The sequence below is a fragment of the Leptidea sinapis genome, chromosome 1 (genome assembly GCF_905404315.1).
Source record: "Leptidea sinapis chromosome 1, ilLepSina1.1, whole genome shotgun sequence".
Taxonomy (NCBI): Eukaryota; Metazoa; Arthropoda; class Insecta; order Lepidoptera; family Pieridae; genus Leptidea; species Leptidea sinapis.
Window position 1 is genome coordinate 15,510,405 of NC_066265.1, and position 1,153,433 is coordinate 16,663,837.

General features: G+C 35.7%; 32 protein-coding genes and 1 long non-coding RNA gene across 73 annotated transcripts; 15 read left to right on the forward strand and 18 right to left on the reverse strand.

Annotated features, from left to right (window-relative positions):
• Nucleotides 1-6,173: 6,173 nt before the first annotated feature.
• On the forward strand, nucleotides 6,174-24,591 carry LOC126965386 (D(3) dopamine receptor). Its single transcript, XM_050808964.1, has 5 exons — nucleotides 6,174-6,358; nucleotides 20,571-21,110; nucleotides 21,854-22,013; nucleotides 22,699-22,869; nucleotides 23,373-24,591. The coding sequence occupies exons 2-5, from the start codon at nucleotides 20,743-20,745 to the stop codon at nucleotides 23,892-23,894; spliced, it is 1,221 nt and encodes a 406-aa protein (XP_050664921.1). The 5' UTR covers nucleotides 6,174-6,358; nucleotides 20,571-20,742; the 3' UTR covers nucleotides 23,895-24,591.
• A 14,025-nt stretch (nucleotides 24,592-38,616) lies between these two features.
• LOC126965449 (ribosomal RNA-processing protein 7 homolog A) lies at nucleotides 38,617-40,004 on the forward strand. The gene is made up of 2 exons (XM_050809077.1): nucleotides 38,617-38,830; nucleotides 39,228-40,004. Exons 1-2 carry the CDS (start codon nucleotides 38,800-38,802, stop codon nucleotides 39,980-39,982), a joined length of 786 nt encoding a protein of 261 aa, XP_050665034.1. The 5' UTR covers nucleotides 38,617-38,799; the 3' UTR covers nucleotides 39,983-40,004.
• Nucleotides 40,005-41,096: 1,092 nt separating this feature from the next.
• Nucleotides 41,097-48,927, reverse strand: LOC126965389 (integrator complex subunit 15). The gene is made up of 7 exons (XM_050808980.1): nucleotides 48,910-48,927; nucleotides 43,191-43,338; nucleotides 42,816-43,108; nucleotides 42,349-42,603; nucleotides 41,861-42,002; nucleotides 41,513-41,784; nucleotides 41,097-41,435 (listed from the first exon to the last, which is right to left on the reverse strand). The coding sequence occupies exons 2-7, from the start codon at nucleotides 43,267-43,269 to the stop codon at nucleotides 41,283-41,285; spliced, it is 1,194 nt and encodes a 397-aa protein (XP_050664937.1). The 5' UTR covers nucleotides 43,270-43,338; nucleotides 48,910-48,927; the 3' UTR covers nucleotides 41,097-41,282.
• Nucleotides 48,928-60,728: 11,801 nt separating this feature from the next.
• LOC126965437 (cleavage and polyadenylation specificity factor subunit 4) lies at nucleotides 60,729-62,917 on the reverse strand. The gene is made up of 4 exons (XM_050809053.1): nucleotides 62,634-62,917; nucleotides 62,230-62,506; nucleotides 61,582-61,822; nucleotides 60,729-61,340 (listed from the first exon to the last, which is right to left on the reverse strand). The coding sequence occupies exons 1-4, from the start codon at nucleotides 62,734-62,736 to the stop codon at nucleotides 61,092-61,094; spliced, it is 870 nt and encodes a 289-aa protein (XP_050665010.1). The 5' UTR covers nucleotides 62,737-62,917; the 3' UTR covers nucleotides 60,729-61,091.
• Nucleotides 62,918-70,982: 8,065 nt separating this feature from the next.
• Nucleotides 70,983-74,301, forward strand: LOC126965495 (ER membrane protein complex subunit 8/9 homolog). Its single transcript, XM_050809132.1, has 4 exons — nucleotides 70,983-71,585; nucleotides 71,900-72,049; nucleotides 72,390-72,495; nucleotides 72,875-74,301. The coding sequence occupies exons 1-4, from the start codon at nucleotides 71,373-71,375 to the stop codon at nucleotides 73,045-73,047; spliced, it is 642 nt and encodes a 213-aa protein (XP_050665089.1). The 5' UTR covers nucleotides 70,983-71,372; the 3' UTR covers nucleotides 73,048-74,301.
• Nucleotides 74,302-78,975: 4,674 nt separating this feature from the next.
• On the reverse strand, nucleotides 78,976-93,190 carry LOC126965373 (alanyl-tRNA editing protein Aarsd1). 2 transcript variants are annotated; one of them, XM_050808927.1, is made up of 8 exons: nucleotides 93,051-93,190; nucleotides 92,838-92,966; nucleotides 91,329-91,488; nucleotides 88,331-88,545; nucleotides 83,775-83,881; nucleotides 82,838-82,978; nucleotides 80,601-80,915; nucleotides 78,976-79,122 (listed from the first exon to the last, which is right to left on the reverse strand). In XM_050808927.1, the coding sequence occupies exons 1-8, from the start codon at nucleotides 93,087-93,089 to the stop codon at nucleotides 78,996-78,998; spliced, it is 1,233 nt and encodes a 410-aa protein (XP_050664884.1). In that variant the 5' UTR covers nucleotides 93,090-93,190; the 3' UTR covers nucleotides 78,976-78,995. The 2 variants fall into 2 exon arrangements, with proteins under 2 accessions (XP_050664884.1, XP_050664892.1); XM_050808935.1 differs by lacking the exon at nucleotides 93,051-93,190 and having other exon boundaries at nucleotides 92,843-92,966.
• A 2,727-nt stretch (nucleotides 93,191-95,917) lies between these two features.
• On the reverse strand, nucleotides 95,918-124,775 carry LOC126965340 (alanine--glyoxylate aminotransferase 2, mitochondrial). 3 transcript variants are annotated; one of them, XM_050808887.1, is made up of 10 exons: nucleotides 124,723-124,775; nucleotides 112,609-112,697; nucleotides 111,240-111,424; nucleotides 109,842-109,965; nucleotides 108,845-109,033; nucleotides 107,609-107,737; nucleotides 106,902-107,054; nucleotides 97,594-97,815; nucleotides 96,826-97,071; nucleotides 95,918-96,043 (listed from the first exon to the last, which is right to left on the reverse strand). In XM_050808887.1, the coding sequence occupies exons 1-10, from the start codon at nucleotides 124,733-124,735 to the stop codon at nucleotides 95,939-95,941; spliced, it is 1,455 nt and encodes a 484-aa protein (XP_050664844.1). In that variant the 5' UTR covers nucleotides 124,736-124,775; the 3' UTR covers nucleotides 95,918-95,938. The 3 variants fall into 3 exon arrangements, with proteins under 3 accessions (XP_050664844.1, XP_050664845.1, XP_050664854.1); XM_050808888.1 differs by lacking the exon at nucleotides 124,723-124,775 and adding an exon at nucleotides 120,660-120,689; XM_050808897.1 differs by lacking the exon at nucleotides 112,609-112,697 and having other exon boundaries at nucleotides 124,723-124,738.
• Nucleotides 124,776-138,545: 13,770 nt separating this feature from the next.
• Nucleotides 138,546-141,434, forward strand: LOC126965442 (translocon-associated protein subunit alpha). Its single transcript, XM_050809066.1, has 5 exons — nucleotides 138,546-138,781; nucleotides 139,027-139,215; nucleotides 139,457-139,734; nucleotides 140,197-140,437; nucleotides 140,983-141,434. Exons 1-5 carry the CDS (start codon nucleotides 138,721-138,723, stop codon nucleotides 141,051-141,053), a joined length of 840 nt encoding a protein of 279 aa, XP_050665023.1. The 5' UTR covers nucleotides 138,546-138,720; the 3' UTR covers nucleotides 141,054-141,434.
• Nucleotides 141,435-147,215: 5,781 nt separating this feature from the next.
• Nucleotides 147,216-147,776, forward strand: LOC126965541 (40S ribosomal protein S28). Its single transcript, XM_050809200.1, has 2 exons — nucleotides 147,216-147,496; nucleotides 147,668-147,776. The coding sequence occupies exon 1, from the start codon at nucleotides 147,295-147,297 to the stop codon at nucleotides 147,490-147,492; it is 198 nt and encodes a 65-aa protein (XP_050665157.1). The 5' UTR covers nucleotides 147,216-147,294; the 3' UTR covers nucleotides 147,493-147,496; nucleotides 147,668-147,776.
• A 3,230-nt stretch (nucleotides 147,777-151,006) lies between these two features.
• Nucleotides 151,007-151,890, reverse strand: LOC126965529 (bladder cancer-associated protein). The gene has a single exon (XM_050809196.1). The coding sequence runs from the start codon at nucleotides 151,672-151,674 to the stop codon at nucleotides 151,435-151,437; it is 240 nt and encodes a 79-aa protein (XP_050665153.1). The 5' UTR covers nucleotides 151,675-151,890; the 3' UTR covers nucleotides 151,007-151,434.
• A 6,933-nt stretch (nucleotides 151,891-158,823) lies between these two features.
• On the forward strand, nucleotides 158,824-183,071 carry LOC126965316 (sodium-dependent neutral amino acid transporter B(0)AT3). The gene is made up of 5 exons (XM_050808858.1): nucleotides 158,824-159,757; nucleotides 176,027-176,698; nucleotides 177,362-177,723; nucleotides 181,428-181,691; nucleotides 182,739-183,071. The coding sequence occupies exons 1-5, from the start codon at nucleotides 159,068-159,070 to the stop codon at nucleotides 182,923-182,925; spliced, it is 2,175 nt and encodes a 724-aa protein (XP_050664815.1). The 5' UTR covers nucleotides 158,824-159,067; the 3' UTR covers nucleotides 182,926-183,071.
• A 9,762-nt stretch (nucleotides 183,072-192,833) lies between these two features.
• LOC126965467 (sperm-associated antigen 7) lies at nucleotides 192,834-198,576 on the reverse strand. Of its 5 annotated transcripts, none has more exons than XM_050809102.1 (4): nucleotides 198,530-198,576; nucleotides 198,139-198,235; nucleotides 197,943-198,053; nucleotides 192,834-196,572 (listed from the first exon to the last, which is right to left on the reverse strand). In XM_050809102.1, exon 4 carries the CDS (start codon nucleotides 196,238-196,240, stop codon nucleotides 195,542-195,544), a length of 699 nt encoding a protein of 232 aa, XP_050665059.1. In that variant the 5' UTR covers nucleotides 196,241-196,572; nucleotides 197,943-198,053; nucleotides 198,139-198,235; nucleotides 198,530-198,576; the 3' UTR covers nucleotides 192,834-195,541. The 5 variants fall into 5 exon arrangements, with proteins under 5 accessions (XP_050665059.1, XP_050665074.1, XP_050665079.1 ...); XM_050809117.1 differs by lacking the exon at nucleotides 198,530-198,576 and adding an exon at nucleotides 198,470-198,487; XM_050809122.1 differs by lacking the exon at nucleotides 198,530-198,576 and adding an exon at nucleotides 196,817-196,952 and having other exon boundaries at nucleotides 198,139-198,422.
• A 5,701-nt stretch (nucleotides 198,577-204,277) lies between these two features.
• On the forward strand, nucleotides 204,278-264,335 carry LOC126965323 (lysophosphatidylcholine acyltransferase). Of its 2 annotated transcripts, XM_050808868.1 has the most exons (11): nucleotides 204,278-204,551; nucleotides 218,428-218,573; nucleotides 236,577-236,788; nucleotides 246,589-246,701; nucleotides 247,667-247,821; nucleotides 250,002-250,139; nucleotides 253,099-253,224; nucleotides 255,262-255,406; nucleotides 256,444-256,545; nucleotides 257,479-257,620; nucleotides 258,258-264,335. In XM_050808868.1, the coding sequence occupies exons 1-11, from the start codon at nucleotides 204,435-204,437 to the stop codon at nucleotides 258,341-258,343; spliced, it is 1,482 nt and encodes a 493-aa protein (XP_050664825.1). In that variant the 5' UTR covers nucleotides 204,278-204,434; the 3' UTR covers nucleotides 258,344-264,335. The 2 variants fall into 2 exon arrangements, with proteins under 2 accessions (XP_050664825.1, XP_050664833.1); XM_050808876.1 differs by lacking the exons at nucleotides 204,278-204,551; nucleotides 218,428-218,573 and adding an exon at nucleotides 229,315-229,407.
• Nucleotides 264,336-270,230: 5,895 nt separating this feature from the next.
• Nucleotides 270,231-275,623, reverse strand: LOC126965564 (uncharacterized). The gene is made up of 4 exons (XR_007729564.1): nucleotides 275,488-275,623; nucleotides 273,641-273,989; nucleotides 272,374-272,481; nucleotides 270,231-271,044 (listed from the first exon to the last, which is right to left on the reverse strand). It is a non-coding gene; the product is annotated as an uncharacterized LOC126965564 (long non-coding RNA).
• A 1,687-nt stretch (nucleotides 275,624-277,310) lies between these two features.
• LOC126965459 (uncharacterized) lies at nucleotides 277,311-279,063 on the reverse strand. The gene is made up of 2 exons (XM_050809090.1): nucleotides 278,943-279,063; nucleotides 277,311-278,168 (listed from the first exon to the last, which is right to left on the reverse strand). Exons 1-2 carry the CDS (start codon nucleotides 278,974-278,976, stop codon nucleotides 277,432-277,434), a joined length of 771 nt encoding a protein of 256 aa, XP_050665047.1. The 5' UTR covers nucleotides 278,977-279,063; the 3' UTR covers nucleotides 277,311-277,431.
• A 4,938-nt stretch (nucleotides 279,064-284,001) lies between these two features.
• On the forward strand, nucleotides 284,002-604,538 carry LOC126965168 (uncharacterized). The gene is made up of 24 exons (XM_050808616.1): nucleotides 284,002-284,161; nucleotides 364,129-364,560; nucleotides 455,747-456,095; nucleotides 475,740-475,807; nucleotides 502,706-503,573; nucleotides 507,815-507,915; nucleotides 517,038-517,217; nucleotides 541,796-541,991; nucleotides 558,454-558,553; nucleotides 564,606-564,816; nucleotides 580,974-581,068; nucleotides 587,006-587,239; nucleotides 588,122-588,263; nucleotides 588,829-588,980; nucleotides 589,990-590,099; nucleotides 591,107-591,267; nucleotides 592,133-592,393; nucleotides 592,910-593,121; nucleotides 593,519-593,702; nucleotides 595,428-595,568; nucleotides 596,812-597,049; nucleotides 599,149-599,339; nucleotides 601,853-601,934; nucleotides 604,523-604,538. The coding sequence occupies exons 2-23, from the start codon at nucleotides 364,152-364,154 to the stop codon at nucleotides 601,903-601,905; spliced, it is 4,656 nt and encodes a 1,551-aa protein (XP_050664573.1). The 5' UTR covers nucleotides 284,002-284,161; nucleotides 364,129-364,151; the 3' UTR covers nucleotides 601,906-601,934; nucleotides 604,523-604,538.
• Nucleotides 327,044-337,935, reverse strand: LOC126965393 (uncharacterized). The gene is made up of 3 exons (XM_050808993.1): nucleotides 337,772-337,935; nucleotides 334,308-335,168; nucleotides 327,044-327,644 (listed from the first exon to the last, which is right to left on the reverse strand). Exons 2-3 carry the CDS (start codon nucleotides 335,079-335,081, stop codon nucleotides 327,246-327,248), a joined length of 1,173 nt encoding a protein of 390 aa, XP_050664950.1. The 5' UTR covers nucleotides 335,082-335,168; nucleotides 337,772-337,935; the 3' UTR covers nucleotides 327,044-327,245.
• Nucleotides 340,077-343,028, reverse strand: LOC126965383 (uncharacterized). Its single transcript, XM_050808949.1, has 2 exons — nucleotides 342,178-343,028; nucleotides 340,077-341,542 (listed from the first exon to the last, which is right to left on the reverse strand). The coding sequence occupies exons 1-2, from the start codon at nucleotides 343,000-343,002 to the stop codon at nucleotides 341,141-341,143; spliced, it is 1,227 nt and encodes a 408-aa protein (XP_050664906.1). The 5' UTR covers nucleotides 343,003-343,028; the 3' UTR covers nucleotides 340,077-341,140.
• Nucleotides 604,529-613,433, forward strand: LOC126965191 (uncharacterized). The gene is made up of 7 exons (XM_050808635.1): nucleotides 604,529-605,078; nucleotides 605,387-605,624; nucleotides 605,796-606,092; nucleotides 606,744-607,871; nucleotides 608,271-608,432; nucleotides 610,672-610,769; nucleotides 612,502-613,433. The coding sequence occupies exons 1-7, from the start codon at nucleotides 604,651-604,653 to the stop codon at nucleotides 612,764-612,766; spliced, it is 2,616 nt and encodes an 871-aa protein (XP_050664592.1). The 5' UTR covers nucleotides 604,529-604,650; the 3' UTR covers nucleotides 612,767-613,433.
• Nucleotides 613,434-626,137: 12,704 nt separating this feature from the next.
• Nucleotides 626,138-646,285, reverse strand: LOC126965202 (N-acetylneuraminate 9-O-acetyltransferase). Of its 26 annotated transcripts, XM_050808646.1 has the most exons (12): nucleotides 645,999-646,285; nucleotides 645,719-645,815; nucleotides 643,412-643,515; nucleotides 642,727-642,880; nucleotides 641,789-642,041; nucleotides 641,058-641,293; nucleotides 637,654-637,929; nucleotides 636,151-636,354; nucleotides 634,590-634,704; nucleotides 632,186-632,341; nucleotides 631,674-631,759; nucleotides 626,138-630,072 (listed from the first exon to the last, which is right to left on the reverse strand). In XM_050808646.1, exons 1-12 carry the CDS (start codon nucleotides 646,129-646,131, stop codon nucleotides 629,505-629,507), a joined length of 2,382 nt encoding a protein of 793 aa, XP_050664603.1. In that variant the 5' UTR covers nucleotides 646,132-646,285; the 3' UTR covers nucleotides 626,138-629,504. The 26 variants fall into 26 exon arrangements, with proteins under 26 accessions (XP_050664603.1, XP_050664712.1, XP_050664689.1 ...); XM_050808755.1 differs by lacking the exons at nucleotides 641,789-642,041; nucleotides 642,727-642,880; nucleotides 643,412-643,515; nucleotides 645,719-645,815; nucleotides 645,999-646,285 and having other exon boundaries at nucleotides 637,654-637,924; nucleotides 641,058-641,206; XM_050808732.1 differs by lacking the exons at nucleotides 641,058-641,293; nucleotides 641,789-642,041; nucleotides 642,727-642,880; ... (1 more) ...; nucleotides 645,719-645,815; nucleotides 645,999-646,285 and adding an exon at nucleotides 640,919-641,012.
• A 1,404-nt stretch (nucleotides 646,286-647,689) lies between these two features.
• LOC126965517 (ubiquitin-conjugating enzyme E2 W) lies at nucleotides 647,690-664,486 on the forward strand. Of its 2 annotated transcripts, XR_007729548.1 has the most exons (7): nucleotides 647,690-647,763; nucleotides 648,017-648,108; nucleotides 649,510-649,612; nucleotides 659,681-659,836; nucleotides 660,356-660,431; nucleotides 661,182-661,509; nucleotides 661,679-664,486. XR_007729548.1 is itself a non-coding variant. In XM_050809181.1 (6 exons), the coding sequence occupies exons 1-6, from the start codon at nucleotides 647,740-647,742 to the stop codon at nucleotides 661,193-661,195; spliced, it is 465 nt and encodes a 154-aa protein (XP_050665138.1). In that variant the 5' UTR covers nucleotides 647,690-647,739; the 3' UTR covers nucleotides 661,196-664,486. The 2 variants fall into 2 exon arrangements, 1 of the variants encoding a protein (XP_050665138.1); XM_050809181.1 differs by having other exon boundaries at nucleotides 661,182-664,486.
• Nucleotides 664,487-669,908: 5,422 nt separating this feature from the next.
• On the forward strand, nucleotides 669,909-672,239 carry LOC126965411 (uncharacterized). Its single transcript, XM_050809016.1, has 2 exons — nucleotides 669,909-670,048; nucleotides 671,213-672,239. The coding sequence occupies exons 1-2, from the start codon at nucleotides 669,916-669,918 to the stop codon at nucleotides 672,178-672,180; spliced, it is 1,101 nt and encodes a 366-aa protein (XP_050664973.1). The 5' UTR covers nucleotides 669,909-669,915; the 3' UTR covers nucleotides 672,181-672,239.
• On the reverse strand, nucleotides 670,042-672,792 carry LOC126965366 (uncharacterized). Its single transcript, XM_050808919.1, has 2 exons — nucleotides 672,251-672,792; nucleotides 670,042-671,112 (listed from the first exon to the last, which is right to left on the reverse strand). The coding sequence occupies exons 1-2, from the start codon at nucleotides 672,601-672,603 to the stop codon at nucleotides 670,200-670,202; spliced, it is 1,266 nt and encodes a 421-aa protein (XP_050664876.1). The 5' UTR covers nucleotides 672,604-672,792; the 3' UTR covers nucleotides 670,042-670,199.
• A 2,154-nt stretch (nucleotides 672,793-674,946) lies between these two features.
• Nucleotides 674,947-680,298, reverse strand: LOC126965419 (putative inositol monophosphatase 3). The gene is made up of 3 exons (XM_050809029.1): nucleotides 679,582-680,298; nucleotides 678,514-678,662; nucleotides 674,947-678,137 (listed from the first exon to the last, which is right to left on the reverse strand). Exons 1-3 carry the CDS (start codon nucleotides 680,075-680,077, stop codon nucleotides 677,772-677,774), a joined length of 1,011 nt encoding a protein of 336 aa, XP_050664986.1. The 5' UTR covers nucleotides 680,078-680,298; the 3' UTR covers nucleotides 674,947-677,771.
• Nucleotides 680,299-681,346: 1,048 nt separating this feature from the next.
• LOC126965362 (serine palmitoyltransferase 1) lies at nucleotides 681,347-692,332 on the forward strand. The gene is made up of 6 exons (XM_050808905.1): nucleotides 681,347-681,605; nucleotides 681,685-682,136; nucleotides 683,375-683,642; nucleotides 686,097-686,256; nucleotides 690,233-690,356; nucleotides 691,933-692,332. Exons 1-6 carry the CDS (start codon nucleotides 681,579-681,581, stop codon nucleotides 692,249-692,251), a joined length of 1,350 nt encoding a protein of 449 aa, XP_050664862.1. The 5' UTR covers nucleotides 681,347-681,578; the 3' UTR covers nucleotides 692,252-692,332.
• A 2,340-nt stretch (nucleotides 692,333-694,672) lies between these two features.
• LOC126965861 (tektin-B1-like) lies at nucleotides 694,673-702,542 on the reverse strand. Its single transcript, XM_050809631.1, has 5 exons — nucleotides 702,379-702,542; nucleotides 701,519-701,741; nucleotides 700,258-700,395; nucleotides 699,315-699,400; nucleotides 694,673-694,894 (listed from the first exon to the last, which is right to left on the reverse strand). Exons 1-5 carry the CDS (start codon nucleotides 702,540-702,542, stop codon nucleotides 694,708-694,710), a joined length of 798 nt encoding a protein of 265 aa, XP_050665588.1. The 3' UTR covers nucleotides 694,673-694,707.
• Nucleotides 702,543-708,563: 6,021 nt separating this feature from the next.
• LOC126965905 (uncharacterized) lies at nucleotides 708,564-721,002 on the forward strand. Of its 4 annotated transcripts, XM_050809691.1 has the most exons (11): nucleotides 708,565-708,771; nucleotides 708,856-709,561; nucleotides 710,228-710,290; nucleotides 712,282-712,429; nucleotides 713,152-713,270; nucleotides 714,386-714,622; nucleotides 714,711-714,867; nucleotides 717,749-717,888; nucleotides 719,230-719,329; nucleotides 719,824-719,931; nucleotides 720,291-721,002. In XM_050809691.1, coding segments are annotated over exons 1-11 (2,058 nt in total). In that variant the 5' UTR covers nucleotides 708,565-708,769; the 3' UTR covers nucleotides 720,569-721,002. The 4 variants fall into 4 exon arrangements, with proteins under 4 accessions (XP_050665666.1, XP_050665671.1, XP_050665648.1 ...); XM_050809709.1 differs by lacking the exons at nucleotides 719,824-719,931; nucleotides 720,291-721,002 and adding an exon at nucleotides 716,730-716,758 and having other exon boundaries at nucleotides 708,564-708,771; XM_050809699.1 differs by lacking the exon at nucleotides 710,228-710,290 and having other exon boundaries at nucleotides 708,566-708,771.
• A 2,487-nt stretch (nucleotides 721,003-723,489) lies between these two features.
• On the reverse strand, nucleotides 723,490-724,984 carry LOC126966122 (ATP synthase subunit d, mitochondrial). Its single transcript, XM_050810006.1, has 3 exons — nucleotides 724,783-724,984; nucleotides 724,072-724,290; nucleotides 723,490-723,786 (listed from the first exon to the last, which is right to left on the reverse strand). Exons 1-3 carry the CDS (start codon nucleotides 724,899-724,901, stop codon nucleotides 723,594-723,596), a joined length of 531 nt encoding a protein of 176 aa, XP_050665963.1. The 5' UTR covers nucleotides 724,902-724,984; the 3' UTR covers nucleotides 723,490-723,593.
• A 1,940-nt stretch (nucleotides 724,985-726,924) lies between these two features.
• LOC126966097 (protein trapped in endoderm-1) lies at nucleotides 726,925-808,551 on the reverse strand. Of its 2 annotated transcripts, none has more exons than XM_050809982.1 (7): nucleotides 808,417-808,551; nucleotides 784,853-785,071; nucleotides 763,013-763,145; nucleotides 757,865-757,978; nucleotides 746,017-746,119; nucleotides 733,262-733,464; nucleotides 726,925-730,930 (listed from the first exon to the last, which is right to left on the reverse strand). In XM_050809982.1, exons 2-7 carry the CDS (start codon nucleotides 784,965-784,967, stop codon nucleotides 730,558-730,560), a joined length of 1,041 nt encoding a protein of 346 aa, XP_050665939.1. In that variant the 5' UTR covers nucleotides 784,968-785,071; nucleotides 808,417-808,551; the 3' UTR covers nucleotides 726,925-730,557. The 2 variants fall into 2 exon arrangements, with proteins under 2 accessions (XP_050665939.1, XP_050665931.1); XM_050809974.1 differs by having other exon boundaries at nucleotides 733,250-733,464.
• A 392-nt stretch (nucleotides 808,552-808,943) lies between these two features.
• On the forward strand, nucleotides 808,944-823,096 carry LOC126965970 (threonylcarbamoyladenosine tRNA methylthiotransferase). Its single transcript, XM_050809821.1, has 8 exons — nucleotides 808,944-809,140; nucleotides 810,685-810,859; nucleotides 811,796-811,953; nucleotides 813,485-813,751; nucleotides 815,301-815,466; nucleotides 817,417-817,524; nucleotides 820,473-820,638; nucleotides 822,685-823,096. Exons 1-8 carry the CDS (start codon nucleotides 808,966-808,968, stop codon nucleotides 823,081-823,083), a joined length of 1,614 nt encoding a protein of 537 aa, XP_050665778.1. The 5' UTR covers nucleotides 808,944-808,965; the 3' UTR covers nucleotides 823,084-823,096.
• Nucleotides 823,097-832,021: 8,925 nt separating this feature from the next.
• Nucleotides 832,022-839,587, forward strand: LOC126965985 (xylose isomerase-like). Its single transcript, XM_050809847.1, has 8 exons — nucleotides 832,022-832,121; nucleotides 832,890-833,036; nucleotides 834,516-834,792; nucleotides 835,948-836,361; nucleotides 836,842-836,935; nucleotides 837,614-837,778; nucleotides 837,975-838,060; nucleotides 839,171-839,587. The coding sequence occupies exons 1-8, from the start codon at nucleotides 832,046-832,048 to the stop codon at nucleotides 839,262-839,264; spliced, it is 1,353 nt and encodes a 450-aa protein (XP_050665804.1). The 5' UTR covers nucleotides 832,022-832,045; the 3' UTR covers nucleotides 839,265-839,587.
• An 819-nt stretch (nucleotides 839,588-840,406) lies between these two features.
• Nucleotides 840,407-869,694, reverse strand: LOC126965960 (uridine-cytidine kinase-like 1). 2 transcript variants are annotated; one of them, XM_050809798.1, is made up of 12 exons: nucleotides 869,536-869,694; nucleotides 863,627-863,748; nucleotides 862,301-862,480; nucleotides 861,005-861,111; nucleotides 860,061-860,231; nucleotides 859,477-859,613; nucleotides 858,531-858,717; nucleotides 857,017-857,106; nucleotides 854,923-855,082; nucleotides 852,688-852,833; nucleotides 850,717-850,914; nucleotides 840,407-849,952 (listed from the first exon to the last, which is right to left on the reverse strand). In XM_050809798.1, the coding sequence occupies exons 1-12, from the start codon at nucleotides 869,586-869,588 to the stop codon at nucleotides 849,836-849,838; spliced, it is 1,668 nt and encodes a 555-aa protein (XP_050665755.1). In that variant the 5' UTR covers nucleotides 869,589-869,694; the 3' UTR covers nucleotides 840,407-849,835. The 2 variants fall into 2 exon arrangements, with proteins under 2 accessions (XP_050665755.1, XP_050665765.1); XM_050809808.1 differs by lacking the exon at nucleotides 869,536-869,694 and adding an exon at nucleotides 869,162-869,431.
• LOC126965936 (netrin-1-like) lies at nucleotides 840,407-1,103,094 on the reverse strand. 2 transcript variants are annotated; one of them, XR_007729635.1, is made up of 8 exons: nucleotides 1,102,050-1,103,094; nucleotides 927,744-927,932; nucleotides 922,801-922,950; nucleotides 920,319-920,381; nucleotides 915,651-915,722; nucleotides 913,862-914,042; nucleotides 908,325-912,690; nucleotides 840,407-840,815 (listed from the first exon to the last, which is right to left on the reverse strand). XR_007729635.1 is itself a non-coding variant. In XM_050809750.1 (7 exons), the coding sequence occupies exons 1-6, from the start codon at nucleotides 1,103,053-1,103,055 to the stop codon at nucleotides 913,865-913,867; spliced, it is 1,665 nt and encodes a 554-aa protein (XP_050665707.1). In that variant the 5' UTR covers nucleotides 1,103,056-1,103,094; the 3' UTR covers nucleotides 912,543-912,690; nucleotides 913,862-913,864. The 2 variants fall into 2 exon arrangements, 1 of the variants encoding a protein (XP_050665707.1); XM_050809750.1 differs by lacking the exon at nucleotides 840,407-840,815 and having other exon boundaries at nucleotides 912,543-912,690; nucleotides 920,312-920,381.
• Between the last annotated feature and the right edge of the window lie 50,339 nt (nucleotides 1,103,095-1,153,433).

Here is a 1,153,433-nt window from a genome sequence, read left to right on the forward strand (position 1 = left end):
CGATTAGAGCACCCGTGCTCCGAATTCCTAAAGCTACACACCTGGCCACGGAAATCCTTAAAGCTCGCTGTATTTTTACGGCTTAACAAATAAACTTGGTATAAAGTTATAACTGATGATAAACAAAGAAAATGCAAAATGTTTACAATATCGTTGACAACACTGTCAATACAATGATAATTCTGAAGTCTTCCTAATGACAAGCTGCCTTGCAAATAAACGCGGGAAACGTTATACGTCCAAACAAACCATTCGTATGCAAAATGTCTATTTGTTAATATTTTACATATTCTTGGTTTATGCTTAGTTATAACTTTATGCCAATTTTATTTGTAAGGCCATTAGACATTTCTTGTTGCATTTTAAATAAGATCAGGGCTGGCATCGTAATACGTCTTGAGTTTGATACGTTCATCATACAATCAAATCAAATCAATTCAATTTATTGAAAGTAGGTATATACAATAGGTATATAAACTAAATGAAAACTGATCACACAAGAAACCAATTTGCTAGCATCTAAGATTTGGAAGATGATTTTTTAGGCTCACTTTCACTCATCATTAAAAATACATACAACTTCAAATTTTCACCCGTCTACGATCAACACCTATTTTTGTATCGCGATTTTAATATTATTCTATTCCATCCACAGATACGCAATAGAGTTGCAAGATGGCAATCGAATATAATGATTATTGTAGTACGATAAATTTTATGTACTATATATTTGGTAGTTCTGAGAGTCGTTTCATCGTTGTCATCTATTTTTTATGCCCCAATAATTTTAAGTATCGATTTTTTTTATTTCTTTATATGGCAATACAACGTCTGCTGGGTCAGCTAGTGTTATATAAAAATAAATAGATAATTATAGCTAGTATGTATGTAAGTTATTACCGACCTTTGAGGTAAGTATACACGCTATTATTGAAGGACACGTCGACCTGTAATCAGTAATCACCGTGGAAGGTTGTTCGTTTCAGTTTACGTGGAAGATAATTATTTGAGGAAGGCACTATGTACTCTTATTTTACGCCAAATATCAAGACATTAGCGATGGTACATATACATACAACACTGAGATAGAATTTTATATCACAGTTGCATGAGAAGGGCCAAAAAATTAAAAAAAAAAATGGAATATAGTATGTACTACGCATGCCCTTATATTTGTAGGCACTTATTATACCTGACCAAGGTTTAATTGTCTGCTGCAACCAAATAAACTGTGCATTTTTGGAGACATTATAGTACGGTAAATAATTCCTTTTTTGGCCATAGAGTATAGATAATAAGGAGTTCTTATCCGCACATAAGAACTCGTTGTTATAAGGTTGACCGTAAAGCTAAAGACTAAGAAGTTATTCAAAATTTAAATGACGCGAATGAGAAAAAACAATCGATATAAGAATAGATCATGAAGTTGAAGCAAGAACGGTCAGCCTTCGGCCTAATATTTAATATAAAGTAAAATGTTATTTTTAAAAAAAACTTAAAATAGTAAAGTAAAATATGTAAAGAGATTTTTTATTGTGCAACGATCCCACGGCGAGGGAAGGACTCACCGGATCGTGGTTCCATAAATTACAGATAAAAGTAGAGAAGTAGAAAACATATAATCATCATAATACTACTGCTACGAGTCAGGACTATGGGTTTCGGAAAACACCAGTATAAATCCGAAAATAGTTTATTATACGTTGTATAATACAGTTAGTGATTTACTCCTGAGACCTCCCTTGTACCACTGGACTGATCACCAAGAAAACACTTACAGCTTGTATAGGCATCGCCCAGATCATATCAGATATATCATCATATCGCTTAGTTGCTGAATCAATCAAAGAATAATACGTGCCCATTTATACATCGTTTTTGTAAACAACTCCAAGGTTAAAGTTCCTTTACATCTGTAAGTACCTATCGAATTCTTGCGAGCAAGGGTAAGTAGCTATCGAACTCGACGTAACTATACATAGCATGCTACATCCTTATCATCATGGGTAATCGATGGCCCATGACCATACATAAGCTGTATAATGCCAGTGCCCAACAACGATATACTAATATTTTTAAAATATAAATATATACACATACTTCAACATACATAAATCTATATATATATAAATGAATTGCTGTTCGTTAGTCTCGCTAAAACTCGAGAACGGCTGGACCGATTTGGCTAATTTTGGTCTTGAATTATTTGTGGAAGTCCAGAGAAGGTTTAAAAGGTGAATAAATAGGAAAATGCTGCTAAATTAAATAAAACAACAAATTTGTTTTTCCTTTGATGTGTCCATACATAATTTCTATGAGAGAATTTATTGACGCTAGGTTTGACAGTTCTGCTGTGAAACAATTTCATTACGACAGCAGGGTGCATATTTTACGAAGTAATTTTTAATGTTATGATATATTATTGACGAATTCATATAAAAACATTATTATATTTATTATATACAGAACAACGTCTGTCGGGTCAGCTAGTTATTTTATATTTTGATAAAGTCCCAGTCAGGGATGATTCCCTGACTGGGATTTTTTTTCAAACCTATTCGGGTTTCCTGCCGATTCTCCTCAAATAAGCACCATTGCTAAAATAAGAGTCATCATCAGCCGGAAGACGTCCATTGCTGGACAAATGCCTCCCCCAATGATCTCCACGACGATCGGTCTTGCGCTGCCCTCATCCAATGTTTTCCGGCGATCTTGACCAGATCGTCGGTCCATCTTGTCCGTCCTACCAATACTTCTTATACCGGTACGTGGTCCCTAGGTAAGGGTATTTTTCCCTAGGGATATTTGTAATAAATCATTTTATCTACTCACTCTATCTCACTATCGTCCATGGTCGGCTGATTTTCACTTTGCATAATATTAACCACTTGTCCCCTATCAAATCAAAAAATCTGAATACCACTGTACCACGAAATCCTTGAAGATACGATTTTTATTAATTTTATCGAATCACGTTATCATAAACTCCGAAATCATTCGTAATTCGATTAAATTAAGCACCTACTCACATAATATAAATCCTGTATAAGGATTCCCATTTTTGTATAATTAAAAGCACAGGGGTAGCCGCATTCTCAGCACTAAACAAATAACTATTTAAAACTGAAACTCATCTAAAGCACCATTATTAAATAGGACTGCATTTCAAAAGAGCTGCTTGAAAAAATCTCATTAACTCGCTCAAAACGTGGAGTAATTCGAAACCCTCATTACTGCATGCGGGAAATATTTTAACGGTTGATACCTACGATGCAGGAAAATATTCACCGCGCAGCTTTCACATATCGGTTGTACGTAGATTAATGTTATTTGGATTGAAATAGTACATTATAATAAGGATTTAATGACAAATTATATGACACGTCTGTTAGGTTTTTTGAGCAGAGTTATGTAGAGTTGAGGCACTGCTCGTGGCGGTGTCTTGAGGCGGGTTGTTACCTTCCCTAAGATATACTCGTATGCCAGAAGCAATGGCTGCTCCATGCGTCATGGTCGTGAACAGATGATTTTTTTATGACAATAAGGGACGAGACGAACAGGACGTTAACAGATGGTAATTGCCCTGCTCGTTACAACGCAGTGCCGCTCGGGATCCTTGAAAATCCCAAAAATTCTGAGCGGCACTACAATTGCACTCGTCTTCTGAGACATAAGATGTTGAGTCTCATTTGCCCAGTAATTTCACTAGCTACGGCGCCCTTCAGACCGAAACACAGTAATGCATCCACATTACTGCTTCACGGCAAAAATAGACGCTGTTGTAGTCTTCCAAGCTTCTCCAGTGGGAGGCTTCCCACTGGTGAAGCTTGTGACCTGGTCGGTCCTGTCTTCGGGAATTTTTGTCTTGTATTTTAAATTGATAAAATACCATTTTAAATTATCAGTTTAATAAATTACTCCCATAATACTTAATCAATTCTTTTTCTTTTTTTACTCTTCGAAGTGAGTCAAAACGTTTGAGTAATTTTGGTGCATCACTTTACACACATTGTGCAAAACACCTATCCAAAAGAATTTTGAAAATTCAATACTAAGACGATCTATCCGATTTCATTTTATGTATGAAAACTCCTTGATACAAAAAATGTTAAGTTGACTTATAAATTTAAAATTAAACTGCAAAAGTAATAATCGACCTCGTAAAAGAAAGTCACGAGCGTTTAAAAGAAAGATTCCCTACCGATGCGAAAGATTTAATTTTAGAATCATTGTTATAGCTTACGAAAGTACGCCATGTTTCACAACTGTATTGAAATTAATATTGTCATATAACGTAAAACAATAACGGCTTTACAAATAAACCTGGTATATATTTATACCGGAGCCTATACCAAGAACATGCAGAATGTTGTCTATCGGCCGTTTTCAATAACGTAGCTCTAGTTACGGATACATTGCTGTCAACGTTTAATGACAAGATCTTATCTATCCATAGTTATATCCAATATAGTTATAGTCCAATGCTTTATGTCGATAAGTTATTGAAATGTAAGTAAGCGTAAAAGAATAGATTTGTCTACCTATAGTAAGTTAAACTAAGGATAGATAGCTTATTGAAAACAGCCGTCTATCGCTTAACAACACCCTTAACAATGATAATTCTGGAGTTTACCGAATGTCAAGTAGTCTTGCAAAGAAATGCGAAAATGTAATACGTCGGAATAAACCAATCATAAACAAAATGTCTATTTGTAAACATTTTGAATATTCTGGGTTTTTTATTGGGTATTACTTTATACCAAGTTTATTTGTAAGGCCATAGTTGCTTAGATTAATCAACAGTCGAATTTCACGATCGGTCATCACGTCAAAATGCAAAATATCACCGCATCACAATGTCTCTCATTTCAACAAGCACACATTTCGTAAATAAAAAAATTTGCCCACACAGCAATTTTAAACAATCACCTGCCTGATCACACAGAGAGCACTACCATCTTAAAACCGGCTCAGCTTTTCTCGACTTCCTATATTGGAGATGTCCTTCGACGGCTGATTGCCACTTTCCATCAGGTAACCCACTTTCTCCCCCTTCAATATAATAATTAATGTCTGTAGGTCCGACATGGTTAACCCTCGAAAAGTAATTTTATGCTCTCGCAATAGACTGAAATCATGACTTTATGAGTCAACGCCAAATAAACTTTATTAATTTTGGCTTAAACAAAGCGGTTTTGAAGCAACGCTATAGATATTATTTTCTTTTAAATTACTGAATCTACCATGTCCGGTAAAATTAGAGCCCGTGAGAAGAACATACAAAAACTCAACGGCAACTCTTTTCAATCAAATAGAGTATTTTACAATGGCAGTATTAATACATAACAAAATTGGTTTGCAAGTTGCTGCATTCAATAGATGAATCGTGTTTAAAGTTAAAAATGTTTTCGATACCAAATATTTCATAAAAACCAATAAAGAATAAACTGTATAAATATAAATAATCGTATATTGGATGCATCAACCTTTAGAGCTTGAATTCACTGTTTGTGTGAGGATGCTTGGTGTACATGATGATTAAAAGACTATAGTAGATCCTATATGACTGGATCGTAAATATGACCTTAATAATGACACGCCCATCTACCGAAGCACGTAAGTCTCCTCACCCTATTAATAAGAATTTTCATTTATTATATTCTATCTATACCTTCACTACCTATACGAAAATTCATATCATTTTGGTCTAATAGGTCAATCGCACATCTAAATTTCACAACAAAATGATATCTTAATAAAATCTTTGAATCGAAAAACACCAAACCCACTGTTTTATAACTAAACGTAAACGTAATTAAACTATCAACGAAAACTATGTCTCGTTTCACTTGAACTATTTCCTATTTGCGATCAAAGCACTGAAGTGGAATTAAAAGCCATATTCGTGAACCGTTTAAACCTGCAACACTACACATTGTACACACAACGGCCCGTAATGAAAACTAAATAATAAATTAATTAGCAGGAATCCGGTATCCACAGCCCGACAAACCCTTAATGCCCCACGAGACAGGACGCTTGTCCGAAGCGTACATTAAAAACAAACTTTCCCCTTCAATGCCACCGCGAAAAACGTCGACCTTAGCGTTCGCGACCCACGAAGCCCGAAGGCCACCCAACTAGACGCACCAGCAAGCAGCCGATAGCCGCTACACTCATCAGTTTGTCCTCCACCACCAAACTGAACGGACGTGTCGGCAGCACATAATAAAATTACTCGCAAGTTCCGTGAAAACTTAAAAAACGTGCTCATAGTGTGTTTAATTCGTGTGATGCGTAGTGATCGTTACAAGGGAAAGTACGTATTCCGGAGAACACCAATGGAATCGCCGCTGAGGTAAATATTGACAATAGCCAGGCATTGACGATTGCCACGCGATTTGCGATTGATATCCGCTCCACGAGTATTTACAATGCTTTCGATTCGCGTTGATGGCTCAGCAACAATTAACCAATTCAATCCTTAATTTAAAATCGATTTCTAAAACTTAATTCGAAAACAATTTTATTTTAAAAATATTTACTTAACAATCCCACTTATCTTTAATTGATAATCAAGCATTTTAATAAACTCTTCAAACAGACATCTAAAAACTTACTTCAACAAAGAAACACAGCGAATATAGTTAATTCAAAATACTTGCGTGATAAAGTAAACATCCTAGTCTTTAGCATGTAACGTTAATAAATTATAACTTCAGTAATTATCTTATATGCTTAATAAAACATTCCCTTCAACTATTACGCCAATTCGCACAGCCGACTTAATAAGAATCATAAAACCCGCAAAAAGAACAACATTCATAAAAAGAGCAATATATTTCAGTAGTCCTTACGTAACCAACCAGCCGGCGAGATCCCACCCTCGCTTATATAACGAACCGATTCGAACACAATTTTCCTCCTGCATTCAGTTTTCGAAACGGTTTTAATGTAATTGTATATTGACCTAGGTGCCGGTGTACTAACACGCTTCGTTTACACACGATTTATGTAATAACTTTCAAATTAAATAAGTTGGCGCGTCGGGCGAAATTGCAAGAGATACGCTGTAATTAAAACTGATGGCACAGCGGCGAAGAACAATGCTGCAACAGTCAACACGAGTGGATTACTCAACGCGATGATTCGGAATAAACACTTACACGGCCGTCTATGACTGCGACTAATTAGTCAATTGAGCGTCCTTTATACATACATTTGTAAAATTAACATTAAAGAGTAGTTTCTTGTACTCCTACCATACTACTATACTCATAGCCTGAGAGCGGGTTTCTATTTACTAATAAACTAAAATACGCAAGAAGTTTTCCTTGAAGCAAACGCAGTAGCCTTGAAATACAAGCCAGTGGGAGGCTCCTTTGCAACGGATGCCGGCTAGATTATGGGTATCACAACGGCGCCTATTTGTGCCGTGAAGCAGTAATTTGTAAGCATTACTGTGTTTCGGTCTGAAGGGCGCCGTAGCTAGTGAAATTACAGGGCAAATGAGACTTGACATCTTATGTCTCAAGGTGACGAGGGCAGTTGTAGTGCCGCTCCGAATTTTTGCTGCATTGTAATTGGCAGGGCGTATCAATTGCCATCAGCTGAACATCCTGCTTGTCTCGCCCTTATTTTTATATAAAAAATACTACGCTCAAATTCTATAAACATAAAAATAACCATTATCCTGTGACAACAATGATAAGCTAACACAGCGTATAGTATCGTTTGCTTTCGCCGTACAACGACGATGTAATATTAAACAGAGCATTCAGAAGCAGGTAGTCGGAACATTCAGAGCGAGATAACAGCGGCCCGATCGGACCAGCAGCTAATATAATCCCAGTTTATATGAAACGGGGCTGAGTTAGCCCTTTCACTGGCCTGCATTAATAGATTTGGGACACAAGAGTATCGATTTGATTGCAAACTAGCCTTATTGTTATGAACCTATTGGAAACTCAATTAATAGACTCATGAATTCATTCAATAAAAACTCTCTCGTCTCTGTTGCTATTGATTTAGATTTTAATATAAGTTAAGTAAATTAGCACAATTTAAAAATATAATAAATAACAGAATTACATGTTCTATAATGAAGCTTATGAATTCGGTAACATTAGTCTTTTTTTTAATGTTCTTTTTCAGTAATAGTTAGTTTATTAATCGTCACATTAGAATCTTTAAATCTTAGTGAGAAATATCTAAGGAACAACTGTTTTAGGGTATATTATAAGCTACTTGTATGTACCTAGATTTTAGATAATTGTTCTGTTTCTTTCGCCAAATAAAGAAAATAAATTTCATCTTTTGCAATTCGTATACTTGATAACTGATCCGAATTTTATCTACTTTACAAAGGTAAGTGATAAATATTTGAGACAAATATGATTTTATAATGCCTAATAATAATACCTTTTTTAATTTAACTTACACAATAAAATCAAAATGTTATAGTAGTTTGGTGCATCACTTTACAAAAGTTGTGCTTTGGATACAAAATGCTGAAACTGTAAATATAGATTTATCTACAGTCTACACCCATGCTTTAAATCTTCTATTAAACATTCTAAAACAGTTAGCTTATTGCCAACATTAAAACACCCAATGTCCTAATAACCAATACATCAACCAAACGAGTGTTGTAATGAAATTCAGTACAACATTATATCAGCCGTTTTCATAATAACACTCCTTTTGATGATATTTTGGTTACTAGAACTGGCTTTTTTAATGTTAGCAGTAAGCTAACTGTTTCAGAATCTTTTATAGAGGATTCATATTATGGGTGTAGATAAAGTCTTGTATGCAACTGTTGATAATTAGGTATTGAAACATGATTGTGGGTGATAATAGTATCTCATGAGCTAGTATTATAACTTATTATACAACAGTTGCATAAATAACTATTAAGAGAGTGGCAATGAGTTTTTTGCCACTTCTTCAAATCTCAACTTTTTCGAAGTCGTGGAAACACTTTGACATTCATAAGTGTCATTTTGACCTAAGAGAATAAATGATTTTTCTTTCTTTAAATAAAGACCTTAAAGGGTTCAAACCACCTATCTTAAGCCTCGCATACAAACGTTATGCAGTATTCAAAGAAAGTAATGTAAGTTTCGTAAATCTCGTCATATTAGCTCCCCGACCGACGGAATCGGCTCGCGACCATGACCTTCTGTATTATTTAGGGTACCTTTTTTAAATGTACGGTTCTATTTATATCTTAAATAATACTACGATTTACGACTATCCATCTATCAATTCCTCATCAAAATGTAATTAGGCTCACAAATCGATGACCTACGTAAACTGTATTAGTATGGAAAAAATATATAGCTTAGTTATATAATATATGTAATAGTACAGCGTGGTGCTACAGATCCAACATTGAATAAACACACGATTAGTGTTACATACCAGTGGGAGGCTACTTTGCACAGGATGCCGGTTAGATTATGGGTACCACAACGGAGCCCATTTCTGCCGTGAAGCAGTAATGTGTAAGCATTACTGTGTTTCGGTCTGAAGGGTGCCGTAGCTAGTGAAATTACTGGACAAATATGACTTAACATCGTATGTCTCGAGGTGACGAGCGCAACTGTAATGCCGCTCAGAAATTTTGGGTTTTACATCCTTACTTCCTTACATAAATCCTTTGATTACCTTCTTGCAACTCTATTGCGGATGGAATAGAATAATATTAAAAACGCGATACAAGAATAGGTGTTGATCGTAGACGGGTGTAAATTTGAAGTTGTATGTATTTTTTAATGCTGAATCATAATAAAATAATAATAAAAATATATATTTAGGGGTGGGTGACCCTTATCAATTAGGAGTATAAGTTAGTTTTACTGTAAAAGATAATATTAAAAGAGTTTATTGGAGTAGGCGTTATTTTGCGGAAATCCATAATTATCCATTTGGATATGGCATTTGCCAGAGTTTGGCGATTCAACATTCATGAAGATGCCTCGCGTAGAGGCGAAACACGTGTCGAATTGTTTGAAGAGGTATACTAGCGGTATTTACATTCAAGAAAACTCAAAACATTTGGATATTAAAAACGTTGATTAGAATATACCTTTCACTTGACCGTTGGCTTTTATTTGAAGCGTGTTTTAACTAAAAAAGTTAGACAGTCAAACTTTGTTATCAAATGCCGAATGACTTAGAACCAGAAGTAATTCACTGTATTTGTAATAAATTATTGGTTACGCTGATTCTTAACACGGTCACAATAATTTATTAAAAACTTCTTGAAAATAAATAACTACTCAATAAAAATGTATAATTGGCTATGCAGATACCCAACTACATTATACAAATATGATACAGAAGAATCGCTTTCAAATGAATATATTTTATCAATAATTATTATAATTGGTAAAATATACTCATTCAGGCAAGAATTATAATTAGTCATACCTATATAATGAACGTTTAAAATATGTATCATATGTATGAAGTCTAATGTCTTATATCTTATATAAGTATTAACGAATTGCTCGATTAAAAGAAATACAGTTAATCTAGGAATAGAGTGGACGGAAATTGGCAATATCTGAAAGCAGTAGAGGTTGAAAAGCTATCAGGCCGGCATTCAGTATCATATAAAAACGATATATATGTTACCCTATACACTTTTCTCGTTGGCTTTTAAGGAACACTAACGTAAAATTTATATAATTTGTGAATGGTATAACGCATCACTAAATAACGAAACCATATTCATTTCAGCGATTCATATTCATTTGGTACAACTCGTGATCACTTGTTTATTTAGCATATTTTAGTCAGCTACTCGCGTTAATCGAAGAAAATACCATGTGCAACACACGGACGAGTAAAAAAAGAAGGACTCCGCGCCGTGATATAAGCAAGTGAAGAACCGTTATGCTAGTGTGTATGTGCGGTTACGGGCGATACTAGTTACACAATTTTTTCTCCCTTAAATAATCATATATGGCCACAAATACTTATATAGTATCGTTTTTACACTTTTTCTTTTCACAACGCACGACGGCATTTTTAAAATATTTTATTGAGACGCAAACTGATCTGTCACAGACGATGACAATTCTCATAAGGGCCGCCTATCGGCCTGTAGTAGTGTGTGTGCGTGGGGCTATGTATTTACACGTTACGCTTGTTTTGGTGCTACACTGCTATGTAAGGTGACAAGGAGTCCTTATTTTTTTACTAGTCCGTGGTGCAACAGTACGGACTTAATATTATTGGCATAACATTTTTTATTATATTTTCGTGGCGCACACTAAACTTGCTTGCTTCGTATATGCAATCTGTAGACTGCCTACCGTTGGTAGGAAGTTAACTTTAGCACTAGTACTATATTTATTTAGGTTCATAAGAAGTTAGGCACTGCCAAATTGCCTGTAAGATATGCACGCCCCAGGTAATGGGGGTGATATTTAAGGTTGGGTTGCGAATTACAAAAACTATTTTAGGCGCGTACGAGTTAGTACGGACGCTTGCGATTTTACTATCTATGTATAAACATATCTAGATGTACTTATTAGAACGAATTCGACCTAAATGACGCGACTCACATAAAACATCGCGAGTCTATATCATATTGTGGAACCTAATACTCAATGTGAGCCCGACGCGATGGACGTTGGCAATAACTGGAGCTGCTCGTTATAGGAAACTCATTTCACGGCGTCTGCTCACAAATATTAATTCACACTGAACGAAATTTATTCATTTTGATGCCAAAGTACACGTGGAAAATTCTTTATAGCGGTCCCTTATGTGTCCGTACGTACGTAACCGGCATCCTGCGTAAATTTTGATTGGAAATAACCTTCACGCTGTTGGTTTAAAACTTAATAAAGATTTAATTTAATACACCTCTTATGCAAACCTAATACCTTTAATATTAGTAAAAATACTATTATTTTTATATGCTACATATTGATAGGTTTGAAGTCTATGCCAAGCCCTAAACAAAATAAAACTTACCTGCTTACTGTTATGAAATTCCTACACTAAAGAATAACCGTCGTAAATCAATTAACTGCCGTTTTCAATAACCTATCTATCCTTAGTTTAACTTACTAGACGTAGTCAAATGTATCCTTTTACGCTTTCTTACATTTCAATAACCTATTGAAAGATAGCATTTTACTATAACTATATTGGACATAACTATGGATAGATAAGATAGATAGATCATTCAACGGTGACAGCAAAGTATCCGTAAGTTAAACTGAGGGTAGATAGGTTATTGAAAACGGCCACTAAAGAACAATGCAAAACAGTAGAGAACTTATGTTAAAAATATCTATAATTCAAGCTGACCCAGCAAACGTTGTATTTTAAATGGCGATACAAAAAAACTGTTGCTCGTAGATGGGTGAAAATTTGAAGTTTTATGTATTTTTTAATGTTGACTCATAATAAAACAAATTAAAAAAAAAATCAAAAAAATTGAAAAAAAATCGTGTGGAGCACCGTTAACATTTAGGGGGATGAAAAATAGATGTTGTCCGATTCTCAGACCTACCCAATATGCACTCAAAATTTCATGAGAATCCGAAAGCCGTTCCGGAGGATTTTAACTACAAACACCGCGACATGAGAATTTTATATATAAGATATATACGACTAATACAGGTTTTTTAGCATTAAAAAATACATACAACTTCAAATTTTCACCCATCTACGATCAACAGTGACATTTGTATCGCGATTTTAATATCGGCAATACGTTTGCTGGGTCAGCTAGTATGAATATACATTTTGTGGTCCTGAAAAGGACCTTTTGGTTTGCGTGTTGTGTGCTTCTCACATTGTACGACGACGAAGACATTGGATTTGAAAAGTCTGAGAAAACACCGGTCGAAGGAAAACATTTACGAACGCTGCCGTAACGATTAGAGGTATAAGATTGGCCTGTATATCATATTCATGTAATAATTTACACGTCCAGAATCTAGGTAGACTGTGACAACTGCTGTGAACACGTCGGAAAAAAATAGCGGCGAACAGCAAAGTGTCAAACATATCGCGAGTTTAACACGTAGCTGTCGTGCATACTAAAGTAATAAACCCGGCCTGTTGTCTTGTGTTGCCTAACAGCAAGAGGTTCTATCTATAGAACTTAACTTAACGATAAGAGGAATATGATTGTTTTGTATACAATATGCATAAATACCAGTGGGAGGCTCCTTTGCACAGGATGCTGGCCGGATTATGGGTACCACAACGGCGCCAATTTCTACCGTGAAGCAGTAATGTGTAAGCATTATTGTGTATCAGTCTGATAATAAATACAACATGTCAGAATGCCAGAAGCGGCCCCATTCGAACGACAAGTGACAATTGACGCGGCTGTAACGCTGTGTAATAAAACGTAATTAATCACTCGAATAAATACGACAAGTGTAGGTTGGTCGTATAACAAATTAATAGTTAGAGAGCCTTCGCACTACATGCGATCCGAATCCGAATCGTACCCGTGAAAACACAGTCCGAAGTAGTCGTAGAACTATTTCTATGGTAGTTTACGCACTAGATCCGGTTTCCGTCATCCGATTTATTTCCGTCAACCGTTAAAAATAGTTCTACGACTACACCTGACCGTTCTTTACGGTTACGGATCGGATTCGGATCGGACGTTGTGCGATAGCGCTCTTAGGCGTTACTTTACGGAGATCAATAACTATTTAAAATGTTATAAATGATGAAGTTACAAAAGATGTAGCCTCATCTGTTGCTGGACATAAACAAAGAACAAAAGACGAAAGATAGTCCAAAATAGTAATGAACTGGTACCACATATATAGGAAACGAAATTGAGACAGGGCTAATAAGCGATGGAGCGACGCAATAGTAGAAAGAGCAGGAAAGTTGTGGTAAAGAATTGCAAGAGATAGGAGCGAGAGGAAATAAATCGATTAATAATTAATATCGAAAATTATGACCAACAATACCAACAAAATACTTTTATTTAAAACAATGAAACATTCACACATACTAATAAATATAATTTATAAGGAAATACCCAAACAAAGCTCTAAATAAATAAATAAAATAGAACAATTATGAATTTTAGTTAGTCCCGCTAAGTTTCATACATTCACTCCAACACGGGTTTCGAGTTGAAATGCGTGTCGAAGTGATCTAAGCTTATCATCACTTGTAACATATTAAATAGTTGGTCGCGTTATGTTAAGAATATCTCGAAAGACAACAGATATGTGTGAGTCGTTGAAGGAAGCCAACGTTACTGACAAGATAAACGATCTCGAACTCTCAAAACAGATATTGGAAGCGATGTCTCAGAGCAAATACGAAACAATATAATGTAGGGCAGAAAGTGACTAAGTAGTTAATCTTAGATATTTTATACGCCTAAATAGAGTCTCTTGCTGTTAGGCAGTGCAAGACAATAGGCCAGGTTTATTACTTTAGTGTGAATAGCAGCTACGTTTTACACTCGCGATATTTATGACATTTTGTTGTTCACCGCTAATTTTTTTCGACCTGTTGACAGCAATTTGTTATGTTTTTAAAGTGATAACCCTCACTTCTGGGATTAATACACAAATAAAATTTTATGAATGATGGGGGACTCCAAGCCACGACCTCTCGCGTTCGGTGCGAGTGCTCTCCAATGACCTAACCGTTCATAGGTGGTGGTAATTTTAATTATGTGTTACAAAGGTCTTATTACTAAATTACGGTGAATACCGTATGCGAAAATATGTTTCGCGGTGTTTGTAGTTAAACTCTTTCGAAACGGCTTAACCGATTCTCGTGAAATTTGAGTGCATATTGGGTAGGTCCGAGAATCGGACTATATCTATTTTTCATCCCCCTAAATGTTAACACCAAATTTTTTTTTTAATATTTTTTCAAATTTGTTTGATTATGAGTCAGCATTAAAAAATACATACAACATCAAATTTTCACCCATCTATGACCAACAGTTACTTTTGTATCGCGATTTTAATATCGGCAATACAACGTTTGCTGGGTCAGCTAGTAGTTATATAAAATTTGTATAAATTATAAAACAACCATTCTATGATGTAACTAAATTAAATGGTAATATTATTCCATATTGCCGATTCCAAAAAATAACAATAATCGTAACTAGAATGAGATTAATTAATTAGATTGTCTAAGAATACGCAATTATTTTTTAAACTTTTTAGTGCATATTATATCTATTGTTTTGGAATAGTGTTTTTGAAGTCGGTTGTTTGTTTGATGTTTTTTTTGCCTGTCTGTATGTGTCTACAATACTTTCGTTATCTGGCCTTGTACCTATCCTAACAGGGATCCACGGGATATTTATGGAATAACGACAAACAATATAAGAAGAAATAGAGCCTATATAATAATTTACTTTGGATTTAGTAACTAAAGAAAATATTTTAAATGCTTCCTTTTATAGCGATATGAATTCCTTTAGTTTGAAAGTTTCATATTTATTTATTTTTTTACTTTACGAAACGTTTCTTTTAAACTATAATTTATATATTCTATAATACTACATCGTAGCAAATTCTACAATGTTATATTAAGAATGTAAATATTCGAGTTGTTATTACCAGAGTAATTCAAGGCTAATGTTACTTGATATCAAAATAGCCATTTCAGCCACTTGACCTTATTCCATTTGACATTCCGAGACATTCCGTTCGACTGCTGAATATCTCATAACTGCCCTTATAAGCTAGTTGGCCTCCTTCACCCCCCCACCCCCGCGCAACCTTCGAGCCGAGCCGCTCGCTGCATGAATCAGTAATGTCACCCCCGATCGGTCATACTCCGAAGGGAAAACGACCGGCCAATCACGAGCCTTTAAACATCGCCTCTAGAAATAAAATCACCAGTTACGGGAACAATTACGGTTCATAACTTTACATCTCATCACCATACCACACATTGGGAATGGAGCGACCTATTATTTAATAATACATTTTAATGTAAAATATTATATCGTATCAAAATTTTATTAAAAAAAGAAGCCTGCTGAGTTTCTTGCGCCCGTTCTTCTCAGGCATACTTTTTCGAATGGGTAATAGTTTAAGACTTTCAATAAGTGATTTAAGATCCTATTTTCACTAAAAATATTTGGATTTAAAATATCATGAATACCTCGTACGACAGATACTTCGTTCGAGTTCAATGTATCAAAGGGCCACCTCGGTTTAATGAAGCCTTTAGTAGCCGAAGGGTGAGTCGATCTGGTCTTTAAACAAGCCATACGATTGACGTTCTAATAGTTAGGTTAATCGTTAGGATATTTATTAAATATCATAATTTATTTTTACATTTAAATACGTTCCATGACCCACATTACTGATATTTTTTTTAAATCGCAAAAACAGGTTTATAGTCCCGTCAATCTAGACCAAAAAAAGTGAAGGTGCATAAATTCGCAACCAGCGGTAAATCAGTCAAATTGTCCAAAACATAATTATAAATAGAATTTTTAAGTTTCTCATCACTTTCGTGTATGGAAAATTTCTCCAGTTCAGCAAAACGGTAAGTTTTGTAATAAAAGTACCCCAGACAAGTTTTTTCCGTACATTTATAATTATGTTTTGAAAAATTTTACTGATTTTCAGCTTGTTGGGAATTTATGCACCTTCGAATTTCTAAATTGACCGGATTATTAAAAATATTCTATGACAATTGGTTTGCAACCAGAGTCTAATAAAATGATCTATCAGTTACTTACAAATTGTAATTTGTAAGTATGTTCAAGCGAAAAAGGTTGTATCTCTTCCATAGTTGTAATTAATTTGTATATTCCAAACAAAGTTACGATGAACAATAGAGCCAATATAATCTTAAGTACCTCAATTGATTTAATTCCATTAGCGTTATTTGCTGAGGTTAAATGATAAAGGCAAAATGCCGCCGACTGTAAGAATTCCTCGTAGTAATGAGTGAGGTCATGTTTAAGTAATGATAATTAATACACAATTAATATAGAAGCTTAAGAGGAAACATTAGCTCAGGTCTTTTTTAGATTTACGAATTCTTTTCGAGACAATCATCAAGGCGATAAAGACAACTGCAGCTCTGGTTGAAATCGTGAGTTGAAACTCTAAAATCAAGGGTTTATTCTCGGCAATTTCCTCCTCCAAAATTTAACCAATCGTTGTTGGAGAGTGAATGGGAACGATTCTACTGATTTTTTTTTTGCTTTTTGTTATCGGATTTGAATACTAGGCCTCTGTTTGTGACCTATTTGATGAAGTTTTAAACACTGTTTAAAGTACTCTAGCGCTTAAAGAATAGAGAGACACAGATAATAATGTTATTTGAAAATAAGTTTTATAAAGCGTTATAAACCAAAGAGAAAAGAGTACAGAACGTTGTTATGGAATAATGGTCACAAGTGTATCCTATTAAGCTAGCGAAAATCAAAATAAAATGAACAGGAATGTGAATAATAATCTGCGAAGGCCTGATCAAAGTACCTTCGCAAATGTCTAAATGCTACAAAAAAGAACTAGAACGAAAAATATCTTAGGTTTTATTATTATTTATGCCTGTCTCGTTTAGAACAATGTGAGATGTATCTGGTTCCAACTTCCGTCACGTGCTATCGTTGACCGTTCAATGCACGACACCCTGCGGTGGGTGTAGTCTCCAGAAGACTCTACGTTTAACATGCATAATAATTATAAAACAAAACGATAAACTGCCAGTGCATTCGTTGAAGTTGAAGCATTGCTTAAAATTGGGTCCTTCTCAAAACAATTAGCAGAGAATTGTGAGTTCATTAGTAAACATAAGCTTCAATTGCATCAAACACGCCGCCACAAAATTAGTAACTCGATTATGTGTATCCGCTTTAACAACAAACTTCCCAGTAACATCCAGGACCTATTAATATGTAAATTTAAAAATATCATTAAGCAAATTCCTTGCAATAAAAGCCTTGAGATCAAAGCTGCTCAACTTCAGTAAGCTTAAATTAAGTAGTGTATATATAATATAAATGACGATGTTTTCAAATTATTTATTTCTATTTCTTTTATTGCCAAGACATCTATGAGTGATATATACAGATATACTTACAGAAATTTGAATGTTAAAAGGCATTTATTTTCTCAAAATTGATTCCTTTAGAATTCTTTTTGATGTCATTTCTTATACTACTAGATACTACTACCGCTTCGGAAACAAATGGCGCTCTGAGAGAGAAGAAGCGGCGCAAGAAACTCTCCCAGCATTCTTTTTTTTGCGCTCTTTTCAATAAAAATATACAATAGGTTAGGTTATCATGCCATAATTATGTAGGCTGGATACTGTTTTTTTTAATAAAGACATTAGGATCATATTTGCACTAGGTATTCGTGCAACAACTGACATTAACCGCAACGACAATGGGGAAGGCCTTCACGCGCATCGATCCGTAAATACCGACAGCGGAAAGATCGACCCTGTTACACGATATTATGTGAATCGAACGCGGCTACCGCACTTACAAAGGCAATGTCGCGCTATTGATAGCTCTCGTTCAAATGTTTTATCAATCGTGTATGATGTTCGCGTACATAACTGGCAATTTAAACCGAAAGAAAGTGCAGTGAAGTAAAATGTATGATCAATTGTGTAATAGAATAGAAATAACCTTATTAGCAAGCACAAAAAACAGACAACGCCCTACATTTACAATATTGATAAAAAAACTTAAATATTAAATACGAAAAGGCACTTTGCGGTGATTCCTTGCTAAAAGAAACTGATCCAGTACATATTTGTGTTACTGCACACAAACACCAACACAACACTACTTTTCGCAGCCTCTCGTGACATTTGCTCGTCTAATAGTAAATGTAGCAGATTTTCCTAATTACTGCACCTAAGATTATTCGTAAATTTTTTCTGTTTATTTTCACGATTTTGATTCCAATCAAAATATATAAAACTCTAGGCGGGCAGAATCAATTAGGTACTATACTTATTATACTTTGGATATACAAACATAAAATATTGTTATAAATGACCTAAAGCTAACCACAGCCGGTGCAATTTTAGTTAAAATTCGCTGAGAACAATTTTCATTGTCTATTTTCTCTTCAAGGACTTTGGAATCTGTAGATTTCATATTTACGGAATCTTGTATTAATAATATCTTGCAAGCTTTTTGTGCGGTTGCAATCTTTGAATTAGGCACATCGACAATTATATAATTTATTATTCGGTGAACTGGTCAGTCTGTGGCTTCACAAAACAAACAAATATGCTGAGATTTACGAACCAAGCGATAACATCAAAACTTTTCCATTGTTGCTGGCTGATAATTTCCTGTCAAGCCGTCAATGCGGGCAACGGGAGCTCGGGGCGGCTCGACGCATAGATGCGATTGCTTACCGATGTTGCATATCAATGAGCAGGTGATGGGGCCCGCCCGCTTGCTTGCTACATCGCACAATTTCACTCGACAACCGTCCTACTTACGGACGTGTTTATCTAGCGCTTCAGATATTTGCTGCGACCACTAATTCAACTATTAGATTGATTATATTAAACGTCCTAGAAGTTTTGCTCATCTCAATTAAAAATCATTTATTTTGTTATATTTCGTCGGAGGCTTCTTTGCACAAAATACCGGGTGGGTATTAGAGCAGCGCCTTTTTTGCCATCAAGCTGTAATGTGCAAGCATTATTGTGTTTCGGTTTCGGCGCCGTAGCTTGTGAAATTACTGGGCTAATGAGAATTAACATCTCATGTCTTAAAGTGACGAGGGCAATCGCGATGCGGTCAGAATTTTGATTTAATCAAGAATCCTAAGCGGCAATGGATTTCAATGGACAGGGCATATCATCTACCAGGTGAACGTCTTGTTCGTTTTCGTCACTTTTTTTCCTCATAGAAGAACACATTTGTACTATTTGTTTTATATTATATCTAATCAAAATCCACGTATTTTGAAGTCTAAGTTCATAAGCTTCTTAAGAAATACAATTTCAAATGCTATGATCGTTGGTTGCTCTGAGATCTATAAAGTTTTTGTAATTAAAGTAAGTATTTGTTTTTAATACCACGAAAGGATGGAATTCTATACCAAATTTCCAAAACGTATGACACTGTTTTACCTACTACTACAATATTCCAAAATGAAAACCAGCTATCACAAGGAGCTCACGTTACAAAAGTAAATACTAAACGGCTGCACTAATAGTGTTGTTTAGTATAAATGTAATTCAATAAGACTAGGTATATTGTTATACACTGGAAACACTATAACATGATAGCAAAGACAAAGAGCATTAACGTAAGCTTACTATAAGAAGCTGTGCTCGGAATATAGAATTTCAATTTCAAATTTCAATGGATGCTCACGAATATTGATCAGTTTACTTATAAAACAAGTTTGAATAATTTAATTGCCAGTTCATTGGTTCATTCTGTTCAAAATCCCCTTCAGACGAGAAGTGACTAATTTCAGGAAAAGTATGGATGAAACATGGATATAATGTGTCCCAGTTGCATTCAGTAATCCTTAAAGTCAAAAATCAGAGTAGGTATAACTACTGTTATAAGACATTTTGTGTTTCAGGTACCGCAGATGTTTAAAATAAATCAGGAATGTGCGAACCAAGAATGTGCTTAAAAACCAATAAAAGTGCGATTTTTGCGATCGTGACGCTGAATGATGTAATGCGCGTATAGACGTCAGCACGGCGTTCAACGAGTCCGAGTGGGGTTCGCTGGCCGCGACCAGCGATGGTATGGACTTTGTACTGGGGAACGGCAGCGATTGGAATGCGACCGAAGCGGGGCCGCCTACGGACCTCTACAACTACTGGGCGTGGAGCATCATCGACGGCTCTCTCATGATCCTCATCGTCAGCGGGAACACCTTAACTATCCTCGCCGTCACCTTGAGTCGACGGCTCTCCTCGCTCGTCTCTAATCAGTTCGTGCTCAACTTGGCCATCTCAGACCTGATGGTGGGCCTCACGCTGCCCTACCATCTCGTGTTTTACGTCGACGATGACTTCGGGAAGATTAAGTGGTCGTGCTTGATGAGGTTCATACTCATAATACTAGCTTGCCTCGCGTCTATTTACAACATCATAGCTATCGCAGTGGACAGGTAAATACTATTTATTATTCCTAATACTGTTTTTATAGCTTGTATTTTATCATTGTTTTCGTTTACGGCGTTTTGATCAAAACCAACTAAATTCATAAAATTTAAGCATCTTATAAGAACGTATCTTCTCTTTCTAAGATTCGATCTACATCTAGATGTTTCCTCTAATGTAGCAAGAGAGCATGGGTGATGACTTGGACCCGAAAGATTATTCGCCATAAATAAATCTTGACAATAGCAAACAAAATCGATTATACATTATGTTGTTGGAATTTATAATTGTACTAGCTGTAAGCTTCAAGCAATATATTATTTAACAAAGTTACATGAACCTACAAGTTGAACGAAGTTGTAATATAACAAGTTAGGCAAGTAGGAACAGTAAACTTTCAAAAACAATAATTGGAACTTTCTGGGAACAAATTCTCCACCTCCCACTCATAAAGTAATCTCATTTACTTTCTCAAAACAGTTTATTACCTACACACGAGTTAAAAGTCTATTGCGATGTTGGTACGATAGATGATATTGAGGCAGACAAATCATAGGAAATTAAGTCATTGGATTTTAAAGAACCAATAAGCTTGATTTAATCTGCGTTCGTGCAAGGAATAATAAATAGAATGCTAAATAAATCAATTGGTATATTCAACATAATAAATAATTTTATAGCATAAATTTCACCGCATCACGTGACGGTTCGGAGGTACTTTTCCCTAATCAAATCACGTTAAACTTTTCAGGTACATAGCGATAGTTCATCCTCTACACTACAGCCGGTACATGACCAAGCTCGTAACCCGCCTGTTGATGAGCGCGACCTGGTCCACTGCCGTCTGTATCAGCTGCATTCCAATTTTTTGGAACGACTGGCACGAAGGGGCAGCATGCGAAATGAATGTGGTATGTATGATATATTTTATGGTATTTTCTAATACATGGATTATAAGTGCGAATCTTAATTTGTTATATTTTATTTGATAAACATCTTAATCAAATAAAATATAAAGTGCATTATATGCTGAAAATGTTAAGGTCCGCAGCGAGCGTGATATAACCGAATTCCACGTGAGCGAATTCGCGAGCAGAAGTTAGTATCTACATTTAACATTTCGCTTAAAGATTTGACCCTATTTAAAGTTTTCAATTTCTGTTAATACTTCAAGTTTATTTACTCTTCTGAAAATTTAAGAGACAATTTAGCAAAGGACTAGTTGGGAATGGTAAGGCGGGGATATAAAACCTCGTATCGGTAAATCGTTCAGCAAACATGATAATGAATATTCAACTCGTGATAAACACTGATAACGTGTCAATAACAATTTGATGCCTACAATGTTCCTTGGGTAAACAATCACCAAGTAATTAATATTAATGATCACACCCTGGATGAACGCAATGTATGCGCAAGGATGTTTATTGACTCGACTAAACGCTGTAAAATCTACTCTACAAGCCCCATCCCATACCAAACAAATAGCTTAGATAAACATGAATTTGTTGATAACGTATTGAGACGTCTTATGGAAAGCGGACCTAAATCTTCCTGTTTTAACTGAACAGAACATGTTGTGTATGTACTTTTCAGGTAGTTCCAAAGACTTACACGACGAGTATTTTGGCGCCAATGTTTTCCCTGATATGGATGGTGATGTTCATCTTGTACTGGCGGATATGGAGGGAGGCGACATGTCATGCGAGAAGGATGAGAGCAAACACGTGTTGCCCCACCAGCGCTAACGATTGGAAAAGTATTCAGGTAATTGTGACCAGATCGTCATGTTATTTTTGCTATTTCTGGATAGAACATAAGGACTTCTACAAGGAATCTAGATGCGTCAGGGGTGGCAATGACTCTGCCAGAGTAGGTAAATCCCTCCCCAAGCATTCTTACTTACACCGAGTAGGTGTCCCGTACTCCTGTTTGTCCAACTTCTCCATAAAGAAAAGCCGAGCTGAGTGTTTTAAGAGTGGGCGACGGGTGGCGATAAAAGCTTCAGTTGTACAATGTAGGGGCTCATAGGGGAAATAATAGGAATAGATGTGGCTGCGCCGTTACCACTTCTGAGGCAATATAGTAATAGACACTGTCAGGTGTGAGATACAGACGGTGACAGACAGCGGAGATTTAGTATGTAATAGAGTTGTCATTGGTTATCCTTTGGGCAAGAAATCAAAAATGAAGATAGATAGAGGGTTCGGTGACGTAAATTATATTATATATTGATAGATATAATAACTGTGTAACTTGTAATGTTTCAGGTTGTTCTTCTCGTCCTCGGCTCATTTTCACTATGCTGGATGCCGTTCGTGGTCGTGGCGTGCGCTCAAACGTTGCCCATCGTCCGACTTTACAACCCAATTGCGTACCGTTTGACGTCATCACTGGCAATGTCAAACTCTGGCATCAACCCTCTCATATACGCCTGGAAGAACGCCGGATTCAGAGCCGCTTTCGCAAAACTATTACGGTGCAAACGACCCGACACTTCTGAATACCGGGGCTCGCCTGCGCCGGACAGAAAACGGGGCTCGGTGGCACTCCGCGAAGGCTCAATCAGTCGGACTACGCCGATAACTGGTCTAACAAGTTTCGGCGGAACACCAGCGAGGCTTGTTTACGTGGACAGAGAGCCGGATACTTCACGGTGTCGGATCATCGAGAACGCCGGCTACACGGAGTGCGACCGAGGGGACTCCAACCCGTCGTACGCCCCGGAGGTACCGACGCCTGTCCACCGCCCGCCCCCCTCCCCCGCCCCTCGGACCCCAGATGTAGTGTAGTGTTTATGCGTAAACAATAGAAGTCTGTGGGAAACGTGAAACGCTTCTAGTTATTTAAATTGTTAGAGAACTAATGTGTCTACAAACTAAAAGGGTATGGGATTAGTGAACATACTGACGTTATTAACACTTGTGATCAACTACATGTTTTAAAAATAACAGTCACGCAAAATCGTCATGTTTATAATACGTTTTATCATTAATAAATCGATTTCTTTTTCGTGTAGTCTTAAAACAAAATTTTAACTATGAATACACGCAGTATTATTAGTAATATTTGTACAACATTTGCAAGTACTTTGACGATTTTTAATATGTACATAAAATTAAAAGTAATCGGGTAGTTTAAAAATTATTTATCAAAAAAACAGCCCTATCACCAGAACGAGATGTAATGAAATAAGTAAAGGCATTTTGAAGGCTCTTAAATTGAAACTGAAGGTGCGTGTTCACATCACTGCACTCATATTCTTTTAGTTTGCAGAAAGAAGACATTTGGTGGGTCATACTCATCGCATACGGGTACTTCTGACACATCTGTTCAAGTTTAAGCTCAAATTTTTAAGCTTCGATGTTATCACTTCAATGACAAATAAATTATCAGCTATAATAGAGATATATTGATATGTATATAAGGAATAATGCTCTAGATATAATTAAACGATATTTGATGTATAAATAAATACACATAGAGACAGATGTTTTTAAATTTCACAAATCGAATATAATATAATATAAACAATGTTTCAAATTATTTCTAAAATGATAATCTTATTTTTATGTATAGATGCGACTGTTTATGCTTGTAACATGATTCCATAATAATAATATACAATCTGACATATTCATCATTTTAAGAAAATAATAGATAATATAGAGTAAGAGTTATCATACATTTTTATTTGAATAAATGTGGACAACGTCGAATACTACTTTAGGTTGATTGCATATCAACCTAAAGTAGTATTCGACCCCACGATCCAATGGAGTTTCGAAGCACAACTTGCACGTAATGACACGCAACTCCTCACTCTGAGACTTAAGATGTTAAGTCTCATCTGCCCAGTAATTTCACTAGCTACGGCGCCCTTTAGACCGAAAAACACGCTGGCCAGCATAGGTCTGAGCATACACTTAGAATAGCGTATAGACGACTTGACAACCCGATAATGCGTGAACTATCATATTTGTCAATGTTGTTGCTGAGTTTAATGACTCGGCTTCAGTAACAATAGATTGGCTTTTCTATCTTGCTGTCTCCATCTCCGTTAGAGATGTTATATATAAAAGCTATGCAAATATAAATAAATTTGTATTATAATGTTGCTAGATATATATTTTATATAGATCTATTACAGGGGTCACCAATAAGTTTTTTTTTATTTAAGACGAGGACAAATGAGCGTACGGGCCACCTGGTTTTAAGTCATCATCACCGCCCACATTATCTTGCAACACCAGAGGAATCACAGGAGCGTTGCCGGCCTTTAAGGTAGGCTACGCCCTTTTTTTGAAGGTCCATGTCGTATCGACCCGGAAACACTGCACAAGGAAGCTCATTCCACAGTTTTGTAGTACGTGGAAGAAAGAAAGTAGTCTCGCTCGGGGTCCATTTTTAGATATAATATGACCACCGCGGTCCGCACATTATTTTATAGAAAAAACTATTTATTAAACAAATTAAGTTACTGAAATAAAAAAGGGGTATGTTTCTAGGTATATCAATGAAAAAAATTACATTTTTTGTTAGGGACTATCTGTCTGAAGTCTGGAGTAAAATTGGTGCAAGCATTGACATAAAACCCTGGAGAAGACTGAGCACTGATGAGTTAGTCGAGTTGGAAATTTATTCTTAATGAAGTTCATCTTCGATAATGGTGTTTGCTCGTTACCGTCTGCCTTTCGAACATGAAATTAAAGGTTCCGATAAAAAATCCGTTCTAAGAACATTGTTGTCGGTCGTAGAAATGTTCAGTTAACAAACTTTTACGGAGCCACGAACCACCCTTCACAAAATGCAGATGTACTTAAGTGCGGATTGCAAGGAACCCATCAGCGCAGTAAAAAATAACGATTCTAAAGAATCTGCAATATCCGAACATTTGCTTAATGCCGGTACCAACCATTGGATTGAGCTGCACAACCCACAAGTGATTTCTGCTGAACACAAATACATCCCACGGTTTGTTAGAGAAGCTATAAAAATTAAAAAGCATCCTAACAATTTTAATAGGGAGGATGGTTTTAGACTAACGCAATCATGGAATCCCGTGGTCTCTCTACAGTACAAATGCAACAAAAAGATCCGAAAGTATGGACGTCGTCAGTAGGGTGTCGTGAATTAGGGAATCAAAGACCAAAACGAACTAAGCGCCAAGTGAACAGACTGATGTACTATTAGTGTCAAGTGTTTCTGGCCGCCTCCGCAGTCCCGCCGTGACCACGATCCGTGCAATTGGATCGAAATATCGGCATCAAATCAATAAAATATATATCGTGAGTACCCGTCATAATAATTATAATGCGGATTGCAAGTTTCGACCTCCGACCTTCCAAGTAAGCCTTACTAACTTGATATATATACTATTGATAGGTGACGTCTAAAATAATGAACATACAATAATTTACGATGTTATAATTTTTTTTTGCGCGTTAGGAAAATTTTAACAGAGTGAAATTTTACAATGCGAGCGCACACCGATACCCAAATTCGACACCCTGTTGGTCAAATAGACGATTTGTATCACTACAGCTACCATAAGCCTCTTGTGACTCATTTGTCTACTGAACCACAACCAATAGACTAGAATTAAAATAAAATAAAAATATTCAATTTCTTTATTATTGCAGCAGTAAAATAATTTTATTTTTAGTTATGTATTATTCTATTAAACGGTGTTATAATAATGCATTGGTTGTATTTAATTTCTTCAATAAAGTAGGACGAAGTATAAAAAAATAAGGATTAATGGAAATTAAGGAAATAATTATCTGCAATCAATTTGATTCCTCATTCATTGTACACCCCTACCAATAGCGACATCTATGAGAAACAGAAGAAATCACGCGCGGAAAAGACACCCGGCACAACCAGTAGCAAATATGCTTCTGCTTCTATCGAGAAGATGGCGCTTTCTACAAAGTGACGTCGCGTTAATGCTACTTGACGACACCGTGCCAAATATTGGATAGATTCAAGTGTTTACGTTGAAATATTTATTTAGTTAACGAGAGCATAACACATTTGAATAATTTATCTCCTATATATGTATAATGTTCATATTATAAAATATTTCATATTCATATGACATATAATATACATATACTTTGAAATTACATACAAATTGAGGTTCTCGACAGTTATTTTTAACGTAAATGTTCTCTTTAGATCAGTATCTACTGGCGTCCGTGCATCATGCATCGCCCATTCCTTACGCAAGAAACATTCCCTAAGATTAAACACCTCACAGTGCAGATTTTGGCTCTTGTATGAGAGGTGGCAGGTGCCTCACCGTAAAAAAAACGCCCATCGCAAAAACAAACGCGACATCAGCAATACCAGAGTTCAAGAGATGCATTACTGGCCCTTGAGATGGGAGCATGCTGTAGACCATATAAATCAAGCTTAATACTATTAGCATATGTAGGTAATACTTTATTTTTTTTAGGAAAGATACCATTAAAAATGTCAATATATTGTAATTTAAATATTTAAAAAATATATATATAATTAGAAGTATCCAATATAATAATATCCACAACTGCTATTATTATCGACACATTTATTAGAGTCGGACAATTGTCAATTAAGTATCTGCAAATGAATCCATAATTCTCAGTAAAGTTTTTGGTTGAACAATAACAAAAAGAGAATAAAATGCAACTCACCTCAACACCAGTAATGCCAAGCGCTGTCACCAAGTTGGGCGTCATGCGGAACGGCACCTTCTCCGGAACTCTTAGAGTCTTGCCTTTCTCAAAGCACACGTTATAGTCTATATGCACCACCTCTCCCGTAGTGAGGTCCACTAGCACATTGTCCAAATGTCTATCACCCAAACCGATTATATAGCCGATGGTACTCATCACAGCCACCGAGTAACTGTATCTCCGAGTTGTTTGCCACCACTGTTCAGGCGTAACACTACTGCACCATAGCTCCCGCCACAATAAATCTCGAGGTGTCTCGCCCGTCAAACTTTCTAATACTTGCTTCAAAATATTCACTGGCCATTCCTTTCTATTTTCTGTCGGAATCCCAGCCTCTTTTAGAAGAGGGCTTAATTTTTTGTAAAATAATTCGGAGGGACGCAGCACGTTAACAGTTTTGTTCGTCTTTGCTGTAAGAATTGCTGCTTCGCGATTCTGCCATCTTTTATATAGAGCAAAGAGGGGTGTCACATTATCCACCCAGCTAATTAAACCTGATCGAGGACCTAACGGTATTACAGAATAGTGTCTCGCTCTGTACGTCTGATTATCATTGTTTTCTGAGTCACGAGCTAACATTGTGTTTGTTATAGACAGCAACTGCATTATTCTTTCATCAAGATGTAAATCTTCCAGGCCCTTAAATAAATATGTATAGGCTTTTCCATCTGAGCCGTAAAATATTAATTTTTTCGGTCTCGTCTTTGTAGGAAGTATAGCGACATTATTTTCGATAGATTTAATAGTGATTCTCATAGTCCTCTGATTCGAGTGTAGACCAGGCATCGTAATAACTGTATCTTTCATATCTGCTAGCACGGGACTGATGTCTGACATCTTTAAAATATAAGAGGTTCGTTTATTAACTTTTTGTTGTAATTTTACTTGCAATTGCTTTAGTGCCATCCAAGATTCGTATGCCTTTTCCGGGTTTGTTGGGTTTCTTACTTTTTCAATCACGTCTGAAATAGAGGACTGAAACTTGGCTTGAAACGATATTTCGTGTGGGGTTTCGGGCTTGGCTGATATAATTTGATGAAGTTGCTCCAAAACAAATACTATTGGCTCATATATAATGCGATGTTTCTCCCTAATAAGTTTACTTTTTTCTTCGTTTGATAAATTATGATTCGTTTTTACGCTAGTTATTTCTTGTTCTAGATGTGAGAGACGTTTATTGAATTCAGATTGATGCTGCGCCAAAGTCCCCAAACATAACTCATCCCAAAGTAAATTGATGCGTTGCAACTCTTTAACCAATAATTTCACTTGTTGTATTGTTGTTGGTGCCTGCTTCGCTAATGTTTCCACCATATCAAGGAAGCAAGAATTCAATTCGTTGTTAGTGGCATTATCACTCGCAGCATCTTCCATATCAAGATTATCATCGTCGCTACCAGCATCATCGTTTGATAAGTAAGATCTTGGTACGTGTAAGTCCGCCAAACTATTCTGTTCATTTTCAACGGAACCAACAACAGCGGGGAACGTAATGAGATGTGGAGTATCCTCGGCAAGACGACAAAGCAAATCTGATACGCACTTCCGTACATATGTTTCGGGATGATTCAGTCTGGAAAATAATTGAGGTATAATGACTTTCCATGGTTGCGTCGGTGTGTTAGCAAGTCCTGATTCGAGAACAGTCTGCAGCTCCATCGCATGTTTCACAATCAAACGTAGTAGTCGTAGAGTAGCATTTACTACTGCATTCTCCCCACTGTGGTTTATATAGTCAGAAGCGCAAATAAGCTGTAAAAACTTGAAATAAGCATCCGCTGATAACTCAAAATATGAAAAAACTCTCTTTTGAGCTTGCCGCCAAATGTCAACAAGAAGTGCCAAGTGTTCCGGGAAAGCATTATTAAGAGAAGGAACAGTTCGCAATTGGTTCTCTATCATTTCTGACGTATTAATCTCATTCCAGTCAATATCTTCTTCGTCGCAAGTAGCTTTTGTCTTTGATAATATCTCACACACTGCCTCAAAATCTTGTGGCGAACATCCTATCATCACACTCTCAATTTGTAATTTATCATTATCTGTTAATTGTTCCCTAGTCTTTGAACTAAACTCTACCATTTTTCTACCCCATCTGAAACACCAGGCTGCAAAATTAGCCCAAGCTTTGGCTAATCCTGGACACTGATTAACTCCAAATTGCAAGAGTTTCCCAACTGCCGAATCTGTCACAGGAATTACATTTTCCGATATATTATTGTCCACTAAGCCAATCTCTGGCAAAGCAGATACTAATTTCGTCAGGGCGGAATCATTTTCAAGTACATTTTTACCTTCGTTTTGTATCCACTTTGAAAGAGTTAACAGCATTCTTGTACCTTTCTCGCGCAATTGGTAACTGTGCTCCCCTACTGCTAATCTTTGAGAAAAGCTAAGTGATACACTAGCACATAGATTTATGGCAAGAATTTTGGAGTCATCTTTTGCATACAATATTTTACATAACTCAGTTAGAGCTGTAGCATTATTCAGGGTCCAAATGTCTAAATCATAAGTATTAGTGGACATTAGCAGAACCTCACTTACTTCATCCAATGTATTTACATTCAAACAAAGCTGGAAAGAAGGATTACTTTTAAAGTGGTTTAAGAGTTCTCTTTTCGCCATTTGCAAGTTAATATTTTTTCGAGCACTTTTTATAACATCCAGTCGAAGACATTCATTATAAAATACATTTTCTTCACTCATATTCATTTTCATAAAATATTGATGCCACCACAGTATTTTATTTAGATTTCTCATGTTGGTCCCATATTTAAATTCTTTATAAGCAGATGGTTTAAACGGATTTGTTACAGATTTACCATTCTTCAAGCTTCGCAAACCATGGCTAGCTAATTGTAAAATTGAGACTTCTTTTATAACATTGACAGCATTACTCCTTGCAAACTCTTCTGCAGTTGAATTGAGCAATGTTTCACATTCATTTAGTAAAACATCATTATCCTCATCATACTCGTTATGAAATATGTTAATAGCAGTTGCCATTAGGGTTGAGTTGATCTTGTTTATCAAGCCGTCATATGAACATGCATGTTTGGGAATTTCGTTTGTTTCTACACTTAAAGTATCCCAATCGCAAAAGTTATGAAAATCTTCATTATCTGCAAATGACAAAAGTGCATTGTATTTATCATGTTCCATATTTTGTTTGTCACCTGTAGACTGTAACCAATTTAGCATATCATCCCAGCTTTGTAGGCTTTTGTAACTCTCTTTAATGTTCTCCTTTGCAATCTTCTGCAGTCTCATATCCATTTGATTTGACTTGGCATCCTCTTCACTTTGCTTCAATTCAATTATCTTCATATAATATTCAATTGCCACCTCATAATGTGAATTTGCTTGTTCTGCTGCTGCTTTTAGCCATGGCAATTTTTTGTCAAATGTTTTTTTAATAAATACAAACAAACCTTGAAGAACTTCTGGCTCCTGCATTTTAATTAGTGCTTTGGCAACACTAATTATAATTGCTTCAACATCAATATTGGATTTTGAATGAATAGCACTCCACAGCATCTGTGTAGCGTGGAATATTGTTGCTCCACTATAACCTGCATACAAACTTACAGCAAGAGCAGCTGGTCGAACTCTACTTAGCCATTCTCTGCATGTAGACCAATTTGTGTGAAAGAATGTTTTCACTGGCTTTGCTACAGCTGGAAGCACTGTAGCTGTACCATCTGCTGCATTATATATATACTTTTCTAAATATATCATGAATTCTATGAACCACCGAGCTCTGGACTGTTCAGAAATAATGATTGTATGTATACTTTTGTTGTTTTCAATCACATACTTTGTATCCTGTGATGAAACTTCACGGGCAATTCCCTTCAGAGCACCTTCAATTTTAGTGAATGTCTCCTGTGGCTTCCCTAACGCAGTTCTTAATTTAAGTGATACACAAGTTTGTGCCACCTCTGATAGTGCCCAACTTACTAGTACAGATTTAAATGTTGATGCACACTCTCTGAAGAATAGCAAGTTCTTATCGTCACCATCACTAGATTGCAGGGGCCAAGATATATTAAATATATCAAAAAGAAATGATTTTTCATTATAGTTAGCATCCAACAAGCAATTTATAATGCATTTAAAGTGATGATTGGGTAATGGTGAAAATGAACCCTTTACAAAAAATTCCTTCAAAGAGTTGAACTTTGTGTCACAATTTACTGCAGTTAAATTTGTTTTACGGTTTGAGAACACCTTTATAATTTGTTTATCAAGTTCTTGTTGGACAATATCCCATGGCAGTTGGAACAAAACATCTTTGCACAATGAAGACAGTGTTGGACATTGATTATCAATATGGAGAATACAAATAATGGCAATATTCTTCAGACATATTCCATTCCATGTAATACTTTTGTTCTTAAACAATGAGTGACAATTTTTTATTATTCTCACAACAATACTGTTATCAAAGCTGTGTGCAAGTGTGAGCATATTTTTTGTTAAAACCATAAATCCATTTGACAGGCTCACAATTGGTAAATATTTGTCTAGCTGACTAAATATATCTGAAATCCAATCTAATACCAGTATCAATGTTTCTTTACTGACTCGGTCATCCAGAATATTACTAATGGTGTCCAAGATTATTGCTAGATGCCCTGATGTGGGACTTGTACTGGATACATCACCCAGACTTAAATTTGATAACCCAAATAATTCATTTCCTCTGTGTTGTGTGTTAGTTACAAGTTCACTGGAGGCTATAAAATGATTATTTTTCTTAGAATGAGAATAGAGAAGGTAAATTATAGCATATTGCAAAGCGGGTCTCTGTATGGCAAGAATCTCATTATGTGGTGACATCTTTAATGCTAGTAACTCTAAAATGCTTGGCTGCAACGCCCACATGCCTATAATTGAGTTACTTGCATTAGCCAACTCAGACAAACATTGAAGATAAAAAACAATATTCTTTTCAGAATTCACTTCACTCACAGCCTCTCGGTAATCCACATCAATTATATGTATATCATTTACAATTACTGAAAACGAATTTTGTATATCTGTCAAAACATATTTGTAGGTCTCCTGCAGTAACGGTATATTCTTCAAATTTAATAGGTTGCTGTATACGATCATTAAGCCTCTTAAAACATGTAAATTTTCAGAATATCTGAGAGGCCTCAGCAATGAGTCCGGACCAATTGTCTGTGTTATGAACTCAATAGGAAGATTTGAAGATATATCTTTGATTACTGCTGATATAAGATTTATAATACTCAGACAAACATTTTCGTCTACATCCAAGTATGTCGTCATTTCTGTATTTATTAATGCAAATATAGAACTTGTACAGCTTGATGATTTTGTTTGCAGATAGCTTAGGAGCAACATGATGCATTCATTTCCAGCAATAATCAACTCTGAATCGGCATCTTCATTTAATATTTCATTTAAAACATCCAAAATTTTGTTTAGAGACTCTGTTAGAAATGACCAAGTCACAGCTTGTGAGACAGTCGGACTAAGAAGTGTACCCAAACTTTTAACTACAGTATTGAAGACATTGAAAAATGAACAAAGTTTCTGCATACAATCCTCATTTTCATTTTCTTTATGAGTTTTATTGTCTAAGCCAGAATATGCCATCATATCCTCAATGAACTGATTTAGTAAATTAACAGAAAATCCTACATCAGCTTGCCAGTGGCGACTTAATTTAAATAATGCTTGAAGTGCAAATTCTTTTATCTTTTTGGTTTGAGCATTATCCACATGCCATCCAACGAGGATGTCAACTGTGTCGACAAAATGATTTGCAAAGTTTTCAGGATATGAATTTGATAGTATAATCATAGCATTTATTGAAGCAATAAAGACATCTGATGAGTCTGCGCTTTCAATTATAGTTTGCAAACGCTCGAGACTTAATTCAGCAAAGTCTGTCAAATTTGGTGTTTGATAATCCAATTGAAATGTTTCTGCAAAGGACAGAGTCACCAAATGTTGTATAGAATTATTATGTGCTGCAAAAATGGATGCAATCCAATCCAAATGCTTCCGGAAATCAGGACCCATCATATAACCTATCCTACCAAGAACTACAGCAGCACTTTCTTTTGTCTCTGGACCAGGAGCATCATATAGTACATCTAGTAATGACTCAACAAGTATATCATAAGATCTTCTGATGTATCTAGCATTTTCTGGCAGCATTACTGCATCCTGAAGCTTTCCACTTATCACGAGGGATTTCTCCACATCCATTTCAGCACACAGACGACGTAAAAGTTTGGATATCCGTGGATCCTCAGGAAGATTGACTACCAAATCAGACCTCTCATAATATTTATTGGAATTTCCTTGTGACCAGTTGTCATTATTGGAAGATGCTAACGATTCGTGGTATTTATACGGTGCGTCATCCCGATCACCCCGTGGCGGGAAGCTGCTACCTCTACCTCTAGGTCCACCTCTTCCATATCCTCTGGAGTGCCGAAATTCGGTAACACGACCACGGGATCGAAATCGAAGATCTCTGGGACCGCCAAACCCCGAGGCCGTATCATATGAACTAATATAACCTCTGACCTTATCATCAGCAATGTTTTCATGTCCGATTTCGTCCTGACTTGGTGCATCGGAATTCTCCGATAACTTCGTGTTTTTTACTTTATTGCTCGCAGTGGTTGATAGCATCACTAGATTTTATCGTCACTAGATATATATCACCACACATGGCCGTAGAATTTTAACAGAAATTCAGGTAAACTCTAATCAGTTTACAAAAGCGTTAACCAATCTTATCCGCCAACACAGACATAAACCAATTTTTGACAGTCGCCGCACAATATTTTTTTTATTTATGAATTTAGAGCATTGGTATCGAGACAATCAGCAAACTTAAATAAGTACTCTATTATTATATGAAGAATATATCATTTATTTTTAAATATACTCGATTTAAAGAAAAATAGTATAGTCCACCTGGGCAGCAAAAATATTGAATTTATATCGGCTGTTTGCACGGCTTCATAATATTAAGGGTTGTCAAGTAAGCGTCGTGCGTAATGTAATGTAATGTAAAAGTAGTAAATTATAAATGAGAAATTGCTGTAGTCATTGCTAATACTAATTGATATAAACAATGACGTTCTATACATGGACATATCATTCGCAGTCTGATAACGGCACGCAAAAGTGTGCTTAAAGAGAACGTAAGCACACTTTTCTCCTTAGTCGTGTGTCAACTGTGTGTCAATTAACAAGCCAGAGAGTGCTATAAAAAGTGCTTTAAGAATACACTAACGACTCAAAAAAGACGGTGTTGACTTATCATCGGTAAAGGTATTTTATTAATGTAAGATTGATATGCAAAAAGCGTAAGTAATTTAATAAAAACTAATATTTTTTCATTCAATATGGTACAATTACTGACAAGTCCCCAGAGAAGACCCGCTAGTCAGAATGGGACAGATGAAAGGACACAGTCAGAAATCAAAACAATAGAGTCGCTCTTTTTAACCTACTTCAAAAAAGGAGGAGGTTCTCAATTCGTCGGTATGTTTTTTTTATGTTTGTTAACTTTCGACTGGGTGAACCGATTTTGATAATTGATTTTTTTTTGTGACGTCTATAGCAATTAGGTATCACCTAAGCACATGGTTGGATTTGGTACGATGGTACGTCGCATTATCCAATGCATAAAAATTATTAAATTTAGTATTGATTAGAGTGTTTGTTTATTGCGCTAGTTGTAGACCTACTAAGTTTATTTTAGTACCAATTATTATTATAATGTGCGGTGACTACAATATAGACTTGCATACATGATCTAGAAATCGAGAAAAATAATAAAACAGAAATTATAAATAAGCTTTTTTCCGAAATTTCAGCTTCTTGAAGAGCTTCTAAAGGACACAAAAAGGGAAATTCAAATAAAATAACGTTCCTTTGTAATACACATTATAATATATAATGTTTAAAAAAATGTTTTTATCCAATGACCTTCTATACATATTATAGACAATGCACCTCATAAAAAATCAAAGCCGAAATATGGAACATGTATACACACACAACAAATGACACCATATTAAGCTTCGACTGCTATGTCTATACATTTCTGCGTTTACTCCAGTTTTTTTAAATTTTATTGGTCAATAGCCAGCAATGTAAACACTATTTCAGTTTCAGCTGCGTATTTTGAATTTAGAACCCGATTTAGACCATGACATCAGTGGAGTAGCACTTATGCATTTTTTTTAAACCCAGACGAAAAAGAGGGTTCCTATAAGTTTTTCGTTCGTCGGTCTGTCCTTATTTTCCGATCAAGATCTGTTCAGTCGGAGGTTTTTTACGTTTCTAATCAAAAATCTCTTTCATATTGTAAAGGGGAAGTTTGTATTATTGCGTAGCGACGCTTCGAAGTATATGACGAGAGTTGTCAAACTTCAAAACATTGTCAATTTCAACAGCTGCGTCAGCAATATTCGTAGCTCAGAAGGAAAAGTGTTTACTTTAGACGCTGTAGACCCGGGTTCGATACACCTACCAGTGTATGGAATTTTTTGGGTTTCGTAAAGTTAATGGAAATTTCTAGTAAGTTCAGGATCAAATCGAACAGAAAAAAAGGGATGGAAAATGTGTAAGTGTCAGTATGTTTATTTATTGGCTTGTGTTTATATTTGTTACTTCCTTACGTTCTAAAGGGATTTGGATTTAATAAGTTAAGTTAACCTTTAATGAGAGAAACTAATACTCAAATACAATTATTTTTATTCACATAAAATAATTAGTTAAACTGGTTATTTAAAAGTTAGGTTTCCTGACGCACGCGCGACGTGATGAGGCGAGAGGATTCCGATTCAAAAATAACATTAATCGATCCTCGATTTATTAATTATATTGTATAAAAATACACAATTATTTTTATACTTTTAGTGCATTTTATATCTATTGTTTTGGAAAAGTGATTTTTGAAGTCGGTTGTTCGTTGTTAAAAAATTTTTAAAGGCTTAGTGAACAATGATTATCAATATTGTATTTTCTGTAATAACGGCTTATAAGAACGTGAAAAATTACATACTAGTGCTATTTATACGTTATCACGGAAGTATCGTTACCTAATGATAATTGATACTTATTGACGAATGAATTAAAGATAATTGGCGTCAGTTGGTAGCAAGAGATTTTATTTAATTCAAGGAACCTAACTTTAAAAAAACCAGTTTAACTAATTATTTTATGTGAATAAAAATAATTATATTTGAGTATTAGTTTCTCTCATTAAAGGTTAACTTAACTTATTAAATCCAAATCCCTTTTGAACGTAAAGAAGTAACAAATATAAACACAAGCCAATATATAAACATACAAACTTTCCCCTTTACAATATGAAAGAGATTTTTGATTAGAAACGTAAAAACCTCCGACTGAACAGATCTTGATCGGAAAATCAGTACAGACCGACGAACGAAAAACTTATAGGAACCCTCTTTTTCGTTCCATATTTCGGCTTTGATTTTTTATGAGGTGCATTGTTTATAATATGTATAGAAGGTCATTGGATAAAACCTTTTTTTTACGTTATATATTATAATGTATTTGTATTACAAAGGAACGTTATATTATTTAAATTTCCCTTTTTGTGTCCTTTAAAAGCTCTTGAAGAACCTGAAATTTCGGAAAAATCTTATTTATATTTTTTCTTTTATTATATTTCTCGATTTCTAGATGTTGTATGCAAGTCTATATTGTAGTCACCGCATCCTATAATAATAATTGGCACTAAAATAAACTTAGTAGGTCTACAACTAGTGCAATAAACGAACACTCTAATCAATACTAAATTTAATAATTTTTGTGCGTTGGATAGTGCGACGTACCATCGTACCAAATCCAACCATGTGCTTAGGCGATACCTAATTACTATAGACGTCACTCTATTGGGAGTGGCAACATATTGGCGAAATTTAGAGTTTGTGGCATCAAATCTCACTGCACGTTTTTTTAATGGAAGAAGAGGACAAACGAGCGTACGGGTCTCCGATGTCAAGTAATCACCACACACATTGTCTTGCCGTGGTGAACCGCACGCTCGTTTGTCCTCCTCTTCCATAAAAAAAACAGTGACAACGATAATTTTGCCCTAAAATAGATGTAGTTTTACTGAAGTAGTATATTATAGGTAATTATTTTGTTTAAATCATGTTTTTATTCAATTTTATTAAATATAACGAACAGAGAGCCTCGAACTGCAAGCCTGCAAACAATAAGTATTGTGATTTTGTTAAACAAATAAAAAATATACATATGGAGTTTTTTGCGATTGCCAAGTAAATTTATTTATTTTAACATGGAAGAGTTTCAACTTAAGACGACTGACTCTAAAGTAGGGACTGAATAAACTGACCGACTTGGATCCCACAAATTTTATGGTAGAAGAAATGAGTGGCGTGACAGGGTTTGTACTACAAGTTAAGTTTTATGATGGCATTATTTACTTACTTTTTATAAGTTCCTGTTCCAGAACACTTTATTTTTTATTTAGATTCTTCCATCAACATCAAAAGGTAATTTATAGAACGAAACACTTCCCTGCAATTTGGAAGGTGTCTCAGATTGTTACGGTTGAATTCATTTACATCATATTTCATCACATGTATTATTTATTATGCTTTTGGACCGTACCTGAGTACAACGGTGGAGGCACCCACCGAACAGTCTGATGGTCCGGCCGTACACAGACAGGCTATAAGACTTGTCTCTAATCTCCACAATTCATAGGTCTTTGTCAATAATGAAAAAAAAAAATCTAAGCTATTTAAAATGAAAATTAACCTTACATTATTTTGATGTTTACGTTTAGTATTTCCTCTGTTTTGTTTTTTTATGACTGTATGTATCATTACAATACAGAATATAACTGATTGTTGGTTTGTTAGGCACAAAATAAAGATCATAATTCCCATACTCGTCTTCAAATATAATTATGAAAACTAAGTATGTACACGATTTTAAAGGTAAGTTTAAAACATATTTTATTTTCCGAACTCTGCAAAATCCTCTTGCAAGTAAATCTAGATGTAAAAAAAAGTATTGTAAAGTGCAAAGCCATTTTTTATATATTATATTTATGTCATATTTAACTTAGACCTTGGTTAGAGTAAACCATGTGTCCTTGTAAATATTGAATCAACACAGGACTGTTTACATACAATAAATTCTCTGACTTTAGGAATCAAAATAATTTAAGTCCTTATCACAATTTTTGATGCTATAAAAACGATGTACCGAGTAAGTAGCAAAGAACAAATATAATAATTTCTACAAGTAATCCAATTCCAGTGTCAATAATAATTGACACTAAAAATTCTATTCAGGATATAGTTTTAGACTTACAAGTGTTTTTTATTTTAGTTTTGGAACTGAGGATAAAGGAGGATTCTGTGAACCCTCACACAATATATTTTAAGGAACATTCTGTAAGAGATCACACTAAAGATCAACCTTCAGGACGTACCCTATTTATCTTGAATGTTCCACCATATGCAGATGAGAAAGGCATAGCCAATGCATTTAGTAATGCTGGTATTATTGAATCAGTACAATTTTCTACAAAGCCCAATGCTGCAGTAGCTGTTCTTAACCAATTTATTAAAGAAATTTTGAATCCATCATTTAAAATGTGTTATTTGGTTTTTAAGAAGGTATCTGACTTAGATAAAGCTTTGACGCTATCAGAGCTAAATCCCATGAATTCAAATGGACATCACATTTCTGTAGGCTTAAAGAAGTGGACTAAAGAATACAATGACTCAGTTTTGATGCCAAAAGATTTAAAAAGTTATATTGATACTTACATGAAGAATTATGATGAAAATGTTGCCAAAGCATTGGATAAAGACAAGAACCTAGAACAGGAGGATGATGAAGGTTGGATAACAGTTACAAAAAAAGGTAAAGTTAACAGTTTTGCAAGAACAGAAAAAGTTGAAAACAAAATATTGGCTAAGGAAGAAAAGAAAAGGGGTAGAAAAGAGCTTAAAAACTTTTACACTTTTCAAATAAGAGAATCCAAAATGAAGCACATTGTTGCATTGCGGCAAAAGTTTGAAGAGGATAAATGTAAGATAGCTCAAATTAAACAAAGTAGGAGGTTCAAACCATTTTGATAATAAAATTACTAACATAATATATTTTGTATCATTAGTTAAATATATAAGATTAGCTGATATGTAATATTATGTACAATATTATAATAATTATATACACACTACTCATATACAACTAGAATGAATAAATGAACTTTATAATAGCTTTGATCTCTGGCATCAATATATAATATATAATCAAATCAGATAATAATTTATAATCAAAATTCATTTAGTCACTCTTATTCAAAGAATGACAGTAAAATTTTACCATCTCCATCAAGAAATGAAGTTTAAAATACAAGAAAGAAGAAGCTATTTGCCATTCTTTCACCAAACATGCAAGTTCAGTAATATAAAAAAAAATATAATATCTATGCAAAGGTGATAATAATAATAATACTGACACACTTTTTACATTAATTATCTTGCCCCAAATTAAGCATATATAGCCTGTGTTATGGGTTGCAAGACAATGATATATTTAATACTATATAAGTATAAGTACGTAAACATACATAAATACATATAAACATACATAATAAACTTTCTACTTTCATCCTTCTTCTCAACATGTTTAAAGCCAATATTTTCTAATCATTAACTCTCTATATCACTTACTCCTCATTGCTGTTATATCACCACTGTTTTTAATTATTGATAAGCATTATAACTTTAAGTAAATAGTATTTTCAGTATTAATGTATAATTAAATTATAAATTTTAGTATTTAATGAAACTAATACTTGTGTAATTATTTGTTAATTTAATTATACATTTTATAATTGTTATTGAGCACTAGTCTGCTTGTTATACACTAGTTGGTGTACAAACTATAATACTGCATTAACGAACCCAAAATATTTATACATGAGCTGGTTTGTTTTTCTTTCACACTATAATTACACAGGTACTTAAAAAAATATACACATTACACACCGTGGGTAGCAAAAGATACAATTTGCCACAAATAATGAAGATAAAGATCCCAAATTTACAGCAGACAAGATTTCATTAAGATTGTGGTAAGTCGATTGTTGAGTTATAAGAGAATATACAGGCAGACAAACTTTAAAAGTCATAGTTGTCAGTGAGTCATGATTACATGTATCAGAAAGCCACCAAAATAAATGTATAGACAGCTAGAGATTTATTTAGTGTAAATCAAACAACATGTGTATTAGATAGTCAAAGACATGTATAGTGCATCTTACACTGCACAGGTATATTACAATAACTATATAATAACAACAACAATCTATTTTGTTATTTGTTGACTATAATTAAATATCTCTTTTCTCATAAAATTTAAAACTGGAGATCATATACTTTGTTGATGTTTCTTGATGATAATGCGGAGTAATTTGTTTTCTGGCAAGGTATCTAAAGCAGCAAGCAAGTTGCTAATGTTGCCGTACACACATCCATTTGCTAATGCCACCTGTACTGCTTGACCAATTCTGTCCAAACAGTCCTAAAATAAAATCAGATATTAAAGATTGTCCCATAGCTTTAGAAACACACCTTGAAAAATCCGTTATATTTTGTTACCTGTAATTTTGAGTCATTCTGTAACTTAATACCTCGTTTAACTAGCTGATGAGCATAAGACTGCACTAGTGGACTTAATGCAGCTAAATGTTGTCCATTTACTGCAGTTGGGGGTCCATGAGTCCTTCTTCCCGCTCTTAAACTTTGCAAAACACCCAAGTGTAGTTTGATATATAATTCAGAAGTACAAAGACTTTTATTACATTTAAATGTAGAATGGTTTTCATTTTCTATTTTAATTTTTTTTAATGGGAGAACTTCGTCAAGGCACTCTGTAAGAAAAATAATTACTGATGATACTGCTTATGGAGTGATAGAATTATTCTATAATAATTAAAATATTCATACCATCTTGAACATAAATGGGTGCTAGTGCACACCAATGAATTAAGCCAGCAAGTGGAGTAACTGCAGCCATTGGAATAGCACCAGCAGGTAATGAAGCTGGGTTCAGCTGAGCTGACATACACAATGTTGGGTTGGAATATACCTGCAATCAGATAGGCAACTAAAACATTTTTAAACTGAAACAATTTGTTATCTTTTAAAGTGATATCACTTCTGGGATAATTTACACAAATAAAATTTGAAAACAAAATTTATGAATGATGCGAGACTCTAACCTCTTGCATTCCGCGCAAGTACTCTGCTAACCATTCGAGTGACATATTGTTGATAAATTTTGTTATGCTTTATTCAACTCTCATGTAGTTGCTTCATTTACAGGAATTTTAAACTTGTTATTAATCAAATTATTATCACGTAACTGAAACTTAGTTTCTTCCAATAGGAATTTTATTCTAACAAAAGCCTTTTTGTGCTATAATTTAACTTACCCACAGTGTTATCACTTCCAATAAATTATTTGGTGGTAACTTCTTAACACCTTGAACATCAATCATATACAATTCTGTTACAGCTGTTATGAAATTGGCCACAAACTTAGGTGCTGTGGTTGCTAGTAACTTTAATGTGTTCTGGTTTGATGTATTTAGAAAGAAATGATCTTTAATAAGGTTTTCCACTAGTTGTAATGATTGAGGTGATGAGCAACCCATTTGTTGGAGCCATACACCAACTGCTAATAACACCTAAAATCAAATGTATATTATCTGTCTTAGCTTAGGTTTACAGTTTATATTTTATTAATGAAACAAGATGTTAGATTGTCTAGCTGGATTATTAGTTAATCGGCCAACATTTATCTGTATGTTAATAAAATAACATGTTACAATTAAATATATTTACTTAATGTTAAGAGTGGCTGTAACGCGTCGGGTTAGGATAATAATATAAAACTCACTGAGGTACAAGATGCTGACATAGCCATACTGGCTAATGTACTTAGTATTTTTAATCTTTTGTGGCTCTCTGTGCTTCCAAATAATGATAAAAATATTGTGTTTTTAGTAGTTTCATTGGTACAAGCCGAGAGATAATCACAGAGAATATCAATTAGCTGTAATTCTTGCAAAGAATTCAGTCCTCGTCGGCTCCCGCGACGGTCTGCCTCGCAAAAAATAAATTCTGAGGTTATGTCCATTGCTATATCTAGTTGTTTACTATTGGGAGCAGATCGCCCTATTAATAGTTGCTCTAGAAAAAAAGTTTAATAAATATTATCATGTAGAACATTCTATTAGTCGACAATAATTTTTCTCATATTTAGTCAACAAACCTATTTTTATAAGAGCTTCTCTTGCACAAATTGGGAATTCATGTTTTCTCAATGTATGCTTCAAATCCGATAGAGACATTATTATGTTTTTGATTTTAAACCTAAATGCTGCTTAATCTTTCAATGTTTTAATACATTAGTACATTAGGTACAAATTTTTTTTTTTTTTTTTTTTTTTGCGCCATTTATTGGCCTGCACGGTTTGTGCGTCAGCCATACAAAAAGATGAGGAAGTGTGTCATTGGATTGAGAATTGGAACGGAATTTGGAAAAGGATCAGGTAAATTTAGTATATAAGTACATAAATGGTTATAATTTTATATCGTTAAGAAAAATAAAACTAGCTAAAATTCTATATACATCAATATTTATATTAGATAAAAGGACAGAAATTGAAGTAGGAAAAGGAATTTTAATGTACAAAAGCGAGGAAATAAAAGCGGAACGGTCATGTCGAGGACAGGCAAAGAATATATGATTAAAATCCCCAACGTCATTACCACACTCACATATATCACTAGGCAAAAGGTTAAGCCTTGCCAGATGCAAGGGAATGCATGCATGGCCCAGCCTCATACGAATAAGAGTCGAAGTGGTAGCTTTACCAAACGTCAGATTTGAAAACCACGGTTTAGGAGGTATATCCACCTGGATCGTGCTGTAATATCGACCTTTAGTCTGACTTGAAGAAAGCCACATATGTGTCCAAGAGTTGAATAACTGGGATTTAGGAAGGAGGGCCAAATCACAACAAAAGTTTTGGTACGGAACCAGATCTCCGTCATTGACCGCAGCTTTGGCAAGGCTATCAGCCTTGGTATTGCCAAAGATTCCTGAGTGCCCCGGAATCCAAGCAAAGGAAACTGTGTAATTTTTGCTACAACATTGATACAATAAATCACGACATGCAATAATGACTGGATGATTGTTACTGCTAAAAGGAAATCTGTCCAAGGCTTGTAGGGCACTTTTAGCGTCGGTAAAAATTATTGTGTTTTTTAATTTCATGATTAAAATGTATTCCAGAGACTTCAGCAGACCAAAACATTCTCCAGTAAATACTGAAGTCTCTGGAGGCAATTTTATTTTCTGTACAATGCCAAACTGTTGATGAAAAATGCCAACTCCCACACACTTCTCAGGACCGGGTTTGGAAGAATCACTAAAAACTAAATGGCAATGTTTCCATCGGCTGTCACTGTCAATAATATCCATAAATTTGGCATTGGCAGAAGGATCTTGTTTACAAACACCAAAGTCAAACAAAATAGATGGATTTAAAATTAATGCATCATAGTTAACACAAAATATAGGAAGAAATTGTGATCTATGTGTTGGAGCTTGAAGAGCTAAGTATTTTTGGAGACTAACAATAAGGCATGGCGGCGATTTATGAGCCCAGTACGAATAATCCATACATTCCAACAGAGACCGTAACTTATAGTAAAGAGGATGAGTATAAACTTGAAATGCTCTAAACAGGAACCTGTCACAAAGAAATTGACGTCTGAGGTGCAGGGGGGCTTCAGAACATTCCACCTGCAAAGCGTTAATAGGGCTCGACCGCATAGCTCCCGCAATTATTCTCAGAGCCTTAGACTGGATAATGTCTAACTTATGGAGAGCTACTGCATTACAGGGTTCAAGTATAAATGTTCCATAGTCTAAAATGCTTCTTATTAGAGCATTATATAGAAGCTTTAGAGAGAAAGGATGGGCTCCCCACCAAACTCCAGAGAGACAACGCAGTATGTTTATAATCTTCTCACATTTGGCACTTATATAGTAGCAATGAGGGCTTCCTGTAAGTCTTGAGTCTAAAATTACCCCAAGAAATGTTGCTTCACTTTTAGTGGGAATTCTAATGTTATTATAAAATACAGATACTGCTGGAGGAAGTCTCATACGTGAGAATAAGACTATAATACTTTTAGGAACCGAAAGGCTTAAAGTGTTATTGTCAAGCCAGACTTTTAATAACTTAAGGGAATGTGTCATAGTATCAGACATGTTGTCTACAGAATCACCAGACACATAGAGGAGTAAATCATCTGCATATTGGAGTGTGTTAACTTTACCCTTAAGGGAGGCTTCCAGATCATGAGAATATATATTGTAAAGTAAAGGACTTAAAACTGAGCCCTGAGGTAAACCTTTCCAGGCAATACGGGATTGGTAGGAGTCTCCTGATATTACTTTAAGCATTCTACCAGAGAGAAGATTGATTGTGAAGCTTATAAAAATTTGTGGGATATTCAAATTAGTCATTTTTTGTTTCAGAATTGAAAGGTTGACATTATCATAGGCTGCCGACACATCTAAGAATGCCGCTAACACAGACTTATTGTAAGAAAATGCCAATCTTAAGTCTGTCATAAAAATACTGAGACTATCCATTGTACTCCTGCCTTTCCTAAATCCAAACTGGTTTGGTGATAGTAACCCCTTACTCTCAATAAACCATTCTAGTCTAGTTTTAATTAAATGTTCAGAAATTTTGGACATAACTGGAGCTAATGCAATTGGTCTGTATGATGATGGATCATTAATCGGTTTGTTGGGCTTGATTGAATATTACCTGATGTTAAGATTGAATTAATTAAACTGAGAAAATAAGAAAGGCAGGAATCATTCAGGTTTTGAAAAAAGGAATATGGAATTCCATCACAACCAGGGGCTGAGTCCCTTAGTTTTGAAAGAACCCCTTTGAGTTCTGAAAGGCTAAAGGAAATGAATGAATTGCTACTATCATGCTGGGGGAGGAGAGAAAGCTGTGAGTTAGAAGACATATTATCTATAGATGGGACAAATGGTGGAGCTAATCTGTCAAGAAACAAATCAACTGTACTGCTATCCATAAGAGGAGACCTTGGAGGTTTAAAAGAGGATCTGAATCTACGAATATTTTGCCAAACTTCAGATGGAGAAATGTCTGGTGAAATTGAGGCACAAAACGATTTCCAGCCATTGAATCTTTTTTGTTTTAATAATTTACGTGTTTTAGTTATAATATTACAAAGAACATTAAAATTTTGTGATGTAGAATTTTCTCTGTAATTTTTTTCAGCTATCTTTCTCTCAGCTATCGCAGCAGAACACTCACTGTCCCACCAAGGAGGTGATGGAATATACCCATTGCCATTATTATTTTTAATAGGAAAAACTTCCTCAGCAGCCTGTAGTAGGGCCTGTGTAAAAGCTTCATTACAAAGATGATTATTGCTATCATTTAGTGGAGGTATGGTTGATAAATTTTGTTGAACTTTATCTCTATATAATGACCAGTTAGCATCCTTAAGTTTATATTTTAACCGGGAAGGAGACTTTGACAACTTTTCGCTAATTTTTTGAGGAAATGATACAATTAGTGGAAAGTGATCACTTCCATATGAAGACGATAGAGGCCACCAGTTTAATGTAGGGGCAAGGGAGGGACTACACAGGGTTAGGTCTGGTGCACTAATACCCTCATGGGGCTGTGACCTTCTAGTAGAACAGCCAGAGTTTAGAAGGCATAAATTATTATCATCTAAGATGTCTAAGATTCTAGCCCCATAATGATCAGACTTAGAACTTCCCCACATAGAATGTTGTGCATTGAAATCTCCCATGACTAAAATAGGGCGCGGGAGTGAAGATAGAATGCTACAAATATCATCAAAGACTTCAGTGGAAGGGTGAGGTATATACATATTTACAAAACAAATATTATTTACACTAGCAGCAATAATGGAAAATTTATCACTGTGATTAGGGATGGGTATGTGGACAAAGGGCACACCTCCTCTAAGAATTAGTGCAACTCCACCATACCCATCTGTTCTGTCTTCTCTAAGACAGATATGTCCTGGAATTCTAAAATTGAATCCGGGACGAAGCCAAGTCTCTTGAAGAGAGACTGCAAATGGTTTGTAACTATTCAATAAATAAATTAGGTCACTTTTTTTACTATTAATACTCCGGCAATTCCACTGAATCACTAGAGACTGGTTTTGTGGATGGTCCTGACTGGCCATGATTTAAAAAACTTTTCAAAGTAGCAGCATCGTTGGACGGTATTTTAATTATATTAGATTGTGAAAGGTACTGAATGATAGAAATGATGAGATCCTTTGTTATTATTTCTGACAAATCATTGTAATTTTTGAGACAACCTGTAGAAAAGGAAGAAATGTTGCTGTAATCTTGGATAAGCTCTGCATGCGCTTTTTGATCATATCCCTTACTAGAATTTCTGGGACGAACTTTGGGTTTCAAGAATACTGTTTTCCTATATGACTGTGTGGGACTCTTAGAAAGGCTTGTTAAATTATTGGGGTTGGAATAAGTAATAGTTGGACCAGTAGGGGCCGATGAAGCAGAAGCAAGAACGTCAGCATAAGATTTCGAAACTGGTGGATGGACTTTACTGGCTTCTGAATAAGATATAGAGTTTCTAGCCATTGTTTCCTTAATAGCTTTTTGTCTAGCATACTCCGGGCACTTTTTGTCGGTTGCGAAATGGGAACCAGAACATAAGATACAGACAGCATCATTCCTTTCAGTCTCACAGCTTATACCTGAGTGGTTGTCACCACATTTGTAACACCTTGGAGTGCCTCTGCATTGCATTTTGGTGTGACCAAAACGGCAACAATTAAAACATTGCAGCGTGGGGAAAATATAAAGCTCTACAGATAAGGAATTGAAACATATAAAGACCCTGGGAGGTAACACCTTCCCGTCAAAGGTTAAAACTACGGTCTCAGTTGGAATGAACTTGGGTGTCTCTCCATCATATACCTTTCGGTTTAATCTCTGAACTTTCAAAATGCTTCCACAGTTCTGCGGAAGCTCAATATTTTCTATAATATCTTTCTCATCCCAGTCACATGGCACACCTCTCACAATTCCCATGCGGGTGATAGTGAAGGCCGGAATAAATGCTTTGTATTTATTAACATCAAGAGATTTGTGATCTAGAAATGTGTTAGCATCCTGAAATGTTTTAAATTGTAAAGACAACCTATTCCTTCCAATCTTTTTGATGCTTCCCTCTACAATGTTTTTTATCAAACTTTTTTTAAGGAAAAATCCAAATTGTACTGGGTGAATAGATCCGGTTTGATTTGGTAGTAAGATTTTTTGAACATGGACAACATAAGGCGCAGGGTCTGACGCTTGGTAAAGTGACCGAGCAGAACGAGGGTTACTTGTGATATTATTAGACTGAACAGCCTCATTATGGTGGATTTCGGTGTTTTTATCATTAGACTCAAGCATGTTAGGAATAACATTATCCTTCAAATCATTGGGAGAGTATTGGGAATCTGATGGACCCTTATATCTGTGATTTTTTCTCTTCCTTTGATTTCTATCTGAGATTCTCTTTCTTTTAATTGATTTCGTGTTTTCCGAACAGTCCGTATCTATAATTGAACTTTCCGTTTCCATTCCCGACGCATCTATTGTGACTACATGAGACACCTGGAGGGATGCCCCTCCAGGGTCTTCGGGCTCCAACATGGACGCCAAGAGAAAAATTCTATTTACATATAATACAATAAAATGACTTACCAGGTGAAGAGAAAAAAACTAAAACTATAAATAATAAACACTAACTACTTATATATACACCTTACAACTTAACTGATCCTATAATATCAAATTAATTTAACTTTCAAAAGTTTTGCCAAAAAAGGACGTCCGCCTACTTCTAAACTTCCCGCCTTTCATCTAGGTACAAATTATACTTAACATTTTAAAATATAAACATCAATCATAGAGATTTTTTTTTTTGGTTCTGTTCGTCCATCTGGACAGGCAAAGGGGTCAAAAGCCCATACAGCCAATCAATCATAGAGATTTTTTTTCTTGGTTTCTTCGTCTTCATAGAGAATAAAAAAAATTGTTTACCTCCACACTCCACAGATAAATTTAATAAATTAGATGTCTAGAAATCCATGCCATATTTGAAACTTATGCCGTTTACAGATTCTATTTGTCATAATTTTTATCTAGAAAATTGGACAATAATAATTACTCAATCGGTTTATTATACAGGTTGGCCGAGAAGTTAACGTCCAAAGCTAAAATTTGAAAGCCTCATAGTGATGAGTATCCGAATCACCCCTATGTATGTTCTACGATTTTGCGTAGTTTAGGGGATATTAATTTTTATCCCCTTTTATCCGCTTTTTTCACCTAATTGTGGTTTAGGACTTTTTTCTATTTTTTTTTGAACACTTTTAGTTAATTTTATTGTTGATAATTATTAGCTACAGTTGCAATAACCACATAAGAAACTATGAATAGTTTAGACAATGCAGAACTAGTTTAGAATTGAGTCGTAAGTTCAAGATAACTAAATTCATGAAAATGTTCAAGGAATCAAAAAAAAAAAATTGGCCTAAGCCTATGGCTTCTAACTATTTTTAAAAACTTCCCAGAACATTGGCCAATGCAATGAGCCCAAATAACACCGGTGTTAATAGGGTTTCATTTTCTCTTACAGATTTTCAAAGTAAAATAGGTCATTATCAACAAAAATAAATACTTATATTATTGCGGGTTTTCCTTTTAATTTTGAGTTTAGATGACTTTAAATAAAACACAGTACATTGTGATTTAGGTATTTCCACTTTACTAGATTTAAGGTGCATGTTAAATTACTTCACAATTAGTCTTTTTTGACTTAAAAACTAAAAACGCGAGTAAAAACTTTGCAATCTCTCTCAGTTACTGCTATTAGTACGGTATCCGAACGAAACAGATTGCTGTTTCGAGAAGCGAGGCGGTCAGCTACCTGCTGTGATGCAATCCCTTGCACCTCGCCCCCTACCTGCTTCAGTCGTGCTCACACCCTGTTTGCTGTTCACACCATTTTTTGCCTATACCGCCGCCGCTTGTTTGTTTGACCCCTGCTTGAATTTGGACTCCCTTTTGCGTATTGATTTGGACTTTAGTTGTGAAAGTATTAGTGATGCCTTACACTTTGAGTGAATATGCAGAAAAGCATTATTTCTTCAGCGTTGCATAGGGCAATGGTCACGAATTGGAAAGATTGTACAGAGACCAACTCCAACGCCGAGGCGGACCGCAACCCGAACATTACCCTGACCATCATGTGTTCGTTAACACTTTGATGGCAGACCGCATACCTGGACAACGAGGTGGAGAAGGAGTGCTCAGAATTTTTGCGAATATCAGAGAAGTAGTACTGGAGGCGTTATATCGGGATGTGACAACAAGCACAAGAGATCGTCGATTCAGTACATTTTACGTGAGGAATCATTGCATGCTTACCACATTCAAAAAATACTAGCAAAAAGTTGCAGCCTACTGATTATGCATTGAGGGTCGAGTTTTGTGAACGAGAAGACCCCGGTTACTTCAAAAAAATTTAGTGGACAGATGAATCAAGATTGGAGCGAAGTGGAGTTTTCAATATCCACAATTACCACATTTGGGCGATAGAAAACCCACACGCGGCAAGGCCTTCATCATTCCAACACCGTTTCAGTATCAATATGTGGTTTGGTGTCTTGAATGGTGAATTGATTGGGCCGTTCGAATTGCCGTTCAGACTTAATGGTGACACATACAAAAACTTTTTAGAAAATGATTTACCACTTTTACTCGAAGATGTGAACCTGGAATTACGAAGAAACATAGTATTCCAGAACAATGGCGCGCCATGTCATTACGCGAGGCAAGTGCGAACTTATTTAGGTGAAAAATACCCAGACAGGTGACTCGGACGACAAGGACCAATTAGGTGGCCGCCACGCTCGCCTGATCTTAACGCCATATATTTTTTTATTTGGGGTTACTTTAAAGAAATAACTTACGTAAGAGAAGCGTCGAGTGAAGAAGAACTGAGAACAAAAATTCGTGAAGCAGAAATGAATGAAGCTTTCTAATTTTAGCTTTGGGGGTCAACTTCTCGCCAACCCTGAATTTTATAAGGATCATCACCATAGTTCTAAAAGTGTGGTAGCCCATATAGATTACAACTTCTGGCTTATACGAGTTTACATTACTCTGTCACACTTCCTGTGGCATTCACACTTTCTCAAAGGTTACCATTTCAATTAGTGCGGCGCTCCAAATTAAAAGGGGATCTACGGCGAATGCTAATTACGTCCCTTTTTCATCACAAACAGTAAAAAAAAGAACACATTAAGAAAACATATATTTCACCACTTCAATAGGGTTGAGCTCACAATGATACGTGGGCAGTCTAAGCACAGTTAGTGTTAATGCCTTGTGCTACGGTCATCTCGTAAAAATACGCTGTTACTATTTGTTTATGTTTCCAGTAAATTTTTCTCATATATTTATAATTAATATGGTCTTTTTGTTGGGCGTAAAAGGACCAGGAGGACGTTTTTTTCTGGGAGAAAAGAAGTCTGATTCTTGTCCTCTGTCAGATGGGGCTGCTTGTTGCTCCATTATGTTTATAAACAACAAACGACTACAACACAAAAAATCTTAACAGAATAAGGACGTGACAGCTAACTTTATATTTTTTATAAGGCTTAATGACCCTGAATTAAGCAGTAGGGAATGATACGATCTAAAGAATAAAATAAAGTAATTAAAATTTATTTGATATTTTGTTCGTGGTATTGATATTTTTGTATTAGTTCATATGTGTTAGTAAATATTTAGATTAATCTTTTTCAATAATTAGTAACTGATTAATAAATAATATAGTATAGTAGTAATAATATATAATAGTATTTTAATTTTTATTGCACTGAAATAAATAAAGTTTTATCCATTTTTTTCCATTGGAGAGATTTTAAGTAGCAACACTTAAGGAATGTCAGAATTCTACGGAATAAAAAATCAGACTTTATTGTATCATAATACTATTATGTATTCATATGTCGTACTTCTTAGTTTTTGTATTTCTGTTACTCCATCGTGGAGTCATCTCCCTCTTCGTCAAGGAACTGAGCAGATGAATTAGTATTTAATATTGCGCTGATGCTGTGACCAGCCTAAGTACCATATAACGGTCATCACATGGGCACCCTACCGTGCGTCGTCCGACGTGACAAATACAATAATAATACTGTCTTATTGCCGCATGGCCAGTATGGGTGCGACTGTTAAATACACAGTGTCAGTATGGATTTTGCATATATGAATTAAATATAGCTACATATATGTTAGAGCATTTGCTGACGATACATAGGTACAATTTTAACGATTATCGGTGCACTAATTAGGTCATAATGTAGTCTTTTAATTTTGAGCGAATATGAACGTGCTGTAGAATTTGGTCACTAGGTAAATGATTCAATGAACTTGAATCTCAAAAAGTTGCCTTCGAGCGCGCATAAAGTTTAAAGTACGAGAAGACGAGTTTAAAGACGTGGCCTTGTGTTTCCTCCTCGCTTCTCGCGGTGAAATCAAAGGCGGACTGTCCTAAAGTGAAGGAACGGGAACGGGCATAATCTAGCGATAAATAGCTTCTTTTAAAGGAAATAATATCCGATACACAAAAGCTATTTAACTTTAAATACTTACCGCACAGTGTTTTAAGAAATATCGTAAAATCTTTAAAACAGTATGCATTAAGTATAGGTTTTTTGTTTGAGTAGTTACCAGTTAATAATTAAAAACAAAGGAGAAATAAACACGTTTTTTAATGTCTTACTTATTAATAAAAAGCGGTCTCATTTGTTCAAAATCTTACCAACTTACCCGTTTGCTACTCAGGACTTTTGTAATGGACAAATGGGCGTAACGGTCACCTGATATTAATTGATTACCGCAGCCCACATTCTCTTACAACACCAAAGGAGTCATAGGAGCGTTGCCGGGCTTTAAGAAAGGTGTTCGCGCTTTTCTTAAAGGTACATATATATTAAAGAGTGGCAATGAGTTTCTTGCTACTTATTCTCATTAGCTCAAGCCTTTACGAAGTAGCGGTAGATTTAATTAGAAAAATATTTTTTTTGACATTCATAAGTGTCATTTCCGTGACCTGCATGAATAAACTGATTTTGATTTAATTTGATATCCATCCATGTCAAGGAAGAAAGTTCTTTGAAAACCGCACTGTAAATGAACTCGCGACATACTGGTGGTAGAGATGATAAAAGTGTAATTCGGTGGCAGAAATGGGTTCAAGCAGCTCTTCGGAACATTTCCCGTGATAATTGCGTCTTCAGAATCATCCAGTGATCAAGCCGTTCACAGAGCACTGGATCTCCGACAATTCGAGCAGCTATGCGGTGCACGCGGTCATTAGGTTTGAGCTGATACTGAGGTTTATCAGACCAGTAATTACAGCAATACGGGGACTAAGAGAGCGGCTTGCGCTTTTGTAGTGCGCTAGAATGTGTCGGCTTGAAGTATTGCCACGATCTTTTAATGACCCCCAGCAAGAGCCAATTTGGCTTCCTTCACACCTTCCAGATGAGCTGTAGACACGACCTGACGCGGTCCTCAAAATCTACACGCAGCCAGAGAGTACACTCTACCCTCGAAATTGAAGAGACATTGACAGCAGATATTCTCCCCAAAGAATACACATACCCATATTATAATTCACGCCAGTTTTCTGTGCTAGTGTGGTTATTTAAATCCGAACGAGTATGGTCCAATCATACTGTCGTCATAAAGCTACAGCATGACTCTACCACATCAAAAATTCCTTATAGTCACTCACAAAACAGTAGTTGCTGGAAGGTAAGTAAGAAGTAAGGAAGGTAAGTACTATATGGATTCTGAGAAGGAGGCTGATCTTAATGGCTTTTTCGTAAAAATAATTCACTCCATAGCTGATTGTATTGCTCCATACTTGGTTGTGATATTTAACTTATGTGTTGACAATGGTGTGTTTCCTGATTTGATGAAACAGAGTAAAGTCATTCCATTATTCAAAGCCGGTAGTTCTTCTGACTCCACAAATTTTAAACCAATATCTATTCTAAAATTTAATGAGCACTAAACAATTTGGTTTTTCAAATGGTCGCTCAACAACAGATGCTGGTGTTGAGCTTATTCAGCAAATTATTGAAGCCTGGGATAATTGTCAGGATGCCGTTGGTATCTTCTGTGATTTATCCAAGGTATTTGACTGTGTTCATCATGAAATCTTAATCAGAAAACTACATCATTATGGTATCAAGGGAGAAGCACTTGGCCTTCTGAAGTCTTATTTGGGCAACAGGTTTCAGATGGTTGAAGTGAACAGTAAGAGGTCGGCTGGATCTCCCATTACCATGGGCATTCCACAGGGTTCGATTCTTGGGCCATTCTTATTCCTTGTATATATAAATGATTTACCATACTTTGTACAAAATAAGCATGAGATAGTATTGTTTGCAGATGATACTTCTTTACCTTTTAAACTACATAGACAGCATACTGCTTTTAATGACGTGAACAATGCTATCTCCAAAGTAGTGGAATGGTTCACTACGAATTATCTCCTTCTTAATGAAAAAAAAACCAAATGTATAAAATTTTCCCTGCCTAATGTTAGACAGGTTGACACAAATATTGTAGTTGAAACCTGAGATACATCCGTATTTTTAGGCATCACCTTAGATACTACTACACATAAACTTCAGTGGGGTCCTCCTATTATGAATTAGCGAATTAGGCGAAAAAGCTTAGTTCTGCAGCATACGCAGTAAAAAAAATCGTCAACTTACGGATGAAAATACCGCGAGGCTGGTCTACTTCAGCTATTTTCATAGTCTGATGATATACGGCATTTTACTTTGGGGACATGCTGCTGATGTTAACACCATTTTCACACTGCAGAAGCGAGATATTCGTGCCATCTATTAATTAGGACCAAGAGTGTCACTAAGGAAAAATTTTCAGGAAATAAAAGTTTTGACTTTGACATCGCAATAGATATATGAAAACCTTGTTTATGTAAAAAAAAAACGTTTAAAAAAATTAGTGACTCTCATAATGTCAATACTAGAAATAGGGATAGGCTTGCTGTTCATGTAGGTTGACTTCAAAAAGTCACAAATTCATTCAGAGGTCTATGTTATCGTTTTTATAATAAGGTCCCTATTGACATTCAGAACTTACCTATAAATGAATATAAATCAGTGCTAAAGAAAAAGTTGTATACAAAAGGGTACAATAAAATATCTAGATCTAAAGAACCCTTGGGACTGAACTGCTGGGCTGTTACATGTCTGTCTCAGTTTGATAAATGTCTTTATATAGTTATATAATTTAAATATTAATATTGTTTCTGTTTTTTAATCAATTTTAATAAGAATAATAATTATGAGTTATATAAATTGAAACAAAATTGTAAGTAGAGGCATTTAGTAAGTATTGCATAATATGTAGGTGAACATTATTTTGTTATTCGGTAGATTTCCTGTGACAGGCATCGTCATGCTCGCTTAAATGCCTCTGCTTGTGGCGGCGACGTGGGGCGGGTCGTTCCCTTCCCTAAAATATGGTCGAGGGAGGCGATGGCTGGTCCATGAATCATGCTCGTGAACGGGTGCTACTCGTGGTGGCTGGATGATCTTGTTACGGGGAGGTCTGCTTGATGTGTTTTTTATTATTATTTATCCTTTAAAGTTATTATATATTTTATAGTATGAAATGCTCACATAATGCCTCTATTTATTTACGGTATGTATGGATTGATGCATCTACTATACTCAATAACTCTTGTGTTTATAAGTATTAATTTACTTTTTTGACTTACTCGTGTAAGGCAAATGAATTGTAAAAAAATAAATTGTAAATCTTGACTTAAAAGAGTGGCGATAAGTTTCTTGCTACTTCTTCTCATAGCTCAACCCTTTACGAAGTAGCGGTAAATTCAATAAGAAAAATATTTTTATTTTTTGACATTCATAAGTGTCACTTCCGTGACCTACATGAATAAAGTGTTTTTCGAATTTGATTTATTTATTGTTAAGTAAAAATTTACAATTCAAGTAAAAGATCTCATATTTGTTGCGAGAGTAATACTCTTTCCCATTTAATTGTTTGAGTATATTTATAACTGTGTGAGTTTAGAATGCCTAAAGTTGTGTTACAATAAGCTCAAACAGTGGGAAAATAAATGTTATTCTCATACTTAGTCTGGCCCTGTTACAATTAAAAACAAACAAAATATTACATTTGAATTTGGAACCTGTGATTTTTATATGATTGTTCAATGTGCATTGAGTTTTCTCATTTTGGCGCCATTTTTTTTTTTTGCGCCCAGACAAAGGGAAAGGGCTACCCTCCGGGATTACGAAGGGAGGGAGGTGGTGAATGCTCATGCATACCAACGCAGCCTAAGGCTGCGTTGGTTATGTGGGACTCACGTAAGAACCTAAGTGTCTACCCACTAAACACCACCTGAGGTTGGCTTTGGACAGTGTGCCCTCTAAGCCTTCATCGTAGGCGACCATCTCTCGGGGAAGAGAGGCGCAAGCGGCACTCCCTAGGGAGTGTTTGCTGGGAATGCACAGAAGGTGCTGTCTAATAGAGACTTGGCGACATCAGAACGATGATCACAAACGGGAGGTGAGGCTACATGTATCTGGTACCTGTCAATCCAGGTCAGACGAAAGGTTGAAAGAGGAGAAATTTAAAAATAGTGATTTGGTTAGATCGAGTGATACGCCCCTAGGCTTCACTAGTACCGCACTATGTGGTAAGCGTTAAGCGCTTTAGGTATTACAAGGAGGCCACCAAATGGTGGTGCTCCGCCAGCGCAAAGAGGCGCTCCTTGGAGGACTTAGCCGTCCTGAGTTTCCGTGCCAGGACGGATATTTCTTGAATGTCGACTTCGCCTAGTGAGGCGTAGATTTTTTCCAGGTCTTTCAGGGTGCTTTGCACCTGTGACTGAGCCTGGGGAGGTACTGCCCGCCTGGGGCCACTGAAGGTGGCCGGGGCGGGGCGGGAGTAGACATTGGATGCCTGAGAGGGAAGGGCTGATTGTCTCCATGAGGTGGAGAGTTGGGGCCCGACAGTTTTATTCCTCATATGAGGAAAATGGGATTGGGTGTTAGAGGCCAGAGGTGGCCTTTGTTTTGGTGGCCTGGAAGTCTGCTTATTAGCAGCCTTCGGGGCGGAACGAGGGGCACAAGGGCATCCGCGATAATTCGCGGTATGGCCCTCCTGCCCGCAGAGCACGCATGCGGGAGGTGATACCTCGTCGCGAGTGCGTTTGCACTCTTTGGTGCTGTGGGGTTCGAGCACTTTACGCACCTGGGAGGGGCAGAGCAGTTTGCCGCTGCGTGACCATACATCTGGCAGCGGTGACATTGACCGGGGAACCCCCGCTTGTGTGGGGCTTCCACACGTATGTTGGAGAGCCCACATACGGTGAACTCTCCTTTGAAAAGTTCCCTGGCTTCAGGGACGTTAGTTAGAATGACTAACGCTAACGGGTACTTCTTCCCGGTACGGCTATACATTTTATGTACAGCCTCGACCGGAAAGCCTTTCTTGACAAGGTCCTCCTGTATGAGCTCATTAGAGAGCTCGTACGGGAGGCCTCGGAGGACAGCCTTGACCTTGCGCTCTTCCGGGAGCGCAAAAGTGTGGTAAGGCACTTTGTTACGCGAGAGGAGGAGAGTGAGGTTGCGAAAGTCGTCCGTGGCCGGTACGACTATGCGTATTGCCTCACCTGTGTTTGAGGCACGGGTGTATCGCACCTTGTGATCGGTGCAAAGTTGGGCTACGTATGTCCACTTTGCCTTATCACGGAGAAAGATTGGCGGTGGAGGCTTGTTATTAGGGTAGACGGGCGAGCGTGTCGCCGGTTGGCAAGAGGAGGGGACAGAGTCCGGGGGTAAACTAATGTCGAGGGACATTAATGGTACGGGGTAGGAAGAGGTTGAAATCTTATCAGACGCGATGCGCTTGGACTGACGCTTCTTTCTGGACTGAACCAGTTGGAATGAATCGTCTGAAGGACGGTAGGGACGGAGAGAGGTGTCGAGTACGGAACCAGTGAGTGTTCCGTTATCTGATTCCTCCGAGGAGGACTGGACTGGACTCGGAAGTAGATTTGTGAGCGGAGGGCTCATCGGGAGACGCGGGGGAGTCAGCAAGGGGCCGACTTGGAGTGTTGACCGCGACGGAGACGCTATCGACTAGTGACTGGTCGAATTGGGTATTTGCGGCTTTAATCAAAGCCGCAATCTGGACTGCGAGGGCGCTGCGAAGGTCCGCTGATGGAGCCATACTGATGAAGCCTCCCCGCCGAGGGCAGGGAGCAACGGGGGTTGGAAGAGGCGCGGCTATCCCTAATGGTTATAGCCGCGAACCGTCACCCTTGGGAAAGCCCAAGTGCAATGGGATCGGGTCGTCCAGTTTCTCTCAGGTCAGGAGGCCTGAGAAACGCACCGGGTCAACGTTAGCCGAGTTAGTTGTCACCGTTAGGTATCCTTCAGCTCAACCGCGATGACACGCAACTCACTTACTACAATAAAAATTGCTGTAAACAAGCTGCGGGCCGGAACGAATTCGACGTAACCAGTCGAACTTGGCGTAGTATACCTCGTACCACACGTAGCGGAGCTGCGTAGCGTAGCACTGGGCGTAGCGTGGCGTGAGCACAGGCGCGTGTAGTAGTCTGCTCGGCGCGGGGGCCGAGACAAGAATGTGTATATACAATGCACAATATTTAGCGATATTAAAGTGGAGTGGGATGATAAAGAGAACCGAATTGCTGTGATTGCATTACACAAAGTAGGTGCCAATGGAGCCATATGTTTGTGTACCGAACTATTAATAGATGCAATGAGACCTGTTTGTGACAGTTCAAAGCAATGACGGAAAGAATTCGAAGAAATCCTTTCCGAAAGCAAAAGATTTTATCTCGGGAGATGAAGATAGCACCCACAACCATGTCGCGTATTTTAAAAGATGACTCAGGACTTGCAGCCTAGGAGATGTACTGGTCATTTCTTAACTGAAAATTTAAATAAGAATATGGTCGTAAACCGAAACAACTACGTGGTATGCAAAGAGAGGTTACAGAGAAAATTTCTTTACGGATGTGAATATTTTTACAATTGAGCAAAATTTTAACAATCATAATGACCATATTTATGCTCAAAGCTCTAGAGAAGCTTCGCAATTAGTTGTCAGAGTGCAACATGGGAACTATCCAACTTCAGTGATGGTTTGGTGGGGTATTGCTGTGAAGTAGTGACTGAGCCATACTTTTATGAACAAGGTATCACAATATCATCAAAAACATCTGCACAAATGTATCAAGATACCATTCTTGAGAAGGTAGTGAAGCCCCTTAACAACTCCATGATAATTTGGACTTTGGAGTCCCAAAAACAATCCATGATTGGCAGTGAAGAATTTTCCCATGGAAAGAGTGTGTGCTTCTATTGATAACTGGCCTCAACATTTAAAGGACTATATTGCAGCCCAATGGAGACCACTTTGAGTCAGCTTCAGCTTTTTATATTGTTTTTTATTTACATATTAAACTAACACACTGTAAAAGTAATAAATGTTATTTGAAATAGAATTGTTTTGAAATAAAAAGACCAGATAAATATGTATATATAAAATTCTCATGTCATGGTGTTAAACTTTGAACTCCTCCGAAACGGCTTGACCGATTCTCATGAAATTTTGAGTGCATATTGGGAAGGTCTGAGAATCGGACATCTATTTTTCATCCCCCTAAATGTTAAGGGTGGTCCACACGATTTTTATTTAAATTTGTTTAATTATGAGTCAGCATTATAAAATACATAAAACTTAAAACCTTCACCCATCTACGATCAACAGTTACTTTTGTATGGCAATTTTAATATCGGCAATACAATGTTTGCTGGATCAGCTAGTATATGTATATATGTCTTTGTACTATACATTTCTACCTATAACAAAGTAGAAGTTAGGAAATATGTTTCATACTATATGTGAATAGTGTTCAAGAAAAGTTTAAGATTCAGTAAATAAAGTCTAATGCTACAAAGTGCAAAGTAGCAAGTTAATGAAGAGTTTTTGTAGTATCAAGTTTTTTTACTACAATTTAATCTTCATAAGTATATTATGTTTTTATGTGTAGTAGCTGTATTGATTTTTAAGAATGCCTTTTTTATACTCTTTATATTAGCTTCACTTGCATGTTTGTAACTGACTCCTTTAAACACAATTTTGACTGGCTAGATTTCATTCAAACTTTGTAAATTTATCAAGGACCGATGACAATACACTAATTTGATAAGATTATTCAATTTGCAAACTAAGATTTTTGTCAATTTATATAATTTTTATCTATGGTCGATAAGGCAGGAATTGATGTTAAAGTACTTAATAGTTTTAAAAATACCCTTTTATAGAAAATTTAACTAAAAAATGAGAAATAAATAATAGTTTAAAAAAACTAAAAAGCACACTATAAAAAATTCAAGTAAAAAATAGAATATAAATTTAATTTCAAAATAGTGTAAAAAAATATATTTTATTGTAAAAAAAAGTGTGGGGTGTAGAAGAATTATTTTTTTTACACTATTTTCAATTTAAATTTATTTTCAATTTTTTAAACTATTATTTATTTAAATTAAACACACTACATAAATATATTTTTTCATGAATTTAATCTTTGTTACCACTTAGTCCATGTGGTATTATAAATATCCACCATAAAAAAACACTGTTAAAAATATTTCTTGTGATTTTCTCAATACTGCTTTTCCCTATACTGCATTTTAGGGCCTGCACCAGTTTATTTTATCTTGTCACTCACTTTGTTTTAATTTAACAATATTTAATGCAATAATTTTATTTAATGTTTAATATTAATTATGAATATTTAACTTTTTTTATAATATAATACTTATTGCTAAACAGTCTGTAGAATCACTTAAATTTCACTCCACTTAAGCACTGTTGAAGTCTGATCTTTGAAGCCATTTAAGATGGCTTCACATACTTATACTAGTTAGGTTTTTTGAAAGTATTTGGAGAAGGTGGCGGCGGAGGCTGGCTTGAAAGGAATGCCAGGTGGCCTTTAGGACATTTGTTGGCATAATGACCTTTTGTACCACATTTAAAGCAGGTGACCTCATCAAGAGGTTTATGCATCAACCTATGCATTCGTACTTGATCATCACCTTCATTGACTGATTTGATGTAGCCATATGCTCTGTACCTGTTCTCATCTTGACGCTGAGCTGCTTCTCTTTGCTGAAATATAATTTATTAAAACATTAATACTTGAAGTTGAAGTATGTCAAATAGAACAAAACTTCTTCTAAGATGTTTTTCTTGAGTAAAATTCTATTTTTTAATCAACAACTCAACAGCTTTTATAAGTTCTCTTGATTTGTGCTATATGACTACAGGGTTTATGAAGCTTATTGATTGAAAATGATAAACTTCTATTTATTAAAAACATGTCTCAAACTATTTTATTAGGTTTACTGACCTCACTAGGAATTTTATGACATGATGAAGCTTTATGTCCAACTTCAGAGCAAAAATGACACACTGGGAGTCTTTTGGCATCTTTTGTTTGTTCTGGTGGTGCTGGTAATTCAAATCTTGGGTGCATGAACTTGCAGTTAGGTCCTTCTGGACAGATACCACCCAAATAGTTCAAACATAAAACTCTTCTCACATGTCTGTGACGGCAATGTGGCCCATGCCTACAGAAACCTCTATCATACCTAAAATTTGGATTATTATTAATGTAATAAAAATGCTACTTTAGTAATGGTTAAATTTTACAAGTGTCTCAAAGGAGTTAAACATTTTTAATCATAAACAATGGTTTTTCATATTCATTTTTAAATCAAAATATATTTTGTGTTCACCAAGCTTTGTGTTAAATTTTTTTTTATAAAACATAAATTCATAGTAGCAAATATTATAGCCTTATTATAACAATTAAGTAATGAATACACATTACACATTCAAATATCATGAGTATTTTTACATCCAATAGTTCTATTAAGTTCATGTTATAAGTACCCCCAGAATAATAAACACTTTAGACCCAGCAGAGAAATTTAAAAACACTTTGAAAAAAAAAAAAACAATTGCTGCCAACTTATACAAAGAAATATATGCTTACCAAGGGCAATCTTTTATTTTACTTTCCGGATCTATGTGCAAAAATGGGCATTCTTTATTATGACATGCATTGAACCTGGCATAGAAATAGCATTCAGGCATCTTAGTCATGTCATACTCATGAAGAAATTCACATTGATCTCCTTTTTTGCACAGGCCACGAAGCCAATGTTTGCATACAACTGTACGATCACCTCTCACATGCCTATAGGGGCATTGAGGTCCATTTCCACATCCAGAAGGTGACCCGAAAAACTCGCAAACTGCTGCTGTTGATTCTGGAATATAACATATTCTTGCACTACGAAAGCATAGGTTTAAAACAATACCTGCATAGATTTTCAGTGGACATGTATGCTACAGTAGTATCTCTGATATGATGAATACACATTTAAGTCTACTTACTGTCCATTCCCGCAAATGGCAGCGGCAACGCTCCAAATTGCTGTTCCAAGGCATAATCTATATCAAATTTTATGTGATCAACGTTGGCCACAATAACTTCCATCGTGACGATACCTTACGATGACTAGATAAATTAAAATATCTGCTAGTCAGGGTCTGGGGAAAATTTATATACGACGGCTAATTAATAATATAATTCTGATTATAATTTTCATTTCATTCGTAAGCCGTATTTCAATTTACCAAACATTTTTAACGTAACTCCGTGAGACGTGAACCTTGTCCTTGTGTCACTCAGTAAGAACTCAGAACTCAGAATTAGTCTTTGACAGTTGACACCTGACGGCTGACAGTATTATACTCTAAAAGTGTTGTCTGTGGTGCAACAGATTCACTGAACACCACGGAGTACCTACCTTTGTATAAACTCCACTGACCTCTGCTCTCTCTTGAAATATCTTACAAAATTCCCATGGTAGTAACCACTTTCCTATAACCAGTTTAATCCCTAGCAAAGTTATCTCACCCCAAAACTTTTTTCCGTCTCATAAATATAAATTAGTTAGTATTAAATTATTAAAACTTTCTTGAGTCATTATTAAATTATCTACGCTACGCTTTACGGACAAAGCACTTATGTGTCCACTTGTTCCCGGCCGGCGCAGCGAGCGGTCGTTATCAAGACTTTACACGAAGATCGTTCTTTGTGGAGATTTAAGCTTTATTTTATAATTAACATATACTATTCATTACAAAAACATAAAAGGAAATAAATAAAACAAGTAATTAACAATAATAACAATATTTATTTTAAAATATACCTATTTTTACACTTTTTTTCGAATGAAAAGTCTGAGTGAAATAAAAAAGAAAGACCATATGAATAATTTATACATGGTCTTATAGCTTGTTTCAATAGCTTTCAGTGACAGTCACTCAAATCACCCTAGTTATAAGCATTTTATAACTACACGTAAAATAATACACACGGGGAAAATGCCGCGAAAATGCCGGAAGCTTGCCGATCTACAGTGTACAGCGAGATCCGGAGCGCGCCGATTCGGAAAGGTTAATTTTAAAGTTAATGCATATAACCTCAGAAGATATGCATACTTTTTAGAGATACAATGTGCCACCACAAAATTCAAACTAGCTTGTCATTAACATTTCTTTTGGAATGTCATGTAATTAGGAGAATAAAATGTACTTATACTTGAGATGTTGTTTTCTGTATATAATAAAATCGAGACGAATCTACTCGTAAGTGGTTATGGGCCCTTCATATGCTGAAATAATATAAAATTTGTGGGAAACTAAACATAGAGCTAAGTAAAATACAAATAAGTAAGCTTGATGGTAATAACTGGATACAATTGAAGTTTCGCATGCCAGCTTTACTGCGGGGCATAGACGGACTTTTGGATTTTGTCCAAGGAAACACTGAAAAACCAAAGAGGCCTGTAGCTGAAGGAGGTATTGCTAGTGCTACGTCCACAGCGGTTTTGACGGAGTATAACAAACAGTTATCAGAGTACGTTAGGCTGGAAAGTACTGCTCTACTGCAAGTTACGAATAACGTGTCAACGAAGATAAGTTATATGAAGTATGTATGGATTTCTTTAAAGATCATAAGGACACTTTCGATGACATGTCAAAGCGTATTTCTTAACTGAAATATTTGTGGCATAAACAGAATCGGGAATTATTAAAAGCTGAAGAATGTAAGGAATTACCTACCAGAACTTCTTTTAATCTGAAAGATTTTAGATACTTTGCCAGAGAATTATTTTTCTTTTAAGTTGAGTTGGATGTTGATGTCGAAGAAAGATAGAACTATCGATAATATTACCAGCCAACGTTGTGCGCATGAAAGAGCAATGACAGGAAGCAAAGAAGGCATGTCTAGTGAAGCACTTCTCACAAAGACAAGTAAAAAGTTTGTTGAACAAATGAAGGAACAGACACCAGGGAATAAAAAAGTTACTAAGTTCAGATGCCATGTTTAACATAAAATGGTTGGTCACTTTAGGAAAGATTGTCCGAAGAATAAGCAAGATAGAGGGAACGGTAGTAGAAGTAGCAAAATGATGGTACTATTAACGAATAATGAACTGAGTGTGGAAGTAAACACGAGTAAAATATATTTATAATATAATTACAATATGAAACAACTACGGAATCGAAACCTATTTTATTCAGACAGATGTCAACACATAAAACATTTGACAATTATATCGTTCATTTACCAAGAAGGTGCGTAGGCTAAAAGCTTCTTAACCACTCGTCTCGTTTTTGGCTAGGCTAAGCCTATAAGAGTGCTCAGCTCTTTTACGAGGGCTGCACTGAAAATTTCTGGAATCAAGGAATAGACACAACATTACTATTTAAAAATGTATTTATTGCTTTTCGAAGTATTCTCCGCGAAATTTGACACATTTTTCTTTACGATGGAACCAATCATTGAAGCAAACATTCCATTCTGAAGTTGGGGTCTCCAAAATGACCGTTTAATAGGCGTCCACAGCTTCTTCAGGTGATGAAAATCTCTGACCACGCAATTTATTCTTTATTTTAGGGAAAGTATATAAATCATTAGGGCTTAGGTCGGGGCTGTACGGCAGATGGTCTAATAATTCGATGTTTTCGTGCTCTAAAAAGTCTTTTGTTCTGTGCGCGGTGTGAGAACTCGCATTGTCGTGATGGAGGATGATGCGGCGGTAGCAGTGCTCTATACGGAGTTCAGAAACGACATGTGGCAAACAAATGCTAGCATACCATTCTGCAGTAACCGTTCTTTGTCCCTCAAGAGGAATAGTCGCAACATGGCCGGTTTTGGAGACAAACATGGCCACCATTTTTTTGCAACACTCCGTGAGCGAACAATTTTTGTTGGCTTTAACTCATTTTCGAACACCCAAACTCGTGACTGGTTTTTGTTTCGGGTTCATACGCATATATCCAGGATTCGTCACCTAATACGATGTTGTATACAGCATTTGAGGATCCTGCGTCTTTCGAGAGTTCAAGAGATGCACCAAGTAACGCGAGCCGCTTTTTGCTCTTCACAGAGCAAATACGGTATCCATCGGGAAAACAACTTTCTTACACCTAATTGTTCATGCAAGATTATTTGTATCTGACTCATGCCAATGTCTAAAGTTGCCTGAATTTCGCGGTATTTCACATGTCGATCTTCCTCAATCAGCTTGCGCACAGCATCAACGTTTTCTTTTGGTGACTGCACTTTTTGGACGACCTTGACGGGGACCATCACTTAGCTTGACACGTCCACGTTGAAATTCAGCAAACCAGCGATAAATTGTGGTTATGGATGGGGCTTCATCACCAAATGCAGAAATCATCCGGTCAACACACCGTTCTTGTGTTAAACCACTTAGAAAGTCATAATAAATCATCGCTCTAGAATTTTCTCGAGTCAATTCCATTTTCTCAACGACTAAAGAAGTTTGGCAAGACCTTGTGACAATCCGAGACCGAGAATCTTTTTTTAAATAAATAAATGGTATTCAATTTTTTAAACCAAGGAGTTTTCAATTAAAAAGATTTTAATATGACAGGAACAGTGGAAATATTCCATTCCCGAAACTTTTAGTGCAGCCTATGTATCCGGGGCTTGAATAGCGACTTGGTTAGGAAGTCGGCGAGCTGTTTCGCTGCATCTATTTTAAGGACCTTAAGGCGTCCTGTAGTCACACACTTGCGTACAAAGAAATGTCGTATCTGAATGTGCTTCGTCCTCTGGTGCCTTTCATAAGGTGGGTCATGGGCTAAACATATCGCAGACTCACTGTCTAGATGAAGTTCTGCATAGACATCCCCAGTCACCATAAACTTCGGAATTCTCTTGAGCTATATGATCTCTCTGGCCGTTTCGCTGGCTGCCACTATCTCCGCCTCCATGGAGGAAATCGCAACTGTAGTTTGCCGCTTGCTTTGCCAGGCGATTGCTCCTTTTGAATATATACAGGCCATTCCAGAAGTAGATTTCCCTGTGGTAAGATCTCCTTCATGGTCTCCATCACTATAGCTTTTAATGCATCTATTTGTTGCAGTGGAATATTGGTATGTTATACCATAACCAATGGTCCCTTTTATGTAGCGAAAGATTCTCTTCACTCCCATCACATCTACGGGATTAGGATTGTATAATTTTCTTGAGACAACACTAACAGCGTAAGCTATGTCTGGTCTTGTCCCGACAGCTAAATAAGAAAGTACCCCAACTGCTTCTCTGTAAGGGTATGGAGCTGCTTCTTCCTCATACTTTTGTAAAGTAGCGTCTTTGAGATCGGAGTCCCAGCCGCTTTACAGTTTTGCATGTTAAATCTCTCTAGGAGACGCTTCGCATAACTCTTTTGATAAATTTTAATTGATCCATCACGTTTTCTTTCAATTTCTATCCCCAAAAAGTATGCGCCAGATTTTGTCGTTATCTTAAATCGCTGTTTCAATTGATATAAAAAACTCTCAGGCTCTTTCTGGTTCGCTGAGGCGATCAACCCATCGTCTATGTACAACGCCAGGTTCAGTTTCTTATCCTTGCTATCCTTGTTTCTTACAAAGAGGCATGGATCACTCTCACAATCACAATCGTCCAGCTAGGTTCAATGATTATGTCATGATCACAAATTGGTTTTTCGAACCGAAATGTTACAAAGATGCATATGGATAGTGAAATAGACTCCCTGAAGAAAAATGAAACATGGGTTTTAGAAAAATTGCCGAAAAAGAGAAAGGCTATTCCATGTAAATGGGTTTTTCGTGTAAAGCTGAATGCTGATGGATCAGTTGACAAATACAAAGCAAGACTGGTTGCTAAGGGTTTTCGCCAAAAGAAAGGAGAGGACTATGATCAAACTTTCAGTCCTGTTGCGAAAATGACCACTGTCCGTACTGTAATTAGCATAGCAGCAAGCGAAGGTATGAAGATGTATCAGTTTGATGTATCAACAGCTTTTTTGTATGGATCACTTTCGGAAGAAGAAATTTTCTTAAAGCAACCTGAAGGCTATAATGATGGTTCAGGTTTGCTTATTGAAGAAAAGTCTGTTTGGGCTAAAGAAGTCGCCCAGATGTTGGAACCAAACAATTCTAAATTTAAGAGAGAAAGACCACCGGAAACTGATTGTGGTTCTCTATGTAGATCTTGAAGAACTGAAGGGGAGATTTAAAATAACAATGAAACCATCATTCTATTTCCTTGGAATAGAGATTTCAACCAGAGAAGGTAATGAAGTAGTAATACATCAAACATCGTATGTTAAGAAAGTTTTGAACAGGTTTGAAATGCAGAACTGTAAACCTGTGACTACACCGATAGTCAAGGAAGAGGTAGTATCACAAAACGAGAATGATGAGTTCATTCTGAATAACTACAGACAAGTAGTTGGGTCGCTTGCCTATTTAATGGTTGGAACAAGACCTGACATTGTATTTGCCGTCAGCGTAGTATCAAGTAGTCTGGAGAAACCAACTCAAGCGGATTGTGTCAGAGTAAAACGTATAATGAGGTACCTACAATACATACCTGACCTCGGCATTATGTATAAAAATAACTATAAAAAGGGAATTATAGAGTCATACAGTGATGCTGACCATGCGGGCGATATTGGAACTGGTAGGTCAACCTCTGGAATACTTTGCATGTATGCCGGCGGGCCAGTCTCCTGGATAAGTCAGAGGCAGCAAAGCGTTGCAATTTCGACAACAGAAGCTGAAGTGGTTGATGCCTCAGAAGATATGCATACTTTTTAGAGATACAATGTGCCACCACAAAATTAAAACTAGTTTGTCATTAACTTTTCTTTTGGAATGTCTTGTAATAAGGACAATAAAATGTACTTGAGATGTTGTTTTCTGTATATAATAAAATCGAGACGAATCTACTCGTAAGTATTCACACGGCTTTACTCAGTTAGTATTAATTAAAAATAGTCAGAGAGGGCGCACAGTTAAGGAGTGGGGTGCTACAGTGGGCAGTGACTTCAGTGGACGAGCTGAAGCGCCATGCTTCAGTCAGTGAAATAACCCAAACCTCACAGCGTAATACATCGGCCTCCAGTACGAATTAGATTTGACGAATATATAGAGTAATAAATGAGAGAGTTTAATAAGAGTAAGATTCTGTTGTGAGTCTGTAATTTCAATTAGATACTGTGTTATTGTATATTTATAATTTGACGTGATTTAGATGCCATGTCTAGTTTGTAGTGATTTGTTATTTTGTTTTGGGAGTTAACATAGAATCTGCATATTATGATATCGTATCACTTATTTGCTCAGGAGTAAACTCAACCAGCTGAGTATCCCCGTGAAGTTATCTCGTTTCGTAACATGTTAAGGAGAGAACAATCACCATTAAATGCCCATCCTTTTAACTCCCTCAGTCAGTTTGAAAAGGTTTAGCTCAAGGCCCCCTTCTATATAATCTGAGATTATGCTTTGTCTTTAACGTATTATTAATACGTTAACGACGCAAAAAAAGGTGGAGTGACGTATCACCGGTAAGTTTATTTTATTTATATAAGATGGGCTGGCAAAAAGCGTAAATAATATAGTAAAACAAATATTTTTTCATTAAATGTAGGACTATTATTTACATCACTTTCTCTCGCGCTTGTCAGAATGAGACAGCTAAAATGACGCGACCAGCACACAGTCCGAAATGAAACTATAGAGACGTTGTTTTTTTGTCCAGTCAACAATGAATAGCAATATTGTATTTTGTGTACGGAAAGTCATTGCCGATAGAATTGCTCTTTTTCAAGGGTGTGTTATATGAGATAGAGCAGAGTATCAGCAGTAGACTATGAGTAAATAAGTGCATTCACCATTATTAAATATAAGAAAAGAATTTAATAAATTATTTACAACTTTTTATTCTCATGACAACCTATTAACTCTTATAACTACTTTTATAAATGTAATACGGTGAATGTGAACGGCTTAAAAGAACGTGAACAATTACAAACTAGTGCTATTTACACGGCCTCATAGATACATCTGCATCGTTACCTAGTGATAATAGATACATACTTATTTAAACCGCAAATCTGTGAAAGCAAATCTTTTTCAGATTTTCCGTACGATCCGAGATAATGAAGCCAGTTGGTGGCATGAGAGAGTATTGAAGAATTTTACAAACCAAATAAGTCGAGTGTCAATTGCTCGAACCATTTCCTCGAGCCTGACGTATATAACACAACCAAAAGATTTAAGCGTTTAAAAATTCATGCTCTTTTTATTCATTCATTTACCATTTTTGCCAAAAGCCGTCAACAAAGAGAATTTAAGCTCTACGTTCAAGAGACGGGAGTGCCATACAAAATAATGAGGAATGTCGCTTGTATTGTATTGCACTAAATCTTGATACCAACATAATCAACTAATGACGTAATATCAGAGCTGCCAATATAATAAATATATAGGGTTGGAATCAATACATAATTTTTTATCGATAATTCACTAATATATATATAAATATTTTATAAATATAAATTAATATATATAATGTCTAATTTTAAGGTTCTCTTTTGTTAATTTTTATACTGACCTAAGCAAAGTCTAACTAGTTTAAGCTAAGGGATACGTTTTAGTATCTCAAAGAAAAAAAACAATTAACATAATTAATATTTTATTAATAGTTTTGTTTTGCGTTGTGGTTCCGGTTTAGACAGTCTTATTAATTTTTCAGATGTTTTTCAGAGGGTCCTGATTCTGAATCTGAAATGATAACAGAATACATATTAACACAAGTTAGTTAACCCTAATTTTTAGGCTTTAAATATTTTTTTGCACATCATAACCACAATATAATATAATAAAAAGGATTTAAAAGGTAATAAACTTATTAATCAAAAATATAGATACCATAAAAATGAAATAAATAAAAATAAATTTAATAATAATAAATTTTTTTTATCCACAATCGATAAAAAAAGTGTCAAACACTACAGATAGATTATAATATTATATTTTTTATTCTAGATGAATTAAATCAATACTTTTATCACTTTTAATCACTTTAAGCATTCTTTATTAGCTTATTATTTCTATATCCAAAAAGAATTTAGCCATGAAAATTCTCTTACTCCCATCTGACCAGCCAGATTTTAAACCACATATTTTATTACATGGTATAGCTTCGAAAGTCTTACGCATTTATTACAAAAATAATTAAGAAACAAAAGAGTTGAATATATCTTAGAGCGAGACAGCGTTTGCCGCCATTATTTTTAGCGCAATGCCATACATATTCGAGTTTATTAGAGTTGCGCCAGGCTGGCCGTCATACAAAGATAATATGTTGATGTCCGCGTACAATACATATGCCATAATCTTTATGGAAACTTAGAATATTGACACTAAATATTCTAAGGGCCCCTCTTATAAAAAATAAAATAATTCTTCGGCCGCAGTTGTTAATGCTATATCTGCTTTTTGTGGAACTTTGTCTTCTTTCCGCGAAAAGAACCATATCCTGGAAAAAATAGATACCTCGACACTCGTCAGTGTATTCAGTAATAGTATTCTGTGAATCTGTGATCTATCCTATAAAAAAAACTAATTGCTAAATTTAATTTTAGTAAAATATATTTAAAGTTTGATTTGATGATACGTAGGATATTTCTTTTTATAAGTATTCAATTATTATTTTGCATCTAACTTCTTATATACAAAACTATTTTTGTGTAGATAATTAATACTTAAAAGTTTATAATGGGAGAAGTAACTCTTGAAACAATTGCCTATGCTAAACTTATGCTTCACGCTGCAAAGTATTCCCAATGTGCTGTGAATGGTATTTTATTAGCAGATGAAAATAAATTAAAGGAAGCATCCAAAAATCAAGACTTGGATATTGTTGATGCAATACCGCTATTTCATCATAGCCACTATTTATCGCCTATGGCTGAAGTTGCACTAACCCAAGTGTGTATATTTTAGTTTTACAATATTATACTTTATGGACGATGAACTTTAAGCAACAATACAGATTAAAACTCATAATATCAGTGTTTACTAACTGAGTTATTTCTGAAAAAGTTTAAACCATTAGTTTTTCTGAGGAAGTCTTCAGATCGAAAATTGTTAATCCTTTATCAATGAATAATTGTCTAATTGTTCCCAGATAATATTTCCAATTACTCAAATTTCACAATTAAGTTGTTTTTCTTTAATATAAACTAGAAAACTTTGGATGAAAGTATTTGTTATCTTTTTTTAACTGTAATGTTTACTTTAAGATAGAAGCAATAGCTCAATCTCGGAACCGTGTTATTGCTGGATATTATGCAGCATGTGAGAACTTCAAGGATACTACAATTGAGAAGTGCCCAGGGCAAAAAATTGCTGAAAAGATTGCAGAATACTTTCCTTCTGCTGTTTTTATTGTGGTATGTGTTGTAAACACACAAATTATCCTGTTTTATATATATTTATTTCATACATAGTTAGGTGACCAATGTTTTGCCTTATAAAACTTTATTTTGACTTTATACTCATGAACATGTTATGTTTCATGAATAAGCACAATTTGTCCAATCAAACTGTAAATTTTCCAGTACTAAGTAATTTAATAAATACAGTAATTTAATTGATTAAAACTCTTCTTAATTGTTCAATTATTTGTATATTTTGAAGAGTAATATATTGTACTAGTACTATGTAAAAATAAGACATTATTCATTCACAGACTATTTTATCAAACATATTAACTATTTTAATGTTTAATAGGTTGACAACAAAAGATTTACAATGCATTTAGATTCGGCAGCTATTAAGATGTACAGATATAATGAAGGCAAATGGAAAGCTGTGGATACAAATAAAATTATATTTGGTAAGATTTTGCTTATCTGGGAATGTTCACCTTTCAGGAGTGTATTTGAGTATATTTATGATTATAATTGGCACCACAAATTGATATATTGTTATATTATGACATCTAGATTTGTTTTGCAAATTAATAATTAATATAATCCAAAAGTGGTGCGGCTTAAGGAGACCACTGGGAATCTTTAAAGCAATGAAATCCAGGTTGCACATTTTGACTTCTGTTTATCTATTGTTACTTAACCATATACATAATAATATTGTGTTTTTATCTCTTTTCTAAGGTGTGAAGCCCACCATGCTTTAACTTTCTAAGATATGTAACTGGGAATATTTAAGTTTTAAAGTAGTCAGCCCAGTTTTCATAAATAATTAATGTCTTTCAGAGAATACCTTTGCATTGGAGACAGTCTCACATCTTATGCAGCGGAATGTATGCAGTGATCTCATTGATTTTGACAACTACTTGGATGATCTGTCACAAGATTGGAACAATGTGTGCATTGAGAAACTTGTTGCCAGTATTAACTCTGTTAATGATGAAGATTATCAGTCATAATATAGCTAAACAGTGAACTAAGATACCTGTTTTTATAACAGGTTTCAAGTAGGTATCATTCCATATATGATTGTCATGCAATACAAAATGGTCTTAAAACAGATTTTATTAAAATACAACCCATGTATTAGTACAAAAAAAAAACAAGTTGAATGCAAGACAGTGGCACCCACAAAGGGTTCTTTACCATAATACAAATAAATAACAGTATGTACTTTGAAATACATTTTAAAAATTACCGTCTTGGTTTTTTATGATTCATTTAACTAGCTCATTAGTAATCCTGACTGGTTTATACAATGACATTCTATACTCATATACAGACATATCATTCACACTTTACCTGTGGGAGGCTCCTTTGCACAGGAAGTATAAATTATATAAATATTATGGGTACCACAAATGCACCTATTTCTGCTGTGAAGCAGTAATGTGTAAACATTACTGTGTTTCGGTCTGAAGGGTGCTTGCTGTAGCTAATGAAATTACTGGGCAAATGAGGCTTAACATCTTATGTCTCAAGGTGACGAGCGCAATTGTAGTGACACTCAGAATTTTTGAGTTTTTCAAGAATCTTGAGCAGCACTGTATTGTAATGGGTAGGGCGTATCAATTACCATCAGCTGAATGTCCTGCTCGTCTTGTACCTTATTTTCATAAATTAATTACAGTCTGATAGCAGAACAGCTTGAAAGACAATGTTGCTTCCACTGTCTTTCAAGCTGTAACACTCTCTTTAGATTTATTGTATTTGAAACAACTGGAGTAAATAAGGCAATGTATAGATATAGCAGTCAAAGCTTATTATGATGTAATATGTGGTATCTTCCATATTTTGGCTTTGTTTTTAAACAACATGATTTATCTATATGTATATAATGTCATTGGCTAAATAACATATATTACAAATGGACAGCAGAGTCTTAGTCATTGGATTCCCATCCATTACCAGTCCAGGTACATATATAAAACCTGAATAAATGAAGAATCAAAAAGATTGTTTAACTTGGTTCCAAAAAAAGGAATAATTTGAAAGTCTTGTTTGTTTGCTGAGACATTGAGACTGGAAATCTCAGAGTTAACATACCACTTACATATTGTATTTAAATTAGTGCAAGAATCACACAATGTGAGTAGATAATGTATTCTATTTATTACTATAAAGCATTTATAGATAGGTGAAAGTATGTAATGGTATATATTATATTTATTGTGAATTATGTTAAATATGTGAATAAAGTGCAATAAAATTAAGCTGGTCCTTTAATTTTTAAATGAAACCTGTTACATATATATTATCTTGGGGAAAAGATTACATTTTTATATGACAACTCAACTTTTTTTTTTCAAAGTCTATTTACATTTAATTATAGTACTTATATATCTAGCCTTGCCATAAATACTGAAACAAAGATTCTATTGCAAATACCATTTATTACTTTTAGTGTGTTAGTTTAATACATAAATATAAAACAATTAAACATATAAAAAGCTTATTTGAAGTGGCCTCCATTGGATGCAATACAGTCCTTAAACAAAGAGGCCAGTTATCAAATAGAAGCATGCACTCTTTCCATGGGAAAATTCTTCACTGCCAATCGTATGGATTGCTTTAGAGACTACAAATTATTATGGCGTTTAAAGGAAGCCATACTCTCTAAAACAGACTATAAATCATAATCCAGGGGATTAAGATCTGGATTAGACGACGGCCAGTCTTCGGCAGATGAAGACCGAAACATACATTTCCAACCAAGACTGCACAGACCGAGCTTTATGACCCGGCGCCGAGTCCTGCTGGAAGGACCATTCTTGGTTATTGAACATGGTGCTGTTGTACACATACATACACTTGTGCCGATGTTTTGATACCTTTTTCACAAACATGGCTCAGTCACTTATTCACAGCTATATGGCCAGACTTTGTAATATGTGACATTTTGTTTGATGACTTTTTACCATTTTGTTTTACTCCATAGTTTTGGCAGTACTCTCTTAATGTTAATCCGATACTGCCTAAATAATTCTCAATAACAGGTGGAAATCTGAAGGTGCATGGTCAGGACTATATGGCGAATAACACCTCCCAGGCTCCCAGCCACTCATTTTTGTAGCTAAATATGTATGTGGGGTAGCATTATCATACTGAAAGACTGCACTCTTTCTATTGATAAATTCCGGTGTTTCTAACTTCTTGCTAATCAGTTGTTGGCGGTAAAGACTCATGTCCTTCCAGTCTCACCATACACAAAGCATGACCTTCTTATATGGAATCCACTTTTCATCACTAGTTATCGGTGTTATCAGCATCAGGTCCAAGAAATCGCAAACGATTCATTAGGTTTCTTTCAGTGCTACAAAGAAGACGCAAGAACAAAAGATACATACGAAGGAAATGAACATGCTTAGGTGGGCGGGATGTGTAACACGGCTGGACAAAATTCTTAATGAATACATTATGTGGTAGCTTCAAGGTCGACCAAAATGCACCAATTGTCGACAAAATCACCGAAAACTGCCTCCGTTGGTATGGACATGTCAAAAGACTAGGGGAAGAACAAATAGTGCAAATTGCTCTTATCCTACTGGTACAGAAAAGAGGTAGAGGGCGTCCGCCATCGACCTGGTGGTCTAACATAAAACGAGACCTCAAGAAAGCCCAATTGCCTGAACCTACAACCTAAGATCGTTCGACTTGGCGCAGGAATATGAGGAGACCCAACCCCAAATAATGCGATTCAGGGAAGGCAGAAGAAGAAGAAAGATTTCTTTCAGTGAGCTCATGTGTCACCCAAATACACAATATACCTTTTTTGTGTACCTAGCTTTTTTCAAATGGGTCAACTGTTCTACGGTCAATATCCAGTTATTCCTCTATGTGGTTGCTATTGATATGCCCATTTTACTCCACATTTTCAAAAATAGTGTCCATTTTATCATGAGAGAGGGGGCAAACGGGCAAGAGGCTCACGGGATGGAGAGAGGTGAGGCAACCGCCCATGGACATTCGCAACAACAGGTGTGTCAAGAAATGCGTTGCCGGCCTTTAAAGTGGGAGTATGCTTTTTTCTTGAAGGTCCCTAAGTCGTATCTGTTCGGGAAGACCGCTGCCGGCAGTTGATTCCACAAAGTGGCTGTGCGAGGCAAGAAATTTCGAACAAAACGCACGGTTGTGGAATGCCAGACGTCTACGTGATGCGGATGGTACTTTGCACGTAATGTCCGGTGGTGGAATTCGGCCGCTGGAATCAACCCGAACAGCTCCTCTGATCACTCCCGTGATAAATGCGGTAGAAGATGCAGAGAGAACCCACATCTCTACGCAATTCTAAAGAATCAAGCCGATCGGAGACGTCTTGATCGTCGATGATTCGAGCCGCTCTCCGTTGTATGCGGTTAAATTGAAGAAGCTGGTACTGGGGAGCACCCGCCCAGAGGTGAGAACAGCACTCCATGTGAGGCCGAATTTGCGCCTTATAAAGTTGCAGGCGGTGACTTTTAGTGAAGTACTGTCTCTCCTTACTGAGTACACCAAGCTTTTTAGAGACCAGTTTGGCCTTCTCTTCCAAGTGACCACGGAACTGAACGTCGCTCGATATATCGACGCCAAGTATGCCAATACAGGTTGTGGCAGTTAGAGGAGTGATCTCGAACCGAGGGGATACGACAAAGGGAGAGTTTTTAGTGGTGAACGCACAAGCTTGTGTCTGCTTGGGGTTGAATTGGAGTAAATTTTGTCGGCCCCATTCCGAGACTTTGCAAAGCAGTCTCGATTTCAGACACAAGTTTGTTCCGGTTCTCGTCGACGCTATCCCGGGACATGTTGGCACGGCCGGTGTAGGAAGCATACCCTGCGCTGTCGTCTGCATAGCAATGCAGACGACAGCGCAGGGTATGCTGACGGCGAGGATTGAAGAATGAATACTGCTGATTTGCAGCATATCATTGATATGCAGAAGAAACAGCGTAGGGGATAGCACGCAGCCTTGCGGGACACCAGCGTTTATGGGTTTTAAGTCGGATCATGCACCGTTGATAACAACCTTGATGCTCCGATCTGCCAAAAACTAGCGACCCAATTGCACAACTTCTCGGGAAGCCCATAGGATGGTAGTTTCGCTATAAGCGCTTTACGCCACACCCGATCGAAGGCCTTCGCTATGTCCAAACTCACCGCCAGCGCCTTTTTCCCTTCGACACAACCGCTTGCGCCCATTTATGGGTGAGGTATGCAAGAAGATCACCAGCTGAGCGACATTGACGGAAACCGTACTGGCAGTCGCTGATCAGCTGGTGCCCCTCTAGGTATCCCAAGAGCTGGCGGTTGATGATCGACTCCATTACTTTGGAGAAAATGGAGGCAATGGCAATGGGGCGGTAGTTGGACGGATCTGAGCGTACACCTTTCTTAGGGATCGGGTCCACTTAAGCCGCCTTCCATAATTTCGGGACTACGCCTGATGAGTAGGAGAGCCGGAAAAGACGGGTAAGGACCGACGCCAGTTCCGCAGCACATGACCGCAGTACTATCGGAGGAATGCCATCGAGCCCGTTCGATTTGTGAATGTCCAAGGTGAGAAGCGCCTTAAGCACGGCGCCATGCCGGATTTGTACCTCCGGCATGTATGACTCGCACCGCAGAATATGCGGTGGTGGTGCACCTTGGTCATCCAGAGTCGAGTTGGACGCGAAGAGGGAGCCCAGGAGATCAGCTTTCTCTTTCATGTCATCATCCCTGTGCAGCGGAGGAATGGCTGGCTGGCAGAAGTTTCCTTGGACAGCCTTGGCGAGGGACCAGAACGCACGAGTTCCCGAGGGAAGGCGTGCAAGTCTCTCGCCAATTCTCCCAATGTGCTTCGACTTCGTGTCAGCAATAACTCTTTTGAAGGACCTGTAGGCATAATTGAAGTGTTTTTTAAGTTCGCTGGAATTCACATCCTTAGATACCACCGCATTGACCCAAGCCTGATAGCACTCCTGCTTTCGGTGAGAGGCCATTTTGCAGGTGCGGTCAAACCATGGTTGGGACCTGCCACCGATAGGCGCAGAGGAGGATGGAATGGAAGAGTTCCATACCTTGCAGCACCACATCAGCAACAGTGTCAGCAGCAGCATCTGGATCACCCAGCGAAAAACAGATCTGCCTCCACGGGTAGGATGCAAAAAAACACCGAATCTCGTCCCACTCTTCTGACCTATAGTGCCACACGCGGCGACAGCCCAAAAAGCGGGGCCGTGATAGGCGCGTGATAGGCACGGTGCTCCGGATCAGGCAGTGGTCCAACGATCCCAGAGGAGGGACAACGGAAACTAGGTAGCCGTCCGGATGTGAGGTGATAAAAGGTCCAACAGTGAAGGTGATGATCTTACACATCTGGGATTCGCGTTGGCGCAATAACCAGTTGCGTCAGACCATATGCTTAGTCGAAGTCGTGAACAGATCTCCCTGCATGATCGGTGGTACGTGAGCCTAGCCATTCGACGTGGTGGGCGTTAAAATCGCCAAGAAACACGATCTCTGCAGTGGTGATCTGATCCAACACGGAATCGCGTAGGCCTCCGGATACCCCACTCACCGGACCAAACACAGCGGCATCGCCGCTATTTCACGCCGGTTTCGAGTGGGGGAGTGGTATTTCTCCGGGCGTGCCGGCCCAATTCGGTTGTGTCCGTGAGGACCCAACATGGCACTACCACTCCTATCCATGTCGATTTTTTATGTAATAATAATAATCATATAAGTATCGTGTTTGACTGGAACAACAAATGATGTTACTTTTAACTACTGAATTGTTATTATATGTTTCATGGTCACTTTGATTCGAATTCTTGTATTATAAGAGCCACTCCGTACGCCCCCGCACTGAGTGAATGTCGAAGAAACACAAACTAAGGTGTAAGGTGAAAAACAGCAAAAAAAGTATAAAAAAATATTCACACAGTTTATTTTACAAAATATTTTTAAAATATTCTTCAACTATAGTCTTACATTTATTAATACCACTTAAGTCACCAGCCTTCCCTTGATACTTGCCATTCTTAAATGCACCTTTAGCTTTCAATATATCTGTAAGCCTGTAATAATTTTGTAACATTAGTTTGTAACATTAATGAGATCTAAAAATTTAATGTTATTATTACAAGTTTCATGATTAAATAAAAATAATAAAATATCATTTCATTATTACTATTTTATATAGCGATATATAAAGTATGCATTGCGGTTGGAGAAACGGCCGCCTATCTGTTATCTGTTGCTAAAATACAGGTGTCGCTGTTTTAGCCCATTTAAAGTATTTGTTGCCCGGCAGTAAATCCTCCAGCATACCTATGCTGCAGAAAAGATGTTTCAAGTAGTGAGAAACGCAAAAAGGGCGTATCGGTTGTCAAGCTGCGGAAACAAGTATTTTTTGAATGAAAATAAGGGATGAGGCGAGCAGGACGTTTAGCTGGTGGCAATTGATTCGCCCTGCCCATTACAATGCAGTGCCGCTCAGGATACTTGAAAAACCCAAAAATTCTGTGCGGCACTGCAACTGCGCTTGTCACCTTGACACATAAGATGTTAAGTCTCATTTGTAATTTCACTAGCTACGGCGCTCTTCAGACCGAAACACAATAATGCTTACACATTACTGCTTCACGGCAGAAATAGGCGCCGTTGTGGTACCCATAATCTAGCCGGAATCCTGTGCAAAGGAGCCTCCCACTGGAGCCTGTGCTTGGTATTGATAGAGGGGCTCCTATTTCCGCAATTAAACCACTCAGTTGAATCCATTTTTGCGTGCAGCTTTCGCCAGTCATTACAGCCAGCCCAGCTCCTTCCAGAAGTTCAGAACACTCCTGCTGTATTCACAGCCTTCTCGGAGCGTCCTTGTATTCACTAAGGTTTTTGCCTGTTGGTTGGACACCCCAGCACATTTCAGGATTAAATGAGTGACTATTTCATTCTCCGCTAGGCAGCCTCTGCACTAAGGATACGCCGATTGTGAAAAGGTGCTTGTTTAGTTATGTGTGAACTGTTAGGGTGGCCACCATGATTTAGATGTCATGTCTGTTTAGGCTAGTTAGTCATGACCGTTTGGGGGATAGTGCAGGTATCGCTTCTTTCGACTGTCTACAGCTAGAGACATTTATCCATCGGGCGTTGTGTTGGTGGTTGAGAGAGCGTATTCATGAACGCAATTGGCTTAAGGGCAGCGGCAGGAGTGTGGCAATGGGCCAGCCACTTGGGTCTCTGATACCCACCTTGCAAGTTCATCCGCTGCATCGTTCCCCAACGAACCACTGTGTCCCTTGATCCATTGCAGAGTTACCGAGTTGTTACAGGCAACTTGTTCCAAGGATTGGTGACATTTGTATATCAGCACTGAGTTAAAGGTATTGTTCCCCTGTGCAGTAAGTACCGATATAGTATCGGATAGAATTCGGATATTGTGTCCGTATACATTCCTTCATAGTATCGTGTTCCTTGATGACTAAACATTCACATTGGAAGATGGACCTGTTTGTGCCTATGGTATTTTTTGGAATCTTATAACAAATATACTCACTGTGGTAGTAATGCGTTGCAATACGTTTCTGGACCTTGAACTATTATCTGTCCTTCCTTCGGGCGATCTGTTTCTTCAGAGCAACTAAATACAAAAGTACCCTCCTTCTCCAATCCTTTACAAATGATCCTATTAAACTCCGGAGTAGCTTCCTTCTTGTTAATAAACACATACATTGGTGTGGGATTTGTACTTTTTATTTTGTCTACTTCAAATTGAGCTAGCTCTGATAAGACATTCTGCAGATTTTTGTTTGTAATCTTTAGATTCTTTTGTAGTTTTTGTACCAGTTCTTCATGTTTTGATGGCTCGTTTCTGTACAGAAAGGAGTGCTGGTTTACTAAACTTTGCATTTAGAAATACTTAATTTCGATTTTGATTACATATTCACGGGTAAAAAAAGTTGCATTCGCTGTCGAAATTCTTAATTCGCAAATGGAAAACGATACAAGCGAACCTAAAAAATTTAGAACTAGGTAATAATTCAACTAGTCAATAATGAAGTTGTTGGTTGGAGAATAAGTAGTAAATAAACTTGTAATTAAATGTCTTATGCTCTCCTCTCTCCATTTGTATTTTCATGACATTAAAAAGGTAACTTAAGTATCAACAAGGAAACAAAGTAGGAACATATTATTTTAGCTATTTTGCACTTGTTTTTCTTTTTGACAAAATGAGTGAATCTAATGAACAAATTCGATACATTTTAAAATGTGAAAAATAAATTTATTACAAAAAAATAAAAAATAATAACGAAAGTCGCGAAAAAATTTGTGACGTTTATGGACCCAATGCAGTGTCGGTAAACGTTTTTGATAGCTGGGAATTTTAATATCAACGTTGTTTTATTCTAATATTTGTTTTTTTGTCTCTCTTGCAACACCAGAGGAATCACAAGAGCGTTGCCGGCCTTTAAGGAAGGTGTACGCGCTTTTTTTGAAGGTACCCATGTCGTAACGTCCCTGAAACACCGCACAAGGAAGCTCATCCCACAGCTTCGTAGTACGTGGAAGAAAGCTTCTTGAAAACCGCACTGTGGAGGACCGCCACACATCCAGATGGTGAGGATGATATCCTAACTTGTGGCATGTCGTGCGAAGGTGGAATTCGGCGGAAGGAATCAGGTTAAACAGCTCTTCGGAATACTCCCCGTGATAAATGCGGTAGAATACACACAATGAAGCGACTTCTCTACGCAACGCCACGCGGTCAAATGGATCGAGCTGATACTGGGGCGCGCCAGACCAGAGATGACAGCAATACTCCATGTGTGGCCGGACCTGCGCTTTGTAGAGCGCTAGTATGTGAGCCGGCTTGAAGTATTGCCGTGCTCTATTAATGACGCCCAGTTTTTTTGAAGCCAATTTGGCTTTGCCCTCCAGATGACCACGAAATTGGCAATCGCTTTATTATCATTTTATTATTATTATTTATTATTAATTGTGTTTTATTTTAATATCAATGTTACAGATAAAATTTCCGTTATTTTTGAAAAAGTGGAGCAAGATCGGCATATCAGTTACGACATAGCTGAAGAACTGAGAATTTCACATTTGAAAAAAGCTAGGTGCATAAAAACCTCATTATTATACTATATTGTGACGTAACAGAAACCGAACCGTATTTGAAGAGATGGATAACGGGTGATGAAAAGTGAATCACATACGACAAGAATGTCCTAAAAGAGATCTAACGTCGATACTGATGTCTGTGAAGACAGACGTCAGACTGTGGCAAAACCCGGGCTAGCTAACATGGTAGGATCGCAAGGGCATCGTTCATTATGAGCTTCTACCACTGGGCAGAACCATCGAGTCGAATCTCTACTGTCTGAGATTTAAGCAACAAGTTGAGAGGAAGTGGGTAAAGTCCATCAAAAGAAAGGGTGTGGTCTCTCATCGTGTTACGCGAGACCACTTTGGCCGCTCAGCAACAATTTAAAGTCTGTCTGGGAGGTGTTATAATAATAGCCCGTCACCTTTACATTTCCACCAGTTTGGAGACCGTTCAGGACACTTGAGGCAGCGTCAGATTACCATAAAGAGGACTGCCAAAACTATTTGTCCCGTTTTTTGATCCGAAATCCCAAAATTTGTATAGTAACGAGATTATGTCACTACCAGCAAAATGGCAAAAGGTCATCAAAAAAAATGGCACTAAATGTCAAAACTTTTTTTTTTCATTATCATCACACTAAAGAAAACAAATTAAAAATAAAACTTATTAAATTCACTTACTTTAATAAACTGGTTAGAGCCTTTTCCCTGTCCAACATGCTCTGAAACACACCCAGAACTCTGTTGCCAACAAGAAACCTTACGTTTGTTTTGCCCTTCTTGCCTGCTTCCATACCCAAAAGTTTGATTGATTGCAGCTGACTAAATAAAAAAATAAGAATAAAAACCAAATAATATGTTATTATATGTAAAGTATGGTATAACCTTCCCTCAAACAGATCTCTGCATGACGGAAGGTTATACCATAGTTTCAGAAGGGAGTCTGCATTTTGCAATCGGCACTTTTGAAATAGCAGCGTGTTCCTATGCGCGGGGATCAGACAACCTTATTAGTTTTTCCCAAAACAATTAGGAAAATTAATCCCACCCGTTTGTTGCTCCACCAGACTGTGTTTGTGAGCATATAAAAAAGAATTGTGATGCATTAGTGAAGAGCCATTGGATATGTATAAACAATTTGTTTTTGTCAAGAAAATATGTGTCAGAGTGCACATATTTTCTTTTTTCTTTCTACGAGTGTTTTTGGGTTGGGTTTTTTGTCTTTTTCCTGAATCACGACATCTTAGTATCGCTCATATATCGGTTCTATTTAGTTTTTGGAGTAACCGCGTTTAGGCAGTCAGATGTGCCCGGGACTTTGTTTTATAAATAAAAACCTCAGTATGAGTAGAGTTTTGTACTTGCCGCCGCCTCTTGTCGAAAGTGTTAGATTCACTCAATAGAGGAGACTCCACTAGTTATTAACTTACAATTTAACTGACAATATAGCTTACTTTTATGGCAATATTTAGTGAATTTTGAAAAAGGGTATTTTATATCTTTAATTTACTAGAATTAAAAAAATGTTTACACCATATTTTCTAAATTCAAATAAATCGATTAATTAAGGTCCTGTATCAGTAATGTGCCTATTTTATTTTGAGTGGTTTAATTTTACCTTAGATTAGACACATGGGTTCCACAGCACAAATTTTCATCAACGCCTTTGATACATATTGTGCGTATAATTTCTGTACAGTCTTTGGGTAGTCCGCGAGTGTGGGCCTGGAACCAATGGTAAATAGAGATACACAATAAAAAATCCAATAATCGTCTACATTTATGTAAATAAGGTTCGTTTACAATACATGTTCTGTATCTTTTTTTTTCTTTTCTAGGTGGACAATGGCTCGAAAGATTTAAAAGATTTTTTTTTTAACTTTATTAGACACATTGACAACTTGAAATTGGTCACGCATTGTCGTGCTGTCAGATCGTATATAGGCTAGTATATTCTAGGGCTCACGTTCACGATATATGATTGCTTTTAGCTTAAACATTAACACCAAAAACCGATTTTGTCGGCCGATGGCGGACAGAACAACCCGGACGTGAATGTCCTTACAGTGCAGCGGACTCAACGGACTCGGATGATAACGGTCGTGTTTGTATAATGGCGGACAGAACAACCCGGACGTGAATGTCCTTACAGTGCAGCGGACTCAACGGACTCGGATGATAACGGTCGTGTTTGTATAATGGCGGACAGAACAACCCGGACTTGAATGTCCTTACAGTGCAGCGGACTCAACGGACTCGGATGATAACGGTCGTGTTTGTATAATGGCGGACAGAACAACCCGGACGTGAATGTCCTTACAGTGCAGGGGACTCAACGGACTCGGATGATAACGGTCGTGTTTGTATAATGGCGGACAGAACAACCCGGACGTGAATGTCCTTACAGTGCAGCGGACTCAACGGACTCGGATGATAACGGTCGTGTTTGTATAATGGCGAACAGAACAACCCGGACGTGAATGTCCTTACAGTGCAGCGGACTCAACGGACTCGGATGATAACGGTCGTGTTTGTATAATGGCGGAAAGAACAACCCGGACGTGAATGTCCTTACAGTGCAGCGGACTCAACGGACTCGGATGATAACGGTCGTGTTTGTATACCCGCTCTCTTTCAAGCGTTTGATTCGATTATCCGAGTTCGGCCGTCGTCGCCCGATCAGACTACTAACTAAAATTAGATTAGGTGTGTAGTCTATGCTATGGTCTCACCGGTAGGTATAAAACATAGAAAATATTATATCTAAAATATAAAATTCTCATGTCGCGGTGTTTGTAGTTAAACTCTTTCGAAACGGCTAGACCGATTCTCATGAAATTTTGAGTGCATATTGGGTAGGTAGAGAATCGGACAACATCTATTTTTCATCCTCCTAAATGTTGACCACCCGTCCACGCCAAACGAGTGTGTGTAGGGAGTGAAAAATAAGGGAGATCTATTGCTGCCATTGGTTCACTATTCTTTTAATATGGAGGAGTTTTAGAGACCATTCTCTATGTGACTGTGGACTTGATGAGGGAAATGTAGACTATTTATTTTTTAATTGCCCTTTAATGAAGTCTTCCTTGTACAACTTTATACCTCCTGAAATCCCCCGCCCCACGTCCATGAAATGCCTCCTCACCTTTGTTTTCACTCCTTTTGTAAATACTTTATGTAAATATATTAAACAGAATAATATTAAGTTATAACTAACACAATAAATGTTTTATATAAGTAATATTATCAGTGTTTGTCCATTATATATCCAAATCCTTTCGTTTTCATTAAATATATAATTAGAACAATCTAATTATATATTTAATGAAAACGAAAGGATTTTGGACCTAGTCCTGACCACTCTTCAAAATTCTACCGAATCCTCTGTTGATCCCTTGCTGAACGTTGTTCCCCATCACCCGGCCTTGGAAATATTTTGCCATATACAGAAATTAAATCCAATGCCCCATATTCGTACTCGCAAAAGAAATTTCTTTAAGGCAGACTATCAAACTATAAATACTGTAGTCAAACAGGTTGAATGGAAGTCACTCTTAACACCACTGCCATGCGATGAGGCTGTAAGTGTGTTTTACACGGAAATAAACAATATCGTTGATACATACGTGCCCTTGATGAAGCCTAAATCACATAAATACCCCATTTGGTTCAGTAGAGGGTTAATACGCACTCTCAGACGAAAACAAAAGCTGTGGGGTCGTTGGAAAACCTATAAAAACCCTCGTGATTATCAAGAGTTTTCTCTGTTAAGAGCGCGAGTGAAAATGCTTCTTAAGATATGTCATAATCGGTATATTGAATGTGTTGAAGATTCCCTAAAAAGCAACATTAAACATTTTTGGAAATATACTTCCTCGCTAATGCAATCTAACTCAGGGTATCCACATATCATGAAGTACGGAAATACTTTGTCTAGTGACCCAAACGCCATTGTTGAAATGTTTTCGCAGTACTTTCAATCAGTTTTCGAGCCTTCAGCAAACGAGGTTCTCTCTAATTCCAGTGCTGTTGGTGAGAGTATCGTCAATGACTCGCATGTTCTAATTAGTCACGTATGCATCTCCCAGGCGGAAATAAGCAGAGAACTGCGTACACTCGACCGCAATAAAAGCCCTGGACCAGATAATATCAGTCCAATATTTCTTAAACACATATACGAGTCAATTTGTGTGCCACTTGAAATTATTTTTAACAAGTGCCTGTCAACAGGCTGTTTCCCCAGACTCTGGAAATCGGCCTACATTACACCCATTTTTAAATCTGGAGCAAGAAATGACATAGAATACTATCGTCCCATTTCTATCCTCTCTACAATTCCCAAGAAAGGCTATTGCACCGTCATGTCCTCTCCAGCTTAAAAAATGTTATTATTGATCAACAACACGGTTTTGTTGCCGGCAGATCAACTCTCACCAATCTTCTCGTATTTACCAACTTCATTTTCACCGGCTTAGATTGTAAAACACAAATAGACACTATATACACAGACTTCCAGAAGGCTTTCGACAAGGTTGACCATGTATTACTCTTACAGAAGCTTTCTTTCAATGGCATTAAAGGTAACCTCTTGAGGTGGTTTGCGGCCTATCTGCAGGACCGCATTCAGTCGGTAATTGTTAATGGATATCATTCTCTCCAGTTCGCGTGACATCCGGTGTACCGCAGGGCTCTATTCTTGGACCCTTGCTCTTCACTATTTTTATCAATGACATATCTCAATGCTTTTCACATTGTCATTATTTACTTTACGCCGATGATTTAAAGCTGTACAAAACAGTTACTTGTCCATCTGACGCTGTCCGTATTCAGGAGGATCTTAACAGACTTGATGCATACTGCACACGTAATAAACTATACTTGGCATACAAAAAGTGTAAACATATCGTGTTCACCAGAAATAAAAATATTATCACGACTCATTTTCAGCTCGGCAATCAACAGCTGACGTCAGTTTCTACCATCAAAGATCTGGGTATTCATTTAGACCGCACACTAACCCTCGGCACCCATATAGACCATATTCTAAATAGCTCTCTTCGCATGCTAGGCTTTATTACACGTGTGTCCAAACAATTTAAGGACAAGTGTACTTACACATATCTTTATAAGTCCCTCGTGCGACCCCAACTAGAATATGCAAGCCCAATATGGAATCCCTTTTACTCGATCCACGAAAAAAGAGTCGAGACTGTTCAAAAAAAGTTCTTACGCACGTTAAATTATCGTGTAAAAGGAAATCGAACCCACTATAATGATTTGTTGCTTGAATACAACTTTCTTCAGCTATGTCAGCGCCGCACTATAAAAGACTGTGTAACTTTAAAGAAAATATGTACTGGAGAGCTGACATCTTCTGAGCTCCTCAGTCTCGTAGGCTTTCACGTCCCAGCCAGGTCTCTCCGCACATGCATTTCTTTTGAGCTATCGTCCCCAAGAACAAACATGGTAAAAATGTGTAATTCTTACAACAATAGTTTTCTCGACATCGACATATTTTCGTGCTCCCCTGCTGTGTTCAGACACAGTTTAGAATTAAAATTAAAATCGTTCTTATCGTTGCCCCAAGTTTAGTTTTAATTAATTTCATTTGTCTACATCTTTTAAATTAGTTACTTCTGTGAATGTTTGCGTTTTGTGACTGTATACCTTTGATTTTTCTTTTTGTTATTATTGTATTTGTGAAACATGTGTTAGGACGCATCTACATTTATATTTTGTATCTCTTTCCTATATTGTTCAGTTCTTGTGATGTGTTTGTTATGTTTCCTTGTAATAATAAATAAATAAATATAATCTAACAGCATATTTGTTTCAGGTATAATAAGAAAATAAATCTGTTTTGATTCTCGGCACCGGTCATTACTATAATCACTTATAAATCCGTTTACACCGATCAAATGACACACTCTAAGCTTGTTGGTCTACTGAAACGTGACATTGGCGAGTTGTGGTGCCCCTTCCACAGAAGCCACTAGAAAGAATAGAATAGAATAGACTTCCATTGTGTGTTTGCATTTATTATGTTTGGGTATTGTAGCATTTAAATCCTCAAATCTGTTGTGACAGGACACCAAGTTCTACTTCCACTTATATTTTGTATTACTTCACACATCAGAATAGATTCATTGATTAGTTTACAAAAAAATGTCTTACCACATCAAGGCTAGGGTCATCGGCTTTGCAGAATTTCACACAAACAGGTATGGCTTCTCTAATCAGCTCATTGCATCGCTTTTCAGTGTTCTCGAGCACCATGGGGCTGACATTGGTGGAGTCTAATTCTATGTAACTCTCATAAGCCCCAAGCCACCAGCTTGTTGTTACAAGATTCTGTTCATTTTCCAATATTGCTGAAAGAAGATGCTGACCTTCGAAAGAAAAAAAAAATACATGTCAGTCATGTTGTCAGCAAAAGTACACAAAGCTCCATTATCTTGCCTAATTTATTTTTGACAAACTTTTAAAAAAATGTGACAAAATATCGCTCTAGTGTGTTTTGGTTAGTGGACGTTGCATATCCTATTACACAAATGATTTAAGTTTTCTTTAGTGTTAATTTCGCCAATATTTGTTTTTAAAAAACAATTCGACACGTGTTTCGCCTCTACACGAGGCGTCCTGCATACGACTTAAAAATTTCACTTGAACTTTAAGAAAGTTAAATTAATAAATACAGTCAATCACTTCAAACAATCGCGGGCTGCGTAAGGCACTCGCTTGGACACTCCAGACATCGGACAGACATTCCGAAAGCTAGCGTTATACTGAATCAACAAATTACAAATACTTAAATAAAATGGCGAAAATAAATAACGGCGTAAATAGGGCGTACCCCACAATTCTAGTTTATCGATACTTTATTTACAATTACTTACCAACAACCTAAACAAGGCAGTAAAAACTAGTAATTTTGTGTTATTCAAATGTTTTAATATTTAATAAATTAATGAATGGATGAGCTTTGTAATAAAATAGTTTATTTTTGTAAGTTCAGTAGGTACTTGCGAAACCACTGTTTTCTGAGTAATATCCTGAGCAGCGAACAAGTAAGTTGGTACGATTTTTGATAGGTGGCTTTCAAATTACAAACAAGTAATAAATTGTTATTGTTTAGTTCTTCCCTATTCACAATTATTTTAAAGTCTCGGAATGGGGCCGACAAAATTTAGTCCAATTCAACCTCAAGAAGACACGAGTTTGTGCGTTCACCACTAAAAAGTCTCCCTTTGTCGTATCCCCGCGATTCGAGAACACTCCTCTAACTGCCACAGCCTGTATTGGCATACTTGGCGTCAATATATCGAGCGACGTTCAGTTCCGTGGTCACTTGGAAGAGAAGGCCAAACTGGCCTCAAAAAAACCCAAAGCCCGTGAACGCTAGAGTGACCCAAGGCTGTTTGCTATCTCCCACGCTGTTTCTACTGCATAAAAATGATATGTTGGCAATGCAGGTCTCTCGGGAATTTGTCGATCAGTCCTGGGAGAAACTTGTGTCTTCTATCGAGTCCTCTCTTGAAAAGCTCGTGGAATGGGATAAATTGAACCTTGTCCAATTTAATCTCCAGAAGTCTCAAGTTTGCGCATTTACCACTAAAAAGCCCCATTTGTCGTATCACCGCTCTTCGACAACACTTCTCTTAACTTAATTATATTGTTAACATCTTAAGTACAATGTTTCAAATCAAATCATTTTTATTTGCAAGATAAGGTAATAATGTGTTGTTGGCTTATAATTAACAAGTGCTCTTATCCTAACCCACAAGGCATGCAAACTTATAGAGGAATACATAGTTAACGTTTTAATTTCTGTAACAATTATAATTTACTGTACTATACTAAAAAAAGATATACATCCCAAGCAAACTTAACTTAACATCAATCATACAATAGTTATTATTTCATAGGCTTATTCATTTTAATTTATAATATAATGTGCTAATAATATCATTAGCTACACAATGATATTGAGTTCAGTCGAAGTTAATTTTTATTATTTACTATTTTATCGTCAAGAAAATCTTTTAATGAGTAGTATGCTTTTTTTACTAAGTAATTTCCTGCAAATAAAATTTCATTTCATTTCATTTAAAGCCTCGCCTAGTATCGTAATACTGGGTCTCAAATTGCCATTGATTCCCAGAACGGTGGCCATCTGGAGGGCAAAGCAAAATTGGCGTCGAAGACGCTCGGCGTCATTAATAGAACAAGGCAATACTTCAAGCCGGCCCAAATTGCGCAGCTCCGGCCATCAAGTATTGCTGTCATCTCAGATCTGGCGCACCCCAGTATCACCTCGATTCATTTGACCGCGTGCAACGCAGAGCAGCTCGAATTGTCGGGGACCCAGTGCTCTGTGAACGGCTGGATCACTTGGCGTTGCGTAGAGATGGCGCTTCATTGTGTTTTCTACCGCATTTATTACGGGGAGTGTTCCGAAGAGCTGTTTCACCTGATTCCTGCCGCCGAATTCCACCTTCGCACGACACGCCACAAGTTAGGATATCATCCCCACCATCTGGATGCGTGGGCTTTTTTCCTCACACTACAATGTTGTGGAATTACCCTCCTTAAAGGCCGGCAACGCTCCTGTGATTCCAGTGGTGTTGCAAGAGAATGTGGGCGGCAGTGATCACTTAACACCAGGTGACCCGTACGCTCGTTTGTCCTCCTTTTCCATAAATAAAAGAAAATGTTTCCGTACCAGACCGTGTCCGATGTTTCAGCCGGGCCATATCCCAACATGTGTTTAGACTATAAAATACACGTGCCGGCGGTATCTCTTTAACGGCCGCGGGCGGCGCAATTCAAAGGCAGCTTTTCTAGCGCTGCTATTCAACTTTTGCACTGCATCATAGGGTGGCGTTGCCGCTTTATGATATTGAAATATATATTCAAGTTTATTGAATCATTGACCAAGTTACCCAAATCTTACAGGATGTTTAAATTGGTTTGAAATGAAAAGCCTACTTTTTGACAAAACCAATGCACGGATTTCATTAATTTTTGGTATATCGTCAGCAAATATGTTAACAAGTATGTACCTACATTAATTTCATATAAGCTATTTCCATACAGTCAGTAAGTAGTCTTCCTCACCATTCTAAGAGATAGGAATGCTGCATTTGTTTTATATTTATAAAAAAACAATCACCTGAATGTTGCTGCATGTGATCAAATCGTCTTTCCCAGTTGATTCTCTGGGTGACATTGGTGCCTACTTCCAGTGGTTCCCTAGTGAAGTGAACTGCATCTTCCCCCTTTCGTATTACTTGTACCACTTCAGTGTTATTTAACCAACCAATGTCATGTGGCTATGAAAATGAGAATATAATTTTATAACTATAAAAAAACACTTCTACTATTCACTTGAATAGAATATGTATTGAATAATTTAACTACTACTAAATGATATATATCACTAGGGCAGTAGGGTGATCAGCAGCCAGCACATCCACCACTTTTGCCTCTATTTATTTGCGGTATGTGTGGATTGATGCATCTACTATATTCAATAACTCTTGTGTTTATAAGTATTAATTTTTTTTTCTTTTTTTGACTTACTCGTGTAGTATTTTTGTTGCGTCACTTCGCATATATTGTAATTGAAATGATTTGTAAAACAATTAAAATCTTGACTTGAAAGAGTGGCAATGAGTTTCTTGCTACTTCTTCTAATTAGCTCAACTCTCTACGAAGTAGCGGTAAATTCAATAAGAAACAATATTTTTATTTTTTTTTTGACATTCATAAGTGTCATTTCTGTGACCTACATGAATAAAGTGTTTTTGAATTTGAATTTGATGGCCCCAACAATAGCTGTGAGCGATTCCTAACATTTACAATACTACTAACTTAATAATATGAACACACTAAGATTTTGCATGTGATTATATAATATTAAAAGGCTAAATATTTTTCTAATAATATTATTATAACTGAATGTTGGTACTAATTGGAATGTCAAATAACCATTATGTATATAAACATTTGTATGCTACTGTTGTTTATATTTGAAAAAAAAACATTATATTTTGAGTTTCAAAGTTTCTTACCATGTCAGCATAGAGAACAATATATTATTATTATTTACATTGCTTGCCATTTTCAGTTTCTAAATTTAGACTCCAATTAAATCAGTACTTAGGTTAACTTAAAGAGAATTTTTAGTATGTGTTTTAGATTCAACTGAATGTAAATCTTACATGTAAAAATCTATAGTATACAGAAAATTGGCTTATTTTATGCACTTGTGTGGACAGTTATTATACATACTTGAAATATGTTAAATGAAATAAAACAATAATTGAATTATATAATATAAAAATAACTTATTTATTCTTATGATACTGCTACAAAAAACAAAATGTTATCAAACCTTGGAACAAAAATTTTACAGTAAATGTTTCAATGTGAATTAATAAATACATTTAATGCATTACTCGTCTTAAGACCTACTGTTTTAAAAAGTCTAATAATACAGGGAGATAAATAGGTTGTGTGTTAAAGAAGATTCTCTAAACACCTTGATTCACTATAAAAAAAAACTATGTGTAATCATATTATATAAGTATATCATCGAAATCATTCTCCAAATAGTAAATTGGTTAGTGGTAAGTATTAAAAGTTCACATCACCATACTATGTATATAAAAAAACAAACCTGACCTCCACCCGCAGGAAACAATATAGTATTTTCTAAAATAATCTGATACCCTTCAAATTTCGAAGCTTTGCCATATTCGATTATTGATTCATTTGTTGGTTCGCAATTTATAACCATTGAACAGAACTGCGAGAAATTTATATATTAAGATTTAACTTTCAAACTTAATTAAATAACATGGGTACAGCACATCTTATAAAATGAGCTTACTTCTTTGATGTAACTATCTTCTTGGCATTTAAAAACCATATTAACCAAAAATAAATAATACAGAATTCAATTCAGATTGTTAGGTTATTTTTTCGTTACTTAGAAAATTCAAAATAAACAAAACATTGTCAAATGACACCGTATGACAGTGACGTTTTGCTAAAGTTTTATTATATTATTTTATAGCATTGGCCATGTGGCTATAGAACAGAAACAAATTATGCTTCATTCACACCTTTGTGTCTTTTATCGCCGAGTCGTCATAATTCAGTATTAACTATTAATGATGTCATAATCTGCCACGTGGAATCGACGTACCAGACGAGGGAGGAGACGTTAAACAACTTTAAAAAAATATAACATAATAGTTGGTCATGTGTTATTACGATGGATCGAGAACATGCAATTGAAAACAGAATACTTACAAAGTTACAACAGCGCGGTACAAAACTAGGTATTTTTTAAAAAAGCTATTATTTTTCTGTTTTGTGCGTACCGGCTACCGAGTAGGTATTAAACTATGATTATTTTTATCTATATCTATCTATAATATCTACGATATTAATATAATAATAATATCTTTTATTTGACACCCACATAAAACACCCGTACAAAAAAAAACCAGAACAGTAAAACTAAAACTAATCTAGAACATTCTTCTTTTTCTCAGACGTTCACTCTTGTCAGAGTGGTCGTGGTCGCTAAGATAATGCAATATTAGTCGCCATTGATCTCCTTGGTTTTTGTTTGTCACATCGCGGTAGCACTCCACCACATGTGTCTGGGTCACTGCTTTGATTAGATCCGTCCATCGCGTAGGTGAGCGTCCTCTCACTCTTTTCCCCTCCAACTGGCCCTGCACTATCAACCGCTCAATCGATCCTTCATTTCTGGAGATGTGACCAAAGAAAAAAGAACTTCAGAATTCGAAGTTGCCCAGTTGACCATAGCCTTTCTTATCTTCAATTATTTTAAGTTGGAATTGCTGATTCGGAAAGCATTTGATACTGTTAAATGGACAAAACTTTGGCACATACTATCACAAATGGAGGTACCTCTACATAAGAATTAAATACAAGTCGCCAAAAGATTTTACATAGATGGTACAGCAGCTGTTCGGGTGGACGAAATAGACTCTACAAATTTCAAAACTGAGGCTGGCGTTCGACAAGGGTTGTATCATTTGATCATTGCTATTTAACATTTACTGGACTGGTATAAAGGCATATCTGTCGGAGGGTGGAAAATTTGTAATCTCAGATAAGCCGACGACACGACACTACTTGCCCATACAAAGGAGGATATTGAAGAACTACTTACACGTTTGGAGATAACCAGCCTTGAATTCGGAGGTGGTGCCAACCTACATCTATCTTGGTTCTACTATCTGCAATACCGGTGGTTGTGAGCTGGAAATCCGAAGGCGATGTGCTATAACCAAGTCCACCAAGTCTGCGGTATAGAAGCTCAATAAGATCTGGAAGGACAGAAGGATCACCAAAACCACAAAGGTTCGACTTATGAGGTGCCTTGTATGAGGTGACTGGAAGACCGCCGCAAAATTGATGCCTTAGAGATGTGGTGTCGTAGGCGACTCCTGAAGATGACTTGGACGGCTTTCTGAACAATAGAACATGTCTTACAAAAACTAAATAAATAAGTTATCCAAAATATATTAAAATATAGCAGCTGTGTGGCAGTGTGTATCAAAAAAACACGTCACAGCACTGATTTTCAGTAGCTCCGTTTCACGATGAGCGTCGCGGTGCTCAGTAATAAACAAAGACAAGATGATCTATTCAATTCTTATAATGCCTTTATAATATGTTATTGAAATACTGGGTAGTCTTTGGGTGACAGGCGCAGTGTGATGTTATCGGGGTCATTTCATAATTTATTATACCTTATGGTTATTTTGTATTGTGTTACGGCACTGTTAACTAGTAACTATATGCATACTGAATTAAGTAGAATAAGAGTTGTCAAGATGTGTGTTGCAATAATGCCATGTCATCATTTCGTTTACATGGAGAACTGGTGTCACGATAACTGTATCACTTACAATACTAGGGTATAGACAAATAAAGTGTGCGAGAGAGAAGGTCTCTACCAGAGATAAAGCAAGATAGCAAAGTTAAGCGATATATAAGAATCTATTGTTACTGTAATCTATTTTGATTGGTAGGTAAGACTTATGCAGTCACACAGCCACGCTTGGCATTAGCTTAAGACTTAAGAATTTGAGATTTATCTATCCCATTTTAAAACACATATATAATATGTAGTACCTACCTAACTAACTAAGTAGATTTGGATGATTTTAGTTGTGTTTACCAAGAAGGATTTTTATTCATGAATTTGTCAGGAACATACCCAGAAGAAATCCACGTACTTAATTGTTTCGGAAATATTTCATCACATTAATGATATGATCACGTGATTATTAAATACTCCAATTATGGTAAAAATGCTAAAATTAAAGGATTTCTTTTTGCAGTCAGAGAAGCCGTTAGGCTCCTCACCTCAAGTCAAGCATCACCTAACCCGTTAGCTCATTGTCTTGAACTGATCGCCAAGCTCGCAAGATCGCAAGAACCACAAAATGCCTCTATGAACAGCCGAGCGTGCTTACTTGACGAAATAACGACTGCGTGTATAAGTACCTACGCTTGCTAGGTTCTGTACGCTCAGTTTCACACTTTCTTGTTTGGATGTTACATTTTATTTTTCCAAAATTCCTAACTCTTTCACTTGGTCCACTGTCAGATCGATAATAAGTATAACTACGTTCTGTCATAGATTATTTTTTGTGAAATACACCATACGCGGTATTTTGTTAGTTTATACAGTAAATGAAAACATTAATATATATTATTTATAGTATTTTATTAACGAATGTTTTGAGAAACAGTCTTAAGCGCTTCGTTCATTACCGAAATTGCAAAATCTATGTCCTTGCTGTTAACGCACATCGGTGGCTTTATCCTTATTACCTGAAACAATAGACGAAATCAATTTATACATGTATACATATTTTGTCATTGCCTCCATCCTTTATTGCACAAACGACGACAGTATTGTTATCGATCGTTGAAATTAAGACACAAACTAAATTTAATGAACTTCTATTGATTCGTAAAGGTGCTTATTATGAAAGTCCTAAGTTTTTTATATTTTCCATGTCCATGGGCGGCTGGTTTTTTACTTTCTATCGCGAGTCACTTGCCTAATTGCACTCTGAGCTGCTCGAGATGTCGGGAACGTAGCACTCAATCCCTATTCCTTGATTTTGTGTAAAGTATTCAACTCTGTGTATATTTATGTTTCACAATGTTTCATATATTTATTATGAGAAGTAAGGAGATAGACAAGACGCTCACCTGATGGTAAATTAAATATAATAATAATAATCCACTATAATGCAGCGCCGTTCATGAATCTTGAAAAATTCCAAAATTCTTAAAGACACCGCTCGACAAATGTTAAGTCTCATTAGCCCAGGAATTTAACTAGCTACGTCACCAAACGAACCGAAATACAAAAGTGTATCCAGTCCACTGCTCGGCGTTAAAAAAACGCGCCGTTAAAGTTTTCGAGTTTTAATTATGGCCCAAAGTAACGGTGGCGGTGATACAATACAACTATGTAGTACGGGCGATTATTGTCCTTCTATTTCATAAAAGCATTCAAGAGCTATACAAAGATAAAGTGTAAGATTACCTAAAGTGTAATTTAATTATATTAAATATAAATCAATAGACAACAAAAATCTTACGTTGGCCCATCTTCCACCCCTACCCAGGAGAACTCCTAAATCTTTAGCGTTCTCAAGAACATTAGCCACAAGTTCCGAAGCTAGTGGTTCCTTGGTTCCAGGCCTCACCAATTCTAAGCCCAGCATAAGTCCTTTACCTCTGATGTCACCAATCATCGGATACACTTTTTGCAATTCCATTAATTGTTCAATGAAGTATTTACCCACTACTTTGCAATTTTCTTGGAGTTTTTCCTCTTCGATAACCTAAAAAATATTTAATTTATTTAATGGAATTTACAAATTGGAAGAACCATCTATAATATAGATAGCTTTTTTCGAAAAAAAAATCAGATAGTTCTACTGCCATATTTTTAGTATTTACATTTTATGTTATAATATCTTCAGGCATGATTTATCGAGTAACACGCGCTTGGTCGTAACCATATTAGTAAAATTACATTGACAGCTGTGAATCAGTTCTAAAAGTAATTAATATGATGAATTTTGCAAAAAAAACTATGCCATAGTGACAACGAGTGAGGTACTTGAAAAGTAATACCAATGGTTTCGTATGGCACTTTTTTAAAATATTGTTCCATTAACCAAGCCGTAAGGAAGAATGTCAAGTTTTCATAAAATAAAGAAATTCAATAAAATCCTACGATCAACGAAAGATTGTTCACAAATTAAAATGAACGATAGAGTTCACCTATTGTAAGCTCGTTAATCTTAAATAATTCAGGTATGATGGACTTAACGCTGAATTTTAATAAGTTATAATCTTACTTTTAGAACCGCTTTTCCTACTGTAGCCGCTAATGGATTACCACCGAATGTATTAAAGTAGGCAGCTTTGTTATGAGCAGCGGCTATCTCCTTAGTCGTCACAACAGCGGCCATTGGGAAACCATTCCCTATTCCTTTCGCCATAGTTACTATATCCGGCGTGACTCCATGACCCTCGAAGCCCCAGTAAGTATCACCCGTTCGACCGAATCCACTTTGGACCTGAAAAATTAAATGTCATGGAATTTAATTTTTCAACGCACTTTCAAAACCTTGGAAAAAAGTTTCCGCGCGTATTTCCCAGAACGAAATAACACAGCTTAAAAGCTGGTAACCGAACTACATGCAACATGCTGATCACGATAGCGATAATATTTTCATCAGTTTGGAAATCAATGGATTATTGTAAGATTGTTTTATGTTTTGTATCCTGTCCTGTCCATAAAGTTCAATGACGCAGCGAAGTTCGGTTTAACGAACGTCCATCGGCAGTTGCCTTACCACTTCCTATAATGGAGTGTTTTGCCCTTTTGCCCCCGCTTATAAAAAAAACATCGATTTATTCCTATGAGATAATAATGATCCGCGTAGACCTAGATCTATGTTTGAACTTTGACACATGGCTACAGAGTCATAAAGCTGATAGAAAAATGAGATTGACTGACTGACAGATGTTGAAACGGCTAGACTTGTATGTTTCAGCTACTTTCATAGTGTCATGTCTTACGGAATTATATTTATATTGTGGGGTAGGGCTGCAGATATTGAAAACATATTTGTGCTGCAGAAAAGAACAATTCGAGCAGTCTATAAAATGCATTCAAGGGATTCATTGAGAGAAAAGTTTAGTGAAATAAAAATTATGACAGTACACTGCCAGTACATATACGAGAACCTCCTATACGCCCATAAAAATATAAGCCAATTTAAAAAGAATTGTGATGTACACAGTGTCAATACTCGAAACAAACATAAACTCGCAATTCCATCTACTAGGCTCCGTAAAATTGCTAAATCTTTTAAAGTGGATTGTGTTATATTTTATAGTAAACTCCCAAATGAAATTAAAATGTTAACTATTAAAAAATTTAAATGTATCGTAAAAAATAAATTAACATCTAAGGCCTATTATAATGTGAAAGATTATTTGAATGATAAAGATAGTTGGAATTAATGTTCTAAATTTTGTTAATGAATATTGTTATACTCATTTGAATGCTATTGTAACTTTTGTACTTCATCCTGACTTGCACTAAAAAACTTATAAAGTTTTATAGGGAATAAAGATTTTTTTGACTTTGACTTTGAATTTGATTCCTAAGATATTTGTTAAAAAGAATTTATTACAAACAAAATCATGTATTTAAATTGATATTATGTCAAATCGATTACAGTGTTAGACTAGGAAAGGTTCATTTACATCTTCCATAAAAGTAAAACGATCAGGTTAAAGAATGGAATATGAGGGAATAATTACGTTCAGGTACTTATAATATCAACCCTTTGATAACGCGATGTCCAGTTGTCGTTACAAGATCATCATCGACATCGAAAAGGATAACTGTAAATGCAACTAAAAATGGTGACTAAAATCTCAAAACCATCTCAAAACACAATGATTCGCTCTCGGCAATTCAACCAATCGTTACGAAACTGAATGGGAAGGAAATATTGTGTGTTGGACTGTTTTAATTTATTCGCTTAGTATTGTCAGGTTTTTACACTAGGCCTCTGGTAGTGGTCTAATTAATTTTTTAATCACTTTTTGAAACATTCTTGCACTTAAAAAAACCAAAAAAGCAATACATATTGACACAGATACTGATGATAATATTATTATCTATGATGATATTAAATAATTTATATATTGATTTAATGAGAAAAATAAAATAAAAATAATTTTGATCTACGACAAAAACAAATGGGAAAAGATGTTTCCTCGCGTTACCGGGGCCCCATCGGTGTGAAAGAACTGAGTGGCAGATTGAAGAAGTGAATAGATGCTGACGCTGAACTTCGATTGTCTATAATTTAATATTTTTATAACTCACTTTCGCTCCAGACTTGTTTTAAGTAACACATGTTTTAATATCATTGTAATTAGTTATTTGTATAACAAATAAAAAAATTTAAAAAGACCTTTTATGATCGTCCGAACATAACTGGCGCAGTCGGTAGGATCGCCGCACTTTCAAAATCAAGTGAACGGTTTTAATCGTAATAACCGCGATCGGGATATAAGAACCTAAAAGGACGATTTTACGGGAATTTCGGAAAATTTAAAATCCTGTTCTGGGGCAAAGTCCGGCGGGAGATGCAGAGATTTCGGTAAGTACTCTTTTACTTCCAAGTTCCTTTGCTCTATTTCCTGTCGTAATTTTTTTTTAGATATTATTTTAATCATTACTTCAAATTGGAAAAATAATTTGAATTTTATATGACCATATATTTCATTTTGTGTTGTCGTTAGGCTAAAATCGCCACGGATTTCACACGGATATAGGATACTTCTTAGAATTTTTGCATTGTTAAGTAAGGCTAGGGTACAGTGAAAGCTATAATGTCTCTTAAAGATTGCGATAGTGTTATTAAGACTATGGGTGATTTAATTCCAAGATATAACGGTAACCCCAAAACATTAAATTATTATATACGAGAAGTAAAGAGCATTATTAGTTTAATAGAGCCTGACTGGCAAGCGCACCCCGTGCTAATAAGTTTAATTAAGAGTAGGCTTGGTGGCGCAGCTATAGATGCGTACGAAAATTCATTGGACTCGTGGCCGGAGGTTAAACATGCTTTATTAAGACGTTTAGGAGAAACGAGAAACGAGATCCAAGTAATGCAGGAACTCACTCGAATGCGTCGCCTTAAATCGGAGGACGCCGAAACATTTGGAAAAAGACTTAGGGACATATTAGATACATTATTTACAGTCGGAAAACATACCGATAAAAGTTATTATGAAAGTATGGTAATAGAACATTATATAAGTCAGTTAGAATTTAACGTAGGAATAGGTGTTAGGATTATAAAACCCACATCTTTAGAGCTTACGATTGTTGCGGCTAGACAGGAGGAGGCTAAATGAATTTATTATAGGCAAGCAAATCCTGGTACAAATACTGCATCTACTTCGCAAATAAGACAGAAAACAGATCATTCTAGATTATTCCCACAAAATAATTATTTGCGATTATTCACTCCTAATTTTGTACCCCAACAAAATAATATGAATTCACAACAACGAGAGCAGTGGATACGGTCCAGCCTGCCTTGGAAGAATTCTCACCAAGGTCACAAGACTTCAGGTAATACAGGTACGTAATAATTTTGGACATCAACCCAATACGCCTCAACAAAATATAAATCCGACTCAAAAAGTATCATATGTAAGTATGAGGTCCGTTAATAAACCAGAGAAGCCACAATTTGCTTTCGAAGAGTTGTTCTACACCCCGAACGACTACTCTCAGGTAAGTAACCCAATTGGTTATGATCACTACCAGTATTTTGAGGAGCAGCCACCTTCTGAAGAAATTCATGAACAAATTATTCAGGAAAATCAGGCAATTACCTCAGGTGATGAACTGGATTTTCGGGATGGCAACAACACAGACAACCAGAGCTAGTAAAACTGAATCATCACTATAAAGATCATTTGCCCTATATCGAGATACCTGAATATAAAGGTAAGTTTTTAATAGATACAGGAGCCTCGCGATCGATGATATCACCCGACGCTATAATCGGTACATATTTTGAACATTGTATAGATCATGAACCTTTTGAAGTTAAAACTGCGCATGGTGTTACTAGACATGACTTAGTAGCTCACCTTCCATTACCACCGGTTTTTAATAATGAATTATTCCACAAATTTCTAATCTTTGACTTTGATCCTAAATATAAAGGTCTAATAGGGCTAGATTTGCTAAAGGTCTTATGCAGTAATATAGATATAAAAAATAAAGTATTATGTACGTCAAGCGCAACTATACCTATTAATTTCGATTACCCAAAATATTAGTATTGAACCAAGATGTCAAAAATTAATAAAGATTAAAACAAGTTATGTAGATGGCCAATATTTGCGCGAAGATTACTTTTGGGATAATGGTTTAATTACTCCTGCTGCAATTATTAAAGTAGAGAATGGTTATTTTCGGACGTCTACAGACGTCCGAAAGTACACTAAATTTCAATACTGAAAAAGGGTTTATAAAATCAACAGCTCCGTTCGTGTTAGAGGCTTATTATAATAATAGTACGGAAACTTCTTGTGAGCTTCACTCAATCACTACTAGATTAGAGATAGACAGAGAATTTTGCAAAATCTTAGAGAAAATTAGAACAGATCACATGAACGAAGAGGAAAAGCGAGAAATATCACGTTTATGTTATCAGTACAGGGAATTATTTCACTCTGAAAATATTCCATTAACATTTAACCATTCAGTGTAGCATAAACTTAGGCTTACGGATGAAACTCCTGTTTATGTTAGAAGTTATAGGCAGTCTCCGCAACAACGCCAAGAGATTCGTAATCAAATAGAAAATTTCCTTAAACAAGGAATAATTAGAGAAAGCATTTCTGCATGGTCATGTCCTGTGCATATTGTACCAAAAAAACCAGATGCATCAGGAAAAATAAAATGGAGGCTTGTAATAGATTATAGAAGACTCAACGACCGTATAATTGAAGATAAATATCCACTTCCAAATATATATGATATTTTAGATAGGGTAGGTAGAGCACAATATTTCACAACGCTTGATTTAGCTAGCGGATACCATCAGGTGGAAATGGACCCGAGTGACGTAGAAAAAACAGCATTTTCAACAGAAAGAGGTCATTATGAGTTCCTTAGGATGCCATTCGGTTTAAAGAATGCGCCTAGTACTTTTCAGCGTCTTATGGACCATATTTACGAGGTGTAGAAAATGTATTTACTTACCTCGATGACGTAATTATAATTTCTACATCATTACAAGAACACATACATAAGCTAACACAGGTTTTTGAACGTTTTAAAATGCATAATCTCAAGATACAGCTAGATAAGTCAGAGTTTCTCCAAAAACAAGTGACATTTTTAGGCCATGAACTTACAGACCAAGGCTTAAAGCCAAATAGGGATAAAATTAAAGCAGTGCTAGACTTTCCACTCCCAAAAACGCAGAAGGAAGTCAAATGTTTCCTAGGTTTGGTTGGATACTATCAAAAATTTATAAAAGACTTTGCAAAACTCACGAAACCTATGACCATATGTCTGAAGAAAAATCATTCAGTAATTTATTCACCAATGCAAACAAATATTAACAAATGCACCTCTATTACAATATCCAAATTTTGATGAACCGTTTATTCTTACGATATATGTTCATCAGAAGTCGCGATTGGTGCAGTACTATCCCAAGGACGTGTGGGTTCAGATAAACCAGTCGCGTACGCGTCTAGAATTCTGTCTGAAACGGAAAATAGATATTCGACCATAAAGAAAGAGCTGTTAGCGATCATATCGGCAGTAAAATATTTTAGGCCGTATTTGTATGGTAGGAAGTTTACCATATACACCGACCACCGTCCGTTAACTTGGTTAATGTCACTTAAAGATCCAAACTCAAAATTAACACGCTGGCGCTTAAAGTTGGCAGAATATGATTATCAAGTAGTTTAGAAAAGGGTCGGCAAAACACTAACGCAGACGCATTGTCAAGGGCCAAAATTTTTCATAATAGTATAGATTCGTTAGCAGCCAACTTCGATGATAATGATGATGATGTAATAATAAATAGAATATTTGAACATGCACGTAGGGAATAGGCAGGCGAACTGCAAACGGACAACCTTGAAGTAAACGAAAACGTCAAACCATCAATTATAGTCACAGAAGGAGATAATATAACGGTAGCAAATGACCATGAACAACTCGTATCCACTTATCACACACAGCCAGATAATGAGAACAGAGGTATACCTATCATATCTGACGCTTTAGATAGACAACAAAAACAATTTCATATTAGGTCGACCCCAGGATCAACTTACCGCATAGAAAATAGGTCAACAAGCTCTAGGCAAGTAATGAAAGATGTGTTTATCCCTGTAAATAATACAGAAGAGGAAATAATTAAATTCTTAAAGGAACATACTGTAGCAGATCGAGTATTTCACTGTTTTTTTTAATAATGAAGAGTTATACCTTGCTTTTTCACGTGTTATACAACAGTATTTAACGACAGAGGTCCAAAATTACTTAAGTGCACATCACGGGTAACCTTAGTGGAAAATAAAACTGAACAGGAGGATATTAAATAATAAAACAACATCATATAGGAAAAACAATTCATTTCAATTCATTTCATTTCAATACAAGAGACATATAAACAAATCCGTAGAAAATATAATTGACAAAATATGTTACTTAGCATTCAAAAATACATCAATCAATGCGATGTTTGTTTGCGAGCTAAATATGAAAGAAACTGAGACCACCTTTGGCTTTAACGGACACGTCTACAAAACCTATGAAGCATCTCTTCATGGACTTACACTCCACAGGTGGGGCAACTTTTTTAACAGTTACAGATAATTTCTCAAAATTTGCACAAGCCATCAACCTAACAGCATCAAGAAGCGTTCACGTAGCAGATGCACTATTACAAATATTTTCTGTTTTCGGTTTACCCATGAAAATCAGTTCAGATTCGGATATGAAATTTGAAAATGATTTAATAAAAGAGATCTTTGCATTACATGATATTAATATACATTTCACAACCCCTTACAACCCTAACTCAAATTCTCCCACTGAACGATTCCATTCCACTATTGCTGAAATAATAACAATTCAGGGAATGACAAATAAAGACGATCCTATGCCTTTATTAATGAAATATGCACTTATCGCCTATAATAATTCAATTCACTCCAGTACTGGGTATACACCACATGAATTAATGTTTGGACATACAGCATCTAGGAACCCACTTCAACTGTATTACCCGAAGGAATTCTATCAAAATTATGTTCTAAAACATAAAAATAACGCAGAAGCTGTACAAGAGTGCGTTACAGCATACATGTCTAAAAATAAGGAGCAGATAATTAGCAAGAGGAACCAGGCAGCACAAGAAGCGGCTTTCAAGGTAGGTGAAACTGTTTACAAACAGGTGGCAAAGACGGCGCGAGACGACAAAACGAAGCCTACTTATAAAGGTCCGTATAAAATAATTCACTTGCATCCTAATAATATAGCCGAAATTATTGGTAGTCATCCGAATGCCAAATCGATAAGAGTTCATTATAAGCTGCTCAGACGGCCTCATCTTGTTACAGGATCTTCATCTCAAGAGCCTTCGTGCTCTACGCAGGAGCCCTCGTGCTCTACGCATCAGCTGACGTAGTTATAGACTCAATAGATAATACAAATGGCATTGTACTTCTTAAAGAAGGGCAAGTATTTAAGCAGATCAGTTCCTTCAGCCTAGTATGTGTATACAATATTACAGCACTTCAATCTACGTCACTGAAATTACTTTCACTTTTTATGATAACGAAGTCTTTACAAGTAAATAAAAATTTCCGGAGATTCGCATAAAACATACAAAGATCAGTTAAATTATACTTTTACTTTGGTAGATAAGAAACGTAGCTTATTTAGATCTTATTCTAATAATTATAGAGTTAAGCGAGGATTAGTAAACGGGCTTGGCTCAATAGTCAAAGCAATAACTGGAAATTTGGATAATAATGACGCAGAAAAAATAGAACAAGAAATTAATTCCATACAGAATACCGTTACGAATATTAAAAACAAGCAACAAAAATCAATTTTTTTGGCGGAAAATACTATTAAAGAATTTACCTCAGAATTAGAAAAGATTAATAAGAATCAGAATAAACTAGCCTCGATAGTTAATAATGTTTCTAATAGTTCTAATTTAGTCTATAATCAATTACATTTTCTTGATATATACGACCAATTAAGTTTTAGTTTACAATTAATTTTAAATAAGCTAATGATATTAGAAAATGCAATTACGTTTGCCCGAATGGACGTCATGCATCCTAGTATAATTAATCCTCATAATTTAATGAATGAATTACTAAGTATTAAAGAAAACTATTTTCTCAACCCAATCTCGGAAATAGGTAGGTATACGTACAATAGATGATATAGAGAAATTTGTGGCGGTTAAAGCTTATAAAACAATGCACACACTAAATTTTATATTAGAAATCCCCTCGGTTGACCTTCAGATTTATGACCTTATTCACCTGTACTCCATCCCCGATAAACAAAACCTTACGATAATCCCAAAATCCAAATACCTTGCACTTGGAAGTGAAGGGTACGCTTACCTTGATGACGGATGCCGGCATATCTCCGAGACTACACTTCTATGCAGCCAACTAAATGAATTGTCTATAAAGAAAACTGACGACTGCATCATCGCACTGGTGCAACACAAACCTGCCAGTTGCACACTAGCTATAATGGTTTTGCGTAGTGGGAAAATTCAGAAGATCAATGACAACAACTGGATTGTTATTCCAACAACGGAAGAGCTAGTGAGGAAAATGTGTGATGGAAGGACTCATTACGAAAAAATAAAGGGACCCCAAATCATTACTATTTCAGAAGGATGCGTGATTCAAATAATGAATAGAACACTTCAAGCTCATAGATTTTTTTTAAATATGAATGAAATTATACCATTGCCACATCAACAAGACTATTCACATAAATCACCAGCTGATTTCACTTTGCACATCGAGGATATATCATTAGACAACATCCTTATTAACCAGGCATGAGAGGTGGAAGATCTAGATGAAGTTAATCTGCCCCTCATCATGGCGACTCCGAGTTGGACTACAGTAATATACAGCGTACCCTTCATAGGCTTCGTGATAATATCCAAAAAGATCTATCAATGGCCTAAGAACAAGCGGATGAAGCCTAACCCAAGAGCCAGTGAAGAAGCCAGCGAGGACGCTGGAGGAAGCTGCAAGTTGCGCTTCCATCTTGAAGGGGGAGGCGTTACCGGGGCCCCATCGGTGTGAAAGAGCTGAGTGGCAGATTGAACAAGTGAATAGATGCTGACGCTGAACTTCGATTGTCTATAATTTAATATTTTTATAATTCACTTTCGCTCCAGACTTGTTTTAAGTAACACATGTTTTAATATCATTGTAATTAGTTATTTGTATAATAAATAATAATTTTTAGAAAGGCCTTTTATGATCGTCCGAACATAACTCTCGTTATGCTTCTTTTTAAATTAAACAATTCGAATACCTCATCAGCAATATAAACTCCGCCATACTTCTTGATAAGATCCTTTGCCTTCTTCAAGTAGCCTTTTGGAAACTGGACGGCACCGTTTACACCTTGAATAGACTCTGCAAATAGGCCAGCTACGCGCCCTTTTGGTATCGAGTTTTCCAGGAGCTAAAATAGGTATGGTTTGTAATAATTATAATTTTTAAATCAAAACTGTCATCGTATTATGAACATAATTTATAAAAAGAAGCGATAAGGGTGAATGTTGTTCGCGTATTTCATAAGATAAAATTAACAAATATTGAGAGAGAAAATATCTAGCGAATAACTTTGAGCTAAAATTTAAGAATAAGTCGTCAATTTTATTATAATTTTTGACCAATAAATAGTCATAAGAGCTATATCTTTACCATTTAAAGCCTATGGTGTTTTAAATAATACTCCCGTAAATCATCGCTTTCAGAATAAAAACAAATAAGTATTCTAGAATAGAACCCAAGGCTGTTCGTGTATCGATACGAGAATATGCCGTCAAGTCAGTTCGATGTGAGCACCTCATCTGACACCCTTCACCTTGAGGCTTATAAACATTGAAGGACACCTATTACTTTCAGATTATCGGCACCTCAGAAACTATAGGCTATCGTCGCATACAATCTCGAATGTCGGCGTCTAATATGACGCCTTGTTATACCAAAGTGTGCACGTTTATTGTATGTTACCTCACTAAGCTGATGTATGTATTTATCAGATGTGACGCAGTCTCCAGGACATGAGCAGGCCCCTGGAACCTGCGAGATGGAGTCCCTGCATCCTCCCCATATACCACGATATGGGTCTGGCAACATCGTCTGTAACATGAAATTTTGACTAGGTTAAGAAAACATAATTTTTTGGCTATGTATGTCACCTATGTCACTAATAGATGATTAGGAAAGGTAGAAGTAGAATATTTTATCGAAATTATCAATAGAATAATTTGGGACTCTGTATTATGAGGTTAATTACACCAGCGATCGAGTTTTTATTTTACTATCGAGGTACGGGCGAGACTCATAAATATGGTTCAGCCTTCAAAAAAAAAATCTTTACCTTAGAGGAGGCAAGAAGTTCATCAGATGGAAAGTGACGGACAGCCGTCCATAGAAATCCACAATATCATCGGTCAAGAGTATCCGAGTATCACAGTCCTCTGATAGGGTATCGACAACCTTTGTTGATAAAATATGTACGATTTAACTTTACGGAAATTTGTAACATGATCGATAAAGTACCTACCTAAGTATTTGGAAGTTTACATTATTATGTCATGTATGTGTCGTAATGGCATAATATTTGTTTCAGAAATATATTTCCGCAAAGTAATTCCGGCCACGATTGAAGGCTTAACTGTATGTTGTCAATATGCCGGTATCTCCGAGCGGTAGATGTTGACATTTCAAATGTTCCTAACATAACTGCTTCGGCTTTTTACACTAAGCGGCAATCCTACAGGATCTTTAGTTCTCGACACTCTTGACCGATTATCTTCCCATTTCATTCCCGATCGGATTTTGGAATGAGATACGCCTAGAGCGATGTCTATTCTCAACAGTTTCACTCAAATTAGTTCATGGAATTTGTACCATCATACCATTCATACTCTCGACATGTCCCAATTACGCCAACATTTTCTTCTCAATAAATGTCACTACATCTTCTTTTACTCCACTTCTCTCTATTTTTGAAATAAATCTTAATGGACTACACATTGAAGCCGAAACGCTGAAAGACCTATTGAAATTGAAAAAGTCAGTCACACAAGGGTCACCATGCGAAAATAACTGGCAGGCAATTGAGCGTGAGGGCAGAGTACAAGACGGCGGACATGGCACTGTCATGTACTAGCCAGTATGTACTCTGGCCTAAGCCAGAGGACGGCCGGCAGCAACAAAAAATGTAAACAAAAAAATACTTACGTGATAGTAACCAGCTGGGACAGGCAACGGGTACCGATAGGATTGGGTGGCTGTGAGGCCCATCAGTGCAGAGGAGTAACCATGGTATGAGCATTGTAAAGATATGATGTCATGATTTCCCGAGAATCCTCGCGCTAGAAGAGCAGCGAGATCATTAGCTTCTGATCCACTGTTGACTAGATACACCACCTTCAATAACACGACTTAAGTCATTTCTAATTTCTTATAGTATTTCAATTATATTTGTGAAAAGCATGAACAATTAAATGGTACACTCCAGCTGGGAATTCAGTTAAACAACCCACATCATGCCCATGTGGTGTGTAAATAGATGCTCTAAAAGTCTAAAACATCACCTGCTATCCTGCCTAAAATCGACAGGAAGTCGCTACACCAGCAAAAGTGATGTCATCCACAGAGATTTTGTATACTTGTAATATACCAGCTATTTTATTACATGATATGACGCTGATGGTAGTGCGTTGGCGTGGGACGCGAATTGCGCCGACACTCTGGCTCGTTCTCATGTTTACAGGCTACTTCAGTTAGTGCTGGGGCGGCTGCATCGGTTGCAATATGTCTTTGATCCATTTTGAATCGAGACACATGGCGCGTGGAAACCGGGGCAGCAACGATTTTACAAATTACTAATTATGCGTATTAATAATAGAGGTATTGGAAACCCATGCGCTGGCAACTATTTCAGCCAAAGGATCAGCCAATAAGGATCCCAGTATTATCCTTTCACATCGGACGGTGCCAATGGGCATTTGTATTTACAAACACGCAGAGATCGGTAGTGCCGTATGGCACTGTTTTACCTCACCCAGTTTTAGCGCTTATTACGTGTACAAGATGGTCTATTTACCTATGCAATCCGATACAGATTTCTATTCGTTACGATACAAGGTAATAATTGGTTTAATTCCACTTAGTAACAGTGTTACTTCATATAACTTTATTAAGTATTATTAAAAACATAATAATATAAACATACATTCAAATGGTTTGGTAGTGTTGCCGTTAACTTTACTATATACTCATACAACTTGGGATGTCGATAGATGCTAGTGGTGTGCCACAGAGTGTCGATTTGTTGGTGAAGAGCGGCGTTCACCCTTCTGAAATTAAATAATTCCACATCACCTCGCATGTTTGCTTGTTTTTTCTTCAGCTAGCTTTTTGTAATCAATGAGAAAGAGAAGTGAATCACCTAATTATCATGTGAATAAAGCGCAACGTTGGGAAATTGAATAATTTCATGTTTAATTCATTCTTAGACTTAAACATAGAAGACTATAATAAAGACTCGCTTAAATGTCACTGCTTGTGGCTGCCCTTCCCTAAAATATGGTCGAAGGAGGCGATGGCTGGCCCATGCGTTATGCTCGTGAACGGGTGCTACTTAACTTCTGTTACCCGAATCTCTGCTTCATATTCTTAAAAGTTATTATATTATTTTCATAATCGCTTATAAAATGCTCCCAAATTACCTTTATTTATTTACAGTGTGTGTGGATGATGCAACTACAGTACTCGGTAACTTTTGTTTTGTATTAATTTACATTTACTTTTTTGACTTACTCGTGTAAGGTATTGACAATTTGACGTTTGAGTTTGTGTTGCATCACTTTACATATATTGTAATTGAAATTATTTGAAAAACGTTGAAAATGTTTTTGTTAATATTGTTTTAATTATGTTGATTTAAATAAGTGGCAATGAGTTTCTTGCCACTTCTTCACATAAGCTCAACCCTTTACCAAGTGGCAGTAAATTCAATATCAAAAGTATTTTTTTGAAATTCTTATGTGTCATGTCCATGAACTACATGAATAAAGTGATTTTGATTTGATTTGAAGCATTAAGAATATCTCTATATTTGTCCTGCCCTGTGCTTCCTTGTCTAAAGCGTATCTTGGTAACTTTAGCGAACCTTTGGCACTTGCGTGGCTGTGCCTGACGGCAAAGAAGAAGGCAAATCTTCTAGGTAATATCTTTGTCTAAAGCTCGACTCGTTACGACCATCTCGCAGTTTTGAGCTACAGTAGAGTACAGGTAAGACAGAAAATGTTCTGCGAGCACTGTTTTCCTTCAAAGTTGAAAAGTCGAGTGGGTCGGATGGCATTTCTCCCATCGTGCTGAGATCGTCTGCCCTGAGTTGACTCCGGAGTAAACGCGTTTATCCTAACGCTCATAAAAAAAGCATAGTCTCGGACTCATGGAAGCCAGTCCTTTTCCATCATTAAATGATAACTGGAAAAGTTAGGAACTTGCGCCGTTTTCTCTCTCCTTTTTTGATGCTTTGGCAGTGATTTAACTAACGCCAATAAAACTTCATAACCATTTTAATATCACAGCGCATAAAATAAAACTAAATGAGAATTTTACTCACGGATGACAATGTCCCACAGATACAGTAACTATCCCAGCGAACAGATCTAAATATCGTTTGCCTTCGTGATCGAACAGCCATTGCATGTGTCCTTGGCTTATGAGAAGAGGTTTCTTGTAGTAGTCTTTGGATACTGGCGGAATGTGTTCTGACCTAAGCTTGTCTATTTGTTGCTGCGATGGGCCCTTTAAGAGAAAAATAATATTTTTATTTATTTGGAACGGTTACAATTTATTATAAAAGTACTATGACTAAAAACTAAAGTATATTTTAATTCCTCAAATTTATTTTTAAATGCCTCAAAAATCGCTGACCAGTGCCGGACGAAACTTGTGTCTTCCACCGAGTCCTCTCTTGAGAAGGTCGCGGAGTGGGTAAAAATTAACCTTGACTTATTTAACCCCCTGAAGAATCACGTTTCCGCGTGTACCACTACAAAAACCCTGTTTGTCGTATCACCGGTCTTCGAGAATACTTCCCTTAATGCCTCGCCTAGTATCGGAATACTGGGTTTCGAAATCTCCAACTTGCTTATACCGCGGTTATCTGGAAGGCAAAACCAAATTGCCATATAACTGCGACAGTCGTCCCCTGCTGACAGACCAATAATTGCTTTGACTTTACAATTTCAGACAGGTAAGACATGGAAGAACAGGCCTTCTTCGGATGCAACGTTATTGGGACTTAAATCTGTTTGAAAAAAAATAACACAGCGGAGGGTGACAGAGTAATGTAAACTTGTATTAGCCAGAAGTTATTATCCATATGGGCTACCACACTCTTACGAATATGGTGATAAACCCGATATTAATTATTTATTTATTTATGATTCCTTACAGCTAATAAAATGTAAAGAGTATATTAAAAAAAACACAGAATAGATACGCCAATTAAAAAGATTACTAATAACAGTTCAATAGTATGTGACAAATTTTTAGTTTAAGACAAAAACGAAAAATACCACATATAAATTAAGGAAAAATTAAATAGAAAGAAAAGAAGAAATTGTATCCATATTGAGTAACTGAAACGGTGAGTAGGTTGTGTGGTGTGAGTGAATGTGAGTTGTGTGAATGGTGTGAGAGAAACTTGAGTGTTTGTTCGAATATAATGTTTAAATTACGGTGTGACGATTTATAAATTGACCTGAATATACAATTCCTGCAATTTAAACAACTATACTATACTGATTGAGTAATTATTATTGTGTCTCTATTTTCTAGATCATCTCTCAAGTTAAACTAAGAACAATGTCCTGCATCATAAAAAAATACGACAAAATATAAAGTCAAGCGGCTCAATTGTCAAATATTGCACATGTATTAACTACATAATTTATTTTAAATTAATAATTAGTATATGAACTAACAAAGTACTCTTTGGGATATAAATCACATTTTGGCTGTAAATCTGGCGCTGTACCAAGTCGTCGTATTATATTCCCGAGTCTCATCGCACCTGGAAGGAAACAATCATATTTATAGATAGGTATTATTATATACATGACTTGTTTTATATTGGATATAATACTAGACAATTACACAACTATTACTTATCTACATATCACTCTAAAAATCCTATAAACAACAAAATTGCTAGGGTACGTGTTGTTATTAATCATAGTGCAGCCTGTTAGGTATCAATGCAGAAATCCGACAGATGACGGCCCAGGTCGGGGCAGGGGGCGCGAGACGTGCTTATGAATAAAATGAATTGTACGAATGGACAGAATAATATTCTAGTGGGATAATTAATTAAAATCTTTCACTTTCATGAATATGTTCACTAATGGTGACCGACAAAACCCGTTATTTGGTATTTTTTTAAATAACGGTTGATATTATTTTTATATAGTGTTGCGTAGCAACCCTTTGAAGTATATGACGAGAGTGTTAAACTTCAAGACATTGTTAATTTCGTAGTAATATTCGTAGCTCAGCGGAAAAGTGTTTACTTTAGACGCTGTAGACCCGGGTTCGATACACCTACCAGTGTATGGATTTTTTTGGGTTTTGTAAAGTTAAAGGAAATTTCTAGTAAGTTCAGGATCAAATCGAACAGAAAAAAAGGGATGGAAAATGTGTAAGCAGGATAAAAATAGTTAAAAGAATTTTCTAGTACAATTTAAATTTAAAGATGGAATGGGAGAATCATTTTGAAAATAGAACGGATCCGGGGGTATATAAGCCGTACTAAGCGTGGCCTACGGCAGTTCTAGTTCTGACTCGAAAGTGTAAAGAAGAAGAAGAAGAAGATAAGAAGAAGTAGTGAAAAGTGGAAGTGTTCCAAGAAGAAGAAGATAGAAGAGGCTTAGTGTTCGGTGCGGTGCGACGCGTTGAAGGTGCCGCCGCCCACAAGAGGAACAGCGGCAGACCGGCGAAGTGCAAGTTCAGAAAAAGTGAACGCAAATAAAGACTCGTTCCTATAAGCGGAGTATTATTTCCAATCCCTGACCCACTCCCGTGTCAATTGGTGTCAGAAGTGGGATTGGAAAGATGCCATTAGTGCCCAGGAACGAGAAGGGAGTGACCACGGGAGCGGGAGCAGCTGCAGCGGCAGAGGACGAGTCAGAAACATCCGGCTCTGGACTCAGTGCGACCGTGTCAGAACCGCAGGCTCCTGCCGTAGACATCAGCGCGCTCATGCAGCAGATGGCCACAAGAATGCAAGAGCAAGCGCGCCGACAGGAGGAGCAGCTGCGGGCCTTGCAAGAAGAACAAGCGCGCCGACAGGAGGAGCAGCTGCGGGGCTTGCAAGAGGAACAAGCGCGCCGACAAGAGGAGCAGTTGCGGGGCTTGAAAGAGGAGCAAGCGCGCCAACAGGAGGAACAAGCACGCCGACAGGAGGAGCAGCTGCGAGGCCTGCATGAAGGCCTCTCCAAAGACATTTTATCCGTTGTGCAGAAAATCTCCACCCGTATTGACGCTGTGGAAAAAGAGATCGCCCGGATTGACAGTGTGGAAAAGAAGATGGACAAAGTTGAAGAGAACTTTCAACGGAAGATGGGAGAGATAGAAGTTACCATTAATCAGCTCAGTGGGATGGTCGTGTGTCCTTCAGCCAACACAGGAGTTTCCTGCGGAACCACATCGAGCAGAAATTTAAAAGTACCTCCCTACGACGGCAAGTCTTCCTGGGCTGCCTTTAAGCTACAATTGGAGACGGTCAGAAGAGCCTGCGGTTGGAGTGACCAAGAAGCGCACTCTGCCCTCACACTAGCGTTACGTGACGAAGCACTCTTCGTATTGGAAGCACTCGGCGCTGGGAAGGCGGAAGTGACCTACACAGACCTTATTGACGAGTTGGAGGCACGCTATGGTGATAAACACCTTGAACATGTGTACCGGGCGCAACTTAAGGACCGCAGTCAAAGGGCCAGCGAAACTCTACAGCAGTGGTCCGTGGAAGCCGAGAAACTAGTGCGTAAAGCATATCAGTCGTCGCCAGCTGCAATAGAAGAAATGTTGCTCCAAGTTTTCATCGATGGAATACGGGACGCCGATGTTAGAGCAGCCGTACGATTGAGTCATCATACCAGCTTGAAGAAAGCGGTGGCACATGCGTTGGAGGTGGAAGCAGTCTCAACGCAGTCTCACGCTATAACCCAGTATGCTATGGTTGTGGGGAGCGAGGACACATTAGGAGCACTTGCCCCAGGCGTGAGAGCATAACGCAAGGTAGGAAGGATGCGGCGGTCTCAACATCACCGCTAGAGCAGCTGGAAAACTAGAAAGGGCAGTGGGGTGGGCGCTGGCCGGTAGAAGCAAAGCCCCAAGGATCTTCGTTAAGCAGACATGTGACGGAAACACTTTAGTTATAGAAGGAATGATAAATGGAAAATATTGCCGTTTCACTTTGGATACGGGAGCCTCACGTACAGTCGTTAGCCAAAGAAGACTAGAGAGCATCGGAAGACGACATATGCGAGAAAATGTAGACTTAACACTCACAACAGCTACCGGCCAGCGCATACCACTCCAGGGAGAGAAGATCGTGGCCATGAAAATCGGGGATACGTTGTACTGGCAAAAAGTGGTAATCGCGGATATCACAGATGACTGCATCATTGGGTTGGAATTTCTTCGAAATCATCAGTGTACCATTGACATGAAACATGGTGTATTGAAGCATGGAGGTGAAGAAATTCCAATAAAAGGCGAACCTGTTGGGAAAGTGTTGTGCTTAAGAGACACTACTTTAAATCCGAGATCGCAGACCCTAGTCCCGGTAGTCCTGCCAAGGGATGACAGAGGAAGACCTTGTAAATGCGCTTTAATAGAAAAAGAGACATCGGACACGACATGGATCCCAGCCAGGACTGTTGTGGGTAACTCCCAGATTGCGATGGTTCCCGTGTTTAATCCTCATGAGGACAAGCAAATCATTAGGAAGGGAACAGTGATTGGAGCTTGTGAGGAGATAGCTTGGTTAAGAAAGTGTGAAGAAGGGAGGAAGACCATAGCTGCAAACCAGGATGTGAACATACAGAAACTTCTGGATGGCTGTAAGGACAATCTTACCAAGCTACAGTTAATAAAAGCGAGAAATTTCCTGCTACGCTACTCCGGGATTTTCTCAAAGAACGACGGGGACATCGGAAGAACTGGTTTGGTGAAACACAAGATCGACACAGGAGACACTGTTCCGATACGGCAAAGACCAAGACGTATTCCGTTTGCACGCGAACAAGAAGTGGAAGACATGATTCGGGATATGAAAGAAAATGGTGTGATAGAACCGTCGTCGAGTCCATGGTGTTCTCCAGTGGTTCTGGTGAAGAAGAAGGATGGATCAACAAGTTTTTTTGTGGACTATCGGCGTCTGAATGATGTTACTAAGAAGGACAGTTATCCATTGCCAAGAATCAATGACACCTTAGATTCACTTTGTGGCATGACGTGGTTCTCTACTCTGGATTTGAAAAGTGGCTACTGGCAAGTTGATCTGGACCCTAAAGACAAGGAGAAGACGGCTTTTTCAACCGGAAAAGGATTATGGCAGTTCAAAACAATGCCCTTCGGATTATGCAACGCCCCAGCTACTTTCGAAAGGTTGATGGTGTATGTGCTGGCAGGTATGTTGGGAGAAACCTGCCTTGTCTACTTGGATGACATATTCATTATGGGACGAAGTTTTGAAGATCATCTTAAGAAGCTCGAAAGGTCTTCGCAAAACTGCAGGGTGCCAACTTGAAGTTGAGTCCACAGAAATGTTCCTTCTTTCAACGTCAGGTGAATTAATTGGGGCACGTTATCTCGGAGCAAGGCGTTGCGACGGATCCTGCCAAGATAAGTGGTGTCAAGGACTGGCCGACGCCGATAGAAAAGACACATGTGAGAGCATTCCTTGGACTATGTTCTTATTATCGACGCTTTGTGAAAGGGTTTCCTGATGTTGCTAAGCCCTTACATCGACTGACGGAGGAGAAAAGAGCCTTTTCCTCGGATGAAGACTGCGAACAAGCGTTGAAGAAACGGCGATGTGAATCACCTGTCCTCGGATATCCTGACACGAAGGGAAGATTCATAGTAGATACTGATGCTAGCAATTCTGGAATTGGTGGAGTGTTATCTCAGAAGAGGGGAGATCAAGAAGTTGTAATTGCATACTTTAGCAAATCTTTATCGAAGCCGGAGAGAAACTACTGTGTAACTCGTAGGGAGTTACTTGCCGTGGTGAAGACATTACAACATTTTAAAAAGTACTCGTTGGGTCGCAAATTCCTCGTAAGGACTGATCATGCCACTTTGAAGTGGTTACTAGAATTCAAGAATCCGGAAGGACAAGTGGCTAGATGGATTGAGCAACTTCAAGAGTATGACTTTGAAATCGAACATCGAGGAGGAAAAACTCATGGAAACGCAGATGCTTTATCTAGAAGACCTTGTCCGTCGGAATGCAAACATTACATTCGTCAGGAGGAGAAAGAAAATCCAATAATCCGACTGATCAGAACAGATTCGATCGATGGGAACTGGAGCAACGATGCAATAAGGAGAGCTCAGGAAAATGATAAGGATCTTCAACCACTTTTACATTGGCTAGCAAGTGGATCACTTAAAGCAAAATGGTCTGAAGTGGCTAGACACAGTATGGCTACCAAGAGTCTCTGGGCACAATGGAATAGTTTGGTGATGCATGACGGGTTGCTATGCCGGAAATGGGAAACCCCGCAAGGAAAGGATTGCCATCTGCAACTGGTCCTTTCAAGGGAGAAGGTGAACGAGATCCTGAGAGCTTATCACGATGGTTCTTCAGGTGGACATTTGGGAATAAGAAGAACTCTCATAAAAATTAAAGAACCATTTTACTGGTTGTATTGCCGTGATGATGTGGAAGACTGGTGCCGTAAATGCAAGAGCTGTGCAGCTTTCAAAGGACCTCAAACCCGGAGCAGAGGAGCTATGAAGTTGTATAATGTTGGGGCTCCGTGGGAGAGAGTAGCTCTGGATATAGCTGGACCGTTTCCAGTCACCAAAGCTGGAAGCCGTTACATAATGGTGGTGATGGATTATTTCACGAAGTGGCCGGAAGCATTAGCTCTACCGAATCAAGAAGCAGTTACCGTTGCGACGAAGCTGGTGAATGAAGTTTTTTGCAGATTCGGTGTGCCTTTGGAGTTGCACAGTGACCAAGGGCGGAACTTCGAGTCACAAGTATTTCAAGAAGTTTGCAAGATCTTGGGAATCCATAAGACCAGAACTACGCCATATCATCCACAGTCGGACGGGATGGTGGAGAGGTTTAACCAAACATTGGAGCGACATCTGGCAAAAGTAGTGGACAGTCATCAGGATAACTGGGATGAGTACATTCCACTGTTTCTTATGTCGTATAGAAGCGCAATACACGAGACAACAACGGTGACTCCTGCGTACGCCAATTTTGGAAGGGAATTGAAATTGCCAGCTGATTTACTCTCAGGCTGTCCAACGGATACTCCGAAAAGTATAACAGAATATGTGGATGAGTTACGGAAAAAGATGGTTGACATCTACAAGGAAATTAGAACAACTGGGCTTAAGGCAAGTGAACAGATGAAGACCCGCTACGATCAAAGAGCTAATATTCCTAGTTTTGAAGAGGGAACCCTGATTTGGTTACACAATCCTGTAAGACGAAAGGGGAAGTCTCCGAAGCTCCAACCAAGATGTGAGGGACCATACAAAGTAACCACAAGGATAAATGATGTGACTCTCAGGATCCAGCGTACCCCTCGAAGTCCCCGAAAATCGTACATGTCGATCGGGTGGCTAAGTACTACGGAAGCAACGATGATCAGGACCGTCATATCTTGGGAGGGGGCAGTGTTGCGTAGCAACCCTTCGAAGTATATGACGAGAGTGTCAAACTTTAAGACATTGTTAATTTCAACAGCTTCGTCAGCAATACTCGTAGCTCAGCGGAAAAGTGTTTACTTCAGACGCTGTAGACCCGGGTTCGATACACCTACCAGTGTATGGTTTTTTTTTGGGTTTTGTAAAGTTAAAGGAAATTTCTAGTAAGTTTAGGTTCAAATCAAACAGAAAAAAGGGGATGGAAAATGTGTAAGCAGGATAAAAATAGTTAAAAGAATTTTCTAGTACAATTTAAATTTAAAGATGGAATGGGAGAATCATTTTGAAAATAGAACGGATCCGGGGGTATATAAGCCGTACTAAGCGTGGCCTACGGCAGTTCTAGTTCTGACTCGAAAGTGTAAAGAAGAAGAAGAAGAAGAAAAGAAGAAGTAGTGAAAAGTGGAAGTGTTCCAAGAAGAATAAGATAGAAGAGACTTAGTGTTCGGTGCGGTGCGACGCGTTGAAGGTACCGCCACCCACAAGAGGAACAGCGGCAGACCGGCGAAGTGCAAGTTCAGAAAAAGTGAACGCAAATAAAGACTCGTTCCTATAAGCGGAGTATTATTTCCAATCCCTGACCCACTCCCGTGTCAAAAGTATTGTTACGCACTCTTATTTCGATATTGTAAGGCACCGCAAAATACTACGGAACTAAGTGGTCAGCGTGAATAAATAATTGAATATCACCTCCACAGCGCGGTTTTCAAGGAATTTTGAGCTTCCTTGTGCGGTGTTTCAGGGACGATACGACATGGATACCTTTAAAAAAGGTACACCTTCCTTAAATGACGCCGGTGATCATTTAACACCAGGTGATCCGTACGCTCATTTGTCCTTCTTTTCCATAAAAAAACCTTGATAGTTGAAAAAATCAATATTTACGAAAATAAAAAAATAAAATGTTGGTATATTTATGCCACAACACAGGAGTGCATTTATTGTACTGTTATGTTCTGATATTGTGGAGGCGATTGCAGAGTCACAACCGAAAACCGTCTTACCAAAACGACAACATTGGATGACGGAAGAAACCTGGCATTTGGTTGAAGAGCGCCGAAAACTTAAAGCCAGTGGTGCTAGCATTACGAAGCTAAATGCCAAGTCAGCTATCATACAAGCTGCTTGCTAACGTGACCGCAATAACTATCTGAGTAAGATATGTCATGAACTGGAACAGCACTCCGACAAATATCAAACCAAAGATCTGCATGATAAGGTGCGATACATAACACGCCAATTTAAACCTAAGACGTGGGCTGCTGAGGACTCCGCTGGGAATACGGTTACGGAGATAAAGATATCGTGAATGTGTGGAAGAAATATTGTCAATCATTATTTTCCAACAATTTGGTACTAAGCTTCACATGTTCTCCCCACAACATACTTGACCGTGAACCCGACATCATGCGGGATGAAGTACAAGCAGCAATTATACACCTCAAATGCAATAAAGCCATAGGTTGTGATGAGATCCCAATAGAAGTCCTCAAAGCGATGGGAGAACCTGGAGTTGATATTTTATATACCATCTGCTGTAAAATATGGGAGACTGGAATATGGCTTGACGATTGGTCAAAATCCATTTTCATTCCACTGCACAAAAAAGGGTCCACCAAGAAATGCACCAACTACCGACTCATAAGGGGTGTAAGGGGGAAATCGATGATAGTATGTAATCGGCCCCAACTGGCAACCTCACCTGCTCGTGGTACCCCCTGCTAGACAACAGACGAGGCTATGGCGACCGACCAATGGCAGTATATCCATACACCTGGCCAGGAAACTGGCTGGTAGAGGTTACAGTGACCTTGGAGTATAAATTACCCCAAAAATATCTGGCGTAGAAGGCAACGGGAAACCACTGCGGCTACTGTCCCATGAGAGTTGCAAAGATGAATATACAAGTTGTCAAAAGAGAATGTTTGCCTAGCAACCCGCGTAGCGACCGGCGTCCTGAATTTTCCGGGGCTCAGGATGGGAAATTGGCTACCGGCCATGGTGGAGCAGGCAACCAGGCTGCCCATGGAAAATATGTTACTGGAAGAAACATTAACCTACGCAAACAACTAAGCTTTGGTACCTGGAACGTTAGAGGACTCCTAGACGACGGGAAACTCCACATTCTGGAAAATTAAATTGAGCGCTGTAATATGACAATAACTGGAATCAGTGAAACGCACTGGAAAAACAGTGGCCACCGTGACTCCGAAAAATACACCTTCTACTTCTCCGGAAATGAAACAAGCAGTTACTGTGGGGTAATTCCAAAAGGACTGAATCGGTCTGTTCTAGGATATAACCCCGTCAGTGATAGAATAATATCCATGAAACTATATGCATCACCAGCTCCACTGAACGTAATCCAGGTCTATGCTCCTACAAGCACTGCCAACGATAATGATGTTGAAAAGTTTTATAATGAACTCGAAATCTGTATAACTAAGAAACCTAGACGAGAACTGCTTATCATCATCGGAGACTTCAACTCAAAAGTTGGAACCACCATAAATGATTTTGATCTCCGAAATGTTGTTGGAAAATATGGACTTGGTGTTAGGAATTCAAGAGGAGAACGACTGATAGAGTTTGCTGCGAATAACAACCTGACTATTATGAACACCGCTTTCAAGCATCACGCAAGACGGCTATACACGTGGGTCTCGCCTGATGGTAAGTACCGAAACCAAATCGACTACATCCTAATAAGATCTAGATGGAGGAGCTCAGTTACGAATGTACATACCTTGCCAGGTGCTGACTGTCACTCGGATCACCAACTATTAATCGGCAAACTGAAATTGAAGTTGCAGAATGCGAGACTAGCTAAGCATACAAAGAGAATAGAAATACTAGATAAAAGATCATTCACAGAATCACTTGTACCAAAGCATAGCACGTGGCTGGCAGAAACTACAGACTCAATGGACCATAATTCTTTATGGCTATCCGCAAAGAAATTTATCAAAGAGGTAGTTACTGAGACACAACCACAAAACCCTAACGCCAAACGATATCATTGGATGTCAAAAGAGACATGGAAGCTAGTGGAATATCGTAAAAGTTTGAAAGCCAGTGGAGCAACAGTATCTGAACTTAATAAAATAAGTGCTTTGATACAGGCCGAATGTAGACGCGACCGAGACAGTGTAGAACAGTGAAACGTTAGTGAATAAATATATGTGAAGAACTTGAACAGCACTCCATTAAGTATGAAACAAGGGATCTCCATAATAAGATACGCTTTCTAACTCGCACGTTTAAGCCGAAAACCTGGGCCATAGAGAACTCCGTTGGTGTAACAATAACAGAAATAAAGGAAATTGTTACTATATGGAGGAATTACTCGTCAAAAGATTATACATAGATGGTACAGCAGCTGTTCGGGTTTCCGAAATAGACTCGACAAATTTCAAAACAGAGGGTGGCGTTCGACAGGGGTGTATCCTTTCACCTTTACTATTCAACATTTACACCGAGCACATAATGCGGATTGTTCTCGAGGACTGGGATAAAGGTATATCTGTCGGAGGGCGCATAATTTGTAATCTCAGATATGTGGACGACACTACACTACTTGCCCAATCAAAGGAGGATAGTGAAGAACTACTAACACGTTTGGAAATAACCAGCTTTGAATTCGGACTGGCCATCAACAGAGTTAAAACCAAGATGATGATAGTAGACCGCGTAAATAACAACAGGGTAGAATTTCAACACATTGCCAACTGTGAGGTGGTGCCAACTTACACCTATCTTGGTTCTACTATCTCCAATACTGGAGGTTGTGAGCTGGAAATCCGAAGGCGATGTGCTATAACCAGATCTGCGGTAAAGAACTCAATAAGATCTGGAAGGACAGAAGGATCACCAAAACCACCAAGGTTCGACTTATGAGGTGTCTTGTGTTTCCAATCTTCCTCTACGGGGCTGAAACCTGGTCCCCTAGACTTCAAGACCGCCGCAAAATTGAGCCTTAGGGATGTGGTGTTGGAGACGACTCCTGAAGATCCCTTGGAAGGCTTTCCGAACCAACAATTCCATCTTAAAAGAACTGAAGATAAAAGAAAGGCTATCGTCGACTGTGCAACTACGAATTCTGAAGTTCTTTGGTCACATCTCCAGAAATGAAGGATCGATTGAGCGGTTGATAGTGCAGGGGAAGGTGGAGGGGAAAAGAGCGAGAGAAAGCTCACCCACACGATGGACGGACCTTATCAAAACAGTGACCCAGACACCTATTGTGGAGTGCTCCCGTAATGCTGCAAACCGTCAAAAGTGGAGGAGCATCGCGAGGGAGGCAGTGCGACCCATAACTGTGGAGACCAACGGCGACTAATGTTGCGTCATCTTGGCAACCACGACCACTCTGACAAGAGTGAACGATTGAGAAGAAGACCGACTCATATCCTTGATATCTCATGCAAGTAAGGTGATGCTCCACATAATTAATACAAGGCTGTTGGCTTACCTCTCAAGGCAGATTGCACCCGAGCAAGTCGGATTTGTTAAGGGAAGAGGCACTCGCAAACAAATTCTTATACTGCGTCAGATTATTGAGAAAGCCAGAGAATTCAATACAACCCTTTACATATGCTTTGTGGACTTTCGCAAAGCATATGACACGGTCATATGGACACACCTCTGGAAGATACTTGCGGAAATGGGTGTACCACCCCATTTAATAGTTCTGTTGAGGAGGATGTATGAGCACGGTACTGCAGCGGTATTCAAGCGAATTCAAGACTGAAGCCGGTGTACGACAAGGATGCATCTTATCGCCAATACTCTTTAACATCTACACAGAGTATATTATGCGCATTGTCTTGGAATATGGAAAATTTTCTATACCGTCAGTACCAGTCTCCAATTCGGACTTACTATTAACCGAGACAAGACGAAGGTGATGATAGTAGACCGGGCCGAACAAATTGGAACCAATGTACCCTATATAGCCAACTGTGAAGTGGTACAGAACTATATTTATCTTGGTTCTACTATATCAAGTACTGGAGGATGTGGCGACGAGATCAGACGACGGTGCGCCATCACCAGGTCTGCAGTGGAACAACTGGGAAAAATTTGGAGGGAGAGGAGGATTACCAAGTAGACTAAAGTCAGATTGATGAAATGCCTTGTGTTTCCAATCTTTCTCTATGGAGCCGAACTTTGGTCTCTGAGACTGCAGGACCGCCGTAAAATCGATGCATCAGAGATGTGGTGCTGGAGACGCCTCCTAAAGATCCCGTGGACGGCATTTCGCACCAATGTATCCATCCTCAAAGAGCTTCGTATTAAAGACAGACTATCGTCAATTGTGCAACTAAGAATACTGAAGTTCTTTGGTCACGTCTCTAGAAATGAGAACTTGATGGAGAGACTGGTAGTTCAGGGCCAGGTGGAAGGCAAAAGAGCACGCGGTCAATCGCCAACCCGCTGGATAGACGCCATCACAAAGACTACTGAGTCCACCATAGTCCAGTGTACTCGCAACGCCTCTAACCGTCAGAAATGGAAGCACATCGCCAGGAGATCTACCCTCAGAAAGGATATTGACCCACCGAACACCCCACCATGTACCTCGTCAGCGCAACGACTCTAACAAGAGTGTCCGACTAAGAAGAAGTTCTGATATGAAGAGGGAGTCGTTGTAATTATAGGCACATGAGATATATATTCTATTTTCACAAATGTCTGTGTCAGAGGCTATAGAAAGAATTCATTAACTGAAACACGTTATTTACTTTCAAGTTTCTTCTCAGCCGTTTACTCTTGATACAGACAGTAGTTATGAAAGTCTCGTCAAAATAGAACTGTTATTAAAAAATCTTCTTCCCAATGTTGGTCAAAGATTAAAAAATTCTTGATCAAATACTTATAAATGACTTCTTATCAAATGTCTAAATAAAAAGTCTTATCGTGTCATCATCGATAATGACGAACTGCCATACAAACTTCCATCCCCTATCTCAACCCCTCAATTTATTTTTTCGCAATAGAAAAAACTGTGTCGTTTTCCAAGCTCAAGTCTATCTCTGTACTAAATTTCATAAAAATCGGTTCATTGGTTTTGGCGTGAAAGCGTAACAAACAAACTTACATTCAAATTTTTAATATTATTATATAGTAGGAATTAAAATACATACCACTCTTAGCCATTGTACGTGTAACAAAGGGGAGCACTGAAATGCAATTGAATATTTACCAGTGACCTGTCGACCCGAATATTTTAATACTAATTAATGTAAACACTATTTAGTTTACATTAACTTATCAATTATCATAAGTATCAGCAATTGTTTTAGTTACTGACTGTGAATATTGTGACTCCCAATCAGACAGAAGTCCCGAGGCATTGCGTAAGCTGTTATTACTAGCTATAGTTTGTTTAGTGCATTATGGCAAAGACTATGCATCTTTACCTATTTACACAGGGTTTGCAAACTGTATGCACGTACCCAAAATCCATAGACTTTCTACTATATTAGCGAAACAAGAGAAATGATCTTTTTTTTTTTCGAGAGCAGGAATAGTAGATTGTTAACCGAGGGTCGAAATAATCAATTGGGAAATAGGAATTGATACTTTTACCCGAGTTAAACACTCTAATTTTCGTTTCGAATATGAGGAAAATAAAACTAGTTGTTTATCTAAGCACAGATTAGTATCCCGCCAATTTATGTCGACTTTTTAAATTTCAAATATGAAACTTACCGCGTAATTGTTGCGGCTTATTCCGTCTAAAGTCACATGGCATTTCTTTTGATTAGTTTTTTTTACATAAAACTCTTCATAGCAGACAGCAGTTCTATTTTCAAAGTTTATTCCGGCCCTTGGGTGGGAAGTAATTTGTATGAGCTTTTCCCTCTCTATGAAGGGAAGCAGCATTTTCTACCCAATAATCAGATCAAAACAACATTACTTTCCAAATATGAGAAATGAAAAATACATTTACGTATTGAAGGCCCAGAGACGGGGCCCATATGTCGGGCTCGGGTGTAAACACCCCCTACCGACTAAAAACCTCCTCTGTGCTGATAGCCCTAAAGACTTTTACAGCGAAGCCGGGCGGGGGATGCGTACTTGGTGTTTTATGTGCTTCCAAAGAGTCTTAGGTTTATCTAAATTCGAATTAATGTATTTATTAAAATATGCAGCCTTTTCCCTCTCTATTGCCATTTTAGTAAATTTTTTAAGCTCAATATAGTATGGTCTGTGCTGAATATTTCTTTTGGATAAGGCTAGAGGTTCATCGCGTTTTTTCATCATCAGTTTGATGTTGTACATGATCCACGGATAGGATTTTTCCCTGATATAAATAGTTTTTACGGGTGCATAGGAGTCGAAAAGGGTAATTATCAATTGGTTTAGACTCTGTACCATGTCACCAACGTTGTTGAGTTTGCAGATGTTGTGTAATTTAAAGTTTAATAGTGCGACTTGAAATTGATCCATATCTATATGTTTGATATGTCTATAGGTTATCCATTTAGGCTTAAATTTTTCTTTCATAATTTTTAGTGTGCAGGATATAAAAGCGTGATGGCTAAGTACTTCAATATGATCAACAGTGATGTTGTGGACTGGAGCGTCGGTACATACTAGGTCTAGTAGCGTTTGACTATTGTCAGTAGAATGTGTAGGTTCAGTAATATATTGAGTGAGATTCGTGCGATGTGTGAATTGGTGTAATTTAATTGTGTTAGTGTGGTCGTGATTCAGAAGGTTTATATTGAAATTGCCCAGTAATATGATGTGATCACACCATGCAAAAGATCCTATAGATTCTGGTAAAGCGTCCAAAAACACGTTACTATCCATCCAAGGAGGTCGATAGGCCGCCCCTATAACGATAGATTTTCTACTAAGATTTAACTTTATCCATAGCTGTTCAACTTGTGGACTTGGTGGGTGTGGAAGTATACGTACATTGAGACCCCTTTTTAGGTAAACTCCTACACCACGTGTTCGGACACTTATAGGACGTGGGATATGTTTTAGTCTATAACCTGGGACTAAAGGTGCACGACCTTCTTCCCTATCTTTCAACCAAGTTTCATTTATGGCCATTCCATCTATAGCGTGTCTTTCCATTGCCACAATAAATTCCTCATGGTTAGTGCTTAGCGAGCCCGGATTTAGGAGACTAACTTTCAAATAGGTATTTTTGTTTTCACCCATATTTGAATACAAGAATCACAATTGTGGTGTTCGCATTCAAGGAGCAATTATCTAAACAGTAACCTAAGGAATATTTGAAAAGTTTTATATAGTTTTGGTCTCCCTCCAGTCTCGAGTCACAATAATAAGGATAAGCTGATATTGATTCTATTTTCCCATTTCCCATCAAACCAGTTATATAAAAATTATAGTACGATTCTTTATAGAAGAATAATATTGATATAAAATACTGCCACACGACTGCTTCGATGTAAAACGAGATTATAGTTATACATAGATTTTTCAATAAATCAAAAAATATTTTCACTAAAAAGTATTTGTTGGACAAGAAAATTACATTATTTGGCAAGATTAAAATCATATCAACATAGTATGAAAATTTCAGAAAAGGTATACGAACTTTCGTTTCATTTTTACAACGTGTGCAAACGTAATATAACCATCTCAAAATAATTACTATATTACAAATAAACTACAGTAAGAAGTACAGCAAGAAAATGTCACTAAGTTTTAACATATTACACTTAAATTCGACAACAACAAATTATAATAATGATATAAACAACAAAACATTAATGATTCTGAGTTCGGTAATATAAAAATATAGAAATAATAACCCGACAAGAAAACAAAATACACAAAACAGACCAAAAATATTATTAAAATAAAACACATATATAATAAACAATTACTGTAAGTTTTAAACTGGACTGCATCCAAAAACCTTGGACATATCTTCTTCTGAACGGATGTTAAAGGACTTTGTTTTTGAATCTCGCCTTACATAGACTCGACCCCCACGCGTCCAGAAAAAACGCCATTTTTTTTCGTTTCCCTGCTGCCTAGCTAAATAAAATAAAAATCGGTTGTACTGCGTCAGTCTCTCATTGACATAAACTCGACGTGTCGGGCCCTGCGCAACAATTCCCGATGTATCGACGCCTCGCCGTACTCGGGCAGCCTGCTGCATGGCATCGCGCATTCGTCGGCGCACAAAACGTACAACTATTGACCTTGCGCGGGGTCCGCGGTCCGTGCTCGAGAGCGGGGCAGTAATCGGGCCGCGGCCGTCCGCGCTCGCGTCGCCGCCGGTTGTAGACCGCGGTACGCGCCCGATGCGATGCGCACTTACTATATCGCTTTCATCCATATCAACGCCTACCTTTTGAGCAAGGGTTAATACTAGGTGTACGGTGTTTTACCCTGAGTTCTCTGGAATGCCAGTTATATCTAAATCGTTTAATAAACCCTCCTGTTCGCATTCGTTTAGACGCCTTTGTAGGTTTTCTACCGAGACGGACACCGCGGACTGCGTTTCATTAGAACTATGCTGCTCAAGCTTCGATATTCTCGCCTCTACGCCATCAAGTCTTTTACAGCAATCATCTACCACGTTTGTAAGGCGATAAGGGATAGTTCTGATCGAAATGCCGAAATCTCCTCGCGTAACAATCGCATTTCCCGGGCTAAGACAGACGAATCATCACTTTGCTGCTCAGCTTGCATGCATGCATTCTCAGAGTTCAACGCTTCAACAGTTTTGCTCTGAAATGTTTTGCATTGCCATTTCGCTTGTTTTGCATTTGGGCTTAAGTTGAGTGAGCATTGTTTATGACATAGTGAATTACAGCTGATGCACCTAGCATCTGCTGTTGACAAGAATTTTCCACAAGAGGAGCATTTGTAATTCACCATTTTGAAGGACGTATTTTATTGAGTGAGTTTGCAGAAAAATCACTAGATGTTTTTAGATTATTTTTAGTACTTAATCTGGTTTTATTTTTAAATAATATATAAGTATTAATGTTTAGGCAACAGTTTATAAGTTTGTTTTATTAATTACACAAAACCTGGTAAGTAAATGATCAAAACAGACCCTTAAACAGTTTAGATAGCGTTTAAGATTCAAATACACAGACGTTCGGTGACCGTTGAGAGAACAAAGGAATACCTGCCGTGTCAGCTGATCGTCAGCTGTTATTTCACTAAACACAACACTTCACTGTTTTTCTCCAAATGTTTTATATTTAAAACACTAGGCCACACTGCTATAGACAAACACAAGTACTTTTTATACTTTTATTCGTTTTAAAACTATTTCTTTATAAATTTTATTTATACGAACGATGTTTACACCTTAACGTCAAACGTCAATCCTCTATATACACATTTTTGAAGGTACCCATGTCGTATCATCCCGGAAACACCGCACAAGGAAGCTCATTCCACATCGTTGTAGTACGTGGAAGAAAGAAAGGCTGAGAGGCTAATTCCAGGCAAGATCCAGGCAACCTTTAAGGAAACCACAATGCCTTTAGAAACAGCCATATAAAGACGAAGCCCAAGAAGCAGTCCGTGGCAGCCTGGAAAAGATTCAAAAAGCTTCTCCAATCCGACAAGCCTGTAGAGGAAGCCAAGACGTTAGCCAAAAAGCCTTGGCATGACCTACAGAAAGCAGGTCACAACCCCCCACCACCAGAAGCGAAAGCTGAAAAACGTGGCAGGTCAGTGGAGATTTCTCCAAAGACCCAACCCAGCAAGGTCCCCAGGTTAGATGAACCACAGCCATCCTCGGGCAGGCCCAGCTTCAAGAAGGTGAACGGGTCCTCACGTGTGGGTATAAGGCATACTCATTACATGAGTGAGGAAGAAATGTGGAAAGTGCGCCGCGCTCTCCTCGAACTGATTACCGGGGCTGATCGAGGAACCGGGCCGACTTTCTTAGGTTTTGGCCACAAGCCTGGCTTTATTTTAGTCACTTGTGAAAATGAATTCAGCCGTGAATGGCTTGTGGACAAAATAAAAAGCCTGAAGCCGTAGCCGGAGGCGGTGCTCTCGTGCATGTTATAGCTTCCAAAACCATCAATAGCCACGACTCTTCTGCCAAACAGCGCGGCTGACTCCGTCGAGGCTGCCCTGAAACTGATCTGAGCGCAGAATGCGGGACTCAATACCGAACACTGGAAGGTGCTCCATGCGAGGGAGTACAAGTGATCACTTTTTCCTTGGTCGAATCCTCCGTGGAGACCCTGAAAGAGCCTGAGTGCAGGGTGGCCCTTGGCTTTAGAAAAATCAATTTCAAAATCAAGGGTTTCTCTGAGAGCTGCGTTTCCGCCAGTGGATAGTTACCCACCCAAACCAGCGGGCCTGAGGGAACAACACCATCCGACCGATCTCAGCCTTCCACCTCGGGTGGGATCCAATGATGCACCCAAAGGACAGGGCGTATGCAGGCATCAGGCAGGAGAAATGTCTTGCATATAGAGAGGTCCTCTTTGCCCTGCTACTAGAGTCGTGGGTCAACAACGGCAATATCATGAGACTTAAGGCCGCTGGTAAGTTGATTTACAATACTCTATATATATAGCGGATCTAGATATAGATATATATATAGCGGATCAAGACCCAGAACCTGCATTGTTTTTAACAAAACATTTATATCTTACCTGTTACAGAGGTTTGCAATGATGACCTTGTTGCGGCGTATGTTAACTTCAAGGGCGGGGAAGGTACCAGAGTGATCGTGTACTCGGCGTACCTACAGACCCGTCAACAGACTTGGCGAGAGTGGTCGACTACGCACGCCGCAACAACGCCGAACTGATTATCGGGGCCGACGTCAATGCGCACCACACTACAGGGGGAAGCAGCGACGTCAATGATAGAGGTGAGCTACTTCTTAATTTCGTAGACACTAACTGCCTTCAGGTACTAAACAGGGGCAACACGCTAACCTTCGTTACCACGAATAGGCAGGAAGTCTTAGATATTACTTTCACTACCGACAATATTGCCAGGCGTATATCGAACTGGCGAGTCAGTGATGAAATTTCGTTACCGGACCACCGACATATAGCATTTGACTTCTTGGCTTGCCTTGAAAACCACATACATACTTACTTAGGTATTCAAAGAAAACAAACTGGGATGCCTACAAAGACATACTCATGAGTAATTTGGAGAACGTCCCAAAGTGTATCAGAACCCTGGATGATCTAGAACTGGCAGTGAAAGCAACCACGGATGGCATCACTGACGTCTACGAGGCTAGCTGCCCAATTTGAGGCCCTGACAGAATACAATAAAGAAGTAAGGAAGGCCAAACGAGCATCATGGAAAAGGTTCTGGGAGGATTTGTCAAAAACTCCTCAAGGAGCCCGAATACTCAGACTGCTCGCTAAGGACAAACCTAACCAGGTCGGCCTGCTTAAGAGACCAGATATATCTTACACAGCCAACGAGAAAGAAAACGTAAGAGTACTGATGGCCCACCACTTTCCGGGGGCTGCTCATCTACCACCTACAGTGGCTACACATTGGCCTACACAACGGCTAAGTACTGTTTTTACCTAAGGCAAGCAGAATGGACTACTCCCTGCCAGGGCTCTTTCAGGCCCATAAGCCTTACCTCCTTTCTCCTGAAGGTTATCGAGAAAGTCTTGGATAGGTACATAAGACATGATGTTCTAAGCCAAAAGCTCACAATTCTCAACACACCTACTGTAGAGGCAGGTCTACAGAAACGGCTCTTCTACAACTTGTGGATAGAGTGGAGAAGCCGATACAAGATAAACAAATAGCACTTTGTGCGTTCCTAGACATTCCGGGTGCTTTAGACAATACCCCGACAGACACACTAGTCAAAGGACTAATCAGCAAAGACGTAGACTTCACCACTGGCAAATAGGTAAGGTCAATGCTATCAAATCGTAAAGCTCTAATTTCTCTTCATGGGATATCATCAGAGCCATACACTACTAGAGGTTGCCCACAAGGTGGCGTGCTATCGCCATTACTATGGACACTAGCAATAGATGAATTACTTATTAAGCTGGCAGAACTCAACATTGATGCACTAGGGTACGTAGATGACTTAGTCATCATAGTCAGAGGCTTCTGCCAAAGTCTACTAAGTTTAATATTGCAGAAGGCGCTACACAACATCTCAAAGTGGTGCACAGCCAACAAACTATCAGTTAATGCAGAAAAGACTGTAATTGTGCCGTTCACCAGGAAAAGAACACTCAATAAACTGAAGTGTGTCTCTGAACGGCTCGACTTTCGAATTCTCAGCTGAGGTGAAGTATCTGGGAGTCACGTTCGACCAGAAACTCGACGAGGAATTCACACATCGACAAAACAGTAAAAAAAGCTAAAACAGCCTTGGGTGTATGTCGACGTCTGGTAGGGAGACACTGGGGAGCACGCCCAAAGCTCCTACTATGGCTTTTAACAGCAGTTGTGAGGCCTACAATCACCTATGCCTCCATTGTGTGGTGGAACAAAGCCAACCAGAAAACTACTGCAGACAGGTTAAACAGCCTGCAGAGACTTGCCTGTATGTTGATAACCGGAGCCATGACTTCCACTCCAGGTGCGGCCATTGAGGCTATGCTTAACCTACCACCTCTTCCACTGTTTATACAGCAAGAGTCGAAGGCGAGCATGCTGAGGGCAATCGCCCAGAGGGGATCATTTAACTGGATGTCGCATACACTTAGGACTCGAGAAGACTCAGTTTTGCAAGACTACATACTAGGCATGACACTAGATCAAATGACTCCACAATTAACAACTGTCAAACACTATATTGTGGAACTACCTTCTAGGGATGACTGCATGAATAACAAAGTCTCGTGGAAGGCCGGGAGCCTCTTATGGTTTACCGATGGGTCCAAAATGGAAAATGAATTTGGCTGTGGAGTCTATGGAGAACGCCCCAGGTTTAAATCCAGCATAAACCTGGGGAGATTTGCCTCCATATTTAAAACTGAGGTTCACGCCATTTTCGAATGCGCGGATATCAATATCCAAAAAGGCAACTTCAACCAAAACATATACATTCACTGACAGTCAGGCTGCACTGTTGGCTTTAGACGCAGACTTGATTGCGTCAAAATTAGTCAAAAACTGCACTGACTGCCTAAGCTCATTAGGCCTAAAAAACAGAGTGATTCTCAGATGGGTCCCAGGGCATGCCGGAATCATAGGCAATGAAATGGCCGATGAGCTTGCAAGAGCTGGAGCTAAAGCAGTCCAATACGGTCCGGAACCTATTTGTAGACTGCCTAAGAGCGGCATTCATCACGCCCTGAGGAACCAATGTCAAATAGAGGCACTTAAATGCTGGAGCAACTCAACAGGCTTAAACCATTCCAAAGCACTGATAAAGGCTTTCAATAACAGAAATGCGGATGAGGCCCTATAAAAAACCTATGCATACTCACCACGAAGCTAACTGGGCACTGTCGCTTAAATAAGCACTTTTGTGTGATCGGAATAAAAAACGAAAGAACTTGCAGATTTTGCCTCGACGCCGATGAAACGCCTCTTCATCTCCTCTGCAATTGCAGCCCACTAATGCATAGCATGATCATTAGTTCTGGGACAAGCACATCACAACCTTTTGAGTACATCAATCTATGTATCGATTCGTTTTCAAACTTGCAAAGAAAAAATCAGATAAACCAACACATCCTCTGTCGGACATCATACAAGATTAGGGCAGCCACGAGCTGTTAGAACAAAAAACGTAAATGCTGTTGAAGCCAGATTTCGCCGAAATATTTTACATGGAAATAGATCTTGTGAAAATGTAGTATCAAAAACGATCTGAAGCTTGGTGCTTGTGGCTCGATCAATATGTATATGTAATAAGCGGGTGAAAAATATCCTTTCCTACAAAAGAAAAGAGACCAAGAGAGTCGCTTAGATCTTAATTTAAAGATTTTAGATTAAGGCTGTTTCTATCCAATATATATATGAAAATTAGGTACGTGTTCATAAAAATGGCTATTATTAATTTCAAAAGATAATATGAAAAACATTATATTAATACTAGAAACAAAAATAAACTGTTAATGCCAACTTCTAGGCTAAGTATTCTCGACAAGCCATGTATCGGCAATTGCGATAGATTTTATAATAAACTTTCTGAAAACGTAATGGAAATGTCCCTCAACAACTTTAAAGCCTATATTAAACATAAACTCATAGAAAAATCGTATCGCATCTTTTTTTACTATGGAAAAGGAGGACAAACGAGCGTACGGATCACCATGTTAAGTGATCACCGCCGCCATTCTCTTGCAACGTCAGAGGAATTACAGGAACGTTGCCAGCCTTTAAGGAAGGTGTACGCGCTTTTTTTGAAGGTACCCATGTCGTATCGTTCCGGAAACACCGCACAAGGAAGTTCATTCCACAGCTTTGTAGTACGTGCAAGAAAGCTCCTTGAAAACTGCACTGTGGAGGACCGCCATACATCCAGATGGTGGGGATGATATCCTAACTTGTGCCGTATTTTGGGAAGGTGGAATTCGGCGGCAGGAATCAAGTGAAACAGCTCTTCGATATAAATGCGGTAGAAAACACACGAAGAAGCGACGTCTTTTCGCAACACCAAGTGATCCAGCCGTAAACAGAGCACTGGGTCCCCGACAATTCGAGCTGCTCTGCGTTGCACACTGTCAAATGGATCGAGCTGATATTGGGGTGCGCCAGACCAGAGATGACAGCAATACTCCATTTGTGGCCGGACCTGCGCTTTATAGAGCGCTACAATGTGGGCCGGCTTAAAGTATTGCCTTGCTCTATTAATGACGCCCAGCTCTCGGGAAGCCCAAATGATGGAAGTTTTGAGAGAAGCGCCTTGTGCCATACTCGATCAAAGGCCTTCGCTATATCCAGGCTGCCAGGATCTTTTGATGAATTTCATGATACTTTAATCGTATTATATAAATTATGTTTTCCTCTTCTTAAGTATAAAATTAATATTTCAAATTCAAAAATTAAATGGTTGTCCAAAGGTTTAAAAAAATCATTTGTAACTAAAAGAAAATTAAGGTACCAATATTATAAGAATAAAATACCCGCAAACAAAAACAAATTGAATAATTATTCAAAGATTCTCAACAAGTGTATACCCAGCTCAGAGAAGTAGTAACAACAAATATAGATATACTTTACTCGAAAAATAAAAGCTAAGCGTCGTGGAATGTGATTAAAACAAAACTAACTCGAATTTAGGAAGTATCGATGAAATTAATTATGAAAGTAAAATTATAATAGTAAAATAATCATTTTATAAGTACAGTCATAGAAAGTCAAAATGTAAAAAATAAAAATCCTGCATATAAATTAAAGCAGAACAATTCAAATATTTTCTTAAAGCCAACTGATGTAATGGAGATAATAACCATTATAACGTTATTAAGTCACTTAATAATTCAAATTCCACGGCCTGTGATGAAATAGCAACAAAGTTAGATAAAGGAATGTGCAAAGGAACTAGCTCCAGTCCTAGCCTACATAATAAATCTATCTTTTGAAGAAGGTAAGTTCCCATCAAATTTAAAAAAAGTCAACAGTAACACTTCTATTCAAAGCAGGAGACAAAAAGTACGTTAACAACTATCCACCAATCACACCAATTCCTATTATTTCAATAAAATTCTAAAAGATAAGCTGTGGAATGAGCTTCCTTGTGCGGTGTTTCTGGGACGATACGACATGGGTACCTTCAAGAAAAGCGCGTACACCTTCCTTAGAGGCCGGCAACGCTCTTGTGATTCCTCTGGTGTTGCAGGAGAGTGTGGGCGGCGGTGATCACTTAACACCAGGTGACCCGTACGCTCGTTTGTCCTCCTATTCCATAAAAAAAAAAAAAAGATACTGCACAAACGATTAACATCTTTTTTGTTAAAACTAAATATTATTTTGAAGGAACAAAATCGTTTTCAATGAGGAAAATCAACAACTGAAGCGTGTTTTTCGCCAATAAAAGAAATATCAGAATGCATGGGCAAAAAATCCTGTAACGTCCGCATTTTTTGATATGAGCAAACCTTTTGACAATGTTTGTCATGAAAAGCTATTAGATAAATGCGCTCAATATGGTATTCGAGGTCTAGCAAATGGCTGGCTTACAAGTTATCTTTCAAACCGCACTCAATACATTGAAATTGCCAAATTAAATAATAAACTTAAAGTAATACCTCATCGATCGGAACTTAGACTTAAAACGAAAGGTGTACACAAGGAAGTATACTGGGTCCACTTCTATTCATAATCTGCATAAACGACTTACCTAGCATTACTACTTATAACTGTACAAGTGTACACTTTTTACTGATGACATCTATATTGTAATGAAATGTAACAATGAATTGAGGTATGATATAGAAATTAATAAAACAAGAAACGACACAATCGAATGGCTTAGTGAAAATAACCTGACTGTAAATATAAAAAAAAACAATGTAGTATTATTATAAGAATGGGCAAATGAAAAGTTATTAGTGTTAATTATCATACTGAGAATTTTAAAGAAGCACAACTTGTCAAATTTCTTGGTATTGCTTTGGACAGCAACTTGTCCTTCAAGTCACATGTTGACAAAATTAGCAAAAAAATTAAACAACATGTATTTGTCTTCAGACACGTATCAAAAACAATAGGTGAAAAAACAGCGCTAAACAGCTTTACGATATGGATTGGTCATATGGGGCAATTCGGTGAGCATAGAGCTTTTATTTATTGGACCGAAGAAGTGTATCAGGGCGGTTTGTGAAGCCGGCCTCGTATATTCTTGTCGACCTCTTTTTGAAAAATTGAAAATTCTATCGCTGTCATGCCTGTACATTTATGAGATATGCCTATTTGTTTAAAAACATATGACTGATTTCTATACAAAAAAGTCAGAAGGTTTTAAACACAAGGTAACCAACAGAAGGGAGTGTCCTTCTGTAGAACTGCATATTTTAGTAGAAATTGTTACAGTATGTCTATGAAAATATATAATAAATTGCTTATGAATTGAAAGATTTTTTCAGAGTTTTTAAAAGAAGACTGCATAAGCGGTCAATAAATAAATGCTTCTATAGTTTAAATGAATTTTTCAATACGAAATGAATTATTAGGTATTATGAATTAGTCTATAATTTATTAGTTATATAAGGGTATAATTAATTAGTTTGATAATAAAATATGTAAATTTTATGACATTGAATTTGTTAGCATTATACATAGGTATGGATGTGGAATGGGATTATTAAATTACTTACGTCTTATATTAAAATATCCCATAATTTTAATTTTATAAATATGTATAAATGATAGCATTGTGAAATCCGACATGTTTCAGTATAATAGTAGTGTGTTGGTATTAAGACAATTATAACATATTTTGCATGTCCATTGACGAAACATATTGGGTTATCAATAAAATTATGTTAACATCTTATGTACAATGATTCTTGCAAATAAAATTTCATTTCATTTCATTTTCAGGCCTTCCCCCTTGCTTTCGCTAACCGCTGTCCATCTATGTGTTAGGTATACCAGAAGGTCGCTTGCCGACTGACCATGGCGAAAGCGTCGGTCGTTATCACCTGGTTACCTTCTAGGTATAACAAGAGCTGGCGGTTAATTATGCTCTCCATTATTTTGGAGAGCAAGGAGGTAATAGCAATAGGCCTGTAGTCCGCCGGATCTGAACTGTCTCCTTCTGTTTTGGATCGGATGGACAAGGGCTGACTTCCAGGAGTCAGGAAATACGCCTTTTGAATAAGAGTGCTGGAATATACGCATTAGCACCGGCCTCAACTCAGAAGCAAACTTTTTAAACACGATTGGAGAAATGCCATCCCGTCCACTCAACTTCCTGACGTCTAACAAAAACAGAGCTGACCGAAAAATTTTCTGTCTTAACTGTACTTCCGGCATAGAGCTCTGACACCGCGGGTCGGAGGTGTTTTCCCGTTGTCGTCAAGAGTCGTGTTGGAGGCAAAAAGAGCACACAGAAGATCGGCTTTTTCTTTTGACGTATGGGTCAGGGTGTCATTCCTCATGTGTAACGGCGGCAGGGACGGCTGGTTGAAGTAGTAGAGTAGCAGTAGTAGTAGTATGGTATAGTAGTAGTCTGGTCCGATTGTGCTGACGTCATAAGATGGCAGAGTGACTCTCCCACTTCTAAAAAGCCCTTAGTTGCCTCTTACGACGCCCTTGGGCCTGGGACTCCCCTATTCTATTTACGTCCTGGGGAAGCACGCCCTGTGGCTCGTATCGCTCGATCATCGTAGGGTGATTTTTATGGGTACAATTTGAATTGTCAACAGGCAAGCCAAGCGAAGCCAGGTGCGAGTACTGCGGTGCTATTCTCGTAATTTTAAAATCGTTGAAGTTAAGTTTCGATCCTATCCAAGTTTTGTGTAGATTGGTATTCTCCTATCATTTTCCTAGAACGTTAACTGACTAGAACTGGATCAGAGCGTCAACGACATTTGAACGACAAGCTCGCTCGAAGTTACCAATATTCTTCTAAGAAAGAAGAAAGCTAAAATATTTCTACTACTATTAAAACGGTTTTGTATGCTCTATTAGATAATATGTTTAGGTGTTAACTCAAAGCCTAACGTCAAAATTTTGCAAAATAAGCATCTCCCAAGAATTGAAGTTCTATCTTGTTATGAGAACACGCAACGTGCAATTTCCCTAAAACGAAACGTGACTTCAACACAATCGGAACTGAACCGTCAATTTGTGTTACAAGAATACGAAATTTAACATTTTGACATAAGGTCGCTTCGATCCTATTCTCTATTTTTACCACTTACGAGAATAAGCCTACTGTAGAGCCGGATGTTTTTATCAAATTAGTATTTTGAGAACCACAAATAATTTAAAAAAAAATGTACCATTTACTAGAATTGATCAAGCTCTATTATCTTTGTTCATTGTGTCAGTCTTATTAGCTTTGATCGTGGCTTGAGTTTTGACACATTTGTCTTCCACGTCAATCGAGTTGGAATCTTGGAAATTGGAGTGGCATTCCGCATTTGTCCACTATGAAATAGCGAAGTTGTAGCCGTGATTGTACCAACTCTCAGTATTCAAAGTGAACGTCTGTAACACGACAGAAATAGAAAGCTTTTGCAGTAGGCTATTTATAGAATTAAATTAAAATGAAACTCGTATATTTATTATTATTGGTACTACCAGCCGCCTTACTGTGCTTCCAAAATGGTAAGTTGTTATTATTTTAGAAATTATTTACTTAGACGTGGCAAAGATTTAATAGAATAATAAATCTATTGAAAATTCACAATAGTTAATGACTTATTTACATACATTCAACATGCATGACCTAACACAATTTTTTTTATATACTTATTCTGTTCTAGTCGTAAATACTTAGCTTTTTTCGTACCATAAGCATTACAAATTTTCAATCACCATCAGGCCATTCATTCAGTCTATGCCTATTTCAGCTAACACAATAATTACCAGAGCAGAGGAAGATGAACTTGATGATGTAGTAGATATAGAGGGTGAAGACAACCAGGTTGTTGGTGATGATGTGATTGATGATGATGACTCTGTGGTTAAGTCATCACAAGATGTAGACACAACCATATTGTTCACTAAGCCCATAACCAATTATGGTGATGTTCCATTTGGTGAGTATGCTCTTAAAAATTGGTATTTGTGTGTCAATATACACTAAAGTATTCTTAAAAAAGTTTTTAGATTTTACATCACTATTTGTTGTCCTAAAGCTGTACTTATTATAAATGATAATAGTCTTTTAAAAGTTAATATTCCAAGCTAAACTTTCAAAATTATTATAAAACTAAAAACCTAATGGATTAATAAATGGAGTAACCAACATGTTATTTAATAGCAAATGATATTTTACAGATTTACAAGCTGGTTATCCTGTAGAGTTCCTAGTTGGTTTTACCAACAAAGGTTCTGAAGATTATCTGGTCGAGTCTATGGAGGCTTCTTTCAGGTATCCAATGGACTACACATACTACATACAAAACTTCACAGCTCTGCCATTCAACCGCGAAGTGAAACCAAAGCAAGAAGCTACATTTGCTTACTCTTTCATTCCTAGTGAATCCTTTGCTGGACGTCCGTTTGGATTAAATGTTCAAATCAATTACAAAGATGCTACTGGAAATTCCTATCAGGTTTGTTAGTCAATCTGAATTACAGTAATTGATTAAAATGCTTTGATTAACTTTGAATTAATAAATAGAACTTTTGTTGGTGTTGGTAAATAAATAATTCAAATGTAAGCTTATTGTGTGTGAAAATAGAGATTTGTCTAGGCACAGAAATGACTTTTGTTCTATTAAAAAAATATATTATTGGAGAACACTAAACACTATTTATTATGTGAGAAAGAAGTGTTACATATTATTAAATATATTTTTATATACTTTTAATTTAAGAATACAACCAATTCGGAAACCGGCTTACGTTGAGAAGACAAGACAAGAAAATCAACAATTATTGCTCTTTTAAAAATCACATCAAATAAATACATAAAATCTTGTGATTTATTTTCAATTGAAAGTAAAAATTAACTGTTCCCTTTATTTATGAGAGTTTAATATTATAATTTAAAGCTGAATAATTCTGTTTTCCAGGAGGCTGTATATAATCAAACAGTGAATATTGTAGAGGTATCAGAAGGCCTAGATGGTGAAACATTCTTCCTGTACGTATTCCTTGGTGCGGCTTGTGTCTTAGTGTTAGTGCTTGGTCAGCAAGCATTGTCATCATTAGGCCGTCGTCGTGCACCACGCTCTGCACCCAAACCACTTGAAACTGGAACAGCTAATGATGTTGACTATGATTGGTTGCCCAAAGAAGTTGTTAATCAAATCAGTAAGTCCTTTTGATAAATATTTCGCAAACTTCTTAATTCAGTTCACAACATTGTGATACTTTTATTTACCCTCTTATTTCTTTTGATATATATAAATTGTTTTGAACAATATTTGAATTTTTACATTAATATAATCTTTATGTATTGGTCAACTCAAAATATTCAATAGAATATTTTGAGTTGACCAATATCTGTAGGGTTCCACTATCCATACATTTTGATTGACTTCACACAAATAATCTAGCCCGAAACCAGATAAAGGCTGTACTATCCCATACAAAAAGGTGTTTAATACTGTATGCATACATAATATATAAACATCTATGACCAGGCAAGAAACCTATTCACCTTACAAAAGTTTGCAGATACCTGATTTATACCCAGGACTTATAGGTTAGAGGTCATGTTTACTATACCAAGTGTGTAGTTTTTCTTGTCATAAATTTATTCCTTTTATTTAAGATTTAAAAATATCATAGTAATAAAAAAACATTTATAATTAAATTAAAAAAATATATTTATGAATTATTTTCAATTGTTACAGAAAAATCTCCAAAAACACCAAAACAATCTCCACGCATGAGGAAAGCAAAGAGATCAGCAGGGGATGACTAAATTATAGTTTGTAATTGTGTAGTGAGAGAACATCAAATACTGCCCGTTATGGCGAAATCTATCAATTGAAATAAGAATAAGCAGATTTGATTACAGATAATTTACTTAATTTATACTCAGATTTTTTTTTGTACAGTTCTTTATTTATGGTTAGGCAACAGATATTATCTTTGGTTCAACAAAAATAGCTATTAAATGACCGATGTGATCTCCATTTTAGTTATCTAGTAGATGTTATTAATTATTCTTATATTAATTGATGTTCTAAGACTGTATGTGAGTGTGGCGAGCATAAACAAAGGAACAAAACTGTGTGGACATCCTTGCAATAATGTTTGTGTATGAGACATAATTTAAATAAAAATGTTAAATTTTGTACAATCATTTGTTTTGTAGTACTGAGTAATGATACTGTAGTAATGGAATACAGGTATAGTGATATAATATGATAATATTTAAACCTGTGATAAGCTAGAGCTCAATGGCAACACCTATTTGGGGTTGCAATAAATACCAGAGGCGAGGACCAGTATTATATTAGGAGTTGGGATTGTAGATTAATCTCCACATAGGAACAATTGACAATCGAATATACACTCTTTATAACGAAACTTGGGGTCTGAGCATTTTTATTGATACAGAAAGTATGGGTTATATGGAATGAAGAAAAGAAAACAACTAAATTCACAATGTTTTTAATAAGTATTTGATAAAATAGGCAATGAAATTATTCTTACTTTATATTGTCAGTTACCTTTGCCTGACATTGTTTGATCACCTCCACCCACATTATCTTGCAACACCAGAGGAATTACAGAAGGGTTGCCGGATTTTTAGCAAGGTATATGCGCAAGGTACCATGTGATACCGCACAAGGAAGCTCATTCCACAGCTTGGTTGTGCATATTATGTGAAAGAAAGTTCCTTGAAAACCGAATTGTGGAGGAATGGCACACATCCATATGGTGCTGATCATATCGTTATTTGTGACTTGTCGTGGAATATGCCAGAAGCAGCTCTTCGAAACACTGCCCGTGACAAATGTAGTAGAACGTACAATGAAGCGACGTCTCTGCGCAACACCAAGTGATCTAACAGAGTACTGGATCCCCGAGAATTCGAGCAGGTCTGCGTTGCACTCAGTCATACCTGCGCTTTGTAGAGCGCTAGAATGTGAGCTGGCTTGAAATATTGCCTTGCTCTATTTTAACGCCCAGCTTCTTCGAACCCAATTTGGCCATCCAAATGACCACTTAATTGGCAATCGCACGAGATTTCGAGATCCAGTATTCCGATAATAGGTGAGACTTTAACAGTCCCCACAAAAGCGTTCGAAACATGCCATATGGCCATATAAGATATCAAATTCTTTGGCCTTGATTCAATATCCACTTAACAACTGATGCCAGAAAATAATTAATTATCTGTCAATGACCCCGGTTATGCCCGTGTACACCGGGCGGTGCACGGACATAGGAATTAAAATTACTGTGTAGCCTTATAGCGTGTACCACGGACTCGGAGTGTGCTAGTAGTTAGACATATTTTATTTATGGACCTGTGATGTAAATGTTTGTCCTTTTCTTTTCTGTGCTAAAATGACAAGAATAAGAGACGAAGACATAAGGAGAATCTTAATAGATTCTGATGCTGAAAAAGAGATCATTGGATCAGGAAAGAGACCAAAACGAAGAAGATGGAGACGAATATTTAAAAGTCAGGCCAGTAATGAGGAATCAGTCGGAAATATTGCTAGAGAATCTATCTTTTAGTGCTTGAGCTCCAGATTCTATTCACATGCCCGTATATTCACAACCCGGATGTTCATAGCAATCAAGTTAAATACGCTTTTCAAGTACGGAAATAACACCATGGTCACATGTAGGATCATCAAGGTCAATAGGATTACCTGCCAGGACAATTGGGCTTACCAGGAACACAAGTAGGAAGACTATTTAAGTTCCAGTATGTCGCCTTTGACTCAAAGTGTCATTTGGTTTTAATAATAGCGATTGCTAATTATTTCCGCGGAAAATAGAAGTACAAAGTTCACACTAGGTGGAAAAAGTTTAATAATCCAGAATACTATGCCATGTTCTCCTTGCTGAGAGCCCGACTAAAGACGTTGCAAATCGAATCATATACAAAATATATGAACCGTTGTCAGAGTAATATCAAAACTTCGCCTAAATAATTCTGGAAATTTATTAAAAATAAACGCACTGATTCTGGTATTCCTCACAACATGTACTACGGAAGTAGTTTACTTACGAATGGACATGATATCTGCAATGCATTTAATGAATACTTTCAAAGTGTATTCCAGCCTAGTGACCTAAATGATGAGACCCTGAACGAGGAATCAAATATTTCCGAAAATCTTCACACAATTGAGATCGATGAAAGAGTACTTAGGAGGTTGTTTAGTAAATTGGATATCCGGAAGGGCGCCGGTACTGACGGTATACCAGCTATTTTTATAAAGAAATGTGAATCGGGCCTATTACCTCCGCTACTAAAACTCTTTAAGCGCTCCATTAATGAAGGGAACTTCCCTAGATGTTGGCAGGAAGCCCGAATAGTACCAATACATAAAAAGGAATCAAAAACAAATATTTGTAACTATTGAGGTATCTCCATTTTGAATATATTTGGTAAAATGTTAGAAAAAATTGTATATGATCATATTTACAGAAATTGCCTACAATGCATCCCTATCAACCAACACGGTTTTATTAAATCTCGTAGTGTCCTTACTAACTTGCTTGAGTTCACTCATACCATTAAGTGCGACATGAAAGATAGATCACAAATAGATGTAATATACACAGATTTTGAAAAGGCTTTTGATAGAGTCAACCACAGTATACTACTAAAGAAGCTTTACGCAGTTGGAATCAGAGGGAACTTTCTTAGATGGACAGAATCGTATATAAGAAATCGCTGTCGGGCCGTCGTCTTCGGTGGTTTTAGATCAGACTTTGTAGAGGTGACTTCTGGTGTACCTCAGGGATCGCACCTGGGTCCTTTGTTATACAATATATATTTATATGACATCAGTGATTGTTTTGCTAGTTCAAACTTCTTGCTGTATGCTGACGACAAAAAGATTTCACAAATAGACGATTGCTTTATGTTACAAGACGACTTAAATAGACTGTCACAATATTATAAAATAAATAAAATAACAGTTAATATTGTTAAATGTCAAATTATTACATTTTCACGAAAGCATAATAACATAAAATTTGATCATACTTTAAATAACGAAATTATTCCAAAAATTACTCAAATAAGGGATTTAGGTGTGATCCATGATAGCAAACTAACCCATAATAACCACATCGAAATAATAACACAGAAGGCTTATAAAAATCTAGGGTTTATTCTTCGCACTTGCGAACCTTTCAATGACATCTTATGCCTAAAAGTGCTATATTATGCTTACGTGCGAAGCATCCTTGAATTCGCAAGTCCTATCTAGAGGCCTACATATCAATGTTATATTGACCGCCTTGAAAAAATACAAAAGATATTTATGTAAAAATTGAATTTTAAATCTCAATTCATTCCTATAGACTACAAAGAGGCCTGTTATTATCATAAAATCGATACCTTGGAAGATAGAAGAGATGTAATTGATATGTTACTCCTTTATGATATATTACATAATAAATGTGACTGTCCAGATATCATAAATAAAATATCATTCCAGGTACCAACATTGCGTACTAGGCATACTAATTTATTTAACATTCCCTTTGCTTCTACTAAGTATCTTAAATATTCACCTCTATTTCGAATTCCTGACATATATAATAAGAAATTTTCTTCCGTCGACATTTTCAACTTATCACGTCTGAGGTTCAAAAAACTGATATTAAACTGTTTAAATTGTAGGAGTTAATCATCAGTATATTCAGGATAAATTATTAGTCTCACATCGTAATTTAAACATTATTTTCGAACACTCACATTCACTCACAATCACTCACACTACTCACATTCACTCACACTACTCACACCACACAACCTACTCACCGTTTCAGTTACTCAATATGGATACGATTTCTTCTTTTCTTTCTATTTAATTTTTCTTGTAAGTTTTTCTAGTATTTTTCGTTTTTGTCTTAAACTACTTTGTCACATACTTATTGTACTGTTAATAGTATTCCTTTTAATTGGCGTATCTATTCTGTATAATTTTTAATATACTCTTTTCATTTTGTTAGCTGTAAGGAATCATAAATAAATAAAAAATACAATGAGTTTTGTAAAAAACGCAATCGTTTGTCTGTAACGTGGCATAACTACAGCACACTCGGAACGCGTGTAGGAACTAAGTAAATATTATTTAACTTAGGTCCTACTGCTTACCACTGTCGCTCTTCCTATACGATTCATAGTGTGGGAGCTGTATCACTACACAAAGGTCTATCTAATCTAATCTATCCGTAGGGTTCCGGGAGAGTTTAGCAGATGGGAGACAATAGCCACTGCTCATAGAATCTTTGTGGAACTGGATTTTGCTACATTACCACACTTCTTGGACTCCTTAGACGCCTCCCATCTCGCTAACGCGACGACATTGCTATCGGCACTTTGATTTAGGAGTGAGCAGTGACGACGCAATTTCGTGCTCAGTTTGAAATATTTTTCAATTTTCGATATTTGATTTCTGCTGCTTACTGTGAATAGACTCCAGCATGTCATTTATATACACTGTAAGTGTAATTATCCTAGTAACATTTACGGCAGGCAGGTTTTACTTATGTGTCATAATCTCTGCTTACATAAAATATAATCATATGCTTTTTATAAAAATGTACTAAAAGACAGCTTGGCATGGGGTGGGAGACATTACCCTGGCATCGGGAGGAGACTTTACCCAGGGTAATCTCAGCCCTTCTCCCGCAATAATATATATTTTGCATATAATTCTTGGACTTTCAGCAACTGCGCACGGAATGATTGGTTCAGAGGATTTAAGACAAGAAACTCTGAATTAAGTTTAAGAACCCCAGAGCAACCAACTTATCTATATCAACCAGGTTTAATAGAAAAAAAAATACTTCTGATTTCTTTGAAAACTCAAAGAAGTTCAAGTTGTCAAATACACAAATTTAAATTTTAACTATGCTGCAGCCAACCTCCTGCAGAATTAATTTAAAGCCATTACATGTTGCCATTTATTCATGGACATTCGAGCACTAATTTCATGGACATGAGAATTAGTGCTTTTTGTGGCAAATATGTCTATGAAATTTGCGTTGGAGTCTCGTAGATTCAATTTTTGTTTTATTATTTTACCTATTTTTAAACCCGGGTAAAGGCTCCCTACTTGGTGGGTAAAGTCTCCCTCCCGGCGGGAGATATTAGCCGAATTTCACTTTGGTATAAATCGGTAATTACTCTTAAACTATTAATGATAAAACTTATGGAAAATAGCGATTTGTAACTATAGAAAGAATTATAAGTATTTCAGTCGTAGGCGAGTATACTCTCCCGGACTCCCCCTAAATGTCTATCCCTACTGTGTGGTATCACCATTCACCAGATGTCAGGTAAATAAATGTATTTAGAATCTATGAAAAAAAACACGCCTGACAATGGTTGCATGGCTCTGTCTTTGTCTTTCCCATTTAGTATGGAGGGTAAGGAGAATCATCTCTTATGGGAGAAAAGTGTCCGGCTTATGCTGTAAATAAAAGTTCAAAAACTTCAAAGTAGGCACTTGACTTAAGGGTCTTTGTTACCAGGTCATAAAATCCAAAAAAAAATCAAAGTAGGCACAGGGTATGGCATGAAGTATGGTGAATGTAGCAACTGTAATTGAAGTATGCTGAGTTAAAAAAATAATAATATTATTGTTTAGTAAAATAGTTAATTATTGAAAATTTCAACAACGCTGTACAAGATAATGTAGTAAATATAACCATAAATAATTATTATAGGGAAACGTGCACCTAGAGTGATTAGTATTATTTTATATTTGGCGCTTCTTTGAAGATTTACCCTCATGCTAGTGTGGCGTGAACTTTACATTTTGACGAACACTTTTTTCATATACAGCGATGATCCTCCGTACCTCTACCCTCCATACCATTTAAGAAAAAAAATATAGTCTATGACTACGAGAATTGACTTATGAATTTTGACATTTGATAATTTCTTTTCCTTACCTACACGCTTGTAGCGTTGCACGTGTAAATTTATAAAATTTGCTCGATATCTGTAAAACATGGATAAACCTAATGTCCTCGCCCGCGTTGTTAAAGTTCTTGGTCGTACTGGATCTCAAGGACAATGTACCCAGGTGAAAGTGGAGTTCCTCGGAGAAACCAGCCGTCAAATTATAAGGAACGTGAAGGGTCCGGTTAGAGATGGCGATATCCTAACCCTCTTAGAATCAGAACGCGAAGCTAGGAGATTAAGATAAGCAGGTATAATTCAAACTTGTTAATTTTGGATGTAATAAAAGCGGTTGTAAAAATCGACCTTTTAAAAAACTTCATGGTGGCCCATTCTGATTATTATAGTAGAATAAAATCAAATATTAAGCCTCTACTTTATTGATACTGTCTGATTTAATATATATTATATTTTTGTTTCAGATTATCCTGACTTTAATTAGGTTAAGACTTCAATTCAAATTCTTATTGAACAGCATACTGTCAAAGATCATCCATCCCTATGCTTGTGTAATAAATAATTTAAAACTCAGTTTGCGTATTATTTATTTGCTCAGTATTAGTATAAATACTTCTCATAATGAGGTTTTAACAATTCAATTAAATATGTCTTGCTTTAACCCAGAATACAGCTCACAGTTAAAACTAAAAATGCATGTTTGTTATTTTTTATGTCAGTTAATGACATTTGAATATTTAGCTTACTTGATGGTAATTTTTTGCCAAAATCAAATTCCGACATATGATGGACCACTGTGTCATAGTATCCTTATATCCCATATGTAAATACACTTCAATTGTCAGGGTATCTGTATTTTATTAACAATTTGATTTTGATTGAATTAGGTACAAACAACTTGATAACTTGGTGTTGCATAGAGAGTGGTTTAATGAAAGTTGTTAATTTTATCTTTTCATAATAGTATGGATTATAAATCAATATGGGTTATTGTTATTATAATACTGTGGTATGTTATAGTACAAATTACCTTGTGCACAGCTGTGTTCTGTATATACCATCCAGTAACAGGTATGTGGAGACTCAATACCTGTATGTACCTCAATACAAGATCTCAATACCAGTTTCTTGCAACATAATTGTAATCTATTACTTGTATTGCAATCTAGTTTATAAGTGATAGGCTTTCACCTCTAAACACCAAAATATGGATATGGAGGACAAACAAGTGTACATGCACATGGTGTTAAGTGATCAGTGTCACCCACTTTCTCTTGCAACACCAGAGGAATCACAAGAGCATTGCTGGACTTTAAAGAATGTGAACACACTTTGAAAACACCCATGGAAAATGGAAACACTACACAAGTTAGCTCAGTCCACAGCCTTGTAGTATGTGGAAGATATTCCTTGAAAATTGCACTCACATCCAGATGGTGAGGATGATTTCCTAGTTTGTGGTGTGACCTGTGAATGTGGAATTTGGCAGCAGGAATATCTTTGTAAAACTATCAAATGTAACTACAATATTTTATCTCCTTTATACTAAAATTACCTAAAAAAGACGATTATCAGTTACAGGGCACATTATTGAAGAGAAGAATAAATAATGTAGTGTAGTAGATGTGAGCCAACCACTGACCATCGAGATTCCAGAATTGTAAACACAGTTTCTTGAATATTATTAGTATTGTGTCCATAATTTTAGTCAGAATTTTTGAATAGATTAATATTTTGTAATACTTCTGTTATTTACACAAAATAAAATATATAATATGGCTGTTTCCATTCTGTAGTATATCATCTGTTTTGGTTGTTAAAATCTAGTGACTTATATTAATTATAATGTTGGTATATGAAGACCACTAATATAATTATCATTAATGCAAATTATTATCAATGACCTGCACTGACCATTTTTGTCTTGTATTCCAGTTTTATGTGGAATTGCAAAAATTATTATTTATGTAAATATTTCCAGATAATATTACAGATTAATTTTATTACTTTATTTCATCCTAAGGAATTCCATAAGGAATAGAATCTGCAAATAGACTGAAGTGGTCGCAACTATTTCATATTTCAGTTTGTCAGTCAAGCTTCCATTAGAAAATGAATAACTTGGTTGTTTAAAAATTCCAACATCTCAAAAAACAGATTAATATTGAAATCCACCACCTGAGATTATATCATACTGGGAAATTCCACCCCCATCATGTTCTATAACCACACATTTTACGAACTTCCTGCCTCAAACAGCCAGTTTATGAAATATATTACCACCTGGAGTTTTTCTTATTGAAAAGGAGGACAAACTAGCATATGGGTCACCTGGTGTTAAGTGATTATCTTGCAACTCTAGAGGATTCGCAGGAGTGTTGCGGCCTTCAAATGTGTACGCGATTTTTTGTAAGGTATCCATGTCATATCGTCCCATAAATACTGTACAAGGAAGCTCATTCCACAGCATTGTAGTATGTGGAAGGAAGCTCCTTGAAAACTGCTCTGTGGAGGATCGAGATGGTGGGGATGATATCCTTATTTATGGAAATGGGAAGGTGGAATTTGGTGGCAGAAATCAGGTGAAACAGGTCTCCAGAACACTCCCCATGATAAATGTGGAAGAAGACACACAATGAAGCGATGTCTCTACACAATGCCAACTAAAAAGGCTGGATCCTTTCACAGAGCACTGGGTCCCTGACAATTCGAGCTCCTCTGCATAGCACAAGCTCAAATGGATTGATCCGAGACTGGGGTGAGCCAGACCAGAGATGACAGCAACACTCCATATGTGGCCAGACCTGCACTTCCTGCAGTGTTCCCGAACTGATATGACTTAGGTAGCTTCAAGCATACTTCCAATGACCAGTAATGCATCTTTTCTCCCCTGGTGTAGTGGTGTAAGTGGGAGTCCATGTGATCCAATTTTAATTAATTATATTTTCTTAAATTACTTTTGTTATAAAATAAAACAGTTATTATGAAATAGGCATTCTCAGAAAAAGTACTCCTTCATTAATAAATGAAAATAAAAAAAATCAATAACCACATGATTATTTTTATTCAATTATTATTTCTGAGTGATTTTTTTTCCTTGGTTAAAAATTGGTATTTATAAGATAAAAACAGTTAACATATCAAAGTTTTCTCATTAATAATGCATAAAGATTACATACACACACTATTTATTACTGGTAAGATGTTCATCTGTCATTATATGATACACCCCACCCTATACAAGGCAGTGCCCTGGGCTTTACTGTACTGTGGTCTTGAAAAACTTATCAGCTTGAAACAGTTCTGCTATTAAACCCATCTAACACATGCAAATAGGCCTTCCAGTAATTTTGTAATTAATCCATTATGTATTACAGATCTCACACATTTCTAAAAATAATTAAATAGGTCATCAGTACTTCAGTAGTATTAATGTGATTGATCACTAGTACATTAGTAGTCTTATTGTCTAATTATTTATATAAATTATAGAAGTTTAAAAATTATTTTATAGTAAATAATTAATAGCTGTTGTAACTAATTGAGTTTATATCTGTATATTTGAATGTTTTAACAGCCAGAGATCTGATCTCACTCACTTTTGTTTGTTTTCGCTAGACTGATCAAACTCACAGTTGTGATTGTTATCATTTTACAGCTTTTCATTCTTCGAGTGATTTCAGTTTCTTACAGGCAACTGATGATCATATTATTCAATATAATAATAAATATAATGCTTTAAATCCATTTTAAATGATTTTTAGTCCTTCAATAATTGGGAATATAAAAAGTAAAACAATTAATGCTATTACATATTACCTTTATTGTTGTGCTGGTCTAATATATTTTTAATATTCTATTAAAGATGATAGTTATATCATATTAATATAGCATCCACCTACTTTTGGTTTTTGATTGTGCTAAAATTGTTCTATTACAAATTTTTGATTACATTTCACATAATGTATATAGTTACTATCTACTAATTGTATAATAAAAACATAACTTGGTAAATAAGTACAATATAACAAATCATATCCTCCTTTGGGATTTTAATGACAATACAAAACAAACTTAAACTGTTCTATTTACATAAATGTATATACATTTACAATATTGTATGGCATTCCATAAATTGTCTTTTGCGAGAATGTTTTGGCTGTGTGGACATGTCTTAAGTGACAATAATACTTAAATATGCACCTCAGATACCGCATCACTCCAGTCCTTGTTAGGTATCATATTTTTCTACTTCGCACTGGTTGCCCCAAAACAGACAGTTTCCTATACCACTATAACAAATGAGTACTACGGCGGCCATGAAAACTACACTGCAGACCGTACAAGGTTTCCGTTCGAGAAAAAATCCGATTAGATAAAGCACCATAAACATAACGTGTGTGTTCACTAGAGCCGGATTAACAGGCTTTGGTATCAAGAGTACAGGTATCAACCACTGCAGACAATACATTTTGCCGGTACAGTGGTATTACGAAAAACTGAAAAATATGTAACTATAAAACACTCATCACCTTTATTAACGGCTTATCAATATGCGACATAATAAGTAATAACATGGTTCTCTGTAAAACTGTTAGGACTAAGATTAGTGTCAAGGTGGAAATATGCGTAGATGAAACCAGAAATCCTCACAAAATAATGTAAATTGTAATTATAAAAACAATCTAACAACTGTCAGTATAAAACGTCAAATTGACAACGGACTCGGGACTATTATTTTTTCTTTTCTCGCAGTGCACATGCATATTATGCGCATTCAGCCATAAAATGGATTAGAAGAGGAAAGAAATTTGGAAGTATTGACATCAGATTAGTACGATATTTAATATGTTTTTAAAGTCTCTAACTTGTAAGTAATCACAAAAAAGTAAGCTAAAATAAGACGCCAATGCTTGGTAAACTTTCATATCATTTCCATGGAGAAAAAATGGTAACACTGTTAGATTTTTGACTACAAATACGATTTTAATGCAAAATGCCTAAGAAATGGTCTACCCAGATGCTAAGCACCAAAGTAAGGAGAAAATGAACTGGCAACAGACAAAAGGAAAGAAATTGCCTAATTCACAATTACACCGATAAAAGGTTAAAGTAACACCCCAGGCAAAGATGGTATCCCATATAATTCTAGCACACCATAGTCAAGTTTATTTTGTTCTTCAGTATTACTTCGATTTAATTAATAGAAGAACGCTATGTGGCAATTATATTAAAGTAAGCCCATGAGACGATCCATTTTTGCGTTACCACTATGGGACCTGTAGACACACGCATAGATGCGATGCTCAAAATTGCCGAGAACCCGGGCTACTACTACTACGATAAATATGACGTATCGCTCGGTTGGGATATCTGCGTCTCCGTAAGAAAACACAAGGCAGTCTGCGCCGTCTCCAGGTTGTGTTGGACGGACAACAGTAGTCTTGGGTGACTTCAAATTGCTCGTGCGAAATTGAAGCACGTCGTCAATATCAATGAGCAGCTATCTAGTTACCCGACTGGAACACGCAAGTAACTCTTGGTAATTTCAACCAGCCGTCTGCTGCCGCTGGACATGGGGAATGACACTCTGGCCCATATGGGGAAAGGGAAACCAGACCTTCTTATTGCCTCAACAAAAACAATTCCGAAGAATTGTAAACCTCGTTTTTCTTTAAAGTCGGTTAATAAAGTGTAACTGTCCCTTTGAAGGACTAAAGAAGTGTAGTAGATTTGCAACGCGATGTATAACCACCTAAGACAACAGCTTGAGAAAGATTCTTTATATAGGATTGTATTCAACGAAAAAGATCGGCGTGTATACCAAGTCGATAAAGATTATGTAATAAGGTGTTATGGCATATTTTGTCAAAAGCCTTAGGGAAATGTATGGCGTTATGGATGTTCAGAGGCGAATTAGCGAATTTTCTATGAATTGTGATAATCACAATATTAACACCAGAAAAAAAAAATATATTGTATAAGATATGGGAAACAGGAAAGGGGCTCACGTAATGGAAAGTCGAGCGCCCATGGCCATACGCAATACGCATACCACGGCTCATGTGATGCATTGCCGGCCTTTAAGGTGGGAGTATGCTCATTTCTTGAAGGTCCCAAAGTCGTATCGATTCGTGAAATCAGAAGCTGGTAAATAATTCCACAATGACTTTTTTTGTGGCAAACGGCAATGAGGTTCACGGGAAGGTACTGGTAAGGCAACGGCCCATGGACATCCGTAATAACAACTGTTAAGGGATGCGTTGCCGCCCTTTAAGGTGCGAGTACTTATGCTCGTTTTTTGAACGTCCCTAGGTCGTATTGGTTCGGAAAAACAGCAGCTGGCAATTGATTCCGCAAAACACGCGGTTGTGGAAAACCAGAACAGATGCGGGTGGTATTTTACACTTTGACGTAAAGTGCCTTTGTACGAGTGGGTGCTTTGCTCAGGATGCCGGCTAGATTATGGGTACCACAACGGCGCCTATTTCTGCCGTGAAGCAGTAATGTGTAAGCATTACTGTTTCGGTCTGAAGGGCGAGCGCAGTTGTAGTGCCATTCAGAATTTTTGGAGTTTTTCAAGAATCCTGAGCGGCACTGCATTGTAATGGGCAGGGCGTATCAATAACCTTCAGCTGAACGTCCTGCTCGTCTTGTCCCTTATTTTCATTAAAAAGAAAAAAATATGCGCTGACTCGGGGCAAACAGAGCAGGAGGCTCAAACCACCCTCCTCCACAGTCACTGTGGACCCTGCTCTTTTTAACCGAGACACAGATATTCTCCCTGGCTGATTCATCTTACCTTTCCTACCCGGAGTATAATTTAACACTCCTTTATACCACGGGCTGGCGTGTGCGTTTACGTCAGGGAGGATGTCTGTTCTCGACGCCTGAGTTTTCTTGAAGGACAGGACCTATCCATCATCTGGCTGCGTGTAGACTGCGATGTCCCATAGCGGTAACGCAGCAACTGACCGGCTCCTCGAACACATCCAAATGGCTACAGATTCCGTGTTGGAGCAGATCCCCACTGCAGAGATCGTGTTTCTTGGCGACTTTAACGCACACCACGCCGAATGGCTAGGCTCACGTACCACCGATCATGCAGGGAGATCTGTTCACGACTTCGCCTTAGCATGTGGTCTGACGCAACTGGTTATTGCGCCAACGCGAATCCCAGATGTGCACCTCGACTGTTGGACCTTCTGTTGACCTCACATCCGGACGGCTACCTAGTTTCCGTATACCCTCGTCTGGGATCGTCGGACCACTGCCTGATCCGGAGCACCATGCCGATCACGCGCCTAACACGGCCCCGCTTCTTAGGCTGTCGCCGCGTGTGGCACTATAGGTTAGCAGAGTGGGACGAGATGCGGTGCTTTTTTGCATCCTACCCGTGGAGGCAGATCTGTTTTTCGCTGGGAGATCCAGATGCCGCTGCTGACGCTGTTGCTGATGTGGTACTGCAAGATATGGAACTCTTCATTCCATCCTCCTCTGTGCCTATCGGTGGCAGGTCCCAACCATGGTTTGACCGCTCCTGCAAAATGGCCTCTCGCCGAAAGCAGGAGTGCTATCAGGCTTGGGTCAATGCGGTGGTATATAAGGATGTGAATTCCAGCGAACTTCAAAAACACTACAATCATGCCTCCAGGTCCTTCAAAAGAGTTAAAGAGTTATTGCTGACGCGAAGTCGAAGCACATTGGCAGAATTGGCGAGAGACTTGCACGCCTTCCCTCGGGAACTCGTGCGTTCTGGTCGCTCGCCAAGGCTGTCCAAGAAATCTTCTGGCAGCTAGCCATTCCGCCACTGCACAGGGATGATGACTCGCTGGCCCATGACGCAAAAGAGAAAGCTGATCTCCTGGGCTCCCTCTTCGCGTCCAACTCGACTCTGGATGACCAAGGTGCACCACCACCGCATATTCCGCGGTGCGATTCATATATGCCGGAGGTAAAAATCCGGCATGGTGCCGTGCTTAAGGCGCTTCTCACCTTGGACATTCACAAATAGAGCGGGCCCGATAGTGCTGCTGACATGTGCTCCGGAACTGGCGCCGGTCCTTACCCATCTTTTCCGGCTCTCCTGCTCATCAGGCGTAGTCCCGAAATTATGGAAGGCGGCTTTAGTGCACCCGATCCCTAAGAAAGGTGTATGCTCAGATCCGTCCAACTACCGTCCCATTGCCATTACCTCCATTTTCTCCAAAGTAATGGAGTCGATCATCAACCGCCAGCTCTTGGGATACCTAGAGGGCCACCAGCTGATCAGCGACTGCCAGTACGGTTTCCGTCAGGGTCGCTCACCTGGTGATCTTCTTGCATACCTCACCCATAAATGGGCGGTGAGTTTGGACATAGCGAAGGCCTTCGATCGGGTATGGCATAAAGCGCTTATAGCGAAACTGCCATTTCTATGGGCTTCCCAGGAAGTTGTGCAAATGGGTCACTAGCTTTTTGGCTGATCGGAGCATCAAGGTTGTTATGAACGGTGCATGCTCCGACTTAAAACCCATAAACGATGGTGTCCCGCAAGGCTGTGTGCTATCCCCTACGCTGTTTCTTCTGCATATCAATGATATGCTGCAAATCAGGAATATTCATTGCTATGCAGACGACAGCACAGGGTATGCTTCCTACACCGGCCGTGCCAACATGTCCCGGGATAGCGTCGACGAGAACCGGAACAAACTTGTGTCTAAAATCGAGACTATGCTTTGCAAAGTCTCGGAATGGGGCTGACAAAATTTAGTCCAATTCAACCCCAAGAAGACACAAGTTTGTGCGTTCACCACTAAAAAGTCTCCCTTTGTCGTATCCACTTGATCTGAGATCACTCCTCTAACTGCCACAGCCTGTATTGGCATACTTGGTGTCGATATATCAAGCGACGTTCAGTTCCGTGGTCACTTGGAAGAGAAGGCCAAACTGGCCTCTAAAAAGCTTGGTGTACTCAGTAAGGCGAGACAGTACTTCACTAAAAGCCACCGCCTGCAACTTTATAAGGCGCAAATTCGGTCTCATATGGAGTACTGTTCTCACCTCTGGGCGGGTGCTCCCCAGTACCAGCTTTTTCCATTTGACCGCATACAACGAAGAGCGGCTCGAATCATCGACGATGAAGTCATCTCCGATCGGCTTGATTCTCTAGCATTGCGTAGAGATGTGGGTTCTCTCTGCATCTTCTACCGCATTTATCACGGGGAGTGCTCAGAGGAGCTGTTCGGGTTGATTCCAGCGGCCGAATTTCACCACCGGACATTACGTGCAAAGTACCATCCACATCACGTAGACGGCATTCCACAACCGCGCGTTTTGTTCAAAATTTCTTGCCTCGCACAGCCACTTTGTGGAATCAACTACCGGCAGCGGTCTTCCCGATCAGATACGCCTTAGGGACCTTCAAGAAAAAAGCATACTCCCACCTTAAAGGCCGGCAACGCATTTCTTGACACACCTGTTGTTGCGGATGTCCATGGGCGGTTGCCTCACCTCTCCCCATCCCGTGAGCCTCTTGCCCGTTTGCCCCCTCTCATAAAAAAAAACTGGGAAGCGTCCGCCCAGAGGTGAGGCTGAATTTGCGCCTTATATGGTTGCAGTTTGTGGCTCGCTTGTGTATGTTATAAAATGTGACTATGCTATATATGGACAAATGACTACTGAAATATATTTTATGATAGTTTTTAAGTAAAGTAATCATATTTCGACATGTTAAAAAACAAATAAATGGGAAAGGAAATGTTCAAGTCGAATTTATATCATCAAAATATCATACTATTTCAATTATTATTCTAATGTCTTGGAAATATAGTCTAGATGTATTACAAAAATAGTAATTTATCAAAAATTGGTAAATTACAAAACTACGGAAAAACAAAATTTGCGCACTTCACTATCATGTCGGCGGCTGATGAATACTGACATCCCTACACCCTTTTTTCTTTAACTTTTGTATGTCAACATCCCATTGTTTTTGTTCTTATTTGTACAAAATTTAACGGCCTTTTATTCTATTATATATTCAAAGGTGAATAACACCTCCTAATAACAAAATAAGGCGACAAATCAAATGGAGTCGTGTGCATTTCGTCGTTGGGCCACATGGAACCTAATGGAGTTAATAGCACTGAGTAGAATAATTACACAATCCTCACGATGAACGAGCTTTAGCAGAATTGCAGAGACTGAGAAGTCTACACACAAGAGACTGACAGGTCTTAAGCTCATTCAACGTGAAGTTTTTGTTTCGTAGTACACAACATCGTAAGTATTAAATCTGTAAGTGAACAATAAAGCACCCATATTATTTCCTTATCGCAATGATAATATGCAGAATTTATACTGCGAATTGCGAATGAATCATCAAAATCCGACTATTACGTAAAGAATGCGTGGTCATACATTACAATCAGTGATTGAACAATCAATCATCCTCTGCTTTAACCCTTTGGGTTGGATTTTTTCCAAATTTTTTGGATAGTTGGTCCCATTCGAGGTATATCGTATTAAAAAAAATAATTATCAAAATCGGATTATTCTGTAAAAAGTTATTCGTGGCCATACATAACAAAAATATAAGTGTCGGTTTGAGAATCTCTTCCGCTTTTTTTGGCGGTTGAAAAAAAAGCCTGTTTGACAATTGTATTAAAACTTTAAATTATTTTATAAATATAGATATTATTATATTATATAATATATATAATGATTTTATTATATTTTGCGGTATGATAATATTTTCGTTGGTTGTATTTAATACTTGTCATATTATATATTACAACATTGTTCTTTCTACAATTAACGTACAATAGCACTAGTAATTTTGTTTAAAAATTTTTGTTTTGATACGCCAAAGAAATACAACTTCTATCGTGCGTTAATATTACTTATTTGTGCGTGCGCATTGCAATCGATAGTTGAACTTAAAACTGTAACCAAATGAAGTGTTACTTAAAAAATACACTCGGAAAAATGTAATACAATATTTTTGTGAATTCATTTGAATAAGTAACAGGTAGAAAGATAAATAGCATATTTTTTATTCGCTTTTTCAAAAGTTACATGTTTAACAGCTTAAGTTATTCTACAATACCCCTTAGACAAATACTGTTTGCTTATAAAGGCATTTTGAAGTTATCGAAGGAATTGGTAATTCAGCATGATATGGTTGGTTCCTTGTCCTCACGGAATTTATTTATTTTAATTCCTAAACATAACGTCACGGTAAAATGACCAGATTGTGACCGAAGAAACTACTCTTATTTCTCTTATTTATATTACTAGTACACAAACAATGATCAATAAATTTTAAGCGGTTATTTCAGTCGTAAACTAGTAGACGTGTCTACGCTGAACGGTACTTTGACCTTTCATTAAATTGAATGGATAGACACCCCCACACCCACACGAGTTATACCAACGACGTATACTAATGGTGGGCTGATTGAAAAAGCTTTACTTAAAGCATAAAAGCCATTACTTTTACGCATGCGCCGCGAAGGACTTCCACCCCTATTGTGCGATTTTCCCGCCAGTGCACGCCCGGCAATTCCATCGGTCGCCATTCATTCTTATTTCAAAAATTATAAAATGCTCCCAATTGAATTCTCAAAGTGATTTTACAATAAGTGAAGTGAAATATCGATAGCTGTGAAGTCCAAAATGTGTCCATCGATCGATAAAGAAACGTCATTAAATTTTTGAATGGGTGATCTTTGGTGATGATAAATTATTATCCGCGTGAGGTCTGTCTAATTACAACATCAACTGATATCCAAATAACAGCAAATAAAGGGATAATCTTCAAGCTACAGATAACAATATTAATATAAGATAATTGATTGATAGTTTCTATTTGTGCTCAGAAAATGGCGAACACTTCTCATCTGATGAGACGACAGAGTTCGCGGGATCTTTATGCTCAAAGATCCTTAGAGAGAATGGAAATGAAAGAATTGCGAGGCAGATTAGTAACCCTTGAAAACGGACATCCCACGCCTCGGACCCATGTCATGTATGGAGCAACAAACCAAGCCTTCGAAGATACGAGCCCAAACAGACGCTCATCGGAAACTCCCACGAGTAAGGAGAGCTCTGTTGAAGATAGGGGGGCATTGAAACCCGAAGGTGGAGACGGTGAAAGGGAATCCTGGGATAGTAAGCTTACATTCCTCCTTGCAACTGTTGGTTATGCAGTGGGCCTCGGCAATGTGTGGAGATTTCCATATCTAGCACAGAAAAATGGAGGAGGGGCATTCCTGATACCATATTTTGTGATGTTAGCTATCGAAGGAATACCGATCTTCTATTTAGAGTTGGCCATCGGCCAGCGTTTGAGGAAGGGAGCCATTGGCGTGTGGCACCAGGTGTCTCCGTATTTGGGCGGTATTGGTATCAGCTCGGCCGTCGTTTCTTTCAACGTCGCTCTGTACTATAACTCGATTATTGCGTGGTGCCTGTTCTACTTTGCTCAGAGCTTTCAAGCGGAACTGCCCTGGTCGGAGTGCCCAAAGAAGTACTTCGATAACGGTTCTTACACAATGGAACCGGAGTGTGCCGTAAGTAAACATCCAAATACCGAACTTATATTGCTTGCTATAGAAACTATGTTTACTAAAAAAATCTACTTTTAAAATCTTATTATTTTTGTTTTTATTAAGCTACAAATTAATTTATTTTTGATCCAACCTTAGATAATTTATAGATAATTCATAAACTGTGACTGCTGTGAACACGTTGAAAAAATAACGGTGAACTGTTAGCTTCTGCATACGCACACTAACACAAAGTGACTAACATATCGTGAGTTTATACTGTTACATACATGTTACATACTTTAGACGTAGCTGTAGTGCACACTAAAGTAATAAATCTGGCCTGTTGCGTTGCCTAACAATAAGATCTAGACGTATAAATTATCTAAGAATGCAGCATCAAATCTACATATAATAATTATTATAAGGCGCTGTTTTTTCTCGAATCGATATTTTTTAATTATTCTGGTGTAATAATTATCTTGGTTTGTATACAAGGTCAACGAAAATTATACTGTCGTTCGTCCTGGATACGTGTTCGAATTTTTCAGTTTATTGGACGTCTTGAAGTACGTGAAAATTTTATTGAATGATTTTGTTACAGGCGAAGCTAATATAAAGGATAAAAATAAAGTTTTATTAATTATTAAATACTCTAAAAAAATTGATATTAATATTTAACAATTTAAATATATAATGCTAGCTGTGATTGATTTTATTATTTATTATAAACTTTTTATTAATTGTTTATATTCTAAGCAACTTATTGTTTGATTATGGTCTCTCTATGCCCAGTTGTTTTCTTTTGCATCTTCTCTCAACTGTGGTATATACGTATTTTTCTAACATTGGAAACTTTCACTGTTTGAGTTTTATTAGTGAACTTTTGATATATATATTATGTTTTACTGTTAATACCATTTGTTCTCAAAATAAATAGATTATTGTTTGAATGCCAGAATGCGTCAAACGAGTGCTACTTGGTCTGGTCGACCTGTTATAGTGAATTGTTGGTTGCGATTACTAATTACGAAAGTTATCACGACCATCATGTTCACGAAGCATCCTAACACAAACAATGAAATCAAGCTCTAAAAGATGATGCGCCCAATATACGATCTAAATATTAGTATTGATATTTAAATACAGTTTGCTTTTTATTCTTTTTTATGAAATATTTGATACTTAAACCGCTTTTTATTGTTCCGTACCTCAAAAGGAAAAAACGGAACCCTTATAGGATCACTTCCGTCCATCTGTCCTTCTCTCTGTCTGTCAAGACTATTTTTCTCGGGAACACGTGGAGGTGTCGAGTTGAAATAACACATACAGTCTCTTGAAAGCTGTTAAAAAATCAAACTTCTAAGTGAATGTAAAAAAGGTACAGGTAAAAAAAGATGATAAGATGAGAAGATAGAGTATTTTCCGTTGACCTAGAAATATAAAATATGGCAAGTAAAACGGCATTATACTACAAGCATAGGGAAAAGTCTGAAAACTATACGATTTTTGTAATTAGATCATAAAAAACAGGGTCTTTATGCAAGAAACAGCTGCAAATTTTGAATTAAGTTAATCCTGTCATGTGGGGCATGAAAGGGCTGAATTGGCACAAACTTAAACAGATTTTTAATCATTTTATGATTTTTTTTAAGTATAGGCATCTACCTATTAATATGTACGGAACACTCAGTGGGCGACTCGCACTTGTCTAGTTGATAAAGGCATAAAAGTCATTTATTTTCTCAAAATTGATTCCTTTAGAATTCTTTTTGATGTCATTTCTAATACTTCTACCGCTTCGGAAACAAATGGCGCTCTGAAAGAGAAGAAACCTTAAGTTTAAACACGATTCATATAATATTAGATGCAGCACTCTAATTTGTGTTTATAAATTAACTATTCTAAAATACTAATTAATTTAAAAAAGTATCCGTAGAGTTTCTTGTATGATCTTCTCACTTCTATACTTTTTCCGAACATATTATGGTAACCTTTAAACGAAATACTTATAATGACGATTCAAAAAAGCCTAAAATAAGCCTATTTGCATTAATTTAATTTGACTTTGAGAAGATCGTTTCTGTGACATATTTTAATTTTTACCTGTTTAAGTGGTTCTCATTCAATAAATGTCTTTGTCAGAAACAGAATCAAAATTTTCGACTTAGAGAGGAGTTAGATTAAGAGTAATGGGGCTTGAAGAGCTTCTCTTTCCTTCCACAGCATTACATTTTTTCGAGTTGAAGTAGTTTGAAAACTTCCTCAAAACTTATTATTATATTCTATGTAAACGAGTATTTTCTTTGGAATATGACGACAAATAATAGGTACCATGTTTTTTTTCTTTATAAAAATAAGGGATGACATCAGCAGAACGTTCAGCTGATGATAATTGATACGCCCAGCCAATTACAATGCAGTGCCGCTCAGGATTCTTGAAAAACTGAAAAATTCTGAGCAACACCATAATTGCGCTCGTCACCTTGAGACATAAGATGTTAAGTCTCATTTAAGTCCCAGTAATTTCATTAGCTGCGGCGCAGACCGAAAGGTCTGGAGGGCGCCGGAACAGTAATGTTTACACATTACTGCTTCACGGCAGAAAGAGGCGCCGACCCATAATCTAGCCAGCATCCGGTGCAAAGGAGCCTCCCACTGATGAAATGCATACATAACTTATAAATGAAAAATATGACATAAAACTGTCTTATACTTATTTGTTCAATATACAGATTTCTAACGATTTAACACAACTTTAATATTTGACAGATATAATTTAATAAGCTTAGGGTAAAATTTGACAATAAATTTAATGAAGTGATTTATTTGCATTTTTCTAACCTCCTTGTAAAATGAACAAGAAAAAATTTTTTTAGCTGTATTTTACTGAAATAATTGTTTTCGATTTAATTTAGATTCACTTAATTATTTGTACTGAATATTACACTGGGAATAGTTTTAATGTTATTTAAATTTAGTCATGCTAGAGTTGATACCGACTAGTTTCGGATCATTCGGAGGTCCTTACTTCTTAATAAGTGTGAGTGTAGAGAGTTCGGTAACGTTCCGTCTTGCACTACGACTTTGCGCTCGTAGTGCGCAGCATGACATGTGGTGCCAGCGGCGGGGTGTGCCAGCGGCGATGACGTGCAAAGGAGGACTGCAATTTTTGTGTCACTATTTAAGTTCGCAAAATTTTCAGTCCTAATTTGAAAAGATGAAAATCATGGTTCAAAATGTGACAAAAGCATGAATTAAACAAAATATAAAGCGTTTGTGTAATCACAAGTTGTTTTATGTATAAATTAACAAACTTCGCTGCTTCATTAAGCCACGCTTCTTAGGTGTTTAAGCCTCTAATGACACAACAAATACAACGAACAGTTCAGGCTTTCATTATTAATGAGCCGCGGGGTTTTCCCTTTGTTTTATTTCCAAAGAAAAGCTGTTTAGCGAACGTGCTACAGGCTACAAGAAGCCATAATTTGTTTTATTCCTTTCACAATTTTCATTTTCGTATAAACTTATTTATTTTATTTTTACAGATAGTGATGCGAAAACTTCAATTTTTAATAGAAAATATGATTTGTATCACTTTTATTCATTTTACTAAGGGCCTGTTTTACAATGTACAAGTATTCCAGCGAATTGTCATAGGTTAGTTAAATGAATGGCAAAATAAAAATTCGGTATTAGATAGATTGCGTTCTACAATCACTTCACCGCTATATTTATTTAGCCGATGACTTATAGGCAGGTTGGTTTGGCAATCTGGCATTCTATAGTTTCGCTTGAGGAATTGAAAAAAAAATAAATAAAGGATTTCGTGGTTTTATGAAACCACGGTAAAAGTGAAACTTTTTTTCACATTAAAAATTTTTAGTTAAACGTCTAGTTTAACTAAAAATTTTTGGAATAATATTCCATAAAGGGTATAAAAATCGCTTTATCAATCTTAATTTTATACTTGGAAAATTGGAATGATAATAGGAATAATAAAAGTAGACTAAGTCTCCAACTAATATTTTTATTGAACTCTGTGTCTTAGCCCTGGTTAAAAAGATTGATTGTAAAGGATTACATTAAACTCTGACAAACAACATTTCTGTAGTATATAGTACATCTACCGTCACGCGACATGCAACACATAGATGAAAAATTTTGAGACGATGTAATAAAAGTTTCACTTTAAAACTGTACAAAAGAGTGAAACGTTAGCTTGGTTAGTTTTAATAGTTTTATTCACTAGTGAAATTACAAAATCACGGCTTTGACAATATACCTACGTCATGTCATACACGTCTTCACTCTACAGTGCTACGGCGTAGGCGAAGCAATCCACCCACAGTGCGCGTAGAATCGTAGCTGTAGCAATATTTCGCCCACCGTATCGCTGCTACGTTGGCGTGTAGCCAACAATATTACTGAGGATAATATATTTTATTGTATTGCTCTTTTATACCTTTGTACTGAACGTTATACAATACTGAATTATCTTATTATTCAAGAGTTGTGTAGCACAATAGTGAAATAGAAACTTGCAATTGTATCGTTTATCACAGTAATTGCCAATAACTAAATAATGATTATACCTTAAAGGCCTGTAACGCTGCTATGATTCCTCTGGTGTTGCAAGAGAATGTGGGCGGCAATGGTCACTTAACACCAGTTGTACGTACGCGCGTTTGTCCTTCTTTTCCATAAAAAAACTATTCAAACTATCAACTTGATTAGTAAAAATAAACTGAAACTAAAAAGTGATTTATTTTATAAGTTTAGTCATAAATAAATATTCGAGGGATAGAGTAGATGACCAACCCCAAGTGGTGTCAACTGCCTCATAAAAGTAACCATAATAATATGTTGAATTGAATTTTTGTATTTCAGTATCGTAAAATCGTTAAAATGTTAAAGTTATATAATATCTTTTTTTTTTATAAAAAATTGACATACTTGATTCTTTGGAGGTGTTTTATTTGCTTTATTTTATAATACTTTTTCTACAAGAATTTAACAAGAAGTGTTGCTAAATGATAAGATTATTAATTTTTGGCCCTAATGAATATATGACATTTCAATTCCTTTCATTTATTTTATTGAGGGGAAAGTGCTTTGTGATGATTTACGGTCCGTTCATTATTACCCCTGTTGCTAATAAATACCTCCACTAAACCTCAGGTGGAGCAGTATCCCATTTTGTCCCAGTTTTATCCCCAAACCCTCAAACATATTCCCAATTTTTTATGAGAGTAACTCCCATAAACAATTGGGAATATAATATTAGATTAATTTTAATTTAAGGCAGGCTAGATAAATGGTGGGATGACGAACACAAGCTGGTTCAAACTAGAGAAGAATTGTCATAGACAAGGTTCAATATAAACTATTAGACATAGCACTCAGAGATGTTCTGTAGTCCAGCTAAAATAGCGCCACCTATTAGAGTGAAGAATTCAGGATTATTTAATTAAATATATAAGGGAATAGAAAAGGACATAGGGTTTTAAACGAACAAGATTTTTCGTACGAGCGCTATTCGAATTTTAAAGTGAAAAAATGTAATAAAAATTACATCGTCTCAAACTTTTTCGTATAGACTATTACTCATTTGTGCTAGTCCTCCACGCTATTTTGTTTGTTTATTGATTAAAACATAATATATAATATATAATTTCGATACATATATTAGTAATTATGTTGAAAGAAGTTTTACTTCTTCGTTTCTTTAGCCAACAATTCATATTCAAACAAAGCCGAACATATTAAAATCATTTAACACTCATAACAAACAAAAGGCTTTAAAGTTATCATAATTCCTTCCACTCTGAGACACAATCCGTTCTATTTCAGTTCACTTCCATTGATAAACGCTGAGTGAAGTAATCCAATCAGGCTTAAACAGCTCATTATGACTACTTCATATTTGAGAGATTTTACGCAGCAATGATATTTAATCTAATATATAAAATTCTCGTGTATCCGATTGTATGAAATTTTGTGTGCATATCAGGTAGGTCTGAGAATCGGCCAACATCTATTTTTCATACCCCCAATATGATAAGGGTGACCCACCCCTAGATATTTTTTTTATGTATGATTTGAAAAATACACATAACTTCAAATTTTCGCCCTTCTATGATAGACAACTATTTTTGCGTTGCGATTTTTATATTATTCTGTTCCATCCCTACACCCTATAGGTGGCACGATGGCAATCGAATACAATAATTTTATTGTAGTACGATGTATTTGATATGTCTGAGAATCGGTTGCATCTATTTTTATTTTTTATACCCCAAAAATTTTAATTATTGTTTTTTTATTAAATTACTTTATATGGCAATACTACGTTTGCTGGGCAGCTAGTGGGTATACAAAACTCAGTTCAGTGCTAGGTAGTATGATGAATCCGATGACCGAACTGTATATCCTTATTTTGTAGACTAATAACCGGAGAGCCGATTTTTGTTCGGATATACTGCGAAAACTACTTAACAGATCGGAATAATACTTAAACTAGGCGTTTTCAACCTTTTGGTATTAACGGCACACTTTTTGCACATCTTTCACGTCACACCAGTAAAAAACAGCCAAGTGCGAGTCGGACTGGCGCGTAGAGGGTTCCGTACAGTATACCCATAATATGTAGAAGATAAGGGACAGCAGAGGCTTATTAATAAGGACTCGAAAATAAATATACCTAGGCACAACTGAAAATGTTTAGAAAATGAAAAACGGCTTAATGTATAAAGCTGCCAATACTTTTATTCTTTTCGAAGTAATCTCCGTTCCTCTGTACACATCGTCGCATTCGATGGAACGACAGAGAAAAGCAGTGGGCCCATTCTTCCTTAGGGGTGTCTTCGATGGCATTTTCTTAGCGCATTAACGCTTTCACCACATCTTCAGGGCTCGTTAAGCGAATACCTCGAATTTTTTCTTTAGATCTTGGGAATAAATAAACGTCGCAGGGCGCCAGGTCAGGACTGTATGGCGGATGACTAATTATTTAACACCTGCCATAAATGGCAGACTCATACCAATGCCTAGGCTTGCCCGTATCTGCTGGTCACTCTCTTATCTTCCTCTTTATGCGTCGCACAGCACTGATATTATCTTCAGTAGTCGCTGTTAAAGGACGTCCCTCACGCGGATCATCATTGAGATTCCGGAACTCTTCAAACCAATTGTAAATAATAATAATAATAAAATGGCACGAGATGGGGCTTCATTAAGAAATGCTCATCGCAGCCTGTCATAGCTTTGTTGTTGAGTAAGAGCACAACGAACGTCATAATAAATCTTTGACCGAAAATTTTCTCTGATATGAAACCCAGATCATGTAACTGTTGATCTTGTCTTTTACATAAATTACCGGCTACGAATTCGGTACTGTATAGAAAACCTATGCAAAATATGAAATATTATTTATTTTATAGTATTATTAGTATAAAATAAATAATATTTCATACATTACCTACAATACCGGATCATACAGATTGCCAGTAACATATGCATTATAAATGCGAAATGGTAAATACAATCCAACATAAGTTACCAAAACAACTATTAAACAAAACACTTCTCCGTCTCAACACAGCTGAATCAAATAAACGTTAATGATGCCATTTTTTTTCGTTTTCTAGTGGGTCTCGGCGAACGCTAAGTGGTCGCACAAAAACTAACATAGTGTTTCATTAGCGCTTATCACAACTGTAACTTGGCTACGATTTAATAGCTGTAGCGATTTTAGTCTGTGGTTGCAATCAACATTGTAGAAACCAAAGAGAATTTAAACACTACGTTCAGTAGAAACGATTACATTTCAATTCTATCATTTTGAACAATTTTAACTTGGCTAGCAATTTTCTATTCGTTGGTTTTGACCACGTGACTTAACGTTATGTGACGTCATTCCCATATACAATGTTTTTTTTGTATTTGATAAGGTTGCTATTGAACGTAGTGTTTAAATTCTCTTTGGTTTCTATTAGCGTTGACGATTGTAGATTGTCAACAGCTAAGCCTGTTGATTTCAATGCAACATCCGCGGCACACCCGAAAATATGCACACCGACCTCCGCGGCACACGCACCGGTTGAAAGTTTAAGTTTATGATGACCAACATGGTGATTACTTATCCGGAACTGATACTTTTTGTGTTAGAAATACCAATATATTCGCAATACAAATAATTCAGTCAATGCCGTTTCACACATATTGGGTATGTTCCGGCCTTCCGATATGAACTGCGAGTACTGCACAGTGCTATCAGTGTAGAAAAATTCGTTCCGTTATGGACTGCCAGTATACTACCGCAGTACCCTAGGAAAATATATGACCACATAAATCGCCGCCATATTCTACTGTGAGCACTGGCGTTTTCGAGGTAAGGTACTCGCAGTACTTTGATCACGTGATCAGTCAAAACCACTCGACTGCCTAACGTTTTATAAACAATACCTACAGTTTAATCCCAATTATATTTAATTTGACAGTATTCAAACAACAGTTTTTTTAATGAATCAAAAAACTTTGATACACTCATTTGAATGCTGCGTCAAAAAATGCTGCTAACAGTATACGGGATTACGTTCCATTTTTATTTATTTATTTATTGTTTATTTATTATTACAAGGAAACATAACAAACACATCACAAGACAGTTCTTGTATCTCTTTCCTATATTGTTCAGTAACAATATAGGAAAGAGATACAAAATATAAATGTAGATGCGTCCTAACACATGTTTCACAAATACAATAATAACTTAATTATTAATACAATAAGAAATTAATTAAAACTAAACTTGGGGCAACGATAAGAACGATTTTGATTTTAATTCTAAACTGTGTCTGAACACAGCAGGGGAGCACGAAAATAAGTCGATGTCGAGAAAACTATTGTTTTAAGATTTACACATTCTGTGTAATGGCGCGCGAAACCCAATGTTTGTTCTTGGGGACGATAGCTCAAAAGTAATTTTCTTTAAAGTTACACAGTCTGTTATAGTGCGGCGCTGATATAGCTGAAGAAAGTTGTATTCAAGCAACAAATCATTATAGTGGGCTCGATTTCCTTTTACACGATAATTTAATGTGCGTAAGAACTTTTTTTGAACAGTCTCGACTCTTTTTTCGTGGATCGAGTAAAAAGGATTCCATATTGGGCTTGCATATTCTAGTTCTAGTTTTTTTCTAGTTTTAAATAGTAACCAATATAACTGGCTATAAAGGAACGGTTTCACAGTATACTAAATTGACGTCACACTGTACAGTGGTCGCAGTGCATATCGGAACTTACCTATTATGACATTTGTTACGCTGTCTCATCTTAACAGTACAAAAAAGTACATCGGGTACATTTAAACCGGAAAAGAGTTCTCGTACGAGCGCTATTCGATTTTTTCTTGAATTATTAGTTATTATGAATGTCAATAGTTTTCTTTTCTTTTTATATTTAGCACCACTTCGGAAAACGTTGAGTTTTAATGGGAAGGTGTGGCAAGAAATTCATTACCACTCTTTTAAATCAACATTTAAAGCTTTATCGTTTTAGAAGTAATTTCATTTACAATAGATAGGTATATGTTATTTTTTCTCTATGAAAATAAGGAACGAGACGAGCAGGACGTTCAGCTGATGGTAATTGATACGCCCTACCCATTACAATGCAGTGCCGCTCAGGATTCTTGAAAAACCCAAAAATTCTGAGCAACACCACAATTGCGCTCGTCACCCTGAGACATAAGATGTTAAGTCTCATTTGCCCAGTAATTTAACTAGCTACGGCGCCCTCCAAACCGAAACACAGTAATGTTTACACATTACTGCTTCACGGCAGAAATAGGTGCCGTTGTGGTACCCATAATTTAGCCGGCTTCCTGTGCAAAGGAGCTTCCCACTGGTAAAGTGATGCAACAAAAAATCTCAAACATCAAATACTAAATACGTTACACGAGCAAGTCAGAAGAAGTACTTAAATGTTAATTGATAAACAGAAACACAAACGCACCGCAAATAAATAAAGGTGGTTCTTATGCCTGTGTTAGACGGGCTACGAGAGCAATGGGAGTAGAGTAGTACTTACAATACGATTATGAAAATCTAATTACCTTTATATTCATGTAAACCACCTTATTCTTTGAAATCTATGTTCATTACTTCATTACTAGAGTAATGTAGACATCGGTTCGTAAAGGAAGAAGAAGAAGGCATGGGAAAAAGAACCGATAAAAACTACCAGCTAATCTTTTAAATATTACAAGATATACAGTATAATCTATGTACAATATACATCGAACAAGTTAAAGTACTAAAATAGAACTTAATAGCCTCATTTAATATTCACAAGGGGTGACGCTATTAGATTATTAATATGTATTAGAAGGGTAATAATATCAGAACAGAAAATAATGAATAATCATTATAAGTACCTACTTAGCTCTGATGTGACCGTTCGGTGTAGCAGCTACGAGCCAAATGTGTCTAAGCACTACTGCGCAGCACCAACGAAACAGTAGACTTATGTTGGAAATCCTAGCTCGAACAGCCAATCAGGAACAAGCTCCTATTGGCTGTATTGACTTAAAAATACAAATGAGCTACTTTTTAGTTTTTAACCGACTTCAAAAAGGAGGAGGTTATCAATTCGATCGGTTTTTTTTATGTATGTACACCGATTACTCTGTGATTTATGATCCGATTTACGTAATTTTTCTTTAGTCCGATGCAGAATAGATGCCATTTGGTCCCAAAAATTTACAGAGTTTGGCCCAGTAGTTTCCATTTTATGAACATTTTTTATGAAAATTTTTGTTTACCTAGATGATATAATTGTTTTTTGTGTAGGTACGGCTTTTTTAGGAATTTTCATTCAGGTTGATTATAAAAGTGAAATAAAAGATCATGCTAAACTTACACTATAAAGTCTAAATACACTCGACAGATCTCAGCCTAAGACATATGGAGGGAACGGGGATGCTTTAATTCAAATCCAAATATTTTTATTCAAAATTGGATACAAAATCACTTATTGAACGTCAAAAATTTTTAGTTATTTCATACTTTTCATAGTTTTTGAAGTCGGTTAATTTTTTTTATAAGATGTCAAAAGATAACTTTTTTAATTTTTGAACTATTTACATTGGGTTTTACTTAGTGTTATTTACTTCTCTATTAGGATTAAATAATTACATAAAAGCTTATTAATCTAACATCTGCATTTTATTAGCGATTATAAAAAATATACTAACTTTAATTCGAAAAACATGAAGCATATTTTCGTGGAACAGTATATTCTCTATTATATTTATTATAATATTCCATATTAGGAGAATCTAATTAATACCTGGTAGAAAAGAAATCATTCCCAATGTTTTCGAAACGCAGACAAAGAATTTGGCACTATTTGTGGAATCCAAATTTCTGCGTGCACAATCCCTACTAATATTATATCGTTGTAACAATATGTAGCAACAATATTATATCACAGTACCGGGAAATGACAATGTTCATTACCGCTATTATTAATTATTGCGATTATTACCGCGTGGCCACACTTGAGAAGCGAATGCCCAAGCATGGCAATAAAATTGGCGCTAATTAACTTGAATACCAATCAAGTATCAGTATAATTTTCTGTTAATTCTACTAAAGCCCCCACGAGACAGGCAACGCCTAATGTGTGGGTCAGTATGAAATGTTAATTTGTACATGTAAAGTGCGAAATCAATGTTTTTTCTTTTTATATGGAATAGGAGGGTACGGGTCACCTGGTGTTAAGTGATCACCGCCGCCCACATTCTCTTGCAACACGAGAGGAATCACAAGAGCGTTGCCGGCCTTTAAGGAAGGTGTACGCTCTTTTTTTGAAGGTACCCATGTCGTATCGTCCCGGAAACACCGCACTATGGAGGACCACCACACATCCAGATAGTGGGGATGATATCCTAATTTGTGGCGTGTCGTGCGAAGGTAGAATTCGGCGGCAGGAATTAGGTTAAACAGTTCTTTGGAACACTCCCCGTGATAAATGCGGAAGAAGACACACAACGAAGCGACGTCTCTATGCAATGCCAATTGATCCAGCCGTTCACAGAGCACTGGGTCCCCGACAATTCGAGCTGCTCTGCGTTGCACGTGGTCAAATGGATCGAGGAGATACTGGGGTGCGCCAGACCAGAGATGACAGCAATACTCCATGTGTGGCCGGACCTGAGCTTTGTAGAGTGCTAGAATGTGGGCCGGCTTGAAGTATTGCCGTGCTCTATTAATGACCCCCCGCTTCTTCGAAGCCAATTTGGCTTTACCCTCCAGATGGCCACGGAATTGGCAATCGCTAGAGATTTCGAGACCCAGTATTCCGACACTAGGCGAGGCTTTAAGGGAAGTGTTGTCGAAGAGCGGTGATACGGCAAATGGGGTTTTTTAATGGTAAACGCGCAAACTTGAGTCCTCTGGGGGTTAAATTGGACAAGGTTCAATTTACCCCATTCCGCGACCTTCTCGAGAGAGGACTCGATAAAAGACACAAGTTTCTCCCGGCACTGGTCGACGATTTCCCGAGAGAGACCTGCATGGCCCGTGTATACGGCATCACCAGTGCTGTCATCTGCATAGCAATGTATGTTGGAGGTGTCCAACATATCATTGATATGCAGAAGAAACAGCGTGGGAGATAGCACACAGCCTTGGGGCACTCCAGCGTTCACGGGCTTTGGAATCAAGCAATAACCGTCGACAATGACCTGTATGCTGCGCCCAGTGAGGAAGCTAGAGGTCCACTTGCATAAGCTCTCGGGAAGCCCAAATGATGGAAGTTTTGAGACGAGCGCCTTGTGCCATACACGATCAAAGGCCTTCGCTATATCCAGGCTAACTGCCAGGCCTTCCCCCTTGCTTTCAATAGCCGCCGCCCATCTATGTGTTAGGCATACCAGAAGATCGCCAGTCGACTGACCATGGCAAAAGCCGTACTACCAGTCGTTGATCAACTGGTGACCCTGAAGCCGAGAGCTGGCGGTTAATTATGCTCTCCATGATTTTAGAAAGCAGGGAGGTAATCGCTATAGGCCTGTAGTTTGCCGGATCCGAACTGTCTCCTTTTTTTGATCGGATGGACAAGGGCTGACTTCCATGAGTCAGGGACTATGCCTTTTGAATAAGAGTGCCGGAATAAACGCGTTAGCACCGGCGTCAACTCAGGGTAGCACAGGCCCGCTCGACTTCCTGACGTCCAACGAAAACAGAGCTCGCCGAACAGTTTTTTGTCTGAACTGTACTTCAGGCATGGAGCTCTGACACCGCGGGATGGTCGGCGGTGTTTTTCCGTTGTCGTCAAGAGTCGAGTTGGAGGCAAAAAGAGTGCACAGGAGATCGGCTTTCTCTTTTGCCTTATGGGCCAGGGTGTCATTCCTCATGTGCAACGGCGGCATGGACGGCTGGTTGAAGTTACCAAGAGCAGCTTTCGACAACGACCAGAACTTACGTGTTCCGGTCGGGTAACTGGAAAGCTGCTCGCCAATTTTGACGACGTGCTTCGATTTCGCACGGGCGGTTTGCCGCTTAAAAAATCTGGAGGCACGGTTATATTTCCTCTTCATAACTTTGCAGTTCGAATCTTTTGAGCCCAGCGCCGCAACCCAAGTTCGATACGCCTGTTTTTTTGCAGTCAGATGCTGCTTTAACTGACGCATCGAACCAGGGCTGTGATCTGCCACCGATCGGTACTACAGAGCTTGGTATAAAAATATCCATGCCCTGCAGTTTCATATCGGCTACTGCAACGGCGCAGGCACTAGGATCATCCGAAGGGAAACAAACCTTGCCCCAAGGGTAGGATGAAAAAAAGGAACGCATTCTATCCCAATCTGCTGACTTGTAGTGCCAAACGCGGCCGGTCGCTGGTGGTCTGCGACGTTGACGTCAGATAGGCACTACACTCCTGACCAGGCAATGGTCGGACGTTCAGAGAGGGGCGTCGACGATGACCTGGTAACTATCGGGATGTGTAGTCAGCAGAAGATCTAATAAGGACGGCATTTGGCTATCCACATCCGGGAGCCGCGTTGGCGACTCAACCAATTGGGACAGACCATACGCCAATGCAAAATTATGCACAGATCGCCTTGCGTAGTCTGTGGTACGTGATCCAAGCCATTCGGCATTGTGCCCGTTGAAATCAACCAAGACTACGATTTCAGCGGAGGGGATCTGTGCAAGCACGTCATCAAATGCCGCTTGAACGCAGCTCATGAGGTGATCCGTTTCTGCGTTACCACTATGGGACCTGTAGACACACGCACAGATGCGGACGCGGTCCTCTAAATCTACGCGAAACCAGAGAGTAGACAGGTCCCTACCCTCAAAATTGCCGAGACGGCGACAGCAGATATCCTCCCTAACGTAACACATACCCCGGCATGAGGCAAACAATTATGCTAAATTTTGTACCCGGGGTACGTTAAATATGACGTATCGCTAGGTCGAGATATCTGCGTCTCCGTAAGGAAACACAAGGCCGGCTGCGCCGTCTCAAGTTGGTGGTAGACGGCGTTTAAATTGGAGTGAATTCACCTGATGTTACAGAAGTCCACATTAAGCGTGGAGCGGGGTGCCGTGGTGTTGCTGCCCTGTTTGTCCTGTGAAATGCGCGGTACTGTGCCCTCCCCAGAATATGAGGGGCAGCCTGAGCGCGAATGCTCGGGGAGGGATTCTCCGGCTCTGGTAGAGCCGGTACCCTCCTGGGGATTACCCCATTAGTTTATTCGATACTAAATTAATTTTATTTAGGACCGCTCTCATATTTTTGTTCGGGCGTGATGGGGAGGGGGAGGGGGAGGGGGGAGGGGGGAAGGGATGGCCTCCGGTCCTCAACACTAACCTATGCGAAACATAGCGGCACTAGGCCGCTACTTCACGCCGGTATTCTGTGCGAGTGTGGTAAGTAACCCGGACGAGTCTGGCCCGATTGTGCTGACGTCATAAGACGGCAGCGTGACTCTCCCACTTTCAATAAGCCCGTAGTCGCCTCTTACGACACCCTTGGGCCTGGGACTACCATATTCTTTTTACGCCCCGGGGAAGCACAGGGTGAATGATTTTGTATTTTTGTATTAGATGGTCAGTGACGCTGCCGCATTGTATGTGTATAATAATATATTTCGTCTACTGTTGTTGCAAATGGTAACAATTGGATTACTCGTCGCCAATCATCATTTTGAGACGCACAGTTTTTATAACATACCAACACCTCAGGTCACCCAAATGTTGCTCTGTTTGCAGAAATTCTATGACTTTTTCATTAGTCTACTCCATAAGTATTACGTATATAATCGATGACAAAGTAAAAACACGCACATGCGATCCCGACGCGATCTAAACTTGTGAGGCCTGTGTGTTTTAAGTGAGGTGTCCAGAGAACGAATTTGGGATCATTTTTAAAATCCAGATTGTAGTCGCGCATAAATATTTTTCAAAAATATGCCAATAGTTTCAGAGGTTCTCGGTTGGTAGGTAGTAGAGAAACAAATTGGGATCATTTTTGAAATCCCAGATGGATTGGTTGACATTTTTAGAGTTCCGTACGTCAAAAGAAAAAAGTAGAACCCCCATAGGATATCTTTGTTTCATCCATCCGCCTGTCAGTCAAGTCCCTTTATCGCGTTTGAAAAAATCAAACATCTAAGTTTACGTAAAAAAAAGAAACGGCCGTTTATAATGCAAAAAACAGGCATAGAGTCAAAATTTCGAATTAAGTTAACCGTGTCATGTGGAGTATCGAATGAAAGTACTTTATTGACACAAGCTTAAACAGTTTTTTTATTATTTTATTTTCTTCAATTAATAACGAAGTTAAAAAAATACCTTTTTATAAGTATAGGTAGTTACGTAATAATATTATATACGAAACCCACGGTGGGCAAGCCCGGCTCGTATTTGTCATATTTTTGAAATGTATCAAAGTTCTTGTCGTAAAGTTACATCATACTCATGTGACCGCCTGTTAAGGTACATCTAATTCGGGGCCAATGAACTTCATCATCATTGAGCATCTATTTTTTATTTTTTACTCCCCTTTTATTTTTTATTTGTTGTTCTTTTATTTTACTTAGAAACTTGAATATTCGTTGTGATATTTCACAAAATCATACAAGAGCACAACATGTTTAACATCGAAGATTTCTTCTCAAAATTACTTCTCGGCTGTGCAATTGTAGTAACACAACCTTAATATAATTTGCTTTAACTCTCTAGATATAATATAAAATATATGTATATTTTATTTCAGATAAGCAGTCCCACCCAATATTTCTGGTATAGAACAACGCTTCAAATATCTGAAGACATCAATTACCCAGAACCTTTCAACTACAAGATTGCCCTGGCTCTGATTATCGCCTGGATCCTCGTCTACATGTGCATGATAAAGGGAATCGCCTCATCAGGAAAAGTAGTCTACGTGACAGCAACCTTCCCTTACATAGTTCTCGTTATATTTTTCTTTCGAGGAATTACATTGAAAGGCATGGGCGATGGGCTAATACACCTATTTACGCCCAAATGGCACAAAATCTTGGACCCAGTCGTATGGTTAGAGGCCGGCACACAAATATTCTTCTCGCTTGGATTAGCTTTCGGAGGCCTTATAGCATTTAGCTCTTATAACCCAGTTGACAACAACTGCTACCGAGACGCGATTATGGTCTCAATGACTAACTGTTTAACGTCCATGTTCGCTGGTATAGTAGTCTTTTCCATTATCGGTTTTAAGGCGACGATGGTGTACGAAAAATGCTTGAGCATGAGGAACGAAACACTTCTGGAGATATTTGGCGCAGCGTACAGCACCATGGCATTGCCTGATGCAGGTGAGAACATCAGTATTGATGTAAATGGAACTACGACTCATATGATGATGCCGACATTACCTGAATGTGACTTGCAGAAGGAATTAGACAATGTAAGTTGTACTTATAATGTTGCTCAATATTTTTTTAATGTATAAGATATAACGCTATTGCAGGTCATGAAAAATTCACTTTAGGCATACTACGTTGGCAGAACCGTTTATTCTCACGGTGCGTTCGTTCTAATCCTCGCCCGCAACGCACCAAGGCGTTTTCGCTTTTCAAATTCATGTGGACGGTTTTGTTATGCCAATAAAGGACGAGACGAGCAGGACGTTCAACTGATGGTAATTGATACGCCCTGCCCATGACAATGCAGTGCTGCTCAGGATTCTTGAAAAACCCAAAAATTTTGAGTGGCATTACAATTATTGCGCTCGTCACCCAGTTTGCCCAGTGTTTTCATTTATTCAAAGCCAATACAATCAAAAACATATAGCAAAATTTGCCAAATCGGTCCAGCCGTTCTCGCGTTTTAGAGAGACTAACGTTGCCAGTACAAACTACAGTATAAAGTTGCCGTAATAGATATAAAAGCCAATACTTAATCTAAGGGTATATATTTTTACTTGTTCGAGTATGAATATTTGAATGAATACCGGAATTTCTCAAAACGCGGGTATATTTGTCTGAATATGTCAAAAGGAATTTTTCCAACAAAAGATATTAAAAGATTAACTTCAAATTACTCAAATAATAAAATATTTTCATTTCAGACGGCATCTGGCACTGGCCTCGCATTCATAATATTCACGGAAGCCATCAATCAATTTCCGGGCGCACAATTTTGGTCTGTCTTATTCTTTTTAATGCTCTTCACTTTGGGCATTGACTCTCAATTCGGAACGCTGGAAGGAGTCGTCACCTCAATTGTAGACATGAAACTGTTTCCGAATCTTCGCAAGGAGTATTTAACCGGAGGAATATGCCTTATATGCTGTCTATTATCTATGGGCTTTGCACACGGAGCAGGGAGTTATATTTTTCTGCTGTTTGACATGTACAGTGGAAATTTCCCATTGCTGATAATTGCGCTATTTGAGTGCATTGGGATTTCTTATGTCTACGGTGTCAAAAGGTGAGCATTGAAATAACCTAAAGTATTTGTTTTGCATAAGAGCTGTATTGGATTATTAGGTAAAGGGGTAGATAGATTTATTAATAAAATGTAACTTTCTGTCGCACTCATCAAAAACAGAAACATCGGTGCAAACGACTTAGTAATTATAACTTTTTATCAACAAAAGTTTCATGTTTGGTGTTCGTAAAATTTAAATATGCAGATGAATTAACAAGAACGTAGTTTTTTGTTTATTAGTAACTCAACAATACAGCGTGGAGCTACAAATGCGGTATTAATAACGCACGGGTAAAGATATTCAACAATAATCATACAGAAACGAGTGTGCTGTACACCAGGACTGATCACCGTTCGCGTAGCGCTACCGTTCGTTCGTAACGCAATTGACACGCATTCACCAGCTTCCTCTCCAAGAAAAGAAATCACCGTTCGCGTAGCGCTAGCTTTTTTTCGTAAAACTCTCGGCACGATTGCACCAGCTTACTCTCCAAGAAAAGAAATCACCATTCGCGTAGTGCTAGCGTTTGTTCGTATCGCTCTTAACACGCATTCACCAGCTTACTCCGCAAGTAAAGAAATCACCATTCGCGTAGTGCTAGCGTTTGTTCGTAACGCTCTTAACACGCATTGACCAGCTTACTCCGCAAGTAAAGAAATCACCATTCGCGTAGTGCTAGCGTTTGTTCGTAACGCTATTAACACGCATTCACCAGCTTACTCCTCAAGTAAAGAAATCACCGTTCGCGTAGCGCTAGCGAAATAACAATTATCTATGAAATTCATACCTGTTATTTCGTAGCAGCAAAAATTTATTTATAAATAAAAAAAAATTAATATAACACTGAATCATTATCCTTTTAACATTTATCGCTTCATTGTGTGTTTTCTACCGCATTTATCAGCGAGTGTTCCAAAGAGTCGTTTGACCTGATTACTGCCGCTGAAGTGTGCAAAATGCCACAAATCAGAATATTTTCCCCACCGTGTGGATGTATGGCGTTCCTTCACAGTGCGGACTCCAAAGAATTTTCTTCCACGTACAAGCAAACTATGGAATGAGCTGCCTTGTGCGGTTTTTCCAGGACGATTCGACATGAACAAGCCGGCAACACTCCTGTGATTCTTCTGTCCTTGCATGAGAATGTAGACGGTGATTATAATTATCAGGTGACTTGTACGCTCGTTTGTCCTCCTCTTCATTAAAAAATTTGCTACAAGCAATTTTTGATTCTGAGTGAATGTGTCACTTCTGAATTCTTTTGGTATTGTCAAGTTAACATCAGGAGTGGATTCCCAAAACTACTTGTCGCTTTTGTTTCTGATGAGAAGTCTCAACTTTTCTACAGTTACGGGATCAGGTGGTTCAATGGCTAATTTTAATTAAAAGTAAAGTAACTTTGAAAAAAGAAATGTCTTGAGTTTTCATATAAATATACCGCTGATATAAGTTAAATTCTATAATAATAATAATAATAATAATAATAATAATAATAATAATAATAATAATAATTCTTTATTTGCATAATGTGTGTATACAAGTTAACAAAATAATTCTATACGAATCCACACATTAGCCAAAAAGGGCATGCAAATTACATTTCCTCCATGTCATTATATAATAATAAAATTCTAAGATTACAGCACATAATATTTCATTGTTACATTACATTAGCATCTACACAAAATATACATGTCATATACATATTATGTAGTCAAAGTTAAACACAAGATTATAAAAAAAAAGAAAATCACAAATTTAAAAAGTCGGATACAGCATGAAAATTGTAACTAATTAGCCATTGATATAATTGAGTTTCAAAAGGACCGATATTCAACATTTTAATAGTATCGGGAAGTTTATTAAATATTTGAATACACATGGCATGACAATTTTTAGTAAACAAAGTAGTCCTGGGTGCTTTTTTGTAAACAAGTCTATTTGGATAACGTTGGTCGCGGTCATACATTTCCTTGGCAGTGGTGAAAAGATATTTATACCTCTTTACAAAAATGCTTATTTCGTAAATGTATAGGCACGGCAAGGTTAACAATTACAGTTTAATAAACAGCGGTCTACACGATTCGTACGGACCTACCCCACAAATCGCACGGACACATTTTTTTTGTGCAATAAATGCTTTTTGGATGTTTACGCCATTACCCCAAATTATAAGACCGTATCCCAAGATAGATGCAATATGATCATGGTAGGCTGACAGTGTGGTACCTAAATCTGTAATTTTTCGTAGGCGCCTCAGGGCATAAACAAATTTATTTACTCTACCACAGACCTCATTTATGTGTGATGTCCATTTAAGTTCATTGTCTAAAATAATACCTAAAAATGAAGTTTCCTTTTTTTCATCCATAATGACGTCATTATATTCTATTTTTAAATTATTACGTAGAACTTTTGAAAATGTCATGTAGTTCGATTTAGTTAGATTTATTTTAAGATTATTCATACCAAGCCATTTAATCATTTTGTCCATATTATTTATAATGTCATTGTTAAATTTCATAATATCAAAGTTTTTAATGTCAGATTCAAAAATTATCGAAATATCATCCGCGTATAGAAATATTTTATTATTTGTAACGTCTATAATGTCATTTATGTAAAACAAAAATAGAATTGGCCCCAGGACACATCCTTGAGGTACACCACACTGGTTAAATGTATATTCAGATTTGTATGTTTCTTTCTCACTAATTTTATTAGTCCGAGTAATAATTACACTTTGTTTCCTATTTTTTAAATATGATCGGAACCAATCTAACACAAGCCCCCCTATTCCATATGCCTCTAATTTTTTTAATAATAAGTCATGGGACACTCTATCAAAAGCTTTTGACATGTCAAAATACTGTAGTCAATGTTTTTGTGTCAATATTTTGAGCAATTGAGTGTGATAAAGAATAGATTGCATCATTAGTAGATCTATTTTTCTGAAAGGCAAATTGTTCATCTTTAATTAAATGAAATTTATTACTGAACTCCTTTAACCGTAATCACATACATTTCTCAAAGATTTTTGATATGATAGGTAGGTATGAGAGTAATGGGTCTGTAATTTTCAATGTTATTTTTATCTCCGTTCTAGAATAGGGGGCTAATTATGGATATTTTAAGTTCTTCAGGAAAAGAACCTCAAGAAAAGGATATGTTAATTAAATGTGTCAGCACGGGTACCAATTCTGCTTGACATTGTTTTATTACTTTTGTACATATCTCGTCATATCCATCGTTTCACCATATAACATAAAAATCATAAAAAAAAGTGTGTGTAAATGCAGGCAAGAAGCTAAACTTCTTTGGCGTAAAACAAGAATCCTTATATTTTTTATACCTCGTGCTATTTTACGTTTGTACAAAGAACAATATTGATATAAAGGAGGTATTAAATACAATAAATGAAAATATACCGCATAATTTAGTTATAGCGTTTATTTAAATATCATTAAATTATTTTATACATTTAGATAGATATTTTATTTAACAATTTATACTTAATGAAGTTTATTTAATTCTCATCCATTGGTTGTGATTCAGTAGACATAATATGAGTTACATGAGACTTAAGGTAGCTGAAATATGATACAAATGGTCTAGTTGACCAAGAAATTCACTCTCACATAATTTTTCCCTAATAAATCGCCAAAAGAAAAATACCTTTAAAAATTGAGATATAAAATTTCAGATTTGCAGATGATATAGAACTGATGACTGGACAAAGGCCAGGTATATATTGGCTTATATGCTGGAAATATCTGTCTCCACTGGCCATGATATCCATCCTCGTGTCCTCATTCGCCGAGCTGGCGGTTGAAGGCTCCGGGTACGACGCTTGGATCACCTCAGCGGGCGACACGGTGAGGAAGTCCTGGCCAGGGTGGGCTATATTCCTCGTGTTAGTGCTGGTTCTTGCTTCCGTGTTGTGGATACCAGGAGTTGCCATATGCAGGTGAGATATTTAAACGTTCAATAAAAAAAAACGGGTTGCACTCCGGGAGTGCCGGCAGAAGTGAAAACTTGAACATTATCGTTGTGTATTTTTGAATATTTTGGAATGGTTAGGGAATAATTTCGCATGAATTGTTTTATTAATCAGAATAAAAGTACTAAGATTTATATGGTTAAATACAATATTCATTTATTGCGCTATCTCACACAAAAATTTCAATTTATATTACATAAAAAATTTAACTCTTACAATTATTTTACATTATCAAGTTTATCTTTCAGAAATATCAACTTTCATCCATAATTTTAACGACTGTCTTACGAATTTTCGATCAGGTCACGTGTCACAAGCCAAGAGTAGTGCTCAACGCCGCTAAAGAAGTTTTCATTTCAAAAATAATCGGGAACTATATGACCTATGATCAATGGGGCTGAAATAATAACATAAATCTTAATATATATAAATTACGTGACACGTTGTTTGCCCGCGATGGATAAACTAATGAATGGATTTTAATGGGGATTACTTCATGGAGTGCAGTTTGGGCCAACTTGAGAGATAAGATAGTTTATATTTCGATTTGGGACCCATAATTATTTTTATTTTCAATATTTGTTTTGTATGGACGTATTTTCTATGAGAGAATTTAGTGACGCACGGTTTGACAGTTCTGCTGTGAAACAATTTCATTATAACAACAGGGAGCTTTTTTTACGTCAATAAATTATCTCATAGAAAATATGTCCATACAAAACAAATATCGGGCGACGGGGGACACATCAAAAGAAAACCAAATTGTTGTTTTTATTTAATTAAATACCGAACACTTTCATATTTATTCACCTTTTAAACCTTCCCTGGACTTCCACAAATAATTCAAGACCAAAATTAGCCAAATCGGTCCAGCCGTTCTCGAGTTTTAGCGAGACTAACGAACAGCAATTCATTTTTATATATATGGATTTTCTATTTATAACCAAATTTTTGTATCACACTGTCACTGAATCAATAAACCTCTCATTTCTAACATATTTTTAAAATCTCCAGATACTTCGGTTTTCCCATAATTGAGGACGAGGAACGCGCTTGGTTTCCGGCTGAAGACCTGCGCGACTTCCACGGCATAGAGCCAAGACCTGTGACTGCGTTGGACACCCTGCTGTTCTGCACCCGCCCGGACGGCAGCGAGGGCTGCTGCTGGCCTGGTTGCTGCGAAACTGATGATGAAGAGTAAAGCGATACGTTTTGTAGTATTTTTCTTCGCACTAAAGGAAGAAGTATTCTTTTCCATCGCCAACACAATTCTCTGCCCTATCTTTTCGCTCGTGAATCATAAGAACCAATATTGTTGACTTTCTTTTCACAATTTTCTCAGTAGCTATAAGAAGAACCAACAATAGCAAGGATCGTGCTATTGTAGTGTTAAGTTTCGAATGACATCCATAAAAATACAATTAACTGGAACATTATAAACTTTTATAATTCTTCATTGTTACGTTTTCTATGTTTGCATTAATTTATAATAATAAGTCTTACACGTGGACTAATCTGCAAATTGTGTGACAGAAAGGGAGTAACATCCTGATGATTTGTTGAGAACAGATAATTTGGTTCCGTCATACAGATACACACCTTCCTAACACCTTCAAAATATAATTTCATTGCCCATTCTTATAAATATAACAGATAATGTTAATTTGGTATTGTCATTTTAATCTTACCATACCACGTTGCCTGGCTCTATTTACTCAAGCATCAAACCAGAATCATTTTATATAAATAATATTATAGTAATTTTAATTAAAATGTACTACTGCTACAACAAAAACGGTATAATTTGAGATGAACGTCTGTTATGATCTTCGTGTGATTATTTTTAAGAATATGACGTCCTCTAGAATGTTTAATAGCCGAGCCGGTCTTAACTAGTTTTAAAATTAAAACTCAGTCCTTGTAGAATAGTGTAGGTAATCTAGAAAGACAATACAAGCAGAGGCGGATTAAATGTGGCACACGGTCTGGGCACCCACCTAATCGGTGTCCATAGCGGCCAAATATTTAAACATTTTAAATGGTATTTATACAGCAACTACTGCGGGATAAAGAGCGTACCATTTGGATCTCTATCTACTTACAAGGGACAATCAAAGAACTTTCAAAAAAATACTATACAACTCTATCTATAGATTTCACTTTTTTTATAAATATTGTGCGTCCTCGCACCTAGGCACGTGCCTAGTTTGCCCTAGGGATAATCCGCCTCTGAACTTATGATAGTTCATTGTTAATCTATCTGCGTACCGTGGCCGGATCATTGTGGCTTTGTAGTGAAAGTCACTCTGCTTTTACCAGTATCAGATTTAAAAAGGTCATAGAATATGGCCGATGTGTGTGACGAGTAGAAGGAAGCGTTTTTGCAAATACTGATTTTTTGCCATAAGATTTTTAGATCATTCTAGAGATTCTCTAGGAGCCTAGGAGGATTCTAGAGAAGAAAATCTTGTAATGCACCCAACAAAACTTCAGTGATTGAAATCACATCATAGTAAGGCCCTTTTCATACGTCCCGGTTGCCGGCGCCGACTGTCCTGTAACACATTCAGCTTTCACACGACCCGATATTGTATCCAGTAGCATTCTTACTGTCGACGTCAGTACAGTAACGTAGTGACTACGCATTCATAATTTAATTTTCAATCTTCTCTAAAAATTGAACCTGAACAATTAATTGCCATGTGGATGTTGTACCGAAGATACTATCGCCGGAAAAAGAAGTTAAGAAATTAACGGGTTCATCCCATTAACGTGAAAAAAGAACACTGTGAAGCATTCTACGCCTTCTTTCCAGACTTACTAAATGATGAAAACAGGTTTTTCACGTACTTTAGGATGTCAATATTCTCATTTAATCGATTACATCACAGTTTGAATAACCATTAACAGTGTTTCTACGTATACGTCTAGATACATCTCCATTTTGCAAATTTTCGCATAAATTAGGATGACACGAGGTTGTGAGACAAAACGACGTGATTATACCTGGGCGATTGACCACCGGTGCGTATGAAAGCTTGATACATGTTCGATACACCACTGTGGGTTCGCCCGTTGGCTAACCGATACTCGGCCACCGGGCGCGTAGTGGTAGATCCGGCGACCTTTTTATGCCGGTACGTGTGAAAGCTATAGTACTTGGCTATACACTTCGCCGCCGGATACCCGGCGCCGGCAACTGGGACGTATGAAAAGGCACGAGCGTTAACACGATTAACGCCGACGTATTCATGTGTAGTTTTTCTGTTAAAAGAGTTTCCTTTTTGAGTATAACAAAAATGTTGTTGATATTTTTACAAAAGTATTTATCCTTATAAAAATTTATACTATTTATAGATATAAATTGTGACTACGTTTTAGAATTATTTTATTGTTATATTACTTTTATATGAGTGTAGACAGTATTTTAAATACGTCATAATATTATTATTAAATTATTATGTAATTAAAAACTTTGTTGACAATAAATTACGCTACTCTATTTACAAGTTCTAAGACAATAATTACCACATGTTATTTCGCTATAAATTTAATGTTCCTCGGTATAAATATTTTATAAGATTGTTAAATGTAGTATATACATATATACCTACATGACGTCTAGATTGAAATTGTCGCCTGGCACCTAGTCGCGCCGAGGCCTGTGGCTCTAAAATCTAAACACGGTATGGTGGTAATAACAAAGACTTTTCAATTCGTGGACATTTCTGGTATTGTAAATTATTAAATAATAACATACCTACATGGATTTATAAAAATAATTAAGCATAATACTGTAACGAATGAAATGGCAAAAAAGCATTCGTATTTTTCGTCCCCCTCACGGAGAATCTAAATGCTTAGTTTTGTCTAGTAAATTTGTGAAAGACAGCTACCTACTTAGTGGGAAATATCCAGAGGATTGTATTCAATTACTAGGCACCAGAACATACAGAAAATTTTAAATACCCAATTCAACTGGCTATCTAAGACCCAGATGCCATCCTCCATCATAGGCCGTAGCAAACTATATGGCACCTAGCCGGAGTTTTGCGATGCTAAGGTAGCTCTTCTCTAATACAAATGTTGTGAGTCTTCTTGAGTGTAAATTCCGCTAAGGTTTGTCTTCAATCGATGTTGACTCGCCAAAAGTCACCGATGCCGCGTCGAGAGTCGAGATGCCTCCCCTATTAATTTGACCGCTGTCTACCGTGGTTGCCGGCGGCATACGATGGGTACGCAGGTGCTGTTAGCCACGGTCATGTACCAGATGAGTGATCCCACAGTCACACCATTCTGAATTTGAACCTAATTGACATATTGACGTTTTGTCTTATCATATCATAATATCTTCATACTTATTGTAGGTATGGTCTTCTCTAATTCAGACTGAATGACATTTCAATAATAACGACAATAATATTATATGTAATAATTATTATAAGTATTTACTAAATATCTTTCATGTTATTCTAAACATTGATTGAATTTGTTGGATTTTGTATGTATGTATTAATAATCAGAATTTATAAAATGTAAATCTTAGAAGTTGTAGTAAATGTTTTGAAGTAGGCACTAGAAAGGTCCTTACATATACTTAAGTTATAGGTGGATGACAGTTATAAACAGATCAGCATATTATTTATTTTAAATTACAAGGACGGTCCTACACAGATAATTAATAGAACTTGCTGACTATAAGATAGAATGAGAACCACGCCGTTCTCTGAGATAAATTTGGAAGATGAATGTAGAAATATAAGTATATAAATGTCATCAACACTATTTATCATATTTAATCGAAACTTCAGCATAAGGAATTGATTATCATGATGCATGTTGGTATAGGTACTTAACGTTTATAATATCTCATACCTGTGTTACAGATACCGGCACGAGTAGTGAGCATGTTTTTCATTGGTCGTTGGTCGAAGCTTACACAGAGTCGGCAAAGCGCTGATTGGCTCATAGTCCATGCTTGTTATCTATTGGATCAAAACGTTTCATTCAGCTATCGTATACTTTTACGCAATTTATAGTTTATAGTGTAAGAGCTTATGCGCGCTAGGCAACCGCAGCCACACGCCGTTGAAAGGCGAAGTGCCGCGGACCGGCGCGCCGTAAAGCAAAACGCAAATCGCGGTTGGTCAACCACCACTTTGCGCGGTTTAATTTTCGTCAGTTTCAAAATGGGCGTTGAAGAGGTTGCAGGAATTCCAAATGGATTCCCTCTGTCGTATTTCAAAAATAATTTTTCCCGCGACAAAAACTTCCATCACCAACACAACATGCGCGAACGAAGGCTAGCTGCCGACTGACAGACAACCGCAACCGCAACTGCGCAGTGCGCACGAGTGTATTAGCGGCACGCCGCGCGCGACTGCCGCGGCTCCCTTGCTACCGCCAAAACCGCCGGCCAGTGCCTTCGATCATCGCGGTTCGCGGTCGATGTATGAAAATATTAGCACCTTGCGGTAGGCCATGCGGCACGCTGCGCTGCGGTAACCGCGTAATGCTTTTGTGACCTAAGGTAGTTACGTATTCTTCCACTTATTCTATTTGTGCTCACAACTCGTACCGCAAACTGTAACAAGCGCAGTCAACGACTGTGTCTGTTTGGTAGACTTTTGACGTGATATATATATTGACTATGTTATTATATTGTTATTAGGTACATTTTCGACTTATGTCTATATTATCGATAAGATTTGATGTTAATTGTAGCTATATGATAACAATTTGAAAAATAAGATTGACGATTGTATTGTAAATGTGACAAAATATCACTTGCTGAAGATTGAATAGACTGACACAGCGAAAGAAGACAATAAAACAGATATTTTTAAATATACTCAGGCTATGTTCTTAAAAGCATCCTTAAAGGGCATGATGACAGTAGTGAAGACTGTAGAATAAAAGAAGGGTTCTAAACAATGATCTGGTTTTGATATAAGTAATGAGATTAAAATATATTCAGTAAAACACAAGAATAAAATACGTCAATCGGCCATTTTAATTGAAACAAATGACGTCACTGCTCAATAATCATCAACTCGTGGCGTGTAGTTTTGATATCGCGTTATCACCCATTTCTGTGGCATGACGTCGTAAACTGTCACAAATGAGCGTTTTTATTCATAAGCTTATTTCATTAATAATAAAAACAAATTTTTTTTTGGAACGATATAAAAGGGGAATCCAAAATCTTTCATCATGCCTATTTAGGAATAATGAAACATGGTCTTATTTAAATAAATACCATACGAAGTAGTTCAATAAAAAAAATATTAGAATGTTTAATGTTAAGTACAATCACATCATTTTTTTTTAATTTTCATAGGCTAACAATCATATCAATTATGATATTATATCAATATATACTTAAATAAAGCTTTGATATCGATGTTCATATTATCCTATTGCAAATAAACTTATATTAATCATAGCTTTCGATGTTGTGAATCTACATATCGCACAAAATATCATAGTAGGATTTTAAATAAGAATATTTAAAGAATTGTAATACTAGGTAAAGTTTTTTTTTTAAGACAAGGATGTCAATTAAAGATTGCTTTTATAATTCTATACCCTATTCTGAAAACATAAATTGCCATAACAAAAAAAATGATTTAGTATTCAACATAAACGTAATTGTAGTTAAGACGTTAAACGTTGTTGCGCATTTTTCATGAAGACCCAAAGTATAATCATATAATATAAATTATGAAAAAAATTTTGATTGAAAGGATTATAGGAAATCAGCATTGTCTAAAAGCACACATCGATATTGTAGTTATTAAAAATTGTAAGAATTTATTAAAATTTTGAAATATTGCTGTCTTCTATTGAGCCATATCTGTAGTTAATAAAAGATATCTTTTTGCAACATATCAATTTATTAAATATAGCCGAGTTGTTACGTTTTATAAATTTGTAACTTAATTTTTTATTTAATTAATGTTTTCTAATATTACTGAAAATGTCAACAGTTATTTATTTATTGTATTAAGGCTTCCTAATTAATATTATGTTGTCTTAAATTTTTTAATGACTTTTATGGGTACAAAGTGTCTAATGTGTTATATTTATTTTACAAACAGTATTTCGTAATTTGCATTGTTAAGAAGTAACATTAGATGAGGCCTTTTTCTGATTTAATAATTCTAAAACAATATACTGTCGCACTAAAACGGTCGAGTCAATAATCAGTGTGATAAGGACAATGAAGCTCCGACTAAAAATCCTGAGTAAAAACACGAAAATTCGTTCCCGACAATTTCCTCCGCCCAAAGGTTAACCTTCTTCTTTTTCACGTGCCTATTACTGGAGGTCAGCAGTCAGCTTTTTAGACCTTGTCCATGGCTTTGCGGAATAGTTCTTGGACTGTCTTGATGCCAATCCACTCCCTTATATTTTTGAAGGCAACCCTCTTTCTTCTTCCAACACCTCTTTTTCCCAGCAATTTTTCCCATCAAAATAGTTTGTAGCAGGCGGTACCTATCGTTGCGCAGTATATGACCGAGAAACGAGATCCTCTGCGTTAAACACTCCAACCGTCCAACTTATGCGAAGCATTTTATGATACGTCCACATCTCGAAGGCTTCAATCTTTTGACTTGTCTTCCACTAAGGTCCATGCCTCACAGCCGTATAAAACAACGGGCTAAATGTACCATTGCAGGAGTCCGGTACGAAGTTTCAGAGAAAGTTGACGGCTCCCATTTCTATGCGAGCTCCGATCTCCGTTTCGCTTTTCCACAAGTCTGTTAGCCATGACCCAAGATATTTGTACTTGTCCACTTTATCCAAGATGTTAAGTCCGATATGTATATGTGACGTCAACTGTGGCTTCCCCGAAATGACCATATATGTTGTTTTTGACACATTCATGCTCTATGTACAATATATTGTAGATCTTGCTGTTTCGACGCTATTACTAACTGAACGGGAAGGAAATATATTGTGTTAGACGTTTAAATTTATCCGCTTATTATTGTCGGATTTCGTAGTCGGTAGTAGACTGTTTGAAGTACTCTAGGACAGTGTTTCCCAACCTTCTTAAAGCCATGCCCGACCTTAATATTTCTAAAATTTTTATGCGTATAAGTACATCATTTTTAACCTTTAAAAATTGTGTTGTTCTCACTTCTCCGCGTTGTGTTATATCAAGTCGATTTTTTTTAAATCAGGAAATCATTAACACCACTAAATCCACATTCAGCTAAATATGAAGATGGAAACGGTAGTAAAAGTTTTATTGCACATTCTTGGAATTTGCCTTTTTTAAAATTTGTCACCGATATCTAGAATTGCATTCAAATAGCCCAAAGCGAAAGGATTAAAGTCATATCGAGTTCATTTTTTATTGCCCCCCTGTGAAGCGTGGGCCCCGCGTTGCAAACACTGGTCTAGCACTAAAAAATAAATATCAAATAAGAGCAAAACAAAGAGAAACAAATAATTATCATATTGATTTTATTTGAAAAATATTGATCTAGCGTTAAAACTAAGGAGAAGACAGTCTAGAACGTTTGTATTTGAAAAATTCATAGGTACTAATGTTTCCTCGTCCATACTAAATACCTACTTAGTAATCTGCTATATACAAACCCGATATGTTTGATAAACTTAACTTAGGTAATATGGGCGACCGCACGTGCCCAGTCTAGGCAGTACGAGATTGTCCTTTGGTCGACTCATTAACACCATAACTTATTATTGTGTCGATGTTATGAACGTACCGCCTAATTCTATTTTCTTAATTCAATTTTTTGTTTGGGCCAGCCCCAAGCCCCAAGAATTCAAAATACTTAATTTTTTTTTCAATATTGTTTTTCGCATGCCTAGATGTCGTTTACGGGGGGTCTCGTAGTTTTAAGTCGTGAGGTAAAATTTAAGATAGACAGTTATCTATTTCTCTACTGTTACTTCCAACTTGAATTGTTATTTAGGTACCGTAAAACGGGGTGTACAGAAACAAACTGGCTGATTCGATCCGTCAAGATCTGATTTACTAAATAACATTTTCAAATTGAATATGCCCTAAAAATACATCGTCCAGTTGAGTTTCGATACCTACATCCCGTTATATCTGTACTCGGTTGTACTCTCGTCTAGTATAATATTGTTGTTTAGTGTGTGTAAATTATGTCTACTCTATATCACGTTGATGGTAAATAAATGTTTAAAAGTAAATTAAGTATATTTTATTTAAAAACCTTTTTTATGGAATGGAGAAATAACGGACGTACGTGTCACCTGATGTAAAGTGATCACCACCGCCGCCCACTCCTATGCGACCTAGAGGACAACAAAATATTATAAAGGATGACATGACCAAAGAGGGCGTAAATTTTACGTAAAAAGAAGAGGGACTCCCTAAGTAAAAATTGAAATTTAGTTTAGTATGAAACAAACAGTCATTTGACATAAGTTTGAAATTTTAGTCATGACAGTATGGCGATTGGCTACGAAGTATAATGAAAGGTATAATCCGGCTAAGTTTGAAAGCGAACAGTTACTTAAACTGTAGTTGATTTCCGCTATCTCCTTTGTTTACAAGATTAAATCCGTCATCTGTCAAACTATCAATGGCTGCACGTTTCATACAATCGAGAGCCTTTTTCTTTTTTTTTTCTTGTAGGTTCGTAAGGCTGGACATGACCATGTCAAAGTCCCTCTACGAACTGATCATAATAATACTCTTAACTATGGAACTGATGCTTCATGACTTTTATCAAGACGTGTTGTTGCTATATGTTATGTTGTCACTCCATATGGTAGATAAATAAATATATTTCTATTCTATCTATTCCGACGAATATAGTTACGTACGCGACGGATAGGTGGCAGTCGTTTGTATCTTGTGAACCCTTAGATCATTTATACGTCTAGATAGACTATAACAGTTGTGAAAACGTCTGAGTTAACCTCTCTTTTGAGCAATTCACGAACACCAACACAAAGTGTCATACAAATTACAAATCACGAGTTTACACTCATTGCGTGCTCATATACTCATGGCGTTGCATTTCACGCACGCTAAAGTATTAAACCTGGCCTGTTTTTATCGGTTGTCTAAGAGCAAGACTATATAGATATATAAATTATAGAAGTGTGAACCAAATGTCGACTTGATATGAAATTTTGTACATAATATATAAATTATGTACTTACATAATATATAGCGTAGTGGAACCAATAAATGAACGATTAAGCTTTTTCAACAACTTTGAATAGATTTCACTCAGTTATTTCTTGATATTGATGCTTGCTGGCTTTTGTTTTTCATTCTATGTATCCTAAAGAATTGACTGATTAAAAAAATAAAGTTCTAGATCGACTATACTTTTTTTAAAGTTGCTATTTGTAAAAAAATAAGGAGTTGACCCCTATAGTTGAACAATGAGCCCTAATTATGAACATTTTGCACCCAATAGTTGAACTAACATTTTGACAGACAATATGCCTTGTATTATATAATATTATATTTTGTATGTTTAAGAGAAATAAAAATTGTTGTCAGTATTCAAGTTCTTTTTATTATTACGTATCAATAAAAATTACACCTATGACAAAAAATATTGTAAGCCACTTTGCCTTCCAATACCTTTAAAGGTATTCTATAAATTGTGCTTCTACAATTCTTAAGTACAGCTTCATCGGGAGAGCTCTGTTATTTGGGATAAAGTACCATAAAATGAACACACAAAATTTACTTCAGCGTTTAGTTTAAGATGCGATACACAAAAGTTGAACGAATAAAGGTGAATAAATTCTTTAGTTCAACTTTTGGGCATAAAATCTAATGTTGAACAAGCAAGAAAATAAAGCCCTTAAAATAATTAAAAATGCGAAATTGTATGTTCAACTTTTGGCAATTAGCCTCATACATTTGCTTTAATTAAATTGAGCTGTTTTGTTTCAATCTTAAGTTATTTTAAATGTTACGATGAATCTAAAAACATGCCATGTTTCCATAAGTTGAACGGTGTTCATCTGCTGGATCATTTTGGTCATCTGCTGGATTTTTAGGTCAAGTGAAGCGCACCGAGCACCATTTAGTAGGTATTACTATGAAACTGAGACACGAAAAATAAAAACCATTAATCAGTACATACTATTTATTTTACAAACATAAAACAAATTTATTTAATAATAACCATAACATAATTAAACAAAATGTCCTAAATCGCAAATAGTTAATAGGAAAGGACTATTTCATTGACATTTCCATTTGCAAACTAAAAACTGCTGTTCCGTTCCTAGATACAACCACGCGTGGGGGTTATAACTAATGAATACACTAAATGAAGATAAAAACTGTATAGATTTACGGTTGACAAAACAAATGCGAAGATATCCTTTTTTATGTATGTCTTTGTAGATGTCAATAGAAAAAAATATCTTCTCTTCCAAGCTAATTTTCACAACCGCAGTAATAAGTACTACGTGCAACGAAAGTACCTAGGTACTAAATTAATCTTTGTCTAGGTCTAGTCACAAAATTCTTTACGTCAACGAAAGGCGGGATCGCAGACGAAATATAGATTCCTTGTTTTGCTAACTGTACTTGTGATCAACAAGTACAAGCTGTATAGATTCTTCTCTATTGGCTATAAAATACGTAAATATGGTGGTATAGTAAAATATTCAATCATTTATGGAAGTAGGTACGCGTCTAGAAACGTCTATAGCGTGACTATACCACAGACTAACAATATATTAGGGTAGGTTTAGAATATAGTGTATTATCTATGGGCTTAGAAAAAAAAGTGCGAGAGAGAACAACATCTCTAACAGGAATGCAGCAAGATAGAAAAGGAAAGCGAATCAATTGTTAATGTAACCTATTTTATTGACAAGTCTTATTGGCATTAGCTCCTTTAGCTAACGCATACATTGACAAAACAAACTTGGGCAGACATTATTCGGGCTGTCAGAGTCACTTACCCTGCTACCCTACCTGTAATACCCGATATTATTCAAATCACATTATTAGTAGGTATAATGTCTTGCTCAATTAAAACACTGCATGAATGGATTTTAATATTTTACTAAGAAGAATGATTGTTGCGCAACATATCGCAGTTGTTACAACCAAACAAAAAAAAACACAGGGATATAAATACAGAAAGTAAACTAAAAGGCTATCACTCTGTTTTGCTTGCTGAGGTCACTTACACAATACATTCATTTGAAAACAAAATTTATGAACGATGCAGGACTCAAACCCGCGAAATCTCGCGTTCCATGCAAGCGCTCTTCCACTGAGCCAACAGTGCGAGTGACGTAAGGTTCATACATCTTGATGTCTTGAAGAATAACAAATTGTTTACGAGTACATTCACCATAAATTTCTATTGATAATGGTTAGTAAGCATAAAAATGTCAAACTTCACAACAAAACTGTTAGGTAATGAACAAGTACTTGGTTTAATATATAAAAAATACCTCATATACCTAACAAAAGCATTTAAATATTGGCCTTTCTAAGATTAACTAAAAAAAAAAATTAATTAATTCATCAGCAATCCCCACCATATTAAAGTATAATAAATTTCGGTGGGATTAGGATATAGTGAACCCAAAAATTAATTACATAATAGTACTCATATATTTTAAGAGTTACTTTTTTCATGTTCCCTATTTATCTTCTACCTAATATCACTCTGTCCATTAAGGTCCTATATAACTGGTGATCAAACTAACCACACTTAATGATAACAAAAATATTATATTCGTTGTTTCATTTTTTTTGAGTCTTATTTTATTCAATTTAATAACTTGAATTTATTTACAAAGTATAGGTACCTACTTAAATAGTTTATAAAGTTAATAATAATATTTAAAAAGTGCAAAGAGACCTTTGCCCAATGCAGAACTTATGATAAAAAGAGATGATCATTTACTAAATCACCACTGTGACTAAACTAGTAAAACTCACAATTATAGATATCTAGTTTTTCTGAAAACCAAATACATAATATAACAATCTTTGTAACCAAAGTAATTCTGATATCTAAGTGATAACCAAGTAATAAGTAACTCCTTCATTAACTTATCACCTCAGATTAAGGATTGGTCTCCGCTGCGCTCCAACTAGATACCATACTACCTGAGAACAATAGCTTTTTTATTATGGCAACTCGGAAACTATTAGATGCTTGTGTGCATGGCTTGACACTCAATCACATCTTTAAAATTTTGTTACATACACTTCATGTTATTTTACATTGAAACGAATAAAATACTTACTGATCCCAGTGTCTTTCTTATTTCTTGAAGTATTATTTTTACAAAGTTTTACTGCATTCCAGTTTCAATTATTAGCAAAGTTTAAGAGAACATGACAATGTCACAAATTGTTTGAGACTGGCTCGATTACGCCCGTTACTGACGTAATATTAGTTGCCATAGTTTGCGACTACACCTGCGGTACCTATTCACAGCAGAGACTAATACTTAATCTAAGCTTATCACACAACACTCACTAAAATACCTACATTATATTTTCCGGTGTACAGAGTATGTAGTAGATGTAGGTTATGCAAGCTAAGTTATTCCATATTTTGTAGACTACCAGATCTGATAATAAGGTCACAAATATTTTGAACAGGTAACCTGAAAACTCTAATGTTAACATATAATTTCCTCTACTTATGAGTTTGAGGCTTGACCCACTATGTGAATACTTTAAATACTTAACTTACTATAGTGCTTAATAAAGAAGTACATTGCAGTGGCCAATGCAAGTGTTTTACTGAAGTCATCTTGAGTGATGGCATGCTCTAGACCAAAACACATTTTAATTTGGACTAAATGTTTTCATCTGTGCATTGTTTATCTGACTCAGCCTTCCGCAGCTTTTTAGCACGAATATCTGCCATTGTTTGCTCAATTGACCTCTGATCTTTCTTATTCTCACTAGGAACTTCACCATAGGATTTATTTACATTTGTTTTATGTGCTGCATCTAGAGCAGCTTCTTGACCAATGAGATGTGCATACTTTTGTTTGTAGAAGGTACCACTTAACTCAACTTTGTGTTTACGCTTTCTATTTCTATCTTCAGAATCCTCTAAAGCTAACTGTTTGTCCATTTCCCTTTTCTTAGCCATTTCAATTGCTTTCTCTTCATCCCAAATACCTCCAGACTTACGGACAGCAATTTCATCTTCAGATGGGCCCTTTTCTTTAAGGTATATTACAGAGTATCTATCAATTCCTTCTTGTCCAAATGAAAACACATGCACACCGGCTGTTTCAGCAATATCTCGAATTATTGATCTATACATCTGATCCATGGGATCAAATTGCAAATAAGGTTTATCATTATCTTTAATAAATAAACTTATTTTCTCCTCAACCTTCGCTCTGAATTTATTAATCATGAGCTTGTCTTCTTTCTTTTTGTGCTCGAAAGCTTCTTTTTGTTTTCTCATGGCATCCTTCTGTGCCTCACTAGCCATTGGAGGCTTTTGCATTGAATTGAGAATTGAACCCAGCAAATCCATTTTATATAGTATTTTCTTGAATGAATGATGTATATGCTATAATCTCAGATATTCTTGTTTCCCAAATTGTAGGAAATTTGAAATGGTCCGGAAAACTAATTGTTTCTAATTCCTCAAGTGCTAATATATTCAATGCTGTTTCTATTTGAGCACAGATATGGCTACCAAATGTAACAGAATCACTAGCAAATTCTAACAACTGTTTCAAGGGAGGTTGATATGGAGAACCCTTAATTAAGTCACTTTCTTCAGTGAAGTCAATGTCTATGCAACTGTCTTGGATAAGCTTATTCTTGTAACAAAGCTTTTCAAATGTCTCTTCTATTATAGAACTGCAAGTAAAAAAATTGAGTACAATATTCATACAAAAATCAGTTTAAATTGTATGGCTGTGTGATATTTAAATATAGTGTTAAGGAAAGTCATTACCAATCTTATTTAATAAGGAGGTTTATAACATAAATATTAGAAATGCAACAAATAAATGGTTAGCATTCAGCATTCTGCACTTTTTATTTATTCTGTCAAATTAAACAAAACCAGTCAAATTCAACTCACATACAGAGGGCTACATACCAGAGGAACCAAATTATAAAATAAAGTTATTGTTTGTTTTCAATTTGCATGGCAATCATTTTGGTTTATATCAGTGTTTTTCAATGTGTGGGTCGCGACCCCAAGGGGTGTCCCCAAGCCTTACTTGAGGGGTCACCTGCAGAAGCAAACAGGCAACATAGACTACAATAAAAACACAATTTCAGTGAGAAGGATGGCAGGCATGTTTAATTTTAAAAATTTTCTTAAATTATGGAGCTACTTTGGAAATGTTAACAATCAAATCATTTTCTGATTGAAGTCTAACTATTTTTTAAGTTTTCATTTCCACCAATGAAGAGAATGTCAGTTCACACAGGTATGAAGTGGTGGAATGGTACTTAAAAAACTTTAGAGCTTCCGTTGCCAGCTCCTGATATTCTTGCTTTCTTAATTAGATTATAAATTCTAACTGATCTACAAAGGAGTCACCAGAAAATTTCAAAATGTAAAGGGGTTGTGAAATAAATAAGATTGAAAAACACTGGTTTTTATTATTTCATTTTATAGTAGAAATAGTAATATGTACTGTAAAAATTGCTTTACTATTGCAGTTAATGAAAAGTGGAGTCTAAGTACCCGGGTTACCATCAGATAACCTTCAAAAATTCACTTCAAAATCTTAGTTGGATTATATACTTATTGAGTCAGTGCCTTACAACCATTTTGAATCATGAACTTCAGCCCTCAGGAAAAGCTCACAAATTCCATTCTCATAGTGTACTACTTATGAAGTCATTATGAAATAGGATCCTTTTATATTATCTTATATATACATAATCAACAAGGCATTACAATTACATAAAAAAATATCAGCAATCTTTTAGCATATTAATAAGCAACTTGCTCTATTAAACTATATCATGCCACTTCTGAGAATAAGCTGTCAGTATAGCCATCATTGTAAAGTTTTAGTGTAGTTTTTACTTATTAATTATTCTGTTCCAGTCCTGCAAACTTGTGGAATAGTATATAATATTGTAAAACTTTATTTGCCCCATTGATGTATATAAATAATTGTTTATATTTACTAATAGTGATAACACATAAATAATGTGATATACTATATATTTGTGTGAACTTATAATAACTATGTTATGATACTCACAATTCACTTTGTATCTCTTGAATTAGATTATTTATTTTGCTATGTAGAGATGCTATAAGCCTGTTTTGAAGACCGTCAAAATTTTCTAAAGGTGTGTTTTGCAGTTGCGCTCTAAAAAAATAATGACGCAAATATAAAAGCGTGAACATGTCTTATTCAAATAGACTATTGAAAATCCAATAAAATTGTAACTAACTCTTTTATATTTCGGCAACTACGAGCAATTTTATAAATGGATACGGCGTAGTTTTGGCAACTTTTCAAACACGTTTTGGACGTGTTGTAAAATTCTTCTAAAAAAGAGAAATGATCAATAATCTGTTTCTGCAGTTTTACTTCCATTGCTCGATAAAAATTTATGACTATTGACTAATTACATGACAATTCATTTACGCTAAAACATAGACAGTCATCATGAAAACAATTCAAATGATATGGTCAAGACAGTAAGAAACCAATAATGGTGTACACTCTGTAAATTAAAATATGCACTTTAATCTTTATAAATATAAAATATGTATGCATACATTGTTACTAATAAAATAATAGGTAGTAAATTATTGGTGTAAATTGTAAATAAACCCTACCTGTCGTTTTTATATTCACAACAGCTATTGAGTATAGAGTATAGAACATAGACAACATGAGATAACATAGACTATAGAACAAAGAGTGGAATATTAATATTTTACGCAAACAAGCTAGTAAAATAAAACAAGTTATACTTCTTCTTCATCATTGTTTATTGGAAAGTTGAACCTTTGAAGTAAAAGAATATTTTTAAGTGATTTTGCTTAAATACAAGCAAACAACAAAATTGGATTCTCTCTCTCTCATCTAGTAATGCTCGGCCGTCTGTAACCTTCTCATTGCTTAGCTTTTTTTTTTATATATGAGAGGAGGCGAACGGGCAAGAGGCTCACGGGATGGGGAGAGGTGAGGCAACCGCCCATGGACATCCGCAACAACAGGTGTGTCAAGAAATGCGTTGCCGGCCTGTCGCATCTGTTCGGGAAGACCGCTGCCGCTAGTTGATTCCACAAAGTGGCTGTGCGAGGCAAGAAATTTCGAAGAAAACGCGCGGTTGTGGAATGCCAGACGTCTACGTGATGCGGATGGTACTTTTCACGTAATGTCCGATGGTGGAATTCGGCCGCTGGAATCAACCCGAACAGCTCCTCTGAGCACTCCCCGTGATAAATGCGGTAGAAGATGCAGAGAGAACCCACATCTCTACGCAATGCTAGAGAATCAAGCCGATCGGAGATGACTTGATCGTTGATGATTCGAGCCGCTCTTCGTTGTATGCGGTCAAATGGAAGAAGCTGGTACTGGGGAGCACCCGCCCAGAGGTGAGAACAGTACTCTATGTGAGGCCGAATTTGCGCCTTATAAAGTTGCAGGCGGTGGCTTTTAGTGAAGTACTGTCTCGCCTTACTGAGTACACCAAGCTTTTTAGAGGCCAGTTTGACCTTCTCTTCCAAGTGACCACGGAACTGAACGTCGCTCGATATATCGACGCCAAGTATGCCAATACAGGCTGTGGCAGTTAGAGGAGTGATCTCGAATCGAGGGGATACGACAAAGGGAGACTTTTTAGTGGTGAACGCACAAACTTGTGTCTTCTTGGGGTTGAATTGGACTAAATTTTGTCGGCCCCATTCCGAGACTTTGCAAAGCGTAGTCTCGATTTCAGACACAAGTTTGATCCGGTTCTCGTCGACGCTATCCCGGGACATGTTGGCACGGCCGGTGTAGGAAGCATACCCCGTGCTGTCGTCTGCATAGCAATGAATATTGCTGATTTGCAGCATAACATTGATATGCAGAAGAAACAGCGTAGGGGATAGCACACAGTTTGCGGGACACCAGAGTTTATGGGTTTTAAGTCGGAGCATGCACCGTTGATAACAACCTTGATGCTCCAATCAGCCAAAAAGCTAGTGACCCATTTGCACAATTTCTCGGGAAGCTCATAGGATGGCAGTTTCGCTATAAGTGCTTTATGCCACACCCCATCAAAGGCCTTCGCTATGTCCAAAGTCACCGCCAACGCCTCTCCCTCCGACTCAACCGCTTGCGCCCATTTATGGGTGAGGTACGCAAGAAGATCACCAGCTGAGCGACCGTGACGGAAACCGTACTGGCAGTCGCTGAACAGCTGGTGCCCCTCTAGGTATCCCAAGAGCTGGCGGTTGATGATCGACTCCATTACTTTGGAGAAAATGGAGGTAATGGCAATGGGGCGGTAGTTGGACGGATCTGAGCGTACACCTTTCTTAGGGATCGGGTGCACTAAAGCCGCCTTCCATAATTTCGGGACTACGCCTGATGAGTAGGAGAACCAGAAAAGACGGGTAAGGACCGGCGCCAGTTCCGGAGCACATGTCCGCAGCACTATCGGGGGAATGCCATCGGGCCCGCTCGATTTGTGAATGTCCAAGGTGAGAAGCGCCTTAAGCACGGCACCATGCCGGATTTTTACCTCCGGCATATATGAATCGCACCGCGGAATATGCGGTGGTGGTGCACCTTGGTCATCCAGAGTCGAGTTGGACGCGAAGAGGGAGCCCAGGAGATCAGCTTTCTCTTTCGCGTCATGGGCCAGCGAGTCATCATCCCTGTGCAGTGGCGGAATGGCTGGCTGGCAGAAGTTTCCTTGGACAGCCTTGGCAAGCGACCAGAACGCACGAGTTCCCGAGGGAAGACGTACAAGTCTCTCGCCAATTCTGCCAATGTGCTTCGACTTCGCGTCAGCAATAACTCTTTTGAAGGACCTGGAGGCATGATTGAAGTGTTTTTTAAGTTCCCTGGAATTCACATCCTTAGATACCACCGCATTGACCCAAGCCTGATAGCACTCCTGCTTTCGGCGAGAGACCATTTTGCAGGAGCGGTCAAACCATGGTTGGGACCTGCCACCGATAGGCACAGAGGAGGATGGAATGAAGAGTTCCATACCTTGCAGTACCACATCAGCAACAGTGTTAGCAGCGGCATCTGGATCTCCCAGCGAAAAACAGATCTGCCTCCACGGGTAGGATGCAAAAAAGCACCGCATCTCGTCCCACTCTGCTGACCTATACTGCCACACGCGGCGACAGCCTAAGAAGCGGGGCCGTGTTGGGCGCGTGATCGGCATGGTGCTCCGGATCAGGCAGTGGTCCGACGATCCCAGAGGAGGGTCAATGGAAACTAGGTGCCGTCCGGATGTGAGGTCAACAGAAGGTCCAACAGTGAAGGTGTATGATCTTGCACATCTGGGATTCGCGTTGGCGCAATAACCAGTTGCGTCAGACCATATGCTAAGGCGAAGTCGTGAACAGATCTCCCTGCATGATCGGTGGTACGTGAGCCTAGCCATTCGGCGTGGTGGGCGTTAAAATCGCCAAGAAACACGATCTCTGCAGTGGGGATCTGCTCCAACACGGAATCTGTAGTCATTTGGATGTGTTCGAGGAGCCGGTCAGTCTCTGCGTTACCGCTATGGGACCTATACAGGCATGCATTGATTCGCGGATGGTCATCGCAGTCTACACGCAGCCAGATGATGGATAGGTCCTGTCCTTCAAGAAAACTCAGGCGTCGAGAACAGACATCCTCCCTGACGTAAACGCACACGCCAGCCCGTGGTATAAAGGAGTGTTCCAAATTATACCCCGGGTAGGAAAGGTAAGATGAATCAGCCAGGGAGGATATCTGTGTCTCGGTTAAAAAGAGCAGGGCCGGCTTCGCCATCTCCAGGTGAAAGTGCACGGCATTTAAATTTGAGCGAAGCCCCCTGATGTTGCAAAAGTCCACAGCGAGTGTGTAGGATGGTGAAAGGTACGTGAGGGTGGTTTGAGCCTCCTGCTCTGTCTGCCCCGAGTCAGCGCAGATTTGCCCCCTCCAGAATACGCGGGGCAGCCTGGGCAACCACTGTTAGGTACAGGCCCTAATTGTGGACGCCCAGGGACGGATTCTCCAAGGCTGCATAGCCACCAGGCTATGCAGCCCTGGAGAATACGTCCGTGGACGGTACCAACCGTCCTGGAGTAGTCTCGTTTTAGTCTGTGCTGCCATTTGTATTTGGGAAGGGGGGTGTAGGCCTCCGGATACCCCACTCACCGGACGAAACACAGCGGCATAGCCGCTATTTCACGCCGGTTTCGAGTGGGGGAGTGGTATTTCTCCGGGCGTGCCGGCCCAATTCGGTTGTGTCCGTGAGGACCCAACATGGCACTACCACTCCTAGCTTTTAGTGGGACTTGTAAAAACCAAAAAAAATTTTAACAAACCTGATTTATAAATTCACATAATGTATTCTTTCCACGATAGAGAAGAACTTGCTGTTTTTTTTGTTTTCTCTATTCCCAGATCAATCTTCAAAGTTGAAGGTGCACAAGTGCTAAATGAAAATACTCCAAGCACGTCCAGTACGCCCAAACCGTCGGCTCAAATGGATGAGGCTCCGAAGAGGTTTAACCACATATGCTGAGGGAATATACTTACTCTAGCCATAAATACTGTTACAATTAAAAATACACAAAATATTACATTTGAATTTGGAATCTATCCATTTTATATGTGTGTTCACCGAGTTTTACTTCACTGTTAAATATTTTGCGATATTAAAATGGAGTACACAGTTACACAAAGGTGTAGAGCAAAATGCAATTTTTTAAAACTCTCCATTCACTTAGTATTAGTAAAATGTTTGTGTACCGGGCTATTAATAGGTACAATGAGACCTCCTCTGTTTGTGACAGAAAAAGATCCGGCAGCAAAGAAAATAATTCGAAGTAATCCTCTCCGAAAGCAAAAGATTTTATCTCCGGAGATGGAGATAGCACCTAGAACCATGTCGCGTATTTAAAAAGATAACTTAGGACTTGCAGCCTGAGACGCACTGTCATTTCTTAACTGATAATTTAAAAAAGAATAGGGTGGTAAAATTGAAATAACAAATTTTAACAAACAAATTGACCGTACTTATGCTCAACGCTCTAAGGAATCTTCCCGATTAGTCGACAGAGTGGAGTGAGTGCAACGTGGGCACTATCTGAGTTCAGTGATGGTTTGGTGGGGTATTAGCTATGACGGATTTACTGAGCCATACTTATGTGATAAAGGTATCAAAACATCGGCACAAGTGTATCAAGATACCTTCTTGAGAAGCTAGTGAAGCCCCTTAACAACATCATGTTTAATAATCATGTTTAATAACCATAAATAATAATAGTCATAAAACTCGGTCTACGCAGTCTTGGTTGGAAACGAACGTTTCGGACTTGATCAGAGCTGAAGACTGGCCGTCTGAAGACTTGATCTTCATCCACTGGATTATGATTTATGGTCAGTTTTAGAGAGTACGGCTTGCCGTACTATAAACCATTAATCATTTTTAATTTAGAGTAAGCTCTAAACGCCATGATAATTTGGAGTCCTAAAACAATCCGTACGATGTTCAGTGAAGAATTTTCCCATGAAAAGAGTGCGTGCTTCTATTAATATATATACGTTATAAAGGACCGTATTGCAGCCAATGGAGATCACTTCGAATAAGGTTTTTATATTTTAATTTTTTTAAAATGACTTTGCAGTCTGTAAAAACCACTGATTAATCCCCCAGTTCAAATACTAGCGGGAGAATCTTAAACAGATTGCAAGTTGAATCCTGGTCAGAGTCTTTGTTGTCGCTCTCCGCCGTAGGTGGGGTTGTTACTATGGATTGGCTAATAGACTGCAGCAGATTCTGCGATTAAAAAGATTAGACAATAAACTGACATACATAGATACGGCGTGACTAGTTTAATTTATTTAATTTTATTTGTGGGGCAGTGTAGCCGATATTCATACCATCTTAATGTTGCGTAAGAGGGCTATGCTATTTATAACCTTAGAATCATTTAGAGAAAAAATTGGAAGAAATAAACATTTTAACAGTTGCATCTGAATAAATTGGTGATAATGTTGTGCATGTTAGGCAAAATAGCGAATTTGCTAGAAACTGTGTTGAACATAATGTTAGCACCAGGAAAAAACGTAAACTTTTTATGCCTACTAGTCGGTTAAGGCGAAGGTTAGTTAGTCTATTTTTATGGAAGAGAAGGGCAAGCGAGCGTAGGCGAGGGTTTCCACAGCCGCCCAAATTCTCTTGCAACACGAATCATAGTAGCGTTGCTTGCAAAGAGATTATAGACACTACGTTCAACTGCCTGTATTTCATTTGTCAAGTTATTACTGTCAGTTGTCACAATGTCACAATTTACTTCTGTCATCGTTACAGTTTATGAGTTTAGCACAGAATCATTATGTTTATTTATTTCAGTTTTCAATTTGCGCTTTATGTTAGAGGACGTGAATTTTAGAAGTTTGATCGAGAACATTATCTAATATAGTTCGAACACAAATGCTTATTTGTTTTTTGATCGAGTAACAGTTCTGATTATTTCAGAAAAATGTGTTTTTAATAAATATTTTTAAACCGTTGAGTGTATTGAATTTGTGAAAATGAATGGCAAAACCATAAGTGAAACTCGTACTTTCTCGCGAGACGACATGAGAGCAGAAATTTTAAATCCGTTTGTTCACAAATTGGAATTAGATAATACATTTGAGAAAATACGGGTATGTATATTTTATTCTATTATATTACTAATTCAAAAATATTTAAATTGTAACTTATTAATAATTATATTAAATTGCGCAGATTCTTGCGAAATTCTTTGTGAAAGAACTAAAATTTTTAGCATATTTATCTATCTTTCTAGATTTTATGGTGTGTTACAAAATTGTTTGCCTCAAATTATGTTCATTTTATCTGACAATAAAGAGCTTGCTGAGAGTTACATTAATGTGAAACTATTTTTAAATAAATAAAAAAATTCACAGTAATTTCACTTTCTTGTACCATTGTATGTACATGAGGCTTACATCATTGTGTGTCTTTTCCAAGGGTTGTGTATTTGTTTTTCTATGAACCTTAAATTTAACGATCACAGCAGGATATCCAAGTACATAATATAACTTAGGTATCATAATGACTTCAAGAAGATAGATAGTCCTACTCAATGAACTGACAGAAAAACAAAATTTTTCGTTGAAAAAAATTGGAATACCAATTACCGCGAATTACTTATCTCTTGTTTTTTTTCTTTTTAAACTTAATTATTCATTAGATTATAATCATTTTAATAAATACTCAATATTTATTTTGTTATTAAACCCAAAAATACAGTAGACCTCATTTTTTGAGTGATACTGAGACCTTTTGAATCTGTTATCTCATAGACCTTTTGAATCTGTTATCTCATTAGTGATGGTTAATTATTATTATTAAGACCTCACATATCATGAAAGCTACAATGACTACAAACGAGCAAACATTAATTAATTAGCACAGGATGCCGGCCAGGTTATGGGTACCACAATGGGTATTTTTTTGAGAAATTGCCACTAATAAAAGCACTCTCGTTTCTTAATAGTTTACTTTTCCTTCTATTTTGTGAGAAGAAGAGATCATATGAGTAACACATTCACTTCATAGTAAGTGATACACTTTACTCATTACAATGCCACTCTTAGTTCTTGAAAAACCCAAAATTCTGTGTGGCAAAAAACAAAACATTTGAGACAATTGACAAACGAGACATTTCAGACAAAAGAATCCCTTTAGCTGAATAATTTCACTAACTATGTCTCCCTTCAAACAGAAACATAAAAAGTACTCTTACACCACCTCTTGGTGGTAGAAAAGGGTGCCACAGGGGTACTCACCTAGCCTGCTAATTGCTTTGTAGTCTTCCACTGGCAAAGTATATGTATAGTCTAAAATCAGCCTACACAGGTTCAGTGGCGTAGGGTGCCTTGGTGGGGCCCCATATAAAAATTGGCTTGGGGGCCCTTATGATGAAGAGAAAAAAAATGTTTGCCTAAAATTAATAGAAATAATTATTCATCATTACTATATCTGTCACTTTTTACAAAAATTTTACAAACAATTCAAATTATATATACACTCTCTTTGCCTGTTTTTTGGCAAGCAGCAAAAGTTTTTATTAATTTTTGTGTACACATGTCGGGGCCCCCATATAATAGATATGGAGGTAGCTACGCCCCTACACAGGTTCAGGAGTGCCATTACATGGAAAGTTAATGCATTGTCAAGTGCCCTACTGCTACAAAAAGGAACCCTAATAGCAAACTATTGAACCACAAGTGTGTGTTCCGTCTATGGTAGGTTGTTCCATTCATATGCTATTTTTCTTAAAATTGTGCATACCATATGTCTGTAGTTTTTTACTCAATGACACTCACCAAAGTTGGTCAACTTAATATAAATAAATATACTAGCTGACTCGACAGACATTGTTTTCTGTACATAATAAGTAAAATACTGTTTTTTATGAATTTGTCAATAATAAGAATTAATTCGTAAAATATGCTCCCTGTTCCTATAATGAAATTGTTTCACAGCAGAACTGTCACACCATGTGTTAATAAATTCTCTCAAAGAAAATATGCCCATACTTAGCAAATAATTATGGATCCCAAATCGGAATAAAAAAGTTATAATATATATCAAATGTATTTTATCTATTCTATGCCTAGTTATGAACACAGTCGCACAACACACCTGATAATGGATTACATATTGAGACACACCCTTGAATACAGACTTAAATATAATTGTCAAAGTCTCCAGCCACCACTCATACTATTACAAGTAATAGGATCCCTTTTAACCTATACAGCTTTGAAACCTTATAAGTTACCTCGAACTAAACACTGTATTTATCTTTTTAACTATATTTTAAGACTATTTATTGCACAATTCCACATCGTGAAATTGTTGCACCATAGATTAAGTAATTGAAAATTTTCAATGTTTTTTCTAAATCTATGATTTTGTCTTTTTGATATTTTTTTTTAGAATAAAATGACTTCTAAAATCCAAATATCTTTACACATATATCCCGAAAAATAACACAAGAATTACTTTACAATTAATACACTCATTCCAATTGGCAATTTTGTGTGTCATGGTTGAACACAAAAAGGAATGTATAGTGAATAGATAGTTAGTCAGCTATTTGACACTGGGAAGGGCGAAATGAGAGATCAGACATCCAAATATGAAGATATCATATTTTTCAATACCAATTTTAATAGTTAGTACTAACTTTCGTCTTATAACTCGTTTTTTTCTCATCTGTAGAAATATTCCGTTGAAACATATGCGACAATTACCCTCGGTCTCGAACAGATTGTGAAATTTTGTAGTTATTTGGCAATACATATCTGAAAAGGAAGCCTATTGTAACCCAAATACGCCATCTTGTGTAAGGAGTTTCGATGTTAAATAATTCAAAACAGCTAAAGAAACATTGTGTGCGTCATATTAACGAACACACATCAACTTTATGCAAGGATATATTATCGTAATATATAACTTCATACCTCAAAAACTATTTGGAGCACTAAAATGAGTTGTATGTCAAAATGTATTTCTTCGGTTGCCTCCAATGATATTTATTAATACTATAATATCATTGGTTGCCTCTATCTAAATTTAAAATAAAAAAATAATTTAAAAACAAATGAATAGAAATAATGCTCCGGATTGCGAAAAGTAAATGTTTGTTACAATTTAACAGCGCAAAGTTTATTGATTAGAATAATTTTTGATTTATTTTTTATTTTTAAGTTAAAGCCTTATTATTTATTATTATTTTTCTCGTCATTTAACGTCACAATCTAACAAGAAAAGAAAAGATTAATGAAGACTAACCCCCTTCTTCATAATAGTCTGCTTACTTAAAGCATTGCTAATTCTCACTCTGTCTTCTTCTATTGACCTAAGTCAGAATAAGAAAAAACACTCCTTAGCGGCTGTTTAAAGTTAGCGGACCATTATGAATAAGGGGGTAAGAGTTTGGCGAGCTCCAGGCAGGCAAAAACGTCTCTAACATCCACAAGAGGTGCATTCGTACTAAGGTGGTATAATAATGGTTTGGGCTGGTTTTGGATGGGCGCACGAACCGATCTCATTCGGATAAGAGGAAACTATACTGCATTTAAATACCACTATGAGGTAGTGGAACCTGTTTTGAATGTTTGAATTATTCCGAACAGACTTCAAATGGGCCCGGAGTTCCAACTCATGCACGACAATACCCGCGCCCAAACCGGCTGGCTCATTTAAAGTGCGCTTCGGGGACATGATGTAGGCATGACTACTAGACTTTCCTGCACAGTCACGCGATATGAATCGTATTGAACATGCATGGGACATGTTACATGCTTTGTAAACTTTAGCAACTGTTTCTCCAAACCTGGTAATGGAAGAGCAACTTTATACCCCAACAAGAAATATGTTGATAACACATAGGTACCTACTTAGGGTTTTTTAGCCAACTTTTAGTAGAAGAAATAGACTATATCTGATTTCAAAGGAGGTAAATAAAGAAGACTTCCAAAAAGGGAGTATCATTTATGTTATATTTTTAAAAAAGGTGTTTTTTGTACTTTTTGCAGCACATTACAAATTTTCATGGTTTTTAAAAGAATTGTGTGAAAAAGAATATTTTAGTATATACTCTATTAGTGTTATAGATTAAAGAGTACGACTACATTATACAATACTCTTAGAGTACAGTTGGCAACCCCTCACATGCCTAACTCTTTTAATTATCGTCAGGGGTTGAAGCATCCATTATTAAAAAACTTTAAAAAAAAACTTTATTTGATAACTTTGTCTCATTTTTTTAAGATTGAGTCAATGCGTCAAATTCAAATATTCAAACGACATGCTAGCTGCTTAAATAACGATTCATTCCATATTAGTTTACTTAAGAAATTTATTTATAGATTTCCTGAAAAGTAAATGTGAAATATCCTTAGATAAAGTTGACGCGTGTGTACATACGTACGTCAGTCTTGTTATTTCACTGGTGATTTTCATCGCGCAAAAATTATCTTAATTTCTTTCTTTCAATATACTTATGTTTAATGTGATGTTTACCCAAGAATATTATCATTGAAGGATACGTTCACTCAGGATCGCTAGTATAGATAGACTAACATATTGTTAGCGATATTAGATACGCAATAAACATTTTTAGCACAATATTTGGCATCGCACGTTTTGTATCTAGAGCAAAACAATGTAGATCACAGTTCGTTTGATGCATACATAAGATTGTTTACTGATTTTTATGATATGAGGATTTATTACTGATTGACAGAATGTTTATTAAATTGCAACTTGTAATAAACATTTACCCTACAAATTGAATAAGCAAGAGGCGCTTATAATGATTATAATAATAATAAAAGTACGTTTAAAAAAACCGACTTCAAAACTGAAAAGAATTAAATAATTTAATAAAGACTTTATTTAATACACTTCTTATGCACATCTTATCCCTTTATTATTGATAAAATACTATTATTTGTATGTGCTATCTATTCATAGGGTTTAAGTCGATGTATGCCCGCTTGGGTTGTTTGGTTCTAGACGAAATTATCCCACTCAAAGTTACGCGTGGCGAGTGTAGGTACCAACTAGTACATTTGGCTTGGTACCGAACCGGCAAACATTCCGCATCAAACTATCAAAGTAGAATCACGAAAATCGGATCATAAATTTCAGCGTAATCGGTGGAAAAAATACCAATCGAATTGAGAAACTCCTCCTTTTCGAAGTAGATTAAAATAAAAATAACATGTAACCTTAAAGCCCTGTGAATTCCCTCTTTTAAAAGTTTATATTAAATTTAGTTTTATTTAACGCATCTTTGGGCGTAAAAAACAATGTATGGAATTTGAAAATGGAAAAACTGTTAACATACAATAATAATAGATAAAGTAGTTACTAAAAAAATTAAATAATTTTATTTTGAAGAAGAACATTAAGTAGTTTATTCAAAATATTATCAGGCCCGATGGCCTGTTTATAAATTTTTGCGCGCTCGTTTTCGTTATAAATCATCAGCTAAGCACACTAGCTTCTTACTGTTCTTTACAGCGTGTATCACTTTCGCATATGATTTGGATGAGATAGTATTAATTTGAGCCGCACCTAACAACGAGTTCGAATCTTTGGTTACCCTGAGAAAAAATTAGCAGCATGGAACAATTTCCATACAAACGTTCTCGACTCCCCTTTCTCTTTGGTTATAACCCTATATAAATTGTTTTCAAGTCAGAGTCTCTGTTTTGCTTAATTTGATTCGTTCTTGGAGTGCTTGATCAAACAGAAAGAAGCCTAATCTACAAATCCAATAACAATCTGACGCAGAGTTTTTTTTATACTGTCCTAAAATATATATAATACTAGCTGACCCAGCAAAGGTTGTATTGCCGATATTAAAATCGCGATACAAAAGTAACTGTTGCTCGTAGATGGGTAAAAATTTGAAATTTAATGTTCACTCATAATCAAACAAATTAAGATAAAAATGTCAAAAAAATAAAAAAATAAAAATTTGGAGTACCACCCTTAACATTTAGGGGGATGAAAAATAGATGTTGTCTGATTCTACTACCTACCCAATATGCACTCAAAATTTCATGAGAATCGGTGAAGCCGTTTCGAAGGAGTTTAACTACAAACACCGCGACATGAGAATTTTATATAATTAGATAATTTCATTTCTAAAATTACTACTGTTGATAAAGTTTTGGAGGAAGAAATAGCCGAAAATGAAACTTCAATATTTGAGATTTTTACTCAAAATTTTTAGTAGGTGCTGCAGGTTGTCTTTATCGCACCGAGGTTTGTCTCGCCCGCTTTATCTGAGAAATGGCGACTTCTAAAGAGCTGTTTTTTCCCGTATCATCATAATTCACTGTTATCATCACAATTCTATACGTGATTATTGGCTGTGGCAATGGACTTATAAATGGCCATGTGTGTTCACACCATCACGAATTGCTTTTTTGTTGTTGATAAATGATTAAGTAATTCAACAGTTGCTACGCAAGGTTTTTTTTTAAAGGAGCTTGCATATCATACACTATACAGCTACTCGTCGGATCTTGGGTTTGAGAAAAAACATAACATTTCAGTTCTGCATAATTTCGTTTGAAAGCCAATTACTTATTAAGCTGGAAATAGGATTAAAACGAACAATTACGATATTGATAAGGGTCAAAACTATTGTGAATCCACTCAATAACCTTAATGTAGAAGGCCTACCAATTCGACATACATTACGTACAGTTTTCTAGGCTTGCCTCGAAGTAGGTGAAGTTTTTTGTATGTGTGTGTTTCGCGATGATATATGTACTCATATAACGGTACGTACACAATCTCTGTGTCACGGTAGGCATTCGTGGAAACTCGGAAATTGTTCTCGTAGTATTGATGGCCGGGCGAAAGTTTAGGCGATTGTCGCGCAAGAAATGACCTTTGTTTACGTATTAATATAGCAATCACGTATACTGGTGACCTACCTGTACGGACAGAATAATAATAGATTTTCGTCATTTACAAATACGATTACAATGTAGATATCAATAATTCATGAAAAGTTTTTAAAATAATAATGATGTTAAGACTTGTACATAGGGGCTCACGTCTACGCTATCGCTATTTAGCGTTCTTTTCCGGGATACCCAAAGTTTAGAAGATTTTATTTATTATTATGTAATTGACGTAAGGTAATAAATTAACATATAACGAGGATAAATAATATGATATGCGTTCAAATTTCAATCAAATACCCCTCAAGTTATTAAAAACGTAAGATTTAGGATAGCTAGCATCTGCATAGTGAAGATTAGAGATTAGAAGTGCTTGAGCTTGTAAAGCTTGCTTTTGGTGGGAAAAAAGCTATTGTATTTTAAAAAAATGATGGCAGTTTTCGAACATAAAGATTTTTATTATAATAGATATATAGGTTTTTGTATTATTATAGATATATAGGATGAACTACTAATGACAATTGTCTGGGTCATGTGTGGATTTAAGGGAAGTTGTAAGTAAACCAATTGTTGATGGGAGATTCTCAAGAGATGAGTGGGCGTTAATCTTGAGATCATCAGCATACAGAATGGTAGGGGGAAGGAAGTTTTGAAGCCACATTGAGGCACGCCAACTGTGGTGTTGCACCAAGTAGAGTACTTTGTTGTCAACTTTAACACATTGCCGACACAACACCGCCGACCATCCCGCGGTGTCAGAGCTCCATGCCTGAAGTAAAGACAAAAAACTGTTCGGCGAGCTTTATTTTCGTTGGACGTCAGGAAGTCGAGCGGGCCGGATGGCATTTCTCCAATCGTGCTTAGAACGTGTGCCCCTGAGTTGACGCCGGTGCTAACGCGTTTATTCCGGCACTCTTATTCCAAAGGCGTAGTCCCTGACTCATGGAAGTCAGCCCTTGTCCATCCGATCCAAAAAAAGGAGACAGTTCGGATCCGGCAAACTACAGGCCTATAGCGATTACCTCCCTGCTTTCCAAAATCATGGAGAGCATAATTAACCGCCAGCTCTCGGCTTGAGGGTCACCAGTTGATCAACGACCGGCAGTACGGCTTTCGCCATGGTAGGTCGACTGGCGATCTTCTGGTATACCTAACACATAGATGCGGCGGCGGCTATTGAAAGCAAGGGGAAGGCCTGGCAGTTAGCCTGGATATAGCGAAGGCCTTTGATCCTGTATGGCACAAGGCGCTCCTCTCAAAACTTCCATCATTTGGGCTTCCCGAGAGCTTATGCAAGTGGACCTGTAGCTTCCTCACTGGGCGCAGCATACAGGTCGTTGTCGATGGTTATTGCTCGATTCCAAAGCCCGTGAACGCTGGAGTGCCCCAAGGCTGTGTGCAATCTCCCACGCTGTTTCTTCTGCATATCAATGATATGTTGGACACCTCCAACATACATTGCTATGCAGACGACAGCACTGGTGATGCCGTATACACGGGCCATGCAGGTCTCTCTCGGGAAATCGTCGACCAGTGCCGGGAGAAACTTGTGTCTTCTATCGAGTCCTCTCTCGAGAAGGTCGCGGAATGCGGTAAATTGAACCTTGTCCAATTTAACCCCCAGAAGACAAGTTTGCGCGTTTACCACTAAAAAAACCCCATTTGCCGTATCACCGCTCTTCGACAACACTTCCTGTAAAGCCTCGCCTAGTATCGGAATACTGGGTCTCGAAATCTCGAGCGATTGCCAATTCCGTGGCCATCTGGAGGGCAAAGCCAAATTGGCTTCGAAGAAGCTGGGGGTCATTAATAGAGCACGGCAATACTTCCAGCCGGCCCACAACCAGCACTCTACAAAGCGCAGGTCCGGCCACACATGGAGTATTACTGTCATCTCTGGTCTGGCGCACCCCAGTATCTGCTCGATCCATTTGACCGCGTGCTATGCAGAGCAGCTCGAATTGTCGGGGACCCAGTGCTCTGTGAACGGCTGGATCACTTGGCGTTGCGTAGAGAAGTGGCTTCATGTGTGTCTTCTACCGCATTTATCACGGGGAGTGTTCCGAAGAGTTGTTTAACCTGATACCTGCCGCCGAATTCCACCTTCGCACGACACGCCACAAATTAGGATATCATCCCCACCATCTGGATGTGTGGCGGTTCTCCACAGTGCGGTTTTCAAGGAGCTTTCTTCCTCGTACTACGAAGCTGTGGAATGAGCTTCCTTGTGCGGTGTTTCCGGGAGTTGCAAGAGAATGTAGGCGGCGGTGATCACTTAACACCAGGTGACCCGTATGCTCGTTTGTCCTCCTATTCCATAAAAAAAAAGACGTGCAGTCCAGTACAGTACGAAACCAAACAATTACTGATGGAGATATTTGTTCAACGAAATCAAGTTTATTTACCTACTTAGGTTTTATGTTTTTATGTATATGAATATATATACGGTACACCAAAATAACACATTGGGTCAGCTAGTAATTCATAATATCTGGACGACCGAGCCTTGCTCAGATTTTTAAGAATGTACAAAACTTGAACAAAAAAAAAACTAATAGGACATCTGGATTCGCACTGAGGTCTTCTGCTTTCCGGATCACCCAATATCCCATCTGAGCTCTTGTTACAGAGGCGAAATTTACCTTTTGTATTCTAATGTAGCTGTTTCTCATTAAAACACGGATAAAACTACAATTTTTAAAATTGAAACGATTATCGCCCCCGAAATCCCCTGTATACAAAATTTTATGAAAATCGTTGTAGCCGATTCCGAGATTCAGATTATATATACAAGAATTGCTCTTTTAAATATATAAGATTCAATTGACATCAAATGAGACAAAAACTTAACCATTTTCGAGAACTTTGTGAGTTGCTATGTCATAAGCCTCCGTTTTCGCGAAAAATGTTCACTAGATTTAATTGTATTGAGAGTTACCTTTTATTTCATAATACAGATATTACGTAGATGTTAGAACTATTATGTAAGTCTCAAAAGTTTAACCGTAAAAGATTACCGTTGGGTGATGGGTCATAAATTTTCGTGCTCCAAGATTATATGCAATCGACAAAAAGACAAAATTCGTAATGAGTATATCCGAGGCACCCTTAAAATTACACCTATACATCATAAAATGCAGGAAGGCCGATAACGCTGGTATGGGCATGTAATGGGTAGGGACGAAAACCATATGACGAGACGAGTCATGGATATGGATGAGGCAAAGAGAGGCAGAGGCCGCCCACCAACTATCTGGACTAGAACTGTTAACAAAGACATGACGATGCTAGGCCTAACGCCAGTAATGACCCAAGATCGCAAACAGTGGCGATCTTGTATCAGGAGGGCCGACCCCAAATAGGGAATGTGCCAGGGGAATATATATAGATTATATGCATCCGAGGATAGTACTTTTTTTTTCTTTTATCTTTTATTTTTCTTTCGTCTTATTTGTTATTATAAAATAGTTTTGACGTATTGTGTATGTGTGAAGCTTCGTATCTCTCGCTGCTCTGTCTGTCCTGTTACATTGCTCAAGAATTCTGTGAAATAGTGTTCAACATGATACACCTTCCTAAAAAGGCGGCAGCTCTAATGTGATTGCTCTGAAGAAGTAAAAAATCTGTAAGTAGAACATCTTCACGATAGATAGGCGACAAAGTGGGAAGAGGTCGTGCGGTGGGGCCGGTGGCGGCCTCCCCCCTTTACCTAGTGTGATGTCACATATTTCGCAATTTTACATAAATAAATTTATGAAATTAAAACAGTGGTGCTCCGCAATTATTTTTAATTCTATTTAATTTTTTTTTCAACGGTATGTAAATCAACTAAACCTAATAAAATATATTATATTTGCAAGTTTAGTTGGTGTATGTAATGTTAAATTAGTGTTGTTATACTTAGATCCATCTTGTGCGGGGCCTGTCAACACTACGTCTTACGGTACGTAGTCGCCTTCCGAGGACTTTACTGTCCCAACGGCCATCTGTCCGTCGAACTATGTGCCCTGCCAGTGGGCAGTGTGATAGTGATCACATCAGTTTCGTAATTTAACGATATGGTCAAGATCGCCGTAATACGTTGGATGTGGGCATCGCAAACCGATCGTCGCGTCGTGGAAATCTTTGCGGGAAGCCTTTGTCCAGCAGTGTCTTCCGGCTGATGATGATGATGTCACGAAATTTGGGACCCCTCGCCGCCCCTTGACACACAATGTCGCAATCCGTGGACCCCCTCCATCCCCCTTTACGTATGAGGTAATTTATGGATTGCCCCGATGACATGGAGGCATCAATTTCAAATTATCAAATTCAATACTGACGCCTGATGTGTGGTAAATTTAAAATCATTGGTTTTATCAATCTCAAAACCAGTCTCTTAACACACCGGTAAACTAAAAGTTATAGTATTCTTGGAGCCTGGATCAGACTCTCATCTTTCCGCTTCTTATATTGTGTATTTAGTAACTTAATAAAACAAAAACAATACTAAGATTATTATTTTTTATTAATTTTACATTTATCAGTAGAAGGCTCCTTTGCACAGGATGCCGGCTAGATTATGGGTACCACAACAGCGCCTATTTCTGCCGTGAAGCAGAAATATGTGATTATTGGGTTACGGTCTGAAGGGCGCCGTAGCTAGTGAAATTACTGGGCAAATGAGACTTATCATCTTATGTCTCAAGGTGACGAGCGCAATTGTAGTGCTGCTCAGAAGTTTTAGGTTATTCAAGAATCCTGAATGGCACTGCATTGCAATGGGCATTACTATCAACTGAAGGTCCTGCTCGTCTCGTCCCTTATTTTCATAAAATATAAATAAATAAATATTAAATTGTTGTTAGCTCTGTCTATTCGCGTTTATAGTCAATGTAAAAAATTACACGGTGCGCGCGAGCAATCGTGTTCAGGCAACAATATTGCTATTGCGAGGGAAACCAACTAATAATAAAATAAATAGTGAAATACAATACAAAGTAATGGTACTTATGGTCGTATGAATAAGTGCGCTATTCGAACGCATGATATTCTTTATTTTTCTTTCACTTTCACATCTAACGTATTCGGTTACCGCTAGGCATAATATTGTATTAAAATATTGTAAAGGCGAAAGTTACTGCTTTCTTTGGATCCGGTTGTCGATTTGAGTGTTGCCCGGCATTTGATTTCCTTGTAGGTTCCAATTCAAATTACAGATGGTACGACTTTACAGTAAGGCAAAGGCTAGGCCAATCTTATTTTTTCGTCGCCAGATTTATTCGTCGTGGTATTCAACGTTTGTAGAAAGAACAATATTGTAAAAATCGTGAAAAAAAATAATTGAATATTAACGAATACGACTGTATTGGCTTGAACCCTTTGCCTGTCCTTATAATGGACGAAGAAACCAAAAAAAAAAAAAAATTAATGTCGCAAACGTCAGAAAATTTCTGAAAACTTTTATTTTTAGATGTCGTTGTGCACGCGCAACGTGAAACGCAAAATTTGTCTTCAATAACATCAAAAAGGTATACATAATGTACATATTTTGCTTTTATGTCAATGTAATTTTGTAGTTATAAACCTATTTAAATATGATTTAAATATTCGTTTATTGTATTTTTGTAGTCCCATAAGGAACTTCGTTCCAAAACAGTATTTTATTTAGTATGTACAGAACAACGTCTGCCGGGTCAGCTAGTTTTGGTGTATAAAACTTTACAATCCTCGAACTTAATATAAGTTTGATCGGATAGTTGGGGCAAGATAGCTTGTGTAAAAGCGCGTCAATATTATATTATTACAGTAGAACTTAATGCTAAAAGCTTAGTTATTAATAGGTTCACGCTTTCTCGCATAATAGGCCATTTTACGCCAGTCTCTGCAACTTAAGACATGTTTTCATATATTTTTGCTTAATACGATTCGTCATCCCGCTATTATCGTATTAGCCTAATACGCCAACTACTCCAAGATCTTATTGAGAATGTGAATAACACACAAAAAGGAGCTCTATATGACAATGATAAAGACAAAGAGGAGTCAACTCCGATTTTGTCAATCGCCCAGGCATTATCAGTTGTTAGTAATGTAAAGCCGCCTTGCAGCTTCTATAAATCAAAGCAAAGACGCACTGCAAAAGTTAAACTATGTTGAAAAATACACTATGTATTTTACTTAGTTTATAAATGGATAATTTAATACCTACATATATGATAGTAGAACATAATATTATGTAGTACGTTTTATTTCTCTATCCCCCACAATACGCTTACTCGCTTAAGAGATCAGTTAATCGAATAAATGACGCTTTCGGGTGTGCGAGACGGAGGCAGATTTTGCGGGATAAAAGGGCGCGCGGCAGCCCGACTACAGACATCTGTGGCATAGCGGAGATGTGAGATGCCACGCCGCTTGGTCGCTCGCGGCACAAAATCAAAGAAAAATGAGACATCTCCTCTCCTAAAAGCTAAGCGGAGAGGAGTTGTGGAAATAACGAAATCTGATTGGTTATCAAAACGCATCTCCTCTCCGCTTTGGTGGAAACCGGGCCACTGGGCGTGAGTCGCGTTGTTGGTTGGGTCCCTGGGAAATCGTTTTAAGCGGGTTTACTTTATATTATAATATTTATATATCTATTCAACAAGTGAGTTCCATAAACGAGACTTTGAGGGCCGATATCATTCAATTTATTAAGCGAATTTTACTATGTACATATAATTGTTATTGTAATGTAAATCCGAATGAGCCGACTTTTAAAAAGAGTCAATTTAGGTCTCAAGGTCGGTATGAACGCATTTCTTGCTAAAATATACTGAATGGTGCCAAACTGTGCTAAATATAATCTGTAGATGCATTTATTTTGTATTAGAGTTCCATATCGCCGGAACTTTGTTTAGTCTCATTTGTACAGTAATTTAACTAGCTACGGCGTCCTTCAGACCAAAACACAATAATTCTTACTACTTCACGACAGAAATAGGCTCCGTTGAGGTACCCATTATCTAGCCGGCGTCCTGTGCAAAGGAGACTCCCACTGGTAAACTGGCACTTGTACGTTTTTTTCTTTATCTCTTCTATTATTTTCTTGCAGACGGCGATATTCACAGTGATACTGCTGCCGTTCCGGGTGATCGTGATCCTCTACCTGATCGTGACCGCCTGGTTCCTGGCCTGCATCGGCCTCTATGGCCTCAGCGAGGAGGACCTTAGGCGGGCGCCGATGACTGGATGGAGAAGGTAATACAGACAAAACTTCCTCCACGAATAACACTGATTTAAGTTTTGTATATGTATTTATTTATTTCGAGCGTGTGGTGTCGCAACAGAATAGCACCACTCCATCTCCTCTTGTGGGTGTCGTAAGAGGCGACTAAGGGATACAAAAAACGGAGGATGGGCGAGAGCATCCTTCTGAGAGATCATCAACATCTACTGCGATACGCATACAAATTTGAAGATAATATGCCGGTTTCGTTACTTTTACGTTAAGTTTTCTTAATTAAGCTTGTATACTTTAATAGCCTTTACAAGGTTTTATTTAGCTTGTCCTGTGTACAATTTCGTTTGTTCGGGATCAAGCACAATTAAGAACACTCACCATTACTGTATCACTAACCACTTTATTTACTTTGATCGGGTGTGGCATAAAGCGCTTATAGCGAAACTGCCATCCTATGGGCTTCCCGAGAAGTTGTGCAAATGGGTCACTAGCTTTTTGGCTGATCGGAGCATCAAGGTTGTTATCAACGGTGCATGCTCCGACTTAAAACCCACAAACTCTGGTGTCCCGCAAGGCTGTGTGCTATCCCCTACGCTGTTTCTTCTGCATATCAATGATATTCTGCAAATCAGCAATATTCATTGCTATGCGGACGACAGCACGGGGTATGCTTCCTACACCGGCCGTGCCAACATGTCCCGGGATAGCGTTGACGAGAACCGGAACAAACTTGTGTCTGAAATCGAGACTATGCTTTGCAAAGTCTCGGAATGGGGCCGACAAAATTTAGTCCAATTCAACCCTCAAGAAGACACAAGTTTGTGCGTTCACGACTAAAAAGTCTCCCTTTGTCGTATCCCCTCGATTCGAGATCACTCTTCTAACTGCGATGTGGGTTCTCTCTGCACCTTCTACCGCATTTATCACGGAGAGTGCTCGGAGGAGCTGTTCGGGTTGATTCCAGCGGCCGAATTCCACCATCGGACATTACGTGAAAAGTACCATCCGCATCACGTAGACGTCTGGCATTCCACAACCGCGCGTTTTCTTCGAAATTTCTTGCCTCGCACAGCCACTTTGTGGAATCAACTACCGGCAGCGGTCTTTCCGATCAGATACGACTTAGGGACCTTCAAGAAAAAAGCATACTCCCACCTTAAAGGCCAGCAACGCATTTCTTGACACATCTGTTCTTGCGGATGTCCATGGGCGGTTGCCTCACCTCTCCCCATCTCTTGAGCCTCTTGCCCGTTTGCCCCCTCTCATATAAAAAAAAATCACTCAGGTACTCTGTATATATATCTCCAAACTCCGAGTATTGTAAATGCAGACATGCTCAATAAAAATAAATAAACTTGCTCTTATCCTATATTAAGTATTAACCAGTGTAAACGCGACCCAAGTATAGCCTAGCGCCATCTATTATTCTAGTGCGAAAACAATACTTATTGAACACTCTGTTTATTTATTTGGGTCAAATCCAGTAACTGATATTTAAACCCCCTCCTGTTGACAGATTCTGTATCTTTATAATTTAATCTGCCGCTACAAAATTATAAACAAGTGCTGACCCGGCAATCGCCCGGTCATTCTATAGATTACATATATTATGGACTGAATTATTTGTATTGCGAATATAAACAATGTAAAAAAACCCTGTACGATAATTGATACGGATATGAAGCTGAATGGGGAGACGCCACTAAAAATAAAATAAAACATCAAAACCTTAGATTAAACGTTTTCAAAAATCTTGAGAACTGAGACTTATTTATTCTATCAGTAAACTAAGGTCATCGCCCTGACCTCGGTCCAATGGCGTATAGATAGAATCAGCTACAATAATAATATATAATACAGTACTTTCGTTTCTGCCGCAGCCTGCCCGCTGCCCGCACGCCCTTCGCAGGGTACGTGAATGATATGGGTGTGTGGGCGGGGAAGAATTAAAATGGCTGCAGGCAGAGGTGTGCAAACTTTTACAATTGGTCACGTTAGTAATCTTTATTTTTAATGTGTATGTTTCCTGAAAATCAATATTTATTTATTCTTACTACTTGATACCAATATACACATCAAGATTACAGGATTTTTTTAACATCCTGTATAGGGATTTCTAAGTCAAAGAAATATACTTCCGGATAAGTAATCACGAACATATCTTATAAGTAGTTAAACGTTCTCCGAAACACGCTGCATGTTATGGTATAAGTTGATATTGGTAATCGAAGTTCCGATCGGTTCAGTAGTATTCGCAGAAGAAAAAAAGAAAGGAAAAATCGGCTCTCCATTTAGTATACATAAAAATTAAATTAAATAACAATTTTAAAATGTTTTAACATGTAACTTTATAATATCAGACATTATGCTTTTAATTTTAATTACTTAACATCACTTATAATTTACACAATAGGACAATTAAGTCGCATTAAACGCCACATCAGTGACTTTGATGATCTTTACTAGAGAAGAGGTTATGAAAACATAAGACACTGTTTATTAAATTATATTATTGTATTGTCACCTAAAATATAACTGTACCCTTAGAATAATAACGCTCTGAACGATAGTTTCATTCATAGAACGATAGTTTCATTCCTGTCAATATATAAGCATCATTAGAATTAATGTGTGCGTGAGCGTCACGTACTTGCATTCACCAACACACACACAGAGAGCTAAATAATGTTGCAAATGAATAGATATTTCCCTAAATCAGTAAATTTTGAGTAATGGTAGATTATATGTAATAAGAAAGAAGAAATAAAATATAAATATAGAATTTAATAAAAACAACACGTATAATTCTGCCACCGTTTGGCTATGGATTGCAGCCCGAGTCGTAGGCAAGGGCGTAAATCAGCCGAGTGTCTAGTGAGCAAGTTGCCCACGCATATTTTTTCAACACACTTGCGAGGGAAAAGCAAAGAGTTTACAATACAGCAATAAATGCGATACAAACAGAATATGAAAATTATAGGAAATAGCGCGCATTTTTTTTGCATAATTGATTACATATAAGCATACAGCCTACTTCAAAATTATAATCTATACTAATATTATAAAGCTGCAGTGTTTGTTTGTTTGAACGCGCTAATCTCTGGTATTACTGGTCCGATTTGAATGATTCTTTCAGTGTTGGGTAGTCCATTTATCGAGGAATGCTATAGGCTATGTTTTTTTTTTTCAAAATTAGGGATCCGTAATAAAATTGCTATTTTCTAACACAAGGTGTAAAATCGAAAACATAATTTTGCGTGCGCTGCAAAAACTATTGACAATAGAACAAAATGATGTACATATTGTATGTATTGTGAATTATAAATAAAACTATCGCGTGAATTATACGGCAAAACAACGTTTGCCGGGTCAGCTAGTTTTAGTAATAAAATGCATATAGCAAATGATTGTGAATTATAAATAATTTAATAATGATAAATGTTTTTTTCATCGTAATTGGGAAACGTTGAGCTGATGTTAATTCATAAGTCCTGCCTATTACAATGCAGCGATGCTCCGGATTCTTGGAAAAACCCAAAAATTCTGAGTGGCACTACAACAGCGCTCCTCAACTTGAGACATAAGATGTTAAGTCTCATTTGCCCAGTAATTTCACTAACAACGACGCCCTTCAGACCGAAACACAGTAATGCATTATACTGCTTCACGGCAGAAATAGGCGTCGTTGTGGTACCCATAAACTAGCCGGCATCCTGTGCAAAGGAGCCTACCACTGGTAAACAACTGGTAACTTTCTGGTTCCAGAGATATCGTGATGAGTCAATATATAGGTGGAAATCTATATCTATATATAATAGAAGATTTACATACGCATCTAGCGCACGACAAAATAAACTAGTTAATTTAATGATTTTAATATGTTAATATGGGGACGCAACCTTTCAATTAGGAATAATAATAGATATTATAATAATATTGTTTATTAAGACTTTGTAAGCTACACTTAATTCTATATTACAATATAATAAGATTATCATGTTTTTTGGCTAAACAAATTGTTTTTTGTAGAAAGCATATTTAAAGTTAACGAATTGACATGTATTCCTGTCTGAATTAATGCGTAATCTATTCTGAAAGTTTGGAAGAAACATGCATACAATGTCAAGTTTGCAGAGAATGGGCTCACACAAAATGTGTGCATGCTGCTGGTCTTGCTTTCGTTTGTGTCAATTGCAACAGTGACACGAGTTCATTATTCAAAGAATTTAGTTTTGTCGTTTTGCCCATTAAATTTACAAATAAAAGATGATTGTCAAAAATAATGTGATTTCGAATCTAAGTACCATTGAATCACCCTGAGTGCTCAATTTGCCCCATATCCTTGCTCAACTTACCTCACCCATGGGGTATGTTGAGCAAACTTGACTTTCTGTATTTAAACAGCTGTAGCTCTTAAAACTCAACTACTAGAAATAAATTACTATAGGCACTTTTGCTAAGGGACATATTAGTAATTCATCAGTATGCAGAACAAGCCATTTAGAGTTATCGTTGAGGAGCTATAGCCGCTCAAGTAAATCATTGCTCAACTAGCCCCGCCCTACCCTAATCACCAACATATCATATACTTAAACCTCTGAAAAATGCTGCAACTTGTGGTATAAGTATTATTCCGGTTCAGTAGTTATAACAGTAAAACTATGAAAAAAATGGCTCTGCATTTATGAGTATGGGATCAAGTAATTTTATTATTAAGTTGGTAATATAATATGTATTCTACTCAAACAATCATTGTTTCAACATCAATTGGCCAATATTATTAGCACTTCAGAATTACCTACAGAACTTGGCACATATCTAGATAAGATATCCAGTGTTGTCGACGAATTGGACAAACATATTGTATATGATTCGGTCACATTCTTAATTCGACGAGAGAACTCATGTACCGAAAGTAAAAGTTCTAGAAACATACAATGTCAATATCGTTTAAATTTTAATTAAGTATAACAAATGCGGAAATGTAACCTTTTTATAACTTTTTGCATGAATAAAAAGCCGTCGGGCCGTGGCCTTGATTTTTGAGTTTTATTGAATAATTCTGTTCAATATTATGTAACATAATATTATTATTGGCTTGATATTGTAGCTTTGAGCCTTGGGTGTTTCCTGCGATGGTAAAGAGCCAAATTAGTTAATCATTTATCGCTCGATGTGATAATCGAAAAACCTTTATTTTGAGAAATTCACGCACACTAACACAAAGTGTCATACAAATCGCGAGTGTAAGACGTAGGCGCACGCACACTAAACTAATATTACTGGCCTGTTTTTATTGGTTGTGTATTAGCAATAGGCTCTATCTAAATATATAAATTATCTAAGGTCTAACAGTAAACACATAAATTATGACGTATTTCTAACTCGTCGCCTTACTCTCTCCATACACTTGAAGTGTTATTCTACTTTGTGGGTATAAAAATACTATAAAATATATTTTATTTGATGTTTTTATATAAGCTTGAGATAGAGCCCATGTACTTATGCGTGTAGACGAGAAGAACATCTCTAGCGGAGAGGTCTACAGTAAGGTGGATAAAAAATGATGGTGGTCGATGAACGTCGTTGGAAAATTGGTCGCAGGTTTGATCAAGTTTCTCCAACCTACTAAATTTTATTTTCAACAATATTTTAAGATTTTTTTTAAATTTAAGCTACGGAAATAACAGTAAGGAAACATCTGAGAGCTAATATTAGTATAACTTAAAAGGGTCACAGTTTTATGTTATTGTTCATAAGGAGTACTGTTTCTTTTTTTTTGAAGTGAAAACTTCTTTAGTCGCATTGAGAAATTTTCTTGGGATGTGTATAAAATGTTAAATTCGCGTCAAGACACGTGGCCTGATCGAAAATTCGTAAGGCAGTCGTTGAAATTATGGATGAAAGTTGATTTTTCTGTGAGATAAACTTTTTAATGTAAAATAAATGTTATAGTTCTGAAGTGTTAAATATTTGTGTAATATAAATTGTCATATGTCTGTACGTGTAAGTGATCACCGCCGCCCACACTCTCCTGCAACACCAGAGGAATCACAAGAGCGTTGCCGGCCTTTAAGGAAGGTGTACGCGCTTTTCTTGAAGGTACCCATGTCGTATCGTCCCGGAAACACCGCACAAGGAAGCTCATTCCACAGCTTCGTGGTACGAGGAAGAAAGCTCCTTGAAAACCGCACTGTGGAGGACCGCCACACATCCAGATGGTGGGGATGATATCGTAACTTGTGGCGTGTCGTGCGAAGGTGAAATTCGGCGGCAGGAATCAGGTTGAACAGCTCTTCGGAACACTCCCCGTGATAAATGCGGTAGAAGACACACAATGAAGCGACGTCTCTACGCAACGCCAAGTGATCCAGCCGTTCACAGAGTACTGGGTCCCCGACAATTCGAGCTGCTCTGCGTTGCACACGGTCAAATGGATCGAGCTGATACTGGGGTGCGCCAGACCAGAGATGACAGCAATACTCCATGTGAGGCCGGACCTGCGCTTTGTAGAGCGCTAGAATGTGGGCCGGCTTGAAGTATTGCCGTGCTCTATTTATGACGCCCAGTTTCTTTGAAGCCAGTTTGGCTTTGCCCTCCAGATGGCCACGGAATTGGCAATTGCTCGAGATTTCGAGACCCAGTATTCCGATACTAGGCGAGGCTTTAAGGGAAGTGTTCTCGAAGAGCGGTGATACGGCAAATGGGGTTTTTTTAGTGGTAAACGCGCAAACTTGAGTCTTCAGGGGGTTAAATTGGACAAGGTTCAACTTACCCCATTCCGCGACCTTCTCGAGAGAGGACTCGATAGAAGACACAAGTTTCACCCGGCACTGGTCGACGTTTTCCCGAGAGAGACCTGCATGGCCCGTGTATACGGCATCACCAGTGCTGTCGTCTGCATAGCAATGCATGTTGGCGGTGTCCAACATATCATTGATATGCAGAAGAAACAGCGTGGGAGATAGCACACAGCCTTGGGGCACTCCAGCGTTCACGGGCTTGGGACTCGAGCAATAACCGTCGATAACGACCTGTATGCTGCGCCCAGTGAGGAAGCTGGAGGTCCACTTGCATAAGCTCTCGGGAAGCCCAAATGATGGAAGTTTTGCGAGGAGCGCCTTGTGCCATACACGATCAAAGGCCTTCGCTATATCCAGACCAACTGCCAGGCCTTCCCCCTTGCTTTCAATAGCCGCCGCCCATCTGTGTGTTAGGTATACCAGAAGATCGCCAGTCGACCGACCATGGCGAAAGCCGTACTGCCGGTCGTTGATCAACTGGTGACCCTCAAGGTATACCAAGAGCTGGCGGTTAATTATGCTCTCCATAATTTTGGAGAGTAGGGAGGTAATAGCAATAGGCCTGTAGTTTGCCGGATCCGAACTGTCTCCTTTTTTTGGGATCGGATGGACAAGGGCTGACTTCCATGAATCAGGGACTACGCCTTTTGAATAAGAGTGCCGGAATAAACGCGTTAGCACCGGCGTCAACTCAGGGGCACACGTTCTAAGCACGATTGGAGAAATGCCATCCGGCCCGCTCGACTTCCTGACGTCCAACGAAAACAGAGCTCGCCTAACAGTTTTCTGTCGGAACTGTACTTCAGGCATGGAGCTCTGACACCGCGGGATGATCGGCGGTGTTTTTCCGTTGTCGTCAAGAGTCGAGTTGGAGGAAAAAAGAGTGCACAGGAGATCGGCTTTCTCTTTTGCCGTATGGGCCAGGGTGTCATTCCTCATGTGCAACGGCGGCATGGACGGCTGGTTGAAGTTACCAAGAGCAGCTTTCGACAACGACCAGAACTTGCGTGTTCCGGTCCGGTTTCGGAATGATCGGAAGTAATTCCACGGTTAAACTTCATTGCCAAAACTGATATTAAATTTGTAAGCGATTAACAACCCAATAATTAAAACAAACGAATTATTTGACCTTCGTAATAAACGTTGCCAACCAATTAACCTTCTCTGCGGAAAAATTGCATGAAGACAAATTTTGTATGGCGTTTTGCAACATTTAAAAGTGATGCTAACGAGTTTATCGTCAAGAATATTTATATTTTTTAAGCTTTTCTTAATTCGGTGGTGTGAATAATAGATTATTAAAATTTTACTAGATAAGTTGCTGTTGTCGTCAAATAACTGAAGGAGTAATGCGAGGAACAGGCGAATCATATAGGCAATTAGACAGTGCCTACCTTGTTATGAACGGAAATAAATATAGCACTACTGTTAAAATTGATTTATTTTAATTTGGTTCCGTTATTTTATAACCAAACTTCTATTGAGCACCCACTCATAAAAATTTTCCTTACGCTAGATACCTACTGTAAGCAATCTTTTCATATTCCAAAGCTCAACTACGATTAGTCAGATCCACAGTACCTACCTCACTAGAAAACCAATGCTCGCCCCTGGTGAGGAATAACAAGTATTAATCTTGATGTTAGAATATTTTGGTAAAAGCATTAATAATTGGATTTGTTGAAAAACTAAAAAAATAATACTATCCATCTATTTGTATGACCGTTTTGGACCATCACTGCAGGGTGGGTTATATTCAGGTTATTATTATTTTTATCCAAAAGGAATTGGAAAGTTAGGATTTTTTTCCAAGATTATATCATCCTAAGCTTCAAGTTAAGCTAGATGTAACAGAGCCGAGAATAATTGAGAGTAATGCTATTGTGAGGCTGTAGAAATGAAATTCGCGACTTATTTTCTTGACAATCAAAATAACACAGTGAATTAGTTGCGGTTTGTTCCACAAAGCGAGCAACAATTGTCGAATGGAACCAAGGTCTATTTCTTTAGAATTGTTAGCCATGGACTGTGAATCGATATAAACTAGAAAAATAGAATTTGTCAAATCGTGAATGTCTCGTACCGGCGCGATAAAAGTAGTTTATAATTATTAAAGATTACGAAATTTCATTAATAATCAAATTTATGACGTCTTCATGTTAAATGAATACTATTAAAGTTATAGTTGGCGATATATTATGTCAGTTTATCCCCAAATTCAGGTCTTACGTAATATGTCATTCCCCACTTGACAGTTGAGTACTTTTTCTACTTCTGCAGTCACTCAAGTCAAAGATTTAAATTTACAAATTGTAGTTTAAATTTAGAATCTAGGCGTTATGGTTTACGTTTGAACCGGTGCGTTAGCCTCACTTATATTTCATGTCATGTCTGGATTTTCAACTATCGGGCGATCTATAATGTTTGTCACAACAAAATCTACTATTTGTATACAGATCTATGAATTAACATTTATTTGATATGTTCATATTTTAAAGTAACAATTATCGGCCAGTCACAGACTGATAAATAAAGGGGACGCCGTGCAGATCATTCGTCACTCGTCAGCAAAGAGGATGTAAATACTACGTAATATAAAAATTTAAATCTAGTTTAGTAAGAGACGTGCAGTGCGATTTGACATAAGTTTTTAATAGGAGTTACAATTACGATGAAGTATAATCCGCCTAAGTTTGAAAGCGAACCGTTGCTTAAAACTTAGTAGATTTCGGCTATCTCTGTTTTTTGTAAGATTACTAGCTGACCCAGCAAACGTTGTATTGCCATATAAAGTAATAAAAAAAATTATGGGGTGTAAAAAGTAGATGCAACCGATTCTCAGACCTACCAAATTTATCGTACTACAATTATTGTAAGTATTGATCCATTGCCATCTTGCAACCCTATAGCAGATCTGTGGATGGAACAGAATAATATGAAAATCGCGATACAATAATAGGGTTTGATCGCAGAGGCTTTAAATTTAGGGTTGTATGTATTTTTTAATGTTGTATAATAAATAAAAAAAATTAGGGGTTAGGGGGATGAAAAATAGACAGTAGCCGATTCTCAGACCTACTGAATATGCATATAAAATCAGTAAAGCCGTTTCGGAGGAGTAAGGTAACTAACGTTGTGACACGAGAATTTTATATATAAGATAGCCGTCATGTGTCAATCTGTCAATGACTGCACGTTTCGTACAATTGATTGAATCGCTTTTTTTCTTAGAGAGTTTCTAGTAAAAGTATTAATTTTATTAGTATAAATTTTCTTTTGTTCTATCTTATAGTTTTTTCTTCTTCTTTCGTAGTTTCGCTAGGCTGCTCGTCAGTGGGCATCTGTTCCGCGACAGATGCCCACTGCTCGAATTTTGTTTATTTTTTATTTTATTCATTTTCTCCCGAATTATCATATTTTGTGGGTCTACAACTACTTCCTTCTTAAATAATCCTTTTAGTGTTTTTCATAATGATGGAACATAGTTTATGAAATCTATAGATCTACATACATTACTTTATTCAGGTAGACTAAAACTAATCGCTTTGTGACTTCATTACTTTCATTTAATAATATGTTTATTTATACTACCATATTTTCGGGAAAATTTGCAAGTAATGTGAGAAGAACACAATTAATATTCTATGATGGAAAAAAATAATACATTGTGGTTTTAAGGTTATCGGCAAAGAATATGTTGTCGATCGTCTCTTTACTACATACTTTTACTCGATTTTGATGTTGGACACGTGCTATCAAACAAAAGCTGCAACTACCAGGTGTGGCTGAGTGTCTGGGTTCGAACAGTGTACTTGTTGTTGTAGTAAGCTCCGGCACGTGATGCTCTTTCTCATGCGGCTGGTGGTGGTTGCGGCTGGCTTCCACCGCGTGCGCGTGCGAGGTCGCCAGCACGCGGCTTCGCCCCGCGACGCGCCCGTGCTGGTCATCGGCCCGCATTCTAGCTTCTTCGACGCCATCGCCATCGTCCTCCTGGACGCGCCCAGCGTCGTCGCCAAGTCGGACACCAAGAGACTGCCCTTCATCGGACGTACGTTCGGCACACGCTTGACATGAATTCCCGTCAGTAGTATTGCTCGGCTTCAGTATGAAAAAAAATATATCAGTAACAAAAATGGTACAAACATAATAGTGGATGTGACCTTCTATTAAATGAGGAACACCTGTGCCAGAAGGCCACGCTCTTCCATATAAATTAAAATTAACAGTACCAAAAACTAGGGATCACAAATTAAGTCTATAAAAATATAATATAACAAAAGAAATATATAATACGAACAGGATGTCTGTGTGTGCGTGTGTGTGTGAGTATATGTAGGTGTGTGTGGTGTGTGTCATTGTTACTTTTCGTTAAATACAACTTATTGTACTACATATTAAGAGGGTATACCTAAAATTTACTCCGTGTAGTTAAATAGCTCTTCTAACGTCTTCGTTAAATTTCGTCTACATTCCACTTTGTTAGGCGTATAGATCTCGAGTTTTTCATTTCAATCACAGTATCACGTAGTAATCTTGATGCACTCTAGAAATTCAACTTGTAATTACGATTCTTATGGTAAAACTTCTACTGGCGAGACTCTGGAATAACTCTTGATTTTAGTTCTGCCGAAACGAACGCTCAGTAGTTACATTCCACTAAAACAATAACTGTATACCGTCGTGAGTATTATAGGAATATATAAGATTTACTTACATCTTTAAAGTATATATAAATAGAAACTTTAAAAAAAACTTAAAAACACGCTTTTTATAGAAAACCAAACTAAAAAATAGCCTTATAGACGATAGATGAAAATTATATAAATTAACAACAATCTTATTTTGCAAATTGAAAAATGGAATAATTTTATCAAATTAATTTATTGTCATTGGTCCTCGATAAATCTACGAAGTTTGAACGAAATCAGGCCGTTTAAAGTGGGTCAAAGCTGCGCCCAAATGAGTCGGTTACAAACAAACACACATACAAGTGAAGCTACTAAAAAGGCGTGTAAAAGATTTTTAATGTCGCTGATCTATAAACATTATAATTTAATACAAATTTAACTTCAATAGTAAACAACACACAAACATATTGTGTTGATTCAAGAATTCCGCGTACTGCTACATCGAAGGTTAGTGTTGTCTCTTTTTAATTTGAGAGAAAGTTGTTTGTAGTAAATGAAAACCAATATTGTGTTTACGGATAAATATGATACAGTAGAGGTTCATTATAATAAGTTGCGTATTCATTCTCAAACACTTTAACGGGCTGGACTGGTACCGTCAAGTGAGCGTCAAGTATTCAGGAAAATTCACATTGACGCAGAGGCGTATACTCGATAATACGACCACTTCGCTTTAGCTCAATTTCTAGTATAAAGAAAACATTTATAAAAAAGTAAATCGAAATAAAATGTAATGCAAAAAATTATACTTAGCCCTTTCGTAGATAGTTATTATAATACAAATGCCACATCAAATAGTAACTGCATGATTGCGATTTTCGTCTCAAAGAAAAGATGTTGCACCTTATCTATTGTATATTTCCATTAGGTAACGTTTAAATTTGACTTCCATTGCTCGAACACAGCCTTGTTGAGGTTCATATCTGTATTTAACAAGTTAATACGTTATTTAAAGAGTCTGTGGAGATCCCGAACGATACGACATGTATATCTTTAAAATAGAACTTAACATCAGATGACCCGGTAGGTAAGCTGTTTGTAATCTTCGATAAAGTACAAAATATCGATATCGATCCTTTTCTCCACGTCATTCGTAAACATCAGCTTGTATTAGAAGCATCAATAAAACAAATTATGTTAGTTAAGATATTGATTGCTTTCATTGATAATTATTTGAGTATTTTACAACTCAAGACTTACGAATCAGATGTTAACTTGCCTTTATTATCTTTGTTGAGACGAAACTGTCCTCTAGTGAAGGTTTATAATTCAGTTATTGTTGGGTTTCGTAATTGTATTTTCTTGGATAATCGTGTGAGTAAACGGTAATCAAGGTAATATTATGTACCGGTTTTGTACAAATGTTTGATAACATGTAACGATCTTCGTTATATGGATATATTGGGATTACTTAAATTTTTCATATAATAACAAAAATAGTTTAAAAAACGATTAAAAAACACGGTTGAAAAGATAATGATTGAAATTGAAAATGAATATCAATTCCTACCTTATCGACGATGAATGAAAAAATTATATAAATTAATAAAAAATTTATTTTGCGAATTGATAAATGGATTAATTGTATCCAATTAATGTATTGTCGTCGGCCATAAATCTACGAAGTTTGAACGAAATCTGGCCGTTTAAAGTGGGTCAAAATCGCGCCCCAATGAGTCGGTTACAAACAAACATACATACAGGTGAAGCTAATAAAAAGCGTGTAAAAATAAAACGCCTATTTGATGGCCTCAGTATCGAAAACTTTTATTGATCAACGAACCAGAAGTAAATAATTGTCATAAGTAGTTTGATCGGAACGTCAAACTTTTGGCGTGTCCATGAGGAATTTAGAACTACGAATTCGAAGTAACTGTATAATAATATAACAGTGTTTTAAAACATACTGTCTTGCTTAGCCTTTTTTTGTTCACCAACGCGAACGGAAGCTTGTTATAAGCAATTGCGTTAATTTATTTACAACCTGTCTATCGCTGGTTCCGATGTTTGTTGCTTGGATAGTGTCAAAGAAAAAAAATTATAAACCTACAATGTAATTTGTAATATAAATGCAACGTAAATTTAGTTTTAGGGCCGTCTTAGTTTAAGCTCAGCATAACTTCAGCTGTTGAATGACTATAAAAACGAAATCAAAGATTATACTTACTACTTGGACTTAAGTAAGTGTTACGTACCTCAGTAAAATCTGACCAAAGTCTAAGTACCTACGCTCTTTACATCCTAGACGGTAGATGTTCTTCTTATTTTTAATTTCTAATTTAAGATAGTTAAAATTTCTGAAAGATTGACATATTGAAACTAAGATATAAAATACGGATTCTAAATAATCTTAGACTAGACATTAAAATTTTGAAGATACAATTCATTTTACCGTTTTCCGATTTCAATTTTTTTTCATACATGAATTGATGGTTTAATTGATCATACGGTATTGCCTTTCATGAACACGAATATTGTTCATTACAATGATATGTAACGGCTTAATTTGAACACTGATTACGATCTTAAACGAATTCATGTCAAGCTGATTGCGTCTGCCTGTGTGCTGTGTTTGTCGTTTTGTTCTGCTTTATAGTGTCTCTCGTCTTAACATATTGAAATTAATAGTGTTAACTAACACAATACTGTATCCGGCAAGCTTTGGAAAGTGGCATCTATAAACAAGCGTGCGAGTGCATACGAATTTGTGAAGCGACTCGATGAATAACAGTTAATAAAAAGCAATATGTTCCATTAGGGATCTCACACACAGATGGGGCCTGCGGTAAATGCCGCGGTTACGGCCTACTTTGAAATATTGTAGAGTCTAAAGTTTAGACGTTCGATAGACTTGAAAAGGGCTCATGTTGAACTTGAATTGAACAGTGATCATACAAATTAATAGTCTCATATTGGCATTTTATTAAGGTTGATAGCTGAGTTTTTTGCGCCTGTTCTTCTCAGGTCTGAAGCATATATTAGCGGTTGTTTTGAACTTTCAATAAATAATTTATAATCTAATTTTGAATAAAGATATTAATTTGAATTTTGAATGTAAAGAAATATGCATTATATTATAAATTAAGAGTCCACATTGTTATTATATCCAATTTGTTGAATAATTTGCATTCTCTTCTTAGCTATCTAATTATGTTTTTCCTCTACTAACTTAAATAGACTCAAAATATTATGAATTAAACGTTCCATATTCTGTACTATCAAGTTCAAAGTATCAAAGATCAAAAATTACCATTAATTACTTCAAAGCGCATATTATCTTTTGTTTGTGGATTAAATTCTCGAATTCATCTGATACCATTGTATCAGTGTGGCCATGGTGGTTTTTGGAATAAAGAATCCTAAATAATGTCTTTTAACCATACATGCTTTAGAAGCTATTTTCTTAAAAAAAAACGAGTAAGGAGCTAGGTATTTAGGTACCACGACATTGTAATTATGGTATAGTAACTATCACAATAATTATTATAGATTGCAAAGGCCAGTTGTGTCCTTCTAAGTTTTATCCGAAATTGGATTTAACAATCATTTATTGAATCGTTAGAATCTTCTTGAGTGTTAAGATTTGTCTTTAACCCATTCAGTACAGCCTCTACACGAGGCAGACTTAAGTTAATAGTGCCAGAATTTGGCGTGTCAACATCTCCGGAGGATGCCTCATGTTGAGGCGAAACACGTATCGAATTGGTTAAAGACAAATCTTAGCAGAATTAACACGCAATAAAACTCATAACATCTGTCTAATTATCGATTTCCGCAAAATATCGCCTAATTCAATAAATTTTCTTAAATCGTTATTCTGTTACCCATTCGGAAGGATAATGCTTCTGCTTGAGAAAAAAGGGTGCAAGAAACCCAGCGGGGCTGTTTTTAAATCAGACGTCAAATATGAAAATAAAACCGCTTTTGAACCGACCCATTTCAGCCACGCTAGTAAACACTGACATAGATCGCTCATTGGTTTCACTCGTATATAGACCGTTAATTTCAATATGTTAAATTGTTTTCCCCGCACATAGTTTGGCGCTCTCGAATGTTTTTTGTTGCAGTTGTGTTGAAGCGTGTGTGATTTTGATTTGTTCTAGAACACTCTTCACAGTTGCATGCTAGTAGAATTTATAGTTTTTACCTAAAAAAAATATATCAAATATAAAATTATTGGAGGTAAGAAATTAACAATTGAGGAAAAGCCAGCAGTATACTTTGAGTTGTAATTTCAAACTTCGATATGATAATTTACCCACAGAAATTTATATATACCTTCTGAACTGATTTTAATTAAGAAACTAAAATTATAATTGGACTGCATTGAATAAAGGGTTTCTCAGGTAAGCAGAAAAGGAGTCATAGGAATGAAGGGGAAAGCTGACTCACCTCTTGTCTGAGAGCATGGTTTCTACTATATTCGCCTGAGTGTACTGGCCAACAACATTATGTATTCGAGGAACCATTACAAGGATTCATAATATGACAAAAAAAAATGCAATTTCGTTTCATATAGATGAGCCGCGGCAATCGCGAGTAATGCGCAGTTATTTGGTGAATTTTATAGTTTTTGTTTGTTTAAAAAAAAATAGATTTTTTTTGTTTTCTTATAATGATGCTCGAGTAATTAGCATAAGAAATTATCTCTACATTTAAATATTTCCTTGTATACCCCTACCCCTATACTTATTTTTTTTCACAATGAAAAAAGTGTGTTAATTTAAAAATCATATTTCAGTGTTAAGTTCATATTAGGTATCTTAAACTTTTAACTTTTTTTTTCAATATTGTGCTTGTACTTTATAGAACTAAATTTTGTTTGAAGTTTTAACGTTTAATGTCCTACAAAGCACGGATTACGGCGGCAAATCAACAGGAAAATGGTGTTTGAGTGTTCGGGAAAAGGTTTTGTCTAACTTTGTGGAACTGGCATTACCAATAAGTATTACTATTACAGTAGTTATGGCTATCTCCTGTGTTCGAACTTTACCAAAAATACAAAGGGGGTTGGTAAAAAAGGTTCAATTTTAATAAAATAATAAATCACGTCATTCGAGACAACTTAGTTATATGTTATACTTAATAGGCATAAGTTAGTTAGTTATTTGAATAATTTTAATGTAATAAGAAAAAAAAGCCTTTCGATAAATAGAAACTACTGTGTAACTCGTAAGGAGTTACTGGCCGTGGTAAAGACATTACAACATTTCAAAAAGTACTTGTTGGGTCGCAAATTCCTCGTAAGGACTGATCATGCCGCCTTGAAGTGGTTACTAGAATTCAAGTAAATGACTTGCTCATTATTGAGTTGATGGACATATTCATGCTGAACGAGGTTTTGATGTTTCTGGTAAATAAAGTTGCGATTTTAATAGGTTTATTACCATTGCAGCTCTTTTTAATATGCCTGCATTGAATTCATATTTAGAAATTCTCCGTTTAAAATATTATGAAGTAGCAATTAAAACGAGAGGTTCGCTTAGTGATGTAACTAATATAAGGTTCTTTAATTAATGTTATTTGGATTTTTATAAAATGAATATTCAGTTCTTACTTAATTTCAACTTGGTTTGGATTTAAAAAAGATTGGATAATATTTACTTTTTTCTGTCGTATTTATATTTAGGTATGAAAAATAACGATACGACACCTACCTACCTACGGGTACCTTCAAAAAAAGCGCGTACACCTTCCTTAAAGGCCGGCAACGCTCTTGTGATTCCTCTGGTGTTGCAAGAGAATGTGGGCGGCGGTGATCACTTAACACCAGGTGACCCGTACGCTCGTTTGTCCTCCTATTCCCTAAAGAAAAAACAGAATCGTGTGGACGATTTGTGGAAAAAAGATACAAAAATAGTTATTTTGTCTTCTTATTTAATGAATAAAAACTTCCTCACAATATCATGCTTTTAAGTATTTATCTGTACAGTATATTCTAGAATTTTAACATTACCGAGGATCTTTTAGTTATTATGTACACAATTTAATTTAATAAAAATATCCATTTGTTAATAGATTCTATATCGACAATAATGTACATTATTCATTATTGTTGGGATGTCTATTGTGTGACATATTGATAATAAAAAATTCTGGATTCCTAGCGATGAATTGTAAAAGCAAACGAAGTACGATTACGTCGCTATCATCTGTCTGTTAATCCCTTTATGGACGGGAACAGGAATTCAATAACTACAAATTTAAAACGCTATAGTGAGCTGTTCAATATTTAAGTCAACACAATTAAGTTGACCGAGAAATCTGAAATCTGCCAAGAAGCAAGTTTTCATAGGACGAATATAGGAATTAATTCCGAATTACTTATTTTATAATAATATTATATCGTTGATATTCAACAGCGAGTGATTATTGGAGACTTGCAATGGTATACGGACGAGTTCCACGATTCACGGTTTTAACGGAGTAGCTTTTAATCTTAGTAATATTATTGTTGGCACCATCAGGATGGCAAAAAGTGCATTCTTAATTTTAATCACCCCGCATAAAACAATCACTTTCATTCTAGGTCATTAAAACCGCTCATATGTTTCATCGGCAAGATGTCGTACCTAGCCGGCGGCATGGCCATCTCTATCCGGGGCCGCCAAGCCAGCCGCAAGGAGGCGCCCATCCTGGTGGTGGCCCCGCACTCCTCCTTCCTCGACAGCTGCATTGTGTACGCTACCAAAATGTCCTCCGTCATCGTCCGGAAAGAGAGCATGGACAATTATGTCGGAAGTAGGTGATGATTTGATTTGTGTCAGTGGTGGTGGAACGCTTGCATTTTCAATGGTGTTGGAAAATAACCGTCATTCCTTTATGGGATTGGGAAATTATGATTCAAACAAGGAGAGCAAACTAAGAAAATTTTAAAGTTGGAATAAATCGTGGTTGATTTAAAGTAGTTTTGACATTAAACTATTACTATTATTCAAAGAATATCATTTATTAATTCATTGATATTGATATCAAAAAAGATCAATATTACAATATTGGATGATATTATCTAAACCTAACGTGCAAAACTAACAAGGTGATTGCATTTAGAGTGTTTTATTTTGATTGGTTGTGATACACATAATCCTTTATAGGTATATAAGTGTTTGCGTGATGTTTGTAAACGTATTGTATATAATATTATAAAATATAAATTGCTATCGGGACATGTGTATAAAAGGAACGTATTCTCTTTACGTTAAAGGTCAAAATATTTACCTTGGGCGATCCCATGAGAGAAAAAAAATCTGAGTGATGAGTAGCAGAGGACCTCATTGTTTGAACAAGTTAACTGGTATAAAATTGTAAGATGTTAACGAACATCTTCATGCAAATCCACCGCAGACCTTGACAAGTAAACAGAAGCCATACCGGCAGCGACACGCGACAGAACCCGTAGTAAGGCCTTTATTGTTCTACCATATCAAACGATTACATAAACAAGATATAACTTCGGTTAGACATCGTACTATTAATATTATTATCTGTGCCTACTCCGGATTAGTTTTTTTTATTTTGTTCCAGCCAGATTTTTCGGGTCTTCTCGTCCAAGTCTAGTCTGGTTTATCTTGTAGGAATAATTCTAGCGTCTTGCTCACTCAAACTACCATCTTTTTAATCAGCTTTGGATTCGATATACAATCTAAAACAGTATCGATTTTATCAAATTGATTTATTCGTACTACAATTAAAAAAAAGTCTCTGAATTTCTTGCTCTTTATTGCTTTTTCTTGTTTCTTCTTCTCAGGTCAGGCAGATTGTTCTAGCTTTCAGCACACAAATTAAATTTTTAAAAAATCTAATCAACTTTCAGTAAGTCAATTAAAAAACTTTGAATAAAAATATTTTTTGAACTATTAACCTTAATATCAAGTCTTGGGAAGATGTGCTGTATTTTAAGAGTCGATTTCTTTATGCTTGATAGTTTCTACAATAACGATTTAAACTCCGCTCTAAGTAACTTTACTTTTATCTTAATCTTGATGTGTTCTCTTACGAACGAATCACTCGTGTTCTGATTCTAATGGATTCACGCAACTATAGTGTCTAATCACTTTCACTTAACACAAATTGACGGGAAAAGGGCCATCAATGTCAATGTTACTGTTGTTGTTGAAACGGAACACCGACTATATAGATAACTAGCGGACCCGACAGACGATGTCCTGTACACACATCTTAAACTTACATAGACAAAAAGGAGTTCACTTACATAGACATGGGCAGGAGAATTATGTATGGACTGAATTGAGAATCTAAACCATTCTCAAATTCATTGGAACACACAAAAAATCATCAAAATCTATGTTTACTACTTACTAGTTTAGGAGGTAGTTCAATTGTGAATCTAAACCAGTCTCGAGTCCAACTGAAGACACACAGGAGGAGTTCAGTGCAAACACACGCACAGAAGAAATAAATATATAAATAAATAAAGATAGGCGGTTAAAAAGATTAGACAATTGTTGTCCAGCCGATATTAATACCTGCATGTGCTGCAGAACAGGGCTATTCGCGCTATATGTAACCTACGTACTAAATTTTCCAGAAGCTGTGATGATGTTTACACCAGAAACAAACTTAAACTTGTTATGTCAACTACGCGGTTTCGGTTTAGTCAAGTTAGTAAGTGTTTTGTTGGGCGATGTATTTCCTTTTTACAATATGATACTACGAAAATCTACCTACAAATTTGTTACGAAATCATGGCTTACGACACTTTGGGATTGTAACGAATTTAAAAAAAATATTAATACGAAGAAACCAGCTTTTCTTGCGCCGTTATTCTCAGTTCTTTTAAATTTTTAACGTCCAATGAGTGCTTACCATCTAATTATTATACTATTTTGGATAAAACTATAGAAATTTGAATATGAACAATGTGCCAATTGGAGCAATGGTGATTTAGAACGCTACATCAAGGTGACAACGTAATCGCAACTTTCAAATGAACCTTATATTTCTTAACTGTGATAGGTGTTAGTAGTTAATTTATTTTCAACAAATCCACTACTATAACTGCAGCTAGTTGAGAAAGGGAAAGGAAACCATCTTAGTGAGGTCATAGTGATGTCAGTAGTGGTATAAAAATACAAAAAGGAGTAAGACAAACTGTCTGGTGCCATCACGCACATGCTTATTTGACAAATTTCCGTCACTGTAACAACGCAGTTTTATCTCGTGAAAGTTATAATTATTATAGTTATTATAATGTATAATTATTAATAATATGTAACGAACGTGCAGTCTATTGCTTGAAAGTTATAAACTTCTTAGCTTACGCAATCGGCGTACTCTTTTGGGTGCAATGACATTGTACAATATTTGTCACAATATTATATATTATTGCATAGAACTAAACAATAAACTTAATAACGCAGTCCCACGCGTAGCACATAGGCGGGTGGTGCGCACGCAGCGGCTATTTCACACGACGCGCTATCGTACGCATTCTGTCGGTCGCGCCCCACCCAGATTGGTCGACACTCGACACACATGACAGACTTTTCAATGAAGTTGACAATTTCTTTTCAACAAAATCAAAATTAAAAAAGCAAGTAAATGACATTTTAATTGAACAGGATTAATATGTATTTTTTTTGTATGTAAAATCTCATTAGGTAACTCTTTTGTTTAAATGTAATGTAATTTTGTAAATAACTTACTTTTAAGACATCTTATTTTGTATTTATTTCCTATTTTTGTATGTACATATTACTTTAATTAATGTTAAACTTTGTTATTCATCATGTAAGATACTAGTAAGTATAAAATTAACCTGTGGATAACGGTGTGGGTTCTCACTGAAATTAATTTAATATCTACTAAATAAACATTGAAATTGTGAAATGTATTGTGTGGACTGTTTGTTGTCTCTAAGAAATAAAATAAAAATAAAATAATATTGTTAATATATTATACATAGAGTACAGACACAGCATACATATAAACTGAAACAGTAAAGAAAGTACATACAAACTTTTGAACCGACGACCGCACAGAGACGCAGATCTGCGTTGGGTTGGTAGCTTTGACATGGAGAGTAGGATTGATAAGAAACTCCCAGAGTATCTCTCAAATCATATAAATATCAAAATTGCTCAGCCTAATTATTATAATAATACTATACAATTTTAGATGACCTGTGAAGAACCAGTCAAGAACATTATTATTTAATGGTATCTTTTAATTGGTTATGCTATCGCGTAGTCAGCGTCTGTTGTCAATGTAGCTTTCATATATTTTTTAAATTTGTGCTCAGTGGGTGAGTAGTACACTATTTTATTGTAAATTTTAATACCAAGACCTATGAAGGAGCACTTAACTTAGGAAACCCACAACACGGCATGTACAGTTTATTCTTTCTTCTTTTTGTATTTTTGCATTTCAGTTATTTAACCGGTTTTTATTTTCCACCAAACAAATAGTGTTACTTATGTACATACAATGTTGATCGGTGTGAAATATACCTATTTGACTCCACAATAATAATAATTAATCTTGGATTACCAAGATCTTCTAGGTACATAGCAATGTGATAATAAATTTCTTTCATAAAAGTTCTATTCAAATTTTAATCAACAGAAGACAAGATTTCCTTTGCTATTTTGATGAAATCACGAAATGTCAATAGATTTAATTCCACGTACTACAAAGCTGTGGAATGAACTTCCTTGTGCGGTGTTTCCGGGACAATACGACATGGGTACCTTCAAAAAAAGCGCGTACACCTTCCTTAAAGGCCGGCAACGCTCCTGTGATTGTGGGCGGCGGTGATCACTTAACAACTGGTGACCCGTACGCTCGTTTGTATTTCATTAAAAAAAATCCATTAACATCGTGATTAGACGGGCCGCTTAATCAAGTTCACATTGACAGCGTAATTCGCTGCAGTGATAAAACTGATTCCATGGAAACGCCATCAACCCAAACAATAATAATAAAATTGATTCCAATCCAAAATAATTGGTTTTCCAATTGACAGGTAATAAAATGGAGCTGAACATACTGAATATTATGGAAGTCAGGACCAATCCGTACCACTTGACATGAGAGTGTGTAATTGGTCATCAGAAATCTCGTTAATCCTCTTTAAAATAATCATAGGTATATAATAGCTATCGATGACCATGTTGATGACACTACCTACGTACATATGAGTGGGAGCACTCGTGACGCAGTCTACTTCAAACCGTGACGTTCAAAACGTGAAACGACCCTTACAGTATCCATTTTTTTATGTAAATAAGGGACGAGACGAGCAGGACGTTCAGCTGATGGTAATTGATACGCCCTGCCCATTACAATGCAGTGCCGCACAGAATTCTTGAAAAACCCAAACGTTCTCAGCGGTACTACAACTGCGCTCGTCACCTTGAGACATAAGATGTTACGTCTCATTTGCCCAGTAATTTCACTGGCTACGGCGCCCTTCAGAACGAAACACAGTAATACACATTACGGCTTCGCGGCAAAAATAGGCGCCGTTATGGTACCCATAATCTAGCCGACATCCTGTACGAAGGAGCATCGAGTTAGACTATCCCCCTTATTCATAATGGTTCGCTAACTTTAAACAGCCGCTAAGGAGTGTTTTTTCTCATTCTGACTTAGGTCAATAGAAGAAGACAGAGTGAGAATTAGCAATGCTTTAAGTTAGCAGACTATTATAAATAAGGGGGTTAATCTCTACCTATATTATTATCTTCATAACTTGTTATAATAATATGTTACGAATATGTAGTGTATCAACTTAAGTGCATGGTGTTGTGTGTGGTCTTATCGATGCATCGTTAGCCATTTGAAAGTTGCTGATTACTATCTAGGTGTAATTTGGATCGATATTTTATGTTGATAATTTCGATAATTTAGTGTTAGGCACTTGCTTATAAGTAAGCTCTGTAATTCTTCGACCGATATTCTCGGAGTCTGACAAAAAAAAAAATGATGAGAAAGCAATATTGTAGTTATAGCGTCGCATGATAAATTCGTTTAATAAGAAAAATAGTATACAAATGTACTATTTATGGACGATGCGGTATTCTAAACTCAAGCCAGTCGGGCTACGCCAGTTATATCCGGTTCTATCCGATATCGGACGGTGGGCATAGTTGGTAAGAGCAATGGGTCATATTTTTATATTCAAATTCAAATATTATATTATATTCAAAATAGGTTTTAAAATCACTTATTGAACGTCAAAAACTACCATTCAAAATAGACTGCCTCAGACCTGAGAAGAACGGGCGCAAGAAACTCAGCGGGCTTTTTTTTAATAAAAATATGGATTTGAATGTAATTTCGTACAATAAACATTTATAATTAAAGTTAGGGTGTTCGTTTCATTCCCAGTCTATGGTATCATTAAGAAAATCGTTAATGCTATAGTAACCTTTCCCACACAAACGTTTTTTAACAATTTTTTTAAATTTCGTAATATATTTGTTTTGTACATTTTCTGGGATAATATTGTAGAAGCTTATACATCGCCCAATAAAAGACTTACTAACTCGACTTAACCGAGTAGTAGGCATAACAAGTTTATGTTCCTCGTGTTAACATTATGATTGTCACAGTTTCTAGCAAATTCCTCAATGTGCATATGAACATATAGAACATAATCAAGAATATATTGAGAAGCAACAGTGTTATTAATGTTTATTTATTTAAATTTTTCTTTTAATGATTCTTTAGGACCTAGGTTATAAATAGCGCGAATAGCCCTCTTCTGCAATTTAACTATATTTAACTAGCTAATCCGTCAGACGCTGTTCTGTTAATAGAAAAGAAAATGATGTAAGTATTCTGGAATAATATTGTCTAAAGCCATCGGAAATGTGTAATTAAAGTTGATGTATGTAGTAATAAAATGATAAGGATTAATATCGTATTTGTGTAACAAGCTTTTACATTACCGCTTGAGATTAATTTTTAAAGTATTAAAATGGATATAGTATGTAATCCTTAAGAGATTGATATATCGGAGACCCAGTGCTCTGTGAACGGTTGGATCACTTAGCATTGCGTAGAGACGTCGCGTCATTGTGTGTCTTCTACCGCATTTATCACGAAGAGTGTTCCGAAGAGATGTTTCACCTGATTCCTGCCGCCGAATTCTACCTTCGCACGACATGCCACAAGTTAGGATATCATCCTAAGCAACTCCAGAAGCGTGAGGGAGGGAAAGTTAATGGTTCAAAAGATTGAATGAATATGTGGTGCCAGTCATATACAACGAGATAGCGTGGCTGAGGAGTGTTCCCAAACTAAATAAAAATGCAGTTAAATTTAAGATGAAAAATGCGCTGTTGAATAGCATTGAATAACTCTCACTGAATGTTGTTCAATGTTATTCAACAATGCTATATGCTAATTTAGTATATAGATTTGGTAAATATTTTCTTTTGTCTAATATTAATAATTCTAATAATGTTTAGTTGTAAGTCCCTAATAGTTTAGTTTAAAGTAAGTAGTAGATAAGTATGTACACATAATTAAATATTTTTTTTAAGCGCATTAACTTGGCAACAAACTATTTAAGTTTGGCAAGATATATCAATAAGTTAAGAGTGTACTTATTTAATTTAAAATTAAATAAAAAAAAATCCCCGGCAACTGGATGTGTGGCGGTCCTGATGCCGGGGTTTTCAAGGAGCTTTCTTCCAAGTACTACAAAGCTGTGGAATGAGCTTCCTTGTGCGGTGTTTCCAGGAATATACGACATGGGTACCTTCAAAAGAAGCGCGTACACATTCCTTAAAGGCCGACAACGGGAGCGTTCACAGGAGTGTGATTCTTCTGGTGTTGCAAGAGAATGTGGGCGGCTTAACTTAACACCAGGTGACCCGTACGCTCGTTTGTCCCCCTATTCTATAAAAAAAATATATGCCATCACAGACTTTTCTGTAGACCTATATAAGGTACACAATTCCATCATACATTATTTTGTTATATCTCAAAGGGCTAAGACAGTGTTTTTGTTGAAAGCTCCCAGACAGCTCCAACAAATATGGTTAGTACCTACATAATATATATTTGTACCTACATAATTTTTTTAGTATACAAAAACTGAACAGATTATATACGAAAACCTTCCTCGAGAACCACGCTATCCATAGGTGAAAACAGCATGAACATCGGTGCAGTAGTATTTGAGTCTATCGCGAACAGACAGACAGAGATGCGGCGGAGAACTTTGTTTATTAATAATATATAGCGAATGAAATTCCAGAAGCGAGAGATCTCTCTCAGGTAGTTATAGTGATCTTTAGAATTTTCTTTAAAGCAATGGCTTTCATGTTTTTCAAACAAGTACATCTATACTTAAGAAAATAATGACTGCTGAGAGAGAAGTTGTTTAAAATTTGAATGTGTTGGATATCTATATATAAAACTTTCATTTGCGATAGTGCCTTGGAAACTACAGATACAAGATTAGTTGTTTGGCCTTTAAGAGCACTTTCTCACTACGTCCGATCCCAATCCGATGCGTAACCGTGAAAAACGGTCGGGTGTAATCGAAGAACTATTTCTATCGGTTGGAGAGAAATCAGATGACGGAAACCGGATCTAGTGCGTAAACTACCATAGAAATAGCTCTACGACTACTTCGGACCGTGTTTTCACGGGTACGGATCGAATTCGGATCGGATGTAGTGCGAAAGCGCTCTAACACTGCACTGGAGTTTCGAACTGACAGGCTCTTCTTATCTTTTGACGTGATGCGAAAACTTTGTGCTACTTTCTAAGCACAATACGCTGATGGACGAGTTTGTCCATTGGCGTGGTGAACATTTACATAGGGAAGAAGTGCATATAGCTAATGCGATTAACATTGTAAAATGTATTACAAATTCTTAAATTAAGAATTGGTGTCCACTGCGTTCCAACTACATACCGCAGACGTAGTCGCAATGTGCGGAAACTTCTACTAATACTAGAAGTAATAAGATACCAAATACTTACTGGGATCACATATCATCAGTAAGTATTTGGTATTTTATTAATTTCAATGTAAAATAACACGATGCGTATCTTACAAAATTTTGAAAGATGCCATTGACTGTCAAGATGCCATGCACACAAGCATCTAATAGTTGCCGTAATAAAAGGTCCTTAATCTAAGTATAAATGACTACAATCATTGCTGAGTTCTTTTTAACCAAAATTGATTAACAATGGCGGAATAATGGCAGAAGACAGAAGTGAGTATTAAAAGATTAAAGAGGCCTTTCTCTGATGTCAATGGATAAATCCCATAAATGCTACATCTAAAAAAATTATTATGATCCAATTTTATTACAGTTTAACATATGTATTTTAAATTCCATCATTGCAATAAGGGCTAGTATAATTTAAAAAAAAACATTAGTCAACGTGACAATTGGTAGCTATTTTTTACAGGTACTTGTTTAAGAGGTATCATCTGTCCTTATTTAATTTATTTACTAACTATATTTATTATGATGCACTCTATTGTATATTTTCAATAGCATTTGTAAATTAGATGTCCATTTTAAAATACAAATGATTTAGGTTTTCTTTAGTGTTAATTCCGCCAATATTTGTTTCTAAAACAATTCGACACGTGTTTCGCCTCTACACGAGGCATCCTCAGGACGTGTTGTCTCGCCAAAATCTGAGTCTCGTGCCAGCCTAAAACCTAAATCATTTGTATAATTATGGATTTCCGCAAAGTAACGCCTAATTCAATAATTTTTTTTTGTCCATTTTAAAGCTTAAAATTTATGTTTAAACGCTCTTTTAGTATATTTGTGTGCATTCATAGGTTAGTCACTGTAGATTCTAACTATTATTGTTTGTTGTAATAGTCTAACGAATTATAAATACAAAGAGCGGTCTTTGCTAATTTTTTTATTCAATAATTTTAATATCAAGCGAGAATGGCGCTGACTAAATTCCAATAGCTAAAAACACGTGCTGAGATAATTGAAAGGTATTTCAGCTATCGAACAACAGCTAAAGCAGCGCTTAACTGTCTGCTGTGAACTGTCAAAATTATCATAAAAGAGCTCTCAGTTGAAAGACACACGAATGAGTAATACATTTTTTTTCCCACCTCGATGAAAAGCTGTCTTTTAGTCCCTGGTTCGAGGGTCATAAGTGGCCGATTCTCTCTCGGCAATACGACTTTTGTCCCTCGTACCAAGGACTAAAAGCGAGTTTTTCATCCAGGTGGGAAAAAAATCGTATACGCACCACGTGAGATAACTAAGACATTGCCACCCGCGATTGTCAATATTCCGCGGGTGAGAATGACCTACTTTTCTCACTAGGTGCGTAATATACTATTAACCAATTTCGTAATAAAATATTTTGATTTAAATTTTGTTCGTATTGTTCGCTCTATGTATTTACATATTTTTGTTCTTTGCGTATGATGTAGTAAGTAAATTGCTGCAACCAGAATGCTATTTCGCATTTATTTTTTTACCTTTTTAGTCTATAAGCTGCTTTTAAGCTGTTTAAAATTATGTTATACCGATGCATTTCCATAATATAGATATATTTAAACGTTGCAGAGCTGATCAACTACACACAGCCGTTGTACGTGTTGCGGGATGACCCCAACTCCCGGCAGAACACCATCAAGGAGATCATTGAGCGGGCGACGTCCAAGGAGAACTGGCCGCAGGTTAATTTTTTACTCTACTGTACTGTTACGTGTCAGGACTTCAGGCTTCAGTCAGTTATATACTTCTTTCCAGGTACCAATACCTCGTTATACCCTATAACCTTAGATCATTTATACGTCTAGATAGACTGTGACAGCTGTGAAAACGTCGAAAAAAAATGAGGTTCACTGTTAGCCTCTATTTTGAGCAATGCACGCACACTAACACAAAGTGACATACAAGTAGCTTGTACGCATACTAGAGTAATAAACCTGGCCTGCTTACATCGGTTGTCTAGCAGCGAGAGGCTCTATCTAGACATATATATTATCTAAGGTGTCAGATTAACATCAAATGAGGACTGTCAAAACTAGTGGTGATTTTTTTTTATCAGAGGTCTTAATATTATAAATTTACCAACGGGATCATGTCACTTCCTATAAGATGGCATTAAAGGAATTTTTGTTATAGTAGGTAATATACTAATTTAAGTTGTACCAAATTTATGGACTATGCGGGACTTGAACCCGCGCATCTCGGGCTCCGTCCGAGCGCTCTTACCATCTGAGCCATCCGTCTGAGTGACGCATTAAACTTAAATCTTGGTTTGTCTTGTTCAACTTTCAGGTTGTGGCACTATCTACACGATCCACTTTTACAGTAGTTACAGCTCAATCTAAAAAACTTGACTTGAGATGTTGCTCTTTGAATTCTAAACAGTTTGTTATTTTAAAGTGATATCCCTAACTTCTGGGATTAAATATAAAAATTTAATTGGTACCATAAATTTACGGACCATGCGAGACTCGAACCCGTGGCTCTCGGCATACCAAGATTTACGTTGGATGCGTCACTCGGACAGTTAGCTCAGTTGGTAAGGTCGTTCGGACGAAACCCGAAAGGCGCGAATTTGAGTCTTTGAGATTTGTACCAAATTTATTGACGATTCGAGAATATAGTAGATAATGTTTGTGTTATGATCCAGGTGCTGATATTCCCCGAGGGCACGTGCACCAACCGCTCCTGCCTCATCACGTTCAAGCCGGGCGGGTTCTACCCCGGCGTGCCCGTGCAGCCCGTCACCATTCGCTACCCCAACGCCAAGGACACCGTCACCTGGACCTGGGAGGGGCCTGGCGCGTGAGTCCCCACTCTTTATTTCTTAGGTTATAGGTTATCACGGGCTATTATCCGCAACCTCGACGACTACAGCGCGCCTATTTTGTGTGGTGAGGTGGGCGTCTAATCCTGCCACCCCAGCCCCTCAAGGTATTGTATCAAACCTCTGATGTCACCCATGACCTCTTGGAGAGTCCTCGGTGACCCCAGGTGTTTGGCCCGGTATGTGGCCACACTCCTACACTCCAGAATGACGTGTGCGGCTGTTTCATTTGCCTCCATGCAGGCTCTGCACAGTGGACTGTCGGTGACACCTATATTAAACAGATGCTTGTTAAAAGGGCCGTGACCCGTTAGTACATGAGTTATTTTCCGTAACCTAGGTCGTGGAAGTTTTACCAGCTTGCGAGAGAGCTTGGGGTCTATTTGAGGTAGAGCTTCTTTTGCTTGTCTACACCCACTCACTTCCATCCAGTACTTATTATGTAATGTATGTCTTTATTTCTTATAAACAATTACAGTATAATGTTAAAAAAGTATACGAAACTCGGGACTCTTTTTGTGTTCTAGAAGTATTACAGTATTTGATGCAGCAGTTGTATGAAGAGGGCCTGGAATCGTATACAAAATTTTGTTCTACGACTTGGTAATTTAATTTATTAAATAAACAAATAGCACAAGTCTTCAAGTTGCCGCTTAAAATGTATTGTATCGATGTTAGGACGTTCAGTTGACATTAAAATGAAAATATTATGTTTGTACTACCTAATATTTCTATGAACCTACCATACCTAACCTAGATTTAGTTGTCTGTTGTACCAACACATCTGTGTTTTTTGGCTGCATTATAGTACTGTAAACAATGCTTTTTTAGGGCAAAGAGTATAGACGTTTTCAAAATTCTATTAATATTATAAATGTGAAAGTTTGTATGTCTGGATGTATGTTTGTACTTCTTTAACGCAAACACTACTGAATGGATTTTGATGAAACTTTACAATAATATAGCTTACACACCAGAATAACACATAGGCTATTATTTATAAAACTATCGCGTGAATTATGCTTTATATGGCAAAACAACGTTTGCCGGTTCAGCTAGTACCTAATAAAATATGTACTTATATTAGTGATTGTGGCTATATGAATGACAGATTAAAGTAGGAGGAGTAGGTAATAGTTATTTGTTCAACAAGTGAGCAAAGTTATTTTTTGCTGCGAGTGCCGGCTTTAAATCATGAATTGGCGAAGTAGTCTAGAATTGAAGTATTCTAATATAGACTACTGAGGTAGTGAGTGATTTAAAGGCACGAGACAAAAAAATAATTCTCTCGTGTGGAACATACAACTTTTCACCTCGACTAGCGAGAAAAGTGATATAGGTTATAGAGAAACAATTAAGATAATAAATTTTTGTGACAATGAGATAATACGCTAGGCTAAAATGAGTTTCGGAACGCACCGGAGCACATTGTTTATTTTTTTAACGCGGAGTAATTCCCGGATGTATGGTCACGTGGGGTTCGAAATTTAAATCACTTTGCCTCACGCAAAGCCTCGCAGCAAAAAGCAAAAACGCTTTTTTGCTTTTGGCTGCGAGTTTTCACGTAGCAATAGCGCCCTTTTCGTGCTGGAGAGTTGAAAACAATATTTATAGGTCCAATATTTACCGTCCGCTCATGGCTGTGGTTCGAACAATACTGAATATTAATGTTGCTCATGTGACATGTCTCGAGTGAGCTGCTATTCACCGAGTCTTTTCTTGGTGTTTGGTCCTGTTTTCGTGTATTTTTAAATTGAGAATATACCATATTACGTTGTAAGTTCAAATTTATAATTGCCCGCATATTATACCTTTACTTATTTACAGTAAATACGAATTGATCCATTAACTCTTTTGAGTTTTTTTTTTATGATTAATCACTTCTTTGTCTATTTTAACTTACACAAGTAAATTAAAACGTTTGGGTGCTTTTGGTGCATCAATTTACGTACATTTTAAATGTGATTATAAAATGCTGAAACTGTAAATATAAATTAAAAAGAGTGGCAATGAGTTTCGTGCCATTTCTTCTCTTTAAAGCTCAGCTTTTCCGAAGTGGTGGTAATATCCTTGACATGCATTTTTGTGCCAACCCGATATCTAGTAAGTATTGTTGATCGAACACAATGTGTTAAACATTAAAATTATGGTTTGCCAGATTGAAGCTTCTATGGCTGACACTGACGCAAGTGCACAGCTCCTGTGAGATAGAGTTCCTGCCGGTCTACTACCCCAGTGAAGAAGAGAAGAGGGACCCCAAGCTGTACGCCAGAAACGTTCGCGACGTGATGGCCAAGTGAGTCCTGTTTTTACCAATAATAATAATAATATTGACAAACTTTTACACAAATTATCTTGCCCCAAATAAGGCATAGCCTGTGCCATAGCACAGTTAATATCGTTACACATATACACAATATATCGTGGTATATACCCATAGGTATATACAACGATATATTTAATACGATATACTTACTTAAACATACATAAATACACAAACATCCATGACTCGGAAACAAACATCCATATTCATCATATAAATGTTCTCACCTACCGGGCGTCGAACCTGGGAGCTTTAGCTTAGTAAGTAGGGTCGCTAATCACTCGGATATATAGGTCGTCAAATATAATGAATAACTAAACGTCTTTTGGTTTGGATAAAAAGTATAGTTGCGCGCAAACAAATTAAATGTCACGAAATTGTGAGCAGAATTCGTTTCCATGGTTGGATTATAATGTTACGTGTCCGGAATTCGGGTATAGAAAATACTCACGTCGCCGTATTCAGTAATATACTCCTTACTAATTAATTAATTAATTAATGAACACACTACTGTTTGTATCGTTTATTAATATCGCACTGAATGTTCACTTTATCGCTCCAGCTAAGTGCGTCTCTATTTATTCCAGTAAAGATTAATCTCGACTGATGTCAACGAGTGTCTTATACCAGAATGTTACATGGGCACTGTCGCCTAAACAGGCACCTCAGTGTGGTCGGAATCAAAAAAGATAAAACTTGCAGGTTTTGCCTTGAGGCTGATGAAACGTCTCTTCATCTTCTATGAGCTCTAGCTATGAGTTGCGAACATGAACAGCGATGTTACTAGGACCCAATCAGGACTAGCCATATAGCCACCCTCTGCAAATAATAACAATAATAAGTGCCGTAAACAATAGACAAGTTGCTTACGAAACAGCTAGTAGTCAACAAAAGTTCTATTAGCTGTACTCCACCTTAGCGTGTTAGACATAAGGTCAAGATTCCCTTATACTTACTAATTTTATGACGTAACAATATTATGGTATGTCAATGCTGTGTGGAGGCGGTCAGTGTAGTGTAGCCTAACTATAAGTTAACCCGTCCGTTGGGCGGCCTATACCCAGAGCGCATGGCACTATGGCCAGTCTTAAGCCGCCGCGCGTTACCGACGCCAAGTTCAACGGGCTCGGGTTACACAATAAAATTTATTGCTTTTGAAGTGTTTCAGCTTGTTTATAAAAACGAACGTCAATGCTTTTGTTATTAAACAAGCTAGCGCTTTGTTAGATAACATAAACAATAGATACTGCGTAATTTAAACAAATTTCGTTTAAAGTAGGGCTGTCATGCATTTTTTATGACTTTTTTAGATTTACCTACAGATTACATTTCGATTATTACTAATGAATGTAGTAATTTTGTATAACTAAAACATACTTTAAAGTTACTAATTAGTTACAGATTAGTTACTAAAACATCATAGATAATACAAAAAAGAATTTTTAAATCGACTGCTACAGATGATTTCTACGGCTGACCGAATTTTGACGGTTTGTCGTATTTTACACAGATAAAGTTTTAAAATTAAATATTTTTACTTTTATAGTCTGTTAAATTACCTTTCGTGTGGTTTAAGTGTCTTAGCGTGGACGTCCATTTGGAGAACTGTAATACTGGTGTATCACACACTATTAATTTTTCTTCTATCTTGTAATTACAGAAATATGAGGTATTTTTAGTGATATAGTTGAATTTTGGGTAACTGTATAGTTTAATTAAATTAAATTTATCAAATAAGGCGTTATTTTGCGGAAATCCATAATTATCCAAGTGATTGCCTTCTTGAGTCTAAATTCCCCATAAGATTCGTCTTCAATAAATTCGTCAATTTTCGCCGACACGAGGGATCCTCAGGAGATGTTGACTCGCCGAATTCTGGCGCGAGACACGTCACGTGTCGATTTGATTGAAGACTAATCTTAGCGGAATTTACACTCAAGAAGGGAAGCTGAAGGGTAGCGGAACTCACAACAATTGGATAATTAGTGTAGTGAGTATATAAATGGTAGTCTCCTATACAATGCAAACAAAAGTGACGTCATGGTATTTAAGGCTGGTAACAACTGTCCAAGAGTCGTACCACTAATAAAACTTAACGGTGAACCTCTATAAAGAGTAGAGCAGTTTATATCTTTGGCACTTTGTAACCGAAGACTTAAAAGATGATGTAGATATCAAGAGGGAACGCAGGGCGCTGTCGGTTGGAGCGAATATGATAGCACGTAGATTCACGCGTTGCTCGACTGAAGTAAAAATAACTCTTTTATAAAGCGTACTGCACATCGCTCTACTCGAGTAGCCTGTGGGCGTACTACACTAATAAATCGTAGAACTCCCTGCGAGTCCAGTATAACAACGCCTTCAGAGCACTGTTGGAGTTGTCACGTTTTTTTAGCGCGTCAGTTTGTTTATTAGGGCTAGCACACGCATAGGATAGCTTTACGCCGTTATACCTAAAAAAGCGGCTTCTTTACTCCGCCGAATACGAGGCAGTCAGTAACAGTTATCTGAAGGCGATAGCCGACAGGGGGGCTGTCGGTATTATCAGCCGGACGACGTCCACTGCTGGACAAAGGCCTCCACCAAAGATTTCTACGACGATCATATTTTGGGGGGTTTTTTGCCATAGTCGCCATGCTTGTTGGCAGGCGGGTTGGCGATCGCAGTAAGTGATTGCTCTTAACGAAGGACGCTGCTGCCCATCCTCCGTTGTTTGTATCCCTTAGTCGCCTCTTACGACACCCGCGGGAGGAGATGGCGTGGTGCTATTCTGGTGCGACACCACACGCACTGTCCGTATGTTGGCCATTTAATAAAAATATGTCCCTTCGTAGATAAAATTGCTAACACAAATAGATTATAAGTTTACTAACAATGGATCTTAATTATCTGAAAATAAACATATTATTATATTATAAAAATCATGTTTCAGGGCTCTGGGTATCCCGGTGCTGGATTACACATACGACGACTGTAAGCTTCAGCAGAGAGCCAAACAGCTGGGCATCCCGGGAGCCGCGCACTTGAGAGACATCACCGAGCTGCGGGCTTCGTTGGGGTACTTATTTAGCTACTGTTCTTTCGGGCTGCGTACGGAAATGTGGCAATAATATATGGAATTTGTTATAATTTTAAAGTGATAACCTTCACTTCTGGGATTAATACACAAATAAAATTTGAAAATTAGATTGGCAAGAGCGACATCTCAAGTCAATTTCCTAATATGCAAATATTGGGGTTGAGCAGGTTATCAACTGTAAAGTAGATCCTGTAGATGAAGCCACAAACTAAGAGTTGAACAAAGCATACAAGATTTTATGACGATACGTCACTCGAACGGTTAGCTCAGTTGGGTGAGCACTCGCACGGAACGCGAGAGGTCGTGGGTTCGAGTCCCGTATCGTTCATAAAATTTTGTTTTTAAATTTTATTTGTGAACAATATATGGTATGGTGTTGTGCAAGGGTCGGCAACTGGCGGACTGCGGTCCGTTTGCGGACGAATGTCGAACCTCGGACCTATACCTTTATATATTGGAATAATATTTTAAAATTTTTTTTTTATTAATATTATGATAAAGAAAAATATGAAAATTGCAAAAAACTACCTATCAATTTGGCCACTATGTTTGGCTCGAAGTACGTATGTGAAACATCTTTATTAATAACAAATATCGTTCGTGATTAACGGACGCCAACTTTGAAGACACACTTTGAATTTGTTGTTCTTCAAGAGAATTAAACAATAAAAAACTAGTACAAGACTGTCGGTTCAGTTTCTCACATAAATTTTAGACCTTACGTTACATAATTCTGAATTTAATACCGTACAATAAATTGGTAACACTTAATTACTATCAGTAATTTTATTCTGGACCTCGTTCAAATTTTCCCACAGTGTCTGGACCCCACCTAAAACTACTGCCGACCCCTGGTGTAGTGGCTCCCTTTTCCACTATAAAATCTTTTGATTGGGTCGATTTTGCGCGCAGGTTGGCTGCTTATTCCCAGCTCCTGATCTTAAGAACCTTCCTGGGATGATGACCACAGATTTCTCGAACGACCTCATATTTTTGGGGATATCTGGCCCTTATCCGGGAACGCCAGTATTCCAGAATTGCATGAGTGACCGTTTCGTCTTCGACTTGGGTCAGTCCCTTGTGCGGATTGTGAATAGGTGCTTTATGTAGTGGTATGTGTACCCCATTAAGCTGCCCACTATAATTGCTAAGAAACGGTTCAGTCTGAGTGATAGCGCAGGAATCGCTTCTTTCGACTGTCCGCAACTTGTAAGATTTATATAGGGGCCAGAGACAAAGATATATTTTCTCACTATAAGGTTACCTATCGATTAGTTACAATTGATTTTTTTTCGCAGAGTCTGGGTTTAAATAAACCCCGCTTCTCTTAATGCAATCATCTTTCTTGTGACAAGCAAACGTCCAGCATTTTTCTATATTTAAGTTGTACGAACGAAAATGGTGTATTTATTTTAGTCAATGCTCAATGAGATAATATAATTACAAATCAAATAAAATGTGAACTAATAAAGCCTACTCGAAAACTTTATCATTATCTATTAATTTAAAGTAACCAATATTCCGTATTAGTCCAGTCATTCAAGCTTAAATTAGGTAAGAATCTCGGAATTCGAGATACCCAGCTGTAAGCCTGTAAATACTTGTATATTGGCACCCTAAAAGTTTTCTCAAAACCTACATATGGTAGAGTGAGGTTAGGTGAGATATTCCGAGGTGAACTTACTATAATGACTGGACTATATGTACTTTATATAATAAATACTCAACTCTCGGCTAGATTATGGGTACCACAACGGCGCCTATTTCTGCAGTGAAGCAGTAATGTGTAAATATTACTGTGTTTCGGCCTGAAGGGTGCCGTAGCTAGTGAAATTACTGGGCAAATGAGACTTAACATCTTATGTCTCAAGGTGACAATTTTTTGGTTTTTCGAGAATCCTGAGCGGAACTGCATTGTAATATCTAGGGCGTATCAATTACCATCAGCTGAACGTCTTGCTCGTCTCGTCCCTTATTTTCATAAAAAAAAATACGTTATAATAATTGCAATTTCAGTCTGTCGACCAACAACCGGGAGTTGGAGCTGGTGAACCCATCGCTAGCCTCCAAGACGCGCTGGGTAGACTACAACACCTTCGCGAGTTGGTTAGGTCTGCCCTACAACAGAGACGCAAAGCGTCTCTACGATATATTTCTGCATGTGAGTAGCCTTCTCTGGTCAGATCCGATAGAACATGGTGTTCTGTTAGCTAATTATATATGCATTCCGCCTTTGGACAACACGCCCCAAGTTAGGATGTCATCCCCACCATCTGGACGTTTTGTGATACTCCACACTGCGGTTTTCAAGAAACTTTCTTGCATGTTCTACAAAGTTGTGGAATCAACTACCTAGTGCGGTGTTTCCGGGACGATACGACATGGGTACCTTCAAAAAAATGCGCGGACACCTCCCTCAAAGGTCGGCAACGCTCCTGTGACTAATCTGGTGTTGCAAGAGAATGTTGGCGGCGGTGATCACTTAACACCAAGTGACCCGTACGCTCGTTTGTCCTCCTTTTCAATAAAAAAAAATGCTCACCGCAACTACATTAGTACAGGAATTACATGAGAGACGCTGGCATAAAACGACATTAATTGACCCGTATAGCCCAGTGGTTGCTTGCTGTACTGGCGATTGGCGAATACGGTTTTGGGTTATATATATACATAAAAGTTTTAGGTCGTAGAAAAACAGGCTTCTTCACAATAAGCGCTTATTAGAATTTACAATTACTTCACTTTATCCAAATGTTTTGAGTTTTCTTTAAGTGTTAATTTCGCCAATATTTGTCTTCAAACAATTCGACACGTGTTTCGCATCTACACAAGGCATCCTCAGGAGATATTGACTCTTACCAGAGTTTGGCGAGTGTCGAGTTGTTTGAAGACAAATATTGGCGGAATTAACACTAAAGAAAACTCAAAACATTTGGATGACTATGGATTTCCGCAAAGTAACGCCTACTTCAATAAATTACTTCATTTTATTGTTGACATATTCGTACATTGCATATGTACGAATATGGTATTTGAATAGAAACGCACGACCTCTCGCGTTCCGTGCGAGTGCTGTTTGGTTTGATTGGCTATGGAATTAAAGTAAAGTAGACTTATGGTTTTAATATATGTAACATAAGTGTGTTTTGGCTTACTTATAAACAATACCGTATGTTCATGTTAACTCGTGTGTTTCAGCATGGAACTGAGCTGGTGTACTTCCCCGACTACTTGGTTTGCGCCTGCTTCCTCGCGTGCCAGCACGAGCCGCTGTCCGTCACGCTGCTCTACGCCTTCAAGGTAACTCCATCTCAAAAACCAGTGGGAGGCTCCTTTGCACAGGATGCCGGCTAGATTATGGGTACCACAACAGCGCCTATTTCTGCGGGCGCTGCAGCTAGTGTATTAGTATTAATCCAGCCGTTAAGGAGGAGTTCACTGTCAACACACGCAAAGAAGAAGGATATATACAAACATGACAAAGGGCAAGTTACTTATGTGATGGAGAATGATAAAGCGATCATTGACATTCGACGCATCGGATGTGTTGTCGTCTCTTGATATGGGAGTATGCACTTACCTTGCTAAGTCATATCGGTGCGGGAACAAATCAGCCAACGAGGTTATATGATGTCGGATTCTATAGATAAGTGAGACCTCTGAGACGGTGGATAGAAAGTTGGAAGATAACGGGATCAGACTGGGGAAGGGCTGCTAATGGCAGACACACAGTTAAATTCGCTGGAGGAGGCCTTTCTCAAATCAAATCAAAATCATTTTATTCATGTAGGTCACGGAAATGTCACTTGCGAATTTTGCGAAAACAATTTTCTTATTCAATCTACTGCTACTTCGTAAAGGGTTGAGCTAATGAGATGAAGTAGCAAGAAACTCATTGCCACTTTTTCAAGTTAAGATTAAAATTTTCATCGTTTCCAAATGTTTTAGGTTATTTCTCAAGTGTTAATTCCGCCAATATTTGTCTTTAAACAATTCGACACGTGTTTCGCCTCTACACGAGACATCCTCAGGACATGTTAACTCGCCAAACTCTTTGCATAATTATGGATTACGGCCTACGCCTACTTCAATAAATTTTCATCGTTTTACAAATCATTTCAATTACAATGTAATATATAAGAGACGTTTTGTACTTTAAATAATAGCTTGTAGTTTTAGTTTAAGTGTATTTAGTGTATCTAGTTTTGTTATTAAAAGTCTGATATTGTGTAGATATTCACGCCCAACGAGTATGGTCGGATGAATGAAAGGAACTACGAAGAGTTGGTGACGCGGTGTCTGGGGTTTGGACCAGAGGAGACCGTAATGACATTCCGAGAGGCTGACCCTGACGGGAAGGGCTACATCACTTTTGGTGAGTATCACTGTACTGTTCTAAGTTTGGTCACGAGTGAAACAATTAATCCCTACTATGTAGCACTACACCCGGGGACATCCGCTCGCAACCGATAGCCGATTGGAACTGCCCTTCCGCTGTACTGTGCATTCCTTCTATAACACTCAACGTGATACGGTTAATGTCACTGTCGATGTCATGATAGTGACAATGATTGTTAACACATACTCAGTTCAGACTAGATGTCAATACACTACAATACATACTCTTATCCTAAAGGTCGGCATACATCGCGCGTGTTTGCGGATGTCCATGGGCGGTTGTCTCACTACTGTCCATCTCGTGAGCCAAGAGCCCGTGTGCCCCCCCCCCCCCCCCCCCTACATAAAAAACTTTGATATTTGTACACCCTATTGTATGAGTCGCAATGCCATGTTGCTTCCTAAGGGATACAAATGAAACAAGCCCGCACGCCCGGAGAAATACCCTCTCCCACTTAAAACCGACGTGAAATAGTGTAGCTGTGTTTCGTTTAATTTAATTTAAGACTTCGATCAAATTTAAATGAAATAATTGGCCGGCCTTGCTCTTTTTGACCGAGATATGAAAAACCTGAAGTATGCTGTATTTATAATTGAAGTATTTTTAATTTCAGACGATTTCATTAAGTACGCGCGGACGAAGCCGGAGCTCGAGTTCCTCTTCGCGAAGGACACGACCCACAAGCCGAAGTCACAATGAGGGTCGCCGGTTCACATCCCCACAGTCAGCGGTCAGGTCTAACGACATCGTTGTGAGATAACTCATTTATTATTTTGTGTTTCATTCCTTGAATTTGATGCGGTTCTTTTGGTGTTCAAAATTGATGAAGGGGCTCATCGTGTGTGTCAAAACGGAATGAAATTGCAGATAAAACTAGACGCGGAAGGAGGACTAGGAGGCTTACACCTCACAGCATGCGTCCCTCGACTGACGCGTATGAAAATGCAAGTTACTCAACCTAGCTGCAATGGGAAGGAAAAATGTTTTTACCCCTTTTCTATTTAGCAACTTTTCCTAACAATAGGCATGATGACATATTTTGAATATCTTGGAAATCGCTTATGATATAACGCCTTAGAAATAAATAACGCGTGAGAAATAATCAACTTATTGAACTGTGACGCCATTCATGCTTTGGGTTAGGTTAACCTGGAAAATTGTCGTATTTTACTCTTTTATTTAATCTCAATATTAATATCAAACCTGATTATTATTTGAGAATTATTGCGTTATATATTTTCTCTTATTTTTTTTACTTCTTTCATCATGCCTATTGTATTTTATATTAATATAATATGAAAACTTTTGTGATTAGAAGACAACAGGGATTGTGAACTTTGATAAATATTTAATACACTGCACAGTGGGTGTGATATAATGTTAAAAGTGAAGTAAATGTCAAGTGATGTAACTTTTGACATAATATACAGTGATTGCTCAACATCCGGTTGATGTTTGCAAGTATTCTATTCTATAGTATTAATGTTAGTGCAAATTACACAATACTCTGTAGTATTAATGGTATTGTTTGTTACTGTAAGTAAGCTTCTTTATACGTGGTGTTAGAGAAAAAGTAGAGAATTAGTTTTAAGTATTTTACGATAATATGGCTTTAGTGACCTGTCGTCAATAAACTACTCACCAATTGATGTTTTAGTATGAAAAAACTACTTTAATATATTGTATGGATAGATTTAGAATAATTTATTACGTATCCAGAAATGTCGGGACTTTATAATCCAAATGATAATTATTTTGAGTGATTTTATGTATGATCCCATTATGTATTATTAGCAATATTAGCGGAATATAAACTTTTTTTGAGTTTACCGGATATTTCGACGGCTTTTTTATAACTTGGAATAATTCTGGGAAAATGTGTAGCTGAACAATTACATTACTGACCGGATACCGTTGCTGTCTTGTGTCGTGATCAAGTTTGAAGGTGAAATCGTAGTATTGACGACGACCAAGATCAACAAAGAAATCGGCTAAGAAAGAGAAGGCAAGACAAGATTTTGAAATTTTTGTCTGTGTAAACTTCTATAACTCAAGAACGGCACGGTCATCCTGAAATATGATGATGATGATGACTATACTCTACCCGCGACCTTTAAGAAAGCTCAAAAATTTGGGTATAAAATGTACCCCTATGTATTTGTAAAATTTCATGATTGGCTGGGAAGTTAAGACGTAAGAACAGAATAAACAATCCCACGTGATATTAAATATTTTGATTTCTGTTTGCACTGTTAATAATAACTAATAGGCTCAAAATTGATTGTTAACTTGTCTAGACATAGCGTCTTATCAAAAACAATTGGCCAGAACTGAATCGCTTGTTACGTTGTTCTCTGAGTGATACCAGCTCTTTAATATTTCCTATAAAGTAGGGAACAATGTGTTTTGAATTTGAGATAACTGACAATTTTAGTTTCATAAAATTGTTTTTTTTTCATAATTTTATCAAACCATGCATGGACAGGGTGGCGTTTTTATCGTCAGGGAAAATAGGTAAATCGTTTATAGGATACCCCGTCTAGTTTAAGCCTGGCATTTCCCGCACCGCGAATTCCCCAGGAAGTTTCTTGGCTCGCACATCTACTTTTGCAATAAATGACCGGTTGCTGTTTTCCCGAACCTATACGACATAGGGACCTTCGTGATAAGGAGCATAGTCCTTAAAGGCCGGAAACGCATGTCTTCCCATGACGTCAGTCACTTGCCCATTGATTATATAAAAACGTGTAAATTAACGTAAATTTCAGACCATGCTGGACGATGCAGCGGGAGCATGTACCATTTTCTTTCCGAGAAACTGATCGAGCGATATGGCTCAGATCGGCGTAATTTTTGACGCAGCGTTCTTTCAATGTGGATTATTTTACGTGTCTTAATAGATAATTAGGATGATTTGAGTGAATGTATCTGAAAGCTATTGAAACAAGCTATAAGACCATGTAAAATAAACCATCTTATAAACAAAGTAAGGCTCAGAATTTGGTAAGGGAATAATGTGCCGAACGGCACTCTCGCTTTTGGTGTATCTGAGAAATCTAGTGCCCTGGCGCACTGCCGATTTAGGAAGGCTATTAGGTTTGTAAGTTATGGAAATTATGTATATAAAAGTAGGGATACTCTTTTAAAGATATCGACATTAACCTGTGTTAACATAGTGTAATTAATATAATAAAAATATTACATAGCCGTCTGTGTGTTAGAAACGTGATGCTAATTAGAAATACTCCAAATATTGATATTAAAACAATTCATACTTTTGTAGGCCATGCGATGTGATAATTTTAAGATTTCTTATTTATATATTTTTAGTAATGTAGATATTAGTTGTACGAGTGTCTTGTTTTACAAATTATTTTATGTAAATAAGTACAATAACTCAAATACGCTTTTTGCATATAGAATCGGACGCTTGGGCAAAAGTAAATCAAAAATCACAAAAATATGATCTGTTTCGTTATGTTGTGTTATGTTGCGATGAAATAAATAGTGTTGAGGACTAGTCAAGCAGTAATCAGAAGTGCCCCGCATGTTGCAAGAACCTCTGTGAAGTACGCAGCGTATGCACAGTGGCGGCTTTTTTCAAATTCAAATACTTTTATTCAAAATAGTATAGGAAATTATTTATTGCAAGTCAAAAACTAAACCTTATTCGGAACTGAGGAGAACGGGCGTAAGAAATTAAGCGGGCTTCTTTTTTTAAAATAAAATTTCGATGCAAACAAGTTTATAATTTATACAGCCCAAGGGCGGTCGCTCCGTTGCCAATCTGTGGTATCATTAGGAAAGTCATTTATGTAATAGTAACCTTTACCACACAAACGTTTTTTAACAATTCTCTTGAATTTTGTATATTTTTTTTTTTATGGAATAGGAGGACAAACGAGCGTACGGGTCACCTGTTGTTAAGTGATCACCGCCGCCCACAATCTCTTGCAACACCAGAGGAATCACAGGAGCGTTGCCGGCCTTTAAGGAAGGTGTACGAGTTGCAAGAGTAATGCTAAGAATTATTGCAGATTCCACCGTGCTATTGAAGAACACATGTTATACCGTGGAGAAACAGATAGTGATCATTATCATTGAAAAATTGGGACTGAAAATTTTGTGAACGCAAATCGTGACACAAAAATTGCAGTCCTACTGTGCACGTCATCGCTGCTGGCGCACCCCTGTCATGATGCGCACTAGGAACGCAAAGTACGAGCAAAAAGAATGAAGGCTTGGCTTAATTTATATAGGTTAAAACTATTCCCAGTGCAAATTTCAGTACAATTTATTAAGCGAATGTAAATTAAAGCGAAAACAATTGAAAGGTTAGTAACACTTGAGATTATAATTCCATAAATTAGTACAGGGACGAACCGTATCATATTATTACTTATCGCCTGTATGACGTCACAAAACAGTTGTACCGTCAGTATCAAAATAAATTAATTTATTTTACATATTTTAACAAATGATCTTCAGTTTTAATAAAGTCGTGATAATCTTGACATAAAAAATACATTTATTTAAAATACCTAGTAATATTATTACATAATTCTTTACACAACGAAAAAAATGGAGTCATGACTAGAAAAATAAATTGTATTCACACGACACGCATCTAAGTATTCGTTCAATAGGTCTGACGTCATTAAAATGGCGGTCTGCCCCTCTATCACTTTGCTGGAATTGTAGGTTAGGAACTGGTTCGAATCACTACTTGGTGTCATGCATTTTTGAGACCTGCGCGGTGACTAAGTAAAGTGTGTAATTGTGTTTTATTTTTAATTATATTTTCTCTGTTAGGACATTTTTTTTATAATATATGTGATATTGGTGTTGACAGTCGATTAATTGTGATCAGTGATTAGTTTTTAATTATTAGTTCCTCACTTAAAAAAATCACGTTGACCAATAAATTAACTTTATTATTAATCAAAATACACGTAGTATTAACTATAAAATTATTCGAGATCGTTTGGTTCCGATTGCTAAAATTTTTTGATAGGTATACATATACATATATCATAAACTAGCGACGAAAAAATTTATTTGTGTGAAAGCCGTTAAGTTAAATGTATTAGGTATGTTTAATTATTAAGTTCATAAAACTATTAGTGTTTTCGACTATGTTACACTTAACTAAAAAACAGTTATATGGTATATGTTTAATAAATTCAAGAGATACTTATTATGATCTGATTATTTAAAACTAAACGCCTTTTACCTATAATTCTTAATTCAAAATTTAAAAAAAAAAGCAATGAATAATTCAAAATGGTGGGTTAATGTAACCACAATGAATGTATCTTTTTAAGTATTCTTGTTTAGTTTAAGACAATCTCTGTTATTTATGTTTGATAATGTGTTTTTATTTGAGCTGATTGCCACATGCTATTCATGACACTCATCTGTCCAAATTTTTACTATCTAGTATGATGAATGACACTGGCGGTGCCAGAGCCCAAATCACAACATGAATTATTTTCAGTTCTTCTGCAATCCTGTAGTGTCTCTTAAGAAAATAAGCGGTTTCGTTAAAGTACGCTTTAACCCTCTACGTGAATGTCTCTAATCGTATGAGGCGTTTGAAATAAAACCTACATTTTTATAAGAGTATGTAATTTATAGAATATTTTTATTAGCAGGCATCTTTTTTCGAATATTACAATTTGATTGCTTCAATGTGTGTATAAATCTATGTAATATGGTAAGTTAAGTTGACTTTCTAATTATAGGCTTACAGACGCTATTAATTATAAGTTTATATATTCATTAAATTAATAAAATTGTAAATTATTGTTCGTAAACAACAATATAAGTTGTTTACAACAACAATGTTTACGATGAACGGACCTAACCGTATTTTTTTGGTGTATTTAAACATATTGGTGGTAATGTAACATTTTTTCAGATCTTGAAATGGTATCTAATTATATTGTAATTCAATGTAATTTTATTTTTTATATCAGGTTAGTTGCTTTATCTTGCAGTCAGAGATTAAAGAACTAATTGAAGTTAGAATCTTAGGTTAATCGTCTCCGCTGCGCTCCAATAAGATACCGCACTACCTAACAACAATAGCTTTTTTATTACGGCAATTTTTTGTTACTTGTATGCGTGGCATCTTGACACTCAATGGCATCTTTCAAATTTAGTAACATACGCTTCGTGTTATTAACATTATTAACATTAAAATTAATAAAATACAAAATACTTACTGATAATATGTGATCCCAGTGTCTTTCTTATTTCTTCTAGTATTAATATTGCAAAGCTTTACTACGCAACCCGGCATTTTAGTTTCAATTATTAGTTGCCACACTTTGCGACTACGCCTGCGGTTTCTAGTTGGTGCGCAGCGGAGACCAATCCTTAATCTAAGGTTAGAAGTAAAATAAAAACAGTCAACAGGCTATTATTGTGACCGGTCTTTACAAAAATCATAATCCTATACATAAATTTAAGTTTTTGTATAGTACCTAATATAATGTTTAGAAATAAGTTGAACGGAGTAAGTAATGTATGCGATTATTATGTATCTAAGTTTATATATTATGAATAGTTTTAATCTTTATAATTTTATTTATTAAATTATTTGATCGTTTATCATTCCTTTGTTGTTCATGTTGTAACTCATTTTCACTGTTATTGTTTATTAAATGCTTTCAATTTTTTTTTCAAACTTGGTTTTCTTTGACTCTCGTGTGTTCATTAATAATCATTTGTCTAATTTTGCTGTTTGCAAGCGTAGATGCAAACAAGACACAATATCCCACTTTCGATGTAACTACTTTTTTTATTTTATGACAATAAGGGACGAGACGAGCAGAACGTTCAGCTGATGGTAATTGATACGCCCTGCCCTTTACAATCCAGAGCCGCTCAAGATTCTTGAAAATCCCAAAAATTCTATATTATAAGATGATTAGTCTCATTTGCCCATAATTTCATTAGCTACGGGTCCGAAATCGAAACACAGCTAACAACTTACTGCTTCACGGCAGGAATAGGCGCCGTTGTGGTACCCATAATCTAGCCGACATCCTGTGTAAATGAGCCTCCCACTGGTTATAGGATGAACTGCCATGCGCAGTTTTTCCTGACCTTACCTAAAGGCAGGCGTACACCTGACTAAGATTCTGTTGGCTTGTTCAACCTCTGGTTGGGCAATAAAGCAAGCTGATCAATGATTCTAAAAAAAGGAGTGCCGGTTTTTTCCTTCGGTTTTACTGCGAAACATTCTGAACGGATCGGAATAATACGCATAACATATAAGATCATCGTGTTTCGGAGAAGGTTTGTAGTATAAGATATGTTGGTGATTACTTATCCGGAACATTTTTTGACTAAGAAATACCTATATATATAATTATATGAGCGGGCGCGGGGTACCTTATTAAATGGCGAAACAATATTTGATGGGTCCACTTGTTTAACTAAAAGTATTTCATAGAAAATTGTTAACACCTCACACTTACGTACTTTTACTCCTAGCCCATCTCTTGTAAGTTTAAACATTTCCAATAATTATCGTACTAAACTATATTTTTCAACTCCAACTTTAGAACAAACTAGCTGACCCGGCAAACGTTGTTTTGCCATATAAAGTATAATTCACGCGATAGTTTTATAAGTAATATAATATTGCCTATATATAGCCTGTACATCATTTTGTTCTATTGTCAATAGTTTTTGCAGCGCACGCAAAAATAGGTTTTCGATTTTACACCTTGTGTTACAAAATAGCAATTTTATTACGGATCCCTAAAAAAACATAGCCTATAGCCTTCCTCGATAAATGGACTACCCAACACTGAAAGAATCATTCAAATCGGACCCGTAGTACCAGAGATTACCGCGTTCAAACAAACAAACAAACAAACACTGCAGCTTTATATATTAGTATAGATTACACTCTTTACATGCACATAAATATAGCAGGAATTATATAGCTGACCCGACAGACGTTGTTCTGTATATAAAATTAAGTTTATTTTTATCTCCTGAGAAAGTTAGAAATATATAAATTCTAATTAGTTATTCATTTTAAATTATTCTTTCAATTTGATTTCTGAACGACTGGGGGACACATCAAATGAAAAACAAAATTATTGTTTTTATTTGATGTGTCTTTTGTGTTTTTATTCCGAGCATTTTCACATTTATTTACCTTTTAAACCTTCTCTGGACTTCCACAAATAATTCAAGACCAAAATTAGCCAAACAGCCGTTCTCGAGTTTTAGCGAGACTAACGAACAGCAATTCATTTTTATATATAGAGATAATGAATAGGAATTAATTGACAAAAATTTCATTTGAAAAACTAAAATCTACAAATTATGATATAATAGGTATATAGAAAAATAATAAATAATAGTTAAAAAAATCTAAAAAACACTCTTATTATAGAAAACCGACTAAAAAAATTGAAAATAAATTTAAAATAAACATATTAGTTAGTACTTATTATTGACTTATTATAATTCCTGCCTCATAGACGATAAATGAAAATTATATAAATTAACAAAAAGATTATTTTACAATTAATGAAATATATCAAATTAATGTATTGTCATCGATCCTCTAAAAATCTTCGAAGTTTGAACAAAATCTGGCAGTTTAAAGTGGGTCAAAATCGCACCCAAATGAGTCGGTTACAACCAAACATACATACAGGTGAAGCTAATAAAAAGCGCGTAAAAATGTAATCTGAAAACACAGTTAATCACTCGTGTAAAGTATTTTATTTACTTATATATATTTCAGTGCTAAAATTAAGTATGTTATGAGCATGTTTGCTTCAGCCTTATGTAGTGGAATCGCCACATTAAGGTGGTTTCTGAACATCATCTTCATCAATCTCCTGAGCTTTAGCATTAATCTGGAACATTCTTTGCGTAATATATTCGACGTCCATATTGGCGCTGACGATTCTATCGTAGACAAGAACATAGAAAAAGAACTTGTGTGTGTGATGGAACTTCATCATAGTGTTCATCAAGCCGTCGATCTTATTCCTAATTTCATTCAGGGAACTGTATAACATTGCGATTTGATACGATGGTAAATGGCCGCGCGCTTTTCGATACGGCCTTGTTTTCTCTAATCTATATCTAGTGGCATACACAGACTGTTTCATGAGGTCCATTGTTTTATTAATCAAAAACGGATCGTTGCGGTTCGCCTCAAGCCACCACCGTCTCATAGAGTCTGTTTTATATACTTTCTGTATCGTAGCATCGACTACCGGTCTCATGTTTGGATCGGCGATTAGGTTCACGTCAACATAGTCTTTGTTGAGTTCGTCATCTGTGAGATTACCATAGAGATAGTCAAATACTTCCCCGTCCGTTAAATTTCGTTTAGTATCAGCGGTTATGTTAAAACGCAATACATCTAACATTGTATCCGTTGAAGCGATGGTAATAAGACGGTAAACTGAAAAATAAATTTAACATCGTCTGTTATTCTTAATCTAAGTGTAGATTTAATTGTTTAGGACTAGGTAAGTATCGCCTGTACTACTCGTATGGATACTAGACAACGTTATCATTAATACAATATAGTTACATAAATATCAATGCCTCGGAAACAAACATTCATCATATAAATGTTTGTACCTACCTACCGGGATTTCAAGGCAGGGTCACTAACCACTGGTCTAGGCCCCTAGGCCGTCAACATCCATATTATTTTTTTTTTTGATATCGTAGCTGAATGAGTCAGTCCGTCATTAGCTACCTACCCTTATCTAGCCAAAGAGCTGGTTATATGGTAATATACGTCTCCACAGTTACAGGGTTAGAGTAACCCTAGTCTTGAACTAGTCAAACTATAAGGATGAACGGGCTCTAGTCGATCACGCTGGCCAAGCTCGATTTAGTGTTTACATTTGATGTTTTTCGCCGGACTGTGGAGGTTTCCTTACACTATTTACCTTCAGAGACCGAAGGAGTGATGACATACATATAAATTAGAAAATAGAAAACACTTTAAGATTGGTATCGGTAGGTATAATATTCCCAAAAAACACCCCATACAATATAATGGATTTGTCAAGAGTTCTCTAAAAATAATATGATTTATTCCGGTTCAGCAACAAACCATTTGCAAAATAATTGCTCATTATATATGAATTGAACATTTCAGCATCAGTTTATTAATAATAACAAATTATCAATATATCGAATATTGAAAAAAATTTTTAATGAACCTTAATGAAACTATCGTTATTTAACTGTTTAAGTGTTTAAAAAAATTGTAAGCTAAATAAATAATACCCACTGAGTAATAAGAAACACAAGGCTATAACGATCGTAAGCGCGTCATTAAAAAATTTGTTTAAATTTGAAATTATTGAAATGCTTAAAACATAAAAAAAAATCCGATTTGAAATCGAGCCTATATCAACCACTCTGTTCAATGTTCAAAATATTAGATGATTTATATACGGTATTGATATTGGATTTCCAAAAAAAACACCATACGATAGTGTGCATTTGTTAACGAGTTCTCAAAAATAACTGATTTGTTCCGGTAGAGCAAGATAAATGATTATGTATGAATTGAATATTTCAGCATCAGTTTATTAAAATGAAATAAAAAATTAACAATACAAAAAATATATGTATGTAACGTACCTATCGATACTTAACGATAAGTGAGTCTAAACTATTATGAACTAAATAATTACTTAATACTCACAAAATAATAAGAAGCACAACGCCATAACGATCCTAAACACATTATAAATTTTAATTATATTTGGTTCTAATCGCTGAATGTATTAAAGTTGTCGTAAGACCATAAAACAATATAATTAGAGAATGAGGTACTGTGCAGCTTAAATTAAAAAAGTATACGTATTATCCGCGCAAAACATTCGGTAGACGTCGCCATTTTAATGATCCCAATTTCAGGCACTTCAGAAATCACCAATCAAAAATCGCCTCTTTACTGTCTACGTTAATATAACAAGGTTCCGACCCTGTTCCCTGTCCTTCAGAAAAACATCAGTTGGTCATTGATTCCACAAAGTGGCTGTGCGAGGGATGCAATTTCTTGCAAAATGCGCGGTTGTAGAATGCCAGATGTCAACGTGATGCGGGTGGTATTTAGCATTTTGACGTAGATAATATCCGGTGGTAGAAGTCGGTTGCTGCTCCTCTGAGCACTCCCCGCGATAAATGCGGTAGAAGATGCAGAGAAAACCCACATCTTCACGCAACGTCAAAGAATTAAGCCGATCCGAGATGTTCCGAGCCACTCTTCGTATTGTATTCGGTCAAATTAGCAGAGCTGGTACTGGGAAGCGGCCGCCCAGAGGTGAGAACAAAAAAGTAGTTCGTGTGAGAGTTTTAAAGAGACCGATTTGGCCTTCTCGCCTATAGGATGGCAGTTTTGCTATAAGCGCTCTGTGCTAAAGCTTATCGAAGGCCTTCGCTACGTCTAAACTCACCGCCAACGCCGGTCCTTTCGATTCAACCGCTTCATCCGAGCGACTCTGGCATCCCAAGAGCTGGTGGTTGAGGATCGATTCCTTAACTTTGGAGAATATGAAGGTAATGGCAGTAGGGCGGTAGTTGGACGGATGGAAGAGTATACGTTTCTTAGGGATCAAGCGCACTAAAGTCGCCTTCTACAATTTTGCAACCACGCCTGATGAGAAGGAGTACCGCGGAATATTCTAGTTGGACACGAAAATAGAGCCCAGTCTCTATGCAGCATTGGCGAGTGACCAGAACGCACGAGTTCTCAAGGGAAGGCGTGCAAGTCTCTCGCCAAGTTTTGCCTTTGTGCTTCGACTTCACCTCAACAATGACTCTTTTGATGCCCGTGCGCATATAGGGACGAATATACAGAGCAGCCGTCCGACCGGCCATGAAATACGGAGCCGAATGCTGGCCACACAAAAAGGAGCATGAAAATCAATAACACTTCGCAGAGATGAAGATGCTCAGGTGGGCAGGTGGTATAACTAGGTTGGATCACGACAGAAACACACAAGAGGCATCCTCAAACTGATACCTATGCCAGATAAACTACAGGAGAGACGTCTGCGGTTTTACGGACACGTTATTAGGCGACCATTCGACCGCATGATCACAAAAGTGCTAGATATAGAAACTAAAACCCGACAATGGGGAAGACCCCGAATCACTTGGATGTCTGTAGTAAATAAGAACCTCAAAGGAGCCCAATTAGACTCAGCCACCTGGATATGGAGGGTAAATAGAATGGGAGAGGGCCAGGAAAAGAAGGTTACATTTTTTTTGCCACTTCATCTCATTAAAGGGCTTTATCAAAGTGATTGTAATGTAATGGTTTGTCTATATCTGTAGCTTTAACATTAATTATTGTTAGTTTCGACTTAAATAAATAAATTATATTTGTTTAAATATCTACTTTCAAGGCTCCATTTTTGATGGATTTAAAATTGTACATAGTTTCAGTCCAAAATAATCTCCCTTGTATCCTAAATAAATCCATGCCTGTAAACTTATTTCCAAATAGTGAGTGGGGTCGTCTGTTACATACTAATATTAAACATTAAAACCACAAATATTATTTATTATTAGTTATTATTTAATAAGTTCACTAAGACAAATACAGACTTGGACATTCAACCAAAACTATATTAGCTCCACGGTAGACCGACCCGAATGAGCCAGAGAAGGCGATATTTATATAAAAGTGTGTTCTCAAGGATGACCTTCATTACCCAAAGGGTACAAATTTAACCCATAGTACCAGCCGAATACGTACTTGCATTTAACCCTGTTACTTTATTCTTTATTTAAATTTATTTATTTATTTAAATTACTGACAAAAGATAATGGTAAATATCCGACATTAAGTCCGTAACTATTTGTTTTTTAGTGACAAGAAGGGACAAGATGAGCAGGACTTTCAGCTGATGGTAATTGATACGCCCTGCCCATTACAATGCAGTGCTGCTCAGGATTTTCGAAAAATCCAACAATTCTGAGTGGCACTACAATTGGGCTCGTCTCCTTGAGACATAAGATGTTAAGTCTCGTTTGCTCAGTAATTTCACTAGCTACGGCGCTCTTCTGAAACACAATAATGTTTAGACATTACTGCTTCACGGCAGAAATAGGCGCCGTTGTGGTACCCATAATCTAGCCGGCATCCTGTGCAAAGGAGCCTCCCACTGGTAAGCTGTTATGATGATTAGTAGAATCGTTGGAACTCATCGGCCCAATATATATGATCACTGGGCCTCAAGTTAGGAATGTCATGTGCTTGATTATATTTTTCATGGAGTTTCACCAGCACCCACCAAAGGTACAGGAAGTCTACGTGTAGCTTCGCTGCGTAGTGGTGGAGGATCAGGTACGGATTGAGCATCTTGATATTATTCTTCGGCCTGTGGGTATATATATCGGAGAATTAGAATATAAAAGTATACATATATGGCCTGTATGATTATATTCTACTCTGTGTATTGGGCTGAACTGATGGCGAACGTCATCTTTCAAAGTGTGTTTGAAGTTGTCACTGTGTACGTCACTGTCGGTGACGTGATTGAAGTTAGTTATTATTGTCCATCAGTAGAGCGCTCATTTAGAAGTAGCATTCGTCTTCAAGCTAGCGCGCGCGCCGGTTGTGCGCACTGATTGACTTAAATAACATGGTGGATACCAACACCGTGACGCCCGATTTTAAATCCAAATAAATCTCCGAGATATATTTATTTAAAAACTGAGTTTTATTGAAGTGAAACTTCTTTGCGCGCTAATGCGTAAAAGGGTATTTTTTTACGGATGAAACGCAATAAAGTGACACGAAAATGGGGGACGATTTTGTCGTTTGACGGCTAGGACCTTTTAATATTTACAAATAACATGCGGCCAGCGGCACTCGTCATTTGAGAATTAAATATAACATTTTTCATAACACATAAAATATAAATATTTCATTCATTCTCTTTTCTTACTTAAAAAACATTATTATTAATAACTAATACTGACAAAAACATTTGATTTAGAGAACAGATAATTATAAATAAACAAGATTTGACTATTAGTTTGCCAAAGAAGTTCTAACCTGTATACTTTGTACGTACGCAATCTGTCTATCAATTTAAAAATATCACTACGATTTTGTCTATAAGTACATACTTAGATTAATGTTTGGTCTCTGCTGCGCTCCAATTAGATAGATAGATAGAGTCTCCAGATAGCGCAGACATAGTCGAAATTGCGGCAACTATATACACGAAAACAGCGATTACGAAAATTCGCCACCGCCCGCACCTGTCTCAGTCCCCTTTGTCGTCATACCCCCGCGCCCCTGTACCGCGCAGGCGAGAACTCAGATAAACGGTCAGCCTATAATACTACGCCCGTAGGCGTACTCGAGCAAGTCTCGTGTGGTCTGGTGGCGAACAATGTGTGACGTTCACGTGTCAAAATGTCATATTCTGTCAAACTTTTAATGAATTTCAATGTAATAACCTGAACCGTATGTTACAAGATGCAGGCACACAAGCATCTAATAGTTGCCGCAATAAAGAAACTATTGTGCTTAGTTAGTGCGGTATCTAAATGTAGCGCAGCGAAGACCAATCCATAATCTAAAGATTCAGAATTCTGAGCGGCACTTGTTGATGTGTTATTGAAGTCCTAGGACATGACTGAAGTTGTGGATGAGAACTCTTAATGATCAATTCAATAGGAACGCTCATAAGCCTCACCTCATTCTCTCCATAGTGTTATAAATATCGTGAATCTTTTTCCAAATTCTTCTGATCGTTCTGTAGAGGAATGCGATACGATACGACGTATCCTTCGAATTGAAATATCTAGAAATGTTTTTTTTTTTAATAAAAAGTCAAGTTCTCTCAAGTATAAAAATAACCTTTTGCTTCAAAGGGTTATTTATATACTTGAGAGAATGTAATAATATATTTGCCTGCAGATTCATTGAATGTAACAGTGACTGTCAAACACTTATTGCGAGTAGAGTTTGGGTGACATACTCGCAGCCATTTGTATTATACGTCAAGATTAGTTCTCTGGACGCTCGCGAGTGGCGCTTCAAATAGGCACAAAAATTTGCTGTTAAACATATGGAACAGCCTGTCCAGTGGTATTTATACAGGCTAGTGACTTGCTATATACATAGTCTTACAATATACTGACATATAGACAAACCAAGAAAGCGAGAAGAAGTTCTCTAACGGAGGTACAGCAAGATACTTACCATTTACTTTAAATGCCTAGTGTGACCGCGCTCCACCTGGGGTGAAGAATAGAAACCACTTCTTTTTTTTATGAAAATAAGAGACGAGACGAGCCGGACGTTCAGCTGATGTTACTTGATACGCCCTGGCCATTAAAATGCTGTGCCGCTCAGGATTCTTGAAAGACCCAAACGTTCTGAGTGGCACTACAACTGCGCTCGTCTGTCATTTCTTCGTCGTCAACTGGTAATGAAACTACAAACCGTACTGACGCAACGGGACGACGAGAGGGTGAAAGGGGAACGGGAGGAGGCTTCACGTTCCAACGAGGTGCAGAGATAATGTAACCGGGTAGTACCTATATTCTTTTGTTATTAAGTCTAAGGTTATTACACGAATTTTCATTCCTATAACAATATTTTATTAAAACGTCTTAGTATTGTCTATAATTTTTTTTTTGGTTTAAGGAGGACAAACTAGTGTGCGGGTCACCTGGTGTTAAGTAATCACCGCCGCCCACATTCTCTTGCACAGAGGAATCACAGAGGAGCGTTGCCGGCCTTTAAGGAAGGTGTACGTGCTTTTTTTGAAATCCGTATTGACCCGGAAACGCCGCACAAGGAAGCTCATTCCACAGCTTTGTAGTACGTGGAAGAAAGGACGGTGAAATCAGCACTGTGGAGGACCGCCACACATCCAGATGGTGGAGATGATATCCTAATTTGTGGCTTGTCGTGCGAAGGTGGAATCCGGCAATAATGAAACGTAAATATGCTACCTTTCATTCTCTAATTGCTGTAACTTATGTCTTGCCATGTAAATAGTCTGCAGCATAATGTCCAACACCTTCATCTTCGCCATATGTAATGACGCCTCTTGGTACTCATAATATGAACCCACCCAAATTTGACGTCTCGTATCATTCACGAACGTTTCATTGCTGGTTGGCCGGGGCATCTTTTTCCAAAGTTTTTTGATATCGACCTTTTCTACATCAATGGATACATTTCTAGCGATTAAATCATGATGTTTTAGTGCACTTATGTTTAGTGGTTCGACATCAAATTGGAATAGGTCACCAATGTCGGGAAATAGTTTTTCTTGGCATGATATGCAAGGCAGAAAACCTGTAATAGAGTTTAGTAGTAAGCTCAAGTAGTGTTCACCCGACATTAAGTGTGCTTCCTCGCGTGAATTTTATACAATAATTATAGCAATTTCTTAAAAATTTCGTGTATCATTCATTCATCATTTAAATTAAATACATTTATAAATTACGATAACTAATATAAATATAACGTTAATAACGTTATTGTTTACCTGTTTCATCAACAAGTTGATAAACATCCTAACCCTTCCCTCAAAATACATATATATCAATATAATTTATGTTAGAGCAAATACTAATTACTAAATTCAAGATAAATGTGATTTGAATTCATTCAATTCAAGAGAAATAATAAACTGTACGTGCCATTTAATATGCATGGTAGAGTGCAGGGCTCCATTATTTTATTTTTATGAAAATAAAGGACAAGACGAGCATGACATTTAGCTGATAGTAATTGATACGCCCTGCCCATAACAATGCAGTTCTCAGGATCCGAATCCTTTCAGGATTCTCGAAAAACCCCAAAGATACTGAGCGGCTCTATAACTGCGCTCATCACCTTGAGTCATAAGATGTTAAGTCTCATTTGCCCAGGAATTTCAATATCTACGGCGCCCTTCAGAGCGAAACACAGTAATGCTTACAGTTGTGGTACCCTTTATGGTTATTCAATTTTATATTAGATAATAATAATAATATTGACACACTTTTTACACAAATAATCTTGCCCCAAATTAAGCATATATAGCTTGTGTTATGGGTAGCAAGACAACGATATATTTAATACAATATACTTACTTAAACATACTTAAATATATATAAACATACATAAATACATTTAAACATCCATGACTCGGAAACAAACATCCATATTCATCATATAAATGCTTGCACCTATCGGGATTCGAACCCGGGATCTCTAGCTTAGTAGGTAGGATCGCTAACCACTGGGCTATACAGGTCGTCAATATACTACGACGCAGTACAAATTCTAGACATATATTAAAGCTTCTTTAACAAATAGGTTATAGTATAGTACATTATGTAGAGGATAATGATGCATGATCTTGTCTGGTTCTGCGCAGGCCACCAATTTGTATAATATTTTAATAAGTAGGCTAGGCTGTTATATCATTTAAAAGTTGAGCTGAGAGTTTCTTATCAGTTCTTCTCCCATGTCATGTCCTCTTTACGCACTGATGTAGCTTATGACGTGTGATGTGATATTGTCACTTCCTATGGTAATCCATATATTTTGTATTGTATTATTTTCTAACTCGACGTATTTCTTCTGATGTAATATAATAATTTTCATATGATAATTCAATTTTATATCGTGCGTTCGATCCGTATTCAAAGATTTTATTTGTCAAATGTCAAATGTTGCAACAATATTCGAACTTGATTGATCTACTGCAAACACGTAACAAACCTCAGCCCGTCCTTAGAGCCCGTCTTACCTGTCACCCCATAAACTTATTATTGACTACAATTATAATTTTTAAATCTTTTACCTAGCAATGATAATGTTATGCAGGTAATAAATTTCATTTTCTTCTATTTATGTCACACAATAATTTCATTTTATTTTCCAATTTACCAATCTTGAAGTTCCAATTAATGTTCCACTGAAACTTTTAGTAAAATCTATAAGTGAAACAGCAATTAAATTCATATTGTTAATTTGCCAATCAGCATTTTCCGCAACGAATTTGCTCTATAAAATATTTGAGAGTTCCGTACGTGAAAATGTGTAATTGTTAAAATGATCGCGGATAGAGGGAATCAAAATTATTCAAGCACTACTCGTATTTTTGTTTCGATCTAGTCTTGCATCTATTTGTTTTGTACAAAAGTAATCTAAAACTATACATTTTGTAGGAGTTTCCAAAAATATTCATAAATTATCAAAGTTGTTTTTTTTCACGTATAAAAACCTGTGGAATGAGCTTTCTAGTGCGGTGTTTCCGGGACGATACGACATGGGTACCTTCAAATAAAGCATATACCTTCCGCGGCGGCAACGCTCCTGTCATTCGTCTGATGTTGCAAGCAAATGTGGGTGGCGGTAATCACTTAACCCCATGTGACACGTGCGTTCATTTGTCCTCCTCTTGCGTAAAAAAAATTCGGTCGGAACCACCCTCCCACAGAAAACCGGTGTGAAGTAGCAGCCTAGTGCTGCTATATTTCGCATAGGTTAGTGTCAAGGACCGGAGTCCGTCCACCACTACCTTGAGATGGCGCAGCTGGCCTTGTTTTTCCTTACGGAGAAGCAGATATCTCGTCCGTGTGGAGCGACACGGCATACTTAACATACCCCGGTTACAAAATTGAGCATAATCTTTGCCTCGTGCTATTTGTGTTTGTTAGGAAGGATATCTGCTGTCGCTGTAACAATCGGTAATTTCCAGGGTCCTCTCTACTCTTTAGCTGCGTGTATCTACAGGAAACCTGTAATGATTGCACAGAAACGGATTATCTCATGGGCTGCGTGCAAATGGCAATTGACGAAGTGCTTGCACAGATCCCCTCCGCTGAAATTGTAGTCTTAGGTGACTTCGTCGGGCACAATGCCGAATGGCTTGGGTCACGTACGTACTACGCAGGGTGATCTGTGCATAATTTTGCATTGGCGTATGGTCTGTCCCAATTAGTTGAGTCGGCAATGCGGCTCCCAGGCATGGAAGCTACAAGTAATCCTTAGATATAGTTCTGCTGCTTACTCCTTATCCCGATAGTTACCAGGCCTCTGTGGACGCCCCTCTCAGAACAAGTGTGATCAAGTAATGGTCCGATCATTGCTTGATCACACCAGCCGCGTTTGGCACTACAAGTAAACAGATTGGGATAGGGTGCGTTCCTTTTTGCCATCCTACCCTTGAGGTGAGGTTTGTTTCCCTTCGGTTGATCCCAGTACCTGTGCCGTTGCAGTGACCGAAGTGTAGTATCACTACAGGGCATGGATATTTTCATACCAAGCTCTGTAGTACTGATCGGTGGCAGATCACAGCACTGGTTCGATGCGTTAGTTAAATCAGTATGTAAGAAACCGGCGCATTGAACCTGAGTTGCGGCGCGGTGCACGAAAGAGGGCTGCAAATCAACAAACTTCCAATTCTCCTTCTGATTGCTACTTAACAAATCTTCCAAATTATTGTGTTTTAGATAAATTAAATCTTTTAGTAACTACAAACTGAGGACCTTGACGGGTTCGAGGCCCGCATCGTTCATAAAATGTTGTTTTCAGTTTTATTTTTTGTAGTCAGCAGCAACTTTTAAATTTACCTGTGCTATTGATATATTGAATGACTTAACAGATCAAAAAGTTCTTTATTGAAATGGTTTATGGAAGTGGTTGAAATTATAATGGAAAAATAATAAATATAATTTAAAAAATACGAAAATATTATCAAAACTATAAAATTTCGGTTTATCAGTCGTTCTAATATTTGCTTCTAATCAACAAACTTCCAATTCTCCTTCTGATTGGTCAGATTGCTACTTAACAAATCTTCCAAATTATTGTGATTCAGATATATTAAATCTATGAGTAACTCCGTTTCATACCGCAAACTGAGGACTCTTTCTTGGGCATAAACAAATTCCGTTAGAGTGTACCGCGTCCATCGTTTTCGATTTAAGGTGCAGTCCCTATATGCTTTCGTTGTAACTCGAGCGAACGTTTTACAAGCCTGGTCAGTTTTGCTTATAAGAAAACCCATTTTATAGACTGGGTGCGTATTAAACTGTTTTCTTATTATCTGCATAATTACCATTTTATTTCTTGCTTGGTAAATAGATTGTTTCATGAGCTCATAGATTCTTCGTCGAACATTATAAGGATCAAAATAATTATTAACTAAATCTCCAGGTGGTTGCCATCGTCTTCCGTCCTTTTTAGTAATTATTTTGGGATCACCATTTGGAAATTTGATGTTCAAAAGATCATCTGTTGCATCTATACTTTGAAAAACTTCTTTTAATTCTTCGGATACGTTGTTCAGTCCTTGAGCTTTTCTTCGTTTCGAGATGTCTTCCCAAACTCGGCTTAATTTGTATTTTTCTAAATAATCTTTAAATGTCCAGTTGCTTTTAATAGCCTCTGTATTGGTCCATTTGGGAATAATTGTAGTTTGATTAACATTATTTGTAGCAGATTCAATTGATAAAACAATTGTATATAATAAGAAACCTGTAATAATTTGTAAAATTTTAAACGAGTTTCTAAATCAGAGATTTAATCTAAATCTAGTCATGGAATACAGTTAAATGCGCTACGTCATAACTAGTAAGCGAGAATGAAGAAGGAAAAGGTAGCTAACCAGTGGGAGGCTCCTTTGCACAGGATGGCGGCTAGATTATGCGTACCACAACGGCGCCTATATCTGCCATGAAGTAGTAATGTGTAAAAATTACTGTGTTTCGGTCTGAAGGGCGCCGTAGCTAGTGAAATAACTGGGCAAATGAGACTTAACATCTTATGTCTCAAGGTGACGAGCGCAATTGTAGTGGCGCCCAGAATTTTTGGGCTTTTCAAGAATCCTGAACGTCCTGCTCGTCTCGTCCCGTATTTTCATAAAAAAATACTTTTAAATAGCAATCTGCAAAGCCACGTTAGCCTGCCCTCACAAGGATTTTACGCAGAGAAGTTCATAATATGACTCACTCTGTACCTATAATACAATTTTTAACAGTCATAGAATCGCTCCCTCTATTCGTCTCATAAAGTCTATTTTTTCACATCTATATAAATTTAATAGTAGTATAAGGAAAAGCTGTATATGTACAGACGTTAATATTTTTTTTAAGAACCGACCGTAAACTTACGCTCGCTTCTAAAGTAACTTATACGATTTGACCTCGCTAGTACATCCAAACTTCGACTGTCCCTTGATTTCTATTTACATCAATTTTAGTAGATTTCTAACGCTCCATCAAATTTTATTTATCTTATATTAACACTTACAGTGAAAAATCATAATAATAAGTACAGCTGTCATAATTTTTTTATGAGCGTTTATATTATTGTTAATAATTTACTGTTCGATGCACTATTGTTGTTGTTGTTTAATCTTCAGTAATACTTCATTACAAACGAGTATTTGTAATTAGTAGTTTATGACGCGATTCAATATTATCGGATAACAGCTAATGATATATCGCTTGAACATGAATTATAAATCGCTTATGTGGTGCGTGTGGTGTCGCACCAGAATACCACCACCCCATCTCCTCCGTTGGGTGTCGTAAGAGAAAACTAAGGGATACAAAAAATGGAGGATGGGCAGCAGCATCTTCCGAAGAGAACACCACCATCAACTGCAATCGTCGCCAAGCGTGGCGATTATAATAAAACTCCCCAAAATAAAAACATGTCATGATGGGGCTGCATTAAACAAAATCATTAAAAAAATTAACAAAAAAACAACCGACTTCAAAAACACTATTCCAAAATATTCAATATAATATGCACTAAAAAGAATAAAAATAATTGCATATTTTTATAACATCTAATTAATATAATTCTAGTTACGATTATTCTTATTTTTGGAATCAGTGTCGTGTGTGTCCCGCCGCGGCCCCGCGCTCTCCTCTCGCCTCCTCAAATCACGCGTGCGGCTCAAGCACATCTCACCTATAACTATGCATGTAGTTAAAAGCCCTCCTTGGCTGACGCCGACTTAAAATACTAAGTTTTTTTATGGTTCTCTCATGGTATCCATTGTTATATTTGGACCAAAATCGGTTCACCTAGTCGAAAGTTCTGAGATAACAAAAATAAACAAAAAGAACATACCGACGAATTGAGAACCTCCTCCTTTTTTGAAGTTGGTTAAAAAATCATAATAGAAATAAGATATGTATTAAATTGCCGTTTTGGCGAGCTCTGAGTTATAATTTTGTCCAATTGTTGCGAGATTTTAAAGTTTAACACGACAGCTAGAACATTCTAGATTTAAAAATGTACAGCATTGGATTGTCTAATTTGAATTGTTTTTTTATTCGACTTTAAAATAAATGTCGAATATAATAAATTTGATCTAAATGGCGTAATATTGATCGGAGGATTAAGCGGAGCTTTTAGGAATAGGATAGAAATCCAATATTTAGAAATCCTCTGACCTCCTCTAGCATCAGAGTGGACCCTAGGAAAAAATGTATGTATAAAAAAACTTCTCTTGAAGAACAAATGCCAAGGAAATTGCACATCAAGATGTAATGATGGCAGAATTTGTGAAGTCTAGAACCAAGTTTTCTAACGCAAAGGCACCTCTCCAGCACGAAAAGGGAGCTATTTCTACGTGAAAACTCGCAGCAAAAACGCTTCTTGCTGCAAGCGTGAGGCAAATTGATTTAAATTTCGAACCCCACGTGACCATTCATCCGGGAATTACACCGCGTTAAAAAAATAAACAATGCGATCCGGTGCGTTTCGAAACTCATTTTAGCCTAGCGTATTATCTCATTGCCACAATGATATTTATAATAAACATTGTTAAATATTATCTTAATTGTTTCTCTTACTATAACCTAAAACACTTTTCTCTCTAGTGGAGGTGAAAAGTTTCATACGAGAGCAAATTTTTTTTTGTCTTGTGCCTTTAAATCACTCACTTCCTCAGTAGTCTATATTAGAATCTTACTTCGCCAATTCGTGATATAAAGTCAGCACTCGCAGCAAAAAATAACTTTGCTCACTTGTTGAACAAATAACTATTCCTTGAGATGGCAGAAATATTAACGAGCGTAAATACTTAATTAAATAAACAGATTTTACCGAACAAGAAAATGTTTGAATTTTTTCGTTTTTCACAATTTTATACCTAATTCAACCCCTAATATTACAATGAAAAGTATTATTTATTTGATAACAAAGACTGGGTAAGAAATTACGAATAAAACGTTACAAACTATTATTGATCACCCATAACACACTGAATGTCTACTTTATCATTCAGTTCCTGAATGCCCCAATGGATCAACTGCGCTATTGTTGAAATTATAAATTTGCGCGGCGGCCATCTAGGATTTAAAAAATTATCCCAAATTCGTTCTCTGCACCCTCAAGAACCTCGGATACGATATCCATATTGTTGAAATCATAATTTTGCGCGGCGGCCATCTAGGATTTAAAAAATGATCCCAAATTCGTTCTCTGCACCCTCAAGAACCACGGATATGATATCCATGTTGTTGAAATCATAATTTTACGCGGCGGCCATCTAGGATATAAAAATTATCCCAAATTCGTTCTCTGCACCCTCAAGAACCTCGGATACGATATCCATATTGTTGAAATCATAATTTTGCGCGGCGGCCATCTAGGATTTAAAAAATGATCCCAAATTCGTTCTCTGCACCCTCAAGAACCTCGGATATGATATCCATGTTGTTGAAATCATAATTTTACGCGGCGGCCATCTAGGATATAAAAATTATCCCAAATTCGTTCTCTGCACCCTCAAGAACATCGGATACGATATCCATATTGTTGAAATCATATTGTAGGTATATTGATCGCCTAATGATATATTGAGCCTTACCCCCTTATTCATAAAGTCTGCTAACTTAAAGCATTGCTAATCCGCACTCTGTCTTCTTCTATTGACATAAGTCAGAATGAGAAAAAACACTCCTTAGCGGCTGTTTAAAGTTAGCGGACCATTATGAATAAGGGGGTTAGTCTTTTACGTATTATGCATTTGTGCATTCAGTTCAGTACTTACCTAGTAGCACAGAACAATAATACTCTTTACCTTTACCCTAGTAGGTATAACAAAGATCAGACGAAGATGTTCTATTTTCCTTGGCAGTTATATTATGTATTCTGTGATAAGACCCAATCAATAAAAAATATATTTACTGACACGAATAAGTCTACAATCAGCTAATACTTAATATTGTTCAAGTTTATCAAAAATTAAAAAAAATGTAACCTAGATTCGTGAACATTTTTAACCTATTATTGGCAAGCGATCTACAGATTTAATTACTGTAAGGATGTATTGTTAAAATTATACCCTACAATTGTGATACAATGTAAAACCAAATCCTCCTTTTATAATTGTTATATTACTTAAATAATTATGTTTTATAACATATCTAGGTACATGTTCACAAGCACATTGAAGAATTTGCTAGAAACTGCGACAATCTTTATAAAGTTTTAAGCAAAAGATTTGGGAGCATTTCAAAATTTTGTAATATTATTGTTATTAATTATTTAAAATTATTTAGTATTATTAGTATCTCATAGTTATTTGGCAAAGTTATGTACACCGTAATTGTTATACATATCAGACACAATACCCTGTAATATATAAAACTAGTTGGTGAGGATAATATGTGTAATGTGGTTGTACTTATTAAATAAATAAATAAACAATCATAATGTTAACACGAGGAACAAACATAAACTTGTATGTTAATCACGGCTAACGGCCGTTTTCAATAACGTATCTCTAATTACTGATACATTGCTGTCTCCGTTTAATGACAAGATACAGTAGTACAATGCTTTATGTCAATAGGTTATTGAAATATAAGTAAGCGTAAAAGGATATATTTGTCTACCTCTAGTAAGTTAAACTAAAGATAGATAGGTTATTGAAAACAGCCGTAAGTCGAGTTAAACTTAAAATAATTGTTAAAAAACGTTTGTATAATAAAGTTTATTGTAACATTAGTGATTTTCTTAATGATAACACAGACTGGGAATTAAGCGAATAGCTCTGTTTTTACTTCGTACCTCATCCATATTTTTATTTAAAAAAAATCCCGCTGAGTTTCTTGCGCCCGTTCTTCTCAGGTCTGAGGAACATGAAGTACAGATGATAAAACATAACTAAAATCATAAATAATTAAAAAGGGGTGTAATATTGGCAGAAGTGAATCGCATTAGTCCCCTGCCATTATACTCTTTGTAAAGGTGACGGTCGATATGAGGTGATCCCTGAATAATTCCTCAACCGGCCAAGACTAAGGGATCTCATATTTTATTTGACTAAAAAGAAAAGCTGGTCAAACGCGACCCCGCTGTAACCATCTGTCCTGCTCTATATCACGCAATTTTATATATCCATCTTTATCGCACCTACCCCTGAAACGGGCAAAGAATATTACAAGAGACGTTCGTAGCTTATTATTTTATACCTAAAACATGACTTATAACTACGGAAATTGAGTTAGTTTTGTTTATTTACACTATATTTATTTTTATTAGATGTTTAATGTAGGTAACAATGTAAATGTTAGTTTTTATGTGAATATTTGTGAAATATATTTAACGACCATTCTTTTGCTTTGTAAATTTAAGTTTGTGTTTAATTTTATGGAACTTTAAGTTAGTTTGTCCTTTATTTAAATTTTACTATATTTTATTAAAGACTGTTTGATTTCCTAAATAAAAAAAATAAAAAAATCATTTACTAGCTGTACTCGATACAGCGTTTTAGGTGAATTAAAAAAAAAACAATCCTTAAATTGTTTTTGAATGGTTGGTTGGTTTTGTAAATAAAGTATATGATTTTATCAAGACTGACACTAATTGAATGAACTTTATACTAAAAAGCATGATTGCGGTTTTTACTAATAATTAGCAACTGTTGGAATATTTAATTCTAAAATGTTTGCTTTACAGGGTACATACAACGTAAATCAAGATAATTTGCGATCATTCGAGATAGCCATGAAAGAGGCTCGAGAAATTTGTAGCATATTATAATGAACTTATATAAAATCAAGAGAAAATAGTATGTACACTATTATTATAAAACGTTACAGATTTCTCCGTTTTTTATGGAAAAAATATGAATGATTATGACAATTACTTCAAAAAGGGAATTAAATTTATTCTTGACTTGGTTTTAACGCAACATTCAGAATTTTACGAGATCTAGAGATTTTTCAAATGCGGTAAAAAATACTGATTAACTCGCTTAATATTTTATATTACTCTTTGACACGTAGTACCGTAGCAACTTCCTACCCCTCAGACCCAGTGAAATACAGAACGTGCTCTGAACAGCACGTGGCTCCGGAGGCCCAGTTAAATAATTACGAAACAATGTGACAACATACCCGCGGAGCCCGTTATGCGATGAAATCCGCCATGTTCCCAGAAACTAATTAGCTAGTGGCTTCAAATTGTGACTTGTGGGCGGAGCTACGTTATTCTAATCACAGGTGAGTGAACGAGAGCTTTTTGACAATTAGCTTTGTAACACAAGCTTTTGTTAAAAATTAACGTTTCGCGCCTTTAATTTGCACCAGTGTGCTAACGAGAGTTGCGTTCTGGCTTTGTTTTTAACACAAACAAAATGGCTCGCCATAATTGTTTGGCCGAGTCTAAATGTTAGCGAAACTTGATAATCGATTCCCTTCAGTTAAGCGTTAGAGCTTAACAATGAAATGTCTTATATTATAAACTCACTAAAACTTTTTTTAGGAGCAAAAACATAACAAAACTATTCTGCAAAAATCAACTGAAACTTTGCAACAAAGTTTTCAAAACTCTATGCAATCGATTGACGGTAGATTGATATATAGAAGAAGATTAGCTTTATTTTATAGAGCATACTGAACATACAGCAATAAGTACCCTTGCCCACCTAATATTAAGAGTGCCTCATGCTTCTTCTTAAGCCCAGCGAGCTTCGTCCTGTGTGCCAACCGAAACAGTACTTCTCCTCTGTCATACAAGTTCATTAAAATATTTACTTTACACATTACTACTTGACGGTAGAGATAGGCGCCGAAATATAAAATATATTATGACCTACCTAATTGAATTTATCTCCAGAATATAGGTCAGGCTGATTAAAACATTCAAAGTATTGGTTTGGTTCTATGACTTTAATGCGGATTATATTTATAATTCTCTTGTGCGGATAATCCGTTAACTTGTTCAGGTAAAAATGCAATATTAAAGAGGTTTCTTACTTTAAGAAAAAACTTTGAAATTCTTCAAAATTGTAACGCGCTGTAAAATTGAAACTCAGAAAGGTCGTCGACGTCTAAAAAAAATTTAAAAGAAAACGATTTTTTGATTAACATTAATGGAAAAGTTAAATATAATATTATTCAAATTACTAAGGAAAATTTTGGCAGAGTTGTTAATTGTATTAGAGTTGAGATAGATATAGTATGAAGATTCAAACGAAAAATATTTCGTAAAACAAAATAATACCCGTCTATTAAATATGTGAACTAAACTAAAAGTCCAATAGCACGAAACTTTCACATGGGAGTAATAATTTAACGGGGAACAGTGAACCCGCGACCCAATTTCCGATAGGGTAATATTTAGCTTGAACAAGAACTGTAACATAAGACTGCATAATACAAAAACAATTACGAATTTTAGTATTAGATGGGATATTCCACCTTCGCACGACACGCCACAAGTTAGGATATCATCCTCACCATCTGGATATTTGGCGGTTCTCCACAGTGCGGTTTTGAAGGAGCTTTCTTCTACGTACTACAAAACTGTGGAATGTGCTCCCTTGTGCGGTGTTTCCGGGATGATACGACATGGGTACCTTCAAAAAAATCGCGTACACCTTCCTTAAAGGGCGGCAACGCTCCTGTGATTCCTATGGTGTTGCAAGAGATTGTGGGCGGCGGTGATCACTTAACAACAGGTACGCTCGTTTGTCCGCCTATTCCATAAAAAAAAAATTGTTTAAGTTTGGGAGTAGTTTAGTTTGACTGGGCTGTTTGAGCACTTGACGTCTTGATTGGGCAATTGTGTTCATCAGTTAATCTTCTTACTCCAACCAGCCCAGCCTGTGCCAGAAAGTTACCTTTTCAGGCTGCTGCAGGCATCTGGGACCGATCCACTATCGGTTAACCTTCAGAGGTTAGGAAATTTGCGGCCGTTGCTCGGCCACGCTCCTTCCAAATTTAGTAACATACGCTTCGTGTTATTTTACATAGAAATTAATAAAATACAAAATACTTACTGATGACATGTGATCCCAGTGTCTTTCTTATTTCTTGTAGTATTATTATTACAAAGTTTTACTACACAACCCGCCATTTAAATTCAATTATTAGCAAAGTTTAACGGAACATGTGGCAAGTCAAGGTGACACATTGTTCGACACTGGCTCAAGTACGCGACTACGCTTGCGGTATCTAGTTGGAGCTCAGCGGAGACCAGTCCTAAATCTAAGCTACATTTTTATGAAAAGTTGAGATAGGTTAGGATCTAAGTTACAACACAACCCAAACCCACAAGTGAGTACAGTCAATTTAAAAATGAAACTTTGATATCAAAATGTGTCTTTGTAGTACCAACAATGGTTTAATACCACCCGCTGGAGTAATATATATTAATGTCTGTGTTGTTGTATTATATTATGTGGTTGTTTTGTGATAGTAAATCAGTTTTATAGCCGCCTTGGGCAGTAGATATGCATTACGATTTGTTTTCTTTCTCAGGCTGCTATTTTCGTACGATTTTTCTTTACCAAGCGAGCATACGGGGCCACTTATGGTTCGCGATCACCGTCCATTTCTTTTTAATGAAAATAAGGGACGAGACGAGCAGGACGTTCAGCTGATGGTAATTGATACGGCCTGTCCATTACAATACAGTGCCGCTCAGGATTCTTTAAAAAAAACCCAAAAATTCTGAGCGGTACTACAACTGCGCTCGTCACCTTGAGACTTAACGTCTCATTTGCACAGTAATTTCACTTGCTACGGTGCCCTCCAGACCGAACCTTACACTACTGTTTCACGGCAGAAATACGCGCCGTTGTGGTACCTATAATCTAGGCGGCATCCGGTGCAGAGGAGCATCCCACTGCTCTATAACAAAGACTTCCAATATTATAAATGTGAATGTAAGTTTGTTTGTTACGCTTTTACACCGGAGCTACTGAACCGATTTTGATGAAATTTGATACAGCGATAGACTAGAGTTTGGGAAAGGATTTGTGAAAAACTGAAATTCACGTCGATGAGCTATAACCAATATGAGGTTTTATTTCCATAGCAATCTTCCTCAAAATTAGATTAATATAATATGTTGCGAACGGGAGCGAAAACGGAAATAGGAACTGGAATAGGATATGAGATAATCTTCAATTACAAACTTGCTTATTATTTTTAAAAACCCGGGCGGGCGGGCATCAGCTAGTAATATATATAGAGTGAATAACATCTCCAACGGAGATACAACAAATTAGAAAAGCTAAGCAAACTGTTACTATAACCGATTTTGATTAACAACTCATAAATATACAAATGTTTCAAGTTTTCTTTAGTGTTAATTCCACCAATATTTGTCTTTAAATAATTCGACACGTGTTTCGCCTCTACACGAGGCATCCTCAGGATAATCTGGCACGAGACTATCAAATAAGCCGGAAGCCGCTCTTTTATACCCTCATCCCATAAAACGACGCGCCGTGATTGGTCGGCTGTTGTGACGTATTACCCCCGGAAGAGATACGCAACAAAGGTGATGGGACCAAATTTGTTTGTTCATTCAACAATGTAAACATGTTATTTTTGTGTTTTATTATTTCTAATTGCTCTAACATAAACAGTCAGCCACGCTTGACATTTGCTCCTTAGTATTTTAATACTTAACACCACTAGGTAACGCCCACATTGATAAGTCAATATTGGTCACGGATTATGTGGCTGTCAGGTTTTCTAAACGACAGTATATAGTTTTAGGTATAATAAAGTATATTACTTGTATATTAATTAATATTATTAATACTTAGTTAAGGATTCTCTCCGCACATGCATTACTTTTGAGCTATCGTCCCCAAGAACAAACATTGGGTTTCGTGCGCCATTACACAGAATGTGTAAATCTTACAACAATTGTTTTCTTGACATCGACATATTTTCGTGCTCCCCTGCTGTGTTCAGACACAGTTTAGAATTAAAATTAAAATCGTTGTTATCGTTGCCCCAAGTTTAATTAATTTCATTTGTCTACATCTTTTGTATCAATGCGCATAATCAAATTAGTTACTTCTGTGAATGTTTGCGTTTGTGACTGTATACCTTTGATTTTTCTTTTTGTTATTATTGTATTTGTGAAAAATGTGTTAGGACGCATCTATATTTATATTTTGTATCTCTTTCCTATATTGTGCAGTTCTTGTGATGTGTTTGTTATGTTTCCTTGTAATAATAAATAAATAAATAGATTTTGTTGTTATATTGCGTATAGAGGCTCTTTAAATAATTTTAAAAACCCTACGCATTTACTATTATAGCTGGGAACCATCTCCATTATCTTTCAAATGGAAAAACACCACATCAAATCATTTTAGATGTACGCTGCCACACAGAGAGTACACGATACATTCAGAACATCCCCCCTTTGAGCAGAGCTTCAATAAAATATTAGATTTTACATTTCGACACATTAACTGAATTACATTTATGAAATCTATCTTTTTTACTTAAACACTTACGGCCGTTTTCAATAACAGACATTGTTGTCCCCGTTAAATGACAATATCTTATCGATCCATAGTTATGTCCAATATTGTTATAGTCCAATGCTTTATGTCAATAGGTTCTACTTCTAGTAAGTTAAACTAGGTATAGATAGGTTATTGAAAACGTCGGTTAGATCATTTATACTTCTTGATAGATTATGACAGCTGTGAAAACGTCGAAAAAACTAGACTTTAGAAGTAACCTTTATTTTGAGTAATTCACGCACACTAACACAATATGTCACACAAAATCGAGGGGGTATGACGTAGCTTGTCACGCACACTAAAATAATACTCCTGGCCCGTTTTATCTAAATATTTATTAATTAAACATTATTTTTTTCTAAAATTGTGTGTAAAGTTGCAGTCTAAACAAGTAATGAAATCGTAACATAAAAAAAAATGTACCTACATTGAATTTTTTTTAAAGAATATCTGATGACGTGTCCTACAAACAATACCATAAATGTCCGGGAAAACACAAATACTACTGAATTGATTTAAATTCAATGTTAGATTTAAATAATGTGTGATTATTAACAATTGAGATATAAATTAAGCTATTTTGTCACGCTAGATGCAAGCGGGCTATTTGCGAAATAGGTTTATTAAAACAAAAATATTTACTTACCGTTTTTGCTAATGTGGTTTAAACCGGTTGAGTCTGGTTAATATCGTACTGGTCTTAAAACTGCAGCGTGACTCTCCGACATCACAAAATCCTTGGTCGTTTTTTATTGCCTCTTTGGACACCCATGGATCTTTTTTTTATGAAAATAAGGGATGAGACGAGCAGGACGATCAGCTGATGGTAATTCATACACCCTACCGATTACAATGCAGTGCTGCTCAGAATTCTTGAAAAATCCAAATATTCTGAGCGGCACTACAATTGCGCTCGTAACCTTGAGACATTAGATGTTAACTCTCATTTGCCCAGTAATTTCACTAGTTACGGCGCCCTTCAGATCGAAACACAGTAATGTTTACACATTACTGCTTCACGGCAGAAATAGACGCCGTTGTGGTACCCATAATCTAGCCGGCTTCCTGTGCAAAGGAGCCTCCCACTGGGTCTTGGTAAACTTTCTTTTACTACCCGGGATTGCAATTGGATAATCGATTAAATATAATTTATAATATAAAAATGATTACTAAGTCCATAAAGATTAATTGAAATATATAATTGGAGAGGCCATTAGCAAATTGGTTCTCATCTACCCCTTTTATACCTTTAGAAAACACCAATAAATATAATTTAATTAAAATCTATCTATACCTTTGCTAGGAAAGTGATAAATTAAATAAAGTTTATGGCCTACGTAAGTTTCAAAACATTCGACCAATTCGTAGTCCTAATGTTGATTTATGATCAATTTGTGTAATGGCTTCCCTTATCGTTGTAAGTATTCAAATAAATATCAACTAAAGATGGAAAGCAACTGGGTCAGCAAAATTATGGGAGAATCTACTGTCCCAGTGGACAAAGCTTTTTTTGGTCCAAAGCGCGTGGGCTTAAGTTAATTCTTAATAAATGTTTTTCCCACGGCCAGCTTTACGTGGCTTGCTCACGCGTTTCTGAATCGTAAAACCTGCATGTTTATGCTGACCAAAATAAATCATTTAACATAGTCTATAGGAGTATATTGCAGTAGCTTCCTATATCTTTTGCATTCCTTACCTATCCATCCCTTCAAACTATAGCGTTTATAATTCATTGAAAATTCTGTTACCAATAGAAAACTACAATTTTTTGAGTATCATAGTGGTAGTCTTTGACATTCAATAAATGATATTAAATCCTACTTTGAATAACAATATTCGAATTTGCATTTATTTATATATATTAACCCGAAGAATGAATAGACTTTTTCGTAGAAGTCGGATTTGTTAAGTAAGTCTGAGAAAAAACAGTCGACCATTTAAAATAATTTATATGGCAAAACAACGTTTGCCGGGTCAGCTAGTTCTTAGTAAAATCATTAATTTGAAAAGGGATCTGGTTTGGGAAGGATAGAAATCAATGGGCACAAATAAAGGAGGACTTTCCCAAACGGCACACCTAGCTGAGGGGAATTTTCAAAAGGAGAAGATAATTTTGATCAGTTATTTATAAGTAAGTTTATTATTAATGACTTTCTTAATATTAATAAACACTAATCTCGGCAATTGAATGTTTCATTAAATACTAGCTGACCCAACAAACGCTGTATTGCCGATATTAAAATCGCGATACAAAAGTAACTGTTGATCCGTAGATGGGTGAAAATTTTAAGTTGTATGTATTTTATAATGCTGACTCATAATCAAACAAATGAAAAAAAAAGTCAAAAAAAAATCGTGTGGACCACCCTTAACATTTAGGGGGATGAAAAATAGATGTTGTCCGATTCTCAGACCTACCCAATAAGCACTCAAAATTTCATGAGAATCGGTCAAGCCGTTTCGGAGGAGTTCAAAGTTTAACACCATGACACGAGAATTTTATATATTAGATGTATTTTTGAAATTAAAATGGAAAAGTGCGCAACTGACAAGACTAAATAACCGAGAATCTGTATTATAATATGTTACATAGACAGAGCTTTTTATATAACATATTATAATAGAGAGTTATTTATACGTCTAGCTAGAGCCTCTTGCTATAAAGGCAACGCATGATAATATGCCAGGTTTTTTAATTTAGTAGGTATAAATGACAGCTACGTCTTACATTAGCGATACGTTAGTCACTTTGTTTTAATGTGCATACTTTTGATGAAAATAGAGGCTAACAGTTCACCGCTATTTTTTCGTACGTATTCACAGGTATCACATTCTATCTAGACGTATAAATTATCTAAGAGAAAGAGTAGGTAATCAGAAAAAAGTATAAATTTATATAATTGCTATTCCATTCAGTATTTTGAACAAGGAGGGTATTTCGAAATATCAGGATATTTGTGAATTTGTGTGGCTTCTTTATTAACATTCGACAACATTCAACAAAGTTCCATGATATATTTCAACTTTGCAATTATTTCACTCTGATATCAAATTGAGTTGAAATCATGACTTGGTTTGTTCTTTTGGTCTTGTGATTGCGTAGCTAATTAAGATTCTATCTTCTCTTGGTCTTCTTGTTTGGGCTACAATCACTTAGATTTTGAATGTTTTTTTTATGTACACTCTGCCTTAATAATTATATAATAAATAGATAGATCATATCATATAATCTAATATATAAAATTCTCATGTCACGGTGTTTCTTACCAAACTCCTCCTTCATATTGGGTAGTTCTGAGAATCGGCCGACATCTATTTTTTTTTTCATTTTCTTTTACGTTACGTTAGCGTTTGCTGGGTCAGCTAGAAGATATATACATATAATAGATAGATAGATCATATAATAAAACACTTTTACGAACCACTTGAATGCAATTTATATTCAATAATTTAAATATAATCACAACAATATATAAGTAATACTAAATGATTTATAACAATAGGGCAGTCTGGTGACCAGCAGCCAGCACGTCCGTCACTTTCACTTGCCCCAACAAGAAGTGTCCAATAGCTGAGAGCAGGGGTGGGACAGACGCCTTAAAGTGACGTTTTCAGAAGACTGTAGTGCCATCTGTTAGTTGGCCCGAAAATGAAAGCTTTGGCAGCTGTCACTCGCTTTGAAACCTTTAAACTTTTTTTTATTTGTGTTACTGCCCACTGGTCATAAAATGGCGGCTACGCCTAGCGTTTGCGCATGTATGTAGTTCTCGTGTTCCATTTTGCATATTTACACTATTAAATCTATCCTTTATGTTCTATGTTGTGACAAAATAAGATAACTAACTCTACGCGCAATTTCAATATGGTAAAAAATTGCAATACCTACATTAAAAAGTAGAGTTAGTTATTTAATTGCGTCAGAACATTAAAAATGAATTTTATAATTTCGAGCTTATATATAGTTATTTTCGGGGCCAATCTCCAGATGGCGCTAGCTTTCAAATAGACAGCTCATAATGCGTAGAGAGGGCTCTCATTTTCCTATATATTATTAAACTCTTTGGCTGAGAGCAATTTGTAACAGTTACCCTACTACCAACCTTAATAATACGAAACTACCAACTCCATAATAAAGGGTATGTTCCGATATGCACTGCGACCATTGTACAGTGTGACGTCAATTTAGTATACTGTGAAGCCGTTCCTTTATAGCCAGTTATACTGGTTACTATTTAAAACGGAACGCAATACCGTATACTGTCAGCCGCATTTTTTGACGCAACATTCAAATGAGTGTATTAAAGTTTTCTAGTTCATTAAAAAAAAACTGTTGTTGGAGTACTGTCAAATTAAAAATATTTGTACTAAATTGTGTAAACTGTAGGTATTGTTTATAAAACGTTAGGCACTCGAGTGGTTTTGACTGATCACGTGATCTAAGTACTGCGAGTACCTTACCTCGAAAACGCCAGTGCTCACAGTAGAATATGGCGGAGACTTATGACGTCATATTTTTCCCTAGGGTACTGCGGCAATATACTGGCAGTCCATAACGGAACGAATTTTTCTACAGTGATAGCACTGTGCATTGCTCGCAGAACATACATGTCGGAACATACCCAAAGTGATATCACTAAGATTTTGCATTTGATATATAAATATTAAAATTACTAAACATATACTAAATATGATAACTGAAAGAATATAATAGTAACCGGTTACAAATTATTAATATTATCATAACTGAATGTTGGTACTAATTGGAATATCAAATAGCCATAACAATCACGTTTAATAAGAATTGTCTTACGCCAAGCTAGACATAGCCTGTAATATGAGTGCAAGATATTTAATACAATAATTAATTTGATGTTGCTTAGAGACGTCGCTTCATTATGTGGCCTCTACCGCATTTATCACGGGAAGTGTTCCGAAGAGTGGTTTCACCTGATTCTTGCCGCCGTATACCACCTTCCACAAATATCATCCCTACCATTTGGAGGTGTGGCGTTCCTCTACAGTGCGGTTTTCGGTAAGGAAGTTTCTTCCACGTACAACCAAGCTGTGGAATGAGCTTTCTTGTGCGGTGTTTCCAGAACGATATAACATGGGTACAAAAAAGCGAGTATATATTTCTAAATGGCCGGCAACGCCCCTGTTATTTCTCTCGTGTTGCAAGAGAATGCAGGCGACGGTGATCACTTAGAAAATTAATCAAAAGAATCATTAAAAGGGCAAATAAATAAAAAATACAAAATTTTTAACAAAAAGTCAACCGACTTCAAAAACACTATTCCAAAATAGTAGGTATAATCTGAACTAAAAAGTATAAAAATAATTGCGTATTTTTTTTACAATCTAATTAATTAAGCAAATTATTGTTATTTTTGAAATTTTCCTTCCGCCGCGACCCGCTCTCGCCTCACGCCTCCTCACGACTTCAGCAAATCTCACCTATAACTATGTATGTAGTTACAAATCAAATCAAATCAAGTCATTATTTGCATAGATTGAGTGGGTACATTGGTGGGTACAAACCTACCGGCTACCTACTGGCTGACACCGACTCTAAAAATTACAATAATAGTAACTAGAATTAGATTAATTAATTAGATTGTAAAAATTAACTACGCAATTATTTTTATACTTTTTAGTGCAGATTATATCTATTTTGGAATAGTGTTTTTGCAGTCGGTTGTTTTTTTGCAGTCGGTTGTTTTTTTGCTAGTTTTTTTATTTAGTGATTTTTAGTGAATTTGAAGTACACTAACTAACAATTTGTGTACATATGTGTAGACATACAATTTCTCAATGCAGCAATGAACGTAAACGCTTTGCGATTTGATTGCAGACAGTTAGAAATTCTGCCACAGATCGCAGCTTTCCTGTAAGTTGTTAAGGAGTTCCATTGATCATCATATTCGACTACGACAATTACTTGACCATAACCACGTTATGGTAGATGACTTAAATATCCTAGTAGCACAAAAAAGATTCGGCCGAGTATCGTTAATTTGCTTAATTTTTGAGGTAACAAACAAAAAATAACATACCGACGAATTGAGAACATCCTCCTTTTTTGAAGTCGGTTAAAAATGCACCCACACCTTATACATGTAGTTTAATATCACCATCACAGGTAATGCAATTGTATTTGAAGGATACAAATGTATAACTGATTAAATAACAACCGCTATAAAGTAAAAAACACAAATTTCAATTCTTTGTATGTCATAAATAACAGACCTTAAAAGTCCTTTACACAAAACCTGCTCCACGTTCTCATCTCTGAAGATATTAAACATAAAAGTTCAAAGGAGAAAAAGATGTGCTAGTCCAATAGCTCAACTACATCATTAATCTTTGGAATTATCAATCTCGTAGCGAATGTACAGTTAGTTTGACTAAATTGTATAGCTCAACTACATCATGTTTTTCCATCAGTTCTCGTCATTATTTTAATTGTAAGTTAAAAGAAAAGAGCCTCTAATTAACAACTAGTTACCATTTTATTTTTCTAATAGACCAGCTACTGCCAAATACTTCTTTTTTTCTTAATCAAATTATTATTATTTCAGTGTGTTTTTTTCAACAAGGAACATTGTTGTAATATAAATAAAAATAATTTTAAATGTTTATTGAACTCGATTCGTCGACGACATCTAGGCAATTTTCATGACATTTCCCTGTACTTTCGGAAAACTGAAATATAACTTTATTTTTACCGTTTTTTTGTAAACCTTAGATATTAATTAGTGTTTTATTTGTTGTAAGAACTCATGGTAATTACTAATTAGATATTTCTATTGAGAAGATTCATTACTATCTCGTATACAGCCAGTCCTACAGCGGTCTAATTATTTAATAGCTAATTAATGGTTTTCAGGTTTTAGTTATCTCTCAGAGATATAAAAAGCGTGTTAAATCTACACTTTTGGGTTATACAATCATAGAGACTAGTTTCTTTATATTTATTACTTCAGAAATCCTTCATGTATTCCAACCGTTTAGAAAGAACATTTAAAAAAAGAATATCAAGTCGACATTTTTAATTAGATTATTAGTTATCTACTACAAATTTAAAAATATCGTTGGCATAACATGTGGCATACAAAGAGGATGTAATTATTGATACGATATTCATACGATTGGCGACGAAGTATAATCCGGCTAAGTTAGAAAGCGAACAGTTGCTTATAACGTACTGTATTTCGGCTATCTCCGTTTTTTACAAGATTATATCCGTCACTGGTCAATCTATCAATATATCGTCTCATACAATCGTGGGATTAGCTTTTTTCTAAGCTAGGCTGGTGGGATACTGTAAGAGATATCACACAGCCTTGATAATAATACTAATAATAAACTTTATTTCACTACAACAGAGGTCCACCACACTTAAATATATTTGTAAGTACTACGTCACAAAAATATACTTACCTTAAATAAACAGTGTTGCATTGATACTCTGATACCCATGATAAGATCTAAATAGCTTGTGTTGTGGGTACCAGCGTTGATGAAGACCAGCTTTCACAGGATAAGGGTTTAAGAAGCAATCGTCACACACACACACACACACACAGTGAGGAATTTTGCTCCACTTGTAAATTCAAATATTTTTATTCAAAATAGAATCTGACATCACTTATTGAAAGTTAAAAACTACAACCTATTAAAAAAAGAATGCCTCAGACCCGAGAAGAACGGGCGCAACAAACTCAGCGGGCTTTTTTTTTCATAAAAATATGTTTACAAAGTAATATCGTACAATTAAACTTATTATTTAAAAGCTTGAGGGCGGTCGCTCCAATCCCAATCTGTGGTATCATTAATAGAGTCATTTATGTTATAGTAACTTTTACCACACGTTACAAACGTTTTTAATAATTCTTTTGACTATCGTCGAATTTCGAATACTTTTCTTTTGAATATCTCCGATAACCCATAAGATTCGTATGCCATACTCGTCGTCCATATCAAAGGCTGTATCTTTGAAACTTCTCTTGATATTCAAGGATTTACACAAAATTTGCTAACACTACATATTCAGTAGTAAATACTCTCAATATTTAGTTTTATCCATTAAAAGCTTACGTAAACTCTAAGCTTTGTTCGTGTTAGAACACTGTGGTTTTAAACTTGCAACTAACATGCACGCACCCGTTACCACTACGGAACAAATTTTCATTCAATGACGTTTTCAGGTCAATACATCACAACACTTTTGAACAAAGCAGGCAGTCTCTTCTCAAAAGGTTGGTTTTCTTTTATAGATCGTTAAATTTGAGACTGTTAGACCTTTTTTTAATGGAAGTGGAGGAAAATCGGGCGTACAATTATGTTAAGTCATCACCGTCGCGTCGTCCACAATCTCTTAGAATAACAGAGGAAAAAAGTCATTTAGAAAGGTTTTTTTTATGACAATAAGGGCTGATACGCCCTGCGCATTACAATGCAGTGCCGCTCAGGATTCCAAAGGAAAGGATTGAAAAAACCAAAAATTCTGAGCGGCACTACAATTGCGCTCGTCTCCTTGAGACATAAGATGATAAGTCTAATTTTCGCAGTAATTTCATTGCTATTGCAATTGCTACGGCGCCTTTCAGACCTAAATACAATAATGCTTACACATTACTGATTCACGGCAGAAATAGGCACAGAGGAATCACAGGAGCATTGCCGGCCTTTTAGAAAGGTGTACGCGCATTTTCGAACGAACCATGTCGTATCGTCCGGGAAAAACTAAAAAAAACAAAAAAATCGCACAAGAAAGCTCATTTATTTTTTTATTGATTTAATCTATTTTACTTAAAAATAAAAAAAGTTAGTAATAGTTAATTAAAAAAAACGTGAAAACATGGCACGTCAAGAAAATATATGAGATAACACACAGTATGGTCCAGACATTTTATAAATGTTACGTTTCATTTCCTAGATCTTGCTCCTAGCAGTAGAGTTTTCTTTACACTTGTAATCATTGTGCAACAACTTATTACTGAAGGAGTGAAGTATATTGCGCTAGGAACTTTACTTAATAATTATAAGTGGCAATTTAAAGGCTTGTCGGCTCCACCTTGCTAACGTTAACTTTTAAGTATGCTTCTTTAGACAAAATAACATTCCTTTTTATTATAATCCCCGCGCGATAGCATGGAGACTGGGTGCCATGTTAATGACGTCAGATGCATATAAAATCACCAATGAAATGTTCGGTTTGCAAATCGACGACTACCCCCTAAAATCAGGCATATTATAATCATGAATAAATACGTGTAATGTTTGGTGCATATGTTAGATATATTTAAGATTGCCTACTTAGGTAACTTTACCGGGACAAAGATTATTATCAAAACCTAGTTGGCTTCAAATAAGAATAAATGTAGTGGCTACAAAACTGGAAGTTTTGAAAGGAATACTCACCAGACAGGAGCACACTTAATGTTTTGGAAATCCTATATAACTACTGATAGACTCGGCACTATAACTTGTACGTACAGTTTTTCGATCTTAGACCTTAGTTTTCTATATTTTTCACTAGCAACGATGCGGTTACGCACGCGGCCATTAAGAGAGTTTTTTCTATTTTGACAGTTGTGACACGGTTGTGCTTAAGGAGGGAAAGTTTGAAATGGAATGCTATGCTTTTCAGGACAAGTATAAGGGATTGTTCTGAAGCCGCAACATAAATGAAACCCTCTTTTCTGCATTTTGGATTGCTAAGAGCTGTGCATCGTGTAATAGATGTCCAGTGTTGTAATAGAACATTATGAAACTAGTGTACTATCTGAGACACCACACCGGAGGTGGTCCAATGCTCGCGAGCCATCAATGACCGTCATAGGAAAGCCGAGAGTGTCATGATTAATGAACATGTACTTTTTCCCGATTGTTTCCAACACCAACACTGAGGAAAAATATTATATTCAACCTTACAACAACACAGGGTATCATCACAATTAAGAAGGTTTATCTAATAATTTATACGTGAAATGTTATGTAAGATAGATTTATCTACACCCATGCTTTAAATCCTCTATTAAAGATTCTAAAACAGCTTACTGCTAACATTAAAACAGCCAGTCCTAATAACAATTACATCATCCAAACGAGTGTTGTATTGTTCTACTGAATTTCAAAAGTAAGTCTTATATAAAATATAAAAATTCAAAATTACAACAATGCTTCTGGTTATGGTGGTTGATTGGTCAATGGTTAAACACCTACCCCGCCCCCCTTAAACTCCCGACCTCAGATCGCCGTAAATTTTTAGTAATTTTTCTTCATTTTCCAGTGAGTTTTATCCTTCCATTTTTTTTAACTTTTTAACATTTTTAAAGGCTTGGGCCCTGTTCTATAAGAAATAAAGAATTGTGTTACTTCCTGGGAGGGAGGAAGGAGTTAAGTTCGTAACACACTTGCGCGAAGCGATCGAATTTTTTAGAGTTCTGAGTGAAGTAAAGGATTTAAGCAGCTCAAGACTAATTTTACAACTTCTTCAACATATCTATGGTCCAAAATTTAACTATACCAACTGATGTATGAGAGAGAGAGATAAAGAATCAAAGAAATTGAAACGATAATTTGAACTGAGGTTTGCGAATTATATTGCCTGGTACAATCGAAATATCGAATCGAATATATTTGGAAAGAACTTCTCAAAAGAAGTCTAATGATAAACACACTATATGACAGAGTGCAAAGGTGCCACGAAAATTAAAGAATTAATGTGCCCAAATGTATGAACGACACTGTTACACTGACGCTTAGGATATTATGTAGTTCTCGTCCTTTGAAAATACCAAGGAGAAATACTGCTTTATGATACTATCTCACACGTATGTTTCTCGGTCGACTAGCTTTTGATACAGCGGTCGTGATTGTTAAGAAGTTTCAATAGTGGCAAATGTAATGCGCTTCACAATATCTCGCCATAGTTAGAGGTCCTTCGAGTGCACTCATGCACGGGGCCGCCCATAGCAGATTTGATCTGATCGGTCCATCGGATAGGTGACCTTGCACGCGGTCTAATGCCTTCCATTTTCTCTGGACGATGCGTTCTATGTACTGGCTGCCTTGTCTCGATACATGTCTAAAGAAAGAGAGTATGCGGGCCTCCACTATCCTACATGTAGCAGTGGCTAGAGTTTTGGTGATTTCTTTGTGACCCAAAGAACGGTAAGAAAATATTGATATGCACCTAAACATATACACATAAAACACATGGCATCGTTGACGACACAACTTTCTACCACAATACAGTAATTTCTACCGATTTTCTTATGTGTTCCATTGTGGCCAGTTCGATAATAAATCTACACCAGTTTGTTTTCATATGAACTTAAAAGTTCTAAATGTAAATGCGTTTTAATAAGTTTTTAATTTCTAGGATAAGTTAATTTAAAATTTATTGAGCAGAAAATGTCAAAATCATAACTTTATATTTCTGTTTTGTAACTGTCAAACACACAAAGGGTAAAAATAGCACCATTAACATAACTGTTATTACACGAATAGATAACAATTCACACAACGTATTGATGAATCGTTATAAGCTCTATTAAGATAATTATACAGTTCATTATTACGATGACGTTATAACAAATATAACTCTCCCTAAGCAAATAAGGTTTGTGAATATATTAATAAGCCGTTGGAGCAAATTGTAAGTATAAATAATTTATCACTTAACGTAAGCCGTATGGCCTAGTTTCATACTTCTAGTGCATTCGGTACGATATTTTTATAGGCCTTAATTGGCTCGTGGAACACTGGAACTTATTTGGAGTTTAAATTTAAATTTTAGTGAAACATATTTTTATATTTGCTAGCCGGATTTAATGAAAACTACGTCACACCTTGATACTTCGAAGGGCTACCTTTTTTGTTGAAAAAAGTAGAGCATAAGGCTTAAGTATAAGGGAGCTTATGTGGTTATTATATAATATTAAATTACTAAGATTTTTAATGGCTGAAGATTTAGACACAGTACAGAGAGAGAGTGTTATAGTTAATAAATCAACAAAACCACAAATTCAACATCTTGACTGTTGCTTCTCAATATATTCTTGATAATGTAATGTATGTATATATATGTATGTATGTGTATGTATAGGCACATACGTGAATTTGCTAGAAACTGTCATTACCAAAATGTTAACACCAGGAACAGACATAAATACGGCAACAAGATCTCAGAAAATGTATTACGATATTCAAAAGAATTATTTAAAAAAAACGTTTGTGTATTAAAGGTTACTATAACATAAATGACTTTCATAATGATACCATGCCATTCAGATTGGGAATGGAACGACCACCCTCATGCTATTAAATAATATGTTTAATTCTACGATATTACTTTGTAACCATATTTTTTTTATGAAAAAAAAGCCCGCTGAGTTTGTTCCGCCCGGTCTTCTCAGGTCTGAGGCATGGGTAGTTTTTGACTTTCAATAAGTGATGTCACATTCTATTTTGACCAAAACTATTTGAATTTTAATGTATTTGTTGGATGCGATTACTAATAATGACAGTAATCACGACTATCATGTTCACGAAGCATCCTTACACAACCAATGAATTCAAGCTCTAAAGGTTGATGTATCCAATATATTATAATAATTTATATTTGTATAAGCAGTCTGTTTTTTATAACTTCTTTGGTGGCTGGATGTTCTTGTTACCGGGTCTGCTTGATGTGTTTTTTTTTTATTATTATTTCCTTTAAAGTTATTATATATTTTATTTTATGAAATGCTCACATAATGACTCTATTTATTGACGGTATGTGTGGATTGATGCATTTACTATACTCAATAACTCTTGTGTTTATAAGTATTAATTTTTTTTTTCTTTTTTTGACTTGCTCGTGTAAGCCTTTCAGTTTTTGACATTTGAGTATTTTTGTTGCGTCACTTTGCATATATTGTAATTGAAATGATTTGTAAAACAATTAAAATGTAAATCTTAACTTAAAAGAGTGGCAATGAGTTTGGCATTTTAATGACCTACACGAATAAAGTGTTTTTAAATTTGAATTTGAATTTGCAATATTATTTGAAATTTGAAACGCTTTTTAACTTTTAATATGATTCATATATTGGATGCAGCATTTTACCAACTAATCTGTTATGTAAGTAATTATGAGGAATTGTAAAATATTCATTGATTTAAAATGGAGGCCGTTTTGTATGTTCTCCTCCCGAGTCCTACTTTTCCGAACATAAGGTAGAATCAGCAATTTAAATTAAATATTTATAATAGCGATTCATAAGCTTATTTGACTTTGATACAATTCGGGTGCAGGAATCAGGTCAGATAGTTATTTTGTACGCTAGCCGAGATTGATTTGGTGAGAGACGCAGAATGAAGCGGCGTCTTCACGCAATCCTGAGGGAGTCACACCGTTTATTGATTGCTAGATCCCAGACAATTCAATTAGATCTGAGTTGCTGGCAATTAAACGGATCGAGTTGATACCCGGTGCACAGGATTGGAGATGGGAGCTAGTTGGTAGTCTTTGATTCGGCTTCTTTATAGATAACCGTTACTAAGATTAATAGGGTTGTCTCTCAGTGGTATATTGTCATATGTATTAGATAAAATGTTGCATCAAAACTAGATTAGAGGCGAATAGTTGGCATAAAGTTGTCTTACCTTGTGTCTTCTGTGTTTTATATATGGAAGAGGAGAGAACATTATTACTTAATGTAATTCAAATACTTATATTAGTAACTAGCGGACCCGACAGACGTTGTTCTGTTGTATAAAAAAACTCTTGCGGATGGAATTTCTTTAAATCCGTTCTTAGCTGTTCTCTACTCGACGAAAGGAATATTTCTACCAAATTTCAAGTCTCTATGCCTTATAGTTCCAGAGATATCGTGATGAGTGACTATATACGCGGAAATATCTTATATATATATAATATAATAATATTGACACACTTTTTAACACAAATTATCTTGCCCCAAGATAAGCATGTATAGCCTGTGTTATGGGTTACAAGACCATTTAAGACAATATACTTACTTAAACATACATATATTCATATAAACATACATAAATATATTTAAACATCCATGACTCGCAAACAAACATTCGTCATATAAATGCTTGCACCTACCGGGATTCGAACCCGGGACCTCTAGCTTAGTAGGTAGGATCGCTAAACACTCGGCTATACAGGTTGTCATATATAGATAACTAATGCATTAACAGCGAACTCATTAAAATAATTGATTATATAAAATATCATATGTTATATTACATTCACTTAACAACCGCAAAAGTGGTCCATATCCAACATTTACACATGATAATTATTTCTATTCTATTTTTCCTACTATGGCTTCTGTGGAAGGTATACCACAAGTGTGCCAATGTCACGTTAAAGTAGACCACCAAGCCTAGAGTATATTTTATTTTCTAATTAACCGACTTAAAAAAGGGAGGAGGTTCTCAATTTGTCGGTAAGTTTTTTTATGTTTGTTACCTCAGAACTTTCTACTGGGTGAATCTTTTATTTGAAAGCTGGTGCTTCCCGTGTGGTCCCATTGCTATTTGGTCCAGATCTAATTAATTAATCTAATTCTAGTTATTTTTGGAGTCAGCCAAGGTAGGTTTGTAACTACGATTTAAGAACTTTATTTCTCAGAAGAATATAACAATATTCACTTATAGAGAAAATATATTCTTATTACTATATGATATGTGAGCTGTGAGAATATAACAATATCTGTAATATATCGATTATTTTTTCTTCTTTAACTAAAAATATTAACAGAGTAAGTAAAGTGGAAAAAAAACAGTAAACACACACTAGATGAAACACTTAAAAAGAAATAACTATACAAATTATAATCTAAAGAACATTCATAAATAAGTTACCTACACTACACTAATGAATATCAACTAAAGACAATACTGAATACAATAATACAAGAAGTTTAGTGAATTACGCGATCGAGCGGCGCGATGTGCATGCGCAGACCGTCACTCGCAATTTGTAAATATTATAAAGCTGTGACTACACTGCAGCATTCATGAAACTATTTTTTAGACCGTAACTATTTTTTATTTATGTTTTTAAATATTATATTTTTAAATATGTTCTTTTCATATTTTTTTAAAAGTATTTAAGCTTTTGATTTCTTTAATATCTTTGGGGAGGCTGCTGAACTACATACATAGTTATGGATGAGATGTGCTTGTGTCGCACTTGATCGACGTGAGAAGGCGAGAGGAGAGAGCGGGGCCGCGGCGGAAGGACACCGATTCCGAAAATAATAATAATCGTTACAAGAATTACATTAATTAATTAGATTGTATAAAACTCGCAATTATTTTTATACTTTATAGTGCATATTATATCTATTGTTTAGCAATAGTGTTTTTGAAGTCGGTTGTTTCTTTGTTAAAATATTTTTAATGGTAGTGATCGGTGCTAAAGAATGAAATAAGTTCACTTCTCTAATTTTATACTTGAAACGTATGTAGACTTTAAAAAGGAAAACATAAAGGACATACACCTCTGTAATTACTAAATTAATAAATAGAAGGACTTTGTCTTAGATTAAGTATTGGTTTCCGCTGCGCTCCAACTAGATACCGCAGGCGTAGGCGCAAAGTGTGGAAACTAATACTAAACTCAAGTGGGCGTACTCGAGACGTCAACAATGTGTGACATCTGTTAAACTTTGCTAATACGTATGTTACAAAATTTTAGAGATGCCATTGAGTGTCAAGATGCCACGCACACAAACATCTAATAGTTGCCGTAATATAAAAGCTATTGTTCTTAGATAGTGAGATATCTAGTTGGAGCGCAGCGGAGACCAATCCATAATCTAAGAAGTTAATCTAATTATTATTTTTAATATATTTACAAAAAGAGTCGAAACTAGGCAGAGGAGACTTTTAAAGGAAGTTGGGCGGGGAACTTAAGGAGGTTTTATAAATGAAGACGTGATTAAAACTATGAGAAGAGAACACCCCGTGAGTGTCTTACTGTCTGTTGTCATTGTCAAACAAACAGTAATTATATTTTTTTCATTCCGATCCTCTGAAGTAGTTTTTCGTTCGCACATTCTGTGAATCAGCAATTTTTCTTGAATTTCAATAGGCAGGACTATATGTATGTTCGCCTATAGTCTATATATAGACGTGTGTTAATTTTAATCGAAGTAGTACGAATATAAAAATCATAGAAATATTTAATGAAACTAGCTACAGTTCGCTAACCACAGCCATTAAAATTTTTACAAATAGGAATCCTGTCACGTAGCAACGCTTCGATGTACATGTCGAGAGTTGTCAAACTTCAAAGCATTGATTATTTCGACAGCTCCGTCAACAATACTCGTAGCTCAGCGAAAAAGTGTTTACTAAAATTTCTAGTACAGTTTCAATTTAGAGATGGAAGAGAATCATTTGAAAATAGATGGCTGAGCTCGCTGAGTACGCTTATGAACCCCCGGGTCTACCCGGGGGTTCATAAGCGTACTCCTAAGGCCTACGGCAGTTCTACTTCAGACTCGAAAGTGAAAAGGAAAAGAAGAAGTATGAAAACTGGAAAGTGATTCAGTGAAGAAGAAGCAGCCTAGTGAAACTCTCTAAGAAAAAAGCAATTTACTCGATTATATAAAACGTGCAGTCATTTATAGATTGACATAATATGACGGCTATAATCTTGTAAAAAATGGAGATAGCCGAAATCTACTACGTTTTATGCAACTGTTCGCTTTCAAACATAGCCGGATTATACTTCGTCGCCAAACGCCAATTACTCCTATTTCAAAATTATGTCAAATGACTGCACGTTTCATATTAAACTAAAATTCAGTTTTTACTTAGGCAGTGCCGCCTCTTATTACGTAGTGTTTGTATCCTCTTTGAGAAGAAGATAGAATTCAGGGAGAGAACGAGTATTTGGTGCGGTGTGATCTGCTGAAGGCACCGCCTTCTGCAATAGGAATAGCGGTAGACTGGCAAAGTCGTTTACCAGTGGTAGGCTCCTTTGCACATGATGGCGGCTAGGTTATGGGTACCACAACGCCGCCTATTTCTGCCGTGAAGCAGTAATGTTTAAGCATTATTGTGTTTCGGTCTGAAGGGCGCCGTAGCTAGTGAAATTACTGGGCAAATGAGACTCAACAACTTATGTCTCAAGGTGACAGCGCAGTTGTAGTGCCGCTCAGAATTTTTGGGTTTTTCAAGAATCCTGAGCTGCATTGCATTAGTATAGGCAGGGCGTATGAATTACCATCAGCTGTACGTCCTTTAAAGGCTCGTTCCTTTAAGCTGTGTATTACTTTCCAAACCCTGACCCACTCTCTTGACAATATTATTATAAAGCCACAGAAAACATGGATGTTGTACACTATATGAAATGAAATTAACAACTAAAAAGTTCGTAGCCCACGAACACCTAAACACAGCTCGGTAAGTTTTAATGTTGCCAAACCATTATTTATGATACGGTTGCATTTAAACTACGCCCAGCTGAAGTTTCCTCGCCAACTTCTTGTTAACTGCGGCAATAAATACTGTTTTGATAGAACTGTTGCCGGATTCAAGTTTCGTTGTACAAAAATACGAAAATGTTACTTAATGATCAATCGACTTTATTAAAAAGAAGGAAGTTCTCTTGATGGATTTTTTTGTCTTATGTTTTCCTGGAAGACAATTTGTATTTTTTTTGAAGTGATTTCTCTTACTGCTGAGATTTTATATACAGTTTTGATTTGTATGTAAATTAATGGACTTGTGGGAATTAAACCCATTCAGACAGTTTACACAATTGATAAGCGCTGAAGCTTACAGTTTATCACTTTAGTAAGCATGACAGCCAGATGATGACAGCTATGTCTTTCAGTCATGATACGTTAGTCACTGTGTTTTAGATTGCGCGCGTGTGTTCAAAATAGAGGCTAACAGCTAGCCGCTATTAGATATTTTCGACGTATTTATAACTGTCACAGTCTATCTAGACGTATAAATTATCTGCAACAACTATTTACATGAACAGTTATTATTATTATGTTAAACTCATATGAAATGTATTATATTGTAATAATTGTAAAGACGTAAAGAGAATTTTTTAATGATTTGGTTTTTTTCGTTGCATTAAAATAGTAAAGTGTAAGTGATGAAAACGACGAATAAGCAAAAGAAATACTCAATTTTATCTTCTCTTGGGTGGCAACTTCTATAAACATGTATCAAAAATTCATCATTATCAAATATGATGAAAAACCTAACTTGTTTGCATTTGTTTAGTATTTTCTTTGATAACGCGAGTGTTACACATATAAATAAAACACTTTTTAAACCATTAAAACGCGCTACCTAAAATAATGATCAAAATGTAACTTTTACGCAACAATCCAATTTAAAAACAGTTTTAATTAAAGGCGTTTTAATCCTTTAAAAGTGGTTTATACATGTATGATTGTATGTATGTACTACGGAATGTTTTCTTCCGTTCTCAAGCACGTTGAAATCATACGGCATGTTACAGAAAGTCTTAAGATAATTTTAAATAAATAAAATAATATTTAAATCATTATAAATACTAAATTGTATTATAGTCGCAGTCGGTAAGGTGCCCGTGAAGCTGGCAAAGTTTTTTCCCTGTATAGATAAACTTATCCTGTGGTACATGCAAGACCTTGAATCACCTATTAAATCATTCTTAGATTATTTTCTACGTATAGATAGACTGTGACAGCTGTGAATACATCAAAAATCTTGAGTTTAGAACTAACCTCTATTTTGAACTAGACTAACACAAAGTGTCATACAAATCGCGAATGTTAGATGTAGCTTGTCACGCATACTAAACTAATATTCCTGGCCTGTTTTTATCGGTTGTCTAACAACAAGACTTTATCTATATGTATAAAATATCTAAGAAATAAAGAAGACTGTCCACGTCCATAATTCTATTAGTCTTTTTGCAGATGAACCCCAAATACCAAAAGCGCACCACTCCACCCCAAAGGGAAAAAATTTGTATTCATCACCGAGTGATGCATATTTTCTGTGCTAGTATTATCAGCAGTTTCCATCACTGTACTTGTTACTTTCTTTTAATATTAGAGGGCACAAAATTTTTGGTTATGAAGTTCCTACTTTTTTATGTAGTTTGCTTGTACATATATTACTAGCTGACCCGACATACGTTGTTCTGTTCATTATAAAAAAAAATACGGGTGGAATTTCGTAAGATCCTATCTTAGCTGACCTCTACTCGGGAAAAGGAATATTCCTACCAAATTTCAAGTTTGTACGCCTTACAGTTTCCGAATCGGCAATCTCTTATATACTTAGTCTGGCCATAAAAACTGTTACAATTAACAATAAACAAAATATTATATTTGAATTAGGAATCTGTCATTTTTATATGATTGTCCATTGAGTTTTCTCATTTTTGCGCCAATATGTTGTACAACATTCTGCGATATTTAAATTGGGTTGGGGTGATAAGGAGAACCGAATCGCTGTGATTGCATTACGAAAAGTAGATATGGAGCCAAATGCAATTTTTAAAACTCTCTATACTCTTGGTATTAGTAAAAAGTTTATGTGCCGGGCAATTAAAAGAGCCTTTTGAGAAAAATAAATGCCTTTGCCAAAGCAGTAAAGGAAAGAATTCAAAGAAATCCTGTCCGAAAGCAAAAGATTTTATCTCGGAAGATGAAGATAGCACCTAGAACTATGACGCGTATTTTAAAACATGACTTAGAGACTTGCAGCCTATAAGAGACGTACTGGTCATTTCTTAACTGATAATTTAAAAAAGGAATAATCTAAAGGAATCAATCTTGCCTTGCTTGTTATAATCTGTCTCACCGATATTAATGTCACAATAACATATCATCAATGGTTAATCTCAGCATTACTACTTATATAAACTCAGTACTATAAGACAAAGAAGCTTAGCGATGAGTGTCGGCGGCTTTGTTGCTGACAAAGCAGTCTTTAGCCTGCGGGGATTGAGACGTTCGCGTCGTAATAAGCATTTTAAGACGACATACGCTATTATTTGAAGAAAATGATAGCTTTATGACAATAATATTTTTGCGGTATTTTATGTGTACCACAAATGTAATAATACGCGTACTTGGGGGTGGAGCGGTTTTGTGCGGAATCAAAGGACAGGCAAATGTGAGGAACAACATGGTATTCCTCTGTTCTGCTCTTGCAAGCGGTGTTGATGTGGATTGTATTTTGGAGCATGTAACACACTGTATTGTCGAATTTCATGGCGTTATACATTCGCAGTTCAGTAGGTATATTCACTAATTAGCGGTATGTTTTCCGTGTGTCAACGCAGATTGACTGGCGGTGTGTTCACTCGCGTGGTGCCACGGACGAACTGTTCGTGTCCTTGCACCGGAGGCTATTTCCTGGGCTATCTTCCACTCAATGAACTAGGTCGTGTAGACAAATAAGGCTTAGGTGAGCGAAGAATGTATAAAAGGAGTAAGGTTTGGCGCGGACGATATTTTTTATTTAACCGAGCGTACGGGTAAGCTAAGATGCTAAGTAAGTTTGCTCACACTTTTGCAAAATGAGAGGAATTATATTAAATGCCATCACTCGTGGCGGTGGCGTGGAGCGAGTCTTTATTTTCCTTAAAATATGGTCGAGGGAGACGATTGTTGGTCCATGCGTCATGCTTGTGAATGGCCTCTACTTGTGATAACTGAACGATTCTGCATTCGGTAGCACTGCTTCATGTTTTTAAAATCACAGGATCAAATATATTCTATTCCATGTAAACAATTACGTGCTGTTATTCAGTAAAAGATATTGACACCAGTTAATATAGCTATCAAGCGACTAATTAATTACTTTTGTTAAAACTAATATGTTTTTGAAGTGAGAACTTCTGTAGCATAATCACAGTAGACATATGTCTACTGTGGCATCAGTGTGATTTGAAAGTAGATGAAGCGAAAAAGCGACAGTCAAAAGAGACAGACACATAAATTCGTAAGATTTAACGAGGAAAAATGGCAAAGGAAGCATTATACTATATTTTGGTACCAGGCAATCACAGTTGAAGAAGAGATTGTCTTATGTATGACGCGAGTATACCTTAATATATTCTGACGTCATGCGCATGACGTATTACTACATAGACACCAGGAGAACATAAATATGGTATCGATGATAGTAATATCTTTCAAAGCGGTTGAAATCTTGTGTCATCCTAGCAACATGTACCAGGACTTCATATGCAGTATAGAGGTTCATGCACAATGCAGGTTTCACTTCTGACATCTGTTCTTTGTACGCACGCATTTTTATAAACATACTAAAACTACTATTAGAAGGGTGAAGTTTGCAAAGTGCCTCAGCCATATGCTTTTGACAGTTCTCGTTTCAACACAAAACAAACCTGCAAAAAGCCTTTGAATTTCAAACTATAACACTCGTGAGTAATTAATTAAGCTTATAGAACTAACTTAAAGGGCCGTATTCAACTCTATGTTGTAAAGAACTTTGCAGTTTCATTAAAATATTGAACCTGTGTTTGTTGGACATAAAACGAAAAGAGAATAACGGAAATATAAAAAAAGTACGTTTAAAAAAAGGAAAAGTATAAAATAACTTAATAAAATTTAATTAGCTACACCTCTTATATATATATATATAATAGTATAACTAGAACAGTCATATTATGCTGTGCCGATATATTATTTATACATTTTTCTACTCCTCTACTTTTATCTGTCATTTATATAGCCACGATCAGTAATATATGTACAAATTTTATTAAGTCTTTGAAAAAGCCTCTATTCTATGGCATAAAAAAGCATTGTTAACAGTACTGTTAGAGTACTCTAATGTCGCCAAAAACGCACTGTAGTTGTTTTGGTTTTTTTTTTATGAAAATAAAAGTCGAGAAGAGTAGGACGTTCAGCTTATGGTAATTGATACGCCCATTAGATTGCAGTGCCGCTCAGGATTCTTGAAAAACCCAAAAATTCTAAGCGGCACTACACTTGCGCTCGTCACCTTTGAGACATAAGATGTTAAGTCTCATTTGCCCAGTAATTTCACTAGCTACCGCGCCCTTCAGGCCGAAACACAGTAATGTTAACACATTATTGCTTCACAGCAGGAAAGACGCCGTTGTGGTACCTATTATCTAGCAGGCTTCCTGTGCAAAGGAGCCTCCCACTGGTAAGGTGCCACAGGCAACTCTAGAATCTAGATTAGGTATGTTAGATTCATAGAAATATTAGATAGGGTTGAGAAGGCTATCAACTGCATTGCATCACTCGAACGGTTGGCTCAGTTGGTAAGAGCGGTCGAACGGAACCCATATACCAGTTGGAGGCTTTGCATAGGATGCCGGCTAGATTAGGGGTACCACAAATGCGCCTATTTCTGCCGTGAAGCAGCAATGCATTACTGTGTTCCGGTCTGAAGGGTGTCGTTGCTGGTGAAATTACTGGGCCAATGAGACTTAACATCTTAATTAGTCTCAAGGTGACGTGCGCACATGTAGTGCCGCTTTAGAATTTTTGGGTTTTTCAAGAATCCTGAGCGGCACTGCATTGTTATGGGCAGGCCGTATCAATTACCATAAGCTGAAGGGCCTGCTCGTCTCGTCCCTTATTGCCATTAACTTAATTTATATCATTAATCCCAGAAGTGAGGGGTATCATATTAAAATAACAAATCGATTGTAAATATAGTAAAAATTGCATTGTTTTGTTTTGTGGTTTTAAATAAAGTTGTATAGTGCATTAACAATACTGTCACAGTTGGATGGGCCCGCCACTAATTAGTAAACGAAGCAAGCGATTATCAATTAATACGTTTTACTATCCAATGAACATTTCACAATAATATTGCAATATATTTGCAATAATCGGATTCATGAATATTCGATAAGTGATTAATGACGCTTTTGAATTTAAACATGGATAAAAAAACATGTGTCACACTACTTCATAACAATATACATCTTAAGGTATAGTACAGGTATTTTTAACATCCTGTATAAAATTACCAAACATTAGCATTCCATAAGCCACTGGGTTTGTGTGGAGTGCCGTGCGTTCTAAATTGCGATTTTCAATCATCATACGAATTCCACCTTTGCACGATACGCCACAAGTTAGGTTGTACGACGTACTACAAATCTGTGGAATGAGCTTCCTTGTGCGGTGTTTCCGGGACGATACGACATGGGTACCTTCAAAAAAAGCGCGTACAGGTCCTTAAAGGCCGGAAACGCTCCTCTGGTGTCGCAAGAGATTGTGGGCAGCGGTGATCACTTAACACCAGGTGACCCGTACACTCGTTTGTCCTCCTATTCCAGAAAAAAAAAATAGATTTACAAATAACTAAAAAAACAATATTTTAAAGAACTTTTAACAAACTTCCACTTACAACTAAGCTGTGGAATGAGCTTCCTTATGCAGTGTTTCCAGGACGATACGATATGCCTATACCTAAGCGCAAAAAAAGAGCGTACACTTTTCTAAATGGCCAGCAACGCTCCTGTGATTCCTCTGTTGTTGCAAGGTAATATGGGCAGGGGTGAGCTCTTAACATTAGGTCGTACCCGTACGCTCATTTGCCTTGCTCTTCCATAAAAATAGTGGTTGAGAAATGTGTTATGACGGCGGCGGTTTGACCCAACGACTTAGCGACCCATTACTGGCACTCACCTTTGTTGTCAGGCGGTCAATTAGACCAAAAAGCCTCCGCAATGGCCGACTTGTACACAATGCCTGAATGATACAGCGTCATTGTATATTAATGGCATACCATTATGTTGGGAAATGTCAAACGAAGAGCTGAGTCACTCGGCTGGGTCGGATGCGCAGTGATGCCTGAGGCCCCATAAACGCGTGGGAATTGAGATTTAGATCTTTGAGGCTTGTTTGAATTTATCACAGCTTCGGGAGATCGTAGACTTTAGTATATATATTTTTAATTTCTACTGGATACTTACATGCCCTGAGATAAAGGGTTTTTACAGACAAACAGACGTTTATAAGAATCATGTTTTTCCTTTTGAGGTAGGACACTAAAAATAATTAATATACATCTTAAATAATATTAATTTAATAACCAGAAGCTCATTTATTGTCTTTTCTTTTCAATCGACTTCAAAAAGAGGTTGCATGAGGCAATATTTTTTTTGCCCTTTTTAATTATAATATTTTTATTGTGCCCTTCGGTCTGAAACACAGTAATGCTTACACGGCAGAAATAGGCGCCGTTCTGGTACCCATATTCTAGCCGGCATCCTGTGCAAAGGAGCCTCCCACTGGTTCCAATATATACACTACGACTGTATTTTTGTCTATGTTACCTCATATAAATCCACCGTTTATGAACAGATTTGAAAAACGTTTGTTTCGCTTGAAAGGATATAATGAATAATTGAGATAACTTTATAACGTTTTTGGTTCTTCTAACAATAAACCGATGAAGTGAAGCTGATGCTGAAGGGTACAAATGGCCAAAGTAACATTTTAATAGTAAAAATTTCACGTATGGTGACCACTGCAACTTTGATAGCATAGATTAAGGATTGGTCTCCGCTGTGCTCCGAGTAGATGCCGCAGGCGTAGTCGCAAAATGCGGCAACTAATACTACGCCCAAGTATACAAAAATACTACTCGAGCCAGTCCCGAACAATGTGTGACGTTGACGTGCCACTAACTTTGCTAATAATTGAAATTAAAATGCCGGGTTGCGTAGTAAAATTTTGTAAAAGAATACTACAAGAAATAAGAAAGACACTGGGATCACATATTATCATCAGTAAGTACTATATTCATTTCAATGCAAAATATCACGAAGCGTATGTTACAAAATTTTAAAGATGCCATTGAGTGTCAAGATGCCACGTACACAAACATCTAATAGTTGCTTTAATAAAAAGCTATTGTTCTTAGGTAGTGCGGTATCTAGTTGGAGCGCAGCGGAGACCAATCCTTAATCTAAGTGTGATACTTTTAATAAATATAAGTATTTTTATAATTACTAGTAAGGATTTACACCCGTGTGTTATTTTTTTATTTGAAATTGCCATCGTAGTACGCTGTATATCTTACATATCACTGCTTCGCATCGTTTATCGGAATTCAATACATTGAAACATTACTTAAGGCGACACTAAATGCCAGCGAACTTGAGCGATATCAGTTCACGGCTGCCGGCCCGCGATCTATGTAACAAAGCCAATATTTTCAAAATTCTTGCGTGGAAAACAGTTTATATGCTTACAATCCTCGTATTCAAGAAAAACTTTTCTAACAGAAGTACCAAAAAAATGCGTCACGCCATGCCAAATAACTTGTTTAACTTCAAAGAAAAGTGGTAGTTCAAAAAGGCTCGGCAGTGTTAACTATAACCAACAGCAAGCATTAGCAACCTACAAATAAGACTTAAAGATATGTGTAACAGGATTAAGTAGTGTTCATAGCTCGAAATGCTATACTTTCACCACAAAACTTGTCTAAAAACACCATGTTTGCGTGTTTTCCGCTTACTCTTCGCCTTAAGGCTGGGGACCAAGGCGATGGCCTTGAGGAATCGAGCGGAGCTAAGTTTCCTCTCTCGCACAAAATCGCCATAGTTTTAATTCAGAATTAGAAGCATTTTTAATTTATTACAATTTTCATGTCATGTTTAGTAGTATTCGTGTATAATTAATAAATTTTCGTACAATTTTTATCTAGATTGAATGATTAGCATGGCTCCAACTGTAAAAGTTAGGAGTATTTTGGTGATTTTTTTTTCGCACTGTCTATAAAAATAGAAATGTAAAAATAAAAGCTTTATATAAACCGCCAAGAAATGGTTACAATTATGCGCTATTTTGGCGATTTATTTCGATAACGTTTAAGTAAGTTTTATTTTATTAAGTTTAAGTATACAATTGTAGCTTTTGCTTTGATAAATCGGTGTGTTATCATAATCTTCTTTCTAGATCTCCATTGGTTTTATATTTTGTCATTGCTTTTATTAACTTTAATCCAACCGCCAAGCCAGTGTTATTTAAGTCCGTTCGTTATTCAAAACTTTCTTTGCAGTAACTGTAGGATCGTGCCAAAATAAACTAATTTAAATCTCAATGAAATACATAACACTCAGAGATAATGTCGTTTTCAGGTAATGAAAGAACATTTGAATTCAGTTCTGTAGTTTCGTAAAAAGTAATCTCAAAATTATAAAGAGAACCTTTATAATATTGAGATTACTTTTTCCTAATCACCATAATAAAATAAAAATATATATTTACAGGACTATAAAGAGATACATGTCTAGCCAAGAAAACATATAATATTAAAAATCAAAATTAGTTATGGCAAAAAAATAGATAGAAAGAAAGAAAGAAAAAAAAGTTTATTCATTATTTTCTATACGTCAGTATAGTGGTCCCAACTCAGCATATTTGCTGGTTTAAAACCAGCGCTGGTCTTCCGTTGGGCCATTTGGTGACGTCGCCTTAAAGATAATTTTTATAAAGTAACTAATGCGAAGACTGAGTAAACAAGATAATAGCTTGTCAATTTTTGAAGTTTCTAAAGTTCTGACTGACAAGTTGACAAATAGCCAGACATACCTGAGGTGCCGAGGAGAGATGGTCTGCTGGGGGTCTCCGCTAATCCTCTAGGAACTCCCTGGCGTAGGTACTAAAATATGTGTCCACTCGGCTTTTGGTGAATGAATGCGTTACACCTAGTACTTTGATGCGATGCGAATATGCCGGTGCCATCATTTGCCATAACAAAAAATTACAACAAATAGAAAGTTATATAGTTAGTTATCAGTTTCGGCGCAAACATACTCCCCGGCTTAAAATTTCAACCGTACGATACATTGAATAGGGAGATAATAAGTAAATTTGTAACCAAAATTATTGGAGGATGTGGGACTCAAACCCGCGCCTCTTGGGTTCCGTCTGAGTGCTTTTACTTGCTCTTTATCGAGTCCCGCATCGTCCATGAATTTTGCTTTCAAAAATAAATTGTATAATTAATCCCAAAAGTGAGGGCAATAACTTTAAAAAACATTTGTGTGGTAAAGGTTACTATAACATAAGTGACTCTTAATGATTCCACAGATTGGGAACGGAGCGACCGCCCTCAGTCTATTAAATAATAAATTTTATTGTACGATTTTTACATTGTTACTAAACATTTTTTTTAAGCAAAAAAGCCCGCTGATTTTATTGCACCCGTTCTTAACAGGTCTGAGGCATACCTTTTGGAAGGGGTTGTAGTTTTTGACTTTCAATAAGTAATATTATACCCTATTTTGAATAAAAATATTTGAAATTGAAATTTGAATTTAAAATCACTGATTGGATATCAAAAATACCAACCATTCGAAAATTTGAACCTCAGACATGAGAAGAACGGGCGAATGAGAACTCAAAGAACTTCTTCTTTTTTTATATAATTTCGTACAATATTTTTTTATTAAAAAAAAAAAAGCCCGAGGGCGGTCGCTCCATTACGTGTCGTGGTATCATTAAGAAAGTCATTTATATTATAGTAACTTTTACCACGTAAATTTCTCTTAATAATTCTTTTGTATTTTTTATGAACTCCATCAGAGAATCTATATGAAAATTTTACCGTTAAATACCAAGTAGATTCGCCGTTTTAATTTCGTCCCTGTGTATCTGAACTCTACAGGGTGACCAAAAACGGCGTCCATTAACTTTTTGTACGTCGTTACGGTTGGAATGGTTTTCCGGCCACCCTGGGTATTCGTTTTTATTACCGATGTGTTTCAAACTCGTTTGCACTTTCAAATGTTTTATTGATTTCGTGACTAGTGTGTTATAAGTTGACCGTTTTTATTTAGAGTTGAGAGAGATTGATTAAAGTTTTTCTCATCAACAAACAACTTTAATTACCAGTGCGATGCTCAGGATGCATACTGTGCCGGCTAGATTATGGGTACCACAACGGCGCTTATTTCTGAAGTAGCTAGTGAAATTTTTGGGTTTTTCAAGAATCCTGAGCTCCACTGCATTGTAATTATGCAGGGCGTATCAATTACCATCAGCTGAACGTCCTGCTCGTCGCGTCCCTTACTGTCATAAAAAAATACAAGTATATTAGGTAAGATTAAATTAAAAAAAAATACTTACTAAACCAAAGTATTTTTGTTAATTAGGAAATTTCAAGTAGTTTAATCATAAGCGTCAGCAAAGCGGTCAAGGAAATGAATGACACTAATGAATGTCTAAAAATTATTTTTCACTATTGAATTTACCGCCACTTCGTAAAGGGTTGAAATGCTAAGGAGTTGCTAATGAGAAAAAGTGGCAAGAAACTCATTGCCACTCTTGCCATCAACTTCGTATTTCAAATCATTTCAATTACAATATATGTAAGTGACGCGACAAAAATACTCAAACGACAAATAGTCCACACAAATAAGTCAAAATGTAAATGTAAATTTATACAAATCAAAAGGTATTGAGTACATTGTATACTCCCTATACGTTCATTTATAATTAGTTTCATCAAAAGAAAAAAAACAGGTACCTGCAGAATCGACCGGTGGGATTTATTGCTTAATATCCAATAAAAGACAATACGATGACGAATATTTGTGTGTATATAAAGAATTTGTATGTCGTGATCGCTGTCTGTGCTGCGAAACACTGTGCTCACTGAAAATCAGCGTCAAGCCTCAGACGGCTCGATGTATACAGGGGTCGGACAGACGCCTTAAAGTGACGTTTTCAGAAGACTGTGGTGCCATCTGTTAGTTGACTCGAAAATGTAAGCTTTGTCAGCTGTCACTCGCTTTGAAACATTTCTTTAATTGTGTCACTGCCCACTGGTCATAAAATGGCGGCTAGTTCTAGTGTTTGCGCGTTCCATTTTGCATATTTGCACTACTAAATCTATCCTTTATGTTCTATGTTGTGACAAAATTAAATAACTAACTCTACACGCATTTTCAACATGGTAAAAAATTTCAACACCTACATTAAAAAGTAGAGTTAGTAATTTAATTGCGTCACAACATTAAAAATGAATTTTATAATTTGGAGCTTATAATAGTTGTTTTCGGGGTAAATCTCCAGATGGCGCTAGTTTACAAATAGACAGCTCATAATGCGTCGAGAGGGCTCTCTTTTCCCTATATATTATTATACTCTTTGATTTTTTTGATTGATCCAATTGGCAACACTTAAGTGATTGCACTGCTCCTTAATGTTTTTGTTTTCATATTTCTCTTTGAATTCCACTAGATCTGTATTGATTATTCTTTATTATTGTTACACATTATGTTGAAATTACTTATTTTGTTAAAGGTTCCTTTGTTCAATGATATAAATTTCGACGTAAAATGTCCTGCAGTGTAATTATGTTGCTAATAAAGTTTATTATTATTTAAATATCGGTAGACAGAATCGTGACTAAAAACCAAAATTGTCTGAATGTTTATTTGAATTTATTGTTTGCCATTAGCGCTATCGCATTATTGCATAATGCCATCCCTCCGCCAGCTGTTTTCGCGCTCTGAATGCATTTTATAATAAGCGACATTAGCATCGCATCTGAATGGGATGTTGAATCGTAGAATAGTTTTTGACCGGGAATTTGCTTGAATATTTTGTCGTTATAACTATGATATCTCATTCTATACATCTTTTAAGCAGCCGGTAAACAGTTAACAGGAAAAGACATTATCAGATTACCGAGTTTTATATACATATATGTATATCTCTTAGATTAAGGAATGGTCTCCGCTGCGCAACTAGATACCGTAGGCGTAGTCGCAAAGTGCGGCAACTAATACTACACCCAAGTGGGCGTACTCGAGCATGTCTTGAACAAATTGTGACGTTGGCGTGCCACATGTTCTGTTAACTTGCTAATAATTGAAACTTAAATACCGGGTTACGTTAATAAGAAAGAGACTGGAGGACAAACGAGCGTACGTACACCTGATATTAAGTGATCACCGCCGCCCACATTCTCTTGGACTCTCTTTGTGTCATATTAGATGTGCTCATGTAAGATTGCTACATTAATAGATCCTAATGATCATCATTCCACGGTTTTTGAAAAAGAATGAGTACTTTGAAAACGCAAGTGCTTCTAATTAATAAAAAAAAAATGAGCAATTTGTTATTTTTAAAGTGATAACTCACTTCTGGGATTAATTACACAAATTAAATTTGAAAACAAAATTTATGAACGATGCGGGACTCAAACCCGCGACGTCTCGTGGGCTTAGAGATAATATGTTCTGGTAGAGTTCCGCATAGATCATAAATTTTGTTTTCAAATTTAATTTGTGTAAAAAATTTGAAGCATTAAAACAAATGTAATTCTAGCTGTATTTTTAAATCAGATTTTTGCTTTACAGTTACTTTTTCATTATTATTTTTAACCCAACGTTTCGTGACCTTTGCAGGCTCATATTTTCAGGAGGACTGATAATAATTAACTTAAATTGAGTCTCTAATAACAGATAAAGAATAAGTTGTCAGCAGTATGAATGTAATGATCAGGTTAAACTTACTTTGTTTACAACTTTTTGTCAAAATTTTTACACCTGTCAAATTTGGTCATCATATAACAGAAAATCATATAGCTCACTCAGAATACAGTACAATAACGCTTTTCGAATATTAATGAAAAAACCTCCTTACTGTAGCGCATCGGGCATGTTCGCCCAGGCAGGAGTTGCCGATTTTTTTGCGATAATGCGTCTCCGCATCGAGTCGTTCTGGAGTCGTCTACGCGGCGCTCAGAATCGTATCCTTCGAACCATCGGTGATTGCCCAGATAGTCATTTCTTCAGGCATTGGTTGTCCGTGTACCACAGCGAGAATCAAATATGACCGTGTGTAATTTTATTATTTTTAATTGTACACTTTTGTTTTATATTTTATATCTTATGTTTTAAACTTCACTTATATTTAAGTATATCTTATTTGTAATTTTATTTTGTGATATGGACTTGCTCTGAAATAAATGATTTATTATTATTATTATTATATTATAATTTTACTATAGATTACTTAATTTATATGCTACTTTGAAAAATATTGTCTCGTGAATCTTAAAAATATTTTCATAGCAATAACTAGGTTATTCAATTCAGTGGGAATAATTAATAGTCACTGTTGATTTTCTGTTCAGCTTTTCTCAGAAGAACTGTATTTAAACACCAAACACAATTATTATTCTAAGCATTTTTTTATTTTTTAAAGTGTTAACTTCTGGGATTAATTGCAGAAATTAAATTAATAAGCAAAAAATTTATAAAAGATGCGGGACTCGAACCCGCGACCATCTGCAATACGTGCGAGTGCTATTCCACTGAGCTAACCGTTTGAGTGACGTATCGTTGATGAATCTTGTATGTCCTGTTCAACTCTTAGGTTGTGGCTTCATCTACAGTTGATAACCTGCTAAAATTAACTTAAGTAGATCCTGTAGATGAAGCCACAACCTGAAAGTTGAACAAGACATATACATACAATATTTATCAACGATACTTCACTCTAACGGTTGGCTCAGTGGAAGAGCACTCGCACGGAACGCGAGAGGTCGAGGGTCCGAGAGCCGCATCGTTCATAAATTTTGCGTATAAATTTAATTTGTACTATTATTGTTGCATTATTTTTAACATCAAAGTTCTTGTCAGGAGTGAACGTATCAAAAATACTGTTAATTAATAAATAAATTTAATCTCTTTGCCTCAGTAACAAAATCTCGTTATATACTACGGGAACGAATCTAAAAAACCGAAGGAACGTTCGTAATTTGAAATGGCGAATGGAACGGCTGCCATATTGAAGTAGGCAGGTAGAGCAGCGAATAATAAAATATATCTGGATTGGGCTGGAACAAACGAGATTGCATTGGTTTTTTTCATTGATTTTGAGTACATTTTTATTTGGAACTATTCTGTTCTAATTTCTACATTTCACTTGAATGCTGAAGTTTTAAATGGCATAGTTAATAACCTATACGCCACATTATAAAATATTGTTTTGAAGTGAAACTACTTTAGAATCACTGTGACTTGAAACTCGATGAAACGAAAAAGCGAGACGATAGAGACCAGGTAAATGTTACAGGATTCAGCCGGTATGTTATTTTATGTTATGATTATTATGTTTTGGTACTAGGCGATCATAGTTGAAGAACAGATTGTCTTATGGTGACGCGAGTATACCTTAATATATTCTGACGTCATGCGCACGACGTATTACTACATAGATACCAGGAGAACATAAATATGGTAGCGATGATAGTAATATCTTTCATAGCGGTTGAAATCATATGCCATCCTAGCAACATGTACCAGGACTTCATATGCAGTTTAGAGGTTCATGCACAATGCAGGTTTCACTTCTGACATGTGTATTTTATACGAACGCATTATATTTTATTGAAGAGGAGGATAAATGAGCATACATACGTTTAGTTCAGATGCATTAAAAATATTGTCAATACATGAGTTCCTTTTAATAAAAAAAATCTTTAAATATCAATTTCTTTTTAGTGATCACCGCCGCCCACATTCTAGTGCAACACCAGGAAACCACAGGAGCGTTGCGGGCCTAAATAAAAAGAAATATTATAATATCAAATAACTCACCTAAACCAATACGTGGATAATGATATGGGTTTCACAATAATTAATATGTACTTATGTATCTTAGTAATTAAGTTTTATTGTGTAACTGTTAAATATTCCTAATCCCTACTAATATTATAAATGTGAATAAAAGTTTGTTTGTTACGCTTTTACGCCGGAGCTACTGAACTGATTTCAATGACATTTGCTACAGCGATAGACTAGAGCTTGGGAAATGACACAGGATGTATCCTGTGTCCTTTCGGGATAAAATGTATTTTATCCCGTTAAAATCCATGGTTCCCGCGGGATTTGTGAAAAAATTAAATTCACGTTGATGAGCTACAACTATACCAATAGTAGGCTTAGTTTGCCATAGCCAATCTTCCTCGACATAGGTTCTATATAATATGTTTTGAACGGGAGTGAAAACAGGAACTGGAATAGGATATGAGATAATCTTCAATTCCAATCTTGCTTATTATTTTAAAAAACACTTTATCTACACGGACGAAGTCGTGGGCATCAGCTAGTAATGAATAAATAAATAATTAGTATATAAATATGCTTCTTATACCTGTTGGCCATTTAACTTAACACCAATATCATGGATGTTTTGAAAATTTCTCGTATCTGCGGCGAGTTGCAAGGCAGAATATAATGAGTTTAAGACTATATTATTATGTCGTATGTAGACGTGTTTCCGATACTAATGGACTTCCGGGACACCTTCCTGCTGTCATTACTGGATACACTCATATTGTTATCTTATATCTCATATATAAAATTCTCGTGTCATGGTGTTTAACATTGAACTCCTCCGAAACGGCTTGACCGATTCTCATGAAATTTTGAGTGCATATTGGGTAGGTCTGAGAATCGGACAACATCTATTTTTCATCCCCCTAAATTTTAGGGGTGGTCTACACGATTTTTTTTTAATTTTTTTTACATTTTTTTTTAAATTTGTTTGAAATTTTCACCCATCTACGATCAACAGTTACTTTTGTATCTCGATTTTAATATCGGCAATACAACGTTTGCTGGGTCAGCTAGTATAATATATATATAAGAGATTTCCACGTATAAAGTCACTCATCAAGATATCTCTCAACCATTAGGCGTAGAGACTTGGTAATTTGGTAGGAATATTTTTTTCACCGAGTAGAGGTCAGCTAAGAACGGATTTTACGAAATTACATCCCTAATTATTTATATTTCCAAATATTGTTTTGTATGGACATATTTTCTATGAGAGAATTTATGGACGTACGGATTGACAGTTCTGCTGTGAAACAATTTCATTATAAGGTCTGGAAGCATATTTTACGGTATAATAATTCTTGATGTTTGAAATTCATAAAAAATCAGTATTTTATTTATTATGTACAGAACAACGTCTGTCGAGTCAGCTAGTATATTATATTTTAACGAGCGGTTCTTGTACATATCTTAATAAATAATCTAAAATTCATGTCACGATTAAATGTCTGGAATAAACTCCGAAACTAGAAAACTGATTTTAATGAATATTTATTCACTGAGTCCAATTTGGTTTAGATTGCTCATTTTATATATATATATATATATATTTAGCTCTGTTTAAATATGTATATACAAGTATCCAAAATTACGATGGATAGATGTTAAACATCATCAGAACAATCAGAAAAAAAAATCTATCCGATGTTGTTTAGAAATTATGGGCATAAACAAAAAAAGCAGTTATCCTTCATTTTGTTTTTGTGATTTTGGTTAATGTTGCTTATTTTTGTCCAGTTTGAAATATTGTATATTTTACCTTTGCACAGGATGCCGGCTAGATTATGCGTACCACAACGGTGCCTATTTCTGCCGTGAAGCAGTAATGTGTAAGCATTATTGTGTTTCAGTTTGAAAGGCGCCGTAGCTAGTGAAATTACTGGGCAAATGAGACTTAACATCTTATGTCTTAAGGTGACGAGCGCAGTTGTAGTGCCCCTCAGAATTTTTGGGTTATTCAAAAATCTTGAGTGGTGCTACTTTGTAATGAATGGGCAGGGCTTATTAATAACAATCAGATGAACGTTCTGCTCGCCTCGTCCCTTATTTTCATAAAAAATACATGAGAACATAACCCTAAATAATATAATACGTTAAGCTTTAAGCACAATAAAAAATAATAACGCAATTTCCCGAAATTTTCATCGAAATAACACTTTTTGCCGAATAATGGTTTCAACATTTTCAAAATATCTCAACTTTGACAGAGCCTGCTGAAAAAAAATGTACTAGAAAACCTTGACGAAAGCCATCAGAAGTTGGCGCCTTTGATGAATAGAGATGGATTGTGGTGGCAGTGGAAGGCGTATATCATCTATCCTATCGTTCCGTTTCGCCTTGACGTTAAATTTTGGGACATCCTGTATACTATAATTTTATACATACATATACATATCTTATATGTATATTGGTCTAGTTCGCTAGTTTCATACATAAATACAATAATCAGCTGAACGCCCTGCTCGTCTTTTATTTCATAAAAAAAAAACGAAATACAGGTTCTTCTTAGTTCGGCTTCAGCTGCTACTTAATTAAAAAATACTCTTATCACCTGTTAATCTATATCTCTAAATGGGGAGCCGTTTTTATGTACGGTTATACTGCAGAAACCACTAAACCGATCGAAATAATTCTTATACCATAATAATATAGATCGTGTTCCGGAGATGGTTAATATATGATTTGTTGGTGATTACTTATCCGGATCTTATATTTTTTAACCTTAAATCATTTATACGTCTAAACAAAGTATGAGAGCTGTGAAAACGTCTAAAATATAGACTTTACAACCTCTTTTTTGAGCAATTCACACACACTAACACAAAGTGTTATACAAATCGCGAATGTTAGACGTAGCTTGTCACGCACACTAAACTAATATAACTGGACTGTTTTTATCAGTTGTCTAACAGCAAGAGACTCTATCTAGACGTATAAATTATCTAAGTTCTTAACTTAAAAGTACCTATATATTCGTAATACAAATAATTCAATCAATTACATTTCATTACATACGACAATTCATGCAAAAACGGTCACAGGCGAGCAGCACCTCGAGTTGTCGATATTTCTAAAATACTGAGAGTCAAATAACAAGTAAAATAAATGTTAGCTCGTATATATGTTAAGAGCTCAACGGAAACTTATCTGACTTTGTTATAAATCTCATTTAAGTTTGACATTACATTTGGAAACACAAGGCTCGGCGAATTTCAAACTTTGCTGAATCATTGATGGAATTTAGTGGGAATAAGAAATACATTATATGGTTGGCCGATAGTTGTGCTGATATCAATGCTTATGAGGTTTACTTATCGTCGTTGCCCAGTATTTTATTTAAATATAAAGAACTATATGTGTACATGTATACTATATGTCGCAAAGAGAAAAAAAATCATATTTTTTTAAATAAAAATCAGTAGTGTGTGTCGTGAATTAGGAAATCAAAGACCAAAACGAACTAGGCGTCACGTGGACAGATTGATGTACTATTAGTGGTCAAGTGTCAATGTGTCAAGAGTTTCTCGCCGCCTCCGCATTCAGCCGCGACCACGTTTATGCAATTGGATCGAAATATCGGCACCAAATTAATAAAATATATATATCCTGAGTACCCGTCATAATAATTACAATGTTAAAGTTACGCGATCATAATAGTTATTTATGCAACTGTTGTGTAATAAGGGGTATTAAAACACGAATGTGGGTTTTTGATAATAGTATCACATGAGTGTTTAAATACCTAATTATCAACAGTTGCATACAAGACTTTATCTACACCCAGAATATGAATCCTCTAAAAGATTGTGAAACAGCTTACTGCTAACATAAAAACAACCAGTCCTAGTAGTAATATCATTCATTACTGATTATATACAAATAAACTAAGTATTAATGAAACAATTGTTTATTTTAGTAGTAATTTACATTTTATATAGCGCAATTATTAAAATTCACTCGAATATTATGTTCTTTTGCAGCGTTTAAAATATCCGACGGTGTGCTGTCAAAACCTGAATCGCTCATTTTTTTAAGAAAAATGACGGGGTTTCGAATAACCTACTTTTTTTTACGGCGTACCACGTTCTGGTAGTGTGTAAACGAAAATGTTCATTTTTTCAAATTCACACAGATACCACGCATCGAGAAATAAGAATATGACTGTTTGTTGAAACTTTTTGTGCATGAAGGGATCGAACAAAAAAACCAAGGAGTGTTGTTATGAAATTAAGTACAACATTACAACACTCGTTTGGATGATGTAATGGTTATTACGACATTGGGTGTTTTAATGTTGGTAATAAGCTAACTGTTTCAGGATCTTTAATAGAGGATTTAAAGCATGGGTGTAGATAAAAGTTTAAAAACATAAACTGACCGGTATAATTGATTTATAATGTACAATTTAAAATGTGAGTCTTTCTATTATTTTAAAGTCTATGGTAAAGCTCTGGTAACATGCAAAGCACTCGTTCGGTTGTAGATACAGTTAAAATTAGCATAGCGCTAATGATAATGGTTCTTGCTATCGATTTGAGTTCACTGAATACTGAGAAGCCTCAATTAATTTTAATCTACTGCTATTTACTTCCACGTACATTTTACTTTTTATTATTTATTATATTTTATTTTTTTACCAGTGGGAGGGTTTGCACAGGATGCCGGCTTGATTATGTGTGTCACAAAGGCGCCTATTTCTGCCGTGATTAAACATTACTAAATGTTACTTAATGTTTAACATTACTGTGTTTCGGTCTGAAGGGCGCCGTAGCTAGTGAAATTAGTGGGCAAATGAGACTTAACATCTTAATATCTCAAGATGACTAGCGCGATTGTAGTGCCACTTTGAATTTTTAGGTTTTTCAAGAATCCTGAGTGGCACTGCATTGTAATGAGCGAGGCGTATTAGTTACCAACAGCTGAAAGTCTTGATCGTGTCGTCCCATATTTTCATTAAAAAAAAATTGAGGAGGTCTTTGCCGACTGGCAAGCATCTATATTGTTTTTCTAAATTAGTGACAGACTTTCTTGCACAGGATATTCCAATTACGTGAGTACCACAGCGGCGCTTGTTTGGGTCGTGAAGTGTGTAATATACAAACATTGTTGTAATTAATCCCAGAAGTGAGGGTTATCACTTTATCGTCCTAATATGCAAATTTTGGGGTTGAGCAGGTTATCAACTGTAAAATAAATCCTGTAGATGAAGCCACAACCTGAGGAGTTGAACAAAGCATACAAGATTTTATCAACGATACGTGACTTGAACGATTGGCACAGTTGGAAGTGCGCTCGCACGGAAGGAGAGAGGCAACGGGTTCGAGTCCCGGTAGCTAGTGAAGTCACTGGATTAGTGAGACTTGACAGACTCAAATTGACGTACAAATTTTGGGTTCAATCAAAAATCCTGAATGGCATAGTATAGTAATGAGTGGAGTCTATTACTTACGCCCTTATTATTTTAAGGTGAACGTCTTGGTAATTCCGACACTTCTTCTCACAAAAAAAATATATTGTCACATTATGTTATAACTTACTAGCTTTTTACCCGCGACTTCGTCCGCGGAGAATAGTTACTTTGGGGAACATTTATTTTTATTCGCATCGTCCATGTATTTGGTTGTCAAATTTAATTTGTGTAATTAATCCCAGAAGGGTTGAGGGTTATCACACTAAAAAATTACAATTTGTTTAAACAAATTATATATTTCGATGAAAAATTTTATCATCCTTACATTCCCGCTACACTAGTTTTAAAACGGCTAGGGCGCGGCGTTGGACAAGTAGATGTCACTGCCTACACAACCTGTAAGTAAGGCTGTTCTGAAATTACACTATATATATATGGAAAAAACTTTGACTTTCCCCTATATCCATAATATAACGGCCTAAAACATTAAAGGAACCTTAAAATTTTATGATTAAAATGAATACAATACAAGAGTGTAATTATAACCATAAATATTTATTTAAAAGAAAACCCGCTGAAGTAATACTGTATAACAAGAAAAAAATAAGTTGCGTACAAAAGTAACTATTTTAAATGCTTGACACTCCCGAAAACTCTAGAAAGGCTAATCTTATAACATAATGGCTTACTTATATTTTTTCATATTGTTAGATAACTTCATCGAACAGTATCTTATCTTTAAATAATACCTAAGTCAATGAAATCTTCAAGTACTCCCTTTATCCTATCTTTAAGTCTAACATCAACTCTAAAATTACAGTTTATATCGTCAGTCTTCTCTGAGTCTTCAGCAGAAAATAAAAAAGGGTACATATACAAGCAAAACATGAGAGCGTAATCTAAACATTCATTAAAACATTTGTCAAATTCATCCTTAGGGTAAATACACTTAAAGTCCATTTTAAAATGCTTCAAGAACATGTCTATTGAGTCGTAGTAGTAATCTTTGAGATGGTTGCGATAGGTTTTTCTGAATTCGCGTTCGCTGCTCGCATAGATGAAGTAGATTAAATCAATTATTGGATTTCCGAAGTATATCTGCTGGAAGTCAATTGGTATCACATGCAGACTTTCATCCTGAAAAATAAAAATATGAGAACACGTTCAGATTACTTTATGACTCCTGTATCTTTATGAAGTTTTAAGTAAATATCTTAATACTAGCTGACCCAGCAAACATTGTACTGCCGATATTAAAATCGCGATACAAAAGATGATAATTTGAAGTTGTATGTATTTTTTAATTCTGACTCATAATCAAACATATTTAAAAAAAATGACAAAAAAATTAAAAAAAATTTGGCGTGGACCACCCTTGACATTTAGGGGGATGAAAAATAGATGTTGTCGCATTCTCAGACCTACCCAATATACACTCAAAATTTCATGAGAATCGGTCAAGCCGTTTCGAAGGAGTTTAACTACAAACACCGCAACATGAGAATTTTATATATTAGATGTATAAATCCATTGTCCTTATGTTTGTTTCCAACTCCTAAACTAATGAACGGACTTTAATGGGGATTACTTCATGGAGTGCAGCTTCGACCAACTTAAGAGATAGGATAGTTTTTATTTCGATTTGGAACCTATAATTATTTTTAATTCCAATATTTGTTTTTAGACATATTTTCTATGAGAGAACTTATTGACGCACGGTTTGACAGTTCCGCTGTGAATCAATTTCATTATAACAACAGGGAGAACATTTTACGTAATAATTCTTGATGTTATGAAATATTATTGACAAATTCATAAAAAACAGTATTTTATTTATTATATATACCTACAGAACAATAGAAAAAAAATCTATATATTTTTGGATATATAATAAAGCCGTAAAAAATTAAGAAATGAACATTGAATGTTTTACTTTAATACTTGCTGTATGCTAACCAAATAATACCAAAGCCAAAAAAGTAGCATATAGAATTTTTGTCTGTTTGTATGTTCAGCAAAACACAAAAACTATTCAATAGATTTCATTAAAAAATTTCACGAACTTTACCAAGAGACAGCAATCATACAATACTAGTAGTTGCCCGTTGCATTCGCAACAAAAGCTTTTATCTCAGTAAAATAATAGTAGATTGTTAACCCAGGGTCGAAAGAATCAATTCCCGAGATATTTAGACACCCGAGCGCAGCGAGGTCGGCTATAGTGCGAGTTGGAATTGTTTTTTTTACCCGTGTTAAACACTCTACTTTTCATTTCGAATATGAGGAAAATAAAACTATTTGTTTATCTAAACTATTCATAGATAATATGTAAAATATAAGAAGTACCTATTTAAAATTAATTGTCAAATTAGGTCAATTTATGTCCACTTTTTGAATTTTAAATATGGAACTCACCGCGTAATTGTTGCGACTTATTCCGCTCAAAGAAGTTTGTGCTAAGTTCACACTGGCTGTTTAGAAAGTCACATGGCCTCAGCATTTTTTTTATTAGTTTTTCTTTTATATAAAACTCTTCACAGCTGACAGCAGTTCTATTTTTAAAGTTCATTCCTTCCCTTGGGTGGGAAGAAATTTGTATGAATTTTTCCCTCTCTATGGAGGGAAGCAGCATTTTCTACCCAATAATCAGATCAAAACAATAATACTTTCCGAGTATGAGAAATGAAAAAGTATTTTAAAATGGTATAAAAGCTTTCCTTAATAACCTATTTAGGCATAGACTTAGAATATACTAGCGTTTAGACGACCTGACTTTGTATATTGTGTGACCAATTTTGATTTATATACCTATGCTTTAGCTAATTAAGGATTGGTCTCTGCTGCGCTCCAACTAGATACCGCAGGCGTCGTCGCAAAGTACGGCAACTAATACTAGGCCCAAGTGGGTGTACTCGAGCCAGTCTCGAACAATGTGTGACGTTGATGTGCCACATGTTCTGTTAAACTTTGCTAATAATTGAAACTAAAATGCTGGTTTGCTTAGTAAGACTTTGTAAAAGGAAGACTACAAGAAATAAGAAAGACACTGGGGTCATGTATCATCAGAAAGTATTATGTATTTTATAAATTAGGCGTATGTTACAAAATTTTAAAGATGATATTGAGTGTCAAGATGCCACGCTCATAAGCAACTTATAGTTGCCGTAATAAAAAGTCTGTTGTTGTTAGAAATTGCGGTATCTAGCTGGAGCGGAGCGGAGATCAATCCTTAATCTAAGACTAAGAAGATAATGTCGAGAGTGGCTGTCTGCTTACGAATTTCTTATCAAAATCGGTTACAGTAACAATTAAATCGATTTTCTTTTCTATCAGGCTGTTTCTCCGTTACAGAGGTTATCTAGTCTTTACGCTAGTATATTTTAAGCCTATTGTTGTAATTCGACGCTCACAGTAGTATACAGTATAATATGTTGTCCCGCCTAGATCATAGATGGCGCTGTAAATGTAGTTGCTTAAGAATGAAACGCGCTTTTAGTAATTTATAGCTTTTATAAGCATGAAGCCTTAAGCAAAATTAACACGCTTAAGATTACACAAGTGTGTGTGCGTATCATTTTCATCTCTCGTTAAAATCTATGTAGTTAAGACTGCCTTTACAGACTCAAAACCAGCCCAATTATAACAAATTTATTTAACGCTATAGATGACAGAATAAGCTGGGATCCAATTAAAATGCGTGAAAATGATAAAATATAAATGCTAGCGGGAGGCTTGTAAAACACCCAGTGTGTTATTTTAAATCCACTGTGACATAAATATTGCGCGTTGGTAGGATTTGCATCAACAAATCCCGCCAAAATTATCATGTAAAGAAGGAGCTCAATATCACAATTCATTCAATTATGAAAAGGGATTATTCAATCAACTGTTAATGGAGTAATATTGTTTTTGGACAATAGCTTGGTTAAGAGTTGTTTCGTATTTTATATCAAATCTATAAACATTGAATTGGTTTATATCGCGGAACAGAAAAAACTATCTGCGCCATTTTGTTTGATGACTCTTTGCCATGCTTTACCAGTGGGACGCTCCTTTGCACATGAAGCCGGCTATGAAGCAGAAATGTGTTAACATTACTGTGTTTCGGTCTAAAGGGCGCCGTAGCTAGTGAAATAACTGGGCAAATGAGACTTAACATCTTGCGTATCAAGGTGACGAGCGCAATTAATGTAGTGCCGCTCAGAATTTTTGCGTTTTTCAAGAATCCTGAGCAGCACTGCATTGTAATGGGTAGAGCGTATCAATTACCATCAGCTGGAGTCCTGCTCGTCTCGTCCTTTATTTTCATAAAATAAATCTCACAGGTAAAGACATAATCCCGTTTCTGTAGACATTTTGGGACTTTTGATCTAAAAAACGCGGTAAGTAGTTTTGGCACTTGTCTCTTTATTTTAAGCTGACACTTCTTAAATAATTGCGAACAGACCTAAACGGGCAGAATTCTATAGATGCAAGGTGTCAGTCTATATTGTAGAGGTATGAACACTTCCCAGCTAAACTCCTTTAATTTTTGCCGAGTACTTAGGTACTCGGCAAAAATTAGGCTTAGATACGTATGTAATCTAACCTTATCGTGATCAAAGACATACCCTTTATTTTGATCAATTCCAACCGCTTTCCCTCAACTACTTAAATAGTTTGACAAAGCCTTAGTAAACGACTGCTTAAGTTATTAACTAACGATTTAATATAATTGTGTATTTTATTCATGTGTCATTAATAGTTTAATGTTTTGGCGGCAAATTGAAAAATTTACAGCATTTTTTATCACAGTAAGGGACGAGACGAGCAGGACGTTCTGATGCAAATTGATACACCTTGCCCATAACAATGCAGTGCTACTCAGGGTTCTTGAAAAACCTGAAAATTCTGAAACAAACTACGATTGCACTCGTCTTCTTGATACATAAGACGTTAAGTCTCGTTTGCCCAGTAATTTCACTAGCTACGGCACCCTTGAGGGCGAAACATAGTAATCCTTACACATAACTGCTTCACGGCAGAAATAGGTGTCATTGTGGTACCCTCAATCTTGCCGGCATCCTGTGCAAAGGAGCCTCCCACTGGTAAAGGAGTGCTTATCTCAGTGGTTCGGGGTTCCTTTGATGCAGCAATGTATTAACGTGAATGGAAATATTGAAAAGATATGATAAAAGTAATAACTTGTTAATTTAATAAATTTTCTTCTTTCTATTTAATAAGAACTTTCAGTTTCAACCTTGTACTATAAATCTTCGAACATATTATGCTCCCATTGTTATGAACATTAAAAACAAACTTATGGATTTTTCGGCAATTCGTTTTCATGAAGATTTATTAAGAGATAATTAGAGTTAAAAAGGGGACAAAAGGGCAAAGTTACCCTTACTAGTAATATAGAATAAGGCTTACAATAAGGAACCTAAAAAATCCAGTAGCTTTCGGGTAGCAATACCTGTGCTCTAGACTTTATATTATTATTGTTTCGTGAATACAGGAACCGGCGAATCATTCCATAAAATGGTTGTGCGAGGCATAAAAATTCTCGTGAAACGCTCGGACGTGGAATGCCAAACATCAATTTGATGCGAGTGAAATTCGGCATTTTAACGAAATTAAAGCATTTTATTTCAGATACTGGATTTATTTTACATTAAGAAAATAGAAATTAATACAACATAATAATATAATTATTTAACATATATTATTATATCATACTAGCAGCGAAACCCGGCGTTGCTCGGGTTAAATTAAATCGCATGTTTAATTATTATTATCAGTTGCACGCATTTTGGAACTTCCCAGACCATTTCAGAAATTTTTGAAATTTTCTGAACTGTTTCGCACCAATCTCATCAATTGTACAGCTTTTAGAACTTTCTAGATTATTCCAAAAAGTCTTAGAACTTCCTAGATCATTTCAAAAATCCTTAGAACTTTCTAGATTGATTACATCAGATGCACACATTCTGGAACTTTCTGATCATTCCTGAGATTTTCAGAATTTTACAAAGTTTACATTAGTTAGAGAAGTACAGTAATTTCACATTTTTGCCACCCACAACCACCTACTTCCATCCATCCGACCAAACTCCCTTATGCACACATTATCGAAGTTGCGGATAGTAGAGAAAACCGTGGACATACGTACGAACATAAGCATTTAATATAATATATTTTCAATATGTGTTTACACTGTCATCGTATGTTACTGCTATAAATATTGAAGTAAAAACTTCTTTAGCATCGTTGTGATTTGAAAGTCGATGAAACGAAAAAGCGAGACAGTAAAAAGAGACAGACACATAAATTCATAAGCTTTAACGTGTGAGAAAATGAGATAGGAAGCATTATACATTTTTTTTGGTACCAGGCGATCATAGTTGAGGAAGAGATTGGTAATTATCAAACATTGCATCACTATGACCATTCTAAAGCCTACAATTATCCTCATTCCAAAATTTTACAATTGTCTCACTATCTTGAAGCCAAAATTTTTGAAGGTTTCACTTCTATCACGTGTGAATTGCACACATGTATTTCTTTTTGTTTAAGTAGTAAACCTAAAAGTCACACTTAATTTAAAGATGCATCTAACTTTCAAACGAACCCACATTTACTTGTGAAATATGATAATGCTGTTACTGGAAAGATCTGTAACATTTCATGATCAGTAATGCACACTTGATCTGCTTAAGCGTCCCCGTATCAGATAAAAAATAAGTCTTACATAATTTATAAGTATAGATATCTTGCTTTTCTTAGGCATGACAGCTACGTCATTTACACGGGCGATACGTCAGTTAATTTGTTTAAGTATGCGTGCGTTTGCAGAGGCAAACAATTCGCCGCAATTTTTTCGACGTGTTTTTTATGATAGTAAGGGACGAGACGAGCAGGACTTCGGCTGATGGTAATTGATACGCCCTGCCCATAACAGTGCAGTACCGCTCAGGATTCTTGAGAAACCAAATAATTCTTATCGACACCACAATTGCGCTCGTTACGTTGAGACAAGGTGTTAAGTCTCATTTGCCCAGTAATTTCACTAGTTACGGGGCCCTTCAGACCGAAACACAATAATGTTTACACATTACTGCTTCACGGCAGAAATAGGCGCCGTTGACACCCATAATCTAGGCAGCATCCTGTGCAAAGGAGCCTCCCACTGTTTCACAGCTGTTCACAGCTATCTAGACGTATAAATATTTACCCCCTCATTCATAATGGTCCGCTAACTTTACTAATTTTTGTAGAATACGTAAGCAAGACCCGATTGTCCAGAGTCCATTAACCCAGAGTTAAATATGCATATTTTTATCAAATTGAAGCATAAAATATCAGCTGTGTGATTTAAAAATTATTAAACTTTTTCTTATAATTGATAAGTTGTAGTTTTATTAAGAAATATCTGGACGACCGAGCCCTGCTCGGATTTTTAAGAGTGTAAAACAATTGTGAACAAAAAGAAAAACCTAATAGGACCGGATTTGAACCGGGTTCTTCTGCTTTCCGGATCACCCAATGGCCCATCTGGGCTATTATTGTCTAATATAGTGGCGAAATTTACCTTTGTATTCTAATGTAATTATAGCTATTTCTCATTAAAACACGGTTATCCGTAGTTTTATAACTACATTTTTTTAAATTGAAACCGATCGATATATCGCCCCCGAAATCCCCAGTGTATTAAATTTTATGAAAATCGTTGGAGCCGTTTCAGAGATTCAGATTATATATACACAAGAATTATTCGTTTAAAGACATAAGATAGATAATTAAACATTTTAAAGGCCTCACCTTTTTTTTGTACATAATATTGTTCATTTTATAATCTCCGTGGCATAGACATTTGATCATATTTGTTGCGCCTGTCATATACTTTGGGTATTTCACCAAGGAAATTGGTAAAAACTTATTTACTCTATCCTTCATATCATCGTCAAGTTCAGCGATAGATATATTTGTGAATTTCTCAGCCAATTCATCCCAGTACGTATCGTAAACGAATGACTGTTTGATTGTTTTGATCCTCTTTTGGAAGTATGTTGGCCTTTTGTGTTCCAAAACGAATGAAAGTCCATGAAACTTTGCAAGCTGCTCAATAGATTTTTCTGCAATTTCTAAAGTCATAGCATCAAATTTATGCGTCTGTAAATATCCATTTTTCTTTATATTCTCTAATACAATCGCCTCTGAACTTGTTTCATCAAAACTCATAACGGTATTCAATCTTTCTTCGTCTGGAATATTCGCTTCGTCTTCCAACTCATTGTATGCCTTCAATAACTCATTGTATACGAATTCTTCTTTAGCAAACACTTCAGGTATAGAATATACTTTGAAACCTTCTATATCTACAATTCTCTTTATAAAAATATTTTTAGTTTTAGGACCGTCAGATGTCGTGCCTTCTATATCAATTTCATACAACTCACCCATAAAATTATTATCACCAGTAACATTTCTGATAAATAACTTTGGCTCAATAAATCTTTCTTTTTCGCATATGTTTCGTATTGATTGTTGGATGTTCTGAGAGAAGTGTTGCAAACTTAAATTGTTGTCTTCCATAATGAACAGAGTTTTTGGGCTATTTTGTGATTATCGTGTGCACAGTGTAAATAATGAGAACAAATAATGTATAAATCTGAAATATGCCTGTAACGAGAAAAATATATTACAATTTAGGAGAATAATGATTTGAATGGTGAAAATTTTGTATTTCTTACTAACACAAAAGAATAACAGGGGCGTTGCGTAGGAGTAGGTTTTTTTTTAAATTTCACATTTCTTAGTTTGGTTATACGATTGTGGAAGTCGGGTAGTTGAGTATATGTAGAATCGCTATATATATACATTCAGATGGTGAGAATGAATTTTAGTTTGTCGCAGTATGTATTGCGATCCTGGAATTTTGCGTCAGGAATTAGGCCTTTTGGAATTAAATAACCGTCATAAATGAGGTTGAAAACACAACAAACAAAGATATGTCTCATAGCTCCAAATGATTGCACCGTTCTCAAAGTACTGGATGGATCTCTGATAATTCGATTAAATATCATTGAATAATTAAGCGGGGTGAAGAAATACTAACAACACAAACAAAATATAAAAAACAAAACGTCACTCGTACGGTTAGCTCAATTGGCAGAGCACTGGCACGGAACGCCAGAGGTTGTGGGTTAGAGTCCCACATCGTTGATAAAATTTTGTTTTCAAATTTTATTTGTGTATTAATCCTAGAAGTGAGGGTTATCACTTTAAAAACATAACAAATTGTTAAGGTTTACAAGAGCGACATCTCAAGTCAATTTACTAATATGCAAATATTTGGGTTGAGCAGGTTATCAACTGTAAAGTAGATCCTGTAGATGAAGCCACAACTTGAGAGTTGTACAAAGCATACAAGATTTTATGACGATACGTCACTCGAATGGTTAGCTTAGTTGGCAGAGCACTGGTATGGAACGCCAGAGGTCATGGCTACGAGTCCCGCATCGTAAATAAAATTTTGTTTTCAAATTTTATTTGTGTATTAATCCTAGAAGTGAGTGTAATAACTTTAAAAACATAACAAATTGTTTAGAATTACTAACAAGTGAAATCTAGGCTAGTAGTTGATGTTGAAGGCGAGCATAGCTCGCAAATTTTATTTTTTGGATCGAAACGAGACTTTATAAGAGCGAGTGATTCTACAATTTTTATAATGGTACTTGGCAAAAATGAAAAATGAATACGTGTCCCATTCCAGTAGCAACAGTTTTAACTTCAAACTCAATGTACCAAAACGAACATTCTAGAAGATAATCTATGATGACAACCAAGCAGTGATTACTAATAAAACTACAGAGTACAAAGTAGGTAAGTATAAGTTAATTAGTGACAGTACGATGCAACTTTGCATAGCCTGTACTATTGGCTAAAGACAACGATATATTTAATACAATATACTTACGTTACCATACATAAATACATAGAAAAACTCCATATTAATCATATATCGGTACCGAATTTCGAAACCGGGACCTTTAGCTAAGTGGGCCGGGTCACTAACCACTGGTCTATATGGGACGACAATTATTGATTATGTACCTTTTAAAGACTTTGACGTTAAAGAATCAGGAGTGTTTTTACTTATAAAAATGATCATTAAAGATTTACGATAAACATAACATAATTAAAATACTAAAAAAGGATTTTATTGTATTTGTTAACAATATAAGTTTTTTCTTTATAAAAGTTTACAATCAAGGACCCTCGGTACGGGTTAAAATTTAATCAATGAGTGTCGCAATATCGACTCTATCTTACAAAATGTGTAGTTAATACCGTGTTAAAACGTAAATTCTTTATTGGATATAAAAGGCATAAAGGCATAAAAGGCATTTATTTTCTCAAAATTGATTCCTTTAGAATTCTTTATTATGTTATTTCTAATATACTAGATACTACTACTAAATAAATAAATAAAAATAAATACTACCGCTTCGGAAAAAAATGGCGCTCTGAGAAAGAAGAAGCGGCGCAAGAAACTCTCCCAGCATTCTTTTTTTGCGCTCTTTTCAATAAAAATATACAATATTGTACAGTCATTTCCATCGCTATAAAATAGTCCCAGGCTGTCCGATCATTTAGATATTCAGCAGTGGAGTAATAGGATTTACGACAGAGCCTTTTTTTTATAAAACTTTTAAATTTATTTATAGATAATGCATGAACAGTGGCTGGGACTTTATTATAGAAGTGTATACATTTACCCTTAAAGCTATTATGTATCTTATGAAGCCTACTAGAATTAGTTACAAGCAATCCCTTATTTCTAGTGTTATAATAATGTATATATAATAATAATAATAAAAATATGAATGTTTATTGACACACGATATTAACAAATTAAAAGCAGGTATAGAAAACAAAACCGCAGTCAACAAAGCGACATAAGAGTTAAGAACCAAAAAATGTAATTGAAACAAAACTATTGAAATGAAATGATATTATTTATTTGCTTTGGAATTGGTATGTCCAGATCTTAAATATTACAATGTGTCCTCTATCCAGCTTATATTAAAAGCATGCAAAAACTTAACACTTATTAAGAAAAGGTGTTGTTTTAGGACAATGCTTCAAAACCAGTCTATGCGGCTGTCTTGTGCTCTAGCATTCAACTCAACAGCTGACGTGAAAAGATATCTGTGGTTACGCACAAATTTGCAAGCATTATTGAGGTTACAATATTATAAATACGTAAATTTAAAACTTACTCCGGCCTAGCAGGTACAAATAGTTAAATTTTAAGCACTTTTATTAAAAGAGAACAGGTTAGAAGATCTACACAATATTCACACGTAAATAATATCATTTGGACACTGTGTTAAATTGTCAAGGACATTTACACGTGTGACGTTTCTGTAAATGACAGCTCGACTGACGTGCGATAAGTCTGTTAAGTTGTGAAGTCACATACATTGCCGCCAATGAGAGGAATGAACTGCTATCTAATTTGTTCCGGATAAGATTAGATTGTCATCTGTTGAGTTTGCGGTTTTGGTTGAATATTCACTGATGTCCTAATTTATCAAGTCAAACATAGAGGAATAAAAGTACAGAAAATGCCCCCTATAACAACGTACGCTGGAAAAGACTGGCTAATATTGATCAAAGACCAAATAGTGTGGAAAAAAATGGAGGAGGCCTTCACCCAAAGAGGGGCCTATACTACAAATTAAACATTTATTATTAAGAAATAGAAAAAAAAAAATACTAACATTAAACTACTTATTCTCTTTTTAAGTTGTTATAATATTAGGCTTAAGTTAAGTTTACTAACAATAATTATAAGTTTGTTTTAATTTTTAAATTTAGCTTAACTTAATTATGTAATTTAGTATAGGAATAAAAGGCTTTTTTATTTTATTATTTTGTATATATAACGACGTACCATTATAAGAAAACAGTTATAGGATTATAAGTGTATAACACGTTTTTATGACCTCGTAATTCGTAATGAATAATAATTAATCATAATTCATAACAAGTATTTCCAATCATTTGCCTAGTTTTATTAAGTTTGTTGGTACACAAATTTAATATTATAATTTTATTTTGTAATAACACAAGTGACACACTTGAAAATGTATGCGAAGCAAATTATCAACTGTACAGATCATTAAATATTTCACAGTATAGAAATAGGTATGTCGGAAATCCCCGCGTTATATGATCAAAGGTTTCTGTAATACGGAGAGTGAAATCGCGTAATATGAAGACAAAATTCTTCAAATATTATAAACAGTGAATTCAAGATAAAGTAGTTTTTAAGAGAATGTAATAATACAGTTTTTTATCTATTTATATTTAACATATTGTGTTCAAGTTCTCTAAAAAGTCACACACACAAACACATTATTTTTAGACATGAAAATTAAAAAGGCGCGTGCTGTAAACATTATGTGGAATTAGCGAGTTTGCTTGTTTATTTTAGCACCAGGCACAAACATAAACTAGTTATGCCTACTAGTAGGTTAAGTTGACTTTTGTTCGGCGATGTAAGGGAACTTGTTGTACCCAGGCCAGTTTTTTTAAATATTTATTTTTTACTTTTATTTGACGAACTGTACCCAAACGATTTTTGCATATTTTGAATGGTCAATTATTTGAGTATTCACCACCAAAATATCGAAAATTTATATTTCATACTTACAAGTGTTTTAATAATTAAAACAGGGATTAATGGACAAGGTACAACATACTCTCTGTACCTAGGCTAGTACTATGGTGTACCTAGGAATTGGTGGCAATTTATGGAAAATATAACTATTCTTAACTAAAACCGTTTTATTCACTTAAATAACATACTTAGCAAAAAATAACTCATCAATTCTGAACAAAATCTAAATGATATTTATAGCTTCTTTTTTCTAATGAGACAAAGCTTTTATTCTCATTAGGAATATTATGGTGTATGTGAATGAGAAATAATTTAAAAATTATTCTCCTGGCCAAAGTACAACATTTTTACAGTTTGACAGTGACCGAGGTACAACACTACTCCAACTTCAACAAAACGGTGGATTTTAAATAATTTGGAGTTAGTTATCTCGTAGCTTTATCTTCTTCTTCTTCTTCGCGTGCCTTTTGCGTGACTTTTTGAAACCAGCCTAGTTATACATAGTGCCAAGATACAACAGGTTTCCCTATATGTTTTTACAACAAGATCCACCAGTGGGAGGCGCCTTTGTACAGGATGCCGGCTAGATTATGGGTACCACAACGGCGCCTATTTCTGCTGTGAAGCAGTAATGTATAAGCATTACTGTGTTTCGGTAAAAAGGGCGCCGTAGCTAGTGAAATTACTGGAAAAAATTTACATCTTATGTCTCAAGGTGACTAGCGCAATTCTAGTGCCGCTCAGAATTTTTGGGTTTTTCAAGAATCCTGAGCGGCACTGCATTGTAATAGGTCAGGCGTATCAATAACCATCACCTGAACGCCCTGCTCGTCTCGTCCCTTATTTTCATAAAAAAATGAAAATGTGCAAAACAAATGTGTTTGAATGAAATTCAAAAGAATGAGTCTAAAACGTTTATGTGGTAAAGGTACTATAACTATAATATAAATAACTTTTTTAATGATTCTACAGATTGGGAATGGAGCGACCGCCCTTAGGTTATTTAGAAATAAACTATAATGTACGATATAATATTGTAATGAAATAAAAAAAAAGGAGTCCGTTGAGTTTCTTGCGCTCGTTCTACTCAGATCTGTGGCATACTTTTTCTCGACCGAATCAAAGGCTTTCTCATAGTCCACGAACGCCAATCTTAGTGGCTGGTTATACTCCTTTGTATTTCACTTTACTTGTTGTCTTATAAACTTAATCTATTTCTATCAATCATTAGTTGCAATACATACACCACTCCGCACGATCTAACGCACAGTGATTCGCCGCGTATCGAACCATCAAACTGTAACTGTCTTACTAATAAAGCGGATACTCCGAGTTTAATTACTATTTCTCCCTGTCATGTGATTCTGTAGCGACAAAGGTAAGATAAGAACATAGCGTTTTAAACTTGGGATCATTTTTCTTTGTGCTTATAAGTAACACATTAAATATTTTTGAAGAATCATTGTACACATTTTATTCTATCATTTTATCTTTCACTAGCTGACCCGGCAAACGTTGTTTTGCCATATAAAGTATAATTCTATAAATAAAGATTGCCTATATATATATTGTACATCATTTTGTTCTATTGTCAATAGTTTTTGCAGCGCACGCAAAAATAGGTTTTCGATTTTACACCTTGTGTTACAAAATAGCAATTTTATTACGGATCCCTAATTTTGAAAAAACATAGCCTATAGCCTTCCTCGATAAATGGACTACCCAACACTGAAAGAATCATTCAAATCGGACCAGTAGTACCAGAGATTAGCGCGTTCAAACAAACAAACACTGCAGCTTTATAATATTAGTATAGATTATCATACAAAACCGTATACGTTTGCAAAATAAATGATCTCATTTATTAACAATATCTTAAATTATACAAAATCTATTTCTAATTTATATTCAAATTTCCTTATCAAGTAATCCTCATCAACAGTATTACGTCCACTCAGGTTAACTATAGTCTGCCCAGTTTCACGAACTCATTAACAATTCCAGAGATTCTGCCACGAAAACGTTCATCTATTTTTAGTTCTCCTTCTAGTTGGTCGGCGACAATATTATCTTCAGCAATAAAGCAAAAAGGTAGCATTATCAAGGCAATTATTAGTCCGTAATCACGCATAGTTTCATAGTCTGCCTCGAAAACTTTTCTTGGACAAACAGTCTCTGAATCTATATCAAAATAAGAAAGAAACTCCCTCATTGTATCGTGGTACAGATCTATTAATTCTTGCTCGTATCGCTCTCTGAATTCGCAATCCGTAGATATATAGAAAAGGTACAAAAGATCGGTAACCGGAGATGCGTATGTAATGCATTGGTAATCGATTGGTACTACGTGTTCTATTTCACCTTTCTGAAACAAATAAATGAAAAATCATAATCACTAGAGTTATAATATAGTTATGGCATTAGATAAAAAATCAAGTTGATATCTAACTCAACCATATTAGTAAGCTGTTTTGGTGAGTAATGGATATTTTGTTATAGTTTTTAAATAATTCAAACTTTAGTAGCCAGGAACTCAATGGTCACCGTCATTTGAAATAGCTTTTCAGATGTTTCTTTCAGAGGAATGTTTTTCAAATCTATAAGTTAAGACTCTTTTGATTCCTAATCATACATAGACCGAACAGCTCTTTACTGCTGCACAAATATATAATGGGTAGTAGAAACTTTACCCTATTATAATATACAATAACTTAATGCTGTGGAAGTAACTATAATAGATCAGTTCTTGTAGTTACAATGTCCGTTTAACGAACGAATGTTTTTTACGGTTAACGAAACAGAATTAAATCTGTTGATAATTTAAATGAATAATTTGGAGAACATAGAAATTTGGAGTCATGGCTGATTTATTGCTTTGAGATGTCATGGGGGGCAGTGTTCACTTACCCTTACTTGACACGTTTTTTTTTATTAAGAGATACTTACAGAAACCAAATGCAAGTTAATTTATCCTTATTTCCTTAAAAAACGAATACTCACATTTTCCTTCGCCATCATATTATTTGGTCTGTAATCCCCGTGGCATAGACAATTAACAGATGACATATAACTACTTGTATACTTGGAGAATTTCTCATAAAGTATAGGATACATTTCCTTTATTTTAGATCTTAAATCTTCATCAATATACTTCAGAGAGCAATCTATTGTTTGATTTGCCCACTGTTTCCATTTATCATTAAAAGTAATAATGTATTTTTGATTCACAATGTTTTTTTCAAAATAACCTGGCATTTTTTTCTGAATTGCAAATGATAAGGCGTGGAACTTAGCAATTTCTTGTATTGCTAGTCGTGCATATTCTAAAGACATAGTTTCCATTCTATTTAATACTGTGTAGCCTTTTTTTGTTAAATTCTCCATTATTATTGCATCAGTGTTTGATTCATCATAACATTTAACAGTTCTGAATCGCCTGTGACAGGGAACGTTTGCGTCTTCCTGTAGTTTTTCATAAAGTCTATTCAAATTTGTGTAAAAGTTTACTTCTTTCATATAAACGTCATCTATTTCAAACATTCCATGTGTGTTTTCTTTGGGTATTGTATGTTTTATGAATAAGTTTGTTTCCTTGGGACCTTCTTTGGTGTGGCCAGTGATGTTTATTTCGAACAAACATGCCAAATAGTTAGTACCGTTTGGAGATAAAGCGACGGTTTCTATCTGATATTTCATGTATCCTTCATTCTGAATTATATATCGTATAGCCTTTTGGACTTCAGGTGATAATTTTGAGTCACTCTTACAATCATAACAACATTTGTTAATTCCCTGTTCATAGTTACTTATTTCTTCAACTTGCATATTATCCGAATGTTTCGCAAAATGGTACGCAAATAAGCTTACACCAACTCACTCATTCCTTTATATCACGACTTTAAAATGACATAAGGTAATGTTCACATTGATAGTTCGAAATTAAAAGTATTTTATTAATAATCAATTGATCAATTAATGTTTTATTATATACTTATAACTCTGTTAACTGTATTTACTTAAAAATAAGATTAGTGAAATGCAAATACTTAAATCCAAAAAGTCATTATTTTCCACACATAAAGTACATTAAATCTTTCACAGTAATTTTCTTAACAAGCTAATGCACCCGTAGTGTTCGTGAAACATTAAAATGTGAATGCGACGAATGTTGTTGTAACTGACGAGTAGTTTGTCAATTCGTTTCAAAATAAGATTTTTGTTAATTTATAGAATTTCAAACATTATCTTTAACTAATTTAACTTATATTTGGAAATTTTCAAATACCAAAGAGAATTTTGTACTTTTAAGTGTGTTTCTTTTGTTTTTTTAAACCATTAAATTTTTCTTTAATACGTATACTGAAATTAATCTATGATTATTATTTCCAAATTAACGAGTTCTTTAATTTTTACATAATTACGTCAGTTTGACCAACCAAAATAGATTAATTATTAATTTTTATCCATGATGCTATATTTTTCATGTCGTTGTCTATCTATGATTACAAATTATTTTATTTGCAATGAAAAGTGGTTGTGATTATTCTAGACTAATTTTATTTTTAACTAGCTGACCCGACAGACGTTGCTCTGTTCATAATAAAATAAAACTCTTGCGGATGGAATTTAGGAAAATCCGTTCTTAGGTGGTGAAAAGAATATTCCTACCAAATTTGAAGTCTTTAGCTCTAATGGTTCCAGAGATATCGTGATGAGTGACTATATACTTCACTAATGCTCTCTAGTGGCGTTTACTGTAGAGTTGTAAGAACCCTGAGTTGTCGATGAAATTCGGCACAAAAATAATTAAGCAATTTCCATTTCAGGTCAGTGTGCTACAAGCCTTACTTAATAGTAAATTTGCTGTAAACTAAATAAATACATGCAATTTACTACATACAATCTTCTACGTTATCTTGTATAATTATCTACTGATAATTTATTTGTTATTATTATATTTAAATAAAATGACAAACGAGAAAAACATTTTCCAGAAGTAAGTATGAGATACGTTTGTTATGTGAACAGTAACAGAAAAAAGATTTTATTTGATATGGGGATAAATTATATTAATAAACAAACATAACATTGTTAAGAGTTATATTATCATAAGTACTCGGAACGTTAATCGCTACTAATATTATAAATGTGAATGTAAGTTTGTTTGTTACACGCCTAAGCCATTGAACTGATTTTGATAAAATTTTGTACAGAGATAGACTAGAATGTGAAAAAGGATATAGGCTACCTTTTATTAAAAAAAATGGAAGGGTTGCGGTGCAATAGGGCATGGAAATTTGTATGGAAATTCGTCATTATCGAAGATAAACCATGGACCTTTGTATTTAGACACTTAATAAGAAATAATTTATAAATATTTATTCGGGATTTTTGAAACTTAGACCTACATGGGGATGAAATAGGAGATTAAACTTCACAGGGAAATACTATTAATCAGACTGTCCACACTGACAAGGGATTTTGCGCTGTATCGTAGAAGAGCGTTGCCAGCAACGGAAAGAGCAGTTTGTGTTTTCAAATAACTACCCAAAGTAACTATTCAACGCGGACGAAGTCGTGGGTAAAACCTAGTTACTCTTATAATTTAAGATCTTAAAAATTAATTAATTTTACTTTATAGTACTGGGTTATCTGGGATATCGAGATCTCTCATCTTTGGTCTCAATCTAACGAGTGCAATATACTCAGAATTTCGGGTTCGATCAAGGATCCTGAACGGCACAGCATTTTAATGTGCAGGGCCTATCACTTACAACCAGATTAACGTCTTGCCTCAATACTAGATAATATTAAATATACTAGGTATGTATGTAGACACAATATTCCAAATTTATCAGGTCACATACACTTGCTTTTGTCAATGGAAAAAATATGCCTTAAAAATGGTACGTATTTTATTCTAGTCAAGACCAATATTGTGCTTTAATCATGTTATGAATAACTTATAATAAATAAAGTTATAAATACGATAGAAATAAGCAATTTTAAATACATAAATTATTTGTCAAAGTTTTCAATTTCAAATTGAATGTTATCAAAAATGCCATGTTTAATTTGGGAATAAAAGTAATACGCTGCCTAAAGTAATAGTCTACTAAGACTCCGACTATAGATTTATTTTCATTAACATAAAAGTTTTGTTTCACTCACTCTTTAGTTTTTAATTACTTCTTTTCAGATTATTAGATACACACTTAAATTCATAATCTAATCAGATCTATCTCCTATCACCCCCGCAGCGTCACTCACTAAGCTGCGCTGGGCATTATATTAATATTGCATTATTTTCTTTAATTGACATTTTTAAATTTGTTATATCATTTGAATGGAATGTCCGATTTTAATAATTTCAAAAGTATTTTGCAGGCACTGAAATGGTCTTTAATTAAATTTATTAATGGGATAAGGATTTATACAGAGGTATGAATAATATGGTTTGATTGTTGTCGGCACTTTTATCAACTTTTAAAATGTATAAAAACAGATAAAGTGGCATAGCTACAGTAGTTGGATATATGGTTTCATTTACTTTTTTTTTGTAGATATTGATACGTTTTATAATACTGTAGAACATTTTTTGTTCTTTTATCAAAAGTTTCTGCAGCGCACGCGGTAACAGATTTTTAATGACAATTTTTTTCACACCATGGGTTACATTATTGCGTTTTTACTAAAGATCATTTTCTTTTTTAAATGTGATATAGCCTATGTACCTACTTAGTAAGGATGCAGCCTTCTCATGGTGAAATGATAAAAATCGGTCCAATAGTTTTTGTTTGAAAACATTACAAACATACATACAAAAACACAAATGTTTCCTCTTTATAATATTAGGTTAGATAATGACAGTTCAAGCAGGATTTTTTCTCGCAAGTGTATTGACAAATCTATATTTAAGCCGTGTATTAGCACTTAATATAGGCCCCATTGCAATTTGGTATCAAGAGTAATATCAAGAAGTACAGCAGATTCCACCGGTCTTACCACCTCTCCGTTTAATAGAACAATCACATTTATATTTTTACTTTGTAAATTTAATATATTTAGTTTTATGACTATTTAACAAGGCACGCGATGTCAGATATACTGTTTACTAATACATTGTTGGCCTTTTTTTCACTTTTAAACTATGGAATGCGTCCGATTCTCCGCAGTCTACGGTCTTCAAAGTCACCGATCGCATGATCATTATTTAGCAAATCCGTGGTTAAAATGGGAGAAGTGTCATCCGCAAACAATATTACCTTATGTTTTTTTCTACAAGGTTAGATATATCATTTATGTAAATAAGGAAGAGGAGCGGTCCAAGAATAAACCCTTGTGGTACCTTCATACCCAGAGGAGATCTTTAAACATGAGATAAGAAAAAAATGTGTGTGTCAGCTCCGACGCACAACTGGAGTTTACTCCTCAAGAACGATTAACTTTGAACAGGTACTAAAGAAAATTAAGTCCAATGGGGTCGGTTACACACAGACATACAGCAGAAGCTAATAGAAGTGTATTAATTAAAAAAGATCGACATCAGATGTAAGGGTAAATAAACGCATTAATGAAAATTCTTAAAGAATATTTATATTTCTATTTTATTTACATTTTTTTCGGCGAAATATTATATATCAAATATATTACATTTAAGTACATCTTACATGATTACATCAATATACTTATATTATCGAATTATTAATTGTCATAACTGAAACTACAAAAATAGTTAATAGAAAATAAATCATAATAACTTAAAAAATAAAATAATAGGTTAGGTTAAAAATTATCTATTTGGCGTGAAATGCGCTATATATACTCTCCATATTAAATTAAACATTTAATTATGTGCATAACTCATATAAATTTGTATGAACTATATTGATAATTCAATATTTAATAAATACAAAGCACACATGTTTATGTATACAATACCTGTTATATTAATGTATGAATTGTAACTTACTTAGTACCCACGTGCTTATCAGATTTTCTGGCACTATTATTTACACCACTACCTTCCATAATTTATAGAATTTTCACTTAAATTTATGAAAGTATAATAAAAAATCAATTTCAATAATATAATAAAGCTTCAATATTCAAGAAAGTGGAAGGTGCGCGAGAAATGATGCGCACCAAAAACGTTACTATGCCATTTGATGAGTAGCTTTTACTCTCCATATTTTTCTGAAATCGGGCGCCTTATATGACAATCGATTCTTAAGGAGTAAGCTCTAATAAACTCCAATAACAAAACTAAGTATTATTAACACTAAATATCAATTCATAACATTTAAAGGATTACAGTTTCGAACCCTGGAGTATTAACCTGAAATGTAATAATATCAAACTGACAAAATATAAAAAAAATATATATGCTTAGTACTCTTAGTATCTTCGGAACTCTAGTAGTTGGGATTCGACGAAATTTATCGGATTCTTATCAATTACATATTCACCTGTTTATGGAGTTAAAACATTTATTGCTCCACTTGCAGTATACTCATAAGACAAATATTTTTTATTTACTTAATATTTATATGTTTAATCTAGCTGGCAAATGTGTGACTCAAATATCATTTACATTATATTATGATACTGACACGCTTTATCTTACGTTATTTAAATATTGCAGATATTTGAAGCTCATAAAACGTTTGAATTATATTTACTTACTGGAATAGCAAGGATAATAATATTTTGATGCTGGTTGTGGAAGTAAGAAGTGAGCTGTATCTCATAAAAAACATTACACAAACAAATGAAATTTTGATAAAATTATTCTTTTGGAGTGCTGACGGGAGCAACTTACCGACACAAACGGAAAAGAATCGCGATAAGAGTAGTTAACAAAGGGACAACACCATGGCCAACACCACTTTCCCAAGAATGAAACTAAGGAGTTCCATCCGAACAAATAATAAAAACAACGTGCAATGATTTGACTTCGACAGATCATTCGTTTTCGCATGGGTATATATATTTTATTAAAACAAAACAAATCTTATAACTATATTTTCAATACTATAACTACATAAAATTTAAAGTATCATTACGTGAAAGCGTAGGTACCTAAAATACTGGCAGCATTTCCGCGTTGCATAGCTGATCCGTTGACCGAGATAGCTGCCAGCGCTTGAGTTTCCAATAGCCTTATTGAGTCGCGAAGTTAGTATTTTGAACATTCTTCGCGCCTCTGGGCCCCACGGGCCAAGTGTCTCGACACCAGAGATGTATGACATTCTTATTGCCATATCTTCGGCATTCGAAGCAGCAGCCCCAGCACCAACTGACGTAACTTGGACATGAGAAGGAGCCAGAGTGTCGAGGCAAGTCGCGTCCCATACCAGCGCCCTTCCCCGTGCCCAAGCCACCAGCGTCATTCCATCAGGATGCTTGCCATCGCGGCGGATAGTACCATTTGGCTCTCAAACAACTGGTATATTAAGAGCGGCATATATTATATTGAATTGATTCGGTTGGTCTTGTTACGACGAATCGAACGGACTAAACAAATGAAAATGAAAAAATACTCAATAGTATACTAAGAATGAGACGATCAGCTTTGTCACAATGGTTATTTGTATTTCAGAACAGACTAATTTAGGTCTGTGTGACCGGGTTTACCTTGACCTTTCCAAGAAAATCGATTGAACCTCAAGTTCTAAGAAATGTCGACAATTTTCAATAAACATGCTTTGTTAAACTGAAGGGGTGTTTAATACTTGCTGACATGGCCATCCCCATTGAATTCAAAATATCAGTGCTAAAGAAAAGGTCTTGAATAGTTAACTCGTGCTACTGTTTACGTTTGGTACTCTAAACTATGGAATGCGTCGTATTGTCGTATTGTCCGCAGTCTACGGTCATCAAGGTCACCGATCTCATGATTATCATTTAGCAAATCCGTGGTTAATATAAGAGAAGTGTCATCCGCAAATAATACTACCTTGTGTTTTTTCTACAAGGTTAAATATATCATTTATGTAAATAAGGAATAGGATCGGTTCAAGAATAAACCCTTGTGGTAATACCGAGAGGAGATCTTTAAACAAGATATAAGAATAACAAAACTAAGCATTATTAACACAAAATATATCAATTCATAAAATTTAAAGGATTACAGTTCCGAACCCTGGAGTATTACCCTGACATTTAATAATATCAAACTGACAAAATATAAAAAAAAGATTTGCCTACTACTATTAGTATCTTCGGAACTCTAGTAGTGGGATTCAACGAAATTTGTCGGATTCTTATCAATTACATATTCACCTGTTTATGGTGTTAAAACATTTATTGCTCCACTTGCAGTATAAAACAAATATTTTTTATTTACTTAATATTTATGTGTTTAATCTAGCTGGGAAATGTGTGACTCAAATATCATTTAAATTATAATGTTTCAGATACGCGTTATCTTACGTTATTTACGTTATTATTATTATCAAAAACGGCAAATATTTGTAAATCATGAAACGTTTGAATTATATTTACATAATGGAATAGCAAGGAAAATAATATTTTGACGATAGTTGTGGAAGTAAGAACTGTAGCGTGAACTGTATCTCATAAACAACAATACACAAACAGATGAAATTTTGACAGAGTTATTCTTTTAGACTGTTCCGAGCGCAACTTACGATAGGAATGGCAAAAGATTGGGATAACAGTAGGTATGAAAAAGGACAACTCTACGGCCAGAACTACATCCCCAAGAGTGAACAACTAAAGAGGAGTAGGTCAAATGCCATAATAACATATAATAAAAACAATAGGAATTTACAATATCTTCACTGTTATAGCACCCTCTCTTGTTTCTACGACAGCTTCACTTCAACGACAGCAAGTACCATAGAGCGCAGGGGTCGGAAACCTTATCATGCCTGAGGGGTCATTTTATAATTTTATATTTTAAAAATTTAAGGAAATAAATATTATGACTGTTTATTGTCAGTACATTTATGAAAACTTAATATACGTTCACAAAAATCGTCACCTTTTTGCTCTTAATAGTGATTTTCATTATTATAACGCTAGAAATAAGGGATTTCTTGTAACGAATTCTAATAGGCTTCACAAGATACATCTTTAAGGGTAAATGTATACACTTTTATAATAAAGTCCCAGCCACTGTTCAGGCATTATCTATAAATAAATTTAAATGTTTTATAAAAAAATGTCTCTGTCGTAAGTCCTATTACTCCACAGCTGAATATCTAAGTGATCGGACAGCCTGGGACTAGATTATGATTATTTTATAGCAATAGCAATGTAAGTACAATATTGTATATTTTTATTCAAAAGAGTGCAAAAAAAAGAATGCTGGGAGAGTTTCTTGCGCCGCTTCTTCTCTCTCAGAGCGCCATTTTTTTCCGAAGCGGTAGAATTTATTTTTATTTATTTATTTAGTAGTAGTATCTAGTATATTAGAAATAACACAATAAAGAATTCTAAAGGAATCAATTTTGAGAAAATAAATGCCTTTTATGCCTGTATGCCTTTTATGCCATTTAATAATTTACTACAATCGGGCGCATTAATGGTTGACGCAAATAAAACGTTACACAAGAGCAAAACAATGGGTTTACTCCAGGTATATCTATACCACTTTATACTGTGTCTATACGCCACACAGCCCTATTATGTGTGATCAATTTTGACTTGTCAATTTGTGTGTTAGCAAGTGGCTCAATATTCCAAATACTAAGGAGGTAATGCCAAGCGTGGCTGAGCGGTTGAATCGGTCGATTGAGTTGGTTACTGTAATGATAGATTCGCTTTCCTTTTCTTGCTGTATCTTCGTTTGAGATGCTCATCTCTCTCTCATCTATGTTAGGAACTGCCCATCCGAGTCTTTGTCGAGTATTATATATAGTTATTCTTACAATCTTAACTGTGTTGAATCGATCTTGACTATGAGCAGGTCAAACGTGCAACTTTTTATCATCTGTTAACAAACGGCATGGATGATCAGTGTAACGATCGAAAATCTTGCCTTTTTGTAGGAGGATAAACCAATTCCCAGATTACCATTTGTATATACCCACTTCATTCGAAGGTTTCTACTTAATATTGGCCTGAAAACAGTGTGAAAAAAGGGCTCCCAGTTTTATACAGAACTGAAAATAATTCCCTGTACAAGATTTTCAACGTTACGCAAAAGAGTAATGGGCTATGACTGCATATTATTATTGTTTAAGTGCTACCCGCACAGAATAGTGTTATTCAGTAATGTCACCTCGATTCTCAATAAACTTTCAACCGCACTCAACAGTGATGGGTAGCAAGAGTGATAATGGAAACCCGCTTCGGCCATAGATCTCTTTTTGCCTCCAACTCGACTCTTGACGACAACGGAAAAATACCGCCGACCATCCCGCAGTGTCAAAGCTCTATGCCTGAAGTACAGTTGAGACAGAATACTGTTAGGCGAGCTCTGTTTTCGTTGGACGTCAGGAAGTCGAGCGGGCCGGATGACATTTCTCCAATCGTGCTTAGAACGTGTGCCCCTGAGTTGACGCCGGTGCTAACGCGTTTATTCCGGCACTCTTATTCTAAAGGCGTAGTCCCTGACTCGTGGAAGTCAGCCCTTGTCCATCCGATCCAAAAAAAAGGAGACAGTTCGGATCCGGCAAACTACAGGCCTATTGCTATTACCTCCCTGCTCTCCAAAATCATGGAGAGCATAATTAGCCGTCAGCTCTTGGAATACCTAGAGGGTCACCAGTTGATCAACGACCGACAATACGGGTTTCGCCATGGTCGGTCGGCAGGTGATCTTCTGGTATACCTAACACATAGATGGGCTGCGGCTATTGAAAGCAAGGGGGAAGGTTGGCAGTTAGCCTGGATATAGCGAAGGCCTTTGATCGTGTATGGCACAAGGTGCTCCTCTCAAAACTTCCATCATTTGGGCTTCCCGAGCGCTTGTGCAAGTGGACCTCCAGCTTCCTCACTGGGCGCAGCATACAGGTCGTTGTCGACGGATATTGCTCGAACCCGAAGCCCGTGAATGCTGGAGTGCCCCAAGGCTGTGTGCTATCTCCCACGCTGTTCCTTCTGCATATCAATGATATGCTGGAAACCTCCAACATTCATTGCTATGCACAAGACAGCACTGGTGATGCCGTATACATGGGCCATGCAGGTCTTTCTCGAGAAATCGTCGACCAGTGCCGGGAGAAACTTGTGTCTTCTATCGAGTCCTCTCTTGAGAAGGTCGCGGAATGGGGTAAATTGAACCTTGTCCAATTTAAACCCCAGAAGATTCAAGTTTGCGCGTTTACCACTAAAAAAACCCCATTTGTCGTATCACCGCTCTTCGACAACACTTTCCTTAAAGCCTCGCCTAGTATCGGAATACTGGGTCTCGAAATCTCGAGCGATTGCCAATTTCGTGGTCATCTGGAGGGCAAAGCCAAATTGGCTTCAAAGAAACTTGGTGTCATTAATAGAGCACGGCAATACTTCAAGCTGGCCCACATACTAGCGCTCTACAAAGCGCAGTTCCGGCCACACATGGACTATTGCTGTCATCTCTGGTCTGGCGCACCCCAGTATCTGCTCGATCCATTTGACCGCGTGCAACGTAGAGCAGCTCGAATTGTGGGGGACCCAGTGCTCTGTGAACGGCTGGATCACTTGGCGTTGCGTAGAGAAGTCGCTTCATTGTGTGTCTTCTACCGCATTTATCACGGGGAGTGTTCCAAAGAGCTGTTTAACCTGGTTCCTGCCACCGAATTCCACCTTCGCACGACACGTTACAGGTTAGGATATCATCCTCACCATCTGGATGTGTGGCGGTATTCCACAGTGCGGTTTTCAAGGAGCTTTCTTCCACGTACTACAAAGCTGTGGAATGAGCTTCCTTGTACGGTGTTTCCGGGACGATACGACATGGGTACCTTCAAAAAAAGCGCGTACACCTTCCTTAAAGGCCGGCAACGCTCCTGTGATTCCTCTGGTGTTGCGGGAGATTGTGGGCGGTGGTGATCACTTAACAACAGGTGACCCGTACGCTCGTTTGTCCTCCTATTCCATAAAAAAAAAATATTGCGCACTATGGATCTCAATCTCTTGTCTAAGTAGCATTCATGTAAGAGTAATCGGTGTTGGTCCCGAATAGTTTAGGAACAATCAGAGATCTTTCAGGATTTCTTCAGATATTCTTTCCGGATGAGTGTTACGTTGTGGTAGCGTCAATGCAAATTTGCGTTCGTAGTGCTTGACAGGGCAGGGGGCGCAGGGTGCGCCGCTATGGTGACAAGCGTGGTAGGACTGAAACGTTTCTATCACTGGTAAAATTGCCATGGCTGTTTATATATACTTATCGTCATTTAGTCTCTTCATATATTTTTTTCAAATTTCAAAAGCAGCAGTAACAGTGACAGTTCAAATGCGCTGACAATGACAGATGCTTGTCACTGACTGATACTTCGACAGATCATTCATTTTCCCGTGGGTATATAACTATATTGGATTGATTCGATGATGACACGGTTGGTCTTGTTACGACTAACTGAACGGACGTGTTTTTTTTTCTTTCTTTAAAATAAATTAACAAGAATCAAGAATATCTTTGCTTTATTTCTCTTTTTTCTTGCAGGCTACAAAGGTGTCCATCCTCAAGAGCAGTGCAAGTCTCGGCATCTTTGTGGCTTTCCTCTGGACACTTACAAGCACTCTTATATCCTTATGTAAATATGGTTTCCATATCTGAAAATCATATTCAAAGATTGGTCGAATTGGTCTTAGCGTTGAAGATGATTACAAAAATTATTGTATGCTTTTCAATTCAAAAAAATTTAATATAATAATACTTAATACTATACTAAGAATGAGACCAGCAGCTTTGTCACACTGGTTATTTGGATTCTCAGAACAGAGTAGTTAGCTCTATGTGATGTTACGCTTATCAAAAATATATAATGAGAATACTCAATAGAATATTTTTTTTATATGAGAGGGGGGCAAACGGGCAAGAGGCTCACGGGATGGGGAGAGGTGGAGGCCCATGGACATCCGCAACAACAGGTGTGTCAAGAAATTCGTTGCCGGCCTTTAAGGTGGGAGTATGCTTTTTTCTTGAAGGTCCCTAAGTCGTATCTGTTCGGGAAGACCGCTGCCGGTAGTTGATTCCATAAAGTGGCTGTGCGAGGCAAGAAATTTTGAACAAAACGCGCGGTTGTGGAATGCCAGACGTCTACGTGATGCGGATGGTACTTTGCACGTAATGTCCGGTGGTGGCATTCGGCCGCTGGAATCAACCCGAACAGCTCCTCTGAGCACTCCCCGTGATAAATGCGGTAGAAGATGCAGAGAGAACCCACATCCCTACGCAATGCTAGAGAATCAAGCCGAGCGGAGATGACTTGATCGTCAATGATTCGAGCCGCTCTTCGTTGTATGCGGTTAAATGGAAGAAGCTGGTACTGGGGAGCACCCACCCAGAGGTGAGAACAGTACTCCATGTGAGGCCGAATTTGCGCCTTATAAAGTTGCAGGCGGTGGCTTTTAGTTAAGTACTGTCTCGCCTTACCTCATGAGTACACCAAGCTTTTTTGAGGCTCGTTTGGCCTTCTCTTCCAAGTGACCACGGAACTGAACGTCGCTCGATATATCGACGCCAAGTATGCCAATACAGGCTGTGGCAGTTAGAGGAGTGATCTCAAATCGAGGGGATACGACAAAGGGAGACTTTTTAGTGGTGAACGCACAAACTTGTGTGTTCTTGGGGTTGAATGGACTAAATTTTCTCGGCCCCATTCCGGGACTTTGCAAAGCATAGTCTCGATTTCAGACACAAGTTTGTTCTGATTCTCGTCGACGCTATCCCGGGATATACTCAATAGTATACTAAGAATGAGACCATCAGCTTTGCCACAATGGTTATTTGGATTCTCAGAACAGACTAATTTAGGTCTATTAGACCTGGTTTACCTTGACCTTTCCAAGAAAATCGATTGAACCTTAAGTTCTAAGAAATGTCGACAATTTTCAATAAACATGCTTTGTTAAACTGAAGGGGTGTTTAATACTTTGCTTGCATGGCCATCCCCATTGAATCCAAACTATCAGTGCTAAAGAAAAGGTTCTGAATAATAAACATGTGCCATTGTTTACGTTTGATACTCTACACTACTAATATCTATATTATATTTGCAATGCAAAAATTCAGCCAATCAACTGAGGTTTGCGGTCGCGGCGTACTGAATGTTCATTGGTCAGTTGATGATCATAACCAATAGCTGTCTGCTATAATGGATTTAAATAAGAATTATTTTATTTTCTTTGATTAATGTTACATATTTAAATAAGACACTTTTAAAGGAATTAAACGCGTATAATTGTTACTGTTTTACATTAGATTTTTGCGTAAAAGTTAAATTTTTATTTTCGTTAATCCGACGTTTCAAGACCTTTCCAGATCTCGTTTTCAAGGCGACTGCAGTTGAAATGAGTCAAAGATAGTATATATGTAGTTAGGGGTTTTAATTTAGAAGTTATTGGATCCCAGGTGCTAGATAATTTTAGATGTTTTTTAATTTCGATGGCTTCACGTACCAGTCTTGGGAGAAATCTATTCTCTGTTACCAAAACTTTTGGTTGGTCGAACCGGATGCAGTGGTTAAGACGGTCTTTTATGTATTCACATACAGCTGACTTAGAGTGACGTCTGTGTTTGATATCCGCAATGTGTTCTTTAAGTCGGCTTGAGATATTACCTTTGGTTTGCCCAATGTAAGACAGGCCACAGTCGCAGTCTAGTTTATAGACACCTGCATCTTGCAGTGGAATATTACTGGTCTCAAGAATTGCTGGATCTTCTTGCGTGGCTTGAAAATAGTATAACTGGTAGTAGTAGCTCGTTTTAGGATCCTGCTAATTCTGTCTGTAATACCCTTAACATATGGCAGGTAGGGTGGTTGACGTGGAACTGTTGGCGCCTTAACTCTGTTACGATGCTGACGGGGAGGCCGCTGTTTATTCTCAAGGAGTACTTTCTTGATATGCTGTAACTCCTCATTGAGATGGTCAGCATCACATAGGTGGGCTCTCTAAAACAAACATTTACCGACAGAATGAAGTTGTAATGTGTGGTGGTGGGATTCACCGTCTAGGTACCTATCTGTGTGGGTTGCCTCTCTGTAAATAGTGTGGCTTCTTGAACCGTCTGCTTTTCGTATAACTAAAATATCCAAAAAAGGCAGTCGGTTGTTGCTTTATTTTTCAAATGTGAATTTAATATTTGAATGAATTGAATTAATATGTTCTAGAAATGCAAATATTTTATCCGTGGGTGACACGAAAAAAGCGTCATCTATATAGCGTTTATAAGCTGTAGGTTTGACAGGAGCCGTGGCTAATGCTCTTTCCTCGAAGTCTTCCATGAAAATATCGACTACAACGGCAATCTAATGTAAAACTGTTACAATTACACGCGTTTTAATCCTTTTCGGTCTGTCGCATGGTGGAGTGCGATGCCGATGGGTTGGTTAGTCTGCTCGGATATTTGGTCGGACCAGCGTCGTGGGCTCCGACCTCTTGGTCTCTTCCCCTCAATTTTCCCGATTTAATCCTTTAAAAGTGTTTTTTTTTTAAGAATTATTTTCCTAATGTTGAACCTGAAAGGCGGTATGAGTTAAAGTATTTACCTGACTTAGATGCAAGTCCAAAGTGCAAAAGACAAATTTTATTAATATGTGCTAGAATTACGACGATGCCCACCTACATAATGTTTAGCAATAGTGATTGATACATTTCAGACATTTATGTGCCCCAAATTATCCATACTAGGCATAGCTTGTAGTATGACTTCTAGACAACGATATGTATAATACAATAAACATATCGTATGTATAATTAAGGTTAATCTTACTAAAAAAATAAAATGCACTTAATTTATATGTGAACTTTTTGTTGGAGAGTAAGTCTCTAATTGGACGTTATAAGTGGTACGCTAAACGTATAATAAATAGGCTTTCGCGGAAGACTCGAGGGAACGATCATAAACATTTTATAAAATATAAGTAAGAAGAAGTAATTTCTTGGAAAAGGAATTTATCTTTAAAAACATAATTTTCATCTTTCAAAAAATATTGTAGGTTTTATGCTCTAATAACGACCTCGGGGCGAGCTCTTATTATTAAGCACTACTTAAATCACGTTATAGTGTGATTCAGAGTTTCTTATGTCAATGAACCCTTCAACCCCGCATTACAAGTAAACTTATCACAAACTTGGAGAGTAAATGTAAAATTATCTAACGAGGTCATCACAGCAGAACATTGATTAAAAACAAATAAATCAATCAGGGTAAACTACCCGGTCACTAGCAAACTCAATTTGAATCGAATGCTATCAATTTATCGCACTGAATTCATTTAATTGAAACTATAACAAAGAGGAGTGATCAAAAATATAACAATTTACTTCCTCTTATAATGTTTGTTTATGTTTTGAATGTTTTTGAGTAACTCCGAAATTTGGCCGAATTCCACCACCGGACATTGCGTCAAAATGCAAAATACCACCCGAATCACGTTAACGTCTGGCATTCCACAACCACGCGTTTTGCAAGAAATTTCTTGCCTCGCACAGCCCCTTTCTGGAATCAATTACTGTTTTCCCGAACCGACACGTCTTAGGGACCTTCAAGAAAAGAGCATATACCCACCTTAAAGGCCGGCAACGCATTTCTTGATTTCCTGGTGTTGCAGATGTCCTGGTGGCCGCTTCCCATCCCGCGAGTCTCTTGCCGGTTTGTGGCCTCTGATACAAAAAAAAACTCACTGTTTTAATGTAACAGGAGTAGTATTGTAACTAAATCTGTTTTTTTCCAAATTGAATAACTTTCGTGTAGTGTTAAATTTATGTCGTTATTTTACGAATTATTATACACTACGAATTTAATGCTAACGTAAGATTACGAACTTACCTTAGTTAAACTACTAGAGAAACTAACAATATAGGTATATAATAGCGATAGAAGAGAAATCTACTAAAGATAGATAATTCAAGTTATAACTTTAGTAAACTTACGTGATTAAGCACACGTCAAAGTTTTAACAAATTATATGAAGTATTTTATCCGCTCGTTGAGTTCCGACCCTTTACTGCCTCAACAGACAAACATCAATCATCTTGTTCGAAAACATGTTTTCGAAATCTCCGAAATAATATTTTGCGAGGTAAGAGATTGCTTTCCTTTGTTGCCTTCATGCCTGCTTTACTTAGTGTCCGGATATCTTTATGATGCAAATTACGATCGAAAAAGTTCCCGTGGTATCAGAATAAATTTTATATTACATTCTTCTCCGCTTCATTCATCATCGAGAGTGGGTTTCCTTTTATGTTCATTGCCTTCTGTTTCATCAATGATTGCGGGGAATAAATTTAATTATGTCATATTTACAACAAGAGAGTTCTGCACTTGGATCAAAATAGGATTCAAAATCACTTATTGAACGTCAAAAATTATCACCCATTCAAAATAGACTGCCTCAGACCTGAGAAGAACGGGCGCAAGGAACTGAACGGGCTTTTTTATATATAAAAATATGGATTGCAATGTGATATCGTACAATAAACATTTATAATTAAAGACCCTGAGGGTGTTTGCTTCATTCCCAGTCTGTGGTGTGTGTAACCTTTCCCACACAAACGTTTTTTAACAATTATTTTAAATTTCGTAACATATTTGTTTTCTTCATTTTCTGGGATCATATTGTAGAAACATGTACATCGCTCACTCACGCATATACTTATCATCACTCATATGATGAGGTGACCAGGCTATTCTCTTGGAACACCAGAGCAAAACGCTTTTTTGATGTTACTCATATAGTATAGATGGAAACGAGACAACGTCGAGAGACATCTTCAACAACAGATTTGGATCCCTTTAGATGCTAAACCTGCTGCCACACGGAAAGAGATTGAGATTATTGCTTTCATGTCTGGTCTGGCACCCCAGTATCAGCTCGAGCCATTTGACCGCGTGCAGCGCAGAGCTGCTCGCCATATTTTATTGTCAGGGATCCAGTGCTTGTGAACGGCTAGATCAGTTGACGTTACGTAGAGACGTCTCTTTATTGTGTGTCTGCCACCATCATGGGGAGTGTTCAGAAGTTCTGTTTAACCTGCCGCCGAACTCTACCTCCTCACGACACGCCACAAATTTGGCTATCATCCCCATCATGTGGATGTATGGCATTCCTCCAAAGTGAGGTTTTCAAGGAACTTTCTTCGACGTGCAACCAAACTGTGGAATGAGCTTCCTTGTGTGGTGTTTCCAGGATAATACATGGATACACTTTCCTAAAACACCGTCAACGCTCCTGTTATTCCTCTAGTGTTGCAAAGGAATTTGGGCGGTGGTGATCACTTAACATCAGGTGACCCGTACGCTCGTTTGTCCTCCTCATCCATTAAAAAAAATCAATTGCTTCATTGATTACTCAGCTTTAATTACGTTTGAGTTAATTACGTTTACTACGTAGTCAACTAATATATTTTATTTTTCTTGTTATTTTTTTTTCTTCACACCTCCTAGTATTATAGGGCATTTAACACAGTTAGATATCATCGAATGGAATAATTAGCCTCATAGAGTTAAAATATTATTTGATCTCAACATCCGTAGCATACTGTATTGTTTTGTTGTTTCGTTTCTTGACAAATGTGAAAGTATATTAATAACCCAGGACGCGTAAGGCGAGTAATAAGTTCCTGAACATGCCTCGTAAGTTTCACTTCTGCGAAATACGTGTCGAAGTGATTTTGTGGAATAATGAATGTCATCAACACTATCTCTATATATATAATGCAAATGGTCTTTGTTTGAGGCTCAATCACGCCTAAACCACTGATCGTATCGACATGAAACTACCACCATTCGATGCGAAATTAATCCTAGATAGTTTGTGGTAACTATTAAATATTTTTCGAATTCCAACGTTCCTTCCTTTTAAAATTCGCCCAGCGAAGTGGGCGGGAACGGCTATATTATAAAACAAAGTAATCCGTCGCGTCTGCCTGTTTGTTCGCGATAAATTCAAAAACTACTGCACCGATTTTCATGTTCTTTTCATCAATGGATAGCGTGGTTCTTGAGGAAAGATTTAGTATATAATTTTGTTAGTTTTTGTATCCATATTTGTATAATTAACGATATTTATTGGAGATATCGGTATAAATTAAGCCGTCTACGAGCGTTCAACGAAAACGTTAAAAAACTGTCTAAGCCTTTTGAGATAAATAACAAAATAATAAATGGTGGAATTGTATCTTATATCTCTTCTTTGCGTGCCTCTCCGACTAGCGAAGGTTGGCGGTCAGCTTTGTAGTTTCAATTGTTTGTCCTTCGCGAGGCGAAATAGTTCTGCCGCACTCGCGATGCCAGTCCACTCTCGGATGTTGCGCAGCCAAGACTTTTTTCTGCGACCTACGCCTCTTCTTTTGGCTACTTTTCCCATCATGATGAGTTGTAGGAGCTTGTACCTCTCGTGCCTAAGCACGTGCCTAAATATGCGTCTTTCCTCATCTTGATAGTTTGTATGAGTTCGCGTTTTTTATTGACACGGCACAGAACTTCCACATTTGTGACCTTGTGGGTCCAACTTACCAACATACGTCTATATGCCCACATTACAAAAGCTTCTATACGTTTTCTGAGGTCTTCTTTTATAGTCCACGCCTCACATCCGAGTCAAGCGACCCAGAACCTTCGAGTTCATTTTAAGAAGCAACATAAAGATAACAAGACCTTATAGACATAAAGGCCAGACAGAGGAAGCAGTTATATCAACACCCTGGACTTCGAAGAACGAATTTATTAAACAATGAACTCATAAAAAGAACATTATGAAGGAATGTCACAATGAACTCATTAATGGAACACAATGAAGTAATATTGGGTATTGGTATTCAACAACATCCTACACAACGGTAACCCTCTTCCCGCGCTGCAGTACCGCACCACAGTATATATACAGAAGCATTGGCAAGGAGCATCATTCACATTACCATAGCTTAATTAATACATTTGTTAAAGTAAGATAAGAATTTTGTAATTATTAAATAAAGTATTTTTTTTAAATATCTTAAAATCAGATATTTTGACTTCCGTATAGAAGTAAGGGCCAGATGTAACAGTGCAGTAAACGAGTGCGCAAGGAAATCTTAAGACCACGGTTGCACAGTCCTTTTTTCATTTTACTTGGTGCTTCGAGCCACTTCAATTCTGGTCTTAATTTCTTGGTCGCTATTCCAGTTGTCATTTTACCACGTACCTAGATATTTGTATTTGCGCACTCTATCTAGTTTTTGGCCTGCTAATGTAATGTCAAAGTCATCAATTTCTTTCTTAGATATGACCATGAGTTTCGTCTTTGAGGTGTTCATCCTAAGACCAGCTCCTTCGCTGCACTCATTTAGTCGGGTGACAAGTTTCTGAAGATCAATAGCAGATGATGCTATGAGGACTGTATCATCAGCATCTTATATAGGGTAGACCTAGAAAAGACCAGAAAAGTTCGCATTAGCATATCTTTATCTTATAGGTGTAACATACTACATCCATGATTGTTTCATTTTTAACTTATAAATAATGATAACACGTTTCCGTTGGCTTAAGACTGCATTATTCCCGAATCTTTCATCATATTCTTTTCTATTGATAGAACAGCGTCTGTCGGGTCAGCTAATTTATAATATTTTTAACCGACTTCAAAAAGGAGGAGGTTATCTATTCGATCGGTATTTTTTTTATGTATGTACACCGATTACTCTGGGATTTATGATCCGAATTACGTAATTTTTTATTCTTACACATATAAATAATAATAGCATATAATAGCATTTTATTAATATTAAAGGTAAATTTGTATTAAATTAAATTTTTAGTTTTTTGATACTTTTCAGTTTTTGAAGTCGTTTTTTTTAAACGTAGTGTTTTTATAAATTGGTAGGTTTACTAACGAGCATTAGATTTACGACCTATTTGTCGCCGCAAGGTACTTAAACCATTTAACTAAATGGCAAACAATTTATTATGTAGAGACAGCAGGATTATAAGAAGCTTAAGATATTTCATATTATACCAGTGGGAGGCTCCTTTGCACCGGATGCCGGCTAGATTATGGGAACGACAACGGCGCCTATTACTGCCGTGAAGCAGTAATGTGAAAGCAATACTGTGTTTTGGTCTGAAAGGCGCCGTACCTAGTGAAATTACTGGGCAATGAGACTTAACATCTCATGTCTCAAGGTGACGAACACAGTTTCAACACAAAATTTTTGGGGTTTTTCAAGAATTCTGAGCGGCACTGTATTCTAATGCCCAGGACGTATCAATTATCAACAGCTTAACGTCCTGCTCGTCTCGTCCCTCGTTTTCATAAAAAAATTCTTTAATCTTTATAATATAAGTATTAATAATAATTGTGCCGTTTGGTGTCGAGACACTTGGCCCGTGGGGCCCAGAGGCGCGGAGAATGTTCAAAATACTATCTTCGCGCCTCAATAAGGCTACTGGAAACCCAAGCGCTGGCAGCTATTTCGGTCAACGGATCAGCCTTGCTATCCAACGCGGTAATGCTGCCAGTATTCTTGGTACGCTTCCACGTAATGATAGTTTTAATTTTATGTAGTCGTAGTATTGTAAATATTGTTATAAGATTTGTTTTACATATATGTTTAATATCATATAAAATACTAGTATTAATAATAATATAGTATACTGTTTCAACTTAAGATTTAAATTGTATAATTAATCCCTTTAGAACTAAATATACTAATATCTTTATTCTCTCTGTGAATTTCATATTTAAGCACACTCCAAGGAGAAGTAAAACTTAATTAACAGAATATATAATATACTTCTTACTAAAACCTACTTTGATTCACTTTTATTATTTTTTTATAAGGAAAATTATAATTTAAATTGGCATATTTTCAGTTTAGTGTATTTTCTTATTATATTTTCTAAAGACAAAGGTTTTCACGGTACACAGACGTGGTCGCTAACTATGGGCCTTATGAGAAAGCTCATGGTCGGTCAGAGGGCAATGGAGAGGGATGCTCGGAGTTTCCCTGCGAGATCGAATCAGAAATGAGGAGATCCGTAGGAGAACCAAAGTAACCGACATAGTCCAAACGATTGCGAAACTGAAGTGGCAGTGGTCAGGGCACATAGTTCGACGGACAGATGGCCGTTGGGGCAGTAAAGTCCTCGAATGGCGAACACGTACCGGAAGACGCAGTGTTGGCAGGCGCCCCACAAGATGGACCGACAATCTGGTTAAGATCGCCGGAATACGTTGGATGAGGGCAGCGCAGGACCGATCGTCGTGGAAATTTTTGGGGGAGGCTTTTGTCCAGCAGTGGACGTTTTCCGGCTGATGATGATGTATTTTCTTATAACTATAATAATACCTATGGGGACTACCCCATAGGTATAATTATAGACATACCCCAAGTAACTATACTTGATAACAATTTTACAAAGTGTACAAATAAAAAATACCTTTTGTTTTTTAACCGACTTCAAAAAACGAGGGCGAACCGATTTTGATGATTCTTTTTTTATTTGAAAGCTGAAGCTTCCTGTGTGGTCCCATTGCAACTATGGCATCCATAAAACTATAAAAGTCTTTACTTTTTTGTGCACATTATATCTATTGTTTTGGTATAGTTTTTTTGAAGTTGGTTGTTTTTTCTTCGATCGAATTTCAAGATTGTTTGTTTACGAGTAATCCGATGATTGGTATATTTTCTATTTGAAACAACGGTTAAAGTATCTAATCTTAATAATTAATAAGCTGCTATTAACGCTGTTATTAAAATAAAAATCATTTAATTTTCCTAATTTTTATTTATTTAGAAACTTTCAGCAATGATTTTGCATAATATGTGTTAATGGATTTTTATTTGTTTCAGATATCAGCCACTAAATTCATAAGATGTCAACAAGAAAAAACTCCTCATCTGAAACAACCAAACACAAAACGTACAAAAAGCATATTCTGATTCCGATACTCGTAATCCTCCTACCATATAGTTTAGCGATAAACTTGCCCAGTGGTGATCCAGCTCCAGGGCGATCACCAGGACCACCTATTGATGATGAAATTAGTGATAAATCAACGAACATTGAAGTGGCTGAAGTGTTTTACGATGAGACGACGGCAAGTGATGTAACTACTGTAGAAGCCATTATTAGTGTGGATGATGATGCATGTGCTTATGCAAAGGTACCAAGTGATAGTGGTGAAGTTATAACCCTAAGTGAAAGTGACAGTGATGTTAATGTCACCATCAGTCATCCGATATTTGAGACACAGCAATTGGTTAGAGGAGTCACGTATGACGGTAAGCGATAGATCTAATTGTATTTGGAAATAGTAAAAATAAGTGAATTAGATAATCATAAAAAAATATTTGATGTTGTATTAATCAAACAAAACAAATCTTATTACTATATTTACAATACTAAGATTATATTGAAATAAAAGGATCGTTACGGGGAAGTGTATCAAGAATACTGGCAGCATTTCTGTGTTGGATGGCTAGGCTGATCCGTTGATAGAAATAAAAATGATTTTATTTAAAATATTAGTCGTACTTTAAGTGTCTCGAGAATTGGTATGTTTGTTTTTTTATTCGATTATTCCGTTTATGAATAGCTAAACTAACGCATTAATTTTATTATAATAATAGGCAGTTGTGAAAACCCACTAAAACTCCTAAATACCAAATAAGAAACAATTATAAATAGCAAACAAGTTAAACAATAATTAAGATATTCGAATTTACGACTGTAACATTTAAAACAAAGTTGAAGTTCTCTTCTCACTGTCGATTTGAATAATATATTCAAATCCATATGATGGAAGTTTCGTGATTAGCGCCTTGAGCCTCCCTTTCTTTGCTATATCCAAACTTACTAGCAATACCTGTACTACAGCTCAGGAGTAAATTTAGAATTGACTCCGTGCCATGCTATCCAAAAAAGCAACAAGTACTTGTAAGTAGTATTTTTTTTTAATGCGTTGTACGACAATAAGGGATGAGACGAGCTAGACGTTCAGCTGATGGTAATTGATGCGTCCCTAATTGATCCCTGTCCATTACAATGCAGTGCCGCTCAGAATTCTTGAAAAATCCAAAAATTATGAGCAGCACTACAACTGCACTCGTCTCCTTGAGACATAAGACGTTAAGTCTCGTTTGCTCAATGATTCCACACGCTACGACGCCCTTCTGACCGAAACACAATAATGCTTACACATTATTATTTCACGGCAAAAATAGGCGCCATCATTTTCGTGCCGGGATCCAAACAATATAAACTAATAATTGTTTTGTAAAATTATTAAAATGTATGTAATCAAAATTGTATTTACTGTACGTTTTGTGAAATAAAGTAAGGAAACACAAAAAGCTTAATGTACATGTAACTGAATCTATTTGTTATTCAAGGCATGCAAGCCGAAGGGTATAAAGGTCTCACTATAAATTCCATCATTATAGTCTTGTTAGGATGTTAAGATGTTTCTAGTTATTCTACTCGAACTCATTGAAGTTTTCCAATTGTTATTCTTGACTTAGCACTTATGTTAATAAATAATAACTGTGATAAGTCATCCATTGAGATTGATGTAGTAAAATAAGGAGATATCATTTGTTGCCTACAATTTGGAAATACTTTTTTTGCGTTCTAAGAGATATCATATCTTTATACCTACATTCATCATCATCACCATCATCCGTAAGAGGTCCACTGCCGGACAAAAGCCTCCCCCAAAGATTTCTACGACTATCAGTCCTGCGCTGCCCTCATCCAAAGTATTCCGGCGATCTTCCAACCAACACTGCGTCTTTGGGTACCTGGTCGCCATTTGAGGACTTTATTGCCCCGACGGACAGATGGCCGAACTATGTGCCCTGCCCATTGCCACTTCGGTTCGGTTTCCTTTCTTTTGGTTCTCCTACGGATCTCCCCATTTTCTGATTCGATCGAGCCCTCTCCATTGCCCTCTGAGCGACTACTACAACTACTCGCTTTCAAACTTAGCGAGATTATACTTCATCGCCAATTGCCATGCTGTAATATAAATTTCTTTTTTTACTTAAGCAGTCCCGCCGCTTATTACATAGTATTTACATCCTTTTTGGATCTATGTATGAGACTGGCGAAGATAGTGTATTATAAAAACCAAAAAGTTTGCTAATTTCAACTCCAACCCAGTTACAGGGGCTTTGCCAGAATTTACGTACGTTTTTGTATGATATCCATGTCCATCGTTGTTATTGATTGAACAAATATTATACATCATGGAAATGCTATTTCTATCACAAATATTTTCTTAGGATTACGTTACAGGATTCTGCTTTTTATATAGCAGAGATATCATTTTGACCAATAAGATATGAAAGTCCTTAGATCAGCTCTAGCTGGCTATTTGTTTTAAAAAGAATCGTAGATATTTAGAGTTATCACCGCTAAGTTAATCATAAATATAACAATATTCAAAAAATTATAATTCATGAAGAATAGATAGATAAAGAAGAAGATAAAGAAAGGGAAACTTGCGTGAATATCTCATGACTATTCCACTAACCCATACTTGGCTGGGCTATATGCTGTTCGGGCTCAGGAATAATATCTGGGACTGTATTAAGGTTTCCTATAGTCGCCGGTTTTGGCTCTTTAAATAAATGAATTTATGTAAGCACTTGCAATCAACCAAGAATCATGAGGAAAGAAGTAAATGCAATCCACTAACCTTTGAACACTCCCACGTCACTCAGGTGGCGGCGGCGCAGCAGCTCCAACGGTCCTGACTCTGGTGTTCCAGGTGAACGTCACTGGCGATCGCAAGCTTGCAAAGTTTTATATGTAGACACTAGTATTGAACGTCAACACTAGACTTGATGATCACTGGTTACTCAGGGTAAACACGGTTTACATATGTAGTGCTATCGACCACGCCCGAGCAAAGATCAATTGTCTCTGTCCGCTTGTCAACCCAAGCGCGACTTGTGTCATCGGATATTGGAGCACGTACAACTACCCTCATGATTCCTTATAAAAATCAGCAAGTACCGTACATATGCTATCATGAAGTAGTTACAATTATCTATTAGGGTACGGCTGTAGTCTGTACACTATTCCATAAAAAGTAGCCTATACTGTGTTACAACACCGAAGGAATCTAAGTGAACGCCACACATCTATACTATTATTTCACCAGTAGAAGGCTCCTTTGCACCTCTACAGCGCCCCTCAGACTGAAACACAGTAATGTTTACAAAATACTGCTTCACGGCAGAAATAGGCGCCGTTGTGGTACCCATAATCTAGTCAGCGTCCTGAGCAAAGGAGCCTCCCACTGGTACATATATAGATCACAGTGCTTTAAACAAAATCCGTTCAGCTGTCTTTTATAACCATCTTTGTTGCATAGAAACTTTTACACTTACACCATAAGAAAGTAAAGAAAATGAAATGATTTTCGGCAGCATTGATACATTTTAATTGAAATCGGTGTCAAATAAATTAATTTACGCATAATGTCTCAACAACAAAATTTATAACATCGACAGACTAACAATGGAGTTATTCAACAATTTACGACGGTCGTATGGGAAGTGGGAAATGGGAAATGGAACTATGAATATTTCAATAACTATAATTGAAATTACGAATTCACGTAAAGAGATTGCTGTGAAGCAATTTCCGATTCTCTTTGTTTATGCTCTGTTGGTGAGTGTTCTGTACTAAATGTATACTATTAATATGTAATGGAATCATCAAATAATTTATTAATTAGAGTCTTTTGTGAAAGAGGAGGACAAACAAACAATTCCTGCCGCCAAATTCCACCTTCACCGACACGCCACAAATTAAGATATCATCCCCACCATCTGGATGTGTCCTGCGGTCCTCCACAGTACGGTTTTCAAATCAAAATCACTTTATTCATGTAGATCACGAAAATATTATTGAGTAATTATTAATTACATAAAACACACTTATGAATGTAAAAAAAATATTTTTTCTTATTGAATCTACCGTTACTTCGTAAAGAATCTTAATCTACCTATCGTGCAATACTCACCAAATACCTCTATTTACAATTTGACAATTCTGCTTAAACTTGTATTTAATATCATATATTAACATGATCTATAATTATTGATATTATATTTTTACTAACAGTAATCAAAAGCTCAATCCTTTCCGTTTTCAAGGAGCTTTCTTCCACGTACTACAAAGCTGTGGAATGAGCTTCCTTATGCGGATTTTCCGGGACGATACGAGATGGTTACCTTCAAAGAAAGTGCTTACACCTTCCTTCAACTCTTGTGACTCCTCTGGTGTTGAAAAAAGATTGTGTGGTTTTATGAAACCACGATAAAAGTGAATATTTTTTTCGCATTATAGACATTTAATTAAATTTTTTGGAATAATATTCTATTAGGGAATTAAAATCGCTTTATCAATCTTAATTTTATAATAATAAATAACAACATTAACAATTAACACTGACAAACAACATTTACATTAAACACTGACAAAAACAAACAATATAGCGTGGAGCAAAAACTCTTTAATTGATAAAACTTAGTACAGTTGAGTCTGAACTGATCACGACTGAACGGCAGTGGAGTTGGAAGTAAACTGGTCTCTCCATTGTATTTACAGAATCTACGAGTGTTATATCCTGCTGACATAGGTCTAACAGCCCCCCCCCCTGTTAAGTGAAAACTTACTATCTAAAAGTATACCTATATACTTATCTAGTCCACCCTCAACCGAGGTGCAATTGGGAGAGAAGATATTTCATTATCGTGTCATCCGTTTCCAAAATTCGTTTGCTTTTCTGAACCATCTGACAAAGTTGAATTTATTAAAAGATACAAAGAAATGACACTTGATATTAAAACAAAAAAATAGTATCTATAATAAGAAACACCTTCGTTTGTAGATGCAATGTCAACATAATGTTTCGCCCTAAGCCTGAGTGAATCTTGTATTATGCTTTAGGGATATTTTATGAATAGATTTAGATCGTCATGGAGCAAAATTTAATACTAAGCGAATCATTGTTGATAAAATTATCACTGAAATATTTGCCAAACTTTCACAATAGATCTACTGATGGTATGTTCAATAACAGTCTACACAATTAGTTTCGAAAAAAATGTGGTTTTCCTTGTAAAGTAATATTTAATAAATGTGACAACCCTAACTCCTCGCTTCAAACTCCAATATCATCTCAAGTCCGTTCAAAGTTGTGTCTAATCTTACGGCAAGCAAGATGCTTTCACTCAAAGCGTCTGTGTCGTGCTCACAAATTCCAAGCGGTTTTGATGATTGACACTGTAATACCGTAGGGTTGTCATGGGTAATTTTATTAAGTTAAATTTAAATTTACTCAAAACGACCTGAATGATCAGTTGGTGGACAATCAGGTGAGGACACACCTAGGATTCGTGTTGAAAGTTGAAACCTATATTACAATTAGCACAGATACGTAACAACACGATTTTCATCCTAGAAACTATATATATATATTGAAAATGGTCTTTGAGGCTCAATCACGCCTAAGCCACTGATCGTTTCGACATGGAACTACCACCATTCGATGCGAAATTTATTCTAGATGGTTTATGGTTGCTTATTTTTCGATATCCAGCGTTCCTTCATTAATTTAGCCCTTTTTAAAATTCACCCAGCGAAGCGGGCGGAACGGCACGTGATGTCATAATCGTGGCATCGTGGCAATAGGCTATGACACGCCTACGTAGAGATCCTTACTATACTTATTCTGGCCATAAATACTGTTACAATTAAAAATAAACAAAATAATACTTTTGAATTTGGAATCTGTCATTTTTATATGATTGATCATTGAGTTTTCTCATTTTGGCGCCAATACATTGTACAATATTTTTCGATATTAAAATGGAGGTGATAAAGAGAACCGAACCGCTGTGATTGCGTTACACAAAAAAGGAGCCAAATGCAATTTTTAAAACTGTCCATACGCTTGGTATTAGTAAAATGTTTGTGTACTGGGCTATTAAGAGGTACAACGAGACCACCTCAGTTTGTGACAGAAACAGATCTGGCCGTCCACATAGTGTTCGTACGAAAAAGGTGGTCAAAGCCGCTAGCCGATTCCATTATATGTTATGGTATTACCAGCTATGGCAGAACATTTAAGACCTACCTAGATAAAATACAAAACATGCAAATTAGGATAATTAAAGAAATAGTCTCCCCAGTAGTAAAAGAACAACATAAAGCGAATGAATATAACGATCTCTTCAGGCACTGTAAAATATTACCAATACACACAAAATTTAATTATTGTCTATTATGTATTCAAAGTAAAATTTGCCATAAAATAACCACTAGGAAAATCACAAATAATCACTTAAAATCATTAAAGTCCAATAACATTTATGGTTCGCGCACAACACAATATTTGGTTCCTCGGCTATTAAATGATATTGATCCATCTGTAAAAATTAGCATCACCAGAAAAATTTTTAGAGATAAGTTAAAATTACAATTTTTGAACACCCTGTAGCTTACATTCTAAGTGGGTCAAACATCGGGTTCTTTGTCACCGCCCACCGGCCGAGCGAATAGACATATCGCTGTGCGTGTGCGACGGAATAGCGCGATTGAAAGATAGCGGTGTCCTGTTTTCGCATAGAGATATGAATCAGCGATGACCGGTTGAATGCGAACATGATCTAATGATGCTTTGTTTGTAAACCTTGTGTATGTACTTACTTAAGTTTTTTTCTGTTCTTATTTTAATTATCATTACGAACTCAACTCATGTTAGCAATCCGGACAAATCTTCGTGATTTTTGGTTTGCTGTTTTATTTATATAAATTTGTAATGTTTTAAATAAATAAATAAATAAAAAAAAAAGCAGTAAGGTAATGAATTCGAAGAAATCCTGTAAACCAGCAAAAGATTTTACCTCGGGAGATGAAGATAGAACCTAGAACTATGTCGCGTATTTTAAAAGATGACTTAGAATTTGCAGCCAATAGGAGACGTACTGGTCATTTCTTAACTGATATTTTAAAAAAGAACAGGGTGGTGAAATCGAAACAACTTCTGAAGCGGTACGCTAAGGGAGGTCACTGAAAAAATTTGCTTACGAATGTGAAAATTTTTACAATTAAGCGACATCTTAACACACAAAATGACCGTATTTATGCTTAAAGCTCTAAGGAAGCTTGCCAATTAGTCAACAGAGTGCAACATTTGCACTATCCGACTTCAGTGATGGTTTGGTTGGGTACTATGAATATGAAGTACTGAGCCATACTTTTGTGAAAAAGGTATCGTCACAAGTGCATCAAGATACCATTCTTGAGAAGGTAGTGAAGCCCCTTAACAAAACCATGTTCAATAACCAAGAATGGTCCTTCCGGCAAGACTCGGCGACGGATCATAAATCTCGGTCTACACAGTCTTGGTTTGAAACGAACGTTCCGGACTTCATCAGAGCTGAAGACTGGCCGTCGTCTAGTCCCGATCTTATTCCGTAGGCTTGCGCTAAACGCCTTGATAATTTGGAGTCCCTAAAACAATCCGTACGATTAGCAGTGAAGAATTTTCCCATGGTAATAGTGCGTGCTTCTATATCAATATACAGTTATCAAACTGGCCTCAACGTTTAAAAGACTGTATTGCAGCCAATGGAGACCACTTCGAATAAGCTGTTTATATTTTAAAGTGTATTATATTTATGTCTTTAACTAACACACTGTAAGAGTTATAAATGTTATTTGCAATAGATTTGTTTTTGTTTCAATATTTATGGCAAAACTTGGTAGGTAGATGCTAGGACGCTTTTTAACACAGGCACTAGCCTGTTTCTGCTATCAAGCATATAAAGTACAGGCATTATTATGTATCGTTTTGACGCCGAAACCATACCAGAAATTACTGACCTAATGAGAATTAACATCTTTTGTCTCAAAGTGACGACCGCAATTACGTTCCTCAGAATGTTGGGCCCAATGAAGAGCTTTGAGTGGTACCGCATTGTAATGAGCAGGTGAATCATCAGGATATTAAAAAATGAAAATTTCGTGTATTTCAAATATTGCATAAACACAATAGCCAAGGCTTTCCAGTTACTTGTCTGTTTTTTTTATTTGTAATGTCTACTACACGGCTAAGTCGAGTTTATAACTCTTTTGTGGCGCGTTGTATATGCTTTTACAATAAGATCCCAGATGATGTTCAAAACAAATATATTACGAAATTCAAAAAAATTGTTAAAAAATGTTTGTGTGGTAAAGGTTACTATAACATAAATGACTTTCTTAATGATACCACTGATTGGGAGTGGAGCGACCGCCCATAGGCTATTGAATAACTTCCTTAGCGGATATGCACTACTGAGCGCTGGTTTGGCTGTCAGTCGGAATACTTATATAGTAAAACTAGCTGACCCAGCAAACGTTGTATTGCCATATAAAGTAATATAAAAATCGCGATACAAATATAGGTGTTGTTCAAAAAAGGGTGAAAATTTTAAGTTGCATGTATTTTTTAATGCTGAATCAAAATAAAAATAAAATAAACAAAATAGTCCAAAAATTAAAAAAAAAGGTTAGCGGTGAACATTCCTTATCACTAAGGGGTATGAAAAATAGATAGTAGCCGATATAAAATTTGGTAAAAATCAGTAAAGCCGTTTCGGAGGAGTAAGGTAACTAACATTGTGCAATCTCTGTTACATCTCTGCAAAAAAGCTTTAAATGATTAGCTAATATTTCTTACTAGCTGACCCGACAGACAAGTTTTGTCAATGGAATAAAAAGCGGCCAAGTGCGAGTCGGGCTCGCCCATGAAGGATTCCGTAGCAGAAAGTAACAGAATATAAAAGTTTCAATTAAGTTGTTGATGATACGGATCATCATATATTTTTTTTAGTTTTATCATTCTCTTATTTATCAAAATCGTAATGCGGTTCACAGAATACATCTACTTACCTAGTTTCAACAATATAGTTCTTATAGTTTTGAAAAAACGCCATGTTTGTGAACCCTAAAAATGATGTAAGTATTCGTGAATAATGTAGTTTTAAGCCATCGGATATGTGTGATCAAAGTTAATGAGTAAAAAAAGAAACAAAAACGTTTTTCTGAATGATTTTATAATATGTAGTAATAATAATGTGTTAAATCTCGAAGGGTTTAGACAGAGTTTTTTAGACGGATATATACCAGATGGCTTATTTTTTTAATGTATACAGTAAGAAAATTTATTGAATTAGGCGTTACTTTGCGGAAATCCATAGTTATACAAATGATTTAAGTTTTCTCTAGTGTTAATTCCGCCAGTATTTGGCAAAATGGTAAAATCTCGTCTCATCAGTCTCGTGCCAGATTTTGGCGAGATGTTGTCTCGTCCTGAGGATGCCTTGTGTAGAGGCGAAACACGTGTCGAATTGTTTTAAAGACAAATATTGGCGGAATTAGCACTAGAGAAAACTTAAATCATTTGTATATACAGAAATTAATAAAAAAACATAACAAGTCATATACTAAAACCTTCCTTGAGAACCACGCTATGTATTGGTGAAAAACAAAAAGCAGTAGTTTTTTTTAGTTTATCGCGAACAGACAGACAGACAGAAGCAGCAGAGGAGTTTGTTTTATAATATGTAGTGATGATGGGAAAGTCCTCTGATCACACTGACATGACAAGCACACGCAGTTTAAATATGGAACCCACGTAGGTCCAAACACATACGCACACGCTCTAACATACACACGCACACACATGCGTACACCATATAATAATATGTGTACAGATTCGTTGATCTGAAAAATTTTGCGTTTTTGTAATTTTTTTATTTATATCCATTACAAATACATTATTTGCGTTTCTATGAAAAAAATATTTATGTCAATAACAAATACACAATATATTATTGTTTACATATAGGTAAATAATCATTGTACATCAACAATATTCCTGATTATTACAAAGTTGATTTGAACTATATCTTTTCGAGAATATACTCGAAGTGACACGCCAATGGTCTGATGAATGGTCCTTCAAATGAAAAAAGAACATGATGAATGTTTCAATAAATTGTTTTATCGGTAAGATATTTCAGCTGAAAAATTGCTTACTGTCATACAAAAAGAAATCCTTTTAGAAGAAATAGCTATAGTGTTGTGTTATACATGAATGATAAATCTTGTTTGGTAGTTCCTTTGCAGATATTTTTTTGCAAACTATTATATAATGAAGGCATCACTTCTTATGTGACAGACTCGCAACATGTTCATTTGGTCATGAATGATACGCCCTGCCCATTATTTAGTAGTGTACCGATCAGGATTTTTGATGGAACCTAAAATTCTGAGAGGCGTGACAGTTGTGCTCGTCACTTTAAGACAGAATATTACATCAAAAGTGTTAATCACAGGGATTGTTCTGAAGAGCTGTTGACACGTGAATCCTGCTTAGTAATTAGAATCTCGATAAGCAGCGTTCCACCATAGAGCATCCAAATTTTTTTTTCCTCGTTCAACCAGTCCATGGAAAAATTCCTTGTGAGAGGTTTCCATTACGATGCGACATGAGTAGTCAAAGTCAAAGTCAAAAAAAATATTTATTCTCTGTTAAACTTTATAAGTTCAGTTTATGTTAGTTAAGTTTAAGTTTAATTAAGTCAGGATGAAGTATAAAAGTTACAATAGCATTCAAATGAGTATAACAATATTCATTAACAAAATTTAGAAACCTTAATTCCAACTATCTTTATCATTCAAATAATCTTTCACATTGTAAGATTCCTTAGATGTTAATTTATTTTTTATGATACATTTAAATTTTTTAATAGGTAGTATTTTAATATCATTTGGGAGTTTAATATAAAATATAACACAATCCACTTTAAAAGATTTAGCAATTTTACGGGCCTAGTAGATGGTACTTTCAAAAAGCATCTACTTTTACCTAAATGGCCGTCAAATCTTTTATGAATCCTCTGTTGGAGCTAGAGAAAATTAGTTGCAGTGACTTTCTATAAGGTTACCCATGATTCTCTCTCTATTCTAGTTAGAACTAGTAAGACTTCATAATGTATTCAGGGACACCGGTATATAAAGTTTTTCGTGAAATTGTAAGATCATCTGAGAGCGAATTGCAAACATGGGGCACACTAAAAGTTTTGCACTTCTAACTAATCGGAACTATTTGAATTTAGAATGTTATATTTTTTCAAACGTTGCAACCTTCTTAGTAATAAAAAAAGAATTGGCGGAAAATAATTTGTCAATTGTTTTTATCACACACCAACGGTCTACGTACGCAACGAAAATTGAATTAAGTCGAGAAGATTTTAGAACGATGATTAAAAGAATAGTATTTTGAAAATCATTAAACATAATATTTGGTTTATACTTGATTATAACATGTTGTTTTTTAAGTTATGCAAAACTTTGAGTGTTACCTAGGTATCGTTCTGAGAAAGTTAAAAGCTGTTTTGGATGTGTATCTTTTGTAGGTAGATGGTTATAGTAAAGAACAGCTTCTTTCAAAATCAAAGTTTGCGTAATGCTGCTTATAGTATGGGTAGTTATTGAAGTGTATCTGAATTTTTTTATGGCAATAAGGGCCGAGACGAGCAGTAAGTTCAGCTGATGATAATTGTAACGACCTGCCCATTACAATGCAGTGCCGGTAAGAAATCTTGAAGTACCCATAATTTTTTAGCGGCATGCAAACTGCGCTCATTACCTTGAGACATAAGATGTTAAGTCTCATTTGCCCAGTAATTTCAATAGCTACTGCTCCCTTCAGACCGAAATATAGTAATGCTTACACTTTACTACGTCACGGCATAAATAATCGCCTGTGTGGTACATTAAAATTTACGAGCTTATAAATATAGATTAATTTACTGTTTCGTGTCGAGACACTCGGCCCGTGGGGCCCAGAGGCGCGGAGAATGTTCAAAATACTATCTTCGCGCCTCAATAAGACTACTGAAAACCCAAGCGCTGGCAGCTATTTCGGTAAACGGATCAGCCTTGCTATCCAACGCGGGAATGCTACAAGTATTCTTGGTACGCTTCCACGTAATGATAGTTGTAATTTTATGTGGGCATAGTTTTGTAAATATATTTATAAGATTTGTTTTGTTTGAATAATAAATATTAATAAAATAATAATTGTAAACTTAAAACATTTTCTGTTAGTAACAACAATCTTAACTTGTAGATAAACGACCTAGAAATATGTAGGTAATCACAAACTATAACTGGCAGACATAATACAAAAGTTCGATTCGCATGTAATATTCCGGAAAGATAAATTACTATGAATCGAGAACGCTTTGTAATGCCGACATTACCAACCGCCCTGTGATCCATTATCCAAGCCACGCAAACAATAGGCACAGGCTATATAGCATGTACTTCACTTTGTAAGTGTTAGGTTTGATTTATAAATTATATCGATAAACGTTTCAAGAACTGCCAGTTTTCTCCCATATTTTGGGGAGGAAAAATTTATACATGAATATATTTTAGTATATAACTAACTCATTAACTATTTGACCGATTTTAATACTTACAAAATAACACTGAGTGACATGGGCTGAATGTAAAATATTAACAAAATTAGGAAAAAAGTTGACCCTAAAGGCCATACCTACTTAATTTGTGTTATTTTGAGCTCTTCGAGCTCAAAGAGTTACCTAACTGTTTTATGTTTATTGCCTGATAAAAGTTAAATAAAGCCCTATTTTTAAATTGTAATTTTCAAACGGCAATAAGTTTTGAATGATTGAACCAAATTTCGGTTGATGGCATTCGATGACATTTTTTTGAGCCTCTAAGTTTCAATTGATCGAACTGGATTGGAATTTTCGAAGTAATTCCGAAAAACACTTTTTTCGGTTTTCTTTCGTCAACGATAACTCACGAATGAATCAACAGATCTTGACAGGCCCGTTGGTGATCGACGTTGTTTTTTTATGTTAAGATCTTATTAGTTTTAGGAATCGACCGGTAAAACCGATTTAAAAGTTATTCCAAAAAAACACACTTACATTTTTTGTAGTTTTTTTGAAATTTCTTAAAGTCTACCGGTCCGAATTGGTCCAAATTGTCAAAATCTAAGTATGGTCAAGCCCTTTCGAATGGCACCAAATCGGTCGCACCATTCAAAAGTTATATGAGGTTTACATACATACACACACACAAACACACACGCACACACACACATACATACAGACGTACGGACACCATCTCGGGAATAGTCAGGGAAGCTTCCTAGGACCTGAAAACGTCCAGATCTGACGAAACGACAGATGAAAAACTCGATTTTCGAAAAACGGGGTAAAATCAATCAATTATTTCGCGAATTTATGAAAATTTTCAATATTTTTAGCGGAAAGTTAAAAAATTTGAAATCCGAGCAATGTTCTTAATTAATATGTTTTTATGGAAGACCAGGGAGGAAGGACAAATGAGCCTACGGGTCATCTGAAGCCAAGATATCACCACTGAAGGATGAATCACGGTAGCTTTGCCTGCTATATCGAACGGTCGTAGGCGTCGGACAAGGAAGTTCTTTCCAAAGTTTGGATGTACGTGGAAGAAAGTTCCTTGGAAAGCAGTTTAGAGGTTCGCCAGACATGCAGATGGTGGGGATGATGTCCAAGTTTGTGTGAGTAGTGCGGAGGTGGAATCAGATCAAACATCTCTTCAGAACACTCCACGTGATAGATATGATAGAAGACACACTATGAAGTGATCTAGCCGTTCACAGATACCTATATCCCCAGCAGCTCATATATTTAGGGTGAGTTTATTTATATATTTACCTGTTATGTTTATAAACAACATATGTTTTTACGTCCTCGCTACTAATATATATCAGCACTACATTATTTGATATTCAAATTATCAAATAATAATGATCCTTCACTTCGAACTTTTATAGAATTTATAGTATCCTAGGTTATTATTGTTCTCGTACACCCAGTACCAGTGTACATGACTTGCACATAGTATATTATAGAACATTTTGTCTGAGCCACAATGCGGGTAATCACACAAATCGTTTCTCACTTCCGCCCACCATCACGCGACCCTGTCACGAACCGACTTAATTCTATGTTATTACTGGGCGAACTTTACTCGCTAAGCTATAAATAAGGCAGATTTCATTGCATAGGCGAGCGGATTTGAGTTAATGTCAGTTTGATTTAAAAAATAGCACGAGGCATAAAAGGCATTTCTTTTTTTAATACAAAAATTTAATACATTTTGAAGTCAATTAAGCACAACTAGAGTTATTTTAATAAACTAAAACGTAACCGAAAAAAGCCCGAATAAAACAGCTTTGATTGTTTTTGTATTCACAAAAGATTAAGTTAGTGTAAATTGTAGTTTGTATATATAGCTATCATTTACTTATATTTTATTTGTAGATAAAGATGAAGTTGAAAATTATTATATAAGTTAAATCAATATTATTGATAAATATCGAAATTAATTTCTGATTTCTTAAGGAATCCATAGACACAAAATTTGGCTTACCATGTTTTTTTTCACATATTCGTTGGGACAACCTATGAATATTTAAAATAGCTTAGCATTGTAAACAACTTCCATCCATGAAAGTCCAAAATGTGTGTGTGTGTGAGTGTGAAGAGTGCCTAAATCAAAGAACCTTGCATAACTAAACAAGTCTCAAGAATATATGTACAATTTATTTACATATTGATATTTTGCGAACAATGATTTATTTATTTATTAAAAAAGGCTTACCAACTAGATATACAATTAATATTATGACTTATAATGTAAAATTTCTTATATTTAATACTTATATATCTAACTTAAAGGTATGTACAGCGTTGCCTTCATTTATTATTGTAAGTTAAATAATATTACTACAGTAAGTATGTTTACTATTACTAAAACTATAAATTTATACATCCAAATTATAAGGATTCAAAAGCGTATTTTTTTAAATTGCCAAATGTATTAAAATTTATATCTATGCTACTATTACTATGGAATTTTTAATTTTAATTGTTTCTGAAGAATCGAACATGTACTGACAGATATGTACTAATACGACAAGGATAAGATGGTTCACATAATCCAATCTTAGATAGAAGTAATGGACAGTCTAATTGATTATGTATTAATTTATATAAGAAAAGAATTTGTGATGCATTTCTTCGCAATTCTAAGGTTTTCATATTGAAGAATTTTAATTTGTCTTTGTTACTTATAATAGTGTTATTATTAGAAACATAACTCAACTTGGATATAAATTTTTTTTGAACTGACTCAATCCTAGTGATGTACTTTTTGTAATAGGGGCACCAGACTACCGAATTGTATTCAACCTGAGATCTAGCAAGGGAATAGTATAGTATTTTAAGCGTAGGAATTGGTGTAAAAGCCTTGGTGTTAACGTAAGAAAAACCCAAGCATTTTAAAACTTTTGTGAGCTATTATGTCAACATGCTTATCAAATCTCAACTCTTCGTCTAAAATGCCACCCAAATCATTGATATGGTTTATTTGATTTATTTGTATTGCCATCAATATGATAATTACTCTCAAATTTCTTTCGTTTCCTAGAAAATTTTATAAAATGATATTTGGACGCATTCAGTTCCACCAAATTATTTTTACACCATAATACTACACGATGGATATCAATCTGTGGTTTCATTTGATCCTCTGAACATGTAACAATGATATAAAATATAATTTGTATTTTTATGTTGACCTAATAAATTCTGAGTATTGTCTATTTGGTGTACCAAGTGGTAGGAATGCGGGCACACTCTTGTTATTATTATTTTTCTGTGATAGAGAAACATGCGAGGAATACAAATGGGTCTTTTAAATCTCATCGTATGTGAGCACCGCTCACCGCCCATACTTACTTGTAAGTCCAGAGGAATCATAAGATAAAAGCGTCGAATATACGAATACGTGAATTCGTCAACCAAAATCATACTGGTACGTGGCGGGCGAGGACCAAAATTAAAAAAAAAACTTCGTACGCCATAGTTATACTTAGTGGTAAAACGTCACCGACGCTTCTAATTCCAAAAATTATACATTTGCCACCTTCACAAACCGCCTCCGCTGATTAACATATTCACACCTACTCCCGCTAATGTACAGTAATTTTTCTTATACTCTACGATATACAAGGTTGAAAAAACCTTTTCAATTCGTGTAGACTTAGCTGTGATTTATTACGCTCTTACGCGATATGTATCTTACACTTCGTGACGTCTCAAATAATATTAAAATTTCTTCAATATTAAATTGATGTTTTCATATATTATAAACTAGTACCTCTTATATACATAGCCAAGATGAGCGATGAGCAATGGACTTCTAGACAGACGTTATGGCGGGGCCCTGCTGGTGTTAGAAAGAAAGGTAGACGGTAACTCGTTGGGATAACGATATAATAAAATTGCTGGTAAAAACTGGAAAACGGTTGCCAAAGATAGAAAAAATGTCAAATGGAAAAGTCTGGAAAAGCCTTCAACTTCACATAAGAAGGTTTCTTGCATGTCAAATTATTGGTAACTTTTTATATCTTATCTATACTTCTGGTAAGGTAACTATAACGGGCACCTTTGCCGACGATACGGCAGTACTGTACATCGCATGAGCTTCAAAAGCCCAAATGCTCCAAAATAGTCTTGATAGGATCGCAAATTGGCTCAAGGATTGGCGTATAAAGGCAAACGAATCAAAATCTGTCCAAGTAACTTTCACTACTCGGCATAACACCTGCCCACCAGTCACATTAAATGGAGTTCAGATCCCACAAGCCGATGAGGCAAAATACTTAGGAATAGAAAATAGAAGAGACTCACATGGAGAAAGCATATTTTCACCAAACGACTGGCAGTGGGACAACAGGTCCGGAAAATGTACTGGATGTTAAACAAAAAGTCACAGTAATCACTGACAAATAAGCTGCTTCTCTATAAATGCATCATCAAACCCATATGGTCTGCAGGATTGCAGCTGTGGGGCACGGCGGCAAACTCAAACATTGAGATCCTGCAAAGGTTTCAGTTAAAGATGCTAAGAATGATAGTTAACGCACCATGGTATATCACAAACCACAGATTGCATTATGAGCTTAACATGAAAACAGTTAAGCAAGAAATAACGGACAAAATGAAAGCCTATAATACAAGAATTACGCACCATCCAAATGTACTTGCAAGGCACCTCCTGAGTATTACCATAACAAGAAGGTTAAAAAGGAAAAACCCACAGGATCTTCTACATCGCACAAGCCTATATAAATTCATGACCTATTGACGAATGTCGTCCTAGACAGATTGCAATATATTATTTATATAAAAAAAATCTATACTTCTATACTTACTAATATTATAAAGATTTTATTGTTTGTTTGTTTGTATTGAATAGGCTCCGCTTGAATAATTCTATCACTGTTGGGAAGCTACATTATCCCCGGCTGATATAGGGTACATTACATTTTCAAAAAAATTAGGGATCCCTAATAAAAGTCCAATAATGTAACCCAAGATGCAAAAATATGTACGCGAACGACGTCGCGGGGTATCCGCTAGTATAATATAATTTAGCATTTCGAGTAATTTATCTAATGTTACAAAATTCCTATAATATCTAAACTATAAAATAATGTAAATAAATCAAAAAAAAGTTATGATTTTACTTTTTATTAATAAAAGAAATAAAAGGTTTTTTTATATATTTCTAATACACATGGCTGAAAACCCTTAAGTTTATTAAAAAAAACTTAAAGTAAATCTATAAGTCTTGACTTCTATTACGTGTGAAATATTATAATGATCGTTAAGTAGTTATGGCGTGAAATAATAACAAACAAACTCACATTCATAATGCCATGATGAAGATAATGACATTTAATAAATAAATAAATATTTAAATAAAATAAAAAAACCTCTTATTTCTTGCTTCACATTATATTTTTTTACAATTAAAACAACAATATAATAGTGTGTATGTATTATCTAACAATAATTAATTAGTTATAGTTAGAATTTTAGTAAAGATTTTAGTAAGAAGAAATAATTTGATTGCAAGAACCCCTCTCAACGGAAGCTGAAGGCCTCCTCCAGAGTTGACCTGTGTTCTCTGTGATATTTAATACATATATACTAATACCGAAAGTAATGTCAATGGTCTATTGGTCTCAGTTTTTTTTTAAACATCATTTCTAATTTAAGCTTACTGAAATTTAATTTCTAGTTTTAGTTTAGTTTGTTTTTTTAGCGTGTTTGTTTAGTTTTTATGTTTTGATTGGTACCAACTTAGTGTAGCGATTATCAGTTGTTAATGTTTTTATATTTTTTTAAAATTCATATTATGTTTATGTCAGCATTTATTGTAATTTTTTTAATGACAATAAGGAACTGGACGAGCAGCACGCTCAGCTGATGGTAAAAGATACGCTCTGCTCATTATAATACAGTGCCGCTCAGGATTCTTGAAAAACCCAAAAATTCTGAGCGGCACAATAATTGTGCTCATCACCTTGAGACATAAGATGTTATGCCTCAATTGCCCATTAATTGCACTAGCTACGGCGCCCTTCAGACTGAAAGCCAATAATGCTAGCACATTACTGCTTCATGGTAGATTCATAGGCGTCGTTGTGGTACCCATAATCTAGCCGGCATCCTGTGCAAAGGAGCCTCCCACTGTTTTTATAAGTAATATCTTTTCACCCCAGAATTCTTACATCTTCAACAATTTTACAGCATACTTACATATTTGATAATTTTTAAATATATTTATTGTAATTTTCTGAATTAATTTTGAATTTTCTTATAGAAGCTTTCATTACACAATCAAGCAAATGAAGGTTCGACTGAAATTTTGTTAATATATTATTCTCATTTTCTAAGAAGATAAAAACCACGATATCGATTTTGAACTCACAATTATGCAGATCCAGTTCGTCCCTGAAAAAACCAGTTAGATAAAGCTTAAGCTATTTCATAATATGACGAAGTCACTTGACCAAGTTTATGATGAATAAATTGAAAACATTAACCTCAATGTCATATCTGTTTTGTGAGTGCTGCATGAAGTGAGCAGTTAAATGATGAGCGTCGTGAATGGAAAACTCTATTATGACGAGTACGAAGAGTTTTCAATTATCTAAAATGTTTTTCGTGAGATTTACTCAGAAATAAATTAATATAATTTATATTCTTCACGTAAACTTCACATGGGCAAATTTTCTAGAAACTGTAATAACCATTATGTTAACACCAGGAATAGAAATAAACTTATAATGCCTACTACTCGGATAAGTCGAGTTAGTAAGTCTTTTGTGGGGCGATGTATATGCTTTTACAACGAGATCCCAGAAAATGTTCAAAACAAAAGTATTGCGATATTTAACAGAATAGTTAAAAAAACATTTGTGTGGTAAAGGTTACTATAACATAAATGACTTTCTTAATGCGCGACCGCCCTCAGGGCTATTAAATAATAGGTTTATTGTATGATATTGTAAACATATTTTTTTATGAAAAAAGAAAGACCGCTGAGTTTGTTGCGCCCATTCTTCTCAGGTCTGAGGCATTCGTTTTGGAATGGGTGGTAGTTTTTGACTTTCAATAAGTGATGTCACATCCTATTTCGAATAAAAATATTTGAATTTGAATAAACGGTCAAGTGCGAGTCGGACTCCGATACGAGCCATCGTTAAAGATACAACACTTGTTAAATACTTTCATGAAAGAAGCAACAGAGGGCACTTATTACAAAATGTGTGTTGTATTTTCTATGATTAACACGAGTATTACACATTTAAATAAAACACTCTTTAAAAGGATTAAAATGAGTTGGAAACGTGCTCTGGGAAGGTCATGAAAAGGTCACTAAAGTAATAATAAAAATGTAACTTTTACGCAAAATCTAATGTAAAAAATAGTTATAATTACACGCGTTTTAATCCCTTAAAAAAGGGTTTTATTAAAAATTGTTGGCTTAAACATTTTATATTTGTAATGTAATTAAGTAAACCCAGACGACAACAATTCTCTTCTACCAGGCCATCAAGTTGTGCCTTAATTCCTGTTAAGATCTGAACGTTGCCGAGCTGTTAATGAACATCAAACGACATAATTACAAACCGAAACGCGACGGAGATTTACGATGTTTTAATAAACTCCACAGGCGGAAACTACTCCGATATTATAAGACTGGTGACGAGGTTTTATCGATAGTTTAAGCTGACTACATCTTATTGGGGATTAGCTGACTCCCGCAGCGATGTAGTTTTATGATTATTAGCTCTTTTATTATAGAATCGTCTGAACCTTTGCTCATGCTACGAGTATTAATGATGTACTGACAATTGGTATAAATGTACGGATGTCCGCTGATAAATGTACGGACAACTGACAATAACTCAAATAAAATACACATTTTTAATTTTATTTTAAATTAGAAGAAATGAAATTATGAAAATAACTTATTCAATCGATAAAATAACAAAAAGGTATAAGGATTTTAATATTTATTAATAGACAGAGATAGCTATAATATAATGTGACGTCACACCTCTGTTTTGCCACAAAAGCTCGTATACATTTTTTGAGAGATAGGGACAGAATACTTTGTAAATAGTATTTAGTATTCCTTTGTTTAATTTAAATTTAATTTTCAGTGTACATCATTATATTTATCTTAGCTTTTATAAGCCTATTTTTCATTATTTAAATAATTAAATAATGATGAGTCAATTGGGGCCAATTTGGAGTTATTTTAATTCAATCGTTTGTATAAAATCAGCCAGTAAGAATGTTCAAGGTATTTGTGCAGTACTGATGTATAATTTTATTCATAGCAACTATGTAAGAATCGTGTTATAACTTGCTATAAATAATATGAAAGAATAATATCTTTCGTATGTTTTAATTAAAATAATAAGATCCTGTATTATTTACAAACTTTTTACCAGGGAGGCTCCTATGCACAGGATGCCGGCTAGATTATGGGTACCACAACGGCGCCTATTTCTACCGTAAAGCAGTTCTGTATAAACATTATTGTGTTTCGGTCTGAAGAGCGCCGTAGCTAGTGAAATTACTGGATAAATGAGACTTAACATCTTATATCTCAAGGTGACGAGCGCAATTGTAGTGCTGCTCAGAAATTTTGGGTTTTTCAAGAATCTTGTGCGGGATGGCATTGTAATGGACATGAACAGACAATCAAGTCTTCTGCGATTGGATTGTCTCTTTGGAATTTAATTAGTTTTACATTTATTTTATCTACTTTTTACTATGTAATTTCACATAGTAACACACATTTGTGTGTTCTCTGCATATATTACCGCATAACTCACGGAGTTTAACTGTAAGCCGTACTGCTAAATTTCGCCACTGGAAATTACGTCTAAAGTACTTACGTAATTACGTATTAAGTCAGCTGCCAGTAACAATTCCCAATTCAATTTAAAAACCTTTACTACCTAAACTATCTAAACTTGTAATAGATTAAGATAAAAGATAAATATAGAACTATCCTAAACTTGTAATGCCTACTGCTCGGTTAAGTCGAGTTAATAAGTGTTTTGTTGGACAATGTACCTATACAGAAAAATTTCAAAAATATGTTACGAAATTCTATAGAATTGTTATTATAACATGAATAGCTTTCTTAAATGATGCCACAGATTGCGAATGGAGCGACCGCCCTCAGGCTATTTAATAATAAATTTAATTCTACGATATAAGCTATATATATATTGTAATGAAATTTTAATAAAAAAAATAGGTGCTAGTTTTTGCCATTCAATAAGTGATTTTAAATCCTAATTAGCATATTTGAATTAGAAACATCACAGAAAACTTTAGATTGTTGGAAAATATTAGCGTTTCTCTTTAATAAATGCGAAATCTTTACAATACTCTCTGTTAATAATTCGGAACGTTCGAATATATTTTAACAGAAAATGTTGGCGTCAGTTCATCTCGTTTTTACCAATTTCTTTATTATTCGATCAATGCTGATATTTTATTTCTACAGAAAATATAAATCATACGTCGAATAAAAACATTCCAACATAATGATTGAGGAAAATGAGAGACGAGATGAAGATTTCTTCGCTATCAGAGCTATACTTATTTGTACGACCGTTTGTGTGTTATAAATGACATTGTATACATTCGCTCCTATTTGTCTATATCACAATTTACGTATTTTTTCATTTTTTTTTCAGCTCGTTTTGAATAAAAAAAATGGATTCTTATCTTTCTTGGTCAGCATTCAATTTTTGATTAATGTCTAGCCTAAGCACTGACTAGTAAAGCGGTAAGTACCTTTAGATGCGTATTTTAAATTCTGAGCACCTCAGAGGCCGAAGTAGCATTTATTGGTTGCTAGGATTCTTCTTGTTATTACTGCAGACAAATTGTTTCGGATTTTTTGCAGTGAAACAAACTTTTCGTTATTAACAGTCTGATCCGAATGTGTTTAGATGCCTTGAGATATTTCATTCTATTTTTTCCAAAGTTTTCTGTAGGCTAGCTTCCAACAACGCTCTACATAAGTTGGTGTAAGCTGTTTTCATTTATGAGTAAAAGTTTTTCTAAAATTGTATGCGTGTCCGAGAATCTTTATTGATTTGTTGTAAATAGAGGTTTCGGTATTGGATATTAATGATAATCATCTAGGTAATCATTTACTCGATCCTCGCCCACTGCTAGTAATACATCTAACGAAGTATATTTAGAAAATTTATTGACTTCATGATGATTTTTGCCATTTAGGTAAGAAAAATTACTTGAGATCTCCAACACCTAATTACGGTCGTTTGTCACATAAATCACTGGTTGAATGAAATCACTGTTAAATGAAAAGCATATATATGATAAGTGCAATACTAAAACCATTTTAGATAAACTATTATAATTTTTGCTGTATGCATTAAAAGGACCTAACAGTAGCTACTAATACTATAGTACCTATTGCACTTTTACTTAAGAGGTCTGCATTGCATTTATGTATGTAAACACACTGTTATAAGCCTTTTATAAACTTCCACATAGCAAGTAAACCAATAAGATACTCTCTTACGTCGTACTTCTTCCTTCATTTCAAACAAGATTTATCACACACATCTTTGCACATTATTATTGTTGTAAGTAATTAATTATTGATATAATTTAGATTAACATTAAATTGACTTATGTATTTCAAATTATAATTATTTAAATAATCAAATCATGTAACTTCATTTCCTTATCATTTACCAGACTTAAACTCTTCCCCAAAACTTTCTTCCTTGTCAATCCTTGAGGAATAATTTCTGGATTTTCAATATCAGCACTGAAGGGCACATAGGCCTTAAAATGTATATAATTATTATCAACTTTAAATTTTTCATCACCATTACTTATCAGTGTTTTGATATCATTAAGCATGAATTTAATTTTTTGAAACATATTATTGAAGTATTCTTTACTATCGCCTGCTATATGTTTTTCTTTAGAGCGTATATGATCCTCTATCTCATTTATATCTGTTTCAATTCTATTTCTTTTTGGATAATTTAGATCTTGATCTGTCCATGTTTGTAATCTTATTATTTTGCTTTCTTTATCATTAACATGCAATTTTTTAGGTGCCCCGTTTGATTTATAATCCAATTTATTAAGCGATATAATCTCTGCACCTATTAATGAAATTATTGTTATAATAGCAATAATGAGAACGTGCATTTTTGCTGTGACCTATCTCGATTGTATTTGCAATGAAGGACGTGGCGGATTGAGTCGTGAAATCGGTATAATGAAATGCGTTGTTGAGTCGGCGAAGCGAATCGAACTATGTGAAATCTCTTTAATTAAACCTTAGATCCCACTTAGCATTAAATTTATAGGAAATGTTGTTTAATTAATTTTCAATCTTGACTTAGTAGTAAATATAAATTTAAATCACCGATTTTGTCACATTTTATCTGTACTATGAGTATTTTATATTTGATAAGTAATTTGTAGCATGTTTTATGCCATTAATTGAATAAGCAGGTATAATAATAAGTTTCTTTTGACAACATTTTCATAAGTGCGTGAAGGTCCAAAAACATTTAAAACAGGCAAATAAAAAAATAGAAAGCAAAGTTTTAACGTAAGTAAGGAGTGAAAAAATGTTTCGCAAAAACGATATGCAGCTTTATCACAGAGCTACGTGATCAATTATTGACAAGGTGACCAATCGATGGCAGTAAATATCTCGCAACCATTCGATGATTCATTTATGTGTCCAGTTTTAATTTGTTTTTTAATATTTTCCATCAAAAACTTTTGCACTGAAAACAATCTAAATAAATTGAAAATATTGTTTGTTGGCAGATAAAAACCCTAACATAAAACTACCTTAATATCTATTATAATATCTTCGGTTTAGGCTTAGCACTAAGTGTTAGTTATGTAGCAGTGTTTGCTCTGCAAAAGAGAACTGTTCGTGCTATAAATCAGCTTCGTTAAAGACAGTCTCTCAAAGAAAGATTTAAAGAAATAAATATTGCGACTGCTCATTGTCAGTTCATTTATGAAAATTTAATATACGTTCACAAAAATCGTCACGATAGATTTTCATTATTATAACACTAGAAATAAGGGATTGCTTGTAACTAATTCTAGTAAGCTTGATAAGATACATAATAGCTTTAAGGGTAAATTTATACAATTTTAAAATAAAGTCCCAGGCTTCAGGCATTATCTATAAATAAATTTAAATGTTTTATTAAAAAATGGCTTTGTCGTAAATCCCACTACTCCACAGCTGAATATCTAAGTGATCGGACAGCGTGGGACTAGATTATGATTGTTTTATAGCGATAGAAATAAAATAAAAATAATGCTGGGAGAGTTTCTTGCGCCGCGGCCGCTTCTTCTCTCTCAGAGCGCCATTTGTTTCCGAAGCGGTAGTAGTATTTAGTATATCAGAAATGACATCAAAAAGAATTCTAAAGGAATAAATGTGAGAAAATAAATGCCTTTTATGCCTTTATGACTTAGATCCGGGAAGATCCTATTATATTTACTCCCTAGGGCTTGTGGGGAAACTTACTGTGGTCCCAAACCTCTAGAGATGGCATGGAATATTCTCAGATGAGTTTTGATCTGCAAGATTACCTTGCTCCATTATTCACGCTAAGTTTCTCATGTAATTTAACTTTAGGTTATCATAATGCCATAAATTTTTCAAAGATCGGAATAATTACAAATAATTAATTAATTAATATACTATTTAAATATATACCAGTGGGAGACTCCTTTGCGCAGGATGCCGGCTAGGTAATAGGTAGTAGGCGTATTAATTAGCTGAACGTCCTGCTCGTCTCGTCCCTTACTGTCATATAAAGAAATATTTTAAACATCCACCCGTAAAAGTTACGATATTGAAACATAAGCTTACGCTTACCCGCATAAGTACATAAGCATTTGCATTTGCAAAATATCTATTAATATCTTAATAGCGACTACGACTTCTGAATTATTGCTTTCTATTAGAAAATTATGCTTTAATCTTAATATAAATAAATTACATGACACGTTGTTTGTCCGCGATGGACTACTAAACTAATGAACGGATTTTAATGGGAATTACTTCATGGAGTGCAGTTCAGTCCAACTTGAGAGATAGGATAGTTTTTATTTCGATTTGGGACCCGTAATTATTGTATTTTCATTATTTGTTTTGTATGGACATATTTTCTATGAGAGAATTTAGTGACGCACGGTTTGACAGTTCCGCTGTGATACAATTTCATTACAACCACAGGAAGCATTTTTTACGAAATAATTCTTGATGTTTTGAAATATTATTGGCAAATTCCTATAAAACAGTATTTTTTTTATTATCTACAGAACAATGTCTGCCAGGTCAGCTAGTTCTTATATATAATATACATTACGTGTTTTCTACTGGCGTATCGTCAACTAAACAGTAAACAAGCACCATCAATCATTAAAATCAGCTACCTTGAAGTTTTTAATAGGCGATTAAAAATCCTTGAACAATATTTAATTAGTTTAGGAACATTAATAACCATTAAGATACTACATTTTATATTTTTACAGTGATTGATTGATTGCTTGCTTATGATGAATTGAAGGTTTTACTTATGCCAGTTTTATTTTATTAACTAAATAAATTATTACTTGTAAACTGACTTAATAAATTAAATAGCTTATTTATTTATTTATTTATTTATTAAGAAATGTAGAATAAAAATGTATTAATATTTAACAGGCCAACAAACAACTACGGTCATTTGTTCGGCGTGTTTTGTATAATACCATTTTTAATTTTATTAATAAAAAATATCAATAGGAAATGATGAAGTGAAACCAGTGAGAGGCTCCTTTGCACAGGAAGCCGGCTAGATTATGGGTACCATAACGGCGCCTATTTCTGCCGTGAAGTAGTAATGCGTAAACATTACAGTGTTTCGGTCTGAAGGGCGCCGTAGCTAGTGAAATTACTGGGCAAATCAGACTTAACATCTTATGTCTCAAGGTGACGAGCGCAATTGTAGTGTAGTGTAGAATTTTTGGGTTTTTCATGATTCCTGAGCGGCACTGTATTGTAATGAGTAAGGCATCAATCACCATCACTTGAAGGTCCTGTTCATCTCGTCCCTTATTTTCATAAATAATAAAATAAATAATGAAGTGGTGAAAAGGTAGATAATTAACAATCTCAATTCAATTTCAAAATATTTTTATTAACAAATAAATGATGTTATATGTACAAAACCAGAGTCGGTAGATATCCTTGTAGTACAGTATTGTGATTTTAGGTATTGTTTTGTGGGTACTTAGGCCTAATTAAAACATATAAAACAAAATAAATTCATTACATGGTATACAAACGTTGTTAAGTACAATAATTATTAATTCAGCAAGGTTTTTTAGTCTATGTAAGCCTTAGACACAGCATTACATTTTATATCACTGACAGTGTATATAATAACAATAACAGTACTTATTGGGGCACGGGTTAATTGCATGCGTATTGAATTTACGAGATATCGTTTGGTTAGATATTATTATACCTAACAATTAAAAACAATGTTTAATTTTACATCGATCATTTAAGTACTCAATTGAGGGTGGCACGAGACGCTATGCATCAATCACACGGACACAGAAAAAACTAGATCAATCATAGCATCGACAAAGAAAGGCAAAAAAAATTATAAGTTAGACTACGAAAAAGATAATTTCATTAACAAATATAGCATCTTCACTAAAATCAGAGACAAAATACATAAACGAACAAATCATTATAGATTTAATATCAAAATCAAAAATTCATTTAATTCATTTTAGTAAATAGATGTTGGAGTTTCATGTTCCTTTTAAGTTCGCAGAATCAGTGTTCGGGAAGACCGCTCTTTCCAACGGATATGAATGCTAACATATTTAACAAAACATAAATATGTACTTAAATAAACTAATCTTATGCATACAATGAACGAACTTTATCTACACCCATGCTTTAAATCCTCTATTAAAGATTCTAAGACTGCTGTTAACTTATTGCCAACATTAAAACACCCAATATCCTAATAACCATTACATCATCCAAACGTGTGTTGTTGTAATGGAATTCAGTAAAACATTATATCATGCGTTTTCATAATAACACTCCTTTGGGTGATATTATGGTTACTAGGGCTGGCTTTTTTAATGTTAGCAGTAAGCTGTTTCAGTATCTTTTATAGAGAATTCATATTATGGGGTATACATAAAGTCTTGTATGCAACTGTTGATAATTAAATATTAAAACACTCATGTGATACTATTATCACACTCGGGTTCGCCTCTTGTAATAAACCCACATTCGTGTTTTAATACCCCTTATCATACAACAATTGCATAAATAACTAAAAATTGTTTCAATTATTTCTATACATTTGAAGGTAGTTTAATATTTGTCTCCCACTAAACTTGTGAACAATATACCTACATAAAAATACTTGTTATCGTCTCAAGAATGTGCGACCATTAAAAAGTCAATTTAATAAAAAGAGCCAATTTATAGCCTTATTGCATTCGAAAGCAACAAAAAGAAAGGAAAAACGAAACAGATTGTAATAAAAAATTAAGTATTATAAAATAAAATATTTACAAATAATGTAATACATAAAACATAATACTCTGATTCTGTATTCTGTTTTCTTTTCCTCGACCTCTCTCCGCCTAATGACGGCTATTTGTTGCGAAATTTGATAAATAAAAAATTTATATAAGTCGTAACATTTCTGTGAATACAAGAAGGGATATTTTAAGAATTCATTATTGAAATAAATAAAACCGAATCTCGTCCTTTATTTGCTAAGTAAAAGGTGTTTACAGTGACGTCGTAAATATTGTTTCAAATTTAGAACACAATTGCTAAGAGTTAGAAGGAAATCTGAAAAAAAAATTTATGAACGAAGCGTGACTCGAACCCGCGACCTCTCGCGTTCTGTGTGAGTGCTCTTTCTTCTTAGCCTAACGTTCGAGTGACGTACCGTTGATAAGTATTGTATGTCTTGTTCAACTCTCAGGTTGTGGCTTTCATCTACAGGATCTACTTCTCAGGATCCCTGAAGTGAGCGTTATCACTTGAAAAATAATCAAATGTTAAAACGTGAAAGTTATTTTAATTCGAATCACTAGAGATTGGTATCAAAATTGCCTTTGGTGTTTAGTGATTATTTCATTAAATTTTAGATTTGAGTTCAACGATATTTTATCTCAAAATGTTCTATTCTCATTTGATATTTACGTCAGGCGTTGCTCCAAATATGGTGTTTGTAAATTTGTAACAACGCCGGAAAATTTATCACTTTTCTGTTGTTTTCCACAACATCAACATGTGATGTGTTCATTGAGTGCCGGCGATGCGACGCAATATTATCTCGTCGCTCATTCTATGGAAAATATAATGGAAGTTTATTTTTGAGGCTTTGTTTTGTTTCAATCTACCCTCGCCCATATACGAGAGACTTTTTTTGTTTCTTTTACATTTCTTTAATTAATTACATCAGAGAAATATTATTTTTATTGTATATTGAGAGTAAAAATTGAATAGCTGTATTGTATTTGAATATAATCTACTAACAAACTTTGTGATTTTATTGTATCGAGTCAAAATTTTGTCAATCGTTCGCCTCTCATAAATTCTAGCTTTAATCCTAAACGTGTAATTAGCATCAAAAAATATTTAAAATTAGATGCTTTTTCCTTATAATTGATTTTCCATACAGTCAAAACGTGGTGTTTTGGGACTCATCTTAACATATTGTCTCAATGTGACAATTGTGGTTCCGCTCAGAATTATTGGGTTCTGCAAGAATTCTGAGGAGCACTGCATTGTAATTTATCAGTTGAACAACCTGCTCGTCTGGTCCCTTATTATAAAAAAAAATCCACAAATGATACAGGGTTCTGTAAATATGACACAGAAGTGGTTTCGTATCCCGCATTGTATATTTTAGTACATATTTAATCTAAGTAGTGCGAGAAATCACATATAATTAACAAATAGTTTTTTACAAGGAGACACATTTAGTTTGAAGGAAGAAATATATCTACATATATAAAAATGAATTGCTGCTCGTTAGTCTCGCTAAAACTCGAGAACGGCCGGACCGATTTGGCTAATTTTGGTCTTGAATTATTTGTGAAAGTCCAGAGAAGGTTTAAAAGGTGAATAAATATGAAAATGCTCAGAATTAAATTAAAACAACGATTTTTATTTTTCTTTGATGTATCTACAATCGTTCAGAAATCAAATTAAAATAATAGTTTAAAATGAATAACTAATAAGAATTTTTAAATCTTTCTAACTTTCTCAGGAGGTAAAAAATAACCTTAATTTTAGGTAACAGTAGTAGGTAGATTAACTACTGTTGTTAACTATATATCAGATTATTTTTATATAGATTGATAAATCTTAAGTTTTGTCTAATAATAAAATTTCTAACCGCACCAAGAAAACAAAACAAAACAAGAAGTTATTCAGAAAGCCTTGAATTGATTAACAGACTGTATCATAACTGTGTGTGTCTATCAATATCAAATTGAAACTTTATAAATAGCCAGTATTTCAGGAAAACTCTGTTTTGTAAGTAAGGAATATCGTGTGTAATTAATAGGAAATAATAATAAAATTTCATTCGTTCCGAGCATTTTTTTATTTGCTTTTATAAAAAAGGATTAAATTTGTTTCTTTTAAGTTTATTTTATACAAAAGATAAGGTATTTTGTTTATCGACTGAGGCAGTACGAAGTCTGCCGGGTCAGTTAGTTATGTATATTTAATTGAGTATTTTGAAGCATCACTTCACATAGATTGAAATTAAAATAATTAGTTATTTACCTACTCTTGCCATAAATACTGAAAGAAAGAAAAAATAAATTTTCTACTGCAAATAACATTGTTTACATTAACAGTGTGTTAGTTGAATTTATATATACACGCACTCTTTCTATGGGAAAATTCTTCACTGCCAATTGTAGGGATTGTTTTAGGGACTCCAAATTATCATGGCGTTTAGAGCAAGCCGTACTCTTTCATACTAAATCATAGTCTAGCGGATTAAGATCGGGACTAGCCGACGGCCAGACTTCAGCTGTGATGAACTCGTTGACCGAGCTTTTTGACCCGGTGCCGAGTCTTGCTGGAAGGACCATTCTTGGTTATGGAACATGGTATTGTCAATAGGGCTTCACTACCTTCTCAAGAATGGTATCTTGATACACATGTGCCGAAGTTTTGATACCTTTTTCTCAAAAGTATGGCCCGGTCACTCCTTCATAGCTAATACCCCACCAAACCATCAGTGAATTCGGATAGTGTCCACGTTGCACCCTGTCATCTAATGGGGAAGCTTCCTTAGAGCTTACAGCATAAATACGGTCATTTTGTTTGTTAACATGTTGCTAAATTGTAAAAAATTAATCTTATCCATAAACAAAAGTATCGCTTCAGTAGTTGTTTCGATTTTACCACCCTACGAGTTCTTTTTTAAATTATCAGTTAAAAAATGACTGCTTATTCCTTATAGGCTGCAAGTCCTAGGTCATCTTCTAAAATACGCGACATGCTTCATCACCCGAGATAAAATCTTCTGCTTTCGGACAGGATTTCTTCGATTTCTTACCCTTACTGTTTTGACCACCTTTTGCGTACGAACACTACGTGGACGGCCAGATCTTTTTCTGTCACAAAGAGAGAAGGTCTCGTTGTACCTATTAATAGCCCGGTACACAAACATTTTACTAATACCAAGCGTATGGAGAGTTTAAAAAATTGCATTTGGCTCCATACCTACTTTATGTAATGCTCATTCCATTTTAACATCGAAAAATATTACAACCATGTATTGGCGCCAAAATGAGAAAACTCAATGAACAATCATGATATAAAAATGACAGATTCCAAATTCAAATACAATATTCGTTTATTTTTATTTGTAACAGTATTTATGGCCAGACTAAGCTAAATAGTTAACTTGAAACTTACTATAAATAAAAGCTTTTGTTTTATACAATAATCCAATTAGTCTCATTTTATTTGCTGACACCGTAGAAATATTAGACCTGAATGTCTAATGTTTTGTTTGTCTCTCACAAATTGACAAAACTTCTATATCTACTTACTTTATACTTTCGAATCCTGTCAAATGCCACAAGATCTGTCAGTTGTATCTATATTGTGCTTTTCATTATTTGTGTGTCAAAAGCGCGGTAAATTTAAATCTCATTATAACAATGGCATGTTTTTTACGTGAAGCGTTTTCCTAATGGCGCTCGTTTATATATATATAAGTTTTGTAGGTGTATGTACAGCATGATTGTAGTAAATTGCTGTGGAAGACATCCACAGCAATTTGCCCCAGCTTAACATCAATTCATGCTTCACGCTTCTAGCGGGTCGATGCACCCGTATCGCCTGCATGACCCCACCCCCATTACCTCCCGGGGGGGCCGCACGAATATCCTTCATCTAGGCTCATTAGGTACGAGTTAGTGAACTAAATTCAAAGTACATGCAGTGCTGAAATGAGTCAGTATCACGTTATTTCCAGGGCTGTCACTCCTGGATGTATATTCATGGGTACTGAGTACTGACTTATCTGACTTACGTCAGCAGTCAAGTTGTGCTAAGAAAAACAACTGTTTTTGGAGTTTACTCTTTAAGAATCGATTTTCATATAAGGCGCCCGGTATGAAAAATATGGATAGTAAAATCTGCTCATCAAATCTCATAGTAACGTTTTTGGTGCGCATCAATTCTCGCGCACCTTTCACTGTCTTGGATTTTGAAGCTTTATTATAATAATATATTATTGAAATTGATTTATTATTATACTTTCATAAAGTTAAGTGAAAATTCTATAAATTATGGAAGAATGTGGTGTAAATAATAGTGCCGGAAAATCTGATAAGCACGTAAGTACTAAGTAAGTTACAATTCATACATTTCAACACTATGACATGTATTGAATATAAAATAAACATGTGTGCTTTGTATTATATTAAATATTGAATTATTAAATATAGTTCATACAAATTTATATGAGCTATGTACATAATTAAATGTTTAATTTAACATGGAGAGTATATATATATTATATTACAATATGTAGAAAAATATATTAGTTTTGAATGATAAGCAGACCGACTCTACTGTGTTATTTGTATTTTGAGTTTATAAGTTTGAAAAAAATATGGATTGAGATTAAAGTTGTTTTCGAACAAATGTTTCAAATACATATTATTACAATAATTAGAGTTCACTTTGGATCATGGATGAGAGACATCTACCGCCTTTACTGGTGACTTTAGACATATGAAAGTACACAATACAATATCACGTCATTATAATATTTTTAGTGATCGTGAAATCGATGTTAAATTTATGCAACATCATGCATGGAAAATCTACACAGTGATTGCAATTTGTGTCTTTACCGCTAGAGGGCAGTAAAAATGAAAATATCTATATATCATAGTTAATTTTAATAACAAAATCATTAAAAAAACTACGCGTACCTATTATGGTTATGGAGCTACAATAGGAAAACTAATTAACATATACTGAAGCTAATAAAAAAGCGGACTCTATGTCATTTTTGAAGAGTTTAATTTCAAATCATATCAATATAAAATTATTTTGTAGAAAATATACGATGAATTATTAGTTAAATTAAAATTGTGCTGTGCAATACCTCAATTTTTAACTATGTAATTTCATATTATTAGGAACTTGTACCTACCTAGAGTGATAAAAACTTACCAACCGACCTTACCAACTTACGACCAATTAATATTCCCGAAACTATACGCGTAACACAAACAACTTCAATATTTTGAACTCAAAACCTAGTGCTGTCGGACTAAGCCGAACTACAACTAGTTTGATCTTCATGCCTACCTTGCTGGAAAACCAAAGCACGCCCCTGGTCTGTTTGTAACCGACTCCATTGGACTTGATTTTGTTTAGTACGTGTTCAAAGACAATCGTTCTTGAGGAGTAAACTCCTGTCGTGCGTCGGAGCTGACACACACACTTTTTTTTTTATATTGATTGGATCCTCTAGCAAGGATCCCTTATTCACTAGAATTTATAATCATTACGATAAACACTCTATTTCAATAAAATACCTTATCAATAATATTATATATTTTTACGTTAATGATTTCGTTCAATATTGATTATTGATATTCACGTTTCGTTGCCTTTCAGTCCAAAATTATATGTATTTAATACAATTACAATAAATCAAAACATTTAATCCAACGGATTAATGAATGAATCCTTACGGTGCCATTTTTTTTGTTTTATTTTGTATAAGAGGAAGCAAATGACTTGCCCGTTTTCTTAGTTGGGAATTATTTTTTAAACTAGAAGAATGATGAAGGCTTTTACTGTTTATATTTAAAATGGCTATTACTTATATGTATATAATATCTTATCTTAGTAGTCCTGATATGAAGCAAGTAAAACTTCCTGCCACAAATCCTATAAACATACACGTAACTATTAAGAGCTTAGTAATCCCCAAGAGTATTCAAAACTTCTAGAAAACGCTTGGCGGGTTTGTACCAATAGCAATTCCCTTCGGGCCCGAGTTGCAAATTTCACGGTTTTCAAGATATCCTCTTATTTTTCTTATGTGAAAAAGACGAACGAGACGTGCAGTGAATGGTATGTGATACGCCCCGCACATTACAATGCATTGCCGCTTGGAATTTTAATCGGAGCCATAGCTCTGAGAGGCACTGCAATTGCGCTCATAGGTAGTGAAATTGACGCTCATAATTTTTGGGTTTTTCAAGAATCCTGAGCGGGACTGCGTTGTAGTGGGCAGGGCGTATCAATTACCATCAGCTGCACGTCCTGCTCGCCTCGTCCCTTTCATAAAAATAGCTCATCTTTGTAGTACGTGGAAGAAAGCTCCTTGAAAGCCGCACTGTGAGAGGAACGCCACCCTGGATGTAAGGATAATATTGTTATTTGTGGCTTTTCCTGTGAAGGTGGAGTACGGCGGCAGGAATCAAGTCAAACAGCTCTTTGGAATTCACCCCATGATAAATACCTAAAAATTATCTTGCTAAACAGCCCCCTACTGGTAAAAACATGCATCTCATCTCCCTGTCTACTATAAATGGTCAACTCTGGTGTTTCTATATTTCATACACGAAATGAATACAGGGCGAAATTTCCTGCATAAAAATGAAAATAATTTATAGAACACCATAGATTTTAGGAAGAAAAACGTAAATATTGAAATAAGTAAATAACATTAAATTCTAAATTTTAATTTCCGCTCCACGAACTGTACTGGCTATTTGCTGGAAAATTAAATACATAATAAATGAGATAAATCGTATAATTTCTGTGAAATATAAATCCAACGTTGATTGCTTGACCTACTAAACAAAACTCTTGAAGATTTGATGATGTGATATAATCCTGTATAAATTCTAGTTTTAATGAATTTCTTCATGCCGCGGTTGGGAATGGCTTCAATGAGTCTATCAGATGCTGGTTGTGTCATTGAAGTTATGAAATACATTGTCACATCGGAATCGAATGCACAATTGGTCACATTGTCACATCGGAATCGAATGCACAATTGGTCACATTGTCATATCGGAATCGAATGCACAATTGGTCACATTGTCATATCGGAATCGAATGCACAATTGGTCACATTGTCACATCGGAATCGAATGCACAATTGGTCACATTGTCATATCGTAATCGAATGCACAATTGGTCACATTGTCATATCGTAATTGAATGCACAATTGGTCCACCACTATGGAGCCAGTGTCTTGTATGACATAAGGTTATAGCTTATTGAAAAAAGAGTTAGTCATCCAAATTAATGTCCCTTTATTCGAATAGGTCTTGATCAGGGTTCTCCAGAAGCTCATGTACTATAATGATTGGCATGCTTGTCACTCATTGAGGCTCCACTTGTACACTTCTAGCCACAAGTCAGGCTGGGTCTATCCAGCAGACACCAGAGACCACATTCCATCGTGCTCCTGTTGTAATGCCATATACCTGTTTGATCTAATGGGGACGAATGCTGCTACCATTGCATTGACTATTCTTACGAGCAGAAGAAGACTATTGACTCTTTCGACTTTCGTCTCTTTAGTAACAGTTGGTCTAGGGGAGATACTGTAGCAGGGATGATGGATATAACAGTACCGAAAAAGATTATTCCAACATAATTAATACACCTTGCGATTCGAATTTGCATTCTTCATATTTCGATATTTTTTATACTTTAAGGCTTACTTAAATCAATATCACCTCTTCGGTATCGCAATGGTAGCGAGGGCGTCCTGCAATACAGATTCTGTTTTTGTTACTTTATGACCAAAACATATTTCACTTTAAAAGGGGGATTTCAACAACGCAAGGTTTTATGGCAGTAAATTCGAGCATAGGGATTTGAACTATTACAGGATTGTCTGGCTATAAATAACGTCTCGCTCAAATAAAATGTGTCTTCATCTGATTCTCAATTTAAATCCTATGCATTTTTTTAATCATTAAGATCGTCCATAAATTTTGGAACAACACAATTTATGGACGATCTTAACTTACAACTCTTAGTTTCTCAGGATTTACCGCTATCGGTACGTTGTCTTCTGAAGTTCTATGAATCCATAAATTTTGGCACAAATATAAATCAATTAAAAATCATGACAACATGAGTCTGTTAGCCAACCATACTCTGCAATACTGGTAATATTGACGACTCATGCCCGGCTATATACCCAGTGGTTAGTGACCCTCTGAGCTTGAGGTCCCAGGTCGAATTCCGGTAGTTGCAAACATTTATATGATGAGTAGGGATGTTTGTTTTCGAGTCGAGAGAAGTTACATTTTTATTACTATCCTAACCAGAGCACGTTTTCAGGGGGACAATTACACGCGTTGGAATCCTTTAAAAATGTTTTATTTAAATGTGTAAGACTCGCGTTAATAAAAGAAAATGTTAAATATAATATCGTTGTCTTGCAACCCATAACACAGGCTATTCCTAGTTTTGGGGCAAGCCAATTTGTGTAAGAGTGCGAAAAAAAACTTCAATGTAATTTCTGACGCAAACCGAGGCCGAAGTGTCCCATAGAAATATGAAATGAAGCGTACACAATACATCGCTGGCCAGCTCTACGTAAATATGCGGGAAACAAAAGAAATCGTTCACAACCATATTGATGCCAACAAAAGTTTGGACACAAAAGGAAATAGGGTTGTGTAAACATTGGCCGCCATTGTTTTCTTACATTTTCGTGATCAAATATTGGCATATATAAAACACCAGCCAGCTCGAACAATATAATATAATATATTGAATTTAATGCAAAGTGCAGAAATTTTATATTTTATAGTTTAAGCAGTGTGCTATGTATGGATTTAGTTTATTCATTTTTTAATTTTATTAATCACTTTTTGACAGTCAAGTCTATTTATGGGATTAAATCGACACGTTACACCAATCAATATAATATTAACAGTTGCTATCTAATCTAATATATAAAATTCTCGTGTCACGTTGTACATAATTGAACTCCTCCTATACGGCTCGACCGATTTTCGTGAATGTTAGCGTGCATATCGGCTAGGGTGGAGAATCGGAGAACATCTATTTTTCATCCCCCTAAATGTTAAGGCTCCAACCCATTTTTTTTTTTTTTATGATTCAACATTGAAAAATACATACAAATTCAAATTTTCACCCTTCTACGATCTACAAGTTTTTTGTATCGCGATTTTTAGATTATTCGGTTCCATCCACAAAACCGATATAGGGTTGCAAAATGGCGATCGAATATAGTAATTATTGTAGTACGATATATTTGGTAGGTCTGAGAATCGGTTGCATCAAAATTTTAATAATTGATTTTTTTAAATATGTTTTATGGCAATACGACGTTTGCTGGGTCAGCTCTCCTCCGATACGGCTGAACCAATGTGTATGAATTTTTTTTGCACATCTGGTAGGTCTGAGAATCAGCCAACATCTATTTTTCACACCCAAATTTTTTAAATGCATTTTTTTTATTCGTTTATATGGCAATACATCGTTTGCTGGGTCAGCTAGTAATACCTATATAAAATATAATTCACGATTGTGTTAAAATAGTATCTATAATTAAGTAGGTCTTAGAAGCAAAAGATTAGATTTTTCCTGTAAGTACTTAAATTAAGCAATTGTAAAAAGAAAAATTTGTTGACGAATTTTGTATGCGAATATGAATCATAGAATTTCTAAGTAATATATTTAGATTTGAATAAAATTTGTTCAAAGTAGTAAGATAATATACACCTCATAGAAAATATAGCATTTAATGACTTCCAGAGCAATCGCTTCAGATAAACATATAAGTATGTTCACACTACTTGCTGCTAGCGGGTCAATGCACTTGTATTGAGCACACTCCCTCCCAGGGAGGGGGGGGGGCACGATTATCCTTCACCTAGGCTCATTAGGTACGAGTTAGCGAACTAAATTCTTGGTACAAGAAGCGCTGAAATTTGTATCACGTTATATTCACTAGAAGAATACATTTAAGTTTTATTTGTTATTAAGCTGTACTTTCGCTGTTTCTTTTTCGTACTAACTCGACAAAATATCTCATTTTTATTTTTTGGCCATAAACAATTGATATATCTAATAAAATATATTTAACAGATAACAAAAAAAAAACTATGCATAAAAAAACAGACTTCAAAAACTAAAAAGTATAAAAAAGCTTAATAAAGATTTAATTTAATACACGTCCTATGCAAGCCTTTAATTTTAATAAAATACTACCAACTGATAGGGTTTAAGGTGGTGCCTGCCTGCTTGGGTTGTTTTGTTCTTGACGAAGCTATCCCGCTCAAAGTCACGCGTGGCGGGTGAAGGTACTTGTTCTTAAATTTGGCTTGACACTGACTTCAATCCTATCAAAGGCAAACATTCCGCATCAAACTAAATAAGAATCATGTAATCAGATCATAAATCTCAGCGCAATCGGTGTACATACATAAAAAAAATAAGAATTGAGAATCACCCCCTTTTTGAAGTCGGTTATACATGTGTAGCGTTCCTCAACCGTGTAGTTTTCAAGGGAATTTCCTCACGATCTACTTAACTATGGAACCATACAAAAGTGCATACCACCACTTAAAAGACTGGAAACACTGCAGTGAATCCCCTTTTGCTGACTTACTTTTCTCCTCTTACAACAATACACAGTATATACACAATGAACTTTTCACTAAAACCATTCAATTTCATAATTTATACACAGTACTAATGTTGCACAATACGTCAGCTGTATAGCTACAGATACACTGCTATAAGCATTTCGGTGACGCGAACTACGATAATTGCCAGAGACACACTAAAGTGTAAAGAGAGAAAAGACAATGTGCTATTGTCCATTGAAGGCCAATTAGAATTGTCATGTGTTAAACTGGAGACACAATTCATATATTGGATGCAACACCTTACAAACTAAATTATTAATATTACAGCCATTGTAAAATACTCTATTAATTGAAAACAGTGGCCGTTGAGTTTCTTGACTGTTCTTCTCACGAGCATATTACTAAGGTAGATTCGGCAATTTAAAAGAAATACTTATAGTGACTAAATTTCTAAATTCTATTTGACTTTGACTTTAGATGATGATGTACCACTCAAAATATCAAGCTTAATTTCTTTCAATACAGCCCGTTCCACCAAAACGAACAAACATCAATTTCAATCCAATAATTAATAATTCAATTCAATTTATTTATAAACAAAATTATTAATTATTACAAAATAAGAATAATAATAAATAAACAACATAAACCTGTGTATTAGGCGTAAAGAGCTTATATTAAAACTAAATAATCACAAAAAATAAAAACTTAATAAAGTAAAAAGGTATAAATTAATTTACTACTAGGTTAGGTATATAAGTAAACAATGTTTTCAAAGTAATGACTATTTACTTATACAAATAAAATATAGATAATGTTTATTTTAACACTATTACGGCCGTTCCCAATATTCAGTCTATCTCTTACTGGAGATAAAAATCGTTAGTATAGTTGACTTTTCTGTCCCAATAAACTTATCGACGGTAACTCACCTTATCCGTACACGCTGCCTGTCAATGGGACGACGTATACCTTACCAGCGATAAAAGTTTGTATGGAAATTGCAATTCACGCGTCCCAATATAAGGCGATAAGAATGACTTATCGGGTGTATTGGGACAGCTTCACATTATTGACAGCTAATTACTGACAGTAGAAGATAGTAATTTATCTCTATCTTTAGATAGTGTATTGGGAACGGCCGTTAGTATTTTTTCTGTATCTTCATGTGCTTCATGAAGAGCCTTCTTACAATTAATATAATTTAGAGGCGCGGAGAATGTTCAAAATACTATCTTCTCGCCTCAATAAGGCTACTGGAAACCCAAGCGCTGGCAACTATTTCGGTCAACGGATCAGCCTTGCTATCCAACGCGGTAATGCAGCCAGTATTCTCGGTACGCTTCCACCCAACTCCAATAGTTTTAATATTATGTAGTCGTAATATTGTAAATATAGTTATAAGGTTTGTTTTGTTTGAAATGTACCTATTATAATCTAATGTAATAAGATAAGCAATAGATTTAAATATAATTAATATGATAACATTACTGCTCGCAATTCGCCCGAGATGTAATGCGACTATGTATTGCTGTAATATATACTAAGATATTTAGGGGATAGATGGGTGCTATTGATTGGTTCACCGAAGTTTGGTAAGCACTACGTTTATCCTGATAATATAAATCGAATATCCGTGATATTGGAAATGCGTCATATACAAGTAATTAACTCTGCCTTATCTTGCTAACAACAATAATATGTGGCGTGTTCAATGGATATTTACTATCTGTTGTAATACTTTTCTCCGTTTTCCTTTTATTGTTTTGCGATAGAACTTCGATAATTGATATAATGAATGCCTACTCTTAACACTCTTTTTAGGGTTCCGTAGCCAAATGGCAAAAATTGGTACCCTTATAGATTCGTCATGTCTGACAGACGTCTGTCCGTGTATGGTGTATGTCACAGCCACTTTATTCTAAAACTATAAGAAGTATAATGTTTAAACTTGGTAAGTAGATGTATTCTGTGAACCACATTAACATTTTCACACAAAAGTAGAAAAAAAGCAATAAATTTTGGGGGTCCCCATACTTAGAACCGAAACTCAAAAATTTTTGTGCGTCAAACAATGTGTGGGTATATATAGATAGGTCTTCAAAAATTATGAGGTTTCTAATATCAATTTTTAGAATAGTTATGCATGCTGAATAGTTTGCGCGAGAGACACGGCTAGACACCTAGACAGCGCTTTCGGCTAAAGTGGTAGAAAGTGTGCCCTCCAACCCCCCCCCCCCCCCCCCCCTGTAACTTTTAAAATAAGAGAATGATAAAAACTAGATAGAATGTATAAATGATGAGAGCTCATTTGCACTGTCTGATTTTGAGCAAAGATTTTTTAACGTTTCCATTTAAATAATTTGATATCATTTTCTGTTCTATATAACTTTTATATTATGTTACTTGTTACTACGGAACCCTTCATGGGCGAGTCCGACTCGCACTTGAATGTAACAGAATCTTTCATCGTGAATTTTGCCCACCCCAAAATATCGAACTGAAAAATTTTGTGAAGTCAACACTTCTTTAACCGCGTTGGTCACTTTTTGGTAGGGGAAAATCTTATAGGTTCGCGTCACCGACATGCTCCTGTCTGCTGCATGCGATAAATAAATAATTAAAAAAATATATATATCTATATATATAGTTACACAATTTTTGAATGGGTGAAAATATCGTGAGTTCACGTCACCAAAATGCTTATAGCAGTATATCTGTAGCTATACAACTGACGTATTGTGCAACATTAGGGCTGTGTATATCTTGTGAAATTGAATGAATTTAATGAAAACTTCATTATGTCTATACTGTGTAGTGTTGAAAAAGTGTTTTTATTTGAATATATTATTGAAAATATGTTTAATAAATAAATTGAAATTAATATTGTAATTATTCTTAAACATTATGAATAGTAAATAGGCGCCGTTGTAGGACCCATTTTCTAGCCGGCATCCTGTGCAAAAGCAGCCTCCCACTGTAGTAAATTAAGTCACAAAAAGAAGATAAAATCAGACAATCCAATCAATCAAGCAAGGGTTTTAACTTTACATTCTCTGTATTTCCAATCTAGTCGTAAAATGAAATAAATCGATACCTCATCATGTGTATATTATGCTTATCACCAAAACATGAGTCCGCTAAAAATAGCTCGTTTATTTACGGCTTGGAATATCAAACAATGAATCTAAACCTTCATGAATTTACATGTGTTACTTTCGACATTTGCAAAGTGTAGTTGCAGGAATTAAGCTATAAAGCTTTATTCATTCAACCTTGTAAAACGAAAATTCGCTTGAATAATGGAGCTTGAAGCTTCTAGAATAATCGCGTAACCGAAATGTCTCGATCTACTTCCACACTAAAATAGATCCAGAACACAATACGTCAATGGCCATCTCTATGTAAATGCTCGGGAAACAATGGGAACTCCATTCGGAGCTGTTCCGATGCAAACAATACAGAGACTAACAAACTAAACAGAATAGGGTTGTCTGAAAATATTGGCTTGAATTGTTATTGTCGAATATATTTTTACAAACCATTATTTTAATAGGAATTTGAATGAATTTTCTAGAAACAATTATGATTTCCTGGAAGTACTCTACACGCTACCGCAGCATTTAGGGTTAGCTTCTAGCGCCTCTAATGCTGGAATGATTTGCCGCCACTTTTTAGGGATGACAAAAGTTTGTTCTCTTTTAAAAACAAACTTAAAACTTGTCTTATAGAAAAACAAAAGGGTTCAGATGCATAAATAAAAAACATAAGAGAGTAAACAAATAAATAAACTCAAAATAGGTTCAATTTAATATAATAAATCTTTTAGAACTCTAATTCAAAACAATCTTTTTCTACTATTTATATGACCGTTATCTACGGCTACTATCGACAAGTCAACTTGGTGCAACCCACAGAAAATGAGTGTTGAAATTGGGATTTTCTCAAATATCTTAATCTCAATTGCTAAAATGCCTAAAAATTTGACAGAGAGGATAGTTTTTAATTTTTAATTTATCTTGACCCATGCTTGAAATCCTCTATTAAAGATTCTAAAACACACGGTTATTACATCATCCAAACGAGTGTTGTAATGAAATTCAGTACAACATTATATCATCCGTTTCCATAATAACACTCCTTTGGATGATATTATGGTTACTAGGACTGGCTTTTTTAATATTAGCGATAAGCTAACTGTTTCAGAATCTTTAATAGAGGATTCATATTATGGGTGTAGATAGTCTTGTATGCAACTGTTGATAATTAGGCATAAAAACACTCATGTGATACTATTATAACACTCGGCTTCGCCTCGTGTGATTAACCCACGTTTGTGTTTTAATACCCCTTATTACACAACAATTGCATAAATAACTACTATTTCCAATATTTGTTTAGTACGGACATATTTTCTATGTGAATTTATTGACGCACGGTTTGACAGTTCTGCTGCGAAACAATTTCATTATAACAACAGGGGGCCACTTTTACGAAATAATTCTTGATGTTATGAAATATTATTCACAAATTTATAAAAAAAAGTATTTTATTTATTATATACAGAACAACGTCTGTCGGGTCAGTATATTATAAAATTTTGTTTATTATTGATACTTAAATTTAAGAATTACTTGCAGGACTTGTTACCCAGTCAGACCAGGTTCACCTATCAAACTTAGCTCCTATTTGCAGATTCGTGTTCTCGATAATATTGTCATAATTAATTATAATCTTATATTTTTTTACACACTTTATACACAAATTATCTTGTCCCAAACTTGGCATAGCCAGTATTAAGGGTGTAAGACAACGATATGTTTAGTACGATGTACTTGTAAACATCCATATTCATCAAATAAATGTTTGCATCTACCGGGATTCGAACTCGGCACCAAGCTTAGATCGTAGGGTCACTTAAATATCTAGGTTTTCCACTGATCCAATTAATTTGTATTCCTTTTTTTATAATAATAGTAAAGATATAAATATTTAACGAAATAATATGATATTAATGAACTTCCGTAATCAAATTAAATCAAATAATATTGTTGTGGTTACAGAGACACGCTGTACTAACATATAATTTAGGAAGGTACATAGATTCTGGCGCTCTACCAGAGCCACAGAATGCCCAGTTCCGATGCCCATCGTCCTTGCCAGATTGGCACAAATCCAACCTACATCGATCGAAGACGTTTTATATCGTAACATACATTATGAGTTCCCTGCCCTTATGTAACTCACGTTTCAACACGAGCTATCCTTTATAACTAAGCTCTTGAAAAATGAACGATTGTTCGAGTCTTATAAACATTGCCTTGCTTACAAACATATTATAGTATTCTCTTTGGTTAACGGGTGTTAAAACTTTTTAAAGAATTTTTTGTTATTTATTTATTAGGCAATTCAAAAGAATACATATTATATGTATAGTAATGCACAGCATTGACTAATAATAATTTAAAGTTGGTGTTTCTAACTAAGAAAAAACTAAAGTTAATGTGAAAATAATTTAATTTTAATTTTACGCAAGTACCTTATGTTAAAAATTCAGTTACAACTACATACATTTGAATACTTTAAAAAGTATTTTATTTAAATACAACAGTATTTTGTTGTAGATACGATTCTCATGTTGAACTTATTGAGCAAGTACAAATTAATTGAACTGACGGTCACATTATATCAAAGGATCTGTTCAAATTATCTGTTTGACCATTCCCAAGCCAATGAAATTTTGACATTGCACAACGTCTTCCACGTAATATAAAGCTGTGGAATATGCTTCCTTGTGCGGTGTTTCCGGGACGATACGAACGTGCGGAACGATACGTGTCTTGAAAAAAGCACGTATACAGTACACAATGCAAGTGTGATTCCTCTGGTGTTGCAAGAGAATGTGGGCGGCGGTGATCACTTAAAATCAGGTGACCTGTACGCTCGATTATCCTTATAAAATACCTTATGTAAAAAATACAGTTACTATCACACGTCTTTTAATACTCGCGTTAATCGAAGAAAATACCATGTGATTGTTTTACACCGAAATAGAGCAATAAGTTGAAATTTTGACTCCCACGAAGCTTCAGTTTGATCCTCGCCAGCTACGCATCTATATCTATTCGAATAATTAAATAACATGTTTATTCCATGCTTTATAAGGTCGGCCACGCATTTGAGATTCCTCTGTTGTTACAAGAGAGTATAGGCCGCGGTGATCAGGTGACCTGTATCCTAGTTTGTACATCGCCATCCACTTACATTTAAAAAAAAAATACAAATTACAAACCGCAAGAAAGCACAAATTCACGCAACATACTCTGAAACACTTAAATATAAGTGGCGGATGGAGTGACTCTCCGCTAATTAGTGCTTTAGAGTTTTTAGCAAAAACGACTAAATCCTTAATATAAGTTGTATTAATTATGAACACTAAGCATATAGTGAAATTTACCGTCAACCAGTTAATTGCTGATATATTTTTATTTTATTTATTGGGCAAACAAACAGTGAAACATTAGATCTGACTAACTAAAGTACATTATAAGGTAAAAGGTAAAATACTAAATGTGCCACCAGCACCGCTAACCACAGATTAATTATAAAAAGCAATTGTGTGGTTTTATGAAACCACGATTCAAGTGAAACTTTTTTTTACAAAATAACATAGCTATTAATATCAGCATAGAAAAAAAACAAATTTATATATTATGCCTTACATTTTCATAAAATAAAAAACCTGTACGGTCAACAGCATGTCGACTGTACATCACGTTTCGCGTATCAGCGTTTACGTCGCCTCGCGTTATTTCCTAAGTAATATTGTAACCAGTTCGCGACAAGCCGCCGATCGATTCGCGTGCTCATTACCATACCAACATTTTACCATTTTACCATATAGCATAAGTTAAGGTTTCAATATACCATTTGAGCCTAACTTGTGTTTTACTCTGTACGGAACCAAACCACCGTACATTGTGGTCCTTCGGCCTTTTGTTAACCAGTGACAAATTTTTTTTTTTTTAACCATTCCAAGGACATTGTGGTCCTTCGGCCTTTTGTTAACCAGTGACAAATTTTTTTTTTTTTAACCATTCCAAGGACATTGTGGTCCTTCGGCCTTTTGTTAACCAGTGACAAATTTTTTTTTTTTAACCATTCCAAGGACATTGTGGTCCTTCGGCCTTTTGTTAACCAGTGACAAATTTTTTTTTTTTTTAACCATTCCAAGGACATTGTGGTCCTTCGGCCTTTTGTTAACCAGTGACCAGAATTTTTTTTAACCATTCCAAGGACATTGTGGTCCTTCGGCCTTTTGTTAACCAGTGACCAGAATTTTTTTAACCATTTCGAGGACACAAAAACATTGTGATCCATCGTTCTATTAACCAGTACCATTAGTTAACCATTTTAACCAAAATTCGTCGCGTGTGTAGTGAACCAAATTAGTGTTGACCAAAGTGCTTGTGTGTGGAGTGTAACCAGTTCACCAGATCGGCGATACTACCAGCGACTACCAACGGGGAGACTGCTGAGGACACACCAGGTCACCACGTACCAGTCTTCAAGTAAGATCTTTCCTTTTTATCACTCACCACTCTTTACCACTCTCTTTTGACCCGTAACCATGGAGGCTCTATTAACCACCCAAAACCAGATTATGTCCGCGATTAACACGCAGTGTGTTAATTTCAAGAAGGACGGGCCAGAACGAAAGACACCCGCCTATATTGAAAAACGTCTCAACGCTTTAGACTCGTACTGGAGTGAATTCCAGACCAACCATACTAGGCTTTGTGCTGAGTTTGAAGACCCTAACCATCGCTACTTCGCGGAAAACCATTACCAGCGGACGAAAGATTTTTACCAGGAAGTTAGGAATATGATTTCTAATTACGTAACCAGCGATCCCAGCAAACCATTACTGAGACCTGCTACACCATTATCGCAGGGCTCAGATAGGCGCGATATTTTCTCTCCCGCTCAGGAGGGTCCCTCTTTTAGCTTCCCTGCACCAAAGCTATCGAACCAGGGCAACTCCAGTAGGGTCGAAGAAATGCTGCGAAAGCAGAAGAGCAACTTCAAGGCGCTATCCCGTACCATAGAGGCTGTCGACCTTGAAAGCTGCTCCGACCGCTGGGAGTTCGAAGATATTTTACGAACTATCCAATCAAGATGGTCGGTCATCGATTCTCTTCACTGGGACATCGACAGCGAAGGGCTGCTCGACAACGAAGAGTATGAGACAGCATTCGCTGAGATGGAGAAGAAATACAACACCATGAAGAAGGCAGTGAACAGACAGATGTGGTCGTCATCTTACAGGGAACGTTCAACCCCACAAATGGACATTCCCACCTTCAGCGGAAACTACCAAGATTGGATATGTTTTAAAGATTTATTCTCCGAAACAATTCACCATAATAAATCTTTACCAAATGCGCAGAAAATGCAATTCTTGAAAAGTAAGCTCCGTGGCGAGGCTGAAAAATTAGTTCACCATTTACGCATCAATTCTGAAAACTACGAAGTATGCTGGGACATATTAAACCAACGTTACCATAATACTAGGTTAATATTTAATTCTCACATACAATTGTTACTAACCATGCCTACGATTCAACATCAATCTGCAGCGGTCATCAAAAGGTTACATGACACCACCAACGAGTGTCTTAACTCTATAAAAGCAATGGGCATCGACATTTCCAACTGGGACCCATTGATCGTCTATATTTTGTGCCAAAAGTTAGATACTGAAACCCATAATGATTACATTGTGTCGCTTAAGAATCCAAAAGAATTGCCTACTTTGTTAGATTTTTTGAAATTTTTAGAAATTAAATTTACTTCGTTAGAAAGCTCTCGTCGTAAGCAGGACTTCAACAAATCAAATTCATCCCAGGTACACCAAAACCAATACCAAAAACCATGGGCTGAAAAGCATACCAATAACCATTTACATAATTTTATGAACAGAAATTTTAAACCAAGACCAGCTGTAATAAACCACGTCAATACGAAACCAGTACATATTGCGCCACAACGGAAATGCATACTCTGTAAAACGTGTTGCCATGAATTGTTTAAATGCAAACAATTTCTAGAATCCGCACCGCTGAATCGACTTAAGGTCATTGAATCCAACAAATTATGTAAAAACTGTTTAATTAACCATTATGACAAGGAATGTTCTTCGGAAAAAACTTGCCGTTTTTGTAACCAGCAGCATAATACTCTTCTGCATAATGCTCTTGTCACTTTTGCACCATCTACTTCTAGAAATACCGAGATCGAAAATTCTCCTAGAAGATCCAATATATGCGTTACCAATGCCCCACAAGAAACCATGCCCAAATTATTAGCAACAGCTAAAGTTAATATTATGTCTATGGATGGCTGTCACCATACCATGCGAGCCCTCATAGACCCGTGCGCGGAGTCATCTCTCATTACAGAGAATGCCGCTCAACTTTTAGGCCTACCCAGGATTAAGCGCCACTGTGTGGTGGTCGGAGTAGGCGCAAAAGCCAACAATAGTAAGGGAGTCGCACAGCTTTCAGTGTCATCTCTTCATAATAATTTCACATTTAAAACGGAAGCCTATGTGATGAAGCATGTCGTCGGGAATTTACCACACGAAACATTAGAAAAACCAGCTTGGCCGTATTTACAAAAGTTACCACTCGCAGATCCAGAGTTTTATAAAAGTAGACCAATAGATTTAATTTTAAGCGTTGAAGTTTACGAATTAATTATTTTACCAGGTTTAATTCGTAATGGCACATCACTACCAATCGCGCAAAATACCAAGCTCGGTTGGATTCTTAGTGGTACCATAAAACCAAACCAAACATATTGCAACGTCGTCATGGTCGACTTGCAGGATATACAGCGGTTCTGGGAGATTGAAGATATCTCAGACAACTCTGTAAATATTACGGATGAAGATAACCATTGCCTTCATCATTATCAACAGCATACTACGCGCAAACCAGACGGACGTTATGTTGTACGGTTACCATTAAAACCAGAGATTACCGAAAAATTGGGTGAGTCTAAAACCAAAGCCGTAGCCCAATTTCGGCAATTAGAACGCAGATTTTGTAAAAATAAAATTATCGAACAGAACTACAAACAATTTATCCATGAATATATTAATTTAAACCATATGAAGAAATGTAATAGTAATCCGATACTTCAGTGCTATTTACCTCACCATTGTGTAATCAGAACGGATTCCACGACGACTGCCACGCGAGTTGTTTTTAATGCCTCAGCGAAAACTTCGACTGGACTTTCGTTGAATGACCTTATGTACTCTGGACCAAATTTACAAGAGGATTTGTTTACTCTCATATTAAAGTGGAGGCAGTACCAAATAGCCTTCACAGCCGATATAGAGAAGATGTTCAGATTTATAGATGTCCATGATGATGACCAGCCGCTCCAGAAGATCGTGTGGAGGGACTCTGAAAAGCAACCATTAGAAGAATACCAACTTACCACTGTCACATACGGCACCAAGGCCGCACCATTCCTAGCCATGATGACATTGAAACGTCTGGCTAAGGATGAAGGTCACCGTTACCCAGAAGCAGCAGAAGTTCTGGCTACCAGGCTCTACATGGATGACCTCCTCCATGGACATCATGACCTCCAGTCTGCAAGGAGGCTGATTTCCGACCTCATAAATCTCCTTAAGTTAGGTGGATTCAATCTAAGGAAGTGGTCGTCAAATCAACCAGATGTACTACCAGATAACCAGTTACCATGCGAAGACCAAGCATATGTTTTTAAATACCAGGAATCAACCAAGGCATTAGGACTTAAGTGGCATCCCGACGAAGATTATTTCACTTTTCAATTGAATTCCGAACCAGTCAGTAAACTCACCAAAAGAAGTTTACTCTCGAATATATCGAAGATATTTGATCCGCTTGGATGGCTTTCACCAGTTACCACCAAGTTGAAACTACTCTTCCAGGAAGTATGGCTCTTAAATCTTCTGTGGGACGACGAATTACCAGCTGACATCAACACAAAATGGAAAACCATAGAGGCTGACATCACGAAAATTAGCCATATTACCATACCAAGGTGGTTGCAGTCTTCTAAGAACGACACCATTGAATTACATGGGTTTTGTGATTCATCACAAAATGCCTACGCTTGTGTTGTATACTGCAGAGTCAACAATATTACCAGCAACCAGTCTTCTGTAGTATTAGTAGCTTCGAAGTCTCGTCTCGTACCTGTAAAGAAAAATGTATCGTTACCTAGATTAGAGTTATGTGCAGCGGTTCTACTTACCAAGGTCATGAAGATCACCTGTAAATGCCTATCAGATTACAACATCAAAATCTACGGTTGGTCTGATTCGACAGCTGTGTTAGGCTGGCTCAACGGCGACCCATGTAAATGGAAACCATTCGTCGCGAATAGGGTGAAGCAGGTCATTGACATTATACCATCGAGTAGCTGGCATTATGTGTCAACAAAGGACAACCCAGCTGACTGCGCAAGTAGAGGCATTACCACAGAACAGCTGATTAACCATTCCATGTGGTGGATAGGTCCCCACTGGCTACGATCGTTTGAAGAGTCCAAATTAACCAATAAATTATATACAACCTGCGAAGAGCTTAAAAAACCATTATTAAATATAAATGTAAACACAATTAAATATCAAAACAAGGTTATAGATAGTATAGTTAGCAGATACAGCGATTTTACGCGAGCTTCAAGAGTGCTTGCGTGGGTGTTACGTTTTACACCTAAGTCATTTAATACTAATAAAACAAACTACTTAACTATATTAGAAATAAGAAAAGCTAAAAACTTAATTATAAGGCATATACAACAAGTAGAATTTTTAGAAGATATACAATATATTAAAAACCATAACCAACCTAACCCTAAGAGTAAATTATTAAAATTGAAACCATTTATTGATAACCAGGGGCTCTTGAGGGTTGGGGGGCGATTGACCAACGCCAAAATAGAAGATAGTATGAAACATCCGTGTATTTTACCACATAACCATTTGCTTACTGACATGATTATTGACCACGCGCATAAGATGACCTTTCATGGGGGTCCCCGGTTAACCCTTGCTTGGCTGCGTCAAGAATATTGGATCCTGGGAGGAAACAATGCTGTAAAGAAGAGGCTACGGAGATGTGTGCTATGTAGAAGGCACGACCCCCTGAAACACGACCAGTTGATGGGAGACTTACCACCTGCAAGAATCAACAGGACCCGCCCCTTTTACCATTTGGGGGTTGATTTTACTGGTTTTGTTGACGTCAAGTCTGCGAAGGGTAGATCAGTGAGATGTACCAAAGGATATGTCGCCGTCTTCGTGTGTATGGCGACCAAGGCTGTACATTTGGAGTTGGTCTCTGATCTCACCGCCTCAGCATTTTTGGCAGCCCTCAGAAGACTTGCGGCCAGGAGAGGATCGCCCGGTCACATTTACAGTGACAACGGGACGAACTTTATAAAAGCAAATAGAGTTTTGCAAGAGGAGATTGTTAACTTGAAAACCATATTGAATGCCCAGTTTTATGCAGAAATAGCTGAAATGTCGATAGAATGGCACTTCAACGCACCATCTTGGCCAAGCGCAGGCGGTCTCTGGGAGGCTGCAGTGAAGAGCTTGAAATACCACCTGAAGCGAGTAATAGGAGAACAAAAACTCACCTACGAGGAGTTCTCTACTCTTCTAGCTCAGCTAGAAGGATGCCTTAACTCCAGACCTCTGTGCCCGCTGAGTGAAGACGTCGAAGACTTAGATTGTTTGACCCCTTCTCATTTTCTGTCCAGTGGACCAACATTGACCATTGTTGAGTCAGAACACGACTTACGAACCAGATGGCAGTTAGTGCAGAAGATTTACCAAGATGTGTGGAAGAGATGGAGAGCGGAGTACCTCACACAGTTGAACGCTAGGTCCAAGTGGCGACGTTCACAACCAAATTTAAATGTTGGCGGCATTGTAATTATACACGATGCTAACCTGCCACCGGGTAAATGGGCTCTCGGTCGAATCGTGCAGCTACATCCGGGGCAAGATGGGCTAGTTCGAGTAGTCTCTGTTAAAACCAAAAATGGCATTATGAAGCGACCAGTAGTCAAACTATCTCTTTTACCTATTAACCACTCCAACGACGAAGACAGTAACCAAATTCATGAAACCACTGACCATAACCAGCCGAAACACCAGTCGAACGACGATTTACCAAAACCAAAGCGACGAGCTAGAAGAGGAATTGTTAATTTATTTACCATGGCACTTATGTTGTTTACCTTTTTATTTTCACCAGCCACGTGTGCATACAACGCTATAAACTTCAACGACAGTCAAAGTTTATATTTAGATAAAATATCAACCATGCGACTAGTTCAGGACGAATGGAAACTAGTTGTATACTACGATTTAAAACCATATTGGCAAGGCAGTAAATTGTTATCCAAATATATTGATCATATGGAATATATTTGCAAGGAATCGTCAGTCAGAAACCATTGTGAATCTATTTTAATACAATTACAGCACAGTTATACAGAGTTATCGCATTACAATAACATTCTGTCGACGCAGCAGTTCCCACGCGGGCACGCGCGGCGCAGGCGCGGCCTTATCAACGCTGTGGGTAATGTTGCACACGCGCTGTTCGGTGTACTCGATGACCAATTCGCTAAGCAGTATATTCAGGACATCGATTTAATTAGGGAAAACCAAAACCATCTTGCTGCTCTATGGAAAAACCAGACTTCCGTAATAGAAGCAGAATATAATGTATTGAAGAGGATGCAAGGCTCAATTGACAAACAATATAAAATATTTACTCATTACCTTAACCAGTTAAAGAACGCTACCAATGATGTCAAGAGTCAATTGAAAGACGTGGAAAACAATAATGAATTTTTATTATGCGCTATGGCAGCTAACAGCTTGGAGTCGAATTTGAAGAATGTGCAGGATGTTCTTTTAGATACTGTTTCGGAGGTGTACTTTGGGAAGTTCAACATACATCTTTTGAAACCCGACCAGCTTCTAGAAGAATTAAATATTATTTCCGGAAGATTGTCCAACGATTTAAGTTTACCAATAGAGAACACGCATACAGAATTAACCAAAATGTACCATTTACTCAAGGTCAGAGCGAAAATGCTAAATGACTATTTTATTTTTGAAATTAGAATACCATTAGTGAGTAGAGACCATTACCAAGTATATAAAATTTATCCTGTACCAAGACGGAACGGCAAAACCATGGTCACCCTAGTTCCAGTTTCGGATTACATTGCGATCAACTTACGAAGAGACTCATTTATGACCATATCACACTTAGAATTAAATAATTGTCTTCATTTAGATACTGAGACACAACTTTGTCCTTTGGAAAAACCAATTTCTCATATGAGTCATGATGACGTCATGTGCTCCAAAGACCAGGAGACGAAGCAGTGCAGAACCAAAACTGCCAAATGTCTAGATTGGTGGTCTCAGCTAAGCGAGGTCAATACATACTTTTTCTTTTGCTGCGACTCGTATCCAGTACGTATCATCTGTGGAGAGCAAATGTTTTCCAATCATCTTAATAATAGCGGCATTATTAGGTTGGGTCCAGATTGTGTTCTGAAAGGACAAGACATTACCATTTATGCTCGGAGGCTTCAGAACAATACATTAACCATACAGACGGATATACCAGCTATAGACATTCACCCCATCAACCACATCTTTAACCAGAATAAGACGTTCGTGTCGCTGATTTCGGAGCCAGCATCAGTGATGGGTGGTTACGATCAGGAGCTAGATGATATAGGCGCAAAAATAAAACAAATGAATTCAGAGAGTGGTCTAAAGGGTGGTATATCTTATCACGACGTTCACCACTACGTCGCGATATACGTGGTGGCGGGTGTGCTGGTGGCCGGGGCCGCCGCGTACGCCGTGCGGCGGTGGTGCCCGCGCCGCAGCCGACGCCAGGACTCCAGCGCGCCGCCCGCGCCGGCAGCCGCTGGCGCAGGGCCAGCCGCGTCGCACCCGCCGCGCCCTGAGCCGCGGGGTCTGACGAACGCAGCGTTTGTGTATAGTGTTAGTGACCAGTGTGTAAGTGTAGTTAACCACGGGCAATCTAGTGCTAGTAAAAATAGTGATAAGTGTAGTGATGAAGTGAAAGACCAATCCACTTCTCCTGTAGTGCATAGGCATAATTTTAGTGATTACTGTGGCTAGAGACATTAAGGTTACCATTAGATAATGCAAATTTGTTTATCACCTTGTCTCACGTCACTCGCTAACCATAACCATTTCTTTTTTGTACCATCCTCACCACCACTCTTTCTTCTCTCGCGGTGGCAGCATGTACGGTCAACAGCATGTCGACTGTACATCACGTTTCGCGTATCAGCGTTTACGTCGCCTCGCGTTATTTCCTAAGTAATATTGTAACCAGTTCGCGACAAGCCGCCGATCGATTCGCGTGCTCATTACCATACCAACATTTTACCATTTTACCATATAGCATAAGTTAAGGTTTCAATATACCATTTGAGCCTAACTTGTGTTTTACTCTGTACGGAACCAAACCACCGTACAAAACCTTTATCAAGTGTGTGGGGTTCGAACCTACTCTTCCACCCGAACGCAATTGCATCCAATGTGAGAACTATAGGCGCCGCCCGACCGTCACGCGACATGCAACACAGACGAAAAAGTTTGAGACGATATGATAAAAATTTTCATTTTAAAAATTTTGAAAGGTAAACATTACAGGTACTAAGTAATAAGACGAACACGAGTTTCATATTTGACAGCAAATCTAGCAAATAAACATGCGTCTGCAAAATATTGTACAGATATTTATTTTACCTTTACCTCTTACAATATACCCGCGACATCGTCCACATTGCCAGTTACCATATTAGTTGGTATTCCAAATGCTGCTACATGTATATATACAAAACAATCATATATCTCTCATCATTAAGGCAGCGTTCGTAAGAAATGTTAGTTGGCTTATGGCATAGTTAGACCGTTTTTTCTCTGACTTACGTTACAAATTTGACTATCACGAAAAATCTTTTCATTTTTCTAATTAATACATTATAGCCTACTAGCTGATGCCCGCGACTTCGTACGCGTCTGTAAAGGATTTTAAAAATAATAAGCAAGTTTGGTATTACAGATTATCTCATGTCCTATTCCAGTGCCGGTTACCGTTTTCTATTGGTATAGTACAACTAGCTCGTCGACGTGAATTTCAGTTTTTCAAAAATCCCCCGCGGGATTTTTCCAGGATAATATGTAGCCTATATCCCTTAACAAGCTCTGGTCTATTGCTGTACCAAATTTCATCAAAATCGGTTCAGTAGCTCCGGCGTAAAAGCGGTAAAAAACAAACTTACATTCACATTTATAATATTAGTAGAAATGACAATCACAGCTGATATGTCTTTCTTGGTTGGTTGGCATTGGTAAAAGAAATTCTAAAATCGTTTCAGTAGATGCAGAGATTATCCCCTACAACCTCACAGACCTTTTTTGACAAAAAAAAAATGTAGATCGAAATCGAGTAACAACAAAAGCTACCGGCATTAAGCGGCCAATAATTAAAAAAATATTACACATGTAAATATTTGCACATAAAGTACTTCCTACAACAAGTTCGAAAAAGTAGTAATGTTTTCAAATTCAAATATTTCATAAGTGAACCCATTCGGATAAGTATTACTCAGACCTGAGAAGAATGGGTGCAAGACACTCAGCATAATAAAAGAACAATTAAATTTAGCAATAATATATAAACACTAGCTGACCCAGCAAACGTTGTATTGCCGATATTAAAATCGCGATACAAAAGTAACTGTTGATCGTAGATGGGTGAAAATTTAATGCTGAATCATAATCAAATTAAAAAAAAAAAAAATTGGCGTGGACCACCCTTAACATTTAGGGGGATGACAAAAAGATGTTGTCCGATTCTCACACCTACCCAATATGCATTCAAAATTTTATGAGAATCGGTCAAGCCGTTTCGAAGGAGTTTAACTACAAACACCGCGACATGAGAATTATATATTGGATTATAAAGCAAACATGAAATAATAGATGATAAATGAAAATCTACAAATTGTGAATTTCATGAAATTAAGTAGGTTGCGATGTTAATATTCTGATAACGATAGACAGAGCTTGGTACCGCCTGGATTTTACTGAATAAATACGCTTGTATATTTACTTAAATAGCTTCACAGCCAACCGAGTTAATTGAGGCCGAAATATGGAAACCACAATACTTAATTTGACAAGTTTTACAATGATAAATATGAAATCTGATCAAAATTATGTAATTTCATGGTCTTTTCATAACAGAATGCTATTAAAATTTCTTATTTTTAAGCAGATTTCCCGATGAGAGTATCAGCTCGAATTGTCGGGGACCCAGTGCTCTGTGAACGGCTGGATCACTTGGCGTTGCGTAGAGACGTCGCTTCATTGTGTGTCTTCTACCGCATTTATCACGGGGAGTGTTCCGAAGAGCTGTTCAACCTGATTCCTGCCGCCGAATTCCACCTTCGCACGACACGCCACAAATTAGGATATCATCCCCACCGGATGTGTGGCGGTCCTCCACAGTGCGGTTTTCAAGGAGCTTTCTTCCGCGTACTACAAAGCTGTGGAATGAGCTTCCTTGTGCGGTGTTTCCGGGATTCCGATACGACATGGGTACCTTCAAAAAAAGCGCGTACACCTTCCTTAAAGGCCGGCAACGCTCTTGTGATTCCTCTGGTGTTGCAAGAGAATGTGGGCGGCGGTGATCACTTAACACCAAGTGACCCGTACGCTCGTTTGTCCTCCTATTCCATAAAAAAAAATCCCAAAGCTGTATGCACGCACACTACAAACATAAAATTTCATACATATCGCGAGTAAGACATAGCTTGTCACGCACACTAGAAATATTCCTAGCCTGTTTTTATCGATTGTCTCACAGCAAGTGACTATCTAGACGTATAAATTATTTAAGGTCTATATTTTAATAAGAAGTGATCTCATGAAAAAATAACATGACTTAAATGAAAACCTACACAACACATACGAGTACATTAGTCATAGAAATAGAAATGGAAATATATTTATTTGTCATAGAGAGTGACAGTTACAAATTGCAGCGCTTTGTAAACGTTATGAAGCTACCTTAGAATATTATATATTATTTTAACTGCTGCTTTCTTGATAAAATTTACGACGATCATTTTCCAGTATATATGAGATTATTAATTACATCATATTTCCGCCATTTTGCACACCATTGCTGTTTAAGTTCCTAAATACCCGTAGCGTTGCAAGCATACTTCGCAATGGTTTATTTGTAATTTACAATACACGATTTACGATCAAGATCATATTCCATGTGTATTATACTAGAAAGGTCAGTTTACTATACTAGAAATATCTAAAACACAACATTATATATTATTGAGAGCTTGTATAGTTTTCGTGAAAAAGCGGAGACGGTGAAGGATCAATCACCATAATTTTTTCTCAAAATTGATTCCTTTAGAAATCTTTTTGATGTCATTTCTAATATACTAGATACTACTACCGCTTAGGAAATAAATGGGCGCTCTGAGAGACAAGAAGCGGCGTAAGAAACTCTCCCAGCATTCTTTTATTGCGCTCTTAAAATGTGTGTGTATAATAAAACTGCATTAATGTGATTACTGCAAGCATGGTAGCTTTAGTAAACTGACCTAAAACTCTGTAGTACCAAAACCAAGAAAGCCTGATTAAATTTAACAATATAACGTCACAGTTGGTGATTGATGAAGCCTGCTATCTGCTTCACAGCCTCCATCTATCGTGGAAGCAAACAACTATGACAGACACTTCTAAGTTCACCACAAACAAAGATTTCACCCTCGACTACGATATCAAATCAAACAAAATCACTTAAATCATTTAGGTCAACGGAAATAACACTAAGTAAACTTTACCAAATATACGTTTTTTCAAAATACTTTCTAAATGTCGTTACACGTTTTTTTACCACTTTTGGGAATCATGTTGAAAAAGCATACACATCGCCCAAAAAAGACTGAGTAACATGACCTCAGTTATAACAAGTTTATTTTTCTTCTTGGCGTTAACATTATAATTATCAAAACTTTAAGCAAATTCGATAATTTCTCTATGACCAATAACAATAACAAGAATATATCGAGATACAACAGTTAAGATGTTTATTACTTAAATTTTTTCTCTTAATGATTATTTGGGACCTAGGTTACAAATAGCGCTAATAGCCCTCTTATGCAGCACAAAGATGGTATTAATATCGGATTTACTGCCCCATAACAATATACCATAGGACAATCCATAGGACGTAATATTATGAAAATAAAAAGTATAGTAGTCGCGGTAAATCATTTTTTCTATTCATTTTCGGGTAATCTATACTAATATTATAAAGCTGCAGTGTTTGTTTGTTTGTTTGTTTGTTTTTACGCGCTAATCTCTGGTACTACTGGTCCGATTTGAATGATTCTTTCAGTGTTGGGTAGTCCATTTATCGAGGAAGGCTATAGGCTATGTTTTTTTTTGTTCAAAATTAGGGATCCGTAATAAAATTGCTATTTTGTAACACAAGGTGTAAAATCAAAAACCTATTTTTGCGTGCGCTGCAAAAACTATTTACAATAGAACAAAATGATGCACAGGCTATAATATAGGCAATATTTTATTACTTATAAAACTATCGCGTGAATTATACTTTATATGGCAAAACAACGTTTTCCGGATATATATAGCATATATAGCATAAAATGACAGCCAAATCTCGCAAATTTTGACTTTCTATTGGAAAAATTAATTTCAAAATCTGTACAGTAGATACAGAGATTACGGCAAAACAAATGTACCTATAAAATCGTTTTATTTTGTTTTACTAAAATCCGTCACATACGGCATTATATTTTATTTTAATTTTAACTTAATTCCTTCACGCATTCTTTCATTCAGACAGTTAAAACAGTTCCAAAGAGTCAATATAATACAACTGATTTACAGAACCCTTGTGCGCGGCAAGCTTGAAGCGACCTCGTGTGTATGAAATGCCTATGAAGTAACCTATTCTCTTATGCCTGAGAAAGTACAAAAAACATTTTTGCGTTTCCTATATTAGCGGAGTTTCCGCTAACCGGGTTACTACCCGTACTTGTACCCGACGGCGTATCTCATCGGTTGCCTCGGATACAACACTCTAGAAACTAGGCTCTCGACCAAGCAACTACCTTTTTTAAAGTTAGCCGGGTTAATAGATGCCCCTGATAGTAATAATGAGCTGATTCGATTGTAGTACACATGACAGTTATAGTCGTAGCAGAAATCACCGTCTTCTGGCGGTACCCGCGTGTCGCACGGTAGCACGCACTGCGGCGCCCGTGCCGCGAGTCTTGAAATTGTTTAATCGCCTCGTAGAAACCCGCCCTGATTGTGATCTATTTGCTAACAGACTTGAGGTGTTGGTGCAGTTGCTACTCTTTTCGTACTACAACGCTGTGGAATGAGCTTCCTTGTGCGGTGTTACCGGGACGATACGACATGGGTACCCTCAAAAAAAGCGCGTACACCTTCCTTAAAGGCCGGCAACGATTGCGATTCCTCTGATGTTGCAAGAGAATGTGGGCTGCGGTGATCACTTAACACCAGATGATCCGTACGCTCGTTTGTCCTCCTATTCCATAAAAAAAAAACTTTGAGAGTCCTCGCATAATAGTGTCTAACAATTGCAATAAACTTGGTTAATAATAATATTGGTCTTGTAATTGTTTTAATCAAAATAAATAAAATAAAATTATACCAATAAGAAACTCATAAACCTTAAAAATAATAATTTTAAAATTGCCGATATTTAATTTACTCTCAATTATATTGAGTGTACATTTTGTAAAAATTCTGTTTGCTGCTACCTTTACTTTTACAACAAATGTATAATAAATTTTCGCTGTTCATTCAGTGATCTGACATTGCTTTATTAAAGTTTCATGCAACGCAGTTTGATAAATATGTTACAAACCGCTGAATTGTAGACTCCACTGAGCAACTTATTTTTGGCGTTGATTGATTGACTACTTGGTCCACTGATAAACTGTTATTAAATCTACTGGTAGTACTCGTATTCAAGTTAAATTTTGTGCAATAAATAAAATGGAGTATGAATTCTCTATAGAGATACCGAAGATTAAAGATTGGGTTCCACTGTGCTCCAATTAAATACCGCACTATCTAAGAACAATAGCTTTTTAATTACGGCAACTATATATTGTTGTGTGTATTGGCTATTTGTAAAGACACTAAATGGCTTATTTAAAATTTTGTAACATACGCCTAGTGTTATTTTACATTGATATTAAAAAAATACAAAATACTTACTGATGATATATGATCCCAGTGTCTTTCTTATTTCTTGTAGTATTATTTTAACAAAGTTTTACTATGTAAGCTGGCATTTTAGTTTCAAAGTTTAACAGAACATGTGGCACGTGAACGTCTCACATTGTTCGAGACCGGCTCGAGTACGTTGGGCGTAGTATTAATTGCCGCACTTTGCAACTACGTTTGTAGATAGTGCAGTTGGAGACCAATCGTTAATCTAAGTTTCACATATTAGACTGCTAGCGTCAAATAATAAAATTGTCTAACGATTTGATGACCTTAGTTTGACCGCAAACGTAGAGATTGGAGTAAAACACACTTAATTAAGGTTACGCCTTTCACTAATGGAACACCACTTAACACTCCCTCGAGTTACACCATTTTTCCATTATAAATACAGGCTTGTTTTTAAATGACTTACATTATTAAAATGCGCATGTTGTGTGAAAGAAAATTATATGGCCAGGAGTACATAACTTTTAATATACTGAAATTTATGAGCTCCTGGTCAGTCGTGATATTTTGACTTTGTAATATTAAATCTTTGACTGATTTTAATGCTATTAAGATGTACAATAGAATCAACATTTATTAATAATTTATTTCAAAAAGATTTATTATTCTAATCTATATGTATAGGTCTATATTATGTATATAAGAGATTTCCACCTATATATTGACTTATATCGATATTTCTGGAACCATAAGGCGTAGACACTTTTATTATTATGAACAGAACGTCCGTCGGGTGAGCTAGTAGTTTATATTTTGAATTAATTATTTGTGACACACAAGGAATGAAATAAGAAAAAAGAAATGTTTGAGTCTTATGTATTACTTATGTACACACGCAAGAAGTAAAACTTCTGTGGCGTAACAAAAAAAAAACTATAATTTTGTTTAAATTTATTTGCTTGAAGCAAAACTCCGAAAGTTTTATTCGATGTTTACTCAAAGTGCAGTTGCTAATAATATAAACAATGGTAATATTCTATCTCGTCTGAATTTTATTAATATGTAAAACGTCGTATATTTATGGTTATAGTTGCAATGATAGTAAAGCGAGTATTTCGAGTAGAAGTCATGCTTATATATTTTAAGATCGTTAGCCGTTTTGGAGTAGGGCCAGGCTAGAGTTGCCAAATGTCTTTCGTTAAATTAGCTGGAAGATTACACTTAGCTTAACGTAAGATAAAATTGTGAGTGTAATTAGTAGATTGAGATTTTTGCCTTTGCTGAAATGTGCTATGCATTTTAAGTAATCGCCTAATTAGTTCAAATAAATAGTTTTAGACTTCTGTGTACTTCATTATTCTAACAGTAAAGCGACTTCATCGTCGTTAAATTATTTTTTCTATGTAAGAGGAGGAAAAACGAGCACGCAAGTCATCTGATATTAAGTAGTACCATTTATAATACAGTGCAGCTCAGGCTCAGTGGAAGAGCGCTCGAATGGAACCCGAGAGGTCGCGGGTTCGTGTCCCACATCGTTCATAAATTATAGTTAGAAATTTTATTTTATCTATTTTTCTACCCATGCTTTAATAGTTATTTATGCAACTTTTGTGTGATAAGGGGTATGAAAACACGAATGTGGGTTTGTAACATGAGTTTTTTTTATACCTAATTAACAACAGTTGCATACAAGACTTTATCTACACCCATAATATGAATCTATCTCTCTGTCATAATTATATGAATATCTCTATAAAATACTCTGAATCAGTTAGCTTACTGCTAACATTAAAGAAGCCAGTACTAGTAACCATTACATCACCCAAACGAGTGTTGTAATGTTGTACTGAATTTCATTACAGCACTCGTTTGGATGATGTAATGGTTATTAATACATTGGATGTTTTAATGTAGGCAATAAGCTAACTGTTTCAGAATCTTTCATAGAGGATTTAAAGCAGGGATGAAGATAAATAACTATTACAACATGATCCCCGAAAATGTACAAAACAAATGTGTTATGGAATTCAAAAGAATTGTTATTAAACCTTTTTGTTAAGGCATAAAAGGTAGGCAAGCTGAAATAGTTTGAAACAATATCATGAAGTGATAAATGAGGCAGTCACTCTACGACCAAGTTATACATTACGTACAACTTAGACTAGAGTTAATGCTGCGTGTTAAGCGCCCACTTAAATAAGAATTACGGTTCCAATACCCGTTTGTTTGGGATGCGGAAATTATGTAAATCACGAAATGAGAATTTATGTTTGTTTTGGACTTAGAAGGGATGGTTATTGGACATGTTTGTTTTGTTTAGGGTTAACTGGATCGTATTATCGATGCTTGGTTTACTGGAGCGTGATATACCGACCATTGATCGTTTTATTTTGATCGTATCGTATCGAACAATCAATCCCTTTTCAAATACAAATTAAAGTTGACACTGAAATCTCGTCGCATTACTTTAGAGGCTATGATGTTACATGGACTATTGAAATGGTTTTATTTTGTTATTGTATCAGGTGCTTCAATTGTAATTGTAAAAAGATCTGACAATGGCATCTATGAGAAAACCATAAAAGTCTTAAATTTGCTATGCGTATGTGGACGACAAATTTACGAATAACTCAATATCGCACCAACCGATTTCGATGATTCTTTTTTTATTGAAAAGGATATACTTCAGAGATAGTTTGGTTGGATTCTGATTATGGGATCCATGACAAAATTACGGAACTCTTCAAATTTTAGGAGCAAATTAACGATTCTCGGCCGAATCTTTTTCATGCCAGTAGGATACTTAAGTCATCCACCATAACGTAGTTATCAATGGAATTCGTTAACGACTTACAGTAAGAGTGTGTCTGTCTTAGAATTTCTGTCTGTAATCAAATTGCAAAGTGCTTACGTTCATTGTTGCATTGAAAAATTTAGTGTATCTACACATATTTAGACAAATTGTTAGTTAGTGTACTTCAAGTTCAGTAAAAATCAAAAATGCACTAAATAGTATAAAATACTTGTGTATTTTTAAACAATCTAATTAATTAATCGAATTCTAGTTAAACGTGGATTTATTAGTTTGAACCCGAAAAAAAAACAGAAATCTTGTGAATAGTCGTTTAAAAATGGGAACAGGCCAAAAAAAGTGAGGCAGGCGAGAAACGTAGGTAGAAAAATATTGTATTATTTTTCTCAGCTACGGGTCCCAACTGCACAGTTCCACTTGAAGATCAAAAGAGTGTTAATGCCGATTGGTATTCTACCATTTGTTAACCCAGGGTGTTAAATAAAGTTCGCGAAAGACGACCGAAAACCCACGTTCTCCTACATCATGACAACGCTTCTTCACACACGACCAACAAAACTAAGTCATTTATAGCTTCCGAAAAAGTACCACTTGTCACCCATCCTGCACATAGCCCCCCCGACCTAGCACCCTGTCGTTTTTGTATTTTCCCCAAAATCAAAGATTTTATGAGAGGTTTCACTTTTACCAATTCCGAAGAGGCAGTGATAGCGTTCAATCAGCACGTAGAAAACATGCCTTCAGATCTGTGGTCCTCATGTTTTGAAAAAGGGTTTGATCGCATGAAAAAATATTTTAAATGTAAAGGAGAGTATTCTGAAAAGCAATAGATATAATATTTTGGTTATAACATGTTGTTTTTTTTTGTTAAGCAAAACTTTTAGTGTGATCTACGTATTATAGTACAATATACAGTTCATTCATCATTATTAAATCTAGTTCGTAAGTACTGGTACAAATAAAATATATTTATTTGTTATGAAGTTACAGTGAATTAAATTTATTTATTGAAGTCTCAGCAGTAAATAATAAAGAATTCTATTCGAAATGACTCGCTTTAATGCGCGCCTTAAATCTTCCGAAACTTCTGAAATTGACTTCCAGTCAAGCTTAGATAGTCCGTGCAGATTCTGATGCAGTCTTGCAGAAAACATATTCAAAAAGTGTATTGTTAAGAGGTTTCAGAAAGTTGCACTTTTCCGACCACTTGTTAAGCTGCTTTGAAGCAATGAGCGTTCACTTTGCCATTTTACTTAGTAATCTTGAATTGTGATTATTTTTAAAGGGTGTAAAGGATAATTTTATTAGATTCACTTCCAATTTGAACTTAAAATAAAAGTTTTAATTTGTAATCATATTTATGGTCTGACAACACATTCCTATATGCTAGAAATGTGTAAGTTGCAAAGAAAACACCCAAGTCTTACATCAAAATCGTAATAAAAATAACTTTTTGAGCAACAAAATCTAAATTAACATTACAGAGAATTACAATTACCTTACCCGATGTCAATTATAATTTAAAATAAGTTGCCAGAACACCTAAAGGCCGAAAGAAATTTAAATAGGTTCAAAAGCTATTTAACAAGACTTCCTTTAAAATAGTTACTATTCTATATTAGTACTAGTGGACCCAACAGACGTTGTCCTGTACACACGTCTTAAATTTGAAAAATCTGTCCAGCCGTTACGAGGAGTTCACTGACATACACATGAGCAGGAGAATTATATTATATGGACGTAATTGAGAATCTAAACCAATCTCAAATTCACTGAAACAAACAAAAAGTCATCAAAATTGGTCCAGCCGTTTAGGAGATAGTTTAATTGGAAATCTAAACCATTCTTGAATCCACCCGAAGACACACATCAATCTCAAATTCACTGGAACACACAAAAATCTCATCAAAATCGGTCCAGCCGTTCAGGAGGTAGTTCAGTGACATACACACGCACACAAGAATTATATGTATAAAGATTTGCATGTTTTGATAAGTGACTGAGCTGCATGTAAAGCAATTTGTGAAGAAATAAAGAAAGGTGTGATATAAGAAATTCATTTATTATATTTAGTACATTTTCCACAAAGATGTGTATATTCATTGATTCTCTTTTGTTTTTTAACACATGTAATTTAAATCTCCCAATCTTAGATTAAGGATTGGTCACACATTGTTCGAGAATGGCTCGAGTACTTGGGCGTAGTATTAATTGCCAAACTTTGCGACTACAAGATTATAGTCGTACGTTTCATACAATCGCTTTATTCTAAGAGAGTTTTGCTAGGCTCATAAATTTCATATCAAAATTTAACATCTTTTTTGTTAAGTTTAAATAATTATTTCGTTTTTCCCTGTTTTTATAATGAAATTATTTAATCCATACAGAAATATTTTTTTTTATTAAAAAATAATAAGGGTCACGGAGAATCGAAATAAAATCTCAAGATGGATCAAACTGAATGTGTGCAAAATTTGATTAAAATCGGTTATGTAGATTAGGAGATCATCGCGGACAAACAACGTGACAGGAATTTTTTATATATAAAGATATTGTAAATGTTAGTACTTTATACATATAGGAGAAAAACGAGATTTGTTTTTCTTATACTAACCTCGCCTCAGTGAAGGTTTCACTCCTGCCTTGTGGTCTTAAATTTTCACTGATTTTCACATATTATTTTAATTTTCTCCTGATAATCGTCATTTATGAATAGCACGAATAGCAGCCTCATAATACTCTGTCATAATTGAAAAATCTGTCAAATTACCAGTGGCAGGCTCCTTTGCACAGGATGCCTACTAGATTATTGGTAACACAACAGTTATTCTGTGAAGCAGTAATGTACAAGTATTATTGTGTTTCAGTCAGTGAAATTACTGGGCAAATGAGACTTAACATGTTATGTTTCAAGGTAACGAGCGGAATTGTAGTGCCGCTCGGAATTTATGGGTTTTCCAGAATCCTGAGCGGCACTGTATTTTAATAATAATAATATTGACACACTTTTTACACAAATTATGTTGCCCCAAGTTAAGCATATATAGCCTGTGTTATGGGTTACAAGACAATGATATATTTAATACAATATATTTACTTAAACATACATATATTCATATAAACATACATAAATACATTTAAACATCCATGACTTGGAAACAAACATCTATATTCATCATATAAATGCTTGCACCTACCGGGATTCGAACCCGGGACCTCTAGCTTAGTAGGTAGGATCGCTATGGACAGGGCGTATCATTTACCATCAGCTGAACGTCCTGCTGGTCCCGTTCCTTACTTTCATAAAAAAAATAATGTCACTTATATTCTCCCCAAACAAATTGATATAATTTCAAATTCATTTTCTAAAGTAGCGGCTCAAGAATGACTCATATAATAATACATAATTAAGGTGTGTCACTCCCATGAGATTACTGAACGCTCCTCAGCATAATTTTGTCATTAATTGTTTTAGGTTTTCATTATAATTTCCTAAAAATAGAACCTCCCACTGCATCTTTCTATGTACATAATATAAGTTTATTGTATTATATTGAGCTCTGAACGTCCTGCTTTATACAATTTAAATAAAATGTCAATCTGTGAGTAAAATAATATTATGTGAGTATTGCTATATGTATATGAACATTATCTTTTGTTATTTGGTAGAGTTCACGTGACAGGCATCATCATGCTCGCTTAATGCCACTGCTTGTGGCGGCGACATCAGGCGGGTCGTTCCCTTCCCTAAAATATGGTCGAGGATGGCTGGTCCATGCGTTTAGCTCGTGAACGGGCGTTACTTGTGTTGGCTGGATGATCCTTTCACCAGGAAATCTGCTTCATGATTAATTGTTTTATTTCTTTTATTTTTAAATTGAAGTTATGATATTGCATATTGCCATAATGCCTTTATTTTATTAAGGTAATGTGTGGATTGATGCATCAACTATATGTATGTACTCAATGACTATAACAATGTTTTTACTAATTAATTTACATTTTTTTGATTTACTCGTGTAAGTCATTTAGTCATTGACGTTTGAGTATTTTTGTTGCATCACTTTGAATATATTGTTATTTAAATGATTTGTAAATTTAACTGAAAATAAGAACTTGTAATACCATGTTTTAAAAGAGCAACCTTACAGTTTCGTGCTCGTTCTTCTCTGAGGAAATCTTCATTCCGAACGAGCTATATGAAAAAATGACATATTTCAAGTGTGACAAAAATTGAGAAAGGTATGCTGAGATGGTTTGGACATGTCGAGAGAATGAATGAAGAACGATTGACGAAGAAAGTGTATAAGGCCAAGAATGAAAGTGTTGGAAGGGGTAGACCTAGGCGGACGTTTCTAGATCAAATCAGGGACGTCTTGAAAAAAGGCCAGGTCAAGAGTACCCTAAACCGGAGAGCATGTATTAAAGGTATAATGAAAGTGGACGAAGCGAAACAAGTATGTAAGGTTCGTAGCAAGTGGAAAGAAGTGGTCTCTGCCTACCCCTACGGGAAAGAGGCGTGATTTTATGTATGTATATAATGAAATATACCTACGAAATAATATTATTTTTGATTACAAATACAACGTTGCAATGAGTTTATTCTACAATGGTCATTTAACATCACTATCTAAGTATCCATATATTATATATTCCATGTAATGGAAACTTTGGAAACAGTTGCATGGAAACTTTGCATTCATATCACAACGTCACCAAATGGCCCAACCGAAGACCATAATTTAATGTATGTACATGGTTACATAAGTGAATTTGCTAGAAACTGTCATAAACATAATGTTAACACAAGGAACAGACATGAAAATGCCTACTACTTGTCAAGTCGAGTTAGTAAGACTTTTGTGGATGTATATGCTTTTACAACAAGATCCCAGAAAATGTTCAAAACAAAAGTATTACGATATAAAAAGAATTGTTAAAAAACGTTTGTGTGGTAAAGGTTACTATAACATAAATGAATTTCTTAATGATACCACAGATTGGAAATGGAGCAACCGCCCTCAGGCTATTAATTATGAGCTTAATTGTACAATATTACTTTGAAACCATATTTTTGCGCCCATTCTTCTCAGGTCTGAGGGATTGTTTTTGGAATGGGTGGTAGTGTATTTGTCCTACAGACTATGGAAGCGCATACATACAACTGTTGCATCGACTAAACTGTTTCGTGTACTTATCGTGATTCCTACTCAACTTAACAGTTTAGTTGATGAGTTATCGTAGACTTAAATATCCGGATACCATAAAAAAGATTCGGCCGACTATCGTTAATTTGCTCGTAAGAATTGAAGAGTTCCGTTACTTTGTCATGGATTCCGTAATCAGAACCTAACTAAACTACCTTTGAAGTATATCCTTTCCAATAAAAAAAGAATCATCGAAATCGGTTGGCGCGATATTGAGTTGTTCGTAAATTTATCATCCACTTTGCTATACGTATGCATAGCAAATTTAAGACTTTTATGGTTTTCTCATGCTATTGTCAGATCTGGACCAAATTACAGTGGGACCACACAGGAAGCATCAGCTTTCAAATAAAAGAGTTACCAAATTCGGTTCGCCCAGTCGAAAGTTTTGAGGTAACAAACATAAAAAAACATACCGACGAATTGAGAACCTCCTCCTTTTTTGAAGTCGGTTAAAAAGCAAATCGATAAAGCTATTTGACTTTTTTGTCGAGCAACTATCGAGTTGACCGTATGTGCGCTTTAATAAATTCTTTTAAACATATGATACACAACAAAACAGTTGTTCAACTAAAAGTTGTATGTATGCGCTAGCCTTAAGGTCCATGCTATTACCCTTCGACAGTATCATCGTTTTAAGACTTAAAAAGCAAAAAAAAAAAAAACAAACTAAAAAAGTTGGAAATATTTTATTCTTTTGGAACTGAAGTCAGGTGGAATCACAGGAGCGCTGCTGGCAGATTAGACAATTGCGCGCGTTTGTTTTGAACGTAATTTTGTCTATTACTGTATTACGGTGATACGGAGGTATTGATCAATTATGAAGTGAGCCCTATTCTTATCAGATTATTAATGGCCTAGCCACAAATAAGCATGCCTACAAATACTCAAATTATGGGTTAATTAATAGTTTATTGCCCCACTAACAAGGGAACACTTAAGGCAGTGTTCACACTGCTTTCGTGTAACTTCCCTTATTACTCTCAATATCGCAAGAGTGCGTGCTCGGGCAGCTTAAGACGGTGCGTGATCGTTAAATTGCTTCCATGATAATATCTAATAAAACAAATACAAAACCGTTTCGTATCGAAACCCGCTCGCTGTTTTCAACTAGACCGAATAGTGGGTTCCATCCAAACTATTTAACAGATTGCGATAATATTAATTCTGTAAACTTCTAAGATTGACAACCCTGTAAAGTTGTATTAGGTACTTATATATATTTCACGTTTTTGTTTCGGGGATAAAAAGTAATATAAAAAATTGTGAGGTTTTATGCAACCACGATGCAAGTGAAATTAAAAAAAAACTAATTTACGTATAATGATTTACTTATTTATAAAATAAAAATATAATGTAAGAGGAAACCTTTAACAGACGTGGGGCTCGAACCCACGCTCTCGAGGATCCAAAGCATTAAATTGGTGCCTTAGGCCACTTGGCCAACCTGACTGCAAAGAATTGAAATTAATGGTTCAATTTCACAACATCATTTTACTCCGGGGCCGGCTGTAATGCGATAGATGCAGGATAAATTGAGGCGGTCTTACAATAAACTTCCCTTTTAAACAATTAATCCACAGTAAAACAATATATTTAATATATTAATGCACTGACCCCTATAATATACGCTTGGCTGGCTATTGCTTACAAAGTGATAGATACTATTGTGCAAAATTGAAGCATCAATGTAGCTACTATAGCATATAGTGTATTGAAAAATAACCATTGTTTGTGAATTTCAAATGCTTAGATTAGACATTGGTACTTACAACAAAGGTTAATTTATTATTTAACGTATTATGACCTAATTTTAGCTGATTTGAAAAACATCAATTCAAATTCAAACATTTTAATCAAAGTAGTTCAAATCACTTATTGATTGTTAAAATCTACTACATATTTGAAAATATATGCCTCAGAGTTGAGCAGAACGGGCGCAAGAATATCAGCGTCCTTCTTTTTTTAAATATAATTTAATAAAAAAAAAGTATTAAGGTGTTGTCTTTGTTACCTTCACAACATACTTTTTTTAACTATTCTTTTGAATTTCGTAACACATTTGTGGATTATGTTGCAATAGTATAACATCACTCAACAAAGGACTTACTAACTTGACTTAACTGAGTAGTGGTCATAACAAGTTTATGACTATTCCTGGTATTAACATCATGTCATTAAAGGATGTACCACAGGGTGCAATCTTGGGTCCTTTTATGTTCCTGTTTTACGTCAATGATTTACCATATCTAATTCAAAATATACATGGCATTATACTGAGGATTTCTTATTTAAAATGAAACGGCGGCAAAAAAAATTGTCAGGTTAATAATGACATTGCTGGAGTAGTAAATTGGTTTAATGTTACTTTTAAACAAAATGAATGTATTAGACTTACACTTGCAAATAAATAGCACGAACCAACACCTATACAAATTAATAATGACAAACTTGATGTAATAGAAACGACAACATACCTAGGCATTTAAACATTAGATTTTAAGCTACAATGGGGCACTCATATAAAAACTTATGTAATAGACTAAGCTTTGCAGTATTTGCGATAAAAAAACATGTGTGTAATTCACACGCGGTAAAAGTGAAACCTTCAAAAATGATGAAGAATTTTGTGATAAAAATGATAAAAAATCTCTAGAAACGTACACGTATTAACGCTGAGGTCCCAACACTTGTACAATAATTTTAAGATGTGCAATGTGCATGAAGCTCTGAACTGCATATGAGGTCCTGGTACATGTTACTAGGATGACACAATATAATTTCAACCGCCACCAAAGACATTATTATCACCGCTACCATATTTATGTTCTCCTGGTGTCTATGTAGTAATACGTTGTGCGCATGACGTCAGAATATATTAAGATATAGTTGCGTCATACATAAGACAATCTCTTCTTCAACTATGATCAGCTAGTACCAAAACACTGTATAACGCTTCCTATCTGAAAGTCTGATGCTGTCCACACGAAATTGGCGTACGTAAGAGTACACGTGGGTAGGAGACGGTACAAAAAATTAATGAGATAACAAACGACTTCAAAAAAAACTATTCCAAAACAATGATATAATGTATGTAACAAATTGTATTTTTTTGGAGTCAATTCATTTTCAATAACTTAAAAACAGCATATCTTGCATACGTCAGACTTTATAAAAATCCCGCCATATTTGAAATTCGTGTTGGTGTTGCTACTTATTAAGACAATCTGGAACATTGTCAGCGTATATGCTGAATAAATAAACAAGAAAAATATTTGTTACTGTCGGCCATGCATTGTCGGCCATGTTTTTTCCGGTAACTTTTATATCGAAGAACTTTTCAATGGCTCTCCATTAGTTGTTTGAAACGTCCATGAATGTATTTCTATTCATCTGTTTGTGGGTACATAAAAATTACGGCTTGGCGCATAGAAATTTTGTATTCAGCATTGATTGAAAATATTGCCAAAGTTTTAGCACAGGAATGAAATAAATTACTATCCAAGTTCCAACAAGACCTATGGTTTTCATAATGTATGTTAATATATGTAAAATAAATCTACTGTTTAATCAATCACATATACTTTCATTCAAAATAAAACAGTGCTTATATTTACAATACTAAATACGATTACATGAAGTAAGAACTTAGCAGCATTTCCGCGTTGGATAGCTAGACTGATGCTTGGCTGAAATAGCTGCCAGGGCTTGGGTTTCCAGAAGCCCTATTGAATTCCATCTCCGCGCCTCTGGGATCGACGGGACAAGAGTCTCGACAGCAAATGAGGTAAGCAGAAAGATGTAAAGTGACACTACAACTGAAATATTTAAGACGTTACTGTCTTCAGCAGTCGAAGTAGCAGCCCCAGCACCAAGAGAAGTAGCTTGGATTTGTCCAAGCTACTTCTCTTGGTGCTGGCAAATAGCCGGAGTTTCATAGCTAGCGTCCCACACCAACTCTATCAAAGTCCTACCATCAGGACTCTTGCCATTGCGACTGGCAATTACCTTTTGCCTCTAAAATAGCTGATACATTTGTATTCAAATTCAAATATTTTTATTCGAAATAGGATTCAAAATAACTTATTGAACGTCAAAAACTTACCGCCCATTCAAAATAGACTACCTCAGATCTGAGATTTTTTTTTAAATATAAAGATATGGATTACAATGTGAATAAATAGATATTTATAATTATAAATAGATATTTATAATTTAAGAGCCTGAAGGTGTTCGCTTCATCCCCACTCTGTGTTGTCATTAAGAAAATCGTTTATGCTGTAGCCTTTCCCACACAAACGTTTTTTAACAATTATTTTAAATTTCGTAGCACATTTGTTTTGTACATTTTCTGTGATCATATTTTAGAAGCATATACATCGCTCAATAAAAGACTTACTAACTCAACTTAACCGAGTAGTAGGCTTTACAAGTTTATGTTTGTTCCTCGTGATAACATTATCAATATCACAGTTTCTAGCAAATATTCCTCAATGTGCTTATGAACATATATTATACATTATCAAGAATTGTTTAGGACCTAGGTTATAAATAGTGCGAATAGCTCTCTTCTGCAGCATAAAGATAGTATTAACATCGGCCGCACAATAACAGCAAACACCCTTACATAAATCTGTTTTGAAGAAATAGGGGTTGACTTACATACGTGAGTGATAATTTCGGGAAAGTCGAGCTTTATTGAGAAGAAATATCTAGAAAGTCACTGCCATTCTTGTCAATTATCGTGGAGAACTACATCATTAGAAAATTTATCGAAGTAGGCGTTACTTTGCGGAAATCCATAATTATACAAATGATTTAAGTTTCCTTTAGTGTTAATTCCGCCAATATATGTTTTTAAACAAATATTGGCGTCGTTAGTGTCTCGTGCCAGATTTTGGCGAGACAACACGTCCTGAGGATGCCTCGTGTAGAGGCGAAACACGTGTCGAATTGTTTAAAAACAAATATTGGCGGAATTCACACTAAAGAAAACTTAAATCATTTGTGTAACTACAACATTTACAGAATATTTTACAATCTCTGCAAGGTGATACAATACAGATACTCGAACGTTTTGACGTACTCGGGTAAATTGAAATAAATAATGAAAAAGACAAAAGAGCTATGAAAGGCTTCATCAACCTGCATTAATAAATTAGTATATTATATGAATATTTATTTATTTGGATAATCAACATTACATATATTACACATTTATATAAACTTATGCTTGGTAAAATTCTGATATATGTAACAATTAAAGATGAACACATCATTCAATGGTAACAGTGAACAGTGTGATTTATACAGTCAAAAATGTCTAAGTACTAAAATTTATATAAAGTAAGGATATAATTTATATGGTTATACAATGAATTATTACAATGTGTCAAATAATAAGGTAAAAAAGAAATGTAAAATAAAACGTCCACTTAATATATAAACTCTACAGGTGGGTCGAGAGACCGCAGCTCGGCATGTGACCGCGACGACTCTTTCCTGTGGTTAAGTTGCACATGCTTATTTTCTCTTTATACATAGGCTGATACATTTGAGGTCGAGTATAAAACTAAACTTAATATAATAATAAAATTTTAATCCAAATTAATAGTTCTTTAAGGTACCTAACTATGTCTATAGTTCGTTTGGAATAATAGTGTTACCGCAACTAATTATACCAAAAAAATTGTGTTGGAACTCGTCGTATAATCGCGATCGTGTCTCAATTATTGACTTTTACTAAAAAAGGTCTATGTTTATAAAAAATAAGACGGTACATAATTAAAATACTCTGGATATTAGTGGTATTTGTCAGATTTAAAAATAGGAAGTGATCTTTCAATAAAAATAAATTTGCATGTACCTATTTAGATAGATTAATTGGCTGCCCGAGCCAATTTAGCATACTCGGAAAAAAAATCAAAATATTCCTTATCCTCCTTTTCAACCCTTTCAAAATGCAGGATCCTTATCAACCGAAGCACATCCCTTATATCCACATCTAACTTATTTATTTTCTCATAAATCTTCAAATGAGCAAATAGGTTATTTAACACCACAAAGTAATACTTTAAAGTTGAATACAATATCATCTGTTGCTGCTTAAGGCTCGTGAGTAAAGCAAAACAGTAACCAAGCTTATACCTAACATGGTGATGGTATTTTTTCCTCATCAGTTGAACATATGGCAACCTGTATCGAGTTTCGTATATGAACTGTTCCATTAGAGTTACCATTCGACGCTTCTCAATATAAATAGCTGTCCCATTCTCATGCGAGAAATAATGGACTCGTAGGCTATCTTTAGCATTTTCACGGACATTATCAAATCTTCTTGTTACCACTTTAAAATCTTCTTCGTCTTCTTTGAAATTTGGTATTGGCCTCGTATTGTCTTCTAAGATACGTTCTATATCTAGTTTTCGTTTTCTGAATTCAAACTCCTCCTTTGTAAGATTGAAGTTTTGAATTTTATGTCTACGGGTGGTGGTGCCGACTTGGGGACGTGTTGTAGTTGAAAAGTACTTTGTAGTTGATTTTGGAGTGTGCGTTTTTAATTTATATTTAGGGTTCGATGTGTATACGTTGACCAATATTTCATCAATCAATTTGTCTGCATGTACATCAAAAATTTGTTTGTTGGATTCCGAAGTAGAGAAGAGTACTGGAAAAAAAATAAACCATATATCTCTCTATTTTTGGTAAAGGTACAGACACCACCTTATTTTCCAGGGTAAAGTAAAGGATATTAACCGATTCGATTCCATCTTGAAAATTCTGCCATGATATAATATGAAAGACATTTTATATTTCCTTATTATTCAGTTACAATAAATAACAGTTCTATCAAGAGTGGATGTTTTCTTTGCCATAAAATTTTACACAATCAAATTTAAGAATCATTAGATATCTTTAAATTGCAAGCTCCGATGTGTAAAAGCTATGCTCATAATTCAAATGTATTTCAAATGTCGCTTAGGAATGCTTGAAATGAATTAGTCGTCAACACATATTAGATTGATTCTGAGTGCATTAGATATAAATGGGAGACTCAGTAAAAAACAAATCTCATCTGTATGTCTCAATTATTTAACAATATTACAAATAATATTACATGTCTAACTCCTTCTAAATTTAAATACATCATAATGAATAGCTGCATTCAAAACGCCTATCATACGATTAAAAAGTATATAGAAGACTAAGAACTATAGAAAATAGATGCTCCATATAGATGGTCCACTGAATAATAATTCTTAATATTAAGATTCTTTTTTATAAAATCCGCTGTAGTTGCATTATATAGAATCGTTTTGTTATGCTTGCTTTATGAGCATTATTTTTATATTATTGTAGTTATCATGCGTATGCTCTAATATGGTTTGACACCAAAATGACATTGCTTGCGGCGGCGTCGTGTCTTCCACTGAAATATGTGCAATGGCTGCTCCATGCGTCAACTCGTTTACGGGTGCTGATTATGATGCCAGGTCGACCTTATTATAGTTAGAAAATTGTATTTGTTTCATGCGATTACTAATTATAACAGTAATCACGACCATCACGTTCACGAAGCATCCCAACACAAACAATGAAATCAAGCTCTAAAGGCATCCAAAAAACGATAATTTATATTTATATAGATTATTCTTTAGTACTTGTTTTATTATATATTTGATATTTGCTTTCAGCTTTGAACACTTTGCATTTAATGGATGCAGCTTAGAAACTAATTTATCATCATCATTGCAATTTGTAGTATTATTTTATTTAAAAATAGTGGAGTGTCTTTTAGTTTATTTTACGATAAAAATATATCGATGAGTTATATATTCAAAAGTGGTCCTAGAGAGACAAATAAATTTTCAAGCACTCTTTTGGTCTAAAAGCTTTACGAGCACTTTGGAGCCTCTATATCATTATTGCCGTTAGTTTTCTCCAGGTGTTTTTATGGATACCATATGGATGGTATTTCTTTTAGAGTATCGAGGATCGTTTTGTGAATATTTTCAAAACTGAAATTATCAATGCAAAAATAAGCTTCCACGCTTTTCCTCAGTGAATATCATATAAATAATAGATTTAAATTAAGATTAGGATATTAACATTCGTGTTTTCTACTTAAAGTTTACAGTAATACCAATATTTGTAATATTTTAATATTAATAGCACCAAGTTATAACTATATAAACATTATTGTTGTTATTGATAAACCTTACTTGAGATAATGATGGAATAAATCCAATTCATGATTCATAAAATTATGGTAAACGGTTGTTTAAGTATTCAAATGCGTGTACAAGATCCATAATCTTCACGTTGTTTAGCATTTCTAATTAACGTTTTGATAACAATAATTGATATTTCGTGTATATTATTAAAGTAAATTTCCATTTATATTTTGCTAATTGTCGTATTTTTAGGCCTATATTTTAAATGTCTTTGTTGAATTCAGTGAAAATTTTCTCATTCGTCTTTCTTTCCAATATTATCTGCTATGTTTTTTGGATCTGTTGTACTCTTTGCGCATCCGTGATGAGGTAAGAACAGTAATCCGTTTGAGGCCGAATTTGCGCCTTATATCCGCAGGCGGTGCAAGTGGTTTGAATTGGAGTACTTACCGTACCTTACTAAGTACACCATGCTTTTTAGAAGCGAATATGGTATTCTCATCCAGGCGATAACGAAACTAAACGTTGCTCGATATACCGGTGCTAGATGAGGCAGATAGAGGAGTGCTCTCGATTCGAAGGGATACGACAAAGGTAGACGTTTTGGAGGTGTACGCGTACAAATACAGTTTCTATTTCACGTTGGTTTTAAGTGGGAGAGTGGTATTTCTCGGGGCGTGCCGGCTTCATTCGGCCGTGTCCCTTAGGGACGGAACATAACACTACCATTAACAAATTTCAAACAACCTATAGATTGTATTCTAGCTATTTTATTTAATTGTTGTAGTTCTTCATTAGAAATGAATTTACGGCCATAAATTATTATGGGCGTATACTCATCATAATAATATAAATTTATGGTTAAAAATAATTGAATAAAACTCCATTTATGGTATAATATTAACCAATCATAGGCTATCATTTCTCAGAAGATCAACATAATTTATTTTTAAATTTTTAAAAATCAATTTCTAGCTTTGAATAATTTAAACACGTTTTTCTTAAAGTATTTTTTTTATAAAAGTAAAAATGTAAATAAATAGCTTGCAGTAGGCATGCTTGCGAGGATACCCCTACTGGTTTCTTGCAGAATACGTTCCTACTCCGCGATAATGATATTCTTTAGCTGTCTGATATTTTCTAAACCTGCAAATAGCGTTTATTCAGGCGGTTTGAATATAGTAACCACGATATGGACGCAAATAAATCAGAATAAAATCAACTTAGGTTCTTGCTCCACCAGACTTAGGCCTAATGGGCTGTAGATCCACTATAGTTGTATAAATTTACTAATACCGACAAGATCAATTAATATTCCTTTATCGGTATACTTTGCAAATATTACTGAACTTAGAAATACTGATGATGATACTGAAAAAGCATCTACGATTTGCTCACATCATATTCAAATTCAAATTCAAAAACACTTAATTCGTGTAGGTCACGGAAATGACATTTATGAATGTCAAAAAAAAAAAAATGTTTTTTATTGAATTTACCGCTTCGTAAAGGGTTGAGCTAATGAGAAGAAGTAGCAAGAAACTCATTGCCACTCTTTTAAGTCAAGATTTACATTTTAATTGTTTTACAAATCATTTCAATTACAATACGAGTATATGCAAAGTGACGCAACAAAAAAACTCAAATGGCCAAAACTGAAAGGCTTACACGAGTAAGTCAAAAAAAGAAAAAAAAGTAAATTAATACTTATAAACACAAGAGTTATTGAGTATAGTAGATGCATCAATCCACACATACCGTAAATAAATAGAGGCATTATGTGAGCATTTCATAAAATAAGATAGGGATAGGGAAGGTATACGACAAAGATAGACTTTCTGGCGGCTAACACACAAACTTGTGTCTTCTTAGGGTTTAACTGCACTAAATTGTGTCGGGCTCATCTCAAGGCTTTACTTAATATAGTCTCGATAACAGATACAAGTTTGTTCCGTTTCTCGTTGACGCTATCGTGAGAGGTGTTGGCATGGCTGGTGTAGGTGGTGTAATAGTAGTACCTGTGCTGTCGCCTGTATAGCAATAAATACCACTTATTCACAAATAAAATTTTAAATGAAAATTTTATGAATGATGTTGGTCTCGAACCCACAACCTCTCGCGTTCCGTGCGAGTGCTCTTCCAAATGAGCTAACCGTTTGGGTGAAGTATCGTCATAAAATCTTGTGTGCTTTGGTCAACTCTCAAATTTTATTTGTGAATAATCCTAGAAGTGAGGGCTATCACTTCAAAAACATAACAAATTACTTACCACAAATTTGAAAAATATCACTGATATGCAGAAAAGGCAGTTAGAGGTATAAATGTGATAAGTTCTATTAATATTCCTTTATCCTCTTCAAATGATACTGAACTTACACATACTGATAAAGATACTGAAAAAGCATCTAAAATTAAAACTAAATCAGCTAGACATCATGAACTTTTAATAATTACAAAATAAACAAGATTATTTATTGTTGTTAACTTGCACTCAGTTAATGATAGATACAAATAGATATTCCTAAATAATTTTCCAGGAAACCAAGGAGTCGCTCAATCAATGACAAAAATGAGAAGTTGCTCAGCGGAGGCAACAATTCTGCGGCTTCCACGTTATTTATCAAATTGCTGGAGTTTCGCACTTTCAGACAATTTTGCCGGCTTTGATAAACTGTTTGCGCAGTATACGTCATTAAAACATTGAAGTAGTCTAATTAGGTCTAAACATTTTGAAACTCAATTCCTTCCTCAAATAAATTGATTGGCTTCCTCCAATTGGCCAGACGTTCAACGTAGATGTGTATAAAATAATTATAATATATAATAGTTTTACTTATAGTCCAAGACCCTAGAGCGATCTGACATAACTTATTTTCACATAAATGGGACCTTAGCTTTTTTTATGACAATAAGGGACGATACGAACAGGACGTTGATGGTAATTGATAATTGCGCATTACAATGCAGTGCCGCTCAGGATTCAAAGGATACAAAGATCTTTTTACTTTACATTTAATTTAATATCATTTTCCTTTTTATATTACTTTTATATTCTGTTACTTGCTTCTACGGAGCTCTTCATGGGCAAGTCCGACTCGCACTTAGCCGCTTTTTAAAAATGTTATTATGGTAACTATTAAAAAGTTATATTTCATGAGCCAGACATTTTATGTGGAGCTTTAAAGCGTCTGACAAAAATTTTGGTCCATGAAAGTGTCTGATATTTGTGATACTATTTTAGAAACCGATGTCTGATCAGTACAGTAGATCATTGAAAAGTAAAACTAGGTTCGTCGCTTTTGTAGGTACAGTAGGTCAACATACCAATATTGTAATATTTAAAAAAATTGTGATTTTGTTTAAATTATGTTGTCAATTAAGAAAATAATTACCTTGGTGTTTGTTTGAGGCTCTTTCACGCCTAAACCGCTGATCGTATCGACATGAAATACCACCATTCGATGCGAAATTGATCCAAGATGGTTTACAGCTTATTTTTTGAATTAAAACGTTCCTTCATTAGTTTATTTCCTTTTAAAATTCGCCCAGCGAAGCGGGCTGGTACGGCTAGTATATGTATGCTCATAAAAGTTTTTGTAAACTTCATTAACATTTTCGTAGACAATCACTAAATTATCATTTAGATAATGTTGAAATGAAATGGTAATATGTTATATTCTATTTTTACATAATTACTTTCGTTTCCCACCTGCCCTGAATGCTTGATTTAATGAAATAAAAGCTTCCAAGAGACTTAGACTAGTAATTAGATTGTTTTTATCAAATCAAACAATAGTCAACGTGATTATTTATTTCTTAAATAAGATTATTATACATCGTTTGTATAGAATTTATTTCTCTGTATTTATTTATTAACACGTTGTTATTTTTAATACTATTCTTCTTCTTCTTCATGACACTCTTGGCAGAGCGGTCATGGTCATCACGAAGTGACATCTTTTGGGGCAGATGTAATTTGCCTCACGAGCATTCGCCACTTTACCCTGCTGGCTGACAGCTTGGTACACTTGTTCAATGGACCGCCTACAATAGACATAATTTGGTCGTTCCATCGCATGGATGACCTTCCAGTTTTTTATGTATTTGTCAATAATTTTTCATAACATCAAGAATTATTTCGTAATATATGCTCCTTGTTGTTATTATGAAATTGTTTCACAGCAGAACTGTCAAACCGTGCGTCAATAAATTATTCTTTCTAACAGAAAATATATCCATACAAAACAGATATTGGAAATAAAAATAATTATGGGTCAAATCGAAATAAAAACTATCCCATCTCTCAAGTTGAACTAAACTGCACTCCATGAAGTAATCCTCATTTAAATCCGTTCATTAGTTTAGGAGTCCATCGCAGACAAACAACGTGACACGTAATCTATATATATTAAGATTTATAGATGGATATCTTACCATGCCGTGATTGACAATGGCGGAAAAACCGTACAGTAATAAAATGGGTTTAGTTTCATTATCCGTAGATATCGTAACGATATTAAAATATATGACAGCAATTACGAGAATTTCACGATAATTCATCAAAATACGAAACTCGTTAAGCCGGATCGTTTCCATTACTTTAATTGTATCTGTTCAACTTCTATCACGATGATAATGTAGTTACAAATTGAACTTCTGCTGTTTGGCATTATCGCGTACTATGTATCTTCTATGCAGTGAGACTATTTCTTCTCAATATATTCTTGATAACGTAATGTATGTACATAGGCACATAAGTGAATTTGCTAGAAACAGTCATAAGCATTAAGTTAACAACACGGAACAGACATAAACTTATAATGCCTACTATTCGGCTAAGTCGAGTTAGCAGAAAATGTTCAAAACAAAAGTTACGATATTCAAAATAATTTAAAAAAAATGTTTGTGTGGTAAAGGTTACTATAACATAAATTACTTTTTTAATCATACCACGGATTGGGAACGGAGCGACCGCCCTCAGGCTGTTATATAATAAATTTTATTGTTCGATATTACTTTGTAAGCAATTTTTTTTATGACAAAAAAGCCCGCTGTGTTTGTTGCGCCGGTTCTTGGCAGGTCTGAGGCATTGTTTTTGGAATGGGTGGCAGTTTTTGACTTTCAATAAGTGATGTCACATCCTATTTTGAATAATAATATTTGAATTTGTATTTGACATACACCTGTTAGTTGGTATGATTATTTTACTACCCTACAATTTATTCGCGATGGATTGGATGCTAGGTAATAGGATGTAAATATATTTTACAACAAAAATTTAATACCATTAATTCAGAAACAGGCTAACATCTAAATAATTATGTGTAAAATAAAATAGAAAAATGTTACAAATCGCCTTTTATAGATATCTCTACCCTCTCCTCCACTTCCTACAATACTTTGAAACAATGTGAGTAACAAGAAAAAATATTCTCTACCACATTTTGAATTCCTTAGTAATTACACAGTAGACATATATAACGTGACACTCGACTCGTATTGACCGCGAAAACTGCTTAGGGGCCTCGTCGAAGCGCGTGTTTGTGTGAGTGTGTCATTTCGAATGTTTGTAGGGAGTTTCCGTACAGGTCATATGTGTACTGTGGTAATTACTAACTGAGACCAGTATGTTTCATGACGCGTTACATCTGTCTATTATTAGTCCTAACCAGGAAGGACCTGACTATATGAATGATTCATTCAGAGCCTACTAGGCTTGGGCTACAAATTTAAAAAGACATTTTCTTGTTTGCTTAGACATCGCCGAGCATTAGACTTTTACATTAATAATAATTTATTATTCGGTCTCAGTGGGTCTTACATCTTTGTGCCGCATGTACATAGGCACATAAGTGAATTTGCTAGAAACAGTCATAAGCATAATGTTAACAACACGGAACAGACATAAACTTATAATGCCTACTATTCGGCTAAGTCGAGTTAGCAGAAAATGTTCAAAACAAAAGTTACGATATTCAAAATAATTGTTAAAAAAAATTTGTGTGGTAAAGTTTACTATAACATAAATTACTTTTTTAATCATACCACGGATTGGGAACGGAGCGACCGCCCTCAGGCTGTTAGATAATAAGTTTAATTGTACGATATTACTTTGTAAGCAATTTTTTTACGAGAAAAAAAGCCCGCTGTGTTCTTCTTCTTCTTCTTCTTCTCAGGTCTGCGGCATTGTTTTTGGAATTGGGTGGTAGTTTTTGACTTTCAATAAGTGTGATGTCACATCCTATTTTGATTAATAATATTTGAATTTGAAAATGTTACAAATCGCCTTTATCATATCATAATCACCCTCTCCTCCTTTCACTTTCTACAATACTTTGAAACAAGGTGAGTTACAAGAAAAAAATATTTTCTACCATATTTTGAATTTCATAGTAATTCCACAGTAGACATATATAATTATATTTATTTATTTAATTTAATATTTTTAAGAAAGCCAACAGCTGGTTTTACATACATTAAAATATATAACAAACATAATTCGTTCGAGCTAATAATAGGCATGTACATAGGAACAAGTATAATATTATTAAATCGTTATTAAATTTAATTATAACGTGACACTCGACTCGTATTGACCGCGAAAACTGCTTAGGGGCCTCGTCGAAGCGTATGTTTGTGTGAGTGTGTCATTTCGAATGTTTGTAGGGATGTCTACTGTGGTAATTACTAACTGAGACCAGTATGTTTCATGACGCATTACATCTGTCTATTATTAGTCCTAACCAGGAAGGACCTGACTAAATGAATGATTCATTCAGAGCCTACTAGGCTTGGCTACAAATTTGAAAAGACATTGACCAGTTTACTTGGACATCGCCGAGCATTAGACATTTACATTAATAATAATTTATTATTCGGTCTCAGTGGGTCTTACATCTTTGTGCCGTTTGGTGTCGAGACACTTGGCCCGTGGGGCCCAGAGGCGCGGAGAACGTACAACGGATCAGCCTAGCTATCCAACGTGGAAATGCTGCCAGTATTCTTGGTACGCTTCGTTTACCATTATAAAAGGCTTAAGTGGTTGTTGGACTCAAATGACAGTTATCAGACGCGTCACGGTAAGATTCTCCTCGAAGTGCCTCTACACGGTACCGCAGCATTTAGTGGTAGCTTTAAATACAGCGCCTGCAAATGCTGGAATGATTTGCCGCCACCTATTAAAGATCAAAAAAGTTTGTTCTCTCTTAAAAAAACAACAATAATCACATAAAATACACAGCTTCAATAAAAAATAAAAAAACATAATATATCCTATTTATTATAATAAAATAATAAAACTTTTAAAACTTCCATTAGAATTCAATCCACTTAGTTTCTTATCTTTTTGTAATATTTGTAGACGGTCACTTTTAAGACCGGAATAATAAAGGAACCGTGTTGTCTACGGCTGCTGTCATCAGGTCCACTTGGTAGGTACCTACTGAAAATCAGTGTTGGAATTGGGTGATCCTTATTTCAATTCCACAAATGCTGAGTGGGTGTCCTTTTCATGACGCCGTGTTTTTAAATTTGTTAACATTAATATATATATAATGTTTTGTGTTGTCATGAATAAATGAATACTTTACTTCACTTAAATGATAGTTTTAATTTAACGTAATCTTAGTATTTTAAATAAGGATATTATATTTTTTATACATAATTATTTCTATTTTCTTTTAAAATAACTGTAATCTTATGGCAATTAGATGCATGCCTTAATCAATAAGCAATGTTATGAAGCATGTTTCTAAATGGCTATTACACATCCGTGGCCGCCATCATAGACAAACGTCAGTAAACAAAAGTTCTTCAAAAAAAGAACAATACAAAAATCTAAAAACCATAAATAAAACGTTAAAATCAGGCAACGTTTATTTGCATACCGAAGTGCTGAGTAGCACAGAAATGTACTTCGAGGGCACCACGCGAACTCCTAGAACTTTGGCTAAAAAGCCGTCTACTTTTGAAAGTAGCCCGAGGTTTAACGACTATTCCAGAACAATAGGCAATATAATATTCACTTTATTAAACTACCGTCAACTTCTTGAGCAGTGTAGAGACTTGAAATTATAAGTATATGTTTGCCAATGCCCAATTGATTATCACTGTAGCTTTTATTAAATAATATTACATGTTTAATCTTTTATAATAGTATTTATTCAAAACAAAACAAAACTAATCTTAGAACTATATTTACAATACTACGACTACATAAAATTAAAACTATCATTACGTGGAAGCGTACCAAGAAAACTGGCAGCATTACCGCGTTGGATAGCAAGGCTGATCCGTTGACCGAAATAGCTGCCAGCGCTTGGGTTTCCAGTAGCCTTATTGAGGCGCGAAGATAGTACTTTGTACATTCTCAGCGCCCCACAGGCCAAGTATCTCGACACCAAACGGCACAAGATGAAGTATGACTCACTTGTTTAAAATAATACGTAGATTGTATTAAAATAAAATATTTTTTTTCAAAATTGATTCGTTCAGAATTCTTTTTTATGTTAGTTGAAACTACTACTACTTCGTAAACAAATGGCGCTCTGTGAGAGAAGAAACGGCGAAGAAAGAAGAAACTCTCCCAGCATTCTATTTTGCACTCAGTTTTATAAAATAACATTTACAATACACACTAAAGAGTTCATAATAGATAATCTACAACGCCACAAGATAGTCAGGGCTATAACTTTAATTTGCTATTTTATTTCTTATTCAATGTTATATTGAGTATGTACCATTAAATATAGTGAACAAATAAAAAACTATATTCTTACCTACTCACCAAATATATAAATTGTATATGTAGTTATACTGTTTGATCAATAAATATATCTTGATAGATATAATAGTATTTTCTCCCTCCAAAACGAACGACGACCTTTTCTTTCTTCAAACCCCATAAGATCGGTGATAGCGCTTCGTTGTGCCAACGGTATATGGTTGCTTTAGAAGGGCCTTCATCTATAAATGACATTTTAAGTCAATCAAATGAATCGTCTGCTGCAAAACTTATAATCATAAAAAATCATTGCACTGCAATGTTTCCACCACAGATTCATTTTACAATGAGACACACTAATTCAATTTAGCTCTCAAATATGAAGTGATATTTGAAATCCGAACGATTGTGTTTTTTTTCGCAAATTTTTCTGAGTTTCCCGGTGTTAAAGTAATAATAATTCATAGATTATCCAAATATACAATATACGTAAAATGATACTGTCTATAGTAAGCAGTGAAACAACAACATATTTTTTAAATAAAAGAGGGGGCAAACGGGCAAGAGGTTCACATGATTGAGAGTGGTGAGGCACCATCCATCAACATCCGCAACACCAGAGGTCCAGAGATGTAAAAGTAAAGTAAAGTAAAGTATGCATTTATTCATGACATCACAAAACATATATACATAGTTAAATTAACAAATAAAAAAAATACGGCGTCATGAAAAGGACACCCACTCAGTATTTTTGGAAATGATTTCCAGTACTGATTTTCAGTAGTCACTACCAAGTCTACTCGTTGACAGTAGCTGTAGACAACACGGTTCCTTTTGTTATAGGTCTTAAAAGTGACCATCCAAAAATAGTAGAAAAATAAAATAAAAGAAACTAAAAGATTGAATTGGAAAACGAGTTTAAAAATATTTTTATTTTAATTTTATTAAATAGGACATATTTTGATTTTTTATTTTATTTATTCATGCTGTTTATTTTTGATTTTATGCCTCTGAACATTTTTGTTTTTCTAATAGAAACGATTTCAGTTTGTTTTTAAAGGAGAACAAATTTTTTTGATCTTTAATAGGTGGCGGCAAATCATTCCAGCATTTGGAGGCGCTGTGTTTAAAGCTACCCCTAAATGCTGCGGTACCGTGTAGAGGCACTTCAAGGAGAATCTTGCCGTGACGCGTCTGATAACTCTCATTTGAGTCCGATAACCACCTAAGCCTTTTATATAGGTAAAATGGTATTCTGTATTTAACCATGCTAAAAATTAAGGAGGCAAACTGAAATTGCCTACGTAATTCCATCTTCATTATGTTGTTGGTGTTCAAAAAGGGTGTTACGTGTGCACGGTACGGAATATCATAACAAAATCTTGTGCAAGCATTTTGTACCCTTTGTATAAGTTTTTTTGAAGCCACCAACAACCTAGGCCCAATCACTGTTTGATGTGTGCCAACCTTTAAGGTGTCTGAGTCTGAGCAGCCGGTAATTGATTCCATAAAAGAGTGTGTGAGGCAAAATATTCCTCACAAAACGTGAAACATAAATAACTTAACTTACTTTATATATGTACATATTGTCTCTGACGCCCTTGTTCTCGTGACGTCGCTCTGTGTACTATGAAACCGTTCCCGACATTAACCGGAAAAAAGCTCGATAAATTCAAAGGCGCAGTTATAATGTTCAGGGTTTTGTGAAGGTTATGAGTGATCTTTATACTTCGCGCGGCTTCTATGTTTGCACACATGCCGTTTCCATATATTTAATTCCAAATATTGAAATAAAGCGTGGAATCCACGCTATGTTAATATATAACGAGACTTGGCTAAGTAGGACAAATGTTAAATCGCGGGTTCAGCTGTTATTAAACGTTCATTCATTTCAAAAACAACTGTTACAATTAAACACATTTGATTTTATTCGGTACTTTCAATATTTGGAATTAAATATATGGAAACGGCAGAGTAGGGTATACTTACGTATTAAGTATAGCTTAAGTATTAATAGTAGGGGTTAAAGTATGAAATTGTAGACTTCTACTGAAAAATTTAAATTGTGTTTTTGAAGTAAACCTTCTGTAGAATCGTTGTGATTTCAAACCGGATGCATCGGAAAAAACGACAGGTAAGAGACAAAAATGTGTAAGATGAAGCCGACTAAGAAAGAGACAGAAATATGCATACTATTGAAGTGAAAACTTCTTTATCATCATTGTGATTTGAAAGTCGATGAAACGAAAAAGCGCCAGTAAAAAGAGCAGTTTCATCAATTCATAATATTTAACATGGGAGATAATGAGATGGGATGCATAATACAATGTTTTGGTACCAGGTGATCATAGTTAAAGAAGAGATTGTCTTAAGTATGGCGCGAGTATACCTTAATATATTCTGACTCCAAGCGCACGACGTCCTACTACATAGACACCAGGAGAACATATTATTATATATTATATTAGTGGTGGTAGGAATGTCTTTCATAGCGGTTGAAATCATCGTACCAGGAATTCATATGCAGTTTAGAGGTTCATGCACTATGCAGGTTTCACTTCTGACATGTGTACTTTGTACGCACGCAATTACGATCATTATCTATACATTGCTGCCATCTAATAGGAAGGTCATTTATGCCTTTGCGATACAACTGTGGTGATCTAGATTCGACAAACTGTGTGAAAGCACTTTGTACTGTCTTCTGAGAACAAAACTTTTCATTACGTAGAAAATTGTTCAACTCACGAAAAAATAGTAGTCCATTGGAGCAAAGACTGGCGAATACGGAGGGTCACGAATGGTTTCTAATTGCAGTTCCTGTATAGCGAAAAAGGTTTCTCGTAATGTATGAGGTCTCGCGTTATCATGGAGCAATAAGAGGTGGAGATCGTTTCATGAGTCGGAGCTGTTTCACTGCTAGTTTTGCTGTCATTGTTCGGAGTTTGGCACAGTGGTCTCAGCATGGTGGTCTCAATGGTAACTACCATTACGTTTTTATTGGTTAGTATTGCTTTAGGAAACTGTTTGACCCTGGGTCAGCCATTGCATTTTCGCTTACGGTTATCATTTAGAATCTACTTTCATGTCTCAATTCGATCCAAGCTGAATAAAAGAACAACTGAAAGTTGATAATCGAATGTTGCACATTTTTTAAAAGAAGAACTATATAGGTGAAAAGTTTCCCTCAAAATCTCAAACCATGAAGGTTTTATGTTAATTCGAAGTACCTATTACAATAAAACAGTAATTTCATACTGTAGCCCAATTTAATTATAAATTATTCTTTACAAAAACAAAAACGTGGAAAATAATTTTCAAATATGTAGAGTTCGTTCAAGTCAGCTGCAATAATTTAAAAAAGCAAACAATACGCTGTGTAACATAAAAAATCATTTCAGAATTTTCTTCGAGGAAAAAGAAAAGCGGCGTTGTTGAAAAATTGGCTCAAAGTTTTATAAATGTTGCAGATAAAGAATGCTAACAAGTTGTAATCCTTCCATTACGGGCAACTTTATAAATTGTTTTTCTCGGAAAGGTTCAATAGCTAAAGGCTTTGTTGTTGTATAATGTTGCATCAACCTTTGCTAGGTCTGTCATAATCTGTAGGAAATCAATATTTCGTAGGAAAAGGCGTCACTGGAACTCGTAAAAGTATAATAAGAATTCATACAACATCAACATTTTAAACAATTTGTTATTTTTTAAAGTGATAACATTTATTTTTTCTTTGTTTAGATTTGAAAGAGTAACTAACATCTAAAGTCAATTTCCTAATATGCAAATTTTGGGATTTAACGGTTGTGAATTGTACAGTAGATCCTGTAGATACAGCCACAACCTGAGAGTTGAAGAAAATATACAAGATTTCTCAACGATATGTCAACCGAACGGTTGGCGCAGTGGAAGAGCACACGCACGCGGAATCGAGTTCCACATCGTTCATAGCGTTGCATATAGTATTTTCTTTGATTAACGCGAGTGTTACACATTTAAATAAAACACTTTTGAAGACTTTCAGGGGTCCCCCTGAAAACGAGATCTGGAAAGGTCTTGAAACGTCGGGTTAACTAAAATAAAAATGTAACTTCTACGCAAAAATCTTATGTAAAAACAGTAACAATTACACGGGCTTAAAACCTTTTAAGTGTTTTATTTAAATATTATATTACCATTTATAATTGCCAATGCTTTAAACTGTTGAATTATGTAAGATATACAATCCCACCATACATAGTTATATCACAAAGGGTTTAGGGAGTGTTCTGGTTAAAAGCTCCGAGGCGTTTTCTTTTTTCTGACACCTCCAACAAATGTCGTTAATGTATACAAAAATGTCTACTAAAACTTAACTAAAACCCTTTCGCGAGAATCTATCAACCTAACCATCCAACGCTATCCATTAGTGAAAACAGCATGAAAAATGGTGCAGTACTTTTTGAGTTTATCGCGAACTGACTGGCTTTGGTTTATATATGTAGTGATACAATGTATGTTTTGACTTACTTGTGTAAGTTAAAAATAAGAAAAAGACGTAAATTATTATGTAAGACATGATGTGTAGGACGATTAATAACAAAAACGTGCGCTGCTTATGGCATTCGTGCATGGCGTCATTTATTGGTCCCACTGGAAGATCAGCGCTGGTTGCTATAGCTATCAGCACTATACTGAAGTGTGCCCAATTTGGAACAAACACTCGAACATCAATTTTTTTTGTATATATTTACACAAATTAAAGCTTTTGCTTACAAAATTTATGAACGATGCGGGACTCGAACCCGCGACCTCTCGTGTTCCGTGCGAGAGCTCTTACCACTGAGCCAACCGTTCGAGTGGCATACCGTTGAGAAATCTTGTATGTCTTGTTCAACTGTCAGGTTGTGGCTTCATCTACAGGATCTACTTTACAGTTGATAACCTGCTCAAATCCAATATTTGCATATTAGGAAGTTGACTTAATGTGTCCCTCTTTCAAATCTAAACAATTTGGTATTTTTTAAAGTGATAACCCTCACTTCTGGGATTAATTATTACACAAATTAAAGCTGAAATCATATTTGTGTTATTAATCCCAGACGTGAGGGTTATCACATTAATATAATAACAAATAGTTTGTATATATTTGTTATATTTTATTATGTAAATATTGTGGTTGTTGCAAATAAATATATGTCTATTTCTATTTGTGGAAAATCGTGTTCCTGGGCACTAACTTACCGTTTAACTAAGTGTGTATAGCCTATGCGAAAAAAGAACCGACATACGATTTGAGGGTGCAGCTTATTTTATTACCATATTTGTAATGTTGACAACACAATATTACGACTATGACATCTTGATACTTGTAAATTATTTTAGAACATAATTTTTTCATATTCCGTCTCAAAAAATATTTTATGCGATGAGCCATATAAAAGTTATAATATTAGTTCCATTTTATGCCACGACGGTTCTCTTTCCGTACAGACTTTATTAAAGAAGTCGATGGCGTTAAAGATAAAACCGTTGAATCTTTGCCCGTGACGTACCAAAGTGTTTTCACTTTCTAATGTCATGTGTTTGTTTAATCGACGCTTGTGTTTCCGCTGGTGTTACAAGAGATTATATTGTATCGCGGTGATCACATAATTATCAGGTAACTCTACCATAAAAAAATATTTCGTAACTGGATGAAACTAAACAACTTAATTGTAAAACAAACCCCAAAATTAAAAACAAAATCATAGCAGACTCATGCGTCCTGGTGGTTTGGGCACGGGGAAAGGCGCTGGCGTGGTTTGGTGCAGCAACGTTGTATTGCCGATATTAAAATCGCGATACTAAAGTAACTGTTGATTATAGATGGGTGGAAATTTGAAGTTGTATGTATTTTTTAATGCCGACTCATAATCAAACAAATTTAAAAAAAAATGGACCACCCTTAACTTTTAGGGGGATGAAAAATAGATGTTGTCCGATTCTCAGACCTACCCAATATGCCCTCAAAATTTCATGAGAATCGGTCAAGCCGTTTCGGAGGAGTTCAATGATTAACACCATGACACGAGAATTTTATATATTAGATATATAGATAAGCGAATGGTATTTAATCACAGTTAACCCATCTGTATACACGTTTGTGGTTCTCTTCCATAAACAGAATCAAAGACAAAAATCGTTTATTCCAGTTTCATTTCCTATCACTTGCACTTGCATTTTCCTAATCTCCAAAACTGCAGGGCAGCTTATGTTATAGAACGTTTATTAGATTAGTTTTTATTTACAAATAAGGCTTTACTGTGAACAGTATGTACGTGGGGATAATCGCAGATTCTTCTAGTTTTCTGTTATTTATATTTTATTCTACTTGGTGAAATGAAACTTTAAATATTGTTTCTTCATTTCAGTTCATCTCCAATACGGAGACACCTCGCTGTGGGACTACGTCATCACCTCTATCATCGGTCCCCACAGCCGCGGGAACTTCACCACCACCACAGAGAGGCCTTGCAGGGACGACCCACTCCCATTTTTCGTCCCAAAGCAGAGAACAGTACGCTCCAAACACAAGTGGCCGGACAACAATGATAGGACGAGAAGTGACAGTGTGTACTTTAGACCCCGAAGTTCGCGATCTTTGCGCAAGCGGTTGAAGTCCGGAGTGGTTAGTGGGTTCTTGCAAGGTCGGAGTGTCGCTCTGCGTTGGTCGCTTGATGCTGTCCATGCTGATACCAAGGAAACCAGTGTTGTTTTTAGGTATGTCTACTATTTACTTCTAGAACTCACTATGCACAAATTCAAGAAATATATTAAAGCTTCTTTGCCAAAAAAAGGTTTACTATAGTATAGTAGATTATATAGAGCATAATGATGCATGGTTATTGTCTGGTTCTGCGCAGACTACCTAAAATTGTATAATATTATATTAAATAGGCTTGGTGGTTATATTATTAAAAAGATCTGGAGTTTTTTACCAGTTCTTCGTTCGTCCCCATGTCATAGCCCCTTTATGAGCTGATTTTCATGATGTTTTTCAAGTTTTGTTGAAATATTATGTTATGTTATTGTGATTCCCTATTGTAAATACATATATATACATTTCTTTTTATTAAGAGCTTACGAACTTGAACGATTCATAGAGCCAGTGGTTAGTGACCCTGACTTAATGGCCTAGGGGTCTCGTATTCATATCCCGTTAGGTACAAACATTTGCTTGATAAGTAAGAATACTTATTGAATGTGTTCCATGGACGTTTATATGTATGTTAAAGTATGTATTATTTATAAAAGATTAAATCCAAACTTGCCCGAGTAGATTGGAGTGAAATACTTGTTAAAAGAAAAACATAAATATCACAGATATATCGGACTGTTATTTTTTTCTGTACAGACAAAAAATATAAGGCTAATGTTGTGGTTACTGAGGGATAGGTGTGAGATTAAAAAATTAAAAACCTTAATAAGAATAAGTCAGCTGAACCCGACGGTATTCCCCGATGTTTCTAATTCACTGTGTGGATGAGATTAACAATGCATTGGCAATCTTGTTAAATATATCTTTAACTACGAGAGTCTTCCCAGATGAATGGAAGAAAGCACATATTATACCAATCTTTGAAAGCGGCTTTAGAGCTAGCTGTGAAAATTATCGACTGATCACTATCTTGTCTGCTATGGCCAAGCTTTTTGAATCTCTTATATACAAAAGTATATTAAGTTATATATTTATAAGTGTATGTTAACACTTTAGACCATTCCTCTCTGAACATACTTGCAATATACTTGTTTATAAAAACTACTTATGTAACTCCTTTTCTTACGGAGGACAAGTTGGTTCTATAAACACAGATTTTTATAAGGCTTTCGACAAGGTTGATAATGGAATCTTGTTACGCAAGCTAGACGCCTACAGAATTCATGATAGTTTACATACATGCATCCCTTCATATCTGGAAGATCGCAGTCAATTAGTAGCGGCCAAGGGCTTTCTATCGAGTACAATTAAAGTCACTCCTGATTTCTTCAAGGATCACACCTAGGACCTTCATTTTTGTGATTTTTATCACAAATCTAATCACTAAGATTAAATTCCCCTGCTTACTCTATGCCGATGATCTGAAAATTTATTATAACATTGTTAATACCAAAGATTGCAAAATTGTACAACAGGGTTTGACTGAGTTAGCAAATTGGTGCAACATTAATAAAATGTCATTGAATATTACCAAATGTAGTGTTGTGTCTTTTTCAAGAAAATTCATAGAAAAGTTATATACATATTGTATAATATGTAAAAAAAATTATCATATTGTGATGTAGAAGAATGACAGAAAAACTCACAAAAACATGTAGATGCAGTTACGGATGGGATGTAGGGCTCAGTATATAATTTATTTTCATGCATTTTCTCTATTGAATTTAAAGATGAATATATAATTTTAGCTTAAGCAATGAACATCTACTTTATTTTATGTTTTAATAGCTATATTTAATCTTACTATAGATATTTTCACAAATAAAAAATTTTTTTTTTGTATTGCACAAAAATTTTTTTACTGTAGTGTCCATTAGTTAATACATTTGCATAATAGCATTAGTAAATGTGAAGGTGTCAACGCCTTAATGGCTTAAACGCTCAAGCCAGTTATTAGTTTTATTTTACGACGCTATTCATTTTTAAATTATGGGTTAACTCCGTCTATATCGTCTCTTATAAGCTCTACTTTTAGTTCTTTGTGCTTCATTAATTTGCCGAGTTTCAGATTTATTCCTGAATTAATTTGGGATAAAAAAGATTCAACTTTATCAATTCAAAAGCCCTAGATTTATTTATGCCATTAACATATTCAAAACACGGCGTTGGGAATCAATCACCCTACATCATATGAATAAGGTTGAGAATTACATGAATAAGGACAAGTCAATTCATCAAGCCTCATTGACCCAAAAATGTCTGAGTGATAAATGGATTAGCTTGCCGCTGTGTGTGTCACTATTATCCTGTGACTTTATATAACTCAGATGTGACTTCTAGCTAAACTGGTTTGAACAGGGATTCTGACAAATAAATACATTTGTTAAAAATTTTTGAAGAATCCTTAATTTTTATTGTATTTCATGACCACTGCGTAAAATATAAAATTACCTCTTGTTGTTTTATTGAGTTATCATAGCAGGCTTGGTAATTGCATAACTCTGCTTTTGCTCTACAGTTTAACAATCACCCGCCATATAGCCCTAACCTCGCACATTGTGATTTTTTCATATGTTCTCGAAAACAAAAGAAAAACTTCAAGGAATGTTTTATGAACGCAGAGGCAGCTGTGAATGCATTTAAAAGGACAGTCGAAGGAACCCCTTATGCAGTACTCTTCTCAGTGGTTCCATCGGATGCAGCGATACTGACGTTTATACTCTATTTTTAAAAGATATAATTAAACTAATAACATGCTAGGTTAATCTTGTAGGTTCTTATTTCTAAGATAGTCAAATCAGGTGGTCCCTTGTCATTTAATGATTGCGCACTAGCTGGCATTCATTGGAGCAGACAACGACTACATGAACTATATAGTGAGAAATCATTATTTCAATCATGATGCATCTTTTATCGAGTATGTTAAAAATACTCTAAATTATATAAAAATGTTTGTTCTATTGCAAAGTCTATGCATATCAGACAAATAATTAAAAATGGACCAAATAAAATAAACATGACTTCAAATGTTATTAGCTGGGAATTTGGAAGAGTGAAAGACCGCAACATTGAATACAATCTATTGGAATTTGAATTTGAATCAATTTTTGATTTTCTAAGAACTTTCAGTTTAACCCTCGTAGCATAGCCTAAAGGCCCGCAAAGTCGGTAGAGTTTTGGTATTGTGAGCCCTTGCGAAACATCTTCGTTGTTCTTTTTGAGTAACCCATGGTATTCATTTTTGAAAACGATAATAACTATGTGAGGGTTGCTGTAATAACAGATGTTTTTTTGATTGATGATTGACTTGAAACATGTTGAATATTGATTTAATTGTAATTTCCAATAAAAAGTTTACAAGTTTAGAATTTTTCACATCTGACGTGCAATCCTTTGACTGGCAGTATTTTTCAGAAACTTTTTATTTGTCTAATTTTATGTTTTTAAACTTTTACCATCGCGGAACTTTAACATATTAATTATTATGACGCCATCGCCGCTTCCCCAGTTCCACCGTGACCACAATTCATGCTATTGGAGTGAAATATCGGCTTCAAATTAGTAAACTATATTATATTACCCTTCATAATAATTACTATGGTCTAATTGTAAGTTGAAATTGCGTTTCCAAGTCTTTCTTTTAAAAGCCTTCGAAGGATATATATCTGTATAAACAATAAGTTTAGGAAAAACTTGTCATACTTAATAATTATTGTATTTGTTGAATGCATTTAGTAATTGTGACAGTAATCACGACCATCATTTTCACGAAGCATCCTTGCACAAATAGTGGATTGAAGCTCTGAAGGTTGATGCATCCAATATACGATAATTTATATTTGTATAATAAATTCTTTATAACTTTTCATGAAATAACTTATATAACTTAAACACGAAACATATATATTCGATGCAGCACTTTACAGACTAGTTTGTTATGTATATTACAGCCATTGTAAAATACTCTATTTGTTTGAAAAGAGTAGCCGTTGAGTTACTTTTATGTTCTTCTCACGAGCTCAACTTTTTACTAACATATTATGGTAAATTCAGTAATTTAAAAGAAATATTTGTAGTGACGATTCAAAAGCACTTAGTTTAATCCTAATTGAATAAGGTTTATTTGATTTCACTTTGAATACCAAAAAAGATCTAGGACAACAGCTGTGTACTTAAAACTTAATATGACAGATAGTTTAGTCTAACCTCAGGGACCGCTATAAAGTATAATAGATATTAATAAAAAACCAATCTATCGATCTCTTTCTTGTACGAGAGCATAATTTTCGTACCAATAATATTGAGAATGGCAAATACGCCAAGTAGAAGCGAATAGTATTCCTATTGGCAACATAAATCAAATTTGTAACAGTTCAAACTGTAACAGGGACTAGTTTCCTCGTCTACCCTACTTTAAACTTTTTATATCCTCTACTCTGGCTCACGTTGGCAAGTTTTCATATCATATTTCATTTAGTTTTAATCTCTGTCTGACATTTTGTTAGTTTAAGTCTTACTTCAGATCGTTGCGAGGCGGTCCTCGTTTAAATCAGATGACTTAGACACTAGATTAAACGAGATGCCCTCAAAAATGGCAAGAGAAACATAGGCACAAAGAGACCTGTAGCCATATTTGTGTTGGTGGGCGCGTTATCGTTTCTATATAATCATTCTTTTAGAATACAAATAAGCTGGGACTACACTTGGTTTCTTATTTCAGGCCCATATTAAGTAGAACATCTTCTATACTAGCGTTGATTCACGCGGGTTTTTACAAACTAATCTTCGATTGATTCTTTCTATCCATAGCTACACTAACAACAAATTTAGACACTTCTGTGACTTTGTTATATATTTTTTTATTAATTAACCTGGTCTCTTGCCAGATTTTGGCAAGTTAACATGACCTGAATTGTTTAAAAGACAAATATTGGCGGAATTAACACTAAAGAAAACTCAAAACATTTGGATAATTATGGATTTCCGCAAAGTAAGGCCTACTTCAAAAATTTTCTTAATTAAACCTATTAAATTTTAACATGAACTTAATAAAGAGAGTTAACATTTAGATATTGTTAAAAATAAAATTGATTTGATAATTTTATTAATTTATTATTTTTTTGATTTAATTAATTATTCAATATTGCTAGCCCCGACTCCCCGCTGGCACTGTATTAATGATCCTGTCCCCCCGCTGTACCTCATCTTCATCATCCACGTCAGTCAATTAATTGCGATGATGTTCTACTTACTTTGTTTTCGGTTAATAGTACGAATTTTATGTTTAGTTAAGACATTACCGTATAATTGTTTTTTGTATTTATTTGTCATAAAGGGCGAATTCAATGAGACGTGTTATAATATTTGACACCTCTTATGAACACTGAGCTTAAGTTTTAATTGTTTTTTTTTATTAACTTTGGCAATTGAACGTTACGTCAAGGTGGGCATGTTTTTTTTATTAATATACACACTATAATATAATAGTTAAAATTATAAACGTGGTGAGAGGTGATAAAACAATGCTGACTCGGGTCAAACGGAGCTGGAAGCTCAATTACCCCCCTCGGTGTGGGATAACAGAGGGCGTTCGATTCATTCATATCTTAAGGCTGGACACCGAGCCAATGGCCTTGAGGAATCGAGCGGAGCTGTTACCTCTCTCGCACAAGATCGCCATAGTTTTAATACATAAAAGCATTTTAATAAATTATAAACATACTACAATTTTCTATACAAAACTATTTCATGTTAAATTGAATTGAATTGAATTGAATGATTTGAATCTGTAAATGTTAGGGTTTTTATTTTGGTGATTATTTTTGACTGTCTATAAAAATAGAAATGTAAAGAATTTTTTTTTTTTCATAATATATAGATATATTATTATGTTTTTGTAAAAATATAAGTTTTACATAAGCCGTCAAGAAATCTTGGGAAAGCATCCTAAGTCCGTCCAGCATCTTGAGATGGCAAAGCCCTTCTTGTTTTTTAGAATTAAGACACCTTCGTTCATTTAAGACACTCTATGGTATGTGGTATGGTTTTGGTTGGTGAACGGTAAAATTTATGATCTTTTCAAATCGTTCTACGCGCCCCACACATGGCACACCCCCTCTCCACCCCGCAAGCCGGACGCATCTTTGTTTGTGATATCTATAAAGTTCACGAGTGAAAGGCGGTTACGAAGCCTTCTATGATAACTTAAAAGAACAACAAGAGGTAATTTTATATTTTACGCAATGGTCATTAAATACAATAAAAATTAAAGATTCTTCAAAAAATTTTAACAAATGTATTTATTTGTCAGAATCCCTGTTCAAACCAGTTTAGCTAGAAGTCACATCTGAGTTATATAAAGTCACAGGATAATAGTGACACACACAGCGGCAAGCTAATCCATTTATCACTCAGACATTTTTGGGTCAATGAGGCTTGATGAATTGACTTGTCCTTATTCATGTAATTCTCAACCTTATTCATATGATTTTGGGTGATTTATTCCCAAAGCCATGTTTTGAATATGTCAATGGCATCAATAAGTCCTGGGCTTTGAATTCATAAAGTTGAATCTTTTTTATCGGATATTAATTCTGGGAAAAATCTGAAAGTCGGGAAATTAATAAAACACATAGAAGCAAAAGTAGAGCATCTACATCTAGTACCAGTGGGATGCTCCTTTGCACCGGCTACATTATGGGTAACACAAAAGCGCCCTTTTTCTGCCGTGAAGCAGTAATGTGTAAGCATTACTGTGTTTCGATCTGAAAGGCGCCGCATCTAGTGAAATTACTGGGCAAATGAGACTTAACGTAAACAATATTTTATGTTTTTAAAGTGATAACCCTCACTTCTAGGATTAATACACAAATAAAATTTGAAAAACAAAATTTTTTGAACAATGCGGGATTCAAACCCGACCACCGGCGTTCCGTGCCGGTGCTCTAACTAACTGAGCTAACCGTTCGAGTACCACCTCGCTATAAAATTCTGTTTGCTTTGTTCAACTCTCAGGTTGTGGCTTCATCTACAGGATCTACTTTACAGTTGATAACCTGCTCAACCCCAATACTGGCATATTAGGAAATTGACTTTCAATTTTGTAGAGCACCGGCACGGAACGCCGGAGGTCGTGGGTTTGAATCCCGCATGGGATTCGAACCCACGACCGATTCGTTCATAAAATTTTGTTTTTCAAATTTTATTTATGAGACTTAACATCTTATGACTCAAGGTGACACTCTGATTTGAACAGCGTTGAACATTGAACTTTGAACAGTGCAATTGTAGTGCCGCTAATTTTTTTTGGATTTTTCGAGAATCCTGAGCGGTACTGCATTGTAATAGGCAATGTAAGGTAACAATTACCATCAGCTCAACGTCCTGCTCGTCTCATCCCTTATTTTCATAAAAAAATATAAGAGACGCTATAGACGGAGTCAAGCAATAATTTTAAAATGAATAGTGTCATAAAATAAAAATAATAACTAATTACTGACACGAACGTTTGAGCGATTAAGGTGTTGAAGCCTTCATATTTTTAGTGCTATTATGTAAATGTATTAACTAATGGACACTAATGTAATGAATGATTAATGCAATAGAATAAAAATTTTATTTTACCTGTGAAAGTATCTATGGTAAGACTAGATATTATAGTAATTAAAAACAATAGATAAAATAGTTGTTTATCACTTAAATTAAAATTTTATATTTATCTTTAAATGCATAAAAATAAATCATACAATAAGTCCTAAACCTAAAGTATATATATATAACCGCATCTACATGTTCTTGTGAGTTTTTCTTTCATTCTTTTACATCACCACATGATAATTTTTCTAACATAATATGATCTTAGATTAAGGATTGGTCTCCGCTACGCTCCAACTAGATACCGCACTACCTAAAAACAATATCTTTTTTAATACGGCAGCTATTAGATTATGTGTATGACAGGCAATGGAACCTTTCAAATTTTGTAACTTACGCTTCGTGTTATTTTACATTGAAATTATTAAAATACAAAATACTTACTGATGATATATTGTGATCCCAGTGTCTTTCTTATTTCTTGTAGTATTATTTTTACTAAGTTGATTTTTACGCAACCTAGTATTTGAGTTTCAATTATTAACAAAGTTTAACAGAACATGTAGCACGTCAGCGTCACACATTGTTCGAGACTGGCTCGAGAACGCCCACTTGGGCGTACTATTAGTGGCCGCACCTTGAGACAACGCCTACGGTATCTATTTAGAGCAGCGCAGAGAAGACCAATCATTAATCTGAGCATATGACAAATTCAAATTTAAATATTTTTATTTAAAATAGCATGTGACATCACTTATTGAAAGACAAAAAACTACCACCCATTCCAAAATGAATGCCTCAGACCTGAGAAGAATAGGCGCAACAAACTCAGCGGGCTTTTTTTTATCGAATAAATATGTTTACAAAGTAATATTGTACAATTAAACTTATTAATAGCCTGAGGGCGGTCGCTCCATTCCCAATCTGTGGTATCACTAAGAAAGTCATTTATGTTATAGTAACCTTTACCACACAAACGTTTTTTAACAATTCTTTTGAATAACGTAATACTTTTGTTTTGAACATTTTCTGGGATCTTGTTGTAAAAGCATATACATCGCCCCACAAAAGACTTACTAACTCGACTCAGCCGAGTAGTAGTCGTCATAAGTTTGTCTGTTCCTGGTGTTAACATTATGGTTATGGTTATCACAATATGTTTATAACTTGCAATACATCACTATTTGCAGTTTATTTAATAATTTATTATGTTATGGTACAAATGTATACAAAATCAATCTAAATAATATAGCAATAGTTAATGGATTCTAAAAATTATTGGCATTTATAAAACTCCAAAATCATCTACATATATGAGAATAAATTGCAGTTAGATAGTCTTTCCGAAAATCAGAAATGACTAAAAATTGATAATAATAAAAAACCTCAAACGGCCAGTTTGTAATCTATATTAATATATATTTGATTGTTTGTTTGTTTGCATTGAATAGGCTCCGAAACTACTGAACCGATTTGAAAAATTCTTTCACCATTGGGAAGCTACACTATTCCCGGGTGTCATAGACTATTTCATATTATCAAAAAAAAATGGGATCCTAACTAAAACTACAATAATGTAACCCAAGGTGTACAAAAATTACCTAAAATATTCTTTACATCGCGTCCGCTGTGAAAAGTAGTAACGATACAGGTACAAGTATTTACATAAAGTATCGCGACGGAATATGTTATAAGAATTCTTTTATTTAAAAAAAAAGACGTGTGGCACTCGGGGACTGCCGCGGTATAGCTATTGCATAGCATTTTTTATCAACTTATGCAATTATAATTATTTATTTATTTTATTTATGCAGTATTTTCTTTTGATAAAATTAATTTAAAAAAAAGCAAACGGGAAGTGAGTAAAAATTAACTTGCAAGATTTGTTTACAGACAGACAACGGGACAGGTGAAACGAAATAAAAATGCTAGACATAATAATAAAAATTAAAAAAACGTGATAAAAAAATAAAGAAATAAAAAAAAATCAAGACGTACCCCAGGCTCGAACCTGGAACCTTCTGCACAAAAAGCATACGTGATAACCGCTGTTCCACGGCAACTGTAATGTCCGTGGCGAAATATCTGTATACATCAGTAAGTAAGTGTTAGGTTATTTTCGTTACAGAATTTCTGGATTCGGTATCTACGCTCAAGGCCCGCGATAGAAGCTATGCAATAGCTTAAAAATTAACTACGTCGCTACTATGTGCTCAGTTCTGTGTGTACGAAGACGAAGTCGCGGGGTCTCAGCTAGTTTTGTATAGAGATAAATTTAAAGCGTGTTCCTAGACATTTCTGCAGTCACTTCATGTTTCCATGCCAACAACAATTTAGTGATATTTTGGGAATATTACGTGTTTTTATCACGAAATTTCTGTCACTTATTCAAAGCCAAAATTCATCATTGTAGTCTATATGCGGTAGTTTGATTAGATGTCAACACATAATTAAACCTAATTCGATTGCGATTAATTATTTATGTTGATGAGGCATGTATTGTTAACCATTTTATCGATTGTCCAGCAAATGTTATGTTGGAAGGCCGATATACATCATTAACAATTTAAACAATTTATGTTTTTAAAATAACCCTCACTTCTAGGGTTAATACAAATGTAAAGTAGATCCTGTAGATGAAGCCACAACCTGAGAGTTGAACAAAGCATACAAGATTTTATGACGATACGTCACTCGAACGGTTAGCTCAGTTAGCAGAGCACTGGCACGGAACGAGGTCGTGGGTTCGAGTCCCGCATCGTTCATAAAATTTTGTTTTCAAATTTTATTTGTGTATACATCATTACTTTAACACTACTGCTTTATTACTTACGAACAAAAATGAGACGAATCGTGTAATTTTTTTCGATGCATGAAGGGTTTGATATGAATGAAAGTACATACAGATCCTGATGTTTGTGAATAATACCTTCCTTTAAAACAACAGCGACAACATTCGCTTAGTTTAGCATTTATTATGCTTTTTTTATGGAATAGGAGGACAAACGAGCGTACGGGTCACCTGTTGTTAAGTGATCACCGCCGCCCACAATCTCTTGCAACACCAGAGGAATCACAGGAGCGTTGCCGGCCTTTAAGGAAGGTATACGCGCTTTTTTTAAAGGTACCCATGTCGTATCGTCCCGGAAACAGCGCACAAGGAAGTTCATTCCACAGCTTTGTAGTACGTGGCAGATAGTTCCTTAAAAACCGCACTGTGGAGGACCGCCACACATCCAGATGGTGGACATGATATCCTAACTTGTGACGTGTCGTGCGAAGGTGGACTTCGGCGGCTTGCCTTTGAGAAATTCAGAAAATTAATATATATTTTGGTAAAGGATGCGTGTATGGAGTCCTCTAGCTTACAATGAAATTGCACGTCGAATGATCCACGAAGCGTTTGTGTTGAGGACCACGTCACTGTAGCGTCAGCGGTGAGTAACCCCGCACACTGAGCTAGAGGTCTGGGGTTCGAATCTTGGTAGGTGGAAACATTTAAAGCATGTGGATGTTTGTTTCTGAGTCATGGATGTTTATATAATTATTTGAGTATGTTTGTTTGAGTATGTATACCGTATTCAAATCAAATCAAATCAAAATCAGTTTATTCACGTAGGTCACGGAAATGACACTTATGAATGTCTAAAATTCAAAAAATTCAAAAAAAAAATCTTATGGAATCTACGGCTATATTATTTTGATTTTATATACGATTTATATACTACACTGGCCTGCAAAAGTAAGTATCACACTTTTCAAATTAAATTTTTTTCTTAACTATAGAAGGTAGAGATTTAAGATTAAAAACGTTTTGTTGCAAATTTTACAGCCTTTAATTCTTAGAAACTAAAATTATACATAAGTAACATTTTTAACTTAAAAAAGATAAAACAATGAAAATATACATTTTTAGTTTAGTGTAAAAAAATTCAACTAAAATGTATTACATGTTATTTAATTTTTAATAACTGGTATTGCCTCCTCGAACTCTGATTACAGCTTGGAGCCGGTTTGGCATACTGAACACTAGGTTTCGGAGCCGATGTTGGGGAATATTCTCCCATTCTTCTACCAGGGCCTGCTTAAGTGCCCTGAGGGTAGTAGGTGGTGGTCTGCGATTTCTGACTAGCCTCCCAAGCTCATCCCAGGCGTGTTCAATCGGGTTGAGATCAGGACTTCTTGATGGCCAAGCCATCACGCTGATACCGAACTCCTGAATATACTCTTGTACGATATGAACCGTGTGTGGACGGGCATTATCATGCATCAGCATCGATCCATCACCCATATTTGCTAAATACGGCCCTGCAAACTCATTGAGAATCTCTTGAGCATATCTTTGCCCAGTGAGGGTGCCATTTTCTATGGCTACTAGCTCTGTGCGACCTTCTGAAGATATGCCAGCCTATACATGTACACTGCCTCCACCGTATTGGACTCTTTCTGAGATGCAGGCTTGAAGGTATCGCTCCCCAGGTCGCCTGTAAACACTTCGCCTTCCATCAGAAGTGTAAAGGGAGAATCGAGACTCATATGCAAACAAAATTCTTGACCATTCTTCTTCATCCCACTGCATGTGTTCACGGGCGTATCGCAGTCTCGCTACTCGATGCTGTCTCTCGAGTTTTGGGCCACTCGCTGGTCTTCGGGGTTTCAAATTTGCATCAGCAAGTCTTCTTCTCACTGTACTGTCACTAATGTAGTGCCTCCGGGTCTGAAGTAGCTGTTGCTGGACTTCAACTGCATTTTGGTGGCGATTTCTTAACACAGTGGAAATAATATAACGATCTTCTCGGGCACTGGTACACCTGGGTCTGCCATTACAAGGTCTCCTCAGATGGTGTCCAGTCTCTTCGTACCTTCGCTTTACCTTCTGGACCGTTCGTACCGTCACACCCACCATTCTTGCAGTGGGACGCATACTGATGCCTAGTTCCAGAAAAGCCATGATCCTAGCACATTCTTCAACTGAAAGAGGCATGATAAATAAATGTTATGTGCTTTTTAGCATAAATTTTTAAAACAAGACCCATCGATCTTGAAAAAAATTTAAAACAGAAAGAAAAATGTGAATGGTAAATTGTAATTCGGAAACGTCCACTTTGAAAAAGGAATGGTTTTGTTTTTGAAGATTTTTTTCAGCCAATTCTTAAAAGAAGGTTACCGACTATAAAGTTTTTATGTACAAAATTAAATTCTCTTTGGAGTCCTTTTTATTTCGAAAGTATATCTTGTGAACTTAAAACGTTATCCAATTTTAAAAGTGTGATACTTCCTTTTGAAGGCCAGTGTATATTGAATAATATATCGCTGTCTTGCATCCATAGTACACAGGCTATGTCATATTTGAGGCAAGATGATGTAAAACTGTGTCAAATAATTATCATACAACTTTCATAACCCGATCTATAAATACATTCTTAAGTATTAAACTCCAACGATACAATAAATGCCATTAAACAAGTTATCCAAAGTGGAAACTAAAGTAACTATATAGAGTTGTTATTACAACCTATTGTGTCTAGTTTGGAAAGAACATTCGCTGAAGTGGGGTCGTAAATAACGTAGACGTTATCAATAGAGCATTTTGTTGCAATATTTCAGCGGTATTCGTTATTCGGTGTGCATTTGGCTGGCTTCTTTATTTGGCAGGTTGATACCAGGATACGCTGCCAAATGGAGCAATGCACTTTGTGCTAGATTCCGTTTTATAAGTAACTAGCTGATATGACTAAGCACGTAGTACTTATATATTTTTTTTATTTCTTATGACAAAACTTAAGATTTATCGTTCATAAAAATTTTGTTTTCAAATTTTATTTCATGTAAAATTTAGTTTATATTTTATCTGCTGAGAAAGTTGGAAAGATATAAAAATTTTAAACGAATAATTAACTATAATTATTCATTTAAAACTATTATTTCTGATTTCATAACGACGGGACACATCAAAGCAAAAACAAAAAATGTTGTTTTTATTTAATTCCAAGCATTTTCATATTTATTCACCTTATAAACCTTTTCTGGACTTCCACAAATAATTCAAGACCAAAATTAGCCAAATCGGTCCAGCCGTTCTCGAGTTTTAGCGAGACTAACGAACAGCAATTCATTTTTATATATATAGATGTGAGTTTGAGTTACTTTTCATAAATTTTTGCTTCAAATAGATGATTTGCGAAATACGTTCAGTTTGTTGGGTTTTTTAACTACTTGTACTATTTTTTAATTTATGATCAGCGGATGATTGGTTGATCCGCCCTGTCCTTTACAATGCAGCCACTCAGAAATCTTTAAATACCCAAAAATTCTGAGTGGCACTAAAACTGCGCTCGTCACCTTGAGACATCAGTTGTCTCATTTGTCCAGTAATTTACGGCACCCTTAAAACTCCTACTTGTAATTAAAATCTTGGTGATAGGTATGGTACTATGACACCAAAAATAAAAAAAATTAATAAATACTTACCTCTGAAATTAAAAAACTTATCAAAGATAGTTTTAAACGAGAGTCGATGGTTCGACACCACGATGGTTTAATTGCCATAAGAAACAGTGATTTGATAAGATCCTATCAATTACATGTTTAAGTTTTAAAACTAACAACGCTCCTGTGATTCCTCTGGTGATGTAGGAAAGTATGGGCAGCGGTGATACCACATCCCTTCCACCCAACTCTTATAAAAAAAAATGTTACCACCACAGATACCATTATATCTTCAGTGATCTAATAAATCGGCGACGCTCTTGTTCCCTTGGTATCCTGTACATACAGTATGTATTTTACATCTATGAATTAAATGTAGCCACATACTTGTTATAACATTTGCTGACGATATACAAAACATGAAAAAAATCGGTGCACTAGTTAGGTCAAAAAGTAGACTTTTAATTTTGAGCGAATATTAACATGCTGTACATTGTACAATCGGGTCACGAGGTCACTGGGTCAACACTCAATGATTCAATGAACTTGAATCTTTGCACATCAAAATGCGATGTTGCCACCCCGCGTGCTTCAAGGTCAAAGACGCTGGTCGTTTGTCGGATAGAACACAAGCGATGTTGCCTGTTCGCTTCTCGCGGTGACTTCAAACGTGTCGGACCGTCCTAAAGTGAAAGAACGCGGACGGGCTTAGGGTAGGGCGCAACCTATCGATAAATAGCTTCTCTTAAAGGAAATAATACCCGATTCAAAAAGCTATTTTACTTTAAATACTTAGCGCACAGTGTTTCTAGAAATATCGTAAAAAACCTTAAAACACTACGATTAATAAAGTTTTTAATTAAATAATTAATTTTGCGATAGTTATGTGGACTAGTATTACTTATATTTTTATTTATTTCATAGGTATGTAGACCATACTGTATATGCTCGTTTGTCCTTCACTGCCAGGAAAATACAATTATAATCAATAATCGATCAATCTTTCCTTGAATAAAATATGGCTAAGCATTAAAAAATACATACACCCGTCACCCGTCTACGATCAACACCTATTTTTGTATCGCGATTTTAATATTATTCTATTCTATCCACAGATACGCAATAGAGTTGCAAGATGGCAATCGAATATAATGATTATTGTAGTACAATAAATTTTATACGATATATTTGATAGGTCTAAGAATCGGTCTTCATCTATTTTTTATACCGCATTTTTTTTTTATTAGGTATTGAATTTTTTATTAAGTACTTTATTAGCAATACAACGTTTGCTGGGTCAGCTAGTCATTCATAAATATTTACACCTACCGGGATTCGAACCCGGGACCTTTAGTTCAGTAGGCAGGGTCAGTAACCACTGGACTGTATAGGTCATCGTATAGATTTAAATCTCATTTAGGCATTATCTTATAGATGTTTTATCCAATATATAAAAGACTAATGTCGCGGTGTTTGTAGTTAAACTCCTTCGAAACGGCTTGACCGATTCTCATGAAATTTTGAGTGCATATTGGGTACGTCTGAGAATCGGACAACATCTATTTTTCATCCCTCTAAATGTTAATGATGGTCCACGCCAAATTTTTTATTTAAATTTTTTTGACATTTTTTTTAAATTTGTTTGATTATGAGTCAGCATTAAAAAAACATATAACTTCAAATTTTCACCCATCTACGATCAACAGTTACTTTCGTATCGCGATTTTAATATCGGCAATACAACGTTTGCTGGGTCAGCTAGTTGTATTATAATTTTAATAAAGTGACATTCAGAAGATGCAATATTTAATAGAGCCTTATAAACCATTATATTCATAGTATGGATTATAAACTATTATTACTTTATGGATTTTGAAACATAATTTATATCTTAAAAGTTTAATATCGTATTAATAAACTCGCGTTGTAGAAATTATCACTTCTTTCGTGTGATCTTGCGCTCTGTTGATAAAACAGTTACTCAAGTAATTACTTAAAATGGATATTGATTCGATGCATACATTACACATAACATATTGGTTAATTATTCATTGTATTATAATGTGTAGGCTAATTGTAATAACGTTGTCAAAGGATCTTCGCATGAAATGGATGATATATAAATATACTAGCTGCCTCGACAGACGTAGTTCTGTAGATAATAAAAAAATACTGTTTTATAGGAATTTGCCAATAATATTTCATAACATCAAGAATTATTTCGTAAAAAATGCTTCCTGTTGTTATAATGAAATTGTTTCACAGCCAAACTGTCTAACCGTGTGTCACTAAATTCTCTCATAGAAAATTTGTCCATACAAAACAAATATTGAAAATAAAAATAATTATGGGTCCCAAATCGAAATAAAAACTATCCTATCTCTTAAGTTGGACCAAACTGCACTCCATGGAGTAATGCCCATTAAAATCCGTTCATTAGTTTAGGAGTCCATCGCGGACAAATAACGTGTTACGTAATTTATATATATTAAGGTTATTAACTTAGTATATTAGCGAAATAGACAAACCAGCTATATGTTAGTTATACAAATGTGTTATTGAGGTAGTGAAGTGTGTAGTATTTTGATTTTAGACAATCCCAATGAAAAATATTGATAAACGGCGTCATATTCACGTATACAATATTTTATATTCTAACACCATTTTTTGGTTAATTAATACAGGAATCATAATTATAAATGGACCAAAAGTCCATTTATAATTGGAATGATGATTAAAATAAAACTAATTACAGTAAATCAAAATTGTTTATTTATTTCAATAGTAAACAAAAGGGGAATTTATTTCTTAAAAATCACATCATCCATATGCAATCCTTCATTATTCTGGCATTGCTGCAATCTAGAGCGAAAATTTTCGATAACAGCTTTACACGTTGCTGTTGAGATGTTTTAGATTTCTGTGCGAATACGATCCTTACATTCGTCAAGAGTTACTGGGTTGGTGTCGTTAACTTTAGCCTTAAGATATCCCCAAAGAAAAAAATCCATTGGTGATGAATCCGGGCTATGAGGCGGCCAGTTAATGTCCCCTCTTTTCGATATCACTTTTGGGCCAAAAATGTCTCGAGCTGCCCTTAACGAGTATAGAGTGTTTACTACGTAAATAAAATGTAATATTTAGTATTTTAGTGCATATGTTTTACGAAAATAAACATGACGAAAGTAGTATTGAAGAATCAGTATTTACCTGTGTGTATCACCTTTATAAACCAATGCACACACTCATCGCTTCAACTAGTATTTGAGGAGTTGCGTAGAGTAATAAAGGGGCATACAATCGTAGTCAGACTTATAATTATTTAATAGCCGAACCTCCAACATCGCATGTGATTCTTTAGTTGGATTGTTGCTATATTACGTAACAACACAATCTAATACAGATCACGACACCACTATATTTTTAATTAATATTCGTTACAACGCAGAAGAATAACGATAACACTAAAATTATAATGTTTTTTAACTTTCATGCTTTACTTACTCAAAATGTAACTAGTTGGCGCCACAGGCCATTTAAAATCGTGCAAACGTTGTTTTTGTAATATTGATAAAGGTTAAGCTTCCTGATATAGTTCCAGCCGAATCCAACTGATGACGTATCGCACGTGACAGCACTTGAGAGAGAGGTCGCCGAATATCTAGAACGGCAGGTAGAGGCACTAGAAGATGCGGTGTTCTTCTCCCCAACTAAAGTGAGTCCTTCGGACGAGGCCCAAAAAAGCCCCGGGCGCGGATGGTATCACAAACGCCGCCCTGCGTCATCTGCCGCGTCAAACCATCGCGGCGATGACGCGACTCTTCAATGGCTTCCTGCGCTCGGGGTACTTTCCAAATATCTGGAAGGAAGGCCTCGTCATTATGATCCCGAAGCCGGGGAAAGACACCGCACTAGCACATAGCTACCGGCCCATCACTCTTCTAGCGACCCAGTCTAAGATATTCGAATCTCTCCTGCTGTCACTCCTAAGACCCTGCATAGACCTTAGGGAAGAACAGTTTGGATTCCGCGCTGAACACAGCACCACGCTCCAGCTGTCCAGGGTACTCCACACCCTCACCGCTTCTCTCAACAAAAGAGAGAAAGCTGTGGCAGTATTCCTGTACATGAAGAAGGCGTTCGACCGTGTTTGGCATACTGGACTCGTGCACAAGTTAGCTGCAACCTCAACACCTCCCTGCCTGGTGAGGATAGTCGCCAACTTCCTTGAAAACCGTTGGTTTCGTGTAAGGGTAGACGATGCCATTTCAGCTTCCAAGATTATTTCTGCTGGCGTACCGCAGGGGAGCTGTCTGTCTCCCCTGCTGTACGCAAAATACACAAATGACATCCCGCTCGAACCGTCGGTGACTCTGGCGCTGTATGCAGATGACGCGGCGTATATTACATCGTCACTCAACCCGACGCACGCCACCGTGAAGATGCAGCGCCAGCTGGACACCCTGCCAGAATGGCTCAAGAAGTGGCGGCTATGGGTGAACGTGGGCAAAACCCAGGCGTTCGCGACTGGGAGTGTGCACACTGGCCAGCATAGGTTGCAGCTAAACGGACAGGACATTTCGTGGTCCCCGACGGTAAAGTACCTCGCGGTCACCATCGACCGCCGGCTCAACATGAACGAACACGTCACGAAGACCATCGCGTCGACAAACGTCGCGATGGCCTTACTTCGTCCAGTGCTCTCCTCAAATCTCCCTCTGAGGATGAAGGTCTTGGTGTATAAGACCCACCTACGCAGCCGACTCACGTACGCCGCGCCTGCATGGTACGCGCTCGTGAATCTAATTTACCGGAAAAGGTTGCAAACAGTGCAGAACAAGATCCTCCGCCGCATCATGGGCGCACTATGGTACATGATTAACCAAACAATCCAGAGGGACCTAAGAGTCGAGGGCTTGGACGACTTCACTCGTCGTCTCGCCGTCAACATGTTCGCGCGTGCCGACTCGTCTGATCTCCATCATCTGCGAGATCTGGCCCCCTGGCACGCGCGGCCACCTGACAGCCGCCCTTACCCGCGTGATCTCGTGCAAGACGAGGATGAAGAGTGACGTGTTTGCGCGCGGCTCGGCTGATCGCCCTCCCTCTTCTTCGGGGCTGATCGTCAAGGCCCGCGCAAACCGGCACCAATCACCGGATCTGAGCTGAGGGAACAGGCGCTCCCTCAGCTCCAAAAAGATGACCACAAAGGGGGGCATCCGCTCCCCCAACATATATACCATAAATTAAAGAAGACGACTGCAGAGAGCAACGACTCTCACCACCAATGACCCGCCCGTTTCAACGGGCGGCGAGTGAACCTTGCTGCAGGGGACGAAAAGTCCTGATCAGCATTCACCCACCGCACCCATGTGGGCGCGGCGAGAGAAGACCACGACGTCGTACGTCGAGTGTTCTAACTAGTGTTAAATAAAAGTGTATATGATAGTGTGTGTGTTTAGTTAATAATTAATGTGGTCCAATTTGACAGGAGACCAATGGGCACTAAATATTCTCAAAACGATTTCACGGTCTATCTTTCCGTCTCTTTCTCACACCTAGGTTTATGTGTATGAATAGTTATCTCAATCTCACACAGGGTTTTTCTTTTATGCTAGTATAATAAGTTTATGATTTATAAAGAAAATTTTTTTTTAATTAATTGTTATTTTTTTTTGTTTCAGATTACGATATAGAAGAGTTACAAGTGCCACCATATACCAAGTGTTCTTTACTAAGCCTTTAAGATTAGGTAAGTCCATGATGCCCAATCAACATTACGTCCCTTATTTTTAACCGATTTCAAAAAGGAAGAATTGCCAAGCAAAATATAATAGCAGGTACCTCACTCGCCATGCGTGTCTTTGAGCGGGAAAGCTTCGTCTAGAACAAAACAACTCAAGTGGGCGGGCAATGATTAAACCCTATCAATAGGTAGTAATTTATTACGTTTACTATGTCGGTTTTATTAAACGTGGTTTTTTTGGTTATTCTATAACATGGATCGTCACGTTCACTAAAATGGCATTGCTTGTCATGTCGTCTCATTCCCTCCAATATGTGCGACAGGAACGATGTGTGAACTTGTTTACGGGTGCTGCTTACGGTGCCTGGTCGACCAGTTATAGTTTAAATCATTGTATCTGTTTGATGCGATTACTATTTATGACAGTGGTCACGACTATCATATTTACGAAGCATCCCAACACAAACAATTTTTTTAAACTCTAAAGGTCGGATGAATCAAATATTAATTTTATACAATTTATTTTTTATTACTTTTTATGAAATCATATTCAAAACGCTTTTTTTATTTTTACGTGATTCATATTATATGTACAATAATCTATTTGATTTAAAAGAGTGGCAGATGAGTATCTCGAATGTTCTCACGTGCTCTACTTTTTCCGAACATATAGTAGATTCAGTAATTTAAATTAAATATGAAAAAGCGCTCAGTTTAAGCCTATTATCAAAGTCAAATATATTAATAAAATATATTTGACTTTGACTTTTAAGGACTAGGACTTTTCTTATTGATTACTTGCCATTTGTAGCCTCGAAAGAATGTAAGATTGTTCTTTTCGCAGACGACACTTCTATAGTTTATAATATTGACAGACAGACAATCACAGAATTTAGATTAAATAAACCTGTCCTTAGGAAACATATCTAAATGGTTCAGAATAATTACCAGTGGGAGGCTCCTTTGCACAGAATGCCGGCTAGGTTTTGACTACCACAACAGCGCCTATTTCTGCCGTGAAACAGCAATGCTTACTATAATTGTGTTTCGGTCTGAAGGGCGCCGTAGCTAGTGAAATATCTGAGAAAATAAGACTTAACATCATCATGTCTCTAGGAGATTTTTGTATTAGGAGAGCGCAATTATTATATATATTATAATCTTGAGTGGCACTGCATTGTATTAGGCAAGGCGTATCAAATACCAGCTCAAACGTCCTAGTCGTCTCGATTCATATAGTCATTAAAAAAATTAACGTGAGTAAAACAAAATGTATTAAATTTTCCCTACAATGTTCATCGATGTGTGTTCTACTGCTACGTTATTTTCATATTTTTTTTATAATATTGTTACACACACAGAGGTATGTTGTATGTGTTTGATGCGTATCAGCTTTTATTCATCACTATAGTGGTGTCTGGTGGCTGGTGTTCCTTGAGATTCATTCTTCAAGTCGAAATTACCTCTAAAAACGTTATTAAAACAAAAATACAAAAAAATAATTTCAACATGGCTAAAACACGTGTTTTGTAAGACAATGATCTAATTATAACAACGTCAGTGACCAAACAATACCTTACAAAAATGGAGTTTATCTTTTTCTATTATAAAACAGTGTTTAGCTTGTGTTTAACTAAATCGTCATTAATGACACCATAAACTGAAGCGTACAGTTAAAGGAACGGAACGCAATTTTTGTCAGCTGTTATCTATTTGTCATCATATAATCTAGCGGTCGTTTTCAATAACCTATCTACCCTTAGTTTAACTTACGGATACATTGCTGTCACTGTTTGATTTTTAATGACAAGATCTTATCTATCCATAGTTATGTCCAATATAGTCTAACGCTATCTGTCAATAGGTTATTGAAATGTAAGTAAGCGTAAAAGGATAGATTTGTCTACGTCTTTTAAGTTAAACTAAGGATAGACAAGTTATTGAAAATGGCAGTTAATCTTCCCTACGAATATGATCTAAAGATTATTAGACACACCTTAGACAAGCTTTGACTCGTGTTTAATTATAAGCAATGTCTAAACATTGTTTAACGCTAAACAACAGACAGACACAGATTTGTTATAGAACTTTTTTAAAACAAGTGTTCAACACATGTTTAACTTTTTTGTAGTAACACAGCTACTGTATTATATATAAACGCAGTGTAGATCTACTCAAAGTTAAATACTTTTTGTCCTTATCTTACCTATGTCACTACAGAATTACATGACAGAGAGAAGTAACTTTAAACTTGGACCTACACTGGGCTTATTAATAAGACAGTTGCGGTGTTATTACAAAAAAGTTAAACATGTGTTGAACACTTGTTTTAAAAAAGTTCTACAACAAATCTGTGTCTCTCTGTTGTTTAACGTTAAACAATGTTCAGACATTGCTTATATTTAAACACGAGTCGAAGCTTGTCTAAAGTGTGTCGAATAATCTTTAGACCATATTCGTATGGAAGATTAACTGCCGTTTTCAATAACCTATCTATCCTTAGTTTAACTTACTAGACATAGACAAATCTATCCTTTTATGCTTACTTACATTTCAATAACCTATTGACAGATAGCATTGGACTATAACTATACCCCATTGACTTACACTGGGCTTATTAATACGACAGTTGGGGTGTTATTACAAAAAAGCTTAACATATTTAACACTTCTTTTACAAAAGTTCTTTATGTTGTATCTTTCTGTTGTTTAGCGTCAATCTTTAGACGTCGCGTAATAGTTAGACACTGTTTAACAAAACACGTGTCTAAGCCATATTTAAATTTTGTTTTTTAATAACACCGTTAGTGTTTTTAATAGCCTTTTCCTCTCTAAACACAGTATTGATCATAGATTGGTCTCCTCTGCGCTTCAACTAGATACCGCAGGCGTAGTCGGAAAGCGTGGCAACTAATACTACGCCCAAGTGGGCGTTCTTGAACCAGTATCAAACAATGTGTGACGTTGACGTGCCAAATGTTCAGGTAAACTTAGGTAATAATTGAAACTAAAATGCCGAGTTGCATAGTAAAACTTTGTAAAAATGATACTACAAGATGTAATAAAGACACTAGGATCACATATCATCAGTAAGTATTTTGTATTATATTTATTTCAATGTAAAATAACACGAAGCGTATGTTAGAAAATTTGAAAGATGCCATTGTGTGTCAAGATGCCACGCACACAAGCATCTAATAGTGGCCGTAATAAAAAAGCTATTGTTCTTAGGTAGTGGGGTATCTAGTTGTAGCGCAGCGGAGACCAATCCTTATCCTTAATATTTCGATCTGTTTGTCTGCGTGAGTCCTACGTTGGAACTAGTATACAAAAAATACTTTAACGTTCAATGTATCCATCTATACTTTTAAAAGCTAAATAAAAAATAGTTAAAAGCCGAACACTCCAGATTCGTATTTTTTTTTAATTTAGTATGTTCTGGCTGTAATGATAAAGTTTCCCTCTGGAAAGTTCACGCCATGAAGGTTTAATTTTAATATAATAATAATATTGACACACTTTTACACAAATTATCTTGCGCCTAACTAGGCATAGACTGGGTATAACACGACGATATATTCATTACAATATACTTACTTAAACATACATCGAATATATAAAATTCTCATGTCGCGGTGTTTGTAGTTAAACTCCTTCGAAACGGCTTGACCGATTCTCATGAAATTTTGTGTGCATATTGGGTAGGTCTGAGAATCAGACATCTTTTTTTTCATCCCCCTAAATGTTAAGGTTGGTCCACGCCAAATTTTTTTTTTAATTTTTTTGACATTTTTGACTTTTTAAATTTGCTTAACGTACACACATACCCCGGCATGACGCATTTGTACCCGGGGTACGTTAAATATGACGTATCGCTAGGTCGAGATATCTGCGTCTCCGTAAGGAAACACAAGGCCAGCTGCGCCGTCTCAAGGTGGTAGTGGACGGCGTTTAAATTGGAGTGAATTCCCCTGATACGCTAACTCATAAGAGTCAGCATTAAAAAAATACATACAACTTCAAATTTTCACCCATCTACGATCAACAGTTACTTTTGTATCGCGATTTTAATATCGGCAATACAACGTTTGCTGGGTCAGCTAGTAAATACATAAAACCATCCATGACTCGAAAGCAAACCATGAATTCATATTCATCATATAAATAATTGCACCTACCGGGATTCGAACCTCTTGCTTATTAGTCAGGGTCACTAACCATTCCGCTATAAAGGGACGTCTTTTTATCCAATTGAGCCAGTACGCGAAAGAGGGATTGTGTCTTCTACCGAATTTATCACGGGGAGTGTTCCGGAGAGCTGTTTGACCTGATTCCTGCAGCAGAATTTTACCTTCAACCGTTTCTTCTATTCTACCTTTTTCCGTTGTCGTCAAGAGTCGAGTTGGAGGCGAAAAGAGCGCACAGTAGCTCGGCTTTCTCTTTTGCCGTATGGGCCAGGGTGTCATTCCTCATGTGCAACGGCGACATGGACGGCTGGTTGAAGTTACCAAGAGCAGCTTTCGACAACGACCAGAACTTGCGAGTTCTGGTCGGGTAACTGGAAAGCTGCTCGCCGATTTTGACGACGTGCTTAGACTTCGCATGGGCGATTTGCCACTTAAAAAATCTGGAGGCACGGTTATATTTCCTCTTAAGAACTTTGCAGTTCGGATCCTTTGTGCCCAGCGCCGCAACCCAAGTTCGATACACTCGAAGGAAAACAAACCTGGCCCCAAGGGTAGGATGCAAAAAAGGAACGCATCCTATCCCAATCTGCTGACTTGTAGTGCCAAACGCGGCGGGTCGCTACTAGGTCGCACTACACTCCTGACCATGCAATGGTCGGACGTTCAGAGAGGGGCGTCGTCAAAGACATGGTAACTATCGGGATGTGTAGTCAGCAGTAGATCTAATAAGGACGGCATGTGGCTATCCACATCCGGGAGCCGCGTTGGCGACTCAACCAATTGGGACAGACCATACGCCAATATTATGCACAGATCGCCCTGCGTAGTCTGTGGTACGTGATCCAAGCCATTCGGCATTGTGCCCGTTGAAATCACCCAAGACTACGATTTCAGCGTAGGGGATCTGTGCAAGCACGTCGTTAATTGCCGCTTGAACGCAGCCCATGAGATGATCGGTTTCTGCGTTACCACTATGGGACCTGTAGATAGACGCATAGATACGAACGCGGTCCTCTAAATCTACGCGGAGCCAGAGAGTAGACAGGTCCCTACCCTCAAAATTGCCGAGACGGCGACAGCAGATATCCTCCCTAACGTACACACATACCCCGGCATGACGCATTTGTACCCGGGGTACGTTAAATATGACGTATCGCTAGGTCGAGATATCTGCGTCTCCGTAAGGAAACACAAGGCCAGCTGCGCCGTCTCAAGGTGGTAGTGGACGGCGTTTAAATTGGAGTGAATTCCCTGATATTGCAAAAGTCCACGTTGAGCGTGGAGCGGGGTGCCGTGGTGTTACTGCCTCGTTTGTCCTCGGTCATGCGCGGTTCTGTGCCCACCCCAGAATACGAAGGGCAGCCCGAGCGAGAGTTCTCGGGGAGGCATTCTCCGGCTCTGGTAGAGCCGGTACCCTCCTGGGGTAATATCTTTTTATGGACCGCTCTCATATTTTGTCGGGGGGAGGGGGGGAAGGAATGGCCTCCGGTCCTCGACACTAACCTTTGCGAAACATAGCGGCGCTAGGCCGCTACTTCACGCCGGTATTCTGTGCGAGTGTGATAATTAACCCGGACGAGTCTGGCCCGATTGTGCTGACGTCATAAGACGGCAGCGTGACTCTCCCACTTCTAAAAAGCCCTTAGTCGCCTCTTAGGGCACCCATGGGCCTGGGACTCCCCTATTCTTTTTACGCCCCAGGGAAAGTACAGGGCAATGTTTAATCATAAGTCTGATAATAAAAAGGATTCTAAATGAAAGAAACAGCAATCGTTAACAGCAATATTTAAACATGGCTTAACAGCTTATCTTTAGCTGTCTTACATTTCTAAGACCTTAAATATTAATGAGCTTGGATTACTCTATAATCTTATCTACATTATATCCTACAATATTCATTTTTTAATAGAAACGCTTAGGTATTTTTGGCAATATTTTTTAAAACGTCTTATGAATCACAACAAAACATAAGGGTGACGAGTTCAATATAAATCTATATAAATATAATGAAAATGGTCTTTTTTTGAGGCTCTTTCACGCCTTAACCACTGATCGTGACCGACATGAAACTACCAACATCCGATGCTAAATTTATCCTAGATGGTTTATGGCTACTTATTTTTTGAATTCCAGCGTTCTTTTTAAATTTGCTCAGCGAAGCGGGCGGGAACGGCTTATCTTTTATAAATAAATATTGATTTCCATGCATATAAGTACCTTATAATCATCAACATTTCAGCCGAAAGACATCCACTGGTGGACAAAGTACTTCCCCAAAGATCTCCACGGCAATCGGTCCTGTGCTGTCATCATCCAATTCTTGATCATAGTAATTTCTTTGATGAACGCGAGTGTTACACATTTAAATAAAACACTTTTAAAGGATTTAAACGCGTGTAATTGTAAATGTTTTTACATTATATTTTGGCGTAAAAGTTACATTTTTATTTTAGTCAACCTGACGTTTGAAGATCTTTCCAGATCTCGTTTTCAGGGGGACTGCAGATGAAATGCATTCATCATTACATATTCATCAGTTACAATTACACGCGTTTTGATCCTTTCAGTGTTTTATTTAGATCTTGATCATATCATCGGCTCACCTTGTGGGGCCTACAAGCACCTAGCCAAAAACAAAAAAATATCTCTACAACACATTCAATTCTTATATACACTCTTTTGCAAGAAACGGGCACCTAGGTACATAAACTCTTTCACAGGCATCTTCAGATTATTTATCAGCCTCTGGGAAGCTACTTAAAATATATTTACCTTCGAGTTTCTCCCGAAGCTGTTTGCTCAGGCTCTTGGCCCCGTTATGGTATCTAATTAACTTAGCATACGTTGCTTCATTCGGTTCTTCAAGTGGTCGGGAACCGAAGAACGCAGCGGGAACCCGGGGATCACTGAATTAATTACATTGCAGAGGTCAGCACAATGTTGTATCTTATTCATTTGAACGAACAGTTCTTCTCTTTTTTATTAAAATAAGGGACGAGACAAGCTGGACGTTCAGCTGGATGGTAATTGGTCTCAATTATAATATATTTATACAGGTGTCCCAAAGTTATGGGACATGAAGGGAAAGTACCTTAAATATCGAAGATAGGCTATTTTACTGAAAGAAGACTTTATGTTATTTTTAAAAGTTAATAATTCTGCATTCAAAGATTTTCTAAAAATTACTTGCCTCATCTGGGAATCGAACCGACTTAAATGTAAAAAAAAACAGCCCTACTCTTATGATGCCAATCGAAAGAATGGCCAAAACCTAATAACTCTTCTTAAGTAACATAGTATTTTAAAAGAAAGTAGTCAATTAAGTGGGTATTTTTTTGTAAATTAATTAATTAAATGCTCAAAATGTGTTCCCTCTTGTCTTACGCAAATCGCCAATCTTTTAATGAGTCCGCTGCCTGTTGATTTTCTTATCCACGCTCTCCTATCGTTTTTTGTATAGCATATCTTTCACGTATGCCCAAAAGAAGAAATCTAATGGTGTAAGGTCCGGGGATCTGGCCGGCCATCTAATCGGTCCATTCGTACCAATCCAAGTAGGAAAACATTCATTTTACGTTGTTCCTTTCTTTTAAAATACTATGTTACTTAAGAAGAGTTATTAGTTTTTGGCCATTCTTTCGATTGGCATCATAAGAGTAGGGTGTTTTTTTTTTACATTTCAGTCGGTTCGTTTCCCAGACGAGGCAAGTAATTTTTAGAAAATCTTTGAATGCAGAATTACTAACTTTTAAAAATAACATAAGGTCTTCTTTCAGTAAAATACCCTATCTTCGATATTTAAGGTACTTTCCCTTCATGTCCCATAACTTTGGGACAACCTGTATATGCCCTTCCCATTAGAATGCAGTGCCGCTCAGGATTCTTGAAAAACCCAGAAATTCTGAGCGGTACTACAATTGCTCTGGTCATGTTTAGACTCATGTTTAGTCTCATTTGCCCAGTAATTTCACTAGCTACGGCGCCCTTCAGACCGAAACACAGTAATGCTTATACATCTTATCTTTATTTTGGACAAACTTTGGTTTAGATAAACCATTTTTATATAATCGACAAATTATGGACTTTATTAAAACCTGTACAACCCTCATGTATTAAACGTCACTGTTATAATATAACCCCTTTATAAATAATAATTAATGGACTGTATAAAAGGTCTCAATGAAACAAAGCATAAAAAAGCTAAGCAAACTTATAATTGAGGTTACATAATACTATTTGTCCTTGACAGGTAAAAGGTTACAATTTAGATGTCGCGGACTGAACGGAGAACTGGGAAAATAATAACGTGTCTAGACAAAATAGACGCAGTTCGTGAAAAACCTTCCAAGCCACAAACGTCACTTTTTAAGGAATTCGTGTTTAAAGTTTAATAAATATTAGTGTATTCCATACATGTGGGTTGGGCTACTAAGCTATGATGTCATTTAAAGAGTGACAGTAGGGCTGCCATTTTGTGTTAGTCTGTTAATATGAATCACGTGACCAGTTGTGTGTTCTTAACTCAATTTCGACATGATTGTGGTTTGGAAAGTTTTTCTGGAATTACGTCCAATTATAGTTTGATATATGATAGATACAGATAGTATTTACCACTTTCAATAATTACACAAATTACTTTGAAAACTAAATTTATGAACGATGGCTTCAACCCAACAAACCACAACCTGAGAGTTGAACAAAGACATATCAAGATTTATGAATTTTACGCCATTCGAACGGTTGGATCAGTGTAAGAGCGTTCGCACGGAACGCAAGAGGTCGCGGTTTCGAGTCCCGCATCGTTCATAAATTTTATTTACAAATAAATTTGTGTAATTACTATCGAAGTGGGGGTTATTATTTTAAAGAAATAACAAATCAATTTGAATAATATTTTCTATTTAATAATGTCTTTCTCGTGATCGAGATCCAGAGTGGGCTTAAGCAGTTAACTAAGTGACTAAGGGTTAAAGCAACGCCTGTATTTTATAAGGGAACATCTTCAAGTCTTTCACCACAATTATCTATAAAAAAAAAACGCTGAATCGATACTCCGGAGGATATTCGACATCTTCAGACACAATTTTTATATTTTTACTTTTTGATTCTCTTAATTAATGTAACTAGACGGACAAGACATTAACTTGATCGTAAGAGTTACATCCTTCCCACTACAATGCAATATCTCAGGGTTCCAAAAAATAAATACCAAAAATTAAATTAAAAAGATGAGCAACCACAATATATCACTTATTTTACTAGTTACGGTGCGCTTCAAACCGAAACACAAATAGTGCTGGCACAACGGTACTAAAAAGTGGTGCAAAAAGGGGACCACAACGGCGTCTGCCACTGCCGTGAAGCAGTAATGTGTAAGCATTATTGTGTTTATTGTGAATTACTGGGCAAATCAGACGTAACATGTTAAGTCTCAAGGGGACGAGCGCAATTGCAGTGCCGCTCAGAATCTATGGTTTTATCAAGATTCCTAAGCGGTACTGAATTTTAATGGGCAGGGGGTATCAATAACCATCATCTGAACGTCCTGCCCGACCAGTACCATAAATGTCATAAATTATGTTATAAAAAAGCTCTGTTTACAAAAAACGCTATTGTGACCTTTAACTCTCGTGAACATTCGGCTTGACATAACCAAACTTTGCTAGGCGAGAAGCTAAGTAATATGCCATAATAATTAAAAAAAAATCATATTGACATTTCAAAATGTAAATTTTTTTAAGTCTGCAATTGTCGTATCCCTTCGATTCGAGATCACTCCTCTAACTGCCACAGCCTGTATTGGCATACTTGGCGTCGATATATCGAGCGACGTTCAGTTCTGTGGTCACATGGAAGAGAAGGCCAAACTGGCCTCAAAAAAGCTTAGTGTACTCAGTAAGACGAGACAATACTTCACTAAAAGCCACCGCCTGCAACTTTATAAGGCGCAAATTCGGCCTCACATGGAGTACTGTTCTCACCTCTGGGCGGGTGCTCCCCAGTACCAGCTTCTTCCATTTGACCGCATACAACGAAGAGCGGCTCGAATCATCGACGATCAAGTCATCTCCGATCGGCTTGATTCTCTAGCATTACGTAGAGATGTGGGTTACCGAATTTATCACGGGAAGTGCTCAGACGAGCTGTTCGGGTTGATTCCAGTGGCCGAATTCCACCACCGGACATTAAGTGCCACCCGCATCACGTCTGGCATTCCACAACCGCATGTTTTGCAAGAAATTTCTCGCCTCGCACAGCCACTTTGTGGAATCAATTACCGGCTGGGTTTTTCCCGAACAGATACGACTTAGGGGCCTTCAAGAAAAAAGCATACTCCCACCTTAAAGGCCGGCAACGCATTTCTTGACACACCTGTTGTTGCGGGTGTCCATGGGCAGTTTCCTCACCTCCCCCCATCCCGTAAGCCTATTCGCCGTTTGCCCACTCTTATATAAAAAAAAATTACAACAGATGTTTTTTTTTATCATTTAAAAAATATAGTTAAATATTTATAGATATATAATTAATTAGTAGTTATTAATTGTATTTTCGAAAAATTGTTATTATCATTTATTATTTAGTAATGCTTACATATTTTTCAAATATCATACATGTATATAATTGCAACACTATTTGTAGATATAAAAATATGTATATGTGGTAAGTGGATCTATATAAATAAATGTTATTGGCCTATTTTTTGTCTGATTACAGGCAGGCCTGTACCTCAATTTCGCAAAACACCAGCGACAAAAATTTCGATGATATTATTCCGTGTTCTTATTAGAATTATTCGTCTTGTTGCCGTGATTTATGTGTTTTTTCCTTCTGACATTTTGTTTAATTATAACTCACTAAGAATTAAACACACACGTACACACACACATTTAATTTTTATTTATTATAATTATGATTTATTTGTCATTGTCATTTGTCAAGGGCTCATTGATCCCGAAGATACAGTTTTAACTAGTTTCAGGGTCAGAGGTCCACCCCTTTCGAAATTACTGCAAAATCGTTTTTGAAAAATATAAAAACATGGTAATTGTAAATAATTAGTAGTATCAAACATTGTAAAATAGAGACGCATCCCATGACTGTTGGAGGATAGGGACGGGGTCCATATAATATCCCCTATTGTCCTTTAACGCTTTTGGCACATTTTTCTAGGCGTCATTCCGGATCCAATGAGCTATCGCACATAATTTTAAGAGCAGTATCTCTATTTTGTACCATTTTCAACTTGTCGACTAGACTATTACACAATTTTTTCTCCCTTAAATAATCATATATCCACAAATACTTTTATGTTATTGTTTTTACACTATTTCACAACGCACGACGGCATTTTTCAAATATTTTATTGAGACGCAAACTGATCTGTCACAGACAATGACAATTCTCATAATGGCCGCCTATCGGCCTGTAGTAGTTTAAGAGTGTGAGTGGGGCTATGTAGTTACACGTTAATCGGCTTGTTTTGGTGCTACACTGTTATGTGTTATGTAAGGTGATACGGACTTTACTAGTCCGTGCATTTGTACATACTTTTTAAACGCAGACTTCACTATAGCATTAAGGCTCGTATCCACTAGGTAACATTTGACGCGCAAGATGTTGCACAGCATGTTGCCCAACATGTTAAAAGTCAGCGCGAGACTTTTTAACAACGTTGTCTGTCTACGCTTTATCAGTCGTTGACAACATGTCGCCAGATGATCTAGTGTTGGTTTGAGCAGCAGTATGCTCAACTGCATGTTGCACGGAAACAAACAAGCCGGGCGTCAAAACGCGCGCCAACTGGCAACGTCGCGCGCTTATGGACAACGTTGCCAAACAGGTTCAACGGCACGTGTTGCGCGCCTAATGTTGCCTAGTTGATACGAAGCTTTATTCACTAGCTTACTTAACTACTTTGCTCTCAGTTTTGTGCTGATTTTTATTTCGAACTTATGAATTTTCATCTTGCAAGAATAGAAATTAAAATACCCGACCATATTAAGTTCTGCCCAACTGGAAATTTCATCAGTGACATGAATAAAGGGCTGGATATAAGGTTCTCATTATGTTAACTTTATATATTGTTCAGCTTTGACAGTGATATATCGATACAGTGTTCTCCATATAACGTACTTTTCTTTACTAGTATTTTTATCATTTATGTATAGTTTTTTATTTCGTGTTATATCCATACATATATTTTTTGAATAAGAAGCATAAGTAAATATGTCTGAGTGATATCAAGCTCAGTAATATATCTTGAATCAACCTTTAGCACTCCAGTTATATATGTATCAATTCGGAAAACGTAACATGACACCACCATATAATAATATTACTCAAGGACGAAATCCACACAACCTCATTCGATTCCTCGCCTTATTTTGTTATTGGGAATTACTATTTTACTTTGAACTTATAATAGGAAAAAGTCCGTTAAATTCTGTATAAATTAGAACAAAGACAATGGGATAGCATACAAAAGTTAACGGAAAAAGGGTTGCGGGGACTTCAGTCTTCATCGGCCGTCGACGTGACGTGACTATCAAGTCAAGTGCGCAGAATTTTTGTTTTTTTTTTTTTAAGTTTTACTCAATATTTCGTAAGTTGCTATTTTTATAATACATCTAGACTATATTTCCAGGACACTATAATACTTATAATAGTATGATATATAGTTTTTGTGGTGATATAAATTCGACTTGAAATAGCGTCCATTTAATAAGGACTATTTTTTTGTTTTTTAATTTGTCTGTTTTTTATATTTTATTTTGAAATATGTTGAAATATCTTTATTATCGTAAAATATGTTCAGTACTTATGTTGTCCAAATATAGCATAGTTACATTTTATATCATATACAAGCGATCTCGCACTTTAAGGTCGATCAAGGTCAAGGGATTGAAATGAATATCTCACAATATTACTATGAAAGCATGTATAATTTAGTTTTGTTTTAGAAAGAACATATAAAGTTCATTATAAAACCATAAACACTAATATATAAAAACAATTCTTTTCGTTGAAAATACTAAATTATTCTAGAATATAACGGTATTTCAAGTGTCTATTTCAATTTCAACTGTCGTGTGTGTAAAATAATATAAAACACTAGTTGACCCGACAGACGTTGTTCTGTGTATAATAAATAATATAATGTTTTTTATGAATTTGTCAATCATAACATCAAGAATTACTTCGTAAAATATGCACCCTGCTGTCGTAATGAAATTGTTTCACAGCAGAACTGTCAAGCCGTGCGTCAATAAATTCTCTCATAGAAATTATGTATGGACACATCAAAGGAAAAACAAATTTGTTGGTTTTATTTAATTTAGCAGCATTTTCCTATTTATTCATCTTTTAAACCTTCTCTGGACTTCCACAAATAATTCAAGACCTAAATTTGCCAAATAGGTCCAGGCGTTCTCGAGTTTTAGCGAGACTAACGAACAGCAATTCATTTATATATATATAGATTATCGGCCTTACAAATAACCTTGGCATTTAGTTATAACTAATCATAAACCAAGAAAATGCAAAATGTTTACAATTAGACATTTTGCTTACGATTGGTTAATTCGGACGTATTACGTTTCCCGCGTTTATTTGCAAGGCTGCTTGTTATTCGGCAAACTTCATAATAATTATCATTGTATTGACAGTGTTGTCAATGATATTGTAAAAATTTTGTATATTCTTTGTTTATGCTTATTTGTAAGGCCGTATATGATTAATTTATGCATGGTCTTGTAGCTTTTTTCAATAGCTTTCAGATACACTGAGATTATCCTACCTATAAGTATTCTTTTGCTACACGTAAAATAATACGCATAGATACACTCTCACGCACGTAAAATTCGCGGTTAATCGGTAATCAACGGAGTTGAATCTTAAAGGGTATTGGATCGCGAAGGGTTAAAGATGACCGCAAGAGAAGGTTGCGTTCTCACTCTAGACTGCTCGAACCACGGAATAAGTAAAACCAGCTGGAAGGGTAACGTGGGAATAACAGCCGTGCCGTCACTATGATTAAACAATCATACTTAAACCATTTCATGCGTTTACTATCCTTATCTTATCTATCCTTAGTTTAAAAAAGGCAATGACTACAAAATAAAAAAAACGATACTATTGCAATAACCTAAAACAAATAATATACATTGCTCGCTATACATGCGCATAATCAAAGCGATGCTCTATCGTTATTCGCAATGGATAGCGTTCTCTGCGAAATCGACACTTCTTTCATGCGAGCAGCACTGCGGTGATTCGATTGTACATCAAGCGCAGTGTTTTCGATAGTGTCACAATATAGAATAATTTTGTCTAAAGTCATTAAATTCTCAGGGCATTTCACGGGCCAAATGTTATTCAGTTAATGCTAGAACATTCTACAAGTAACTGAAACGGTCATAAACGTATATACAGTTCGTGACCAATCTCGTTCAAATAGATACACAGAAGCAATACTCATTCCGGCACCATTATGTTATCTGTATTGCCACTGCAAGTGCACGTGTAATAAAAACACAATGTTAACACTAAAATGGGGCTATTGGGTCTTATAGTCCCTCGCAGAGATATTTACACTTAAAGTTCAATGATGCTGAACAAACCACTACTGTAGCGTACCGTAGTACGCTACAGTATGGAATATGAAAATTTGGAAAAAAAAACGAAGAAATTATCTCTCCTATGGTAGGTACTTACTATTTTTTCGAAATTATCAGCTAAGTAATTTTTCTAAGGCTCATTGATCTTCTCTCGAAGTCATAGTCTTGTTGGATTCTGACGATAGTACTGGAGATGCCATTATACACAAGATTATACACAAGCTTGGCAGTGTTTTATAGGAAATTGTTTGACCAGAGCTGGAAGAAGGGAGTATAATGCATCTCGGCTTTGGCTTTTAGTTTTTTTATATACTCATACATATATATAAGAGGGGCAAACAGGCAAAGGCTCGTGTGATTTGTAAGCTTGAAGGTCCCTTAGTTGTATCGGTTCGGAAATACTGCAGCCGGTAATTGATTCCACAAAGTGGCTGTGCGAAGCAAGAAGTTTCTCGGAAAGCACGGGGTTGTAGAATGGTGGTGGGATTCAGCTTGTATCAACTTGAATAGCTTGTGATATATATGGTAAAAGATGCAGGAAGAACCCATGTCTTATGCAACGAAAAAGGTGAAGCCGATCGGAGATAAATTGAAAGTCTTCATGCCTAGGTTCGTTTCTGGGTCAATAAATTTTGGCTCATTGCCATTCCGCTGTCATATGATGGCCAAAGCAAAAATTGTTTTAAAATACTGTGGGCGTCAATAAACCGAAAGAATACTTTAAGCTGGAATCGCGTATGGAATCTCTCTTTTCTCTGTTCTGATGCTCCCGATATAATATATTATCATTGAATTATTTTATTTACTCTTCTTTATATAAATTTCTAGCAACAAAATTATCTGTATTTAATCTGTATACAAAATAGCCATATTCATCCCATGCAACAAAAGTTTATTTGTAAGCGCATTCAACGTGTTAAATGGTTTTATTCCAACCCGTAGCGTTGTTAACTTTAACGACTTTCAATACAGGATGGTTGAAAAACAACAGCAAAAATTTTGTAAGGCCACATGAGTGAAACTTCAAAGAATTAATGGATAAGTCTTTAGGTATCATAATGTTTTAGACAAATCGATGCTTAATGTGTCGCTCTTGACTAACTTCGTGTTTAACACGCTTTTTATTAGCTTCTTTATACCTGTATGTATGTGTGTTTGTAACCGACTCATTTGGGCTCGAATTTGGCCCACTTTAAACGCCCAGTTTTTGTTCAAGCTTCGTAGATTTATCGGGACCGATGACAATACATTAATTTGATAAAATTATTCCATTTTACAATTTGCTAAATAAGTTTAGTAGTGTTTATTAATATAATTTTCATCTATCGTCTATAAGGCAGGAATTGATGTTAATTATAAATTTCAACCCATAAGGGTTTAACCGATTTATCTAATATTAGGAAATTTTCGAATACCAAAGATAATTTTTTATTTAATAAATAAAAACCGGCTTTTGTAAATAACCAAACTGAAAAGTATGAGATATTTTCTATTTTTTCGATCGGTTTTCTATAAAATCCGAAGATTAATGGATAGTGGCTACTTTTAAAAAAACTATGAAGTCGGTTCTCCTTCCTACTGTTTTCGTCTGATGCTTGTAAGCCAAGTAGGCTAAATGACACTTCTTCCACCTTCCGCTATCGTCGATCGGCAATCTTTAGTATATTACATTATGCAACCAACGCAGGCACTTTTTTAAATACTTTTTTTTTTATTTAATTTCTCTGATCGTGTGTTCATTGTTCATTTTTTTCTTTATTATTGTAATCACTGCTGTTCCTTCCATTAGGTAAACTGTGGTAGACTATAATTGACTATGTTTTTGTATTTAACTATAAGTGATTATTTTTTATTAAGCTATTGTCAACCCTAATAAAATAAAATAAAAATAAAATTACAAATTGTTGTCTGGCAGCGAAAGATGAATGATTGAAAAGATAACAAAAGGCCATCAGTTAGCATGATATAGTGAAGGCCTATTATGCTGCTTAACACTTCCACATAACCTCTTTACGAACTCATGTAGCTTCACGAGGCTTACCAAGTGTTGTAGCAATATGCAATTATATTATTATAACGTTAATAAATATATTTTATTTATTTAATAGGTACACACAACAGAATTACAACAAATACTTAAATTACAAAAAAATCTAATAGCTAAATACAAGATAGGCTGCAACTCAACGAAGGTTACACACAGCATGTTTAGCAGAAATCATTAACTATTAAAATACATATATAATAGCGACTTTAAGACTACCTTTAGGTAATGTAATATGATAATACAAAAAGAGAGAGACACGATATTATATATTTGGACAAATATACGTTAATTCACGCAAGGTTATTTAAGATTTTTTTTAAATATTTTTTTAAATTAAACTAATCAAGAAATTTATACAAACTAGATTCTAGATTACACTATTTTCGAGTATATACATATATTCTATTCGATCGAGTACAGCACAAGACGCTTCACTTGAATCTTTCATTTTATGGGAGATTCCTAGAGGATTTTAACTGTTGATCTCATCCTCGATCCCCACTGGGCGTGGCATGCAAGTCATTATCTAAGATCCTGGTTAGCACCCTGACCGTCTGAAAGATCTGTTTGCTATCTCCAAAACTAGTTTTTCTGAATATCGTACATTAAAAGAAATCGCTTATCTTGATTATCTTGCAGAATTTTGCAGAGCACTGGCATGGAACGCCAGAGGTCGTGAATTCGAGTCCCGCATCGTTTATAAAATTTTGTTTTCAACATTTTATTTGTGTATTAATCCTAGAAGTGAGGGTCACATTAAAAACACAACAAATTGGTATAAAAACTGTTTGTCAGTATTACAAAACCAGTATTACTAGGTTAAATTAAGAATGCATACGTTTACATACATATTTCTTGGAATGAGGCCTAACTGGGATTCATAAATCAGCTAGTAAGTTTACCAGTGGGAGGCTCCTTTGCACAGGATGCCGGCTAGATTATGGGTACCACAACGGCACCTTTTTCTGCCGTGAAGCAGTAATGTGTAAGCATTACTGTGTTTCGGTCTGAAGGGCGCCGTAGCTAGTGAAATTACTGGGAAAATGAGACTTAAAATCTTGTCTCAAGGTGACGAGCGCAGTTTTAGTGCCGCTCAGAATTTTTGGGGGTTTCTTGAATCCTGAGCAGCACTGCATTGTGTGTCGTCTTGTCCCTTGTTTTCATAAAAAAAATGTAATTTAAAAATTAAACGTGCTTATTAAATTCGAATATAAGGGTGAGTGCGATATCTTAAAGGTGTTGTAAATAAATTTTATCATCGAGAAGTAAAACAGTGTGCTATTTTCTGTTGGTAATAAAGGCGATCGAGAAAGATCTAATCGTATCTCTGGATTTCTAGGTCAGCTACAAAATAAGTTAAGATCCTATACATATACTGGATGCTTCGATGCTAAAATGAACATAGGGGTCTAGACAGGAACAACGTATAAATTTTATACAAAAAACATCGCCAATTCATATCTTTATCTTCCTTATACATATATACATGACGTAAAACTGTTTTAGATTTATATTTTTTGTATAATGCTTACTCGGTTCTTTACATTTAATATTGCGTATAATAATATTTTTTAAATTTTAGGAGAATTTAGGATAATAAGTACCACATTATAATGTTCTTGATATTTTTTTTATATTTATAGTTTTCCATGATCAATTATTGAGAACATAAGTTTCATTCATATATAATAACCCACAGGTTATTAAATAAGGTTCTTCTCAGTCAACACGCTCTTGACAGTGAGGTCCGGAAAGTCTAGATGTTTTGCTTACGGCAGATGTAATGCGGCCCACATTTTTTTTTGCCATCTCTCTCCCTCCCCCTCTCTCTCCCTCCCTCTCTCTCTCTTAGAAGTCATTCGAGTACACACTTGTACGGGCATAGTAGACCACTCACAGCAGATTCGATTTAGTCGGGCGATCGCATTAATGACATTCCGTGAGGTCCAGTACCTTCCACGTTACCCAGGATGAAAAGATTATTTATGGACTGGCTGCCAAAGAATGCTAGTATGCGGGACTGCACTATGGCAGATATACGCTTCTTGATAACTAGTTCATGGAGTATCAAGACGTATGTACAAAAATCAACCAAATGAATCATCTTTCTCAAGCACCACATTCTGAAAGCGTCTATCTTCTTCTTTTCACCTTCTCGTAGTTTCCATGTTTCAACAGCACACGAAAATATTATATTTATAAGTTACTGAATGAAAAATCTATAATTAAAATTAAATCGCCTAGTTGAGCAAAAACAAGCGGCACGGCCATACCTTCCTTTTTTCGAAGCAGTTCAGGCCATTTTCAACCCCCTATAGCTTCGTTTTTGGTAAAACTACAAGCCTACAATACAAAAAACTACAATACTTTTGACAATCACACTAAAATATCTAATTTAATATTATATTACTTGTGAGATACAATGTGTTTTTAAAAATAACCAAAGAAGAAGTTAATCTATTTATTTAAAACATAAATCGGGGAGCGCTCTGAGGAGCTGTTCGGGTTGATTCCAGCGGCCGAATTCCACTATCGGAAATTACGTGCAAAGTACCACCCGCATCACGTACCACGTTGACGTCTGGCATTCCACAACCGCGCATTTTGCAAGAAATTTGCTTGCTTGCCTTCAAGAAAAAAGCACCTTAAAGGCCGGCAACGCATTTCTTGACACCTGTTGTAAAAAAAAAATCAAATTTCTATATTTGTTAATAATATATGTACCTACATAATTACTTATTAAAGCAATTTACAATTAAGCCTTATATATTTACGTATCAGAAAACTTATTTCTACAACCCTATCTACGTGTTGAGGGATAAAACTTTATTATGCTTAAGAAACTAATACATAAGGTTTGTGGGGGAAAATCCAGGAAACTGGGAAAACCAGGCTATTTGCGACACCTGTTGATATGCTTACTATAAGATGTTTGTTAGGTGAGATAATTACGTAATAACTTAATACAGAAGGACCGTTAAGCAGGGACTGAATAAATTGACCGACTTATTATTACATGGATCTCACAACTTTTTACGGTAGATGAAATGAGTTGCGAGACTTGTTTTTTTTACAAATTATTTTTTTGATGGCATTATTATATACCCAATTACGATGGAAATAATTTTTTTCTAAAGAAGTCTAAGCTTTGGACAGAATACCCGTGGAAAGTCATTGGAGATTATATTTCCGGTGAAATAAATCTGCCTGCACCTATATCTCCAGTTCTCGAATAAATCATTGAAATTGAAATTGACCACCCTGTCGAGTACAATAAAACAATCAAGGCTGAATATTACAAGCTCGGTAGGCTCACTCAACCGTGGAATGGCTTATAAAATGCGAAATTTTGTGCCTCGCTTGGCTTACAGTGTATTCCGAATATACGTGCCTTTACTGTAGTATCACCTGTATTGGTCTTGGTACTATCGTCTGGTCTGGCCTTGGTCATTACAAATCGATGCACTGTTTTCAATTTCAGGGTTTATAAAATAACTTTTTATTACTTAAATTTTTCTTTAATGTTCCTTCCTCTTCAAGTATATAATGCCACTTTCTGAAATACTTAGTATGGCTTTTTGGTAGACTAACCAGTAGGGGGCTCCTTTGCACAGGATGCTCTCTAGATTATGGGTACCACGACGGTTCCTTTTTCTGCCGTGAAACAGTAATGTCTAAGCATTATTGTGTTTCGGTCTGAAGGGCGCCGTTGTGGTGTGTGTGTGTAATCGGCAAATGAGACTTAACATCTTATGTCTCAACGTGACGAGCGAAATTGTAGTGCCGCTCTGGATTTTTAGGTTTTGCAAGAATCTTAAGTGGAACTGCATTGTAACATTTTTTTTTTTCAGGGTAGACCTATATAAGATACACAATACCACAATACATTATTTTCTTTGATCTCAAAGGGTTTAGACAGCTTTTTAGTTAAAAGCTCCCAGACGGCTAATTTTTCCGACACCTCCAGCAAATATTGTTAATAACATAAACTTAACAAATTATATACAATATCCTTTGGGAACCATGCTATTCATTGGTGTAAACGTGAACGGACTGACAGAAGCTGCGAAGGACTTTGTCTTATAATATGTAGTGATAGAATGCGTCAAATGACAATTCAAATGAACCTAAACACGGCTGGGAAACCACGGACTAGTAAAAAAAGAAGAACTCTGCGCCGTGATATCAGCAAGTGAATTTATACTAGTGTGTGTGCGGTTATGGGGTGTACCAGTTACACTATTTTTTCTCCCTTAAATAATCATATATCCACCAATACTTTTATAGTATTGTCTTTACACTTTTTCACAACGCACGACGGCATTTTTAAAATACTTTACTGCGACGCAAACTGATCTGTCACAGGCGATGGCAAATCTCATAATGGCTACCGATCGGCTTGTATTAGTGTAAGTGTGTGCGTGGGGCTATGTATTTACACATTTACCGGCTTGTTTTGTTGCCTCACTGTTTTGTAAGGTGACACGGAGTCCTTCTTGTTTTACTCGTCCGTGTGGGAAACACGGTCTTATTTAGGAGTTCTGATGACTTCACACTCCAGCTTAATTACGAGATCAGTTCGACTCCTTTAGTATGTGGTAGGTAATGGTCGCTTCACTATCTTGTCGACTTCAAATGAGCCCTTTTAGAGACGAAACACTAATCCTCATCTGCTTACAAAAATTACAAGAAATATTAAACATTGGATGTTTTGAATTGTTTGGTAAATTGGGCTCATTTGAATAAATGTTATATAAATTTGTATTCTGTTTCAAGCTGAATTTCCATTGGATTTCGTTTAAATCCCTCGTTTTGTAAATGTCGTGTAGAGACATTTCAGCTTACAGCACCTTAAATGACTTCGACATTGACAAGAATACGCAAAAGCCTTTGACCTATTATACTTTGAAAGCATTTTGAGAGCAGCGCTGTTTGCACCCGTTTGAGCAATGTGAAATACACGTACAATAGATATGAATGTGGGATACTATTTAACATTAGTCGCCTCTGTGTCGTAATACGATAATATATAACGATAATAGTTAACAGAATCTTTAAGAAATTACTTTATATGATGTGTTTCATTCCTCTATAGCAGTCGATTATGGCCATATGTCGTCTTTGATTGTTATTACCATTGACTTACGGCCGTTGCCAATATACTATCTACAGATAGAGGCAAAATTACTACCTTCTACTGCCAGTAATTAGCTGTCAATAATCTGAACCTGCCCCAATATACCCGATAAGTCGTTTTTATCGCCTTATATTGGGACGCGTGAATTGCAATTTCTATACATACTTCTATCGCTGGTAAACTATACGTTCTCCCATTGACAGACAGCGTGAACGGATAAGGTGAGTTACCGTCGATAAGTTTATTGGGATAGAAAAGTCAACGATAGTTACGATTTTTATCTCAAGTTGGCCACAACTGGAGATAGGGTGAAAATTGGGAACAGCCGTTTGTTAGTTAGTTAACGACCTGTCAATCGGTTATGGTAACAATAGATTCGCTTTCCTTTTGTATCTTGCTGTATGTCCGTAAGAGATATTCTTCTCTCTTGAATGTTTCTCTATACGCTAGTATATTTTAAGCTTAGATTTTTTATACATCTAGATAGAGCCTTTTGCTGTTAGACAACAGATGAGATCAGGCAAGGTTTATTACATCAGTGTGCATCACAGCTACGTCTTACACCCGTGATACGTTAGTCACTTTGTTTGAGTGTGTGTGTGTTGCTCAAAATAGAGGCTAACGTTATTGCTATATTTGTTCGTCATATTCAAAGGTGTAACAGTCTATCTAGACTTATAAGTAACATAAGATAATAGCGGACCCGACAGACGTTATCCTGTACAGACGTCTTAAATTTGAAAAATCGGTCCAGCCGTTAGGAGGACATCACCAACATACACATGGGCAGGAGAATTATAAATGGACTGAATTGAGAATATTTCTCAACAAAAAAATCAAAATCAGTCCAGCAGTTTAGAAGGTACTTCAATTGTGAATCTAAATCATTCTCGAATCCACCTGAAGGCACACAGAAAATTTTCAGCCGTCTGGGACCTTTCAACGAAAACGCTATCTAAGCCCTTTGAGATATTACAAAATAATGTATGGCGGAATTGTGTATCTACAGAAAAGTCCATGATGGCTTATGATTATCTTTTAATGATAACAAACTATATCCATTTTAATATTTGAAAAGATTGGCAATTATAAAGCGGTTATGGAAAAGCTCTTTACACAAATGCGATATTAATCATTAACTTTGATTACACATTTCCGACGGCTTTAGACTACATTTACAAATAAAATTTTATGAACGATGCGGGATTCAAACCCACGACCTCCGGCGTTCCGTGCCGGTGCTCTAACCAATTGAGCTAACCGTTCGAGTACCGCTTCGTTATAAAATTCTGTTTGCTTTGTTCAACTCTCAGATTGTGGCTTCATCTACGACGACCTGTATAGCTGAGTGGTTAGCGATCCTACCTACTAAACTAGAGGTCCCGGGTTCGAATCCCGGTAGGTGCAAGCATTTATATGATGAATATGGATGTTTGTTTCCGAGTCATGGATGTTTAAATGTTTTAATGTATGTTTATATGAATTTATATATGTTTAAGTAAATATTGTATTAAATATATCATTGTCTTGTAACCCATAACACAGGCTATAGATGCTTAACTTGGGGCAAGATAATTTGTGTAAAAAAAGTGTGTCAATATTATTATTATTATTTACAGGATCTACTTTACAGTTGATAACCTGCTCAACCCCAATATTTGCATATTAGGAAATTGACTTGATTTTGTTTTTCAAATTTTATTTGTGTATTAATCCTAGAAGTGAGGGTTATCACTTTAAAAACATAACATATTGTTTAGACTACATTATTCACGAATACATACAACATTTTTATCTATTGACAGAACAGCATCTGTCACTAGTCAGATAGTCTGTGTATAAAATACTTTTCTCAAGATTCTAATTATTTTGACCCGCGTTATAATTACTAGATGTTTCCGTTCGCGTATGCAAATGCTTATACTGGCCGTAATTATTCCCAGTCAATTAAACAAATGATTTTAGTTTTCTTTAGTGTTAATTCCGCCAATTTTGTTGTGGGCGGCGGTGATCACTTAACAACAGGTGACCCGTATGCTCGTTTGTCCTCCTATTCCATAAAAAAAAAAAACAATTCGACACGTGGTTCGCCTCTACACGGGGCATCCTCAGGACGTGTTGTCTCGTCATAATTTGGCACGATGCTGAATCAAATGTGCCGGTTAGCCGCTCTTTTATACCCTCATCCCATGAAATGACGCTGTTGTGACGTATTACCCCCGGAAGAGATGCGTAACATAGGTGATGGGACTAAATTTTCCCAGTCAATTATCTAATTACGAATTTAAAATAATAAAAAAATTATATGAAATTTTAAAAATAATAAATAATTTACCTACATTATATTAAAATATTATTAATTACTTAAAAAAATTGCATAGAATGAAGAAGCCATAATTGTTAATAGAAAATACTATAAAAAAAATATAATGTTAAAGAGAATTTATCTTATACTGTTATTTTAAGTAATCTTGGTTTAAAATACATATTTGTAGTGGATATTTATTTTTCACCGACAACAGAGCAGATCTTTTAGGGCATTTTCTGTCACACTATAATATGCGAACCCCTAAAATAATCTGAAAATGTTGCGGGACAAAAGCTAATTACGATAACTGAAAACAATTTAAATAAAGCACATAATTATAACTGCTACATGCAACTAACAGTTGAGACTTAACTCATTAATCCAACAGTAATTCTCGGAAAACATGCTATCAGTATACACGAGTTTGTTATAGGGTCTTTGTGTACTTTATAATAGGGTTTAAAAGTACACGGTTTAATTGGGTTTATAAGTATTGCACAGGATGCCGGCTAGATTATGGGCACCACAACGGCGCCTATTTCTGCCATGAAGCAGTAATGTGTAAACATTACTGTGTCGGTCTGAAGGGCGCCGTAGCTAGTGAAATTACTGGGCAAATGAGACTTAACATCTTATGTATGAAGGTGACGAGCGCAATTGTAGTGCCAATCAGAATGTTTGGGTTTTTCAAGAATCCTGAGCGGCACTGCTTGTAATGGGCAGGGCGTATCAGTTACCATCAGCTGAACGTCTCGTCTCGTCCCTTATTTTCATAAAAAAATACGTATTGTTTTGAAATATTCAAATATTATTAGGAAAAATATATATAACTAGCGGATGCCCGCGACTTTGTCGCGTAGAAAAGGATTTAAAAAAAATAATAAGCAAGTTTGTAATTGAAGGTTATCTTATGTCCTATTCCAGTGTTATATGATTCTTATTACGAGGAAGATTGCTATGGCAAACTAAACCTATTATTGGTATAGCTATATATTGGCTACCTATATTGGCTCATCGACGTGAATTTAGGTTAGGTTTGTATGGAAAGGTAGTAATAAAATTGTTACCTTGCACTTTAATAATCAATGTATATAAGTCAAAGTCAAAGTCAAATAAACTTTATTCAATTAGGCTTAACTTTCTTTTAAACCAAAGGTCGAATTGATATGAATTATTGTTTAAATGCACGCACGATGTTGCTAACTGTCTATAAATACATAAATGTTCTTTATGATAATGCTTACTAAGAGGTGACCTCGGGAGCTATTTTAAACTAGAGTGACCTAAAAACAAGCCTTAAAAACATTGATTTTCTCCCTTGGAAAACAATGTACTATTCAAACTTTTAATTGTCATGTTACTATAGAAAATAACTCTCATTTCATCCTCAAAAGCCTTTTGGCGAAAAATCAGAATATACAAATGATTTAAGTTTTAATTAGTGTTAATTCCGCCAATATTTGTTTTTAAAAAAATTCGACACGTGTTTCACCTCTACACGAGGCATCCTCAGGACGTGTTGTCTCGCCAAAATCTGGCACGAGACTGAATCATATGAGCCGGAAGCCGCTCTTTTATACCCTCGTCCCATGAAATGACGCGCTGTGATTGGTCGGCTGTTGTGACGTATTACCCCCGGAAGAGACACGTAACACAGGTGATGGGACTAAATTTGTTTGTTCATTCAACAATGTAAACATGTTATTTTTGTGTTTTATTATTTCTAATTGCACTAACACATTTAAGCGAAATCCTTTTTCACATGTATGTAAAATATTAAAATTATTATTGTTTCCGAGTGAGTGACCTGTATCAATTAAATGTTTCGCGAAATGTGATTTTTCGGGATGATTATTCTTAAATGCGGCAATATGTTCCTTTAATCTAATTTCAAAATTTCGACCTGTTTGACCTATATATACCCCGTTACAAGTGTCACAACTTAGTTTATAAACGCCGGATTTTTCGGAATTATTTAATTGATCTTTGCCATAACATATTCGACTGTCATTGTGATTCGTTCGGAAGGACACATTAATATTGTTTTTCCTAAATATTTTAGCTATTTTATCTGATATTGGACCAATATATGTCAAACTACCCACATATTTGGTATTTGATTGTAGTGGGACGGGATAAAGTTCTGAATTAATTGAATGTTTTTGTTTATTTTTAATTATCTTGTTCACTAACTGTTTTTTATAGCCGTTGGAAACCGCGATTTGGTATATTCTATTAAGTTTTCTCGCGAAGTTGTCACGGGACAGTGGGACTGACATTAATCTGTAAACATAGCAGCGGAAGGCGGCTAGTTTATGTTGTACGGGGTGGCAAGATGACGCGAGAATAGCAATATATGACGGCTTTCTATAGATTTGCAATTCTAATTTATTATTTACTCTTGTTTATGTTAAATCCAAAAAATTAAGAGATTGGTTTGATTCGAATTCCAATTTAAACTTTATTTTTGGGTGGATCTTATTAATTTTATTAATGAAAAGATCGATTTGACGTTCGGGCAAAATCAGAAATCGTGCCGTTCTTTGCAACACATAAAAATATTGATTATATACCACAATTCTATATATAAATATTGTATTATTGTTTCAGATTGTGCAATAAGAATAAGAAATGCCCGAACGGGGCGTATTCACTCCGGCTACTTGCCCCGAGCCCACGGCTGCAGACTGTCCTTCCCCAAGCCTTCAACTAGAAACGCCTTGCTCCTGGAGCTCCATAAGCTAAACGTCCCATGTTCATCAGGGTATATCAAATACGCACCAAACACTCCCACACTCTGCGGGAAACTGGAGCAACTGTCACCCCAACAAAGAAAGTATCTTTATCAGTCTTCGTCCAAAACCCTCGATTTGGAGATCCGTGGCCGACCTACGTTCGCCGTGACGTACCGCTTAGTAGACTACTGTCATGAAGTTCTACTGACGGCTAGAAACGGCTCGTTCGAAGTCGGACCAGCGGTTAAACTCTTCTGTTCCTATAAGTTACACTTGCCTTTCGGAAACCGTGTCGCCTTAAGACTTCAGATGGGCTCTAGGCCCGCTAGTGAAATCTCCAATATAATCCACGAAGATACTCATCCTTACTGCCGAGGTATGCAACTCAACTTGCAGGACGGCTTATCGAAGTGGAAGCATTGCTCTCAACCAGGTGATCCCCTGAGAAGTGTTCAAATCATCTCCGAGGCAAACGCCATAAGATTAAATATAAGTGTAGTTAGTAGGAGGAACTCTACAGCTATGTGGCTCAAAGTTTGGTGGATGGATAAGCCTATCGAGGATGTTGTTGGCTCATGTGAATACGGGTGGGTGGTGGCTGGCGACTTTTGTGTGACTTCTGTGAGAGGTGCCAAGAGATCGTGGAAGCAAGCTGAAGCGGAATGTGTGAAACTCGGAGGACATCTAGCGAGTATATCAAGCGATCGACAGCAACATATTATTGACCAACTCCTTATAAATACGTAAGTAGGTTATGATATACATACATACATACATAAAATCACGCCTCTTTCCCGTAGGGGTAGGCAGAGACCACTTCTTTCCACTTGCTACGATCCTTACATACTTCTTTCGCTTCGTCTACTTTCATTATTCCTTTCATACATGCTCTCCGGTTTAGGGTACTCTTGACCTGGCCTTTTTTCAAGACGTCCCTGATTTGATCTTGAAACGTCCGCCTAGGTCTACCCCTTCACACACTTTCATTGACACTGTCTTCATACACTTTCTTCGTCAATCGTTCTTCATTCATTCTCTCGACATGTCCAAACCATCTCAGCATACCTTTCTCAATTTTTGTCACAACATCTTCTTTCAGACCACAACGTTTCCTTATCTCACTATTTCTTATCCTGTCACTCAGTTTAACTCCTATCATACTTCTCAACGCTCTCATCTCAACTGCATTTATTCTGCTTTCATGTTTCTTCTGCCATACCCAACTTTTACTTCCGTACATGAGTGTTGGAACCAACACCCCCTCATGCACAGCCAAGCGAGCCTTATTAGACACCTTCTGACTGTTCATAAAGGAGTGCAAAGCTCCATTCACCATGTTTCCTGCATTCACTCTTCTTTCAATATCACTCTCATACTTTAATGATATACCATTAACAAATTAATTATAATCATCAATCACTCAAGTGTTTACTACTTACTTGGAGTTTTTTTTATATATGAGGGGGGAAATGGGCTACAGACTCACGTGATGAGAAGTGGTGGAGGAAACCGTCCATGGACATCAGTGAATCAGGGCTCAAGAGATGCGTTGCCGGCTTCAAGTTGCTTGAAGGCCCCTGAGTCGTACTGGTTCAGAAGAACTGTAGCGGTTAATTAATTTATTAAAAGTGACAGTGTGAGGCAAGAAGTTCCTCACAAAATGCATGATTGTAGATTGCCAGATGTTAGCATAATTCGGATGAAAGTAAATTCCAATCATTCAATAAAACATCAAACAATTTTTTTTAGATCTATAATTTTTGTAGCATCATAATATCGTAGAGTAACACTATGTTGCCTGTATGTTGACCCGACCTCTTGCTAAAATTTTAAATTTGAATTATATTGTTCGACCGCCGCCGGACCGCACCATAGTATCGCGCACTCGGTTGATCATCGTCGTAACTATTAAAAATATTTATCCAAAGTGATGCAGCATGAAAGGCAAAGTTTATCTACTTTATGTAACAGAAGCGATAAAGTATTTATTTTGATATACGAATCACCTAAACTACCAATTGTGATTTAAAATAAATTTTAAATTTTTATTATATTTTATGGTTTGGCGATAGTAGGACTATTTATTATAAAGATTTTCATGTATACATATATGTATACGTGTGACCAATGACGTTCTATAAAACGTCATTGCGTGTGACTCTAACGGCTCTTATGGCAAATATTTTTCCTAATTACTTCACACTTATCGTTTTATTTTAGACTAGCTATATGTGTTGCCTTTATTCGATTACCTAAAGTGACTTCACAAAGGATGTCAAGTACTTTAAGATAATGATTAGCTGTTTCCGCCAGCTTCATTGGGCGAATTTTAAAAGGAAATAAATGAAGGAACGTTGGGATTCGAAAAATAGGTAGCCATAAACCAACCATCTAGGATAAATTTAGCATCGAATGGTAGTAGTTTCATGTCAAACAAAGAACTATTTTCATTATATATATATGTGTGTATATATACATATACTATAATACTACTACTACTCGTATTTTTGAGGTGCAAGAATAACAAGCAAACTTCCTTTCCATGCATTTTTACAAAGTTTTGCGTTTGTAATATTAGTAGGATTAGTAGTATAGCAGATACATAAATAAATCAACGGTGAAAATATGATTGCGTGCCGCATCGAAACGATCACTAAAAAATGTGACAAATTGCTTTACCGCACTTCCATCAATCTTTCTCTAAAGATTACCAAAAAGTCTTCGAACTTTTTAACTTCCTGTTCCAAATCTGGAAGCATTAAATGGAAAATGGAAAGATTTAGCTTATCACTCATAAGGAATTGGAGACATCGCTGCGAACGGTCTGTTTTACACTTGAGAAATTACTAGAACGTTAATGTAATGGGAAAATGGAGTGGGAGGGTCCTTTGCACAGGATGCCGGCTAGATTATGGGTGTGGTACCCATGGCATGAATAAGTCCTGGGCTTTGAATTCATAAAGTTGAATCATTTTTATCGGATATTAATTCTGGGAAAAATCTGAAGGTCGGGAAATTAAAAAAGCGCATAGAACCAAAAGTAGATAGTGTTGTTAGCCCAGCAGAAATAATTAAAATTTTCAGATCCTTAGAAATGAAAAAAACTGCTGATATATGGGGCATATCTGTAAAAATAATAAATTCTGTTATTGACGTCATAGCACCAAATCTAGCACTAGTTTTTAATAGCTGTATTGAACATGGCGTGTTTCCTGACCTTCTGAAGTATAGTAAAATTACATCAATATTTAAATCGGGACTCACCTCTGACCCGGATAACTATCGCCCTGTTTCGGTGTTGCCGACCCTTAGTAAAAATTTTGAAAAAAATATTTTAAGCCAAATGCTTACTCACTTTAACACTTATAAGTTACTTCATATAAAACAATTTGTCTTTACTAGGGGACGCTCGACTACGGATGCAGGTGTTGAACTCATGAGGAATATTTTTGAGGCTTGGGAAGAATCACAGAATGCACTTGGTATCTTCTGTGATTTCTCTAATCCTTTTGATTGTGTTCAACATTCAACGCTGGTCAGGAAGCTATGTCACTATGGTATAAGAGGATCTGCACTCGATCTTCTGATCTCATATTTAAATAATAGGATTCAGAGGGTCGAGGTGAATAGCAGGAGAACTCCTGGGACTCCTCTCGGTATGGGGGTACCACAAGGGTCTATTCTTGATCCCCTCCTCTTCCTAATTTATATAAACGATCCACCTAAACTTGTAGAAAAAAAGACAAGGTGTTATTGTTTGCGGATGATACTTCACTTATATTCAAAGTGAAACGAAGCCAAGTTTGGTATGACGAAGTAAACAATGCAACAATCTGATATCGTGTACTGATTTAGCGCCAATAACTTATTGTTAAATAATCATAAAACCAAATATATTAAATTCACCGCGCCAAATGTCATAAATGTAGATGCGAATAATTTATTAAATGGAGAGGTGGTAAAACCAGTGGAATCTGCTATATTTCTTGGCATTACTCTTGATTCCAAATTGTAGTGCCGCTCAGAATTTTTGGGGTTTTTCAAGAATCCTGAGCGGCACTGCATTGTAATGGGCAGGGCGCATCAATTATCATCAGCTGAACGTCCTACTCGTCACGTTCCTTATTTTGATAAAAAAATGCACGTTTAAGAAAAGAACTTACTTAAAAAAACTAACTGACTTGAAGGATAATAATACCTTAAATTACGATTCCTATCATATAACGATTTCTTTGTTATAATATTATACCCAAAAACTCAATCCCTTAACAGGTTTATACTAAAAAACAACTTTTCATTAGTATAATTTTGAATGAATGAAAAACTTGTCATTGCACCAATAGCTTCTGACAGCTATCACAATCGCGTTCTAACAAGATTCTGTCTCAGACTTAAACAGAACATGATGGAGCATTAGCCGCAGTTGTCAATCAGTCGAACTGTGACAAGTGAAAGTCTATCCAACCCGAATATTTATTGGTTGAGTTGAAAATATTCTAGCGTAGAAAAGCTAGTACGATGGATAAAGATTAAATACACTTCATCCCACTTTTTCGAGTAAAGTATTCGTATGATTCTTTTTCATTAGTTTAATAACTCTGCTCAATTTTTGCAATAAGAATATACTTGGCCATAGTTCTGTTTAGTTAAAAATATTATCTTAGTTTAAGTATATTTGAGTAGCGTTTATTTGATTTAGACTTTCACTTTAAGTCTTGGCATAAACGCGCCGATTTCTGCCGCATACCTATGGTGCACTTGTACTGTTATGATCCACTTGCTTATGCCTTCAAAGGCAAACGTGATGGTAGATATTTATGGATTTGATACATTCCATCTTAGGGTATTTATGTATGTTATGTAGAGCGGTATCTGGCTACTTATCAGATAATATTTTGACATTCATGCATAATGCGCAGATGGTATAACTAGTTGGGCTGCTTAATCCATCATTTATTTGAATAAAGACCGAAATATTTTACAGACCTGGTGCTGGCACGGATGACGTGTACTGGATCGGAGCCACTGACGCTGTGCACGAGGGAGAGTTCAGGTGGTCAGATGGACTGCCCTTCTCTTACGCACGTAAGTCATTTTTGTTACTCCATTTTTCTCAGGATGGTGTACTTTAAAGTCAATATTTTGCAGTATAAACGCTTAAAATCAAGTAAGTTGTTAAGAAAATGCGTTCTGTTTCGTAAAATTTGGTTCCTGCAACTTCTCTGGTTTTCTGTTCATATTTTTTTTACTAAAAATAAGGGCTAGACGAGCAGGGCGTTCAGCTGGTGGTAATTGATACGCCCTGCCCATAACAATGAAGTGCCGCTCAGGATTCTTGAAAAACACCATAAAACCTGAGCGGCACTACAATTGCGCTCGTCACCTTGAGATATAAGATATTGAGTCTCATTGGCCTAGTAATTTCACTAGCTACAGTGCTTATTTAATGTTTGTCTATATGGAAATATATTGTTAGTCTATGGCTACTCCATGTCCCATCACTCCGCCAATTTCTTATAGATACAATCTTTACTTCAGTTATGTTCGCCTGGTACCAATAACAAAAACGCGCTGTGTTAGTAGACACTACGGATGAGTAAAAAAAGAAGGACTCCATGTCACCTAACAAAACATTGAAGCACCAAAACAAGTCGGTAATCGTGAAAATACATAGCCCCACGCACACACTTTCACTAATACAAGCCGATCGGCCGCTATTATGAGATTTGCCATCGTCTGTTACAGATCAGTTATTCGCAATAAAATATTTTAAAAATGCTATCGTGCGTTGTGAAAAAGTGTAAAAACAATACTATAAAAGTTTTTGTGGCCATATGTAATTATTTAAGGGAGAAAAAATTGTGTAAGTGGTATCCCCCGTAACCGCACATTCACTAGCATTAAGGTGCTTCACTTGTTAATATCACGGCGTGGACTACTTCTTTTTTTACTCGTCCGTGGTAGACACATTACATTATCTACCACGCATAAGGACAGATAGACAGCCTCTTATAATATAGTGTTACAAAGATTAACCTCAAGTTATATTCCAAGCTAATTTGTCCTTTGATTCCAAAGCATAACTCCACTTAACCCCTTAAATATTCCGTTGTTGATGCACCCACTTAGAGAAGTCTAGACAAAGGATTATTATCATTACGTTTGCAATTAGCAAATAGATTAAATTGAACAAGGTTCTTATTGGATTAAGTTCTATTAGTAAATGGCTTGGATGTATTTCAAATAGTTGCGAAGCAAATAAAACATTCAGCTGATCATATAGAGCGGAATAGATGTATCAAATTCATATTCAAATTAGATATTTTTGTTATGACAATAAGGGATGAGACGAGCAGGACGTTCAGCTGATGGTTATAGATACGCCGTGCCCGTTACAATGCAGTGCCGGTCGGGATTCTTAAAAATCCCAAAAATTCTGATCGGCACTACAATAATTGCGCTCGTCTCCTTGAGACATAAGATGTTAAGTCTCGTTTGCTCAGTAATTTCACTAGCTACAGAGCCCTTCTGACTGAAACAAAATAATGCTCATACATTACTGCTTCACCGCAGAAATAGGTGCCTATAGAGAATATTTTCAAAATAGGATTTAAAGTCACTTATTGAACATCAAAAACTACATTCGATATAGTATGCCTCAGACCTTGACCTGAGAAGAACGGGCGCAAAATCTCAACGGGAGTTTTTTAATTTCACTACAATATAATACATAGTAAGTTATATCGTACAATAAAACTTATTATGAAATAGCCTGAGGGTTTCGCTGTTCCCAATCTGTGGTACCATTAAGAAAGTCATTTATGTTATAGTAATCTTTAACACACAAACGTTTTTGACAATTCTATTGAATTTCCTAACTCATTTGTTTTGTAAAAGCATATACATCGCGCAATAAAAACTGACTAACACGACTTAACCGAGTAGATGCATATCAAGTTTATGTTTGTTCCTCGTTTTAACATTATGTTTGTCAGTCTATAACAAATTCGTTAATGTGCTTATGAACACACAGAACATTATCAAGTATATATTGAGATGCTACAGCTCAATTTTTATTTCTGTAATTTTTTCTCTGAATGATTTTTTTGGATCTAGGTTATAAATAGCGCAAATAGCCCCCTTCTGCAGCACAAAGCCATTTATTAGCCAATCCTTCAATATGGGAGCCCCATTGTAATTTGATAAAACCGTTGAATCTCTCCGCAGAGCCTCCGGTCCACTCGCACTAATATGTTTTCGATTTTCAAATTCATATATACGTTTATTCGACACTTTATTTGGTCTGTAAGGCTCTTGTTATTCATCTGGTGTTACAAGAGAGTGTATGCTGCATGATTCTATAAAGAAAACTCTATTATTTGTTATAACAAAATGATAAAAATCTTTAATATATTCTTAGTCACAATTGCTTTCCTTTTGATCTGGTTTTGAGGCGACCGTGATTACTTTAGGCAAATATTGTAACAAACTCGTGATTATTTTGGCTAAAACAATGAAAGTATGTCTAGACGGTTTGGCGGCACAGAGCAGCATAAAACACTTATCTTGATAAATATCTGACTTCTGACTGTCTCAATGGACGGGGTTAGCAAAGCATGGGGTGATTTATGACAACTATTGTACTACATGACCTGAAAACTAGATCGTCCAATTATCTATGTTATGAGTATTGATCGATAACAGTGGGGGTTAATTGGATTGTTTGTAACACATACATATTCATGTATTGTGCTAAGCGAAGCAGTCAGGGATTATATTACGGTGCAAAGTTCGTTGATCCATGAAAACGTGATTTCTTCGGCATTATATTTACGATGACGCAGTTCACTTATCTTGTTATTTGATCATAATTCTTTCGTCTCCCATTTGTTACAATTGTACCAGTTATTAATCGTATTCTATTTAGAATTTTAAGATGGGTTCTATGTTTATTTCTTATAATATCACAAATCGCGTGGCCTAATCTATGTATACAAAATTGAATCACTTTTTCCCTTGGTCACGCCCATCACGCGTGAACGGCTGGACCGATTTCGCTAATTCCTTTTTTGCTGTGTTTGTTATGGTCAGGAGAAGGTTCTTATGAAAGAATAAGAAATTTGTATTACAAAATTCGAAAACCTACATTATATGAATGGTCATTAAATGTTGTCTCATAGTGAGAAGAGAATTTATACGTTGTTGTCGATATGACTCATATGTTGTGGGCAGATAACGCCAGCTTTACAAAAAATATAAAATAAAACTATTAAATAAAATTCAAACATTAAAAAATATTATATATTTCGTTGGTTATGTTATTCCGTTTATTCTAATCAACACTACAATTCAAATTGTTTAGTTTTGCAAGAGCGACAACTAAAGTCAATTTCCTAATATGCAAATATTGGGATTTAGCAGGTTATCAACAGTGAAGTAGATGCATTCGCAACCTGAGAGTTGAACAAAGTATACAAGATTTTATGACGATACGTCACTCGAACGGAATGGGAGAGGTCGTGGGTTTGAGTCCCACATCCTTGATAAAGTTTTGTTTTCAAATTTTATTTGTGTATTAATCCCAGAAGTGAGGGTTACACTTTGAAAACATAACACTACAGTTACCATAGGGATATCCTCTCAACAGGCCCTTTACACAAAGTACTGTGAATCTGTCGCCGAATACAACTTGTTGAATACCGCGTGCCTTGCTATTAATCTGCTGTTAATGGCTGTTATGTGGTTTATTACTGTGGGAATCTAAAAGCCGGTATTCAAAATTCAAACGTAAATTTACAGAGCAACGTGGACTCAATTATACAATGCATATTCTATATTGTCAATTTACCAATAGAATTAGAAGAAAATTCATTAATTTGCAATGACGATCTATACATATAACGTCATTGTTAATGTATATGAATACCTAAGTGATCGGACAGCTTAGAACTAGATTATGATTATTTTATAGCAATAGCAATGACAGTACAATATTGTATATTTCATTAAAAAGAGCGCAAAAAAAGAATGCAGAGAAAGTTTTTCGCGCCGCTTCTTCTCTCTCGGAGCGCCATTTGTTTCCGAAGCGATAGTAGTGTCTAGTATATGTGACATCAAAAATAATTCTAAAGGAATCAATTTTGAGAAAATAAATGCATTTTATGCCTTATAAAGCGTCTGTAGCGCCACAATTATTACCGTCTTTGTGCTGCAGAATTATTTATATTTGCGCTATTTGTAATTGATGTCCTAAAGAATTACTAAGAAAAAAAAAGATATTAACCGTTGTTTCTGGCAAAGGCACATTAGCGGATTTTCTAGAGACATAATACAAGAAACAAGCATTTAATTGTTATGCCACCCCTCGGATAAATCAACTTAGAAAGACTTTTGTTGGGCGATTTATATGCTTTCGCAACATGGTCATCACAAATGTACAAAACACATGCATTGCGAAATTCAAAAGAATTTTTTATAAGAACGTTACTTTGATAAAAGTTACTATAACATTAAAGACTTTCTAAATTACAACATACTTAGAGGATTCAGCTACTGCCCTCAGGCTATTTAATTTATAAACTTTTATTTTAAAATTCGGACTTCTTGCCCGACAAATGATAGATTTTGACGTTTCATAAGATTTAATATGTAATCTGAATAAAAATACTTGCATTTGGATTGAATTAAATTAATATAAATTGAATAATTATTAATTAATTACAACACATGGAACATGGAGGATCACCCTTAGGCTTTTTAATGAACAAATTTTATTGTAACAATATTTTATTTTAATAAAGAGGCATATCTTTTCGCATAATTTTCGGGAGATTTTAACGTTCATTAAGTGATTTTATAATCCTAGTTTAAATACGAATATATGAATTTAGATAAACATAAAGCCTACCATCCTTACCAACCAAAAATTGGAGTGGAAAGAGACGTTGATCTACATGTTATAACATAATATAATAATACAAAATAAAACTGAAAACAAAATTTTATAAACGACGAGGGACTCGAACCAGCGATCTCTAGCGTTCCATGTGAGTGCTCTTACCAACTGAGCCATCCGTTCGAGTGACGTATCGTTGATAAAATCTTGTATGCTTTGTTCAACTCTCAGGCGGCTTCATCTAAATCATACAAATCTTAATCTAAATCAAAGCATACAAGATAAATGATACGTCACTCGAACGGTTGGCTCAGTTGGTAAGAGCGCTTACACAGAACAGAGGTAGCGGATTCGAGTCCCGCATCGTTCATAAAACTTTGTTTTGAAAGAAAAAATATTTATTTTAACACACACACAAATAACAAAAAGATTTAACTTAAAAATATACAAATATAAAAACGTGTGGTGTTTAAAAAGGAGCCACTCAGCATGTATTTCAACACAAGTTTTCAGTTTTATTTGTGTAATTAATTCCAGAAGTGAGGGTTATGACTTTAAAAACATAACATTTTATTTTATTAACATATTATAATATAATAATTTGAACTTGGTATGAAATGTATCATTAGGTATTATGATAATGACATCAACCGATGGTGTGAAAATAATAGGTACTTGATTTAATCTTATTAAAAAAAATACTTTCCAAGTGTGTTATTTAAATATTTGAATAATTCCGCATGAAATAGTTATAATAAACAAAGCTTTAAGTCATACAATAACTTATATTCATCGTTATTTATAAGAACGCGATTCAGCGTATTGAAACTCCTTAAGTAAATTCGCAATAACACTTTCAATGTAATTAAAGCCTTGAGAATTCCTCGCTTTCCGTAAATTAAGAACGTTTAAGATTCTAACGTGATTCGAATCACCGAAATTGTCCATCTCTTCCCCTTAGAATTCTGTATTTCCTTATCCTGCGATGAAACTCCGCTGGTAATTTATTTGAGATTGCGAAGTATTTTGCGTCGCGTAAATTATTCCATGAAAGCAAAATATTTATCGTAATATTTCGACATTGTTTAATATCTTATTCTTTCTTGTTTAACGTTCATGACAACTTGGATATTCGCTTATGAAATATTGTATGATAATTTAAAACATTGACAGGAATTGGTGTTTTTTTGTGTCACTTATGTGAATAAAATTTAATATAATAATTGTGTGACTTGATAGGAATAAGAAAAAAAGATTATTTGTAGGAAAGCTAGATGAAATAATAAGCGATAGTGCCGCGTTTTTTTTTAACGATAAATAAGGACAAGCGAGCGTTCAACTGGTATTAAGTGATCACCGCCGCCCACATTCACCTGCTTCACAAGAGGAATCACGGGTGCGTTGTCGGCCTTATAGGAAGGGCATTTTTGAAGGTACCCATGTCATCCCGGAAACAAAGCACAAGGAAGCTCATTCGACAGCTTTGTAGTACGTGGAAGAAAGCTCCTTGAAAGCCGCACTTTTGAGGACAGCCACACATCAAGATGGTGAAGATGATATCCTAACTTGTGGCGCGTCATGCGAAGGTGGAATTCGGTAGCAGGAATCAGATGAAACAGCTCTTCGGAACACTCTCCGTGATAAATGCGGTAGACACGCAATGAAGCGACGTCTCTACGCAACGCAAAGTGATCCAGCCGATCACAGAGCACTGTTGAGTCTAAGAGGCACAAACTAATTTGGCCGGCACGCCCAGGGAAGTGACAGATGGGAATTAATAGCTAAGTCAGTGTGGTATATATTTTCGGTATATTGCTTATTCAGAAGCATGTACAAAATCTTAATATATGTAAATCCAGTGTCCTGATGTTCTTTCCCAGTGGTCTCCTAAGCTAATGAATGGATTTAAATGGGGATTTCTTCATTGACTGCAGTTTAATCTAACTTGAGAGATATGATAGTTTTTATTTCGATTTGGGACCCATAATTAATTTTATTTCCAATATTTGTTTTGTATAGACAAATTTTCTATGAGAGATTATATTATTGATGCACGGGTTGACAGTTCTGCTGTGAAACAATTTGATTATAGATGGAGCATATTTTACGAAATAATTCTTGGTGTTATGAAATATTATTGACAAATTCATAAAAAACGGCATTTTATTTATTATGTGCAGAACAACGTCTGTCAGGTCAGCTAGTTAATTTATTTATTCTTACAGATTTTAACGCCCACCACCACCGATCAAATGGTTCTGTTCGGAACTTTCATGTAGCAAATTATAGTCCAACACAACTGGGTACTATGCCAATGCGAGTCACAGACCCTAATTGTTGGACTTTCTGTTAATCTAACATCCAGATATTCTTGTGGTTACTTTGAAGTCATTCAAAACAGGAGAAGACAATAAGACTTATAGGTACTTTTAAACAAAATGAAAACAGTTTATTATTTTTACACGCTTTTTATTAGCTTCACCTGTATGTATGTATGTTTGTAAGCGACTCTTTTGTGCGCGATTTTGACCCAATTGAAACGGCAATATTTCGTTCAAACTTCGTAGATTTATCGAGGACCGTTGACAATACATTAATTTGTTAAAATTATTACAATTTTCAATTTGTAAAATAAGATTGTTAACTTATATCAAATTCATCTATCGTCTATAAGGCAGAAATTGATGTTAATATTAAATTTCAAAACAAATTTTCAATTTTTTTAGTTCGGTTTTCTATAAAAAGCGTGTTTTTCAGTTTTTTTACGCTACTATTTATTTAAGTGATACCCCTCACGTTTGTCTCATTTGCCCATCTGGGTACCACAACGGCGCCTATTTCTGCCGTGAAGCAGTAATGTGTAAGCATACATATTTATTTGTATCAATATTTATTGACGATACGGGATTTAAACGCACGCCTCTTCGTAGACTGTTGACTACGTTAGTAAGAGTGCTGGGACGTAACCTGAAAGGCGCGGGTTCCAATTCTCGCATCGTCCATAGATTTTGGTACAAATAAAGTGATGTATTTGTACTATGATGAAAACAAATTATTCATTACCTTTGGAATTAGTACCTTTTGGAAAACTTTTCGTGATAATTGCTTCTTAAATTAAAATTCTTAAATTAAAAGTTCTAAAATTAAGCAACAGCAGGTTATTGTTCGCTCAGCAAGTATATTATACGCTCAGCAAGTGTATTATACGCTCAGCAGGTATATCATATGCTCACCATGTGTTCGGTAATGCTCGCGTGATTCCTCTGCTATTGTAAGAATATTGCTTTTAGTAAATAACAGAGATCATATTCGGCGGTAATCTACTAATAAACTTTACTATCTTAAGATGACTCGTACTTCGTATGTCTTGTATCTTAAATGAAGTTTAAAAATTATTTCATTGTATCTCGTACATTTTAAGTATTTATTTAGAGAACATTCTAAAGAAACTATCGACTGGAATAATAAAACAGTAAACGGCGATGATCGATTATTCGTTATTATTAAGTCGCTTGTTCACTACACACACGATACAATGCAGACGATTTGTCTTCTGTTTGCTTGTTTACTAGACACGATTCTGCAATAATACTACAGGTGCCGTCTCTATTTGTGAGTCATAAACCACTAGTGACTCGAGTTGTCAACAAACCCACAGGTACCTAATTGTTTAATACCGCCACTAAACGCTCACTGCAAAATAGTCGCGACGAAGTAGCGGTATCAACAGCGTAGCGATATCGAAACGTAGCGGTATTGACGACGATAACTATCGACTACGTTGCTGTATGGACGACGTAGCAGTATCTTCAACGTAGCTGTATTGACTACATAGCTGTACCGACTTCGTAGCAGCATCGTATCCGTAGTGGTATATCGACAACATAGCGGTATCGACAAGCGGTATTCATGACTTATTTCCGCCTCCTACAAATAAGAAACGGACAATTTATGATTCACCCAGTAATATTTACTAAGCGACGTATTTGAAAACTGTTTCTATAAACACGGATTTGAGTGCAATAAGTATACGATTAGAAGTTTTATAGCTTTAGGCTTTAGTCAAACTTGGACAAGCATAAACGACTTTCTAGCGGTATTGACTTAGTAGTGGTATCGACGATGTTGTGCAATGATCAAAATGATCAAATACATCCACTGAAATATATTATGGAACTCTCAATCGTAGCCACAATTTAATGCGTCGCGTTGGGTTATCAACATATGGCCTTAGCTGACCAGCGTGCTCGCTCGTTCTCCTGTATAGAAATAGATCTATTGTTATGTTATAAATGATTCCAACCCTCGACAGATTGGTTCCCCGGGTGGCGGAAGCACGCCAGCCAGCCAAACGACGATGGCACTTCCGGTCAGGATTGTGTGGAGGTGCGGCGCGAGATGCCGCCCCGTCCGGCGCACCCCACCTTCATGTGGAACGACAGGAGCTGCAGGGAACACAACCATTACGTCTGCGAGAGACCAGCCACTAACGGTAAGTGTGATTTAAGTTTGGACTCCTTCCCTCAATGGTTCAATTTTTTTAGGCGAAATTTTTTATTCACATAAAACTATACACGTGCTATTAATAAACGCGAAGTAAAGTTATACTATTCTTACGAGTATGTATGACTACATAAAATGAACACTATCATTACGTTGAAGCGTTCCAAGAATACTGGCATCATTTCCGCGTTGCATAGCTAGGCGGATCCGTTTAAGATAGTACTTTGAATATACTCCGCGCCTCTGGGCCCCATGGGCCAACTGCGCAACCTTGAGACAGATGTTTTGTCTCATTTGCCCATCTGGGTACCACAACGGCGCCTATTTCTGCCGTGAAGCAGTAATGTGTAAGCATTAATGTGCTTCGGTCTGAAGGGTAACACTACTGGGCAAATGAGAACTTGACATCTTGTCTCAAGGTGACGAGCGCAGTTGTAGTGCCGCTCAGAATTTTTGGGTATTTCAAGAATCCTGAGCAGCACAAGAATCAATCACCATTAGCTGAACGTCCTGCTCGTCTCGACCCTTATTTTCATAAAATAAATTGTCGTGTTTGAATTTAACTGTATATGAAGAAGAAAGCTCTGTGAGTTAACATTGTAACTTTTCTCTATCATTGATTATGAAAACTTTGCTCCTAGAATAGTGTGAGGGGAAAATTATACATAAATATATTTCTTAAATCTATCAAACCACATCATTAATCTTATCCTAACAAGCGAAATTATAAATCCTGTCTAAGCAAACCAAAAGTCATTTATTCAAAAATTCAAAGCTGACACTTATGAATGTCAACGATGTGTGTTTTATACAAATTTTTAAAGAGAAGCAATTACAAGGAATAAATTGGTAAAAATTCATCGCAAGTGAATAAGCAGTATTAAAAAAGCATCCGTGGTAGTGCAGGTAGAGCTATTGTCTTTCGTAACAATGTGTTTTCAGATTTCGATTTCATATACAGTACATTTATTTAACGCTTTATAAGTCAGGCGACGCTTTTTTTTATTGAATAGGAGGACAAACGAGCGTACGGGTCACCTGGTGTTAAGTGATCACCGTCGCCCACATTCTTTTGCAACACCAGAGGAATCACAGGAGCGTTTTCGGTCTTAAAGGAAGTTGTACGCTCTTTAACTGCACCGCACAAGGAAGCTCATTCCACGTACTACGTGGAATAAAGCTCTGAAAACCGCACTGTGGAGGACCGCCACACATCCAGATGGTTGGGATGATAACCTAACTTGTGGCGTGTCGTGCGAAGGTGGAATTCGGTGGCAGAAATCAGGATAATCAGCTCTTCACAACACTCCCCGTGATAAATGCGGTAGAAGACACACAATGAAGCGACGTCTCTACGCAATGCCAAATGATCCAGCCGTTCACAGAGCACTGGGTCCCCGACAATTTGAACTGCCCTTGTTATTCCCCTGGAGTTACAAAAGAGTATGGCCCGCGCAGATCACATACAATCAGGTGACCCGTATAATTATTTGTAGTGCTAATCCATAAAAAATGGCAGCAAAAAAAAACAAGCACACATAACTTTTAACCGACTTCAAAAAGGTGGATGTTCTCAATTCGATTGGAATTTTTATGTATGTACACCGATTACGATGATATTGATGATCCGATTTACATGGTTCTTCTTTAGTTTGATGGGGAATGTTTACCTTTGGGTCCCATAAAAATTGACATAGTTTGGCCCAGTAGGTAGTACTGTTCATTTTGTGAATATATTTTTATTTACGCGGATGATATAATTATAGTTTTTGTACCGCTTTTTTAGGAGTTTACATTTAGGTTGATTTTTATAAAGTATTAACCCGTGTCCCGATAAGTGAGTGTTAGGCTATCTGTCATTCATAGCTAATAAACGTTCTCCCCGATATTTTACCCGCCTCACGACCCACCTACCAGCCCTTCGAAGATTTTTGAATTATCGAATCGAATTGACATATTAAGTGGATTAGAACCATCTTCATATCTGTTACAGTCCGTTGACTCTTTTCCACTGACACAAAAAACATCCATGTTATATATTTATCAATATAAATAAAATGATAGAGGATTGTATTCGTGTGCGCACCATGGAAGCACTATTGGATATATTTTAATTTTTATTACTTAGACACTTGGTCCTTCTCTGGAAAAAATAAATTGCAATATCTTCATTTAATACAAAATTAAAAAATGTTTAAGAAACAATAATTTTTATAAGTACTACGTGTTTAGTCATGTGTGTACGCGGGTGAAGTCGCGGGTATCAGCTAGTCTATATATATATAAGAGATTTCCACGTATATTTTTTTTATGGAATAGGAGGACAAACGAGCGTACGGGTCACCTGTTGTTAAGTGATCACCGCCGCCCACAATCTCTTGCAACACCAGAGGAATCTCAGGAGCGTTGCCGGACTTTAAGGAATGTGTACGCGCTTTTTTTGAATCGGGTTAAACAGCTCTTCGGAACACTCCCCGTGATAAATGCGGTAGAAGACACACAATGAAGCGACATCTCTACGCAACGCCAAGTGATCCAGCCGTTCACAGAGCACTGGGTCTCCGACAATTCGAGCTGCTCTACGTTGCACGCGATCACGTGGATCGAGCTGATACTGGGGTGCGCCAGACCAGAGATGGCAGCAATACTCCATGTGTGGCCGGACCTGCGTTTTTTAGAGCGCTAGAATGTGGGCCAGCTTGAAGTATTGCCATGCTCTATTAATGACGTTTTGAGAGGAGCGCCTTGTGCCATACACGATCAAAGGCCTTCGCTATATCCAGGCTAACTGCCAAGCCTTCCCCCTTGCTTTCAACAGCCACTAGTATAAAGCCACTCATTACGATATCTCTGGAACCATTAGAGCTAAAGACTTGAAATTTGGTAGTAATATACTTTTCACCGAGTAGAGGTCAGCTAAGAACGAATTTTTATTTTTTATTTAAGACGGATTTTACGAATTTCTACCCGCAAGAGTTTTTTTTTATTATGAACAGAACAACGTCTGTCGGGTCAGCTAGTATTATTATAAAGTATTAACCCGTGTCCCGATAAGTGGGTGTTAGCCTATCTGTCATTCATAGCTAACAAACCTTCTCCCGGATACTTTATTGTCTCACAAGAACGTTAAATAGTTTAAGTTTATTTATTAAATAGTTAATTAGAAGTTTCGAACAGCAATTTTCAAGAGTCAATTCCTTTTTTCGGTTTCCGTTTCTTGAGATCTTTTTTTACCACCTTTCGTAGGTCTACCCCTAGTTGCTTAAAAAATCTATTTGATAGTTTACCTGATGTTATCTAGAAGAATCCTACTGTAAGCAGGCATCGACTTAAGCCTTATCAATAGGTAGTATTTTACTAATATTAAAGGTGTACGGTACGCATAAGAGATATATTAAATTATTTTATACTTTTCAGTTTTTGAAATCAGTATTTTTGAAGGTAGATTTATTTTATATTAATGGTATTATGTAAAAACCTAAAAACAATTAATCGCCAAAACAACTTTCATAATACTTAATTCACGTGTAAACGTGAAATGTTTGTAGAAGATAGATGAGTTTTAGTTTATATTATGAGAGCTTCACCACAATCCCCAAACGTGAAGCGAGAGGGTGCCAAGAAGATTAAGTGCGAGACGGTTGTCTGGTAAATATATCTATTACATTTTTCTGAATTGTAATTCAGGAATTTAAGTCATACATATAGTTTTCCACTATGTTTAATTTCCTGCTATTACTTTAAACGTTTTATTTCACATAATATCACAATCAACAACCGTGGACACATTTGATTACGGTAGCTATTATTAAAGTACTAAATCTGTATTCTATTCTTTTCTATATATAGATATACTGAAAATGTTCTTTGTTTGAGGCTCTTTCACGCCTAAATCAATGATCGTATTGATATGAAACTACCACCATTCGATACAAAATGTATCCTAGATGATTTGTGGCTACTTATTTTTTTAATTCCAACGTGTCTTCCTTTACAATTCACCCAGCGAAGTGGGTGGGAACGGCTAATTTGTATTTATAATGAAAATGGTCTTTGTATGAGGCTCAATCACGCCTAAACCACTGATCGTATTGACATGAAACTACCACCATTCGATCACGGACGAGTAAAAAAAGAAGGACTCCGCGCCGTGATATTAGCAAGTGAAGCACCGTTATGCTAGTGTATGTGCGGTTACGGGGGATACTAGTTACACAAATTTTTCTTCCATAAATAATCATATATGCCCACAAATACTTATATAGTATCGTTTTTACACTTTTTTAAATATTTTATTGAGATGCAAACTGATCTGTCACAGACGATGACAATTCTCATAATGGCCGCCTTTCGGCCTGTAGTAATGTAAGTGTGTGCGTGGGACAACGTATTTACACGTTAATCGGCTTGTTTTGGTGCTACACTGTTATGTAAAGTGACACGGAGTCCTTATTTTTTTACTGGTCCGTGCTTTCGATGCGAAATTTGGTGGTTTATGGCTACTTATTTTTTGAATTCCAACGTTCCTTCATTAATTAATTACTTTTTAAAATTCAGCCAGCAGGCGGGAACGGCTGGTAGACTAATAAAAATAGAACTATAGCTTAACATATGGCACATAACGAGGGCGGCACTGAAAATTTCGGGAATCAAGGAAGTGACACAACATTACTATTTAAATATGTATTTATTGCTTTTCGAAGTATTCTCCGCGAAATTTGACACATTTTTTCATACGATGGAACCAATCACTGAAGAAACCATTCCATTCGGAAGTTGCGGTCTCCAAAATGGCCGTTTTGTAGGCGTCCACAGCTTCTTCAGGTGATGAAAATCTCTGACCACGCAATTTATTCTTTAGGGCTTAGGTCGGGGCTGTACGGCGGATGGTCTAATAATTATTTGTTTTCTTGCTCTAAAAACTCTTTTGTTCTGTGCGCAACTCGCATTGTTGTGATGGAGGATGATGCGGCGGTTGCAGTTCTCTTTACGGAGTTCAGAAACGACCTGTGGCAAACAAATGCTAGCGTACCATTCTGCATTAACCGTTCTTTGTCCCTCAAGAGGAATAGTCGCAACATGGCCGGTTTTGGAGACGAACGTGGCCACCATTTTTTTTTGCAACACTCCGTGTACGAACAATTTTTGTTGGCATTAACTCATTTTCGAACACCCAAACTCGTGACTGGTTTTTGTTTTGGGTTCGTACTCGTACTCGTATATCCAGGATTCGTCATCTGATACGATATTGTATACAGCATTTGAGGATCCTGCGTGGAATCTTTCGAGAGTTCTGACGCACCAAGTAACGCGAGCCGCTTTTTGCTCTTCACAGAACAAATGCGGTATCCATCGGGAAAACAACTTTTTTACACCAAATTGTTCACGCAAGATTATTTGTATTTGACTCATGCCAATGTCTAAAGTTGCCTGAATTTCGCGGTATGTCACATGTCGATCTTCCTCAATCAGGTTGCGCACAGCATCATTGTTTTCTTTGGTGACTGCAGTTTTTGGCGGACCTTGACGGGGTCTCATCGCTGAGCTTGACACGTCCACGTTGAAATTCAGCAAACCCGTGATAAATTGTGGTTTTGGATGGGACTTCATCACCAAATGCAGAAATCATCCGGTCAACATAGTGTTTTTGTGTTAAACCACTTCGAAAGTCATAATAAATCATCGCTCTAGAATTTTCTCGAGTTAATTCCATTTTCTCAACGACTAAACAAGTTTGACAAGACCTTGTGACAAGACCGAGAATCTTTTTTTTAAATAAATAAATGGTATTCGATTTTTAAAACCAATGAGTTTTCAATTTAAAAGATTTTAATATAACAGGAACAGTGGAAATATTCCATTCCCGATACTTTTAGTGCAGCCTATGTATGTGTTCACATGGTACTAAAAGCAAAATAATATTTTTTTAAATATTTGAATCGGTTTTTTTACGAACAAAATTGAAAATAAGAAATACAAATTCAAAAATAAAATAAAAAAATCATGTCCACACATTTGTAAATATATATTTAGAAATACGTGTATTCTAGAAGTAGTGCGAAAAAGAAGTAATTGTTAGGGAGAAGCATAAGAATATAAATAAAGGTAATTTATGTATAGAAAGAGTATGTAATAAATAACTAATAGTAATAATGAGCCCTACACGGCTCGGAGACATGACTCTATTGGATGTATTAGTACCTACTAATAGATTACGGTCATACTATCAAGATGCTTGCCACTGTGAAGAGCAATATCATTTGATTTAAGTTAAGTTTGTTTTGCTCTCCACTTGCACCAAACTACTTGTAATTTTAAATTTAAATTGAACTGAAAATGAGCCACTTTAACACACTTCATGATAAAAATAATTTAAAGCTATAATTTCCCGCTTTCTAACAATAATTTGGAACTAATAACTGATTAGTGTACAAAAATTATTACTATATGATACTACCTGATGCTCACGACTTCGTTTGCGTAGATAATAGTTATTTGTTCAACAAGTGAGCAATGTTATTTTTCCTGCTGACATTAAATGACGAATTTAATTATAATATAGACTACTGAGGTAGTGAGTGATTTATAGACACGAGACAAAAAAATGCTCTCGTGTGAAACATACAACTTTTCACCTCGACTAGCGAGAAAACTGTTAAGTTATAATAAGAGAAACAATTAAAATAACTTTTAACAATGTTTATTATAAATATCATTACTAGAATTTATTATAAATATTAAGTCTTTGAAAAGGCAATAGTAAAATTTATAAATCTAAATTTCGATATAAAATTCGATTCTTTTAAAAGTAACATAAATTTTTGTGACAGTGAGATACGTTAGGCTAAAATGAGTTTCGGAACGCACCGGATCGCATTTATTTTTTTAACGCGGAGTTATTCCCGGATTTCCCGGTTTTCACGTAGCAATAGCGCCCTTCGTGCTGGAGATGTGAAAAGGGTTTTTAAAAATAATAAGCAAGTTTGAAATTGAAGACTTACGATAAGAATGACGAATCTCATGTCCTATTCCAGTTCCGGTTCCCATTTAAGCTCCCGTTCCCAACATTTTATATGAATATTATTTCGAGGAAGATTCCTATGGCAAACTAAACATACATTAGTGTAGTTTTATTTTCCCGGGATAAAATGAAGCATAATATGTCCTTTCCCAAGCTATTCTATCGCTGTACCAAATTTCATGAACATAGGTTCAGTAGCTCTCGCGTAAAAAATTACAAACAAACTTACATTCACATTTATAATATTAGCAGGGATTATACGTAGCCTACACCTGTTATAATTAATAGTTATATTAAAAGGTTCTCTCAAAGCTGAACGGTTAGATTAATAAATCTCGGTTAAGCGGCAGGAAACTTTAGCGACATTAATTGATCAGCTTAGAATCTGATACTAAAGCGGATACAGCGATAAATCATTCCAACATTTATTTACCCGTTAAGTTAATCCGTTCTTAAGCCGCTATTGGAAGTATAATGAAGCCGTTGTTAGTCGCTTCAATCTATACACATACTAAAAGTAATAAACAGCTAATATAAAGTTTAATAGTAGTGTATTTCAGAATAGGATTAAAAGGTGTTTCAATTTTATATATTCGGTTAAATGCATTTTTTAAACACAAACAGGTTTGCTATAACTTACCTACTGCTTGTTGTAACGCCCTACGATTTTAGCATTTGCTACGCCGCGTAGCACGCTACGAATTATATTATTGATACAATGTTGGAGGTTCGGATATTGAATAATAAATCTGACTGCGATTATAATCTCCTTTATATTGTGCAAGTACTTATAAAATTATTGAAGGAATGACTGTGTGCTTAGGTGTATAAAGGTATTACACACACTACATGGCGTAGTGAGATTGTTTACGGCATGCGTCTACCTATTAAAAGTATAATAAACCACCATAAACTTTTCTCAGTTGACTTTTCTAGGCGTTTCCATAAAAATTGTAATAGATTAGCATTTCGACTTTTTTTGCTATTTTAATAGAGCTTAGCGTAACAATAAATATCTTATTTCTACCAATAACATAGGCTTTATTAGCTGTTGCAGCTATTAATTTGATCACAGGCCCTTCTTTTAAATTGTGACGTAATCTGAACATCAAAATGTAGGTTCTTCACCTTTAAACTTTACTGGCACGGGATAAGAACAACAATAATAAAACTACTCGGTTTGAGTACATCTACGCAGTAAAATAGTCGTTAACTGCGGATCTCTGCGAAAGTTGACGCTGTTTACATACGAAATAGCTAACGACATAACTCATGTGTTTGTGTTGGCTTTTTTGGTGACTGTTTATGTAAGCTACGGTCAGTTTAATATTTAAAATGCAAATACAGTTAACAAATCCCTAAATGTTGATTTAAAAGGGTGGCAATTAGTTTCTTGCCACTTCTCACTAAAACTCTAAATTTTCCAAAGTGGTGTTATATGGTAATATAAATAAATTGTTACATCCATATGTAATTTGCTTATCCTATACGAATAAAGTAATATAGTTTAATTAATTTTAACTAATTTTTTACACTTTTAAAGGTCAAAGAATCAAAAAATCAAATTTACACTTTGAATTTATCGTCGTTAAGAAAAGCCCAAGAAATGCCTGTCACGAAGAAGACTGTTTTTAAAATTTTAATGAAACTTCTATATCAAAAGTATTGCTAAAGGTTCAAAGATTTTTTTTTTTTTCAATAATATCGATCTTTTTATTTCCAGTATTAATTCAATTAGAGCCCATTTGGTTAATTTTTTTTTACAGTGGTTAACAAATTAACATTAGGCGTGATATAACTCCTTTTTTACCTTGCTTTCAATTGGCGATGCGAGTGCGAGAAGTTTTATTTAAGAATTTTAATATATAGTTGTTTGTTTAATAAGGGGAGTGTTCCGAAGAGCTGTTTAACTTGATTCCTGCCGCCGAATTCCACCTTCGCACGACACGCCACAAGTTAGGATATCATCCCCACCATCTGGATGTGTGGCGGTCCTCCACAGTGCGGTTTTCAAGGAGCTTTCTTCCACGTACCACAAAGCTGTGTAATGATCTTCCTTGTGCGGTGTTTCCGGGATGATACGACGTGGGTACCTCCCAAAAATTGCGTATACCTTCCATAAAGGCCGGCAACGCTCCTGTGATTCCTCTGGTGTTGCAAGAGATTGTGGGCGGCGGTTATCACTTGAGAACAGGTGACCCGTACGCCCGTTTGTCCTCCTATTCCATAAAAAAAAATATGTTAGATTTAATATATTAATAACATTATACTTGTTTCATATCTACATGTCGAAGCCTTTTATTAGCTTGAATGAATTAGCTGTCGGCTTTCTCTAAAAATATTTAAAATATGTGTGGATTAATTAATTTATTAATTTATTTAGATAGTTACACCAACAACACATCATTATGTATATATAATTAAAATTTTAGCAAGTACACAAGGGATAGTATAATATGACATGTCTTTACAGGTGTAAACAACATTTACAATAGTCTAATCTTACAGTAGGACATGCCAGTAAATATTACAAGAAGCCATTTAATCAGGACCAGAAAGTTAAAAAAAAAGTAAAACCGTCAATCGAAATAACAACAAAAATGTATTAGAAAATTATATCACATAATATCAATGGATATTAACGAAAAGATTACCTCGATGATCTTTTGATTTATAAAGAGGTTCCTCGGGGCTTGAGTCAGACCCCTACTTGACCGGTATAGTAATGAATGTGTGTTGAAGGAATCGAGACAGGCTTTGAAGGAAGACAAGAAAAGCCCATTAATTTCGGTCACGTTTTGAACGAAGTCACTTAACTTTTGTACTTGACTTACTCGACTTCAAAGTGTCTGGGCCATATATTGTTCTGGCCATTCATATAATTTTGGTGAACGTCAGGAATATCATAATTAAATTATATTAACTGACTAAAGTGGGTTAAATTTAGATAGGTTGTCTTTTGCGTTGTTATTTGTAAAGATAATTGAAAACCCCATTACGAGAAAAACGCAATATTAAATTACATTTAGAAACACTCCTTTACAATGCAAAACAATCGTCCATACTCGCTAGACAGTGCCCCAACCTACCATTTTTCCCGCAATTTAGAGATTTGTATACCAAAAATTGTCTTGCCATATGTATTCAAACATATAGTAAACATCCCGATGCTATTAAAATGTTGAATATCTCCTCCCTTCCCTCCCTTTAAAATACAACTTTATACACGGCAATTTTTAACAATTTCTATGTTCTAGTTCTATGTATGTTTTTTTTTATAGTCTTGTGTTTAACTTTGACTACCTATTGTATATTTTGTGAAGATGTTAATACGATGTAACCATGAAAAAGGTACTTGTAATGTTTAAATTTTATTATTATATAATGACGTGGATCTTATGAAATTTGCATGCCGTTTTTAGCTAATGTGTTGATTCCTATTCTAGTTTTTGTTAACTTTTATACACAGATTTATATGCAAATAAAACATAATTATTATTATAATTTTTCCATGGCAAAGAAAATATCAAAGCAATACACAATTCCTTCACAGAGATTCTTGAGTCCAGGTCCCAAATAGTATACGGCAATGATATAAACGCGAGAATTATATTTATTAAAAAGGTTTTATTTTTCGAAACGGCGCGGCGTATCATATCAGAACCATGGCAACGGCATGTAACCTCTGCGTTAGTTCCCTGAGAGGCAGTCGTTATTGTAATTATGTGTACTTATTATTATATATTATATTTAATATAATATAACATCGATACATCGATTAATTTAAAATTTAATTGTGATTAAAAATATATAAATCGTTTAAATTAATTCAAAAAATTCCATTGAATTTGTAACGGTATAAAACGAACTCGTTACGTATACTTGAAAAATATTTTCACTTTTGAGTATTTTTCAGTTTACTTTTAATCTTAAGTTAGAATTTCACGGAATTTACAGCTTTATATTCATAGTATTATAATCACCCTTTGATTCAAGACATTTCATCACGTACGAAGGATTTTGAGCCTTTTCTCATAAAAAATCTGAGAGTCTATTAAAGGCATTTTCACGTTCCTCGGACAGATGCTTCACATTACAATGCGCGCCACGTACAAATGCACCGCGCGTGTCTCCGGACACGTGACAACCATCAGTGAACCCTGTGGGACACGTTCACCGTTAAGTTTCCAATTTCGCACTCAAGGCACATCCATTGACACAACCAATTTACTTTTAAAAACATTGTAGTTCCTTCAGCCAGAGTTACAGCACACCCCAGATACGATGCATATAAAATTTTACGTAGATTAAAAAGGGCTTTACTTATTTAATGTTTTATAGATCTACATAGGTATAAAATGCACATAAAGATCGTGCCGTGAAACGAGGGTGGCCACACAATGCAGAATGTGTAGGACTGCTGGTGAAGGCTCCTATTCAAAAGGCATGACAGGAAGTCGTTATACTATGGATTTCACTAGCCACGTGTCTCCACCGTGTACGGTTACCATACTTTCATGACGAATGTTTACTTTTGAACCGAGATATCTTATTGTGATAAAAATCTCACTAGTTTTTTTTAATTTTATCGTTCTTAATTTTAGTTAAATAATATATACCGTAAAAAAGTACAAACACCTTGGTCACTTAACAACAGGTACTTATTCTATGATTAATCATACAATAAGTACATAGAGTAAGTAGTTTTTAAAAAACACAGCATAAACAGTTTTTTTTAATAATTTTTATATACACTTCCATTTTTATGATAGAATTCCTAATATTTTATAAAAGATACATATTGATCGTATTGGTTTTTTAACAACAAATAAATGAGTGTATAGAAGAAATAATAAGTGTGTTACATTTCATTTTCATTTGCTTCAACGGATCAGCCTAGCTATCGAACGTGGAAATGCTGCTAGTATTCTTAGTTCATTTCCCCGTAATTATTGTTCCGATTTTATGTAAACATAGTATTTAAAAAATTATCATAGTTATAAGATTTGTTTTAGGAGTAATTATAATATCATTTTTTTTTCATAGTTCTCTTTAACGTTCGTATAAGTTATATTTTAAATTCGAATCCAACTAACATTTTTATCACAATCTATGACAAAATATACAGATACGTCTCGAAATACTTTCAGGTGCGTGTTTTCGGTCTGAGATCAGTGAAATTTTGTTTTGCTGACGAGACGAGAAAGATATTTACCCGATAGTAAATGATACGATATGCCTATTCACAATACTTGCACCATTACTGCTTCACGGCAGTGAGAGTCGGCGCTCTAGTATCCAGGATACGAGCTGCTATCCTGTGCAAAACAAACGATTATGCTTGAAGCCACAAGACTGAAGTTAAACAAAATATTAATTTAAAAAATGTATAAGAACGCAGTAATCAAGAAATAACCGTTTGCATTACGATAGCGTTCGTAACGCTCTCGTCACACATTCACCAGCTTACTCCCCAAGTCGAGGAATACCCGTTCGCGTAACTCTAGCATTTGTTCGTAATGTTCTCGTTACGCATTCACCAGCTGACTCCCCAAGTCAAGCGTGCGTAAAAAAGTTTTACTTCAAAAACGTCCCACAATATCCACAATTACTTGAAACCGTGGTCACCCTATTCGTCACGTAGTCGACCTAGTTCCAGCCACAGACAGAGCTTATCGTGCAGAACGTATTGTCGTCTATGTTACTTCTTATAGCGGAAGTGATTACATTCATACAAGGCGCACGGCAATAGTTGACACTACAATACAATGAATATTGTAACCTGTAAGCGTATCAATGCAGTAACATTAAATCAAATTTTGAAGTTATTAAATTTCATACATAGTTACGTTAGTTTGCACCGAGGACTACCTCAGTGCAAACTAACGTAACTTAGTTAAGCTCGGATGAGAATATTACGTGGTCATCTTTTAAACGAGGCTAGAAAACTAAAATATCATTTAACTGTATAAAACATTGAGCTAGTTTACATCTTGGATTGCATTTTACTAGCTACCAGTGTAGAGAATATAGTAAGAAAATTGCGATGCCGCTCAGAATCAGGACGATTTGCTCATCTCGTCATTTTTTCTCATAAAAATACCGAACTAATACCTTTTACTTATACCGATAAATATATGGAGAGGATGAGTCAAACATTAAGAAGTGAAGTATCAAATATCACTTCGGAACACTCCCTGTCACAGATTGTAAAGAAGCCGTACAGTAAATCGACATTTCAAACAACACCAGAATATCGAGCCTATTTGAGTTACTTCTATATTACTGTCGAAAAGAGGCTATAAGTTCTGTGTAAATTCGTACACAATCTATATATTCAATAGTTCAGGCATACCCGTATTTTGAACGCATTCACAATTTTTCATATATGTTAATCCCCAAAAAGTCCACCTGGACTTTACTCCACAGTGCAGTTTTCATGGAACTCCTTCTCCTTCTTCCAAGTACTACTAAGCTGAAGAATGGGCTTCCTTGTGTTGGTGAGCCGACATGGGTATATTTACATATAGCACGTACACCTTCCTTAAAGGCCGGCTACGCTCTTGGGATTCCTCTGGTTTTACAAGTGAGTATGGGCTGCGCTAGTCAGGTACTATCAGGTAATCTGTAGGTATGCTCGTTAGTCCACCTTTGCCATCAAAAAATATATGGGTGGCTAAAAAATCACGCAAAGGCTCGAGCACGTCCGCAAAAACCAGTCGAGTACCAGTTCAACGAAATATTCCATACTTTAGAAACTCTACTTGACTTCTTCTCTTTTTTAACTTGCATGGTGGCCATCTTGTAATCCACCTTCTTAGTTTTATATTGTTGTTCAACGAAGTATTCCATACTTTAGATACTCTAGTTGACTTCTTTTCTTTTTTAACTTGCATGGTGGCCATCTTGTAATCCGCCATCTTACTTTTATATTGTTGTTCAACAAAGTATTCCATACTTTAGATACTCTAGTTGACTTCTTTTCTTTTTTAACTTGCATGGTGGCCATCTTGTAATCCGCCATCTTGGTTTTATGTTATTTGTTTTTATAGCGGCTATATTAATATATACTTTATCAAAGTTTCAGTTTTGTAGCTTATTATTTGTGAGATCAAACATCAAAAACTACACATTCGAAAATTAGGACCTCGTAGCTCAGAAGGCACGTTTTTTTAAATAAAATTTTGCCATTATTTAATATCGTAAAATAAAATTTATTATTAAATTGTCTCTAAAAAGTGGCTCTATTCCCAATCTGTGGTCATTAGTTACCACAAAGACGTTTTTTAATAATAATTATTATGAATTTCGTAACACATTTGTTTTGTACATTTTTTGGGATCATGTTATAAAAGCATATACAACTTACTAACTCGACTAAAGCTAGAAGTAGGCAAGTTTACGTTTGTTCCTTTAGCAGGAAATCCTTAAGGTATTTCTGAATGGAATGTATGAAACAGAATAATCGTTCATTCGCATTATCAAGAAGGAAAAAAGTTTCATTTGAACATGTGAGACAAACACGTGTTATTTCAGTCGAGACAATACATTAGTATCAATTCCAGATGTGGCACTCAACACTCATCGAGACAATGGGAAACAGTCGTTACTTCAATTAGAGTCTTCATAGATGACTCATCGACAGGTTCAATAAAATGTTTTCATTACTCGTCTCGTTATGTTGAGTGGAGCATTCACTTTACGATCGGTTTTATGTGTTTATTACGGAGACAGGTGATCGTGCGAATCGAGGAGGTAACGGTTCATGGTTTTTAGTAATAAAGTCATAAGTGCAGTGCGTTAGTTTTAAAACATGCCTTCTCTATATTATTAGTTAAAACACTATCTTTTTAGACTCTTAAATGAAATGAAATGAAATAAAATAAATTGAAATGAATTTATTTTGGAAGAAAAACTGAGACATTCACAGAAAAAACTTAATGAAAATAAAATATAATTAATACAAAAGAAAAAAAAGCAATCGGTACTAAATATGGCAGTGGTCTTCCAGAACTGGAGTCCACTCAGTTATAGTTGTGTTAATACATAATGAGCACAACACTGATTTTCAGTGTCCCCATTGTCTGACGTTTGGAGCTGAACTGACATATTCCAAGGCAAAATACAATTTATTGTGCTATCACAAAATAATAAATAATAAATGATGGCATAATTTAAATATTCGTGATAACCCATATCTAATAACCCGAATAAAGCAATATGCAACCAATATCTAATAAAGCATGTATACTTTTCTAAAAGCGTTCTTATGATTCATCTGGTGATGTAGCAGAATTTAGGCAGCGGTGATCACTTAATGCGAACTTTTAACGTGTCGCTTATCCAAAAAAAAGCATTAAATAGTTTTATGATATCTTAACATATATAAATTACGTGACACGTTGTTTGTCCGCGATGGACTCCTAAACTAATGAACGGATTTAAATGGGGATTACTTCATGGAGTGCAGCTTAGTCACTTGAGAGATAGGATAGTTTTTATTACGATTTGGGACGCATAATTAGTTTTATTTCCAATAATTGTTTTGTATGGACATATTTTCTGTGAGAGAATTTATTGAGGCACGGTTTGACAGTTCCGCTGTGAAACAATTTCATTATAACAACAGGGAGCATTTAGGAAATATTATTGGCAAATTCCTATGAAAAAGTTTTTTTTGGCAACTTCTGTAGAGTTAGCTAGTAAATTAAATTTCACCCATATTTATGTTTTAATATAATATTATTTCATAGTCCACATGCTACATGTTCGGTTATACTACGAAAACTACTGAACCCATCGTAATAATACTTATACCATAAGATGCAGCGTGTTTCGGAAGAGGTTTAAATATATGATATGTTGGTGGTTACTTATCCGGAATCTATTTTTTGTTAACTTACAAATATACTTAATTTATATGATAAAACAAAGTTTGCTGGGTTGGCACTTGTACCTTTATAAATATGCAAGCAATTCAGCCAATCAACGGAGATAAGCGGGCGCGGGTAGTGAACGCTCATTGCTATGGTAATTGGTCGGCCAATAATTGCAACATGTAAACAATCGCACAGATTTGTGCACGTAGTGTACGTGGTTAGATATTTATTCATGACGTTAGTGGGGTCAAGGGCAACGAGGCTGCAAGTCATATGGCTAGAAGGAGTTCTCAGACACAGCTGGTTGGACCAGAACCTTTCCTGCCTCTGCCACTTAGTTGGGCCAGGAACCACATATATGAAAAGATTAACTCACTCCACCAATAAAACTGTAATACCTGGAGGAGTGCAGACAAGCCAAATTAGCTTTATTTATTTATTTGAAGAAGGTGGCTGTTTGACTAGTCCTGGTGAGTCCTAGTTATTACTAGGACATCCATCCACAATTTAACTATTGTGTTCGCCACTCATACTTATTATTACTTATCATTAGCCCTGCCGCCTTTACGAACCCCAGAATCTTCTTTTTTTATGAAAATGACGAGCAGGACGTTCAGCTGATGGTAATTGATGCACCCTGCCCATTGCAATGCAGTGCCGCTCAGGATTCTTGAAAAACCCTAAAAATTCTGTGCGGCACTACAACTGCGCTCGTCACCTGAGACATAAGATGTTAAGTCTCATTTGCCCAGTAATTTCACTAGCTACGGTGCCCTTCAGACCGAAACACAGTAATGCTTACACATTACTGCTACACGACAGAAATAGGCGCCATTGTGGTACCCATAATCAAGCCGGCATCCTGTACAAAGGAGCCTCCCACTGGTAAAACTTGTAATCTTCTTGAAGTAAGTAAGTAAGAAAGTAGCTTTACCCTGTGCCGGCTTGCGTTTTACAAGGGCAATGTTACATAGTCAATGTCGACTTAGATTAATACTATGCGCAGCTCAGGCCACGGTAAATATAAATGTCAGAGACAGCCCCCTATGCGGAGGCTGTCTAGGGACAGAAAAAATAGCCGCCCTTATTATCCTGGAGTGCAGGGAGATCACCAGGCACTCTTTGGGAAGTCTTCGGCAATGTTAAGAAGTAGTCTCTGCCTCGCACGCAAAATATCTGCATATGACATCGAGCTGCAGAGGCTGATCGTGAGAAGAAGATTCATAACATTTATATAATTATGGATTTCTGCTGAATAACGCCTCACACTCACTATATTTTGATGCATTTTTGATGATGATTTATAATGGTTTTTACTAACTCTACGTTCCTCAATAATACTTTATTCACTCTTATTATATATTATAGTTAAAAAATTCAAAATGTCGTATATGTTATAATATAAAGTTAACAACCTACTTTGAATAGAGAAACAAAGCAGAATCGCAATGTATATAAACGGCTTTGAACTTTAAGATATGATACGCGGCTCTGATGTTACGAGCGTTTTACAGCGCTTTTATGATTATAACCATCCTTTAACGAACGAGTAATGTTATTATCAACATTGTTGTATGAAACAGGAAACAGACCATGTTAAGTTACATTCGTTTTATAAGGAAAAATATTCAAAAATTTGAATGTTATTAATAATTTATTCGCTTATGAATTTCGGCGACCTGAAAATCGTTATTATTTTGCTTAAATAAATTTCTTTCTTGACTCTAATACGACAAACAAAGACGAGCTTACTGAATTTTCAAATACTGTAAAACTACACTATTGATTATTCCAATTCTAATATTTTTATTCAAAATAGGATATGATATCACTTATTGAAAGTCAAAAACTGCAACCCATTCCAAAAAGTATGCCTCAGACTTGATAAGAACGGGCACAAGAAACTCAGCGGGCTTCTTTTTCTACATAAATAATATTGTTACAAAGTTATATCGAACTTATTATTTAATAGCCTGATTCCCAATCTGTGGTATCATTAAGAAAGTCTTTTATGTTATAGTATCCTGTAAACCACACAAACGTTTTTTAACAAATCTTTTCAAATAATTTCGTAATACATTTGTTTTGAACATTTTCGGGGATCTTATTGTAAAACAAAAATCGCCTCACTGGATCACAACTAACTTAGATAATTTATACGTCTAGATAGTCTCTTGATGTTAAGCAACCGACAAAAACAGGCCAGAATTATTAGTTTAGTGTGCGTGACAAGCTACCTCTTACATTCGCGATTTGTATGACACTTTATGTTAGTGTGCGTGAATTGCTCAAAATAGAAGTCATCTAGACGTATAAATGAACTGAGACAATTATATTCAGTATAGTGTATATCGAGTCATGAACTCAACGTCAGTTGTACGTCATCTAACTGTCAAACACAACCGTCATTCTAATTCTACTTCTTGCACAAAAGAAAATACCATTTTAATTCTGTTAATACAGTCCAAATATAAATTTTGGGAAGATATCCAGATATATTTGTAAGATATAAATATATTTCTAATATCTTTTTATAACTCAAAACTCGTTATACGCCTTCCTAAAATATCTATATTGAGGTCATATGAACGATAAGAGAGAATGAAATCCAAAGAGCAAAATTGTCCTCAAACAAAGTCGTTCCACTGTATGCAATTGAACGTATCCCGTATTACAGTAACGAGTCAATTTAAGCAAACCGCGAACTGAATACAAAGTGAACTGATCTGGTTCAATGTATTTCATACCGCATCGAGCCGCCGCAAGATAACTCGCTCACAATTCTTGTCTTAATCAGCCCTGTTTCATAATGCAATTAACGTACGAAATCTTACCGACCACACTTAAATAGTTGGTGATTTAAAGTTATTCTTTTGGTGGGTTTGGAAAAGAAATCAGGGTGAATTTGTAACCAGGTTTTTCTATTTATTTTTAGTCAAAACCACATGAGCACTTTTTGACTGTGGAATCTAAATCACACACTAAATCACTTATGTTCGCCTGTTGTCTCGGAAAAAATTCGACAGCAGCGCCCTCGAGCAGGATCCTTCTTCACCACGACAATGCTTCAGCGCATTCCGCAAAACGGTCTGTTGAATATTTAACTATGGCAGGTGTCGAGATAATGAGTCATCCGTCATACAGTCCTGACCTGGCACCCTGCGACTTTTATTTATTCCCAAGAACAATTCGATAAAGTTCGAGGTATTCGCTTTATGAGCCCTGAAGATGGGGTGAAAGCGTACGATGTCATAGAAGAGACCCCTAAAGAATAATGGGCCCACTGCTTATCTCAGTGGTTCCATTGAATGCGACGATGTGTAGAGAGGAAGGGAGATTACTTCGAAAAACTATAAAAGTATTGGCAACTTTCTACATTATGCAGTTTTTCATTTTCTAAACATTTTCAGTGTTACCTAGTCGGAGAGGAGAGTCTTCACTAATAAACCAAATAATAAAACTATAAAAATATATCACGGCTGAGATATCCAATCTTGAATCGCTCAACCTCGCAGTGTTTCGGCTTCGCAATCACAATGATTCAACCACTGGTCCAATGACCATCATCAAGTTGAAAAAGCCTAATTATAATAAGTTAAAATATAAATCTTTCATCCATAATTTCAAAGACTGTCTTACGACTTTGCGATCAGGCCACTTGTCCTGACGCGACTTTAACATTTTATTAACATCGCCAAGAAAAGTACTCAACACCGCTAAAAAATTTTTACTATGCTTCATACATATAGGATCGTAAAATTTTTCTCATATATATTTATATATATACTTTAATGATCTTTGTTTATAAGATAAAATGAAAAACTTTTCATAGCACTAATTCTTTTTGCTGAAGTTTTTTCTCGAATCATCGAAATAAACAGCAGCCGTTGTGTTTCTCTTTATATATAAACCCCCTCATTCATAATGGTCCGCTAACTTTAAACAGCCGAGAAAATGTAGAAACACTACTAAGTAGTGTTTTTTCTCATTCTGACTTAGGTCAATAGAAGAAGACAGAGTGAGAATTAGCAATGCTTTAAGTTAGCAGACTATTATGAATAAGGGGAAAAGCGTTTATATATCAATTATTTCATAAAATTACTAAAGAATGAACTATATAACTTAATGTTCTCGTATACCGTATGCATCAACCTTAGAGCTTGAATTCGTCATTGTTGGCACAAATACAATGATTTATTCACATGCATTTTCTTGTCAAGTCTGAGGCACCTATATATTTTCGAGTTGTGCATGAAAAATTATATTTGGAATAAAAATAAAATGAATTTGATGAGTCGCTCAAATGGTATTGCGACTTTTATGGCCAGAAGATGTCATTTTACAAATCCTCACCAGAAATTTTAAGATTAAGTTAGAAAGAAGGAAAGAGAGAAAATTATTTCATTTGATCACACAGCTTAAAAACACGAAAATAAAATTGACAATATATATATACAATAAAACAATACTATATCTAAAATAAAAGCAACCATAATTGCTGTATGTGGTCAAATACAGATCTCTCACTCAGCATTGTGCTGCAGCAAGCCGCAGCGCTGGTTTTCAGTGGGAGCCTTACTTGATGATACCCCATCACGGATACAGCCTGGTCAAGTTATCAATCAATTTACTAACTAATTAAAATTAAATGATGAGAAACAAAAAAAACACTAAATAAAATAAACGAAATGCAAATAAAAATAACAGGAAAACAGTAAGAAAACAAATGAAAAGCAGTATTACAAAAACACAACCGCTGCCTGTAGGCAGCAAGGACGTACGGTCTAAGTGCTGGAATTATTATTATTCTTTTTTTGTGTTAAAAGATATGTTTTAAATTTATTTTTAAATGATATTTTTGATGATTTTAGTGATCTTGGGTGGCAAGTCATTCCAGGCAGAATAAACTTAAAACTATCCTTAAATGCGAATGTTCTATGCCTCGGCATAACCAATAAAGTCAGGTAAAAATCTCGCTTAATGCCTGCTGACCTATCAGTCACAAGTTTCTCACGCAAGTATTTTGGGATACCGTTCCTAAGCACCCCAAAGAGTAGAGTGGCGAGATATAGTCTTCTGCGTGATTCCATTTTTAAAATATTTGCTTCATTAATGTAAGGAGTGACATGTGATCGAGCAGGGATGTTGAAGCAAAACCTGGCGCAGGCATTTTGGACTCGCTGAATAATCTTTGCAGTCTTGCTAAAGAGTCGAGGTCCATAAACAGCGTCAGCATAATTCAGTCTTGATAATACAAGCGATTCGCATAGACGTATTCTTAACTTTACACTAATATAGGGCCTCAGTTTATAAAGCAGTTTTAAGCGATATAGGCTATTGCGGACAGAATTAAGGACGTGGGTTTCGAAGCATACAAAGTAAGTACCTACGTTTTAAAACTAACCCCCTTATTCATAATAGTCTGCTAACTTAAAGCATTGCTAATTCTCACTGTGTCTTCTTCTATTCACCTAAGTCAGAATGAGAAAAAACATTCCTAAGCGGCTGTTTAAAGTTCGCGGACCATTATGAATAAGGGGGTAAATGTCTTATAACTCTATAACCAGCTCGGAGTTCATTTAACAGCTGCCACAGAACTCTTTAGTACGCTTCTTGCTACAAATATCATTAATCAAAAGTATTAGAACACTAATGACCGTGTCTTTGTAGAGTTTTAACATCTTATATCTCTACATTGATTATAATAAATTTTCTGTGTTTTAGAATTATTTGCTTTTAAATAAACGTAATAATATTATATTTCCTACAAATAAAAGCAAAAATTTGAGTGCCAAACGTTTTATTTACCCAATAAGACCGCTTTATAATTGAGAATCGTAAAAATATGCCGTTACGGATTTTTTTATTTTTCCAAACTCATTTTCTTAACATTATTGGTATGTAACTATATCTTGTTTTTGATAAAATGTGCTAGGAAATTTATCTTATTTTAAATAGTTTATCATTTTAAATACATATGATTAGTAAAATGTTTTTTGTAGCCATTTATATTAAAAGTGTCAGAATATTTCATTACCCAGACACAATGGCGTTGTTCATTATAATTATTTGAGGAAACTCACATTATTAGCTGGCAATAATCAAGCTGGGTCGTCTGTCAACCTAATAAAAAAGACTCGATAACGATCCATTGAGTATTTTTCTCAAAACATGCAACAACGCAAACATATCAAGTGCGTGCGGTGTCGGGTTTCAATTGCCCCGCGGTGCAAAGGATCACGCGACCGCGGGTGACGTCAGATCAGAGGTTAAGAGGAAGCGTCTGTCACTTTTCCACCCAAACGTTGTAACCTGTTTGCTATTTAGATATTTTAGTTTTTGTAAGTTCAAAATTACTTTAAGTAGTGATTTAAAAGGCTTAATCAAATAGGCAGCAAGCAGAAGCCAAGAAGACAAATAATATATACTAATTACATTGGTTGCAGTCAGGAGATGCAAGAAATGCATAAACAATCAATTATCCTAATGTCTACTGATCGATGCTGGATCAAGTAATAAGTACAATTATGTTTTCCACGATCGGGTAAACGTTGCCAATGATGTCAGACAAGTTACATTTCTGCAGCGCTTGCGTCTCGAGTGAGGTGTGCACACACATAAACGAATTCGAGTTTTACCGTGTACTGCAGTCGTCAATCGTTATTAATAATTAAGAGTAAATTATTAATATACGTAATATAAATACTTAGTAGTATATATTACAAGCTGACCCGACAGACGTTGCTCTGTACATAATAAATAAAATACTATTTTTTATGAATTTGCCAAAAATATTTCAAAACATCAAGAATTATTTCGTAAAAAATTAACTGTCAAATCGTGCGTCAAAATCATGGGTCCCAAATCGAAATAAAAACTATCCTATCTCTCAAGTTGGACTAAACTGCACTCTATGAAGTAATCCCCATTAAAATCCGTTAATTAGTTTAGGAGTCCATCGCAGACAAACAACGTGTCACGTAATTTATATATATTAAGATTATACAAGTGAGCTAAGTTGCTCAATATACACGAGGCTGTGGCTTGCAGTGCGAGCCGTAGGCGAGGGTGTAAATCAGCCAAGTGTCTAGTGAGAAAGTTCCTCACGAGTTTCATGCGCACATTTTCTACACACTCGCTAGGAAAAATCAAACATGTATTGCATAAATCGTTCAAACAAAATGTGAAAAGTATGGGCAATGGCGTGCAAGTTTTTTTATTTTTTTGCACGCACCAAATGTATGGTGATTGTTTGCATATAGCCATACAACCTAAGTTTCAATATTATAATTTTAGTGATAAAATGCATATATTTTCATATATATAATCAATAAATTAATATAATGCACATGTACAGTTCGATTAATGGCCCTAAGAACGATGTAGTATGACTCACTTTACGAGCAAGTGTATTGAAAAACTTTTTACAATACAACTTCAATATGGATTTTTTATTATAATTTTACAAACTAATTAAACCTAGTTCTCATCACACTCTATCTTTAAATAAGTCTCTTTTTTTATGATAATAAGGGACGAGACGAGCAGGACGTTCAGCTGATGGTAATTGATACGCCCTGTCCATTGCAATGCAGTGCCGCTCAGGATACTTGAAAAACCCAAATATTCTAAATGGTATTACGATTGCGCTCGTCACAGTAATATTTACATATTACTGCTTCACGGCAGAAATAGGCGCCGTTGTAGAACCCGTGATCAAGCCGGCATCCTGTGCAAAGGAGCCTCTCACTGGTGTGACACGGAATATTTCCTTCCCATTCATTTCCTAAAATTTGAATTTCAAAAATTAAAATTTACGAGGAGAAAAATTTTAAACTGAGGAAAATGTCGAGGAGGATGTAAAACGAAACATCGGTTTTTTGAGTTTTTTAGTCAGGTTTTTAATTGGAGCTGCAAGTTGCCTTAATCGCACTGACTCACTTCTTTTCTTTTTAAATATAACAATGCTTAAATCTGAAAAAGACCTTATCTAATGCTACCTCTTAATAACATCACTGCAAGACTAACTATTGGCTTTAAGTTTCGTATTAAATGGTGGTTTCGGTTAAGTATCTGACAACTTGATTAAGCTTATTTGAATAAAATACTTTTTAATGGATCAAAACACACTATAACTGTACCTTTACGTTAGATTTTTGCGTAAAGGTTACATTCTTATTATTATTAAGCATTTAATCTTATTCGCGACTTTTTTTAATGAAAATAAGGGACGAGATGAGCAGGACGTACAGCTGACGGTAATGGATACGCCCTGCCCATTACAATTCAGTGCCGCTCAGTATTCTTGAAAAACTGAGCGGCACTACAACTGCGCTCGTCACATTGAGACATAAGATGCTAGGTCTCATTTGCCCAGTAATTTCACTAGCTACAGCGCCCTTCAGACCAAAACACAGTAATGCTAACACATTACTGTTTCACGGCAGAAATAGGCGCCGTTTGGTACCCATAATCCAGCCGTCATCCTGTACAAAGCAGGTAAACATTACCAACTTCATTGTAATATAAAAACAAACAATCGTTCATATTTTCTAGTTCCTTTTGGATATTTGTCAACAATAATTGTGGGTAGAGGAAACTCTCAATAACACCCTTCGGCTCGGCTCAAGCAATAACATAATTTATTCATATCGCAATAAATTTCAGATCCGTACAGAGCAGCCAAGATCCAGTGCAACGAGACGATCGTGCTGTCCCGCTCGCACCCGCATGCCACAGTATCCAGCCCCGGGTTCCCCCGACCGTACCCGGACGATGCCGAGTGTGTCAGCGAAGTTCGGGCACCACCAGCACACACCATACGACTGCAGTTCGAGGAGTTACTTACGGAACATGAACAACAGTAAGCTTACTTTATTTTAAGGGTTCGTCTGTCTGTTAGCGGACCGTACCTCATAAGCTACAATAGATAGACAGTTGAAATTTTGAAAAAATATATATATATTAGATAATTTATATATGAAAACAGTCCTATTACTTCAGTGTAACAAGCTAAGTCTTACACTCGTGATTTGTGTGTCGCACTTTGTGTTAGTGTGTGTGTAAATTGTTCAATATAGAGGTTAACTGTCAGCCTAAATTTGTTTCGACGTTCTAATAGCTGTCACAGTCTATCTAGGCGTACAAATGATCTAAGATATTAAATACTGCCACTCTAAGAACAAATTATATAATTCATAAGATTATTAATTAAATATTGACTACTATTTAATTTAAGTTGGCGACTAGATAAGCGAATGAGTATCAAGCCCATCATTCGCAACAGTGACGACCCAAGGACGACGGTACTTTCATTGGACCGCGATCACACGACACTACGTCCGTCAAACTGAGAATGAATACAGTGACATTGCAAATGTGCCTGTAATAGTCAGCCTAGCGAAACTCTCTAAGACAAAAGCGATTCACTCGATTGTATGAAACGTGCAGTCATTGATAAATTGACAGATGACGGCTATAACCTGGCAAGAAAACGGAGATAGCCGAAATCTACTACGTTTTAAGCAACTGTCCGCTTTCAGACTTAGTCGGATTATACTGGTTATCAATCAGGGTAAACACGGTTTACATATATAGTGCTATCGACCACGCCCGAGCAAAGATCAATTGCCTCTGTCCGCTTATCAACCCAAGCGCGACTTGTGTCATCGGATAGTGGAGCACGTACAACTACCCTCATGATTCCTAATAAAATAAGCAAGTACCGTACAACGTTATTTAGCTAAGCGGGGTCTTCACTCATTTTTAGCGCGCGAAGCATTGACTTCACATGACCATTTGGCGCCGGATGAAATATTTTAATAATGCCGAAACGATATTTGGAGTAACGTTAAAATTAGTCGATTGAGTTTATTGTTACTAAAACTACCTAGAGTATTTCTCATATGTTATACGTAATAAATAATTCAGCATAGCACTGCAGGAACATTAATAAAATTACCACTAACGACCAAATGAGCTCGTGGCTAGGTTTACTGTTGGTCGCCATTACATTATTTATACAATAAGATGTACTTATGATTGTCAATGATGTATGTTTTACCACCATTTCGTTGAGCTTGGAGTATAACTGTCATCTCTGGTCTGGCGCGCCCAGTGCTCTGTGAACGGCTGGATCACTTGGCGTTGTGTGTCTTCTACTGCATTTATCACGGGGAGTATTCCAAAGAGCTGTTTAACCTGATTCCTGCCGCCGAATTCAACTTTCGTACGACACGCCACAAGTGATGATATCATCCCCACCATCTGGATGTGTGGCGGTACTTCACAGTGCGGTTTTCAAGGAGCTTTCTTCCACGTACTAAAGGCTGTGGAATGAGCTTCCTTATACGGTGTTTCCGAGACGATACGACCTTAAAAAAATTGCATACACCTTAAAGGCCGACAGCGCTCCTGTGGTGTTGTAGGAGAATGTGCGCTGCGGTGATCACTTAACACCAGGGGACCGGTACGTTCGTTTGTTCTCCTATTCACTTCACTTTAGCTCAATTCATTATAGCTTCAGTATATCAGCTACATTATATTTCTACAATGTATGCAAAGTGACGCACCAAAAATACTCAAACAAAATCATAATAAAGCCATTTTTCTCCCCAATAAGCTGAAATTACTTTTATCCCACAGCTTATAAATAGGTATAAGCCCGCGGTTGCAATGGCGGAAGTCTGATATCAACCAACATAGAGAAATATTCAAGGTGATATTCTGTTTACAAAGTCGTCAAGTCTAAAGCCGTGTGAGAACAGCTGCGTCTTTGACATTGTAAACAAGGGTCCGGGTACCTGCTATCGATTATCAAAGTTAGCTTAGTCTTCGGTTTCTACTTACATTATATAAGTCATTGTGCTGGGCGAGCTATTATGGGGTTAATGTAGAATATAAATATGATATTTATTTACAACAGGGAGTGACAATAACATTACATCTGCAACAACACTAAATGGTAATAGTTATTAATGCAACTGTTGTGTAATAAGGAGTATTGGAACACGAATGTGAGTTTTGATAATTGTATGACATGAGTGTTTTTATACCTAATTATCAACAGTTACTCACAAGACTTTACTATGAATCCTCTATAAAAGATTCTGAAACAGTTCGCTTACTGCTAACATTAAAAAAACCATTCCTAATCATAATCATAATAAAAATCATAATCAATAACATCATCCAAACGAGTGTTGTAATGTTTATTTTATTTTGGCATCAAACAGTCACAAAATTACAATTTTTATGTTATATAATTACTAAAGAGAACACTTATAGTACCGAAAATTACAATGTTAAATTAAATACCTAGTGCCTAATGTTGTAATGAAATTCATTACATTCATTCATTACTCGTTTGGGTGATGTAATGGTTATTAGGACATTGAGCGTTTTGATGTTGGCAATAAGCAAATTTTTTTAGAATATTTAATAGAGGATTTGAAGCATGCGTGTAGATAAACGTCATGAAGCTATATCAGTTCGTAAAGGGGCTTTGACACTGGGAGAAGAACTGAAAAAATCTCCGAGTCCATCATTTAAATCATATAATAACAACTAGCTGACCCAGCAAACGTTGTATTGCCGATATTAAAATCGCGATACAAAAGTAACTGTTGATCGGAGATGGGTGAACGGTTGATCTTGTATGTAATTTTTAATGCTGACTCATAATCAAACAAATTTAAAAAAATGTCAAAAAAATTAAAAAATAATTCGTGTCCACGTTGACACGTTAACACCTTAAGATTTAGGGGGATGAAAAATAGATGTTGTCCGATTCTCAGACCTACCCAATATGCACTCAAAATTTCATGAGAATCGGTCAAGCCGTTTCGCAGGAGTTTGGTCCCGCATACCGTGACACGAGAATGTTATATATTAGATATTACTTAGTCTAACTAACGCCTGAATATTTGAATATTGTAGTTAAGTTTTTCTCTCAATTAATCACAACTTTTTTAATAGAACAAAGTTCACGCCTTAGGTAGGCAGAGACAATAAAATGCCACTTGCTTCTATCCTTAGAAACCTCACGCGCTTCCTCTACATTCAATTACTCTTTTCATACATGCTCGCCGGTGCTTCGGAACTTTCCTTTTCTCAAAACGTCCCCAATTTGGTCGACGAATGTTCTACGAGGTGTCCCGCAACCGATTTGCCCACACACACTCTTGCCTTATATATTCGATACGTCATTTTTTCTTCACTCATTCACTCCACTGATAATATTTCGTTTATACGAGGCATTTGGGTTGGGTTTTCCTGTAATGTTACTCGTGGACATTCCGTGCTTATGATGTATAATATGCTAATGAAATATGTATGAACCCCAACATTGCAACTCTCGTAAACTTCATACACGTTTGAATATTGCAACGTCACATAATGTCACTCGCGGCGTGTTTATGAATTATTCTAGGCATGAATTTGATGTTTATTTTATCGGAAAGAATTCTATGTGTTTAGGATATCAATATATTTGGTACAGCCACATTATACACACTTTTAAATTGGTATAATTAAAGTTTTCTTGTACATGTAAAAATTACGGCGTACTAAATTAATCCTTTAAAAGAGTTTTTAACCGACTTTAAAAAAAAGGAGGAGGTTCTCAATTCGTCGGTTTTTTTTATGTTTGTTACCTCAAAACTTTCGTCTGGGTGAACCGATTTTGATAATTCTTTTTTTTTAAAGCTAGTGCTTCTCGAGTGGTCCCATTGTAATTTGGTCTTCGAAATTCCGATTCCAAAAATAACAATAACCGTAACTAGAATAAGATTAATTAATTAGATTGTATAAAAATACGCAATTATTTTTATACTTCAAAGTGCACATTATATCTAGTGTTTTGGAATAGTGTTTTTGAAGGCGATTGTTTTTTTGTTAAAATTTTTTATTTACATAATTTCATCTGTCAAATGACTATAAAGACTAATTCAAAAGTTAAGCTAATCTTACAGTCAGCTAAGTTTTACGTAAGTAAAATCTGAGCTAAGTCTAAGTACGTATAGATCTCGGCCAAAGTGAAGTTAGTTAGTTGTCAATTATACATTTATAGCTTCGTATATGTGAAATAGAAACTAAGGAAAATAAGCAGCTTCCCGTAGTTAGATCATCTGTCTAATAGCTCGGCAATACGTCTCGATAACGGACAGGAAATTGTGTGGAGGATAAAGTTATCTCCACTCGGGAGGGAAGACGGGCATGCAGTAACTATGCTCCCGGCCGCGACGCGTTATTATGTGTGCGATTTTAAATCACTAAAGCGTTCAAAAGTTAGTGTTCTAGAAAATTCAATGAATAAATATGTATTCAATGAATAAAATTCAATGAATAAAATTTTATGAACAAATATGTATTCAATGAATAAAATTCAGTGAATAAATACGTATTAAAAGATTAAAATTTAATGAATGTATATATGCACTGAAATATTGTGTTTAATTTATATATGTAACACTCGCGTTAATCAAAGAAAATGTTTATCTATTATTAATTATATATTTTTATAAAACGTAAACCTTCTCAAAGCTTGTACACGAGTTGTAGTTTCAACGGCTTTTCTAATTAATCTTATTTAGTTTGAAATGAGTATGAGCTGAAAGAAAACTTTTAATGAAAATTAGGTTACAGTTAACGAGAACGAACACATACCAAGAAGCGGTAATTTGTGACATAAAGTGAAACAGCATCTCGGTTGTATCAGCGAATGCTAATATCAACATTCAATATTAGGATTAGCCAATTGTTTTCCAACTTTACGTGTATACCAAGTTATTTAAGTTACAAACTTGTTGTACATAAAATATACATAATATTTATACCATCATCAATATCAAGCTATTATTTAGATTTGGATTAAATTTACTACACTGATGTTTTTGGGGACGAAAAGCTAATACTACTAGTTATTAACTCAGGGAAACGCGTTTTTCCAAGCTTTCACATGGGGCAGAGCTTGATCAATTGGGTTCTTCACTAGGCGAATATAGAATGAAGCACCTAGAGTGAAAATGAATAACTGTTTATTTTTAAGAGGCTCTTACAAAACTCACCTCTCACATTGACACAGCACTCTCGCTTTTAAACGGGGAAAGAACCTTGTCATATTACCGTTTACAGCACTGTGACGTCACTAAGATGGCGCCGTGTCCCCATCATCTCGCGCAGGGTTTATAGAGAACAAGGCCATAAAAGAGAAATAGCTATATAATATAATCGTTAAGATCTAAATGATCTTCTTTTAACGTTCAATTTCTTTTTTTATTAAGAGTTAAATACAAAAATTAGATCTATACTGCCTTTATTTATTTATATTCATAGAATTATATCCATAACTATAATTTTAAAATTACTAGTCGCTGCTACTTCCAGACTCAATAATGTTGGGGCTACTGAAAACCAGTGCTACATTGGCGCCACGCCATTGCAGCTTTTTACTGAGTTAGCTCCATTTGGTGACATTCACTGCCGCACAGTACCTTTTTCGTTTTAAGCTATACATTGTATTATTTAATTTGTTTTATTTGTTACTTCTAAGAATTTATTACTCATTCTGGTTTGTTATTTAATAATTGTGTGGTGGGGGTTTGTTATCAATAAATTTTTATTATATTCTATTCTATATCTTATGGAGTGCCATTCCAGCATAAATTATTATCTCACTTATTGACTTTTTTTATTAATAATTTGCGTATTACGTGGTTTCAGGCTTGGGGCCTTTGAATTGAATAACTGTCTCGCCTCACTGAACAATCCAGCTTTTTAAAAGCGAATTTTGTAATGATTGTACAGTCTGTCGAAGCAGATTTTGCTATACTTCACAGGTGACCGAAGTGGGTGAGTACTAAGATATTAAGCGGGTATTTCAAACGGGTTGTTTTGTAGTTAAGGCTAACGAACTCTCTATTATCAGGGGTTTTCACGCCCTTTCAGTTTCCTGAACAAGATCATATATTATGGGGTAAATTTGATCTACAACCTTCTCAAGAAAGTCCTCGATACGAGATACAAGTTAGATACATCTGTGAAAAGGGAAATGAGAATTATTTCGACACACATTTTATAAAACTCTTGCGACATCTTAGTATAATATAAATAAAATACTGATATCCCGACGGAAAGATTCCCGGTCCCTTATCACAATGAGACGGATCGTAGCGAGCCCCCGAGATCGAATGCATGATCAATTTATTCCAAGCCCGACCGGAATTAAAGGATAGAAACGCGATCAGATGTTCTGACGTTTGTGAAATTGGAGTTTTATTAAAATATAAGGACAAGTCCGCGGTTACATCCGCCTGGAAAATATTGATAGCCGATATTTGCTAGGAATAAAGTAGTTATTAAGCCTAAAAATAAATCCGTTCTGGATTTTTCACAAGCAATGACGTTTATTTTATGTTTTATTTACAAATAGATTAATAAACTTTGACCCAAACTGGCGTCTAAAAGCTTGGTGTACTCAGTAAGGCGAGATAGTACTTCACTAGAAATTACCACTACTCAAAAAATCCATTCCCGGCTCGTAGTCACACCAGTTTGTCACACCAGTGTGACTACGAGTAATTTTTCTTCCTCGTCGTCACACCAAGGGTTTTACTACACTCTGTTGGTAATTGATATAAGTGATGTGTCAATTTATATTCTCATGATCTCGACATTCTCGATAGTTTAGATAACGAATTTTTTCCTTTTTTCGAATTCTTTTCCTCATCTTCACACCACGGGTTTTACTGCACCTTAATTAAAGTAGTATTTCCGTAAAATGTCCTAAAGATATATAAAGTTTCTTTTGCGTATTAATAATCAATTTATCTTTTTAAATTTTCTCTATTTCCGTGGGCTTTTTTCAATGTCAATATCCACGTCCTCTTTTAAGACATTTAATAATTTAATTTAATAATATGTTAATCAAACGTGGTATAGAAAACATAGCCCACTAAAGTTATGAGCTGTTTTCCGATTACCAACCTCCAACTGTTGCTTGCTGCTGCATTGCTACAGGTAGCGATATAATAAAAATCTTCAAATTAATGAACCTAAAAAATACAAAAGACCTATTCGACTAATATTGTAAAATACATACATGACATTATAGCACCTGAATTAGCAATAATATTTAATGAATGCATAGATGAGGGTGTTTTCCCTGACCTCATGAAATACAGCAAAGTTATACCTTTGTTTAAATCGGGCAGTTCTTTTGACCCTGCTAATTTCAGACCTATTTCAGTGCTGCCTGTTTTTAGTAAAATTTTTGAAAAAGTTTTGCTTCAACAGCTACAAACGCATTTTTATAAATTAATGAACAAAAATCAATTTGGTTTCACTAGGGGCTTATCAACAATTAATGCGGGTACTAGACTCATTCAGCACATCTTTGACGCCTGGGAAGAGTCACAGGACGCATTGGGCATATTTTGTGATTTGTCCAAAGCATTTGACTGCGTCCACCATGAAAGTTTACTCCTAAAACTAAAGCATTATGCAGTGAAAAATAGAGCCCTAAATCTGTTAAAAGCATATTTAAGCGAAAGAGTTCAGATAGTCGATGTAAATGGCAAACGGTCTTCGGGTAAACCTGTGGGAATATTAATAATTTCAATGTAAAATAACACGAAGCGTATGTTACAAAGTTTGCAAGATGCCATTGAGTGTCAAGATGCCACGCACACAAGCATTACGATAGTTGCCGTAATAAAAAACCAATTGTTTTCAGGTAGTGCGGTATGTAGGTGGATTTTGTTACCTAAATCAATGGTAATGATAGCCAGTTTATTACTCCTCAAGTTATTTTGACCAGACAAAAACTGATTGCAAATAAAGATGTTGTTTGTAGATAGTTTACGGTTGAGCATAATTTTCTTTCATAAACAATTTCAAAATTCAGATGAAGTTTTATTAAAAACTTTCGTGTTTATTAGTAAAACTTAAAAATTAAATGAACTCCTCCGCTCAAGTCTGTGCATGACTCGCAATAAAAAGTTCTTTTATAAGTTTTACTTTGTAGTTCTCTCTGAAGTTTGTATGATTGTTTAAAACTTTTACTAGCCAGCTTTTACTCTAAGCTTCTATGATTATATTTCTCTGTACTAACGGCAAGCAGTTGATAATTTAATAATGATGGACCTATAGGAAAGTAGGTATTTTTTGTTTATTTTTATATGAAAATAAGGGACGAGACGTGCAGGACGTTCAGCTGATGGTAATTGATACGCCCTACCCATTACAATGCAATGCCGCTCAGGATTCTTGAAAAACCCCAAAAATTATGAGCGGCACTACAACTGCGCTCGTCACCTTGAGACATAAGATGTTAAGTCTCATTTGCCCGTTAATTCCACTAGCTACGGCGCCGAAACACAGTAATGTTTACACATTACTGCTTCACGGCAGAAATAGGCAGCGTTGTGTAATCTAGCCGGCTTCCTGTATTTAATCCACAGTAGCCAGTAGCGATTGTTTACGATATCTTCTGGCCTGACCAATGAGCATTCCGCGCCCGCTCACCTCTGTTGGTTGCAAATGTATAGGTATTTAGAGTCTTGACGTTTGAAGGTCAATGTATAACTAATAATAGTCGTATAATATGGTACTCATTAGAAAGCTCATGGTTGTTCAGAGGGCAATGGAGAGTAAGCTCGGAGTTTCCCTTCGAGATCGAATCAGAAATGAGGAGATCCGTAGGAGAACCAAAGTCACCGACGAAACTGAAGTGGCAGTGGGCAGAGTACATCGTTCGATGGACGTTGAGCCGTTGGGGCAGTAAAGTCCTCGAATGGCGACCACGCACCGGAAGACGCAGTGTTGGTAGGCCCCCAAGGTGGACCGACGATCTGGTCAAGATCGCTGGAATACGTTGGACGAGGGCAGCGCAGGACCGATGGTCGTGGAAATCTTTGGGGGAGACCTTTGTCCAGCAGTGGACGTCTTCCGGCTGATGATGATGATTTGTAACTAATTTTAAATAGTTTTATAATTGCCGCTTAACAGAAACATACAAGAAATTAATACATTACTAGCTGACCCAGCAAACGTTGCCATTGCCGATATTAAAATCGCAACACAAAAGTAACTGTTGATCGTAGATGGGTGAAAATTTGAAGTTGTATGTATTTTTTAATGTTGACTTATAATCAAACAAATTTAAAAAAACAACTTAACATTTAGGGGGATGAAAAATAGATGTTGTCCGATTCTCAGACCTAGCCAATATGCACTCAAAATTTCATGAGAATCGGTCTAGCCGTTTCGAAGGAGTTTAACTACAAACACTGCGACATGAGCATTTTATATATTAGAAAAGATTTTCTGATGATTTTAATCGGTATGCGTAATAAGCCTTTATTTTTATATTACAAACGGGCACTATAACTTAATTTTTGTATACATATACATATGAAACTATGTGCCTGTTAAATAAAAACAGTTAAATGCGTTTTTTTTTTAATATTTCCTCGTTACTTGAGTGATAAATATATAGATTCTCTCTCTCGACATCTCGAGTCAGTTCCCTAATATAATATAACAAAATAAACGAAATAACTTAATCTCTCGCAATTTCAAATAACGATAATGGACGTATTTCATCTCCTTTCCTTTGTGTATGAAACAAACTCAATGAATATTGATATTATGTAGCCACTAGCTTAAACTTAATCTTTACACATTTTCTTATTTATTCTTGTGGAACCATTTATAATGCTTTGCAATAATCAATCTTACAATGAAGTGAAGCGGTAAATTTGAGTTGTTTGTTTTACACTACGATACACAATTATTACAATTACACTACAATACTTTACAATATCATATCTCATGTTATTTAAGTTAATCGTTCTAAAGACAAATTTGAAGATTTAAATAAAATAATTTTAAAGGATTAATACGCGTATTGTAACTGTGTTTTTTCATTAGATTTTTGCGTAAAAGTTACATTTTTATTATTATTTTGAATATCCCGACGTTTCAAGACCTTTCCAGATCTCGTTTTCAGGGGGACTGATTTATATAAACAACATTTTACTAATACCAAGCATATGGGTATTTTTAAAGATTGCGTTTGGCTCCATATCTACTTTGTGTAATTTAATCACAGCAATTTTTTTATTACCCCAATCCATTTTAATATCGCAAAATATGTTACAATATAATATATATATATAATATATTAGCGCCAGAATGAGAAAACTAAATGAACAATCATATTATAAAAATGACAGATTCCAAATTCAAATGTTGTATTTTGTTTATTTTTAAGTTTAACAGTATTTATGGCCAGACTAAATATATGCATATGGCAACATTGCAACAACTTATGTGGTAGCACTGGAAAATACGGATGAAGTCGCGGGTAACAGCTAGTTAGTATAGTTTAGTACTTATTCCGCTCAGAATTTGAAGTGCATTGTTATAGGCAGGGTGAATCACTGACCATCAGGCGAATGACTTCATCGTTTTCTTATAAAACAGAATTTTATAACATCATGTTTTACTTTACATAAACACGTTGAGATACAACGCTTAAATTTCATGTGTTTCTTTTCACGAAAATAGACGTGGCCTTGACCGCTCTTAGAAGACTTTCTCGAAAAGGGTTTCAGTAGGCAGCATAGATTGTCACGTTTTATTGTATTGTTAGTATCAAGAAATTTAAAAAGTGAGAAAGAAATACCTATTTGTTCTTGAATGCGTTGTTGCTTTACGCCCGTTCCCAATATACTATTTACAGGTAGAGATAAATTACTACCTACCGAGATAATTTACCTGTCAGTAATTAGTTGTCAATAACTTAAAGCTGTCTCAATTTACCCGATAAGTTATTCTTATCGCCCTATATTGGGACGCGTGAAATGCAATTTCCATACAAACTTCTATCGCTGGTAAGCTTATACGTCGTCCCATTGACAGACAGCGTGTACGGATAAGGTGAGTCGAAAAGTTTATTGGGACAGAAAAGTCAACGATAGTTACGATTTATATCTCAAGTAAGAGATAGACTAAATATTGGGAACGGCCGTTAATGACGCAATTATTTTATCTGCGATGATTACTTTTCATAATCTATCTTGTCTGTGACTAATAAATATAAAAATAGATAACTATTGAAACTTCAAATCCACAAAGAAGAGAAGCCACTGGAGACCATAAACACATCCTGATGAAGTATTGGCCATTTATAGCATAGATACTATGGAATCGTTAAGAGGTAAATTTATAGAAATCAACACCTTAACTGTTGCCTCTCAATATATTCTTCATAATTATTTACGTAAAAATGCACATAAGCGAATTTCTAGAACCTATGATAATCATACTGTTAATACCAGGAACGAATACAAACTACTACTCGGCTAAGTCGAGTTAGAAAGTCTTGTTTTGGGAGATGTATATATTTTACAACATGATCCCAATTAAAAAAAAAGGATTGTGTAGTTTTATGAAACCACGGTAAAAATGAAACTTTTTTTCACATTATAGACATTTAAGTAAAATTTTTTGCAATAATATTCCATTAAGGGTATAAAAACCGCTTTATCAATCTTAATTTTATACTTGGAAAATTGGAATAATAATGGGAAATAATTAAAGTAGACTAAATCCCCAACTAATGTTTTTATTGAACTCTGTGTCTTAGCCCTGGTTAAAAATATTGATTGAAAAGGATTAAAAATGATGAAATTTGAGTACTTTTAAATTCTTTTTCATGTATATACAGATATACAGTGTACATGGGATTACTGATTCCCAATACTTTTCAATCAATAATTTTAATCAGGGAGACTACGACATACATAATACTACACGGTCAGCTGCTGCGAACTATAGGCGCCGCCCGACCGTCACGCGACATGCAACACACAGACGAAAAAGTTTGAGACGATGTAATAAAAGTTTCACTTTAAAAACAAAATAACACGTTAACAAATAATTGTTAGAAACGTTTATGTGGTAAAGGTCATTATAACAATGTATATGACTTTCCTAATAATATCACAGATTAGGTACGGAGCGAACACCCTCAGGCTATATAAATAACAAATTTGATTGTAACGATATTTAATATAAAAAAATAGAAGCCCGCTGAGTTGCTTGTACTCGTATTACTCAGGTCTAGTGCATAATAATTATTCGAATGGTTGAGTGATCTAAAGTCTTACCGTAATAGTCCTATTAATTATATACGCGAAGTTTGTTAGAATGTATAGATGTATACTTACAAACTATAGCATTTATAATAACTATTAGTGAGATCATCATAAAAATACTTTGTTCCAATTTACATACATTACACAATATACACTGGCCTTCAAAAGTAAGTATCACACTTTTAAAATTGGGATAACGTTTCAAGTTCACAAGATATACTTTCGAAATAAAAAGGACTCCAAAGAGAATTTAATTTTGTACATAAAAACTTTATAGTCGGTAACCTTCTTTTAAGAATTGGCTGAAAAAATCTTCAAAAACAAAACCATTCCTTTTTCAAATTGGACGTTTCCGATTTACAATTTTACCATTCACATTTTTCTTTCTGTTTTAAATTTTTTTCAAGATTGATGGGTCTTGTTTTAAAATTTATGCTAAAAAGCACATAACATTTATTTATCATGCCTCTTTCAGTTGAAGAATGTGCTCGGATCATGGCTTTTCTGGAACTAGGCATCAGTATGCGTCGCACTGCAAGAATGGTGGGTGTGACGGTACGAACAGTCCAGAAGGTAAAGCAAAGGTACGAAGAGACTGGACACATCTGAGGAGACCTTGTAATAGCAGACCCAGGTGTACCAGTGCCCGAGAAGATCGTTATATTATTTCCACTGTGTTAAGAAATCGCCACAAAAATGCAGTTGAAGTCCAGCAACAGCTACTTCAGACCCGGAGGGACTACATTAGTGACAGTACAGTGAGAAGAAGACTTGCTAAAGCAAATTTGAAACCCCGAAGACCAGCGAGTGGCCCAAAACTCGAGAGACAGCATCGAGTAGCGAGACTGCGATACGCCCGTGAACACATGCAGTGGGATGAAGAAGAATGGTCAAGAATTTTGTTTGCAGATGAGTCTCGATTCTCCCTTTACACTTCTGATGGAAGGCGAAGTGTTTACAGGCGACCTGGTGAGCGATACCTTCAAGCCTGCATCTCAGAAAGAGTCCAATACGGTGGAGGCAGTGTACATGTATGGGCTGGCATATCTTCAGAAGATCGCACAGAGCTAGTAGCCATAGTAAATGGCACCCTAACTGGGCAAATATATGCTCAAGAGATTCTCAATGAGTAAGCAAGGCCGTATTTAGCAAATATGGGTGATGGATCGATGCTGATGCATGATAATTCCCGGCCACACACAGCTCATATCGTACAAGAGTATATTCAAGAGGTCGGTATCAGCGTGATGGCTTGGCCATCAAGAAGTCCTGATCTCAACCCGATTGAACACGCCTTGGATGAGCTTGGGAGGCTAGTCAGAAATCGCAGACCACCACCTACTACCCTCAGGGTACTAAAGCAGGCCCTGGTAGAAGAATGGGAGAATATTCCCCAACATCGGCTCCGAAACCTAGTGTTCCGTATGCCAAACCGGATCGAAGCTGTAATCAGAGCTCGAGGAGGCAATACCAGTTATTAAAAATTAAATAACATGTAATACATTTTAGTTGAATTTTTTTACTTTAAACTAAAAATGTTTCATTGTTTTATCTTTTTAAAGTTAAAAATGTTACTAATGTATAATTTTAGTTTCTAAGAATTAAAGCCTATAAAATTTGCAACAAAACGTTTTTAATCTTAAATCTCTACCTTCTATAGTTAAGAAAAAAAACTTACTTTTGTAGGCCAGTGTAATTGTTCCAACACTTATAACTAGAGAACGGCTGGACCGATTTTCATGATTTTTCTCCGTCCCTAATAGTAGAATAATATAAAAATATTGTAATATTAACAAAAAAAGTATATAACCTCTGAATCTACTGAAGGTATTTCGAAAAATTCGGTTACCGATACAAAGCTACATTTTTTATTAGTGTGATATTTTTGAGTGGCTATATTTTGTTAACCTGAAAAGTCAAAAGACCTTTTCGTGGTAGTTGGATTTAAAAAGTAAATCGGAGAAAAAATGGCTGAATACTAAAAATAATTTATATAGCAAAACAACTTTTGCCGGGTCAGCTAATAGTTGAATAAAACTGAATAAAAATAATTGAATTTAAGGTGCCTTAATGCCTTAATCCTTATCCTTGAAGGAGAGGACATAAGACGCCTGAGGATGCTACTCGTCTTAAAAATGATACACAATATGTGATTTACGAACGCAGAACGACGGAAGAAATGAGTGCCTAATTTATAACAAAAACCCCTATGGGTGTTCTCGGTGTACGTACGCTCGAGCACATGTAGGGGCCATAATAAAGTCAAAAATCTTTAAGCAATTATAAGAAATCAAGCCCACTTAGTTTCGCGTATTGTTTATCAAACTTGTGTACATATCATTAGGCTGTATTGGCATAGATACGCACACAGACAACACACTAAATAAAATCAATATTCTGAGTGGAGTCTCCAAATGCAGGTGTTTGCTTATCGTCGATACACGCTGTACGGGAAAAGCGATATTTTTTATATTACGAAATTTTATTTCTTTCATTGAACTAATCGAATACCTGTTTGTTTTTATATGTAGCTTTATTTTATATATAAAAGTAGCATATGGATAAGAGGCTGAAGGGATGGGAATTACTGAGGCAACCGCCCATGGACATCCACAACACCAGGGTTCGAGATGTGATGCCTTAAAAATAAAAATGTGCGGGTGTGCAAGTCACACACGATAGAAGTGAAACTTCTGAAAAGTTCCTGATCAGAAATAGTCATTGAAAAGTATTGAAAAAATAAACAGTCGCTTCATGTAAGCTGTATGTTTATAAATACATAAAAGACTTCGGATTATTGAAAACAATTAAAAAAAAAGAAAATAATTTAATACTGAGTAGACGGTAGTTGAGACGCTACCAAGCATCGCACAACGAGCAGACGACATATATATGTACATATACCTGTTTGTGTCTCAATCGTCTCGGTTTTTCGTTTCATCGATTTTCAAATCACAACGATTCTAAATAAGTTCCACTACAAAATATTTGCAAAAATTAAAAAAAATTTGCCATACAGAAGAACTCACATGAAACTCACGGCCACAATTTTTCTTGTTTATGGTCAGTTTACTAGTTTTCTGTGACTCGCATACTTATTAACAACAGCAGGCTCCTGCACAGCAGGTCCTTAAACACAAAATAGACAAAATTATATAGATAGATAAGGATATGATGCTGTCTCCTAAAACAGTTTCACTGTAGGCACCTAATAACAAACAACCAATAAACATAATTGAAGAACTTAAAAATATATCAATTAATAAATAAATCTGCTATAATTCGATTTACATTGCTGGCATAAATTTCCGATTAAGACTGATGATTTCCAATTTATTATGTTTGTGTTAAGATTTATTTTACTAGTAATTTGTAAGTTTTAGAGATTCACGAAAACATATCTACATCATTAATTCATAAGTTTTGAAGAATTCATTTTGTGCAGTGGCGCTCGTATTTGTCCTGGCGTTTGTGTTTATATGAAATAAACTTTTAAAGCATATGTAAATCTATTAAATTGAAGAATATTATTTTATTTACACATGTCAGGCACCCAGTGACGACCAAGTTTTGCTATTAATTTATTAAAACAAAAATTAGCAAATGTTGAAGACTGAATGTCGCCTCCGCTTATAAACATGAACACATCAGCACATATTGAATGCCAAACACCGCATAAACACAGGGCGGCGATATCCGAAAACTCTGCAACACTTAGCTTGTATTAGATACAATATTTGGTTATATAATACATTGCTTACGTTATACATTTACAATAAATTTACTTGGATTTTTATGTACTAATATTTATTGTTGAGTTTCCAGTCAATTATTCTTCTCAAGATTAGCATCTTTTGGAATCAGTGGGATTGTTAATGTATTGACGAAAAGTATTTAATATTAACTCACTTGAAGAAAAATACTTGACTGTATTTTAGATCAATTAATATTAATAGTCTTTAACATAAGGGGTCTTTAAAATATAACAAATTTGGAATTGTGATCAAAATTAGGGAAGAAAGGTCAGTTCAAGAGAACCAAGATTTGAGGGTAGATTAAAAAACTTTGTGAGTTTACCACCGTGGTAAATGTGGGTCTGTTATCTCTGCCTGCTCCTCTGGTTTGAAAATATTTATGAGTGTATATATTATGTTGTTTGTTCAGTTGCAGTTACGACTTCCTGGAGATAGTGGAACCGAGCTGGGACAACAGAACAGGACACGAGGCGGAGTACTGGCATCACGACCCCATCGGCGACAATGAGGTTAATATCACTAACTAATTTATAGAGAGATACTCCACAAGAATCTGTTTTAATATAGTGGTTTTGAAGGTAGGTAGTTATTGTTTTAGTTTTTAAACATATGTGCCTGAGTTTTATGCGCATTGATTTGTACGTTGAATTCTTAATTTAGCTTTGTAGGCTAAATTGAAATAAATTTAAAATGGACGAGGGAGGGCCTTCCCCATCCTCCATGTCATGAATGTGGAGCCTTTTTCACCGTGAAACAACAGTGTACAGGCACTATTTCTATTTCGGTTTGAAGGGTGCTGTTGCTAGTGTACTTACCAATTTACCTTATTTTAATTACCAATTGGACTGAACATGGATGCCGGCTAGATTATGGGTACCACAACGGCGCCTATTTCTGCCGTGAAGCAGTAATGTGCAAGCATTACTGTGTTTTGGTCTGAAGGGCGCCGTAGCTAGTGAAATAACTCGGCTAATGAGACTTGACAACTTATGTCTCAAGACGACGAGCGCAGTTGTAGTGCCGATCAGAACTTTTGGGTTTTTCAATAATCGTGAGCGGCACTGCTTTTTAATGGGCAGGGCGTATCAATTACCATCAGCTGAACGTCCTGCTCGTCTCGTCACTTATTTCATTAAAAAAATAGTAATAAAATCGGCAGATCGTATTACTTAGTATCAGGCCTCAACGCTTCTTCTCATAAAATATTAATGATTAATTCTTATTTATTGTATTCTTACTATAAATATTAAAGAGTACATACGTAATCCCAATAGTAAAACAAACCGCTATTACCCAATAATGATAAAAAAAACATAAACAAACTTATTAATTCGCTTATTTCAAAAAAAATTCACATTTCAAAGATTCGTGCAAAATTTACCACAACTTCGGAAGTGATGAGCTTTACTGAGAAGAAGTGGCAAGAAGCCCATAGCCACCCTTTTTAATTAATATTAATAGCTTCAGTATCTTTCATTATGAAGTACCGTGATGTAAAAAAGTGATGTACTTTACAAAATACTCCGTGTAAAGTGATGTACTTTACAAAATACTCCATTTTTTTGCAGCTAGCTTGTGTATGTTTTTTTAAACCTAAAAGAGTACCGCATCAATTGACCAAATACAATATTAGTGCCACTTCTCAAACATATTTTCTCTACTTGACGGCTCCAAGTTAACTTCTAAGAAACCTTGTAATAATGATGCATTAACCGAAATGGACAGAATGAGAAATTTTACAAACAACTATTTAGTAATTAAATAACTAATTGATAATATATAAAGTTATTAAGATATACCATTCTAATAACTATAACCTTAAGATAAATTATACAAATACCCAAATAGAAGAAGTTCTGCATGTTAAATTTTTAGGAATACTTCTAGATAAAAATCTAAAATGGAAAGAGCATGTAGACATGGTATGCCAAAAAATTCATAGATATGTTTATTGTGTTATAAAGATTGCGTAAAACGGCTTTACCAAATACAGTCCTGGCAGCTTATCATGGTTATGTCGCATTAGTACTTCGATATGGACTCATCATGTGGTGAAACTCTACCGAGGCTAATAGGGCTTTCATAGCCCAAAAGAGAAGCTTAAGAGCTATGACAGGAGGTTTTTACTTGGATTCGTGTGAACCACTGTTTGAAGAATTACGTATTCTTCCATTTCCCTGTATGTATATATACGAAATATGTATCTTTGTCAAACAACATGACCATTTATTTACAAAAGCAAGAGATATTAATCCGAGAAATACAAGAAACGGTGACAGACTGGTGACACACAAATATCATAATGCATCCTACGGAAAATGTAGCTATGTCATGTGTATAAAAATATTTAAGAAACTCCCTCCAAGCTTACGCGTATTACCCGTCCAACGATTTAAAAAGGATCTTTTTACATGGCTTTTAGATAAATGTTGTTATTCCATAAATGAAATGTTGACACATTAGATTAAATTAAAACGACTTTAAAAATATATTAATACTAGTCTTTAAATAAAGTAATTTAAAAATAATAATTATAATTTAAATTGACCTTATTGCTTAAAATACAGAGTTTATTAATATTAAATCGATTATAATAATAATATATATATAATAATAACTAGAATTTGTAATGAAACGAAAAATGAATTAATAGCAAGTTTGCATGCCAGAAATGGCCGATAACATTGATACATTAAAACTATTTACACCCATTTTACATGTTTTCTAGCAAAATAAAGGATTTATTTATTTATTTATAAGAAACAGAAAACAACACAATATTATGAGCGTACTACGGGGCTAATGTAGCCCCGTAATATTATAAGTACTGCTACGCCCTACCCACTACGCCGTAGTCAATTATCCATTATTTATTATTATTAAAATTGGGTCTGTGATAAAAATAGCAAAGATTTAATACAAATTGCTAAGTTTAAGGATTGGGTAAAAAATATTTTTTTAGATATATACGATATTGGATTATTGTGACCTAGACTAAGAAGGTTAACTATAGTTGAAGGTTGCAATGTAGGTACCTATATGATGGTATTTTTCTTGTCAGACTTAAATTAATTTTAATTTATTATTTATTTTTTGTATACAAATAATAGCTTGTTTTTTTAAAAAAAAAAGAGAGAGAATAAAGTACTTTGTCTATTTGTCCGTTTGTCGTTTTATTTATATGTATGTCCGGGCAAAGCGCAAAAATTACAGAAGAGAATTAATTTAAATTTTGCATCTACATCTGGAAAAGGCCGGGACAACATATGGGACACAATAGATGTAGACTAAGTATTTTTACTGCTTATAGCGTCTACGCGGAACAAAGTCACGGGAAACAGCTAGTTATATACATAAGCTAAATAATAAAATCCAAAATTTGACACTTGAAAAATTTGTTTGAAAAAATTTAAAGCATAATAATTGGAATAAGTGGAAATATCAATGTTCCAATCTTTTATATCATTTTTTTTTAATGGAAAAGGAGGGCAAACGAGCGTACGGGTCACCTGGTGTTAAGTGATCACCGCCGCCCACATTCTCTTGCAACACCAGAGGAATCATTGGAGCGTTGCCGGCCTTTAAGGAAGGTGTACGCACTATTTTTCAAGGTATCCATGTCGTATCGTCACGGAAACACCGCACAAGGAAGTTCATTCCACTGCTTTGTAGTACGTGGAAGAAAGCTTCTTGAAAATCTTTATTAAAGCAAATTCTAAAGCTGCCATATTATTTTATTGGTTGGAATATAAATTGAGCGAAATTTAGTAACATCTTTCATAAACAATTTGCAAGATTGATTGAGTCTCAAGACTACGATATAATAGACGGAGCTTAAAACTGTACAACTGATTTTAGATCATGCATTATATGCATCCCAAAATAGATATACACAGCATAATTTCTTCGTACAGAGTGTTAATACTCAACAAATTCAAAGCTAAAACGAAAGCTTATAGAAAAATCATATAACAATGTAAAAAGTTATTTAAATGATACGAAAGCTGTAATCGAAGAATAATGGCACTCTTCTATGTATGGCGATTGTTTGCGGTCATATTAAAAATTCCTTATAAATAGCATATCAAAGATTTAATTAGAGATTTTTATAATTTATTAAATATAATTAACATTTTTGTTTTTTTTTATATAATTGTATCTGATGTCGTTATAATTAGAGGCTGTTGCGTTTGAATGAATTAATCGTTGTCGTTATACCAATCATTATGAACCATTTCTACAGAAAGCACATTATTTCTTATCTCTGAAAAAACTCACATTTGACTAATAAAACTTATTGAATACACTGAAAATTAAAGACGCGGTTAATTTACTTGGAATATACCAGCGGATAGACGATCAGACAGCCCGATAATCCGTGACCAATTTTTATTTGTCAATGTGTGCCTTAGCTAGGGGCTTAATATTTAGAATACTAAGAAGTTAATTGCAAGCGTGGCTGACTGTTTACGACTTTTCAATCAAAATATGTTAGTAACAATAGATTTGCTTAACTTTTCTATCTTGGAGTATCTCAATTAAGATGTTCTTCTCTCTTGCACACTTTATTTGTCTATACATTGTAAGTCTATGGAAAAATTCAATAAAAATGGTTAAAGAAATCAATTGGTAATAATTTACCTTACATACTTCCATACTTAACCAGTGGGAGGCTGCTTTGCACAGAATGCCGGCGAGATTATGGGTACCACAACGGCGCCTATTTCTACCGTCAAACAGTAATGTGTAAGCATTACTGTGTTTCGGTCTGAAGGGCGTCGTAGCTAGTGAAATTACTGGGCAAATGAGACTTAACATCTTATGTCTCAAGGTGACGAGCGCAGTTGTAGTGTCACTCATAATTTTTTATCCTGAGCCGCACTGCAATAATGGGCAGGGCGTATCAATTACCATCAGCTGAACGTCCTGCACGTCTCGTCCCTTATTTTCATAAAAAAATGTCTGCTATTTAGGAATAAATAGCTATGCTAGTTATATCATTAAATTTTTATGCAATTTAAAGTAAAGTTTAATTAGAATATATGAGTGACCTGTAGTATAACTTACCACTTACTCCCATAAATACAGGGTCACCATACATAACAATATTTAGTATTTAACCTCGGATTAGCTGAAGGAGCTGATAGGAGAGTTGTCCTGTCTATAATTTCCTATTCTGAAATCAAAATTTGAATAAAAGGTAACGTTTATTATCTAAGGGTCTGTGTGTTCACGACAGCTCAATTATGTCGGCATCGCTTCATAATTTGGGATATAATAGAGGCCTGCCGCCTTGAAATAATTTTTGAGATCATATTTGATGAGTTGATTGGAATCCAAATTAATGTTTACACAATTTTGCTCACTACTGAAATAGGTTGTTAAAAGAACAATTTTAATGGGAATATTTTAAACATTGAACAATCAATGCTTTGAAGGTTACTGCTTAGAAATAATAGCGATATATTTATTACAATCATGGAAGGTTAAAATAGACGATCGGATAGTTTTGGTTACGAATATTTTATGGCAATAGTAATGTTCCATATGAACATTATTGTTACCTTTTTTTTAGAAAGTGTAATTAAATTAATTAAAAATAGTTAAAGTTAAAGATAAGATTTGTTTTGTTTGAATAATAAATTGTATTACATATTCTGTAAATAGGTACCTACTCGAACTTTCATTACTTGGTCATTACTCATAATGATAAATTAATGATATTTACTGATTAAATAATTAAAAATAAAATGTTAGGGCAGTTTCTTGCGACGTTTCTTTTCTTTCAAAGCAGTGTAAGTGCATCAAGTGACATTTAAAAGTATTCTAAAAGAACCAATTGACTATGTTTAATTTACTAGGACTTGCTTCGGTCTGTCGAGCCCGCTTCTTTTCACGTGTAAAATTACTTAATATTTTTTGGGGGGAAATGAAGGATGAGAAAACCTGGCTATTTGCAGATATCTTTTAATAAAAAATCTTCAAACTTATATCTTATGGTTGGACAATTGAACGCCACGCTATAAATACTCAACCTTGCAGATTACAACGCAGTCTGAATGAAATATTTCAGTGTCTCCTTAGTCATTGTCTAGTCCGAAGTGCGTCTTGATTTCCTACAAATATGGGCAGAACTTCAAATACCATTTCTAACGTGGTTTAGCGGATAGAAAAATATATAAAATATTGTTACCTAAAATGATGCAAACTATTTGCAATTGATATACGAACTCTGTGATAGATTTAAATAGGCTCATAAAACTTCTAATAGCTTTGTAGGTTCAATCATAGAATAATAAAAAAAAATGAGCAAACAATTTTTTTTTATTCCAAATAGATTTTTAAGTCACTTATTCACTTCAACCTCTTCTTCACTTCAGAACTTCAAAAATAAATACCTATTTGAAAATATATGCCTTTAACCGGAGAAGAGCAGCATCAGGCGTAAGAAACTGAGAGGGCTTCTTTTTTTAAATAAATTTTCATTATTTTTTTAATGTCATATTATAATAAGCTCTTGTATCCATAACCCAAGTAGTCAGCATGATGCCGTTTTTGTAGGTTTTTGAAGATGCAGAATCTCTGATAGCAGAGTCGGATGCCATCAGCGCAGGATGGACCAGGGGCAGCTCGCGGCGGCTTTGTGGAGACTGGGGCGGGAAGCTCAAGCTGCTGCGGTACCAGTCCAAGGCTCATGTGCTCAGAGTGCGCTTCCACTCCGACCACTCCAGCCATTACGCGGGCTACAGAGCTAAAGTCACACTAGCAGACTGTAAGTATGCCAAACAGCTTATCTTTACTCTCTATATTTTACAAGATGCTTTGAGGCTAATGTTACCTATGTGAATTACGGTTTTCTCTATCATCCGTAACTTCGATCAAATTCCCGTTGGGATGGCAAATGCCCCTCGGACTCCTGGTCCCTTTATGCACTAAGGGAGTGTGGTCGGCATGAGTGGAAGTGGGTGGTTGTGGGTGGCAAAAATGTTAAATTATATACATCTGTCCTTCTCTAACTAATGTAAACTTCTGAAAATCTCGGGAATAATCTAGAAAGTTCCAGAATGTGTGCAACTGTTGTAATCAATCTACAAAGTTCTAAGGATTTCTGGAATGATCTAGAATGTTCTAAGACTTTCTGGATTGATCTAGAAAGTTCCAGAATGTGAATGTAATTGATGGGAAACGGTCTAGAAAATTGTAAAAATTTCTGAAATGATCTGGGAAGTTGCAAAATGCGTGCAACTGATAATAATAATTAATAATGGGATGTAATTTATCTCGAGCAACGAGCAAGTAGCCGGGTTTCGCTGCTAGTTTGATCCATAAAAGTAAAAGTGTAAATTGAATCATCTAAACTTGGTGAATCGAGTGAACCTGCCTACTCAGCTAGAGGTCCCGGGTTCGAATAAGGGCGAAAGTTTATATGATGAATATAGATGTTTATATGTATTTTTGTATATCGTTGTCTTGTACCCATAGTACAGGCCATGTCTTGTTTGGGGCAAGATAATTTGTGTAAAACTGTGTCAAGATGAAACCACAGAGTAGAGATAGAAACTTACTTACTATACGGTCAATACGATATGTAACCTCAATGGTATGCAACGATAACACAATAATTCACAAACATTATTATAGTCTAGTTTCCACAATAGCAAATTCACAACCTGAAACGTAGTTACGAAATTCAGTTAACTAGGTGTCCGAGAACATTCAACAAACTATTCTCAACTCAAAACCGTTACGATAGAACTCAGAATTACTTAACAATGTTAACAGCATCAATGTGTTATTTATAGATGGAGCAATTACCAATTAACATGAACCCGACCAGGATATTCTTATTTAAACAATTACTTAGTTGAGGTAGCGTGCTATATTTAATTATTTTGTAATTTTATTGTACCAACTAAAACAAAAATTTTTTGGGGCAGGAAAGAATTCAAAGAATTTTCATGTCTGTGATCCTAATGTTAGAGTTAAATTACCACATATATATATGTGTGTATGTTGTGAATATATATTATACATATCCTCTATTGTCTTTTTTACTATATTAAACTATGCCATGATAAGATCTCGACGAGAGCTGACAATTATAACATTATCAAGTGCCATGGTTTAATTGTCAACCAAATGTACAATATTGTACCACCAGCGACTCGCCCCGTTAGCACTAGAAGTCGCCTAGTTTTTTTGGATGAACACAGTCTCTGTGCCGTTGCATTGGCCGATGTGTTCCTACAGGAAATTGATATTTTCATACGAATGGAGTGAGCTTCCTTATGCGGTGTTTCCAGGACGATACGATATGGACCTTCAAAAAAAGCGCATATACCTTTCTAAAAGACTGCCAACGGTCCTGTGATTCCACTGGGGTTGCAAGAGAAGCAGTAAAACATACTGGAAATGAACTAAATAGCAAAACACTCCCAACGTTCGGCGAGCTCTGTTTGCCTTGGACGGTAGTAAAAAAATTGTGCAGGCAGGATAGAATTCCTCCCATCGTAATCAAAAGTTAGTCTGTATATAGCGAAGATCTTCGATTATGCATACATAATGGCATACCACAAGGCGGTTCTCTCGAAGATTCCATCATTTACACTTGTGCTTTACATCAATACATCCTCTGTCGAAGAACATAAAAGATCGGAGTGGCCGCGCGTTGTTGGAATCTCCTACACTGTTTCTTCAGCTCGAATTGTCGGGAATCTAGTCTCTCTATGAACGGCTCGATCACTTTTTTACCAGTGGGAGGCTCCTTTGCACAGGAAGCCGGCTAGATTATGGATACCACAACGGCGCCTATTTCTGCCGTGAAGCAGTAATGTGTGAACATTACTGTGTTTCCGTCTGTAGGGTACCGTAGCTAGTGATGGATTACTGGGCAAATGAGACTTAACATCTTATGTCTCAAGGTGACGAGCGCAATTGTAATGCCACTCAGAATTTTTGGTTTTTTCAAAAATCCTGAGCGGCACTGTCTTGTAATGGGTAGGACGTATCAATTACCATCAGCAGAACGTCCTGCTCGTCTCATTCCTTATTTTCCTCTTCGCATCTTCTACTGCATTTATTCGAAATATATGTATGACTTGCCGCCGAATCCCATCATCGCACGACACGCCGCAAACCTGGATATCATCCAAAGTATCTTGGATATCAATCTATATTTGGCGTTCCTCTACAGTGTGGTTTTCAAGGATCTTTCAGCCACGCACAATCAAACTATGGGATTAGCTTCCTTGCATGGTGTTTCCAGGACAATACGACAAGGATACCTTCTCAATGAGGCACGTTAACATTTTTAAAGGATCGTGGTGGTCCTTCTGTTGCAGTAGAATGTGGGCAGCCAAGATCGGTTAACATTAGGTGACCCATATGCTCAATTGCCATTCTCTTCCAAAAAAAGTTCTATGAAACACTACTTTTGCGTTATAACAATCCTTCCAACGATTTCTTGAGATAATGAGACCGAAATGTATATGTTCATTTATTTTTACCATGCTTTTTTGTCTCATAATTGCGCATTGAATAGTACACTATTGCAAAGGCATATATAGTGCTTTTCTCAAAAGAATGCAGGGAAATAAAACACACATTTTATACTAAACATTAAATTAAATTTACCTTTGACTTTGCTGAAAGCAGGTTTTCCATTACCAATCTGGGTTGTGATCTTAAATCTGGTGGAGTTCAATCAATTTCCATTTCACTCTCTGAACCATTGGAAATCATTTGATTAATATTAAAATATTTATTAAGTAGATATGTAAATAACAAATCGAGACGAAATTTCAGCTTTGCTGCCAGGCAAACGCATTTATGGCTATACAGCCACGTAAACAATTTGTACTAAGCAAAGAGACCGATGGTATGCGAAAGAGATCCGATCAAAGAGTATTTAATAACCCCTGCACGCAGTTTCATACAACATTGCAGTGCGTTGTAATGTTCCAAATTCAAAAAACGCTCCTGCAATGGATTAGATTTTCTTTGTCCGAAAATTCAATACTTCGCGTGTTCTCTTTTCGAAAATAATTACAATATTTCCATGCATGTTTGATTATTCTTGATTCATTCATTCATGATTGAATGATCTTTTAAGATCATACCTTGGGCTCTTTCTATATCATTTGTTAGTCTTTCAACTATTCTCAATTCAACTCGTTAAAATTTAACACGTTTTCCATTGTAATAAAGTACATTGTCCAACTTTTTGTTAGCCAGTTTTAATTAAGCCTTTTGAATACTTATATTACTTTAGTTGTCTTGTTGTTATTTGCCGTGGGCCCATGCCAAGTGCCAACTTGCAATCGTTTGGAATCTGTGTTCTTTCTTGTAGGTACAAGGCTACGAATCAAAGATTACTTTATTTAAATAAATAGAATCAGTATTTAGAAAAATACAATCCATGCAAAGTGATGCAATACATATATTCAAACTTTACAATTATTTGAAAGTGTAAAATAAAAATGAAAATTCGTAGAAAAATGCTACTGTACCTACAACCTACCTACACACATTACTTTGAGCGCACACAATTATTTTTAATTAGAAATACCTATACATCCGCAATAAAGATACGTATTAGTAAAAATTATTTTAAGAATGATGCATTGAGTCACCAAAAACAACGTTCGAGCTTTTTTATTTAAAATATCACGGGTTGGCCCATCTTCAGGGCCGATAATTATTCTGTAATTCCTCTAGCGTTATCGGAGTGTTTGGGCAAAAATGTTTACTGTAGGACGTGTAAGGACCTGTATGGTCGCTTAGCTTCTATTTACATATTCTGTAAATATTATATCAATTTTAGACCAAAATAGTTTAGAAAGACTGTCTCAATAATTAAATAATGAAAGATACTATTTTGTAGATTACTTGTGTAGTTCCACTATACGCCGAGTTCTTCAAGGTTTTCTTTAAAGAAGCCTTGACATCCGCTCGCATCAATTGAGAACCAATCTTGAAGGTTGACCTTTTGGAAGCAATAAAGTCGCCTCGTGAAGTGTCTGTCGCCTTAAAATACGGGCTTCGTGAAAAAAGGCTAGATTGGAAGCCTGAATCTGAGAGCTTGTAATGAGAGCAGTGCTGCTGGCTTATACAAAAGTAAACCTAATAATTATATTATCTTAAAATATTTTGATCTTTGTCATTTAATCTAGAAAAAGCAGATAAAAAAGTGTGCATGTATGCACGCAAGAAGTTTTACTTCTTTGCCTAACGAAGGAAAAATCATTAAAATGATTTATTCGTCGTGCTATTCTACGTTTTTTAGAAAGATCAATAATTTTGTAAAAATTACAATTAGTTATTAAATAATGAATACGGCTGTATGGGCTTGAACCCTTTGCCTGTCCTTATAAGAGTCAAAGAAACCAAATTAAATACCGAATGACGCAAACGTCAGAATATTTTAAGAGCCAACTTCAACCTGTTACTTTTGTATTACAGTGATGCTCAAGCATCTTAAAATTTCACTCTCATAATTTTCACATAACGCGCCTAAAGAAGTATAACTTCATATTTATAGGTTATACGTACAATCTAATCTTCTCACAGAAGGTTGGTCAGAAAGCTCAGAGTTTTTCGGGTTGATACCATCAGCCGAATTCCACCACCAGGCATCACGTGAAAATACGAAATACCACTCGCATCATGTTGATATCTGGCATTCTACAACGTCTTGCCCCACGAAGCCACTTTGTGGATTCAATTATTTTCTTCTATACTATCTGACACGACAGGCGTTGTTCTGTACATACACTGTACAATAAAATACTGTTTTTTATGGATTTGTCAATATTAATACATAAAATCAAGATTTATTTCGTAAAATTTGCTCCCTGTTGTTATAATGAAATTGTTTCACAGCAGAACTGTCAAACTGTGCGTCAATAAATTCTATCATAGAAAATATGTACATACAAAACAAATATTGGAAATAGAAATAATTATGGGTCACAAATCGAAATAAAACTATCCTATCTCTCAAGTTGGACTAAACTGCACTCCATGAAGTAATCCCCATTAAAATCCGTTCAGTAGTCTAGGAGGTCACTGAAAACAAACATCAGGACATTAAAATTTACACATAATATATTTATTTATTAATGACATTGATTATTTTTAGTTACATTTTTTAAATCTATATCTTTGTATAATATGTATTTCCATATTTTCAGCCACTCTATTTCACTATCTATTTGAAACGACAATGGGGTAATGGTTACACGCCCTCCGTGGCTTGGGACGGGGAACGTTAAATAAATCTGCCTTAGGTATATAGTGTGTACAGGACAGGTTCTAAGTCTAGTTTATAAGTTTAAAAACATATTAATGTTGTCTATGTTGATGATGAACGTGTGATACCGTACCGAAAAGTAAACAGATGACGTCGCATAGATAAGCAATAATATAAAATTTCCCCATGAATTAGTAGAAGTCGATCAGATTTCTCATTCACAAGTGAACGAATGAATGCAGCGAGCTAACGAGGTCGCGGTTCTGCTGACGCTGGGAGTTATGCATGGATCTGTGTAACCTCGTTTACATTCATTGCACAGAGTTAATAGTGGTACAGATGGAGCGATACGAACAAAAATATTTTGTGAAACATAATCCAAAATATTTACGTATATAATTTACAATAATGAGGAGGATAGGATAAGGAGGAGTGGTAGTGCCATGTTGGGTCCTCACGGACACAACCGAATTGGGCCGGCACGCCCGGAGAAATACCACTCCCCCACTCGAAACCGGCGTGAAATAGCGGCTATGCCGCTGTGTTTCGTCCGGTGAGTGGGGTATCCGGAGGCCTACACCCCCCCTTCCAAATACAAATGGCAGCATAGACTAAAAATAGACTACTCCAGGACGGTACCCAGCTATGCAGCCCTGGAGAATCCGTCCCTGGGCGTCCACAATTAGGACCTGTACCTAATAGTGGTTGCCCAGGCTGCCCCGCGTAATCTGGAGGGGGCAAATCAGCGCTGACTCGGGGCAAACAGAGCAGGAGCCTCAAACCACCCTCCTCCACACTCGCTCTGGACTTTTGCAACATCAGGGGGCTTCGCTCAAATTTAAATGCCGTCCACTTTCACCTGGAGACGGCGAAGCCGGCCCTGCTCTATTTAACCGAGACACAGATATCCTCCCTGGCCGATTCACCTTTTGGCTTCATACCTTTCATACCCGGGGTATAATTTGGAACACTCCTTTATACCACGGGCTGACGTGTGCGTTTACGTCAGGGAGGATGCCTGTTCTCGACGCCTGAGTTTTCTTGATGGACAGGACTTATCCATCATCTGCCTGCGTGGAGACTGTGATGACCATCCGTGATTCTACGGGTGCCTGTATAGGTCCCATAGCGGTAACACAAAGACTGACCGCCTCCTCGAACACATCCAAATGGCTACAGATTCCGTGTTGGAGCAGATTCCTACTGCAGAGATCGTGTTTCTTGGCGATTTTTACGCCCACCACGCCGAATGGCTAGGCTCACGTACCACCAATCATGCAGGGAGATCTATTCACGACTTCGCCTTAGCATATGGTGTGACGCAACTGGTTATTACGCCAACGCGAATCCTAGATGTGTAAGATCATACACCTTCACTGTTGGACTTTCTGTTGACCACACATCCGGACGGCTACCTAGTCTCCGTTGACCCTCTTCTGGGATCGTCGGACCACAGCCTGATCGGGAACATCGTGCCGATCACGTGCCTAATACGGCCCCGCTTCTTAGGCTGTCGCCGCGTGTGGCACTACAGGTCAGCAGAGTGGGACGAGATGCGGTGCTTTTTTGCATCCTACCCGTGGAGGCAGATCTGTTTTTCGCTGGGAGATCCAGATGCCGCTGCTGACGCTGTTGCTGATGTGGTACTGCAAGGTATGGAACTCTTCATTTCATCCTCCTCTGTGCCTATCGGTAGCAGGTCCCAACCATGGTTTGACCGCTCCTGCAAAATGGCCTCTCGCCGAAAGCAGGAGTGCTATCAGACTTGGGTCAATGCGGTGGTATCCAAGGATTTGAATTCCAGCGAACTTAAAAAACACTTCAATCATGCCTCCAGGTCCTTCAAAAGAGTTATTGCTGAGGCAAAGTCCAAGCACACTGGCAGAATTGGCGAGAGACTTGCACACCTTCCCTCGGGAACTCGTGCGTTCTGGTCGCTCGCCAAGGCTGTCCAAGGAAACTTCTGCCAGCCAGCCATTCCGCCACTGCACAGGGATGATGATTCGCTGGCCCATGACGCGAAAGAGAAAGCTGATCTCCTGGGCTCCCTCTTCACGTCCAACTCGACTCTGGATGACCAAGGTGCACTTCCACCGCATATTCCGCGGTGCGAGTCATACATGCTGGAGGTAAAAATCCGGCATGGCGCCGTGCTTAAGGCGCTTCTCACCTTGGACATTCACAAATCGAGTGGGCCCGATGGCATTCCCCCGATAGTGCTGCGGACATGTGCTCCGGAACTGGCGCCGGTCCTTACCCGTCTTTTCCGGCTCTCCTACTCATCAGGCGTAGTCCCGAAATTATGGAAGGCGGCTTTAGTGCACCCGATCTCTAAGAAAAGTGTACGCTCAGATCCGTCCAACTACCGCCCCATTGCCATTACCTCCATTTTCTTCAAAGTAATGGAGTTGATCATCAACCGCCAGCTCTTGGGATACCTAGAACTGGTGCCCAGCTGATCAGCGACTACCAGTACGGTTACCATCAGGGTCGCTCAGCTGGTGTTCTTCTTGCATACCTCACCCATAAATGGGCTCAAGCGGTTGAGTCGAAGGAAGAGGCGTTGGCGGTGAGTTTGGACATAGCGAAGGCCTTCGATCGGGTATGGCAAAAAGCGCTTATAGTGAAACTGCCATCCTATGGGCTTCCCGAGAAGTTGTGCAAATGGGTCACTAGCTTTTTGGCTGATCGGAGCATCAAGGTTGTTATCAACGGTGCTCCGACTTAAAACCCATAAACACTGGTGTCCCACAAGGCTGCGTGCTATTCCCTACGCTTTTTCTTCTGCATATCAATGATATGCTGCAAATCAGCAATATTCAGTCCAAATTTTGTCCAATTCAACCCCAAGAAGACACAAGTTTGTGCGTTCACCACTAAAAAGTCTCCCTTTGTCGTATCTCCTCGATTCGAGATCACTCCTCTAACTGCCACAGCCTGTATTGGCATACTTGGCGTCGATATATCGAGCGACATTCAGTTCCGTGGTCACTTGGAAGAGAAGGCCAAACTGGCCTCAAAAAAGCTAGGTGTAATCAGTAAGGCGAGACAGTACTTCACTAAAAGCCACCGCCTGCAACTTTATAAAGCGCAAATTCGGCCTCACATGGAGTGCTGTTCTCACCTCTGGGCGGGTGCTCCCCATTACCAGATTCTTCTATTTGACCGCATACAACGAAGAGCAGCTCGAATCATCGACGATCAAGTCATCTCCGATCGGCTTGATTCTCTAGCATTGCGTAGAGATCTGGGTTCTCTCTGCATCTTCTACCGCATTTATCACGGGGAGTGCTCAGAGGAGCTGTTCAGGTTGATTCCAGCGGCCGAATTCCACCACCGGACATTACGTGCAAAGTACCATCCGCATCTCGTAGACGTCTGGCATTCCACAACCGCGCATTTTGTTCGAAATTTCTTGCCTCACACAGCCACTTTGTAGAATCAATTACCGGCAGCGGTCTTCCCGAACAGATACGACTTAGGGAACTTCATGAAAAAAGCATACTCCCACCTTAAAGGCCGGCAACGCATTTCTTGACACACCTGTTGTTGCGGATGTCCATGGGCGGTTGCCTCTCCTCTCCCCATCCCGTGAGCCTCTTGCCCGTTTGCCTCCTGTCATATAAAAAAAAGGAGGGCCAACGAGCATACATATATAGGGTGGTGTTAAGTGATCACCGCCGCCCAAATTTTCTTACAACACCAAAGAAATCATAGGAGCGTTGCCGGCCTTTAAGGAAGGTGTACGCGCTTTTTTTGAAGGTACCCATGTCGTATCGTCCCGGAAACACCGCCGAGGAAGTTCATTCCACAGCTTTGTTGTACGTGGAAGAAAGCTCCTTTGCAAACCCCATTGTAGAGGACCGCCAGACATCCAGATGGTGGAGATGATATCCTAACTTGTAGCGTGAATTCTACGGCAGGAATCAGGTGAAACAGCTCTTCGGAACACTCTCCATGATAAAGGCGGAAGAAGACACACAATGAAGCGATGTCTCTACTCAACGCCAAGTGATCCAACCGTTCACATGGCACTAGGTCCGCGACAACTCGAGCTGCTCTGCGTTGCAAGCGGTCAAATGGATCGAGCTGATGCTGGGGTTCGCCAGACTAGAATTGACAGCAAGGCTCTATCTATACGTATAAATTATCTAAGTATATATCATATATCTATATCCCAGCTGTAATGTCTCACGTTTGGTCATGGGTGAAACAACTTGCGTTCATATAGGATGTAAATACTTCGGAATTAACAGGCGATACTGCCTAAGTAAAAATTTAAATTTAGTTAGAAATATACATAAGTTTGAAATAGTAATAGTAGTAATAGTAATTACAGTATGTCGATTGGCGACGAAGTATAATCCGGCTAAGTTTGAAAGCGAGCAGTTGCTTAAAACGTAGTGGATTTTGGCTATCTCCGTTTTTTACAAGATTGTAGTCATCATTTGTCAATCTATCAATGACTGCACGTATCATACAAACGAGGGAATTGTTTTTTTCTTAGAGAGTTGCGCGAGGCTGCTGTCATTCCCGTTGTGCTGTGCATTCTTTATACAGCAGTTAATGTCACACGCATAATGTCAATGTCGATGTCATGACAGTGACAATGATTGTTAACACATTTAATTCAGACTAGATGTCAAGACACTACAGTAGCAATTCACGTTTAATGTTTGTCTTCTATATCAATCGGGTAAAATATACAATACATAATATCATAATTACCCTTTTCACGACTTTTTTTCAGTTTTTTTTATTTCACGAATTCACACCTTAGAAAATTTTATTATAAGACATGGAAATGTATAAGCATAAACAGGCACAATATGGTACTCTAGATAATACACATCATAATATACAGTCATGCTTAAACACAGCCGGTCTTACAAATAAAATTGGCATAAAGTTTTAACTAATCATAAACCAAGAATATGCAAAATGTTTACAAATAGACATCTTGCTTATGATTGGTTAATTCGGACGCATAACGTTTCCCGCATTTATTTGCAAGGCTGCTTGTCATTCGAAAAACTTCATAAATATCATTGTATTGACAGTGTTGTCAACGATATTGTAAACATTATGCATATTCTTTGTTTATGCTTAGTTATAACTTTATACCAAGTTTATTTGTAAGACCGAGCATCTTTACATTAAAATGAAGATATAAATAAACTAAAATATAAACAGGTTCTCACTCTGTCTATTAGCTTCATAGTCTGTGCTCATAGATTTTTGTTGGTTTAGTTACAACATTCAACATACGAAAAGTATGAATAGCACTTAAACTAGATTTCGTAAAACTGTTGCACTGTTTTTATGAAATGGTTGTGGTTCACGACACTGTAAAATGTGGCGCAGGTCGAGGAAATTGTTGAATTAGAAATGATGGATGAAAATATCTATTACTATTTAAAGTCAAAGTCAAAGTTTTTATTTGCATCAACATGTTAGATTGATGTTACATAAATATTATCAAGTAAATGTTTGCCATATTTATGTGCAAATTTTACAAAATACATTTCTAAATCATTAGTTACATTAATATCAATTTAACAAAAGGTATATAGTATATAGTCAAGTTTTTAATTGAAAATATTCGTCTAATGAATATAAGCAGTTTTTAATAAGGTATATTTTCAATATTTTAACCTGATTCCTGCCGCCGAATTCCATCTTCGCACGACACGCCACAAGTTAGGATATCATCCCCACCATCTGGATGTGTGGCGGTCTCCCACAGTGCGGTTTTCAAGGAACTTTCTTCCACGTACTACTAAGCTATGGAATGAACTTCCTTGTGCGGTGTTTCCGGGACGATACGACATTGGTACCTTCAAAAAAAGCGCGTACACCTTCCTTAAAGGCCGGCAACGCTCTTGTGATTTCTTTGGTGTTGCTAGAAATTGTGGGCAGTGGTGATCACTTAACAACAGGTGACCCGTACGCTCGTTTGTCCTCCTATTCCATAAAAAAAAATATTATTAATATTTTAAGAAGGAATAATGTTTATGATTTTTTTTAATCAGTTTTAATGACAACTTTAATACATAACCAAAATGTCAGGTACTATATTATACTAACTGTAACTCTAACAATATGTTGTTTTTAAAGTGATAACTCTCACTTCTAGGATTAATACACAAATAAAATATGAAATACAATTGTTTTTCATTTTTATCACTTTAAAAATCACTTTAAAAACATAACATATTGTTTAGATTAACAAGAGCGACATCTCAAGTCAATTTCCTAATATGCAAATATTGGGGTTGAGCTGGTTATCAACTGTAAAGTAGATCCTGTAGATGAAGCCACAATCTGAGAGTTGAACAAAGCAAACAGAATTTTATAACGAGGCGGTACTCGAACGGTTAGCTCAGTTGGTTAGAGCACCGGCACGGAACGCCGGAGGTCGTGGGTTCGAGACCCGCATCGTTCATAAAATTTTGTTTTCCAAATTTTATTTGTGTTCTAACTGTAACTGCTACTTATCGTAATGGAATGCCTAGTAGCTAATGATTTTCACCGATCCAGATTATGTAAATCTGTTAATTAATCTGTTTGTTGTCATTTGTCTATTATTGTATGTATCCGATACGATAAATATTAAAATATTTTTTTCACACGTGCCACGAAAAGATCTAGGAAGTTCATAATATCAGGGTTATGAATAAAAGTCCTAACGTTTACTGAGAACTTTCTGTTTTGCGAATCGCGCACCTCTTTCGTTATCATTCTAAGTTATTAAAATAATCCTTAAATGTTTGTATAGCATTCATATCTCTTTTTTTATACGCTTTATACTAGCTTCACTTGTATGTTTGTATGCGTGTTTGTAACTGACTCCTTTAGACGCGATTTTGACCCACTTTAAACGGCCAGATTTCATTCAAACTTGGAGATTTATCGAGGACCGATGACAATACACTAATTTGATAAGATAATTCCATTATTCAATTTGCAAAATAAGATTTTTGTCATTTATATAATATTTATCTATAGTCGTTAAGGCAGGAATTGATGTTAAAGTACTTAATAGTTTTAAAAATACGCTTTTATAGAAAATTTAACAAAAAAATTAATAATAAATTATAGTTTAAAAAAACAAAAAAGCACGCTTAATATAAAATTCAATTAAAAAATAGAAAATAAATTTTAATAAATTTAAATTGAAACTAGTGTACAAAAATATTTAAAAAAAGCTGATACTGGGGAGCGCTCGCCCAGAGGTGAGAAAAGTATTCGATGTGAGGCTTAGATAGTTGGAGGCGGTGGCTTATAGTGAAGAAGTGTATCGCCTTACTGAATACATCAATCTCTCTTCCAAGTGACCACGAACTGAACGCCGAGTTGCCGATACAAGTTGCTGAAGTCAGAGAAGTCATCTCGAATCGAGAGTACAACCACAGTGTAGGGAAGGTTACTTACGTGTACAACCATACTTCCAGTATTCATTTTTCTTAATGAAATGACATCGCTTATATTTTTAGGAACTTTATCAAGAAATAATTTTTTGAACTTGCTGATTAGCCTACCATCGCATTTATAAACGGTCAAATCAAATCAAATCAAAATCACTTTATTCATGTAGGTCACGGAAGTGACACTTATGAATGTCAATTTACCGCCACTTCGTAAAGGATTGAGCTATTGAGAATAAATGACAAGAAACTTACTACCATTCTTTTAAATCAACATTTACAAATTCCTTGTTTTACAAATCATTTCAATTACATTATATGAAAAGTGATGCAACAAAATAATGGGTTGGATGATTCATTTTTTTATTGAATAAAATAATTAAAATAATTGTTTAAAATAAATAAGTAAAATATCCATATTAGACGACCTGTATAGCCGAGTGGTTAGCGATCCTAGCTAGAGGTCCCGGGTTCGAATCCCGATAGGTACAAGCATTTATATGATATATATGGATGTTTATTTCTGAGTCATGGATGTTTAAATGTATTTATGTATGTTTAAGTAGGTATATTGTATTAAATATATCATTGTCTTGTAACACATAACACAGGCTATATATGCTTAACTTGGTGCAAATTAATTTGTGTGAAAAGTGTGTCAATATTATTATTATATTATAAAAAGTTAGGAAGCCCAATATTATTAAAATTTATTCAATACAAAACTATGTTTATTACTAGTTTATATGATAAGATGAAGTAAAAAACATGCCTCTAAAGAAGTGTACGAAGAATACTGGCAGCATTTCCGCGTTGGATAGCTAGGTCGCGGGTCGAAATAGAGAAATAGAAATATGATGTATGTAGTGGTATGATGTTAGGACTCAAATGGTCTCGTCTTCTGTGCTCAATCGGAGCCTAATGAGTGATAACATAACAGCGGTACACAAATGGAGACAATAAAGATAAATAAATAAAGTAAGAAATAATAATTATAAGTATTTTTTTTTTTCAATAACTTAATTTTCTTACAGATTCTATATTATCGATTTTATTTAGGATTTTAAATTACTTACAGCTTAGATAATTTATACGTCTAGATTGAACCTCTTGCTTATAGACAACCAATGAAGACAGGCCAGATTTATTACTTTAGTGTGCGTGACAAGCTACGTCTTACACTAGCGATTTGTATGTCACTTTGTGTTAGTGTGCGTGCATTGCTGAAAATACAGCCAACCTCAGTACTTTTCGACGTTTTCTAACATACGAACTCAGTTGTTTTTATTAAAAATACAAGTGGTATAAGTAAAGTATTTTTCTATACCTCATTGCCTTCTGTGTTCTGTGTTAAGGCAAAGAGTAAGCAGAAAACATGCAAACAAGGTGTTTTTAGACAAGTTTTTTGGTGAAAATATAGCATTTCGAGCTATGAACACTACTTAATCCTGTTACAAATATACTTAAGTTTTATTTGTAGGTTTCTAATGCTTGCTGTTGGTTATAGTTTTCACTCCAGAGCCTTTTTGAACTACCACATTTCCTTGCAGTTAAATAAGTTTTTTGGCATGGCATGACGCATTTTTTTAGTACAACTCTCAGAAAAGTTATTCTTATAGCTTTACTTTTTTATGTAGGTATATTTATTCAGATTAGTGACGATTCAGATGAATGACGAGGATTGTAAGCATATAAACTGTTTTCCACGCAAGAATTTTGAAAATATTGGCTAATAAAGTCATATCGCTCAAGGTCGCTGGCATTTAGTGTCGCCTTAAGAAAGAAAATTATAAATACGAAATGATAACCTCATGACGTCACTCGAAAATCTAAATACAAAAGTCATTCATCAACCGTTCTTTGATCTTATATTATTTGTATTTAAGACAGCGTTATATCATCATAAGACCTGAGCCAAGCACACTCGATACGAGGGTCACTCCATTGAAAGCTGAATGCCTCTTACATCGATGACACTTCACTTAATAAATGCCTTTTTGCTATAACATGACCATCGTCTCAAATATTTATTATTAAAAATAAACTCTTTGTTTAAGAGCTCGAATCATCGGTTGGATTTTGATCAAAATCTGATACGAGTGGGAGGCCTCAAGAAGATACGCCATAAGAAGTATCCTTCTGGACTTTAGGGTCTATAGGTTATATTTTTGTAGCAGATCGGGGTATGATAATTTAGATCGGTAACATCTATAATGAAAATCGGTAACATCTATATTGATTTACGTTCCATGCGTCACTCGGACGGTTGGCTCAGTTGGTAAGAGCCTTCGGATGGAATCCGAGAGGCGCTGGTTCGAGTCCCGCATCGTCCATTAATTTTGATTACAAATTTCATTTGAATAAATAATCCCAGAGGTGAAGATATCAATTTCAAAGGACATGTGTTTGTTATATTTGTACTAATCGTATGTTGAGCTCAATTTATGAATCTCCCACTTAGACAAAACAAATCATATAAGCGTGTAACATAACATATAACAGAAGAAAATTTATTGAATATTTTCTTATTGACAGTGGCTGGTCAGTATTTATTTTATAATTTTTGTAACAAAAACTGTAAATATCTTTTTTTATATATATAAGTACATTATAGGGGGTAAATGGGCAAGAGGACCACGTGATGGAAAGTGTTGTGTTCGGGTTGATTCCTGCGGCCGAATTCCATCACCGGACAATACGTGCAAAGTACCACCCACATCACGTTGACGTCTGGCATTCCACAACCGGGCGTTTTGCAAGAAATTTCTTGCCTCGCACAGCCACTTTGTGGAATCAATTACCGGCTACGGTTTTCTCGGCCTTATATACGACTTAAGGACCTTCAAGAAAAAAGCATACTCCCACCTTAAAGACCGGCAACGCATTCCTTGACACCTGTTGTTGCGGATGTCCATAGGCGATTGCCTCACCTCTCCCCACCCCGTGAGCCTCTTGCCCGTTTACCCTCTTATATAAAAAAAAGTGGTGATGCAACCACCCATGGACAACCACCCGCAACACCAGGGGTCAAAAGATGTGTTTCCGTTCTTTATGTTGGGAGAACATTCTAAGCTTGATGGTTCCTAAGTCATATCGGTTAATATAGCCTTCCTACCGGAAGTCCCAAATGACAACCCTGTAGTTTTCTTTCTCCTTCTTAACAGTAGCTGTTGTTCTGTATAGCATCGGCCTACCGAGAAGGGCCGTGAATATTTCCTAATTTATTTATTTTTATTAAATTATTTTCTCCAGCGCAATCCTGTATGGACTCCAAGCAGATCCTGTTCAACGGCTACTGCTATTTATTCTCCGGGTACCCGAGAGTATCCTGGACTACAGCTAAACAGGTAATGCTTACACATTAAGCCAAATATTACGACTATTGAGGGTAGCTAAATAAGAAAATATGCGAGTGGATTATAATTTGAATTAATAAACTGTTATGACTCAAAATTGTTAGTAAATACGTAAATATATATCGAAACATTATTATGAATATAAAAAACTTGTAACTAGATGGATAATGACCAAAAACTATGAGGAGACAGAGGCCCTTTTATGTTTTCTAAAGTAAACAAAACAACAGTCTATGTCTGCCTTTGACATAATAAGATCTTAAGAACTATTTTCGTTACTAGCTGACCCGCCAAACGTTGTTTTGCCATATAAATTATTTTTAGAGTTAGACCGTTTCTTGGACATTGCATTTATTTTTGCTAAAATAAAAGAATTATTCTAAAATAAAGCCTTATTACATCAGCTACCTGCCTATAAAAATCCCGTCATAATCGGTCCAGCCCTTTCAGAGATTAGCCGGAACAAACAGACAGACAAAAATTGTAAAAAATGTTATTTTGGTGTATGTACCGTATATTATATATTCATATACATGTAGTAAAAAACGGGTAATTAAATATTACAGACACTCCAATTTTATTTATATGGATAGATGTATTAATAAAGCTTATTATATAATATATTAGCGAACACCATACACATTTACATACACACTTACTTAGACAAACGCACACTTACTCAGGCATACACACACATCGTCACACACACACCCACACCTTATTAGTGTTAAGTAGGTACCTACTTTATATATTATAGATATCTAAAACGGGATCTGACACAGGTTTCGTCACCTAAAAGAAAGATCCAACCAATTATATTATGTAATGGTTTTTTGGTACCAATAAATAAATTTGAATTAGAATTTTAAACTGCGGTATAGGATCTGCCGAAAACTGCTAATAAGAGATAGAGTTGTGCTAATTAGCTAATTACTTCTTAAGCACGGTAACACTTCAAGCCACGAGCGTAAGCGTTAGAATATGGACATATTCTAACCCCCTTATTCATAATAGTCTGCTAACTTAAAGCATTGCTAATTCTCACTCTGTCTTCTTCTCTTGACCTAAGTCAGAATGAGAAAAAACACTCCTAAGCGGCTGTTTAAAGTTAGCGGATCATTATGAATAAGGGGTAACGCTCTACAAAGCGAAAATTCAGCCCATATAAAATGGAGTATTGTTAGATAAGTAAAATATACTTTATTCAAATAGGCTTACAATTAAGCGCTTTTAAATCGATACTAATTCAAATCAACTTAGAGCTAATAAACAACTAAATGAAGTGATCATCCAAAATGAGATGAAACAAAGTTTACAGATCTTCAACTCATTTCAAACTTGTTGACTTTTGGTGAAATGGTCCAAAAAAATTACCCCAAAGTTACGTAAGTACACACCTCAATTGATTTGCTGGAAAAAATATTGGTAACGCGAACTGGCTCGAGGCGTTTATTAGAAAAGTTTGCAACTCTTCGACACGAAGTTAGTAAGCTTTTTAATATTGCTGTTTTTCTTCTGTTCATAAAACAACTTTTGCATTTAGGAAAATAAAGATTTATGGTTTACGGTGGGAAGGGCCGCTCAGAGATATTTGGTAATTGTTTTTATGTTAGTCATGCTCTAATAATAAGGTTGACTTTTTTGTTGTTCGATATTTACGTGTAAGGTCTTCCGTGGGATTAATATTCTTACTGTATTTTATACGTTTGGGGCTCAATTGATGGTTGTTATCACTAGCGAGCACTGGTTTACTTCTCAAGCATATTTGCTCGCACTGATGATCTACTTTGACTCGTAGGTTCTTAAAAGAGAGCCTTACTTACTGTTAGTTCAACGAGGCTAATACTGCCAATCCGCTTTCTTTCAAAGACTATTACGCAATTTTATACTTCCATTTGATCATCCAGCATCAATCCATGGATTCATCCAGATGAATCATGTATGAAACATATGTTTAAATGCATTAATATTATCACGCCTTCCTGCCGTAAGTTCCAAATAACATTATTCTGTTACATTTTCTTTCGTCTTTTTCTTAACCGTAGTTGTTGCATATGTCTTCAGCGTCACACCTCACTACTATTTACACACATATATACCTTTTATAATAAACACATTTATTAGAAATATCGCCGTGAGTGAGATAATCTGCACCACTCAACATTCAATTCAAGCGCTTGACTCTTAATAATGTCCTTTCATAAGGTGATTTCATTATCAAATAAAAATATTTTAATTTGAATCTTTCAACATTAAAATATATTTTTCTTATTCATCATAAGCCGGAAGACGTCCACTGCTTCACAAAGGCCTCATACTTCAAGTAATACATATAGTAGTAAAGTACCATAAATAATAATACTAATATATTTATAACTAGCTAAATAGAAAAGTCATTATGTTAAAACGATGTAATAATATTGAAATGTACCAAATTCAACGAGAATAATAAAATATTTGAGCGGTAGAATCCAGGGCTGACACCGCTAATAAAACAATAATGTAATGTCATTCGTAAAATACGATTTCAAAGTTGGAGACACGTTGAATGGATAACAACGTGACAATTCAGGTCCCAACTTTGTCTCTTGAATGTATTACAAGATTTCTATAGGGTTGTCTTGTTGAATGTTATTGAAATTGAGAATTAGTTCATTTATTCAAACAAAACAAATCTTATAACTATATATACAATACTATGATTACATAATATTAAAACTATCATTACGGGGAAGCGTGCCAAGAATACTGGCAGCATTTCCTCGTTGGATAGCTAGTCTGATCCGTTGACCGAAATAGCTGCCAGCGCTTGGGTTTACAGTAGCCTTATTGAAGCGCGAAGATAGTACTTTGTACATTCTTCGCGGCCCACGGGCCAAGTGTCTCGACAGTAAAAGCAAAAAGGTGTATGACTGACTGACACCGACATATTTGCGACGCTTGATGTCTTCGACAGTCGAAGCAGCAACCCTAGAACCAACGTAAGTCGCGTCCCACACCAGCGCCCTTCCACGTGACCAAGCCACAAGCGTCATTCCATCAGGACGCTTGCCATCTCCGCGAATAATACTATTTGACTCTTAAGCAACTGGTTTATTAAGAGCGGCAAATGTCCTGCGGATGACTTCATTAATATTGAAATTTAACTATAAAATAGACTGGAGGAAAGTTCTTATAAATAGTATGCTTATGCATGCATATAGCATTTCATTAAATGTGTCAACCAATATTAAATTGTATTTGATAACTAAATAGTAATAAAAAAATTATTCGAAAACTTTAAGTCTTTTATATTGATTTTGGATTTAGATTTTGACGGTTCTAAAGTACTTATATTAAACTTATTAGAATAAACATAATATTTGACTTAGAGTTACCTACCTTGATCCAAAGTGTTGTGTGTGGTTGTGAATTGTGATCTAATATTTCGTTAATAGAATAAAATTCAACAAATACTGTAAACGATATGCTTTTTTAAATTAATTGAAGGTATAAGATAGTATTTGGATTAAAAAAAACAACGGACTTCAAAAAGAATTATCAAAATCGGTCGAAAGTTTTGAGGTAACAAACATAAAAAAATACCGATAAATTGAGAACCTCCTCCTTTTTATTAGTCGGTTAAAAATATAATAAACAAGCACTTAAACTTTAAAAAGTTTATATGTGAATATTAGCCGCATGCCCGCTTATTTTTAAATTAATAATAATAATAATAATTTTTTATTTGCGAAAAACTGCCACCAATTTTTTTACAATTACAAGAGATATGAACAATTAACATTAAATAAAGAAAAGAAAAAATAACAATACAAATGTTAAATTACTACAATACTTAAAAAGAAAGGAACACCTTTTAGTTTAGGGTTATTACATCATAGATCGTGTTGATAGTATAACAAAGAATTTGCTATTAATTTTTTATTTTTTTATGTTATAACTTTAAAAATATCAGTTTATTATTTTCCATTTTAACTTTAAAAAAGGATAATACTTTTATTTAGATTCACAAGTGGTAATTACAATATTCCACTTAATTTTGCCAAGTTACAAAGGTCTTATAACTAAATGTGTGAAATAGTTAAATAAAATTAGTGTAAATTATAAAACAACCAATCTATGTTCGAACGAAATTAAAAAATGAGCAAAATCTACCATTATATTAATTTATAATGTTAGATAAATAGTTTCATTCTAAAGCATATAATATGCATTGGTGGCAGCCCTAAGCTAAATTATGAATCATTACATATAAAAAAAGATGCCAACTGAATAAACAGTCTTCACAGAATATGTTATATCGAATAAATAGATATAATCAGTTGTAAGTGGCAACCCTATTGTTATTCAAACGACCGTCCGTGAAGGTCTCTTCCAATTTGCTTGAGCTCGTTGAGCAGACTATTAGTATTGATACTTAGGGTTGCGGAATATCATTTATGTTGATATTAAACTATTTACACTTTTTATATCGCTGTCCTTTAGTAAAAAGCTTATCACAAAGCGTGCTATTTATAACAATTTGTACATGAATATGTCTATAGATTTACTACAACAGCAGGGGATGCAATCCAGAGAAGATGATAACAAAATCGGGCGATACACTTTGGTAATGTAGGTCCATATCTGATATCCACATCCAAAGTTTAATTACTAAGCCACCCCCGATAGCTAAAGAATGAAATGAATTGTTAAGTAGATAAAGTACTACGCCCGCGGTGGAAGAAAATGCACAGTTGGAGAACCTAAGATGTTCGTTAATGCTTTGCTCGCTCTTTGGATCTATCGTTTAAATAAAACACTTTTAATGGATTGAAATGCGTATAATTGATTATTGCGTTACATTTTTATTTAAAAAAAAGTAACATTTACATAAAGCTACATTTTTTGCCTTGCTTTTGTTACTTACTGTAATGTTACTAATTGTCTCTTAGTCTTATTCCCTATATAACTTGTCTTAATTCCTCTCTGAAAAACGTTAATTTTTTCCAAGTTTCCTAAGGTCTAAAGTCCATATCTGGCAGGCGTAAGTGAGCCTGCCTTATTAAACTTTATTGGTTAATTTAATATAAATAAAACTTTGCAGGCTTATACGTCTTGTAAAAGATCTAAATCAAAACAAAGACTTATACCCGATTATAGGTTTTTGAGCTTAATGAAAAAGGTAGGAAGGTAAAGCATATTGAAGAGAAGAAAGTTTGAACACAGTACAAAGTACAGAACACAGGACATACCTACAGTCCACGGTATTTTTAATGTCGCGCAAGCTTTTGATGACTTCTCAGATGATGGATCAATTGTAGATGACGTGCCTCATAGGACAACGGCAGGGTGGAATAAGTGGCGTACCTTGACTGGAGCCTTGTGTGACACTAGAATGACAATAAGAGCTAAGGGGCGAGGTTTATAAAACATCTATTAGACCTGCGCTACTTTATGATAGCGATAGCTGGTCATCAAAAGAGACGCATGAGCAAAATCTCCATACAACAGAAATGCTACGATGGGCAGGAGGAATCACACTCAAATACACGGTTCGCAATGAGTTAAGTTGCAAAGTTGTGAAAATTTGAAATCCCAAAATCCTAAACCACCACGGTGTCGCTCGACACCTGGAGTTATTATCAGTAATTATGGCACCGTTCAAACCGATACCCAAATGGTGTTTGGTGGCAGAAAAAGATGCCGCAGTACAGTGGCAGACACTAAACTGGCTGACATAGGTGACACCCTGTGCTGAAGAGAAACACGAATAGAGATTGGTGCGACAGCTATAATGCTTAAACTTCTGACACTGCCCTTAAAAGACCTCCCGTTGTTATTTTTCATTTGCAGTTTCATAATCTTTTTGGTGAGCAAAAAAATTAATGCACGAAATGCCAAATTTTAAATAGCAATAAACGTTTTATAATAATATTCTGTCTGCAGGTTTGCGAAGGTCTGAACATGGTGTTAGCTTCAGTCCACACTCCTGACGAGGAAAGATTCATCGTGACCGGAATCAGGCAAAGCAGCGATTACAGCGCTGGAACCATCTACTGGCTCGGAGCTCGTATAGAGGATGATGAGTTTAGCTGGATTGATGGAAGCGCTTTAGGATATCATGCATGGCCACCTTATAACGACACTGAGGAGCTGGATAACGCGTGTTTGGGGATCCAAGTGAGTTATCAGTCACAATCAATATAATGTTTGACATGAGTGAATTGTATAGTAACAGCCTAGAGCATCTATTAATGTTCAAGTGCTAATAAATTTACCACATAAATGAACAACCCACATATCACTATTTTACTTAACTCACTTAAGTACCGGTTCAGAAAGATGTGTGTTGAGAATCTGCAATTAAATACTCCTTTATAATAGGTAAGGGGAAAAGTTTCTATGCATTTTTTATATTTGTTTTATCAAAGTTTATTTACATTTAATTACAGCATATTAGTATTATGTACCAGTTTGTTCGATGACTTCTTGCCATCTTATAGGTAGTGAAAATACTCCACCCAACGACCAATATGTAGATGGGCTCTCGCTTTTTTTCTTCTTCAATATTTTGCTGCGTAATTTAATAACATAATTATTTGCATGCAAAAAAAACTATAACGTAGACTGTTTTCACGCCAGCATCTCTCAGAAGAACTAACTATACAAATGATAATGAGAATCCCTCAAATTATAGGGATTGACTAAAGTTTTGACCGATCTTTTTGGGAAAAAAATATCTATCTATTTATTTATTTAAGGACAATCAACAGGTTACGATTATTCGATATTAAACTAAACAAAATGAGATACAAACATGTTATAGTTAAATTGAAGACCCACTTAGAGATTGCCACAGCTTACAATAGAGATACTAGTTCGAAGCAGAAAAGGCGAAAAAAATGGGGGACAAGATATTATAAGATCCAGCAAGCTGTAACAGTCAACTAGATGGTTCTAGAGCGATGAACAAATAACACTCATTTAGAGCTAACTTTAAAATAATATGCAATAAAACGTACACCAATGGTTCGCTAAAACCCAATGAAAATTTGCTTTCAGTGGAAGAGCTCACCAGTTCCATCACAGCCGAGCGGTCTGTATTGGACACTCCACAGGTGCTCAGTAACTGGAGGCTACGTGTGCAAACGACGCCTCAACCCCGAGAACCTTATCAGGAACAACACTATCGAAGGAACTGAGGGTGCGCTGAAACTTCAACAAAAAAATGAGATTTCGTTTGCATTATTTTTCTCCTTCTTCTTTAAGTGCCTCTATTTTCTTTTAAGTTTTAAGGTTTAAGTCGGTGCTAGCCCGCTTGGGTTGTTTGGTTCTAGACGAAAATATCTCCTCTCTCAGAGCGCCATTTGTTTCCGAAGCGGTGGTAGTATCTAGTATATTAGAAATGACATCAAAAAGAATTCTTAAGGAATCAATTTTGAGAAAATAAATGCCTTTTATGCTTTTTTATCTCGCTCAAAGTCACGCGTGGAGAGTGTAGGTACCTGCCATTACATTTGGCTTGGCACCGACTTCAAACCGTACACTATTGATAGGGTACCTATGTAGCACATACAAATAATAGTATTTTATTAATATTAAAGGTATAAGATTTGCAGCAGAGGTGTTTTTGTATGATTTTCTTTTGTTCTTCTCTTAATTTAAATAAGCTTCATATTTTCTTTAAATTTATATTTAGTTTAACGATTTTCTTACTTACTAACTTTTGTTGTAGTCAAGTCTCAAGAGATTTCTTTCGTATTTTCCAGGCATTATAACCAGCCTCAATCACCCTGCCGTGTACGATAACGATTTGGATTACTACACCATGATCAAGGGGCCTCTAGACACGAGACTGGTGTTCGTCTTCCAAACCCTCGAGCTGGAGTATCAGACCGATTGCCTATATGACTATATTGAGGTGATATTTTATTATTTAATACTCTTTATGTTGTACAAGAGTAGCCAAATGAAAATACGGGAAGAAAACGGAAAAAATGATTTAACTTAAAATTAACGCAATAAGATGAAGTATTTTTAAAAAGTCTTTCTTAAACTAACGCACGTTTGTATTGTTTTTTTGTCCATAAACCTAAAGAAGAGGAGAAGAGAAAAAAAATATTTAAGTATTTATTCTTCTTCTATTGTATTTTGGGTTGGGCTGATGGTCTTGTTTTACTTTTTCATCAGTGTTAATTTTGATGTTCAATTTCTAAATAAAAATAAATTAGAAAAGAATAAGCATACTTGTAGGTATTAAATTAGTTACTTTTATTTCCCACCTCTTATTAGATTCCCCTGAAAACGAGATCCAGAAAGGTCTTTAAACGTCGGGTTAACTATAATAATAATTAAGATGTAACTTTAACGCAAAATATAAGTAAAAACAATTACAATTACACGCGTTTTAATCCTCTAAAAAGTGTTTTATTAAAAGGTATATAATAATACCTTTATGTTACCCACATTTGTATTACATAATATATTTGAACATTGAACATTCTAGAGTTTATATATTTTAATCTTGGATACTGCGTTAAGAGACTATATAGTGATATTTACGGCCGTAAAACGCTCTATTACCCTGTTTCTTATTATTATTATTATTGTATTATTTATTTACAGAATCTAATTGTCAATTTTATGTGTAATGTTATGTGTAATGGAGTGACCGCCCTCAGGCTATTAAATAATAAGTTTAATTGTACAATATTACTTGTAAACATATTTATTCGATGAAAAAAAGCCCGCTGAGTTTGTTGCGCCCATTCTTCTCAGGTCTGAGGCATACATTTTGGAATGGGTGGTAGTTTTTTGACTTTCAATAAGTGATATCACATCCTATTTTGAATAAAAATATTTGAATTTGAATATAAATGCTTCTTGAAAATAAAAAATAATAAACTAAGGTACTTCTTCTCAACCCTCAGTTGCGAGATGGAGTCACTACCAAACATTCGAAATACTGCGGAACCGTTGGAGAGACAAAGTGGGTATCGTCGTCCAACGAGGCTGTACTACATTTCCATTCTGATTACAGGTGAGAATAATAACTTTACGACCAGACTAGGCAAAGGGTTAAAAGTTGACGGCACCTGACATTAGTGGATTGGTTTATGCAAATATAAAGAACTGCATTCAGTTTACTAGCTATAATATATAAATTAACGTCCTATAATCTATTACTAATTAGTAACTTTCAAGTATGTTTTAGTTATACAAAATTACTACATTCATTAGTAATAATCGAAATGTAATCTGTAGGTAAATCTAAAAAAATCATAAACAATGCATGACTGCCCTACTTTATACGAAATTTGTTTAAAATACGCAGTATCTATTATTTATGTTATCTAACAAAGCGCTAGCTTGTTTAAAAACAAAAGCATCGACGTTCGTTTTTATAAACAAGCCCAATCACTTCAAAAGCAATAAATTTTATTTTTTAACCCGAGCTCGTTGATCTTGGCGTCGGTAAGACACGAATGGCTCGTGCGCCATCGCGCGGTGTGGCAGCTTGGAACGCTACCGAATAAAGTAATTAGTATTTTTGAAGTGAAAACTTATTTAGCATCGTTGTAATTTGAAAGTCGATGAAACGAAAAAGCGAGACAGTAAAAAGAGACAGACACTAAATTCATAAGATTTAACGTGGGAGAAAATGAGATATACATATATGCATTATACAGTGTTTTGGTACCAGGCGATCATAATTGAAGAAGAGATTGTCTTATATATGACGCGAGTATACCTTTATATATTCTGACGGCATGCGCACGACGTATTTTCTACTTAGACACCAGGAGAACATAAATATGGTAGCGATGATAGTAATGTAATATCGGTTGAAATCATATGTCTTCCTAGCAACGTGCATGCACAATGCAGGTTTCACTTCTGACATGTGCACTTTCTACGCACGCAAATTTTTTTAATGTGTAAATGATTAATTAATTGTGTGAAAAAATTGCATGATAACAAAAACAAGCCCTAAACCTAAATCCTAATCTTAAATTTAAAATATTTTAAAACAGTCTTCTCTTCCAGTACCCAGGGTACAGGGTTCTTGCTGAAATGGCGCGCGGTGGAGCTGAAGGGCTGTCCAGAACAGACATACACTGCCAAGGAAGGGGTTATAAGCAGTCCTAACTACCCACACTTTCTTCTTCCAGATCTAGATTGTACTATTGACATTCTAGCGCCCGCAGGTGAGTTGAAGACCCGTTTATAAATTACAGGAGAAACAAAAAGCTGACAAGTTTTCCAATGGTACGAGGTATCCACCGCCCGTTCTCCTTGATTGTTATCACTGGGATAGAATGGTACTTACTCTAAACTAGTAAATCAATCCCACGTAATTCTGTTATAACATTCATTTGACCGCCTGCAACGCACAGCGGCTCGAATTGTCGGGATCCAGTGCTCTGTGAACGGCTGGATCACTTGGCGTTGCGTAGAGACGTCGCTTCATCGTGTGTCTTCTACCGCATTTATCACGGGGAGTGTTCCAAAGAACTTTTTCACCTGATGCCTGCCGCTGAATTCCATCTTCGCACGACACGCCACAAGTTAGGATATTATCCCCACCATCTGGATGTGTGGCAGCTCTCCACAGTGCGGTATTCAAGGAGCCTTCTTCCACGTACTCAAAGCTGTGGAATGAGGTTCCTTGTGCGGTGTTTCGGGGACGATACGACATACCTTAAAAAAAAGTGCGTAAATATTCGAGTTTACTTGCCGTGTGCAATGATATTAGAAGTATGCAACAAGAAGCAATCTGTAACAATTCTTGTGCCTTTGCTACTGCTGATATGCGCTTTAATTACGTAGACGCACAATGAACTGGGATTTCGAATTTTATTTCGGAAAATTTCATCTATCACTTGAAAAAATTGCAAGTATCTGCTGCTTTACTGATATGTTCAAACTAATAATTCCTTTTACAATTTCACACTAAATCTCCTTTATCCAGTACTAAAAGATTTTTCTTACAATTCCGGAAATCATTTCAAATATTTTACCAGTGTCGCAGTATACTTACATACTAATTAATATTTACGCATAATATTCCAGGTAAACGTGTCTTCCTAAACATCAGCTTCTACGACTTTGGATATGGCACATTTGTAAACGGAGTGCCGTTCAACACAACAAGTCTTGAAGATTCATTTCTTACAGTTCAGGTTGACTCTCAGAACCCACCAATTCAGCCGTTCGTGAACCCAAATGTTTTGACTAACTGCTTGTTTGTATCGATATCGGAAGTTATGAGACTACGGTTGAAGACTGCAGAAAATGTTACTGGCATCGGTTTTTTGGCGCATTACAAAACCGGTGAGGATAACTTAATGAATAAATATATTTGATAGCCAATTTTATAAGTTCATCATCATCAGCCGGAAGACGTCCACTGCTGGACAAAGGCCTCTACGACGATTGGTCCTGCGCTGCCCTCATCTAACGTATTCCGGCGATCTTGACCAGATCGTCGGTTCAACTTGTGGGGGCCTACCTGCCACTTCAGTTTCTCAATCATTTGGGCTATGTTGGTAACTTTGGTTCTCCTACGGATCTCCTCAATTGTGATTCGTTCTCACAGGGAAACTCCGAGCATAACCTCTGAGCGACTATGAGCTTTCTCATCAGCTTTTTTAAGTTAGTATTACTAACGAATAAAATTTTAAAATGAAATACTTTACGGTTTTCTTTTCTTTCTAACAATAGTTATTTCGAAACCTTCGTTTTACGATTTGTTGGAACCACTTTTATTAACATTAGCATGACCTTTTTAGTACAGGTAAAGTTTCAAAAGACTTGATAGTATATTGCATAAAAACATTTTTGATATAGTCAGCTTCGTCAATATATCGCACGTGGTGGAGCTGCGAGACGTCCGCTCCGGCCGAGTGTCGGCACCGAACTGGCCCGGCCCTGCCCCGCCCCGCTCGCTCCTTAGCACGAGACTGGTCGCGCCGCACGGGTACACCCTCTCTTTGACAGTTGCGGGTACTACACTTGCCAGACCAGGGGACACTTGTGGAGATGGCCAGGGTTGGATTGAGGTATAGTTTAAAGTTACACAAAATAAATAATGCAGTCCTTTTATTTGTAGCTATCTGTTGTTTTCTTCATAATACAGGGTTTTTAATTCCAATAATTAAATTATCTCAAATTGCGCAAATTCAATAAACTTTGAAATGACTTTATTTAATATTATATACTAACTGAGAAAATATTTCGTTATAATTTCGAGAAATCGAAAAAAGAAAACTAGTATTTTGTTTTGAATTTATTTTTTATAAATGAATAACTTTAGCGTTACATAATTCGGCTAAGTTTCACAAAATGAAATCGACACGTGTTTCGCCTCTACACGAGGCAACATCAGGAGATGTTGGCTTGTTAAAATACAAACATGAATAGATATGCTCTGAATAGTAGTGTATAATTTCTTATCAGGTACAAGACAGTTACACAGACAACAACGGAACTCAGTGGACGCTGTGTGAATCCTCAAGAGATAAACGCAAGGCTGACATGAATGCTCCCCTCATCATCAACTCCTACTTGCATACCCTAGTAGTGACACAACATGCTGTTGAACGAGGACTTAGAATGGACGTCTCTCTTGCTGTTAACCTTGGTATGTTTTCATTTTTAACCGACTTCAAAAAGGAGGAGGTTCTCAATTCGATCGGATTTTTTATGTATGTACACCGATTACACTGAGATTTATGGTCCAATTTACATGATTCATCCCTAGTTTGTTGCAGAATATTTGCCATTTCGTGATATAAAAAAAAATTTACATAGTTTGGCCCAATAGTTTTAATTTTATGAATAATTTTGTTTACGTGAATAATATTCCAAGATAAATTTAATAGCAGAAACCTTTGAGCCGGATATGTTCGTCTAGAACAAAACAACCCAAGCGGGCAGGCACCGAGTTAAAACCTATCAATAACTAGTAAAAATACTAGCACTTATACTTTAATATTAATAAAAATTAATATTAAAGGTATAAGGTTTGCATAAGAGGTGTATTAAATTAACTCTTTATTAAGTTATTTTATACTTTTCAGTTATTGAAGTCGGTTTTTAAACGTAGTTTTTTTTACACCTGAAAGTAATCAAAGCGACCGTTGCAACATCAGAGGTATTGGAAGGGCATTAGAGCAAGCAGTATTAAGAGTTCCCTTTAGAAAATTCCTTCGTAAATTAATATGTTCGAACTCGATTTGCATATTATATTAATCAGGCCCAAAGGTTTTCTTAATTAGCTGCTGTTTACTTATTTAGATTTCTATGCGTACACTACGCCCTATAAAAGACGAAAACAAAAAAATCGCTTACATTCTACAGTAATTACACTTGCAACATTACATATTGATTGATTAGCGTAGCGATGGTGAACTAAATGACGGCAATGCGAATAAAATAAGAAAATCGTTATTTTGAAATTAAGAATAAAGAGAGTGGAATATATTTATGAATTTCAATCGTGTAATCTATTTTGACTCAGGTTGGTCGTAAATAAATAATATTTATCATGATACGGAAACATCTTGCCTTGCACGGCAACTTTGTGGAATCAATCACCTCCTGCAGTTTTCCCGCGCCGATACAAGTTAGGAACCTAGACACATAGAGCATCATCATCATCATCTGTCGGAATACGTCCACCGCTGGACAAAAGCCTCCCTCAAAGATCGCCACGACGATCGGTCCGATGATCTTGTGGGAGGCCTACCAACACTGCGTCTTCCGGTACATGGTCGCCACTCGAGGACTTTTCTTCCCCAACGGCCAGCTGTCCGTCGAACTATGTGCCCTGCCTTCTGCCACTTCAGTTTCGCAATCATTATAAAATATAGAACAATGTAGTAATTTAGTTATAAAATATTGCCGTGGACGTTGTCTATTCGCATGCGCGATGTTAGCCATTGACCGTGCGCTGGTCCATGCTCTTTTTTAAATGTAAAGTTTTGAGTTGACATCTTGAACAAAATAGAATGAAATATAGTCATGAAAGACCATACCCCCTTAAATTAAAGGCCGGCAACGCATTTTTTGACCCTTGGTTTTGTGGATTTTCATACACGGTTGCATCTCCACTTCCTATAACGCGAATCTCTTGTCCGTTTGCCTTCTCTTATAAAAAAAGAGTTGTGCAAAAGTTAAAAGAAATTATAGCCAAAATGTCGACTTGTATTCAAAGCCGTACTTCTATCATTGCCTTGAAATAATGTGTTACTTTAATATTATATTAGTTCAGCTATTTCGCTGTTTGTTATAAAATCGTTTCATCTTCTAGTAATGTTTCAAATGAAAGTGTTCTATAAGTAACTGTAAATCTTATTATTTTCAGATCCCAACTACCATAGTAAAGTGCTTCTCTTACCAGATGAAACCAAATTGGTGTCATGTTACCCCAACCCTTGTTCACACAACGGCTGGTGCGCTACAGAAGACTCCAGAAAGTTTTGCAAGTGTAGAAGCTATTATACAGGTATGTTCTATATTCTCTATGCCATTATTATATAATAATAATAATATTGACACACTTTTTACACAAATTATCCTGCCCCAAGTTAAGCATATAATATAGCCTGTGTTATGGGTTACAAGACAATGATATATTTAATACAATACACTTACTTATACATCAACATTTTTGTTTAAGCTGGTTATGGAATGCCGGACATATGCGTCCGGTGTCCTATGGTTAAGTTCTGTCGGAAAACCTGTACGACCTTACAAATAAAGTTCGTATAGAGTTATGCCCGAAAATAAGCCAAGGTAATACAAATTGTTGACTAACGGCCGTTCCTAATATACTATCTACAGATAGAGATAAATTACTACCTTCTACTGTCAGTAATTAGCTGTCAATAATCTGAAGCTGTCCCAATATACCCGATAAGTCATTATTATCGCCAGTTCACTGTTGCAATTTCCATACAAACTTCTATCCCTAGTAAGCTATAGCACCGTCGTCCCATTGACAGGCAGCGTGTATGGATAAGATGAGTTACCGTCGATAAGTTAATTGTGACAGAAAAGTCAACGATAGTTACGATTTTTTATATCAAGTAGGCCACAACCGGACTTGGACAGAATATTGGGAATGGCCGTATATCGCTGACAACAATGATAATTCTAATGATTTCCAAATGTCAAGCAGCCTTGCAAATAAACGCTCCCCGCGTTTATTTTGCAGATTCTTGGTTTATTCTCAGTTATAACTTTATAACAAGTTTATTTGTACGACCGTTATTGTTTTCTTTTGAGTGAAAAAAATGTTTCTAAGAACAATAGATAACAACATTTTAGATGAAGAATCGTACTCTATAAACGCGACCGCTTTTGATAATTCTTTTTTTGTAAATTTATATTCTAGACTTTTTTTTATTCAATGCTCAATACTCAATATTCTAAACTCCATATTTATTGCATTCTAGAATGGTATTATAATAATTTTGATGGTATATCTTAAGTTGTGCTGACTTTGTAGACCTTGTAGGGCACAGCAAATTTTTAAGATTTAAATATATATTCGTTAGTTAACATTAATTATTATTTACTTACATATTATATTTACTTATTTAATACTTTATCACTTATCGTATGAGCCTGTTGAATATTTGATCACACATATGTTGATCTATAAGTAGTAACTACTGACATTATAGACTCTGTACTGTATATATTTAACATATTAATCGTTTTAATAATTCTTTATAATGTTGTAGGAGTATTCTGCTTAGCGACAGCCTGCGAACGATCACCATGCATATTCGGTAACTGTTCACTGTCTGATGAGTCTGAGAGTGAAGGTTTCCGATGCATGTGCGCCAGGGGTTGGAAAGGAAAACGATGCGCCGAGAGGATCAGGCCGTGTGCCTCTAAGCCCTGCAACCATCGAGGAGCCTGCTTGGAGAAGGATGGGCAGTTTTTATGTCAGTGCAACCCATCTTGGAAAGGGAAACGGTAAGTGTTAACCGTATATTTAAGCATAAAATAAAGTTATTGAAGCTCCCTTAAAGCAAGTAAGTAAGGCGTAAAAGATGCCAATATAAAGTCAAAGTCAAAAAAATCTTTATTCACTGTAAAACTCTATAAGTTGTATAGTGAAAGTCAGGATGAAGTACAAAAGATACAATAGCATTCAAATGAGTATAACAATATTCATTAACAAAATTTTCTTTATCATTCAAATAATAAAAGATTAATTACATGCAGCGGCACCCATTGCTTTTTCTATGACCATGAAATAAATAAAAATATAGGCACCTGAATGCAAAGAGGATGCAAATACTAAAAATTTAAATTTAATTCATCAAGAAAAGTGCAGTGATTTGACATAAGTTTGAATTAGTAACTAGTAGAAATTACATTATTGCGATTGGAGACGAAGTAGTGTAATCTGGCTAAGTTTGAAAGCGAACAGCTGCTTAGAACGTAGTGAAATTAGACTAACTCCGTTTTTTACAAGATTATAGCCGTCATCTGTCAATCTATCAATGACTGCACGTTTCATACAATCGGGTGAATCACTTTTTTTAAGTTTTGCTTGGCTGCCTGAATGTTGGAAGTTGTCTATTACGCGTGCGTGATGTCAGCCATTGGCAGTGCGCTGGTCCATGCCCTTTTTTAAATGTGTAGTTTAGGGTTGGCATCTTGCACAAAATACAATGAAATACAGTCATGGTCATAGAGTGAATGTTTGTATAAATGCCATGAAACTTTTAAAAAAGATTTCATCGTAGTATAGTTGAACGAAGTATAAAATAGTCATTTCTGATACATAGAGCCATAGTAAGATTTTGTTAAAGGAGCCATTATTACGAATTCAGAGCGAAGCAAGAGAGAAACCTATAAGACAAAAAGCTGGGAACACATTATTTAAAAAAAAAGAAAATATATATACAATTGGACAATGACGTAAATATACATTTATTAATGGTTCTTCGGACATTATGCATTCGCCTCTTTGGATAGCAATAAACATTTACTAGAGCACGAACGCGGACCATAACAGAGAAAGCTCAATTTAATTTTTCGAATAAATTTGATAAAAAATACATCATGGAGCTACAATTGCGGCATTAAAAGAACATACGATAAGAGCTACTCAACTGTCATAATTAGAAAAATAAATTCAAAAATAAAAAAAATCATAAATCAACTAATTAACTCAATTTTCCGTAATATGATTTCCAAACAACCTGGAAGTATGATATGCAGGGGCGTGCGAATTATATAGGCAACTAGACAGCGCCTACCTCTCGATTCTCTTATCGGATCTTAATGATTTTCTTCATAATATCCCATCAAGCGTAATAACTTACTAAGACACTTGTTTCATAACGAGAGTAGGATATGTCACTTTTCAATTTAGTCTTAAGGCATTTATTTTCTTAAAATTGATTCCTTTAGAATTTTTTTTAATGTCATTTCTAATATACTAGACACTACTACCGCTTCGGAAACGAATGGCGCTCCGAGAGAGTGGAAGCGGCGCAAGAAACTCTCCCAGCATTTTTGTTTTTGCGTTCTTTTTAAACAAATAAACAATATTGTATTATCATTGCTATTGCTATAAAATAATCATGTCCCAGGCTGTCGGATTACTTAGATATTCAGCTATGGAGTAGAAGGATTTACGACAGAGCCATTTTTAATAAATTATTTAAATTTATTTATAGATAATGCCTGAACAGTGGCTGGGACTTTATAATAAAAGTGTACACATTTACACTTAAAGCTATTATGTATGCTTATTTCTAGTACTATAATAATGAAAATCACTATTAAGAGCAATAAGGTAACGATTTTTGTGAACGTACATTAAATGTTCATAAATGTCAATGAACAGTCATAATATTTATTTCTTTAAATTTTGCTTTGAGAGTCTGTCTAAAACTAAGCTGTCTATAGCAGCTCTCTTTTTCAGTTTTGTTATTAAATTAGTTTGTTTTTGTTATTAAACTAAACTTTACCGAAGTAGTGGTAAAAAAGAAAATGAATAATATTATGCTATTTAATAAATTAATATCTTGAATATAATGGACACAATTAATTTGCAGATGTGAAATACCAAATCCAACGCCGCACATCATTGGTCTGGGAGCTCGCATGATGCAAGAACCGTTTTGGCTCGGTCTATTCGCCGTATTCTTAGTCCTCGGAATGGTTGGGTTGATCTGGTGTGCTAAGCGGCATTTCCCTGAAAAAATCGAGAAACTCCTCGCAGAAGAAGCCGACAGATGCGCCAGACGTAAGTACTATGAATTGTGCTTGTATTATGAAAGTATAAATCACTTGACACGGAAAGAAATAAGGCACGTATATAAGCTACATTCACGCAAATATTTTTTACTAAACCACTTTCCAAATCTTAGCTTTTTATAAATTAAAGTTTTGTACCTTTAGTGCACACACAGTATGAGGAATAATCTATCTTATTTCTTTCTCTGTTTCTTAAGATGCAATCAATCTGTTTATGAATAATAAGATTAAGAATCAAATAAGCAGGCTATGAACTTTATAATGATTATAATCTCGGGTATAACTTGAAAAGTAAATAAAAGGCATTTATTTTTTCAAAATTGATTCCTTTAGAATTCTTTTTGATGTCAATTCTTATACTACCGTCGCTTCCGAAACAAAATGGCGCTCTGATAGAAAAGTAGCAGCGCAAGAAACTCTCCAGTCAGAAATCAGTTATAATCAACTACAATGATTGTTTAGTGAAATTATGATGATGATAAACCACATTTCCATTCCACAACAATAAGTCCAAGTTTGGAGATAATATATAATATAGATATTCAATTTAATAGATATTCAAAATAGGCAGTATTTTATCATTGCAAAAATCTCCTATAGTAATGTAATATAGACATAACGCTTGGAAAATATTGTTTAGTTTATAGACCTTATTAATGGAAAATTTATTGAAGTAGGCGTTACTTTGCGGAAATCTATAATTATACAAATGATTTGAGTTTTCTTTCGTGTTAATTCCACCAATATTTGTCTTTAAACAATTCGACATGTGTTGGAGACGAAAATGGAGTCTCGTGCCAGATTTTGGCGAGACAACACGTGCTGAGGATGCCTCGTGTAGAGGCGAAACATGTGTCGAATTGTTTAAAGACAAATATTGGCGGAATTAACACTAAAGGAAACTCAAATCATTTGTATCTTATTAATGGAGTCAGTTAATTTTTATACAGTAAAATAACTGAAACATTATATTAAGTAACATATTCTGAAGTTTTTCAAAATCCAACCTAAAATTATGAGTACAGTAAAAACATAAACATACTGCTACGTTCTGTTTTCGAAAGTTCAGTTTTTGGAAATGATTTGAGTTTTCCTTAGTGTTAATTCTGCCAATATTTGTCTTTAAACAATTCGACACGTGTTTCGCCTCTACACGAGGCATCCTCAGGACGTGTTGTCTCGCCAAAATCTGGCACGAGACATCAGTCGTCTCGTCAAATCATTTGTATAATTATTATATTATTAATATTGTATTATTAACGCCTACTTCAATAAATTTTCAGTTTTTGGAGCAAAACCGAGGGGGAGACGAGGCGTGAATTATACGAACTAGACCTTAACAGTCATTAAAATTGTTGATTATTCGTGGACCTTTTTCGTGGGACAATAATTTATTGAATTTTTTTTTCTCATAAAATCTCTACAGTAATGTTAACTGACAAACCAGGCTTTTTTGACAATTTTAATGTAACGGCGCATAAACCAACCTAGAAGTAAAATTATATAAACAAAAACTATTCGAATATGGTAAAAATACAAATTAACCGTTTCGGATCCCTCACTTGTACTAAAGTATATTATGTGTTTGGGACTTGCTCGATATCATGTTTCTTGGTCAACAGATAATAATTAAAGATCCTGATTGATACGGGAGGCTAATCAACAAGTGGGAGGCTCCTTTGCACAGGATGCCGGCTAGATTATGGGTACTACAACGGCGCCTATTTCTGCTGTGAAGCAGTGTTTCGGTCTGAAGGGCGCCGTAGCTAGTAAAATTACTGGGAAAAAAGATTACTGGGTTTTTTTTAGAATTCTGAGCGGCACTGCATTGTAATGGGCAGGGCGTATCAATTACCATCTGCTGAACGTCTTGATCGTCGCGTCCTTTATTTTCATAAAAAAATAATAATTGGTGATGCTACAATAGCAATATTAAATGAACACACGGATAGAGCTACTTAACTGTTATCATAAAAAATAATTTAAAATTTAAAGTTTAAAAAATAAAAAATATTTATAAAGTTAAAAAATATTTGAAATTTTTAAACAAATAAATTATCTATTTAGAAAACAAAAATTTTATCACACTTAACATTACGTGGACGCTATTGGCCTCCGAGTTCTGACGGCTACGGTGCGGCGTAGTACGTAGTAGGTGTCAGTGCCTACGCTAGCTCGCGGCTACTAGATTACTTACAGGATGTTCCGAAATGATGTTAAGCAAAATTAGTTTATATAGCTGAATTATATATTTTTATTTTTGAATTATTTTTTTTATTAGTAGGGTTAGGTCTACTGTGTGTTCTTTTAATACCGCCATTGTAGCGCCACTCTGTATAAAAATCGAGAAACCTACTACAGATTGTGAGTTTCTAGATGTACTATGGCATATATATAAAATATGAATCTAGAACATTCCATGCCATGTTCGAAGTTGTTCACTTTAGCAATACTGACACAATTACTGGGTTGTTTTGGGGCTGCATTGATATTTCTGTTCAGCTTCGCGCGGTGAAAGACAGCGGTACGCCGCTGTGCCCCAGAAGGAGCCTTAGGGCTTTATATTGTAGGCGTTACATACAAGGTAAAGGGTTCAAACAACCGCAAAGCTAACAACTGTTGTTATACGTGTAGTTCTATAAGAACAGAATCCGTTTTACAGTAACTATTTGATTGACATCATCTCATTATATTCGTAACTCTAAATTCATCTCGATTAAGATTTTCATCACATTGGCAGATGTTATTAGGTATATATTGGTAGGTAGATACACTATTTTATAATTATTATAAAAAGGCATAAAAGGCAATTATTATCTCAAAATTGATTCCTTTAGAATACTTTTTGATGTCATTTGTAATACACTAGATACTCCTATCGTTTCGAAAACAAACTCTGAGAGAGAAGAAGCGGCGTAAGCAACTCTCCCAGCATTTTTTTTTTGCGCTCTTTTTAATCAAATATACAATATTGTATTGTCTTTACTATTGCTATAAAATGCAGCAATAAAATTATCAAATATAAAAAAATAAAGCGTTTTGGAAATTTCGATTATAGTCTATCTATGATTGGTGCATTACGAATATAGTGTGCATCATATTTTTTTTAGCCATTAAAGCAAAAAGAGTAAAATTCATGACAGACAGTTGCTCTATGTGTAGGTAGTATTGTATGTATTGATGTTTAATGTGTCTTAAATAAATGTAACTTTGATTAAAATAAATAATTAATATTCTTGGTTGTTTAAGTAAATGTAGGTTTTCGATGGGAATTTCTTGATGTTATATGTTAATCGTGCCTCGATAGTTTCTCTTTTCTGCCATATTCATAGAAAAAAGATATTGTTCGTTATGAGAAGCATAATTTGATAGCCAGTCAATGACGTTCTTATTTATAGAACATCATTGTAACCAGTGAATAATATGAACGGCGCATGCTCGCATGCAAGTTGTCATCCCTTGTGAGTTAGCGTGTGGACTGGTCGGTGAAGGAGGCGTTTGTCCACAGCGAGCGGCGGCGCGCGGTGCGGGGCGGGCAGTGCCGGCGTGGGCTCAGCCGCCAGTGGGGAAACGCGAACACTGCTCACGCGGCTCGGTATACGCAAGCCGTCGTTGTCGCTCGCCCAGCCGCGAGCCGCGCGCACCTTTAGTTTGGACGATCTGTTAAAGACGACGCCAGGACGTAAGGAGTGGAGCCCGCCGCGCACTCCGCACCATTCTTATCTACATCCCATTCTCATTTCATAATTTTCGTCCCCCTTTGGGCAAAACGTTTACCGTTAAGAAAATATGACATATTTGTGCATTTTATCAAGTCATCACATTCAAAATGTAGAACAAAAAAAAACAAAAATGTGTCGTCTTATGCCGTCTGGCTATACAAAGATATTTAGTATAAGATAAAGTATAGGAACCTATTTTATATTTATCGCACGTACTTCAGACGGGCTGTACAATTAAAAAAAATAAGAACTTTTGAATATAAATGTCTATTTCTTCTTTAAAGATCTAATTGTCTGTTTCTGCTTGAAGTAACAACTGATTCATATTTAGGTGTAGTATTGCAATTGGAAGACAATCTGAATGGCAATGACCCCTTACTTTTATCACCAACATCTGATGCATACGCTAGCCTTAATGCCTTATAAAAATATTTATAGATTCCTTGTGAATAGTTTTGATATCAATTAGATCACTACGCATGAAATGGCGCTCCGAGAGGGAAGAAACGGCGCCAGAAACTCTACGAAAATCTTTTTTCGCTTTTTTTAACAATTACTATTTACATTACATTACTACTTGATTACATAATTGCTAAAGTCAATCAATAATAATCCAGGTCCAGGATTTCTCTTCGTTTAGATCATCAGCAGTTGAATGGTATATAGATAAAGATTTGCTGCATAGCCATTTCTAATAAAACTTTTAAATTTATTTAGAGATGACATCTTGACTTGGGTTCTGACTTTATTATAAATATCTTCTTCAGTACTCACAATCACTTAGGGGACCACAATGATGTCGTCCTTTATTATTTTATTTGCATTCAGTCAAGCATTCTAGCACACTTCACTTCTAGCACTTTTATTTAAACTCATCTTTTACACACATTATAATACAATTACTTTGAATCTTTTTCGTCACAATGCGGAGCGCGCGGTGTATTGATAACCTAATTGAATGTACCCTCGCAACCTGACTGACACCTGGAATGCGATCTCACAAACCACTAACCGAGATCTTTGATGTTTGTTGCACACCTGGTTTCTACACTTCGCATCTCTATAGTCGCTCCTTCCTTCGTAAGCACCTTTCTAGATCGTCCAAAACTTTCTTCAGATTTTTCATTGTCATGTACATAAAGTACAGTTATTGTAGCTCACAATATTTTGACAATGTAAAGTCTGATTCTGTTCTTATTAGCTTTATCTGCATGCGGACAAAATAGCACTTGAACTTTAATTTTATTTCAACATTAGAAGTAGTAGCATATTATCTGAAATCTAGCTTTAGTAAATGTGTAAAATCAACCCAAAAACTTTTGCTTAGTAGCTGCACTTACTTTCGATGTGTTAATTGTTGCATGTTGTTCCTAGTTAATGTTCGATAATGCTTCTGTAGTGATTTTAATACTAAATTCAGAAAATAAATACTTACATTATACATGTACAGGTTCGCCTTCGCCTCGTAAGAAACGCAACAATTCTACACCAACAAAGAAGAACGCAGCTGAGAAGAAACAAATTCTTCAGCAACTCATTAGTCCTGCATCCGCGAACAATCATTCCAAGAAAATAACAATGGGTGAACTGATCCAGATGTCAGAGAAGAAAACTCTTAGTACAGTAGAAAGTGCGCCAGCTTTTGTAGAATACGGCTTTGATACAAAGGATACGTCGTTTGCGAGTGAAGGATCGTCTACGTCGACGTCTCCTTCCATGCGACAAATATCGGATCCTAAACTAGAGAAAAAAGTTACGTTTGCTAGATTACTTAATAAGGTTTCAGCAGAAATGAGTTCAAGCTCGGACGTAGATATGGTGAATACTATCACTATACCAATGGCAGTTATCAGTGATAGAACGATGAGAGCCAAGGCATCAAGCACTCCTCCGTCGCCAGGAGTTGAAGTCAGATCACCACACAGCACATCCAGTAATCAAGGAAGTGATTCCATGTCAAGCTTAGATTTAACTTTGGCACAGGCTACTTTAAAAAAATGTCCAAGGTATTATTTATTTTTCTAATAGTCAAGAAACATAGTTTTACGTAACTTTTAAAATGTTTTCCTTTGATTACTGTACATCAATTAAATTTCGTGAGATGTTAAATATTTAACCATAACATGTTTGGTTTGGGTTGTTATATCAAACTTAATGTAATAAACAACAACTCCATTGAGGTAATTTATTTTACTAATATTATTAAATCTGTTATTTAGATGCCTGTCATAAGATTATGTAACTATTAGAGAACTTCAGCTAAGAATAAGCAAGTAAAGATTTGCGAAAATATTAATAAAATCATATTTTTCAGGACAGCAAAAATTTCGAGCGCAGATTCCATCTTAGCTATGTTTCGAAATTTCTCGTCATCTGCTGCACTCACATCTAGGGCTTCATCGGGTGGGATATCCATTTCTAGCACACCGACTGCGTCATCACCACAGGATGATACGCTGGATGCTGACGATGTATCCATATCTTCATCACATATACCATCACTTGCTCCAGATTCACCGATAGCTCGACCACACAACACTATTGAGATTCAAGTAAGGCTTATTTAGTTAAATTATAAATTGAGCTTAAATTATTTGATTTCAATACTTATTTGGTAAAGAAACCCTTCATTACTATTTATCTGGTTTATGTTTTCTTCGATGCTATTTAAATATACCATTTAAGCAATAATACAAACGTTTCTAATGAATAAATTCTTCCAGGTTGTTGATCCCCTTACCGCTCACAAGCCAACATCATCCAGCAACCTTCTCCACCCTCCGTCCATCCTACTTGAAGTGCCAAGTTCGATTAACAAGTGTCTATCTCCAATCCGGGAGCTCCCCACACCACTTCCTACTCCTTTACCAACTCCGTTGCACTCCCCGAGGATGCCAAGGGCTAAAACAGAAACAAGTAAAAAGCGAGAATCACCAATAACCTGCGCTTCGCCCAGTGAAGACGAATTAGATGAAGATAAAATCGAACCGTATCGGCCGCATCCTGAGCTGAGACTAAAAGTAAGATGACATTATGTCTTTCCCCGGGAATTTACTGTAGAGTTGATTGTCGATCCATAGTTTTATAGAACCAGTTTCGTCGGTTTCACAGAAATTTTTCACTCAAAACTAAACTGTGCGACATCTCTGAGCGATGAGTCCAAGTTGATATAACAATAAGTTCGCAATGAATTCATTATGTAATATGTACATAAGATAAACAACGCTCTTATTGTTTCTCTAATGTTGCAATGGGAGATAACCACTCGCAAGCTAATAGCTCAAGCCTTTATAGGAACTGGTTTTTTATTGCTTCCTTTTTGCAAACACTTTTTAATAATACAAACACACAAAAATAATTAAATATTACATTTTTAAATATCTGGCGAGTGTGTTTTCTGTGAAAACTTGCAATAAATAAATTACCTACGGAGCTCAGAAAATATCGAACGTAAAATTAAATTACAATAGATTGACTGACTATAAAATGATTCTGTAATGGTTGTTTTTTCGTATTTCGGAGCATTTCATTTACAAGTATATAAATATTATAATAGAACCCTCGATATAAGTGATACTAATTACAATTATTACTGTGATTGTGATAGTATCATTTGTTATGAATAACTGTTTTGTACTCTTATAACCAATAACGATTACATATCTTTTCAGTTACGACAACAAACACTGAGCACAGATACTCCTACTCCGTCCACACACGTTACAGATTCCCCAACCCCCAGCGTCACTCACAGTCAGGACTCCGAAAGGGAAATGTCATCGCCTTCTCCAGCACCAACTTCTTTAAGAGTTCCAGTCTTGACTATAGAAAGACCATCACCAGGCTCGCCTCCGCCCAGGAGAACACCTCCACATCTCGAGTTCCATGCACCTCCGCTAATTACAGTTACTTATAACGCTAGTGAAGAGTCGGATGAGCCTCTGTCACCACGACCTCCGCAACAGTCTTCAAACATGTGCTATCTGAGTCCGTTTTCAATGTCAGTAAGAGGAGAAAGAGCACCATCAGAATCAAACTTATCATCATCGGGATATAGCTCAATGGCTAGTCCAGGCCCATCAAGATGTGGATCAAGTAACCCTCTATGCCCTTCTGAAATGGAAGATCCAGGATCTGGTGGAGGCCCATCATGTTTTCAAAGAAGACGGCCGCTAATGAAAACCAATTCAAGCCCGGCTGGATCCGGCGATGGAACCGATGAACGAAGAAGAGGCAGATCTGATTCGGAAACTCTTTCAGATGATCCACTGTTGGAATCCAATGACGAAGGTATAGGAACCGATGAAAGAGTAGATGACGTCCCATCTAGTGCTAAAGAGTTAGAGACATTGTCAATTCTAAAGGAGGCTTTGGATATACCTCAACCGAACTTATGCTCGTCGAGTGGAGTAACAAAATGCTCTATCGTAAAATGCATAAGTGTGGAACGTGGTCTGGATGAAAGACCTTCGTTGCGACCACCAATCCTGTTCTCTGATTGCAGCCGTCCATTGAGTCCAGTGAGTTCAAGAAGCGAAAGTCCCTTGAGCGATAAAACTGGTCTAGGAAGGTTCTCGCCACAATCTTACGGCAGATTGCCTTTCACTGATTCTGACGGACTTTACGACTTTCCAAGTACAGAAAGCGTGAAGGGTGGGAACTGTAAGAGCAGTAGCTCGCACAGAAAGGCTGGTCGACGGAGAGATAAGAAAACTGCGAGGGCCATATCACATGAATCTAGTGGTGGTGCTAAGTCTACACTGCCACACATGCCGCATTCAATGCATAATTTATTAGAGGTAAAATATCCATATTACTTATTGGTTAGATATTCAAAAAAATAACATTTTAAAATTTAAAAAAAATAGTATATATCGACAGTCTCCTGCTGGTTTTGGTGAAAAATAAGATTTCGCAACACACATATTTAGTTGGTTTTATAGCAATCAGCTTCGGTACACAGACCACTGAAGTACAGTTTCATTATTTAATTTTAAATATCGCCTTATACTCAATCAAAAATGACGTCAATCGGCAGTATGAGGCTGGTGTAAGTAAATTAGCATTGATTAGAGACGTGATACACTCTCGTATCAATTTTAAATATAGAACGTGTCCTGTTTCCTGAACTTGACTTTGAACAAGGGTAATAATATAATTCAATGTTGCGACAAAAAAAAATTCACTATATTTTTCAGGTACCTTGTTATAACCGCTGCCGAAAGGCCGGAAGGAAAAGATCCCGCTCCCAGGTCCACAATCTTGCCTCGTCATCATCATCCGAAGAGTCTGTATCCAACGCATCGGTAAACTCGGTAGCATCAGCAAGAGAACTGAGACTACCAGACCTTGATATGCAGGTACACTTTTCATCACTTCGAGAGTAAAATAAAAGTTACCAGTAATATTGTCTCTGTCACGTTGCTTCTCTCACATTATTTGTTATGTTTACAATGTCAGCACTTTCAATGCACTTTTACATTGTTGTTTTTTTATACTCAAGAACAAGGTCTAAGCCGAGATTAATGTTAAGAGAGATTATATTATTACTTTTTTCTAACTGGTTTAACGTTGAAGTTAAATTATGATTACGAAAATGTAGTTACTCTGCTTAGATCAAAATATTTGAAATGTCAATCTTACAATTTCTATGTACCCACATAACCTTTTTCAATCAATATTTCCATTGGTTAAATCAAATTTTTCTTAAATCTAAAAACCTATGGTTACCTATTTCTGCTTTACAATTGTCTTTTAATATACAATTTATTAAGACATACCTACTCGAAAAAAGTATCTGAATCAGTTATTTTAATTAGATTATTGAAGGTTTCAAATGAAATCATCTGTTATCATTAATAAATCATAATAAATCAAGAAATAATTAATTAAAAATTTTAATATATACAGCTGCATATAAGTATAAGTTTGAAGTGAAAGAAAAGGAATTCGATTCGAAATCGGTTGTCAGAAATCTTTATTTCTATTTTCTCTTACTTCCAACTTCAACTTTTTAAATGTTGTGTTTTAAATTAAAACTAAATGCACTTAATTTGATGAATGTGGACACAGAATTTTGGTTTCCAAAAATGCATTTTGCCAAAAATAATTATTTTCAGAATTTTTAAGTATTTTGATAATATCTGATTTGCCCCATAAATAAAGTTTGTTTTTTCCCATTATTGCAAAATTTATCAGTTGATTTTATATACCTGTAGTTTTTAGTACTCTTTTTGATTATTATTTAAAGTCATGTAAAAAGTGTTCTATATGTAACTAACGCAAAGAGAAAAAAAACTTTAAATGGAAAGTCTGCGTTCCTTTTACAGTTATAACATACCTTATACTTTATTTTTAAGCCTTAAATACAAAATACTGTGTCCATTTTCATATCGATGTGTACAGCTTTTTATATTTATTTTGTGGCCACGGGTAGACCGTACAATTGCAGTCTGAACCAACACGGTTGAAGAAGCCACTACGGAGACAAAAGTGCAGGAGTTCCGAGGTAAATGTATTGACATAGAAGTAATTTTAGTGGATGCAATCGCACAGTTAAAAGCACAAAAGTTCTGTTCAAACTGAGGCGAATAACGCGCGGGGCGCGGCACGGTATTCGCTTGCGCCGATTGTATCAGCTAACTTGTATGGACGTAGGACGCACTTGTATGGACGATGGAGTCGCTCAAGTTGAAGCGAAACAAGAGCGGAACGCCCGGCGGGATTGTTTGATCTCACAATGTATGATGTTTCTCCACTGAAGAACCAAAAATGACACGCGGGAAGTCGTGTCAGTTTGAGAGGCTAAGCGAGCGAGCGAATTACGCTAAAACGCATCCCGTTTCCCGTGCGTTATTCGCCACAATTTGAACAGAGCTTTAACAGCGGGTTCAAAATATAAACACAAAGAAATCTTTATGATTGAGTTGAGTTGCAAATAGCTGAGAACAAAAACCCCGATTGTTGGGCTGCTAATTTATGCCCACCCTTTGGATTTTAATCATGTTTATATATCATAAGAGTGTGCTTTACGGGTTTCTTGTTACAACACAGTTCAGTTCCTTTTTAGATATCACTCCCACAGATGCAGAAAAGCGAGAGGGAAGATGTTGTAGCATAAAACACATCAATAAGCGATTTCATATAGATATATATTATATTCACTGTAACTGCTGCGTAATTGATTATACTAGAAGTAAATAAATTCTGACAGGACAAAAAGTTTTGAGTCCAATAGAGTTTATTCAAATTACTGTAGACAGAGATGATTTTCTTCTACGTTTCGATGATTCGATCGGTGAATACATTGGCCTGACGCTCGCGGCCTTTTCGTATTAGTCTCATCAACCCAGATAAATGTCTTACTAGTTACTTCTGTTTCATCGCCTCGATACACGACATGCTACTTTGTAATACTATCTCTTTCGTTGTACGTATACCGCTCTCGCTCGAACATTTTGCTTATGACATAGTCCACAAATTGGTAGCTTGATACTGAATAGTTATGATATAATATTCTTTTATTAAAATTTAAAAAAAAATATCTATAGTATGTGATTCCCCACTATTTGTTATATAATGCTTATATTTGTGTTTCAGGATACGTCCTCTAAGATATCGTCAAATTTGGATCTCACAGAAGATTCTCGGAAGCCGCTCAAAGTTAACAAATTGAGGACCATCAGTAATCAAATTAGGTAAAAGTTTGATTATTTTTATTTATTTATTCGACCAACCTGGTTCATAATAGATTACATGATTGGAATCCTACTAATATTATAAATGTGAAAATTTGTATGTCTGGATGTATGTTTGAACTTCTTTAACGCAAAATCTACTGAATAGATTTTGTTGAAACTTTACAATAATATAGCTTACACACCAGAATAACACATAGGCTATAATTTATAAAAGTATAGTGTGAATTATACAAAATATCAAAGAAGTGTGATTGTTACTAATGAATACAACTAGCGCCATCTCTTATCAACTAGCAAGCAAAAGATCAATACAATTTAATTTATATGGCAAAACAACGTTTGCCGGGTCAGCTAGTTTATAAATAAAGCTCTTTTCAGACTACGCTGTACTATTGTGTATATATATATAGCAAATAAGGTTCTTAATGCTATACTATATAGCATGGCGTTCATATTACGCGATATAATTGCAATTATTTATAATATATTACGGCAACTGAGCTTGCCCTACCGCGATCTTTAAAGAGTGTGCACACGATCGACACAATGGAATTAATATTGGATAGTCTTGAAAGCTCATCAAGCGATAATTACAATGCGGAATTTGACACTATCTTGTCATTAATGCTACGAAAGAAGAAAAATACCAGAGTATGTCCAAATCATATAAAGTTCAGAGGAGAACGTGGTGATTTCAAACTTTTTGAAGATGGAAGAAGGAGGTAGAGGACGGCTGACGATATAGTATAGCATGAACTCAGCACACGCTCAATTTTAACGCGTATAGCAAGCCAATAATATATCGACCAGTGAAGTGTGAACCTGTTCATAATAATGCATGAATGAAAAGAGCTCCAGTCAAAAACAATTCCAAATAGTAATTAAAACAATTCATAGATTTTTGGTAAATCATATTACCTACCATGTTTCTAATACTGTGTTCGCCGTGCGTTTCCCCGGGGCATAAAAATAATAAGAAAGTCCAGGCCCAAAGATGTCCTAAAAGGCGACTAAGCGCATTTACCAGTGATCCTTTGCACAGGATGCCGGCTATATTATGGGTACCACAACTTCGTCTTTTCTGCCGTGAAGCTACTGGTTCACATAACTATGTGAAAGCATTATTGTGTTTCGGTCTGAAGGGCGCCGTAACTAGTGATTTTACTGGGCAAATGAGACTTAACATCTTATGTCTCAAGGTGGCGAGCGCTATTGTGGAGCCGCTCAGAATTCTTGAAACTTTAAACATTTCTGCTTCACGGTAGAACTAGGCGCAGTTGTGGTACCCTACTATTTGACGTTTGAGTATGTTTGTTGCATCATTTTACATATTATATTGTAATTGAAATGATTTGTAAATCGAGGGAAATGTAATCGTGATATAAAAGAGTGGCAATGAGTTTCTTGCTACTTCTTCTCATTAGCTCAACCTTTTACGAAGTAGCGGTAGATTCAATAAGAAAAATATTTTTTTTGACATTCATTATTGTCATTTCCGTGACCTAAATGAATAAAGTTATTTTTTATATTTATATATTATATTCATAATCTAGCCGTCGTCCTGTACAAAGGGGTCTCCCAATGGTACAAGATAGTATGGGATGTGGTGATCACTCGTATCTCGTATGTATATCTTATGTCCTCCATTTACATAAAAAATTGTAGGTAGAAATTTATTTACGTTGATATAATTACTGTAGAAATTTCTAATTATGCGCCTATTGAACAGATTCCTACGCCGACTCGAGAGAAGTTTGAAAATGAAACAGAGCTGTCGTGAGATATCTGATGATGAAGGTGATGAATCATCCAGTGTCACGTCACCGTTACTGCAAGGCCGAAAGGATCTAAACAGGATGTCGGGCCATGCGATATCCGCCCCTATATTGAGTGCAGCACGACCAAAAATGACGAGGCAACGACGATACGATAAGTCATTAGTTCACGACGAAACAAGGACGTTAAGTGCTCTTGGTCATGATAATTCCGATTGATTTATTTCGTATTTGAAGTGGTTTATTTTATTCGAACTTGTGAAGAACAATATTTGGAATCTAGACTAATGTCGTAATAATAACCTATTCTCTGATTCTCATTTACCCCTGCGGTAATAGTTTTTTATGTGCAAGTACTTCTGTTACGAAAAGGAATATATACACTGACCTATATTTTAAATCACTGGACTTGCGGCTGCCAAAGTGCTTTTGTGCCTGTTTGATATTCGCCATTTTGGCGCTGTTGTCCATGTAGCGAGAGTCTGCGGTACTAAAACTAGTGATGACAACCTAGTGGACAACATAGATAGTGGGAAACTATTTACAAAAAACATATGTACTTTATTACGTTGATTCTTGTATAAAGTATAAATAGCACGGAAAACGATCAAAATAAATTCAAAATGTAAAAATACTTCAGAGTATTGTACGTTCCTTTGCAGCCATTTGTATTATACGTCAAAATTAGTTCTCTGGACGCTCGCGAGTGGCGCTTCAAATAGGCACAAAAAATTTGCTGTCAAACGTATGGAACAGCCTGTCCAGTGGTATTCAAACAGGCCAGGGAATATATTTTTCCAATAAACCGCCCTCACCATTGAAAAATACACGAAAAATTTGATATTCGAGTTCAAATTTACAAAAATTCTAAGCTAATGTGATAATACGATATAACTAGTAAATATAATTGAATTATAGAAACTAACTTAGTCTTGTTGTTATCATAAAAAAACCGGTCTTATTTGATTATAATTTAGATAATTAGGAAAATAGACGTTACTTACTGTACAGATTAAATAATTTTATCCATTACATTAATTATTTAAACATGATATTTTGTAGTTCTTAGCAATTAAGCATTAGATTAATGATGTAAGCCTATCTTATGATTACTTATATTAAACTTTCTTGTTATTTCATATACCTACATTTCTGCTCTTAAATTTGATTTGTCGCACTCTGCTAAGAATTTGTTAGTTATTATACTATTTATTGTGAATGTTTGTAAATATTTTTAAACATATTGCTCAAATGCATATTTTGTGATGTTGTCTTTTGCGCACTATTCGCTACTATGTAAATACAATTTATTTTATATTACCAGCGTACGAGAGAATTTATTTATTACGGGACTGTCTGTAAATAACTTTACATATTTTATATTGTTCAAACTGTGGTTACGAGATACCTATCCTAAATACAAGGACTAGTAAAAAAATAAGGACTCCGTGTCACCTTACATAACAGTGTAGCACCAAAACAAGCCGATAAACGTGTAAATACATAGCCGCACGCACACACTTACACTACTACAGGCCGATAGGAGGCCATTATGAGAATTGTCATCGTCTGTGACAGATCAGTTTGCATCTCAATAAAATATTTTAAAAATGCCGTCGTGCGTTGTGAAAAAGTGTAAAAACGATACTATATAAGTATTTGTGGTCATATATGATTATTTATGGTAGAAAAAATTGTGTAACTAGTATCCCCCGTAACCGCACACACACTAGCATAATGGTGCATCACTTGCTAATATCACGGCGCGGAGTCCTTTTTTACTCGTCCGTGTCCTAAATATAGCTTTTATCTTTCCCAATTTTACAATTATTATTATTACAGCATGCTTTAATATAGCAACAGATAGGTCATTAGAGGGTAATGTAATTTACGGATAGTCCGTTGTATATTACAGTGAGACTCGTAAATGTTAGTAATAAGTTGAAAATTCGAAAGGCCCAAAAAAATATGTATACCAAATGCACAACTATTATTATCTAAGCACGGTATTGGTAAGCATAGTGACATGCATGTTACATGGTTTAGGCCCTGTATCCACCGAAGCGGAGAGGAGAAGAGAAGAAACGAGATAAGCCGCGAAGCTGCCAGGTTATTTTCATCAAAGCGGAAAGGAGACGTGAGCTGTGAGAGCTCGAAATCAGTCAAGTGATGTCTACGAAAGTAACACGGCAAATAACGCTTTCGGGTGTGCGAAACGCCGGGAGAAAGCAGAGGGGAAAGTGGCGCGCGGCTCAAAATTCTATAAAAAAAATGAGACATCCCCTCTCCCCTCTGCTCGATACATTTCCCCAAAAGCTAAGCGGAGAGATGTGGAAACAACGAAATCTGATTTGTTATCAAAATACATCTCCTCTCCTCTCCGCTTTGGTGGATACCGGGCCTTATAATCGAAATGAGAAACGTATTGTCATTATTTTTCTTTAATAACATGCATGTGTGGTTATAATGCACGAATAGCATAGCTTAATGCAATATTTAGATAAATTTTATTCTCATATTCACATTAGTCTAAAGTATTAAGCAATGTGTTATCCTATTTGTAATAATATAATAATGTATCGTATAATATGAAGGACGAACGGTCGCCCAAGTATAATACTATTGTGTTGCGTGTTTTATTCTTATGTAAGTCGTAAAACTTTCGAGCAATAAAACTTAATTATTGTGATGTAAGAATAAAGACTGAAGTTCTTGATGTGCATACTGCGTAAGACATATGTGTTGAAGCTTAAAATTGATGTTGATTGTTGTCGCACAACTGTCAAAGTCATTTTGACAGCAAATGTCAATATTATTTTTATCGCTTTTAAATTTGTTTAATGGCACGGGATCGCTGACCTCTACTATATAGTTATATACCACTGGACTGGTGGCTGTCAAAGTGCTTTTGTGCCTGTTTGATATTCGCCATTTTGGCGCTGTTGGCCATGTAGCGAGAGTCTGCGATACTAAAACTGGTGATGTCAACCTCAGCAAACTTCGATAGATGGTGGGATACTATTTACCAAAAAAAAATTGTGTTTTATTACGTTGATTCTTGAAGTATAAATAATATGGAAAGCGAAATTAATTCAAAATGCAAAAATACTTCAGATTATTGTACGTTCCTTCGCAGCTATTTGTATTATACGTCAAATTAGTTCCCTGGACGCTCGCGAGGGGCGCATCAAATAGGCACAATTTGCTGTCAAACACATGGAACAGCCTGTCCAGTGGTATTTATACAGGTCATGCACGGGATGCATGTCCACGAGCCAATATTTGTTTACCTGGTGTTTGTCTTATTGTTATATGTAGTTGTTGGCCCATTTTGCGTTTATGAAGTGAATACTTCTTTTGGCGCGCTGAGGACTTTTTTGTGGTTATTGAATGAGACTGGGCTGTGAGGCTTGGCTGTATAACGCTCGTTCGGGTAAAATCGACTCGAGTCGACTAAGGAAGCAAGATTAATTGAAAAAAATTCACCAGATTAATTTATACAGAGTTGAAAAAATATTATTTTGATGTACCTGTTTTAACTTTATGAATTTAAAACAAAAAATAGGACTTACCTATTTCTTAACTTTGCCTTAATGAAGTTTTCACATCCGTTGTGCGGTCTGAAGCGCAATTTTTTTTTAATTGTGACTTCCAATCATTTGCAAACTACTTTACTTGTTTTGACGCGATTCCTAGACATATTTGATAGATAGTTGACATTCGTCATCAATTACAACGGTATCATTTGTCCTTGGATTAAGGAATGGGTTACAAAGAGTTACAAAAACATTACAACGTTACATTCAAATAGTTTTAACTGTTAGCAAATCATTGACAAAATAAGTTCAATTCACACTCTTATTCATAAATCTTTGGTTTTTTTCCCCGCACTACTTACTCCACATTATACTTTATTACAACGTATTAATTCACTATTCTACATAGCCCGACATTTTGCTTGGTAATTAAAAACTAGTGGCGTATTGAATAATACCTCTTTTCACTCATCATGAACAATGGAAAATATTCCCCCAACGAACCTCAGAAAACTTACCGCTTCAAAGCTTTCGACTGTTTACGCTTAAAGCTATCCACTTCTGCTTTGATGTTAAATGTGTTAATATAAAAATGGCCTGTTGTTGAGACTGATTTTCTAAACTTATTCTTAATAATGTTACTGTATTTTGTTGTAGAACCCTTCGCTTTAATAACGGCTTTAGCATACTGACCGAAAGCGAACAGAGTATTTGTACAGTTGGGTTACCTTCTTACACGAATTCAAAAGTTATTGTTTAGTTACAGTTTAATACTCACCTTTTGAATTCGTCACAGACTCACGTCACCAGACTATCTATTAAGTTTCAGGCGTAAAGCTAAACGATGTGACCAATTTGGATTTGACAATGGGTGTCAGTGGTTTAAAAGGCATTAATTTTCTCAAAATTGATTGCTTTATAATTCATTTTGATGTCATTTCTAATATACTACTACCGCTTCGAAAACAAATGGCGTGCTGAGAGAGAAGAAGCGGCGCAAGAAACTCTACCAGAATTCTTTTTTTTGCGCTCTTTTTAATAAAAATATACAATATTATACTGTCATTGCTATTGCTATAAAAAGTAAAATATTCACATTACTTAGAAAGTTGTGACAAGCATGGCTGACTATACGTCTTGTCAGTCAGTCATTAACAGTTATAATAGATTCGCTTTCCTTTTCTAACTTGCTGTATCTCCGAGTTAGCGATGTTCTTCTTCTCTCTCGCACAATTTGTTTGGCTACACGCTAGCATATTGAAAGTCTATTCTTGAAATTTAAAATTTAAAGAATCGAATGCACACTAATTTGTCTATTTTTGGTGTAGATTTGTTGGGATCATATTACAAATACTAGGGGAAATTTTTAAGTTTGCGGAATGGGGGTAAGGAGTTGAATTAAATAACCGAATTTATTTTTTCCTCTACAATATATTTAGCTGCTACCCTAATACATTTTCGGATCTTTCAAATCAAATCAAAATCAGTTTATTCACGTAGGTCACGGAAATGACACTTATGAATGTCAAAAAATATATATTTTTCTTATTGAATCTACCGCTTCTTCGTAAAGGGTTGAGCTAATGAGAAGAATTAGCAAGAAACGCATTGCCACTCTTTTATATCAAGATTTACATTTAAGTACATCGATTTACAAATCATTTCAAATTACAATGTAATATGTAAAATGTAAAATGATGCAACAGACACTTTCAATTTACTTATGTGTACCCTCAAAGAAAGATTTGTGTTTGTTTAAAAATTAAAACTGTATCCTTCACTTCTTCATCACTTGAAAACTTTTTCCAACAAAATTCTTTTTTCAAGTTTGGGAATAGGTAATAATCACTGAGGGCCAGGTCGGGACTGGGTGTAGCAAATTTATGAAGCCCACCTTCTTCTGCAGGGCAGCCATCACAACACGGCTCTTGTGAACAGGCGCGTTGACATGCAAAAGAAGGACACCTTTGGTAAATTTTCCTCTTCTCTTCCCTTGATGGCGTCCTTTAATTGCTCCAGGATTGAAGCGTAGTAATCTCCGGTTATGGAGACGCCTTTATCTTTGTAATTGATCAACAGGATTCCTTCTGAGTCCCAAAAATCTGTCACCATGATTTTCCCAGCCAATTGTAAACAAAAAAGGCTCACCACCACCCAAGAAGGGTGGTGGTGAGCCTTTTTTGTGCCACTACATATTCCTGTTTAGTCACTTGTAACAATTTGAGCCAACACTTCATCTTTGTCTTCCCTACAGAGGTATTTAGAGGTCGGGTATTTTATAATTTTAATATTTTTACTTTTTTATTTATTTTCGGAGTGGTCACCTCGATAGTCCTTTCTAGTCGTCGACTTCAGGGCATGCCACTTGTTAATCATAGTTTTACTTGGACAAGAGTCCCCGTAATCGGATGACGTCATCTCTTTCAGTAGATATGGTCTGAACTGATTTTCCTTGCTTGGTAAGGAAATTTAACAGCGCGTATTTTCTCCATTTTTCACAATTTCTTTCCGACGACAACATCTCAACGACTATTCTCCTAATTATGACAAAACCGGGTATTTATACCAATGATAAGTTGCTCAATTAGTACCAAATTTAGCAACACCCCCACTAATAACTAACCTACTTACCCATGCCGCGAACTTAAAAACTTACCCTCGTGTAACTGTCTCAGACTAGAAGAATATAATGAAAAAGTGAGCCAATAGGATTACATTAAAAGTTATAACTAATATGTTTGACACTCACCTCCATTATATAAATACATCCTTTTTTTATGAAAATAAGGGACGAGACGAGTAGAACGTGCAGGATTCTTAAAATACCCAAAAATTCTGAGCGGCACTACAAATTGCGCTTGTCACCTTGAGACATAAGATGTTTAAGTCTCATTTGCCCATTAATTTCAGTAGCTACGGCGCCCTTCAGAACGAAACATGAAAATTTGAGGTGCAAATGAAATCTTCATACACGTCAGAAAATACATGTCACTTCTTCTATTCTGAGACATTATTGTAATGTAGTTAAAATGAAATCAGTTATAATCAATTTAGACATTCATTACTTGTTTCGAATAATAGATTATAAGCACTTTAAGCAATATTACCTACTAATTTTAAGCATAATTTAGCTGTATTAAATAATGTATTTGAACAAATTAGAATATAACACGGGATTTAAGTCATTATTAACTCGTAGTTATACATAACTACGAGTTAATAATACACACGTTTAAAATCACGTTTACTACAGCACGTTTAAAATCGGAACTAATTGTCATGACGTTACACTATTTTAGTAAGCAACACTCTAGTACAATGATGGTTTAAAAACGTCTTAAAACTCATAAAAGAAAGTACAACTTTGTCCAATTTTACTTTTCTTAGATACTTCTATAGTTACCAGAGACAGTATATTATTTTCGCCTTCGATCCAATATGTAGGTACTAGGTTAAGCTTTCAAAGTCAAAGTCAAACAAACTTTATTCAATTAGGCTTAAACTAAGCGAGTTTGAATCGACACTAAAAAAAATTTCTTTTAAATTACTGAATTTACCATATGTTTGTAAACAGTTGAGCTCGGGGGAATAACATATAAGAAACTCAACGGCCACTCTTTTCAATCAAAATATAGAATATTTTACAATGGCTGTAATATACATAGTTTGGGTAAAAAAAATAGTCATAATGTAGCATGAATAACCCTACACTTCCCGGAAATACAAAATTATCGCAATGTCATAAAAGTATTTTAATAAAAGACAACCTTAATGCTATGTGTTAAGGTTTAGTTTCCTGTTGCTCCGCGATACTTTTTTACAGTTTCATGTTGAGATCTGTTTCTCGATGTGCTGGCATTGCGATTTTATTCGTTCTTTGAATATAAATTCGGTCAAACGACAAAATATTTGTTCTGTATTGTTTAATTAAGATTTTTAAGTATCGTAAAACATAAACTTAAGTGACGATCGAAAGAAAGACACTCTTGACACGTAACTCAAAAGTGGTTGTTTTTTTTCGAAGTTTCGAAGTTTAACACACTGAGGCATTTTAATGCGTTTGCTGTTCGTCGACCTGTGGTTCGACCATATCAAACATAAATAAAGTCTCACGTTTAAGTATATCCTTTTTTCTCTTATCGTTATTAAGGCACATAGCCTAGTACAATATAGGTATTTGATCGAAGATTTCTTCACCTTCTCGGCGATTTAACGAAAACTTCCAATTAAATTAGGACGCATGTGGAATCCTCGTATATATCTTTAGCTGAAAGTTAACCTTAGATGTTGTACTTACAGTATCTCTTCCGCTTTATTATTAATAGCTATGTATGGTTTTAACCTTCAAAAGTGTACTAGGGTTCGTAAAGGGTTGTATTGAAATTAAATCAACCCTAAGCAGTCTCGATCTCGAATTTAACTAAAGTAAGGCTTGTCACATACTTTCGGTTTTCTGTTCAGTTTCACTGTAGTCAGTTTTTGTCGACTAATAATTATTAGCTTTAATTTTGTTGGTCGCTTTTTCTTTCACTGTTATTTTAAAAAATATGAATATACTATAAAGATTGATAAAAAAGAAAAAACTATTTACCATACCTAAGCCATGCATTTTGAAATAAAGACTTCATTTTGCGCTGAACATATTATAATAAAAACTTGCAGAATAATACAATATTTGCAGCATCAGCACACGGGTAGAACTCAACCATAATTATAATAAAAAATAAAATATTGAAAATAAAATGCATAATTCACCTGAATAATTCAATTTTCCAAAATATTATTTCTGAACAACCTGTATAAAATAGTAGCCGCGCGCTGGCGTAGGCACTGACACCTAACGGTCGCATAAGACGGCACGAACCGTCTTATGCGACCACGTAAGAGGGTGATTAAAATTTTGTTTCCCTAATATTTAATTTGTTTGTATGATAATTTCCAAAAAGATACGATTTAGGTTAGATAGCTCTACCCTTGTGTTCATTTAATGTGGCCATTATAGCGCCAGCCTGTATAATGTCTCTAGTCTCAGTTTGCCTCTTGACAAAGACCTCCTCTAACTCCTTCCTATGACTCCGGTCACCTGTTACAGTGTTGATATAGTTTGCTAATTCACGACCTGCAATAAACTGAGTACAGGGAAATGGACAGAAACCACAAATGTATCCCTGACCGATATATAGACATGTTATAGGACCACTATGTCGTAAGTCATTATTACTGCACTACACTACTACTAGGGTTAAGTAAGTTAAGAGATAGGCCAACTTTCTACCGTCACTGTTCTATATTTTTCCAAATCCATTAACTTCAACGTGGTGAAGTACAATCGTTAATGTAGCTAAAATGCGCCATTTTTTTAGCATGAGCAAAAACCTCAAATAGCTTTTGTTTGTTTAGCATTTCAGAGGGTTAATAACATAAGATATTTTTCTCCTCCTCACTTAGTATCAAAGGATAGGCAGAGACAAAAAACGCCAGAAATGTTATAACCTTAAAATGTTTTCAATATACTTCAATTTTCATTTGGATTGACGCAACATACCTACCTAGAACCAATTTTCGTAGTACAGTAATCCTTCCGTAACACGAGCAATCCTCTATATAACGCAGTGATTTCCCACATACATATTTCTGTACTGTACTTTAAATTTATAATGATTTGTACTGGTCATAATTAACTTCGCGTATCTTTGCACGGGTGTCAATTGTTTTATTACAAATTTAAATTATTTATTCGATTTTTGTATTAAACACCTTAGTAAAAAGTAGGCAAACAATTGGAAATACTTATTACATATTGTGATTAATTATAATTACGAATTACGAGGTTGTAACAACGAGTTATGCGGGAATAGCGCTATAACGCGCTTTCGTATAACGCGGAACCACTCTACGGCTTCATAGGGTTTACCCCCTACTGACTTACTCCTGTTCCCCTTAAACAAATTTGGGTTTAACAGAATTCGTATTCAAGTAAAAATTATGGATTCTTTTTATAAAAAATTGAGATATTTGTAAAACAAATTTGAAACATATTCGAGTTGTTGGAAAATCCTATGAAAACTGTTTGATTCAAACAATATTAAAAAAAATTCAGTATTTTTGTTGTTATTAAATTTTTCAACGTTAAATTGAAAGTATCTATCACTAATTTCGAACTGTGTAGCGATTAATCACATGGCTTTCTATGTATGTATGTTGCGTCAATGAAAACTACTGTATCGCAAACGTATAAGCAATATTATGTAAATAAGTAAGTTTTACAAATCGCATGGTATGCGCTGCGTAAACTAAAATATTCATTATTCACAAATGTAAACAATACAATTTTGCTTGTTAATTTGGATTTTTATTTACCCTTCCTCCTGCTCGCACGAGTCCGCGGCATTTAGGGTTGCCAACGGTAAAGTGATCGGACAGCCGGGGACTAGATTATGATTCTGATATCAATAGCAATGACACTACAATATTGTATATTTTATTAAAAAGAGCGCAATTAAAGAATGTTGGGAGCGTTTCTTGCGCCGCTTCTGCTCTCTCAGAGCGCTATTTGTTTCCGAAGCGGTAGTAGTTTCTAGTATATTAGAAATGACATCAAAAATAATTCTAAAGGAATCAATTTTGATTCCTTTTATGCCTTTTTTATTCCGTTTACTCTATATCATGTAGTCGTACTCTATATAACATTAATAGAGTATGCTAAAATACTCTTTTTTACACAATGTTTGCAAAACCATTTTTTTTTAATAAAATATATTTAAAAATATAAAAATAGTTAATAATCTTTTTTGGAAGTCCGTACTCTTTATTTACCTCATTGAGATCAGACATACTCTATTTTTTTTTAAATATAAGATGGCAACCCTAGCGGCAGCACCAACACTATCCTGTGTCTTTGCAGATCGGTGGGCGTCCCCCCTTTTACAAAGGTGGAAGTAGCTTCACTCCAATCGAAAATAATTTCCATTTACCTACTATAATTTATTACAAACAGAGATATGGATCTGGTCCGAAATAAATGTTTTATTAATATTATTATAAAGTTATAATTTTTTATGACAGCATGGGGTTAGACTAGCAGGACATTCAGCTTATGGTAATTGATACGCCCTGCCCATTACAATGCATTGCCGCTAATGATTCTTACGCTACTTCTGACGCTACTATTGGGCTCGTCACCTAGAGACATAAGATGTTAAGTGTCATTTGCCCAGTAATAATTATAATAATGATTACTATCGATAACAACCATTACGCTAGTCAACAAGTTCAAAAATGTGTTAATTATTGATAAAGCTTCTTAAAATATGGGCAATGAATAAATTTGGAAACAAAATTTCTGAACGATGCGGGACTCGAACCCGAGACCTCTCTTTTGAAAGAGCGACATCTCAAGTCAATTTCCTAATATGCAAATATTGGGGTTGATCAGGCTATCAACTATTAAGTAGATTCTGTAGATGAAGCCACATGAACTTTACGTCACTCGAACGGTTGGCTCAGTGGAAGAGCAGTCGGACGGAACGCGTGTGGTTGTGGGTTCAAATCCCGAACGAGTCCTATACTCTATGGGCACTCTGCCACTAAAACGATATACCGCATTAAATAATTTGTTTAAAAAAACTAATATTAATTTAGAAATTGAATTAATATAGGTTTGATCCACACTTGACAAAAAAATCCCCGTTAGAGTTATCGAAATTATTCAAAAAGTCGTAGGTATATTATATATTTATATTTTATTTAACAATTTTTTTCAATCTCTGTTATTCTAACTTACATAGCCATATTAGTATTTTCATCATACATGTTTATAAAAATACTTTTCATGGGAATAAAATACGTGTTACAAGAGAGTTTGGGCAGAGGTGATCACTTACCATCAGGTGACCCGTATATGTCCTCGCTTATCCTCATCTTCCATTAAAAAAATGTAAAATTGATATAAAAATTCCTTTTTTACGTACGTTTTGTATCATCATCATTATCATCAGTCGGAAAACGTCCACTGCTGGAGAAAGGCCTCGAAAGATCTCCGGTCTCTCGGTCCTGCGCTGCCCTCATCCAACGTACTCCGGCGATCTTGACCAGATCGTCGGTCCATCTTGTGGGGGCCTACCAACACTGCCGGTATGTGATCGCCATTCGAGGACTGTTCTGCCCCACCGGCCATCTGTCCGTCAAGGAATGTGCCATGCTCACTGCCACTTCAGTTTCACGATAGCCCTCTCCATTGCCCTCAGAGCGACCATGAGCTTTCTCATCAGGCCCATAGTTAACAACCACGTCTGCGTACGAACAGTCATCACTGGCAACACACACTGGTTGAAAACCTTCGTCTTTAGACACTAGTATTTGGGACGTAACGTACAATTACGATTAACTTCGATAAAAATATTTTACTTAATACATTATTATTTCCAGTTGTTATCCCGGCAATATTGTTCGTCTTCAAAGGTAGGTCAATGATGTCAAAGGTGTTGCATCAAATCAGTGAACACTTATGTTGTTATATATGTGATCACTATTATATACAATTAACTTAGCATACTGGCGTAATAGACAAACACTCTCCTCATTACGGCAAGACTAAATTTAAAATGTTTATGTGTGCTAGTGAGGTTACGATATCATCCCCACCATCTGGATGTGTGGCAGTTCCTCCACAGTGCGGTTTTCAAGGAGCTTTATTTCTCGTACTACGAAGCTGTGAAATGAGCTTCCTTGTGCGGTGTTTCCGGGACGATACGACATGGGTACCTTCAAAAAAAGCGCTTACACCTTCCTTAAAGGCCGGCAACGCTCTTGTGATTCCTCTGGTGTTGCAAGAGAATGTGGGCGACGGTGATCACTTAACACCAGGTGACCCGTACGCTCGTTTGTCCTCCTATTCCATTAAAAAAAAAGAGTTGTGTAGTACTTTGCTTTTGGTCAACCCCTATGAAAAATATTGATAAACCGCGTCATATTCACGTATACAATATTTTACTATCTAACAAATATTTTCTTAAATGATTATAATCTTAAGAAAATAGAGTGTTTACTGTGTTTATAAAAAGTAATATTTACTATTTTAGTGCATTTATTCTACGAAAATAAACATCACGAAAGTAGTATTGAAGAATCAGTACTTACCTGTGACATGATTCTTTGGGTTGATTGTTGCTATATCTCACAACACAATCTTATACACAAGACGGAACACGCATTAGAGAACAAGACACCATTACATTTTCAAATTAATATCCGTTAAAACACAGAACAATATCTAAAAAAACACTAAAATTAAAAAAGACGGGTGGCACTCGAGGACTGCCGCGGTGAAGCTATTGCATAGCATTTTTTATCAACTTATGCAATTATAATTATTTATTTTATTTATGCAGTATTTTGTTTTAATAAAATTAATTTTAAAAAATGCAAACGGGAACTGAGTATAATTTAACTTGCAAGATTTGATTACAGACAGGCAAAGGGACAGGTGAAACTGAATAAAAATGCATGTCATAATTATAAAAATTAAAAAAAACGTGATAAAAAAATTAAAGAAAATAAAAAAATATCGAGATGTACCCCAGGCTCGAACCTGGGACCTTCTGCACAACGAGCATATGTGATAACCGCTGTTCCACGGCAACTGTAAAAAGCGTGCCGAAATATCTATATACATATAGTAACTAAGTGTTAGGTTATTTTCGTTACGGAATTTCTGGATTCGGTCTCCACGCTCAAGTCCCGCGATAGAAGCTATGCAATAGCTTAAAACGCGGTTCAATTTGACAGGAGACTAAAGGAAACTAAATTGTTTCAAAACGGTTTCATGGTCTTCATCTATTCCGTCTCATTCTCACACCTAGTTTTTATGTAAGGATAGTTATCTCAATTTCACACAGGGTTGTCTATTACGATAGTATACCATGTTTATGAAATATACACACCAACAAATGAAACATAAAAGGCCTCAATTCAGTAGAGGAGTCTATAAACTATAATAAGTTTTAGTTATAAATAGATCTTACCACAACGAATACCAGGAAGAAAATAAAATCAATATTTTATAATAATTTATTTCTTTACAATCTACATTATTGTAATAATTAAAAAAATATTTACATTTATATCACAGGCGACTATGTACATACATTTACAATAAAGCTAATAAAAATTTAATGTAAATCAAAATATTTATGGCCAAAATATTATTGTTTTAGCATTAGGTAACTTCTAGTATTAAATTTAATTTAAATAGTAACACATAAAATCAATAAAAATATAAAAATCTTTATATATAAAAAATTTCTGCAACGTTGGTGTGCGATGAACTACTAAACTACTGAACCGATTTTAGTAACTTTTTTGTTATGAAAATAAGGGACGAGACGAGCAAGACATTCAATTGATGGTAATAGATACGCCCTGCCTATTACAAGGCAGTGACGCTTGGGATTCTTAAGAAACCTCAAAAATTCTCAGCGGCACTACAATTGCGCTCGTCACCTTGGGTTATAAGATGTTAAGTCTAAATTGCTCAGTAATATATCTAGCTACAGCGACCTTCAGACCAAAACACAATAATACTTCCACATTACTGTTTCACGGCAGAAAAAGGCGCCGAATATGAAATTTGAATTATATTTTTTAAATTCAAATTTAATTTCTGTATGAACCATTTTACCACAGAGGATGTAATTACTATGAATTTACAAGACAAATTTTTGACGTACGAATTTGACAGGTCTGTTATGATATTATTTCATTATAAGAACAGGGTAAAATTAAATAATCATTGTTATAAATGAACTTCTACAAATTTCTCAATTAACAAAAAAGATTTTAAATTATGATAATATGTAATTTTGTATTCATGCATTTGTTTAGGTAAAGCAACGGTCACCAGCTAACGTAGGCACTATTATTTATATATTATCCCTACTAATATTATTAATGTGAATGTAAGTTTGTTTGTTACGCTTTTACGCCGGAGCTACTGAACCGATCTTGATGAAATTTGGTACAGCGATGAGACTATAGCTTGGGTAAGGACATAGGCATACATTTTATACCGAAAAGATCCATGGGATTTGTGAAAAAATGAAATTGTAAGACGTAGCTTGTCACTCAAAGTATTAAGCCTGGCCTGTTTTTATCAGTTGTCTAACAGCAAGAGACTATCTAGATGTATGAATTAATCTTATGTTTTTCGTAATAAATCTATTATACTTTTATTTACTTGTAATTAGAATATCATATCGGCTTTGTAAATAAAACACTTTTAAAGGATTAAAACGAATGTCATAATTAATGTCAGTGACAACCTGGAAAGTTCTCTAAACCTTTCCAGATCTCCAAGCGTTTTAATCCTTTAAAAGTGTTTTATTTATATGATAAACTAGCGTCTATGAAAGAAATCACTATTCTAGCTTTTTTATGCTCGATACAATGGTATCATTATGTGCTTTCTAAGGATTTCAAGAAACAAGGAACAAATATTATAATTACTATTATTATGGTCAGTTTCTTCTTGTTTTAACCTAATCACAATCATTTATAGACAATAACCCCCTTATTATAATGGTCCGCTAACTTTAAACAGCCGCTTAGGAGTGCTTTTCTCATTCTGACTTAGGTCAATAGAAGAAGACAGAGTGAGAATTAGCAATGCTTTAAGTTAGCAGACTATTATGAATAAGGGGGTTAATATATTTCGTAGTCCGTATATTTTAATACTACGCTGCAAAAAACAACGGAATTTTACGTCTAGGGAGTGGGGACAGCAAAAGCTTATCCTAAGGAATTTGTTCGGAACTTTTATTTTTCAAAATTGAAATTTAAGTATTTTTATTCAAAAAAGGATATTAAAAAGTCAAAAACTACCACACATTTGGAAATTTATGCCTCAGCCCTGAGAATTACGGGCGCAAGAAACTCAGCGGGCTTCCTTTTTTTATAAATATTCGATGCAATAAAATTAAAATTTTAAATTTTATAATAAAAATAAAGGTCGCTCCATTCCTAATATATTGATATATTGGATTCAGCACCTTACAAACTAAAATGTTATATATTACAGCTATTGTAAAACAATCAAATTAATTTAAAAGAGAGGCCGTTGAGTTTCTGTATGTTCATCTCACGAGCTATACTTTTCCAAACATATAGAAGAGTATATTTGAATAACTTTTGACTTTGACAGCGTGTTAGGACTTAATATATTTTGTTACTACTACGACTAGTATCATTTATACAAAAATAAAGTATTACAAAAGAAACAAACTTGCATATTTGATAGTGCAGTAACTCTATAATTATTTTTTAATAGCTAATTATGAAAATTTATCACAATGCAACTATTATTTAAAAACAATGTTTACACAATCGTGTATATATAACTAAATATATATATAGCAACTAATATTTATATGTAATACAAACTTATATAATAATAATGACAATTACATACCGTATAAACGACAATCCTTCTAATTGGTATTTGGCGGAATAGGACAAGTATAACTAAAATGTTTGTATAATATTAATTTGATAATGTGGGTAGTTTTAACATGCTTTTCAGACCGCAAGTGAGATGATTTTCCCCAGGCCTGATAGCCATTTGCTTTCCAAAGATATATTCTTAATTTTAATTAATTACTTACATATAGTAATGTTTATGAAAATGTTAAAATACCCACACGTCGTAATAAGATGCGCTGCCAATAGGATTTTGCACACTTAAGTAAAAATCATAGAAACGAGACGTTCATCCGAATTGAATTAATCGTCTAAACTCTAAAATTATCGAAAATTTGTTATTAATTTTATAACGACGTATTTATTTCAATACGTTCCTGGCGGTTTGTTCATCTTTTTACGACACAACTTTGTGCACACACAGTTTCTCACATCACCCGGGTGTGATCTTCATCATCGATTATACTTAGTAATATTTTAATACGAGTATATGACAGAATGAGCGAAACAAGCGAATGATTCAATCAATTTACATTCACAACAGTGTCAATATGATTCAAGAATTCATAACAAAATACATAACTTGATAGTTTGTAACGGAACATTACTACAACTTATAGTAGTGGCCAATAATAGAAGGGAGTGAGACGGTTCATGAGTGAGCAGGCACGCATATGACGCCGTGTAGTTGATTTTTACGCGTTGTTCAATATAAATGATTTTTAAAATTAAGAGTTACGTAATAAATTATGTGTGTGTTGGATGAATCCCGTTCTAGGGTGAGTAGTGAATAGCACAGAAGTCTTATTTTAATGTAACTTAGCTGTAGAACGTTCGATACCCATTGTTAATTGTTTCAAAAAATAGACAAACACTTCATCCAGACACTTAAAATGCAACGAGTGCACATACAGTTCTAGTCTTACGCTCCGAAGTAACTCAATGAAAGTTCAAAACATACCATCATGTATACCGATGGGCACGAGGATGGCGAGGAAGATGGCAAAGTTCCTGAGCACGAGGCGCCAGTCGTCCGGGACGGCGTACGGCAAGATGGCGGCCGTGAGCTGGTGCACCTCGTGAGCCGCGAACACGAAGATGTAGGACGTGACGATGAGGTTGAGGACGGGCGCAGCCGGCACCAGCACCAGGACTCCGTGCGTGTCAGCAGCCAGCCACGTGTGCGACTGGCTCGCGAACAGCTCCAGTGTGATGTTGCCGAACCACGCAAACAAGCTGGAGTGTCGTGTTCGAAGCGCGCCGCTTATGTTCCGCAGCAGGATGTAGCCGTAGACCGGCAGGAAGCTGACGTAGCTGTGGATCTCGTTGCAGTCGAAGGCGTTGGTGCAGAGGAACGTGAAGGTGACGTAGGAGCCGATGCCGATGAAGGCCAGTAGCGTGGCGCACAGCGAGCCGCCGCGCGAGAACAGGTTGCTGTGGTTGTTGTCATCCAGCAGGCTGTAGCGCTGCGCCAGCAGGTACGCCACGCCGAATATGATGCCGTACGCTATCGTGTATCTGGAAGAGAAGTTACGTACTACACATCCGTAACTATAACTAAACAGACACGTTGGTAAGCTTCTAATGTGTACGCTACGCTAACCTAACAAAGAGATGCCGAATATTATGCCGTACGCTATCGTGTATCTGGAATTGAAGTGACCAGTATCATACTACACATCCGTAACTATAACTAAACAGACACGTTGGTAAGCTTCTAATATGTACGCTACGCTAACCTAACAAAGAGATGCCCAATATTATGCCGTACGCTATCGTGTATCTGGAATTGAAGTGACCAGTATCGTACTACACATCCGTAACTATAACTAAACAGAAACGTTGATAAGCTTCTAATGTGTACGCTACGATTTTGTAACAAAGAGATGCCGAATATCTGGAAGTGAAGGGTCCAGTGTCGTACTACACATCCGTAACTATAACAAAACAGACACGTTGGTAAGCTTCTAATGTGTACTCTACGCTAACCTAAGAAAAAGATGTCGAATATTATGCGTGTCGTAAAAATACGACTTTCGTCATCTGTAACTTTAACGAAACAGACACGTTGCTTAGAAGTAATGTGTACGAATTTTTTGTTGTTGTTAGCGAGATCGCTTCACTGTGTGTCGTCGATCACATGTATCACGGAGGCTCCTTCAACTGTTGAGCTGTTTCAACTGATTCTAGAAGTGTGGATAAAAGCCGAAATAATTCGACTTGTTTCGTGCAGAAAAACATTATTTGCCAGTTTTATATTTAAATATTATACTTGTATTGATCCTATGGCATTAAGGGCTAATAAATGTAATATTAAATTGTTATTTGTCATAAATGTTGGGTCCATTAAAAAACCTGGCGCTAACCGGTATCATAGTTACCTGGTAAAATAGGACCACTGAGTTTCATGCGCCCGTTGCTCCCAGGTCTGAGGCATATATTTTCGAATGGATGTATACTTAAATTGTGCTTTCAATACGCAATAGAAAATTTGTAAGTTAATGTATTTAATGAGTACTGCATAATATAAATATATACTATGATGATATGATGAACATTCATTTTTGTTATTATGTTGAGTTAAGCTAAAGTCTGGTCTCTGGGCTGGTGCACCCCAGTATTAGATCGATCTATTTGACGGCGTGCAACGCAGAGCAGCTCGAATCGTCGGGGACCCAATTCTCCGTGAATGGCTGGATCACTTGGCGTTGCGTAGAGACGTCGCTTCATTGTGTGTCTTATATCGCATTTATCACGGGGAGTGTTCCGAAGAGCTATTTTACCTGATTCCTGCCGCCGAATTCCACCTTCGCACGTCTCGCCACAAATTAGTATTATCATCCCCACCATCTAGATGTGTGGCGGTCCTCCACAGTGCGGTTTTCAAGGAGCTCACTTCCACGTACTACAAAGCTGTGGAATGAGCTTCGTTGTGCGGTGTTTGGGGGACAATACGAAATGGGTACCTTCAAAAAAGTTCGTACACCTTCCTTAAAGGCCGGCAACGCTCCTGTGATTCCTCTGATGTTACAAGAGAATGTGGGCGGTGGTGATCACTTAACATCGTACGCTCGTTTGTCTTATTTTTTCCATAAAAAAAAAGTTTCCGAACAGCTCACCTGTCCTGTTTCCACTCCAGCCACCACTGATGAATGTCGTCGTCGGCGTTCACGAACAGTGCCTTCCATGGTCTCGTGACGAACACCTGCAAATAATAAAATTTATTTCTAAATAAAATTCAATTGCAAGTCTTAGATCATTTATACATCTAGATAGACTATGACAGCTGTGAAAACGTCGAAAATAATTTAATTTAGAGTTAACCTCTACTTGGAGCAATGCACACTAAACCTGGCCTGTTTTCATCGGTTGTCTAACAGCAAGAGACTGTATCAAGACGTATAAATTGTCGAAGGTAGGAGTCATATTCGCATGCGAAAGTCACCATGCTATCGTAGAAGATATAACACTATAAACTTTTAAATAATTTTCATTCTCATGGCGGCCATTTTGGAATTTGCTATATTGCTTTTAATTTTTTGTTTTTAAAGCAATGACATTCTATACACATACAAGGAAGGAAGCACAGATACAGTAGGATACTTCAATCCTATTGTATCTGTGAACATACCTTCTGAAAGAAAACCTCACTCATGTAGAGCACGGTGACGATGATGAGTAGGCCCATCACCTTGAGCGCCATGATGAGGTACTGGTACGGCTTTGATTCCTGCGTGTGGCTGGAGAGGGGCGCGATGTAGGGGGGCAGAGCGAAGAGCGCGAACATCTAATAGATGACAAGTTACAAACATAAAATAACTTCATATAATCACAATCAAATTAAATAAAAAAAAAAAACAATCAGTGTATAGGCACTTAGCCAGACTACTCTAAAAAAGGTAAAGACCGCGTGCCGAACACTAAATTTACCGGAATTTTAGTAATACTAGATACATGATTCCGAGATACAGAGGTTGCGTACGCAATCAAGCAAGCCCAGGTGTACGTCTGTGTGTAATAAGTGTTTATATGTGTCTATATGATTATCTGATTAGGTATAATAAATATATTTATATATTAATATGGACGCAAGTATCCCTACAACATAAAAAGCACAACGTGTCTATGTGACGTCCAACACAATCATTTAATTAATCTTTAACGGCCGTTTTCAATAGCCTATCTATCCTTAGTTAATCTTAGTAGAGGCTGACAAATCTACCCGTTTACGCTTATTTACACTTCAATAACCTATCGACATAAAGAATTAGACTATAACTTTATTGGACATAACTATGCATAGATAAGATCATTAAACGGTGACAGCAATGTATCCGTAACCATTGATTAGTGACCGACGGTCAGCGCTGTCATTGGCCGACCGTAGCTATTACTATGAAAACATAATAATAATATGAACGCGTTCAGTCCATCGCTAATGAATTGCTACGCGAGTATAGCTACGTCGCGCTGACGAGAATCGGTCGAGCTCGTCGCTCGGTCCAGCGTACGTCCGCGTCGGTCCGCTGACGCGCTATGGCGATAAATTTGTGCGTTCAGTCCAACGCTGACCAAGCGACCGACAATTCGCGCGTTCGTAACATCGTTATCAAAAATCATAAACAATAATTCGTGTTCTGACAATTTCAAATATGTTGTATAAATTTCTCCTTCAATTTGACGCTTTATAATAATTGGGTAAACGTGACATCTTCTTGTCTTCATTTAGGGCATTTGAGAGGTATAAGTAAAATTCAAATATTTATGTAATAATATATCTAAAATTATGCCCACATAATATATGCCCATATAATAATACTTTTGATGATGTTTTTCAAGCAACAAATTAATTCTTAAAAAGTGTAAGGTACAATCTGGGAGACTCAAAGATTTGAAGAGCGGTTGACCAATTTTCAGAGCAAATTTGATCTTATAATATTATGGCGACAAACAATCTAATAATGATCTACACAGCGAAAACGACAAAAGACGCCGAAGAGAAAGTGCAAAAAACCTTCCTTAGGTACTTATATAAAAGAAGTTATAACTACTATCCTTTTCTATATCCAACCACTTGTCTTCTCGGTTGTCTGGGAATCAACTCCCTGGAAGAATGAAGGACTCTAGATCAGATAGTGACAGCCTGTAAAATTTTACACGGACGTATCGAGGCGCCTGATCTCCACAACGATCTGTTTCGGTTATATGTACCGGACAACTACCTCCGTGCCCGAAATTATAAACTTTTTGTTTTTCCTTTGTTCCTCGCAACAATTTGCGCGTATTAAGTCGCCAATACCGCGCATCCTCTCCATGTTAAATTCCAATTTTATTTAATATCAATCAAGATTATTACCAATCCTAACTGCGATTTGTTCGAAATTAAGTGGAGTTATAAGGTTTTATTATGTATTTTTTGGCTTTTTGTGAAAAAAATGTACATAGTAAGTTAGTTTAATTTATATGTATATCTGTAATGAGTGTAAGTGGTCTACGACCGTACTTTTTAAAGTTAAATAAATAAATTGGCAGTCTGCAAGCCATAGACGATTCGGTTGCTAGGTTAAAAATGTGTATGTTTATGAGTTGCAATATACGAGTATATATTGTATAAATTATAATATTCATTATGTTAAGCATAGATAAATAAATATAGTTAAGTTAATTTATTAATAGATATAATACATAAAAGAGTATCAGTTCATTAGTAATAATTGTGTTTCACAAGGTTTTTATTTTTATTTTATTTAAAACATCACAAAATCCACAGAACTTAAATTAGGTTATAATAATACTATTTTGTAGAACTTACATCTAATAACGGATTTATAATAAGACATGATATTTATGCGTGCGTGGTTTGGTAAGAGTGCGTGTGTGTGTGTGTGTGTGTGTGTGGTTTAGTTATATTTTGCCACACACTAACAATAGTCTGTAGTGAGAAGGATCTGTGTTGTGACACAGATTAAATTCATTACGTTATACAAGCCGATAAAGTCAGAATACAGTAAGTATCTAGCAAAAAAACCACTCACCAATGTATACCAGAAGGAGACGAGAGGTATGAAGCTGTAGAACTGGTAAGGACGGTTCATCGTCAGGCACAAAACTACCGTGAAGAAATTCAGGCGAAATATCACGCGGAAGTATCTGCAATTTAAAAAACATAACAGGGATGAATATATCTATCAGGGATCAATGCAAAATCTATTCAAAAATATGCTATACATGTATAGTATAATCGTAGGCGTAATCGTTTTTGTATGTGCATAAAAATCTATAATCATATCCCAAAAATAATAAGAGAGGTATCGTCAAATAGGAATTTCTCATCTAAATTGAAAATATACCTTAGTAAAAACTGCTTATATTCATTAGACGAATATTTTTAATTAAAAACTTGACTATATACTATATAATACTGCTACTAATCTTTTGTTAAATTGATATTATTGTTACTAATGATTTAGAAATGTATTTTATAAAATTTGCACGTCATAAATGTCGCAAACATGTACTTTATAATATTTATGTAACATCAATCTAGCATGTTTATGCAAATAAAAACTTTGACTTTAGGCGTTGCAATGTCATGTGCATAATTTAAAAAAAATACAGTTTATCAACGTTATTCTGGACTAACTAACCGGGGCCCAAATATTTGACTGTTTATTTATTTTGGCACGGTAATACAGTTTACACTAATGTTTTTTGGTAAGATCTATTGATATTGTAAAAAGGAGTTCTAATTCGCACATAAGAACTTATTGTTAGAAGGTTGTCCGTAAAGATTAAGAATGTAATTTAAAAATATTGAAATGACGCGAATGAGAAAGAATCGAATAGATGAGGCCTAATATTTAATATCAGCCTAGTGAAACTCAATAAGAAAAAAGCGATTCTCTCGATTGTATGAAACGTGCAGTCATTGATAGATTGACAGATGACGGCTATAATTTTGCACAAAACGGAGATAGCCGAAATCCACTACGTTTCAAGCAACTGTTCGCTTTCAAACTCAGCCGGATTATATATACTTCGTGGACAATCGCCGTACTGTAATTAATACTATTTCAAACATATGTCTAACTAAATTTTAATTCTACATACTAAATTTAAATTTTTACTTAGGCAGTCCCGCCTCTTATGATAAATATTATTATATATAATAAACGAATATATTATGAATAACAAAGATAGTTGTTTGATTGTGCAACGATACCACGTGTGAGGGAAGGGCTCACACCATACAATATTTATCCTCGATAGGTAATATTTAGTTCTGTCCAATCGGCTAACAAACATAAAGTTTAACTGAAATGAGACGCTAAAATCCACGCAGGAAACATAAACATTTATCTATTGATCTAAAAATATTTTTTATATAAATAATCATACTGGCAACGCTAGAGCATAACTCACTTATCCTAACAACAATGAAGATAATTTTAGATAGCTACCAAAAAATTCAACTCAAAATCCCAAAAAATAATTTATATCTAGTAGATTTTAGGTTTCACCTAATTAAAATGGAACCCTCAGCAAACTGCTGGACAAGCTAGATATAAATATAAGTAATGACATATAGGTCCAAACCTGACGAGTCCCACGTCGCCGGTCTTCCAGGTGTAGTAGAGATGGCCGTAGCCGGTGAGGAACAGGTAGGAGGACTGTAGAGCCCGCACCAGCATATATATCGGCAGCACTTTACTGGCGCCAGTCACTTGGTACACGAGTATCACGAGCTGCATCCAACCCTTCCATTCGTTGGTTTGTTCCCGGTGTAGAACACGGGAATGGCTGAAATATTATTTTCAATTACCTTTTTAACACCTTATTTCACAATCACTTTATATGCCTTGAGGATGATGAAACACCTATTCATCTACTCTGCGACTGCGGCCCACTAATGCATAAGCGTAACACAATCTTTGGTAACTACTTCGTACCACCAGATAGTGTTTGCAACACTCGTGTCAAGGAACTACTGCGGTTCGTAAAGGCGGCAGGGCTTGACGATGAGCTTTAGTATGAGTGGCGAACACAGTAGTCCAATTCTGGACGCGGTGTTACTAGGAACCTTTTAGGACCAGGAAATAGCCACCCTCTTCAAATAATAATAATAATAATCACTTTATATTATATATATATGTATAAGTCAAAGTCACTACTTTATATACAGGTGGCCGAGAAGTTGACGTCCAAAGCTAAAATTTGAAAGCCTCATGGTGATGAGTAACCGAATCACACCTATGTATGTTCTACGATTTTGCGTAGTTTAGGAGATAATAATTTTTTCCCCTTTTATCCGCTTGTTTCACCTAATTGTGGTTTACGACTTTTTTGAACACTTTTAGTTAATTTTATTGTTGATAATTATTAACTACAGTTTCAATAACCACATAAGAAACTATGAATAGTTTAGACAATGCGGAACTAGTTTAGAATTGAGACGTAAGTTCAAGATAACTGTATCAAAAAAAAATGGAGCTTATGGCTTCTAACTATTTTTAACAACTTCCCAGAACATTCGCCAATAAAATGAGCCTATTTAAAATTTTAGCTTTGGACGTCAACTTCTCGGCCACCCAGTATATATAATATAAAGCCGCAATTGTCTATTCTCTTTGTTGTATTTTTTGTCATGGCAAACTTAGTGCAGTTAGATTCCTGTATGTAATAGAGAGACCTATAGACAACAGACGCATTAGTATCTGATTGGTTGATATAATGCCAATTGTTTCTCTCACACCGGGTAACCTTAATCAATTGTCACCAGGCACCGGCATAGTCGGACGCATATTCATTAATTCATCAGGTGGCACCTGCATATTCGCATCGCATCAAAGTACTCATTGTAACGCATTCATTCACCAAACGCTGAGCGGACACACACTTTAGCACCTACGCCAGGGAGTTCCTAGAGGATAAGTGGGGGGTCCCCTGCAGACCAATTCTCCTCGGAACCTCAGGTATGTCTGTCTATTTCTGCACGTTTTGTTCCCATAAAAAAAACACCATAAACTAAAAGTGCATTATAAGTAAGAGCTGCTACAAAAACAGACTGTTTAAAAATATAATTAAAATTTATAAGGTTACCTGCTAGATCTAGATTCATCCGTGAAGAATAACCCCAAAGCCACCACGTAACCAACGGGCAGCCAGAAACTCCACTCAGAGTAATACTTGTTCTCTTTCATGAAGAAGTTAGTCCGGTCACACAGATAGAAGTAGAGCATTATCATGCCGAGCTTCGCCAGGGCTGTTATTGGTGATGTGGTGGTCGGTGGTTGCTTCACTAATGAGTAGCCGTTCAGTTGATGCTTGAACTTCTGTGACCAGCGCCATACTGCGCGCATTACCGCTAGCACTGCGCTAGAAAATAACAAAACCATATAGACAAGAGGTTCTAATCTTGGACTAGTTTTATGGTTTACAGAGAAAAACTTTATTGAAGTTATACTTCTATAGGCGCGTTATGAAAAAATGATGAGAGTGAAATTTTAAGATGCGCGCGCATCACTGTACGTCAGAAAATTTTAGGCACCAATGCCTAATGACGTTTGCGTCATTCGTTATTTTATTTTGGTTTCTTCGTCCATTATAAGGACAGGCAAAGGGTTCAAGCTCATAAGCCGTATTCATTATTTAATAATTACTTGTTAAAGCCATCTTTGCAAGATTTTTAAAAAATTGTTCTTTCTAAAATCGTAGAATAGCACGAGAAATAAATCATTTTAATGATTTTTGCTTCGTTAGGACAAAGAAGTATATTTTCTTGCGTGCATACATAAGTACACACACACTTTGTTCATTTAAATCGGGTTTACTCACGATGTATCATGTGAGTGGGTCTCACCCAGCTATAGCTAACAATGTCACCCAGCAATACTTAATAATCTCAACAAGCAATAGCTAACAATTTCATCCAGAAATAGGTAACAATCTCACCCAGCTATAGCTTACAATCTCAACCAGCACTAGCTAACAATGTCTTCCAGCAATACCTAATAATCTCAACCAGAAATAGCTAACAATGTCATCCAGCAATAGCTAACAATCTCACCCAGCTATAGCTAACAATCTCACCCAGCTATAGCTAACAATCACAACCAGCCCTAGCTAACAATGTCACCCCGCAATACCTAATTGATACCACGAGTTCCCGGTTACATCCCGTCTAACACTACGAATTTGCGCTCGTAGTGCACGGCTTACCAGGGCAGGGGGCGCGGGGTGCTCCAGCGGTGATTTTGCGCACGATAGCACTGAAAATTTTGTGTCACTACTATCGTTCACGGGTGCTAAAAATGTAGGTACTCACAATATACACTATTTACCTACCTTTTCATATGCTATGGGTCTTATTCCAAGATGGATTGCACACGGGATCCAAGTAAGTGACAGAGTGTCCCCTTGTCTGTATTAAAATTAGGTCGCCAGTCGATCTCGATGGTTTCAATTAGCTTGCCAGATACAATGTATTTGCGAGCCAATACTTCCACCTTATCGAACCTAATATAATGTGAGGTGTCGGAGTCATTTTGCGTACACTTCCGATGTGCTCGGTGAGTCGTGTTTTTATAATGCGTCCTGTTTCTCCATTTCGGCTTTTGCCTCAGTCGAGAAATGGGACGCAATGTCAATGGACATTTTGGAAAGTTAGAATGTGTAGTGCAGCTCATTTTCTTTTGTTTTAGCTAATGTTTTTAAACATCTGTCTTTGTTGAAAAAATATTGCCATTAAAAACTACACCTCTTTCTGGGTATTTGATATGCTTAAGGCTCATTCATGCACATGTTGAGCAGGATCTGTCAGCACGTGTAACACTCACCACAGCAGGAACAAAGCGAAGGTCAGCGCCTGTATCTGAGTGCAGGGCTCGGGCTGGGCGCAGCACGAGCCGTCGTTGAAGTTCATGTGGTCGTTGCAGTACATGTTGAGCAGGATCTGTCAGCACGTGTAACACTCACCACAGCAGGAACAAAGCGAAGGTCAGCGCCTGTATCTGAGTGCAGGGCTCGGGCTGGGCGCAGCACGAGCCGTCGTTGAAGTTCATGTGGTCGTTGCAGTACATGTTGAGCAGGATCTGTCAGCACGTGTAACACTCACCACAGCAGGAACAAAGCGAAGGTCAGCGCCTGTATCTGAGTGCAGGGCTCGGGCTGGGCGCAGCACGAGCCGTCGTTGAAGTTCATGTGGTCGTTGCAGTACATGTTGAGCAGGATCTGTCAGCACGTGTGACACTCACCACAGCAGGAACAAAGCGAAGGTCAGCGCCTGTATCTGAGTGCAGGGCTCGGGCTGGGCGCAGCACGAGCCGTCGTTGAAGTTCATGTGGTCGTTGCAGTACATGTTGAGCAGGATCTGTCAGCACGTGTGACACTCACCACAGCAGGAACAAAGCGAAGGTCAGCGCCTGTATCTGAGTGCAGGGCTCGGGCTGGGCGCAGCACGAGCCGTCGTTGAAGTTCATGTGGTCGTTGCAGTACATGTTGAGCAGGATCTGTCAGCACGTGTAACACTCACCACAGCAGGAACAAAGCGAAGGTCAGCGCCTGTATCTGAGTGCAGGGCTCGGGCTGGGCGCAGCACGAGCCGTCGTTGAAGTTCATGTGGTCGTTGCAGTACATGTTGAGCAGGATCTGTCAGCACGTGTGACACTCACCACAGCAGGAACAAAGCGAAGGTCAGCGCCTGTATCTGAGTGCAGGGCTCGGGCTGGGCGCAGCACGAGCCGTCGTTGAAGTTCATGTGGTCGTTGCAGTACATGTTGAGCAGGATCTGTCAGCACGTGTAACACTCACCACAGCAGGAACAAAGCGAAGGTCAGCGCCTGTATCTGAGTGCAGGGCTCTGGCTGGGCGCAGCACGAGCCGTCGTTGAAGTTCATGTGGTCGTTGCAGTACATGTTGAGCAGGATCTGTCAGCACGTGTAACACTCACCACAGCAGGAACAAAGCGAAGGTCAGCGCCTGTATCTGAGTGCAGGGCTCTGGCTGGGCGCAGCACGAGCCGTCGTTGAAGTTCATGTGGTCGTTGCAGTACATATTGAGCAGGATCTGTCAGCACGTGTAACACTCACCACAGCAGGAACAAAGCGAAGGTCAGCGCCTGTATCTGAGTGCAGGGCTCGGGCTGGGCGCAGCACGAGCCGTCGTTGAAGTTCATGTGGTCGTTGCAGTACATGTTGAGCAGGATCTGTCAGCACGTGTAACACTCACCACAGCAGGAACAAAGCGAAGGTCAGCGCCTGTATCTGAGTGCAGGGCTCGGGCTGGGCGCAGCACGAGCCGTCGTTGAAGTTCATGTGGTCGTTGCAGTACATGTTGAGCAGGATCTGTCAGCACGTGTGACACTCACCACAGCAGGAACAAAGCGAAGGTCAGCGCCTGTATCTGAGTGCAGGGCTCGGGCTGGGCGCAGCACGAGCCGTCGTTGAAGTTCATGTGGTCGTTGCAGTACATGTTGAGCAGGATCTGTCAGCACGTGTAACACTCACCACAGCAGGAACAAAGCGAAGGTCAGCGCCTGTATCTGAGTGCAGGGCTCGGGCTGGGCGCAGCACGAGCCGTCGTTGAAGTTCATGTGGTCGTTGCAGTACATGTTGAGCAAGATCTGCGAGGTGTGCCGCAGAGCCGTTAAGCTGAGCGAAACACCGTCCGCGTCAGCCGAGGGCGCGCCGGCTGCGATCAGACGAGGCGCACTCCATATCTTGGCAGCACTGTGTTGGAGTATCTGTGGAATAAGATACAGACTAAGAATATATAGAGATGATGTTCTTTCACGCCCTCTTTGTTTTTAAGCTAGTATGTTGTCTATGATAGATACATCAAATAAGATTTACTTTTGGGTGGTAGAAATGTGCAAAAACCGCAGTTCACAATGCCTTAAGTGCATTTATTTTGTCTATCCAATAAGTGTGCTTTAAATAAAAACTAAACCAACAACTATAAAATTTTGATACAAAAAACACTATTCTAAGATAAAAACATCATGAGTAACTTCACATATTTAACTTTTCAAATATCATTTCTCCTATAGATCTTTAGATTTACTACAGTAGAAAAGTCAAACCTAGGGTAACACCAGATGTTTTTGGAACTTTTAATAATTAAAAAAAGAATCAATAAAAGTGGTAATTACATTTCAACAAGTCTTATCTCTAAATTCATATGTTTAGAAGGTTAAGTGATCTCAAAAGAAAATTATAAATAAATAAATAATGCTAACCTCAACTGCTGCCCGATTATACACATCTATATCATTATTGCTTATCTTGGCATTTGGTTTGCTGACATCAACAGATTCCAGCACCTTCCATAGAACTTGGGTACCCTGCTGGGCCAATGAGTCAATCGGTTGTACCAGTCTGGTCAAGTTGCGTTTGTATTCATCAACATATTGCTCTGTCACATTCCGATTTCTTACTAACTTAAGGCCGCTGCTCGCTATGATTACTGAGGGTGGACGTTCTGAGTGTTGCCTGAAATTAAAATTTTGAAGTGAAAAGCTTTAGCGGCAAAACTATTTATTTAGCGGTGTAGATCACTTTTCTCGATGTGTTCAAAATGTTAAACTCGCGTCAGGACACGTGGCCTGATCGAAAATTCGTAAGACAGTGGTTGAAATTATAGATGAAAGATTTATACTTCTAACTAATTAAAGTTCGGCTATTTCTAGTTAATGATCATACGGTCATTGGACCATTTGTTGAGTCGAGGGATCGAATCTCAGCCGTGAAATATTTTTACAGTTTAATTATTTGGTTTTTAAGCATTGTCATTAGTGAAAGTTATACTAGTATTTCTTTGTTCAAGTTTTCACTTCTGCCGGCATTTACGGAGTGCAACCCGCATTTTTAAATAAATATCTTTAACACATAATAGCTATAGAAGGATCTCTATTCACAAAAAGTTTAAAATTGACACACTAAGGAGATAATCAAACAGAATTTTATAACGATACTCGAACGGTTGGCTCATTTGGTTAGAGCACCGGCACGGAACGCCGGAGGTCGTGGGTTCGAGTCCCGCATCGTTCATAAAATTTTGTTTTTCAAATTTTATTTGTGTATTAATCCTAGAAGTGAGGGTTATCACTTTAAAAACATAAATTGTTTAGGTTAATAGTGTTGACTACTTGGAAGTTATATTTAAATTTATGCTCACCACTCTCTAAACTTATCAACCATTGTTCTAGAGACATCATCACTCCATATAAATGTGACAGATAGTCTAAGTTTGCTGTCCACATATGTGTAGTTTGGCATATGGTGTTCTATGGTCGAGAATGATGTGCCATCTAGACGAGTTTTGAGGGCACCTATGAGATAAAAGAAATGAAAATACAATTATTATTAATTTCTGAAAATTTTAAGCATCGGTTTTCCTGTTCGGCTTATTATTTTTTTTTTTTATTTATATATTTATAAACATACAGTTTCTTCTTAAAATAATACAAAGTCCTGTAAAACTGTTTACACAGTTTGTCTACAGGATCGAGCGAGTCTCATAAAATAAATTTTTATTTAAATATTTTAAGTTAAGTAAATTAGTTTCAATTATTAGCAAATCAATGTCTCACATTGTTTAAGACTGGCTCGAGTTCGCCCACTTGGGCCTAGTATTAGTTGCCGCACTCCTACGCTTGCGGTATCTACTTGGAGCGCAGCGGAGACCAATCCATAATCTAAGACTTCAAATAAAAATATATGAACTTGAATTGACATGTATATATACAGTGTTTAATGTATAATATGTGTCACTTTTATTTATCACAACCAAAAGGATGATCTCAATGATGGATTAGAAACACAGCAGACATTAGTATACAGTAGTTATTTTAAATACTTACTGATAAAATGTTCATACAGTTGCTCCAATCGAGAGTCACCAATGAAAGCAAAACTGTTGTATTTGCCCCAAAATGCTAAGTATCGAAGACATCTCCTGGCATCACTAAAAATTTATTCATTAAAATGATATATTTAAGATGATTTAATGAGGGATCAATGGATGCATGTACAAGGTGCGCCATCTTTTATGGCTGCATGTAAAGATAGCTAAAAAAAAATTTGATTCTGCAACATGCCTTTTATTCAATTGGTCTTTTGCAATTTATTTGGATAGGTACACTATCAATTAAGTGGTTGCCTTTATTATCCAAAGGAAACTGTTTCTTTTTTGCTACATTTTACATTACCAAAGTAGCAAATCAAACCTGAAGTAGAGACAGACAAAATATGCTCGGCAAGCTCTGTTTTCCCCGAACCAGGGGATATTTTTCTTATTGTACTCTGAATGTGTGAGTTGACTATGATGCTAACGCCTTTTTTCCTGAACTCATGAGAGTTAGTTCTGACCCATTAAATCCTAATACAAAGGCGACAGGTGTAAATATTTTGTGCCCAAGTGCATAAGAGTCACTAATGACCTACTCTGTATGTAACTGGGGTTACTTGGGCATAATCTATTTACTATACATACCAAATTTGATGTTATTATGCTGCATTGCATTATTAGTTATTTACCCGTAAATGTCACCATGTCCGTTTCATTGAGTATTCTACGAAATTGGAGTACCGAGCCTTTATAAATACCTCACCAAGAAGAATATTTAAAGAGATATCTTTAGTTTACGGGAAGTCTGGATCTCCGTTTGCAACCATAAAACGTTGGAGCCGAGAAATCAAACATGTCTGAGTCGCTGGATGATGATCCCAGGACAGGACGTCCAAACACTGATGTTACCGGAGAAAATGTTGAAAAAGTAAAGAAAGTTGTTCTAGATGATCGGCAAATTAAGTTGTGGCTGATAGCTGAAGCTATAGGGATTAGGAAGGAACGAATCCACGAAATGTTGCATAGTCATTTACACATGAGGAACTAGTGCGCGCGCGCTGGGTGATAAAAATGCTCACGCCGCTGGACAAGCAGCGTCGAGTCATAACTTGGCAGAAGTTCTTGAAAATTTGTGGCAAAAATCATGATGAAAGTTTTACCTGCAATGTCGCAGTGGTTGTCGAAAAAATGAGAGGGAAACTAGCTAAAGGTGTGCTGTTTTTGCAGGACTATGCGTCTGTTCGTACAGCGCGAGTGAGCAAGGCGGTGGTAAGTTCATGGCGTGGCCTGGCTGAAACAGGGTTCGTAGAAATTAGCCAACCACGATACAGCCCAGACCTAGCCCCCAGTGATTAGTTTCTATTTTCTAATTTACCTTCGAGTCGAAGATTTTTATGTGACGAAGAGATGAAGGCAGGGGATGAGTATTTTCAAGTCAAAGACGGCGAATATTTTTTCAATGGGTTAAAAGCACTTTATGGAAAATGTAATGCCTGTCAGTTAGTGTAAATACAGCGAAGCACTTCAATCGTATATGGCACAAGGCACTAATCTCGAAACTTCCTTGCTGAGCCCAGCATAGATGTCCTTGTCAACAGATATTCGCCGAACTCCGAAGCCCATGAACGCTGGTGTTCCCCAAAGCTGTGTGTTATCTCCTACACTGATCCTTTTGCACATCACTAATATAACAATACTTAAGCTGCCATATGCATGGGCCATTCAAGATTCTCTAAGGATATCATGGACCAGTGTGGGAAAAAACTTGTGTTTTATATCGAGGGAGTTCGCGGAATATGCTAAAATAAACCTTGTTTATTTTTAAAACCTAGAATACTCAAGTTTGGATTGTTAATTCCCATGACATTTGACCGCGTGCAACACAGTTGTCATTATTGATGATCTAGTGCTCTGTGAACAGCTCTTTTGGCGGTGTGTAGCGACATCAGTTCATTGTGTGACCACGTTTTATTACAGTGAGTGTTACAAGCTGTTTGAACTGGTTGCAGCTACCAAATTCCGCCTTTTGCATTACACACCACAAACTTGGATATTATCAACACCCTTTGATTATGTGAAGTTCAAAATAATTTGTTATTTTTTTAATAGTCTCAATTCTCAGATTAACTACACAAATTTGAAAACAGAATTTATGGACGATGCGGGACTCGGACCGGTGACCTCTCGCGCTCCGTGCTAGTGAAGTGAAGTTCCTCAATAGTGCAGTGTTTCCAAGATAATTCCATACAAGTGAAAAAAAGGTAAGCTTAAGTTTCAAAAATTTCACTGAATGATTTAGAAATTAAACTCTCACACCTACGTTTTAGAGTATTTGTGCAGCATGCAACCATAAGGCTGCCACTCATGGTCACCTTTGTAACGACCAGATGATAAAAGCCATGTACAGGAATCCGGACCTGTCAATGTTTAATAATATATTAGATTTCAAATTGTTTTATAATTTAATATAAACATATATTATGAAGTTGAACTGATACAATTAAAAAAATATATAAGCTTTTTGAATTAAATTCTCATACATGAAGATAGGCCCTTTTTATCAAAATTTTATTTTATATAAGAAATTGAACAAAACCTACCAAATCGTAAATGTAGAATGCCGTGATAGCCGATAAATCCTAAAACAAGAAAAAATGCCAGAAGTTTCGCATTCTGCACATTAAGATGATCAATAAACCATTCGGCAGTATTCTTCTTTGGATGTGAACCCATTTTTAAGCCTGTTGATCTATTTTGCTTTTCTACATATAAAATTTTAACTACATTTTATCTTGGGAAATGCTTGAATAATATAGATTTCTTATGAGTAATAGTTAAAGTTATTAAAACCGCAAACTATAAGCAACAATAACAAATCTGTATTCACTATTATTTTTTTCTAGCTATCTGAAAAGCTACACCAACAACTGTCAATAATGTCAATTGTCAAGTGACAACTGTCAAGGCGAGTCAATTTGTAAATATAATATCTTTTTTTATTTTCTTCGTCCATTGCTTAGGACAGAAAAATACTTTAAGCACGTATGTGCTATAGGTATCTATAGCCATGTCTTCGGGATAACTAAAACTCTAAGTAGTTTTTTGTATAGTTTTCTTTAGTTTTTTTCAATATTGATTGATTGGCTTATTATATTGATGTTTGAGATTTTCAAGTTGTACTGTATCTAGTTTCAACTCGGTTATACAATGTTTGCCATCAATTCAACATTCTTTATATAATTAATTTAATTTACTGAAGTGAAAAGATTATTGAATTTGACATACAATGCCGAATTTATAGTGCCGCATTCTCAAAAATATGCACGATTCACTGACGACTCATCAGGCACGTTCGCATTCGACAGCCGCCAATACCCCCCGTTCATCGTAATTTCTACTGTGTCGTCAGCTAACGTTCTGCGTCATTCATTTTAAAACTCCCTTTATAAAACTTTTACGACTTCGTCAGTTTACTTACAGTTATTCAAACTGAAATTATTCGACATTCGACATGAAATTCAGAAATTTAAGATATTCTTTTCTTGAATTACTCTTGATTCCAAAGACATCCTTAGTAATATAAGAGATAGAGAAACAGAAAACGTTCTAAAAATCGAAAGCTGTGGAAGCCCCAACTTTTACACAAATTTATCTAGAAGATTGGTTTCCATTCTGTCTATGTAATCTTAGGTAGAAAATCTTCATGTTTAATGCTATAAGTACTTATATTTCCGTAATGGCGAAGTTTTGTGATTTCTTAAACTAGAGAGAGCCTCTAGCTGTTAAGCAACAAGTGACAACAGGCCAGGTTTGTTAAATTAGTGTGCATGACAGCTATTTCCAAAACTCGCGATTGTTAATTATTTTAGTGTGTGAGCGTAGCTGTAAGTAGTGGTTAACATTTTGCCACTATTTTTTTCTATGTGTTCGCAGCTGTCACTGTCTATATAGACGTAGCAATAAATTATCTAATGTGTTATGTTATGCACAATCAAATGCTTGTGATAAATCAAAGGACCCACCAAGCAAATCTCGAGATTCTACCCAGGCCATGAACGTCAATACCAACACTTATTAAACCAAATAGTTCAACGCCTTTCAATTAAGTTAAGCCTAATCATTTTATATATATCGAATTAAATAATTATGTGTTTGTATGTATATCAAGTTAAAAAATTATGTAATGATTATGAGTTGAATCTCTTTATCCTTAAAATGAGTAGTTATTGCAGTAACACCTATCAATAATCGGTATCTATAATTGCGATACTCTATCATCATTATGTTTTAACTTTTGTGATGACATATCATGTGGCAACATTAGTAAATTGAATTGGTGTAATGGCGGCTATGTCCCCGTCTGAGGTTTGTAAATTAATGAGAAATTTATCAACACGCCTTGAAAATATTTTCATTTGTTAGTGCATGGCTGCTGAGAGAGACCGACTTTGTAATACTGCGTGATTTTTTGTGTGCATACTTTGGAATGAAATTAAGAAACGTGACTTTAGTGACAGTTCTGACTAGATAACTTTCGTATTGTTGTTTTTAGTGCATTTATTTTTATATACATTACTTAGTGTGGCTTAAAGATAAATTATAATCAATAATGTTGCAGCGAAGACTACAGAAAGAACTTATGTCTCTAATGAAAGAGCCACCGCCAGGTGTTACTGTTGACGGAGATCAAGCCAGCCAAAATCTTACGCTGTAAGCGACCCATTTATTGTTATTTATTTGTATTGTAAAAGTTTAACAAATAATTATATTGGTAGTCTCTCATATTACAGATGGTATATCAGTTTTACTCGTTACTTGTAAATCATTATATCATTAGAATGTCTTACTTAAATAAAATAAGAAGTACCTACAGTTATTATGAATATCTCATGGTACATGTTCGTTAACACATTATTTATATATTATTATTAATAAAACCCTGACAAAACATTAAGAGCTTTAGATTACTTTTGGATGAAATAATAATCCACAAATTTTAAAACAATGTTGATACCTACATCAAAGTAGAAATAATTAAGTCAAGAGATAAGAGTCACAAAATAATCAATTTAGAGCAATCAATATGTTTTTCGCATGGAAACTACTTCTTATTGCATTCTAGCTGACCCAGCAAAAGTTGTATTGCTGATATTAAAATCACGATACAAAAGTAGCTGTTGATCGAAGATGGGTGAAAATTTGAAGCTGTATGTATTTTTTAATCATAATCAAACAAATCTAAAAATAAATGTCAAAAAAAAAAATTGCCGTGGACCACCCTTAACATTTAGGGGGATGAAAAATAGATGTCTGATTCTCAGACCTACCCAATATGCACTCAAAATTTCATGAGAATCTGTCAAGCTGTTTCGAAGGAGTTGCAACTGAAAACATGGCAACATGAGAATTTTATATATTAGATTTCAAAAGATTACTGAATGTATAGGTACTATTTTAATTTTAGATTTATTATTTGATATTTTCTTTATCATAATTGTGATTCCAGTGTGATCATTAATTCTCATAAAATAGTTAAATTATTTTCTAGTCACATTACTGAACTACAGCATCATTAGTACAGTTATAGTACTTTAGACATTCAATAATTGACACAATCATTGCCATCCATGGAAATTCTTCCTCTTTCATCTGTAATAGCATACAGGGCTTCCAGGTGATGGGTGAAGTGAGACTTTTTTTTTTAAATGTGAATAGGGAAGACACAAGCAGGACATTCAGCTGATGGTAATTGATACACCCTGCCCATTACAATGCAGTGCCACTCAGGATTCTTGGAAAACCCCAAAAATTCTGAGTAGCACTACAAATGCGCTTGTCACCTTGAGACATAAGGTGTTAAGTCTCATTAGCCCAGTAATTTCACTAGCTATGGCGCCCTTCAGACTGAAACACAGTAATGCTTACACATTCCTGCTTCATGGAAGAAATAGGCCCCGGCATCCTGTGCAAAGGAGCCTCCCACAGGAGACATGATTGGAGTTGTATTATGGTATTCTTAATAGAGTAGCTGTATAATATTTTCTCATGTTAAAACCATAAAATTGATGTACTCTTAAAAAACATGAGAGTTAATTTTAATTATCTTTGCAGGTGGACTGTGCATATGGAGGGTGTTCCTGGCACATTATATGAGGGTGAAAAATTTGTTTTGCAGTTTAAATTTACAAATAAATACCCATTCGACTCTCCTGAGGTAAGTTATTTTTAAATTAACAAAATTAATAATTAAACTGAGCATATTTATTTTGTTCATGTTGTATGTAATGAATAGTACATTTTAAAGGTTTTACTGTAATATAACCTATACATTATTTCTGTATGGTGTTTATTATGGTAATCCAAACACTTCTATATTTCCTCATCAAATTTTATGATTGCAATGACTTTTAAATCTTATGGGCTTTAATCTTATTAAGAAATCATTTAAATAGATTTTGCTAACTTTTGCTGCTCACGTTTTTATTATTTTTTTGTTGCAATACAATGATATGATCCTTATGAAACTGAGTCAATCCATATAAAAAAAATCATCCAAAATACCTACTTAAGTTATGTAAGTTGTTTGCGCCCACACTTTGCAGGAATGACTTACTTCATTGTTACATTTTAATTGATTGACAATCAAAGAATTTCTAATAATTTAAATCATATGCTGAAACAATCGATGGGGCCTATGTTTGTGTGTACACACAGCGGATTCTTCTGGTATTGCAATAGAATATGATTTACTTACCATGAGGTGGCCCTTACATTAATTTGTATTCTTATTCCATGAGAAGAATAGTATATAGCAGCTGGTATAATGTTCTTTTTTTAAACAATTTGTTGTTTTTTTTTAAAGTGATAACCCTCACTTCTTGTTGAGTTGAACAAAGCAAACAGAATTTTATAACGAGGCGGTAATCGAACGGTTAGCTCAGTGGTTAAGAGCACCGGCACGGAACGCCGGAGGTCGTGGGTTCGAATCCCGCATCGTTCATAAATTTTTGTTTTTCAAAATTTATTTGTGTATTAATCCTAAAAGTGAGGGTTATCACTTAAAAAAAAAAACAACAAATTGTTTAGATTTACAAGAGCGTCATCTCAAGTCAATTTCCTAATATGAAATTATTGGGGTTGAGCAGGTTATCAACTGTAAAGTAGATCCTGTAGATGAAGCCACAACCTGAGAGTTGAACAAAGCAAACAGAGTTTTATAACGAGGCGGTAATCGAACGGTTAGCTCAGTGGTTAAGAGCAACGGCACGGAACGCCGGCGGTCGTGGGTTCGGATCCCGCATCGTTCATAAAATTGTGTTTTTCAAATTTTATTTGTGTTCTTTTTTTAATGAGGAAATATGATGAGAAAAGTAAGATTTTCATCTGATGTAAAGTGATATAATGCAGTGCCACTCGGGATTCTTGATTGAACTTAAAATTCTGAGGCATCGCAAATGTCCTTGTCACTAAGACAAAATACTTAGTCTTGGTATGGTATGGTAAAAGGGTTTATTGTGTCCATTTTGCGTGCAGTGGTCATTAATTCCAATGAGCTTCTTCCAGAAGTTCAGAACGCTCTTGGGGTGTTCGCAGACTTCCCTGAGCGACCTAGTATTCTCTAAGTTTCTCCCATTAGTTGCACTTCCCTGCACAAATTTTCAAATTCAAATATTTTTATTCAAAATAAGATGTGACATCACTTATTCAAAGTCAAAAAAACTACCACTCATTCCAAAATGAATGCCTCAGGCCTGAGAAGAATGGGCGCAACAAACTCAGCGGGATTTTTTTTTCATAAAAATATGTTTTACAATTAAAGTAACATTGTACAATTCAACTTATTATTTGATAACCTGAGGGCGGTCGCTCCATTCCCAATCTGTGGTATCATTATGAAAGTCATTTATGTTATAGTAACCCTTACCACACAAACGTTTTTTAACAATTCTTTTGAATAACGTAATACTTTTGTTTTGAACTTTTCTGGGATCCTGTTGTAAAAGCACATCGCCCCACAAAAGACTTGCTAACTCGACTTAGCCGAGTAGTAGGCATTATAATAAGCTTATGTCTGTTCCTGGTGTATGGTTATGACAATTTCTCGCAAATTCACTTATGTGCTTATGAGAAGCAACAGTCAAGATGTTAAATTCTTTGAATTTTGCCCTCAATGATTCCTTAGTGCCTTGGTTATAAATAGCGCGAATAACCCTCTTCTGCAGCACAAATTTTGTATTAATATCGACAGCGCTACCAACATTCCAGGATTACATGAGAGGTTGTTCATCCTCAAACAGAGACCCACTCCCCTTAGGACAGTCTGGAAAAGGTCCTTGTGTAGTGATGTGTAACCCGTCAGGGTGCCAACCATAATTAGGATATTGTTTCTGTTTAGGCCCATAAGTGGATATGTCACTTTGGGTGAGTGCAGAAACTGCTTCTTTCGACTGTCTATAGCTAGAGACATTTAGGTGTCTTTCAGGTGTAGGTTGTTTGTAGGTGAGAGACTGTGGCTGAACTGCAGTGGAATGGCAATGGCACAGCTACTTGGGTCTATGGTCCTTTTTGGTTTGCTTAAATATCTTAAAATCTTTAAACGAGCAATTCTTGTATATATTTATAATATATATAATCTGGATCTCGGAAACGGCTCCAATTATTTTAATGAAATTTAGTATACAGGTAGTTTCGGGGCGAGAAATCGATCTAGCTAGGTTTCAATTTCAAAAAAAATGTAATAGAAGACTATAATAGCTCAGATCGGACATTGCGTAATCCGGAAAGCAGATGACCCCGGTTCAAATTCAGATGTCCTATTAGTTTTGCTTTTGTTTAAGTTTTGTACCTTCTTAAAAATCCGAGAAAGGCTTGGTCGTCTAGGTACTATCTTATAATAATAGGAGTGTCCGGGGAACCCGGCAAACATTATTTTGCCATACAAATTAAGTACTCCGCCCTGGCACATTGTATGAATTATTTTTATTGCGAATATGTAAAAGCCAATAATAGAGCCAAAATCTAAATTTGAATATTTGGTATGAATGAGTTTCTTATAGTTCTCTCCCTTTATATCTTTGTTATACAATTAATTAAACCGAACACAATGTTTTAAATATGGTGTTACAATAACAATTGTAAAATTGCCTCTATTACGTATTTTTTAATTATTGAGTATGCGCCGCGCAACGTTTCCTCAACATAATTACCAGCTTGCATGATCGCAACTACTTCCTACTCGCGCAGAATTACAAGAGGGTGAGATAACGTCAGCTGATTGTGTTATCACCGGCTTGAGATACGTATTGAACGTAGATTATTCAGATAATTTGCAATACAATACGAGGTCAAGTTTGTGAAGTGGGGTTTTAATCTTTGGAGCTATTGATCTGATTTTAAAAATTCTATTACCAATAGTAGAACAGTGTTGAAGCCTTTGAAAAAGATAGAAAGCGAAAAAAATAATAGTAGGATGAAACCCATTGGAAACAGTAGAGAATATAACAAAAATGAAAGGTAAATAAATTACAGGCGATCTGAGGTCGGGAAGTGGAAAAGGGGGGGAGTTTTAAGGTAAAAACGGTTTATCTCGATTTCCGGAAAAACTGCAAGCCCTATGGAAAAAAGTCAAATAGCAAAGTTGTAGGTAATAAAAAGATCTACAACTTTTGTGTTTACAATTTTTTTAGATAACCTCAAAATTTATGTAAAACATTCAAAAAACCAAGTTTTTGATTTTTTATCTTTTCCAAAACCTTTTTTTTTTTGTTCACGAAATTTGGTGAAAATTTACCTTTCCATGGCCCAAATGCACTGTTATTTATTAGAATTGAAATATTTATTTTTTCTCAAATATCGAAAAAGAAACCTCAATCGAAAATTCACCCATCAAAATATCAGCTTATTTCAAAAAAAATCTTTTTTGTCTAGAAAAATCTAAGCAACAATTATTAATAATCAACCGACAAATCTTCTGGATTTTTGGATTACTGATATATTAATGTAAATAACAATGGCGAAATAATTGTTGAGTTAATTATTTCGCGTATTAAAACGTCACTATTACGAATTTACATATTATAAATTCATAAGATTTTTCAGACTTCTATTTAATCCTGGTTAAGTCAGGGAAAAAACTCAATTAAAAAAAGGATCTCAAATGTCTTTTTCTTAAGAAGCAGCCATTTGACCACAGAATACTATTACTCTAATGAGCGTTTGACTGTAATTGAAATGTCAGTATTTATCTATTTTGGCTTGGACTTATGTCTTTAGACCAAGTAGAGTTACTTATTATATCTATCCTGTTACTTACTTAAAATTACTTTGTCTGTCTTGCATACTAATGCTTTGATTTCCTATATGATAAGCCTTCAAAAATACAATAAAAATGGCACGAACGCATATTAACTACCACTCACCAAGCTGCAGACCACCAAGAAAAATAATATTAGCTCTTAATGTCTTGTCACTGTCATGTCATTTGTGTTTGTTAGTTCATAGTTGGCGCGCGTTCTTTTGTGTATTTCCTGGTTATTTTCCGTGTTAATTTTTTGACATGACGACATTATGAATAATTTATTTTATCATGAGAATTCTGCTCTAACGTTGTATTTAATAAATGGTGACGCTTTTATATTAGATAGGGGATTCAGAGATAGTATCAGTTTATTAGAAAACTATGGCTATAGAGCATTTATGCCAGAATCACTGTTATAAGGTGAACACCAGTTGACAACAGCTCAAGCCAATCAAAGTCGTTGTGTTACCATTTGCAGATGGGTGGTGACACTTCCACCACCCAATGCAATGGATATTTCAAAAGAGATTACAAAATACTAAGACAAGAATATTTCAATATATCATTCCTCACATGATTTATTAAATAGGTTTTGGTGTTCCAAATCGCCTGGTGGCTTCTATATACTCTATAGATTATTATACATGTAAAAATACTGTGTATATTTTGTTTTATTTCATAAGATGCTATTTGGTCAGTGCTAACCTCAAAAACTTCAAACTGAAATATATTTATTTGTAGACTTTCTACAGTCTTATTCTTAGCGTCAATCAACTCAGCAATACAAGCTCTATATTATTACATATTTTTCATACTAATACGCTCAAGAAGAAGTTAACAAAAATTTGTATGGAGGTTCGCCATTGTTCTTTGTTACGTTATAAATAACAATAAATAATAAAAAAAATAAAAATTATCAAAAAGTTTATCAGTTACCATTACCGAATACAATTATGAGAAAAAAAATATTCAGTATCAAAAACTTATCGTACGACAATATTAAATCTGATTTCGATAATTGTTTGTTTGTGTATTCGTACAATTCACAATTTCATTCATAAATCGCTATAACCTTGAGATCACGATTCCCTCCTAGGTATATCCTCCCTATTAAAATACCTTATTAATACACTTTCATTAATAAACAGCACAGTACTATTAGGTACTATAATTTTAGATAGGTTAAAAAAAATATTTTAAAATATGTTACTATCCAGTACAAAAAACTGCATATTTACAATCCCGTAATAATATCATTTTGGGTTTTTAAAAAGTATTGGTATATTATGTGTTACTTTTACCGAAACCCTGTTCAACATCTGGTAAATCTCTAAAATATTTATTACAGTCCACTATCAAGTATTACTTAAAGCCTGTTAGTTTGAAATCCCTTCACAGTGATAATTAAGAAAGGCTCACCGATCCCCAATAATCCCCCAAATCCCTTAGAGGGTTTGTCGGGTCATGACGCCGTCATTTATCATCCCCGGCTTGTACCAAACATTCGTTTTGTCCGAAACTAATGCGACATTGGTTCACTCCACTTCAAATAGGTCACACGGAGTAACCAGCAACAATGTTGCAACAGTTATGTTACCCGTGTTTTAAGGAAGTTTATTTTTTACCTCCTCAGAAAGTTAGAAAGATATATAAATTCTAATTAGTTATTCATTTTAAACTATTATTTTTATTTAACGACCTCCGACGTGTCCCCTGTCATTCAGAAAACAAAATTGTTGTTTTTATATAAAAACGGGGATTTTCATGTTTATTCAAACCTTTCAAACCTTCCCTGGACTTCCACAAATAATTCAAGACCTAAATTTGCCAAATCGGTCCCGCCGTTCTCGAGTTTTAGCGAGACTAACGAGCAGCAATTCATTTTTATATATATAGATTATCTACTAACAGCTACTGTACGGGTATGTCCGCGATCCTTCAAAATATCTCAGCCTTAATCGTGGTACTGATAATTGCTTTAAAGATGCCACAGATTGAGAATGGAGCAACCGCCCTCAAGCTTTTAAATAATAAGTTTAATTGTACAATATTTCTTTATAAACATATTTTTGGATGAAAAAAAAGCCCGCTGAGTTTGTTGCGCCCATTATTCTCAGGACTTCTGAGGCATTCTTTTTGGAATGGGTGATAGTATTTTACTTTCAATAAGTGATGAAAAATATTTGAATTTAAATTTACATATTGCTTTTTCCATAGACAGGCAGAAACACTAATTCCCTCTGCGGACAAATACGAAATTGTTTAAATACACGCATAGTTCGGCGAAACAACACAAGATTATATTAAACGCATGCAAATTAAAACGTTATCAATCACCTCCCATAATTACGAAAAAAAAGATTGATTGCGCCCATATTTACCGTTATCGCTTTGTTTCCTTATCTGTGTTGGAATATTATGATATCATTTTCACAATAGCCACTAAATTGACACAATGCAAGTTATCTGTGTGGGTTAATATATCGAGAATTTTTTCACGTAGTGGAATTAAATAATCATGGACAAATAGTTTGAATTGGGAAGTATTGATTTTACAATTCGATTCTTTGTTTTTAATTTTCTAAGTCCAGGGGACTTAAAGGGGGCTAAATAAAATTCTGTTACATTCACTGAAATACGTATATATTACGATAGTAAACATACTTGGGATTTCTTTTTTTGATCTTATGTTCATTCATTTTAGTTCCTGTATCCCCCTAGCCGGGGCAGAGGGCATCCACAGTGCATCGCCGGATCTGTCCTGAATATCTCTCTTGATTTCACTCCAGGACTTTGCGATGTCTTTTACTTCGTCGATGACTGTCCGCCGTCAGGTTTGCTTTGGACGTTATGGACTTTGCGTTTCCAGTCGAGGGCTTGACTCTCTATATGGACTGGATCCCTCCGGAGTGTGTGGCTTATCCAGCTCCATTTGCGGCGTTTTATCTGTTCGTCGATTGGGACTTCATAACAGCTTTGATCTAATGTTAAATACCTAATAACTGCCGCCATGCTCTTGCAAACCATTTTGATGTTCATTTTTCGGAAGTTGTTGTCACCAAAAGATCCAATATGGAAATTATGTGGTTATCCACGTCTGGGAGCCGCGTGGAAGTTTTCCAATGAGGAAAGACAATACGTAACTGCGAAATTATGCACATATCGTCCTGCATAATATCCCTGTGATGCGCGACACAAGCCAATTAGATAGGCATTATGCGTGTTAAAGTCAGTCAAGACTAGGGTCTGAGCGAGGGGTCAGTGCAAAAACTTCTTAAAAAATCATTCATAACTTTATGCTTTATCATCATCATCAGCCGGAGGACGCCCACTGCTGGACAAAAGCCTCACCCAAAGATCTCCATTAACTTTACGCTTAATTTAAAAAACATAGCATTGGACTATATAAACGACCCGTTTAATGACAAGATCTTATCTATCCATAAATATAGTCCAATGCTATCTGTCAATAGGTTATTGAAATGTAAGTAAGCGTAAAAGGATAGATTTGTCTACGTCTATATTAGTTAAACTAAGGATAGATTGAAATGTAAACTGTAAGCGTAGAAGGATAGATTTGTCTACCTCTAGTAAGTCAAACTAAGGATAGATAGGTTATTGTGACATTCATAATGTTAACACGAGGAACAAACATAAACTCGTTATGTCTACTACTCGGTTGGGTCGTGTTAGTAAGTCTTTTGTTGGGCGATGTATATGCTTCTACAATATGATTCCAGAAAATGTTCAAAACAAATGTGTTACGAAATTTAAAAGAATTGTTAAAAAACGTTTGTGTGGGAAAGGTTACTATAGCATAAACGATTTTCTTAATGACACCACGGACTGGGAATAAAGTGAACACCCACAGGCTCTTTAACTATATATGTTTATTGTACGATATCACAAACATTGTAATTCATATTTTTATATTAAAAAAAAAAGCCCACTGAGTTTCTTGCGCCCATTCTTCTCAGATCTGAGGCGGTCTCTTTTGAATGGGTGGTAGTTTTTGACGTTCAATAAGTGATTTAGAATCCTATTGTGAATAAAAAAATTTGAATTGAAAACGGCCGTAATCACACAAAGTATAAAGGAACAACTATTTAACAGTAAACTCTATTCTGTAGAGTGCAGGGTTCATGTTGCAAGTACAAGGCCAGTGATTAACTTTATTCAGAGCAATGTAATCGGTCGCAAACACGAGAAACAAAATAAATTTAAATGTTTTTCGAGGAAATAAGATTTATCAATTATCCAAAATTATAGTAATAATTTGCAATAGGAAGAGATTTAATGTCGGTATGGGTAATTTGAACATAGTCAAATTGTTTTTCCGCAATGTAACGCATGACGTTTTTTTAAAGATACCAATTGTAATTTAGTTAATTTGAAAATTATATTCCGGGTTTATGTACTACTTACTTTTTTATATAGTGACTAGCTGATGCCCGCGACTTGGTCCGCGTAGATAAAGGATTTTTAAAAATAATAAGCATGTTTGGTATTGAAGATTATCTCTTGTCTTACTCCAGTTCCGGTTCCCGTTTTCGCTCCTGTTCCCAACATGTTATATGAAACTTATGTCCAGGAAGATCGCTATGGCAAACCAAACCTATTATTGGTATAATTACTGTAGCTCATCGACTTGAATTTCAGTTTTCACAAATCCCGCGGGAACCATGGACTTTTCCCAAGCTCTAGTCTGTCGCTGTACCAAATTTCATCAAAATCGGTTTAGTAGCTCGGCGAAGGGATGTACACATTATGGAATATCTTCGTCCAGCAACAATCAAGCGAACAGGTCACATGATACGCGGATGTATATATAAAGCGCTTTTTTTGAAGACTCCCTTGTCGTATCGTCGTGGAGACACCGCGCAACGAATTTGAGTCCACAGTAATGTTTTGACATACCAGCATGTTACCAGAAAGTTTCTAGAAAATTCTGTTTGTTTTAAGCGATAGTAATAATAATATTATAAACCTTTATTCAGATTCAATTTAGTTATATTGGTAGCTAAATATCTATGAATAGCTGTTAATTTATTGATAAAGATCTCTTCCAAATTTTTTCCACTCTTCTATGTCCAGCAGCTGTCCTAGTCAATGTTTAGCGTCCTTCCTTCCTTTTTTTCATCTGCCAATCATCTGTATTGTTCTCCAAGTTTTTTTTAGCTTTCTTGGATACATCTGATATTACCGGATTATACCTTTATACTTTTCAAAATTTTTTGAGTGCCTGGTAACTGGAGTGAAAAAACAAAAAGCTGGACCTGTATCTATCTATGTAATGTGTAACGGAATCTTTGATCACGATTATCTCCTACCCCATTAAAATTACGGAAACGAATTAAAACCTTGCACACTTATCAAGAACTGATAACATTACAATAATTTTCAATATACAGTCTGTCCCATTTTTATTAGCTTGGTATGTATGTCTGCTCACTCTGTTTTGAACCCTTAAAACCGTTGCATTAATTCGAAACTTTGCACACTGGTCAAGGACTGATGTCAATTTAATAATTTATTTAGTCAGTGCCATTTGTCTTACCAGGAACTTGATAATAAGCAATTTATTTATGGCCCCAGGCAAAAAAATATAGTTAAAAAAACCGTTATGGATAATTAATAAAATATTTTATAGAAAAGAAATTTTTATCAAAAACTAGGAATAGTGTAAGTAATTATGTAACAAAAAAAAATTATTTTATTGTATAAAAAAAGTGGTGCATTAATGAAACTACAGATTGGGAACAGAACGACCGCCCTCGGTATATTTAAATGAGAAGTTTTATTGTAACATGTTTCTTGCGCCCGTTCTTCTCAGGTAAGAGGCATTCGTGAGGAGACATTCAAGAAGTGTTTGTACTTCGAATTTTATTTGAATGGACTGTTTGAGTTACAAATTTATAAAGTGTTATTTATTTATATTTTAAGTGTATTTGAATGTATTTCACGAGGCGTGTCTGTTGTTCGCAGGTGACGTTTATCGGCAACAATATCCCGGTCCACCCGCACGTCTACTCCAACGGCCACATCTGCCTGTCCATCCTCACGGACGACTGGTCTCCCGCGCTCTCCGTGCAATCCGTCTGTCTCTCCATCGTCTCCATGCTAAGTAGCTGTAAAGAAAAGGTGACTATTTACTTCCTGGCATGGTTGCTTGAAGGGGACGCAGCGCAGCGTAGGAGTTTTTTTTTAATGAAAATAAGGAATGAGACGAGCAGGTACGTTCAGCTGATGGTAATTGATACGCCCTGCCTATTACAATGCAGTGCCGCTCAGGATTCTTGAAAAACCCAATAATTCTGAGTGGCACTACAGTTGCGCGCGTCACCTTGAGACATAAGATGTTAAGTGTCATGTGACCAGTAATTTCACTCGCTACGGCGCCCTACAGACCGAAACACAATAATGTTTACACATTATTGCTTCACGGCAGGAGTAGGCGCGCTGTGGTACCCATAATCTAGCCGGCAGCCTGTGCAAAGGAGCCTCCCACTCGTAAGGACAAGGACAAAGGATTATTGAAAACTAAATTCTGCGCGATTGCACTCATCGCCTAGAGACATATTATTGTTTTTTAGTTATATACCTAAGTCACATTCATTGTTGCAATGAAAATAATAACAAAATCTAATGTTTAATTTACAGAAACGACCGCCGGACAATTCGTTTTATGTTAAAACATGTAATAAGAATCCTAAGAAAACAAAATGGTGGTATCATGGTAAGAACCTTTTATTATTTAAATATTTATTTATTTATAAGGAAAACCCACAGTTATTAGCTATCTTATATGAACTGTGGACCAATTATAAGCAACCCGTAGTAACAGAATAATTTAATTCCACAATACGAATAAACACTATACAACTAAAATGCAATGCACAATAATGCTGCGTGGAATGAGCTTTCTTGTGCGGTGTTTCCGGGACTATACGACATGGGTACCTTCAAAAAAAGCGCGTACACCTTCCTTAAAGTGGAAGAAAGCTCCCTGAAAACCGCACTGTGGAGGACCGCCACAATATATCCCTACTAATATTGTAATTAATGTGACCTACCCATTACAATTTCAAGATTCTTGAAAAACCCAAAAAATTCTGAGCGGCACTACAATTGCGCTCGTCACCTTGAGACATCAGATTTTAAGTCTCATTTGCCCAGTAATTTCACTAGCTACGGCGCCCTTCCACCGAAACAGTAATGTTGATACATATAAGGCGCCGGTGTGGTGCCCATAATCTAGCCGGCTTCCTGTGCAAAGGAGCCTCCCACTAGTAAATGCGGTAAACTGGTAAACCTGTGATATATACCGTACTCAGGAAAATAAGAACTTTAATATTTGGACTCCCAAAAATTTAGAAACCTCGTAATTATTAAAGCCGGTTACTTATATCAACTTTCATTAAATTCAGCATGGAGTTCCTATATTGTGCAATAAATAATAATGGTGTTAATTTATAAATAATTACAGATGATTCAGTGTAGCGCCACGTCATTGTTTAAATCGACTATGGACGATAAAATCTCAACTTGTGATAAGTGTTATCAATACAATATGTTAACATGAAATGTATATACGGACGGTGCGGAACCGCAACCGGTGGGTGTGCTACCAACCAATTGTTATCTACGCTACTACGTCGCCATCTTGAACTGCCAATGTCAAATTGACGTTTCTTTTGACTGTCGCTCGGCGCATGGAGCCTTCACATAAACTGGACTGTGTTGTGTTGCTATGTTCCAAATTGAACGCATCGATCGAAGACGCCAAATCGAATGACACACAAAGTGCAGTCGGAGTGTGTATTCGTCGCCATCTTGAACTGTCAATGTCACATTGACTTTTTTTTTACAATGGCTCGGCGCATGGAACTTTCGCATATTCTGGACTGTGTTGTGTTGCTATGTTCGAAATTGAACGGTTTGATCTAAGACGCCAAATCGAATGTTACACAAAGTTCAGTCGAGGTGTGTATTCGTCGCCATCTTGAACTGTCAATGTCAGTTTGATGTTTCTTTTAACTATGGCTCGGCGCATGGAACTTTCGCATATTCTGGACTGTGTTGTGTTGCTATGTTCGAATTTGAACGCATCGATCGAATATACCCCACCCAATGATACACAAAGTGCAGTCGAGGTGTGAATTATAGGGTGAGAGTTCAATAAATTATTCAATCATTGTTTGTTTACTTATTTATAGTGATAAAGGCTTACTAGACATAGTCAGATGTGTAATTTAGATGAATATATTTTGTGATGGTCGTTGTATGGCTTTTTTCACGTGCATATAATATAGCAGTTAATGGTTTGTGATTTTAGTTAATTTGTAAAATATTTCAAAACTGGGTCTGGACGAAGTGTTAATGTTATCATCATTAGGCAGAACTGCGAAAATAACATCGGTTAGTTGACACAATTTACTTTTCGTTTCATCTCTGGCCTTGCGAGTTTCGTCCCATAGCTATCTAGCTACTGGCAGGGGCGTGCATATGACATAGGCAATTAGGCAGTGTCTACCTCGTTATGAACATAAATATATAAAGCACTATTGATAAAGTTAATTTAGTTTAATTTGGTTCCTTCATTTTATTACCAAACTTCTGTGAACACCCACTGATAAAATTTTTCCTTACACTAGGTACTAAATATCTACGGTACGCAATCTTTGCTTATTCCAAAGCTCAACTACGACTAGTTACATCCGCAGTGCCTACCTTACTAGAAAACCAATGCACGCCCCTGGCTACTGGTTAATTAAGAGTAACATCCAGTCGCTAACCATACTTTGTAGGAACACATTGTCTAGACCACATAAAAATTAAAAAGTACAATCATCATTGTTTGGAAACAACCTACTTTGAGATGTTTCTATTGGCTATAATTTCGTCCTCACAAACATCAAGCAACAAAGTAAAATGTGGGTGTGACGAAATTATTATGTGTCAAGGTGTTTCATTTGTTATGTACCTATATGACATTATTATTGTAAACTTATATGATGCAGTTCAGTTATATCATGCCATACGTATATGGTAGTATATTAATGAACTAGATAGATAAGTATCTCGATCAGGGTTGCCAACTGTACAAATAATCAATAAAATAACAAAAAGCCTTCTATTTACTCGCCATAGAAATCTGCCGTTTTGTAACGTAGTCAAGACAAGTTTGATGTAAGGCTATGGTCTCCTTTTTTACGCCGTACGCGACGTCTCGTTATGCCGTACGCTGCGTCACAATGCTTACTATATAAATGTACTGTTGTGATCTCTTTCACACGTCGACGCTGGCGTTTTGGCGTCCGAACACCGTGCGCCGCGTCTCTAGTCATTTCGAACTATTGCAGCGTGAAGGTCGTCGCCCGCGTCCCACAAAATGATGAGGTTTGATAAAGCAAAAGACGAGTTGTTGATTGAATCAGTAAAATCTTATAATGCAGCATATGATAAAAGTGACAAGAAGCATAAAAACAATATTTATAAGCATCAATGTTGGGAAAAAATTAATCGCGAAAACACTACCGCACGTGACCGCTCGCGAGCCACTGAGCCATCTGCGTCACGCCAGACGTATTGACCGCCGACGCTGTGCGTTGCGTCCAGACGTTGGAAGCCACGGAATTGAACGTTGACGCTAACGCCAGACGCAGCGTACGACATAAAATATGAGACCATAGCCTAAACAGTAAATTGAAGTTGTTGTAGGAAATTAACATTTTAATTAAACAAGTGATGGGTACCCTTTTTCATCAGTCTGTGCCTACTATTAATTGCTCTAGTTCCTGGAAAGTTGGCAACCCTAATCTCGATCCAGTCTTTGCTGTTAAAGCTAAGTTCAAAAGTACTATGTATGTATAAAATATGTTAATATAATAACTTCCATATCGTTAACTATACGCAACGTATTTTGCATATAAATATTATACTTTGATACGATAACTGAAAACACGCGATAAGTTTATGACTTTGATCATTTATACGTCTAGATAGACTATGACAGCTGTGAAAACGTCGAAAAAAATTGACTAGAGCTAACCTCTATTTTGAGCAATTCACGCACACGAACACAAAGTGTCATACAAATCGCGAGTGTAAGACAGCTTGTCACGCACACCAAAGTAATATTCCTGGCTTGTTTTTTATCGGTTGTCTAACAGCAAGTGACTCTATCTAGACGTTTAAATTATCTAAGCTCTATGAATTGAACGCGTGTTATTGGCTCGTAAAAATTGTTTTGATTTGCGTTAGAAAAAAATGACAAAGCGAGTTGGATCGTTTTTTTTTTTTTAATATTAGGATGAAAACAAATTAGAAGTTTATTTCAGTTACTACATAAAGATATTCACCATTATACATTAACGGCCGTTCCCAATATTCAGTCTATCTCTTACTTGAGATAAAAATCGTAACTATTGTTGACTTTTCTGTCCGAATAAACTTATCGACGGTTACTTACCCTATCCGTACACGCTGTCTGTCAATGGGACGACGTATGGCTTACCAGCGATAGAAGTTTGTATGGAAATTTCAATTCACGCGTCCCAATATAAGGCGATAAGAACGACTTATCGGGTATATCGGGACATCTTCCGATTATTGACAGCTAATTACTAACAATAGAATGTAGTACTTTATCTCTATCTGTAGATAGTATATTGGGAACGGCCGTTAGGATACATGGGGTCGAAAAAATTTTTACAATTGTCACAACGTTTACAATTTGGAATAAGTAACCTTTACTTTATTTATTGAAAAATAAAAACTGTAATAACTTTGTGTGTGTCTTTTATTAAGTTGTTTAGTTTTTGTGGTACCTACTTTTAACAAAATGAATACTCGCCTTTGTTGAAAAATAACCTATGACTGGATTTTTAATAATGTATCTCAAACAATGAAAAAGGATATTTTATCGCAGAAATGATTTTATAGGTTTTCTGCCTGCAAATACTTCATTTGTGTAAACTGTAAACGAAAGCTAAATGACCTTGCACGTCTCTTAATGTTTGGTATTATTATCTGCGGGTCTTTAAGGAAAGTCAGCTTGTTATAAGTACTTTAAATTGAAGCTGTTATTGCACCTTTATTATACATTATCATGAATTAGTCGAGCATTGCAACATTTCATAACAAGAAATCTCTTATAAAATTCAATCATTTACCATCACAAATTGATTAAATATATAAACTAAATACTTGCAAATAATGAATTTTATGGTTGCTAAGACTGATACTAACTTTTTGTTACATCAGCCAATCATTTTCTGTGCGAACCCTGGAAGTAAAGAGAATAGGCATGTCCCAGGCACATGGCAGGAAGCGGCGACTATGGGCCATAGATAATATGCTATGGGCTTAATTACAGAGTAGCTAAAACAAGTATCTGTCAAAGTCATATAAACTTTATTCAATTAGGCATATGCTTAGCGCCTTTGAATAGTCAATATAAATATTTCTTTGTAATTACTGAATTTACCATATGTTCGGAAAAAGTTGAGCTCGTGAGAAGAACATACTTACAAAGAATCTCAACGGCCACTCTTTTCAATCAAATAGAGTATTTTACAATGGCTGTAATAGGTATACATAACAAATTAGTTTGTACGGTGCTGCATTAAATACGGGTATGAATCGTGTTTAAATAATATAAATTATTTCATGAAAAGTAATTGTTAAAATAATACACCTTTTTAGTGTAACAATATCTATATTAATTTGGAAATACAGAACTTTATTTTATATTAACTAACCAAGGAAGCCATTCTTATCGATAATAATTAATAATACCGTACATTACGTATATATATGTGACAAGATAAATGACAGTGACAATGACGCATAAAGCCACAGAATAATAACAACATATCAAATGCATTTCTAACAGTAATAGAGAATTAAATGCATAAATATAAATTATCGTATATTGGATGCATCAACCTTTAGAGCTTGAATTGAATGAATTTCATTGTTTGTGTAAGGATACTTTGTGAACATGATGGTCATGATTACTGTCATAGTTACTAATTGCATCCCACAGCTACAATGATTTATTAACTATAACAGGTAGACCTGACACCACAAGCAGCATCCGTTCACGAGTTGACGCATGGACCAGCTATCGTTCCCTTCTCACATTTGCAATCGATGCCGCCACAAGCAATGCTATTCAGTGAACACGACGAACTATGTTATAGCATAGCTACGCATGATAACTACAAAATGAATGCTCACAAAGCATGCCCACACATGATTCTATATAATTCAATTACTGTGGATTCTACATATATAAGCCAAAAGAATATATTATATTCATAGGATTATCTTACCTTGTCCATATTTATACAACGTGAACCAGAAAGGGTATAACATCCCTTCAATGGTACGTTATTTGGGTCATATGCAATAGTATGGTGATGTTTAAGTTTTAACAAATAATTAAAAAAAAGAAAAAAACTTCCCTATGAATTTAAAAATATTATTTTTCAATTTCTTTTCTTAGACAACCCTAACTTTGTTTATAAACAGAATGAGGTCACCTACCTATGGAGTTAAACATAAACAATAATCTATGCACACTACATGAAATGTGGCTTGTGTCTATGTATTTATTCATTAATTTTTTACTTCCTGTTATTGCGAAACAAATAAACAATATAAGAAATTACATAACATTACACAGTTTCACATCTGTATTCCTGAAGGGTTAGAGGTGTATTTTTTCCACCCACGTTTCACTATGTTTAATTCCCACGTAATAGGGGGCGAGCATCTACATTTCTGAACTATGGGCTGCTAGTGAGAAATTTCCTACGAAAAACTCAATAACTGCCCCATTCCATACCCAGGCCGGGTAGAAAACCCGGTCCGGGAATGGAGTACCTATTATTAATACGAGGATGGTCAAAGATATCCATATTTGACAAAAAAATCCGTGGAGAACAATTTCTTAATAGGAGTCTATTAGAATTATCTTTATTGGATAAAACATTTTTGAATTAAAATGTCAAGTCTCATTTGCCCAGTAATAACAACAGCTACAGTGCCATTCAGACCAAACCATAATAATGCTTACACATTTTTACTTCAAGGCAGAAAAAGGTGGCGTTGTGGTACCCATAATCTATAATTACAAATTTGGAATTATTTTCAATGTAACTTGAAGAAAACTTCAAATAATTCTACATTGAAGTGCTTACGTAATATCAAAAATGTGAAGTGTTTTATTTAAATGTGTAACACTCGCGGAAATCAGAGTAAATACTAACATAACATAGTTTCACAATTAGATTAGAATTAACTATCTTTATTGGGTAATACATAACTACAGTAAATACAAATTTAGAAGTAGTTTCAATGTCAGCTAAAGCAAAATATGAATACAAATTGCTTCACAGCTGCAATAAATAGTAGGCATTTTACTATTATCTGATATTATGTCACATCTACGTTTTTCATCTGTTTTAGGTCAAAGAGAGTTCAAAAAAACAGCTGATTAGGGTTGAGGGAATCATAGTTTTTGCGAAAACTTAGAACTTTAAATATTGTATTAAAATATAATGCTAATTCATTTCTGACTTCACATCGTCATTACAGATGACCTAAGGAATGTGTGGTTCAAAGCATAGTATACCCATTTAGTTTCACGTTGTATATAGTTTGGCACGCCATCACTGACTGGCCGAAAGGTTCTATTTCTACCCAGAGAGAGGGGCACTATCCTCAGCTATCTAGTTATCTAGCACCGCATTTAGCACGGGGAGTGCTCAGATGAGCTGTTCGGGTTGATTCCAGCGGCCGAATACCACCACCGGAAATTACGTCCAAAGTACCACCCGCCGCACCACGTAGATGGCATTCCACAACCGCGCGATTCGTTAGAAATTTCTTGCCTCGCACATCCACTTTGTGGAATCAATTACCGGCTGCTTTTTTCCCGAACAGATACTACTCAGGGACCTTCAAGAAAAAACCATACTCCCACCTTAAAGCCCGGCAACGCATTTCTTGACACACTGATGTAGCGGATGTCCATGGGCGGTTGCCTAACCTCTCCCCATCCCGTGAGCCTCTTACCCGTTTGATTTTTTTTTTATATAAGAGGGGGCTCTTATATAAAAAAAATCAATTCCTTCAATTTCCTTTTCTTTTCAATCGTTTCCTTTATTTCCATCTATCAATCCTTAGCTATTTCGATATTTAACTACCTTTGTGCCCCAGCATCCATGACAGAGTAACTTGTTACGCTGGCATATTAGTTCAGGTTCCAGGTTCCTTATAAATTCCCACACTAACGTTGTTGTTATTAATATGTAGGACGTCATATGCCTTGTTACTGACATTATAACAATATAACTTCACTGGTAAGTCGAGTCTAGTATCATTTGTCAAGACTTCGTGCTATTTGGGTGCAGATCCAAAAGCACCGTTATTTATATGTATTTTTTTTATGGGGCCTTACAACAATGTGAATCATTATAGATACTTATTTATTTATATTTAGCTGATACCCGCGGCTTCGTCGGCGTACACACACGACTTTGCACGTAGTGCTTATAAAAATAGTTGTTTCTTAAAACTTTAATAATTAACGTTCTGTACTAAAAAATTAAACAAAACAATATTCATCTTTGATGCGCCATCTATTTCAAAAATAAATAAAAACATGAATGTGTACAGTAAAATATTTAGCTATAGCTACCTAATAAACGAAGGGCATTCAATGAATAGTGACAAAGCTGGAATATTAATGATCAGATTAAAAAAAGCGAAATAATTATATTAATATTCTATTGTTTAGAAATGGAAGTCTTATTTTCAGTTCGCCGGAGCGTGTTCTCGAAAATTTTATTGCGTGCAGTTAGTACCTATCTGTGCTTTAAATTTTAGTACGGAACATGTTTTATTTATTATAAGGGGTTGTAAATAACTGAACACTATTATTACTAATTATATAATTCTATTGAAATTAATAACATGAACAGTCCACATCCTCCACGGCATTAAAAATAAAGTACAGTGTTGTCATGTTCAAACAATAATACTGTCGGCCAATCAGCGATCGATATCGATAGCGTCTTTTAATGTGATTTATTTCAGTTATTCTCACGTTTCATATAATTTTTACTGTATTAATAATTAAAGTCATTATTCTGTTGGATACTATAATATTACAGCCTTGGTATGATAGCTGCCTGGCCTCAGGTTGTGAACACTGCCTAGCCCACAAGGTAGGAGGATTATTTGAAGGGACACAGAGAGATAATTCAAATTCAATTTGAATTTAGGAAAAAATACTTAGACGTTTTAAACAATTTTCAAGTGATCTTCTAGGATTAAATGAAGCCACAACCTGAGAGTTGAACAAAGCATACAAGATTTTATGACGATGTGTCATTCGAACGGTTAGCTCAGTTGGGAGAGCACTCGCACGGAACGCGAGAGGTCGTGCATTCGAGTCCTGCATCGTTCATAAAATTTTGTTTTCAAATTTTATTTGTGTAGACGTTTTAAGCTAAAAGGCAACTAACACTTAAACTTATATTGAAAAATAAAATTAGATTTAAAAAAAGTTACCAACAACACGAGCATATTCACTTTTTATTGAACACCCTACCTACGTATAATGTATTCACAACAAACATTATGAATCTACTTAACGATATCATTCATGCAGTCACACTCTTCGACCAAATATGTACTAGATTCAGCAGTCAATATCAGGAAAATGGTATATTATGGTTTCATATCTATTCTACCCTTCCCCTACCTGGAGATTACAAAATTATCGCAACAACATTTTTGATTTAGTGCCTATTTGATCGAAGTTCACACTAAAGGAAATAAATAGCACAGGGTACTTATTTATAAAAATAGCCATATAAAATAATAATTTAGACTAAGGCTGCCAGTCCACCAGAGCGGAGCGAGGCAGCGGAGCCGAGAAACGGAGAAATATTAACCAATAGGATTGCACAAAATCTCCGCTCCTCTTAAGTGGACAGGGACTTGCGAGCTAGTTTAAAATTTCATATAAAACCGGTATGCGGAGCGGGGAAACGGAGCGGGGAAACGTGCGGGGATGCGGAGCGGGGAAACGGAGCGGGGAAACGTGCGGGGATGCGGAGCGGGGAAGCGAGTGCGGGCGCGGGCGCACTTTGCGCCGGCAGTGTGCCGCCGTATTCCGACCAGTGCGTATGTGACCGAAGATAATGGATGAAAAACTTATTGAAAGTGTGAAAAAGTTTCCGTGCATTTGGAACACATCTTCAGAATTTTACAAATGCAACGAAACAAAAGATGCTGCGTGGGACCAAATTATCATTGAAACAAACATATCGGATGGTAAATAATATGTATCTTTATTCTATAATACCTTCTAGTAGGTACATATTGATATCTTTTTTTTTATTTAACAAAATAGCCTATATAATGTAATAGCCTAAATAGTTAAATAATGTCCGCAGCTGGCCAAATTATCTATATCTGTCTCACATCACTGACTATTATAGATTCTTTTCAAAATTCGAGTATCTTGCCATGGTACCTTCCCCTGATTATTAAAGTATGAACAATACATTTCACGAACTTGATAACCATCGTTACTAGAATGTTGTGTTTCTATAATATCACCAACTGATAATAATGATTGCTCCATGTTATTTTCAATATTGTTTATATAATTAGGTTGTCTTTGAATTAAATAATTGTGCAAAACACATGTTGCTTTTATTACCTTGTCAACTGTTTCTATTTTGCATTCAAAATCTTTATGATACACGTACCACTTTCTCGTCAATACACCGAAAGTTGCCTCAACAATACGACGTGCTCTTGATAATCGGTAATTAAAAATTTTTTTTTCTGCGTTAAGTCCATCACGTGGGTAAGGCCTCATAAAATTTTCCATTAATGGAAAAGCTTCGTCTCCTATAAATACGAACGGCATTTTTGCTCCACCTTGATAAAATGGTACCGGCTGAGGTAAATTCAATCTCTTTTCTTTTAGACTCTTTCCGAAAATGCTGTTATCAAAAATTCCTGCATCAGAAAATCTTCCCATAGATCCCACATCAGCCATTATGATTTTCCTTTTGGCATCAGCTAAACACATCAATACTACAGAAAATCTCTTTTTATAGTTGAAAAACGAGGACCCGGTTTTCGAGGGAGCCTTGATATATACGTGCTTGCCATCAAGAGCACCTATACAATTTTTAAATTGCCATAGTTCATCAAAATCTTTTGCGATTTCTTTCCAGTCGTTTTCTGTTGGTTGTGACATGACAAGAGGTTGCAATATATTCCATAAAGCATCACAAACCTCCTCAACAATTCTTGATACACTTTTCAATCCAATTCTAAAATTCTCTCCCATCGTTGTAAATGACTGGCCGGTTGCTAAATACCTAAAAAAAAACGTATTTAATTGTACTTCGCGTAAGTGATGTAATATTTTTGTCATAAATAGACCATGTAATACATTTTTGTGTTTGTTGATTGTTTCAGTTACAACTGCCAAGTCGCGATGGAAACAACTGAGAGATAACCATCGGGATGCCTTAAAAAGACAAAATGCAACAAGGAGTGGACAGGCTAGAAAACAACGAAAAGAATGGAAATATCAAAAAGCCATGTCATTTTTATTGCCTTACATGAGTAACAGAGACCGGTCAACAAATTTTACGCCCCTGGACCACTCAGTAAGCGAAACTTCAAATCCGCCAAATACCATTGAAGAGAGTTCACGGGAATCATGCAATTTTTTGCCATCAAATTCAAATAATCTTCCTTCTGCCGATGATCCTAAGAATCCAACAGCTTCGGAATCTCTTCCATCAACATCCAAAAAAAGAAAGAACGATGAAATTCTAGATTATTTAAAAAAAAATCAAGAACGCCGCGAAGTGTTGGAACGAGAACGGATAGAACTTAAAAACATGATGTCAGCCAGTGATAAATACGATGAAATAGACTTTTTTTTTTTAAATTTGGCTGCATCGACAAAAAAGCTGCCGTATTATTTTCAACTTCAAATTAAAAAAACCTGCTTTAATGCGGTAATGTCAGCTGAAGAAAGTAATCTTCAACATAGTTGGTATTCTCCGAATAATTATGGTTATTCTACAGGCTCAACACCTACATCAGATAACATCAACACTAGTATCGATACTCCTAGTGCTTCAGATAATATCAACACTAGTATCAATATTCCTAGTGCTTCAGATAATATCAACACTAGTATCAATATTCCTAGTGCTTCAGATAATATCAACACTAGTCTTAATATTCCTAGTGCTTCAGATAATACCAACACTAGTGTCAATATTCCTAGTGCTTCAGATAATATTAACACTAGTATCATTAATCCTAGCGCTTTACAAATTCCAACAACCCAGGATATTGAAACATCTGCAGCAGAGCCAACAGAACCCAATGAAAATGCGGTCAATTTTGAGACAGATTACGATTTTTAAATTAATATAACATGGCTTCTATAACTGTATGCAAAAATAAAAGTTACTTTGATTTAAAATGTGTACTTACTTTAAACACACCGCTAATCTTTCACGGCTACTAATTGAATTTCTGTAATTTGTGTCTTGTTTCCGAATATATGGTTCAATCAGGGAGTGAAGTTCATAAAAAGTACATCTTGAAACTCTATAAGAATTTTCGAAAGTTTCTTCATCAGCTGTTTGGAAAAAAGTAAAATATTCACTGTGTTCTGAACGATGTTTGATATGATTTCTTAACCAAAATCTATGTTTCCTCATAGAATTGTTCAAATGGTATATGGTAAGTATTTCGGCTTCTTCTGACTCCAACTCTTCTTCCTCAAGCAATGTAAGGTAATAATGTATCAACTTTTTCGATGGCATGTCTGCTATCACTGACATTTCGCGTAGAATTAAACCAATCGCCCCACGCCGGGAGCTCGAAATCACTCGTCGCGTACTTGCTGCCTAGCTCCGCATATTGAAAAACACAGCAACTCCGCTCCGCATTACTTCCTCACTCCGCTCCGCAGCCTCGCTCCGCTCCGGTGGACAGTCACAGTACGCAACTCCACTCCGCATTAGTCCGTTTCTCGGCTTCGCTGCCTCGCTCCGCTCTGGTGGACTGGCAGCCTAACGGCCTTACAAAAATATAAAGTTATATCTAAGAGTAAACCAAGAATATGCAAAATGTTAACTATATCGTTGACAACAATGTCAATACAATGATAATTCTGAAGTTTTCCTAATGTCAGGTAATCTAGCAAATACGCGGGAAAGCGCCCGATTGGTGCAGCCACACGCCATAACACAAAAAATTGAATTGAAACGCGGGAAACGTTATGCGTCCGAACCAAGCATATGCAAATTGTCTATTTGTATACAATTTGCATATTCTTGGATTCTTCTCAGGTATAACTTTTTTACAAAGTTTATTTGTAAGGCCATTAAAGTATACATTTTATTTTAACATGAATATCTACTTTAAAAGGTAGTAAGTAGTAAATAAATAAAAATATGTCATATTATGATAAAGATAGCAAAAATTTAACTCTAGGTTTTCTACTTTTAATCAGATTTAAAATGAGCAGGTAATTTTTTTTTATGTAAGAGGGGGCAATTGGACATGAGACTCACCGCCCATGGACATCCGCAACAACAGGTGCCAAGGGATTGGTTGCCGGCCTTTAAAGTAAGAGTATGCTCTTTTTTTGAAGGTCCCTAAGTCTATTTATTGGTTCAGGAATTGATTCCACAAAGCGGCTGTGCGAGACAAGAAATTTCTTGCGAAACGCGTGGTTGTGGAATGCCAGACGTCTATGTGATGTGGGTGGTATTTTGCATTTTGATGTAATGTCTGGTGGTGGAATTCGGCAACTGGAATCAACCCGAACAACTCCTCTAGGCACTCCGCGTGATAAACGCGATAGAAGATGCAGAGAGAACCCACATCTCCACGCAACACCAAAGAATCAAGTTTATTGGAGATGACTTGATCATCAATGATTCAAGTCACTCTTTGTTGTATGTGGTCACTTCACTTAAATTGCATACATTGTGAGGGCATTCAATCAACATAATATTATAACCACTGAATTTCTAAAAGAGCACATATTATTAATGCCACAGAATTCATGTAAAGTTACTTTGACTGGGCTATTACACACTTAGCGTCTTGATTGAGACATTGTGCATTTCAAGGAGTGATGTGGAGGTGTTTCTTCTGTCTCCCTGCATCACCTATCGTAAATGGCTGCTTCATTAAGGGACAGTAACTGGTTATATGTTAACTGTATAGTCTGATCAAGTTGCCGGGAAACCTCTACAATGCCAAAGGAAGTGCATTCTTTATTTACCTGAATTCTTCACCATTTCTTTAATATTGTATAAGTGGATCATGGTTATGTAAGTATAGGATAGCGGAACCACCACCGGAAATTACGTCCAAAGTACCACCCGCCGCACCACGTAGATGGCATTCCACAACCGCGCGATTCGTTAGAAATTTCTTGCCTCGCACATCCACTTTGTGGAATCAATTACCGGCTGCTTTTTTCCCGAACAGATACTACTCAGGGACCTTCAAGAAAAAACCATACTCCCACCTTAAAGCCCGGCAACGCATTTCTTGACACACTGATGTAGCGGATGTCCATGGGCGGTTGCCTAACCTCTCCCCATCCCGTGAGCCTCTTACCCGTTTGATTTTTTTTTTTATATAAGAGGGGGCTCTTATATAAAAAAAATCAATTCCTTCAATTTCCTTTTCTTTTCAATCGTTTCCTTTATTTCCATCTATCAATCCTTAGCTATTTCGATATTTAACTACCTTTGTGCCCCAGCATCCATGACAGAGTAACTTGTTACGCTGGCATATTAGTTCAGGTTCCAGGTTCCTTATAAATTCCCACACTAACGTTGTTGTTATTAATATGTAGGACGTCATATGCCTTGTTACTGACATTATAGCAATATAACTTCACTGGTAAGTCGAGTCTAGTATCATTTGTCAAGACTTCGTGCTATTTGGGTGCAGATCCAAAAGCACCGTTATTTATATGTATTTTTTTTATGGGGCCTTACAACAATGTGAATCATTATAGATACTTATTTATTTATATTTAGCTGATACCCGCGGCTTCGTCGGCGTACACACACGACTTTGCACGTAGTGCTTATAAAAATAGTTGTTTCTTAAAACTTTAATAATTAACGTTCTGTACTAAAAAATTAAACAAAACAATATTCATCTTTGATGCGCCATCTATTTCAAAAATAAATAAAAACATGAATGTGTACAGTAAAATATTTAGCTATAGCTACCTAATAAACGAAGGGCATTCAATGAATAGTGACAAAGCTGGAATATTAATGATCAGATTAAAAAAAGCGAAATAATTATATTAATATTCTATTGTTTAGAAATGGAAGTCTTATTTTCAGTTCGCCGGAGCGTGTTCTCGAAAATTTTATTGCGTGCAGTTAGTACCTATCTGTGCTTTAAATTTTAGTACGGAACATGTTTTATTTATTATAAGGGGTTGTAAATAACTGAACACTATTATTACTAATTATATAATTCTATTGAAATTAATAACATGAACAGTCCACATCCTCCACGGCATTAAAAATAAAGTACAGTGTTGTCATGTTCAAACAATAATACTGTCGGCCAATCAGCGATCGATATCGATAGCGTCTTTTAATGTGATTTATTTCAGTTATTCTCACGTTTCATATAATTTTTATTGTATTAATAATTAAAGTCATTATTCTGTTGGATACTATAATATTACAGCCTTGGTATGATAGCTGCCTGGCCTCAGGTTGTGAACACTGCCTAGCCCACAAGGTAGGAGGATTATTTGAAGGGACACAGAGAGATAATTCAAATTCAATTTGAATTTAGGAAAAAATACTTAGACGTTTTAAACAATTTTCAAGTGATCTTCTAGGATTAAATGAAGCCACAACCTGAGAGTTGAACAAAGCATACAAGATTTTATGACGATGTGTCATTCGAACGGTTAGCTCAGTTGGGAGAGCACTCGCACGGAACGCGAGAGGTCGTGCATTCGAGTCCTGCATCGTTCATAAAATTTTGTTTTCAAATTTTATTTGTGTAGACGTTTTAAGCTAAAAGGCAACTAACACTTAAACTTATATTGAAAAATAAAATTAGATTTAAAAAAAGTTACCAACAACACGAGCATATTCACTTTTTATTGAACACCCTACCTACGTATAATGTATTCACAACAAACATTATGAATCTACTTAACGATATCATTCATGCAGTCACACTCTTCGACCAAATATGTACTAGATTCAGCAGTCAATATCAGGAAAATGGTATATTATGGTTTCATATCTATTCTACCCTTCCCCTACCTGGAGATTACAAAATTATCGCAACAACATTTTTGATTTAGTGCCTATTTGATCGAAGTTCACACTAAAGGAAATAAATAGCACAGGGTACTTATTTATAAAAATAGCCATATAAAATAATAATTTAGACTAACGGCCTTACAAAAATATAAAGTTATATCTAAGAGTAAACCAAGAATATGCAAAATGTTAACTATATCGTTGACAACAATGTCAATACAATGATAATTCTGAAGTTTTCCTAATGTCAGGTAATCTAGCAAATACGCGGGAAAGCGCCCGATTGGTGCAGCCACACGCCATAACACAAAAAATTGAATTGAAACGCGGGAAACGTTATGCGTCCGAACCAAGCATATGCAAATTGTCTATTTGTATACAATTTGCATATTCTTGGATTCTTCTCAGGTATAACTTTTTTACAAAGTTTATTTGTAAGGCCATTAAAGTATACATTTTATTTTAACATGAATATCTACTTTAAAAGGTAGTAAGTAGTAAATAAATAAAAATGTCATATTATGATAAAGATAGCAAAAATTTAACTCTAGGTTTTCTACTTTTAATCAGATTTAAAATGAGCAGGTAATTTTTTTTTATGTAAGAGGGGGCAATTGGACATGAGACTCACCGCCCATGGACATCCGCAACAACAGGTGCCAAGGGATTGGTTGCCGGCCTTTAAAGTGAGAGTATGCTCTTTTTTTGAAGGTCCCTAAGTCTATTTATTGGTTCAGGAATTGATTCCACAAAGCGGCTGTGCGAGACAAGAAATTTCTTGCGAAACGCGTGGTTGTGGAATGCCAGACGTCTATGTGATGTGGGTGGTATTTTGCATTTTGATGTAATGTCTGGTGGTGGAATTCGGCAACTGGAATCAACCCGAACAACTCCTCTAGGCACTCCGCGTGATAAACGCGATAGAAGATGCAGAGAGAACCCACATCTCCACGCAACACCAAAGAATCAAGTTTATTGGAGATGACTTGATCATCAATGATTCAAGTCACTCTTTGTTGTATGTGGTCACTTCACTTAAATTGCATACATTGTGAGGGCATTCAATCAACATAATATTATAACCACTGAATTTCTAAAAGAGCACATATTATTAATGCCACAGAATTCATGTAAAGTTACTTTGACTGGGCTATTACACACTTAGCGTCTTGATTGAGACATTGTGCATTTCAAGGAGTGATGTGGAGGTGTTTCTTCTGTCTCCCTGCATCACCTATCGTAAATGGCTGCTTCATTAAGGGACAGTAACTGGTTATATGTTAACTGTATAGTCTGATCAAGTTGCCGGGAAACCTCTACAATGCCAAAGGAAGTGCATTCTTTATTTACCTGAATTCTTCACCATTTCTTTAATATTGTATAAGTGGATCATGGTTATGTAAGTATAGGATAGCGAAGCTTTAAAGAAATTCGTGAGTTATGACTGTATTTGTTACAAGTGTCCGAATCATTTCAATGCTGATCTTTACTTACAGTTACTTGTCACACCAGGATAGATAAAAAATTACTGCCTAGCAAGCATTTATTACTCTCATACCTGATGATATCACAATTTACACTAAAATAATATATTATATAGACTTTGTATTATACAATAAAATACATTTATTTATATATCTCTGATCTTTCATTTACCAATATTTAAATCTTACAACTAATTAAGAAAATGTTGCCAATAGTCTTTTTAAATAATAATCGTGATCATACAAACTAGCCAATATGCCCTCCTTCACCACAGCATTACCAGCACTTGAGTAGTCTATGATGTTGCCCTTTGTCGTTGTCACTGTACCATTGTTAGTTTTTAAAATGGCATGTCCAGCACATAGGTCCCATTTCTTGATTGCAGTTTCATGTAAGTAAACATTGTTGGTGCCGTTAACTATACTCATGAATTTGTTTCCCGCACCAGCCGAACTTGAAATGCTTGTCTCCTGTCCAAATGCTTTCTTGGCTAACTCTGTCACTTTACCAGGGTGGGAGCGGGACACAACAACTTGAGGGTGATTCTTGATTTCTTTGTTCTGCAATTATTTTTAACAAACATTTATCATACAAAGAATCAATATTCTTATTTTGAAAAGCAATAACATAATTGTGTATGAAACAAATATATAATGTGAATGTTGTTTTTGATTTTTTTTTGTCAAAACATAATCTTACAAAATATTAGTTATAGTAGCGTTATTTTCGTTTTGAATATCATATAGAGATTGTGATAAATAGTGTTTAACCTATTCTTATACCAGGCATTTCTTATTCAAAGCATTGATACACAAAATAGTTTAGGTTAAATAAAAAAAATATCACAATATTTCTTATTAAGTTTTAATCTTTGTGATAATAAATATTACTAGACTAGCCTTCATAATAAGCAACAGACAACAATCTAATACATACATATAATACATTGGGTATGTTGTTGGAAGTCTTCTTAGAGACCCATCCCCAATATGTGGTAGGTGGGAATGGATAATGAATGACTCCTATGATTGGCACTCCATTAATAGCTACACACACCATGGTTGTCACATAACCATACAGTCCCTCTGAAATTAAAAAAAATATTTAAAACTTAAGTTTATTGTGACAGCTGTTTTGGCCTTCTGGCACAGGTGTTTCTCACTTAATAGAAGGTCACATCCACTATTATGGTTGTACCATTTTTGTTACAGAAATAAATATTTTTCATTTTCATTTTCAGCTTAAATATTAAGAGATTAAGTGACAGTAAGATTGGATAAGATGGTGGTTGTTTGAATCAATTGTAACTACAGAATTGATGAGGAAACACTTGTTACAGCCTCATTAATATTTTTACTTCTAGAAGCAATTATGTTTTCAAAAACATATCAAACACATGTTTGCCCCATATAATGTAATATCATGTATATTTTTCAATAGAATAAGAATTGAATTCTGAAAGCAGTCTGTTATTGATTGGAAATTTTAATGTATGGTAGAAATCACCTACTGCTTGCTGTTGTATGTATTTATTATGACATATGTTTCGTTGATTACCGAATATTGACATTTAAATAAATGATGTATGTAATGTGGATTTCTAAAATAAAAAAACTTACTAAAAATATTCAAGTTGGATTCTGAATGTTGGCTAGGCATCTTCATTTGGTTTACTATTGATTATTTTAATAATAAATTTTTATTGTTCAAAATAAGTCTTTTCAAGTTTCAAGATTTAACATTATCAAAAATAAACATACATGGAATGTCTTCATTTCTTGATATGTGCCGAAAAGATAACATAAAACTAAACAGAAAAAAAGAATAATTTTGGCCAGTAACTGCTGAAGTTAGCAGGTCCTAAATAATGTTTGTAGTCTTTCATAAATTATACCATGCAAATATTATTTCTATGTGTTAAGAAAAAAGGACTTCATATAAACTGCATAAATTTTCAGTAAGTAATTACTTAGATTTTTAAAATATATTAAATAATTTATAAACCTGTGTATTCTTGTGTAGCATCTAAGGGATCAATCCATACAGTGACATCTTTAGCATAAACATGCTCATCTGCCATATAATTTATCTGCCTCTGCCCATGGAGTGCAGCCTCCACGTCGATAGGATCTTGATCCTGACAGCTGGAGTCACTCACTGCATGCTCCTCAGATACTACAGACAACCTCGGGAATGCATTTTTTAGAGTGAAGTACATGGCACAATGAGAAGCATAGTCAGCATCTGTAACGGGGTCATTGGCGCCTTCTTTCGTTTTACCTTTGCTCCTCACAATGCCCTGACCCTTTCTGACAATCACTTCTCCTCCACGCTCTGCTGCTATAATAGCTGCTTTTAAAATCGATTTGATATTAACTAGATCGCTGGTGTCTGATGGATACCCATTACCACCGGACCGCCAATATATTATGAGAAAAAGTAGGAAAATTAATACAAAACAAGCAAACTTGTTAATCCTCAAGGTGCCACCTAAATTCATTTCGAATTATTCGAATGGTCCAATAGTCAATACTATAAAATTATTTTCATTTTGAATATCCACTTCTTAATAAATTGTTAGCTGTATTCAGTTAAGAATTCGGATACTTTTACATTTCGGATTCATTATTTTATCATCACAATATTACAAATAGGTATGTCAATAATCAATATTTATATTTTTATTATGGTGATGCAACTGCCAACTACAAGTGATATTATTTTGCATCCTCTTTGGTGGTGATACTGTCATACTGATAAACTGTGATAACAAAAGGGCCAAGAGTATATTAATCTGGGTCTAAAATATTAATTCTCTCAAAGAATATATTATAGTTTAACTATTATTAAATGAAAGGGGTAGAAAGAGCATACAAAAAAGTTCTACACCAAGTTTAGTGAATAAATTTCGTATTTTTGAAATGTTAGAAAACGAGCTTAACAGTATTTTATAGAATAATATTCTAATGCTGACCGGGTTGTATGTAAAAATATATACCTATTATACAGGTGGCGCCTTACAGAGATTGCCAATAATAAGGCTTGAGTTATCACTCTTTTTCAAGTTTAACTAAAAGTAAGTACTCTGTGATAATAATAAACTTGTGATTCATATTCTATTACTTTGGCTTCTAACCGCACCACAAAAGAAAACAAAAAATATAGTAAATCAAAAATCAAAAAAATGAATGTATGTTTAAGTAAGTATATTGTATTAAATATATCATTGTCTCGTAGCTCATAACACAGGCTATATATGCTTAACTTGGGGCAAGATAATTTGTGTGAAAAGTGTGTCAATATTATTATTATATTATTATTAAATTGATTAACAGACTGTATCATAACTGTGTGTATCCGTCGTATCAAATTGAAACCTTAGAAATAGCCAGTATTTCAGGAAAAATCTGTTTTTTAAGTATGTAACATCATGTGTTTAATTCATTAATCGAAACTAATAATAATATTTCATTCATACCTAGCATTTTTTTATTTGTTTTAATACAAGAAGGATTCCCTTTGTTTGATTTAAGTTTATTTTATACAAAAGTTTAGGTCTTTTATCTATCGTTTGGGGCAGTACGAAGTCTGCCGGGTCAGCTAGTCCTGTATATATTATATTTATGTATATTAAATTCCTTTTTTCTCACTGTATTAGAGCCCTATTTGTCACTTATCACCTTCATTACCAGACCATAAAACCTTATTTAAAAATATCACTTGTCACCAAGTTGTCAGCCGTGACAGTGACTGTTTGATGTCAGAACATCAGACATGCACTGTGAAAACTGAAAACTGAAAAACACAACCAGTGAAAAAAGTAATGTTTTACTATGTAGTTTAAACTTGTAATCAAATACCTATTTACTTTAGTACCTGCTATGCGGTAAAACTACATAATATTATTGTAGGTACATCGATATTTCCATTTGCTATTTTGCAGCGTTCATTTACAGCTCAGCTGTTCGTGTGTTCGGCTTATAATCTTATATATTGCTACTATGATTTCACTGGATATTTCCGACATGGTAGGTGATATGATGTTTTAAATTATGTCTTTTTTTGGCTTACTACGGATTATTAACAGATTATCTATAATGTATACAGGCAGGCTGGTGGGCAATCATTATCGCCATTCAAATAGTTATCGGTTCTGTTTATTTATGGTTGAAGCGGTCCAAGAAACATGAGGATAAATTAACATTGGAAAAGCTTTTGGCATGGAAGCCCTTGCCATTAATTGAATTTGAAATACCAGTAGAAGAGCCACCAATGATGGAAAATATTGGCAACAATGCTCTTAATGTGGGTGCTACCAGCTTTCTATGTCTACACAAGGAAGAAAAGATAAGAGAGAGTGCAATCAAATCATTGCAAAAGTATGGTGTTGGATCCTGTGGCCCGAGGGGCTTCTATGGAACGATTGATGTTCACTTGGAGCTGGAAGAGAGATTGGCAAAATTTTTACAAGTTGAAGAAACTTGTGTCTACTCATATGGATTTTCTACAGTTTCCAGTGCAATACCTGCCTATGCAAAAAAGAATGATATAATTTTTGCGTAAGTTATTTCTTATACTATTATAAAACTATATATTGTTTTTTTATGTCTTTTTGTTTGCTTACAGGAGATAGTTTAATTTTTTTTTCATTTAGTATATTTGCAGCACATTTTTACCTATTTGCCAATTATTTGATAGTTAATAAGTCTTTATTTTTTTTATGGGTTTGGAGATTAAGAATGAGAAATCAGACAACCTTAGTGATTACTTATTATTTTGTACAAGTTATTTTAACATTCTTGATTATTACTTTTATTTATATCTGTTCATGTTACCATGCTACTCGGAATCTATTATCAATCTGCTATTTTAATTGACTGTTTTATTTAGTAACTTAAATAAAGTTTGTTATAATAATTCTCACTTAAAAGATATTTTTTATGAACTGTAAAGGTAGCTAATAAGCTTGTTAATAAGTTAACTATTTAACATACTAGCTGACCCGATAGACATTGTTCTGTAGATAGTAAAAAAATACTGTTTTATAGGATTTTGCCAATAATATTTCAAAACATCAAGAAATATTCCGTAAAAAATGCTCCTTGTTGTTATAATGAAATTGTTTCACAGCGGAACTGTCAGCGTCACTAAATTCTCTCATAGAAAAAATGTCCATACAAAACAAATTTTGGAAATAAAATTAATTATGGGTCCCAAATCGTAATAAAAAATATCCTATCTCTCAAGTTGGAACAAACTGCACTCCATGAAGTAATCTTAATTTAAATCCATTCAGTAGTTTAGGAGTCCATCGCGGACAAACAATGTGTCATGTAATTTATATATATTAAGATTAGATTATCTCACAATACTCAGTGTTTGTTTTTTAACAGTGGTAATTGCATCAACTGTCTATAGTAGTATTTCCATCCAAAAATTATTAATACTGAGTTAATCTCAAGTCTCAAAAAGACATTTTACTTTATTAAAGTGTACAACAATATTTAACTATAGTGCCAATTTGATAAGATTATCTATATTATTCAATTGTATGTTAAAATGGGTGAAATCAAAATGATTAACGAAATAAATAAAATCAATCAATAAAATAAATTCAAAATTTCAAGATTTTTTTTAATTTTTTGCCAAGATAGACTGACCAGTGATTGTAAATCTCAAAATACTGCCTTCCATTGGGTAGATACTGGTGTTAAAAAGGGTTATGTATCCAGATTACATTTACATCAGGAAAGACTTACAATTTACCTTTTTTTATATAATAATTTATTGATAACAGGGATGAGAAGGTATGGTTTGCAATACAAAAGGGTTTTGATGCATCTCGGTGTACAGTTAGATACTTCAAGCACAATGATATGAATGATCTGGAGAGGCAGCTACAAGAAGCCAAAGATAAAAAGGAGCTGAACTCTCGGAGAAGGGCTTTTCTTGTTGCTGAAGGGATTTATTTGAACACTGGAGAAATGTGTCCTTTAAGAAGACTTGTAGAATTGGCGAGGAGGTTCAAATTGAGAATAATTTTGGATGAAAGCTTGACTATTGGGGTGAGTTAGACAAGCCAATGTGTGACATTAAAATCTAAAAGAATTATTGAAGCTTTTGGTACATATTTATCAGTATTTAGTGGAATTTTGTTGTTGTCATGCAGTCATGCATGCAGCAACAACAAGTTGATGTCACCATTTAATTGTCATTTTCACTATTCCAGATTCCCTTAACTTAGGTTAACAGGCATATGATTTACCCATTGAGGCTTTCAATTAAGCCAATGTGTGTGTCATCTTGCTCAAAAGTCTGGACAAGTCCATTATCCAGATATATTCCTGCATTCCATTAACACATGCTGTGGTTATTGTGCTTTCTTGCTTGTTCCATGCATCCTATGCATAAAAGTCTGTCTGTTACTCCTACGGCAAATAGATTCTTGCTTATATACATAAAATGTAATCATTTTTTGCCTGTTTTGTATTATTTGCATTGTTCACCCAGATTGTTAAGTGGGTCTGCTTTTTAGATAGCTTTCAAAATATTTTTATTAATACTCACATATTTAGATGGTTTTCATGCTTACATAGTTTTGTCATATATATTTAGATGTATCTAAAATTGCCTTTTTATTGTGTTTGAACTAGAAATGTGTTTTTTGAACAACTTATGAGAATTTTAATCTATAAATTCCAACAGTGTACTGAAGCACCATTAAAGTGTGGATAAACTTATTCACCCTCAATTTATCTCCCCATTAAATTTTATAATGGTTGTTGCTTAGATCATTTATATGTTTTGATAGACTATGACAACTGTGAAAACATCGAAAATAATTGTGTTTAGATTTAACCTCTATTTTGAGCAATGCATGCTTACTAACACAAAATATCATACAATTCGAGAGTGACATAAATTGTCAGACACTTAAGTATTAAAATTTAATATCGGTTGTCTGGATGTATACATTATCTAAGGCATAGGTTCTTAACGTGGGCGATAACGCCCCCTTGTGGGCGTTTGAGATTTTCGGGGGGGCAGTAGAAGACCCAGAGAAAATTAGGGGGCATTGAGATGGCTCAGATGGGGCTTGGGTAGATTAAAAAATATAGTATAAGAAGGCAAAAAAATACACGCTAATCACGTACTAAAGTAAAATAAAAAACATATTATCAAAGTGGGCAGTGAGCAAAATAAGGTTGAGAAACTATGATCTAAGGGTTGGTGATGTTAGTGGCTATCATGAAAAAAAAATATGCTGATTTATCATTAATATAGAAATATTACACAATGCTATCATTAATTATCTAAAGTAATTATTCACTGCATTTGTGGTCTAATTTGACCTCATTCCAATTACCACACTCGATTATAGTATGAGTTCTAATCAAATCAAAGAAATCAGGTTATTCTGGGGAATGGATGAGAATATGACTATATTCATTCATAAATTGTTATTTTCTAAAAAAATCTTTTGTATTAGTATTGTTGAATTTTTTATTTCCACCTTCGCACAACACACCACAAGTTAGGTTATCATCCCCACCACCTGGATGTGTGGTGGTCCTCCACAGTGCGGTTTTCAAGGAGCTTTCTTCCACGCACTACAAAGCTTCCTTATGCGGTGTTTCCGCGACGATACGACATGGGTACCTTCAAAAAAAAGCGCATACTCCTTCCTTAAAGGCAGGCAAAGGTCCTGTGATTCCTCTGTTGTTGCAAGAGATTGTGGGCGGCGGTGATCAATTAACACCAGGTGACCCGTACGCTCGTTAGTCTTCCTATTCCATAAAAAAAAAAATTAATTATAATATTTTTTTAATTTGACCCGTTAAACTACTTTGCGTTATCCAAAAGTACAAAATGTGTTGTATTGATATATCAATGAAAATTAATTAATTATTGTTAACTTTGCTAAAAATTTAAATAATGTTTGAGGCGCTTACATAAATTGCTTTTGGACTGTTTTGCACAGTTGCTTCTCTCAATTACAGTTCAATCATAACAACATGACATAGGTACTTTGGGACATTTCTCAAGACAATTTGTCATGTTTAATTTGCTATCAATCTAAGAATTACTCACTAAATAAACGGCCGTTCCCAATATTCAGTGTATCTCTCAAGATAAAAAATCGTAACTATCGTTGACTTTTCTGTCCCAATAAACTTATCGACGGTAACTCACCTTATCCGTACACGCCGTCTGTCAATGGGACGACGTATAGCTTACCAGCGATAGAAGTTTGTATGGAAATTGCAAATCACGCGTCCCAATATATGGCGATAAGTATGACTTATTGGGTATATTGGGACAGCTTCAGATTATTGACAGTTAATTACTGACAGTAGAGGGTAGTAATTTATCTCTATCTGTAGATAGTATATTGGGAACGGCCGTAAATCGTCACTGTCTTTAGAGTCTCCCTAAAATCTATTTCTTAGATTTTGTGAATAAAATTTCGTTATGTTGGAGAGTACATACATAATTAATAATATTCGATGTATAAACAGGTTATCGGCAAACACGGTCGGGGACTCACCGAACATCTGAATGTACCAAGAGATGAAATAGATTTGATTATTGGGTCCTTAGAGCATTCCTTTGCGACTGTCGGCGGATTTTGTGCTGGAAGTCACTTCATAGTGGAGCATCAGAGACTGTCTGGATTGGGTATGTTAAATATCTTAATATATATAAATCCAGTTTCCTGATGTTTGTTTCCAGTGCACTCCGAAACTAATGAACGGATTTTAATGGGGATTACTTCATGAAGAGCAGTTTAGTCCAACTTCAGAGATAGGATCGTTTTTATTTCGATTTGGGACCCATAATTATTTTCATTTTGTATCGACATATTTTCTATGAGATAATTTATTGACATACCGTTAGACAGTTTTGCTGTGAAACAATTTCATTATAGCAACAGGGAGCATATTTTCATAAAAAACAGAATTTTATTAATTATGTACAGAACAATGTCTGTCGACTCAGCTAGTTGGCCTATAAATTATGTGAATGGTGTTTTTCTGCCATACACGAATGTATGTATGCTTTAAATGTTCTTCTTCATCATCATCAGCCGGAAGACGTCCACTGTTGGACAAAGGTCTCCCCCACAGAGCTCCACGACGATCGGACCTGCGCTACCCTCATCCAACGTGTTTCGGCGATCTTGACCAGATCGTCGGTCCATCTTGTGGGGGTGGCCTACCAACACTGCGTCTTCCGGTTCTTACAAGCCGATAAATAAATAAAAACCATAGAGATTGCAATCAAATAACAGTTGTGGCAGACGTGATGCTAAGCGTTGAGCGAAAATGGGGTAGGTAATTGAGGTTCAGTTTACTGAAATTTAAATTGTACATTATCATGTGTGTTCGTGTTTTCTTTTGATTGTTGAAAACACGAAGAAGCCACCTGGGGTCTTAAGTCATCTCGTAGTTTAGTGGTGCTACCCAAGGCAGGCGTGAGTGTAGAGTTGTGTACTACATTGATTTAAAGAAACAAAAATTTTGACTGTTGCTTCTCAATACATTTTTGGTAATGTTTTGTATGTTCATTAGCACATTGAGGAAATTTCTAGAAACTGTGACATTCATGATATTAACACGAGGAACAAACATAAACTTGTTATGCCTACTACTCGGTTGAGTCGAGTTAGGAAGTCTTTTGTCGGACGATGTATATGCTTCTATAATATGATCCCAGAAAATGTACAAAACAAATGTGTTACGAAATTTAAAAGAATTGTTAAAAAACTTTTGTGGGAAAGTTTACTATAGCATAAACGATTTTCTTAATGACACCACGGACTGCGAAAAAAGCGAACACCCTCAGGCTCTTTAATTATAACTGTTTATTGTACGATATCACATTGTAATCCATATTTTTATATTAAAAAAAAGCCCGCTGAGTTTCTTGCGCCCACTCTTCTCAGGTCTGACGCAGTCTCTTTTGAATGGGTGGTAGTTTTTGACGTTCAATAAGTGATTTTGAATCCTATTTTGAATAAAAATATTTGAATTTGAGAGTATTTCACTACGCGATGTTTGTACCTCCCACCCCTTACTGCCAGTAACGATACGACATGGGTACCTTAGAAAAAAAACCGGCTGGCAACGCTCCTGTGACCGCTCCTGTTTTCCACGAGAATGTGGGTGGTGATCATTTAACATAAGATGACCCTAACGCTCGTTTGTCCTCCTCTTCCATGAATTAAAAAATAGTATGAATTTGGTCATTTGTTGAGAAGAGAAGATAATTAATTTTTTCCTTTACATTTCTATTTTTATTGACAGCGTGAAGAAAAACTTCATCAGAATACCCCTAACTTTTACAGTTGGAGCCATGCTAATCATTCAATCTAGATAAAAATTGTACGAGAATTTATTAATTATACACCAATAGTATTTAACAATACTATGTCAGTTTTGTAAAGAATATTGTATTATGTTTGTAATAAATTAAAAATGCTTCTAATTCTGAATTCAAACTATGGCGATCTTTTGCGAGAAAGGTAACCTAGCTCCGCTCGATTCCTCAAGGCCATCGGCTGGGTCCTCAGCCTTAAGTATAATAACGGCCGGTTGTCGCCTACTTGAGATAAAAATTCGTAACTATCGTTGACTTTTCTGTCCCAATAATATCCGTACACGTTGTCTGTCAATGGGACGACGTATAGCTTACCAGGGTTAGAAGTTTGTATGGAAATTGCAACAGTGAACTGGCGATAAGAATGACTTATCGGGTATATTGGGGCAGCTTCAGATTATTGACAGCTAATTACTGACGATCTGTAGAGCACGGTGCAGTATGGAATGCGTTGAAGGCGGATGGAGTGCCAAATAAATACACAAGGATTATACAAAATATTTATCAGAACAGCACGGCACTGATTAAGCTGGAAACTAAAGGTGAATATATATCATATTCAAAATCAAAAGAGGTGTCAACCAGGGTGATCCAATGTCCCCTAAACTATTCAACTCAGTCCTACAGCAAATATTTTTTCGACTCAAAGATAAATGGGAAAACCTAGGAATTAATATAAGTGGACAAAACCTTACTAATCTAAGATTTGCTGATGACATAGTTATTTTCTCAAAAACACCTAAAGACTTACAGACAATGTTAGAAGATCTAAAAGTAGAAAGCAAGAGAGTTGGACTCATATTGAACATGGAAAAAACCAAAGTAATGAATAACGTGGAAGAACATATGAATTTTAAGATAGATGATTATACATTAGAAGAAGTAAATAAATACACATACCTCGGTCAAACAGTACCATTTAAGGGTTGGCAAGACATAGAGGTAGAAAAGAGGATAAAACTAGGATGGAATAAATTTTGGGCACTGAAACATACTAAAAAACAAAGACGTTCCTTTCAGCTTAAAATCAAAAACATTTAACAGCTGTATCGCTCCCTCGCTTAACATATGGCTGCCAAACCTGGGCGCTCAATAAACACCAAGCGAAGAGACTAAAAGTGACGCAAAGAAATATGGAAAGAAACTTATAATGTATTAGGCTAAAAGACAAAATAACAAAGAATGAAATACGGATCGCAAAAACTGCAAATGGAATTGGGCAGGCCATATATCAAGGGCCAGTAACGAAAGATGGAGCAGTATAGCAACAAATTGGTACCCATTAGACGCCAAAAGAAGAAGAGGTAGACCTGGTGCTAGATGGAGAGATGACCTACTAAATTACGAAGGAGTGATGTGGTCACGCACAACACACAATAAGGATCAATGGAAGAAGAATGGGGGAGGCGTTTGCCCAGCATTGGGATGATATATAAAATATTGTAAATAAATTAGTAATAGTTTTAATATTGTAATAGGCTTTAATAAATTACTGACAGTAGAAGGTTGTAATTTATCTCTATCTGTGGATAGTATATTGGGAACGAATTCATTAATTCGTTCAATTAATACTATTTAACTACCTCATCGTATGCTATTTTTTTTATTTAAATATAAAACTCGCGTAAAACATAGCAAACAAGGAATATGTTATTACTATTAAATCATGATATGACTCAGAAAATAACTCGACGCGGTAAATACAAGGTGCTGTTGATATTGTATCTGTCAACATTCCTTCTCATTTTCCTTCTATCATTCATTTTCCTGCAAATATTAAGGCTTATTGCACAGGATTAAGGTACATTTATTTATAACTAGCTGTTTCCCGCGACTTTGACTCCGCATTTACCAGTGCAATCATATCAGTTCATGTAGGTACGCATATACAAAATTCATAGCAGTTTGACCTATGGTTCAAAAGATAAAAATCACCGCCACCAGTGCCATCTATCTGCCGCTAAGATAATTAATTTCATATCTATCAGGCTAAAGGTTCTCGAGTTTTAGATACATACATACATACACTGTACACAGCATGTGTTGCAATGCCACGTTAAGAATTAAAAAGTAGTTTTGAAAAAAAAAACGTTTGTAGAATTTTCGGTCCACCTTGTTGGAGAACAAACCGCGTGATCTTACATTCACATCTATAATATTAGTAGGGATTTATATAAAAACTTTTCTAAATATTTATAATGTATGCATTTCAGTATGATAGTTTGGGTGTATGTCTATATATATGTAAGTTGTGCAATAACATGTTAAATTGCAGGATACTGCTTCAGCGCGTCGCTGCCACCGATGTTGACTCAGGGCGCCATCACCGCGCTTGACATCCTCGAGGAAAACCCCGGCCTCATCCGCCGCCTCGACGAGAACTCACGGAAACTGGGCCGGTCCGTATTGTCCTGTTTGTTATGTGCATGTGTCACCGGCGGCCTTAGCTTGTGTGCTGTTTAATAATTTATTCAAACAGTTTAATATGCTGGCGCAATTGAACCTCTACAGGAAAACTGGTTACGTAGATTGCATAGCTACTATGTGCGTCTTAGGAATAAATACAAATTGCTTGTACTCAAAAATAGACAGACGCATTTAGCTCGAAATAATGATGACCTGTGGGAGGCTACTTTGCACAGGATACCGCTTAGATTATGGGTACCACGACGGCGCCTATTTCTGCCGTGACACAATAATTTGTAAACATTACTGTGTTTCGATCTAGGCGCGCCGTAGCTAGTGAAATTACTGGGCAAATGAGACTTAACATCTTTTGTCTCAAGGTTGCGCTACTGTAGTGTCGCTCAGAATTTTTGGGTTTTTCAAAAATCCTGAGCGGCACTACATTAAATAGTACTATCAATTACTATCAGCTGAACGTCCTGCTCGTCTTGTCCCTTATTTTCATAAAAAAAAAATTATTTCGAAACAGGTATGAGTGATCATCGCCGCCCACGTTCTCTTAAAACACCAGAGGAATCACAAGAGCGTAGCCGGCCCTTTAGAAACCTTTTTTGAAGGTATCTGAAAACACCGCACAAAGAAACTCATTCCACGGATTGTTTGCACATGGAAGAAAGTTCCCTGAAAACCGCAGTGTGTGTGTAACCGCCACACATCCAGATGGTGGTGATATCCTAATCAGGTCATACAACTCTTCGGAACATTCCCCGTGTTAAATAGAAGACTCACAATGAAATGAGTCTACGCAACGCCAAGTGATCCAATCGTGCACAGAGCACTGGATCCCCGACAATTCGTGCTGATATTTGAGAGCGCCAGACCAGAGAGAACAGGAATACTACATATGCCGCCGGACCTGTGCTTTGTAGAGCTCTAAAATGTGGGCAGGAGTATTGCCGTGCTCTATTTATGACGCCCAGCTTCTTCAAAGCCAATTTTTGCTTTGCCTTTCAGGTGGCCGTCGAATTGGCAATCCCTAGAGATTTCGAGATCCAGTATTCTGATACTAGGCCAGACGTCTTTTTTTCGATGCGTATCTATTCTTTGCAACGAATGACACCCACTGAAATATGTCGAACACACTGTTAGAACTTCACTAACATTATGGCATTTATAAAAATCTATGCATACTCACCAGGATTCTAACTGGGCACTGTCGCCTAAACATGTACGTCAGTGTGGTCGCCATCAAAGATGACAAAACTTGCAGATTTTGCCTTGAGGCTGATGAAACGCCCATTCATCTACTCTGTGATTGCGGTCCACTAATGCATAAGCGTAACACAATATTTGGCGACTATACCTTGCCACCAAATGGTGTTTGTAACACTCGCGCCAAGAAGATACTGCGATTCGTAAAGGCAGCAGGGCTTGACGACGAGCTATAGTGATATATGAGTGGCGAACACAATAGTTCAACTTTGGACGCGGTGTTACTAGGAATCTTTAGGACTAGATAATACCCACCCTCTTCAAATAATAATAATAACTTTATGGCGTATATTTCAGAGCATTATCAACATTGAAGCACTACCACTTCAGAGGAGACGACGTATCGCCCATCAAGCACGTATACCTCAAAGGTGACCTCGTCGACCGTCTCAAACATTCCTACCTCAGGAACATCACCAAGTATTGCATGGAGAGGGGTGTGGTGATGACTACGGCGGCCTACCTCCGCGACGTCGAGGTCAACTGCCCTGAACCTTCTATCCGGCTGGTCTCCACCACAGAGCTGACTGATGACAGCATCGCGAAGATTTGCGAACTGTTGGACGAGGCCTACACCATGGTTGGTCCCAAACAAGATCTGAGACCAGTGAATTAATTGTAGCGATGAATTGTTATTGTTGGTTAAGTATTAAAGATTTACTTGTTTTAATTTATATTATACAATATTTTTAATATGCATCGTGTTTTTTTTTAAAAGAGCCCTCTTAATAATCACTTCGTCCGTTTGTCAAAACTCAATTTTTCTCAGGCAATTGTAGATGTATGCCCGCAGGTTGTTTGGTTGCCGCAGCCAGGCTCCGGTAGGCAGTTCAACATACAATGTGTATCGGAGCTCGAACACTAAGTGACATCGATATTTTTTATTTTCTATAGTAGGGAGCAAACTGGCAAGAGAGTTACGTTAGTTAAGTTAGTGATGTGGTGAGGTAACCTCCCATAGATATTCGCAAAACCAAGGATTAAGAAATGCGTTGTCGATCTTTACGGTAGGAGTAAGCATAAAGATGCTTAAAGGATCTCGAGTCGTATCGGTTTGGGAAAACCGCAGCCGGTAATTGATTCCACAAAGCAAGGCAAGAAGTTCCTCGTAAAAGGCGTGGTTGTGGAATGCCAGACGAAGCGGGTGGAATTTCGCATTTTGACGTAATGTCCGGTGGTGGAATTTCTCTGCTGGTATCAACCCGCACAACTCCTCTGGGTACTATCCGTGATATTTGCGGTAGAAGATGCAGAGAGGACTCATCCCAAGACTTAGCACAAAGCAGCCATTAGAACGCGTATTGTAGACCATTTGCTGCGTGCAAGCAGCGGAAAGCGAGTGAAGACGAATGTACGTGGATGCAGACGCCACTAAGTTGCAGCGCACTTGTGCTAGCAGCCAGACTTAATACTGACCGCATATTGGCCAATGATCACAATGGTCGCACAATAAGTACATAATTTAAATACCTTAAAAAAAACGAGAAAAAGAGCGCACTCTTAATTAATATTTGTAAATTCGGAATGATTGTAGAAGAACGGAGAGGTTCTCAGTAACAGTATTTTGGATACTAGAGTTTTTGAATCCTCTCAGAAGCAGAAAAGAAATCTCATTAAAATAAACCAAATATATGATTTGCATCGTAATAGATAGACGTAATTTTATTAGTGTGTGTTGTTGTAACACTGATTTCCGATTAGGTAGAAGAATGATGGTATTCCGCTGCAGTTTGTCTGTAGGTATTTAAGACAACAAAATACGAAAGAATGGTCATAAAATTGATAACGACGACGAAGAACGACTTTACGGCGTGACAACTAAAGCGGAGCAGACTAAAGATATACATAATTCGGAGATCCAAATCTTAGTTCCTACTGGGGTCAACATCATATTGTTGTAAACTGTTCATAACAAAAACCATCATATGTGTGTGCTCTTTAAATATAACATTATTTATTAATAACATATTAATATTACATTATTTTTATGCTTATTACTATAAAGAGCGTAGGTGGGTCAATGGCTCGGTCCGTTACTTCACCGGCACCGGTTCGATTCCGACCGCTACGAACCAATGTTATCTATTTTAGTATTTATACCATTATTATTTGTATATATTTAAGTGTCCTACTAGATTCGATTTCGGCAGTAAAATCTAGCTTGGGCACCAGTTTTGGTGTCAGAAGGATATCTGCCAAACCTTCGGCCGCACCGAAACTCTGCGTTAGTAAATTTATTGACAATACAAATCCGATGCAGTATGTGTGCATTAAATGCTAAACTCGTGTGTAAACATTCTAATATTAAGGGTTATGTATCTCAAGTACAACCTTGTGACTAGGGCTTTGCTAACTGTCCGTCGGTCTGTGTGTTCGAGGGCTATATCTCTTCTTCTCTAAGTGCCAGCGACCTTGAGCGAATGAGGAGGAGCTTGCGTTACTTCTCGCGACCGCAGAACGTATCCTCGAAATGCACATTTTTTTAAGTTCCAATAAGCTAATTAAACTACTTTTCGAGGTTCTTTTATTAGCAAAGACAATCATTCTACTCCCAGGTGCCACGTCATTTAGATAATCTGCAATTGAATAGATAGTGAGAAAAATTATTTGTAGATAACAGCTGAACATTTTTTTAATGAAAATACGGGACGAAACGAGCAGGACGATTAGCTGATACGGACGGTAATTGATACGTCCTGCCCATTACAATGCAATGCCGCTGAGGATGCTTGAATAGCCCAAAAATTCTGAGCGGACTACAATTGCGCTCGTCACCTTGAGATTTAAGATGTTTTGTCTCATTTGCCCTGTCATTTCACTTGCTAAGGGGCCCTTTAGACCGGAACACAGTAATTACTGCTTCACGGCAGAAATAGGCGCCGTTGTGGTACTCATAATTTAGCCGGCATCGTTTGCAAAGGAAGGTGCCTCCGATCCCCTCCCACACACGCTGGGATCGTATTATAAATGTGTATGCATTTGCCCTTATCACTATTTTTTACTTTTGGACTTCACTAGGGTTAGTAAGAATCAAGTAATTGGTTCTCGGGCTGTAAAGACTATTCAGTATTCTTAGTCGGTGACCAGTTCATTCCCCATGCGGCAGTATCCCACGTTCCTGTCGAGCTGTGTGTCGTGGTCGCGGTGCAGCGGCGCCCGGATCTCGATGAGGCGTCTGTCAGTCTCCAACGCCTGGTTCTTATACTCCAAGTCCTTCACCACGCGCTCCCAGTGGGTGTGCATGCCGTGGTATGTCGCTCTGGAAATGTAAGTTTGTTACTTCACTAGAAATAGGAGCCAGCTTTTGACATGGTTTCGCATCGGAATTTATTTAATCCTCCTCCCCATTGAAACATTATGACGACCCCTATAGCTCAGTGGTTAGTCACCCTGCCTACTGTGCTAGAGGTCCCGGGTTCGAATCCCGGTCGGTGTAATCATATTATATGATGAATATGAATGTTTGTTTGCGAGTCATGTATGTATGTTTATTTGAATTTATGTATGTTTAATTAAGTATATTGTATTAAATATATAATCGTTGTCTTGCTTCCATAGTGGAGGCTTTGCCTAGTTTGGGGCAAGATAATTTGTGTAAGAGTGAGTCAATGTATATTATAAACATTTAAAGTCAAAATCAATTAAACTTTATTTAAATACGCTTAAACTAAGCGCTTTTGAATCGTCATTATAAATATTTTATTTAAATTACGTAAAAACGAAAAAGTAGAGACCGTGAGAAGAACATACAAGAACTCAACAGCCACTCCTTTAAATGAAATGGAGTATTTTACAACTGTAATATGGGTACATAAAGAATAAGTTAGGTGCTGCATCCAATAAATAAATCATGTTCAAAGTTAAAAAGCATTTTAATATCAAATATTTCATAAAATCTAATAATAAGAAGGGAGCTGTGTTACTGGGCAAATGGGACTTATCTTATGCCCCTCAGGATGTTTTGTTTTTTCTAGAATCTTGAGCGGCACTGTATTGTATTGCGCAGGGCGTATCACTTACGTCCATAACTGCTGGTTTTGGTGATTGGTTGTTATTTGATAGATAGATCGTTGCTTATCGATATGGGTCCCAAATCGAAATACAAACTATCCTATCTCTCAAGTTGGACTAATGGCTAATAATAATATAAGTACTTAATGATAATCCCCATTAAAATCCGTTCATTAGTTTAAGAGTTCACTAAAAACAAACATCAGGTCAGTGGATTTATATTTATTAAGATATTATGAATAGGTATTACTCAGAATCCAATCACTACCTAGGGGCTTAAGGATTCTCAAAACAGAGAGGTATCGAATCGCACCACTACACTGACACCGCTCAAACACATACACGTACTTAAAGTTAATTGCGGGAATCAAATGATTTTGATACTTTAGTAAGTTTGAATTTTGTTTTTTTTTAATAGTACAGAAATATTTTTATTTACCACACAGATATTTCAAATTATTTACATATGACTTAATAATTAATAACGCTATTAATATAAATATTAATGAAATAAAACTTAAATAATCTAACAAAATTAATTAATTACAAATAGAAAATATCAATAAGATGGCTATCGGCAGGTAAGGTGCCCATGAAGCTGGCAACGTTACCTCTTTGTATAGCCCAACTTATGCTTTGACAGAGGTACGTACCAGAACTTGGGTCACCTTGTTTTTTAATACCTATGTATTTTTGATAATTGGTTGATGTATTCGTTTAGTAGTTAAATATTAGAACTTTAGGTGGCAATTCTGTCGCATAACGACGTGTACAGTAAACGCAGTTTTTTTTAAATCCAAGATGACCGCCGCTAAAAATTATGATTTCAGCAATATGGGTATCGTATCCGAGGTTAGCGAGGGTGCAGAGAACGATTTTGGGATCATTTTTGGAATCCAAGATGGCCGCTGCGCAAAATTATGATTTCAGCAATATGGGTATCGTATCCGAGGGTCTCGAAGGTGCAGAGAACGATTTTGGGATCATTTTTGGACTCCAAGATGGCCGCCGCGCAAAATTATGATTTCAACAATATGGACACCGAATCCGAGGTTCTGGAGGGTACAGAGAACGAATTTGGAGTCATTTTTGAAATCCAAGATGGCCGCCACGCAAAATTAAGATTTCAACATTATGGATATCGAATCCGAGGTTCTCGAGAGTGCAGAGAACGAATTTGGGATCATTTTAAAATCCAAATTGGCTGCCGCACAAAATTATGATTTCAACAATATGGATATCGTATTCGCGCTTCTCGAGGGTGCAGAGAACGAATTTGGGATCATTTTCGAAGTGAAACTTCTTTGCCTTTTGCTTTCTATGAGGGTAAAATTTTTACGGATGAAACGGAATAAAGTGTTACGAAAATGAAGGACGTTTTTATCCATGAAGAGGTGAAGGAGATTGAGTCTGATTGAGATAGAGTGAGAAAGGGCGAATGTAGCATGAAGCAGACGGTACCGCTATGAAGTAAAACAACTTCACTACTAGCGTTGTATCATGCAGTTTTAGCGCGCGGCCGTGAGTGAGTAGAACATCTTCCCTACTAGCTTTTATCGTGCAGGTTTAATAAGTGATAATAATTAGTAGAACATCTAATAATTTCTGATATTGACAAAAATCAAGTGGTTTAGAGAACAGATTAGGATAATTATTAATATAAATGAGATTTAAAAATTGGTTTTGTAACATGTGTACTTTGTACGCAAACGCATTACACATGCATTTGCTTTGTGTTATCTGGTGCTATAGACGTAGCTTCCCCCTTAAGGACACCTCCCCTTAAAGTGGAGTTGAAAAAAGTACTGGAGACTTACCTTGTGGGGTATCGTTGGATAGGTCTTTGAAAGTTAGATTCAGGTTTGATACATGACAGATATACGTTACATTTTTGTAGTAGCTTATACCTTATGATTACAATATCTATTGAAATAACTCGACTTGACATAATATGGTGGTAATAATTGATAAGAGGGGTAGATTTTCTTGTGGTTAAAAAGGGGATGATTTTTTTTTGCATGTAGGGTATCATTAGATAGGTCTTTCAAAATCAAATTTTGAGATTTTTTATTAGATTGGTAACCAAATGTGTTTTGTAAATATTGTGGGTGAAAAGTCGAAACGTAAATATTTATATATTTAGGGAATGGAGAATTAATTTAGCATGTGGGATATTGTTAGACAGGCCTTTTGTAATAAAATTTAAGTTTATGAATGGATTCTAATTTTGACGCTGTAAATGACACCCATGAAGAAACGTATGTAGATTTGTAGACCCTAAAAACCATGAAAATGACACCCATGAAGAGAAGTTGGTAAATTTCATAGGCGCCATCTTGGATTTGGATTTTGACCCGATATTCGTTATTGTTGACCCCGAAAACCATGAAAATGACACCCATGAAGAGGAGTTGGTCAAATTCATAGGCGCCATCTTGCATTTCGATTTTGACCCGATATTCGTTATTGTTGACCCCGAAAACCATGAAAATGACACCCATGAAGAGGAGTTGGTACATTTCATAGGCGCCACCTTGGATTTCAATTTTGACCCAATATTCGTTATTGTTGACCCCGAAAACCATGAAAATGACACCCATGAAGAGAAGTTGGTAAAATTCATAGGCGCCATCTTGGATTTCGATTTTGACCCGATATTCGTTATTGTTGACCCCGAAAACCATGAAAATGACACCCATGAAGAGGAGTTGGTCAAATTTATAGACGCCATCTTGGATTTCGATTTTGACCCGAAATTCGTTATTGTTGACCCCGAAAACCATGAAAATGACACCCATCAAGAGAAGTTGGTAAAATTCATAGGCGCCATCTTGGATTTCGATTTTGACCCGATATTCGTTAATGTTGAACACGAAATCCATGAAAATGACACCCATGAAGAAAAGTTGCCAATTTTATAAGCGCCATCTTAGATTTCGATTTAATATAGACCTTATGTTTAGAGATGAATCACTAATTCTTCAAAAAAAATACAGAAACATAATTTTTAGAAAATCTGACTGCGTGCAAAATATGTAAAGTATCAAAGACAGTATTGTAGAGCGTATAAAAAGTATTCATGTTCGTACAGCGATCTTTACGAGTACGAGCTGCTGCTTACAACCGACACAGTGTCTACCCACGACGGTGGCCGAGCGCGGACTGATGTTGTTTCGATAGATCTTTCTGTGCAATGCGTACGGAGTGACCAAATAAAATAACCCTTAATACCACACTTTAAAGCTCATGCTTATCAGAAAAATATTTGAATTTAAGACGATTCATTTTTATTTTTTTCTGAGATTATTTATAACATATTCATTCATTTATTTCCCGTGTTTTCAAAAATATTATATCTGCTTTCCTTATGTATTTTTTAAGAGACAAAATTATGTAAGTAGTAGCAGAAAAATGATCCTGAATGAAGCCCCATTTCGTCAATTTTGTGTGAAGAGGTAACGGATAATCGTTTTTACGACATAAAATATCAAAATTTCAAAGCAAAAATTTCCCGCTAATTGGAGATAAAGAAGTATTCTATTTGTGACAATTTTTAGTTTTGTAAGATTTAGTTTCGTTTCATCACAAACTCTACCGAAAAATATCTTATTTTTGTCGGATTCGTAAACGCGTCCTTAACAAGTATTCCAATAGAAGAATGTACTCACAGTGCTTCATCAAGTTTCTTCTCCAGCATGTTAGAGCTCAAGTGGACCCTCTCGTACTCTTCTATCAACCCACGCATGGGCTTGTCCTGTTGGATAAACAGAAACACATAAATGTTTTTATTATCATTTTTAGGAAAACGTCTACAAGCCTTTGAGATGTGGTGTTACCGCAGAATGCATCGTATCAGCTGGACACAGCTAGTTTCGAACGTGAGAGTACTTCAGAAGCCGGGAGTTACTGCAAACCGTCAAGAAGAGAAAAGTTGAAAATTTGGGCCCCGTCTTGAGACACGAGGGATACCAACTGCTCCAAATTATAATTATGGGCAAAGTAGAGGGCAAACGACGAGCTGGAAGAGTAAAAATGTCCTGGTTGCGTAACATCCGGGAACGGACGAAGATCGCCATCGTAGAAATACTATTTCGCTTTTTTTTTCGCGCAAGACTGCGAAAAATTAAGAAGAAGACTGCTAAGCTGACGGCCAACCTCCAATAGTGGAGAGTCGCAGGAAGAAGAAGCATAATTTTAAGGTTGAAATTAAAGTATGTCTACATAGCTAACGATGGACAATGAAAAGTTTACGCAAATAGGGATAAAATATATAAAAGAGGGCAAGAAACAGATAAAAATATTAATTAAGATGCAGATTAATGTTATAAATAGGCTTTTTGCACAAAATACAATGAAATATGGTCATTATCATACATTGAATGTTTTTAGCTAATGCCACTATTTGAAGAGTTATCATTGTAGTACAGTTGAGTTGATCAAATGATAATTACCAAACCCCCTACAAGAATAAATAGTTTTGTAATATGATTTAACGTTTTTGTATTCAGTATATTACGAAATGGGTGTAGGAAAATACTTTATTTATCCTCTTGGACAGCTGGGTATGATCGAATAGATGGTATTTATAAAGATGATATAATAATGTGCAACCTGAACTCTCTCCAGTACAGGGCGTTGCGTCCGGGCTTCAAGCCTAGTTTCCACCAGCTTTGTAGGGTTAATCTTATCAGCAACTGCAGAGCGCAGACATCCTATCTCTCGGTCCAACTTGCGAAGGTGCTCCTCAAGCTGTAATTAAACATTTCCTAGTGAAAATAATATTATAGGTTTAAATAAAACACTTTATAAAGGATTAAAATAGAAAAAAAGTGTGTATGTAGATAACTACATACATACATAAATGCACGCAAGAAGTTATACTTCCTTGGCGTAACAAAGTAAATATCCTTAAAATTATTTATTTATTATTCTACGTTTGTAAAAAGAACAATATTGTAAACAATCTTGCAAGGATGGCTTTGCAGATTAAGTATCAAATAACGAATAAGGCTGTATGGGCTCGAACCCTTTGCCTGTCCTGTAATAATCGACGAAGAAACCCAAAAAAATAACGAATGTCGCAAATGTCAGAAAATTTTATGAACCAACTTCACCTTACCACCACGTTACCAACGTTACTTTTGTGTTACAGTGATGCGCGCGCACCTTAAAATTTCACTCTCATATTTTTTTCATAACGCGCCTAAAGAAGTACATCTGCAAAAAGTTATAACTTCAATATCTAATCTTACAGTTACATGCGTTTTAATCCTTTATTAAGTGTTCTAACTTAATGTGTAACAAAATGTAAATTTAATAAAGAAAATACTAATATTATAGAATCAGATATACCAGCAGGTATCACATCACACCTGCGACTTGACTTGTTGTTAAAGAGGCTAAGTGCGTAAACAGCTATGTATAGAACGTCATTGCAACCACCAATAAAACGTAGCTTCTGATTGAGTTCCTGCTTAGCTTTAGCGCACCATGCGCAACCTTTGAATATCTTCGACTTATCTTAACCACGGAAACTGACATGACCTAAAGTTCCCAATATTCTGGTCCAACATGAAGGAATCTTTGAAAACGCTGCAATAATGTTGCGATAACAGGTATGAGTTCCGGAACGGCGCTGTATAGGCAACATTGAGAGTTCTTTTTTGTTTATGACCGATAGAGATCGTGATGCACTAATGGATGCCCTCTGCCCAACCTTGGTAGGAATATAGGTAAGTCGAGTTAGTAAAATGGGTTCTGTTTCACACTATAAAGGGAATAAGTAAAAATGCTCATAAGAATTATAGATAACTGTTTGGCATGATGTCAGACTCAACAAAATGTGACGGTTTTCTAAAATTTAACGTCTTACCTTGTATTTTTGCCACTCCATCTCATTCCTGGCTCTTTGAACATCAAATACACGCCTCCTCATGATCATTTCCACCTGTTGACTCTGTGCATACATCTGGTTAGCTGCTTGCTCGCAACTCTTGAACATCGTCTCCCGCAAAACTTTCGACTCCTTCATCAACTGCTCGGCTATCTTGATGGTAGTTTCGATGCAGTTTACATAGTTTTCCTCTGACATGGTACTTAAAGAGGAAAGCTTAAATTGATTAAGGACTTCTTATAGACTTCTGTTTATCAAATCGTTTTTAAGTCGTTACAAGATGAAAGACAAATATAAGCAAGGCGAGTTTAATAAAACTAAACAACTATTTTCACTAAGGGAGTCCCCTTAGTCGGATCAAGGTGACTTTACACGAAGAAGTGTTGTATAGCTGAGCGTTATGGCTTAGTAGTCATTATGTTATGTTATTTACGCTTTATCACCATTCCGGAAAAGTCGAGCTTAAATGAGAAGTACACTCAATAAGCTTGGTAATTGACACTAAGCAAAGTGATGCCACAAAATAGTCACACGTTTCAACTTACGCAAATAAAAAGTTTAATAAAAACTTCATCATTTTTATACCTTGAAGTATTTAAAGAAAATATATCTTGAAACTTCAAAGATCACAAGAGCCGGGATACTTATAGATAGAAAGTTGAAAGCGGCCGTGAAAGCTCGATAGATCCAATTAAAATATCGAACATATTAGATGTAATAATTTAACACTGCAATAAAAAAACGTAATTTAGCTAGGAGCCAGACTAGATCAACACCTTCGTGATTCCTTATGATGAACCTTATCAATAAATAGTCATGAAAAACAAAGGTAAACATACTTCGGAGGTATTCTTGTCGGATCCAACTTGTAGGTAATATCGGAACTCTCTCTGGACAAATCTTTGACATAGCTTTCTATAGCTAGAGTATCGTCCTTGTTTTGTATCTCTCTCTCCAACCTGCAGAATACGTTTGTTAGTTCCTTGAGTTTCTCCCAACCCATATTACAAACATCTGTTAGAACGCGTTTACTGTTTTCGATTATGTGGAGCTCCTGAAATTATTTCATAATGTATCTCAATTATCATAAAATATCAAAATTAGAACCAAAGGGTTCAATAGAATTCTCCCATAAACTCCTTTATTTATTTAGAGAGTGTTTGGATTGATGCATCTACTGTACTCAATTACTCTCGTGTTTTTTTCTTTAACTAAATAAATGACATTCTCACATTTTTTAACTCTTCACCAAGTTGATCTCTTGTCAATTCCCGCGGGACTCTTTGGTCTCTATTCGATAGACATTGAGAGACCACCATTAACGGCACCTGCAGGGATTCTAGATGTAATTCAGTTTTGTGTTTCTCTTCTCTGAGTGCTCTGCTCTCGTCTCTCACTTGCTCTCGCACGAACCTCTGTTTTTCTCTCCAAGCTTCTACTTCGAATATGCTAGAAATAATGTTTAACTGATTCATTTAGATTCTTATTTTTCGACTTAGCAAAAGGTTAAATAATAAGTTTTCATTTTTATTCGTACAATCTGATGCAATCAAGTTACAGGCAGGATTATGTCATGTGTGTTCATAGGCACATAAGTGAATTTGCTAGAAACAGTCATAACCATAATGTTAACACCAGGAACAGACATAAACTTATAATGCCTAATACTCGGCTAAGTCAACTTAGTAAGTTTTTTGTGGGGCGATGTATATATGCTTTTACAACAAGATTCCAGAAAATGTTCAAAACAAATGTATAACTATATAAAAAAAATTTGATAAAAACGGCATTAATCGATTAATTAGTAGTAATTAGTGCGATAGTGAGTAGTAGTAGTAGGTATTAGCCCTAAAAGGGTTCCTCAAACTATCGGTCCTGCGCTAAACTAAAACTAACGCAGGAGCCTTGTAACACAAAATTTCACTCCATTATTATTATACTTACAACAGATTCTAAACACCTTTTTCATCATCGTCGTCATCAGCTGGAAGACGTCCACTGCTGGATAAAGGCCTCCCCCAAAAATTTCCAAGACGATCGGTCCTGCGCTGCCCTCATCCAACGTAAGGATCTTGACCAGATCCATCTTGTGGGGTCCATCTTGTGAGGGGCCTACCAACACTGCGTCTTCCGGTACGTGGTCGCCATTATAAGACTTTACTGCCCCAACGGCCATCTGTCCGTCGAACTATGTGCCCTGCCCACTGCCACTGCAGTTTCGCAATCGTTTGGACTATGTCAGTTACTTTGGTTCTCCTACGGACCTCCTCATTCCCGATTCTATGTCACGGCCTACATTATAATACCTTTCCAATCACTTGATTCACCTTTGATCGGTTTTAACTAAAGTACGATGTAGTATAAATTTATGTTGTAGGATATAAATTTAAGTATTATATGTTGGCAATTGAATAAAATGAACTGATTTCTTTGTATGCTGCGTTTCATGCCCACAAGGTTAAGGACTCCACCTATACAAAGGTACTCTGTGATCTCCAATCTAGTGGATGCACTCGTAAAGGACGTGGTTCATCTTCGACCCGCGAATGAAATCCTGACGGAGCAGGTCCCTGACCTCAGCATTCAATTCACGTCAAGTAATTGACGCAGTTTGGAGGATGAGCGACGGCCTGCTAGTTTATAGGCTAGGCCGTCTCTAGCACCTATAGTCCGGAGGCTACTCGCTGCATCTCAGCCCGAAGCCGTTTTAGGCGGAGACGGCTTCCCGTCTCTGGAGGTCGCGACCTAGTGTTCAATTGGTTCTATGTGAGCATAGTGGCTGGGTGCCTATGATTTTAAGTGATGGACTTCCAAGATTAGGTATATACAAACTTACCGGTCTCTCAGCAATTCATTATTAACATACGTATCCCATCTCGTAGTCACGGCGGTCTCGTTTCGAAGCTGGTTTCCTCGTTGCCTTGTCTCATATGACTCGAACCGGCGTATTCTGGCCTCATTCTGTAATTTTTGTATATTTCTCGTCCAATCCAAAACACTTGGACGTGGGTGTGGTTTTTCAAATACTGGTATTGAAGCGTCCATGTGGAGTGGAATGTTAGATATCGGACTCGATTTAACACGCAGAGTGTTGAATCGATATACCGTTGCTAACGTTTGAATCGATTACGCTTGCAACGTTTACAGTTTTACGTACCGAGTCATGATGAGATCGTTGGGCATGAAAATTTGGGCATCAAAAGAACGAAGGGAGTGATACCTACGCAAATATTTAATAGTTTTGTAATTAACTGTTAGTCAAGTCGGGGGCCAAAGTCAGTACAAAGACACTGTTGCGGCGTTTGCCCTGAGGTCAGCCATTGCATTTTTCGCTTACGGTTATCGTAAAGAATGCATTTTTCAGCGTACCTATATCACAATTTGATCCAATATTCCTTCATTTTTGTATCGAATCAACAAGGCAATACAAGTGACAACACGTGTTTCTTTCTGCAGACAAACAATATATTATAGTACAAGTACAGAAGTCTTGCTATGCAAAATCATTTAGAAATAGGGACTCTTGCGTCTCGCGTAAGGTGTAATTCAGATCGCACAGCGCTATTAACCCACATTTTTATTTACCTAGATATTGCATCTCTTTATATCGCGTGACTCTACCTATTCTGACGACCATAGGGTTGTCTTCTTTACCCAAAACTGTACCTTTCTAGTATAAGGTCATCTTTCTATATATAAATAGGTATGTAATCGTTATTTTAAACCACAACATAGTAACACCTATTTAGCATAGGAAATAAATAGCTACCTAGCTATCATGAATGATCATTTCATTATAATATTATTATTATAGTGATTATTCACTATAAATTAGATTATTGCTGGGTCTTAAGGAAGCTTAAAAATTTAATAATGGATCGCAATGATCCTTATCATGCTTTGCTTATGTTTTTCCATTTTTAAAAGATCGGTCAGACCGGTGAAGTAGGTGAACAAAACACTCGCGTTCGTCACTGCTCGCTGTTGAGTCCACGGCGTTTGCACTTAGAACATTTCTTGATTCATGCAATACCATTAAAGTAATGGCGGAATTCCTGTGTAAAATTAATATTACATTTATGTTATACGTATGTATAGGTATAACCGAGGAAAGTTTTGTCAACTTCCCACGCGATATCGCTTTCGCCTTCAAATTGACTGACAACTCTATACCTATATTATATAATGTACTCTGTGGTTGAGTCCTTACTGGCTGGCCTACTGTGTAGGGACCGTAGCGCGTACTTACTATTTTGATACCTACACGGGGAGTGAGACAGGCCTGCTGAAGATCAGTCAAATCATGAGGCACCCATTTTCATATTTTTTTTATTTTATTGATTCTACACAAATGAGTCAATATTGTTGGTACGGTAAACGTAAAATCATGCCGCTAATTCCTGGGTAGTTTGGCTTGGATCGGCTTCCACATCTCTTTTAAGGCACTATAGTCCTAAAAACTAACATTTTTGAAAATCCTGACATGTTTATCTACATTTCTTTATCTAAATTATTGCAGTTTCAAACACGATTACGAAAAAGAATCTCGATAGATTTTTTTTTAAAACAGGCGTTTTTATTTGATTGTTTTATATAATCATTAAACTATGATAGCTATAAACAAAAACCTTATTTTATTCGATAGTTTATTAGTATTTTTAAATTATCCTCGTGGGTTTTATCAATGCGCATTGTGACTTATTTTAGATTAATCTTTTTCGTAATAAACCAAACACAACGCCTTGGTTGCATGCTCCCTCATGCCAGCAGTACGCCCGTAACCACTGTCATGGACGGTACTGTCAACTGTGTTCGTTTTTCTCGGGCTCACATTGCGTAAGATTTTAGCAAACAAGTACAAATCGGGAATCATAGTAAAAAAATGATGACATGCGACAGCGTATTTGTTAAAATATATAGGTAAATGGAAGTTGGAAATAGAAATAAAATGTACGTAATATTATTTTGAATATTATGCCATTTAGGATTTTTGTATGTATGTACTTTAGGGAACTTAGAAATCCAAGACGGCCACCGCGCAAAATTAAAATTTCAACAATATGGGTATCGCATCGTGTAGAAGAGAGAGAGAAGTCGATTTTGGGAACCTTTTTGAAATCCAAGATGGCCGCCAAGCAAAATTATGATTTAACAATATGGGTATCGTATCCGAGGTTCTCGAGGGTGCCGAGAACGAACTTGGGATCATTTTTTAAATCCAAGATGGCCGCCGCGCAAAATTATGATTACAACAATATGGGTATGGTATCCGAGGTTTTCGAGGGTGCATAGAACGAATTTGGGGTCATTTTTGAAATTAACGATGGCCGCCGCACTCAATTATGCTTTCAACACTATGTACATCGTGTCGGAGGTTCTCGAGGGTGCCAAGAACGAATTTGGGATCATTTTTGAAATCCAAGATGGCCGCCGCGCAAAATTATGCTTTCAAATCAAATCAAAAACAATTTATTGAAAGTAGGTATTTCAAAATACACTTTTTCACGTCAAATAATTACAATAATAATTTATACGTCATCATTAAAAAATACAAATAATATGTATATAAAATATAGGAATGTCATTCATTACAAATTAAATTAAAATTTATACAACATCGATACAGACTACACTCATTAATGTCAAACATATATATTAAAAACTAATCAAGGGCACTTGAGAGCAATATAGATATGATATTTTTAGGACCAAGCATTCTTGTCATTAATATAATCAACTACCTTATAATAAGCTTTCTCAATTAGTTTATTTTTAACATGAGATTTAAATCTATTTAGCGTTAAGCAAGTTACGTCACCAAGAATTTTATTAAAAAATCGTATGCAGTTCCCCATAAACGAGTTGTTCACTTTTGTTAATCTAAAACAGGGATTAACTAATTTTTGCTTACTTCTTATATTAACATGATGTACATCACTTTTCAAATTTTTTAATATTTTTATACCCGAACATAATATTTGAATAGATATATTGTGAGGGTACTGTGAGTACATTAATTTCTTTAAATTTCTGTCTAAGTGAGTCTTTGGAACCCAACTGAAAAATTGAGCGGATTGCCCTTTTTTGTAATACAAATATATTGTTATGATTACATGGATACATTACATGGATATCGTATCCGAGATTGTCGAGAGTGCAAAGAACGAATTTGAGATCGTTTTTGAAATCCAAGATGGCATTGGATTTAAAAAACAATCCAAACGTCTTAAAGAAACCATTCAGGTTTCTATATTCTTTCTTTAAGACTTTGGACGGACAAGAATGTATGCTAATTATATTGATACTCAGACCCTGTCAGACGAGCAATCTTACAAAAAATTATGTAAAAACATAATTGAATGTGCCGTACAGATAAATAGTATATTTACGATAGGTATATTTCTTAGTTCCATGTTACTTAGCATACATTACGGCAAGAACAAGCATACTGGCTAACAAATGCAATTTCGACCTGGTGAAAAAGATTTGCTCAAAGATTTGTTCCAGGTGTCTTTTTTGCAGTTTAGAAAGCAGAGCGCTGACGAAAATAAAGTACTCTCGCTGATGCTTTTCTAAAGAAAAATCCCCGGAGGATTTAAGGCGCAATATGAGGAACCAACGTACAGGACCGATCGTCTTGGAAATCTTTTGGCTTTGTCTAGCAGTGGACGTCTTCTGGCTGATGATGATGATGACAGGGAACCTGGTAGTTCGAGAACGCGATACAACTACCACCATTCTGATACCGATTTCAATGTCCATGTATGGGTTGGTCCTGCGTTGAGTGGGATTAGTTGCCTGTAAGGAGAGACAAAAACACAAACTTCATCCGCTGTACTTGGCCTAATGTACTGTAACGTAGGTAGGTAATTTATTTTATAATCGTTAATGTTTTTAAAATGGTCCTACTGTTTAAAATTTGTAGATATACAGTGAATTTTTATAATTTGGTAAATCAACGAAGGCTAAATAATATGCCGCCAATGTCGTGTTTAGACGTTTTGATTTTTCAATAAGCTATGGCTGTTAAAATTAACACAATATGGCGGCTGTCCGGCGAATGAATTGAATTTTATCCAGTACTAATAGAAGTGACTGTTTTCAGTTCTGAGCCATCATTTTTTAATTGTGATACTTAAAGTAGTGATAAGTAGTAAAGTTTAGTGATTTAATTAAGTATTGAATATTTGAATTGTTTTGTAATTGTCGTATACAAAGAAATTTGGAGAAATGTAAGTTATAGCACAGCACCTATCATCTTAAGTTGGCTTTGATGCATCATAATCGTACAGTAACATTTTATTTCTGTAATAAAGGTACGACGATAGACGTGGAGGTCGCGGTGGAAGCCGTGGTGGTCGTGGTGATAGCCGAGGTTCTAGAGGCGGCCGTGGCGGCCGGGGCGGCAGCCGTTCACAAGATAGATCTGAAGATAGAGGCAGTCGGTTCGGAGGCGGCGGACGTGGCAGAGATGGTGGAGGCGGTGGACGCGGCTTTGGAGGACGGGGTCGTGGAGGTCGGGATAACCGCGACGGTCGCGATGACTTCCGTAGTAACTATAATAAAAATGATCAACCGGGCGGTGCTCTACGAAAGATACGCTGGGACAACGTTCAACTAACGCCATTCCAGAAGAACTTCTATGTTCCTCATCCAAATACCGTAAGACGTACCATAGCTGAAGTTGAAGCATACAGAAGCCAGCATCAGATTACTGTCAAAGGCCGCGACGTTCCTCCGCCAAGTATATTTTTCGATGAAGGTGGTTTCCCTGATTATGCCATGAAAGAAATATTGAAGCAGGGATTTCCTAACCCAACTCCAATTCAAGCACAGGGTTGGCCCATTGCTTTATCCGGTAGAGATATGGTGGGCATTGCTCAGACAGGTTCTGGCAAGACTCTTGCATATATCTTGCCAGCTATTGTGCATATCATCAACCAGCCTCGCTTGCTCCGAGATGAAGGCCCCATTGTTCTTGTGTTAGCACCGACCAGGGAGCTTGCTCAGCAAATCCAACAGGTAAATAGAAATCTCTGATATTATTGGCTTTTGATTAAAATGCTAGTGGCCCATTATTTTGAGGCTTGGTTTGAGAGATTGTAGTGTAATAAGTTAAGCCTGCCAATATTTCTTTATGTGATATCAATATTGTCTGGTGGAGTATAAATGTATGAAATAAATTAAATGAGCTGTTTGAGAGCCTATGGTACTGTAACCATAGTGTAAAACCAGGGATTATATCACTAGATAAGCAATAGAAATGTCTTGTAAATATATGATTCATGGGATTATTCCCTCAACTTTGTCTGCATGAAAACGATTTAGTGGGTTTTTAGTGGAAACTGGTTAAAATAACCAAACACTTGGTGTTACTTCAATCTAAATCAAGTACATCAGCTTTGTTAAATGTATTTTTGAACACAGATATCAATTATATAGAGTTTTATTGTGTTACATACACTAAGAATTATTAATCCACAGATGAGAACTTGCATTGGACTGATCCTAGAGTAGAGAACATTATTAGTATTAGAGTGTTAAATCTTATCATTACTTTATATATAATACTTAAAAAATCCTTGAAAGAGATATGATTAAATATTGGGCTGCCTGTGTTTGGGGGACCTCAACTGAAATAATTTTATTTGCTTTAGTAAATAAATATTTTTCTATTATGCCACCAAGACTCTGCTCTCAATGAATGGAAGTGAAGAGGCAAGGAACAGAAACCTGGGCGACTTGGACGTTGTAAATAAATTTATATACTATGTAGTGCTTCTCTACAATCATTCTATGTTCAGAAACCGATGAGGTACACTTGTTTTGAAATTTGGAGTTAGATAACTAACACAAATAGATGGGAAAGCATTAGAAATTAAGAAATTGATTTTTTTATGGAGGACTTGAGCTTAGGGTCATGTAATAGTTAATTATCATGACCATCTTTGACAATACAAAGTACAATCTATGACAATAACACAGTTACTAAAGTTTTCCCAGCCTTTAAAATGAGTGCAACTTTTTATCTTCCTCTATTGTTATATCAACTTACATTCCATACATTCCACAGTTTGTTTGTCACACATCAACACGCAATTTTATTCTACTGTTACAGACCTAAAAAATATTTAAGGCCATCTACAGATAGAGATAAATTACTACCTTCTACTGTCAGTAATTAGCTGTCAATAATCTGAATTGTCCCAAAATTACCGATAAGTCATTCTTATTGCCTTATATTGGGACATGTGAATTGCAATTTCCATATAAAATTCTATCACTGGTAAGCTATACATCGTCCTATTGACAAACGGTGTGCATTGATAAAATGAGTTACCATCTATAAGTTTATTGGGACAGAAAAGTCAATGATAGTTATCATTTTTATCTCAAGTAAGAGATAGACTGATTATTGGCAACGGCCGTTAATATCTTAACACTTTATCTGCTCATAAATAATATTTATTATTTTCAATGCAATTGTAAATTCATTGTATTAAAATATATATCTAAACTAGTGCAGCAATGACAAATTTATGAAAAAATACATAATAAAAGCTTTTAATTTACAATTTCAGATCCTTAATAATAAATTAGGCATACACTCCAGCAGACAATTGTACACAATGGTTTCTGAACATAGCTTGTAGTTGACAAGATCAAATTTATGTATGATTTGCACTGTATTTAGTTTGTCATATTTTTACTCAACTAGAATAGCTCATGTTGTTATATGCACTTAAAGAGAGGCCACCAATATGAGATAGTTATATAAAAACATAATGTTTTTTGAAGTCTTACTTAACCTGATGTCATTAGAAATCAGCCTGTCCCTCTCTCAAATTGTGGGGTACTAATGGGACTAACTTTCAGCATATCTGATAAACCCATGATCCATGGTAAGTGCTATGATCCTTTTAGGATACAGTTTTTATACACTGCATAGGTACAAAACATATTAAATACAATTGCACATTAATTTTATCTCATATTGTTGACATCTCTTGCATTTTTTTAACATTTTTCAAAGACACATCACACTCATCATATTTATTCGTAGGTGTTAAATATAGTTTTTTTTTATGTTTAAAAAACAAATTGCTTTGTATTGTTGTTTTCTTAAAAATTTTAAGAAATTAATAAGAAAATAAGGAATGAATTCATGTCATCATGTTGCTGTTCTATAGACAGTTGGTTCTTTTATTTCATTCCATTTATATTTTTTATGATTTTGACTGAAGAAAGGCAATTTTGCTTATTCATTTAGTATATTTAGTATATATTACCCTAAATAACTGCTTTAAATATAATATTTATTCCATCTGGAACTTAATAATTTTCCTATAAAAATAAATTTAAAACCAAAACTAAAGTCTCTGGGCTGATATTTTAAAAGTATCTAGCGTGAAATATTAATTTTGCTGGTTTGTGTCTTGATACCCAATTGGGGGCAAAAATAAAATAGAGAAAAAGGAGCTGTAAGTAATAATTTCATCTGTTAGTAGTAAGTGTTCACTGCCACATCTTCTGTCATCCACAATTGCCATTATCCATAATATAGGTAGATAGATTTAGTTTCTGTATATGAATATCTTGAGATGTTTTCGAGAATGGTTTTAGTTGTGGGCTACAGTTTTAGTTTGTATTTTCCGTTTTTGGCAGGCTTTACTTCTCAATCATTACATAACTAGTTAATTTTATTCAATTGTAATATACTTAATAATCATCTTGTATGACAGGTGGCTACAGACTTTGGACAGAATGTACAAGTAAGAAACACTTGCATCTTTGGTGGTGCACCAAAAGGTCCCCAGGGAAGGATGTTGGAGAGGGGAGTAGAAATAGTGATTGCTACGCCGGGCAGGCTCATTGACTTTCTAGAGAGAGGTATAAAATTTTTCATGATTATCAATGCTGTTTTCTACTCTATACTGTCAGTATGTTTGAGATTGTCTTCCCACCGCTGGTATTGTTTACTCTGATTCTTGTCCAGCTATATATTATTTTTCTCATCAATTTATTTATATTTTTCAATGTATTTGAAGTAGAAATCAGTTAGTCTCACTAAAATTCGAGAACGGCTGGACCAATTTGGCTAATTTTGTTCTTGAATTATTTGTGGAAGTCCAGAGAAGGTTTAAAACGTTTGATAAATATGAAAATACTCGGAATTAAATAAAAACAACAATTTTGATTTTCCTTTGATGTGTCCCAAATCGTTCAGAAATCAAATAAAAATAATAGTTTAAAATGAATAACTAATTAGAATTTTTATATCTTTCTAACTTTCTCAGGAGGTAAAATTCAACTTCCTTAAAACACGGATAAATAACACTTAAAAAAGGGTTCCTTTTGAATCTTTTAAGTTTATTTTATACAAAAGTTTACGTCTTTTATATATCGATTGAGGCGGTATGAATGCTGCCGGGTCAGCTAGTAGTTTTATAAATATCTATATTAATTTAAATTTGATATCCATCTTTGTTTGAAAATACCTTGCTCTGTATATATTTGGAATGGTATTAAGTAGAAAAAATTATGTATTTGTAAGTGACTACCTCCAGAGTTGAGATGATTTGGTGCACTAATATTTGGTTTCTAATTTTCAGACACCACAAATCTCCGTCGCTGCACATACTTAGTGCTTGATGAAGCAGACAGAATGTTGGACATGGGATTTGAACCTCAGATTAGAAAAATAATTGAACAAATACGACCTGACAGACAGGTATGAAAGCAGCCCTCTGTATATATTATCAATGGTCAGCTTGTTACCTGTAATAAGTGATCACATGCACAATATTTCATCACTAGACAATTAACAAGAATATTGGTAATGTTGGACTCACTTTGTTGGTTTGAGTTTGGTATATTAAAAGGGCAGCTTCAATCCCCAGTCACACAATCCCTTCAGCATAATATGAATTTCCATATATTAGATTTAGTTAATGTATGTAAGTATCTATAAACCTCCTTTTCTGTGGCTCAATTATTGTAGTATTAGGAATAAATGTTTAAAAAAGTAAATCAGATTAAGTAGAAACATTATTTTGCCATATAAATTAAGTACCTTGTATACATGACTTGTATGAATTGTCATATGTAATGAATTGTCATTGACTGTAGTTAATGTCATTTGTCAACATCAACTAAAACTTTCTCCGAAACATGCTGCATCTTATGGTATAATAATTATTAAAGATGACTATTAAGACAATAATGTTAATAATTAAGAGTGCACTCGATTCTTTTTTTTTATATGCTAATTTGCAATCAGTAATCTAGAGCAGATATTTTGTGAGTGGGGTCAAATGCATCTACCAGCTAGGACAGCTTTGTGTGTTTTTTTACGTGATAGACATCAAAGGACGTCTTTTCCTTTGAGACGTTTTTTTATAGCTCCGCGTGTAAACTCGCCGCAAGTATATTCGGATAATTTTTCGGGCGTTTCTGCAATATTTGTAGTATTGCGATGTTTGAATTAGTTACACTGCACCAAAGCTAAATTCCATATTATGTCCAAGTTGATTTTTGGTTGATGTTGAATTGATCGCAAGTGCCGACAGGTCCGTTTTTCGACCTTTCCCTTCCTACTTCCGCAATGAGCGATTAGTTTCTAATCCGCATGGTGACCATGCTTGAGTAATTTATTACTTCGGTCAAGCTTACGAAGTAGCAACTGAATATTTATTTTAATGATATTTTTTCATACATGATCCTCAAATATCGCGCCCTCGAAACTCGAGTATCGTTAGTATCTCGCTAATCTTCAATCAAGTTGGTGTTCTGAGTTGAAGAACATGTTAGTAACCATCACTCCTAAGTCAATATAAACAATTTCAGGTTCTCATGTGGTCCGCCACATGGCCCAAAGAAGTTAAAAACTTGGCCGAGGAGTTCCTCCATGACTACATACAGATTAATATTGGGTCGTTGTCACTATCTGCCAATCACAACATTCTGCAAATTGTGGATATCTGCGAAGATTGGGAGAAGAATGAGAAACTGCTGACCCTTCTCAACGAAATATCATCAGAGGAAGAAACCAAGACAATCATATTTGCTGAAACTAAGAGAAAGGTAGGATTGCGATATAATTAAGAAATGTTTTACAAACAACAAAATAACTGTAATTATTTACCTAAATAACAAATATATATTTATAAAGGTTGATGAGATAACAAAGACAATAAACCAAGCGGGGTGGCGCGCGCTCGCCATACACGGCGACAAGAACCAACAAGATCGAGACTATGTTCTGGGGCAGTTCCGACAGTATTCAGGAGGAATTCTGGTCGCTACGGACGTCGCGGCTCGGGGTCTCGGTAAGTCTTGTGGAGAAGGAAACGTAGAGAAGTTTCAGAGGACATGCTAGTGAAGGAATTGATGAAAACTAGATCATTACCTTTGATGTCTGGGTAGAAGTTTGATTTTAAACCAAATGTTTTGTTTTTATGACTTGTGGAAGGTCATGATATTATAAACATTCTGTATTATAAATTAATCAGCACTTGTCAAATATAATACTGTACTTGCCCAGAAGTTAAAAATAATCTTATGTTTGTGCCACCAAATACGTGAAATAAGTTGAAAAGGTTGTAATATATTCCGCCTATGTAGTAACTTAAACTAACTCTGGAATGTCTGTAAACCTTAAATATATATGGGTCTTAGTGAAGAAGTTGTGTTGGAAGTAGCGAGGTTTGCAGTGTTTCGAGAACGAAATTGAAGGCATCAAACAAAAGATCGTTACTGAAACAGATGCGAGATTTTTTATTTGTATAATTTTTTCTGCTAAATCATCTCGCTCTGTAAAACCGGGGTGTTATCCAGGTCAAAGAGATGTCAGGAGCGTAGCGGGTTATGATTACCATTGCTAGGAAGGAACTATAATATGGGACCCAGACGAGGCCCTTGTAAGATACCAAGTGGTGTTTGATACCAATGAAGGAAATGAAGCTATTTTTCTGTGGATATAAGGTATCTTATATAACCGACTATCTATTATGATACATCATATAATCGAGGGGTTTCAATGGCTTACTAATGTCTCCATATATTATAATAATTCTTCGAAAAAGCTTTTATAAAAAAAATCCTTGATCATAGAGAAAACATCCTTCATTGTATCACATAGTCCGTAAATAGTAAGATGAGGCCCTTTTAAGATACCAAGTGATGTTTGATATCAATGAAGGAAATGAAGCTATATTTCTATGGATATAAGGTATCCTACCTATCCAACTATCTAATATGATATTAGGGAAGTGACAGGCTTAATAATGTCTCCATATATAGTAACACTTCGAAATAGGTTTTATATAACAAACATCCTCCATCTTCAAGAAAACATCCTGGATTGTATCACATCGTAAATAGTAAAACATAAATCAACTACATAATTGTAGAGTTCTCTTTAAAAAAGTATATTATTATGTTGCTTTGATACATCCTATAAGAAAATTTAATGTCGTAATACTTTAAATGGCCTTATCAGTCCACAGAAATAAGATGAAGATTTTTCATTGGTTTACGAAATATATTATTTTAACCTGAAATGCTCCAATATTCACAAATTTTATATGCCTAATTATTACTTTACTCTAAATACTTATTTTCGTCGCAAAGACGACTTGAATGTGAATATTTGAACAATTTAACAAGCAATGGATCAAACAGTAAAATGTGGCGTTAATGGATTTTATCATGGAAATAGTTTGATTGAATAATAAGGTCCATTGCGCCAAGAAAAAAATTTCCATGACTGGCTCAGCATTATTCTCAACTGTTCTCATTTCAGAGGCGCATGCGTGCAGAGATAAAGGCTAAACTAACGGTGTGTTGCTGGCTTATTGCGAGACATATCCAGTGAAATAGTGACAGTGTTATTCTGTCAGCGCACACTGTATTGAGCATGCTGCCTCTAAAAATGGAATTATTATAGATTTGCAAGGGGCGCATTTGAATGCAAGGGGTTTCTGGGGCGTATTCATTCATTTAAATAATGCTTTATTATGCAAGAGGAATATGCTAATGCTTTGTTTAACGTCATGAGAGATTTAAACCCTACGCAACCTGACAGTGTAGTATAACCTAATATATTTGATGAGAATAAAAGTCAGCACACCGTTACTCTTGGCCTCCAACACTCCGGACCACTGATGGGCAATAATACAGTTATTTCCAGTGTCTACAGATGCTGCGAGAATACCTAAGGTAATTATTTTAATTTTCAATGGTAAGGAAGTGTTTCGTATGAATTTTGATTTAAGCAAGGCTTTTGATATGGTTTGCATTTTGCTGCTTTTTAAAATATCTATCTATTGAACTTTTTTCTATTTATTTTCTGTAGCTTATTATAAAATGACACAGAATACGTTCTAAACTAGTGTTAAATTAACAAATACTTATTGTTGTACTAAAGGCACAAATATGAGCTGCTTTTCAAAAAGATGTTTTGATTTTTGTACATAACACTTCCTTGATATTGATTGTTGTTTTAATTTATTTACGTTTACTATAAATGACATCTCGGTGACGTCAAATAAGTGCAGTTGTATAGCGCTATACATCATAGCATAGCTACCGTCTGTGGTAGTTTGCTAGCTATAATTTACAGCGCTATATATCACAGCAGTGACGGACTAAACAAATGTACAAGGTGTAAGCGTTAAGTGTGACATTCGATTATTCCGTAACTATTACAGATATCAAAAAACTTTAAACAGATATCGAAAGAACGTTACCTAATAAGTGAAATGACATAAATAACTTATAATAAATAATGTGAAGTACCCAAAACGTCGAAATTAAACACTTAAAGTTGATATCTGTAATAGTTACGGACTAATCGCCTGGTCACACTTAACGAGTACATCCTGTAGGTATATTGAGCACATACAAACTTAGAACAGTTCCACAATGTGTGTGGTGATAAATTTTCATTTTGGTAAAATTTGCTTATAAAATGGCAATAAAAAAACTGTTTTATTAGTTCATTGTTATTAATAACAAATAATCATGATTGAGAAAATATTTATTTAAAACAGAACTAGTCACACCGACATGGAATAATTTTCTATTTGTTTGCTTTGGTATATTTATTTAATATAAGTTTCAAGGACCTTGTAAAAGTACGTATCTCTTACTACTTAATATTTGTGAGAGGCTGCTCTATAAACAAACTAATATGAAGTGACACAACAGACGTGGAGGATGTGAAGTTCGTGATCAACTACGACTACCCCAATAACTCAGAGGACTACGTGCATCGCATCGGGCGCACGGGCCGCTCACACAACACCGGCACCGCCTACACGCTCTTCACGCCCAACAACTCCGCCAAGGTAACATTATACAATACTATGAGGTGAGATGATTTGAAATTCAGTATGGTTAAGACTTGTTATGTCATAAAAATATTCAAAATAATTATTTTTTTTAAACCAAAAAGAGCCCACGGGGCAATTAATTTGTATTGTAAAGAATATAATTGACAAACTATTTTATGAAATTACTGAATAAAGATCATTTTTGATTGATTAGGAGCACATCAACAACCACCACAGGTGTTGGCTCAGCGAGGCAAATGTTTTGGAGGCTTACAAGACTTTGTCCAAAGCTTTTGACAGTATGCATCATGAAAATTTATTCCTATAATTTTAAACATTACGGAAGCAATAATACAGCCATAAGTCTAGTAAAATCATTTTTAAAATTGTTTCGGTTCTCGGTCCCTTTTTGTTTCTTGTATAGTGGCAAACCTTTGTGATATAAGATGATGAAGAGGTGAATAACTAATGCACTCACAAGAGTAGTGCGTTGGTGTTGGACTTAATCGTCTTTATCGTATTTGGTCCTCTTTTAAACTGTAGAAAAACAAAATGTTTATGGTTTAATTACACCAAACACAAGTGATGATGTTGATGAAGATGGACAAAAAGATAAAAATTTCTTACGTATGAACTAAGCTTTGCACACGACATGTAATGACTTAAATAAAAATCTCAAGTTGCACAATTAGCAGATAGACTCAGTTCTGCTGTATTTAAAAATCAGTCATTATTTTCACAGTATTATAACATGCGAACTTATGTTGTGAAGTCATCATTAGTATATGCGTTTAGCAGAAGAGAGCTGTTCTGCCATAATAAATCACTTGTATTGGTTATAAACGAATTTGTAGGGGTATTTATATAATACTAGCTGACCCGGCAAACGTTGTTTTGCCATATAAAGTATAATTTACGCGATAGTTTTATAAGTAATAAAATATTGCCTATATTATAGCCTGTACATAATTTTGTTCTATTGTCAATAGTTTTTGCAGCGCACGCAAAAATAGGTTTTCGATTATACACCTTGTGTTACAAAATAGCAATTTTATTACGGATCCCTAATTTTGAAAAAAAAAAAACATAGCCTATAGCCTTCCTCGATAAATGGACTACCCTACACTGAAAAAATCATTCAAATCAAACCAGTAGTACCAGAGATTAGCGCGTTCAAACAAACAAACACTGCAGCTTTATAATATTAGTATAGATTTATTCATTTAAGTTGTAAAATATAGGGAGTGTACCCCAGGGACCTGTTCTTGGTCCTCATCTTTTATTGTTAATATTGCGGTTTAAATTGTTAATATATTTGATTATCATTAATACTAAAGTAACTTCTTTATTACTCAGGCAAGAGATCTAATGTCGGTGCTACAAGAGGCCAACCAGGTGGTGAACCCGAAACTGTTGGAGTTGGCCCAGTGTGGGACTGGATTCAAGGGGAAATATAGTGAGTGTTTTTCTATATAATAATTATTACATTCTGCGGGAAATTTTAAGAGACAAGTCACATTATATATAATGGTTTTCAAAATATTGCTTTAATATTATTTACGTTCATATTAGTTTAGCAAAAACTTATTGATATGAAATGTTTTTTAAAGACATTTACCATCTTCTTGCAACCTCATGAAGAGGAATCGTGAACAAAATGGACAGGATTTTTATCACAGTTTTATTTATTTTTATTATTGTATTACAATGTGTTCCTTAAAACCTATGTTTGAGCTATCTCTATAAGAAATTGTTTATCTCTAAAGAGTATTCTGATTTTTTTATTACGAAGTGCAGCTCAGGATTTTTAAAATCCCAAAATTATTTTAATTCTTAGTACTCCAGTAATTTTACTAGATACAGGCACCCTTGAAACCTGAACTCAAATACTGCTAGTCAACTATTATAACCACTTGGCACACGAACAAAACTAACTGTGATGTTGGACAGATCGAGGTCGAGGCGGCGGGGGCTACCGCGACCGCGACGAGGACGGCGGCGGGCGTGGTCGAGGGCGTGGCGGACGAGGCATGGGGCGTGGCCGCGGGGACTCCAGAGGTATGTAGTGACCGAGTGGGAGAAGTACTTGACATGGCTTTGTTACATGTTGTTGAATACTGCAGTGAACATTCATAAAAATTTAATATTATATAATTACATACTTATTTTTTTCTGACTTTATCGATGTCTAGAATTATTACAATTCTATTCCTGATGTGGGCTAATACACTTTCGTGTCCGTATAAGGTTTTATTATTCTGCTGCTGATATTTATTTCGCTAATCCATTTTGTCCTTTTTGTTATAATGATTAATTTAATTTAAAAAACAATATGCGACAAAAATGCGTTCGGCCATGTTTCAAGTTGTGAATCTGTTTTATCTACCTAATAACTAATGTCATTAAAACTATGACAGGTTCAAGATGGGATAACAATGACTCGTCGAACGGTTTCCAAAGCTCGGGTTTTAGGTCTCGCGACCAGAGCCGAGATTCTTCTGGCTTCAGAGGCCGTGGAGGGAGGGGTGGGGGCGTGAGCCGCGGCCGAGGCGGCTTCCAGGGCGGCCAGAGCCAGCCCAGCTTTGGCCAGGCCCCGCCCAGCTACAGCCAGAGCCAGCCGGCATACGGACAAAGTGGCGCCGGTTTCACCCCTCAGAATAGCTACTACAACATGTACTCGCAACCTCAGAGCTAATTATATCACGGAATCAATGAGGGCAGATATATATGTTGGGGTTGCTAAGTACATTCAAAATACAATAGACGAAAAAGATAAATAACGTGTCGGTGTAATCTCAATTCAGTATTCGTTAAATGGCTTGGTGAATAACTAATTATGATCTACACTGCAAATGGTCTATATTATTCTATAATCAAATTAGTCTTAATTTTACATTTTAAACATAATTCACAGGGTAATTTGATTTTGCGATGCTATTCCACAGGTCTTGCTATTTATTTAACAAAAAAAATGCATTTTCTCACATTTAGTACTTGGTTGCATCCTATATAAAATATTGGCCATTTTGATAGTATAGTGTAGGGAGCGAATTATTTGAGGTACTTATATGACATTCCCTGGCAATAGTTGTTTTAAGATTCAATTCACCTAATAAACATTTTAAAATATTGTGTAGTTTCATTTAAGAGAAATACTTCCATCATTGACTTTGTGAGCTCAATAAAAACCAAAATAGACCAGAGGCAAGTGGCAATAGGAGTCTTTATTGATCTCAAAAAGGCTTTTGATACAGTAGTCATACCCTGCTCCTAGAAAAAGTCGAACACATAGGATACTAGAAACCACACACAAAATCCTAGACATTTAAAAAATCGGTATGAGATTGTTAAAATTGGAACTCATCAAAGCAATCCCAAGCTGCTGAGATGTGGGGTTCCCCAGGGTGTCCTTCTAGCGCCCTTATAATTTTTCTGGTGTACCTAAATAACATACATCAAGCCGGTTTGAAGGGTCATCTTACCCTTTATGCAGACGATACAATATGTCTGTTTTACTTTGAAAAAAATTTTGAAGAACTAGTGGGAAATGTATAAGATGACAAATATACTGCAAAAGTGGTTCCTATATAACCTTTTAACTATCAATACCTTCAAAACATAATATACGATATTTTTTGCTTAACACAAATCTACCTAACCTTCCTGGTCTTACCATAAATGGAGAAGTATTACAAAGGACTTTTGAAGAAAAATACCTAGGATTGATATGCACTCACAACTTAACATGGAAACCACACCTATAAGGCTCTATACAAAATAGCTCGATGTATTCCAAAATAAGGTCGACTATTGGTATAGAATGCCCTAGTTAGGCCACACTTACTCTAGCTTATTGAAATAATATGGTGTAATGCAGCTAAGACAAATTTAAAACCAATCCCAATCCAACAAAACCGAATTGTATTTTCTTTTATATATTTAACTCCTTCAGACACTATTTACAAAGAAACGTAACTATGTATAAATATTAAATATATGATAACTCATTCACTCAAATACAACAAAGCTCAATACCAACAAATATATATTACGACGCGCCAGTAACCTTGTATTAGAACCAACTGTGGTAAAAATAATCTAATATTTGCACAGTTATACAATAAGCTTCCGAAAACTTAGGGTGCGACTTTGCTCGACATCTTTCAAAGAAGGTTGCTATTTTTTTGTGCCAATACGGGACGAGACGAGCAGGATGTTCAACTGATGTTAATTGATACACCCTGCCCATCACAATGCAGTGCCGCTAAGGACTCTTGAAAACCCCAAAAACTGAGCGGGACTACATGTATTGCGCTCGTCACCTTGAGACATACGAAGTTAAGTCGCATTTGCCTAGTAATTTCAGAACAAGAGTAAGTTCTTGAGCATGAATGGGAAAATGCCACTAGGCCCGCTCGACTCACGAATGTTTAAGGTCCGATGATCTTTATCAAATAACGAAATACGCGGAGTTACCTGGTTCACCTGGGTTTGTTTGCTCAGATCTGCTTTCTCTTTAGCGTCGTGGTTTCTACGAAGTGACTGAATGACAGGTTGACAGAAGAATGTTTGCATCTACCAGGAGAACCCAATGAAAGGGTTAAGAGGTCGTCTATATGCTTAATCGGGAACAGATCTCATACGATACCACTGTAGGACCTCTATTGGTACATACACGAGAAGAATCGCAAATAGCCACCGCAGTCTAGAATGGAAGACAGGCTGGACTGGACTACTCACACGAGTAGTCCAGTCCAGCCTGAATAGGAGAGCTAAGAAGTATTAAAGTATATTTGTGTCGCAGTCAAAAAGGGCAAGACTGGAGTCACTACCTCAAAATGTAATCATTTATTTCATGTGACGAAGGACATCTTTCAAAAACGAGTTATTTCCCGAACTTACCGTCTACTGTGGTGGCGGTTTGTTTGTTTTATTTTCTGTTTTGCGTGGTTTGGTGACTAATATTTCCATCCCAACTCCTCAAAGTAAACAACTACAAACCTTATGTCACACATGACCTTGGAGAAAATCCTTGGTGACCAGCTGTTTGGCCTGATTTGTGGCCACACTCAAGAATTGTATGTGTGACCGTCTTCCAGCTGCACAGGGGCTGTTGGTGAAACCTATATTAAACAGACACATTTAGAATGGCGGTGACCAATTATTACATAGTCCTTACGTCACCTTGGGCGTGTGAGCTTCACCAACTTAATTTGGAGTCACTTTCTATATACTTAAATCTTTAAAAGTACCTATTGTTTTGATGGTCAAATATTTTTTTTCAAAGTCACTAACATCAAAAACTACAACACATTTGAAATAGTATGTGTCAGACCTGAGAAGAATGGGCGCAAGAAACTCATCATTCATAAGGTGTACCTACCCATCTGATGGCAAGGTATAGCACTTCACTCATATCACATCAGTGGATGTCATAAGATGACATCAAAGAGCATGTTTCAACCAGGCTGAATCAACATCAATCACAGGATGGGCTTTCACATGAAACTGCAATATATCACTTGGCACGGTGAGTTAAAATTGCTGCAGGTAAAATGTTTGGGGCTGTAACATATCACATAATAATGACAGAGAGAAACTAATAAAAAAACAGGCTGATTAAAGACGACTTTATTCAATAAAGCAAAATTGAACAAGTATATATTGATTCCTACATAAATAATCCTTAATTTTTGATTTAAACAAATCACATCTCAACTTTAATGTGCTGGTTTTGGCTGTCCAGCACTCTCAGGGTCAACATAATTAAGCTGGTCTTCAGGTTCATGAGGCCAGAATGTTGGTCTGTTGATTGGATCAAGGGCTTGTTCCGGATATGCATCACGGAAGTCTTCCATTGTCATCTGATCAAATGGTAACAAGGCCTTTGTCTCTGCAATTTCCTGTTCACATCTGCAATTGTTAATATTTATATCAGTGATTATTAATTTTTGTATAAGGTGATGTTACAATAATTTGTTTACTTATTATTAGTTGGTTTGGCAAAGTAAAGCAACTTTTACACCTAATTCCAACCATTAATTTTATTATCTAGACAGTAGTTGTGTTACATGAAATACATGTTTTCAATTGAGCAGAAAATATATGCAATATAAATTAAATTACATTAAGTCTTAGATAATTATTACATTAATAAGATAATAATTGAGTGAACTTAATTTATAATTAATGACATACTTTGCAATGTTTGCATTGGACTCCCTGATGAAAGCGTCAATTTCTTTCTTAATTTCAACCCACTGAGCTTCAATCTGTGATGTGACAGTGTCCTGAGGGTATGGGATCTTCAGGGCTTCATATTGTTTCTGGAAGTTGTCCACCATACCAGGCACAGCCACTGCTGACTTGTAATGTGCCCAGTTGATTTTGGGTGCTTCCTCAGGATTTGCCAAAACTCTGAACAAAATAAAAGGATTAGTACTCATTATAATTTTCATAAAATCCCAACTCACATGGTGACTTCAAATGTATTTACAAAATGGTTGTGCATTTTTCAAACTAATATTAATGAAAAATTTCTATAAAGCAGTAGATATTATTCTTTATTTTTTTTTAATTATTATGGTATTTTCACTGTTAAATTTTCACTGAAGACCTGCAGCTCACAACAGAGATAATTACAGAGGATAAAATCAAGTTCTTATAAATTTAGCTATTATTTTGATCCACTATTCACAGCCAATCAGTAAAAATATAATTTACTAGATTTCTAGTAATAAAAAATGAATCTCATGAAACTACAATATTTTACTTATTTATTCATTTAATTTAAAACTTATGTAATAAGCAAATTTATAGTAGCCTTTTTCAATTACATACTTTCGAAAAGAGAAAGAAATAGAGAGACGTAGGAGCCTAAAATTATGTAACAATCATGTCTTTACTAACCTTCGAAGGTAGGTGTCAGACTTCAATTTAAAGGCGGCTAAGTTGGTTTTTTGGTTAGCTGGAACCCTCTCCGCAATAGCGGTCCAGTTAATAGAGCTCTGAGCGATGCGCTTCGCCATTTTTGATATATTCTAAATTTATTTACAAGACACTCGCCGCACTGTCTTATACTGAAAAATTACAAATTATTTTAATTTGTAATTTTTCAGATACGGTGACATTGACAAGATGACAACTGTCACGTTTAACTTTTTTAGTTGTAACTTGTAATTGCTTAGAGCATTGGTAACAACTAACAAGAGCTTAGCTCAAACCAAAATACAAGAAGAATATTTAAATTAAATTTCAACACACCCGATTACAAGAAAAATCCCCGTTAGGTTTATGGGCAAAAAAATCTTGATGTTGATGTAGATGATCTTAAATTTTTGAGGGGAACCAGAATTTTAATATCCTAGTTCTAGAGAGTACTACCAAGAGTATATTAGGTATACTATAGAGCATTTATTAGTTGTGTGTTTATAGAGACAGTTTTATTAAAAATCAAAAACTAATTAATTGTGAAGACTTGAACTTAAATATTTTAAAAGATAGTACTTTCGTCTTTAAGTGTTAAATTATAAAATATCTTACAACTTATCCAATATTATGTTTATCGAACCTACAAGAATAACTTCTAGTAATGTAATGGTAGTAGTTTTTTACAAATGTTAGGGCTACTTTAAAAATTTAATTAGTAAATCAGATTCGGACCACTGTGGTCAGTTAATTCAGTTTGAATCTGTAAAACCAAAATAATGAAACGTAAAATAATTTGTCGGACATCAGGCCGCATAGATCGAGTTACTGTCCACCCTTGTTAAAGATCTTCCATTTTTACAAACTACATTAAAATTTAATTATTAATGAAATGATTAATTTATTCTTAACGGGGAAGCGAGATCATGGTTGAGTAGGTAGAGGAAAGGACGGACGATCACATAGTACATTTATGGAATGGATGTATGCTTAAACACAATAATAATATCATGTACGTAGGGTGACATCGCTTCATTGGGTATCTTCTACTGCATTTATAACGGGAGTGTTCCTGATGCTGCCCAATTACACCTTCACATGACACCCCACAAGGCTTGGCTATCATCCTTACCATCTGAATGTGTGGCGTTCCACCACAGTGCAGTTTTCAAGGAACTTTCTTCCACGTACAACCAAGTTGTGGAATGAGATTCCTTGTGTTTCGAGATCGATGCGTCATGGGTTTCTTTATAAAACATTCCTAAAATTCCGGCATCGTTCCTATGATTGCTCTGGTGTTGCGGGAGTGTGTGCGTCGGTGATCACACACCATCAGATGTACGCTCTTTTGTCCACCTATTCCATAAAAAAAGATAAGTAAGGTACCTACACTTCTTGTAAAGCGAACAAAATTTGAACATTTGTTTTCGTCTCCTCTAGAATATGCCTATTATGGGTACCACACAACGGCACATTTTTCTGCCGTGAAACAGTAATGTGTAAGCATTATTTTGTTTCGGTCTGAAGGGCGCTGCAGCTAGTTAAACTATTGGGCAATTGAAACTTTAACATCTTATGTCTCAAGGTGACAAGCGCAATAATTATAGTGCCGCTCAGCATGTTTGGGTTTTCCAATAATTGTAGTCCTGTCAACTGTCTCAACTATATCAACTGAGTGGCAATGCACAGTAATATGCATACGTATGAATTACCATCAGCTGTCTCGTCCCTTATTGTCATAAAAAATAGTACTCTCTTAACTCAATGAACAAAGGCAACTCAAATAGTTGCCTTTGTTCATATTTCATCAGACTCATCGTTAGAGTAAATATTATATTCTTTGAACACCCATAATTAACTACCTACCGCAGGTGCACATTTTAAGTAGCCACAGAAAATTTAATTCAAACAACTAACAATTTTTGAATGCGACATTTTGTTTGTATTTGTAAATAAGGATATCTTATATTTTGTTTGAACAGATTGACAAGGACAAAGAATTTTCTCTGCCCTAAGCTGAAACTCGAGCACAATGTAGAAACTAGCTGAACAGCTACTTTTAGTAGGTAGTCAACATAGTGGCAAAGCTTGTTTAGGTACATATATAAAAATGAAACACCGGAATACTTCTAAGCATTTTAATCGTCTTCCCAACTTTGGTATAATAGTTTTTAAATCATCACTAAAAATAAATAATATAAAACGTCTGCACCAAACACCGTACATACGTACCTAAATAAATTTAATTATTACACACAATATAGTATAATATTACTCATTTTTATGTACATTTTGTATTAAATTTCAGTCTTAGTGATATAAAAATATCACTCTATGGGTGAAAAAATTAACTTTACAGAGTTCACTAAGTGTAATTAAATTAAGTGTTTAAATTATTTTACAGCGTGGCGCCACAATGGCGACATTAAATGAACACACTACTTAACATTAATCATAAAAAAAAACAAAAATATAAATACATAATTCACCATAATAAAACAATTTTCCTTAACATCATTTCGGAACATCCTGTAAGCAATCAAGCGTAGGCACTGACAAATACCTCTTGCACGACGCGACGTAGCCGTCAGAACTTGTAGGTGAGTAGCGCCCATGTAACAGCGCTTTCGCACTACGTCTGAACCGAATCCGATCCGTACCCGTGAAAATACGGTCCGTTGTAGTCTTAGAACTATTTCTAACGGATAAATGAAAGAAATCGGATGACGAAAGCCAGATCTAGTGCGTCAACTACCATAGAAATAGTTCTACGATTACACAGGACCGTATTTTCACGGGTACGGATAGGATTCAGATCGGACGTAGTGTGAAAGCGCTCTAAGAGTGATGAAAATCTTGATCTTCTAAATGAATAATTTCTTTGTTTGAAAATTTCAATTATTTTTTTTTAATTTTAAAGATATTTTTTTTATGATTACGGTACTCTATCCGTGGGTTCATTGTAGACATTTTAGCGCCACGTTTTGTATATTAGAGAATGTCTCAATTAGAAATACACGACAGTATTAATGTCGATTGGTTATTATTATTTGAGCTTGAGTGTGTAAGTCAAAGTGATTTTTTGTAGGACATGCACTTTTAGTTAAAACGACATTTATACTTCAATGCCTCAAGAAAATCCAATTGATTCTCTTTTTATAAACTTTAAGGAAGCACTAGGAATTCATTACGTATGCATTTGGATACCTATTTTCGTATACAACATTTCAAGGTAACTGCAGCACATAATTTAGAAAACATAATGAATTAGTAGATTGTTAACCGAGGGTCAAAATAATCATTTCCCGAGGTATTTAGACGCCCGAGCGCAGCGACAATTTTCATTTCTCATACTCGGAAAATAATCTTGTTGAGAAACTCATACAAATTACTTCCCACCCAAGGGCCACAATAAACTTTGAAAATAGAACTGCTGTCAGCTATGAAGAGTTTTATGTGAAAAAAACTAATCTAAAGAAATGCCATGTGACTTTTAAACAGCCAGTGTGAACTTAGCGCAAACTTCTTTGAGCGGAATAAGCAACAATTACGCAGTAAGTTCCATATTTGAAATTTAAAAAGTCGACATAAATTGGCGGGATACTAATCTGTGCTTAGATAAACAACTAGTTTTATTTTTCTCATATTCGAAATGAAAAGTAGAGTGTTTAACTCGGGTAAAAGTATGAATTCCTACTCGAACTATAGCCGACCTCGCTGTGCTCGGGTGTCTAAATACCTCGGGAACTGATTCTTTCTACCCTCGGTTAACAATCTACTATTACCTACTCATTGTAACATATTCCTATCTAGGTACATAAAATAGTTAATATAAGTTAGTCTCATTGGCATAAATTATTCATATAAATTTCAATCGTATGATCAAAGAGAATTTATACACTGCATATGATATTATTATCTAAGATTATGTGGTAATTTTAATATTATCAAACTAATATACCTAGGAGCTGTATAGATTGTGTGTTTAATATTATTATTATAAATGTCTAGATCGAAAAGTGTCGTTCAAATAGAAATGGAATGCAATTTAATAACGGTTTCAAACTAAATCGTAAAGTGATTTAAATCATAGGAAATAATAAATTAAATGAGAGAGATTAAAAGCACTTTAAAGATCCAAAGGCACTAACAGAATACCAAATCAGTATTTTAAGGGCATATATAGGTACCTACAGAATAGACTTAAACTCGATTGACGTGGCTTAACCGTCATAGTAGGTACCTAAAAGAGGAGAGAAAACTGTTTAAAAGAAAATTGCGTAAGTGCCTGTTTTTAATTTGTAATAATATTAATCAAATATGTAAAAATATAATCCAATATTTTTTTAGTAAAATATAGATGCATTGTAAACGGTAAAAACACCGCGCAAAGGTCTTCGTAGGTACTTTTTCTATCAGGGTTTTTTTTCAATCGTGTCCTGTCTCTAATATTTTAAATAACATTATCTAAAGTGATGTAACATCAAAATACCAAAGCTGACAACAGAACACGTAAATTGACGGATTAAAATGACAGCGATTCAGATTATTTTGAAGTTCGTACGTTTGTCTATTGTCTTTATTTTAGTTCTGGATTTTTGGGAATGTGTATCTATGAGCTCTATAAGAAAGGGTTACCTTTTAAAAAAATATTTCAAAGATTTCTTAAAAATCTTTATAGGTATATTATTATATATGTGAGATTCAAATCGTTAAATAAATATCAACTTTTTTAAATGTTTTGAATTCACATGTTTAGTATTAATTACGCCAATTAACACTAAAACTATTATAAAAATAAACATAAGCTAACATAACCTGATTTAATAAATTTTCCAAAAAGCATTTTATGTCATGTTATTTAAATAATTGGCAATTACAAAGAATTGACTTGATTTATTACAATACGTCAACTTCGTTTTGAATTTGAATCATAATATTACTAAATTTAATTACAATATTTGAAAATGATCCTTAATTTATAATCACTACTTTAAATGATTATTGTGTACATAACTATATATACATACATACACACACATTTCACTAATATAAAACGGACGATTAACGTAGATCAGTCTAGATTGTGAAATTCACATGAAATAGATTTTGTTGCCCCGATGAGTCACATGAAACTTAGACTGTTGACGTTATGGTTTAGTTACTAGAGGACTGAAGTTAACAATGTTAGCAAAAATATTTTAGACAAAAGTTACAACTAAATAATTCCGTATTCACACGTGATGGTATTAATATGCAATCAGCAATATTATTCGTACCTATTGCAGTTTTTTCGAGTACCGTCATAAATGTAAAGCACTATTTATCGCGACACTTACGGGCTTGGATTCATTATTTTGCCAGTGTAGCAGCAACTCTCGTGGCGGTATGGCGTCTGTCGACTGCGTATTTAATTAATACGCATATTATAAATAAAACTACACCTTCATAACGTGAAAACTTATTAAGGCGATTTATTATTTTAATACACCCATTGTTATTATATCAAGTAGACGATCCATAAATAAATGCTGTAAATCTCTACATTTACTATATAGCACGTGCTTAAAGTATTAAATTAATAGTCAAATATAGTTACAAAAGCTTCGGTAACACAAGAAAAATTTTCTTTCATTATGATATTTAAATCAAATCAACACCTTACGCTGGAGATATTTATACTGAGTTAGAATGTTTAAGTAACTGAGGAATAAAATGAAAGCGTCTATTTTGAGTCACAAGTCACTTCACGTTAGTCTATAACTTGGTAGGATTGTCTTTGTTCCGCTTGTCGACGTAGTGAGGGGAGTTAGACGAGTGCCCCACGGTCCTGCTGCCCCACGTGGTCTTCCGCGCGACAGGACTGTTCCTGCACAGGCGGAGCAGATTGCCGTACGCCGCGCGGTACTGGCGGTTCGTTGCCGCGTAGATGAGGGGATTGATGACGCTGGAAGCCCACGCCAAGATGGAGGCGATGATGTGTAGCCAGGGGTAGCTGATGCTGTCGTCCGCCACGTTCATGATCATGAGCGGCAGGAAGCACGCCAGGAAACACAGGAAGATAGTCAGCATGAGGGTTGTCAGGCGGGAGTCCTCTTCTTTCTCTCGTGCTGTTTGTCCGCTCAGTTTACTGGAATGTAAATAATTTTAAATAATACAAGTAAATAGGCTTAGTTAGCGAAGAGACCCTGACTACTAAGCTAGAGGGTTCGGGTCTCGAGTTCGAATCCCGGTGGGTGCAATCTTTTATACGATGAATATGGCTGTTTGTTTCCGAGCTATGGATGTTAATATGTATTAATGTATGTCTTATTGTATTAAATATATCGTTGTCATGTACCCATCGTACAGGCTATGCCTAAATTATTAAATACGGATACCAATTTTTAAAAATAACATTTAATGTAATAGTAAGAATCACAAAAACATACAGTAAGACGAGTAAGTACTGCTACTCGATCCTCGTTCTTATTATAAGTAAAACATTAAGTTCTTAATTTTTTAACAAATTTACTTATAAATACACCACTGCTGAGTGCAGAAATCTTTCGCTAGAAGAGCGCAAGTGCCAACAGGTACGCATGACCTTCCCGCTCCCCACTTCCGCGACCCTCGACAAACATCTAATCCGTTCGTGCGCACGGTGACCATGCGTTGCGTTATTAATAATACTTTCATCTAAATTTGGATTGAATTGGGAGAGGAGTCCCAATATTATTTTGAAGGTGATAGCCGACAGACAGGACAGCGCATTCAAAGCGCACTGGATGTCTGGGTTAGTTTGTAAGTTTATTAATTATATCAACTAACATAGAATAAGCTTGTTACTAACATATATGTAATTTATTATTGTATTCCTAACATAGGTTAAGACTATTTCACTAACATTTATATATGGACCTTTTGTTGTCTTAAATAAATAAATAAATAGTAAATTTACTAATTAGTGAAATATGTGATTATTGTATCGTATTATGATCGCCCAACGCCACATCCTCTTTCTGTGTCTGTCTTACCAGTCCATGTCTTACCATTAATCGAAGCCTTACCGAAACATTTGGTAAATTCCACCACAAAAAAGTCGAACTAAATTTATGTTAAGGAAAAACTGTACATAATTTAAAATAATTTTCTCAAAAATAGTTCTAGCTAGCTAGTCTCTTAAATGTCTATTTCTTATGTCTCACATATAATATACTCCCGTATTGTCTATGAGGTGTACTCAGAGCTGTAAACTGTTCATTCATGGCAGTTGTCATTGGGGCCCACTTATGAAAGGTTGAGGCAAGGAGTATCATCTCTTAAGGAAGAAAAGTTGAAAAAGCTTATGTAGTAAAAAATAGTTCAAAAACCTTCCACAATGGCGCTGGTGTAGGCACAGAGTATAGTATGAAGTATGGTGAATGTAGCAATTGTAAACGAATTGAAGTAGGTACTGATTTATAAAAAAATAATATTACTGTCGACTTAAGTAATTAATTATTGAAAATTTCAATAACTTACGTTGTAACATAATGTACTCAATATAACCTTAACGAGTTATTATAAGAAAACGTGCCTACCTAGAGAAATATTTAGTATTATTTTAAATTTGGCGCTTCTTTTACGATTTACCCTGATGCTACTGTGGCGCCACCCTAATTTAATGCATTTTGACGTACACTTTTTCATATACATAGATAACACTCCTTGACTCTACCATCCATAGACCCACCGAATGGTAAGGGAGTAACGTCAATTTTACAAATTGAGGGCGTAATTTACCGGCTTTCACTAATGTTGTGAACGTATAGCCTGGTTTAAAAAAAACAACTGCCATACGAAAAGGGCATTGCACACTGGTTAACAACGAAGTAGACAAAAATGTACAATAGTTTCATTAAAATAGTCTGACATACCGAACTTCTCCCACACCAGTTAATGGATGTTACTTCAGGATGTAGAATGTGAATTCTACTTCCAGCTTCTAGTTCCTTTTGGTTTTGAGCGGTATTTAATAGTATTGAATAGGTAGGTGTTTGATACTTTTTACAATTGAATCTCAGGGAATTTCAGCTTAATCAATAGTGCTGGGAGGCTATTTGTGAGACACGAGGCCTCGAGATTAACAGTCCATCAATACGATTTTTTCTTTAAATTCTTTTCGTATAAAAAATACCCAATACCGTGATTGTATTATAATATATTGGCCGCGTAGCTACTGAAATTACTGGGCAAATAAGACTTAACATGTTATGTTATTGGGTTTTTCAAGAATCTTGAGCGACACTGCATTGTAATGGGCAGGGCGTTTTAATTACCATCAGCTGAGGGTCCTGCTCGACTCAACCGTTACTGAAATAAAATAATTGAATTTGAGAGCTCCAGAGTCAACAACCGCCCCTGGTCGTGAGCAAGGAGCACGCGACAGCAGCAGGAGGTAGGTACAATGAAGATCAGGCATACACACCCACATACGCACCTCCGTCCCTCCAGCTTGCGTTTGCTCTGGCGCACCTTCCAGTAGATGCAGGAGTAGGACACGATGATGACTGCGCAGGGCGTGGCGATGCCGAACACGAACAAGTACTTCTTGGGGCTGTGCCCGTGGTTGGGCAGGATAGTGCACGAGAACGTGTTCTCCTCCAGCCCCAGTCGACCCCACACGCCCAGTAGGGGCGGCACCTGGAGAATCGACATTTATTTTAGTTATTTATGATAAAGCCGCCTTTCTGCATATTATAGATATAATTATTTGACTGTTAATCAAAGATTATGTTTTTTATTTGTTTGTTTGTACTTTCACCGCTTAATTAATCAAACGATCATCAAATTGATAATGCATTATCGAGCTGTCAAGTAGCCTATTCGTTAGTCTTAGTCTATAAATACGATACAAAAGTTAACAAAAAACAGAGTATATCTTTTTTTTATGGAATAGGAGGACAAACGAGCGTACGGGTCACCTGTTGTTAAGTGATCACCGCCGCCCACAATCTCTTGCAAGACCAGAGGAATCACAGGAGCGTTGCCGGCCTTTAAGGAAGGTGTACGCGCTTATTTTGAAGGTACCCATGTCGTATCGTCCCGGAAACACCGCACGAGGAAGTTCATTCCACAGCTTTGTAGTAGTTATAAGAAAGCTGCTTGAAAACCGCACTGTGGAGGACCGCCACACATTCAGAAGGTGGGGATGATATCCTAACTTGTGGCGTGTCGTGCGAAGGTGAAGGACAAGGACTTCTAGTGTGAAACACATCAAAAGGTATACCTATCTATTATGATATTGCAACCCAGTTTCAAGAATTGAACGAGTGCCATAAGAGTAGGTAATGAACAAATGAACGAGGGCCACAGAACAATATTAGCTTCAATTACGGCGAAGTACAATGATCAACATTAACTTGCGCGGCGGAAGTGCGGCTAGGAAATGTTACATAATAATTAATTTGTTACACGTAAGCTATAGGCGATAGCGTTTTTACAATATTGGTAACGTTATATGGTGATCGCAAATGTGAGCCGTGATTATGTCATAAGAAATGTGTCGAAAAATCTATTTAGTAGGTAGCTTAATATGTTTTTATGTACAGATATTGTAGAAACTAGTTTTATGCGAGTAAGGGTCGTAAGAGGGCTCAGTAGTACTTGAAATGACCAGTTTATAGTAACGAACAAATATATATGACAGCGCTTTGAGTTAATGGTAAATTATTGTGTACAAGGTGGTTGGTGCCCGTGACTTCGACTAGTGAGTAATGTGAATTGTAGCCACATATCCAGATTAGGGTATATAAATAAATTTTTAGACAATTCATTAATTTATGAAATAAAATTATAGTAAAATATGTATACTACACAATGAAATCACAGTTTAAAATTGTAAATATTTTACAATGATAATTTGTTTTAATGATATTCGAATTTAATAAGACAAAGTATATATTATCTGCTTTCAGTAATAGGTACATTTGGTAAATTTGCATAAAAATACATTAAAAGTTTCCGATAAGTGAATAGTAATAGTAGATTTGTATAGTCCTTCATTCACTTTTTTTTTTTACTTTTCCTATATTGAAACAGAACCGGCGTGTCTGCTAAAAGATATGAGATGTGCTGTTTTATTTTATGTATAAATGAAAATATACATAATTTTATAAACTACTATGCTTAGTAAGTAGTAATATGTAGTTTAATAATTTTAATTTACTTGAATTTGAAAGTTGATAACATCAACAAACACGATTCAGATAGGTGAAGTGTCCATTACTTTTTTTTTTATGGAATAGGAGGACAAACGAGCGTACGGGTCACCTGGTGTTAAGTGATCACCGCCGCCCACATTCTCTTGCAACACCAGAGGAATCACAAGAGCGTTGCCGGCCTTTTTTGAAAGGTTCCTTTTAAACTAGTATTTCTTTTGGGTCAGCGAAAAAATAATCTTATATATAAAATTCTCGTGTCACAATGTTTTCAACCTTACTCCTCCGAAACGGCTTTACTGATTTTAAACAAATTTTATATGCATATTTAGTACGTCTGAGAATCGGCTACTATATGTTTCATCCCCCTAAATATCCTTATTTTTTTTGGACGTAATTTTATGTTTTTATTTTTTTTACGATACATTAAAAAATACATATAACCATAAATTTTCAACCCTCTACGATCAACCCCTATTTTTGTATCGCGATTTTTATATTATTCTGTTCAATCCACAAATCCGCTATAGGGTTGCAAGATGGCAATGGATCAATACTTACAATAATTGTTGTACGATAAATTTGGCAGGTCTGAGAATCGGTTGCATCTACTTTTTACACCCAATTTTTTTTTTATTACTTTATATTATAGCAATACAACGTTTGCTGGGTTAGTTAGTTAGTTTATATATTTTTACGTATACGATTATATAATCGCTAAAAGTGTATCACATGAGACCACAGCCCGTGACTAGTGCGTTTCCTAATTCAGTACAATTAAACTTGTATCATAAATATGAAAGTGCAATGAACTAATTGTGAACTTCCACGTAATCCTCTTGTAAACTATCTGTCTGTCTGTTTGCAGCGACGATGAATATTAATGTATCGCCCGCGCCGTGGCGTTCGCCCTGCCTCCTTACACTTCAAAGGTTTTCTCAACTATGACTAACGGCCGTTCCCAATATTCAGTCTATCTCTTACTTGAGATAAAAATCGTAACTATCGATAACTTTTCTGTCCCAATAAAGTTATTGGCGGTAACTCACCTTATCCTTACATGCTGTCTGTCCATAACAGTCAACGTAATAGCTTACCAGCGATATAAAGTTTGGAAATTGCGATTCGCGCGTCCCAATATAAGGCGAAAAGAATGACTTATCGGGTATATTGGGAAAGCTTCATATTATTCAAATTCAAATTCAAATATTTTTATTCAAAATAGGATTTATAATCACTTATTGAACGTCAAAATCTACCACCCATTCAAAAGAGACTGCCTCAGACCTGAGAAGAATGGGCGCAAGAAACTCAGCGGGCTTTTTTTTTATATAAAATATGGATTACAATGTAATATCGTACAATAAACATTAATAATTAAAGAGCCTGAGGGTGTTCGCTTTAATCCCAGTCCGTGGTGTCATTAAGAAAATCGTTTATGCTATAATAAATAACCTTTCCCACACAAACGTTTTTTAACGTCTTTTAAATTTCGTAACACATTTGTTTTGTACATTTTCTGGGATCATATTGTAGAAGCATATACATCGCCCAACAAAAGACTTACTAACTCGACCCAACCGAGTAGTAGGCATAACAAGTTTATGTTTGTTCCTCGTGTTAACATTATGAATGTCACAGTTTCTAGAAAATTCCTCAATGTGCTTATGAACATACAAAACATTATGAAAAATGTATTGAGAAGCAACAGTCAAAATGTTTATTTCTTTAAATTTTTCTCTTAATGATTCTTTAGAACCTAGGTTATAAATCGCGCGAATAGCCCTCTTGTGCAGCACAAAAATAGTATTAATATCAGCCGCACTGCCCCATAACAATATACCATAGGACATAATACTATGAAAATAACTAACGTATCTATGTCAGCTAACCGTCTGATTTTCTTAACCGCATATGCTGCAGAACTAAGCCTATTCGCCAATCCTTCAATATGGGGGCCCCACTGCAATTTGGAATCAAGAGTAATGCCAAGAAATATAGCAGATTCCACTGGTTTTACCACCTCTCCATTTAATAAAATATTCGCATCTACATTTTTGACACTTGGCGCGGTGAATTTAATGTATTTGGTTTTATGATTATTTAACAATAAGTTATTGACGCTAAACCAGTACACGATGTCAGATAGAGCATTGTTTACTTCGTCATATAAAACTTGGCTTCGTTTCACTTTGAATATAAGTGAAGTGTCATCCGCAAACAATACCACCTTGTGTTTTTTTTCTACAAGGTTAGGTAGATCATTTATATAAATTAGGAAGAGGAAGGGTCCAAGAATAGACCCTTGTGGTACCCCCATACCGAAAGGAGTCCCAGGAGATCTCCTGCCATTTTACCTCGACCCTCTGAATCCTATTATTTAAATATGAGATCAGAAGATCGAGTGCAGATCCTCTTATACCATAGTGGCATAGCTTCCTGACCAGCGTTGAATGTTGAACACAATCAAAAGCCTTAGATAAATCACAGAAGATACCAAGTGCATTCTGTGATTCCTCTCAGGCCTCAAAAATATTCCTGAGTTCAACACCTGCACCCGTAGTCGAGCGTCCCCTAGTAAAGCCAAATTGTTTTATATGATGTAACTTATAAGTGTTAAAGTGAGTAAGCATTTTTTTATTGACAGCTAATTGCTGACAGTAGAAGGTAGTAATTTATCTCTATCTGTAGATAGTATATTGGTTAAACGCAATACTGTACAGTATTTCACTGTCCAACAACATTATACCTAGATAGTAGCTACGCAATGTGTATAAAATTATTTAATCATCTACCCCTAGAAATTAAAAACTAACCACAGATACGATTTACTGGACTCTTGTTTAAATGATTAATCGATAATTTCTTTTGTAGTGTTATGGATTTGTTAAATTTTAAGCAAACTTTTTGCGTGCCTATTTAAATTAGCCGCATAGAAGACATTACAATAAATTTACGATGTATAATGTATACTGTATTGGAGGCAATTTCATTTCATTTCATATATTAATCCACAAAGTAACAATTAATGTTCTAATCTTTACTTTTGCTTTTTCAAATGATAGTATTGGATACTGAATACTTTCTGATAGTTAAAAAGGAAAATAGCGCTGAAGCTATTGAAAGTTCGATCCTTGCGTTTTAAAGTAATTTCCCTGCCACAGAATTACAACGACACAAACTCTCGCCAGGTCTCAAATCTTATTCGAAATTCATTTTCATCATTAATTTCCATCGGATTTTCTGCATCTCGTAAATATCGTCGCGATAAGTAGTTGTAAGGACTATCGTACATATATTCAATAAAACTTTCGAAAGACATTATAAAAAATTAATGAAATAATATCTTTTGTAGCTAACAATCACTTAAAAACTTCCTCAAGGTAGATGGCGATCAACCTTACATTTAACAGTTGGTTCCTCAACTCAAACTCACCTCCAGTGAGGAAGGTGTTTGAGGTAAGGACAAAAGTGACAACTGTGAATATGAAAACCCCTCAGTGAGGTTGAGTCGAGTCGAGGAAATCATGAGTTTGCGACTTAGAATATGGGTGTAAGAGTCGTCTCGGTATCTCAAGTATGTGCGAAGAGAACGATTGCTAGTCCATGCGTCAACTCGTGAACAGGTGTTGCTTGTCGTGCCGGGTCGACCTGTTATAGTTAATAAATCATTGTATTTGTTGGATGCAATTACTAATAATGACTTAAATGATTATCATGTTCACGAAGCATGCTTGTATATACAATGAATTCAAGCTCTAAAGGTTGATGCATCCAATATACGATAATTTATATTTACACAGTTTATTTTTTATTACTTTTTATGAAATAATTTATATTATTTAGACTCGATTCATATTATATTACATGCAGATTTTATGTCTCATGCCTTTGTCCTCGTTTTCTAAAAAAATACGTAAGTTTTTACTTCATCAAATATTTAAAGTACTCCTTAAGTAGGTACTTGACATTCTTGTGGCGGAGTTCGGTGAGTCAACAACTCCTGAGGATGCCTCGTGTAGAGATGAAAAACGTGTCGAACTTTTTTCAGCAAACTTTTACGTTACAGAATAACGCGATCGTTTACTGCGGTTGGAGTTTTGAGTGTATTCTACATTTGTAGTCTAACAAATGTTACCTGAATTAATACTTAAGATAATTCATAACATTAAGATAATTATGTATATCCCAAAAAAAAAATACTCGAGATTCTTTAAAATGTAATTACAAATCATTGGCTATTTTTTTGTCTATATCTTTCTGTTCAGTTTTATATTTATTTTATTTAGCCGAATATCTAAGAGATCGGACAGCCTGGGACTAGATAATGATTATTTTATAGCAATACCAATGATAGTACAACATTACATATTTTATTAAAAAGAACGTAAAAAAAGAATACTGGGAGAGTTTTTTGTGCAGCTTCTTCTCTCTCAGAGTGCCATTTGTTTCCGAAGCGGTAGTAGTATTAGAAATGACATCAAAAAGGATTCTAAAGGAATCAATAATGAGAAGATAAATACCTTTTATGCCTGTGTCGTATAAATTCTTGGCATCTAAGTCGTGGTCATATGTAGATATAAAGTTGTTTTATAAGGCAAAAATATTAAATTTTTAACTTAAAGCAGATATCTTTGTTAACATTTGTTACATCTTTCCGCTTTCCTAAAATTGACTTTCGACGCGAAGAAAGTATTCTTAGATGTTAATATTAAGCAAATATCTCATCACCATTTACATATTAAAATTTTATTTAATTATTGTGTTCACCAGAGCATTATATTTGAAAGTTAGATGAAGGAAAGTTGTAAGTACAGTTTTAATAATAGGAATAAGACACACAACCGTTATGGTTTTCTCCTAAACATCGATATAAGATTTCCGGGCGATAAGCGGTATTTTATTACCACAGAATATCGCTGATACGTTTCAGTTATGATATTAGACAATTTGGCAAAAGTGCAATGGAGAGGGCTTTGCTCGCAGTTTCTCTTAGAGATATCGAATCAGAAATGAGGAGATAAGTAGGAGATCCAAAGACACCGACATAGCCGTGTAGGCCGTTGCGGCAATACAGTCCTCGAATGGCGACGACATACCGGAATTCGTAGTTTTGGTAGGCCCTCCACAAGATGGTACGGTGATCTAGTCAAGATCACCTACTACATTCCCGGGAGTCTTTAGAAAGGAGAGGAAGTTGCTGAGGTTTCTGGAGGAGTTAGGGGTGGCAGGAGATACAAATATATTTTGTGTAGCGCTGGGTGCACAGATTAGAGAAAGCAATATTTGCCGCAAACTTTGCCTTAATCAATATTCTTCATATTATTAATAATTCATGTTTCCTTATGGCAGACATAATAAATTCGTAAATTTTTTTTAAGCGTTAAACCTTAACGCCTAAGTGAATGTAACTCAAAATTCAAGGCGACAAACTAATATATCTTTACTGCGATTATATTGTGTCACATTGTATTCAAATAAACATTAAATTGAGATTGGTTCTCCGTACGGATATACGACGAAAATGGTAAGGGTGCCAGTCCATTGACACAACATAAGCGAACGGTATTATTATAATACAAGCTGCGACGTACATTCTGTCAACATGCCAATGGGATCATTAAATCGGGATCCTTCAGAATATCACATTTATTATATCGCACTACCATAATTGTTAATTTCAAGAACAAAAACTTAATTTACTATATAATAACTATCCGACAGTAGAAGAATTTTAAAGTTTATATCCTAGATTACGTCTACATATTCATATGCATTAGTGAATGCATATGCTATTATTAACTGACTTCAAAAAGGAGGTGGTTCTCAATTCGATCAGTTTTTTTATGTTTGTACACCGATTACGCTCCGATTTATGACCCGATTTACATAATTCTTCTTTAGTTCGATGTGGAATAGAATCCATTTGGTCCAATAAAATCTTTACATAGTTTTTATTTTATGAAAATTTTTGTTTACGTGGATGATGTAATTGTTTTTGTGTACGATTTTTAGTAGTTTTTATTCAGGTTGATTATAAATTATTATTATTAACTCACACAAAAAATTACAAAAAAACTACGTTTTCGTTTAAAAAATCGACTTCAAAAACTGAAAAGTATAAAATAACTTAAATTAAAAGATAAAAATTTAATTTAATACACTTCTTAATAAATGCAAACTTTTACCCTTAATATTAATAAAATAATATTATTTATACGTGCTATATACAAATTATACTTTTCAGTTCGTGAAGTCGGTTTTTTTAAACAATAGCATCAAAAATAAAAAAATTGCAACAATTACAAATAAGACTTGCTGGGTGAAAATTAATCATCGAACGGGATCGAAATGAAATTGTAGAAAGAGAAAAAAATAAAATTTTTCTATTTACCCGTAGAAGTTAAATAGAATACTTCCGCATAAAGCGGCTTTCATCAACTGCATCAATGTTCACGTTATTTCCACGCTAATTCTGTTAATTGAGAATAGTAAAGATGTGTCATACTCACTTTACATAATACAGGGTGGCCGAGAAGTTGAAGTCCAAAGGTAAAATTTGAAAGCCTCATGGTGATGAGTATCCGAATCACCCCTATGTATGTCCTACGATTTTGCGTAGTTTAGGAGATAATAATTTTTTCCCCCTTTTATCCGCTTTTTTCACCTAATTCAAATTCAAATTCAAATATTTTTATTCAAAATAGGATTTATAATCACTTATTGAACGTCAAAATCTACCACCCATTCAAAAGAGACTGCCTCAGACCTGAGAAGAATGGGCGCAAGAAACTCAGCGGGCTTTTTTTTTATATAAAATATGAATTACAATGTAATATCGTACAATAAACATTAATAATTAAAGAGCCTGAGGGTATTCGATTTAATCCCAGTCCGTGGTGTCATTAAGAAAATCGTTTATGCTATAATAACCTTTCCCACACAAACGTTTTTTAACAATTCTTTTAAATTTCGTAACACATTTGTTTTGTACATTTTCTGGGATCATATTGTAGAAGCATATACATCGCCCAACAAAAGACTTATTAACTCGACCCAACCGAGTAGTAGGCATAACAAGTTTATGTTTGTTCTTCGTGTTAACATTATGAATGTCACAGTTTCTAGAAAATTCCTCAATGTGCTTATGAACATACAAAACATTATGAAAAATGTATTGAGAAGCAACAGTCAAAATGTTTATTTCTTTAAATTTTTCTCTTAATGATTCTTTAGGACCTAGGTTATAAATCGCGCGAATAGCCCTCTTCTGCAGCACAAAGATAGTATTAATATCGGCCGCACTGCCCCATAACAATATACCATAGGACATAATACTATGAAAATAACTAAAGTATACTAATCTCGTCGATCTATGTCAGTTAACCGTCTGATTTTCTTAACCGCATATGCTGCAGAACTAAGCATATTCGCCAATCCTTCAATATCCCCCATATTGAATCCCCCACTGCAATTTGGAATCAAGAGTAATGCCAAGAAATATAGCAGATTCCACTGCTTTTACCACCTCTCCATTTAATAAAATATTCGCATCTACATTTTTGACATTTGGCGCGGTGAATTTAATATATTTGGTTTTATGATTATTTAACAATAAGTTATTGGCGCTAAACCAGTACACGTAGTGAGATAGAGCATTGTTTACTTCGTCATATAAAACTTGGCTTCGTTTCACTTTGAATATAAGTGAAGTGTCATCCGCAAACAATACCACCTTGTGTTTTTTTTCTACAAGGTATTGTAGTTTAGGACAGGACAGTTTAATTGTGGTTTAGGACTTTTTTCTAATTTTTTTGTACACTTTTAGTTAATTTTATTGTTGATAATTATTAACTATAGTTGCAATAACCACATAAGAAACTATGAATAGTTTAGACACTGCGGAACTAGTTTAGAATTGAGTCGTAAGTTGAAGCTCCAGCTAAATTCATGAAAAAATTCAAGGTATAAAAAAAAATGGGGAGCCTATGGCTTCTAACTATTTTGAAAAACTTCCCAGAACATTGGCCAATAAAATGAGCCAAATTCAAATTTTAGCTTTGGACGTCAAATTCTCGGCCACCCAGTATATATTTTTTTAATATTTTAAGAATTTCAAACATTCACAATATCGCTAATCCAGAAATGGCTGTGCTGTGTTTTTTTGCGAACACATATTATTCAGGAGTTTGTATACAACCTATGAAAAAAGTTCTACAATAACTTTTATTCTTTCAATAGAAAAATGTCTTTGGTTGTTTTGTTGTAATGGCACCGAACAAATAGTTGAAAAATATATTTATCAGATTTAGTATGTCGCAATTTTGTAAGTTTGAATATTTTACACAAACACTTATGGATGAAAAAGCTACTGCGCGGTGGGTGTCCAAATGCTTATCGATTCATAAAACAAATGAGACACACGGTGAGGTGCTAGGGTGAGGCAAAATAGCAAAATATGTTTTATTCCATTAAGATAAATCGCCCCGTCGCTACCATGGCTGAAATACATTATGCCTGCATCATAATACTTGATATGATATCGTTTTCAAAAATGATTTTAATGAAGATGCAAGCTGTAAGTACCGCATTGGCCGTAAGTACGCGGTTCGCACCAGTGGAGCGCCGGCTTTATGTTAGGATGCGATAAATTAACAATAGCCTTTGTAGCGGATACCAGCGAACACCGTTTAACATTTTAATGTAAGCGTTCTCTATGTCAACATTGTAATTTGAAATTATATTATTATAGTCGAACCAAGAAGTTATCCTACCAAACACATAGAATATAGAATAGACGACCTGACAGCTCGATAAATCGTGACCAATTTTGATTTGTCGATGTGTACGTTAGCTAGTGTTTTAATATTAAAAATAGTAAGGAGCATATGCCAAGCGTGGCTGACTGTTTACGACGTGTCAATAAAAATCGGTTACAGTAACAATAGATTTGCTTTCCTTTTCTATCATGCTGTATCTCCGCTATAGATTGCTGTAATGTTGATTGGGTCTCATCCAAAAACTGAACTTAAGGCCATTGTATATGCTAACAAGAGGTTTTCTCCATGTAACTGATCTTTATTGATTGAATATAAATGAACAAAAAAAATATATGTTATTTATTGGACATTTTAGTTTGAACGTTTGAAATAATTCTTATAACGTCATAAACAGATGAAAAAAAATCTCAAAGTGAAGTCTTTTTTTTTGTTTGAATTTTTGTAACTAGTTCTAAACGGCATTGAATTTCAGTATTTTTCTTTCGCATAAATTTTTGACCAGATTTTTTTCACAAACTGTACGATTGGCGACACAATATAATGACTTATTTGGTTAAAAATAGCTATTCCTTGTTGTAAGTCGGACTATCGGACGGAGAGGTCATGCTACATGTTGTAATTATATGGCGCACTAATTCGCGCATCCCGCCTTAGTGACGCTTGTTTTATTTTAGTATAAGTCCAATAATTTATAAGTCCAAAATTTTATATACTGTCCAATAATGTAATTAAAGGCTATTATTTTACATACAGTGGGAGGCTCCTCACAGGATGCCAGCTAGATTCTTGCTATCACATCGGTGCCTATTTCTGCCGAGAAGCAGTAATGTGCAAATTATTGTGTTTCGGTCTGAAGGGCGCCGTAGCTAGTGAAATTACTGTGCAAATGAGACTAAGCATCGTGTGCCGGCACGTTGGGTGTTGTAAGGAGCTTGGTCGGTGGTGATGAATTACCATCAGGTGGCATATATTCAAACTACTTTATTATATCAGTATTCCATACTGAAGAGTAAACACCATTACTTATCCTCCTCGTTTTGAAAAGTCTTATCAAAGATCTTCCGAACGGCACGAGAATCTAAAAAGACGTATTGGTCAATGATGAGTTATGAATTGGATATATTAATACTTAAAGAAACGAAACATGGTTTTGTGATGCATGGTCGATGTACTTGAACGCAATTGAAGAAAATTACTTTTGAAAAGGCTTACAGTGATAGAGTGACACGGAAAAGTGTAAGTAACTGAAGCGTAAGGAGGCTAAAATCTACATTGGGTTGATGAAGAAAATAAACATTGGAAAGAATCTGCTAATTATCTGTTCAAGATTAACGCTAGAATCTGCCGAGCAAAATACGATAATCAGCGACGAAACTCTGGTAAACGTCAGGTTTCAAAGCTTGGAACACTGACGCAAGGTGGCAGTCTTATTAGTTTTTACACAATACGTTATGGGAATCGGGTGTACTATATCCCCATTTATTGAGAACGGTGTGCTTACATTGTTTTTAAGCACACTTTTGCCATTCCACAGTCAGGCGAAACACAAACAACTATGTAGATGTATGTAGATTGTAGTATGTAGATTTCAAAACCTAGTACTGTCAGACTAGACTAGGTTCTACGACTAGTTAGATCTACAGTGCTTACCTTGCTAGAAAAACCAATGCACGACACTGCCATTTAAGGGAGTTGGTTTGTAAGGAAACAGACACTGCTCTTTAGGACATGTATAAATAAAATAACTGTCTGTAAAATAAATGTTTCTGTCATGTTTGGGGGATTGGTAGGCCCCGACAAGAGAGCAGTGTCAGAGCAGCGCAGGACCGATCGTCGTGGAAATCTTTGGGGGAGGTCTTTGTCCCGCAGTGGACGCCTTCCGGCTGATTATGATGATGATATTTGTTCGAAAGTAAGCAATAGCGGCTGGTAATGAGAGCGACTCAAGGTTTCGTGAAACCTATATATATTATTTAAGAGATTGTTCAAAATATAAACTAAAGTGCAGTGTGTTGTTTCCTTACAAACCAACTTAGTTAAATGGGGATATAGTACACCCGATCCCCATAACGGTTTGGAGAGTGTGCTTCAAGAATTTAATACCTGTCTCCCTATTTCACCATTCAATGATGAAACTAGGAAAGGGCTATCACCCTTAGGTATGTCGTTTATATCCCTTTATAAGTATGAAACATTTTGCTTCTTCTCTGATAATGCAAACAGCTGAGCTGTGGAATAATAGTAATAAAGCTCACCATGAGACCGAAGGAGACCAGCCATATTGCCAGCAGCTGCACCCAGATCTTGGTGGTGGTGTAGATTTGGGAGTACATGTCGTAGTACGCGATCAGCGTGTACCTGGAAAGTAACCATTCAAAATTACTACTCCCACCAAACTCACCATGAACGTGTGGCGCTTGGCATTACCATCAGTTGACACCACAGACATTATAACACAGTAAGCTCTTAATACCTATTCGGAAAACAAGCAATTCAGTCAACCAATTGAGGTGAGCTTCTCATTTGTCACGTAATAATACTCACAACATATGGTAAACAATCGCTAGAGCCTATTGTGGATTTGTATAAGACATGTGTTCCTAGTGTGGTACCTGAAAGAAATCGAAATTAGAGGTTTTTTTGCAGCCAGAAGACGTCCACTGCTAGACAAAGACCTCCCCCAAAGATCGCCATGACGATCGGTCCTGCGCTCGCATCCTACGTGTTCCGGAGATCTTGACCAGATCGTTGATCCATCTCGTGGGGGGCCTACCAACACTACGTCTTCCGGTACGTGGTCGCCACTTGAGGAATTTACTGCCCCAACGGCCATCTGTCCGTCGAGCTATGTGCCCCGCCCACTGCCACTGTTTCGCAACCAACTGCGCTATGTCAGTGACGTTTAGACGTATACGGGGTTTAAAGTCGATGGTGAAACGTTTGCTCATTTCTTCTACAATAACTTCAGAAATGTTAGCACAAAATATCTCAAAGTATATGTAGTTTGATATTATTAGCTTATTTGAATCATTAAGATTTATGTAAGTGACGAAAGAGTTTTTACTAAAAATTTTTATTAAAAGTTTCCCATATTATAGATCTCCTCTACTCGAGAGCACTCCTCTAGTTGCTAAGGCCTGTATCCGCATACTCGGCGTCGAAATATCGAGCGACGCGACGTTCGGTTCCGTGGTCACATGGAAGAGAATACCTGGTTGGCCTGAACTGAACGGGCCTCTAAAAATCTTGGCGTAGTTATTAACGCGAAACCGAAATACAAGCCACCTCCTGCAACAGATTCAACAAGGCGCAGATGCGGCCTAACTTAGGGTACTGTTCTCGCCTCTAGTCGGGCGCTCACCAGTACCAGCTTCTTCCATTTGACCGCATACTAAGATCAAGTCGTCTCCGATGGGCTTGATTATTTTGCGTTGCGTCGAAACGTCGGATCTCTCTGCATCTTCTACTGCATTTATTACGGGGAGTGTTCAGAGGAGTCGTTAGGGTTAATACTAGCAGTCGAATTCCACCTTCGCATCATGATGACGTCTGCATTTTACAACCGCGCGTTTTATAAGAAATTTCTTGCCTCGCACAGCCACATTGTGGTATCAATTACCGGCTGCGGTTTTCCCGAACCGATATGCTTCTCACCGCTACCCATCAAGTGAGCATCTTGCCCATTTGCCCTCTCAAACATAAAGAAATATGGGTATTACATACGGAGATCAAATCAACCACCCTTTTCTCGAAAGGTATAATGAACTCCAGTCCACCAATGGGATGGTCACCATTTCCAGTGACAAAGAGAGTTAACAAAATTCATGTACAGATATATTATTTTGTCACTAGTAGCGCAGCGACACAGAGTGATTCTCAAATCACTCCGGTTCCCGATAGCACTTATCTATAGCATTTAAAAAGCACTCAAGTCCCGTGGGAATGTGTCGCAGTCATGTTTGATGGCGATAAGATAACCGTAATAAGGTATGAGCGACTACATCCATACTTCCATGAGTTGGCACGTGTCGGAGCGTTTGTATCACGTGAAATTAAGATCTGTATAATTTTTTGGGCGTATAGTACGTCTCCCTTTAGCTATAATACTTTCTATACACCATTTATACCAGTGGGAGGTTTCGTTGCACCGGATGCTGGCAAGGAGAGTTCCACCGTTTTTCGCCGTGGAGCAGTAACATGCTTTTTGTTTTTCGATTTGAAGGAAGGAGCTTAGTGAAATTACTGGGCTAATGAGACTTAACATCTTGTCTCAAAGTGATGAACGGAACTGTGATACCGCTCAGAATATTGGGTTCAATCAACCAATCAATCCTGCTCGGCACTGTATTGTAATCTACGGTGTACCATCAGGTACTTGCGTATCTTGTCACTTTTTCTCATAAAATAAACTTGAACTCTCACAGATATGATTCAGGAACAGAGTTCAAATATATTTGAGGGAATGGCTGGAATGGAATGACACGCAAAAACTAGCTGAAACGTACTCTCTAAATCAGGTCAGGTTTTAAGAAAGAAGAAAATGATAAATTGCCGTTAAATTAAATACATGCGTTACAAGTTTAATTTAAATAATCCTAGAAGTGAGGGATATATATAGACGTCCTGTATAGCCGAGTGGTTAGCGATCCTACCTACTAAGCTAGAGGTCCGGGTTCGAATCCCAGTAGGTGCAAGCATTTATATGATGAATATGGATGTTTGTTTCCGAGGCATAGATGTTTAAATGTATTTATGTATGTTTATATTTATGTTTAAGTAAATATATTGTATTAAATATATCGTTGTCTTACAACCCATAACACAGACTACATATGCTTAATTTGGGGCAAGATAATTTGTGTAAAAAGTGTGTCAATATTATTATTGTGTCAATATTATATAACTTCAAAAAAAAAATGTTTCAATTTTAAGTTAAGGCAATATATTAAACATGCTTATAAAGAAGTCTACATAGAGCAGTGGTCGGTCGTCGGTGACACATGGCTTTCTTTTTTTTTAATAAATAATTAAACAAATTTACTGTAATAATATTACCATGCCTATATACAATATTATTATTTTTTTGATTACCTATCATTAAAAATATTAAATAGGATAAGAATTTAGCATTTTTAACACATAATTGTATGGAAATCACTATCCATAATTGGTTTCGCATTCATGTAGTCTTCATTCATTATTCTGAATACAGAGGCATAAAAATTACTTACAACAAATTAATATACAACGTAAAATATATAAATACTAGCTGACCCGACAGACGTTGTTCTGTGCATAGTAAATAAAATGCTGTTTTTTTATGAATTTTCATAACACCAAGAATTATTTTGTAGAATAAGCTCCCTGTCAATGACATAATATAGAACGTCATTGCTCCCTCTTGTTAACTATAATGAAATTGTTTCACAGCAGAACTGTCAAACCGTGCGTCAATAAATTCTCTCATAGAAAATATGTCCATACAAAAGAAATATTGGAAATAAATATAATTATCGGTCCCAAATCGAAATAAAAACTATCCTATCTCTCAAGTTGGACTGAACTGCACTCCATGAAGTGATCCCCATTTAAATCCGTTCCATTAGTTTAGGAGTCCATCGCGAACAAACAACGTGTCATGTAATTTATATATATTAAGATATATATTAACATATTAAAATAGTCGACGGCAAATGCAACCTGCTGTCGGTCGGGGGCGCGCTGATACCGCGAAGGGCTGGAAGTACAACAGAGCGCTCCTTGTGCCACGGCTACTGACCCGACCTCATCAATACACATATTTTTACATGTATCTGCATGCAAGATACAGACGGAAAGCGGAAAATTACATACACATAATTTAATAACTAAAAGTGTCGGCGTGTTTACAGGCTTATGCCATCATGTGTTGAAATTGCTTCATGAAAATTGTTTATAAGTTTCTTTTAAATTAATTATATTTAGTTGATTTAATAATAATTGTAATTTAGATTTAGATTAAATTTCTCAGGTATTTATTATTCATTATATATGTGTTATCCGTTGGAAAGATCGGACTTCCCTGATACAGGAACTTCTGCGAATTTAAGTCTTTTTAAGACACACCATTTATTTTCTTGTATGGAGTACAAGGATAAATAATTTTAAGGGTCACTGAATTACAGATCGTTCCAAAACTAAAGCAGTTTTAAGATCCCCTATTTATCAAGGTACCTGAAAATGCTGCTAAATGAAGTTCGTATCATAACTTGGTTGTGCATGAATAAAAAGCGTTTTTGATACAAGTTGGTGAGCATTGCCTACATTTCCGGTTTTAAAAATGAAGCCAGAAATCTGGCCGTGACTTTGTACAGACTTGATTTTAAGATCTAGCCTATCTTCATTCCTTTATCACAGAATATCTTGATACTACTGCTTTGTCGAAATCTATTGGGGGCAGATAAGCTGCGGAAAAGTACAACACAGACACAGAGCTAGTTTCACATATTATTTTAATACTAGCTTTTACCCGCGACTTCGTGCGAGTGCAATAGTTACTTTGGACATCAATTTTATTATTTAATATACTCTCTTTTGGCGAGATTTTGGCGAGACAACACGTCCTTAGGATGCCTCGTGTAGAGGCGAAACGCGTCTCGAATTGTTTTAAAAACAAATATTGGCGGAATTAACACTAAAGAAAACTTAAATTATTTGTATAATTATGGATTTCCGCGAAGTAACGCCTAATTCAATAAATTTTCTATACTCTCTTTTTTATTTTTTTTTATAAGCTACCAACTATAGAAATGTCATCCCCCTTTTTCACACACACAGGTCTAAATTTTAAAAACGCTAAAACAAATATTTATAAGTTTCATGCTGTTTTCTTCGATAGTGACGAACTTTCATACAAGCTTCTACCCCCTATTTCAACCCAGCCAAGCCTATTCTTCGCAATAAGGCCTATGTACTTTCCCAAGCTCTTGTCTATCTATGATATAAATTTCATCAGAATCGGTTTAGTGGTGTAGGCGTGAAAGCGTAACAAACAAACTTATATTCACATTAATAATATTAGTAGGGACTAGGGATAGTCTTATGTTCACCCGCTCTCCGCTTATAGCGTGCGGAAAAAACAGAACAGTGTGTCTTTTAAAATATATTTCAGCTGAACAAATTGAAGAGCGTTGTAAATCGATCTCTCCGACACATTCGTGAGTCATACCATATAATATGCTTTCTATTTTTATTGTACGTGAGTTCTCTAATGACGAGTATCGCGTGAGTAAATATACATACAATCACGCCTATCAACCAGAGGAGTCGCCATAAATCTATAGTTTAGCACAATACTTGTTTGCTATCCTCACCCACTCATTTCAACATGACCAGATGTATCAACGTTCAACCAAGTAAAGCTACTGATTTTTATTATCTAAGGCATGAAGTTCTTTGTCGCTACATTAAATATGAATGCTATTTACAAAATAGAATAAGAAATCTTAAATATAACACCTAAGTGTTATTCCTAAGTCGCAAATTAAATTCCTGTAAGTCATTTAACTTGCCTGTAATTTATGGAAAAACTTTTAATTGTACCTAACATTTTCCACACGAAATTCCATTGGCCATGTAAAACTTAAGACAAACTTATAAATTTGCAATACAATTGACCTAAGTAAAAACAGCACTGTATTTAATGAAAATGAAACTAAACTCTGCGCCAAAATGAAAAACAGTTGTGCCAATCTAAAAAAAATTCAATTCAAAAATTCTAAGTGGCATTACAACTGCGCTCGTCACCTTCAGACAAGATGTTAAGTCTCGTTTGCCCTGTAATTTCACTAGCTACGGCGCCTTTCAGACCGAAACACAATAATGCTTAGACTTTACTGCTTCACGGCAGAAATAGGCGCCGTTTTGGTACCCATAATCTGGCCGGCATCCTGTGCAAAGGTGCCTCCCACTGGTAAAACTTGGTTACCTCTCTCGCACAAGATCGCCATAGTTTTAATTCAGAATAAGAAGTATTTTTAATTTATTACAAACATAATACAATTTTATTTTCAAAACTACACTAGCCTTCAAAAGTAAGTATCACACTTTTAAAATTGGGATAACGTTTTAAGTTCACAAGATATACTTTTGAAATAAAAAGGACTCCAAAGAGAATTTAATTTTGTACATAAAAACATTATAATCGGTAATCTTCTTTTAAGAATTGGCTGAAAAAAAACTTCAAAAACAAAACCATTCCTTTTTCAAAGTGGACGTTTCCGAATTACAATTTTACCATTCACATTTTTCTTTCTGTTTTAAATTTTTTTCAAGATCGATGGGTCTTGTTTTAAAAATTTATGCTAAAAAGCACATAACATTTATTTATCATGACTCTTTCAGTTGAAGAATGTGCTAGGATCATGGCTTTTCTGGAACTAGGCATCAGTATGAGTCGCACTGCAAGAATGGTGGGTGTGACGGTACGAACGGTCCAGAAGGTAAAGCGAAGGTACTAAGATACTGGACACCATCTGAGGAGACCTTGTAATGGCAGACCCAGGTGTACCAGTGCCCGAGAAGATCGTTATATTATTTCTACTGTGTTAAGAAATCGCCAACAAAATGCAGTTGAAGTCCAGCAACAGCTATTTCAGACCCGGAGGGACTACATTAGTACAGTGAGAAGAAGACTTGCTGAAGCAAATTTGAAACCCCGAAGACCAGCGAGTGGCCCAAAACTCGAGAGACAGCATCGAGTAGCGAGACTGCGATACGCCCGTGAACACATGCAGTGGGATGAAGAAGAATGGTCAAGAATTTTGTTTGCAGATGAGTCTCGATTCTCCCTTTACACTTCTGATGGAAGGCGAAGTGTTTACAGGCGACCTGGTGAGCGATACCTTCAAGCCTGCATCTCAGAAAGAGTCCAATACGGTGGAGGCAGTGTGCATGTATGGGCTGGCATATCTTCAGAAGGTCGCACAGAGCTAGTAGCCATAAAAATGGCACCCTCACTGGGCAAAGATATGCTCAAGAGATTCTCAATGAGTATGCAGGGCCATATTTAGCAAATATGGGTGATGGATCGATGCTGATGCATGACAATGCCCGGCCACACACGGCTCATATCGTACAAGAGTATATTCAGGAGGTCGGTATCAGCGTGATGGCTTGGCCATCAAGAAGTCCTGATCTCAACCCGATTGAACACGCCTGGGATGAGCTTGGGAGGCTAGTCAGAAATCGCAGACCACCACCTAACTACCCTGAGGGCACTAAAGCAGGCCCTGGTAGAAGAATGGGAGAATATTCCCCAACATCGGCTCCGAAACCTAGTGTTTAGTATGCCAAACCGGCTCGAAGCTGTAATCAGAGCCCAAGGAGGCAATACCAGTTATTAAAAATTAAATAACATGTAATACATTTTAGTTGAACTTTTTTACACTAAACTAAAAATGTCTATTTTCATTTTTTTATCTTTTTTAAGTTAAAAATGTTACTTATGTATAATTTTAGTTTCTAAGAATTAAAGCCTATAAAATTTGCAACAAAACGTTTTTAATCTTAAATTTCTACCTTCTATAGTTAAGAAAAAAAAATAATTTGAAAAGTGTGATACTTACTTTTACAGGCCAGTGTATATCATGTTAAATAATAGGTATTGGTGAACAATTAATAAATTTTCGTGGAGTTTTTATCTAGATTGAATGATTAGCATGGCTCCACCTGTAAAAGGGGTATTTTGGTGATATTTTTTTACACTGTTTATAAAAATAGATATGTAACGAAAAAATTAATCTTAGATATTGTAGATATAGAATATTCTTTTTGTAAAAATATAAGCTTTATATAAACCGTCAAGAAATGGTTTCAATTATGCGCTATTTTGGCGATAACTTGGGATAGTGGCCTTAAATAAAGGTTCACATTTTTTCTTGTATAACAGGTGTCAGGGTGTCCGGACTAATATAACATTACGCCACGCCATAGATTACTTTTGAATTTACTTACGACTCGGATCTGCTAAAAGTCATAAGACATTTCGTTTACTTTACTACTTACTTTATATTATAGCATTATTTATCTGTTGCTGATCTGATGGTTTCAATAAAATGAAACCAAAAATCCGTCGGACGAAAAGAAACCAGGAATTAAATACGACCAACTGGTTTGATTACAACTCTTTTTAATTAGTGTATATAATAAAAAGAGTACGAAAATATGAAACAAGAACAGTATTAGCATCAGTACAGATGTGGCGCAGGTGATGATGTGTGACAGACATCATGAATATGTAGGAGAGTAGCGGGAGATATAGAGCACATCGTGAACGGTACGGGCCGACGCCGCGCCTACATAGCACTATGCGCTTCAATGATCAACCTGATTTTGTATCATCTCAAATATTCCACTATGACCTTACCTACAACTGCCTTCGCCGTATTCTGGCAGGAGATATTCTTTTTTCTATTTTTTTACCAGTGGGTCCTTTGCGCAGGATGCCGGCTAGATTATGGGTACAACAACGGCGTCTATTTCTGCCGTGAAGCAGTAATGTGTAGGCATTATTGTGTTTCGGTCCGAAGGGCGCTGTAGCTAGTGAAATTACTGGGCAAGTGAGCATCTTGTGTCTCTAGGTGATTAGCGCAGTTGTAGAGCCGCTCAGAAATTTTGGGTATTTCAAGAATCCTGAGCGGCATTGCATTGTAATGGGCAGGGTGTATCAATTACCATCAGCTGAACGTCTTGCGCGTCTCGACTCTTATTTACATAAAAAAAGGAGAAAATCTAAAGTATAGGTCTGCGGGAACATTACAATGAGGCAACGGCAGAACAAAGGCCGATAATGAATCAGGATTGGCCACACACACCAAAGGGATTATAATCATATAAAATTTTACGTCTTGTATTGTAGGCAGTAGCTTGAAGTGAAGTACTGTGTAGTGTCTCGCCTTAATGAGCACGCCACCGCATCGGAATTTGTACACATTTTATAGCTTTCAATGTCCTAACGCGAAACCCAAGTATTTTTAACCGACTTCAAAAAAGGAGGAGGTTCTAAATTCATTGGTATTTTTTTTATCATTGTTACCTCAAAACTGTCGACTGGGTGAACCGATTTTGATAGTTATTTTTTTATTTGAAAGCTGGTGCTTCTCGAGTGGTCCCATTGTAATTTGTACCAGATCTGACAATGGAATCCATGAGAAAACCATAAAATTTAAGACTTAAATTTTGCTATACGTATGTAAGGGGATGATAAATTTACGAATAACTCAATATCGCGCCAACTGATTTCGATGATTCTATTTTATTGGAAAGGATATACTTCAAAGATAGTTTGGTGAGAGTTTGGGTAGGTTCTCATTACGGAATCCATGACAATGTAACGGAACACTGTCTGTAATCCAATTGCAAAGTACTTAGACAAAAATAACAATAATCGTAACTAGAATAACAAATTAATTTGATTGTATAAAAATACGCAATTATTTTTATACTTTTAAGTGCACATTAAATCTATTGTTTTGGAATAGTGTTTTTAAAGGCGGTTGTTTTTTTGTTAAATTTTTTTTAATTCTAGTTTTAAAATATTTACATATTTATCAATTCTTACATTCATTCTAAACGGTTTTAACGAATACTGTGCTTACATTTAAATCTGGGAACAATTAGTCCGCGCTTGTTGAGACGAAAACGTGTGAACTCTTGAACCCTTCAGTTAGTGAACGAATGAGGGTACAACGGACCCACTCAACACTCAAGTGGCCATAAACCATCAACCAGTATCAACACAACTACTAATTGTTTACATAAATAATATGCGGAGCTGGGAACACTCCATGATTCATAAAGAATTGATTTAAGTACTCACATGACAACTATATGAAAAGTATTGCCATCAAAACTATTTCTGCCGCAACACGACTGAGTTGTACTGTCGGATTTAGGTTTGAATGACGTGGGTTCCGTTGTTTATACAGGCACAATATGTAAATTCAAATTCAAATATTCAAAGTAGGGTTTTAATCTCTTATAGAACATCAAAATCTACGATTTATTGAAAAATATATGCCTTAGACCTGAGAAAAACGGGTTCAGATGGTTTTTTTTTAAATAGAATATGATTACAATATAATTTATTATTTAAATAGCCTGAGGGAGGTCGCTCCATTCTACGCAATCTATGTTATCATTTGTAGTACCTTTACCACTATTACTTTAATAATTCTAATACACTCGAAGCCTCGGAGTGACGAGCGCAATGAGTTGTGATCGAGTTTGTGAAATAGATCATGTCGTTGAAGCCACAACTGGATATTTGATAGAAAAAAACAAGATTTATCGATATCAAAACACGAGAATCTTCATGCGTGACAACCCTATTAAGATGCCGCTAACATGAACAGTACAGGTAGGGGTGTCAGCAATCCCTTAACTGTAGCTTCAATTAGTAGCACTGTAAAAATACCCGCATTATAAATTACATCGAAACCATAAACTTAACGAAACACATAAACAATAAAATGACGTTGGCTCTGAAACTTCTCACGTGTTTTTATTACAACATCGATTGGAAGCACTTACTACATTTATTGCGGCTTTTATCTTTTACTCTTCCGGGTATTCTGGGTGAAACAGAACGTAAGACGTCATGTTGCTTTTATTGACAACACGTACTTACAAATCCATATTTCAATTTCAAATTGGCAGTTATTTTTATGTATGCTATGTGCAGTACTTCCGTTTATAAATTTGAATTGATTTACTTTAGGATCTAGTTAAATGTTAATTATAATTATCTAGGTTAAAGAACCAAGGAGAAGAGAGCCGACAACGTTTGTATGAAAAAATGGCCCCGTGCCTTAATAACACAAAACAAATGTATTACGAAATAAAAAAAAATGTTTAAAGACGTTTATGTGGTAAAAGTTACTATAACTTAATACGTAACCGTAGGTATGCATCCCTACTCTTTGCTATAACATGAATGACTTTCTTAATGATAGATACCACAGATGGGAATGGTATGACTGCTGTCGGGCTTATTAAATTATGACACACACACACACATACATAGTCACACCTTGTTCCCGTCGGGATAGGCAGAGGTAATAGAATGCCGTTTGCTTCTATCCTTACAAACTTTACGTACTTCCTCTACATTCATTACTTTTTTCATACATGCTCGCTTGTTCCGGGTCCTTCGGACCTTTTCTTTTCTCAAAGCGTCCTCAATTTGGTCGACGAATGTTCTACGAGGTCTCCCGCAACCGACTTGCCCGCACACACTTGCCTTATATATTTTATAAGACATTCTTTCTTCACTCATTCGCTCCACGTCTCCAAACCATTTCACCGTTCCTTTCTCAGTCCTTGTCACATCTTTTTTCAGACCACAGCGCGCTCGTATCACCGCATTCGGAATTCTGTCAATCAGTCTCAACCCACACATACTACGCATTGATCGCATCTCAACTGCGTAAATTCTGCTTTTATGCTTCTTCTGCCAAACCAAACTCTCACATTTGTACATTAACTCCATTATGGACAGCCATTCGCCCCTCTTTTGGCACAGTCTGGCCATTCATAAAGGCATGCAGGTTTCCCGTAGTCACTCTTCTTTCAATATCTCCTTCACATCTTCCGCCTCTTGTAAGCATTCTACCCAAATATGCGAATTCTGTAATTTGTTCTACCCTTTCATTTTCAATAATAATATTACACTCAGTCAAACTTTCATCCTTCTCAAAAACCATCACTTTCGTTTTTCTTGCATTCACTTTCAAACCTCTCGCTTTAAAGCGCTCGTTCAAGCAGTCAATCATTTGTTGCAACTCATTCGCCTATGATGCAAAAATGATTTGATCATCAGCGTACAAGAGGCACTAACAAATAACCCTTCCATACTAATCCCACATTGCATTTCTCTCATATACAGCTATCCACAAATAAGTTGAACAACCAAGGCGAGGCTACACAACCTTGTCTGACATCTTTCGAGATAATAAACCAGCCCGAATAGGCACCAATAATCCAAATACAGGCTCGAGAATCCTTGTACAGAGATTACAGAGATGCCCCCATATAAAAGATCTAGGTAAGGCATCAGAAACTGACCTGTTGATGGTGATCGCCGCCATGGACAGCAGGGAGACGGCCTCGTTGCCGTAGAACACGAATGCAAACATCTGACACAGTTGCGAGCCCAGCACCCACCTCTCATTGATGTACCTGCAATATAGACATCCGTCACTCCTGTCTTTCGTTCCAGGCAGGCATTGTGTTAGGCCTTGTCTGTATTTTCACATTTTGAGCACATCGCACTTTTGCACTCATATTGGTGTACAGTATGCTTTTCGAGGAGGTACTGCCAAGTGGCACTGACTTGTGGTCTTGCGAAAAAATATGGACGGTGATGGTTACTTCAAATCAAGTCAAACCAATATCACTTTATTTATCTAAGCCAAAGAAAAGACACTTATGAACGTTAAAATGTAAAAGTTTTTCCTTGAAAGGAACAATTGCTTTACCAGAGGAATTCCTCTGAACTGAAGAAATGCTTTCCGTTTGCTTCGATGGTGGAGAATCGGGAACAGTGTCCGTTATATCGCAATCCTTTTACTACCCATTACGTAGACTTTAGGACCCCAGAAGCATATATATAGGAGTAGGCAAAAATCTATAAAGGACTATAACTAAATAAAAAAAAATAAAGTTTCCAACTTGAATTGGAATAGTAATACCTTATTGAGTCTTCCAATCAACAATTATTTAAGTTTAATGTCTGTTTTGTACAATTATAAATTTGAACATCAACAATTTTTAAACTTTAAAGCATTGAATCAACCAAACAAAACACTCGAACACAGCAAGGTCAAAAGCTCTCGAACACGAGCACGTGGTCAAACATTTATATTTTGTATGTACTTGTTAACCGAAGTTTAACAAATCGTTTGACAATTAATCGACGTGACCGTTATAATGCATGAATGGTTGTTTTCTAATAGAGAGTGTCACTATCAATTAATATTTAACATCCTGCCATATCCTTCAGAATACAAAAGTGCGCCGGCGCATGTGAACATGACATATGTTTGATAAAGGATTACAAACATTTGAGTGTGTTTGTTAGATGAGGCCGTACGTGGTGTCGAATTTCTGGGACCTGATATTAATGTTTTCTGTCTGGATGTTTCTAATGTAATGTTCATGGTGATTATAAATGTAACGTAACGTTTTGGCTTCCGAATCCGAAATATATTCAATTCGTTACGGTAGATAAATAGTTTGAATTGTTTATGGCTTATTTGGAAAACAAATTCTTAAAACGCATAATAAAACTAAGTTTAATTAAACAAAAGGTGGGACAGTAAAGTCCTCGAATCGCGACCGCGTACCGGAAAACGAAGTGTTACTTAAGGCCGCCCACAAGATGGACCGACGATCTGGTCAAGATTGCCGGAATACGTTGGATGAGGGCAGCGCAGGACCGATAGTCGTGGAGAATTCACGTCAGAGTGACACTTTGACATGGCATGACAGAGTGAACCAGCTTTATTAATAAATGATTTCAGCCGAGAGGCGTCTACTGCTGAACAAAGACTTCTCCCAAAGATTTCTACAGTGATCGGTCCTGCGCGGCTCTCATCCAACGTATTCGGCGATTTTGACTAAATCATCAGTCCATCTGTCTTTTGAGCTATGTGCCCTGCCCACTGCCACTTCAATATCGCAATCTGTGCTATGTCGGAGGCTTTGGTTCTCTTACGGGTCCCCTCATTTCTGATTCGATTTCACAGAGAAACTCCGAGCAAAGCCTTTTCCATTGCTCTCTGCGCGACAATGAACTTCCTCATAAGGCCCATAGTTAGAGACTACGTCTGCGTTCCGTATGTCATCACTGGCAACATAAAATGGTTAAAACCCTTCGTGTTCAGACACGGTGGTATATAATAATTAAATAAGCACACATTGTGTCAGCTGAAGTGTTTCTCCAGGAGGAAGTTATCCTGAACATCTATCCAGGTAAACTGAACATAAGTGATTCTAATTCAGACTGCCATATATGACTTAAATATATAAAAAAAATTAGAAAATTTAATATTAAATTGATTAATATAAGATTTGATTTGATTAAGCAGCTTGCAGCGTACCTACACTTCGTTACCAAAACATTATTAGATATGGGTATAAGTAGTTAAACCTATTATTGACGAATTGGGTGTTATAAAAATAAACAGATAATATTTGCAACGTAGTGCAGTATTACTTTCATCAGCATCTCAATGCGCAGGCACATGACAGATGTTTGATCAGGAGTCAAATTTCATCCTCGTCGTATGACATCACCGCACATGTCTGAAGTACTGTGGTAGTCATTCGATCACCAGTTATAATGTACTTACGGTTGCTACCACACAATACTACATAAAACTACATTGTTACACATAAGGCCATATTTGGATATATTGGACCACAGATATGCAATAATTGTCCCTTAAGGGTCCATCCATCAATTATGTGTAGCAATTTTAGCGAAGTTTCACCCCTCCCTCCCCCTCGGTAAGATTTTTCTCGAGCCACTTCTTCCAAATCTCAAGAGCTTATTTACAAAATGCGTATTTTTAATTAAAACTAATTTATCTGTATTTGACTTGATTGGATTTATAATAATTGTTTTTATTTAAGACATAATGTTCTAAGATCTTGGTTTTAGCTACTTAGTTTAAACCAGATTTCTCATGATTTTACACTATTTTTGCGGAAAAATTACTTAGTATTTGCAGAGATAAATTCCTCTTGTAATTTGAGGATAAGATCTCATATAAAAGCGTAACTTAGGGCTGAAGAAATTTGCGTCCTTTTTTTAGGTATTCGTACTTATAAGATGACTTTGATATGCGTTTAATGTCTTCTTCGATTCAAATTCAAAATTCAAATTCAAATATTTTTATTCAAACTAGGATGTGACATCACTTATTGAAAGTCAAAAACTACCACCCATTCCGAAATGAATACCTCAGACCTGAGAAGAAAATTGTACAATTGAACTTATTATTTAATAGCCTGAGGGCGGGCTCCATTCCCAATATGCGGTATCATTAAGAAAGTCATTTATGTTATAGTAACCTTTACCACACAAACATTTTTGGAATCTTTTGAATAACGTAATATGTACTTTTGTTTTGAACATTTTCTGGGATCTTGTTGTAAAAGCATATACATCGCCCCACAAAATACTTACTAACTCGACTTAGCCGAGTAGTATGCATCATAAGTTTATGTCTGTTCCTGGTGTTAACATTATGGTTATGACAGTTTCTGGCAAATTCACTTATGTGCCTATGAACACATTATCAAGAATATATTGAGAAGCAACAGTCAAGATGTTAATTTCTTTGAATTTGGCTCATTGATTTCTGTACATTTTCTGTTTCAACACTTTTTTATTTTATCAGGAGTTTTAAGTCGAAATGGGTCCAGAGTGGACCCTTGATGTCATCAAGTCAAACAACATTTTCAAAATGACAGCATTCAACAGGTGGAGATGGAGTATCTTACCTATACCTTCACATTGATGAAAAGTGGCGAGCAACAAGGTCGGTCTCACGGCACAAGTAAAAGTCAAAGAAACTTGTTGCTGTTTTTATACGCTTTATATTAGCTTCACTTGTTTGTATGTATGTTTGTAACTGACTCCTTTAGACGCGATTTTGACCCACTTTAAACGGCCAGATTTCATTTAAACTTTGTAGATTTATTGAGGACTGATGACAATACACTAATTTGATAAGATTATTCCATTATTCAATTTGCAAACTAAGATTTTTGTCAATTTATATAATTTTTATCTATAGTCGATAAGGCAGGAATTGATGTTAAAGTACTTAATAGTTTTAAAAATACGGTTTTATAGAAAGTTTAACTAAAAAATTAAAAAACGCTTTATATAAAATTAAACTAAAAAATGAAAAATAAATTTTAATAAATTTAAATTGAAAATAGTGTAACAAAATATATTTTGTTTTAAAAAAAGCGTAGGGTGCTTTACAAGATATTATTAAAATAATAAAATAATAATTCTTTTACACTCCACGCTTTTTTTACAATAAAATATATTTTTTACACAATTTTCAATTTAAATTTATTAAAATTTATTTTACATTTTTTAGTTGAATTTTATATAAACCGTGTTTTTTTAAACTATTATTTATTAATATTTGAATCGGGAATAGGCAGCCATCGTAGTGACGTCACGTCCAGATAGACCTATCAAACTCACCAATCAATAATATCGTTTACATGTTGACAACTACCTGCTGAAGACTACAAATCTCGGACGGAGAGACATAGACCTTAGCGCTTAAATAGGTAGTATTCCTGATAATATAGAGACATTACTGCCAGGAGGTAGAGTTTGTCCTTGCAGTGTCTGAGTCTTGTGTAAATGGTTGATTCAATGCTGTTACCCGTTAGTAGCGTTCTCTGGGTTTCCACGGAAGACCAGCGTTGTGGATTCTTTCGAGACCACAACTATGCTGAGTTGCACAGTAGACATATGTGTCTACTGTGACGATAGCGCGCGGATATTAGATTTCTTACAGGTTGTGAAATGATATTATGAAAAATTGATTTATTTAGGTGAATTATTGAATATTTTAATATGATTACGGTTAAGTAGTCCTTTTTGTTTATTTAATGTCACCATAGTAGTCCCACGCTGCATATATATTTTTTATATTGACACACTTTTACACAAATTATCTTGCCACAAACTAGGCATAGCCTATGTTATGGGTGCAAGACAACGATGTGTTTAATACAACATACTTAATTACACATACATAATATAAATACTAATAAACATCCATGACTTGGAATCAAACATCCATATTCCGGGACCTCTAGCTCAGTAGGTAGGGTCACTAAGCACTGGGTTATAGATATGTGTCGTCATATATATATATATATATATACAATATTTACTGGTTGTCGGCTGGAAAATTTGATGATTGATGAGTCTTTGATTTTAGGGTTCCGTAGCCAAATAGCAAAAAACGGAACCCTTATAGAATCGTCATGTCTGTCTGTCCGTTTGTCACAGATCTAGTAAGTAGTTTTTTTTTTAAACATACGTCATAAATCGTTACAACGTACTACAAGAACTTTTATATTATATTACTTACTGCTACAGAACCCTTCATAGCCGAGTCCGACTCGCACTTGGCCGGTTTTTTAAGTGTATGTAAGTGTAAGTAATCTCACCTGCTGGCCGTGAGCGGCAGGTTTATGCTGCAGAACAGCAGGTCTGAGACACAGAGCGAGAGCACGAACATGGTGGTGACGTGTCCACGAAGCTTGGGGTGCATCAGCAGCGCCATGGTCGTCACCAAGTTACCTGCCAACACACACATCTTTAATTACGTCATGATAAAAAATATTGAAAACAATTCAACATCACACCAGTTTAAATAGAAAAATATCATATCACCAGAAGAAGCTAACATAGTTTGGGCTGCAATGGGATAGTGCTCAAATGTAGGTCTTTGGATTTTCAGTAGCCGACAAAGAGGATGTAAGTACTACGTTGTAAGAGGTGGGACTGCATAAGTAAAAATTGAAATTTAGTTTAGTATGAAACGTGCAGTCATTTGACATAAGTTTGAAATAGGAGTAATTACAGGATTGGCGACGAAGTATAATCTGGCTAAGTTTGAAAGCAAACAGTTGCTTAGGACGTAGTGGATTTCGGCTATCTCCGTTTTTTACAAGATTATAGTCGTCATTTGTCAATGGTTGTACGTTTCATACAATCGATTGAATCAGTTTTTTTAGAGAGTTTCGCTACTTCGCGAGAGCCGTGCAGTAGCTACCAGGCTAGACTTTTTGAATAGCCGGTATAACCGTTAATCTATACAAATTATAGCAAGGAGATCGAGATATATGGGACCTTATTGATACACTGTTGGGCACAAATATGGTAAAGAACTTATGATGATGATGATGTCGGCATAAATTGTCGGACACCCTGGGACTAGTTTGTGATTATTTTATAGCGATAGAAATGACTGTACAATATTGTATATTTTTATGGAAAAGAGCTCAAAAAAAGAATGCTGGGAGAGTTTCTTGCGCCGCTTCTTCTCTCTCAGGGCGCCATTTGTTTCCGAAGCGGTAGTAGTATCTAGTAGTTATTAGAAATGACATCAAAAAGAATTCTAAAGGAATCAATTTTGAGAAAATAAATGCCTTTTATGCCTTTTTATAATCGAATTTATTAGATAGAAAACGTAAACAAATCTATTATAACTACAACCTATTTCTATTGACAATGCGTAAAAAGTCACCCACGCTTGGAAGTAGCTCCTGAGGATTTTGAATATTAAACCACTAGCTAACATACACATTGAAAAATAAAAATTGATCACAGATTATCTTTTATTTTGACGACCCATATAGCCGAATGGTTAGTGACCCTGACTAATAAGCTAGACGTCCCGGGTTCGAATCCCGGTAGGTGCAATCATTTATATAATGAATATGGATGTTGGTTTTCGAGTCATGGATGTTTATATGTATTTATGTATGTTTAAGTAAGTATATTGTGTTAAATATATCGTTTTAAAAGTATATTACTATAATATCACTAGCTGACCCGGCAAACGTTGTTTTGCCATATAAAGAAAAATTCACGCGATAGTTTTATAAGTAATAAAATATTGCCTATATATATATATTGTACATAATTTTGTTCTATTGTCAATAGTTTTTGCAGCGCACGCAAAAATAGGTTTTCGATTTTACACCTTGTGTTACAAAATAGCAATTTTATTACGGATCCCTAAAAAAAAACATAGCCTATAGCCTTCCTCGATAAATGGACTACCCAACACTGAAAGAATCATTCAAATCGGACCAGTAGTACCAGAGATTAGCGCGTTCAAACAAACAAACAAACACTGCAGCTTTATAATATTATAGTATAGATATAGTATAGATTGGCATAAAAGGCACTTATTTTCTCAAAATTGATTCCTTTAGAATTCTTTTTCATATCATTTCTAATATACTAGATACTACTACCGCTTCGGAAGCAAATGGCACTCTGAGAGAGAAGAAGCGGCGCAAGTAACTCTCCTTCTTGTACCCAAAGTACAGGCTATGCCTAGTTTGGGGCTCGATAAAAAACAATATTACAAATATAAATGTAAAAAATAGAGTCCCGCCGGCGTTGGTTCACGACAATTCAGCCGGTGGTTAGTGCGAGAGACTGAGAAACTTCCGCACGATGCGTGCCGTTCCCAAAACAGCTGCTTTCTGTAACTGACACTTTATCCTTTATTAAGTGAGCCTCTTGAGATGATGGTCGAGGCTCTTTGCTATAAGACCGTCAACGGAAACGACTATTGGGACAATTATTGTTGAATCAACATCCCACATGTCAGTAACCTCGTGTGCTAAGTCTAAGTACTTCGACAATTTGTCTATTTCAACTTTCACAAAGTTATCATCACACGGAACGGTGATATCCTACTAATATTATAAATGTGAAAGTTTGTATGTCTGGATGTATGTTTGTACCTCTTTAACGCAAAACTATTGAATGGATTTTGATGAAACTTTAAAATAATATAGCTTACACACCAGAACAACTCATAGGCTATAATTTATAAAACTAAAGTGTGAATTATCCAAAATATAAAATAAGTGTGAAGTAAGTAGAAAATAAATCTGCAATTTATATGGCAATACAACTTTTGCCGGGTCAGCTAGTCAACAATAAATGCCCGACGCTCTAACCGATATACCAACAATATCAGGCTTATTAGCAATGATAGTTCTGTCCGTGATCATAGATCGGTCCCAGTAGAGCTTGGCACGGCTTATTATTATTATTAATGAGCTGTCAGTTGTTCTATACGCTAGTATATTCTAATTCTATGACACAGACTGTTTCTCTATCGTCCGCAAGTTTCTTCCGTCGTCCTTCATTACACACGGCCCGGCAGGTGTGGCGCTAGTGGTAGGTACGTCTTATTCCAAGTAATATCAATTAGGATACGTAGAGCGATCTCGCACGGGATCTATTAGCTAAACTGCGTATCGATTTAATTTGTGTTAGTGGCCGTCTGTTAGTCTACCGCCACTCGAATACCAACGTACAGTATGACTGGCGCCAATCGACTAGATACCAGCTGCTGCTGTCTGTGAATATGTTTGTATATATAGCTTATACATAAACACGGATATACATAAAATTATTATTCTTCAATAATATCGTTAGTGATCTTCTCTCCATCCAGCCTAGTGAGTACAATTACACGCATTTTAATCCAAAGTGTTTTATTTAAATGTGTAACACACGCGTTAATCAAAGAAAATAGTATAATATATACTATTTTTATGTTTAACTTAACACCAACTTCAAAATTTTGTAACACAAAAGTAACAGTGAAGTTGGCTCCTAAATTTTTCTGACGTTTGCGTCATTCGTTATTTTTTTTCTTTTCTACGTCCATTATATAGGCAAAGGGTTCAAGCCCATACAGCCGTATTCGTTATTTAATAATTAATTGTCAAAGCCATCGTTGCAAGATTTTTAAAATATTGTTCTTTCTACAAAATTTTAATGATTTTTGCTTTGTTAGGCCAAAGAAGTATAACTTCATACATACATTCTACTAATGATGAAGTATACTTCATGCATACATAAGTACACACATACTTTTTTTTTCTAAAAAGTTCTTTGCAGATCTTTATTCAACTCAGACGTAAACAGAACGGGCTGATAATAAAATAAAAACAACAATTATTTATTCGCACAGCGCGCCCAGTTCGTGAACCCGTCCGGCTGTGGGGGCCTCGGGCGGTGGCCGGAACAATCAGTCAACGCGCGACACGAGATTCTTTTAATGAGACGCGAATTGCAATTAGTAATTCAGTATCGTAAGAAATAAATATCTCGCGCTATAAATACACTCTGTATCTTACATATTAATGTGTCCACGTCGAACGCATTTACGGTATTATTGTTGACCAATTATATACATTTCCGCGCGGTTAAAGTTACAAAGATATTAAAGTAATAATAATAATAATTAAAAGGTTTATTTGGTTCAAGAATTTTAAAATTAAACAATATGGATATTAAAGAACCAAAAAGGTTTCTCGTCAGCATTATGTTGGGAATTTTACTTCTAAACGCTGGTATTCTCTAGACACCGTAGAAGCGAAACTTCAAAAAATAAATATTTAATAATTAAAATAGATCGATATACAATCCCCCAAGTCTGCAACTGCTACCATAAAGATTTGCATTGAAAAAAAAATAAATACACTTATCTATTTTAAGGAACATAATATCATAAAATCGGTAAAAGTTTTCAAACAAATAAAATAACAATATTTTTGAATAAATAATAGATAAATCATTTGCCCTTTAAAACAAAAAAAAATATATTCTTATGACATCAATAAATCAACTATTACAAAGTAATACTGTATGTTATCCTTATTCCATAAGATCTATAAAAGTGAGGCTTTTTCAAACAAGTGTCAAATTAAATCAAATGAAAATCACGTTGTTTTGTTCATTAAGTCAAGGAAATGACACTTATGAATATCAAAAGCATTATTCCATTTAGTTTTTTTTTTATTCCTATATATTATGTTTTGGGTTTAGGTATTGAGTACTCAGCCACATAACTTCGTGATCTTAAACAAAGTTTACAATAATAATATAACCTATAATAATTATCGTTTTCTATCGTAGAGATAAACTAATTAAGGACGCGTTTACAAATCCGACAAAAATAAGATATTTTTCGGTAGAGTTTGTGATGAAATGAAACTAAATCTAACAAAACTAAAAATTGCCAGCCACATATAGATTACTTCTTTATCTCCAATTAGCGGGATATATTTGCTTTAAAATTTTGATATTTTATGTCGTAAAAAGGATTATCCGTTACCTCTTCACACAAAATTGACGCAATGGGGCTTCATTCAGGATCAGTTTTCTGCTACTACTTACATAATTTTGTCTCTTAAAAATTACGTAAGGAAAGCAGATATAATATTTTCAAAAACACATGAAATAAATCAATGAATATGCTATAAATAATCTAAGAAAAAATGAATCATCTAAAATTCATATATTTATCTGATAAGCATGAGCTTTAAGGTGTGGTATTAAGGGTTATTTTATTTTGTCCCTCCGTACGCATTGCACAGAGAGATCTATCGAAACAACGTAATAACAACAAAATAAGTCACAATATAATACTTAAACTTACTTTACATAATTTACTAGCTGACCCGACAGATGTTTTTCGGTACAATTAATTTTGTCAATAATATTTCATAACATCAAAATGATTTCGTAAATTTATAACAAAATTGTTTCACAACAGAACTATCAACCGTGCGTCAATAAATTCTCTCATAGAAAATATGTCCATACAAAACAAATATTGGAAATAAAAATAATTATGGGTCCCAAATCGAAATAAAAAGGAAACAAAGACTGGACTAGAGTACGATATTATTGTTTGTAAATATAAGTATTAAATTTGAGTAGTTATGTAGAAGGTAACCAAGTATTTATAGAACCAAATATCTAATTGTTGGGAATCAAGGTTATTAATACGAAAAAAACAAACACAGCGTGAGCTCTATTGGCTTAATGGTATCATTTTAATCCCACGTGATGGCAGCGTGTACAACTATTTAAAAATAGGGTAATTTCAAAGGGTATTTTTATTTGAAGGGGTTGTCGCGGGTTATCTTATAACCACGGCCAAGCTCTTACCTCGAGACTTACGCTTCTCCTTAGGGAAGTCTTACAACATCGAGTCACATCCGAACAAGTTCAAAAAGTTTTGCGAAGCATCTAGACTCAATCTAAAATGATATATTTATTTTAAGCATGCTTAGAATTTGGCTTTACACATTTACAGGTTAGTCAAAACAAAATAATGATAATATGTTTAGTTGCGTTAACAGATGTATCAAAAATATCTCAATTAATTACATTATTACACTGTTTCGTTTCACAGACGAGTAACTAAAGAAGAACTCCGCGCCGTGATATTAGCAAGTGAAGCACGGGGGATACGAAACACAAGTTACGGGGGATACTAGTTACACAATTTTTTCTCCCTTAAATAATCATATATGTCCACAAATACTTATAAAGTATCGTTTTTACACTTTTTCACAACGCACAACGGCATTTTTAATGATCTAAATCGAATTAAAATGATCTGTCACATAGATGGCCTATCGGCCTGTAGTAGTATAAGTGTGTGCGTAGGGCTATGTATTTACACGTTAATCGGCTTGTTTTGGTGCTACACTGTTATGTAAGGTGACACGGATTCCTTATTTTTTACTAGTCCGTATTTCGTTTATGATATTTGTTTGTTATATTATTTAAGTAGTGTCTTGGTTACTTTAAATAAAAATAACTCAAAAGCGTCAATAGTTTGAAGCGTCAAAACTTTAATTAAATTACGCGAACGGATAAACATGAAATTTAACATAGTTTTTTTTATGTATAAACTAGTACTTATGAGATAACAATATATTGGCCAAGTAACTGCCTTTTAAAGGGCGCACAAAAGTACTTCGAGTTTATTGCGTCGTTCCTCTAAACGCACCATTTATTCCCAAAGCTATTCTATTTAATTTACATAAATAAAGGATTATAAAGGAACCAATTTTTTAAATATAAATGTGTTTTATGACTTATTAGGACATGAAATCACTGACCGAGGTTCACTTAGAAGTTTAAAACGTACAATTTTATTTAAAGGCAATCACAGTTAGCGCAGTGGGCCCTGGCAACACCACACAAAACACCACAACCCCAGGTGACGGGATACGACAACAATGAGCAGCAATAGTAACTTAGGGTTTATCAGCAGCTGGCGAACCGTAAGTATCACTTATTATTATTTACTACGACTGCTCTACTAACAGGCCTCGTTTTGCATTTCGGTATCTTTATCTTAAGGTAGTAAGTACATGCCAGCAAATCGGGAAAGTAGTTGTCATCAAAGTACTGCGGATATGCTAAGTCTGGTCATAAATACTGTTACAATTAAAAATAAAACAAAATATTACATTTGAATTTGGAATCTGTCATTTTTATAATATGATTGGTACAATGAGACCTCCTGTGTTTGTTGGCCACGTAGTGTTCGTACGGAAAAGTTGGTCAAAGCAGTAAGGGCAAGAGTTCGAAGAAATTCTGTCCGAAACCAAAAGATTTTAACTCGGGAGATTAAGATAGCACTAAAACTTTTTCGCGTATTTTAAAAGATGACATAGGACTCGCAGCGTATAAGAGACGTACTGGCCATTTCTTAGCTGAATTATCGGTAAAAAAGAATAGGGTGGTAAAATCTAAACAACTACTGAAGCGGTAGACAAAGGGAGGTCACATAAGCCCAATTAGTCGACAGAGTGCAACGTGGGCACAATCCAACTTCAGTGATGGTTTGATGGGGTATTAGCTGTAAAGAAGTGACTGAGCCATACTTTTGTGAAAAATGTATTAAAACATCGGCACAAGTGTCTCAAGATACCATTCTTTAGAAGGTAGTGAGAAGCCTCTTAACAACACCATGTTCAATAACCAAGAATGGTCCTTCCAGTAACTCGGCGCCGGGTCATAAAGCTCGGTCTACGCAGTCTTGAAACGAACGTTTCGGACTTTATCAGAGATGAAGACTGGCCGTCGTCTAGTCCCGGTCTTAATCCGTTAGATTATGATAAATGGTCAGTTTAAGAGAGTACGGCTTGTTCTAAACGCCATGATAATTATGAGTCCGTAAAACAATCCGTACGTTGGCAGTGAAGAATTTTCCCATGGAAAGAGTGCGTGTTTCTATTGAGAACTGGCCCTAACGTTTAAAGCATATTATATAGTATTTCAGCCTTGTGTAAGAATTATTGTGTTTCGCTCTGAAGAGCCATAGCTAGTGAAATTACTGGGCAAACGGGACTTAACATCTTATGTCTCAAGGAGACGAGAGCAATTACAGTGCCGCTCATAATTTTTTGGATTATTCAAGAATCCTGAGCGACACTCTATTGTAATGGGCCGGGCGTATCAATTGCCATCAGTTGTCCCTTATTGTCATTAAAAAAAAACTAGTCGGTGTTTTTTCCCGTTAATATACTCAATAGGCAGACAAAAATATATCAAATAATGTAAACGTTACAAATGGATTTTCATCCAAGTTTTCCACGCGCATATTTGTCCGGAATTATGTATGACGCAGGTCCGGTGCAGCTGTCTCGTCAACACCAAGTAACTTTCCGTGAACGTGGAGCTATTTATTTGGTAATGGTAATAATACTATTCATGTCATTAGAGGTGACAATGACTCAATATATTTTTCATTTCTCATACTCGGAAAGTAATGTTGTTTTGATCTGATTATTGGGTAGAAAATGCTGATTCCCTCCACAAAGAGGGAAAAACGCATACAAATTACTTCCCACCCAAGGGCCGGAATGAACTTTAAAAATAGAACTGCTGTCAGCTGTGAAGAGTTTTATATTAAAGAAAAACTAATAAAAAAAAATCTGCGGCCATGTGACTTTCTAAACAACCAGTGTGAACTTAGCGCAAACTTCTTTGAGCGGAATAAGCCGCAACAATTACGCGGTGAGTTCCATATTTAAAATTTAAAAAATGGACATAAATTTTCCTAATTTGACAATTAATTTTAAATAGGTACTTCTTATATTATTAAATATTATCTATGAATAGTTTAGATAAACAAATAGTTTTATTTTCCTCATATTCGAAATGAAAACTAGAGTGTTTAACACGGGTAAAAAAATCAATTTCTACTCGGACTATAACCTATAGTTTAAATACCTCGGGAATTGATTCTTTCGACCCTCGGTTAACAATCTACTATTTTAAGAAAATTTATTGAATTAGACGTTACTTTGCGGAAATCCATAATTATACAAATGATTTAAGTTTTCTTTAGTGTTAATTCCGCCAATATTTGTTTTTTAAAACAATTCGACACGTGTTGTGCACGAGTCTCGTGCCAGATTTTGGCGAGACAGCACGTCCTGAGGATGCCTCGTGTAGAGGCGAAACACGTGTCGAATTGTTTTAAAAAACAAATATTGGCGGAATTAGCACTTAAGAAAACTTAAATCATTTGTATAATCTACTATTTTATTGGGTGTTACCTGCGACTTCGTCCGCATTTACCTCTATAACCATGTTAGCTGGTGTTGCAATGCTGTCACGTGCATATATGTATATTATCAACGATACGTCATTCGAATGGTTGACTCAGTGGTAAGAGTGCTCGCACGGAACGAGAAAGGTCGCGGGTTCGAGTCCCGCATCATTCATTTGTTTCCAAATTTAATTTGAATGTCTATCTGTCTTTCACACAGGGTTTATCTAATGCAAATGCAAATAAAATACAGTTAATATTTATTTTTATATTTAATTTTTCAGTATCTTCAAAGGACATAATATTATGACGTAACATATGACAAGTGAAATATCAGTGCCTTCAGTGATTTATCTTAATTATCCCCAACACACAGTCAATTAACGTAAAACAGTGGGGTTGAAGTAAACAATATGGCAACATTATAATATTGTGTCAGATGCAAGTCCCTCGTTGACAGACACAGTACATATTGATTGTTATGACTGCGAGCGGCGCGTGCGCATGCCAAGTAAACAAACAGGTTTGTATATAAACATCATACATCTGATCAAAATACAAATAATGTTTTGTTTTAATATCTTCACCGACTTTAGTGTACCGCACCTCGTCTTTAGGAGCGGTAATCACTCATGAAAATCGTATAACCCAATACTCGTTCCATATACCTATGAATATATATTTATATTAGTGGACCCGACAGACGTTGTCCTGTTGTCTTAAATTTAAAAAATCGGTCCAGCCGTTAGGAGGAGTTCACTAACATACACATGAGCAGGAGAATTATATTATATGGACGGAATTGAGAATCTAAACCAATCTCAAATTCACTGGAACACACAAAAAAATCATCAAAATCGGTTCAGTCGTTTTGGAGGTAGTTCAATTGTAAATCTAAACCATTCTCGAATCCACACACAGAAGGTTTCATTAAAATCGGTCCAGTCGTTTTGGAGGTAGTTCAATTGTAAATCTAAACCATTCTCGAATCCACACACAGAAGGTTTCATTAAAATCGGTCCAGCCGTTTAGGAGGAGTTCAGTTACAACAGACGCACAAAAGAAATATATATATTAAGTTATGGACGGAATTGAGAATCTAAACCAATCTCAAATTCACTGGAACACACAAAAAAATCATCAAAATCGGTCCAGCCGCTTAGGAGGTAGTTCAATTGTAAATCTAAACCATTCTCGAATACACCTGAAGACACACAGAAAGTTTCATTAAAATCGGTCCAGCCGTTCAGGAGGAGTTCAGTTACAACAGACGCACAAAAGAAATATATATATTAAGTTATGGACGGAATTGAGAATCTAAACCAATCTCAAATTCACTGGAACACACAAAAAAATCATCAAAATCGGTCCAGCCGCTTAGGAGGTAGTTCAATTGTAAATCTAAACCATTCTCGAATACACCTGAAGACACACAGAAAGTTTCATTAAAATCGGTCCAGCCGTTCAGGAGGAGTTCAGTTACAACAGACGCACAAAAGAAATATATATATTAAGATTATATATATATATTAAGATTATATATATTTTATCCATACACTAACTAGCATACTTTACTAGCATATATATCACCTGACATCTCCGATGTTGCCGTAATAGGAATGTCTCCCATAAAATTTAAGGCGCTATAGTCCTAAAAAGTAACATTTTTGAAAATCCACTTAAAATACTTCTACAAATACTACGATTCCAATTTTTTGACATGTGTATCTTCATTTCTTTATCTAAATTATTGCAGTTTCGAAAACATCTATTTTTTGAAAAATAGGCAGGCAGGAACACTACGGGTTTTTACGGGCAGCCCGAATAACTTTGACAATCACGTTTCTACACAATGAAACATCGCTTCATATTTAACGATCGTTAAATATCGTTCGTAATTGTCAATATTTGACGAACGTATGTGATGTCAACCAACTCTCTGAAACAACCGTGCCTAAGGAGCTAATTACAAGCGTAACTGACTGTTTACATGTTGTCAATCAAAATCAGTTACAATACCCAATAGATTCGCTTTGCTTTTCTATGCTGATGTATCTCCGTAAGAGATGTTCTTCTCTTTATTATGTATTGTTTGTCTAAACGATAGTATATTGTTACCCCCTTATTCATAATGGTCCGCTAACTTTAAACAGCCGCTTAAGAGTGTTTTTTCTCATTCTGACTTAGGTCAATAGAAGAAGACAGAGTGAGAATTAGCAATGCTTTAAGTTAGCAGACTATTATGAATAAGGGGGTTAGTCTATGGTTCTATGTATTACTAGAGTGCTATTATAAGTCTGTCCTATTCAGGGGCGTGCATTTTCTAGCAAGATAGGCACTGTAGATCTAACTAGTTATAGTTGAGCCTGCAGATTGCTTACCGTAGGTATTTGGGAAAATTGGGAGTGGGGTTCAATAGAAGTTTAATTATAAAATAACGGAACCAAAATTAACTAAATTAACTTTAACACTTTATTTATTTAGATTCATAACGGGGTAGGCACTGCCTAATTGCACGCCCCTGGTCCTATTATACACTGACCTCTAGTCTACTATATATCTACCACTGGACTGACGGCTGTCAAAGTGTTTTTGTGCCTGTTTGATATTCGCCATTTTGGCGCTGTTGGCCATATAGCGAGAGTCAGCGGTACTTAAACTAGTGATGACAGCTGTGGACAGCATAGATGGTGGGAAACTATTTAACAAAAAAATTGTGTACTTTATTACGTTGATTCTTGATGTATCAATAACAAGGAAAACGAAGGAAATTAATTCAAAATGTAAAAATACCTCAGAGTATTGTACGTTCCGTCGTAGCCATTTGTATTATAGGTCAAAATTAGTTCTCTGTACGCTCGCGAGTGGCGCTTCAAATAAAAAAACTTGCTGTCAAACATATGGAACAGCCTGTCCAGTGGTGTTTATACAGGTCAGTGGTGTGATATGATTCATTTTGCCTTCGATTAAATGTAGATTGAAGAGGCCTGCGAGCAAACCCAAAATAGAGAGATAATATATACAAATTATTAATTAAACAAACCATCAAATTTATGAGTTTATTTATTTTATTTGGAATCCTTAGCGTAGGAACAAATAAATTAAAATAATAATATAATAATATTGACACACTCTTACACACCTTATCTTGCCCCAAACTGGGCATAACCTGGTCTGACTATGGGTGCAAGACAACGATATATTTAATACAATATACTTACTTAAATATATATAAATACACATAAACATTCATGACTCTGAAATAAACATTCATATTCATCATATAAATGATTGCACCTACCGGGATTCGAACCCGGGACCTCAAGCTCAGTAGGCAGGGTCACTAACCACTGGGCTAATAGAGTTCGTCAAAAATTTAAAGTTAATGTCGTCAAACATTGAAAGTAAGTAGTTTTTAATTTAAAGATACAATCCTGATGACAGATTAAATATTCTCACACAGATTGTTAATATGTACTCTGCTGTCATCGCTTCGACTCTTACAAATATAAACCACTAGATAACTAATATTGAATAGGCTAAACTTAGATTAAGGATTGGTCTCCGCTGCCCTCTAATACCGCACTACCAAAGAACAATGGCTTTTTATTACAACAACTATTCCAGCTTCCTCACTGGGCGTAGCATACAAGTGGTTGTCGACGGTTTTTGCTCGAATCCCAAGCCCGTGAACGCTGGAGTGCCCCAAGGTGTGCTATCTCCCACGCTGTTTCTTCTGCATATCAATGATATGTTGGACACATGTGTCCAAACATAGCAATGTATGTTGCATGCAACATACATTGCTATGCAGACGACAGCACTGGTGATGCCGTATACACGGGCCATGCAGGTCTCTCTCGGGAAAACGTCGACCAGTGCCGGGAGAAACATGTGTCTTCTATCGAGTCCTCTCTCAAGAAGGTCGCGGAATGGGGTAAATTGAACCTTGTCCAATTCAACCCCCAAAAGACTCAAGTTTGCGCGTTTACCACAAAAAAGTCCCCATTTGCCGTATCACCGCTCTTCGACAACACTTCCCTAAAAGCCTCGCCTAGTATCCGTGGCCATCTGGAGGGTAAAGCCAAATTGGCTTCGAAGAAGCTGGGCGTCATCAGTAGAGCACGGCAATACTTCAAGCCGGCCCACATTCTAGCGCTCTACAAAGCGCAGGTCCGGCCACACATGGAGTATTGCTGTCATCTCTGGTCTGGCGCACCCCAGTATCAGCTAGATCCATTTGACCGCGTGCAACGCAGAGCAGCTCGAATTGTCGGGGACCCAGTGCTCTGTGAACGGCTAGATCACTTGGCGTTGCGTAGAGACGTCGCTTCATTGTGTGTCTTCTACCGCATTTATCACGGGGAGTGTTCCGAAGAGCTGTTCAACCTGATTCCTGCCGCCGAATTCCACCTTCGCACGATACGCCACAAGTTAGGATATCATCCCCACCATCTGGATGTGTGGCGGTCCTCCACAGTGCGGTTTTCTAGGAGCTTTCTTCCACGTACTACAAAGCTGTGGAATGAGCTTCCTTGTGCGGTGTTTCCGGGACGATACGACATGGGTACCTTCAAAAAAAGCGCGTACACCTTCCTTAAAGGCCCGCAACGCTCTTGTGATTCCTCTGGTGTTGCAAGAGAATGTGGGCGGCGGGGATCACTTAACACCAGGTGACCCGTACGCTCGATTGTCCTCCTATTCCATAAAAAAAAAAATAGATGCTTGAGTGCGTTGCATCTTGACACTCAATGGCATCTTTCAAATTTTGTAACATACGCTTTGTGTTTTTACATTAAGACTAGCTGACCCAGCAAACGTTGTATCGCCGATATTAAAATCGCGATACAAAAGTAACTGTTGATCGTAGATGAGTGAAAATTTGAAGTTGTATGTATTTTTTAATGCTGACTCATAATCAAACAAATTAAAAAAAAATGTCAAAAAATTAAAAAAAAATCGTTAACATTTAGGGGGATGAAAAATAGATGTTGTCCGATTCTCAGACCTACCCAATATGCACTCAAAATTTCATGAGAATCGGTCAAGCCGTTTTGGAGGAGTTCAATGTTTAACACCATGACACGAGAATTTTATATACTAGATTAATAAAATATAAAATACTTACTAATGATATGTGATCCCAGTGTCCTTCTTATTTCTTGTATTATTGTTTTTACAACGTTTAATACGCAACCCGGCATTTTAGTTTCAATTATTAGCAAAGTTTAACAGAACATGTGGTACGTCAACGTCACACATTATTCGAGACTGGCTCGAGTAGTACTTTGGTACTACGTCTGCGGTATCTAGTTGGAGCGCAGCGGAGAACAATCCTTAGTCTAAGAGTCACAATATTGTAATCATTGTATTTATTTTAAATTAAGCACGCTAATTAATTATATGTCAGATTTTAAAAGATTTAAGTGTGATGAAAGTCCATTTGGTAACTCTTTCTAGTAATTCCATTGTATCGATCCATTCGATTACAACGAATCGATTCTGTGAAGTGTTTTGTGTCAGTTGTATTGTGATCATAGCATGGAACTCATATTACTAAGTACAAGAAATCGGATATACTTGTAAGGACAGTCACTTTATATATTTAATACTAGCTGACCCGACAGACGTTGTTGTGTAGATAATAAAAAAAATACTGTTTTATAGAAAGTTGCCAATAATATTTCAAAACATCAAGAGATATTTCGTATAAATTGCTCTCTGTTGTAATAATGAAATTGTTTCACAGCGGAACTGTCAAACCGTGCGCCACTAAATTATCTCATAGAAAATATGTCCATACAAAACAAATATTGAAAAAAAAATTATGGGTTCCAAATCGAAATAAAAACTATCCATCTCTCAAGTTGGACTAAACTGCACTCCATGAAGTAATCCCCATTAAAATCCGTTCATTAGTTTAGGAGTCCATCGCGGACAAACAACGTGACACGTAATTTATATATATTAACATTAGGATCTTTTTAAATGGGCGGGTGTAGACTGTAGTACCTAACGAAGCCTCTTTTTACCAGTGGTGGTAATGGAAATTTTCTATGTTATTTATTTTTAATCTGGGAGATTTGAATACTTTTAGAATATTGACACTATATTCTAAGACTGGGCTGGTGTTTGCGGCCTATATGATTGAGTCTTTATAATCATTGTTTGAAGTATTCTAGAATTAAAAAAAAACTACGTTTAAAAAAACCGACTTCAAAGCTATCAATATGTAGCACATACAAATAATAGTTTTATATTAATATTAAAGGTAAAGGTAAGCATAAGAGGTTTATTAAATTAAATTTTTAGTTATTTGATACTTTTCAGTTTTTGAAGTCGGTTTTTTTAAACGTAGCTTTTTTTATTTTTTACGTTTTAGTGTCAGTAAATAATAATATATAATCAACCTGAATGAAAACTCAAAAAAAAAACCGTACACAGAAAACAATTATGTCATCCGAATAGAAAGACAAAAAATTTCATAAAAATGCTCATAAAATGAAAACTACTGGGCCAAACTATGTAAACCTATGGACCAAAAAGCATCTATTTTGCATCGAACAAAACAAGAATTACGTAAATCGGATCATAAATATCAGAGTAATGGGTGTATATAGAATTGATAACCTCCTCCTTTTTGAAGTCGGTTAAAAAAAACAATAATAGCAAAAACAAGGAAAACAGAAAGACACAGATAATGATGATATTGGTCTTATTTAAAAGTAATTTTAATATAGGGTTAAAATTGAAAAACCAAAGAGAAAAGAGTCAAGTACGGAAAATTTATTCCTTTAGAATTATTTTTGATATCATTTTTTCGAAACAAATGGCGCTCTGAGAGAGAGGAAACGGCGCAAGAAACTCTCCCAGCATTCTTCTTTTTGCGCTCTCTAGTCTAAGGCTGTCCGATCACTTAGATATTTAGCTGTGAAGTAGTAGGATTATTTACGACAGAGCCATTTTTAATAAAACATTTAAATTTATTTATAGATAATGCCTGAACAGTGGCTGGAACTTTATTATAAAATTGTAATACATACCCTTAAAGCTATAATATATCTTATGAAGCCTACTAGAATAAGTTACAAGCAATCCCTTATTTCTAGTGTTATAATAACTAAAAAGGTGACGATTTTTGTGATCATATATTAATAATATTCGAACGTACAATGATTCCTCTTTAGAGCCAAATTCCATGAATCCGTCGGTATGAAGGTGGTAGGATGAATACAGTACCGGTGAGCGAGAGATTGTCTTTATTGCCAGATACTATGTAGACTTATGTAATTTCGTCGAATATTATCAGCATAAATCAAATTCAAATATTTTTATTCAAAATAAGATATGACATCAGTTATTGAAAGTCAAACAATACCACCCATTCCAAAAAGAATGCCTCAGACCTGAGAAGAATGGGCGCAACAAACTCAGCGAGCTTTTTTTTCATCATAAAATATGTTTACAAAGTAATGTTATACAATTAATCTTATTATTTAATAGCCTGAGGGCGGTCGTTCCATTCCCAATCTGTGGAATCATCAAGAAAGTCATAATTGTTACCACACAAACGCTTTTTAACAATTTTTTTGAATATCGTAGTACTTTTGTTTTGAACATTTTCTGGGATCTTGTTGTAAAACGAGGCACAATTTGTACCACCACAATTTGTTACACCAGAGTAGATATTGATTCAACATAGATTTTTATCAAAATATATCTATCTATCAATAAAATATTACGTAATCTACGATAGGCAAGCTATGAATGGAGTTGCCCACGTGGTAACCCTATGGTGCACCGCTAGGGTTGCCAGATACAGGCTTTTTATTTCCGGGACAATTCAAGGGTTACGAATGCGGTCGGTAAGGAGAATACGATTATAAATATTTATTTTTACACGCTTTTTATTAGCTTCACCTGTATGTATGTTTGTTTGTTACTGGTTCATTTGGGCGCGATTTTGAACGGCAGATTTCGTTCAAACTTCGTAGATTTATCGATGACCGATGACAAATTATCTTTAATCGATTTATATCTAACATTAGGCAATTTTCGAATACCAAAGAGAATTTTTAATTCAACAAAGCAAATAATAGTTTATAAAAACTAAAAAACACGCCTTTATAGAGTTTTTTAGTTTTTTTTAACTAAGTACTATTTACTGTAATTAGCTTTACCTGTAATATTTTACAAACATATTATTATATCTATTGGAATAAGTAACTTACTTAACTTACTCATAAAACGCAGTATATTTTAAAAATATTTAAACACAAAATTTTGTTAAAAAATCAACGTAAGTGTCTCTTTATCCGATACAAACATCTAATATGAAAACTTCAGTTCCTATCAAAACATACAAATAAAACTTAAAATAAATATTGAGATTACTTGCTTATACATTCTGTCGTTCAGTAAAATAACCTTTGGTAGAATAACAACACCACATCACAATTCTACTCGTAATAAAAAAAAATGTGGTAGGTATTCGAAATCCGGGAGTATATTACTGGGCAAATGAGACTTGACATCTTATGTCTCAAGGTGACATGCGTAGTTGTAGTGCCGCTCAAAAGTTTTGAGCTTTTCAATAATCTTGAGCGGCACTGTATTGAAATGGGCAGAGCGTATCAGCTCAACGTCTTGCACGCCACGGCCCTTATTTCCATAAAAAAATACAGTGTAATTCCTGAATACGGGATAATATCCCGTCCATCTGGCAACCCTATGCAGCAGGCACCACGCACCCGACGCGATGCAACGGGCAGGTTATTGGCTCAGTAAACAGTACTATGTAAATATTTGTGAGATATGACTCAAATTATGATTTTATGCATTGACGTACGATAAAGCTGTGTAGTATCGAATTAGAACTGATATTGCGGTCAATTTTGTATTGCAGACGATTATAATGTGATGAAAGGTCAACACTCGACAAAGTCTAAAATAAAATGATGTCCGGCAATTCAAAATTTGAAATCCAATATTGATAATTCAATCCATTTCCTTTTTTTAGCATTTCAATAACCTGACGACCTGTATAGCCGAGTGGTTAGCGATCCTACCTACTAAGCTAGAGGTCCCGGGTTCGAATCCCGGTAGGTGCAAGCATTTATATGATGAATAAGGATATTTGTTTCCGAGTCATGGATGTTTAAATGTATTTATGTATGTTTATATGAATTTATGTATGTTTAAGTAAGTATATTGTATTAAATATATCATTGTCTTGTAACCCATAACAAAGGCTATATATGCTTAACTTGGGGCAAGATAATTTGTGTACAAAGTGTGTCAAGTGTGTCAAGTGTGTCAATAACCAATCTATGGATGTATCATATATAATGTTACTAACTGACCCGGCAGACGTTCTGTACATAATAAATAAAATAATGTATTTTATGATTTTGTCAATAATATTTCATGACATTAAGAATGATTTCGTAAAACATGCTCCCTGTTGTTGTAATGAAATTGTTTCACAGCAGAAATGTGAAAACAATGAAATAATTAATTACGGGTCCCAAATCGAAATAAAAACTATACTATCTCTCAAGTTTGACTAAACTGCACTCCAAGAAGTAATACCTATTAAAATCCAATCATAAGTTTAATATTTCCCTGGAAACAAACATCAGGACACTGGATTTAAATATATAGATGTCTGTAATTACATTTATTTAACTATAAATAGATATACATTGCTTAAAGGTATAAAATTTTATTTTTTTTATTTATGCTAATATTACTTATAATGTGGAAAGATTTGATTGAAGCTCATTCCACAGCTTTGTAGTACGTGGAAGAAAGTTCCTTGTAAACCGAACTGTGGAGCACACATCCAGATGGTAGGGATGATATCCTAATTTGATATATAATCGTTTATTATATTGTGTTGTTTTAAAATATAATATCAATCTGCATCCACAACTACTTAAAAATAATAATATTCTAATAAAGTGCAAAGTACACGTATCCGTAGAGTACAGTAAACAATGAAAAATAACAACACAGAATATTGGTTTGTTTGTTTATTGTAATAAAGACCACAATTGGCTGCAACGGAAACTGCTGACATTCAGCCCAGTTAGGTAATCGCTGTGTCGACACCAAATCAACACCGACTTATATTTGTTTGCGAATGCATATTAGAGTACACTATCTATTTCGATATCATTTTAAATATTTATTTAACTTTGTATAATATATTTGATTTTTAACCTTTACCGGAATAGTTCTAGCGTAGGTACCTACGTGATAATATATACAGGCTGTCCTAGAAAGACGGACGGTGCAGTGCCATTTTATTTAAGAGCATTTATTAGAAGATGCCGAGCGAATAATTTATGTATAACTGGACGCTTTTTGTTATTACAATTTAAGACAAGATTTCGAGAGGTCGAATTTACTCTTTTTGCATCTTAATATATTGCTATCAACTTTATATTTATGTGAAATAAAACTATGTGTTTTATTCAATTTTGTAAACTGTATAAACTGCGCATTTTTTTTAAACAGTTAGATTTTAATACATTTATTTTCACGAAAGGCTATCAAAGTTTGTCAAAATTATTTTAGTAGCAAATTTCAAATAAAAAACTTAAGTTGATAATTTTTTTTTCCAAAAAAGTACAATATGTACGCATACTATTCACTGTATTTCTAATAAGACTGTCTGAGAGGAATAAAATAATAATATATAATAAGATACATGAAAGTACAGCAAAGTCAATAAAAACGTATTTTTAAGCTATTGCATAGCTTCTATCGCGGGCCTTGAGCGTGGAGACCGAATCCAGAAATTCCCGAAACGAAAATAACCTAATACTTACTTACTAGATCTATATAGATATTTCTATGTCTTTTTGTGAAGAAGGTCTCAGGTTCGAGCCTGGGGGAGGTACGTCTTGATTTTTTTTTATTTTTTTATCACGTTTTTTAATTTTTATTATTATGACAAGCATTTTTATTTAATTTCACCTGTCCCGTTAATTAAGACGTTGACTGTTCCTTCTCAATATATTCTTAATAATGTAATGTATGTTCATAGGCACATAAGTGAATTTGCTAGAAACTGTGATAACCACAATGTTAACACCAGGAGCAGACATAAAGTGTGGTAAAGGTTACTATAACATTAATGACTTTCTTAATGATACCATAGATTGAGAATGGAGTGACCGCGCTTAGGCTATTAAATAATAAGTTTAATTGTACAATATTACTTTGTAAACATATTTTTCGACGAAAAAAACAAGCCCACTGAGTTTGTTGCGCACATTCTTCTCAGGTCTGAGGCCATTCGATGTCACATCCTATTTTGAATAAAAATATTTGAATTTAAATTAAACACAGATAAAGTAAACAATTTTACCCCCGGCACTGTTAGTCTCCTAGTAATTTTTACATTTATTAACAAAGCGGAGTATATTGAACTTAAGAGCACAAATTTTAATTAATTAACTAACAAAAACAAACAGAAGTAGTTTTATAGTTTAGATAATTATTTCAAGAAATAATTTTACGAAGGTGAAGAAATCGCGACGGCCTTTATTTAAATGTCTTAACATTTAAATCGTTATTTTAGTACAAAAAGTTTTTAACGGCAGTAATTATCAGCAACCATACAACCAAGCCGTCGTAACATAGTGATATACATTGTCATTATATGAAGTGGTAAATAGGTACCTAAGTACCAAAATCTTTTAACGCATTACACAACATTTATCAACGATGCGGGACTCAAACTCGAGATCTCTCAACGTTCCATGCGAGCGCTCTTCTAGAATTAGAGTCTAATTGTTAAGATTTGAAAGAGCGACATCTTTAGTCAATTTTCTAATATGCAAATACTGGGGTTGAGTAGGTTATCAACTGTAAAGTAGATCCTGTAGATGAAGCCACAACCAGAGAGTCCAATAACACATACAAGATTTATCAACGATACGTCACTCGAACGGTCAGCTCACTCGAAGAGCGCTCGCACGAAACACGAGAATTCACGGGTTTGAGTCCCGCATCGGTCATGATTTTTTTTTAACTTTTAAAAATAACAAATTTTTTAGTAACGCATAAGACAAAAATCAAAGCGTGAACCTTATATTTTGTTATTATTGATTAGGGATTAAAAACGAAAACGAGCAACAATCCTATAAGACAACGATAACAGTAGAACTAACTCTATGCTGTTCATCAGGGACTCTGTTTCTTTCTGAAGAGTATCGTTGCCGGTGTGTCCCAGGATGACAAGCGTAGTTTCATATAATCAGGTTGTTTCGAGGTTTTTTTTTTTATGAAAATAATGGACGAGACGAGCAGGACGTTCAGATGATGGTAATTGATACGCCCTGCCCATTACAATGCAGTGCCGCTTAGGATTGTTGAAAAACCAATAAATTCTGGACGGCATTACAATTGCGCTCGTCTCCTTGAGACATAAGATATTAAGTCTCATTTGCCCAGTAATCTCACTTGCTACGGCACCCTTCATACCGAAACACAATAATACTTACACATTACTGTTTCACGGCACAAAAGGCGCCGTTGTGGTCCACATAATCTAGCCGGCTTCCTGTGCAAAGGCGCCTCCCACTGGTAGGCGGAAAGTATGACACGCTAATACTTATTATAAATAGGTTTCAATAAAATACACAATAGCTTTAAGGGCAATTCTTTTTTTTACGACTTATTTGGACTGGGACTTAATTGCTATTGTATTTAAGAATGAATTATGTCATGTAATAGTATTATTATTAAAAAGGCGTAGAAAAAAGAATGGGAGAGTTTCTTTCATCGTTTCTTCTCTCTCAAAGTACCATCCGTTTTGCTACAGCCATTGCAGTGCCATTTTAGGTCATTACTATGTTTTATAATTTGTTTATCTTACCAATAACGCCGACCACGCTGAACACGCACGCGCAGGCGGCCGCCAGTACGGTGGCGTCGCGAGGGTAGATGGTCGCCAGCGTCGTGTTGGCCTCCATCGTGTGCGCTATCGACATCGACCGCCGCTCAACACATCACTAGTACTAACATTATTAGTATTAACACTACACTGCACGACGCGCCTTCGCCATCCCAGACACGCGTGGCTGAACACGATAACCTGTAAGCAAAAACTATCATGATACAATGTTCTCGTATGAGTCAATTAATAGCAAAGACAGGTAGCTAATGCCATTAAAATCGATAAACTGCTCATATAAACTTTAAACCCTTAATTCACCGTATTATCTATGTATAAAATTATAAAAACTATGCTTGTACGTCATCTATCTATACTAATAAATGAAGAGTAGGTTTTTTGTTCGGTAATACTGCTAAAACTACTGTGCCGATCGTTATAATACTTATACAAAAAGTAATAATAAAATTACAACCTATATTATTTAACCAATTTACTGATCAAACTTTATCCTAAACAGCAATAGAGTCCATCGGCTCAATAATACAGGGGTATTTTTTTTTTGAAAAATCATTGGGGTCGATTTCCGCCAAAAGTTCCAGAAATTTTAAAAACAGAATATGCAGCAGGTAATTGGTTTCTTAAAAATCAAGGGCATGACTCCTTTCACGACTTCTCTCTAAGTCTCGTAGTTTCTGACTTGGCCATCACCGCCCTTCTCAAAAAACCACCCTGTATATAGGTGTTTCTAAGTCAATAAAATATAGCTCCCGGATAATAGTAGTCACCAACATATCAAAAACCAAAACCTTCTCCGAAACATGCTGCATGTTTTTGTATAAGTATTATTGCGATCGGCACAGTAGTTTTAGCAGTATAACCGAACAAAAAACCTACTCTTCAATACAATACAAATAATTTTGTCAAGCAACTGAGACGAGGCGGGCGCGGGGTACTAATTTATATGGCAAAAGTAACGTTTGCCTGATTAGCACTTGTACATAATAAATATACGTGTAAATATACATACTTATAACCAGAATCAGATATTTTATTAAATTTCGTATATTTTTAATTTCGAATTTATATGTGCCTTTTTTTTTTAAATTAGGGATCCGTAATAAAATTGCTATTTTGTAACACAAGGTGTAAAATCGAAAACCTATTTTTGCGTGCGCTGCAAAAACTATTGTCAATAGAACAAAATGATGTACAGGCTATAATATAGGCAATATTTTATTACTTACAAAACTATCGCGTGAATTATACTTTATATGGCAAAACAACGTTTGCCGGGTCAGCTAGTTTTTATTATATTACTAGCTGACCCAGCAAACGTTGTATTGCCGATATTAAAATCGCGATACTGAAGTTGTATATTTTTTTTTAATGCTTACTCATAATCAAACAAATTAAAAAAAAAAATGTAAAAAAAATTAAAAAAAAATCGTGTGGACCACCCTTAACATTTAGGGGGATGAAAAATAGATGTTGTCCGATTCTCAGACGTACCCAATATGCACTCAAAATTTCATGAGAATCGGTCAAGCCGTTTCGAAGGAGTTTAACTACAAACACCGCGACATGAGAATTTTATATATTAGATTATTAACAATTTGTTGTTTTTAAAGTGATAACCCTCACTTCTAGGATTAATACACAAATAAAATTTGAAAACAAAATTTTATGAACGATGCGGGTCTCGAACCCACGACCTCTGGCGTTCCGTGCCAGTGCTCTGCCAACTGAGTTAACCGTTCAAATAACGCATCGTCATAAAATCTTGTATGGTTTGTTCAACTCTCAGGTTGTGGCTTCATATACAGGATCTACTTTACAGTTATATTATTATTATTATTATGTTGTTCATCTGGTATTACATTAGAGAATGGTCCGCGGTGATCACATACCATCCATAGATAATACGTAGTAAGTAGTATTTTTTTTTTTCACATCGTAGGTATTAAATCGGCGGAACCTGACCGGTATGTTTGCTTACATAACAGCTGGAAACATTGGTCTTAAAAATACGTTCCAAGTTTGCTTGGACGTGAAAAGCAACCCATGTTCTTGTTAATATTTCATTCTCTATTGTTTTAATTATGAGTATATTTTGTTATATTTTAATGTAATATTAATCATTATCACCAAAGTTATACATAACCCTGACCCCCTTCATAAAAGATTATAATATAAGCAGTTAAATCTCAACATATGTAAGTAATAAAATCGTGCTTATTTTTTAGAGAGAATACTTGCTATGTGTTCTTCAAACAATACTGTAGCCAAAAAAGTAGTTTATAGAATTTTGATCTGTTCGAGTGTAGGTCAGGGCAAAACGCAAAAACTACGGAATAGATTTGATTAAAATTTTGCATGCCTTTTAACAAGAGGTCGGGACAACCTGTAGACTACATATATTTTGATGTAGACAGATGCAGACATAGTATTTTCAGCTTCCACGCGGACGACGTCGCAGGGAGCAGCCAGTAAATGATAATATTATAATAATGTAGTGTTAACATACAGACTTACTACAGATTTGAGAGAATACTGCCATAGACAATAGAAATAACTTTCTCAGTTTAATAAATGCAGCATGTGGACGCCCTAGACTTAGTAAATATACTAGAAAGAGTGTATAAAGTAGACTATATTATTATAATATTTTGCGTTTCATTGTTAACACCTGACGCCTAATGTAGTTAAATATTTAATTTTTAAATCGATGATACGTTATCATCATTAAATTCCTGTATCCCCTAGCCGGGGCAGAGGGCATTCACAATGCATCTCCATCGTGAGCGGTCCTGAGCATATCTCTTAATTTCATTCCAGGTCTTTCCGATGTCCTTCGCTTCGTCAATGACAGTTCGCCGCCAGGTTTGCTTTGGACGGCCACGGTTTCGTTTTCTTTGAGGGTTCCAACCTGGGGCCTCGGTATATGGTTGGGATCCCTCCGGAGTGTGTGGCCTATCTATCTATATATAGAGCCTATATATACGTTATCAGGTATAATGAAACCTTTGCTATTTGTATATATTTTTATATGTATTGTTAATTATTTACGCTCCCTGGTCTCCTGGTGGTTTTTCGTGGTAGTCGGATTTGTAAGTCTGAGAAAAAACGTTTCGTAGGAATGATTCCTTAACTATTAGAGATAAGTATACATATGATTATTTCGTCTATACGCATGTCGCAGCATTGGGACACCATTTAATATGTCTACAGTGGCAAATGCGGACGTAGTCACGTGTAGGTATCAGGAAGTGGAATATACGGAAAAAGGAGAGAGACTAACCCGACGCCAAGTGACCAGCGCTACCCATGCCAACATGCAGCAAAATAAAACTATAGCATTGTTGGACTTTGAGGTGTTTTGACCTACAAAACAGCGCAAAGAAAATTATTGGAAATTTGTTTTACGAGTTTGGTTGTACTTGGAACAAGTATCCTGAGAACGATGTATGTATGCACACATCGAGATGGTCTATTTATAAGAGGAGGCAAACGGGCAAACTAACAAGCTCAAGTGAAGCCAAGAGTGGTGAGGCAGCAGCCCATGGACATCTTATTTTAGACATCCGCAAAATCAGCAGTCCAGAGATGCGTGGCCGGGCTTTTAGGTGGAAATATGCTATTATCTTGAAGGTCCCTAAGTCGTATTGGTTCGGGAAAACAGCAGCCGGTAATTGATGCCACTAAGTAGCTGTGCGAGGTAAGAAATTTCTTGAAAACCACGTGGTTGTGCAATGCCAGACATCATCACAACCCGAACAACTCCTGTGAACACTCTGATGATGTGGGAATAATAATATTGTACGCAAATAACTGCTCTCAACGCTCTTCTTCTGCTCTCAACGCTCTTCTCGAAGCCAACCCTGCTTGTGATTTATTTGCGGATGGATGGCAGACGATTTTAACAGAGTCCTTGCGTTTTTGTGAGAGGAATGAATGAACGGTATTTAGATGCTTATTAATTGTTAGTTATTTACAGTAAACTTTGTATTTATTAACTATTTGTAGTTAATTACTTACTTTAATATTGTAATTGGCTTACGCCGTTTTATTAAAGTAGGTATAAATAAATAAAATAAAATAAAAAATAATTCAGAACCAGGTTTGGTAGCCCTGCGTAATGCTTCCGTGATAGGTGAGTTTGCATAAAAATGCTTGTAAGACAATTATAACTGAATGAATTTAATACCGTTGCCTCGAGGGCGCCGTCTATGCAGCGCAATAAGCATGCGCACGCGCAGTCACGCTTCAACAACATTAGCATGTATTTACATATATCTCAGCGGGTACGCCTACATGTCCACTGACATAGATACGTATCGTAAAGGATATTGCTCCGGGGGGTTACGATCAGAGGTTAAACGTTTAAGGTGTTATAAAGTACCATCCATTTATTAATACCATTGCTTGCTGATAGTGTTCCAGATTTTCAGTCCATTGCATATATAAATGGTTCAAATAAAATTTTAAAAGTTACGATGCGATAATCAAGTTCTATTTTTTTAAATAAATTTTTTCTTTTGCACGAATAGTTCAGATAAACTTAGTTTAATATTTTTTATTAAATTTAGATATACCTACTTTGTAATCTTATGATCCCTAAGTTAAATTGACCTTTTTTATATAATAAAGGGCATACGGACAAGAGTAGTGAGGCAGCCGCCCATGGACATTCACAACACCAGGGGTTAAGATTCCACAAATTTTCTGTGCGAGGCAAGAAATGCAATGCAATTCTTGCAAAATACCTACTAGTAGGATGCCAGACGTCAATATAATGTGGGTGGTATTTAGCATTTACACGTTATGTCCGGTGGGGGAATTCAAATACTAAGCAACTCATTTTCAATTCATTTTTTGCCAAGATTATTATAATACGAATGATTAATCACCAAAGTTTTAAAAGGGATAAATGTGGGCGAAGCCTCTTGTCCAGCTCACGTTCAATTTAGTGTAAGCGCATAATTTTATATCAAAATAAACAATTCCGAAACATTTTGTGCTTCAAACCACACGCTCACCAATCAACAAATTGATATCGGATTTCAGCAAAGTGTCACTAAAGAAAAATTTCGTGTGTACCCTGCATTGTGCATGAACCTCTGCATATGAAGTCCTGGTACGTGTTGATAGGATGACACATGATTTCAACCGCTATGAAAGACATTACTATATGTTCTCCTGGTGTCTATGTAGTGATACGTCGTGCGCATGGCGTCAGAGCATATTATTATATATTAAGCTTACTTAACTTACTCGCGACATACGTAAGATAATCTCTTCTTCAACTATCATCGCCTGGTACCAAAACACTGTATAATGCTTCCTATCTCATTCTCTCCCACGTTAAATGTTATGAATTTATGTGACTGCTCTTTTTACTGTCGCTTTTTCATTTAATCGACTTTCAAATCAGAACGATATTAAAGAAGTTATCACTTCAATAAATAAAATCACAGAGTAAAAACGAAGCCCATATACCAGTTATAAGAATGTATTTATAAACACGTTGTGTGTCCCCAAGATGATGAACATAACATTCGCAATGAAGGTCGCGTGTTCACTCGTTATCATCGGCAGCTCGTTACCTGAATGCAAATAAGTCCTAATCAATGCGTAATAACGATGCCTTTACTGTCTCAACTACCACTACACCAGCCAGTGTATGTGTGTCCCTTATAATAATAATCAACTATCCGATTTTATTGAAACATGATAAACTAAAATACGTCGTCTTCGAAGTAACTGGGGGTCATAAATAAAGCGCTCTGCAAAGCGCAGGGTAGGCCACATTATCGCTGTCGTCTCTGGTCTGGTTGACCAGAGTAAAAGCTCGAACCATCGCGTGCAACACTGTACTGCTCGAATTTTCAGGGATCCAGTGCTGTGCGAATGGCTAAATCATTTGCAGAGTCGCTGCATTTTGTGTCTTCTACCGCATTTATCACAGACAGCGTTCCGAAGAGTTCTTTGACCAAATTCCTGCCACCGAATTCCACCATCGCACGACACGCCATAAATTACGATATCAGCCCCACCAACTAGATGTGTGACGTTCCGCAAAACCGCACTGTGGAGTGCGATTTTTAAAGAACTTTCCTCCTCGTACACCTAAGCTGTAGAATGATTCCGTGTTAGTTGTTTCCAAGACGATACGACATGGGTACCTTAAAAAAGTGCGTTCATTTATCTAAAAGGCTGGCAAGGCTCCGTTGATTCCTCTTGTGTTACAAGAAAATGTGGGCGGCGTTGATCACTTAACAAGAGGTGACCCGTACGTTCGTGTGTCGTCTTCTTCCATAAAAAAAATACATAGTTCCAAAATCTTATGGCAAGCCTCACTAATATCGGTCTCGACTATGTGATCTGATATTTTAAGTAAATAGTTACTAAAAATCAACGCCATAAAGTGTACCACGAGCTTCTTAATACTATGTCTTTCCAGATCCTCCATTTTTTAATGCATGTGTATTGTTTAATGTTCATAAGATGATTCAAAAGTGAGTTTGTTCTTTTTTTTAATGATTTTTTTATTTGTTTATTGCTCCAATAGGATGAGCACCAATACAATTTCTCAATAAATAATACAGATATCTTTTAGGTGTCACCCGAATTATAGACCGTGCAAATCGAAACATTTCAGCAAATTAATCTTAATCTTAGTATATATAAATCTCGTGTCACAATGTTTGTCCTCAATGGACTCCTAAACTAATGAACGGATTTCAATGGGTATTACTTCATGGAGTGCAGTTTAGTCCAACTTAAGAGATAGGATAGTTTTTATTTCGATTCGGGACCCATAATTATTTTTATTTCCAATATTTGTTTTGTTTGGACATATTTTCTGTGAGAGTATTTTTGACGCGTGGTTTGACAGTTCTGCTGTGAAACAATTTAATTATAACAACAAGGAGCATATTATTATGTTACAATGAAAAATTATTGACAAATTCATCAAAAACGGTATTTTATTTATTATGTACAGAACAGCGTCTGTCTGGTCAGCTAGTATAATATATAAATTACGTGACACGTTGTTTGTCCGCGATGGACTCCTAAACTAAAGAACAGATTTTAATGGGGATAACTTTATCCCCATTAAAATCTGTATAACTTTATAAAGAACTTTATCCCCATTAAAATCTGTATAACTTTATAAAGAACAGATTTTAATGGGGATAACTTTATCCCCATTAAAATCTGTTCTTTAGTTTAGGAGTCCATCGCGGAAGATGTTCATGACATGAAGTCATGGAGTGCAGTTTGGTCCAATTTGAGAGATAGGATAGTTTTTATTTCGATTTGGGACCCATAATTATTTTTATTTTCAGTATTTGTTTTGTATCGACATGTTTTCTGTGAGAGAATTTATTGACGCACTGTTTGACAGTTCTGCTGTGAAACGATTTCATTTTAGAACGACAGGGAGCATATTTTACGAAAAAACAGTTTATTAATTATTTACAGAACATCGTCGGTAGGGTCAGCTAGTATTAAAATATTATTCAATTAGAAAAATAATTGAATTATACAAGAGGTAAATTTAAGGGTTATACCTAAAATCAAGAACATATTTCTTCTACAATATGCAATATAAATTGAACAATATTATCATCATAAAAATATCAATTACCTTACTAATATTATAAATGTGAATCTCAGTTTGTTTAGACTAGAGCTTGAAAATGGACATAGGCTACCTTTTATTGCAAAAAATAAATGGAGGGGTTGAAATACGGGATGGCAGTTTGTATGGAGATTCGTTATTATTGAAGATAAAACCATGAAACTTTGTATTAAGGCACTTGATAAGAAATAATTAATTATAAACATTTGTTCGAGCATTTTTGAAACCTTGCCCTACATGGGGATGTAATAGGAGATTAAAGTTCGTAAGGAAATACTATTAAAGAGACTGACCACAATGACAAGGGATATGCCCTATATCATAGAAGACTTCTTTTTCCGCTGCTGGCAGCTTTTATGTGATGGCAAGTTTTTATGTGATTATTTGAAAAGTATCCAAAAAATAAAAAAAAACTGCCTAAAGTAATTATAGAACGCGGACGAAGTAGCGGGTAAAAGCTACTAGTAAATAAAAAGGAAGACGTTTTTTTTAGTGTTTATTATTGCAACATTTAACATACTAGCAGTGTTGTGTTGTAAGTGTGAACTTCAAGTGAGAGTAGACCATAAGGAAATCGGAGAAGTTATCAATAACTTGGTGTCATGATGAATTATTTTATCACGATCTTACGTAAACTACTTACGAGACTTAATAAGGGATGTTGAAATATCCATATCGATGAGAAATAACAAGTAAGTACTTAAAGATAATTAATTTAACCATTAAGATTACTCACAGTTCTGTGCATCATTTGAAAGCATCCTTGAAGTTAGTCATCGATGAGTAAGACCTGACTAAAATAAATTCTCGAATGTTGTTTCACATTTTGACAAAATGTTGTTTCTAGGCTTACAGCCGTCCGGTGTTATAATTCATGCCAATTGGATATACTCATGCTTCTAAAGTAACGTACTTTAGAATAAACACTTAGAAAAATCTAAAATATATACATGGGCACTCTAAAAGTTTTGCACTCCTAGCTAATTGGAACTATTTGAATTTCGAATGTTATATTTTTTGAAACGTTGCAACCTTCTTAGTAGTAAAAAAACAATTGGCGGGAAATCATTTGTCAATTGTTTTCTATCATACATCAAAGTTCTACGTACGCAACAAAAAGGAATTAAGTCGAAAAGACTTTAGAGCGATGATTTTTATGATTTTAAAAGCTCTCTCTCTCCGCAAGACTGTGCCGCTCGTCTTCAATATGCTTTTAGGAGAGAAGCACCTTGCTTGAGCACCGTGAGGCGATGGCTTGCTGAATTTGAGAGAGTTCTTTACATGAAGAATTTAGTGAAGGGCGGCCTTCAAATGCCGTCAACGAAAATAATGTGGCTACTGTTAAGCGGCTAATTGAAGAAAACCCGCGGATTACCTATGAGACAATTCGGGGACTATTGGGGACTAGTATGAGCCAAATTCAGAAAATTTTACACGAAGAATTGAAATTTCGGAAACTTCGTTGTCGTTGGATCCCTCATTAACTGACAGCGGAGCAGAAGCGGGCTCGCGTGGAATGGTGCTCACAGATGCTAATGAAGTACAACCACGGACATTCTAATGCTGTTTATGAAATTGTCACAGGAGACGATACGTGGATTTATTGTTTTGAACCCAAAACAACCAAAAACAGCAATCATGTGAATGGGTGCTTGAAAATGAGAACAGGCCAAGAAAAATGAGGCAGGCGAGAAAAGTTGATACAAAAATGATCGCATTTTTTTTTGTCCCATCTGCACAATCCCACTTGAAGATCAAAAGAGTGTTAATGCCTTGGAATTAATACCACTCACGGTATTCTACCATTTGTTTTCCCGGGGTGTTAAAAAAAGTTCACGAAAGACGAAGGTTTCACTTTTACCAATTCCGAAGAGGCAGTGATAGCGTTGAAACAGCACGTAGAAAACATGCCTTCAGATCTGTGGTCTTCCTGTTTTAAAAAATGAAAAAGGTTCGATCGCATGAAAAAATGCTTAAAATGTCAAGGAGAGTATTTTGAAAAGCAATAAACATAATATTTTGGTTATAACATGTAGATTTATTAAGTTACGCAAAACTTTTAATGTGACCTACGTATAATATTCCCAATAGATCAACAGTTATACCGAATAAGTACTTCTGGATTGTCTGAGGAAAATGTTTGATCTCATAGTCAAGTTTATTTGTAATGTATCAGTACAGCCTGTGCCACAGGAAATTAAACTTATATTGTGTAATAAATCAGCACAGAATAATGCTCCATTTCAATCGTAACCATTACTGAAAGGCATCAACTGTAATTTAAATTCAGTTACTTAAATAGCATTTGTACAATAATTAGGTCAGATAATTAGATCTCAGAAATAGACCATGAATAAATTAAATATTTATGTTATGTTGTCATGTAGGTACTTTTTTTTCAGAACTAAAGTTCTGAATAATGTTTACATTATCTTTTGAGTTCACATGTTTTTAAGGAGTTATTATAAAAAAGAAGTTAAGCCATAGTTGCTGATTAACTGTATTTGGGTACATAACAAATTGGCTTTCATACACTACTTGTGGACTCACTTAGGATAGTGCCCTTAGATAGGCCACGCCATAGCTATGACGACCTGTATAGCCGAGTGGTTTGTAAAAAGTGTGTCAATATTATTATTATAGCTTTACTGGGCTAATGAGACTTAAAATCTTATGTCTCTAAGTGACGAGCGCAATTACGATACGATAATAATTTTAGGATCAATCAAGAATTCTGTCACTGTTTATCTGCTTTGTAATAAAGATAAGGAGAAGGTCTTCCTCATCTTGTCTTTCAAAAAATTTGTAAGCCGACAAGCATGTGAGCACTAAAAAGATTAAAAAAGAAATTTCAGGGTTAACCAAAAGGATCAAAATGTCAGGGTCACTAAATAAATAATTGCAGCTTACACCTTTGGGAAGAAAGCATGTGGAAAGTGGGAGGCTCTCTTGCACAGGATGCCAGCTAGATTATGGGTACGACAACGGCGCCTGTTTCTGCCGTGAAGCAGTAATGTGTAAACATTACTGTGTTTCGGTTTAAAGGGCGATGTAGCTAGCGAAATTACTGGGCCAATGAGACAACATCTTATGTCTCTAGGTAACAAACGCAATTGTAGTGCCGCTCAGAATTTTTGGGTTTTTTAAGAATCCTGAGCGGCACTGCGTTGTAGAGCGTATCAATTACCATAAGCTGAACGTCCTGCTCGTCTCGTCCCTTATTTTCATAAAAAGAAGCGTGATGTGTGAGAACTTTAGAATGATGTAACAGTACTTTGACATAATAACATGGGACAATCAAAAACATCAAACAAACCATTTTTCACTCATAATTCGAAATATAAGCATTATTTAGCAAACGAACGATGTACATAATACGTTCCTCGTAAATAAAAAGCAAACAGGCCGCGCGTTCCGTAATCCGATAGGACGACCGCGTCGTTAATGACAGACGTCAATTTAATTCCATCGAGTGCTGTTTACCTTCGCGACACATCACTAATTTGCTGAGTGCCGACTCACAGGCCAAGAGCCAACCCGTCCATCGACACGCAAGTGACGCAACATAACCATGTCCATACTACGGTCAGTTATATTATATATTTAAGGTCACGGACGAGCAAAAAAAGAAGGACTCCGCGCCGTGATATTAGCAAGTGAAGCACATTTATGCTAGTGTGTGTGCGGTTACGGGGGATACCATTTACCCATTTTTTCTCCCTTAAATAATCAAACAATATATGGCCACAAATACTTTTATAGTATCGTTTTTACACTTTATCACAACGCACGACGACATTTTTAAAATATTTTATTGCGACGCAAACTGATCTCATTATGGCGGCCGATTGGCTTGTATTAGTGTAAGTGTCTACGTATTTACTCGTTTACCGGCTTGTTTTGGTGCTTCACTGTTATTTAAAGTGACACGGAGTCCTTCTTTTTTTACTCGTCCGTGATTTAAGGTATTTAAAATGCAATCAAGTACTTGACTGATTGAATTTTTCATTGATTATTTATGACATAATATGTTAAATATTCAAATATACATTTATTCGACGATTCGTTGTCTTACCATTTACGTTTCCAGTGACCCTGACGTTTTTATTGTTTAAATTTTAGTTCCTTCAAAAGTGTCAGCTTAAATATGTCATAGTGGCGATCAATTTTAAATAATTTGTCAAAACATTATTATTTATAATACAGAATACTCAACACTTAGATTAAGGATTGGTCTTCGATGCGCTCGAACTAGATTCCGCAGGCGTAGTCACAAAGTGCTGCAACTAATACTACGCCCAACTGGGCGTACTCGAGCCAGTCTCGAACAATGTGTGACGTTGACGTGCCACATGTTATGTTAAACTTTGCTAATACTTGAACCTAAAATGCCGGGTTGCGTAGTAAAACTTTGTATAAATAATACTACAAGAAATAAGAAAGACACTGGGATCACATTATCATCAGAAAGTATTTTGTATTTTATTAATTTCAATGTAAAATAACACGAAGCGTATGTTACAAAATTTGTAAGATGACATTGAGTGTCAAGCAACTAAAAAAGCTATCTGGTTGGAGCGCAGCGGATAACAATCCTAAATTAAAGCCTGAGAGTCACTGCATTGTAATAGGCATTCGGTAACTTCTTGCGAGTCCTGCCACTAATTCTTCCAAATTTTTATTGCCAAGCCTGTTCAAATTGGAATTTATCCAGTTTTAAACAGACTTTTACTTTGAAATGTTTTTGTGGATATATCAAAAATATAAAAAAAATAGAATTACAAATTTACATAAACCACGGATTAGTAAAAAAATAATGACTCCGTGTCACCTTAAATAACAGTGTAGCACCAAAACAAGCCGATTAACGTGTAAATACATAGTCCCACGCACACACTTACGCTACTACAGGCCGATAGGCGGCCATTATGAGAATTGTCATCGTCTGTTACAGATCAGTTTCGTCTCAATAAAATACTTTAAAAATGCCGTCGTGCTTTGTGTAAAAGTGTAAAAACGATACTATATAAGTATTTGTGGCCATATATGATTATTTAAGGGAGAAAAAATTGTGTAACTAGTATCCCCCGTAACGGCACTCACACTAACATAACGGTGCTTCACTTGCTAATATTGCCGCGCGGAGTCCTTCTTTTTTTACTCGTCCGTGACATAAACATGGGAACAATCTTGCGACTTGTCAATGTAATACATTGAGACGTATCGTTGCAACAATTTGGCCAACAATTTAACAAGGGTGCCCTTGGGGAGTATTGAAGGATTTATTGGGGTTTATGTGAGGGGAGCTAGGGGATATTATAATTGTATTGGGATCCCATTTATTTAAACAAGTTTAGCAATAACGAGGTTACACAGTAATAAATTTTATTGCTTTTTTAAATTAAATATAGTAAACAATTACACAGCTTTTCTCTTGGAGCTGACATGAATGATTTTAAATTTTGAATTTTTTGACGAGAGCGTTACGCGAACGATGATTGTTGCATTCTCGAAAAATGTTATTAATTAATATTTTGTTTAACTCCATAAAAAATTCGTGATACAGCTGAGTCTACTCGGAGACAGTATTTTTCCGATCATTTGAGGTGATGTAGATTTATTAAGTCCTCAATTTGATACAAAGTTTGGCAGTACGATTAATGTTCCGGCTATATATGGATTTTGGCCCAACAAAGGCTCAAAGATCACTCACGTCACTTTGAGGAAATACATTGTGGATAGAGCGAGGGGTATGACCACAGAATAGGTAAAAGATATCACTTTAAACTGTTCTGTGGGTATGACGCACAGCCAGACGGCTGCGTAGACGAGTGCTCGTATTTTTGGTGCACAATCGAGATGTTTGCGTAACCCGTCCATGTTGAGCAGACACTCTGAGAACATGAATCTAGTTATACATTACCGTTAAATAAATACCGATGTAAACAATTTGTTATGTTTTTAAAGTGAAATTCACTTCTAGAATTAATTGAAGCCGCAACCTGAGAGTTGAACAAAGAATACAAGATTTTATCAACGATACATCACTCGAACAGATGGCACATTGGAAGTGAGCTGGCACGGAACGCGTGAGGTCGCAGGTTCGAGTCCCGCATCGTTCATAAAATTTTATTTGTGCAATACCTATGTATGTCTATGTATTAAAGACTAGCTGTTACCCGCGACTATCTACTGTTCGCATTTAACAGTGTAATTATATTAATAAAAATTCCAATGCTGCCACACGCATATTTACAAAGCAATCATATAATATCTCTCACAGGCGAAGAGTAAGCAGAAAACACGCAAATATGGTGTTTTTAGACAAGTTTTGTGGTGAAAGTATAGCATTTCGAGCTATGAACACTACTTAATCCTGTTACACATATCCTTAAGTCTTATTTGTAGGTTGCTAATGCTTGCTGTTGGTTATAGTTAACACTGCCGAGCCTTTGTGAACTACCACTTTTCTATGAAGTTAATGTTTTTGGCATGGCGTGACGCAATTTTTTGGTACTTCTCTCAGAAAAGTTATTCTTATAGCTTGTACTTTTTGTGTAGATTCATTTATTCAGATTAGTAGTGAATAACGAGGATTATAAGCATATAAACTGTTTTCCACCCAAGAATTTTGAAAATTTTGGCTTTGTTATATAGATGGCGGGCCGGCAGCCGTGAACTCATATCGCTCAAGGTCGCTGGCATTTAGTGTCGCGTTGGTTAGAAATGTTTTCGTTCGTTTTTTTAAATGCGACTACCATGAAAAATTCTTTTCATATTTCGGGTTAATATATTGACACTCATAAAAACACACACTCATAAAGACACGTTCACACTTCGATACGATATATTGGCTTACTATACGCAATAAAATCGAACATGTTCTGAGTTCATGCTGTGCTATATCGTGACCCATCCTCTTCCTCCTTCTTCCATCTTCAAAAAGTTTGAAATCACCACGTTCTTCTCAGAACTTTACATGATTTAATATCGATATGCATTTTTCTTCTTTCGTATCATTACTGACAAGATAGTGTCAAATTCCGCATTGTCATCATCGCTCGATGTGTCGATCGTGTGCTCTTCAAAGATCGCGGTCAACTGAGCTTGCCATCTATATATATAAAAATGAATTGCTGTTCGTTAGTCTCGCTAAAACTCTAGGGCGGCCGAAACGATTTGGCTAATTTTGGTCTTGAATTATTTGTTAGAAGTCCAGGGAAGGTTTAAAAGGTTTGAATAAACATGAAAATTCTCGGATTTAAATAAAAACAACAATTTTGATTTTCCTTTGACGTGTCCCCCGTCGTTCAGAAATCAAATAAAATAATAGTTTAAAATGAATAACTAAATAATAAAAATAATAGTTTAAAATGAATTAGAATTTAATAACTAATAAAAATAATAGTTTAAAATGAATTAGAATTTTTTATATCTTTCTAACTTTCTAAGGAGGTAAAATAAACTTCCTTAAAACACGGGTAATAACAGTTAAAAAAAGGATTCCTTTTGTTCGTTTTAAGTTTATTTTATACAAAAGTTTAGGTCTTTTATTTATCGATTTAGGCAGTACGAAGTATGCCGGTCAGCTAGTATACTATAAATACTTGTGATTATATCGCGTAATATGAACGCCATGCTATATAGTATAGCATAAGGTCCTTATTTGCTATATTTATATAAATCTATTGTGATATATATATAGCTATATACAGGGTGTCCCAAAGTTATGGGACATGAAGGAAAAGTACCTTAAATATCGAATATACGCTATTTTACTGAAAGAAGACTTTATGTTATTTTTAAAAGTTAGTAAAGCTGCATTCAAAGATTTTCTAAAAATTACTTGCCTCGTCTGGGAATCGAAACGACTTAAATGTAAAAAAAAACACCCCTACTCTTATGATGCCAATCGAAAGAATGGCCAAAAACTAATAACTCTTCTTAAATAACATAGTATTTTAAAAGAAAGTAGTCAATTAAGTGGGTATTTTTTTGTAAATTAATTAATTAAATGCTCAAAATGTGTTCTCTCTTGTCTTACGCAAATCGCCAGTCTTTTAATGAGTCCGCTGCCTGTTGATTTTCTTCTCATTTTATGGTGAATACTCGATATGATATGGCACAATTCTGTTTGAAACTCGCCCACGTTTTTTTGCATAGCATATCTTTCACATATCTATCCAGCCATCTAATCGGTCCATTCGTACCAATCCAAGTAGGAAAACATTCATTTTACGTTGTTCCTTTCTTTTAAAATACTATGTTACTTAAGAAGAGTTATTAGTTTTTGGTCATTCTTTCGATTGGCATCATAAAAGTAGGGGTGTTTTTTTTTACATTTAAGTCGGTTCGATTCCCAGACGAGGCAAGTAATTTTTAGAAAATCTTTGAATGCAGAATTACTAACATTTAAAAATAACATAATATTATTTCAGTAAAATAGCCTATCTTCGATATTTAAGGTACTTTCCCTACATGTCCCATAACTTTGGGACATCCTGTATAGTATAGAATAAGGTCCTTATTTGCTATATATATATATATATATCACAATAGTATAGCGTAGTCTGAAAACAGCTTTAAGTAGTAAGTTAGTTTAGTTCCTTCTTGTTTGAAAGGGACAGTATACAGAACTTAACACGTGTAGAAATGGGAAGCAACATGATGGAAATGGCAAAGGGAGTCAAAAAAGTAAACACCGGAGAACTATTGGCCACTATTTATGTTACACGGACAAATAGACGCCTCCCCTAACCTCACTTTATCATCACGCTATGCGTCGTAATTATTGACATAAATTCTACCGTTATTTTGGACTGCTTATACTTTTTAAAATATCACAAGTGCCGAAAAACTTTTCGTTAGTAATTGACACTAAAGGAGACCTGCGTTTTATTTCCAATATCAAAAAAGTCTGGCTCCTGAGCTTAAGATCCCAGGTTCGAATCCCGGTATGAAATTCATCAATTCATTATAAGATATTTTCAAACAGGTATGACAAGTCTCAAATATATTTTCAAATAAGATTGTCTTCTGTTCTGTAGGTTCATATACTGGGTGGCCGAGAAGTTGAAGTCCAAAGCTAAAATTTGAAAGCCTCATGGTAATGAGTATCCGAATCACCCCTATGTATGTTCTACGATTTTGCGTAGTTTAGGAGATAATAATTTTTTTCCCCTTTTATCCGCTTTTTTCACCTAATTGTGGTTTAGGACTTTTTTCTAATTTTTTTGAATACTTTTAGTTAATTTCATTGTTGATAATTATTAACTACAGTTGCAATAACCACATAAGAAACTATGAATAGTTTAGACAATGCGGAACTATTTAAGAATTGAGTCGTAAGTTCAAGATAACTGCTCCAGTTAAATTCATGATAATGTTCAAGGCAATGGGGAGCCTATGGCTTCTAACTATTTTTAAAAACTTCCCAGGACATTGGCCAATAAAATAAGCCAATTTAAAATTTTAGCTTTGTACGTCAACTTTGCGGGCACCCTGTATAAAATTTAATAGGTTAGGGACTTTAAGTATATGAAGAAGTTTATGTGTGTACTGTCTATGGTTATAATGTTAACAAAGCTACGAAAAAAAATTGTTCGAATGCGACATCTCTTCTCGCGTTTCGCGTTAACCCAGCGTGAATAAACGCTACTAGGGAAGATGTTCTACTTACTCGGGACCGTGCGGTCCAAGTACCTTCGTATAGGTGCCTTAATGGGTTTCAAAATGTATTTATGAATTTTTATTTTATTTTATGAAAATAAGGGACGAGACGAGCAGGATGTTTAGCTAATGTTAATTGATACGCCCTACCCATTACAATATAGTACCGCTCAGGATACTTGAAAAACACAAAAAATCTGAGTGGCACTACAATTGCGCTCGTCACCTTGAGACATAAGATGTTAAGTCTCGTTTGCCCAGTAATTTCACTAGCTACGGCGCCCTTCAGACCGAAACACAGTAATGTTTACACATTACTGCTTCACGGCAGAAATAGGCGCCGTTCTGGTACCCATAATCTAGCCGGCTTCCTGTGCAAAGGAGCCTCCCACTGGTACATGTATATTTAGTTTGATTAGATCAATATCACACAATATTAGAATATCTAGTTCTTAAGAAGATAAATCACCGTATTTAAGGTTTATAAGTGATAAATACATACTCAGTCGCAACTTCCGTCGAGGCATCACAGGAGCGTTGCCAACATTTTATCAAAGTGTACGCGCTTTTTTAGAAGTTACCCATTTTGTATCGTGCTCGAAACACCGCACAAGGATACACTTTCAATAATTTGTTTGTAGGTGGCAAATAATTTCTTGAAAACCGTAAGTACTGTCCAGGAACTCGTTTATGAAAAGTATGCTAATAGAAAAATCCCTTTTTTTTATGGAATAGGAGGACAAACGAGCGTACGGGTCACCTGGTGTTAAGTGATCACTGCCGCCCACATTCTCTTGCAACACCAGAGGAATCACAAGAGCGTTGCCGCCCTTTAAGGAAGGTGTACGCGCTTTTTTTGAAGGTACCCATGTCGTATCGTCCCGGAAACACCGCACAAGGAAGCTCATTCCACAGATTTGTAGTACGAGGAAGAAAACTCCTTGAAAACCGCACTGTGGAGGATCGCCACACATCCAGATGGTGGGGATGATATCCTAACTTGTGGCGTGTCGTGCGAAGGTGGAATTCGGCGGCGGAAATCAGGTTAAGGAACATTCGTTTGAGAATAACACGCTGAGACCAAAAACAGCTGTTCTAAATTATTTCTTCGGTAACCAAGTGAAAGGATATTTGGCGCTTCAACAGATTTTCCGAAAATAACACCTGTTTTGTAACATAGAGATTTTTAGAAAATGTTATGAATTACTTCTAAACGATTTATATGGACCTGATACTGTGAATTCTACACAACACTGTAAGCTGTATACTTCTAACATATGAGTCACATAATAATATTTATATATATATATACATATACATTTATATATAATACTAGCTGACCCGACCTCTCCTGGGACTCCTCTCGGTATGGGGCTACCACAAGGGTCTATTCTTGGACCCTTCCTCTTCATAATTTATGTAAATGATCTACCTAACCTTGTAGAAAAAAAACACCAATAACTTATTGTTAAATAATCATAAAACCAAATATATTAAATTCACTGCGCCAAATGTCAAAAATGTAGATGCGAATATTTTATTAAATGGAGAGGTGGTAAAACCAGTGGAATCTGCTATATTTCTTGGCATTACTCTTGATTCCAAATTGCAGTGGGGCTCCCATATTGAAGGATTGACGAATAGGCTTAGTTCTGCAGCATATGAGGTTAAGAAAATTAGACGGTTAACTGACATAGATACGGCGAGATTAGTATACTTTAGTTATTTTCATAGTATTATGTCCTATGGTATATTGTTATGGGGCAGTGCGGTCGATATTAATACTATATTTGTGCTGCAGAAGAGGGCTATTCGCGCGATTTATAACCTAGGTCCTAAAGAATCATTAAGAGAAAAATTTAAAGAAATAAACATTTTGACTGTTGCTTCTCAAAACATTTTCGATAATGTTTTGTATGTTCATAAGCACATTGAGGAATTTTCTAGAAACTGTGACATTCATAATGTTAACACGAGGAACAAACATAAACTTGTTATGCCTACTACTCAGTTGGGTCGAGTTAGTAAGTCTTTTGTTGGGCGATGTATATGCTTCTACAATATGATCCCAGAAAATGTACAAAACAAATGTGTTACGAAATTTAAAAGACGTTAAAAAACGTTTGTGTGGGAAAGGTTATTTATTATAGCATAAACGATTTTCTTAATGACACCACGGACTGGGATTAAAGCGAACACCCTCAGGCTCTTTAATTATTAATGTTTATTGTACGATATTACATTGTAATCCATATTTTATATAAAAAAAAAGCCCGCTGAGTTTCTTGCGCCCATTCTTCTCAGGTCTGAGGCAGTCTCTTTTGAATGGGTGGTAGATTTTGACGTTCAATAAGTGATTTTGAATCCTATTTTGAATAAAAATATTTGAATTTGAATATTTGAATTTTAATTTGACCGACGTTGTTCTGTATATATTAAATAAAATAATGTTTTTTATTAATTTGTCAATAATATATCATAACATCAAGAATTGTTGAAAAAGAACTGTTGTTGTAATGAAATTGTTTCACAGCGGAACTGTCAAACCATGCGTCAATAAATTCACTCATAGAAAATAAATGTCCATACAAAACAAATATCGGACGACGGGACACATCAAAGGAAAAACAAAATTTTTGTTTTTATTTAATTCCGAACACTTTCATATTTATTCACCTTTTAAACCTTCCCTGGACTTCCACAAATAATTGAAGACCAAAATTAGCCAAATCGGTCCAGCCGTTCTCGAGTTTTAGCGAGACTAACGAACAGCAATTCATTTTTATATATATATAGATAATATTATAGGACGTTTGGGAGGGTTTATCTATACGAATTATCATGCCAAATTTTTATTGTAAAGAAAAGAAATCAGTAGTAAATCGGCCACATTAGGAGAAACATGATCGCAAAATTGAATGGCAGTGGGCAGGGTACTTGAGTAGTTCGACGGACAGATGGCCGGTGGGGTAGAAACCCCTCCAATGGCGACCACGTACCGGAAGACGCAGTGTTGGTACTCTCGAAATTTAAATTCAAATATTTTTATTCATAATAGGATATGAAATCACTTATTGAACGTAAAAAAAACTTCCATTCAAAAATTTATGCCTGAGACCTGAGAAATCGTATATTCCATTCTTTCAAATCCATATATACTTAAAATTTAGAATTTTACAGAACATTCGAAAAACGATCTCAAACTTTTCAATTTAACCGATTTACTTAAGGATAATAAATAATAGTTTATATTTATTTTATATATTATTGTTAACTAAAAAACACACGATTTTATATAAAAACGAACTACTATGATGAAAATTATATAAATTAACAAAAATCCTATTGCATATTTGCAAATTGAAAATGCAATAATTTTATCAAATTAATGTATTGTCATCGGTCCTCGATAAATCTACGAAGATTGAACGAAATCTGGCCGTTTCTAAGAGGGCCAAAATCGCGCCCAAATGAGTCGGTTACAAACAAACATAAATACTGATATAATAATATTGACACACTTTTCCACAAATTATCTTGCCCCAAACATAGCCTGTACTATGGGTACAAGACAACGATATATTCAATACAATATACTTACTTAAACATACATAAATACATATAAACATCCATGACTCGGAAACAAACATTCATATTCATCATATAAATGATTGCACTTATCGGGATTCGAACCCGGGACCTCTAGCTCAGTAGGCAGGGTCACTAAATACAGTGCTATTGGGGTCGTCATACATACAGGTGAAGCTAATAAAAAGTGTGTAAAAACTAAGTGATAGTTAAACTTTGTGAAGATAAAGAAGAAGTTACGGAAAATAGCTCACTATAACAACTAGAAACAATAAAGCAATGTTTAATTAATATTACCACACGTATGTAGAGCGCAAAGATCTTTGGATAACTTTTCACCTCTGAACTCCGGTATCGAGGTTTGAGTCGCGAAATAATCGCGAGAGACAGTTGCCACTGCGAATAATTATTATCACGAACATTCGTTATTTTAGGGTGTCGTACTCAAAGGATAAAAACTGAACCCTAATTACTAAGATTCCACTGTTCGTCTGTCTTTCTGTCCGTCCGCGTCGGTCACCAAGCTGTATCTCAAGGACCGTGTTAGTTAGACACTTGAAATTTTCACAGATGATGATCACAGACGATTTTCTTAATGACACTACGGACTGGGAATAAAGCGAACACCCTCAAGCTCTTTAATTATAAATGTTTATTCTACGATATCACATTGTAATCCATATTTTATATTTAAAAAAAAGCCCGCTGAGTTTCTTGCGCCCATACTTCTCAGGTCTGAGGCAGTCTCTTTTGAATGGATAGTTTTTGACGTTCAATATGTGATTTTAAATCCTATTTGGAATAAAAATATTTGCATTTGAATTTGATGTATTTTGTTTTCACTTTAACAACAAATACAAAAAAAAACAGAAATAAATAAATATATAAAAGGGCTCCCGAACAACAGAAATGAGTACATACATACGATACATACCTTACGTGCGTAAGTCCGACTTGTATAAGCGTTAGATAGTTATATGGGTTATTCTTAGTTTACGGCCTAGATGTGGAACTTTATTTCAAGGTCTTACTTTGGTGCTTCGTTGCCTTATCATATAATTTACATTCATTACATAGCGCTTTTACCAGTGGGAGACTCCTTTGCACAGAAAGCCGGCTAGATTATGGGTGCCACAACGGCGCCTATTTCTGCCGTGAAGCAGTAATGTGTAAGCATTACTATGTTTCGGTCTGAAGAGCGTCGTAGTTAGAGAAATAACTGGGCAAATGAGACTTAACATGTCTCAAGGTGACGAGTGCAGTAATAGTCCCGTTTATAATTTTTGTGTATTTCAAGAATCCTGAGCGGCACTGGATTGTAATGGGCAGGGCGTATCAATTATCATCAGCTGAACGTCCTGCTCGGCTCGTCCCTTATTTTCATTAAAAAAAACTGCCACTCGATAATCTGCCTTTTCGCCGCAGTTAATCGTTTTATAGTAACAGAAAACCTCTTGACTCTAAAGATAAACTTGGCTCGTTGGTTTCGATCACAGCAACTGGCATGGTCTGTGAGACTGTTCCGTCAATTGAAATAAGGAATAGAACAAGGTCTAATTTAATAATTTATTTTCGTTTAGTACATTTTAATTTTTTTTTATTAAAGAGGAAGACAATGGCGCGTACTATCATCTGATTGAAGGTGATCACCACTGCCCACATTCTCCTGGAGCATCAAAGAAAACACAAGAGCGTTGCTGGCTTTTTTTAAAATAAGTTTAAGTTTAAAAGGGCGGTTAATGATTACGTAAATCAGAATATCTGATACTATTATAACTTTTAAAACTACTTATTTCATTAATTTATATTTATACAAAAATACAATTTTCAAGTTAACATTTCTGTAAATACGTATATTTGGGTATGGCCAACTTTTTCTGTCACAGCTGATGGCCCACGGCAGGTGTTAAATAAACGGAGGTCGGACGCGCGTGCCATAGAGAGCGGAATTATCCTATTGTTATTTTTTACGACGACCGACCCCGTCGTTTCACGAACCCACGGAAGGGCAAAGGTACGACATGATAGATTTATGATTGCTTAGGTTGGCGCAACGGTTGAATTTTTTGTTATTTATAATACCTACCAATTGGATATATTTTTATGTCGTTGTAGTTTTTGAAAATAAATTGCGTAGGTACGTCACCAAAAGCTTTAATTCAAATATTAAAATATATACACGTTTGGTTTTAATATATAAAAACATAAAATATAACAGATCCAAGAGTGTAATTTTCTGCAGTTTTTAAAAATAAATTACATTTTTACACAAACTTCTTAAGGTAAGGTAGGATCATCGAATGTACTGTCAATGTTAACTTTACATTATTTAAATAATAAAATTAGAGTAATGAGAATAAGAAGAATGTTTTACTACTTTACCTCTAATAATTAATAATGAGTAACATAATTTTTTTATAAGTACCCGCTTGTTGTAACTGACACTTGTTATTTACATTAAATATAAAATATTATTAAATACATATTAATCCAGCATTATCATACCCAGTACTCATGATAAAAATTTGCAAGTTCTGTGAGTACAATTTAAGTTACCAAGTATGTAAATTAAAAGCTACAAAACAAAACTTTGTCTCAACCTTAGTACACCTTTTATATTAAAAAAAATGTAAGAACTTACCAATTATGAGCAATTGAATATATGTACCAATTATTAATTAACTCCAATATTTTAATAAACAAAGTTAACTAACTCACGAATAGTTCTCGCAAAATGTTCACTCAACACAACATACAACAACGTACTTTACGCGCGCGCAACTGGCGCTTACTGCTAATTGCTACAATCTTACAAAGCTATAATGCTACGTACTACTTCATAACTTCAAGTTACAAGCTTTTAATTTACATCTTATTTACTCTGTGATTGTCATGACAGTGCTGCCAGCTGTTACAGAAAATAGACACTATGCCTTAGATAGAGTATTATTCATTTAAAAAGCAGAATCATACTTATTCGAGAATCATAACTCTTAATCCACTAATCATATTTTGTGTGCTACATAAATATAAAAATATATATTAAAGTTCAAATACAGTAGAAATTTTGTATCACAAACGCTTGCAGGTGCCAATTGATAAGTGACAACAGACAGCTTGACACTTGACATTTGTCAATTTCTCACAATTTGAAACTTGAAACTTAGTTGAATTTACCAAAACATTGAAGATGCCAGCTGCATTTGCAGAATTTATAGATGATATTGAGGATTTGGTGTCTTCTCAGGATATCACACCGAAAGAACGATATGCGAGTAGAAAAAGTGTCAGCGTCAGATCAAAAAAGCGTGAAATTAAAGAGTACGAAAGCGCTGAAAAAGTGATTCTTGAAAGTGTTGTTCCTGGTGATTATAACCTTAGTTATTATTTATAATGTGTACATGCTAAATAAGTCTTGCGACTTCTCAGGAGTTTTAGAAATATTCAAACCAAATATCGCATTTCCTTTTCTGTACCCCTGACAACATGAGTGTAAAATTTCATGATGATAGGTTAGGTAAAAATCAACTTAATCACATTCACATATTATATAAATTGGAATGATGACAGCTCTTTAAAATCCTCCATTATAATACTGTTGCAAAAATAGTTTCCAAAAATAAAATTCTATCCAAAATCTATTTTAAATGCTTTGAAATGTGAACAAACTTATATATTACTTTTTTAACTGTTTCAACAATGAACAGATATTGAAAAAGTTATTTAGTTAATTTAATTTTAGTCCTTGTTTATTGAAAAGTATTTAGCCACTTAGTTTACATTTTTCCTGTGTATGTATGTATTCATCAAATACCAAGCACATAACATGTTAAAAAATGTAAGCACAGAAGAGACAGAGAGTTAGGAGTTTACCAGTGGATCCTTTACACTGGATGCCGGCTAGATTATGGATAGGTACCACAGTGGCATCTATTACTGCCATGAAGCAGCAATGTGTAAACATTACTGTATCTGTTTGAAGGGTGCCATAGCTAGTGAAATAACTGGGTAAATGAGACTAAACATCTTATGTCTCAAGGTGATGAGCGTAATTGTGGTGCTGTTCAGAATTTTTGGGTTTTTCAAAAATCCTGAGTGGCATTGCATTGTTATGGGCAGGGCATATCAAGTACCATCAGCTGAACGTCCTGCTTGTCTTGTTCCTTATAATCATAAAAATATATCTACAAATTGTTATTTAATTGCCAAATCACATTTGGGTTGCTCACAATCTAAATTTATTCAAAGCAAAATCTCTCTTTCTCTTAAAAGCTTTTAATTGCGCCAATTGTGAAAAGGTGTAACATGTTTAGCGCTGTATGACCCATCAGTGCCCAGAATAATTCAGATATTATAACTATTAATCTAATGAGTCAACATGGATATAGGTGCTAGTGCAGGTATACTTTCTTTTAACTGTCTCTAGCTTGTGACATTTGCACATCAGATATTGTGTAGTTTGTTGTTGTGTTGGTAAGAGAGTGTATCTATGAATGTATTAAGCAGTTGTAAGCCACTGCTTAATACATTCATAGATACAAAGTAGCATTGGACTAGCCACCTGAGACACTGAGCCTTGCCTTCCAAGTTCTTGCATCTTTTTTTTTATGGAAAAGGAGTACAAACAAATGTAAAGGTCACATGGTGTTACGTGATCACTGCCACCCACATTCTCTTGCAACACCAGAGGAATCATAGGAGCATTGCCGGCCTTTAAGGAAGGTGTACACACTTTTTTTAAGGTACCCATTTGATATCGTCCCAGAAACACCACACAAGGAAGTCCATTCTACAGCTTTGTAGTACGTGGAAGAAAGCTGCATTGATCCACTGTAGCTTTGACAGGGGCTCTGTGGCCCTGGAACGGAATTAAATAAGACAACCTAACATCTGTTAATTTATATTTTAGGTACTCAAACAATATATGTCAAGACATGGGGCTGTGCTCACAACAATTCAGATTCCGAGTACATGGCTGGTTTATTAGCAGCTCATGGCTATAAGCTCACAGAAGACAAGTGGCAGGCACAACTGTGGCTTCTTAATTCTTGTACTGTTAAAAATCCTTCAGAAGACCACTTTAAGTAAGTATGTTCTATGTTTAAAATCAAAGAAGTGTTGCTTATTTTAAAACAACAATAATGATTGGATAGAATCAATTAAAATTGTTTAATGTGTCTTATTATAACATTATTGTTTTAAAAAGTTATTAAGCACAGTTAATGAATTTTAACCAAGTTTCGTTCTAAAGTGATTTTCCGTATCTCATATTTAAAAAAATCACGAAATAAAATAAACTAGTTTTGTATAATAGTAATTGTAAATTTGTTTCACTACTTTGATTTTTTTAAAAGTTTACAAAGTGATTTAATGATTTTAATAGAACCAATAGTCCCAAAATTGTAATTATCAACTTTATGCATAAATCAAGATAAAGATAAAGATAACCTTTATTTCTAGATATTAGTTATGTAGTAACATGTTTATTTTTTTTATTTCCTCTATTTTTTAACAATATATCTAGCATGTGCACTGACAAAGGCCTCCTCTAGGACCTTCCAGTGCTCTCTCTCCCGCGCTTCTCTACTCCAAACTGGTCTAGCAACCTTCTTTATGTCATCTTCCCACCTTAGTATCTGTCTGCCTCTCTTTCTTTTAGCATCTCACGGGTATCAATGGGCGAGTTTCTGTGACCACTTGTTTGGGCCTCTGATCATATGACCCATCCATTTCCACTTAAGTTTTTTTACAGTTTTTGCTATGGGGCTCATACACTTTTTCTCTGAACAGCTTTTTCTCTTATGTCCGTTAGTCTTTCTCTGTCCTTTAATTTTATGTCCAATAGGCCGCTCTGCATGGTGTTTTGGCTTCCAGTTTTCTCATATTAACTCACAAATTAGGACAGCTAGGAATATGTGTTATTAACTGTACTTAATGATTTTTTGCCATTAGTGAGTTCTTGCAGTAAACCTAATATTTAAGTTTCTGAGGTGTATTGTAATGTTTATATGGCGTTACAGGAATGAGATAATGCTGGGACAGAGTCGCGGCATCCATGTAGTGGTGGCGGGGTGCGTGCCTCAGGGGGCACCTCGCTCTTCCTACCTACAGGGTCTCAGTGTAGTGGGGGTGCAACAGATCGATAGAATTGTTGAAATTGTTGAGGAAACACTAAAAGGTCAGTCCTGTCATATCACTATTGTTATTAAGGCGACACTAAATGCCAGCGACCTTGAGCGATTTGAGTTCACGGCTTCCGGCCCGCCATCTATGTAACAAAGCCAATATTTTCAAAATTCTTGCGTGGAAAACAGTTTATATGCTTACAATCCACGTTATTCATTAGTAATCTGAATAAATATACCTACACAAAAAAGTAAATGCTATAAAAATAACTTTTCTGAGAGTTGTACTAAAAAAATGCGTCATGCCATGCCAAAAAACTTGTTTAACTGCAAGGAAAAGTGGTAGTTCAAAAAGGCTCTGGAGTGTTAACTATAACCAACAGCAAGCATTAGCATCCTACAAATAAGACTTAAGGAAATGTGTAAAAGGAGTAAGTAGAGTTCATAACTCGAAATGCTATATTTTCACGAAAAAACTTGTCTAAAAACACCTTGATTGCGTGTTTTCTGCTTACTCTTCGCCTTAAATTAGTACATTTTGTATTTGTTTATTACATATCTAACAATTTGAATAAAACTATACGGGGGTTTTCGATTGCACAAAACGATCTGTCGATCTTATATGTGAAGAGACGTGTTATTTATGTTAGCTTTGTATAATGCCTACTACTCGGCTAAGTCGAGTTAGTAAGTCTTTTGTGGGGCGATGTATATGCTTTTACAACAAGATCCCAGAAAATGTTCAAAACAAAAGTATAACGTTATTCAAAATGAATTGTTAAAAAACGTTTGTGTGGTAAAGGTTACTATAACATAAATTACTTTCTTAATGATACCACAGATTGGGAATGGAGTGACCGCCCTCAGGCTATTAAATAATAAATTTAATTGTACAATATTACTTTGTAAACATATTTTTTCGATGAAAAAAAAGCAGAGTTAGTTGCGCCTGTTCTTCTCAGGTCTGAGGCATTCATTTTGGAATGGGTGGTAGTTTTTGACTTTCAATAAGTGATGTCACATCCTATTTTGAATAAAAGTATTTGAATTTGAATATCTTTTTTGTAAGCTTGTTATCTATTACTAATTGTACTGTTTGTTATGTTTTTTTAAAGTGATAACCCTCACTTCTAGGATTAATACATAAATAAAATTTGAAAAACAAAATTTTATGATCGATGCCGGATTCGAACCCACGACCTCCGGCGTTCCGTGCCGGTGGTCTAACCAACTGAGCTAACCGTTCGAGTACCGCCTCGCTATAAGAGCGACATCTCAAGTCAATTTCCTCGTATGCAAATATTGGGGTTGAGCAGGTTATCAACTGTAAAGTAGATCCTGTAGATGAAGCCACAACCTGAGAGTTGAACAAAGCAAACAGAATTTTATAGCGAGGCGGTACTCGAACGGTTAGCTCAGTGGTTTAGAGCACCGGCACGGAACGCCGGAGGTCGTGGGTTCGAATCCCGCATCGTTCATAAAATTTTGTTTTTCAAATTTTATTTATGTGATTGTACTGTGATTACAATGGCATGAATTTCTTAAGTATAAAAGTGGCTTCGTAATCCTATTTCTATATTTCAGGGCACACAGTACGCCTGTTCGGATCAAAAAAGACAGGGGAAGGTCGAAAAGCCGGCGGTGCCTCATTACTCTTACCCAAAGTACGCAAGAACCCGCTGATTGAGATCATTTCGATCAACACCGGCTGTCTCAACCAGTGCACGTACTGCAAGACAAAACACGCGCGGGGAGAACTGGGCAGTTACCCGCCCGATGAGATCGTGGAGAGGGCGCGACAGTCCTTCAAGGAAGGTGTCTGCGAAATATGGCTGACGAGTGAAGATACTGGTGAGATTTGTATGACATACTCATCTATACATATAAATAAAATTGGAGTGTCCGTTTTTAATATTGAAATAACCGTTTTTACTATATGTATATGAATATATAATAATAATAATATTGACACACTTTTTACACAAATTATCTTGCCCCAAGTTAAGCATATATAGCCTGTGTTATGGGTTACAAGACAATGATATATTTAATACAATATACTTACTTAAACATACATAAATTCATATAAACATACATAAATACATTTAAACATCCATTGCACCTACCGGGATTCGAAACCGGGACCTCTAGCTTAGTAGGTGGGATCGCTAACCTTTCGGCTATACAATAATCTGTCGTCAATATATATACGGTACATACACCAAAATAACATGTTTTACAATTTTTGTGTGTCTGTTTTTCTTCTGTATTTTGACGAGACTTTTATTGGTAGGTAGCTGATGTAATAAGGAGTAACTTAGGCTACGTTTATTTTAGAAAAATAAAGTAATGTTGCAATGTCCAAGAAACGGTCTAACTCTAAAAATAATTTATATGGCAAAACAACGTTTGCCGGGTCAGCTAGTATTTAATATAATCGTACCGAAAATAATAACAGATTCAATTATAAAAACTTTCGAGAGACATTATAAACAATTTGTTATGTTTTTAAAATGATAACCCTCACTTCTGGGATTAATTACACAAAAAAAACTGAAAAAAAAAACCGTGCGTCACTAAATTCTCTCATAGAAAATATGTCCATACAAAACAAATATTTAAAATTAAAATAATTATGGGTCGCAAATCGAAATAAAAACTAACTGGACTAAACTGCACTCCATGAAGTATTCCCCATTAAAATACGTTCATTAGTTTAGGAGTCCATCGCGGACAAACAACGTTCCACTATTAGATTGCGTATGATATGTCTTTATGTATAGAATATCATTGGCCACAATAATCAAGTGATACACACTTGATTATTACTTATTGATACAAGCTAGGCGTGAGAATGCCAAGGCATTTGGGGGGAAGCGAATGTGTGAAATTGCTCTTTGAGGTCAACTCCAGTTTGGGTGCTCAATAAATATTATATAATACTGCCTGCCATGTCATAGCCAGTTGTGCGTTCGTCGTATCGATATCAAACACCGTTAGAAGATACGGGGCAAGCGACATCACTCGTCCTCTGTTTTGACCCGCGGCAGGAGACCTCATCATAGATGGCTAGTAGTTTTTTTTCTTTTATGATAATAAGGGACTTCAGCTCAGATGGTTATTGATACGTCCTGCCCATTACAATGCAGTGCCGCTCAGGATTCTTGGGAAACCGTAGTGCCTGTCAGAAATTGAAAATTTCTGACAGGCACTACACTACAATCGCGATCGTCACCTAGAGACATAAGATGTTATGTCTCATTTGCCCGGTAATTTCACTAGCTACGCCGTCCACGGGTTAGAAATAGGCGCCGTTGTGATACCCATAATCTAGCCGGCATCCTGTGCAAAGGAGCCTCCCACTGGTGAAGTTGTTGTTATGATATTGTCTACAATATAGGAACGTACGGTCGTGACATCGGCACCTCGCTGCCGGAGCTGCTGTGGAGGCTGGTTGAGGTGATCCCCGAGGGCTGCCGGCTGCGGCTGGGCATGACCAACCCGCCCTACATCCTGGAGCATCTCGACCAGATGGCCAGAATCATGCACCATCCTCGAGTCTATAAGTGAGTTTGTGTAACACACAGGATTCTACTGCAAGGCTACTTTTGTAGTCTTAATTCTCATGTTAATAATTGTTAATGAATTAACCACTTATAATCTAATATATAAAATTCTCGTGTCATGGTGTTAAACTTTGAACTCCTCCGAAACGGCTTGACCGATTCTCATGAAATTTTGAGTGCATATTGGGTAGTTTTGAGAATCGGACAACATCTATTTTTCGTCCCCCTAAATGTTTCCACACGAAATTTTTATTTTTATTTTTTTTTAATTTGTTTGATTATGAGTCAGCATTAAAAAATACATACATAAAATTTTCACCCATCTACGATCAACAGTTACTTTTGTATCGCGATTTTAATATCGGCAATACAAGGTTTGCTGGGTCAGCTAGTAATATAATAATAATTTTTGCCACACCTTTTAGGCTAATTATCGAGCCCCAAATTAGGCATGTATAGCCTGTACTAGGAGTATCAGACAACTATTATACATGTTTAGGACTGTAATAAGATTTTCTATAGGTTCGATGGTGTTTGGCTTGTTTAAGGAATGAATTTATGTAGGCACTTGCAATCAACCAAGAATCATGAGGAAAGAAGTAAAATGCACTCCACTAACCTTTGAACACTCCCACGTCACTCAGATGGCGCAGTAGCTCCAATGGTCCTGACTCTGGTATTCCAAGGTGAACGTCACACTGGCGATCGCAAGCTTGCGAAGATTGTTTGAATGATAACATAAGACCAGGGTTGGGACAGACGCCTTAAAATGACGTTTTCAGAAGACTGTGGTGCCATCTGTTAGTTGGCCCGAAAATGGAAGCTTTGGCAGCTGTCACTCGCTTTGTTACATTTCAACTTTTCTTTAATTGTGTTACTGCCCTTAAAATGGCGGCTACGACTAGCGTTTGCGCATGTTTGTACTTCTCGTGTTCCATTTTGCATATTTACACTACTAAATCTTTCCTTTATGTTCTATGTTGTGACAAAATTAGATAACTAACTCTACGCGCAATTTCAACACGGTAAAAAACTGCAATACCTACATTAAAAAGTAGAGTTAGTTATTTAATTGCGTCTGAACATTAAAAATGTTTTTTTTTATAATTTCGAGCTTATATATAGTTATTTTCGGGGCCAATCTCCAGATGGCGCTAGTTCTCAAAGAGACAGCTCATACTGCGTAGAGACGGCTCTCTTTTCCCTATATATTATTATACTCTTTGCATAAGACACTAGCATTGAACGTCAACACTGGTGGAGAGTCTTGAAGCTTGTGGTAGACTTGATGACCACAGGTTATCACTCGGGGTAAATATGGTTTACATATGTATTGTCAGCGACCACTGCCGAACATAACTCAACAGCCTCTGTCCGCTTGTCAACCCAAGTGCGACTTGTGTCGTCAGCTAGCGGAGCACGTACAACATCATGATTCCTAATAAAATCAGCAAGTACCATACACTATGTTATACTTGTAAATTTTTGTATCTTCCGGGATTTGAACCCGGGATCTTTAGCTTAACGATCAATACTGTCCTAATATTATAATTTAAAATAATAAGATGGAATGTCCGTATGACTTTTAAATCCCTCACTTTAGTTGGTTAATGCGCTTCACAAATGTAATAAACGTTTGTGTGGTAAAGGTTACTATAACATAAATGACTTTCTTAATGATACCACAGATTGGAAATGGAGCGACCGCCCTCAGGCTATTAAATAATAAGTTTAATTGTGCAATGTTAGTTTGTTACTTTGTAAATGTTACTTTAATTGTACAACATATTTTTGATGAAAAAAAGCTTTCTGAGTTTGTTGCGCCCATTCTTCTCAGGCCTGAGGCATTCATTTTGGAATGGGTGGTAGTTTTTTGACTTTCAATAAGTGATTTCACATCCTATTTTGAGTAAAAATATTTGAATTTATATTGAAACATAAGATGTGCAGGTTCCTCCACGTGCCGGTTCAGTCAGGCAGTGACCAGGTGCTGGCTGACATGAAGAGGGAGTACACCCGGGCTGACTTCGAGAGGGTGGTGGAATTCTTAAGGGAGAGGTGAGCCACTATAACACTGGATTACCTAGTTCAGTCACATTATAAATAGGTCTTTAGTTCTTTCTATATTTTATTTTGGATTTGAATAAAAATTTAAGTTGACCTCAAACACCAACATATTGTTATATTTTATGATGTATATAGGTACAGAGGAGGTCAAATCAAATCAAAATCAGTTTATTCACGTAGGCCACGGAAATGACACTTATGAATGTCAAAAAAAAAAGTTTCTTATTGAATCTACCGCTACTTCATAAAGGGTTGAGCTAATGAGAAGAAGTAGCAAGAAACTCAGTGCCACTCTTTTATATCAAGATTTACATTTAAGTAGGGTAGGGCGGGGCTAGTTGAGCATAGGGGCAAGTTGGGCAATCAAAATATCTCGGAAACTATACACCGCACGCAAAAACATTAAATAGCGAAAAGAAAGCGTCGACAGAGAAGAACTTATCGCACGACCGCCAGTGGTGCCACGTCGATCGAGTAAAGTACATGACCGCATTATTTATTTTGACAACAAAGAGTAAAATAGTTGTAAACAGTAATATTTCGTCTGAAATTGTCAGATTTCATTTGTTTTTAATCGGGTAAGTGTTATACTATGATACATTTATTCTACTTTTGATACATATAAAGGTTCTGTGTATAATTCTTACAGATAGTTCATAATCTCACCTTTGTCTTAAAATTTCGGGGTGGGGCTAGTTGAGCTATAGTTGCTCAACAAACATGGATTCAGTGTATCAGATATTTGGAATGTGGATGAGACAGTAGTGTCCACTGTGCTGAAGCCAAATAAGATTGTAGCTGGGAAGTTTAAAGTTTACAAGGCGAGAAACATGCATACAATGTCAAGTTTGCAGAAAATGGGCTAATACAAAATGTGAGCCTGGTGCTGGTCTTACTATCGTTTGTGTCACTTGCAACAATGACATGAGTTCATTATTCGAATAATTTAGTTTTGACGTTTTGCCCATAAAAATTATAAATAAAAGATGACTGTCAAAAACAAATTTGATTTCTTGTCTAGTTAACATTGAATCCATCTGAGTGCTCAATTTGCCCCATATCCTTGCTCAACTTACCTCACCCATGGGGTTTATTGAGCAAACATGACTTTCGGTATTTAAACAGCTGTAGCTCTTAATCTCATCTAGCTAGAAATAATTACTATGGACACTTTTGCTAAGGAATATATTGGTAATTGATCAGTACGCAGAACAAGACATTAAGAGTTATCGTTGAGGAGCTATAGCCGCTCAAGTGAAAAATTGCTCAACTAGCCCCGTCCTACCCTACATCGATTTAAAAATAATTTCAAATTACAATATGATATGTAAAATGTAAAATGATGCAACAGACACACTCAAACGTCAAATAGTCAATGTCTTACATGAGTAAGTCAAAAAAGTAAATGTAAATTAATACAAAAGTTATTGAGTACAGTAGCTGCATCATCCACATACACCATAAGTCAATAAAGGTATTCTGTGAGCATTTTATAAGCGATTATAAATAAATAAAAATATATATATATATCCATACATATATATACACACAATAACTTTTAGGAATCTGAAACCGAGTCTCCGGCAACAGGATCATCCTGCCACCGCAAGCAGCGCCCGTTCACGAGCATGACGCATGGGCCAGCCATCGCCTCCCTCAACCATATTTTAGGGAAGGGGACGACCCGTCCCATGTCGCCGCCAAATACCTAAGAATGTTTATTTAAAGATATTGTCAAACAAACAAGCATAACTTCCATACTAGTGATATGTACATTCGTTGATATACATGAACGACCAAAAAAGAGGAAAAAGTCAAACAAGCCTTACAATTATAGTCGCATATGATGTCGCATGAGATGAAATAGGTAAATATGAAGCCTATTGAGTCGAAGTTATTTTAAGCATGTTTTTTTAGGACCGTGTTATCTAAGCATGTTATATCTCGCAAAGAGTCTAGTAACTCTAGTTATTTTTTTTTATGGAATAGGAGGACAAACGAGCGTACGGGTCACCTGTTGTTAAGTGATCACCGCCGCCCACATTCTCTTGTAACACCAAAGGAATCACAATAGCGTTGCCGGCCTTTAAGGAAGGTGTACGCGCTTTTTTTGAAGGTACCCATGTCGTGTCGTCCCGGAAACACCGCACAAGGAAGCTCATTCCACGGCTTAGTAGTACGAGGAAGAAAGCTCCTTGAAAACCGCACTGTGGAGGACCGCCACACATCCAGATGGTGAGGATGATATCCTAATTGGAGGAGAGGAGGATTGGTGGAGTTAATAGAAAATTCACTATATTCTATACATATAAGGACTTCTATCTTTCGCAGTCTAAATGCGGAACGGCAAAAATGTGTTTAAAGACAATGTAAGCACACTTTCCTCCTTAGTCGTGTGTCAACTGTCACTGTCTGAATCAAACCTGAACTGATTAAATATCTTACATTGCTGCTTATTGATCAATAATATTTTAAACAACTGGAGAAAATGTGGCAATGTATCGGTATAGCAGTGGAAGTATATAATATGGTGTATATCGAATGTTCCATATTTCGGATTTGTTGTCATACGACGTGCATTGTCCATATGTACAGAACGTCATCGCTAATGTGTCTATATACATTACATTACGAAGAATATATTGAGAGGCAACAGTTCAAATGTTTCATGAATCAACTACCGGCTGCGGTTTTCCCGAACCGATACGACTTAGGTACCTTCAAGAAAAGAGCATACCTTAAATGCCGGCAACACATCTCTTGACACCTGATGTTGCGGATGTCCATAGGCGGTTTCCTCACCTCTCCCCTCTTTTCATTTGCCCCCTCTCATATATTTTTGTTATTATATAAGTTTTCTTCATGATTGTAAATTTCGTATTTCAAAAAGTGATTGTTAAATCCCAAATTAAATGAAAGTTTGTCGCGGTACATTGTAGAGTAGAGGGCATCACGATCGCCACGGACATAATCTGCGGGTTCCCCACGGAGACGGCGGCCGACTTCGATCAGACCATGTCTCTGTGTCGCCGCCACCGGTTCCCCTCGCTCTTCATCAACCAGTTCTTCCCGCGCCCGGGCACACCTGCCGCCAACATGACGCGAGTGAGTACACACCATACACCTATAATATAATAATAATAATAAACTTTATTTCACTAAAGCAGAGGTTCACAACACTTAAATATATATGTACTACGTCTTAAAAATCAACTTATCTATACTAATATTATAAAGCTGCAGTGTTTGTTTGTTTGTTTGTTTGTTTGTTTGTTTGAACGCGCTAATCTCTGATACTACTGGTCCGATTTTATTTTCAAAATTAGGGATCCGTAATAACATTGCTATTTTGTAACACAAGGTGTAAAATCGAAAACCTATTTTTGCGTGCGCTGCAAAAACTATTGTCAATAGAACAAAATGATGTACAGGCTATAATATAGGCAATATTTTATTACTTATAAAAGTATGGCGTGAATTACTAACTTTATATGGCAAAACAACGTTTGCCGGGTCAGCTAGTCTTAAATAAAATACAGTGTTCAATTGAAACTCTGATACCCATGATGAGTTCTAACTTGTGTTATGAGTATCATTGTTTGCGTAAATCAACTTATATTGGTTTAAGATAATAATAATAATTCATAATATATGTAGAATATTCCTATGTTGTAAACAGTATGTACTCAGTAGTATTTTTAGTTTTATAAGTTACATATCTCGAGGAGATCTTCTGTTTAGTGTATGTTTTTGATAGGAGCCATTTATTAACAACGGATTTACATGAAAATTTTGTAAGAGGATATATGTGACATTGTTGATTTATTTTATTATAGAGATGACTTTCGATTACTTGATGATGTCGACTGGCTAGAGCAGTTCTAAAATTTGGAACTGGACAAATTCTCTGCGATTTTCTTCTTTTACTCTTATTTTTATCGTATGAGAGTGTGGTGTGTTTTCTTAATATGGAATGAAGTATAAAGACCTAGAATACACTTGTGCCACTGACCTGTAGTGACCACTCGACAGGCTTATTATTTTACAGCAAATTTTTTGTGCCTAATTGAAGCGCCACTCGCGAGCGTCCAGAGAACTAATTTTGACGTATTATACAAATGGCCGCGAGGGAAGCGTACAGTACTCTGAAGTATTTTTGCATTTTGAATTAATTTTGTTCGTTTTCCGTGTTATTTATACTTCAAGACTCATGTAATAAATAAAGTACACAATTTTTTTGTAAATAGTTTCCCACCATTTTTATTAAACTGAGGTCGTCGAATATCAAACAGGCACAAAAGTACTTTGACAGCCGTCAGTCCAGTGGGAAATAATAGAGGTCAGCGACTTGTGCATAAACGACTTGACAGCTCGATATTCCGTGACGATAACATTTGCATCAAATCGGTAAAATTATAATTGACCTATAGAGAGAAGCACGCGTTCAGATTGGTAGGCGCCTTACTATGTTTGAACTGGCACAGAAATGAAGGTATTTTGAAAATGAAAGGCGAATTGTGACTTGCAATGTAATGTGGATTCTATACGGTATTCGCTAACGCTGCAACAATAAACCCAAGCGTAGCGCATATAAGAATAATGGAAAAGTGATGGTAACTGTTAGCTACCTCAGATCCGGATAGGCCAAGCAATAACAGTAGAAGTCTATTATACTTCGATTGATACCGACTACCATTTTTTATTCTGACATTTGTACAATTTTGGCATGGTAAAATATTATTATTACAAGAAATACAAAAATACTTTAACCCCTATATTTTATTCAACCTCTATTGAAAAGTAGCACAAACCTACAAATTAACTGAGCATCATTTTTTATAATTACTAGAATAAGATTTTATTATGAACAATGTTAATATGTTTCCCGGACTTTTTCGCGATAATCCGGTCTCGCGTTGCTGTCTCTGACGACATCAGGATTCCAGTGTTTAAGCGCTGGATCTCTGTTCTCGTGGACAGGAACAAAATATGACTGTACAAATATGTGCAATATTATTAGTTTTAGTTACTCTAATTTTGCTTTTAGCTTGGCACCCCTTTAGAGTGTCTAAAATTTTTTTTTACTATGGGTAATGCCTGAAATAAATGCCTTTTATTTACTTATTTATTTAATATGATTTATATTTGCAGGTTCCTAGTCAAGAAGTTAAAAAACGAACGAAAGAACTTTCAGAATTCTTTCGATCATACGAACCGTACGGCCACAAGATAGGACAGATACAAGAAGTGCTAGTCACGGACGTTTCTCACGACAAAAATTATTTCGTGGCCCACAACGAGTTTTACGAACAAGTGCTCGTGCCCAAAGAGGAGAGATACATGGGCAAGATGTTGACGGTTCGTATCTGCAGCGCGAGTAAGTTCTCAATGGTCGGTGAGGTCATAGACAAACCAAAGATGGCGGGGCTGGTGCGGCCGCTGAGGAAGGGAGAGGTGTCCGGCGTTAAGAGCGAGAGAGGTGTGTCCGTGCCGATAGTAGTGTTGTTATTAGCGGTGTTTGCGAGGTTGTTGTGGATATTTTTATTATAAATATATTTTGCTAGTTGTTGTTTTCTTTTATGAACCTTATTTTAAAATTTTACGCCACGATTATTTAAAAAACAATTACGGTTTTTGAAAATGGAATACTGCAAGAGTATGTAACAGTTTAGTTTGTCTATTTGTTTTTACCAAGATTATGTAACATTTTAGTTTGTCTCATTGTTTTTACCAAGAGTATAACGTTTTAGATTGTTTTTACAATGTGGCATTGTTTTGAAAATTGTGTGGTGACTAGTGGCGTAGCGTGGGTTTTCGTCACCCGGGGCCGACTAGAAAACCGCCCCCTATGTTGTCATCACTAGGGCAAAACGGTAACGAGTAAAAAAATCTTCAAATTCTTTAATTAATCAAAAATTTCTCAAAGATCTGTGGCACGTAATTGGCTGAGCCGCAACGAATGAATTTCAATAAGAATTTAATGTGTGGAACTTTCCCCTCAAGATGGAAGGTTGAACACATCAGTCCAATTCACAAGAAGGGAGATCCTGGATATATTACTAACTACCGGCCCATCTCAATTTTGTCTGCTACCAGTAAGCTGTTTTAATTACTGGGCCACGAATTTACACTGATTTATCTAAGGCCTTCGATGTGGTTGACATCATGTAGATTCTGCAATTGCCGGGTATTGGCACAGAGCGATACGATTCACTATAAACACCAGCACAAGATGTGTGGTGGCAACTGGCTGCCGACAAAGTAGGGTACTTTCGTCACTTCTTTGAAACCTGAAAATTTTTTGAGCCCATTGGGAGGGTTTTAAGCAGCGTCAAGAGATCCGCTTTTAAGGTTATCATCGAATGGAGTGCGCAACGTCGACCTCACGGGGCACACTAAAAGTTTTGCACTTTTAGCTAATCGGAACTACAGGGTGGCGCAATAGAACGTGCATATTGCATCATCTTTTTTCGCGGGGTAGAAAGTGCGCGGGCGGAGGGAGTCTGCATCGTTGGGTAGGCGGGCTCATGGAGTTTTAGTCACTATGAGTCACTTCGACGGGAAGCGTCGCGCATTTTGCGTGCGCGCATTTTACGAAAACTCTCGTTCATACATCGTTACTAGGCGTTTATATTGTTGTGAATATGGACTACGGCAAATTAGTGAAGCTCCGAGTGCTAATTTAATTTAAATATGGGTACAGCGTTTTGAAGAGACTGGTTCAACGTTTAAACCACAAGCAAAAGGTCGTCCAAGAACATCTAGGATCGACGACAATATTGAGAGAGTTATGCAGTCTGTACGAGGAGATCCACAAATGTCTACTCGCAAGAGATCGTCTGTCTTACACTTATCGAGACGAAGTTTGCAACGAATTTTAAACTTGGATCTTAAACTGCATCCTTACAAGCTGCAGTTAACACAAGAATTGAAAGAGTCTGACTTCGGAGCAAGGCTCGCATTTGCTAATGAAATGCTTAATCGATTTTCCAATTTTGACAATATCCTTTTCTCAGATGAGGCCCACTTCCATATCAATGGGTTCGTAAACCGTCAAAATTGTCGTTACTGGAACAGTGAGAATCCCAAACTCAAGCACCAGAAACCACTGCATAGTCCTAAAGTGACAGTATGGGCAGCAATCTCTGGTAGAGGAATAATTGGACCGTTTTTCTTTGAAAATGCGCGGGGGCAAAACGTCACTGTTAATACCGAACGCTATGTTGCGATGTTGGAAGGTTTTTTGGCCCCAGAGCTTGAAAATTCAAGAATAGTGAATTCTATGACTTGGTTTCAACAAGACGGAGCTACCTGTCACACATCAAATGACTCCATGGCGGTTGTGAAACAGATGTTCCCTGGCAGACTGATTTCGAAAAGAGGTGATATCCCATGGCCCCCAAGTAGTCCAGACGTGACGCCTCCTAACTTTTTTTTGTGGGGATACCTCAAGAACAAAGTCTACAGCAATAATCTGAAAAACATCGATCAGCTCAAGGAGAATATCCGTGGTGAAATGGCAGCAATTACACCAGCATTACTGAAGAAAGTTTTCAATAACTTCCGTTTGCGATTAGAGGAGGTTACAACGTTTCAAAAAATATAACATTCAAAATTAAAATACAGGGTGGCGCAATAGAACGTGCATATTTAAAATATTGATTAAAAAATAAATACAAAAGGTATAGTTAAAATAAAACTGAGGTATTATTAAGAAATAACTGAAGTTAATTTTTTTAAAAATAACATCGTCTAAATGATGACCCTCTCTTCGAAGAGAGCTTACTATACCTTTTGTATTTATTTTTTAATCAATATTTTAAATATGCACGTTCTATTGCGCCACCCTGTATTTTAATTTTGAATGTTATATTTTTTGAAACGTTGTAACCTTCTAATAAAAAAAAACAATTGGCGGGAAATCATTTGTCAATTGTTTTTTATCAAAGTTCTACGTACGCAACGAAAATGGAATTAAGTCGTAAAGATTTAAGAGGGATGTTTTTTTATGATTTTAAAAGTTCTCTCTCTCCGCAAGGCCGCTCGTCTTCAAAATGCTTTTCGGAGAGAAGCACCGTGAGGCGATGGTTTGCTGAATTTGAGACAGGTCGGGTTTCTTTGACGAATTCCGTGAATGGCGGCCTGTATTGTGAATGGGTGTTTTAAATGAGAACAGGCCAACAAAAGTGAGGCAGGCGAGAAACGTTACTAAAAAATGATCGCATTTTTTTTCAGTTACGGGTCCCATCTGCACATTTCCACTTGAACATCAAAAGACTGTTAATGCTGAGTGGTATTCTACCATTTGTTTACCCAGGGTGTTAAAAAAAGTTCGCGAAAGACGACCAAAAAGGCGTGTTCTCCTACATAATTTAGACACGGCCAACAAAACTAAGTCATTTGTAGCTTCCGAAAAAGTACTACTCGTCATCCATCCTGCACATAGCCCCGACATAGTAAGTACCCTGTGATTTCTGTATTTTCCCCAAAATCAAAGATTTGATGAGAGGTTTCACTTTTATCAATTCCGAAGAGGCAGTAATGACAGCGTTCAATCATCACGTGGAAAACATGCCTTCAGTTCTGTGGTCTTCCTGTTTTAAAAAATGAAAACATATACACTGGCCTTCAAAAGTAAGTATCACACTTTTAAAATTGGGATAACGTTTTAAGTTCACAAGATATACTTTCGAAATAAAAAGGAAAAATCCAAAGAGAATTTAATTTTGTACATTAAAACTTTATAGTCGGTAACCTTCTTTTAAGAATTGGCTAAAAAAAACTTCAAAAACAACACCATTCCTTTTTCAAAGTGGACGTATTCCGAAAATATGAATGGTAAAATTCCGAATTACAATTTTACCACTCACATTTTTCTTTCTGTTTTAAATTTTTTTCAAGATCGATGGGTCTTGTTTTAAAAATTTATGCTAAAAAGCACATAACATTTATTTATCATGCCTCTTTCAATTGAAGAATGTGCTAGGATCATGGCTTTTCTGGAACTAGGCATCAGTATGCGTCGCACTGCAAGATTGGTGGGTGTGACGGTACGAACGGTCCAGAAGGTAAAGCGAAGGTACGAAGAGACTGGACACCATCTGAGGAGACCTTGTAATGGCAGACCCAGGTGTACCAGTGCCCGAGAAGATCGTTATATTACTTCCACTGTGTTAAGAAATCGCCACCAAAATGCAGTTGAAGTCCAGCAACAGCTACTTCAGACCCGGAGGGACTACATTAGTGACAGTACAGTGAGAAGAAGACTTGCTGAAGCAAATTTGAAACCCCGAAGATCAGCGAGTGGCCCAAAACTCGAGAGACAGCATCGAGTAGCGAGACTGCGATACGCCCGTGAACACATGCAGTGGGATGAAGAAGAATGGTCAAGAATTTTGTTTGCAGATGAGTCTCGATTCTCCCTTTACACTTCTGATGGAAGGCGAAATGTTTACAGGTGACCTGGTGAGCGATACCTTCAAGCCTGCATCTCAGAAAGAGTCCAATACGGTGGAGACAGTGTACATGTATGGGATGGCATATCTCCAGAAGGTCGCACAGAGCTAGTAGCCATAGAAAATGGCACCCTCACTGGGCAAAGATATGCTCAAGAGATTCTCAATGAGTATGCAGGGCCGTATTTAGCAAATATGGGTGATGGATCGATGCTGATGCATGATAATGCCCGGCCACACACGGCTCATATCGTACAAGAGTATATTCAGGAGGTCGGTATCAGCGTGATGGCTTGGCCATCAAGAAGTCCTGATCTCAACCCGATTGAACACGCCTGGGATGAGCTTGGGAGGCTAGTCAGAAATCGCAGACCACCACCTACTACCCTCAGGGCACTAAAGCAGGCCCTGGTAGAAGAATGGGAGAAAATTCCCCAACATCGGCTCCGAAACCTAGTGTTCAGTATGCCAAACCGGCTCGAAGCTGTAATCAGAGCTCGAGGAGGCAATACCAGTTATTAAAAATTAAATAACATGTAATACATTTTAGTTGAATTTTTTTACACTAAACTAAAAATGTCTATTTTCATTGTTTTATCTTTTTTAAGTTAAAAATGTTACTAATGTATAATTTTAGTTTCTAAGAATTAAAGCCTATAAAATTTGGAACAAAAAGTTTTTAATCTTAAATCTCTACGTTCTATAGTTAAGAAAAAAAATTAATTTGAAAAGTGTGATACTTACTTTCGCAGGCCAGTGTATATATTGTTATTATTTATTTATAAACTTTTTATAAATAATTTTTTTCCCATTGATTAAAAATGATTATAACGTCATTCCCTTCCATTCTTAAAATATTTGGCTTTGGTTTTATTTGAGAGAATTTGATTTTATTATTCTTGTTTGTTTGTAACTGTTGCGTAACGCCTGCCAGACCAGTGGGAGGCTCCTTTGCTCAGGAATCCGGCAAGATTATGGGTAGCACAACGGCGCCTATTTCTGCCGTAAAACAGTAATGTGTAAACAAATTGTAGTACCGCTCAGAAATTTTGGGTTTTTTCAAGAATCCTGAGCGGCACTGCATTGTAATGGGTAGGGCGTATTAATTTCCATCATCTGAACGTCCTGTTCGTCTCATTCCTTATTTTCATAAAAAAAGACATGGCGTCTAACCTATAGAAACTTAGAAAAAATTTGTTTGTCAGAGAGGAAATGAGAGAAGTTATATAGGGCTAAGACTAAGAGACAACATTAATAAAATCACAATAAGAAAAATTGCAAAAGATGTAGCCTTATCTGTTCCTGTTATCTGTGTTATGTTTAAAATGAAAATGGGCTGGACATATACAAAGAACAAAAGACGAAAGATTGTCCAAAGTAGTAACGAACTGGTACCTTATTAATAGGAATCGAAATCGAGGCAGGCCTAATAAGAGATGTAGCGTCGATATAGTAGAAACAGCAGGAAAGATGTGGACAAGAATTGCAAGAGACAGGAACGAGTGGAAATCAATGGAGGAGGCTTCTACCGCTAAAGGCGGTCCTTATATCGAAAATAATAAATAACAATACTAACAAAATATTTTTATTTAAAATAGTGCAATATTAACACATAGATATTAAAATCAAATCAAAATAATTTTATTCATGTAGGTCACGGAAATGAAACTTATGAATGTAAAAGTAATATTTTTCTTTTTGAATCTACTCTAAGAATCTAATCTAAGAAGTAGTAAGAAACTCATTGCCACTCTTTTAAATCAATATTTACATTTTCATCGGTTTACAAATGATTTCAATTACAATATAATTTGTAAATGCAAATTAAAATGTGATGCAACAAACATACTCAAACGTCAAATAGTCAATGCCTTACACGAGTAAGTCAAAAAGGTAAATTTAAATTAATACAAAACAAAAGTTATTGAGTCCACATCCACACACACCGTAAATAAATAAACGTATTCTGTGAGCATTTTATAAGGGATATATTATATTATATATTTTAACTTTCAAGAATCTGAAGCCGAGCCCCCGGTAACAGGGTCATCCTGCCACCACAAGTAGCGCCCGTTCACGAGCATGACGCATGAGCCAGCCATCGCCTCCCCTTAAGCGAGCATGACGAAGCCTGTTACGAGAACTCAAGCAAACAACAAAAAAAGGATCTTAATCTACATATCATGCAATACTCACCAAATCCCTCTCTACTTACAATTTGACAATTCTGCTTAAATTTGTAATTCATATTATGTATAATTAATATTATTTATAGGTAATTATTAATATTATTAGAAGCGGCGGAAGAAACTCTCCCAGCATTCTTGTTTGCGAGTAATAGGACGACAAAGCCATTTTTTATAAAACATTTAAATTTATTTATAGATAATGCCTGAACAGTGGCTGGGACGTTATTATAAAAGTGTATACATACCCTTAAAGCTATAATATATCTTATGAAGCCTACTAGAATTAGTTACAAGCAATCCCTTATTTCTAGTGTTATAGTAGGGCATGGGTACAGTAGATGCATCAATCCACACACACCGTAAATAAATAAGGTATTGAGCGACCATTTTATTAGCATTTATTAAAAAAATATATTTAATTTTAAAACCATGAAGCAGAGTTTCCGGCTACAGGATCATCTTGCCACCACAAGTAGCGCCGTTCACGATCATGACGCATCGCCTCCCTCAACCATATTTTAGGGAAGGGGACGATCCGTCCCATGTCGCCGCCACAAGCGCTGACATTTAAGCGAGCATGAAGAAGCCTGTTACGAGAACTCAAGCAACAACAAAAAAAGAATCTTAATCTACAATATATTCAGCAATACACACTAAACACCTCTACTTACAATTTGACCATTTGCGTATAGTATAATAATTCATAATTATAAATATTATTATATTTAATTAAGGGTAAGTAAAGCTCAAACCTTTTAAGGCAATTCATACCCAAGCTTTCTTATCATCTAAATAATCCTTTAAATTGTAATTCGATTTTTCTATAAGTTTAAGTTTATTTAGAATTATTTAATTAGGCTTTATTAGAATAATAAATACAATTAAATATTAAAATAAAAATAATAAATACAAGTAAATACCTAAATGTATAGATGTAAGTAAATAAAGCTCGAAATAAATAAAATAAAATGAAAGCGACGACGATTTGTTCGTAGATCGATGTCGACATCCAATCGCGGTGAGCCCGTGTGAATCAACGCTACTAGGAAAGATGTTCTACTTACTAGGGGCTACACGCTCTAAGTACTTTGGCTAAAGTATGAAAATGCGTTTTGTACTTAAAATATCAAACATTTTTTGTAAGGTAAAATAATATATTGTGCAAAAGATTCTTCGCATTTTATATGAACGTATAAATCGTAATACGATTATGTGCTATTTTGTTTGATGACTTTTTGCCATTTTGTAGATAATAGCATGATTCCGTTATTGCAAAATTTTGAAATTTGTAATAAAAAAAATGCAATAAGTTGTTTACGCAGTCTGATATTAGCCGATCACAATTTTAAAATTCAAGAACGCGACTAATATTTTTTCGCAGCCTCTTTTCCATTTTATTATTACAAAGGACGAAGGAAATGGAAGGTATTCCTCCCCCTTTACACGCCGTGCCACATGTACTCTTTCTCTTCCGCTCCATAGTTCTTCATTCGCTCGAATTCATTCATAATGAACTCAGCCTAAGAATTAAAGGTAGGTTCCACATAAAAAAATCAGCTCTTCATCAAAATAACGCAAATATTATGTGTTAGGGTCTTAAACCACTTTCCAAAAAATATTAGAGAGATGCCTAAAATAAAATGCATAAAAAAATTAAATGACTTATGGCTTATAGATAAATGCTTACTTTAAAAGAATTATTTAGCAAAAAATAATGGTATTTAAAAGTTATTGTTTGAGAGTGGTACCTACAAACTAATGTTTATTTTATTGAATTACTAGCTGACCCAGCAAACTTTATATTCCCATATAAAATAATTTAAAAAGAAATCAATAATTAAAATTTTTGAGATATAAAAAATTGATGCAATCGATTCCCAGACCTACCAAATATATCGTACTACAATGATTGTATTCGATTTCCATCTTGCAACCCTATACCGAATTTATTGATGGAACAGAATAATATAAAAATCGCGATACAAAAATAATTGTAGATCGTAGAAGGGCAACAATTTGAAGTTGTATGTAGTTTTCAATGCTGAATCATAATAAAAATAAAAAATAAATAAAAAAAATAAAAAATATATATTTAGGGGTGGGTCATCATTTAGGGGTATGAAAAATATATGTTGGCCGATTCTCAGATCAACCCGATATGCACACAAAATTTCTAACAAATCGGTTCGTTTCGGAGGAGTTTCGTGACAAACACAGGGACACTGGTAACATACACGGGTAATGTGATTAATGACGTATAAATATAATAATTCTAATATTGACAATCAAATATTTGAATGCCGATTTATAGGCGAAGTGTCCTGTGCAAAAACACACACCTAAAATTCCGTGAGGCTCCTTTGCACCGGATGCCGGCTAGATTATGGGTACCACAACGGCACCTATTTCTGCCGTGAAGCATTAATCTGTAAGCATTACTGAAAGGCGCCGTAACTAGTCAAATTACGGGGCAAATGAAACTTTACATCTTATGTTTCAAAGTGACGAGCGCAGTTGTACTGCCGCTCAGAATTTTTGGGTTTTTTAATAATCCTGAGCGGTAATGCATTGTAATGGGCAGGGGGTATCAATTACAATCAGCTGAACGTCCTGCTCGTCTCGTCCTTTATTTTCATAAATTGTTAAAATATGTAATACAATAGCACCTAAGCCTCTTGCTACTGTTTATCACCTCTGACACGAAACCAAACGTAACTTGACACTGCTCCACAATAGTCACAAGTCCAGCTCGTACAAAGGGGAACTCGAGCCACACGCCCCGGCGACTCCATTCAGCTAATATTATATAAGATTACATCGAAACCAACCGATGCCATTATAAATTCAGCCGCCGCCGTGTTGGGGAAAATGACGACGTACACTCAACCTGGAGGCAAGCGGCAGAAGGTGAAAGAAAGAGCTGGCGAAATGGATTACTTTCAAGGTATTAAAGCGAAACTTTTATTACATTGTCTCAAAATTTTTTCGTCCATCTTTCGCGTGTCGCATTTCAGCCTGCCGTGGAGTAGGGTTGAAATTGAATTCGGTATGAGACCCGCATTTTATTTTATGCATAACTTTGACATTTAACTATCATCTCGGTCGGTAAGCACTTGAGAGAGCGTTCGTCGCTGTCAAGAAGTTGTATTTTGGGTAGATATTGCCGCCGTCTTTCTCTGCTAGAGGTCATTCGAGTGCACTCACACACAGAACCACAGATACAGGCAGAAGCAGATTTGATTTGGTCGATCCGTCGCATCGCAAACATCTTTATTTCAAACCTAGATGTAAACGAGATATACTCTGCCTAGCTCGGTGGTCAGCAGTTTCTGGGATAGGTAAAAATCTTTTAAATATGTTAATCTAATTATTTTTACATTTGTTTATGTTAAGAAGAACAGAGAAGACACTACATCTGATGATAATTTATTACGCCCTGACTATTAAAATGCGCGAGTTTTGTTGAAGACGGCTATTGAACCAAGATACAACCAAAACCGCTTTATCGCTATTAGTGATGTTATCAATATAAGTGTTCATTCTAATTTAATATAAGTACCTAATTCTGTATTTGCGATTCAAAACTAACGAAAACCATACATAAATTACCATCAGTAGGTCGATACCTACATCGATACATTGCAGATACTTCAGATCAGTATTTAAGTAATAAAAGAGCTTTAACCATAACAGCACTCCCATGTTATACTAGGCATAGAGAAAATCGAGTACAACAATGCGGCGACTGCGACGGACACCCTCTGCTACCGTTATTACAACCCTGTGGAGAGGGTTCACTCCAAGACCATGGAGGAGTGGCTAAAGTACAGCGCCTCGCTTACTGACTTCCGCAGGAGTGGTAAGTTAACTTCGTCATCGAAATTCTATGCTCCTGTAACCGGTGGTTGGTACGGTTTAATTTCACGGTTCTTTTCCATCTGGTCACTTAGGTCTTGAGATTCGCTTCCACAGCGATGACTCGTCAACAGATCTATTTAGAGATTTATATGTATATAGTGTATAAACAGAATCCGCACAAAGTGTCGTCCATTATCATATCAGACCCTTACTTATAACTGCTCAATTGGCGTCTCTTCTCGTCTTTGAGAATTACTTGGGAATTGTACCAACAAAGGGTGAAGGCAGCGGTTGTTATCTGTACTGTAATTGACCGGTGCGAGATAATAAGTCACAAAAACAAATTCGTTACAATCTTCTAAGTCGGTCGCAAGCGATTGGTCTCAGTTTTAGGGTGCCGTAGCTAATCGGCAAAAAACGGAACCATTATGGATTCGTCATGTCTGACCGTCCGATATACTTAGAACTAAAAGTCGAATTTTTTCTTCATCAAACCCATATATGTGTGTGTGTCTATGGATAGGTCTTTAAAAATAATATTGAGGTTTCTAATACCATTCTATTCTAAACTGAATAGTTTGCGCGAGAGACACTTCAAAGTGGTAAAATGTGTGTAACTTCCCGTGTAACCCTGTAACTTCTTAAAAAAGAGGATAAAACTAAAAAAATATTTATGATGTACATTAACATTACTACTTCGCACTTCCACTGAAAATTGGTTTGAACGAGATCTAGTAAGTAGTTTTTTTTAATACGTCACAAATCGACAAGAAACTACAAGAACTTTTATATTATGTTACTTGCTGCTACGGAACCCTCCATGGGCGAGTCCGACTCGCACTTGGCCACTTTTTATGTCTTGCATTTGTCTCTTAGGTCCGTTTTTCAAAAGACGTCTCAATATTGGTGTTATATTTCTTCTTCGCACAATATCATTGATCTTTTAAAAACTTTAACATAAAAGACACACACAATACACGGATAACTGTTTCACCTTAAGTTATCCACAAGCTTGAATTTTCCGCCTTTATACTTAATTCCACGCTCGATGAAAGGTATACATGTTACTCTTATTTAATTTAAATATCCATTAAATTCATCTCTGCCTGATCTGTTTTACATAGGTACCTACATAATTTTTAATCTTCTTCGGCCCCTTGTTAATTTATTTGGGGGACTCCACGCTACGAATTTGGAGGTTACCAACCACGCGCTTTGTCGTTTCCCAAAAGTTGTCTAATAAGTATAATGACGACTGTATTTATTGTTAATCTTCCGTAATTAAATTGGAATGAGCTTCCTTGTGCGGTATTTCCGGGACGATACGACGTGGGTACCTTCAAAAAAAGCGCGTACACCTTCCTTAAAGGCCGGCAACGCTCATGTTACAAGAGATTGTGTGCGGCGATGATCACTTAACACCAGGTGACCCGTACGCTAGTTTATCCTCCTATGCCATAAAAAAAATTAAATTGTTCAGGTATGAATACACACCAGAAAACTAACAACCGGCCATGGGACGACGGCTCCATGTCCATAGACAACTACAAACGCTGTGTCAAAGCATTCTTCGATCTGTGCATTAAACTCGGTATTAAGTATTGGACAGCGTACGACACAGATCTCGTCCCATTAACTGACAGCTGGGACGAGAACAAGACGAATTGGGACGAGATAATGGAATACATCGTCGAGATGGGACAGCGCTATCATTTGAAGTTATTGTGGGTTGCGCCCGACTTACACTCGAACCCTCGGTAAGTTGCTCTTATTTGCAGTAGAAAAATAACTATGCCATGGAAGTTTGTATTTGAAAATAAGGTGAGTTTATTTACAGACAAATGATACATTACTGAATTCAAGAACAGTAGATTAGCTAGGGTATTTATTATATTTGTGCTCAGTAAGTCATAGTGGACTCGCTCAGCACAAATTCATGAAATATAATAAAGCTCCATTGAAAAAGATGGCTTACTATAGTATAGCAGATTATATACTCCCTTATTCATAATGGTAACTTTAAACAGTCGCTAAGGAGTGTTTTTTCTCATTCTGACTTAGGTCAATAGAAGAAGACAGAGTGAGAATTAGCAATGCTTTAAGTTAGCAGACTATTTTGAATAAGGGGGATAGAAGATAGTCATGCATGGTTCTTGACTGGTTCAGCGTAGGCCACCTCAAATTCTAGTGTTATTTTAAGTAGGCTAAATAATTTTGTTATTCTATGATATAAAAAATGGGCTGAGATTATCTTATCAGTTCTTCTCCACATGTCCTCCTCATCCACAAAGCCACTTTCGAACTGATGTAGCTTCATGATGTTAACCATGAGTAAGTGTTGTTGCAACATATGTTATTGTCGCTCTGTATGGTTTAATTCTATTATGTATGTTTCATCTTAGACTGTCAGTGCGATTTGGATTGGGTCTTACCGCTAACCCTCTCGCGATATGATTATCAAAATATTTAGTTTGTATAAAATTTTAATGTTTAATTTGTGTAAAATACTTTTTATTCATTAATCGGATGAGAGCGATATGCGAATAGGGAGCGTAGTTCGCTCCTCTTGCAATCAAAGTGAAGAAGAACTCATATCAAATAGATATATTTTTTGTTTGGATTTTTACAAATGCTTTGCTTACCTATTTGTAATACCTTCAATATTTGATGTAGTTATACAAATAATTTTTTTAGCCATTGAATCAGTTTTTTGGTTTGTAAGTTTGTATTATAGCTTATAGCACTCAGCTACCTACCATACAAGATGTGGATACATTTGAGTTTAGTCGAATTGATTTGGCCTCGAGTTACATGTTTTTTTTAATATTATTAAATAAATAACACATATGACATATCTATGTTTCATGTAACTATGATTATCTACCTTCTGGAACAGTTTTCATTTATTGCAGATATTATTCCGGAGCTATTACAAACAACGACGCGAATGTTTTCGCGCAGGCGGCAACACAGATTAAGAAGTGCCTGGAAGTGTCGCATCGTCTCGCCGCCGAATGTTTCCTCATATGGCCACACCGGGAGGGCTACGGCGCATTATTCCAATCGGATGTTGCCAGAGAAATAAAGTTGTTTGTAAAACTGCTAAAAATTACTGCTGAATTCAAAGACCGCTTGAACACGAAGATTCAATTACTTTTGATGCCGTATCACAATGGCGGGAATGGCAATACTCTGCGCGAACATGAAATGATACATTACTATATGTGGGACGTTACTAGCTGTCTGTTCTTCCTGAAGAATTATGGACTGGATCGTCACTATAAAGTGTGTTCACCACCTGGTCATGACATGTATATGACAAACATGTAAGTATTGTTTTTGCAACGTGTGATTTATGATCGCTTTTAAAATCGATCCCTAATTTATTTCTCTCAGGCTATTATATAATAAGTTTAATTGTACAATCTTGGTTTGTAAACATATTTTTTCTTTCGATGAAAAAAAAAGCCCACTGAGTTTGTTGCGCCCATTCTTCTCAGGTCTGAGGCATTCCTTTTGAAATGGGTGGTAGTTTTTAACTTTCAATAAGTGATGTCACATCCTATTTTGAATAAAAATATGTGAATTTGAATTGATCTTGTTCAATATCGTTATGACGATTATGATTTTACAAAGAACACACTTACCTATAAGTACTACTAAAATAGAATAGTATCTAAAACACAAACAGGCTAATAGATGTATTGAGAAATAATAAAAAAAAACTGTTATTGAAATGCCAAAAGCAGGAAACGGATTAAAAATTAATTTTATAAGAATTGGATATATTAAATGTGATATTTCAGATATAGTATGCTAGGTGGTGTGACCATCACCAACGATTTTGATCTGTCGAATAACAAGTCCATTACTCTGATGATGAAGAATATAATCGATCAGGTGAGTTTTTTTATTGCTTAACAGATTGTTTGGGGAAAAAGTGACGAGCAAGACGTTCATCTGAAGGATACGACATGCCCATTACAATGAAGGGCCGCTAGCACAGTCATTTTACTAGCTATGGCATCCTTCAAACCGAAACACAATACTGCTTACACATTATATGCTTCAAGGCAGAAAAAGCACCTCTGTGATACTCACTTAGCAGTCATCTTATGCAAAGAAGCATGTTACGTAGTTTCATGATGTAAATTATAACCGGCTTAGAATGAAAAAGACCGAATGAAAAGCTCCCATCTAACATTCTTATTTTGAATGGAGATTGAATATTCTTGGACAAAGCCCGTATGCGTGCACTTTACGCATATATCTAATGATTGTTTTTAAATATTCCACTTGCCAGGACTTCACTCACTCCAATTCCTACCGTAAAATTACATATTATATTATTGAGTTCTCGTTTCAAGGCTATGTGTATAAAATATGTAGTTAAAGGGATATGGGTATTCTATCTTATGGCTCAGGGTGACAGACGCCGTACGATGAAATCGTATCGCGTTACAGTACGTCAAAGGTCAGTTTTAGATGGGCTTAACATGACGTGCTCGATCTGCGACTTTTTCCGTTGCTAAAATTTAGAAATAACTGACTAGGGAGAGTAATATTCTGCTGTTGTAGAACACAACGCTACCTGGCGGCATCAACCTGAGCGTGGCGGCGGGTCGGGACACGGACCTGCGTGACCTCGTCATCTGCCATGTGAAGTACGTTGACTGCATCGCTAAAGGACTCCGCGTAGCCGCCAACATTGTGGCCGAGCAACTCTTCTCTAAGCACGTACAGGTGAGGGCTAAGCAGTTCCACAGGTAGGGAATGCCATGCTATCCTTAATATTCCCGTTTGATTTCTCTTATATTAATCGCCATTTCGGTATAAATTTATCAGGATGTCAATGGTTTTAGTTGAAAAGATTTCAAGATTATTTTAATTTTCAATAGAATTTCATTTATTCTTAATTTTTTTTCTTTGGCACTTCTAGCAACGCTACATCTCGTACTACAGCGGCTTCGGGTCACGCGCCATCAACAGCGAAATTACTTTGGAGGAGTGCGAGGAATATCATAAGTTAGTATTATCTAAATGCTATTTAGTTTATTTACTGAAGTAATAGGCACTGAAGAAATCTTGAGATTATTTGCAGTACTAACCGAGTAGCTACTCATGCAGCCACATAATGCATACTTACCGGGTTTGAAGATTTGTACTCTGTCAGCGCTTGGGTTTTCAGTAGCTGACTTATACCTACTCGAAGAAAGTAGGGATCTATTTTATTCGATCTCCGCGCCTGCGGTTTCCACGGGCCTAGTTTTTCGACATCAAATGGACGCAGGTTATTCCAGAAAAAAATTCCAAGCCACAAACATCACATTTTAAGGAATTCGTGTTTAAAGTCTAATAAATATTAGTGTATTGCATAGGTACATGTGGGTTTGGCTACTAAGTCATGATGTCATTTAAAGAGTGCTGGGCTGCCATTTTTTTGTCAGACTATTAATATGAATCACGTGACCAGTTTTGTGTTCTTAATTCAATTTCGACATGAGTGTGGTTTGGAACGTTTTTCTGGAATTACTTCCAATTGGTGTAAATGAAATATTTTTGATGTTTGCGGTCTTCAGTTCGATGCTGTAGCCCCAGCACCAAGTTGCCTGGATATAAGAATGAGCCAGTGTCGATAAGTCTCTTCCCACACCCTTCCCCGAGCACAAAATACCAGCTTATCATTATTGTTGTATTTCGATTTTCTATCTAATCACTTTTGATAAGGTTCTCTTCTGTATCGAGGAATTAGAGTTTAATATAATAATGTTTTTTTTTTATGAAAATAAGGGACAAGACGATCAGGACGTTCAGCTGATGGTAATTGATACGTACTGCCCATTACAATGCAGTGCCGCAGGATTCTTGAAAAACCCCAAAAATTCTGAATGGCACTAGAACTGCGTCGGTCACCTTGAGACATAAGAGGTTAAGTCTCATTTTCCCAGTAATTTCACTAGCTACGGCGCCTTCAGACCGAAACACAGTAATGCTAACACATTACTGCTTCACGGCAGAAAAAGGCGCCGTTGTGGTACCCATAATCTAGCCGGCATCATGTGTAAAGGAGCCTGGTGAATGTGTAAATATTATATTACTATTGGTAGTAATATCAACTATTGTTTTTTTTTTCAGAAAGAACCAGGCGCACGTAGAGTCGCCGAACGCGAAATGTGAACATTACAACTTTGTGTTTCAGCGATACCTCGACACGTGTGATCACATCTGACAACCTTTCGACTTTCATGCCGACGATTGCAAACTTGAATAACTAAATGCTTTTACAATTGAACGAACTTCACGCATTTTGTATAAATTTCACGGATCGCGTCCTTAACTGAAAAACAAACAAACAATGTTGCCATCCTTGTCTTTATAAAAATAATTAATTACAGAATTCTATTCAACAGGCATTTCTTTAATTAAATCGTGAATTTTCAAATGTAATCGCTTAAATATTTGTAAAAATAGGTTTTTTGTAATCCGTGATCTCAGTGTTGCCATAATAAATAATGATTTACGTATTATATGTGTGAAAAAAAGTACTTATTTTTTTATTTAAAGGTTTATTTGTAGGTTTTTTTTCCATTTGAGCACATTTAACGAAGAGCGGCTCGAATGATAATTCTATGAAGACTCTTCGGTGTTATTTGTTATTGATGGCGACAATCTACAGTATATATCACAGGGAAGATTCGGGTATCTTCACGTCAGAGCCGCAACTAAATTTCACCACCGAACAGTACAAAAATACCAGTGGGAAGCTCCTTTGCACAGAATGATGGGTAGATTATGGATACCACAACGGAACCAATTTAATGCCTGCCGTGAAGCAGTAATTTGTAAACATTACTGTGTTTCGGTCTGAAGGGCGCCGTATTAGTGAAATTACTAGGTAAATGAGACATCTTATATCTCAAGGTGACGAGCGCAATTGTAGTGCCGCTCAGAATTGTTTTGGGTTTTTCAAGAATCCTGAGCGGCACTGCATTGTAATTGGGAGGACGTATCAACTACCATCAGCTGAACCTCCTGCTCGTCTCATCCCTGTCATAAAAAAAACTTCCAAAACCACGTGTTTGTGGAGCTTGGAGTACCGCTTCAAAGGACTCTCTTTCACTCGCCCGTTTGGCCCGTGTAATAAAAAGTTGCTATTTTGGCTACCCAAGCAATTATTTCAAATATGACGCTTAAAAAATAATTAAACCATTTAACATAAAATTTAAATAAGGGTTCGTTAACAATAAGTTGAAACAAGGTTTTCTTAAATAGCGTATAGTCATGCTTCTATATTATCAGAATAAATAATCGCACATTAAAATAATAGTATACTTTTTATAAGTCAAGAAGCATTAAAAAAAACAAATGAAATATAACGTCGGATCTCGTTTATTTCATATTATACAATTTTTTCTATATTTGTCAAAAACAACTGCGATTTTTATTTTAAGTAGAATACATTGTGCTTAACGATTAAGTACAGTTTTATGTACAATAAATTCTATGCAAATATGCTCCGATCAAATTATGAAACAATCACAAACTAAAACCATTCAAAGAGAACAGGGAAAGTGATCAAAAACAAGGTAACATAAGATGAATACTGGACTGCTTCTTAATTAAGTCGCAGCATACCGATATTCGAGACCAATAATAGTAGTGAAGATTTGATACTTTACTTTTGCGACGAATAAATGCGAACATATTCACGACGTTGACATATAAAAACAAAAATAACTCCAAAACCTCCGACTAGTAATAAATAAGGACTCCGTGTCACCTTACACAACAGTGTAGCACCAAAACAAGCCGATTAACGTGTAAATACATAGCCCCACGCACAAACTTACACTACTACAGGCCGATAGGCGGCCATTATGAGAATTGTCATCGTCTGTGACGGATCAGTTTGCGTCTCAATAAAATATTTTAAAAATGCCGTCGTGCGTTGTGAAATAGTGTAAAAACGATACTATTTAAGTATTTGTGGCCATATATGATTATTTAAGGGAGAAAAAATTGTGTAACTAGTATCCCCCGTAACCGCACACACACTAGCATTACGGTGCTTCACTTGCTAATATCACGGCGCGAAGTCCTTCTTTTTTTACTCGTCCGTGTCCAAAACATGTAATATGACGTGTCGCGCCTTTTCGCGGCAATGTGAACGCAGCATATTTTAAATTACTTTCAATACAAACTTCTTGCGGCTTGGTTACTGTAGTTACTCTTGACACTGTCACTGGCTAAGTAACTATATTGAAAGTAGACCTCACTTCACACTATACTAGAGGTAGATATCGACTTGAAAAAACGTTTCGAAAAAAAAACCTTGTAATTATTTCCCAAACGCGCCACAAGAAGTATAATTTAATTAAGTTTTACTGGTATAATAAGTAATATATCGCCGCAAGTATTGGCAGTTGTATTATCGGAAACATTATTGGACGGAAAAATGATCCTAAGACCCGAGCGTCGTAAGTTGTATCGTCAATACATAACAAAAATTGAATTTATTGCACACAAATGTATCTCACTATCCGATATCACACACTTTACAAAATTGTTTACAGTTTGCTTATAATTAAATAGTAAAATAGACGAAGTGTATGGAAATCGACCACATTCCTCTCCTCATATCCCCCATGTTTGCTCCCTACACTCCATCTATTATCTTTATCATTAGCCTGAGACAATTATAAACTTACAATGGCTCAATATAATTCTGTAGTACGCTTTACATAAAATTACAATATACACTTACGCATTAGAAAGTAGTTGGATACTCAATTTGCTAAAAAATAAACTAAAAATAATTTAATTTACACACTTAAAAGAGTAAGTACTAGATTTCTTCTACGATGTATAACAGTACTGCACGTATTGTGCTGAAAATCCTTTAAGTCAAATTATCGCCTAAATTAAGTTAGCAGGTTAATAGTTTTAAGAGTTTACCACTCTGGCAATACCGCGGCCATCTTATAATACTGTGGAACAAAGCGCGCGAAAGTAAAAAACAAAATGGCAGCGTCGCGTCGGAATGAATATTTTTATCCTAAATTGTCTGAAAACTGGGAACATTGTCTCAATAAAAGCACCATTGATTGTATTTTAGTCTATTTATGATTTGATTTATACTGGAATTGGATTTAAATTATAATTAGTTTCGTCGTCTTAATGTTTAGTTTTCTCTTATAGCATTGTGGTTATTTATCAACATTACTATTAAATAAATCAATTTTAATAAATACATAACGTCAATTATAAAAGTATTGACGATCTGAGTCCTTATATGTTAATTTATGGATATTTTATGAAAATATGTCATCTTTGGAGATATATACAAAATATATCATTAAAAAATTAAAACGGATATCGCAAGAAAATAATAACAATAATTCGACAGTAAACTTAATTCCGTATTTGACAAATGCACATGAATAGTTTATGATTTCTCTAGCATTATTACTAAGGTTATGTAGATGCCAGGGCGCCATATATGCATTTAAGGGTACAAAATGGAATTATAAATGTTGAAGTAGTATATTTTAAATTAAGGAATTACATTTTATTGATTATAATGTAGTTTGTAACGGTGTTTCCACATTATCAAACATATTAGTAAACATTTGTTATTGAACGCAATATTAATCTCAAACAAAATATATTATTCTATTACAGGTTTTAAATATACCTTTTTTGTTATTAAAAGTTTTGTAACATTTGCTAATAAAACAAGATGTGACGTTTGTTACAAAACATTAAAAGCTAACCGAACTAAATTGAAGTTGTGGTTACATATATTATTTTAGGAAATATTGTACCACTATATATTTTATGAGTGTGGAAACTTTGAAAACATCTAATGATGTTTGTAACATGTTAGTAAATGTTACAAAAGTTTTCGTGTTATACATGTTACGTAACAGTGGAAGCACCGTAAGTCACAAAGTGATAGTAGGTAAAAGTAGTGAGGGTAGAAGCAAGAAGAATCATCTGTGTATATGAGAAAGTGTCCGTCAAAATGCATTAAATTAGAGTGGCGCCACAGTAACATCAGGGTAAATCTTAAAAGAAGCCCCAAATATATAATTACTCTGAGTGCACGTTTCCCTATAAATCTTTACTACAGTACTTTGTACAACGTAAGTTGAAATATTCAATAATTAACTACTTTCGACAATAATATTAAAATTCTACCTCGGCATACTTCAATTCGGTTACAATTGCTACATTCACCATACTTCATACCATACCCTGTGCCTACGCCAGCGCCATTGTGGAAGCTTTTTGAACTGTTATTCAACGTACAGCTGGACTATTTTCGAACTTTTCTCCCATATGAGATGATTCTACTTACATCTATCCTTCATAGGTAAAAGTCATTTTCTTTGTTGATTCTAAAAATTAAAAATGTTACTATTCTCATATGTCACGGCTAAGTGGGCGTCCATAAGTTACGTGAGATATTTAAAGGGGGGGGGGGGGGGGGGGGTGTCGAGTCAAATCTCATCTAATCTTATGTTGGAGAGAGGGAGGGTTTCGGCAAATATCACGCAAATTTGGTTTGGACATGTTGGTTCCAATAGTCTCTCTTGAGACCGCGCATTATTCTCCATGGACTGAATTAGAGTAGATATTCTTTTTTTAATCACAATAGTTACGATTTAAGTATTCTATTGTTAAATTTTTATTACACTTATAACTCTCAGCAATATTGGTTACTAGCCATGACGTTCTAAACATAATCGTAAATAAAAGCACGAAGCATTTTTTTTACAATAACAATCCAACACGTTTACGTAAAAAACCCACATTTTGAAAAACTCACGTGAGATTGGGGGATGGGGGGGGGGGGGTTGAATAAAATCTCACGGCATCTCACCAGGAGGGACAGAAAATTGAAAAAAACACCTCACGTAATTTATGGACGCCCCCTAAATTGTGATTCAACAATCACATTAAAGTTTGTGGAACCTATTAATGTTTTACCGCCACAGTATTAGGTCGAAAATAAAGCAATTATGTACTTTATTATTATCATGTTTAAGGTTAGCTTTAGTCAAAATATGATTATTACACTATGTTACTTTAGATTTAGTTTACGATCTTTGGCAAATTAAATAGTTTGAACAATGTTTTCTTTTTAATCTTTGAATAAATCATTGTATACACATGATAAATATTGTTTATTCACCCGGTGACATTTGCTGACATGACAGCTGTTTGTGACATTTCGTCTGTCTAAATTCTTAAATTATCATTTTCCGAATAAAAAGGTGATATATTAGGTAACATATCAATCTAATATATAAAATTCTCATATCGCGGTGTTTGTAGTTAAACTCCTTCGATACGGCTTAACCGATTCTCATGAAATTTTGAGTGCATATTGGGTAGGTCTGAGAATCGGACATCTACTTTCATCCCCCTAAATGTTAAGGGTTACACCAATTTTTTTTTATAATTTTTGACATTTTTTTTTAATTTGTTTGATTATGAGTCAGCTTTAAATTTTCACCTATCTACGATCAACAGTTCATTTTGTATCGCGATTTTAATATCGGCAATACAACGTTTGCTGGGTCAGCTAGTATCTTATACATATACTTAATGGAACAGTTCTGGTACAAGTACTTGTATATGAAATGACTTTCTATGCACATTTCCGGACATACTTATATAAGACAATGTAAGCACACTATTCTCCTTAGTTGTGTGTCATCTGTCACTATCCGATCGAAACCTGAACTCAATAAACATTTTTCATTGCTGCTTATTGACCAAGAATAATTTAAACAACTGGAAAATGCGGCAATGTATAGATATAGTGATCGAAGCTTTAATGGTGAAATTTGTGGCATGTTCCATATTTCGACTTTGTATGTATAGAACGTCATTGTGTCTAAGTACTTTTTTAGCATATCTCAAAATAGATTTGGGTGAAATTTAATAACAAGGAGTTTCGGGAGCGAAGAACCAATCTACCGAATCTCATGTCTGAGATAACGCTTTTTTCTGAAGTTTGACACCGAGAAGAGCTCGGTCAACCAAGTACTAAGCTCTAAACAGAACATTTATATTTCGTTAAATTAAAGGACAAACACAATATGCACTGTTACATGTACTGATGACTAAGTCGAAATAATAATACGCTAACGATAGGTACGTATCGAACATCTTCACAGAATAAATTGCATTTAGTAAAAAAACTTTATAAAAACACGTTGGCACCTTCAGTGTGAAATACATATCATACTAGCCGACCCGACAGACGTTGTTCTGTACATAATAAATAAAATACTGTTTTTTTTTATGAATTTGTCAATAATATAAATTGTTTCACAGCAGAACTGTCAAACCGTGCGTCAATAAATTCTCTCATAGAAAATATGTCCATAGAAAACAAATAATGGAATTAAAAATAATTATGGGTCTCAAATCGATATAAAAAGTACCCTATCTCTCAAGTTGGACTAAACTGCACTCCATGAAGTAATCTCCATTTAAATCCGTTCATTAGTTTAGGAGTTCATCGCGGACAACAACAACAACGTGTCACGTAATTTAAATATATTAAGATATACAGGAACAATCCCGTACTACAAGCGTCTTGCTAAACGTGAACGATAAATAAATGTATGGAAAGCGATACATATCGTTTCGTAAAAAACAGTTTTTTATTTATTATGTACAGAACAACGTCGGTCGGGTCAGCTAGTTGGAGAATAAAATTAGTATAGATTTGCAAAGTTTCGAATGACATATAGCCGTCCTAATTCAAGCAGTTTAATTTCGTTCTGAAACATCGCCATCATAATAGTCTGAACCGATTTTTGTATGGAGTGTGGTTTTCTTTTTGCAATGACGAAACAAAACCAAACTGCGATGCCCTATGAAACATTAAATTACGTAGTCTAAGAATAATTTTAAACACATGCGTATTTGTTATCATAAACATAAAAGTTTTTTTTATAACAGCAACATTACAAAGCAAAAATATACAGGTGTCCCAAAGTTATGGGACATGAAGAGAAAGTACCTTAAATATCGTAGATAGGGTATTTTACTGAAAGAAGACTTTATGTTATTTTTAAAAGTTAGTAATTCAAGAAAGTAGTCAATTAAGTGGGTTTTTATTTTGTAAATTAATTAATTAAATGCTCAAAATGTGATCCCTCTTGTCTTACGCAAATCGCCAATCTTTTAATGAGTCCGCTGCTTGTTGATTTTCTTATCATTTTATGGTGAATACTCGATATGATATGGCACAATTCTGTTTAACTCGCCCACGTTCTCGTATCGTTTTTGAATACTATATCTTTCACGTATCCCCAAAAGAAGAAATCTAATGGTGTAAGGTCCGGGGATCTGGCCGGCCATCTAATCGGTCCATTCGTACCAATCCAAGTAGGAAAACATTCATTTTATGTTGTTCCTTTCTTTTAAAATACTATGTTACTTAAGAAAAGTTATTAGTTTTTGGCCATTCTTTCGGTTGGCATTATAAAAGTAGGGGTGTTTTTTTTTACATTTCAGTCGGTTCGATTCCCAGACGAGGCAAGTAATTTTTAGAAAATCTTTGAATGCAGAATTACTAACTTTTAAAAATAACATAAAGTCTTCATTCAGTAAAATAGCCTATCTTCGATATTTAGGGTACGTTCCCTTCATGTCCCATAACTTTGGGACACCCTGTATAGTCTTAATACTAGCCTCAACAATTGTATTTATCAAAGAGGATGTAAATACTACGTAATGAGAGGCGGGACTTTCTTAGTAAAAATTGAAATTTAGTTTAGTATGGAACGTGCAGTCATTCGACATAAGTTTGAAGTAGTAATCACCAGATGGCGATGGGCCACGAAGTATATATCCGGCTGAGTTCGAAAGCGAACAGTTGCATAACGGCCGTTTTCAATAACCTATCTATCCTTAGTTTAATTTACTACAGGTAGACAAATCTATCCTTTTACGCTTACTTACATTTTGAAGAACCTATCGACATAAAGCATTGGTCTATAACTATATTGGACATAACTATGGATAGATAAGATCTTGTCATTTAACGGTGACAGCAATGTATCCGTACCTAGAGATACGTAATTGAAAACGGCCGTAAAACGTAGTGGATTTCGGCTATCTACGTTTTGTACAAAATTATAGCCGTCATCTGTCAATCTATCAATAATGACTGCACGTTTCATACAATCGAGTGAATGTCTTATTTCTTAAAGAGTTTCGCTAGGCTGGTATTTATGTTATCTGCCTTCAAATGTCAACGCCAAAATGTATGTAGGATAGCAAAAGCCGTAGACAGAAGAGTGTTCATCTTCTGTCTACAACTGTAAGCTTTAATATTCTGAGGTTGTGAGAGAGTCCTATGTACTTTCAATTTGACTTCCGACTGACACTTGAAAGAAAAAGCTTTGGAAATCTACATATATAGAAATGAATTGCTGTTCGTTATTCTCACTAAAACTCGAGAACCGATTTGGTTAATTTTGGTCTTGAATTATTTGTGGAAGTCCAGAGAAGGTTTAAAATGTTGCATAAATATGAAAATACTCGGAATTAAATAAAATCAACAACATTGATTTTCCTTTGATGTGTCCGCCATCGTTCAGAAATCACATAAAATAATAGTTTAAAATAAATAACTAATTAGAATTCTAACTTTCTCGGGAGGTAAAAAATAAACTTCCTTAAAACACGGGTAATAAACACATAAAAAAGGATTCCTTTTGTTTGTTTTTAAATTTATTTTATACAAAAGTTTTGGTCTTTTATTTATCGATTGAGGCAGTACGAGGTCTGCCGGGTCAGCTAGTAAAAAATAAAAATCTGTGACTGTATTTATCGCATGTACTACAGAGTACTTTTAGTTAAACTGCATGTACAAATGCGATACTTACAAAAAGGATGTTTTTTTATATGAAAATAAGGGACGAGTCGAGCATGACGTTCAGCTGATAGTAATTGATACGCCCTGCCCATAACAATGCAGTGCCGCTCAGGATTCTTGAAAAACCCCAAAAATTCTGAGCGGCACTACAAGTGCGCTCGTCACCTTGAAACATTAAGATGTTAAGTCTCATTTGCCCAATAATTTAAAGTGATGAAAAAAAACATTAATATAAATGATAAAATATACCAGTGAATGTAATTTTTACATTAAAACAATAAATTCATCGAATCCATACAACAATAATCATAAAAATAAGAGTTTTAGATTTTCGTGATAGTGTTTTTCAATATTATTATAGTGAAAACGCATGTGTTTAAAATTATATTAATCATCAAATAAAGCTAGATTTTTATTATGTTAACATCTTGAGGAGTCCACTTTTTACTGTTGGCTATGTAACTAGCCCGTATCGTTTGCCGAAAAGCAAACAATAACCTAACAAAAAACAAATGAACAACGCACATTCCTCGTGAATATGTCTCACCAGTCACAGTATGACTGGTAACAATATTTGCGGAGAATACTCGGTACTCGATTCTCATTTTAAAAATATGTAATAAAATTAGGTAAGTACATAATTTTTTAATAAATTTCAAATATAAATGAATGAAATGTGGATACATCACCGACCCTTAGCGCAAGCGTCAACAGGTACGCATGAACGTCAACAGGTTCCGCGCCCCGCGATTTGCATGTAATATGTGCGTCGCGGGTGTTATTAATTACCTAAGTTTTGGTTGAGTTTATTTTAATTTTTTCTTCACCTATTACATCCTCGAGTATCTTAGTGTCTTATCAGTCAAAAAGCGAGTTTAACAGTATGAGCTGCAGTCCTATATATTGCTGACCAATGCAGTAATACATAGAGGTATGAAGAAGCATATGTTCTCATTGGATGAGCTTGCAACCATACAAAAGTACTGCTCAAGGTATCACTGACACGCGATAACAAGCGAAAGTTAAAGTTTATTCATTTTTCAAATACTTTGATATACGTAAGTATTATAAGTTTTCATAGATTTCAAATGTTTAGAAAATTGAATGAAGTTACTTTGCGGTCCATAATTATCCAAATGTTTTGAGTTTTCCTTAGTGTTAATTCCGCCAATATTTGTCTCTAGTTTGGCGAGTCAACATGTCCTGAGGATGCCTCGTGTAGAGGCGAAACACGGAATTAACACTTAGGAAAATTCAAAACATTTGGTTAAAATGTTTATGAAATGTTAAAATTTTTTTTGTAACTTTCTTCCTACATAGAAATTCTGTTAAAAACCATGTCCTAACTGGGCTCATTTGAAGAACATTTACGTATAATTAATTAATACTTAAATGCACCAAATAAAGCAATAAATACATGACGTCATGATTACCAGGCCCACTGAACCGAAGACAATGTGACGTCAATGAATGCTCAGTACTTACATCACTTTTACATTCCTTACATCAGACCTATATGTTTGTTGTACTAGCTATTGTACGTGGTTTGGTTCAATTCCGGCATAAACCGTCTGAATGATACACAATAATTACATATTACGTAATTCCAATTGCGGTTTTGACTAGTTCTCTACATTAAAGAATTTGGTTTTACATAAAACCAAATTACACATTCAATAAATATTATTATAATATCAGATGTAAAATCAGTGAAGATTCACACAGAATACCGTACGGTAATTTACATAGAAATGTGTAACACAACATCTAAATAAGTAGTTTTAGTTGTAATAAGTTACATTGGCCGCCATCTTGTGACGTCACGGCATCATTGCAGCCGTCCCGCTCACTCGCCCGGCGCGACCATGCTGCTGTCTCGTTCTGGCTCCCAGCAGTCACTCTTCATCAGTCGGCTCTGTTCCGAAGTAGCGGTCACCGAAGTTACCGATCCCGGGTAACACGTAGAATTTCTCGTTTATTTCCGGGTCCAAGGCGGAAGTGACAATTTTCACCTAAAATAAAAACGAAATTTTTAGTTTCGACATTAAAAAATATAAATAAATTCAAAAAATATAAAGACCTCCATTATTTCCTACATTGAATATTGTAATTCTACTATATTATACTACTGCACTTTCAGTGCTGCAAGGCACGCGAAACAGTCGCTGAATGGTTTTGCAATAACTCATTCTAATATGGTTGTTTGTAGTCTAAGAAAAATTTTCATAACTACGAAACAGACATACAAGTCTTCGCGTAAAGAAACTACAGAGACTTATTTTTAAATTTCCCTATTCTCAAACCACTAGCATGTATGATAGTTAAATATTAAATCAATTCAACGGATTCGCTACTCGGAGACGCTATTTTTTTACTGCGCAGCTCGATTGGAGAGAACAGGCTTCGTCAACCTTTGGCGAGGGGGAAAAAGATGTCTTTCAAGATATCAAAAGGGGAAGCTGTTTGTTAAATCCGGTTGGAGGTGGAAGGTGCCAGTGGGAGGCTCCTTTGCACCGGATGCCGGCTAGTATGTTATAATATGTAATATGTAAGCATACTGTGTTTCGGTTTGAAGGGCGCAGTTGCAAGTGAAATTACTGGGCAAATGAGACTTAACATCTCACGTCTCAAGGTGACGAGCGCAGTTGTACTGCCGCTCAAAATTTGTCAATCCTGAGCGGCAATGCATTGTAATAGGCAGGGCGTATCAATTACCATCTGCTAAACGTCTTGCTCTCATGCTCATCTCAAGATGGTGGTGACGGCAGCTACTCACCTCGGGGAAGGCGTAAGCGATAGAGTGCACGCCGATCTCAGCCATCAGCAGGCTGACGAGGCTGATGTTGTGTTCGGGGACGTCGTGGTCCAGAAGTACCCGAATGGCCATCATGGCGGCAGCGCCCGTCGCCACCGTGGCGTCCATCAGGATCACGCGGTAGTCCTTGATGTCCTTGGGCAGGCGCAAGTAGTACAGCTGCGACAGATATGAGACACCTTCTTATTAAAAAAAGACATCATTTAACATAATAATTTGATAGAAAATACTGCAATAATTGCTTCAGGTATTGCTGTTAAATGAGCTCTTCATAGACACATCTCTATAATTCTTGCTGTATAATCAACGCGGTTGGAAAAGACAGATTTTATAACTTTAACTTAGTCACAACTTAGGATAGCCGCCACAAGTTAGGAATTCATCCACACCATCTGGATGTGTGGCGGTCTTCCACAGTGCGATTTTCAAGGAGCTTTCTTCCACGAACTCCAAAGCTGTGGAATAAAGTTCCTTGAACGGTGTTTCCGGGACGATACGACATGGGTTACTTCAAAATATAAATACTCTTTCTAATTGAATAATGTTTTCATTTCTCATACTCGGAAAGTAATGTTTTCTTGATCTGATTATTGGGTGGAAAATGCTGCTTCCCTCCATAGAGCGGGAAAAACTCATACAAATTACTTTCCACCTAAGGGCCGGAATGAACTTCAAAAATAGAACTGCTTTCAGCTGTGAAGAGTTTTATGAAAACAACTAATTTAAAAAAATGCTGCGGCCATGTGACTTTCTAAACAGCCAGTGTTTCCAACATTACTTTCCGAGTATGAGAAATGAAAACAATTTTATGTAATGTGTCAACATTTAACAGTTTAAAAACTGTTGCCATACTAATTCTCGAAAGTTATTAATGCATTGGTGCTCATCCTATACCAACAAATAAATCCCGTCACCACATTGACGTGAAATAAACGTACATATGAACTCAAAAGCCGAAAACGCTACAGGCGGGGATTATATCGGCGTTCGGTATAAAGAACTTTATTTCTCATTAGGACAGTCGTCACTTACATGAGAACATAAAATCAGTGAATGAGAGGCGAATTTGCTCATTGTTTCTTTCCGGTTTTAGGGAGGTGGTCCAAGTTACAAGATATGGTATATAGTTATTATATTAATACTAGCTGACCCAGCAAACGTTGTATTTCCGATATTAAAATCGTTGATCGTAGGTGGGTGAAAGTTTGAAGTTGTATGTATTTTTTAATGCTGACTCATAATCAAATTTAAAAAAAAATGTCAAAAAATAAAAAATAAATTTTCGTGGTGGTGTAACTACCCTTAACTTTTAGGGGGATGAAAAATAGATGTTGTCCGATTCTCAGACCTAGCCAATATGCACTCAAAATTTTATGAGAATCGCTCAAGCCGTTTCGGAGGAGTTCAAAGTTTAACACCATGACACGAGAATTTTATATACTAGATGATGTTTTTATTCATTAGTTTGTATATGATAAAGCAGCCTTTTTTTAAAGCTGTTGAGCGAAATCGCTTCTCTAACAGTTTTCGGAAGCTTATTGTATAGCTGTGCTCCTACAAATTATTTAAGTTTTCTTTAGTGTTAATTCCGCCAATATTTGTTTTTAAAACAATTCGACACGTGTTTCGCCTCTACACGAGGCACCCTCAGGACGTGTTTTCTCGCCAAAATCTGGCACGAGACTCTGTCTCGAGGATGCCTCGTGTAGAGGCGAAACACGTGTCGAATTGTTTTAAAAACAAATATTGGCGGAATTAACACTAAAGAAAACTTAAATAAATTGTATAATTATGGATTTCCGCAAAGTAACGCCTAATTCAATAATTTTTTTAGCTGTGCTCCTGCAAATGTTATATTAGTTTTAAATTAGTTGCTTTCCCAAAAGAAAGGAGCAAAAGAGATGAGAAGAAAGAGATAGAGTATTGGTTCACCTCGGGCTCGTCTGTCTGCTGGTTGGTCTGTATCAGTATTTTCCCGATGCGGATGTCCTTGCACACGTCACACACGGCTTGCTCCATAGTCTCACCCGCCCGCAGTATGGACACGCCACAAATTTTTTCCACATTGCACTTCCGACCTAAAACAAAACAGTGTTCGCTATTATATTAATAATAATAATAATAATAATTTTTTATTTGCGAAAAACTGCCACCAAATTTTTTACAAGTACAATAGATATGAACAATTAACATTAAATAAAGAAAAGAAAAAATAACAATACAAATGTTGAAAAACAATAAAGACAGAGATATTAACGCTTTAAAACATGTAAGGATTATTTAATAACTAGAATGATATCAAACGAGGCAGCAGCGCGATTCGCAAAAAGGAAAGTTCTCAGCAAACGTTAGGACGTATTTTCCTAACACTGATATTATGAACTTCCTATATTTTTTTTCCGTGCAATCTATTTTGGCAGTAATGTGTGAAAAAATTAATTATAATATTTAAATATTTATCGTATATCTATATCCAACAAACAAAGCTCAGAACTTAACAAATTTATAAATCTGAAAAGAAAACATATATCACGTAGTAATGTATGTAAAAAATGCATGAGTAATATAATATTATATAGCTAAAATTATGATACCCATCCTCACTACAATCGATGTATTTAATTTAGTTTTTGCTCTTGCAATAATAGCTTTTTGTAGTTATTCTTAAAAGATTCCTTTGAGTGCAAATTTCGAAGTGTTGGTGGCAGGTTATTCCAACACTTAGTGGCTGCGTAGCGAAAGCTACCACGAAATGCGGATGTGTGGAAAATGGGTATATTTAAAGTCGTGCGAAGCGCGGGTCTTATGTGGAATGTTAGCATCACTTCTCCATTTTAACTTTTTAAATAGATAAATAGGAATTTCGTTCTTTATTATACCGAATAGTAAAGTAGCAAAGTATTACATACACCCGTGCTTCTTCCATTTGTGGAGATATTTTTTTATGAAAACAAGGGACGAGACGAGCAGGACGATCAGCTGATGGTATTTGATACGCTCTGCCCGTTACAGTGCAGTGCCGCTCAGGATTCTTGAAAAGCCTCAAAAATTGTGAGCGGCACAACAATTGCGCTCGTCGTTGAGACTCACTTATGAATGACAAGTTTTCTTTTCTTAACCGCCACTTCGCAAACGGTTGAGCTTTAATGAGAAGAAGTGGCATGAAACTCATTTACAGCTTCATCGTTTTAAAATCGTTTCAACTACAATATATGTAAAGTGACGCAACAAAAATACTCAACTTGAGTGCAGTAGTATCAATGCACACAAATACCGTAAATATATTTTGTGAGCATTTTAAACAATATTTTTTAGTAAATAACACAACAATTAAACAATAAATTTAATTTTAAGAATATTAAGTTTTCTGGTAACAGGATCATCCAGCCACCACTAGTAGCGCCTGATCACGAGCATGACGCATGGACTAGCCATCGCGTCTCTCGATTTCCATTCTCGTTTCGTTTAATTTCTAATACATATCATTTTGTTAAGATGAAATCGCTATTTTGCAGACTTAGAAAAGATTCCCGCCCGATCGGCCAGAACCTATAATATAACATAAACTATTTTTTTTAATAATTTAATCTTTTTGAGAAAGTTATGGATGAAGTTTTATTCAAAACCACAAAATCAAATAAAAAAAACTGCTTGTTTGTGGAGACTTTGACATAAATACTTTAGAAAATACTACTTTAAGTATTACATTACCAAATCTTATTATGAAAATTTTATTGCAATTATTTAAATCATACAACTTATCCAATAGGTTTATGGAACCCACGAGAATAATTTCTACTAGTGCCACATGTATTGATAATATTTTTACAAATGTGAGGGGTACTAGTAAAAACATAATCAGTAAATTTGATTCGGACCACTGTGGTCAGTTAATTCATTTGAATCTTTAAAACCCAATATAATAAAGCAAAAAATAGATTTTGTGCCAGTTCCATCAGACCGGATAGAAAGAGTGAGGGCCACCCTTGTTATTATATATTTGTATTTAAGTTTTTTTTTTTGACCTTCATGATTGTCAATTCCGTGACCATACATGAATAAAGACTGACGTATACATGAATTAAGTGATTCTGACTGATTTGATTTGATAGTTTTCTCGAGGTTCTTGTCTTATCGTTGACTTGTGACGTAAATGTTCGTGTTCACCTGTGTAGGTGAACCCCTGCGGCGTGTCCACCTTGTACTCGGAGTAGGGCAGCAGCGATAGAGCGAACTCTATCACCAGCCGCATGAGCCGCTTGGAGTAGAAAATGAACTCGTCGCGGGGCGTGTCCTTGTTCCTGATGAACGTGTGCAAACCTTGGACCTGCGCAACGAGGGCACGTGTAATAGATATATTCTCTTAATCTATTTTTGTATAACATTTATTTTAGTGCCACAATAAATTGTATTTTGCTTTGAAATATGTCAGTTCAACTCCAAACGACACATAATGGGGTCACTGAAAATCAGTGTTGTGCTCATTATGTATGTATAATAATAATAATAATATTGACACACTTTTTACACAAATTATCTTGCCCCAAGTTAAGCATATATAGCCTGGGTTATGGGTTACAAGAAAATGATATAATTAATACAATATACTTACTTAAACATACATAAATTCATATAAACATACATAAATACATTTAAACATCCATGACTCGGAAACAAACATCCATATTCATCATATAAATGCTTGCAACTACCGGGATTTAAACCCTGGACCTCTAGCTTAGTAGGTAGGATCGCTAACCACTCGACTATACAGGTCGTCGTATGTATGGACACAACATTAACAGAGTGGACTCCAGTACTGGAAGACCACTGCCACATTTAGTACCTATTGCATTTTTTTTATTTTGTATTAATTAAGTTAAGTAAGTTAAGTATTATTTTAACTATTAAGTTTTTTGTGTGAATGCGTCAATTTTTCTTTCAAAATAAATTCATTTTCATTTCATCTCATATTTATATAGAAGTTTAGCAATATGGGCGTTCCGTTACAGATTTTTAAAAATATATTCTAATAATGCGATATCCAACTGGTATTTTTATTTCCTAAAAATAATTCCACTTTATGCTAAACTATTTTAAATTTAAATGATAAATAGTCGCGCCAAAAAAGGGAGACGCCATGATCGTGGCGTCGCAAAAATATAAACAAAGAAAATTTCAAATGTACAGTGCAATCATTATTGATTTTTCTAAAAATTTTAATGAGTTTCATAGTTCGCATCGTTGGTGTGTTGTTAAAAACAAATTGTTTCTGCTATAGTGGCGTCACAAAATGGTGGTCGGCGTTTTCGGTCACGTGACATACAGATAATAAAACTATGATTTTAATTTTGAATATATAAATAATTCTCAAGTTTTTATAAAACATATATATTGTTATCTATATTTATTTATTATCGTAAAAACTCTAATAAGTAAAATAATTTAATATTGATAGATCAAACTAATAATAATAATAATTAAAAAGTTTAATTGGTTAAAAAATACAGAAACCTTATAACTAATAACAATATTATGGACATTTCAGAACCAAAATCGTGTCTAGTCAGCGTTATGTTGGAAATTTTACTTCTCAACGCTGGTATTCTCTAGACACAAAGACACAGACTTCGAGAATTAAATATTTATATATTTATAATCCCCTGACCTAACTGACTGACCTATTGAATTGTATCTTGATACGAATATCAAGTCGGAATTTGTGTTGGTTTTATGTTAGCCGTCTTAAACTGTTTTTAATATCTGTATATTCTGATGGCATGATCTACTCTGTATTCGTACTGTATTGAATTGTATTTATCATAACATTGTGAACTATATATACACATTTATTAGGGTGGCGCAAAAAAACAACTATTTTTTTTTAAGTCTCGAGTGAAAAAATTTTAGTTTTTGATGTTTTAAGAGCTCTCTCCAAAGGACAGCTTAAAAAAAAATTCTTAAGGAGTCGCTCCATTTTTTTTTAAAATTTCAAATAAAGTAAACAATCTTTAATTTTTTTTTCTCGTTACGTCATAATTTTATAAACCAAAAAAAGTTATTCCTGAAAGTTTCAGTTCGAAATGTGAATTTTTTAAAGGTCGCTGATACTTGTTTTTTTAATTTATTAGTGACTATTTAATTGGATTAACATTTTTTGACTCTGAAATTTTGAAGAAAATAGTCGTTTTTTTGCGCCACCCTAATATATACATAATATTGCTTGATGGCTATCTGATCATCAGTGAAGGTTATATTCACCTGTGGTGTGTCCTTCAGTACGTAGAGAGAGTCGGGCACGGGTTGACCCACGTGAGCGATGGCCAACTTCTCACGAACTTTGAAGCCACGCTGGAATGTAAAACAATATGAATTTTAACAAACAAAAACACGAAAGGGATTTTTTATAATTTGACATTTTCTATTACAAAAACAAGGTAGCGTTTAATAGTTATTTATGCAACTGTTGTGTGATAAGGGGTATTAAAACACGAATGTGGTTTGTTGTGATAATAGTATCACATGAGTGTTTTAATACCTAATTATCAACAGTTGCATACAAGACTTTATCTACACCCATAATATGAATCCTCCATAAAAGATTCTGAAACAGTTAGCTTACTGCTAACATTAAAAAAGCCAGTTCTAGTAACCATAATATCATCCAAAAGAGTGTTATTATGAAAACGGGTGATGTAATGTACTAAATTTCATTACAACACTCGTTTGGATGATGTAATGGTTATTAGGACATTGGGTATTTTAATGTTGGCAATAAGCTAACTGTTTTAGAATCTTTATTTATTTTAAGCATACAGTTTCTTCTTAAAATAAGACACAGTCCTGTAAAACTGTTTACACTGGTTGTCCACAGGATCGAGCGAGTCTCATAAAATAAAACTTAAAGCATATTTTACAATTTAATAGAGGATTTCAAGCATGGGTGTAGATAAATTATCTTACAAGCAAGGAGGCGTGGTACTATTGAATATTTGCCTAAACCTCATCAACTTATTTATAGACGCCCTTTTATCTCTCCTGCATTATTTAAAATAATTTAAAACATGCAAGGAAATTGTAGTAAAACTTTTACACAATTTAAAGAAGGGAATCGAACTAAAGGTATGTTTAGCGCAACAAATGTCCTCAACTGCCTGAATGGTCCATACAATCTGAATGATTGAAACATTGATCTCCAAGAATATTCTACCCATCTAAGACATAAAGGAGTACAGTATCCTTTGCGATTTTTAAATTATTTTGAGTATAACGATTCAGATACAAAAACAAATTCAAATATATTCAATAAAGGACTTTAAAGAGAGACGGCCAGATTATGGGTTCACAATTTCTGCCGTGAAGCAGTATTGTGTAAGCATTACTGTGTTTCGGTCTGAAGGGCGAAAGCTGAAAATACTTGGCAAATGAGACTTGACAACTTATGTCTCAAGGTGACGAGCGCAGATGTAGTACCACTCAGAAATTTTGTGTTTGTCAATAATCCTGAGCAGCACTGCATTGTCCTGCTCGTCTCGACCCTTATTTTCATGAAAAATGTTCTTATTCTAAGAAGATCTTGAGTTATATCCAAATCGTTCCAGGAACACCGCATAAGAAAGCTCATTCCACAGCTTCGTTATACGTGCAAGAAAGTTCCTTGAAAAACTCACTGAAGAAGAACGTCACACATCCAGACGGTTGGAGATGATATCCTAATTTGTGGCGTGTCAAACACTCCCTGTGGAAGATGTGTCGCTCCAGTCAGAGTCACTCACCAGCTGCAACTGTTTGTGCACGTGGTGCACGATGAGCGAGATGGCCACCTTATTCTCTCCGCCGCGTGGCACGATGATGTCAGCATGTGCCATGCTCGGCGCGATGTAACTCTGGTAGGCTGGCTTCACGTGCCGCATGTACTGGTGAAGTACTCCCTCCAGCTCTCGCCCGCGCTGCACAATGTCCCTGCACCCATAAACCACCACATCAACACATTGGGAGGCTCCTTTGCACAGGATGCCAGCTACATTATGGGTACCACAACGGCGCCTATTTCTGTCATGAACCAGTAATGTTCGGTCTGAAGGGCGCCGTAGCTAGTGAAATTACTGGGAAAATGAGACTTGACATCTTATGTCTCAAGGTGACAAGCGCAGTTGTAGTGCCGCTCAGAATTTTTTAGGGTTTTTCAAGTATCCTGAGAGCACTGCATTATTATGGGCAGGACGTATCAATTACCATCAGCTGAACTTCCTGCTCGTCTCTTCCCTTATTTCATAAAAAAAAGAAATGTTTACTTTAAGGTAAGCATGTATTTTTATTAGAAAAGACCTATAACAAGAAAATATGTATGAAATTTATGCGAATAAATTTAATTCGCTAACAGCGATCAGCTAACGGCCGTTCTCAATATTCAGTCTATCTCCGGTTGTGGCCTACTTGAGATAAAAATCGTAACTATCGTTGACTTTTCTGTCCCAATAAACATATCGACAGTAACTCACCATATCCGTACACGCTATCTGTCAATGGGAGGATGTATAGCTTACCAGCGATAGAAGTTTGTATGGAAATTTCAATTCACGCGTCCCAATATAAGGCGATAGGAATGACTTATCGGGTATATTGGAACAGCTTCAGATTATTGACAGCTAATTACTGACAGTTCTACTGTAGTAATTTATCTCTATCTCTAGATAGGATATTGGGTACTATTTAACTCACCTCCGCAGCCTTCGCGCTAGCCTGACATCCGCATCGGTGTCCACGAACACCTTCATGTCCAGGAGTTGCAGCACCTGTGCGTTGTAGAACGCCAGGATCCCCTCGAATATAATAACGTTAGCGCCGTACATCGTCTTCTGCACAAACCAATATCAGTAACTCATTAGTTTTACCCACAACATTGGGTCATCAGTTTTTATGACAGTCCTGCAACCAAACATAACATAAACAATACTAGTAACAGCATTTTATAACAAATAAAAAGGATGGTGGTTCCAAATAACTTGAGACACTGGTAAGTATTATGTTAACTTAACTGTGTAGTTTATAAGTGTGAAACTATATGGCGCTGTACCAGTTTCGAAACATGCTATTGAAGTTTTTTACCCATGCTATACGAATGGTTGTATGGAATTGTGAGAGCCTTTACCCAAAGAATCTCTTAACGTTTTGGGAGAAGAAGCGTCAGGGTATACTGGTATGTGGGCTCAGCCCTGACTCCCTCCTTCTGCCCTCACATAGGGGGTGAGAAGACAGGGAGAGCATTTTCATGAGAAGTCTACAGACACCGATAGTTAACTAACCGTTCGATTCTCCCTGGAGTGCGTGACGTAGTTGTAAATGGGCACCTCCACCTTCTTGCCCTCCCGCAGCCTCTGCAGGACGCTGACCAGCAGCTCCATGTCGAACGCGTCGGGGTGGTCGAAGTTGTATTCATTGCGGGCAGCCGCTTGGTGTTGTTTCTCATTGAGAACCTGATTGAAGACAGTCATTTAGTAACTTAAACTATAGCTGTACATGTGGTAGATGCATTGATATTGTTCTTAATGTCGCTACATTCATTGAGGACAAATGAGCGTACGGGTCACCTAGTGTTAAGTGATCACCGCCGCCCACATTCTCTTGCAACACCAGTGGAACTACAGGAGCGTTGCCGGTCTTTAAGGAAGGTGTACGCGCTTTTTTTGAAGGTACCATGTCGTATCATCCTGGAAACACCGCACAAGGAAGCTCATTCTACAGCTTTGTAGTACGTGAAAAGCTCCTCGAAAACCGCACTGTCTAGTACCGGCACACATCCAGATGGTGGGGATGGTTAATTGGATATTTAAAAAAAACATCGATATGATGTTTATAAACAATGGTTACTATTTTATATACTGTCATCAAGCCTACTCCAGACTTTGGACGCCAGATGATCCTAGACCAGGCACCATGGTTGCAGCACCAATGACCGTCGCACCGTTGACATCTATGTCTCATATAGTCACAATTTTGTGTTTCCATAAATTGTGACTGGTACTGCCATGTAGGCCGTTTCGTAACATTTTATTTATTTATTAGCTTTTCAATATTTATAAACGTCTTCCTCGCATTGCTACTTCCTATTACTGAGGATAGGATACATTAAGATTTAAGAACAAGATATAATAAATAAAAAACCTGTATAGATGACCGTACCTGGCATGGGACAGGACAAAAATGCTAAAATTTGTCCCCTAATAGAACATTAATATAAAGTAGGTACCTTATAGAAAGAGTCCATGCTGACAATAGTGACCCAGGGTATGTTGAGAGATTCAATTATTTTTGCAGCGACTGTGGTTTTGCCGGAAGCGCTGGCGCCGCAAATACCTACGAAATAGTGATGTTCAATTTTACAATAGATTTTTTTTTTGGGATTTTATGACCTGGTAACTAAGACCATCTTACAATAGATATGAGAAGAAAAACCTAGAGTAACAACGCGTTCATACGGAGCGATTTTAGTTGATCAACAAAGAGGATGTAAATACTCATGTCAGGACTGCCTAAGTAAAAATTTAAATATTAGTAATTACAGTATGGCGATTGGAGACGAAGTATAATCCGGCTAAGTTTGAAAGCAAACAGTTGCTTAAAACGTAGTGCATTTCTGCTATCTCCATTTTTTTACAAGATTATAGCCGTCTATGAATGGCTGCACATTTTGATACAATCGAGTGAATCGCTTTTTTCTAAGAATTGTGCTAGGCTGTTTGATCAACTACTAGATCGCCTGAGGTTCAACAAAATCGTTTCGATAGAACTTTGGAACATTTCAACTTTTATCGCTTCAAGTCACTTGTTGAATGCCACTGTCATTAAATACGTCCGAACTTGTCAATTTCAATATATTCATTTACATCTTTCATTATATTAAAATGTTAAACATAATATAATCATTATTGTTAGTATTTTTTATTGTAGGTAAAATGACAGTTATATAAGAACAATTATACAATTCCACAAAATTAAATCATATGGCAATAACACATTGATCACATCACATTCGGACGCCATTTTTATTTTCAGAAATATCCTCTGATAAGTTAATTCCCTCAGAAGCAACATAGATATGCTCCAAGCCCTAAGAGTCTCCGAAGAATAACTTACCCATCAGATTTTTTCGAGATTTTTTCTCTTAATAATATAAATTATCTTATTTCTTGTGAAATATTCCGACTTTAGTTGAGAAAAACAAGTTGATCAACTAAATTAGTTCCGCATGAACTCGTTTTAATTTGGATGAATTATATTAGGTACCTGAATGTATTTATTTAAATGAAATTTTTTATTTGATATAGAGCTTCGAACACTACTTTGACAATTGCAGATCCCCTCACCCCGTGAAAATTGGTTGGTTGATTCCATGCATTCTTTTTGGGTCTCATGTCCAGTGGTTAAGATCAAGAAAAGAAGAAGTTCAAGATTGGGATTAAGATTAAAGAGCCAATGAAAGGTCCGATGTAAGGAAAGCTAGGGAAGGATGTGGGAACCGTGCCAAATGGAGGACTGTGTGTACCTATGAGGAAGGGCTCCACCTCCTGGCCGCCCGTGCAGTTGTACCAGGGCGGGCGGCCAGCCGTGTAGATGGTGCGCCGGTCAGCGTGTAGGATGCTCTCCGCCGTGGTCTTCTTGTTGGGCCGCGACATGGACGTGGTGCGCACGCGCCGCGCGCGAGGAGACTTGAGGATGTTGGATCCTGAGGACAAGCATAACTGGCAGTCTATCACTGGTCCCTTATAATAGGTTCTATTCTTCGCACGCCACCAGTTTTCAGTTATCAATTCAGGCGTAGGTACGTTTATTTGACATAATTTTTCACATAATGTTTCTCCTCCCAGTGGGATGCTCCTTTGCACAGGATGCCGGCTAGATTATGGGTACCACAACGGCGCCTATTTCTGCCGTGAAGCAGTCATGTGGAAGAATTATTGTGTTTAGGTCTGATGGGCGTCGTAGCTTGAAATTACTGGGCAAATGAGACTTAACATCTTATGTCTCAAGGTGATGAGCGCAGTTGTAATGCCGCTCAGAATTTTTGGGTGTTTCAATAAACCTGAGCGGCACTGCATTGGAATGGGCAGGGTGTATCAATTACCATCAGCTGAACGTCCTGCTCGTCTCGTCCCTTATTGTCATAAAAATAATTCCTATATTAAATAAACGGGGAAGTTCATAAATTTTGTCTTACGATAAATGCTAGCCTGTGCTGAGAAGTAATTTTTCGCTTTTAGTAGAAGTAATACAGCTGATATTTCGCGCACAATGGGTTATTTAGTGCCTATGTGTTTTACAGACATTACCTATTTAAGTCACCAGCCTTGAATTCGGACTGGCCATCAACAGAATTAAGACCAAGATGATGATAGTAGATCGCGTAAATAATAACAGAATACAAATTCAACGCATTGCCAACAAAAAAATATTCCTTTAGAATTCTTTTTGATCCCATTTTTAACACTACCACCTTCGGAAACAAATGTCGCTCTGAGAGAGAAGAAGCGGCGCAAGACTCTCCCAGCTCTCTTTTTAATAAAATATTGTACTGTCATTGTTATTCCTATAAAATAATCATAATCTAGTCCCAGGCTGTGCAATCACTTACAATATCTAAGCTGTGGAGTAGTAGGATTTACAAGAGTCATTTTTTAATAACTTTATTAGGGACTTTATTATAAAAGTGTATACATTTACCCTTAAAGCTATTATGTATCTTGTTTTGTTCGGCAATACACTTTCACTCAGATATTTTTCTAGTAGGTAGGGCCAGTTAATAATGTTTATTATCCGGAGAGTAATTTGCTTATACATTAAGGGATAGTTTGGATAAGGCAAAAGTGATTACCTGTGGAGGGTGGCCTGTAAGGTCTGACATTGGGCACGGTGGTGGGCGAGGCCGGCGCCCTGGAGTAGTCTTCGTCATCCAGGAATACCTGCTCACTTATCTCCAGCGCCAACTCTGAGTCACTGCAACAAGTATTTATTTGTTAAGAAAAATGGAACGAAAAACTAGCAACTCAGCTCGATCGTGAAATTATTTATAAAATGCTTTGTTTAATCCAAGACTCGATAAATGATAAAAGTAATTATATGATAAATTAGAAACAGGTATTAATTTAACAATAATGTTGGCTCTTTCACCCGAGCCATGTAGTAACATAATCATTTATTAAGCTTTATTTTCCACACTTACGAATTTACGAAATCTTACTATTTTAACTATCATTTAATAACTTATGTTGTATTACTATCTGGTCCCCAGTGGGGATGTCGTCTGTAAGAATTTCAATAAAACCAATTTTTGGATCATCATTAAAAAGTCTGTCTTCATTCCTGCGAGAACCGAATCTAATAAACATTTATCCAAACTTGGATATAGTACTTCGTATGGCTCTTTCTTCGTATTTTCTTTACACCAGCAACAAATTGTTCACGTGAAAGAAGCTTCGCACGTGAAAGAAGGGAGAGTTTCTTGCGCCGTTTCTTCTCTCTCAGAGCGCCATTTGTTTCCGAAGCGGTAGTAGTATCTAGTAGTATAAGAAATGATATCAAAAAGAATTCTAAAGGAATCAATTTTGAGAAAATAAAAGCCTTTTTATGCCTTCTCCTGCTTGAAAAGAGTAAAGAACTACCTACGATCGACTTTAAGTCAAGGAAAGGTAAACGCTGGAGCTCCCTTAGGCCCTGTTCCCACTATGACGGACCGGTAGATCTGACGGAAACCGGACAGAATGTTCACATTACACCGTATCCCGGATCTTCTTCGGTCTTATCCCACAGATCTCTCTTGGACAAGCGTAATTAACGTTTCTGCTTGAATGTCCAAGCTACACGTCTACTTTTATCAGAAAATACGAGCCGAATCACGTGAGGGGAAAACGGCGCGGCGGGGCGAGCGGGGGACAGATACCGCCGCAAATTCGTTCAAATTACTCCGGTCCGGTGGTTTAACCGGCACTTCGCAGTGACAAAACGCTCGGTAAAAATTTTTTTGCCGGGCTCGGTATTTTTTCGGATCCGGCATAATGTGAACAGCTTCATATATATTCTTTAGCCATTAGCACTTCCGGCAGTTTTACCGAGCCTTTAAATCTGCCGGTCCGGCATAGTGGGAACCCGGCCTTACAGCTAACTTTAAAAGTGGTACATGATTGAGATATTTTTTGCATAAAATAATGTTTTTTGATAATACTTTGCTGTAAAAATAATCAAGAATCTAACACGGTACCATAGTGCTCGATGATACTAACCAAACGGGAAAAGTTTATGTAACGAGAACGATGGAGCACAAATAATAAGGTTGGAATTTTATTGATAGAAAATTGATATCAAAATTTAGAGGCGGCAAATTTTTAATAGCCTACAGGCGGCAATTCTGTAAATCCGCCACAGGTCCCCACAGGATAAAGCCTGTCCCTTTTTTTTCTATCTGTAGCAATAGTAATTCAATGTGATATTTTATCTCTCTCTCTCTTCTCCCCTGGGTAGGTTTTATACTATTACTACTAACCATTTTGTTGTAAGTAGAGTTCATCTCGTTATACCCACTGTTGTTATTCCTGTTAGGCTTGGGAGAATGCAGAAATCCATTTTATTTTTATTAATTTTTAAGTATAACTTCCCTTTATAATCTCTTTCTCATCCAAAAATTTTCAGACTTCATTTCATTATTAAATTGCAAATATTATGTTTATGAATACTGTATAGCATTAGACATAGATATAAAATTACTTTTTAAAACAAATGACTTACGACTATATAATACTTAAGCCCTTCAGACCAATTTGTCTGAATTCTTTTCTACTGAAAATGGCAGAAGGAAATTGCGAAAGGGAAAATTCACATGTATTGTATTATATCTATCTATATAGTATCTATTAAGAAAAGTGTGAATAACTGAAGGCCATAAATATATTTCAAATAAATGTCAGCCAGTTTAGTCTCTCCCCTCTCTCAAAAGGATATACATTATACACATGTTAAGCTATAAATAAAACAGGATACCCTACCAGATTTAAATATCGCAGATAAAGTTTTCTGCATACAAAATATATTTAAAACCTATAGAGGAATAGTTTACTTCCATACAACCACTAGCATAACCTCAAATTAATTAAGTAAAGGTACTGTTTAATATCACTGCTTTATTTCCCAAAGCCTCGGAAGGTCACAGACATTCATGGTGGCGATGAAAAAGTAAATTAATAATAATATATAGACGAATCAGTTTACTCCTAATAATATCGAAGCTAGTCCTAGCAAGGTTGAAACTGTAGAGTTCAAGGTCATACCAGAACACCAATTTGGCTTCAGAACTAAGCAATTAACTGTAGAACATGTTCATAGAATAGCACATAAAATAAGGGATTTTTTTTAAAGAGGATATTGCTCCACAGTTTTTCTCTGTGTGCAAGCTTTTGATTAGGTATGGTGTAATGTGCTGGTATACAGAGGAAAGAAATACTGACAAAGTCATTCTTCAATATGTTAAGATCTAACCTGTGTTTATATGAAGAAATTAAGTCTGTACAATGTGTGCCACAAGGTAATAAACTGGGCCCTATACTACATTCAGTATTCACTTCTTTAGCCATTAGCACTTCTGGCAGTTTTACCGAGCCTTTAAATCTGCCGGTCCGGCATAGTGGGAACCCGGCCTTACAGCTAACTTTAAAACAATAACAAAACAGATACCAAGGGAGTTTTGTATTGAATACCAATTACATATTCACAGGACAACATATTTTATAATTAATGGCTATCATTAATGAAATGAATTGAATGAAAAATCGAAAATGCGTCAAAAAGTCTCAGAAATACTACAGGTACACTATGATAAACTTGAATAATGGCTAAACACCATCAGCCACATAGATAAAAGGTTGACTCAATATGTCAAAGCCAAAAGAACTGCAACTATACAGGTTCAAAACCCCAGCTGGCTGTTTGGACATAAATCTCTGGTCTATAAATAATATTTATGTAATAAAATTAACATACTTTTACACAGATTATCTGCCCCAAACTAGACATAAGCCTGTGTTATGTATGGTAGAAACATCCATGACTAGGAAAGGAGCATATATATTCACCACATAAATCTTTGCACATGTTTCAAATCGGGCACCTCTAGCTCAGTAGGCAGGATCACTAGCTACTAAGCTATATAATATATCAAGAAACTATTTCTCTACAAGATAAAGATAAAAGAAGGACCTAGACATAATCAAGAAAATTCAATGAGAGAGTCTAGAAAATCTTACTTTTTTTCTTCTTATAATGTCTTGCAATCAGCATTATGAGCAATCAGAGATAATATTGTAATAAGGATGTTATTCAATGGGATAACTCCATCTGACAAAAGAGATACAGATATAAATGACAAGAAAAAAAGTCAAGTCAAGAAGCCATATGCTCACTATCCTCTCCTACTCCATATAATTAAAAACAAGTTAACAAATTCAAATATTTTTATTCAAAATAGGATTTAAAATCACTTATTGAAAGTCAAAAACTACTACTACTAACTAGACTGCCTCAGACCTGAGAAGAATGGATGCAAGAAACTCAGCGGGCTTTTTTTGAGGCTTTGGCTGAGGGTGTTCGCTTTATTCCCAGTCCACGGTGACATTAAGAAAATCGTTTATGCTATAATAACCTTTGACACACAAACGTTTTTTAACAATTCATTTAAATTTCGTAACACACTTGTTTTGTACATTTTCTGGGATCATATTGTAGAAGCATATACATCCCCCAACAAAAGACTTCCCAACTCAACCCAACCGACTAGTGTTGAACAATGAATCTAGACACATTAAATGATCACAGAAAGTAATTAGCCTTGATCAGCTTACATTGAAATAATTAAAAAGAAGGTCATGGTCATTCATTATAAACTTATTCACGGATCTGAGATTGTCAGCCACTTGCAAGTATTATTATCTTAATTGGATAAACAGATGCATTATACACTATTTATTTAAACTTTTTATCAGATTTCTTATGACTTTCGGATGTCTCCTAATGTCTGCAATGTAATCAGATTAATTTTATAACTAAATCCTGATTTCATTTACTAGATTTATATATTAATTGTATTTATGAATACTGTACATCTAGAAATTTATATATATTATTTAGTTCTGAATAAAAAATCAAATTTAACAGACAATTGATTAATATTTGATACAGATAATATTACCTAAATACGAAGGTATATAATAACTATTACATAATACTTGTTTCTCTTATTTATAATCATTTACACTAATTATAGTTACATTCATTTATTCTACTAGTACATAGTAATAATATGTCTGTTTTATGAAAGTTTGAGGTAGATTTTTCACAGATTTGGATGGACTTGTAATGTGTTTAAACACATGTTCTGAGTGCACTGGATATTTATTGCAAAACCACCTATGTAACTTGTATGAGTGCAATTGGTCCAAGGCATAAAAAGGCATTTATTTTCTCAAAATTTATTCCTTTAGAATTCGTTTTGATGTCATTTCTAATAACTACTAGATACTACTACCGCTTCGGAAACAAATGGCACTCTGAGAGAGAAGAAGCGGCGCAAGAAACTCTCCCAGCATTCTTTTTTTGCACTCTTTTCAATAAAAATATACAATATTGTACAGTCATTTCTATTGCTATAAAATAATAACAATCTAGTCCCAGGCTGTCCGATCAATTAGATATATAGACAAGTGTACTCAGACAGTGAAAGCTCTGCTTCAGGTTTTGTTTGATAGAAATGTAAATTTTTTAATATAAATTAAATATAATGAAAATTAAGGACATGACAGAAATATTATTATCTAAAAAAATACCATTATAATAATATTTACTGTATATTATCTGGCTAGATTTTATTTTGGCAGTACCAGAAAATATTCATAATAAATGACTTCAGTGGTTATTATTGCCTTCAATAGTAAGACTAAATACCTATGTACTTATGTTAATGCTTACTGTGTACAGCTAACAGAGAATACTTCAAGAGGTATCTCCACCACTAAATGAACAGACAGTGACTAGCCACCAGATAAACAAATCATATTATTATAAGGTTACCTTAATAACAATATATTAATAAAATGCTCAATCAGTCTTAGTTAACTATTTATCCAAGAATTGCAAATATTGTTTACTCTTAGTACATATACACCAAAAAGTGTAAAAATAATGTTATCAGAAAAATAAATGTTATCATTGTGATCTTTGATAATCATACATAACTAATGTGAAATATATGTTTTGATTATCATTCAAGGACATATCAATTTATATTCTATTCCATGTTATTGTTTACACCTTATTTGCGATCTTTTAGATACAAAAAAATGTTATATTTGAATTAAAAAATTCTTACACATTCTTGTAAAGCACACAACTTTGATCCATCTCTTCTGTAGAACTTTTCATGTGATGTTGAGAATATTTTGATTGTTCTATTGACTTTTCCGGACACGTGTCCTGCGCCAGGCGTGATTTTACAGTATGTTACAAGCCAATGTACTAAGAAATCTAAAAATAAAATTAACTGCGTGTATTCATAGGTTATCTTACAGACTGTATTCCACGATTTTATTATATTAAACTGTTTTAATTAGAAATACGATTATGCTACGGCTTGCATATCTTCTCATTGCTCAAAACACACTGAAAAACCCTTGAAGCGCAAATTATTTTGACACGACACAGCTGTGCAAATAAACAATAAGGTTAAATGTATACATGCATTACCTATCCGAGCTGGCAGAGCTGGGCGTCTCGAATTTGTTGATCTTCCCAGCCATTACTGAGATAATATTAATGATATTAATTCAATAATAACATAAAAACAGAATTTTGTCATAAATATGAAACAATTTAGTATTTATCATAAATAATCGGTATTTAACAACATACTACATTGACATTAGTGACATATGACACTTGATACTGCTTGCGACTTTGAAGTTTGAGGCTTGTGCACAGAACACTATTACTGTGACTTGTGAGAACTGTCAGTAGGTTCTAGATGTTCTGTTTTTTAGGGTTCCGTAGCCAAATGGCATAAAATGGAACGGTCTGTCCGTCCGTATATCACAGTCACTTTTTTCCGAAACTATAAGAACTCTACTATTGAAACTTGGTAAGTAGATGTTTAAGCCAATACGTATCTATGGATAGGTCTTCAAAAATGATATTGAAGTTTCTTATATAATTTTTTTCTAAACAGAATAGTTTGCCCACAGTGACCATATTTCTTATGAAGGGGTCACCGCTCTTGATGTCAGAACTGTGGTGCATGTTCTTATGACTGATTATTATTACAATGTAAATATCTCCTTAAAATATGTGGCTGACTGTTCGAAGTAAATCCATTGAACAGCATTATATCACAAATATTGCTTAGGAGATAAAATTTATTATTTATAACCATGTGTTGCCTTCAGTAAGGCAGTATGCGTCACCATTGATCAGGCCGGTCCCAGTTACCAATAACCATTACAACCCAGCCCGAGTAACCATTTTAACCATTATTACCAATGTATAGTAGAGATGCAGTACGCGTACAACCATTGATCAGGCCGGTTCTAGTTACCATTCGTCTATAACCATTACAGGTCCGGTACTTCGTAAAGAGGATCCAAAATGTAAAGGAAAGTGGTATGGAAGTATCCAAGAGGATTTACCGAGAAGACACTGGAATGAGCTGGATATAGCTAGCCGTGAGTTCATTACCACATTCAACAGATTACGATATGGTCACAACTTTGCATCCGCACACTTCGCAAGACGAAAATAATAACTAGCAATATTTTAACTTTCTGTAATGACGAGATCGCTGACATAAACCATATTTTCTTCAAGTGTTCAAAAAATGTTAATTTTTCATAGACTAGTATTGCCAGTGAATTAATAATCTATACATATAAATGAATTCATTTATAATCTATACATATATATATAAATGAATTTCGTTCGAAAGTTCGTTAGTCTCGCTTAAACTCAAAAAAGGCTGAACCGATTTGGCTAATTTTGGTTGTGAATTATTTGTGAAAGTCCAGAGAAGTTTAAAAGGTGAATAAATATGAATATGCTCGGAATTAAATAAAAAACAACAATTTTGTTTTTCCTTTGATGTGTCCCCCGTCGCTTCAGAAATCAAATTCAAAATAGTTTAAAATGAATGACTAATTCGATTTTTTTCGAAACTTAATTTTAGCTTTTATTTATCTAATACTAGGCAATATTCGAATACCAAAGAGAATTTTTAATACAGCAATGCAAATAATTGTTTAAAATAAACACACTTTTATAAATAAACCAAACTAAAAAGCGCGTTTTTAGTTGTTTTTAACTACTATTTATTTTGTTGATCTTTTGTGATAGTGACACTTTATTGCTAAGTGCGTAAAAACTTTACTCACTTTGATTAATTACAATCAACGATGCCGAGGAGAAGACGACCTGACTCAGGTCGTCGCTCTCAATAAAATGTGCGAAGAGCTACCTCACGTGCTAACCGCAATGATGACCAGAAAGAGACAGATCAAGAAAATAGTCGTATTGCTATGTCAGAATTCTTCAGTGAGTGCCAATGAAATACATAGGTTTGAATGCAATGAGTTCGTGCACATCAAACAGCAATAATATTGTCATTCGAGATGACCAAACACCCGCCGGTGAACAGACAAGGAGGTTTATCTCACCCACCATTGACGAAGTGGCTGTTGTCATTGTGGGAGAAAATTTACAATCTAAAACAATTATTCTTATTTACAATATTTGCTTTGTATGGACATATTTACCATGAGAGAATTTATTGACGCACAGTTTGACAGTTCTGCTGTGAAACAATTTCATTATAACAACTTAAACGGAGCACATGATAGGAAATAATTCTTGATGTTATGAAATATTATTGACAAATTCATAAAGGGCATTATTTAATTTATCATAATATACAGAACGTCTGGCGGGTCAGCTAGTTAATAATAGAATTACAAGTTAGTGACGTCTCACACCGCCACTAAGACTTGTGTGATTTGCTCAAAAACAAAATGTGCTATAGTGCTTTATGCAAATACGTAAAAAATACCGTGGCAACGATTTATATATTTATGGACAATCAGTCAACTAGTGAAAATACAGACGATCGAAAAGTGAAAATTTGTGCCTTAAAAAATACTTGGCTTAAAGGTCTCCCCTTTTGTCACTTGTTTCGCCACACTCACTTTCTCTATTTTGTTTCGTCGTTGCTATATCTATATTATACTAGCTGACCCGACAGACGTTGTTCTGTATAAAATAATGTTTTTATATGAATTTGTCAGTAATATATCATGACATCAAAAATTACTTCGTAAACTATGCACCCTGCTGTCGTAATGAAATTGTTTCACAGCAGAACTGTCAAACTGTGCGTCAATAAATTCTCTCATAGAAATTATGTATGGACACATCAAAGGAAAAACATTTTTTTTGTTTTTATTAAATTTAGCAGCATTTTTCAACATTTATACACCTTTTAAACCTTCCCTGGACTACCACAAATAATTCAAGACCTAAATTTGCCAAATCGGTCCAGGCGTTCTCGAGTTTTAGCGAGACTAACGAACAGCAATTCATTTTTATAGATATATAGATATCTTGGCCTCAGTCATACATAGGTACAAACTATTACAGTAATTGCAGCAAAAACATCTTACTGCAATTTTAATAATGTATTTATAAACATTCCTCTTACCCACGTTTAGAGTAAACTTCAATTTGTAGGTACGGGATCAAGACCTTTAGCAATATAAAACTGTTATAAAGGATTGGGGGTAGACGTAAAAAATAAAACGTAATCCATTCAGACGCCGCTTCAATGTTTGCTTCACTTTCGCTTCAGTTACTCGCAATTTTGAGTTACTCGTAACTTTAGGGCCTGCTACGCACTACAGCTAAATGCTTTTTTATTGTTAATACCTAATATTATATACATAGTTTATACTAACTGATGCCCGCGACTTCGTCCGCGTAGATAAAGGGTTTTTAAATATAATAAGCAACTTTGGAATTGAAGATTATCTCATGTCCTATTCCAGTTCCGGTTCCCGTTTTCGCTCCCGTTCCCAACATATTATATGAATCTTATTGCGAGGAAGATTTCTATGGGAAACAAAACCTACTAGGTACTTATTGGTGTAGTTATAGCTCACCGTGAAATCAGTTTTTCACAAATCCCGCGAAAATGTCTTTTTGTTTAAGACATTAGGTTATTGACTAACGAGTAGATTAAGGATTGGTCTCCCCTGCGCTCCAACTATCGCACTACCTTAGAACAATAGCTTTTTATTACGGCAACTATTAGATGCTTGTGTGCGTGGTATCTTGACACTCAATGGCATCTTTCAAATTTTGTAACATACGCTTCGTGTTATTTTTCATTTAAATTAATAAAATACATACGGATGATATGTAATCCCAGTGTCTTCCATATTTCTTGTATTATTAATTTTACCGAGTTTTACTACGCAACCTGGCATTTTAAATTCAATTATTAGTAAAGTTTAACAGAACACGTGGCACGGCAACGTCACACATTGTTCGAAACTGGCCCGAGTACACATTGGGTCTACACCTACACTAATACTACTTATTAGTTGCCGCACATTGCGACTACGCCTGCGGTATCTACTTGGAGCGCAGCGGACACCAATCCTTATTGTATTGGTGTGTTTTTGTTCGGTTTTAGTAGTAGAATCTTCTCTATTGTTGCTGCTACCATGCGCAAGGACCCCGGCGATGCTCACTTTTTTATCTACTTTGATTGGCTCTGACTTTAGAAAGCGAACGCACGGTGAATAATAAAATGTGGCAACTTTTCGTTGAGTTCATATTGAGTGGGATGAGTCGCGACTCGCGTTTGATATTCGGGACACGTTTCGCAGATAATTGTACAAGGGACGGGAATTTGAGGAAATATTTTGGATATTTTGACAAATATCGATTAGGGTTGATTTGTTTTATATCACAAAATAAGTGGCAATAGAATTTATACAAAACAATAGGTTACTTACATTTTAGTGATAGTTACATTACTTTGTTGTGAGATTTTTTTTTATATAGTAAATCAAATCAAATCAAAATCAGTTTATTCACGTAGGTCACGGAAATGACACGTATGAATAAAAAAAAAAATTCTTATTGAATCTACCGCTACTTCGTAAAGGGTTGAGCTAATGAGAAGAAGTAGCAAGAAACTCATTGCCCCTCTTTTATATCAAGATTTACATTTAAGTACCTACATCGATTTACAAATCATTTCAAATTACAATATAATATGTAAAATGTAAAATGATGCAACAGACACACTCAAACGTCAAATAGTCAATGTCTTACACGAGAAAGTCAAAAAAGTAAATGTCAATTAATGAAAAAGTTATTGAGTACAGTAGCTGCATCATTCACATACACCATAAATAAATAAAGTAGCTGCTGGCCCTTGGAGTTCTTAGTCAGCAAATGACCTATAGGCGTTACAGTCTATGGTCCTAGCTAGTCGTAGTACCTAGGACCAACAAAGTGGGGGTCATCATAGAATAAGGACATTGTATTTATTGGCGGAGGCACCGTGGTATATTATACATGTGGGGTTCTGCTTCCATGCTGGCGATAGTGATGGAAGCTGATGGAGCAGAAATACAATGCTTTGTTGTTTTATGGAGAATATTGGATGTGGCAGTCAGCAGGCGTCGTTATGGCGTGGGAGGCTCCTTTGCACAGCATGGTGGAGGTGCCTATTTCTGCCGTGAAGCGGTAATGTGTAAATATTACTGTGTCTGTCTGAAGGGCGCCATAGCTAGTTAAATTACTGGGTAAATGAGACTGAACATCTTATGTCTCAAGGTGACGAGCGCAATTGTAGTGCCGCTCAGAATTTTGGGTTTCTCAAGAATCCTGAGCGGCACTGCATTGTAATGGGCAGGGCGCATCAGTTACCATCAGCTGAACGTCTTGATCGTCTCGTGCCTTATTTTCATAAAAAAATGTAATAATTTCCGACTGACTTCCGAATGAGATATTACTATAAATAATGTTTATTTATAGCAGTAACAGCAGTAGGAGGTTAGAATGAATTGTCACTTTTGAAATTAAAAAAAATCTGTATTGAATCCATACAGTCTTATATTGCTAGTAAGCTGACGTGACAGACGCTCTTCTGTTAATAGAGATTAATTTAAAAGTAATACAATGATATACACAACACAAATACATGCGTAGGTTACAGATATTCTATTCTTTTGTAATTAGTTTTTCAAATAACATTTACAACTTTTACTAAAACAATTAATCTTATAACTATATTTAGATTACTAAATAAAATTAAAACTATCAGCTTTTCCGCGTTGGATAGCTAGGCTGATCCGTTGGCCGAAATAGCTGCCATTGAGCCGCGAAGCTAGTATATATAATATAATATTTATATAGTTTTTCAATAAAACTATTCTTTTTCCGATTCAGTCCACAGCCGGCCCGCGATTGAGTCCCGTCGGGTGACCCGCCGCGGCTGTGAACCGCATCAGTTTTCGCCGAAAAGCTATCTTAAGCTATGGATTACCTCCTCTTCAAAAAAAATAAAATATGGTTAATTTCATTGGTTTGGAGCAATCGAAGTTTTTCATTCAGGTCATTGTCCAGGTGCGTTTATCATATAAATGTTGGTGCGGTATTTTCACTAATAATGGATAGAAGAATCTATTTCAAATTGTATGTATGATGAAAAATTCGATATATTTTAATTTTTTGATTAAATGAACTGTTTTGAGAACTGGATAATTAGTCTTTGGCCAGACCTACCATTTATTTTTCAACAATATAATATAACAGCCATGGAGTAAAGGAGATGTTGACTCAGCAACTTAAAGCAAATTTGATTGCAACTTATAGTCAACTTATAGAGAATAATCCTTAGCGGTATATCTACCTCTATATAGGGACGGCTAGTGGGACGTGTTCCAACGTGAAGACCGTATTGATGTATGGTTGTGAGACGTGGAAGTTCACCAAGACCATCTCTCATCAACTTCAGATTTTCGTTAACCGATTCTTTCGAAATATCCTCGGTATTCACTGGCCCGACAAAATTTCCAACGATCATCTTTAGCAACGCTGTCATAAAGTCCCGATCGACCAACAAATAAAACGCCGCAAATGGAGCTCGATAGGCCACCCACTCCGACTCCACACACCACACCAAAACATATACTGAGGCAAGCCCTAGACTGGAACCCGCAAGGAAAACGCAAACGTGGCCGTCCAAAGCAAACCTGGCGGCGGACTGTCATTGAAGAAGCGAAAGAGATCGGAAAGACCTGGAGTGAAATTAAGAGAGATGCTCAGGACCGCTCGTGAAGTCGATGCACTGTGGATGCCCTCTGCCCCAGCTACAGGGGATACAGGAACTTATGTCAAGTAAGTCAAGAGGGACGTGTTATTATACCTAAATACCCGAAAATATTTGTCAAAAAATAAATTCATATCATGAAATCGTACTATATAATATAGTTAATTGACTTGATGATTCCCACGATAACCTACGTCATTTTTTTCGAGTATCGAGATCTTGTGGTTAAAGGAAGGATTGTAGACAGACGAATATCCTTAAGAAGCGAATACAAAAACATTGGCCATGAACTAAGCGAGAACTAACTGCAAACTATCAACTTCGATAACCTGACTGACGCACATATTTAAAAGAATATTAATAAAAATGTATTTGCTATGGAAACATAAACGTAACTAACTGAAACTGACGCGCTTGGATGTGAATTAAATCAACGACTCCTGAGCCAAGTTTAAATAATTTGACAATTTTTCACCTTTTGGGAGGTAATCATCACACCGGATGGTACTATTTTAAAGAATAGCTTTTTGCTCCTGATCTAACTGCACTATAATTGGCTATTGGCAACACTTAGTTAAATTCAATTCAATTCGATTTTAAGTCGTTAATAGAACATCATTTTTTTCTGTAATGATACAAGCTTGATACCGCCGCGCCGTTTTCCAGAATTCACTTGAACTGTCAGTTGGTTGCGTCTGTACAAAATTAAGAGTGGATATTTATTATTAATAAATATGTGTACAATACTATAATACTAATAACAACAATATAATTTAATACTAATAACATACGCAACTATAAAAATAAATTCAAAACGTACCGAAATATACCTATATATTTACTATACATATCTACTTTAAATGCTATCCCTACTCTTCTACATGACATAAAATACATACACGTATTTAGTTTCATTCAAAAAAAGAATATATATCAAACTATATCACCCCGACGTGCCATGCCGTATCTAGTAGCTCTTATTGCATGTGTTGATCATAATGTTTACGCGGTTCTTTTCATTTCTACCCACTTTATTTTGTATAGACTCTCAGTACTACGAATAAGATACCTACTGTTTATATTGCTTTCTCATGTAAGTGAATATGTTCTGTTCTTAATGAGAATAAAGTTCTTTATATATTTTTTCCATATATTCAATATTCCATATATTCAATAGACTATTTTGGTTAAAATTTTCTCAAAATAATTTTTTTATCGAAGAATGTCTAAAGAGTGAAATTATTTTATTCTTAGATAAAATTATGAAACTGAAAGTATCCGCTTGTTTCACGGCTGCACTTAAATCGGGAAATTTACTGCAATCGAATAAGATAAATTCTTTAACTCAACGAACGTAGATTCGTTTTCAGAACGGAAATAAGTGACGGAATTTATTTCAATAAATCTACATCAGCCCGTCTCGACGCTCTCTGAAAACTGTTTGAAATAATATCATGGACACGCAAGTTAAACTTTAACGTTAATAAAGAAATATGTGATTTTTATATGTTATATTATTATCATGAGGTGTCCGCCATATTGTTTCAAGAGCATAACTTTTCTGTACAATTAAATGTTAAATATATTTTTTATGACAGCTTCCTTTGCACAAGATTCCAGTTTCACAAAGATTCAAATTTATGGCTTGTATAATACAGGAGATTTATCGGGATATGTTTAACTCATTTTAATGACCTAGAAATCTATATATATAAAAGAGAATGTATGTTTGTATGTTCCCTAATAACTCCTAAACTATTCGACCGATCTCAATAAAATCTTTTGTAATAGATTCGTTGAAGCTCAAGGAAGGTTTTCATATATAATTTATATGGTAAAACAACGTTTGCCAGGTCAGCTAGTAACTAATAATACTAATAATTAATAACAATTCATAACTAGTATTTTCAATTGTTTGCCGAGTTTTACTATTTTATTAAGGTTTTTAATACACAAATTCACAATTTAACGAACTATTGAGCGCGTTGACGGTTTGTGGTTTGTTCTGTATTCGAGTTGAAAAGTAAATATTCCTGTCTAGAAACATGGCAGTTTCCGCAGTTTACTCTTAAACGCAGAAAACTTATCACTAAAAATTTCTGTACCTCCTTCAACTAATTAAGAGTACGAAAGTATTGTGAGAAATCGTATCGTGTCTGCTAATTCTCGGGAGTCTCAATTAAAATTAATTCAATAACATATTGTATCCCACTATTTCTGTATCGAATGTTGCACGTAAACCGTAGTCCACAGTGCTAATCACATCAAGTATTTGAACAATAGACAATAATTGATCAAGTCTACAGGCCGCTAGGTGGAGGTATTTATATACATGTACGTAATTCGGAGCACGTCTTGCTGACATTAACACTGTGCAAGCAAGCGTCTTTTGTCACTACTAGCGGTTCTCGACTGATTCTCAACTGCAATACAATGTTTCTGATCCAGGAGACGAGTCCAAGCGCTCAAATTTAAAGACGAGTGTTACGTTAGTTACGAAGTTCACGTCGAATTTTCGCAAGTCTTAATATTCAATAGGTACCAACATAACGGAATCTCGACCTTATGTGTCAAGTTCTATTGTGACATAACTTGCTGTTATATAAACAAACTTTTAACCTGTTCATTCTTTCTTTTTGATTATTGAAGTTATACTTCTTTAGGCGCGTTATGAAAAAATGATGAGTGAAATTTTAAGATGCTTGCACATCACTGTAACACAAAAGTAAAAGGGTGAAGTTGGTTCCTAAAATTTTCTGACGTTTGCGACATTCATTATTATTTTTTGGTTCCTTCGTCCATTATTATAGGCAAAGGGTTCAAACCCCTACAGCCGTATTCGTTATCTAGTAACTAATCTTCAAAGCCATCGTTACAAATTTTTTACAATATTGTTCTTTCTACAAACGTAGAATAGCACGAGGAATAAATAATTTTAAGGATTTTTGCCATGTTATGAAGTATAACTTCTTGCGTGCATACGTAAGTACACACACACTTTCTTTTATTTACTTTTTACACAGTATTTGAGACTACTCTTTACAGATCAACTTCAATACACTCGGTAATGAAGTTATGTCTATTATAGTTATGTCTCTTCTTCTTCTTAGCCGGACACTCTTGTCAGAGTGGTCAGAGGGTATTCGATGGGTCGATATCCTTTCTGAGGGTAGCTCTCCTGGCAATGAGCTTTCATTTCTGACGCTTGGAGGCGTTGCGAGTTCACTGGACCGTGGTGGACTCAGTAGCCTTTGTGATGGTGTCTATCCAGCGGGTTCTCATTTCTAGAGACGTGACCAGTTGTGAGGTGTGAGGTGAGGAATTATGTACCAAAATATATATAATATTGTGTGGACGAATGAAAAAGAGTTTGGAAGGTTCCATTATGCTGGTAAGTACCTACTTATCGAATTCTGTTTCCCATGTTCGTCGTGATCTTCGTAACAACATTTATTTTCCATAGTGCCCGTGAATGTTAAAATATATCTCTCATAAAATGTTGCCTACGTAGATTAAAACCGATATGATTTTTTAAATACTTACCACCAACTTACCACACCGTTTTTGCTTTTTTAATATCACCACGTCTGATTAAGCACCGCGATAAAATTATTCTAAAAGGAATAACATGAGATGTATTTTATTAAGTACTTACTATTGATGTCACTGTAGAATAACGTAATATAATAATATACGATATTGAACAGGGATCTTCATATTTTCAATGAGTTTGGGAAAGATGGCTGGCTCCAAGAACTCGAAATTAAGATAAATATATGTTGGATTGAGAACTCTTAACTCTGTAGTGCACCAAATCAAGACTTTAACTTTCTAAAATGGTAATAAGAATCTGCTCACTTAATCAATGCGATAAAAGTCTGGAAAAAACTCAAAAAGTTTTCGTCTTGAATAGAATATGCGCTTTTAATATTACACATTGTAACAGTGTAGCACAGATTTTAATATTGACAGTCAAAGTCAATTTATTAGACTGTTTATTATTATATTTTGTTATGTACTATTAATGAAACTATATAATAACGTAATATAACAACAATTGAACAGGGATCTTCATTGAGTTTGGAAGCCATAGTGACTTTTTACTACTAAAGTCGACCGCTCGGAAGCTAACTGCAAGAGCTCGAAATTAAGATGTTGGATCGAGAACTGTTAGTAACCGTTAGTAGCGTGTCTGACCGCACCCTCGTCGCTACAAGCGGTTACTGCTAATCAGGTGTCTAGTAAACTTTATCTGATCAAGCTCTGCATGTAGATCCATAATATAATCCCTTTCAAACATTTCTGTAACAATCACGAATTAAAATATAATGAAAAATGTGAACGCCTGTAAAAAGCCGCCTCATACACAAGTTTGTTAGTACCACGTCTGCTCTTCAAATAAATGTGTGTGATTGTTAAATTAGCGAGAATCTGATCTTATAATATTTGACCAGTGAAAGGCTTCTTTGTTCAGAATGCTAGTTGATTTCCATGCGGTGAATACGTAATATGCCAAACAGTTTTGGTTGGAAGAGCGTCTGCGAAATGACTGGGCTAATGGGCCTATCCATTTTATGCCTCAAAGTAACGAAAGCGGATCGTATCATTCAGGTGAATGTATTGCTCAGATCGTCACTTTTGTTTTGAAGTATACTTCTTTAAACGCGTTATGAAAAAATTATGAGAATGTAATTTTAAGATGCTCGCGCATCATTCAGCACAAAAGTAACAGGTTGACGTTGGTTCCTAAAACGTTCTGACGTTTGCGTCATTCGTTATTTTTTTTTGGTTTCTTCGTCCATTATTAGGACAGGCAAGGGGTTCAAGCCCATACAGCCGTATTCATTATTTAATATTTAATTATCAAAGCCATCTTTGCAAGATTTTTACAAAATTGTTCCTTCTAAAAAAGCAGAATAGCACGGGGAATAAATCACGTTAATGATTTTTGCTTCGTTAGGCCAAAGAAGTATAACTTCTTGCGTGCATACATAAGTACACACGCACTTTTTTTATAAATATGGGTGTGAGGTGATCTGTACGAAGGTGTCAATACCAATCAAAACTTAATAATAATAATTTAAGCTATTAAACTAAATAACTAAAATTAAAACTGTCTGTACAAAATTATTCACATTATAACTTTATGAACATGAAAACACATTTTTTTCAACAAGGCACTAGTATCATTAAAGCCTTATTTAAGATGGCTGTTAGGCAAACGAGAGGCTTCGTCATTTGGCGTTCCTCCAACAAAAGTAGGCCATTTAGAATCGTTTTAACATGCCAATAACCTTTGAGCAGCAGAATCTCTAAGTTTAGGGCATTTGAAAAGAAGTATCAAATATTGGATTTGGATCTTTTTCATCATTGGAGATCATTACTTTTATTATTGTTGCTAGATTTAGAGTGACGTCAGACCTAGATACACTAGTACAATGCCTGTTCCCTGGGCACCTTACCTACAGACTGCGTTCTCATTGTGTAGTTTGTTAGCTACATAGAATGTTGATAGTTTACAGAAAAAATTTTTTTTTTGTTAAATAAAGTTTTATATCGAACTCTAATATTAATATGTAAGGTTAAACTTAATTGGGAAGAAGTAGCAAGAAACTCATCGCCACTCTTTTAAATTATCATCATCATTTTACAGATTATTTTTATTACAATCTATATGAATCTACCATATTTTCGATAAAAGTAAATCTCTTTAGAAGAATATACAAGAAATTCAACGGCCACTCGTTATTATTCTAAAATTAAATCAATGAGTAATTTACAATGGCTGTAATATACATAACAAATAGTTTGTAAGGTGCTTGCTACATTCAATATATGAATCGTGTCTAAATAATATAAATTATTTCCAAAAAAATAATGAATAATAAACTCTTTAAATATAAATTATCGTATATTGGATGTATCAACCTTTAGAGCTTGAATTCTTTGTTTGTGTAAGGATACAACGTGAACATGATGATCGTTATTACTGTTATAATTGCGTTCGACAAATACAATGACTTAATAAATATAACAGGCCGATGTGGCGTTTAGTAGAGTCGCGTTACTATCTTGTTACCATATGTGAAATACTTACCATTAAAATGTTCCACTGGCCTTTTTAAGTCTTCATTTTTACCAATTTCTTTACCAAGTGATAATAAGCATTGGTAGAACTATTGACCGTTTCATCATCAGATTTGATTTCTTTTTACAATGGGACGAATTTAGACGGATTCCTTTTAAAACGACAAAATATTGAAAATAAACGGCGAAGATATGAGATGAGGGAAATAACATACAAAAAATACCTACAGTCGAATGGTGAAACTCTTGATGTGTTTTTAAGTGGGATAATAAATAAAAACAAAAAAAAACATAGCTTGAAACCGAAGAAGCACAAAGCGCAAAAAATATTAATCTGGTTTGTATTTAACCGCAACTGTTTCCTGTGGCGGCTTCCCGCCAATCCGCCATTTTGATTTTACTTTTATTGTTACCTTTTAACCGCGAAATTGGAAAGCGTGCCGCGAATACGCGTTGATTTCAATGCATTGAGCCCATTCGCCCAAATCGCTTTACATAACATTCCATCAGCGGCTCATTGAATCGGATAATAGTGAATTACTCAGTAAAATTCCGTGGGATCACTTGGCAGTACTGAAATGTATTCACCATCCACTCTACTGTGAGGAAATTGGCGTAAGGAAATTGAAACAGGAATGAAGAAATTTAAATGAGATTTAGGTATCAAGCGATGAAGTAGTAAATTAATGAAGTTAGATTATCAGAATTATTTTTATAAAACTTTATGCAAGTTTATGATAAACATAGAGTTGAATAATCTTATTAGATTAATTATTTAGTATTCGGATAACATAAACGCAACAGGCCGGTACAATGATGTACTCGTAGAACAAAGAGAACGAGTGAACTAACACTGAGTGTAGAAAGTTGACAATCGCTACAGATAAATAAATAACTACTAGGGTGACGTGTAATACACCCACATTGTGGAAGCTTCAAAATGCTGCCATCAAGTGTTGGTACAATATACTACCCTCTGTTAGGGATAGATCTTCCATGCAGAGTTTTAAATTAAAATATAAAAGGTGTTTTACTAAAATACTAAAACTATTTACAAATAGATGGCAAAATTTATTACAATTTAATTAGATGATTAAATAGTAAAATTCTGTGTTGTGTGGCTAGTTTTTTTATTTAAAACGCAACTAAGATGCATTTGTTCATTTTTACCGCTACCATTGTATCATATTTTGTTTATAATTTTTGTATATTTTCTTTTTAAAGCTATACGTATTTGCTATTTGTGAATGGTTGTGTGTGTTATTATATTATTTATAAATTACTAGCTTTTATCCGCGGCTTCTTGCCTGCAATAATTACTTTGGGCAGCATTTTTATTTTTTAATACCTGGGTAACACTGAAAATGTTTAGGAAATGAAAAAAAGGCGTAAAATATTCTTCAATTTCGAAATTAGCATTGATTTAATGTTTCGCTGACGCTTTTATTATACTTCATATAATAAATAAGCTGTATGGCGTTTATTCGGATTCTGGGGATCATGTCTCGAGAGTAATGGACTCTGATTTCATAATCCAAACACAAACTTAGGTACAAAATATTTCGTATTGGGAAAGCTTTCGTCTCATGATTCCTAATGCTATGGTTAATACATTATTAAAAGCTAAATTAAAAGCTAAAAGCTAACTATAGAAATTTCAATCCCCTTTTCACCCCACACAGGTCAAAATGTTAACATTGCTAGAAATAATATTTATTTATTTCTTATCAAATGCGTAAACACAATGTTTCATGGTGTTATATTCGATAATGACGAACTTTCATACAAATTTCCACCCCCAATTTTTTATTTTTATCAAAATAAGGGACAAGATGAGCAGGACGTTCAGCTGATTTTAATTGATACGCCCTGCTCATTACAATGCAGTGCCGCTCAGGATTCTTGAAAAAACTCCCCAAAAATTCTGAGCGGCACTACAACTGCGCTCGTCACCTTGAGACAAGATGTTAAGTCTCATTTGCCCAGTAATTTCACTAGCTACGGCGTCCTTCAGACAGAAACACAGTAATGCTTACACATTACTGCTTCACGGCAGAAATAGGCGCCGTTGTGGTACCCATAATCTAGCCGGCATCCTGTGCAAAGGAGCCTCCCACTGGTAAATTTCAACTCAGCCAAGCTTTTTATTCACGATCGTTTAGCCTATCTCCTTTCCCAAACTCTTGTCTATTTCTGTACTAAATTTTATCAAAATCGGTTCAGTGGTTTTGGCGTGAACGCCACGAGCTTTGTCACAATGGGCTTCGCTGTAGCACCTGCTGAGCGGTATCCTTTTTCGTATCACTCGCTCAATTACTATTTTTATTTTTTCACTAAAATAACATGGAAAATTTTCATTGCAATTTATAAGTAGTTTAGTTTAGGCGTTTTTGAAAATGGAAATGTTGAGTTGCAACCGCAGTTGTGACGGGTTGTGGTCGACAGTTTGGAAGTATGTAGTTCGTTATCTGTCACGAGCATTGATGCACTCTCGGCGCGACTGGTAGGTTGATATATCTCTCTTCGAATGAGGACTGCGGAAAGCGGACCTATTAGTTGAGTCGATAAACCTATTTGTTGTACAATCGACAAACAGCGTTCTATTATTTTATTTATGACGAGTCTATAATTTTATGTGTAATTTATGTTTCTACCTTGTTTTTACTATACTTCGCAAATCTAATGTAATATTTGGTAATTAATCGTGTGATGTGAAATAAAAATATGTCTTTATCTATGTCTAATATAATACCATGACATAAGTACTATGAATTTACCATAGTAATAACCGCTAATCAAAGTGTAAAAATATCGCGTGTTTATATTGTCATCAAAGATTTTTTTGTAAATAATCAGTTGTTTTTTAGTGAATGATAGTTTCATATAAGGATATAAAACATTTACATAACTTACAAAGTGTTTAAAGAGATATATAACTGCACGTAGAGTAGCCCATATTTCATAAGAAAGCCTGACACAGATGCCTATCGGAAATAACTCGAGCCTCCCACTGCAGCCAGTCACTTGGGGTGCTTCGAGGGCCCTCGAGTGCGACCAGGCAAACGTGCCGTGGTCTAGGCTTAGATATTACTTCACCTAGCTTCGTGTTAAGGGTCTGTGAATACTGGTTAGATTTTTATTACAAAAGGGCATACAGACAAAAGATGACATGGGAGGAGAGACAACTTCGCAAGATTGTTGAAAAAAATTGGAAAGGATTAAAAACTTAACTCGAAGATGATGTACTGTGACCTATTTATAAGACTGCTTTAAAATTTTTATATTCTGTATGCGAGCTCTGTATTTTTGGAAAAGTATCTAGTAATTATCTGATTATTGTTACTCTTTAACTTGATTCGTTTCGATTCTCAAAGTCAAATATATCTAACAAAACCAATGAATGTGTATCGCAGCGCACGCTCAGTAACTTTTCTAGATTAATATTTGCTAAGATCATTTACATGTCTAAATAGATTATGACAGCTGTCAAAATGTCAAAAAATAGACTTTAGAACTAACGTCTTTTATGAGCAATTCACGCATATTAACACAAAGTTTCATACAATCGCGAGTGTAAGACGTAGCTTGTCACGCACACTAAATTAATATTCCTGGCCTGTTCTTATCAGTTGTCTAACAGCAAGAGACTCTATCTCGACGTATAAATTATCTAAGAATATTTGATACCTCTCGTTACAATATTGTGATTTTAGTAAGGACCTCAAATTATTCGTTAATACAACACAGCAAACGTTTCTGCAGGTGATATTTTTTATATACTTAGTCTAAGTTGGTGTTAAGTTTATCTTAAATTTATAACTTTGTCATTACAGACAACCAAAATTTTTCTAGCAAGGTAGGCACTGTAGATCTAACTAGTCGTAGTAACGCTTTACTCCGACAGTACGACATAAGTTGAATGAAACGCTGCTTGCTTCGTATATGCAATTTGTAGACTGCCTGCCGTAGGCAGTAAATTAACTTTAACACTAGTGCTTTATTTATTTAGGTTCATCACGAGGTAGGCACTGCCTAATTGCCTATAATATGAAATGCACGCCCCTGCTTTCAAACTTTTTACTGAAACATGTCTAATAATATTAGTATGGAGAGATACCGATAGTTAGTGACAGCAATGTATCCGTGACTACAGATACGTTATTGAAAACGGCCGAACCTATATCGTTGTCAAAATCAAGTCGTTACTAACCTTCGGTCTGATTGCTATTGGTGTGGAAAATATCCTTAATACCTGTGACAATAGGCCAATTGCATTTTCTGTCACTCTTCTTGCACGGCAAAGTCTGTACTTAAAGGCAGCTTTATCACAATTCATTCTTTCGCGATTTCTATTTTCTATATTTTATGCCAAGCTTTAATTGGTGTGTCTATTGATGCCGCCGTAGCTCGTGGAATTACTGGGCAAATGAAACTTAACATCTCATGTCTCAAGGTCACGAGAGCAATTGTAGTTCCACTCAGAATTATTGGGGTTTTCAAGAATCCTGAGCGGCACTGCATTGTAATAGGCAGGGCGCATCAATTACTATAAGCTGAACGTCCTCCGCGTCTCGTCCCTTACTGTCATAATAAATGTACCTCCCGCTTTGTTTGCAAGTCGATACGACGATACCTTTAAAAGTTTCTCTGGTACATGTGAATATAGTTATTTAATTAGCACCAGGTGACCCGTGCGCTCGTATGTCCTCCACTCTACATTCATGCAGTAATGAGCTGGTGTAGTTAATGAACAACGGATAGAACCGGGCAATCCGGGCATCAATCATGTGCCACGTGCAACGGAGAGGAGACACCAGATGATGTGCTATTGATGGCGCTGTAATTAGTGCTGCCTGTACTTTGTTAATATAATATATGAGAAGATATGTGTCTCTACTAATGTTGTTAATGGGAAAGCAAGTAACGATACTTCCAGATTTTTATATATATACTACACAATTATCAGTAACACTGTGTTGTTTAAAAGTAAAATGAATGCAGTGGGTTTAGTGAAAGTAATAGGTATTTCATTAAAGTAGATATTCAAATAGTTTATTCTTTCAAAAACATGAGAAGTTGAACTTTCGTCGTTTTCGAACTCATATATAGGTTTATTCGACTTTTATAAAGTCGACATCGCTCTTGTGATTCCTCTAGTGTTACAAGAGAGTATGGACCTCGATTTTCCTCCTCTTCTGTTAAAAATAAACAAAGCTGAATATACTTGTTTACTTCTTCTCGTTTTTTAACATGCAGATATCATTATCATAATTTCAGCCGGAAGACGTCCACTTTGTCCAGACGGACAAAGGCCTCCCCCAAAGATCGCCATGACGATCCGTCCTACACTGCCCTCAACCAACGCCATTCGAGTACTTTACTGCCCCACCGGCCATCTGTCCGTCGAGCTATGTACCCTGCCCACTGCCACTTCAGTTTCTTAACCAGCTGGGCTATATCAGTGACTTTGGTTCTCCTACGGATCTCAATATATCTCCTACACGTAGGTATGTATGTGTGAAAGTAATATAATTCGCTATTCTGCAATTGTTCTACACAATATCCTGTAAATAAAAGATAACAACGCTAATTAAGACATTGCCTTTGCCAACTGACACCATTTGGCTCATGCGGTGCCAAACGACACGTTAATAAACGTAATTAGGCACCGGAAAACTCTGAGGGCTACTTTATAATCTCCATATGTGGGTAGTACATAATAATAAGTCTTTATAAGTCTTCCCACGGTGCATTAAGTTGGCTCGATCAAATTAAAACCAGATATAAGTAAAGTAGTCCGCATTAAAATCATAATAAACCGTATTAATCATAAGATACATAATAGCTTTAAGGGTACATGTATACGCTATGATAATAAAGCCCCAGCTTCTTTTTAGGCATTATCTATCTATATATTGTATATATAAAAATGAATTGATGTTCGTTAGTCTCGCTAAAACTCGAGAACCGCTGGACCGATTTGGCTAATTTTGGTCTTGAATTATTTGTGGAAGTCGAGAGAAGGTTCAAAAGGTGAATAAATATGAAAATGTTCTAAATGAAAAAAAAAAAACAACAATTTTGTTTTTCCTTTGATGTGTCCTCCGTCGTTCAGAAATCAAATTGAAAGAAAAGTTTAAAATGAATAACTAATTACAATCTTTGTATCTGTCTAACTTTCTCAGGAATTAAAAAAAACAAACTTAATTTTAGCTACCTATAGTTCATAGATTAACTACAGTTGATGATGATACTATGATCGCAATACAACGTTTGCTGGGTCATCTAGTTTATAAATAAATTTAAATGTTTTATTAAAAAATGGCTCTCTACTCCACAGCTGACTATCTAAGCGACCCGACAGCCTTGGACTAGATTATGATTATTTTAAAGCAATAGCAATGACAGTACAATATTGTATATTTAATTAAAAAGAATTCTGGAAAAGTTTCTTGCGCTGCTTCTTCTTTCTCAGAGCACCATTTGTTTCCGAAGCGGTAGTAGTATCTAGTATACTAGAAATGATATGAAAAAGAATTTTAAAGGAACAAATTTTGAGAAAATAAGTGCCCTTTATGCCTTTTTATTTATATATATTTCATTATACAGATCTTCTTCTCAATTGTTGCACTCTTGACAGACACGTCCGGAACATCAAGCAGTACCGGTATAGGCGCCTATTTCTGCCGTGAAGCAGTAATGTGTAAGCATTACTGTGTTTAGGTCTGAAGGGCGCCGTAGCTAGTGAAATTACTGGGCAAATTAGACTTAACATCTTATGTCTCAAGGTGACGAGCGCAAATGTAGTACCGCCCAGATTTATTGGGTTTTTCATGAATCCTGAGTGGCATTGCATTGTAATGGGTGGGGCGTATCAATTACCATCAGCTGAACGTCCTGCTCGTTTCGTACCTTATTTTCATGAAAAAAAGGCAATGCTTCTCACAATATCTCACCAATCTCTTTCTGATTAAAGTGGTTCGGGCACACTGATGCACGGAACCAGATACTTTTTCAATGTTCTCTGAACCTGAGACCTAAAAACAAAAAATTAATATTATAAATTAGCCGAGTGGTTAGCGACCCTACTTACTAAGCAAGTGGTCCCGGGTTTGAATCCCGGTAAGTGCAAACATTTATAATATAATGATTATGGATGTTTGTTTCCGAGTCATGTATGTTTATATGTTTTATGTATGTTTAAGTAAGTATATTGTATTAAATATATCGTTGTCTTGCAACCCATAGCACAGGCTATGCCTAACTTGGGGCAAGATAATTTGTACAAAAATGTGTTAATATTATTATTATTAAAAATAGCCATATTAATTATGGACTGATGTATGGTATCAACTGCCCTCCAGTGACAATATGGTCTGTCTATAGTAGTCTGTAGTAGGTCAATGTTTTATGTTTCAAAGTGACGAGGGTAATTGCGATGGGGCTCAGAATTTTCGGCTGTCTTTTCGGTGGATGTGGCAAAAATCCTGAGTTGTGTAAGAAAATGGAGACTTTTTCTCCATCATAATATGCTCACAGAAAACGAAGTTGAAAATATCCATAAAAATGGGTTTTTTAAACAAGAATCATAATAAAATACGAATTGTTCCCCTTCCGAAAGTTTAATTTGTGTTATCAGCCAATATTTTTCCAGACTTTACCTTGTTCTAATATCGCAAACACATAAGGGTTCCATCAAATCCTTAGTAAGTTCTGATTGAATTCTTATACTTATTTGGTAAGACAATTTAGAAACTCCGGCTGTATAGGCAAAATAAACTGTGGTCAATGTAGCTGTTTATTTTAATGCTAGTTTAATTTTTTTAGAAATAATGCTTGGGCACGGGGAAGGGCGCTGGTGTGGGACGCGACTTACGTCGACACTCTGGCTGCTTCTCATGTCCAAGTTGTTCTCATGTCAGTTGGTGCTGGGGCTGCTGCTTCGACTGCCGAAGACAGCAAACGTCGCAAATATGTCGGTCTCAGTGAGTCATACATCTTTGTGCCGTTTGTTGTTGAGGCACTTGGCCCCTGGGGCCCAGAGGCACGGAGAATGTACAAAGTACTATACGCGCCCCAATAGGGATACTGGAAACCCAAGCGCTGGTAGCTATTTCGGTCAACGGTTCAGCCTAGCTATCTAACGCGGCAACGCTGCCAGTGTTTTTGATACACTTCCCCGTAATGATAATTTTAATTTAATAAAATCATAGGTAATATTGTAAATATATAAATAAGATTTGTTTTGTTTGAATAAGAAATTGTTTTCTGAATCAACTAGAAGGTAAAACGTAGATGGGTATACGCGGTCGGCCAGTCTGATAATTTTAAAGCATTTCAACCGGTCTTCTTGACTACGTAATTGTTTTAAATTTGCCTTGGTGCACCGCGAGAAAGAATAGGAATCTGTTTTGTATGCGCTCTAAACGATCAATATGACATAATATTTTGTAGTGTTGATTCCAAATACAAGAACAATATTGTAAAATGGAGCGAAACTTTAGCATTTTAGGAACATTTTAGAGCAGTTATGTATTTGAAAATTTAAATATAAATCTCCGCATTTTAAAAGTTCTGGAAACTATTGTTTATATGATCAGTAAAAGATAATATTTTGAAGTAGTATTACTACTCCTAATTCCCGAATTGGATTGACTAAGTCTAAGTAGTGGCAGGATGATCCTGTAAGAAATTCTGCTTTCTGTTTTAAAATTAAAGTTATTATATTTTTATAATCGCTGATAAAATGCTCGCAAAATACCTTTATTTATTTACGGTGTTTGTTGATTTATGCATCTACTGTACTCAATAACTGTTGTGTTTTTAATTATGAATTAACATTTACTTTTTTGAATAAGGTGATTTGATTTTTTTGATTTTGATTACTGAAAACCCAAGTGCTGGAAGCTATTACAGCCAACGAATTAGCCTTGTTATCCAACGGGGAAATGCTGCCTGAATTCTTGGTATACTAATTACTGGTAGTTTTTTTAGGGTTGGACAGGGTTTATTAAATGTACCTGTAAAAAGAGTGTAACGGTTAGAGTATTTGGGGAAAATCCTTTATGATATGAGTAGGTTACAGATGACGAACATATCGAGCGTGAGCGTCGTGCGATGGCTGTCAGGTGCAACATGCTTGCGCGTAGATTTGACAAAAAAAAATGCGTATTGTCAAAAATTTTATATCAACTGTGGACAAGTTTCAGCTGAAAAGCACATAGCACCATTAAGGTGCAATATAATGATGCATCATCATCAGCCGGAAAACGTCCAATGCTGGAAAAATGCCTCCCCAAAAGATTTCCACGACGATCGGTCCTACGCTGCCCTCATCCAAAGTATTCCGGCGATCTTGACCAGATCGTCGGTCCATCTTGCCTACTAACACTGCGTCTTCCGGTACGTGGTTGCCATTCGAGGACTTTACTGCCCCAACGGCCATCTGTCCGTCAAACTATGTGCCCTGCCCACTGCCATTTCAGTGCGAAATGAAACTGCCAAGGTACAATAGTGCTTCGAGCATGTGTTGCGTGTGCGTGCGCTGGTGTGAACGACATTTTTGCGGGATTGCCTCTTTTTGGTTACGCATTCGCTCGTCGGGTAATATTATCCTCAATAACGTCCCATTTTTAAATACTGCTCAAATGTCCATCGCAGCGGGAACCGCAAAATATAGTATTTGTAATATACTGTTATATAGCACGTAGGTTATTAGGACTTGTACAAGTGTTATCTTGTATTTATTTTATTTTAGATTTCATTTTTTCTATTCTCTCTATTTGTTGTTGAACTATGGATGTATGTCTGAAATAAATTATTATTATTATTATCAAGTGTACCAGGATATATAGGCAGCAAGCAGTAGTAGTACCCACTGATAGTTTTTAACCGACTTCTTAAAGGAGGAGGTTCTCAATTCTATCGGTATTTTTTTTATGTATTTACACCGATTACGCTGAGATTTATGATCCGATTTACGTAATTCTTCTTTAGTATGATGCGAAAAAGATGGCATCTTTTGGTCCCATTTTACATGGTTTGGCCCAGTAGGTTTCATTTTATGAAAATTTTTGTTTACGTGGATGATGATAATTGTTTTTTGTGTACGATTTTTTTAGTTTTTATTCAGGTTGATTATATATTATTATTGTTATTAACTACTAGCACTAAAGAGTAAAAAAATACGTTTAAAAAAAACAACTTCAAAAACTGAAAGTATAAAATAACTTATTAATAATTAAATTTAATACACATCTTATGCAAACCTTTACCTGTAATAATAATAAAATACTATTATTTATTTGAAGTCGGTGCCATTAAATACTTTTAATACAGTTATAAGTATTGGTTTATTGAATAAAGTAAACATATTTTTAATATTAATATTCAAATCAGAAATCTCAATCTCAAGTCACTACACCAAGACTTTCCAGAGTCCTTTACGAGTTTCCGGAACTATAAGGGGATGATTCATTGTTAGAAAGTTAATAAATGCACGTGGGTTCATTACTTAGTTTGGAATCCCTCTCAGACTTCACGAGATATTTTTGAAGGACTAAACTTGTGCGTATTAAAAGTGGTCCAGCTCCTAATATAGATTAATTTTTATCTACATTCAGATTTCGTACTTATCCAAGCGTAAACTAATACACTTAAACGGAGAGCAATTTGCCGATACATTTGGTGATTACGAGGATGTCCCCAAGGTGCTGCGAATCCTCGTAATCGTTCGGTAATCCTTGCGCCGGTTTCCGGTTCGTGTCGATAAATCACTGCCCTTACATCCTGCGGGATTTGCCGAGGGTTGTCAGCACTCAAAAAAGTTTGCCATCTCACTCAGCGCTTTTTGTGACATTTCGTTTATACAAGGGTAAGTCTGTAGGAGGTCAAGTTTAATAAAAACATATTTCGTTTATTTTGAATGATTGAATAAGCCTGTAGTGAAAAGAATGTAAAGATTAGTAAAATATATATAATACTAGCTGACCCAGCAAACGTTGTATTGCCGATATTAAAATCGCGATACAAAAGTAACTGTTGATTGTAGATGGGTGAAAATTTGAAGTTGTATGTATTTTTTAATGCTGACTCATAATCAAACAAATTTAAAAAAAAATAAAAAAAAAAATTCGTGTGGACCTCCCTTAACATTTAATGGGGATGAAAAATAGATGTTGTCCGATTCTCAGACCTACCCAATATGCACTCAAAATTTCATGAGAATTTTATGAGAGTTATATATATTAGAAGATAAATATTATTCTAATCTATGTAATATTTGACATTATTTGACATTAATCATATTATCCATAAATTCTAGTATAATTTCGTTTATTTTACCTCCCCTTAAAAATGTTATACCTCACATAATTTTTTTTAAACTTTATAAAAGAAAAACTTTTTAAATTTATTTGCCAGCCATTTTTTAATTTGCATTTGTAAATGAGATACAGACTTCTGAGGTATGAGGGGGGATATATGGACGGACAGTGGAGACCAGTAATATAATTCATTTGTATCAATATTGTCGTTTGACAGCGGTGGTTTATATTTAATCTGAGACTGCAACATGGTTTGTTTGTATATCAGTGAACGAATATCACATCACCTATGAGATATAAAACCAATGTACTGACTTACAATATAAATTCATTCAAAATAACGAGATAAATTCCGCTTTTTTCTTTCGAGGTATGGAAACCAAAAAAAAGCTCACGGAGTTTCATGCGCCCGTTATTCTCAGGTCTGAGGCATTTCCTAATGAGTGGTAGATTTGACGTTATAAAAGAAGAAGAAGTAGTTTGTATTGTATTTGAAGTTGCAGACAAACTCTCGTATCATTAGCACAACGTTCCACAGCAGCCAGTCGCCAGCCCTAGCCAATGAAACATAACACAGAAACAATCAGCTGTGTTAACGACGTATCAGGCCGCGTACTGATCCGGTCCTGATGAACGACCTCTCAGCCTGGGCCTTTAAAACTTAACAACGGATTTTGCAGATTTACTTATTTTTCAAACTAATCTTTATTTAAGACTAACTGCTGCCCGCGATCCTGTCCGCGTGGACGCTGGAAAATGTTTTAATAAAAAAATGGCTCCGTCGTAAATCTCACTACTCCACAGCTGAATATCTAAGTGATCGGACAGCCTAGGACTAGATTAACATTATTTTATAGCGATAAACATGACTGTACAGTATTGTATATTTTTATTGAAAAGAGCGCAAAGAAAAAGAATGCTGGGAGAGTTTCTTCCGCCGCTTCTTCTCTCTCAAAGCGCCAATTGTTTCCGAAGCGTTAGTAGTATTTAGTATATATTAGAAATGTCATCAAAAAGAATTCGAAAGAAATCAATTTTGAGGATTCTTTTTTTCAATAATTAGTATTAAATATTGCAATGTATATCATTAATTATCTTCATCCGTTTATATAAAGACGAAATATATCTTCTATTTAAAAAGGATTTCCATAAAGGTGTCTATAATTTATTATGTCATATAAGTTATTATGTAAATTCGAATTAACCTGGATGAAATTGAGTGTTTTGTTTTTCAAATTTTATTTGTGTATTAATCCTAGAAGTGATGGTTATCACTTTAAAAAAATAACAAATTGTTTAGATTTTCAAGAGCGACATCTCAAGTCAATTTCCTAATATGCAAATATTGGGGTTGAGCAGGTTATCAACTGTAAAGTAGATCCTGTAGATGAAGCCACAACCTGAGAGTTGAACAAAGCATACAAGATTTTATAACGATACGTCACTCGAACGGTTAGCTCAGTTGGTTAGAGCACCGGCACGGAACGCCGGAGGTCGTGGGTTCGAGTCCCGCATCGTTCATAAAATTTAGTTTTTCAATTTTTATTTGTGTATTAATCCTAGAAGTGATGGTTATCACTTTAAAAACATTACAAATTGTTTAGAGTATCTCGTATATCCTGCCGGCGTAGCTGACTTAGCTAATTCCAAGCGTGGTTGACTGTTTACGACTTGTAAATTAAAATCGGTAACAGTAACGAGAGCTTCGCTTTCTTTTTACTATCTTGCTGTATCTTCGTTAGAGATGTTCGTCTCTCTTGCATGATTTATTTGTTTATACGCTAATATGTCCTAAATCTTCATTCTCCAGTGGGAGGCTCCTTTGCATAGAATGCCGGCTAGATTGCCACAACCAGCGCCTATTTCTGCCGTGAAGCAGTAATGTGTAAGCATTACTGTGTTTGGGTCTGAAGGGCACCGTAGCCAGTGAAATTACTGGGCAAACGAGACTTAACATCTTATGTCTCAAGGAGACGAGCGCAATAGTAGTGCCGATCAGAATTTTTGGGATTTTCAAGAACCCTGAGCGGCACCATCGGCTGAACGTCCTACTCGTCTCGTCCCTTATTCTAATAAACAAGTCTATTGTTTTGGCCAAGCCGTATAAATCGATACTAAACTAGAATATATAAAATTCTCATGTCGGGGTGTTTGTAGTTAAACTCCTTCGAAACGGCTTGACCGATTCTCATGAAATTTTGTGTGCATATTGGGTAGGTCTGAGAATAGGACAACATCTATTTTTTTCCCCTAAACGTTAAGGGTGGTCCACGCCAATTTTTTTAATTGTCATTTTTTTTTAAATTTGTATGATTATGAGTCAGCATTAAAAATACATACAACTCAAAATTTTCACCCATCTACGATCAACAGTTACTTTTGTATCGCGATTTTAATATCGGCAATACAACGTTTGCTGGGTCGGCTAGTATATAAAAATATTAACACTTATTAAACCTGCCAAGTATTTCCCAACCTGTAACATACACTTGTTATGAAACTGATATTGTTACAATGCATTGTTATTATAACAAATATATTACAGCAAATGTTTTCAACTTAACTTAATTTCATAATACAGGAAGTGACTCAAATATAACATCTCAGTAGAAGGCAGTAATATTTCTGCCTATTAATAGGATTCATATCGTAAAACAAAAATACAATTTCGTTTCATATAGATTAGAAATATGATAGATAAACATATTGATGAAAAGAAACGGCACTGAGAAATGTATATTAGAAATCTATAGGATGTAGTGAATATTGTAGTTTTTGTTTGCATAAAATTTGTTTATAAGAATTTGTTCTTTTTGTTAAGTAATGCTGCTTAAGTGTTTCAAAAATTAAAACCAAGAATCTTAGATTAAGGATTGGTGACGCAGAGTACGGCAACTTTTACTACGCCCAAGTGGTACTCGAGCCAGTCTTGAACAATGTGTGACGTTGACGTGCCACATGTTCTGTTAAATTTTGATAATAATTGAGACACAGGGATCACGTATCATCAGTAAGTATTTTGTATTTTTTTAATTTCAATTTAAAATAACATGAAGCGCATGTTACAAAATTTGAAAGATGTCATTGAGTGTCAAGATGACACGCACACAAGTATATAATAGTTGCCGTAATAAAAAACCTGTTGTTTTTAGGTACTGCTGTATCTAGTTGTAGCGCAGCGGAGATCAATCCTAAGTCTAAGGGTTTATGACTATGCGTTATGTGGGATCAGTCCTCTTTTGCAGCACAAAGATGATGTATAGCACATAATACTTATGCATTATATTATAGTTTTATAACTGCGAAAATTAAAATGGAAACCAATCCTTAATTTAAGTCAAGAATTAATGTTAGACTGAACCAACGATGACACCATCGAAGTCACACTAAAAATCAATCGTTCTGAGGAATGGACTAGTCATAGCTCCTTTCGTCATTTCGTAATAAATTGAATGATCTAAGACACATTAGTGACCAAGACAATTTCCATGAATGGTGTGTACAGAATAGCTCCAAAATAGCGCACAGTTTAATTCCCGTTAATGATGGATACATTACATAGAGTACGAAGGCGGGGGGTGTGGATATTGGGGGGAATGGGTAGACGCTAATGACCTGTCGAACATTTCACTCAACTGCTGTTAACGCAAATAGCAACAACAATACCGATATTAAAATGTACAAGTGAGAGAGTGCGAGTTATTATGGGATATTGTTATGAGATTTATACATTGAAGTTCAAGTTTCCATAAAGCTGGCGACTGACGAGCGATCTTACGACCCGATTATGTCGCTTCCGGGTGGTCGCGTCAGTTGTAAGGTAGATCACACGATGAAGATAAATCCAATGCAAAATAGTTATCATTCTATTATATATAGGATTCATATGTAGGTTTTTTTTATGTTGTGGTGGAAATGAGCAAGATACTGAGATTTTTACTCCACTTCGAGACCTAGTTAGAAGAACATATTATCTCTAGTTGATTTCTTGTAGGTAAGTAATGTACTTGTGACCGATTGTGACTTTTTATAGATATTAGTAATTGTATGTAAATATAGAAGTTAGTTAAGTTTATATTATTTTTCTTTTGTACATTTTGTAACATAAGGCGTAGACTAAGATAATGCATTGAAGTCAAAACTCCGTGGTTTGTACAATTTATTTTATTTTATTGCTTCGACTGCCGAAGACGGCAAGTGTCGCAAATATGTTGGCCTCAGTGAGTCATACATCTTTGTGCCGTTTGGTGTCGAGACACTTGGCTGATGGGGCCCAGAGGCAGGAAGAATGTTCCAAATACTATATTCGCGCCTCAATAAGGCTACTGGAAATCCAAGCGCTGGCAGCAATTTCGGTCAACGGATCAGCCTTGCTATCCAACGCGGTAATGCTGCCAGTATTCTTGGTACGCTTCCACCTAATGATAGTTTTAATTTTATGTAGTCGTATTATTGTAAATATAGTTATAAGATTTGTTTTGTTTGAATGATAAATATTTTTATTTCTTCATATTTTGTAAATTAATACATAAAAAAATAAAAAAACGTCTCATCTAGTATTTATATTTTTGTTGAGATGATATATTTTAGTTGACGATTTGCCTATAAAACCCTTGATGATCAGTGCGTATGGCATGTTCAGTGCAAACATCAGCGTCAGCAGTAGGAGATCACAGCCTGAGAGAACACCAACGTTCTCTTGATTTGCATAACAACACCGTTAACGCTGTTTTTATGTATAGACGACGGTCGACTTTCCAAAGTTGAAGTATCATTAAGAAATTCATTTGGGTTATTAGATTAACCTTTACCACGTAACTCTATTTGTTTATAGTACAGTACTTCATTTTTAACCTCTGCCTGCAACTATACTTAGTCTGATCATAAAAACTTTTACAATTAAAAATAAATAAAATATTACATTTGGATATGGAATCTGTTCTTTTTAATATTATTGTTTTTGAATTATTCTCATTTTGGCGCAAATACATTGTACAATATTTTGCGATATTAAAATGGAGTGGCGTGATAAAAATGGCAGGTATGGAGGCAAATGCATTTTTTAAAACTGTCCATTCGCGTGGTATTAGTAAAATGTTTGTGTACCGGGCTATTAATAGGTACAATGGGACCTCCTTTGTTTGTAACAGAAAAAGATCTGCCCGTCCACGTAGTGTTCATACGAAAAAGGTGGTCAAAACAGTAAGGAAAAGAATTTAAAGAAATCCCATCCGAAAGCAAAATATATTATTTCGAGAGATGAAGATTGCACCTAGAACCATGTCGCGTGTTTTAAAAGATGACATAGGACTTGCAGCCTATAAGAGATGTACTGATGGTCATAACTGATAATTTAAAAAAGAATAGGGTGGTAAAATCAAACAACTACTGAAGCGGTACGAAAAAGTGGTGAGATTTTTTTTTACAATTGAGCAACATTTTAACAAAAAAAATGACCGTATTTATGCTCAAAGCTCTAAGGGAGCTTCCTCATTAGTCGATAGAGTGATGGTTTGGTGGGGTATTAGCTATGAAGGAGTGATTGAGCCATACTTTTGTGAAAAAGGTATCAAAACATCGGCACAAGTGTATCAATATACTATTCTTGAGAAGGTAGTAAAGCCCCTTAAAACACCGTGTTCAATAATCAAGAATGGTCCTTCCAGCAAGAGTCGGGGCAGAGTCATAAAGCTCGGTCTACCCAGTCTTGGTTGGAAACGAACGTTTCGGACTTTATCAGAGCTGACGATTGGCTGTCTAGTCCCGATCTTAGTCCGCTGGATTATGATTTATAGTCAGTTTTAGAGAGTACGGCTTGCTCTTATGACAATTTGAGTGCCTAAAACAATCCATACGATTGGCGATTGACGTGAAGAATTTTACCATGGAAAGAGTGCGTGCTCTTATTGATAACTGGCGTCAACGTTTAAAGGACTGTATTGCACCCAATGGAAAACACTTCGAATAAGCTTTTTATGTTTTAAATTGTTTTATATTTATATGTTAAACTAACACACTGTAAAAGTAATAAATGTTATTTGCAATAGAAAATAATTTGTAAGAAGATGAAGCTGTAAATGTTAATTTGAAAGAGTGACAATAAATTGTTTGGCGCTTCTTCTCCTAATCACCGTTTTCGAAGTGGTGGTAAATGTTAGTATGTAAATGTTCCAGCCGCATCAGTCACCTAAGGCTATAAGTTCAGTCGAGGTGAACTATGTGAGAAAGCCATCATCTTAAATTATATTTAATGAAATTAAATATAATTTAAGATGATTAAGTACTACATAATGATGTACACATAAAAAAGAGAACACAACACTTAACTCATTATGAGATACAATTAACAGCAGTATACAAAATGTTTGGAAATATAATCTATCTGTAGAATAAACTATGAAACCACTATTATTTTTTGCTATTATGCTGCTATTATTTTGTATTATTTAATCGCTCGTGTGCGTTCCGCCTTATACAATCGGCCAACAATCGCACAATAGTCCACCGCGACGTTGGCAGCGATCGTTGACTGCGGCAGGCGACTAGCGCCTACGTCGACGAACGTGAGCGTTGATCATTAACTAGAATAACAAACGGCTAGTATAGAGTTGCGTTCTATGACTTCTAGTTTTTTTTTTCGTAGATTTATGTATTAGAGGGCTATGCAGCCGATATTAATACCATCTTAGTGCTGCAAAAGAGGACTGATCCTACATAACGCATAGTCATAAAACATTAGATTAAGTATTGGTCTCCGCTGTGTTCCAACTAGATATCACACTACCTAAGAACAATAGCTTTTTTATTACGGCAACTATTAGATGCTTATGTGCGTTGCATCTTGATACTTAATGGCATCTTTCAAATTTTGTAAAATAAGCTTCGTGTTTGAAATTAATAAAATACTAAATACTTACTGATGATATTCCATCCCGGCGTTTTTATTATTTCTTGTAATATTATTTTTACAAATTCTTACTACGCAACCCGGCATTTTAGTTTCAAATATTAGCAAAGTTTAACAGAACACGTCAACGTCACACATTGTTCGAGACTGGCTTGAATACTCCCACTTGGACGTAGTATTAGTTGTCGCACTTTGCGACTACGCCTGCGGTATCTAGTTGGAGTGCAGTGGAGACCAATCCGTAATCTAAACATAGAATATAGTCCGCCCAACGTATATATGTATTAATGTTTGTTTAAGAATATTTATTGTATATCACGTTGTGAAACTGTGGAAGGACCCTCGCAAAGGGCAAAAATTGTGCACATAAAATGTAAATAACTTGTCATCCGGAAGCTGTCACAGCTGACAACTGCCAATTTCACGGTAACAAAAGATGATGTTATAAGGCTTCTTCAAATTAGGGAATACTAGTAAAACTTATGCCATGAAAAACGTAAAAATGTATTCAAACATAATATTATGATGTAAATAGGCCCAGTATATTTTATGAGAGTAAAATAATGATATACCTAATATTAATAATAATAAGCCATTTATTCTATAACCCTTATTTTACAAACAAATGTTAGTAATTTAATGTTCTTAAAATCTAGTGTTAGTTTTATTTAAAGTGAACAAATTAATTATTTTTTCTTAATTAATTTTGGTTATGGACCTATTTTGGGTATAGGCCTCCGCCGACTTTTTCCACTTCTCCCTATCTTTGCCATAATCGATCCATCGATCCACTTGCTCCCCAGACATACACGAGGTCATCTGCCCATCGCTGCTTTGGTCTACCAGTGTTTCTTTTGCCTGGACTTCACTGCCCCGACGGCCATCTGTCCGTCAAACTATGTACCCTGCCACTTCAGTTTCGCAATCATTTGGACTATGTGGGTAACTTTGGTTCACCTACGGATCTCCTCATTTCTGATTAGATTTTCCAGGGAAACTCCAAGCATAGCCCTCTTTATTGCCCTCTGCGCGACCATGAGCTTTCTCATAAGGCCCATAGTTAGCGACCACGTCTGCGTACCGTAAATCATCACTAAATCCATAAAGCAACACACACTGGTTGAAAACCTTCGTATTCAGACACTGTGGTATTTGGCACATATTGCAAGAGTAAATGTAATAAGCTAGGAAAATTTTGTGAGCAATCCTTCCCAGCCTTACACGTTTTGTTGAGATTGATAGGATGCGCAAAAGGTCTACGAAGAACTGGTCAGTACACTCAACGCTCAATTCTAAGAGGTTGAAATTCTCGGTTCTTTTAACGTTACAATTATGAACTTTTTGTTGTCTAAGAATCATCACTGTCATCTTGGAGATTTCTAAATGAGTTTAGAAGAATTATTCCAATATATCATTTGTTTATTAAGGCTAAGCCTACGTGAGCCATTCAATTTATTTCTTTTATTTTTTAAGCTCTGCTATACGACCTGAAGATTTATCTAACTGATGATAAAAACCGAACCAAAATCCCCTGCGTGGTTTAAACGAATATTGCGGATTTACAGACATAGATAAACTTTTTATTAAACTATGTTATGATTTTATCTCTATTATTTACATAGGTACGTACTTTATACGTGGGTAACACTGAAAATGTTTAGAACTGGTCAGTTAGAAAAATTGCAAATGATTTTTTTTTATGTTTTTAATTTTTGAACTCTTTGGTAACCTATATATTACATTCATTTGTCATTTGTTTTTGTGAATTGGCGGCAAATCTAAAACTCTTGTTACACGTGAAAATGAACCTAATGCGAGAAAATTTTCGGTCATTGATTTATTATGACTGCGATTATGAAGCCCCATCTCGTGCCACTATTTACAATTGGTTTAACGAGTTTAAGCGTGGACGTAGCAATCTCAATGATGATCTGCGTGAGGACGTCCTTTAACAGCGACGACTGAAGATGGAAGGACAGTTACTGCAGACTGGTATGTCAATCGCTGTTTGCCTGTTGTCTTCGAAAAAATTCGACAGCAGCGCCCTCGAAGCAGGATCCTCCTTCACCACGAAAATGCTTCAGCGCACTTCACAAAACGTACTGTGAAATATTTGACTATGGCAGGTGTCGAAATAATGAGTCCTGACCTGGCGCACTGCGACTTTTATTTATTCCTAAGAACTAAAGATAAAATTCGAGGTATTCGCTTTACGAGCCCTTAGGATGCGGTAAAAGCATAAGAAAATGCCATAGAAGAGACCCGGAAGAATGGGCCCAATGCTTTTCTCAGTGGTTCCATCGAATGCCACGTTCTGTCGAGAGGAACGGAGATTTTTTCGAAACACAATAAAACTATTGGCAACTTTCAACATTAAGCTGTTTTTCATTTTGGAAACATTTTCAGTGTTACGTAGGTACGATAGAGAGAGAATAATTATGGTCACCTCACACCTGTAAGGAAGAGTTTTGAATGGTAATGTTGTGTCTCAAAACAAAAGACTTCAACGTAACAGACTTAGTTTCTATATGATAATTAGAAGTCTCTTGTTTTCTAAAAATGATATAATTTGACAAAATGTTAACCAATTCATGTTGGAAATTGGCAAAATTTGTCGAATTATAATTTGCAGGGCTGACATGTACATAAATAAAAAAGCCCTTAAATAAATAAATAAATAAAGAAAAAATAAATCCTTTGCAGTCGATTAATTTGCAGCTGATAGAAGACCGTAAGTGTGGCCGTTTTTAAAAGGCTACTTTATAAATAGGATGGTCACCTACCGTTGATAGTGTGATAAGTGATAATACCACTGCCGAACAGTGATAGTAATCTTTATAAGAATAATGATTCTAATTAGCAAATAAAAATGTATTTCACCGTTCAATTATTTCCCAACAATTCTACGAAACGCTAAAACGTAGCTGATAATGTGGGTGTAACATGAAATATGACGGGTAGGCATCCCCTCGGGAAATAAGTTGCTGGGCACATGTTTTACTGTCTTATATTTACGCTGTGCATTGTTATTAATAGTGTCTTGGGAAGCATTTCCCGAATGTTTTTAATTTAACAGAACAAATTAATTGCGGATACTACTTGTGGAGATTTTAAAAGAACATTTCCTGTTTTCTGCGGCCTACATACAGTTAAGTCCAATCTCTTACAGAGATCTGATCTAATGTCCGGTCTTTTTTTATGGGAGAGGAGGACAAACAAACGTCCTGCTCGTCTCGACGCTTATTTTCATAAAAAAGTGATCACCGCCGCGCACATTCTTCTTCCTTCATCTTGCAACACCAGAGGAATCGCAGCAGTGTTGCTGGCCTCTTAGATATATTTATTTATTTTTTAGTCCAGTTAGCACGGCAGTGCTACTTAACACTAATTAGACGTAACAAAAATATCTAAAGCTAAACATGACTTAGTTTTGTGGCCGTGTGTAGATTAATAGTACATCGTCTTTCGCGATCTTTGTTTAACATCCCTGGTAAATAAATGATAGAATAACACTCGGCATTAACACTCTTTTGATTTTGAAGTAAAATTGTGCAGATGGAACACGTAGCTGAGAAAAAAAATTCGATAATCTCCTGTGACAATATGATAAACGGCATTACAATGTTCGTGGTCGTACTTCATTAGCATCTGTGAGCACCATTCCACGTGAAACCGCTTCTGCTCCACTGTCAGTTCATGGGGGATCCAACGACAACAAAGTTTCCGAACTTTCAATTCTTCTTTCAAGTCCTCGAATGTGTCATAGGTAATCTGCGGGTTTTATCAATTAGCCGCTTAGCAGTAGCCACACTATTTTCGTTGACGGCAGTTGAAAGCCGCCCTTCACGAAATTCGTCATTTAAGAATTCCGACCTCTCTCAAATTCAGCAAACCATCGCCTCACGGTGCTCAAGCAAGGTGCTTCTCTCCCAAAAGCATTTTGAAGACGAGCGGCACAGTCTTGCGGAGAGTCAGAACTTTTAAAGTCATCGCTCTAAAATCATTTCGACGTAATTCCATTATCGTTGCGTACGTAGAACTTTAATGTGTGATAAAATACAATTGACAAACGATTTCCCACCAATTGTTTTTTTTTATTACTAAGAAGGTTGCAACGTTTCAAAAAACATTCGAAATTCAAATACTTCCGATTAGCTAGAAATGCAAAACTTTTAGTGTGCCCCATGTGTCACGTGAAAGAAAGAAAGAAAAATTACGTAGTATGGGAACACTGGGTCTTGAAAACTCGCGAGATTGCCAATTCCATGGTCATCTGGAGGATAAAGCCAAATTGACTTCGAAGAAGCTGGGCGTCATAAATAGAGCACGGCAATACTTCAAGCCGGCCCACATTCAAGCACTCTGCAAAGCTCAGGTCCGGCCACAGATGGAGTATTGCTGTCATCAGAATCAGCGCTAACCATTTGACCGCGTGGAACGCAGAGCAGTTCAAATTGTCGGGGACCAAGTGTGAACGGCTGGATGGAACCTTCGCACGAAACGCTAGTTAGGATATCATTTTCACCATCTGGATGTGTCCTCGATGGCCGGCAACGTTCCTGTGATTCCTCTGGTTTTGCAAGAGAATGTGGGCGGCGGTGATCCTTTAACACCAGGTACAGGTACAGGTAAGCTCGTTTGTCCTCCTTTTTCATAAAAAAAACCATAAGGTGAACGTTTCGTTCGTCTCGTGACTTTATCACATGAAGAAAAATTGTTCTAATTACAAAATATTTATAATATAGCGGTGTTATTAGAAAAAAAAATTAAATATGGCTGAGGCAGATGTTTTGATAGACAGTGACCTTACCTTAACAAAGTCAGTGACCAAAAAATAAAGACGTCTAAAATGGAGTTTATCTTTTTCTATTACAAAACAGTGTTTAACTTAAAAGTCGTTAAGCACAACATAAATTACTGAAGTGTACAGGAAGAAAGGAACGGAACGCAATTTTTTTCAGTTGTCATCTATGTGTCAATATATAATCTAAATCCTCCACATGAATATAATCTATCCGTTATACACATCATTATAGCTTTGACTCGTGGTTATATATAAGGATTGTCTAAAGAATGTTGAACGCTAAATAACAGAAAGATAAAGATTTGTAATAGATCTTTTTTAAAACAAGTGTTAAACACATGTTTAACTTTTTTGTAATAACACAGTAAATGTTTTTGATGTAAAACTTATTTCCGCACGTTTGATCCGACGAATAAGCTTAATAAATAATATTGAATAAAACCTAATTTAAATAATTCAAAGTTAAAAGAGTTATGTTTTGACATCTTAAAACTAAAAAGTAGCTTATTTGTATTTTAAAACCGATACAGTCAGTAGGAGCTTGTTCCTGATTGGCTGTTCGAGCTAGGATTGCCAACATAAGTCTACTAAGGTTTCGTTTGTGCAGCGTAGTGGTGATTAGTAGCCATTTGGCTCGTAGCTGCTGCACCGAACGGACACGTCAGAGTTAAGTACTTATAATAATTATTCATTATTTTCTTCTATTTTCTGTTCTGATATTATTATCCCTTCAAATATCTAGTAATAATGTAATAGCGTCGGCCCTTGTGAATATTTAATGGGGCAAGCAATTGTTATTTTTAATAAGTACAATTTATTAAAGATATATAAACCTGATTCCTGCCGCCGAATTCCACATTCGCACGACACGCCATAATTTATGATATCATCCCCACCATCTGGATGTATGGCGGTCCTCCACAGTGTGGTTTTCAAGGAGCTTTCTTCCACGTACTACAAAGCTGTGGAATGAGCTTCCTTGTGCGGTGTTTCCAGGACGATACGACATGGGTACCATCAAAAAAAGCGCGTACTCCCTCTTTAAAGGCCGGCAACGCTACTGTGATTCCTCTGGTGTTGCAAGAGATTGTGGGCGGCGGTGATCACTTAACACCAGATGACTCGTACGCTCGTTTGTCCTCCTATTCCATAAAAAAAAGATTCATCGACTTGTTAGATGATGTTGTGTATAGATTGTACTGTATAAATAAATACATTGTTATATGATTTAAATGATGAGCTGGGAGCTTCTTATCGGTTCTTCTCCCCATGTCAAAGCTCCTTTACGAACCGATGTAGAGTCATCACTTAATAAACATATTTCTAAAATGATGCTGGTTTACTTGAATATGAAGGTTATTAGATTTTGATATTTACTTGTACTTTCTATTATTATTTATTATTGTAATGCGAACTTACCGCTCGCACATAAACCTTAGAGGTTTTGCGAGTATGTCTTTATTATTATATATATTAAGATAATTTTGTTCATGGAATAAATAAATAAAAATAAATTCCCAATACTCTATTTCTAGTAGTTATTCTATCAAATGCGTGACGAGAGCGTTACTAACGAACGCTAGCGTTACGCGAACGGTGATTTTTATTTTCATGATGAGTCTTTTAAGATAATAATAGAAAGGATATATTGATACGAATGAAACATAGCTATATGTATATTAATGTATTTTATTTTAAATAAATATAACCAATAACATTAATTACATCACAGGAGCAGGCTATCATAACAATAATTGAAAATACACCGCGAATTAATTAGTTCTACACAGATCATAAAAATACACACATTGTAAAATATAAAATAAATAAAGTCTGATTTACAATTTATAACTATAATATAACATTTTTGGATTTGTTTTGTGTGCTCTTTGACCGTTCTCATGTCTGTCAAAATTTCATGTTTTGTCGTTTTTAAAACATAGCATTATAACAATGACCTTCTATACATATAGAGAAATCACGTCGTATAAAAACAAAGCCGATATATGAAAGATGCCACAAATTACACCAAGATTATTAAAGTTTCGATTTCTATATGGATACATTACCGCATTTACTCCAGTTGTTTAAAATATTATTGGTCAATAAACAGCAATGTAAAACATTTAATCAGTTCAGGTTACGTGTTTTGAATTTAGAACCCGAATCGGAAAGTGACCGTTGACATACGACTAAGGGGAAAAGTGTGCTTATATTGTGTTTTAACAATAAACGTAGTATACTAGCGTAATAGACGAACCCTGTGTGAGATTGAGATAACTAACCTTACACAAAACCCTAGGTGTAAGAAAGAGACGGAATAGATCGACGGTGAAACTATTTTGAAACAATTTAGTGTCCAATAGTCTCCTGTCAAATTGGTTCGCATTTTAATTTTAGTGTTTTTATCGTAATTGTTCTGTGTTTTAACGGATATTAATTAAAAAATAACATAGAGTCGTGTTCTGTGTTAGATTATGTTGTTATCTAGAGGAACAATCCAATTAAAGAAACATTTCACAGGTAAATACTGTTTCTTCTATACTGCTTTCGTGGCGCTTATTTTCGTAGAACATATTCACTAAAATATTTTGTATTTCATTTTATATACGCACTAAACACTCTATTTTCTAAAGAATAACTTAATAAAAAAATATGTGTTAGATAATAGAATATTGCATACGTGAATATGAAGCCGTTAATCAATATTTGTCAAGGGATTGACCAAAAGCAAAATACTACACACTTCACTAACACATCTGTAAAACTAGCACACATGAACATTTTAAATTTAGTCTCGTCGTAATGAGGAGAGTGTTTCTCTATTACGCTAGTAAAATGCTTTAAACACACCATTGGAGTTCCGCTATCAGACTGCAAATTAAAGTCCTTATATGTGTATACAACGTCATTGCATTATAATATAAATAAGCGATATGTATGATACATAATTAATTAGATGTGTAATCGCTTATTTTCAAAATAAGTATCAAAGCACGGACTAGTAAAAAAAAAAGGACTCCGTGTCACCTTACATAACAGTGTAGGACCAAAACAAGCCAATTAACGTGTAAATACATAGCCCCACGCACAAACTTACACTACTACAGGCCGATAGGCGGCCATTATGAGAATTGTCATCGTCTGTGACAGATCAGTTTGCGTCTCAATAAAATATTTTTAAAAATGCCGTCGTGCGTTGTGAATAAGTGTAAAAATGATACTATATAAGTATTTGTGGCCATATATGATTATTTAAGGGAGAAAAAATTGTGTAACTAGTATCCCCCGTAATCGCACACACACTAGCATAACGGTGCTCCACTTGCTAATAACACGACGCGGAGTCCTTCTTTTTTTAATTGTCCGTGGTGTCAAAGAAAAATAAGACTCAAAGTAAAATTGTTTGTTATGGTTCGTTTTTAGATTACAAATTTCCAATGTTATAATAAATAATTATTAAAATATATTATTACATCAAATCCAAGATTACTTCTGCAGCGTCGATATTTATTTTTTATTTTTTTTTGGTTTGTTATGCTTTCTACTTACAAATAAACTCATATTTTATTCTAATTATTTTATTCCGAGATATATTAATTAATACATAGAAATGCTTTAAAATGCTTCTTGAAAGTTATGTTAACATTTACATGGAAAATGTAGAATTTTAATAAAATGGTAAGTTATTTATTATTATTGACTTTAAACCTGTTTTATTTAAAGGAGTAACCGCAGAGTTTCTCGAATTATGTTATGGTTATTGTTTCCTTTCAAGTCATTAAACCTAGATCATTTATACGTCGAGATAGACTATGACAGCTGTGAAAACGTCAAAAAATGGCTTTAGAACTAACCTCTATTGGAGCATAACGCACACTAACACAAAGTGTCATACAAATCACGAGTGTAAGACGTAGCGTGTCACGCACACTAAACTAATATTCCTGGCTTGTTTTTATCAGTTGTTGAACAGAAAGAGACTATCTAGACGTATAAATTATCTAAGTAATTATATTATGACGTATTCAATATTTTATTTGACATAACTATAATCATGTATCTGTGGGGTGGTTTAGTCTTTGATTAATTTGTAGAACAGACAACAGCAAAAATTGGAGTTTTTCACAATTGACAGCAATATCTCATCCCAAACGTAATTTATATAGTTGAATAAAGAGGTTTATAGTGAGAAAAGTTCCATAGCACTTTACTAAATAAAGCGCAAAATAGATTTTCTCGAATAATATAAATCTAAAGATAATAATCTAAAATATTAATTAAATCCATCTAATTCCTAAATACACTTTTTACAGTTACAATCAAGCGATTCTAAGTCATGCTATCAAATGATTATTTAAATATTTTGGAAAACGTATTCAATTATTGCTTAAAACCGGATTAACATCATCAATAATAGCTAATGTAAGACGTAAGTCGTAAACTATCAATTAGGTACAGTCGCGATCATAATAAAAATGTTTTACAAATCCCTTCTAATATTATAAATGAGAGTGTAAGTTTTTTGTTATGCCTTTACACCGTAGCTACTGAATCGATTTTGATGAAATTTTGTACAGCGATACACTGGATCTTGGGAAAAGACATATGCTACATTCAAATGTATCAATCCCCGGATCAATCCTGGAAAAATTCATGGTTTCCACTGGATTTGTGAAAAACTGATATTCACGTCGATTAGCTATTACTATACAAATAGTAATATTTAATTTTCTATATCAATCTTCCTCGAAATAAGATGCATATAATATGTTGGGAACGGGAGCGAAAACGGGAACCGGAACTGGAATAGGACATGAGATAATCTTCAATTCCAAACTTGCTTATTATTTTTAAAAACCCTTTATCTATGCGGACGAAGTCGCGGGCATCAGCTAGTACTCTCATATAAAACAAGTTGTTTTTTTGTCTACAATAATATATATTCATTTGTGGTAATAGTGAAGGTGTATTTTCGATTTCGTGTAGTTACTTTGTCTAACTGATATAAATGATTATATTTGACTTAAGATAGATACTATAGATTTGACGTGGTAACCATTTAGAGCCCATAAATTTGGGAAGGCCAATGCTTTCCAAATCGTTCCTGTTTTCATTGACATAGAAATCAACCAGGATTCTTTGTTCAAGAGAGCTATGGAACATCTCATTCTCTGTTTATGTAACATAAGATCCCACGTAATGATTTCCATGAAACGCCAGGCAAAATGTTAACTTTAATTACATTGTTCAATATTGTGCTTATACCAAGAACATGAACGGTATCGGAAAGCATAATTTAAATAATCTTATTTGATTTATGAAGCCGATTAGAGTTCATAAAATTGGAACAATATCCATCAACATTACACCGTTTCCATAAAGATTACTTTCCAGTTCACGCGAAACAATAAATATATACTCACGATATGTTCACTTAGAGAAAAATATTATAGTTTTGTGTGATGGCAAACTTTTTCTTTTAGATCTTTTAATAAATACTCTTTAAAAGGCATTGACTAAAGCAAAAAAGTTTTCTTAGAACATAATTTGATTATCAATATCATTTAATAAAATTAAATACATATTAAAAAAGTTTATTCTTTAATCGCATATTGCTTGCATTAATAATTCTATATATCATGTTATTTATTTCAGTTTCTTGAAGTATAGTTTAGCGAACATTAACCCGGGCGACAGCGCCACACACAACAGAACACATAATTGTAAATTGTTGAACCATCAAGATGATTGGTTGCATTGTGTACGTGACAGTACCTGCGAGATCGCTGACGCTGACGGCTCAATTGTACCTCATTACACGACTATACTATTTAGATATTGTACCTGATTGTACTATTACAAAGGGAATGTGTGAATTGCGGAAACTTTTGTATTGTCATGCTATTCATGTTGACTACAGAATATTACAAGCAAATTATTTTAATTTGGTAGTTTTCTTTCAACTGCAATATTTATATAAAATAATCTGTGAGAAACGCTCACTGTATTGGCGTTTGGACAGCTCTGAGTTAAATGAGCCCCCATAGACGTAACTTTCACAATTTATTATTTAACCACTTACAACGGGAAAGCAAATCGATTTCAAGCAAAACAATTGTTATTTAAATAATATTATGACGGCGGTTGGAATCATTATTTGTGGATACTTTGTCTTTCAAGAATCAAGCGTAGTATTTCTATAACTGAATACGTTTTCAAATTATTTTACTGAAGTAAAACTAATAATACTGTACATTTTAAATGAGGCAGAGTTACTTTAGAAGTACAAAAAGTAAGTAAATAGGCCGACTCGGAATTACTTACGGCTTACTTTGGCAAGATTGAAAAATGACGACATTGAGTCTGCTTGGCATTACTACTACTTGCGGTACAACAAATACTTTTTAAAAATCCTTATTCTCCTTGGGATTATATCTACTATGTTTTTCGGAGAATTCATTAACATATAAGGTATCTAATTAAGATTGATTTGAAACAAAAGGGGTTGAGTTGGTTGAGCAAAATTTAATGTGCGTTTACAAAAATGTTGACCGATGGGAGTCATTGATTACAACAAAAATCATTACTTCGCTCGAAAGCCTTTTCGGAAAACGAAAACATCAATATCGGCTCAAAATTTGTTTAACCCCTTTTAAATAATTCTAGGCTTAGTTACTTAATAAATGAGGTACATAACTTTATGACTAATGTGGATATGAATCAAACTCTTAACTCTATATCATACAAAAAGTTAAAACGCGCCTAACCTAACACTCACGCCTCAAACTTCCTAAAACAATATTAACATACGCATTTCGATATAAAATAACAATTTTACAAAAAATGCATGAAATGGAACGAAACTCTATATCTATATTATATAAGTCAATAAATAATCTTAAAAGTCACTTTCTTACAAAAAATCGATCGTTAATGACGAAAATAACGAATTTAAGAGTAAAGTGATAACGAAATCCTAGCAGGGAATAGAAGAATATTTTTGGTATAAAATGATAGGGTCAATGTTGTCATACCTGAAAAATCGAGTTAAATTTACAAAAGCGAAGTTATCGTGATATATCTAATGAATCTATTAATTAACTTACAGACGACTAGTCGTAACTATATTAGACAGCATAATGGCAGTTTTGCACGGAACATAGACGGATCCATTCAACATTCGATTTTAGAGGCTCTACCCGCGACTGTTGCCTCGCGAATACTTTTTAAATATGGCGGCAGTTAGTGACAGTTGACAGCTCGCCGTTGAAGTCGTCGGATACGTCTGTGCCAGTCGTCGCGCCACTCCAACAACAGGGTTCTATCTCCGACTGTTAATCCCGGCAAGCCTGACGATATTCCTTCTTTTTCCACTCCTAGGATTAGGTAGGACCTGCGAAACATAGAAGTAATTTTAGTAATCAGAGTCTGTCTACTGTATAGAGAGAATGTCTATTGAGAAAAGCAATTTCTCCCCTAATCATTGAAAAAGAGTAGGTAGTATCGAAGTATAAAATTGATAATTCTACCATAATTGTAAATTATAACTCCCAAAGAGGATGTAAATACTACGTAATAAGAAGCGGGACTGCCTAAGTAAAAAATGAAATATAGATTGGTATGAAACGTGCAGTCATTTGACATAAGTACGAAAGAGTAGTTATTACATTAGTACAGTATTCCGATTGGCGATGAAGTATAATCCGGCTAAGTTTGAAAGCAAAGAATTGCTTAGAACGTAGTGGATTTCAGTTATCTCCGTTTTTTACAAGATCATAGCCGTTATCTGTCAATCTATTAATGACTGCACGTTTCATACAATCGAGCGAATCGCTTTTTTCTTAGAGTTTCGCTAGGCTGATTACCCCATACTTAGGTCATTTACACATCTAAACCGTAAACACGTAAACCTGTATAGGTTATTTAAATGTTTTGTAAAATACAGAAGCTCTAGGTAAATGTTTGTTTGTTTAAATGAGCGGCAATGAGTTCATTACTTCTTAATAAATAAGATTGACAATTCACATTCATAAGTAATTCTTACTTTGATATTAAATACTTAAATAACTTATTATTATTATTAATTATTATTGTATAAATTATTTATTTACAAGTTATGTCATGTTAGGAAATTACTATTATATTATGTACTATTATAATACTGCTAATAATCACCAGTCAAGGAACCTCCCTCCTTTGCATTATTGTGATTTGGTCTGAAGGACGCCGTAATTTCACTAAATTACTGATTTGCCCAGGGACATAACATCTTGTCTCATGGTGACGAACTTTTCGCGGCAATGGTAATGGGCAGGCCGTATCAATTACCATCAGCTGAGCATCCTGCTACTCGTCCCTTATTGTCATAAAAATTGTAATCAGCTGGCTATTCCAGCTAATTTGTATGCTACTTACCTGGCTGCTTTTCTTGTGAACTTTAGTGAAGATTTGTAATTAGCTTTCAGAATTTAATGATGTACTACTTAATAAACTAGCTGTAAGTTATCCGAAAAAAATTAAATAAGATGTTGAGGTAAATATTTTAATAAGTAATAGACTCGTACTTGTTAATCTTGATCTTGGGACACTTGCAGGCGAGGTCTGTGGCGCGGACGTAGAGTGCGAGCTGCCCTCTGCGTAGGCGCGACCGCGGCGCGCGCTTGTACACGGCCTGCACGCTTAACGTCAGCCGAACCCACGCGTCCGCGCTGCCGCCCTCGCGTGCGACCACTCGACCCATTATGACTGCGGACACACGCAACACCACGTATTATTCCGCGCGTTCGTACACCGACCAGACGCCATCTTAGTGACGTCAGAGACAGGCATTCGCTTCCAAAACCACCAATCAAAAGTACCGTGTGCATAATGGCGACTGCCTGCTGACGTCACGCGGATATTGAATCACAGGTTGGGTCCCAGTACCAGCGGGCGGGGTTTATACAATACCTCAATTAATATAAAAGGATATTAACTGATTAATAAACCCCAGTATCAACTCGATTTATTTAACCGCGTGCAACGCAGATTAGCTCCAATTGTCGGGGACCTAGTGCTTCGTGAACGGCTTAATCACTTGGCGATGCATAGAGTCGTCGATTCATTGGGGATTTCTTCCACGTGGCCCAAGCAATGACCTTCCTTGTGGAGTGTTTCCGGTACGATACGAAATGGGTACCTTCACAAAAAGCGAGTACACCTTCGTTGAAGGACTTGACTTCTCTTCTTTTGTTTCAAGGTGACGAGCGAAATTGCAGTTGTGTAAGATTTGGGGTCCGAACCGGTACGACCTAGAGACTTACAAGCTTAGAGCATACTCCCAACATAAATGCCGGCAGCACATCTCTTGACCCTTGGTGTTGTAGATAGATGCCAGTTTAAAACATAAAAATGGGCAGGGTGTATCACTTGGCTTCAGGTGAAGATTACGAACTCGCCTCGTCACATCATATTATAAAAGTAGCAACTTTACCACCTGATGAACATCTACGATGCATGTTTTAAGAAACTTTCTTTCAGATACGATCAAACTGTGGGAAGAACATCTTTGCCAATATAATATGATAACAATTTAAAAAAGCGAGCAAAAATATCTAAAGGGCAGCCACGCTCTTGTGCTGCCATAGACTATAGAGTGTAGACGGCGGTAATAATCTTTCATCTGGTGACCCTTACGCTCGAAGGATTGTTTTTCCTCTTATTCCATGCTATAGGTACTGAGGGAATATGTCAAATGATCCATATTTTACATTGTAGTCCTTCTTTTACAGGAAACACTGTGTTTAGGACAGCGTGTTGGCCAGATTCAGGTTAATTTCAGCATCATCAAAAAAAGTAATATATTCATCTGAATGGTGTGTTCATTCATAAAGTACATAGCAGTTTTTACCAAACTTTCTGGTTGAAACGACAAAGACCATAGTGCAGCAACATAGCACAAGCAACTTTCCTTCCGTAATCGGCAAGTGCCCTCGCGCCGCGGTATGTCATAGATCAGCGCGAATTTGGCGCGCGCGCAGCGGCCTGTCATCTATTATTTTACGTGTATTAATTGATGCTTATAATTAGGATGATATGAGAGAATGTATAAGAAAGCTATTGAAACAAGCTATAAGACCATGTTAAATAAACAAAATGATGGTCACAACTTGGTCAGGGCGTAGTGTGCCGTACGGCACTTTCGATTTTGTTGTATATGAAAGACCAAAGGGCACTTCCCGATTTTGGAAGGTTAAATGTTGACGCGCTGTTAAAGAATGGGATTAAAAATATGGTCGAATGCCATGATTCACACCATTAATAATTATAATTGTTCAAGCTCAATTTGCACGGATAGCTTTTCAGAATACTGACCGTAGTCTCGGCTGCAGAACTTGTTGAGATTGAGAGTTCTGGCGGCGGCGCGACACCGGCCGCACTGCTCCGCTGTTACAAACACACGCACCGTCAGTACCAACCACCAGGTATCCATGATCCAAACAAAACAGATTCGATTAAGCGACTCAAAACTTGACATTGGTATACACTAGCATTGTATAATTATATTATTTTAAAGGTAAGGTATATTACAGCCATTATAAAGTACTCTATTTTATTGAAAAGAGTGGCCGTTGAGTTTCTGGTAAATTCAGTAATATAAAAGAAATATTTGTAGTGACGATTCAAAAGGGCTTAGCTTAAACCTATTTGAATAAAGTTTATTTGACTTTGACTTTAAGCTTTTAGTAATTTGGAACAAAAGAGCGCACGTCAATTAATCTAGATTTTTGAATGACACATATTCTTGTCAGTCTAAGCAGTAAGCGTGCTAGTTATGAACGTTACCTTGTCTCGTACCAGTTGACACGTTAACGAACAAAAGCCTATGAGTTTATGAAGATGAATTTATAACAAGCCTGCAAGCAAACAAGATGGAACTAACACATAAGTAGGATATATTCAGACGCGTATTCAAACATAAATTCTTAGATAATTAATACGTCTAGATAGAGTATCTTGCTCACTGAACTCTACTATATACCACTGGACTGGCGGCTGTCAAAGTGCTTTTGTGCCTGTTTGACATTCGCCATTATGGCGCTGTTGGCCTTGTAGTGAGAGTCTGCGGTACTTAAACTATGGACGAAAACTTCAGCAAACATCGATAGATGGAGGGAAACTATTGCCAAAAAAATGTGTACTTTATTACGTTGATTCGATTGATTGAATTCAAAATGCAAAAATACTTCAAAGTATCGTAATTTCCTTGGCAGCCATTTGTATTATGCGTCAAAATTAGTTTACTGGACGCTCGCGAGTGGCGCTTCAAATAGGCACAAAAAATTGCTATCAAACTTATGGAACAGCCTGTCCAGTGGTATTTATGCAGATCAGTGCTCTTGCTGGCCAGAAATATTAGTTTAGTGTGCGTGAGAAGCTACGTCTTACACTCGCGATTTGTATGACACTTTGTGTTATTGTGCGTGCATTGCATAGAGGTTAGTTCTAAACTTAATTTTTTCGACGTTTTCACAGCTGTCATAGTCTATCTAGACGTATAAATGATCTAAGTTTTTTATAAATAATGTTTATTTCATAACAACTACAAGACCATTTACCATTAAAGTTGAATTATTCAAATCATGTTTTCTCTGTGCATGATTCAGGCTCATCTGAGCGCAAGTTTAGCCTCTAAGGGACACTTACTCATGCAGTTTACGGGTTTCACAGGAACTTTGCAAATTAACATAAATAATAACTGTGTTCAAAATATTTCAAGAGTACAGACGGACAAAATGGTGACATCTTGTCTGTCATCAACAATTCATTATGTTTATAACAGTAACAGTTATTGAAATAAAAAAAATTTGATATAAATATTAAGAACACAGTTGGGATGGACTCTGTTATGACACCGTATGCTTATAAATATTATTAAAATGTGAGCCAATGCCAAAGGTTATGTATCGAATATAAGGACCAATTTGACCAGCCATGTAGCCCAGTGGTTAGTGACCCTGCCATTCTGAGCTAGAGGTCCCGATTTTTATATGTATTTATGTATGTTTAAGTAAGTTTATTGTATTAAATATACCTTTGTCTTGCAACCCACTGCATGGGCTATGCCTGGTTTGGCGTTAGATAATTTGTGTAAAAATGTGTCAATATTATTGATAAAAAAATGGGTCAAAACGGCTTGCTCTACAGGATGCTGTCACGCTACTAGTAAAGATAATCTTTGAGATTCTTTAACTAAATTTAAAAGCTATTGTTAATCAAATTTTTTTTAAAAAATTATTAGTCTTCCATATTTTTATTAATATTACTCCGTATCCAATACCGAGCGATATTGTTTTAAACGCAAGCTGTGTTTGCCTGGGTCTGCATCTCTACCTATTTATAATATCAATCTGAATTCTGGTCGTAACTAAAATGTAAACCTTATAAATAAATAAAAAGGTTTCCTAGCTTCTCATCAAAATAATCCTATTAAAAGATTAATTTGTTGTTGTATAGTAGCTGGAATTTGAATTTGAACACAATTATAGATGCCTGTAAATTACAGCTATTGTAAAATATTCATTGATTTAAAAAAGTGACCTTTAATTTTCTTGTATATTCTCCTCACGAGCTGTACTTTTTCCGAACATAATATGGTAGATTCAATAATTTGAAAGAAATATTTATTCAGGATTCAGAAGCGCTTAGTCTAAGCTTAATTGAATAAAGTTTGACTTTGACGGCTATAGCCATGATGTAAAATAATAATATTTGGGTCAGCTTTAAAAAAATCTCTGTAATCACCCTTAAATTTAGGGATCTAGGTATTTTAATAAACTTTAACAGATTTACATGCGAAATGGTATAATTAGTAGTTTACATTAATGAAAAAATCATACTTTTCAGACTCATGTCAGAAGCACTTTCAACTTGATTTTTGCAGGTGATTTATTTTGTGTGGCATCCCAGGCTGCCTTCATATATATCACTTCTAAAAGATTCCTAGATCTGTCCAAGGCCGAGGATACTAACATCAATGCTCAGTCGTGTAAAAGATATATTTAGTAATCTGATCTTCTCGAATAATGTAATACTGTGAAAGTTAGCATTGCTAGAAATAGGTATTATTCATTACTCACAATATTACATTTCTTTCCATCGTCAACCTCATTGTGGTTATCAATACTGTTAAACATCGTTTAGTCTCTGTTACTGTTTTTATGAAAATATTCATTGCCTAATGAATTGAGATTTACCTTTCAAAGTTTTTAAAAGAAGACTGCAACAGTGGTCAATAAATAAGTGCTTCTGTAGTTTAAATGAATTGTTCAATACAAAATGAATTATTAGGTATTGTGAATTAGTTTATTTGATAATAATATATGTAAATTATGTACTTAAATGACATTGAATTTGTTAACATTATACATAGGTACTAAATGGATTATTCAATTACTGACGCCTTATATTATAATATCTTTAAATTTGAATTTAAATTTTATGAATATTAATGATAGCTTTGTTAAATCCGACATTTAGACAATTTTGTAACATATTTTGCTGAGATGGTTTGGACATGTCGAGAGAATGAATGAAGAACGATTGACGAAGAAAGTGTATAAGGCCAGTGTGAATGAAACTGTTGGAAGGGGTAGACCTAGGCGGACGTTTCAAGATCAAATCAGGGACGTCTTGAAAAAAGGCCAGTTCAAGAGTACCCTAAACCGGAGAGCATGTATGAAAGGAATAATGAAAGTGGACGAAGTGAAACAAGTATGTAAGGATACTGTGGAAAGAAGTGGTCTCTGCCTACCCCTACGGGACAGAGGCGTGATTTTATGTATGTATGTATGTAACATATTTTGCATATCAATTGACGAAACATATTGGATTATCAATAATATTATGTTAACATCTTAAGTACAATGTTTCTTGCAAATTTCTTTTAATTTAACATGTATTTCATTAGCACTTGCACCACCCAATTCCACTTGGTAAAAACAACAAGCTCAATCTTCGAACACTCGTATTGCCTAAGATAGAAATCCGTGAAACTCACGCACAAAACAGGCTCGAAAGCGAGCCGTATCAATCATATGAGATTACAAAACATTGATTAATATATCCGGCGTACTTGAATATAATTGTTGAATTAATTCGATAGTTATCATACTGGTGTCGTGTTGTGTGGGACCCAGACTTACTTCGATGCCTAATGGGCTTGGCTGAAGTGAAACTTATATGTCTTACGCATTCAATCTGTCAGATTCAATAAACAGAACTGAATGGAAATAAATACATACACGGTTACGCTATTCTCTGTGCTTATCCAAGAGCCTCATTTTTTGTGATTATTACTAAAACAAGAATTCATTGATCTATGATCTATATATATATTAATGATACTTCGATTGATTATTTAATCAATAAGACAGTTTAATGCCAAATTTAATTTTATAGTCATTATATTTTTTCTTGTTTTTCTAAAAGATACGTGCTCTGTGCAGATATAGTATTTATTGCTCCTTTCAAATTTACAATAACGTACTCTTCGTTACTCGTAACGTCGTCTTCGTCACCCTATTCTTATCCATACATATAATTACCAACTATTTATATTTTTAAGTATTTCTACATACGTGGCTTTATCGTATTTTTCTCAGATATTTTTAGGACCATCTTGTCTTACAAGAATTGTATCTAGGTTATCTCTTTTATCGACCTTGTTTTGGTTATTTATTTAAATGTTGAGAACATTTAAATAAATATTATTAAGAGTATTATTACTAAATACAGAATCTAACGCCTTAGTAGACTTATGGTCTGCTAAAATTTTCTAACTAAAATCACCATTTTTTAGTCACATCTTGAATGTTTTCTTTGCTAGAAGACATACGCAACACAATTTTGATTTTTTTCTGGTCGTTTTAAGTTTCTAAAGACGTCTGACATTGACTCTATAGAGTATTAGATATGTGGTGTGATAACAGAGTGATGGTAGGTGATGAGATGAAAGTGCAATGAGGGCCACTTACTACTTACCGCGGCCCGGGTCTGCGTCCACTGCTTCCATGGCCTGCACAGCAGTCACCACGCGGGGAATACCTGGACCAACAAACTATATTAGTACATTCATTGTGTTAAACTTCTATCTTAAATAGGGTTTTGTGCTTTAGTCTTTCACAATGCAAATCATGCAATAAGTAGAAATGAATAAATTAATACCGTAATTACCGAAATTTTATATGGTGCGAATATATGCGCTCTTAAGAAAAAAGATGGTGGTATTCGTCCTATAGCCGTGGGCTGCACCTTTCGACGCCTTGTTTCTAAGATTTGTTGTAGACATATTTCTCCTTTCCTATCAACTAAATTTATCCCAACTGAGTTGGGTTTCGGTTGCAAATGTGGTTGCGAAGTAGTAGTCCACGCTGCGCGTACTTTAATGGAGAGTAACTTTGGTGATGTCTTTCTAAAATTAGATTTAAAAAACTCTGTGGGAGCTCTGCCGAGGGAAGTCAAAAATTCAAATCCTTCAATCTATCAGTATATTTGGCAATGTTACAGTAAACCATCCAAATTATTATTCAAAATTCACAATATTTGGTCTTCCGTTGGCTGTCAGCAAGGCGACCCTCTTGGTAATATTTAGCGTAGCCATTCATTCCGCCATAACAAAATTAAAATCAAAATTTAATGTTTGGTACTTGGATGATGGTACTTTGGGTGGTGAAGTGGACTCTGTATTATATGATTTGAAAGTTGTAGTAGAAATTTTTAGCTCAATCGGCCTTGAGTTAAATTTTTCGAAATGCGAACTATTTCTTATTTGCAGCATTGCATTTGTGCTGTCCCTAGAAATCGCCAAAATATCGCACAGTTACCATTTCTTGACGGTTTGTAAAAATTTTGTATTTTTAACAAAAAATAAATACATGTCTATAGAATATGAGAAGAAAATTAATTTTTTCATTACTTAGGTATTTTTTATAGGCAGAAAAAAAAAACAAAATTTTACTTCAACTTTTACAGTTGGAGCCATGCTATTCATTCAATTTAGATAAAAATTGTACGAAAAGGCACCGCACAAGGAAGTTCATTCCACAGCTTTGTAGTACGTGGAAGTCGAAATATCCTAGAAAACCGCACTGTGGAGGACCGCCACACATCCAGATGGTAGGCATGATATCCTAATTTGTGGCGTGTCGTTCGAAGGTGGAACTCGGCGGCAAGAATAAGGTGAAACAGCTCTTCGGAACACTCCCCGTAATAAAAGCGGTAGGCACATTCATTGAATTTTACAACTGATAAAAAAAAACATTAAATGCAACAATTCCTTACTTCTTTGATAATGTGAATAATAATTAATCTTATTTTTCCATTGATGTTGACGCAATCTCGGTTATACATATACAACGATATTCATATTTCAATAAACTTAATGTAGCTGATGAAACTGTAGGAAGCGAATAAGTTTCGCAAGAGTTAAAAGCATTCTATTATCGTGATTGGTGATAGGAAGTGGAAATATATAAACATCAATCTTATTTTATTTATTATTGTTGCTCTTAAAGAGCAGCTGACTCCAATTTTGCCTGCAGTACGAGTATATCACAAGTTTTTGAAGTGAAAACTTAGCGGCGTTGAGCATTTTTCTTGGGATGGGTATAAAAAGGTAAACTCGCGTCAGGACACGTGACCTGATTGAAAATTCGTAAGACAGTCTTCTTTAAAATGTAAAATAATTGTAATGATTCTGAATTTTAAATGTAGTATAAATTGTCATTTTTGTTTACGATTTCGCAATAAATTAATATTGTATTTAACCACATAAATGCTTTCATACTGATAAATAAAGCAATTCGTGCGAAATTATTCCACAACCTTTCCAAAAATATTCAAAAATGCACGACGTTAATTTTCAAGTTTTCACTTCTGCCGGCACTCCCGGATTGCATCCTGTTATTTCTTTTACAGATTTTCTAGTTCACAGTATGGGATATGACAGAGCATAATTGGGGACAATTTGAAGGCAAATCCAACTTATTTCAGCAACAATTTCAGCTTCTTTAAATTAGGGCCCCCAAACAATTTTTTTATACGGGGCCCCGCCAAGGCACGCTACGCCACTGCTGGAACCTATATTTTTTTACTTAGAAATACAAATATATTTTGGGACGATCAAACCAGGTGTACTCGATTTAGGTATATGGCAAAACAACGTTAAACATTAAATAAATAAAATTAATTAAATTTGGCTTAATCTTGGAAAAATCCATAATATCCTAATATTGTGTTTTTGAGCGCTAAGTTTTGTCTTTAATCAATACGACAAGTGTATCGACGAAGTAGCAAATTGACTTGCCAGAGTTTGGCGAGTCAACATCTCCTGAGAATGCCTCGTGTCCTCTACACGAGGCATTCATGAAACACGTGTCGAATTGGTTAAAGACAAAAAATAGCGGTATTTACGTTCAATAAAAACCACTACATTTGGTTAAATAAATAATTAAATGTAACTCACGTATGCAGGGTGCGATGTGGCTCCGGGACTGCTGGTAGCCCTTGGCGCAGCGGTTGCAGGTGGTGCCGGTGACGCCGTCCTTGCAGGGACACTGGCCGCTCGTCTGGTTGCAGGTCTTACCGCTCGCACCCACCGGGTGGCAGTCGCACGCTGATCACCACATTTATTGAATAAAAAGGCTTACCAACTAGATATATTATAACTACTTATAATTTTAAACTTATTATAGATATGAATCCAAATAATAACAAAAACATATTTAACAAAATTGCCAAATGTATTAAAATTGATATCTATAATATCATTATTACTTTGTTTATATAATTTTGCAACAAGTTGGATGGGTGAATTCAAGCCATAATTATTTCTAGAAAAACGTACATTTACTGGCAGATAATATGTACTAGGTTCACTACTATTTCAACAATAATTTCAGATAGAATATTCCAAACACACTCCAATGTTAACTATTACATACTATTTGCAAATTGCGAATGAAAAAAATTGACCAATCCGAACGCTCGACGCCTCACACTGCTAACCTCCTTAATTATATATATACTTAGATTTATTAAAATATCTATATCTTATATCTTTAAACGAGTTATTCTTGTATATTCTTATATATAGACAACCAAATAACATTAAAAATAATTGCGGCGCCTCCAATAATCTGAATCTCAGAAACGGCTCCAACGATTTTCATAAAATTTAGTATACAGGGGATTTCGGGGGCGATAAATCGATCTAGCCAGGTTTTAATTTTGAAATTAGATGTCCTATTAGTTTTAATTTGTTCAAGTTTTGTACATTCTTAAAAATCCGAGCAAGGCTCCGTCGTTCAGATATTGTAACACTATACCGGGGACATTACAATATCCCTAAAAACGGACCGTTAAATTATAATATCGCGGCTTTGACAATATACCTGCGACATATACAGGTTGTCCCAAAGTTATGGGACATGAACGGACTTAAAGTACCTTAAATATCGAAGATAGGCTATTTTACTGAAAGAAGACTTTATGTTATTTTTAAAAGTTAGTAATTCTGCATTCAAAGATTTTTTAAAAATTTCTTGCCTCGTCTGGGAGTCGACCAGACTTAAAAGAAAAAAAAACACCCCTACTCTTATGATGCCAATCGAAAGAATGGCCAAAAATATTAACTCTTCTTAAGTAACATAGTAGTCCCATAACTTTGGGACACCTGTATATACTAGACAGCATGATGGATTTATTCAGTATAAACAAAAATTTTAATCTGCACATAATCAGACCAGCAGAACATTTGTTATACTTAAAAAGTCTCAATGTGGGTTTATGTTCATGTAATTTTAATAAAAAGTTTTCTTTTAATTTTCTTAAATTGATACAACTTATGGAAACGTTTTCAGCACCTATTGCTTCTCCGAAAATGACAATTTAAAGCTTAATTATCATAATAACTATTAGATATTTATAACACCTCCGTAAGGAATGGATTGAATGTAATTACGACAATATCAAACTAATGCTAATATTGCATAATTTATATTAAATAGTTTAAAAGATTATTTTTTTCTCTGATACTCCTCGATCTTATTATCTCTTGTCCAACTATTGTAAGTTCACCAGTGGGAGGCTCCTTTCCACAGGAAGCCGGCTAGATTATGGGTACTACAACGGCGCCTATTTCTGCCGTGAAGCAGTAATGTATAAACATTACTGAGTTTCGGTATGAAGGGCGCCGTAGCTAGTGAAATTACTGGAAAAATGAGACTTAACAACGTATGTCTCTAGGTGACGAGCGCTTGTAGTGCCGCTCAGAATTTTTGGGTTTTTCAAGAATTCTGAGCGGCACTACATTGCAATGGGTAGAGCGTATCAATTATCGACAGCTGAACGTCTTGCTCGTCTCCTACCTTATTTTTCATAAAAAAAAAACTCAAATTTTCTAATTAAATATTTTTAGTTTGAATCCGCCGAAATGTAATATACCTAATGTCTCGCTAATAAACTACAATAATTTCTAAATGTGTATCATAGACAAAAGAAATATTACAAAATAGCTAAAAGTCAAAATAAATACAACACATTCTACGAAACAAAAATAAAGAATTGTTTAAGACAAAAGTACTTTTATTTTTAAACGAACGGTGAAAATACAAAGCCATCGGACCGAACTGCAAACAAGAGCTATAAACGCCAAAAATAAAAGAGCTAACACAACTTTCTGTCCACCAAATAGTTTCCCCATAAAACCCGCACGAATCGAAACTTCGCCGACATTCCCGAATGTGTCCTCCGGGAGCCGTTTCAGGGATATCTTCGTGTTTCGATAATGCTGACCGTTTGCTGAATTGCTAGTTTTATATCCAAAAAGGGCAAGGGCCACTTGTGTTAAGTATTGTCCTGTCACTTTATCTGGTTAGAATTTGTTATTTTTACGACGGTATCGTATGTATGGTCAGTTTACAATACATGTCAGAAAATATTTTTCATTACTCATACTCGGTTGTTTTGATCTGATTATTAGGTGGAAAATGCTGCTTCCCTCCATAGAGAGGGAAAAACTCATACAAATTACTCCCACCTAAGGGCCGGAATGTACTTTAAAAATAGAACTACTGCGAAGAGTTTTATGTAAAAAAGAACTAATAAAAAAAATGCTACGGCCATGTGACTTTCTAAACAGCCAGTGTGAACTTAGCGCAAACTTCCTTGAGCGGAATAAATCTCAACAATTACGTGGTAAGTTCCATATTTGAAATTTAAAAAGTCGAAATAAATTGGCGGGATACTAATCTGTGCTTAGATAAACAACTAGTTTTATTTTCCTCATATTTGAAATGAAAAGTAGAGTGTTTAACTCGGGTAAAAGTATCAATTCTTACTCGAACTATAGCCGACCTCGCTGCGCTCGGGCGTCTAAATACCTCGGGAATTGATTCTTTCGACCCTCGGTCAACAATCTACTATTTTAGTCGTTGAAAGAAATAGTGGAAATAATAATATTAATTATACACATCATATAATACATTATCAGCCACAAATTAGGCATACTAAGAATAGCATGTATCAAATCAAAACAAATCAAAATCACTTTATACAATATGTAGGTGACGGAAATGACACTTATGAATGTCAAAAACATTTTTTTCTTATTGAATCTACAGCTACTTCGTAAAGGGTTGAGCTGAGAAGAAGTAGCAAGAAACTCATGTAACTACTGGTCGTTTGAAAGAACAAACATATAATATTGAATACAATAAATAATATTATATAAACATGCTTGACTCAGAAAAAAACATTAATGTTCATCATAATATAAACGTTGACCTCTAGTTAAGCAGTAAGGTACTTATTCACTACTTTGCATTCATGTAGTTTTATATGTCGAAGTATCTTATATTGCAGAGATTCCTTTGAGATATTAAAATGAAAATATCGGCGTATAGATCATCTAAGATAATACCGATGATTAAGTTCACTGAGCAGAAATTAGATTATATTAGCTTTATACGAATTACAGTTTTTAATGCTGATTAATTTACATCGGTGTTTATATGCGCTATTTTAGCTTCACTTGTACATTACATACATACATAATTTTCGTACACTTCAATCGTTCGTTCTAAGTATTAAGGTTTACCTAATAAATTCAAATATTTTAATTCAATACAGGATGTGACATCACTTATTGAAAGTCAAAAACTATCACCCATTCCAAAAGGAATGCCTCAGACCTGAGAAGAACGCGCGCAACAAACTCAGCGGGCTTTAATTTTTTCATCAAAAAAATATGTTTACAAAGTAGTAATGTACAATTAAACTTATTATTTAATAGCCTGAGGGGGGTCGCTTTATTCCCAATCTGTGGTATCATTAAGAAAGTCATTTATGTTATAGTAACCTTTACCACACCAACGTTTTCTAACAATTCTTTTGAATAACGTAATATTTTTGTTTTGAACATTTTCTGGGATCTTGTTGTAAAAGCATATACATCGCCCCACAAAAGACTTACTAACTCGACTTAGCCAAGTAGTAGGAATTATAAGTTTATGTATGTTCCTGGTGTTAACAATTAGGTTATGACAGTTTCTGACAAATTCACTTATGTGCCTATGAACATACATTACATTATCAAGAATATATTGAGAAGCAATAGTCAAGATTATATTATACTAGCTGACCCGACCGACGTTGTTCTGTACATAATAAATAAAATACTGTTTTTTTTTTATGAATTTGTCAATAATATTTCATAGCATCAAGAATTATTTCGTAAAATGTGCTTCCTGTTGTTAGAATGAAATTGTTTCACAGCAGTACTATCATACCGTGCGTTAATAAATTCTCTCATAGAAAATATGTCCATACAAAACAAATATTGGAATTAAAAATAATTATGGGTCTCAAATCGAAATTAAAACTATCCTATCTCTCAAGTTGGACTAAGCTGCACTCGATGAAGTAATCCCCATTAAAATCCGTTCATTAGTTTAGGAGTCCACGTGTCACGTAATTTATATACAATACTAGCTGACCCGATAGAGGTTGTTCTGTGCATAGTTAATAAAATACTGTTTTTTTTTATGAATATGTCAATAATTCTCTATTAATTTAATTATTATTAATGACGTTCTATATTATGACTGTATAGAACGGCATTCCTCCCTCTTGTTAACTATAATGAAATTGTTTCACAGCAGAACTGTCAAACCGTGCGTCAATAAATTCTTTCATAGGAAATATATCCATACAAAACAAATATTGAAATTAAAAATAATTATGGGTCTCAAATCGAAATAAAAACTATCCTATCTCTCAAGTTGGACTAAACTGCACTCGATGAAGTAATCCCCATTAAAATCCGTTCTTTAGTTAGGAGTCCATCGCGGACAAACAACGTGTCACGTAATTTATAATATATATTAAGATATGGCGATGATGACTCACGTTTGCAGGCCTTCTTGTGTGTGATGGGCTTGGCTGGGTCCCGGTAGTATCCCTCGCGGCAGTAGTGACAGTGGCGTCCGGCTGTGTAGTGGCGGCACTTCAGACACACGCCGCCACTGGCACGCCCTGACAGCTTGAACAGCTCCATGTTGAACCGGCAACGGCGCGCGTGCCCGTTGCAGTTGCACTCTGTGACCGACAAACACCACTTGAAATACACATACATGTTACCTGCTGCAATAATATGATTATAATAAACTAGCTGTTCCCGCCCGGTTAGCTGGGCGAATTTTAAAAGGAAATAAATTAATTTTTATTCATATTGTTACAAATACAATAAAAAATAACCCATAATCCATCTAGGATAAATTTCACATTGAATGGTGGTAGTTTCATGTCGATACGATCAGTGGTTTAGGCTTGAAAGAGCCTCAAACAAACACCATTTTCACTATATATATATAAATAGATTAAAACTATCGTTACGGGGAAGTGTACAAAGAATTGCAGCATTTCCGCGTTGCAAAGCTATTATAATTATTATTTGCAGAGGGTTGCTATTTGGCTAGTCCTAATGAGTCCTAGTAACACCGCGTTCAGATTGCTATTGTGTTCGCGAATCATACTAAAAGCTCGTCGTCCAGCCCTGCTGCATTTACGAACCGCAGTATCTTCTAGACGCGAGTATTACAAATAGCACCTGGGAGTAGGGTATAGTCACCAAAGATGGTGTTACTCTTATGCATTAGTGGGCCGCACTAGCAGAGGCGTTTCATTGGCCTCAAGGCAAAATCTGAAAGTTCTTTCGTTTTTTATTCCAAGCACACTGAGGTGCTTATTTAGAGATTTGTTTATGGAGAGCTAGGCTGGTCTGTTGCCCGAATTAGCTACCAGTGCTTGGGTTTCCAGTAGCCTTATTGAGGCGCGTAGATAGTACTTTGTACATTCTCCGCGCCTCTGGGCCCCACGAGCCAACTTTCTCGACACCAAACGTCACAAAGATGAGACTCATTGAGACGAATATACTTGCGACGTTTGCTGTCTTCGGCAGTCGAAGCAGCAGCCCCAGTACCAACTGACGTAACTTGGACATGGGAAAGCGCCAGAGTGTCAACACAAGTTACGGTGCATTGTTAGGCACTGATTTGAAGAATTTGTTGCCAGTGTAGTAACAGGTATACGAGACGAAAGAGTATTTATTTATCTATTTTGATTAAAACCAAGAATGGTCCTTCCAGAAAAACTCGGCGCCGGGTCATAAAGGTCGATCCACGCAGTCTTGGTTGGAAACGAACGTTTCGAACTTCATCAGAGCTGAAGACTGGAGGTCGTTCAGTCCGGATTATGATTTATGGTCAGTTTTAGAGAGTATGGCTTGCTCTAAACTCCGTAATAATTTGGAGTCCCTAAAACAATCCGTACGATTGGCAGTGAAGAATTTTCGCATGGAAAGAGTGCGTGCTGCTATTGTTAACTGGCTTCAACGTTGAAAAGATTATATTGCGGCCAATGGAGACCACTTCGAATAAGCTTTTTATATTTTAAATAGTTTTATATTTATGTATTAAACTAACACACTGTAAAAGTAATAAATGTTATTTGGAATTGATTTTTTATTCCTTGCTTTAGTATTTATGGCAAGACTAGATATATTACATTTGATGTCGTCTAAATAGTGTCCGATGTTTCCTTGCCTTCATTAACTAAGTGCAGCAATAGTTATCTAATTAATTAAGTTAACACCCAATAATAATAATCGTATTAAGGTGGTGTGGTATGTGGTTAAGCTCATGGTTCATGTTCGACTGAGCAGCGAACTGGTTTCTCGTTTTGATGACAGCTTAATGCCGGCGCATGCGCATTGATTTACGGTCCTGTGTTGTGAGGATCAATGGGACTGTCTTATATAAATATTTTTATATCTGTTACTGGTCAACCAGTTCCTTTCTTGTTGACGTCCGAGATGTAAGCAAACATACATTTAAAACTCCTTTGTTTATTAACCCCGTTTGTCTAGACCAAAAGTTTTCGTGGACACATCAGTGAGTAATGTATTTACTATAAATCATATCTCATCGGTTGCCTCGGATACAACGCTAGAATCCAGACGGGCGCTACCTACGACCAAGCAACTACCTTTCTTAAAGTTAGCCGGGACTTAAAAGATGCCCCTGATATTAATAATGAGGTGATTCGATTGTACATAGTGGGTGGCTCCTTTGCACAGGATGCCGGCTAGATCACTGCCAATCGTACGGATTGTTTTAGGGACTCCAAATTATTACGGCGTTTAGAGCAAGCTATACTCTCTAAAACTGACCATAAATCATAATCCGGACTGAACGACCTCCAGTCTTCAGCTCTGATGAAGTTCGAAACGTTCGTTTCCGTTTCGACCCGGCGCCGAGTCTTGCTGGAAGGACCATTCTTGGTAATTTAACATGGTGTTGTTAAGAGGCTTCACTACCTTCTCAAGAATGGTATCTTGATACACTTTTGCCGATGTTTTGATACCTTTTTCACAATATTATGGCTCAGTCACTCCTTCATAGATATACACCCCACCAAACCATCACTGTTGTAGGATAGTGGCCACGTTGCACTCTGTCGAATAATTGGGAAGCTTCCTTGGAGCTTTGAGTATAAATACGGTCATTTTGTTTGTTAAAATGCAAAAATTAAAAAGAAATCTCATCCGTAAATAAAATTTTACAGTGACTCGCCTTTGCGTACCACTTCAGTAGTTGTTTGGATTTTACAACCCTCTTCTTTTTTAAATTATCAGTTAAGAAATGACCAGTATGTCTCTTATAAGCTGGAAGTCCTAAGTCATCTTTTAAAATACGCGACATGGTTCCAGTTACTATCTTCATCTCCTGAGATAAAATCTTTTGCTTTCGGACAGAATTTCTTCGAATTCTTTTCTTGCTGCTTTGACCACCTTTTTCGTACGAACACTACGTGGACGGCCAGATCTTTTTCTGTCACAAATAGAGGCGGTCTCATTGTACCTAATAATAGCCCGGTACACAAACATTTTACTAATACCAAGCGTATGGAGAGTTTTAAAAATTGCAACTGGCTCCATACCTACTTTGTGTAAGGCAATCACAGCGAGCAGGGTGATAAAGAGAATCACCCCACTAAATTTTAATATCGCAAAATATTGAACAATGTATTGAATCTCAATGAACAATCATATAAAAGACAGATTCCAAATCCAAATGTAATATTATGTTTATTTTTAATTGTAACAGTATTTATGGCCAGACTAAATAAATACATATAAGTTTTATAAAGATTACATTACGTCATAAAATAAATACACTTTTATTATTTACAAAACATATTGCCGTGCTAGGGTATATGATATGTTACATACAAAATAATATATATATTAGCCCCAAGTTAGGATATCATCCCCCCCATCTGGATGTGTTGAGGTCCTCCACAGTGCGGTTTTCAAGGAGCTTTCTTCCACGTACTACAAAGCTATGGAATGAGCTTCCTTGTGCAGTGTTTCCGGGACCATACGACATGGGTACCTTCAAAAAAAGCGCGTACTCCTTCCTTAAAGGCCAGCAACGCTCCAGTGGTGTTGCAAGAGATTGTGGGTGGCGTTGATCACTTAACACCCGTACGCTCGTTCATACTGAAGTTAAGGTTATTATCAAATAGTTGATCAAACCCACTGCTGTTTAGCGGTAAGGCACGTTCATGTAATAAACTCAACATAACCAGAACTTTGATGAATCAAAACTCTAACAATCATAAAGAAATAAAAATAATTCAACTGTTTATAAAGAGTATCCATTAAATATATTTTCAGTCAGTTAATTTCTTGTAGCCTAATTGCTTTCGTAAAATTATTGAGAACCTATTAAATATGATATACCAGTGGTAGGATCCTTTGCACACGATGCCGGCTAGAATATGGATACCATAACGGCGCCTATTTCTGCCGTGAATCAGTAATGTGTAAACATTACTGTATGTCGGAAGGGCGCCGTAGATAGTGAAATTACTGGGCAAACGAGACCTAAAATCTTATGTCTCCAGGTGACGAGCACAATTGTAGTGCCGCTCAGATTTTTGGGTTTTTCAATAATCCTCAGCGGCACTGCATTGTAATGGGTAGGGCGTATAAATTACCATCAGCTGAACACCTTGCTCGTCTCGTCCCTTATTTTCATTTAAAAAATATATATAATACGTTATAAAATAAATAAGTGAAAAGTAATATTAGAAAAGGGTTTATAAGGAAAGAGGTAGCCATTAAGAAAATGTATGATTTAGCTCAAGGGCAGCTCAAGGGAGAGATTTATTTTGCCTTCATCATATTTAATGCACAGAATGGCTAAATTGTTGTTTGCAAATAGCCTCTGGGTCCTATTATGGTAAATGTATGCGTCTGATCGTTTGAAAAATGATTCGAAATGGGTAAGATGTTGTAATAAGTATTTATAATATTATGTTATATGGGATGTTGGAAGGTAAACTTGTATTTAGATTTATTGCTGAGTTTACTTCTCACGGGCGGTAGATATTACTATTAAACTTGATTGAAAACTAAAATTTTAATATAAACAATATGTTATGTTCTTAAAGTGATAACCCTCACTTCTAGGTCGCTCTTTGAAGCCACAACCTTAAAATTGAACAAAGCAAACAGAATTTTATAACGAGGCGGTACTCGAACGGTGAGCTCAGTTGGTAAAGTAGATCCTGTAGATGAAGCCACAACCTGAGAGTTGAACAAAGCATACAAGATTTTATAACGATACGTCACTCGAACGGTTAGCTCAGTTGGTTTGAGCACCGGCACGGAACGCCGGAGGTCGTGGGTTCGAGTCCCGCATCGTTCATAAAAATTTGTTTTTAAAATTTTATTTGATTTAACATAAACGAATGTATTATAAGAGAGCTTTTGTACTACGTCCGTGTGATATTAATGTTACTCACGATTTAGTAATGTATAATGTATTTAGTAAAATTTGCACGTCCTAAATATGGCAAACATGCACTTTATAAAATTTATGTAACATCAATCTAACATGTTTGTGCAAATAAATACTTTGACTTTGACATATTTTAAATTTTTACCCCCTTATTCATAATAGTCTGCTAACTTAAAGCATTGCTAATTCACACTCTGTCTTCTTCTATTGACATAAGTCAGAATGAGAAAAAACACTCCTTAACGGCTGTTTTAAGTTAGCGGACCATTATGAATAAGGGGGTTAGTCAATAATGTCTTTGTTATGGGGCAATATCGCCGCTTATAATACAATATTTTTGCAACAAGGGGCTATTTGCGCTATTTTCAACCTAGATGCTAAAAATTCTATTCTGAATAAAAATATTTCGATTTGAAAAAAAAAATACCTATACTACAAAAAAAATCATCAATCAACGACAAAGGTAACACGATGTAACGCCTGCGCGGAAGATGAAGTGTGTAACAAGTATTGAATGCCGTGTTTCCTCTGCTTTGTGTGAGTAAGCGGCGCAGGATATGTGGGAGCACGTCATAGGTCACTGAACATCCATTCAGGACCTGTCCAGTGTCCACATAGTTCCGGCCAGAGGCCTGAGCTCCGGTTGAGATATCTTGTGGGAGTGGCAACGCCACAAGATAATGCCAAAATATCTACCACTCATGACACTATCATGTATTTTCTTTGTACGACTTTTTAACCTGTTTTTGTTTTAAAATAGTGAATGAAATTGTTACCAAAATTTATGAACGATGCGGGTTCCGCCCGAGCGCTTTTACCAACTGAGCCAACCGTTCGAGAACGTAGGTCGTTAATTTTGGTATATCTTGTTCAACTCTCAGGCTGTGGCTCCATCTACAGGATCTACTATACAGTTGATAAAAAACAAACATGAATAATAACTAATAAATATTTGCTTTTAACAAAATAAATTAAACTTTAATATCTGTGTTTACCAAAATTTCAGTTGATTATTCACAATTGCGAAAAGTGTATCAGCCAACTTAGGTTGCCTGCCTTGATACAGCGTGATGCAGCGCCACGATTCACAACGTTAAGAACAACCTTAGCGTTGCTTAATGCAATAATTATATCTTCTAAGATTATTAGAGAGTATTCTAATACTGAAGCGTTTTTTTTTATTAAAATACGAGACGAGACAAGCTGATCAAGACATTCTGATCGGACAGCTGGTGGTAATTGATACGCCCTGCCCATTACAATGCAGTGCCGCTCAGGATTCTTGAATAGCGCAAAAATTCTGAGCGGCACTACCAATTGCGCTCGTCACATTGAGACATAAGATATTAAGTCTCATTTGCCCAGTAAATTCACTACGACAGCGCGCTTCAGACCGAAACACAGTAATGTTTACACATTACTGGCTTACGGCAGAAATAGGCGCCGTTGTCGTATCCATAATCTAGCCGGAATCCTGTGCAAAGGAGCCTCCCACTGGTAAATCGTTATCTAGAGCGTAATCTGGAGTTTACATTTTGATATATTTATAAGGCATATTGAGAGTGTGCATAATAGCTTTAAGTACCAGATTATGTCATAAAAATGTGATTCCACTGGCGGATTGAAGGAGTGTGTTGGTGTGTCTGTCTGTTGTATCTTAGAACTCGATTTTCGACCCCTCCAAAACCGGATTAATATGAAACTTAGCACACTGGTCAAGGACTGATGTTAATTTAATAATTTATATAGTCTATGTATTTTTTTTTACCAGGATTTTTAGGATAAGCGATTTTTTTATCTCCGATACCCGGTAGTCACAATGTGGTAAAGACTTTATCGCGTTATTATTCATTATTAAGACATCGTTTTATGATTAAAAAAGCAAAATAGTAATAGTTAAATAAATACTTAAAGTAATGCTATTAAAGAATGCCCAACTTTATTTTATTGTAAAAAAGCGAAATACATCCAATTTTAAGATAAGATAGATATATACTCTACTTTTAACAAAAATATATTTATTTATTTATTTATTTAATAGGTACACACAACATAATTACAACAAATACATAATAAACAAAATAAACTATCAGCTAAATACAAGATAGGCTGCAACTCCACGAGGGTGTGTGCACAGCATGTTTAGCATAAATTAATAACTATGCAAATACAACAGTAATAGCAATTTTAAAACTAATTTTAGGTAATTACAAAAGAAAAAATATAAAATATATACTTGGACAAATAGAAGTGAATAGTTATGGTAGTTATATTAAGATGTTTTTTTCAAATTTTAAACTAATTAAGGAATTTATATAAACTAGATTTCCATTTACAAACAGATGAACTGTGGATGTCAGGTACTTCACTGATTTCGAGTAGTAGTGCATTGTATTGACGACAAATTCTATAGATAGGGTTATGGAAGGACACGTTATTATTGCAGAACGGAATGATAAAAAGCTGTTCATGTCTTGAAGTCCGATTGGGAACTCTTAGATGAATATTCGACAAGAGGGAAGTAGAAATTGTGCCATCGAGTATTTTGTATAAAGTCGTTAGGCCATGCAATTTGCGACGATTCTCGAGGCTCAGTAACTTGAAGTGAGATTGCCTTTCCTCATATGTAGTCAGCTCCCTTTTTAGACCAAACCTAATCGTCAATACGCGAAAAAGACGTCTTTGAATAGACTCAAGCATATCAGTATATGTATTATATTGAGGTGACCAGACAATGGAGGCGTACTCGATTGTAAAATATAAAACATTTGTAGCATGATTTAAATTGAATTAAAATAGATTTTTTTATTACATAATAACACAGTTGTAGTTAATGCTTATTAAATTATTTTCTAATTTTAAGTTTGTATTCTTGTTCTTTAGCAATACATCGATGAAAACTGCATTAGATTAGATGCTTTATTTATGCACGATCTGCGTACAAACAAATAGACAGAAATAAGGACAAAAATTAAAAAAAAATGTGGTTTTTATCAATAACTTATTACACACACTAATTATTATGAAAATTCGGTAATCTGTCGCATTCTATGCAGCTATAATAAGCAATTCAACAGTACTGAACTTTTTAATAACAGTAAAGGCTGCTTTAAAAGGAGTGTTAATAAAAATCTAAAGGAAGGTTAAATTTAGAGTAATTCACAAACACAGGACTTATTATAAATATTGTAAATCCGTTATTAGATGTAAGTCCTACAAAATAGTATTATTATATCCTAATTTAAGTTCTGTGGATTTTGTGATGTTTTAAATAAATAAATAAACTTGTACATACATCGGCCCGGTATAATTTTGTTAAATCTAGTACAGAAGAAGGTGTATAGAAAGACAAGACACTAAGATATGACACTCGACCTCACAGTAAGTGTTGCTAGTAATGCTAGAACTTAAAATAGAAAATTACTTCCCCGTGGTCAACATGAAATGAATAATACATTTTAGTATTGGACAAACTGCCGCGAGCAAATATAAGGATGAGGTCAAGCTGCACTCTACAGCGGTAAATAGCTTAGAAGCTTCTAACAGTAACAATTTATCTATATCCGTTTTAGTCACACCTTTCTAGAATTATTCACTTACCAGAATTCATTGTAAATAATTAACGCAATTATTATATATTAATTATGTTAATAACAGATTGAAATGGATTTTGCAGGCTTTACTAACAAACTTGTGCTTTAAGTCACAGAGCGAAATATGTTTCCTTGTTTTAGGTTTTGAATACCAAAAATTTTAATTTATTTTTACATAATTTATATGTAGTTGTAAAGGTTTCGGTTTATTCATAAGATCAACAATGACGAAATGTATCATTTTAAAATACATCTCAAACATTTTCACTTATATTATTGTAAAAATAGCACAAACTCAATGCCGATATGTAAACCCTGTTGTATGCAGAGTTGTATGTTACAATATTGGCAACAAATGCCTATTCATAATTATTCACTACTAGGTATTTGTCAGTTACGCGGTATAATCCGCTACATCTTGTGTACTGTGTCCTCACCCGATGGATCGATTCCATATACATCTAGTATGCTAGTAAATATTACATGAAACGTTCACATACAATCGGGATCCAAATCTTAGTGCTGCCATAAGGAGCGCTCTCCACTCAGGCCACTAGGACTATTTAGTCGCGCAAACTCTAAGAGTAGCTTAGTTTGTTGTTTGAGCGGGATTATTATAATTATTTATAATATTTATGAATGTTAACATTAATTACATACAAATGTATAAATACACATAGGAATCTCATATTTTTTTTTGTCTTTTTGTCGTTCGCGGTTTTCAAGGAGCTTTCTTCCACGTACTACAAAGCTGTAGAATGAGCTTCCTTGTGCGGTGTTTCCGGGACGATACGACATGGGTACCTTCAAAAAAAGCGCGTACACCTTCCTTAAAGGCCGGCAACGCTCCTGTGATTCTTCTGGTGTTGCAAGAGATTGTGGGCGGCGGTGATCACTTAACAACAGGTGACCCGTACGCTCGTTTGTCCTACTATTCCATTTAAAAAAAATTATATTATCTTGTCACATCATTTCATCCATCTGCCACATCAGCCAAAGAGTATGTAAATACTACGTAACGTAGGCCTGCCTAAGTAAACATTGAAATTTAATTTTGTATGAAACGTGCAGTCAATTGACAAATGTTTGAAATAGTCGTAATTACAGTATGGCGATTCGCGACGAATTATATTCCGGCTATATATAAGTTTGAAAGCGAGCAGTTGCTTAAAACGTAATGGATTTCGGCTAACTCAATTTTTTAAAACAACTCATATTACAAAGTAATAATCTACAATTAAACTTATTATTTAATAGCCCGAGGGCGGTTGCTCCATTCACAATCAGTGGTATCATTAAGAAAGTCATTTATGTTATAGTAACCTTTACCACACAAAGGTTTTTAACAATTCATGAGTAACGTAATATTTTTGTTTTGAACATTTTCTGGGATCTTGTTGTAAAAGCAAATACATCGCCCCACAATAGACCTACTAATTCGACTTAGCCGAGTAGTAGATAAATGTTTTTATATGATTTATATTTTTAAATGAAAAGGACAACCAGCCTGGGAGTCAAATGTGGTATATAATACTTGAGGGAGTATAAAACAGACGGATTGGAAGTCATAATGAGATGGCACGTAAATAATTACTGGCCGCGGTAATGATGTATTTAATATTTTTCAACTTTCCCCTCTTTATGTAGCCATCGTAAAATGTAAACATGTTACTTCACAGGGGAGCGTACACTCGTGCACGAATTGATGATACGATATTATTTTATTACATATTGTTTTATTTAAATCAAATCAAATCAAAATCACTTTATTCAACTAGGTCAATAAAGTTATTAATGTCAAAAGTTTTCTTTTCTTTTTACATTTACCACTTCGGTTTTCCGAACAACCTTTTGGTTGAGCTTTGGTGAGTACAAGTGGCTAGAAACTCAATGTCCCTCTTTTAAATAAACATTTCAAGCTTCATCGTTTTACAATTCATTCTAATTATAGTATAATATGTAAAGTGATATAATATGACCGACGATCTGGTCAAGATCGCCGGAATAGGTTGGATGACGGCAGAGCAGGACCGATTATCATGGCGATCGGCGGTGGAGGCCTTTGTCCAGCAGTGGACGGTTCCAGCTAAAATGATGAAGATGATGTAAAGTGATGCAACAAAAATACTTAAACTTCATATACTCAGTGCCTCATACGAGTAAGTCAAAGAAAGAATATATAAATTAATAAGTAAAAACGTAAGAGTACACTAGATGCATAAATCCCCATACACTTAAATTACGTAAATCTACAAATATATTATATAGCACCAGAGCAAACAACTACGTCATTCCTCTATACTTAAACGAGACTCCCTTAGAGATTCAAAAATTATATATAAATAAAAATAAATATAAGTCATCGTTAAAAAATTACTTTTTACAAAATCCTTCATTAATATAATTTTATCTGCGGTAAGCTAAGTAGACAACTAATTTGTAATTACTAACATTTAGTTGATAATTATTTTTTATATTACATTTTATTGATTTCTATACTACTTTGTTTAAAATAACATCTTGTAATAATTGTTCTTTTCTTTTTAAATATTATGTAATTTAATTTTAAGCGGCTTCACACACAGATAAGCTTCCTAAAGTTTAAGTGTGTGTTATTATATTGTAAGCTATAACTATATTGTATTTTAAATAAATATTATAAAAAAAATTGTAAATAAATAAAGGTATCTTATACGAGCATTTTACTACCGATTTTATTAAATACAAATACACTAGGATGCCGCAGTCGCTCGTCGTACCGCTTCGCTGCGGCCTATATTTGAGCGAAGCGAGGTAAACCAAGTCTGTGTACAAAAACAAGACAAAATTATTCAAACAAGATTTGATCAATCGGCTCAATTTTTAAGTAAATATAAAAAGCGCGTGCTAATTTAGAATAATTTGTAAATCATGTTTGTTTTTAATTATTATAATTGAAACAATTCGAAATTCAAAATTCTGTCTCGACAATAACCTAGAAAATTTCAAAAGCTTTCTATGAGTTTAAAAACTTTTTTAAAATCGGTATATAAATGGCCGAGAAATAATTTAACACAGAAATCAATTGGAGTCACCCGGTGGGAGCCCCGCTCCAAAAGCGAAATGCGGGAGACGCAAAAGGCGACAAATTAAACGATGGGATGACGGCCGTAAAAGAATACCCATCCATAAGGATGAGAATAGCGTGAGGGAGAGAAAAAGATGGAAGTCTTATTCTCAGAAGAAATTCTTGGAAGAGGCTAATGTTAAAGGACAAATCACAATGATATCATTTTGTTATGATTTTAGAGTGATAAGCCTCACTTCTGGGATTAATTACACAAATAAAACTGGAAATAAAATTTTATGAACGATGCGGGACTCGAACCCGCGAACTCTCGTGTACCGTGTGAGTGCTCTTTCCAACTGAGCCAACCGTTCCAGTGACGTATCAGCTATCACACGGTGTTTGTCTGTCAGCGATATCGAGGATTAGAGGTCGCGGGTTAGAGTCCCATATCGTTCACAAAATTTTGTTTTAGTTTTATTTGTGGAATGATAACATTCACATCACATTGTAAGTAGCAGCAATAATGGTCTATTTATTTACTTTTTTCAGCTTAAACATAATAGAAACCAAACATTTTCTTTATTGAACAGGAGGACATACGAGCGTATGGGTCACATGATGTTAAATGATCACCAACCGCCCACATTATCTTGCAATACCAGAGGAATCACAGAAGCGTTGCTGGACTTTGAGAAGCCTGCGCTTTGTAGACTGCTTGAATGTAGGCCGGGTCGAAGTAATGCCGTATTCTATTTATGACGCTCAGTTTCTTTGAAGTCAATTTGGCTTTGCCTAGGCGAAGCATTAAGGAAAGTGTTCTCGAATGATGAAGCGGTGATAACATGGCAAATGGTTTTTTTTTTTGTGATAAACACCCAAACTTGAGTCTTCTAGGGGATAAATTGGATAAGGTCTATTTCATCCCATTCCGCCATTCCATTTCTTCCGGCACTGATCAACGATTTCTCGAGAGAGACCTGCATGGCCTGATTATACGGCATCACCAGTACTGTCGTCTGCTTAGCAATGCATGTTAGAGGCGTCCAACATATCCTTGATATGCAGTAGAAACAGTGAGGAGATAGCATACAACCTTGGGGAACTTGGGGCTTCGGGCTTAAGCAATAACCATCAACAACGATCTGTATACTGCGCCCAGTGAGGAAGCTGGAGGTCCACTTACATAAACTCTCGGAAGGCTCACATGATGGATGTTTTGAAAGAAGCGCCTTGAGCCATACTCGATCAAAGGCCTTTGCTTTATCCAGACTAACCGCCAAGCCTTCCCCTTGCTTTCGATAGCCACCGCCCATCTATATGTTAGGTATACCAAAAGATCGCCCAACTACCGACCATGGCGAAAGTCGTAGTGTCGATCGCTTAAATTAATTTAATTTTCTCAACACATTTTCTTGGGATCCTCTTGTACATGTGACCCCTGAAGCGCCAATGTCGGTGGACATAAAAAAAAATTAAGGTTTGTCTTCGCGATTGTATCATTAATGCAAGTCGCCATAAAATCCTTATTCACGGTATTCACAGGTTGGATAATTTGAACTCTGTAGATAAAACAGTCGCTTGACGGAATTCATAATAAGTTAGGACAGGTTCCATCGATAGCTAAGCGATATCGACCACATTACAAGCTATACAAAGATTTTTTTAATATAGCAATTATTTCACATTTCTATAAACTTATGCTAATAGCACTGCTTATATTATGATAATATGTAACATTTAAAGATGAACGAATCATTAATATGGATACAGTGTTAGAATTAGAATTAATAAAAGACAACACTCGCACATTGAGATTAATAGTTACTAAGTACTAAATTTATACAAGTTTAGAACTCGAAAAAATAAAATAAAGTTTATACAAATGATTTAAGTTTTCTTTAGTGTTAATTCCGCCAATATTTGTCTTTAAAACAATTCGACACGTGTTTCTGGCACGAGCCAGATTTTGGCGAGACAACACGTCCTGAGGATGCCTCGTGTAGAGGCGAAACACGTGTCGAATTTGTTTTAAAGACAAATATTGGCGGAATTAACACTAAAGAAAACTTAAATCATTTGTATGATTATGAATTTCCGCAAAGTAACGCCTAATTCAATAAAAAAAAGGTTTTTTTTTTACTTTTAGGTATTAAAATACTTGCATATACTATAATGGTAAAATAAAAATAAAAAGATAATATAGCTTATTACTACTTGGAGAAGGAACATCGACGTTCACTCTCCATGTGCAAATAGTTTTATAATTTATTCTGAATTTTCTTTAAAAATATCGCTTACTGTATAGTTTGAGTCTTTTTGGTTATACCTAGTACAAAATACAAAAAAGTACAAAAAATTGTTATGAAGAATATAATCAAATAAAAAATTTCAAATTATTTTTTGAAGATCTGTAGAATTTCTGAAGATATTAAAATTTAAAGTTTTGACTCGACCATTGAGAGTGACAATATCATAACATATTGCAACAACACGTCATGAAGCTACATCAGTTCGTAAATGGGCTTTGAAATAGGGAGAAGAACGATAGCGAAACTTCCAGCCCATTTTTTAAATCATATAATAACAAGATTGCTTAGCCTATTACATATAATACTATATAATTTTAAGTGGCCTTTGCAGAATTAGTCAAGAACCATGCCATATTAACATCTTTATAGTACCTATACTCTGGTATAGGTATCTGGTAGTATCTGTACTATAGTTGTAGTTCTTTGATTTGACTTTTCAATTATCTATACAGTCATGGATTTAAGTCTTAACTATATTTTTAGATATATATTGACCACTACATACTTATATACAAGTCATTGCACGTAAGTATGTCGATAGGTAAATTGTATTAATAAAATTCATAGATTCCTAGATGTTTTATAATGTTTCATATCTGTGAAGGTTGTATATTGTCTATTAAATGAAGTAGATGTAGTAAACTGGAAATGCCACTAAAACCAATTCGTTTCAAAGTTGGAATACAAGGAAGAAAAAATATTTGTTTATACAATGTGGAATATATCTTTAGCTGACAATATCTGTGGATAACAAGCATTATTCACTTAAAATTAAAGATAATATGTGAGATAGTGATCGCTTGCTTGACGCTTTTATTTTTTATTAATTGTATTACCGATACTCGCCAGAAGTTGTCTCACTATATACGACATGTAGACGTACATAATACCAGAACTCAATTTTATTGCAATCCTACTACTGTTAACGTCAGCGATATGGAGCATTATTAAATTAATATTAATTAGTAATTATTAACTTCAATACTCAGTGATCCTATATCACTTCAGAAATATAATAAGCAATATGAAAACGGCAAGTAGGTTATCATCCTCACCATCTGGATGTGTGGCGGTCCTCCACAGTGCGGTATTCAAGGAGTTTTCTTCCACGTACTACAAAGCTGTGGAATGAACTTCCTTGTGCGGTGTTTCCGGGACGATACGACATGGGTACATTCAGCGCGTACACCTTCCTTAAAGGCCGGCAACGCTCCTGTGATTCCTCTGGTGTTGCAAGAGATTGTGGGCTGCGGTGATCACTTAACAACACTTAACAACAGGTGACCCGTACGCTCGTTTGTCCTCCTATTCCATAAAAAAAAAAGTAAAGAAAATAGGAAAAAAGGTAGAGATAGGCTTAGGATTGAAGTGATATCGCTTTGGGAGTCTGAGATATGAGTTTATTTTAGAAAAGTTTGGGAATCCCTGATCTAGTTTTTTCTAAATAAAATACAGCTATTATATGGTCTTAATCTTTGCAGCTCTTTGAACAAGTATGACGCATTAGGGCTAGTATATGTTTATCGTTATTGTATTGGTTATTACTAAACGGATTTTAGGCGTTATTTGTGCATCTCAGAGATATAAATAGAATATTATGACCTGGCAAACGTTATTTTGCCATAAAACTTAAGCACCACGCGCCTGCTCATGTACGTTGCTCGACCCAATTATTTGTATTGTGAATATACAAGTATCTCTAAGTCAAAAAAATATAGGTTCCGGACACGGACGAGTATAAAAAAAAGGAATCCGCGCCGTGATATTAGTAAGTGAAACACCGTTATGCTGGTGTGTGTGCCGTTACGGGGGATACTAGTTACACAATTTTTTCTCCCTTAAATAATCATATATGGCCACAAATACTTATAAAGTATCGTTTTTACACTTTTCCACAACGCACGACGGAATTAAAAAAAAAAAATATTGAGACGCAAACTGATCTGTCACAGACGATGACAATTCTCATAATGGCCGCCTATCGGCCTGTAGTAGTGTTTGCGTGGGGCTATGTATTTACACGTTAATCGGCTTGTTTTGGTGCTACACTGTTATGTAAGGTGACACGGAGTCCTTCTTTTTTTACTAGTCCGTGGGTTCTGAAAACGGGCTGCATCTTATGGTTTAAGTATTATTCCGATCGGTTCTGTAGTTTAAAAAAACCGGCTCTCCATTAATTAGCATAGAATATAGATAGTAGGAAGATAATTTACCAGTAGGAGTCTCCTTTGCACAGGATGCCGGCTAGATTATGGGGACCACAACAGCGCCTATTTCTGCCGTGAAGCAGTTATGTGTAAGCATTACTGTGTTTCAGTATGAAGGGCGCCGTAGCCTCTGAAATTACTGGGCAAATGAGTCTTCACATCTTGCGTCTCAATGTGACGAGCGCAATTTTAGTATCACTCAGAAAATTTGGGTTTTTCAAGAACCATCAACTGAATGTCCTGCTGGTCTCGTCCCATATCTTCATAAAAAAATATATAAAATAATAATTCATTCATAATTTATCTACTATGGAAGAAATAAATTGATGTGGAAGTTCGACTTCCGGAACAAAACAAAAAGTGCATGAAACTGCACATAATAAATTAACACTTATTATTACTAAATCAAGTTAACATGCGAATATGTAACTGAATATGAACATGCGAATTAGTATGTCTCACTTTGTGTACGCAATAATTACCCGAATTATTAATACATGTGTTTATTCATAATGGTAGTTAGATGTTCACATAATTGCAGCCTTTGATCGCGGCGAGCAGGATTTAATACGCAGAATCCCGAAATTCGCACATCAAAGAGCACTCTCAAACAGAAATTAAATAATTTGTTTCGGGGCTTAAGGCACGATAAACAAGCGATTTGGGCAGTATTTACTATTAATATGGAACGATGACCAAATGTTTATGGCAAATTTTTCCTATGCCATATAATGTTCGAAACATTGTAAGATCTTTTTATAAAAGAAAGATATAAATAAATCTGATTCTTTCTTTACTTCACATCTCATTCTGACTATTTTGTATTTTTTATTACAGTAAGGGACCATTACAATGCAATGCCACTCAGGTTTCTTGAAAAAAATAAAAATTTTGAGTGGCACTACAACTGCGCTCGTCACCTTGAAACATGAGTTGTTAAGTTTCATTTGCCCAGTAATGTCATTAGCTACGGCGACCGTCAGACCGAAACACAATACTGCTTCACGGCAGAAATAGGTGCCGAGTTGGTATCCATAATCTAGCCGGCATCCTGTGCAAGGGAGCCTCCAACTGGTATTACTGTTATATTGTTTTTCTAAGCTTAGATTCATTTAAATATTATATACATATTATTTTAAATACTCATACTGCTTGTGTAAATAGTTCTACATAATTTAACAGCAGAGGTCAGTCTTCAAGCAGCTTGCGATGGATGAGCACAGATACAACGGTGATTGATTTTTTTTTGAGTTTTCGTAAAATTTAAAGTCTACTTAAAATATAACAAACACAATATGAGTGTTTATTCAAACAAAATAAATCTTATAACTATACTTATAATACCCGATAATAGCTGACACCCCGCGACGTCGTTCGCGTACGTATTTTTACACCTTGGGTTATTTTACTGGACTTTTAGAAGGGATCCCTGATTTTTTGAAAATGTAATATAGCCTATACACTCGGGGATAATGTAGCTTGCCAACAGTGAAAGAATTATTCAAATCGGTTCAGTAGTTGCGGAGCCTATTCAGTGCAAACAAACAATCAAATCTTTCCTCTTTATAATATTAGTATAGAAGTATAGATGACTAATTAATAAAATTAAAACTATCATTACCTGGAAGCGTTATATAAGTGTTTGTTCTTTATCTTTATCTTTTACACCCACTTTTGTACAGGAAGACGGTCTAATGCACAAAAATCTAATCTGTAATTTAGAAGTCAGAATTCACCACTTGACTACTGCAAGGCAATAGTTTCGAAAAATTTCTGAATTTAATCGTTATAAAATACCGTAAACAGTTTTTTCCTTCGCTTGTCACTTGGGCCACGCGGACAACATGAGCAAATATCATTTGAGTTACATCCGATTGCGTTTTTGCGGTAACATTATAAAGTAAATTTGTGTTCGCGGGCAATTCATAATGGCGGCACTACAAATTGCTTTATTTTGAGAAATTGAAAGCTTTTTGTTGTGTTTTAATAAAATTACATTTCAACATTGTTATAATGTACTTTTGTTTTCTTTTCCCAAAATATATTTTAATGATAAACGGCCTGTTTCGAGAATGAAAATGGATTTATAAATTGTCGTAATTGGAGTGGCTGTTTAAATCAGATTTCGGTTTTGGACTTATATTCTTTCTATGTTTAAGTAATATTAGGAGTATAATGAGTTATATTAGGAAATTGCCGATTTGTGCCGAGACATTCAAATATATTTATTTTTAATTATTTTTCCTTGTAATTAGTTGTTTATTGGGTACATAGTTCGACGGACAGACGGCCGTCGGGGCAGAAAAGTCCTTGAATGGCGACCACGTGCCGGAAGACGCGATGTCGGTAGGCCGCCACAAGATGGGCCGACGATCTGGTCAAGATCGCCGGAATTCGTTATATGAGGGCAGCGCATTACCGATCGTCATGGAGACCTTTGTACAGCAGTGGAGGTCTTCCCGCTGATGATGATATAAAGCATTATTTATTTATTTACTAAAGTAAGTACAACCACATTACACATATTATCCATAAAAACTAGAAGGGTATCGTGACTGTTAAGTATAACAATTACGGTGTACATACTTTACCTTCAAAGCTGACAGAAAAAATTAAAATTGAAAAAAATCAATCCGATGTTCTGCTTTTTTAAATCCACAATGTCCGTGATAATATCATTCGACATAAGTTTGTGCGCCCGAAAAGGTTTTATTGTAATTTAATTTAGCCAGTATTGACAATTTTATACTTTTTTGATTGGTTCTTAACTTATTTACAGGCGTGATCACCGCAGCCCATACTCTACTAAGGTAACGTAAGGTACATTATATGAATTCAAAAACGGAAAAACAAATTGGTAAGAGCGAGAACCATCCCGGGACTCCAAGGTGAGCGTCAGCAGCTCCACCTAGTATGCCAACCACGCTTTTAATCCGTACAACCCTATTTTAAGTGAAAAATTACAAAATATATTCTTATTTATTTTTCTTATAATTGGCCTTCCAGTTGTATTATTATAATATTTATTAATAATCTTACGATTAATTCACAAAATTTTAAGAATGTCATAGCATTTTTAAGAATATTTCCTGACAAAATAGTTAGATACTTGTTTACATTTAAATGAAAATGTTTACCTTTTTCCTTAATACTAAATGTACATACGATAACCTTCTACAATAAAGCAATGGGTCACGAGAAATGACGCTGACAAGCTTAAACAAAGTACAGAAGGAGATAATAAAAAAAACATCGGCTGTATTTGCGCTGGTAAGTTCATAACGATGTACCAGAGATTTACACAAACACGTGGACAGTAGCACAAGATGGCGGACACACAACAGCTGATGCAGCCCGAACGGTAAATCAACAATAGCAACAAAAATTGAGAACCACCACGACGGACGCCGCACCGTGACGGACATGCATTACTTTACTTTCACAGATATTAACCTGACCGCCTCTAATAATATTACAGTTATGCAATAATAATATCTAATCTTAATATAAAATTCTCTTGTCCCGGTGTATGTTACCAAACTCTTCCGAAATGACTTAAACAATTTGTTTGGAAATTTGTGTGTTACATATTTATATATCGGTTTAGTATTTCTTATATCGGGTAGGTCTAAGAATCGGCCTATATCTATTTTTGAAGTAAAACTTCTTTAGGCGTGACTTAGGGGTAACTCAGAATATTTTTCTGACGGAAGTAACGTTAGTATTTCTGGCAGAAATAAGTCAATTGAAACAATTTCTAACCATTATAATTTAATGGTTTAAAAAATTGTTTCAAATTGCTCAGTAATATTTTCTGAAAATGTCCAAGTATATTTTTTCATTTATGGCTACTATGTAAATGTTTGCGACATTCGTTAATTATTCTTCGTCCATCGGACAGGCAAAAGGGCCGAGCCCATAGAGCCATATTCGCAATTTTCAATAACAACGTTATTTATTAATGTGGGCTTTAATTAATGTTAGTATATATTATTTTTCCCAATACAAGTGTCCTAAGACAACTTACTGGGAAGTCTCAACCACTAAAAAATGTATATGTAATCTTTGAAATAAACGAAATTTATTTATTAAAAATTTATTTATACAATATTTAATGGTATTAATTAAATCTTCTAGTCTTTCAACTTCTTAAGAATATTTGTTATATATTGGATGTCCTAGAATAGGTGGGACAAACAAGGGTAAAAGAAAATAACATATTTTGTCTATCAGCTTTCAGATAAGCAAAAAAGCATATATATATATATATATATATGTATCTGTAAATTATAACTAAAGTTTTATTATATCACAAGCACACACTTTTTTATATCCCAAAATTTTAATTATAGAATTTTTTTATTACTTTATATGGCAATACAACGTCTGCTGGGTCAGCTAGTATGATATATAATTTATAATAAACGTGATACGAAAACTTACTTTTTTATTTATTTATTTATTTGGAAATACCAACATTGATGTTTACATTGATGCGTTATATATTTATAATACAGACTAAATATAATGTACTTAATGTAACAAAAAATTACAGGTATCTACCACATGCTTTAATAATTTTCACAAAGTAAATATTAGTTTAAGAGGAAAAAAAATATATGCTAACAAGTAATAATGGTTAAATGATTTGGTTTTAAAATATTATTATTTAAGATTATTATATATATCATAAAACTAAGAAACATAATTATAATAACATTTTATTCACTAAACTTACATACAAATAATTTACGAACTGTATGGACAGAAGTCGTGAAATTAATATCGATGTAATCGCTATATATGTTTACCATCTTGCACAGCCTAGGAATAGGAGAGTTCGCTCCAAACATACATCTTCGAACCAGTGGAACTAGCGGAATAATTTGCTTCCAGGGATATCTACTAGGAACACGAAAATTAATTTTATTCAGAAGCTGAGGACAGTCAATCTTGTCATTTAAAAGTTTTAATACAAAGATAATTTTAGAGGATAAAGCTTTAAACTTAGATAATTTATACGTCTAGAAAGTCTCTTGCTGTTAGAGAACTTGCTGTGTGCGTGAGTTGCTCAAAATAGAGGTAAGTTCTAAAGTCCATTATTTTCGACGTTCACAAAGCTCTCATAGTCTATCTAGACGTATATATCATTTAAGGCTTTAAATTTATAACATGTTTATAACGCTCAACGGTATTTAATTTTTAGTGGCTGGAAATTAACGATTATTGTCTATATTAAGCATTGGGGATTCTAAAAATTAAACATAATATTTGAATTTTTGTAGCATTAAGAGCTTTTAAAATCTGTTAATTAATTAATGATCAGTCACAAAAGTACTAAATACAGATACTATTTTGTTTCCATTGAAGTATATATATATTTAATGTATATATAAATTAATTGGGTCCCTAATCGCTAGAGCTATTCACGCGAAATTTTCCGCAACTGGACGTCAACTCTTTATCTATTTTGCATGAATACACCCCAGGTTCAAGCCTTTGTAAGCCCAGTGCAGGTTAATTAATTTAACACGCTTAGATCATTTATTATACGTCTAGAGAGACTATGACAAAAACTTCGAAAAAAATTGAATTTAATTTGAACTAACCTCTATTTCGAGAAATTCACGCACACTAACACAAAATGTCATTCAAATCGCAAGTGTAAGACGTAGCTTGACACGCATACTAGTTAAGTATATCAATATTCCTGTTTTTATCGGTTGTCTAACAGAAAGCGACTCATCTGGACGTATTCATTATCTAGGTTTAGACACAGCCTCTGAATATCTTCGATCCCTAGTTTATAAACTATCATAAATATGTTTTGTGTAAAAACCACTCCAGTATTCACTGAATATAACATTTTAGCTAATTTGCACAACAATTTTGCAGTCTTGCATCTAATTATTAACATTAAAGAAAACTTAAATCATTTGTAAAGTCTTGCATCTTGCGACAAACACGATTTAAATACATTATATATATATATAATACATACTAGATAGATTACATGGCATGAACATGAAATTCAGTTTGTTAGGCGTGGGTAGGTGTCAGGTACAGTCAGGTGCAAAAGTGTGCGACAATAATACAATGATGGCAAGCGTGGAGTATACGTTCATGGTGAAAACGGGGTTATACATTTCATCAAATATACAGTATGATAAATCTGTTACTTACTACAAAACACTTCGTTTTGATTTCTTTCTTTCAGTGTGGCTGTTTTAGTCGAAGGTTCGTGTCTAAAGATACCAATACAATAATGAAGATAATAGAATCAATACAGCATGATTCTCACTCAGGAATTCTTCGCATATTTCTGCAAAATTTTAAAAATGGAATGTTTTGTCATAGAATTAAGTAGGGCACCAACCTATGGCCGGTATTCTCAACGCATTACATGCATATTTTTATGTTCTTCCAGTTCAAATCCGATAAAAATTAATGATAATTAATAACATATTAACGATCATGACCAACTATGAGATTACTACTAGAGTAAGGAAAGCATGATAAATAAAATTTTAGACATTACAACATCTGAAAATTGTATCACAATATTTTCCCTCTATTCGATTTCCAATGGACGGCTTAATAGTTGACGAGCTGCAAGGAATATTGATAAATAAATGATTTAGGAACACATGAATACTTATTTACATTTCTAACAAAAATGTTCATTTTTGCATGAAGCTATTTTTGATATAAATTAATCTTTACAAGAACTCGTAAGATAAATATAAAAGTTTAATGATTAAATAAATAAATTAAAACTTGAATTGTTTTCGCGATTGTACCTAGTATTTACAAGCAGCACAGGTGAACGTTTACGAGCTCGTAAAATACAGTCAAACGGAAAAGGTAAAAATAGTAATGGAATGGGGATGCTCTAGCGCATATGCATTCGTTCGAGTCACTGCTCTGGAGCTGGGCGATGAACTCATGCACATTGATACCAAACACACCAACTATAAAAAAGCAGAGTCAACACCGCTTTCCCTAGAGATATATACGACATATTTTACACTCCGTTAGTCATTCCATCATGACGTATGCTGCCAAAAGACGAAAGGTTTCTTCCAATAATGTTACGGGAAGCAATCTTATTAAAAAAAAGTGTGTGTGTACTTATGTATGCACGCAAGATGTTATACTTCTTTGGCCTAACGAAGCAAAAATAATGAAAACGATTTATTCCTCTACGTTTTTAGAAAATACAATTTTGTAAAAATCTTGCAAAAATGGCATTGACAACTAATTATTAAATTATTAATACGGCTATATGGGCTTGAACCCTTTGCTGTCCTAATAATGGACAAAGAAACCAAACAAAAATAACGAATGACGCAAACGTTAGAAAATTTTAGGAACCAACTTCAAACTGTTACTTTTGTGTTGCAGTGATGCGCGTGCATCTTAAAATTTCACACTCATAATTTTTTCATAACGCGCCTAAAGAAGTATAACTTCAAACACGTCAAAAGTTAAATAGAACAAACTTGGATATCATCCCCACAATCCGGATATGTGTTGTTCCTCTACAGTGTGATTTTCAAGGATATTTCTTCCACGTTCAACCAAACTGTGGAATGAGCTTCCTTGCGCGGTGTTTCAAGGACGATACGACATGGGTACCTTAAAAACAGCGCGTAAACCTTTCTATAAGGCCGGCAACGCTCCTGTCATTCCTATGCTGTTGCAAGTGAATGTGGGAGGTGGTGATAACTGAATATCGGGCGTCCCGTACGTTCGTTTGCCCTCATCTTCCATTGAAAAAATTCAGGTGATGGTGAATAATTAACCAATACTCAATAGTAAATAACAACATGACGACCTAGAGGTCCCGTGTTTGAATCCCGGTAGGTGCAAGCATTTATATCATGAATATGGATGTTTGTTTCCGAGTCATGGATGTTTAAATGTATTTATGTATGTTTATATGTATGTTTATATGAATTTATGTATGTTTAAGTAAGTATATTGTATTAAATATATCGTTGTCTTGTAACCCATAACACAGGCTATATATGCTTAACTTGGGGCAAGACAATTTGTGTAAAAAGTGTGTCAATATTATTATTATTATCTCCACAGCAACAAATAGTGCAAGACTATTATCAACTGGGACAAGTACAATGTTAGCTCGACATTCAAAACAATAGGATTTCTGATGTGACAAGGCAAGTAATAATTTAAGAATCCAATGTCTCTAACTTTAATTGTTTGGTGCGAAGTTAGCTCGAGTGTTGTTCTCATTAACATCCGTGTCAAATCCATAAATACACTGAATAATCCCAAAAAAGTATTTACAATAAATACCGGCTAGAATAAGGGGTACCACAACGGCGCCTATTACTGCCGTGAAGCAGTAATGTGTAAGCATTACTGTGTTTCAGTCTGAAGGGCGCCGTAGCTAGTGAAATTACTGGGCAAATGAGACTTGACATATTATTTCTCAAGGTGACGAGCGCAGTTGTAGTGCCGCTCAGAATTTTTGGGTTTTTTAAATTATCTTTAGCGGCACTGCATTGTAATGGGCAGGGTGTATCAATTACCATCAGCTGAACGATTGCAATAAGGATTAAATAATAGTAAATCCTCAATTTTTTGATTATTAAATTGTATGTTATTATATATTATCTAATAAATTATATTTAATTCGACATGCTTTTGAGTAAAAAGAGTAAACCACAGAACAGTTTACCTGTCCCGTGGGGTAAACCTACCATTTATTGGCATACTTATAGTAATACAGCACTTTACAGGAAAATAACAGAATAACATGGTCATGGATAAAGCAAGGCTAAATAAACTACTTTCTCGAGCTGATTATGTTGCCTGTAATGACAGCGAAACGTCGGTAAAAATTCATAAAATTCAGTTTTTCAAATTTTATTTGTGTATTAATCCTAGAAGTGAGGGTTATCACTTTAAAAACATAACATATTGTTTAGATTTACAAGAGCGACATCTCAAGTCAATTTCCTTATATGCAAATATTGGGGTTGAGCAGGTTATCAACTGTAAAGTAGATCCTGTAGATGAAGCCTCAACCAGAGAGTTGAAAAAAGCAAACAGAATTTTATTACGAGGTGGTACTCGAACGGTTGGCTCAGTTGGTTAGAGCACCGGCACGGAACGCCGAAGGTCGTGGGTTCGAATGCCGCATCGTTCATAAAATTTTGTTTTTCAAATTTTATTCGTGTATTAATCCTAGAAGTGAGGGTTATCACTTTAAAAACATAACATACCGTCGGTATAAATATTAATTACGAATTAGGCGTTACTTTGCAGAAATTATATTAACACGTACAAGAAGAAACTTTATGTAAATGAAACTGTTCATCACTATTCCCAATGCAATCCAATTGGAAATCAAGCTCGAATAACTGACAGCTGCAGTTCACTTTTTTAACTTACTTTTATGTCCATTCATAGTGGGCTGTTCGTAAATCTTATCCATATTAAATATCATAAAAATCCTGTCTCTCTTTTACGTTTGCAATAAAATAATAACAAATCAACATGTCAGTTTATACTTTCACATAAACCCGTCGGCAGCTAATTCGTAAGTAATTAATTATAGCGAATCAGGAAACGTGCCCAGTATGGACATCAAAACATGCATTCATGCACTTTTTGTACCCACCGCGTTTGCTTGTACAGATAAGCGCCTACGCTTAAGTTTGGTTTCATTCCCACGGCGTTTGAACCAAATAGAGAATGTATTTTAACCAAGTACAAACTCATAACCATACCAAGTCTTGCTTGCGCATAGTATTGTCTTTGCTTAAGTAACACACATTTAATATAAATACTAACTAAAATTTACATCATTTATTTATCTCGAGGTTTCGCTTGCTTTACCGACTGCATTGTCTAGCATTTTAAGCGAATAGTCACCAAAAAATTTGTATATAATTTACATTTATGCTTTTTATTACTTTTTGTTGTAGTAAAATGTTCTGAATTTGGCTCATACCAATCCCCAATAGTTCTCGAATTGTCTCATAGGTAATCCGCGGGCTTTCTTCAATTAACAGTAGCCGCTTAACAGTAGCCACATTATTTTCGTTGCGGCAGTTGAAGGCCGCCCTAAACGAAATTCGGCCGACCTCTATCAAATTCAGCAAACCATCGCCTCACGGTGCTCAAGCAAGGTGCTTCTCTCCCAAAAGCATTTTGAAGACGAGCCGCACAGTCTTGCGGAGAGAGAGAACTTAAAATCATAAAAAATCATCAAATCAAATAATTTCGACTTAATTCCATTTTCGTTGCATATACGTAGGTATAACTTTGATGTGTGATAAAAACAATTGACATTGATTTACCGCCAATTGCTTTTTTTTATTACTAAGAAGGTTGCAACGTTTCAAAAAATTTTACATTCGAAATTCAAATAGTTCCGATTAACCAGAACTGCAAAACTTTTAGTGTGACCTATGTGATAAATAAGCTTTATGGAGATTTTCGGGAGAATTTCGGGATTATGCCTCGATCCTTTACTCTGATTTCATAATCCAAACACAAACTCACATAACATTCCTTATTTTCTCACGTTAAACGTGACTCAGAACGCTTTTTACGCTTTTTTAATGATTTAAATAAAACACTTTTTAAAGGATAAAAATGCATGTAATTGAAATTATTAGATAAGATTTTGCGTAAAAGTCACATTTTTTATAATTTTAGTTAACCAGACGTTTCAAGACCTTTTCAGATCTCGTCAGACTCCCTGAAAACGTGTTTTAATCTTTACGAAGGTGTTTTATTTAAATGTGTAACACTCGCGTTAATCAAAGAAAATACTAAGTTGGAGTGCTTTTGTTGCATCATTCTGAAATGATAAATGGTAAAAAATATAATTAATGTTTTATAAATTGCTGAGAATGCAGAACGCAGACTTAAAGAAGTGGCAAATAGTTTATTGCCACCTCTTTTAATTAAAGCTTAACTTTTTAAGCTAAATGAAAAAAAAAATGTTTTTAATTCGATTTGAAACAAATCATGAGTATTTCAGCAAATATTTATAGGACTTTCCACTCTAGAAAGAAGTCTAGTAGGATTAAATAGGAAAAATGTCTCAGCTAGACTTTACGAAATCGAAACAAATTTCCTCTCAATATCTTTTTCTGCAATATTATGAATTAATACCGTTAAATATCTTACTGTTTATGTTTTTTTTTTCCACATCTGTGTGTAGCTTTCGGGTCAGTACAAGACAATAGTAGACGGGTGACCGCACTCAAAGCTGGACCCCAGTGTTGGATGTCAGAGGTCAGGCCACACCAATAACTCCAGCACTTTCTATGTTTGGCCCCGGGGGTCAACTGACGGTTGCATTCATGTCTACATTATCATCTACACCCAATAAGTACAATATAATTATAAGTTAAAATATGTAATATTAAAGTTTAAATAATTTCGTTTATATGTTAAAATATTAATGAAATACTAACGGCCGTTCCCAATATTCAGCCTATCCCTTACTTGAGATAAAAATAGTAACTATCGTTGACTTTTCTGTCCCAATAAACTTATCGACGGTAACTCACATTATCCGTACACGCTGTTTGAAAATGGGACGACGTATAGCTTACCAGCGATAGATGTACGGAAATCGCAATTCACGCGTCCCAATATAAGGCGATAAGAATGACTTATAGGGTATATACGCTTCGGAAACAAATGGCGCTCTGAGAGAGAAGAAGCAATGCAACAAACTCTCCCAGCATTCTTTTTTGCGCTCATTTTAATAAAATATGCAATATTGTACTGTCATTGTTATTGCTATAAAATAATCACAATCTGCTCCCAGGCTGTCCAATCACTTAGATATTCAACTGTGGCGTACTAGGATTTATGACAGAGCCATTTCTTAATAGAACATTAAAATTTATTTATAGATAATGCCTGAACAGTGGCTGGGACTATATTATAAAGGTGTATACATTTATACTACTAGATATTATGTATCATATGAAGCCTACTACAATTATTTACAAGCAATCCCTTATTTCTAGTGTTATAATAATGAAAATCACTATTAAGAGCAAAAATTGTTGTGAACGGAAGTTGTTGCTTCATTAGTTGGTTCAATACTAAGCAAATCGGCGACACTAAATGCCGGCGACCTTGAGCGATATGAGTTCACGGCTCCTATGTAACAAAGCCAATATTTTCAAAATTCTTGCGTCGAAAATGTAACATTTTAACAGGCGCAAACTGCTTAATTGCTTACAATCCTTATTATTGATTACTAATCTGAATAAATGTACCTACATAAAAAAGTAAAATCTATAAGAACAACTTTTATGATATTAGTATACTAAACAAATGCATGATGCCGAGAAAAAACTTGTTTAACTGCAAAGAAAACTGGTAGTTCATAATAGCTCTGAAGTGCTAACTTTAACCAACAATAAGCATTAGCAACCTACAAGTAAGACTTAAGGGTATGTGTAACAGGATAAAGTAGCGTTCATAGCTCCAAATCCTATATTTTCACCACTAAACTTGTCTAAAAACACCTTGTTTGCATGATTTCTGTTTACCCTTCGCCATAATGTTTTAAATGCATTTTGTAAAATTATACAGGTACATAACAATTTTGTAAGCTAACGGAAAACCAATGTAAAATTACAATTCTCGCTAAAATTGAAATTAATTCATGTGATCGCATCTAGAAGATGAGATACTATAATAGATTGAATAATTAATTAATATTAGAGGAACGTCTGCGAAGGGGAGCTAAATTAACTTACCCCTCCGTGTCGCACCTTATCTACTCTACCATAGTACCTAGTATGTATAGGTAATCATACATCTATACCAACCTCTCGCAAATATTTATTTTTTCAACACATGAATCACACTTCGTTATAATAAATCTAATAAATTAATTTCTATTTATACAATGTTTGTATACCTATATTTAGTGTAGTGTAGTGAATAAATGAATGAATGAAATAATGATTTATTTTTATTATTACTTTTTTTTTTTTGGGAAATGCTGTGGCTTCTTTAAGGATTGACTGATAAAACTCATCTATTTTGGAGTCCATAGAAAAAAATAACATTATTATATTTTAAATAATTGTTTAAATTATATTTATTTATAAAAAAAGTGTAAGTATTACTTGACTTACATGGCTATGAATATAGGAAATATATTCTCCGTGTTTAAATATAGCAGAATACCCATTTTCATAGAGTCGGTTCACCGATACAGAAGGTGGTATGTGGCAGTACCACTTGGTAGCTGCAACAGAGTGGACATCTTAACAATATTCTTCACAAAAAATATATATACAACCCAATTTTTAAGGTGATTGGTAGAACCACGGGTAGAATAGTGTGATAGTTGATATGCTACAGGGCCTCTTAAAATGGTTAAAGAACTTTATTCTCATTAAGAACAGAACATATTCACTTACATGAGAAAACAATATAAACAGTAGGTATCTTATTCGTAGTACTGAGAGTCTATACAAAATAAAGTGGGTAGAAATGAAAAAAACCGCGTAAACATTATGATCAACACATGCAATAAGAGCTACTAGATACGGCATGGCACGTCGGGGTAAGTATAGTTTGATATATTTTTTTTTGAATGACACTAAATAGGTGTATGTATTTTATGTCATGTAGAAGAGTAGGGATAGCATTTAAAGTAGTATATGTATAGTAAATATATATGTATATTTCCGTAAGTTTTGAATTAATTTTTATAGTTACTGTTGTTATTAGTATTAATAGTATTGTACACATATTAATTAATAATAGGTATATGTAGGTTTACATCTAATATAATGGAATATAGGATTATTATTTTGATAATTGTTCAATATGTAATGTTTCAGGAGTTTTTTATAGGTTTGTAAAGATTGTGTATTTTTTATGTCACTGGGAGTTTATTATATTATAATTGTACGCCTTCGTACATAATATTTTTCTTACCGTAATTAGTTCTTGGTGCTCGACATATTAAATTATTTGCATTTCTTAAGATAATTTTATGAGCTTGTACTTTTTTAGTGAAACTTATTTGTGTATGTATATTTTTCGTTAAAAATTTTCTTACTAATAAACAAGTATTATAAATATATGTTTGAGTAACAATTTTATTTTTTTAAACGGGAATTAATTTAAAGTTATTGTTTTAAAGTATGTGATCGGTCCAACAATGTTGGAGTTAAACAATATTATATATTATTTAAATTTTACTAGGACTTCGAAATCTATACAATCAAACATTATTAGATTTACAACTTATTAAATTAGCACAACGAATGATACTTGGTTTGCCTAATAGCGATCTTTATTTGGAGAGATCGTTTTTTTTTTGTTTTTATTAATATTGACACACTTTTACACAAATTATCTTGCCCCAAGCTAGGCGTAGCCTGTACTATATACTTACTTAAACATACATTAATACATATAAACATCCATGACTCGGAAACAAACATCCATATTCATCATATAAGTGATTGCACCTACCGGGATTCGAACCCGGGAACTATAGCCTAGTAGTCAGGGTCTCTAACTCGTCTACATTGTATTATAAAAGTGAACGTTCCTAAGTTTCTTTACTCTTTCACACTACTTTTAAATTTTACCATGTTGTGTGTATTTTCTACTTATTAGCTCTTAAACATATCTCTGTCGTTCAAAGTATATCTGTGTCGTTTCAAAGTATTGTTTATTCTCTGATCGATTTCTTCACAATAAGGGTATTTTATAAATTTCAGCTGTCCCAAATATGTACTTTTGTAAACAATTATTAGTAGTTAAGTAATCCAATTAAACTGATACATTCTCTATATAATACAATGTACAGCACACTTCTCATGTTTTTCGCGGCACCAAGAATAACCAAAGCGTCGTTAACACGAATAATTGTGCTGATCTCGTAAACCCGCGGTTACAACGCAACAACGGCTGTTTCGTGGTTGTTCCTCGTACTGGGTGATCTAACATTTATAATGTTTCTTATAATTGCTTCAATTACATACTTTATTCTTTTTTTTTTATCTTAGCAAACAGTTCACTGTCAAAACACAGAGAGTGTGGGGGCCCACTTATCACCTGGGTTATTTCTATCAATAACAGTAGCAGTGCCAATTTTTTACTGCAAAATTGAGGAAACTTTCGTAAACAACAAAAAAGGATTGTGTGGTTTTATGAAAACACGGTAAAAGTGAAACTTTTTTTCACATTATAGACATTTAACTAAAAATTTTGGAAAAATATTCCATTAAAGGTATAAAAATCGCTTTATCGAGCTTAATTTTATACTTGGAAAATTTCAATGATAGTCGGAAATAATAAAACTAGCAACATTTACATTAAACACTGACAAAAACAAACAAAATTGCGAGGAGCATTGGCACAAATGAGTTATAGTCTATACACTACACGGTCAGCTGCTGCGAACTATAGGCGCCGCCTGACCGTCACGCGACATGCAACACACAGACGAAAAAGTTTGAGACGATGTAATAAAAGTCTCACTTTAATAACGCATTTATATTCAGAAGACATAAGAAGTACAATTACTGATGAAAAGACCACAAATAGAAACTAGAAACATGCCAAAGACAATTTCACGGATGATGAGAAACCGGAATTATATAACATGGACAACACTCAAACTTTAAAGCTATACAATTAACGAAATCCCTCCATGAGCACAGACAATAACAGAATACAGAAACCACAAACAATGAAACACAAAGCGCCATCTATATAGATACTTATATTAAATCGTATTAATTATGGCTGCGCTGTCCTCGAAGACACACAGTCTAATCTCTCTCTTGCTATCAACCCTTTCAAAACGTTATCTTTATGGGCTGTTTGATGTTCTGCATTGTGTATTTTATAACTTTATCTTACAATTTTACCTCATTCTCCTAAAATTTTGTCTCTCGGAACAAAACATACAGTTGTTATAATTAAAATAGCATTTGTTATTTATTTCTGTCAGGATTGGTTCCTTATCCTCTATATATTTTTTTTAAATTAATAACTCTTTACCTACTCGATGTAAATTAGTTTCCCATGATTTTCTCCACATAATACTTGGATATCTTGGAAAAATTATCCCAAGATAAGTTAAAATAAATAACTAAGAGATTAGTTTACTATATATTAAAAAGTTATGGAGTATTACAACTATAATCTTATAAAAAAAGGAGTTAGCCGAAATCCACTACGTTTTAATTAACTGTTCGCTTTCAAACCTAGTCGGATTGTACTTCGTGGCCAATCGCGATATTGTAATTCCTAATATTTCAAACTTATGTCAAATGACTGCACGTTTCATACTAAACTAAATATCAAATTTACTTAGGCAGTCCCTACTCTTATTACGTAGTATTTACATGCTCTTTGACATAACCATTTAATAATTTTGTGATGTAAGTATAGTTTAAGATTTATGACGAAATAATGAAAATATCTTTTCCCTACGAAACCCGGTCCGGTTTTTTGTTTTCTTTTTCAAATAAAATAGTTTATTGTGCATACAATTTTGTATTACAAATGCGACGATTTATGTCTTATTTCCGACTCCATATTCGTTTTACAACTTTTGTAACTTAAATTATTATTTTATTTATTTTTAAACTGTCAGACGCGTCAACCTCAATTCAGTTTTGATATTTCGATTGTGTTTTTTTTTGTATATTTTATTTATTCTAGCAATTATCAAAATATGCGTGCGACAAGTAAACTTTTCACAATCAAAAAACAGTTTCATTTACGAAAAAACTCACGCGTAATTTTAAAATGGCCAAACGGCTCTTTTTTAACCGCAACAGCGAGCACCAAGATACTACTTTTCCCGCATGAGTAATACAAATAAAAACTTAATAAAGATATACCCCCTTATTCATAATAGTCTGCTAACTTAAAGCATTGCTAATTCTCGCTCTGTCTTCTTCTATTGACCTAAGTCAGAATGAGAAAAAACACTCCGTAGCGGCTGTTTTAAGTTAGCGAACCGTCTTTGTCGTGCGTTACGTTATGGCGGTAAGCAATATCTATACAATGAAAATGACTCAGTTAAATTATGCGTTTCTTTATATTACTTGAACTTAATAAATGTTCGCAGAGGATTAAACCTACGCAAAAGGTAAATTATTTATCGAAATAACGCATTTGCCATAATGTAATCGCTACCGTAAATGTAAAATGCATTGTAATACAAATAATGACATACGCGGCAATATTGTCACTTCGGACAAATACAGTCGCGAGCAAAAGTTTGGAATCACTTACGTCGTTAGTCCTTCACTTAATATGGGATAGCTTCTTAAATACTGGCTTGATTTTAATGAATTCGGTATCAGTATAAAGTTAAGAGTTAACCTTTAAAATTGTGTCATTTTTATGAAAAGTAATTAAAAATGTATTTAGTAAGCAAGATAGCGCGGAACCAATTTCAAGTAAGTGATTCCAAACTTTTGCTCGCGACTGTACTTCATTGTGACTTAGTTTCCCGATAAAGCTGACGGTATTTTGCTCTGGAACAAACGTTGTAACAAGCTTAGTATCAAGCAAAATAATTCTCTATTTTAATGTGAATCGATATATTAAGTTCTTCAGCTAACACTTAAATTTAGATCCCGGCGATGTATCCACGAGGGCGGCACTGAAAATTTCGGGAATCAAGGAAGTGACACAACATTACTATTTAAAAATGTATTTATTCCTTTTCGAAGTATTCTCCGCGAAATTCGACACATTTTTCCATACGATGGAACCAATCATTGAAGCAACCATTCCATTCAGAAGTCTCCAAAATGGCCGTTTTGTAGGCGTCCACAGCTTCACGGGTGATGAAAATCTCTAACCACGCAAATTATTCTTTATTTTAGGGAAAGTATAGAAATCATTAGGGTTGTACGGCGGATGATCTAATAATTCTATGTTTTCTTGCTCTAAAAATTCTTTTGTTCTGTGCGCGGTGTGAGAATTCGCATTGTCGTGATGGAGGATGATGCGGCGGTTGCAGTTCTCTTTACGAAGTTCAGAAACGACCTGTGGCAAACAAATGCTAGCATACCATTTTGCATTAACCGTTCTTTATCCCTCAAGAGGAATAGTCGCAAAATGGCTGGTTTTGGAGACAAACGTGGCGACCATTTTTTTTGCAACACTCCGTGAACGAACAATTTTTGTTAGCTTAAACTCATTTTCGAACACCCAAACTCGTGACTGGTTATTTGTTTCGGGTTCGTACGCGTATATCCAGGATTCGTCATCTGATACGATGTTGTATACAGCATTTGAGGATCCTGCGTAGAATCTTTCGAGAGTTCTGACCCATCAAGTAACGCGAGCCGCTTTTTGCTCTTCACAGAGCAAATGCGGTATCCATCGGGAAAACAACTTTTTTACACCTAATTGTTCATGCAAGATTATTTGTATTTGACTCATGCCAATGTCTAAAGTTGCCTGAATTTCGCGGTAGGTCACATGTCGATCTTCCTCCATCAGATTACGCACAGCATCAACGTTTTCTTTGGTGACTGCAATTTTTGGACGACCTTGACGGGCAACATCACTGAGCTTGACACGTCCACATTGAAATTCAGCAAACCAGCGATAAATTGTGGTTTTGGATGGGGCTTCATCACCAAATGCAGAAATCATCCGGTCAACAAACTGTTTTTGTGTTAAACCACTTCGAAAGTCACAATAACTCATCGCTCTAGAATTTTCTCGTGTCAATTCCATTTTCTCAACGACTAAACAAGTTTGACAAGCGCCGTGACACGCATGCCGTGGCGACGCGTCGCCTTGTCACAGTAATACCGTCCTCAGAGGCAACATCGAATATAACTATTACCGAAGTCACTGATTAAACGAATTAAGTAGTCACGATTTGAAATAAATTCGTAAATTTTTGTATTTAATGAAAATAAATGTTTATTCAATAAATAGTCATTGTTATCTGGAAAAAAATCGTAATATTTTATTTTATCATTATGACATATTTAGTTCCTATCACAATATGTTCTTTTCTATATATTACTTTTACAAAATAATTTCGATGTTTCACATCTGCCAGGCGTCCCGTGACGGCTCACAATTTTTTTTAAAATAAATAAATGGTATTCGATTTTTAAAACCAAGGAGTTTTCAATTAAAAAGATTTTAATATGACAGGAACAGTGGAAATATTCCATTCCCGATACTTTTAGTGCAGCCTATGTACTAAGGCGATGTGTTTGGTTATAAATGCACCATTAAGATTTTTGGAATCTTGCAAGAATCTTGTATGTAATCTTAAGATTTGACATTATATCCTGTATTTAGGATAAATGACCAAATAAGATAGGCTTATCTGTTAAATCGTTTCAAAAACTCATACGAGCATAGATAATATTTTCTTTTAAAATGAATGGGGTACGTACTTATATAATATTCGTTTATAAATACGTATTTATACACGAACCCCCTTATTCATAATGGTCCGCTAACTTTAAACAGCCGCTTAGGAGTGTTTTTTCTCATTCTGACTCAGGTCAATAGAAGAAGACAAAGTGAGAATTAGCAATACTTTATGTAAGCAGACTATTATGAATAAGGGGGGAAGAATATACACATGATATGAATGAAATTTTATTATATGATTGTATTATATATTTAAACGCAAGCGTATCTATTATCACATGATGGTGGGTCACCTCGCCCATGCTCTCTTGCTACACCATAATTAAAAACGGCAAGACATAAGACAGTTGCCGGCCTCATACTCTCCTCCGCCCTGCCTATTACAATGCAGTGCCGCTCTGGATTCTTGAAAAACCCCAAAAATTCCGAGCGGCACTACAACTGCGCTTGTCACCTTAAGACATTAGATGTTAGGTCTTATTTGCCCAGTAATTAAACTAGCTACGGCGCCCTTAACACCGAACACAGTAATGCTTACACATTACTGATTCACGGCAGAAATAGGCCAATCAGGCCAAATTGTGGTACCCATAATCTAGCCGGCATCCTGTGCTAAGGAGCCCTCCTAGTAAAAAACTGGTCTGTTATTATTAAGTAGTTGGTGTTACTTACGACTTTATCAGTATTAACCAGTGTAACTATATTAGTTGTTATTCCAATGCTGCCACATACATATTATATACAGAACAATAATATATCTCACTGTCACGGCAGTGTTCGTAGGATACGTTTTCGTTCCACTGTTTTTCTCCGACTTTTTTTCGGGTTACGACATTTTACGGGTTAATCTATAGCTTATTACACTCACAAATAATGTGGCTTTCTATTGGTAGCAAATTATTCAAGATCAGTTCAGTAGATCAAGACCCTTACCCCCTACAACCACACAAACTATTCCCATTTATAATATAAGTATATTATATATTATATTATTACATATAGTATAGTTTTATAATATGTATGTCATCAATAGGTTCACAATACATCATAACAACTGAGTTTTTCCGAAGGGAGAACGAAAAACAAATAATGTAATAAATTCAACAAATTATATTATTCTCAAGCATGGCCTTCGCCTTAAATTAGAGAGGAACTTATTGAGATACATCATCATTAGCATTGAAACGAAAATTGAATAATTTATAAACAAAGTTCTGGAAACTTCACCAGTTACTAGCTAAATTCTTCCAAACAGGATTCCATCTTACAAAATAATTGAAAAGTTTTAGCGTTCTTACTAACACTTAACATCGGTAAGGGCTCCGTACAGGGCTGTACTAAACTTTTAAATTTGAATACAGAATAGAAATAGAATTTATAATAAAAGCTCAGAATTTTTGGGTTTTTCAAGAATCCTGAGCGTCACTGCATTGTAATGGCAGGGCGTATCAATTACCATCACCTGAACGTCCTGTTCGTCTCATCCCTTATTGACATAAAAAAAACAGCGTAGGCTTTTAAGTATTTACTAACAGGCATTATCTAAATTCAGTTGCATGTAAAAATAAGTAATTAATTATTATTTATATGTTATCCTGTTGTAACTTTTATATCAATAAAGGTGTACACATTTATTGCCTTGAAATGACTTATCTTAGTGTTAGAAGTAAAATTAACTTTGTTTCTATATTTTGGTAAAAAATTTAAACCGTTTAATATGTATATAAATTAGGTACTTTAAATATAGCGTTTATGTAAGAAGGAGATCGCTAGAAACCACTAGAATCCATTCACTGAAAATGAATTTTCATCTCAGTTTTGGTAGAAAAAAATAGAGTTTTCCTTAATTTCGAAATAATTGAATCCGTGTAACGCAATAGAAATTCATTTTGTTTTAAACCCCAATTTTAAATAACAGCTTGTTTTAAAAATGTTTTACTTCTCAGCAAACTCTAACATTCGATAACCATGTCATTGAAGTTCTTGTTTGACTCTACAGTTCTGACTTTATCGAAAAATTAATTATAAGTAACTTTAGGAATAATTAACAGATACATATTTATACTTTATTGCTTATCTGAAAGCTCATAGACAAAATATTATGTTATTTTCGTTTGCCCTTGTTTGTCCCACCTATTCTAGGACATAAAGTATATAACAAATATTCCTAAAAAGTTGAATACATACTTACATTAATTAAAGCCGTGTTATTATTAAATAATTGAATTAAAATTATAAATATCACACATATCAATATAGCATTGTCATTGAATATTATGGCTAAAATATTACTGAGCAATTTAAAACAATTTTTTAAATCTTCAAATTAAAGTGGTTAAAAATTGTTTCAACTAAAAAATGTTTTCACTAACGATACTTTCGTCAGAAAAATATGCTGAGTTACCCCTAAGTCACGCCTAAAGAAGTTTTTCTACAACAAATTATTCATTCGAAAATTTTGAACTAAGATCAAGAAATATTTTTCACTGAATTTCTATACTAAGTAAAACAGTGATGAAATAATATATTCTAGATGTTGTGAATCCGTCCCTGTGCGTCGTCCACGCTTAGATCGTGCTCGGCTGCTCGCTGCAGGCGCTACACGCATTTCATTTTAACGTTGATCCTTTTCCAACGCCCTCGCAGCCTCTGGCTACTGGATACATCAGTTACATATAAGTCTGTGTTCAATTATCATTACTCTATAAAATTATTGTTTTGGGTGTTATTATGTAAATTAACATAAATCTCAATTATCTTGTATAATATTTTATCTTTGAGAATAATTTAACACTAGAAATAACTTGTAACTAATTCTAGTAGGCTTCATAAGATACATAATAGCTTTAAGGGTAAATGTATACATTTCTATAATAAAGTCCCAGCCACTGTTCAGGCATTATCTATAAATAAACTTAAATGTTTTATAAAAAATTGCTCTTTCGTAAATCCTATTACTCCACTGCTGAATATCTAAATGATCAGACAGCCTGGGACTAGATTGTTGTTATTTTATAACGATTGAAATGACTGTACAATATTGTATATTTTTATTGTAAAGAGCGCAAAAAAATAATGCTGGGAGAGTTTCTTGCGCCGATTCTTCTCTCTCAGAGCGCCATTTGTTTCCGAAGCGGTAGTAGTTATTAGAAATGACATCAAAAAGAATTCTAAAGGAATCAATTTTGAGAAAATAAATGCCTTTTATGCCTTTTAATAACATGTTGTTTATTATATGTGTTGTGGGTTGTGGACCTAGACTTTCTGGTTCAGTTTGCTATCAGGCATCGTCTTATAATCTATACATCTTCTATACATATATATAAATAAAATTGGAGTGTCTGTTTGTAATATTGAAATAACCGTTTTTTACTACATGTATATGAATATTTATACGGTACATACACCAAAATATCATTTTTTTTTAATTTTTGTCTGTCTGTCTGTCAGTTTGTTCAAGCTAATCTCATAATGGCTGGACCGATTGTGACGGGGCTTTTATTGGCAGGTAGCTGATGTAATAAGGAGTAACTTAGGCTACGTTTATTTTACAAAAATAATGTTGCAATGTCCAAGAAATGGTCTAACTCTTAAAATAATTTATATGACAAAACAACGTTTGCCGTGTCAGCTAGTCTTATATATAAAATTCTCGTGTCCCGGTGTTTGTTACCAAACTCCTCCGAAACGGCTACACCAATTTGTTTGAAAATTTGTGTGTATATTGGGTAGGTCTGAGAATCGGCCAACATCTATTTTTCATACCCCTAAATGTTAGGTATCATCCCTCAATATATATTTTTTATTTTTTTGACTTTTTTTTTATTTTATTATGAGCATTAAAAAATACATACAACTTCAAATTTTCACCCGTCTACTTTGTTCATTTTTGTAAATTAATCTAATTTTTAGAATAATATGCTATAGACTTCAATCAGCTATCAATCATCCAGAAACGATTAAATCACTGATGTACCGAGAATTAACCCAAAGAAAATACATAAAACACGCCGTGAAAGTTTATTAGAAGGCGCTGCCACAGTGGGAAGGTAGTCACAATGTAATCCTATCAGACGGGTGTTGCCTTTTAAAGCGAAATAAATCAGGTTAACTTAGATTTATTTACAAATACCGCTTAAGGTGATGTACTTACCAAAACATGGAAAATACATTAACTTAATATAATATCTTGTTTCGATATATACAATAGAGTTCTTTAGATTTCATAGATTTTTATTAGTAGTTGTTACTCAAAATGGTAGTCGAATTATAAATGGATTTTGCTGGTTGCTGCTGCTAGCGTGGGAAAATCTGTTTCATTCGCTACACGTACGATAATAAAATTACAATAAGCATATCTGTGTTTAATGTTTCAAATGCAAAATCTTTTCAACATAAGCTTTACGAATCGGTGGTAGTGTTAAAATCATCAGTCCAAATTGTAGGGGTCTACCAACACTGCGTCTTCCGGTACGTGGTCGCCATTCGAGAAATTTACTGCCCCAACGGCCATCCCCACTGCCACTTTAGTTTCGCAATCATCAAAAATATTATAACTTATCTATATATATAAAAGAATGTATCTTTGTATGTTCCCTAATAACTCCTAAAATATTCGACCGATCTCAATGAAATCTTTTGTAATAGATTTGTTGAAGCTCGACGAAGGTTTACACATATAATTTATATGGCAAAACAACGTTTGCCAGGTCAGCTAGTTATTAATAAAAGAAAGCTACTCGAATAAAACATTGAATTTGACGTTTTGTGGACAAAGATAATGCAGATAATTCTTATGGGTATGGGCTAAGAGCTTATACTCGAGTCTTAATATTTAGATAACAGACGGTGCGACGAATATTTATAATTATATACCTACCTAATAAGATCTACGGGAATCAAACAAATAGTCAGTTAGACGTGAGATACTTCCAACCACTCGAGAATTACAGTAAATTTTATGAACTCGAAATTCGCAATGGCGAATGAGTTCTTTAACTATTAGTTCTAACAATGTTGCCTCAGTCAAACCAACTAAACCTGAATGTTTGAAGTGCTAGCTAATAAAATAAACAAAAATATAATAGGTGAAAATGTTATATGTAAAATTTTTGAGCAAAATCCATTTTATCCACCTCACCTCTGTTAAACTCATTAAGAAGCCTCATGACATCAAACCCACGACCACTTACCAGAAAGACAGGCACTCAAAAGCGAGGTTAACAAATGGCCATTGTAGGCTCTATGCAGTTTCCAGAATCTGTGGAACGTAAAGGTGCGTTCCGTTTTACGTTCCGAGTTAACGCAAGGCCAGGCGGGTCATTGTTTTATTCGTTCCGTTCTCGCCATTGGTTACGCGGTGTGTCGAAACAAATTATATTTCTTATAAAATAGACCTTAAAGCTCGAGGCGTAGAGAACAGTTCCGGATGAGATGGATGTTAAGCAGATGTCAAATGGATTAAAGCAAAGATTCGCTTGAACGAAATTCTGAATGCGTTTAGTGACTCGTCAGTTTGTGTAGACTGTGCTATGGTATAGACGGAGCATGAGTTCAGAGATGCAAAATAACTGAGTGTCATGACAAATTGAACTTAAATGAAACAGAGAAGATATTAAATCTGCGTTTAATATCGACACAAATTTAAGTATCTACCAATAAATAGAATAAAAGGTCAATACTTACATTGTAGATCCTTTTTTATAGCAAAGGAGGACAAACGAGCGTACGGGTCACCTTAGGAGTCACAAGAGCGTTGCGGGCCATTCAGGAAGGTGTTCGCGCTTTTTTTGAAGGTAACTATGTCGTATCGTCCCGGAAACACCACACAAGGAAGCTTATTCCACAGCTTTGTAGTATGATCTCTGTTTTATATATTGACAAGGTTATATTGATAAAAATTTTTGTCTTGCATCAAATGTTAAATGGAAGAGTTCTATACTAATCTAACCGCAGCGCCGTATTAGTAATACATTGAGACTTTTAAGAGTTTGATATTATCATTCAAGCCAAAGTGTGATATTCTGAATATTTTCCGAGTTAATTGTTAGTCTGTTTGGACTGCTGTCTGGGCCCTTACCTTATGACGGCGAAATTAAAGAAATTGTGTAAATCAAATAACAGATTTATATTAAATTACGAGGTCACTCTAAGGTTAATTATTTTTCGATCACAACTCATACATATTATGTTAAAATGAGTTTTAAACCAGATCTTTTTATTCATTAATACTAGCAAAAATATTATATATATTATATATATAGTAGTATTTTGTCAACTGCCACTTATCTAACATTCTGATTTTTATTTGAAATTATTTAAACAATTTAAACAGTTATTTTATTAATTATTTTATAATAATTACATGTAACAATATAATTCGTTAAAGTTTTCTGCACTTCTAATATATAATAATAACAATATTGACACACTATACACAAATCATCTTGCCCCAAACTAGGCATAGCCTGTACTATGGGTACAAGACAATGATATATTTAATACAATATACTTACTTAAGCATACCTAAATACAAATAAACATCGATGACTCGGAAACAAACATTCATATTCATCATAATATAAATTATTGCACCGACCGGGATTTGAACCCGGGACCTCTAGCTCAGTAGGCAGGGTCACTAACCACTGGGGTAAAGGGGTCGTCAATATATAATATACTTTCACTATACCTAATCGTACACAGCCCCGTGCCGTGATTTGGAACACAAATATATAAATAACGGTTTTTCTATTTAGTTGAATGCGTTCTGTCTATTTAGTTCTTTAGTTTCTGTTTAGTAAAGATTCGCATGAACGGAACTCTGAATGCGCTCAGTGAATAGTCATACTAACGTAAATCTTAGATTCAAATGATTGGTAACTCACTAAAACATGTTTTGGAGCCCACTGAACAATCGGTATATACGACTATCCATCTAGTTCGCGTCGTTTGCCATTAATGTTTCTTTTTCTTATAGAATAGGAGGACAAACGAGCGTACGTGTCACCTGGTGTTAAGTGATCACCGCCGCCCACATTCTCTTGCAACACCAGAGGAATCACAAGAGCGTTGCCAAGCTCATTCCACAGCTTTGTAGTACGTGGAAGAAAGCTCCTTGAAAACCGCACTGTGGAGGACCGCCCCACATCCAAATGGTGGGGATGATATTCTAACTTGTGGCGTGTCGTGCGAAGGTGGAATTCGGTGGCAGGAATCAGGTTAAATAGCACTTAAGAACACTCCCCGTGGTAAATGCGGTAGACCGTAGAAGACACACAATGAAGCGACGTCTCTACGCAACGTCAAGTGATCCAGCCGTTCACAGTGCACTGAGTCTCCGACAATTCATTCTGCTCTGCTTTGCACATTATAACTTCAGTCAATCTCTCCTCTGCTTAAATTGAGCATTCTGCTGTACAGAGCGAGGTGATCACTTTACGACACGCTACTGTTATACTATACTATATATACCATACTATATATACCATACTAATTATATACCGTTATATAAACTATACTCATAAATGGAGAGCCGGTTTTTTGTTCGGTTATACTGCGAAAACTACTGAACCGATCGGAATAATACTCACCATAAGATGTAGCGTGTTTTCGAGAAGGTTTTAGTATATGATATGTTGGTGATTACTTATTCGGAACCTATACTTTTTTTACAAACTTAATTTGTACCAGAATTCATGAATGATGATGCGGGACTCGAACCCCCACCTCTAGGGTTTCGTCCGAGTGCTCATACCAACTAAGCCAACCGTCTGAGTGACGCAGCGACCGAAATTTTGGTATGTCTTGTTCAACTCTCAGGTTGTGGCTCCATGAATTTTGGTACAAATTTAATTTGTGTATTTAATCCCAGAAGTGAGTGATATCACTCACTTCTGTAACTAATATTAGTAAATAACAAACTGTCTATATTTTTTTGACTGAGATATACCTAAGCCAGATATGCCCAATACAAATAATTCGGTCGAGTATCTTAAATGAGCGGGCTCAGGGTACTTAATTTATAGGACAAAACAATTTTTGCCAGGTCAGTTCGTATGTACTAAAATTATAAATGTGAATGTAAGTTTGTTTGTTACTCTACGCCAAAACTACCTAACCGATTTTAATAAAATTTAGCACAGAGATAGATAGAAAGACTAGAGCTTGCAAAAGGACATAGGTTACCTTTTATTGCAATAAATAAATGGACGGGTTGAAATAGGGCAGTTTGTATGTAAATTCGTCATTATCGAAGATAAAACTATGAATCTTTGTATTTAGGCACTTGAATAAGAAATAATTGAAACTTTGACCTACATGGGGAAGTACTATTAAAGAGACCGTCCACAATGACAAGGGATATGCGCTGTATAATAGAAGAGAGCTGACCGCAGCTGAAAGAGCAGTTTGTATGTTTATTATTAAAAAAGTATACTACACAATTTAAAAAAAATGCCCTTAGTAACTATTAAACGCAGAAGAAGACGCGGGTAAAAGCTAGTATTCTATACAAGAGAGACTGACTTGCTTGTTGGACATCAAATTCAAATATTTTGTTTTCAAAATAAATGTGACATCACTTATTGAAAGTCAAAAAAACTACCACCCATTCCAAAATGAATGCCTCAGGCCTGAGAAGAACGGGCGTAACAAACTTAGCAGGCTTTTTTTTTTCATCAAAAAATATGTTTAGAAAGTTACATCGTACAATTAAACTTATTATTTAATAGCCTGATGGCGGGCTCCATTCCCAATCTGTGGTATCATAAAGAAAGAAATATATTATGTTATAGTAACCTTTACCACATAAACGTTTTTTAACAATTCTTTTGAATAACGTAATACATTTGTTTTGAACATTTTCTGGGATCTTGTTGTAAAAGCATATACATCGCCCCACAAAAGACTTACTAACTCGACTTAGCCGAGTAGTAGGCATTATTACTTGCAATTATATAATAAAAAATCACTTACATAGTTTGGCAAACAAGCCCGTAGGCCGTGTTAAACAAATCCTTTTAATAATAGAAGTGTGGAGTTACAAGATTAATTACAATTTATTGGTTGTATTATTTCGCGCCATTTGTCAGCATTTAAGAGTGCGAATGCGATGACAGGCCACAGTTTACAATGACAGTGGGATTTATACTCTGTGAACGAGCTAAGCCCCGTTTAATCTTCAACTCATTTAAGCCGTAATTGTCATTTTGTTTAAATATACAATAACTGCACGTTTATATATAGACGACCTGTATAGCCGAGTGGTTAGCGAACCTGCCTACTAAGCTAGAGGTCCCGGGTTCGAATCCCGGTAGGTGTAAGCATTTACATGATGAATATGGATGTTTATTTCCGAGTCATGGATGTTTAAATGTATTTATGTATGTTTATATGAATTTATGTATGTTTAAGTAAGTATATTGTATTAAATATATCATTGTCTTGTAACCCATAACACAGGATATATATGCTTAACTTGGGGCAAGATAAATTGTGTAAAAAGTGTGTGATTATTATTATTATTATATATATAATTACACTAGTGGACCCGACAGACGTTGTCCTGTACACACGACTTAAATTTGAAAAATCGGTCCAGCCGTTATTAGGAGACACTAATATACACATGAGCAGGAGAATTATATTATATATACGGAATCGAGAATCTAAACCAATCTCAAATTCACTGGAACACACAAAAAATCATCAAAATCAGTCCAGCCGTTTAGGGGGAGTTCAGCTACAACAATAATAGTTAAAAACAACTAAAAAACACGCTAAAGAGCAAAAATATCTCTTTGGTATTCGAAAATATCCGAATATTAGATAAATCAGTCAAAGATAATTGTTGAAATTTAAAATTAATTCCTGCCTTATCGACGATAAATGAAAAACATATAAATTAATAAAAGTCTTGTTTTGCAAATTGAAAAGTGGAATAATTATTGTATTGTCACCGGTCTTCGATAAATCTACGAAGATTGAACGAAATCTGGCCGTTTAAAGTGGATCAAAATCGCGCCCAAATGAGTCGGTTACAAACAAACATACATACGGGTGAAGCTAATAAAAATCGTGTAAAAAGATGATTTGATTTCACGTTTCACTGACTTGGATAATATCATCCTCACCATTTGGTTGTGAGGCGTTTCTGAATAGCTTGGTTTTGCAAGGAACTTTCTACCACGTACAACCAAACTCTGGAATGAGTATCTTCCTTAGAGTCTGGCAACGCTCCTGTAGCTCCTCTGGTGTTGTAAGAGAGGTTGCTTAACAAGTCACCCATATGCACATTTGTTCTTTTACATCTCGCTAAAACTCGAGAACGACAGGACCGATTTGGTTAATTTTGGTCTTGAATTATTTGTGGAAGTCCAGGGAAGGTTCAAAATGTTTGAATAAACATAAAAATCCTCGGATTTAAATGAAAACAACAAATTTGATTTTCCTTTGACGTGTCCCCCGTCCTTCAGAAATCAAATAAAAATAATAGTTAAAAATTAATAACTAATTAGAATTTTTATATTTTTCTAACTTTCTAAGGAGGTAAAAAATAAACTTCGAGTCGTTTTGTTTTTTTTAAGTTGATTTTAAACAAAAGTTTAGGTCTTTTATTTATCGATTAAGGTAGTATGAAGTCTGCCGGGTCAACTAGTTTATATTAAAATGGCTATAGTATGATGTATCAAAGTATTCATATTGTTGGCATAACATATGTAAATAAAGATTAGTCGGGTTTGATTGAAGCATAGCCCAGGAGCTAAAGCTACATTATTAGAATAGTAAGTACAAATACAAACACGTTATCAAAGGGCTATTTCGCGAGGGTTTCGTATATCCTTTGATGCGATAAATACACGAGTTGTTTGCAATCTCCTAGCCAAGTGGCTTTATTATTGAAATCTGATATTTGACGTGGCTTTTCAAATAACTGTTTGGACCCTTCGTGACAATAACAATGACATTTGGATGAAGCAATTATCTGCAAAAGCTTCCAAAGGTTAAAGTGAACACAACATTTGGTTTTATGCCATTCTCTACAAAGTGTATTTCGATATAGTATTTTGTTTTGTACACTACTTTTACTTATTGATGTTTAAACTTTACTATAACGGTACTTCCTCACCTTTCTTTTATGATAGAAAGGGGCAAGACGAGCAGGACGCTCAGCTAATGGTAATTGATACGCCCTACCAATTAAAATGCAGTGCCAGTGTATCAGGATTCTTGATAATCCCAAAAATTCTGAGCGGCACTACAATTGCGCACGTCATCTTGAGACATACGATGTTAAGTCTCATTTACCGAGTAATTTCACTAGGTACGGCGCCTTTCAGACCGAAATACAATTCATTCGATCTTTTAACTTATAAATATGTTTTGTTATCTAATCGTGACTTTCAAAACCTGTGGTCAAAACAGGCATTTCATATGGATCCCCACGATTAGTTTAGATGACAAATGTGTTGTGTCAAACGTCAATGTCACTTCTATTGTCAATGGTACTTACTCCATACTGCTAAATTTCTCTGAATCACATTGTCTTTGTTCTTGTTTCATCAGGAACACATTTGAATTAATTATTATAATTACGTTCTTAAATAGTATATTTTATGTTATTAAATAAAAAAAACTTTCGCAATAAATAAAGAAGTGAGTTATAATAGAGTAGAAGCAGTATCCCGGCTTATCCCGTCCTCGGCAATACCTTCGCCTATTACTCAACGTTCCAACAATCCTCGTTTGCATCCATCAATGCAATCTTTAATCTGCAGAAACTTACGTTCATACATTATTCAACTCCTACACATTTTTCCTTTTGTACTTAAATAGCTTGGTAGATTTAAATAAATTTATGACGACTTCAAAGGGTTTTATGGGATTAGGACGGTGTCGTAAACTGGTGATTTAGAAAAATAGAGGCTGCAATTGTATGATGGGTATAAAGAATATAAATTTTACATCTCACATATTTAGTAATTAATAAGTTTAAAGGTAAAAAATATATTTAAATGATGAAAACTCTTTTTGAATTTTTACGAAACAAAACCAATATTCTATTCCCAATAATACTCTGCCCACCTACATGAAAATCCGCTTCAGTTTCGGAGATTGCCGCTAGCAAACAAACGAATAGAAAAACCGACAAAAAAATTGCTCATTTATGTTCTTTTACTCTAATTTATTCATTAGTTTTTATTTCTTTTCTGTATGATGTCATAATTATATTAGGTGTGCCTAATATATATATTAGGTATTTTGCGAAGAGAGAAATTTGCAACCGATTTGCAAGACAAAGGAATAATATTACAGGCACATAAATCTAGTGGGTTACATAGTATGAAATCAGCCTTTAACATACATTACCTGGATGTTGTAGTCATTGGTCTCGATCTTGTAGTTAGTAATATATTAGCTATGAAAACAAACCTTACACTAGCCTTCTATCAAACATCTGCTTTGAAGTGGAATCAATTACCTGCAACAAAAGCACAAATTGAAATGAACGCATAATTCTTCAGTCAGACAATTTAAATAATAAAACATTTAAAGCTAATGAACATTTCTCTCACACAGAGGGATTGTTTTATTTGCAAACACAATTCAAATTAAACTTAACAAATGAATCTTTTAAAAAGCAAATGTATAAATAAGTTGTTCGCTTGTTCGCGACTGTAAGCGGTAAGGAAATTTATTTTTAAATATTGCATTAAATTTTTTTCCAATTCAGCCGGAAGACATCCACTGCTGGACAAAGAACCTCTTCCTAAGAAAACCACGACGATCGGCCCTGCGCTGCCTTCATCTAACCTACTCAGGCGATCTTGACCAGATCGTCAGTCTATCTGTCTTGGCTACCAACACTCCGTCTCCGTCCAGTACGTGGTCGGCATCCGAGGATTTTACAGTTTTAACCCAACGGCCATCTGTCGAGATATATGCCCTGCCCACTGCCACTTCTGTTTCGCATCCATCTGATCTATGTCGGTGACTTTGGATCTCCTACAGATCTCCTCATTTATGATTCGATCTCGTAAATAACTCCCAAGCATAGCCCTTTCCATTGCCCTCTGAGCTCTGACAATGATATATAGCTGTAGACGTCTCCTTTCAATTATTTATATATATATATATAATTTGACAATATAAGCAACTACAAATCGTAGATGGTTTGCCAAGGGAGCAATACACTAATTTAAAGGCAAGAGTGTTTCTAGAATCCATTGTGGAACAAGTGATACGAAATATGTACGTCACTCGACTTTAAAATAGCGACGCTGATGAAGTGGAGGCTATTTTTATCACCTATTTTAGAAAATAAGAAAGTGCAATTCATATAGCTATCACGTTTAATAATTAACTTAAAGTTAGGAACCATAAGTAACAGAAATAATTTGAGGATAATATTTATATATTTTATAATGAACTCAGAATGAATCCGAGCGTTTTTAAACTTCCTCGACATTTTTTTTAATGTGATCGCATTATGTTTGCTTATCAGTCAGCCTGTAACTTGTTTTAAGAAATGTCCGTGATTAATCATATTGGTGAATAAAAACTTTAACTTACTATATCCAGATTCCAAATTCAAATAACTTTAAATCTCCAGGGATTAAAAACCTAATTTCATCTCTGTTTACAACCAACTGGATCCTTCGTTCTAGCTTGGGACATGCAACACGAAAAGCTTCTAAAACAACTCAAACTAATGCTTATTACTTGACTTGATTTTGATTGGGATTTATTGTGTTAATTTTAAAGACATGAGTTAGCGAATATAGTTTAAAGACATTTTACTCATTACTAGCAAAGCTACTTTAGTAACCTAAAATTTTGGATTAAGTTATTAAAATCATGGATTCACTCCGATCATAAGTGTCACATTAGAGGAAACCTTATCCCCTAACCATATTATGTTTTTAATAAATTCTTCATAATCTTCACGAAAAATTATTGGTTCCTTACAGATTGAATATAAAGAATTGTTTAAAAGCGTTTTTGGAGTAAAACATAAATGACTTTCTTAATGATACCACTGATTAGGAATGGAGCGATGGCCCACAGGCTATTAAATACAAAGTTTAATTGTGCGATAATACTTTGTAACAATAGTTGTTACGAAAAAAAGAAGCCCGCTGAGTTTGTTGCGCCTGTTCTTCTCTGGTCTGAAGCATACTTTTTGGAATGGGTGGTAGTCTTTGAGTTTCAATAAGTGATATCAATCACATCCTATTTTGAATAAAAATATTTGAATTTGAAAACTGTTTAGTATAAATACAAAAGAATTCAACTAAATTCATAATACCAATACTAAAACCGTTACAAATATAATAAGCACCGCTACATCTATCATGCTCAGAATTATAATGGGCATTGGAACGTAGCTTTGCCATGGCTCGATATTGTATGGTATCTTGACTGATAATTTCGTTGGCTTCAAGTCCCTGCAGGGCGAAACGTACCAGCAAAATAGCACAATGATTGCCAGCACTTGATATGATTGCATGGAAGTTGCTATAGACGTGAACTATATAAAGTAGCGGATTCAACGCATTGCCTTGGGGCATCCCAACTTTTTTTTCAATGAATGTCTTATACTTGTATTATTTCGACCATATTTTATATCATGTATATGAATCAGCCGTCTAACATGCATTATATATTTCAAAAGTTTTTGTTACTGTATTTTGTAGATATTTAGCTGAACCAGCCTAAAAATTCGTTCCGACGAGGTCAGTAGTATTTAATATTCCCTTCATTCCGCCTTATTTAGTGAAAAATATCATATCTTCGTTTAGTTCGTTCGCCTATAAATTTCTTATATTTGTAGATACAATGCAACAGAAATAACTGTGCTACTTTTGTAATGAAAGAATATTTCTTTTATTATTATTACCGTTACTGTCATAGGTAGTTTTACTTTGTATTCGCTACGGGCAATGCCGACAAAGGTATTGAGGCTGAAACAATTCTCGAGCTACTAAAGCCAGCTAATCAAAAATAATAACGAAGTGTAATTTATTATGAATCTTATTGCTGTACACATAGGATACATATTTTAGTTGCAATCAGATTAGTCGATGATATAAACAAAACATGTAGTGAAGTCGTAAAAATGGATAATGCCGAGTGCAAAGACGATAGCTACATGTACGTTCAATTAGATGTTGGTTTTATAGAAAAGAGACGTTATTGTAATAATGATATGGCTGACATTGATATGAGAGCTGTTTTATAGAAATTATTGTAGAGATAAATCTGGAATAGGCAAAAGAATTGTAAACAAAGTAAATAGTTAATGATATGGGCTTATATATTTATTAAGTACTAGTTGACCCGGCAGACTTCATACTACCTCAATCGATAAATAAAAGACCTAAACTTCAGCATAAAACAAACAAAAGGACTAATTTTTTTAAGTGTCGGGTAACACACCCGACACTAACAAAGTTAGAAAAATATAAAAATTCTAATTAGTTATTCATTTTAAACATTTATTTCTATTTGATTTCTGAACGACGGGGACACGTCAAAGGAAAATCAAAATGGTTGTTTTTATTTAAATCCGAGGATTTTCATTATTATTCAAACCTTTTAAACCTTCCCTGAACATCCACAAATAATTCAAGACCGAAATTGAACTGGCCAAATCGGTCCTGCCGTTCTCGAGTTTTAGCGAGACTAACGAACAGCAATTCATTTTTATATATATAGACTAATCTTTATAATCAGAAAAACTCTCAAATCACAACACAACCTATGTAAGAGTATAATTATTCAGATTCCTTTAAAATTATTGCAATAAAAGAAATATTTTGAAATCAGGAAAGTTATTCACTAAACAAATATTTTATGTCCGTTTACTGCGTCGGGGTTCATGATAAATTTGTAAAATTAACGGGACCTTAAAAACAAAATGGCAAAGATTAAATCTGTATCCACACGGAGCAGAGCATTTCCCATAAATAAGAAAAACATCTTACACTACAATTCATTTGAATCAAAGTTCATTCTTTAGTCCTGTTTTAAGTTTCACGTAAAGGTTTTAAATTTTTGCTTGCAAACTACAATTAGTACTTTGGCAATGTATGACCGTTTGTTAGATTGTCTACCCATTTTATTGATTTTTGGCTTTCACACCCACAGGAACCCTCTTATATAACTTACACCACGCTTTTTCCGTTCGTTCTTGTCCGTCTGTCTGTCAACGGGATATATCTCACAAACTGCAATAGTAAAAACAGCTGAAATGATGTCCATGCATGCCAATATCAAACTATTACAAAATAATTTCAATTTCGCCTTCATGTGACCGTTTCTTAGATTATTTTAGGTTGCCAATTGTTATCGTTATTTAGAATCACTTGCAAACAACAGCTTATATTATACAAATACTTGAACCTCGGTTCGATCCTCGCCCGCCACGTACCAACGGGTTTTTAGTTATTTAGTTTTTCCCTAAAATGTACGTTTTATCGATAAGGCCTGCAAGAGAGGTGTTTTTATCCTTCATCCATAATAAATAAGATAGGTATAAAGTCTGAAATCTAAGTATTGAACCACAATAACAGTAAACCTCTTAAAAACTCATAAAATTGTATTTGCCTCTGCAAACACCGTTCGCGACGCCATTCGGATCAATTTAAAATCACTTAACAGCGGTTTTCGAATTACGGTCGAACGTTTTAATTGGCAACACTCACCATCAGATTGCCTGGGTTGTGGAGCCGAATGGAGCATTGATGGAGTGCTCATCTCACCCTTCATTTTTACAAGTGTATGGATTTTCCATTTGATATGTGGTGATTACCAACGCATGAATGATACGGGAAAACAAGGGTTAAATTTAATAATTATCTCGAGTACCACAGTATTGCGTAAAGATGTACCTTGTTAAATTTTCGAAGGGACGAGACGAGCAGGTCGTTCAGCTGATAGTAATTGATACACCCTACCCATTACAATGTAGTACCGCACAGGATTATTGAAAACCCAAAAACTCTGAGCGGCACTACAATTGCGCTCGTCACCTTGAGACATAAGATGTTAAGTCTCATTTGCCCAGTAATTTCACTAGCTACGGCGCCCTTCAGACCGATACACAGTAATGTTTACACATTACTGCTTCACGGCAGAAATGGACGCCGGACTCGAAATTTTCTGCGATTTATTCCGTACGCGCCCGCAAGAAGTGTTATTATAGCTCCATAATAAATTCGATCGTATCTTTAAACAAATAATCTTTGATATTTAAATATTGGCTATCAATCTATTCGATTCGACATTAAAAAATATTCAGCCAGTCGAAGACGGCGAAATTTACATCGAGCCGAATCGTGATTCGATTGTCTCGACTCGCGATTTATTCGATTTTTGTTTCTCGATATCGAGACATCGAGGGCCGAGTAACATAAGCCCGGCGTTAAATTAAGTTATTTCTCCTTATCATTTTAAACTCTCTCGCGTGTTGCACGAAGTGACACATTGTTTAAAAATATTTAATTGAATCTGTGTCGCACTCGGCATTCGTTTTGTTATTTTTTTTAAAATAATAAACGGGTTGTTTATAGTTCAATGTTCCGAAAATTACAAAAATATTTTTGATTGTTTTTTTGCATTATTTTAACTGTATTTCTGTGGTTGAATTTGTTGTTCATTATGAACACAAAGCTTGTGAATCTGTTTTCAGAAAATTACTTGTTATCAACATAACTTGTTATAAATCATCCTATTTATCTCATGATTGTCAAACTTTGGATTTTTCTTTTTTTGGATATTATGACCTGGTACATTTTAAGACGTTTAAGTCAAATCTTTTTTTATTATCTAAATATGTACACTTTTCATTTCACAGTTCACTTAATTAAACTTTGGAGTATCTAACCAAGCAACGGAATATATTAGAACTACGAGGAATATAAAACAAATTGTCATTTTTTTATCATAATGTCAAATATCAATTTGACAAATTGAAACAAAGAAAGCTATTTTGAAGTCTATAACCAAAACTAAGAATCATAGACAATTAATTCCCTTTGTGAATGTGGTCTAGATGAGACAAATATGTACTTAAATTGCTCTGTAATGCGACCTTCTTTATACAATATTATACCTCCTGAAATCCTCTACCTAGTTTTCACTCCTTTTGTAAATATTTTAGGTAAATATATTAAAAATAAAAAGATTAAGTTGTAAATATCATATGTTTAATAATATACGTAATTATATTTGTGTATGTCCGTTTTAGTCTAACAGCATGTATATTAATTGTTTCAGGTATAAAATAAGCAAATAAAAGTTGTTTCAATCTTTACCACCGATCACTACCAATAAAATTAGAATACAAATACTCTAAGCTTGGTGGTCTACTTTAACGTGACATTGGCTAACTTGTGGTATACCTTCCACAGAAGCCACAGTCGGAAGAATAGAATAGTATAGAAAGTGACAATTAGTTTTAGCTTGCAAATCTAAACAATTATGTTATGTTTAGATTTGCAAGAGTGACATCTCAAGTCAATTTCCAAAAATTAGGGTTGAGCAGATTATCAACTGTAAAGTAGATCCTGTAGATGTAACCACAACCTGACAGTTGAACAAAGCATACAAGGTTTTATAACGATACATCACTCGAGCAGTTGTCGTCACATCGTTCATAAAATATTGTTTACAGTTTTATTTGTATAATTAATCCCAGAAGTGATGGTATCACTTTAAAAACATATAGCATAATATAATATAATAATAATAATGAAACCTATTTATTTCCAATCTACTATTAAATTACATTCTTACAGTTATATTACAGTTATATCTATGATTACATCTATTATAATAAATATTACTTATTGTTAGCATTGTTTACATAGATAAGAAAAAAAAATATATATATAATTTTTATTTGTATTAATGACTGTTGTTATGTACTGTCATCATCATTATTGATTGGAACTCCTTCTTGGGTATAGGCCTCCTCCAGCTTGTTCCATGCCTCTCTTTCCATTGCTATCTTTTTCCATAAGTTTCCTGCTGTCGCTTGAATGTTTTCTATCCACCTTTTCCTAGGACGTCCTATTCTCCTTTTTCCTATTGGCCCTTCCCACATAGTTGCCTCTGAGGTCCATCTATTGTCTCTACATCTTGCTATATGTCCAGCCCACTTCCACTTCTGTTTCAGAGCTTAATGTAAGCCATCTACAACCTTTGTTTTTTGTCGTATCCCTTCACATTTTACTTTATGTATTCTTTTTATTTTTAGTACGCTCCTTTCCATTGCTTACTGACATGAGACAAGTTTAGTTTTAATTTTTGTATTATACGTCCACGTTTGGCATCCGTATGTGAGAATAGGTAAAACACAGGTATCTAAGACGGTTTTCTTTAGGTGGAGGGGAAATTCTCCTTTTAGGATTTCTTTCAGGGACCAGAACTTTTTCCAGCTCATGTTAATACGGCGCTCGACCTCTTGTTCTTCGTTTTTGTCATCGAATGATAATTGCTTACTTAAGTATATGTAGTTTTTGACATATTCAAGCGGCTTTCCGTTCAAGTTGATTATGTTTGTGTGGCTGTTTGTCAATACCTTGGTTTTAGTTTCATTCATTTTAAGACCTACTTCTTCGCTTTTTGTGTTCAAAGTATTTAACATTTTTTCTAATCCAAAATAAAAAAGTCCAATAAAAAAAACATAGCATAATGAGTTTTAATTCATCTAATTAATGTCCGCGGTACATTATATCAAAATATGCTTATAAATATATCGAAATCAACAACAACAAACTGTAACAGTGGCCACACAAAAAATGTAAGCATATTATTAATAATTCATGACAAGTTTAAACAATCAACTAAATATAAATTATATATTTCAAATGTAACAATATTTCTATCACGCATCAAATAACACCTTGTAACATTACAAGAAAACACCATCATTTGAGGTTTTGTCATAAAAAGTAATGACCCAACTAGGACCGGCACGCCAAGGACCACAAAGGACCAATCCCTACGATTGAAGAGTCATAAAGAAATATTGTAGACAGAGCAACGAACAGTAGTGAGGAAACGAATAGCAACGGACCTGCAACCTCTTGATTTAATTAACTGTAGTAAAAAAAGCGGCCAAGTGCGAGTCGGAATGACGTATTAAAAAAAAACTACTTACTAGATCTCGTCCAAACCAATTTTCAGTGGAAGTTTGCATAGTAATGTACATTATATATTTTTTTTAGTTTTATCATTCTCTTATTTAAGAAGTTACAGGGTGGGACACATTTTACCACTTTGAAAGTGTCGCGCAAACTATTCAGTTTAGAAAAATTTGGTATTAGAAACCTCAATATCATTTTTGAAGACCTATAGATACATATGGTTTTGATGAAAATAATTTTGAGTTTCAGTTCTAAGTATGGGAAAACCCAAAAAGTAATTGATTTTTTTTTCTATTTTTGTATGAAAATGTGAATGCGGTTCACAGAATACACCTACTCACTAAGTTTCAACAATATAGTTCTTATATTATATTTGGAAAAAAAGTGGCTGTGACACTCGGACGAATAGACAGACAGACATGACGAATCTATAAGGGTTCTGCTTTTTGCCTAAAAAATAACCCTAAAAAGTATATTGTGTGATGTGATCGACGTCCTGATTATGTTAAATTAGTAATCGGTGAGTGATTATTGCGCAGGAGATGCGCGATCAATCGATCGCATTGTACGTTAAAAAAGATCGAGTTACGTTTTAAAACGTTTGTTGATTAAATAGCGTTGGTAAATTTAGCGAATAAATATAGTTATTCTAATTTGATTAGTGAAGCACTATCCACTTGGAGTCAGATCAGAATCCATACTAAAAGATATTACACTTTTCTCAACTAGGCCTTAAATTATTTAAAGAAAATTCTACTAGGCTAATGTTTTTTTACTACATGAAACAGAATCAATCATCAAATCTACTGACTAATACATAAATAAAATAGTATATACCTTATAACATACAGCTAAAGATAACAAGTGTTTATGATTACATTTTAGGTAATTTACTAAGGAATTCTTAACTATATTCAATAATATCTTCTAACGATACAACTATTATAAAAATATGCATAACATAAGCTGAGAAAGAAACTTTCGGAAAATAATCTACAATAAATCAGAAAACTCAACCAAATGCAAATCGCTAAATGACAAATTAATTGCTACTCGATCAATCTCGCACAGCTGTCAAAATTCATGGATGATGTGAATTTTTATCCTCTCTTTAGTTCTTCCACTATCAACATCATCTTCAACTACCATTTACCAGTTTGCACAGGATGCCGGCTAGATTATGGGTACCACTACGGCGTCTATTTCTGCCGTGAAACAGTAATGTGTAAACATAATTGTGTTTCGGTCTGAACGGTGCCGTAGCTAGTGAAATTACTGGGCAAGTGAAACTTAACATCTTACGTCTCAAGGTGACGATCGTAATTGTAGTGCTGCTCAGAATTATTGGGTTTTCCAAGAATCCTAAGCGGTACTGCTGCTAATGGGCAGGGCGTATCAATTACCATAAGCTGAACATCCTGATCGTCTTGTCCCTTATTTTCATAAAGAAAAAGCAAGAATGCAAATTTTGTTCGTGGATTACTCGACACTATCATTAATTATATTTTATTAAAATTATTCTCAAGCTCATGAGCTAAGGCTGAGATCTATAAAGCGTACTTAGACTTTGCTCAGACTTTACTTACTTAAAACTAAGCTGAGTGTAAGCTTAGCACATAGCTTTTAATTCGTATTTATGGTTATTTGACCCAATGTCTTATCTCAAATCCAATTTGAGAGCCCAATGCAAAAGTCAAATTCATGTTCTATGACACTCAGCTAAGTTCTACGTAAGTAACGTCTGAGCTAAGGTCTGACCAAAGTCTCAATAATTTCTATAGATCTCAGTCTAGACTTCACCATCATGTGAACTCCCGTCCTCGCCTCGTCGTCGAGGCTCAGCTCTTCGACAACACGGACCTAGTGAGATGACTCAAAATAACTAAATCTTTTCAGTAAGTGTAGTGAAAAGCTAGTTTAATATAGTGCAGTGAATAGTGAAAGTAACACGTATTATGTGGAATGAATACAAGAACATATTACTGTCTATAGACACAATAGAGACAATAAGAATAGTGCTAATGGACACTTTCTTAGTTATACCAAAGAGTATGTTATAGTTGATTTTAGTATATTTAGTAAATTAAATAAATAAGTGTTAATTCCGCCAATATTTGTTTTTAAAAAACAATTCGACACGTGTTTCGAAATCAAAATTGCATCTGAGACTGTTAAGTTTTGTGCCAGATTTTGGCGAGACAGCACGTCCTGAGGATGCCTCGTGTAGAGGCGAAACACGTGTCGAATTGTTTTTTAAAAACAAATATTGGCGGAATTAACACTACAGAAAACATAAATCATTTGTATAATTATGGATTTCCGCATAGTAACGCCTAATTCAATAAACAAAATCAATGGTTTTCAAAGAAAAAATACAGTTTAACGTACAAACTATATATGATTACAAATTAAAATGAAAATAAAGGGCTCAACTTCTGCTGCTGCTGCAAAAGGAAAAAAAATATTTATCAGCACTGTAAATGCACTCTGTCTATATCAGTTATTCTTTGTCGTATTTGAGAGCCTGGAGCCACAATCAGGTGCGAGGATCTCGGATCTCGCCACTGGTGAGAGCAGATAACGCCTAAATTATATCAAACATGACACGACAATTTGTTACACCACCTTCATTACACGGATATTGTCGACTGGAACTGCTCTAGCTGAATTAAATATTTTAAAGTAAAAATCTTGTATATCGGTACGCGACCACAAACGTCATTTTGCAATACGTCAACAGAGACAATCTGTTATGGACAATGGCGTCGATTCTGCGTGTAGATGAATATGAAGCTTGACTGTATAGTAAATACATGTATCTAATATTTAATTCATTCTTCAAATAATTAAACTATTCTTTAAACAATTTTGTACTCTCTTAAGCTAGTTTCTTAGATAAAGGTGCAGTAATAATTGTGTTATCCGATTTAATTAGCAGCTGTTATCTGCTAATTAACGGATTTTCAATCTGAAAATAATGTAATAATTCAGGGATTTTCATTAGTAACCGTAGTAATTTCTACACATTTGTAGTTTTTTTTAAAGTGATAACTCTCACTTCTGGAATTAATTACATATATAAAAGGCATGAAAGGCATTTATATTCTCAAAATTCCACGTGTTTCATATATTTTGTTTTCAAATGTAATTTGTGTAACAGTAATTTCCTTAAATCCCACATTGCTATAATATGCAGCGTGGTTAAAAAAATGTTATTATAATTAATTACATTATGCAATAGAAAATATTTTGAAATTATAAACATCTTTTCCAGACAAATAAATATTTACCTATCATCACCAAAATTATAATAAATTAAATATAAAATATATCTAGTGATTGTAGGTTCGTGGGCGGTGGAAGGCGTGCACTGATAATTGTAGGGAAGGCGTAATTAAATGTTATTGAATTAGGTTCAGGCGGCCGGCGTAGAGATCAGCGTTCATCGATACTTTATACTAACCGTGAGCCTGCGACCAAAGAGTACGTGAGGCTCGAGATAACAAGATATATGACTTAACTGGTGGGTAGTCTTAACATTTACATTATATACCTTCAATAATGTTTTCATCACAAATTTATATATTTGAGCCTGAGAGCGCTTTCGCACTACATCCGATCCGTAACCGTGAAAATACGATCCGGTGTTGTCGTAGAACTATTTTTAACGGTTGACGGAAAGTAATCGGATGACGGAATCCGGATCTAGTGCGTAAAATACCATAGAAATAGTTCTACGACTACTTCGGACCGTGTTTCCACGGGTACGGATCGGAATCGGATCGGACGTAGTGCGAAAGCGCTTTAAGATTTGGTATGTCAAATTTAATTCCAAAATATCAAACCCACTGTTAGTCTTTAAAGATTCACAAAACAATATTAATTTTAACATCATTGATTATGGCTGAGAAATAATTTTCGGCTTTTATCATAAAGACCAATGTAAGAGTTCTGACTAATAACAATATATCTGGCAAGACTTTAGTTAGCACTTGGCCAATTAAGTTGATTCCCGGTCATTATTAAAAAAAGGTTTCAAACTACTACTTAACTTCACTTGTCAGCTCTGCATTTAGTGGGTGGCTCCAAAAAGGAAGTAAAAACTACGTAATGGCTAGCTCCCTCAGAAAAGACATCTTCGGTCCTGCGCTGCCCTCATCCAACGTATTCCGGCGATCTTGATCAGATCGTCGGTCCAACTTGTGGGGGCCTACCAGCACTGCGTCATCCGATACGTGGTTGCAATTCGAGGACTGTTCTGACCCACCGGCCATCTGTCCGTCGAACTATGTGCCCTGCCCACTGCCACTTCAGTTTCGCAATCATTTGGGCTGTGTCGGTGCCTTTGGTACTCCCACGGATCTCCTCATTTCTGATTCGATCTCGCAGGGAGTCATATTATTTATAAAATAAATCGAGACAGTACAAAGGAAGCAACTTATCTAACAGTTTGTGTGTAAGAATATCAAGAAATTTGGAAATACATTAAACCAATAAAAAAAAAATGGAACGATAAAGTTCTTAGAAAATAAGTCGCAACTATTAACAATAGGCTTATAGCTTGGACATATTATATAATATAATCCTCGGTCAAAGAGTGAGCACAGTTTCTTTGATCTAAATATTTTCTAAACGTGTAACATGACACTGGTATGAAATGATAATACTTATGTCACTTCACACAGATCGCCGCGATACCGCGCGCCAGCCGTTGCGATTAATAGCTGCGATAGCGTGGTCCGTACACAGCTTTACTTTTTCTTCTACCATTAAGTATGACACGTTGCGGTGTCGTTATTTGTAACAATAGTTGTTTCTATTAAGTTAAGCGGTCGAACAGCGTTTATTTTTTTAAAGCTGCCATATTACTAGGCGAGTCATTGATGGATATCTTGAAAGATAAGGTGATATTGAAACATTATGATCGATTACTGAGGTTTACCAGTGGGAGGCTCTTTTACACAGGATGCCGGCTATATTATGGGTACCACAACGGCGCCTATTTCTTCCGTGAAGCACTAATGTGTAAGCGTTGTGTTTCGGTCTGAAGGGCGCCGCAAATGAGACTTAACATCTTATGTCTCAAGGTAACGAGCGCAATTGTAGTACCGCTCAGAATTTTTTGGGTTTTTCAAGAAACCTTAGCGGCACTGCATTGTAATGGGCAGGGCGTATCAATTTCCATCAGCTGAACGTCTTGCTCTTCTCGTCCATTATTGTCATAAAAAAAGTATACCTACATCATCTCAATCTACACAACAAAAGCAACCAGTTATTAATTTCATATTTCATACACGAGGGTGGTATTTTATTGGCGCGTCGGAATCAATTTAGATCAAATTATATCTCGCATAAAAATGTAGAATAACAGTGATGGAACTAGCAAACTTTTGTAAACTAGACATAGTTTATAGCACACTTGCTCTGGTGGGCTATTGCAAAAGATCTCAGTGAACATCCAATGGCCAGACATAAAATATAATAAACATAGATTTTTTGATAATAACGGTAGCTATACCGTAGTATCAAAATGTAATTATTTCCTTTGGTTAACTAATTTGGTATAATAGTTTTCCTCCAATTAATAATGAATTCTTGTATTGAAGACCATAGTTCTTCCTCCATTACAATTATCAAGATAATGAAGATAGTGCTTACATTAATTTTGTGTGTGTGTGTGTTTGTTTTATCTCAGTTATTTTTAAATTATTAATCTTTCTAACTGACAACACAACATACCTCTAAGATACCTCTCCCTCTTATTTTATCTTTAATAAAGTTTAAATACTCTCTACTCTTTCTATCAATATCAACTTTATTTTAGTTACTCGACACCATATAATAAGCCTTTAATTAATTCCAACAACGTTCAAATACATAATAATATAATCTTAACACTACGCGTATAATATAAAATATAAAAGTTATGTTATTGGAATCCCACTGCGGGTATTTGCCTCCTCCAGCTTATTCCATGTATGGCTCCTCTGTGCTTTTCCACTCCATTCTTTTCCTGCAATTTTTATTATGTCATCTACCCATCTGTTTCTTGGGCGGCCTCTTTTTCTTTTGCCAGATGGTCCTTCCCAAATTGTCGTTTCTACTGTCCATCTTTTGTCTATGAATCTCGCCACATGACCTGCCCAGCGCCACTTTTGTGTTACAGCGTACTCAAGAGCATCTATCTAATTTGTCCTTTTCCTAATGCTGTCACTTCTAATCTTTTGAATTTTTCTGATTTTCAACATAACAATACCATAAGTCAGTAATGTATGGTACGGTAGTATTGTGTTTGTAAAGATTCAGAATTTCATCCTTATTACCAACAAATTCTGTTCAATAAAACAGATTTCGCCTAATCATCGTTACCAATTTCCGGTCTTCATAAAACTTCCTAAGATTACTTGTCATTTCGTCCGCTGCCATCGGCATACTTCCTCGTACATTATGATCATACAACTCGAAATAATAAATTTTTAACTGCAAGAAAATAATATAATTTCCATGGGAATCAATTTTTACATAATAATAATTAATTACTTTCACTTTATTCATTACTGCTACGTGATGAAATAAGAATACCACTTTGTATACCTATATATATCGTGTAACGCTACTAAATCTGACGCTATTGTGTAACGCTAAAATCTGACGCTTAGCTTGAAGCGCCCGCGCGGCCAGCGGCCCGAACGTCCTTATAAAGGCTTCGCTTCAAAATGTATTATTATTTTATTGGAAATGAATTAGGAGTGGAATATAAAATAAAATATCATTATATTTACTATATCCAATTCAATTAGTCATTGTATTGTAATTATATTATTATATGTTATATATTTACAACCAGACGCATTAATTCCTATAAACGATTTTGATGGTCTTACATCTACAAACATTCATCATTAATATCTTCAGAGCAGTTTATATTATAGTAACAAATAAAATGTTGTAGACACCTGATTTATGGGACCATTAAAATTCGCACACAAGTCATTTGCCTCATTTGTACAGAATTTACCTGCAATTCTGCGAACACAACTCAAATTGTTCAAATACGAGGTCTAATAAATCCATCGGATAATAATTTATATTATCCGCATGTAATAGTTGTTCAGCGGTTGTCAACCTTCTGCAGCAATAAATATATCCAATAATGTTGAATTATTGCATTGAATATAAAACGTTGCTTTGTTGTAAATAATATGGATAATGAGGGACATACATCCTTAAGAGACACAGATGCGATAATAACGAGTACTGTAAGGCCCGGTATCCACCAAAGAGGAGAGGAGATGTATTTTGATAACCAATCAGATTTCATTATATTCTACATCTTCTCTCCGCTTAGCTTCGGTGGAAATGGATCAAGCGGAGATGAGAGAAGATCTCATATGTTTATAGAAATATGTCCCACGTCGAGCGATCAATCGGCGCGGCGGAGCGGAGATGCGTGTAGGCTTTTCCCCGATGCCTTCTCCCTGCAACTTGCACACCCGAAAGCGTTGTTATAAATATAGCTCCTCACCACATCTCCTCTCCGCTCTGGTGGAAATAACCTGAAACTCCTCTCCGTTTTGGTGGAAATCGGTCTTACTAACAGCCGGGTGGCGCAGTAAATTTCGGCAGTATTAATTATGACTAACGAGATAGAAAGACGATACACAGAACCCTTATCACTCTCTTCAGATTATTTGCTCAGTCTTGCTTGTTTTATTAACTTTATCTAGTTTATATTTCTCCTTTGGGAATGGATTTTAGTTTTGTACATTTGTACACATATATTACAGTTTTTTTTATGAAATTAAGGGACGAGACGAGCAGGACGTTGAGTTCATGGTAATTGGTGTCCCTTTCCATTACAATGCAGTACCGCTCAGGATTCTTGAAAAGCATTTCATTAGTGTTGTCACACAGACAGATCAGAAACACAATAATTCCGACACATTCCTGCCGTGAAGCAGTAATGTGTATGTGTAAGGTACGCCGTTGTGGTACCCATAATCTAGCCGGCATCCTGTGTAAAGGAGCCTCCCACTGCTTGAAAAGAGCCTCCCACTCCACATTCTATCCATCCCCATGACTTACTCAAAATAATTCCAATTTGAAAACCATGGTATGTTGCATGACTAATAGGAAAATTTTGTATTTAGGTGTATAGGTGATTAGCTTATATTAAAAGCGCTAATAGATACAATTACAAATGAATAATATTTAGAAGTGCACAGGGGTTTTAAATTCGCTAATTTTACTAATAATATTACTCAATAAGTGAGATAATCCTAACCGAGCTTTATTTATCGAGAACAAAGTATCAATGATCGGAATGAAATCGATGTATCCTGCTGTTATCGATCAATCGATACTGGAATAGCGCTCTTTGATGCGAGGACAGCACTGATGCGATCAAAGACAACAGACATGCTTTATAGAGTTGCAAAGCTATAGGCTCGACTCATGCGGTTCTTAAATTAACTCCGCATTTAACACCTGTGGTTTGTTTCGCAATGTGTTAGAGATATATCTGGCAGGGCAAATATACAGGCTGGTGATAAAATATTTGTTTTATACAAAGAGTTTATATTATAGAGCACACAAAGGATTTTGAACGTTATAATCTTGAAAAACAATACAGATGATATTATTATTACAGTGTTGTTGTAAAATTGATTCATTTAACTAACAAACTGCTGTCATTACTAAAATCGTCTGTACAGATAGATGTACGTATTGTTTATATTATTATTATTCATAGTATTTAATAACGAGAGTGTTACACATTTAAATAAAACACTTAAAGGATTCAAACGCGTGTAATTGTAACTGTGTTTTTACATTAGATATTTGCGTAAAACTTAAATTTTTTTCGGGGCGACTGAAAACGAGATGGAAAGGTATTGAAACGTCGGGTTAACTAAACTAATATTAAAATGTAACTTTTACTCAAAAATCTAATGTAAAAACACAGTTACAATTACACGCATTTTAATCCTTTAAGTGTTTTATTGTTTAAAAATCATGTGCAGCCACGTACACACCTGCAGAAACCTGAAGGCTCGTTTGATAAAGCTAAGGGAAAATTCATTCCATTAAAAATCTTACACACGCTCGTTTTATTTCTGTTGCTACCAACTGGCATGGGGTTGCGGATCTACCATCAGGCGACTCGCTGGTCTTCCGGGATGTGTATTCACAGATATAAAAAGCAAATCTATACGTGTACTACATCTGGAAACAAACCCAATAAACTTGGCCAAAGAAATAAACTATGACATGACTTTATTCAAAATAATCAAATAACAGAACTGCAAATTAAAACAGTTAAATTGCGAATTAAACAGACAACTACTTTATTCTATAATTATTTTGAAAACAATATAAGATGAAAACATCGTCTGTAGATGGGTAATAAAAAATAGAGAATAATATAAGCTAATGTTCTTGTTCAAGATCAATCAGTCAGATAAAAATATGCCAAACTGTGTAGCAATATATTAAAAAAATAAGACATAATAATAACTCACTGCGACGCGTTGATAATCTTTCATAATATATAAAGTCTGTATTCGAAAGTGTGTGCATTTAATGTTTGTGGAATAATCAAAATGAAAAATTGATATTTCAACAAGGAGGTTTTATAGCGGTCTCTGCTTTGAGGCGTCATCAATCAACAGAAAAAGAAACTGTCATCTGTCAACGAAATATTTTAGGCGCACTTTCCGTCTTGCGCAATTATAATTCCCGCCAATTTGTTTTCTTATTCAATTCACATTTACTAAATTGGATTTGGGATTAAATTGGTTGGAAATTTGACGGGACATGAGAGAGAGGAGATTCGCAATTAAATACCGACCAGTACAGATTTCGGGAAGTTCAATTTGGAGTGTTTAATTTTTTCTGCGGAGTATATTGAATACTCAGAATATAGTTGTTCTGATTGCTGAGATTGAAGGAAAGGGTTTAACCATTTATTATGTTTAGTAGATTTTTGTCATTAGTTTATAGTTACGTTACAATTAATGGTTTATACTTAGATTAAGGATTGATCTCCGCTGCTCTCCAACTAGATACCATAGGCGTAATCGCAAAGTGCGGCTGCTAATACTACGCCCAAGTGGGCGTACTCGTACCAGTCTCCAACAATGTGTGGCGTTGACGTGCCACATCTGTTAAGCTTTGATAATAAATGCGTTGTAAAACTTTGTAAAATATTAAAAAATATAACAAGACACTGGTATCACATATTATCAGTAAGTACATTGTATTTTATTAAGTTCAATGGAAAATAACACGAAGCGTATGTTACAAAATTGAGTGTCAAGATGTGACGACCCATATAGCCGAATGGTTAGTGACCCTGACTACTAAGCTAGAAGTTCCGGGTTCGAATCCCGGTAGTAGCAATCATTCATATGATGAATATGGATGTTTGTTTCCGAGTAATGGATGTTTATATTAATTTTTGTATGTTTGATAAAGTATATTAATATATCGTTGTCTTGTACCCATAATACAGGTTATGCCTAGTTTGGGGCAAGATAATTTGTGTAAAAGTGTGTCAGTATTATTATATATATTATTAAGATGAATAAAAAAGCTATTGTTCTTAGGTAGTCGGGTATCTAGTTGAAGCGCAGCGGAGATCAATCCTTAATCCAAGAGATTATAGTTACGTACAGTAATTTCTTATCAGGTGACAATTAAGGTTTATTACATCATCTATAACACAGACTAACAATTTACTAGCATATTGAAAGCGTGCGAAAGAGATACAGCAAAGTAGAAAAGGAAAACGAATCTGTTTTAACTGTAACCTATTTTGATTGAAAATTCGTAAACAGTTCGACCAAATAGGATGTCCTCCTCCCTGCGTCGTAATCCTCAGTACTGAGGGTCGTGACCACCCCTCTGTATCACTTTCTCATGTATGATCACTCTCCATCTATTCCTGTCTCTGGCGGTGTGAAAGGCATTGTGAACCGTGGAGTCGAGGGCGGAGCGGATCTGGTCGGACCAACGTGTTGGACTACGTCCACGAGGCCTCTTCCCATCTATTTTGCCGACCACCATGAGCCTCTCAAGGTTTTCCATCGTCCTTTCTTGCGATGTGACCGAAGTATTCAAAAACTCTTCGCAGACATTCGGAAGACAATCGCGAGGATATCCTGAGTTCACGCAGTATGGAGAGATAAGATCGAAATGCTGTCCAGGGGATACGGAGCATCTTTCTCCAGTACCACATCTCAAAGACGTCAATGCGTTTGCGGTCTCCAACTTTCAGTGTCCAAGTCTCAGCGCCGTACGAAAATATCGAGAAGACAACAAAGAGGATGTAAATACTATGTAATAAGAGGCGTGACAATCTAATAAAATTTGCAAAATTAGTTTAATATGAAACGTGCAATGATTTGACATAAGTTTGAAATAGTAATTACTATAGTATGGCGACGAAGACGAAGTATAAGTAGGGGTATGTTTGAAAGCAAACAGTTGCTTAACAGCCGTTTTCAATAGCGTATCTATCCTTAGTTTAACTTACTAGAGTAGACAAATCTATTCTTTTAAGCTTACTAACATTTCAATAACCTATCGACAGATAGCATTGGACTATATCTAATAATAGATAAGAACTTGTCATTAAACGGTGATAGCAATATATCCGTAAATAGAGATATGTTATTGAAAACGGTCGTAAAACGTAGTGGATTTCGGTTATCTCCATTTTTTACAAGATTATAGCTGTCATCTGTCAATGTGTGTTACACTTAAGCAAATGTAATAAATTTAAGGTTACCTAGTTTTAATTGATTACAACAGATATGATAATACAATAATTGAACCGAGTAAAGCAACAAGTTTCACATAAAATTCCAGAGAAGGTTAATTCTGTATCGTCTGGTGACTTTATAATTAACTCGTCGTTTACGTTCGAGCAGCCCGTGTTTACGTTATGCTGCAGTTTATGAGGTGTTCATGACACGACGCACCACGCCCGGCGGCCGTTTGAGCCAGACGCTATCCACACATTCTAATACCAATTTGGATACTTTGTTTTACGCTCATGCATACATCAATGGCAATATAATATTTCACCTTACTATAACGGACTAGTAAAAAAAGAAGGACTCCGCGCCGTGATATTAGCAAGTGAAGCACCTTTATGCTAGTGTGTGTGCGGTTACGGGGTATACCAGATACATAATTTTTTCTCCCTTAAATAATCATATATCCATAAATACTTTTATAGTATCGTTTTACACTTTTTCACAACGCACGATGGCATTTTTAAATTATTTTATTGCGACGCAAACTGATCTGTCACAGACGACGGCAAATCTCATAATGGCGGCCGATCGGCTTGTATTAGTATAAGTTCATGCGTGGGGCTATGTATTTACACGTTTACCGGCTTGTTTTGGTGCCTCACTGTTATGTAAGGTGACACGGAGTCCTTCTTATTTTACTCGTCCGTGCTTATTATAAATAAAATTCCAAACTCCCTCTATATCATTACAATCTGTAACAATTCCGTGTTCCATGGGATACCTGATGCTTAAGAGGCCTCTGTGTTCCTCTGCTCTGGGCCCCACAAATAGTTCTCCTTTCAGAGCCCCAGTCATGACTCTCATATTATATTGTATATATATATATTAACAGGCTATTTTATCTTAGTCAACCATCAATCTTCCGTGTGAAGTGTGGTGAAGAGGGCTCTGAGTTTATGCCCTTTAATACATAGTATAAATTAGTTATGAAAGCCCGAATGTGGTTTAAACCGAATACGAACTTCAGCCGAACATTCGTTATAATTGAAAATTCAGTCGATTTCGAATTCTTTGGTTGATTTTTATGACTTTGTGTGACTTAACAATTTATTTGCCTATTTTATATGATTTACAATACTTTTAACTATATATACAACATAATATTATAATCATGTTTTATTTAAGGCTGGGGACCGAGCCAATGGCCTTGAGGAATCGAGCGGAGCTAAGTTACCTCTTTCGCACAAGATCGGCATAGCTTTAATTCGAAATTTGAAATAAATTCATAATTCAATTTTCTTTTCGAAACTAACAAAACTATGACATGTTAAATAGTATTGGTGTACAATTAATAAATTTTTGTACAATTTTTATCTATATTGAATAATTAGCATGGCTCCAACTGTAAAAGTAAGGGGCATTTTGGTGAATTATTTTCGTACTGTCTATAAAAAATAAAAGGCATAAAAAGCCATTTATTTTCTCAAAATTGATTCCTTTAGAATTCTTTTTGATGTCATTTCTAATATACTAGATACTCCAACCGCTTCGGAAACAAATGGCGCTCTGAATAGAAACTGTAAAGCAAAAATGAATTTTCTTCTCATATTCTGTAGATATATTTTTTGTAAAAATATAAGCTTTATATAAACACCATCACGAAATGGTTTTAATAATTCACTATTTTGGCGATTTCTTGGGATAGCAGCCGTAACGAGTAAATGAAAAAGACCCATATGGCACAGTTGTTATCCATAAAAAGTGTTATTTGTATAAAATAACATTTTTATTTAAGTTTCATTGCCTTGTCAGATTATTATACAACATATTTAATTCCTAAAAATGTATTTCAATGAAGTTGTTTTATTGTTATATTATGTTGATTCATTACGTGTTCTTTTATGGTAGAACGTAGGTAATAGGTACTGTTCGAAATAAATCCATCGAACAGCATTATATTACAAATATTGCTTAGTAGATAAAATTAATTGTAATAAAACCATGTGTTGCCTTTAGTAAGGCAGTACGCGGAAAACCATTGATCGGTCCGGTCCTAGTTACCATTAACCATTACAGGACCGGCCCGAGTAACCATTTTAACCATTATTATTTATTACCAATGCATAGTAGAGATGCAGTACGTGAGTAACCATTGATCGGTCCGGTCCTAGTTACCATTAACCATTTGCCTATAACCATTACAGGACTGGTCCGAGTAACCATTTTAACCAATTATTAGTAGAGATCCGCGTACTCACCAGTAGAACCATTAATTATAGTAATTTAGCAAGTATCATAGATAAGTTTAGTACCTTAAGTAAATAAATACTTTTACCATAAAACCAATATATATATCTACCCATAAGTGCACCCCTTTTCATGGTCCTTCGAGCCGGATGAACCAGCGACCTATGGAAGTAAATCCATCGAACAGGTACCTATAATAGTATTTAAACCTTCGCCAAATATTCCCACAACAGAGCTGGTCGTCCGCCGCAGTGATCTCAATTGTAACCATCTCTAAACGATTGTACACGCTCCAACTATATTTATTTACAGCGGGTTCTCAAGGGAAAGGTTTTATTAATTCTCTGTGCTTCGATAAATCTATCAACGTCCAGTGACTGCTCTTGGGTAATGTCATTGCCACTTCAAGAGCCGTTGTTATAATATTTGTAGATAGTTCTATTTTAATATTACTTACTAAAATGTCTTACACCCTAACATTGAGTTTTACGGCTAGGACTTACATATTTTTTGATATCAATTCGTTATATTATATTTAGTCAAATTAAGATTAAATTGGATAGTTTGTTTACATATTGATAGATTTTCACTTTTTGTTATGGGTACCTTCAAACAGCTCGTACACTCAAAGGTTGGGAACGCTCTGTGATTCCTCTGGTGTTGCAAGAGAATTTCAGGTGATATTCCTACGCTCGATAGTCCTCTTCTTTTATTAAAAATCAAGTTTATTTTGCTTTCATATTTTTCGCTTACGGAAGATGGAGTTCTTAAGCAAATTGCAATATACTTTAAAATAAGGAAGGATCGTTTTAGAAAAAAAGTATTGAAGATATATCTTCCAATTTAGTTTTGGCATCGAAAAGAAAGGTTCGAATATTTCGTTTGTTCATAAAAACTTGTCAAAATGTCACATAAAAAAGGGCCTAAAGCCTACCCTTTAAGCTTTAAAGTACAAAAAGCTGCAAAAAAAAACATAGATGTCAGCCTTGGTTTTCAAAATCTGAGATAAATCACTTTAAATATTATGTAAATATGCTTAGATGTGATCTAATAGGCCGCCTGAAATATTATAATAATTTATTTCATACACTATAAATAACAATGGCACGTGCGTAGTTTAGTGTATTTAAGTGAGTTCCAATAATAACACGCCATCACTGAAAAAACACTAGCAATTCGGCACACTGAGTGAAATGACACCTGTCAAAACAGACGCGGGCCAAATTGGCGGTGGGCTAAGTGACAAGCAACGGTGTTCACCGGCACTGAATAGAGTATAGATTGCGGGTTAAGAGGATGTAAATACACGTAATAAAATGCAATTTAGCAATTTAGTTTAGTATGTAACGTGCATTCATTTGACATTTGTTTGAAATAGTAGTCATTACAGTATTGGTTGATTGGCGACGAAGTATTATACGACTAAGTTTGAAAGCGAACAGTTGCTTAAAACGTAGTGGATTTCGGCTGTCTCCGATTTCAACAAGATTATAGCCTGTTTATTTAGTAATACGGCTTTACTCGCGTTTTATCGGTGTGGGTACTGTTTCGGACCATTCGGAGGTTCTTCATCAGGGTGAGTATGGTGGGTTCGCGATAACGTTCGTTGGACAGGGCGGAGGGCTAGGGGTGCGCCGGTGGTGATGACGAGCACAGTATCACTGACACTGTGTCACTATTGGTGTCCACGGCTGCACAAAATGTACTCACAATGTCCGCTACGTGATCATCGGCACTATGTGTCTTCTTGCGAGACGCACACCGATAAAACGTGAGTAAAGCCGTATTAATACATAAGTTAATAATGACTCACGAAAGTTTTAATAATTTAAGATTATAGCTCTCATCTGTCAATCTATTAATGACTGCACGCTTCATGCAATCGAGTAAATCGCATTTTCCTAAGAGAGTTTCGCTAGGCTGATTGCGGGCAGCGTCAACCACTTACTATCAGCTGATCGGTGTGCTCATTTGTCTTTCTCTTCCATAAAAAAGAGATCAACTGGCCAGATCCATTGGCTTAAATAAATGTTGGATTAAGGGCTTCCGGTAGCCACATTAAATGGCTTTGATAACACTTTCAGGTATCACGAACGTCTAGATCCAACAGCACCAAATAAAACAAATTGAAAGACACATTTAGGACGACATATTTCTGTAAAGCTATATGACAGTTGTGTCCTTAATGACTCAACTAACTGAGTTTAATGAAAGAAAGAAAGCCGTTTACATGTCACAAACAATAAAATATGTTAAAACTGTTATCAGTAAGTATGAACAAAATCAACAATCATTACGTTATTGTATTTCAATGTTTCTATTAGGATGATGACAGTGACAGGTCGTTAACAGGATCAAATTTTTTAATTCAACGGTCAACATTTAAACGCATTTAGGTTTTATAACCTTCACCAATCACCTTGGTACATAAGATGTTAAGTCCTATTTGCTCACTATTTTCACTAGCTACGGCGCCTTTCAAACCGAAACATTATAATATTTACACATTACTGCTTCACGGCAGAAATAGGCGCCGTTGTGGTGCCTATAATCTAGCCAGCATCATGTGCAAAGGAGCCTCCCACTGGCTACCGGCGTAAGCTAAGTTAACCTTGTTTTACGGCCGTTTTGAATAACGTATCTTAATAACAAGATCTTAAATATCCATAGTTATGTTCAATATAGTTATAGTACAATGCTTTATGTCGATAGGTTATTGAAATGTGAGTAAGCGTAAAAGTATAGATTTGTCTAGCTCTAGTAAGTTAAACTAAGGATAGATAGGTTATTAAAAACGGCCTTTAATCGCATACTTACACATATTACTTCAATGTTAAACTGAGCTCTTAGAAGTACTCTAAAATCGCGTAGTCGTATGTCTTAGACCGCATCACCCAGTGTCAATACACAATTGTGTCTGTTCGGATGTTTGTCACGACGCGACGCGACGCGACGTCCCGACCCGAGACCTGCGTGAACACCACATTATGCGGTGTGTACCGTTAATATTTCACATTCTCATCTATTCTTGTTTTACGACGTCTAGGCCTTTTATCTGCTCGTTACCTTGCCGCATTGCTCTCTTGTTTAGACGCGCCTGTTACCAGTCGCGACACTCTTACGATAATAGCTCACGTGCGTTTATTTTCCGCTTCTTCTGACAGCAGACTTTGCACAATTAACAACTCTTGTTAAAACTGTTAGTATAACCACATAGGCAATAAGTGGCACCACGCGTCTACATCATCATGTAGTTCGAGAACGGGCAAAGTATTTGTATAAATCGATAAATAGCAGTATATAGTACTGTGATGTCTTGATTCTCTAGAAAATACAGTGAGGAAAGCGGTTTAAAACAAACCGCTAGATGTTCGCCTTGGAATCCTTCCCAAATTGGCAGCGCCCCAGGGCACTAGATTTTTCAGATACACCAAAACTGAAAGTGCCGTACGGCACTCTACTCCGTCACCAAGTTCTGCCCCTTATTTTGTTTATAAGATGGTTTATTTTGCATAGTCTTATAGCTTGTTTCAAAACCTTCTGATACATTTACTCAAATCATCCTAATAATTATAATCAATCTATTGCTACACGGAAAACAATAAGCATTAACGGAACGCTGTGCGTTCCCGGAAGAAAAGGTTAAATTCAAATGCAAATATTTTTATTCAAAATAAGGTCTTAAATTACTTATTGAACTTCAAAAACTACCACTCATTTTTTTTATTCGAAAAGGATGCCTCAAACCTTGATAAGAACGGGCGCAAGTAAGCCGGCTGGCCATTTTTTTTTTTCATAAAAATACCATTACGATGTAACAGCATACAAGAAAATTTATTATTTCTCATATATTAATTGATAATGTATGTAATTGTATAGTATTTTTTTTTATTTAATATAGATTTAGTATGAAATAGATGATTTGATTTAATTAACGGCCATTTTTCATTCAAACGTTCTCAACTCTTTTCTCCTTGGTTTTTAACTCTAAAATTATATTTTGACGACCTGTATAGCCGAGTGGTCCCGGGTTCGAATCCCGGTAGGTGCAAGCATTTATATGATGAATATGGATGTTTGTTTCCTATTCATGGATGTTTAAATGTATTTATGTATGCTTATATGTATGATTATATGAATTAATGTATGTTTAAGTAAGTAAATTGTATTACATATATAATTGTCTTGTAACCCATAACACAGGCTATATATGCTTAACTTGGGGCAAGATAATTTTTGTAAAAACTGTGTCAATATTATTATTATTATTATATTCAAATAATTTCAATATTATCATTATATGCCGTTTTAATCGTTTCAAAACAATTTTATTTAAAAAGTTTATTAAAATTAACTATTTTCAGTCAGTGACGTTTTTGGATGTTTGAAATCTACTCTGGTCGAAGATTTAACGACTATTTTCCAATTTCTTGCAATAGACTTAGTCTAGGATCGAATATCATCAAAGTTGATACTTGATCCTAGGATTCAGGTAATAAAGAGGCTTTATTTAATGTGCTTCATGTTGTGTTATTTTTAAAATGTCTTGGAATACAATTGTAAGAATCATATCTATGAATAATAATTAAAGAAACTATAGGCGAAGTATGTAATATGCACGACTGCAAGGATTTGTATAATTTTTTAAATAAATAATACATTTGTGTTTTGCATTAGTAAAATCCCTATCAGATTACTACAACCATCACTTATTGACTAAATAATCATTGTTTTCAGAAAAATATCGAGACTGTTTGGTACAACATAAGATCAACTCGGAAACACTTAATGATAATTCCATTAGTTTCAACTATTTTGTGAAATGCTGGTTTTAAGGTTTGAAATAGTGGCAATGACTTAACATGAGAATTTTTCTACTTTTGAATTTTAAATAATGTTATATATAATAATAATGTTATATATATCTTAGATTAAGGATAGGTCTCCGCTGCGCTTCAACGAAATACCACAGGCGTAGTCGTAAAATGTGGCAACTAATAGTACGCCCAAGTCCTCGAGCCAGTCTCGAACAATGTGTGACGTTGACGTGCCACATGTTCAGTTAAACTTTGCAATAATTTAAATTAAAATTGCGGGTTGCGTATTAAACTTTGTAAAAAGAATACTGCAAGAAATAAGAAAGTCACATATCATCAGTAAGTATTTTGTATTTTATTAATTTCTATGTAAAATAACACGAAGCGTATGTTACAATATTTGAAAGATGCCATTCGGTGTCAAGAAGCCACGCACACAGGTATCTAATAGTTGCCGTAATAAAAAAGCTATTGTTCTTAGGCAGTGCGGTATCTAGTTGGAGCGCAGCGAAGACCAATCCTTAATCTAAGAGTTATATGTTACTAATTCACTCTTATTTCTATTTGTCATTTAGTCGTATGACTGGTGGTATGAATGAGACCTTATCCATTGAATGACTCACGAGCAATGTGCCATCAGATGCAACACTATCGCCGGATAATCGTATGCTGTCGAGGACTCAGAGCAATCAGACCACAATTAGCATTGCTGCGACGCGTCTGGGCCAAAACAATGGGTTATTAGAGTTTTTGCCAATACTATAATAACTACGGATTGCTTCGATCATTACGGGTTCTGTGGCGCGGAACCACGCTGCGTGTAGCGTCAGCCGATAACTTGACAATACCTTTTATATTCCGAGATTCTGCAGGTACTGGTTTTTTGATTAATACTAATTCTAGTAGGCTTCATAAGATACATAATAGCTTTAAGGTTAAATGTATACACTTCTATAATAAAGTCCCAGCCACTGTTCAGGCATTATCTATAAATAAATTTAAATGTTTTATAAAAAAATGGCTCTGTCGTAAATCCTATTACTCCACTGCTGAATATCTAAATTATCGGACAGCCTGGGACTAGATTGTGAATATTTTATAGCGATAGAAATGACTGTACAATATTGTATATTTTTATTGAAAAGAGCGCAAAAAGAGAATGCTGGGAGAGTTTCTTGCGCCGCTTCTTCTCTCTCAGAGCGCCATTTGTTTCCGAAGCGGTAGTAGTATCTAGTAGTTATTAGAAATGACATCAAAAAGAATTCTAAAGGAATCAATTTTGAGAAAATAAATGCCTTTTATGCCTTTTAATCTAATTTTAATGACCGTTTAAGGAGTAAGCAATGTATTTGCCGTAGGTTGCCTATAAAAATTTGGCCGCAAGTACGTGTAATTAATTTTAGTATAATTAATTGCATCCATATGATTTTTTAAATAAATTGTACGTCATTTTAAAGGAAATTTTGAATTTCTAAAATGAAAAAAAAATATTATTGTCAGCTCTGAGTCAGCCGAAACTTAAAGGTTGCCAGGTGTAAACAGGTACATTTTTGTTGACAAATTGTAGTCATCTGTTTTTTTATACAATTTTAATACAATTTTGAAATTTTATATTTACCTGTCATAATAGCAACGAAAATATTAAAATTTCAATCTGGTACCTATTTCATTAATTCGGATACTGCCTTAAAAGGCTCATTGCCGACAAACATCCTTTCTCATCTTTATTATATTTAAAGTATTTAACCGTTCTCTTATACTAACAATATTATGTGAAGATAAATTTGTAAATTCTATACTAAAATCTTCTCCCAGAGTGCTTTTTTGCTCGAGGACTTACCAGATCCACAAATTATTATGTTATCGGTACACAGTAAGGCGCGCCCGAACTCCGGAGCCAAGCCCGTGTCATTACATCCGAGAGCAAGCGGACGCGAGTAATGACGATCTTTGCTCCGACTTGAGCTTCGAAACAAGAAACCGCGCAATAAAAACAAACTTGTCAAATTATTGCTCTACCAATTTTGATTTCGAGATTTGATTACGTTAAACCTGTATTAGTTGAAATAAAAATGGGATATTTGAACAACATGAAAGATCTTTGAGATTTCGAGGATGGTGTTTACGACTTTGTTGGTGTTTTAAAAGTAATTTGCACCGGCTTACAGTTACAATTGATCGCACAGAATAATAATCAATAAATATCATATGTCGCTTAAAGTCTGCCTTAATAATAAAATAATAAGGAAGGTTTCCAAGTTTATTATTGATATAAAAACTAATAACCACACTACCTTTTTTTGCTAAAAAGTCGGTGATACTTCTTGGTAACAAAAAATTAATTACATCTCTAGGAATTTCAATAACCAAAGACAATATAAATATTTTAAACAAAGAGTAGTTAAGCCGATACGACAAACACGTCATTATATATTCATCAATCATGCTATAACGGAAACGATATCATCGTCATGTTTTTAAAGTACGAAAATAAATATATATGTATGAACTTCAGGCAAATACAAAATTAAAATGTACCTAACCGTTGGTGATTTTCTCTTGTTGCATTTTTTTGTTACAGCCTCTGACTCATCAATGAAAATGATTTACAATTGCTTTTATAACTTTGCTTTTATTTTGTTTTTAACAAGCCAGTGTCTAGCTTTGCGCGTCATTTACGGCGCCTATTACGTAGAGTTTGCCAACCCTACTAGACAATATAGTATCTTACTTTTTTAGGTGTCTACCTAACTATTATAATAAAAGTACTAGGATGCCGCAGTCGCTCGTCCTACCGCTTAGCTGCGGAGTATATTTGAGCGAAGCGAGATAAACTAAGTCTGTGTATAGAAACAAAATAAAATTAATCCAAACAAAACTAATAAAAATAATCTTGGAATTCGGCGCCATATTTTAACATGAGGAATTAGCGCCTTATTTGGTCACATGGGAAACTTGTGCTGATTTGCAAATTCAATAACTAAGAACGTGGCAGTCGAATCACTCTGCATTTTTGCTTGAACATACATCTGGCCATACTTAATATTTTGAGCAATATTAACATTATAAGAAAATTTGGCAAACGCGAGACATTTTGTATCTAACATGAGAAATCTGTAAAAAAATATTATAACTGAATCAAGTCGAAATTCAAAATTCGATAATAACCTAGAAAATTTCAAAAGCTTTCTATGAGTTCAAAAATTTTTAAAATCGGTCTTTAAATGGCCGAGAAACAATTTAATACAGAAATCAATTGGAGTCACCCGGTAGGAGCCCCGCTCAGCTTCGCTTCTCTTCGCTCAATAATATAGTAGGTGAAATTACTATATTTTATCAGTATACTGATAAAATATTTTCTTTTATGTACAAAGTGGAAAGATGATCGGTTTAGAAGCAGTATTGGTCTGATAAAAGCAGAGTTAATAGTGTTCTGTAACTGTAATGTTAGTTACGTCAGGTCCTTAAAATAAAAAAATATCAATGGAAGATAAAAGCAATAAAAAATATTCATTTAAGATATTTTAGTTAGTTTTAAAAATATATTTTTATGGAAATTTATTGAAGTAGGCGTTATTTTGCGGAAATCCATAATTATCCAAATGTTTTGAGTTTTTCTTTAGTGTTAATTCCGCCAATATTTGTCTTTTCAACAATTCGTTACAAAATTTGAGTCTCGCACCAGATTTTGGCGAGTCAACATGTCCTGAGGATGCCTCGTGTAGAGGCGAAACACGTGTCAAATTGTTTAAAAGACAAATATTGGCGGAATTAACACTAAAGAAAACTTAAATCATTTTTATACTAACGAAAAACTCAAAACATTTGGATATATTTTTATGTATTAATTCTCTGTCTACTATATTTTTTGGTACTGAATCCAAAAATACTATAATCGGTCTAAGAAAAAGTTAGCAGACCTACTATACTATTACCTAATAACTTCGTAGAGCTGTTTTTTTCGATTCACGAACTAAAATATAAACTTCTTTTAACAGTGGTGATTTCAATAATAATCACTTACAAGACAATATGACATATTTTGTACTTTTAAAAAGCACTTCGTCACTACAAAAAGTCCTTGAATATGGTTGAAGTTGCGTTGAATAAAGTTGTTGTTTTTGAAGTTATACTTCTTTAGACGCGTTATGAAAAAATGATGAGAGTGAAATTTTAAGATGCGCGCTCATCACTGTAACACAAAAGTAACAGGTTAAAGTTGGTTCCTAAAATATTCTGACGTTTGCGTCATTCGTTATTTTTTTGTGTCTTCGTCCATTTTTAGGACAGGCAAAGGGTTCAAGCATATACAGCCGTATTCATTATTTAATAATTAATTGGCAAAGCCATCTTTGCAAGATTTTTACAAAATTGTTCTTTCTAAAAACGTAGAATAGCACAGGAATAAATCATTTTAATGATTTTTGCTTCGTTAGGCCAAAGAAGTATAACTTCTTGCGTGCATACATAAGTACACACACACTTTTTTGTATTAGGTACAGACTACAGAGAGCATAACTTATGTTCAAGTAACCTGCAAGATTATTATTCTACTAATAAGTCGTATTGAGATGACATTAATGATTGATCGCTAACTAAATATACGCAAATTAAAAATTACTTATGTATTTTTCGTAAATTCCTTGCAAATTGCTAACAGTTATTTGAAGAACCGCTTTTAACCTGCCGAAATCATCATTCAAATTATTTTCGAATAACAGTTATAACGGTAATAACTAGATAATTGCTTTTATAACTAACCCCAAGAATTGGACAATCTAATTGATTAAGAATTGATAAGGCTGTCGTTCCCATTGACTTTAATAACTAAATAGTTATAAAATAGCCAATCTGATAGTATTTTATATATATTTATAACGTTCTGAACGAAAAATAAAATCTGTTTTACATTGGCTTTGTAATGCTTAGATAATTTATACGTCTAGATAGTCTCTTGTTGTTAGACAGCCGTTAAAAACAGGCCAGCAATATTAGTTTAGTGTGCGTGACAAGCTACGTCTTACACTCAAAGTTTGTGTGACACTTTGTGTTAGTGTGCGTGAATTGCTCAAAATAGAGGTTGGTTCCAAACCAAAATTTTTTTCGGCCTTTTCACAGCTGTCATGGTCTATCTAGATGTTTAAATTATCTATGTTGTCATAGACCAAATTCATGATAATTTCTTTACTAATATAATATTTTATTTCTCTTAAAAACATAGTTTACATCAGCTAGTGGCCGGAGTCACCTTTTAGGCAAATAATGCCTGTACCAGGTGTGTCCGCTCTTCCATTTAAGCAATGTGTTATTTTTAACAAAAGTTTTATTGACATGGTGGTGAAATAATAAGTTATGAAATGAATACAATAAGGTTATGAAATGAATATAAATTTACAATTTAAATATTTGGAAAGTTATTTTTGAACACCTTAACAATTACAGCAACATAGATTTATAATTACAATTTTTAATTCTTAAAGAACATGTAAGTCATTTTTTATTATTATAAACATAAGTGATAAATGTATGTACCTATGGTGTGAGTGTGAGTGTGCGTGCGAATCTGTGTTTACTATCCATAGTTTTTAATTTTAAAATACTACATCATAGATAGATTGAAGTGAATTACATCTTGCATACCAAATAATGCGGGTTTTTTAAAATTCCTCATCATTCAAAGTTATTGTGAATGGTCTGTATTTGGGAAAAAAAAGTTTTGTTGCCAGGAAGTCTGGCGTAAACCGTAATTCATTGAAGAATGGAAAAAATGGTTGTCATCCCGCAGCCCGGTACCTGAACGAGTCGGCCGTAAAATTGTTGATTCTTTATGTCTCTTTTACGACCGCGGGAGAGAAATATGCCACAGATTTTATATTTATTTCGTGGACAGTAATAATGACAGTTCATTCATTTATAAGTAACCAGTTCTAAGTGATTATAATTAATATGATATGTGATTTTTTGAATTAGTGTTAATGAAATGGATATACTCCCTTATAACAATATTGGTAGATTTTTTATCCGTGATATGCGATTAAATATCAGAACTTTTTTTAAAAAGGCGTTAGGACAAGGTATGGATGCTAGTGGAGTAAAACAATCTTGTACGTTAGGACAGGACTGGGAGACAAATCTTAATATATATAAATTACGTGACACGTTGTTTGTCCGCGATGGACTCCTAAACTAATGAACGGATTTTGATGGGGATTACTTCATGGAGTTTAGTCCAACTTGAGAGATAGGATAGTTTTTATTTCGATTTAAGACCCATAATTATTTTTATTTTCAATATTTGTTTTGTATGGATATATTTTCTATGAGAGAATTTAGTGACGCACGGTTTGACAGTTCCTTGTGAAATAATTTGATTATAACTACAGGGAGCATTTTTTACGAAATAATTCTTGGTGTTTTGAAATATTATTGGCAAATTCCTATAAAACACTATTTGTTTTATTAACTACAGAACAACATCTGTCGGGTCAGCTAGTGTGACTATATGTATGTTGTCAAAACTATAACTGATACCTACGATCTTTAATTCGTGCGTTATGTATACAGTGGAGCGCCATCTGTGTTCAATACGGTGATAGTAATTTTAGTAACATTAAAAAGAGTTTTTGATTCTATTTATTTATCACAAGAAATAAGGGATTGCTTGTAACTAATTCTAGTAGGCTTCATAAAATACATAATAGCTTTAAGGGTAAATGTTATACTCTTTTATAATGTCCAAGTCACTGTTCAGGCATTATCTATAAATAAATTTAAATGGTTTATTAAATAAATGGTTCTGTCGTAAATCCTACTACTCCAAAGCAGAGTATCTAAGCGATCGGACAGCCTGGGACTAGATTATGATTATTTTATAGCAATAACTAAAATAGTTGTTATATTTCTTGGGCCGTTTCTACTCTCTCAGAGCGCCATTTGTTTCCGAAGCGATGGTACTGTTTGAACTGACATTAAAAAAAATTGTAAAGGAATCAAATTTGAGAAAATAAATGACTTTTATATCTTTATACTGAACAACCTAAGTTGAGTCTAATTTTTACTTAAGTCGTTGTTGACCAGGTTAACATCAAACCCAGCAATTTTGTTCCATCATTCGATCCCACCAATGAAACTAACCTCAGCCCACAAAAAGGACACAGTTATAAATACTTGATTGAGTATTAATATAATTTTATATACACTGGTGTTTAATAAAACTTTAACTTTGTTTTTAACATAATTTTATCTTATATTTTTATATTGAATTATTGACTCTGTCGTTTGCTTCAACGTAAAATGTTAAAAGGTAGCATTAAGTTATTGTGATATAAATTAAATTATGTGAGCGTTCACTTATACTTACTTATTATTATCAAATGTTTAAAGGTTATGGATTCAGTTTTCGTTAATTGTTATATTTTGTATAAAATATACAATACTATTGGTTAAACATAGATTATTACTAATACCTTAGATCATTTATACGTCAAGATAGACTGTGATAGCTGTGAAAAAAAAAGAAACAAGATTGAGGTTAACTGTTAACCTCTATTTTGAATAATGCACGCACACTAACACAAAGTGACATAAAAATCGCTAGTGTAGGACGTATCTTGTCACGCACACTAAGGTAATAAACCTGGTCTGTTTTCGTCGGTTGTCTAACACCTATAGTAATATTACAGTAGATAAAAATACTATTTAATTTTTCATACTAAAGTGAATATTAAAGCTACTTATATTTATGAATAACGCACAAAACATCCAAGATGAGCTGAAATAGTCATAAATCAGTGAGTTAAATTAATCACCACATCAATTAGTGACAATTAATTACAATCTTTAATGTTCCCGCCCGCACATTATGCCTGTCATTAATAATCTATGGTTCACAGACTTCAACTGTCACTTGTCAAAATATCTTAGCTCAATGTAAAGGAGTTTAGAGGAAGTAATAATGTTTTATGAGCTTTTATGGGTTTGGCCACAGACTACTTATCCGTGTGGTTTTATTATGTCGGACTGGTCTGATCCTATAACTTTAAGGGCCACCTCTTCTCCCGCAAAATAAATCACAATATGTTATGTGCCAATCACAAGTTTCAATTAAAATCAAAGGTAATAAGGTCTCACAAAATAAAAGTTTGTATAATATACCAAGTTTTTTTTTCCAGTACAGGTACGGCTCCTTTGTACAGGATGCTGTCTAGATTATGGGTACCACAACGGCGCCTATTTCTGCCGTGAAGCAGTAATGTGTAAGCATAACTGTGTTTCGGTAGAGCGCCGTAGACAGCGAAAATACTGGGCAAATGAGACTTAACATCATACGTCTTTGTCATAGGTGACGAGCGCAGTCGTAGTGCCGCTCTGAATATTTTGGGTGGACATGTAATGGGCAGGGCATATCAATTACCATCAGCTGAACGTCCTGCACGTCTCAACCCTTATTTTCATAAAAAAAAGTCTTCCCATAAGTATTGTTACAAGAAAAAGATTTTTTTCTCTGTATGATAATTTCTGTGTAATATGATATGATTGCATTGCCTTTTAATAGAGTTATTAATTAAAATTCATCGAATCATTTAAAATATGCTTGTGTGGATCGGGTCTTATGACCCGATGTTGAATCTTGCTCAAAGGATCAACTTGGTTATTGAACATGGTGCTATTAAGAGGCTCAAGAATCGTATCTATACACATGTGCCGATGTTTTCAAATTTTGTTTCAAAAATTATGGATATGGCATGGTCACTCCTTGATAGCAACCCCACTGAACTATAATTCGAGACAAAATATATCTATGTTATGCTATTGCTTAATTGTGGAGATTCTATCGAGCTTTGACAAGCTTCGAAAGTAAATATTAACACATCAGTTAATATATTTATCGTTTCGCTCAAAAGATTCTTTGATTTTACCACCCATTTAATTTTTTAAATTATAGGTTTCATAATTGTCAGTGCATTTCTTATAAGTCCTAGGTCATCTTCTACACAATATATAAAAATACAAAATAATTAACATCTTTGTTGACTCTCCACTCCTACTTAGTCGTATTTGCTTCAAATGTCCAATAATAAGTCATCGCTCCACCAATAAAATATTTTCAGTGCCATTCTTTAGGACGAATTATTGTAAGAATAGATTTCTTATCAGAGCTTGCAGAACACAATGACTGTTATAACCACATAGACATATTTCGATGTAATAAGTACGATTTTGATTCTTGTGTTAAAAAAATTGGTATCTAAAGGTTATATTTGTATCAGTGAATTTATTGACTCTTTAAACTTTTGATTTTTTTTTGTAATTATTTTTAATAAGTCTTAAAACTTCACTATATAATAAGCATCGTTAGGAACTATTTTGGCTAGTGTAATATTTATCGTTTATCATACCTTTATGTAATATAAATAGCTGTAAGTTTCTTTATACAAATAAATAAATAAATATTATGGTTTAAGCATGGGCGTGCATATCATATAGGCAATTAGGCAATGCCTACCTCGTTATGAACCTAAATAAATATTGTACTAGTATGGTTAATTTACTACCTACGGTAGTCAGTGTACAGATTGCATATACGAAGCAAGCAGCGATTCATACAACTTCTGTCGTACTGTCGGAATAAAAAGCGCAAGTACGACTAGTTAGATCTACAGTGCCCACCTTGCTAGAAAAACAATGCACGCTCATGGGTTTAAGATAAGAATGTTCGAGATAAATTGTTTTTCTTTTAAACAACATGATTTCGAACTCTTTTCACCAATATTAAGATCACTTTTTCGCATGACCACTTAAAAAACATTTATTTGCTTTTTAGATTCTGTCAATTGTACACTGATAGTGAAGAGTCCAAACGCTAGAAAATAATTCCAATAAACTCCTTATTCTTAACAATTTGTCATAATTTTAAAGTGATAAGCCTCACTTCTAGGATTAATAAACAAATAAAATATGAAAAAAAATTTTTACGAACGATGCGGGACTCGAACCCACGACCCCTCGCGTTCCGTGCGAGTGCTCTTCCAACTGAGCTTAACGTTCGATTGACGTATCGTCATAAAATCTTGTATACTTTGTTTAACTCTCAGGTTGCGGCTTGATTTACAGGATCTATTGTACAGTTGATAACCTGCTCAACCCCCATTTTTGCATATTAGGAAATTGACTTGAGAAGTCGCTCTTGCAAACCTAAACAATTTGTTATGTTTTAAAGTGATAACTCGTAATTCTTAAAAAAACTTCTGTTAATTACCTTAGCATTTTACAAGATACTAGCTGACCCAGCAAACGTTGTATTGCCGATATTAAAATGGCGATACAAAAGTAACTGTTGATCGTAGATGGGCGAAAATTTTAAGTTATATGTATTTTTAATGCTGACTCATAATCAAACAAATTTAAAAAAAATTGTCAAAAAAATGGCGTGGACCTTAACATTTAGGGAGATGAAAAATAGATGTTGTCCGATTCTCAGATCTACCCAAAATGCACTCAAAATTTTATGAGAATCTTTCAAGCCCTTTCGAAAGAGTTTAACTACAAACACCGCGACATGAGAATTTTATATTTAGATATTCATAATATCATCGATGTGGACAGTAAAAGATTTAAAGAATCTAAGGCACATCTCTATTTTGGCAAAATCTATCAACTATCATAAAAACAGAAGGAACCTTTTGCAACCTTGTATAAATTTGGAATAAGTCGTTAAATAAAGTCTACATCAGGCCAATGTAAAAGTAAAACTCAAATTGAAAATAGAAAGTACAAACGGATGGTTGCGGAACACGAGTCAGCCTGTTCAGAGTGGACTATATTGTAGACCACCTGCAGTGATTGACATCCAACCTCATTTCTTACACTTAATTGAACATTTTATTGAGCGAAAAAATATCTAAGTGGTTCCGATAGGCCGGCCATTTGCATAACCAGCTTCATTCATGGGAACAAATGGTTTGATTTACGATGGGCAGTAAATTATTCGAAATATGCTGTGGCCACTTAGTTTAGTGAATATTTAGTGACACTAATTGTCGTGTTATACTTTTATAGTTATTTATGCAACTGTTGTGTAATAAGGGCAAAGCCGAGTGTGATAATAGTATCACATGAGTGTTTTAATACCTAATTATCAACAGTTGCATACAAGACTTTGTCTACACCCAGAATTTGAATCCTCTAAAAGATTCTGAAACAGTTAGCTTACTGCTAACATTAAAACAGCCAGCCCTAGTAGTAACCTAATATCATCCCTTACTGATTATATACAAATAAACTAAGTATTAATGAAAAGAATTTTTAATTTTAGTAGTAATTTACATTTTGTATAGTGCAATTATTAAAATTCACTTGATAATAATTATGTTATTTTGCAGCGTTTAAAATATCCGGCAGTGTGCTGTCAAAACTTGAATCGCTCATTTTTTCAAGAAAAATGGCGGGGATTCGAATAAACTACTTTTTTTTACGGCGCGCCATGTTCTGGTAGTGTGGAACGCGCGTAAACGAAAATGTTCTTTTTTTGAAATTCATACAGATACCACCCATCGAGCAATAAGAATGTGGCTGTTTGTTGAAACTCTTTGTGCATGAAGGGATCGAAAAAAAACCAAGGAGTGTTGTTATGAAATTCAGTACAACATTACAACACTTCTTTGGATGATGTAATGGTTATTACGACATTGGGTGTTTTAATGTTGGTAATAAGCTAACTGTTTCAGAATCTTTAATAGAGGATTTAGAGCATGGGTGTAGATAAATAATGTTTACTATATTATAAAATCTGAGTTTCCAAACTGGATACGAGGTAGATACTTGGGAGGTATTTTTAAATCATGTACCTATTTACTTGTGGTGTTCAAGAAACAGTGAAATAGTTCAGTAGAGTTAAGAGTTCAGAGATATAAAATTAATAATTATAAGCAATTTATTCCATAACCATTATTTTACAATGCAGTGCCGCTCAGGATTCTTGAAAAACCCAAAAGTTCTGAGTGGAACTACAATTATTTTCGTTTGACTAGTAAATTCACTAGCCTTTCAGACCGCAACGCAATAATGCTTACACATTACTGCTTCACGATAGAAATAGGCGCCGTTGTTGTACCCATAATCTAGCCTGCATCCTGTACAAAGGAGCCTCCCACTGGTAAAATGATGAACTCCATCTTAGCTTAGCTACTCTCTCAGCCTTTAAGTGTCGTCATCAATATAGCCCTTGCTGTCCGCGCTATAAATTCAAATTCCCTCTCATCCATCAAGGTCTGCAATGTTGACCGTGTTGTGATGGCCTGAACCTGCTCTACGCTTCGCTTCCTATACTATGGATTAATTTTTAAAACTACATTTTACAAAATCCTTCATTAATATAATTTTAACTGCGGTTATGCAAGTAGAAAATAATTTGTAACTGTTAACGTTTAGTGGATAGTTATAGTTTTTTCTATTAAAGATTTTTAAACAGTTAGCTTATTGCCATCATTTAAACACCCAATGTCCTAATAACTATTACATCATCCAAACGAGTGTTGTAATGAAATTCAGTACAACATTACAACACTCATTTGGATGATGTAATGGTTACTAGAACTGGTTTATTTAATGTTAGCAGTAAGTTGACTGTTTCTGAATCTTTCATACAGGATTCATGTTATGGGTGTAGATAAAGTCTTGTATACAACTGTTGGTAATTTGGTATTAAAACACTCATGTAATACTATTATCACCATATAAACCCACATTCATGTTTTAATACCCCTTATTACTCAACAGTTGCATACAAGACTTTATCTACACCCAGAATAATAATTCTCTAAAAGATTCCGAAACAGTTAGCTAACTGCTAACATTAAAACAGCCAGTCCTGGTAGTAACCTAATATCATCCATTATTAACTTATAACTTATTTACATTTTATTGATTTCTATGCTACTTTGTTTAAAATAAGATCTTTGTTGTAATAACTGTAATTGAAAATAATTGTTCTTTTCTTTTTATCTATTTGGGTATTTTAATTATAAGCGGCTTCACACATAAATAAGCTTCATAGCTTAACGGCCGTTCCCACACAGACAGAAGTCAACGATAGTTACGATTTTAATCTCAAGTAAGAGATAGATTGAATATTGGGAACGGCCGTAAGTCTCTCAGTGCATACATTATTCAAGTTGAAATGTAATTGCGCGGGTGCGGTGGAGGTGACAGGGACCCTCAGTTAATCACCGCAAGAACTTACCTTAATTAAGATCTTCACATAAACCTCAACGTATTTTCTCGAGTTTACAACTTACCGTTTGTAGCATACCTAATATAACTACTGACAGTACTCTGCCAATATGTGGATTCTAAAAGTTGCATAAAGAAACATATTAGGAAAATTTATTGAAGTATTCGTTACTTTGCGGAAATCCATAATTATCCAAATGATTTGAGTTTTATTCAGTGTTAATTCCGCCAATATTCAGCGACTCAACATGTCCTGAGGATGCCTCGTGTAGAGGCGAGACACGTGTCGAATTGTTTAAAGACAAAATATTGGCGGAATTAACACTAAAGAAAACTCAAATCATTTGGAGAAACGTATTATGTTGCGCTGCGCGCAATGCGCTGCGCGCAATGCGCTGCTTAAAAATGTGATTAAACACTCCTTCTGGTTTGTTTTGTATTCTGAGGTCTTGTGGCATACATTTAAGAATGGTTGGTAGTTTTTGACGTTTAATATGTGATAATAATCCTATTTTGAATGGAAATATTTCAACCCACGACTCACCACGCTCTAACTACGGAACGGTTAGCTCAGTTGGTTAGAGCACCGGCACGGAACGCCGGAGGTCGTGGGTTCGAGTCCCGCATCGTTCAAAAATTTTTGTTTTTCAAATATTATTTGTGAATCCGAGATATGTTTCAATAGCACTTAGCAGTATGAATACTATTAGAGAACCCTAAAAACAAGTAGGTAATCATTATTAAATTAGATATTAAAAGCTACTGCATATAGCATCCATCGTAAGATTCATACATAAATTGAATATAACTGGAATGGTATATGTGACACGAGAGCGTCATAAATTAATTAGTCAATTAAATTTATGACACGTCACCTCTCTCGTAAATTGATGTCTAATTTAATAAGCTCGGGTTCGTTCGCTTTAACTGAAGTCTGAATATAATATGATAATATGTCATATTGAGTTGCCGATAGTATAAACTAGCCATCGAAAAACGAGTTTTATCTGAGGAAGCTAAGATATACAAAACCATACCCCTCGGAAATACAAAATGCCCAAACATTGACTTCATCTTAAAGCGAGTCTTATAAGATATAATAATATTGAATAAGTATGAAATATTTTAGTTATGTGAGTGGATTTCTTTATGTTTTACCCGTGAGGAGCTCTAGCTAGATAATGGGTCCACAACGGCGCCTATTTCTGCCGTGAAGCAGTAATGTGTAAGCATTATTGTGTTTCGGTCTGAAGGGCGCCGTAGCTTGTGAAATTATCTCTCTCAAAATCTCAAGGTGACGAGCGCAATAATTGTAGTGCCGCTCAGAATTTTTGATTTTTTCAAAAATCCAAAGCCTATCAATTGGTAGCACATACAAATTTTAGTATATTATTAATATTAAAGGTATAAGATTTGTATAAGAGGTGTGTTAAAATAAATCTCTATTAAGTTCAATAACTTAGTTTTACTTCAATAAGTAAAACTTCTCTAGGCGCGAATTGGGGTAACTCAGAATATTTTTCTGACGGCAGTAACGTTCAGTACTTTCGGCAGAAAAAAGTCAATTGAAACAATTTTTTAACGTTATAATGTAATAGTTTAAAAAAAATTTAAGCTCAAAATTGCTCAGTAATATTTTCTGAAAATCTCCAAGTATATTTCTTTATTTATGACCACTTTTAAATAATAAATAAACGTTGTCAGTCTGACGTTTGCGTCAATTGTTAATTTTTCTGGTTTCTTCGTCCATCGCATAGACAAAAGGCAAAAATGAATAAACAAATAGTATTTCCGAAAGTTGACAACACCGAAGGATGGCAGTGTTGCCAGCTCAGTAGAGCAGCACGAGTCCGTCCTGTGGTGTCAGGTGTCCTGTTCCGGCCACACGCACGCTATTGTCCATTTGCTAAATTGTATAAAAACTGTTGACGCTACCTGGCCACAGCGCGACATCCATGTAGGTACACCTCGTACTGTTTTATTTATTACTGGCCACCTCTGTGATTTTATTTCTGTTTTCACAAACTTTTATAGTACATTAGACGGCTGGACATTAGGGTGCGTTCTCCCTAAATATTAATGTTGGACCGCGAAACTTATTTATCTTGTTAAGGATGTGGATATTGAAATTCAAATATTTTTATTCATAAATAGGATTTGAAATCGCTTATTGAAGGTCAAAAACTACCACCCATTCGGAAAAGTATGCCTCAGATTGGAGAAAAACGGGCGTAAGAAACTCTTAAGATGAAAAAAAGCGGACTTCCTGTTTTTTTCATAAAATAATAGTTGCATTGTAATATCTAACAAAAAAAAAATATTTTAATAGATAGGGGGCTATGATTACTCGTTATTAGATAGTCCTCGATAGACTTCGATCTAGTAATATTTCGAAAATTATTATCGTTTGCTGAGTTAAGAAACAAGGAAAAAGCAACAAGCAGAGATTGAGATATACAACAAGCTTTCATATATAAATAACATCAGACAAGTGTATTATGCAGTTTTATTTATCTTTATATAATCTGTTAAAAGTAGCAAGACGCAGTAAAACGTTCATCTGATGTTGAGTGAAACGTCCTACCCATTACAATGCAGTGCCGCGCAGGATCTTGATTGAAAACAAAATCGTGCGGTATCACAATTATGCTCTTCACTTTGAAAGAAGTTCCTAAGTCTCATTAGTCAAGTAATTTCACTAGCGAGGGCGCCCTTCAAATTACACAAATAAAATTTGAAAAACAAAATTTTATAAACGGTGCGGGACTCGAACCCACGACCTCCGGCGTTCCGTGCCGGTGCTCTAACCAACTGAGCCAACCGTTCGAGTATCGTATCGTTACAAAACTTTGATTGCTTTGTTCAACTCTCATAATAATTCTTGTATAATACTGTTTCATATCAAAAAAGACCTCCCAATGGTGAAAGTGCATCGCTAGAATTTATAAAAGTAAAAAATAATGCCCCAATCATTTAAAAAAAGAACCCTTTTAACTATGGATTATCCCGTACTTAATAACTTTAGAAATTAATAAGTAAACAGACAAACAAACAAATACGTACAAATGGCAGGGAGTAAGAGACCGCTGTAAACTATCACATTAAAAAATAAACTGTGTCACTTTGGAATAGGAGTTGAAATTGAACGAATACTTCTCATCCAAAAGCCACGATAATATGGAGATTAAAACAGAGGGTAGTATTTCAAACGCCGAATTGAAATTGGAGGTTTGATTGAGTAACAGCCGGTTTCAATATTGGAGCTATCCGATACTTCACTGCCTTTGTTCAATCCGCCAGTCAATAAAACAATCAAAAGTTGTATATGAACTGATTTCGCATTAAGAATTGACTGGCTTAATATGTTATGGATTAATGGTATTCATTAACACAATAAAAATTGTCTTTGGCACAATAGCTAGACTACTTAACCCCAAAGATAGAAAGATTTTAGTAGAAGGTTTTTCTTTTTTTTTAAATAAGGGACGAGACGGACAGGACGTTCAGCTGATGGTAATTTATACGCCCTGCCAATTACAAACCCATACCCAAAAATTCTGGGGGCACTTCAATTGCGCTCGTCACTTTGAGACGTAAGATGTTAAGTCTCATTTGCCCAGTAAGTTCACTAGCTACGGCGCCCTTCAGACCGAATCACAATAATGTTTACGTATCACTGCTTCACGGCAGAAATAGGCAACGTTGTGGTACCCATATTCTAGCCGGCATCCTGTGCAAAGGGGCCTCCCACTGGTAAGGTACTGACAATCAGGCAATAATTGAAGTTAAAAATAAAGTTTGGTACTGTTATATAAGAAACCATAGAGTAGAGATGATCACAGATCACATTAGGTGTTTCACAGTTTAGGTGATTCTTGAAAAACCCAAAAATTCTGAGCGGACTATAACTGCGCTTGTTACCTTGAGTCATAAGATGTTAAGTCTCATTTGCCCAGTAATTTCACTACATACGGTGCCCCTCAGTCCGAAACACAGTAATGCTTACACATTACCACACGGCAGAAATAGGTGCCGTTGTAGTACCCATAAACTAGCCGGCATCCTTTGCAATGGAGCCTCTCACTGGTGCCTATTGAGGCGAACTGATTAAAAAATAACATTCTGACTATCAACCCCGAGAAAGTGAAATTTCACAAAACAAAAGCTTGTGCTGTGACCGAGTGCGCAACCATACAAATACAAGATATGCGCAACAGGAGTTCCGTGCTATTGTTCGCGGTTATATAGGACGATAGAAATACGATATCTGGGAGTTCAATTGGATGAGAAACACAACTGCTTGCCACACATTTTTGTATTATCTGGGAGAGTGTTTCCAATGAAACCTTTGCACAGGATGCCGGGTAGATTATGGGTACCACAACGGCGCCTATTTCTGCCGTGAAGGAGTTATGTGCAAACATTATTGTGTTTCAGTCAGAAGGCAGAGCTAGTGGAAACCATTGGGCAAATGAGACTTAACATCTTATGTCTCTAGAAGACGAGCGCAATTATAGTGCCACTCAGAATTTTTGGATTTTTCAAGAATACTGAGCAGCACTGCATTGTAATGGGCAGGGCGTCCTACTCGTATTACTCATGAGCAGCATTAAGCTACTCATTAACTCAGCTGATTGCGAACTTCATCGATCAATTTCCATTACGCCTCGTTAATACGTCACTATGTATTGCGTAACAGTTTAGGGAGGAGCTGCAATATCACATGTGATAATTCTAAAGAGAGATTGCAACGAGCCATTATTAAAGTCATTTGCAGGAAGCCATGACGACACCCTACGGACAATTTGTATAAAGAACGCGCAGTGCTAATAGTTTGACAATCTCTATAATAGATATATATATACTAGCTGACCCGACAGACGTTGTTCAGTGTTCTGTACATAATAAACAATAATATATTGTTTTTTATAGATTTGTCAACAATTTTTCATAACATCAAGAATTATTTTGTAACATATGCTCCTTGTTTTTATAATGAAATTGTTTCACAGCAGAACTGTCAAACCGTGCGTCAATAAATCCTCTCACAGAAACTATGTCTATACAAAACAAATATTGGAAATAAAAATAATTATGGGTCCCAAATCGAAATAAAAGCTATCCTATCACTTAAGTTGGACTAAACTGCACTCCATGAAGTAATGGGGATTAAAACCTGTTCATTAGTTTAGGAGTCCATCGCGGACAAAAAACGTGTCACTTAATTTATATATATTAAGATAAGAGATTTCCACGTATATAGTCACTCATCACGATATCTCTGAAACCATAAGGCGTAGAGACTTGAAATTTGGTAGGAATGTTCCTTTCGCCGAGTAGAGATTAGCTTAGCGGATTTAAAGAAATTCCATCCGCAGGAGTTTTTTTTTATAACAGAACAACGTCTGTCGGGTCCGCTAGTTATTTATATTGGCTAGTGTAATGAAAGAGCCCAATAGAACGACATCGAAACGACTGGCACTTTAAATTATAAAATATTTAGGAGAAGTAGATTATGAAAATACTGAAAATATTTTGATTACATACATACAACCCACACAGTTTCTTAAACATGTTATGTTATCTTAAACAAGGCTGCCAACGCTGTGTGTTGTTGCTCCTCCTTTTAGAAAAAAAGTAGTTCCATGAGAGGAAGCACTGGCAGCTGGCTAGATGAGTACCGCAGTGACACCTTTTTCTACAATTGCCAGCTCTGAGTTGAGGGTTTTCTGATATTCCTGTGCGGCACTGCTTTGATATGGACAGGACGTATCACTCACCATCGTTTGTATGTCTTCCTCGACCAAAACTTCTTTTCATAAAAAATACTCTGAATGTAATTAAAATTATTATCATATATTCATTCATTATTATGAAAGTCCGATGTCTATGTGATTTACCCCATAACGATATTACTTACTCATTAATACGTGACTCTTCATACTGTATTATTTACCTGAAACAATAATAACTCTTATTAATGTTTAAATTCAATTTAACCATAAATTGTTGATCCTAAATCAGAAAATATGGCAAGAATGCCACTGTCATTATATTATTTACTTAGCTTTAGCTATTTACTAATTATAAATATCTAAACGTAATCAAACTGATTAGCTTTTAACTTAAATGTATTAATATTTAAATGTGTAATTCAGAGTTAAAATATATAGTCATTGATAGAGGTACAGTCGCTCACTGAAGTGGCTACGAAAGTATTATCGTGTAGGAAAGTGAAGAAGGGGTTCAATATTAGCAGAGATTGATGTGTGCGTGATGCAAGTACAGTCATGTCGAGTGATAGTTGGGTCACGTAACAAGTCTGTAATGAAACTCGCGCGCTTCGCTCATGTCACGTCTATTGCCAATGTACACTCGCGCACTAAAGTCAATGTGTGTTTGAAAGAAAACGCCACGCTTTAAAAACTAGTTAACTATATGATCTTTCATCTTTTAAGGCTGGGGACCGAGCCAATGGCCTTGAGGAATCGAACAGAGCTAGGTTACCTCTTTCGCACAAGATCGCCATAGTTTTAATTCAGAATTAGAAGTTTTTTAATTTATTACAAACATAATACAACTTTATTTATAAAACTACGTCATGTTAAATAGTACAATTAATAATATCTAGATTCAATGATTCGCATGGCTCCGATTGAAAAATTAAGGGGATTTTTGGTGATTTTTTTTCGCACTGTCTATAAAAAATAGAAATGTAAAGAAAAAATTAAATATCTTCAGATTTTCTGTAGATATATAATTATTTTTTTGTAAAAATATGAGCTTTATGTAAGCCGTCAAGAAATGGTTTCAATTCTGCGCTTATTTGGCGATTCCTTGGTGGCCTTAAAGATGAAAGGAATACTTAAAGGATTACTTGATCACTGCTTGTAGCGTAGAGGAATCAACAGTTACCTCTTAATCATGCCCATCAAAATACAGCTATATGGGCTTATATATCAACATGCAGGGGAATAAATGCATATTTTCACAAAATTGATTACTTTGATTATCTTAATTGAATTATTACGGAAACAAATGAAAGAGGGACAGGAAACTATTAACGGCCGTTCCCAATATTCAATCTATCTCTTTGTTCTTTCTCTCTCTAATTTTCTCCAAATTTGTATGGAAATTTCAATTTACGCGTTCCAATATAAGGCGGTAAGAATGACTTATCGGATATATTGGGACAGCTTCAGATTATAGACAGCTAATTACTTACAGTAGAAGGTAGTTATTTATCTAACTGTAGATAGTATATTGGGAACGGCCGTAAAAGTACTACATCAATCTGCAATCCACAACTAAGAAGCAAAAATTCATATTCATCATAGAAACGATTGCATCTACAAATCAATTACTGGTCTTCAATAAGACGTTAATTTAAGGTGTTTAATTATGTTATTGCATTGCACCAGTAGTTTTTTTCACTGTCATATACCTAATTAATATTATCACTATCCACATTTTTGTCTATACCCGACTGTACCGACATATTTTGTTTATCCTGCCCGCACTCCTCGCCCCTTGTTAGGGGATCACGTTCGGACATTCGCAAATAAACACCCCTTGCGAATATGAGATCTAATTGATGCTACGTTTGTGCTACGCGACGCTTCTTCATTACAACCAGTATTTAGTGAAGGGTTTATTTCAGATTTTAATTTCAAGACGGAATAATAATTCTTCACAGAATACCTGACGAATTCTGTCATTTTCAAGTCAGCCTGAAAACTTGTACCAATGGTAAGAATCTTAGATGTCTATCTACGGCCGTTTTCAATAACCTATAAATCCTTAGTTTAACTTACTAGAGGTAGACAAATCTATCCTTTTACGCTTACTTACATTTCAATAACCTATCGACATAGAGAATTGGACTATAACTATGTTGGAGATAAGTTTGGATGGATAAGATCTTGTCATTAAACGGTGACGGCAATGTATCTAGAGATACGTTTTTGAAAACGGCCGCTAGTATAGTTTATAGTTTTATGTCAGCTGTGAAATTGTCGAAAAAAATTGAATTTAGAACTAACCTATTTTTGACCAATCCACGCACAAATCGCGAGTGTAAGACGTAGCTTTAATTGCACACTAAACTAATATTCCTGGCCTGTTTTTATCGGTTGTCTAACGACAAGAGATTCTATCTAGACGTATAAATTATCTAAGGTAAAAACCCTCCTTTCTAAATTGACCTTTTTATCTTGTTGACTTTTTCAGCAATAGGAAGGTATACGAGGTCAAGAGTCACGTGATAGCTGTCATCAGCTCTGATATTTCATGCCGTCACGCAGTATTTAAAAGAATTGCCTTTTTAGAAGGTTTTGACTGCTTTCACATTCGAAGTTCTAAATCTATACTACTCTCTTATGAGCAGCAAGGCACGCAGGCATCAGAGGAAACCAGCTAAGGAAGTAACATCCTCCGCCTTGTGGGCCCTGAAGCCTTCTATGGTTCTGGGGAATCTCTAATCCGGAGACTTATAAGGAATCAGGAAATCCGCGAAACGGCGCGATATTGTTACCGGGCCATCGGATAACTGAGCTGCTGCCATATACCAATGAACTAAACGATCCTAGACGTACACACGAGAGTAAGTAGGCTTCTGTCACTCTGTCTGTCATAATGTTGAAATCTGATTCTACTAGAGCGTTCGGCAATTTTTTTCAAGAATGAGATGCCTCAAAGTATTCAGAAAATAAACAGGACACACTTCACGACGCCATACGGTTTCTACGCCATTTAAGGATGAGATGGTTCGACGGTTTGCACTTTCATTAAGTACGACTATACTGACTGTACGTACAACTGAGCAATCGAAAACTTAATCCAAATTTGTATCTTTTGATTTCTACACACCCTCAAAGTGGAATAAGACAAGGTAAAAAAGCTGAGTGCATCAGACAAATATATAACGTACCTATTCAAAATATAGAAAACGGACAGTTAACAAGGAAACACTTTTTTTATTATAAATCATTATAATAAAGTTATATCTGGGATCTATCAATATATAAATTTAAAAATAATTCAGTAAATTTTATGTAAAAAGGGTGTTCAAATTATTTGATTATTTGGATGACAAACAGGCTTGGGACCAAAGCTGCTCGACTTCAGATGGCTTAAAATAAGTTGTGTAATTAATATAAATGTAAAATACATCGTGTATTAAAAATATTTTGTATAATTTAGTTATTTATGTAAGACAAATAAAAGCGCTACTTTTGTGGCTTATTTACAAAATAGACATTTTGAATTATGTTAAGAACATTCTTTGTATAGAGTCTGGATAAGAATGTAATATAAAATAGCTCCGTCGTAAATCCTACTACTCCACAGCACTAAGTAATCAGTCTGGGACTCCCTTATGATTATTTTATAGCAATAGCAATGATACTACAATATTGTATATTCTATTAAAAAGAGCCCAATAAAAGAATGAGCGCCATTTGTTTCCGAAGCGGTAGTAGTATTAGAAATGACATCAAAAAGAAATCTAAAGGAATCAATTTTTAGAAAATAAATGCCTTTTATGCCCTTTATACTAGAAAAGTGCACATGGCAATGCTCAACCATTAGGATTACATTATTCAGCGAGTATCGACCCGCGTGCCTTCTTAAATCATTTACATAGAACACGCTCACTGGCGAAGTCTTCGCCTTAATTAAACTATTGATAAGAGCCTTAATGGTGTTGTTTTGAAAAAAATCAAAGGATACCGTTGACAAATAGAGTAGTTAAGATTCAAATATCTTTAGGCGTAAAAAGGATGTTGAATTTAAATGAATTCAAAGTAATTTTTTTCACATATTTATTTATAAGATCCCTTTCTGTAGCGCGGTAGACGTGTGATTTATTCGAGGGTTAGTCTTCATCAGTTATAGAGTGTCGAAGGGAAGTTACCTCAGAAATGGCTAACTTAGAAATTAGTTACAAAAATAACTTTTGTATGTATGAGCAACATTAATAAAAAAATGTTAAAGTTTGAGTATTTTTTTATGGAAAAGGAGGGTCACCTGGTGTTTAGTGATCACGGCCGCCCACGTTCTTTTGCAACACCAGAGGAATCACAGGAGCATTGCCGGCCTTTAAGGAATTTAAAAGTTGAACATCTAAAATGCATGGACGGCAGATTTAGGTCTATCACAGTTCTAGCGTCATTGTATTGCCAGCTGAAAGTACTTTTATGAGAAGGGTTACGGCAGTGGAAGAAGTCAGAGAGTCAAGCCAAGAAGGACAATGGTAATGAAGGAGAGGAGACTCTACCTGAAGAGAGACGTTGTTGTATGATAATGATGACGATGATAAAAACTTTTAAATTTTAATGCAATGCTAACCTTTCTTAAATTGAGCCAACTGTTTAAGTAAATTAAAAATTTAATATATAATCACTAACACTAGTGGGAGGCTCCTTTGCACCGGATGCCGGCTAGTTTATGGGTACTACAACGGCGCCTATTTCGGCCATGAAGCAGTAATGTGTAATCATTATTGTGTTTCTGAAGGGCGCCGTAGCAGTGAAATTACTTAGCAAATGAGACTTAACATATTATGTCTGAAGGTGAAGGTGAAGTTGTAGTGCCGCTCAGAATTTTTGGCTTTTTCAACAATCCTGAGCGCCACTGCATTGTAATGGGCAGGGCGTATCAATTACCATCGTTTTTTATGGAATAGGAGGACAAACGAGCGTACCTGCCTGGTGTTAAGTGATCACCGCCGCCCACAACCTCTTGCAACACCAGAAGAATCACAGGAGCGTTGCCGGCCTTTAAGGAAGGAGTACGCACTCTTTTTGAAGGTACCCTAAATACTTTTTGTTGTTTTATTGTTTTATTAAATATAGTATGAATTATTCACTACAGTGTACTCAGTTTTACTGTGGGAGCAATGACAATTCATATCTATGCATAGAATGCTTATATCATAGACCTTGTAGGAACATATATTACACATATATACAGATTGAACATATATACAGTGATCACCGCCGCCCACAATCTCTTGCAACACCAGAGGAATTACAGGAGCGTTGCCGGCCTTTAAGGAAGGTGTACGCGCTTTTTCGAAGGTACCCATGTCGTATCGTCCCGGAAACACCGCAAAAGGAAGTTCATTCGACAGCTTTGTAGTACGTAGAAAAAAGCTCCTTGAAAACCGCACTGTGGAGGATCACCACACATCCAGATGGTGGGGAGGATATCCTAAATTGTGGCGTATCGTGCGAAGATGGATTTCGGCCGCAGAAATCAGATTAAACAGCTCTTCGGAACACTCCCCGTGATAAATGCGGTAGAAGACACACAATGAAGTGACATCTCTAAGCAAAGCCAAGTGATCCAGCCGTTCACAAAGTCCTCGACAATTCGGGCTGCTCTACGTTTCAGGCGGTCAAATGGGTCGAGCTGATACTGGGGTGCGCCAGACCAGAGATGACAGCAATACTACATGTGTGGCCGGACCTGCGCTTTGTAGAGCGCTAGAATGTGGGCCGGCTTGAAGTATTGCCGTGCTCTATTAATGACGCCCAGCTTCTTCGAAGCCAATTTTGCCCTCCAGATGGCCTCGGAATTGGCAATCGCTCGAGATATCGAGACCCAGTATTCCGATACTAGGCGAGGCTTTAAGGGAAGTGTTGTCGAAGAGCGGTGATACGACAACTGGGTTTTTTTTAGTGGTAAACGCGCAAACTTGAGTCTTCTGGGGTTTAAATAAGACAAGGTTCAATTTATCCCATTCCGCGACCTTCTCAAGAGAGGACTCGATAGAAGACACAAGTTTCTCCCGGCACTGGTCAACGATTTCTCGAGAGAGACCTGCATGGCCCGTGTATACGGCATCACCAGTGCTGTAGTCTGCATAGCAATGAATGTTGGAGGTGTCCAACATATCATTGATATGCAGAAGAAACAGCGTGGGAGATAGCACACAGCCTTGGGGCATTCCAGCGTTCACGGGCTTCGGGTTCGAGCAATAACCGTCGACAACAACCTGTATGCTGCGCCCAGTGAGGAAGCTGGAGGTCCACTTGCATAAGCTCTCGGGAAGCCCAAACGATGGAAGTTTAGAGAGGAGCATCTGCTGAACGTCCTGCTCGTCTCATCCCTTATTTTAATTAAATAAAAGCTAGGTGAATTATAAATAACTAGCTGACCCGACAGACGCTGTTCTGTCAATAGAAATAACAATTATGTAAGTATTTGAGAATAATGTAGTCGCCATCGTAGATTAATGATTTTATAATGTGTAATAATCAACTGATAAGGATTAATATCGTATTTGTGTAAACAGCTTTTCCATGACCGCTTTGTAGTTGATCATATTTTAGTAATAAAATGGATTTAGTATGTCATCCTTAAGAGGTATATGCTTTAACATTTTGATATTTTGGTGGTGCATACTCAAATAATTGACCTTTCAAAATATGCAAAAATCGTTTGAGTACAGTTCGTCAAATAGAAAAAAAAATGATATCTAAAAAACTGTCCTATTTTTAATCATTTAAGTCACCCGTAACTATTATATTTATGCATATTATCATTATTTTATAACATTTTAATGTGTTTGTCATACTATTACAAAACTTGTATTGGTCATTGGTGATTACCCACCTAGTTTTAAGTAGCTATATTTATATGTATACCTTAAAATAAATTATATTACAATAACCAACTTATATCAAACAACGCGAGCCCGCTTTCACAAGTACATAACTTCATTATATCTCCTCTATAATTAACTTAATAAATTATTTAAGTTAAACAAACTTCGTCGAAGTAGTAAGAATTCAATCTCAATCACCGGCAGCTTTAACTTAAACTTATAACTTAGTTTAACTTTGAATATCTTAAAAGCTTTGTTGAAACTTAATTCAGCTTACTCGGATAGCTTTCAGGTTTAATATATATAATGTACTAACGGGATTACCCTGATCCTGAACACAAGACGATGCGCGTATAAAAAGCTGTATCTGTCCTACTACGAAAGACATGTTTACTCCTTACAAACGATTATTATGATATACTACTTACTCTGGCCATAAATTCTGTTACAATTAAAAAAGAAACAATAATAGTAATACTTACGTTTGAATGTGGAACGTGACGTATTAGCCAATCTGTGTTAAAAATTCTTGCGATAGTGAAATGGATTGGGGTGATAAAGGTCACTCCACTTGAGTGCGCGTCTCGGTGGCTCCCTACATGAGGTACCTGGATCTTGTACTGGACGGCCGCTGGGGCTTTGAGGCGCATTTAGAAACCTTGGAGAGAGGTTGGTGAGGGCAGCCGGAGCTCGCGTATGATCACTATCAAACGCGGGGGGCCGTCCCAAAGCGGCAGGGGACTCTACGGTGGAGTCTTGAAGAGTGTGTCTCTGTATGTAGCCCGCGTCTGGGCGGATGCCATTAGCAGGAGGAGGAAACCAAACACTCCTCTGCAGGCTGCGTCGAGTGATAGCAAACCGCTTTGCCAGGTGCATCGGACGGTGACATTCGATGCGGCTTGCGTTAATGCGGGCACTGCGCCCTAGGCCTTGGAGGCTCCTTTGCACAGGATGCCGGCTAGATCATGGGTACCACAACGGCGCCTATTTCTGCCGTGAAGAAGTAATGTGTAAGCATTACTGTGTTTCGCTCTGAAGGGCGTCGTAGCTAGTGAACTTACTGGGCAAATGAGACTTGACGTCATATGTCTCAAGGTCATGATGCGCAATTGTAGTCTCGCTCAGAATTTTTAGACTATTCAAGAATCCGTAGCGGAACTGCATTGTTATGGGGAGAGCGTATCAATTACCATCAGCTGAACGTCTTGCTCGTCTCGCACTCTTGTAATAGCAGAAGAATTGAATCATTTCCACACTGAAGTTGCTTTATTATGGTATAACGAATATAAAAGACAATCACAACGAATACACTTATAAGGAAACGAAAGCTCAGATAAAGAAAGACGTATTACTGCATACACACAACCCTACGCATACTAAAAGCACTTTAAACAATACCGAACCTTGTTTTGTTGCGGCTAACAATGAAAATCGCGTAACTACAAATGTTTATTGTTGTGCATCATTCATTGTTTATAGACGATAAGCTTATCGTTGTTATTCTGATATATCGTTGAGTATATTTATTAAAATGTAACTTGTTAATAGGAATTTATTGATTCCGTATCGTATTGTTTAGGCCCAGCTGATAACGGATAGAGTTAACTAGTATATTTGTATGTGAACAAAAAGTATTGTGTAGTTTGGTCGTTTTTGTCGACAAAATTGAAAGATAATATAATATACTGATATAACATCAAAAGGAAACTCCTAAATCATCAAGACCTTAGGTCACATAAAAAAAATATCCTTCCGTACTACACTTCCGCTTGAAATTATTAAAACATGATAACTTCATGTTTTAATTATCTCAAGCCAATCAAAAACATTATTTCTAAGTATGATTCGCAATTTGTATTTTTTTATTATTTATTTATTTATTCAATAGAAACAAACAGTCACATTAATAAATTGATTACATAAACAGCATATTAAATCCAGAGCCCTACCACCATTTGGTACCAGGCGATCAGTGTTGAAGAAGAGATTCCCTAATTTTAAAAACATCCAATACAACTAACAATATTTTTCTAAATTTGGTTTCAAGTTTTTAAATGTATGGTTACAGCATTTTTAAATCACGCTAATGATTTAAACATGAAAAGGTTATTGTTATTATAATATAAAAGGTCTATTACATCTATTTAAACATGAAAAGGTATATTAATATAGCTTTGGCGAATCTTTTTGTTTCGTTCTTATTGAAGTGAAAACGTCGTTAGCATCGTTATGATTTGAAAATCGATGAAACGAAAAAGCGGGACAGTAAAAAGAGACAGACATAAATTCATAAGATTTAATTAACCTGGGAGAACATGAGATAGAAATAAAACAGTGTTTTGGTACCAGGCGATCATAGTTGAAGAAGAGATTGTCTTATGTATGACGCGGGTGTACCTTAAAATATTCTGACGTCATGCGCACGACGTATTACTACATAGATAACAGGAGAACATAAATATGGTAGCGGTGATAGTAATGTCTTTCATAGCGGTTGAAATCATATGTCATCCTAGCAACATTGTACCAGGACTTCATATGCAGTTTAGAGGTTTATGCACGATGCAGGTTTCACTTCTGACTTGTGTACTTTGTACGCACGCAATTTTTACTATATCGTCGTCTATCAAGACAAAGTCAAGGGACATAATGTGCTGTATCAGTTCTCTCAATATGCAATCTATTGCACAAACCACACCACGGCGCGATCTCATCTACTTCAATATAAACACGATTTATCTTATTTAGTACAATCGTTCTGTAGTTGGCCGCTGGAATAATCGCATTTTCATTTGTTTGTTTATGTACTGGAACTAATATTTGAAGGAGAACTCTTTATGAATATCTCTCTACTTCCTTTCGCTGCACGCCCCACACAAGCAGTGTCAAATTGAATCTTAGTCAGTGAGAAAAAGTATTGAGACCCAATATAGGCTATAGTTAGTTACTTACTTACGTAAAACTCAGCCAAGTATGATAAAAGGTGAAATAGACTTTTGCATTGGACTATTTTAGCATAATTACAGCTGTCAAATGACTATTTATATATATATATATATATTATTATTATTATATAAATCTATAAACTTACAGTTTTACCCAAAGCGTTTACAAGCTAGTCCCAGAAATGCAATAACAAAATAACAAAATTAGATTTTAAATTAAAGGTTAAAAAAAAGCAATGATAAAATAATACAAAAATGTCAAGTTATATAAAATCAAATTATGTCATTGCGCCAAATAAGTCCAAAGTTTTAAGTCAATAATATCGCGCTATCAAAGATTATGCTAGCCTTACACTCAGCTAAGTTTTGCGTAAGTAAAGTCTGAGCAAAGTCTAAGTACGTACAACTTTACATAATGTGTGCGTTAGCTAGTGTGATATTTAAAATAGTAAGGAGCTAATTCCAAACGTGGCAGACTGTTTACGACTTGATACAGTAACAAAAATTTGATAACCAATTACAAACAAAACTAATATAATAATAATAATAATTTCACCATCACGTGTGATGATAACCTTGTGAAAGCTGAAATAGACAAGTTGTCGAAGTACCTAGACCTAGCACACGAGGTTACTGAGATGTGGGAGGTTGATTCAACAATAATTGTCCCAATAGTCGTTTCTGTTAACGGTCTTATAGCAAAGAGCCTCGACCATCATCTCAAGAGGCTCTCACTTAATAACTGGATAAAGGGTCTGTTACAGAAAGCAGCTGTTTTGGGAACGGCACGCATCGTGCGGAAGTTTCTCAGCCTGTCGCCCTAACCACCGGCGGAAATGTCGTGAACCAACGCCGGCGGGATTATTTATATTTGTAAGATTATTTTTATATATATATATAAATATGTTATATATTTATACATATAAAATAAGGTGAAATTATAATAAAGAGATAATAATGTTGACACACTCTTACACAAATTATCTTGCCCCAAACTAGGCATAGCCTGTACTATGGGTACAAGACAACGATATACCTATTTAATATAATATACTTACTTAAACGGAGAAGCATACCAAGAATAATGGCAGCATTTCCACGTTGGATAGCTAGGCTGATCCGTTAACCGAAATAGCTTCCAGCGCATGAGTTGCCAGTAGTCCTATTGAGGCGCGAAGATATTTCTGTGTATTTGCGCCTCTGGGCCCCACGGGCCAAGTGTCTCGACACCAACCAGCACAAAGATGTAAGACTCACTGAGACTGACATATTTGCGACACTTGCTGTCTTCGGCCGTCAAAGCAGCAAGCCTAACGCCAACTGACGTAACTTGGACATGAGAAGGAGCCAGAGTGTCGACGCCAGTCGCGTCCCACACCAGCACTCTTGTCTTCAAGCACACTTATGCCGATTTGCTATCACGGGGAGTGTTTCGAAGAGCTGATTCCTGCTGCCGAATTCCACCTTCACACGACACGCCACAAGTTAGGATATCATCCCTACCATCTGGATGTATGGCGGTCCTCCACAGTGCGGTTTTCAAGGAGCTTTCTTCCACGTACTACAAAGCTGTGGAATGAGCTTCCTTGTGCGGTGTTTCCGGGACGATACGACATGGGTACCTTCGAAAAAGCGCGTACACCTTCCTTAAAGGCCGGCAACGCTCCTGTGACTCCTCTGGTGTTGCAAGATATTGTGGACGGCGGTGATCACTTAACAACAAGTGACCCGTACGCTCGTTTGTCTTTTTTTGTATGGAATAGGAAAAAAGACAGCGAATGATATGTTCCTATAAGGTCTATGATATAAGCATTCTATGCATGGATAAGAAGTAGTGAATAATTCATACTTTAATAAAACAATAAAACAACAAAAAGTATTTAATTACCGTTACATTAAGTATCGAGCTTGCACCACACACAACTTGATCGAATCAAGTACGATGAGTTTGAATACTTTTAATAGCGCAGTGATTTGTCGGCTTTGCTTTAATATGAGACTTAACAAGATCACCTCTTAATATATTATATCATGTACTTAATTATAACAGCCTTTCTCTTTGAGATGTTAATTGTAGGTGTTAGAAATAGGGCTGTCACGGTTATGGTGAAATAAAAAAATATTTATCATTCTGATAATTTTTTATTATAGTGATTCTAGATAACTTGTTATGTTTTAAAGTGATAACAATCATTTCTGGGATTATTGGAATTACACAAATATGTTTTAAGACATAACAAATTGTTTAGATTTACAAGAGCGACATCTCAAGTCAATTTCCAAATATGCAAATATTGGGGTTGAGCAATCTATCAACTGTAAAGTAGATCCTGTAAATGAAGCTGAGAGTTGAACAAATCATACAAAATTTATCAACGATACGTAACTCAAACGGTTGGCTGAGTTGGAAGAGTGCTCGCACGGAACTCGAGAGGTCGCGGGTTCGAGTGATAGAGAATAGTGATTTTTAGATAGTATTTGAGTCCACTTATTTCACTTGTACACATAACACATGTAAAATACACGAAAAAAATAGTAATTGCGATCATATATAATTCTTTTTCGATTTCGCCAGACTGGTTCTTATTGTTTTTGTATAGCGAAAATTATAGACTTACTAGCGTAAAGACAAACAAAAGAAGGTCATCTCTAACGGAAACATTGAAAAGGAAAGCTTATGTTTGGTTACTGCAACCGATTTTGAATGACAATTCGTAAACAGTCAACCACGCTTGGCATTGCCTCTTTAGTGTTTTGAATATTAAACCACTAGCTAACACACACATTGACAAGTAATCTAAATTGATCATGCACGATCGGGCTGTGAGGTCGTCTATACGTTTGTTTTTTTTTTTATGGAAAAGGAGGACAAGCGAGCGTACGGGTCACCCGGTGTTAGGTGATCACCGCCGCCCATATCGCCGGCCTATAAATATAATATACTATACGTTAGTATATTATAAGTCTATAAACTAACGTACGCATACTTTCGCATCGACACCATGAACAGCAACCTGCAGCAAGCTGACTCGTGTTTCCCGTACTGCTGCGTACGGATGAGAACTGCCCCGCAAGCGAACGATTGACATAATGCGTACTAGTCTTCCGAAATCTGCAGTGCCCCAGCGAACTAGATTTTTCAGATACACCAAAACCGAGAGTGCCGTACGGCACACTATTCCCTCACCAAGTTCTGACCATTATTTTGTTTATAAGATGGTTTATTTTGCATGGTCTTATACCTTGTTACAATTGATTTCAGATACATTCATTCAAATTATCCTAATTATAAGTAATCTTTTAATACACTTAAAATAATACGCATTGACAGAACGCTGCGCGAGCGCCAACATTACGGCGGACTGAGGCATACCGCGCGCCTTCAGAGTTTCCCGGAACGGAAAGGCTAGTGTGCTATTTTTCATTCGGTAAATCAATCAATGTGTCTCGACCCTTATTCGACACAGCCATGGTAGAGCCTGCTGACAGACAGAGTGACAGAGCAGCCTTAGTGACGGGGTTACCGTTAGTTACTATTGGTGAAACTTGCGACCGACGCGTTCTATAATATAATGCACAAGTATCTATTTTGAGATGAAATTTACTAAGTTACGGATTAAGTAATCATTAAATGTCTCTGATTGAGGCAGTTAGTCTTGCACGGGGTCCCATTTAATTATTTATTTTATACTAGCAACATAAAATATACTCTGTCAAAATTTCAACAGTCTTCACAGTAAAGGTCGCGAGAAACCAAATATTTCGTCATTTGGCCAATATTCATCTACTGCGTAAGATGATCACATATTTAGCGCTCTGGTCAGTATTGCGGAGAAACAGGCCCTATTTCACCAGTGGGGGCTCCTTTGCACGGCCAGATTGAGGGTACCAGAACGGCGCCTATTTCTACCGTAAAGCAGTAATGTGTGAGCATTATTGTTTCGGTCTGAAGGGCGCTGTAGCTAGTGATATTACTGGGCAAATGAGACTTAACATCTTATGTCTGATAGTGACGAGCGCTATTGTAATGCCACTCAGAATTGTTGGGTTTTTCAAGAATCCTAAGCGGCACTGTATTGCAATATGCAGGGCGCATCAATTACCATCAGCTGAACGTCCTGCTCGTCTCGTCCCTTATTTTCATAAAACAAAATATTTATTAGTCATAACGCACGAAAGTAAACCTTGAAACACAGCAAAACCGTTAACTTATTTGCCGTATTTTGTATCTGTGAATAAACATTAAATTATGGGAAATATTATAGTCAGCCCAAGACATATTTTTTTTTATATGAGAGGGGGCAAACGGGAAAGAGGCTCACGGGATGGGGAGAGGTGAGGCAACCGCCCATGGACATCCGCAACAACAGGTGTGTCAAGAAATGCGTTGCCGGCCTTTAAGGTGGGAGTATGCTTTTTTCTTGAAGGTCCCTAAGTCGTATCTGTTCGCGAAGACCGCTGCCGGTAGTTGATTCCACAAAGTGGCTGTGCAAGGCAAGAAATTTCGAACAAAACGCGCGGTTGTGGAATGCCAGACGTCTGCGTAATGCGGATGGTATTTTGCACGTAATGTCCGGTGGTGGAATTCTGCCGCTGGAATCAACCCGCACAGCTCCTCTGAGCACTCCCCGTGATAAATGCGATAGAAGATGCAGAGGGAACCCACATCTCTACGCAATGCTAGAGAATCAAGCCTATCGGAGATGACTTGATCGTCGATGATTCGAGCCGCTCTTCGTTGTATGCGGTCAAATGGAAGAAGCTGGTACTGGGAAGCACCTGCCCAGAGGTGAGAACAGTACTCCATGTGAGGCCGAATTTGCGCCTTATAAAGTTGCAGGCGGTGGCTTAGTAAAGTTGCAGGCGGTGGCTTAATACTAACTTAATATGCAAAGCTGAATCTGGTATAATAATTTAATGGTTATCTTTTTACAGTAAAAATGAGATCTAGTAGAGTCTATTCCTAACCGCGCTTTGTATAGCCGCCGGGAACTGTCTCAATTCCAAAGTCCAAAAAGCTTCAAGTGTTCCTAACAGAACCACATTTTCATCAATATATTACAAATAACTCTACCTTTAAGCCCATAAAAAATAAATAAACCCAAACTTAGTTATTTTACTTGAAAAAATTGTAGTTTATAAGCGACTTACAGCACTCAAATTATTATCCAAGTGGTTAGCAAAATTACTTAAAAAATAATAAAATTTTTAGATTTGAAAGAGTGACACCTCAAGTCAATTTCTCAAAATGTAATTATTGGGTTTTATCAGGCTGTCAACTGTACAGTACAGTTTGAATTTTTTTTTCTATTGACATAACAGTATCTGTCGGGTCAGCTTGTTATAATATAAATCCAAGAGACTAGAAACGTCTATAATTAACTCGTCTGACATCATTTAGTCGCAGATTCTTTCTGTTTCTGGGACCGTACCTTTATAATAAGCTACACAAAGTATTATGTTTGTATGGTCTAAACATGTACAAATGTCGGTCAACTGCACACGAATGGCTCCTTTTGCAAGATTACTGTCACACAGAGAGACTTCTGGAGGTCTTGGGTAGTTAGCACACCTATAAAATGTAAAAGTGGAATCCTGGTGACCAGTAATAGAGGTATTTTATTACCTACCACAGGCACCAGCGATCCACAACCAAAACTTATGTATCCCCTGTATTTTTAAGTTTTCGCTATATTGTAATTTTGGTTGTTGGTGAGAAATAAAAGTAATTATTATTATTATTATAAACTTAAGATACAAATAACTAACGGCCTTACAAATAAAATTGGCATAAAGTTATAACTAAGCATAAACAAAGAATATGTAAAATGTTTACAAATAGACATTTTGCTGACGAATGGTTTATTCGGACGTATAACGTTTCCCGCGTTTATTTATATTGTAAACATTTTGCATAATCTTTGTTTATCATCAGTTATAACTTTATACCAAGTTTATTTGTAAGGCCGTAAGTGTATTAAGATAAAAAAGCCTCATGAAATAATGTTACTTTAATCTTCCATTGCATTTAAATATCTTCAAGGTCCTTGAAATATCCTTAACCTTCGAAAGCCTCAGGCGATAATGAATTATTAATAAACTCGATATCAGCTGATAAGATCTTAATATCAATGAACAACAAATTGCTCTGAAATTAATGTGCGATTAACTTAAGCTGCAAAAACATGCTGGAACTAATGTTGTTGCAATCAGAGGGATTTATTCTGACCTTAATTATATAATATTATAAAAAGATTATTTTTCTCTTTTTCAAATATTTTTAAAACGGCCCATATAGCTCTATATCTTTAAGTTTGAATTGATCAAACTAGAAATTTCGGAGTTATTCCGAAAAAACACATTTTTCGGTTTTCTTTCATGATATCTCTTGTACGAATCAACCGATTTTGACCGGTTTAATCACGAGCGACATGGTTTTTCAAGGTTAAGAGCTGATTACATTTTGGAATCGTACAAAGTTATTCCAAAAAAACGCGCACATACACAAAAGGACCGATTCGGTCCAAATTATATTCAAAATCAAAGTTTGACCAAGCCCTTTCGAATGGCGCCAACCGCGATTAAATCGGTCAAACCTTTCAAAAGTTATAGGAGATTTACATACTTACACACACACATACAGACATAGTGACACCCTCGCGAGAGTAGTCAGGGAAGGTTTTATAGTTTGGAGGTGTAGTATGTTTTATGGAAGAGGAGGACAAACGAGCGTACAGGTCACCTGATGAATCAATCACAGGAGTGCTGCCAGCCTGCTTATTACGGGAGTATTCCTATCACAAAAGGCTGCCAGCAACTGCCGTAACCTCTGGAATTGTTCAGGCAGCTATTTTTTTATACTTTTCATAAGATACGTCACAAATATAGTAGAAGTAAATTTAGTCACTTATTTTTGGCATTATATAGTGCATCATATTTTAGTGTATCTGATGATTAGTAAAACAATCCGTATCAAATATATGGGTAATATTAAGAGTGCACATATTTGTAATAATTTATTAGCCATTTTACATTTTTTATCTAGCAATAAGAAACAAGTTCGTCTACGGTGCAAGGTTTCTCGCAGCACTCGGACACAATCTGCCGTTTACTCTTATTCATTGATCGAGCGTTGCTTCTGTCCATCCACGGGAGCTGATGATAGATCATGTAGTCCATGGCGACTCCTGCCCGCTTCTCAATAGAACCCTCATAGCATAACATTGCTAATGCTGACGCCAATCTTCTGCCACAGTAATGTTGCTGTCCTGGTGTATTTGTAACAAGGGATATTGATCCCAAAGAAATCAGAAGAACAAGAAAGAAGGACCTCATGTTAGCAGAATGAAAAATACTTTCCTTAATGTTGTCTCTGAGCAGTCAAGGGGATGAATGTGCTTTGACGGAATGTCTCCCCCGTTTTATACTGTGGAATACTCATTAATATTCCAATTTGCCACGAGCCACTGATTTGTCTCGAATATTATTACGTCCTACAGACGACTCTGTCTCACCTATTTTTATATATTTTTTGCACAGATCGAAGATGTACGAATTACAAATAATATACTGATAATTCTATCAAAGCGCCGTGAACTTCAAACATTCCAAAAGAATCTTTTATATTAATTAGTTAGCATTTACGTACTCGACTACGGCGAAATCAAAAGGAGGATTATGATTTTGTCCAGTATGTAAACTATTTATCGTTCTCTGACAAATGAGGTATCGTTGGACGCATCTTGATTGTAGCTGGTTACTGTACTCCTTTAAGTCTTATTTTTAATGATTCCCTAACTTTTTAATCGACTTCAAAAAGGGAGGAGGTTCTCAATTCGTCGGTATGTTTTTTTTTATGTTTGTTACCTCAAAACTTTCGACTGGGTGAACCGAGTTTGATAAATATTTTTTTATTTGAAAGCTGGTGCTTCCCGTGTGGTTCTATTGTAATTTGGTCCAGATCTGACAATGGCATCCACGAGAAAAACCATAAAAGTCTTAAATATGCTACATATGTATTGCAAAGTGGATGATAAATTTACGAATAACTCAATATTGCGCCACCCGATTTCGATGATTCTTTTTTTATTGGAAAGGATATACTTCAAAGATAGTTTGGTGAGAGTTTGGTTAGGTTGTGATTACGGAATCCATGATTGAATTGTTAGTTAGTTTACTTCAAATTCACAAAAAATCATAAAAAAAATTTAATTAACAAAAAACAACCGACTTCAAAACACTATTTCAAAACAATAGATATAATATGCACTAAAAAGTATAAAAATAATTGCGTATTTTTATACAATCTAAGTAATTTATCTAATTCTAGTTACGATTATTGTTATTTTTGGAGTCGGTGTCATCCAAGATAGATTTGTAACTACATACATAGTTCTAGGCGAGATGTGCATGAGTTGTGAGGAGGCGAGAGCGAGTCGCAGCGGAAGGACACCGATTCCAAAAACGACAAAAATCGTAACTAGAATTAGATTAATTACTTACATTGTATAAAATGTTTTTAGTGCACATTATATCTTTTGTTTTGAATTAGAGTTTTTGTAGTAGTATCGTTTTTGTTAAAAAAAATATTTTAACTTGCTTTAGTTAGTTGAAATGTTAGAGTATTTCTATTTCATACGTGCAGTGGCAATGAGTTTTTGCCATTTTTTCTCATCAAGTTTTAACTTTTTCGAAGTGGTGTTAAGTATCAAAATTATAATGACATTTTTTTATCAAAATAAGGGACGACACGAGCAGGACGTTCAGCTGATATTAATTGTTACGCCCTACCCATTACAATGCAGTGCCGCTCAGGATTCTTGAAAAACCCAAAAATTCTGAGCGGCACTACAGTTGCGCTCGTCACCTTGAGACATGAGATGTTAAGTCTCATTTTCCCAGTAATTTTACTAGCTATGGCGCCCTTTAGACCGAAACACATTAATGTTTACACATTACTGCTTCACGGCAGAAATAGGTACCGTTGTGGTACCCATAATCTAGCCGGCTTCCTGTACAAAGGAGCCTCCCACTGGTGGTGGTGACATTCCTGGGTATAATTATAGTTCTAAATGAAAAGATGATATTTGAATTTGTATTCGAATTCAAGGTAGTAAGGAGTTCTCTGATGTTGCCACTCCACGTTAGGTGCAGAACGGAATGCTTTTGCCTCGTTGGAGATTCAAATCAGTAATCTCGCCAGCTACGGTAACCTACTGCAGAGCGCTGTCATATTGTCTTGTTGTGACTTTGCGGGGTTTCTTGGAACTAACCCTGTGTAACATGGCGGTGCTTGGTCGTTATTTAACGACATTTTTGTGTGCGAGTGTGAATTTTATCTTTAGTCTAGTTCTGCCCATTCGCGATGTCTTTCTCAGACAAGAGCATAAGTCTCCCAGATCAAAAAGCTCTTAGACGCCTCTTACGAAACCTATGACTCTGGGACGCCTCTGATCTTTACCTCCCAGGGGATCCATAAGTAATCCCACGAATCTAGGGGAATAGGGGAAAAATTCGGGAACAGTATGCTAAAGCATGGACGCAAAAGTTGGGTGGAGTAGACTACCATGCTAATCATTATTAGTTCAAAAGGTGCAGAAATATCACAACGAAATTACCAGATAGCTTCTTTTTGGAAACGGTCTTCGAAACTTCTCCTATAAGAAACAAAATAACATAAATAGGATATTAGATGTAACTATAAATAGTTATAGCTTAAGACGTTCCAGTCTTGTTCCAGTTTACTTTCCACTTAACAATTATGTATATGAAGTAAACACGACACGCTTGATCGCCTGTCACAACGCCTGAACCATTCAGGTCTCATTAGGATCACGCGTGCCCTATTTAAATATTAATGAAGCAACCCGGTATATAAAGGCTCCAACTTTCCCCATAAAATCATTCTAAACTCGCCGCACAAACATGAAACTTGCAGTGCTCGTATTCTTCGTGGTTGCCGTTATGGTGTCGAAGGTAGCTCCAGAACGAAACGTGTACTGCGGCAGACGTCTGGCGATGGCAATAGCATTGTTGTGTGAGAACAGCCCTTCAGTGAAGCGGTCTGATTCTATGCTTACCTTCGCGGAACTACCCTGGATTGCCATGAATACGGCGCGAACATTAGGGCGAGGTAAACGGCAGATTGTTACGGAGTGCTGTATGAAAGCTTGTACAGAAGATGAGATCATGAGTTACTGTTAATGTTTCGACTAATATGTGCAATTAATGAATAAAAAAACTTATTATTTTTGTCTTTTTTTTTTGTAGAATTTTAAGATTTAGAGAGAGGTTTGGGCGCTGTAATAAATTGTGCTTCAGATTTTTATTTTCTAATACCTAATTCCTAACGTCTACGTTAGTCTACGGACCATACGTGTTTCCATCAGCCAGGTCTCCAATATGACATCAAAAGTATCAGATATATGTTTTATATCTTCACTTATAATAAACTCATAAACGTGCGCGTTTTCACACTAAGTATTACTATATAAATGTAATTTATACATATAACTATCATATTTACCGAGGTTTACACTGCGCTTTGAAACTGCTCAACTAGTTCAAATGAGGTTAACTATTAGTAATCAAATATATTTGCCACGATATATTTATCGTGGCAATAAGCTACCAACGTTTCAGATTCTCGGACATTGACGGATTTTTTCCAACCCTCCCACAGAAATATGAGAAGATCCTAATACTGCACATTATGTTTGTACACTATGCTTTTTACAAATTCAAATTCAAATATGATTCAAAATAGGATTTAAAATCACTTATTGAAAGTCAAAAACTACCACCCATTCAAAAGAGACTGCCTCAGACCTGAGAAGAATGGGCGCAAGAAACTCACTTTACACTTTGTATCCTAAATCTGCACAGATTGTAGGGTAAGTCTGCGAATTGATATATCCCTTAGACATGTACAATATTAAAGGTAATGGCTAAATGACACCAAACTCAAGAAGACCATCCTACCTATGCTCCTTTGCATAAAAGACTGTCTCTTCATGGACATTGAGGCATACTTTGACAATATCTATCACTGAGACATGGTAAAATAGGCAAGGACAGCTGGAGAAACAACTAAAGGAACTTCACAAAGTCACATCCCCACTACAATCTGGACAAAGATTAGTGATACAATGCTACACAAGTTGAATGTCCAAGACAAAGAAAAACTTTTGCGTGTTTATTAAATAAGATAAGAAATTGCATATTAAATAAGGTACTTTTTAAAGCATATAAAATTTAATCTTAACATAATATATTTTGGAGAATTAACATTCATTCATGAGATATATTTTTATCCTACGTTACACATTTTTTTCGGAATTAATATTTAAATTCAGTTATTATTAATCGTGTTTTAATGATATAAAGTATTATGTTAAAATTTGCTTTAAGCATGTTAACTAGAGAAAAATTAAAATGGTAAAAAGGAAAAATATGTTAATATTCATACATGAAAAAAAAGTTTGGACCTCAAAATAAAATACAACTTAAATATAATGGGAAATCACGCATTCATAAATAGAACAGGTACTTTAGTTTAGTTACAGTTACTTAAGTTATTAACTTAATACCTACTTCTCATATTAACACCTAAATTTAATACAACACCTGGGATTTCATGTTTACTAATTTGAATAATAAATTTGTAAAATATTTGTTACCAACAACCTTTCTTTAGTAGTTATTAAGAATTATGTAATTATCTTATCTTAATGTATAAAAAATTACGTGTCACGTTTTTTGTCCGCGATGGACTCCTAAACTATTGAACGGATTTAATCGGGGATTACTTCATGGAGTGCAGTTTAGTCCAACTTGAGAGATAGGATAGTTTTTATTTCGATTTAGGACCCATAATTATTTTTATTTCCAATATTTGTTTTGTATGGACATATTTTCTGTGAGCGAATTTATTGACGCACGGTTTGACAGTGCTGCTGTGAAATAATTTCATTATAACAACATATCATAATATGTTACGAAATAATTCTTGATGTTATGAAAAATTATTGACAAATTCATAAAAAACAGTATTTTATTTATTATGTACAGAACGTGTCAGCTAGTGTTATATAATAATAAGCTTTGTGTAGCCCTCAAATATTTGTTGTTTACTTTTGTTTTTAAGATCCATGTAAATACTTAGTCCTGCAAAGAAATATCTTTTATCATATGGTCTAACACATAAAACGCTTTGAATTTACATGCAAGCTATAAAGGTAAATGTATACACTTTTATAATAAAGTCCCCAGGCACTGTTCAGGCATTATCTATAAATAAATTTAAATGTTTTATTAAAAAATGGCTCTGTCGTAAATCCTATTACTCTCCAGCTGAATATCTAAGTGATCGCACAGCCTGGGACTAGATTATGATTATTTTATAGCAATAGCAATGACAGTACAATATTGTATTTTTTTATTAAAAAGAGCGCTAAAAAATGCTGGGAGAGTTTCTTGCACCGCTTTTTCTCTCTCAGAGCGCTTTTTGTTTCCGGAGCGGTAGTAGTATCTAGTATATTAGAAATGACATCAAAAAGAATTCTAAAGGAATTTAAGAAAATAAATGCCTTTGAATAAATAATAAATAAATAATTGCCTAATCAAAGGCTTTGGATTTATATGCAAGTAGAGCCGCGGAGCAGAACTAGAGCTGTTGTTACAGAGTTAGATAACACGCAATAAGTAATGAACATGAAAAATGACACCGCACACATAAGTGCATATTTGTGTTGTTAGTAATGCGCTCTCAGCCACAAGACGGCATAAATAAAGTACTTTCACATTTGCCGGCCGGCCTGCAGCCTCGAGCCTCCGCCAGTAATAGAGCCTTCAAATAAATTTATTTGACCCCTGCGGTCTTTGTATGCCGCGCAAGTAATGAACATTTAATTCTTCATAATATCCACTTTATCTTGTAATATTAATTTGTTAACGTATTTATATAATACTAGCCGTTCCTGCCCGCTTCGCTGGGCGAATTTTAAGAGAAAGGAACGTTAGAATTCAAAAAATAAATAGCCATAAGCCATCTAGGATAAATTTCACATCGAATCATGGTAGTTTCATGTCGATACGGTCGGGTTTAGGCGTAATTGAGCCTCAAACAAAGACCATTTTCATTATATTTATATAGATAAAGTAGACGCATATATACCATTAATTTATGAGTATCATATATTTCCATATATTTTTTAGCCTTTTTTTGAAGAATTATTGTGTTAAGGTCTGAAGAGCGTCGTAGCTAGTGAAATTACTGGGCTAATGTGACTTAACAACTTAGTCTCGAAGTAACGAACAAAATTGCGATGGCGCTCAGAATCTTTTTTTTTATGGAATAGTTAAGTGATCACCGCCGCCCACATTCTCTTGCAACACCAGAGGAATCACAAGAGCGTTGCCGGCCTTTAAGGAACGTGTACGCGCTTTTTTGAAGGTACCCATGTCGTAACATCCCGGAAACATCGCACAAGGAAGCTCATTCCACAGCTTTGTAGTACGTGGAAGAAAGCTCCTTGAAAACCGCACTGTGGAGGACCACCACACATCCAGATGGTGGGGATGATATCCTAATTTGTGGCGTGTCGTGCGAAGGTGGAATCTTACGTCGGCGCAGGAAACCTGAGCGGCGCTGCATTATAATGGGCAGGGCGTATTACTTACCATCAGGTCAACGTCTCGCTCCTATCGTCATTTTTTCTCATAAAAATATGTGTTATGTATGTTAATCATCATCATCATCAGCCGGAAGACGTCCACTGCTGGACAAACGTCCAACGTCCTCCCCAAAGATCTCCACGCTGATCAGTGTTGCACTGCCCTCATCCAACGTATTCTGGCAATCTTGACTAGATCGTCGGTCCATCTTGTAGGGGCCTACCAATACTGTGACTTCCCGTACGTGGTCGCCATTCGAGGACTTTTCTGCCCCACCTGCCATCTGTCTCTACTATATGCCCAGCCCACTGCCACTTCAGTTTCGCAATTATTTGGGATAAGTCGGTGACTTTCTTCTGGGTCCTCCAACGGATCTCCTCATTTCTGATTCGATCTCGCAGGGAAACTCCGCCTAACCCTTGCCTTATAAAGCTGCTTATAGTATGGTTATATTAACCTATAATTATTATCCTTCACATTAATACATTTAACACATTACTTTATAAGATATTATAACGCTAAATCGCTTCACTTGGACCTCGGCGCGTGCGGTGTTAGGTAACCGTCGAATATTATAAAAAGCCGACAGTTTTATAGACGATGTATCTTAAAACAAATACGCACTTCGCCTCATAATCTCATAATGAAGGTGCTAGAAACAAATATATTATGATAAATGATATTATAAATATCGCATTTATTCATTCAAACATTCATATCTTTATTTAAATTTTGTGAGTATTGTGCAATACCCACTAAATTTCTATGTGATCGGACTGCCTGAGACTAGATTATGATTATTTTATAGCAATAACAATGACAATACAATATTGTATATTTTATTAAAAAGAGCGCAAAAAAATTATGCTGGGCGAGTTTCTTACACCGCGTCTCAGAGCGCCATTTTTTTCTGAAGCGGTGATAGTGTTAGAAATGGCATCAAAAAGAATTGTAAAGGAATCAATTTTGACAAAATAAATGTCTTTTATGCCTTTTTATTCGATCGATTGAAAAGAAGACGAGAAAAAAGGGAAAGCAATATAAAATTCGGTCGGTTTAAGTATATGTTCTGACAAATTATTAATTGTTATCGGCATATAGCTTCAACTTTGAATTCATTACCACAAACATTAACTTACCAAAGTAGATGTAGTAACTTGGTCGTTCAACACAGCCCGAGCGATGTGTCCGTGCCAACTTACATAACAAGCCTTCAATACAATGCCTCTTGTGAAGTCGAACTTCGCTTGTAACTTACCTGAAACAATGTAACTTTAATTATTGTTTTATTGTTACTTATGTGTACTTATTAGTTAATGATTCAACTTGATGTAATGTCGTAGTTCCTTCTGATAACAGCTGAAACCTTGATAAAATATAATCCTTAGATAATTTATATAATAATAATATTGACACACTTTTTACACAAATTATCTTGCCCCAAGTTAAGCATATATAGCCTGTGTTATGGGTTACAAGACAATGATATATTTAATACAATATACTTACTTAAACATACATAAATTCATATAAACTTACATAAATACATTTAAACATCCATCACTCGGAAACAAACATCCATATTCATCATATAAATGCTTGCACCTACGGGGATTTGAACCCGGGACCTCTAGCTTAGTAGGTAGGATCGCTAACCACATTTATATGTATAGATAGAGTCTCTTGCTGTTAAACAAATGATAAAAATGGGCCAGGAATATTGCGAATAGTGCGTGAGTAGCTACGTCTTACACTCGCGATTTGTGTGTTAGTGTGCGTGAATTGTGAAAATAGAAGTTAGTTCGAAAGTCAATTTTTTTCGACGTTTTCACAGTTGTCATAGTCTATCTAGACGCATAAATCTAATATATAAAATTCTCATGTGGCGGTTTGTAGTTAAACTCCTTCGAAACGGCTTGACCGATTCTCATGAAATTTTGAGTGCATATTGGGTAGGTCTGAGAATGGGACAACATCTATTTTTCATCCCCCTAAATGTTAAGTGTGGTCCACACCAAATTTTAATTTTGAATTTTTTTGATTTTTTTTTTAATTTGTTTGATTATGAGTCAGCATTAAAAAATACATACAACTTCAAATTTTCACCCATCTACGATCGACAGTTACTTTTGTATCGCGATTTTAATATCGGCAATACAACGTTTGCTGGGTCAGCTAGTTTTATCTATATAAATATAATAATATAAGAAAAGGTTATTTATTAATAATAATTATAATAAACTCTTTTATTGATTATATTTTATTCTTAGTTACAAATCTTGAATATGTACATTACAATTTCGTGTATGTACATTATAAGTATCATTATTTAATCCTATAAAAGTAACAATCGGTTGACTCTCCCATAAGAAGTTATCACTTTATAACACACATTCGTTAACCTCCTACGTGATCTACGGATAATTTTTTTTTGGAAGAGAGGGACAAACGCTGACTGAGGGTGTCATTTGATCAACACGGGCCACACTTCAACATCATCATCATCCCAGAGGAATCACAAAAGTCGAATAAACTTACACATGAATAAGATAGCTGAAAATACATTAGCATGTCGCTGGCGCGCATCGAACCTTGCTCCTCCGGGGGCTCCATGGTGAGAGACAACGGCTCTACCTCTTGCGCCACTGTCACTCAAGCTACCCACTTTACCTACGTCACGTCCTACGCTCACTTCCAAAATAATTTGTATTTCATTCCAAGCTATTTTTCAAACTAAGCACCTACAACGTTTTCGCATTTGCTTATAACATAAAAGCGGTAATAAACATATTTATTGTCTCAAGACCCCCATTCGTAAATGTCAAACACAGATTTGCTACTTTTTATAATAAAATACAAGAATGAAGTCAAACGTTCCTGGTTTTGATATTATCTTCTGTTTAAAAATTTAATATTCGTAATATCAGACGATTTGATTCACCAAAAGATTAATTTTTATAAATATGTACCTATTCCTCGAATGTTAAGTTAGCTTAACTTTATCACAGTGCGCGCATATCTCTGTTTTTTATTTAGGCACATTTTTCTAATATTGCATACATATAAATTTTACTTGATGCTTTTTCAGACTCTTCGCTATTCTAGACAAGACTTATTTAGAAAGGATTTGTAGTGCTTGTAGTAACCAAATCAAATGAGAGTAAAGAAGAAAATAGTCACTACAAGAAACTAAAACAAAATCATGAAAATTTTGCACCGATTTTCATGCTGTTTTCATATTGATGAAATGCTATCTATTGAGATAGCGTGGTTCTCGAGGAAGGATTTTTGTATACATTAACGATATTTGTTGGAGGTGTCGGCAAAAGAATATGTCATCAGCTTTCAACGAAAACGCTGTCTAACCACTTTGAGATATAACAAAATAATGTATGGTGGAATTGTGTATCATTAAAAGGTCTACAGAAAAGTCCGCATTGGCATATGTCTATCTCTTAAGGATAATATACTAAATCTATTTTAAATAAACTAAATAATTGGCAATTAGAAAGCGATAATATAAAAGCCGTTTACACTAATACGATATCAATCATTAGAAGTACAGTTTTGTTTTATTTTTAACTCATTGACTTTGATTAGGTTCACATTTCCGATGGCTTTAGACTACATTATTCCCGAATAGATATATCATTTTGCAAACTTTGCTGGCTTGGAAGAAGCTAGAAACGCTTTCTTAATTGTATGCTTGGGACAAAATTTTCCAGTTTCTCCAAATTCACAGAGGAGCGGGGAGGCCATAAACTGCAAATTTACTTTTGACAATCTTTTGAGCTGTAGTACAGGTTCAGCGTGTGCTAGGCTTTTGGCCGTGAGTACGCATTAGGCAGGCTTCTGGCTTCACGCGTACCCTACGTCAAATACAGGAACATTTCTTGAGCCTGAATTGCTCCAAATGCAAATGTTTTTAAATTTATTGATGTTTCATTATTATTATCATCATTCAGCCAAAAGACGTCCACTGCTGGCTAAAGGCCTCCTTCAGAGATGTCCATAACGACCGGTCCTTCGCTGCACTCATACAAACTATTCCTGTAATCTCGACCAGATAATCAGTCAATCTTGTGTCCTACCAACGCTGCGTCTTCCGTTACGTGGTCGCCAATCGAGGACTTTACTGCCCCACCGGCTTCTGTCCGTCGAGCTATGTGCCACTTCACTTTCGCAATGAATTATTTGAGTACTTATTAAAATTATTAATGATTAGGGTTCGTGTACATGACACGGAGCCGTCTCAAGCAGTATGCCGAGGTTAATAGAAAAGCGACGGTCACAGTTTAGTAAAGCATGGCCAACAAAACCAAAACACAATATTCATTTATTATATCGTACACAAAAATAACAATTTATATGACATAAAAAAATACCACTTCAGAACTATTACAATTATTTTACAATAAACAGTTTATCTCTCAGAAAAATCCACTTACATCCATAATTTCAACGACTGTCTTACGAACATTCGATCAGGTCACGTGTCCTGACGCGAGTTTAACATTTTATACCCACCCCAAGACAAGTGCTCAACGCCGCTAAACAAGTTTTCACTTCAAAATTGTTACTTTTTTAATTACTTATAATCGAAATCTTATTATGTTCCTCAAATAGATTAGTGTATTACTGCAGTTTTTTTTTATATGTATATAATTTTATTATATTGGGGGATTAGATATCTATTTTAATTAATAAATATTTAATTCTCAAAGTCTGTGTCTCGGTGTCTAAAGAATACCAGCGTTGAGAAGTAAAATTCCCAACATAATGCTGACTAGACACCATTTCGGTTCCTAATAGTCCATATTATTATTAGTAATAAGATTTCTGTTAACTTTTTGAACCAAATATACCTTAGTTAATTAAATTACCAGTATTATTAAATCTGAAATTCTTGTACTTCTATCAGCGTAAAATTCGGCCTGGTGCCGCCTGGTGGTCGACCGTCGTCGGTGCGGCTTCCACTTCAAGTATAAGAAGCCTTACAGTACAATTAATTTAAGGCCTTGAACGAATTACACGTGCAATAATTGCCGTATAAATCTAAAAGCAACTATTGTACAATTGGTAGAGATAAAATACCGTTTGTCATGAGACTACGGTGTTGCAGAATACACACAAGTTTACTCTGTCAGTGTCAACTGTCATGTGAAGATAAATGGGACAGAATACAACATGACATTCTAGGGAATTATATTTACATTGTGCAGTGCATTGTAAGTATTAAATTAAGGATTGGTCTCCGCTGCGCTCCAAGTAGATACCACTGACCACACTACTTAAGAACAATAAATAGCTTTTTAATTACGGCAACTATTAGATGCTCGTGTGCGTGCCATCTTGACCTCCCACAAGCACACAGCCGGTCTGAGGTTCGAGTCTCCTTAGGAGACGCCCCGCGACTGTTGTTGCGTAGTCTTTGCGGCCTCCACGGCCCACGTCCTACTTCGCTGTGAAAGCCAGAGCTGCTAACAGCACAGAGGAGGTTTTAGTCGGTATGGGGTGTCCGCTTACGCGGACACTCGAGTCCGACATATTACGCCCCGTTCCGGGGCGTAAATACGTAACAGTATTTCCTCCTCTCAAAAAAAAAAAAAAAAGCCATCTTGACACTCAATGGCATCTTTTGAATTTTGTAACTTGTATACGCTTCGTGTTTATTTTACATTGATCAATACAAAATACATACTAATGGTATGTGATCCCAGTGTCTTTCTTATTTCTTTCAGTATTATTTATTTTTAGTATCATTGAATTTTACTACGCAACCCATTTTAGTTTCAATTATTAGCAGAGTTTAACAGACCATGTGGCACGTCAACGTCACACACTGTACGAGATTGGTTCTAGTAAATTTGGGCAAAGTATTAGTTGCCGCACTTTGCGACTACGCCTGCGGTATCTAGTTGGAGCGCAGCGGAGACCAATTCTTAATCTAAGTTATTATGATTTTAGATGATCTTCAAAGTCAAGTGATTGTAACTATTTTCGTATCTCTTTAGTTAGTAACTTTTGTTGGGCTGTCTTCGCACTTGCCTCTTGCCTCTTGACTGTACGTGTCAGTATGTAAGTATTCTTGCTCAAACCAACCCCAGCTAACCCAGAGTTAACAGACTCTTCAGGCTGCCACAGGCTTCGGGGCATGGGCACATTCGAAACAGCTCTTCGGCACACTTCCCGTGATAAATGCGACGACACACAATGAAGCGACGTCTCTACGCAATGCCAAGGGATCCAGCCGTTGACAGAGCTCTGCGTCCCAGACAATTCAAGCTGCTCTGTGTTGTACGCACTCAAATGGATCGAGCTGATACTGGGGTACGCCAGACCAGAGATTACAGCAATACTCCATGTGTGGCCGGACCTGTGCTTCGAGATTTCGAGACCAAGTATTCCGATACTAGGCCCGAGAGAGAACTGCATGGCCCGTGTATACAGCATCACACACAGCCTTGGGGCACTCCAGCGTTCACGGGGTTTGGGTTCGAGCAATAACCGTCGACAACGACCAGTGAGGAAGCTGGAGATCCACTAGCATAAGCTCTCGGGAAGCCCAAATGATGGAAGTTTTGAGAGGAGCGCCTTGTGCCATACACGATCAAAAGCCTTCGCTAAATCCAGCCTAACTCCCAGGCCTTCCCCTTGCTTTCGATTGCCGCCGCCCATCTATGTGTTAGGCATACCAGAAGATGGCGATCTTCCAACCAACCATGGTGAAAGTCGTACTGTCAGTCGTTGATCAACTTAAACTTAGGTATACCAAGAGCTGGCGGTTAATTATGCTCTTCATGATTTTGGAGAGCAGAGAGGTAATAGCAATAGGCCTGTAGTTTGCCGGATCCGAACTGTCTCCTTTTTTTTTGGATCGGATGGACAAGGGCTGACTTCCATGAGTCCGGAACTACGACATTTGCATATGTTTGCCGGAATAAACGCGTTAGCACCGGCGTTAACTAAGGGCACGTTCTAAGCACGATTGGAGAAATGCCATTCGGCCCGCTCGACTTCCTGACCTCCAACGAAAACAGAGCTCATTGATCAAATGCCCAATTATTGATTACTTTTTATAAAGATTTGATTTAAAAGAAGAAAAAACAACAAACAAACTTCATACACACGCAGACTTAAAGTATTTATTTTCAACTTTCATCTTGTATTTCACAATAATTATCAAAAGTAGGGCAAGATACATAATGACAGGGCAGGTGGCAAGTGGCAGGATAAGGAAACACGTAAGCTGTCATAATGTGACACCTACCACCTTAATTATTTCGTACGAAAACAGGTTACCACCGCTGTGCGTATTTAAATTATTATCTGATTCTTATGTTAACAGAAAATAACACTGATTTTATAATGTTATTATCTTGTTTTACATGACATATGTCTTGCAATGAAAGAGTGACAATAGACACAGGACATAGATGTCTCTAAATTTGATATAAACTTATACCTGAGAATGAACCAACAATATGCAAAATGTTGACTATATCGCTGATAACACGTAAACGTGGGTAACGTTATAAATAAACCAAACATATTCCATATTCCTTATTTATACTCAGGTATAACTTTATTTGTAAGCTGCTGGCAAACATTGTTTTATTTACCACATAAATTACCCTGTATCCTGCGCCGCTCATTAATTGAATTGTGATATGTGATGAAATGTAATTGACTGAATTGTTTGTAGATATTTCTTAGTCAAAAAATATAAGATATAGAATTACAAAGATTATTTAATGATTTGAAAACAAACGTTCTGTCACAGCTGTGTTCTAAGTTCTAAGGTTCTACATTTAATGAGGTTTCAAATAAGAAATATTTTTTAATATTTTCAATAATCAGACTTCACTTGGTTAACTGTTATGATGTCAATTATAAAATACGTAGGGGGTCGTATTCAGTAATTTATAGCTCCCCTAGTGGGTCATTGGGGGGTCCATAGACAACCCGTTATGCATGCAATCAAATAAGAACAAAGCATGCAATTTTGATGATTTTTTTATAACATTAAGGGAAGAGACGAGCAGGACGTTAAGCTGGTGGTAATTGATACGCCCTGCTTATTACAATGCAGTGTCACTCAGGACTGTTGCCAAACTCAAAAAACTGAGCGGGTCTACAATTGCGCTCGTAACATTGAGACATTAGATGGTAAGTCTCATTTGATGAGTAATTTCACTAGCTACGGCGCCTTTCAGACCGAAACACAACAATGTTTACACATTACTGCTTCAGGCAGAAGAAGGCGCCGTTGTGGTACCCACATTCTAGCCGGCACCCTGTGCAAAGGAGCATCCCACTGGTAAAATTATGCCATTGTATTAGCACATACACAAAATAGCGATCGTAAACAATAAAAATAATTTCATATCTCATACTTTACAAGAACACGAACAGGCTAAGACTCGTCGTGAATACCAAATTAAATATCTGATTTACATAAACTTAGCGATTTGTAAAGATGTTGGCTGGCACAAGATATGAACTGAGAGAATGTAGAATTAATTTATGGCGTATAGTGTAATGTTACTGTCAAATACACATATATTATTAACTAACTGACCCGACTGTCGTTGTTCTGTTCATAATAAAAAAAAAATTTGGAATTTCGTAAAATCCGATCTTAAAAGAATATTCCCACAAAATTTCAAGTCTTAAGCTCTAATGGTTCCAGAGATATCGTGATGAGTGACTATATACGTGGAAATCTCTTTTATATATATATAGTGGCGGCGTTGTGGAGTGGGTCGTTCCCTTCCTTGCAATATGGTCGAGTCAGGCGAGGCTGATATATGTATAATGCTCGTGAAGGGTCGTTACTTCTATATTTTTCATTGAGGTGTAAATAGATTAATGAATGGAAAAATAAATAACGATTCTATAAATAAATTCTTCATCGTTCAATTATTTTAAGTACAAAATATACATTTTCAATATAAAATGGATATTATAGAAAAAAAAAATCTAATTCTAAAGAATTAGATTTTTTTTTTCTATTATTAAGCTGGAATAGCTTATAATATTTATATCACTAAATTATCCGTGTCTGTGATGTTCTCAGATATAAAGAGCAACAGACGTCTGTACAAACATATATAAGTTATTGTGCCTTAAATAAATAAACCAACTGTGTTTTATCATTAATTACTAAATTATTATTATGTTTTTTTTTATTATTAAAGATAATTGCACTCCTCGTAACGTTGGAAATCGAAATAGCGCTCATATATAAAAAAAAGTATTTTGCACACGTACTTATTTGTATTTAACGGCGTCAATTTGACAATTTGATCGTTCTAGTATTAGGTTAATGATAGCTCAAGTGAAGACTTACCGATGCAAAATCGTATGTTTCATTAATTATTTGAAGAAGAAATCCTGTGTAAATATTAGTCGTCCTTGTGCGAACATGACAAAAACACATATAGTACAAGACTAGTATCCACACTCTTAGATCCGTAGGAGAACCTAAGTTACCGATATAGCCCAGATGGTTGCGAAACTGAAGTGGCAGTGGACAGGTTGGACATAGTTCGACTGATGGCCGTTGGGGCAGCAAGTTCCTGGAACGGCGACCACGTACCGAAAGGAGTAGTAATGGTAGGCCCCCCACGAGATAGACCGATGATCTGGTCAAGTTCGGCGGAATAGTTGGATGAGGGCAGCGCGGGACCGATCGTTGTGGCGATCTTTGGGGGAGGCCTTTGTCCAGCAGTGGACGTCTTCCGTTTGAAATGATGATGATGATCCATACTCTTGCCATCCATTCATAAATTTCATGTTTGTGACTTGTGACGAAAGTATCAAGAAGACTGAAACGCAAAATACCTCAAGATCTGCTAACTAGCCAATCAGATGCTTAATTATGGAAATTGGGTTTGGCATAGGCCATTCTCCAAGCAAGCCAATATATATACCAGTAGGACACACATATTAATGAATGTCCCAGCGAAGGAGACAGATTATAATAAAATGAATACAAAAAAAATGCTTGGGATTTCACACAAATATTACTAATTGGGCATTGGCAAATATTTGTGTGAAGTCACAAACATTTGCTAAAGACCAATATAGACCAATTAGTAGCCTGACTACATAACTATGGGGCTTAGGTTCGAATCCCAGTATCTAAGTACACAATAAAATGATGACTACGACATAAACAAACATTTTATGGTTTTCTGGCATTCAGTGTAGACTATGCCTTGTTAGTAGTAAGATAACTTGTGCAAAAGTGCGTCAATTATTATTTTTTGGTAATAGTGAAACGCCATTTCTCATCACTTGCACCACACCATGGCCCGCGCCGCTCGTGCGGTTGTCACCATAAAGTATAGAGGAGCCATGCTCCGCTCCACTAGAATGTCAGATTTGCATACAGTCTGCGCAGCGCTCCCGCTCTCGCCACAACTCCTTGTACGAAATCTAAATAGTAACCAACCAAGAACTACAATTAACTATTCATAATATGACATCTTATTTTATGAACATTGGTACAACAAACTATATAACTTTGTTCAAGTAAATGTTGAAACGTTATGTTTATGGTTATTGAATCAAAAATGTATAAGGATCATATACAAATAAAATTTGAAAACATAATTTTATAAGCGATGCGGGGCTCGAACCCACGACCTCTCCCATTCTGTGTGAGTTCTCTTCCAACTGAGCTAACCAAGTGACGTATCGTCATAAAATCTTGTATGCTTTTTCCAACTCTCTTTGTTTAGATTTGCAAGAGCGACATCTCAAGTCTATTTTCCTGATATGCAAATATTGGGGTTGAGCAGGTTATCAACTGTAAAGTAGATCCTATAGATGAAGCCACAACCTGAGAGTTAGGAAGAGCACTCGCACGGAATGCGAGAGGTCAGGGGTCGAGTCCCGCATCGTTCATAAAATTTTGTTTTCAAATTTTATTTGTGAGATAATCCCAGAAGTGACGGTTATCACTTTAAAAACATATCAAATTGTTTATAAGGATCTTATCTACTGGGCATGTAGGCATTTTGTTATATATGATATTTCTGAGCTAGTGGAGTTTGGTTGGCGTTTTATTACGGCGCGCACACATGTAAATTAAAAAAAAACAGAAGAGTCTTTGGTCCTAAAGTATCCAACAAGGATGAACTTGAATCATAGCACTATAATACAACCTTCACTATTCTTACCACGCAAAATAGATTTTTCTATTTTCCATAACACGCTTTCCATTTTCACCAGTAGGAGGCTGCTTTGCACTGGATGCCGGCTAGATTATGGGTACTACAACAGTGACTTTTTGTAATGTGTAAGCACTATTTTGTTTCGTTCTGAAGGGCGTAGTAGCCGTAGCTAGTAAAATTACTAAGCAAATGAGACATAACATCTTATGTTTCAAGGTGACGAGCGCAATTGTAACGCCGCTCAGAATTTGTGTGTTTTTTCAAGAATCCTGAGCGGCACTGTATTGTAACGGCAAGGCGTATCAATTACCACCAACTGAATGTCCCGCTCTTCTCGTCTCTTAATGTTATTACAAAAACACGCCAAGACACACTGTAAGCGTTAAAACCGCACTTTTCATGCCAGCCAACAAACTAACGCTCTTTGGCATCTGGCCATACATAGATCAATGCTCTCATCTCTGGTCAAGTGCACCTCTGTACCAGCTCGAACAATTTGTCCTCGGGTAACGCAGAAATGCTCTAGTTCAATCCCAGATCCAATACTCTCTGCACCTTGACGACACACGTCTTGCGTCTACACAAGTCTCATTTGCCCTGTAATTTCACTAGCTACAGCGCCCTTCAAACCGAAACACAATAATATTGACACATGACTGCTTCACGGCAGAAATAGGCACCGTTGTGGTACCCATAATCCAGCCGGCATCCTGCGCAAAGGAGCCTCCTACTGGTGAAAGTCTTCTACCGTATCTATTACATAGAGCTTTTATTATTATTATAACTATCTTGATTGCTATACAAATGATTTACGTTTTCTTTAGTGTTAATTCCACCAATATTTGTTTTTAAATCTCGTGAGTCGTTTTTGAGTCTCGTGCCAGATTTTGGCGAGACAACACTTCCTGACGATGCCTCGTGTAGAGGCGAAACACGTGTCGAATTGTTTTAAAAACAAATATTGGCGGAATTAACACTAAAGAAAACTTAAATCATTTGTATAATTATGGATTTCCGCAAAGTAACGCCTAACTCAATATATTTTTTTATCTTGATTGCTGCCTCCAAATTCCAACAACAAATTATTAAAAAAAAAATATTATAGTAGGCGTTACTTTGCGGAAATCCATAATTATACAAATGATTTGAGTTTTCTTTAGTGTTATTTCCGCCAATATTTGTCTTTAAACAATTCGAAACGTGTTTCGCCTCTACACGAGGCATCCTCAGAACGTGTTGTCTCGCCAAAATCTGGCACGAACAAATTATTACATACCACAAATTAAAATGGCATCCTTGCCATATGAATTTGTGATGTTCTTCATACTTACCATTCCTATTTACAAATAACTCTGTGTACTCGGTATTTTTTTTATTAAATTCCCAATTTAATTAGGTTTGAAATTCAAATTCAAAAACAGTTTATTCATGTAGGTTACGGAAATGACACTTATGAATGTCAAAAAAAAATTTTTTTATTTCTTATTGAATTTACCGCTACTTCGTAAAGGGTTGAGCTAATGAGAAGAAGTAGCAAGAAACTCATTGCCACTCTTTTAAGTCAAGATTTACATTTTAATTGTTTTACAAATCATTTCAATAACAATATATGCAATGTGACGCAACAAAAATACTCAAATGTCAAAAACTTAAAGGCTTACACGGGTAAGTCAAAAAAAAAAAAAGTAAATTAATACTTATAAACACAAGAGTTATTGAGTATAGTAGATGCATCAATCCACACATACCGTAAATAAATAAGTGTTTGAAGTTGCAGAAGATACTAATGTAATCGAGACATAGATTTGGTGTTAATAATTAATATCTTTATGAGAGTTTATCTGAGTTATTACAAAAAAATTAAGCATATTGTGTTGAACAATTGTTTTAAAAAGTTCTATTACAAATCTGTGTCAAGTTCTGTTGTTTAACGTTCAACAATATAAACATTTCTTATATTTAAACACGAAGCTTGTATAAGTTGTATCTTACGAATAGATCATATTTATATGAAAGATCTACGTCCATTCCCAATATACTATCTACACATAGAGATAAATTACTACCTTCTACTGTCAGTAATTAGCTGTCAATAATCTGAAGCTGTCCCAATATACCCGATAAGTCATTCTTATCGCCTTATATTGGGACCCGTGAATTGCAATTTCCATACAAAACATCTATCGCTGGTAAGCTACACGTCGTCCCATTGGCAAACAGCGTGTACGGATTAGGTGAGTTACCGTCGATAAGTTTTTTGGGACAGAAAAGTCAACGAGTGTTACGATTTTTATCTCAAGTAAGAGACAGACTGACTATGGGGAACGGCGGTAAGATTATAATATGATGATAGATAGATGACAGCTCTCAAAAGTTGCGTTCTGTTCCTTTATACTTCAGTTTATGTTGTGCTTTACGACGTTTTAGTTAAACACAAGCTAAATACAGTATATTAACAGAATAGGATAAACTCCATTTAAGACGTAGTTATTGTTAGGTCACTGTCTAACAAAACACCGTGTCTATGCCATGTTTAAATTTTTAATTGATGTAGGCATTATTTTGCGGAAATCCATAATTATACAAATGATTTGAGTTTTCTTTAGTGTCAATTCCGCCAATATTTGTCTTCAAACAATTCGACACGTGATCAGTCTCGTGCCAGATTTTGGCGAGACAACACGTCCTGAGGATACCTCGTGTAGAGGCGAAACATTCATAAAATTTCATTTAATTAAAAACTCAAATCATATGTTTAAATATGTTTTTTTATAATAACACCGTAAATGTTTGCGACATTCAAATTATTAAGGATGAAATTTGCATAAAAATATCGAAACGAAACCTTTAATAAGGCTGGCCAGTCTGTTCACGCTGTATTATAGACAAACTTAACTATAGTTGGCTTGACTATTGCAATAAAAAAGTAATCGCAACCAATTTTACTATTGTGACCTTGAGTGACCCACTCAACATTATTTATTGATTTTTTACTGTAAAACCATATCGATAGTTATTAATATTTTATTGATTCGCAATAATTTCTGAGTTTTTTGTGGCAAATCGTGGGCGATGGTACATGATTCGTTTTATTCTTCAATTTGTGGCTGATGATAAAACGATATTACAATAGCATCTGTGAGAATGTCCATGACACAATAACTTTTGAAATACTTATAGTGTTTGATATTGGTATATAGGTGTGTATGCCTGGCATTATCTACAGATTACGCAGTACTCAGGGAAAATTTCGCTATAATAACATTTAAAGTTAAATTCCCTCCGTCAGATCGTTAAATTCTCCACGTACATACCTGTGCTAAATCTTTTCTTTTATATTCTGCATTTATTTCTTCTTAATATAAATCTGAGCGCCAGCTAACGAACGCTTCGGACTTCATCAGAGCTGAAGACTGGCCGTCGTCTAGTCCCGATCTTAATCCGCTGGATTATGATTTATGGTCAGTTTTAGAGAGTACGACTTGCTCTAAACGCCATGATAATTTGGAGCCCATGAAAAGAGTGAGTGCTTCTATTGATAACTAGCCTCAACGTTGAAGACAGTGAAGACCACTTCGAATAAAGGAATAAAAGGCATTTATTTTCTCAAAATTGATTCCTTTAGAATTCTTTTTGATGTCATTTCTCATAACTACTAGATACTACTACCGCTTCGGAAACAAATGGCGCTCTGAGAGAGAAGAAGCGGCGCAAGAAACTCTCCCAGAATATTTTTTTGCGCTCTTTTCAATAAATATATACAATAATATACAGTCATTTCTATCGCTATAAAATAATCACAATCTAGTCCCAGGCTGTCCGATCATTTAGATATTCAGCAGTGGAGTAATAGGATTAACGACAGAGCCATTTTTTATAAAACATTAAAATTTATTTATAAATAATGCCTGAACAGTGGCTGGGACTTTATTATAAAAGTGTATACATTTACCCTTAAAGCTATTATGTATCTTATGAAGCCTACTAGAATTAGTTACAAGCAATCCCTTATTTCTAGTGTTATAATAATGAAAATCACTATTAAGAGCAAAAAGGTGACGATTTTTGTGAACGTTTATTAAATTTTCGTAAATGTACTGACAATGAACAGTCATAATATTGATTTCTTTAATTTTTTCTTTGAGAGACTGTCTATAACCAAGCTCATATATAGCACGAATAAGGGCTGACTTAAAACTGGGTTGGGCATGTGTGTTGGATGCACACAGACGGATGGGCACCAGCTCGTCACGCATTGGGTGCCTCAGGACGGGCAAAGTCGTCGAGGCAGACCCCGAAAAAGATCGCGTGACGATCTAGATGCCTATAATAAGACCTGGTCGGAGCTGGCACAGGACTGGGATAAATGGAGAAAACATGGTAGGCCTTTGCCCAGCAGTGGGATTGATTAGACAAATAAAAAAAATATAAAACTTGTACGTCATACTATAAGGGAGACTGCTAAAAAAGTGATTCACTCAATTGTATGAAACGTGCAGTCTCTTTGGTAAGTAATACACGGCAACAGACAAAATCAATATTTACAACGTTGTTAGAGCTTGGTAACTAATTTATTCATTTATTTTTTCAACCATCTACGGAAGCATGATGCAAACCTATTTAAAGATAAGAAGGAAATGTCTAAAGCTTTAAATATTATTTATTTAATGTTTATTCACAGCCTACGTGTGCTTGATCGCACTGGCAACAGGGCCAAAGAATCCAAGAAACCGCATTATTGATGGAAAGAGGTGCGGAGGTGCGGTAACCGCCCATGGATATTAGCGACACCAGGGGTAAGGAAATGCGTTGTTTAAATTGGGAGTATGCTAAAGGTAATATTGAATGTTAAGGCGAATTAGATCGGGAAACATGTATCCGATTGATTTCACTGTGACTGTGCGAGGCAAGAAGTGTCTCACAAGACGCGCGGTTGTAGAATGACAGTAGCATTTAACGTAATGACCGGTGGTGGAATTCAGCCGCTGGTGTCAACCCGAACACCTCTGAGCACTCCCCGTGAGAAATGCGGTAGAAGACGCAGAGAGAATTCCATTAAAAATTGAATCGTCCATTATAAAGATTATTTGAAAAAAACATAACAGGTACCGTTTTATTACAATACATGTAAGGATCTGTATGTCTGGTTTTGAAATGCCATTAAGTTTTTTCCACTACTATTCATTCTTCAAGACAAACAAGGCAAGAACAGCAACATACAGCCTAGTCAAAAGTAATTATTTGTCATATTAAATGTTACTTGGCATCATAAAAAGTCATTTCCTTGACCTGCCTGAATAAGGTGATTTTGATTAGATTACCCTAAAGGATTGAGCTTTTGATTACTGTTAGTAAAAATATAATATTAATTACAAGTTTAAGCAGAATAGTCAAATTGTAAGTAGAGGTATTTGGTGAGTATTGCATGATATGTAGGATTATATGGATGTATTAGGATTATTTTATTGTTGTTTGCTGAGTTCTCGTAACAGGTTTCATCATGCTCGCTTAAATGTCACTGCTTGTGGCGGCGACATGGGACGGGTCGTCCCCTTCCCTAAAATATGGTTGAGGGAGGCGATGGCTGGCTCATGCGTCATGCTCGTGAACGGGCGCTGCTTGTGGTGGCGGGATGATCCTGTTGCCGGGGACTCGGTTTCAGATTCTTTAAAGTTATTGTGTATATATATATAATTATGGATATATACATGTTTATTTATTTATAATCGCTTATAAAATGCTCACAGAATACCTTTATTGATTTATGGTGTATGTGGATGATGCAGCTACTGTACTCAATAACTTTTGTATTAATTTACATTTTTTTTTTGACACTTACTCGTGTAAGACATTGACTATTTGACGTTTGAGTGTGTTTGTTGTATTATTTTACATTTTACATATTATATTGTAATTGAAATGATCTGTAAATCTTGATATAAAAGAGTGGCAATGAGTTTCTTGCTACTTCTTCTCATTAGCTCAACCCTTTACGAAGTAGCGGTAGATTCAATATGAAAAATATTTTATTTTTTTGACATTCATAAGTGTCATTTTCGTGACCTACTTGAATAAACTGATTTTGATTTGATTTGATTTAAAAATCCTCTCTCCATTAAGTTATTCTAATTTCTCAGAACTCATCTCAGGGGTCCACTTTGTTTGATCTCACTGCAAAACTGTTATTTTATTTTATTAAAATTAACAAAAAGAACATATAAATAATAAACTATTAAGTAACTAGTAGATTGTATAAGGTTATATGCAGTGGGTGTGGAGAAATGAAAAAGTATTTATGTTTGTATCTTAATTTTGGCCAGAACATTGCTCCAGCCTTTAACTTACTTAATATATAACCACTTATAAAGTTTAAGTTTAAACATATGTATAGTAAAGGTAAGTTTAAGTTTAAACATATCCTCACAGGTAAGGCTCCAAGCAATCACAGACTTAACTCATGAGAATTTCATATTCCCAAAAGAAAATACTTTTGTATTTGCGTCCATTGTAATATACATCTTATACCATGAGCATAAGGTTGGTTCTAGATTGATGTAAAAAATGACAAATCATCATCAATAAGTGTGTGCAGAGACGATATTATGCACAGGCAGGCTTTGCTCTATACACATACAATACCACTTAACAATTAAAAACAGTCTTTACAGCCTCGCAATAAAGTTATATTTCTAATGTCAATTTTTGATAGGATCGATGTCTGAAAATCAAAACCGTAAGATGTAAACCTTGAAAAGTAATCTTACTAATATAGAAATAAAGTCGTAATTTGAATATCAATTTCGTTGCAGGGTAGTGTTTGCGCACGGTGGCTTTTGAATGGAATGATAATCCACAACAGGCGTGCGTGATCGCGGCGTCAAGCGTGCCGCTACACTCCGCCACAGAATAAAAACCATCTGTAGACAGGGACGTACTCAGCACAACATCGCGAGCTAGGACGTGAATTAAAAATTAAAAAAATCCAACGCCCATCCAGTTGGACGTTCCTTCACACTGTGGTTTTCAACGTATCTTCCTTTAACGTCCTTTGTATTATACAAATGATTTTAGTTTTCTTTAGTATTAATTCCGCCAATATTTATTTTTAAGCAATTCGACACGTGTTTTGCCTCTACACGAGGCATCCTCAGGACGTGTTGTCTCGCCAAAATCTGGCACGAGACTCGTGAGTATTGGCGGAATTAACACTAAAGACAACTAAAATCATTTGTATAATTATGGATTTCCGCAAAGTATCGCCTGCTTCAATAAATGTCCTTGGTATTTCTACGAATCTTTCGAATACTTAATCCCTGCCACTTCCAGCTAATTCCGTACCTAAACGCTTCAAATTGTACTTATGACAATTTTGTCTGGTAAAAGTTTAATAAAACACAATTCTTTTCAAACGGCAATAACTTTTGAATGAATGAACCGATTATCACGCGGCATCTGATGCAGTTTTTGGAGCATCATAAAAAATTTTTGAGTTTCAATTGATAGAACTCGAAAAAACACTTTTTTCGGTTTTCTCTCGTCAACGATAACTCATGAATGAACCAACGGATTTTGACCGGCTTGGTGGCGATCGACGTGGTTTTTTGATGTTAAGAGCTGATTAGTTTTTGATTCGATTTGTAAAGCAAAGTTTCAAAGTTTTTCGTAGCTTATTTGCGACGTCTTAAAATCTACAGGTCCGAATCGGTCCGAATTGTATTCAAAATCTAAGTTGGTCAAGCCTTCAAAACTTCGTGCGCGTGCAATAGAAACTTTGGGCAGCATATTTTATTTTTTTATATACTCACTTTGCAAATAATACACTACAAACTACTGTGGTTAACACATTTTTATAAGCTACAAACTACAGAACTTTCATCCCCCTTTTTCACCCCACACAGGTCTTTATTTTAAAAACGCTAGAACAAATATTTATTTATTTCTTATCAAGTGCCTAAATACAAATTTTCATGGTATGCTATCTTCGGTAATGACGAACTTTCGTACAAATTTCCATCCCCTTTTTGATAAAAACTTCGCCAAGCCTTTTATTCGCGATAAAAAGTATGTAAGTATAGCCTATGGTCCTTTCCCATGCTCTTGTCTATCTCTGTACTAAATTTCATCAAAATCGGTTCAGCGGTTTATGCGTGAAAGCAAAACAAATAAACTTACCTTCACATTTATAATATTAGTAGGGATAGTATCAACCTATAACTATTTTTGAGTTACCAGCACTTGAATTTAAAGACGAGGTGTCGAAATTAACAAGATCAGCATAAGTCCAAAAATTAACAGTTATTTTATTAAAATAAACAGTTTTAAAAGAATACTGAGATGTGTGACACTAATGATAATCGAACACGTGAAATATTTCACGACTAATGATGGAAATATTAACAATATAGATATTGTTTTGTCTAGTAGGTACTTAGTAAGCTTAACTCAAGTCATTAATTATGCAGCGTATAGTTATGGATGGTTAGACCCGTATTAGCGGGTTTAGTATGATTCAAGGCAGCCAGCCCTGTTTCACTGTTACCAATGTGATCTAATGTGATACCAAAAATATTGTTTAAATTAATCAATCTTAGCATGTTATTATTATTATTTGCAGAGGGTGGCTACTTGGCTAGTCCTGATTGGGTCCTAGTAACACCGCGTTCAGAATTCAAATTCAAATTCAAATATTTTTATTCAAAATAGGATGTAAAATCACTTATTGAAAGTCAAAAAACTACCACTCATTCCAAAATTTTTGCCTCTGGCCTGAGAAGAATGGGCGCAACAAACTCAGCGGGCTTTTTTTTTCATCAAAAATATGTTTTACAATTAAAGTAACATTTACAAAGTAACAAAGTAACATTGTACAATGAAACTTATTATTTAATAGCCTGAGGGCGGTCGCTCCATTACCAATCTGTCTTATCATTAAGAAAGTCATTTATGTTATAGTAACCTTTACCACACAAATGTTTTTTAACAATTCTTTTGAATAACGTTATACTTTTGTTTTGAACATTTTCTGGGATCCTGTTGTAAAAGCATATACATCGCCCCACAAAAGACTTGTTAACTCTTTTGACCTATTTTGACTTGAAATGACCTATTGTGTTCGCGACTCATACTTATAGCTCGTCGTAAAGCTCTGCCGTATTTACTAACCGCAGTATCTTTTAGACGCGAGTATTACAAATAGCATCTGCGAGCAGGGTATAGTCGCCATGGATGGTGTTACCTTATACATTAGTGGGCTGCAATTGCAGAGGAGATGAAGAGGCGTTTCATCGGCCTCAAGGCAAAATCTGCAAGTTCTTTCGTTTTTTATACCGACCACAGTAAGGTGCTTATTTAGGCGACAGTGCCCAGTTAGCATCCTGGTGAGTATGCATAGGTTTTAACTGCTCAATGATAGGGCTTCATTGCTTTGCCTTCAATGCCTTTATCAGTGCTTTGGAATGGTTTAAACCCTGATGATTGCAAGATTGGTTAATTTTATGAATCTTATTATATCTTTTGCAGTATGTTGTCCTATGTCAAATGGTTGCAGAATTGGACTTCCTAATAAGATGCTATGTTTACGCATTAAAGGACCAGATTCAGAGAGGATGTGCAACGGGTTTTCATCTGCAACATAACATAATCTACATGCTCTATAATATCTGAGGCCTAAGATTGATAGGTATTTGTTTAAACTGCAGTGCCCCGTTAGTATCCTGGTTAATGCGTAAGTTTTCCCTACTTAGCCCTAGTGCCACAGCAGCTTTTTTGTTGAAGGCTTGGACGAGAGTTTTGGAATGGGTTAAACCCGTAGTGTTGCTCTAGAGTTTATGCAACGCGTGGTCACCGGATTACAAACTGATTGCGGAACACAATATGCAGATTCTTAAGAAGAAGAAATATTGCCAGAAATGTACATAAATATCACGAAAATCAAAACGAAAATCAAGACACTTCCTGAAAAAAGAATAGGATTTGGAAAAAAAGAATTGCTACTTGAAAATTAAAAATAAATTGAATGGCTCTAGGAACCCAGATAAACCCGTGAGGTTTTCGTGGTACTTATTTCATAAAAATGTATGTATTTGTTCAGTATTGGCCAATAAACTAAAAATAAAATAATTACATAATATAGAAAGGAGACTATTTTTCAAGACAAAACAATGTGTGAGCCTGATATGAATCGCTATCAATTAAATTTTAAAGCTCTATGACGTGGCTAGTCCGCCCCTGTGTACGGATAAATCCTTGCACATTTTAATTTGATTAGCTTAAGGCAACGACACGGGGTAAAAGGATTTGCTGGGAGCGGCACAAACATTTTATTAACACGGTTCACTACAAGTTCATATACCTCCTGTATTCATATCTAACTCCGTACACATTTATCTAATAGTTTCAGTAAGTAATAAAATTCGTCACGGTAGTATTTTCAGATTTTCAGTACCTCAGAGTCAGCAGTAGGATTTTCTGATAACACACAATTTATATAAATGTTTGTAGGAGCATCTTTATCAGTTTTATTGTAAACTTTAATGAAATATTAGTTATTTTGCGGAAATTCATAATTATTCAAATGTTATAAGTTGTAAGGAGAGTCACTCTCATATCTCTTCAGACTTCGGCGAGTCAACATCTCCTGAGGATGCCTGGTGTAGAAGCGAAACACGTGTCGAAGTGGTTAAAGACAAATCCTAGCGGAATGAGCACTTAAGATAACTCATTAGATTATTTATACTTCTAGATAGACTATGACAGCTGTGAAAACGTCGAAAGAAACTGAGGTTGACAGTTAACCTTTATTTTGAGCAATGCACGCACACTAAAACAACGTGACATACAAATCGCGAATGTAAGACGTAGCTTGTCACGCACACTAAAGTAATAAACCTGACCTGTTTTCATCGGTTCTCTAGCAGCAGGGGGAGGCACCTTTGTACAGGATGCCGGCTAAATTATGGGTACCAGAACGGTGCCTAACACTACCGTGAAGCAGTAATGTGTAAGTGTGAGCACTACCATGTTTCAGTCTGAAAGGTGCCGTTAGTTAGCGAAATTACTGGGCAAATGAGACTTGACATCTTATGTCTCAAGGTGACGAGTGCAACTGTAGGGTCGCTCAGAATCACCGGGAGGGCGTATCACCATCATTACCATCAGCTGAACGTTCTGCTCATCTCGTCCCTTACTTTCATAAAAAAAGTGGTTAGATCATTCCTTGACACAACATATGAATGTCATCAGGATGGAAAGTATTTCAATCACTTGAAACAATAGTCATAAGTACCTTAGTATAATAAGTCATTCAATTAGGTCCGCGCTCTGTCTCCCCCTAACATAATACAAGTTAAGCGATTATGGCGAACATCTTCCATCCATCAGCGTCATAAGATCATTTGTACGGCCGACCTGCTCGCAGCCAGCCCGCTACTCGCTTGACTAATGGCCCTCCCGCCAAACTGATTTATTAAATTAAATTAATACGCTTGATAAACGACTTTCCTCTATGCAAATAAGTGAAGCCTTATCACAGAGTATTTCGCGTCTTTTTATCATCTGAAAAGTAAATTGTGATGTTGGAATCTCTAATTGCACTTAAATTATGATGGAGTTTAGAAGGTAGTATATTTGGTTTAGTATTTCATAGATTTCAATAATTATTATATTTAATTTTCGATTACTCTCTACCAATGGGAGGTTCGTTTGCACAGGATGCCGGCTAGATTATGGGTAGCACAACGGTGCCTATTTCTGCCGTGAAGCAGTAATGTATAAGCATTTCTGTGTTTCGGTGTGAATGGCGCCGTAGCTAGTGTAATTACTGGGCAAATGAGACTAAACATCTTATGTCTCGAGATGACGAGCGCAATTGTAGTGCCGCTCAGTTTTTGGGTTTTTCAAGAATCCTGAAAGGCACTGCATTGTAGTGGGCAGGGCGTATCAATTACCATCAATTTTATTCGTATTTATAACCTAACTTATTGTGAACGAAAACTTTATAATAAGATCAAAATCTTAGATGATTTATACGTCTTGATAGAGCCTTTTGCTGGTAGACAACCGATAAAAACAGGCCAGGTATATTACATTAGTATGCGTGACAAACTACGTCTTACACTCGCGATTTTTATGTCACTTTTTGTTAGTGTGCGTGCATTACTCAAAATAGAGGTAAACTGTCAAACTTAATTTTTATTCCACGTTTTCACAGCTGTCACTGTCTATCTAGCCGTATAGCGGCCGTTTTCAATAACGTGTCTCTAGTAACGGATACATTTCTATTACCGTTTACTGACAAGATCTTATCTATCCATAGTTATGTCCAATAAATCAAACTGTGTATATTCCCATCCCCAAACTCTTTGATACTGTTAAAAAAATAACTCTATTGGCCCATTGGCTTATAATACATTTATTAGCCGGAGAAACTAATATTTTTTTATCACACTTCTACATGTATTTCGCCTTAAACAATAAACGCTTAACTTGCAAATATATCTTGTATTGTGATCGTATGAACGACGTAATAAAATCCACGTTATAGGCAAGTGTAATGAAAAGAATATTATTACATTAGTAATTCCTAAATATGTTTATTCGAACCATGATTATACCTGGCAATTCACCATTCTCAACATTCAAACATCATAACTCTAAAAGTATAAAACCTTCTTTGTATTTCATAAAGACTTATTCATGCACGATCTGCGAGCCAAAGAAAATAAATCAACATCCCTCACAACCCCAACAAAGTTTTTGGGGTTTGGCCAATAAAAATTGGGGTGGCGTGCAATGAAACGGATACAATAAATAAATGTCGTAATTAACTCTATTCATACATCAAATTATTCGCCGTATTTAGAAACGTGTCTCGCAAATTTGAGTTTATTTGGGTAAATGAGGACAATACCGGACTTACAAAGGGAATGGCGGGCTTTTATGCACGTGACAGTTGGGGGCGGCCATCTTGTAAATTGTAACGTAATTTAAATTTATTAAGCCGGAAGCTACAAACAAAATGTAATTAATATTTCTCATATCGTATGCCTACTTTTACCTTTCATCTTTAGATTTCAACCGAGTTATTTTAAATTTTCCTATAAAAAAGCTTTAATAATGTCGAAAATATAATATGTGAATTTCAGCAATGCCTATTGAAAAAATGATTTTTTTAATGAAAATAAGGGACGAGACGAGCAGGATATTTAGCTGATGGTAATTGATACGCACTGCCCATTACAATGCAGTGCAGGTCAAGATGATTGAAAAACCCAAAAATTCTGAGCGGCACTTCAACACTGCGCTCGACACCTTGAGACATAACATATTTAGTCTTATTTGCCCAGTAATTTCAATAGCTACGGCGCCCTTCAGACTGAAACACAGTACGGCAGAAATAGGCGCCGTTGTGGTACCCATATTCTTGCCGACATCCAGTGCAAAGGAGCCTCCCACTGGTATTAGGAGCTGTTGACTCGTCAATTGTTGATACGAAAGTGAATTATAAGTACAAATGGATTTCCACTTAATTATAAAATTGATCGGCTCCAGATGCAAAATCTTTTTTGTAAATAGGTACTTTGTTCATTCGATTTATTTGCTTTTTAATTAGAATAAGTAATTTTTGTGAAACAATAAATAAATAAATAAATAAATAAAAGGGCTAAGTTTACTACAAATTACAAAAAATTTGCTTAACAGTTCGTTAACGTTAAAAAGATTTAACGTTGAAAAAGGCTTAGGAACATCATTTATTATACTTCCCCCTATGGTGTTGTAATTTGAAGTATTTTTGATGCTTTAAATAATTCTTACCGGTAGTGAGTAATTATTATTATTATATTCATTGACAGAATAATGTAGGGTAATAAACATTTTAACTGTTGCCTTTCAATATTCTTCCTCTACCTTGCGCGCAATTTGCAAGGACCCGAAGTGTACGCATCATCTTTCAAAAGAGAATGTGTGTTATGTTATATGTATGTGTGTGTGTAAAGTATATGTTCACCTAAAAGTCGGTAAACGTTTACCAACTTTAAATGAATGAATGAATGAAATGAATGAAAACTTTATTAGTAACAAACACAAGCCACGCAGAATAATACAATTAAAAAAGAAAGTAATGTATCGGGCGCCGGGTATTAAGTTTTTAAAAACACTTTATTTAACAATATTTAATGTTACTCACAGGTAAATTGGAACAAGACTGATTAAACAATATCATGGGTGCTCGATCAGCACTACGTCGAGGTACGGGGTGGCAACGTATGCAGGTTTAGCCGTGTTGGGCCTACGTAACTCATACAGGGGAAAAAAATTATTAAGTATAAAATAACACAAAAAAAATACAAAAAGTAAAAAAATAAAAAAATATATGTATAATATTATAGTGATTATCATAATTTAAAAGTACTGTGTGGCAGTTATTGCTATCAAAAGTTGCTGACTCAGCGTAATGCTGATGAATAATACCAACACAGCGCTGATTTTCAGCAGAAAATGGAACTTTGCACACATATAAAGGGCGACATGACCACTCGCACTAACTAATATATTGGTTACACTGGTAAATAAAGACGAACTTTTGACCAGAGAATGGGAATTTGTAGACTCGGCCGCTTACTTTAGAGATGCATGTGTTCGCTTGGGTGATATTCGAAGTTCGAATTATGTCTTAGCGAATCCGCCTACAGAAGCTAGATCAATCATAGACGGAGTTTGTAGGAGGCCACGAAGCGCGGCAATTCGAAGCGTTCGTAACATCGAGCGTAAATCCGACGTGTGTCGTGTTACTAAGGCTCCTAAAGGTAATGCCATACTAGCTTGTTGTGCGACAAACTCTTGGCTATTATAGAACTGCTACTGTAGTATTATGTCATATGAAATTAGCAGCATGATTATGTTGGTCTTGTAACTAATCAGTTAATCCATATCACCATCATATATTACACAGTTAATCTTGATTGTTGAACTGATTTGCAATAACAATCCTCTACGTTTGTGGCCACAAATCGGTCCCTGATAGATTCTGTATGGATATACATCTACAGTTTTATATTTCAATACAATAGATTGATGGATGTATTAAATTAGATTATTTTGGTAATATGCCACGTGCTATCTGCGCATATCACCTTAATAAGATTCCCTAATGCGTTCAACCAAAACCGTCAACTATATGCATGATCGATACTGTAGTTTTTCTCAATTAATCAAACAGGTATATAGGTAAACATTGGTTTAATCTGTTAAAGTTTTATCGGTAATAATAATAAATAGCCCATTACTGACCGGTTGACTTTTACACGACAAGAAATTCCGCGTGCATATAAAATTAAACAAAGTCTACAAGCCTTTCTTGACCAAATTCGTTGTACCTACATGCAATGGTCAGGTGATCTGATTCTAAATACAAATATGAATGGAATTAGTCTTTTAAAAGAAAAAACTTGAAACTTTAAAGAAATAAATATTGCGAGTGTACATTGTCAGTAATATATAAAAATTTAATATATGTTCACAAAAATCGTCACCTTTTTGCTCCAAATAGTCATTTTCATTATTATAACACTAGAATTGAGGGACCACTTGTAACGAATTTCAGTAGGTTTCCTAAGATACATAATAGCTTGAAGGGTGAATGTATACATTTTTTATAATAAAGTCCCAGCCATCGTTGAATTATTATGTATAAATAAATTTTAATGTTTTATTAAAAATGGCTCTGTCTTAAATCCTACTACTCCATATACATGAATACCTTAGTGATCGAACAGCCTGGGACTATCACTTAGATATTCACCTCAATATAGTTCTTTGTATATGTTTCGTTTTGAGATAAATTACTACATTCTACTGTCAGTAATTACCTGTCAATAATCTGAAGCTGTCCCAATATACACGATAAGTCATTCTTATCGCCTTATATTGGGACGCGTGAATTGCAATTTCCATACAAACATTGACAGACAGCGTGTACGGATAAGGTGAGTTACCGTCGATAACTTTATTGGGACAGAATAGACAACTATAGTTACGATTTTTTATCTCCAGTAGGCCACAAGCGGAGATAGATTGAATATTGAGAATTACCGTTAGATATTCAGCTGTGGTGTAGTAGGACTTACGACAGAGCTATTTTTTAATACAACATGATCAAACTGTACATATGTTAACTATTAATATTTCAATTAGTAATTCCACGCGCTGCCACTGTCTTGTCATAAACATTAAATAATAAGAGTTAAGTGTTGGCAGACCTTTATTGGCGTATATTTAAAGCGGTAACTGCTGAACGCGGCGGCCGTTACGTTACAATTTATGACATGTTTTGTAACCCGACGTTTTGTTTCTCGTGTTCTCAATCAAATGGGGACCTGCTTGAGTGTTACACCTATTTATATCGTTTTCATAACTCGTCTGATGAATGAATGGAGCAACTCACTCTAATAAAGTGATGTGTTGGTGTCTTCTGCACTGACCAACAATATACTAGGTCAGCTCCTTTTAGCAGGGAATCAAGCGCCGCACAGTTATTTAATTTTATTTTGTTTATATTTTAATAATTTTTGTAACATTTAATTTAAGAAAATTTATTGAAGTAAGCGTTACTTTGCGGAAATCCATAATTATACAATTTGAGTTTTCTTTAGTGTTAATTCCGCCAATATTTGTCTTTAAGCAATTCGACACATGTTTCGCCTCTACACGAGGCATCCTCAGGACGTGTTCATAATCGCCAAAATCTGGCATGAGAATGAATCAAATGAGCCAGAAACCGCTCTTTCATACCCTCGTCCCATGAAATGACGCGCTGTGATTGGTCGGCTGTTGTGACGTATTACCCCCGGAAGAGATACGTAACAAAGTTGATGGGTCTAAATTTGTATATTCAATGTTTGTTCATTCAACAATGTAAACATTATTTTGCGGAATTTACACTAAAGAAAACTCAAATCATTTTTACATTTAATTTAATTTATTACTTTAAGATTTATACTGTAAATTGAAGGTGTGTGTTTTCATTGTTAATAAAGTGTTTCTATTCTAATCGTTCCCTACACTTGGAGTGAATTATTTGTGTCCATCGGCTTCTATCCATCGCGGCCCTGACGACGGAGCTACACCTCGGGGAACTGGTCTTTTATTTGTCTGTTCACAAGTCAAAGTCACCTATCTAGCTTATGGTCTTCTTTAAGTCTAACGGCCTTACAAATTAACTTGGTATAAAGTTATAACTAAGCATAAACAAACAATATGCAAAATATTTACAATATATAATATCGTTGACAACACTGTCAATGCAATGATAATTATGAAGTTTTCCGAATGACAAGCTGTCTTGTAAAAAAACGCGGGAAACATAATACGTCCGAATTAACCAATCGTAAGCAAAATGTCTAATTGTAAACATTTTACATATTCTTGGTTTATGATTCGTTACTTATGACTTTATGTCAATTTTATTTGTAAGGCCATAAGAATTTAATTTGAAAATCAAACTATCGAAACACTAAGTTTATGTTAAGTTTAAGTTAATGCACGCTGATTTAATTTTTAATAAGCAAAATATCGAAAATCCGTCGTATTATTGCTAATTCAAAAATACCCTTTACAGGAAGATTGCTTTGTTTATCACTGAATTAGTGAGAGTTTTATAAGAAATCTTTAATAAAATAGAAATATAGAGCAAAGTTCTACCGCAAAACTTTTTTTTTCTCATTGAAAAACGTCGGCAAAATGGCGGTAGATTTGTAATACGGGCTTCATCGGTTTACCTGTACCAGTCGAGATATATAAAAGTATAAATACGCACTATGTCAACACGCTTTCATTGCTTCCGCCGATAGAAAAACAAACTTCAGCCAAGTATACGGAATAATAATAGACGGAGCGCATTAAATAAATAAGTAGGTTAAATTTTCAAGAGGTTTGGGTAAATTCGGGTAAGGTAGGGTCAGTGGGGGGTCCTTTGCACAGGTTGCCGACTATATTTTGGGTACCAGAACGGTGCATTTTTTCTGCCGTGAAGCAGTAATGTGTAAGCATTATTGTGTTTCGGTCTGAAAGGCGCTGTTTCTAGTGATGTTACTGGGCAAACGAGACTTAACATCTTATGTCTCAAGGCGACTAGCGCAATTGTTGTGCCGATCAGAAGTTTTGGGATTTTCAAAAATCCTGAGCGACACTGCATTGTAATGGGCAGTGTCAATTACCATCAGCTGAACGTCCAGTTCGTCTCGTCCCTTATTGTCATAAAAAAAAGATAAACTAATTCTACAGGGATGAAGTCGGTGGCAGAAGCTAATGGTAAATAAATCTGTTGTTAACAAACCAAATTTATTGAAGTAGGCATTATTTTGTGGAAATCCAGAATTCTCAAAACTCGTTTGACTCGCCAAACTCTGTCACTCGACTGAACGGAGTCTCGTTCCAGAGTTTGGCGAGTCAACATCTTCAGAGGATGCCTTGTGTAGAGGCCCAACACGTGTCGAATTGTTTGAAGACGAATATTGGCGGAACCAGTGGTAGGCTCCTTTGCTCAGGATGCCGGCTAGATTATGGGTACCACAACGGCGCCTATTTCTACCGTGAAGCAGTAATGTGTAAACATTACTGTGTTTCGGTCTGAAGAGCGCCGTAGCTACTGAAATTACCGTGCAAATGAGACTTAAGATCTTATGTCTCAAGAAGACGAGCGCAATTGTAGTGCCGCTCAGAATTTATGGGTTTTTCAAGAATCCTGAGCGGCAATGCATTGTAATGGGTAGGGCGTATCAATTACCATCTGCTGAACGTCCAGCTCGTCTCGTCCCTTAGTTTCATAAAAAAAATTAACACTCAAGAAAACTCAAAACATTTGGATAGATAACGCTATTGATGACTTACGAATTAAAAAGAATCTCTAGATTTAGCTTCTTCTATGTTATCTATAAGTCTAAGATACCAAGGTATATAAATAGTTTCCACTCTCTGGAAACAAATCAAAAGCATGTCGTCACATTAGTTAACTAAACGCCCTCCGACGTTCGCGGTGGCTTTTAAATTTTATTATAATTCAGTGATGATTGACTTAGGAGTTCTTGTGGATAGAACATGGGGGTCATTCTTTAGATATGTGGAACGAAAATACTTTTATTAACGAGATATTTTAACATAAATCTCCACTTCTAAGGATATGATTTTTAACAAAAATCGTCACCTTTTTACTCTTAATAGTGATTTTCATTATTATAACACTAGAAATAATGGATTGCTTGTAACTAATTCTAGTAGTAGTATGCTTTATAAGATACATAATAGCTTTAAGGGTAAATGTATACGTTCAGCTGATGGTATTGTTTGCCCATTACAATGCAGTATTGCTCAGAATTCTTGCAAAATACAAAAAATATTATTATTCCTTATGTGTCCTTGAGACAAAAGATGTTAAGTCTCGTTTGCCCAGTAATTTCACTAGCTACGGCGCCCTTCAGATCGAAACACAATAATTATTTATTTATTTGGGCAGCTAACAAATTACACTCCTTACATGCTTAAACTTAAAATATAGTAATAATTTGGACAAGAGTTAATTCACTTATTATTACACATTCCTGCTTCACGGCAGTTCACGAATCATACGTATTTTATTGGCGTTAAAAATCACAGAAAAGTGTGAAGACGCGTATTTTTTGTTTCCTCTGGCTTATTATCACATAAAAGTAGAATATAAGTGGGTTCGACTCCCAAGACGTTTCCACAACAAGGGTCGTGTCTCAATATCGAAGGTGACATTAAAAATAATTCCTTCCCAGACTAACAATACATTTCCCAACAGAGGCTAGTTAAAAAAGATTAATGGTAATAAAAGGAAAAATAAAATCATTTTGGAGAGAATAAAATCACAATTCATGAATATTGGATGCTATAAAATTTTACATCCCCATTATATTTTATAAGCAGCAAGATCAAGCTTTTGTACTGCGTTTATGTAAAACAGAACAGTGGTGGCAGTCTTCTAACCTTGAGCTGCAGGTTTTAGTAGGTCCTATAGCGCTATACACGTGGGCTTCGCTGATCACCTAGCATCAAATAATAGTATATTGTACTCACATTCGTGGGCAAACGACAACTTGTCGCACGAGTTGCAAATACTATTTTGTATTAGAAATGCGACGATTTATGTATTATTTCCGAGTCCATATTCGTTTTTAATCATTTGTAACTTAAACTATAATGCTATTTATTAAATTAAACTGTCAGACGCGTCAACCTCAATTCAGTTTTGGTATTTCGATTGTGTTTTTTTTTTGTTATTATTTTAGTTATTTCAGCAATTTTATCTAAATTTGCGTGTGCCAAGTATAATTTAAGTGCGACAACGTTTTGCACTCACACAACAGTTTCATTTACCAAAAAACTCACGCGTAATTTTAAAATGGGCAAATGGCTCCTTTTCAACCGCAACAGCGAACGTCAAAATACTACTTTTCCCGCATGAGTAATACAATTCAATAGTTTTGCCTTAGGTAATTGGATATTGAATTGTTGAGCAATTTTGACAAGTAAGTAATAAATCTATATATAAATAAGAAATTTCCACCATTATATTGACTCAACACGATATCTCTGGAACTATAAGGCGTGGAGACTTGAAATTTGCTAGGAATATTCCTTTAGCTGAGTAGAGCTATGAACGGATTTTACGAAATCCCATCATCAAGAGTCTTTTTATTATGAACAGAACAATGTCTGTTGGGTCAGCTAGTTGTATATTAGTGATAAAAATTAACACATATCGATATAAAAATGGACTTTAAAAATCTAAGCTGGACTTGAGGCAGGTAAACTAGCCGTTACACATGATAACCCCAATAATTGTTAGTGAACGGCCGCGTGGAAATGTCATAGTACTGTAATCACTACCTACAGCTTACAGCAGAAATAAATTTTCTTCGCTTCTAATATTTTGTTTGCAGTAAGAGAAGGCGGCTCAGTTATTAAATTTGATTTATGGAATAAAATAATAATAAAAGTAAAACCTATTTATTTCCTTTAATCTACTATTAGAATTTCATTCTTACAATTATCGTCTATGATTACATCCATTATAATAAATACTTATTATTTATTAATATTGTTACAGTTATTCACATAGTAAGTACATATTAATCTACATTTTACATAATTAAATAAAAAAATATAATTTTATTGGTATTAATAACTGTTGTTATGTACTGTTCTCATCATTATTGATTGGGGTCCCAATTTTGATCAGATTGGGGTTCTTGGGTACAGGCCTCCTTCAGCTTGTTCCAGTTCTTCAGTTCCGTATGGAAAAATATAGCAATGGACACTATCTTTTTCCATAAGTTTCCTGCTGTCGCTTTTATGTCTTCTATCCACCTTTTCCTAGGACGTCCTTTTCTTCTTTTCACTATTGGCCCTTCCCATATAGTTGCCTCTGAGATCCATCTTTTGTCTCTACATCTAGCTATATGTCCATATTTTTATGTACAGATCACCTGATGTTAATTGAGCACCGCCCACATTTTCTTGCAACACCAGAGGAAACACAGGAGCGGTGCAGACCTTTAAGGAAGATGTATTTTCGAAGATACACAAGTCGTATCATCTTGGATACACCGCACAAGAAAGCTTATTCCATAGTTTAGTTACTGTACATGAACGTCAATGATTCTGCAGTTAGCATTTTCACAAATACATTTAAGCTATGAGATACGTCCATATTGTTTTTACCCAGCATCCGGTACAGGACTATTTATTTGTGCGGCCCATTCCTAATATAATGCCCCAGCTCACAGAGACAGGATAATTCAATTATGTAGAAGTACCTTTTAATTTCTAGCCCTTTGATCGTCAACTCAATTCAGTGAAGCTAAGTTCTAGTCATTATATCCGGGGGTTAAGGTTCAAATTTGTTTATTACACGAAATTCATTTTGGCTGCCCATCGCCCATTGAAAGTGCCATTCATGTTAATATTTTGTTGCTTTGACAATAATGTTAAATTTGATTTCGAGGATCTTATAGAGCTTATTGAGGTAAGTACAATAGCAGAATTTGCATTCTCTTTAAATTTGTGTTTCAATTACGAATCTCGTTTTATGCTGCTGCTGATAAAAGTCCTGCAGATGTAATAAGGAGTAATTTAGGATATGCTTATTTTAGAAAAAATCTTTTATTTTAGAAAAATAAAGTAATGTTGCAATGTCCAAGAAACGGTTTAACTCTAAAAATAATTTATATGGCAAAACATCGTTTGCCGGGTCTGCTAGTCAAGAATATAATGAGAGGCAACAGTCAAAATGTTAATTTCTTTAAATTTTTCTCTCAATGATTCTTTAGGACCTAGGTTATAAATAGCGCGAATAGCTCTCTTCTGCAGCATAAAGATGGTATTATATCGGATATCGGCAGCATTTAAGTATCATAGTTCCGTTGAGGTACATGACATTGTAATCAGAATGCAACACAACAAGCGTACAGTGAATACAATTTGTGTACATATACTGAATGATAAGCTTGAGAATTAATTTATTGTCTCTGATAGGGACGCCAGCGTCGTGTGTGGCTCTTCAATGGCAGTCACTAATTGTTTATTTAATTGCAATAATCACGTTGTTTATCTCTTGTCCATATATTAGCAGCCATGAAATTATTGTTCGATGTGACTCACTCTGTTATAGATTGTTCGCTTCTGACCGAACGGATCGGAGTATGGGCCAGTACAGCACATACATGGAGTAGACGCCTTTGAGACGTTCGCCAGCCGCGTACTAACTATGGCAGACATTCTTTTACTGACAGTTTTTTCATCAGCCGTAATAAATTTATTAACTCAGTGATCGAGCACATGTTCCAAGCTGAGAACGATGCCCATTAGACTGAACACTACACACTACTCACAACTCATAACACTTTCACATATTCGGAACACACATTCATACACACTATACACATATATATTTAATGATTATGTATCACAAGCATATATATTATTCACATTTATTTACCAGCATTAATATATCATTATAATGTAACCTGTCAAACTTTGTTAAAATCAATACATGTATATAGTTTATAGTATTATTAAGTTATTAGGCTTTAAACAATTCGATACGTGTTTCGCCTCTACACGTCCTACGGGTGCCTAGTGTAGAATGTAACCAGTTAAGACATTGAGTAACTTTACGGATGCCAAATGAATATATAGATAACATATAATAACCAAAACATTATACTAAAACAGCATTTATCTGTTGTTTATCTTCATAAATATTTGGGCCATTCATCAAAGCCATTAAAACCAGTGTTGTTGCACAGACCGATGCAGGAATGCACTAAATTTATCCCAAAAACAACAGATAGGGGTATTGGCCGACCGCTGGTTATCTATCAGAGTTGGCACCAGCTCAAAAATCGCATTGTCGGGGCTAGGCCGCTCATAGACAATCGCGGCCTCGGAACTTTCAGCATAATATTCTATTCTAACAAAGAGGATGTAAATACTACGTAATAAGAGGCGGATCTGCCCAATGAAAAATCGAAATTTAGTTTAGTATAAAACGTGCAGTCATTGAACCATAGGTTTGAAATAGTAGTAATTACAGTATCTCGATTGGCGACGAAGTATAATCCGGCTATGTTTGAAAACTAACAGTTGCTGACAACGTAGTGGATTTCGGCTATCTCCGTTTTTTACAAGATTATAGCCGTCAACTGTCAATCTATCAATGACTGCACGTTTCATACAATCGAGTGAATCGCTTCTTCTTAGCGACTTTCGCTAGGCTATATTCTAAAGTGTCGCCTCCACAATATGCCAAGGTCAAAATGCCAAAAAAAATTTATAATTTTTTAATAAATGAATTTCACTTCTTATCTCATTTTTTTTCTAAATCCATATAAATTTTTCCATATAAATATTTATATGATAAAAAAACAATTAAAAACTTAGGTATGTGCTTTTTATTTGCTCCGGTTAATCTTAGAAACAGCTGGAGTGAATTTACCTATTATTATAAAGCTTTTGAATTCAGATTTTTTATATAAAATGTGATTCTTTTCTTTTATAAGTTATAAGGGTATTAGTCTGTTTCATTTCAGAGCCTGCTCTAAGTAAAACAAATTATTAAACTAGTTAAATCGTTGGCCGAATGTATTTAATCGTATGTAGCCAGCCTATGTGTATTTAAGGTTCACGTATACGCCTAGGAGAAACAAAGGCATAAAAACTTCCATAAAAACTTTGACAGCGTTTTCGCAGCAGCGGTGACTATAATGGGCCAGGGGCTGCAAACATTTCACACTGACAGTGAACTTGATCATACAGTGGACGATAATTAGAAGCAAAACAATAAATTTTATAGTTAAATTCTCATATTAATAGAAGAGAGACTTGCACATACTTTAGTTGATATTGAGTTCATTAATAATGTCATAACAAAGTTTTAACCGCTACACTTCTGCAATATTCGCACGACACCACTTCGTTTGTTCACAAACACAAGCAGTTAGCTGTAAGTTGTCCAACTTATTATTAGTTTGGGCGAAATATGAAGTAACTTATTTTTCATATGATACAAGTTTCGTACAAACTACTTGTTACTTGTGTGAAAAACAGCACTGTTACTTTATTTTCATATTTTTTTATTATATTAGTAATAATAATACTTTTTAAAAGTTACCTTGACACATTATATGCTATTTTCATTTTGACTAATCTGAGTTCCACCTCTTTCGGATAAAGCCTTCCTTAATTCCTTCTTAATGGGTAATCTACGTCCAATCTCTTTACATTCATTCGTGAGACTTTTTATTAATTTTTTAGATTACCTAATTAAATTAAGAAATAACGTTTGATTTACGGCCGCATTCAATATTCGGTCTCTAACCTAAGATTATTGGTCGGCTCTGTCTTCGGGGATTTATATTTATTATTACTTTAAGGATAGTTATTAGCAAAAAGGATGTGAATACTACGTAATAAGAGGCGGGACTGCCTAGGTAAAAATTGAAATTAATTTAGTATGAAACATGCAGACATCTGATATAAGTTTGAAATAGTAGTAATTACAGTATCCTGATTGGTAACGAAGTATAATACGACTAAGTTTGAAAGCGAACAGCTGCATAAAACGTAGTGGATTTCAGCTATCTCCGTTTTTTAGCCTTCATCTGTCAATCTATTAATGACTGCACGTTTCATACAATCGAGTGAATCGCTTTTTTCTTAGAGACTTGCGCTAGGCTGGTAATTAGAATAAATATATGATTGCTCGCATTATTATGCGAAGCACAGTTTTTTTTTCTTGCTTTACTTATTTACAGTCTCTGCGAATTGATGCATCTGCTGCACTCCTCACTCTTTTGAGTTTTTCATGAATAATCACTTTATCTTTTCTTAACCTTACAGAAATAAGTCAAAACTTTTGAGTAATTTTGATGCATCACTTTACATACATTGTATGAAATATAATGAAAAATTCTAAAACTGTAAATGTAGAGTGATTATGAGTTTCTTGCAACTTCTTCTCATCAAAGCTTAACTTTTTCGAAGTGGTTGTAAATCTTTGATATTCATAAGTGTCTTTATTTTTATGATTGGATTTTTTCTTTTTGTTTCGTTCTTTATTTCTTTTTATAAGATACAGAATTTATGTTTATCAGCAGCATTCTACAAATACTGATTCTATATTTTATTTATATGTTAAACTTCATTTCCAAATCCATATAAAATATGTACCAAATACAAGGTAAAATACTAGCGCCATAGATTGGCTATTAAAAAGCCAAAAGCAATATTTAATTAATTATATCAAATGACCAGTTTAGGATTGCGATTGAATAAAGTATAAGGCTTTAAGACATTAAACCATGAATAAATTATTATTGTCAATTTTTAATAAAAATGTCACAAATATAAAATATAGCCAAATGTTTGTTGTACCTGCCTCGTATAGGATAAGATGGATTTATAGCTAGACAGTTAGCAGTTAAGTGAATTGAAAATTCGATGATTCATCTCCTTTGTGGCGTTTGTGGTGAACACTACAATGCTATACAAATATTCCATTTTAAAATATTCCTTAATAGAACCTTATTTCCAACAACGTGGACAGAAGACTTGCAAACAAATTTACAGGAGACCAGTTGGTCTTATTGAAAATGGGCTACATAATATTTAATAGATCGAAAGTAAACAAATGTATTTATATATTTGAGTGTTCGTGGTTTAAGTTTTTGAATGTTTCTATACCCTAAAAAATATCTGAGTCGTAATCACTACATATTATAAAAACAAAGTCCTCCACCTCCATTTGTCTGTCTGTCTGTTCACGAAAAACTCAAAAACTACTGCACCGATTTTTATGTTCTTATCACCAATGGATAGCGTGGTTCTCGAGAAAGGTTTTGGTGTATAAATTGTTAATTTTTTCTCTACATTTCTTTATACATTAACGATATTTGTTGGAGAAGTCGGAATAAAATAAGATGTCTGGGAGCTTTCAGCAAAAACGCTGTCTAAACCCTTTGATATATAAGAAAATAATGTATGGTGGAATTGTGTATCCTATATAGATCTTCAGAAAATTCCGAGGGCATATGTCTATCTCTTAAGGATAATATACTACATCAATTTTAATACTTTAAAAAATTGGCAGTCTTAAAGCGGTAATGAGTTATTTACACAATTACGATATTAATCCTTATCATTTTAAATAAGTTAGATAAAATATTCATATACTTAATAATACACAAATTATCTTACCTCAAACTAGGCATAGCCTGTGCCATGGGTGCAAGACTAGTATATAATATTTAATACGATATACATACTTAAAACACATCCACTCGAAAATAAACATCCACATTTATCATAAAAATGTTTGCACCTACAATTGTCAATAATTTTGTGTAAACGATATACAATAAATATTTTAATAAAGTAATAACAGTAAGTAGCGATAAACACAACGGGCTTAACATTTTTCGGTCGCGCTATGTCGCCGAGAAGGCCAAGTCTCAACGTACACGGTCGCATCTCGCATACCTACCTATATTGCGGTACATGCCTAAACTTGAGTTGCCTTGCGAAGCATAAACGCTCACAAGGAGCGGACTGACTAGGATTGTAAACGTTATAAGTTATCTAATATATAAAATTCTCGTGTCATGGTGTTAAACATTGAACTCCTCCGAAACGGCTTGACCGATTCTCATGAAATTTTGAGTGCCTATTGGGTAGGTCTGAGAATCGGACAATATCTATTTTTCATCCCCCTAAATGTTAAGGTGGTCCACACGAATTTTTTTTTATAATTTATATGTAATTTTTTTTAAATTTGTTTGATTGTGAGTCAACATTAAAAAATACATACAACTTCAAATTTTCACCCATCTACGATCAACAATTACTTTTGTATCGCGATTTTAATATCGGCAATACAACGTTTGCTGGGCATTTATTTTGCTGATTTTCTTTTGTTTATTACATATACATATTAAATTGAATAATTGTTCGGTTTAAGTTTCAGAAAAATAACAAAATCTTTTAAATTCTAAAAAGACTGTTGTTATCGCTGAAAATTCAGATATTTCTAACTCCAAAGTTTATTTTTACCTAACATCCTAATTTTCAAATTTTTCCTTAAATCATTAAAAATTTTGTAATGTATTTTTTGCGTCGGAATATTTTCATTGCTAATTGACTCTCCAAGAAACCAATTTTTGTGGACATTGAGGTGTGACTGCGCCTTAAAAGGTCATTAGCATTAACTATAGTGGGGACACTATCGTGTTTAAAAACGTTCAAGGCACGTAGTCTTCTAAATGGTGTTATTTATGTAAAGTGCGGACATATTACCGTGTCGTGTCGCACCTCGTGCCACACACCCACCGGTAATCGTATAAATCTCGTGCCCGCAATAAAACACATTACTTTAACAGATTTAACTCTGAAACCATCAAATAAACTACGCTTATCTTACAAATCAACGGCCTTTGTTCACTCAGGCTCACTGGTAATGTTATATTTATTACGTTCACTCTTAACAGGATCAATTTCAATTTATAATCAACAAGTGGAACAAAGGTTAAAACTGATTGTTATATTATATTGTAGTGATATAAATATTAAAAGCTAAATGAAGAATCACTTTTACATCAATGATATTATAGTATTACTAGCTGACCCAGCAAACGTTGTATTGCCGATATTAAAATCGCGATACAAAAGTAACTGTTGATGGGTGAAAATTTGAAGTTCTATGTATTTTTAATGCTGACTTATAATCAAACAAATTGTCAAAAAAAATTCAAAAAAAAAAATTTGGCGTGGACCACTCTTAACATTTAGGGGGATGAAAAATAGATGTTTTCCGATTCTCAGACCTACCCAATATGCACTCAAAATTTCATGAGATTCGGTCAAGCCGTTTCGAAGGAGTAACTTAGTTAACTACAAACACCGCGACATGAGAATTTTATATGTATATTAGATCATTGTTTTACATTCTATATATACGGCTCTCACTGTCTTTTTTCGGAGACACAATAATATAAAATGGCTCGCAAATCAAATAAAAGTTCAAAAAACTTTTTTTTGGTGTCTTCTGTCACTTATTCACTACATGAGAAATTCATAATGAGAGAAATGCTGGCCCACGGTGCCAAAAAAATAGCCCAAAAGTCAAGACTGAGGGAAATGGAAAGCTTTGGAGAGGAGGGAGGCTCCTTTACACAGGATGCCGGCTAGATTATGGGTACCACAAATGCGCCTATTTCTGCCGTGAAGCAGTAATGTGTAAGCATTACTGTGTTTCGGTATGAAGGGCGCCGTATAGCTAGTGAAATTACTGGGCAAATGAGGCTTAACATCTTATGTCTCAAGGTGACGAGCGCAATTATAGTGCCGCTCAGAATTTTTGGGTTTTTTGAGAATCCTGAGCGGCACTGCATTGTAATGGGCATGGCGTGTCAATTACCATCAGCTGAACGTCCTGCTCGTCTCGTCCTTTATTATCATAAAAAAAAGGCTTTTTCCTGAATAGGTTTCCAGTAGAATAACAAATTAATTCCTACCTACTTAAGATGTGACTGTTGTTAGTTTATTTATTATTTCTATTTATTATTATTTATGCTACATTACATATTATACTAGCTGACCCGACAGACGTTGTTCTGTTCATTATAAAAAAAAACCTCGTGCGGGTGGAATTTCGTAAAAATCCGATAAAAAAATTCATAGCTGACCTCTACTCGGTGAAAAGAATATTCCTACCAAATTTCAAGTCTTTAGCTCTAATGGTTCCAGAGATATCGTGATGAGTGACTATATACGTGGAAATCTCTTATATATATGTATATAGATAATTTTTTGTTTGCTTTGTATAAAAGTAGATAAAGTGTTTTCTTATTTTACGTTAGTTTGTTAAACTGGAAATAAAAGCCCTATTTATTTTATTATTATTCAAGTCACTTATCATTAAATAAATAATTGATACAACTTTTCCAAAGTGTATCTCTTCTTAATGTTATTATGAGGTTTATTTACAATCACTTACAATAATACACAGAAATATAAAAGTAAAACTAAACTAGGAACTAAATGTAGTGATTAGTTATAAATAAACACAGCATGCACAGAAATAATTAATTTTAGGTATTATATACAATAAGTTACGAAAAATTTTTTTTTTTTTCAATTTAACACGTATTTAATTAACGTACACACTTACACTACATAAGTTTGTGCGTGGGGCTATGTATTTACACGTTAATCGGCTTGTTTTGGTGCGACACCATTATGTAAGGTGGCACAGAGTCCTTATTTTTTTTAGTAGTCCGTGAATAAAACTATACTATTACTAGTGGACCCAACAGACGTTGTCCTGTACACACGTCTTAAATTTGCAAAATCTGTCCAGCCGTTAAGAGGAGTTCTTATTTATATGGACGGAGAGAATTATATTATATGGACGGAAATGAGAATCTAAACCAATCTCAAATTCACTGAAACAAACAAAAAAATCATCAAAATCGGTCCAGCCGTTTAGGAGGTAGTTTAATTGTGAATCTAAACCATTCTCAAATCCACCTGAAGACACACACCAATCTCAAATTTACTGGAACACACAAAAATATCATCAAAATCGGTCCAGCCGTTTAGGAGGTAGTTCAATTGTAAATCTAAACCATCCTTGAATCCCCTTGAACTCACACAAAAAATTTCATCCAAATCGGTCCAGCCGTCTAGGAGGAGTTCAGTGACATACACACTCACAGAAGAATTATATATATAAAGATTATTTATTCAAAAAGTACACAAACAACTTATGATTAACAATGCAGAAAAAAATTATATGTACTTATAAGTTTTCATGGATAGTTACAGGCAGGTTAAATTCCGGTCATTATAAAATTATTAACCAAGAATAATTTCTCACAAGGAAATAATTGATCTTCTAACATCCGAGCGCTCTCGTTTCAATATTTTGTTGAGTGTGAGTTAATTTTTTTATATATTTATGATAATAGGCTCGTTGGATGCATAAATCATCAGCGTGCGTAGGACGACGCTGTAGCCGAGTGCATAGGTATACTGAGAAATAGACAGCGCCGCGACAAGCCTAGTTTTATGAAACTACTAGCTGACCCGACAGACATTGTTCTGTACATAATAAATAAAATATTATAAGTCAATAATATTTCATAACATCAAGAATTATTTCGTAAAATATGTTCCCTGTTGTTATAATCAAATTGTTTCACAGCAGAACTGTCAAACCGTGCGTCAATAAATTCTCTCATAGAAATTAATATGTCCATACAAAACAAATATTGGAAATAAAAATAATAATTATGGGTCCCGAATCGAAATAAAAACTATCCTATCTCTCAAGTTGGACTAAACTGTACTCCATGAAATTAATAATCCCCGTTTAAATACGTTCATTAGTTTAGGAGTTGTATTTATATATATTAAGACATTAACACTTTCCATAATATGTCATATTGTATTGCAGATGTATCGATTGAAAACAAAAATAATAATTTCAAACAGTGTTATGCATCACAACATTTATACGTCTACATATAACATTAGCATATTATTAAAAAGGCAAAATTTAATATTAACTATAGTGGTTGGATTTTCATGTGGACTATGAGAAGTGGGAAATATTTTGTATAAAAATACAGTTGCGTCTTTGGATCTTTGAAAAACAATTCACCGAATTTTGGAGTACCTTTGGAAAACGTTCATTTGTAGCTAAATACTTTATTATAATTAAATTAACTTATCGTATATTTGTCTAGTTTTCATTTTTAAAGGTGCTAATAAGGCAGTGAAGTGGCAAGTGGTCACCTCCGACCATGCTGCTTGGCAACCCCTGAAGCACCACTAATTTACAAGATCTTATCCGGCCTTTATAATACTAGAACGCGCGATTCGGAGTAGGTATGGTAGTTTGGAAGGAAGACATATTTAAGTGTTATACAAAATTAATTTCCCTCAACTTTCTAAAATTTACCAGCCCAGCGTAACTCTCTAAGAAAAAAGCGATTCGATCGGTTGTATGAAACGTGCAGATTGACAGATGACGGCTATAATCTTGTAAAAAACGGAGATAGCCGAAATCCACTACGTTTTAAGCAACTGTTCGCTCTCAAACTTAGCCGGATTATACTTCGTTGCAATCGGGATACGGTTATAACTACTATTTCAAACTTATGTCAAATGACTGCACGTTTCATACAAAATTTCAATTTTTAAACAGGCAGTCCCGCCTCTTATAACGTAGTATTTACATCCTCTTTGAAATTTATCAATATATAGTGAAATAAACTTACTTTACTTTTTATTAAGTCAATATAACCAGAATCTTATCTCTGGTCTCCAATAACAATTTGAGTTATACTGATGTCATTCATTGTTATGTTTAAACAATGCAATGTTGTCGTAAAAATCTCGTCGATAAGAAATAGTGTTGGCTGAAATATATAAAAAAGTGTGTGTACTTGTGTGTTAATTCTTGCGTGCATGCAGCACGCAAGAATTTATACTTCTTTGGCCTAACGGAGAAAAAATCATTTAAATGATTTATTCCTCGTGCTATTCTACGTTTTTATATAGAACAATTTTGTAAAAATCTTGCAAAGATAGCTTCGACAATAATTAATTATTAAATAATAAATATGGCTGTATGATGAACCCTTTGCCTGTCCTAATAATGGACGAAGAAACCAAAAAAAAAGTAACGAGTAACGCAAACGTCAGAAAATTTTAGGAACCAACTTCAACCTGTTAGTTTTGTGTTATAGTGATGCGCGCGCATCTTAAAATTTCACTCTCATTATTTTTTCATAAGGCGCCTAAAGAAGTATAACTACAAAAAATTCAACTTCTAGCCTTGTCTATGTATTATATAGGTCTGTGTATTACGATTAAGTGAAATGACTTCAGAGAGTATTAGATTATCAAGTTCAGAGAAATGCCTTTTACTTATGAGGGTTTTAGGTGATGAAGTATGGTGTCCTTATATTATGAAGTGGAAAAAGTTCAGATGGTAAAGGCGCGTTAAAACAGCCGTAGAAAAACATAAAGCTCTTCATGATACATTCTAAAATTAAAATATTCGCCCTTAGATTAAGGACTGGTCTCCGCTGCGCTCCAACTAGATACCACAGGCTTAGTCTCAAAGTGCGGCAACTAGTAATAATAAATAAGTGGGCGTACTTGAGCCAGTCTCGTAAAATGTGTGACGTTGGCGCCGTGTTCTTTCAAACTTTGCTAATAATTGAAACTAAAATGCCGCGTTGCGCAGTAAAACTTTGTAATAAAAATACTACAAGATATAAGAAAGACAATGGGATCACATAATATCATCAGTAAGTATTTTGTATTTTATTAATTTCAATGTAAAATAACACGAAGCGTATGTTACAAAATTTGAAAGATGCCATTGAGTGTCAAGATGCAACGCACACAAGCATCTAATATTTGCCATTATAAAAAAGCTATTGTTCTTAGGTAGTGCGGTATCTAGTGGAGATCAATCCTTAATCTATGTATTCACCTTTGGTTATTCCCTTTTCATCTTGTCTGGGAGCAAAACGTCAAATTGTACCCTACGTAACCGCTGTTGTAAGATTACGGTACATAGGTCTACGAAACAAAAATATTTACATCAAATACTAGTTTTGTAGTTAGTCTTTGATATTGTTTTACATGTATTCTCTGTTGTCGTGTTTAATTTTATCTTATATCCTTAAACGAGCAATTCTTGTATATATATAATATCTGAATCTCGGAAACGGCTCCGATTTTATATAAATTTAGTATGCAGGTAATTTCGGGGGCGAGAAATCGATTTAGCTAGATTTTAAAAAATGTGGTTTTATCCGTGTTAGAATTTAATAATAAATAATAATTTAATTAGAATAAAAAGGTTATTTCTCCACTATATAAACAAGACTATAATAGCTCAGATGGGACATTGGGTGATCCGGAAAGCAGAAGACCCCGGTTCGAATCCAGTTGTCCTATTAATTTGTTTTTGTTCAAGTTTGGTACCTTCTTAAATATCCGAGCAAGGCTCCAGGTAGTGCAGGTACTGTAATCTACAATTTAATCAAAAGTGCTCAGTAGTTCCACGAGTAATAGCCTGAACTGTTTGACCGCGTGCAACGCAGAGCTTCCAAAATAGTCGGGGATCCCATGCTCTTTTAACAAGATGTTGCATAGAGACGTCGCTTCATTGAATGTCTTCTGGGAGTTCCAAATTTTCCGAGACGATACGACATGGGTACCTACCGTACAACTTCCTTAAGGCCGGCAACCCTCCTGTGATTCCTCTAGTGTTGCAAGAGAATGTGGGCGGCGCTGATCACTTAACACCAGGTGACCGGTACGCTCGTTTGTCCTCCTTTTCCATAAAAAAAATATACCGTGCCCCAGATTTGCATTTTAAAGTTTAAAAGTTAAAAACACTTATAACAAAATATTAGATACTTTTTACCACTATTCTGTATAAAACTTTACAATTTGTTTTCTGTTGCTGTTACAAAATATTCTTACATTATTATATTATATTTAGATTATTCTCTTTAAAAGAAGGCAGACAGATTCTATTTAACATAATAGTAAAAGAGTACATTACATTTTAATGAGAGTTTCAATCCCTGTCCGCATCCAACCACCCTTGCTTCCAGCAAAATATATAAGCGGTACTTCACAAATAGGCGATCTACCTTTTTGGCGGCTGACAACAGGCGCGTATTATATATAATACTCTAGTTTTAAGTTAGTTTTATTTATTAAGACCAATGGTCACAAGACCATCAGTTCAAACCAAAATACAATAAAAGAAAAATACTTAGATATTTAGGTATCATTTTTCAATTAACTCAAACACAAGAAAAACCTCCGTTAGGTTTATGGAAAAAAAAACTTGAAATCTTATCTCCTATTTTTCAGAGGAAGGGCTATGCTCGGAGTTTCCCTGGGAGATCGAATCAGAAATGAAAAACCAAAGTCACGAGAGAGAACATAGCCCAAATAACTGCGAAACTGAAGTGGCAGTGGGTAGGGCACATAGTTCCACGGACAGATGGCCGTTGGGGCAGTACAGTCCTCGAAGGGCGACTACGTACCGGAAGACTCAGTTGAATCAAGATCGCCGAAATACGTTGGATGAGGGCAGCGCAAGACCGATCATCGTGGAGATCTTTTGTGGGGGGACTTTGTCCAGCAGTGGATGTCTTCCGGCTGATGATTATGAATTAAAAAAGAGAATTGAGATGTCGAATAAACGTAAATATGAATTCATATATCGAAAACTCATTGGTTCGAGTTGGGAGAGAATCGAACCAGGGGCTCCGTGGTGAGAGTCAACGGATCAATATCTTGCGACACAGATACTTCATACTTCGTCAACGCTTTATCGTACCATAATTTGTAAATATAGATTTATTTTATAATACTAAAGGTATAGGTATAGGTACCAACTCTAAAGTATTTCTATGTTAGCTTGATCATTGAACAATTCCTAACTGTTACTTTAACCTTTTCCTAACGTTATCATGTTCATTCAACGGGAGATTTCCACAAAGCTGTCAATACTAAATATCTGCTTCAAATTAATAATATCTTAATGATGGATTAAGGCGAAGAGTAAGCAGAAAACACGCAAACATGATGTTTTTAGACAAGTTTTGTGGTGAAAGTATAGCATTTCGAGCTATCAACACTATTTAATCCTGTTACACATATCCTTAAGTCTTATTTGTAGGTTGCTAATTCTTGCTGTTGGTTTTAACACTGCCGAGCCTTTTGAACTACCACTTTTCTTTGAAGTTAAACAAGTTTTTTGGCATGGCGTGACGCATTTTTTTGGTACTTCTCTCAGAAAAGTTATTCTTATAGCTTGTACTTTTTTGTGTGGGTTCATTTATTCAGATTAGTAGTGAATAACGAGGATTGTAAGCATATAAACTGTTTTCCACGTAAGAATTTTAAAAATATTGGCTTTGTTACATAGATGGCGGGCCGGCAGCCGTGAACTCATATCGTTCAAGGTCGCTGGGATTTCGTGTCGCCTTAAGCTTCAAACTCCAGGTGACTTGCAAATCAGTCTCTAAATGTACATCATATATATAAACAATTTGTATTTTTTTACAGTCCCTCCTTCTGGTATTAATTACAAAAATTAAATTTGAAAATAAAATTTATGAACGATTCGGGACTCGAACCCGTGAACTCTCGTGTTTCTTGCGAGCGCTCTTCAAATGAGCCAACCGTTTGAATGACGCATCGTGGATTAACCTGGTATGTCTTGTTCAACTCTCAGGTTGTGGGTTCGGGTCACGCATCGTTCATAATTTTTTTTTTCAATTTAATTTGAGTATATATAGATATACGGCTAGAGGTCCCGGGTTCGAATCCCGGTAGGTGCAAGCATTTATATGATGAATATGGATGGTTGTTTCCGAGTCATGGATGTTTAAATGTATGTATGTATGTTTATATGAATTTATGTATGTTTAAATAAGTATATTGTATTAAATATATCATTGTCTTGTAACCCATAAGACAGGCTATATATATATGCTTAACTTGGGGCAAGATAATTTGTGTAAAAAGTGTGTCAATATTATTATTATTATTATATTATTATTCTAGCACACAAATTCTAGCATACAAAACATGTCGCTTTCTTAAAACATAGAAAGAGTCACACATTAAAATATTATCTATTTATATCTAATACAGTTAACAGCCATGATTTCTCCCAGACATAAACTAACCATTCTCTGTTATCGTGTTTAATTTTATCTTATATCCTTAAACGAGCAATTCTTGTATATATATAATATCTGAATCTCGGAAGCGGCTCCAACGATTTTAATGAAATTTAGTATGCATGTAGTTTCGGGGGCGAGAAATCGATTTAGCTAGGTTTTCAAAAATGTGGTTTTATCCGTGTTTTAATGAGAAACTGCTACAATAACCTTAGAATACAAAAGTAAATTTCTCCACTATATAAACAAGACTATAAGCTCAGATGGTACATTGGGTGATCCGGAAAGCAGAAGAACGCGGTTCGAATCCAGATGTCCTATTAATTTGTTTTTGTTCAAGTTTTGTCAATCATATTTTGAATATTATCTAATTATATCTAGTACAGCTAACAGCCATGATTTCTCCCAGACATTAACTAACCTCGTCGGTTTAAGCTTCCAAAATGATAGCAATTTGAAACGCCATTTCACTTAAACTAATCACAACAAAATTGGACATCTCTCGGAGTTAATTTCTTAAAGTACGGGTTAGTTTTGTAACGAGCTAAGGAGATTATAGTAATGTTACAGACGTGTTAAAATATAGACAGAACTGTGCACTTATAATTTCACTCTTTTTTCTTTATCTCTTCGGGGCTTACATGACAAGCCCGCGGTTACTTCGGAGAAAAGGATTAGTTATGAGAACCACATGAAATTTTATTTCTTTCTGAATCATTTGTGTTTTAATAGCTATACTTTATTATATATTCAATGTCAAAATATTATTCAGGCCGTGGCACACAACTTTTGCAAACGTGCAGCCTTGAAGATAAGAACATATAAGGTATACAAATAGGTATTGCTGATGATACAATCTTAATTTTTTATGAAAATTAGGGATGTCACGAGCAGGACGTTCAGGTGAAGATAATTGATACGCCCTGTCCATTACAATGCTGTGTCGCTCAGGATTCTTGAAAAACTCCAAAAATTCTGAGCGGCACTACAACTGCGCTCGACACCTTGAGACATAAGATGTTAAGTCTCATTTGCCCAGTAATTTCACTAGCTACGGCGCCCTTCAAACCGAAACACAATAATGCTTACACATTACTGCTCCACGGCAGAAATAGGCGGCGTTGTTGTTCCCATAATCTAGCCGGCATCCTGTGCAAAGGAGCCTCCCACTGGTCCATATAAATCCAGTATCCTAATGTTTGTTTCCAGTCAACTACTTAAGTAATGAACGGATTTAAATGGGGATTACTTCAACAATTTCATTATAACAACAGGGAGCATATTTTACGAAATAATTCTTCATGTAATGAAATATTATTAACAAAATCATAAAAATAAAGTATTTTATTTATTATGCAGAGAACAACGTCTGTCGGGTCAGCTAGTAATACAATATTTTCATTGAATTTTCTAAATTTCGTTAAAATAGATGCTGTTCTAAACAAGTCAGCGAAATGCTTCGGTTAATGAAACGCACTTTTATATGTAGGTACCAAAACGCACTATATACCAAAGGTTTCCATTCTATAAAAACTTAAACTGTACTATTTACAGCGAATATTTAACTCTAACGATCCTTTACTTGCATTTGTTTCGAAATGGAATAGTATTTATAGGTCTTACATAATTTATACGTCTAGATAGAGTCTCATGCTGTTAGACTACTGATAAAAAAGGCCAGTGTCGACGCCAAATTTCCTATCGTCGACTGGATTAAATTTAATCTTATTATTATATCGAGTCATACACCTAAACCTATCAAACAATTACTCTAATATTACTCCATTTACCTACTCTGTCAATCATATTTCATCCTTCATCTATCTGTCAAATATAACACTCATTCATTCACTCTTCTACTTCGACTACTTGCACACGACACCCCAACTACACAAGAACTATTTCACCTAATCCTGTTAAGACAGACGAAATATAAATCTTTAAGAAGATATGAATCTTTCTTTAGTTCATCGCGAACAGCCAGTAATATTAGTTTAGTGTGCGTAACAAGCTACATTTACACTCGCGATTTGTATGACACTTTGTGTTAGTGTGCGTGAATTGCTCAAAACAGAGGTTAGTACTAAACTCAATTATTTTCGACGTTTTTACAGCTGTCACAGTCTATCTAGACGTACATCTATATAAATGATCTAAGATATATGTATCCTTATGAGCAATGATTAAGCTTTACGAATGAAACTGGGCTGCATTCTTAAAAGCTCCGTCCCACCCCGTCGCAAAAATAAAGATCACGACGTATTATTTCTACATGGGGCACACTACAAGTTTTGCACTTCTAGCTAATCGAATTTCGTAATAACTATTTGAATTTCGAATGTTATATTTTGTGAAACGTTGCAACCTTCTTAGAAAAAAAAAAACAAATGGCGGGAAATAATTTGTCAATTGGTTTTTATCACACATCAAAGTTCTACGTACGCCACGATAGATAATGGAATTAAGTCGAAAAGATTTTAAAGCGATGATTTATTATGATTTTAATAGTTCTCTTTCTCCGCAAGACTGTGCCACTCGTCTTCAAAATGCGGGAGAGAAGCACCTTGCTTTAACACCGTGAGGCGATGGTTTGCTGAATTTGAGGCCAGAGGTCGGGTTTCTTTACATGACGAATTTCATGGGCGGCCTTCAACTGCCGTCAACGAAAAAATGTGGCTACTGTTAAGCGGCTATTTGAAGAAATTCCGCGGATTACCTATGAGACAATTCATGGACTATTGGGGATTGGTATGAGCCAAATGCAGAAAAATTTACACGAAAAATTGAAAGTTCGGAAACTTTGTTGTCGTTGGATCCCTCATGAAACTCAAAACAAAGTACAACTCGTCACCCATCCTGCCCCGACCTAGCACCCTGTGATTTCTGTATTTTCCCCACAATCAAATATTTGATGAGAGGTTTCACTTTTACCAATTCCGAAGAGGCAGTGATAGCGTTCAATCAGCACGTAGAAAACATGCCTCCAGAACTGTGGTCCTCCTTTTTTAAAAAATGGTTCGATCGCATGAAAAAATATTTAAAATGTAAAGGACAGAATTTTGAAAAACATTAAACATAATATTTTGGTTATAACATGTTGTTTTTTTAAGTTACGCAAAACTTTTAGTGTGACCTACATATATAAATCTTATATATAAAATTCTCGTGTCACAATGTTCGTTCCCGGACTCCTCCGAAACGGCTTGACCGATACTCATGAAATTTTTTGAGCATATTGAGTAGGTCTGAGAATCGGCCAACATCTATTTTTCATACCCCTAAATGTTAAGGGTGGTCCACACGAAATTTTTTTTTTTTTAATTTTTTTGACATTTCTTTTAAATTTATTTGATTATGAGTCAGCATTAATAAATACATACAACTTCAAATTTTCACCCATCTACGATCAACAGTTACTTTTGTATCGCGATTTTAATATCGGCAATACAACGTTTGCTGGGTCAGCTAGTCTAATATATAAAATTCTCATGTCGCGGTGTTTGTAGTTAAACTCCTTCGAAACGGCTTGACCGATTCTCATGAAATTTTGAGTGCATATTGGGTAGTCCTGAGAATCGGACAACATCTATTTTTCATCCCCCTAAATATTAAGGGAGGTCCACACCATACTTTATTTTTTAATTTTTTTGACATTTTTTTAAATTTTCACCCATCTTCGATCAACAGTTACTTTTGTATCGTGATTTTAATATCGGCAATACAACGTTTGCTGGGTCAGCTAGTATGATATAAAATAATGAATGCAAAAAAATAACTGCATTGACATCCACATTGGAACAACTCTTTCAGTTGAAAATAAATAAATCGAAGCTACGCGTCCATCCGCCATTCCATCAGCAAGCTGGATCTCAAATAGCATAATACAAAATATTTAGAAATTGGAATTTTGACATGCACCACTATTGAGGCTATCAATTTAATTATAAAATTAATTATAAAAGCCGCTTATCATTTTATCGCAAATTTTAAATCTAGAAAACTTTTCATAGATTTATACTATAGATATACTAGCTGACCCAGCAAACGTTGTATTGGCGATATTAAAATCGCGATACAAAAGTAACTGTTGATCGTAGATGGGTGAAAATTTGAAGTTGTATGTATTTTTTAATGCTGACTCATAATCAAACAAATTTAAAAAAAATGTCAAAAAAATTAAGGCGTGGACCACCCTTAACATTTAGGGGGATGAAAAATAGATGTTGTCCGATTCTCAGACCTACCCAATATGCACTCAAAATTTCATGAGAATCGGTCAAGCCGTTTCGAAGGAGTTTAACTACAAACACCGCGACATGAGAATTTTATATATTAGATTTCACATCTTCATAGCGCCCTTGCTTGCTCTTTTTACGAAGGTATTTAAAGATTCTATATAGCGTTCATCTTTTACAAACTCCAACTTGATCTCCATTAGTTCAATATGGAATAGGAATCATTATTAATAATTTGGAGAAACTAGCATTAAAATAAGAGTGAAAAGTTTATAGAGCCACAGAACAGCTCGCTCTGTCTATACATCGTCAAAGGGCTACAACAAGTTTTATATCATAGCTATCCCATCATTAACATCCACTCATCATTGTTTATTTAATGATAACGCAAATATTTATTCGTCGTTAATTTCAGTTATATCAGTAAATCTTAGATATCATTAAATAGCCTATCGGCTACCTCTGAATTATTGCGCTATAAAATTCTATTTCGTTAACAACTAACAGTTTTGTGATAAATTTTATTTCTTAATTGATAGTATCGTGGATGTTTGAACTGCCACCAGTGCTAGGCTCCTTTGCACTGGATACCGGCTAGATTATGGGTACCACAACGGCGCCTATTTCTGCTGTGAAGCAGTAATATGTAAGCATTATTGTGTTTCGGTCTGAAAGGGCGCCGTAGCTAGTGAAATTTCTGGGCAAATGAGACTTAACAACGTGAGGTTTAGGTAAAGCAAAAGACTAATTCTTCAGTGGTGGACGGCCTGAGATGTATTCTGCATGAAGACTAACAAATGTTAGTTGAATTGATGCTTCACATAACTGATAACATTTAGATAACTAGCCGAGCCGACAAACTTTCTGTACATAATATATAATGGACTGTTTTTATGAATTCGTCAATAATATTTCATAACACCAAGAATTATTTCGTAAAATATGCTCCCTTGTGTTATAATGAAATTGTTTCACAGCAGAACTGTCTAACAATGCGTCAATAAATTCTCTTATAGAAAATATTATGTCCATACAAAACAAATATTGTTAGTAAAAATAATTATGGTTCCCAAATCATATCCCAACTTTCAAGCTGGACTAAACTGATCTCCATGGAGTAATCCCCATTAAAGTCCGTTCATTAATTTAGGACTTCACTGGAAATAAACATCAGGACATTGGATTTATATATATTAAGAGTAGCTGACCCGGCAAATGATTTTTGCCATCTTAATTATTTTTAGAGTTAGACATTGCAACATTACTTTACTTTTCTAAAATAAAAGAATATTTCTAAAATAAACGTAGCCTAAGTTACTCCTTATTACATCAGCTACCTGCCAATAAAAGTTCCGTAAAAATCGGTCCAGCCATTTCAGAGATTAGCCGGAACAAACAGACAGATAGACGGACATTAATAAATGTATAGATTATGGACTTCTACAAAATAACGCCTAATTAAATAGGTAGGATTTCCCATACATTCACTTGAATGCTTTTGGAATCTGGTTCACATTGTGAATTTAATACTTAATAATTAAGTTTCCTAAGTTATAAAATTCATAGACTCTATTCCTATATGTATGTATGTATAACCTGATCTTAATATATTCCAAGTGGATATATTAGCAAATTGAAGCTAGTTAAAAACCTAATAATATACGACGCCGTCGACTTATGCGGGAGTTAATTCAAAACCCATTTTCGTTAGTTTAATGGACCATTAAACAAATTAATAATGATTAATTAATGGGCGCATATATCTTGCTTTAAGCGATATGCAAATTTGAGTTCGATTAAATTTGAGTATATATTATACATGTCTGATACGACGTTACTGGCTACGGCGTAACGAATGTGAATTATTGTAGATTATAATCTGTTATATTATGACAGACGCTGTTCTGTCAATAGAATATACCAGTGGGAGGCTCCTTTGCACAGAAAGCCGGCTAGGTTATGGATACCACAACGGCGCCTATTTCAGCCGTGAAACAGTAATATGTAAACATTACTGTGTTTAGGTCTGAAGGGCGCCGTAGCTAGTGAAATTACTGGGCAAATGAGACTTAACATGGCAACTGTAGGGCCGCTTAGAATTTTGGGTTTTTCAAGAATCTTGAGCGGCACTGCATTGTAATGGGTAGGGTGTATCAATTACCATCAGCTGAACATCCTGGTCGTCTCGCTCCTTATTTTCATTAAAAAAAATATGATATATATGTTTTTGGGCATGATGTAGTCTAAAGCCATCGGAAATATACAATCAAAGTTAATGAGTTAAAAATGAAACCAAAACGTATTTCTGAATTATTTTATAACATTACTAGCTGACATAGGTGAAAATTTGAAGTTGTATGTATTTTTTAATGCTGACTCATAATCAAACAAATTTAAAAAAAAATTAAAAAAAAATTTGGCGTGGGCCACCCTTAACATTTAGGGGGATGAAAAATATATGTTGTCCGATTCTCAGACCTACCCAATATGCACTAAAAATTTCATGAGAATAGGTCAAGCCGTTTCGAAGGAGTTTAACTACAAACACCGCGACATGAGAATTTTATATATTAGATGAAGCAATAAAATGATTAGGATTAATATCGAATATTACCTTAAGAGATAGACATATGCCACCACGGACTTTTCTGTAGACCTATATAGGATACACAATTCCACCATGTCAAAGCGTTTTCGTTGAAAGCTCCCAAACTCAGCGGGCTTTTTTTATCAAAATATATGTTTATAAAGAAATATTGTACAATTAAACTTATTAATTAAGCCTGAGGGTGGTCACTCCATTCCCAATCTACGGAATCATTAAGACAGTCATTTATGTTATAGTAACCTTTATCACACAAACGCTTCTTAAGTATTCTTTTGAATATCGTCATACTTTTGTTTTGAACATTATTTGGGATCTTGTTGTAAAATCATATACATCGCCCCACAAAAGACTTACTAACTCCACTTAGCCGGGTAGTAGGCATAACAAGTTTATGTTTGTCCCAGTCATGTGAATATTTTTAAAGTTGACTGTTTGTTGTTACTTAATCACGACGAAAACGGCTTACATTCCCAAATATACTATCCACAGATAGAGATAAATTATTACCTTCTACTGTCAGTAATTAGCTGACAATAATCTGAAACTGTCCCAATATACCCGATAAGTCATTCTTATCGCCAGTTCACTGTTGTAATTTCAATACAAACTTCTATCCCTGGTAAGCTATACGTCGTCCCATTGACAGACAGCGTGTACGGATAAGATGAGTTACCGTCGATAAGTTTATTGGGACAGAAAAGTCAAGGATAATTACGATTTTTTATCTCAAGTAGGCTATAACCGGAGATAGACTGAATATTGGGAACGGCCGTTCATCGATATTAATCAAATTTACCCCCTTCCAGATTATAAGCTGCATTAGCACATAGGATATGTTTTATTAATGTAATGTCAATACGAAAGAACAGCTGGTAGTGTATTAATAATTAATATTATTATACGTGGAAAAAACTTTGAATCTCTTTTTAAATCACATTGCACGGACGGAGTGTGAGGTTGCCATAGTGAAATTTTACGGGGAGAATATTACTAATTTATAGAATAAATTGAATAATTTACTTATTGATCATCATTTAGATTCAAAGTAGGTTTGTAATGGGTTTCGTAGAATTTGAACAACACAAATATTACAAACATGTACTTTATAATATTTTTGTAACACCAATCAAAGTCGGCTTTAACTAGAGCCCTTCGCCATATAAATGAACTCCACATCAAAGTAGACATATTTCGGTGTATGTGGAGTGAACTCGCAAGGGTATTGTTCGTATAACACTAGAAATAAGGGATTGCTTGTAACTAATTCTAGTAGGCTTCATAAGATACATAATAGCTATAAGGGTAAATGTATACACTTCTACAATAAAGACCCAGCCACTGTTCAGGCATTATCTATAAATAAATTTAAATGTTTTATAAAAAATGGCTCTGTCGTAAATCCTATTACTCCACTGCTGAATATCTAAATGATCGGATAGCCTGGGACTAGATTGTGATTATTTTATAGCGACTGTACAATATTGTATATTTTTATTGAATAGAGCGCATAAAAAAAGAATGCTGGGAGAGTTTCTTGCGCCGCTTCTTCTCTCTCAGAGCGCCATTTGTTTCCGAAGCGGTAGTAGTATCTAGTAGTATAAGAAATGACATCAAAAAGAATTCTAAAGAAATCAATTTAGAGAAAATAAATGCCTTTTATGCCTTTTTATATGTAGTATGTTATGATAAATAGTTGTATGTTTAAGTTTTTTTTGTGTAATATATTATTTCTAATTTAATGTTTGATTTGTAATGTATCATTAAATGTAATTGTATGATTAGTTTATGATTTATTTGTTTGTTGTTTTCATATATTATTCCTATTTGTTTCTTACTGACACATTAGGTCTTCTGTAATGACAGTTGCTATGTGTGCTAAATAAATAATTAATAACTTAATAAATGTTTCTGCAAATAAAAACTTTGACTTTTGACTTTAGGTGTTAATAATATCTAATGATAAATCAGTATGACAAACAACGTACAAATTTCAGAATTAAAGGATTAAAAAGTCAATGTTTGAGAGATCGTTTTTCTCTTCTCACATAAATCATATAATGTACATATTTCTAATGGCTAATTAGTTACAATTTTTATGCTATATCCGACTCTTTAAATTTGTGATTTTCTTTTTTTATTATCTATTGTTTAACTTTGACTACATAATATGTATATGACATGTATATTTTGTGTAGATGCTAATATAATATAACAATGACATATTATGTGCTGTAATCTTAGAATTTTATTATTATATAACGACATGGAGGTAATGTAATTTGCATGCCCTTTTTGGCTAATGTGTTGATTCGTATAGAATTATTTTGTTAACTTGTATACACACATTATGCAAAAAAAGAATTATTATTTTTATTATCTTTAAATAATTATTGAATTATACGCGAAATACGGTCCTTGGACGACTTCAGTAGATATTTAATATAAGGTATGATTTAAGGATTTACAAACGACACTTGAATGTTATCTGTAAACAGACAACAATAAATTCAGTGGTTAAGTTGATAAACATGGAAATATTAAAAACATCAATATTATCAAAGTTTGATTAATATACTATCTGTGTTATTATTGTAAGTTGTTAATGATTAAGTTAATATTGATTTTATTATTACAATAATTGTAATTGAGAAATGACGAATGATATCGAACAATATTAAGTACTTTGTAAATAATTATTATCCTTGCGAACACTGTTCGGTTTTTATCGTAGAGTGGTTATATTGTGTGGGTTTAAAAATTGTAGTAATCAGTATGTAGACGGTAAACAAAGGTACAATAGATCGCCAGACTTGTGTACTACAATAAAACATTTATTTATTTATTTCAAATAAAACTATTGTGATCGTATTAGATCGCGGTCTATTTTTGTTTTATATAGACCGTTATAACAGGCCCGTTAGCGGAGCTCAACAGACGTTTTATTTATTGGATAACACAATAAACATTTCGACAACGACTTAAGAACGCCATAGAGAGGTACTGGTAATAAATACCTTTGCATTCATTGGCGTCCCTCGCGGTGGCGCGGCCCCAGGGTCGGTCGAAGTGGAAGGGCTTGCATCTCTCGCAGTCGCGGCCGGCCGTGTTGTGCTTGCAGTCGCACGCCAGCTGCATCACCTGTCCGTCATCACCCTTCATCGGAATACACCGCGACGCGTGTCCGTTACACTTGCAGCGGCCGCCGACGGCGAAGTCCGACACGGCGTAGTGCTGCGAGCCTGGTGCCGCCTGCCGCCTCCCATCCGGCTCGTCTCCCTCGCTCACCATGTGCAGCCTGTTGAAAACCACCCGCACATCCGTAGCCGTCACCCAGTCCTGCAGCACCGGCGACACGTCGAAGTTGGAGGCGCTGGGTCTTCCTTCCAGAGTGCTGAACGCCAGCCGCGCTCCGCTTCCGGTGTCTCCGCCCAGCCTGTGGGAGTCGGAGCAGCGCGCCTCCTGTTCGTTGGCTGAGGTGACAGTAGCCTTGTTGGGCCTCCCGTACACCCGCCGGCACTGGCTGGAATAGAACTGGAACGGCTGCCAGGTGACGCCGTAGTCCGCGCTCTTGTAGATGGCCACGGAGTCGGGACGCGCCGCCTTCGGACAGAACTGCAGGCTGACGTAGGTGAGCTCGTATTTCTTGGCCAGCGAGAGCGTCAGGGACACGTTGTCGGGAGGAGAGTCGTGGGTAGCAGGGGGTAGCGCGGCTGAGCGCCAGCAGGTCAGGTCGTGAGGGTTGTTGAGGTCCGTGAGGTGCGCCGGCGGGTGGCGACGGTCAGCGCGCGCGGCGTCGCACACCCGGCACGCGGCCTCGGGGCTCTGGTCTCCGGGAGGGTCGCACAAGCGCTCGGGACCTCTCTTGCCGCAGATCGAGGAGGCGACGACGGAATTCCCGAAGGCTGCGTTCACGAAGTCGGGGATGCAGCGGCGGGGCCGACCATCCTCGTAGCAGGGGTCGGGCGGCGAGGCTCCGATGGCCAAGGCCGCGGTGGCCACGATGGCCACGGCGCGGAACATGCTCACTCACTGTCACTCGCGGTCGGGACGCGTGCTCTCCGCTCGACAGACACGGGCAGACTGGTCGAGGGGTGGCCGCGGCCCGCGAGCGATGGCGGGAGAGCTTACGGCAAAGCTCACGCGTAAACTTTTTCTTCGCCGAGTGAGAATTAATATATTAGATACAAAACAAGTTGAAATTGAAAGTAGCGTGCAGCTTACGTGCCTTATCCACAACAGAATTGAAACTCTTTTTATTACATTAAATCGCGTCTTATTTTATTTAAACTTTATATAAAACATGGGTTTTTTAAGGGTTTGATGATGATATTATGAATTAAATAAAACTTCCTTCTTTAGTAATATGCTCCATTTAAAATCTAAATAAGTTAATTTTAATTAATATTTTGTACGTTTCTATTTTATCTCACGATATTATCAATAAATAATTTTAAAGAACAAATCATAAGATATAAGGTGTTGACAGTCGTATTAAACTTTATTTTGTGTAGTATTTATAGTATCAAATTAATTTTAAATTTTAATATTGTGAACATTTTTTTAAGGATGAATAAAAAAGCTTTTTTATTTTTATTATTGCGAATAAAAATAGCTCAGTGGAAAACATTTTGAAGAAGTTGTAGAGAGCGTAGTTATGTTGTGCGATAATTAACTAAATAGCGCTGAGAGAACTCAGTTAAGATGCTGGGGAGCCCTTTTAACTGATAAGTTACTTATCTTCATGCCGTTCTGGTCTTCTGGATAAGCAGATTTCCCCCATAGAAAGATGTTTAAGAACCTTTTATTTGCACAGTATATCCAGAATGATACCATATAGGTGCCTTCAAATGAGCCGTGCATAGCTCCAAAGGCCGGTAATTTTCTTCATTGCTCTGGTGTTGAAAGAGACCGGGGCAATATGGGCCGAGGGAATCACTTAGTTTTTGTGTATGTATGTGTGTATATAACATATTTGTAGCATATATTTTAGTTCTTAAACAGTATTGTCGTATCAACTCATTCTTATTAGCTTCACCTGTATGTATGTTTGTTTGTAACCGACTCATTTTGATTGCCAGATTTCCTTCAAACTTCGTCGATTTATCGAGGATCGATGATATTACAAATCTGGTAAAATTATTCTATTTTTCAATTTGCAAAATAAAATTTTCGTTAATTTATATAATTTTTTTTTTGTCTATCGAGAATAAGACAGGAATTGGTGTTAATTTGAAATTTCAACCATTATCTTTTCAACCAATGCGTGTTTTTTAGTTTTTTCAATCTATTTTTATATCCCTTGTATATATATACAAGGACCGGGATATCCCGGTATAACTAACTGTTTTGTGCTCTGGTATTAGTAGCTGTTAGTTATCCCTAAATACAGTTACAATTAAACGCGTTTTATTTTTTTTTTAAGTATTTTATTTAAATGTGTAACACACTCGTCAATCAAATAAATTACTTGTTGGATGTGTATTGTGTTGGTTTTGAATGTCGTTTAGTACCTTTCGTTTTGAACACGTCTCATGCAACGTGTTCAAAACAATATTATTTCTCCATCAAGAGGCGAGACGGCTTTACTCCTTATTTAATTTAATATTCATTATTACAATTAGATATTTGAATCTAGTTGCATTTTAAAAGGCATAAAAGGCATTTATTTTCTCAAAATTGATTCTTTTAGAATTCTTTTTAATGCATTTATAATACCACTTCCGTTTCGGAAACAAATGGCGCTCTGAGAGAGAAGACGCGGCGCTAGAAACTCTCCCAGCATTCTTTTTTTGCGCTCTTTTTAATAATGTATATTTTATTGTACTGTCATGGTTATTACTATAAAATGATCATAAATTAGTCCCAGGCTGTCCGATCACTTAGATATTCAGCTGTGGAGTAGTAGGATCGACGACAGAGGCATTTTATTTATAAATAATTTAAATTTATTTATAGATATGCCTGAACAGTGGCTGGGACTTTATTATAAAAGTGTATACATGTACCCTTAAAGCTATAATATATCTTATGAAGTCTACTAGAATTAATTACAAGCAATCCCTTATTTCTAGTGTTATTATAATGAAAATCACTATTAAAACACTGGAAATAAAGGATATTTTGCTTCGCGACCACCAAATCTTGTAATAACGAGCTACCACTTCTTCGAAATATACTCTCAAAGGTATCTTTCAGAATAACTCCAAAAGCTATTATTATTGCAGGAACAAAAACAAAATAATGTTCATTTCATAATATTGAGACTGGGTACTACCAAGGAAGGTACCAAGAATGCATGTGTTTTATGTACCTATATATTTTAACTAGCTGACCCGGCAAACGTTGTTTTGCCATATAAAGTATAATTCACGCGATAGTTTTATAAGTATTAAAATATTGCCTATATTATAGCCTGTACATCATTTTGTTCTATTGTCAATAATAGTTTTTGCAGCGCACGCAAAAATAGGTTTTCGATTTTACACCTTGTGTTACAAAATAGCAATTTTATTACGGATCCCTAATTTTGAAAAAAAAAACATAGCCTATAGCCTTCCTCGATAAATGCCGTCAATAAACTACCCAACACTGTAAGAATCATTCAAATCGGACCAGTAGTACCAGAGATTAGCGCGTTCAAACAAACAAACAAACAAACAAACAAACAAACACTGCAGCTTTATATATTAGTATAGATAATAATTATCATTAAAAGGTTTATTTAGTTCTAAAAGTTTCCAGTTATCCTATTCCTATAACTAATAACAATATGGACATTAAAGAACAAAAATGGTGTCTAGTCAGCATTATGTTGGGAATTTCACTTCTCAACGCTGGTATTCTCTAGACACCGTAGAAGACAGGCTTCGAAAATTAAATATTTATTAATTAAACAGATATCTAATCCCCCAAGTCTACTGCTACCATAAACATGGGCAATGCAAGATAATAACATTAGTATATTAATAAAATCGCAACAAATTAAAAAGTGTGAGTAAATAAAATATTTTTAATAATAAAAGAACACTTGCTATATGTTCTACAAAAACATTGATTCCAAAAACAAAACCTTATATCATTTATGTTTGTTTGTGCGATTCGCTGTTTGTATGTCTGGGCATAGCGCGAAAACTACTGAATGGATTTAATTAAAATTTTCTATGAATGTTAACAAGCGGTCGGAGCATTATATAAGTCACATATTATTGTCACGCTAGATGCAGGCATCTTATCTTTGCTGCTGTAGGTATAACCTTCACGGAGACTAGGGCTTCCAATACCGCGGCCTGAATTCAATCTCGGTATTTGCGGAATCCCGCATATTTAAAATATGCACATTGAAGGCAAATAAAACAATGAATTAATCAACTCCATATTTATTTACGTACATATTACTATTAAAATGAGATCAATCAAATTATTCCGTTTTTTTTCACAAAAAAAACAATAACAAATTCTGAATATAAACAAAACAAATCATTTTCGAAAAAATACACAAAGAAAATTAAAAAAATAACCCAAAAAAACACATTTTAAACTGATAAATTATTACTTAATTATTAAGTTTGTCTGCTTTTAATTTTAAGTGAAAAGGTTTCCGAAGGAAACACAACATGTCCAAACTGTCGCTTGCTAAATTACTGCGTATTTTAGACGCAATATAGATTGCAGCAGAAAATGCCCTTTCTGCTCCCTCTTGTGGGCAATTCCCGCGGATCCCGTGCCTCTAATCCCGCATCACGCGGGATTGGAAGCCTTAACGCAGACAACGTGGCGGGCAGCAGCTAGTATTACATAATATTTATTTATTTTATTGGAAAAACACAAACAGAAATACAAATACATGTGTAGACAATAAGTAATAAGAATTATAATACATGTATTCTAAACCACGTGTTCCGCTGATTTTTAACAATATTGCGTTATCTACATATATATATATATATATATATAATATAAGTAATAGTAATAGTGACATATATACATATAAAATATTTAAAAAATAAAATATATTCATATTATTTTTATAATATCCGCACAGTACACGTCTCGTATATTTTATTAATATAATATGTACGTTTTCTTCAACGTAAGCAGATTACAAATGGGTTAATGCTAAATATTGTATTTGATTCAAAAGCTCTTGTCTTTTAATTTATTTGAATAACTTATTATTAACCATTAATATAATTGTTTCATCTAAATAATTAATCAATTGGACAATAATTCAATATTGTACAATGCTACGACTGGTGGTTTGATGCTACTTCTCTTTTTTTATGGTAAAGGAGGAACAACGAGCGTACCTGGTGTTAAGTAATCTTCGCCGCCCACATTCTCTTGCAACACCAGAAGAATTACAGTTGCGTTGCCGGCCTTTAAGGAAGGTGTACGCGCTTTTTTGAAGGTACCCATGTGGTATTGTCCCGGAAACACCGCACAAGAAAGCTCATTCAACAGTTTTGTAGTACGTGGAAGAAAGCTCATTGAAATCCGCACTGTGGAGGACCGCCACACATCCAAATGGTGGGAATGATATCCTAATTTGTAGTGTGTCGTGCGACGGTGGAAATCGGTGGCAGGAATCAGGTGAAACAGCTCTACGGAACATTCCCCGTGATAAATGCGGTAGAAGACTCACAATGAAACGATGTCTCAACGCATCGCCAGGTGATCCAGCCGTTCACAGACCACTGGGTCCCTGACAGTTCTAGCTGCTCTGCGTAGCACGCGGTAAAATGGATCTAGCAGATACTGGGGTGTGCCAGACGAGAAATGACAGCAGTACTCCATGTGTGGCCAGACCTGCGCTTTGTAAGTGCTTAGAATGTGGGCCGGCTTGAAGTATTGCCGTGCTCATAAATAATGACGCCCAGCTTCTTCGAAGCTAATTTGGCTTTGCCCTCCAGATGACCACGAAATTGGCAATCCCTCGAGATTTCGAGACCCAGTTGATAACCTGCTCAGGCCCCATCCATACGGAACGCGAGAGGTCGCAGGTTTGAGTCCGGCATCGTTCGTTACTTTTGTTTTCAAATTTAATTTGTGTAATATTATATGTTCACATTGTCTCAGGAATTTTTAATTAATGAAATAATTGTTTGTTGTTAACCTTTAAACTTTGAGGAATTCCCTTGAATACAGATATATTTTATTCGACCATAATACCTTATTTTAAATTAGGTTTCGAAATAAAAAAAAAAATCCAAATCGGTCCATATGCGGCAGAATTCTGAAGTAACAAACAAAGTTGACATGAAGATTGTAATCAGCCTTAGAATATTTAATTATAAATTATGCTAAGTAATCAGTAATTTTTAAAGTGTGAGACAATGACGTTCTATCACTGACCTGTATAAATACCACTAGAAAGGCTGTTCCATAAGTTTGACAGCAAATTTTTTGTGCCTATTTGAAGCGCCACTCGCGAGCGTCCAGAGAACTAATTTTGACGTATATTACAAATGGCTGCGAAGGAATGTTTAATAATTTTAATAATATTTGAATTTGAATTTCTGAAGTGTTTTTGCAATTTGAATTAATTTCGTTCGTGTTCCTTGTTACTACTTACTTACGTGTTAATACTTCAAGAATCGACGTTATAAAGTACACAATTTTTCTTATAGTAAATAGTATCCCATTATCTATCGATGTTTGCTGAGGTTGTCATCACTATAGTTTTAGTACCGCAGACTCTCACTACATGGCCAACAGCGCCAAAATGGCGAATATCAAACAGGCACAAAAGCACTTTGACAGCCGCCAGTCCAGTGGTATATAGTAGAGGTGAGTGCGTTCTTTACATCATTATTGTGAGATATAAAATACTGGTTTAGTTGACGGTTCAATATTACGGCGAAAGAATAATGTCAATATAGATTACCAAAGACCATAGATTACTAAAATCTGTTCCGTTAAGTTCTGTAAGCGCACTCATAATCTAGTACACTCTATTGCAATGACAAACAGAACATCAATAATTATCAAATAATTTATTGTAGATCGTAAATAATGCACGTGATTTACGAATCCTATACTCGTAATGGTGTATTATTTGTATAATGAACCATTCGTGCATTACAAATAACACAGTAAACTCATTCAACTGATTCTGCCTATGAAATATTTTATTATAAGTACTACAAAATAACCCTATTCTGTTAGTCGTTTTATATATGTCGTAGGTATATTGTCAAAGCCGTGATATTACAATTTCTCTAGTGATATTAAGATAAAACAGTATATTGTCAATCGACTTCATTTCTTATAATTTAACTACCTGATTTTAGTAACATTGTAATGTCACAGGTACACATATATATTAGGTATATAGTGATATTGGGTAATATATATATATATATTACAATGTACCTAGTCTTGCTATAAATACTGAAAAAAAGAAAAGAAATATATATTGCAAATAACATTTATTACTTTTATAGTGTGTTAGTATAATACATAAATATAAAACAATTTAAAGTATACAAAGCTTATTCGAAGTGGTCTGCAATACGTTGAGGCTAGCCAATAGAAGCACGCACTCTTTCCTTGGGTAAATCCTTGACAATCCAATCGTACAGTTTGTTTTAGTGACTCCAATTTATCATGACATATAGAGCAATCCGTACTGTCTAAAACTGACCATAAATTATGATTTGATGAATTGATGGAATATGTTCCAGCGGAATAAAATCGGGACTAGAAGACGACCAGTCTTCAGCTCTGATGAAGTCCGTAACGTCTGTTTCCAACGAAGAACGAGCGTCATGACCCAGCCGCGGAGCCGAGTCTTGCCGGAGGGACCATTCTTGGTTATTGAACATGGTGTTGTTAAGGGGCTTCACTACCTTCTCAAGAATAGTATCTTGATACACTTGTCCCGATATTTTGATACCTCTTTCACAAAAGTAGGGATCAGTCACTCATTCATAGCTAATACCCCACCAAACCATCACTGAAGTCGGATAGTGGCAATATTGCACTCTGTTAAAATGTTGCTCAATTGCACGGACTAGTAAAAAAAGAAGGACTCCGTGCCGTGATATAGCAATACTTAAAAGACGTGACATGGTTCTAGGTACTATCTTCATCTCCTGAGATGAAATCTTCTGCTTTCGGGCAGGATTTCTTCGAATTCTTTCGCTTACTGCTTTGACCACCATTTTCGTACGAACACTACATCTTTTTCTGTCACAAACAGTGGATGTCTCATTGTATCTATTAATAGCCCGGTACATAAACATTTTACAAATACCAAGCGTATGGAGAGTTTTAAAAATTACATTTGGCTCCATACCTACTTTGTGTAATTCAATCACAGCGATTCGGTCCTCTTTATCACCCCACTCCATTTTAATATCGCAAATTGGCGTCACAAAATTAGAAAACTCAATAAACAATCATATAAAAATAACAGATTCCAAATTGAAATGTAATGTTTATTTTTAATTGTAACAGTATTTATGGGTAGACTAAGTATAATTTATATTTACACTTTGTTTTTAACTTAAAACACGATTTATATAATGGAGCACATTACATACTAATTTGTTATGTATATTACAGCTACCGAAAAATTTTGAATGTTCGTGTGACTTTAACAGGTACTGTAAAAAGGTAGTATTATCCATACTGGATTCTTTTCGGGTGTTGCAACACTATAATATGGGCATTTAATGATTATTTTCCATCATCATCATCATATCATCGATCGTTACCTCAAGCGTTCATTCAATCACAAGTGACATAAACATGATCACTTCATCAACAAAACCCACTCTTCCCTCACACGAACCTCGTACTCCTGAATCATTAGTGTTGCCAGTCGACGCAGCCTCTCGAGCCTCTCACCCCCCCCCCCCACCCCTCCCCCCACTGTAATCCATTTTTACTGTTTAGGCTTTTGTCTGCAGTTGAAGGGTTGGCTTTTTGTGCGACGGCTTAACTATTCGTTCGCGCTACAGCTGCTCCTGTAGTGTGTTGGTATTTTGACATGACAGATAATAAAGGCATAGACTATAGAGTATGTACGCTCCATGTTAAAGTTTTGCCGCGTTAATGAAGAACTTGATTGATGCAAGTATATTTATTTGTGATATAAAATGACAGTGGAAAGAAATCATATTTTTTGGCTATTGAATATTTACATAAGTGTTTACTATCTAATAAATTGATGCAGTTAACAATTTAGGCCTTAGATTTACGTATCAGAAAACTTATTTTTATAACTGATTAAAATCATTGTTCTTGGGGGAAAATGTAGAAAACAAAGAAAAGCTGGCTATTTGCGAATTAATGACAATAGTTATGTAACGAACTCTTTTTATAGAACAACAGGACAAAAATGCCTTCTGTTTGTGACACTCCTCCTACTCCGTTAGTTAGTTGAAGGGGACCAGTGCCCGTGGTCTTCTGATTGACCTCATGTTACAAGAACATAACCAGACTTTTAGCTTAAGGCGACACTAAATGCCAGCGACCTTGAGCGATATGAGTTCACGGCTGCCGGCCCGCCATCTATGTCACAAAGCCAATATTTTCAAAATTCTTGCGTGGAAAACAGTTTATATGCTTACAATCCTCGTTATTCACTACTAATCTAAATAAATGAACCTACACAAATAACTTCTGAGAGAAGTACCAAAAAAAATGCGTCACGACATGCCAAAAAATTTGTTTAACTTCAAAGAAATGTGTTAGTTCAAAAAGGCTCGGCAGTGTTAACTATAACCAACAGCAAGCATTAGCAACCTACAAATAAGACTTAAGGATATGTGTAACAGGGTTAAGTAGTGTTCATAGATCGAATTGCTATACTTTTACCACAAAACTTGTCAAAAACACCATGTCTGCGTGTTTTCTGCTTAAAGGCAAAGGAAGTTACGACTTGGATATGTCAGGTCATTGACCTGAAAACATGACCAGAGGGTGTTCGTAACATAGAATAATTGAAGCTAAAGCTTCTATGAGAGAACTGACAACGTTTAGATATTTAGTTCTAACAATATGCAGTAAGTATACTTAAAATAGTAACAACAATGACTATTTTCTAAATATGTTAAAGTACTATTGGGAGACCGGAGCTAGATCCTATGGGGCTTTTTTTTAGAGGAGGAAATACAGTTACGTATTTATGCTGTTAGCCCTGGCTTTTACAGCGACATAGGACATGGGCCGTGGAGGCCGCAAAGACTACGCAAAAAACAGTCGCGGGGCGTCTCCTAAGAAGACTCGAACCTAGGACCGGCTGTGTGCTTGTGGGAAGGAGAGAGAATAAAAATGAAGATGAAAGATGAAAAGATGAGAAGAACACACTCGCCGGCGAGTGTGGTGATGTTTTGTGTAATGTATGAAAGTGTGTATGTATGTGTTTATGAGTGTATTTATGTTTGTATGTATGTAAGTAGTGTAAATGATTGTGTGCATGTATGTTTGTGTTTGTGTCTGTTTGTGGAGTGTGTTTGTGTAAGTGGTGTATGTCAGTCCGTCAGTCAGTCCGTCAGTCAGTCCGTGTGTGAGTGTGAGTGGAGTGAAACGATTACAGGACGAGGACTAACGTCTCGTCTGGGTATCAAAAGAGTGTGTGGTGTATCTAGGTTGCGGGCCGCTGGCCATCGTCAGAGTGACGAGTGCCAGTGGTTTGCGGCGGTTGACCGCGCTTACGCCTGTGAAGGCGGTGTGTGCGTGTCTGTGTCGGTGTTTGTGTGGGTGCCGCGTTCGCGATGGTGATGTCGTCATCAGGGTCTACCGTGACGTGCCTGAGACGTCTTATTGGGTTGAGACTATGGTGAAGGGGGGTGTACCCACAAGCCTTCCTAACCAAGATGTTGGGATGGTTAGGCGCCTTGTCAAAGAAGCGTCGCGAGATCTCTTTAAAGTGTTGAGCTATCGTCGGAAGCTCTAGATCGCGGTGAAGGTCTACGTTTCGGATGAACCACGGGGCTCCGGTTGCCATGCGCGTGAATTTATTTTGAAGTGCTTGCAAATGACGTAAGTAGCTCGGTCGAGTGCGCGAATACGACGCTTGCGTATGACAGTATGGGCCGTACGATGGTTTTGTACAGCGTCACTTTGTGTTTGACCGGAAGTGCTATGAGGCGTGTTATGTTTTTCCATTTTTAAAAGATCAATCGGATTGGTGAAGTAGGTGACGAACAAAGCTCGCGCGTCCCTGACTGCTCGTGAGTCCCTACTGGATAGTCACGCTGGCGTGGCCGGCGCGCGTATTTACGCTTGCCTGTGGCTCTTATACCACGCATCGTTTATTTGTTTGGGAACTTAGCACTGGATGAGTCACGCATCCTGATGATTTGTTATTTATTAATATACATTTAAAAAAAACTAGAAGTCAGCGACAAAAATTTTATCTTCTTAAACACAACCACAATGATGAACAATCTTCTCGTGGTAGGAAATCTCTACCGCCAGCGTTCCCTCGTAACATCAGAGAGATATTAAACCGTTGTTCATGTTGATGATAATTCATTATCTAATATTATAACAATCTTGATCTTATAAAGAGAACAATTTCATGAAAAGTGAAAGACTATAGGTAATCTTCTGCGAACATAACATTCATTATTTTTATATAGAATAGCATGAATAAGAATAAATGAATAATTATTAAGACCAACATAAATACATAAATAATGTTTATAAATGAACAATTTCAATAAGCGGAATGGACTCAACTGGAATTCAAAACATAATTTTCGCAGACACAACACTATTTAATCATGTTTGTAATCAAATTATCTTCTTTTTGATTAAATGTTTATTTATTTCATTTGTGAGTTCATGTTTTATACTTGCCAATCCAATATGGTTCACTTCTCAAAATGAATAAAAGCATTAGTAATTCTATGATTGCGCTATAATTGATATTAAGTTTATTTGTTTCTCACTTAACAAGCATGGACGAGTAAAAAAAGAAGGACTCCGCGCCGTGATATTAGCAAGTGAAGCACCGTTATTCTAGTATGTGTGCGGTTACGGGGGATATTAGTTACACAATTTTCTCTCCCTTAAATAATCACTTTTTCACAATGCACGACGGCATTTTTAAAATATTTTATTGAGACGCAAACTGATCTGTTACAGACGATGAAAAATCTCATAATGGCCGCCTATCATATGCTACACTACTTACACGTTAACTTTTATGTAAGGATACACGGAGTTCTTATTTTTTTACTAGTCCGTGTTAACAAGATGATTATTTACTTTTGGCCGTGACAAAATGGTAGGTGCTTTTCATGTAGGTGTCACGGGCTATTCTCCCTAAAATCGACAGGCCGTATCAGTCGTCATGCGAGCATTAATGATGTCATCCGCAGGGCATTTGCCGCTCTTAATATACCAGCTGTTTTGGTGGTGGCAAGCCTCCTGATGCAAGTTACGTCAGTTGGTGCTGGGGCGGCTGCTTCGACTTCCGAAGACAGCAAATATGTCGGTCTTGGTAAGTCTTAGATATCTGTACCGTTTGGTGTTGGGACACTTGGCCCGTGAGGTCCATAGTAGAAGCGGGGAGTATAAAGTACTATCTACTCGCCTCAATAGGGCTTCACCATAGACTTACAATAAACTAGCCAATATACCAAGAAGCCTGCGAAAGAAATGAACATCTCTAACAGGGACACAGCGAGAGAGCATTCAATCACACCAATATAGATTCGTAATGTTTAAATGTAAATTAATTTTGAGTGAAATCGAAACACTTAGATCTGTTATATGCATTCTCTTACATTTAAAAAAAGGGAGAAAATACTTTTGCTCGCAGTAAGTTCAATATGACAATGGCATGTTTCACGTAGCTCCATGTCCCAGCTGATATACAAATGAGTGAGTTACTCCCGGCGGCTATAATAAACTCGTGTAAATCACGAGGTGCAAACAGACGGACAAAAAACAGCTGCAGAATACGAACGACATAATCCGTGCTTTCCTGTCGTTGTCGCGTGCGACAGCGGCCGCGGGGCTTTACGTGTTATGTTCGGGCTCGAATCACGACTTAATATTAGTGTTTCGTCAGAGACAGCTCAGCGAAAATGTCCGCGAGTGTATTCTCGTTGTTCGTGATGGCAGACAATGATACGCTCACTATTTTAGTTCGGATTCCGACGACAAATGGTTCGGTTGTTTGCTGTTTTGTTATAAGTTCAAGAATAGAATAGAAACATATTTACTACAGGGAGTGACAAAAACATTACATATTGCAACAACAGTTTATAAACGTCATGAAGCTACATCCCTACTATTAATATTATAAATTTAAATGTAAGTTTGTTTGTTACGCTTTTACGCCGGAGCTACTGAACCGATTTTGATGAAATTTGGTACAATGATAGACTAGAGCTTGGGAATGGACATAGGCTACATTTTATCCCGGAAAAAACCATGGATCCTGCGGGATTTGTGAAATACTCAAATTCGCATCGATGACATAATATAACTATACCAATAGTAGGTACATATAGTTTGCCATAGTAAGCTAAACTTCTTTCTCGAAATAAGATTCATAAAATATGTTAGGAACGAGAGCGGAAACCGGAACTGGAATAGGAGATGAAATAATCTTCAATACCAAACTTGCTACAAATGATTTAAGTTTTCTTTAGTGTTAATTCCGCCAATATTTGTCTTTAAAACAATTCTATGAAATTATGGATTTCCGCAAAGTGACGCCTAATTCAATAAAAATTTTACCAAACTTGCTCATAATTTTTAAAAACCCTTACGCGGATGAAGTCGCGGGCATCAGCTTGTCTGTTTTTAAAGGGGGTTTGATAAGAAACTTCGAACCCATTTTTTAAATCATAGAATATCAAAATTGCTTATATATTTTCAATATTAGTAATATTTTACAATTTTAGGTGGCCTAGGAAGAACCATGCAAGAACCATGCATTTTTATCTTTCGTATAATCTACTATACTATATTAAGGGACTCGTTCACCATGTCCAAGTAAAGCTGTGATTAGCAACTTCTCAATTAACATTAATTGGAAGCTTATAATTATTATTCAAACAAAACAAAATCTTATAACTATATTTACAATACTACGACTACGTAAAATTAAAACTATCATTACGTGGAAGCGTACAAAGAATACTGGCAGCATTAACGCGTTGGATAGCAAGGCTGATCCGTTGACCAAAATAGCTGCCAGCGCTTGGCTTTCCAGTAGCCTTATTGAGGCACGGAGATAGTATTTTGAACATTCTCCGCGCCTCTGAGCACCACGGGCCAAGTGTCTCGACACCAAACGGCACAAAGATGTATGACTCACTGAGGGCAACATATTTGCGACGCTTGCTGTCTTAGGCAGTCGAAGCAGCAGCCCCAGCACCAACTGACGTAACATGGACATGAGAAGGAGCCAGAGTGTCGACGCAAGTAACGTCCCACACCAGCGCCCTTCCCCGTGCCCAAGGCACCAGCGTCATTCCATCAGGACGCTTGCCAGCGGGTATTACCATTTGGCTCTAAAACAGCTGGTATATTAAGAGCGGCAAATGCTCTGCGAATGATTAATGCTGGCGTGACGTCTGATACGGCCTGCCGATTTTAGGCAGGATAACCCGTGACGTCCCAGACCATCTACCTGAACGCCACATCTACATTGATGTGGTTCATTCAGTTTTATACCTAGCCGGAGTGATACGCATTGGAAGCTACATGTTATGAGTATCTTTTGCTAGTTTCACAAGCGAAAATTATGGCTTGAGTAACTACTGATTGGTTAAGTGAGTAATGAATCTATGACACGTCATATTCGTTAAAATTTTACGTTAAATATCACTTGTCAAAAGTCATTGCAGATTGTCATTTATGGTTTCGTTGAATGTTGAGCGTTCATTTAACTGTTTATCGCCCGCTGTTTGTTTACCTTTGAAACTAGAAAGCATCTGGAAATAGTATAATACAGTTTTTGTTATTTAGTGGTTACTTGTGTGAATATCATTATTATGGATAAAATTAAAAGAGAGAGAAGTGCATACTTTACACGAGAGGGATATTTTGGTATTATTAAATAGAAATATGGTGATATCTTGGAAATTAAATATACGCATACTTGATATTTGTTCCATGGAAGAATAATCTAACTCGTACAATTGATGATCAATCAAATCGAATAAATCCATATCTAATAATTATATTTCTATGCTACCTCTGAAATTCGTTGAAAGATGCATAAAACAACAACTGATAATAATAGTAGGCACATAATATGTATATTCCAACTGTCAAGTAACCGTGCTAATTGGCAGATGCGACAAGTTAGTTACGGGACAGTTAATCTTAAGATTAGTGTAACTTTAAGTTCGTGAAATTCGCATGTTATGTTACTATTGACTTTACTCAGTGATTAGCTTACTTGATAGTTTACTCGAAGGTGGTGAAGAGGGCCTAAGCCTTCTTTGTCAAAGAAGCTTTAAGTCTAGGACTTTTCTATTGTGACTGTTTTTTTTTTTTAAATTGAATTCAAACAATTGAAAACCTTTACAAAGGAGCCATTAGCCCTAACTAACCTTTTACACGGCACTTAGAGTTCATTCTTTCATCATCAATCATACTTTGTGTTTATAAGTGAAACAAGTTTTTTTTTATGCAATAAGGAGGATATGTCACTTGATGTTAAGTGATTACCACCGCCTATACTCTGTTGTAACACCGGAGGTATCACCGGATCATAGTCGGCCTATCAATTGAAAGTGCCCATGTTGTATCGCTTATACGAGTAACATCACGTTGCCGCGTGTTGGAAATTCGGGGGGAAGAACCAAGCCTGAAAGCCTGCTGAACCAGCTCTGAATTGAATCATCTAACGTTTCTAAAATATAATACTTACCTTAGTATATAGTATACTAGCTGAGGCCCACGACTTCGTCCGCGTAGATTCCCGTTTTCGCTCTCGTTCCCAACATATTATATGAATCTTTTTTCGAGGAAGATTGCTAGTGCAAATTAAATCTACTATTCGTATACTTATAGTTCATCGACGTGAATTTCAGTTTTTAACAAATCCCGCGGGAACAATGAATTTTTCCCGGATAAAATGTAGCCCTTTCAAGCTCAAGCTCCAGTCATCGCTGTGCCAAATTTCATCAAAATCGGTTCAGTAGCTCCTGCGTAAAAGTATATTTTTTATTACTTTTTATTATGAGTACGGGATTTAGATGAACCTTAATCCTAGTATCTATTGTGCTCCCTGCTTGCGCTAGCGCGCCACCTTCGACTTCTCATGTCTAAAAAACTATGAGCCGTGGAAAAATCGAGGCTACTGACTAGGAAACGTGTGCCGCAATTTAAATTGTATTCTCTAGACCTATTCTCAAGATGCGTAGGATCCTTAGAGGGTCCAGGCAGAGCACGTCCTCTGCTTTGTGGAGGGCGCAATGGCCTTCACAAAGCAGCATTCCAGAAAGATATGCTTAGGTCGCTGAAGACAGCGGCTTACCAGCAGAATCTGCACAGGTTTGATTCACTGAGACCCAATCTGGCTAGGTGCCCGTTTAGCGTGAATAGCCTGAGGAAACACCGAGAGGGCTCTCAGTTGTCTCTTGTCGAAGCTTATGCATTGTTTGGCACGCTTACGTTGATAGTTGCCTACCGTACGCAGGAGCAACTAAGCCTGCCGATGGCCTGGTAGTGGGGACCAGTGACTGGCTGCTTCCAGCATTTCTTGATTCCTTAGGGCATTGCGGATAAGAGATGAGATGAGGCTCCATCCTTAGCTAGCCGGTCAGCTATCTCATTACCTATTATGCCTTTGTGCCCCGATATCCAGACCAGGGCAACTTTCTTGCTCTGGCTAAGGATATCCAGTGTTCTTCTGCATTCCCATACCAACCGTTAAGTTAATGTGTAGGATGTCAATGCCTTGAGAGCTGCTTGGCTATCAGACATTATAGCAATGTTCCTTGACTGGTAATTCCTGTCAAGGTTCAATTGAAGGCACCTCTCCAGTGCATATACATGAAAAAGAGTGCGTAAAAGCGTAACAAACAAACTTACATTCACATTTATAATATTAGTAGGGATTAGTACTTAGTCTAAAATATTTTATGGTGACTCCAGTCAACGTAGAGCAGCATTACTCGCAGCCTCATTTGTAGCCAATGAATGGCTCAAGCTCTCGTGGCGACTCTCCCTCATCAATCACGCATCAATCACGAGACCACGCATCATAACTCTACGAGCAATTAATTACCTCGCACGTGGCAACGTTCCCCGCTCCGTCGTGCCAGTTTCCCCATTACCGCTTTTTATTCTGTTTTAGGATTATTTCGGTCACCATATGATTTGAGCTGGCGGCCCGCCAGTACGTAAACTCCAACTAATGGCCAATTACATGTTTGCCAAATGTTGCAAAGTACTTATCGCGGCAGATCGCTTGCTGTGTTGTGACAACTGGAATAGGGAGAGATTTTTCGGTATTTATGAACAGTAGGCCGACAGCGTCGCATACATAATTAACATCTTGTGTGATCGATGAAGTTCATCAACTTTTCTTGAAGGAATAAAAAAATTAGAAATAATATCGGAGTGATTTTTTTTTTTGATGCACGCACATACTGACATCCAAATTCAACACTAAGGTCAGATCGTTTATTTATTTATTTATTAAAGAAACAAACAGATACATCACTATAGTACAAATTAAGTTGAATAAATATACAAATTACAATATTGGATATATCCTAGAATAGTTTCACTGAGAACACAAAAGAATACAATTTTACAGACATGACAACAGAACGATAAGATAAGTAAACAATAGAATATTTAGGCGAATACACTGTATTATATAAAACAAGACACAGACAGGGATATAATAATGAATAAAGATACAAGGTTTAAGGTAAGGACAGTAATTGTTGTTTTAACTTAGTCTTAAATGCAGCAGTAGAGGAGCGCGAAAACAGGTCGACATTAATGTGAGTACCAATGATGAACACATTCTGTGAAGAGGCGCGCGAAACCCAATATTGGTTCTAGGAGTCGGTAGGTTGAAAGTTCTGTGCGTGCGTAAAGACCTGGCAGGAACATTGAATGGCAAAAGCTCGAGAAGTTCAGGACAAGCTAGTTCATTCACACATATTTTTCTTAAGGTGACGCAGCCAATTAAGTGACGTCTTTGGCTAAGTGAAAGTAAATTGTATGTTTTTAAAAGTTCATTGTAGTAAGCCCTACCACAATTCATACGATAGTTTAAAATGCGTAAGAATTTCTTTTGTACAGCCTACAGTTAGTTAGTCAATTAGACAATTTGTATCATACTTCAGACGTCAGACAGAGTGTGAGGGGTCTCCTGCTGGGAAGTAATCACCACTGCCCATACGCTCAAGCATTACCGGAATAGCACAGTAGGATTGTCAAGCCCCTCACGGCCATTCCCAAAATTCAGTCTATCTCTTACTTGACATAAAAATCGTAACTATCGTTGACTTTTCTGTCCCAATAAACTTATCGACGGTAACTCACCTTATCCGTACACGCTGTCTGTCAATGGGACGACGTATAGCTTACCAGCGATAGAAGTTTGTATGGAAATTGCAATTCACGCGTCCCAATATAAGGCGATAACAATGACTTATCGAGTATATTGGGACAACTTCAGATTATTAACAGCTAATTACTGACAGTAGAAGATAGTAATTTATCTCTATCTGTAGATAGTATATTGGGAATGGGCGTTAATCCTGTACTCGCTTTTTGTATGGTAACCATGTCATATCATCCTAGAAAGGACGCGAAATTAAGTTCATTCCATAATTTGATTGTACCTGTAAGACTGCGTTGAAAACGATACTATAAATTTCCATCCACACATTCAGTTGGTGCAATCTAAAGTTTATAATTAAACTGCTAAAGTTGAGAAATTTTAGCAAGACATTCAAAATAGTTCTTTAAAAATCATTATATATGCAACAAATAGCTCGTCTAAAACATAACAATAAAATTGTCATTCAGTAAAAGTCAAAACAAATCAAAAACCAAATAACAACTAAAATTAATTGCCTATGTAAACTGAAAAACGGCTTAATGTAGAAGTTTACCAATACTTTTATTGTTTTTCGAAGTAATCTCCGTTCCCTACACATCGTTGCATTCGATGGAACCACTGAGAAAAGCAGTGGGCCCATTCTTTCTTAGGGGTCTCTTCTGTGGCATTTTCACCGCATCTTCAGGGCTCGTTAAGCGAATACCTCGAATTTTATCTTAAGTTTTTGGGAATAAATAAAAGTCGCAGGGCGCCAGGTCAGGAATGCATGGCGGATGACTCATTATCTCGACACCAGCCAAATATTCAACAGTCCGTTTTGCGGAGTGCGCTGAAGCATTGTCGTGGTGAAGGAGGATCCTTCTTCGAGGGCGCTGCTGTCGAATTTTTTTCAAGACAACAGGCAAACAGCGAATGACATACCACACCTGCAGTAACTGTCCTTCCATCTTCTAGCACAACTGTCACGAAATGACCTTTCCGACCAAAGAATGAGGCAATCATCTTTTTTCCTTGATTTCTTGCTATCTTTACCTTAGTTGGCCGATGCTCGAAAGGAAACACCCACTGAGCTGATTATCTTTTGGTTTCGGGTTCGTAGCAATATATCCAGCTTTCATCACCTGTGACGATGTCAAACACAGCGTTTGAGTCACCGCCGTTGAACTTATCTAACATTTGGCGACACTAGTCCATGCGAAGGTGTTCCTGTCGTCGGTTAAAGTATGGGAAATCCATCTGGTACAAAGCTTCCTGATGCCTAAATGTTCGTGTAATATTTTTTGAACTTGACTCATACCAATGCTTAGGCTTGCCCGTATCAGCTGATAGGTCACTCTTTTATCTTCCTATATCATGCATCACACAGCACTGATGTTATCTTTAGTAGACGCTGTTAAAGTACGTCCCTCACATTTGCGTGAGGGACGGCGTCATTGAGATTGCTACGTCCACGCTTAAACTCGCGAAACTAATTGTAATTAGTGGCATGAGGTGGGGCTTCATTAAGAAATGATTAGCATTTCTTCCTAGCCGTCGCAGCCTATCAAAGCTTTGTTGTTGAGTAAGTCCACAACGAAAGTCATAATAAATCATTGACCGAAAATTTTCTCGCGTTAGGTTCATTTTCACGTGTAATAAGAGTTTTAGATTTGTCGCCAATTCACAAAAACAAATGAATGCAATATACTACATAAGGTTACCAAAGAGTTCTAAAATTGAAATTCAAAAAAGTTTTCATTAGCAATGTTTCTAACTGGCCAGTTCTAAACATTTTCAGTGCTACGCACGTATAATATAAAAATGAAAAAGACAAATTTTGGGAGACATGTACAGGTCACTTATTTTTTGATTCCATTGATTCTTTCCTTTGCTGTGTCGTAGATAAGTATTTTATAATTATCCAGCGAGAAACTAGTTAGCGACCGTTGAACCAACAAACCATTTATAGTACAGATTGCAACAGTACTTTTAACAAAAATACTTCAAGTTGCAGCGATGTATGACATCAACCCAAATATTTCAACAGATAACATCAAATACAGTGTAGTGACGTCATTGGTGGAGTTGGCCCAACATACCTGCTGATAGCGGCGCAACCGACAGATAAGTGTGATAAGGGACGTGTACCGTGTATCCTTAATGTCGGCAACTTTTTGTTTCAAACAGTAATGTCGTAAGGAACATTTTTCTAGTAGATTTATACAACGAGTTTCAATTTTTAAACGGATTTTCCTCACTTCATCACACTATTCCATCACATTGATTGAATGAATGATGTGCTCACCACTGATGAAAGGACTTGAGAGTTTGGTGAAAATCTTAGATAATTTATACGTCTAGTTAGACTGTGACAACTGTGAACACGTCGAAAAATATTGTCGGGTAGTATTAACTTCAACAAGGCAGGCACACTAAAACGAAGTGGAAGTGTGCGTGCGTGAAGAAGGAGTGTAAGACGTCGCTTGTCATGCACACTAAAAATAACAAAACCTACCCTGTTTTCATGCTGGGGCTATATCTAGTCGTTAATATCAGAGTCAAAAATATTAAAATTAAAAAATATATCATTAAAAATAAGATATTGAAATTTGATACCCAAAGGATAACGTGGATCCTATAACTAAGAATCAAATAACAACAGGGTCCTTTTATCAATAGCTATAGTTACAATTGCAATTTTAATAAGAAGTGTAGTGCCGTTTTAACACAAATAGTAAAAATAAATAAAATCCAAGATGACTACTTCTCAAATTTAATGGGTGACCTGATAATTTTGTTCTATCAAACAACTTAATATATTACTTGGAACTTATTAAAAGTCTCGGTCTTTATTTAAGGTTAGGAATGTGTCTATAATATATTGAAAGGTTTTTCGCAATAATACCCTGTGGAAGCGGTTCGAGTCGAACCGTATGGAAAAGACAAGCTCAGTCTAGGCGTCACTTAGTAATTGTCGACTAATCGTAGACTGACCATTACTTTTTCCACTCAACGCCTTAAATGAACGAGTGGTCACAGAGCGCGATAATATAGAGGCTATTATAAATAACCTTATGGCTATGTTTTTTAAGTTAACTATGGGTCTATGTGTAAAATTTTTCAATTCACTTCAAATGTCGTTAGTATCAGTAACATTTTTATTTATTCTGATACCACAAGTAGCAGCACTGAGTTTATTTGAGATTGCCTCAATAGGAGCGCCCCATAGAAGTTTTTCATCTAATATTATTACAAAAAACGAAGTAGTTTACGAATAAGAGTACAATGGTCCACGCGATCAAATGCTTTTCTGCTTTCTCATTTATTCGATTCCAAGTTGTTTTTATTACATTAGCTATGGTGCAATCTTTTTAAAATGAATTTACCTGTCACGAAATTTATATATATTAAGATAATAAGTTCTATATTCACTGCTGATTCGGTTCTGATTGCATGATGCAAGAATAAACGGGAAATTGTGGTATTACATAAAAACATGCAAAAATTGTATATCCTATCTGCTGTGAAACAATTTCATTATAACAACAAGGAGCATACGCTAAGAAAAAATTCTGATTTGTTCCTGTTTCACCCCGCAAAGTTTCGCCCCACACAAAAAGTTCTTGTTTCGCCCCAGATTTTATTCCTGTTTCCTCTCGAAAATAAGAATAATGAATAATTTATTATTTTATCCTTGTTTAGCCCCACTTTTTGTTCTTTATTTGCCCCGGGTAGTAATTTATGTGTTTTACAACATGTTTTGTACGGACAGCGTACAAAATATTTTAAAAATCATATTTTTGACGATAAATATTTTTAATGAACTCAACAAGCTAGTATTCAATACCAGAAATCAATTAAAGGAAACATGAGCCTTTTAAAAAATTAAAATTTTACTTATTCAAATTATTATATATATTGCTTTAAAAACTCAATATCTTTAAAAAAAACGTGTACAACGTGTGCCCACTAAACAAGCAAGTTTATGGCTTAAAATCCTAACTTTTATCTACCGCTTTCTCCACCTTCATCTTGATAATTTTGACGTTCAATAAGTGATTTTAAATCCTATTTTGATTAAAAATATTTGAATTTGAATTTGATGCATGGACTTCGGAATCACGATAATTTTACTATGTACTTGGTCCGTTTATGATATTTTTGTCCCAAGTTTTGTCGTTATACTTTTGAGACAACTTGTCTTAGACAGCTGTACCAAATCTTCAAGAACATAATATCCTGTAATAGGTTTATGAACACCTTTCATGCCATTGTTTGGTCTCGGGTAAACTATTGCTCTTATATATATCTAGAATATTGTTGTAATTCCCATTTTTTTTTCTGGCTGTACAAAAATAACATTTTAAAAAGCGGGACAAAACAGGAATAAAAATCAACGTGGGACGAAACAGGAATGTGGGACAAAACCCGGGGCTAAACAGGAACAAATCAAAATTCTTGATGTTATGAAAATTTTTTGACGAATTCATAAAAAACATTATTTTGTTTATTATTATGTACAAAACAACGTCTGTAGGGTCAGCTAGTAATAAATAATGATTGAATTTAATCAATTATAAATATGGTAAATCTTTAACAGGAACGGCTGTAATTTTTTCTTTACATTTTGACGTAATTGGGATAATACTATATTACTTTTAATGATTTTTCCTTTTTAAGACTCCCACAACTCAAAACTGTACGCAATGGTTCGTTTAAATTTTTTATCGTATTTAAATCTGATAGCTTTTTTCAGCACAAAAATAGCATCCGTCCCACATTATAATATACCTAATGACACAATGCTGTGAAAGAAGCCAAAATATACCAAACTTGCAGTTTGATGTCTGCTAACAATCGAATCTTTTTTACTGCATGTTATTCAGAACAAAGCGTGCTCGTTTAACTATATAAATGAGGGCCCTACTGAAGTTTCAACAGATGTTTGAATAAATCTGAGGTTACCATACAGGTATAAATCTGATAAAGTGGATTTTTATGGAACGCAAAGAAAAATTTAGCTTTTAAATATTTACCTTCTTTTTTAATGACAATGGTATCGTAATTATTCTTCTTGGAATTTTAATAAGCATCAAGAACCTCTGGATGACTCTCTGTTATTTATTAACTAATTTATAACTTATTAAACAAAAAAATCTTTATTTAAAAATTAGCTTCTACTTTACTGATTTAACGCGGTCATAAATGGTCCAAAATTAATAACTGACTGATTTCTCTACAGTATAGTTACTCTATGTAAACCAGTCGTTCCATAGTGAGGCATGGTGTTTGTTTGAGTTAGTTTTTGCTGCAATTGCTCGCAGAAATGTCGAGACGGCAGTTGCGTCAGATGACATCCGATACGAGAACTACACATCAGGCACTGGCTCCAAAAACTCGCCTCACAGCGACCGCGACATACAGCCGTACGAAACTTTCTTATTTTATTGAATTGTCAACTGACTATTAAGATTCTCTGTGTTTTACGTCACTTGTTTTTCTTTTCTAGTGAATCTAGCTTTAGACTTAAGTACAGGCCGCTGATACAGTTGAGTGACTATTATTTTATATAGAATTATATAATGTGATATAAAAATTGATTATAGAGAATGGCTGGAAACGACTTTGTAAAGAATAAATGCTAAAAATAAATTGAAGACTTGATTGGTTAATTGATACCTGAAATTTTCTTTTAAATTTCTTTGGTAAAGTAGTAATAAATAGAACGATTAATCTCATGAATTATTTAATGAAAATGAATGAAATCGAAAAAAGGGCCTCAGATTTTCAACTAATGTTTATACTGTTCTTTTTTGTTTATACTTAATAACTACTCTGGAATTTTTGGAGGCGTAAACGTATATGATATGTGAAACCGATACCAAAGCTGTTAAACTTCTATATTAACGATCTTTAAGATGCACATAAGCTTCTTATGTTTAATTGTTTTAGGTCAACTGTTTTTCATATAACCAAACCAAATGTTCCGAAAAGCTATTTGACCTGATTCCTTCCTGCAATACTATAAAAAAAAACATGGATACCTTCTAAAAATCGCATATACCTACCTAAAGGTGGAAGCGTTTCTATAATTTCACACCTCTCTTATTTACAGCTCTTTTGCGGGAGCAGTACCAATTAGTTCTAATCGAAGTTGAAAATAAAGATCTTTTCGAAAATGTTTATTTATTATTTATTTATACTATTAATCATTTACAGACAGAATCTTAAAAGCTAACATAGTCCCGCAAAACTATTTGGACAGTTTGTCTGCAGGATCAAGTCTCTTGTAATACATTAATGCTTATTAGAACATTGATTTTATACAAGTGTAATTAACAAATATTGATAAAAAATATAATAAAAAATCTAATTTTAATTTTAAGGCATTGTTGACAGTAAATATTTCTTAAGTTTAGTTTTAAATTTTCTTTTACTGGTTCCTAGTCGGATGTCCTCAGGCAAGCTGTTTAATAGATAAGGTAGGTATTTGCAGATATAAAATATATTAAACGTAACGCTCCTTAAAAGATTAATGTTGGAGTTATAATATCTAAGAAACAATAACAACTTGTTTATCATTCGCTTCAGTTGTCAATTTTTAAAGTTATGGAATAGAAAATCAGCGCCTCGAATCGAAGTAGCAGAAGCGTGGTGGTGGTTATGGAAAAAAAAGCAAATCACTTGATCTTATTACGTCATACTCATCTAATAGAACCCAGAAAGTAGTAATTAATAATGAACATTCATCAGGAGCTGTAATGCGGATGGGCGTGCCTCAGGGTTCAATCCTAGCGCCTTTCTTATTCCTCGTCTACATTTTTATTTGTAGCCTCGAAAGAATGTGAGCCTGTTCTTTTCGCAGACGATACTTCATTAGTTCGACTTTGACTTAGATGCACTTTTCTGGAAGATCGAAAAAAGCGTCGGTGGTGCAATAAGTATAACCATTGACCAAAGTACCCCCAGTCCTACCTCGCCCACCACGTTTTGTTCACGGTTTTACAAAACTTATAAACATTTATTTGACGTTCTATAAGGTTAGATACCCTCTTGTGATTCCTTTGGTGCTACAAGAGACTATGGGCTGTGGTGATCTCTCATAATCAGGTGACCACATATATAAGTTTAGTAGGAATATATTTTACGATATTAACGTCAAATAATTACTAACTAGTGAAGACCGTGTACAAATTTAGTGGCTAAAAAGTGTGAATTGCGCGTTCTGGCTATAAGTTCATGAAATAAAACTTCCTAGAATATAAGTAAAAATATCATATGATCATAAATCTCTGGCGCTAAGCGAAGAGGTTTTATTCCACTGGAACCCCGAGGGATCCACATGCAGGGACCATAGCGTTTGGCATTCCGTCGATGGCTCCCCGTTACAATAATTAAAGCTATGTACGCACTACGCAGGGTCCACGACTGCAATTACCGCAACATTCCTCCACGAGCCACGAGCGACACAGAGCGCGCACGGGGCGGACCGCCACACGGTGCGGATCGTATTAATTAAATGTTTTGAATTCTGTTTGTTATGAGCGGCACGTGGCTGGGGGTCTCTTATTTACTTTGTTTTAACTTGGGCACAAAAATCTATGTCCTCGGAGTCAGCCATTCTTGTTGTGCTATGGAATATTTGGTTTCTCGTCTACAATTCTGATTACTTTCTTCTTTCTTTTATTTCTTTTATTCTTTACCTTCAGCTTAAACTTAGAATATACTTGCTTATAGACGATCTGACAACCAGATACTTAGTGATCAATTTTGATTTGACAATGAATGCGTAGTTACTTTAATATTCAAAATACGTGGCTTGATATATACGACTTTTCAATAAAAATCAGTTACAGTAATAATAGATTCTCTTTCGTTTTTTTCTTGCAGTATCTCCATTAAAAATTTTCTTCTCTATTGCACGCCTTGTTTGTCAATAGGCTAGTTGACAAGTTGCTGGCTTCAGCAGTGACTTCAAAAAATATTTATTTTAATTGATACTTAGTTATTATATGCAATTAATAAAAAAATTTATTGAATAAGGCGTTACTTTGCGGAAATCCATAATTATACAAATTATTTAAGTTTTCTTTAGTGTTAATTCCGCCAATATTTGTCTTTAAAACAAGTCGCCAAAATCTGGCACGAGACGATCGTCTCGTGCCAGATTTTGGCGAGACAACACGTCCTGAGGATGCCTCGTGTAGAGGCGAAACACGTGTCGAATTGTTTTAAAGACAAATATTGGCGGAATTAACACTAAAGAAAACTTAAATAATTTGTGCAATTAATAAATCGTCGACCTGACCGCTGTAACGTGCCCAGGAGTCAGTATACGGTGTGGCGTGTGACTCGTGATTCATAGAATCTAAAACATCAGTATCATTGCGCTTCTTCTTCAACTTCACAGTATTTCCAGTCGATAGAAAATGGGTACCACCAAAACATCATGTACATTCTTCTTAAAGGTGGGCACCACTGCTCGTGATCTTAGTTGGTGGAGATCAATACCATCAGATGACCCGTACGTTGTTTATTCTCCCAATCTCTTAAATAAGGTGTTATTTACCTAAGGAACTACCAATACTAATGTAATCTAGCAAAACATAAATATCTTCTTAGACTAAGGACCTTATTTCAGAACATGTACTCAATACTTATAATCGATGGTCAAGTCTATTGTTTTCACTATCTTCGTAACTGTGCATAAAATATTTTTATTCAAATCAAGATCCACTTATGGAACTTCTTTTTTTACATAAAATTTTCTTTTCCAATTTGTGGTATTATAGAGAAATATATTTATGTTGTAGCACAGAATAGGGATGGATACTTTCGTATTGTAAATTTTACCACACCTAAGTTTTTTAAAAATTCTTTTGAATTTCTTATCACGTTTACTTTTGTACATTTTCTGGGTTCATGTTGTAAAAGTATATACAGGGTGGACCAAAAGTCCGTTTATAATTGGAATGATGATTAAAAAAAAACTAATTACAATAGATCAAAATTGTTTATTGTTTTCGATAGTAAACAAAAGGGGAATTTATTTCTTAAAAATCACATCATCCATATGCAATCCTTCATTATTCTGGCATTGCTGCAATCTAGAGCGGAAATTTTCGATGACAGCTTTACATGTTTCTGTTGAGATTTTTTGGATTTCTGTGCGAATACGATCCTTTAATTCGTCAAGATTTACTGGGTTGGTTGGCTGGAATGCAGGGGTTTTTGATCACCATGACATAGTGTCACTCCAATAACGACAATTTTGTCTATTAACATGCCCATTTAGGTGGAAGTGTGCCTTGTTGAGAAAAAAATGTTTGTAAAACTGGTGAATTGTAGAGCCATTTCGTTCGCAAACTGCAACCTAGTGGCATGGTCCTGAGGCCTTAATTCCTGCACCATTTGGATTTTATAGGAATGTAGACTTAAATCTTTCTTAAAAATGCGGTTTAATACATCATTATCTTGGCACGTTAAGGACAGCAGACCGCTTTCGAGTTGATAGTCCAGGTTGGTCACGAACAGACGATTATACTCGCTCCACGTTTTCGGAGTCCCTCGACGTTCTAGGCCGGCCAGATCGAAGTAAATCCATTGTTGAACCCGTCTTCTCAAACTTGAGCACCCATTTTTTAATTAACACACCTGATGGAGCTTGATTTTTGTGTCGTATCTTGTAATGATTGCAAAACTTTCGTTGAGCTAAGATCGCAGAATCGTTGATTCGATAGTACTCGCGTACACAAAATGCACGTTGACTACCGCTAAACGACGCCATGGTACTAAATTCCCATTGGCCGTTCTTGCAATGCGTAACCCTTCCACCCCTGGCAACCGATTCAAATGTAAACGGACTTTTAGTCCACCTTGTATAACAGCTTTGTTAGAGTAAATCAAAACTATATCAACTGATATCACCGCCAGCACAGAAACCACTTCACCAAAGAGTTATTAAGCTTCACATCTTTTATTTTACCTTTAGATTCGCGCGATAAGAGTCTTCAATATTTTTTTTATTCCGAGGGTGGAGAAAATCGTCCCGTATCACTTGACCCTCTAAGACTCGTTCTAGAAGCTTCTACAGATTCATTCTGCTCGATTATATTGCTGTTGCAGTCTGTACAAGCCAATGTGAGCGAGACCACACGATAACCAACTCTGAATCTACTTACTTGACATATGAAAGAACAATTTGCATCGTATTAAGTGAATTAATAGTTAAGGGGCGGTGAGCGATGGAAATTGCCAACAGTTGCACTTCCTGGGAAGGCTTCCGTACACTGCATAAATGTTAGGCCCTTAACAGACAGTGTGAACAGCATCACATAATTTTAGACTAGATATTATGAAAAATGTTAAAGAAAAACAAAGTTTCTTATTGTGTCTTTTTGTTTTTGTTTATTGTAAAATAGCTGACACTAAAGAGTTTTACTGTGGGTGTTTTTTATAAAGTATAAATACTTTAAGTCCTTCCTCGAGAACCAGTCTATTGGTGAAAATTTTAGCAAGCGAAGATTAAAATTTATAATTTTGACTCTTGAAAGTTAAGTTCGACTCTATGTTCATTATCACTCCTGATAGGATATTTGGATGGCGTTTCAGTGTATGTATGTATTTGGGCAGTGATTTTCCTTGACTTTCAGATTTAACGGAGATAATATGTGGTTCCAGTTGTCCATTCTCAGAGTTTTAAAACGCAAACGGTTGCAGGAACTCTATGTTCATACAAGTTAAATATAATATCTTATGTGGTATGAATTGTTTGATACCGTTTGACTTTCTTGCTGTTTAGCATCGCCCAAACCTCACCATTCTTCCCGATTGCATGTTTCTTTGTACCACGGTCCTGCATCCAATTTAATGTCATCATGAAAGGGAGTGTCCCGAAAATTCATCGAAACTGAACCCTGACGCCGAATTCCACGTGACTCGCGTTCATTTAAGGCCAGGTACAGATATAATCAATGGTGGCAAAGAAAGATAAGAAGCGAAAGGAGAGGAAGATCTTTCGCTGGCTTTCGTTCACTGTATGTGGACCAGGTCTGATTTCAAGTGAGCATGGGCGGCGGAGATTACTTTAATTTCAGCGAGAAGACGTCCACTTCTGACAAAAGCTACTCCCAAAGATCGCCATGACGTTCGGTGCTGCGCTGCCCTCATCCAACTTATTCCGGCGATCTTGGAGATTACTTATGATAAAGTAATCTGTTGTCAGTCTATTTCAGTTTCCTCTCCCAAAAAAAAATTAAATTGTCCGAATTATACAGACTTTTATCACAAAATATACAATAATCACTTTTCTCGCGAATGAATTTCATTACGGCTGCAATACATTCAATTATTTTTGATAGTTTTTCAACATTATGTATTCTACGATGTTTCTTAATTAACATATAGAACACTAAATAATCTATTCACGGTATAACATGAATATATTGCGTTTCATGAATACAACAAGTGATGGAAAGTCTCCACATATTGTTTTACACGACTTCTACAATTTTTACCTTTAAAATTTTTAAAATTGAAAAAGCCGATACTCAGAAAGTGTCAGGAAAGGCTGGACTACTAGCAAACAACAGTGTCCCATACAAATTAATATATTTACAGTGTGATACAACACTTAATGCATAATTAAACTATAGAAATTTATTCGAATACAGTAAAATTTTTATTTATTTATACGTTTTTATAATAGTTTAAATAAAGGGAAGCAGTTCGATAAAAATGGCGGTTCAAGCACGCACCATCTGTGTCCAGCCTTATTTTAAGCTAGTCAGCGGTGCGGCGCTACACTCGCGTAGTAAGCGCTCTTAAAGCATATTAATTTGATCTTCGTTATGTATATATGAACAAGGGACCACACTGGCGTACACTTACTAGCTCTTATAATTACCAGAGAGGCAGGCAGGGATCGGACCCGGATTCTAACAATTGGTTGAAATCTTTAATTAGCTGGAACAATCCAGTTATAATTTCGGATTAGAATACTGTTGTTTATATTGATTTCCGATGATAGTACGAAATAAAGTATCTGCATAAAGTATTCATTTCCATATTTTTTGTATGACAAGGCTAGCAGGACGTTCAGCTGATGGTAATTGATACACCCTGCCTGATTTTTGAAACACCCATAAATTTTGAGTGGCATTACAATTGCGCTCGTCACCTTGACACATAAGAAGTCTCATTGGCCCAGTATTTCACTAGCTACGCAACAACTAGTAACGCAATAATGCTTACACATTAATGCTTCACGGCAGAGATAGGCGCCGTTGTGGTACCCATAATCAATCCGGCATCCTGTGCAAGGGAGCCTCCCACTGGTATATTTGGAGACAAGGGCAAATCATACCATGCACTAAAACGAAGCCTCTTTCTTATCCGACACGCAAGACCACTAACACGATAGTATTTTAAAAATATTTTAAAGCATGGGGTGTTTAATGTCAATAATTGCTGTAAATATTTTATTTACAAATTTGGTACTTTTTAGTCTGGTTTTCTATTAAGAAAATTGTTGTTTTGTTTTTTTTTTCTAATATTATATTTTTTCATTTTAGTCTTAAAACGATGACAATTTTGCAGCAACGCATGATTGGTTTTTTGGTGTGTGCATGTTAATACATGTGGTAATCCACACGCCGTGGTTTTTGGAACAATATACCGGCTGTACGATATTATAAATCGACTGTTTAAATTAATTCAATGTCAGTCCTTGATAAATGTGAAAATGATTTTGAAGGAGTACAAAATCTCGTGAAGATATTCCGTAGTATAAAACAAAAATAAACGCTTATAATTGTGCGACAGACTTTTTAAATTATTCCAGTCACCGGTCCTTGCTAAGTGATAATTAAGTTCAAAGATTTCGTTTCATACATATATTTTAGATTAAAAAAAATATTGAAGTGCAGCAGCCAAAATCGTCATTAGGGTTGCAAATGCGGGGGCAGAGATTAGGGCTTTGGGAGCAGAAGCTATGAAGTTCGTTTTGTTAACATTAATCGTTAATAAATTTCATTGCATCACCATCGTGAACGTAGACTCAACGAGAATTCGAGCCTCCTCCGATGTTGGTGGCTGTTTGAGAAGGGCAGTGACATCAGCATAATCATAGATTATATAAATCATTCAAATATATCACGTAATAGTGATCTCTACCCTGAGAGACGTCAAACGAAAGACTCGTTGCATGACCCATATAATTGCACATATGCGTTCTTGCTGCGTACGATTACTAAAGTAACTTTTAAATAACAATAACGAATAAAAAATTTTAACAAAAAAAAAAACAAAACAATAGATATAATGTGCACAATCGGTGTCCTTTCGCCGCAACCCGCTCTCACATCTCGCCTCCTCACGACTCAAGCACATCTCACCTATAAGTATGTATGTAGTAGCAAACCTATCTTGGATGACACCAACTCCAAAAATTACAATAATCGTAACTAGAATAAGATTAATTAATTAGATTGTATAAAAATACGCAATCGATTGTTTTGGAATAGTGTTTTTGAAGGCAGATGTTTTTTTTATATCCTTTCCAATAAAAAAATAATCATCGAAATCCGTTGGCGCGATATTGAGTTATTCGTAAATTTATCATCCACTTTGCTATACCTATGTATAGCAAATTTAAGACTCTTATGTTTTTCTCATGAAAGCCATTGTCAGACTTGGACCAAATGACTACACGGGAAGCACCAGCTTTCAAATAAAAAAAGAATCATCAAAATCGGTTCACCCAATCGAAAGTTTTGAGGTAACGAACATACCGACGAATTGAGAACCTCCTCCTTTTTTGAAGTCGGTTAATTACGATCCTTGAACACTTTCCTGGGTTATAAATATCTTTATAAAGACAATATTGTTATTGTCTTTATAAAGATATACCATTATTGAAATAATAGAATACTTGGTATTTTTATATAAACTATATAAACTGAGTTACATTACAATACATTAATATGATTACGCTATTAAGTACCATGTACATTGGCAGTCCTTTCAAACATGAGTACCGACCTTTAGACCCTTTATGAGTTATACAAGTCGTACTGAATCCGAGAGTTTTCCAAAAAGGTCACGATTAAATATCTGATATAAATAAAATTGTCCAAGTCGTGAGTGTTCTGTCGAAGCCTCCACCCTAGAGTTATTATTATTACAGAAGTATCGGGACGATCCTGCATTATTCATACGAGTACCAATCCCTTGAAGTACTCGAAGGTACCTCGTGTTTTGATCGTTGGAGGGAATCAAACTTGACTTATATTACATTGATAACGCCCGCGACCCACGAAAATACTTACCCCCTTATTCATAATAGTCTGCTAACTTAATGCATTGCTAATTCTCACTCTGTCTTCTTCTATTGACCTAAGTCAGAATGAGAAAAAACACTCCTAAGCGGCTGTTTAAAGTTAGCGGACCATTATGGATAAGGGGGTTAATGTATAGTTATTATTTATATTTAACTTTTTTATGTACACGCCATAAAATGATTGCCGTTTCTTTTATATAATTGCTAATTTTGACAGAGATCATCACAAACCTGTATGTGAAACATCATTACATTGCAGAATGAAGGGCAGCACTAACGGTGTCCTGAAGATGAGTGGTAGCAGGTTAGACTGCAAATATAATATGAGTCACTGTTGCTCTATCTCTAATGGTATGGAAGAAATAGTGACTCAATTAATAGTAATAAGTAGTTAGCTAAGATTAGTAATAACGTAGTTTTTAAGTCTAACTAACATTATTTTGAGTCTGTAGTTACTTTGAAATAAAGTTTTATTATTTATTATTATTACAAAACTGTGAATTCAAGCTGTTAAGGTTGACAGTGACAGTATATGTTAATGGTATTATAGAATAATTTGAACAGGTGAGGCTATTTTATTAGTTATTGTAATTATTATTATTAATTTGTAATTGACTAATACGTAGGTCACACTAAAAGTTTTGCGTAACTTAAAAAAAAACATGTTATCACCAAAATTTTATGTTTATTGCTTTTCAAAATACTCTCCTTCATATTTTAAACATATTTTCGTGCGATCGAACCATTTTTTAAAAAAGCCATGTTTTCTACGTGCTGATTGAACGCTATCACTGCCTCTTCGGAATTGGTAAAAGTGAAACCTCTCATCAAATCTTTGATTTTGGAGAAAATACAGAAATCATAACGTGCTAGTTCGGGGCTATGTGCAGGATGGGTGACGTTGTACTTTTTCGGAAGCTAAAAATGACTTAGTTTTTTTGGCCGTGTGTGAAGAAGCGTTGTCATGATGTAGTAGATCGCGGCTTTTTGATCGTCTCTCTCGCGAACTTTTTTTAACACCCTGGGTAAACAAATGGTAGAATTCCACTCAGCATTGACACTCATTTGATCTTCAAGTGGATTTGTGCAAATGGGAACCGTAGCTGAGAAAAAAATGCGATCATTTTCCGCGGGTTTTTTTCAATAAGCCGCTTAACACTAGACACATTATTTTCGTTGACGGCAGTTGAAGTCTGCCCTTCACGAATGTCATGTAAAGAAACCCGAGCTCTCTCAAATTCAGAAAACCATCGCCTCACGATGTTCAAACAAGGTGCTTCTCTTCAAAAATCATTTTGAAGACGAGCGGCACAGTCTTGCGGAGATAGAGAGAACTTTTAAAATCATAATAAAACATCGCTCTAAAATCTTTTCGACTTAATTCCATTTTCGATGCGTACGTAGAATTGTGACTTGTACTTTGATGTGTGAAAAAAAATACAGTCTATTTGGGATATTAAAAGATCAAAGAAATTTTCCCCAAATTTCGTAGAAAAAAATCTGTTTTGTAAAAGATAAAAATAAAAAACCAAAAACTTGATTATTTAAATGGTCAAATATATTGTGAGGTTATGTGAACAAAGTGTGAAAACAAAAGTTGTAAATCTCATTATTACCTTCGACTATGCTATTTGACTTTTTTCCATAAGACTTGTAGTTTCGCCGGAAATCGAGATAAACTTATCTTTAAACAGTGCTTTTCCACTTACCGACCTCACATCACACGTAATTTAATATAAACCGTTAATAAATGGTTTTAATTATGCGTTATTTTGACGATTTCTTGTGATTTAATTTTTCCTTAATCATTCCATTTATCTAAAGCTTCTGAATGGCATCACTCTTGACTCTAGAGTAAGCTCTGAAGTAAGCTGTTCGCTAGCTCATTTAATTCTACCAACTATTTCTGTGTTTTACATAATCATAATATACATGCGGAACAAGACAAGTTTCTTAGACAAGACACTTTTGTTCAAGACAATATCCAGATTTATTAAATCTGATAAATATTATCATCACATCTCTACTTTACACACTCATCTTTTAGGTACAAAATCTTTTCGTAATAGGAGTTGATTTATTAGCCATTACAAGAGAAAAAAAATCTTCTCTGAACTTAGTCATGGTTAAACGTATTAATAATATTTTAGAAACATGAAACATGAATATAAACTATAATGTCTTGTGCTTTTATAACAGCAAAATTTTCTTAGTGTAAAATTGTATTTAACTGGACAAAAACTGGCTCCGTCCACGGACTAGTAAAAAAATAAGGACTTCGTGTCACCTTACATAACAGTGTAGCACCAAAACAAGCCGATTAACGTGTAAATACATAACCCCACGCACGCACTTACACTACTACACGCCGATAGGCGGCCATTATGAGAATTGTCATCGTCTGTGACAAATCAGTTTGCGTCTCAATAAAATATTTTAAAAATGCCGTCGTGCGTTGTGAAAAAGTGTTAAAACGATACTATATAAGTATGGCCATATATGATTATTTAAAGGAGAAAAAATTGTGTAACTAGTATCCCCCGCACACACACTAGCATAACGGTGCTTCACTTGGTAATATCACGGCGCGGAGTTTTTTTACTCGTCCGTGGCTCCGTCGTCCTTTCTAAATTTGTAAAAAGATTGCCTTAAGAATATTACCTCATACAATCCAGCTTCTAAGGTGTATCTTTTATTATATAAGTATATTTAAATTACTTAGGTACAGTTGTATGTAAAATGTCTAGTCATGTATGTGCACCACATAAATATTGATCAGCCCATTATATTTGAAAATAAGTGTCCCGTGTTATTATTCTTAAGTTAAACAATAAGTCAATTAAACTTTATTCTAGTAGGCTTAACTAAGCGCTTTTGAATTGTCACTATAAATATTTTTTTGACATTATTGAATCTACCATACTTTCGGAAGAAGAAGAGCTCGTGAGAAAAACTTACAACTTAAGGACCACTCATTCAATGAATATTTTACAATGGGTTTAATATACATAACACGTAAGTTTGTAAGTTTCTACATATAATATACGAATAGAGTTCAAAGTTAGAAGCGTTTCAAGAATCAAATATTTCAGAAAAAGTAATAAAGAATAAACTGTATAAATATAAATTATCGTATATTGGATGCATCAACGTTAAGAGCTTGAATTCATAATCAGTGTGTAAAGATGCTTCGTGAACATGATGGTCGTGATGAATGTCATAATTCGTAAACGCATCAAAGAAATACAATGATTTATTAACTTTAACAGGTCGACCAGGCACCACATCGTACCTATATTCAAAATGATCTTCATTAGCCTCAATATAATCCTTTAAACGTTGAGGCCAGTTATCAACTAAAACGCGCACCCTTTCCATGGGACTTAAAATAATCACGACGGTTAGTGCTTTTCCATACCCCACCATAAGTACAACTACAACAATACAAGTAACCATAAGTCATAATCGAGCGTATGGAGATCGGTACTAGATGACATTCTTCATATCTCATGAAGTCAGAAACATTCGCTACCAATCACACTTATGTGGAGTGAGCTTTATGAGCTGAAAGGTTGTAGATTTTTTCGAATTCTTCAATTCACTGCTTTGGCCGTCTTTTTATTAAGAATACCACCTTATTTTATTTTATTAAGAATACCACGATATTTTCTGTCACAAACAGAAAAGGTTTGAATGTGCCTGTCAGTAGCCCACAGCGACATCTTTTTCTATCATGAAGCAGAGAAAACAATCTGAACGCATACTATCAGTGTGTCTCAATGGGATATCTTTGAGTCGGGTCTCTCAGGTTAAGTATTGTAACAAGGAGATCTTATCGGCATATAAGAACTCATTAGGCCGTCTAGCTAAAGAATTAGATATTATTTTAAATTTGAATATTGACGCGAATGAGAAAATAATCGAATAAGACAGAATAGAAATCATGAGAAGTGAAAACGGTCGGCCTTTAGCCTAATATTTAATATAAATAATTAATATGTTTAATTGAAAGTGGATATAGAAGTATTAGAGAAGTAACATTGTTTTATTAAGCAACGATCCCGCGTGTGAGGGAGGACCCACGCGCTACGACATATTGTCACCGAAACCCTGCATGATGATGCAGATATTAAAAAAGAGCGGAGAGCGTACATAGGTTTGCGAAGTGCACTGCAAAAGTAAAGGTCCAAAGCCTACTGCCAAAGTTTCTAAACAAGAGCTCTATGGACCAACTACAGCGGGCTTACAATGCTCTATGAGTCCAATATAAAAAAAATACAATCTACAGCTACTTAAATTACTGAGTTAATGAGTCATAACTTCATATTTCATCTATATCACTATTTTTCCTCTCTCTACTCTAGCTTGTTCTATTCTATGTTCAATATGTTGTAAAATTTAAATATTATGTGCTTATAATTTTCTGTTCATAATTTTCCATGTAGGTACTCATTGCGTTAGTGGATTAACACTTGAATTGTTATGTAATAAATTAGAGATTATTAAGTTAAAATAAATAAATTCTCATCACTATTTTTGATTATACAAAATAGTCTCTTTAATAATAATTTAACCATACAAAGTCTCTTTTTTTTAAAATTACGAAAGTATATCGATTTATATGTAGTTTATAGATAAGGTAGGTAATATATAAATCGTATAGTCTATAAATCTCCCAAAATAACATATATTTTACAGACAAACTCGGTTCATTGTTTGACGCAGTCCCTTCGTAGTCGCGCTCCGTACGAGGGGTGAGCAAATCCCCGAGAAATTGATACATATTTCATTTTGATACGACGTGACATGATCTCGAGGTATTATAGAGAGAAAAGGTATTATTGCAGCTTTACTTTGTAACTATATTCCGAACATTGTTTTTTTTTTGTTTAAGTACCCATTTTTATTATTTTACTTAATCTTATTTTATTTTAAACCACGGACGAGTAAAAAATAAGGACTCCGTATCACCTTACATAACAGTGAAGCACCAAAACAAGCCGGTAAACGTGTAAATATGTACATAGAGCCCCACACATACATCGCCGAATCGGCCGCCATTATGAGATTTGCCATCGACTGTGAGTTGTGACTGATCAGTTATAATAAAATATATTAAAAATGCCGTTGTGCGTTGTGAAAAAGTGTAAAAACAATAATATAAAAGTATTTGTGGATATATGATTATCTAAGGGATAAAAAATTGTGTAACTGGTATACCCTGTAACCGCAAACACACTAGTATAAAGGTGCTTCACTTGCTAATATCACGGCGAGGAGTCCTTCTTTTTTTACTAGACTATTATTAACTTATTACCTTTGCCGTCACTAATAAATAAATTATTGCTTAATACTACGCTAAACATTTTGAATATTTTACTAAACTGGTAATTTTTAATAATGTTGTAATTGGAAAATTGATGTAACTGTGTATAACTCATTTATTAATTTAAAAAAAATGGTTAATTTGTAACTTATTGTATATGATACTTAAAATTAATTACTTCTGTGCATGCTGTGTTTATTTGTATGTAATCACTACATTTAGTTCCTAGTTTTTAGTTCTTCTTTTTATATTTGTGTGTATTATTGTAAGTGATTGTAAATAAACCTAATAAATAAATAAAATAAATAAACAAGTGTTACCTACCTCTCCAAAGGTATACACTAAAATATCAACTATCTGTTATTATTTTATGTTTTATAACTCTCCGATGTTAAGATATAATCATGACCACATCGTTTCTATAAGACAATGTCGCCTTTGAAATTATTAAAATATTGTTATTTCTTTGACTGTGTCAAGTAATGTACTTTCGTTATATTTTTTTACTTTAAAAATGAAAATATCTTAACCTTGTTTTTTCCTTCAACTGAAGTGTAAGTGATTACACTTACACTTCAGTACAACTGTACTGCAGTACAACTTTCTGCAGTACAACTGTACTGCAGAAACTATTCAACTGATAGGAACTTAAATGATAAGATGCAGCGTGTTTCGGAGGAGGTTTTAGTATATGATATGTAGGTGATTATATATACGAAACCTATAATACCTATATATTTCATAACATATACAATTCATACAAATGGACGCGGGGTACTCAATTTTAATGGCCTAACAACGTTAACATAACCAAGACGTCAGAATACTTACAGAGTTTTGTATTCAAAATAGTTTTAACTTATGCTGATGCCACATTGCCGCTTGGAGCTCCTAAAGAAGAAAACTTCAATGCTCTATGCACCTCAGTGACATTTATAACATGTTTAGATATAAGGTTATAACTTTGAATATAGCGTTAATATTCTAAGGGTTATAAGCATCAGTTTTTTTTTTTGTGAAACTTTTGGACACGTCTAAAACAGTTTTATAGGTTATACTTAATTTGATCAAGGTAAGAAATAAATATCGGCTTTATTCTCTTGGCGTTATTTTTTATTCAATATACATTATGCTGGTCATGTTTAAATAAAAAAGAATATTAGAATCACCTAAAAATCAGATGGGCGAGGTAGCTATAGTACCTACATGCAAAATTTGAGCAGGAATAAATGACTAGCAACACTTTTGTTTTCTTGCATTGTAAGTACTATGTGGCCAAAGTGCCACAATACTCATAGGGTTAAGGATTATGGCACAACATATTAGGTATGTGATTTATGATGAATATGTTAAGATAACGAACAGTTAAAAATGAAACAAAGAAAGATCTAAATACTAACATACTTTTAATTCAAACTATAAACTAACTATAAACCTGGTAAATTAAATTAATTTTCACATTTACTTTCATTAGTTAGTTTTTTTATGGAAAAGGAGGACAAACGAGCGCAAGGTGGAAGCGCTTTTTTTGAAGGTACCGAAGGTCCCGGAAACACCGCACAAGAAAATTCATTCCACAGCTTTGTAGTACGTGGAAGAAAGCTCCAAATAACATTAGTTATTAAACTTTTACTTTAAATTATTATCAGACAAAGCTGTGCATTTCTCATAGGGGTGTACATGTTGAAGTGCCAAATTTATAATTAATAAATAAATCTCCAAAACTCCAAATTCACCTGTTTGGTTAAGACAATAAACAAATTATAACCTCAGCAGACAATTAACCAGATAAACATATTGGAACGAGAAACAACTGACCAGCAGTTGGTAAAGGACCGCGCGTTGTGTTCCCGGAATAGCAGGATACTTGCCAATTGATCACTCCAGGTTACGAGCTACATCACCACTTATATTTAGATCTGATACAAGATTAGTTGTTCCGCGCTACATACTCGATGTCATGTCGAGCGTTTTGCATTTATAATTGTGCCGGATTAGATTAAGTATTGGTCACCGCTGCGCTTCAACTAAATAGATACCGCACTATCTAAGAACAATAGCTTTTTTTTACGGCAACTATTAGATGCTTGTGTGCGTGGCATCTTGACACTCAATGACATCTTTCAAAGTTTGTAACATACGCTTCCTGTTATTTTACATTGAAATTAATAAAATACAAAATACTTACTGATGATAATGTGATCCCAGTGTCTTTCTTATTTCTTTTTAAAGTTTTACTACGCATCCCGGTATTTTAGTTTCAATTATTAGCAAAGTTTAACAGAATTTCTTCTTCACACATTGTTGACTGGCTCGTAGTATTAGTTGCTGCACTTTACGACTACGCCTGCGGTATCTAGTTGGAGCGCAGCGGAGACCAATCCTTACTCTAAGTGTGCCGAATTCATTCAGTTGTGTTTGTTCAAGTTGACATGACACCAACAACCCGTAACCTATTGAAATGTTTTCTGTTTTAGAATTTATATGTAAAAGTGTGTGTTCTTATGCATGCAAGAAATAATATTTTTCTGGCGTAATAAAACACAAATTCTTATTTTTTTACACCTCATACAATTTTAGGTTTGTAGAAAGAAAAATATTGTACCTTGTAAAGAAGGTATTAAAAACACTACCGTGGTAATTTTTAATATCCGACGATCTGGTCAAGATCGCCGGAGTAGGTTAGATGAGGGCATCGCAGGACCGATCATCATGGCGATTTTTGGGGGAGGCCTTTGTCCAGCAGTGAACGTCTTCCGGCTGATGATAATGAAAACTAAAATATAATACAGTATACTCTAAAAGATAAAGCAATTTTACGGAGCCTAGTTTGTGTAATTGTGAATGAATCTGGCCGATAGTTTGCTAACGTTTTATTTTAAAAAATAAAGATGTGTCATCACAGACGAATTGTTGAGACATTTGACGTGAACATTATTATTATTAGAAAGACGAAAATAGTTTTAAAAAAATGGCGTGCATACAAAGTACACATGTCAAAAGTGAAACTTCTTTGGAAAACTAATTATTAATTCTCGTTTATATCAAATATCCTAATCTGTTCACTAAACCAAATATTTTTGTCAATATTAGAAATTATTACATGTTCTACGAACTCGCGGCCGCGTGCTTATACTGCACGTTACAACGCTAGTAGGGAAGATGTACTACTTTTTCGCGGCCGCGTGCTAAAACTGCGTCCCTGCTAGGAGGGAAAATGTTCTACTTACTAGCGGCCACGCGCTAAACCATCACGATACAAGGCTAGGAGGGAAGCCCGAGAGCAAAAAAAATACTCTTCCACAATCGGTGTCAATCGGTTTCTGGCTAGAACAAAAACCTCCATCTCTTATTGAACAAAAACGTCTCAAATTTTCATGACGTTTCATTCGTAAAAATATTACCCTCATACCCCTAAAGAAGTTTCACTTCAATTAATACATACTTAATCCACTTATAGATATAATTAAAATCACAGATTAAAATACACGATATCTGTGAAACCCGGCCGTATTGACGTATCAAATTGTGAAAGGGTAGCCAGTGACTTGTGCGAGAATTAACACAGAACAACTGTAGTGTTAAATAAACAAAGAGATGTAACAGCTTCTCATGATAAACGTGGAGGGGCGTTTCGTTGAATTAATTGCCCCCTTCTCTTGTCCATTGTTCCCTTTCATTTCGTCCCTTTAATGAGACTCGCACTAAATTTTGAAGAATACAAATGAATACAACTGGAGTATCGTTCCTCTGTTGAGTGCAATAAATTGAGGTCAAAACATTTAAAATAAATAATATAAATACCAGTGCTTCTATTGTTAATGTTACAGTTTAGATTAAAGATTAGTCTCCGCTGCGCTCCAACTAGATACCGCACTACCTTAGAACAATAGCTTTTTATTACGGCAACTACTTATTAGATGATTGTGTGCTTAGATGCTGACACTCAATGGCATCTTTCAAATTTTGTAACATACGCTTCGTGTTATTTTACATTGAAATTAATAAAATATAAAATACTTACTGATATGTCATCCCAGAGTGTTTTTCTTATTTCTTGTAGTATTATTTTTACAAATTTTTACTACGCAAGCAGGCATTTTATTTTCAACTATTAACAAAGTTTAACAGAGCATGTGGCACGTAAACCTCACACATTGTTCGAGACTGGCTCGAGTACGCCCACTTGGGCGTAATAATCGTTGCACTTTGCGACTACAACTGCGGTATCTGGTTGGAGTGCAGAGAAGACGAATCCTAAATGTTACATGTTAATTTAAAATACTGTATAATTGCTGTAGATAAAACCATATCAGTTCTCAAAATTCTAATGCGAATTCGTTGTCTTTTTGACTGGCCAGCTTCAACCATATAATATTTTAATCTAACTACAAACGATTAAAGACAGTTTGAAGCTAAACACTATAAAACATCAATGCGGGCCTTCACAATTTCTATACAAACCATGTGACAACCTTTTTTGAAAAAGCCATCAAAAATACTTCAAATAACTCTTAGCTTTCAATTTGTATAATTTACAAATGAAATTTATTATATATAAATCTAAATTTTAATGTTCTTTAATAATAATTCACTGTAGGAGTAGTATAAGATATATCACTAAGGAGACAGTGAGATTCGGCTACTCAAGTGCATAGAGTCCGTCGGCTTCACCTCGTGCTTACAAACTGTGACTTCGTAGGTATCGCTGTGTACGATTTAGTAAATAGAAGTATTAAAAAGTTCATTAACCTTTCGGGCTATATTTAATTATTATTATCAGAGCCTCTGTCTGATCTAATCACTATCTAAAAGCTTAACGCATAGAGATTCAGGAAACCGGATTTAAACGAATTTAGTATGAAAACGAAATACAAAGAAATAAATATGGGACGCCATTTGCATCGACACTCTAGCTCCTTCTCATGTCCAAGTTACGTCAATTGGTGCTGGGACTGCTGCTTCGAGTGCCGAAGACAGAAAACGTCGTAAATATGTCGGTCTCAGTGAGTCTTACATCTTTGTGTCACTTGGCCCGTGGGGCCCAGAGGCGGGGAGAATATACAAATTACGGTCTTCGCGTCTCAACAGGGCTAGTCGAAACCCATCCGCTGACAGCTATTTCGGTCAATGGATCAGACTAGCTATCCAACGTGAAAATGCTGCCAATATTCTTGGTACACTTCCCCGTAATGATAGTTTTAATTTAATGTAATCATAGTATTGTAAATATAGCTTCAAGAGAAGTTGTAATTAAAATAAATAAGAGTTAACAAGCTAAACCGTTCCTTGTCAACCGAAATGAAAGTTCTACGGCCGTTTTCAATAACGTATCTCTAGTTACGGATACATTGCTGTCACCGTTTAATGACAAGATCTTATCTATCCATGGTTATGTCCAATACATATAGTCCAATGCTTTATGTCGATAGATTATTGAAATGTAAGTAAGCGTAAAAGGATAGATTTGTTTACCTCTAGTAAGTTAAACTAAGGATAGATAGGTTATTGAAAACGGCCGTTAGTCGCATTGAAAATAAAAACACGAAACAGACGAAAGTCACCGGGAAACGAATAGGCTTTACAATATGATAATAGCGACATATCCAATGATTGTTGCAGACAAATGTATGGCGTTCGGTTCGGTTTTTTTATGATACAAGGTAATAAGGGGCGAGACGAGCAGGACGTTCAGCTGATGGTTATTGAGACGTCCTTCCCATTACAATGCAGTGCCGCTCAGGATTCTTGAAAAACCCAAAAATTCTGAGCCGCTGAACTGAGCTCGTCACCTTGAGACATAAGATGTTATGTCTCATTTGCCCAGTAATTACGCGCTACGGCACCGTTCAGACCGAAACACAGCAATGCTCACACATTATTGCTTCACGGCAAAAATTGGCGCCGTTGCGGTACCCATAATCTAGCTGGCATCCTGTGCAAAGGCCTCCCTGGTAAGTTTGATCATGGTGTGACACCAGTGATGCCATTCAGTATCAAAATTAGACTACAGTTCGGAAAACTAGTGTATGATGATTGTAGTGTGACGGTGGAACTAGCTATGATATCATCACCATACATCACGTCAATATGAAATATTTAATCTGCATCACGTTGTTATGTGGAATTCCACAACCATGCCTCTCATAAGATACTCGCACAGCCAAGTAAGAAATCATATGCTGTAGTGGGAGGCTCCTTTGCACAGGATGCCGCCTAGATTATGGGTACCACAACTGCGCCTATTTCTGCCTTGAAACAGTAATGTGTAAACATTACTGTGTTTCGGTCTGAAGGGCGCCATTGCTAGTGAAATTACTGGGCAAATGAGACTTAACATGTTATGTCTCAAGGTGACGAGCGAAATTGTAGTGCCGCTCAGAATTTTTTGGTTTTTCAAGAATCAAGAAAAAGAGTAGGGTAGGGGTAAATGCAATTACCATCAGCTGAACGTCCTACTCGTATCGTCCCTATTTTTATTTAAAAAAAATCAAACTACACGTGTCAAGTCCAACCATAAACCACCGGCTGAGCGTGTGATAATAATTATGTTTTTCAAGGAACTTTAACGCGAGTACAACCAAGAGTCTGAATCTGCAATTATGTTAAAAGGCTGGCACCGCCTTACTGGTGTAGTCAGAGTCAGAGTCGGTCGTTATCAATGAGCGTCAGGTGATGTACAAGTTCGTTTCTCTTTATATCCGATAAAAAAATGGACGGTAGTAACGCAATTTTGCTACTTTGCAAAATAAATATAATTATTAACGATGTGACGAATTGTTTGTCCAGACGTGTCGCGGCAATGTGGCATCAACACACTGACCTCCACGTTAAACCACTGGACTGGCGGCTGTCAAAGTGCTTTTGTGCCTGTTTGATGTTCGCCATTTTGGCGCTGTTGGCCATGCAGCGAGAGTCTGCGGTACTAAATAAAACCAGTGATGGCAACCTAGTGAACAACATAGATGGTGGGAAACTATTTACAAAAAGAAATTGTGTAGTTTATTACGTTGATTCTTGAAGTATAAATAACACGGAAAACGAACGAAATTAATTAAATTGTTAAAAATACTTCAGAGTATTATACGTTCCTTTTCAGCCATTTGTATTATATGTCAAAATTAGTTCTCTGGACGCTCGCGAGTGGCGCTTCAAATAGGCGCAAAAAATTTGCTGTCAAACATATGGAACACAAAACCAGTTAAAACTAGTTTGAATACAAACTTCTGTAGTACTCTAATACATTGGTTACCACAGCTATACATACCGTTGTCAGTTTCTAAAAATGCTAATGATGACTAATACTTGGTAAGACACAAAAAATAATACTACTAATACTAGTATCCAACTAGCAAATGGCCAGGCAAAGGTTTCATTGCCATATAAATTAAACACTATAGATAATTTATACGACTAGATAGAGTCTCTTGCTGTTAGACAACCGATAAAAACAGGCCAGGTTTAATACTTCAGTGTGCGTGACAAACTACGTCTTACACCCCCGATTTGTATGACACTTTGTGTTAGTGTGCGTGCATTGCTCAAAATAGAGGTTATCTCTAATTTTTTTTCAACGTTTTCACAGATGTCATAGTCTATCTGGACGTATTGAGGGAAATGTGGACCATATATTCTTTAATGCATTGTTCCCTATACAATTTTATACCTTCTGAAATTCGCCGTCCTACTTCCTTTAAGTATCTCCTTTCCCTGGTTTTTACTCCATTTGTAAATATTTTATGTAAATATATTAGGAAAAATAAGATTAAGTTTTAAGTAACATTCTTAACATAAGTTATACATATTTATATATTGTCATAATATGTCTGGGTGGTTTTTAAAGTAATTTCTAATTTTTCTAACAGCTGGTGTATTTGTTTCAGATTTAACATAAAATAATAAAACTGTTGTATATACACACTGATCATTACCGTTTGAACTGGAATGCTCTTCAACACCGTACCATTACTCATTACTTGATAGCCTACCTCAACCTGACATTGGCTCATTCGTGGTGACCTTTCCACAAAAGCCACAATATAAAGAATAGAATAGAATAGAATACAAATATATATAATATGGGTATTCGTAACTCAAAAAAATATACCCTTCTGTTAAAGAACTCACCATAAATTGTATAGTTTACTTAAACCTTCTCCGAAACACACTGCATCCTTAGCGGCATTAGGTCTTAGCTCTGGGGAAAAGAGTCACCTTAACACCTTAATTAATCCTAGATTATATCTTCACATTACATGTTCGCCTTCAGCTATAACAAAAATTCGTTTGCGAGATGTATTGTCTACCTTTCTCTATCTCTTTTCTCTCTCTTCTCTTTTCTCTTTATCTTTCTATCTGTAAATCTCTCTCTGTCCCTCTCTCTCAGTTCCTGTCTCTCTCTATCTAACCCTCTTAATCGTGCAAAGGAAGGGAGAAAACAACTATGTAAATGCTTTTTCATAACGTAAGCTTTTTACAAAAACAACTATAAACGTAATTATAGTTGTATTATAACAATACTTGTTTTTTCTCTACATTAATCAACATAGAACTGCGCGCCTTGTAACAAGGATATTATACTAACATAGAAGGAGCCGCGAACCGCGTGCCATACTCAATAAGATTTTTAATAATCTCGCTACGGCTATTGTGTCCATGGTTTTTCAATTTTCGAAATATTTTTTGTGCATAAAATTACTATTCATACTTTAGAGAATATTTATTAGAATGTATTGAAGAGATCGTGTTCTTGTATGTGTATCTCTTTGATTATTATGAAATTTAAATTAATTTTAACGTACGCGCTACTTTACGATGGATGTATACGATGGTGAAAGGCGATACGGACACCCATATGTTGGGATAGCATCTATCCCTTACCTTATCTGTTTATAATTCAATTTAATGTATAATTTCAGTAACAATAGTACAGATATACGAGCGCGTGACTGATACCTAGCTCTCGAGTTGCTGACAACTTCATACCCACAATTACAGCAGTTCTGTTTTCTTTAATACACCATTTTAATACACCATTTGTTGTGATTTAATATTTTTAATATTTATTGCATAATCTTTGCAATTCTGAATCATAGTTTTTCATTCACACTATATCAATAATTCGGCTGTCTTACATTTGGAGTGTACGAGATAAAACTCGCTGACAGACAGAGGACTGTTCTTTTTTTTATGAAAATAAGGGCCGAGATGAGCAGGACGTTCAGCTGATGGTAATGATACGCCTGCACACTACAATGCAGTGCAGCTCAGAATTCTCGAAAGACCAAAAAATTCTGAGCAGCACTACAACTGCGCTCGTCACCTTGAGACATAAGATGTTATGTGTCATTTGCCCAGTATTTTTTCTAGCTATGGCGCCCTTCAGACCGAAACACAGTAATGCTTACACATTATTGCTTCACGCCAGAAATAGGCACCGTTGTGGTACTCATAATCTAGCGGGCATCCTGTGCATAGGAGCCTTCCACTGGTGTTGTTTACCTTTTTGGGAGGAGAAAAAGGACGAGAATAAAACGATATTTATGATAAATAATGAAGCACATTGGACGTTGCCCTTTGGGCTATATTCACGATGACTAGTAGAAAAAAATCGAAATACGATCAAATTGGAAAATATGGTCACCGCACCGGACCCCATCGGAAACGTTGTTATTGTTTACTTTACTAGTGGATTATCCACGGCATGGAATGTATCACTATATTCACGAGAGCTTCTGCGAGGGTCTGGGACAGCCTTGACAGAAGAAAGACGGAGCGATGTAATATATTCTTACGCAGTCAGAGTGGCTAAGATGAACACAAATGTTTTGATGTCTTTTTATGCTAAGCTATTACGTTACATCTGGCAAACTCTGGCCGTTATATGGCAAACGCTGGCCGTTATATGGCAAACGCTTGCCGTTATATCGAATTGGTGAAGCTTATAATATAATTTTAATCATATTTATATTTTGTGCACGTCAGTTGGAATGATTCAAAACCAAATAGTACAAATACCTTTTATATTGTTTAAAATTTATAGTTTATTGTACTTTTTTCACTCTCTTTTTGTAGGTATCTATGACATTTAAACCTTGTAATGTTTAATGTAACATGAGGAACAAACATAAACTTGCCTACTACTCGGTTGGGTCGAGTTAGTAAGTCTTTTGTTGGGCGATGTATATGGTTCTACAATATGATCCCAGAAAATGTACAAAACAAATGTGTTACGAAATTTAAAAGATTTGTTAAAAAACGTTTATGTGGAAAAGGTTACTATAGCATAAACGATTTCCTTAATGACACCACAGACTGGGAATGAAGTGAAAACCCTCAGGCTTTTTAATTGTAGATGTTTCATTATAATTATTAATGTTTATTGTACAATATCACATTGTAATCCATATTTTTATAAAGAAAGCCCGCTGAGTTTCTTGCGCCCTTACTTCTCAGGTCCGAGGCAGTCTTTTTTGAATGGGTGGTAGTTTTTGACGTTCAATAAGTGATTTTGAATAAAAATATTTGAATAAGAATACGCGCATTTGTCAAGTCTGATAATTATTAACAAATGGGCAACCCTGTGGAAAAAGTATGAATATACACGCACAGTATATTAATGTTTCACATAATACAATGAAAATATATAACAATTACAGTTATATGTGTCACGAACTCTTAGCCTAAGCCTGAGATCTTTAGAGTCAACTTAGAATTTGCTCAGACTCCACTGACGTAAAACATTGCTAAGTGTGATAAAATACGAACTTAAGTGTTGTATCCGGCTGTCTTAGCATATGCTAAGTATAATGTCAGCTTTCAAATGACTTTAAAAACAAAAGAAAAGATTATGCTAAGGTTGGTGATAGCAAATAGCCAGGTTTTCTTAGTTTCCTGGATTTTCCCCCACAAACCTAATGTAGGTATTAGTTTTTTAAGCATAATAAAGTTGTATCAACTCGTAGATAGGGTTGTAGAAATAAGTTTTCTGATACCTACATATATAAGGCTTAATTGTATAAGGTAATTAATTGTAAATTGCTTTAATATGTAGATTATGAGTAATTTTGTATATATCTTATTAACAAATATAGAAATTTGAAGTTTGAATTTTTTTTTATGTTAATGTTAGACTCAGCTGTAGCTTACTTGAGCTAAGTCTGAGCAGAGTCTACGTACGCTCTACGTAGATCTCAGCGTAATATATGGATACGCTCTATCTACACATTGCTGTACCTATAATTATAACGTTAAAACACCCCCGAGGCTTTAGGCGGGAAAATATGCGCAATATAATCAGATCTACAATATCATGAAAAATGTTATGTACAATTGTTTATATTTTCTCATAACGCTCCTGACATTGCTAATAAAATTTCACTTACTTTTATTTACTTATTATCTCTTCGAATACTAGTAGAGTAATTTTACTTCAGTGTAGTTATTCGGTACACGTCAATATTCATCCCATGCTATTACTATTAATTACTTTATCTATTCAGACTGTCCTGACTACACCTATATGGTATTTAATAGTAATAGAACTTAGTTTATTTCGAATTGACTTTATGGCTGATAACTCAAAAAAGGCTTTTCAGCGTAACTGTTTGCTAAAGTGAAGTAATTATACATTCATATTAAAAGTAATATTACGACGTTTGCTGTTTCGACTGCCGAAGACAGCAAGCGTCGCAAATATGTTGGTCTCAGTGAGTCATACATCTTTGTGCCGTTTGGTGTCGAGACACTTGGCCCGTAGGGCCCAGAGGCGCGGAGAATGTTCAAAATACTATCTTCGAGCCTCAATAAGGCTACTGGAAGCCCAAGCGCTGGCAGCTATTTCGGTCAACGGATCAGCCTTGCTTTCCAACGCGGTAATGCTGCCAGTATTCTTGGTACGCTTCCACGTAATGATAGTTTTAATTCTATGTAGTCGTAGAATTGTAAATATAGTTATAAGATTTGTTTTGTTTGAATAATAAGTTACAATACACACTATATACACGCACTAGTACTATTATATATATTAAAATGATAAATAATATATCAATGCGTTGCTTTCTTAAGGTCCAAGCACATTAGCAGAATAGGGTATATGCATGAATTTGAAAAATACTTCAATTTGATGTCTCACATCCTAAAAATTATCAAACACATCATATTATAGATAAAAACATTCTTATTCAATTAAAAAATAAATATTCTTTCCCGGCAAGATATTTCGCCTATTCAAACGCGCCATTTTGCGCGGAGTTTCAGTGACGTCACAGTCTATCCCAAGAATCTATATTGTACTAATAAATGTATGACCGGTTTTTTCCTTCGGGTATACTGCGAACACTACTGAACCGATCAGAATAATTTCAACTAAATATAAGTAACACGCATATTGACGATAGACTAGCTCTCCTTCCCTCGGGAACTGGTTCAGTTGTGCAGGAAATTAGCCCACTATTGCGTCACTGAACTGAGACGATGACACGATAAGCCCGATCTCCTGGGCTCTCTTCTCATCCAGCAGATACATGCCGGATGTAATATTACGGCATAGCGCCTAGGACATGAGCTCCTGAATTGTCTTTGCCCGTCTTTTCCAGCTCATCCGGTGCAGTTCCAAAATTATGAAATCTGAATTAAATACACCCGATCGCTAAGGAGGTGTTCGCTCGGATCCGACTAACTACCACGTCATTGCCACTACTTCCCAATTCGCCAACGTCATGGAGTCGATTATCAACCGCCAGCTCTTGAGATGCCCCGTGATCTTCTTGCACAGGTCACTGATAGACGGACGCAAGTGATTGAGTCGAAAAGGTAAGTTGGATATGGCGCTAGCCTTCCATAGAGTGTAGTACAAAGCGCTACAAGGAAAGTTGCCTTCCTATGAGCTCCCGGGAGCTCCTGGGAAGTCATTCAAGTGGGTCACTAGGTCTGTTTGATTAGGCATTAGAGCATCAAATTGCTATCGTCGATACGTGTTCTAGGTACCTTATAACACTAGAAATAAGCGATTGCTTGTAACTAATTCTAGTAGGCTTCATAGGATACATAATAGCTTTAAGGGTAAATGTATACACTTTTATAATAAAGTCCCAGCCACTGTTCAGGCATTATCTATAAATAAATTTAAATGTTTTATAAAAAAATGGCTCTGTCGTAAATCCTATTACTCCACAGCTGAATATCTAGGTGATCGGACAGCCTGGGACTAGATTATGATTATTTTATAGCAATAGCAATGAAAGTAC

What these genes read in the sequence shown, in the direction of transcription:
- LOC126965386 (XM_050808964.1), top strand. Translation starts at nt 20,743, where the DNA reads ATGGACTTTGTACTGGGGAACGGCAGCGATTGGAATGCGACCGAAGCG. An exon ending in CAGCATGCGAAATGAATGTG is followed by an intron (nt 22,014 to 22,698) that starts GTATGTATGATA and finishes TGTACTTTTCAG; the next exon opens with GTAGTTCCAAAGACTTACAC. An exon ending in ACGATTGGAAAAGTATTCAG is followed by an intron (nt 22,870 to 23,372) that starts GTAATTGTGACC and finishes GTAATGTTTCAG; the next exon opens with GTTGTTCTTCTCGTCCTCGG.
- LOC126965449 (XM_050809077.1), top strand. Translation starts at nt 38,800, where the DNA reads ATGAAAACTAAGTATGTACACGATTTTAAAG. An exon ending in GTATGTACACGATTTTAAAG is followed by an intron (nt 38,831 to 39,227) that starts GTAAGTTTAAAA and finishes TTTTTATTTTAG; the next exon opens with TTTTGGAACTGAGGATAAAG.
- LOC126965389 (XM_050808980.1), bottom strand. Translation starts at nt 43,269, where the DNA reads ATGTCTCTATCGGATTTGAAGCATACATTGAGAAAACATGAATTCCCA. An exon ending in TGTCAGCATCTTGTACCTCA is followed by an intron (nt 42,604 to 42,815) that starts GTGAGTTTTATA and finishes ATTTGATTTTAG; the next exon opens with GTGTTATTAGCAGTTGGTGT. An exon ending in ACCCATTTATGTTCAAGATG is followed by an intron (nt 41,785 to 41,860) that starts GTATGAATATTT and finishes TTTTTCTTACAG; the next exon opens with AGTGCCTTGACGAAGTTCTC.
- LOC126965437 (XM_050809053.1), bottom strand. Translation starts at nt 62,736, where the DNA reads ATGGAAGTTATTGTGGCCAACGTTGATCACATAAAATTTGATATAGAT. An exon ending in GCCATTTGCGGGAATGGACA is followed by an intron (nt 62,507 to 62,633) that starts GTAAGTAGACTT and finishes GTTATATTCCAG; the next exon opens with AATCAACAGCAGCAGTTTGC. An exon ending in AAAATAAAAGATTGCCCTTG is followed by an intron (nt 61,823 to 62,229) that starts GTAAGCATATAT and finishes TCCAAATTTTAG; the next exon opens with GTATGATAGAGGTTTCTGTA.
- LOC126965495 (XM_050809132.1), top strand. Translation starts at nt 71,373, where the DNA reads ATGGGAGAAGTAACTCTTGAAACAATTGCCTATGCTAAACTTATGCTT. An exon ending in CTTCTGCTGTTTTTATTGTG is followed by an intron (nt 72,050 to 72,389) that starts GTATGTGTTGTA and finishes AATGTTTAATAG; the next exon opens with GTTGACAACAAAAGATTTAC. An exon ending in TACAAATAAAATTATATTTG is followed by an intron (nt 72,496 to 72,874) that starts GTAAGATTTTGC and finishes AATGTCTTTCAG; the next exon opens with AGAATACCTTTGCATTGGAG.
- LOC126965373 (XM_050808927.1), bottom strand. Translation starts at nt 93,089, where the DNA reads ATGGTTTTTAAATGCCAAGAAGATAGTTACATCAAAGAA. An exon ending in AAGATAGTTACATCAAAGAA is followed by an intron (nt 92,967 to 93,050) that starts GTAAGCTCATTT and finishes AATTTCTCGCAG; the next exon opens with TTCTGTTCAATGGTTATAAA. An exon ending in ACCCATGTGTCTAATCTAAG is followed by an intron (nt 82,979 to 83,774) that starts GTAAAATTAAAC and finishes TTTTTTATTTAG; the next exon opens with TCAGCTGCAATCAATCAAAC.
- LOC126965340 (XM_050808887.1), bottom strand. An exon ending in TATATCCCAAAGAGTACTTT is followed by an intron (nt 111,425 to 112,608) that starts GTTAGTTCATAT and finishes TTTCTCTTAAAG; the next exon opens with GGCCCATCGCAGCAACAAAT. An exon ending in ACATACATCAGCTTAGTGAG is followed by an intron (nt 107,055 to 107,608) that starts GTAACATACAAT and finishes TACCTATTTTAG; the next exon opens with CTCCTGGAAAACTCGATACC.
- LOC126965442 (XM_050809066.1), top strand. Translation starts at nt 138,721, where the DNA reads ATGAAACTCGTATATTTATTATTATTGGTACTACCAGCCGCCTTACTG. An exon ending in CTTACTGTGCTTCCAAAATG is followed by an intron (nt 138,782 to 139,026) that starts GTAAGTTGTTAT and finishes TGCCTATTTCAG; the next exon opens with CTAACACAATAATTACCAGA. An exon ending in AGAAGTTGTTAATCAAATCA is followed by an intron (nt 140,438 to 140,982) that starts GTAAGTCCTTTT and finishes CAATTGTTACAG; the next exon opens with AAAAATCTCCAAAAACACCA.
- LOC126965541 (XM_050809200.1), top strand. Translation starts at nt 147,295, where the DNA reads ATGGATAAACCTAATGTCCTCGCCCGCGTTGTTAAAGTTCTTGGTCGT.
- LOC126965529 (XM_050809196.1), bottom strand. Translation starts at nt 151,674, where the DNA reads ATGTATTGTCTGCAGTGGTTGATACCTGTACTCTTGATACCAAAGCCT.
- LOC126965316 (XM_050808858.1), top strand. Translation starts at nt 159,068, where the DNA reads ATGGCGAACACTTCTCATCTGATGAGACGACAGAGTTCGCGGGATCTT. An exon ending in CAATGGAACCGGAGTGTGCC is followed by an intron (nt 159,758 to 176,026) that starts GTAAGTAAACAT and finishes ATTTTATTTCAG; the next exon opens with ATAAGCAGTCCCACCCAATA. An exon ending in TGCAGAAGGAATTAGACAAT is followed by an intron (nt 176,699 to 177,361) that starts GTAAGTTGTACT and finishes TTTTCATTTCAG; the next exon opens with ACGGCATCTGGCACTGGCCT.
- LOC126965467 (XM_050809102.1), bottom strand. Translation starts at nt 196,240, where the DNA reads ATGGATTTGCTGGGTTCAATTCTCAATTCAATGCAAAAGCCTCCAATG.
- LOC126965323 (XM_050808868.1), top strand. Translation starts at nt 204,435, where the DNA reads ATGAATGGCAAAACCATAAGTGAAACTCGTACTTTCTCGCGAGACGAC. An exon ending in CCAAGGAGAACTGGCCGCAG is followed by an intron (nt 246,702 to 247,666) that starts GTTAATTTTTTA and finishes GTTATGATCCAG; the next exon opens with GTGCTGATATTCCCCGAGGG. An exon ending in GAAGGGCTACATCACTTTTG is followed by an intron (nt 257,621 to 258,257) that starts GTGAGTATCACT and finishes TTTTAATTTCAG; the next exon opens with ACGATTTCATTAAGTACGCG.
- LOC126965459 (XM_050809090.1), bottom strand. Translation starts at nt 278,976, where the DNA reads ATGACAGCTGTACTTATTATTATGATTTTTCACT. An exon ending in TATTATTATGATTTTTCACT is followed by an intron (nt 278,169 to 278,942) that starts GTAAGTGTTAAT and finishes AAATTATTACAG; the next exon opens with GTTTCTTATTATATACAATT.
- LOC126965393 (XM_050808993.1), bottom strand. Translation starts at nt 335,081, where the DNA reads ATGGAAGACAACAATTTAAGTTTGCAACACTTCTCTCAGAACATCCAA. An exon ending in ATATTATGTACAAAAAAAAG is followed by an intron (nt 327,645 to 334,307) that starts GTGAGGCCTTTA and finishes TTTATTTTTCAG; the next exon opens with GATGAAAGTCTGCATGTGAT.
- LOC126965383 (XM_050808949.1), bottom strand. Translation starts at nt 343,002, where the DNA reads ATGCAAGTTGAAGAAATAAGTAACTATGAACAGGGAATTAACAAATGT. An exon ending in ATATGATGGCGAAGGAAAAT is followed by an intron (nt 341,543 to 342,177) that starts GTGAGTATTCGT and finishes TATTTGTTTCAG; the next exon opens with AAAGGTGAAATAGAACACGT.
- LOC126965168 (XM_050808616.1), top strand. Translation starts at nt 364,152, where the DNA reads ATGTCAACAAGAAAAAACTCCTCATCTGAAACAACCAAACACAAAACG. An exon ending in GACCAACTCCTTATAAATAC is followed by an intron (nt 503,574 to 507,814) that starts GTAAGTAGGTTA and finishes AATATTTTACAG; the next exon opens with ACCTGGTGCTGGCACGGATG. An exon ending in GCCTATATGACTATATTGAG is followed by an intron (nt 588,981 to 589,989) that starts GTGATATTTTAT and finishes CTCAACCCTCAG; the next exon opens with TTGCGAGATGGAGTCACTAC.
- LOC126965191 (XM_050808635.1), top strand. Translation starts at nt 604,651, where the DNA reads ATGGGTGAACTGATCCAGATGTCAGAGAAGAAAACTCTTAGTACAGTA. An exon ending in ACAACACTATTGAGATTCAA is followed by an intron (nt 605,625 to 605,795) that starts GTAAGGCTTATT and finishes AAATTCTTCCAG; the next exon opens with GTTGTTGATCCCCTTACCGC. An exon ending in TACCAGACCTTGATATGCAG is followed by an intron (nt 608,433 to 610,671) that starts GTACACTTTTCA and finishes TTTGTGTTTCAG; the next exon opens with GATACGTCCTCTAAGATATC.
- LOC126965202 (XM_050808646.1), bottom strand. Translation starts at nt 646,131, where the DNA reads ATGGGTTCACATCCAAAGAAGAATACTGCCGAATGGTTTATTGATCAT. An exon ending in TTCGCTTTGTTCCTGCTGTG is followed by an intron (nt 637,930 to 641,057) that starts GTGAGTGTTACA and finishes GTTATTTTCTAG; the next exon opens with CGCAGTGCTAGCGGTAATGC. An exon ending in GATGAATCTAGATCTAGCAG is followed by an intron (nt 636,355 to 637,653) that starts GTAACCTTATAA and finishes ATAATATTTCAG; the next exon opens with CCATTCCCGTGTTCTACACC.
- LOC126965517 (XM_050809181.1), top strand. Translation starts at nt 647,740, where the DNA reads ATGGCGGCTATGTCCCCGTCTGAG. An exon ending in ACCCATTCGACTCTCCTGAG is followed by an intron (nt 649,613 to 659,680) that starts GTAAGTTATTTT and finishes TGTTGTTCGCAG; the next exon opens with GTGACGTTTATCGGCAACAA. An exon ending in TAAGTAGCTGTAAAGAAAAG is followed by an intron (nt 659,837 to 660,355) that starts GTGACTATTTAC and finishes TTTAATTTACAG; the next exon opens with AAACGACCGCCGGACAATTC.
- LOC126965411 (XM_050809016.1), top strand. Translation starts at nt 669,916, where the DNA reads ATGGATGAAAAACTTATTGAAAGTGTGAAAAAGTTTCCGTGCATTTGG. An exon ending in TGAAACAAACATATCGGATG is followed by an intron (nt 670,049 to 671,212) that starts GTAAATAATATG and finishes TGATTGTTTCAG; the next exon opens with TTACAACTGCCAAGTCGCGA.
- LOC126965366 (XM_050808919.1), bottom strand. Translation starts at nt 672,603, where the DNA reads ATGTCAGTGATAGCAGACATGCCATCGAAAAAGTTGATACATTATTAC. An exon ending in AGATTAGCGGTGTGTTTAAA is followed by an intron (nt 671,113 to 672,250) that starts GTAAGTACACAT and finishes GTTTTTTTTTAG; the next exon opens with GTATTTAGCAACCGGCCAGT.
- LOC126965419 (XM_050809029.1), bottom strand. Translation starts at nt 680,077, where the DNA reads ATGAATTTAGGTGGCACCTTGAGGATTAACAAGTTTGCTTGTTTTGTA. An exon ending in TGCTACACAAGAATACACAG is followed by an intron (nt 678,663 to 679,581) that starts GTTTATAAATTA and finishes TTTTAATTTCAG; the next exon opens with AGGGACTGTATGGTTATGTG. An exon ending in ACATACCCAATGTATTATAT is followed by an intron (nt 678,138 to 678,513) that starts GTATGTATTAGA and finishes AAATAATTGCAG; the next exon opens with AACAAAGAAATCAAGAATCA.
- LOC126965362 (XM_050808905.1), top strand. Translation starts at nt 681,579, where the DNA reads ATGATTTCACTGGATATTTCCGACATG. An exon ending in ATGAAAGCTTGACTATTGGG is followed by an intron (nt 683,643 to 686,096) that starts GTGAGTTAGACA and finishes ATGTATAAACAG; the next exon opens with GTTATCGGCAAACACGGTCG. An exon ending in AACTCACGGAAACTGGGCCG is followed by an intron (nt 690,357 to 691,932) that starts GTCCGTATTGTC and finishes CGTATATTTCAG; the next exon opens with AGCATTATCAACATTGAAGC.
- LOC126965861 (XM_050809631.1), bottom strand. Translation starts at nt 702,542, where the DNA reads ATGGGTTGGGAGAAACTCAAGGAACTAACAAACGTATTCTGCAGGTTG. An exon ending in CCGACAAGAATACCTCCGAA is followed by an intron (nt 701,742 to 702,378) that starts GTATGTTTACCT and finishes TTCCTCTTTAAG; the next exon opens with TACCATGTCAGAGGAAAACT. An exon ending in CTGTACTGGAGAGAGTTCAG is followed by an intron (nt 699,401 to 700,257) that starts GTTGCACATTAT and finishes TTTATCCAACAG; the next exon opens with GACAAGCCCATGCGTGGGTT.
- LOC126965905 (XM_050809691.1), top strand. An exon ending in ACCTGGGCGACTTGGACGTT is followed by an intron (nt 710,291 to 712,281) that starts GTAAATAAATTT and finishes CTTGTATGACAG; the next exon opens with GTGGCTACAGACTTTGGACA. An exon ending in TGGCCGCGGGGACTCCAGAG is followed by an intron (nt 719,932 to 720,290) that starts GTATGTAGTGAC and finishes AAACTATGACAG; the next exon opens with GTTCAAGATGGGATAACAAT.
- LOC126966122 (XM_050810006.1), bottom strand. Translation starts at nt 724,901, where the DNA reads ATGGCGAAGCGCATCGCTCAGAGCTCTATTAACTGGACCGCTATTGCG. An exon ending in TCTGACACCTACCTTCGAAG is followed by an intron (nt 724,291 to 724,782) that starts GTTAGTAAAGAC and finishes TATTTTGTTCAG; the next exon opens with AGTTTTGGCAAATCCTGAGG. An exon ending in TCCAATGCAAACATTGCAAA is followed by an intron (nt 723,787 to 724,071) that starts GTATGTCATTAA and finishes TAACAATTGCAG; the next exon opens with ATGTGAACAGGAAATTGCAG.
- LOC126966097 (XM_050809974.1), bottom strand. Translation starts at nt 784,967, where the DNA reads ATGTCGATAGCGCACACGATGGAGGCCAACACGACGCTGGCGACCATC. An exon ending in CAGCGTGGTCGGCGTTATTG is followed by an intron (nt 763,146 to 784,852) that starts GTAAGATAAACA and finishes GTGTGTTGGCAG; the next exon opens with GTAACTTGGTGACGACCATG. An exon ending in CTGCCGCTCACGGCCAGCAG is followed by an intron (nt 757,979 to 763,012) that starts GTGAGATTACTT and finishes TCTATATTGCAG; the next exon opens with GTACATCAATGAGAGGTGGG.
- LOC126965970 (XM_050809821.1), top strand. Translation starts at nt 808,966, where the DNA reads ATGCCAGCTGCATTTGCAGAATTTATAGATGATATTGAGGATTTGGTG. An exon ending in CCTTCAGAAGACCACTTTAA is followed by an intron (nt 810,860 to 811,795) that starts GTAAGTATGTTC and finishes ATGGCGTTACAG; the next exon opens with GAATGAGATAATGCTGGGAC. An exon ending in GCTGACGAGTGAAGATACTG is followed by an intron (nt 813,752 to 815,300) that starts GTGAGATTTGTA and finishes TCTACAATATAG; the next exon opens with GAACGTACGGTCGTGACATC.
- LOC126965985 (XM_050809847.1), top strand. Translation starts at nt 832,046, where the DNA reads ATGACGACGTACACTCAACCTGGAGGCAAGCGGCAGAAGGTGAAAGAA. An exon ending in TACTGACTTCCGCAGGAGTG is followed by an intron (nt 833,037 to 834,515) that starts GTAAGTTAACTT and finishes TAAATTGTTCAG; the next exon opens with GTATGAATACACACCAGAAA. An exon ending in TCTTCTCTAAGCACGTACAG is followed by an intron (nt 837,779 to 837,974) that starts GTGAGGGCTAAG and finishes TGGCACTTCTAG; the next exon opens with CAACGCTACATCTCGTACTA.
- LOC126965960 (XM_050809798.1), bottom strand. Translation starts at nt 869,588, where the DNA reads ATGGCTGGGAAGATCAACAAATTCGAGACGCCCAGCTCTGCCAGCTCG. An exon ending in AGCTCTGCCAGCTCGGATAG is followed by an intron (nt 863,749 to 869,535) that starts GTAATGCATGTA and finishes TACTTGTTGCAG; the next exon opens with TGACTCAGAGTTGGCGCTGG. An exon ending in CTAGCGCGAAGGCTGCGGAG is followed by an intron (nt 858,718 to 859,476) that starts GTGAGTTAAATA and finishes TTATGGGTGCAG; the next exon opens with GGACATTGTGCAGCGCGGGC.
- LOC126965936 (XM_050809750.1), bottom strand. Translation starts at nt 1,103,055, where the DNA reads ATGTTCCGCGCCGTGGCCATCGTGGCCACCGCGGCCTTGGCCATCGGA. An exon ending in CCACATCGCACCCTGCATAC is followed by an intron (nt 920,382 to 922,800) that starts GTGAGTTACATT and finishes TTGTTGGTCCAG; the next exon opens with GTATTCCCCGCGTGGTGACT. An exon ending in GTTCTGCAGCCGAGACTACG is followed by an intron (nt 914,043 to 915,650) that starts GTCAGTATTCTG and finishes GTGTGTCCGCAG; the next exon opens with TCATAATGGGTCGAGTGGTC.